Below are 1,153,433 nucleotides of genomic sequence, written 5' to 3' on the forward strand. Positions count from 1 at the left end.
TGTCTAAATATTAAGCTGTTCCCAAAATATCTCTCTTTCTCCTCTCTTTTCTCCTCTCTTCATTATTATTAATGCAATTTCAATTTTGCCCTGCTTCTAATTTTATTAATTACCTTTCAAAATATGAAAGATGTTAAGATTTGGAGCATTTTGAAGGGGACATTAAATAAACCTAATCCGAGATATTCCATGCCATGAAGTCTCCCATTGAAGTAGGTTTTGTAAAAGAAGCTAAGTATATTAAATTGTTAAACAATAATTCAGTGTGAACATTAATTATAATGTATAGTTAACCTAGTTTGTGCCATCTGATCCAATTAATGTTTATAAATACAATAACTTCCTTTTGAACTGATTCAGTTGAGACAGTGAGGCCAGCTCTAGCCCACTCAGAAAGGTCTGTTGTACACAACAGACTTTAGTTCTTATTTTTGACCAGCTTTTCATGAGGAATTAACATGATCAGATTGCAATGGTCATGAAACTCTGGGCACACACTGTAGCAAACAAATCTGACTTCTGTTGCTTTAATTTATTTAGGCTAAACATACATGTGAGACATTCCTGGATCAATAAGTACTGTCAAAGAGCCAGGACATTGCATCATTCTTAAAAATTTATTTAATATTAAATGAGTATTAGAACCAGCAGAACTTTTTAAAGAATATAGAACTATTGTTTAATGAAGAAAAGCCAAAGAAAGCAGCAGTCTCACAGTTATAAAAGTATTTCTAATTTTACACACAAGCATCTTTAGAATACATCTACACAATGGAAAAAAGGTCAGCTCTTTCAATTTTCAATTAAAAGCAAGCAGTCTTGATAAATTAATGGCGTGTTACTTAGCAATCTTAGTTGTACAACTCTTATTACTGTAATTTTATTGAATACATATGAATATTGTAGAAATATTCAGCATTAAGTAATATTGCCAAGATTATGTCTCTTTTATACCCTAAAGGTTATTTGGAATAGTTACATTGCCAGCAAGACCAAGCCCTGATATTTCTTGGTAAGGATTGTGGGTCAAGTACAATTTAAAATACACATTTGCTTGCACTCAGATACCATAAAAGATGCACATATAGGTTTGGATAGGAAAAACATCCAAATAAAATACTGTGCAAAGGTTCAGCTTTTATGCTGTTATGTTCTTACACATGTTAGTCATTGGCCAGTCATAACTGGGATTCCCCAAGGCTCAGTATTGGAGACAATACTGCTTAATATCTTTATCAATTATTTCAATTAGGGACTAGAGGGTGTCTTCAGTCAATTTACGGATAACACCAAATTAAGCAGGAGTGTTTACCTGTTAGAGAGTTGGAAGGCTTTACAATGGATCTGGATCAGCTGGATCAGTGGGCTGAGGCCAGTGGAATGAGAAGCAACAACCCAAGTCAATGCCACAGGTGTGGGGCACAGCACACAAACTGGAAAGTGGCACAGCAGAAAAATTGCTGGTCAACAATCAGCTGAACATGAGCCAGAGTCTACCCAAATAACTGAGAAGGCCAATGGTATCCTGGCCTTCATCTGAAGTAGTGTGGCCACCAGGACCAGGGAAGTAAGTGACTGTATGGATATTCCCACTTAAGTGTAAGTGATGGGTTTTATTCTCAATTAGCTTATTCACTTGCAAAATTTATGCTCTTCAGAGTAGGTATTTCCCAGAAGGGGAGCATTTTCACAAGAAGTATTTCAATCAGTTTCACCATGTAGGCACTTTATGTGATTATACAAAAAGTTAATTATGTACAATAGATTTTGATAAAATAGGAGAGAATATTCTGAACTCCAGTTTCCATGCACACTAACACATTTTTTGTAGGGCTTGGAATATGTGTGCCTCATTTGTCAAAATACCAAACCTGCTGTCATGGAAGATCCCTGTAGACATGTTTTAAACCTGAAGTCCACCACTAATCTTCAAAGGTGAAATACAAAGCAAAGATAAATGGTTTTCACACTTCATCACTTCCTGTATGATCTGAAATTACTACACTGGCAACAGAGGAAAATGTCTACTTTATTTTTTAAATTATGCTTTCAGCATTTTCTAAGCTACAGTGCCTCACAGCCCTTTTGTGTTGCAGTGTTGTAACAAGATCTTTGGAGATTTGTAAGATGCAATTGTCCACATTTTAATTCTAAATGGTCTGATGCTCTATATGAAAAGAGAGCAATTAAGAGGAGGAAAACCTGTATTTCAGATAAGACCCTAAATCAGCATTAGTAATATAGTTACCCATGATGCTGCTGAAGCCTTTAGGGGAAAAAAACATGCCTTCATCCTACTGAAGCAGTCTATGTCCATAATAGCATCTGTGTGAAGATGTGCTGGGAACACAAATAACTCTGCTCAAATTGCACCCTTAGCAAGATCCTGCCAGAGCCCTTTATCAGGCAGAAAAAGTAGTTCCATTGGACTTCTAAAGAAAGAAACTTACAGAAAAATTATGCATTATTTTTCTAGAGCTAAAGAGATACTAAGCAGACCTTCTGTATAAAAAATGTTGATAGTTTTAACCAGTGTGTAAGAAAAGTATTTAGTATTCAGAAAAATATATAATATTCAGAAAATTTTGAATATCAAACCAGGATTACTTTGAATAAGAAATTTTACTATATTTTTCAAAAAAATTAAATTATTTATTATTTTCTCAATTCACTTTTAAGATAATCCTGTGAGCATTGCCTGCAAATAATTCCTTTAAATAAAAAGATGCTTCTCAAAACTTCTAAAATTTCTCTGTGTTTTTTAAGCCATAAAATACACTGGATGTTAAGTAAGGACTTGTGAAGGCAGTAATGCTGATGCATTTTTGATTTGGAATAATGGCCAAGCATACTCATCCTGGAGCAACTCAAAAAGGACTGTAGCTATATGGTCTATACCTTTTGCTTTTCATGTATTTTGGGTGATTTAATAAACAAGCACCAAAGGAGGGAAAAGGTCCTTGAGTGACATGAACTGGGGGCAGGCTGACTCCGACTCCAAAGTGGTGGATGGAAATCAGAAACATTTGCTTAGCCTGGGTCTAAAATTGCATTATTTTTAGAATGAGTCTTATATTTTTGAAACAATTCTTAGTTCGTCATTCAGGTTTATGCCTCTGCAGTACTGAGATACAACCTCCTTGTTTTGTGACACTGACATTTTCCTGTACTGTTCGTCCCCTTATGCATGTGTGAACAATCACTTCCTGGAGAGGGTGACCAGACAATAACAAGGGAACACTCCTTAGTTTAGACCTCCTACTCAAGATACATATTTCTGAGCTTTCTAGTACTATGAGTTATGACATTAAGTTAATCTTGTTGAATCCAGAAGAAAGGTGCTACCCAAAATCTGTCAAGGTAATTGTTCTTCTTTATCCTCTGAGATAGGAATCCTTTGTGTCAAATAAACATTTTTTAAGTGTTCCACCATAATGTCTTCCTCATCATCAAGATCTGCATCTTCTTTCATCTCCCACCTGAAAGAAAAACCATTTTATTAATTCTTAATGTGTTTTAAACTAATCTTTAAACTAGTCATTAGAAGTCTTAATGTGTTTTAAACTAGTCTGTTTTAAACTAGTCTTTAGAACAAGTAAAAAAATACAGATCTTGTTTTTATCAATTCATTGCCCTCCCCAGCTGTGGTTTACACCAGCTGAGATTACTGAATCACGCAAAATACAACCCCCAAAAACCTTGCCACACAGAACTTGGCATGGGCATGAGACAATTGACACAAATTGTCAAAGCTACTACAAAATCGTACTTATATTTATTGCAACAGTACATTTTTTTTCCATTTTATGTGTCACACACATATTAGTAGAGGTGGGAACCTTGTAAAACTCACAGAGAAAAAGTGGAAGAGCTAACACACATTCTGGAAGTTAAGCAGATGCTCTCAATACTCTCTGAGTTTGCAGTGAAATATCAACACATGAAGTCCAACCCAAATATTTAATGTGAGTTGTCATAATTCTCTGGCTTAGACAGTACTATTTTACAAAGTACTACAAAACTGACTGGCTCTTTTGCTTCTTTAACCATCAAGTATTACGATCTAACCAAAAATAGATGACATCAGATTCTTCTTTCCCCACGTGAATACTCATTTCTAGTTTAGGATTAAGAGCTAATGCCACTAAAACTGCAAAAGTGAAGGACTGTGAAGATGATTTCTTTTTAGCAGTAGTAGTCATGCTAAAGTCATGCAGTATTCTGTTAAAGAAAATCAGGATAATAAATGCAGCAAGAGTGCTGATATGTAGTCAGGTAAACTTTGTATCACTCCAATTATGCCTACACAATGGTCACTTCTTTTTACAAGTTCTGTGGATATTTAAGAATTTGATATCCCTTTAATATTAATCTCATTCTGTTCTAAGTAGATAATAAAGCGTAGACTCCCAGTTCAGACCACCTGAAGACAAAAGGTAAAACACCAATACTAAATCTAGTAATCACATTTTCAAGTATTAAAACTAATAGGTTATAAATGAGCTATAGAATGATGCAGAAAAGTAGGAGATGTCAAAAATTAGCTGAACAAGGACTGCTTTTAGGAAACTGTCAGGAGTAATACTTTAGTCCTGTCCCCACTCTTCTTAGGTCTTCATTCATACTGTAAAAATCAGAAGCCATATACAAGTTTAGACTGGTGAATAAATCAAATATAATACAGAATGGTGGAATGGCTATATTTAATTCCTTATATTTGGAAGAAGAGAACAGCCATTATTGGCAATAGACCATGGTGTATACTTTGTGTCTATTTTAAAGCTTACTAAAACCAGAAAGTGCTTTGTAGTAAAATCTCATTGTTAAAATACAATTAGGAAAAATATTTATGTTAAATGAACATATATAAATTAGCACATATACTTCACACCTTTACCTTAAAAACTGAATCTAACAACCCATATTACTGCCTGAAGGAGTATCAGAACAAGCAAAGCATACTATGAATAAAATTATAAGCACTGAATACCTATGATCAAGGTTTTGCAATAATTAGCTTCCTATTACTCCACTCATATGTGACTGCTATCATACTTAACCTTATGTGTATATTAGCATTAGGTACAATTAACTGCTCTGTCTGTCTGCTTCATTCTCTGGTTTATGATATAAAATCTGGCTGTATGAACCTTCAGTGCAGTCACTTTTGCAAGCATCCCCAGTGAATGGTGTTTAACAGCATGACTGGTTTCCCCTTTTCCTTTTGGTAATGTATACCTTCTCTTCAAACCTAGGAAGAAGTTGTACATGCCTTAATTTGAATTTATGTTCCTCAGCGTTATTCAGAAACACTACTACATGAGCTGAATGAATTAATTTTAATTAATTTGATTTGTTGCATATTTTTAACTAGAGGAGCTGTTTGCTTAGAAGGACTGTTGCCATTACAATAAGCCTTCATGGGATCCCCAGGCCAGCTCTGGACCCCAGCTTCGCTGACAAGAACAAAGGTAAATGACATGAGGTGCTCTTCTTCTCGGGACGAACGTCTGACAGCTTTATTGTGGAACACCTCCAGGGAGTAAAGGGGCGTCCTAGAGATAAAAAGAGGTCGATGGTCTTGTGGATGGGGATTTTAAACTCAGGGGGCAGGGGGCAGAGGATAGGGGCCACAGCCAATGGGATACAACTAATGGGAGTGGTGAGGGGAGGAAGTAACCCGGGGTAAGACCACCACCACACAACCTTGGAGGAGGAGGGGTGTGCAGAACAAACCATGTGATACAAACAAACCACTTAGTGCAATATAAAAACTACTCAGTGCAAAATTCCAATCACCCAGTGCAAAATAATAACTAAATAAACTACTTAGTGCAATACAACAGACTGTCATAATTACAGAGATAGGAGGTAGTGTGTAGCATTAGGGGTGACCCAAAATAATGTACTCCATATCTTCTCTACATCAATCCATGCAAGGTAGTTTACTATCTCTTGAATTCCCAGAGCTGGAGGCAGAACCTCTGTGTTTTAACCTGGTTCACAGAGAGGGGAGGGCTGATAGGACCCAATATGTGAAGCTCTCTGTTTTGTCCTTTCCAGACTCTTGAGAACGTCAGAAAATGGGGCGCTCTGACAGGCTGCTAGCCACAGCCTTCTAGGAACTGATGAATAAAAAAGACAGACAGCGACCCTTGCCACAGTTGCTACAGCAACCACCACTTTTGGAGGGAGATGTTTCTCTGGACTTTCTGCCACTGCTGCGCAGGAGAGCTGCCTGTCGCTGAGGGTTGGAGCCTCTCCACAAGTTTCCAGCTGCTGAGGGGGTTGGCCCTACATCTGCTGAGACGTTTCTACTGGCATTTCAGCAGCACTGACTCCTTTAGGATAAAAATATGTTTTCTGGGTTTTGTTTTTTTGCCGCTCCCATTGTTACCTGGAGAAGAAGGCAATTTTGGAACCATGGATGCTCATTTGGTGTGTTGTTGCCTTTGTGCCTTGTCTTGGCTGCATGGCCCAGAGAGTGGAATTGATACCATTTTGTCTGTGTTCCCTGGGATAATTCGGGGGACCTCCTCTGCATTTGTGGGTGAGAGTTTAAGTGTTTGCCTCTATATTTCTTGGTTATTGCTGTTTTCTTTTAGCAAACTGTTTTTTCTTTTTCACATACCTCTTCGCATCTGTCCCTCCTCATTGGTAGAGGAGATAGGTTGAAAACTAAGGGAAGAGAAGTTATTGCAGAGTCTCTGCCCTGTAATATTGCCTTAAACTAATACATATTTGGTGCCAAGCTAAAAGGGGGTCAAGAGAGGAAGTGAAAAAATAACAGATTTGACCAAATAATTTCTATACTGTGTACAGAACTCCCTGGTTACTACATTTCTTGGTCTGATCATGGCGCTGGGGACCATGGGGGTGGGGAGGGGAGCTTTGGGCTTTTGGTGGGCATTTTTGAAGCCTCACTGCCTAGGCGTTCCATGGCACTTTGCAGTTTGAGTTTGTTGGCCCAGGCAAAAAAGCTTTTCCCTCTTCTGGCTTGGAGAAACTGCAGCAGCAAACTTTCATTTGCCTTGAGGTGAACTGAACAGCTGCTGGTCCAAGACTGCAGGAGTAGGACTGGCTGGAGCAGGGGTTGCCCCATTCCAACCCCAAGCCTTGGGGAGCTAAGCCAGGGAGAAAAAGCACACCAAGAGGCTCCAGCCCAGCTGTTTGTCTGCTGTATAGAAGGGGTTGATGCCAGAGAGCCACCAGGTTTTTGCCTACCTCTGGAACTTCTCCATGGTATATCTACTACCCTCAGCATGAAAGCCTGCTCTGTCTCGTACCACCTGTCAGGGAGTTTATTTGGAAGTCTCCCTCTGAACAAATAAAAAACTCTGATAAGGTACCAGAATATTTGAAATAAAATTGCTGTGTCAGTTCCAGAAAGTACAACTTACTGCTCTGTGCTGAGCCCTAGTTAATGCTTACCTGCCTGCTTCTTGTTACTATACAGCAGCAGCTACAACCAGAAGAAATGGAGAGCAAATTGGTAGACACCACAGTCACTCAGGCTGTAGTTAAACAAGATGGGCAGCCTAAGCCAATAGTAGTCACCCCTGTCCAAAGGAGGGGCCAAATAAGACCAAATCTAGTCGCTCAGTAAGATGACCATGGGGAGTTCTAGGGAGAATGTTCAAGAGGAATGTCCCTTCAACATGTCATGCCAACAATGCTACTTGGAGTAAGCAGAGCACTCTGATCACACAGCAAGTTCAGATGGGGAATCCTAATCATTCTGGGATTTGGAAAGTATCAGAAACTGATCGGAAGGTGAGTGTTTTGGACTATCATCTGAAGAGGAAGAGGATAAGGTGGCACATGCTGAGGAGGCCTCACCATATAACCAGCCACCAGAAAGTGAGAGGCAACACACTCTCTTCACTGAGAGCTCCTGCCATATCGTAGGGACAAGTCAAAAATGGAAAGCTGCCATATTGGAGCCTAAGCAGCAAGTTGCAGAAGCTACCAAAGGACAAGGTGGATCAAGCCAGGATGCAGAGCTGAAAACCCATCTGGCTTTGGATATTGCCGATTGAGAGAAGTGGCCAACACTACTTGTCTCAAGTAGTGTGAGAGATGGTAGCAAACACTCTGTAGGGGTGGCTGGAATGATGGGAAAAGGCCAATTGGCATTGAAGAAAGAAATTTGAGGCTGCAAAAATCTGGCCAGACATTGCTGCTAGGGTAGAGAAGCTGACCACAGAAGTTTGTCATGTGAATTCCTAGACGCCTATGAGTCGGGCTATTGAGGAGCATTGCAACAACAAAAAAGTGGACTGGGCTTCCAAAATTAAAGGCAGATCTGAACTGGCAATATGAGGAAGAGTTATTTCTACTTTGGTGGGCCCAGGTCATGAGGTGCCTCACATCATGAGGGAAGAGATGCAACATACTGATGGGTTTGCGACTGAAGGATGGACTTAACCATGGGCACCATATCCCAGGTAATCCATGATTATGAAACATGCACTGCATCAAGCAAGCCAAGCAAGTAAAACCCATTAGTACAGGATACAATGGGCTAAATATAAATATGGAGAGGCCTGGCAGATGGATTATCATACTGCAGCAAACCTGCCAAGACTGGCCCTATGTGCTCGCAATGGTAGAAGCAAGCACTAGATGGCTGGAGACCTGCCCTGTGCCTCACACCTCTCCTGTGGCAACACAGAACCCCAGAAAGAATTGAGTAAGACAATGGGACTCATGTTAAAAAGAACGTCATGGACACCTAGGCTAGAGAACATCGTATTCAGTGGGTGTATCACATTCCCTATCACCCATGAGGCCCTGGGAAAGTCAAATGGCAATGGATTTTTAGAAACCATGCTGAATGCAATGGGTGGTGGAACCTTCAAACATTGGGATCTATGCTTACCAAAGACCACCTGGTTAGTTAACACTTGCGGCTCCACTAACCAAGCTAGCCCTGCCCAATCAGAATCCCTGCATATAGGAGATGAAGATGAAGTCCCCGTGGTGCATATGGTGCATGCTGGGATCCATCCCATCTCAAGAAAAGGCAAATCCATCCATGAGATTGTTTTTGCTCAAGGACCTGGCTACACTTGGTGGCTAATACAGAAGGGTGAGTAACATTGTGTACCTCAAGGGGACCTGATTTTGGTGAGAACCATCTTTAATGTTGAATTATATATGTAATATTGGTTGTTGAATGATACTGCCACCATACATCATAAAATATCCTCAGCAATGAATACAGACTGCTCAAGTTTTATTTAATGGAATAAAATAAACTTAACAAACATCTTGGGGGAACAGTCAGTGACCACTTAAATAATAACTGTATCACTATAGTTATTTGTATGTGTATATGGCTACAGTTGAAAGGTATGAACATCTGGACATCAGGTGCATATGCATGGTATAGAATAATAATATCCTGTGTAAAGAGTTGGAGTTTTCAGTGCTGTTTATTATAAATACCATTCACATCAGCTGTAGGCATGGTTTCAGCAGAGATGAAGTCATGCTGGAATAGGAAGGGGTCCATTTTGGTCTGGCTCACGAAAGTGAAGTGATCAGCACACCCTGGCACTGTACGACCTATGGGCCTCTTCCCATCTCCAAGCCCTCCAGGCCATTTCTGCATGACAACTGGGCTGAGAATAGGCAGAGGGACCACTCAGAAATTCATGGTTCAAAAGTGACAAATCCAAAACTGCAGCCAGGAATGTCTGGGCCAGGAGTCTGCAGTTTTTGGTGCCCAGTGGGACGATTTCTCTCTCCTGCAGTGGGGCAGCAACCTGAGGCAGTAGCACTGATGCTAACCTATTGGAAATGCAAGCACAGAGAGCTTCCAAGGCCTCAAACATACAAGCTCAGAGATAGAGATGGATAGAGTGTTTGACCTAAGACCTTGGAGAAGGCTTGAAAGAGTTACATGATTAGATAAAAAGAGAGGCATTGCAGAATATTGTGTAAAATGTAGCAATTAACAATTGGTTTATGACGATGCTAGCAAGCTTTGTGGAAGTAGCTGACTGGATAAGAAATGTGTAAAAGACATTGTAACTAAAATTATAACGGCTTCTGATATACAGCTTCTGATGTAATGGTGTTGGATGTAACAACCTTATGGTCTTCCATGAGACTGATTTTGCAATAAACCATTTTTCAATCACCTCATCAGTCAACCTCATCTACTCTGTATCTCAAACACCAACTGAGTGTAGCTGAGCTGAAAGGGAGTCCACCAGGTGACAGGAAGAGGTAGCAAGCAGTAGGAGTGACATCCCAGACACACCCCCTGCTGTCACACAGAGGGAACAGGAAAACTGGCACTGCAGGCCTGGCCTGCCCCAGACAACGCCAGCACATCCCATCTCCCACCAGAATCACACCATGCCCCCCTGCATTCCTGGGGTTTTTTTCTTCCAGAAGGGAAAGTTTAGCCAGGAGAGCCTCTCCACCATCTTGTCCTTGTCCTCTGGGGCACATGAGCTGCCTGGGTGGCAGCCATCTTGGGTTTTTGTTCGCAAAGGAACAAGTTGACTCAGCACCTGTGTATCTAGTGATTTTTGTTTTCTTTGTTCTTGCTGTTTTCCTTTAGTAAAATGTTGTTCTTTTCACTTATATCTTTTTTGCATTTGTCTCTCCTTATCTGTAGACAGGGAGAAGGGAGGTAAATTTCAGAGTCTGTGCATCATAAAATTGTCTTAGACTAAGACAAGGACAACAACTGAAAATGCTAAATGAAGTACATTCAAAGTAATTATTGCTGGAGGTATCATACAGAAATCTAGCAGTCTTGGCTAATGGAAGTTTAAGAATAAATTACCAGATTTATTTTAAAGGTCGTGATTTCATACTTGTCAGGATATTTCATTGAATCTTAAACAGTAACATTGGTAAAAATCTTCAATATCATCCAATTTGGATGTTCTTTAGTGTTCACTTTATAAGAGGTTACCCTAATACATTTTCATTTTATCCAAAAGTAATCTATTTTTAAGGCATTTAAGCAGATCCAATGAGGATAAGAATGTCTTCTGTGTATTCACATAACAGCATTCATGAATTAAAGATCTATGAAATGAGCTTGACCAACATCTCGTCCCTTATTAACTGAAATTTTTTTTATGCTTTAAGTCTGGGGACAATATAATTTTTTTTAAAGACTACTGTACTCTAAGGAAGAAGGCTGTAACACATGTTTATTGTTCTAAATGGGATGAGAAACTAGCTGTTTGTGGTTAAGTGGAAAAAGTCAATGTTTACTAGTAAAAATTTTGTCCAAAATAGATGTTTTTACTAGCATATCAAAACTATGTGACAATTGTTCTGGCAATAGTAATTCATACAAATCCAACTAGCCAGTTAAAGTAAGGTGAATATGAATAAAATTACCATCAGGAATTACCTTCAAAATGCAAGGTTCATCAATTGAACAGCCAACTTGCACAATTCTGTTGTTTCAAATCATTAGTAACACAGCTCTTAGAAAAAAAAATAAAATTCAGAGGTTGTGGATGCGGGTTGTGGAAACAGAATTTAAGATGAAGCACACAGGACAAAAGGAGCAGGACGCGTTAGCACATGACCAGTGCAGAGTTAAGCAAATAGTAACTCAGGTAAAGGAAAGGTAGGGATATCCATATATGGTGAACTGTGATGTTATTGGTTAAACAAGAACAGTATGTTACCATATTAGGCAATGTTTAAGGTCATTGGCTGATTGTAGTGTTAAGAGGTCCTATATAAATGCCATGTTGGCCCAGTAAATCAGCTTCTGATCATTAGTCAGACTCCCAAGTTGTCCCCGCCTCTTGAATCCTGACAAGAGGTGGCATATGTTTTATTTCAGTCTTATATATCTTGGAACATTAAATAAAATCAGCATTTAAAAAGGATTTTGGAATTATTTGAACCAACCCATTATATCACCACTTACATTTTGCTTAGAGTTCACTTAACCAGAAAAAGATGAATTCAAGTGTCCAGAAAGTCCAACATTTAGTGTATTATTCATATTTAAAAGAAAGCACGTTTAGAATAAAATGCCATCACCTTTGTAATCTTTAGGGTAGCACCAAAAATTTTCAAGCCGATAACAACTTGTGAATGTAGATAATTAAAAATAAATATATTTTCAGAATATGCTGAAATATCAAATAATGTAGGTGACATACTGTGTGAACCTGATGTGAATCACTTAAACACTTTTCTCTGTATACTGTTCCTTTCTGTGTTGCATGTGGCTAATCAAGGGGGGGGGGAAGTAGCATAGCATATTTTTCAGATAGATAAAGCAAAACACAGCAGCACAGATAAATATAGGAATCACTGAAGTTTTCTGCTGGTCAGCTTACAGAATAGCTAGCACTGGGAGGGCTTCTGTTTCTCCTCATAAATAAGAAGCAAGAGAGGAACTCTTGGCTTGCACATCCACAGGCTAGCAGAGTGCAAGGGGGAAGTATTCAGTAACCCAGAAAGATTGAGTGATTCCAGCTCAGGTTTCCTTAGCAATGTATCGATGTGCTCTCCTTGCTTATAAATAGCATCAATATATCCATTTATATAAATCGCTATACATAACTATTTTTTTGTGATGGTTTTCTTTCTCTCTATTGAAATGTAGAAAGTAAAGTTAAATCTGTTTGCAGAGATGCAGAGAAAAATTTTCAGTGAATCTGTAAAAAGCATGCTGGGCTGTCCCCATTATATACTTCTTTAGACTACCCCCATAACATCTACTACATGCATGAAGTTGCTTATCTGACTTTCTGAACTAAGAACACTGTATACTTGTGCAAATACATATATTTCAAATACATATACATAAAGATATACATAAAACATACTTTTATATACCTATATATACACACATACATACCTATACCCATGCAAGAACAGAGCAATGATGCAGGCATTCAAGAGGGCTGATTTTATGCCAGAATGAGGTCAGTAACACTATGTCTAAGCTAAGTGCTTGGAGGTAAATATTCAAAGGATTACATCTTTTCAGTAATTTAAAATAACTTGGTAATTGTGGATTGAATTTAATTATTTTGGGACTTAACACAATTTTTCAAGAATATCAAAGAAGGAAGTATGTTATTATCAGAGTGCCAAGGATTTTTTCATTCAGGAGATGCATACAACTTACCTCCCTATGATTACCTGATAGGAATGCATCTACTGAAAATACCCTGCTCTTCACATGATAAACTACTTGTTCCCTCTCTTTACACTTCACCTTTTTATTTCAATTTACAAAGCCTTTCCATTATGGATGCTGAAAAACCAATGTAAATATTTTAAAGGATTAAACTTTCAAATATGGTTACTGTGGCATATATATGTTCTGTAAATACAAATACAAGATATATCTGCTTAGAAACTATATTTGATAATCTGACAGCATTGAGACTTAACAGTATAAAAAAAATCGTATTTTTTATACTGTTATTTTTTCAACAAGAAACTTTCTCCATTTTTAAAGGAGGGGCTATTACAATAGCATAAAAATATTAATGTTTTTAAAATGTAAGGCTATTATGTCTGTAGTCTAATCTCCTTCTTAATGCATTGAAAATTTAACAAATACTAATTTTCTTGCTTTTAGAAGAATTTCACTCAGTTCATAACTTGCAGGAAAAAAATGTGCTATGTAAGCAAGACACTTAGGGGAACCAGGAAGTTGACTTGTATTAGTAATAAATGGTTTTACTCAAGTTTAAGCAAATTTCTGGGCTGCTAAAAAACCTTGTTCTTTCATGCCCATTATCAAGAAAAAATACTGCTGTTTGGCCTGTAGCCAGAACACCCCAGATTTTTTGAGGACCAAAAAAATTTATTTCAACACGCCCAGTAATTTAGTAGATGCTTCTTATTTTGTTTTCAAAAATTGGTGCCTCTTTGCTTAACCCTGTCTCGCTCTTCCTGAAGATTCACAGGGTCAGACTAAAAATGCAACCACCAACTGAAGCAGAGATATCATCCCAAAGAAGAGCAAAATAATCTGTAGTTAAAAATCTACATAGCCCAACAAATCAATTTCAGACTAGCATACTAAAAAACAGAGAGGAGATGGAGATAATAAACAGATGGAAATAAATAAACAGGATCTCTGTCCACAGTAGGCTTCACTATTGGTCATTCAGGTCTTTCACTGCTGAACTGCAATCCTTTACACAAAGAGTTTGTTTCTGTTAGGAACTGAAACACTAGCAATTTCCCCCAGTTCATTCCAAGAAAGACAATATTGCCTGTGTCAGTGTAACTAAAATTTACATCCAGAAACAAGAAAGCCGCAAAAGCTAAGAAGAGGAAGGTGGGTGAAATGATAACTGACAGTTTTGAAAATTCATTACGCAGATTTGACACCTTGCAACCAAGTGTAGAAGAAATACCAATCCCGAATGAATTGGCTAAGACCTTTACTTTCTCTGCTTAGTCCGAAGAGACTCTTTAAATTGCTATTAACTGGAAGAAAAAAGATTAATAAACAAAGGTAAATTTCATTTGGTTTTAACCCACTACAAAGACTGGTGACTTTACAGAATAGTATGCTGAGCTCTGGAATGGAAAAGTGAACTTATGGAAAGCATCTATAGAAAGTTCACTTCATAATGCTGTGTATAAAATACATTTTAAAATCATGTTGATTAATTTATTCAAAATGTATACACATGGAAATCTTTCAACTGTAAATAGTTTTTACTATATTTCAAGGTACTTTATTTAGAGCAGTTTCTAAATATGGGAATGATTAAACAGAAATATAACATAGTGAAATAATGTCTCTCACATATCTTAACATATATCATATTTACTGTAATTTTTTTCCTTAATTCTTTAGAAAGCTAAAAACTACAGTTTTGGTTTAAAAAAAAAATTAAAATCTTGTTTTAAAAAATCATAAGGCTCTAGTTTTCAAATTAACTCAGTAGAATAATTTAAATTGTAGTATTTACTTTACTACTGAAAGCAGATACTGAGGAATTTTCTTCTACTTAATAACTAGAAAAGGAATTGGGCTATTACAGTATTTTTTATTAATCTGTCAGTGTTGCGATAGCCAAAACCTGGTGGTATATCTGCAACCAGGAAACTCATTAAAAGATGTGTTTACATGTTTACTTCTACTGACAGAAATCCAATTTGATGAACATTTTTTAACAGGTTTATACCTTCTTTAACATAATTTTCAAGAGGAAAACACATTTCATAGCTAAAAATCTAGAAAGCACCTTCAAAAAGTTTAACAGGTCGGCCTTTGCCAGCCAGGACCACTGCAGATTTGGTGAGAGATGGGGGGAGAACAAGGGAAGGTGTACAGCATGCCGTCATGCTGCAATAAATTGATACAGTGAGGATTTGACTAATTCCTTAACACAGGAGAAAGAATGACTGTGGGATGGTTGTATCTTTCTAATTCAAATGACTCTTGGGAGACATGAGAGTGACAGAGAAAGGGTCTCTTACATACTGGTGAAGTCCCCACCTGCCAGGCTCCTGCCTTTGTCTCTCTGCATGATGAACTTTAAAAGGTTTGGATTTCATCTTGTAAAAAGGTTGGGAACATGTTTCTAAATCTCAGAAATCCTCTCATGACAGGAATATCATTTATCTGTCAAGTATATCAAAATCATAGAATCACAGAAATGTTAATGTTGGAAAAGACCTCCCGGTTCATCAAGTGCAACCTTTGACTGAACACCACCATATGAGATAAACCATAGCACTAAGTGCCACATGTAGTCCTTTCTTGAACACCATCTGGGGTGGTGACTCTACTACTTCCCTGGGCAGTCCATTCCAGTGTCTAACAACTCCTTCAGTGAAGAAATTCATTCAGTACAAACTGAACCTCCCACAGTGCAGTTTGAGGCCATTTCCTCTTGTCCTGTCATTAGCTGACTGGGAGAAGAGACTAGCACCTACCTCGCTACACCCTCCTTTCAGGATATTGTATAGAGTTATAACGTTTCCCATGAGCCTCCTTTTCTCCAGGCTAAACAACCCCAGCTCTCTCATCCAAACTGTGGCCCTCCTCATATAACCTGCTTCCTAGACCCTTCACCAGCTCTGCTGCCTTTTTTGGACACACAGAGGGGACAATCACTGCCCTGGTCCTGCTGGCCACACTATTTCTCATAAAGACCAGGATGCCATTGGCCTTCTTGGCCACCTGCACACTATCTGGCTCATGTTCAGCCAGCTGTCAATCAGCATCCCCAGGTCCTCTCCTCCTGGGCCACTGTCCAGCCACTCTTCCCCCAGCAGTACCATAGCAGCGCATGGGGTTAATGCGATCCAAGTGCTGGAACCAGCACTGGCCTTATTGAACCTCACAGCATCGGCCTGGGCCCTTGACCCGGCCAGTCCAGATCACTCTGCAGAGGCTGCCTATGCTCCAGCAGATCAACACTCCTGCCCAGCTTAGTGCTGTCTGCAAACTTCCTGAGGGTACACTCAATCCCCTCATCCACACCATCAATAAAGACATTAAGCAGGACCCAGTAGTGAGCCTTGGGGATTCCCAGTAGTGACTGACCACCAACTGCAGCACCATTCAGCCCCACTCTGGGCCCAGCCTTCCAGCCAGTTCTTAACCCAGTGAAGTGTGAACTTGCCCAAGCCACGGGCTGCCAGCTTCTCCAATAGAATGCTGTGGGAGACAGTATCAAAGGCTCTGCTGAAGTCCAGGTACACAACATCTATAGCCTCTCCTCATTCACTAAGCAAGCTACCTGGTCATAAAAGGACATCAGGCTGGTCAAGCAGAACCAGCATTTTCTAAACCTGTGCTGGTTGGACCTGATTCCATGGTTGTCCTGCAGAGGTTGCATGATGGCATTCAAGATTATCTGCTCCATAGCCTTGCTGGACACTGAGGTCAGGCTGACAGGCCTGTAGATCCCTAGGTGTTCCTTTTCACCCTTCTATTGGATGGGCATCACACTGGTTCCCCTCCAGTCATCTGGGACATCCCTAGTTAACCAGGACTGATGATAAATGATGGAGAATGGTGTGGAGTCCACTCTTCAGGAGTCCAAGTTAGAGGTTTTGTTGACAATCCGGATACTAATTGGAAATTTTGGAACATTATTAAAAAAAAAAAAAAAAAAAAAAGCACATAGGTGGAGCCTAAAATATCTGGAAAATAAGTATTATTTAATGCCTTTTCAGCATTAAATTATTTTCAGCATTTTAAATAGGTACCTAACTTCTTTGCAACTGCTTACACATTTCAGGAGAACATGACACTAAGCAAAATCATTAGATTGACTCTGACTAGGATAGGTCTGAGATATCAAAAAGATAAAACCCATAATAATTAATTGCAATATTTGAATGCCTGGTAATGTACTTTGTATTTCTAAAGATCAGAAATGCTCTGTACTTTCATAAAAAGAATAATTTCTGAATAAAGAACAGTCGAAGAAATAAAGAAATTAGGGATATTAAAATAAATAACACCATGAAACCAAAGTTCATGAAATGTTTCCCTCCTTTTGAAATTCTAATTTTCTTTACATTTCTGCTCAAAGTAAACAGCATTCTGGAGCACCATGTGCACTTTATTCTAGGATAAAATATTAAAAGACTAAACAGTTGAAAATGTATTGGAATAGTTTTAATTATTCAGTATTTTTAATGAGCTTGACATGTTTGGAAGTTACAAAGAGCCTTAGGACCATAAAACCTACTGTGTCTGCTGCAGCTGGCACCTGGAATGTCTTTTTCATCCTAAGCAGCAGTTTTTCTAAGTATCTAAAACAGTCACAGATATGGCTGAAACCATGAAAATAGAAGTGGACACTGGGTAAAACAATTCCTTTTTGTCTAATTACAACACTTCTTAGTGACCGAGTTACTTCCGAGGAAGAGATGATGTGCTTTTAATGGCTATTTAAGATTCTTATGATATTAAGAACTTCTGACAAGTTGTAGAATCCCAGAAGATAAGGAGCTCCAGCACCAATAGCCAGATGGCTATGGAACCATGGTGAGAAAGAAAAAGATGTGGCTGCAGATGGAGGCCATGAAAGGTAGGGCAGCACTTATCCAAGATACACATCCTTCTTCTAGTTCCTGACGGTGAGTACAAGACAGCACAGCACAACTACAAGAATGAGGCCAAGAAGTTGGCATGGACTGCAGGGGGAAAACAAGGCCGCCCAAGACTCCCAAGGCCCTCCAACCCATTTCCAGAAAGATCTGAAAGAATGGACTGTGCGTGGTAACTAATTTGCATAGACAGTGAGACAGCTATCCTCAGGTTGGGGAAAAGCTGTAAGAATGTACCCCCATCGAGCCTGGATGCATGCCACATATCCCTGGCCTTTCTGTTGGCTAGACTGACACTGGAACTGATTGATTGATTGATTGATTGATTGATTTCCCTCGATTCTCCATGACAAGCTATAATTTATAATAAAATTTGGTGAGTTTTTGTGGACTCTCTGACTTTTGTCATTTCTTTTGACCACAAGAATCTACACATCTTGGGTGCTCCCTTTTGCCTAAGAGTGTGATGCCACACAAGTCAAGCACAGGTCTGGCTCATTTTTATCCTAAACTTATACAAAGTGTGGTTAAATAAACAGCATACCTACATTTTCTAGCTTAAATAGTCCCTCCCAACCACCTTTTAACACCTCTATTCTCTTTTTCAGATGTGGGCACGCTGGTGTTTAAAACTCAACTGCAGTGCTACAGAAAACAGACAAGTATATTTTCCCATCAAAAAGACTCTACCTCTTTCTTATAGAAGAGGTGTAAAAAGAAGAAAAGGTATAGAATTTCATTCTCTGCCTTGAAATTTCTTTTAACTTTGTAAAGCTGCACACTCTAAAATCCACATAGCAAAGTCATTAGAAGATCAGAAAATGTGGGTACCATGGGAAAGATTAACTTAACACTAGGCAAGTATAGGTAGGAAAAAAAATACAATGGAGTGTACATAAAATGTCTTTAAACAGTTTAATAAAATTGACATCATGCTGTTATGTGTATTTTAGATAATTTGTGCTTGTGAGAAATAGATGTATGAAATATGTTATATTGGTAAGAAATATTTCTGTAAGTTTTTTTAAGCACCCAAGCCGGGGACTGGAAGGTTGCTTCACGGTATTTCAAAACTGCAGCTGGGGCAGGGAGAAAAGGACCTAATTTGCAAATGAATGGATGTGGCCAGCTCGGATATGGGTGCTTCTCCAAGGTAATCTGAGGAACACCCAGGCCGATGAATACTTGATAAATATCTCAGATTGAGATAGCCAGAGCCATCAAGAAGATGCATCTCAATGTTGAGTTCCAGTAACCCTCTGATTGGCATATGTCACTTCCCAGACACAGTTTTGTTCAACTCAGCGCAGAGAAAAGAGACTCTATGAATATATGGGACTTTGAATGGAATGAAAAGCCCAATCGCCAAAATCCCTGCCTCGAGCAAAATAAACGGTATAAAAACCGCTTGAGCAGGATGGTCGGTGTGAACATAGGGGACCCTATGCTGTAGTAGTCAAACCTGTGTCTCACCCAGCGCTGATCCCAGGCTCGGCACTGACTTTTTTTTTTTTTTTTTTTTTTTGATAGTGGCTTTTCGTTGTTATTATCTAAATTTATATTTGGACCATTTAATTTTCTTTAATTAATAAATTGGAGCATTCATTTATAACAATGCTAAGAGAGGAGACAAAATGACTAAAATGTTTATATATGCATGTACATGTATACATTGTATAAGTTTTGCCCATGTTTGTGCCAACCAAAAATAACCTCTCCTTCTCACATCTACTACTACTGCTGTAAATTCTGTGAATTTGACTATCAGCTGTGAGAAGCCAAAAGAGAAAAGACAGCATCACTGACAGCACAAAATATGGAAAAGGCAGAAACATGGAAACAGACACCCTTAATCAGTTCCTTTATTTTTGGCAAAGCTGCCAGATTTGCACACAGATCTGTCTTGAAAATTTGTAAACTAAGAATATTCACACATGCAGAGAAGCAAGCCGCAACTCCTTGCACAATACAGTATCACCAAGGCATCTGTTCAACAGACTGACCTCCCAAGACTGGGCTATGACTGGGCTAAGTAAGTAATTTAAAAATTTTAAAACTAGAACACTGGATTAAATAATATCCAAAGACAAAGTAAATGGTTAATAAATATATAAATCACAAACAGGTAAATCTTAGAACAGAGAGTGAGAAGAGTATTTGTCTTGGAGGAATATTTAAATGGATGGAAATATAAGTAGATAGAAAAAGTAAATTATCCAATTATTTCAAAGATGAAAATATTTTTAAGACTAAAAGCATTTTACAACTTCATAGAACTAGCTGAAATCCCCCCCAGAAAAGAAGGTATGAAGATAAAAGGAACAAAACCTATGTGCACAGAAAGCTAGGTCAAGCAAAACCAATCATATTAATCAGCACAGACTATTTTTTATGCCAGAAGAAAACTGTGTCTGGATTAATATTCTCAATATCTGTAAATGGTATTGCAGATCATAAAGCTGTTAATTATGTAAAAATCAGTGTTTGCTAGACAGACATATCAACTATAGAAATGATTAACTCATAAGTTTTTACAAAAGTCAAAAACAATTTAAAAGGTTCATGACAAAATTGTCTTAAAGTTTTTAAGTATGTTTCAATGTAAAAAATAAACCCAAAGAACAAACCACCAAAGAAGTTCTAGTAACACATCTAGAACTCCATTTGGTACTTCTACACTATGTAGCAGTGCATAGCAAAATAGAATGGGCACCTTCTGGAAAGTTGTGTAGAAATCTGAAAACAAGACTATTTGACTTGGTAATAAATAATGTTAAAAATAAAAAGTTTAAATACTTAGAATAAAATTCCAGTGTGACAAAAATTAAAATATTTTAAGCTTTTCCATATGACAGTACACACATAAGATATGAAGATGACAGTACACATATGCTATTGTACAAGTATCTCCTTGCAAAACGTGAGTGCAAGTGACATTTCTCCTTGCACTTAAAAGGTGGACAGTGAATGAAACAAGACTAATTTAATAGAATAGAATAAATTTTAATGTTCTTTTGCAAAAGGAAGAGGAGAATTTCTGAACCTAGCACTGCTGACACAAAACAGGGCTTGTACTGACTACTGGTGAAAGCTGCAACCCTTTTATAACCTTTCCTGGATGAGACATTAAAAACTTTGCTATCAGGAATGACTACTTCATGGCCAGCTATCTATGCCCAAGGAGATCAAGTTAGTGCATGGGAATTACTGACACTTTATGCTATAGTCAAGAATTTTTTACCCGAACTACCCTTTCAGTTAGGAGAAGACATTTCACTGATTTGTGGTCCTGAGAAATAATACTGTTTGCTGCTTTCTTTAGGCTCATTATGCTTACATTAGCTTGTCTATTCTGTATTAAAGAGTCAACTTACTATGAGCTCAGTTTTCATTAATAAAAACCATATCCAAACACACACACAAAGAAAAAAAAGCAAAGAAACAACAATTTATTAGGAGTTAATGTGTCCTGCTTCTGAACAATGAATTGTAAGGCTCAGCATGTGACAGTTAATGGTCTTCAGGCAGGTTGTGTGATAAAGCACAGGATGCATTAAAAAGCCCATTTTTCCCCTTTTAACTGCTAGTTCTATGGCCTTTTTATTTTTCTAAATTTGCTGAGCCTCTCTCTTTCTTTATGTTGTGAAGCAGATTGCTGATAGCACAATACCTAGCACAACACATCGTCTGCAGCAATTTTGCAGGTAATTTCCTCAAGCACAAAAGAGACAACACTATAGGACATAGCTAGTCTGTAATTTACTTGTGCATAACAAATTATCAATTTTGTCACTTCTGTAACAAAATCAAAATAATTTTCATCTCTTAGATTGATTTTTAACTTGCTATTACAATATTATCTGACACAAGTAGTATCATGCATATTTAATTTTAATTCAGAGATAAAACATTTTTGTGGAAGGAAGAGGAGGATAAACTGACAGAAAGTGAAACATATCTTCAAGTTAAAAATATCCAGCATGAAAACATAGTTGCAAGGAAGGTAAATTGTAAAGTATGCATTTATCCAATAATCTTAAATACCATAATTACACTGACTGCTTATCAAAAGACTTTTAAGGCTCATTAAAATAATAAAAGATTTCTAATTAAATAAATATTTAAATGAAATTTCTACAACATATCAACATGGTACTTTAAATCAGACAATGATGTTCCGGTGAAAAATCAAATTGAAGTTTAGGTAAGAATTAAAGCTTAAAGATGGGGGCATAGTGACTGCCTTTTAATTCAAATTGAATATTACTGTGTTGTATCCATTTTTAGCCCAAACTTGTGCATAAAATAGTCAATCTTCATAAAATTTCATGTGCCAAATATTGTAGTAATATTTTAAATGGAAATAGTAACTTTCCAATTTATAAATTGGCATTTCCTTATATCTGATTTAACTGATGTTATTAGAAGGGGACAAGGCCTGTGTTCCTATTAGTCAAAACCAGGCTGAAGCACAAGCATCCACCCATATGTGTTCTTAGTGACTCTATTTAATCCCCTTCAGACATGAGTGCCTCTTGGCCAGCCAAGGCACTACAATACTGGGGCTTTGTCCAGTGCACTGGGATGCTTCTTCAATATTCCTGTATTGAATATCCCACTAAGTGCCCTTCTTTCAGACTACACAGTTTCAAGTCCGTGAGGATTTACATCACTGTCTTCTGATCTCAAATAGCTTTGGTGTTTCTCAGGTTTATCAACAGCATTGCTCTTTCTCAATCCTATTAAGATGACTGCTCCCTTTATTCCTCTAAGGATGTCACTATGATGCAAGATTATTTGTCTGCTAAAGCTCTTTATTGTCATTTTGAGAACTGGACCAATGGACTTTCACAAGTTTCACAACTCAGACTTCAGCGAGGTTCTGTAGGTTAAAGCTCAAAATGTATGCAAACATTGTCCATTAGAGTCTGAACTCATTAAGTGCTATTCACCATCAAAGTTGGAAGGGATGTATAGTAGTCATCTAGCCCTGCAGTAAAACCAGGTGTAGCTATATTGGTTTGCTCAGATCCTTGTCCAGAGAAGTCCTGAATTATTCTATGCACAGAAACTCCACAGCATCTTTGGGCACTTGCTCCAGTATTTGATCCTCAAACTCAACATAAATATATGTAGCTATCCCTATCTATTTTCTGCCTTTGTGGAACTGTATATCATTTACTATTTTTTTTTCAAATTTTAGATGTAGTTCTAGCAAACTAGTAAATATGAAGCTATGTTAGAGCTTTCTATGAGTAAAAAAAGGAGACATGGCAAAGTTTGGCTTTTTCTCCATGTATTTTCAGTGAACATGAGCAATTCAATTTGTAGCTTCCTTTAAGGATGCAGAAATCCAGTATGGAAGTTCTCACTGGCATTTGGTGACACTCAAGTGTACAAAGGCTCCCTCTCATGGTCAGATGAAACAAGGGAAAACTCTCTGTGGGAACACCACAGGTGGGGTAAGGATATCCTTTTACAAAAAGAACCTATTCAAAAGAGGTCAAAACTCAGAGAGCTCCAAGGGTATAGGAGTAAAGCATGTAGATAAGACAGTAACAGAAGAGTGACAAGCTCACATGGAAAAGGAAGAAGGTTTGTATACCTTCTGTTTGTACACCTTTGTCAGGGCAAAGCTACACTGATATATGAAAACAGAAAGAGGAAATATATGTCTTTCTATCTTTGAGGAGCTCAGAAAATTGGGGTCTGGTTAAAAATAACCAGAACTGTCTCCTTATAAGAGAATTGGCAATGCAGTTCTTTAGTCTTCTGTATGGAGATTTCCAGTGGCACAATAAACCCATGCGCCTGATTTTTTAATACCTTATTCTCAAAACAACCACATAGAGAACTGTATCTCTATCTCTATTTGCAGACTGCAAAAACAAGAAACAGACAGATTACAGGGGCCCATTGTTCACAGTCTTCTAAACTGTATTCTGGTTTTCACTGAAGAAGCAAAGGAACAAAATAATCCTTCAGCTCAGTATTTTCCTTGTGCTCTATTTGTTCTCTTTGCTACAAATGGTTTCATTAGATACAAAGAGGCATTATGTTCATAAAGATCACTTGGGCCAATTTTACTCTATTGTTAAAGGGATCACTAAAGAGATGTTTTTTCTGGCTTCCCCATCCCTCCTGGTCACAGTGTCAGGTGAGGTCCTCTGAAACCAGACAGTATTTCAGCAGTGGGTGAAGCTGGTAAGGCAGAGATTCATTTCCAAAACTCAATTTCAAAGGAAGGATATTTTATAAGGAATCACAGCACATTAATATTGTGAGAGGTCAGAAGTTTTGTCCATCTTTCCTGGTTCTTCAGAGCCTATATTCCAGCAGCTCTCTGTCCAGCCTGAGCAAAAAGAGAGGTCTGGGCATGTCTGGGCACTGCTAGCAGATTCTGTCTTTTCAGACAAAATGGGATAGCATACAGAGTAAATTATTTGAACCATTTTGTAGGATTTTCACTCTTCATTGTCTTCCAACTATATGATTGTTGATTTCCTATGGGATGTCTACTTTGTTATTTCCTCCTCCTCAATTCATCCATGTTTGAAATTCACAGACTCATAGAATGCTTTGGGTCAGACGGGTTCTTAAAGATCATCTCATCTATCTCCCATTTTGGGCAGAAATACATTCCACAAGACTGGGCTGCTCAAAGCCCCAGCCATCAAACTGCTATCCTTGACATTCCTCTTTTTCTTTTCCCCCTCTCTTTCTCTTCAGTCTTTTCTTTAAATGCTTAAGGGGCAAAAGGCAAAAAGTTAGACCTGTCTCCCTCTATACACATATTATTTTGGGTCTGTTTACAAACAGAAGGATAAGAATGTAGTATAAAAAGAGCTACAGATCTGAAAAAACAAAACTCAGCTGCAGTTTTAGCAATCAGCACTTGTAATAAGCCTACATAAATTCTAATGTTTACAGAAATACCAAGACCTCCTTGAATCCTCCCAAAGATTAATTAGAAAGTCAGTCTTACAGATTTTTCTCTCATGTGTAGTCATATTGTGGACCTTACCATTAAGAACTAATAAATAAATGCTTAGTTAAGTATAAACTGGTTGATAGGTGGTGAAAAAGAGTGATCCTGGGTTTTATGCAAAAAGGCTATCCTGACATATCCTGACATGTTACTTTGGTGGACAAAACAATACCAAATACAAGTAAGTTATTCAAGTGCCTGGTATTATGAATCATTCAGAAGAACTCACTATTGTATTTCCTGTTAGCGCAACACGCAAGAAGTACAGACATTATTTTTGCATTAGCTGTACTAAAAATATGAAACAAAAACAGGAAACCTACAAAAGCTATAATCTAATATAAACAAACTACATATACTTTATGTCAAAATATATCTGTAGATTGAAAGGTAATGTTACGTTTTTACCATTCAACCATTGTATTCTCAGTGTGTCTCTAAGGATCATTATGTTATACAGTTACCTTGAAGGAGTACAGGGGAGCCAGATGCCCTTTTAAAGCAAGATGAACAGTATATTAATTTACTGACATCATTAATGCTTCCCACAGATTCCCTGGCACATTAAAAGTTACATACTTGCCTCTGTCTTGCACAATAAGATAATAAACCATCATCAAACTTAACTTTTTTGTACACAAACCTCCCAACATAACACACAAAGAGCGAGATCAGGCTATCTAAAAGGTATAACAGTTCCAGTTCTACCCCTCTGATTTGCATTTTCTCAAGTAAGTTTTAATTTTAAATTATTAGAAGAGAAATAAGTACCATTTGTACATACATAATCAAATATGCATTTGGTCATTATATTTGAGATTACTTAAACCATATTAAACGACATGAGAGCCTTTGACTTGTTCTGAGTAAATAAAATATTATCTTGGTAGACTAAGCAGAACAATTTTTTGGAAGCGTGACACGGAAAAACCTTAATTTTGTCATTTATGTATCTTGCAATATAAAATCCTTGCTTGTTTAAGTACAAATTATTTTTTGTGTGTTTAGGCAAAGGGTGGGGCTACCATGGAAGGTTTTGTCCCAGCACAAGCCAGGCAGGAGAGACGCCTACTTTACAACTTTCCTCAAGATAAAAGGAACTTTGGTCCTCTGGTTGTTTCTTCTCTTTTTGCTCCCTCCAGGGCAATGGACAATATGACAAGAAAGTGGGAACTCCCACAACAATTGAAGCAATGCCTAGCTTCAATTCAGAGGATTCAAGAACCTCTGTTTAAAAGAATATTTGACTTTAAATACAGAGAGCAGAATTTCTTAGGAACAAAAATCGTACTTCAAAAAGGAGTAGATTAAAATGTACACAACATCCTTAGAGTCAGATCTTAACAGTGTTTCAATGTTTTTCTACGGAAATAAAAGAAATTATATAATTGATAAAATTAACGAGACAGGTTTGCTATATCCTTTAAAATAAAATATCCACCTGTATTCTGAAATAGCATGGGATGTCAGGCGCTAAGCACATCAGTGGGTCTTGGCAAAAGTAAATTTAAATAAGATATGTAGTGTGTTATGCACTGGTAGGAAGCACATTAATTCATTTGACATGTCAGCTGAAATTTGAAGGGGGCATGCCCAAGCTTTGATAAATCCTCATACTACTTTTATTATTTAACATCTTTAAAAATCTACCTCTACTGAAAGCACCCTTAATATTTCACTTATTTCTTCTTCTAATCTCTTTTCTGTACCTGGAGTTATGTGATGGAAATTATATTCCTGAATTTCTCACATGACTGCATTTTTGTTTCAATGCACATTTTGACAGCACACAAATTTTGTGAGGAAATGCCTGGGCTGATACTTTGAACCGATTCACCACCCAAGTGGCTACATTTGGGCTAAATGAGGTGTGAAGAGCCTCATCTAGGGCCATCTCTGTCTTTCTTCATGTAGCCTCAGAATAGCAGCTGCAAAAAATTATTTGTCACCACCATCAATAGAAAATAAATTATTACCATTCTCACTTGTCAATGTGCTTGTCTTCACTTTGGCTGGCCTAATGATTGGCAGCTCAAAGGGAACATTTCCAGCCTTTCTGGAGCATGATTATGACTGAGCACGCTACTCCTCTATGCATCTTGGTCAGTAAAAACATTCAGGGAAAGCAAATTATTTCAATGTTTGGCATCAATGATTAGAGCAATAGCCATGAATGCTAGAGAAGTTTATATAGAGAAGTTTATATTTGACAGTCACGACTGTTCAGTTCTGACATTTATCCTACCATTTTATTGCCTCTAGTAAGTGCAAAGTTGCAGCATTCATGTATATGCAAAGAATGTGCCAGAGTGCAATAATATGGGTGATGAGAATGACTTCAAAAAGATTACAAATCTTTGAGGCAAAGAGACAAACTATATGTAAAGTGAAAAAAAATTTAGAATTGCTTTTACAGTTATTTTCTCAGACATATAAATATGTCTGAAAAAATATGGCTGCATAACTTTAAATAGCTGCTTACTTAAAATTTTTCTGATTTTTAAAAAGAAGTCGTAGCTGACCTCTTTGGATGAACCCTGTAACAAGAAAACAGCTTTTAAAAATCCTTTTGTTTTCCTTAGGACACAGAAAATAAAATTATAAGAGTATTTTCAACAATGGCCACCTATACTCTAGTTTAAAAAAAGCTGCATATTCAAAATCTCCGTTAACGGATCAAGTTTCTCTAACTGAACACTTGGACCTGTTTAGGGGGAAATCATTGTGTAAATTATGTACTTAATTTTTACTTGGGATATTGGATTATTTTGTTTCTTCTGAAGGTAGCAATTAGGTGAATGTTATGTCTGTACAATACAATCACAAAATATTTAGTATTTTTGTTAGAAGAGTGGGGCCAGCCTATAACCCATCAGACATCAAGTGCCACAGAAGCAGAGTATGGAATGGATACTAGCTTAGCAAAAGCATTTGATCTATGATAAGGTATATGTACCCAGCCCTTGCAACATTTAACATACAATAGATCAGGGTCATGACTCTCATCCACAGTAAACCATGTTAATTACCTGCCATGGGTTGGAAATTATATTCCCCAACATTAATAACAGAGTGTACAGGACAGGTAAATTATTAATACGGGAATATTCACCACATGAAACCAACACTTGCTCCACTCTGCTACCTGACTGGCCCTTTCCTGCCACCCCTGCACATGACGTGAGGTGGAACAGAATACTCAAGGAGTCCTGGTCATGTCCCTCCCGGCCTTTCCTGGCTACTGCAAAAAGAACCCTGTTCTGGCTGAAATCCACAGAACAGTCACAGCAAAGTGTGAATTGCTCATGGAACTGTGCTCCTTGGAGGGATGAGACTCTCACACTTTGCAGGAAAAGCTGAACATGTGCAGACTAAAGACTCAACAATGAGAAGACAAGCTGAAAGCAACTGAAGTGAACAATTTATTTAAATCTCACTAGAATTAGCTGTGGTTCAGTTTGTAAGTGAAATAAATGAAGAAATTATATATAAACCATAACACAAAAGGTAATTGTTTTCTTTATCTGTTAAGACTGTACAGATATGTAGTCTGTTGCATAACTGGAGATGAAAACTGAGCTAGAAATTATACTAAAGATTAAGACAGATATTATGTGGATAGGTATTTTCAAATATGTATCAACTCAACAATTTCAGTTATCTGAGTTTGCAGTGAGAGAGAAACACCTAGACAAAAGATATATTAAAGAGAAATTAAATCCTTTCTCTATTTTCACACACTCTTTGAACTACCTGTCCAGAATATCCAGCATCCTAGTTTCCATTCATCCTACAAAAGACTAACTCATTTACAAGTGCTTTCCCCTCTCATCTGCTATGACAATGCTACAGTGTAAACAGACATATAAAATTATTGCACAGATTGAAAAAGCTTCTTAGACGTTTTAAAGTCAGGTATGTGAGAAATGACTGCTCACTTTAACATTTTAGAAGGTTTATTAAACCTTAACAAATACAACAAAGGACGGAATAAGGAAAAAGGACAGCGCTGGCAGCATAGCACTAAACTGTCACGTGCTCACCCACAAAATGGCTGCTCCACCTTCTATATCCCTGGTGTTGCATTAGGCAACCCTGCCCTTCCCAAGGTCTGTCAGTCAACTCTTCTTTGCCATCCATTGGTAGAGACTGCTTTCTTGAAACTTGATTGGAGGTCAGGTGTTGCCATGCTATGACCCCCTAGCAACAAACTTTTCCATTCCCAGCTGCCCCATGCAGGGGGCACATGGACATGCTTTCTCTTCACCTGTCCTGGACAACCCAGGCTGTCTGGTAGTAACAACCCAGAGTGGGGGAAGGGGACTATGGGGAGAACACAGGACATCTAAACAACAAACCACAGTAACATAACCATACATCAACAAAACTTCCCTTAACATACACATAATATTCATCCCCTAATTGCAAGAGCCAATTACCTATCTATAACAGGTATGTTAAAAAGTTTGAAAATATTGGTACAAACAAAACCCATTAATTTTAGTAATTAAGTTCTACTTAGTTTTGTCTTTTTGGGCACAGAACAGAGACAAATCTCTTATTTCAGTATTGTATTTTCTACTAAGCATTCAATGAATGACTTTATATCTAACTTATCACACACTTTAAAGCTTGTATTATTATAATTATTATGTATATTCTCTCATGCTTTTCTCTTGCAGGCATCACTGTCCAGATGCTTCACAAACACTAAGCCAACATTTTTAAAATATTTGAAACAATATTTAAAACATTTAAAAATACTTAAAACATTTTAGAAAATATTTAGCCAACATATTTTGAGAGGAATAGACATTACCCTATTTATAATGTATCACCAAACTGGAACAGGGATTAAAACCAAATTTTACTTCCTAGTTTGAGATTCCTTTAACACATTATTGCAGAATACTTGGCACCACACAATGGTTTCCTTTCTGAAAGAACATCTCACAGTGATTTAATCTACTGATGAATGATCATGTCTGTTCCAAGTAATATATCATAATCTCTGTTTCCAGTAGCTTTATCTGCATACTGCACAAACTCCAAGTTGGCAAGAGTGGAAGAATTCAGCACACCATTCAAGCACTAGGATACCACCTCTTTCTGCAGCAGCCTGCCCCTTCACACATTCCAGCCTCAGGAGCTAAGAAGCAGAGGTTATTCATACAGCAGCTTGTTTCATTGTACAGTCTCAGTCCAGCAACAGCATAATCCATGCTCTTCACAGAGTGAAGGTATAATTATATGAAAAGAAAGTACTGAATCCTGTAATTACAGCTCTCATGCTGTATGCAGAAAATGCTCATGTGTCAGGGTATCAGCTCTGCAGTACTCTGTACAGATGTATGTATCTGAGGATAATACATTTTTCTTACAAGCATACAAGATTACAAATCAAATATCTAATTAAATATTTGGGTGAGCATTTAATTTTATATGGTAATCAGATATACCTGAATTGGAATTTTATAGCTTCATATAGCAGAATTTTCTAAAAATTATCCAGTACAATAATTCTTCTGTCTCCTGATAATAAACCAAAATCTTACATATTCTCTTCCTGTTGTATTTTCATAATACATGTTATTGTCATCAGAAACATAATAGAAGGACCTTACTGTGCATACATTATTTTCTTTTGATTAAACAGGTGCACTAGAATTTAAATAATTTAAAATCATAATTAAATGCCCCATTTTTTCATTGCCTTTTTTTATTAACACGTTTTGGCAATTAAATTCTGAAAGGAAACATTTTTCCTCCTTTTTGAAAGTAAGATTTCTAAATAATGAGAATAGTCAGACTTATTCAATCTGGAAGGCTGGAAGACCTTACCCAGACTGATCTGTTTGTGTTGTTCATAAAGGGAATGACTCTTCCACATTATCTGCAGTTTTACTTTACGATATTTTTTACTTGCTTAAAGTTGCTCATAATTTTTAGGTTTCTAGATCAAATAAAAATTAAGAGTTCTAAAACACTGATGTGAATGATTAATATTCACATTATAAAGAAAGTTTTTTTTTTTTATTACATCAAAGAAGGGGGGAATTGGTAAAGCATGGCTAAATACTTTTGTAGTAAGAAGTTGCTATAGTAGAATCTGATATATTTTAAATAATTTAATACGAACACAACCCAATACCCTGTATGTCCGGAAATTACTGCAGAACTTAGAAATTCTAAACTATGTTCTAGCAGGCCTACTTTTTGTAGTTAAATGCTCCACATCATTTTCCCACAGGTTCAAAGTAAAGTCTTTTAGAAACATCTGGAAGGTAACACCAAACCAATCAACAGGAGGTATTATTCACTTTCAAAGGATAGGCCAACATGGCAGCAGTCCAACCACAAAAGGTGGGAGCAGTCTCACATTAAGATAACACACACTGGCTCTAGAGTGAACTAACACAACTAATGCTCAGATATTGTGTTCACAAGTATGTAGGGTTTAAACATTTGAACAGCCTCTGGCTGGCTTTGTAGTGCTCTGACTCGTGCTACAAAAGAATAAGAAGTTAAAAATGAAATAGTCACTATTGAAGATGCACACATGATTATATTTTTGCACTTGTTTTAGTTAATGATAAATACCTTACATTTTTATTAGAAAAATCATTATCCACCCCCACCAAAGAATAATTTTGGCTTTAAGGTTTAGAGAAAGGCCATAATCTCAGCTTCTTCAACAGCAAATGCTATTATTTTGGGGTGTCTGATTCTACATGATGCAAGTTTTATTCACCTATCTGCCTTTGGGTACCAGTCACTGGTACCTTTTTCTAAAGCACACTAGTTAGCAAACAAAAATGAAAAAGAAGATTAAATTGGAAAAAAAAACATTTGCTCTGACAACAAAATAAAGTATCAGTGGGTTTTGTAGAACTGGCATGACAATTATAAGAAGGATAAATAGTCATGAAAACCTTTTTTCCCATAACTGGACTTCAATAACAGATTACAGGGTAGTAGAGTGCATAAGCAATATCACATTATGAATATGTCAGCAAAACTCATTGGAAAGGAAGTAACACAGCTTATATAGGCCTGCAATAATGACCTTGAGAATGGCATTTACAGAGGCATCAAAAATCATCAATTCGCTGAACATTTAAGTCTTTTGTAGAAAATTGAAAGATACAAGCATGTGTTTATGGAAAAAAAAAAAACCCTAAATTATAAGTAGGTGAAATAAATAAATTACAAGGATTTATTCTTGTAGTATTCAGGTGATTTTCAAATAAATAAGAGTTCTTGAAAAACTGTACACAATCTCAGGCTATTCAGCCATCAGTATTTTCCTAAGTATGATTTTTAAAACAAACCATTAAATTATTATTTTCCATTTAATGAAATTTAATGGTGCATGGATATCAAATCCCTGACACCCAAAACTGAAGGCAACCATGTTGCTTATGTATACATGTCTATACATGTACTACAAACATATGTCTGAAAAAACACCATAAAACATTTATTTGTAAAAAATACCTTGGGTTTAAAAAAGATCAATCTTTTTTATGATTTGAAAAGGTAACTATTGTGTACTCAGTAGTTCTGAGCAAAAGCTCAGATATTAAAACAAGACTTAATCACAAATCTCTTTTAAAGGATAAAGCTACCTTCTTTAATTATTACACTGAGGATTTTGTAATTCAACAATATAGTTCTACTAATAATTCTGTCTAGAAGAAATTTGCATGTTTGAAATTGGAGACATTTTAAAATACCACAGTAAAATCCTGACTGTAAGAGAAAGTTCTTTTTTATATTTATTTCAGCTTCTAGCAGGTGGCCTTATTTTTTCAATAGTCACTGACTCCATGTATCTCATTTGAAGCAACTATGTCCAACCTATAATTATTTTCTTCTAAGTAGAGTAATTCATGGTTAATTATTCAAAACGATTCTTCTTCAAAATCAAAGCCACTTCTTGCCATGGCACTTTTAAAATGCATATTATAAATAAAATATTCCTCAATGCAAATTTTTGCAAGAAGAGAGTGTCTATTTTGCCTTCCTAAAATAGCATTAAAATCTTTGTATAGAAGTAAGGACTCTGAGAATACCAAAATCATAGACAAAATTATTTGCTGCTGGCTAGGTACACATTTTCTATGCACATCGTCCTGCATAGGATCCATGTCTTTAACTGGCAGTGACCAGACTAGAGTGTTTTTCTGTGCATTACATGGCCCCAACAGTAATGAGGAATATCCTGAGACCTCAAAAGCACTGCAAGAACCTAGATCTTCCTACAGAGTAACGTAAGATTTGAACAAATCTCATTTAACTATAACTTTGTTTATTCATAGTTAATGTAAGCTTTATTTGATAAAATACAGCCACTTTACATGACTCAGGCCACAGATAGATGTCACTGAAGCCCTGAAATTCATAAATGGAGACTATAATAAATATGGACAGAGTGTTTACCAAGGCCTATAGTAAAAGAACAAGGGGTAAAAGCTTCAACAGGATAGATTTAGATTAGGTAATAGGAAGAAATTCTTTACTGGGAGGACAGTGAGGCACAGGAACAGGGTGCCCAGAGAAGTTGCTCTATCCCTGGAAAAGCTCAAGGATGGGGCTCTGAGCAACTTGGTCTTGAACAAAGTGCCCCTGCCTACGGCAGGGGGTTGGAACCAGATGGTCTTTAAGGTTCCTTCTAACATGGAATTCTACAATTCCACTCTTCTTTGCATTTTGAAATGCTAATGGAAAGTTTGAATAGTTACTCACTGTCTCCATAAGGATTCTCTTCTGAAGATGTTTAAGAATGAATTGGTGACTGCACTGAAATTATTATTTCATTTGGCTGTCCCAGTTGGTGAGTGCTGCTCTTCCTCTTCTCTTGAGGTGCGATATGAATACTCCTATTTTTCATGGCTGAGTCCATCAGATAAATTTGATTAAAACTAGCCGAGAATTTCAGGAGCTCTGTCCTGCAGTAATTATGTGATTGGCTGAATTTTACTGTTAGCCAGTGCATAGTTATCTCTAAATTTAGAAGGATTTTACCACTTATATCAAGAGATAAAATTAGGTACCAATTTAATAACCTTGCTTTCAAAGCCAATTGCATGCAACATTCCTACAAATTATATTTGAACTGTGTATTGCAAAACAGTGTAATCTACATGACCAGAGATTTGACACCAGTGGTAATCGTGAAACATTTTGGGATGAGTCTTATGACTGCAGTGCCTTGATGGATGTTTCCAGGCTCTTCAGAAGGAATATGCAGGGCAGAAGGGGTCACATTGTATGTAATGGAAGGAATAGAATGTATGGAGCTCTTGGTTGGCAATGGCACAGTTGAGAGTTTTGGGTAAGAATCAAGGGGCAAACAAATAATGGTGATATCATCACGGGAGTCTACTATAGATCTCCCAGGCAGGACGATAACGCTGACAAACTGTTCTTTGAGGAATTATGGACACTTCCAAGCCAACTGCCCTTGTCCTTATGGGGGACTTCAGCTTGCCAAAAATTAACTGGGAGCATCACACAGCTGGTACAACCCAGGCCAAAAGATTCCTAAGGAACCTGGATGACAACTTTATGGAACAGGTCCTAAGGGACCTGACTCAGGAAGGTGCCCTCCTTGACCTACTGCTTATCTAAAGAGAGAATCTCATAAGCAATGTGGAGATTGGCAGCTGTCTTGGCCACAGTGACCACAAGGTGATTGAGTTTAAAATCTCTGTTGAGAGGAGGAAAAGTGCCAGGAAAACCTCAGTTTTGGACATGAGGAGAGCAGACATCAGGCTGCTCAGGATACAAGTGAGTAAAGTGCCTGGGAAAATTTTTTTGCAGTTGCTGGGGTCCATCACTGAATTTTTTAAACATCACCTCCAAAGGGCATGGGAGCAGCAATTCACAGATGCTGGAATTCAAGCAGGCAGGGCAGAAGGCTGGCTTGGCTGAACAAGAATTTTCTCTTGGAAAAAAAGCAAGTAGATTTTCTTGGAAAAAAGCAAGTAGAAGCAAGGTCAGATGACATGGGAGGAATACAGAGATGCTGCTGCCACTGTAGGGAGAACATTTGTGTGACCAAAACTCAACTGGAGTTGAAGCTAGCCAAAACCGTGAGGGACAATAAAAAGAGTTTTTTCAAATACATTAATGACAATAGGGAATATAAAGACAATATTGGCCCTTTACAGGATGAGGATGGTCACCTCACAAACAGGGGTATGGGTAAGGCAGAGGTGCTTAATGCATTCCTTGGTCCCTGTCTTCCAACACAGATGATGGACCAAGGAGGTCTCAGTGCCTTGAGCTGGAGGACCACAACTGTAAGAATGATCAAATCCCAGCTGACCCTGAAATTGTGGGATCTGCTGCTTCCAGCTGGATCCTTACAAATCTATGGGACCTGATAGGATTAATTTAAGAATCCTCAGAAATAGATGATTTCATAGGAAAACCTATTTTGATGAATTTTAGGTGATCTTCGGAATCCAAGGGAGATGTCACAGCTGACTGAAAGCTGGTGAATGTTGTCCCAATTCCAAGAAAGGCAATAAGGACCCCAGAAACTACAGGTCTATCAGTCTCACTTCAGTGCCTGGTAAAGTTACAGAAAAGATTATTCAGGAAGGTATTGAAAAATACCTGAAAGACAAGTCATTGGTCAGCATGGCTTCATGAGAGAAAAGTCCTGCTTATGAAACCTGACTTCCTTTTATGACAATGTAACCCACCCAGCTGATCAAGGGAAGCCAGTGGAGGCAATCTGTTGCATCCCGGGTTGGTTCAGTTAGGGGTTTTAATAAATGTTAGTTAGCCGGTTCTGTGTACCCCCATTTTGCCCCCACAATGGTTCGCTCCAAGTCACTCACCATAGCAGCTTTCCCATGTCAGTCTTGTAGCCACCCCCTGTTCATTCCTGAGAGCTCTGTGTCAGTTACCCCATCCCTGTATTCCTATTCGTCCCAGAACCCCGTACCCACCCGTTATGTTCCTGTTGGCTGCCGTGGTTCACGTCACTCCCCCGTTGTCTGTCCCCATTGGGCAAGGGGGGCCTCCGCCCCTGTCTGCCCGCCCCCTATATAACCCCATGCTTCCTTTGTCTTGTCGCCATCTTGACCACGCGTGGGCTAGGAGACAGGCACTGCTCCAGCCACCATGGCGGCCACGCGGGAATAAATTTTCTCCAGCCACGCAGGACAAGGTGTGCCTTCCTTCATCCCTTTATCTCCTCTCAGCGTCAGTGTCCTGGTTTAGGACAAATTAGGGGAAAACATCTCCAAAGGAGCCCCTTATAGGAAACAAAACCCTCCGCAACTTCCCCCACCACCGGGTTTGGGAGGAATTTCTTCAGAGGGGAAGTGGAAAAAAACTTGTTTATTAAGGAACAACAAAAAACACTCCCCAGCACAAGAGAAATAGCCCGAGATGACAACAGATGTTTTCACCAGTCCAAGGGGGTTGAGCTGTATCTCTCTTTGCCGCAGAGGGTACGAAGCTTCTCTCGCAGACCCCGGGGGAGCTCCTGCCCGGAGTAGGTCCGATATCTTCGGCGGGGGGGGGGGGGGGGAAGGGAACAACAGAAACCGGGGAAAAAGGAGAAAAATGGCGAAAAAGCAAGCAAGCAAAAAGCAAAGAAAAAGGAAAGGAAAGCAGAGCTAGCAAAGTAGGCAGCCAGCAGCGAGCAAAAGCAGCAAGCCAAAGCAAAGCAGCAAGCCAGCAGCAAGCCGGGGGGGGGGGGGTACGAAGCTATAGACAAAACAAACTGAGAGCAGGAAACAGAAACCACGATTGGGATAATAAGCATGAAAATGTCCTGTCCCCACGACAGTCAGCTACAGAACACGGCAGACCCACGCAGAGGCTCAACCCCAGAGCTCCGCAAACACGCGGCAGCCCTGGCCTCCCGGACAAAGCACGGAGCCTAGCTGAGCTCCAGAGCCACCCGGGACTGGGGAGAAGAACGCAACGCCACAGTAATCCTTTTGGATTTCAGTAAAGCTTTCAATGCTCTCTCTCATAGTATCCTTATGGATAAAATGTGCAGCACACAGCTGGATAAACACATCATGGGATGGGTGAGCAACTGGCTCACAGGTGAGGCACGAAGGGTTATGGTGAATGAGGTGACATCACACTGGTGACCTCTCACTGGTGGGGTTCCACAGGGCTCCATCTTTATTTATGGCTGCACAATAAACTGCAATGATAAGGCAGGTAAACACATTTTCAAGAAAAACAAATAAGCTCTTGTCCCAGAATTCAAGTAAGTGTGTGCTGGTACTTTTTAAAAACATGTCTGAGTTATCGAGCATCTAAAATATGACTGAGTCCTGTAAAAGTCTGCTGTAGAACAGAATTTTCTGTATATTTTCTTTTGAAGTAAACAGAAATCTTTTGTGGCAAAAATGCAGTTAATTTCATTTGGAGGCACCAAGTGATCACACTCCAGCACACCTGTTTTAAACTTCTTGATCTAAGAAGTTATTTCTTGGCCCATTCCAGAACCAATCCAAAAATAATAACAGCAAAACATAAAGAAAGCTGCCTTCAAAAATTACCATGTACAAAGTTATCAGTCCAAAGTTTTCCTCACAATTATGAAGGACAGATAGAAACCAGGGCTTGTAAGTCCCATATCCTATCTCTGAAGTATTTTTTCATAATGATGCACACACAAATGATTCATGGACCTGCTTTTGAATCTGGCCCTAAATCCACAGAAAAATCTAGCATGCTTTTAGCAGCTTTGTAGAATAGCTGTATGGTACCCAAATAGGAAGATTTGCTACTTATCTGCCACCTCTTTCTGAGAGCTGCAGACTGTCATAGTTTTCCTCCAGCCCCCAAAAGGCTTATCCTAGGCTTCTTCCAGTGAAAGATTGCTATTAACACAGATTTTCCACAAAGACAGTGTCATATAAGCAGCATATTTTAAACAAATTAATTTGCTTTTTGTTACTAGAAACCAAGTACTTTGAGACAACAAAGTCACTGCCTCACATTTAGCCTCTGTGAGAAACACCTTTCAGCCCTCCCCAGCTGGCTGACGGGACCCCTCTAGGAGCTCTAGACTTGACCTGCCTCTAGAATTGTCTATGATACTTACCAGAATCACATACTTATTATGATCCAATTATTGAGAGATGCCTCTGCCCAAATTAAGGTGCAAGGACCACATGACAAAGTCAATAGCACAGATCCTATTTAACAGTAAATGTGAGGTAGAGAGATAGAAATAAATGGGGTGGGGGAAGGGGAGGAAGAGAGACAGAGGGAGATCAATCAGAAGAAGATAGTGACCACTCCGTGGATCCAGTAGCATCCATCCTGTTGGTCCTTCCTCATCCTGGGCTTCTGAATGGTGGAGGTCCCTGGAATTGCTCTTCTGGGGCTATCACCTTACCAAGTTCCTGGTATCTACAGGGTGTAGATGCTGTTCTCAGAACTTGTGGTGATATGTGTATAAGCAGTTGCTTCCTTTCCCACAGTTTGCCACAGTAGGAATTTTTGCCAGGATGCATTAACTGAGATGCCCATACCAGATCTCACCTCTGCTAGGCCTGAAATTAGCACCTTCCTGATCCAAATTCATCACTTCTGTGCTTATCTCAAGTACCCTCTGTGATAGCTGTTCTTACTGCAAATTCCTTCTGTGGCCTTTCACAGTGTTTGAAGAAATTGTGATCTTTATCTCTCTCACAATATTATGATAACAAAATGAAGTAAATTACCTGTTACTAATAAATTAAAATAAAAAGGCTATGCTAGACATTTCCAAGGACAGAGCACCAAGATTGAAACTCCCAGAACTTCTGCTAGGTCATGTCTGTAAAGAAAGCTCTGCAACCAAGCACTTGGCCATGTTCAGTACTGCTGGAGACTAGCAATCATTTTGACTAGTGGGCTAACAAAACCCTGGTGTACAAGAGCTGTTTATTTTCTGGTACGCATCATCACACCAGTCTGAAGTAGCATTTCTGTTTAACAAGGCCTCTTTTGCCCTTTACTCCCACTGGTTCACTCAAAATTCTGTCCTAAACAATCTTTCTCCAGTCTGAAATCTCGTCCTACTGTAGCACATATGACCAGGGATCTTTTAATTTACACTGGCCTCCAATAAAGTTTTCTACCTTATCAGAAGGGTTTCTTTCAAAATCATACTCAACTCCCAATGCAGAAAGAGGAAAATCCCTTGAAAATCCCTAAGAAACATAAACCAGGAAAAAAAAAAAAATCTATGTTTTGGTTCCTTTCTACACCCTGATGAAGGCTGACAGGAACTAAAAAATCCCCAAACGGACATATACAATACATCTAATTTCCAGAATAAAGCAATCTAGACTTTAAGGGAGAGAAACTTACAGAGAAACTCTTCTATCTTTTACATGGAGAAACTGTCTATCTAACAGCATATGCTGTATTATAATGTCTGTCATTGTTCAGGATATGAAGTCTATCAGTGATAAAGAAAAATCCCCTTATTTTTCTGCTTACTCAGGTTTTTGTCTTGTTTTGTGTTTGTTATCTTGCCTCTTTGTTTTTTGCAAGGAAACTAACCCAGGATTGTTTTACAAGGAAGTCTGACAGTACTGACATGAATTGCACCAACACAACAGCAACAGAAGCACAGATTTGGGAAGGAGCAGATCCCCCAGTGGTGGTCTCCTTACTAAGAGAAATGTTAATAGAATCATATATTCCAGCCTGCAATGAGTTGTTTTATGTTATCAGTACTATCCACAGTAATAAGCCTCATAAGAGTGCTTTCAGTCCTGCTTTCTGCTACTCATTGTCAAGAGCGCTGATCTATAGGTTTGGTAGTCAGTGGTGGTCAGGAAGGCAACTCAGATGATTTCTCAACCAGTCCTTTTTTTGCTATCTGATAATCATTACTTTTCACACTCTTTCATATACACAGAAAAAAATGTTATTTCTTATTTTCAGCTACCTGAAAATATCTTTCCAAGGATGTTTTTTAAGGCTTAGACTAGTAATTTGAAAAAAGACAAATGCATACTGATGAAATTTAATCATAGAATCAGAAGGTTGGAAAAAAAAAATCTCTAAAATCATCAAGTCCAACCATTAGTCCAGGTCCACAATGTGCACCACTAAACTATGTCTGCAGGTGACAGACCCTTTTGAATACTTTCATGGATGGTATTACCACTGTTTCCCTGGGCAGCATGTTCCCTTGCTGCTATTCCATATTAGAGAGTTTGGTAAAGGAGTTTAGCAGTGAAATGGAAAAATCATGGCAAAAGATTTTGGTTACAAACCAAGAAAAAACATCGATATCTGCAAGGGAGTGGGCACAAGGTTGTCCCTTGCAGAATATAATAAACCATACTCCATGTTTAGAGACTGTAGACTACAAGAGCAGTATTTTAGTGGGTGATGGAGCTTAAAATTGAACCTAACAAGAGTTTAAATGTAAAGCAGGGGCGAGATTCATGTATGAATTTATACATACAGGCAACCAGGGTGACCAGCAAATCACAGCCAAAATGCAAAGAGTAGCTTATGTCATTACCCTGCTGACAACACTGGGCAGCAGAGGCACATGGGGACACAGGCTCTCTTAGGCTTAGTTCATCCTAGTGAGCAGCAGAGAGGCCTGCTGCCTGCCCCAGTAAATCAAAAGGCTTCACGTGTGCGCAGTTATCACAAGGCTGTGCTTTTATGATCTCTGAGCTTTTGATCTCTCTCTTTCTCTCCCAAGAGGAGGCTCAAGCATGTCTGTGAGCATGTGTTATCTCTATACAGGAATTCTACTTCTCAAAAAAGGCAGAGAATGAACAACATCAGGACTTCCTGCCCCCCTGGTATTCTTAGCATTCCCAGCTGCAAGGTCGCTTAGGTGAATTTACTATCCTCCTTGTTACTGTTTTGTTTTTAACCCTTTCCCCCCAGCAATTAACATAATAGATTATGACACAGGCATATATATCACAAAACATATGTATTTCAGTCCTGATGAAATGACCACCACTTTGTATTTGCTACAACAGTCTGAGATGGCATGTCCAAATTTTTTGAGCAACCATAACAACCATCCCTAGGTTCATATTTAAATCTACCAAATCAATTAGCAATTGGTTGCTAGCAGTTGGGGTAATAAGTTTCCACTAGAAAAGCTTGTGAATAAGGAAATCCCACACTGACTTCACAACACAGAAGCTTCTGGAAAATCCCTTGACACACTTCAACAAAATGGTCTTAATCTACCTCATATTCCATAGGCAAGGGTAAGCCCACAAATCCAGAATTATTGCTTGTACTTGCTTAGCTGAATGAATCCAGAAGCTGTGGCTCATCAAGTAAATTTACTCCACATTTCTTCCCCCTCTTAGCCACAAACGTTAAGAAAACAGGGAGCCAAACACATGCCTGTCTGCCATCTTAAGACACACTCATGACTATTGCCTGCATTCATCAGTGGGACCAGTAACAACTTGTGGAACATCTGTAGGGTTTAGTAAGTACTTTACACTGCATCATAGGAAAAATCACAGGCAATACTGCTGAGGAATGTTGCAGCATGAAATATCTGCTCACAATACTAAAAATGAAAGTGCTCACCTGATCGATCCAATCATTAACTGATCTAATTATTAGTTTTGCTTGCACAATAAACTAGAATGTAAACAGTTCTCTTTGAATTTCTGCATTTAAAGCAAAAAAAAAAAAAATCCCAATATATGAATGATAACATGACCTCAGTTCCATGGTGGAACTGAGGGTGGACAAATGGTGATCCCTTATCTATTTGAGACTTCATCCAGTCATAATCCTAAGAGAAAGCTTTACTTGGTTTTGAAAGCTGATAGGAATCAATAAAATCTGAGTACTGCATTTTCACTGTCTATGCACCTAAATTGATGGACCATGACAGTAATATTTGAAATCCCTGTACTACTGCATTGCAATTTCTACAACAGTAAAGTTAGACTGTACATAACCAGTCTGGAAGAAATACAAATCCAAGCTGAAACCAAGATATCCTTCTGTTTTCACTGCAACTGGTAATGCTATACTGTGGTCATCACTGGAAGTAGAGAGGTTCTGCAGTCTTCATTCAAAAGGGTTTTCAATAACAGACTGGATAAACCCCTGGCCTGACCCATGTTAACCTCCAAAGCTTTTTTCCATCCTGAATTATCTCCAAGCACTCCAAGTGGTTCACCTATTATTGTTGGATTATACTAAACAAGTTTGCTTTTTCTCATTACTTATTTTTTCACTTGCCAGAAATCTATATTTAACTCATTCTTGCCTTATTAAGTACTGTCCCAAGCAGAAGGCACATCTTCTGTGTTAGCAACACTCATTCTCAAGTACTTACAGTGCACTTTAATTTCTTCTATGCCAATTAGACAGATTCTAGTTCCAAGTGGTGGGTGTGGGAGATAATGGAATCTCTAGCATTTATGAAAGGTTAAAACTGTTTTCTAAGATATTCTGGTTTGCTCCTTTTGAAAGAAAATTACTGCACAACTAAAAGTTGTTACAGTTTTATAAAACATATAATTAGGGACTAAATAATGTACTTTCCCATCCGAACTTTAGGCATGCAATGAATTATTGAAGAAGAGTAGAGTGTTCTGTCCAAAAATGTATTGCTTTTTCTTGTCATGACCCATGTTCAACTACTGCTTACCAGAACAAAGTTTTTCCAAAAGAAGTAATGGTAGAGATCGTGCCTATTTTGCTGAATTTATATGCTAGACACATTTCAAAGTTCTCAACTAAAGTGGATAGCCAGTAAATTTACAACTTTACTTTCTCTCTTCAAAACAATGTGTATCACTGAGATGGTATCTACTGCAATTTTCATTTTATATTTGAATCAGATTAGAGCATTAATAGTCTATATTATGAGTGACTTTTACAACACCATGCCATTCTAGCTGTTTCACTACTATTACAATGAGGTTCTCAAGTTTGTAAAGGTATGCTATTTTAACATGCATTTTGACCATTATGACCAAAAAGACTGTTAGTGTTTCAAATACAATTCCAAATCCCACAAAATTTTAGAAAGCTACTGCATTTTCTGTTTCTTACTGAAAATCACGGTGTATAAATTAATTTTACAATATGTGGCATTTTGATTTAGAGAATGAAAACAAAGGAGGCAGACACATCCCCTCCCCTTTTACAAACAAAATGTAAAATACAGACAACTGCTACAATTTCTATGACTTTTTAATCAATAGAATTAGTGTACCTGTTTCTTAAGAATATTTCTTAAACTGTTCTTTATATTTACCACTTGTTATTTATATTTACTTAATTACTTCTGTTTGCCAAAAATAAAGATCATAAAAAGAATCTTGAATATTGACTTAGATTTCTTGACTAACCTGCAAGTTGTAAAACCTTTAACTGTGTTCCATTTAATGCATTTAATAGACATAAAAGCTCACAAGCAATGATATGAAGGATAATTTACACTTGCAATGCATTTTTGTCCAATTAATAGATTGCCTGTGTGTTGCACACTTTGCATGACAAAAGAGCAGAATATTAAACTGCCATTTATGAATGCATGAAATTGCACTTTGTAAATTAGAAGTGCCGAAACAGAAATTTTTCACCCTGTTTAGGAATAAACAGTCCTTAACCAATTAAATTGCATTGTAATAATTCTATGATTTATTGCAAGTTGTTTAACTTTCAAAAGTTGGCTAACCCATATTAAGGTCATAATCCATCATGTCTTGCTTGGAAAGTCAGCAAATAATGGCTGTTGTAGTAGCTGCTTTTGATGATAGTATGAAAGAAGTATTAGCACTTGTCAACAAAACTGCTTACAAGTTAACATTAGCATGCATGGGCTGCTGTACCTATTTATTATTCTGGCAGCTTCACACATATTGTTACAAGCTTATAAAACATTTTGTCGGGTGGAAACCGAATGTACACTGTTTGGTTTTCTGATAGACTGGCAGCATAAATGTCTGGGCTGACTTAGTTTAGGTTAAGTGTAAATAGAGACACAAATTCTTCAGCCTGTTCTCTTATTGATACTGAAAAATACTGAATTATTCAGCATCCAACTCTTCTGTTTGTGTCTATCACAGTTATCAATTACCCATCAGTCTTCTTGTCAAAACAGAATGGATTAATCTGGCTGAAAACAAGACAAAGAAGTGGATACAATAACAGAGGTGCAGGGTTGCCAAACTGTCAACGGGAAATCCAGGCAGTGACAATTACCGTCAAAAGTCAGATATCTGGCTTAAGTGAGCAAGTGATTTCCCTTTACAAGCAAAGAATGCACTTAGCTTAGTCTAAGTAAATTAATCTACCTACTTTGCCTACTAATGCATTATCAGCAGTGATAGTCCCAGTGATTTTGTCAGTCACACTGCTCAGATGCCTTTATAGCTCAGTGCTTTGTGTGCAAGTTGATACTTATATATGAATATACACAAACTGATATTTTATACATTAAAAGAGAATTACTTGAATACATGAACTTCTGAGTGTGATTACTTGTGTTAGTTTGATCCATTGTACATGTAAGCTGGTAAGAGAAATCAAGTAAATCTTTGTATTTAAATTTGAATCAAGTAAATATTTGAATTTAATCAAGTAAATCTTTGAATCAGGCCTGTGGAATACCCTCAACTTCTGTTAGATCTAGCCTTCTATTTTCCTCCCAAGCGCTAAACTTTGAACTCCTGCTTGATGAACTCTTTCGGTCAATCCATTACTCTTGAAAAAGCATGCAGATGCATGTGATTTCATTTGTATCTTTAAGTAAAATGTTAGTAACACAGCCCCCAGTCTGGACCAAAGATCTGGCACCCACTGAGTCATGTTTGGGATTCTATCAGAGGTTTCTGGTTTGTTTACCTTCTCCACCTCCTCCTCCCCCCAGAGTAATACCATCAGAAAAGACTCTTCTAAACTATTTTAGTTAATCATTACTCGCGCCTGAAGCCTTGCAATCATGGCAGAAGATTTCAAGACCTTGACATAAGCCAAACTTTTCCATTGTATACTGCACTAAAAGTTTTTGTATTTAGCATATTTTACACTTATTTTAGAAACTTATCTGCTACCTGATTTTAATTCTTACATAGACATGGAGTACTACATTCTGGACTTTTAAATGCATGTTAAAAATTGCCAGTATTTCCCATTAGGTACAAAATTACATCAATAAAGCAGATAATTCACAAAATCTTGGGACAAAATTTGCACTTGCACATTAAACAGTTTGACAGACCAAAAAACTGGTATCCACATATTTCTACATAAATTATTGTAATTCTTTAAAAGTCAAAATATGGTCAAGAGTATCAACGGAGTAATAAGCTAGCAAAAACAAGAACAAAACCACCCAAACTAACAACATAAATTCCAAACAATAACACAGAAAGAAAACAAAGAAACACAGAAACAAACAAAGAAAGAAAAAACAAACAAAACCCAAGCAATTCACTCCCTGTAATTAGCAGATATTTCACAATCATTTCCCCTACAGGTTTGACTCACTGCTGATCTCTCTAAATATTCACTAAAAATAGAGTAAAAGCCATTATGTCACATTATTTCAGTAAAGTAGTGACATTTACCTGTTATATGTTAATCTTCCAATTTTTTTTTCATTTCTATTAAGCATGAACAGTACACTTGATATCAAGCATCAGGATTTACTGGCAGACATTTAACAGTCAAGAAAAGATCGCACTTTTATAAAAGTTATTCAGATTGTACAATTCAGCATTGCTAGACATCTGCTCAGTTCTTTTAATAACTTTAAATCTGTAATGTTAAAATTGATAAGATACATATTCTAATATTCCTTGTTCTTCTTTTGGATATATGCTCATTGGGATCTCTGTAAATTTGTGTGGAATTAAGTGTCAGGTCCAGGTTTCATTAACTCTCTTAATCACTTTTATGTGAAACAGTGTAAAGAGATCTCAGGATATCATTCAGGAAGACCTTTCCAGTTCCAACAAGGAAACAATATAAACTTACCCGTTACTTAATTCTTGACAAAACTGCTTTGTTCTCTCAAAAATTAAGAAATAATTTTTTCCCTTGTAAATGGTGAGAGCAACTATTATTATAATAAAAGACATAAAATTATTGGAACAGAAGAAATTCGTTGCTCCATGTCCAAGGTTTTAAAAACTAGTTACAGAAATCAAACACTGCAATGAAAAGAAAATTACAGCAGAAGCACTTATCCTCTTCAAATGTCAGAGAATAATTTTCATTTTAATATAAGGTTTTTTGTCTTTATTTTAAGATCCAGCTTACTCATTTGTTTACTCAAAAAGTTATTAATTATGGCCACTAGATCTATCTGCATGCTTGAAAACTGTCTAATTTTTTCATGTAATGTCTACTGGATTTCCAGAAGAATCAACACATAATCTTCATTAACATCTGTCATATAAGACAGGAAGGAGAATAATGTTGACACTACCAATCTGTTGAAACACCAGCCCAAATTTAACATTAAGACGAAAATTGTACCAGTTCACATAGCTTGTATAACTTCTAAAGATTGTTTCTTATGGTAAACATATTTCAATTCTAATCTTACTATGTTTTTCCCCAAAGAAAGGCACATATCTGAGGACTAAAAGGATTCATTTTATTTCTAATACCTAATTATATGAAGACTGCTGCTCATGAGGCATTATCTAGGCGTGAGTATGAAGCAGTAAAATAACCTGTTTAACTTTAATTCTGCAATTCAGAAAAAATAGTTTAACCAAAACCAAGGGCCGAATGTAGGTCTGTCACTATTGTGCTTCTGATAAAAAAAGCAGAAAATGCAGAATTGAGAGGCCCCTCCTGTGGCAGGGACTTCAGGTTGATAAGGCTGCTGGAGTTTCCTTTGAGACAGTCTGCAAACCTCCAAGCTGCAGATGGAGAACCCCGACCAAATCTCAATATCATCATGAAAACTGAAAATATGCAAGAGGTAAATAAGTATCAGAGCAGTTGGTGGTAGATTAGCATTTCATAAAGCACATCTCACTTGATGGTTTCTTGCATTCATTGTCAAATGTTAGGTACACTAAAGCACATTCATACTAGCTACAAAATTAAAATCTAGTATGCATATTATCAAGCAGCATTTGAGGTAATAAAGCTTTTTACATAAAACTGCAAAAACATACTTTGATAGTTTAAATAAGATTATGCAACAATAAAGAAGAGCATTTGTGCAGATTACCATGAGGTTTCAGAGGAATTTTCCAAGGCTAAAAGACAAAACAATACAGGAATCTGAGGTCATCCCAAAGTTACCCACAGAACTATAAAGGCTAGGATGATGCTAAAGAATGTTTTCAGAATTCTTAGAAGCTTTCATTATCCCACTTTCAGAAACTAAGCAAAATGCAATTCTGGCAAATTATATTATCTTTCTGTGGTTTGAACATTTAGTTCAGAGGTAGCCTCTCCAAAGACTTAAATTAATTATGTATAAAGTAATGGTACTAATGTTAAAAGATTTTCTAAAATGCTGACAGCTCCCAAACAGAAATATTTGGAGTGTACAGACTTTATATTTTTGCTTGATATTATTATTGTTTAATTACAAACATAGCAGGTTAAGAAAACATTGGATTTATTAAGCTGTCCACTATACCTGGTCCTGTTACTCACCTGCCTGTTTCAATACGGTAGAATCTGTCTTGTTTAAAGCATCATGCCAAGCAGATTTATTATCAACTACTTGGCATTGGATAACATTTGTGGACACAAAAGGCCAGATGATACAATAATTTTCTAATTTCGTTTGAGTATTTCACAGTGTTTGATGTATTACTTCAAGCTAATTCTATGCATTTTCTGAGGGAAAAACCCCAGCAAGTTAAATAAAGAAAATAAATTATTGTGAACTGGTGCATTTGAACGGTGCTTTATCTAATGTAGTCTGTGCAATTCTGCCCCATCTTCAGATAGGCGATTATCATTCTGAATCATCCATAAAAAGAGGACAAGGATCAGAACTCCCTCTGTGATCACAGCTTATTCCAATTACCATCCTAAAAATACTCATCTTTCACTCTTCAAAGCTTGTATGGAAAGAGAATCCCAAGGGTGGTCTAAAGAACTCCTTCCCAACCTACAGCCTGTTATAAATGATGAAAACAAGACCCTGGCTAAGAAACTGACATTCTTAACTGCAGTAATAATGAGATACATGAACTGAAAATTGCTTTTGAAAAATCAAACTGATCAACTGATCATAGCACTTCAATTGCAAGTCAAAGTATCAGGGTAAGAAAAATTTCTCTTTCAACCCATAACAATACTTAAAGAAGAAAAAAAAATCTGCCGGGTATTGGAACTTTGGGGTTCTTTTCATCAGGAGCCCACATTGGTATTAATAGTGTGGGTTGCGTTGAGTCAGAGTTACAAGTCTCGGGAACCACATCTTTGTCAAACTCCATAGGAAGGGCTGCTTCCACCTATTAATGCTTTCCACCTAATGTTTTATTTTGAGACATTTTATTGGCCTAGAGGGGAAACAAATACCAATATTTCTACTGAGCACTAATTTTTTGATGACAGAACATCATCATTATGACTAACTTGCTTTCAGAACATACCTATGGGCATTCAGTAGTACAAGATCTGCCTACTTTTGCTAACATAGTTACACTTAGAATCACAGAAACATTCCAAATTTTTCTCAGAATGTCATATAGAGCTTATAAAAACATAATGAACAGCAGTTTAAAAATTAAAATCATTGATCAAAATGAAAAACACTGATAAAATTAACCATAATTAATGATGGACCTGACACACAACTTTATAGTTTCTAGTGAAAAAATATATTGGTATAAAATGTTGTTTAAGCAAAAATTAAGTCCTACACAGGAATTTTTTTTTCACTGGAATTCCATATTTTAAAGCAGAGAACAGAACTAATAACACCCCATCCTATTTCTGTCCATTGTTTTGATTAAATTGAACTGTTTCATCTTCTATCAGTTCAACAATGATGTAAGTTTATTGAGCTGCTCACAGACCTTAGGTAGATAGTGTATTTAGTGAATGTCTCATATCTCTCATTATTTTTTATGGGGAAGATTTTTATGCTGCATCTTTGGGTTAGTGCACAGGAGATTGAAATGCAACATTGCTAACATGAACCAAATTGAACTTTTCCATTTCACTCAAAATGTACCATACTGAACTGTGCTTGAAAATGCTTCAAAATCTTCTAGTTCGGAAAAATAACAGTTTTATTTTTCAGTATTCATAAAAATTGTCTAAATAAAGAGTATTGATATCAGAAAGACTAAGCAGGCATTTAAATCTATAGAAACTCAAAATGTTTTGCCCTATGTGAACTTATTTTTTTCTCAGTAGTTCATAGACTGGTAAAAGGCACTCACATTGAATTTAGCAGTACATTTATGACTATTTCTATATAAAATTTTTAAATTATAATAGAGATGGATGATTACTTGCTTTATTAACTTAGCATTGATCAACTTTTGTTCTTATCAAGGTGAGGCTAGCACACAACAGCTAAAACCTGTTTATCAATAAACTAAGGTAGGATTATTCTGAATTCAAGAGGCATAATAATAAATTACACAGTCATAGTTGAACTAGATTTAAAATAGATAGCCTAAGAATAAATAGAAAAGCCAGTTATATAATTCTGGGCCCTAGCAAGAAATAAAAACACAACTGGAGAACCTTAACAAGGATAACAACAGTCTGCTGCTATGGCTATAGTGCAATCAGTGACTATGTCAGGTCATTTAAAATGGTTTAGAATATGGATGGTATGCAAAAATATTCTTATTTTGGGAGTACAAAGATAAATTAACAAAATTGCATGTATTAATATATGCAATAATTTGCATAAACAGAAAATACATTGAAGTTTTGGAGAGGAGAAGAAAGCAGATAGCAAGAGGTATGAAGAGAACACTGGACTAACTAGCCAAATGAGACAGGCATGATGTAAAACTCTGCTCTGCAGAAAAGTATTTTTAAAGATGCACGAAAGAGGAACTTCTTTTGCAAAAAGTTTTTCAGAAGGAAAATTTAGAAGGCAGGCACATGAAACCAAATGTAGGATGTTGGCATCCCTTTCCATTAGATACTTTTCCCAATCACACCTACTTAAAATGCAAGGCTACATTTTATCTGTCCAGTTTGTGTCTCTTCCTTATTAGTAACTCTTGAAATGCACAGTTCTGAAAGAACTGACAAGACCTAGCTTGCTTACTGAAAGCATTTGGTGGCAATTACCTTAGGCTACTTTTGTGCTGTATAAAAGTATATTTTATACCTGTTAAGAATTTGCTATCTTTCTATTTCTCTTGCGTTGTTTTCCAGTAGGAAAACAGAAACTCTGTATATGCACTACACATTAACTGCACACATATTTTCACTGTTTTCAGGTACAATATAAACTTTCTAACCTTGCATGACTCCTTCTGAGCTGCAGTCAGCCTGACTCATCAAAGAAAATACCATTCAAAATCAGAGAGCTTCTGTATGATATTTCTGCATTATCCTCTAACCTATTCTTTTTGCATACTCTAATTTATTTTTGACAGCAGCCTCACTTTTAACAGAAATTTCCATTCTTTCCCTAAATTAATATTGCCAACACAGTAATAACTGAGGAAATAGAGAAATGCTTCAAAATTTTATCCTCCTTTACTTTGCACTTTATCTGGCACTGTTCCTACCATTCATTTAACTTGGTCATGATTCTCCTCTGGACTTAACTCAATCCCTGCCTGCAACAAACCCAGACTCTATCCTCATGAACAAAACAAGACCAAAGCCAACCTCATCAGCATCAGGTTTAAAACTTGTCATCCAAGAGCTGAATAACCAGGTTATTTTTAAGTGTCAGCAAAACCAATTTGTGATCAAAGGTTCTTCCTCAGTTGGAGATCCATGGCATAGGAATCAGCCATTAATATCTGGTTTAGGTATTCTGTATCACCTCAGGGCTATGTAACTCACATGTAGGCACAACAGGACTAATCCTGCTCTTGTGCTAGCATCACTAAAACTTAGCTGGGCCCACAATTAATGTAAGTCACCATGAAGAATCATTAGAATAGCTGCCCAAATTTCAAGGTATAATTTAGACAACAATCCCTTTGAATTATCTCTTTCCCAAGTCTCCTGTTCAATAAGCAGCATGCTCTGTTTAATGTGACATAAAAGCCTGCAATCTCATTCTGTTGAAATTAAAAACAAGATCTGCTTCTTTATTCCTAAAGGCAGGACATTATCTCTATCTTTAAACTCTATCTATGTATCTATATCAATCTGTATCTTTAAAAAGCAACAGGAACTACTGCCAAGACCATTTAATCTGCTAGGTACTCAACTAGGCATCCTTTAAAATTTAATTTAAAAATAATGAAAAAGCACATAGCTGGAAATTTCCAGCCATTATTTCGCTAAGTACAACGCAAGTTATAATCTTCCTCAACAGGACAGAATAAACAATAATGTAGACTCTGATTCATCTCAGGTGTTGCTCTATATGAATTGTGAAGTTTAACTGTTAAAAGAAAAAAATACAAGTTTTATGTGAGAAAACACAGTTGTTATACAGTCTGTTTAAGTGTACTCTGACACAAGATGCACCTCATCTTTGACTAATTAGGTAACACAAAATTGAAAGAAGCATACAATCGCAGAAAAGGTAGATCAACTTCCTTACTACCACTACAAAGATATGTGTTAATTGTGAATTAATTTTTAGATCATTTCAATATATAAAATCCTTCTCAATTTAAAAAATACCAATTGAAGAAAACAAACATTTTCCTTTCAGTTCTTTTGAACTCTCAGATTCTGCCTGTTTCAATAGTTTATTTATATTAACTCTATTCACATGAGTTCCCAGGTTCATTTAATAACTGTAATTAACAAAATAAACATAAGAACTAAATGCCTGATGAAATTCAAGATATCAAATATGATACTCTGTGTGAACTAAATGGCAATGTATTTGCAATTTAAAATATAACTCATCATAATGAAAATGTAAAGCACTAGTTCTGTTTTATTCAGTATGGCAGGTCAGTGATCCCTGTGAAGCTACATTGAAGCAAAGAGTAGATTAATAATTTAATTTGGTTCAGGGCTGTGCAAGTAGGGCACTGCAAGATATTATTCTGTAACCAGCTGTTGACCCTAATATGGGTCAACCAATTAGACACCTCAACTTAATTGTTGGTGACCCATGTAAAACAGACTAGGAATTTTTGTTGTAAATAAAACACAGTGGCCTAAAACAATCCCAGTTATCCCCATGGTGGAGACAATGGGTTTGATAGAGGCTCACAAAGAAGCTCAGCAAATGAAAAAATTGATAGATCATTTTAGGCTGTGTTCTGTGAATGAGCCTTTTTTCAATATCCCTTGGTGAAGCAATGGCCCTCTCAGATAAACCCCCACAAAGCAAATAGCATTCATATGGAGTTATGTTTGCTCCTTGTTATCACGACTTATGCCACTTAATTCATTATTCAATGAATTCAGTTTCTTATTTATTAGATGCAAGGTAGCCACTCATCCCTAAAGGCCATGTATGCAAAAGACTGCTTGTAATGCTGTCACTTCAAACCTCTCCAGGCTTTTACATTGCTTCAAGAATTAGGAAAAACGTAGCAAATAATTTAGATTTATTCATGCTGATATTAAATCTGATAAAGGCAATGAAAGAAACATTACATAGCTAGCTTAAAATCTATTGATACAGATCAACAGACTATCTTATTCCCTGTAGCTGGGACACTGACTCCTGCAGTATAAAACCCACTAGACAGTATTTTATATTTTTTAAGAGATCTGATTAAAAAAATAAAAAAGTATTGGTTTGTCACAATCCTTCCTCCGATTGAAAGGTACCTCAGCCTCTTTTCTCAAGTGCATTTCATATATTCCGTCCACTAACACTACCAGAATTATCTGCTCAAGTGCTGAATCCTCATAGTGAGCATATGAAAATCAGCTATTAAATGCCACAGATATTGAAGTCCAAAATATTTAAAATATCCTTTTGTTATACAGTGGACTGTAAGACATATTGCAGCTGATTTTTGTAACTCACGATTGTGTGTTCTCTAATGTTTTTAAATGTAAATTTTGCTAATGACATTTAATAGCACAAAATAAGATCTTCAACTCTTTTCGCACTGCAGTAGCAGTCAACAAGATGTTTCAATTTTACTCTGTAACTTTATGCTGTTAGAATCATTAAAATGCAAATGAATTACTGAATTAAAAGACTTCCAATACACTCTTAGCGCAATTAATATTGTATAAAATTATCTGGGTAATTACACACACCAACATTTATATAAGGCATTGTAAAAAGTCACCAATAAAAAAGTGGATGTAAAACTGGCAAGCAGATAGAACAGTCATCTGTATATGAAAATATAAGATGTAGCTTACAGTTAGTACTCTATGTGGCTATTATTACACAATACATTCCACATTTCAGTCATTGAAACATTTAAAAAGTAAGTATTTTTTCCCTAGGAATTCAATCTAATGATGCATAATAATGTACAACTTACAAAAGTTTACAGTAAATATTTTCCTGATATTAACTCTACTTTTAAAATTATACTTAATGACCTGACATTACATAAACAATTGAAACAATAAGGAAAAAAAAAAAACCCCACAAAAAAATCATTGCAGGTATACACCTGAAGAGGTGATTGAATGACTCAAAATAGCATTCTAATTATCACAATTTATTGCTAAAGTTCCTACACAAGAACTGCTTTTTAAAGCACTATTTTATATTTTTCAAAGGGTGTGTTATATGGATTGTGACTTTAAAAATATATGTATGGATTCTTACTAATCCTGCTCTTATAGCATTAGTTAAACCGTCATAATTCAGGAACTCATCCACCTGACTAATTAACCTTTTATTCTTGCAATAGCAAGTACAAGATGTATTGCTTTCCTTGAATTCATAATGCAGCAAGTATAGAAATTCATAAAGTGTAATACAAGACCCAGTTGTTTTCTCTATGTCATATAACAGTGTCAGTGGCTGGGCTGTGTGATGAACTGTATTCATGTTCATATGATATTCTGGAGTAATTCTGAAAACTTAGTAGGGAATAATAATAATAATGAATGAAAACTTTTCTGTTAATATAGAGAGTCCTAACTTTATCCTATATTGTGCAATGTTTGCATTTTTGCACATGGGAGATTTTAAAAGTCATAGAGAGATTTTTGTAGTGCAACCGTATGTTAGATAAAGACATTTAAGCTGTCAGTATAAACTGCTTCTGTTTTCATTTTCCATTTAATTTCAATGCCAGACTCAAGGCATAAATTTTTCATCACCTGCAATGGTATGAATAAAAGATTAAAAAAAGAACTGAGAAGAAATTCTAACACATGCAGTGCATGCAGCATATTGTGCAGACACAGTGTGCATAACTATATGTTTAATTTCCATCATTTCTTCCTGTGTCAGGAACACTATTATTTAGTTCATACATCATGCAGCTAATTTCCAGGATTTCAGCTCTGTGGAATTCAAATTTATCTAGCTCTGGAAAATAATCCATTCAACACTCTTGAAATCTGAAGATGATACACATATTGGTAAATTCACATAGTACTTTCTTAACATTAAATAGAATATGTCTCTTGCCATCTAGTGTTGGTAAGTTAAGTACTATTAATTTTTTTCAGCAGCACATATTCTTGCCTTACTTCTTGAAATAGCAAATGAATAATTCTTTTCCTGTGTTCCAAAAAGCAAGAATTAATAAAAAATTTTGAGCTGATTTCAATTTTTCATTAAGGCTCACTTCATATTTTCGCTGAAGGATGTTATCAATCACAAGAGGTGACGTCATGGTCTCACTCTGACATAATTTTTTTATTTAGCACTTAAGAGAGTTTTTAGGAGTATCTTTGATTTTACTGTATTAACACTCAGTGGGGCTTGGATGAAATTCTGTTTATCTTTCTCCAGCAGCCTCTGCAGAATAAAGAAAAGTTCTAAGGAATATACCTTGTTTAGAATCAATGGCAGCCCTCTATTTGTTGGAAAATACCTGAGATTCCTAGTTTGACTTTTGCCTAGCAGCAAGCTCTTAGGCACACTATACATTCTAGTCAAAAGTAAAAATATTTTTCACTTTTGCACCATTTCTAATATGTACATCTGTATAGTAATCTCTGTACACTGAAACTGTACCATTTTAATATAATAATGTGTCAAAATGTTTCCTAAAAATAAGTTCAAACTGTGGTTTGTAGTGCTTCACCATCAAGAAACTGAAACACCTGAGCTAAGGCAATAATGATACTACTCCAGTCCCAGTTTGGGATGAGCACTTTTAATTGGAAAGATACATTTAATGGATGGTGACTGGATTAATGTGATTTATGGCTGTCAGAATCAGTAGGAGGGAAATACAGCATTTTACTAGTTGCTTTTTTGACTTGTAGCAAAGCTCGTCCAAGTCACCACTTTTGAAGAACTTTTAGATGGATTGTGTATAAGTTTTCATTTCTAATGCTTCTATTAAAAGTTCAAGCAGATAAAAAGAGGTAGAATATGAATAATGAACTATTTTCATATCCAGTGAAAAGCTGTCCATTTGAAATAGACTGTGGCATACTGCTGGGACTGTGTGACACCTGCACTTATGACACTCATTTGCATTCATTCTCCACTTCCTCTAAACAAATAAAACTACATCAGTGTTTCAAGCTGTCAAGGCACAAAAGCAAAATTATGTATTTATTTTTAATGGAGCACCACCAATGCTCCATTAAATGTACTTATTGGCAATTCACTTCTCAGCTCCTGGCATCAGCTCTGCAAGGTGCTAGCCTTGATCCAGCACAGACCTTTGCTTTACTTCACACTGGATGAGAAACCATCTCCTATGAGGACCTGAACTCTCTTTTAACAAATTTAAAAAATTATAGTCTGCACCACACAAGTATAGTCTTATCACATAAGACAATAAGCTAAATGTGAACATTTAGTGATCAGAAATAGCTTTGAATTTGCAGAGTTCCATATAATTAACCTTTTCCTATAAAATTTGTGACAATGATAAGATACACAGATATACATTACAATCTCATTTTTTAACTGTTTCAAAGTGCATGAGTAACTTGGGCATCTGGGCATGGTAACTGTGAACTTGTATACATTCATCCATATATATTACATATGTATATATAAGATACAGAAATTAAAGAATGCAAAAACAGAAGTGTTGTACTTCAAACACACTTTAAACACACTTAGGTGTATAGGATTCAAGGCATTAAATTGAGTGGAAACAAGAATAAGAGACTATCTTGTAAACAATATCTAAAATTATTTCTAGTTCTTTACATCACTGTTTTCAATCAATAGTAAAAATTGAAAATTAATTGGCAGTTAGAAGGTAACGTTTTTTCCATGCCACATCCTTAGAAAAAACAACTTCAAAATTTTGGACTCTAGATTGTGTCCTTCACAGAAAATATTGCATTTCAGAAATGGGATGGAGAACAGAAAGTCTTTGTTAAATGCTTAGGAAGAGGGATGTGAGCAATCAAACAAATCGGTCCATTAGACTCAAGGCACTTTCTGTTTGTTATAATTTTTTCATCCACCAGGCATTAGTTTTCCCAAAATGAGAAAGTATGGTGCAATTTTTATAGTTGTGTCTATGGATGAAGTCACCACAGGTAGTGATGCACGAGACGTAAATGTACAAGTTTGTCTTATTCTTTCGTTTGCCTGGGGAGGTTATTTTGATGTTGCTTATACTGCATTCAGTTCTGAATTTTCTAAATATGTAACTGAAAAAGTTGGAAAATTTTAGCCATTGTCTGAGTGTTGCTGCATCAGGTTTCATTTTAGATTTTAGATATTACAGATTTATATTCAATATCAATGATATTGAATTTTGGTGTGTAAATAATTATTCATATAATTTAATTACAACATAAGCACTTAATTCTATAACTGCAAAATATAATAAAAATACAGAAAATGCTTAAATTAATTTGCATTGCATCAGCTGGGTGCTAATTTAAAAAAAGCTGGTGAATATCTGCCTTAAAGTTTCTAGGCTAATTGATATAAACTTAGGAGGTACTCTGTGATATCATCATGTACTTCTGTGAAGTACAGCCACAGAACATGATGGCTTCTGTCATTTTGAAATGAATGCTTACAGTGTGATTGTTTCATTCACATTTCTTTTTTATTTTTTATTTATTCTAGACACAAGCTCAAGAGACTTCCAAGCTTTGAATCTAGTAGTAATTTCAGCATAGTGATTCCATTTCTAAAGTTCCACCTATCTCATTGCTAAATTTTACTTAAAATCATGTTATCATGACAGTTCATCATAATTTTTAATATATAATTACTAATATATTTTGATAGTATAAATCTAATTTAATTTACTCATGCTCTAAAGTGCAACATGAAGTTGATAAAAATAATTCTTCAGTATTCTATTTCTGCCTGCCTACTACAAATCAAAGATTTTCTTCTTTTCATAATACACTATAATATGGTTACAAGTGCATTGAAATTCATCTTGTTAGAATGGTAGTAATATATCCCACCAGGACTACTGTTCCTAGTAGCAATTTAAAATAATTATTGTGAGACTTGATGCTAGACATCAGGTTTGCAATAGAATTACAATGAGGGAAGTATATTAGAGACAAAACATTGCTGGAAGAAAACTTCATAATGGTGCAATTTGGAACTAAGCTTCAATTTTACAGTAATAGATTCTCTTTATGATGGCACAAAGGAGTAAATGCACTTAGCAAATTTAAATCTATTATTAATCACACTTCATCGATTGCAGTGTAGAAAGGAGAAAAGAAATTAGGTTTTTAGTTCTATTTCTTATATAAAACAAGTTCTGCAATGAAGAACATTTTAGAAAAATCTCCTTGTTATAGATCAGAAACACAGCAAGTCTTCACAAATGCAGAGAGTTAAAGAGGTTCAAAAACATTCTAAAAGAGTTTTGCATGTCTTCTTTTCAGTTTAGAAGTTATTCAAGATGGTACATCCTACATCACCAAAACAATTTAACTTCTAGGAAAAAATAGCCAACAAGAAAGGTGAAGTAAATGTGATATTCACGATTGCTTTCTGTAATCACTCTTCTTAAATGGAGGGAGGCTTGTACTATTCCTGCTTTACTTATGTCACAGTTTTAAGCAAAGTATATTCATTTAAGTATCTACAGTCTGATTCACAGTTTAACAGACTACTGGATGCTTTCAGAAAGATATTTCAAAGAAAGTACCAGAAAGTAACGCAATATGGATTTTAGAAAGTTGTCATACTGCACTGGAAATATTTCTTATTCTATTATTGTGAAAACCTCCAGTTTTTATACTCTAAATTGTAATTTTACATCTAACATTAAAATAACAGATAGATTTAGTACCTCTTTTCTATTAAAAGTGAATCACATTTTTAATTAAAAATATATTTATCAATATATTAGACTGGCAGATGAAGAGTTGTTTGCATTTTGGGGGTTTTTATCACTGATGTTTTAAATAAACAGATATCTGATGGAGACAATTCAGATGAAAATAAAACTTCTAATTTCAGCACAAAGTAATGTGATAAAGATATCTACCAAAGCACCAGCATATGAAAGCCAATAGTCCTTGTAAATGCTTGTTTTAGATAATATTAATTTGACATTTATTTTATGATCAGTAAATAGACATTTAAAAATATATTATGTTTAATAAATTCATATCCTTTACCTTTGAGAGGGAGATTAAGTTTACATTCACCCATATTTTACCTTGACCCATTAAATTGTGTCTAAAATTACTGACAGGCAGAGGATCTTCTGATCTTTAATGACTTTAGTTCCATGCATGCTCCAGCCATCACCAGACAATAAATGCACACCCACACTGCAGCTTGCAAAGGATTTCCAAAGCTATTTTTAGATGAGCTGACTTGGATACCATAAGCACTTTACACAGCATAAGCTCATGTGGGCTAATTTACTCTGCTTCAGCAAGGAAGATTTGGCTGTGAGGAGGTCCAGACTGTAAGTTCCTGGTACCCAAGGTACCTCATGTATAATATCCCCTGTATTATTTCTCCTATCCTGAAGTCTGTAGCATAGCCATGGCTGGAGGAAACCAGTCAGTCCCTCCTAAGACAGAAATCTAAAATGGTTCCATGTCAATGGTTTCATGTGAATGAACATGCATTACCCTGTCCTTCTCACATAATTTTCTTGGGGATGCTGCACACTTACTGAACCAGATGACCCTAGTAAGGTCTGCAGAATAACACATCTATAACATTAAAAACAAGAAATTCAAGTACTCAAACCAGTCTTCTGAAAGAGGAGTTGAAGACAGACAAGTCTACTCTTTTTCTACTTCTTTCTGAAGAAGACATCATTTAAAGAAAAAAGGGGACAGAGGGAACTACCTGATCTGTAAGCAACACCTAGAAGAGGTGGTATTACTTGCTTCCATAATTACTTCTGAAGTCTCTGATAGTTCATTCTTACCAAAGTGAAGAACAACTTTCATTCTTCTTAAAACATTCAACTATCAGCAAAATGTGATATACATACACAGATTTAAAAGCAATTACACAAGCAAAAGGAGAAAAAAATCCCCATATATTAACAATACACTTAGATAAATTCATTACTCAAACAGTGAATGTTTTTTTATTGTCCTTATGATATTTCAGAACTTAGTTTAAAACAAATTACTCAGCCAACGTTCTTGATGGATATTAGAAATTTCAAGTTATATCTTCATTATGCATGCATGTCAATGTCAATTGATAATTTTTTTAATGGGAACAAACACTTCCTATAAACAACTGCTTAGCATTCCTGAAAAAAAATCCAAAACAACTGAAAATTTCCTAAATTGTCACAAATAGCCAGACTCATGCACACTGAGACCTCAGGATAGTGAGATAATGTGCATCTGACACAGCTTGTTCAAAAAGACTGTAAGTACTGTATAAGTCAATAAAAAAACAGTTCCATGTTTCTATTTTCAGTGATTCCAGCAGGAATACTGCTATAGTCATATTCATTTTATTCACCTAGTCCATACACAGTCATCAGTTTATAGTTTACAGCACAGGTGATGATAATGCCACTGTGTTTATTATAAAGCCATGCCTTTTGACTACTAAATAGAATTTAAGAATGCCTGTATCTTGCAATGATGAAGAAGTCCAGCCCCAATGCAGAGCTGACTCCGGCTGGAGCATGGTGTTTTAAAGTCAGCCTGCAGCCAAGGATTACACCCATACTGTGTGTCATACTGACTCCATGAAGCATCTCTTTTCCAAATGCCATCAAGAATGGCATTTCTCACGGATTTTCTTTCATTTCTCTGAAATATGCTGCCTGATGATCAGAAGTCACCAAACTAAAATACTGGAGAAAAAACCAAAATTCTATCAGTTTCTCAGTATAGTTTATGAATTACAAGATGCTATGCTAAAGAACAAGAAAAAGAAGAAAATAAAATATATCATAGTAGCAGTTCCCAAGACTGAGGGAAACAATTTTGACAGCATGCAACTTTTAAAGCTGAAGAGCACAATCTGCAATAATACAATAGAAGAATGTTCCCATAACATACACGTGACAAAATCTATTAAAACAGAAGTACATCCAAGTCTAATGGGGCAATCATATGCTTTTAAGACATGGTTCTAAAATTAAATTTTCTGTCTTTTGACCCTATATGATTTTCAAAACAAACAAATAATTTTTTTTCTATTTGTACAATAGCTACTCCAGGATAGGACCTGATGCTCTGACTATATGTTCTAGATTAGGCACATGGCCATCCATAACCTGAAAAAGGAAAAAATTTAGGTTATCTGATGTAATACTTTATGTAAACTTAGCATTTGTGGCTTCACTTGAAATCTCCAATACTAGTTGAATGATAGCACAAATTTCTTCTCCATAATACATAATATAGGGACAAATCTAAATTATGTGATGTAGAGAACCCCACTAAGCAATTTCTCCAGCAAATGTCTGTTGCCCTGATTTTTAAAAGTGTTTAGTTTTCTTTTATAGTTCTTTTGAAAGTTTTCTTTAACTTCTTTAAACCTTCTAATAAGGTTTACATATTTGAGAGTCAGAGTTTCCATACAATTTCATGTACAAATATAATAGTTTACATATTTCTCTGTGGGTGGAGAGAAATGATTAATTGATCTTTAGACCAGTGTGGTTGGAGAGGTAGTAATTCCATCCTCCAATCCACAGTCACCTTTAGAATTCTATAAATACCAGATGTTTAAATAAAACTTAGTCTTCTTCTCTTTTGAACTTACCAAGCTTCTGTGTACTCATTTTGTGTCCAATAGCGACAAATGTCAGAGTTATTAGACTCTATATAACTTAGATAAAGGAGTATAATACATGCAGATTAATAATTTCTATTGGGACAAAAAATGTATCAGATTTTCATAATTTCCAATTCTTAATGTGAAAGTCCATCTCTGTACTTCCAGAAGCACCATGAACCAAGGTCTAAGACAGGACAACGAAATGTCACATTGAGTAACATCCATGTAGAGTTTGTATACACGCATGAAAGTTGCCAGCTTCAATAACAGGCACTAAAATTAGTTTGGCTTTCAGATGAACCAGAACTTGATTAAACAATCTTCATATTTGCAAGCAGGCAATGAAGAAAGATGAGAGAATAGTTTTGCCCCTAAATAAGACAGATTGAATAATGGGTCCATGAAGAATTACTGTCTACTTTTCAATATTAGCAGAGAACTCCATTTCTTATAGTGAAAAAATATGTAGATTGCAAAATTTGTAATCCCAAATTTTCCAACCCTATGATACACAAATAGTTGTAAATGTAGATTATTTGACTATCCTGAATAGATGAATGAAAAGGTACACAATGACTCCAATTGGCAATCAATTTAAAACTTTAAAAAGAAAGTCAGTGAGTAGTTACCATGAAGCTGAAGATCGTAAGATAACTGACAATAATAGATGAGTAAAATTTAAAAACAATAGATATTGCATGAATAAACCAGCTGTAATTTAAAACCAAAAATAGACTTTAAAACCTACCTGTGCTGTAGGTTTGAATGAACCAGTCTATACACAGAGAGATGCTTCCCATAAGATCAGATTGTCCTTTAATGTTTCTTTTCAATGACGTAAAAAAACACATCATAGTGGCTCTCGCTGAATGCAGGCTCTTTGCCATGGTGGTTCAGGAACCACATCCTTTTGACAGTTAAAAAAATTTCTAGAGTATTCCCATTACATGTTCTTGCATCTCTTAAGCTATATTCATAACTTGTTCATAACAACACTCCCAATACAGCCACTGTCTTCCTCCTATTCTTATCTTCAGTACTGCGATCTGCTTTCTCTTCTATAGTATCTTTCCCACCTCTGCTGCCATGACTGCCTTTTACTACTGAATGCTCTTTTCTAGTATCTGTATCTGTACCAGCAACCTCTTGTCTCTTTGTCTTCCACTTCCTTCTTTCACAGCTGTGCCTCTAATTTAGAACTTTATTAACTTTCAGTATGATTCCTCTGTTATTGCTCAGACACAGCACTGAATGCTGACTACTGCCTCCAAAAAACACCAACCCTTGTCTATTTTCTTTTGTGTTTTCTCTCCATTTGCCCTTTACCTACGCTATCCTGAATGTCATTGTCTTCAAATTTAGGTTAAAAATCTTTCTGTCCTCTGTAAAAAAATCTCTCTTCATTTTCAAGGGACTGCCCACCCTTATAACTCAGCATCCTCTAAATGATACTTGTTATTTCACTGGTTTTCATCCAAACTGCAACCAATTTTTGACATATATAATCACAAAAAAAATCTTTATTTTCCAGGCCCAGAATCAAACAAAGCACAAATTTTAGTACATACCTCAATGTAAGAGGACTCTTATGGAATGATATGCTCCATTGACCATTTTTTTGCAGACAGGGATGAACCTTTTTCACTCCAATAGCCCTCTCCAAATTAGTGTATTGGTGGTTCTCCTAACCTCCAGCATAAAGTGTCTTTACTTCTCCACTCTCTCTCAGCTTTGAGTCCAAAAATGCCTCCTTCCACCCAGCTATTTTTCTTTGATCCTAATTAATGTGCTATGAAGATGCATCTGCATGTAATAATGGCATCAGTAATGCATTAACGCCTTGGCTAATCCCCTTTTTGCCACGTGCATAAGAAGGTAATATTTAAGCCCTTTAAATGTGTTTTCAAAACCATTTGAAAAATAACTCAGTTATTTATATGGCATTTTATGAATTACACTAAGACCTATTTGCGTCTGTAAAGAGCCATGTTCCTAACTGTTACTCTGTAAATGAGCAGTAAAATAGAAATAGAACAGCAAAAGAAATCAAACTTCAGGTGATTACAAGTGAGAAGAGAAAAGCAATGTTATGCAGCATAAACATTCACAATAAATCTACTTCTATGGATACTGTAAATAGGGAGTTTTGGAGGGTTGCTAAGAATTTGGTTTAGCTGGGACCAAACATATTTGGTCTTGACTGCAGCTGTGTTCATGGTCAAAATGGGAACAACTTCATACTGGAATGATGTTGCTGACTGTCTGACCAGAACTGTGACACACTGTGTGATATGCCAAAGCAGAACTGACAGCAAGGATGCTGTGATACTAGGAGACATGGTTTACTATCTTGTATGTGGATTGGAAAAATATAATTTTGTGACCTGATGATATGACTGGATTTGTAGACCTGAATCAGCAATTGATTGATGGAGCTGTTTAGTGGCCCATAGGAGAAGAAATAACCTTTGTTTTGGTTTTGAGCAGAACAACAGATTTGATTTGAAATGTCAAAAAGCTAGTCTGTAACAGCAGCTACAGTACACTGGATTGAAACCTTTTTGGGCAAACACACACGACTGTGCCTTCACTCAAAAAATGGCACCCAACTTCAGCAACATTCTGATACATATGAAGACAGAAAACTTTGTACACCTGAGATAAACAGCATTAAATCCCTAGAAGCAATGCAAAGGCAAGGGGCATCTTGTGGGAGGCAGAAAGCAAATGGTCAGTTCAGAGAACTGATACATTAAGCAGAACTAAAAATAATTAAATAGTAGGAGAAAGGAAGATTCTAAAAGCAAGAAGGGGTCATTCTGGAAGTTAAAAATAGTATCCTAAACGGTGGTAAGTAAGTTACAAAACCCAGGGAAGCAGTCCTGAAGGGAGTTTGAGTAACAACCCATGCTGTCATCAAAAGCTTACAATAGAATAATAGGTTTTCAGACTTATCAGGAGGAGGTTTTCTGCTTGAATGTTTGCATGGCTAGAAGAATATTAGTGTGCCAGTGTCATGGATTTTTTGCTGGTTTTGTTTTTCATGGTGGTGGTAGTTTTTTGTTTCTGAATAAGGTGTGGAAAACTTGAGGAAGTTCCTACACTTGCAGTTTTCTTAATAAATGCCTCAGTAGAAAAACTATCTCAAAATAAATGTAAAAAAAAATGTTTGAGAATAGAGGAATAGAAAAAGATGAGCAGCAAAATTCCAGTACCAAACAATACCTGTTTCAAAGCTGAACTGATTAACTGAACCACTAATTGTAGTGTGCAATCTACTACTTAAAGCCTACTTAATTAAGGACTAGAGAGCAGTAAATGTGCCACTCATCTTTGAAATGTATTCCAGGGAGTGCCTGCAAACAGGTAAGTCTCAAGACTACATCAGACCAGTTAGTGGATCCTGTAATAAAGAATAGAACATGTGTACAGATGGATAAATGGCTTATACCTGGTATGAGTCAGCCCATCCCTGGTAAATAGAAATAGTTTATGAAAAAATTGTCAATTATTATGTTTGTAAAGGAGATCTGCTCAATATAGTCTACTCCAGTTTTCAAAGTTTCTGACACAGTCTTTCACCAAAGCCTTGTAAAGAAACCAATCACAGTGGAAAAGAAAGAGTCGCAACACAGATAAATCTGGCTGAAGCACAGGAGTCAGTTTGCATGGTGCATGCCACAGAAATTCCACAAGGAGCCAAATATTTAACTTATTCATGGTTGCTGAGGAGAGGGTGAGTCAAATGTGAAATAAGAAAGTTTGCTGATGATTCAGCAAGTGATAAAGCCAAGAACTGATACTGCAAACATCAAGAAGGCCCTAAAGACTGAAGTCCTGGGCATTTAGGGTGGTTAATGAAACTCAACAGAAATGAAATTATATATGCACAGGAATCTCAGTTTTTCTGTACTGGTGAAGTGATGGGCTCTGAGTACCAGTTATGCATGAAATCTTAAGCCTTAAATAGGTCTGGGAAAATGTATGTTCAATGAGGACTAAACATGGGGGAAAAAATTAAACAAATTCAAACCCAAAATAAAATTTTAAAAAACCAGCCTTGGGTTTAAGCATTTGTATTAAGAAGGAAAATAAGAGTAATATATTAAGCAATGGATATAAATTCATGGCTTGCTCATGTGTTGAAAACCATACGCATTTCTTATTTCATCCCTCTATCTTGTGGAAAAAAAAGATATAGTAGGATTGAACTAGGTACAAAAATAGATGGGATTAACTAAGGCTGGAAAAGACATGTCAGAGCAGGATGTAAAAGAAGTCCACAAAATCTAGAGTAGTGTGGAATTAGAGAGAAGGAATCCACTTTTCAACCATCTCTTCCAATTTATGAGTTGGTGGGCCTCAGCGCAGAGAAGAGCAACACATCAAAAAGAAAAAAATTGCTTCACGCAAAATGCAGTAAAGTTATCCCTTGCTGAAGTGCTAAAAGTTTATGTGGACTCAAGTGGAGAATGGACAAGTTCATGGAAGAGAAATCTTTCATTAACTAGTAAATATATGAATGCTTCCTCTGTTTATAGGAAGCTGTGAGCCAAAAGTTGTAGCAAACTGAGTAAGAGAACATTCTGAGTTGGAAAGCACTCATGAAGATCATTAAATCCAACTCTTAAATGAATGGCCTGTAGAGGGATCAAACCCATTGCCATGGCATTATTAGCACCATGCTCTGACCAGCTGAACTAATCTCAGTGTCTGAGTGAATATCCAGGGGTATTTTGATATGTCAACTGGCTTTTGAATGATTGCTACACCAGAACATTCTTCACTGTAGTAATCAAAGACGAAGTTGAATAAACAGACTCAGTTTTTAAAAAGTCTGTTCATTCAGTAAACTACAAATGAGATAGTCTAGGTCCTCAGATTTCACAGTATTTATTTATTTACATATTAATGTATCACTTAAGTTTATTATGCAATATTAAGGACGGCATCTACAAATGTCTTCTTTATTTTAATACATGGAGAGTTACTCATACCATCTCCTGTGTCTGCTTAAGTCATCTTAGACTGAGTCAGAATACTTCAAATTAGTGCTACCTACATACAGGAGCAGAAGCCTTTCCAGACAGATCTAAATTAAATGCATAAAGAAAAAAAATCCATAAATATTCCCTCCAGCGTTACTTCTATTTTACCTAGTATTTGCCATATATTACTGCTTTCCACATATATATCTACTCAATTATTAATAAAAAAAATATTAGGATGAAGTATTGGCATTTTTAATGCCTTTTGTTGAAATCTCCATTACAGATCTATCTCAAGGCTAAACAGATTCTGACAATGGCACTTTATGAGAGAAATAAATTGCCCTTCTGTAATTTTTTGCTTTCAAACATATTGTTTCATAAGCTAACTTAAAACATCAGCTTTAACAAAATCTTTACTTCAAAAATACACACGAAACTCTATCTCTTACATGCTCTTTTCTTCTTCAGTAACTTTGCAAATAGAAGAGACCGCATCCTTCAGGTTGTTCTGAGGCATATCAATGACATCACCTACATGGCAGGTATCACATGAAATTACACAAATTATGCTCTACTTGGCATCTGCCATTATTTCAGTTTAAAACAAAGTGCAGCTTCTCCCACATAACATCCTGATTAAACAAATAAACTAAGGTGCTGACTGCAAATGTACACATCAGAGTGTAAAAAATTAGTAGATACATTGGCCAAATCTGTATTTAATTTTAATTAAATTTCATTCTGTAGCTCAATTAATCCACAACTCCAAATGTCAGCAGGGCTTAGGCAAATGGAATGACATCTGCTAGACTGCATGCTGACTGTAAAACCTTCACTGCATACTAGAGCTCTGGAAAAGTACCAGGAGAAAAAGAAAAAAGAAATTATCTCAATAAATATATATTAATGCGCAAAAGTCTAATTTCAACAGAACACAGGAAAGGTACTTGATAGCAAATCTGGATAAATTTCTTTATTTTACAACTCTGGCTAATAATAGTGCATAACTAAATCTGAATACAGTGTTGTCCATTAGTAATAACATATTTACAATGGAATTGTCTTGTTTTTAAGTAATCTGCTACGTGATACCTTGTAGCATATTTTGTAACTAAAAGAAATCATATTGTAAATACTCAGTGTTATTTCTAATATAGCTATGTATCTGCATAGAACTATTATCCAGAAGTTTCTGCTCTTGTTTGAGAGCTGAAGGAAGACATTATTTTTGTCACAGAGAAACTGTTGCACATTTTTAACAGCATTAAAGTACTTCAATGGTAATCTGACATCTAAATATGTTTACAGTGCGAGTAGCCACATGACAGGTGGATTAGAAAAGAAGTTGGGGAATTTGAGGGAGGGGAAAAAAAAGACACTAACAGTGAAAGTAACTTCACAGATTTTCTGAGTCACACTGCCATACTGATATCTCTGTTAGTCCTTCATTTCTTTTTATTTCTTTTTTTTCATTCTAAAAGATTGGCCCCATCCTAGCCATAATTTTGGACTGACTTTAAAGACAAATAACAGAAAAAAACAGGTAGGGGTAAGGGGTGAGGCCTGTATACCTCTGAGATTAGGGAGAGGTTTCTGTAATAATGGTTGTGAGGTAAACAACTGATTATTGAAATTGCTACCCAATTCAATGGACCGTATTTAAAATACACAACCAAGGCAAAAAGCAAAAATGAAAGGAAAAGCCCGTAGGCACTTCACAGTACTTTATGAATAAAAATGTATTAAGATGTCTCAATTTTCCAAATACTGACCATGGCTTTGATCAAAAATATAAAATAATGCTGAACTGCAGAATAATGGATGCTCTGTCATAAGATCTGATTCTGCAAATACTTAAGTCAGTCACATAATGTGCTTACAGGACACAGCCTGTCATTTATTTTTCAATTTACTGATCTCTGTAATTATTTCCTCCCTCTATTGATAACTAAAACACTGAGCATGCAAAAAGTGAAATAGAAGCTTCCATGTTTTTTCAAATTATCATTACAAGTCCTTCCAGCACTATTAACTGTGGTTTGTGCAGGTCTTGTGTATTTTTGATGGTTGTAAAATTATCAAGTGAAGCAAGGAATATATAAATTCTTCAAACACCTATTTTTTATTCAGGTGGGTAGATTATATGGCTTTAATAAAAGTGCTTACCTATAATGAGAATAAAAATTAAAAAAAAAAAAAAAAAACAGAAGATGCAGACAGTTTTGAGGATTACATCCTGTCAAATAATCTAATTATTTCTATTCCTTTCACCCTTTTGCCCATAAATTTTGAGCTTATTTTATATCAAGTGCATTCAAGAGATATATTTAAATTTCAATCACTGAATGAAACAACTGTAAATATGATTATACTCAATTTTTATCATCATCATTATATAATTAACTAAAGTACTGTCTCATGTTCCTAAACCTACTTTTATATTTCCTTTATTTTTACTTCAGAAATGGCTGCTCTTGTTATTACAGAAAGCATTCATCTAAAATATGAGCCTGCTTTAGAGCTAGTTGTATCTGTTGATACAATTCAACTTAGTTTTAACAAATTTAGCATTTCTATCTAACAGAATAATTCAGAATGGCCTTACATTTCAAAAATATGGTTTCACCATATTTTATGTACCTGTTAGCAACAGAAGTTTTTATTTTTATGACTATATGCAAGGAAAATATCTTCAAACACTTTGAAGATGTAGCTTAGAAAAAAATATTAATATATCCTTAGATACAAACAATGTATTCTTACAACTATAAATCTATGCAAAGTATTTAACTATCAGTATTTTATCCTTGAGGCTATATGAAGACATAATTAACAGTTTACAGTATCCTCTATGGAATTTGAAAGACATGAACCCCAACACCACTGAAATCAATGCTGAAAGATTGATGTCATTCACCTCAAAAACACTAAGGTTTGACCCCAAAATCTCTAAGTTTAACTTTCAGGTCTATATTAGTCTAATTCTACTGTCTGTAAATCTACACCCTCATTCCCACTGACAATGTCAGACAGTGGTACATTCACTATTGAAATAACTGTGATTTGGGTTTTTTGAAGGAAATTAATGTGATGTCATGAAATTACCAGACAGAACAACTTGGAGCTTAGTGACCACAAATGAAAACAAATGTAATAGAAACACCTATCTTCAAATTTCATTCCAAGAAGATCAGGTGACTGTTTCATTGAATAGCCACAAATTTCCCAGCCTGAGCACCTTAGTGTCACTGCATACTTACATCCAACTGGGATCCAAACTGCCCCCTCCCCCACCACATCCATCCATATTAAACATAATGCTTCTATAAAAACACAGTGCTCAGGAACACTGATTTTATGGTGCACAGCGTGTGTCCCACTACATGCACAAAATAAATACACTACTGGAACAGCAGCTAAAATAGTTAACAAACCACTTTAATTTTTACCTTGTGTCACAACACTGCAGTATACATAAATTAACATGTTCAGTTATTCAGCCTCCTCTGTGACAGTCAGCAGATTGCTGATTACTACTAGGCACAATCCTCAGATATGTGCCTAGTTGTTCTCTTCCTTAAGTAGGAAAATCGTGAGCTATCCAAGTGATGGGAAAACCTGGATCATATCCATCCTCATTGCTCCAGCCATCAGCAGATGTAAAAGAAGAACCTATTAAAGGCTACAAGAACTGCAGTGTCTATTCAAGTGAATATTCCCAGGTCTTCAACTTTTGATATCCAAAAAGCTGCTCCACCACATCTCCTGCTGATGGTGTCACTGTAAAATTTCAGATAATGAGGTAAGAGGTAAGGGGCTCATATGGGTTCTTTATACACCAAGATGAGGAAAATTAATTTTAATGCTACAAAGATGGGAGTACTGGTACAGACAGCCACTCAACACTTCCAGCTGTTCTACTATCCTGGAATCTGGAACAAGAATCCTGTTACAAACACCGCAAGTACAGAGCAGTTTCCTATGTTCCTTTAGTGCAAAGGGGGCACGGGTGCTAGATAAAGAGGGGGTTAAAAAAAATATATATAAATGAAAGCAAGATACTTCTCTGCAATAACTGCAACAAATAATATTGTTCAGGGAAAAAAAAAGTGAATAAAAATGTTTCTGGAAAGAAGTGTGGTAGGTTCATCATAGTGATAATTCTGTGCTATCAAGGTCAAATTCCCAAACAGATTTTTGGTTTTACAGCATAATTCCACTTCCTAGTTCACAACTGATTAAAGAAGATGTAATTTGTGAACAATTACTAATGCTTATTGTTCCTTTTATTTATCCTTTAACTGTTAATGTGTGGACAATAGAGCTCATGTAAACTAAAAATTAATATGGAAAATTAAAAACTTTTGCATTAAATGTTTTCCTATGTTTGGTCTTTTGTGAGCTTGTCTTTTTTAATGATAGAAAGGAATGATGGAGTTCATTGCTCTGGGTGCTTATTTTTCCCAGGTAAATGATGTTTAATATTCTGATTTTACTTTTTCAACAGAAAATAAATTTCTCTAAAGTTATTTTGAATGCACTAATTTTATTTTCAGATTTTGTAACAAACATATCTGGGAGAGCTACAGCTTGCTACTAGGCATGCAGGTACCACATTGACTTTTTTATTTATATGATGGACAATTTTACTTCTCAGTAATAAAATTCAATAATGATTTTCAAAATACTGACCCCATTAAAAAAACTTCAGAAAGTCTATTTTATATATATATAAAAGTGAATTCAAGTTTTAAAAATTTTAATACTTAAAATGCATAGATCTTTTCAGAACCATGAACCAAATTTTAAAATGCTGGAAGGTAAATATGAAAAGAAAGGTTGCATACTACAATTCTCTAAATTTTTCCAGGTAAAAACTACTGATTTTTCAAACAAAATTAAAACAAATATGTTTTGTAATTACTAATGCTAATATTTGTAGACTGGTTAGAAGTCACATCTATAATCTAAAAACAACATAAAAACACTGTAATTCACCTTTTCTCCAATTCCATCATTATTAGTAGTACAATTAATACAATTGTAGCATCTAACATTTAGTAGGAAAGATAAAATTCTTTTCAGAATGTAAAATAACTAAGTATAAATCTCAAGCCATCTAAGTATGAATAAACAAGAACATAACAGCTAATGTGTAAGCTTTCCTCTGATTAGATTTGACTTACTCGGATTTTTCGTTTAGATTTTTTTTTCTCCAAAGGAGAAAGGAGTGGTTTTGATTTTACTTTGTGAGCCATGCTGTGCATATTTCTAGACAGACAAAGCACTTCTAATCTGCCTGTCCAGTTTCTAATCTGACTGTCCAGTTTCTGCCACTCTCAGTGTGAACATCAGAAGGAATATCACAAACTGATGCACAGACAGATAAACACCTAATTTTCAGTTTCAAACTCACCATGTAGCTGCCATTATGCATTTTCTCAAACAATTTTTACACTAAATGTACATATGTGAGAAAAGAAAAAAGAAAAATTATTTCAATGCACTATGTGGAAACTGAACTAAACTATTCACAATAGGATAAAAAATATGTAACTCTCATATTGACTCCACAAGTCATTGCCCTTTAACTCAGGATAATGTTTTATTAGTGTTAGACCTCTAAAAGGGAATCCAAGCAAGAAAGGCAAGGGAAAAAAAAAAAAAAAAAGGAAAGTTTGAAAGGATCTCTACTCTGTAGACACAACAAGTTTATTACTGTTTAAAGGCAAATTATATCCATATCTTGCAGACTCTGATAACTTTACTCTTTTCTCCCCATCCAGAATTAATCTTTCCTTTTGATTTGGAAAAAGAAAATCAGGTTCAAGTAAATTTTCACAGTGGAATCATGTGAAAAGATGCTGTTCAACAGTTGCACATTTGGTCTTTGAGTAACAGGTAACTTTTATGACATCTGCCCCTCTTTAAAAATATAAAATATAGGTGTGTATATATGTGTGTATTCATACACATATAATTTGAAGTCAGTAAAAAGGTATTCAAGTTATATAAAATGTCTAAAATTACTAGTAAAATGAGCCCATAAGGCACAGTGCTACACATTACAAGAGTGAAAAAGATCATCAGTTTGAAGCAAAGGCAACACCCATAGAACTCTGGACAGAGTGAACCAATGCAAAAAAAAAAAAAAAAAAAATTAAAATTCTGTTTGGCTCAATGACTTTCTCAGCTTTCATTTTTACTGTTCATTCTGAACCTTCATTCTTTACACAAGCTTCTCATCATTAAACAATCTGCTTAATTTTATAGCCTGGATGTGTGCTGAAACAGAGTTACCCATTTATACTCACAGTAGAAAATTATTCAGTTTGTTCCAATAACTGAAGGCAAAGATGTTAAATGTTGTTGTGTTATAATTATTTTATTCATAGGAAAATTTTATTCATACCTAACAGAGTGCAACATAGTGCATCATGAATGGACACAGTATCTAGAGACTCCTTGAAGAAATTAGTTATATAGAGCTCAAATTGAGGTGAAACTAATAATGCAAAAGTAAGGAATGATCACATTAGCATTTTAGTAATGAGAGACTTCTAAAGAGAGAGACTTTAAATATTTCCTTCATGTTAGAGCTGTGACCTATATAAAAAACCTAACATAAAAAGACTACCAGTCCAACTGCAGCAAAGTTTTCATTATGAAGAAGGCAATATAAAGGAATTTATGCAACAACCCATTTTTTATGCACAGGTTCTGAGGACAAAGAACTTACCAGAACCTCTGTGACCCAAAGTCTGTTGTCAAAGCTATGCAGGCAGACCTATCCTTTCCCAACATGGAATTTGTTGGGTTGTGAGGATGCCCTTCATGCAGGAAATGGTCAGTGTGAATATGGCTAGCAGACAAGAGTTCTCTCCAGTAGTAAGATTAATATACTGACTATTATGCCTTTTTTACAATGTTTCTTCTGAGCAGCTGTTAATAACACTTATTCCAATCTCGAAACTGTTGTCTAACTATGCAGAGGAAGCACAAGAGCTTGTAAAACACTCATTGCAATTCCATATAAGTACACTGACCTCACAAGAAAATGTTTTATATAGAATAAGTACCTTGCATTACAGATGCTATCACTTGTCCTTATCCCCAGCTGTAAGAATAAATTATTATTCTGTCTCCAGAGGTTTATCTGAAGAATCTTTCTAACAAAACCAGATCCAAACAAAACATTGGATACAATTAAATTCAAATTAGTGACTCTGGACTACAGCCCTTGAGCTGTGTTGGCATACTACATGGTGTTCACATACTCTTTTACATGAGAAAGCAAAACCTGCTGGAAGACTTACTAAGACTGACTTATTAGAACTATCACAAATTCTTTCTACTGAGGGTCAAACATATATCATACACCATCAATATGCCAGCTTCTTGCTGGACAATAAATGAAAATTAGAAAACCTAAAGTTTCTTAAAATTGTATTTTTAACCATACTAAAAGCAAAATATAAGAAATACAAATTTCCTGAGGATTTTTCTAGAGATATAGTTGTTTGGGGCATGATAATGACCTCATCAAAACACATTCCTCTCCAAATTAATAAATAACTATAAAACTTAATCTTAGCCTCTGAATGTGAACCTTGAATTCAAGAACAAAAGAAATTACATTCATAAAAATTATGTAAGGACAAATTGGTTCCGTTATATTGTATGCTCAGTGTGACAAAGGATGTCTCAACTGTAAATATTCAGGTTTTATTAAAATAGTGAAGTAAAATTAAATACATTTTAAAGTACTTTGAAACCTTGTTTATATTATTAATAGTACCATGAAAATAATACCATTAAACATGGTATGTAATAAAACACATTTAAATGTCTGAGGTATAAAGGTTATTTCTCATTTATACTCTATTAGACGCTTCCCTTTCTTCCATAACACTGTTCATCTGGCTAACACTTCATGCTCAAGTCATGCAAATTGGAGCTGACTCTCAATTACACAAAGTCTTTCTCCAAAGATGACAGACCAAATACAGTAGAGATAAAATACATCAAGGTTTAAAATAGGTCCGTTCAGCCCCACTGCCACTTCATCATGAAATGATATAATTCACTGATGCCTCAGCCTAGCCTAACATATGTTCTATTCACAGCCTGCATCACTCTTCATTTGTAATTCTTTTCCTTTTTTTCCCCTCATCTTGTAATACTTTGCTTGGTTGAAGACAAATACTGAAAGGAAAAAAGAGTATTATCATATGATGACCTGTTCCGGGGTGTTAAGTCCCTGTCAAGGTTTGATTTTAACATGGGGTATTGATGACAGTACATGAATTCAGGCATCATGTCTTGAATTAGACTATATTAATTATCACTTGAGTGCAGTAGGCATGAAAATGCTGTTTCATTGACTAAAAGGATTTGACTGAATAAAATCCATTTCTCATCTGGTTGCTTATGGATAAAGACATTTTTTCTCTTTGCAGTGAATTTTTCTTTATTAAATATGATATTTGTAAGATTGAATAGACTGTCTCATTCAGCCACAGATATAAATATTTTTAAACAAAAATATTAAATCTATTGTTTTGCTGACAACTGCTTATATATCAAAGTTTACACTTTAGTCATTACATAGAAAATATAAAATGTATACACAAAATGCATATGTATGTAATAAATATTATTTTAAAACACAAAATTATGAAAGATTAATTATTATTTTATTAAAAAAATTTAATAATGACACTTAGGTAAAAAAATCGTATAATTTTATTTCCACTCAGTAAGAAAATGCATTTTTAATCTGTGAGTTCTTTATTTTCATGCAATCAAAAAATTAAGTTTAAATCATTAAAAAAAACCTAGGTAAGTGTAACCTAGTTACCTAGAAAAATTCTACTTTATAGCCCTTACTATATAAACCACAACTTAGCTACAGAGAAACTGGAAGGAGATTTGAACTTTCAAGTGTAAATATCCACAGAGATATGCAAACCAGCATATGGCAATATAACGACACTAAAATATTTAACAATATATTTTTTTTTAATTTATCATTTTCAATTACCACCCAGAAATATGCATTTCTCACTTTATGTTGCGTGCTAGCTGCCTCATGTGTTTGCACTACCATAGCGAAGTACCAGGAAACATCACTACATGATGGCCATTGCACAGATGTTGCTCACAGTATATAAATTTTCTCTTAGTGGACCAGAGATTCTTCCACCCTCTTTTTAGCATCCAGATGTGCTGGGAAATGATGTTGGGAAAAATGGAAGCTAAAAGAGTTGGACTCAATGAAGAGCAGTGTACTTAACTGCTAATGCCAGATGTGGGTATGCAGGATAATTGGAATTATGAATATTTTGGTTAGTTACATTTAATCAGCCCTGCACCTTGTATCTATCTACTGATCTTCCTACATCTGTATTTATAGTTTTCCTCAGAGTCTCTAAACAGAAGAGAACCACATAACGCTGTTACTTTTTAAAATCATGCTATGTGATCTCTAAAGATCTGAGGAAATGGAAGAAACTTCTTTCTTTAATAGTATCAATTAAGTATGGGTAGACCCACCAATCAACAGCATAATAAACACATTGAAACATTCCAAACCTTTTAAATCTTGTTTAATCACAGTACTAAACTGTCCTAGCTGACCTAGGTAGCACAAGGCATCAGGTGACCCAACATCCTGTATTCCATGTTTCTCTCTACATCAAACCATGAAAGTTTGCTGTCTCTTCAAGACCTGCAGACAGAAAATTGAACTTGTGTGTTCTACCCTGGTTTACAGCAGGGGAGGGATGCTGGGTCCCTTTTAAAACAGGGAACATGAGAAGCTCTTTTAAAACAGGGAACAGACATGATACACTCTCTCTTTTGTTCTCTCTGGGCTCTGGAGAGCTCTGCAATACTTCCACTGCTGCTGCCTGCTGTTTGCCAAGGGAGGGGGACTCACAGCTGCCCACCACCCTGGATCAGAGCCATTCTACAAGTTCCAGCTGCTGCCAGCAGTCTACCAGCACTTTTTTTGCCAGCACATTTTAGGAGAAAGTCTGCCTAGCTGTGACACGAAGCCTGCACCAGCACCCCAGCAGCACTGCCTCGTTTTTAACAAAAATTGTTCTTCCCAGGTTTTGTTTCTTCCCTGCTCCCTGTTTTGATTGTCTGGGGGGTGGAGTTTGTTTTCTTGAACTGTGGAAGCTCGTTTGCTCTCTTGTGTCCTTTGTTCTCTCTCTCAGCCCCACAGCCTGGAGCAGGGGCCTCTCCGCCCTCTTGTCTTTGTCCTCTGGGCCATGCGGGCTGCCTGGGCAGCAGCCATCTTGCCTCCTTTCTTCCTCGGCAGACCATCTGACCCAGAGGCTTTGTATTTCTTGCGTTTTGCTATTTTCTTTTAGTAAACTGTTTTTTTTTTCCCCACTTGTATCTTTTTGCATTTGTCTCTCCTTATTGGTAAGAGGGGAGAGGTTGAAAACAAAGGGAAAGTAACTTATACCAGAGTCTCTGTCCTGTAAAATGGTCTTAAAATAAGATATCAACTGGAATCAGAAAACAGCTTTAGCTAGTTCTAAAGAATAATTTTAAAGGATTAAAAATTATAGCTATTGAGAGAAGTACACTGAATCATACCTTCCCAGATGTTTCAAGAAGCAAAAAGTTAATGACTTTCTCTAAAGGGATAAGCTAAATGATGATGCTGATTAATGTAGCATCAGAAAGGCATTCACAATTCACAAGGATCAGGTAGGAGACAACATCTTGTACTGCCATAGCAGATGATGCAGAAATTTTTGCTTTTAAATCAGGTAAGTTTTACGGACAGTATTAAAGCTTCAAACAAAGGATCATGTAGGATCCGCAGTTAGTGTTGTTCTGTATTTGGCAGGAAAGAGTAGTCAGCCACTTTACACTTTTCTCCTTTCTACTACTTGATTCCGCTTCCCTTTTCAGGCCATAAATACCCACATGGAGTAACTCTTTGCTTACTCTACCAGGTTGTGATTTAGTTCCTCCATTCATGCAATCCTTTTCTAAGCCTCTGTCTTCTCTCACTCTTACTACTCGTACCCAAGAAGCTCATTCTACCTCCCCCAAAATTACTTTCAGACTGTGACTGTACCTGAGCTATGCTGGCCATAGCATAGGTGTGATAACAATTGAAGCAAGAACGACAGTATCCAAGAACTAAAAAAAATTACCAGATGTAAAAACATAAAGTTTGGTCTCTTTCAGGAGAAAGCAAAAAAAACCAAACCAAACAAAACAAAACAAAACAGACAAAAAAACCCCCAAACAACAACAAAAAAAAACCCAAACAAAAACAAAAACAAAAAAAAAAACCCAACAAAAAAAAAAAAAACAACACCAAAAAAAAACAAAACAAAAAAAACCCCAGCCTGTACATATGTAGGGCAATGTTTTAGTAATTTTGGAATATCTGCAAGACAAAAAAAAGACTTCTTTCCCTTCTAGAGGAGCATAGCATGACAAGTGGCAGATTGGAATGATTGTGCTTGCTCTGCCTTCTCCATTGCCTGATCCCTACTAAAAAAAAAAAAAAAAATATCCCTTCCTTTTTCTCCTCCAGTTATTTGGTTTGCACAAATTCTTTGTCTTACAGTTCTTGCACATTAGATGCCAACTGCTTGATCCCTGTTTTAGAATAGTATCTGCAGAAAAGTATGATGTGAATGAATGGCACTATTCATTCAAGTCAAAAGAAAGCCAGAGGCCTTACTGTATAAAACCAAGGTTGATTGACAACAAAACGCTGCATAGGTTATGCAAAATCAGAAAAGCTACAATGTGGGAATGAATGAATGGGAGCTGTATGCTGAATGGGTGACTCACCACACCTACACCCTGCAGTGAGGTGCTTGCAAATATCTTAAGAACAGCCTTAGTAAAACATCATTATGCCAATTGTTAAGCTCCATCAAACCCTAGGAAACTACAGAGATTATTTTAATACTTCTATGTGTAATTATGGGCATTGTTTTAAAATACTTTTCCTTAAATACCAACTGCAATCTGCTACCTCAGAAGAACTGCCACTAGAGCTCCCTGCTTATTTGGATGACTCAGTAATCAAATGAAATCACATTATCTTTGATCTTTTCTTTACAGTGATGCAATTAAGAAACTTATGATTTGGGAGCAACATCTTTTAGCTTGCAGCTGTCTTCTATGAATATTTACAACATATCCATCTTTGTATGGATAATATAATCATTGCTTCATGATGAGAAGTAACACATTTTTTTATCTTTCATGAAGTAAAAGGCACATGGTATTCAACAGGCACTTCTACAGAGGCTTAGTTTGGGGTAAGAAACAAAAGTAAGCATCCGTCAAGACATATTCAGACTGCTTCAAAATGTCTGAACCCAGCACCATTACAGTTATAGAAACATTGAAGAAAAAAAGAAAGATCAAACCAAGAATAAACAAGACCAGTAACAACTCATTCTCACAGGACCCGCCCTAGAATTGAATCTGCACCTGAGACACAAATACACCAGATCTTCAGGGCTCACAAAAAATGATGCAGTTGAGATGCTAATCATCTAGACTGTATTAAATATACTAGTATTGTTACTAATATTGCTATTCAATACAAAATATAAAAAAGAACTGTTTACCAGATATATAACGAAAGGGAAAACATGCCATCAGTGTCCCACCCACAGCACAGATCACTGGATGTTCCTATTTGCAAGGAAAAGTGGAGCTGGGAAAGTCCACATAATAAATTTTCTTCTGACTTCTCCTTGATTCTAAAGAAATTAGATATTACCACTTCGAACATTTTGCACTATTGGTGAACATTTGAAATTAATGAATCTATATCTATATAAAAGGGTTTATGGGAGGGCCCATTGAAAAATTTAAGACACTGATTACCCCACTCACATGAAAACTGCTGGCATGTATATGGGTCTTTTGCCCACAGTATAATACACATTTCACACTTAGTATATGAGACAGACAAGTACTATGTTTTTATGAAATTCAGGCTCCTGCCATGTTTCCTTTCTCATGCTAGAATTACACTTATTTAAAGCTGCTGGGTTTTGTATAGGCTGTTTGAATTTTTTATTGCGATTCAGGACAGTCACATCTATTCAAAAACATTTCTGCATTGTGCAGGCAGGTGAATAATGACAGTTTGTGGACACTTGGTCCTCTGACACTTCTGACTTATTAGTATAGTCTAACAATACAAAACTTAAAGAACAATTAAATTATCTGAGATTTATTCCATAAGGCATTAGGAGACTATTTATTTCTTTACTGGTTAATGAGAGGAAGATGGGGATGAGTCTTAAAACAAGATTGGTAATGAACTGGGTAGAAAAAGTGTATTATTTCTAGACCTGACATACTTGAATCTGTAGTGAACAGGCAACATCACAACTCTTAATAGAAACCTGCATAACTATGAAATCTACATCAGTGATCTTTTGAATTCCAAAACATAATCTGAGATTTTATGAAAAATGTAGGGTTAAACATTTCACAATCCAAACCAGAATATCTGTCCTGTTTTAAATTTCTATCATAAAATTATTTCCAAGTTGATACTACTGCTCTAATTTTTCCCTAGGTAGTCCTAATAAAAATGCACTATTTTACTGCTTCACTGGTAAAACTTTCAAAGTTTCATCAATTAAAGAGAAAAAAAAAAGGTGGAAACCATGACAATTCTTCAATAGTTATGAAGAGCAGAACAACTGTATAAAAAAAACAAGAACAGAAATCAGGCTGGTTATTCAATAACTTAATGTATACCTTTGCATGTTAAGACTTACAAACTTGAGAAATAACTGATCTCACACTGAGGTAACTAAGGAAAATTGCAGCACCAAGATCAGGCTGAAACATCAGATGCTTTTACCTAAACTAATCCTATTAAGATTTTGAAAAACAAACAAAAACCCAAAAAGATTTCCAACATCTATATAACTCAAACACTTCCACACTTTATTATTTATATGAGAGCACGCCTTCTATATATGCAAATTCTTACTATCAAATCATTGACCAAATCAAATATGCCTTCAGCCATGAAAGGTCTATATCACTTAGAATGCCAGTGCTAATGAGCTGTCTTGGTTTGCAAACAACCAAAGAAGAACTTCTGAAGAGGTTTATGCATCTGCATTCTTATTTCCTTGCTTGGCATCTTAAAACTTTATAAACTAACTTCTGACTCAAAAGCAAGCAGACAGATGAATCTAGATGAATTGCTGATTGCAGAGATCAAGAGCCAGGACAGTCCAGTCCACCCAGATTAGCTCAGTTGGCCAGAGCATGGTGCTATTAATGCCAGGATTGTGGGTTTAATCCCTCTACAGGCCATTCACTTAAGTAGCTGGACTTCATGATCCTGAGGACCTCTTCCAACTCAGAATATTCTGTGGTTCTGTGATCTTTTGAAGAGATTATTCTCTCTCATATTAAAATAATAGCCAAAGATTATCCTCCCCCATGGCAAGAAAATAGTGATTCAGGCTTGACCAAAAATCTCTGATTTAAACACATTCATTTGCTTGCTAAAACAATATTAAGCCCATAAACTAAGGAGCAAGAGCCTAGTGAATAAAGTACCATTGGCCTCAACCATAACTCTAATAACCAGTTTGTATATATTTGGTGACATTTCATAAATGGATTTTTTTTTTACTGATATTCTATATTGAAGAAAAATTGTGACAAATTTGTGCACAAACAACAGAACCTCAAAGCAAGAATGCAGTAATTTTCTCAAAAGCTGCAATAAAACTTAATTATAGGGCAAGATTACTTTATATCTGCCTCCACTGCATCTGGGAAAGTCCATATCAAGAAATTATTAATTTTTTTTTTTTTATCAATCAGGACAAGTTTCAGTTTACACCACAGCCAAACATCCACCATTATGTGAAACTATAATTCTGCTCTGAGTAGAACAGTAGAAGAGTATTGAGGAAATTGAAATTGAATATTCTCAGAAAAATTGTTTTCTTATATTCTAACATTTTCAAAGTTCCTTACACACTCTTCACATAGTATTGTGCAACAGGTTTCAGTTGAGTATTTGTCAACCTTATGTCTTTCAGCTTTAAATCTAGGTAATAAATATCAACTACTGGTACTGGACCAAATAATGAACATATTACTTCAGGAAAAAAAACCTTTCCTTTCTTTTTCAAAAATGAAGGGTTGTCAGAATGAAAGTCTGGCAAAAATACACAGAGAATATACTAATTCAAGTTAACTGGGACTCACCATTAACCTTCCCTTTTTCAGGCAAACTCCTAAAAAGCTTATTGAAAAGCCAAAATAAATTGATCTAATGAATAATGTTATAGTGGAAATAGGACAGGCTAGTGGCTCTGTTGTGTAATTTTCTGTGCTGGTGGAGAGGGCTTGACATTCATATTAATCTTAGTATGTCTCAACAGAATTAATGCTATTCCCATAATTCATAAAGCTATTGACTATAAATAATTATCCTTCTTAAGAGAGCTTCATGAATTCCCAGTTAACTTACTCAAATGGAGTGAGTTATTTCTCAGTGTGCCTCTCCCCTCTCCTCTATTAATAGACAATACACTAAGTTCCAGAACTTTCTGATCCTTCTCATTTCAGCATGTACCACCCATTGAATGATTTGGGAGAGATATCACAGAAGGAAGGACCAGCAGTATATTGATGATGCTGCAGTGCTACCTATCCGTCACCACCCACAGCTATACCAATATTGTCTATCAGCCAGTCAGTGGATGGAATCAGATCAGAAGTAGAGTGATCTGTGTGAATTAAGGGAATGAAGAGCATGTCAGATGTACAGAGAAAAAGCATTTCAAAGGATTCACAATGAAGGTACAGCTTCCCTTGTTTTAAGGGAGACATACATACTATTGGTCAATTCAACTCTCAGATTAGAATTCTGGCATTTTTCCCTGACACTAAGTTTCAACCATTACCAGTGCCTTCAGTTTCTTGTTGCTAGGATACTTCTTCCAATCCTGGTGGACGATCATAAGATCACAGGAAAATTCAGGTTGGAAGGGACATTAGGAGGTCTTTAGCTCAACCTCCTACTTAAAGCAGGGTGAGCCATGAGGTCAGACCAGGGCTATCCAAAAATGGCTGAATGAGTGATGTCCTAGCCTCATTACATCCACCTCGTGGCTGGACTATATGCAATAATTGGATATGTTTTCATTCTAAAAACTGTCTAGTATAGTGCATTCTTCCTTAACAAGATGTGCATTCTTATCAGTAGGGCTTTTAGCTGGTGTATTCTTAAATATGAGCATTTCCACTTGCCACAGTGGCTTCCCCTAGAGTTGTGATGTTCAAAGTCTGTACAAATATTAAAAAGGTGTCAGCAGCTTACCTAAAAGACTGACTAAAGCCAGACAGTAGTCCTCTGACCTAAAGAAACTCTAAGAAAAAGAAAAAAAATGCTTTGGCATAGTCTGAGACTGCAAAATGCCTTCCCACAGGAACTACAGTTCATCAGAAATCCCACCCCTGCAAGTATACATTCTATTCTGTGATATGATATTGTTATAATTAACATGTATATTTATATACACTTCTACATGTAACAAACAGTATCTACATTTATTGGTGCATACATCTTGCTCCATATATTGCAGAGTTTATAAAATTTTTAAACAAAAAAATCCCCAAAACATTAATTTAGGTATTTCACTGAACACACATTTCCATTTGTAAAAGAATCAGGGAAGAAGCACACTTACTAGCTTCACAGACTAATGACACCAAACTAAAAGGCTTTGTTTTGCATTTCAAAGCCATGATCTTCATCACATACCTTGATTTTTATTAACTTCCAGATAAAAGCCCACACTCATTAGGAATAAAGATTTCACAACTGAAACTTTGAAATAACTTGGCAGAAATGAAACAATTTCCAAAGATAGCTATCAGATATTTGGAAATAGCATAACTGGAACAGAAATGCACACTGAAATAATAGCTTTGCCCAACACTACAGTCAGTCAGACAAAGAAAAAGCTGTAACTATGAAGAAATAAACTATATAACTTTATATCTTAAAATGCACTGGTTTAACTTTTTCTTTTCATATTTCAGTTCTGAAGTCGTGTGTTCTGAATAAGGAGTAAAATAATGTGAAAAATTAATAAATTCCTCAAGTACTGACAATACATGTAGTATGAAATTGAGACCCAGGTTAATCTGTTACCTATGCAACTGGTTTATTCACATATGGAATAAAACTACCAGTATGTAAACATGTTCAGCATGTTTTACCAATATCATGTAATTACATGGTATGAATAATGATGATGAATTTTTAATTTATATTTAATTTCTTTGTATTTTTATGTGTCCATAATGATAGACTCTTTTGCAAGCCATTTTGCAAAACAGACAGTGGAATAACTAAAATCACTTCCACCATTATTAAGCATTTCTGATTTCTCTTTCTTAGGAGCCTCTTCACTGAACAAAAATTCTGTTTATTTCAACATCTGCAATTTATTACTGAAGTTTTTCTCATCTTAAAATTCAACTAGCTTTTTTATATGGTAAGAGTTGTTGCCTATTTACACTAACATTTTTATTTCCAATTATGACAATTAATTGCCAAGGAAAATTCAATTTAATTGTGGCCTATAAAGACTGAAAATAGCTCAAATATCTGCCAAGGGTTTTTCATGTCAGCATGGAGGGAGAACTCAGAATACGTAAAAATTAATTTGATGTCATCCATGGCTTTTTAATGTCTTATGCATCATAAAATGACAAATATCATTAAAAACCACATAACACATTAAGTTCTCATAGTTCTCATTTTCCTTATTATCATAAATCCCCCAAACTGATATTGATCTAACTATGATATTCTCATTATTTTTTCCTGTCATGAAATAATTCCTATTTATGATAAGTATCTCAGAAGCTTTTCTAACCTGAGAGATCATATTGTAATAGACTATGAAGATTTTCTATGTTTTTTTCTAGAAATCTACAACTGAACTCTAATTTACTTTCAAATACTATAGTTACACTACCACTTTTTCCACTTAGCTAATTTTTATTAATTGTATATATCTGTTGTCTCTTCTGAATAAGAATACAGATTGACAGTATGTCAGTTTATTTAACTGCTACTTTTCACAGATTTTATTTTTGATTTTAGGTATGACTCAGTGATCTCAATGCATATGCACTTTTAAAGAAATTATAGATGAAAAATTTTACTACTGATTTACTTAAATCCATACAATTCCTGAGATCTTATGAAATCTTTCACTCAGAAAGCATTCTGTTATGGGTTTTTTGTGTGTTTTGTGTTGGTTTAAGTCAAGGAATAAAAATTCTCAGTAGTCCCAAACTTCTTGTGAAAAAACAGTTTGAACTGTGAATACCTATATTGGGCCACTACTTGGTTTTGGGACTGGACTGGTTTAATGGTTAGCTAGGAGGCAAGACTTGCTCATGCTGACATGATGCTAGAATAATGTGGAACTGGTGGGATGAGTTTGTTGTTGTTTCCCAATCAAAAACAAACTCTCCTCACATTTTCCACCTCCTCACTGTCTGTTCAGTTAAAGCTACTGGAAAGGCATCTCTTACTAATTGATTATGATAATGTTACACAATATTTGCAGGCCTATTTCAGAACTGCAACCTTATTGTTACATTCCAACAGAATAAATTTATATTAAAATTTTACCTGGTTAGCACAGCCATGTTTACAGCAGCACATCAGCAAGCAATTAGGGCCAATTTTATCCTCACACAAAAAATTTGTAGTTTACTGAAGACTAACTGAATTATGGTGACTTAGCAGAATGACCAAAAACACCCAAAACAAAAAATCAAAAAAACCCTACCCATGCAACATTTTCTCTATAGTACTGCATACTGACAGCAACAGGTTATGGACATCTGATCTATCAGAAGGATTTCTGGCATTGAAAAAGATTGAAAATTGGAAAAGATCGAAAATATAAGGACACTGACTTCATTTTAAACTTCTCCTTTGAGATCTCTGTGGCTTCAGTGGACAGATTTTCTCAAGACCTTTCAGCACTATTTTTAGGCTAATCAACAGTAAAACTGGCACATTGCTCATCAACTGAATAAAACATTGAATTGCACCTATGTAAGGGCATAGTTATTTTGATGGTACTTTAATACTACTATATACCTTTGGATGGACCTTAATCGAACAAAGTAATGACAGTTTAGGTAGCTGTGCTACAACCAGCTTCTAAACAAACTCTAACTTTCCTGGAGAGTGATAAAAGGAATTGCCTGTAGCAGAGGTTGCAATGCAGACTATAGAATCCTTGTGGAACTTCAGGCAAACACAGCCCAAAAAGTCTTTCTGAAGACCTATATATATACTGCATACTGCTTAAACAATGAGTTAACACAATACCAAACATGTACTTGGATTACTGGTATTATTGCTAGAAGTATATTTAAAGGCTCAGCGTGCATATTAAAAGGCTGCTTGCCTTTTTTTTTAAGAAAGCCATAATACAATTTGGAGTAGCAAGGGTGACCTCCAGTGTGCAATTAAGTTTATGTCATTACATCTTATATGTAATAAAATATTTTCTTGGCCTATTACTTTTGGTTATCCTAAAAAGCAACCTTCTTGCTTGTATACAACACAGAAATTCAAAACATTGCCTTCTGCTTTGAACTGTGATTTTCTCATAACATTCTGACCTTCTCTGTATTATAGGGAACAGCATAAAAAATGACTGCCTAAACAGAAAAACTGGAAAATTTGCTTCTTGCTCCTGTCCAAATGCATATTATCTCAGTCTACACTTTTCTTCTAGAATAAGAGTAATTAAAAACAATTAATGTATTACAGAAGCTTTTGCATTTTAAGAATAGTAGAACATTACAGATCAATAGTGCTACTACTGTGTACAAAATACTTCAGCTCACAATTAAACTCACATGTATTTCATTGCAAACCTGAGCAAATTCTAAAATATTCAGAAACTCTAACAAGTCAAAACTATCACAAGAACTTATGGAAAAGATGTGTTCGTGTCTCTCGAGCTATTAATTAGGTACAGTGTCTAATATACTCCACAAATACCAATATTGAGTATGACATATTCAAGAAAAAAGTTAAGCTCATGTTCCAAAAGCTAAATTCATTGTATTGATGAGTTGTATCAGATGGATGTCTTTGAATGAAACCTTTAGTCAATGTGGTGTCTTTAAATTAAAATAAAACAGACGTCACCATTATGAATTCAAAACCAAGAACATCATTGTTACATAACTTTTTATTTCCATCATCAATACACAATTTAGCTTTTGATGACTAATTTGGAGGTAGTTTTTCTAACAAACTAGGGAGCAATTTTTTAGCTAACTGCAAGGACACAAAACATATAATTATGGGTGTCAAATGGGGCTACTATGTCAGAGCAAGTGCCATTTAGGGTCTGTCAATGTTCCTTTTATAAATCACTACTTTCAGAGGGTTAAAAATGTGAAAGTTAAAATTTGGTTCAGGGCTGACTCCTGGCATACTGTGCAAGGTGTCACACTAGATCTGTTTTTGTTTTTGGTTTCTTTTTATTAATTAAATTATCAAGATTAGTAATTTTAACCCCTATCTACAAAGAAGGAAAGAGCTAGTTGAAGAATATACTTTTCTAAATAACAATAATATAAAAGCATCTTATTGTTTTAGAAACTTGAATGCTGCATATGGATTATCAAAACGTAGAAGGAAGACCTCCATTGCAACAATAATTCAAAAGAACGGCATTTTATTATTAAGGGTAGAGGAAGTTGGCCTTTTGGTTTCATCAATCAGCAGATTACATATTTGTCCACAATCTTCAAAATACTCTACTTTCTGATTCTTTCTTTAGACTTCTTGTGCACTCTTATAAAGTATCTTAAGCCTCAAAAGAAGTAAGCAAATTCCTTTTTAGTATATATCCTACTCTTTATAATGTTTATAAAGCATCATAAAGTCAGAAACTGACTTTCTCTGCAGTAGAAAGAAGTGTGCCAACTCAAGGCGTCAGCACTTGCATGCAGTTTGCACACTCACACCAACATCAACATGGCACGTTCGTGTCTCACTCAAACACCAAGTACGCGCATTACCCACGGTGCACACTGAGTGCTCCATGGCTACAGCAAACAGCAAACGGGTCACACACTGGGCTACTGCACTCTGGGGACACTCATTCAGTATATTCTGTCAAGGTTAGGAAAGGTTTAAACAGCAGCATACCAACGAATCTTTTCTTTCTTTCCAAGATGGACAGACCTTCCAGCATTTTCATTATGAAATTATGAAATTATGAACTCATAATATTAATTTTAGTTCAAAGTAATGGTTTTCTGAGCATAATCAGGGCCAAAATACGTTAAAGTAAGTAAAAATGTCTTTAAAGTAGCATAATTCATATCTATATCTTATAATACCTATTTATAATAGGGACCATCATATATTTGAGGAAAAGATTTTCATATTTCACAAAATAGGGATCTGAACTTGATGTAGTCTTAAACAATAAAATAATCCAGAAAAAGCAAGTACCTGTATTTATACTTTACTTTTTACAGCTCAGTATTGTTTATTTGGTAATAGGATTGAGAATTCAAGAAAACATATCCTTCTAGTGTCTTTACATACTTTATGTTTTTATGTTGTTTGACCTACAGGTTCTTGAAGTGTTCAATACTACAAAAAAAAGCTATGATCCAAAGACACAGGATTATAATAATCCACTATGAATTTATATAGTGGTCGCTTTATCTTCATTTTACTAGTTTCTTTACTTTGATAGACACCATGCACCTACATATATTCACAACAAAGAAAAAAAGGAACTGCATTCAGTATGCCACATGATACTGAAATAATATGCAATACAGAAAATAATACTGAAGTAATACATAATACAGCTAAAATTTAGCAAGTAATTTTTCAGTAATTTTGAGTTCAAGTAATTTTGAGTTGTTTTAGAGCAATAGTTATGAGATTAGGAGATTTTAATTTAATTACACTTTAAACTTCAGATTTCCTGCTGCATTTTCTTAGCACATGCAAAAATAAATGAAAATCAAAAGGTTGCTTAAAAATTTTGTTGGAAGCATATGATGTACTTATGCTACCAGTATATAAATACTCCCAGCAATTTTTGTGCCTCCATCTTTCAGAAAAGAAACATTTTTCTTCTGAACTAATTTTATGTCTACCCATTTACTTTAACACAACATTTCAGCAATCTGCAGGTTTTTTTAAGTGAAGATCTCCCCTCACTCTCTCTCTGTGTATCAGGAGACCATTTTAATTCACTCACAAAATCTCAAAGGGACTGGTATGTATGGTAACATAGGAGCCAATATTGCAGCTATCAGTTTTCATACAGCCTGGCTGGACCTTTACATTAGAGCTGCCCCACACTGATTGTTCTTTCATTGCAGCCGTCAGGATTGCCTGACAGCATATTATGAAATACATGGCTACAGAGCCAGTATCAATCAGGATATGATCATGCAGATAATAGTAGCAAACTATTGATAATAGACCTTAAATTAGATCATCGTGAATGGGATTCTTAAAAGCCAGTAGCCTTGAGGGCCTTCCTGCTTAGTTCTATCTGCTGTAAAACAAACTTACAAAACACCTAAAAACTTCATAGGAATATGTAATTAGCAACACTAAAAATAAGTAACAAAGTCCTATTACTTTCTGCAAATCAAGGTGAGAATTAACAGAGATTTTCCCTGTATTCTAAATTATGTATGGTAGAAATAGTTCACAATACCTGCCATTACACCAATGTTCTTTCCCACTCCACTGGAAACAGCAGTTTTGTTGTGCTTTGAAACTCTCTCACTTCAAAAGCACTTCAACTTGATATGGCCATTTAACAAGGAGAAGGGAAATGCGTATAGTTAGCAGCACTCTTCACCAAACTGAAAGCACCATGTTAAAAACAAAAGGATCTAATTTGTCCTAGACATAAATAATAAAACAAAACAAGAGTTGCATGCAAATTTAGTAACATAAAATTTTAGGTGATAAACAGAATGGAGCCTGGCTTCTTGTTTAGTATTCGTTAGTTATCACCATAATTGCTGAATGTCTGTCATCACCAGGAGAAGAAAAAAGTGTCTCTCTCAGCTGTTCCCCTGCTTGTTTTGTTCACTGTATTCTTGTAAAGTGGGAGAAAATAAGTGTCATTTAATGAATAGTGCTATTCTTTGTCTGACAGCTTCATATCTGTTAGGTGTAGGAGGCCTAGTACTTTCCTTTCTGATAATGTTTTTGACAGTGTGCTAAATTCCTCCCCCAAAAGGCCGGTGTATATATTCTGCTAAAAGAGGCTTCATCTATCCTGAATGAATGCCCTCTTTTAACCCCCTTCAGCTTCTGTTCTTACATTAATTGAGCTGATCAGATTGAGCATATGAATTTGTCTTTGATGTATTCATATGTTTAGCTGATGCTGCTTGCGCTCCCATTGGCAAGCAGGCAGAGCTCTCAGACAAATAGGGCTGTTTCCATAGTAACAAGCAATAGCTAGGGATCTCTTGAAAAATATTTTTATTTCAAAATTCAAACTGGAAAATTCTCACTGGATATGGGTCTAGTTCTAAATGTGTCATATCTAATGATGGATGCAATTAGGAATCCCAACGATGTTTTAAATAATAAATTAGACTAATTTTCTAGGCTGGGCATGATGACACACAAATACTAGAAAGGCATCTCTCTTTTTTTATCCATGACAAAAGACTTATTAATTACTTTTGTTTTTAGGATTTCAAAACTAATTGAATGGTGAAATAATAGCATAGATGCTGTAGAAGAGAAGCCTAGAGGTAAACTCTTGTTTAAAAAAATACTTCAAGCTGCTTCGATATTTGGTTATTCCATGTAAAAGCAGGTGAAAAAAATTATTCTACAAATGCTATGGCAGTTGGTAAATCTCAAAGGGTGAAAAATGCCCACAGCCATTTTTAATTACTGAGAATGAAAAAGGAAAGATGTTGAAAATAAGTTTTTTAGACCCTTATAATCTGAGAATGCCAGAATTTTAACTCTAGAAAAATATCATTTGAAATACAAGGGAACAATAAAATTACAGGGGGTGGGTGGTGAAAAGGACAGGAAGAAACAGAAAGAAAGAGGGGGAAAGGGGGAAAGAAAGGGGGCTGATGATTGTACTATGATGTTTTGTAATTAAAATACATATTTTGTGTTAATCTGTCCTGGAAGTTTTTCACTGAAAATTAAATGCCTGACACTGGCTTTTAATATACTGCCTGTCAATGTGCAGTAATAGAGTTTCAGGGTTATGCTAACATACTATTATACTACACTGAAATCCACTGATATTATCATCTTGCTGCTTCTAATTAGACATGTTCCATCTTGAGGGGTCAACCATTCTTATCTCAGCATTCAGGAAAATTCAGTTAAAATTTTGACAATTCCCTGAGAAACAAGGTTATGTTTTAAGTACTTCACTTGAAATCTACAGTGTATCTCCAGTTGTCATATTTTTTAAGGAGTATAAGGGTCATAATCACATAGACCTAGTCACAATGTAGTGAAGAAAAAATCCTCCACTATATTAATTCCAAGACTCTTATGTAGGGATTTACATTCTTAAGATGCTGTTTATAAGAAAAAGGTAAAGCCATTTTCTGAATCCCCACTCTTCTTTCCTTTGCTAGTTTTACAGTTAAGGAATTCTGTAAATTCTAATGTGTACTACATTTTCAAAGACATTTTTTACAATACTTCAAATTTTAAAATAAAAAAAAAATTAAATCATACTTAGTCACCCAAGAGGAAATCATAGCTTTACTTAAATTTGATCATTGTCTTCATTAGACTCACACTTCCAGTCTGGGAATATCTTTTATCAAATCAAGAGAAAACAAAGTCTAAGACCATTATAAAAGCCCATTTAAGAGGAAAGCATACTGCTTTACCAGTTTGTTGTCTTCTAATCTTATGAGATTACAAAATTGGGCTCTGGATTTACTTCAGATAATGTATTTTCAGCTCTTAAGATAGATTCCTAATGTAGCTATTTTTTTACTTTATTGCCTAAAAAAGAGACAAAAATTGCATGATAATTCACTTCATTCAATTTAATAAAGTGGTGCCTGTTTTAGAAATTTCTAGCATTATACTTCTGATCATGGTCAATTTAATATTTTTAACTTCTATACATAGAAATATCTAGTCTGTTGATAGTTTTGAGCTACAAATTCTGCATTCTTTTATAAAATAAGGATTGCTTTATCTCAGGAAAAAAATGTTTTCTACAGCATCATGTACTAAGAAGCAACAGCTGACATGGCTTTCCAATGCATGATCTTTCCAAGCACCTCTTTATCAGAAATAATCCAGTAAAAAAGCAATTTTTGGTAAACATAAACACTAATAATAGTTAACAAAATAGAAGATACAATGTAATTTATTTTATCACTAGTAGCATTCATTAAGTTGGAGGATATAGTCATATGACTGGACAATGATCTGGCACACATCCCACCATGTAAAACAAAGGGGGATATGCATTCCTCCAAGTCTCATTATAAATGTAACTTGAGATTTAGGAATGGCGCCCCCACTAAGACTCTCCCAAACACATTGCTCTCTCACTTCCTCTTTTTCCCCTGCCAATCCCCACCACAACAGGATGGAGAGAACTGGGGGCACAAACAGCAAAGATCATGGGTTGAGGTAAGAAAAATTTGCTGAAAACATCAATGAAGTAAGAAAACAAACAGCAACAATATAAAAAATGACAGGAGGTATAAGAAAAGATACGGTTCACATGCAAAAAACACTCCTTTGTAATAGATAATGCAAGACAGGTCCCTCTGCCATGCTTTCTTGACTGGAAGGAACCCCTTCTTCCTGGAAGAGAGCCCCTTTCCTCTGCCCCCAGCAATAAAGGTGGTACAGAATAACCTCCAAGTCCCAGCCATGCCCCCTCCCAGTTACAACAAAAATTAACCCTGTCCAAGTTGGAACCAGGACAACATAGCATCACAGTCCTTAACAATCTTCGGTAGATCAATAGATTTATCTGGTCATGGTACAAAATCCAACAGTAACATTGCTAGCACATGAGACCAGATCTGAAAAAGCACTTGAAGCTGTAATTTATTTCATGAACATAGGACTGCATATGTATTTTTTAAGTCTGAATCAGATCCTCTTCCTTTAGCAGAAAATTAATCCCTCAGTAGGGGAATACCTTACAGCAGTCAAAAGAAATGTTCAAAAATACATTATGCTAACTATTAGCAGCAATAATTCATTATATTTTAAAGGTATTTTAAATAGGATGGAAAATTACAGACTTTTTCTGTGCCAATGAAATCAATGTGTACCCCACAAAAAATATGTGGATGTGTAATTAATTAGGCTATTCTAAACCCAAAGTTTAGAATTTGGTTTAATTTAGCAGATATAAAAAATATTTATATCACAATAAAAGTCAAAATAAACACAGTATGTACACAACAGAGGATCTGATACTTTGAAAAAATGTTAGTCACTGGATAGATGGAGGAAATTAGATTTTAGATAATAAAAGATTATGAGATATGGTGATGATTCTCTTTTCAGGGCTTAATTGCTCTAATTTTACACTGGTGTTTTGCTTTAAGTCAGTTCCTTCTTGAACTTTTTGACTGAAAAAAATCCATAACTATTAAAAACAGTAGAAGATATTACCATAGCTGTCTATCGTGAAATGTAACTACACGGATAAAAGAACAACAATGTACTTTTTTCCAAAATTATTTTGTGAAGGTTAGAACGTCCTTTTTAAAAGCTGCTATAACTTTTATCTTAAACATGACCTTGTACTAACACTACACAGCCTATCCTATTTTCAGAAAATTCATCTCAACCAAAGATTAGTGGATTTTCTAAGAGGGACTTTGGACAAGAGCTGTGGTCATAATCTTGTTACAATGGAATAAAAGATCCATTCACTATTAAAATGAATCCAAATCAATATTCAGTACTAAAACGAAAACCAATGGAAACAACCGCCCTTCACAAAGAGTAAATCAGTGAAGAATTCAAATCCATAACTTAAATTCACCTAAACAGTATTTCACAATTCATTGAGTTAGGAAAAAAATTAAATTATACTGAATGCAGGTTGCTGACAATACAGCCCTGTTTAAGGCCCTCTTAACCCTTTTAATAGATTATAAAAAGTGAAAACAGATGTTCACTTGGTAAAACAGAGTATAGTGTGAGGCTGAAGGTGCTCCAATGATCCACTGATTTCTAATGATGCATAGAGAAAATCAATCAATTAATAAATTCTTTGATGCCATAAATAAGAGATTCAAAATTGCCATATTTATTAGAAGACCACAGAAATACAGGAGATAAAGTTCTTAGATTATGACCCTGTAAACTGCTAATCTGCACAGAATAGCACTGGATTTTTTTCAGCATACATTTCCACTCAACTGTATTTTTTCCAATCAAGAAAAGGAAACCTGAGAAGCGCATTCCAAGTCTGCTTGACCCACATTTAAACTTGGATGATGCTGCTTTTTCCAAACATAGTTAAAAGTATGTTGGAATGAGCAAGCAGAAGGGATGGGCAAAAAAAAAAAATTATTGGAATTAAAAACATATTTTATTATACGGCATTTTCAGTTCAGTGTAATTACACCTTCATACAATTTACTTAGCACTTACTTTACCTTTTTATGATAACTTTCTAATTTTCTTAGGGTAAAAACTTGGAGTAAAGCAGTCAGTTAGCTCCAGATATTTCTCTTAAACCTTGAAAAAGTGTTGAGATCCCCAATACAGAAACACATTTTTTCCATTGATCAAACACATGGAAGTTACATGTCTGAACTTTAAACTAGAAAATACATCAACATAATTAAATACGTGTTTTAGGCTAACTATCTGCTTTACATTTTTTTGGAATTGCCTTACTCAAGCCCTCAGGGGCTAATTAAGTTTTTCCTTACCATTTCTTAAACTTTCATCCATTTTATGATATGGATTCTTATAAACTACAATGTAACATTTTAAAATCTTAGGCTATAAATAGGCCAAGCTCCAAACAATATTTTAAAAACAGACTATGTAGCAAACATATGGTTTTATCTTTACATCAAACATTCACCTCCTCAAAAGTATTTCAAGCCAATGGGAATTTTCATTCTAGCAGACTATGCAACAAGCTGTGTAGAGTATAGACACACTTTGCACTCCAGCTGTAGCAGTAAAATTACTGAAACTGTAATTCTCTTAATATTTAAATAATATATTAAAATTTAATTTTCAGCACCTGGAAGAATCTGTTTGTGTGCCAGCAAATGGTGTAGTTGGGCCTGGAGCTGCTATACATATGGGATTCAAAAACAACCTATCACAAATAATTACTAAGAGCAGCTGTACTCATGACACTAGCAATTTAAAAATCAGGTCAAAGTTTCCTCAATTCTTTTTCCATTTTCAAGGATTTCTGCAAAACAGTTCTGTAGTTTTTATATTTTTTTCTTGTTTTTTGTATGTTAAAAATTTTTAAATTGTTGATTCTTACAAGGGCAATATCTGAGATTTTTAGCTTTCCTGATATTCCAGGCATTTAACATTTGAAAGTTTCATGACAGATTATAAAAATGTGCAATGTTCATTGTCCAATACATCTTTCAAAATCTTTATAAGACAGAAACTAAATAGTATAATATGAAAATGCATTCGCTGATATACAACATACATGTGTTACATGCATATACACATGGTACTAAGTATAATTCAACATACACAAATATATATATATACTTTTTAAAAACAGGACATATAATATGGCTCACAAAAAAAAAAAAGATTACTTGTACTGTAGGCTTTAATTTATTTTTAAATTGATAATTTTAAGGTTGAAAGTTTTTATTTTAAAAGCATTTTCCAAATTATCTTTTTTCAGAACCACTTTGCTTTTAACTGATTTCCAGAAGTTGCTTTCTAGCACCCCCTATCAACTTTATGATCATTTGTGAAGAAAAAAGCCTATGTACCACCTTTTTTAAACTCACACCTTTTCAAAAAGTATTTAGAATAACATAATATGAGATCACATTTTTAAGATAGGATTAATAATGTTTGCACTGAATCTGAAAATTTTTTAAAGTTCAGAAAGATTCAGCTAAAAGCCTTTCTTTTATAATTCTAAAATATTCCAACTGGCATTCCTACACATTGAAGTAAAAAGACTCATCATGAAAACCATATATTTTATAATGACATCCTGAGAAATAAAACACATTACCCTTCAGGGGGAGAGACCCAAGCATTTATATACTACTACCTTCAATCACTTGAATGCAAGTCATTCACACCACCACTATTGCTAACAAGGCATCCAATTTACGAAACAATGAATAGTGAAATTACATTTAAAAGGTACAAATGACTGTCCAAAGAATGACACTGAAAAATATTAAGTAACAGCTCTACCTCAAGATAAGCCTCACAATTAAAGACTTTTAATGAAGAGAGCCTTCAAAGGCTAAATCAGGAGGCACTGATTAGATTGCTTCTAACTTTGTGTTTTGACACCTTCATCTTTCATGGCATTATATTGTCTCTGTGCATCTTACAAAGGAAGCATTTTACTAAGGCCACACATGAACAGGAGACAGCAGTGCTTATAATAGAGACTGTCAAGGGTGTGAGCCAAAATGGGTCTCATTTGGATTTCAAGTGAAGAAAACTCCTAATGCATTTCATTACAATGTATGTGAACCTCTGAAAAGAACGATGGATTGGGATTCTCATACCTATTAATTTATTGAAATGGATTCAGTTTTTTCTTGTATATCAAGAGGGACCATGTGTTTCAAGCAAGGTAACAATATTATAGTACCAAATAACTAAATATGCCATGATGACGTATACCCTTCTGCGAGACAAAGAGGATGCAATTTTCTTGATAAGTGGGATTTGAATTCAGAAATAAATCCTCCAATAGCTTGGCAACAAATAAATGTTCTTTGTTGCTATCAGGTTTAAAGATATGATTGGGAAACTATGCAATATAGGGATGGATTCCATCTTTGTTACCACAGCATGTTTTTACCATATGAAATTGCATACCCTCCCTTCCCCCTGCCAAACTGTCATTCAGGTATTGACTTTTTATTTCATTGAGCGATTGAGTGATGTAATTTGGGTACCACCTACATAAGTCACCTTTTATTAAAAGATAACAGAACAAGATGCAGAAAAGTAAAAACATTCAAGAAAATTGTGATACATTGCAGATCAACTTAGCTCTATAAAGATGCCACAGCTAGTGTATCACCAATTATCTTATTCACAGTACAAGAAGTTTATATAAATATTTATTTGTCTTTTTCTCACTTTAACTTCGATAACACAACCCATAATCTGGTATTCAAAAACTGTAAATTCTGATTTAATACAGAGAACACGATACAAAATCTTTTGTATGCTAAATAATTTTGCCAATGTAACTGTTAAAAATATAGCATATGTTCTCATTAACCTTAGAAGTGATTGATTTTTCTGCACCAGTAACATTCAGTAAATTCAAAGCTCATCTATTTTTTATGGAGATCTTACAACCTGCTAGTTAAACTAAAGGTTAAATATACATAAAGTCTTAAAACAAGACAAAAGTATTCCATATGTATGTAGCTGATAAGCAGAGTACACAAACACATACATAAATCTGTTCACATTTAAAAACCCAAGGCCTTAAGAAACCCTCCATTGTCTTCATTGAAGAAAGACTTCAAAGATAGAGTTAAAGAGTTTGATATCTATGGAATATTAAGAAACTATGGTTATTAAGTTAGGAATTTCCTATTAAGTTCAGAACTCCACTGACATCACATTTACAATAGAAATAATTAATCAAAAACCATAATCAGAGCTAAAGATATTCTTGCTTTCACAAATCAGTCCTCAACAAGCATTTTATATGAAGAGGGAAGTCCAGAGCACATTTAACTGGTTTAACAACAATTATGAAAATACATATATGCTAAAGTATGTAATTTATTTCTTTATGTATAACATGTAAAAGCAGAAATGTGAGTGAAGTGTATATATATATATATATACACTCTGTATATATTAAATAAACATTCTGAAAATTTTCAAGATTTGAATCAATATGATTTTTATACTTATACATCATGTGTTTAAGTGGTCTATGTACATGTGCCCAAACAACAGGGAAATCAGCAACAATCATATAAAACAAAATAAAATTCAATCTTAGCAATAAAGATTGCAGATTTTCACATACAACACAAAACCACAAAGACATGTATTTATTTTATTTTTTAAGAATAGTCATAATTAAATTAGAATGAGGCATGTTCTGTGTTTGTTCTGTATTTTATCTTGACAGCTTCTGCATGCTCAGGCAGAGCCCATTAAACACAAGCATACAGCATCTTACTTGTTGAATTATGTATATCAAGTACTTAAAATTACTAGGGATTTGACTATGATCTGTACATGAATATATATTTTGGACTTAATTTTCTGCATTGGCATTTCTTCTTCTAAATATACATTAAATTCAACCACAAACTCAGTTAAAATTAGGCTCTTCCGTGACCTAACAAAGATAGTAAGATTATCTTTTAAATGTAAGCTTTATGACACTTGGAATATGCACAACATTTTTTCAGTAAAATTTGATCCATAAACTAAGTGATATACTTATGTTAATTTACCCTTTAAAAGATATTATGTGTTGTTCATTTTTTTTGACAGGGCTTCCATTCATACTGAAGACATGTTTAAAAACACTACATTTTCTCTTAGTAAGGAAAATCACTTTATCCACTATCATACTCATTCTGTTTCAATAAAAAATACTTATCAAATACTTATTTCCAAGTTCAACTTGTTTTACTGTGACTTACACATGCTGTTCAAATCAGTTCAAATTTTTCAATTCTACTTGGTATTCTTGGTGATGTTTTTAATAGTATTTGACATTTTAAAAGAACAAGGAAAAAACAAAACTTTATATATATTATAATAAATTTACACTTAGAAGTTTGTGATTTGGTACTGCTCAGAGCCTTAATTTTTTATAAGAAAAAGCCCCACCAAAATTAAATCTGTTATGTAGATTTCAAAGTAATAAAGATCTGATTGAGCCCATTGAATAAGGCAATTGCATCAGTTGTCTAAATGGTAGCAATGTCAATGTCACATATGTGGTTATCTTTTCATCTTGGCCTATTCTCAAATGTAAAAATCAAATGTTTGAAGGACGTTTCACTGACCTGTTATGGCCTCTGCAACTCTCCAACACAATACTACTGTTCCTCATATAAGTGCCACATTTTGGATAAAAAACCACTTCATCAACGATGCCTTTGCGACATCTGGCGGTCCTTATTATACATAAACTTTAGGTTTGTTTCTTTGTTGGGTGTTTTCAGTTGCTGTTGGGTGCTTTTAGTATAGTAATTTTATTCTATTTATTTATTTATTTGCAAACCTACTAGCATGTAAAACTTCAGTCCAAAAGGCTTTGATACCCTCTAGCAGGGGAACAAAAGCAATCTAGTTTGCAAAAACACAAGGTCTACCATGAGTCCATATAGAGCAAAAGGTCACAAATCTTGAGATGCAGTGACATCATGACAATAAGACACTTTTGAGACAGACGCTGACTCATTTTGAATATAAAAAGGACACTGATCAACTTCTCCCACGCATTTAAAAAACTATGGAGAAGAATAAGCATGAGAAGAACCTGACGTAGATGCATTACCGAGGAGAGTTAAAACATACCCTTTAGTTTTCACAATTACAAGATGCCACCAAAAACTTGACAAGTCTGCTTCAGAAGATTTAAAAGCATTATTTTTATGTCATTATCGGATGCTGAGAAAATTTTATTAAAGAAAAAACCACTCTCTTCACAGGGTGTGCATTCCCTGTAAGAACTCGGCTCTTCTAAAATTATTTCAGTTATGCCAAAGCTTGTTCTACAAGTTTCAGTCCTATTACTTATCATTTCAATAAACTATGAGAAAAGTATTATAAGCAACAGAAAAATTATCTTCCCACATTCATGCTTCTTCCTTAGCTATTTCACTGCAGTAGGAAAACCTCATTCTAATTTCTTTATTACAGTAACTGCAGGGTTATTTGACATCAACTTTGTGAAACCATAACTTCGCTATTTTTTTCCTCCCAGCAGGAGGAACTAGTGCATTAAAACTTCACTTGTTCTAAAAATTTTTATTTCAAAATTTATTTATTTATTACTTGAGATATAGAGCATTACTTTTTAAATTTACTTTGCTGCATCATGGTAAAGATTCAGTTAAACACACTACTGTTCCAAAACGAGTAATATAGTAAATTGTTTGTCCCCATATGAACAGATATGTAGCATGTATTGCTAACATTCAAAAAAAGTTCTAATAAATCATAACTGAATCAAATTGAAAAAAAAATAATATCTCTAAACTGCTCTTGGCATGGACTAGATTTAGTGAACAGTCTAATGATGTAGTTCACTATTTCCTTATTTTACAACAAAAGATTTCTGCATCATTAGACTATCTAGTAGGTCCCCGTAAAAGCTACCATTCAAATTTTAATTAAAATTTCAGTAGCCTGTGTTTTCAGTGTACGTATATGGACAAGTTACAGACCATGCACTGCAGCACAAGCACATGATTCTCTGCAGATTACAGACACATAACCAAATATGTGAGAAATATAGGCTAAAGAAACATTGTTAATTCTAAGTAGTCTCCTCATGTCACAAAACTGCAGGCATACAATCTAGCCTAACATGTTGACCTGAAGTTATTGTACTGAATTCACAGAGGCAACTCATTAAGGATGTGAGTGAGCACATTCAGGATTATGTTTTAGTATGGAATAAAAAGATTAATCAGTCATTGAACTCCATGTACAAAAATTCAGCATGTGACAGCATAGATAGGTTAAAATCAGAAAACTAAACAAACAAAAAAATCCACATCAGTAAAATGTAATAAATTGATGAAAGAATTAAAATATCATGGTATAAGGAGGACCTTTCCTTCTGCAAAGGAAGCTCAGTCCTCACTGAAATAAATATAATAAGTAAACAACAAACTGACAACACATACTTCTAGACATATTAGAGCAATTCCTTTAAGCTGCTATGAGCTAAAGCATAGTCTTATTGCATCCCAGGTTGGGTTCAGATTAGGGGTTCTGATAACTGTTAGTTAGCCAGTTCTATGCACCCCCATATCGCCTGCAATAGTCTGCTCTGAGTCACTTACTACTGGGGCCTTTCCTTGCCGGTCTTGTGGCCACCCCCCTGTCCACTCCTGAGAGTTCTGTGTCTGTTACCCCATCCCTGCAATCCCATTCATCCTGGAACCCTGTACACACCCCTGTCGTGTTCCTGTTGGTTGCCGTGGTCCACGTTTCTCCCCTGTTGCCTGTCCCCATTGGGCAAGGGGGGTTTCTGCCCATGCCTACCCACCCCTGTAAAACCCCATGCTCCCTTTGTCTCGGCGCCATCTTGTCTGCTTGGGCGCTGCTCTCCACCGCAGTGACCACATGGCAATAAACCCTCTCCAACCAAATGCAGGGCAAGGTGTGCTATTCCTTTGTCCCTTCATCTCCTCCCAGTGCCGGTTACAGAGCGCAGCAGCCCACGCGGAGGCTCGGCATTAGAGCCTCTGAACTAGCGGCAGCCCCGGACTCCCAGATGATACACAGAGCCTGCGCAGGACCAGGGAGAAGAACGCAACGCCACATAGTATTTTAAGACTTCAGAATTTGTTCATTTTCTATGAAAAATTTTTACCAATAGTGAAAACACTATGAAAGCCTGATCACACAAACACAGGTGTGGTCTGGACTCACACCTTTCCTGGTGAAAAAGTATTAGAAAAAAGCAGCACTCTTTGTCAGATAAGTATCTCTGAATTTTTCTTGCTCAGAAAGTTATAGACTGAAGCTGGTTAACTCAGATCAGTTAATGTCCAAACACTGAGGCTTGGGCATGATGTTGGAGAATGATCTGTGAACATATCTTCATAGTTATGTTAGTTATTAATTTTTTTCATTCAGTTTCATTTATTCGTAGTTATTAATTTTTAATGCTAAAATTCTGAAACCACTCTATCAAATTTTCTCATGTAATAACCATTTTCCACTGAGATATGCAAAGAATACCCAATTGTCTCTGCATTCACTTAGAGCCTATAAAGCCCACTGTTTCTATTTCATGATCTGACAGTGGCTCCATATGAAACAATAAATTATGAGATGCCAAAAATAAGACAGAAATGGAAAATAAATTTACTGTTAAAAAGCTACTACATATTTTTAAAGGTTTCTTTTTTACTTGAAAGAAAAGAAAACCTTTTATTTTCTACATACCATTTACAGAGGTTTAACTATATATCACATTAATGCTCTCTGTTTTTATCCAAATGTACTGTTAAATTACCCATGTAATTATCCCAAGAGAAATCATGATAGCTATTTTGTTGACTATATTTATTGACTGATATAATTTCATTAATACTTGTGTGGGAAGAGTTTGGTAGTATTTAAATTCAGCTATCACAGTCTTTATTAGTACAATTAAAGGGATAATTTCTGTATTATTTTAGAGGGTGGGTCTTTTTCAGAGGTGTTTATTACTGAGTTAAAGCAACAACAGAAAGCTAATGAGCAAAAACTTAGGCAATAATTTATGGTCAAACATGAAACAAAACTAAAATTGTCCCTGATCCCAATTATGAAATCTCTTTAAAATGCAAAAAATGGTTGTTAAAGTGAAATAACAACAATTCTTTCTAAAATGACAACATGATAGCTGTTTATGCCTTAACAAGCCCTCCAAAAACAAGGACGACTGCAGCATTGCGTTGTTTTCCCTGGTCCCGGGCAGCTCTGCAGAGCCCGGCTAGGGCGCTGTTTCTTGGCGGGACCGGGGCTGCTGCGCGGCCCCGGGCACTGTGGCATTCCGCGCATTGGGGTGGGGCTGGCCGCACTCTGTGGCTGGTGCTGGGACAAGACAAAGAGGCGAAGGAATGTCCAGTCTGTCCACGCAGTTGGCTGGAGAGCTTTTATTGTCGCGTGGAGCTGCGATGGAGAACCGTGGCCACTCCCTAGCGCCGCATGGACAAAATGGCGATGGGACCGAGGGCACATGGGATTTTATAGGGGGCGGGCCGACGGGGGCAGAAACCCTCCCACCCAATGGGGACAGGCAACGGGAGAGTGATGTAGACTGCGGCAACCAATGGGGACACGACGGGTGTGTACAGGGTTCCAGGACGAATAGGGAATGCAGGGATGGGGTAACAGACACAGAACTCTCAGGAGTGGACAGAGGGGTGGCTACAGGACTGGCATGGTGATGCTCCAATGGTGAGTGACCCGGAGCAGACCACCACGGGGAGAACATGGGGATACACAGGAGTACACCGAACCGGCTAACTAACATATATCAGAACCCCTAATCTGAACCCAAACCCTGGATGCAACACACCACATTTGAGTAAACAGAAAAAAGTCTGTTACAAATATATCTTAAAGAGATGTATATTCAAATAACTGCTCACAGAACCTTGTAAAGGCAAAGCAGTTATAACTTTTGATATACCCATAACATAAGACCTTATTGCTGCAATAAATGCAGCACTCTATTTTCCTTCTATTTTGCGTGCACTACAGTGTTTACTGAGTCAGCAGGCACTATACTTATAAACAGTTCAATTTACTTAAATTGAATAAGACCAAAATAACTTTGCAACTGGGAATCCTGGCAAAAAAAAAAAAAAAAAAGTGAAGAATGTGGATTGCAAATTAAAATCCATTTCTGGATATGAAGATCAAAAGTAAGACAGATGTTCTAAAGAGGGAAACAGAAGATTGGACTACGGCTATTAAGAAATTATTCATCCCAGATGACAGTGGGAAACTGTTCTCATCTCACTCAGATTTTAAAGAATAATTTTTATTATACTGAGAATTTATTTTTAGAAAAATGTGAAAATTAGGGAGACCAAGGAATTAGCAAATACAAAAATTCTAACAATTTCATACTCATTGCTCTTTGACAGAATAAAATTAATTTTTACCCATGGGGAATATATCAATTCAAAGATAATCTGAGAGAAAAAAATGATGGGGAAGTATAAGACTTCTGACTAGACTCTCCTTCATTCCAGGGGATCCAGAAAGTTTAAGGAAGCATAATGTGGAAAAATTGTATGGCGATTTCATTCTTTGGCTTATTATTATGGGGTTTTCCCATCAGTGCAGGTGAAAAATTCAGTGCAGATTGATTAACTACATTGCAGCACTACAGCATGACTGAATCTTTGCTCCAGATGATTTCTATAGTAGGGAAAAGTACTGGAAAATCATTAAGAAAATAGCCAGTCATTTATATGTAGAAAATCCCTGTATCATTTTTTTTCTGTCAAAACTTCCCTGCACATTTTCTGTGTAAAAAAAATTATAATATTAAAACTCTTTACATTAATCACTGCAATCAAAACTGTGTTTCCATTTAAATGAATATGTTTTATTAGAATGACCAAAGGGTGAAAACAGTGCCAGTGTTTACTTTTGTTTCCTAAATTAAATAGTATTGCTTAGAAAACAAACAAATACTTTTGTTTAAAATAAAGGAAATCAATAATGAAAACATGAAAAGAGTTGTGTTTTTCAAGTAAAATGGAAAGGCAAAAATTTAAGAATGTTTGTAAATGTGCCTTGTTTAGCAGTTTTACGTGTTGGATGTGACTTTCACAGTCTGTTGGCTGTTGCAGGAAAAACATCACATCTGTGACTTGGATGTTGATTAATGAGTCTTTCAATTCTCTGCTACCATCTGAAGAAGGGCTGTGGCATTTCTAAGCTTCACTGGTTTACTTGCCTTCAGCTGTAGTCCTACCAAGGTATCCTCCATAAAGAAAACCACACCTGGTTAAGGCTAATGAAAACCTTAATATGTCATTTTCTAGACAAGTCAAAAAGCATGTAAAACTAGACAAAAGATGTATTCAAGCAACATGAATGCAGTTTTGTCATAACCTGTCAATCTAAAGACTAACATGAAAAAGCTTTCTTCAATGACATTTTACAGTGTCAACTATCGGAATGACAATTCTTAATTCCCTCTTTGGTATATGAGGCAGGAGGCACAATGGCTTCCCACTCTTCACAAAGACTAAATTTTATTGTTAGACCCTAGAAGAAGCTCAGGGGGAAGAAAAATCCCAATCAGAAAGTTTTTCTGGGTCAAATCATCAGTCAGCATCAGAAACGCCCAAATCACAGTGTATAGGCAGATTTTAAACTTACTACTCACTTCACAAAACCTATTAGGAGTTAATGTAAAACTGACCAACTTTGCTCTATCTGCATTGTGATTGTAAAACTTCCGAGGTCAGTTTGACATTAACAACTGGACTTAGGGAAGAAGCAATAAGATCTCTAGGACTTGTCATCCTTTCTTAAGCAGTGCCAGTCTGGCAGGACAGAGGAAGTACATTCAGGAAAGCCATTAGAGAAGTCAATAACTTTGGGAAAGCCATAGCTCTAAGAGATAACAGTTACAGCTGCAGAGGTCTGGGATCTGTAGCCACCAGTCCTCAATACTTACTTTGTTGTTGCACCAGTGAATATTTCATGGTCAGGAGAAAGCATACAATCTTCTCCATCTCCTTCAGAAAAAAAAATAATGGGACTACCACTTCCTAAAATGAATGCAAGGTGATTCAAATTAGATAACCATTAAGGTCTCACTAAAGCTGAGTCACCTCCCCTTTGTTGCCACAAAGAAACTGAGCATAGCAAGAGCTACCACAGATCAGCTACTATGTGGTAGCTTTGTATCTTAAATTTAGTCAAAAGAACTAGTTTCTACTCCTTGCTACAGACTGATTTTGCAGTGTAGAAGAAACCTTAAAAGTGACTTGTGTGACCAGATTTTCCATATATTTAACTTTGGTATTAATACTTCCCCCTCTACCTTACAGAGGACTTGCATGTCTCAGCTCATTACAGCTTACAAAGAAATTGAGATCCCTGTACAGAAATTGAATTACTCTACATTACTAAAACTATTGATGAAAAATTCCATATGTAAAAGTGTGGAGTTGTGTTTTTAGGTTCCACTGTATGTATGTTCAAAATGGTTTATCCCTCTGTACCGCCCTTGTGCCTTTTTGGTTCATCCCAGGTTTTCCCATCTGCACCTGTGTGTCCATCAATCCCAAAAACCCTGACTCATGCCCATGACCCCTCCCAGGTGACTTGTCCATCCTTCCCCTTTGTCTGGAGGCTTCTGCCGGGGTCGCTGGGTGACTGGACAATGGCCTGGGGTCCCTCCCTGCTAAGTGGATACCCCGGGTGTCCTTCCCTCGGAGGGCCACGCCCATGTCTTCTCCCATTGCCTGATCGGGTTTCCGCCCACCCTATATCAGGGCCTGCTCGAGGCCCAGAGCTCACTCTCTTCTGGGACCTCTTTGAGTGCTGTTGGGCTCTGGGGCTCTCCTCAGAGTCACAATAAATCTTGGACCTATCCCCAGAAGAGTGTCGCCTCCTTCCTTGCCGGTGGGATCAGCAGTGTCCTCGGACCCACGAAGGCACTCTCTAAAGCCCAGCTGGGTTCAGCAGGGAGTGCCTCTTGCTACCTTATCGCCCCAAAAAGAGCTAGCCGGGGCTAGCAAGGGATCTGCTCTTGCGAAGTTGGGACGAGACGTGGCAGTTTGGCACCCAATGTTGGGCCAGAAATTCTCTGACCCCATGGACAGAGGAATCCTGAGGTCCTTGGGGACCCTGGACTTAATCTTACTGGCTGTCAAACTACCTCCAGTGGGAGCAGGCTCCATTTTAGGAGCAGCGCTCCCGGGGGAAAGCCCTGGCAATTCCTAAAGGCACCGTAGGAATCGGAACTTCCATCGGCATTCCACAGCCCGAGGTTTTTTTTTTTTCCTCTTCTGCCTTTCCCTGTTCGGCTTATGGGGTAAGTTGTTCTGAGGGGTTTTTTTCTTCTGTCTCTTTTGGGTGGGTTTCCTCTTCCCTAAGGGTAGGGAAAGGTTTCCCTTTTGGTGGGTTTTCCCGTGGGGGAAAGATTCCCAAAACTCCCTTTCCCGGGGTGCTGGGGAGTTTGAGGGGCAGTTTGTTTAAACCGGCAGCAACAGACTTTGATTATTTTTTTTCTTAGTTTTCTTGGCGGGTGGTTTTTCTGCGGTACACTTTAACATCTTTCATCATGGATGCTAAGCTGACAGTGCCGCAGAGGACGCTTTATAACCTAGTTCTGGGAATCCTTGTTGGGGAAAATAAAAAGTATAAAAAAAGGGATGTTAAAAGGTTTCCTCAGTGGCTGTTGCAGTGCTTCCCAGATATTTCGGCTTCCAAATTGTTTCAAACCCCTTTTTGGGATCAGGTCGGCAGGGAAATTTTGAAACAGGGAGACCCCTCCCTCTCAAAATTTACCTATTTGGCCCTCCAAATTCGTGATATTGTGAAAAATAACTATGAAGCACTGCCACAGCCATCGCTAGATAGATCAATCCCCAACTCTGAGCCCAGTTCTACAAATCCTACTCCTCTTTCCTCTCCCTCTACCCCAAAACCTGGAATTCTTAGACGAGCATCCCGGCTAAGCCCGCAGGATTCTTCTGGCTCCTTTAAAAATTCCCAGGACCCCTGTCAGAACAGTGCAGGCCACACTGCACTGAATCCTTCCCCTATCCCTATTTCCCCACTCTGTTCAGCCCCATCCGATGTTAGTTTTAATTTTCCTGACCCTGTTTCTCCGAAAAATTTCTTCCCCTTGGAGACACAAAATGGTGGCCGCCATGTGGTGGCTCTGGCCAAGTGCTGTCCTCACCATGTGCCACAAGATGGCGGCAGCCACGTGGCTTCTCCCAACATGTGGGCTCCTTCTTCCTACAATCCTTTTCACGTTTCTTCCCAAAACCCCTTCCAGTCTCCAAACCCTCCCCCCAGTCCCTCCTCCCCTAATGAATCATGCATGTCCTCACCCTTTGACTCCACCCCTTGGGGGAGTTTGTCACCAGCCACTCCCCCCGGTCCTGACTCAGCTCCCTCCACCCCCTCCCCCAGTCCCCGCAACCTCTCTCCTTCGGTCCGTGCTCTGGGGGGGGGGGGGGAGTGGGGTAGGGGAGGAGCCCACGGTCTGGGCTCCAGGGGGGAGGGGAGGGGGAGCTGCGACCCACCTTATTCCCTGCCTACCTTCACTGCTGCTCCAGTTACCTACACCCCGTGGTGGGGGGGTAGGTCCCTTGCAGGGTGGTCCCCCATCCCCCAACATGTTATAAAGGATTTATGTAAAGCGCAAAAGGAATTTGGCCGGGAGAGTGAATACTTCCACAATCTTTTGAAAGCAACTCTGTCTTCAGCAGAGTATGAGCCAGCAGATATGCGAACTCTTTTTTCATGTTTAATAACTCAGGCAGAGTTTTTGGTGTGGGAGTCCGCATGGATAACGGACATCAGGGACAGGTTGCCTGACCTTTTGGCTAATCAGGATACCTCACATGATTCAGATGGGGAATGATATCTGTAAACCACTTGTCTGGCGCAGGGGACTGGGATTTGGGTCAAAAGCAGGCAGAAAAGATACTGTGGGAGGCTTTGCTCCAAAGTGCAAATGCAGTGGAGAAAGCATTTTTTTAAACTAAAACCCAGTGGTCCAATTATTAACTATTTGTCTATTAAGCAGGAACCTTTAGAGTCTTTTGTGAGCTTTGTAGATTGGCTGCATCGGGCAGTAGATTCACAAGTGCTGGACGAGGGGCTCCAGTGAGGATTTATTACCGAGAAAATGTGAATGAAGCCTGCCAAAATGCCATCCTCAGCCTCCCCCTCGATCCGGACCCCACCCTACAAAACATGCTGGACGTTTGCGTGTGGAAGGTCTCCATCCCTGCAAAGGACTCTAGAGAGTTTCGAGCGGCACCTAAGAGGGTTTCCATCGTCGAAGCCGCTGCACCGCTGACACTGAAACCTGCCTCACCACACTGCTCTCCAGGACTGCCCCTAAAGGGACTGAGACAAGGAACACTGTGTCATCTGTGCCATCAGAAGGGACATTGGGCACAACACTGCCCAATGAAGGACGAATTTTTACAATTTAGAAATCAACAACAGGGGCGAGGGATTTCCCACCAGCAGGGAAATCCAAAAAACTAGATGGCCAGCACACTCCCCCCCTGCGTGCAGACACAAATGAGGTGGGACAAGTACCATCACTGGAGGGGGAGGGCAGAGACTTGCAGCACCCACCTGAGGACACAGACAATTATTCACCAGACATGACTTTACCAAATGAGACTAATAACCCGGGGGATGATGTGCGTTTTATTTCCAGGTTTTGGTTGGGTCGGGACCCCGACCATCCAAAACCCATTCTTAACACCTGTTCCAATTTTCCCCCTTTTAGGCTGGCATTAACTGAGCCTCCACACCTCAAAGACACAGATTAGTAGTTCATCACAGTTGACACCGAGAACCCTGGAACCTGGCGAAATATTCGCAGTAGGTACATCATTCTTGGGGACACTAAACACATGCCAGTCGACATAACCATTGCTCCTTGTTTAACCACCACAGACCCAAAACATTTGGTAGTGTGGCTGCACTGCACTCACCCCGCAGTGTTCATTCCCAAAGGGCAAATCATTGGACAGGCTATCCCTGTGACTGGTCCTCCAGTACATCCAGAACATCCATGGAAGCTGTCACCAAAGAAGATTCACAAGATATGTCAAGCCCAGCTACTGGGAAAAGATTGCCCAAAAATTGACTGTTATTTGTAGAAAGGGGGTGAGTGCAAACCCATGAATGGACTCCTAGACACGGGGGCAGATGTGACAGTCATTCCTTCACGGAATTGGCCGTCTCATTGGGAGTTGCAGGATGTGGATGGCCGCATTCAAGGTGTAGGGGGTGTGCAATTGGCTAGGCAATCAAAGAACATTGTGAAATTCGAGGGGCCAAAATGGGCAATCGGCACACTTACGTCCATTTGTTTTAGATTATACGGAACCCCTGTGGGGGAGAGACCTGATGGCCCAGCGGGGAGTCATAACTGACATCCCGACCCCCCAGGTTTTTCAGGCAGCGGTCGCTGAGGGGCGTCCTACGCAGAAATTAAATTGGCTAACTGATACTCCAATCTGGGTAGAGCAGTGGCCGCTCAACAAACAAAAATTAAAAGCGCTCTAGAAGCTTGTGGCAGAACAATTAGTCAAAGGGAACATCCAGGAAACAACATCTCCCTGGAAATCCCCCGTCTTTGTCCTCAAAAAAACCTGGCAAGAATGAGTGGCGGCTCCTCCACGACCTCCGAGAAATTAACAAAGAAATTGAAGATATGGGTCCTCTCCAGCCAGGGATGCTGTCCCCTACAATGTTACCCCAAGATTGGAATCTGGCAGTTATTGATATAAAAAATTGTTTTTTCCAAATTCCTCTGCACCCTGAAGACACGCCACGTTTTACATTCTTGGTTCCCTCCATCAGTTGAGAAGCCCCAATGAAGAGATACCATTGGAAAGTCCTTCCTCAGGGCATGAAAAACAGCCCGACTATCTGCCAGTAGTATGTCTCCTCATTGCTGGCCCTGGCCCGTGCAGCCAGCAATGGCGTGATTATCCACGACTATATGGATGATATATTAGTTTGTGCCCCCAATGACGATCTACTTACACACGTGCTTGACATGACAACTAATGCATTGGTTGTTGCAGGGTTCCAGCTTCGTGAGGACAAAGTTCAGAGGATGCCACCTTGGAAGTACCTGGGACTGGAAATTAGCAAGTGGACCATTGTTCCGCAAAAATTGGCAATTAAAAGTAGCATTGAGACTTTAGCGGATGTCCAGCAGCTGTGTGGCTCTTTAAACTGGGTAAGGCCCTGGCTGGGTATTACAAACAAAGACCTGGCCCCCCTCTTCAATTTATTGAAAGGGGGAGAGGAGCCTAGTTCTTCTAGGGTTCTTACCCCAGAGGCTAGGACTGCGTTGGAGAAAGTCCAGGAGACAATGTCTGCCTGGCAGGCTCATAGCTATGATCCAAACCTGCCCTTTAAATTTATAGTGCTGGGCAGACTGCCACACCTCCATGGAGTCATCTTTCAGTGGAAAGACACTCGCAGGGAAAAGAAGGACCGGGAACGGAAGGATCCCCTCCTGATTATAGAGTGGGTCTTCCTAAGTCATCAAAGGTCCAAAAGAATGACACGGCCACAGGAGCTGGTAGCAGAATTGATCCATAAGGCCAGAGCCAGGATCAGGGAGCTGGCTGGATGTGACTTCGAGTGCATTCACATTCCTTTGAAATTAGAATCGGGCCAATCTACCAAGACCATGTTGGAACATTTATTACAAGAAAATCAGGCTCTGCAATTCGCTCTAGATAGCTACACCAGTCAACTTTCTGTTTTGAGACCGGCCCACAAAATTTTTAATCTGGGTGTCCAATTCACAATGTCAACCAAAATTATTCAAAGCAAAAAACCCTTAAAGGCTCTGACCGTTTTTACTGTCGCATCCGGAGGGTCCCACAAGTCTGTAGTGACTTAGAAGAATCCTCAGACTCAGCAGTGGGAGTCAGACGTTGCTGAGGTGGAAGGCTTGCCTCAGCTGAGTTGGCTGCAGTCGTTAGAGCTTTTGAGAGGTTCTCTGAACCTTTTAATCTGGTCACTGATTTGGCCTATGTAGCAGGTGTAGTGTCCAGAGCTCAAGATGCGGTTTTGCAGGAGGTTTCCAACATTGCCTTGCACAACTTGCTCTCAAAGTTAATAAAATTAGTCTCCCACAGAGAGCAACCTTTCTATGTAATGCACATCAGGTCACATACTGACCTGTCGGGGTTTCTGGCATAGGGTAATCGGCATACTGATTCCCTTGCAGCCACCCTTGTGCAGATGGCTCCACTCCCAGACAAATTCCAACAGGCAAAAATCAGTCACCAGCTCTACCATCAGAATGCACCCGGCCTGGTGAGACGATTCCAGCTCACCCGTGACTAGGCCCGGGCCATTGTAGCCACATGTCCTTCCTGTAAGTCGCTCCCAATACCAGCAGTGAGCGCAGGGGCCAACCCTAGAGGGCTGAGAAGCTGCGAGGTGTGGCAAATGGATGTAACACTCCTCTGGCAGATTTAAGTTCGTTCATGTTTCTGTGGATACTTTCTCCAGAGCTGTCTTTGCTTTTGCCCACGCAGGGGAGAGAGCTGCTGATGCCGAGAAACACCTGGTATCAGCTTTCTCGACGCTGGGCGTCCCTAAAGGGATCAAAACAGACAATGCCCCAGCGTATACCTCCAAGGAACTTGAGAGCTTCCTGCAACAATGGGGAATAGAACATAGGACCGGTATCCCCTATTCCCCATCAGGTCAAGCTGTGGTGGAGTGGACCCACCAGAGCTTAAAAAGAGTTCTCAAACAACAGCAACCAGTGATGAAGGTGGAGTCCCCCCAGGTCCAGCTTGCTAGGGCACTTTTCACAATCAACTTCCTGAACTGTTCCTTTGAAAATCGAAACCCACCAATCATCCAGCATTTTCACACCTACCCGGAAGCCAAATTCAAGGAGAAACCTCCTGTAAGGATAAAAACCCAGAAACGTGGCAGCAGGAGGGACCCTATGACTTAGTAACCTGGGGTTGTGGGTATGCTTGCGTATCTACACCCTCAGGCCTGAGATGGGTCCCCTTGAAATTCGTGCGACCACACATCCCCAAATCACAGCCAATCATTGTCAGTCCTCAGGTGGAGAATGCAGCCCTGAGAAGGCGGCGGAAACCATCCCTTTCAGATTCATCCTCTCTCTCCAGCTCCCTCAGCTCTCTGTTTCCTTTTGATTTAGACCTCCCCTACCTAAATAATTATTTGCATATCAGTTACTTTGCAGGTTTATGTTGTTTAAATTTAAGTTCAAGGGCTGAGGACATCCTTGTCACAATACAAAAGATGCAGAACCTGATCAGCAACCTAAAGAAGGAGTCATTGGACTGGCTGGGGTCTCTTTTCCAAGGATGGAGACTCTTGGGTTGGATCAAAATCACTAATTCAAACTGCACTGTTATTCATACTAGTTCTTGCTGCGCTTATCACTGGTTTTAGTATTTTAAAGGGACTTATTCGAAAGCTCTGAACTCTGCCATCTCAGTTAATCGAGTCCATCTCTCCATCAGTGAAGATGAACATCCTGCTTCAGAAGAAGAGCCTCTGAATCAAGATCCCTGTCTCAAGGATCAGATGGACTCAGAAACCCCATTTAATCAATTTCCTTCTTTTCTTTTTAAAACAAAAAAGAGGGAGATGTGGAGTTATGTTTTTAGGTTCCACTGTATGTATGTTCAAAATGGTTTATCCCTCTGTACCGCCCTTGTGCCTTTTTGGTTCATCCCAGGTTTTCCCATCTGCACCTGTGTGTCCATCAATCCCAAAAACCCTGACTCATGCCCATGACCCCTCCCAGGTGACTTGTCCATCCTTCCCCTTTGTCTGGAGGCTTCTGCTGGGGTCGCTGGGTGACTGGACAATGGCCTGGGGTCCCTCCCTGCTAAGTGGATACCCCGGGTGTCCTTCCCTCGGAGGGCCATGCCCATGTCTTCTCCCATTGCCTGATCGGGTTTCCGCCCACCCTGTATCAGGGCCTGCTCGAGGCCCAGAGCTCACTCTCTTCTGGGACCTCTTTGAGTGCTGTTGGGCTCTGGGGCTCTCCTCAGAGTCACAATAAATCTTGGACCTACCCCCAGAAGAGTGTCGCCTCCTTCCTTGCCGGTGGGATCAGCAGTGTCCTCGGACCCACGAAGGCACTCTCTAAAGCCCAGCTGGGTTCAGCAGGGAGTACCTCTCGCTGCCTTATCGCCCCAAAAAGAGCTAGCCGGGGCTAGCAAGGGATCTGCTCTTGCGAAGTGGGGACGAGACGCGGCATAAAAGCAGCAAAATGAAGAAACAATGCCTTGATAGACAAGACAGACTTTTAGCTTGTCAGCTTGTGTCTTGCAGCCTCTTCCCTTGCAGGTATAGCAAGAAAGTCTATAGAAAAGACGAGAAGCTAAGCCACTCTGTACAATCAGGGAAGTCAATACTTTGAATGCATTAATTCACATTTATACATTAAGCAATTACACATTACACTTATATTACACCTACAATCACTATATAACTATGTGTCTATTAAGAATGAAAACTTAGATCAATAAGGGTCTGAAAGAAGAAAAAGAAAAGAATATACAAGAAAAATGAACATGAGTATCCCCACTTTAGAATCCCTAGTGAGAAAAGGATTTGAGACAAAGTTGAAAGGAGGGCAAATTATTTACAGATGAAAGGAAATATCTGTTTTTAAGAAAAGCCACCTAAGTCACAGGATAGCAATCATGAGGGTAATTATATAGTGATAAAAATGCCAAAGTACCACACTTCCAAGTAATGATTTATAGCACACAAAAATACCTAGTTGTGAAGAAAAGATATATACCTTTGAAGGAATCAATGAATCCTAACAATAAATACACAAATGCATTATTAACAAAATACATTGAATATACCTAGCAGTATTCCCATCAAAGCCATCCTGGTTCTGGGCAGGACAGAATTAATTTTTGCACTAGCCAGGAAAGGCATGGCTGAGACCTGGAGGTTACTCTATACCACCTCATGTAGTTTTCTGAGGATGGGGAAAGGGTTCTCTTTTGGGTCAGTGGGGTGGAGGGAGCAGTTGCCTATTATCTCTATTATTGTCAGGGAAAGGTTTCCATGTGAATTGCTTGCCTCTCTTGTACCCTCTGTTGTTAGTATTGTTGCTGTTACTACTTGTTTTCTTCATTCAGTGCTGTTTCAAACCCATGATGTTTATGTTTTGTGCCTCCAACTCTCCTCTCCATAGCATCATGGGGGAGGGGAGAGAAGGGGAAAAGGAGTAAGTAGTGGTTCAGTGGTTTGGAGAGTCTCAGCAGGAGCACTAAATTGTGGAATACCATTCATAAACCAAGACAAAAGCATATCAAAGGATATAAAAATGCAGACAAATGTGATCTAATTCAAATGGGGAACCAAGATAGTGTGAGACAGTATTAGAAGAAAGAGTTTTGGATTACAGGTCTCTGCCCTAGCCAACACACTGTGCTTACTACACTTTTGAATACAAAAAGATGTATCAGCAATACTTTCTTCTTTTCCATTCATTTTATTTTTACTTTTTCAGAAGCCAGGTTTGAGCAATGAAAAAGCATCCAATTATCATGAAACCTTATTTAAGCAATTTTATAGTTGTTAATTAAAAGAGAGCCAGTAAGTGCATGCTTTCATATCGCAAGGCTAGCAAAGGCCTCATCATAAAGGACTCTCAAGTATTAAAAAGTAGCTTGTATTACATGAGGTTAAATGGGATATGGCAATCCTTATGTTTTTAGCACCTTCTGTTGGAGATTGTCATCAGAGAATATTTTTTTTCATATGATTCAGCAATATATCTGCAGAAAAAAGAGACTGATAACAATCAGAAAAGTGTATTGCATATAGGGAGCCTCATCTTTAACCTCATTTACTTGTGAAATTCATGCTGTAACTGTATACATGATAGGAGCTTGAGTGGCAGTCAAACAGTGTGTACTACTGTTTCCTTTTTCTTATTGATGTATGTTCTGCCACCAATGCTTTAAAAGTGCCAGGCAGGGAACTAAATCTACTTCTGACATATTTTTTCAAGTCACAGTATGGTTTGATTAGCTATGGCAGAAGAGGATAAGCAGAAAAAAGATAGTCCTTATGGTGACAGATGTTACATATACTTTGTTATTGACCAACTCATTTATGGAACAGGATCCTTGCTTACCCAGAAAGGTCAAAGTGAGATTTTCCACAAAATCCAATTGGCTTTTTTTGGTACATCCAGCACTAGGGTCTAAGCCTGACTTCGTGATTAACCAAGAGATGTACAATAATGGATTAATACCTTTCACCTGCTTCTTTTGATACAAGAGCAATGAGATACTTTTGCTATAAGAGCAATGAGGCCTTTCATAGCCTTCCATGCATTTTAGAAAGCCTGTTATCATATGCATTATAAGGGCATCATTTATAGTAACACCAAACAGGTGATGATTACTGCAGTATTAATGGCATCCTAGCTCTTCACCAGTCATCATTAATAGTTGACTTTTAACTGTAGCAACAGTATGAATTCCCAATATCCAGCAAATTTGGATACCAATCGTCTGGGAGCATCTGCAGTTTAGAAGACAGATAAACATACCTAGAAGTTCACTAGATGTAAGACTGCTGTCCTCTGCCATGCAGATAAGCTCTCTGTCTTGGCATCATGTCAGTAACTGCTCTTCCATAATTTGTTTATTCCACAAAGAAAATTGTTAAGAGAACTTCATACCTTTTAATACTGTGGAGGTTTTTTTCACTCATTTCTCAGATTTAGGCTTTTGTAAAGTTTTATAAAAAATCTTTGACAGACAACAAAACACATACAGTTTGTTGGCATTCTTTTCAGTTTCAAAACCACATAATAAATTTTTCCACGCATTGATAAACTAGATTTTAAAACTGCATTTTCTGGATATCTAGATAATCAACAACACAATGAATATAAACATTTTCTATAAATAGTTCACCATATGGCTATCATTCTTAACAGATGGTGTCTGTGTATTCACTAGAATATACAAGAGCTATGCAAATTTTACCCTGCAATCATTCAAAATTTTAAACAAGATTTTCTTACTTCAGTTTTATTAAGCTTAATCAAAGTCAAAACACACAATTTTATCCCCTTGCTCTAATATGGGAAAAAATGCCACAACTATATAAACAAATGAATTTGCAAAAGGCAGTACAGTTGAAATTTTTTAAATAAAAAGATACTAGGTAAAAGGTTTTCTCAATCCTAGGACAGCACTCTGCTGCTAATGATAGTTTTTGCCCACCCAAAAAGCAGAACCACTTGTAAACAGGCCAGTAGTTTATCAGCAAGAACACAGTTTTTATGAAAAAAATCTGTAGTCCAAGGGATCTGAGAGTTTATATCTATTTTGCAGCAAATGTTCTAATATGCATTATAAGAGTATCATTTTTACTAACACCAAGCAGGTGATGATTACTGCAATATTAATGGCACCCTAGCTCTTCACCAACCGTCATTAATAGTTGACTTGTAGCTGTAGCAACAAAGCCTACAGATTTTATCCAGTTTTAGTAAAAAACAAACTTACTCATTTTTAATGGTTTCCTGAAAGCCAATATATGAACATTTCCATGTTTTCAACTTTCAGAAGCTGCTGGTCAGTTCAGAATTTCTATCAAAACAACACATGACCAAAGTTGACTAGACCAAAGTTGACTAGATACTTGGTTATACTGTTCCAACTTAAAACTATTTAAGCTCACATCAGTGTATAAACATTTTCTGGAAAGTTCTTGAGCTACATTGGCTTATCTGTTGGAAATAAAATTCTAATTTTCAGTTTAGACATTTTTATAGCATTTCTTATCCACTTGAACAAATACTAGTTTTAATTTCTATAGTTTTTCAAACTTGTTACTATTTCTCACCTGACACACTTATGGTAAAAATAACACATTCCCATTCCCCTCTCAGTTATTAAGTTAACCTTTCTGTTCTGAAGGTCCTGACTGTTGTTGGCTGTCGGAACCCAAGGTGTCCCTCAGACACTCTTGGATGTTCCGGGTCTAGGGCAGAAGCCTCTGAGACCCTGGCAGGCGGCCAGGAACCCCTGTGGTTTTGAGTTTGACCCATGGAACAATTTACCAACTTTGCAGGAAGAACAAGAAATCACAAAAGTTTAGATATTATAATAGAAGTAGTCACAAAGTAAAAGGTAGGATTTTTGAGTGCTGTACAGGGGGGTTTTAGGCCTTGTATAGAGGGGTCTGAGTTTTGTACATGGGGGTCAGAGGTTCTAAGATGGAGGGATTTGGGCGTGCCCTGTCCTCCTTCTTTCTCCTTCCTATTCCCCATGTTCTTGGTGATGTTGGCACTCACAGATTGGTTTAGAGTAGAAAGCCACTGTTCAATATAGGTAATAGGCATTGGGGAAAAACTATAAACATTTAATACGTAATGTGTGATATAAAAGATGGCACCAGCCCCTTGAGAGACGGAGATGAAGACAGAGGGAGATGGAGAGAGACGCAAAGGGAGAAGGAGTCAGGGAGAATATCAAGAAGTCTGTGTGCCTTGAGATAACATGCAATAAACTGCCTTGAGACCAGATGACTGAAGACTACTGGGTCTTTCTTTGAAGGCACGGGTTGGAGGAGAGACTTTACCACCACCCGGAGTCACCCCAGTCTGGGGAAGATTCCAGCAGTTGGCTTTGCCAGTCGTGAGTTCTTCTCTATCTGTTCCTATAGCTCCCAGTGTGCGCCTGTAGCAGGATCTACATCACTCCAGCTAAATCACTACTTGTCCCTGCACAGACACCAGTGCTTAGTGAAACCTCCTTAAGGGTAGAGGATGGAATCGCAGCCATTCCTCTTCAGAACTGCAAATAACTGCAATATTGGATAATGGCTTCACATGTTACAAAAATGTCTCTTTTTTTCTCCTCTTTATAGTGACAGGAATATCTTTATGTTATCGTAATGTATTCAGTGTACCTGAAAGTCCTGCTCAACTGTGCAAGGCAGATCACATCTTAAAGTCCAGCAAAATAATAGTATCTTCTAACTATGTACAAGTTGCCAACATATTCCTCTGAAAAATAATGGTCATAAATTTAACTTTTATATAAAGGAGAGTACATAAACAAGAAGGATAATGCATGGTACTGTGCTCTGGAATTGTGCCTCAGTGTTGACAACACACCAGCTTTTTGCCTACTCCTAAGTACTTCTTGCCGATTTTCAACACACTGATTTGGCCAGACAATAACAATTGTAACTTTATGAGCAGGACAGTAATTATAAGTCGAGATATGGGTAAGTAAATAACAATTGCTCTTCTTGCTTTAATACATGTATTAGAGGTAAGGAACACCCACTTGTTATTGGAGTAGCTAAGGAAGAACAAGTGAGTCCAAGACTTGAAAAGGCAGCATGTATCTCTGTAAATATGTAGGATATTTTTTAAAACTTATGTAAATCAAGTTCATAAGTTAGTTGAATGTTAATGGTCTTATTACTAAAAGATACTGTTTCAAGTATAATTGAGAAAAACATTTTAACTTCTATTCTTGCAGTTTGAACTATATATATAATATATATACATATTATTTATTTTTGAGTAAATTAAAATCAGATGGGTTGAGGTTTGTTAAATTGAATGGCCTTAGAGCTTGCTAAATTAATGTTTTCTCAAATGCTTTATATTGATTCAATGTTGCTTTAAACTTTTTCTAAAGTTCCCTGATTTTCTCAAGTTTACCAGTTAAGTTTTTGTTATTTTGACTCTTAAGGAGTATCTTGTTGGTATTCCTCCCTTGCATCTAACTCAGGGTACATACATAAATCTTTGTAAGCCCCTTTGAGGGACTCTGTGAGAGGATTCTGGATCCTTACAACCACCACATCTTTAATTTGAAAAATTTTCTGGACACTTTTATTTTGAGGATCATAGGAATGCATGGATTAGATTCCCATCATTGTGTGAAGCCAGCAATGAGTAGTAGACAACAATTAATTTCCTTTTTAACCAGTCTTAAAAGTATTTTACTTTCCCCTAACCACCAACTAATTAATTTGCCTAACACTTGCTGGCTCTGGGACAATGTTCTCATAACACCCTCTCACCTAACTCAGTCATTAACTAGGTTAGGGGAGCATTTCCCTTGTAAATGAGTCCCCTAAGCATTGCCACTTTTTTTTCCTCAAAAGAAAGACTATGCTTTTTTAACTTCATATGCAACTGACAAGTTTTTTTCTTGAAATATGAAAAGAAGGAAATAAATATCATTCCAACATCACTGTGAACTGATGAAAATATTTTTGCCTGCACAGACATGACGTTTCAGGGAAAGCTTTAGCACACCTCAAAGGAAGGAGTAATTAAATTATTATGGTGCTCCACTTTATAAAATGATGGTTCTGAAACAGCTCAAGTACTGCCCATGGTCCCATCTCCGGAAGGAAACAGTAGAAACAGAACAGGTCCACCATAAATCCATAAATGGGAGGTCAAAATAATCACACACTCATTCAGATTGAACATTAAGTCTTGAGGACAAGAAAGGCTGCAATTTATGCAGTTCTAGGAAGGATCATGAAGAATCACCTAAAGATAGGGCTCACCTGAGTATTACTGCAAAGCTTGCTTGTGTAGCCACAAGAACAGCTAGAATTGCCCTAGTAAGGTGGAAAATATGAGTAGACACACTTTAGCTATGATAAAAATAAAGTCAGATAAAGACAAGTTGTGCTGTTGATGCTGGCTGCTACGGCAGATACTGGATCAGCTATTCTACTTTTTATGATCACAGTGGATCTAAACAATGTGTTGGTTTGTAGAGTGGTTGAAATATTAGATCCATGCTCTAATCATTAATTACTTTCATAATGTCACTTCTGGATGGGAATTTCCTTACCATGTAGAAGGGCAATGAATGAAGACATTTTCAAATTAGGAAAGATGACAACAATTAGGGAATTAATTAAAATTTTAAAAATAGATGATACAACAAGAATGTGAAATACAGAGGACAGAGGAGGCATACACATGATTTCTTTTTAATGTCTATAAAGAGATCAAAAGAAAAATGAAATGCATTTTAAGGGAACATTGAATATGAAATGTGCACATGAAATGTTTCCTGTGCAAATCACAGCAGCCCTCTGCTCCCTTTGGCTCATATTGATGACAATAACATGAAGTGAAGTTCAAGAACCAATTTTAGTCTAAGAGTCTCTTATAAAAGGACAATCTACTTAATTTTAAATGAAGGACATGAGATATCAATCAGCAGGAGAACCATCAAAGAAAAAAAAATAGTACTGTATTTTCTCTGACATTTAACACACGAAGTCGGTGAAGTTTCACATTCTGTCTGGTAACAGGTAACAAAGGACATCAAGAAGAGAACTGAATACCAAATTTTTGCTGGCATGATTTTTTGTGCAATTAAACTTTTGGAAAAGAACAGTTTGGGTAGGGAAAGAAGTAATCTTATCTGAATTAAGATGGAAGACTCAAAACAGACTGTAGAAGTATTTTATATATGAAATGAAGGAAGAATTAAATGTTTAAGACTAACTGCTAGTGATAAATTGGGAAAATGAGACAAAAACCCAAAACCTTTATGACATGCAAACTCACACACTTTTGAAAATGTCACTCTAGTTTCTAAATAGAGGAACAGTCAGTTCAAAAGTTGACTGATGGGATCTTATTAGGTACCATCAGGAGGACTCAGAATTAAGAAGGGAATGTCTTAGTTTAGTGTGCAACATGTAAGTTTTCCAGCTTTCACAAGTGACAAATATTAACAGAAAACAAACAAAAAACAAACCAACCACACAACCCCCCAAAATAACTCCACCTAAATTTTTCTGAATTTAAGAAATTGCATTTTCTGAATTAAGCAGTTGCATTTTACAAGTGAAAAGGCAATAAAATATGAGAATAGTTTGATTAATTGAAAACTATTAAGGAAACACTTTCTATTTCTAGCTACACTTGTCATGCCTCCAACTGAACTTAAGATACTTTGCAACTTGAGTAAACATAGCCTAAATTCTATGCTGAAATCTCCCTGAGCAGTAAAGATTTGCAAAATTATTAATTTTTTTCCAAAGCATTATTTAAGTGCAATGCCAACATATATTCATATACTTCTGTCTCAGACAGAAAGAACAAATTATACACCTCAAAACCACAATTGAAAGACATCTGAGTATGGATCAAATACTACAAAAAAAATTTATTACATTTTAAAACTATGTATTTAAAAAGAAATGCAGAATTTGCTTTACAAATTTCACCACTAAAATCTTTGTGTATTTACTATTACAAAGTCAAAAATACAAAAGGAAAACGTGATGATTTGCCAAAATCCCATTACCTGTGTGTCAGCAGCACCCTGAAGGCTATCTGATTCAGTCCCAAGTAACCTGGCAGCAAGCTTGACCAATCCCATTTCCATTCAGTAATGGCTGACTGTTGATACATGGAAAGAAGCTAGTTAGTTATTAATCAGCATTAATATGATGAGTACATTAAAACTCCAGCTGCAATATACTAACCAAAGAGAGGGGTCTAGAATGAGGACTTAAAGAGATTATATCAGTCACATCCACAGAAGAAGTTTTTTATTCCAATAAAATGGCAATAAATTAATTAGGGACATAGCTACTATTTATACAAAGATAAATCAGTTTTTTGAACCATTATTCTTCCAACTGTTGATGGCATTCTGATCAACAGCTTTGTCTGAGAGCTTTACTCTTTGTCCAAAAAACAAAATAGTTGGCAACTTTTTATGCAACAGCAATTTGCATTTTCTGCTGTCAGCAAAAAGTTATGTAATGAAAAATTTGGTATAGCTGGAATTCAAGTAACCTGTATAATAATTAGAGTGATTTAATGCTGTATTATAAATAGCATTATATGTAGAAAAGCTGAACAAATATAACTCCATATTGCTTATTTAATAAGCAAAAGCAATCTACATCATCAGAGGGCAGACAAAAGACCATACACAACATTCTTATTAAAAAAAACCCAGTAAATCCTGTTGCATAATATTCCTTTTCACTGTCAGCAATGGTGAAGTAGTGACTATAATTTAATCTTCTTGGGAGAAAATAAGTACAAAGTTACTGTCGTAACACTGAAATAGCACTGAGTAGTAAAAAAAAAGTTTAAGCAAGTCAAAACAATGGAAATAAACCTAAATAACACTAAAGTATAACTTGGAGTGCATCTTTTTCTTCTTACAGACAGCACTTGGTTCCTCTGGGAGAGCAGAATCAGTGCAATCTCTCCTATTCCTTCCATATATATTTTATCACTCTCCTTCTCCTTACTTAATTTACTCCCTATCCTTCATCTTTGCCATACATGTTAAAGTAAAGTAGAAAAACAAAGGTGAAATATAGAGTATGAAGGGCAAATAAGAGTAACAAGAAAAAATAAAGTACTGAGAAAGCGGAAAGTGAATGAATAAGAAAATGTTCCTTGCCAGTGCTCTGGCATCTTCTACAGGCACTGGCAATAATTTTCATTGGAAACCAGACACTCAGCTATACTGATCACTGTTTAATAAATGGACAGTCCCACACACTAAATAAATGTGCAATTTAATGGTAAAGGGAACTAAACTATTTAATAACATCATTAAGTTTAGAAATAGAATCAGAGAAGAGAATTATAGAATGATTGAGGTTTGAAAGATCACATGTTCCAACCCCTTGCCATGGGCATGGCACACCTTTCACTAGACCAGGTTTCTCAGAGCTCTGCCCAGCCTAGCCTGGAATACTTTAAATAGATGGGGCAACCACAGCTTCTCTGGGCAACCTGTTCCAGTGCCTCGCCACCCTCACAGGAAATAATTTCTTTCTAATATCTAATCTAAAGCTACTCTCTGTCAGTTTGGATCTATTCTCTTTTGTCCTGTCACTACATGCTCATGTAAAATGTCCTTCTCCATCTTTCTTGTAAGCTTCCTTCAAGTACTGCAAGGCTGCAATTAGGTCACCCCAAAGCCATCTCTTTTCCAGACCAAACAATTTCAATTCTCTTGGCCTTTCTTCATAAGAGAAGTGCTCCATCCCTCTAGTGATTTTGGTGTTCCTTCTCTGGACTCCAACAGCTCCATGTCCTTCCTGTGCTGGGGACCCCAGAGCTGGATACACCACTGCAGGTGGAGTCTCACCAGAATAGAATAGAGGAACAGAATCAACTCCCTTGACCTGCTGGTCACGCTCCTTTTGATGCAGCCCATCACACCATTGGTTTTCTGGGCTGAATATGAGGAAGAACTTCCTGACTGCCTGGCTGACTGAGCACTGGAACAGACTCCCCAGAGAGACTGTTGAGTCTCCCTCACTGAAGATACTCATGAACCATCTGGACACAATTCTATGCCATGTGCTTTAGGATGATCCTGCTTGAGCAGGGAGGTTGGACCTGATGACCCACTATGGTCCCTTCCAATCTCACCCATTCTGTGGTTCTGTGATTCTTGATTGGAAGGTCTCTTTCAACTCAAGCTATTCTATGATTCTGTTGATTAAAAGATTCTATAAAGCATGTTTCTCTGGAGTGAGAAGCCTTGAGAAGCCTTCTGGAATCCTTTTCTAGGATATTAACACTTTTATGTGTTAATGACAATGACTAAGCAGTCATTAAACAAGTAAGAAAAACAAGTATATTTTACAGCAATATAACTGATGAAATAGACCAAAACAGTCAAAATTGGAGAGACTACACTGTGTATAAGCAAGTCTGCACTGAAAAAGGATGCATTTCTACACAAGTCTGTAAAGTGAATTTCGAGTCACTGTAATACCAAATCTTTTCAAATATTTGAATTGAATGCTGGAATCAATATGTTGATTACATGCTGGAATCAAAAATGTTGATGACATATTAAGAATATATGAGAAACAATGGCATAATATTTTTTAAGTATTAAAGTGGTATCAGAAACTATTTAGCATTTTGTGTAATGAATTGGTCATGGAATGCTCCAGCAGAGATTTAGGCAACTAGATCTCTTTTCTTTAACTGTTCCATTATCTAGAAACTAAATTCTATAAGAAAATTGTAATCCTTTACATATTATAAGCATGACTTAAAGAAAAACAGATAAATTAATGCCTTTGTGTGTGTGTGTGTGTTTTAACCTGCTTAGTCTCATTGTTCTGTAAAATCTCTGTATTTCTAAAGCATTCTTTACTTGACTGTTCAACATATCTGTGAAAGACCCATAAAGAAGATTCTAAAAGTGAACTTAGAATTCTGACATGATTTTTCAAAGGACTAAGACTAACCCTATGTACTATTGCACAGATGCAATAAATGTCATTGCTACTATGGGCTTTCCCTCAGTATACTGAACACAGAAAGCGTAAGTAAATGCAAATTGCTCTTACATGTAATAATTCCGATCAAATAAAAGGCCGGTAATGGCTTTTTGTAGTATTGTAGAGGGTACCCTCATTACACTCCCAAGAAATAATATTCCTTTCTGCTTCATTAAATGTGAACACACACAAATAATTTTCATATATTCCATTATTCCATTATTCATATATTCCATTATTCCATTCATATAGTCCATTTTCATATATTCAGTCTTTGTCATTATCATGTTCATAATAATACCAACAAGTAAAAATTATACTATAACCAAGGTTTCAGATTTTCACAAACCTGATTGAATACTTTTGCATAAGATTGTCTGTACACCTGGAAAGGGTTGAAGACAGGCTGCTCTTCTCTGCCCTTCAGTGTCAAAGGCAGACATTGACTCAAGGTAACACCATCTTCAGAAGAATTCTCACACGACAGCTGCTCTTTCAAATATTCCTTTAGGAAGAAAAAGCAACCACAGAATAGTACAGGCCACCTAGCTTTCTAAGTGAAATTTGCCTACATTTTAAGCATAAATTTGAAAGATAGAAGTTCCTTTTAATATAGTGGGGAATTAACAATCTCTTAAAAAATAGAAATGTTTTTAAGAACATCATTATTTTACAATGAATAAGAAATAACCTCGAAAAGAATGCACCCAACTTGAGCAAAACAGAACAACCTAAACTTTTGCTTTGAAATTGTTGTCAAATTATGTGTGTAAGTTCTCATTTAATATATATATATATGCTAGGATTATATAGAAGAGAACAACAAATGTTTTTCATATCTTTTGAATTAAACTTTTTGGAAAACAGTCAACAATTACTATATCACTATAAATCAATTCTTTGATTAACATGTTCTAACCATGTTTTTTAAACAGAGGAAATAAATATTCTCCCACTCTTCAAAGCTATTTTTAGCTGCTTAAACATTCAAGGACTAGAAGCAGTATGGTTTGCATTGCAGTTTTAGAAACTATACTGTAACAGATGCATTATTATTTTGGACACCATCTTTTCTGTTTTCACTTCTTCGACTACTATGTAAATAAATCATCATTGCAGGCCAATAAAGTGTTTTGATTAAACAGAATAATTTTATGAAGAACTAGATAATGAAACATTTACACATCCATTTGCTAGAATAACTACTGTGATTAAACAGTTTATTGTTATTAAAACGAAGTCCATTACATGGAGCAAGTACTCAAGATGAGTCATTAGGATGGGTGGATGTAAATGCTCCTCTTATTTGCAGTACTACTGAGATGGAATAACAGGCAAACTACCTGCCAAGGCATCCTGTGCCTCTCACTAGGTCTTTCTAAAGGAAGAATTTCATCATCTCTTTAAACTTACCCAACTATGGCCTGACCTGAAAGGGACAAATTCAGTTTCAGGCCACACAGACTGCAGCTGTTTCTCTCTTGAGTTGGCACTAGCATATGTTGTGAAATCAGCCAGAGGAAAAAAAAGGTTTCATCCAGATAAACAAGCCACATGATTTCTAGTACTAGTACAAAGGTGGGGGCTATGAGTGGAAAATCACAAGGACAGGAGAAAGAGAAGGACTGTCTGCTGGTTGCATTCAAATGTCATGTCTGACCAAGAGAATCACAAAACTGTCTTAGTGTAAGGAAAAAAAACCCAACCAACCAAATGAAGAAAAACAAATTGACCTTTTTTCTCCTTAAAACAATGTCACAAAGCACCTGTGAAAACATACCCTCTTTTAGCTATTTTTATTCACTTTTTCAAAAATATCTGGATTTTTATTTCCCCATTCACTCATTTACTACTTTATGCCCTAACAAAGATTTCAGAGCCATGGTGAAGAAGGTTATTTAAAAGCTATTTCTGTACATCTACCAAATTTTCATAAATGTACTGCCTTCCATGTACACATTTTTACAAAATCTGTAGACTAAAGCAACCTAGCCCTTTGGATGTAACAGACAGAGCAGAAACAGACTGTGTTACTTTTTCAGATGCAGTACTGGAAATAGCTGTCCATGTGTTGCCAGATGAAGAACTATTTGCTCAGCTGGTGGGAAAACACAATGCTTATTTTGCAAAACCAGTAGTTCTACAGAATGGCACAATATGTATTCGGTAGGATCATGTTAAACATTAAAAAATAATGAACCAGCTTGGGTATGCCATCTCAGCTCCCTTTTCAGAAAGCAACACTAGTTCACTGAACAGGTAACTTTGGGATCTGGGACCACCAGAGACCACCAGAGGGACCCCTGGGAAAGATGAATGCATGTGCAAAGCTGGGTGGGGGGTGGGGGGGGGGAAGACATATTATGGGTCTCCAGGAACTGATGATTATATGTATGGTTCGTTTGGGGAAAATCAATGAATATGTATGTAAAATACAGTATATAAGGCAGGAGCTTTTCTGTACCTGACATGCACAATTCTGGTGGAGATATCCCTGCAGCATCTGGCACTGTAATAAAGAATGCCTGCTTCTTAATGCTACAGTAGTGTAAGGAAGGAGATTTTGACCAATTTCAGTAACACCTGCTTGCCAGGGTTGGAAAAATTCAAGTGGTATACAGCTGACCTCAGTAAAGGTATTTTTCTGTCTTTAATAGAATACTGTGTATTTGGTTTTCATGAAGAGATTATTCAACAGTGGTGAATATATTACCTTAAGATGTCCTTTGGTATAGTAAATATTGTAGGCTCTGAAAGGGTTGTGTTTCAAAATGTGAAAATATGAAATCACATCAGTAAACATGTGAACTATACCCTCAGTACACTGACTGGGCATCAAACCAAGTATACAGAATATTATTGAGCCTGACAGCTCAGAAGAGTCTTTGGTTGTCATTACTAAAAAATTTTTTAAAAAATTATTATTATTTTTGGCAAACACATGAAGGGCTGTAAACTGTTTTAAGTACTGTAGTAACTGTTAAAATCTCTATTGTCAAATGCAGCTTCCAATAATCTATATCCCTTTTCACCTCATTTTCTAAGGAATATTACTAAGAACAACAATTTTCTGTCTCATAATTTTGTTTTTACACATGATTACTAAGCAGTGCAGCATAAAGATCTCTAAACTTATTTTAAGAATACAATCCTTTGACATTCCAAGGAGTCTAAACAAAAGAATGGACCTTTGAATAGACAATCAAATCTATTTCTTGGTAAGCAGGCACATAAAACATAATTTAGATTTTGAAAAAAAATATTTAAAAGTGCATAATCATAATACCATGCTAAGCATTAAAATGTTTTATAGTGGTTTAAAAGGCAATTGAAAGTAATACAGTTAAAACCTTCTGTAACAGGATTTCTCTTCTTCTTCTTTTCTTAGACAATATAGTTTTTTCCACTGAGGAATGTTTTATTTTTAAAAGGGTCTTATTAGCTGCAGAAATTCAAGAAGAGACACCTGGGATGTGGAAAGTCAGGCTGAAGTACCTTTTCCCCCTACTTCTCAGCCTCATACCTCCTATTGGAGCTGTTCCACTTTGTATAAATAACCAAATACTCACAGGAGTCAGATCTTAGATCAGGGTCTCCAAAACCCAGCATGTGCATTTTATTCCTTCAGCTACAGTATGATTCTATTTTTGACCCTAAAAGTTACAGAATGCATTTTTACTGCTATTTCTACATGGTAAAACTCCAACAGGGGAAAAATAAGGAATTCCATGCTGATAAATAATGGTATGGAGGTTTGGGGAATTAGCTCAGATATGGGAGATGCAGATTCAATTCCCTGGTATAAACTAGGGAGTATAAAGATTTGAGCTTGCATATGCTGTCCCCTAGGTAACTGTCCTAAGTACTGGACTACATGCTATTTTCGGTGGTCTTTTCCACACTCCTTTATACAAGAGTAATCTTGAATGTGCTCCAGGTGAAGTTTTGTTTATTACAGTAATAATTTTCACTTCACTTCCTAAACCAGTTAATTGTTCAGGAAACTGAAACTTGAAAAGATTCTGTGTATATGGAATAATTCATGTCTATAAAATAATATATATATCTTATATATATTATGCTGGTGATAAACATTCTTATAAAAGATTACATCACACTTATAAAGGATTGCATCACACTGCCGAAACCACCTGGACAAGAGGAAGGAGAATCTCATTTACAAACAAATGAGCGTGGCCAGCCCGGAGATGGGTCGTTTTCCAAGGTGATCTGAGGAACAGCCGGAACGATGAATACGTGATAAATATCTGAGATTGAGATAGCCGGAGCCATCGGTGAGGTACATCTCAATACCGATTCCGGGAATGCAATCACCCTGGTCATGTTTTTGTTCAGCTCTTCCCAGAGAAAGAACTCCACATGAATATGTGAAGTCCTGAAAGGAAGAAAAGGGACTCTGCCTCTGGCAGGAAAAACTGTATAAAAACCTATTGGATGGGACAGTCAGTGTGAAACAAAGAGGACCGTCTGCTGTAGCGGTCAGACCTGTGTCTCACCCAGCGCCGATACCCAGGCTCGGCACTGACCTTTTTGATTGGATTGTGGCTATCTCAGACCAAATTTTGGTCGCGTAATAAAAATCTGGTTTTATTAAATATTAAATTTGGCTCAATTAATTATTACTTATAACAATTCTGTACTGTACTAATATAAGGTTGCCATCTCTACATATATGCTTGCATTGCCTCTGATACTTCCAAAGGCAGGCTCATAAAGGTTGTTTTTAAGCTTATACTTAGGAACTAAACAGTTGGATTCTATTTTCAGAAGCACAGTGTGAGTACTAAGATGCTCTCTATGGCCTTCCAATAGGCATAGCTCTCTAAGTCAGGGTTTTCTGCTACCAGTTTTTTCAGAAGAATAATCCTGGCCTCTGCCTATATTTGCATAATTTTGTATTTTATTATAAACACTTCTGTAAACTTGCAAGGGTCTTAACAGCACCTACTCATGTATTCAAGAAATTTAATAATTAAAGCTAAAACCAGAACTTTCTAAATTAAGTTGTGCTGTTGTACAATTTAAACAAACCTATGTGTATTTCAGCGAATAAAATCAGAATGCTTTTGGTAACTTGAGGCAATTTAGAACAGCCTGAGAAATAATGTGATTATTCTTTTACATTGCCAAAATTACATATGCAGCAAATAAATCTGAATTTGTATCTTGCAATTTTAAAAGCACTTTGTCTGAACAGAGTTGTCTAAATTGAGCAAGATTTCATTTACTTCCTCAGTACAGCCATAGGTGTTGTTTGTTTGCTTAAATCAAAATATTAATTAACCAAGTGTAATTTTACCTTTGTAAGTCAATTCTTCAACACACTTCCTTGATTTCTTTTTTTTTTACTGTGCTTAGACTCCTAAAACGAATCTATCATCTACAATATGAAAATTATGAGCCATACTACTGTGTAAGTTCCTAAATAAAATCTACAGTGTTTCCTAGAACACAATCTTTTCTGTAGAAATGCATAAAAGCCTAAACTGAATGGATTCTATGAAAATTCTATACAATATAGAATTCTGTATTCATTTTAAGAACTATTATCACCTCCTTGACTAACACTTAGCTGCCAGCAGATGTTGCCCCAGGCCAGTACACATCTAATTGGTTTGTGGAAAGGCCGTTTCCCTACCTCATTGAGCCGGATGATGTGATAAATTTGCCTCAGGTACTCACTACCACCTGGTTTGTGGCAGATATCCAGGACCATCATGTTTATATTATGCTCAGTGAATCCAAGTGCAATACCTCCTTCCTCTAATGTTGCACCTTTAACTGTGACTGAGGCACTAGAAGATAGAAAAGATACAGTCCTAAGTTAAATTTATAAAGAACAAAATATTAATATTAACTCAGCTAGAACTACATGTTCAAAAAATCCTGGAAGTACTTGACTTAGACATATGTTGTTTTACATATATGTCTCACATATCACGTGTTAAATATCAGTATTATACTAATTTTAATCACCTTAATTGGAAAGATGAACACATAAAACACTCTTTAAGGATATAGAAGTAGCAAATATTTTCGTTTCCCCTAGAGAAGTATCTTTGGTACTAGAAATGGCATTTATATTCGATCTCTTGTACATTTTTCTTTGCCTGTCACAGCACATATTAAAGCCTAATTAACATGTCAGAAAGGTAGCCATTACTCTAAGTATAGGTTAGAAGTTTTAAATTGAAGTAGTTTTCTTTCCACTGGTATGTTGTTAACCATTTAAAAGGCACCTATTTGCCACTTGTTGCATTTTTTGTCCTATACCGTTCCTTGGGGTGTTTTTTATATTTGTGTGAAACTTCTACCAACAAAAATCTGAAAGTGACATTCCCAAATGCCTCCACAATTGTGCATTCAAATTTCTGATCATTGTCAGACTCTCTGCATACAGCCACAAGTTACTATCTTAGTATTGCTACCAATGAAGTCTAAGAAAGAAGTACTAAAATTTTCCTCAAATGCTAGAGCTGCAGCACAGGTATTTGACATGTATGTTGACGTGAACTCGAAAGATTAACAAGAATATATTGTCCTTTCTACAGACACTGTTGGATTAATTTAAAATAAACCAAAGAAAAATTCTCAATTAATTAAAAAAAAAATCAGTATTGTATTCATTTAGAAATAAAACAAAAAACAAAACATCAAAAAAAATTCTAAAAAACCTGAAAACAAAACCACTGTGGTTGCAGTTTACTGTTGAAAGTGTGCCATGGTTACAAAGTCAGTCCTTCTGAAAGCTGCTGTTTGACCTACAGGCTCTCTGAAATGCTTCACAGCTGCTGGACATTAAAGCTTATATTGCTTCCACATGCAGTTTCAGAATGTCCTACAGAGCAAATAGTTTCAAAATATATGCTATAATTTTGTTCTTTGCTGAATGTAAGTGATACTATGTTATTATATTGTACTTTACAGAAAAGCTTCAAAGAAATTGATCTTTAAATTAAAGCACACTTAAGGCTGATATTTGATGCCACGTATAGATACAACCTGAATTTCTTGTCAAAATTCTTAGCAACTAACATTGAAAAAGCTAAGAACCTCTGACAAAGGAATGTATCAGTGCCAACACCCAAATTGTATTCTTTACTACCCGCTACTGTGCAGGTGAAGCAGATGATTGGATTCAGGCAGCACTATGATTAATGATTTCCTTTCTGGATTTGGGACTGCCTATCAATCATGTCATTAGCAAGAATGTGCCCTGAGAGAGGCAGACCTCAGCCAAGGAATAACTGCATTCATCTTAATCTGTATATGCATCGAGCCAGCAAGGTCAGGGTCACCATGATGAAAAACAATAATCTTCAATTCGACAAATTACTTTGCAAAGACAGACATTTCTTTTCTTCCTAGGATGTGTGTTTTTCAGAATCTAATGTGACTGTTTACAGCTCTAGTACTACCATAAAGTAAAGGTTATTTTAATGAATAGTAATACTTCCAGGAAGTACACAAGACAGGCAAAGACCCTTTGCTATTTTCTGAACCTTTCAATGAAGGTTATAATTTTCTTTAAAAATTATATTCTTTAAAATTAAGTTATTTAAAATTAAGTTAATATATATTCTTTAATTCTTTAAAATTCTTTAAAATTCTTTAAAATTAAGTTAATATATATTATTTAAACTTTTAATGTAAATAACAATCCTGATAATAACAACATAACACAAAATCAAGCAAGAATTTTACTTACAAAAACCCACTACACTCCAAAAATGTTTTTATGGCTGCGTAGATAAATTTTTGAATAAATAAATTTTTGAAATTCATAGGGTTTTTTTCTTTCATGTGTATCTATTGTCATGTTTATGTCTATAAACATTTATAAATATGTATACATATATGCACATGCATCCAACTAAATCAGAAAATAATTTGATTATTGAATGGTTACATAGCACCAATACAGTACATAGTATATAATTACAATATAGTAATTTCATTCATGAATGTCATACATTTCTTCTTGAAAGATTGCTTTTTGTTTAGTAATTATGTGGCTGCTACTTACTTTAATTCAATATTTGAATTTCAGCTCTAATATATTAATTTTGTAATTTGCATTTATAATAACATTTATCTCTAGATTTCATATCTCAGGTATTTATAAACTGGATCATTTTTCCCACAGATATTGATTCATAATATTTGAATGAAAAGTGGAAAAACAACATTCATATTATATTTCTATTGCAGAAATGCAACTGAAGTCAGGGGAGTAAACTTCATAAATGTATCAAATAACTGCTCACTTGGAGAGCAAGCAATGTATTCTTCATTCTCCTAAACTTGAATTACCAGGCCTAGTCACAAGCTAGTCCTCTCTTTGGTTGACACTGTAGATAAACAGAAACATTTTCCTGTGTTTACTTTCAACAATCGGATACCTAACATGTAACACAGTATTTTTGTCGTATTTTACAAAAGAAAATACAGTAGTATTTTAACTTAAAAATCTCAGTTTCTGAAGATGTGCAAAATTATTATTATGCTTATTTATTCTACAATGCTGTCAGTCACTGGCATCTGGCTTCAATCTTTTAATCATTGGATTAGATCTTGTAAATTAGAATTCAATGGAAATGCAAAGATAACAAAGGTCAGTGTTTGTGTAACATTATTACTGCTTACTGATACCCACATTAACTGACTACTCATAGAAACAAGACACTGTCCCTTAAAGCACTGCATGAAAACCTGTTCAGTGGTATCACTGATTCCAACCTACAATCACTGTATCCTTTGTTTATAGGGACAAATCCTGACATGACAGTAAAAACTGCAACCTTCAAGAATACTCATTGAAAAAAAAACCAGCAATCTTACTTTCAGCAGTTACAATTTAATTCAGTAAGTGATGTTATTCCAATCAATCTAATATTGCAAAGTTGATGAATGGCATTTTTACAGACTGATATATGACTCAACATTAAAACAGACTGGACTACAAACTGGACTACAAACACTGACAAGAACTCTTTGAAAAATCACTGTAAAGATCTTAATGTCAAATCTGAAGGAAAAATTGATATTTTCTCAGAAAGGCACAGCAGGAAATTATTCTTGTCCTGCTTTGCTATACCCTATTTGCCTAAGGATATGATATGTTTTAGAATAAAGTATACTTACTTTTTATTCACAAATGAACACTGAAAACTTCTCACAGTTCCTCTTAATTTAATCACCACAGTAAAATTAAATTATAAATATATTTAGTACCTGATCACATTTTGAAAGATATAACAATAGACTTGTCCATATTTTTGGCTCATCAAGATAACATGAAATCTCGTAGTACTATGAACACACTGTTCTGATGAAACAACCAGATTTTAGTATTTCAGCAATTAAATTACAAACCCATGGTATATCAATAGTAAGGACTAATCTGTTTCATGTAAGATCACTGCTCATCTCTTTTCCTTAAAATTGAGCAGTAGCCATAAACATGCCAACAATCCAGTAAAATAAAGAGCAAGTAATAGCATTTGAAAAATACTATGTTCTTACCAGTCTATGCTCAATTTTCTTGCCTTCAGCAACTGGCTTTCAATCCAGTTTGGTCTTTGCTGCTCAATGCTTTGTATAATCTTCTGGGTCACTTGCTTAGGACCACTTTTCTGTTTTCCCATAATACTTTCTAAGCACACACGAACTAAACTGAGTTTTTCTTTGCTCCATCTGTCAAGTGTTGCACCTGTTAAAAATTCTGCAGTATTTCCATTCTCAAATATCCGACATATAATTACAATCAAGTTCCAGACAAGCAGACCAGCTTTCTTCAATTCAGCAAAGTTTCTTGACATTTTTCTCTCAGCCAGAAAAAAGAAGTATTTAATTGGGGGAGGCAAACATGCAATCACTGTAGGTAACTTGCTGATTACAATAGATACTGCTTGAGCTGCAAGCCTTGTGAAGCCTTAAAAATAGAAAGAAAAGATGATATTATTAACATTAACAGTATAGCTCTAACTGCTTCTGAGTGTTGTATAATAAACTCTAACTTTCTTTTGTGCTGAAAATGGGTAAAAAGCTTAAGTACTCAACAATGTAGTTTCATTTGTATTATGCTTTCTGCACATAAATCCCACAAAACCTAAACAATTGCATGAATTAAAAGCAGAAAATTTAAAATTTAGACTGTGACTCTCTTAACAATTAGTCCTGCTGTGCACAGTTATTACAGGATTCATGAGAAAGACAGTACTCAGGTATTCTGAATGGTAGAACGTTGTCTTCAAAATTGTAGTATTTTTTCAATTTCACAGCTGAAGCATTGTGTTAAGTGTATCAGAATATTACATACATTTATAATCTCTAGTTTCTTATCAGTCCCTTACTATGTTCAAAATGACAAAACTTCAGTTTATCATCTTTCATATAAACATCTACATTAGATAGCACTGCATTTTAAAGATAATAAAAGTAGCTATAAAGGCAACTAAGATAAATTGTGCTGCTCAAAACCCAAGACATATATAAAATGAAAAATATACCAGAAGGTGTCAAGATTTAAAAAAGCACCAATCTCCAAACAATTCAAGAAAACTGCGTCATTGCACCTGCATTCCAAATGTTTTTCTTTCATTAAAAGAAGAAACCATATCTGTTCTAGATATCACACATACAAATTTAAATTGTCTTGAAGCTTAGAGTCTTACCTCTCAGTTTGCATATAAGTTCACACATAGCAATTAGGTGAAAATAGCGATACAAAAGTTCTAGATTAAAATGAGAGTGCAGTGAAGATGTATGAAAAAAAAAAAAAAAAAAGGTTTGAAGCTCTGGTTTGGCCACAATCTACATACTCAAAACTCCATGCCACAATACACTACAGTACTGAAAATAATCAGGTGATATTTTGGTGGCAATAACTTATCATTAAATGTTTCCAAAAGTTAGCCTTTGGAACCACAACCTGAAATGACAGATGCTTTAGGCACTGTGGGCTATGAAAATACGTATCAGAAATCAGCTTTACATCTAATCACCTTCAAAACACCTCCTGTTCTCTATTATTTCTTTCTTCCTTTAATAACTTGTTTCAACAACCAAGCAGCAGCATATTCAACAACAGTTTCAGTGCTCTTTTTATTCAAGCATAAATCGCTGTATTGTAAAGTTGGGGTGAATGACAGTCCTGAATGAAAAGATGATAATGAAAAGGAAAACTGTTTACAGCCATTGAGGCCAAAGTATAGGCATTATTCTTCACTTTGTTTTGAATACCATCTGACTACTGCCAGAAGCTGGAAACATCTCCAGTACTATTATTTTCAGTATTACAATACTGATTATTTTCAAAACCTTGTTTGTATATGTGTGGGTGTAAGCCTCAAGAAAGAATAACTGAATTTTAATGGAAAGTATTGTGAAAACACCCCAAAGACCACAGGATGTTTGGAAATAGTTTGTTCATTGTAAAGCTACAACACTTACAAAATTTGCCCAGTTTTGGAGTAAAGGACTTAAAAGTTCTTATGAGAAGGTTTCAGGATGTATTGTAACATATATAAATATTATGTATAAATTTCACCTACATTTCCCAGATTCTTTTCTCTTCATTTCCCGAGGAGTGTAATTCCATTCCTTTGGAACAGTTTTCAGTAAAACTTCAGGAACTATTTGCTTGTGCTGGTATGTTCCATAGTTTTCTGTCGCCTCCCATGAATGCATCAAAGAAATTATCTGTTTCACTATACCCTTCACTGAATTAATCAAAGTCAACTTCAAGCATCTGATAACTTCTGGCTCCGACTCACCACAACTAGAAACTTCAGAAGGAAGAAATATTAACTATTCAGTAAGTGTTGTGTAAATCTTTTTCAGAAAGTGTTTTCAGAATTCTTATGGAAAAAAAAATTAACATTATGTTATAATAAATTAGACCTATTGGTCTGTTACAAATTAAGAAAGAGTATCATGCAAAACATATGCCATCTTGGTACCATCTTAATACAGTACTGACAAAAAGAATCAATTTATTTCCTTCATTCTCATTTCTCCACAGATATATTTATAAAAATTCTATTTAAGGTGATTGATGTCTTCCTTTTTATACGGAAAACATTTAAGTACTTGTTAGGCATCAATGAGGCAAACAGATACACCTTTTTTCTACTTTCTTGTCTGGAAAGTATTAATGAAGTTGCATTTATTAGATACCCAAACTGCTATTCCAAAGACAGTAAAGGAAAATAAAGGTATTTTGGAAACAAAAATACGTACAAATAACAGTCATCAACAGAAACACAGCATGTCATCAGAGATTGCATGTTCAAAACACACCATCCTAAATACAGTTATTGACATTACAAGAAGTATCAATCTTCTCCACATTCTTAATACCACAGCAAACGGCAGTTTCTCCATTGTAATGGAGCTGCAATTGTCAGGCAGAGTGTTGCAGAGCATTTCAGGAGATGTTTTGACACGTTAGATCTTTAGATCCTTTGCTCATATTTTTGCTTCCCTCTACTTTTTGCTGATCTAATCATGGTCTTTCTGGAAGCTTCCATGCATCACTTCTCTGTTTTTCTTCCTCTTACCTGTTAAACTTCTACTTTTTGCAATCCCATTTTTCTCTGAGAAGTATCTGAGCACTTTTATCATTGTTTTCTGTTTTGTGAGGCTCATAATTCTATTTCCCCTCCTGCATTCTCCCATTTTCGTCCTCTTCTTTTGAGCTTTTAATCCATAATTTGCAATATCACCCTTCTAAACCTCACCTCTCTTTTCTGGTTGAACATTGCTTTTCCTTGGGAATAGAATTAGTTGTTCTAATTGTGAGGCCAGCTCTCCTCCTCAACAGAAAATTAAGAGGTTGAGTGCCTGTTGACAGTAGAGACTAAGTGCTTATCAGATTATGAGAAATACCTCAGTAGAAGTCTTTCCTTCTCTTTTTCCACTGTTCTTCCATGCTTCTGTACTTTTAAATTGTGGAAAAGGTCTGGAGCTGTTGAATGCTTAGAGATGAAGAATCTCTACTGGTAGAGACCTACAAAAACATTCTGCAGCCAGTCTGCTGGTAAGGCAAACACTTAAGGTCATCAGACTCCTGGTCAACAACACTGCTCTGGAACCTCTGCATTCTTCAAAATTTTAACCACTCCTACCATGGCCTGACTGCACAAAACCCTTCAAAAACACTATAATTTTGAAGTAAGCTAACATACTTTCACCTGATTTATTATGGTAAAAATAATACTCACTACATGTCTGAAAATGAACATTTAATATCAGATTTGAAATGCTTATTAATAAATTAATAAATTAATAAAAACCTGTCATATTGTATAAGCAGTTCCACAGCAGCTCTTTTTCCATGTAGGACTCAAAAGCAATGCCAAGAGATTTGGGTGATAAAGTGCAGTAAGACAATACTGTGAAGATTGTTTCAATCAGAGTAGGCTCTTTGTTATTTTCCGGTTCCAAGAGAGAACTTTGTTCATCACAATTTAATGCTTGATTACCTTCAAAATAAACAAAAACATAGTTCCAATAATTTCCAAGCAATTTAAGGTCTCAGTAATGGATAGTATTATTCAAAACAAACTGCAAAGTGTATCTAAATAATACTTCAAACAATAACACAATACTGAAATCTGATCTTTCTCTGCCTAATGACAGTTGACTGTCTTCCTGAATTATGTGTAGCCAATAAAAAAAGAGACTTAAGCATTTTTTTCAAACTATGGAATATGCCTATTTAATGAAAAATTAAATTGAAATTGATTGTAATTGGAAATTTATTATTTACTGAAGATTAATCAGTAGATTAAGATCTAAACTGCAGAATCACAGTCAAAAATCTATTACTGCTTAACTCCTCTTCCTTATATAATAGTCATATGAAACAATAAAATCATATTTAGACATAAAAAAACTAAGAAAATTAGCAGCTCCATATTCCCCAAAGTGTGCCGGCTTTGTTTTTCAGTGTAAGATGAAACTCAGAATAAAACAATTCCACAAAACAAAATCTCAGGCCTGTGAAGATATAGATTTTAAAGACAATTAGTGATTCTCATAGAGTTAAGTGATAACTTCTTACAAATATTTACAAATATTTCTGACAATCATCATAACACAATCTCCCGCATATAACACATCAGGATGTGTTTAAAACTCCAGGAATCAGTGCAATTCAATGACTTTGACTTGTGCTAATGTTGAAGACCTGAGCTTTCCACCTGTTTGTGAAATATGCTTCCAACTGTGAGAACCAGAGCCATAACCTATTAAATACTCTTAATTGAAATTTTCTTAGTTTAAATACTCTTAATTTAAATTTTGCAAAAACAGTGGTTTCTGTAAAAAGTATTTAGATAAAATTATACTATAAAATGCCATTGCTTTCTGCCAGTTTGGTTGTCTTTACCTTTAGCAACCTGTGGAGGATAAAGATAGCGGTCTTCAAAATCTACCATAATGGAAAATCATTGCTTTCAACCCGTCTTTGAATGACTTGAGAATCAAAAAAAAATCTCATTTCACTCTCTTCTGAATTCCTACAACCTAATTCATCCATTACTGTAAATCATTCAATCTAGGTAGCATGCAACCTTAGCAGAAACAGAGGATGTAGAAAGCTGAAAAACATGATCACTGATTTCATAACCAACAATATGTGGCGTTTTTTCCCCCAAGGCAGCAAGCAGATCAGCAGTAAGACAGTTTTTTAATCAGCTTTCTTTTTCCTATGAGCTGAGTGAGCTGACATACATTGTTTTCAATTCCAGATGCTTCTAAGTGAAGAATCAAATGGATTCCACTTATTCACTCAAACCAGGGATATGTATGACAAGGAACTAACCATCAAAGCAGAAAAAGCAGTTCAAATCGTGAGATGAAAATCTGAAATGAACTTTGACTCTATTATGGTAAATATTTATTTTTTAAATTAATTTAACCAAATTCTAGGGGAGTTTTGCTAAGATTTCAAGTACTACATTGTTGTAGGTTGGGTTGATTTAGTTAGGGATTTTATTAATGTTAGTTAGGTTTGTTCCTTGTACTCCCCTGTTTTTCCCCTCACAATGGTTTGCTCCAAGTTGTTTACCATGAGAGCTCCTGCCACTCAGACCTGTCAATCTTCTCACCTCTCCCAGTTTTCTCCTTATTGGGTTCTGCAAGACTACTCTTCCCAAAATGGCGTGTGGTTGAGCCATGGGACTAGAATGGTTGCTAGTTTTTTTCACTTATGTGATAGACCATGACAGGATTATGAAATCCAAAGAGTCATTAGAAGAAAGTACAGTGAAGTACAAGAAAGTATAATGAAAGTACAAGAAAAAAGAATTACCCTCAAGAACTTGAAATAAAAGTGTCAAATTGTTACAGATTTTAACAATGTCAGAGTTTTGACAGAGTTGGTAATCCACGTAAGGCATGTACATTTTCTTCTGTAATAACTCATTACTGCCACTAATAGTTAAGTCTCCTAAATGAGGTCAATTGGTGAAGTTACTCCTTCTTACTGTACTTTTAGGGTAGCCCACAAAAAAACAGTGCTATTTAATATTATGTGCCTACAATGTAATTAATTAAGTTTGATTAAAAATTAATTAGTATTTAAAATTAACCTTAAAATGACACATTATACATCGTGGGAGTCAGAGAACTGTTTCAAAGAGAGCAAAGAATTGGAGTGGGGAAAAAAAATTCTAGTTCTACAAGTACATTTCCAAGTTCTCTTCCCAGAAAATGGGTAACAAAAAACCAGTCTTAGAAAACTCTTCATATCTATTAGTGTCTAGAAAGATGTCTAATGATGCTCTACACAATTATATTTTCTTGGTGGAAATCTTCCCTCCTCCAGCCTTCTTATGTGTGCAAGGTAATTGACCTCTTTTTGAAGCAAATCACATTTATTTGGGTCCAATTTCAGATTTGCAGCCTTAGACTTATTACAGAGTATTTGTAAATGTTACTATCAATTCTTATTTCAAAATTTTAGTGGGGCTGAGAATATAATCTAGGATGAGATGTACAGACTAAACAATACTATCTTCTAGTAGTCTTTCAAATAAATATTGTGCAAGCCAAAAACATTAGGTGAAACTGGCAACAGCCTGGTCTTGCTGTGAAAGCAGATTTCTTACAGTTCATCTCCGCATGCTAATATTCACTTTAAGGTTGTTTGCAGAAAGACAAATTAAATTTCTGTAACAACCGGAGTCTCAAGTTTTAATGGTAATGAGTAAGATTCTTTTGAAGATTAAAAAGCAATATATTGCATTTTCTGTTGTTCGTCATCAACTTGATACTACTATCTCTTCTCAAACAAATATATGAGACCCAGGGACTGACTGAAAGTCTAAAATGTGCCTTGTTGACAATTTCCCAGTGACAATTTCTTAGTGACCACTGTCTTATCTGCTATTCATAAGTGGCCAGGTGTCTACTGTCTGGTGGGGTCCCCTCTGACACATATTAATCCTGTGTTGAGCCAATGCAATCCAATAAAGCTATTGCTGTTTGCTTTGTTGTGAAAAGAAAAACTCCTGATTCCTGGAAATTATTATCAAAATAGAAGTCACAGACTGTTCCAGTGGCATGATGTGTATTTAGTACAAATCTAGCAGAAATGCTCAGAATTCACTTACATCCTTCACATTTTCATGTCAGCATCTGCTGGATTCAGCTACTTATTTTATACATGCACCACTTCCTTTTTTCCTCTATTATTTGTTGCTTATCAAAATAATCCACTTCTAATTCATATCCATTAATGATAAGGCAGTATTGGTTAAAAAAATCTGCCAAGTAAACTGCAAAATAATTTATTTTGTCAGAAAATTAACACGGTAGCCTTCACTATTTCTCTATGCAAAGCCATAGCACAGACCTTAGAGCCTTTACTTACTCAAGAACATGTCATGAACAAAGTTTCTGGATGTTGGACCTATAGAAAAAAACTCTGGGATTATATGGCACTGTAATTTAAAACACCTAGGTTATTTAGACTCGTAGCTTGTTACAGAGGTCAAATACGCAAATCAAATTTTTCAACTATTTTTTTTTTCAAAATTGCCTCTATGCTGTAGCCATGTGCACTGAAGACAAATAAATGGTTCAGTTCTGAAAATCGTGATTTATTACCTTTATATTATATATATTATATATTATACTATATATTATTCTCCTCCAGATAGTATATATACATGGAGCTTTAATAGCTTTAACAAATATGATATCCTTCTTATAATATTTAGCAACATGAATCATGCATACATAGCCTTTCTACAAATACTCTTTCTACTGAAAAATCTTTGGCATTCCCAACAGTGTAAGCAAGCAAGTACTCCTTGCTATGATGGAGAATATACATTCCTTCTGAACCTCCCATGGTACAATCATGAGAACAATGGGACTACAATGAAATTTAATGTGTTTGAATGATGTTTACTTTGAGCATCCCAAAGTGTTAAAACAATACAGGAAAATTCATCAATACCTAAGATTTTTTGCCTTCTGGCCTGTTTTTAAAAGCAAAAGGAAAGACTGAATGTAAAACATGTGAAAAAGCTTTTCCTTCTTAAAAAATTCTTATGTAATTGAATACCAGGGAGTTTTGTTCTCACTAGGGCAAATTGCTCAAAAACTATGGTATACTAAGTGGTATAAGAAAAGGAATAACGAATACATATTTTTTGTCATTAGACAATTAACCCCATTGAAATTAATTTAGATTATATGGATCATCACATTTATCTAAACTGGAAGTTTATTAATTCCAATATTGAAGTTATATGAATAAAGCCCGTGTAAATAACACATTTTGTAATTCAAAGTCACATGGATTTCCCTAAAGCTTAAGAGGTTGGTCAGTCAATAGACTAATACATTCTGTCACTTATTACCTGTAATAATTTAAACAAATAGTAAAACTCAATACTGGATAACACTAGGGCAAGGCTATGACCCTGATCAAACATTTGTCAGCCTTTATAAAAGATGACATGTATTTGAGTAAGCAAGTGTATGCACTGCAGGTCCCAATAACATGCGTGACCACAGCATGAAGATGTTGTACTCCTGACAAATATTAGGCCATTTCAAAATGACAGAACTAAATCATGTTATATATAGATAGACTGACAGATACATACATATAAATATAAATATATTAAATATTATGTGGACCTAATAGTTTTTTGATAAATAGGAAGAATTTTCTTGCCAAAAAATAAATAAGCCAAGACTCCCATATTCCTGCAAAATTAAGTCAAAAAGGTGATTGTACCATTAGCTATTCAACAATATGATCATTTAATCTGCAAACTACGAACGGAAAGATGTAATAAAGTTTGTTGCTTCAAACTCAATACCATCAGAATGCAAATAAAAATTTGTAGAAATATTGTTTTATTTATTCTACTTTCAAAATAGCATTAATGACTTAACAAGCAGAAGCATATATATGTAATTCTAGAATGCCTATAGCGACAAGTATATAATAATATCAACAAAATATCTAAGAAGCTTTCCACTGCTCAAATGTAATTTTGAAAGTGTTCTTTTAGACTACTGATCCACATTTTTAAAAACCTGTGTACAGGAGTTTTGGTATCAAAACTCCATAAAGTTCAAATACATTTTGACTCTTTTGCCTTTATGATAGCAGCCTATTTTATCAAATTGCAGTTTGCTTTGAAATTATCAATACACTGGTTGAGTGTTAATTCTCACTTAAAAAACAATGATTTTTCTATCTTTTTACTCATTCAAGAAGTGTCCTACTGGTAAGTAAATGGGTACTTAGCCCTCAAAATGGTTGTCAGCCTTCCTTCAGCATTTAAGTAGTAAAAAATGAATTTGTGTTTGATATTCTTATATGGATTGACAAGATCAATACTTACTTGAGCCTCTCAGCAAAATTTTCACTAAGAGACAATCATGGTGTAGCAATGCTTCCAAAAGCAAATTCAAATTACAGTACGGCTGGGATAAAAGCAGCTTCAGAAGACCTTGGGCTGCCATTTCTCCGGCTGATGGAGTCCTTTCAAAATATAAGACAAAGATAGGAAGAATAATATAGTTAATTTATCTATGAAATTAATATCCTTAAATTGCAGATGTAACACTAAATCCTTTAAGTGTCAACTCCTCCCAGATTACTCTGAAAAGGCTTTTATGCTTCCTTACTTTAAGGCGGCTCAGAGAAAGAATTGCACTTAATTTCAACTAGTTAAAAGCAAAATGACATTTTTTTGTCTGCCACAGTTAAATCTGATACAAAGCAACTGTGTTTATCTCTTTCATGGAAGAGTATTTATTTTGTTCTACCATGCAAAAAGGAGGGTTTTTTCCCTGCAGTTGAATAAATGTAAGGGTATCATTTTTCAGTTTATTATTGCAGTAACTGTTGAGTAAGAGATCTGAAGTGTCTGTCCTTGATGAAGTGTATAAAGCGCTTAAGTAAAAGGCAGTGAAAATGCTCAGAGGGGATGCAAAATTCCACTTTAAGCTGAGCAATTCTTAAGTGTCCTGAGAAATCCACAAGAAATATTAGATTGGTTGGTTTACTGCTTCACCAGCAGGGAGAAGTGAGAAAGCACAGTAGAAATTCATTAGCTTTTAAAAAGATTGCAGTTTAATTTCTGTTTGTGATTTCCATGTTCTGCAAAAATTGATATTTCCAAATACTATTCCAGGGCTTACTCTGAACACAGCCAGTGACCCAACACCAATCACTGAACTCACATTACAGTTAAATGAAAAATAAACAAACAAATCTGTCCTGCCAAATGTTTATCACCTGTGGTATTTAGCAGTTTTTTCTTGAAGCATTTTTAAAAACAAGTTTTCAAAATTGGATTGTGGATAATTTTTTTCTTTAATGTGTAAGTTTTTATTAATTTGAAGATTCTTTTAAAATGAAATTTCAACTGATTTTTAGCTGCTGTATTATTTTTTTTGGCTACAAGTTTATACAATAGTTGATAACATTGAAACTTTATACACCTCATAAACTTTTATGCACATGTACATTTTACATGCATGATTTTAAGGACTTCATATGCATTGACTGGGAGGTATAAATATTACCTGCCAGTATGAAAAAAAACAACTTCAGCATCAGTTAAAACCTTCTTCATAGGGAGGTTTTCAATCTGACATCTTTCTGTCAGACTAGAGAAGCATTTATATGCCTCTGCTCAAAAAATTTATGTGCCATTTACACATAATTTTTGGGACAGAACTAAAATGGGCTCATGTGGTAGTTATAACAGAGGGGTACCTCTCCATTAAGTTGCATGCTTTTACAAGCTCTGACTTAGCCAAGTGTGCTACCTCCCAAATATGCTTGAATGCACACATGAATAAAATAGATTAACTGCACAAGTATTTTACTGTTGAATCAAAGCTGCTATTTATATAATATACTCAACACAAACCTACAAGTCCTAGAAAATAAAATGTCAGCTGATACACTCCTCTAGTGCAGTGCCTCACATATCTATGTTTCCATTACCAGAAAAAGCAGTATGTCACATATCTTGCAGGGCAGCCTTGAAGTCACCTAACAAAACCATACCACCATCTTCCAGCAGGGCCCTTACATCCCACTATTATGACAAAACTCCACTGTAATAGTAATTTTAGTAAAGGAACCTCAGCCTTTGCTCTTTTAACACTAAAGCAAATACCTCTAACTTCATAAGCAATGTCTGTGCCAGGAAACCTTATGTATAGCTTTTGTGATTTCCATCTGGTACTTTATATATTTTGCCGACAGTGTAGAACTGACTCTACAATTATATTTGAATATTAGCACATACTGGATTCAAGCACTATTTATCAAAAATATACACACATATACATTTAAATCTTGGTAGAACTTGCAGTCAAAGTAAATTCTCCATATTTAAAATACATACTGCATTAAGACATTAGGATTTTGCATTCTTAAAATGATTATCCTAATTTCTGTATGTTCAAGATTAGTCCTATATATATAATCCAATGCAAATATAATCTATATACAATCTAATCAGTAGTTAGTAATTAAAGTTAAAATTAAAACAGTTACTATATTCACACTAGAATTAATGCTATAGCTGAGAACAAACTCATCTCTTCACTAATTCAGTTAAAATATTCAGGCCAGTTTAATTTTTTTTCTTTTTCGCTTCTTTTAATATCATGTTATCCTATCTAATAAGGTCACTCATTGTCTTCAAACTAAAAGATAAGTGACAAGTTGGATCAATTAGATTTATGAAGAATAATATTTTAAATTCCTATAGAAATAAATTATATTTTAGAGTATCTGAATTGAAAAAAAAAAACAAAACTGTCTGTCATTGACCAGATGGGAAGTTATCATGTTGTAATATACACCAGCTCTTGGCTCTTTAAGCATCTTGCAAATTGAAATGTACAACGGTGTGACTCACTTAGAGGAAAAATAAAATATAGCAGACATTCCCTACAGCCATGAAGCTAGCACCAATAAATGCACTGAGAAGTTTTCTAACGTGCATATGGAGAGACATATGTTCTCTCATCCTCATAGCTCAGTACTAGTGAAAATAAGACTAGCCTCATAAAAAGTGACAAAAGGTGAAGTATATATAAATATCACACACATAAATGTCCTGTTTTGTACAGTAGAAGGAAAAACCTCCAACTTTGATTTGCAAATGCTGTTATTATAAACCCAAAATGAGGCAAAGAATGAGTCACAATTAGCACTGAAGGAATCACAATTAGTAACTAAATAAATATATCTAAATAAATAAATAAATAAATAAGATAATTATTGTCACTAAAGGATCATTAAAGGAACTGTAATATAAATTATCAATAATTCTTTAGTTTGATAACAAACTATATTATTTTGGTTTCTATTCAAGATAGAAAGAAAGAAAAATTTATTGCTAAATTCAAGATGTTATAAGGCAAGTAGATATGCTAATTCATGGTAACAACCTTGACACTGATGTTGGAGTCAAGTTGATAAAATTAAACAGACTGTAGCCATTTTCAGCAATGAAAAATAATGTAGGAAATCAAGTTACATAGTAAACAAATTAATTTCAGGAACTAGCAAAAATTTGTTTTGAAATAGCAAGCTTAGGAAGACTAAATACTTAATAGCTAAATGTATGACAGGTTAGAGTCGTCAGTTAAAAATTAGGTGGCCATAGTTGAGAGGTCAACAAAGGCCTGTGCTTCCAATTTTGTTAGAGACAGTGAACATATATTTTAATTAGACATAAGATGTAAAATTGGAAAACAACCCATGAATAATTAGGATGCTCTGAAATACAATTTTCTGCAATACTTAAATATGATGTTTCTTTATAATATTCTAAATGCAGTAGTTGAAGGGGAAAAATGTTTCATTAACAGAGAGTATAAAACCAACAAAAAAAAACCTAGAACACCTCAGAATTACTCATTAGATAGAGTCCTTTACTTTTTTTTTTTCTGAGCAGCTGAAAGGTGTTTTGTTAAAAAGGAATATTAAGTATTTTACCAATATAGTTCACTCATTATCACCAGGACAGTATGCAAGGCTCTCTCTATATATGGACTTTTCTCACAAAGGTACACTGACTGTATCTTCTCAGAGATGTACTTTCTTTTGTACTTCACATTTTCCTGTTTGTTGTCAAAGAAGTTGTGTATTTTACTATCATCTTCCACAGAAAATAAGTGCATTCTACATAGCTCTGGAATAGTTTTCTGCTATTTATTCATATCTATCTTAATTCCACCTCAGAAAAGATAATTATGTCAGACTGAAACCAGTCTGGTACCAGATTATGATACCAGGAAATGCTGGTACCAGAATTTCCTTTACATACCAGAATTTACCTTTACATACTGTCACACAGTATAGGGTACTCACTTGTGAAATCATCTTCCAAAACTCATACTTCACAGTATAATTTGAGATCTAGCCTTGCATGAGGCCATCAAAAAATGTATTGTGTTTTCTACAATGAATACTTAATGGAGCATAAATTTTCTAGAAATGGACAACTAGATTCCTTTCTAATGTAGTTATTCCCTCTACTGTATCTCTCCTTCTCCTTTCTCTCCAACCATGCATAACTTAAAAAGTCACTGACAAAGTTCCTTGAAGCTTGATAAACACACATGATCTTTCACACTTTATAAGAACTTAAATTACTATTTTAAGCAGGACACATTCTGAATTCAGCAGTTATTCAACTCTGTTTGGCATATAGTCAGCAAAACACATAATTTTGATGCAGTCACAACATATATGGTCTCTGGGTCAGCAGATATCAGAGGCACTAGGGAAGGAGAGGTCAAGACCGATGACACCTAGTTAGGAATGGAGCCTACGGAGAGAAATCAGCTTGTTTTGTGTAGTATGGGGCAAAATTAGAGAGAAGATATTTTCATATACAAGGTAAAAGATACTGTGTGTACAAGGAAAGAGGTGATAAATCCCAAGCATATGGGTCATCCATAGGTCACCACTCATTTGATAATGTATTTCTTCAAATGATAAAAATACTTTCTCGGAAAACAGAGTATCATCTCACAAAAGCAGATTTGCATGAAAATGGAGAGTGAAAACCTTTCAGGAAATAACCTTGAAAATGAGGAGAGGGAGGTGAAGGGGTTAGGAGAGGACCTACACTGGTGTGGGAGTGCTTCAGTTTCAAAATTAGAAAGCAAACAACAGCACAGCTGGTAGCATCTATCTTCTATGTCACTTGTCATATAATGCAGTGACACAGAAAAGTTAAGCTTTTGCTTCTCATCATTAAATAATCTCCAAAAAATTCAACTACAACTAAGCAGCATATTGTTCAATGAGTTATTTATGCACCGAATATTTTTTTTTAAACGGCAATCCTAAAAGAAAGGCATACATTCTTTATCTCCCCTTTGATTATAAGTCCTTCAAAACAGCGACTGTGCTGAATTTCTGTATTATACTCTTTAATTAAAGCCAAAAAACCTTGCAGGTAATTTGAATATCAAACATAATTAATAGACTAGCAAAATACAGTGCTTTCAGTGCAACTTTTCTTCAGACTCTCAAAGATTAGAGAAATCTGTAATGAATTTAAAAATGCTTCTATGGCTTTTAAAAATCAGAATATTAATTAGACATTTATTCAGATATGCTCTTCAAAATGTAACAATATTTGACTAATACTAACTATCTGGTGATCCTTTTACAACAATCAAGTTTTGATACTCACTTCATAAAGAAAAAACAGGCTGACGGTATGCAAAATAACCAGTGTAATGGATGATAAAAGACTTCTGAAAAATCTTGAGGAAGATGTTCATCAGAATTATCCAGAAATGTCCTGGAAGAAATCAAATACTTCCAAATTACATGGGAGACTGAAAATCCCCTTGGATCACTACTAAGTATGTATATATGAATAGAAGACACAAAATACCTTATGATAAATACTATTAATATATGTATGCAAAAATGTAATTGCAAATCTATCTATGTACTTTAAAAAATATAATTCTATATTTTTATTCACTTTCACTCTTTAAAACTCAGTATCGATTAACTGTTATTCAAGTTTTCTTCGTATTTTCTTTCTACATAATACATTTTCAAACTATGTTTGAAAATGCATTCAATGCATTCGAATTTCTCTTCAGTTACTCATTTCTATGTCTCTCTTCTTCCTGCATAACACAAATGCATAGTATTTTCAACACTTTACAATAATGATATGTAAAGTATCTTTTGAAATTATACTGACTGACATGCAACCATATATACACTTTGGATTAAACTGAACAAAAATTTGAACCAGAAGCTTTGGATATTCACTGGCTTGAGAGAAATGGAATACTGGTTGTTTTCAAGTATGAAGGACTAAAGAAAAACTAGATTGTGACTAGATGTCACTTTTGCAACACTTCATTTACTCAAATGATGTGAGAGGCAAAATCTACAGATACTAAAAATGAATTATTAATTAATTAAATGATAGTATTACAGATATGTGTAAGAACAGGATTCTATAATTTAATATGCCTTTATTTAATGTTACTAATAAATTATTAATATTTGTATAATTTTCTAGAAGCCAATAGGATTCAATAATGTGTGATAGTAATGGATGCCCCATGGCCTCTTCCCTTTTTATTCTCATTTACACTGTCTACAATTCCAGCAGACAGGGATTCCAGCCTGTTACATGCATCCTCCATTAAATATAAACAATTGACACTTCACATGCATCTTACTTTTCATCTTGGTTGTGAATTTTTTATCTTTCATCTGAAGTAATTCAACTATAGCCACATGTCTATTAGACCCAGATGAAAGAAGAGAATTATATGTTTTCAACAAGAAAGGTAGCTGTATATTTTCTGAACGTCTCAAAAAGATAGGCTGTTTTATTTGGAAACTGTTCTTACTAATTAAAAAAAAAATAGAAAGAATTTAATACAGATCTTAAGTAAAAAAAATCTGAGCAGAAGGATTAGCACAATCAATTTGTGCTCTTTGTGAATTCATGAAAACCTGAAGATTAAAAATAAAGCTGAGATTCTAATGTAGCCAAAAGAAGAATGCAAACTGGAAAAGAATTATTTTAAGGACAGTAATTTCAATATTATGAAAGTAAAAAACAAATCTTATTGTCTCTCATCCACTGAAATATTTTTTTTCTGAATATAGCAAAGTATAGAGCAAACATCCTACACAAAGGTGTGATAAATACATTTTGGTAAGCAATCGAATTTAAAAAAGGAGGACCACATCTTGTGTATTGATTGATTAGGAACTGTTTGACAGCATTCTGGTCTAAAACAGCTTGTTAAGTATGACTTCTTAGCTGTATCCTAAGGAGCCTTAGCCATATCCTAAGGAGAAGCACAGGGCAGATTTTTGGATTCTGACTTACTTGCTTATACCGAGATCTCTACAGAAATTTTTGAAGTGAGATAGAGATAATCTAAGGGTTTTAAAGATTGTTTAAATATTAGAATAGCTTCAAATACTATTAAAAAATCAAGTGTCTGATGAAAATACAGCAATTCTCATGACAGCATTTCTTAATGTCTACTGCTGGCTAGGTAATTCTTGCCATGAAAGCCCAACTCTGTGTCAGACTGTTGAACTCAACTACTCTTCTGACAGAAGTATAATAATAGCTAGTAGGACATTTGTTTTTGCTTCAAGTTATGCTAAACCAGCTGCCTATTATCTCAAAGCACTGGACAGCTGATTTAATACCAAAGCAACATTTCAATTTACAGTTGTTTTATTCTTCAATAGAGAATGACAAGGTGAGAATTGATCCTGTAAGCCTGAGTGCAGGTGTGAAGAAATGAGATGCCCGCAAGATGAATCCTAACAGTATTTATTTGTAGTGTTTGTATGATTTCTCTCTGTATAAGGAATAAACATTACTAAAAAGCAACTTCATGAGTTATAACTCATATATTAAAGAGAAATGTTTTCAGTCTTTAATATTGAATAACATTGAATTTACAATAGTGAGCAATTTTGCCAATAGAATCTCTATATGCTTCTCTCAACATTTAAATAATTTACCCAACTTCTTGTTGAGAAAATAAGATATAACAATTCATACTATGAAATCACAAAAAGGTGCATCCACCTTACTCTTTATATTCTTCTTTACAGAGTACCATCGCCTACTCAGTACAAAAGACTAAAGAATATCAGAACAGGCACAAAAATAGATCTGTTCCAAACTGACCAACCCGGAACCTGAGGCAGAAGATAGTCTCTACTTTGAGGCCCAGGTAATTTACTCTACAAACTTATGAGTAAAGAATGGCATTGGAGTCTCGTGTGTATTCACAGGCAGTACTGAAACTGTGTGATCCACTACCTGAAACCCCAGCTACTAGAACTGAGTAACTGACAACAATCTTGTCAGAAAGACAATGACGATTGGAAATTCAGAATTATGAAAATCCTCTTATTTCAGAGGTTTGAGAAAGCAGCAAGAAAATAGAAACAGTAGATTTGGGGAGCACATTCTAGAGACTCATTGTTCAACAGGTCCTCAACAATATGGACAAAAGCCGACAGAACAGTTGCTTAGCAGATTTTCAGGTGACACTAAACTGGGGGGAGCAGATACAGTAGTTAACACAATAAATAGCTGAGTGCCTACTCATAGACGACTGGGCCAACAGAAATTCACACACAAAATTGACTGAGGTAAAGAGCAACTGTTTACTTCAACTACAGAATTACAATAACCTAGGTTGGGAACTGACTTGTCTGAGTGCCACCCTACCCTACCCCAGAAACCTGGGGTTTATGGGCAGTAGGGTGCTGAAGACAAGGCAACAGTGTATTATCACTAGAAAAAATGCAAACTACACACTGAGCTGTATTAGAAGCAACTAAAACAAAGATAGTGATTTACTTCATCTGCTTGTCAACAGTTTAAGCCTTACCTAGAATATTTTCTCCAGCTGTTGGGCCTAGGAGAAGAACGTGAGGAAACTGGAGAAGACTAAACTGAATCATCTGTAAAAAATGTTTGAGGGCCCTAGACTCCTTTACTCTGGTGAAGAGGTGGCTAAAGTGTCAATTCGTGTAATGGCAGCCTACAACCACCCAAACAGTAATTACAAAGACAACACTGACCAATTTTCTCAGTGGGGCTTATGTGATACAGCAAATTATAGCCAGCTGCTTTGAGGGCTCACACTAGATATAAAGCAACATTTTGCACTAGGGCATCACAGCTGCCGAGCAGGCTTCACAAAAAGTTCTAAAACTTCAGTTCCTGGCAGTTGGCATGTGTCAGTTGAGCCAGTAAACACAGTCATGTTTGACTGCTCATAGTGATTGCTCTGCTTTGAGGAGGAGGCTAGATTAGAAAACCTCTAGCAGTCCTTTCCAACCAACATTTCCATTATGCTAAAGATAATTCAGAAAGCCATAGAAGGGTGGAGAAAAATGAAGCACAGAAAACAAGTATTAAACCCTGATGGCCCAAGATTCATAGCTGAATTTCGGACCAGATCTAAGTAATCTTGTCATACAGAAAAGAAAGTCTAGATCACAAAATTAGGAATGAGAAAACAGAATCACCTGATCTGAAGTCAAGGATACTACTAATTTTTCACCATCATTATGATTTTGTTCAATTTCCACAAAATAATTAAGAAATTTACATAATTTTAGTTCCCTTAAGCAATAGAGAATACAGCCTCTCTAGTAAGTTGGAAATGAGCCAGTCATAATATTACACAACTCCTGGAAAACGATGTTTCATCATTGCCACTTTTATGATTACACAGAATTTTCCTGAAAAGTCTAAAGATTACTTGACTTCTAGTCACTTAAGGGAAAACTTCCAGTACAAAAAGACAGCATGACAGATTTAAAAGAAAAGAAGATTTCATTCCAGTTAACTTTACCAAATGTGTGAAAGATATAGAGCCAAGACAACAGATGGAAACTGTGATTATACAATATACTTTCAGAAAGAATTGATGAAAGATTAATATTCCTTTAAAATCAGGTGTAACTTTTGACTTTATTATTAATAGATTCTTAATGTAATGAACTATGCATACCCCAGTAAACAATACACCTAGGTACTTCACCTAAAATTCACTATATCAAGGTGTTTCCAATTGAATATAATTGGAAGCTGATTGGCTAAACCACTTTCTTCTTTGAACTCTGGACAGTGGGTCAGGTTACCTGACAAATATTGGCTGCACTTAAATATAAAATATAAAAAAATTGTTTCAATAATGGGGCCTCACAGATTGTGAAAACACAAGTTCTGAATAGAATTTCTTTAAAAAAAAAATCCAATTTTACTTACTTTAAAACATCTATATTTTGAATTATTGAATTATATTTGAATCATCTAAATGGAAATGGTCTTCAGTGTTAATATAATTTTTGTAGCTATGTAACAAAATAAGACAATTTTTTGTATTATCTTTAAACAAAGCTGCCATATTTTGGTGGTGATTTGCACAATATTTTGTAGTAAATTAAATGAGCTGCTACATTTGGCACATGATCTCCATATAAGCAAATTCAGGTAATGAAATTCACATCCCTAACTCTGAAAGCTATATGACCAAGTTGTTTACCTGCAGCATTTTGCATAAAATAAAAAGCAAACTTTTCATTGGCACTTTGTTCTGAAACTCCATGAATTCTCCAGCAAGCACACATTTTTTGTCATGCTATGTATACATAAATATGTAAACAACATTGATCAGTGGAGGAGACTAGAATCACTTAAAGGGACAAATTATACAGCATATTTACTTTGGTCTATCATTTTAAGGGCTTTCATAAAAGAAAGATGAAATGCCAGAACTGACAGTAAAAGCAGTTACAGCTACTGCACTGTCCTTTCGTGCTTCCATTTCTACTGCCATAGTAGGGCTACCTAATCTGTTCCTGAGCCACTTTCTAAATTGCTATCTATTCATAAGCCTGTGTTATATAAGAGCAAACAACCAGTTACAATCCACTTTTGCATGCTCTTTAGAGCCCACAAATATTAAAATGAGCCCACAAATAACAAAAAAAATTCGTTGAAGAAGCTTATATGCAGGAAGTCTCTACCCTAGTACTACCTAGAATTTTCTTATTGTGAATAATGAAGTAAAAGCCAGCCAAATAGGATGTGGCTTCATTAGTTGGGGTTTTGTTATTCCGCTTTTTTAAATTTGTGGTCCCACTTTGTATTGTCTCTTACACCAAATTTACAGATGGATTTTATAAACAAAAGACTCAGGCCCAATTTCAGTGCAAGTTACATGTCCATTTTTTACCATTGTGACTTGTGAAAACATGATTTTATAAATATGGGCATTCTATATTCTTACATTTTTAACTACATTTATTGCAGCATACTGGTTGTGTAACCAGATGATCATTTTAGTAAATTACCTTTACATTCCTATACTTCTAGAAACATTATCAGAGGACAACAGAACATTCTGATTTAACTGAAAGCCTGAAGTAGATAAATCTGAACTAGTAAGATGATTTCTTTTCAACTGATGAATAAGTCCTTTAAAACCTTGCCAAAGTATTTGCTACTATAGTAGTAAATGTTTTCAGATCAATAAGACCATATTTAAAAAGAAATATGTCCTAACTGGAAAAATAAATTGCAAATTTGGGGCAGTAATAATTAATAAAATTCTACTGGTTTTGTAACAGAGGAAATCAACCCAGACATTCACTATGGTCTACATTATTAAGAGAAAAAAAAAATGCACAGCACTGAAGTTTGATCCAAAGCTAATAAAATCTCAGCAGATATAACAGGGCTTTAGATAAGATCACAAAAGTAAGTATAGGATCAAATTCAGAAATAGTCAAAGACAATTAAAATGTGACAATACTATGGATTACATTTGATTTCAACACAAAAATTCATCTTTGTAGATCTATCCATGTGAGCTCAAGAACCGCTTTATCTCAAATTAAATGTTTATTTCATACTCACTCATACAAATTCTTCAATGGTGAAGTTAAAATAGCCAGCACAGATATCAGACTATTGCAGTGGCTATGTATTTGATAGATCTTGAGATTTCTGTCTTTGTGTGGATTCAGAAACTCCTGCACAGAACTACAAATTGACCAGAGCATATCTTCAGTGGACATCAAAATTGCTGCAATATCAATTCTGTAGGCAAAAAAACCCCAAGAATAACATTACTTAAGACATCTTGATAGTGGTAAATTCCAATTAAACAGACATTTCCTCTGACAGGACAAACACCAAAATCATAACATGGACTTTAAATTTCCTCTTCAGTGATGCAGGAAGTCTCCACCCACTACTCTGTAAAAATCAACCCTTTCACAGAGAAGTTGTTATTGAAACTAGTAAAAAGAAGAAATTTTTAAGTGTCAAAGGACAGTGTCACTAGGCATAAACAATTTACTTTCTAAACTACAAGTAAATAAATACAAATTTTGTTTTCTTAAAATTAAAATGTACATACAATTTTCAAATCCTGGGGCAAAAAATAGGAACAAAGTAACTTAATCTTCAATTTGCAAAACTAACTCCATGCAACACTATATAATGTGGAACATTTCAGTAATTTATTGCCTGTTGATAGTGGCTGGCAGAGTGCCACACGTCACTGGCCTGAAACAACAGCAAAAACCCAAACTACAACATAATCTCACAAGACTATGCTGACATACAATATGCAGGAAACACATGAATAACACAAAAAATATGGGAGGTATGAGGTTGGACTTTAAAAACTACTATAGTACCTAAAAGCCATGGATGCACTTATGATCATACGCATTTTTAAGTCATGTTATTTTTGAAAAATCTAGGCAAACACACATAAACAGACATTTGTCCATTTATACATCAGTTCTCTAGAATTTGAAGAACCATTGGAAGAAAAGATACCCTCACAAACTACAACAATATTAAAAAAAATGTAAAGATTCTGTGATAAAAATATATTTAATTAAATTGAGTATCTTTTTTCATTTATTCATGACTGGATAGTTCAATTTACTTAGTGAAAAATTCAAGAATCAACCTAATGAATATACAACTTTTCTACAAAATGCCAATGTAAAAAGTTCTTTCTTGTTCAGTAGTTTGAAGTAAATTCATATAGAATTGACTAATATGATACTTAGGTAATATTGTATTTTTCATATTTCAGGCAACTTTTTCCCAAAAAAAATTTCCAGGCAAGTTTTCAGAAAACCTCTCTGTATCTGTATCTCTGTATCTGTACCAAAAGATACAGAAGAGCCTGATTACAGTAAGTTATTGCAGGAACAGAGCACACAACTATTTGTGTGCTCTGTTCCTGCAATACATAAAATAAAATTTCGGTTTTTTTCCCCACCCACTTCAAGAAGGCGATCTTGTGCAAGTTACTCGAGCTTTCATGGCAATACTCGTATTCATAATAAAATTTGAGATGACAGCACATAACTCTTATGTCACACAGCATAGACCTGGTAAGTGGCTCTAACCCTCTAAAATTACAAACTCTTTAACTCTTCTAGATGGTGCTGTGCAATAGGACTAAAGGCAATGGTCAGAAAGTATGCAGATGAAGTTCCACCTGATTATGAGGAAGAACTTCCTTATGGTGTGGGTGACCAAGCACTGGAACAGAGTGCCCAGAGAGGCTGTGGATTGCCCCTCACTGGAGACATCTAAGAGGACTGTCTTGTCGCCCTGGTTATCAAGAGTTTTCTAAAGCCTTCTGAGTTTACATTTTTGTAGAGAACTTTCTCACACAACTTTCTGTAAACAACCTATTGTTTTGCATTCTTTCATAGAGGCGGAGAAATTTGATGTACAGGTAGTTTGTCCAGTGTCGTTGGAGAGGTGGCACGTTCACCCTCTAATCCACTGGCATCTTTTGAGAACTATAAAAGATTCGAGTCAGAAAAAATAAATTAGTCTCTTCATTGTGACCAAGGCTGTGGTGCATCGTTTTTGCTTGTGTCATCTGGTGACACTGTCTGGACTTGGCCTTGTGCTATGTACTCTGGGATAGCCCTGCTTGAGGAGGGAGGTTGGACCAGATGACCTACTGTGGTCTCTTCCAACCTCACCCATTCTGTAACTCTGTGTGATTCTGTTAGGAAAAATACACCTGTTTATTCAGTAAAACAAGATATTGGATAGAAAGGACAAAGATAGGGTTAACTTCCACTTGAAGACTACTGCTTTAGTATTTCTCAAGAAGACTGTACTCTCTGGCAAAACATAAGAATTGCAACAAGAAATACTTCCAATTTCTTATTTTCTAAAATGACAAGAAAAGGGATAGCCTCTTTCTGCTCTCTCCTTCTACACCACTGGCATCATTCTGACGAATGTTTTGATGTGACCTTGTAGCTCTTTCACTTGAAAAGCCCTATAAAAAACACAAATTCTACTGGAACTCATTAGATTTTCTTAATGAATCAACAGCTTGATTTCTAATCCTGACATTGTCAATTCTGTCCACATTTTTGGTTGCATTACCAATCCTCTATGAACTTGCATTGTGAGGCTTTTAAACCAATCAAGTCGTTTATGGAACAATTTCACAGAGTTGAAAGAGGCCTTTGATTCTGCCCAGTTTGCAATATAACTACTAAATATACTTAAATGTAGAAAATAAATTTTATTAAAACAAACATCAAAATGCATAGATTTGGTTTATCCCCCCTGCTGTGTTCATTAACATAGAAATGTGAATCAAAGCAGTGAATAACAGAAAACTAACATTTACTTCTTTCATCCATCAAAATGGTGCATTAAATATACAACCATTACCTGATTTGTGGTGTTCTTTTGTAACTGGGACACACCTGACAATATCTTGAGGACAGAATATCCAAAGATCGCTCTAGTACATCTGTAAGAATCTCCTGGGCTGTCTTTGGAGGTAGAATAGTCCATAGATCATGATGAAGAGCACAGCAGAAGTAATGCCACATCTGGACAGAGAATGAGCATCTTTCCCCCTGTCAAAACCACCACACATTACAGAACATAAACACACTTTCCAAAATGTCAATTTAACTCCTTTAGGTCTAATTAATTAAATCTCAAAGGAAATAGCTAAAGAGTTCCAGGAATATGATGGCTAAAAATGATGCTTGAAAAGATGTGAGACATCTTTATTTGCAAGGAAACACATGTTCCATTTCAGTCACAAAATTACAGTTCTTTCACAAAATAAAACCACAGCATTTGAACTCTTATGTCCTCAATTAACCTATTCTCAAAACCCATAGTGTTGTAAGTTTAGTTTAAAAACATAGACAGTATTCTGTACGCAGTAGAATAGTCAGATAAACCCAACATAGTAGTTTCTTTGTCTGCAAAGAAAGGAGAGGAGAGGAGAGGAGAGGAGAGGAGAGGAGAGGAGAGGAGAGGAGAGGAGAGGAGAGGAGAGGAGAGGAGAGGAGAGGAGAACTATTAAACTTACAATATGAGATATCCAGATTGTTTTAATAAGATATTTTTTCCTCTTGTAATTTGAATGTATTGAAACCAAATATTTGGTTTCAAGGAAGGGTCATGGCAAGGAAGCATCATTGGCATTAATATTTCATTGTCTAAACAGATCTATGCCATTAAGACACAGAAATCAATATACAGGAGTCAAAATCACAGCAGTTACTCCATCATACTTCTAAAATACCCAGGAAATAAGTTTCACATTCAAATATTTCACTAATACATATTCAGCAAATAGCATAATCATGAAGCTTTTTGAAAACAGAGACTTCAATTTTCAGTTCTCACATCCCAAAGGAACTGAAAAATATTTAAAGAATTTGTTAATATTTTAGCATTATTAAAAATATAAAATAACCCTATAATTTTTAAAATGCTTTTAGAATTTGAGAGGCATTCTTTAACAATCAAATAAAAAATAATCTGCCTTCTTTTTAAATATATTAGCATGAGCATTAGCAGATTATGGGAAGTTGTCACTATTTGGTTTTCCTCTGACATAATATTTGAAGTGCATTTTATATTAAAAAGTGGCAAAAATTACAACAAAGAACAAAATAAACAAGCTTGTTGAAAAGTTTTACTTTTTAACTTTGTAATTATAGTCACAAATTGTTTCACTTTCTCTGCTTTGGCTTATTTAAGTAGTAGCTTTTTTCCCTTTTTTAGTATTGTACCTCCACTGCAGAAACAACAATATCACTGAAGATTTAAATGAGATTCACTCCCCTTTTCTGACCTGTGTTTCTACTTGTTGCTGTTTCTGGACAATTCCACTGATAAACATCTACTATTTTTTCAGGCTTCACATAATAAAAACAGATGTGAGCTTTTATTTAGCTTATATATGAGGAAACAAGCAGCTGTGTTTTATTACATATGCCACTCAGTATTATCTCTGGACAATTCTTTATTCTTTGACTGTTAGAAAACATAAGTTCCCACAGCTACAGCAGATGTCTGCTACACTAAGAGCTTCATTCAAAAACATAATCTGGAGAGCTGGCCCAGTGGCGCACTCTTCCTGCTGAGCTCATATGTTGGAAGAAGCCACCTCTCACTGCTGGAAGTTTTGGCAGGGAATTGCCTCTGTAACAAGCAATAGATCTTAATCCAGTCTCTTCCATTTAGCATGGCTACAAGAGATCAACTGAAGTAATATCTGCTCTGCAGCATGCCTCCTGAAGGAACTCAGAGCAGATCGTTGTCAACCCTTGGGCCATCTCCCATGACCCAGTAAAAAGAGGAGTGATGATGTAAAATGAAATACTTTTCACCTCAAATCCTGTAAACATACAGAGCTTGTGGATTCTTTTTTGGGGTTCTTAAGGTTAGTGTGACTTTAAGAGAGATTAAAAAGAGTTTTTGCTTTTGTAGTTTGAGTGCAGTTGAAGAGGTTTGGAATATGTCTAGTTGTGTTTTTAAGGTTGTTTATTTCTTCTTATCTATAATAGTTTCTCTTTGATTTGTTGAGGTTTGTTTTGTACAGGATCTATGGTAGTCTCTTTTGAGCCTTGGGTATCTCTTACATTATATACTTAAAATTATGTGTATTATGTTATATATATATATAACATATATACATATATTATGTATATAGCTCTTGTACTAAAAATCTATGTTGGATAGTGTGTCCCTATCCTAAACTAATAGAAAAGTGTTGCTATTACACTGAGATATTGAGGACAAGAAGAAGGAAGAAAAGGTTAGGGTACGCTCAGATACTTCTATCTTGTATCTCTGAATTACATTCTAAAAAACCTCAAAATTTTACTTTTCTACCCTGTCAATTTACCTATTACACTACTCAAACTTTTTTGGCTTGTAATTCCTCATATAGAGTTGGTAGTCTCTCCGATGGGCTAAAATCAAAGCCACAGCTGTTTTTGACTTCATGCCAGGGTCTCTGAGACCCCTGCCAGGGTCTCGAGACAGCCAGGGCAGCCAGAGGGATGTTCTGGACTCCGACAAAAGCTGAGACACCAGTTTTCCTCATTCCTTCCTGCACACATCAGTTCTGTTCAGTAATGATAAAACTGTTTAGCTACTCCATATTCTTTTTTTGTCAGACAACTGTTTCTCCATGGTGAAGTTACTGGGTCACCAGTAAACAGGACACAGCACCGTAGGCACTACAGACAATGAAGATTCAGCAGTTGCCAAAAGTCACTGCCTTTCTTACCTTATCATCTATCATTCAAACAAAATTGAAATGTTTATTTACTTGTCTTTGAGGGATGGACATTTTGATAAATTATTCTATGATCTGCATGCCTGTCCAGCAAAGATTTTGTCACTGACTGAGCAGCTTTTTATATGATATCTGTAGATTACATGTATAAGATGGAATTTTTTCTCATGTAAGAATTCTAGAAAATGCTTAACAGAACACACAAATTGTCTCACACGGAAAATTATACAAGGAAGTACAAGACTTTGTCTTCAAGAGATCTCAGTTATTATTGATTAAAAACCCATATAAAACTTCACCCTACAATTAAGTGAAAATTATTTCAAACAGTGTATGTCAACCTATGTTTGTATTTAACTAGGATGAAGGAAAAAATCCAATAAATGAAAATAATTATCTTATTTTTTTTTCATAGAATCATTAGGATTATAGCTATAGATTAGACCCATGACTTCAAGACGCAGGTGAAATGGCACTGGTTATTTCAGAAATACATTGCTGAATGCTTTAGGTAACTATATTGACCACCATTCTTTGTTTCACCCTTTACTCACAAAAAGTAAAAAGGGAACCAATTGAACATAAAAATCAAAGAATCAGATAAAAAATTTCCCAGAAAAAGATCTTCATATGTCACACTTCCTAAAAGAAGTGTAAAGTTCTTAGAGATTAAGGTGATGGTGTGCTCTTTACTGAGTTCTATATAAATGCCTTGACACACAATAAATATTTTATTAAGTAAATGACACAAACACGCCACAGTAACAATCTACCTCATCTTTAAATGACTGTGTTTTCCTACATAATTGTTAAACAGACACTTGCCTGCAATAATAGATATTTCAAAATAGTACATTCCAATAATCCTTATGTAAAAACAATGCTGATCTCATGCTTCTGATTAGTCAGTGAGCTGGCAAACACTAAAACACATTTTGTAAAAGGAAGCCATAGTAAACTTAACCTCACACCTCATAAAAACCTTTGTAGTCATCCCAGCAGTGGCTCTCAGCATCCTGTAAAATGCTTGTAGCACAAACTCTGATGCAGTAGTTCGTAACTTGAAACTGGAGAATGTTGATGAATTCCTGACATTTTTTGATAGGAACTAGGAACAGGGTTCTGTTCAGAAAGAATGATTAAAAAGACAGTGATTGAAAGGCTGTGCACTAGGAGGTAACAATCACTAGTACTGCAAATAGATTTTTTTAGTAGGTATCAATCATTCATTTCCTTTTGGTCTTGAACCTAGCATTCAGTTTTGTAACTTTTTGTTTCAAAAGTTCTCAAAATATGTCTACTTGTGTATAAATTCTCATTTAACCAATTACTGAGAAATAAATTACTTCATCCTATTTTCTGAGACGAGTACATTTGACATTCACTTATTTGCAGTTTTTAATTGCAGCATTCTTACATCAGCAATTATTACATCAGCACTGAGTGTGACAAAAAACACATAAGCACAGAGTACAGAGATTGCTTTTGGTAAGCATGTACTAAAACTCTTTGATAATACACCTAAGTAGAATTATTGAGCAGTATTTTAGGTCAGACTTCCCACTCACAGAGATACACTTCATGCAGGAGACAGTAAAACATGAGAGGGAAAGCAGCTCAACAGTGCATATAACCACTTAGAAATCATACATGTCTTAAAAATTGTGCTACTTCAGGATCTCTCCCCAAAAACTCTGTTTCTACTTTTAAAATGCACATGGCTGGAAATATATGGACCAATAGACTCCTAGTACCTTAAGACAAAATCTCCTAAAAGCAAGTGCAGTTGTAAGTCCCTCCAGGTCAAACACTGCCTTTGACTTTACACTCCTACTTAATATCTGCTTTAATTTTTATTCTGGATGTAATAATAAACTAAATTCTAAAACTACAATGTATTTTATGTATTGTATTGTATGTATTTCTTTACATGTCTGAATACATATGGTGTTAGGAAAAAGCAGATAAATGTATTTTTATATTGCCCTCTATGATTGCTATGTCCTGAACCAGATCTTATGACAATTAGGCATTGCAAAGGTCAGAAAAGGAAATCAAAGCCCTAGCACTTCATTTATATGACAGCAAAGTACATTCAGTTCTCTGGATAATCCTGTTTTCTCAAATTTAATAATTAAAAAAAAAAAACTATCTGCAAATCAAATGCAGATCCTAGACATAAATAATTTGTTTTGCAATGGCTGCTGTGTACTATCAGGTTGATTCAGGTATTTCCATAAAATAATACACATACTGCATTGTGCTAAAAAATACAATGCAATTTGGAGAACTACCACCACACTGTATCACCAAAATAGATGAAGTCTTATATTATTTACATTTGAATTAAACATTTTAAGTAAAAAGGACATACTTTTTGCTTGTTTCTCTCATTAAATTGCTATACATTGTAAAATGCTGAAAGACATATATCGCCGTGGAAAGGGCAGCATACAGGTCTTGCAGGGGAGCCTTCAAGGGAACGTCTCTGCTTTTCTCCTCTAGTCTTGCCAGAACAGCTGTTGCCACTTTGCTGCAGGCCTCTACAAAGTTTGCTCTAATTTCCTGAAGAGAATCATCTCTGCAGGCCAGAGCCAATGGAAGCAATGTGTCAAGTTCTTCCATGATGTCAGAACAAAACTGAGAGAAATAAATGTGGCATCAAGTTATTTGTATTCTGACAGCACTGCTTAATTTATACATGCTAGGGTAAGATTACTGAATATTGAAATTGGCATGAAACATAAATATATTGAATCAGCTTTACAAACATTTTAATCTCTTAAACAGAGGAGTAACATTTTTTAAAAGTAAATTAAATATTCTTTCATTCCTTCCTGCTTTAAAGCTGCATATTCTATACTAGGGGAAAAATTAAAACCATCTTATGCTAGTAATGTATTCATTTGGTTTTGATGTCACTAAACATACATTCAAAGCACAAAGTTAATTCCTTGTAAATAATGATAATTTTCTAAACTAATTAATTTTGAAAAATACACAAACACATTTCCTAACACTGAATTTGGAAACAAACATGTCATCTCTTCATAAAATTATACATTAATCTCCCTAAAATTATCTCCCCAAAGCTCATGTGTTATTTCAAGGAAGCATTCATTAACAGCATTCTAAATCTGCTAGAAGAGTTGCAGATCTTACTAGAAAAAGTCTTTCAAACATACCTTTCCTTACAAAAGGAATTTAATTAATAAATTACCTTTCAGCTAAATCAAATAACTCAAAATTGGCTTTATTACTGGTTATGCCAATTAATTGAATGGCATGTCTAATGATATGAATACAGGAAATCCCACTACAGCCATATTTCAAAGCTTTCAACATTTTCCCATCTAACCACTTGGTAACAGAGCAGTTACTAATCAGAATGCTTTAGAACTTTTTAGCTGAAAAAAAATGCCAGTGAAGTTTAAAAGGTAATTCTTTCAAATACAAACTACGGGCTATTGTATAAAGCTCTGTTCAGCTTCACATTGTAATGTCTCTCACTTTCTTCTTAATTCCATTTATATAAGATATAGAATATTAATAGTACTGTAAGTACTTCAAAGTGTTGATGGCAAACTGCCTTGGCATTCTGTCTCCCTTCAAACTTCAGATCATTTGATACCTGCCTTAGCAATTCGTTTTGGTTGTTCCTCCTGTTGGACTGCTCTGCAGGACTCCTTCATTTGCTGGTTGTTTACAAGACTCATTGCACAGCCTGCAGCTGAAAACTCTTCTTTCTGCTCATGTTGAAGAATTTTAGATGAAAAATCCTCAATTGCTATTGTTACACAGTGAGCCACAGAAGAAGATAGGTCTTTGAATGCATTTCTCCAGCCAAAACTCAGTAAAATAGGCTGAAACACATATTAAAATTAAATCAATTCAAAGTCATTATTGAGTGTTAAAATTGTCTGAAAATTAAATGCCTATCCATAATTAAATTACAGGACATCATCACATTTTGAAATTATTTTAAAAATTTAAAATATAGTCCACTAGTGTTGAACTCATACTAAAAGCAGTATTTACACTCAACAAAATGCATAGCAACATTAAACATGTCATCAATTTTTTTAGAAAAGAAGAATTACTGTTTAAACAAGACAGCTTTTATAAAAACATGCTTCATCTTTACTTAATCTTAACAGACCCTACTTTAAAAAGTCAAAGAATTCATAGTTATTTTCAATAGTATAACAAGCAATCTAGCACTGTATACCCTGTAATAATTTTCACTGCAAGTTAACAACTGGAAGTTACTGACCATGAATCTCAATGGGAAACACTTAAGAGGAACTGGTTTTAACATACCCACACTGTATTTCACTTCTCTAGAACTGGATTTAGAAAATATTAAAATGTTTAATATAGAGATAAAAATAGAGATGTGTAGTTTCAGGCCAATGCTGGCTTTTCCTGTGGTTTACATCAGTTCCTTGCCTTCTTTAAACAGAAACTTCTGAAGTAAGCTGAAGTGTAATAGTTGCCAGAAGTAGACACAGCAAGACATCATTATTTTTCAACTTACCTGATTTTGCATTGTTCTTATGACTTATATCAGACTTAAACCTTTCCAGAAGTGGCCATTTGAGAATTGCTCCACTGTAAGTGACATATTTTAATGATGTAAGATGATATTCAGTAAATATCTCCACAGTAGGAGAATAGAAAAGACAGATTCCTAACTATTCCTCCAGCTATAATACTAAGTTGGAAGAGAATGAAGGGCTACAAAGTGAAGCCCTTCCAGTTTACTTAAATTTAAAAGTTGTATCCTCCTTCCTTTCCCTTTCCCCACCAGCAACATCCAGCTCTTGTAAGCACAGGGACAGTCCCCATGGAAACACATTTGCACTCCCTCATTTTTTTTAATGGGGATCAAGTATATCCCGATCTATCTAAAAAATTCTTCTTTGTGATACATATTAGTATTAGTTTCACACACCAATCCAAAGTACATTTTTTTAAAAATTTCAGCATTTAAATCAAGCTATTAAGAAATTAAATTCTACTATCATTAAGTATGAGACGGTTGGAGCATTTATGTGCCACAAAATCAATAATAAAAATGTGTTTTGTGGTAAATGGGAGCCAGATAAAAACAATCTCGTACATACATTCTACAAAGCACAGTGCTTATTACACAGTTTGTTGGCATCAGAGAAACTAGATATTGTATGAGTACCTATACCTCTAGGAAGAACCATTATGACCACATTCTAAGAACTTCATAAATCTTCTTCAAGGTTCTTTGAGATTATATGTATAATACTAAGAAAGCTATCATATTTAAATAGTTTTTTTTCCTTTTTGTTATGAGGTATCTTATAATTACATTTTTTCTGTAAATAACTACTTAATACCAACAACTTCTTTGAATGCCATAAGATTTTATTCCATCTAAACTGAAACTTTGCACATAGAAGTAATCACAGAAGCTGAAGTAATGAAACTACGGCAATAGATGTTTATAATGAACATGGTGAAAGCCTACACTGCAGACACACACAAAAGAAAACTCCATACAAAGTGTAAGACTCTTCATACTCACCTCTTCTACCTGAAGTAGCTGCTCAGGAAGCACGCTGGTTTCATTTGCTCTAGTTTCTCCTATTAAAAGCTCCCCACTACCTCTCTTCAGAACTCCTGCACAGTATGACAAAAGAGATCAAAGTTTAGATTAATTCTGTAGAAAAGTCAGCAGCCTATAACATCTTATATATCAATATGAAGCAAAAAAAAACCCTCAAGAAGATGTAGGGGAATACTAATGTTATAATAAAGTTAAATTCAAGTGATATACAATTTCTTTTATATAACATGATGAAATCAACATCTGGTGGTACTTGTATTTTATTCAAATGCACATATAATGCGTAAAATATGGTTTCTTTTGTCATTAATGCATTTTTATACTGGTTGTGAAGTTATCTCTTCTTAAGAAGAATGGATAACACTAGATCAGCTGTATAGAAATTAATTTCTCTTCTTTGTTCAAAGAATTATATCAATTGAACAGTAATATATTTTTACAGCCTTTACTTATTTGGAAACACCAATACAATAAGAATAAAAAGACAGCTAATTAGTATAGATATTATAAACAAAATGATCACTTATAAAAACATAAAGAACAAGAGAAGTTCCTTAAGAAGGGCTGGTACAAAGCTCACTCATAAATCTTAGAGTAATGGGATATTGCCCCAGTTTTGTCAAGGACAAACTACTATCTGGGGTTAATATCACTTTTATCAGTGTTTCAAGAAATCTGGGTTCCTGAAATATATTGATGATTCCTCTTCCAAGTAATACAAGCACAAATGGAGGTGCTTGTTGGGAATTTGAAAATCAAGGCAGCTGCAGTGACCATGAGATAGTGGAGTTCTAGATCCTGAGAGCACAAAGAAGGGTGAAAATCAAGACCACAGCCCCAGGCTTCAGAAGAGCAGACCTTTGCCTCTTCAAATATCTGCTTGGAAGAGTCCCGTGGGATAAGGCCCTAGGTAATGGGACACAAGAAATTTGATTAATATTCAAGTATCATCTCTGCTAATCTCAAGAGAGCTGAAAAAAAAAATGGCAGAAGGCCTGCATGCATGAACAAGAAGATCCTAGCCGAACCCAAACACAAAATGAAGCATACAGAGTGTGAAAGTAAGGATGGGTAACGTGGGAGGGACACATAAATAGCTTCTGAACATGGAGAAAGTTAAGGAAGCTAAAGCTCAAATGCAAATAGTTTGGCCAGGGATGTCAAAGACAACAAGAAGGACTTCTATAACTACACCAGTGATAAATGGAAGACTAGAGAAAACATGAGCTCACTGCCCAACAAGATGGGGGACCTGGTAACATAGATATGGAAAAGGTTGAGACAATGAATGTCTTCCTCAACTCAGTGTTTACTATCAAGACCAGCCTTCAGGAATCCCAGGTACCAGAAACCAGGAGGTAAGGCTGGAACAAGGATGTATACTAGGTGTAAGAGGATCAGGTCTGAGAATAACTAAGCAAACTCAACATATTGAAATCCTTGGGCACTCATGGGATGCAGCTGCAAGTGTGGAAGGAGCTGGCAGATGTCGTTGCAAGGCCACTCTCAATAATTTTTGATCAATCATGGCAACTGGGAGAAGAGTCCAAAGGCTAGAAGAAAGCAAATGTCACTCCTATTTTCAAAAATGGCAAGGAGGAGGACTTAGGGAACCAGAGTCTTGTCACCCTCACTTCAACCCCAAGGAAGGTAATAGAGACATTTCCAGGTGCATTACAAAGACTTCATGAGGAGCATTCAGCATGGCTTCAGTAACAGGAAGTAATGCTTGACCAACTTGATAAAGTTCTATGAAGTAATTATTGGCTTGGTAGATGAGGGAACAGCAGTGGATGTTTTCTACATGAACTTCAATAAAGCCCATGGCATTGTCTCCTGTAAGATCTCATTACAGGACAAGATGTAGACAAGATGTGTGGATGGGACAAATAGTCAGTAAGGTGAGTTGAAAAGTGGCTGAATAGCCAAGCCCCAAATGCAGTGATCTGTGGCACAATGTCTAGTTTGAGGCCAGTAATTAGCAATCTATCCCAGGGGTCAATACTAGGTCCAATCCTGTTTAACATCTTCATTAATGATCTGGATGATAGGGTACAGTGTACCCTCTGTTGCCCAGTTCTTTTAAAAGTTTTAAAGTTCTTTTAAAAGTTTCCTATGCCTTCTGATGTTCACATATTTCTACTAGAGTTCTCATGCACTCTTCATGTAAATAATGATAGTTTTGCATTCTTCTTTGTAAGAAGAGAGATGGACTGTTGGTTTAACCAGTGTGGTTGGAGAGGTGGCAATTTCATCCTCCAATCCACTGTCACTTTTGGAATTCTATATATTGCAAAGTCAGAAATAAATGTTCCTTCCCTTTACTCTTGATCTTGAGTGAGTGAGTGAGTTATTTCATGTCACAGTGCGACAACCCTCAGCAAGTCTGCAGCTGACATCAAACAGGGCAGCAGATGGTCATGGTGCCAATCCAGAAAGGACCTCTAGAGGCTGGAGAAGTGGGCACACTAGAACCTCATAAAGTCCAAGAAGCAAAGTCGTGCACTTGGGGAGGAACAAACCCAGGTATCAACCCATGTTGGTGTTCTCCCAGCTGGTGAGAAGCTTTGCATAAAAGGACCTGGGGGTCCAGAAGTACATGAAGTTGAACATAAGCCAGTAAAAAGGCTGATGGTATTTGCTCTGGATCAGGCAAAGCATTATAAGCAGGTCAAAGGACATGATTCTTCCTGTCTGCTCAACAGTGATGAGCCATACCTCGAGTGGTATGTATAGTTCTGGGTTACTCAGTACAAGACAGACATGAACATACTGGAGAGTGTCTAACAAAGGGCCATGGAAGTTGACAAAGGGAATGGAGGACAGGCTGAGAACACTGGGATTGTCAGCCAACAGAAGAGAAAGCTAAGGGCAGGATATATCACTAATGTATATAAATACCTGAAAGGAGGGTCCAAAGAGGCCAGAATCAGTCTTCCATAATGACAGGACCAGTGGTCACAGGCACAAAGAGATGCAAAGCCAGAGGTTTCCTCTGAACATCAGGAAATGCTTTTTTTTACTGTGAAGGTGAACAAGCACTGTAAGGTTGTCCAGAGAGGTTATGGAACCTCCATCCTTGGAGATACTCAAAAGCTATCTGGACATAATTGTGGGCAATTGGCTCTAGAGGCCTTGCTTGAGCAGGGATTGTTGGACAATATGAATACCAAAGGTCCCTTCCAACCTCAACCATTTTGTGATTCTGTGAGTCACAAAAAGATACAAGAATAACACCAAATGATACATGTTTCAAAAATCTGTCTTGTAGCATAAAGTTGGTAACCAATACTGGTGCAGATATTCCTAAAGTAATGTACTTCATGTGAAATCAAAAGAGGTTTTAAATTACCAGGTGCTGCCAAAGATTATCTATTGTCAAAGATTATCTTCCAGGCATAACCTTAGAGGTCTTCAGTGATCTGAAGCTACTAGTAGTAAATGGCCAAGGTTTAAAGAGCTTTTCTCTTTCTATGAAATTTCCAGCATGGGATTTAATTTATCCAAAGTAGATTTAACCTTCCCCTTAACCAATTTGCATTCTGAAAATAAACACTGTTTTTCATACAGCTACACAACATTGTAGAACTTTGAAGTTTTTATGGGGTTGTTTTTTTGTACGTTTGGGGTTTTTTTCCCCAAATACCTTTTTGCATTTTCGAAAGACATTGACAGATTTAAGCTGGGAAAAAAGAAAGATAAAATGGTAGAACATAAAACCAAAAGATATTAACCAGGCCATCCAACTCTTTGATCCTCATCATTACAGCCAGTACCAGAAACTTACTGGGTTTTTTTTTTTTTTTCAGCATGTTTTAATGTATTTTATGACAAAGTTTCTAACAGTTTTCTTTAGAAACTGGTCCAGAATTTAAAAAAACCCAACTTATAGTCTAACTGACTGGATATTTTCCCTATTTTCTATTCTGTGCTTTCTACCTTAAATTTACCTTTTTTTTCCCTTTCAATTCTCATTTTTTATAGATAAAACATTACATTCTAACTATAACCACAAGTAAGTTTCTCTATATTCACATTCTTGTATTATTGTTAAGATCTGTTATTTATAACTTTTTATATCAAGACTTCAAAGAAAACCTTAACCATTTAAGCTAAAATCCTTGTGTATTCACAGCATTGCTGCCTTACTTGTTAAGAACTCACAGCTGAGATAAACAGGTATCTAGGTTATGGTAGATTTGTGACTCCAGGACCACAGACAAAGAGCCAAATGATGCTTACATCCACACCAGTAATTTAACAGGTTCCTTATTAAATTATTAAATTAACATATTCTACTACATTATCCCACCTCCTTTTCCAATTAACAGTCTGGATACTCCTGCTTTATACTCACATGTATCTATGTTTGTGCATGTGGGCTTACACACATTAAAAATTTCACTGGTCTTCCCAAAGAAGCCCCATGCTCAAGTCTCCCATATTTGATTGACTTCCTTTGGATTCTCAAAGTTTTGCTTTCCCCAAAAGTTATCTGGGTATGGCTGGCTAAGGTCACCTTCTTCTTCAATGTAACCTCCAGCTAGCAAGGAGTGCCTTCCCACTTTGTATTGAACACTGTACACTTAGCCATAGCCTCCACAGAGCCTCCACTCTTCAGATGCTACTACAACCTTGCTCTCAAACACTATTTCCACAGAGACAGATAACAAATTATACCCCTCCTGTCCTGCAACATCCTCACTTGTGTGAGAGACTGGAAGGAATGCTTGCTCAAAATGTTTTGCGGGTGTGTGAGGGAAAGAGGCAGGTCAGGCCTTGTTCTGGTGAGGCAGAACATTGTTCCATACACTTCACCCTCCAGAGCCTGTATCCCAGCCCCACAGTGGCTGCCGACCCCTGGCACATTGCAGGCAATGCTCCACTCCCTGCCCCTGGAGCCCCAGTTCAGCCCCAGAGCCGACCTCCTCCTCTTGACCCTACCTTCTCTTGGAATTTCTATGAGCTGAACACAGCTGGAACCAGGAGTGGTAGTCATGTTTTTCTTTTCTATCTTTTCTGCCTTTCTCTCTTTCTTCTTTTAATTCCCTCTTCTTGGAATTTTTGAGTAACTTAAAATTGAACCGGCTTCGAGTTTGCAAAGTTGAAATGAGTTAAGTTAATGCTTTGAAAAGTGTTTTATGTTGATTGAATGGTGGCCTAAACGTTTTGCCAAAATTCTTTGATATCCTGAAGTTGCCAGTAAAGTTGTTTTGACCTCTTAAGAATATCTTGCTGGCATTTGTACTGTGTGTCTAACTATGAAAAACCGCAAGCCCTTTTAAGTGTCTCATCAAGTACGGATTTTAGGGCCTTACAACTTGTCTTCTGACTGTCTTGCCCTAATCAACAAACTCTCCTGGGAAAGAGAAGCACAGCTTTATTCAAGGTACAGCTGCTACTCAGCCCAAATTAGTTTGCCATTGTAGACAGAAAGGCAGGCATGAGTTGGAGGAAACATACATATCTAGACAATTCTCTGACTCCTCTCTTTAAATACCACATACCAAACTGCTTTTGCACAGATAGAAAGAAATGCATGTGATCCTTCTCACATGGTTGTTTAGAGAAAAGAATTTGCAGAAAGTGAGATGAAAAAAGTGAATGTTGTGAAAGAAGATGGGGGGTTGAAGAAAAATGTAATTTTTTCATATTTGATCCTTTTCTAGAGCACATACTAAATCTTCAGCATTCTTGATTATTAAGGAAGTTTGGATTAACCACAAATCCTCGCTTTATCTTTCTTGAAACCGATGTTCTACAAACATCTAGTTTTGATGGACTGTTCATAATTTGTGTACTTTCTTTAGTTTACCAACAAGGCAGCTTTAATAATTTTGATTGTAAATAACAAGATTATATCCAGTGCTACACTTAAATCAAAATGCTTCAGCCAACTTTCCTTGTGTGTATTAAAATTTGTCTGGCATTATTCTTCTCTTCTTCTCTCCAACTGTTTGCCTAGGTCCCCTTTATCTATTTATTTAATTCTTTCCCCAATTTGCTATTTTTCTGCTTTTGTAATGATGATTACAAAGACCGAAGAATGACAGTGACACCTCTTGCATTTTAAATTTTTATTTCTTATAAGAAGTTCTATTTTTTTTTTCTATAGAATTCTACAGCTTTCCTGTTTTTATAGCATTTAGGGTCATAAGAACAGTCATTGTGACACCATCTTGCATGCAGCATAGAATAGCAAAGTATCAAGGAAAGCTTTTGTATAAGCTACTCACTATATGTGTATAAGCTAAGTATCAGTGCTATCAAAGTAGCTTACAAATTGGATTCAGACAGCTCAGTCAGAAGTTTTATTGAAACCATCCTGGAAATAAAACATTTGAAAAAGTGGAAAGAACCATTCCTCCAGAAATATAAATAACAATTTAAAAATCCCTGACTTACTTTTTGACAGAACAGTCAAAAAACCCTTCTGCTTTCTATCTTCAATAATGGACTTTTTACTTGTTGTACTATACTGAGCAAACTGTACTAACTCAGATGCAGAAAATGTACCTCTGAAATCATATTCCTCCCCTAGTGTAAATTCATCTTCACTTTGGATTAATCCACTGAAGCTGTGTATTAGTAAAAGAAGATACTTGAACATCTTATGTTGAGACCAAAGCAAAAATCACGTATTTAATCTTCAATCACAACTTTTGCAATACTGCAGCTTTGCAATAAAAGTCTGTTAGGATGATGCACCTCAAAATTTTTCTTCTACACTTCTTTTATTACACTTTACAGAAACTGATACAGAGATAAGGATTTCTCTTTAAGGTATGAAGGAAAGACCTTTTCAAATCTTCCCAGTCCTATGAGACAGAGCTTGTAAACCTAAGAACTTGACAACTTTGCCCACAGTGTTTTCAAGCACTCCACTGGAAAAAGCCTTTCTTGGTATTCATTATCTAATCTGTCCAAAGTTCATCTTTCTCACTGAAATGAGGAAAAAAAGTGAGACAGATGAAAGCACATTCGACATTTTTGATTTTTTGGAAGTCTGAAGAAGAGGCTTCTGAAAATCCAAAAGGAAAGAAAAATCTAACTTAAAGATGGAAAAAGAAAGCAATATGGCAGAGTTCTAAACCTGAGTCTCAGATTTAACACTTGATTATAGACAATCATGTTCCTGATTCCTTCAAAGAGAAGCTGTGATGCTGGAAGTACTAGGTATGTTAGAATAATTCATTAATTTCAACTGAATGTAGATAGAGAAGTAGACTATCTCATCACAGTAGGCATGACAAGATACCTGCAGATGAAAGGGTTAAATAGTCAAGAAAAATCTGGGGGTGGCTACTCCTCTAATTTTATGAAATCCAGTGCCTGTAGTGGAATGAAGTGAAGTTATGCACCATTGTGAATTAATGTCCTGTAAATGACAGAAAAATACAGATATGTTTTCTCTGAAAGGCAGAGTAGCAGTCTTGTCCAGATGTCACACTAACATTCAGGGGTGGAACAAAACCATACCATTACTTTTCTGTCCAAGAACTTTGCATTATTTTCTCCTTATTTTAATTTAAAGGATAACTTGAAGAACATATTGGTAGGAGATAAAATGCATATTTATACTGTCTGTTTAAGAAACTGTGCTTAGATAACACAAATACAGTTTTAAATCAAGCTCAAATCTTGGTGTGTACATATTGCTCATTGAGGACCACTAAGTTACTGCTGGTAAAGTCAAAAAATAAAATCAAGAAGAATTGAATGGAGAACAGTGAAAAGAAGTTAAAGTGAAAAATGCAATTCAGAGAATTCTTTTCTCCAATCTATGAGAAGTAATTTGTGAAAATGAGGATTTTGAATATATTCCAGAAGATGCCAGATAAAGAACTCTCAAACTGAACTCAGAGACCTATCTGTATCACCTAAAAACTCTCTACATCCCTCTCCCTACAGAGTTCACTCTGGTTCACTGTTTCCTTTGGTGCTATTGTCTGCCATGGGGTTACCATCAGAGAACACTGGTAGGCAGTACTTCCCTCTAACATCTATTTTCAATGACCTAAATTGGTCTTCATAGGATTCCATTGTGCACGCTGCAAAGAAACTTGTCTTGTTGCCAGCTAGAACTCTGAACTACATGTCTTTCTTTTCTTCACTGTTCTTTTTTTGGTTCACAAGCAACCTCCTACCAAAAGCAGAATCTGCAGAAGAGACTACATCCAAGCAATAATGCAATGAAAAAGTATGAAGAGAAGCCCAGGTGGCCACCTTGCAAATTTCCAATGTGGAAGCCTTCGACCTCTCTGCCCAAGAAGCAGCTATAGTCCTAGTGTAATGAGCTTTACAAACCCTGGGAGCCTCTTTACCCTTAACTACATACGCCTCTCTAATACAATCCCTTAACCATCTAGCTAAGCAACTCTTAGAAGCCATTTGACCCCTCTTAAGACCCCCTAAGAGTACAAACAATTTGTCAGAAGATATGAAATCTTTGATTCTTCTGTGATAAACCCTAAGTGTTCTTCTTACATCCAATTTATGCAGCCGTTGCTCTTTGTCATTGCTGGGTTTAGGGAAAAATGAGGGCCAAGAAACCATCTGGTTTAGATAAAACTCAGATGCCATCTTTGGGACAAAAAAAAAATTTATGAAGAGGAATCATCCAAAGAACTACTTTGTTTCTTTCTGATGGAACTTTATACATGTTCTAAATATCAGAATTGAAGTACTATGGAATATAAAACAAAAAAATCAATTGATATTGAAACAGCTATACACATAAACACACCACTTGGCACAAGCACATGAAAAAAGCATTATTTTTATTGCACCTCTGTGTGAGCTACATAGATTAAAAGTCTCCCCCGAATACTAAAAGCAACCAAAACATAAAGGAAACAAGTACAAGGCTTCTGTCTACACAATGCCTAGGGAATCTTTAGATGATTGGACATTCATCTACCTTTTATGAATTGACCATCTTTCCCTAGTTTGTCAGCAGTACTACTTGCAGAGCACTGGCACTTCAGATATCCCTCACTGCAGAGACTGAGGGGTAGGCTGGATATACCTAACCTAGCTTGAACTTGCTGAGAGTATGAGTAACTGTCTAACACCATCAGCACACACTTCAGCCTGGGCTAATTTGCTCTGCTTCTTAGGCTGGTTATGCAGTCTATGCTGTACTGTAAACCTGACCTTTGTACCCAAGTTAATTTAAAGCTGCCTCTGACATATCTACACTATTGACTCTGCCAAATTAAACAAGATTTCTAGTAATAAAGCTTCTAAATAAGTACAGAAGATGGCCATTATATTGCCTAGTCACATATTATAATGTGTTCTGATGAAAAAAAAACAAGGATTCTAACCAATCCTTCTTATCAAAAAACTCAGCCATCATAGGTGAAAAAAATAAAATTATCAACCCAATATAGGACATTAACAGGGAGAATCTTAAATCCCTTTTGGTACTTAACACAACTTGGAACTACTGGGAGCATAGCTTTCATTCTCCCACATCAAATCATCTTTCACTTCACCACAACTGAGATTTCCAACAATACAAAAATAAAATAACACCAATAAATCTTTCTTCTAGTCAGACCTCTTGTTAAAAATTTCTCTGGACATGTCTTCTTTTCACAAACTATCTGTAAACATATCACTGAGAACAGTTTTGTGAACAGAACCAATGATCAAAACAGCAACTCGAAAAATAAAAATATGTCTGAAGACTTCTCTAAAAGCACCTGAAAAATATTTACCCTCACTTGTTTTTCAGGGTAAAATGAATTCTATGGTTTCTTTGATTTTACCAAGACTGCCTCCTACAAGATCTAATAATATTTCCCATTCAGATTTGATTAAGTATAGGTACCAATTAAGAGACAACTTGCTATAGACATGATTACTCTAAAAGAATATTTCTCAAAGAAGGCGGCTTAACACTCATCGGAGAAATAGTTCTGGATGTAATTAAGCTTGGAAAAATGTCTGCAGGATAACTTTTATTTCCTGGACAGTCTCTGAATTACTGGAGGCCACAGGCTTTAGAATATAGTCACATAAATGTAAAATAAATTTCCTATTCAAAACTTTAAATGTTTTTTTACACTTTCTCACATAATACAGTAACAAAAAGTATATTTACCATTGCCCTTACTGAATGTGTACCCTGCCCAACACATGAGGAAAACTCTGTAAGTTTATTCTAACACCTCTTTTAGAATCAAGGCCATAAAACATAAATCATAATGTATAATAGCTTCATACTTCTTGAGAATTAGTAAAACTGAGTGACTAAAGGAGGCAGAAATACATTGAAGTCACTAGCAAAAATGGAACTCAAATGTACATTTTATTAGAGCTTTGATGTATATTGTAAAAATATATAGGTTAACCTGTATTTCTTTATTTTGGAGTTACAGTATTACAGGTGAAGAATACATCAACAAAATGTGTGCCTTGGAAATATTCTTATTTAATATTTTTATTTTCATCAATGTGGTATTCTGAGACTACATCATTCCCAAAACACCTTCCTCCTCAGCCTGCAGCTTGACTATAGAGATAGTGAACACTTGATTTCACTCATCCTCTATCCCTGAGCAGCCTGGCCTCATTTCTGGTCTGATCTTTTCCTGCAATAGAATCAGTGCTCTTGAAACCACTTCTCTCTCAGGACTTGGAGTCTCCAGTGACAGAAGCAGCAGAGTAGAAGAACATTTGTAAGCATACTCCAGGAAGGTGTTATTCATCTGAATTTTCTACTGAATATAATTAGATGAAAGAAAGAGTGAGCTTGGAACCTATAGCAAATGCAAACCTGAGGCTTGATCATTTTACTGATGTAGAGCCTCCTTCTGTAACACACCACTGAAGCCAGTGAGATAAGCATGCTAGTAAACATAGTGCATATGAGTAAGTGTGAGACATACAGGTTAAACATGGACTATATCCTTTAGCAGTTTCATCTACACTAAAATGAACTAAACTGATATTAATTTATGTGCTTTTCTCTCTTGAAAAAGGCAGCTTTCAAGGACAAGTTCAGAAAAAGTCAGTTTTAAAGAATTCAGACTCCAGATATTGTTGTGTCTTATGTGAGACATAGGATTTTGTAGAGAATCCAGTACGAGATATCTTGTTACAGTGTTTGATAGTTTTTCGTTGTGGCTCTCCATCAATAACTACAGTTAGTACATCACATCTTTATACACAGCGATCAGTTCTTTTCTACAGGTCATTGTGCTCAAACATAAATCTGCTCATTTAAAAAACTTTTTCAGTGGGTATGGTAACACATTTATTTGAAAAATATGATTACATAAATTAGGTAATTAATGTTGAAAATAGTATAAAATTATTCTTTTGCACAAAGTAAACCAATAAATCAGGACAATAATACATTACCTTGAACATTCCTATTCCTCTCTGTAAATGAAGGCAGCAGCAGAATTTCTGTAGAGAGCTCCTCAATTTTTTCCTCCATTAATAAGAAGAGTTTGATAAGTTGAGAAAGACATTTGAGTTGATATAAGGTTAAGCAGAAGTTTCGTCCTTTCCTGTGGAATTCCTGGGAGGCTATTCAAGTAAAATTATAAAATAGCTTTTATTATAGCTGAAAAAAAGAAAGATACTGCAAAACTGATTATGTAAGACAGTATAATATATCAAGCAATTTAATTTTTCTTATAACATAATGTATCTTTTTCTCATTATAAAATATCGTTACATTATTTTTTCCTAAGTCTTCAGCACTTCTCAATTATCTGTGAGGTTCCAATTGACTTCCAGGTTTTGTTATTCATTAACTAGGATTTTTTCCATGCAATGGATCTACTCAGGAATGTTCTCACCTGTGCTTTACAGAAAACCCACTGTGTTGCAAAAGCCGAAAGGGAAAAAACCACATCATTACTGTATTTTAATGGTTTGGGGCATCACATCACTTGTCACTCTGCAAGTCACCTTGTCTATTTAACAATCTGCTAGCACAATACAGTTGATGAATATGACATTTGAGTGAAAGAAACATCAATCTAACACTCCACAACTTTAAATATGTGGGGTTTGAAAACAAGTGAGACTGTCAGTGAGCAAATATCAGCAAGTATTAAAACTATAAGCATTTGGTATTTAAAAGAAGAAACCGAACATTTTATTTTGAAAGGTTAACACATGCACTCATAACATATAATCATGTCACATCAACCAGGGAACTCTGATTTCAGCACAGTCAGACTATAAACGACTGTGAAACGTTTCCAATGCAGTATTACCAAACCACATGGGTTTAAGTAATTTAATTTTATAATGTCTTTAAATGTAACAAATTTGCACTTCTGTGCAAATTGTCGTGAGCTGACACCATGTTTCTATGCAGTTCTGTTGCAGATATAACATCAGCAGGCCAGTTAATCTAGAAAGTGTCAGAGGGAGAGCCTGAGTAATTTGAAAGGGAAGCTCTGAAAGATGAACACAAAAAGAAATTGATTGAAATGTACTTTTATGTGTCAAATCTTTCTGATCTTTGCAAATTTTAAGTACTTTGTACCTTCCTTTTCCCTCAAAGTTTCTAAATATTTTTTTAGGCATTTACAAATCACTTTTAAATAGACATAGATCTAAGTAGCAGAGCTGAACTCTGAATACTAATTCCATAAATTGCTATTCCAGTTTTATTTCCAGCCTTAGAGATTGGGCTGCGGGTTTTACATCCACATATGAAGTTCCTCTAAGTTCCAAACAGATGTATTCATGCTAGTTCCTTGCATTTCTAAGAATGTCAGAAGATTTATAATTGCCTATAATTTCATAATTGCCTCTGTTAGTGCCTCTCCTCTCTGAATAATGAGTAAATAACAAATCTATCACTAGATTTCTAATTTTAAGTCTTAAACCTACAAAAAATCACATTCAGATTTTACTCCTTACCTGAAAACTAGAGAATATAATCTGAGTTTAACTGACATGAAAAGACTCCCTGAGTCTGCAGTGTAAGAACCATAAAACATATCCTAAAAATGAACACAACATTAGTTCTATCTCCTATAATTTGAAAACCTTATGGTATTTCTGCCCCATCTATGGAGGAACAAGGAAACGGTCCACTTATTTGATTGCCTCAAATGATATTGTCCGTATTAGACTAAAAGAAAGTGGACTTAGAAGACAAAGTTATACCACAGTAATGCTATTTTTAGAATACATTACCAAACTCAGAAAAAGTAAAAACTTTTACTTTTAAAGATCATTCAGAATATATTTCAGTTTTATTGTTTCTCACAAATGACAACTCATTTATTTAGTGCTTGATGCTCAAGTAGTGTGCACACTCCTGAGTATGCAAAGCTTGACTGAAAGGCCTTCTATACATCCAGGTCATTAGGTTTAAAATACTGATGGCAGCATTTAATTTTGAAGAACACTGACCAGCCTGCTTGAACAAGCACACCATTGTCCATTTTTTAGGAGAGTAGAATGAAAAGGCACTTCTTTTCTGACATTGTTCTGACTGGACAACCACAGGACAGAAACCTTTAAGAACGGTGTAACAGCCAAGAGCAAAGCAGCCAATGGGATGACATAGAGAACATATCAAAACAGATTTATAAATCTTGTAGAAGATTGTAATGAAGAGAACATGTCTCCATGTAGAGAGGTGTGAAATAGACATGAAGGCTGTGATATATGTTCAACCAAACCTCAGTGACATCAACCTGTTTGGAGGAAAAATTGCCATATTCACAGAGTGGAGTATGCTTACTCTAAAAATGTTATCAAATGGATCATGATTTGGAGGGTTAGGTCAGAAAATTAATATTTTTTAGTGGCATTTACCCAGGTGACACTGTGCAGCAAGAGAAGCACTCTTCCATATGAAAATAGTCTGAAATAGTTGTTAGCATTCTATCCAATCCACAGAGGACCATACACAGGGTGGCTGAAAGCCCATGAAGCTGATCTCAGCCAGCCACAAATCAGTTAAGCAATGGCATTCCTGTCTAATGGCAGGATAGAAAGGAAATGGAGAAAGTTACATGATACAAACAAACTTCCTTCCTGAACCACCTGCAATTTACTACTATCATTCTTCCAAATTTGATTTTTTCTGCATGTCTGACTTTAATTCATGTAGTCCCTGTACAAGGAAATAGCTGCAGCAGGATCTTTGGATACAGACAAACATAAACAGGATCTCTATACTACCTCCTAACAACAGGATATGTTGGCTTCCTGCTAAAGCAATACCTAGAGAGAAGAATTTCTGAAAAGGGACAGAAAGGCTAGTACAGAGGCTATAGAGAGGCAAAGTGCATTCTACAGCCTTTGTCAATGTGCCAATGAGCTGATTTTGCAAATATTGCTCAAAAAAAAAGTTGAGGTCAGGACCTAAACAAACACAGAGGAGTAAAAGAAGGTTCTGAGCTCCTGAACATAGCCCCAGGCTTCTGTCTCTGCAAAACAAGGATCACACCAATATTGCTGTACAAAACCACCTATGCTGATGATTCCTAAACTGCTCTGGAGGCCAAATATGCTAGCAGAAATATCCTAGAGTCAGGAAAATGAGCTGTCTTAAGCTACAACAGAAAAGATTCAAACCAAGCACAATGTCAGGGACCACTGAAGTCGGGCTGCTACTTGAGAACAGGGAGTCAAGCTCAGTAATACAGCCAGCAGGACAGGCTCCTTGCCAGCCAGGGCCCAGTCCTGCAGATCCTTAAGTAACGCAGACCCTGACATGATAGGTTTCAATCAAGAGTCCAGATCATCAGCCAAGTTTATGGTGATGACATAAATCTGAGATTGAGTCAGGAAGCTAATTCACCCTTTTGAATCTGGATCTGGTGTGGTGAAGGTAACCACAAGTAAGGCACAGTTCAGTGACCACTCAGTGGAACCATGATGATAAGGCAGGTTCAAGTTCATTGCAGGAAAATTGAATTAATGGGGTCCACAGCTCTGGGGTAGATGAACAATCAGGACACCTGTGATGTAGTTCAAGCAGGGACTGAGGACTCAGGTGCAGGTGAAATAGATCTCCTGGGCAGGCTGCAGTGTAGGTCCCTGAAAAAGATGGTCAGGGCCTTCAGGCTCACTAATGCACACAAGGCTTTGTTGCATAGCTCTTAAGGAACTTGAATTTTCAGACAAAAACCTCAGAAAAACTGGGAAACTGTCTTCCTGATTCATGGAGGACAGCACAACTACTTTGCTAAGAGGAAAAAAGAGAGAGTACTTGAGGTGTCTGCAGTTCTTCCTGGGGGAATAGGAGGGAGAAGACTAAAAAATAACTTGAATTAACTTGAACCTGCACTGTATTTATTTGTAGCAAGTAAATAAATCTTGATGGTTCATTGCACAAAACCATAATGAAGCAAAGGAATAAGCTCAAAACTTTCATGCAATAAACATCTCTACATTTAGATAATCTGCACTCTTGAGTTCCTACCACATAGATGCAGAGGGGACCTAAAGGATATTTAATTTCTTCAAGCATGCTGATTTACTACCCCAACTATCAAAAAACAGGCACCAGAAGTCTGTCAACCCAAACAATCTTACTCTTAGAGAGTTTTTCTAATAGAAAAAGATGGCCCAAAAGAAGGGTGTCTATCAGTTTATGTAAGGTTTGTGTGCTGGTGCCAAGGCAGCGGATACAATTATACAATACTGGAGAAACTACGGGTACTATTTTCAGGTTTGACCTTTCATTTTAGCAGAATTGAAGCTGAAGAAATTTTCCTAAGATCTGAAGGACATGCCACCCTTGTCGAAGAATAAATCTGTCCATTTTACCAGAGACCATTTGGCTGGATGTAGTTGGACAGATGGTATCATAGAATTTCACTTCACCAGTCATGAAGTTGAGAGGTGCCCATATGAATTCTAAGACAGCTAATAAGTTAATTAAAGCATTTTTCAAGCAACATAAAGTGAAAGACATTCTATAAAATTCTATACTTGATTATTGTACCTGACCTTCTCCTAAGTACTTAAATTCAGTAGCAAGATATCTGCCTTTATCTTAGCACTTTTAAAGATTTTCTCTCATCTTTGAAAAGGAAGATGCATAAGCAATAAGGCTGAGCTAGATCTAGATGACCTGTGTATATCTGCGAACTTGTGATTTTATAGCAAGTTTCAAAAGTGATACTTTCCTCAAAGCTGTAGCTCTTGAAACCATTAAAAAAATTGTTCCAGCTCCCTTGGTCATAGCCTGGAGGCACTAAAAATCTCAAAAGGCATAAGAAAACATGTGTGAATGAGATCCATAAGCTAAATGTAAATTTCTTTATTATTTTCTCTTTATATTTTTTTAAATGAGCATGGAATCGGTAATGTTTTAAAGAATTTTGAATTTACAACATCTCAAAAAATGAGTGCCTAATTCTGATAATTTCAACTCATCTAGGCATGTGACACAGTAAAGTGTGGAACAGAAATACCTGCATCAGAAGTGAGCTGGCTTTAAATGGTAAAGAATAACTACATTATGACAATGTTGCTCTCAGATTAATTAGCCTTTACTACTCACTCTACAGAGCCACATGGCTAAACTGCTTCTGAGACTTGTGGTAGAATCCTTGGAAAGCAACCTTATGACTGATTTCTTCAGTGCTTACAGTAGGGATTTCTCCTTCAGCAGGAACCAAGGGTCTAAAACCCTCTTAAACAATTATACTATAAAATAGGTTGCCAATACATGATACATTAAATATAATTCATCTGTCCCCATTTCTAAGGCTTAAATTCATGTAAGATAGATCTACAATATTGTTCTACTATGGACACAAGCAGGCAATGTCAGGGATTTCATTCAATAAAGCTATATAAGGAAGAAAATAAAAAAATCAGCAATGCAATATTAAAATCTAACTACAACCTGCATACATAATAAATGGAATTACCATTTTGCTAAAATCCAAAAAGAAATAGCCTAATAAAGCAAAACAAACTCAGCTGTTGACAATCACTGTGTATAGGGGTATTCCAAGAGGTAAATTTTCAAAGCCGTGCACAGGGAGTTACATACGTAAATTCCATTAACAATAACGTGTTCCTCAGGTTACAGTGATATTAACTTTTAAGTGATACTGTAACTATTATAACAATCTTGCATTTATGACAGCATTCATCTGCACACTATCTCCTAAACAGAGCTTGTATATAAGTTGTATTATTCTTTCATTTGCATTTAGTAAAGATATATTCCATTTTTATGGACATTTGCTCACAGTTTTCTCAAACTGCATGTTGGTATACAATTTTTAATGCAACTGCTAGATTTAAATAATTGGTATTGCTGGATATAATAGCTAATTTGCTTATACTCTAACAAACAACTTAGTATTTCTGCACAGCAAATGTAATACACGGTATTACACAGAACTAAATTATTACAAACAGTGCCAAACAGTACTTATGATAATTATAAAAAATCATCTTCATTACTGCAAGCTAGCATTTTTAACAGTTTAATTTGGATATGTTACAAGATACATTCAAGTCACATGGATACAATTACTGCAAACCCAAGAAGCTATAAAATGTTCCTAAACAAATCCCTTTGACCCTGTTAATGTCTGTTTCTTATTAATCTATGGCTACATTGTCTGCAGCATGAATTTTTATGGAATATGAAAAAAAAAGGAAATCCCTTAACAGTTGTTATTGATTCCACCATTTACTCACTCAAAGATAAGTGCCATTTACAAAGCAGAACAGATGCAGATGCTGACAGAAATGTAAACAATTGTTGCATGGCTTACTGCCAGATTCTAAGCCAATACATTAAATTCCAAGTGAAGCACATTTCCCCTATAGATTGCACTTACTGCCACTTCATTTCCTATGTGCTCTGTGTCTCTATTGCTGCGCCTGCCACTAAGCTATTTTCAGTTCTTTGGTGACCCCTGAGGCCTAGTCCTACCTCACATAGCCATTAGAGAAGGGAATTGCATGTGTCTGACATGGTCTGAAACCAATTATTTGATATTTTCTTCAGAATGATGCCCAACTCTGTTGGGAATGAGCAATCATGAAATAATTTACCTCCTGATTTAATTTTTTTCTGCACAAATTAGTTGTAGCCTGGGCTAGCTATACACAGCTGCTTGTATCTCTGTCTTATCAAGATTCTACTTGAAACGGTGAAAAAAGGAAAGGAGAGAGTAGAGTTGAATAGAATAGATTGGGGAATCCTGCTTTAAAAAGGCATTGACAAGTTTATCAGACATACTGATCACATGTGCTCTCTGTTGATTGAAACTGACAGACCTAGAAAGAACCATTAATGATGTAAACTGTTATCTGAGTGGTTAAGGGTTTTTAAACACCTGTCTTGCTTTGCAGCTCCCTGTTAGCTGCAGTGAGACCCAGGAGGTCCAGGATAATCTGGTAAAGCAGCCTTCACAAAGAAGCTACACATTGGCATTTTCTGTCCCTTTAAAAAATAAAAGGTCACAGATCTAAAAATGGTAAACATTTTCTTATTAGACATCTCCATTACCGCATGACTTTCACAAATGTGTATACCATACATCCATACTGTGCATGTGGCAAAAAAATTGCAGTGAAGTAAGGGATCTCAACTGATGTATAAACATGATAAGCATGCATAAATTTGCATAGATTTAATTGAGTGTGTCTGTCACAGAGATGTCACTGCCAGCTATTAAACAACCTCAGTGAAAACTACACTAATGGTTTAAAAGAGATTCCCTGCACATGCAACTGATTAAAATTAAAATTCATTGAAGTTTTTTTTATTTTATTGATCAAAATTTATTAAAATCTGTTCCATAACGTCTTCCCAGTAAAATGAGATCTGTTTTGACCTCACAGTGAAGGTTAATTCCATGTCAGGTTGCTTGATGTTTGTTACCAAATGCTGAAGTCCTTTGTCAACATTGCATGGGTAGGTCTGCCAAAATGAAATCTTTAATTGTAAATTATGTTTACTGACCAATTGATGAACAAAAGAATAGACCAGTGCTGGAAACACAGGATGGAGAACAGGAACATCGAATTGCACTCTGACTTCATATTTATATTGTCATCTTAAACAAATTATCTCACAAACGTGACTCCTTGACAGTGTACAGCTCCTTTACATCCCTGAGGAACAGACTACGGAGATTCCTGAAGTACTCTGAGGATGAAGTGCCTTGTAATCATGTTAAAGAAAATTACTTTATACACAAATACCTATCTCAGTTTGTTCTGAAAACAATATACCTCTGAAAACAATATCTCTGAAACAAGAGACTCAACCTCCTCCTTAATTCTCAAAAGCATGCATAACCTCTAATAAATTACAAGATGTTCCTATCATACCTTTCAATTCCTGGTAGACAGTGACACTTTAAACAATTCAAACATAAACAAATTATTTAGTTTCTGAATTAGAACTAATTAACTGACTGGTCCATTTACGGAATTAAGCATGTGACATCCAATAATTTTTTGATAATTATCAAAATACTGAAATACCAGATATTTTTTAAACATTCCTTCAACTAAAATGACTTTAAAACTTGTAGATAGACAATAGTTGCAATTGTTTCTAGCAGTTAAGAGTGGATTTTTAAGTGCTATTCTACAATTAATAATTTGTTCTGAAGTAGTAACTATTACCAAAAAGTCCTTTCCGAAAAATACAAGAACTATCCTATGACAAAATTATACACTTCGTACAATTTCTCAGAGATATGAAACAATATTTTGGCCTTGCCAATGACATAAACTGATTCCACATGCATGTTTTGATTTCTTTTGCCTACACTGTGGGCTGAGGGAGTTATCACATTCTCTGAAGTCTTCACACTCACATACAGAAAATACCAAAGTAGAATGTTTTAAGAGAGCATAAAAATGAAGAAAGCCTGCTGAAAAGAACTGAAAATAGCACCTACATTGAAACAGGAGTCCTTGAAAAACTCTAGAAGTTGATCTTCCTCAGCCTTTGCTGAAAGAAAAATTAAGCACTGCCAGGTCTGTCAAACCTTCTCATGAATTCTGTCTTTGACAGGACTTGCATGTGTTTCCCTGCAAACCATTTTGTAACACTTGGCTGATAAAAGACAATTCTAATGTGTATTTGAAAACACAGTAATCAACATATTTATTTTAATTTGGATTACATTTCTTTAATGCCTGCAAATGTAAAAATGTCTGCTACCTGAATTTCAATTTGCAACATTCACAGAGGTTTGGTGTCTCAAAGATTGGTTCATTACATTGGAACTACTCTACTCAAATTAGATTGTTAGGAACCTTCAACCAATCAGTAATTTCTATCACATGTTGATCATTCCTTTCTGTAGGAAGGAATATGCATGATATTAGATACTACATATTTCCTTAAAAAATAGATTTAAGTGCCTGCGTCACTTCTGCTTCTCTTACTCCAAGATATAACAGAGCCAGTTCTAATTTTTTGAAATAAGATTTAAAAACATAGCTGGATTTATTTTTGCTTCCTGTGCCTTTGTATTTCAAAACCCTGGCTGCAAATTCACCACTAAATTCTCATTATTACTTTTTCAAGGACTATAAACATCAAAAAAAAAAAAAAAAAATAGGCAGACAGCAAAGAGGGCAGATACTGCCATTTAAAACTTCTAGAGAAATGTTTCAAAATTCATTATTTTTATATAAATATTTTGTAGAAAGACTAATATACAAAAGAAGGATTAATCACATGTGTCAGTAAAGGTTTAAGTTCCCACTCACTGAGCTGAGATTATACAATTAAAACAGTTCTTTACAAGATGATAATACAGTGCGTAATAGGACATGTAATTTCTATTACAGAAATTGCTGGAATTTCCCAGCACATGAACAGAAAATCAGTACATTGTCCCTTGTGCTAGCGTATGAAGATCTGGTTCGTAGCTAGAGGATGATCAGTGTGTTAATCTACTGAGGCAAAGTAAACTCTCCTGGAAAATCTGAGACCAATAACTGATCTAATTTCATACACTCCACAATATTTATGGGCACTATGTGCTAGATTTTTAGCTAAGAAATTGGCCTGAGTTTTAACCATCCTTACTCTCTCTAGGTCAGATAGACTGGAATATATCCATTGTTTTGCTCTGTTCAGTAAATGTAGTAAAAAGTACTATAAAATGACTGAAAGCTCTGGTTTTCAAGAACTCAGTAGATACAGTGGCCCCTTGATTGAAGATGGAGGCGTTTTTAAAAATTGTAAGAATAAGCCACAGTGAAAAGGACATTAATATCCTAATTTAGCATATTACAACCAGCTTGTGGGTATGACACTCCCCCCTAATTTAACCACCTATATTATTTTTCAAAACAAACTATTGTGACTAAAATAATTTTGACTTTTTATTTTTACTGTACAATTTTATGACTGAAGAGGTTCTCCATCTTGGCAAAAATCAGTTAAGACCATCTCATTAACTTGTGAGTAATGATGGTAGATGCATTGAAGACTCCTGTAACAACTTTCTTTGATCTGCAGGAGCATATTTTAAAGACATTTTTGAAGTGTCCTCTAATCTCCCATAGTCCTACAAAGTCTTCTTCATGCAGGCCCATATTCTGAAGTAAAAGAGAGACTTTCATCATAATTGTCCCTCAGATTTTGTCATTTTTTATTACTAAAGAGAAAACTACAGTACATAAATGTCAAATTGATTGAACATTCACAATATATCAGACTATAGAGTAAATCAGTTTTCATCTTTTACACTTGGGAGGAGAATGCAATGATTAGAGAGCACAGTGAGTTAAATGGTCTCTTCATTCTGAGAAAGAAAATGCAGGTATGCTGTGAAAACAAAAAGGAAGGCAATTAGCTGGTGTTCCCTAAATGTGAAAACATTAAAAAAAATTAACAAGAATGAAACCATGTGCCTTTCAGGACAATGGGAAATGGCTTCAAATCGAAAGAGGGTAGCTTTAAATTAGATGTTAGGATGAAACTCTTGATTGTGAGGGTGATGAGGCACTGCAACAGGTTGCCCAGAGAAGCTGGGGATGCCCCATCCCTGGAAGTGTTCAAGGTCAGGTTGGGTGAGACTTTGAGCAACCTGGCCTAGTGGAAGGTGTTCCTGCCCATGACAGGGAAGTTGGAAGTAGATGATTATTCAGGTCCCTTCCAACCCTTAGAATTCTGTGAATATATGTGCAGAGCAGCTCAAGGGGTCAGCAGTTGAAATGATGACTTGCACATAGGCACCGTTCTTTCTGTATCTTGTTTTATATAAGTCCCTAAAGCCCTATTCCTACCAAAGTTATGTTGCCAGGCACTCTGCAATGGGACAGAGAGATCAGAAATAGAATACAGAAGGAGATGCCAGGCAGGCAGCAATATAATGGAAGGACATAAAGAAACTGCTGGTCATGCACAAACAGAAACAAAACAAGCATGTCCACAGGAGGGGATGAACAGCATGTTGTGGGTCTCCTGAAGTAAGGAAAACCAAGACGGACATGCAAGGAAGCAAGGAGGATGAAGTTACAGTTTTTATTATAACTTTCTTATTTTTGTTTTTATAATGTCTAAAAGTCACTACAGTAGTCACGTAGGTCTCCAAACATTCTGAAGGTCAAATTTATGAAAAAAAAAACAACTTCAAATAACTTCCATAATTAAGTTCTCTGTCATTCTAAACATTTGGCCTTAAGGACACATTAGACATTTAACTGAAAGCTTCTACCAGTCCAAGGATTTGGACAATAGAATGAATTTGATCTGCAAAAGCAGGATGCCATACTGGATATTATCATCTGTAATCCATATGGATTACTTTGTATTATGTGCCTTCTCAGCACTTAAGAAAGATGCAACATGACTTTCAGGACTGAACAGCAGCAAGACTAAAACACTTTCCCCTTTCACCCTCATACTTGCGAAAAAACAGATAGTGGACTATGGGCAAGAAAACATGTTGGAAAACCAACTGCAACTACAGCATGGATATTGTAAATTATCTGCAATAAATTGCCTCTTTACAGAAATATCAAAAAAGTTACAAAGATATAAATATTAACTGCATTAATCCAAGTTTGGAACTCTTCAATTTCCAGATAATAAATGGAAGATGAATTACACTAAAGTTATTAAGCTGAAATTATTCCCAGATGTGAATAGTTGGGGTATTTTTAATCATGCAGTTGCTAAACCAGCAGGTATTACTACTATTTTAGTATATTTTTGATAGAAAAGACAAAAATCATAGAAGACTTGTTGTAGGCCATAACGATGGCTATTGAGATTGCAAACCAAGTGAATGCAAATTATACAGAAGGATAAAAGTAAATCTGAAACTAAAGCTCTTAATTTCAAAAAGAGGAAATTATAAATGAGGGGGAATAAAACCATATGCACATCAACATAGTAGAGAAATCACATTTAAGTTAAATGTGCAAAATCCAAAACTCGTATCTCAAGCTAGCTCTTCGGCAAATTGCTGGGAATATATAAGTGAGCTCAAAAGACGTTTTTCATACCAAGTACTTTAATTTAACATTTCAAAGTTGTCTTCACTTCAACAAGTTACTCCAGAGCCTGTTTCTCTTCTTGCTCTCAACTCCACTGCACAAATGCAGCTCCTGTAAATGGTAGTGAGTCCTTCTGTTCAAGATCAGCTATATGCCATATTCATTTTAGGTGTTTCACAAACACAATATATTCTGTAGGAACTCATGAACATTTAAAGATAATAGATTCAAAATATAGTAAGTTTGCATTTGAATGTATCTTTATAATAGAATGGACGCCAGTTATATTCTGGAGAAAGAAAAGAGAAAGGAAGCCGGCTCAACATCTAAAAGGATATATAATGGGATAAAAGTGTAAAACATTCATTAATATTATACTATATCTCTGAAGGTATTATAATTATTTTCTACCTAAAATGTGCTTAGTTAAATCTGTATCACTTTAGTTTACCTCCACTTTGCAATAATATTTTTCTTAAAAATTATGAACTACTGATATTTAGGAAGACAATATCTATTGCCTCAGATTTTAAAAACAAAGTTCAGTTATGATTTTAAATGTTTAAGGGTCTCTGGAAAGTTTGTGGCATTTAAAATATTAAACCAATCAATTTAAATATGTCAGAAAAATTAAAACTTAAAGCTATGATCTCTGTTTCATTTTAACCACAGGAAATTAGAAAAAAACAGCTAATTAGTCTACGTAAGTATTTATACTCTTGTTTATATACAAAAACTGTATCAATAAAGCCAAAGAAAACCCTCCACTAATACATCAACTGTTCATAATTCCATGGGGTTTAAATTTCTCTGGCAGATGTCTTATCATCTGTAAGAGTAGCTGTTTCCTTATCTAACAGATGACAAATTAATACAAGTTAGTCATGCCTGATTAAACCAGCTTAATATTTTTGTAAACAAAGGAACACAAAAAAGGTTCAAAAGGTAAAACTACAATATACAGATTTACAGCAAATAATTTCTGAGAAATACCACATTGGAAATTGAAGCAAAAAATCATAAGAGATAACCTGAAAACCAGCTGAGATTCTTTCCATGCCAAGTATTGTCAACAGATATTTTTCATATACTTTTAAATACCACAATATTACATAAACTTTAGAAAGATGCAAATGATTAATGCAATAGAAAATCTGAAACAAAAAATCCCATTAATAACCAAAATAACTTGAGGGAATGGTTAGGAAATATTCTTTGCACATTTTTCTAGCAAGCTGGAAACATTATGTTCTGAGAGTACACCGAGAAATTATAATTAATATTATATAAAAACCTTGCACAGTAACAGCCCAAATACTATTGGCCAAATCCTGCACTGTTAAAGGTAATAAGAGGCACAAAGCTAACAGGTAAGAGGATCAAGCTGTAAGATAAAACCACCTGCCTCCACTAGAGCTGGCAACTAAAGATGTTGAGTTCCAAAATTTGCCTCTTTTCACATGCCATTTTGACAGCTTCTCTGTCAAGCCACACACCTCCTAGGTACTGATAAATGGAAACAATCTCTTTATAGTATTTCTTTATAGTATAGTATAGTGCACGAATAACTGATCTAGTACAGAATGAAAAGAAAACCATTATTTCCTTAGTGCACAAATAGATTATTATATATATGGAATATTTTAAAGATAACTCTGTTAAAGCTTGTTATAGACTACATCTATTTTCCCAAAAGAAATAGGTTGTCTATAGAAAGTTTTCTGAGGTTCTGGCACTGCTTTATTATTTTCTGTTATTTTTTTTCATATGCTGTATAGCAGGATCAATTACAGCAGTTCTTATGAAAAAAAACACAACAAATATCAAATAAAAACCACATTACCCTGAGGATGGACTAATAGTCCCAAATGAATGCCCTAGATTTGAAGGCTCCTAGAGGGCAGAGGCAACATACATCAAAAAATAAGAAACACATCTGTCTTTCAGCTAAGAAAAAAACCTTATCTTTCTGTCCTTCCCTCTATATTTATGCACAAGGTTCTTTTAATACTTGGCAAACTAGGTATCACTGTCAAGGTAATCTATTAAAGCTGTCTTTTAACCTAACCTATGTTAGGTTAGGAAAAATAAATTTCCACTCTAATTGGTGGGAGGGCAACAAAGTACCACAATTTAAGAGTTCCAAGCAGGAAAAGTCATTTGACATTAAGAACTTGTCCACTGTTACAAACCTCTTAAAATATTTCCCAAATAATTGTTTCACTGTGAACTGCCTTGTGAACATTTTAATTCTAAAGGGAAAAAATGCCTTTATATTACTTAGTGGGGTACAAATGTAGTGTATTCATACATTTATAGGAAAGAAATCTCTTTCCAAAAAAGACCCTTCACATACAACTTTGTATATAAATAGGTTACTCAGTAATAACTGTTTTAGTTATGATACAAGGATAATTTTTGCTTGAATTAATGAATAATACCAAATAATAGGCTATGACACATCCAGAAAATGAAAAAAGACCTGAAATCACACTCAAAACTTCACAACTCTGACCTCATATTTTGTTTTAGCCTGATTTCTGATTTCACTATTGGTGCCTTATGGTTTCCCTGGCTGAAGTGTGTATAAGCAGTTTTCTGCAGAAAACTAGTAGGAATAGTAGAAAAGCAGTAGGCAAATCAATACCATACTAACTTCTCGGAGTAAAATAACATGAAGATACGACTATGACTGCCCCTGTGAAAAAAGTAACCCTGAGAATTAAACTGAATTAATGAATAGCAATTCCGAACACATTTTATGGGTGATAAGGAGATAGCAGTTGCATCTGAAATTTGAGATTTAATGAATTTTCAATAAAAATTAAAATCTGGTCTAATATTTATGAAATAGAGAAATTATATTTTAATTAATTGCAGAAAATGTTTTAAAGTTTTAAAGCAAACAAGTCCTAAGATTTACTTTGTTTGTTTTCACCTTCCTCTGTGTTTTTGACTATACAAAAGAAATGTGCACTGGAAATCTGTACTGATAGATGCACTGCCACAGAAACATGTAAAGTCACATCCTGTGGCAAAAAAAATGTAGGCAGAGGAAGTACTCTATTAGTAGATTGAATGACTGTTTTCTTCCGTCTTGTAATACAGAGTTAAAGTAAGATTTTTCAGAGAGAAATGTTTGTGATCACTTTAAACTCCACATTTTAGATGTAAAATGGAGATAACTGAACTTCTCCATCTTCATGAGCTGTTTTGAGACTGAAAGAAAAAATAAGTTACAAACTTCTGTTCACTCCAGGTAATTTTTTTTGTCAGTGAATCCTTTCACTGACTCACATCTCACTATGTAATTCAAAACCACATTTTTGTTATTTCATATCTCAACAGTACTCTGACACTACTTCTTTTCATTGTTTCCCACCAACACTGCATCTCACTAGTATATACACTGAACTTCTCATCCTTTCTACTTAATTGTCTGCATGCCTTTTTTCTTATCTTTCACATGTTCCAGTATTCCTCCATATTTCAGTTCCTGTTGAAAATAATCTTTGCATTTCTTCCACCGGAAGTTTTAGTTGACTAACACTAACACATATGCTTACATTAAAACTCAGAAGTATGTAATTTTCTTCAGTGTAGACCTGACAAATCATAACCTCACTAATCCTTTCTTTATGCTGCATAATTCAAAGATCTTCTGTTTCTGTATTTTTCACATGATTCTAAACTTTTAATATTTTCTGCCTTCAAATCCCTTTATGGAAAGCTATGCTTTAAACAAACACCTCCTGCACAGAGGTGTGCTCCAAACACCACATTGAACAAGCAATTACATACAATTGTAATTTGTATTTTGCAATTATGTTATGGAAGTTTTGATTCTGTATTATTTTTTCCAAAGCATTGGTACTTCCCTTTGGAAATTAGCATGTCAGACTTAAAAACTGCAAAAAGAAAATAAAGAAAACATTACATCAATAACAGATTCCTTTTCTGTTTGACATTTCTTGGAACAAGAAAAAATGACCAAGCAGTATTAACTCAAACTTATTGTACTTCCACAAGACTAGAAAGTATAAATGGGTTTTCTGTTTGTTTCTTAATTTGAGAATTAGAATCTGCACAGTAATCTTTTGAGTCAGCTCTGATGTGTGAATCCGTATCTGTTTTATGGATATGTTACCATACAGTCTTTCCTATAATCTCCTTTAAATGTCTGACAATTAAAAAAAAAAAGTGGGAGTAGAAGAATTAACAGTTTGTGTTTATATAAATCTGGATTAAATAGTTCTTATTCTAGTACATATTTCAGTAGCTGGAATAAAACTGAAAAAATATTACTATGGCATGACAGTGTTATCCAGTGGATTATAATAGGATTTTGTTTAATTACACGAGTTACTCTCTCTTACTTTTGCACCACAATTCTGACACAGTCTAGAGTTCAACTGCAGTAATGTGTTTAAAACATAAAGCTGTAATTACTAATTTTGGGTATCTCTCTTCACAGAAAATAACATAAAATAAGACTACTAACCCACAGTGTGTATTCTTCCTCTATGCTTCTTTGAAATCTTGTTTGCTTTAACTATGTGTAGAGCATTTTCTTTGAACTGCAGCTCACAAAGTCTTTCAAGAAGAACTGTCATTTCTTCAGTGATGGTATCCAGGTAAGTTTCATTAATAAACTTTAATGATGAAGATGGACCAATAGTTCCACTTAGTATATACAAATCCTCTTTTATCATTGTGCACAATCTGGGTATGGAATTTTGGTAACCATGAACCACCTTATCAAAATTTGTTTCACCACAACTAGACAAAATACAGTTTTGTAGAAGATCACTAACCAGTTTAGTCTGCATATTTTGATACCTCATTAAGACTTCTGATTTGGGATAAAGAAACAAAAGCTGCTGTACACACTGAGTTTTAAATTCCATTTGTTGTTGCAAAGCATTAGTGTTTGTTTCTTCTTGACTTTGAAGTCTATTTACTAAAAATTGTCGAAGATGTAATCTCACATTGTCCCAAAGAGATTTCACATCCACAGCTGAATCATCCTGAATGGTATGAAGTGAAGATGTTAACTCAAAAGACGTCCCGCTTGCAGTACAGGGAAATGAGACACCACACTGACTAGAGAGATCCAGAAGGAAGTGAAGTACCATTTCTTCTTGGTTCTTCTCATTCTTCAACAAGCTTTGCTAGCAAAGGTAAATCAGACAGTATTTTAGAAACTTTTGTTAATTTCAGTTCATTAAATGAACAGCTTCATATTAGACTAAAAACTGTTTCCTAGGCTAATTATCTTAACAGCAAGTAAGGTATGTAAGCAACAGAAATTATAAAATCCATGGAAAACAGGATTTATACGCAAATTAATCTTTCTGTCTACCTCTGCCAATAACTCACTCTCATCTTTCTTATATCCCCAAGCTCTTTTCTCAATCTATTCTAGACCACAGTTCAAAGGAAACCCTTGGCAGCCTTTTTGTTGTCACAGCACCTTTTAAAGAAAACTGTATGAAAAAATTACTTAAGATTTACACAGATAATGACATGTTTTTCTCATAAAACCAAGCAATGATTTATAAAATGGTCACTTTCTATGGCTCAGCAGGCAATCATCAAAAAGACCATTTTAAGTATAAAAAAGTCTTCCCAAGACTTCCTTAAAGAACTAAAATTGAAAACTTGTCAAGAACTAAAGAGCCTTAGATGACACAGGACAGAAGAATAAGAAGCTATGTAATCCATCAAACCAAGATGCAGACTGCTATTTTAGTGACCTCCATATACATCTATGCTATATGGATTGGAGAAGGCAACCAGTTAACAAAGCAAGTGAAATCACATGGCTGCTGCTCCTTCATCATTCAAATCTGAAGAGCTCTCTCTCAGACCAGGGCTAGGATCTCTGACCTCAGACTGCTTCAGCTTCAAGAGGTCATGCAGCAAATGGCAGCTCCTCTTGTCACAGCTCAATACTACCGTCACAAGAAAAGTGAGTGGAATTGGTGGTATTCTTGATTTTCTTAGTTTCAGTAGGAAAGCCTTAAGTGTATGAGTATCTAGAAGCCTTCTCACTTACTCCTTCATCTCCCATTGCTTCTCTGCAACAAAGAAAAGCATTGTGGCAAACCACCTCAGGGGGTTCATTCCAGTCATGTCCTTTTTATGGGTCTCTGTCATAGTTTCAGCCCAGCCAGCAAGCAAGCCCCAGGCAGGGGGCTTGTACCAGCAAGGTACCTCAGTACCTCAGTCCTGTACCAGCAGGACTGAGGAGAGAATTGAAAGGGTAAAAGCCACAAAACTCATGGGCTGAGAGACAGACAGATTAACAGGTAAAGCAAAAGCCGTGCACACAAGCAAAGCGAAACAAGGAAATAATTCACTGCTTCCAATGGCAGGCAGGTGTTCAGCCATCTCCAGGACAGCATCACTCATCACCAGGTCATCACTTCAGACATACCTGTTTTCTTTCTTCCCCATATTTTATATAGGGAGCCTCATGCCACATGGACTGGAATATCTCTTTGGTCAGTTCGAGTCACCTGTCCTGGTTGTGTCTCCTCCCACCTTCCCATGCACCACCAACTTCCTCACCAGTGTCACAGTATGAACAGCAGAAAGGCTCTGTGTTAGCCCTGCTTGATAATAATAGAAAAACCTCTATATTGTGCTGTGTTCAGCATAAATCCAAAACATAGCCCTGTACTAGAAGCACTAGAAGTCAGCACAGTCTGCAAATCATACTCCATCCTATAAAGCAAGGCTGGTAAAGAAACCTTTGCTACCTTCCACCTTCAGCATTGCTGATTTATTTAACTTACAGTATTTGAAGAAATTATATTTATTTCTGTTCCATTTTGAAGCAGAGGTAAATTATTCAAGTTTGAGTATGGTATTACATAAATATAACCATTTTGGAATGCCAAATACTAAATCTTTCCCCTGTAGCAAGATTTTATCAATAGATAATTATGCTTTTAAAAAAAATTTAAATTCAGAACTCTATTCTTTGTTCTGGATGTTTCAAACCAGTTACATACCTTAGAGGGTTTAATATTCTTGCCCTCTACTCTGACCAAAGTTTCTTGAAAAAAACTCCCACTTTCACTACAGTACCTAATTCTGAATAACAGACTGGGAGCATGATTACCTCTTATAAAGAAAGTCTTAAAAATAACAGACTACTTATTTTCTTCCATTTTAGATCTCTATATCAAAATAATTCTTACTAATTCTTCTTACTTACAAGCAAGAAAGATGTGGAAGACAGAATAATAAAGGAAATTATCAGTTGAATATCATTCCACAAAAGCATGTGCATGTAAAAAAAATATGTGCAACTGGTTCAAATCTTAAATGATATATATCAAAATGCATAATACCAATCCAATTTTCTTTTATTCTCTGCTGAACTATTCTATAAAGTTTAGTAGCCCCAAAGAAAAATGTGTTTCAAAGTGTAAACTGAAACCCTGATTAGTAACCACTGTGTTGAAAGGTTGTCTCTTGACAAGTAGACTTCTGAACTTTAAATGTTGGGGTTTTTTTTATGAATCATGCTCAAATACTACATTCTGAAATGTACAAAGTAAGAGAAGCTGTCAAAACAGTGCATGCACCTGATGCTTTCAATGCTGAATCCAAACGATCTTCCAAGCAAATCCCTACTGCTGCTTTTTAAGGCAAAGCAGAAATATTTTTATATATCTAAGATCTGTTTAAGCTCTTCACAATTTAAACTACAGAATTAAAAATAGAAGCTTGCAGATGCTATTTTAGAGATAGTGATACCCAGAAAGAGTATCTGAAGTGAACTTTGAAGCTCTGAAAGTGTCATCAAGTGTCATCACACACTGCCTATATTGATATATGCTTTTTAATTTAAAAATTAACCTATAAAAATATTGCAAAAGATGACGCCAGCACTATTCAAGAGAAAAAGATCCAAATTGGTATCCAAAGGTTTTGGAGAAGCATAAAAAGTTCCCTTTTGAGCACAGCAAGTTAGTCATTACAACAATATATAGAAATCTAGTTACAGTTTACCAACTGGATTACTGCGTAATATGCACAACTACCTACCACACCAATAAACAAGTACAGTAAGATGAAAACTTCATTAAAAAAAGAATCTGCCATTATTTTATCAGGAACAGAATTTAATGACAATGTGTTAGTGCATATATTCAGCTTTTAAATATTGAGTTAAAAGACAGTACACAGAATGACAAAATTTCACATAATTAACCATTTTCAGGCTTCATGAAGAAATTCTCAGTATTTTCATAAAATTTAGAAATGTATGATAATAACAATAAACCTAAATATAGCCTCAGGCAAAGCCCAAAAAGAATTTGTAATGTTTTTAAATTGTCCCAGCAGTGTTAAAGATAAACAAAATTCCTAGCAAAATAAATACACATAATAAATGATAACAATGAATATGGATATTGTCCTGAAGTAGAAAGAAGTAGTAGAAGGTTCCTGATACTGAATATGAATTATATATACTTAATTAAAAGCATTCAAGAAGAAATTATCTAATTAATTCAATGGATAGAGATATATATTTAAGAAAGGTCAGATCATAATAATCTCATTAATGCTGAATATTATTGAAAATCGTTTACTGCAGACCTGTTTATGGAACCGAATGTGACTTCTTACAGACAGACCATACTACAGTCAGTACTACGGATACAGACAGTACAGATACATTTTTCATCTGTAATTCCATCTACACAACAGGCTGGATTATCTAAGAAGCCATGAGCCTGGAAATAGTGATGGGAAAGTTGCTGAGCTCCAAAACTGTTTTCATGATAAACTGCAGAATTGAGATTTTCAGGCTTCTCACTTTGCTGTCTGTTTAGCAGCCTGCCACAGAGCCATTCTCAAGGCTTAACTGGATACTACAGCTCACGGCAAGACTGTCATGCAGTTAGTAAGCTCCCGGGAAGCTGGAGAGCTGGAAAGCACATTTTGTATAAGATGAGGACATTTTAGTGTTTTCCAAACAAATGCCGCCACCTGGTGTTCAGGCATATGGCTTGAATAGACCTTGAAGAAGGAAGTAAGCAGGGAATGGACACAAGTAAGTCACAGTGCCATGCCACCTTCTGAAGGAATGCAGCAAGGATCTAAGTGGACTAAGAGAAATAACAAAAGACTCCTGAAAGCAAGAACTTCATAGTCAGCTTTTTCTGGGATTCTGTGATTTTATCTAGATCAAGTATGACGTGTAGCAGACTCTGACATCCTTGAATGGGATGATTATTAACAACAACATTCGTACTTTGTCAGAAGAGAACAAAATCACTCTTCACTACATGAACATTAAAGACCTGGTGTCTCTAAAAGTTATTTCATCATTTGATATCAGGTCAATATACAGTGGAATGAATGGTGACTGAAAGAGCAACAAGAGTTCTATGAGTTAAAAAAAAACAAGAGCTAATTTTATCAAGCTTGTGCTCTAGCCAGAGAAAACACTCCACTTCTCTAAAGTTTTCCTCTTCCCTTACAGCTAATCTTAGCCTAAAGTTGTTCATGGTCTGCAACTAAAGCATGACACAGAAGTGTGACACAGAAGTGACAAAGAATAATCACTGTTTATGTGTTTTGATCTCATATATAAGTATCATATCAAATGCACACATAGAAAGTTTATATATAAACTTGAAGACCATAATTTACTGAGGGAAACAGCCTTCAATTATCTTGCCAATTCCATTTTCTAGACTTCTACTTCCACATGTATATTCAAATGCAAACTTTAAATAATTTTTTTTTTTATAAAAATACTCTCTAAAATGATGGTAATTCATTGAAGTGAAATTTGATTTCTGGGTGCATCTAGTATAACTTGATAGAACAAAGAATGTAGCTCCCATGTTTATCATTGAGAATGCAGAAACATATAATCATTTGGATTGGAAGGGACTTTTTTAAAGCTCCTTTAGTACAATCCTCCAACAATGAGCAGGAACATCTTCAACCAGATAAGGCTGCTCAGAGCCTAGTACAACTTGGCCTTGAACATTCCCAGGGATGGGGCATCTATCACGTACCTCTTTGGCCACACAGCAGGTAGGAAGTTTATGCTTGAATAATGCATAAAGGACAATAACATACATTAGGTGAGTTAAATTCATACTGATATAAGTGAAGTGAAGAACATTCAGTAACACTAACAGCCTCAGTGGAGACAGTAACTTCCAATGGTTTTTTTTACCAGCATGTATTTTATAAAGTAATCCAAGCAGTGCTGAACATATGGTAGCATCTGTGAAAAGATTTTGTTCCAAGTTTGTCTATTTGAGGCATGATCAAAAGGAAACAAAACACCCTGCTGCAGACATGGATTATGAACTCTCCTCACAAGGCTGAAAATGAGAAAACTAATTGAAGTCATCCACCCACCTCCCTACTTCCAATCGTATAGTCTATTTTCCAACATCAAAGTTTTTAATAAACAATTTTTACCAGGGTCTTAAGGAACTCCAGCAGCTCTCCATGGTCTGTAGAAGAAGGTCTGAGAGAACTAAAATTGCAGTTATTTAGCCACTGAATGCAGTCAGCTGTGCTTTGTACTACTTCATCAGTACATATTCCATTTACATCTGATTGCAGGTCCTTAAGACACTTTTCTATGCTAAAAAAAAAAAAAAAAAAAGAAAAATCAAGGATTTTTCTTCATTATTTGGAGACAATAGTATTTTATATATGCCATATTTAAAAAAAAGAAAAATTACTTAAAATTAAGGTAACACTAGTCCTTCTTATTCACAGATTAAGCTACCCTCAAAAAATAAGACCTGAATTTGCAGAATTAATAATTAACATTTAAGTACTGTTGAGCTAGAGCTAAAAAAAACTTTCCTTCAGGCCAGATTGTCCCATCCTTAGCCAGAGTATGTATGGCTTCACTTTCAAACAATCTTACTCTTTTTAATAAAGTAGTTAATGAACAAGACATCAGCCAACCTAGTATCTGGTCCTTGGTGCTTAATTAGCTAAAGCAGAGACTATAAACTGAATCAATTACTGCATTCAAAGGTGAATGTGTAATTTTGCTCCTTTAGCAATCAGCAGTTGCTTTATAGAACATCAGATATATTAATAACTTCTTAAAGATCCACTGACATCACAGAAAATGTTGAAAAGCATTTCAGAGCCAGTTGTGCTGAGAAAGCAGATCTTTTCTTTCTTGTTTTGTCATTAGAATATTTGAAAGAAAACAGACTTTGTGTTCAAGGAGCTGATCCACTCCTTAACATTCATCTATAATCATAACTCTTTTTATGAAACCAGATGTGTTCACTAGGTTTTTACAGTGATTTCAGTTCCAAAGATCATGAGAACAATTGAACATCCAGAATTGTTTTGCTTCTACTTGCATGGACACTTAAGTAAAAACAAAACAAAACAAAAAAAATCCAAAACAATCTAACTCTATTTATTTTCCTACAAAAACACCTTTTTGGTACTTCATTTCTACATTTTTTTCAAAAGCAATGCTTAATATTTTATACAGTTTCAGTTAGAAAAAGAAAATTTAGATCCTGGCAAAACTCAGTTTAATAGCCCAGCCATGAAATCCAATGAATTCCAAACTTGACAAAAGATTAGTTTGTGAAACCTGTTCTCAGGACTATGAAACAAAGTACTTTCTTCATACACCTTGGCTCCTCCTGTCAAAGGCTCTTATTGTGGTGTGCTGATGTATCTCAAACACACTCAAACAGATTACAGCATTATGCAATATAAAAGACACTACTGTTGTTAAATCTGTGCCAATCTACTATTACTATGAGTGAATTTTTACAATTATCTTTGACAAATTAATCTGTGAGCAAGCGAATAAACTATGAATAAACTACAGCCTTTTCAAGACCACTTTGGTAATTGGACCCAACACTGATAAGGGGATTAAATAGATAGATTTCAGTGCCACTGCCCTGCTCCTTACCTTCCCCACAATTATAAATCATGATGACTATGTTAATTTTATTTAATCCTTTTATCTTTCCAAAATAAACATTTAATTAGGACTAAAGCTGTTTTTGATTGAATAAACATATTTTCATCCTGTTTATTTACAGCATACAGAACATTGTAGGTAAACAGGTTTTCAAAACCACTACTGCATCTTGCTAAGAATTTTGTCAACACTCAGTTAGAGAGGAACATAGTTAATTATAGTTACTTACTCCTTTACATGAATTACATGAATTAGATATTTAGGAATTTGTTACTGTTATGGTTTGATACTGGTGCAATGCTAGCGCCTTCATGAAAATACACTTTCTTGAATAAATGCTGTGAGATGTTATCAGGAACAGAGCAGAGCAGGCCTAAGCTTAATAACAAAGGAAAAAAACTTTATTAAACTGCTATTACAGAAGACAGACACACTAAATCTAGGATGAAGACCCTCTAAAACACCCCACTTCTTCTCAATTTCTAAAATAACTACTATGAAACATCACCCGGGATTCCTGATCAAATTACTGCCTTTCAGATAATTAATACTTAGTCTATCAAGGGAGAGAGAAGTCTCTCTTGCACCATAGACCCCCCCCCCCCCCAACAATAACACAGTTGCCACCTCCTGTCTATATGGGACTGACTGCCCATAGGGCTCCTTTAAGGATGCTTTTGCCATGGACTAAAAGAGACAACAGTTCAGCTTTTCATTTTGGGACTACAGTCTCCCTCATTTTCTCTTGGGGCCAAGGGTCCAAGAACAGAGATCATCTTCTTCCTGAAGACAGAGGGCATCACCATTCCCTCCTCAGCTTTTTTCTGTTCTTGTCATTCTTGTCTTGGTGGTTGCTGAAGCAGGTCTCTTTGAATCACCACTGCATCCCCCTAAAATGCAGTCTCTATTGCCATATTCAGTCTATGGCTAACAAGAAAAGTCTAGCCAAAAGCTACTCCATCGTCTCCTCCCACTTAAAATTTTCTTCTTTTAACATCTCAGGTCCCGGACTGTCTCTCTTCCACTACAAATTGAGGAGGAGTAATATTTTACAAAGCCCTCATTTCCTAGGAAAGGGTTAAAAGTTCAGACTCCCTGGACGGCTGAAATTTCTGCCTAACACTCTTGACTCTCACACTGGGCATCATTCCCCCCCTTTCTCCTTCTCCTCTGCCGGCAAATTCCCAGGTGCTGTCAGGCGCTCTGTCTCTTTCCCTCTGTGGAGGAACAAAGGCATCTCCACTTCTCTCCACCCTTCCGTCCAGGAGCTGGCTCGGTTCCAGACCTTCAGCCCCCTTGGCCTACGTGGACCAGGCTGCGTGGCTTCCCCTCCCCCACCCAGCCCATGGCTGGGCAGGGGAGAGCCCGCACTCGCTGATGACCGGAACCAAAGAGACAGTTCCTCTGGGAGTTCTTGCTTTTAACCCCCTGTGTTCTCAGAGGCATGTAGATACTTTCAGTGGTCACTCCAGGTGTTAATATCCAAACCTGACCACTGATTGGTTTGACCCAACTTCTTGAAAAAAAAATCACTTCCACGTCAAACCACAACAGTTACCTTAAAAAAAAAATGTGTATAATCTGAGTTTAGAAAGCAAGTGTTTTAAGTTTAAAAAAAAAAGACTTCTGTTAAATATGATTAAAATTATTCTCACCACCTAGGCTGGTATCAAAAACTTTATGATTTCATAGTAGTGTAGGTAAAATGAGTCTTTGATTTCCTGGTTTAGAAAAGAAATTTCCTGAAGTTTCAGAAACTGCAATCAAAAAAGTAATTTTGATGTGAAGAATATACTTAATGTATTTAATTAATTTTCTTAAAAGTACAATTTTTTAAAGCCATACAAAGTGCTAGATTCCTTTTTGCCCAGTAATATTTTTTCATTAAGTGCAAATGTATTTTTTTTAAGTTCAGAGCAAATTAGCTCCTTCTTTGAATATACTGAGGCACTAACCCAGACGATGTCAACTGACATATACATACTATAGACATGCAAATTTAATAAATTTTTTTGTCCACAGATGACTCAACTTTTTTTTTTTGAAACTGTGGAACTATTCAGACACAAGCAGAAAAAATCCAGTCACCAAACTACTAAGGATGGACTGGAATGTAAAAGCTCAAAGAAAAAAAATAACCTAAATAACCTTTCTCTGTAGCAAAGAAACCTGATAGTTATGCTTGTACTTTTTTTTTTTTTTTAATTGACTGATTTTTCAAGAAACAAATATTTAATCACACAATCAGTACCCTGAGCCTTTGTGGGCACATATTTTTTGTGGCTAGTACTCCTAGCATACCATTATGCACATGAAAATTATTTGATTGAAATAACCTCCTTCTTACAGGCGAGAGTGCCTGCAGTTCTTTAACAAACCACAGCAAAGTTGTGTTATATTATCTGTGTCCACACTGGAGTGCTTTTCTGGAGAAACATTTGGTAAATACCTGCACTGCAGAGAGACAATTTCCATGTAAGAGCTCTTAGGTGCTCTTATTTATTAAGTTGATGATAGTTTTTACAAATAACCTAATCATCTGAAGAGAATGCTTCTTAAGTGGCTTCATCAATGGACAAACAATTTAAAAAGTACTGTAATGGAACTGATAGTGTAAGCACTATCATACAATGTCACACAACATTATTTTGAAACGTACGGTATCAGAAGAAGGGTTTCCCCCTCCATATATCATTTTCTATTGTCTAAGATTACTATGAGTAAGTTGAAGTATTCAATTTCTAACAAGCATATTTCAATTTATTTCATCTAGCATAGGGAGCAGCCAGAAAAGGACAATGACATTGGTTAAATTAAACTGCTAAGCTATAAAGTGAAATTATCTTTTAACCTCATGTTCCTTATACTTAGGATCCTCACATTCATGGAAACACAGCTTTAGAATCAGTTTACATGTCTTTTATTCAGTACAGACTGTTTTAAAATAAATGAGATAATTGTTTTCACTGCTGTTGAAGATGCAAGCAGTGTTATAAAACTACTGTTATTAGTCATTAAAAATCTTGACTGCTAGCAGTATAGGACATTTGTACAAAAAAAAGTCTTATCATTTGGAAGTCTGTGTATCAGAGGACCTGCTGTGAGCAGCAAAAAAATTGCAGAAAGACTTTTAGTAGCATAATTCACACAGACATTTTCATTGTTAAACTTTCTCTTGATCTTGAACCCTAAGATGTAAACCAAAGACACAGCACCTTTTTAAAGGACTTTGAAAACTATTGCATATCTCTAATTTAGCTCCTTACAAAACATATCCACTCTTAACTGTAAAGTAACTGCATCATTGAAACCAGAAGAAACAGAATGGTGTTGGCTTTGCTACACTTTAGCAAGATAAAGTTACTCAACAGCTTAACCATACAAGAACAGTCAGTTCTAACTGAACCACTGCCCACCCATTTTAATTTCCATTCTTGTTTTAAAGGCTTGACATATTTCTGTCACAAGATGCAAGCTTTGTCTTGGTAAGTTATTTCAGAAGACAGGCAGTAAAACACGAGTTTTTCAACTCCATTGACTAAAACATGACAGTGACAAATAAGGGTTCAAACCCCATCATCTCATATATGCTCGTATGAAATGAAATGGAATACTTCACAGGGCAGTCAAAGATCTGATTACAGCTTCTGTAGATGTAGATGACAGCTAATTAACCACCTAAGGTACTGACACAGTGATAATCACTGAATATTTGAATAAAGAAATCATGTGTCAATAAAACAGCCAATTTCTGAGCAACTGTGCTGCCCAGCTAGCAAGTTGCTATGGAACAACTAACCCAAACTCAGTGATTATGCAAAGACAACACAGTCTGCACAGGAAAAGAAATTACATTCCTTCCTCAGTTTACTTATTCCTAGCTATTGGTCCAGTAAAGTGATTAGACTAGACAACTACTATTCTAATAAAGATTTTAATAACATTGCTGTAATACCTTTACAGGCATGAAATTGTCAGGTAAACACTAAAGTAATACATTTGTACAATGAGCCAGCTACATTCACTCAAAAGAGTCAATTATTTTTGAAAGCTGTGATAAATATTAGGTCCAAGTAAACCTGAGAAAATCGTAATATTTTTTCCTCTACAATTAGCCCTCATTTGAAATTCTCCCAAATACTCAACCACTCTTGGGATTTTGGTTGAAGAAGCCAAGATTTTGATAAATCTCTTGACTAACAAGAATGTGGGTCATAACTGCTTCCTGAAAATTCCTAAGCAGAACAAGCCAAGATTTTCTTCAAAATAAGACAGAAAGATAACTCCTGCAGCATATCTCAGTTCAAGAACACATAAGCCCTTGCACACGTTTCCTTATCAGTTCTGATACAGGAAAATGGAATGATTTAGTTTGACTTAATACCCTGTTTGAAACTACTCTATCCCTTTGTTTTGATACTGGTAAGCATTTCTTAGCAAATCAGCAAAGTTATGGTCAACAGCTGGACCATGTCATACTAACATCCTTACTGAGACACCTTAGGGATCTATGATTCACAAGGTAAAGATCTTGTTAGTTCTCAAATAATTATCACATTTTCTATCAAATGGTGATGGGAAAAGATGCAATGCTATAAGCCCTTACAAGCATTGACCTCATTGCAGCCCTTCAAAATAGACATTCAAAATCCTTATGACTAAACTACTGTTAATTGGGTCAGGTTGAAGTTTGTTGTGGTTTGACACTGGTCAACATGCCAGGCACCCATGAAAACCAGAACAAAGGGCTCATGAGTTGAGGTAAGGATCTAAGAGCAAAACAGGCTCAAACTTAAAGGTATAAATTTGTTTTTAACAGAGTCAGAAGAGGATAACGAGGAGTAAAATAACCCTTTAAAACACCTTTTCCCCCCTAGCCCCTCTCTCCTTCCCACTGAAAGTGCAGAGAGACAGGGCGTGGAGGTGCTTGGTCAGTTCGTCATTCGAAATACTTCTTCAGTTTGCTTTTAGGGAGAGGAGTCTCTATTCTGCTATGCTATGGGGTCCTTCCCATGGGAAACAGCTCTCCATGAACTTCTCCAGAGTGCCTCCAATTTCACAAGCAGCAGTCCCACCCAACCTCTCGCTATGAGTCCCTCCCATGGGCAAAACAGTCTTCCCAAAACTGTCATGGTGTGAGTCACTAGTTCATGAGGCATAGCCCTTCAACGATAAGCTGCTCTAGTTTGGAAGCAAGGGCCCTCTTTTCTCTGTCTCTGGAAACAAGGGCCTTCTCTCTCTGTTCGGGTCTCCCATTGGATTACAGCTTTTTTAGCATCCACCCACTCCAGCATAAGCAATTTTCCCACAGGCTATGACTGGATCTCTGCATCCCCCCATGGACTTCATGGATTACAGGGAGATAGTTTATTTTATTATAGTCCTTCTCATGGCTTGCAGAGAAATATCGACTCCAATTCTTGGAGCACCTCCTCTCCCTCTTTCTTTTCACTGATCTCAGCATCGCCATGTGGTCTTTTTTCACATGTCCTCACTTCCTCCTCTTTCTCTGACTAGGAAAAAAATCTGATGCTCTTAAGTATCACTGCCAAAAAATTCTACCTTTTTAAAGATATCTGCAGTATCTCGCAGCGCTGAGAAGTTGATTTTGTCTAGGTTCTGTGTGGGGGAATTGCTCTCCATGTTTCTGCTGCTGGCCACGTGGCCCAGCCACCACCATGCAGGTGGTGCAGCCACCGTGGTGCTGGCACCATTCAATGCCTCTCTTCATGTGGGGCACCAGGTAGGAGAAGCTGATGTTGCTGTCCCTGCCCTTCTGCCTTCAGCACGGCTGGCTAGGGGCGGCCAGGCAGGCAAAGTTCGCCATGGGGTGTCCTGAGATGGCGGTGGCCGCGGCAGCAGCCACATGGCTGTGCGTGCAGCACTGAGACAGTCCCGGCGGTGGCGCCTAGCCACCCCTGAGAAAAAGCTACTCCTGTGCAGATTTTCTTCTTAAATGTGTCATCACAGAGACATTGAAAATTTCTCTAATTGTGCCAGCATCATGTCCATCTTCAGAGTCATCAGAGACTGGCTCAGTTGGACACTGTGGAAGCTTCCAGTAGCTTCTCACAGAAAGCATCTCTGTGTCTCCCCCTCCCCCCTCAAAAAAAAAAAAAAGGCTGTGTTAAACCAACACAAAGTTTATCAGATTGAAGTCAAATTAGGCTTTTGTGAAAAGCCTCACAAATTTATAGTCTCCACAGTGCTGTAGAGATACAATTATTATTAATTGTGTTGAATTCTAAGCAATTGTTCTGTTCATGAAGACCTAGAATATCTCCTACTGTCCTACAGTCTCATAAAATCTTGTTGCTTTATCACAACTAAAAGGCAGCACTCACTGAAGAAAAAATTGAATACAGAAATAAAAATCAACTGCTGGAGAGACCTCATACTTAGCAATCATTTCAAGTTATGAACTATACACTTGGTTTCAAGATTTGTACTGTATTTCCTGCTTAGAAGTATTAAATATAAGCTGCAAGCTTAGTTCTGTGAATTGCTAACAAGTGAAATGTTAGTAATTCTTAAACCACCAATTCAGAAAAATAATCCAAATACTCGGTTTTGATAAGCAGTAAATGTTGCATCCCAAGTTTGGGTTCAGATTAGGGGGTTCTGATATATGTTAGTTATCTGGTCCTGTGTACCCCTGTGCATCCCCTGTGTTCCCCCACCCCGCGGTGGTCCGCTGTGGGTCACTTACCATTGGAGCTCACCATGCCAGTCCTGTAACCACTCCCCTGCCCACTCCGGAGAGTTCTGTGTCTGTTACCCCACTCCACTACCCCATTCACCCCGGAGCCTGGTCCGCCCCTGTCACGTTCCCGTTGGTTACCCCGATTCACATCACTCCCCCGCAGCCTGCCCCCATTGGGCGAGGGGGACTTCTGCCTCCCTTGGCCCGCCCCCTATAAAACCCTATGTTTTCCTTTGTTCGGGGCCATTTTCGTCCACATGACGCTCGGAGCGAGTCACGCTTCTCCACCGCAGCTACCTGCGGCCATAAAAGCTCTCCAACCGACCACCCGGACGAAGTGGACAATTCCTTCGCGTCTTTGTCTTGCCCCTCGCATGGGCAGCAGAGCGTGGCCAGCACCAGCCGGTGTGCTGAACGAAGCAGCCCCTGGAGCACGCAGCAGCCCCGGGTCACGCCGAGAAGCAGCGCCATTCCAGGCTCTCCGGAGCTGCATGGGACCAGGAAAAACAACGCAACGCCGCAAGTAGAAGTCAAAGTAAGTGTGAAAGGAAAGAACGAAGACAAAAGGCCAAGATGATGAATATAACTTCACACTTGAGAATAACCTTGAGACTACCCTGTCCCCAAAACTGGCCAGCAATGAGGATTGTTTTGAGATTTCATATTTACCTGCTTCTATAAACTGCTGTAAAAATAAACTTAACATTCAAGTGTAATAAGAGTTCCATTACGTAACAGTGAATGAATGAACCACTTACTACATTAAAATTTGCATATAACACAATTGCACAAAGATGGCCTTTTTTTGTTGTTGTTGCAGCATCAATTAGAATTGGTACACTACAAAAATACTTATGGTAATTCAACAGCTGAAAACCATATCTGATTTGTCATGTCACACAATTTTATAACACCTATTCAGTTAGAAGGCAATAAATGAGCAGTCAAATAATTTATACACACTTGCCTCATAATTTTTTACACAATGTTTTATTTTTAAATATATATATATGATGTATACTATTATGTTCATTCTCTGTGGTCTAATAAAAGTATAAATGTATCTGATGAAAAATTGATTGTATTTCAATTGTATCACTGTATCACATAGAGCTGCTCTTATCATACCACTTACAAAGATCAATGGTAACTTGAAAATTATTTCATTCTATGCCACCTCTAATATATTAGTAATAAAAGGACTCTTTTTAATTTAGAAGTCTCATCAGCTGCTGTCCATCTTATTTTAAACTCTTTCAATTTCTGAAACTGACATACTACAGGAGCAAAATAGCACCTAGTAACTACAGAGCTACTTCCTGTTTTTCCTTGTGAAAATAAGATTAAAGCTAGCTTAAGTGTCAATTCAGCAGAAATTCTTCCTGACCTGCATTGCTATGTATCATATCCTAATCCAAATTCCTGCTCTCCTTTAATAAAATATCATTTGGATCTCACCAAACTTACAGTAAAAGGTTCTTCTAATTTGTAGGACTAGATAGGTAAGACAGTGACAATCAAGAGACACACTTCCACTGTGATGATATTAATGTAAAATCTAACATAAAATGCTAAGTGGCTATAAAGTACCACTTAAAAGAATGAACAGCTGGCTTCCCTTCCCATAGTCAGATGTTTTCTCAACAAGCAGCATACATTTTTCACACATTAAAACAAAAAATAGTAGTGAAGCATTCATTCTAAAGATTCATTTTGAGAATAATCTTCCTAACTCTCAGGATATCTCTGTACAATCACAACAAAATCACTTTTATTTGGTAGTTGAAGAGGTGACAACAGTTACACTAAAAATGCTGATGCTGCTTTTTCCAGATATACAAGACCATAGAGACATGAAACTTAATTACCTGTGTAATTAACTATGTTTTGACATGAACTCCAGGTATCTACATTTCACTCATGTCAACAGCTGGAAAACTCTGACATGAAATTGTATTATGCAGTGGTCCATAACAGCGTATTTACCAGATCTTCACTACCATTGCTACTGTGGGATTATTAATATTGCAAGTACTTTAATAAATAAGAAGTTTTTAAATGAAAATGGGAGGTAAGACTAATAAAAATTTTAAAAAACAAAAAAACAGCAACAGCAACAAAAAAAAAACACAAAAAAAAAAAGAAAATCAAAACAAACAAAAAAAAAAAACAAAAAAAAAAAAAAACCAAAAACCAAACCAAACCAAAACAAAAAAAAAAAAACCAAAAACAAAACAAAAACAAAAAAAAAAAACTCTTAACCCACCATAACCAATATGACAATATTTGAGAAATTATCTAAGTCAGTTTTCAGCAAGGTATGGCAATGGTTCCAGAATCTGTTTGGGAGCAAAGACCTCTGACAAACATGGGCTACATTAAAAGGATACAATCTTAAAAGAGATGTCATGAAGGATGTTCTTTGAAATCAGACTTTAAGATGCACTTGTTCATACTTGAAGATGCTCACAAAGGTTAGCATTTTCAAAATTAAATATAAAATCCTACCATTTGTTATATCTCTGACTGTATACTTATTTTTTTTTAATGGACAAAAACTTTATTTGCTTAAGAGCATCTTTCACTGATGAAAGTATTACAAAGGTACTAAAGAGTTAAGCTACAAATAAGGCACAGAATCCTGAGCTGATTATTTTGTATTGATACAAAAAATCTGCATCAACAACAAACATTTTTAGTACTCCACTCTTTCTGTAACACTGATTTTTGGAATTCAATATGTTACAAGGAAGTGGACAAAGAAATATATTATAAATTGTAGAAAGAAAATGTGTAATTGCAGCATAAGAGTTTTAACTGAAATAGTAAAACAATGGATCATACAAGAAAAAGATATACATATATTAACATAATTAATTTTTCTACTTTGATTAGAAATGCTTAAACAACATACTGAGTTTAAATTTTGTGTTTTGTCAGATTCTGTAGTTCTTTTAGCCAATAAATATTTATCCCACTAGTAGGAAATTCTATCTCACAGTAATAGAGAATACAACTGTCATGGAAATTCACATTTTTTTCCTTCACTATTACACCTACTGCAACAGAACCTCAGGTTAAGATGATACAATTGTTAAAAATACCATATAAAGACTATAACACAATAATTATACAGCATTACAAATTTGTCATATGCTCGAGTGGTTAAAATAAAATTACTGCTGAAATATTTATCAGAATTTTGACCTAAAAGAAAGGTAAGTTAAGCCACATTTCTTCCCAAATGCAATGATTTTCACTAGTATTTTGGATACAAATAAAATACTTTTTACCTGGAAGAGTTCTTCTTTATTTTTTCATCAAGATCGCTAAGGATTTGTCGAAATTCCAATTCTCCAGGGAGAGCATTTAACAAACAGTCTAAATTGGAAGAATCAAAAGAATACTCTCCTCCCCATTCCATTTTTAGAATCTGTAAAACAAATACAGCAAAATGGTTAAATAATAGAAAGATGGGGACTAGAAGTACCAAAGTACAGAACATCTTATTCTTTGGAGATATTAGATTGTATAATAATATAAATATTAGATTATTATGCTTCTGCATAGACTGCTACAGAGGGAAACCAGGAACGCGAGTGCTGAGATAAGTTTCATAGTATCTTGCATTTCTTTATTTTAAAGAAATCAGTTCTTTTACATTAATCACAGCAGTAGCTTTTTTTAATATTTAGAAATAAAATTCTCACTATTATAAATGGAAACTAAAAACAAAAATATTACAAGGTAAACTTATTTTCTGTATACTTATAATTTCTGCTCAAGGAGTAACTGTTTTCTGGAAATTCAGCACATCATTGCAAATACATGCAAACATTAAAATCCAGACTAAACCAAGCTTCATCTTGCTATGTACTCATTTTACTAAACACAGGTCAAATCCACTAGCCTATTCAAACTAATACACTACCTTTGTGTCTTTATATCAGAAGCAAAGCATTAGCAGGTTTTTTTCCCCTATTTTCTACTTTTTTCTGCATCCTCTTGTGGAGAAATAATGAAATTGATTTTACCATCAGTGATGACTTACTACCAAAATTAAGGAAAAATATTATATTAAAACTGGAACCTTCTTAATAACCAGTATATTTCATGTCTACTATTTTGTATGTCATAATATTTAGTATTTAATACTATTCATATTGCAGCAACAACATGAGAAACAAACATAATGTTCATATGCACACTTTGGGCAAAAAAATATAATAAATACATTGTATTTCCTGCAAGCAATATTCTTTTACAAAGCAGCTACAGTGTTGCTTGTTATCTAGAGGCACTACTAGAAAAATAGATTGAATTTTTCTAAGTGAACTGTCTGCAAAATACGTATTTAAAAAGAACATCAAATAAGTAATATGCAGGGTCAAGATGATTGGTTTTGATCATAGGTGTAGACTTAAAAGTAGCAGAAATGCACGTTTCTGGTTTTGCTATTCCAATGCAACATTCAAAAAAACATGGAAGTTCTCTATAATATCTTGCACATCTCCATTAACAGCATACCAATATAAAATATTTCATGGATAAAGTGTTTTCTTAAATTCTCAGAAGCAGCAGAATACCCCTTTGCAAATAACAATTTGAACACTTGCAACATTTTGGGATGTAGCTGAAACTCAATCACTTGCTGGTGAAAATGCCAGGATGTAAACCAAATACATCTCTTAAAGCATTAAGGAAATGTCAGGTTTTTAATATGAAACTTAACAGATGTTGTTATAATTAAAGACACTAATTAAAAGTAGAAATTATACGGAAACCATTAAATAGCACTTTACAGGACTGAGATAAAAGGAATACTGAAAATACAGCTCTTTGTTCAAGTATGATACTACTTACTAAACTTGGTCATGCACACCCTTTTCTCTTATAATGGGTTTACACAGAATGTAATTCTAACTCCATTCAATACCTATAACTCAACCATCTTTTATTCAACTGTCTTGTAGAACAATCAGTGATTGGTATAAAATGAACTGTATAATAGATATATATATACTGCAAAAATACTAACAGTTTGGAATGAGTTACAGATTTCATAAAATAGCTGCCCAATCAAGATTATGTATTTATATTTAATCCTAACTCTTTACAGCCAAAAGAAGCTTATGCTCCTTGGAAAAAATATCAGTATAGTTTACAGACTAGTAACTTTGAAAAATTCATCAAATGAAAAAAAAATCACCTTGTAAACATGACAGCCTAGTTTTCATGCATGTATTGCTGTAACACTTCTATGTCATACTTCTTTGGTTCACTTGTCAAAACAAAGCAATTATTCCTTTCAGTCTTGGTTTATGGAAGAAAAGCAACATTTGATTATTCAGTTTTTAAATACTGTTTTAGATGGCTAAAACAAATTTCTTCTTCTGAAAATTTAAACTTAGAAATGTTTCAGAAGGAAAAAATAAGAACATCAAGACATAAATTAGCACAGTTGAGAAGAAATTTTACTGTTATTTAGCATAATCAGAGGCAAGGCCTTCAGTGCACTGAAAGACTAACTGATGATCTGACTCTAAGCAAAACTACACCACCAGCCTGCTGCCTGCCCTCCTTGTCTCCCCTGGGGGCAGCAGGATGGGCATCAGCTAGCAAGGGCCCTCCTCTGCCATTAGGGTTTTCCCCCTCCCCGCCTCTCCTGTTAATCCAAAGAGCAGACAGTTGTTGATGGTCTCAAAGAACCAGTGTGACACAGCCCTCCTCTAATGGCAAAACCCTCAATGTTTGTTTTTTTAAGAAAGAAATCCATTTCTTTCTTAAAAGAGAAATGGGGGAAGAATTCAGTTTGGAAAATCCAAATTCTGTCAAAATATTTTAGACATTAATAACCCACTTTTTTGTGTAAAGGAGATTAATTTAAGCCTTGTTATTCAGCTGCATAAAAATATCATTCTATCATATTTCAATTTACTATTATGATGAACTACTGTATGTTTTAAGACAAATGGTCTTAGAGAACCTGTTTCAGGTGCAACTCTCTAACTCCCTATCTTAATAGACCTAGATCTTTTCAAAACATATTAGAGGACTGTTCATCAACATTAAAATGACGTAGCTGTTAATCCTTTTCAGTAGCTACTCAAGAAACGTAAGCAATGTACAGTTTAGCTTAAAAAGAAGGTCTCTTATTTTTTAACCCATGGTATCAATGAAATTTAACATCACTGTAATAATTTCCCACTTCCAACAAGTGTAAATTATGAAAGTATTTTTACCAAAAATCATTAGGCCTAGTTAAAAAAATACTACACAACACTCAAGTTAATACAACAGATAATTCTTGCTTTTAAAACTCATACCACTGAAAAGCACTTTTTGAGTGTGTGTTTTCTTTATCAGTGTCAATTAAATGGAAGAAATCTCCTATAAAAATTGTATTTAGTTCCAGTTGGGTATTTCTTCATTCTGATTAAACAATTAAATGAAACATAATTGTAAAAGCCTTCCAGTACAAACATACATGTGAAGTTCCATGGAATTTCTAAGATCAATTTGTAATATTTATACTTACTATAATAAGCCTTTGTTCTCAGCCATACAGTTTGTAAAAGCAGAATTTAGCTAAATCTTGAACAGAACTTTTTGAGCACATCGGTTGCATATGCATATCTCAATGTACCCATAATTTGGAAAAAGGGAGATATCAAACTGCAGCACTGAAAGTATAGAGAATTAGCCTGATCTTTGAAGCTTTTTTTTGTTACTGCTTCTTATCTTACAGGAGATATCTCTTTATTGCCCTAACATCCTTGCAAAACTAAAAGGGAATGAGAGAATTGACAAAATTTTCATCACTCAGCTTGTGCTTTCAATGAGACCTTAACAATGATTTCCTTTATCTAGCTTTAGTTGTGTAACTGTTTCCAGCTGCTTTACAGCACAGAAGATGTCATCTGCAATCACACAGCAGGCAGCAAGAACGATGGCAGTGGCCTGAGATACTACAATTCAATGTGAAATTCCTATTGTTCTGTATATTTAAATAGTCCGAATATTTAAAATTATTTTGAAAATGACATAGAGTGTACAAAAGAAATCCATTGAAAAACTGCAATTTCTTGAGCTCTACTCAAGCTTTTTACCCAGTTTTCTGTGGCAAAAATCCTTAAAATTGTTTACTGTTTAAAATAGACTTGTAAAAGAAAAGGAAAATTAAAAATTCTCTCTATAAAAGAACATGAACCATTTTTGTTTCTGCTCATATGTATTGAAGATCTCTATTTAAATTTTCCAAATTGCCTTTCACTTATTTTGCACACTTTGCTGAAGCAGACACACACAACACTTACAAAAAGAATACCATATTGTTCCAGTAGAAAAAGAGACAATTAATGCATATAAAAAAAAACCCTCAACAAAACAGAACCACCAGTCTTCATGATGGTTTTATTTACTAAATATTTTGAATGCCACAAATAACTTTGAAACAAGTTTACTAATATCATCTTGCAATGATCCCCCTGCAGACTTTCGACATTTGCTGTTGCCATAAATTTATACTTAAATGTTAATTTTATATTTGTAAATTATTTCCCACCACACATTTGCCTTTATATATTTGAAAGAGAGATTCTAAGTATTTATAATTAAATACTCATTTGTAACCCTTTTGAATACAGTTTTTTTTTCCAAATTCTGCCATAAGAGTCACCAAATAAGAGAATGGGAATAAAATATAACTAAAGAAACAGAGTCCTAACTGTGAATGAAATACAAAGCTATGCCTTCCACCTAAAGCTCTAATAGCAGAACACAGAGCTGTGATCTATGGCAGCTGTATCAGCCCTTAAATCATAATATTGCCAAAAAGGACTGTGAAAATGCTAATTTCTGACAAACAGCATATGCTACTATTTTTAATATCTGTAGTTTTTTTCAAACTATGTAGCTTAGTTCTGTATTGTAGGCATATGTACATGCCAGAATTTATAATTAAAATCCATGAGTTCTCGCTATTGTCTCTCCCCAACTCTTTGAGCCACAGAAAGTGAAATGCTGAGAATAGAAAGGAATCAGCACTGCTTTTTAAGATTTGCTGCTACTTGGGACTGGTAGAAAATGTTCAAAGACACAGAAAGAATTCTCATTTACATAAACTTAATCAAACACTATTGGTGTGACACTATTGTAAAGGCAGTGACTTCAAAAGAGGAACATGCCATCTGGAGCTACAAGGAAACTCCTGAGTAGTTATGTCAGAAGAAAGGAATGAAGGATAATGTGATTTCATAACTTTCAGTAAAGAAGAAATAGCCATTTTCTGAGTAGCTCTTGAGACAAACAGTCCTATATAATCTTCAGCTCTCAGCCGGAATCCCACAGTGTATGATCCAAGGTTCAACATTTATAAACAAGCCACCCTTACACAAGAAGTCCACAAGCATTACGAATCCTACTTCTAAATCCAGTGGCTTTCCCTACCTCCTATTAGTCTATATGGTTACTAAAACCATAACTGTGACAACACAGAAGTGCTGTCCGTATACAAGTGCAACTATTTTGTCTTCCTTTTCTGGTTTTCAAAATTCAAGATACTGCTTCTCAACCCGTTTTGCCTTTTTTTTTTTTTTTTTTTTTTTTTTTTTTTTTTTTTTGTGCCTGAATTCCTATTTTTTAAATGATAAATCTGGTGCAATGTTGTCTTCTATTTATATGGTATAAGGCCTTACAAAACGTAATTTACTAATCAACCTTTATGTCAATGCCACGTACAAACACAGGACAAAATTACTCTGGCGCTGTCACCAATCAAGACCACATCCATCAATCTAATTGTCAAATTATTCCACTTTATGAAAGATGGATGTTTTAAAATAATTTTCAATTAAAACAATAATTACCAATCAGTAGACTAAAGTAATCATCAATGCATAGAAAATAGATTCTTGGAAGCCTGATTGCAAATACCTACTCAATATTTTCTTATAATCTTCTTAGCCAAGAAACTGCAAAATAAATAGAGTAATTTCATAACAGACTATAGTACCTAATTTATTTTGTACTGCTCCAGATGAGGGTTAAAAGTATTGAGTAAATTTTGCATAGAGGTATGAGAAAATGTCTAAGACCAATAATTACTTTTCCCAGAAAGACTGAACGGCATTGTTTTTTTCCTTAAGAACAAGAGCATAAGATATATATGAGACTAATGGTGCATCCTCTGCAGAATTGTCTATCTAATTGTGGCAATAAGAACTTCTCATTTTGTAGCACCTACAAACTCAGAAAAAAAGAAGTAATATTTTATAAAATCCCCCCCCAAATCCCTCACAGAACCATGCTCTGAAAAGCATCTGCTACGGCATTCCTATCTTGCTGATCATTAGTGTCTAAAACTGCACAGATTTATAAGGACTATTCTGAAAGAACTTATCTTTAAGCACACTGGTAAAGAACCAAAAGTACACTATTTTCAACTAAAAACCTTACAAATACCTGCTAGCTACTTCTAAAAGCCTTTTCTTTTCTTGTTTATTGGAAAAATCCTCCATTGTAACACAATACACTTTAAGGACAATGGTATTTAAAAGATAGAAATTCCATGACCTTTAAGGTCTTGTCGTTCAGTAGATCAGACACAGAGTTGCTGGAATTTTAACAGGAAATAGCCTTCCAATTAAACCATTATATTTTAAAATAATTACAAAAAAGTCTGTGACTACCTTTTAAAAGGTAGGCTACATTTCAGCTCCTTCATTCCCACACATTCTATTTTCTTTCATTACTATTCAATTTAAAGCTGAGAGCTTGGAAGATGTCCATTTCATAAAAATGAAATACAGAAGCTCTCCACAGAGATGCCTCTTAAATTGGCCCAAGTTTATAGTCAAATTCTTAAAAGTTTGTTTCGTAGTATAAATGTAATGGATTTGGGGTTTTTTCCCAAATACTATTATTATTACTGCTACTGTAGTAGTACTGCACAGGATCATGTGAAATATTTTATTAGCCATGAAATTTCCTTTTTTTTTTCTTTTTCATCTTTTTTTTAAATGAAATTATTACTTTTTTATGCTGCCATTACTCAGCTTGTAAAGCTTGATGTGATACTGCCTAATATACAATGTGCCACTCAGATTCTACAGAACAACGCACACTCATATTCTTATTCAGCTATGTTTTTCACTGTCAAATCACTGCTAAGCATGGTTGCCTCTCCTTAAGAAAAAGACACCTCATACGTAAAATAATTACAAGCTATTTTTACCATGTTGTTGTGATTTAGGAATTATTACTGAAAACACTCTAAATCATGCACTGATTCGCTCACTCCCCCTTTCTCCTCCCCCACTCCCTGAGGCAGAAGGGAGAGAAGAATTGTAAAAGGTAAAGCTCACAGGTTGAGAAAAGGACAATTTACTGGAAACAAGTAATAAGTTCAGAAATGTAACAGGAACAATGTTACCTGAAATACTCAAAAGTTGTACAAGAAAGGTGATTGATTCATACATAGAAAAGCCCACCACAAAGAAACTCACCCTGAGCAAAAGACCAACATATTCCCCACAACCAGAAGGAATGCCCTCTCCTTGCCCCCAGTGATGATGTGAGGTGGTAGAGAATGACCTCCAGGTCCTAGCCATGACCCATCCTGGCCGCTGCTGAAAACACTCCTGTCCTGGAAAGAACCAGGACATTAACCACCACTTATTATGCACGATATAATTTATGCCCAAATCCTACACCTTCCAACAATACACATATAGTACATATACATAAGCACAGCTATCATTTCCATCATCAATGGCCATCCCTCCAAGATATCTGTAGAGTTCATTGAGTCCATGGCTATGGGTTCTCTGTCCTAGATGTCTTCCAGAGCAGGACGGCTGGTGTGCTGTCAGGTGGTTGTAGGCTGCATCATGAGCTCATGACCAGTGTATCTGGAGCAGTCCATACTCACTGTCCATGGCAGTTACAGCATTCAGCTACTAATATTATACAACTAAACATTACAGACTGCTCTCACCTAAAAATCAAATTCCCTTCAGGTACACATCGTGTTTCCCCATCCAACTGCATTTAACACCAAGTGCACCAAGGTCACTGAGCAAAAATAGTTCCACAGATGGGTTTGTCTTAGCTTAAAGCAGGACTAATCCAAACTGTCTCTCCTAACACATTCCTAATATGCACCACAGGAACTTTATCCCCCTCTTTGATATGAGATTTGATTGGGTAGGGCCAGGTCAATTAATGGAGCCTCCCTCTACTGTTAACTAACCAAGCGGGCTTTGCTGAGTGCAGACCTCAATGCAGGCCGTGGTGGGAGGCACAGGGTACATCTCCAACCATCCAATGGCTCTTTACACCGCTGTTGGCACTCAGGGCCTGCCTTGGCAGGTTGTGGGAGCATGATGTAATCAACCTGCCAAATCACTCCATATTTATATTTTGACCATCGTCCACCACACCACAGAGGCTTTACCCACCTGCTTGCTTAAATGCAGTGCACATTTCTCTTCTGAATAACCTGGAAAATAATGTCCATCATTAAGTGTACACCTCACTTGTGAGCCCCTCTTTATGTTGCATTTCTTCCCAGATAACCTGATGTGTGCTGGGCCCACTGACTAGAAATAATTCATCCTTATGCTGCCAGCTCAGGTCCACCTGAGACATTTTAATCTCGACAGCCCAATCCACCTGCTCATTATTGTGATGTCTTCCAGTAGCCCAACTCCTGGGCGCATGTGCATCAACATGATGTACTTTTACAGCCAACTCCTTTACCTAGGCCATGAGATCTTGCCACAATTCAGCAGTCCAGATTTACTTCTGTGCTGCCAATTGCTCTTTTCCCATTGGTTTAGCCATCCCCACAGGGCATTTGCTGCCATCCATAAGTCAGTGTAGAGGTAGAGCAGTGGCTATTTCTCTCATTCAGCGATATCTACACTCTATTCCACTGCAGTCTGGGTAAGTCCAAGGCAAACAGTGGGGCTGTGTTTCCAACCCTGGGGCAATTGATTGCAGGTGTACTAGATACCCTCCAGGTAAAAGCAAACTGTTGCAGGCAGTCTGCTGCTAAAGGAATGGAGAAAAATACATTAAGCAATATTAATGATGGCAGCACTTTGCTGCCTTGGACTCCAGTTCATACTGAAGTTTCAGCATACACAGCACAGCAGCGCTCACTGGTGGTATGACTTCCTTCAGACCACAATTCTGTCAGTCTGCACTCTCCACTGGACTTATGCACTGGCCATATAGGGCTCTAAAGGGTGAGAGTCTTGCTGACTGCCCCTTGGTACTGCGATTCATGAATCATCTCATGGACGGAGGTCATGGAGTCCTGGTTGGTATGATATTGCCAACACTGCACTGTTGTGGTAGTGACCATTACTTGTTATTCTTCAACCCTTAGCAGTCCCACAGCAGAAGGGTCCTCTGAAAGACCAGGCAAGATATTCAGCTACTTAATGTCCCCTGTCTCTACAGCAGTGTCATTGATTGACAGTGACTGGATGCCAGGCACCCACCAAAGCCTCTCTGCCCTTTGCAGCTGGACAAGGGACAGAAAACATAATAAAAGATTCATGAGTCAAGGACCAGGGGAGATAATTCGCCAAACACCATCATGGGCAAAACAGGCTCAAATTAGAGATATTAATTGAATTTATTACTAACAAAATCAGAGCAGAATACTGAAAAGTAGAATAAGATCTTAACACCTCTTCTGCACCCCTACCACCAACCCAGCTGTTCCCCCCAGTGGAGACAAGGAATAGGGGTTGTGGTCAGCTCACATTGTTTCTCCCTCTGCTCTGGGAAAGGAGTCCTTCCACTATTTCCACAGTCCCTCCCACAGGAGACAGTTCTCCACAAACTTCTCAGAGGTGAGTCTATCCCATGGACAGCTGCAATGTGGGTCACTCTTGCACTGGGCTCAGTCCTTCAAGGACAGGCTGCCCCAGAATGGGTCCCCCATGGGGTCACAAGTCCTACCAGGAAATCTGCTCGAGCATGGTTTCCTCTCTTCACGTTTCTGCAGATCCCTGTCAGATACCCTGCTCCAGCACAGGCCTCCCCCAGCCTCTTTAGGGCATCCATCTGCTCCACTGTGAGTCTACTCCATTGGCTGCAGATGGATCTCTGCAACCCCATGGATCTCCAAGGGCTGCAGGGACACAGCTTTTTCACCATGGTGTTCACCACAGGCTGCATCTCACAAGCTGCTCAGCTCAGGCACCTGGAGTACCTCTTCTCTCCTTTTCCACTGATTTTGGCGTCTGCAGAGTTGTTCCTCTCACATACTCTCATTCCACTCTTCTCTAGCTGCAATAAAAACTGTGCAATATTTTTCTTTCTTTTCTTCTTCTCCTCCTCCTTCTTCTCCTTCTTCCTCCTCTTATTCTTCTTCTTCAATATGTTATCACTAAGGCATTACCACCATTTCTAACCGGCTCAGCCTTGGCCAGCAGCACATTCATATTTGGATCTGCCAAAGATCAGCTCTGCCAGATACTGAGGAAGCTTCTAGCAGCTTCTCAAGGAATCCTCCCCCTGTAGCCCCAAAAGCAGGTCATGCAAACCCAGTACAATCAGCTATCCCAAAAGTCCAGTGATGCCCTTTTGGATCCTTGAAATATCCTCTTCCTGAGGTAATCTATGCCCAAGATACACAGGGCCTCTGTAGTCACAATGGGGTATGTTTGCCATTCATTCCCACTCAGGGTCACTTCAGCTGCCAGTACAGTCAGCTGTGCAGTTCTCCCTGTCACCTCAGAAATCCCTCAGAGGGATTCTGCCCCTGCATATCTTGATGGCATCAGGGTACACTGAACACCTGTGTCAACTAAAGACTTAGGTTCTTGGGGGTCTGATGTACCAAGCCATTGGATCCACACAGTACAAGAGATCTGATTGTCCCTTTCCCAACCTGGCTGGAGGCAGGGCCTCTCTAGTTCTGGTCATGTTATTCATTGATATTTCTTGTAGATATGAACTGGACATCCTTTCAGGAGGTTTGGAATTAACATAAGACCTTCTATTCTGTCTGAGGACTCACCCACTGAAAACTGGGTGAGCTGCATTTATCCTTGAAGATTTTCCTCTGATGTTTGATGCTCCTCTCAACTCACGTACCTGTACTGCCAGCACAGAGGTGGATTTTCCATCCCACTTCCTCACATCCTCTCTGTGATCACACAGCAAAAGCCACAGATCACCTTGTCGTTTGTACCCTCTCTCTTGAGCAGAGGGGTACTTGCTCCCAATAGTCTAGACTCTAGTCCATACTGGAGGGGCACGGGACACGTCCTCCTTAATCTGCTGAAGTCTTTTGAGTCCATCCACAGTCTTGGACAGTCTTTCCACACAAAAGGTGCAGGTCAGTAGGGAGGAAAAAAGATGATCATCACATGGATGTAGCTAGGTAATCATCCTAAAGCACTTTGTTCTCCTCCTGTCATGGACATCAAGGCCAATGAGTTGGTGTACGATGATCATATGCTCCATACAAACTTCTGCCACGTGGATTGTGCACACTGGACCTCATCCGGATCTATAGGGGACTGCACATTATTTGAGTTCCTATAGATTACCTCCAGAACACTGATTCTCCCAGGTACTGGATACCTTTCTCCATGTGTGCCACCTGCCTGGGTGCACTACTAGACCATCCTTGAGAGAGTACCTTTCTCTCACACTTGACAGGAGCCACCTCCGAAGACTGAGAGCTTCTGTCCTCTTCCCAATGCCCTTGTCAATGCCCAGATCCTGGGTCAGAGATCCCAGCTGCTCGGCCTCATTACCATCTAGTTTCATACCATGGACCATGATATTGCAGCACTGGAGCAGCCAGGTCAGACTGACAGCTCAAATTTTCTTGCACACCCTGTGGCTCACCTGGGGATAGGGATCAATGATTATCGCTGGACCTGCCTCTTCCTCCTGTTCTATCAGCATGGGCTGTTCCTGCAGTTCAGCTGCAGTTTGAGTGGCCACAGTGGCTGTTGGTCTGATTTCCTCCTCTTACCCCTGAGGTGCCTACTATCAAGCAGCAGCCAATAAATAGGAGCCAAAGCCCAGCATGGTGCATAACTGCTTGCCTCTCTGGGACTGACACAGCATTTTTCTTTCAAATATTCTGCTACTTCATCAGGGTCACATAGTTGTTCAGAAGTGAACTTCAAAACCATTGGAGCAGAATATACCTGCAAATGCTGACCCATTTTCTCCCACATTCCATACCACTTATGATAAACACCCTTGGTGCAGATGACCTTCTTAAAAATCTCTTTCTTGACTAAACATGGTGAAAACCACACCGAGGAGACCTGGCAGACCTAGCAGCATGAATGTGTTTTCCTTAACATCCAAAGGGAAGTCAAAATTCTCAAAAGCTGTTGTAACAGGTATGAAGGAATAAAAGGGGGTAAAAAGGTAGGGAAAATCATCCTTCCCTCTTCTCCTCAAAGGCTGGGTATAACTAAAGAATTCCCAGAGGTCGCACCAAAGGCCAGGGTAAAAGCAGAACACTGAGCACATATTCCAAATTACTTCCCTGCCCTTGATGTTATCCTGTTGTGAACTGATATCACACACTACAGCTGCAAAGCCGTCCTGATCCCCTTCTCTGCTCTGGAAAAAGAGCACTGCGGTGGACACACAGTGCACACACAGAAGTATATACAGGGTTAGGTACCCCATCCACATGAACAGATCACAGTGTGAGCAGTGGTTCTGTACCTAGTAAAACAAATGCTTAGACCAAATTTGTTTCAAACCCACTGTGGTCAGATGTACTGTTATGTGAACCCTTTGACCCTGTGCTGGATACCAAATAAGATTGTTGTAGTTTAGGAATGGTGTCCCCTAATTTAGTGCTCCCACTGAATCACTTCAAACCAAGCGTCATTTGCTCACTCACCCCTCCACCTGCCATTAGATGGGGAGGAGTATTGAAAGCACAAAAGGTAAATATTATGGATTGAGGTAAGAACAATATACTGGAAACAGCAATGAAGTAAGAAACTAACAGTAACAGCAACAATATTAATAACGGGGTGTACAAGAAAATATTCACACGCAAAAAAGTTCATCACATAGCTATCTGCCTCTACACTTGACATGGTTTAGGAATGGTACTCCCCAAGTCAAAGCTCCCAAAACCACACTACTGCTTACAGTTGCTTCCCCCGTTTTTTCCCTCCTCCTCCCCATAGCAGTGTGATGGAGTTGAGAATTGGAGGAACAGAAGGCAAGGATCATGAGTTGAGAGGAGAACAACTTACTGGGAAGAACAATGAGATAAGAAAACAATGGTAACAGCAATAATATAAATAACAAAAGTGTACCAAAGTGAGGGTGATTTACATGCAAAATGCTCGCTGCTGAGCTTAATCCAACTGCAGCCATGTTTTCTCAACCAGAAGGAAACCCTTTTCCATGGAAAATAGTGAGTCTGCTTCCCCACTCCTGGCATTGACTTGAGGTGTTATATCATAACCTTGGGGTCTTGGTCCCGCTACCTCACAGCTACTGCAAAAAAATTATCCTTTTCCTGGTCAAAACCATCCTTCTTACTTGTTCATATTGCTTTCACTTTTTTCCCCTTTTAATCAACAAAATTCTTAAAACCAACATTTAAATAATAGTATAAAGGCTATACTTTGTCACCTTCAATTACACTGAATCCAGTATTGATTATATTAGAAATGTTTTATCTAATACTTGGCACATCAAATTAGTTTAAATACTCCAATTTTGTTCTCTATCAGTTTTTTCAATTTACACTTTTTTCACAAAAGATAAAAGTCAGGCACTGAGAGATATTCTTCAGATAAGGGAATTTTTCTTCAAAACTCCTATATTACATAAGATATAGTGTACTTCTATAAAATGCCATGCAATAAGCCTTTCACAAATAAACATTATGTAAATATTTAAATTTTTTTAAGTAAACATTTTAGAAATAGAATATCAGTGCTTTCTCTCTTCATAACAAAGTGTTGCCAGGCTGTCACAAGTATCCAATTACACTAGTTGTCGGCATTCCCCAGGGTTATGGAGTGTTTTAAATTATACCATGTTTTTCACTGGCTGTGTTCCTCAAATTCAGCTGCGACTCTACTGAATACAGGAGGCTAAACAGGCAAGCAAATCCTCAAACCTCAGTTTCCTTGCCTAGCATTACATTCTCAATTACCATAAACTATGATTACCTAGGCTTATGTGTTACCCACAGTATAGGTAAGAAGGGCAACAGACTATGATTGCTATGGTATAAAAGACAGTAATTTTTATAGATAGCTCATAATGAGAAGTTAAGCTGGCTGTTTCTGTGCCGGACTTCCAAATACCAAAAATTAATTCAGACATAATATGGGTACAGCATTTATTAGGGAAGAAGTAAGAATAAAGAAAAAATAGACTAATTACATAAATTACAACTTTAAAAAATGAATACATAGCTTTTAGAAAGGTGATTACATAGACTAAACTTAATAATAGTTTACAAACACACACTTTCTTAAACTTACACAGTTACGCTTTCTTAAACCAGGTAAATTAAAGATACAAATAAATAAATTTTTGCAGCACTGATTGAATTTTTAGAAATTCTTTGATAAATGTATCTGTGTGATGTTCATGTTCCTGTCAGATAATTTCAAACAGATGACTAGAACAAATTGCTATTATTTCCACCATGCAATAGCTGCTGGATGACTGAATCTCAAGATTTTTCATAGATGATCATATACTCTTGTACTTAATCAAGCACAACTGGAATGACTGCTCAACAAGGGAAGACAACATAATTCCACAGGTAACTTATCTTGGTTTCCTAGATCACAGAGCGGTTTTCAACCTATGAGCCTATTTCATCTTTGGAAAGCAGCGTAATAAGACATATTCTAAAACTGAATACTCTGAAGAGCACAGACACAGCAAAGATAGCTCTTGACAAATGTTACTAAAACTTATCTTACTTATCATAGAATTAGGAAACATTAAGGTTGGAAAAGAGCTCCAGGACCAGCAAGTCCAACCTTTGACTGAACATCACCACATCAACTAAGCCACCAAGTGTGACATTCAGTTCTTTCTTGAACACTTCCAGGGATGATTATCACTTCTCTAGGCAGCCCCTTCCAATACTGAACAACCCCCTCAGAAAAGAAATTCTTCTTTCATGTCCAAACTGAACCACCCTGACACATCTTGAGGCTATTTGCTCTCATCCCAGTACTTAACAACCCTTTCAGTAAAGAAATCCTTTCTGATGTCCAAAATTAACCTTTCCTAACACAGCTTCAGGCCATTTGCTCTCATCCTGTCACTAACTGACTGTGAGAAGAGACCAACCCCATCTCACTACACCCTCCTTTCAGGCAGTTGTAGAGAGTGACAAGGTCTCCCCTGCGCCTCCTTTTCTCCAGGCTAAACAACCCAAGCTCCCTCAGCTGCTCCTCATATGGCCCTACTCTCTACACCCTTCACCAACTCTGTTGCCCTTCTTGGACACACATTCCCACGCCTCCATGTCCTTCTTGAAGTGGAGGCCCCAGAACTGAACACAGGACTTGAGCTGGGGAATCACCACTGCACAGGGGGACAATCACTGCCCTGGTCCTGCTGGCCACACTATTTCTCATAAAGACCAGGATGCCATTGGCCTTCTTGGCCACCTGCACACTATCTGGCTCATGTTCAGCCAGCTGTCAATCAGCATCCCCAGGTCCTCTCCTCCTGGGCCACTGTCCAGCCACTCTTCCCCCAGCAGTACCATAGCAGCGCATGGGGTTAATGCGATCCAAGTGCTGGAACCAGCACTGGCCTTATTGAACCTCACAGCATCGGCCTGGGCCCTTGACCCGGCCAGTCCAGATCACTCTGCAGAGGCTGCCTATGCTCCAGCAGATCAACACTCCTGCCCAGCTTAGTGCTGTCTGCAAACTTCCTGAGGGTACACTCAATCCCCTCATCCACACCATCAATAAAGACATTAAGCAGGACCCAGTAGTGAGCCGTGGGGATTCCCAGTAGTGACTGACCACCAACTGCAGCACCATTCAGCCCCACTCTGGGCCCAGCCTTCCAGCCAGTTCTTAACCCAGTGAAGTGTGAACTTGCCCAAGCCACGGGCTGCCAGCTTCTCCAATAGAATGCTGTGGGAGACAGTATCAAAGGCTCTGCTGAAGTCCAGGTACACAACATCCACAGCCTTTTCCTTATCTACTAGCCAGGTCACCTGGTCATTAAAGGAGAACAAGCTGGTGAAGCAGGACTTGCCATTTCTAAACCCATGCTGGCTGGACCTGATCCCTTGGTAGTCCTGTATGTGGGATGTGACTGCACTCAATATAATCTGTTCCATAACTCTGGCATTGAGGTCAGGTTCACAGGCCTGTAGTACCCTGAATCCTCCTTTCAACTCTTTCTGTAGTCATGTTGGCCAACCTCCAGTTGTCTGGGACCTCCCCAGTTAATCAGAACTCATGATAAATGATGAAGAGTGGCTTGGCAAGCTCTCATGCCTGATCTCTCAGTACCCTTTGGTGAATCCCATCTATCCCCACAGACTTGTGAATGTCTAAATACCACAGCATGCCACTACATCCTCCTGCATTGCAGGGAGTCTGTTCTGCTCCCTGTCCCTGTCTATCAGTCCAGGGGACCGGCTGTCCTGAGGATAACAGGTCTTCATGTTAAACACTGATGCAAAGAAAGCATTAAGTACCTCAGCCTTTTCCTTAACCTTGGTGACAAAGCTTCCCCCTCCCCATCCAATAAAGGATCATCCACCGGGTCATAGCAAATGCAGGTTGTCTCTCTGCTGCTCTCTGGTACTAATGCCAGGCTTTAACACTCTCTACAGATGGAGGTCTGGACAGCTGCATGCTTCTGAGAGAGCTTTCTGGGTCACCATGCTCCTTCTAGCAACAGCTTTCAACCATATGGAATCCACTGTTGGGCCTGTTCTACTTGGGTGGGCAAAAACCACCAGCTAAGCTCACCTGAGGAGCTGGGGAGTGCCTGTGCCCTCCCATATGCCCTGCACACACAAGTTGCTGAGGTAACTGCTGTGCCTCACCTCATATATATGTGCTAATACCCTTGCCTGAAGTTAACTGTATTTCTTAATACCACATACATTGTCCTCTTTCTTACAAATTCTACTGCTGATCTTGACTTAAGTTTTAGACATTTATTTCTCAGCCATAACTTCAATCACACATGGTTTCAGGCTACTATTCTTATTATGCAAGTCCTCATGCTTGCATCATTATAACAGATACCAGAATAGCTGTCAGAAAATAACTCTAATTCTTTCTTGCTTAACTTGTCAAAAAGATATAACTAGTGAATCTGATGTTATTCATGCTACTGTGGCTGAACATAATTTAGTAACAGATAACAGATTTCTCTGGATATTAGTTTTAAGAGCTACTCAATATCTAAAAAAAATCTCAGTTCAAAATTACTCAGTATTTTCTCAAAAACCTTCTGACAGATATAGGAGTAATAGATAAATAAGATAGAGATCCTCTGTGGTATAAAAATAATTAACAATTACAGAACACTAACAATTAGTAGAGAAAACATTTAGAAGAGAAAAATACAAAATCCTGTTGCTTCTCATGTACTTTTTACTCAAGTTCATTTCATTTATGTGCCTTCTGAAATGTAGAAATTTATTTCACTTTGACAACCTATCAAAATGTTTTAAAACTACTGAAAATGCTTATTTAGTACAATGCCCTTACTTTTTTTTTTTAACAAGAACTGTTTAATCACCCTGTGGACTAGTCTCAGGTGACCATGGCCACCATAGAGGCCCACCAAAATTCTTTGGTATCCTTCATTTCTTAGGAGATGTCGTTAGGGAAAGATTCCAATCCCTTTTCCTTACATTTGTATGAATTAGTCTTTGAGGGTAGGATGGAAAGAGAACTGCTAATCACAAATACTGGTGCTACACTGTTTCTTTAAAAAAAAAAATATAAAGACATATTTGCCACAACTGAAAACTCTGCTCTAGAAATGAATTATACAAGGAAAGGGATATGAGCTGAATTACACACCTCACTAAGAAATGAAATGTTAAATTACATCTTCACAGACTAACTTATGACAAAACGTAAACATGTGCACTACACCTGCAGTAAAAATACTATACTGTATAAAATGTGAAATGCATTTCTGTTGTTTACATTAACAAAACTCACTACAACCATTACATGCTAACATAAACAAGCAATGAGGAATCTTAAAATAATTCTGCAACTATACAAGATAATCAACACTCACTGTTACCAGGTGTATCTCCTCTGATCTGCCACATTCTGAATTTTAAACAATTATCTTACTTTTTGTACTTAAAACACTGCAAACACTGAAATGCTAGGTTTTGAGTTTATTATTTCCCTCTCCTTGCTCTTCAGATGAATTCCACAGATAGCAAACAGTAGGAAATGTAGTTTGATTCAATTAATCTCTCCTTTGATGAATACTAGATAACAAGGAGACAGAGATGGATTTCAAAAGAACAGGGATATTCTGAAAATTATGGGAATTGGGCTAAATTACTTGCTAAAATCTGCATATTCAGGAAATACAGCTCTCCCACAACACTAACTAACCCAGAGTAAGTTTAACTAAGTTTAACAGTGAACTGAATTTTAAATGTTCTTCTGTTTTAGAATACTATAGTTCTATAATGTGTGCGGTTTATTTCTGCACAACTTGGGATTAGTTGTGTACACAAAACATCAAAAGAACACCATTGAATCATAGAATCTCTTGAGTTACAAAAGACCCACCAGATTCATCGAAGTCTATCTCTTGGCCCTTGGCAAAAGACACTCCAAGAGTCACACAATCTGCCTGAGAGCACTCTTGGAACAAACACTTCATGAGCTTTAGACAGACTCGCTGCAGTAATCACTTCTCTGAGCAGCCTGTTCCAGTGCCCAACCATCCTCTGACTGAAAAACTTTTTCCTGATGTGTAAATAAAACATTTCCTGACTGAGCTTCATGCCATTTCCTTGAGTTTTGTCCGTGGTCACCACAGAGAAGAGATCAACACCTGTTCCTCTGCTTCTCCTCATGAGGATGTTTAAAATTGCAATGAGAGATCTCCTCAATCTCCTCTTCTCCAGGCTGAATAAACCAAGTGACCTCAGCTGCTCCTCATAAGGCTTTCCTTCGAAACCCTTTACGATCTTCATAACCTTCCTTTGGATACTCTCCAATAGGTTAATATCTTTCTTATATTGTGGTGCCCAAAAGAGCACACGTTATTCAAGGTGAGGCCAAATCAAGTGCAGAGTAGAGCAGGACAATCATCTCTCTTGACCACCTGGTGATGCTGGGCCTGGTTTGCCCTTCTGCCTGTCAAGGCACATTACTGACTCATATTCAACCTTCCATTGACCAGAACCCGTGGTCCCTTTCCACAGCATTGCTCTCCAGTGTCTCACTCTCTGGTCTATGCACATATACAGGGTTGCCCCATCACAGGTGCAGAATCCAAACCTGACCTTGTTAAACTTCACACAATTGGTGACTGACCATCTCCTTAACCTTTTGAGGTCTCTCTGCAGGGGCCCTTCTGCCCTCAAGGGTGACAACAGCGCCTTACAATGTAGCATAATCTCTAGACTTACTTTCAAGTTCTGCATCCAAGTTGTTAATGAGTATTTTGAAGTGAACTGGGCTGAGGATAAAGCCCTATGGAACCCCACTTTTGACTGAACACTAGCCTGATGTCACCCCATTCACCATAATTATTTGTGCCTGATTCATGAGCCATTACATAATATGGTTATTCAGATACAAGCAAAACATTTTGTCCAAAAGGATACTCTGAGAGGCAGTATCAAAAGCTTTGTTGGAGTCCAAAAAGATTACATCAACTGGCTTTCTTAGGTCATATAGGTGAGTTACTCTGTGATGACATTGATACAGAGTAAATGTAAAGATATATAGATGACATTTACTTTGCTGTAAGACTGTCTTTTACATACTTTTTTTTTTTTTAAATGTGTCTGTCTGTGTTTCACATTTCCCCATCCAGCCCACATCAGGGTCTGGAACTTTCCTTTTACATTGGGTTCTGAGTTACCTGAGCATCTTCTTTAGCAGTGTTCCAACTGTGTTTTCAACACCACCATCTCTTCTCATGACAGTCCTTATTTTGCAAGTCTGCAAACAGCTCTGTGCAACCTCTTTTCCCTCAGTCAGTCATTCTGCTCCCTTACCCTTTCTGTTCTACCAGATGAATCACTCTGGATGCTAATATGCTGCTCTCTAATGTAAGATAGGTGAAGATGACATACTGGCATGGCTTAACTGTTCAAATGTTGCATGACATTGTTTGAAAGATACGAAGGCATGGCTATGCTAAATAACAGCAAAGGCTTTCATGTGTCACCTAGTTTCTTTTGAATTTCCTATTTTCCCATAAAATTATAAGACTCTATGCTAAAAACTCCCCAAATGCAAAGTTCCCATACCAGAAAGTAGAAAAGGAAACCAAATAGAAATGACAGTACTCTTCAAACTTAACTAATCAGATGTCTTACTTCTACACTAAGTACTCTATTCAAAAATTGAAAGTTTACCTATACAACTAAGAGATTAAGAAAGGATTAAGATTAAATAATACATTGTATATCCACTAGACACCAAAAGATGCATACAGTTGGTAGTTAAAGTATATTCAGCAATTAAAAATTCAGCTATATGAATATTGCAATAATTTAAGTTTTTTAATTATTTACCTCAAAGTGGCAGAAAATATCACTATTTAAAAATAGCATACAAGATGCACGTCATGAAAAATTGATGTGAAAGAGCAATCTGAGACTTGAGCTCACTTTAAGCAAAACTATTAATGCAAAAAAAATTCCTACCAAATTCAAGTCAATGCAAAAAGAAATTTCATGGCCCATTCCACGAGTTCTTAATTCTCAGTTTTATTCTCGCTGAAGTATACTAGCAAGCTGTATAAACTCGAAAAAAAAAAAGAGAGAAATCAAATCACAAAGGAAAAAATTAAGTTCTCTCTGAATCACTCTGAATCATTCCTTTTTCCCTTCTGTTTCCCCCTCTAATCTTTCATTTTCTGCCACACTTCGCCTCCCAAACTTCCCAGTGAAAATAAATGTCGGATGGTGCTCTCTTAAAACAGAAAAATAATCTATAACAGCATTTTACTGTGTTTGCTGGTTAATATATCTCCACAGTGAAACTAACATTTAGAATCTATCATATCAACATAGTCATCATGATCCAAGCTGCAAATAATAGAGTGTGTCACTGTCAATTTTGCTTTCTCACACTTCCTTCCTTTCACTTCATCTGATTTTAATAATCCCTGTCAAACCACAAACAGTCCAAATTACCTTCTTGACACAGAAGCTTTCAAGGAAGAGACAGAATCTCAACTTTCATTTAGTGACTACAAAAGCAAGCTGTCCGACTGGACAAATATTATTTTCACTCTTGACAATCTCTGTAGTAAAGCATGCTTTTTAATTTTCACTGAAGCTGCCAAGGGTTTCAGATAAGCTTCTTATTCAGAAGAGATTGACTCACAGGATTAGCAAACCAACAACTGTAATTGTGTTTAAAAAATCCAGTTTTGAGGAAAAAAAAAATCAAGAAATGACAATCACATGTCATCAGCTGAGTTAAGAAAAAGATTATACAAATAATTTCAATTTAGTAGATCTCATAGGATGTTTCAAGATCATTTTACATTTTAAAGATTGACCAAATGGCTGTTCCATTGTAAATAAATAATTCAATTTCCATAAATATATTATTTTATGTAATGTAAATCAGAATTTCAAGGAGGACAAATTTATATTCAAAGACACGAGCAACGGTCTAAAAAAGGTTACCATTTGACAATGGGAAATATGTTCAAGGAAAACAAATTCTGCAGAAGGATGTCATCTGCAACCATTTTCCACTCTGTTGGCTTCTCCTCAAAGTAAGTTCAAGAACATAACACTCTGGTTCATCTGTATCAATTTAAAACTAATTGATTTCTCTGATAAGGCATAGTATTGTATAATTAGCATTATGTTTTAAGTTATGTGAATAATCAAAGCATAATACATTTTAATACAAAATATTTTCTTCACATGGACACAACCTGTCTCTATCTGAAAGTCTACTGCTTTCAGTCTTTTAGCTGAAAGTTGTAATCAGGTTTTGAAATGCCACTAGCTTTTATAAAAGAAAACATAATAATCAAGATGCTTCCCATCAGAAGACTTATGTGAAGTATTTGTTCAAATACTGCAGCGTTCCTCATGATTATCCCATGCATGAACTTAATTTAAGCCTAATCAAAGCCATTTTAAAATGTGACAACTAGTCAGTATATACAAAAAAAAAAAAAAGCCCATCTTTGATGAATCTGTAAATTCACAACAAAATGCAGAGACATACGCATAGATGGTGTTAAAAAGTTCTACAGTGATAGAATTATGGTTTTTACTAATACAGAAGGCTCATAGTGCTCTGTCAAAAATTGGGCTGGCTCTTCATGAAGACTCACTCATCTTCATGGCCAGACATCTTCCTGCTTGCCTTCTAATTCTGTTTTTCTTAAAAAAAAAATCTTAAGGCAGAGCCTTCTCACTAATTCACAAACCATACACAAATCATTTTTCCACCTAGTTTCTCAGTGGTAGCCTTTATCTTCCCAGAAAACCCTCTCCATATGTCAATTCAGTTTTGCTACTTGATAACTTCATAACATTATATGATCTTACATCTTTATTTCGTTGCAGGAAGTACAAGTCATCTCAACTATGATGCTACAAAAGCAAAAGGACACATAACCAAGTGGCAATTTTAAAGAATATTTATCTTCAATATTTTTTCATTCCCATTGAAGAAGAATGAAAGAAAAATAAAGGAATAGTTACAGTTAAAGGAACTTCCTTCTTATCAAAGACATTGTAAGCAATACCTTTAAGCTCCAGCCTGAAGCTTCTTATCATAGAGCAACAAAGAGTCTCACAGCTGCTAGCTCACAAAAGAAACATACTGAATTCATGGTGAAGTTCATTTACCTTTATACTGTTACTACATATGCTATGGAAATGCCACATGGTTTAAGAATACTCAGAGATAGATCTAATACATTCAGCCATCTCTTCTGGGAAGATGCCCGTGTGAAGAATATTATTTCAAGATACGGTAGAGGCAAAAGCACAAAAAGAGAGAGAATTAATCATTACTAAATGCATTCACACTGGGAAAAATAAATAACTATTTGGAGCCAGACCAGGTCATAAATTACTATGCAAAAAGGAAAGACAATTAGCTGATTTGTGATGCAGAAAGGGCTTCTTCCCCCCATCTTAAAAAATCTACTATAAAATTTATTTTAGATTCTTTAGTGCCAAAACCACTTAGCCTTTGGTTTCATGATTAAGAGGGCAAGTGTTCATAAACACCTTGTAATTCAACACCATGCACTGTATTATTTCTTACATAATTAGAAGACTTAAATGACTTGTGTAACTAGACAAGAAGTGGAACTATGTGCATGACTTGCCTATTACATTGTAACAAAAACTCCACTGAAAACTTTTGGTTTTTTTGAAGGAAGATTACATTTCAAGTTTATAGAAAGACAGGAGGACATCACAAACTAAAGGAGAACATTTTTTTTCTGAAGGTCACATTAACATTTTAGCAAATTTCTTTTTCCTTGTATTAATTTCAAAGAATTTTACAACTTAAAAAAAAAATAAGCCATGTAAGATTCAAGGAGGAAATTTATAATACAATCAAATTTTTAGGAAAAAAAGATACTCTATATCTTTTTTTAACTGCCTAAATCTGTAATAACTAAATTATAACAAATTATTAACTTTAGCAGAATATCCTTCAGAGGCATGAGTTGTCATCAAATTTATTTTTATATAATAGTTCCATGGTGAACCAGAGATTTAATTCAATTCCTTTAACCTGTAAGATAAATTATGCTTGTCGGGACCCAGCCAACAGCAAGTGGTCCCAAACCAAGACTCTCTTCACTGCTACACCACCATGAAGCAGTTTGAAGGACATTAACAGAAAAACCAAAATATCCAATGAGAAAACTAATTAATGGCATATAATCTGAATAAGGAAGAAAGTATTCGATGGTAGAAAACTGGGCTAGCATTTATTGAAATGATATCTTTCCTAGGTAAGCTGATAATAAGTGATATACAACACCCTTATGCTAATCTTTGGAGCTAAACGTTATTCAGAAAATTTAAGTTTGTTCCAAATAAGTTAAACAAAAGTCAATAGCTTTGCAAGTGTATATCAAGCAGAGGTATTTAACAAATATGATTTTTACTATCAAGGTAGACCAGAATGATTTTTCCATTTTTTTCCTCTATCACAATGTGCACCAGGGATAAGTTTATTACAGTACAAGCACAAAGAAGATTGTATTGCTCACTATTCCCTGTCACGTGGAGGTTAGGCATGTAAGACAGCACACCCAACACACCCTGGCTGAACATCAGCAAACACTGTGCTTTATCGTTCGGAGCTTACTTTTACAGGAAATTCAAATATGGTCTAAACAGCCCATTGGTTCATACTTTACACTCCTAGGCCTTGAACCAGTTTGCTTGCACCTCGGTTGAAGATGTTATTGGTTGAAGCACCTGAAAGATGTTATTGGTTGAAGCACCTGTCAGTCAGCCATAGGGCTGGTTTATAGAACTGGGCTGGGTTTCTTATTTACAGCCGGATTAATGTTCAGTATAAGCCAGCTTGTAATTTAATGTGGCAACAATTCCCTATATTTACATTACCTGACATAACTTACATGTACCTGTTCCTAAGAATTTAAAATATTGTAGAGACTACTGTTCTGATTACAAACAATCCACTTATCTGTACTACTAGATGATTTAGCTCTCTAAACCAATTCTTCTGGGAATAATCACAACTTTTTATTCAAATTAGTTTTTTGTACCATTATGAACTAATAGCAACACAATAAAAAGAATGGTAAGAAAGTGATTGACTGTACTGAGAAAAGAGATTCAGACAAGTTGAACAAGAGACCACATTTTCTGGCCCTTTTTTCACAGGACCTTACCAACCTTCTATACCAGCCACTTAACCCGTGCAAGCCCCTTTATCCCTATTTACCAGGCAGCTGTATGAGCACTGATATAGCATGGAGCTGAAGTGAGTGACTGGTGCAGGCTTGACAACTTGGCAGCAGTACCGGTTTATGCTAGATTAAGTTGACAAAATGATGATGAAAATAATAGATTGCCTGCATTAGACTTACAGACTTTGAGGAATTCTCTCTACAGAGGAACTGAAAGGTCTGTGTTTACATATGCATGCTAAAATAGCTGAACAGAAAGTTCTATTATGTTTAACAGCAACAAAATGGGAAAGCATATGTAAAAAATAATAGAAACTACCCTGTTTACCTGCTTTTGTTTCACATATTTTAAGTAATTAAATATCTTTTAACAAGCTTTCTGTATCCTCTTGGTTTAGGCAGTAGTATACAATAAAATTGAGTGGTTCTTTATGTGGAAAAGAACTAGGAATTATCAATACTTTATGGGGTTTTAGTTAAAGTACTTAAGGACTAAAGTTCATGTAACTTGTAAGTTCCATAGAAAAATCAGCAAAGATATAAACAAAGGAAGTTCTGAAAGAACAGCGTCTCATTTTGACAACAGGATAGCATTCTTTGACCAATACTCTTACATTTGTGTTTTATCTTAAAAACAAAGACAGCAAAGCCTGTACTGTTTCCACTGCTTTTATTATTTTTCTGAAAGCAGAGGATATGCAAAAAAACCAAGCCAAAACAAAACAAAAAAAAAAAGCCCAACAAAACCCAAAACAAAACAAAACAAAAAAAACCTGTACAGAAAATTACAGTAAGGTTCTAAATCCAGCCCACAAAAGCCAAGAAATCTAAAGTTAGTCTGACATTCAATCCTTAAATCATGCAAGGGTGCTTTTTTTTTTTTTTTTTTTTTTTTTTAATGACAATGCAAGGTAATGACAAGCTGTCAGCCCTAACTTTGAATTGCCTGAAGTTTGTCATTTGGTGTTTGTGTCACAACCTTAATGTTATTTAAATGTAGTTTTTAGTATCTATTATTTAAAAAGGTCTACTTTATGACAGCAAAAAGCTTTGATGGCATAAACCTCAAAGTACACTGTAGCGCTGGTATGCCACTTCATTAGAAGTAGTGCATAAAACATATGCTGTTGACAAATCTAATTCATTAAAGCTGAGGTAGAAACACTTTAAAGCAACTGGATGGCATCATTAGCTACAGTTCCTTTCATAAATTATTCCTCTTTTTTCTTCTGAATGATTCCCTTTTCAGACCAGGAATGTTTTTGCCTTAAAGTTCAATACCTTCAACATGTTTGGTCAAGTTAAATAAGTAGCTTATTTGCCAACACTGAAATTGTAAACTGATTATTTCACCCATATTAACTAAAGAGGAATAAAATTAAGCAACAATGTGTAAGAGTTTCAGCCTTATCAAACATAAAATTTTAAAATTAAGAGAAGTAGAGATTATCTAGTACAACAGAATAACACTGGCAGCATTTTGCATTGCTACTGAGAGAACTTGGATTTGATATTGAATTGAATTCTGCAAGAGAAAAGATTAGGTACATCACAGAGCTGATGGCTAGACGACATATTTAGTTATAAAAGGAAGAGCTGCTAACTCTATTATTTGGAGTTTTAGGCAAATATCAAAATTGGTACAGGAAATAAAGACTACAGTAAGGTCCATAAATGAAGCAGAGCTGGTGTTTGAAGCAAGACCCATCAGAGTCACCTTCCAAAAGCAAAAACACATAACTAGTCAAAACCTGATCAAATTACATCTCAGAATATTGTTTCCTGTGAGAATATTTAAATTCTTATCTTCAGAATTAAGTCCTATCACTGAGGTCTTTTAAAACCAAACCACAGTGCAGGAACTTCATTGAACATCTAAACAATAAAATGAAAAAGGATGCTTTTGAGGACTAAATATACTAAATATATTTATGATTAAATTCCACTAATAACATATTCAAAGAAATTCTGAACTACACTGTATGCACAGAAACTGAAAACTAAAAAAAATCAAAGTTTCTTAATCGAGGATTCTTGTTACACAATTTTCCTCTTAATTTTTTATAAAGTGACCTAGATTTATTCACTGAAAAAAAAAAAACAACACACAGAATTTTCTGCATAGAATACATAATCATACCTGAATATATCAGTACCGTATACAAATATTTTCTAATTACCTGGATTAGCAAAGAGTGCAGCCTTGTTCAAGAAAAGCCCACGAACAGCAGATTACACCATTCTGTATGTTTTTAGACAGAAACATTTACACATACACCTCTTCAACTAGATTAAGTTCCTCAAGTTAATTCTACTATCTTCTGCAGAAGCAAAATTATTCCAACATAAAACTTACTGTGAAAATTTAAGAGGTGGATGTCTTACTTTGAAAAGTAACTTAAATATGGAAACACTTCCAAAAATAATTCACTGAGGCCTGTTTTATGCCTCCCAGAATTGCAGCAAATCAGGATCTGGAAGCATCTCTCAAACTAGACTAATTTACTGTAAAAGTTCTTTGAGAGACAACATACTGTCCATTTCTAGTTCTTTATGCTTGAATACACAAATTTCCTCCTAAAGGTGTGCAAATGCTCTGCTCAATATGCCTGATTAAGTCATCCTGCCAACTATGCCACTTTTATCAGTGTAGCAGAGAGAAGATTCGGTCAGGCATGAGAAATATGACAGTGATTACATGGATTACTATGATTAGAATTAATGCTAATACAGTATCTAAATTTGTCAATCTCGTATATAATATAATTGGGTCTAAAGGGTTGTAATATCAGAGGCTTGGCTAGAAACATGCAGGTTTATAGTCTTGCCTTATGGAATGAACAGTTACAAAGCAGCAAAGTATCTATGGAACTATTTTAGGATTTTATCTCTATATGTGGCTAGATCTTACTGCTTTTTTATTCAAACCTCCAAAAATTATTTCCCCCTGCCTTTGGGTTGGTTGTACCCTGCAGGCATCCCTGCTAGGGAGCAGAGGGAGGTGTTTCACTCAGAAGCTGCCTGCAAGCTCAGAAGACCAGTTTGCCCAGTCTATGCCAACATTTTATACCCTTTTGCAGGCCAAGGTGCATCAAAGTCAATCACAATGATCAGAGCTCTCCCATCTCTGGAATACATCAATTATGCAACCATCCAGACACTTCCTCCTGCAATTCCTGCCTGTTCTTACCTTAGGACAATTCCCACCACATCTTTTTATCTTAGGACAAATGAAATTGTCTATCAGAGACAATCAAAAGGGAGGAGGTGTGTGATGGAGGTGGGGGAGGGGAAGTACACACGAAAACCTGATAATTATTTTTTGTCAGGTCACACTTACCACATTAGTCAGCATTTACCATTTACCTCAGAAGATGAATGACATATATGTCCAATATGCTACACATAAAATTTTTCTAATTAGTGTCCACATTAATCCTCATCTGCTCTTTTTCCATTGTGTTCCTTCTCCTGCCATACTGTCTTTACATGTATATGGAACAGTCATCTAAGTTTAAGCTTTGCACCACCAAAACATGGGAAGAGTTACCTGCAGATGGGCAAGCAAGATTTGCAAGATCTGCTGATAACATGTTTTCCCCCTTAAGGGACAAATAAACAAAGAACCTCTATGATCCTCTGTTAACTGCTCAAACTTCTACTCAGCCCTGGTGAGACACTTCCTGGAACACTTCATCCAGCTGTGGGACGCCTGACATTAGAAGGGCACAGACCTCCTTGAACAAGTTCAGGGGAAGGTGACAAAGATGATCACAGTGCCTCTGCTATGAAGTCAGGCTGAAAGAGTTGGGGCTGTTGAGAGTGGAGATGAGAATGCCCTGGAAAAACCTTATCATAGTCTTAGTACTGTGATACTTAATAATAATACTCCCAATACTTAAAAGGGAGCTTGTTTGACCTTTAAGGTTTTTTCTAACCCATCCCATTCTATGAATCTCACCCTAAGTGGCAAATCAATGTCTGATACCCACATGTTGCAATCTTAAATTTCAGTTACATATTAGTAAAAAAAACGAATTGTAACATTCTGTAAGGTATTTTGAATCTTGCTCTTGTTGCACCTTAATTATCTACCCTGTAACAATTAATGCCATACTTTCTCCTAAATTCTCTTCAGTATTTTTGTCCTTCCATCCACAATCATCTCTACCTTTTCCCTCTATACTGACCTCAAGTACAGTGAACTGCAGAGAAGGTAGAAAGTGTACAAGTAACACATTACGCCACTGACTATATCATGTCTAACTTGATTTTCTAATGCCTGTAACCAGGATTCATGTTTATCTGCATTCTGGTCATGCTGTTGGCAGTTGCCTAGTCAGAAATAAAACGGGGGAGAGATGTGTTACTGCGGAGAATAAACCCTTCTGGAATATTCATAGTATATACAGATTGTACTTTAACAACATTCAATTATTAGCAAAAATTTACAATATCTTCTAGCGTTACCTTCTTTACCATCTTAAATGCAGTTACTTAGAGAAGAACAAAAGACAATGCATTTTACAGCCCAAACCCCAAATAATCAGCAAACACAATGTCAATCAGCTTATGGGCATTCTCAAAAAAAAAAAAAAAAAAGAGAAAAAGAGAAGGTGGAAGGACTTTGATGAATGCAAAATTGCTGATCACATCAGAATGGATCTCTATGTAGGAAAAAATATTATTAGAAGGTCATCAGGGAAACTAGGTCACTTAAGTATCCCAGGCAGGTATGCAGTGCATTTAGGACAGGGCAGAAGAGCCATAATATGATTAAAAAGGTCTAAGAAGCAGCAATAGATTAACTCATGTCAGACAATGAAAAGAAACTTGGACTTTATGTGGTAGGAAAGTTAAGTATTAAATGCAAAATAAATCAATTTCATACCTACATTTTAAAAGAAACAAACAAGCAAAACCTTAGTCCAAGTCATGAGATACTGAAAGTATGCTAAAAAAATACAGTTCACTAATTCATTACTACGTGAACTAATACACATAAACTCACGTACAGAAGAGTTACAGAACAAGCTGTTGAACACTATTCTGTGCTCTCTACATTTGTCCATCAACACTGATTCACTGACATACATTAACAGAAAGTGAGCTGGCAGAAAGGCAGATGAATGCAAGGAGAAGAGAAAATAGGCTGAGCTTATAATAGTTATAAAAATAAATGTTCTTTGGAACAAAAATGGTTACATGAAAGAAACACTGTCCTGAGAAGAACATGAAGATGTTTTTAAAAGTAAGTTATTATAACAGATAATTAAGTTATTATAACAGATAGTTTATATAATCAGTATAGCTTGAAGAAAAGCAGGAACTTTCACAATGCTTGTTCTGCCTTTCCTGTGTTCATTAGTTCATGAGAAAAACTACAGGTATATTTATAGAAAGATGATTACTATTAAGAAGCTCCTGTACCTTCTGTGGATTTATATTGTATTATTTCTAATCCTTGTAATCCTTTACCACTACAGAAGAAAAATTAAATTCCTTTGGTTTCAAGAAGCCAGAGACAGTGTTTCATACTGAAGAAAAAATGGACTTTAAGTGGCATAAAGTTATATTTTTATCCACACGACGGCAGTATGGAGACACTTCATACTCCTTTAGATTTTATGACTGGCTTTTCAGTGTAGTTTCACAAATGTTTTTTTACAAAGCTGTGATTACTAAATCTTTGCCTATTGCATTGCAAGTTTCATTTAAAAAGTATACAGATTATGTTTAGACAGAAGGAAAAAACTCCAATGAATAATTTTCCTTAATCAGTCAACTGATAATCTTGCTTGCATGACAGCAAAGTATTTTAAGCACATACTACGAAATATATTCCACTAATAAAAAATCTGTCAGATTATACTTCACAATCAAAGATGCTTTTGTATGGACTTTATCATGCTCAAAATGTGTAAGTAATTACATAAGGAATTCACACATAGGAAGTCAAAAGGCTTATGAGAGACAGATAGTATACATGATCAAACAACAAAAAAGAAACCCTAACTTGCAAAGTTATGGAAAAGTGGCAGAGGCTTTGAGAAACAGACTGAGATTTACAGACAAGGATCAACAGTGATAACATAGAAAGCAGCAGCACCAATAAGGCCTGAAGAAAGATAACTGTGCGAAGTAAAATAGCTATTACTGGGAAAGGTAAGAAGTGACATTTCAAGGCAGAAGACATGGTGGTAATATAAATATGCATAGAACATAAAGGAAATAAAAAGTATAAGATATAAAGCCAGAACAGTGTAATGAAATGAAAACTCTCTTTTCTTCTCTCTAGGTAACAAAATTAATAAAGGAGATCTGAAAGAGATGGACACCTGATACACTGTAAATTAAATCTTTCTGTGATAGGAGAAAAGGAGTATTTATTTTTCTTATCTTGGCTTCTTAATGGACTTGACATGAGAGCTGTACAGCCATTCTTGATCATCCTTAAACTGTAATTAGAAGTTTTACCAGTCAAATACCATGTGTGTAGTACAGAAAATCACTTTCTAAATTTTATAGAACATGTCACAGGTACTGTAGAAGAAAATGTGTAAAAGTAGATACTATCTAAAACTCGGAGACAAACTGTTAAAACACAATTTATAATACTGAGCAACTGAATTGTATGTTTGACAAATACATTTAAAGGAAACTAGAGGGACTTAAAATACATCAGTTAAAAAGCCTGCTCCCTATGAGACCTATGAGGCATAAGACACTTAGCTACCATAATGAGATCACAACAAGGATGGAAAGGAAGAAAATATTTTAGACTTTTAATGAACCAAATAATAGAATCAGGGAGTTAAGTGAATTCCAAACTTAGCAGTCATCACTGAAATAATGGTTAAAAAACTTAATTTCATACCAACAGATTTTGGTAACAATGTATTTCAAATAAAAAATTATGTGAAATGTTTGAGATCTCAGTTACTTTGATTCCACAGTATTTTATGTGCCGGAGACATAAGAAAAAAAGTTAATTCTTAAAGGTAAGAAATGGTCATCAAATAAGTATGAATGATTGAATCAAGAATATCCTGAGTTAGAAGGGACCACAAGCATCATCATCGAAGTAAAACTCCTGGGCCTGCACATGACACCCCAAGAGTCACACCATGTGCCTGAGAGCGTTATCCAAACACTTGTTGTATTCTGGCAGGCCTGGGGCTGCGACCACTTCCCTGGGAAGCCTGTTCCAGTGCACAACCATTCTCTGGTTGAAGAACCTGAATCTAACCTACATCTCCCCTGACAGAGCTTCACAGCTTTGTTCACTAGGAGTTAGTTTACAGTATCATATGCTGAAGACTTCTCCCGCCTGTTAAGAGTCCTGTGACATAAAAGTGCTGTTAGTTATCAGTTAAGTAATAAATAGTAGCCAGTCCTGGTTAGTAAGATTTAAACTGTTTAAAATAAAGTAAAAGTTTACAAGAATTAAAATCAAGACCTTTACAGTCCTGACAAATTAATAGTAAAAGTATAAAGGTGCAACAGGTACAAGATAGAAAATGCAACTAATCTTCATTGTCAATAGAGAAGTGCAAGCAATAACTGTAATCTGAATATTAACTATAAATATTTAAGATTTTTTTCACTGTCATTTTTGCAAAAAGAGTAGTGACAATGATTGTTGATGGTTATTTCTTCATATTTACATACGAAAAAAATAACTGCAACCTTAATGAAACAAGAGATAGGAAAAGCCTCAGTAAGCATTAAGGTGGTACCAGAATACTTTTTAAACAGCAAGACAAGAGTCATCTGTGACCCAGAAGAACTGTTTTTCTGTTTTGATATTCTGAGAAACTCAGATTTAAACCAAGTGTCCAATCTGCTGTCAAATTTTAGATGTCTAGACCTACGTGGTTTTGGTTTTTGAGGGATACCTATGTTTTATAGCAGTGGTAAGCTCAAAGCATTGCTTCTATTGATCTAAGCTGTAGTGACAAAAACTCAGCACTTGTGAGTTCTGTTGTACATATCTCAATTTACAGATCTCAAATATGAAAGAGTATCTGAAATACCTCAATGAGCACCGGGTGACTTGACCACAATTTGGTTCTCTAAAAAGGTATTTCAACCATCTTTTTAAATCTTTTTTCTTGAATGCATGCATTCTACTCTCCAACTGTAGAAAAACCCAATAAAAGTGTTCTACAAAGCTACTTCTATTTGCTAGGAAGCATCAACAGACTTCTTGTGCAATATCTGTTCAGTGCATTACAGGAGAGAGAAATAGTTAAGTCATCTCTTAAATACAGAAGAGACCAAAATAAAGAGTGGGACACCGAAAAAAGTTTCACAAACAGCAAATCCAGGCATTTCTACATTTCTGAATTCTGATTGAACACTGAGTGTTTGAGGTACGAGATGAATATTATTTTGATCTCTTCATATTGCTTTGTAACTGAAAAAAATCAAGCCTTGACTATCATAACAAAAACGTTGTACCAACTTGATCAGAGGGGCAGGAATGCCTTCCCTTCATCAGCAGGGCAGAAAGCCCTTCTCAAAAATATGCGGCTTGATTATCTGGCTGTAGCACTACTTTGTCACCCGCCCTACAAGGGCCATGAGTCATGTGGCTTTGAAACTTTCAAAAGTTTCTCCGAGATACTGAGAAAATGGTTCTGAGGGTCAGAAATCCCTGGTCTCTTTCCCGATTCTTACAGACAGCCTATTCCAGAGGCTCCTGTTCCACTTCAGCTTGCATATAGACCAATACACCCCACTGCCAGACCGCCTTCCACAATTTTAGCTCCGCCGAGCAACAGCCACGGTGATTTCCAGACTCCGGGAGAACGTGAGCGCGTTTCCCAGCTCGCCCTCCGCCACCGCCTCCAGTCTGCCCCCGCCTCCCTGCGCCTTGAGAGGACTCCCTCCTCTCCGTCTGACGGACGACCGCCCCTTCCCGCTCCTCGCTGAAGCCGGGCCTGGAGCGCCGCACCGCAGGGACCGCCTCAGACGGTTTTCAGCGCCGCCTTCCCGCTGCAGTTGCCAGCGCCCACCAGCGCCTCGGACCCCTGGGAGCTCGGGGACTGCGCAGCGCCCTGCCGTGCCGCACGGGAGAGAAAGCGGCCGCGGGGAACGCCGCTACTCCGCGGGCGGCCGTAGCGGACTCCTGCCCTGTCCCGCACGGCGCCAAAGCCCGGCCGCACGGTAAGCTGAGGGGAAGGGCAGCCCCCAGCGGGGCCACTTACCCAGCCAGGATCCCCCTGCGGCTCCGCGCCGGCGGCCCCGGCGACCGCGGAGCGTCAGTAACAACGTCCCGGAACGGCCGCTCCGCCACATCCGGGGGCGGGGCGGGGGAAGGCGTGAACTCGCTGGGCTGCGGCGCCTGGCGGGCACCGAGAAGGGCCGGGCTGGGCCGGACCGGATCGGACCGAACTGAACCAGTGTTAGTACAGCACTCACCCACTCCCGTGGCCTCCGTACGTGAGCGCTGGAGGGCTCCCGCCGCAGCCAGGGGCTCTAGCTCGTCACCTCCTGACCGCGACTGCCGCCAGCCTGCCGCACCTCTGTGGCGTGTCCCGGTGACGGGGGCGGCAGGGATCCTTCCCCCGCGGCGCGATGGGAGGCTGCCCCGCACTGCCGACAGCGGAGCAGGGGTTCGAAGGACTGAACCACGGGGCATTTGGGTATAGAGCCAAGATGCCAGACGGGGGGGCTCGGCCCACTTCAGGCTGCAGTTTGGGAGTCTTGGGCTACTCCGTTATCTCCTTTTAGGTGTTTTTGCTGTGGCAAGTAGTGAGAGGTTAAAATGTGTTGTAGGAGTATTCATTCCTTTTGGTGTGTTTTCCTATTTTATTGGAAAAGAAGTAGCAAATACTAGTCAGGCCTTGCAAGCAACTTCCCCTGGTGTGTATTTTGTGTGTTAACGTTTCCTTTCCATTCTTCTTTCAACAGATGGCAAGTTGCAGCCAGAAAAGGATAGTACAAATAACTGGATTTAAAAAACAAGAGAAGAAGGCACTGCTCAAATGCCTGTTCAAGCTGAACTGTGTTTTTGTAGAGAGTAAGGTATTGTTCATTACAATATAGCAAAGAGAATTAGAGCTGGAAGTAAAATGCAAATCTTAGAAGAAAGGACTGTGCAATAGGTTAGTTATGTATAAATAGACAAAGAATTTAAATGTTTCCAGTGATACAAGTGTGTTGTTTTGTTTTGTTAGAAATACAGAAATTGTACACATCTTATAGCAAAAAAGCTGTGCAAGAGTGAAAAGGTCTTAGCTGCCTGCGCTGCTGGTGAGTAAAAGATTTGCTGTTTAATTTCATAGCATCACAGCATAAGTCTGGAAAGGACCCTTGAAAGGGTTTTAGTTATCTGTTTTCATTTTGTGATTGAACTGTGTTATGAACCTTCATTCTTCTTGTTCCATTAACCTCGATTTTTAACACAGTATTATGTTGAAGTTATGATGAAGTGAATTCCACTTTTTTGTTTTGATTTTTTCCCCTAAATGATATTCCTGCTATTTCCCGTTGTTGCATCTGTTCCCAAACAGAACACTTTGTTATACATTAGATAATGAAGTCATGCTCAAATTATTTGGATGCTTAAGAGAGGGCAGAGGGAGTATGAACACCTGTAGTCAGCATGGATTTTTGATGACAAATTCACATGAAACATTCACTGTCCCTGTAAGTTCCTGTTTATGCAGCAAGAGAAAATTCCAGGCTCTTGCCATTATGACACAAGCGTCTGGTCTTTCCTCTTTAACTAGGGTCTGATGCTGAAATCCCATACATTAGAAACTAAAATGCTTTTAGAATGAAAATTCTGTATTTTAAGATTTCTTTATAGACTGATGACCTGTCAGAATTCTCTGATGCAATTTGAGTATCTTGTAGCTATGAGATATCACAATACCATTTTTAAGCATGATATTTATTTTCCCCATATCATATTACTCTAAAGTGTTAAAGCAGTTGTTAGGATGGATAATCTTAAATTAAGAGATAATAGACAAATTACTAAACATACATTTGAGTTTAAAGATATATGTAAATTTCTTGATTTCCACATATATATGTATGTATGTATGTATTTTTCTTTGTACTAAAATAAAATTCTGATTACAGTCTTACCAAAAATGAAATAGACCAAAAGTTTCCAAGAGGGGAAAAAATATTAAAATGCATCTAGGTTTCTGTCACAGCACTTCATTTTAGCAATTTTAAATGTTTGAGTTAATTTTTTCTGACTTTTTTGAGTTTATAATTTGAAGATGTTCTCTTGAACAGAGTGGAAATGGTGCATGTAGTGTTCTCATGGTGATGCAAAACTCTGTCATGCTTTGATACATGCAAATCTTCCCCAATACTGTCTAACCACTTCTTAATCTAGAGGTGCTAATTTTGCATAGTCATTGCTCTTACTCATCATGGCAGAGACAGTGTATTCATTCCTACTTTGTTATTTTCCAGGTAGTTAAGAAAGATCATGTTTAAACACATTTAGAACTCCATAGAGTTCAGCAGAAATACTATCAAGGATACCACTTGTCATGTACTTCCTAGCTGACAGAAGTTTTGGGATGGAAACTTCACGTGAAAGTGGTTTTAACATCCAGGTCATGCACAGCATACCTTTTCCAGTCATAAATCCACTGATACCTATGTTAGGTTTTGTAGATGTGCCATCTGTGCTCCTGCACTGAGACATTTTGTCAGTCAGCCCTGCTGTTATGTGAAACCAATTAGGTTCACACAATTCAAGTCAATTTCTCTTACAGTGTCTTCTGTAGGTAGTGTTTCAATACAGGAGCAGGGTACTAACCTCTGCTCTTGACCTGAACCTGTAAGAAGAGAGAGAGACAGGGAAGATTATTACATACTATATCAAAAGCATACATGTGGAAGATGAAAGAGGAGAGGCGGAGGAGGTGGAGCCAAGGGATGAGAGAAAAGGATGTGAAAAGAAGAAAGGAGAAAGAAAAAAGTCTAAAACTGTGTCTGCCGAATATTGATATTCAGTACGCTAGCAGTGCAAGTAATATTAAGAATATATAAGAGAAAGAGCTTACATGTTAAATGTCTAGTTCTTCTTTAAAATCATAGGTAGTAAAATATTTCTTCATTTTAGTACATTTTTAGAAGTGTCAAATGGTATTAAAAATAAAGGAGTTACCAAGGTTCTGTGAAAGTCCTAAGAACAAAATCTTAGGTAGTTGAGAAAATGTATTTGATACTTTTGAGGAGATAGACGAGTATTTTATCTAGGAAGGGTAAAAAGATACTTAATCATTAAAAAAAACCAAAGCGATCATTTTCAGTGGCATTGTGAGATTTTTGATTCTGGAGTCTGAAGTGCAGGACTCTTGTAATAGGAAGAAGTTTTTTAAATGGTATTTATAATTTCATCTTTTATTTGCACAAGAAGGGTTTAAATTAATTTTATATTAGTTCTTCATTGATTGCCATTTGTCTCCACAAAAAATCTTTTGTGGTTGACAGTTCATTTTCTTTTTAGGGAAGTGGGTACTAACTAAGGAGTACATAATTAATAGTGCTGAAAGTGGCAGATGGCTTGATGAAACAACGTACGAATGGGGATATGAAATTGAAAGAGACACCCATTATTCACCTCAAATGCAATCTGCACCTAAAAGATGGCGTGAAGAACTGACAAACTCTAGTGCTCCAGGGGCCTTCCACAGATGGAAAGTTGTTCTCCTTGTTAAGAGAGGTGATAAACGAATGGCATGTATTAGAAGGTAGGAGTTCCATCGCAGTTAATTTGGTCCATAACAACTTCCAGCTATCCAAACTGAAATATTTTCATTAATATATTTCCATACTTTTATAATGACTTTAAATCGGTAACATCACTGCTTTTCTTGCCTTCTTTTAGTATAGCGTTTAACACGCATATGTTTTTATCAGGTAAGCTGCTAACAGAAACTTCCTTCAAGAGGCAAGATACACAGATTTACAGTTTTTATTTTGTGTGGGTGTTAGATTCAAATAGCAGCTGGAACTGTATACTTTATTTCACTTGACTAGGTGACCTGACTGTGTCTCATGGATCTGGGCCACACTGCTACTGATCTGATGAGTCTTTGTGTCATATTTAGGTAATAGGTTCTTCTAGTTCTGAAGATGTAATTTGTTCTAAAACAGATGACTCTGGTATATTATAAATACAGATAGTTTAGAAAGGGAGTATACAGAAGCAGAAAAGGAAAGAAGGAAAAAAAGAAAGATAAATAAAACCAAAGTGCAAGAATGCTGAGAACATATGTTTCTTTCCCTACACATTTGGATTCATTATTTTAAATTCTATACCTGAATTGAACTCAGTGCATATTTAAGTCCTGTTTGCATCTGGTACAGTAAAAGGAGCATCTCCTGACAGTTTCAGAGCTTTCTATTCATTCAGATACTGTCCAGCTTTCTATTGAGATCCCAGTTAGTTGGGACTGCTCAGGCCTGAGTGTGCCACAGATCTACAGTCAAGAAGAGAATTGCAGTTTGTTGAATCATAGTACAGGGCTTTATGCTATATCACAGAATGCCTGTCTGTCTGTATTTCATAAAGACATAAAGTGAGGGGTAATTGAAGTTGTTATCTTCTGATTTTGCCAACTGAAAATATTTTAAGTATGCTATTTTTTGTCTGAGTGGGAGAATTTACTATGTCCTGCTACACTTGTGAAAAATGCTGCTTTCTTTTCCTATAAAAACTGCTTATGTAGATATTCATGATAGCACTGTTGAAATGATGTCTTGCACAATGCTGTCTGTTTCTATTTCTTGCAATAGAAATAACCTTTAACAGGAGCAACATCAGTAAGACAGATGAACAAGTGTGGGCACCGGGAATATTTCTCTGTCTGCTCTGGGGTGTCCCGACCCCCCAGGGGAGCACTGACCTTGACCCTCATTCATGGAGAAAACTTCCTAAGCCTCAAAGTAAACTAGAAACCACAAAAGTGTGAAATAGATTGTAGATAATAGTGTAGTATGTCACATGGGTGAAAAATTTAGGTTTTAGGATTTTTAGTATGTTATAGATGGGTTCAAGATGGAGGATATAGGGTGTTGTTTTGAGTTCCCTTCTTCTTTCTTCTTCCTCTTTCTTCTTGGGTTTAGGTGGTGTCTTGTAATTGGATAGAAAAATCTGCATTGTGGGTCTTTAGGGGTCAGTTATTGGGTTAGAAAGGAAAATAATCTAGGTGTCACTTCTTAATTGGGTAGCTTAGTTTTTGATTAGACTTAAAAGGCCTTGTAACAAGAGATTGTTAGCCATTTTTGTGCTGCTTTTCCTGCACGCAGAGTCTGGTGCAGACAGTGTGCTGAAGTTTTGATAAGATAACAATAAACAGAAGCTGAAGACCGAAAAGTCCAATGCGTCTCTTGTTCCTGACACAGAACTGCTCCAGGAGGGTCTCCCCTGCCAGGGGAGCCCCCAGGGAGTTGCCCAACTTGGGGCCAGCAAACTCACAAACAAGTTTTGTGGAAGATATTTTTTTACAGACTGTTTCCCATGCACTCAATTTTTAGTCAGTTGTAAAACACCGACAGGTAGACATTTTTTGTCTTCAGTAGCTACTGGTTTCAGTCATAAAGGATGCTATTGCTTTGGGGAAAGTCTGGGTTTTTTTTCTAATATTTAACAACACTGTGCCTTTTATCCCCTTTCTATGCTCTTCCTGCCTTTAGTGCCTTGCTGTTGGATGGGTAAGTGTGTAAGACCAGCACCATTTTCTTTTTATATATCTGGATAATGGAAAATAAAACCTGTATCCAGAATGTCATTAGATCTTATTTTCCCACCTTTTCTTTTGTCTGGCATTTTTTCTAAAAGATGGGAGCACTTGCAGCTGTACGGGTCTGAAAATTGTCCCTGGGGAAACTGTTAGGCATAATGGTGCCCCAAAGACAAGTAATCTCTTTTCTGTATGTACTTTTATGATACTGGACAGCACTAATGCTGCAAATGTATATTTCTGTTATGAAAACATCATACTACATTTCAGAAAAGCAGTGTGCCATTTTTTTAACTGCCTAATTTATAGGAAAACTTAACCAAAAAATCATTATTTTGGTATAGATAATGCAATAATTTATAGCTGCTATCATCAAATTTAATACTTGGAAAGGTACACAGATGAAACTTTTTATCAGACATATTGGAGGTGTACATTGATTTCAATAACTAGTGTTAAATTTTGAAGAGAAGAATGTTTTGTTAAGTGGGTTCTTTCATTTTCTGAGGACTATTAAGTGCCCTTTTACCTTTCTAATGAAGTTTGTGCTGTGCCATACATCTAGAAGCCTTATTCAGTTGCATTTGCATGCTTGTATTTTTGTAGCTTTAGGCAGTGTTAATATAATATAGTAAATACATCTTTCTAAATATCTTTATTTAGAGTTCTTAAAGCTGGAAAGGCAACCATATGTTCATCTGAAAATGCAGAGCACAATATAACTCATTTATTCATCAGTGGTAAAATTTCTCCTTTACAAAATAAAAAGCATCTCTCTGAAGCTCGACGCTACCCTTTGCAATATATAGGACATTATCTTTTTCAAGTGAGTAAACTAATTTATTAATTACTGTAAATAATGGTAATATAATCAGCCAGAGTGTTTTGTGATTTGATGAAAGTTAAGACAGCTTTCTGATTCTGGGACATGTATCCAAAAGATAGGAAGGCTCATGAATATATACAAATAACTGAAAGGAGAATGCATAATAGACAGGCAGGCAGTTGTCTGTGGTGCCCAGTTGCAGGAAAATGAGTACAAATGGAAAGTCAGAAACCACTTGGGTTTTCTTGCTGTGAGATTGATGAAACACTGTTGTCAGGTTTTCTGAAGAGGCCATAGAGTCTCCAAATGCCATCTGGATGTGGTCCTGTGCTAGTGCAGAATTCACTAGAACCAGAATTTTGTTTTATTGTTTCCCTTAAGCGAGATGCCGCATGTTCCATACTTGTTTGCTTGCCAGATGCACCATTCAGAATTTCTTAGTATTTTGATCTGGAACTACTCAAAGGCTTCAGAATATTCATTTAGTTCTCAGACTCTGAGGTGACTTTAATCAACTGCTAATTGAACCTACTGTTTGTAAGCAAGTAGGAGCTAAAACTGTGTTTTTTACTGTTTGTAAATCCTTTGTTCTCTTCTGATCAAAGCACTTAGCTCTCCCTGTAGTAAAGGTATTACAGAAGGGTGAGAAGGTTGGAAAGTCTCAATGTTTACATCCTGAATAAAACATCAATGTGGGCTCTTACCATAATGCTTACTCTCTTAAAGAAACTTGTTCAGGGAAGTTGCTCTCATTTAAACCTCTCAGCTAAGATGGACATTTTCATAGATGGCTTAATGTAAAATTTTTATGGTTATGTCATCTTTTATCGATCTCTATCAAAATCATGTGTTTCTTGCTATGCATCTTGAATTCGTCCCAGGTGAGATAACAACTTTCCATCTTAATGAGTCCATTAATTTACACATATCTTTTTTTGCTTTGATTTCATTAAAGGAACTCGCCTCAGAAACCAAGAGAACATTAGCTTTCTATTTAAGTGAATCCAAAGAACTCAGGAAACTGCCAAGGTTCCAGTCTCTTAAAAGGAAAAGAATGAAACATAGGCGATCAAATCACAGCACTTTCCAGCTATATTAAGCTTTATCAAAGAATGTTATGGACACTCTCTTTTCTCTTTATCCCAGAAGTACTTGGCGTATTATTCATTAGATTGTTTCAACTTCATAAATTTATAGTCATGCTATCTGACTGCTACTTGTAGCAAATATAAATCTCATTCCTCCCCTCCAGCGCTCTTTGTTGCAACCTCTTTGAATCACAAAAAGAGAAAATCTGATTCTAAAAAGCTAAAAAAAATAATTGCTGCTCACTTTTAGCAGTTAGAGAATATTATATTGGATATGTTCAAAGAAAGAATTTAGTTAAATTATTCATCTGTTTCCACTTATAGATATTTTCGCTGAAGAACTGTACAGAAGTTTGGTATATCACAACATGCATGTTTGCTTCTTCCTACAACCTACTCTTACATGCACTGAGAAATATGGTCAGCCACCCCTTTGCAATGTGCTACCAACCACATGCAGACAGCAACAATACCCAAAATCATTCCTTTCATTTACGTTTCTGAATGGCCCTACATGCTTCTTGTCAAGGTGTTGCCTCTTAAGCAAACAGCTTTTATAAAACAAAACTGGTAACAATGACTCATACCCTCAACCTGAAGACAGAAAGGACAATTTTGCACCCTCTATGCTACCTCTAATGACACGGAAATACTGTGTGTTTATTTATGTATCTCTGAAATGATAGAAAAAGGAAGGAGAAAACACAGTTCTGTCTGCACAGCTAGGGAGGTTTCACTCTTTTGATTTTCTGAATGACATTTTAAACTGTGTAATGGAATTTTAAAATTAATACATATATGTGTATAGATGATGGATTTAGCAAAATAGCTTTATATTCTTTTCAGGGCACCTGAAACTCCACTGGTGTTCAGAATATTTTTGGTGTGATTTTTTTTTTAACTACGTCTTTGCTTCATGTTTATATTTCGGTATCTGTTCTTATTATCTCAGCCTTGTAAGTCTACTGTTAAACTACTGTATGGGATTATCACTGGTTACATGATGCTATAAGGTGTCAAATTTATTGGTTCAGGATATTAAAACACATGTATGTTTTTTTTTTAGGAAGCTAGTCTCATATTTAAACAGTGACTTTAAAAGATTTTTGGATGCATGCTGGAGTTTCCAATTTTTTGCCAAAATTGTACTATAAATTGTGTGAATATAAGTGTTTTAATGAACATATTGAAACGAACATGCATAAAGGGCCATAAGAAGTAAAGACTAGTTAATGCATTAGACTAGTGAAGACTAGTTCAATTATCCATGGCTTATCAAAATCTATTTAGAACTCTATTCTAGTTACCAAAAATACTTCGCTCTCTTTTGAAATGTGCAAGAAATTTTTGTTCTCAATATTTGTTTAGAGATATGTTATGCACATGCCAAATATGTTTGTTTTGAACAATACACTTAAGGGAAAAATCTGAAAATAGGATGAGACATGTAACTTTTGAAACTTTATCTTGAAAACAGGGAATTATAAACTTCTTGCACCTTGTCATTGCATGCAGTACTGTGTTTTTTCTCTACTGTTATGTCCCAGACTTGATTCACCCATCAGATTGAAGTATTTGAATTGTTAGGCAAGTTAAGCCAAGCCTTCCACACCTGCTCACAATAAGAAATGGCCAAGGGAATACTTCACCTGTATCCATCTGATGATTCTTAACTCATCCCACTGCAGGAGGAGTCTGGTTTTGTGGTTACCTGCTTATTTACCTTAAACAAACATGGTGTTTTATTCTTAACCTGTGTATCTTTCATGAAAAGCATGCATTTGAACTCTTACTGAAATGTATGTTCTCAATTCATTAAGTAAATTTAAAATACTTTGTATAGTTATTTTTTTCAAGCAAAAGTTACTTTGTGGTGTTACTGACAGTCTTTTCAGAATGAGTTGGAAACTAATGTGAGAAATGCTTCCTCATTTCCTATGCTGAAGAAGTAGCTGAAAATGATAGGTGGACTCAGAATTAATTACTAGACAAACAGACAAAATATCAAAGAAAAAATAAGACAATAGAACCTATTAAATTTTAAATTACTAATTTGTTTCATGTTTATAGGCAAGAACTGAAAAGATTTCATTGTAGTGTCTATATTAAATGAATAGACAAATATGCAAAGAAATGCCTTATAAAATCTTTATATCTTTATTTTTGACCAGTTGAAAATATGTGAGCTCTGGTTTTAGTTTTTGAAAAGTTCTGAGAGAGAATCTGTTGTAGAGAAATAGTCCTTGTTTCAGCCACAGAGATTGTGACTTGACCTAAAGTCAGTTAACAAAAACAAAGGGAAGCTTACCTTGATAATTCCTGTGCTGTAACTTTGTACAGTGGTTTCCAAACCAGCAGCTCTGTATCTGACACATGTTGTAGACCCTTACACAATTACATAAACAATACACAGGTGTATGCAGTTTGCAATACAATATATAGAAAGACCTAGCACATAAACCTTGTTTAGACCATTAGCTTTGAAACAAAGTATTATTTTTTTGCTCTGCAGAATGAAATACAAAATCCCAAGGATACACAGATGAACCATTTCCTGGCTGCACAAGAAACAGACCAAGTCATGTCTAAAATGCAACTTGCTGAAATGAAAAATGTTATTATAAAACATATGTATTTTACTGCGGTAGGTAACAGTTGATGCTTTGTTAGCATGATATATTTTATATACATATAATTTTATATTTTTATGTTGCGTGAACTATATTAAAAACCTCTATCTTTCATTATAGTATTGAGCTAATAAAGTAGATACTTGACATACCTTTAGGCCTTTTAACCTGTAATATTTAATAATCCCATATTTACTACATGTACCATTAGTTAAAATAAAACTTAGTCATGGCAATTCATTGTCATGGGTGTGTAGAAGACAGGGTATACTACTTAAAGCCTTGGTGTAATAGATGAGGTAAATAGTAGTAAATATTGTTCAACAAGATATCTTTGAATTACAGTCTTTCTGTGATTTTCCTGTTATCTAGCTAACTTACGTTAAAACATTTTTCAAAACAATGTAGAGCCAGTGTTTTGTTGACTCACATGAATGTTTTTTATTACAAGTTGAAAGTAGAGCTGATGCACTTCTTTGGTTTTCTGTTGTCACAGATCTAATCCTGATAAAATTGCTACATTAGTAGTTAACAGCACTATTTCAAATCAAGAGAAAGCAGCAGAATACCTTGAGTTAGGATATGTTATCTCTGTAAGTTACAGTGATGCAGATGATTGTGTCTAAGTATATTTGTAGGAACTTGTTTACATGAAGCACTGTAAGTTCTTAGTAGTGGAAGAATTAAAAATTTTAAGTCCTCAAGGTACATACAGTGTTTAAACATAAGATTACAAATAGAAGACTCATGCTGGTTAAATCTGTGCACCATCAAATGCTACATCTTTTATCAGTGACATTTTATCAAGGCTATACCCCCCAGACATTTAAAAAATACATTTCTTAACTTTTCATGTATTTTACATACAGCAAGTGCTCTGGTTCAAACTATTATGTAGCAGATGGATTAACCCTTCAAAGACAGTCTCTCCTAAGGATATTTCAGTAACATGTTTTAGTAACATTGTAATGCTACACAATAATAGCAATACCTATGACCATATTTTTGCATGCAAGAGGAATCCAAAGTTGGCATTTTGCCACAGAAGACCTGAAAACTTCCAGTTATTTATTTATTATTTAATTTAACCATCTAAATAGACAAATCTAAATGTTAGGTTGTGCTTGAACTACATTTAATAGAAGTTGTCATTTGGGAAGTTTCATGCACTATTTATTGAATATGTTGACTGTTGTCCAATGTGCAGGTTGACTTTATCCTGTTTTACAGACTATTAAGCACAGACTTATGCAAACAGACCAGCTGAACAAATGCAGTCTGGAGGTAAGAATTATTTAAAGAGAAGGCATGTTATGCATATGGAATTTATTATTAAGTTAGACAAACATACTTTAATTGCAAAATTGGCTATCAAAAACATTTTTAGATTTTGGCTATCTAAAACTCTGATAAAGCTAATATTGCATTAAAGAGCATCATTTGGTCTTGAATGTTCTTTGTCCCTGTGATACTTTTAGTACTGTCCTTCTTATTACAAGGAAACTGCTTAATCCTGCTGGTTAGGAGAACCTTACCTATTATTAACATTAGGAAATCAAAAAGCAAAGATGTCCTAATGTGATTTAAAGCGTCTTAAATTACTCGAGCACTGTATTTATGCAGTAAAATAGAGTGTACACAATTTTTAGCACTGCTTTTTCTAGTAGAGACAGATTTTAGCTAGAGGTTATCTCACTGTAAAAAGAAACAGTACTTGTTCTTTCAGCACATGCATGATACTTCATCATGTGGGTTTCCAGAGTCAGCTGAAGCACAGAGTGCAAGTAGAATGCTTTATGTTTTCCAGTCCTGTCTTCATAGTCACTTTGATTTAATTCCTGTGTTTGTACTATTCAATTACTCTTTATTTCCATTAAGCCAAATAAATGACATAAAACAGGTCAGCAACAGATTTCATTCTTTGTTATAAATACCTGAAGTAAATGAATACTTTAAAAATTTTGCCTTGTCTAGTTATACTACTAAGAATAAATATATAAACTATGTTGAAACATTGCCTCTTTAGTATTCAAAAAGCATTTTATACAGTGGCCATGAGCTACTAGTAGTGCATTTTATATGATAACTTTTGTTGCTTAAAAGTTAAAAAGGGAAACCCTTGAAGTGTGTGTTAGCTTCCTGGTTACTTGAAATCAGTTTTTTCTGATTTCTTTCTATTGACAATAAGGAAGGAAGAAGAAAAAATTTATTTTTAAAATATGAGGAATAAAATACTTTTGTCATGGTCCAACACCATCACTGTTCTGTAAAGTGCTATGTGTGTTTCTGTTCCTGAAGAGGTTTGTGTTGAAATTTAATCTTAGTGTGTAGTTTATTGAATTAATGGGATAAAAAATTACCTTTCTTAACACATGTAAGCTGAAATTGTTTTTCTGTACTCTTAAGAAAAATACCATTTTTTGCTTGGAAATTTTAAGCCTAATTGTAATACTTTTCTTACTGTTCTGTCACTTTTATTGCTTTATGGAATACCCATTGCTAGCCTTAATATCATATTTGTCTTCTATAGTAAGTATATATATGACTTATAAACAGCTCCAGTAAACATTTCCAATAATACTAATGAAGTAAAATCAAACCTACAAACTAAATGAACATGTTAGATCTGCCTACTTTATTTTGTCATCTCAGTTTGAATCTGCTAGGAAGATTTGTCAGCTTTCCTTCCACATCATGCAATGTAAAAGATGTATTGTGTGGACCTTCATATTTCATTTGTTTCTGCTCAAAGTGCTAATGATTGTATCAGCAGTGCTTCACAAGAAGCTGCTGATTCCTCATCAGTCAGAGTGCAAGCCAGTGAAGTTTGGACAATTTATTGAGTATGAAGTCTCATCAATAATAGGTGTCTCCTGATACTGACAGAAGTTTATTGCCTCAGTTTTGTATCATCATTCCTTACCTCTCATAAATGTGCTGAAAACCAGTCTATAGTTTCTCTTTGACTTGAATGCTCTGCAAGAGGTACCACAGTCTTCCCAAAACATCTTTATTTTAGTGTATTTTCAAAATAATGCATCAATGTTACTGTTTCTTTTAGTACAGAATTTTCAAAAAATAAAAATTTCAGTCACAATATATAAAGCTGGATCCTGGTGTGATCACCAGGTGAAGGTCAGTAGTAACATGCTTGTATGCACCCAATATAGTCTTACATCTTAAATCCAGGTGGCAGAGAAGTTCTTCTTTGACTGCCAGTAAACAGTTTATGATTGCTCTTTAGATGTGCTGTAAAGTATGAATTCAACCATTATTTCCAAAGGAAATTTTAGTGGAGATTTTAATAGTTCATATATGAATGAGAAGATTGAAATAAATGTGAGTTGCAAATACCAGATGCACAAAGACTTGATTAAAAGAAAATTGTCAACATGAGCAGCTTTATTAATTGTTGATGTAACAATGGCTTATATTAGGAATCTGAGATATGAGACATTTGCAGAGACACTAAGTATAATGCTAAGGTGGAGTTCATTCACTGAGATTTTAGCTGTGATTTAACCATGATTATAATTTCTTTCTGATTTTTTTCATGTTTAAACAGAGCTTCTAATGTTTTTTATCTTCTTACTGGAACGTTTTTTGGAAGCTATCTAATAGCAGTATATTCTTTAGACTTCAAATCCTCAACAAGACTCAAAATCTCTGTCAATTTAAAATATAAACTGATATTAATTATTAAGATATTTAGATTGGATAATAGGAAAATTTCTCCCTGCAGAGAGTTGTCCAGCTCTGGAAAAGGCTTCCCAGGGCAGTAATGGAGTCAGCATCCCTGGAGGGATTTAGAAGATGGGTACAAGTGTCACTTAAGGACATGGTTTAGTGGTGGGCTTGGTAATGCTGTTAATGGTTGGACTCAATGCTCTTTAATAACAATTCTATCTGAACTATTCTATTAATGCACTCTAAGAGACAGGCTTTTTGGCAGAGATAATAAATTCTACAAGTTATCGAGACTACAGCAACAATAAATGTATGTAACTGTTTAATTCCCAGCAGTCCAATCAGTCTGACCCTTCTCTCAGCTGCACCTCTTTATCCCAGAATTACAAGAAATTTGAATTTACCACAGCCTCAGGCTGTGTGCTCAAACAAAAAAGCTGTATTTCAAAAGAGTAGTTACCTGGCAGAAGAAAGCCATGCAATAGAGTTGCAGCTGGCTTGTGCATAAGCTTTGGCTTGAATCAGAACTAGAGGAAAGATGTAAATAGCAATGTACCTGAGACCTTCACTAGCTCATGAGTGTCATTAATTTGTGATCTTTGGAAAGCTGAAAGTACAGACAGTAACAGGGAAATTGCAGAGCAGATACAGCATCTCATGGAAGCTACTGCATCTGACTGGGTTCTCTGAAAGCCGTAAAGTTAAGAGTTTTGCTGGCATGAATGGCAGAGAATAAGACAGAAGTCCTGTGCCATTAAGATCATGTTGACTGGAAGGACCCCTTCTGCTTGGAAATGAGAGTCCCTTTCCCCCTGCCCTGGCAGGGATGTAAAGTGGTATAGAATAATCTCCATGTCTTAGTCACATCCCCTCTGGCTACTGCAAAAATAAATTCTATCCTGTCAGGATCCAGGATATATAATACCCACATTTTACTTAGGTATTACCTGTGTTAGTTAACTCGGTTGGTTAAAGGGTTTTTTTAATTTAAGCTATCTTTTTTTTTTTTACAATGATATCTCATTTCTAGGTTAAAAGTACTGACTGGTCCAGGAGCACTTGGTCTATACTTCAGGGATTAGTGGAAGAGGACTTACTTCACGATGTAGTCACAGAACTTGCTGCAGGCCATATGTACAGTGCACCTCCTGTGCAACTTCTTCATCCTCTTCTAGAATATGTACTATTGGTGAGAGATGAAGACTAAAGTATTATTAAAAATAAAAGCAATAAATGGAAGTATTATGATCTTTGCTTCTGACATAGTATTTAGTAGTTTTTAGTGATCCATTCACCCTTCTTTTTGTGCTGATCAATGTGCTTGTAAAAATAAGAAAGGATTTTAAAAAGGGTTTTTTCAAATAAGTATTTATTTGCAAAACAAATGAATGCAATGCTCTAAATATTGTGGAAGTCTTGGCTATAAATATTTTTGTTACTTTTAGAAACAGCACTATGCTAGTATGCTACAGATAGAGAGGTTGATTGAGAGCAAGGTTTGCTCTAAACAGTGGTGCATTCAACTGGCATATCACAGTAGAGCAAGTTCTCCTTTTTTTCTTCCCTTTTTTTTTTATTTAACATTTTTTTCTCCTTGGAGTAGTGCATTAAATTGCATGTTACTTCAGTGATTAAATTTGGTCACTTGAGATTGTAAAGATTAAAGAAAATAAATAAACTCTTAGTGATTATAGATATAGATCTTTGGCTGGTCTGGAGCCCATATTCTTTTCTCATTTTGTTTACAGGGAAACACCGATACAATATTTTTTGCCAAACTTTGTCATGTTTTTTACCTTGTTCTTCATTGTGAACCTCCCTGGAAGTCCCCATTGATGTTGAAGTATTATTTGGATCTTCTTCAGTGTCCTGTCTGTAAGAAAGGCACATGGTCCTTGATAGAGATGCTTGTAAGGTAAGAATGATTAATGAGGTACTGAATGCAATAGTTATGTTACTCCCAACTCAGAAACAGCAGAGGAGAGTTGTAACAGATTTTGACATCTCACTTTATGTTTCAAAAGGTGTTAGCTCACAGGCAGATGAATTTTTTTGAAAGAAAAATAAGTACATTTTCTTAGCCTTATTCATTTTTTAAAATTGTTTTATTTCTTATGCTCTTTATAGAGTATAGTAATCTGTGTACTCTTGCTGTTGTGTGCATATATATAGACACACACACACACATGCATATATCTGCAGTTAAAAAGCAAATTCAAGGCTTATCTTACCAAACATGAAGTTTCATGATGTATTTTGATTTTAAACATAACCTTTACCATATTTTTGAAGAAGTCTGATTATATCTTATCTACATCTACAAAGACAAGACAGTATTTAGGAGCTGTTTGGATAGTTAAGTTCTCAAGATAAAGCAGAGTCTATTTTTTGTAATTTGTATCAACAGAAATTAATTCTTCATTTGGAAAAGAAACTACACCTCTTCTTGTGGCTGTGAAAAAACCTCAAGTAATATTTAAATACTTTGATACAACTATGATTACAGATATGTGAATGTGTGTGATTGTAAGCATGTCTTGAAGAACATGAAAGAGAATTTATCTTTTAGATGAAGTATTTTGTCTTTTAGTACTTCCTGGAGAATGGGAATACCCAGAAGTTGTATACCTGGTTCTAGTACTCAAAATTCTAGACAAAAAGTGTTCTCATGTCACTTCAGAATTATCTGCATCATGTTTGACAATCTGTAGTCCTGTCAAGTAGTATGTATGAACCATTATCTGAACAGAAGTTTGTAGGATGTTGCCATGTCTATAAAATACTACAAAATTAGCTTGTATTCGAAGGATTTTAAAGTTCTCTTTAATATAGTAATTGTACAGTATCTCAAGTAGAGACAGAGTAATGAAATCCAGTTAAATTATTTAGTTCACACTATAATACAAAATCTTCATCTGGAACAGAAAAGCTCAGTCACAAACATGGGTTTTGTTTTTTTTTTTGTTTGTTTTTTTTTTTTTTTTTTTTTTTTACTTTCAAAAAAGCTTTAAAACCAGAAAATTAGGCTTTAAAATATTGACTGTTGCTGGGGAGCAAACTATTTCCTTGTCAAAACAGACCAGATTCAAAGCTGACTTTTTTACCAATAGATTATCTCTTACTTCTGTCATACAAATGGAATTTTTTGTTTTTTATTTTCCAGGTCTTGCCTTTATTGTGAAACAGTTTGTCATACAGTCACAGTTTCAGGGACAGAAGATGAACTGAGGATAATTCATAAAACATTATTGAAGTTTTTCTTTGATTTAGTAAAAGGCGAAGTAGAGTTTCTGACAAAAAGGTGGGATTTATAGACTAATACATGCATTTCTTCATTTGCAGCAGCTTGTATCCTAAATTGTATACATCTCTGATAAGATACTGCTCTAGAAAGCAGTTTAGCAATTCCATTTATATTTCTCAATTCTTAGTTTGCTTATTGTAAATTCATAGGTTTTTTCATAATGTTTTAAGACATCGTGCCGTTTCCAGTTTGTTATTCCAGTAAGCATTTCATTTTGCTCATAAAGTGGTACTTTTAGATTTGCAGTACTTCACTATTCATTCTTTAAGGTACACAAGCAGCATTTTGAATATACTTATGCATGTGTTTGATTTTTTTTTTTAATTCAAATAAATGTTATCTCCTTTTTATCTTAGGGAGACAATTACCTTTCCTTGGTTTATGAAGTATAAAAGAAGTCTAGGTTTTGCTTTGCCTTTATATAGAAATGGTGGCCTTTATGTAAGTAGTGGCACAGTATTAGGATTCCACGGGTCTAACAGTAGTAGTCATCATCATTGTACTTACTCTTCATCAGAAATTGTGTCTGATCTTTCCATAGGTAAAAATCGCCAAATCTGTGTGTATTTTGAATGAAGACAAGGTTTCTGTCTGGTAACTATAATAATCAAAGTGGCATAAAGCTTTAGGTCTTTTCACTTTTTTTTTTTTTTTTTACAGTTTGGTTGAAGGAACGAATTCACAGCATCAACAAGTCTTGCCACAGACGGTTCTTCTGAAGACATTCTTGCTTGAAAGTGGAACCGCAGTGCTTTTTACCAAACACATAAATATTCTAGCAGATTGGGTCATATTTTCCCATAGAGAATTAAATGGAAAAAGTGATGTGAGTGTGAATTTTATACTTCAAAATAATGAAGACTGACATATTTTTTTAAAGGTCCCTTTGTTCATTCTTTTGTGAGGAATTATATGTAAGTATAACAGCTGCTTGTTATAGCTGCCTTTTGTTGTGAAGCGTGCTGGTTTTTGCTCCACTAAAGAAATGAATTGATCCATAAGATTCTTATATAGATATGTAGAGAAGAAACGAGTCATGAGTAGCTTGTTGGCTACATTCAGATGTTCACATGCCCTTACCAGCAGGTATTACTGTAGTTATTACAGACACCAGCTTGTTCTCTCAAACAATATGGTGTAGTGAAAGAAGTGATTATCTCATTTTACAGTGATACAATTCAGGAAACATTTCAAAGAGAAACCTAACAAAACTAACACTTTTTTTGTTGTTTGCTAGATATGCATTGTTTTACTGTAATAAAATGCCCTGTTTTTCTTCCTAAGCCTTTTAGTTTCATTTGGAATATTTCCTAGGATTTAACTTAAAAATGTAATTGAAGGCAACTTAATTGCTATTCTGTGACCTGCTGACCAGCAGGACATTGACCTGAAAGATACTAAGTGTCCTCTATACCACCTATTTCTTTTCAGAGGTAAGAGGCCTTGTAAAACATCTTTGACTTCTAGATTCTCACATAAAATAAAACCTAACTGCTGTCTCTGCATTCTCTTTTAAATTATTGTGAGAGCACAGAATAAATAGGTACTCCATTCACTTGTTCCATACAGTAACAGAACAATAGAAAATCAAGTATTTCAGGGAGCAAAAAAGCACTTTCAATGCAATACCAAGTAGTTATTCATTATGCTATGAAAGCAAAAAGATTAAACATAATGAGAGCTTCAATCATCTTACCTAGCCAGACCTCCTACCTTTTTTGAGGGCTATCAAAGCAAGACATTGTGAAACAGTGCTGCTTTTTATCCTCGGTCAAGATATTTTAAAAGTGCCTAAAATTAGGCTTCTATACCCATATTTATATTTAAGCAACCTATCTTTTCAAAAGTACTGAGCAGCAAGCAGGCTTACATGCAGTTGGTGTCAGTAGCCATTCTGTTTCTTTGGAAAATGACATTGCTTTCATGTTTTTCCTGGTGTTGAATCTGCAGTTTAAGTGTAGGTACCATTTAGTTTTTTCTGCTATGCCTTCCTTTGACAGGTTCCAGCACTGTAAGCCATGCCTTTCTCATAAACCTTTCCTTGCATTGGCAGAATAATCACTTTTGTCAGACTGTACTACGTATATGAAAAATAAGCTTAATCCTCACACACAACATAAACCACAGAGATCTGCCTCGTTTAGATTCTATTTGTTTTATATACATATATATCAGAATTGTCATTTCAGCACAAATCCTGGATGTCTATTGCTTTCTCACTTTGATCTTATGCACTGTAGTGTGAACTGTCCTACACAGTTGAATTCTAGCCTTAAAAAGCAGCTTGTTGCCTCATAATATCTGTAGTGTATTATGTTTTTTCTAACAGCTTTGTTCCTCATATTTATTTATCTATTGCACTTTCTTTCCCATTGCATTTTTGGCAAAATTAAATTCTAAACCGAAACACCATATTTTTACAATCAAACTCATTTATCCCCTTATTCACTCACAATCTTGTTCTCCTAAAGCTTGATATTTTTCTGTATTTTCAGACTAATTTTAAAATTCCATTACACAGTTTAAAATGTCATTCAGAAAATCAAAAGAGTGAAACCTCCCTAGCTGTGCAGACAGAACTGTGTTTTCTCCTTCCTTTTTCTATCATTTCAGAGATACATAAATAAACACACAGTATTTCCGTGTCATTAGAGGTAGCATAGAGGGTGCAAAATTGTCCTTTCTGTCTTCAGGTTGAGGGTATGAGTCATTGTTACCAGTTTTGTTTTATAAAAGCTGTTTGCTTAAGAGGCAGCACCTTGACAAGAAGCATGTAGGGCCATTCAGAAACGTAAATGAAAGGAATGATTTTGGGTATTGTTGCTGTCTGCATGTGGTTGGTAGCACATTGCAAAGGGGTGGCTGACCATATTTCTCAGTGCATGTAAGAGTAGGTTGTAGGAAAAAGCAAACATGCATGTTGTGATATACCAAACTTCTGTACAGTTCTTCAGCGAAAATATCTATAAGTGGAAACAGATGAATAATTTAACTAAATTCTTTCTTTGAACATATCTAATATTTTCTAACTGGTAAAAGTGAGCAGCTATTATTTTTTTTAGCTTTTTAGAATCAGATTTTCTCTTTTTGTGATTCAAAGAGGTTGCAACAAAGAGTGCTTTGTTGCAACAAAGAGTGCAGGGAAAATATCTGTGTATGTTTCCTCTCTTCTAGTGCTGAGTTGCTGCAAAATTATGTTTTATGTATGTGTGTAAACACACAATTTAAAAAGAGTAGTCCAAAAAGAGCGAAAAACAAAGCATGAAGTTGAGTGCATTTGTTTTCTGGAGTTAGGTAGAATTTGCTGTATTTTAGAAGTAGCACAATAAAAATATTGGTAGGAAATTGGATGTCCTCACTGATCACTGGGTTAACCTGTTTGGACAAATGGTGGAATAATATTGATACACTGTTCTTGTAGTTAAAAACGTACTGCCAAAGAACATAAAAGATTTCCTATTATTTGAGCTTCAGATCAATTTTTAATATAATTCTAAAATAAATTTGCATATATTGTTTCTTATATTATTTAAACAGGTTTGATGGGGGAACTCCTGGTCAAAGTTCATTGAATCAAATTTCTTAATTCAGTTTTAGAATTTACCAGGGAATGTGTATGTTGCTTATAACACTTCCAGTTGCATTGAGCTATTGCATGGTTTTTCACCATGTCACAGATGGTATCAGAAATGCTTTTCATCCCTGAAAATACTCGTGGGGATTTTTTTTTTAAAAAGCTGTCTTACATAGCCTGACAAAGAGGTGACAAAGGCATTCATTCAGGTTTTTAGTTGCATAGTATAAATTTGTGTGGTGTAGAACCAAATGTCTTTCTGGTCTGTCACTTGCAGTAGTTTTTTTGGAAGTATGTTTTAGGCATTTGTGGAGTACTACATTTACAACACATAAAAAAAAAAAACCCTTCTTTAGAGTTTTAAAATAACTCAGTAGTTCAAAGTAAAAAAGTTAAAATTAATTTTCCTATGAGAACTTTTATATGTAAAAACACACTGTTAAATGTCTGCTACCGTAGCACTGTATTTGACTTGACAAAGCATTAAATGGAACAGCAATGTAGGAATTGCATTTGCTAAGCTAACAGGTGTCAGTTGAAGTGATGTGACCTTTGTATACTAACACAGTCAATAGCTTCTTCCCACTTCTATGCTTTTCTTAGTGAGATAGCTTTGATTTTCAACAATAAGAACAAGGAAGAGAATTTTGAAAGAGGTTTCACTGCATATTACTTAATTAGCTGTACATAGTGTAGTGGGTCAATCTCAGCTGGCAGGTAAGTCCCCACCCTGCATTGGATTGAGGGAGAGAATCAGAAGGATAAATTTAAAAATGTATGACATTATATAAAGCAGTTTAATAAGTGAAACATATACTTACCCACAAGCAAAGCAAAATAAGGATTCCATTCAGTGCTTCCCATCAGCAGGCAGATGTTCAGCCACTTCCTGGAAAGCAGGGCTTCGTAAGACATGGCAGTTCCTAGGCAAGGCAAACACCATCACTTCGAACATCCTCTCTTCCTCCTTTACCCAGCTTTTACTGCTGAGCACAGTGTTTAGAATGCCTTTGGTCATTTTGGGTCATCTGTCTCGGTGATGCCCCTCCCAGCTTCTTGTAGGAACAGAGTGGGGAAAAAGAGGTCTTGGCACTGTCATACCTGGTAGCAAATTTCAAGTTTAATGGAAAAGCTTGGGGTTTTTTTTTACTTTTTAATACTGCATATGTTTTCATTACTGTGTATTGTTTTGTGGTTGAAATTGAAAATACTTTTAACATGTTAACATTTAAACATTTTTAGAACATATGGTCCTTTCAGGAAATTAGACCAATTTCCCTCTCCTTCTCCCTCATTTGTAGCATTGAACCATTTATTTAAAATATTGAGGAGAAGCTCTTAGTTTGTCTTACCATTCTTTACAAAAATGCCAACCAAGCCTACACTAGTTGGCAGTATTTGGCTTGTCTTGTCAGCATGCAGAGATACTTGGCTGGGCAAATGTAGATGCAGCTAGTGTACCAGCTACATTTAATAGTCACTATATATCTGAATGTGAAAAATTATTAATACTTGCAGCATTAACAGTCATTATTTCAGTCTGCTCCCACAATGTCTGCTTTCACCCCCACCCTTTTTCTTAAAAGTATTTCATAAGTAAATTAATTAAGGTAGTGATTTAGAAACCATAAAGATATTGTAAATACTTGTGCTTTACATCTCTGTGTACTTCAGATTACATCTATATGTCCTTGGTCCTATCACTTAACTTTTGTTAAAATTGTGCTTATTTGCTGTGTTTGTGAAATATATTTCCAGTAAAGAACTATTGGTGGAATTATATTATTCACCCAGTATTTTGCTTTGGGGTCCAGTGAAAGAGGTGTGCATACTTAAGGGAAATTTAAATGCATTTCAGATATTTTAAATTGTTCTTCAGTTTCTGTTCCTGAATCCTCAGAAGATAGGGAGTGTAAATGTACCTTTTTAAATATTTAAACTTTAGTTTAAAAATCATAATTTCAGGTTTTTGACATGCCATATCTGTGTTCTCAGGGTTTTTTTCATTATGAGATTTCACAGTTCAAATATAATAAAGTATTATGACATAATAAAGGAAGGGCAAACCAAATCAAGTAGAGTTTAAGAAAGTAAGAGGAAGTAGGCCTGGAAACAGTTTTGGAGATGACATTCGTAACAGATTTTGTCTGGCCAGCTCTTAAAATCTTGAGGGATGGAGATTATGCTTCCACCCCAAACTGTGTTTATTTGTTGTTGTGTTTATTCCTTTTCTTTTGAGTGATGAGTAACTGTTAACTGTAGTGACAGTATTTGTGTAGTTTTCAACAAATTACTTTAAAGTGTTTTTATTATCCTCTATGTCACTGTCTCCATTGTTCATATGTACATCTGTTTGATTTATTGATGCTCAAACTGGTTTTGGTGCATTTCAGCTCCTAAAGAATCCTAGTAAATTATTTTAAACCAACCTTGAACATATTTTGTTCTCAAAGGAGTATCAGACAAATCATTGACTGTAGTGTGTACCCATTGAGTCTGATTTGTCTCTTACCCAAAATTGTCCAGTTTCAAGTACTCATTATCTTTCACAAAATGCCATATATCAACTGGTACTCTACTGTAACAATAGTAATTCTCTGGTAGAGTCCTAGGTCAGATGAATTTAATGTGTTCCTACTATGGTGCCTGTGTTCTTCCAGGTTGTGCTTTCAAAACATCTGCTGGTACATGTGATCAGAGGAATAACTTATTTCAGAGTCATTTTATAAAGTATTTCTACTATGGCTCAGAAAGATATGTAGATAGATGCGACCTTGCAAAGACTAACTCAAACATTAGAAACACTGCTTTACCTGACCAGTATTGATTAAGTTCTCATATGGGTGAATAAATATATTCATCTAGCTCATGGTGGTGTTTGGATAGCTAAATTCCTGTCTATTGTCTTTATGCCTCTTGAAGAAAACACACTTCAGCTTTCTTTACTTGTTCACAACCATTTTCACAGGATAACTGAATAAGCTGACTTGGAAGGGACCCGTAAGGATACATATATATTTTTTGTTTGTTTGTTTTTGTGTGTGTGTGTGCCTGTTCAAGGTAGAAAATTGTAGAGCTAATATTCAGAAGTATGGCTTTTTTCCTAAATTTGCAGCTGCTCATCTCTTTGAAATTTTTGGTAGCTGAAGAAAGTTTTCCTTTTGCAAAGTGACTGCCAAAATTTCTTCTGTGGAGGAAACTAACACTTTGCATCCTTTTCCCTTTTGGCACAGACATAGTCACAAAAAGAGCTTTATTTCATGATGAAATCTTCAGAAAAAGGCAATGCTAATAGAGCAGGGAGAAAAGGATCCCTGCAATTGTCCAATTAAACACAAGGTTAATTGGAGTAAGTGCAGTACTTGCACTCTTACGGTTAAACAAAACCTAATCTAAAAAGAAATCACATTGCAATTGTAAGTTTTGACACCATTTTGCATATAGTTTTAGGTGATGTTTTTATAGAACCTGTTTTTCTCCAGTGCCAAATCTTAATTGATATGGCATCATTAACACTAATTTTGTTAATATGGCTGCAATAGTTAGCTTTTGAGCAGAAGAAAGGCCAGTGAAGGAGTGACATCCAGCAGAGTGGTCTTTTATCTAAAGAAGTTCTCTGTATTATTTCTGGTACATTATCAGTGTGAATTTTTTATATATTACAGATCAATAGATACACCTATGCTTTTTTCCATTTAGGCTTTCAGAAGTGAAGTTGCTGGTCTATTAAATGCAATTCTTGGAACTGTAGTGGACTATTGGATCATCTCAGGTTTGCTTATGGACAGAAATGTGTTTCATCAAGTGCCTGACTTGGCGCATTACCTTGCCATTTCATGTGATGGTGAGTGTTTGCAAGGCCTCTCAAAAGTCTTCTAATTGGATACACTAAGTCCTAATTAAAATCCTTGGTTTAGTTTCAAGTTGTTTTTTAACCTGTGTTGCAGCTGTGCACTACATGGTGTGTACATATGCAGGAAACCATTTTATTTTGTATGTGTCTTTTGGTGTCAAACAAAGATCAAATAGAACGGGTTTTCTTATTAAAATCTCTCTAAATAAATGTCTAAATGTTGATGTGAAAGCAAGACCATACAGTCTGAGGAAGAAAAAAAAATCTTTGGAGTTCTCTTGTCAGTTTAGGAGAAGCTTTGAGCATATCATAATAAAATTTAAATTCAGAAAAGCAATCGGAGGCACCTTACTTAACTCAGGCAAATTTTATCACTCCAGAAAATCAATAGATTGCTAAAGACACTTCAGTCATAAGTCTAAAGCCTACACTGAACTGTGTGACTCCTACAACTTCAAATGAAACATTTCCATGTCTCCTTCCAAATCTTTGGACGTAATGGAGGGAATGGGAGAAAATTCCATTGAGTCCCATGAATTACTATAGTTCCTCCTCATTAGACTAGGTAAACAGAAGTGTCACGACCCAACCATTATCATTTAATATGGAATATCAGTTGAGGTATCTGTACTTTTAGCTGCAAGGGGTTGTGGAGCTTGGAAGACAAAATTATCTCAAGAAAGTATTGAATTATTTTAATTTAATTTTCAAAATCAATTCCAACCAAAGCTTCCCCTGACTCCTTTACCAATCATCATTTTCTGTGGTAACAGGTATATGTAAGCTTCATTTAAATTGTATCTGCCTTCTACCTGGACACTTGGGAAAAACCATCATGAAAAGAAATTACACTAAAATCTTAATCTCTGGACAATTTGTTCCACTTCAGTCTTACAGAAAGCAAATTATGAGCACTTTTGTAGGCTGACTTAGTCCTTAGAAGGCCAAATCAGTTTGAACTTCATGGTGTTTAAATCAATGGAGCTTTTAATATGTACCACTTCAATTGATTTTTTAGCCATCATATAATCGGGACAATCTTGGGTAAATATTTCTGTAAGACTTTATTAATTTCCAGTATACAAAAGGGAAAACAAGGACAGGATTCAGTCTGTTTATAGAGATTATTTGACCTGTACCACTTGGTACAATCTGCAGCACTCAAAGCAAAATCGTAAGTTTTTCTGAATTCAGTTATACTTAGAGTAGCAAATGTATTCTCAAACTTGGGTTTCTGTTTTGATTGAGTCTACAGATCAGTTAATTTATGAGCACTTTGTAGCAGAAGATTCCCTCAATACAGTAAAGATTTCCTTCCTCTTTGCAGGTCTTACTTTCCAACCATTTCAGTTGTTATTTTGACAAAATTATTTTATTAGAATCAAAATACAAATTCTTACTACTGTAAGAAAAAAAACCCAGTCTTTCTGTCTTCTTTTCCAAAACAGAGGTAGGTTAGACATATGCCTGATACATATTGATACATGTTGTATGGATATGTAAGTTTCTCTGACACTGTGTGGGGCATTTTTTTAAACAGTATAAGCTATTTGGTACATCTGAATGGGGTTGCAATTTTCTTATGGTGACTTTTAATGTAGAATTTGTAAGTCACCTGCGTTATTTGCAGATTTCTTGTTCATTTGTTATAACTCTTATCTGAATTTGTGTCTCTTCGAGATTTAAAAGGTGATCATTTGCAGAACTTCACAAAAAATAATTTTATTCTCAAAATAAAGGCATAACTTTTATAACATTGTATTAAGAGCATTTTAAAAAGTTTCACACAAAAAGTGATGCTTTGTCTTCTAAAATATGTTTAACATTTTCTCAGTATGTCATCATCGTACCAGATGATTGTTAAAATCTATTTTAATGTGAAGAATTTTAGTAATTCTTAGGGAGAATAAGCTTCTGAATCTGCAATAGGAGCAAAAAGCCTGGAAGATCTGTTTTCTAGATAACTAGGTATGTAGATTTCTGTATTTTCATTTTTAGGCTTACTTTATTTTTTTCCAATTGCTTTTATCCAGATTTTTCTGTATGTCAATTAAAAATGTTTATTTGTGCCATACCATCCGACTGGCTTCAACTGTTTGTTGCAGAAGCAATTTTCAAACAAATGTGTTTACAGAGGAATATTGCTGTTTCTACAGAATATCTTTCTCTTCAGAAAATAGTAAGTAAAACTTACCACACAAGTAATTTTACAAGTAATTTGATTCATAAAAGTCTTGCAATATATCTTTTATTTGTGTTCTAAGGTCATGTTTGTTGCCTGCATTGTCTTTCCATGTGTTCCATAAATTTAAATTTCTCTTTGCCTGAGATCTGGGTCCAGAACAATAGTAAGGTTTTTCTTGCCAGAGAATTTGTCACATCTGGTATCTGTTTACATGCAGTTATCATGAAAATGAAAAAATGCAACAACAGTGAAAGCTTTTAAAAGTAATCCCTGATATAATGATTGCAGTGTTGCATTTGTACTTAAGGAGAATGCCAAGTACAGTGTGATTTTTCTCAGCTACCTTTTCCTTCAGGGTTTTTGAAGAGATAGGTCCAGGCATTTGTTACCTAGAAGATTTTATGATTTTGAACTGCAATGTATTCCTGTGAGTTTCTCCTCTTAGAAACTTTGTCCTACTCACAGACCTTTGCTTGCCTTCAAATCACAATTTGTGATAGTTGGTGAGGAAAAACATGGTAAAAACTGCAAAAGAAATTCTCAAAGCCATGACTGCTGGCAGGATGCAGGCAAATCAGGGCAATCACACGGTAATGTCAAGCCCTAATCTAGAGTCTCATTTCAGTCATCTTAATACTAATGACTAAACAGAATATGGAATCCATAGCTGTTTGTCCGTGTTCTACTATTCTACAGGTAGAGTCACAAAAAAAAACCAAATTTATACCTTTGTGCATTTCCCATACATAAGTTTTCATAAATTTTGCAGGAAGTTATTGTGAAGAGAGGTCATTGTTTGTTAATACAGCACATTTAAACAGAGGTTGAACAAAAGACTGTCAGAATTCTTGACATAAACCAACTGCATACTAATATTTGATGTATATGGCCACATATAGAGCAGAAGTGCTACTTTCAACATTGCCATGCCTACTGATCACTCTCTATAACTACTCAACAATTGTTAGAGTGCTTGAAACAAGTCTATGTGCTTTTTGTTGTTTTCCTTAGTATGACTAAGTCTTCTTTCTCATTCCATACAGTAAAAATTTTCCAGTTTTGCCAGTTCTTCTCATACAGCATCTTATCAGCTCAGCTTTTCTCTAAGTTCAACAACGCCCTGGTGGGAAATGTGCAGTGAAGGTGCAAGTAAGGTGTTCCTCACCTACTGCACATTGCGTGCAAGATCTACAGTGAACTGCTAAATACGCAAAGCCTTCCTTAATACATTTCTTCAAATATAATTGTTGTATGTTTGATGAATTCCCCTCACTAGCCTTTTTTCTTACACTTTTGGCAAACTGCAGAAACTTAAATTACTTTTTTAAATGAGCAGTGTAAGTGGGTCTTTGTGTTACTGGAAAGAGGCTAACATCTACAATAGCCAAGGCTGTCCTAATAGAGAGCACCTAAGGGATAACTGGCTTACTGCCTTTGCAATGCTCAAAGAATTATTCCAACCCCTCATCTCAGAAGAGGTGAAGGAGTGGAGTGAGTCTGTCTTTAACCAAATTGCTCCCTGGTTTAGGAGTGGGAAGTCTGTAAATACTTTGTTTTAATACATGAAAGTCATTTGACTACACTCAATCTTATGTCCAGCTGAAAAGATCCAGATTTTCTCAGCTGCCAGAAACCTGAGAGAGGCCTAGAATTTCCCATTTTCTGTCTCAGACACAAGCCACTCACTGAGGCCAATGTAAAGAGTGAATTGCAAAAACATAAAAAGGAATGCAAAAGACAAACTGAAACAATCTAGATGTACAGTCGTTCAGATGACTGACTGACTGGATCAGATTTTAAAAAACTGAGATACATCAAGAATATGGATGGATACATGTGGATATAGATGACTACTTTGCGGCAAGTGTAACAAAAGAAAATTTTCTAATTTATAAAATGTTACTTATGCAACAGGTCTGTTCTTATTCACCTGCTTTGCGAGAGATAGGGATGCGTGAGACAGAGATACACAAAGCAAAGGAAAAGAAAATAGGGCAACAGCTATGCCCTGGGTCTCAAAGGACATTACAGATGCTAAATGACGATAAGCAGAATCAAGTCAAAGTGCTGCCTGATCTACCGTAAGTAATACCTATAACATCACCAGTTTTATTCTGCTTTGGGGGACAGCTTCTGACCTGACACATTTCTTGAACTTTATGTGACCTGTTTTGTTGTCTATATATTACTTCAACTGACAGAAAGCTCTATTGTAAGCCTGTAACACCTCTGGGCTGGGGTTTCCCCTTTTCTCTTTGATCATCAATTTCAGTGTATATGCACACTGATGTAGTTTTATTTGTCTAATACTAAATTTATAGGGTATATACAGAAGTTCACTGTTCATAGAATTAGCTTCAAAGAAAGTTTAAAAGTGGGTAGTCCTATTTGATTTCTGTTTTAAATACAGTTATAATTAAATGTCATAGAAATTATGTAATTAAGACATTTCAGAAATGATGCTGAAATGGATAAATCTAAGTACCCTGTATGTACACATTTAAAACCATTAAGTACATATACATTAAATATGAAATAGTAATTTTAAATGTGTCCCCTCTGCTTTCTTTTCAGTGACTTAATCTTTAATAAGCTTAGAGCAAAAACAGAAGTCCAAACTGCACACACCAGAGGGAGTTATCTTTTGGCTGAAGCGGTACACAAGAGAAATATTAAAGGTATTCTACATATCTAATTCTAATTTAAAGTGATTAGAATGTGTAGTTTCATGTTTAAAAACTTCCCCTGATGAATCCTGGACTAAAATGATAGCTTATGCCCAAGAATTATTTTCTTATGGTCCATGTTTCTCTTTTCCAACATCTATTTAAAAGGAGGAATTTGTATATAAGATAAAATAAAGTTGGCTTCTTCATTACCCTCTTCCTTCTATACATTAAATACAGTCTGCAGTTTGTGTGAACTCATTCCAGTCTTGCCTGCCTTACTTTGCTAATCCACCTCAACCTGTGCTTGGTAGGATCAACGTGTTCTGATTTGCAAGTATAATTCAGTCTTCATCTCTTTGAGTCCTAGACATTCTGTGAACAAAGACTGAGGAGTATGCTATGTTACATAGCTGTTTTAAGCATATGGACTGTTTTCTTCCAGGCATTCAGCCCAGACTATGAAATGCACTTGGCTTTTGTTTTAACTATACTGGAACTCATGTACCTAAGGAATAAAACAGCACTGCAGTAATTAATTTAGTTCCTATTTACTACACAAGTTTAATAATTGTACTTTGCATGAGGCTTGCTTTACTGCAGAATTACTTGCTGGAACTACTTCTTCATCTTCATCATCAGAAATTTACCTAAAACTCTATTAATATGGCACCCAGGAGAAGGCTCAGGAAAAAACTGGCAAAAGCAAGCTGGAATTGTTAAAAAAAAATTAAAAACAGAATTATTATCACAAACAAAAGAAGACCTCACCTCCTTTAAAGGTTTAAAAAAAACTTCAGCAACAGAGTCAGACCATACATTTTTAAAATTGGATCCCTTTGTTTTTATTGCTTTTGCAAGTAAAATTGATGTGAATTATTACATCTGATTTCTACGAAGAAAAGTGAGCTGAAGGACTTGAGAGCGGAGGGGGAGGGAAGTTGGAACCAAGCAAACCAATCCTGCTTTTTTTTCTATTCTCCCCTGCTAAAATTATTAGTGTCTGCTGTTGAAAGAATGGGCATGGAGCTGACAGATTTACATAGTAAAGGTATTAATATAACAAAATGTTCCATGTAAATCTTACTATAAAAGCTAAGAGATCTAGCCTAAGATATCTTGAATTTCTAAGATGTTTGGTTCGTCATCTTTCACCTGGTATCAGGACTTGCCTCTGGCTCTTGTTCAAAGCTAATCTATTATTGAAAAGAAAACAGCATTTAGAATGTGTCTGAAGTTTTTATTACGCAGAAGCAAGTGGTGTACATATATAAGCAGCAGCTTTCACTTGTTTGCTGTTTAATTTTTCACACTTACTTCAGCTGTACATGGTACTAAGGTTTAGAATTTTTTTTCCCCAGGGTCTACTACTAATAATAATTTTATTATTATTATTAATTTTCCTCTTTTTCCCCTCCTTCTCTGCTGTAGCCAAGTCAGAGAGCCTATTGAGAAACAGCAAACCATCTGCTAATAGATTTGAAGTTTTGATTTATACTTGAGTATGTAGAGGCATTTGTACTTAGCCAGAAACATTCATTTGAATTAAGCTATAAATGCTGTGTAAAAAGAACCATACATCTTAATGTAGGTTCATGAATAAATTTAAGGGAGGGCAACTGCACTCTAAAGTTTTATTGCTTCAAAACCCAGTATTTTTTGGTGTTTTGTGATCACTTGGTGCTTTTATAGTGTGACTGAAGCTTTAAATCTTGAACTAGAGGGGAGATAATTCCTGTGTTAAACCATTTGCAGTACAATTTCATTGCTGGATCTCTGGTGGAACAGAAGCTCCGTGGGGTATTTTTTCTTCTAAGATGTTTAAACAGGATAAAGGAAAATCGTACTCATTATTGAGTTTTCTGCTCATAAGCAGGTCTCCTAGTTCCAGACCCTTTGATTATTTTCTTTTGTTGCTATCTTGTCTAGTCTAGTGTAATCTATTAATTTTTCATGGTAGGAGAGACAGCCCTGCATAAAGCTTGCAGAAGTAACAAAGTGGAGAGATTGATTCAGCTTCTCTCTTTGCCGGGAATAGACATTAATGTTAAAGGTAAGTTACTCATTTTCTCTACAGAACCAAGAAATTAAGGCAGATAAAGAACTATATTAGCGTGTGTTTGGTAACACGTTTGTATTTATACAATCTAAAACTCTTTATTTTCTAAATAACACAAAGTGAGGGCTTTACAGCAAACATTAAGGTAAGATGAATTTATAACTGAAGTGTATTTTAACATCACATTTTCTACTGATTTTTAAAAATGCTATTTTTTTTCAGATGTTTTTCAATAGAATTTCTTGTTTTGAAATCACAATCTGCCGTTCCAGTTGTAATGAGTACTAAAAAAGTAAAGTGTTTTCCTGCCTAATGAATGACATTATTAACATTTCAGTACTACTTCTGCTGTTTTAAAACTTCCCTTGATTTATAATTCAGATTATGCTGGCTGGACGCCTTTGCATGAAGCCTGTAACCATGGTAGCACAGCATGTGTCCATGAAATTCTGGAGCGTTGTCCAGAGGTAGACCTGCTCAGTCAAGTGGATGGGGTGACTCCTTTGCATGATGCACTGTCAAATGGACATGTAGAAATTGGCAAGCTGCTACTTCAGCATGGGGGTGAGTGCATTTAAACTAGTTCAGGGAAATTATCCACTGTTCTGAATCTATATGAAGTTCTCAGTGTTTTTCTTGATAGTTTCCTAAAATACAAAGTTATTATGAAATATATTAGAATGCTTTTAAGCCAAGCTGGTTTGTTTACAATAAAAATAATACTGTTTTCACACTTATCTTGATCAGCTGAATATGAAATTAACCAAGATTTCTACAGGTTTTTCCAATATGGTAATTTTTTTATCCTGCATTTTACACCATATGCATTGCAATTATATTATCCACTAATGAAAATAAAAATTACCTAATCACCAATCAAGGCTAAGTATTTTCTATTGTTTTGATCTATTTGTACCACAACACAAAACCAGATCAGTTAAATCTCTATATATTCATGTATTTCAACATAAATTTTTTCAGCATTTGTGAAAATTGATGTGATGGTCTCTTGAAAAACACAATTAGGTTAGTAATTAGTTTAAGAAAGTAATTGATACTGTAATCATGATAACTGCTGTTTAGGGATAATAGTGGGAGGGATGCCTTAGTTTCTAAAAAAAGTACTTTGTCCTTTAGGCAAGCACACAATGTTTTAAACAATACTTTTTATTCAGAGACAGGGTATTTGTATCTTGAAGTATGTACTGTACCAATGTATTTCATTTAGCATGTTTAAAAAAAACTCCCAAATATCCATAAAGAATCATCTTGGATAACAACTCTTCTTTCTTTTAATTAATTTATTAGAACTAGTTTTTGCAATATCTGTACCATTGCCCTACTGTTTAAGTTTAAACTGTGCTTTATATGCCGAACCCAAATTTTTTTAGTAAAAATCATTCTGTGCTTAGTCATGAGGCAGAAGAGTGTATTTAGGCAGCCTATTAATTAAGGTAGATAAACTAAATTTTAATGGATTCTTGGCATATGACCCTCTGTAATTACAGTCTTCTCCTGCCCCCTAAAGGCTGTGTCTGTGTCTGTTGTGCAAGCACCAGATCATAATCAATACATTGCTTCTGCAGTTCTACCTTGTTTACTGAGTCTCAGTTCTATAGCTCCCAGGTGTTTTATATCTCTACTGTGCCATGTCACCTTGGCATCTAACATGCCAAGCCAATACCTGGGCTCAGTTCTATCAGTTGAAGTGATGCAATAGCCAATATTATAGTAAGCCCAGCTCCCCAGCTGGAAATGGCACTGCATTAACAGATGTGTATTTTTCCTAGGCTGTTACCTAGAATAGGTAGTGGATGATCTTGTTATGGTAGGGGAAGAGCTCTACTTGCACTTGCATTCATCAAGGTTTTCTGGCAAGTGTAAGGCTGTGTGTACCTTTATCTTTGCCTTTGTCACACTCTGAGTTATGGCCTGTCAAGTAACTGACAGGCCCATGGTAGAAAGCATGTTACCTGTTCAGTGTGAATTTACTTAGCTCAATAATTTAGAACACAGAAGTTAATGATACTAAATAATCAGCAATAATAATAATACAGCTTTAATCTGAGCAAAATTAAAATACCTATTACTGATATGAAATGTGGGAGTTCAGCTTTTGTCATTAAAATATATTTCTGAAGAAGCATTAATGTTAATATGGTATCATTACTTTAGCATAGTAATACAAATTTGTGTAAAAAGATTCCTGATGTGTTCATATTTGAAAAACACTTGTAGTGTCTTAACAGCATTCATTTTTTCTTACTGATGTAGTCTTTCTTTAAACTTCCAAGAGATGTGTAAGCTCTTAAAATATTAATAGGTCCCTTGTACTAATAAAGAGGAAAATTCAAAAAGATTTATTTGTTCAGACTAGTTCTAAACAAAATAATATGTCCCATTTACTTACTTTAAATCTATTTATTAGAGTACTTACGTTTTGTGTTTCAGAAGTCTGTTAAGATCAAATTTTTAAACTCAGTTGTTGGTGAAGGCTTGGATTCCTACCCCAACAGTTTATCTTGCTGCACAGCATAAGGCAAGATTGGCCACACCATCCAGAAAAGCAAAATAAAGACCAGTATAGTAACATGCCTTTAATTTGAAGTCAGTGTCAGCAAATAACCTAGTCTACAAAGTACTTAATAGAATTTTATGAAAGTAATAACATTACATTTTTGCATACTCTATGCAAGTTAAGATAATATTGTGAAGAACTTGTTACAAAGGATCTCTCTACAGGTTCTATCTTGCATTGCAGATGTGTAAGTCATCAGTTACATTAAGATAACCTGATACAAAAAAGGAACTTAAATTGACATCTGGCTTCTGGCAGTAAGCAACCCAAAAAATTTTGTTCAGCTGCCACTTCATCACAAAATGTGCTGTTGTTATTAATGTTTGTGTTTTTCCTGAAGGGCCAGTCCTTCTAGAGCAAAGGAACTCCCATGAGAAACTGCCACTGGATTATGTTGAGTCAGTCACAGCAAAGGAAGAACTTTTGAATCTTGTTTATCCAGGAGAGAGCATTGAAAACTTCTATGAATGCAGAGAACAAGATTTTTGCAATCAGAAGAAAGAACTCTGCTTGATTTCATTTACTAAGATGCTGATTAATTTTTGTTCCATTTATAATTTGTCTACACCTCTGACTGTAACTCTGAGAGCGATATCTTGTTCAAATGTACTTCCGGTAAGGGTTTGTGACAGCTCTAAGATGAAAAATGCATTTTCTGGAGATTGGTTGGTGGATACATATTTTAAAGAGCTCGAAACTTTTGAAAAACTACCACAGTTTCTTCAAGAAATATCTGAAAGCATGTTATTCTTCCCTGGTGAACAGGCGAAGGCCTTATTAGCAGTTCTGGAAACTATGGTAGAAGCATGTCAGTGCCTAAATCTTTCTAGCAGTTAAATTCCAAACAACCACATTGGATGAATCTTGAGTGTTACTACCTTCTACTTGCCTGATAGATCTGCATGTGTGTAATCTTAAGAATGTGCTGTATCGTTTACACTCAGTTAAACTGTCTTGGAAGTTGGGGTTTTTTTTTTTTACGTGCCTCGTGCTGTATTTCTCTTTGATTTTCAGAGGCAGTGACCCTAAACTTAAACCAAGCAGTTGAATATTTCATTTCCTGAGAAAGGCTTGTGTCTACATATTTGGATATCCCTTAATAAAACTAATGTTATAAATATGTCATGAAATAAAAACATACGGAAAAGCAAATTATTTCTATCAATTTTCTTCTTAATAAAAAAAAAATATATTATGTAAATTAATTGCATGTTGCAAAATTCAAAAAAGGCACTATATATTTATAGCATGAATATATAACATTTCCCATGTCTTTTGTTTGATAGAAATGGTCACACAAAGATGTGGAAAATGTTGTTTCTCATCAGCACTATGTTGCTTGTGACCAAGTGGAGGAGACTGGCTCAGATACTTGGGTGATCTGCAAAACTCCAGTGCAGACAATTTGCTGCTTCACAAGTCAATGATACTTTGAAGAACTGAATTCGCCCTCAGCAAAACTTAAGGCTGTCCTTGGCTTTGCTCTAACTCATTGGCTTGCAGTGATTTGATAAAACCATTACTCTGGCATGTAATGATCTGGTATCACTCCTGGGACTACCTCAAAGGAAGATGCAGGTGGAAGCAGTGGCCCAGATCTAGTTATGCTGGCAGAGGAATTTACAAAGGATAGAACAAGAGTTTAAGTATATACTGGACATCATATTCTAAAACTAAGAATGGATATCCTTAAAAATTATGCCCCACTTAACATGAAACTTTCATTCTGCATTCTGTGAGTACGTGTAAACTGCTCATGGTAAATCTCTAAATTAATGTCCTTAACAATTTAGGATTGTATGCTACATATTCTATTAGACAGATTTTTAAATTAATTAAGAAAAAGAGGAATTCCCATGCTGTTCTTTAAAAGGTATTGAAGGCAAGGCAGCTGAATTACCTAATTGTGCTTATGGGTTTGGTTTTGTAGAAGAGTTACATGTTTTGGGGAGTCCTTATTGCTCATTTATACAGAAACAACTATAACTCCTGCCCTGCATCTTTGTAGAAATCTAAATAATTCCATACTAGGATCTGGAGGAGAGGCACCCAAACAGAAGTTTATCCCTTTCCTTTCCAAGAGAAGAGAAATAAGAGCTGCTTTAGAGTGAGGATACCTGATTATTTTTTCTAGGAGATTCAGTAATAGATGACTTAAAAACTTAGCTTTTAAAAGGTAGGTACGGATAAGCAACATTCCAAATTCCCGTTCTTCTGTAATATTAAAAAAAAAAAAATGGATGTGGAGTAAGAGCTGCTTATGTAACTGATCTTGCTTGACTAGAGGGATTCAATTCCATTGATTCATCCAGCATGTGCACATTAAAATTTCCATTTAGCTTTTCTGCAGCTGAGATATATGATCTTATAGCAATCCACAGAAGATGCTCAAACCAAGCTGACTTTGGAACTAGACCTTCCTTACAAATGTGCCGTGTTTATTAATGACCAATTACTATTTTTATACATGCAGGCAAAACAACCTGCTCTAACAGACTAAAACATCTGTGCATATTGGATTTGTTTCTGTCTGTGCCCTTTTAATTTTTCTCTAGTAAGAAACACTGAAAAAACCTTTGTCATATATGAAACGGACTAATAAACTTCAGTATTTCCTTTTGTAGGACAAAATGAAAGAAATGTTATGTGTGTACTTTCTAAGGAGTACAAAACATAAATTTAAGTTTCCAATAGTAACAGTTGCTTTTAGTCAATAATTTGATGCATAATTGTGAATTTTAAATAAGTGGGACTCAGAGGACCTTGAAAAAATTCTGGTGGGTCTCAAAAAGCAAATCGTTTAGAATATTCAGAATTCTAACATACCACTGACTAAAATGACAGCAGGAAAAGCTTTCATTTCATTCTTTTTGGCCTGATGGTGATTCTGCTTATTTAGGCAAGACATGCCTACAATTATTTGTTATTATTTGTATGATTTAGAAAGAAAAAAAATGCACATCAATCATTTAAAAAGTCATACCTCACTATTTAAAGGAATTTCAAGTACCTCTCTCCTACAAAATGTAGGTAACACAGGCTAAATGGACATTATTAACGTTGGAAAACAAAACAGTCAAAAGTTAGCAAATATGTGAATTACGTTCCAGAAGTAGCCCCAGCTTAAACATTGTGCACATAATCAGTCTTTATATGGTAACGTAATTCTGTTCTAATGCTCTCTTAGTTTAAGGATCATACACTGAAAGTTTTCCTGTTATTTCCCAGTTCTTGCAGTTCAGTTTTACATATACTCAAGTTTGCAAATTTCATACCCTTAAAAGGTTTTAAGCATATCTGTCATATTTAACATAAAATAATATGCTTCATCCAATTTATCAGAGTACCTGTTTTCTTTCAGTATAGCAAAACTTTTCTGTTAAACTGAGATCTATTAATAAGTGATTGTTTGTGGTATTCACATTCTCTGAACAGAGAGAGACATGATTCTCTCTCCCAGGATTTTTCTTGGGAAGTTGTAAGATGCAGTGAGAAAGCTCAGAGAAAGAAGAATACAATTCTTATGTCTATTTGCTGCTTCTGTTTTTTTGGCACATGTGGAATGTGTTATGGAGATTGTTTACCCAAGAGTGATTTGTTAATTGGACACCGGTGATGGTGTTTGGATTAATTGGCCAATTGGGTCAAAGCTGTGTAGTGACTGTTTGGAGACAGTCACAGGTTTTTCTTCCGTATCTTTTTAGTATGATATAGTTCTAGTATAGTATAGTATTAATTTAGTATAATTCAGCTTAATAAAAGCCATTTATTCAGCCTTCTGCAAAGTGGAGACAGAGTATGTTATTCCCCCTTCAGAGGTCACTGCTTTGATAATTGTTTGTTTTTTAAAACCTCTCTTGGTATGTAAGGTACCCTGTCTTAGCTAAAAGAACAAACAAAATCACTCTTTTTCTCTAAATGCCCACGTTTCACACACTGACATACTTCAGAAGCCCAAAAGTAGATCTTTCCATATATGATATGGAATATAAATATATGATAAGGTATATGATTCCCTCAATCAATCCTATTTTATCTAAGCCTTTAAAAAGTTAATTATTTTTCACGTTCAGCATACAGTTGGAGAATATATATGTACCAGAAGATGATGCTGCAATCCTATTTCCCAGTCAGGTGAGTAACAGGTCAGCACAATTGATAGCAGTAAAACAAACGGTAGAGGACACTGGGATACACAAGTCAGGAATTTTAGTTGCACACAAAGATGTCAGTCAAGTTACCCAAAAAATTGCATTAAGCATTAATTTCAGTGTTGTATACTCTCTGTGTCCCGTCCCACTAAAAAATGGGCAGTCGGGGAGGATTCTTTTTGATGGATTTCTCAGATGAGAATAAAGCATAAACGCAGCAATATTAGATCTGAGACCCATTTACTGATAAAGAAGGGTAAGTGTTCCTACAAAAGCGAGATAGGAAAAGGAGCAGAGAGGAAAAAAGAGAGACGGAGAAAGAAACAGAAGACAGACAGCGCTACCACAAGAACCCCGGCCCTTCGTCAGCGCTGGCTTGGCAGGCGGAGCATGCATGCTGCGAACCGGGGTGTGTTTGCATAGCTCCCGTGGCGGGCTGGGCACAATTTCCAAACAGCAGCAGACCGCGTGTTCCCTCTGTTAAAAATAGTGTAGAAACGGTTGTAAAATAGTTGATAATTGTTAAGCATGTACTGTTAGTTTGGTTATGGTTAAAAGGGTAGTTATAAGAAATACGGTACTCTACATACCATAATACACCTAAGTGCACCACCCTGCCAGCAAAACGAGCTAGCCTGGACAGAATTGTAATGGGCCAATCAAGGGCCTTAAACCTTCATGCAAACGAAAGGATCCAAAAAGAAACCAATCCAAAGGGACAAAAAAACAGGATAAAAAGGGGCATCTGACCCACTGAACTTGTGCTGCTCCACCTGGAACGTTAGGGACATCGCTGCTCAGAAGACCCAACGCCAGTGCCGCAGCATCCTCGATGGGAACGCTCCTGCTCAGCCTGCGGGCCCCCTTAAAGTAATTTCAATTTAGGCCTTTCTTTTTTTATTACAATAAATGCCGAAATAAATTTTAGTACCGGGAGCGTGGTCCCGTTTTTAACACCTCTGTCGGTAGAGAACAGGTTGTCGTGGTCCGGGCACAGTCCTGGAACACCTGAGGTTTCCCAGGTCGGGGCGCCGCGGCTGCGGGCGCGATCGAGTGCAGGCACCAGCGGCGGCTGCGGCTGCAGTGCGGGAAACACGGTGGAGGCCACAGTGGCGGCTGGGCACCGGGGTGGTGACGGGCTGGTCGCTAGGGGCTAGTGCTACGGTAGGTTAGTGCAGCGGGCAGCGCAGGAAACACAGCAATGGTGGCGGCTGCGGCTGGACGCAGGCTGGCGTTGGCTGTGCCTGGGAAACACCACGGGGGCGACTGGCTGCAGCGGTGCCTGCTCCGTCGCAGCAGAGCACGAGGTCGTCCCTCTGGTGAGCTGGTTTGCGCAAAAGGTGATGCAGGGCAAAGCATGTACGGGCAGAAAGAAGGACCACTGCGAGAAAAAGGCGGGAGGCCAAAGGCGGGAGGCCTGAGGCAGAAAAGGACCTAGCTGACCCTCCGAGAGAGCCCTTGATCCGTCTAAGAAACCCAAAGCAAAAACGGCTGGTGTTGTGTCACAGCTAGCTGCTCTAATCTGCTATGGCTCTTCCCACAGCCTGATTTGGCTGGCATTTTTTGGCGGGCATTTGCCCCACTGGCCAATGCCTCACTGCCCGATTCTGGAGGCTTTCTCTGCCCTGTTTGGTTGCCAGGCAAAACCTTCCACGGGACAGGCCTCCAAGCACATGTACAGCCCCTATAACATATGTTGAGGCATAAATAAAAATAAAATTGGTCCCTCTCACTGCGTCATATATTCTTTTTTTCACACTACTGCATTACAAGATAGGAAGCACATCATTGTCGCCTTTTTTGTCCCCACCCGGCTTCCGTTCTTCCCAGGCGCAGGCCATCGGTTCGCCGTTGGGGGGGTTGCTAGGCAACACATGCCGCTGCTCCTGGGTCTATGCTGAGAATCCAGGTAGTAGTTGGTTTGTGCGATACGGGCTGCACTGTTCTAAGAACGCTACTAGGTCCGAGATAAAGAGACAAGAGAGGACACCTGTGTACAGTTCGAAGAGAGTTGTATTGCTCGAACGCCACAGGGACAAGTGACCCTGGGCGGGGGTTTGGTTACAGCTTTTATAGGGAGTATATAGGTGATAAGGTAAAACCAATAGAGACAGTGTCCAGCCTGAATATATCACAAGTCAAATCCAATGAGAATAGCTTCAGGGGGAGGGATGAATATACATAAAAATACAGAAACGAAACTCCCAACTTCAAATTCAAAAAGCTTTTTGCCCTTTTGCATAGCTATGCACCACCACATTTCCCTCTCTTTTATTTAATAAAATGAATGCAGCTTTGGGGAAAAGTGAAACTGCGGCTATTAAACTGCAGTGTCGATCTGTTTGTCATTTTCCCACCATTGTTCTCCCATGGTGGCAGCAGCAACTACGACAGGGGCAGAAGTTGTAGACTTGAAGGAGGCAATGCTAGAAATTATTCGCTTAAGAATCCCAAATGATAGCAAAACTAAAAAAATTGCAACTATAAAATAACAAATGTCTTTTAGAAGGGACACTACCCACCCAGAAAGGTTCCAGTCTTTATACATGCCCCTAAACCAGTCCCCATTCTCGTGCTTCATGCTGCCAATGAGGTTTCTCATTTCCTGGATGGATGAGTGAATAACACTTTGGCCTTTTGATGACAAATCAAAGCAACACAATCCCTCAAACTTTGCATCCATGCCCATGTGCCAGCAGCAGGAAATCGATATCTGCCTGATTTTGCAGGGTAGCTTTCCTGGTTATTTCCTCATCTTCAAGGAGGTCACTCAAGGCTGCTGATGTTAAACTTGCCTGCTTCGTCACCCAGCATTCTAGATTGCCTAATTCACTCAATGCTTTGGCTGCCGCTACCCATGGTAGGAACACAGAGACAGCAACCCTTTTTGATTTTGCCCAATGGTAAATTTCGGCATCACAATGTTCATCAAGTTGACTTTAGTAATTTCATGTTTAGTAATTTTTGTTTCATTTTTTGCTTGCCCGATTGGAATTTGAGTCATATTGGGGGAAGCAAGGGAAAAACGCCCCAGAGTGCATGGACCTCCAATAAGATGAGAAGGGACTCCTGGATATGCTCTATCCCCACAGATGAAAAACATTCCCTTGTCCAGCTTGCGGGGATAGAAATCCGTGGTGGTAGGGAGCTTCACACTAGAGACAGCTGTGCACCATTGGCCCACTCTGAATTCTATCTTGTATTGTCTGACCTGCTCATATAGGTTTATTTCTTTAACTGGTGAGAAATCAAATTGAATGCAGTATTCAGCTTTTGCAGAGCCCAGTAGTTCTAATTCCTGGGGCTCCCCATCAGCAACAGGCAGGTCTAAAACAAACTTTTGCCACAGGAGCAGGGGACCTTCTGCAAGCGGACCAAGGATTTTGGGAATTCTTGCTCCTTACTTGGAATCCCTATCAAGCATGTGGACATCGGATTTTCTGCCGAGGCAGTAGCTAAACACAGGTGTTCTTGTTTCAAGGCTTGGGCAAGGGTGACCCACACATTTTTCCAGGGCTGAGGGACGATCAACGCGTCCACTGTGGACGGGTAGGGGGCCATTTTCTGGAGCCAAACGAGGAGCTGGAACGTGGAAATTGACATCCTGCTAGTCTGAAAGAAAAATGAAACCATAAAACAGGGTAAACCAGCTATAAAAAAGAATACCATTTGCTCTGCCAGTATAAAGGAAAACAGGAATTAGGGGTCTCTTCCTCCCTTGCAGCGTTTCCTGTTTGATGCAACTGCGTTGTCTGTGGGGTCTTCTAAAGCATCAGGGGGGGTACTCTGTGTTGGACTCCCTCCCTGTTCAGGAGTATAGGCTTTGACCCATTTCTTAGGGATCCACCTCAGTCCGGAGGGTGTGGACACACACGCATACTCCCGTCCCCAAGTGATAAGCTGGTGTGGACCCTGGATTTCTCTAGAGTCTGGATCCCTAATAAACATTGGTGGTCTCTCTTCAGGCCTTAGCTGTTGATTTTGTTTACAATGATGCAGAACTGGTGGTTCAGGCCTATCAAAAGAACAACTTAAAAATAGTAATAGTAGTTAATAGTAAAAAGGGCTTTGCAGAGCCTCAGTTGTGGAGATAAAGCTCGAATATCTCCCCGCTGGTGAAGGAGGAGAAGGTCTGATGTGTTCGTTCTATCATAGCCTGACCTGTGGGGGAGTGTGGAATTCCTGTCCGATGATTCACCCCCCATTCCTGTAAAAACTCACCAAACACCTTTGAAATATAGGCTGGGCCATTATCAGTTTTGATAGTGGTGGGGACCCCCAAGGTCACAAATGCTTGCATGAGGTGTTTTTTTGCATCTGCGGCTTTTTGCCCTCTGTGGACTGAGGCAAAGACTGCTCCAGAGAAAGTATCTACTGAAACATGTACATGTTGAAATCTCCCGAACTCCTGTATATGTGTTATGTCAGTTTGCCACACTTTACAACTGCGGAGTCCCCTTGGGTTCACTCCCAAACTCAGAGTTGGTAAAGTGGACTCCTGACACTTGTGGCATGCAGCCACAATTGCCTTGGTTTGGTCACACCGCAGGTGGAATTGGCGGACCAGACCTGGGCCATTCTGATAGAACAATTGATGGCTTAGTTTGGCCTGCTGCAAGATGTTTGGTTGGCCAGCCAGCTATAGAGGAGCGGCCAAAGCATCTGCCCTGGGGTTGCCTTCTGCGATAAAACCTGGGAGGTCGATGTGTGATCTCACATGCATTACAAAAAAGGGCTGCTCTCGATGGGAAACCAGATGGATCAATTTTGAGAGTAAGCTGAATATTACTGGGTTGGAAACTTCCTTGAGCACTGCATGTTCTGCCCTGGACACAACGCTTGCTACATATGCCGAATCTCTAACTATATTAATTGGTTCTGGAAACCTCTCAAAGGCCCTGACAACAGCGTCCAGCTCAGCAACTTGTGGGGAACCTCCACAACCTTTACATCAGCTTCCCACTGCTGAGTCTGGGGGTTCTCCCATGTGATCAAAGACTTGTGGGACCCTCCAGACACGTTGGTAAAAATGGTCAATACTTTCAGTGGTTCACTACTCTGGATACTTTTTGGAATCAAACTGTGTTTCAAATAATTTGTGGCCTTGATGGTTAATGAGAATTTGTCCGCTGTAGCTGTCTAGAGAAAACTGCAAGTTTTCATTGGTCCGAAGCAGGTGCTCAAGTGTTTCCTTCAAGAGTCTCCCCATAGATATTCTAATAGGGACATGAATGCACATGAAATCACACCCTGCCAACACCCGCAGGTGAGCCCTGGCCCGCATGATCAGCTGGGCTATCAACTCTTGTGGCTTGGTGATACTTTTGGACAACAGATGACCCAGGAACACCCACTCTGTGATCAAGAGGGGATCCTGTTGGTCTGTGTCCTATTGGAAGATCAACCCATGGAGGTGTGGCAACTTACCAAGGATGATAAATCGAAAAGGCAAACCCTCGCAGCACCTGTGGGCTTGTCTGCCTGCTAGGGTGGACTGAATTTTCTCCAAAGCAGCCCTGGCCTCTTGGGTCAGAATCCTCGGGGAGTCTAACTCTTCCTGCCCCTTCAATAAATTGAAGATGGGGGACAGATCTCCCATGGTGTGTAATATTAGTTATTCCTTCCGGGGTTCGCCCGGGTGCCCAGCCAGTCTGGGGGGAAATCCTCGGCTGACCGGTCCGCGGGGAGGAGACGATGGAACCCAGATAACTCCACCAAAATGACGAGAGGTCTCCTGGGCAGCAGAATTCCAAGAGGCTTTATTGAAGGAAGGCAAAGGAGCGGGAGAAGGAGATAGGGAACACAAGCTCTCGAGGAGGGAGCAGGCTCCAGGAGCCCCGAGGGAAGGCGGGACTGGGCATATAAGGGCAAGGGAGTAGGAGTGGTCAGGGTACAGTGGTGAGCCGCAGCCAGGGTCTGATCCAGTTTAAGGACCCACACAGCTGATGGAGGTCCCGTAATGTTTTTGGGTTGTCATTTATCATTGGCCTCTGGGGTATGATGGTCCTGTTGTTAATTTCAAGGCCCAGGTATTTCCAAGGTGGCAGGTGTTGCACCTTTTCTTTCTGTAACTCAAATCCAACTGCCGACAAGGCTGTGATAGTGTCCTCCAACGCCTCTGCAAGTAGAATTTCACTGTTGGCACAGACAAGAACATCATCCATATAATGGTAGAAAATGCAATTTTCCCACTTGGCACGCACTGGGGACAGAACTCTGGCGACATACCACTGGCAAATGGTAGGAGAGCATTTGAGGACCTGAGGTAGTACTTTCCAGTGGTAGTGTTTCATGGGAGCCTCTCTGTTGATGGAAGGTACAGAGAAGGCAAAGCATGGTGCATCATCTGGGTGCAGGGGAATTTGAAAGAGACAATCCTTGATATCTATCGCTGCCAATTTCCAGTCTTGGGGGAGCATAGATGGGGAAGGCATCCCTGGTTGGAGAGATCCTAAGTCCTCAATTACGTTATTAATTTTTCTGAGATCATGGAGGAGTCGCCACTTGTCCTTTCCTGGTTTCTTAATAACAAAAAATGGTGAATTCCAAGGGCTGTTGGTTTCTACTATATGTCCTTTTGCCAATTCATCTTTCACAATCTGAGTGAGTGCTCTTAGCTTTTGTTTATTCAGTGGCCATTGCTCTACTCAGATGGGTGTGTTTTTGAGCCACTTGAGTTTTTGGGTAGGGCGCTCTTCAGTGGCTGCACCTAAAAACCCTGGGGGGCTGGTGGTTCTAATTTTGTCCCCCACTGGGTCAAGGCATCTCTTCCCCAGAGAGTGAACTTTGAATTTAAAACAAACGGGCGTAGAGATGCTAATTGCCCATTTGGCCCCTTAATTTGGACTATATTCTTAGACTGTTGTGCCAGTTGTGGACCCCCACACCAAAAACTGGGTTGCCTACACTTTCCAGCTCCCACTGTTGTGGCCATTTGTGTGAGGAAATGACTGTTACATCTGCCCCTGTGTCCATCATCCCCTGAAGTTGAATGGAATGCCCCTCGCTCTTAAGGCCACACCACACAAGAAACTTCTCCTCTTCCAACGTCTCTTTGTAAAAGACTGACAGGTCTAGATCATCACATAAAAGGTGAGGCACTGGGATTACCAGTGCAATGATCTGTCCCTGTGGCAGGAAGAGGGGGGAGTGGACACAACGTGCCATAAGATAGAAGGTCCTAGGATCAAGTCAAAGGATGGCAGGCGGGATCTCTATCTTTTGTGGGGTGTACTTTGTGTCACCAATGACAAGGTACTTGCAGATTAGTAGATCATTCAGTCTGCGAGTTTCGCAGTCCCAAATGCGGGGTAGCAGCTCTGCTGTTGCTATGATGAAATGCCATTCCTGGTTAGAGAAATGAATAGGTTCAGTGAGTCGCAATTGGTAAGGTTCAGTTTTATCAGTGGTGTAATTGGCTGCTGACACTTGGCACAATGCGGTGTACAGCAGCTTTGGCAACAACGCCCTGACCCACCCCATTTGTATCATCACGCAGGGTAGGTCCGCGCTCCCCAATTAGTTTTTTTGCTGGTTGGAGAACTCTCCCCCTGCCGCCCTCCCCCCCTGAGGAGGCGCTGTCCCCTGAAAGGGGTATTGGCTGATGAGGTGGCCTTCCTGATTGCAGTAATAACACCTGCGTTTGGGTGGGGGAGGTCTCAGTGCTGGAGTTCTTGGGGTTGCCGATGTCGGAGCAACCACTTTTTCCTGAAGCTTTTTCACCAAGTCCTCTGCCATTAGTATGGCTTTTCTTGTGCACTCCTCGATGAGCTGATCAAATGTTGGTGGAGGGGACGCTGGAAGTGCCATGATAACTCGCCGAGAGGCTTCATTTGCATTTGTGGTGACAATTTCTAACATGAGCTGGTCTTGTAGCTCTTGCCCTTCCACCGTCTTCTTGACAGTGTCTCTTACTTGATCAATGAAATCCATGAATGGCTCTGTAACAGATTGCTTGAGAGCGATATAAGGTATTACAGGTTCCTTAGAAGGCATACTAAGGAATGTTCACTCTGCTGCGTCCTTTGTCAAGTCTAACACTGGTTTGGGAATCCCTGCTGCCTGCCTCTGAGCCTCGCTCCAATCACCCTCACCCACAAGATGTTCTAGGGTGATCTCTTCATCCTCTGTATCTGTGGCATAATCGGCACTCTGCAAAATTTCTGGAAGAAGGTCCCCTGTCAACCTTTTCCAAGTCCTTTCCCACATTTTATATTCTGATTGAGGGAACAAGCAACTGAACAACTGCTTTAAATCAGCAGGGACCATGGTGTTAGAATTGAAAGTTGCTTTTAAAATGCTCTTAAAAATTTCGCTTTTCTGCCCAAACTCACGCTTTGTTTTGCAGAGTTCCCTTATGCATTCATACTAAAGGGGTTCCCATCTGGGGTTTTGCCTTCTTGCATTGTAGGTTACCGGAGCTAGGAACAGGGGATCAGAATCCCTGACTGTTTTCTGTTTCCCGGGCCTGGTTCCCCCGCCCCTCATGTTGCTGTGGCAACCTGAGGCCTGGGCGTGGGAAACAGTGGCTGGAGGGTGGAGGCTTGTGTGGGAGTGGCTGAGGTTGATGATGCCATGTGGAGCAGGGCGGGAGTGGGTGATGCAACCTTGAGGAGTGGTGCTGTGGGTGGAGCAGTGCAACAGCACCTGGGATGGTCTGCTGCAAAGGAGGAGGAGGAGTTGGGACAAGGGGAAGGTGGGTCTGGGGCTGGCGTGGGGAAGGGTATGAACGGATTCTGGGAAGGAGAAGCCCCCGCCGCGTGGCACTGGACATCTTGTGATGGAACAATGCCCCCCGCCACGTGGCTGCCGCCATCTTGTGGTGGGTCTTCTCGTGGGGGGTGTAAGAAGGGATTAGAAGGGGTAAAGCGCTTTTGGGAGCAGCTGGAACTGTGAGCTGCATGAGAGGGATCAGGAAAGGGATTAGAAATGGAGGTGCCAACAGTGCGATCAGCATTTTCAGACCAGGGGGGTCGGGGAGGCAAGGGAGGTAAAGCAGATAAACACTTTTTAGTGTCCTGTGCGTCCCGACTCTCTGCGCCTTCTTTTACAATGTCATAAACTAACAAAAATATTCTTATAAAGCTTTTTTTCACTGAGGGATCTCCCTTCTTAGTGCCCTCAGTTAAAACTACACCGACACGCTTCCAAAAATCCTTCTGTCTCACATCCTGAGCCGACACGTTTGGGAAACTTAAGGATATCGATCTAACAAACTCTTAGAAAAACTTTCTCCCGCCTCTCTCAGGGTTCCCTTCACTTGGTTATAAATCTCTTTTTGCTGTGTGGACATCCGAACGCCCATTTTGGCCACGAGCAAAGTCTCACCCACCTACTGCCGGAAAAATCGCAAAGAAAAAGATCTTAAAAGGTCTAAAGAGCCGACGACGGCACTCCGCCCACACCACGCGGTGCGTGTTCCTTTCCCTCCTCGGTGTGATAAATTAGAGAAGACTCTTTGTTCATCAAGACAGAAAGGAGAAGCCTTGTGTAGATAACAGAAAATCAAAGAAGCCTTGTGTAAGATAACAGAGAGCCAAAGGAGAAGCCTTGTGTAGATAACAGAAAACTGCCAGACAGAAGCTAGCTAATATGTTGATTACTTAAGCTGGTTGTGTAATTAGAACTTAGGTGGAAAAGACCATTACAGGGCCGTGGACTTTCACCAAGGAAGAAGAGAGGAACCTTCGTCAAACGACCGCCAGAGAGTAGAAGACGACCCCCTAGCAACAGAGGGCGCAAGCGCAGAGTACACCCAGAGATACAGCAGACACGGAAGAAAGAGAGTATAAAAAGACTGCGGGAAGGGGGAAACGGGGTGAGCCGTAGGCGGAGCGGAGACTCCCCGTCTGCACCCAGCGCTGTTTGCTTGCCATTGCTTGCTGTAATCAATAAATTTCTGATTGACTCTTGAAAGGCTGAACAAATTATTCGCCTCTATTTATAACATCGGGAGAGCGGGTGCCTCCCCAATAAGTCTCCTAGCCGGGTCCTTCCCGCGCCAGTATTGAAACTTACCAAACCACCGACCTTTAGAAAACAAAACTGCAGCAGCAATTCCCAGGTCCGAAGCCGTTTTCCTGGGTGTGTGGAAAGTTGCGTCTTCCTCCGCTGAGAGCAGCTCTGGATAAAAATCGGAACAGTTTCTCAGCAGCGATAGTGCTGCCGAACCGAAGCCAGAGGGGCGAGAACCCCCCAGGAATCGGCATGGTCTGAGGGCTTTTCCCCGCTGGGCTGACACCTTGCGCCAGCGGCTCATCGGCGGCGCCGGCGGCTGTGTCTCCCGTGGTGACGAAGGTGGAAAAAGCGTCCGGAAAAGCTCAGAATTGGCACGCTATCCGTAGCGCACTTAAAACAGCTTCCTGTATCAGCCCCACGGACGGGTGCCACTAGTTGCCTTTTGTCTCCATGCAGCCACCGTGGGTGGCCGGTGTTGGGCAACACACGCCGTTGCCTTTGGGTCTCTGCCGAGATTCCCAGGTAGCAGTTGGTTCGCTGTAATACGGGCAGCTCTGCTCCGAGAGCGCTACTAGGTCCGAGATAGAGACCAAGAGAGGACACCTGTGTGCAGTTCGAAGAGAGTTGTATTGCTCAAATGCTGCAGGGACAATTGACCCCGGGCGGGGTTCTGGTTACAGTTTTTATAGGGAGTATAGGTGATAAGGTAAACCTAATAGAGACAGAGTCTAGCCTGAATACATTACAGGTCAAATCCAATGGGAATAACTCAGGGAAGGGATGAATACTCAGGAGAATACAGAAATGAAACTCTCTAACTTTAGACTCACAAAGCCTTTTGCCCTTTGCGTAGCTGCGCGTCACCACAGTTCACCTGCAGTTTGCATGGCCCTCTGTCTGTTTTTCTGCTTTCCTCCTCTTCCCTCTGAGGGTGCAATTTAGTATCACACAGTGTCCAATAAATAGTAGCCAAGGTCCAGGCACATTGTAGAACTTCCTTCCTCCCTGGAACAGCCACACCATTTTTCTTTCAAATATTCTGCTACTTTAACAGGATCCTGTAGTTGTTCAGGGGTGAATGGAGACCCTTCCAATACAAGACAATACCAGACAGCTTTCTCTACCACAATTTCTTTACTGGAAGCCTTTCTCCCCAGAAGAGAGTCCTTTTTCAGAAGGTGCAATGGAGGAAGTGATATAGAATAACCTCCGTGTGATAGCCATTCCCACTCCCAGCTACTGCAAAAATTAACCCTGTTCTACCCAGAAACGGAGTGTTTTTTTGTTTGGGTTGGTTTAGTTTCTCCACAAATTAAAAACAAAAACAAAAAACAAAAAAACAAAAAAAAAAAAAAAAACCAAACAAAAAAAAACAAAACAAAACAAAAAAAAACCCAAACAAAAAAAAAAAAAAAAAAAACACAACAAACAAACAAAAAAAAAAACCAAACCTAGTTTGCCTACAGTGAATGGAAGCCATAAATGAACAACACTCTGTGCATCTGCTAGAGGGCTACATTTTGAGCTGCCCAAGTGGAAAGAGCAAAAAATCTTGCTTTGCATAATGGACTACAAAGAGGCTGGTGTTTCAAATTTTTTTTTCAACTTTTTATAAATTTAAGCACAAATTTTGTGCAGGATTATGAAGTAAAGGCCTGTACAAATGAGTTTCTAGCAAGTGTCTATTCCAAAGAAAAACTTTCAGGTCCCCTCTAGGCTTCTATCTAGTGACACTGGGGGAGAGAGGTCCCTACAAAGCAGTATGGGACCTTATCTTTCAAAAGTGTATCCTTCCCCAGGAATCTCCATAGGCCAGAATTTCTTCAAAGGGGGATAAGACTTCTTTTCTTTTCTCCTACTGGGGAGCATATGTACACTCTTTTTTTCTGCAATATCTTCATGAAAATTGCATAAATTTTTGCTAATTATATTTCCAAATTTTTCTGTTACCCACTGGGAGCCTTCAAGGCTGCAGCCCCTCTCTGCTGTCTCTTGAACAGTCAGTTCTGGATCTTCTTCTGCACTGAGCTCTGGCTGCAAGAGGATTGATACTCTAATTGATTAGATCCACTATCCCTCTTCCTTCATCTGAACAGCCTCATGTCTACCGTCTTAGGAAATATGAGTTTGTGTCCACCCACACTGAACAGAAACTAAAACTGTGGTTTCCTGTCTAGGGCAAGTGCCGTGCCACTACACTTAAACTGAGGAGCTGCAGCAGGGGAAGTTACACATCATCTGAGTTGTGATTGTCACAATCACAGCTCTGCAGGTCTGTACCTGCCCTCTAGCAGCCTTGCTGAAGCTGACCTCTGTCCCCTGCTGGTAGAGGGGGAACACTTCTAGCAAGTGTTCAGGGCTTTACTGACACTCCTTTTAGCTATTGCCTCTATTACCAGAGTAAGACTTCTTTCTGAGGTAGGAATATGATCCCCAAACACTTCTAAGAGTTTATGAGAAATTGAAAGTGCTTTATCAGTCCTTGTGGAAGCACAGTCTTCATTTTCGACAAGCTACAACGTAAGAGTGGCTTTCCCATCTGATGAGTGGGAAGCTTTGATGTCACCTGCTCATCCTCCTGACCCCTCATCATGTTTTAACTGTGGGTTTGGGTGGTAGGATGCTTTCAGTTCTACTCTGAGCATAAACCATGCTAGTTTTTAAAGCCGTATCCTTCTTCCATCAGTCAAAAGACATTCCATTTTTGAAAGCCTGATACACATCCACACCCTCCAGTAAATCAACTGCACCAATCAGCTTGGTGTCAGCTGCAAATATGTTGAGAGTATGCTTGATCCCACTATGTCATTGATGATGATATTGAATAGTATTGGTCCTAGGACAACCCCTCAACCACACCACTTACTACTGTTCTCTGTTTTGACATCGAGCTGTTCATTGGCTGTTTGTTGGCTGCAAAATTTTGGGTGCAGCCATCCAGCCAATTCCTTAATCATCAAATAGCTAGCCCATCAAACTTCGTCCATTTTAATGCCACAGGCCTTACAAAAATACTTTTCCATCTGATCTGTGTCCTCTGGCTCAAGTAGCCTGGTTAGGGATTAAGATTGAAAATTTATTTCCTCATATAATAGCAGAGTCTATTACATGGAGTCTGCACATATTATATGTCTGCAATTCTTTCATGGCCAAATGTCTGCCTTTGGTAACAGGCTGAATAGGGCTGAAATTAGGAGAAAAGCTGCCAGCTGCATTTACTCACTGAACGTCTGGACTAAGGAATTAATTTTAAAAGACATTTGTAAATAACATTAGAGTTTACCCATTTTTTATCATTGAGATGGGAGAATTTGAGATATGTTGCACAAATGTGTGATGTAAGGGGAATGGCTACTGTCCAGTATCAGCCTACTCTATGCCAAGGAACTGAAGTTTCAGAGTGGGAACTGGGGTTTCTAAAAGCTCAGGACTTCTCAGTTAGCTGCAGTGATGTGTCCTCAACTGTGTATTCAGACTAGAAAGAGGGTTTAACATTCAGGTAGATATGGAGAAGGCCCAAGAAACTCCCTCCTTCTCTTGCACTATTATGTATTTTCATATTATACACTGATCATTTAAATTAGCACTCACAAAAATGATGCACTTGTTTGAAAATAATACACTTGTTTGAGACAAGGCAGCTGGGCAGATGTCCTATAAAGCCCTTCACAGGAACCTCATCTCGAGCCTCCTCTGTTACAGCCATGATAGTCTCAATTACTGTCAGCCATACAGAGTGCTGGCAGCTCTGGGACAGCACACTTCAGTGTTCAACTCTCTGTATCCTCAATAATATGTGAGGCCAGTTTCCTACTACTGACTGGCAGGTGCAAACTCCCTGCATCATATAGGCAGTGTGCACCTGTGATTCTCTTTTGACTCCCCATTCACTTTATCAGAACCTTGCTTTATCACAGCTTTAAAAAGGTAAACATAAACCCTGGCTTTAAAGTTCCTGGCACTTGACAGCTTTGACAACAAGTGAGGGAAAGTGTCAGCTAACGAAAAAATTAATTTATTTTTCAAATGCCACTCTTTGTTATGAAAATGTCTACTCAAGGTGCAGCCTACACTTTACCCTGTAGAGAAGGAATCCAAACTACAAAAATCATGGTGCTGTATTTAATTATGAATCAGAGGATTTTACAAAGAACAGTAAATTGCATAGTGAAAGCCTATTTTCTGTGATGGAGAATACAGTAAAATAATCCTCTTCAACCCTAAGCAACCCATGCTTGCTACAATTGCTGATTTTAGACACAAACTTCATAAACAACAGGTTTTCTGCTTTGTCATGCATTTATATTAATTGTTTTCCCCCAGATCAAATGCCTACTCTGACTTGATGCAAGTCACACAGAGGTCCAAATCCTTTAACTGGAGCAGAGCAAAACTGCAAGCTCAGACATTTCAGAAGCCAGTAACCAGCAGCAAGATGCATGCATATTGCAGGACGGGTTATACAATTTCCAGAAATTTCTTTTCCTTTAAACTTAGATTTTAATTTCCTCAAATATTCTTTTCTGCACTATCATAGAGAGCAGTTTCAAAATATGTCACCACCAGGGAGTGAGGAGTCAACAAAGTCTGAATGTGTGAGGAGCTTGGTCTAGATGGGAATCACTGCAGGTCCAAGAGAAGCAGAGCTGATGAAAGACAGGTATATATGACTGCTTAATGCAGTGAGAAACCAAACATTGAGCTCCAGGTAGGAGGTATGTGAGGGAAACCTGAAGTGCTGACATGAAACCTTTGTGACCTTATTGTCAAGGAGTTGTATCTATAAAAAAGTGAATTAGTCAAAGAATGTGGATGAGGTAAAGCAGCCTGTCAGAAGAACAAATACGGAGAAGAAGCAGGAGAGGATGACATAGATGACAGTTTCTAATTAAGGTTTAATTGCTGGTATCAGAGGTGACTAGGAAATGAAGAGTTTGGTCATGCAGAGACTACAGGCCAAAGTAGACAAAAAGAGAGAGGGACCCTTTACATTGAGAGGTGTAGGGTGAACTCCATGGCATGCCATCAGCAATGTCTGAAGTTGGGAAGAGATGGGGAATGGGGTGGCTGTAGGAACTATGTGAATGTTAACTGTGGTTTTGAGCTGTGGTCTCCATAAGCACATCAAGGGAAAGTATGTATCTGCATTGTGAAGAGAAAACAGGAACAGGCTGCTTCCAGCATTATAATCCACTATAATTCTTTCCCAACTCTTTTTCCAGTCCTGTCTTCTCAAAACTGTACTCTGCCTCAGCAAATTGCAGTGACTGAACTTTCGTCTAAGTAAGAAAGATACTTCTAGAAACACAGTGCAGAAAGACTTATCTTTTACTCAAATCCCAGTCCTTAAAAAAAAAATCCTGCAAGAATTTGAGATATATTTGGTAATTACCCAATTTTTAGTAAATATTTTATTTAAGCAATCTTTTCCCATTTCTTCTTCCCTTTTCCCAACAGATGTGTTCAGGAACTCAGCCTGAAGAATACAAACACAGTGTAAGAAAGGTCTTGCTTTACTCTCCAAGCTCATTTCTTCTGATCAAATCATTATATCATGACTGTAAACAACAGACTCCTCCTGATACAAGTGCATTTGCTTATTGAGCTTGTTACATGTCCCAGGGCTAGAAATCCTATGGGTAAGGAAAATATGTTTCTTTTTTTTCCACCATTTTTGTTCAAGAGGCAGCAAAAAGTCTCCTTTTAAGAATGTAACTCAAGGTTATACATGCCCAGCAGTCTGGTTCTGAGGCCTAAATTTTTGCAAGTCAGAGAAATGGTCAGTGCACCACACTGCAAATCAGTAAGATCAGTCCTATAATGTGGCAAAGATACCACTGGAAAAGAGATTTTTTTTGTTGACTATCCAGCTCAACAAAAAGCCAATACCTTTTGCTGTTACCATTCAGTGAGGAGGTGGTAGAGGCTTGGAGCAGACTCTGGGAATTGAGGTACAGATGCAAGTGGGTCAGTGTCAACTGAAGAGTTTCTGCCACAAAGCACTCAATCTCTGTGTAAACCACAAGTCAGTTAAACCAGGTTGGGAATCCTGGCTGCTTAGCAGAGAGCTGCAAAGCTTTTAATTATGTTTTGTAACATGTGTAATCTAACAATGATGAAAGAAATAAGCTTCCCTTTACCTCCTTTGCTTCATGCTCCTGGATTATCTTCACATTAAATACCTTGGCATCATGCAGGGTACTTGCTGGCAGCTCTTCCTCTTGTTGGTGAAGCCTATGTTCTAAGGGACCAAATTGGCTGATAGACTGTATGCAGACTGCTTAATTACTTTCTTGTTATTCCACTGTTGGTTTAAATGCAATAGAAAAAAAAACTTGGGGGTTATTGCACTTGGATTTAAGATACTAAGTTATAATACAGCAGCTCTTCCAGTTAAAAGCTCATTGCTATTATGAAAAATACTTGGCTGTTCCTACAAAGAGGAGCAGCTATAAAAACAGGGCATGCAAGCTCTGTACTGTGAGTTATCAGCAGGAATGTAACAACAGCCTCTCAGATTAATCAGCCTTAGTGAATTCTGAGTGCTCTGACATCCAGTCTAAATATGGACCCCAACTAAATGAATAATTTTCTATGAACTCACATAAAGTTATATTTAATTTACTGAGAACATAGACAATTTCAAGATTTTAAGATTCCTTATTCTTTTTTGATTGTTTATAAACAGACAAGTTGCTTTTGGAATAAAGCCTGCCAAATCCAACAGGTTAGAAATGGACTTCAGAATCAGTCTGGAAAAGGAAGATATGCTGGAATATTTATGGCATAAGACAAGATTGGCTCTTTACAGAGGCCACCTATATAAAGCAGCATAGACAAACTGCAAATAGTGAAAATGGGTTCACTCACAAACTATTTTAAATTGTGATTTTAAATTGTCTTGTTGTGGCAGGAGAATCATATGTAATCAATAAGTATTCTTAGCCTTGCCTCTGTGTGTTATATTTTCATTTGGATCAATTTTGAGTGAGGCATTTAAAAGGAGTTCATTTTTCAACAAACAGATGTTTGTTGTCTTCCACCCCCCCCCTCGCCCCCCACCCCTGCATGTTGTGGAATTTAAAATACTAAAGTCCTGCACAAATAAATACCATCTTTTAATTCACCTGCCCATCACAGCACTCATGGAAAAACAACAACATAGGATTTCAAAGACAGAGGCTTCAGAATATCTAATAGAGTGATGCTTAGAAGTCTGTTTAATTCTGGAAACATGCATAACCAGCTCAGATATTACCACCAAAGCAGACATTTGAAACTATGTACAAAAAAAAAAGACAACAAGAAATCACACGCAGGCTGGTGGGCAACGTTAAGAAGGTACAAGGCTTGCAGCGTATTAAAGAAATGTGCAAAACTGACAACAGGCAACAAACATTCACATCTTGTTGAGTCACAAATTTGGTTTTTTAAAACAAAACAGGCTGACCAGTGCTTCTGATTTCACCAATAGTATGTTGCTTATTAGGTAGCATACAGCCAAAAGGTTACACAAGCTGCAAAATTAAACTCTTTCAAAGTCATGATGTAACAAGAGCTTGTTTAAGTCCAAGGCTTTCTGCAGATGATTAATTCGATTGGCATTCTTTTAAATGTACAAACAGAAGGATCAAAATAACTGTCACATAAGAACTTGGCTATCATCTTATCTGCAAAACAAAGAAATCCAGGATGATCCTTCATGAGCAATGCAACTAACACATATTTCTTTGGACAAATACATATTCACATGTGCTTGCAAAGTATTTCTAAATAGACTTTTCAAAAAGTATTTTTAGAGTAGTGCAATATAACTTTATCTGCAATTGCAACCAGTGAGAGGTAATCCGGAGAGGACCACAGCCCCCCTTGAGGATGCAGTCTTGTTGCTCTCCCCTGGGCAAAAAATCCCCTTTAATGTCACTGGGAACTAATAATGAGGAGCTGTGCACAGGTAGTCCCTCAGGAATGAGTCTCTGCTCACTATGTGGGGAGCTGAGTGTGGAAGTCTGCATGCAGCTACCAGAATATATCCCCAAGTACTCGTTATGCAGTGGCCACTAAGACATTTGAAATGTAAATGTTTCTCATCTATGTTCCATGTAATTTATAAGACAATGCAGTTTCCATGCAGTAGGGAAAGATCAGATCAGAAGAACTGACATTATTAACTAAGGAAAAAACCGTGGTATATCAGTTTTACCACAACTGCTTTTTTTTTCCACTACACAGTATTTCACATTGGTAACAGGCAATGTTATACTATAAAGCATATTAATACGATCTTGTGATTAGAATGAAAAACGTTTTCTGCAATATATCCATATTAAAATAGTAATGTGCACAAAAAGTGTTCATAGCATGACACCCAAAGCAGTATGGAGTTAGTTTTACCCATTAGAGTTAAGCTATGTAGTATAAATGAAGACTACTGGTACATGTAGAAAAATATGATAGGCAGTCAGTTACAAACCTGGCAGTATTCTGAAACAGAGATTCTTAGGTCTTACAATGGAATGATAAAGACAGCAGGAACTGGTTTAGGGAGCTCCAGAAAGAGATTTGCACTTGGTGTTTCTCACTGTCTTATAGGCAGCCCTACCACATAGAAAAATGTTGCACCAGGAATTAACATCAGGGTCTGAAATTTTAAAAAATCTGCTAAAACTTAAGTGCAGTAAGCTCCACTACATTGTATTTCTCTTGCAATATATAAAACATAGAAAACTGTAATGATGACTTACTAGATAAAAAGATTAATGCTCACAAATAAAATCTGAGAAATTTCTAAGTCAGATTTAAACATTTTGTAGGTTTAGTTTGCATGATTTGACTATGTCATGTATCTTTGACCACCAAGTAGCAATATATAGTCTCCATTTTAGATTGATTGATTTTATGTGTTAAATTGTTTCTAACAAGGCTTTAAAATGGCAAAAACCCTACTAGAAACAAATGTCTTTACAATGAGAAATAGATTTCCCATGAGAAACCATTTTCCACCTTTTAATACTGTTACAAAATCTCCCCACTAGATAAAAAGGCAATATAAATAAAAATCTTAGAGAAAGGAAATGCTTCTTAGGCTTGCTCTTTTATCTTCCCCTGGCAGATGCTGGTCTCCTCAACACATGAGGTTGGCTAGGCAGGATTGTTTTTCTTTCTTTTGCTTGGGCTGTGAGTAGGATCTTGTTTCAGTTCATGGTATTGCATCTATTTAAACACAAAGTTCAGAAAGAAAGTTGTCAGGTGGTACTTGTTAGAAAAAAAATAAATATATCCTTTTTTTTTTTTTTCTGTCAGGGGATAAAAGGTTAAAAAAAGAAGATTTTCCCCCTAAAAATGACACAGGATTTGCAGATGTGATCCACCAACAACAGAATGACAGATCTAGAATAAGAAGGAAAACCAGCACCAGGAAAATCCTACCAGGAAATAACACTGCATGCTGATGTAAACTTAGAAAAGACTAGGGTTTTTTTGTTTTCTCCATGAGCTCTAGCAGACAATAAACACTATCATTTTGACCATGCTGGATACCATTCTTCATAATGTTTCTTAAAAGCTTGGTTATTTCTAAGTGCCTACCACAGAGGGTATCAGATACATGGGGAATTTTTGCACCCATACCAGCTCTGAACTGAAACTAGAAATACGGGAAATCTATAATCTTTGTGACACCAAATGTGATTTATGTGCTTGATGCTATCTTAAATCTTGCACGCTCTTGGGGGATTGTGTACTGCATCATAAAAGCCTGTAATTCATAACCAGTTTTTTTTTTTTTTTTTAAAGGTGTTTATGAGCCAAGTTGAACTGTGGCCACAGCAAAAATTTTCACCCCTTGGAAAGGAAAGGTCAAAGTGTTCTCAGAGTGCTGAGCGATGCTGTATGCCTCTTCCATTACTTGACCTTCCTGTTCCTTCTCTGCCTGTCCCGAGAGCCCCAGCTCCAGTGTTTCCCATACAGTGCCTTATCCCAGTCAGGTTCACATTGTGCTGGATGGTGTTAAATGCTAGCTCTAGCTACCATCTCACAAATACTTGTCCTTCTACTGATTGTTTCTAAGGATTCTAAGAGGCACAACAATGCGGGAACTTCTTTCTCATTGGAAAAAGATCTAGCAGCCTCCTTCTGGTTAATGGACTATCCTCAGCTTGAGTTTGCAATTTCTTTCTGCCAAGGAATAGTAATAATAGTAAATCAAAATAACTGCTTTAAAAATTCTTAATAAATAAATAAATAAATAAATATACACACCACTTGCACATCAGAAGGGACTCTGGACAGAAAGTCAAGTAGCTCGTTGTTATCAATTGCATATGGATTTCGAATCTTCTTCGTAAATTTATTGATGCCTGCAAAAGTGAAAGTTCAAATGTTACTACCATAAGATATAAGATATCAAAAGATGCATACCTTTGGCAATGTTTTAAAACAGATTTTAGGATCCATTCTGAATCCTGACAGTAGCACCGAATGAATGCATGAATTGTAAACTTGGGCTCCAAAGGTGGGACTCTGCTTCTATGGTTCCCTGTTTCAAAATGCAAAAGTTCTAGGGACATTTTCAAATTCCTTAAATATTTTTTTTTTTGGAAAGTAACAGAAACTGTGATTATTATGAGGAAGTTGGGAAAAGCAGAGGCATAAAAAGTGTTTAATTTCTGTAACAGAGAGGATGAACAGAAATGGGCTTAACTGGAGGACACAAGATTCATATAAGATTCAGAAGATTCAAGGAAAGTATTTTTCATGCTAATGACAATGAAACATATGGGAAGCATGAAGTCTGCACCATATGAAGGCTTTAGAAGAATTTGCACAAACATCTGTGTGGGAATGACAGATAGAGATAAGCTGATGGCAGTGCAGAGAAGAGAGGATATGTCTCCCTTAGACATCATAGTCTTATAATGCCTATTGACAATTAGTCAATAAGAAAAATCATCCACAAAATAATCAGGAAGCAGGCTTTTAAATTAGACATATTTTCTTATCATTACATACCAAGTCATACACTTTGAGAACCTGGTCTGTGGGCTCTGGAAACGCATGTTTAAAACATGAACAGGAACAGTGCAAACTGCATTGACTCTCATGTGAGCAGGAGAGAGCCAGGACACTATTAAAAAGATGCCTTTCTGTGTAATTTATCCAGGCTCTATCAAATATGAGATAACATAGTTTATCTTCCACAAAGTCTTTGGTGCCCAGACTTTTCAAAAAGCTTTTGCAAGGACATAAAGCCTTTGGATAGGGCATGCAAAATTCAGTGTCAATAGCATCCACAGCCTCCAACTGCATGAATCCTCAGTTCTGCAGCATAGATAGGAGATGCTGCCCTCCCTTTATATGGTGTTGGATAGTGAGTGTTCAGAAGGAATACCTGACCTTGAAACACCTTTGTTAAGAAGATGTTTTGCATCAGCAAGTGACTGCAAAATTTAAGGTGAATGCCACTGTTCTTTGCTCACAGCCACAGGACCACTCGTGGGTGAGTTCTGGTGGTATGATCTCACTTTATCACATCTGATAAAGAAAAATACCAGTCAGTGCGTAAAACTTCAAGAAAGGAAAAGTACTGCACAGATGAGAGGAAACCCTACAGGAGAAGCAGAATACAGGAAGGGGATTGGTCTTTTCCAACAGTTTGAAAATTTTCAGATTAAAGTAATTACAGATTTTTCCACATAAACAGCTGTTACCAGGACTCAGCACTTCATCAAGAGGGATTAGGATAGAGAGATGGTCCCTGCTCCACCCCACCTAACACACCACATCTTCAAGGACTGGTAGTCTCCACTGGGAGAGACACAGGAAAGAATGGAGAATTTCCTGCTAGGGCAGACCCTATGGATGCACAGAAGAAAGACAGCTATACAAAACATGACACATAATATGAAGAAATTTTCATTTAAAAACTCTGCCTTTCAAAGAACAAAATGGACAGATGCTGCTACAGACCAGCTGAAACATTCCTATGGAAGTAAGTCAAAAAAGATAAATCAATGGCTTCCCACAGGCAGGATGGATGAATAGGATGAAGAAATATTCACAGGAGAGTCTAGAACCATGCAGTGATGGAGAAAACAGGTGTTTGGAATACTGCAATTTTTGAAGGGACAGCTGCTCAAAGCTATGCTCAGTATGACATGGCTCTGTGAGAGTTCATTTCACCCTGAGGAGGTCTGGACTATGGGACCTGCAGTACCTGTCTGGTCTCCTGCCATGATGCAAGAGAAAAAGATTCCTAAAGAAGGGATCCACATACACTTGCTGAGTAAGAAGTCACCTGAACTGAAATGTAGGAGGAAAAGGTGGAGTCAAAACCTCTAGTGAACCAAGGGGCTTGAAGTTATATCTACATAACCTATTTAACCTGAAGGCAGGGAGGGAAGAGATGAAGAGAGTCTATCCATCCATGTTTTGGGAGGCTTGGGAGTTGAGACTCTGTCTTATCTGAAACAGAGATATTTCTGTGGGAGTGTGACACTTCCAGGGGTATGAGTCATGAGCTTTTCAAAGAACAGTTCTGGCTCTACAGTTTGTGGATCTTGGAGGAGTATTATAATCTCAGGTTATTGTATCAAACGTGATGTAAAAAAGCAAGATGCCAGACCTGTCTGAAAAATTATCAAAAAAGGACACAGACAAATAGAACTTCCTGTGTGCATGCTAGAGGAAATGAAATTTTGGGAACAAACTAAGAGTTTGGGTTACGCTTAAGTGATGCATGGTATGGAGGAATAAATAAAAGTCAAAGACAGGAAAAGAAAGGAAGCCCATATGCCTGCTTTTGCTCATTCTGTAAAAATACTTTTGTTCATATCTTCTTTATTACTTTGGCTGTGATCATTTGAGAAAACATTCTAAGAAAATTACTAATACTGACTGATAAACAAAAAATAAATTATTTGGAGTCAGTTCAATGATTTTATGCTGTCTCCTGAATTCAAAACTTTTTCACAGAAGTGTGACTGCTATTCTTTCCTTAGAAAGAAAATATAGCCTCTGATGTAACTGAGACTGTGCTCTTCATAAGTCTGCGTTACTGGGTAAGGGTACAGCTGCTGGTGGTGTAAGATGTATGAAAAGACATACAAATGAAAACCTGGAGCATTATTTACAACAGATGTGGTAACAGTAACTTTTAAAAATCAGTATAAAGAATAGATATAAGCACAAGTAGTGAAAGCTTGGATCATAATTCCACCCCCCTACCTGTTTCTGTTCATTATCAACCAGCCAATACCACCTATTCCTTTCTGTCTAACTAAAGGTGACCCCTTGAACAGGTTTCTTGTTGCTATGTTTGCATACACTTTTACAAGATAAAGTACTGCAGTAAAAATGGCATATCATCCTAAATGCACAATATAGATTGAAATGCCTCTGTTTGTGTATAAGTGGTGAAAATAAATCAGAGTAATATCTAGACAAAGTTACACTTTGATATATGAAGAATTCTCATGGCTACATGTTTATCGTATGATTAAGTCTAAAATGCCAGCCAAGAAAAGTACATTTTGCAGGTGGGCCTAAATATTTACACTGTTGCTGTTAACTAACATGCCTAATTCCATTGTAGGGCAGCTTCATGACCATAAATACCAAAAAGTACTGTCAGTGTAAGTCATCCATTAAAAGCCAGGTTTTAAAAGCAGTAGAGTTTAAAAGGGCTTTACTTACCCCAGACAAGGACAATGTATCTCAGTGGAATGAAATACAGGATGATGGTGAACACAGAAAGGGCAACAATTGCCAGCCAGCTCAGGAATGGGACAGTCCAGTTGAATGTACTAAAGAAAAATTAACAAAAGTCAGAAGAGGTCAGCCAACAAACCCAATAAAAGAGCAAAGGACAGTGGGAGAAGTGTCACTTTCCATCAGGGAGAACAAACTGAGTCTACTAATGAAGGCATGGATGCATTTGTCATTCATCAGGGAGAGCCTGGGCTTTGATCCACTGTCAGTGGAAATGAAAGGAGGCCCTAGCTTTGCCCATTTGCCTGCTGAATTTCACTCTCCCAGCCCAGCAGTGCACATCTGCCAGGTAAATGACTGCTCTGCTTTTTTGGAGATCTCAGTGCCTAACCCCAGTTTCAGCACCAGGCAAAACCCACAGAGCTCCCTACTCTCCAAATGTACTCGCACAGGCAATCTACATTCCCTTCTCAATGCCATGGTAGAGTAGGATACAATAGTTGGAAGACTACTGCTAAGGCTTTCATGATTTATCTCCTCCCTATTCCACTGTAAGGACAGCACAAGGAGTTAAAGGCTGAACAGGGACATTCAACAGGGGCATTGTGAGCCATTCAGGAGCAGGAGGTAGAGCTTCCTTCGTTCCTGAGTGACTCACTATAAGAGGCCTCTGGGGAGCACAGGGACCTGGAGCACTACGAACAGGAGCAGGCAAACAGGGTCACACCAGTTTGCGCAGCAGTTCACGCAGGCAGGGCATGCAGGCAAGGTTGCAGGTCCCTGCTAGTCAGATGAGGTGTTTTCATTGGTTGCTTGATTTCAGGCTTTCTCCTAGTAATGATTTTAACCCAGTCAAAATCTGTGGTTGGCACAAGTGTATGTGACCAAGTGGAGCCCTTCAAAAAGAATGTGTCTGTACAGACCCATTCCTGCCTGGAGTGTTTGAGCTTATCAATGGCTTCAGGGAGTGTTGTGGAGGAGGCCTGCCTACGGTGTGAACAGGTGAACGACCTCATTTCGCTGGTGGCTGAGCTTAGGGAGGAAGATGAAAGATTAAGAAGTATCAGGGATAGTGAAAGAAAAATAGACTGGTGGAGTTCATCTTTAAGGGAGGCCCACCAAGAGTCAGATGACTCCTATGCTTCTCACTCTCAGGCAATAGAGGGGCACCTAGTAGATGAAGGGGAGTGGAAATGCGTCCCTGCTCGGGGAGGTAATAACAAAAATCCCTCCTGCCCCCCATCCCCTAGCCAGGTGCCACTTCAGAATAGATATGAGGCCCTGGATCTAGAGAGCCAGTCAGATGATGTAGAAGAAAATGATCTGCCCAGTGAGCCTCCCAGTTATGACTCATCTAAAAAATGGATTACCACCTCTAACATCAAAAAGAAAAGAAGGGTAATTGTAGTGGGTGATCCCCTTCTGAGGGGAACAGAGGGCCCCATATGTCGACTGGACCCATCCCACAGGGAAGTCTGCTGCCTCCCTGGGGCCCAGATACGAAATATCACTGAGAGACTTCCTAGGCTGATTCAGTCCTCTGATTATTACCCACTGCTAATACTCCAGGCTGGCAGTGATGAGATTGAAAAGACCAGTGTCAAGGCGATTAAAAGGGAGTTTAGGGCACTGGGTCAAGTGGTTGATAGGTCAGGTGCACAGGTAGTGTTCTGCTCAGTCCCTTTTGTAGCAGAAAAAAATAATGAAAGAAATAGGAGAACTCACATCATTACACAAGTGGCTCAAGGGTTGGCGTCATTGGCAAAATTTCGGATTCTTTGATCATGGGGCAACCTTTACAGCACCTGCTCTACTGGAATCAGACAGGATACATCTCTCTGTTAAGGGCAGAGGGTTTTTAGCTCATGAACTGGCAGACCTTGTTGAGAGGGCTTTAAACTAGGTTTGAAGGGGGAATGGGGTGTATCTGGGCTGTCTGGAAGCAGGCCCAAGGATGGTAAGACTGTGTTAGGGGAGAAATCAGCAGCCCAGCTGAGGTGCATGTATACCAATGCATGTAGCATGGGCAACAAACAGAAAGAGCTGGAGGCCATGGGTGCAACAGCAGAACTATGATGTAACTGCCATCACAGAAACGCGGTGGGATGACTCACATGGCTGGAGCGCTGCACTGGATGGCTACAAGCTCTTCAGAAGAGACAGAAAAGGGAGAAGAGGTGGAGGGGTGGCCCTTTATATTAGGGAAGTTTTGGATGTCATAGGTATTGAAACTAATGACAATGAAGTTTAATCCCTATGGGTAGGAATTAAGGGGAAGGCCAACAAGGCTGACATCCTACTGGGAGTCTGCTATCGTCGACCCAAACAGGATGAAGAGGTGGACAACTTATTCTATAAGCAACTGAACAATGTTTCAGGATCATCAGCCCTTGTTCTTGCAGGTAACTTGAACCTACCAGACATCTGCTGGGAACTTAATACAGCAGAAAAACAGCAGTCTAGAAAGTTTTTAGAGTGTGTGGAGGACAACTTTTTGTCACAACTGGTGGGCAAGCCCACCAGGGGAGGGGCTATGTTGGACCTGTTGTTCACAAATAGAGACGGACTGGTGGGTGATGTGGAGGTTGGAGGCCGCTTGGGGCACAATGATCATGAAATTATAGAATTCTTGATAATTGGTGAAATAAGGAGGAATATCAGTAAGATCTCTACACTGGACTTCCGGAGGGCAGACTTTGGCCTATTTAAGAGACTTATTCAGAGAGTTCCTTGGGAAACAGCCCTTGAAAACAAAGTCCAGGAGAGAGGGGTAATCTTCAAAGCAGAGATCTTGAGGGCGTAAGAACAGACTGTCCCTGTGTGCCAAAAGATGAGTTGATGAGGCAAATGGCCAGTCTGGATGAGCAATGAGGTTTTGAAGGAACTTAGAAATAAAAAAAAAGATGTATCATCTTTTTAAGGAGGGACTGATTTCTCAGGAAGTATTTAAGGGAGCTGCTAGGGCATGTAGAAAAAAAATCAGGGAGGCCAAAGCTCAGTTTGAACTTAACTTGGCAACTTCTGTTAAAAATAATAAAAAAAGTTTTTACAAATATGTTAATAGTAAAAGGAAGGGTATAACCGACCTCTGTTCCTTATTGGATGAGGCAGGCAACCTAGTAACTAAAGATGAGGAAAAAGTGGAAATGCTTAATGCCTTCTTTGCCTCAGTCTTTAGTGGTAAGACAGCTTGTCCTCAAGACAACTGTCCTCAGGGGTTGGTAGGTGGTACCAGGGAGCAGAATGATCCTCTTGTTATCTGAGAAGAGGCAGTCAGAGAACTGCTGGGACACCTGGATATTTATAAATCAATGGGACCAGATGGGATCCACCCTAGGGTGATGAGGGAGATGGCAGATGAGCTTGCAAAGCTGCTCTCCATCATTTATCAAGAGTCATGGCTCACTGGTGAGGTTCCAGATGATTGGAAACTGGCCAATGTGACACCCATTTACAAAAAAGGTAGGAAGGAGGATCCTGGTAATTACAGGCCAGGTAGCCTGACCTCAGTACCAGGTAAGATAATGGAGCAGTTCATACTGAGTGCTATCACACAGCACTTACAGGATGGCCAGGGTATCAGACCCAGTCAGCATGGGTTTACAAAGGGTAGGTCATGTCTGACCAACCTGGTCTCCTTCTATGACCAGGTGACCCGTCTGGTGGGTGCAGGAAAGGCTGTGGATGTTGTCTATTTAGACTTCAGCAAGGCCTTTGACACTGTCTCCCACAGCACACTCCTAGAGAAGCTGGCAGCCCACGGCTTGGACAGGAGCACTCTTCGCTGGGTTAGGAACTGGCTGGATGGCCGGGCCCAGAGAGTGGTGGTGAACAGTGCTGCATCCAGCTGGGGCCAGTCACCAGTGGTGTCCCTCAGGAGTCTGTACTGGGATCAGTTCTATTTAATATTTTTATAGACGACATGGATGAGGGCATCGAGTCCTTCATTAGTAAATTTGCAGACGACACTAAGCTGGGAGCTTGTGTTGATCTATTGGAAGGAAGGAGGGCTCTGCAGAGAGACTTAGATCGGTTGGATGGATGGGCAGAGTCCAACAGCATGAAGTTTAATAAGTCTAAGTGTTCTACACTTAGAGTTCTACATTTTGGCCACAAAAATCCCCTACAGCGTTACAGGCTGGGGACAGTGTGACTGGACAGTGTTCAGGCGGAAAGGGACCTGGGGGTGCTGGTCAACAGCCAGTTGGATATGAGCCAGCAATGTGCCTTGGTGGCCAAGAAGGCCAATGGCATCCTGGCCTGCATCAGGAATAGTGTGGCCAGCAGGAGTAGGGAGGTCATTCTGCCCCTGTACTCGGCGCTGGTAAGACCACATCTTGAGTGCTGTGTCCAGGTCTGGGCCCCTCAGTTTAGGAAGGACATTGAGATGCTTGAGCGCATCCAGATGAGGCTGGTGAGGGGCTTGGAACACAAGCCCTATGAGGAACGTTTGAAGGAGCTGGGGTTGTTTAGCCTGGAGAAGAGGAGGCTTAGAGGTGACCTTATTGCTCTCTACAACTTCCTGAAGGGAGGCTGTAGACAGGTAGGGGTTGGTCTCTTTCACCGAGCAGCAACTGATAGAACAAGAGGACACAGTCTCAAGCTACGTCAGGGAAGGTACAGGTTGGATATTAGGAAAAAAAAAATCAGAATTTTTACTTTATTACTTCACATAATAAAGTACTGGAATTGTTTTCCCAGGGAGGTAGTAGAATCACCATCTCTGGATGTGTTTAAAAAAAGACTGGACATGGCACTTGGTGCTATAGTCTAGTTGAGGTATTAGGGCATAGGTTGGACTTGATGATCTTAGAGGTCTCTTCCAACCTCATTATTCTATGATTCCCCTCTGTCTGAGGTACAGGTGCACTCCTCAGCCAGGTGCCTTCCAGCTTTGGGCAAAAAGGAAAAGGCAAGCACATGGCTATGCAAAGGTGGAAATTCATCCATGTGCATAAGAAGGAGAGAACTAGGGGAATAAAAGGAGGAGATAGAATAGTTAGTCATGAAGACAGGGATAATGCAACAACAGTGGTTGAGGGAAGAAATAAAAACCCTCTGAATATCAAAAGAAAAAAACCCATATAATTAAAAAAACCCTGAAATAAGTAAAGGTTATTTGTCTATTAATAAAGGAAGAGAATTTCTGATATCCCATCAGAGTTCCAGGACATTACCTTTCCAAAAAAAGTCATAGATAAAAACATCCTCACTGAGAGTCCCAGACTCTATTATTCTGATAAAAGTTTGCTGGTCACCACATTCTGCAAAACTGAGGTGTGAAGAAGGGAGAGTTAATGGATCTTAAAAGGATCCTGTGGCTCTCCAACTCCTGTGTTCAGTGAAGAGAGAAAGACCATATGATAATTTTATACATATGTCCCATAGGAACGTTGGTTAAGGGGAGCTTGGCTCCGTGTATTTGTTTGTGAAGGCAATGCCATCTCAAAAGTGTTGCATGACATTTATCCAGAAGGATAATGTGGCTTTAAATCTAAATAGTCTCTCATGATGCACTTTAAAGTATTATTACTAGCTACATTCTCAATCAATGTGATTACATAATTTTGGCTTCTCTAGATGAATAATTGCAATTAACTGAATTACAAGCCATATTTTTCATAATGAGCTCTGGCTTCCTGTGTTCATTTGTCTTCTTTTTTCCCTGGCAATTTCGACATGTCTCCACTAACATTATGTTAGTGTCACTTAGTGTAGGACGTCTCCCTTTATCCTCAGGGGACACCTGCTCTTTTCCCCTTTTCTGTAGGCATTTGAGATGAACAGAAGGTTGAGGGTCTGCTCATGTTCCTGTGACTCGGCTTTGTGCAATGATCACAGACACACCATGATGTGTGGGAGCGCTGGCTCCTCGCTTAACAAAGCTCCTTATGGGCTGTGTTAACACAGCATTCAGTACAGGTTTCCTATTATAGTTTTAGGAGCAAATTACAAAGATTTATAGTCTCACTCAGTTTACAAAATTCTGTAGCTCTCATCTGGTATATAAAGAAAAAACCCTACCTCCAAAATGCACAATTATAACTACTTAATCATCAAGACAACTTCCACAAATAGCCTTTTGATAAAGGATTTTTTTCAGAGACTGGTTCATTTTTCTAACTGGAGAACTTGTGTGATACAATATGCTTGCACTTGTCTCTCCTGCTGTGAACACAGCCTGCCTGGAATTGTCCCTGTGGGAACACTTTCCCAGGCTTTCCTATTAGGGACTTTGCTCTTAAATGCATAAACAGCAATGTCCTTGTCATCAAGACTGAACAGGACAGCATCAGAGATGATCCTCAGGATTCCTGCACACTGACCTCTACCCAAGGCATAGGTTTCCTAAAATTTACTTCTAAAAGTGAATTGGGTAGTAGTGAGATGCTCTTGGCTTTCAAGGTGCAGAACACCAAGTCAGTCCTCTCCATGTTTCGCAGCTGACAGCTGGAAGGTGTCTTTCTGGAACCTGTCTGACCTCAAGTAATAAACCTTGTGCTGCTGTCCACTGACCATGCCAGAAATACACCAATACATTTCCTGCAGTAAATCTCAGAACCTCTCTTTCTTAATGTCCAGATTTGTTGGCAATTTTTATATATTATGTATTAGATGTTACAAATTACATATACTCTAAAGGAAAGGTTTTGCTGACCAATAAATAAAACTTCCAGCAAGTGAACATATGTACATCCTTAAAATACAAAACCCCTATTCAGTTCTGCTTATTTCCTTTATCAGAATTGCATTTTTTATTATTGCTTTTAAATAACAACCTCACAACAATATGCTTTTTCTGTTTTATTTTAAAACCTTACGTTTGATTTTTGTCCCAATTAATATAGTTCTAAACTCCAGAATTAACGTAACAGAATTTCAACTGACTGAGGGCCTCCATAAAGTAAAGTAAATATAGGTGAGTTTGAACGATGGACTCCCCTGGAATGAGTGAAAGTCTAGTGTATTATATCTCTGCATGAAAAAGATATTGAAGAGTATTGGAGAGCAATCCAGCACCTGTGTCAGCACTTACTTCTTGATCCTTTCACCAAAGGAAGCAATTTCATCTAGGATATTCTGGACAGTGACACACACCTCCTGGATGGCATAAAGTCTATTCATAAATCCTTTCTTTTCACTGTCCTAAATAAAAGAACAGGAGTAGTTGAGTAAAAGAGTTTCTCACTGTAGGAAAAGGATTGTGTAGCCATCAGTTAAGTTTCAAAAAGTCATGTGTTACAGATTCATGTAAAAGGAATTGGTAAAATCTGGCAATAAGAAAAGTATTTCTTGTCCTGTAAACAGTGCTTATTGCAATATGTATGGTTTAGTACATATGCTGAGCTCCACACAATTTTGTCTGTCACTGCATTAGTTTCTAAACACATATTTGGATAAGCCAGGTCTCTAGGTTTTAAACACACTGAAGGTGCCAACTTTGTATGTTGTGTGCTCTTTCAAGTGACAAGAGTCATAAGGTGGAATAAAGGCAGTTTGTTGAAATGCTGGTTCTTGAGCTGATGTAAGCAGAGGAAAAGAAACATTTATGGTGGAAGGCACTGAACAAGAAACCAGAAAAACTCAACTCCTATAGAGAGCTGTTCTTTTCCCCCCAAATATCTATCTCTAAATCTAAACATTTGCAGCATCAAATCCACTAACAATACTGTGTTACATGGGATTAAAATTAAGTACCACAATGGAAAAAAAAAAAATAGTTCCTCTTCATTTTTTTCCAGACCACAAATAATACAAAAGGTTATGTTCAACATTTCCAATGGGTTGTTGCCGTATTACCCTACCAAGTTTGAATGTGATTATTGTTTTCTGGAAACAAGAAATGGAAAGAAAATTTTGTACTCTTATGGAAATATTTCATTAACGAAGTTCAACTTTCTGTAATCACAAGCCACATGATACAACAGTCTCTGTCATTGACTCCAAAGTTCAGCATCTAAAAATATATGTTGCATTTAATTTTTCTTTTCTTCCCCTGATGTGTAACTATCAGACAGTATATTTGTTAACTCATTTTGTTGACATTTTTGCCATCATAATAAATTAGGTAGTAAGAAAACATAATTTATCCTTTAATTATTTCAACATCATTGGTTCACTGACAATGGTGTTGTCAAGATTACCTGTGAAGATGTTTGAAAGAATTTAGTTAGAGAACACAGATTATCTCAAAAACAACCACAAGAGAAGCAGACAGAGATGAGAAAATAACTTTCAGTGATTAAGTGTAATTTATGAACCAAGCACTTCAGACAAAGCAAAACCTTTCACCAATTTCTCAGGCAATGTGAAAGACCTTATATTTCACATAAGATTAATAATTATTATATCACAAATAAATATTTTTGTTTTCTGAAAATGACCATAATGGATCAGAACCAGTGATATCAACTACATCCACTGCTGCACAGCAACACAGAGTCATTTATGTAAGTTATTTCCTTAATATTTACAGCATTCTTGGAGCCTTTGTAATAACACCATTATTCTCCTCAGGTATACAGTTTCTGAAGATGTGCACCATATATCCAGCATGCTTCATTTGTCATCAGGAAATAGGCATTTGCTCTATTTCTTCATGTAAAACACACTTCCAGTATAATGTTTTCTTGTACAGCAGAAATGAACAATAAACCATACAGGTATTTTTCTGCTTTCTAAATATGTATACCCCTTGCCTCTTCAGTTTTAAGAGATTCTGCCCTCCATGTAAATTAATTTTGATTTATAACTAACTTGTGTGAAAAAAGAATTACTGCAGTCTAACAAAACCTGTGGCCAGAACTCAAGTTACATTCAAAGGGGTTACATTCAAAGGTCCTGGGGCTGTTTTAATTTATAAGTATCTTACACAATAAATTTGTACCTTTATTCATGTCATGATTTAGGAATGGCACTCTGCAATTTAGTGCTCCCACTGAGACTTTCCAGTATACTCACTCCCTTTCCCTCCCTACCCTGGTGGTGGGCTAGAGAGGGGGACTGGAGCCACAAGATCGTGGTGGAGATAAAAACAATTTACTGGGAACAGCAATGAGATACGGAAATGAACAACAGTGACAGTATCAAAAACTCCCTCCAGCTCGGAGCGAGTGCCACACTTACTCAACCAAAAGGAACCCCTCTTCCTGGAAGAGAATCACTTTCCCTGGCCCCGAACAACTATATGAGATGGTAGAAAATAACCTCTGGGTTCTAGACATCCACTCTCCTGGCTACTGCAAAAATTTATCCAGTCCTAGCTGGAACCAAACAATCCAAAAATATATCAGTTTTAAATCACTTCCCACAAATACCATAAAGACAGAATAAGACAGAGAAAGGATCACTATTTCCAAACCACTGCACCTTCTGAGCTTAAAGGAAATTTGTTGACCTACTCTGAGGCAGGATTAGACAAAACAGCACAGGAAAGAGCAGGCAGCAAAACAGCACAGGCAGTCAGAAGAATCATGGTTCATCTTTGCTTAAACTATTCCAGCTATTCCCACACATCCCACAACTATTAAGTGTTTTTTATTTCCTGCTCCAAATATTTGTGTAAAAAATAAGCTGGACTAGGGAAAAACTGCGCTTATTTTCTTCCAGCAAGATGCCATGTTATCAAATACAACACATGAGCTACCTAGAGTTCTTAATAATTAATTTTTAAAACACTATTGGCATTTCCTTTCCGGAGGAAGATGGTGTGAGAGACTGGAGGAGATTGCTAGCTTGAAACATTTCAGTTGCATGAATGGGATAAGGGGTAAAACAAGCCTTGCCCTGGTGAGGCAGTGCATTGCTCCAGCCACCCCAACCCCTAGAGCCTGAACCCCAGCTCTGCAGTGGCACAGTGGATACCCAAATGTCCCAAACCTGCCCCTGGAGCCCCTAACGCAGCACCAGAGTGGCTACCAGATGTCCCACCTGGGGGAAGGGCACAGGAAAGCCAAAGGGTATTCACGCCAGAGCATGAGGCAAGCACATCTTGACCACTGGAACCACCAGTGGTAGTCATATTTGTTCTTTTCTGTATCTTTTCTGTCTTTCTCTTTGTTCGTTTTCTTCCAGTTCCTTCTTCTTGAAGTCTAAGTAACTTAAAATCAGATGGGTTGGAGTTTGACAAGTTCAGTGGACTTGGAGCTTGCTAAATTATTGCTTTGTGAAATGCTTTACATTGATTCAATGTTGCTTTAAACTTTTGCAAAGTTCCCTGATTTTCTGAAGTTGCCAGTAAAGTTTTGTTGTTTTGACTCTTGAGAAATACCTTGTCAGTATTTCTTCATTGTATCTAACTCTGGGTAAAAGAAAAAAACAACCCATAAGCTCGTTTAAGGGACTCAGCAAGAGAGTTCTGGGGCCTTGAAGATGAGCCGTGACTGGAATTGACTGAAATCAATTTCATAATTTGCATGACTACAACTGCCAATTTTCTGGACATAATTGTCATTTAAATAGTAGATAAAATTTAGATATCAAAATTTAGCTAACAAAGCTTAATACAAAGTTTTATTACAATTTCATTTGTGTGATTTATTTGTTTGCACTAGGCTTAAGGTATCTGAAAAGCAAGAGATTTGCTAGAGCATGGTTGTGAGCGCAAACTGTGAAAGCAGAGTCAAATTGATGCTGATGATCTGACCTGAATTTCAAAAAAGGGTATGAACCCAAAGTAAAGACTGAGAAGATGTCCTACTCCTCTTTCACAGGAAATTGCAAATTAAATATTGATGTGCTACTTGATGCATAGTAATACTTAACATTTACATACTGATTTTCAGCCAGAACTATATTTTCCTTTTGGTGGAACCAAAGCAAAACAAAGTAAATTACTAGATCTAAACTATGTTGAGCTAATTTACACAAATCCCTAAATAAAATCCATGTTATGTGAGTCTTCTTATTCAACAGATTGTACTTCCAACCCCATGACAAAATAGGGTGATTTAGGAAAGGATTATATCTGGAACCCCAAACCTCTCTCCTCTCCAAGTGAAAGTGCATTTAAAAACCAAATGTTTCAAATAACTGGGAAAGTGGGAGAAATAAATAAGCCAGACTCAAAAGTATACTCTGGTAAAGGTAATGAGTTTAAGCCAGAAAAGGGAAAAAAAAAATTTCAAGTACAGAGAATAAAACTCTGAACATTTTATGGTGGATAACTGTCCTACTAGTAACTTCTAATTTGGAGAGAAAGGCACAGATCATAAGAGGAGAGTTTTGAGAATAGAAGCAAATGCTGAAGGCCAGGATACTGGCTCTAAGGATGGGGAGTGTGGGGCAGTGAACTGGCAAGGCAAGGCAAGGCCTGACCCCTTCCCCTACACACAGGCATCCAAAAACCCCCTTCTAGTCTCTGTCACCTGTGGCTGCAAAAGCAAAAGTATAGCCCTGCTGCTATTAGTTAAGAACCCTTCTAATCACCCTTGACTTTTAGTAACAAGCCAAAAAATCTCTATTGCTTAAACAGAGGCTTCTGTGAGAAAACTCTTCAGATTGTTTCAACTAATACTTGGCGTCCAAAGTAGAGTCCATAAATAGGCACCCACATCATCCCTCAGCAGGAGACGCAGCTATATACAGGGCTCTTACACTGTGGCAGACTTCCTTTCGTGGATTGATGAAATAGACACAAAAGTAGTTGGTAGTAAATGCATTAGTCCTTTACTGGCAGGAGTCATTAGTACTGCCCAGAAAAACATACAGACACAGACTGTGAAATATTGGTTTATGGTCTGGCCACTGCTCAAAACCCCACCTCAGTAATTACCTTCCAAATGCTAACCACTGCTGTCTGTGAAGCCCACAAAGTAGAAGATACTAAGCCAATACTGTTTCAGCTCTGGAGGCCTTTGATCTCCTTAAAGTCTCCTGAATCTCTATCAAAATGCCTCAGATCTGGAGATGGACACCCAGTTAAGTTTTTATTTTATCAAATGTGGGAGACAGAAATCCTGTTTACTTCTGGTGAGCAACATAAAGCACTCTGGGAAAGGTTTCACTAACAGCGAGGTGTTACAAGTCCTGTAACCAGAGAATGGGTTGCATGGCTGGCGTGTGGTCGCTGTGTGCATGGGGCAGTGATTCTTTGGGGAGATACATGGACACCATGGGATCAGAGAGCTGCTTGGGTAAAGGGATGTGTGAACAGCAACACTGCAGTGGCAGGCAGCCAATGCCCGCTGGTTTTGGTTAAGTTTAGAGCATAGAAAGGCTTGGTTTGCTGCAATAAATGATCTTCTTCGGATCAAGCAAGAAGGTCCATGTGTCTTTGTTCCCCATTGCTACAATTAAATCCTCAGGTAAATAGAAGGAGGACAGACAACCATAATGATATTGCTGTCTTAAAGCTGACTGTGGAAGCAGGTCTTGAGGTAAAGCTGAATGGTCTACAGGATCTGGAGAGGTGCATGATGTGACTTGAGACTGGCCTCCTCATTACATCCTATAATGAGCTGAGAGGGGTTATTTTAACTGTTTTTCCCCCTTGCAGGCACTCATGGAACAGCACAACCACATTATCTTCCCAATTTTTAAATTGAAAAGTATGGGAAGACTCTTGGAGATATTAAAACTTCTCAGTGGGACCCTAATGATTCAGAAGTTCCCACCCTTTCAGTAAGCCAGATTGTAACTCTTGAGACTTTCACTTATTTCAAATAGTGACAAATAGCATGTCTGGCAGCCAGGTACGTGCATATGTTCTCTCTTCAGCATCAGCAAAATAGAAAACCTCTTTGGTACTTCTTCCACTCTGAAAAGGACCAGCAGGAGCAGGCTTCCTTAAAGCACTGGCACCATTTCACCTCAGACATCAAATCCATGGGTTATGTAGATAACCAGAACTGAGCTTTTAAACTTGGGGCTTCAACTTCACCCATATTACTGGGCACCACACCTTAAGTGACCACATTTTTCAGATACTATCAGCTGTCTACAAATGCTCAATATGCCATCTTTAAAATCTATGAGCTAGCACATGTCTTTATGTGTGCATGGTGATGAGGTCTGAAAATAATTGCTCATGCCTAATTGGAAATCAGACTGAGGATTATAAAATATGGAGAAAACCACATAATAATGAAGAGTAGAACTTTATACAGAGAAATTATGTTGTATTGTGTTTTTATATTTCTGTAACAGTTTGCCCCTTCACCCCCCATTTGCTCCCGGTGGTTCCACCCCGAGCTTTCCCACCTTTCCCTCAATGCCAATCTCCCTGAAAATGCTCAGTCACTCCCCTGTCCCCTCCCTGGCACCCTGTCCATCACTTGGCTCCCCATTCCACTCTCCCAGAATCTTCCACCTTGGGCGTCGAGTGAGTGGATGAGGGCCAAGGGTCCGTCCGTCCCTCCCTTAAACTTCCCCCATTGGTTTACGTATCTGTCTGTCCTTCTGCCTACCACTCCCCCAGATCCCCCCACTGGTTAATGGGCGTCCCTTCCCCCTTGTTACCGCCCCGGTATTTGAGCTGTTGCGAAAGCCTCGAAAGCACTTTCGGCTGTCGGATACTCTGGTCTTCAGAGCTCCTCGGAGCACAGATTAAACCTGAGAGTGTTTTCCCAGCCTTGAGTCGGCTCCCTTATTGCCTCCTCGGATGTCGCCTCTCCTCCATACAAGGCAGACAGCAAAGCGCTCTGTCTTTGCCACTCCCCAGCTCTCCTCGAGACACAGGGGAGTGTCCCCCCCAGCTGACTGTGCCTCTGCCGGGCAGGTGAAGACAGGGAGCTTCAGGGTGGGCATGGCGGCAAAATTATACTTGTGGCCATGATTATTAAAAATAGAAGCAATAAACTGTTACTGACTAGTAAGATTCCATATTTATAACAGCAGATAGTAGGCACAACAGAAATTATATAAACACATGGAAGAAAATACTGAAGACTCGGTAAAGAACTGTGAAACAGACACTTTTTTCACCACTGCCCAGCCTTTGATAAGATCTACAGTTGAAGACCTGGTGTGATAAGGGGCCATGAGCGTCCATTGATAATGGGCTGTGACGGCCCATGGTAGTGGCAGGGCTAACTATCTCCTACCACGGGAATATCCAGTGAATACCTATCCATAGTCCCAAGCTGGAGTGGAACTACCATAAAGAACCATTTGGTAGTGGAACTACCATAAAGCTGCCATAAAGCACCATTTAGACTCTATATAAGTGAGTGCACAGTAAGTTTGTCAGAGCCCTCCTCACCAACAGACAAAAGGAAGAAGGATCTTCACAGGACACCACAGATTCTTGGTGGTGATAACCTACCTTTCTTGCTTTCTGTAGTTCTTTGCTTTTTCCTACTTTTCTGTTTTCCTTCTTGCTCTTTCTTTGATAGTGAGTAAATGTGTCAAATTTACTCGGTGTCAATGAGTAAATTATCAAAATGATAATTTATTTTGATTATCAACATTTGACCACCTTTGTGTATTAATCTCACTCTGGGTTTATTGGAATCCTGCCCCTCCCTCTGTTTGCAGTTTAGGACACAATTCCAGATTGGGACAGATTCACTGTTCATGAAGACACCACACCTGTGAGAATGAATAACCTGCTCTTAGCAGTGGGGTTGGACTAGATATCTCCAGAGGTCCCTTCCAACCCTAAGAATTCTGTGATTCTATGTGAACATTACAACAGTCTGTTCTTCCTCAAACATTACACTGAGAGTTGATAAAAATAATTTTGAACTTTCTGACTTTTTGGCAGTACCACTTATGTAATGAATTAGATTTTTTCATGGACTGCTGCAGAGCTACAAGATAAATATAAAATTGGGGGAGAATATGCCAAGAGCTACAGTAATAATTCTAAAGTAAAAAAAGATATTGCAAGCTTTCCAGAGTAAAGAAATAACACTGTAATGGCAATTATGTAAATTACGTTTAAATTGAGATTTTTTACTAGTGCTCTTTATTTTCTCTTTCTTCCTATCACATTACACAGTGTTGTCCAGTGCTTTTTTAAAAATATGTTCCTTCCTGATCTCTCCTTCACTGCACATTTGAATACTGTAAGGACAGGATTCCAGATAAAAGGCAGAAATGGAGGCAATAGAGCCAATTTATAGAGCAACATGCCATTCCACCAAAGGGCCATCTAGTCAGGAGAAACAAAAATTTAAGTTTTCCTTGCATGATACCTTTCTGACTAATGCTAAACCTTTATGAGGTGTTCATTTCATATATACTCTAAGCAGCTACATTACTTGGAAAAGGGTGAAAGCTTGTTTGTTCATGGTGATAGATTCAGGAGCAAAAAGTCAACAAAAGGCACACATTTTGCTGTGCCGTTCTTGGCCTTGTTTTGGAAGGAATCTCATAGAGCTAAGGTGCTGTAGGGTTGAGCATTGGGGTGATTAGAATACATTCAATGAATGTGCCTTAGGTCAATGTTTTAAGTACCTGAAATTCTTCTTTTGGATGTCTTTTTCTTCAACTTTTGACTATGCTTAAAGAAGGGAAGAGAGAATATCTTACTTTACCTGAGTCAGAACAACACTGGAGCTTGACACTGATCACATTAATACTTCTTTTGTACCCAGCCACATCAATGTAATCTAAAAGAGGCTAACACAGAAATCTTGGTATATTGTGCGTCAGTTGTTTGCAATAGTTAATTTAGTCAGAATACAGTCCTGGTATTCTACTAAAGAACAAACTTTGGCCATGATTTTACAGTTGAATTTGTAAATTCCAGTAGTTCTAATGTGCTTATCCTATGCTGAATGAAAACTGCAATTAATAAGGTGCTCATTAATGCAGCTTTTCAAGTTCTGTTATACAAATGTGAGAATGATAGACACAAAAGGTAAATCTCAAGGGTCTAATAACCCTCAAAATGTAAGGAAAAAGCCTGCTCATTTTATTGGAAAAAGTTATTTTAAATAAAAAGAACCTTGATATGCAAGAGCCTGGAAGAACAGTGCAATGAAAACAAGACCTACCAGCTAGTATAAAAATTCTGCATGCAGGTAGGGATGAAAGAAACAGACAGAGAAACCAGAAAGGGAATGCTGAAAAACTGAGCTTAGCAAAACATCTGAATTGTTGAGATAATCTATAATCATTGCTTATATAAATCATACACACACATTTTTGTTGTCCACTCGTTATCAATAAGATAATAAAAAATAATCATCAAATTAAAACAGTACTCTGTTTTGAAAGTTAAAACTAACCTGAAAATTTATCTTTCAGTAAGTGCCTATACATGTGTCACTAACTGATATGCAGGGAATTGATATGCAGCAGTATTGATGGAGTTAGTCATCTAAAATTTCAGTTACAATTCTGAAATATATTCTCTTGGATGTAGCAGAAGTAAAAGTTAATTTGATATTTTAGTGTATGTAGAAAGTAATCTTCATTTTCTCCTTGTAAATATTACAATGTTAAATATGCTTTTGCACAAAGGACAAGAGTGACTATTCAAGATTACTTCCACACTGGACTAGGGCACTGCATCAAACTCTGCAGATTTGGATTTACTGTCTCTGGAAGTTTTCCAATCCTGTGTTGACAAGATACTGTGATCTTAGAACTCCTAATACAAACAAACAAACAGCTCTGTTGTTTCTCTCTCAGACTCCCCACAATTAACAACATTTTTAGATTATACAGAGAAAAAAGTAATTTTGTATTTCAAAATTCATGTGATCACACTTTGCACCGCTCATGTTTTCAGTACACAGAAATCACAAGACATTCCCTGAAACCTCCTTACCCAGCTAGCACAGTATGGTGTGAAATTGCCTGGGCCTGGTCAAGCCTATTGCTGAGTGAAGGACTACAGAAATGTCTTTACTTGTGGTATTTGCTGCCCAAACAGTGCTCCTTTGGAACAACTAATCCAAACTTTTTAATGTCTGTTTTAGATTTCAGTGATTTAACTCAATGGTAATGGGATAAAAAACAAAACCATTTTCCTGAGGACACTATTTGTAAAGAGCAATGGCACAGAGAGATAAAATTCTTAGTGGCTACATGTTGCTTTCATATTCTGAGGTTAACAGAGCCCGGATGGCCTATACCAGTCAAAAAACAAACCCTAGAATCTTAAACACTTTATTGCTGTCAAGTGATCAATCATTAGGAATATGATCTGGAAAAGAAAAACATTACACCATAGCTCAGCTAAACAAGCAAGTGTAGACTATCTGAAATACCTAATTCTAAACATGAACCTATAGCCATGAAGATGAAAATAGTAGTATGTGAAATCTGGTTGGCATTGTTTTTATGAGTTGAATGCTTAAAGGAAGTCATCTTGAAAGCACTTTGGGATTGAAAAGGATGGTCAAAAGAACCATGAATATTGAAAATCAAAAAGAACAATTCCTTGATCATAATCACTGGCTCTGTTACTTTAGCTCAGAAGAAATCCTATGATGTCTAGAGCAGGAAAGATTACATGTTGTTCTAAAGACAGTGGATATATAAATACACATTTCAAACAGCAGGCACAGTTATCCAAGGAATGTATCAAACTGATAAATTGAAGAAAGAAAGAAAACAAGCCATTCAAACCCACTCATTTTTTACATGATTACCCTGGATAAATATTCAAACTCTGCTTTTGGAAAATTACGTAGTGAAGAAAAATAGTTTGACATTTGGAAGAAAACAGCAGCATCTAGAAAATAACCCTGTAAATGTACAGTGCACAAGGAATGATGAGTGAACCAAGAATTCTAGCATGTCTTTTAAGAAAATCTTGAGAACTACCTAAAAGCACTCCATTGCCCATTTTCTTTCTATGTTTACTTACCTGAAATCAGAAAAAAATACCCCCAAAGCCAAACAAAATAAAAAAACCCCAAAACAATGACAAAAAACCCCAACCCAACCCAACAAAAAAACCCCAAGAAAAACCCAATGAAGCCTCCCCAAAATCCCCATCAGACACACAAAAACCACACAAAGAAAAAAAAAAAAAAAAAACCCAGCCACAAACCAAACCCCACTTCTTTTAATTTCTTAGGAATTACTGAAATTTTGGAGAAGATATAAATGTGAGCCATGTAGTGAAGATGGGGTGGTATTGTGAATATGCAAAAATCAAAACAAAAGATAATTTTTAATGATGTTATTTTAATGTCTGCTGACTACAATAGTCTGTTCTACATTCATTTCAAATATGCTTCAGCATGCTAATTTCTCAGAAGTAAAAATGCACTTACTTATGTTGGTCCACAGTAAATCACACTCTGACTAAAAATTGTGAGAAGTGCTCACATTCAGCTGATGTACTGCAGACTACAATATCAGAAAGAAAAAGAGTAGTTCAAAGGCATTTATTTGTTCAAATGTCTATTTTTCTTCCCAGAAGAGCAAATATTTGTAGCTGAGGGAAAGGCATTGTGCACTGCATGCATGTATCTGTTACTTCACAAAAAGATGATGTAGAAAAAGCTACTAGCTTGTCTTCAGTGACTTAAAGTGAATTTCCTTCTAGAATTGAATAATAGGACTTGCTGACTTCAACTAAGAATGAATGGAGCTCTTTAGAAGGAAATGTTAAAATAAATAAAAAAACCATATGATTACTGCAAAGTTAGAATGACAGCTGAAAAAAAACAATGGTAGGAAATACAAACAGTTGTCATTCTTCGGGAATGACTAACTCGGCCACTGAGAACTCATGACACAGGAAGCATACTGGGTCACAGATGATACTATTTATACTAAATCTTGCAACTAAAGAAGAAAAAAACCCAGCTGAGATATGCCTAATATAAGATAAAAAAATAAGCATTCAACAGAATTTATCTGCTTTCCTGAAGAAACAAATAAGCAAAGTACTTTAACCAGTCACCATGTGATATGTATTTCCCCAATTTACCTTTTTTCCCCGTCATCTCCTAATTTGCATAATGCCTATTTAAAAACTTTAAAGTACTGAGATCAACAGATATACAAATGCCAGATGAGGAGGGCTGGGAAACCTGCAGCTGACAGCAAACTAAGAAATCGCTGCTGTTTAACAATTCAGAGTGGATATTGGACATTAAGGAAATGAATGAATGAGACAGACTCTACAATAAACAAAAAGGGACACCCAACAGCACTTAGCCTGAAAAGCTGCAAAAGAGCTGGCACTCAAACCATGATGCATCCCTGCTCAAAGGGGATGCTTTTGAACACAGAATTATTTCTAGTAGAGAAAACAGGAAATTGTAAAGGGAATTAAAGACCCTCTCTCCCTTCCTAAATTCCTGAGCCATTTTCACAACTGCCAGGGATCCATGTAGGATGGCATCAGCTTCACAGGTTTGCTGGCACCAGCTGTCCACAGATGCAGAAGCACTGTGCCATCTCCTGCTTCTCCAGCTCCACTACTGCTGCTCTGATGGTGTGTGTTGTATAGCACATCATCCCTAACAAGGTGCAGACTGTTTAGGATAGCTTATTTTATTCACATAGGCCTTTTCAGCAGAGAGGACAAATTAGCCCTCTATACTTAAAAAGCTTACTTCTTCCAAAATTTTAAGCTCATTGCTTGTTTTTGTGATACTCAGAAAAGCAACAACCACCAGCCACACTGAAAGAATTCAATGACAGCTCTCTTCTTCAACTTTCAGTAGTCTTTGTATTATTTATTGACTAGTAAATAAAGTTGAAACGCTTTTCAACCTTGGTTGCAAACTCAGTACCCAGTTGCAGTCTGACAACAGCAGGGAATAAGGATGCCTATGTAACATATCTTTTTTTCTCCTTTGTGAGTGCTTTCTGTAGATTTCATTATTTCTCCTGGATCTGCACATTGTCATATCTAGGACACAGCAATACTAAGTAAACGGGGAGAAAGAAGGGATGTGAAATTTTTATCACAGAAACAACTGGCTAGGAGGTGATACCATATTCAAGCTTTTCCCAGAGAAAACATGGAAGAGCGTAGGTGTCATTCGTCTAGAAAACTGTGCTATTCTAGTCTGACAGTTTGGGATTAAACTTACAGACACTTGAGGTGCTTAGACTTTGTGGCACAACAATTATCTGACAGGCTATAATAAGCAACTCCACTGGATTGAAACAGCTTTTTGAAAAGCAACAGCTTTGTATGATACTTTAAAATAGCCTTTTGTATTTTAGCACAGTTCTTTGTTATCAAACATATGGAAGGATGGCTCACGCACAACACAGGGTGGACTTGTGCTTGTGCAGAAACAGAACAGCCAAGAGAAATGAGCACATTAAGGTCAAACAGTTATACCAACTTCTCAAAATATTTCTCAGGCTTTCAGAGAATGGTGGGGCAGGAGTTTCCACAGCTGTATTTTCCAAGATACTCTCAATGGCTTTTCCTTCCCTGAGTTTGCCCACTTGTATGTTGGACCTACATAAATTTCAAGAACCCACACCACTGTTAGTGTTTCAACTATTTCCCTCCAGGTTCCTTCAGAACCAGAATTATCCAGTCCTGATAATTTGTTATTATTAATTTTGTTGATTTTTTTCTGTAACTTGTTTTATCAAAGCTTGATTTGAAGCAGACAAACCCTATGGAAACTTCACCATAGTCTTCCATGACAAATACACATGCAAGAAATTATGATTACATCTTAAATGCAAGGCCCATGGGTAGGTTGTTTGGAGTTCCTAGTACCTGATATTTGCAAATTAGTTCTTACAAAGTTCTTGAAACTTTTCAGAATTTTAAAGCAATGAAATCAACAAGGAGAAGGCAAATGATAATTTACATTATACTTAAAATAAATGTTAGGCTGTTTCGAAAAGAAAAGGGATATCAAAATAACTATGCAAGGAGAAGGAAGCAAAAGAGCATATTTTATATATATATATATTTATACTAAAAGATTAATTGTAAAGATTAATTGAGATTATGTTTAACCTACTTATAAATCTAGATCAAAAAGAAGGAAAGTTGAGATGCCCAGTTTGGAGGTGACAGAATTACTTAAAGATGTGATGTCAAACTTCTGAGGAATACAGTCAAGTTAACTGAAGTACTAACACTAGTAGTTTACTTAGTGCCATTGTATATGCCTAACAATTTCAGCTAAAGTACTGAATCCAAATTAAAAAATAAAAATAAAAAATCAGATTCAGAAAAGCAGACATGATATTTGAAATAATGAAAATTATGTGAGAAAAATTAGATGATGAGCAACAAAAAGTATTAGGACATTTCAGTTTACACAGAAGATTAATTAATATGATCAAGATACTCAAAATAATGAATGGTTTAGAGACAGTAAAATGAGACTCTTAATTACTCTCATAAGACTGTAGAGAGGAATGTTCTAAGTACTTGAAAGGCAGAAATAAAACTGATAAAAGTAAATTCCTTTTTTCCATTAAATGGACAACTCACCAGTGGACCTTGCTGACAAAGCAGCATTAGTATGAAGAACTTAACAAAACTAACAGCAGAATTAAATATATATATAATCATTTTCCTAGTAGGAAAAGTACTAGGTAGGACAACTATCCTTCATTTCACACAAAAATATGACACTTCAAAAATATCTTTTGGAACTTGAATACAAGTTTAAGTCAGAATACAGAGGAAAACTTACTATGAAAATTAAGCATAGACAATATACACATGGATGATCTTAAAGGTCCCTCTTAACCTAAATTATTCTACATGATTCTATAAGCTGAAACCTTTCCTATTTACTATTTGAGGCACTTGCATATTTGTTAAAATATTTCAGAGGAGTAGTAGAAGAACAAGACATCAGTAGACAGAAACATGGAACTTCCAACATTTTAGCCTAGACAAAAAGTACTGAGAAGTACTGTCCACTACTTTCTGTAAAGGATTGTATGTTTATGAAAACACCTTAACCATATAGTAAAAACAAACTCCCTGTGAACTTTCCAAACAAACAGGGTCACAAAAGTGTTTTCCAGTGACAGCACGAATTTCTTTTAGAAGGAAAAAACCTTGCAAATACACTTTTGGCTAACCATTCCCATCCTAGGTGAATAAATGTGGAATTTTATTGTGTATTCTTTTTCTGGTTATGAAAACTGTGACTAAGAGAACGGCTGGCATGCCCATGGTTGCAACACTAATCACTTGCACCAATCCTGATGTCATAAGACCTATTTTATGTTTCCTTCAGGTGAATTTTGCCAATCCACAGTTTGAAATAAATTCATTTTTACTAGACAGTTGTATAATAGCATGTGCAAACCAAATATGTAAGAAGAGCTCTGGTGTTCTCAGGGAAGAGAAGAAATCTTAATACCTAAATATCTTTAACCCTATCTCAAACTGAAAATCACATGACAACCTTTGTTTTACATATCAAAATACAGAAGTGGGGAGGGCGGGGGTGGTGGTGGTGGTGTTTGGGCTTGTTTACTTTTTAGGTAGAAATCACCTAACCATGAGTCAGTACCTCTGTACTGTGCAGTAATTTCTTCCTCCTCCTGAGATATTAGCCTTCATCCATGCTTGGACTCCGAGCTCTGTAGAGGCTGGCACTCCTGAGCATACAACTCCCGTTGGGCACCCTACTGCATTCCTTGGCCCCAGAATTTCACCATCTTTGTTTTGACTTTAATGCTCTTGATTTCTGTGCAGCTGAAAATACTAATGTGGTGGAAAATATTAATATAGTGCTACAAGGGAGAGAAACCAAGATAATTCACTAACCAGCCTTACTCAAAATGAAAGGAGCACAGATGTGTGTAGCATGCAAAGTATTTCCCTCCAGTATCTGGAAGACACCTCTGTTGTGATATGATAATACAAAGGGAATGTAAGGAAAATCCTGTGACTCCTGGAGATAGCAGAACCTGACTGGGCACCCTTCCAGGGCTGTCTTTGAGATTGCTCCCCACCACAGAGAGATGGCTAAAGCTCTTTATTAGTAGTTCTATTTACATTCATTGGCAATATTATTAATATTAATAAATTATTACTATTATTAAGACTTTTTTGTTGCTTTCCCTAGGAAGGGGAGGGGGCACCTGTCAGAGCAGAGCCTGCTGGGTCCCAGCATCCTCCAAGGATGAGTCCCCTTGAAACAGGGGGCAGAAAAACAATTATCTGCTCCAAAGAAGATGACTCCAGCGTCAGAAGGGTTGAGATCTGCTCAGTGGTGAGAGGCTATTAACTATACACCCTTCTGCATGGCCATATGTTTCCAACCCTTTTTATATCCCATTTACATTGTATAAATACCCTGGCTGATTCCAGTGGCAGAGTTGTACTAAGCTTTCCCCTTGCCACCATGACTAATCTTATGGAGCAAAACAGAAGGTTTGTTTTTTGTAGCACTGTGTTTTAATCTCATCCACACCACATTCAATTTTCCTTACAGTTCCTACTTTCAATCAGCATTTTAAAAACCTCAGCCACCACTGAAGAGTTTTAGATAAGAACCTCAACATGTAAAACAACTAAATGCTGTGAAGTATATGTAGTTTATGGTAAGATAATTTAGTGTATATAACCAGAGTTTCAATTTTCTCCTAGAGCATAAGGGTAGGATGAACTATTTGTGGAAAAAAGGCCAGAAATAGAAAAAAATAAAGCTTTCCGAAGCACAAACACTTTTCGGTGTCCTAAAACCAGGTAACGTGTCTAGTATATCATCCTTTATAACCTTGTGTCAGAGCTCTGGCTATGCTCCTGCCTTGTGTCCTTACATGCTTTTTGGGGATACAACTCCAACAGTGATATTGAGAGTGACCTGAAGAAAGGTACAATGCCTGTGTGTTATCAACATCTCTAAAGGGAAAGAACTACACTTCAGGAAGGTCAAGGTAATATAGCAGTGTTGAGTACTCCCCATACTTGACTAACCCCCTCCACCCATGATGGGAAAAGCAAAGCAGGATATTATAAGAGCATGATTTTAACAGTGTTCTGCTGAAACTAAAGTTTCATCCTTGATTAAATATATCCTTTCTGACTCCCTGGAAGCCATTTTAGACATCATCTTTACAAATTACCGTATTCAAAATGTTCAGGAACATTGAAATAAAAATATGGTGTAAGATGCCATTTACTGCCAATTCTTTTGTGCTTTTTAAAAGGTAATACTATTTTTTCTGAATGTTTTTCATGTTCAGATTTTGAAACATGAAAACCTACAGAATTATTATCTATACCTTATAACTACTCTGATTTGGTAATCCAGAAAAAAAAATCTGTTTTTTTCCTACATATTTCATCAAACCTTGTTCTACTTTTCCTTGCACTGTAATGCTGACCTGCTTTTAATAGCCAATGATATTTTTATAAACTCAATAGATAGTGTTTATCTGCAGTAACATCTTAGGTCCTAATCAAAGCATTGATTTTGAATTACAAAATTGGCTGAATTTTCCCTATATTACTCTCCCAGCAGGCTCCCAAGGAAGGGTTGTGTTGTCCTTTGACCAGATTCAAATATGCCTTGTCAAATAGCTGTGTTACTCACCAAATTCTTTTGGGGAGTTTCAACGGTGTGAAGTGCTGCTTTTCAATCTGATAGTTTTTGGTCGGACCTTTTTGGCATTATGGTAGTTCCAAAAAGTCTAATTGACATCAGAGGAAAACATAGCCACAGACCAAACTTCCTTTCAAAGGCAGCCAGTCTCAAAAACAAAGAAACTCCAATGTTCAATAAACAGACAACATTTCACTGGGGAAAAAAAAAATCTTTAGCACTTTCAGGGAATGACATTTCTGTATTTTTGCATTAAGACTTCAAAATTCAGCATGAAGTTCTTCTTTCTAAAAACATCAAGGTGTTAAAATACATTTTTTCTGAATCAATATATCCTGAGGTAGATGAGTGAAAAGGATTACAAAATGTAAGAACTGCTTGAAACAATTATTTAGTAACAAACTCTTCATCTATAATGTTATACAATGTAATTTTCGATAATGCAGCTTCAAGCATTCCCTGAACAGACTCTAAAACCTTAATCTTTAATACACTACACAGAAATCACAACTATTACTATGCAAACCATTCTTCTCTCAAAGTGCAGAAGTGTGTATTATACTTCAGAAAAATTGCTGAGTAAACTGTTTCTTGATCTCCACTATATGCTGTGTATTGATCTAAAATATTGAAGCAGCATTTGTTCTTTAAGAGTGGGAAGGGAAGCAGTCCTATGAGTAGAGAAAACAAAAAAGAAGACACTTTGGTGTGAACATATGCACAAATTTCAAATTCTCCTCAAATTAAAAGAAAATCCAACTACAAATTAGCAACGGAGAAGGCATTACAAAGAATTTCCATTTACTCTTCTTCTCCTGTTGGTATTTAAATTTTTAATCAAATAGTAAGTAAAGGTCAACAAATTACTTTTCCATAGTTAATTTTGAATTATAGCTAATACCATGCATTAAAGGCACTGCCTAATATGTTGAGGATAGGAGGAATTGTACCATTTTGTGTAAAATACTAAAAGCACATCTGCTAAGCGATTGATCTTAAATTACTATTTCTGATTGCAAGAAAGCTTCAGATTAACAATGCTGTTCTAACTTACTCACTCTGCTAAAGACTAACCAAAAGCAATACTTTTTCAATAGAATTCTTTTCTCTCAGAGCTTTCTCTTACTCTGGCATTAAAGTATCTATGGCATCACATAAAAGAATGGTATCCATTTTGATTTTATAAAGCTGCTAGCCTTCAGAAAAAATATAGTTTACTAGGATAACTCTGTAAATCTCTTTTTCCCATCCTGGACTTAGTTACCTTAGCACCTGAGCAGGCCAAGAAAATATAGAAAAGAGAAATTAAATAGCAGAAAGAGAAAGAGGAAAGAAACAATACTTAAATATTTATTAGTAGTTTTTCTTATAATATTTTATATGTATTAAAATAATCCATATACATTTTTCAGCTCAATTACTTACAAATAACTTATCTACAGAATCAAGTAAATCTGTCAGCTGTGGAAGTTTATTTTTCCATGTGCTATCTTGAGATAAGCAGGTCTGTAATATTATATTTCCAATGACATAATTGTGCATGAATTCTGATCTGATTTAGAATTATATGGTGCAAAAGGTGACACGTTTCCTTTAATACAGCCCATTAGAAAAGGAAAGGAATTGCCAGTGTATGAAATCTAAAGAGTTTGATTGAAAGACTCTGGGACTAGGGGGTCAACTCAGAGGAAAAGTAACTTGCTCAACTACCCCAGGCACTAAGCACTGTGACAAGCAAACTTAATACCCCAGTGCATTTACTGAGACAATCAATAAAAACACTGCACTATCAGACTGCTACAGCTGTACATAAACCTACCATATTACCTCAACTTCTCCTGAACCAGTCAAACATGCATTTGCTGATCATGCGGATAACACAGATACCTCACTGGTCCTTAAGTCACATTTAATAGCAAGTCAGAGTGCTAAAAAAAACATTTATTGCTTTTCCATATGCCATAAATTCTAATTTTCAAATCTATCTAAATTGTACACCAAAGACTATAGTCAAAGAACTACTGAGATGGCAAAGCCAACTGATCTGAAATTAATGTATGTGAGATTTAAGGCACATTCCTACTTGGATCCTTAATCCACACCTGTTACCCCAGCACACCTGCACCTGGGGTTTTGTGGCCTCTCCCTGCCTCCTTGTCTTTTCCTGATGCAGATCTCAGCATCACCATGTCCTTGCCTGCCCAAGGACCGGCCACTCCTGCTTCCTAACTTGTCTATGTTTATTTTTATATCTTATTTCTGCTACTCTTTCTCCCAGTTCCAGCTCTAGTTCCTGCAGACTCCTCAGCTCACAGCTGCTCCAACAGGGTTCATGGGTGGGCATCAGCACTCTTGCATGCAGCTCAACAGAAGTCAGTAAATCCACACTGTGGGAGGGGTCCCCACCCTCCCTTGGGAGGCAGCTTCAATATAGACAAAAGTTGTCAATCACATGTTGCTCCCCTCCCCAGTTGAAGCTGCCCGTCAAAGGTTAACACACTCCCCGGTTCTAGAATGTTCCCCTGTTCTGTTAACCCCATTGGACCCTGTCAGAATGCCACTCCTCTCCTGTATCCCGATTGGTTCGTTGTATGTCACCCCATCCCGTCTCCTCCCCTTTACCCGTTACCCATTGGTTGATCTGTACCCTAGCCACTCCTATCCCTCTGCCCTTATATGCTCGGTCCCGCTTTTGTTCGCCAGTTTCCATCCGAGAGTCTTGCTGTTCTCTGCCTTCTCCTCCCACTCCTTCTTTCTCCTGACAATAAACCTCTCGGATCTCACTGCTCGGGAGACGTCTCGTCTTTGCCTGGTGGAGTTATTCGGGTTTCATCTACCCCTTCCTGCGGACCGGTCAGCCAAGAATCACTCCCCGGACTGGCTGGGAACTCAGGGAGCCCCCGGAGCTGAACTTTTTACTACACCACACAAAAACCATTGCCCTCCTTGGCACTTGGCGCCAGTGCTTGACTTCTCATGAGTCCTGGCCATGCTTCTTACCTTTGGAACTTTCCTAGTAGTTATCAGTAAACGCATAGAATTCCTATCATAGAACAAAACAGAACAAAGCAGTATGCAATATGTACTATTTGTCCAAAAGCTTTATGCTAAACTTGCCTCTTAATCTGCCAGTGGATTACACCTGAGTAGAGACAGACTCTGTACCATGCATATGTCCTAGATGCTGCTGCACAACACCAACTTTTAAATTCCATACCACACTGCTTTAGGATGAACTTTGTTCTTAAATAGTTTGGGCACAGGTGCTTCTTTCATTTTGTCAGGATTATATTTTGCCTAGATAATCTGTCTTGCAACTTCATCACTGATCCATATCAACACTAAGTAAACAATATAAAATTTTCTGCTGACACACAGGTATTTTAAACTGTAAACAAAATGCATGTTGCATATTGTTTGCATAATCTTGCAGTTTATTTTCCTCCATAAAGCATAGCAAATCTTGATCAACTGTCTGGGCAAATTTTTGTAGTTGAGGTTGCAATTTTCCTCAGAAGCCTATCCATGAAGTCAAAGACAAACACCTATCTTAAGCTGTGGATTTTCAGCTGTGTTGTAGAGCGAGCCTCAGCATCAAATCTCAGTTGAAAACCCAGACTACAATACAGCATCCATTTTGCACACAGCTATGTTGCTGAGCACCCTCTTCTCCCACAGCATCACCTCTGCCACTCATTCATTCTCATTCACAAATACTGTGTCAACCACATGTTCCACTGGGAACTGGGTCCATGCAGCACTTACCTCATGCTACCACATCCTAACCATCACTTTTCTCTATAAGGCTTCCAAAGTTGTATCTTACTGTAATGCATTTGCACGGCCAGGTTTTGGAAGGGGTGAGCTACAGCAGCTTCTATGAGAAGCTGCTGGAAGCTTCTCCTGTTTCTGGCAAAGTCAATGCCAGCCAGGATGGACCCAATGCTGGCCATGGCTGAGCCCACCAGCAGTGTTAGTAATGCCTCTGTGGTAATGTATTTAGGAGGGAAATAAAAAAAGATATTGCACAGATGTTATTGTGGCCAGGAAAAAATGAAGTGAAAATATGTGAGAGGAATAGCTTTGCAGACACTGAAGTCACTGGAGAAGGACGGGGAGAAGGTACTCCAGGTGCCAGAGCTGAGATTTCTCTGTAGCCTCAGATGAAGACCATGCTGAAGAAGATGTGCCTCTGCAGCCCATGGAGATGCCACACCTGCAGTCCGGGAAGAAAACCCAGGCTGGAGAGGGTGGATGCCTAAGAAGAGGCTGTGACCCTGTGGGAAACCCATGCATGAGCATGGTCTTGGCAGGGACCTGCAGGCCCATGAAGAGAGGAGACCTTGCTGGAGCAGGCTTCCTGGAAGGACTTGTTAACCCTGCAGGGGGCCCATGCTGGAGCAGACTGTGCCTGAAGGAATGTACTGTGCAGAAGAGTTCATGGAGAATTACTGCCCATGGGATGGACTCAGGGTAGAGGAATTTGTCAAGGACTGTATCCTGTGGGAGAGGCCCCATGCTGGAGCAGGCAAAGGACTCTTCTTCCTGAGAGCAGTGGCAAGAACAACCTGTGATGAACTGATTGCAACCCCCATTCCCCATCTCCCTGCATTGTTAAAGTACAGGAGGTAGAGCTTGGGAAGGAGAGACAAGTGGAGGTAGTTTTAAGATTTATTCTACTTCTCATTATCCTGCTCTGATTTGGTAGTAATAAATTATATTTATATCCCAAGTTCAGTCTCTTTTTCCTGTGATGCTAATTGGTGAGTGATCTCTCTCCATCCTTATCTTAACCCATGAACCCTTTGTTATATTTTCTTTGCCCTGTCCAGCTGCAGAGGGGAGTGACAGAACAGCTTTGGTGGGTGCCTGGCATCCAGCCACAGTCAACCCACCACACTTACACATTACATCTCTGCTTCCTGTGGGACTCGGAAGAAGATTTGTTGTGTATTATGGGCTCTACACTTTGATGTAGAAAATGCTCAAAATGCATCTGTCCAAAGGTGTTTGAGGCTGTCCTTTGGAAGGTTAAAAAACATGGAGTTATGAACAAACCTGAAGAAACATTCAGGCAGCTGGCAAATCAGTCACTACATGGCTTGCTTAGAGTTGCAAGTGGCTCACAGCAGTAGTTTAAACAGAACTCAGATCTCATGATTCTGCATGAAACTACTTCCAAGAAATTCTGTTAGAGAATGAAGAATGGTGATTGTCCATTCTCGCCACTTTTGAAATCAAGTAGAGCTAAGTTATAAACCAACCTGCACACGTAGGAAGGTTTCAAAGGAAACCCAGCAGTAAAGGGCTTTGGTTGTTTCCTTTCACACTAATTATTTCTCTTCCAAGTCATGGATAAGACCACACAGATGTTTTTAACTACACCATAAAGTTACTTTTTGAGGACCTAGATGAAAACAGCACTTTGCTTGGTCTCAAAGAGTTTAAATCTGCTTAGTTACATTAAGAAATAATATTAAGTGTAGAGGAAAATGTATGTCACATTATTAAATAGCTAACACAATTTAGACATATTCTTTATTTAACAATTTATTGGAATTATACTTGGATTGCTTCATAAGGAACATCACCCACATTACATTGGTCACAGGTGAACAACACCATGTACAAGGCTAAGTGTAATTCATCAACAGTTTATAGACTGTCCTGGGGTAATCTATAATGTTAATACATTCCACATCTGTCTACGCCCAAAGCTCGTTCCTGTATCTTTAAGACCCTGCAAACAAGAACTTTGTGTGTGGGGAGTGCTTTTAGGGGCGTTCTTTAAACCGGCCCTCCCGGGCAGCTTCCTGCCTTTTGCCGTGTGCTGTTTGCTTGGCTGGCTGTTTGGTCGATGCTTAGGCAGAGGTTTTGTTCCCCTTTTTGGCTTCTCTTTTCGTTTGCCTGGAGTTTTTTTCCCCTTGTTTCTCGTCTCGGAGAGGCTGCCTTGGGGCGATTTCCGCAGGCTGTTTCTGTTCCTGTTTCTGCCGAGCGGGACAAGCCCCCGCTGCCGCGCAAGCCGCTCCCCCGCACCGGCGGTGCCCAAGACCAGGACAGCACACCGCGGGTCTCCCCAGCCCGGAGCAGCCGCTTTGCTTCGCCTGTCCTGCCGTCTCCTGCCGCAAGGAAGGCGAAGTCCCTCCCCGAGTTCTAGCCCCTTGATCAGAGAATACCAGAGCAGAACGGGGAGGGGGCAGGAGGAAAGCTGACACCACCTTTCCCTTTGTCCTTCGAACCACGCACTCGACTGCGGAGCACCACCTTGGAGGGGCGGGTTGTCCCCAGCATTTTTGGGCTTCTCTTTGTTCTCGAGATATAGCAATTTTGTTGTTATTTTTTGCCTGTTGCTGTTACGCTTGTTAGTAAACTGCTGTCTTTTTCACTTATCTCTACTTTCATTCTTTCCTTAGTGGTGGAAAGGGACTGGTTAAACCTATAAAAGAGACAACTCGTTCCAGAGTATTCTTTAAATTGTCTCAAACCAAGACATAGACCCATGGTCCCCCAGTGACTATCACACACACACACACACACACACACACACACACCCCTCCTCAAATGCTGAACTTCAGATATAAATCTTAGATTCTGATCTCATTAATTCTGATTTTACTTTGCTGATTTTGATAGTATTTCAAGACTGCACCAGGACAAAAAAAACCTGACCTCATTAAAACTAAACCTCTCAGAAAGCTGTCCAAGTACCTGTTTTCAAAGATGTGTATGTGTATGAAGGAGACTATATGGTGTCCCACTACAGGGCAGGATGAAAACTGCTTTTTTGTGAAAATTGCTATGCAAAGGCTCCACAGGATCTAAGGTATATCCAAGCAAAAGTAACTTCATGGCTGTGACTTGGGGTGATCCAATGATCAAAACCAGGTGATAGTCCAGACTACAGGCTGAAAAAGTCTACACCATCAACCCACACATTATGTACAATTGTTATTAAACTACACACCTCTTATCAACATCTCTACATGAATAACTAAACTGAGCTGACACCAAACTGTACCGAGAAGTATGACTTCTGCAGCCATATACTATAGATTGCCCTGTTGTAGAGATTTTTTTGTAAGTACACACAGTTTTATAAGCTAAGCTTTGAGAGGATAACAGATTTATACAGAGCTACAGTTTTCACTGGAAGCTGCTGTTGGCTTTTTATTTATAGTTAGTATTTAGATGCTATGTTCATGTAGAATATAATGGTAGAATCAAGCTATAAGGCAGACCAATATATTCACTTGCTCTGGAATTTTAACTCAACTCTCTCTTTCTCTGTATCATTTCCCCACCATTTATTTTATAGAAGATAACTGACAATATAATAAATCACAATCTTCTCTGTTATAGAATATAAAAATGTAGGTTACATCAGATCTATCTTTCCTTCTTCTCACGATCTCCTCTCAGTAAAAATGCAGGGCATGCTTCTGAGACAGGATACAAATGTGTTCTGGATTGAGAACAAAGTTGATACCTCTCAGCAGAAATTATTAGAAGCTTAAAAACATGTTTTAATTGGACTCAACTATAATTCATTACAAAAGCTTTTAGTTATCTTGAAGTACAATATCATTGACTGAGAACTGCAAAGAATTTTTCAAAGAATGACAGGCTAGAAAGTAACCAAAAATGCAAATGTTTTGAATATTTTTTTGTAACAAAATGTTAAGATGAAGGTAAAACAAAACAGTGTTCATAATGTGCATCTTCCTCCCTTTATGCCTGCAGTAGTAGGAGTTTTCACTGGTCTAATTCTGTGGTGTGCTGAGGGCTTCCAGCAAAATGCTGACCTGAAAAATCCTTGAGATTATCTGAAATATTATCTGGAGCTTGTTAAAAGAATAAAGCTATGTGAAGAGCATATGTATACTTAAAAACGAAATCTTAGATACACAGACAAATTCTAGATACACAGATTATCCATGTTGACTGCTACATTATTATAACTGTGTAAAAATCCTTTTGATAGCTTATTGATAACTTGACTTCATGTAATTTAACTGACCCATATTTGCTAAGGTATTGTATAAGCCAGTGTTTGAAAAGGAGACAAAAGAAAAAAAGGAAAGAGAAATCAGATTAAATTGTAAATCTGTGGTTGGCATAGGTTTAGCAAACATTACAGAACATATGGAATGTAGAATCCAGTGCTATTTCTTGGAAAGACTAGTATTACATGAAGGACAAATGACCTGAGCCAAACAAACTACAAATTCCTAAATACATAACAAGACAATGAAGAAAAATCAGTTAAAAATTGTTCCACTGCTAAGCACCACTTTATACAAGTAGCATACCTGCTGCTTTAGTTTATTATTCATATTGCAAATGAAGATGAAAGTTAAGATTCTCCAGTAAAAAAACACATCATGTGGCCTTAAATTAACAGTCCTGTCTTGACTGCAGTGGAGGGTGAAAAAAGTTACTAAAATCCAGAACATTAGAATGAGACATAGTAGTGCAAATCTATCTTGTCAGACTCCTCTCAGTATTACACACCATATTAACAATATGTGTTGCATTAACTAATTTAATATATTTTGGCATTCATCATCCTCAGTTTACTACTTCTGTAACTCTGCAATTTGGGGATGTCGAGCAATGTGCATCCATGACATAATCTACATCAGGACATGCCCACACTGAGGTCATCACATAGCATGTCACTGATACCCAAGTGAGCTCAAGAAAGACACTTTTCATAATCGCCCAACAATCTGATACATGAAAACAAATGGATAGGTTTAGGTAAAGCCTGCAAGGAGCCTTTACTAAATGGAAAACAGGTGCTCCAGTTCCATGCCATGTAATTCCTTATTATCATAAAGTCCAAAGGTTACAGGACTAATAGCTTTCTTGTGGTAATCAGGGAGCAAAGACACTGGCCATGGTCAAACAGCTGAGGCATATTTTACATATTTGCAACATAAGCTTCAGTTTTAATGAAAGTAAGTTTGGCACATTTATTAATCTTGTAACTTTCTTTGCACAAGAAGACCCTTCTTCCTCAGTTTTCTATTATACCACATAAAAAAAACCAAGAGAAAAGGCCACTATCAGCTGGTGTTACAAAACATGCATTTGTTTTCTCACAAAAATTAATTTTGCACATAGCTTTAAGAAAACACACACGAACTAAACACAAAACTGCACCCTTCCGTGTAGTCAAAAGATGTAAGAGGAACAGCAAGAGTTAAGAGAGTATGTCTAGTGCACCAGAAAGGAAAAACAACTTCTAACAACAAACAAAATAATCCTAACCATGTGCTTATTATTTACAATTTAACCTAGTGCAAAATAACACCCACTGTAAAGACCCTGAATACATAGAATAGTCTATACATGCTTTTTTAAAAAGTGTAGGGCTTTTTTTTCCCCAATTCAAACAGCATATTTAATATTGAGAGCTCAAAACACTTGCAAAAATGAAGTCAGCTTTGAATTTATGAAAATCAACCTTAACACCTTCTGTATAAAAAAACAGCTCTTAAATATTCAATAAAAGGGCTCACTGAATGCACATGTCAGGACTCACTTTAATTCAACCTTGGTAACTAGATTTAGAAAAATGTTTGAACTCTGGTGTCAGTTTGAGAAAGCTGAATGTTAGATCATAACATTGAAACCTAGAGTGATATTTCTAATTAGGGGTGTTTGCTCAGAGAATCACCAGAGAACTGGAGGAAGGGAGAGGCTGACCTCTGCCTTCATCTTCTCTTTTAAAGGAGTTTGTTTTCCAAAACCCACTTACACAGTAACTACACAGGCTGTTTAACCTACAAGCAGTCAAGTACTATTCTTTGTGAACTAATCACAGTGGTCAGAATATCCAGGAATACACACACTATTGGTATGACACATTTGCACCAGGATCTAATAATAAAGCAGAAACAAACAGGATAAAATGGCCTCAAATGGATGGTAAATCAGTGTTTATCAGAAAACAAATGATGATTCAAAGCTAGCATATTGAGATGAAATTCAAGCCCTTCACAGCTACATGGTGGACTTTTACAACAAATCATCTATTTTATTGCTAGAAACAGATGCTCATATCATTTAGCATCAAAAAACATCCCATATGTGTTTTGTAGAAGAAGATTTTGTTAGTACAGTGTTATGAAATGATGTAGCTAACAATTTAGGTGATCTATAGAAGAATTTCTCATATAAATTGTAAAGTGTTTGACCTGGCAGTGGAACAAGGAAAATACTCTTATTTTTTTATCATCTCGTACATCTTAGGTGTTAGCTAACAGAAAAATAATCATTGAGGGCATTAACTAATTACAGTGAATTTTCTGACATTTCAAATGCTGCTGCCAGCATATGATTTCTTACAGTAGTGTATAAATGTACAGCTCAGCCAGAAAAAAAGGTCAAGAGCACAAATTAAGATGTACTGTTTTTCTCCTCTCAGAAAAAAAAAAATGCAATATTACAACAAAAGTGGGGGAACATCTGTGAAGGTCAAAATAATCTGATTTTTAATGCAGAGTTGTTGTAAAACTATATATTTTCCTCCTTTTTATTTTCTTCCACAAATATCACCCTTCTGGTAGGAAAATACCAGCAAGTATTGGGCTGTCTTCACTGCACTCATCTCACCAGAAAGCCATCCTGCCAGTGCTAGCCATTGCTTGAGTGGTGCAAGGTTATTCTGATTTATTTTCTTTGGTTTTTCCCTCTCTCTGGGGGACAACCAATCCAAGAAGCCCCATGGCTTGGCTCAATAATATGTGGAAATGACATGTTATTTACTGTGGTTGCAATCCTCAGCCTAGCTGGCAGCATCTAAACTGAATCACATCCACTCAAATAGGTGAATGGTCTGCTGTGGTTTCCCAGCTTGCAGGGCCACAGTGCAAACTTCAAATCAAATGGATATGTATGAGAATTGTGATTATTTAAATGTCATATGGAGTCCAAGCATTCAAAACATTCTTCTATCCAATAATTCTTTGAAAATTTTAGATGTCAAGATCCCATCCTTAACCAGTATAAAGTTGCTATTTCCACACCATTTTTCCCCTGAAGTGCAGCCCTATTTGTAGTACTCAAGATAGGAGGAATTTTTGTCCTTCAAAACCAGTTGTTATCTTCACAAGAGCTGTCAAGTTCCAGACAGGCAGAGATATTCCTGTTCCTGGCAGAAAAAAAATATTTGATCCAGCTCTGGACCAAGAAAAGGAAAAAAAATAAAAAAGGAAAAGGAAGATAAGAAGAAGAGGAAAACAAAAAAGTAAGAAAAAGAAGAAGACAGAAAAAGAAAAGAAGAAGAAGAAGAAAAATAAAAAAAAACCAGAAAAATAAAGAAAAAGAAAGCAGGATTTATAGTCCTCTAACCTTTCTCTCAACACACTATAGCACTATTAGGATGATAAACAGCTCTGTCCAATTTTCTGGACTAAAACACATCAACTCCTTTTTTTAACTGTCAGTAAAAACAGTGTCATGTCTAAATTCTCCCATCCCCAGATACCCAAGTGCTAGGAAAGATAATTACCTTGTCATCTCTGTCATCCTCTTCTTCCTCGTCCTCTAGCATGTCCTCCACTACCTGCAGACAGAAACAGTAGTAGTTGTCACCATTTAAAAAGAAAGAGTTTTGTTCTGTCAATTCCAAGCCTTTTGTAGATGAAAACTTTATTAACATTTGAAATAAATGCACAGAGGGAAAATGTACAACTAGGAAAAAACACTTGATCTAGTGATTCAAATTTAGGAAAGTATTATAGCTTTAATTGACCTACATTGGGGAATTACATACTGAAAACCCTTCCTTTGCAAAACACTTGCTTGACAATTTAAGTATTTAAAAGGCAGTTCAAAATTCAGTTTAATTAAATAAATCCTTTGTTAGCTCCACTGGTGCCTATGCAGCACACACACATACTCACTTCAAATTTATGGTTACCTACATAAAAGGTCAACACTTTTAATAGAATTTACAGTATTCACCAAGAGATCCTTGAAGAATACAAAGCCAGAAATAAATTCACAGTAGCTTATCTCCTTATCATGTTCAACAGTGATATATACCATATGCTCTATCAACATTAGCCCTGTGTTTCTTTAATAATAATTTTGTACAATCTGTGCATCTAACTTTATGCACATTGATTGCTAGCTGCACCTGCCACATGTCTGCATCTATGTATTTTTCCATATATAGTTTTTCAGTCCAACACCATGAAATATAAACATACATTAAATTCTTTCTCCAAATATTAATAATTATTAATCATACCATCAGTATGAAATAAACCACGAAGTTTAGTTTACAGAGAGATCAAATGTTTTTCCAAAGATGGGCCATGGCAGATTCAGACTTAAAATTATCTCTCTCTCGTTACGCTGTGATCAATGACCCTAACAGGAAAATTCTCTGTTGATGGAAAGAAAGTTGTACCTCCTTATAATCAGAAAAGAGTGTGCTTCTTTATAGCTTTATGTATATATACCTGTAAGTACCTATTAGGATATAAGAATATCCATAATTAAAAGTCCAGTGTCCTATTATGGGTGCAAAAATGTTATACTATGTATTATAAAATATGGATAAAGAGGAAAAGTGGAGGCAAAACTCATGGATATGAAACAATTTTTGTGATTTAAGACAACACACTAAAATTAAACTTCATAGCCACCCCCTCGGACAATGCTGCAAGGGTGTTCCCACATCCATGTGCAAGAACTTAAGGGACTTTTTCCAAGAGCCAAATTAAGGTAAAAGAATAACTGAAAAATAAAAGCGTGTGAATCTGTTTAATTTCCCAGAGATAGCTCTACCATCAAGAAGGTCCCAATTAGCCATGTTACATGGGCCCATGCAATGTATAAACAACATTTTGATGTAACATCGAGTAGAGCACTGTGCAAGTCACCCGCACAGTTCAAAACATTCCCGGTTTCAGCTATTCCTCCTTGTTTGAACCCTGTCCCAGAACCCCTTTAACAACAGTACTTTGGAGGGCAACCTCCAGTTCTGCCTACTGGCTGCTCTGTCCTGGAGGTCTGAACGAGATAAAATTAAAAATGCAAAGAAACCATGAAGAGCAAGCATGTCCAAAAGCATGAGAAGGAAGCATGAGCTGAGAAATGAAGGAATTAATCTTGAATTCTTCTATGCCCAGAATAACAATTTTACCAGAAGGAGCCTGACTGACTAAATCTTCTGCAGCCTCAGGCCTGGCACCAGCCAGGCACATGTACTTCTGAGTCCCCTTGTGCTGAAGAAGGAATCTAGGCTGTGCTGTAGCCACTATCCATGAACAAGTCTCTCTCACCAGTCTGTTGGCCTTTTAGGCCAACTCTGCTCCATCTCTCAAAGAAGGGGGATCAAAGAAAGTTTTGATTACAGGCAATTATTGAGAGCATGTTGCTGAAATACATGCAGCTCCTGCTTAGTTCAATACACCTTTTATATCCCATTCAGAGGTGTCTGAGTGATCCTGTCTTTACTGACCACTGACCTCTCTGAAACAAAGGCATTTTCTGTTTCCCACTCATCTATCTGCATCACCTTCTTGTTCCTCTCCTGATTGCTCATTGCTATATTCCCTGGGCTGTTCAAAGTCTTTGGGAAGCTGAGCTGTAAACTGCATCACTGGAGTTACTGAGTTCTTAAAAAACACACATCTTCAATCCTTTAATGCAGTTGGTTTACTGAGCAGCTTCACCAGCTCTACAAAGAAAATGGTAAACTGAGGAAAGAGAAGGAAAACAAGCTATTAAGGACTGCAGCAAGATGGAAACTCTAGATCAGTTTTTCCACATGCAAAACACCCATTAGTTGACTAAAGCCTTAGATACAAATCAGATCTGTTGACTCACACACTGCCTAATGCTCAGAGCTCACTAAGTCAGTAGGTCTCTTACTTTTCAACATTAACATTCCCTAGACACTTAAAAGATCTCTTTTATGTACATCCAGAAATTCATTGTCTTGAGAAGGTTGAATAGCAAGATGCCCATCTCACATTAGCATTCAAGTTAGCATGGTGACAATTAGTTGAACTGGAAATCTCTAAAATTGTTGTACATGAGAGCACCTCACAGAAATCTCTTGCATGACTATATCCATTCTAAATTATCCAGCTAAGAACACTTCAGATTCAGGTGTAGGGGTTTTTTCCCCACATGTAAGGATCTCAAACTACTTTACAAGCATCTGTAGAGAGGCAAAATGTTAACTTGTTCAAAGGGCATAAAAAGTCCTTTGAAATTACTTAAGTATCAGACTAAGCCCAGACCTCCATCTCTTCCATTCCATTTTTTAATTCAAAGGCCTATGCTCTTTTTTCTAGTTTAGCCATACTATCAATTACATTTAGATTTGGAATACTGAATTGTTTGGGAAGAAAAACAGAATTCGATACTTATAGCAAAATAAAATGTAATGAAAATGTGCCTATACCCAAGATGCACAAATAATTCTTTGAAGTATATGAAACAGCCCATACTTTCACTTGTCTTTAAATTCAAAAGAAAGGGTTAAAAGAAAAAGGCCCAACACACACAACCATTAAGGCAATATGGATATGATAATACAATTCACTAAAGCACCAAAACAACTGTTTTCAGAACTTGGCCACAAATTAAAACAAGGAAAGTAGATTCTTCATAGTTGTATGACATATGAATTACTGGCACACTGAAGCTTTACAAAAGCTATATACTTTGTACTCCAGAACAAAGCAAGGCAGTTCAAGAGAGGTATGGTAGATCTGAACACAGGTTTCAGTTTAACATTGTATAAAGAATACAATAGGAAAAAAAACCCACAATAGATTTTTTTATCCTTTGATTCTGCCTCATTTCTATTCAAATAAAGTGCACATGTACCACTCTGTTTGGAAGGAATACAGTAGTTATTTGGATCCCCATGTCAAGCATTATACATGGAGGAGGTATAAGGAAGGGAAGGACGTGATGGGGAACGAGGAAGAGAGAGAAGGTGGGCAAAAAAAAAAGGCAAGTAAAGATAACATGCAGTGTTTCATTTATTTTAATAAAAGTTCTGTGGCAAAAATCTTACTTTGTCCTTAGAACATTCACTCTGATGCCTTCTGATACCCTGTTTGAAATTAAGTAGTATTAATAAAACAACTGAAGGGCACTAGGGAAATCAAGGATCTAATGTAAGCAGTTAAAAGTGACATGACCTACTGTAATATCACTTATGTCACAGCCTGTCACAGACTTATATGTTGCATACTGGTAGAAGGTCTTGAAAGAAATTGTTTCTTGGTAGTGTCCCTTGAATGTGGTGTGAATGCACATGACATTTTAAAAAAACATATATAGATGGCCTCAAATACAGCACATAAGCTACTCCACAGCCAAAAGGTAAGGAGATGATGTTTAAATGTTGCAAAGACCCTTCCTCTGCAGTACATCCCTGTTAAAAGCTTATAAATCAGAAGCAGGATGTAATCTAATTCCTATGTACTATCATTATTCCTGATCCATTCCCACCATCTTCAAGAAACGCAGGCCAAAAATACTGTACAACTCACAATTCTCCATAATTGGAGGACCATTGCTCTGTCACAGCAAATACTATACACCAGGTCACCAGAAGGAAGCACAACCATCACATTTTCACACCAAAGAAAACCTCAGCATCTGTGGGCTACAATGCAGTCTTCTGAGGAAACTGACATTAAATACAAATTGCATTTATTCTAAAGATCTACTGACTAACATAGAGGATAGAATTGCTGAAAAAATAATTCACTTTGACTTTTAACCTCAACACCTGCAAAGCAGAGTTAGAGTCTAGTTGTTTACAGGTATGTTAAATCAAAGCCCTACAGCTGTAGAGGACTTAGAAATACCTCCTGAATCTAAAAAATCAATGGCAAAGTGACACACTGAAACTTAACACCACTTCTAATGAAAGTTCCTTCTCTCTTAGCATCAGCCTGCTGCTTCTCACACAGAGCGTGCAAACCATCATTAATTGTCTCTGTTATACTTTTTTCAGCTGATCCAAAGTAAAAGCCTGCACAGAAGATACTCTGATGTCTTTACATGTTAATAATACCAGGTATTTGCTCTGCACTGAGATGTAAAATAAGGAAAAGGATAGGGAAAAAAAAAACCCAGGCGCTAACTCTGCAGATAGCCATGATGACTGTTACCTTAATACTTCAAAAATGCCCCTCATTAGAACTTCTCTATATCTGCTTAGATCTTACTTGATGTAGTCCTTCAAAGCTAGGTAGTTTCCAATAAAAACAAAACATCTACATATGATCTCAAAATATCTTCAGACATTTGTATATTCATACGTAAGTATTAAAATTATGAAAGAAATCAAAAGTGAAGATGAGATTTGGTTCCAAATTGCACCCAAATGCATTTTAGATGTGCAACTAATGTAGTCAGAATTATACTGTTCAAGACTGTTTGGATTTGTATTCATATTGTCCTGACATGAAATGTACTGTAAGCTTGCGAGCCATGCAACTCAGTGTACAGCTGCAAATGTAATATAAAATGATACAATTTGTATGGATTAAGAAGGATGCATAAAACCACTTGGGCTTTCTCAGATCGTTGCCTGGTACTTAATTTGAAGGAAAGAAATCCATTGTCCACAAGCCCACTACAGCAACAGTTATGTGCTCATCTTCACAACATGGCGTCTGCTTCTTTTATGGAATTGCCAAGGAAAAACTTTACAGGAGATAAATCTTCATTAAAATGCCCAACCTTTATACCACATTCTTAAGGAAAATAAAAATAAAATTAAAAGATTCTGATTTAGGAGTGCAGTATATCTGGGTCCAACTGGATTTATAAGTTTTGATATTGGGGTATTCATCTGTAGTAATCATCAGAATAATTGAACTATTAGATGCAATAATTAGATCTACTAATAGATCTAATTCTAACTAATAATAGTATTCAGAATAACTGAACTACTAGATGTGATAAGCTTCTCAACAACATTGAATATATCGCAGTACAGAAGACAGGAGAATAAAAACAAAAGCATTAGTAAATAGGCACTCAAATTATGTCTTCTAACAGAATGCATTTTGTTAGCTTATTCTGGGAAAGGCTCATAATGTAATTTAGTCTGATTCTTAATAGGAAATGAGACTACTACGGCTGTCAGAGGCCTTTTTGATGCATGCTACTTATTACACAGAGTTCTGTAATGTCAACAACAGATTTTTTTATTTACAGTGTAATACATTTCTTGGGAATATATAGCAGTACTAAATACAGTTGATTTATACAAGAACATGTAATCTTTTTGCTGTTGTCAGCTTTATATGCCCTCAATATTCAATTGCCAATGTAGTTAAGAGTAGGTCATTTGTAACATTACCATGGCACAAGTACTATAACATTTCTTTCATTTTCTTTCAATATTTGGTTCTCATTTCTTTTAGCTTTCTTTTGTATTTACACAATGCACTTTGAACTGAATATTAGGTGGTTTTTTTAAGTATGTCTCCATCTAAAGGCTTCAATATGTACTGTACACTTGAAATGTCAGATCTCTCAGAATGCTTCATTTTTACTTCAGCAGAATAAAAATAACTGCATTCTCTGCTTGGCTAAGTATCAGTGAAAGATTACTATGCAGGACTATTAAAAATAACACCTTCACAAAACATTGTGAACTTGAATTCTTAGGCAAAACCTTATGATAAGTTATCATATAAAGAACACAATGTCTCATTATAGGCTTTCATTGTTATTATTATTTATTTATTTTCAAATATATTGTTTGCAGATTCTAGTAGGACCAGATATGCTTCTGTTATAAAATAGCATTTATCCAAGTTATTTTAAGCTTATGGGTGTGCCCCATTACACTCAGATTTGAAGCTGACTAACTTTTTGGTACAAAAAATTTATGTTACATATTTTAAGTGAAAATATATGTAATACACATATTGCTGTAATTTCAGTTAGCTATTTTTTGCCCTGGTATTTATATATTTCTGTAAATACCATAAAACCCCAAAGTTCTTAAAGTCTTTAGCATGAAAATGTGCTAAAGTGATAGAAAGCGAAACAAACATGAATAAAAATCTCACATTACTATGGGAATTTTTTCTAGAAACTGAACTAATATTAGGTTATATAGCACTGATTATTTGTAATAGCCACTGCAATCTATCTGTGAATATTGTTGCCATTTAAACCTTCAGGCAAATGCAAATGCAAAAAAAAATTCATTTTAACAGTCTCATACAAAATATGCTTCCTCTGTGCTATGAACTTCAATTTTATTTTAGATGCTAGCAATATTGAAAGACTGTGGAAAAGTGGCAAAATTTAAATTAAAAAACCAGGTTTCTGACAGGGGAAAAAAAATCCAATTTTTAAAAGAATGCTGGAGATACTTAGAGCGGGGTTTTGGTTTTGGCCTTTTCTCTTCAGATGACCAAAACAAGTCAAAGCATTCAAATTCTGTAGTGTGTTTTTTGGTTTTGCAGCTGTTGCTGGGGTAAGAACAGGCATGTAAAGTTTTACCAAGGAGTTTATTACATACTCTGCTACTATATGCAAACCTCTGGCACAGGAATTATGACAGCAGCATGGACAGCCTCTTTTATTGGTAGCCCAGACAGCCAGTTGGAGCACCATATTTTTCTGTTACACTGCAGAAGAGCAAAATCTACCACCCAATGTAGATCTTTACATAGTGTACTGTGGGACTGTTGAATTGAATTGATGCACAATGCATTTATAATATTTATAGTACCAACATTTAGTTAAATAACCTTTATGTAAGATTTATGTTGATTTTTTCAAGTCTTATTTAATGGCAAATTATAGAGAGGATGTTTCATAAAGATAATTCTCAATTTAAATGCGGCAGGCCACCAAACATTATGATGCAATCTAGAGCAAATTTGTCCAGCTTCAGTGATTATGTGCAGTCATAAAAATTAGACTTGATCAACAAATCAAAATTTGTTAAAATCAAAATTTAAAAGCATGATTAAGCTGACATTTTCATGTTTCTGTTCTGATATATTAAAAGAAAACTCACCCTGTCTCAATGTGGAACACTACATTATATATTTATTTCTTGACTATATGGATCACATAGAAAAAAAACTAAACATTGTGTGGAGACAACAAGGATTCTTAGTGGACTACGTAATATGCAGGCAGATGTTGCCAGTAGTCCTTGTTCTTCAGCAGCACCCACCCTTCCCACACACACAGATAATGACTCATCTGCAAAAGCCCTTCTAACTTATTGATAATGAATGAAGGCAAAATTTATGATTAGTTAGGAGTTAGAAAATACAAGGTAAAATCAGTTCTGCATAACATTGAAAATAATTTTATAAACTGTTCTGTGGCTAACTCTGTGCACTCCAGCAGCCCTCATGCTGGGGGGTTTGTGGCTACTGCCATTGCTGTCATAACAGAGGCAAAACTTCTCAGGAAAGTACAGTCAGAAAGCAGGCAAGATGTACTTGCTCACCTGACAACATCCTTTTATATCGTGTGCAAGTGACATACTCCAGACAGTGTCTAGCTAGAATACAGGGGCAATGACATTTATTTTTTCTAATAATTCACAGCAAAACTTTAGTCTGCAGTTAGAAATCTCTGCAGATTCCCTGGCAGAACAGAACTTCTGGACTCGAAGCTCAAAACTCCAAACTACCAACTGGCAAGGGATCTGAAACACTTGGTGGTTGTCCTGTATTCATCTGCACATGAAAGCCTTTGAATGTAAGAACTGTAAAGACTCAATCTTTAAGACCATAAAGTGAAGAAACAGGAAAAAAATCAAGTTCCTGCTTTGTTTACTTACTTGGTAACTCAGTTTTCAGCTTCTAGGAAAACAGCTGGTTAAAGACAGGCACTTTCCTGTTAGACTTCATTTATGCATTGAATGTACTGCAAAGTGGCACTCTCAGCCCCAAACAGGAGCAGCAACAAATCCACCTGACAGTGCTCTGACAGACACTGTTGCCTGGCTCCTAGAACAAAGTGATAGGATTCTAATCAGAAAAGATCTCCTATGTGCAAGTGAGCTGGGCTTCTATGACCAACGCAAGATCATTGTGTTGACCACCTTTCCGTGAATGAAGAAAGAATTCACTGAGATGGATATATTCATAAGCATCATTCTTCCCATTTTCACTTTTTTTTTTTTAATTTGGCAATTTCCAGAACACACATGAAGATTTGAGTTGTATTGGAGAACTACAGAAAAGTACCCAGAGAAAACTGCTTAAAATCTTAAAATAAAAGGCTGTCTTTAATAAAATTATTTTTCTTCTCTTCTCAAAATTTCATCCTAAACATGGCTAGTTCTAACTTCTAATAGAAACATACACATATAAATCATCAAAGTCTGTGGTGTAGGAGAAAACCTACAGTGAAATTAGAAGATGCCTTGTTGTCACTTTATGTAATTCTTAAAAGATAGATTTTATATATATATACACACATACATACATACATATATATATATATATATATATACACTCTATTATGCAAATTCATACAAATTTGGGTATGGCACATTAACTCCCAGCTGTTTAGCATAATTTGCTGTGCATCTCATAAATTCAAGAGGAAATTGGCTACTTAGTATTTCCTTAAGTATTAATTATCAGTGCAAGACGTGAAGTGATCAAACCTCTTCTCCATATGAGTATATATGCCAGAAGAACATTCACAGGTACCTTCAGGAATGTGCATTATTCTTCTATTAAATGTTAAATTACTTGGAAAAAAATCCCTAAAAAATAATAGACCAAAAGGAGAGTAAGATTAGCATCCTCAGTTGACAGAATATCAGTCACAGAGGTTGGCAGGGCCATCCTATTCTCCCCAGTCAAGCAGACATCATCAAGCCCAACCTCCCTACTCAAACAAGGTCACTGCTGAGCATGTTGCCCAAGACCATGTCCTGAAAAGTCTTGAATATCTCCACAGATGAACACTTCACAATTTGTCATGGCAATCTGTCCCTGGTTGTCACCATAGTCATAATGAAAGTGCTTTCTTGTGGTCAGATGAATTTTCATGTATTTTGGTTTGTGGCCTTTGATACTGTCCAGTGATGAAGCACAACTAAGAAGAGGCTGTATCTCTCTCCCGCTCCCTTCAGCTATTTATACACATCATCAAGAACCCTCCTCCATGCAGAACAATACCAGCTTGCTCAGCCTCTCCTGTATGCCAGATGCTTTGATCCCTTCATCATCTTCCCTTTGCTAGAATGAAAAGTAACTCCCACTCCTCACCTTCCCAGCCTGTGCTGAATAAAAAGCCAGAATACATACACTACATAATGGACATGACAGCAATTTCACCATGTCTCTGTGATTGTGAATCAATGCAGCTGCAGACCTCTGAACTCCTACTGGTTCCTATATTGTGCACACTAATGTACCTAATGTGCATGCTAATATACTTCCCTCTGACATGCTGGGCTCTCAGAGAGGGTGTGAGAGACTTTTCCAGAGCCATTTCTTTATTTGTGTGCCTATACCTGGCCTGGGGGGGCGCATCTGTCTTGTTGGATTGGTTTTGAGGCCTTCCATTCACCCTGCACCCTTTTCTTGCCAACTCAGACCACCAGTTTCATGACAGGACAAGGGGCAGTAGCTTCAAACTGACAGAAGGCAGGTTTAGATTAGATATTAGGAAAAAGTTCTTCATTGTGAGGGTAGGGAGGAGCTGGAACAGGTTGCCCAGAGTAGCTCTGGGTGCCCTATCCCTGGCAGAGTCCAAGGCCAGGTTGGACAGGGCTTTGAGCAACCTGGTCTGGTGAAAGGTGTTGCTCCAAATCAAACTATTCTGTGATTCCTCACTTGAGGAATCACTTTTATGGGTCACCATCACCTCCCTCCTCAATTTATTTTTAGTTTAATGCTTTCCTCATTAGGTTGGACAGCTTCTGAGAAAGAAGATTTTGCCCTATATGGTGAAGTGAATCTCTTCCTAGTAGTCTTCAATCCTCAAAAAGTATCCCCCCGCTGTAAAAACCAAATCCCCACAGTCAATAAGAGCTGTGCAACTGGTTGTACAGATCTGTACAGTCCTCCATGGGCAGGATGGAGGAGAAAATGACCTGCGCTCCCTGTCTGCAACCTATTTGGTCATGACAGAACAAGAACTTACACTGTCACCAGAGGAGATCCAGTGTGCCTGTAACAGCAGTTAAGCATTATAGATCAACAGCTGAGAGACTGTCATAGTTTGTCCTAATTGTGGTACCCAGGCTTATGTGCACATGGTAAAAATAATGATTCATACCTATGCAAACTGTGTTTAATCTCCATATGACACACTCCAACCATATAATCAACTGTTTCATCCCAGGGAAAGGGACAAGAGCAGCTGAATAGTGGGAACATTTTAAATCACTTTGAGAGATTATCTGACCATTCCTTAAGTTAGGCAGCTCCAGCAGGCAGTCAGAATACACAGAACATAGCCTGAAGTAGAAATGCACAAGTAACAAAAAACCCCAGAACCAAAACCAACAAATTTTTTCCCCCATTAACTCCATGCAGTTATAAATGACTGTGACTTTTGCATAGAAATAGAAGAAGATCCCAGAGACCAGACAGGAGTGCTGCTGTTTTCTCCAGGTTACAAAGGTGAGGGGCTTTTTTTGGTGCATTTGAAATCATCAAATATTAAATAGCTTCTTAAAGATACTGAAAATAATCTTTTAAACTCACCATACTTTCTGTTAGTTTGCAGTCTGTCACCATGTCATGCTCTATTATGTGTAGGGGAAGCATTTCCATGCTTCTCCCCACCACACAAATCCAGCACAGATGACAAGGAGCAGCAGGGAGTGACAGAAACACAACAGTTAATACCTACCCCACAGAATATGTGAAAAAAATAATGGAAAAAAGGCAGGATAAGAAAAAAAAATCTCAGCCTAATAAGATTCACTCCATTCTAAACTTGTGTGTTTAGGTGATCATGGTTTAATATCATAACAGCTGTGCTAAAAATAAATTATTTTGTGAGGTCAGATACTCAGGAGTACAATTATAAGGAAGTGTAAGTATCTTTGGAGAAAGCAGCAGGTATTTCAGCAGCAGGTATTTTTGGGAAAAGTATTTCAGGCAAAAATGTTACTGCAAAATTCAGAAGAAGACCTTAAGAATGCCATCTTAGTAATTTTTTTCTCACTTAATACTGGCAGCTTTTTACACCTGCCACATGACTCAATGACAGAAATTCATTTGGTTTAGTTCTATTCAGAACTATCCATTAAGTCTATATCTATCTACAGTCACTTACACCAATGTTTAATACAAGAGAGCATATCATATTTAATTCATGAGAGCTCATCTTTCAGAAATACAACTAATCTTGATGAAAATGTACAAAAGATAGGGAATCCAATGCTTCTTTTGGAAATTTGCATCAGTGTTAGACTAAAACCACAATGATCACCAATCCCACAAGGAGTCCAACTGAATCCATGGAGATATAGTACACTGCTTCACCTCTGTTGGGCATTCCAATAGACTTATCTCCTACTAGGAAATACACTTGGGCCTCCTCCTTGCCCCAACCATATTGCACCTTGAATTCAAGAAAGGACTCACATATATAACTCATTAGGAGTCAGAATAAATGGCAAAATAACTGTACTTGCATTCAAACAAGAAGCACATATTCATGTTATAATAGTGGCACCCAGATGCTTGCTTGGCAGGTGAATTTTTCCAAGAGGAAGTAAGTTTCAAACTACTTCAAAAAAAACCTGATGAGCAAATGGTATCTTATCTAGAGAGACAGTCAAACAAGGATGAGTTAAGGCTGGTCTGTCTGCCATATCCAGTCAGAAACTCAGTGATCACTAATCATTGACCACCAGAAGTATGGTCCCTAGCACCTAGACTGATGAGACAATTGACAATTATTTTCTCAAAGAGATATCACAATGGAAATCAACTCCTCTGAGCTGCTTTGCATGGTCCCAAATTTAAGTACGTTCCATAGACATTAAACAAGTAAAAACCATATACAATTTTTAACTATGCTTGTCTAATGTTAATCAGGTAACAAATACATTTATTTTTGTGTCTTATCATTAGCCTTAGGATTTCAAAGTAACTTCCAAAGTTAGATGATATATCTAAGATAAGTAGTGAACGATTTCACACAGCCCCACAAGGAATCTCAGAAGACTTGGGGAGAGAAGCCAGATTACGTGAATGCTGAAACATTCTCTAGCAAATAGAAAACACCGCTTCATTAATTTAGATAAAATTTACACTCTGCATAGGAAAATGTAGATATTTAAATTACTCCTATTCTAATGATACTGCGCTAATGACCTGAGATAAGGACTCATGATATTACTGAAGACTCAAGAGTTAATTAGAAAGGCTTACAATAAATCTGCAAATGACTTCACTCAAGGCAGATACTCAACATGATGATAACCAAACTTATAAATCATTATAAAAACAAGGTTTTGGCACAGATACCAAATATTTGGGATCAACATAGTTGCTTGATATAGGCTGTATTTGCTTGGTATGAAGCACTCTCAGCTAGAGGAAAGTTTTAGGAGCAGCATTTGATATACTTAACTGAGTCCATCAGCAGCTTCATTAGTTAGTTAGAATAGTTACATGACCAGATAATCTTCCCAGGCAGGTGGTATTTCAGAGAGAAATTAAATGTATTTGTATGCTCACAAATGGAATTTCTCCTTCTACCAGGGATTTCAGGTAAAATCTATAGGCTGAGAAGCTTTAAGCATTTCACCCATCAGGAGATAATGGGCTGTGTTTTAAGTATTGTATCTTTTAAATCTTGATCTTAGGCTTTTTCCATAAATGTAATCACATTTGGGATTAGGGAACACCCTTATCATTCCCACCCTTATTTTAAGATTCCCATCTTATTTTAAAATGATCCTTGGAAGCATAACAGTCTTAGAGAGGTAGACAGGTAACAGCAGTGTTGAGATGAGAGCTGTAGGGGTTCTAATAACTGCAGTTGCTATACACTCCGGCTGGAAAGGATTTCCAAACCCCTGCCCAAAGCAGGGTCAGCCATGAGGTAAGATCAGGTTCCTCAGAGCTTTACTCAGTCAAGTCCTGGAAACTTCCTATAGCAGCTGCAGTTTCCTAAGCAACCTCTTCTACTGCTTAACAATTCTCATGGCAAAAAAGGTTTTTTGCTCTAAACCTCTTTTGTTTCAAATGAAGTTTGTTGCCTCTTCCACCACAGATCACTTGAGCAGTCTAGCTCCATCTTCTTGTTAACCTCCTTATAGAGTGCTCCAGTTACTAAAAGCCTTTTATTCACCAGGATCTTTCAAGTCCACTTCCCTCAGCTTCTCTTCAAGGGCTGGTTGATGAGAGCTTAAGCCCCTGATCATGTTGGTAGCCCTTCACTTAACTTGCAAGTCGATGAATGACTTTCTTGAACTGGCATGCCTCAAACTGGACACTATTCTAGATGCATTCTGGCAAGTGCTGAGGAGTGGAGATAACCACTTACCTCAATCCACTACCTGTGTTTCTGATTACCTCGCTGCCTTCTAAGACCCCCTAGGCCCAGTTCAGACAGCTGCTTTCAATCAATTTCCACTCTGTATCACTGCAACAAGTTATTTCTCCCCCAAAGCAGGATTTTTCCTTCTGAATTTCATGGGGCTCCTATCAGTTCATTTATCAAACCCACTTAGATCCCTTTGGGTGGCAGATCCAGATTGTCAAATGGTCCCACACATCTTATGTAACCCAAAAACTTGATGGGGGTGCACTATCATCTCCTGTACATTACTGGAAAAGATGTTAAACAGGACCTTGTACTGTGGTAGTCCACTTGTTACTGACCTCCATTAACCACTGCCCTCAGAGACCAATTATCTAATCTGTTTTAGCTTTTTCTCCTGCCCATTAAGTTATCCATTCAGGTCATAAAATAGTAGACAACATGCTGCTTTTGGGATACAAAAACTAGCACAAATATCATATTCATAAGACTCAGCAGTACAGCATACAAAATCCTTTAACTTCATAGATGCTACAAAATTTGTACAGCATAGAATACAACTTCAACTTTTAATATGTACTTCTGAAAATCTAAACCATTTTAATATTATTAATAAATGCCAGTTATTAGTAAAAGTTTCCTATATTATATCCCAACTACATGTTAATTAAACGATGGCATTAAATCAGGAGAAAAAAATAAGAAAAGGCTAATATTAAGCTCAATGAATATTAATGATGAATTGTGAAATACAGTAAAATGTGATACATTCTGAAACTGTTAACAAACAGTAACCTTTAAATTCAACATGTTAATAAAAAATGTGGATTAAGGACTTAGCCATATAAAATAATTTCAAATAATTTGCCTTTTTCTCAACAATAAGCCTCTCTGCTCCCACAGAAAACAGATTCTATAGATATTGCATGTTCTATTGTATTTTTACATGACATTTCAACAAAATCAGATGCACTTATTGGACAACCAGAATAAAATTAAATTGCAGGTGGGAAAATTGTCCATCGAACATTGTGATGGGAGACATTTTGAAAAAGATATAATATTTAAACACAGTTTAAAATTTTTCCCTAGTTAAAAAAAGAACATGTATGGCCTTGAAGTAGAGAAGACTTACTGTATCATGTTGCCTGTTTTCTTTTCCTGATATGATCAAGAAGTAGTTCCATGCCAGCAGTAGCAACAAAGCCAGTGGTATCATGTACAGCTCAAAGTTCCAGACCACAAAAAGAAAAAGCTAGAAGACAGAGCAGGAAAAAAGTGATTGAAATCAGCATTAAACTCTTGTGCAGAGTTAAGACCAATTAATGAAAACAATTCTAAAGAAATCCACCTCTCCTTATGGACCATTGTTCAACTACTTTGCTGACGCAAACTTACCTCCACAATCCTTCCTACGTTAATTCTTGGAAAAGAAGAATTGATGTACTGTCATCAAGAGGAATATTAATTGTTCTCTCATAAAATAATACTTTTGTGAATAATGCAAAAGAGAATAAAAGTAAGATTGCATTTTAAGAAAGGTTAGTTGATTTCATGAATCATCGAATGGCTTGGGTTGGAAGGGACATTAAATGCCACCTACATCCAACCCCCTCAACACAAGCAGGGACCTTTTCACTAGATCAGACTGCTCAGAGCCTCATCCAACCTGGCCTTGAACACTTCCAGGGATGGGGCATTCACAACTTCTCTGGACACCAGTACCACCTCCCTCAACAATAAGTAATTTCTTCTTCTAATTTATTCTTCTTTAAAATCTAATTTAAAGCTCTCCTCTTTCAGTTTAAAGCCATTACCCCTTGTTGTATCACTACTACCCTTGTCAAAAGTCCCTGTCCATTCTTCTTGTAGGTCATAGGGATGTGATAAATTTAAAGAAGACCTCAACATGTTATTGAATCTGGATTTAGCTTTGAAACAACCCTGTAGCAGTGTAAAGGTGGCACCAAGAGTTGATTAAAGACTAATCTGCTATTTAGAAAAAAAGAACATGGTCATTCTGTAGTAATATCATACAAACAAGCAGAAGTAGCAATCAGAAGTCTTTTGCATGGAAAACTAGCAAGAAATCACAGTAAAAGCTAAAATCATATGATTATTTTAATGAAAGTATAGTGAAATAGAACTGACCACAGATTCATCAAAAATTGGTTTAAAAAGAATTCTGAGAAGCCACCTAAGTCCACCACATTTAAAACTTTGATTTATTGCAGTGACAGCTCAAGTGCACTGTGACCAGGGGCTGCCAGAAGCCTGGTTGGACTACATCTCCTAGAGATGTGTGCCTAAATAACTGGGGCTGGTCTTCAGCATGGGATCAACTTGGTGATCCCATTGCCAAGAAACCCATGCCCACTGCCAGCTCCATATATCACTGTCTAGACATTGTTCCCTACCAATGCTGCTACAAAATTGATGGTTTACAGGAAAGAACTAAAAATAATTGCACTAAGGGCCAAACTAAAACCATTTTTACCTTCAATTTTCCCTATCATTGAACCCCCCCTTTTATTTAAGCCAGCTGTAGCCACAACTGGAGTTTGTTTTTTTTCAGCAAACAACAAAACAATGAAACACAAAAACAACAACAAAGAAAGTGAAAGCAAATCACACTACATACTACAGCTGGATAAACATCCAGAAATCTTGATAAGCCTTTTCCTCCTAATAGTAAAGCTTTTGAATATTTTTACTTTTAATACCTTCTAAAAGGATTGAAGGTGTTGTGCTACAGATCTTGCAAACCTAAAGCAATGCCAATACCTAGGTAAACCAAAACAGAGCTCATTTTCCCAAATTAGCCATCAAGATGTATATAAAGATCAGTAAGAATAAAATGCAGATTTTAATAGTCTTCCACTAGTTTTTTGTTTGGAGTTAGAACAAAAAGCTCTTATCAAATACAAGCACCCACACAGAAAGCAAAAAAAAGAAGTCTACATCTTGGGTAATCTTTCTCAAGATCAGGTAACTTACTTCACCCCCATACTTTCTACCCCTCTTTACTATGCATATGCAAGCCTATGAAACTGCAAGACAAACATGATAATTACTGAAAGAACTGAAAAAGCAGTGTGTGTGAGACAAAAACAAGGATATTGGCACTTAGAGAAGTTTTTCATTTGAAAGAGAAATGTTTTTTTAAGGTCATTTAGTTTAAAAGGAAATCTGTTAGACATGGTAATGCATAAGAAGCTGTGTTGGTTTCAGCTAAGGTAGAGTTAATTTCTGCCTAGTAGCTGTTTTGGATCCAGAACGAGAATGGTGCTGATAAAACATTGATGTTTTGGTTTTTTGCTAAGTTGTGTTTATCCAAAATGAAGGATCTTTTTTTTCAAATTGCCTCATGCTCTGCCAGTGGAAGGCATTCAAAATAAATTGGGAGGGAGCATAGCTGGCACAGATGACTCTAATGGACCAAAGGGATATTTTCACACCACAGAGCATCATGTCCAGGATATAAACCAGGTGGACTTATCTAGAAGGGTGAGTGATGATATTTCAGGAAGAGGGGTCTGGCAAGGGTCAGTAGGTGGTGAGAAACTGCATTGAATTTTTTTGTTTTTTTTTTTTTTCCTCTTACTATTATTGTTTTTATTTACCTTTATTATGGCATTTTACTTTACTTTCAATTATTAAACTGTTCTTATGTCAACATAGAAACGTTAGTTAAATTCTCCTCCTCATTCCACTAGGATATGGGGGAAGAGGAAGGGTTTGAGCAAGTGGCTGTGAGGCGTTACATCTCCAGCTAGGCTTAAAACCACAGTAGAAGCAAACAATATCTCATCACATTCAAGAACTTTTCTGTGACCTTGCTGTCTATAAGAGAGTGGTAAATTAGATGTAACCGACATACAACAAATTTTGTGCCTCAGAAGAAAAAGAAAATATCCTTACATGCTTTAACCACAGAAATACCCTAAGTCAATGGATGCACACTGAAGGATGCTCTGGAAGCCAGCAAAAAGCATGAAGTATCAGAAAAGTAAATATTAGAGATTACCTGTTGAGAAAAGGCAACACATACAGTCTTTCTTAGGGGCCCAGCTGAACTTTGCTTAAAAAGTGGTTAAGAAATGAAGTACTATTTAAACACTCCCTGGCCCCAGAGGAAAAAAGCCAACAATCTACACACAGTCTCAGGAGACATGGACCTGACTGGAGTCTGAGGGACTTGGTCATCATGTACTCTGTACTCCAGAATACTGATGAAATCCAATTCAAACACCTCCCACTTGATGTTTCTAAAGGCCAAATGACCTTCAAGGACATTAATTCCTTACAAAACAGCCATTAAAGCATATTAAGAGATTACCTTTTTTACAAATTGTATGGACATGCCATTCAAAAGTGTGGATATTACATCTGTCATCTCCTGAAGATGATTTTGCTGACCTGTCACCTTAATTTCCATTTAGTCTGGCTTAATTTTAACCAGTTCCTCCTTTCAGGCAACTGTCTCAGCCAGGCACTACACAAACATTGTAACACAAATGAAAAGTGTGCTGCGTGAGTCAAGCACAGTTATGGCCCTCTGACCTAAATGGCCTCATTATTCTTTCCAGACAAGAAATGCACTCATGAAATGTGTATGAGAGAAAACAAGCAGATTTCCAGTATCAGACAAAACTTTTAAGTAAACATAAGCAAATCTAAAATCTGGTGCAGAACAGCAAGAAAACTCCAGGACTCAGTTCTTATAGATAAACCAACATTCCATTAAGCAAGAATAGGCCAAAAAGTCCAAAACCCAAACTAAACCAGAAAAGCTAACAAATAAGTATAAAAGAACAATTCTGGAAGTTGCCCATGTCTGTTAAACATCGAGTAGGGTGTATCTGATATCTTCCAAGAAAATAATGGCAGTCAGTGTAAAAAAAGGATGCTCATCACTAATGAAACAAACTAACAATTTTAAGACATGAGTGTGAGTCTCAAAGGTTACAGTTTAATACAACTGCCACTTCCTATACAGAAGACTATAAGGAAGGGCTTTTTTCATCTCTCCCCTGAGATCAAAGTTTTCAGAGTCACAGGCATGAACTAGTCATTTTCAATTTGTACTCTTAGTGAGAGACACATGCATTAAATGATCATTCAGAGGGACACATAACACTATCCCTAGTGTCCAACACTTCAAAAATTAATTAAAGTTAGGATATTGAATATCCTATTCTTTTGCAAACTACAGTATATTTTAAAAAGAAACCTCATCCAAAATTATTAACACTTCCTACTGTTCAGAAAAAAAGCCTGTCCATTCAGACTAGCAGCTGTGGATCATTAGCTTTCCAGTGATGAGATGTGTTTGATGAGTATTTCTCTAATTAAGAGACGAGATTCTCTATTTGACTGTCTTCTCACAGAAGCGAAGAGAAAGATTTCTGCCTATGTGGAAAGGCCATATTCTACAGAACATTTATTTCAGATTTCTTTTTATCTACCTCCACCCAACTTCTTTTTATTTTTATCAAAATCCTGTTTGCACCCACTTCACCCAATTTCTCTACTCTTCTTCTTTTTTCCTTTTGCTTCTGTTTTGACTACTAGCAGGGAAGAGCATGTAAAAAAAAAGGATCATCCCCACAGGGGACACTGACCTCATCCTCAAGTACAGAAGAGCCCAGAGGACATGATGAAGGAGGGCTGCAAGAACTGCTGTTTGAAAGCTTTATGACAAAACTAGAAAATGTTAATTCCACAGAAATGCCTGAGTTCAGTGGACAAGATATTGGCACTGGTAGCACCCAGAGCCATGAGCTGTAATGTGTTGGGAGTAAAGCAAAACACAGTCATCCCCACTACCGTTATCTCACACAGGGCACAACATTCATGCTGCAGTCTCCTTCTCAAACTGTGGCTTTCCCTGATAATTTTCAAGGAACATCTTTACAGCTTCATTTACATATTATCTATATCCTTGCCTTATATTTATAACCAATCTCTTGATTACCCTGGAAACACAAAAGTTAGCTGCACAGCATTTTGGCTCAATTACAAACATACAATGTCTACAGCTCGAAATTCTGCACTCCAATTACAGGATCTTCCATTTACTATTTAAGCTTAAAATGACAATTTTATTACCTGAGGCTTTATCCCTTGATGTATTCTGAGAGGACTAGAAAGAATGAGACAGAACCCATATAACTGCTTGATACAGACTGTGTACCAAGGACTGCAGGTTTAAGGCTCCTGCATGGTGTTTTATACTGTGAAACACTGGCAAGTACTTTGTATTGTACTTTGGAGAAATACTAGCTTTTTCCATTATGAAAGTAGTCTGTTAGATCTAGCGATCACAGCTCCTCTGATCTTGTACAATACTTTTATTAAAAATTAGAAAGGAAGCATTTCTTTTAGCAGCAACAGATCTCAAATACACTAGCATTAATGTAAACACTTATAGGAATCCACTCCAAATGCAGTGCCTTCTTTCAGAAGAGTCTGGAAGAAATATGCCTTTTAAACCTACTTGAAAGCATACTCCAGCAGTTTTTCTTATCAGTTAGTTGGAATTTTAGTTCCAATTATCTGAGTGCTAGGAGGAAGTGCAGTATGAAAGATTTGCATCTGAAACACATTTCCTGTTACTCTGTTTTTCTGTACACATAAAAAAATTAACCTGAAAATAGTAAAAGCATGCAACATGTAAAAAAATACAGAAAAAACCCAATAAAATTCCCAGTTGCTTTATTTTGACAGATTTTCACTTCAACCTTGCAGTAGTGCTGGTTCTCTTTTTTAAATGCCTGAGGTCTTGGGAGTCTGAGAAATGCAGAATAATTAGTATTTTTGATTCTGTAAGAACTTTTCCTTTATCTCAGAAACAAACATGGAATTGTTTGAATTGTCTCTCTCTTTGCTGGAATTAGGAGAACTGAGTTCTTTGTATTTTAGATTTTTATTAGCATTCTTTCTATTTATTTAATGTAGGAAGAGGAAAAAAAGAGATACATTCATGACAAATAAAACAAGAATTAACAGAAAGAATGTAGTATTAATTAATGCCAGTCCAAATGAGGCTATTGATGTATTGAAAGACATATATTAGCACTTGATAGAGCACTTGGGTCCCATATCTAGAACATACCAGAAGAAAAATTAATTAAATAATAGCATTAGATGAGGAGAATAAGAAAAGGCTAATGTTAAGCTCAGTGAATATTAATGATAAATTTTGAAAGACATTAATTAAAATGTGATACATTCTGAAACTGTTAACTGTGGCAAGTACATTTCTCTCTCTCAGGATTTTCAATAGAGGAGCAGAAAAAGAAATTGCTTTCTTTCACTCTGTGCACCTCTATGAAAAATCCTGAGAGAGAGAAATGTATTTGCCACATATCACCCTTTTCTGTATTAAAAAAAAAAAAAAAAAAACAAAACAAAAAAAAAAAAAAACAAACCCAACCCAAAAAACACCCTGCATTTGCAATTCTTCTGCAGAGCCCTTGCAAAAGAGAGAGCAAACACATCTCAAGAGGTTCCCTTATCAATTTCCTAGTTATCAATCAGAAGCCAAATCAGATGCCGGTGTGGAATGTTCAAAGAGATCCTTTTCCTTTACCTGCCAAACAACTACTTCTATCAAATCTCTAAAACAAAGCTTACAATATAAAAACCCAAACAACAAAGAAAAGAATGCTCAAGTTTCAAAGTCCAAACAGCTGAGTCTCAGGAGAAGGTGTCCACTGACTAGATGTTGATCTTGACATCCTTAAAAAGCCTTCTCAGTCCTGAAAAAGAGAACTGAAGAAAGTCCAACAAAAATTTAAAAACCATAGAAAACCACCAAATGTGACATCATATATTTATCGAACGCCAGAACACTGAATGTCATCCCAGAGTCTACAACAGCTGATAAAACTCAAATGAGTAGAGGTGGAAATCATCTCTGGATCATGATTTTCCAAACTCCCCTGATTTTGATGCAAAGACACCTGGGCTGATCGTCAACCATGCAAACATACCTTTCCCGTGCAAAAAAACATCACCAAATCCAAAAGAACTGAGAAAATCTCTGGAATGCCATGTCCAAAGCTCTTAAATCAACCACTTTTTTGTTTTTTGTCTTTTCAACCATCTCTAATTAATCTTAAAAGTAATTTTAATTATTGTTTTTTCTTTTTAACTATCTCTATATAATTAATCTTAAAGCTAATTGTAAAGGTTTTTTTTTTTTTTTTTTCTTTTTTCTTGGAATCAGAATGCCCAGCAGCAGCAGGTTTTAGGACTCTGCGGTGCTGGGCGGGACGGTGGACGTGGTCCGGGTGGGCAGAACACTGATCCCAAACCCGGCCGTGGGGGGCAGGGGGGCCTTGGGCCGGGAGGCTGGACCAAGGAGCCCACACCCAGTGGCAGACGGGTGGGGGCCCAGGCCCTGGAGGCCGGGTCAAGGAACTCAAACCCGGCCAGCGCGGTGAGGGCCCAGGCCCTGGTGGGTGGCCCCTGCCCAGCCGGCAGAGCGGGGTCATCATCTTCACAGCATCTCTTCCAGGATTTCGTTCATCCCGCACCGTGCCCGGCCGTCGCTGCAGCCACAGCCCCTTGGGACGCGGTTGCTCCCGCCCTTCAAACGAGAACAGGACACCAGAGCTGCCTCAGGGCACGGCACTTCCCCAGAGAAGTGTTGATTCTCAGGACCTGCGGCACGGTTGGGCCGGCACGCAGCTCTCTGACCCCTGGCCGCAGCACCCCAACGCTCTCCGGGCACAAGACCAGCGGCAGCATTCCTGGAACTCATCCCCCCCGCCCCCCAAACATGAGCGGGAGGGGCGAGGGGCCCCGAGCCCCAGTGAGAATCCCACCGAGCCAGAGAATCCCCCACCCAAGCGAGAGCTGGACTGAGAAAAATGCTGTTCCCCAGAAACGCACGAAACTTTCACTTTCGCGGCGGCAGCAGACAGCTGCCAGCCACAGCCAGCATCAGGGAACAGGCTGGGAGGGGACCCCGGGCCGATTGGAGGCGGCGGGGGCCGCTCCAGCGCGGAGCCAGGCTGCTGCTGCTCGCTGCTGTCGCTCTCTGTGCCGCCCAGCAACCCGGCGAAAGCCGCCGGAGGCGGCGAGGCAGCTGAAAACAGCGAAGTGGGCTCCGCAAGCGGCAAAGCGGGCTGAAGGTCTTTTCAACTGGCATCGGGAACAGGCTCCGGGCCAGCAGGAGGGGCCACCGGCGCGGCTGGGGCGGCAAGCGGGGCCAGAGGCCACTCTGTCGCTGCCGGAGGCGTAGCCGGCGACGCCGAAGCAGGGTCTGACGCGGCGAGCAGGGCCGGCGCGGGCAGGCGGAGCGGTGGGGGAGGCGGTGTCTCCGTCTCCGCCTCCGCCGGAGAGGTTTCAGGCTGGCTCTCAGCGGTGGGTGTTTCTTTCCACTCCGAATGGGGCAGAAGAGGAGGTGCGGCTGCGGGCAGGCGGGTCTCCGCCTCCGCCAGGGCCGGGAGCGGCCGCGCACCCTCCGCGAGGACGAGGCGGGGCTCACACGCTGCAGGAGGAGTGGAGAGGGCTCCTCTTGCGCAAAAGCAGAAGAAAACTTCTGAGCCACGGACAAAGGCTCTTCCCCCAGTCCTGCACAGGGGGGCACCAGCAGTGAAGACTGTCCTTGAACAAACTGGTCTCCGTCCGGCCGTGATGGGGGGGGGGCTAACGGGCTCCCGGTGGGCGCGGGGGGCACCCCCAGCTCTGTGCAGACGTGCTCATCAGGGTCCATCTCTGGACTATCTGAAAAAACTTTAAAAAAACTCTCATGTACCGAATTACTCGGAAATCTTGCCTGACGCGTTGCCTGATGACGAAATACAGGGACCTCCAAGCCTCTGGATCCAGGGAAAAAGCCAGACTCATGAAAAAAACATGACTGTTTGCAAATTCAAGAAACTCCAATAAATCATTGTTGGAGATAGAGACTCCATGGTTCTGAGCCAGATCTCTCCAGACAGCAGACATAAGACCGTGCACACAATAAAAACGAGTACTCAAGTCTGCAGACATCTCTTCCCAAAGTTAAAAGTTCACCCCTGGTCCGGGCAGTACTATTATCAGAAAATCCGTACCTTTCAAAGGAAGGCAGAGGTGTCCGGTTACAGCAAACTGCTCGGGGCTGCACCTGGTCCTAGAGAGGATCCCAACGGTGTCTTATCTTCCCAATCCCTCGCAGGGACTCCAGACAAGCCTTTTCAAGAGGGTTCACCACCTTTCTCGTGTTAAATCACGGTTGTGCACCGATCAGATTGATCCAGGTCCTGGTTCCTCATCCAACGTCAGGGGGTCACCACTTATTGTAAAATGCAGGCGAACCCAGTGGGAAGAAATGATGATGTCTAACTCCAGTTCAGAAGGCTGAATGATTTCTTTATTATAACTATGCTTTAATAGATCAATATACTATATAAAGGAAGATACTAAAACTACATACCTACTTTTCTAACTACCATATCTAACTAACAACTCATGACCCTGTTCGCAAGAGTCCAGACACAGGTGGATCTGACTGGCCACCAGGCTCAAACAATCCTCACCAGAATCCAATCAAGCAATCACCCCAGGTAAACAATTCTCCAAACACATTCCACATAGGAAAAACAAGGAGCAAGAAATAGAAATTGTTTTCTCTTTCTTTCTCTCTGTGCACCTCTATGAAAAATCCCGAGAGAGAGAAAAAAGTGCTTGCCACAGTTAACAAACTGAAGTAATTTTAATCTTTATCTTCAATATGTAAAATAAAAAAATGCAACATAAGGACTTACTGGGTAGGACATTTTTGCTCACAGGTTTTCCCTGCTGTTATTCTGTACAACAAACTCAAGGTTCTATTTAATCTCACTCTTTTTATTTATGTGCAGTACGTTACTAAAGCAACAATTCTGACAACTAGATGTGACTCACTTGACCTGCATCAAATCACCCAGTTTGTTTTGTGAAACACATTTACAGCCAGAACAACCTTTATGCTGATACTGCTATCCAATCACACCATAATGTATGTTGCATCTCTACGAGACTGTCAGCACCAACAAAATGTTTTATTTAAAATCCTGAAAAATTTTATTTAATTATTTGCTTACAAATAATTATTTTCCTTACAACTTCTAATGTATTTCAAAATAATTCTCCAGAAGTACCACAATCTTTACTTTGAGAATATCAACAACTTCAAGAATGCAAATCTCAGAGCATGAATGAAGTGCCACTTTAAACAGCACATGTATTACAGATATAATATTTGTACTGCTGTAACCAGTTGCTATTGTATCTAGTAACAAAAGTTAAGTGGAGATAAAAATTATACTACCCACAAATATTTTTTAAATGTAGAATCTCTTGGATAATCTTTTCCCCCTTCATTTAAGAGTTTCTGAGCTGCATTATTACATCTGGGAAGTTAGTATCCAGGATAAAATTAAAGGACAAAATAGAGTTCACTAAGGTAATTCCCTTACACACAGCCTCCTGCCATTTACAGGCCACTTAAAGATGGATCTTTCTGTCAGACTGCTAAAATGGTGACAAACTATGAGAAATTCCTATAAGCACTGACACCTGACATCAATGACCAACTAGGGTACATGAGATCAAAAGCGTGCCTGAGAATGGGGCTATTACGGTCACTGAACCTCCATCCCATCGTAATACTACATTTTCTGAACAATACTCAACTGTTCACAGAACGGCCCATGTTTTGTCTAAGTGACATTACCTAAAAACTGCTCTACATATTATTTTCCAAGTAAAAAAGTGCTTTTGATGTCCCCAGGTTGATTTTCAGAGAATCACAGAATCGTTAAGTCTGGAAGGGACCACACTGGGTCATCTGGTCCAACCTCCCTACTCATGTAGGGTCATCCCAGAGCACATGGTGCAGAACTGTGTTGAAACAGATCCTGAGTATCTCCAGTGAGAGACAGAGAATCGCTTCAGAAGAAAAATCTAAGGTGTTGACTTTGTGAGAAATGTAAAATCACAACATGCTAGATAACTAAGCTATTTATGCACAATGGATTGGTGATCTTAAGAGCTCTGTACAGTTTTAAATGGTGTTGTGCTGAAAAAGATTGCATACAACCAGGGATCTATATATTCACATCTATCTTCCTTCATTTTTTAGGCATTTTATCACTTTACCTGGGCATCCATTTTCTGTCATCTGCATCTTGCAATTCAATTTGAAAAATGTAACTTCTTCAGACAATCCAGGAACAAAATGTTATCATTGCCCCTTTTCTTTTTTACTGCCTGATGAGAAGCTGATGGGCTTTGAACCTGCCTTCTCTTCTCACAAAAGCCTGAAGATTGTAAAATTAAATTGTCCATCAAAAGTTATTAAACTGGGTATAAAGAAAAAATATTTGGTACCTTCTTCAGCTTAATTACACTTCACTGTACATCTACCTTCAGACAACATACATACTCCCCAAACATCTGTATGGAAGTTGTTAGAAATACTGTTTTCTGTACATCACATACTGCATCAGATTAACTTTTTCTTAAGCTGCTTCCTCCTTTATCTTCTATCCTCTTTTGCAGCTGAAGAAAGATCATTTAACATTTTAAGAAAACACTATAAAACGTTTAATAGGGTAGAAATAGTCACCATTACCCAAATAATGGAAAATACAAAACTTTCAGACTTATGTTTTCCAAAGCAAAGTAGAAAATATGTTTTTTAATGAAAAGTAAGTCACTTACTTTAAAAATTGTGAATATGAACAACATCAACCTCACAAATGCTTAAATTGTGCCCATATTCATTGGTATGTCAGAAAACCTAAATAAGCCCTCCTCACTATTCATTTATGAATAACCACCACCAAAATAAAAGGACTATTAGGACCAAAGGATATTAGGAAGCACAACCTTCAATAAAGTCCTTTGTAGGACTTGTAGGAAAACTAACACTTTACCAACTGTCAGAGTGAAAGCAACTGCAATAAAGACTAAAACCACATGGCTAAAGGTGTTAAAGCAAACTGTGATTTCCAGCAACAAAATGCAAAAATACTGCATTTTGGTTTGGTAACTACCAGTATGTCTGGAACAGAGAGAAACACTGGCTTCCCTATGGAGAGACACTTCAATAAGCTGAAGTCTCATTTCACAGACTGGAACTGTAATGTCCTTATTATATTGAAGAAACTCTGTCCAAGTAGGTCTAATTATTAAATTATTTCAACTTTTCAAGACCATCATTCAGCCTCAGTGAGCTCTCCAGGCTGATTTTCATACTCATGATTTATGACCTGTTTCATCATGTTGTTTTGTGATGTCTGGAGTATTGGTTGAGTATAACTGTAAAAGAGCAAATAAATAAAAAGCCTAGGATTTGTTCCTCTATCACTGACCAGCTCTTAAGTACATAACCTGCAATTTGTTCACACAGTGTAGGAAAATGGTTTTTTTTCTACCTTTTAATGTACTCATATGTAAATAAATTTTAATTAATAAATTCATTTCAGTAATTAATTTCAGCTAGCTTGCCATTCATTGTAACTTGATCTCCCAGTCTATATTGTTCTTTAAAAAAAATTCTCCTCCATTGATCTCAAGACTTTGTCTTCAAAACTTCAGTTCTCAGAGTATGCAGATGTATGTGTAGCATCTATAGTTACGCGTGCCTGTTCCTATTCACAACTCTAATATTAATCCAGGGCTGACGTTACCAACTCCTTCTAGTCTATATACAGTCTTTTACTCTTTCCCTATGAACATCCTGTAGCTTTCCACCCTTAATGATTTGTTTGAAACAACTTTGATGCCAGAGATATTTACATGTTAGCATGTAGGCTATGTATTTTTCTTCATTATTTACCAAGTCTTTAAATTTCCCTGCGCAGAGCACAATTGTAGGTTGCAGAAATGAGAACTTAGCAGAAAATAACTCTTTAGATCACAGAGTGAAGCAGCTCCAGGTGTTTGAACAACCCAAATCCTGTATTTATAAGTCTGTCCCCAGGCTGATGTCACTGCGACAAGCAAGTATTTTTTGTTCTCTAGTAGAATAGCTGCAATTATATTCTGCAATGCTTTCTTTAAACAAAATGCAAAGCAAAATCTCCAAGGTCATTTTTAGCTGGCAATTTTTTACAATAGACTAGAACAGATTGCAAGAAAGCTAAAGTATATTCACATACTTCTATGTAAAATTTAACAAATTGCACTATAAAGAACACAGTGATTTCTGCCATGACCATAAACAGTGCAAACTCCAAATATTTCAGTGAGATAAAGAGAAGGCAGAAGTTAGAATCCAGTTCATGAATATGTACATCCTGTACATTTTTGTCTCTTTTTATTGTAAAACAGAGCATAAAGGAGTGGGAGGACGTCTGTTAAACAGTCACTTCACAATTTGGTAGAATCAGTTATGAATTATTAAACACAAGTAATTTAGCATATTTACTAGTATATCACCATTCAGTCTTTGGTTGAGTTTACTTCTTCATGCCTTTGCTAAACTTCTCTGTTCTACAAAGCTCCACTCAGGTGCATTTGAGAAATTACATTAAACTCATACAGCCTTTCCTGCAAGAGCAATGTCCTGAACTGCTGGGAGTTGTACAAGAAACAGAGTCAGATACCTGGTTAACACATACACTTTTCACACCTTACAATGTCTGACACACTTTCAGTCTCCTAAAAAGTTTTTCTCAATGTATACATAACTGACCTGTTAAATGAGGCCAAGCACAAAACTGGCATCTTGGAAAAACCAGAGGTGTTTCATGGGAAAAGACAAGAAAAAAAAAAAAGAAAAAAAAAAAAAGAAAAAAAAAAGGAGTATCAGTAGACTTGCCAACTAAAACTGAATTATTTGTGTTAAAAACTACAGAAAGCCCCCTTACACTTTCATATAAGGTGCTGTAAAAAGACAAGAGAGATGAAGGCTGAAAGAGAAGTTCACATTTTGAATAACATACTTTTAAGCAACAGCAAGTTCTGTGGGCAGCAGTAGGTTGGATAGGGCATCACCTATCCAAAACACAGAACAACTATACCATGTAATTAGACACCCTGCAAACTTTTTTTTTTGTATTTTTAAATCTGATTTTAAGGTTACTCTTGTAAGATATATTGAGAAATAAAACTTTTAATCTATAACATGTAATGTAATTTTTCAAAATAAATAAATTCCACAACAAAAAATATTTTCTTTCTTATGATCCTATAAACTGTCTTCTGCTGCTTTCATTGAGTGATGTTTCTGCAGGTAGAAGTATATTTTTATGCTATTGAAAACACCTGTTGTTTTTCTATAATAAATCGAATTATATCTGTATTTTTACAAACTACATTAAATCATATTTAGTGCAGAGACCTGCGTCCTGGCAACTTTCCTATTGTTTTTATAGTTTATCTTTCCAGTCAGCAAATACTAAAACCCAAGCTGTATTCCTCTCTCCGTATTTGCAGGAAGTAGTGTTGTAGACTACAAATATGTGATGTTTCATAGACTCTACCTCACCTTTCAGTAGTTTTTGTTTCAGCAGAATTACATTTCATTTATTTACATGATTGCCACTCCAACATGTTTAGCTGTACTTTAGCAGAGAAATGTTCCACTAAAAAGCATTTATTGAGCCAGGACCATCATTAATAACATTTTCTAACCAGGGAAGAAGAGCAGTTGATAGTTGCTGCTACCTACAGAATAGTGTATCATCATTAATAGCCAGTGCTATATTCTCAACTTTGTTTGTTTGGTTTTGTGTGGTTGGTTTTGGTTTAGTTTGGTTTGGGGTTTTTTTAGGTTTTTGTTTTTTGGTTGTTTTTGGGGTTTTTTTTGGGTTTTTTTTGTGGTTTTTTGGTGTTTTTTTTTTTTTGGTTTTTTTTTTTTTTTTTTTTTTTGTACAAAATAACATAGCAATGAGATCACAATCAGTGTTAAAAATTGTACAGATTTTGTATGCATGTTTAAACTTTCTATGTATGGCAGGAAGCAGAGAGTTCTCCTTTAAAGGACCAAACTGAAAACAGGTATTTCATAAATTTAAATGAGCAGGGCCCAAGACCTGGAATTATACACATATGGCTTCTGTACTTTAACACTCTGTTCAAGTCTCAAGATCTTTCAGTCAAACCAAAACAGCCAAATATTCCATTAGAGAAAGTCTCACTATTAAGTTCTCTACAACTTAAAAGAGATTTTTTTCAATTTTATACAAGATTTAATGCATTCATTAGTCATAAAAAGTCTTTGAAACACAACAAGAAACTGTCCTTAGGGCAAAGGAGTACAATTTCTTGTCCAAACCCTGAATCACTAAGACTTAGTTGATTAATAGACATGTGAAAAACCTCTCTACTCCCTGTTGTGTTTCTAGCAAGCCCAAATAAAAATGACATTTAAAATTCAAGATGGAGGCTTGATCTTATGATTGTCACAGTAGATGAGGTATGTACAGCATAATTACTAACCTTCTATTTTTTTATTAAAGCTAGAGCAGACTTGAGGTTTTAGCAGACTGTCTTTTCAATGTCACTCTTCCTTTCCCAATTCCCCAGTACCTCCCTTCCACCTAAGCTTTGGCTGACACCAAGCAGAGGAAGGCAGGAGTAATTTCACCTGGGTTTTTAATAGATCTGTAAAGTCCTGTGGAACTGACCTGTCACACTGAAGCAGATTGATGATTTGTGAGCAGACCTGGACTCTTCAGAGCTGCAGCTCATGTCTGCCACTTGAGGTAACTCTCAAAATGGCACTGCTTGGCCAATGTCTTCACAACAGCAGAGAGGGGGATAAATGTTTTGCTGATGCTCAAGAAAGCTTTTTGCAAGACTCAGGAATTCAGCTACCTGTTCTCTAGGCAAGTGTATTCCAGCAGGTATAGACTTCTCTACCCTTCTGCTCACTCTCACCAGACTTCTGATCAGCTCTGATGGATGTCCTTCCCTTAGTCCCTCAAAGATGACGGAGTCTAACCTTTCACCAAAACCACCATGTCAGCTAAACCACAGCACTGTCAGGTCCAGTCTCTTTAGAATACATCCAGGGATGGTGACTCCATCCCTTCACTAGGCAGCCTGTTCCAGTGCCTGACCATCCTTTCAGTAAAGAAATTCTTCCTAATGTCCAACTGAACCACCCTGACACATCTTGAGGCTATTTGCTCTCATCCCAGTACTTAACAACCCTTTCAGTAAAGAAATCCTTTCTGATGTCCAAAATTAACCTTTCCTAACACAGCTTCAGGCCATTTGCTCTCATCCTGTCACTAACTGACTGTGAGAAGAGACCAACCCCATCTCACTACACCCTCCTTTCAGGCAGTTGTAGAGAGTGACAAGGTCTCCCCTGCGCCTCCTTTTCTCCAGGCTAAACAACCCAAGCTCCCTCAGCTGCTCCTCATATGGCCCTACTCTCTACACCCTTCACCAACTCTGTTGCCCTTCTTGGACACACATTCCCACGCCTCCATGTCCTTCTTGAAGTGGAGGCCCCAGAACTGAACACAGGACTTGAGCTGGGGAATCACCACTGCACAGGGGGACAATCACTGCCCTGGTCCTGCTGGCCACACTATTTCTCATAAAGACCAGGATGCCATTGGCCTTCTTGGCCACCTGCACACTATCTGGCTCATGTTCAGCCAGCTGTCAATCAGCATCCCCAGGTCCTCTCCTCCTGGGCCACTGTCCAGCCACTCTTCCCCCAGCAGTACCATAGCAGCGCATGGGGTTAATGCGATCCAAGTGCTGGAACCAGCACTGGCCTTATTGAACCTCACAGCATCGGCCTGGGCCCTTGACCCGGCCAGTCCAGATCACTCTGCAGAGGCTGCCTATGCTCCAGCAGATCAACACTCCTGCCCAGCTTAGTGCTGTCTGCAAACTTCCTGAGGGTACACTCAATCCCCTCATCCACACCATCAATAAAGACATTAAGCAGGACCCAGTAGTGAGCCTTGGGGATTCCCAGTAGTGACTGACCACCAACTGCAGCACCATTCAGCCCCACTCTGGGCCCAGCCTTCCAGCCAGTTCTTAACCCAGTGAAGTGTGAACTTGCCCAAGCCACGGGCTGCCAGCTTGCCTTAGTTTAATACAATTATACAGAAGAGAGACTCAAAAGGGAGTTATTTCCCCTTTGGTTTTAACTACTCCCTGCAGCGTTGCGTTCTTCTCGCCCCGGTCTGGACGATTCACGAGCCTGGCTAATGGCACTGTCTCTTGGCTGGACCGGGGTTGCCGCATGTGTGCAGAGCTCTGGGGTTGAGCCTCTGCGTGGGCTAGCCATGTTTTGTAACCGACACTGAGACGAGACAAAGGGGCGAAGGATGGCACACCTTGTCCTGCGTGAAAAAAAGTTCTGGAGAACTTTTATTCCCGTGTGGCTGCCACGGTGGAGGGCGGCGTCCGCTCCTAGCGCGCACGTGGTCAAGATGGTGACAAGACAAAGGAAGCATGGGGTTATATAGGGGGCGGGCAGACAGGGGCGGAAGCCCCCCCCTTGCCCAATGGGGACAGACAACGGGGGAGTGATGTGGACCACGGCAGCCAACAGGAACATAACGGGTGGGTACGGGGTTCTGGGACGAATAGGAATACAGGGATGGGGTAACTGACACAGAGCTCTCAGGAATGAACAGGGGGTGGCTAAGACCCATGTCAAGACTGACATGAGAATGCTCCAATGGCAGACAACCTGGAGAGAACCATTGCGGGGGGAAAATGGGGGTACATAGAACCGGCTAACTAACATTATTAGGACTCCTAACTGAACCAACCCGGGATGCAACACTCCCTTTTCATAAATAAGGAAAAATTAATGTGGGAAGGTCTAAGTGAAAAAATAAAAGCTTACTAAAAAGAAAAACAGCAAGAACCAAGATACTATTCTTTGTCCAAAAGAAATCAATGCTGCTGGGACACTGGGAGAAACTTGCCAGCTGCTTCAGCACTGACCACTTGCAGGGGCTGGGACTCATGGAGAGATAGTCAAGCTTCCCGGCACAGCACAGCAGCTGCAGGCAGTGCCTGGAACTCGTGCAGTGGGTTTGATCTCTCCTGGCCTGGTGCAGCAGCTGGAGAGATAGGTATTGTGAGATTCCAAAGCCCTGGGAGAACAAAAGAAAACCACCTCGCCAAACAGCACAGCAGAAAGCAGCAGCAGCAAAAAGTTGTTGCAAAATTCACTGTGGAGAAGTTTTGGATTGCAAAATGTAGAGATCTGCCCTATGCCAACCCCTAGATAGGCAGAAGACAACAGAGAGGAAGAGCTCCACACACATTTGTTTCTGGTTTTTAAAGGGATCCCCCATTCCCCCTTCTGTGAACCCAGTGTAAAACACACAAGTTCAGTTTCCTGGGTTGCTGAATCTTAAAGTGACAGTAAAAAGAGACTACGCAGATTAATGTAGAGGAAATATGGGATACACATTTTTTGGGTCACCCAGCACACAGCTTCCCCAGCAGAATGCTGTGGGTGACTGAAGTCCAAGGTAGACAACATCCACAGTCTTTCATCGTCCACTAGGCAGGTAACCTCATCATAAAAGGAGATCAGCTTGATCAAGCAGGCTCTGCCCTTCCTAAACCCATGCTGGCTGGGCCTGATCCCCTGGTTGTCCTATATGTGATGCATGATGGCACTCAAGATATCTGTTCCATAATCCTCCCAAACACCAGTGTCAGATTGACAACCCTCTAATACCCTGAACCTACCTCCCAACCCTTCTTGTATGTGGGCACTGCATTGGCCAACCTCCAGTTGTCTGGGACCTCCCCAGTTAATCAGAACTCATGATAAATGATGAAGAGTGGCTTGGCAAGCTCTCATGTCTGATCTCTCAGTACCCTTTGGTGAATCCCATCTATCCCCACAGACTTGTGAATGTCTAAATACCACAGCATGCCACTACATCCTCCTGCATTGCAGGGAGTCTGTTCTGCTCCCTGTCCCTGTCTATCAGTCCAGGGGACCGGCTGTCCTGAGGATAACAGGTCTTCATGTTAAACACTGATGCAAAGAAGGCATTAAGTACCTCAGCCGTTCCATCATCCTTGGTGACACAGTTCCCCTCCATGTTCAATACAGGATGAAGATTTTCCTTGGACCTCCCTTTGTTGTTCATTTATTATAAAACCACTTTTATTATTTTTCACAGCAGTGGCCAGGTTGATTTCTAGTTGAGCTTTTGCCTCTGATTTTCTCTCTACACATCCTAACTATATCCTTGTACTTTTCCTGGGTTTCCTGCCCCTTCTTCCAAAGGTCATAGATTCTTTTATCCCAAGTTCCAGCAAAAGTCAGACCAGTCTTCTTCCTTGATGGCTTGTCTTTCAACACACAGAGCATGCTCCTGTGCTTTTAAGATTCCACCCTTTCTGATCCCTTTATTATCAAAGACTGTTTCCTAAGGGACTCTCTGTGTCCTGAACTGGTAGGGGTTGGGTTAAGCCAACCCCTTACTTCATCAAGAATCAAAAACTCTATCATTTTATGGTTGCTCCACCCAGGATGGGCATTCTGACAACGACATCTCCCACCAGCTTTTCTTGGTTCATAAACAGCAGGTCTAGCAGGTACCACACTTTACCAGTTGCAACAGAAAGTTCCCTTCCACATACTCCAGGAGCCTCCCAAACTGCCTCCTTTCTGCTGCGCTGAGTTTCCAACAAATATCTGGCAAGCTAAAGTCTTCCACAATAAAAGGGCTGGCAATTGTGAATTACCAGTCAGCTGCTTAGTGAATAGTTCACCTGCCTCTTCATCCTGGTTGACTGGTCTGTAAGACTCCAACAAGGACATCTGCATTGTGAGCCTTCTCACTAATTCTCACTCAACCTTAACATTATCTTTCCTTACCAAACAGGTTCAAGCTTCAAAACAGGATCCTTTCTTTGCCTGGAAAGGAGAATACTAACACATGGGATTTTCTAGTTAGCAGGTCCTGCATGTGGATCTCTCCCACCTGGGACCATTTGCAGTTCTTGGTGCTTCAGGACAGAGCATCAAGGCTACTGGGGAAAAAAAAAAAATGAAGATGGCAGCCAGATAGACACATTGTACTGCTTTTGTGTGGTGAGGTTTTTGGTAGTGGGGGACTGCAGGTGTGGCTTCTGTGAGATGCTACCAGAAGTTTCCCTTCTGTCTAACTGAGTCAATACCACCTGACTCCAGGAAGGACTCACTGCTGGCCAAGGCTGTGCCCACCAGTGATGGTGGCAGCATCTCTGGGATAATGTACTTAAGAATGCAAAAAAGAAAACAGTACAACTACAGTCGGAGAGAAGAGTGAGCAAATGTATATATATATATATATGTAAATATACTCTGCAAACACCCAGGTACATGAAAAAGCATGAGGAACAGGTACTCCAGTATATGTATGTATGTGTGTGTGTAGGAGCAGAACTTCCCCTGCAGCCAGCTGAGAGGCAGGCTGTCTTTGAAATCCATGGAAGTCCACAGTGGAGCAAATATCCACTATGGAGGACCCCACACCAGAGCACTTCAATACTCAGAGAAGGGACCCATGCTGGAGCAAGTCTGTGCCTGAAGGACTGTACCTCCTGGAAGAGAGCCACACTGGAGCAGTTTGTAAAGAATTGCAGTCCAACATTCTGTAGTGTGTTGACCGTGGCTGGATGCCAGGCACCCATTGAAGCTGCCCAATCACTCTGCAACTGGACAGAGGAGCAAAAATACAACAAAAGGGTTCATGGGTTGAAAGAAGGTCTGGGAGAGATTGCTCACCAAATATAATCTCTGGCAAAACAGACTCAGCATGGGGATATTAATATAATTTATACTAACAAAATCAGAGTAGGATAATGAGAAGTAGAATAAATTTTAAAAACACCTTTCCCCACCCCTCCCTCCTTCCCAAGCTCTACCTCCTGCCCTTTAGCAGTGCAGGAAGATGAGGAATGGAGGTTGCAGCCAGTCCATCACAGGTTCTGTTGCTGCTCCAGGAGAAGAGTCCTTCCCCTGCTCCAGCATGGAGTCCCACAGGAGGCAGTTCTCCACAAACTCCTCCAATATGTGTTCTTCCCACAGGCACCTTCACAAACTGCTGCAATGTGGGTCACTCTTCCACAGTGTGCAATCCTTCAGGCACAGCCTGCTGCAACCTGGGTCCCCCACAGGGTCAGAAGTCCTATCAAGAAACCAGCTCCAGCACAAGTTCCTCTCTCTGTGGGTGTGTAGCTTCCTGCAGCTATTCACAGAAGCCACCTCTGCAGCCTGCCCACTACCAAATCTGGCCATACCCAATACATTCACATTGGAGAAATTTATGGAGGACTGTCTGCTGCAGAAGTGTGAGGAATTGAGAAGAGTACGAGGAATCTTCTGCCTAAGGAGGAAGGAGTGGCAGAAATCACGTTTTATGAAATTACTGCAGTCCCCATTCCCATCCAGTGAAGCACTGTTGGAGCAATCTGGGAATGGAGTTCAGCCCATGGATAAGGGAAGTGGAAGGTGTTTTAACTTCTCATTCAACTTCTCAAGGTGCTTTTACTTCTCATTAACCTACTCTAATTTGATTGTCAATAAATTCAACTAATTTTAGACCCTAGTTGAATCTCTTTTGCCTGTGACAGTAATTGCTCAATTATGCTGACCCTTGAGCCTTTTGTTATATTTTCTCTCCCCTGTCCAGTTGTGGTGGGCAGTAATGGAGAGGCTGTGGTGGGCATCTTGGGCCAATATAAAATCTTTGAATCATTTAGGTCACCTTTAAGATCATTACATCCAACTCTTAACCCAGCACAGCCAAGGCCACCACTAAACCATGTACTATGGATAGATAGGTGCCATATCTACATGTCTTTTAAATACTTCCAGGGATGGTGACTCCGTCACTGCTCTGGGAAACCTGTTACAGTGTTTGAGAACCCTTTTCTTGAAAAGATTTTTCTAATATACAATGTAAATCTCTTTTGGTGCAAGCTGTAGGCATTTCCATATGCACACAAGCAGAAAACAGCAGGCAAAACACCAGCATTTGATTGACCTCTTTTTTGGAAGTCCTAATAAATTTAAACATACAGAAATACAATGTTGCAAATATTTTAGAATAAGGACATATTTTTTGTGTGTTAGAAACAAATTAACCACATGACTAATCTGAATGCAACCCAATGAAGTTTCAACCTCAGAATCCTATAACTCACAGAAGACATAAGTGACTGACAAAATTATAGACAAATCTTAACTGCAGACAACACTTCTGAAATAACCAATTATAAATATTAGGGCAAAAAATGGAATTTCAGTGTATAACCAGAACAGGAATTTAGTTACTGGAAAAAGTCTCTCTAGAGATTTGAGATAATCACAAAAGCTGTTGCCCTCTTTAAAGGGCTGTATGGTTCAACCAAAAGCAAAAAAGTATCAGGATTCTCTTGTCTCTCTTCACATCTTAAAAGAATGAAACTTCTTCTTGGGTCTTTGAAAACACTTAGGGTAATTTTACCAGTAAAGACATATTGGTGTCTTTGTCCACAGTTCCTTTTTTTCTAAATACTGGTGATGTGGAAATCACCATAACTGAAATAAACACATCATAGCACCAAAAATAACACATACTAACCTGAAAGACAAATGAAAGAGCTCCAAATAAAGAGAGAAATATACATTATATGCACCATTTATATACACACTCAGATACAACTGTTTGATAACATAGCACAGCAATCTGTGCTCCACACATTTTTTAATTCCATTTATACACCTTTACATAGGTCCTTTAGGCCACATAATTATTCACCAATGGAATGAGGTTTCATTCTTCAGTGACTTGATTATTTACATCTTTGCACAGAAATGAGACAAGTATCAAATCTGTCTACTACATTGTATTTGTTTTGCCCAGGTAAAAATAACATATATCAGTTACTCACTGAAAGTAAAACAACTCTCCATTTTACAGACAGATCTCCTTTTGCTTTTTTAGGGTATCCTTTTTTTCGTACACAATTTTGGACTGCATAAAATCACATTAAGAAGTCATGGCAGTTTTGTCTTGATGCTGTATCTACAGTTAACTAACTGGTGGTTAAATTTGGAAACTCGTATGAAAACTTCATGAGACAGTGTGTCATGAGCCTCCCCTCAACATCAAATCACACAAGACATGGCTACACCTCAGGGCATCTGAATTGCATTTTCTTCCACACTACCACACATCTTGATCATCAAACCTCTAAATACATGCTAATATACAGTCTAATGTAGATTTATATGTGGGAAACCCTCATTATGGAAAGTGACTACAAATTACAGTATGAAGACTAGTGCTGTAGCAAGCTATCGTAAAGCACTATAAAAGGCAATGTCCCATTCCAGAGTAAGGACTGAGGAGGATTCCTAAGGTTTCTAGGGTGAAATTAGACATAAGCAAGGTCAATATTAGACCCATAAGCAGTGTATTGATCTGGAGAAAGAAACTGGCCTCATTAGTGGAGAGAAAAGGCAGAAGCAAATGAAGGAACCAACTCCACAAGTGGCAAGATGCTCAGTGAGTGATGCACTGTTTGGGCAGGAGAGAGGGTGATGAGGCGGCAGCAGCAGGAATGGTAGCAGGGCAGCGGAGGGCAGCACAGCGGGCAGAGGCACCAAACAGCAGGACAGCAGGTCAGCGGGCAGGGATGATTACATGGGCTGCATGGGATGATTAGATGGGCAAGCAGGGGCAAGAGGCAAGGGCCAAGGTCAAGGGCAGCATTGTGACAGCAAAGGCTGGGCAAAAAGGGCCAGCAAGGAGTGAGCAAGAGAAGGCATGGCCCAGGGCTGGGGTGACACACTCCACGATTTCTTATCTACTACACAGCCCCTCCCACGGTCCAACTGTCCAAGGAAATCCTTGGGTCATCTGGAGAAGCTCCCCTTAGCAACAGGAAGGAGTTCTCTTCATCCTCAGGGAGAGTGGCCCAGAAAAGTCCTCCCAGTGACAAAGGTTTTAAAGGCTTTCTCCACCCCAGGAGGCTCCCTGAGGAAGTCCTCCTAGAGACAGAGCTCCTCTCCACCCCTCAATGGGGGTAGCCTGCTGAGAGACAGAGCCCCTGCTCACCCTCCTCCCACCACACCAGTCACGGTGCATGCTGTACACATGTACACATGCTGTCACTGCCAAGGCATGTGCATATTTTCTAGTACTTTTCCATTTAAACAATGAATTTTTTAACAACAGTTCGGAACAAAATCCAATGTTGAGAAATTTTCACTCAACATTAATGAGTCCCTCATAAGTAACAGAAGAAATACAATCTGAAACAAAGGAAGGCATCTCATGAAACAAGAAAGGGAAGTAACACCAGTAAATATAAAAATATGCTGAAGCAACAGATGTTTTGGAAATCTGTGGGTACTCCTTATGTTCTAAAACTGATCAACACGTGAAGTTAAAAAAATAATGACAGTGTCAAAACCTCACCAGATAATTATATAACTTCTTGCATTCCTGTCACTTTACCACATAATGTTCAATACTATTACATAGTATTCATTATTTGTGAAACAACATTAAACTTGCAAATATAAGATGTTATATTAAATATACCACAATTACGGGCTACTCTCTTTAATTCTGAAGTTCTTCTGAAGCATGACTTTTGTACAACCTGACTATAAACATATAAACCAGTATAACTGAAAGCAGTTTTTGCAGTTTGGGAAAAAGGTACATCTCCCATGTCCCATTTGGGACAAGGATGCAATCTCCTCCTTGGGTAATTTGTTGCAGAAAGAAGCATGTCTGCAAACACAAAAGCATACACAGAGAAAGAAGGGAGATGTTATGCTCTGCTGCACCCCTGCCAGACAAGGCAAGTTTTATTTTAGTGCTTACATACAGATGTTGGTGTCCAAGTACCCACAGTATGGTTACTGCCCTTAAAAAACAGAAAACAGCTAATAGCTCTTCAGCTACTCACAGCTCTTTCAAAATTTGTGGCAGCAGATAGAATTCATTTAAGTAATGAAAATTGTGACATATCTGGAGAAAGTTCTATATGAAAAGGCTGGAATATCATTTACTCTGACTGTATTTGCTTCAAACATCAGAAACCAAAAGCTTATTTCCTATGCAGTTGCTTTTTGCATGAAACCCCAAATGCTGTAGAATTATTTTCAGCATCAATTTCTTGTTTATCACATTTTCCACTCTCTAGGTTTTTTAGTATCTGGTAAGTCTCTCAGGGATCCAGCTACTTCTCTGATAAAGAGCTCTTTGACAACTGCATTCTTGATACAAGATTTCTCACTCATTTTAACTATATACAAATATAGAGAAAGGGCTTATATGTATTTATTTATAAATATAGGTGTTGCCAGTATCATATTCAAACACATACAGAGAGTAAATGTGCATATGTGCTCATATATATACAGTAAAACAATGGGATTTCCACGGGGAAATGCAAAAGTTATTGTTAAAATATCTGTCATCCATGTAAGAGAAACAGACATGAGCTGGGCATTAAATTTGCATACAGTCCCAGGCACAGAGGTTCCTGCATGTGTAGTGTTCTCTTGCTCTTGAAGATAGGCATATCTAGCAGGGGGAGTCTGTCAGGATTAGCTCAGGAAAAAACACCTGCAAGGAGCTAATTTGAAGACATACTGAGAATTTGCCTCAGTATGTGAAAATAAGCACAACTATGCATACTGAAAGATACCGCAAACACTATGCCACACATCAGGGAATAATCTAATTAATACACAGCCATACACCACACTGTGAAAAATGGTAGCCACTTAGGATTGATTTAGGTCTTGCATTGCTTAAATCTGGAAAAGAAAGGGCTTCTTAAATGCTCAGACTGAGAAGAAAGAAAAAAATTATAAAATTAAAGTATTTGTGATATAAACAGGCTCAGATTCACTTGATGGCTCAGCTTTCTAGTGAATAACAAGGCAGCATAACAATGTCAATGCTTCTCTTATGAAAAATAACCAAAAAGTACAGTTCCTTTCTTGATTTTGAAGCTGTTTTTAACAAAATCTATACTAATAACCTCTGCTTCAAGTTACAAAAAAGTTTTTTTTTTTTTACCTAATAGGTTAACTTGTGTAAATAGAGTATGTCTTTTACCAACAAAGCTGGCTGCTGAGGTTGAAGTTATTGTGACTTAAAATTCTGGTAGGAAGCAGATAGGCATTACTGCATGTGATTTGTATTTTAAAAAATTATATAATCTACGTGTGAAAATAACTTGACCTGAAACCATCTAGCATGTCTTTCCTTTCCTCTTCTTCTCTTTTCCCCAAAATTAATCTTCTTTTTCTTTCTATCTTTTTTCTTATAAGAGAAAGCATAATGCCATTTCATAATTTATACTTTCTTAACACACACTGACACTCAAACACAAGGAAAATAACTCATCATATCAAAAGTAGGACAAGAAAGCATATCTCCAAATGTTCACAGCTACATGTCTTATATAGTAATTGAAATTACTCCAGAGATTTCACATATTTCTGGTCTGCTAACATGAGTTTAGATATTTCATTGACAGTTCACAGATACTACTGAAGAGTAATAAAATAGATTTGATTGAAAAAAAAGCAGCTGAAGATTGCTCACACACCCACAAAAGGTTTTAGCCAGACTGCAAACCAAGAATATTGAGAAGGGGTCACAGAAGTAATCCAAAAAAACTGAGGTAGTATCTGTAGCACTTTTGGAATGTGCTCAGCTGGTGTTGACCTCTGTACCTTGCCTTGCTCAAAAAAGAATGGCTACAGAGGCATGGCTACAGCTGGAGCCAGTGACAGCCAGTCTCCAGGCATCTCTCTTTGGTTCAGCAACATTGTCACTCAGGATGTGACACTGACTCTACCATCTTGCCAACAGTACAGTCAAGGAGCCTGGCATTGACTTCAGGCTTGAGACCCCAGCAAATGTGAGTGCACCCTATGCATTTTTGGTAAAGGCAGAGGGGGACAAGACTACTTACTGAATAAGAATTGGGGAAAAAAAATCTAAATCTACTGAAAAAAAAAATGTGATTACTGCCAACCCTCTTTAAATAAAAAGTGTGTCCTTCAACATACACATGTGTTTTGAGGGTGACTCATAAGGCTAAGGTATCCCAGACCACCCAGGCCCGAGGATTGTTACTGAACGTTTAAGACTCGGAAGGAGCGACTTTATGTGTGGAGGCAGTGGGGGGAGCAGGCATCCCTCTTCCCCTTCACAGTTCAGGAGGATGCGCACACAGCCTGAAAAGTTACCTTTTCTCCCCGAGACTTCTTTGGGTGTGGGTCTGTCCTTCTGTCCTGCCTTGCTCCCTTCTGCTGGGGGACTGGGGACATCGGTCGAGCGTGCTGCAGAGGGTGTGTGCTTGGCCAGGGATATTACTGCGCTGCAGCTCGGCACTACGGTCGCATCTGCCTGCCTTGCCCAGTTTCTGCTGCTGCCGGCGGTGGTGCCGAGGTCGAGCACAGCCTGCGAGTGTGCAAAAGGGGCCATTTTCCTTCCTCCCTCTCCACGGGGCCGAGCCACCATCACCCCGGACTCCGACAGGGCCCCCTGCCGGCGGCCCTGGGAGCCACCACGCCAAAAGGGAAAACCAGTACTAACTGGTTGGAAACTTCTGGGTTTGATTTGCTGTTTGTTCCGTTCTGTTATATACATACATATTCTAGTAAAGAACTGTTATTCTTGTTTTCTACATTTTTGCTGGAAAACTCCATAATTTCTGAAGTTACAGAAATTCAGAGGGAAGGGTCTTCTTTCCATTCCAGGAAGGTTCCTTGGTAGACATTTGTCTTTTAAACCCAAGAAATTAAATGGCATCTAATGTGTGGCTTGAGAGGACAGGATGAAAAGTGGATAACAGTTCTTGGGTAACCCATTTGTGTATTGATTACAGAAACCTCATTAGGCATCACCATGGTCCAGCTTACCCCAATTCAGTTTGGCAGATGATCACGTTCACATTTTTTCCATTTGCAGATCACTATCTAAACATGGGCCCTAAAACTAATGCCCTTGTGACTGTTATCAAGTCTGTAGAATGGGTCAGTTGGGTGACTAATTCAATGCTTGTAAACCTCTTTTGGACTGTGTACACGTGGCTATCTAACTACCATAGATCCTGGCATTGGGGGTTCACTAATTATGGTACCTGTTATGGGGGAGGAACACAGGGGGGTGTTTTCTCCCAGTCTTTTACCCACCTTTTCAGGCCAACCACAACAGCTTTTGAAGGGTTTAATTTCCCCCAGATGCTAGAGATACCATATTCTTAATGATGTTTTTGCTAAGTTTATTCAACATGGTCCATTTAGCATTTAGAGAGAGGGTGAAGCTACCCCAAAATCTGCCCCAGAGGGAAGGGGTGCTGCCCAGATACCTGCTGCAGAGGCAAGGGAGACTCCCCAAGAGCACCACCTGCAGAGAGGTGGGTAACACAGCAGTGCAACTAACAGAAGTCATGGCCGTTTCAGCTCCACAGAAAGTAGAAGGGCAGCCACAGCCAGTCCCCCCATTAAGCAGGCCAAGAGGGTAAAGCCTCTGTGGCAAGGTGAGTGGCAGAGTAAGTGTAGGTATGGAGCGGTCTGGCAGGTTGCTTATGTTACACTGCTGCCCAGGTAACCCTCTGGCATTCCAATGGAGTCCTTTTGGGGTCTGGCAATTTTGGCTGGGGGTAGGCTCTCCCGCTGGGGTTTTTCTTGGGAACTGCAGCATAATGCTGTGAGAGGTGTTGGGGCTGACCCAAGACTCTGCTAGGGGTTAAGGCCCCCTTCTTTCCTGCTGTTGGGCATCAAGCAGAGTGGTCACTATGGGAGTTCTGTGTATTTGGCTCCAGGACTTTGCTATGCTGCAATTCAGCACTCCAATAGAATTTGTCTTCTTTCTCTGCTTCTCCCTGCTGCTACTTGGTAGTGCCAAAACCATTTGCTGCCTGCGTGAGTTTTGGGGGAATCACTCACCCTCCTCCCTCTTGTCAGATGCCTCCATTGCCCCTGAGGAGGTTCCATGCTCGGAGCGCCCTGTGCCGCGCACGAGTAAGTCACTGCAGCATCTCTGCAGCACCTCCGCCTCGCCTGAGCCACCAACATGGCCTGCCAGCCATGGTCATAACACCACCAGCATGGAAAAATAGCGCTCAATGCATGGGAAGTGCCTGTTACTGTGTTCTTGTTTGTTCTGTTGTTTGTTCTGTTATATATTTTTCTTTCTAGTAAGGAACTGTTATTTCTTTTCTTATATTTTTGCCTGGAAGGCCCGGGATTTTCAAAGTTATAGTAATTTGGAGGGAGGGGTCTTCTTTCCATTCCAGGAAGGTCCCCACCTTCCTTGGGAGACATTTGTCTTTTAAACCAAGACACAGTGGTATAAGAAAAGCCTTTCACATAGGAATTTTTAGCAACCTGTAAGATCTGTGATGTTTCCAAGCCCATCTGTGTGCTGAATATTTTACAGTAGGGGCTCTTGGTTAATAGACTTCTCAACACAGATGCGTTAAAGAAACCTTTTCTTTATGAAGGCAAAATTAACTGGACAGGATCCAGCTATTTATATGTATATATGAATAGCCATTTCTCTCTCTCTTTCTCCCTATCTATCTCTCTATCTCTATCTCTATCTCTACATCTATATTTATCTATATCTACATCTACATCTACATCTACATCTACATCTACATCTACATCTACATCTACATCTACATCTATATCTATATCTATATCTATCTATATACAATAGGAAGCAAAAACCAGAGCAGTGTTTTCATCCCACTGTAAAACCACCACACCAAAAATTAACTATTTCAGGTGACAAAGAGCTGGCTGTAAGCCTCTTCAGTTGTCTTCTCTTGAATCTTTAACTCACAACACTACTTTAAGCAACAGCATCCCCACAGTAGGAAATGGAAACCCCTTTCTCAGTGGGGACAATAAACATAAATGACAGAAAGGCATGTGGTGGTGGAAACCCAGCCACGCCTTCCCAATGACATGAATCCAGAAAGCAGTGACTTCAATAACTTCTTCCTGTTAGAACCCACCTGAATGAATGAAAGCCTCATTGCTAAAACATGTAATTCTCTCTCCCCTACTGTCAATCTGCCCCAGCAAACTAGCCTCAGAAACAAAATACCTAAAATTTGATTAAAAAGGGTGTAAGTGAGTAGAGAATCAAACACAGGCAAAATACTGCCTGTACGTAAAAATAGCCTTATGAGAACAGAATTCAGCTGTGTGTTTTTCACATTGTAGAACAAAGTAGTACCAGTAATCCCCTAAAGAAGTACGTCAATAGTGTTTATGTCAGACCTCAAAAAGAAAAATACATTAAAAGAAGGGCAACAATACCTCATGAAACCTCATGACTGCATTCCCATCTTTTCCTTTGAAAATTTGATGTTGTGTCTTGGCAGTGACAAATTGCATATTATTTGCTCAGTGGACTTTCCTGATAATAGAAGATATTCTTCCCCAAAAGGAGGTATATTTCAGGTAAACACTTTCACTTGGACTGAGTCTGTCCTTTACTGAAAAAGACTTTGATCTAATAGGTAGAATGTCAACATGGAACAGAGGATTATAAAATAGATTACCAGCTAAACTTTAAATTACTTCAAACATTGAAAATGCCTATTTTTCTTAAGATTCTACTCCTAAGATATTGATATCTATGAAATGCAAGTTTTGCACTGCCATACCACAGGCTCAATGAGAGCTACATACTATTTATCTTCTTAATAATTCTTGAAGACCAATCAGTTCACCTAAAAAAAGCAGGAAGATAGAATACAAAAGAGCAAAATTGATCTACTGCCATTTTAACATAAGTTTATCATAAGGTAATTGTTTATACCCTTGAGATTTTCTTTAAAGTTTAGGGGAATCTCTATTGCTCTGTTGTAGAGGAATATATATGTATTATGTATATATGTACATATATATGTAATATATATGTATTTCTCTGTAATCTTTCTGTCACAGAACCCAACAGATTTCTATATATTGTTATCTAACTATGAAAAAGTTAAAAAATAAAACTTGCAGCTCATCCTCCAGACAAGCAGCTGAACAGTTTTCTATCATGCTTAGGTAGGAAAAAAGTGTAGCCTTATTCTTCCACACAGTGAGAACAGAAAAAGAGAAAGTAATGTACAGGAAAAAAAAAACAAACAAACCAAAAAAAACCCCAAACAAACCTACCAGCCATGCCTGTGTACACCTTTAATTTTTCCTTGCTACACAGATATATAGCTGTGTATGATCTGCGTATAACATATCTGATGTAGAGATGCGTAGTGTTGTGAGGATGCAACAATAAAGTAAAAAAATAAACTATTACTAAACCAAGATTTTTTCAAATGTGTATTAGATGGAGTTTCCTCCTTTCCTTGTGTTAATGTTTTTCTTTCTCCTGTCTATAGAGTATATGCTCTGTTTTGACAACAGTCAGTCATGATGTGGTCCTGCTTTCCTTGGTTGCCCCAAGCTGGTAAATGACTCCCTTGCCTTATGAGTTACAATATGAGCATCTGCTGTGGACAGCAAGTGCCTTTCTAACTTGGCCACTGACATAAATTGAAGCATGGCATTCAGAAAGAAGAAAGAAGTCAGCTTTCCTTGTTAACCATGCAGCATATGCTCAGGCAAAACAACCGATAAAATATACTTTCCTCTCAGGTGTTTTTTTTTTTTTTTTGTTTTTTTTTTTTTTTTTTGTTTTTTTTTTTTTTTTTGTTTTGTTTTTTTTTTTTTTTTGTTTTGTTTTGTTTTGTTTTGTTTTGTTTTTAAATGCTTGTTTGGATTCCTGTAGCAATTTGAAAGATGAAAAGGTTTGCATTTTCCAAAACAAAACAAAAACCCAACCCAGACAAAGAGTGGCTCAGTGCATGTGGGAATTCAATCCGTGCTTCTCTCATCCACAACAAAAATGCCTTCTATTCTAGTGAGAAAGGGAAAGGCTGGAAACTCCCATGCTGATAGTCCTGATGTTTTTCTGCTGCTACAGCGTGTCAAAGGTTAGTTCCCTCCCACCTGCATCACACTTTGCTTCTTCTAATACACAACCAAGCATTCAGACAATACGATTAAAAATCATCTTGCTCATGGGAGTCTCTCTCAGACATTCCATGTTCCCTTCTCAAATATCCCAGTCCAGCACACAGATAAAATCATTAACTTTACCTTAATAAGAGCTTTGTATAATTTTTTATTTTTAAATCCTATTTACTGACTCTCACTAAAATTAACCACAATCTTAGCAGAATCAAATAAATGTCACCAGTTTTATTCAGCATGCTTGTGATCATGGGTGAGGGTGATAGATAACCAGACCTTCTTTGTTATGACCTCTTAGGAGAAAAATAATAAACTTAGAGACATTCTGCATTATGTGACCTAAGAGGAACTCCAAAGGAAAGCAAACTGTCATTTTAAGAGACGATATGCTATCAGTGGGTTCTAGAAATGGAAACAGTGATATTATGAAGCATATACTTGAGAGGAAAAAAAAGAAATGTTAAACTCCAAAGATTTTTTTGCAGAACAGCCTCAGATTTAGAAATAATGAGTATGTTACATTTTTTGGATCTTGCATACTGAAGTTGAAGAAGCAAGTAATAGCAGCATTCGTAATGAGTCACCCCCCAGCACTGGCAGCAAGGTTGGTATTTTTGTGGGGTAGTCTTCCTGTATTGCAGTGGTTTTGGTGAAACTCCCTGACCATCAAGCCAGCACCTCTAAGGTTAGTTACTGACTGTTATAAGTGAAGGATCAAGCCCAAAGGGAGAAGGATGAACAGAGTTTGGTTAAATTCATAGAGTTTATCTTACTCAGCAGATAAAAGAGACCACTAGTATCATGTAATTTACAGAACAGAAAAGAAAATGTGATATATAAATGCAGAATTCTGCTCATTTATTAATAATTGATGGACAGTACATTAAAACAAATAATTATGAAAGAATGTTGTACCTCTGAGGTACCTCATGAGAGTGATCTGCTGTTTTAAGATCACATATTGTCATCAAAGTCTGGAAATTATGCAAATAGTACTAGCTACATTTAGAGGTCTGCACAAGTAAAGACTTTCCCACCTAAATAGTAATTGTCTCTCAGGAAAGGCAATAATTTTTTGTGTGATGCAAAGGTGCTACCTACAGGCTTGAGCAGAGAATGACATGCAGGGAAGCTCAGAAAAAGGATCCCATTTTATGGAAATAGAACAGAATTAGCATTACCACTAAAGTAAATACCTTTTAATTTCAGGCTAAAGAACACATGTTTTACCAAAGTTTTAAAAATTCATAATATCATAGATTTTCAGTTAACCCAATTTAATTCTAAATATTACAATGGTGTCTGTATTTTCCTGGGTTTCTTTATTTAAATCAGTTACAGCACCATAAAAAAGAAGGCTTTCTTTTTTAATCAACAAACATTAAATAAACTGTATGCTCTTCTGATACACTTATTTCAGGCATATTTTTATTGACAAATAAACTTGGCCACAAGTATCAAAGGATCACATCTGAAGATCAAAATTAATGTTTGGTCTTACAAATACAGTTAAGTGCCAGACAGGAAGCATTTGTACTCTATTAAATATACATCTATCCTATACCTCTTGTATAAACAATATTTCATTCAATACAGTGCAAATGTACTGAGAATCTCTTGCCTAAAAACAACAGCACGTCCAGTATTTTTGAGATAATGAAAAAATGCTTGGGGAAGTGCTTTCATCTAAGAGCTTGCTTTATCTTCCTCTGCATATTTTACACATTTGTACCCAATCAGATCAGATATGGCAAATATTTATAAATATGTGGAGATTTACTGTTAGGTATATTCCTACTGATTTGAATGAACTTAATGATATGAATTTAAAAGCACAGGCTCCGTTTGTTAACTTTTAGGAACAAAGGTGTACCCACTACCCTGTACATGCCACTGCAGTATACATTCAACATGTAATGATAACAGCAGTAGCAGCAGTGTTCTCTTGCATTTACCTTCAGCTAAGACTAAGGCAAGCCATGCAATTGATAACTAATACATTGTACCTTTCAAAAAAATTATGACATCCTTTTTTCTTTTCCGTTTTTGAGGGGGGAACAGTTTCAAAAGTAGTACAAAAATAGAAAATAAAAAGATAAATATTATTAAATGCATTTTGTATATATAATAGAGTAATAATTGAGAATGTTTTTCTTTCAAATATATAATTCAGCAGTTCTGTATTTAAAGGCTATATTTTTCATATCTATAGTGACAAAAAGAGAGCACCCATTCACAAGTACAATTATATAAATTTTAGAATCCCTACCGTGCTATGAAAGCATGAATTTTAAAATGAGATTTTCTTTTCTGTCCATTTGTCCAAATACTGAATTCCTTTTAGGGAGCAAATGTATTTGTATCAAATAATTGTGACATTCAGAGTCAATTATCTGATGAGCTGAAAAAGTGCCTTAGTTTACTGTCTCAGATGAACAGATAATAATTAAAAATATATTAAAAATAACCTCAAAGAAGAATCAATGGCACAGATGTATGCCATAGAATGACATAAAGAGTATTCAGCAACAATACATATCTTTTGCTTTATTCTTAAGCTACTAAAATCTCTCTTAAGAACAAGATCCTATTCATACTGTTACTGATTTTAGATTCAAATTATTATGCAAAATATCCAATTATTCATGATTTTCAGATGAAATTTCAAGAATGGTGTGATCAAAACCTACCAGCTATTCCTATTCATATTTTTAGAAATTGAGTAAAAAAAAGTTTACATTACTGTAATTCTACATATACATTATTCTACATACAATATAATTATATCACAATTAAATAAGTTCAATTCTATTTTATTTATGAAGATAATACTGAATAATTTTTAATAAAAATATCTCATTATAATTAAACCCTTCAGAGTATATGTAAATGACTGTTGAAGAGAGAACCACACAAATCGCAGCATGTTCATAACAACTTCACTGTGAAATTAAAATTTAACTAATTTTAAAATACTTAATGCCTCCTATATAGTTGCCTGTAAATTAGTTCAAGTTGCCTTTGCTGCTAATTGAATTTATTCATATATTATTGTATTCTCCCAATTTTCAATCAGAAAGTTCATGAACAGTTAGTGGTAATGTTCATGGGTAGCTGGAGAAATAGCAGTAAAGAGAAAAGTTCCTACTAGATTTCTCATTATGGCAAGTAAATTTTCAATTATATGCCCAAATCCTTCTATTAATAACTTTCCTGTCACATTAGTGACAAACTAATGCATCAAAATGTAACGCCATTTGGTGCTATTATTTTACATGCAAAGATATTTTTCTCCCTTGTTAGATTGTCTTAACCTATAGCAAATATTAAATTCTTCCAAAGAGTGGGGTTAGAAGATGTCTATAAACACTCCTAGTTTCATGATGAAAGGAAAACAATGGCTTGTGGATTATTGCAAAAATATTTCTGGTACGGAAAAATTCAAAATGATTCAGTCACATGAAAATGTTCTTAATTTTGCTGCATGTATATGCAATACAAGCATTTCCAACTTTTAAAACCTAACCATGATTAAATAAATCATAACTGACTTAACTAAACATTTTTTACCCTGCTGTAGTCCTAAAATTAATTTTTTGTTTCAAACACTGTAACAGAATTTGCATGAAGTTCTTCTAGGAAAATGGCTATTTTTTTTTTGTACTTTTCCCTGAAATGTTCACAGAGTTCTTCAGAACACTGATCAAAACTGAAAAAGTAAAATAAAATAATTTTCTTTATGAATGCTTGATGACCTTTGACATCATTCACTATTTAGAGGCCCATAAAAGAATAGATAACATATATGACTCAAAAATTACCAATTATGAAAAATTATCTGGGGTAGAATGCTACAGTAATGCAAAAAGATGGATTACCTGTCATAAACCAGCAAAGCTTTTGTTTGCAAATCCAGTGTCTCACTTTCTTTCATATTGGGAAACTTAAAATTATTTTTAAACTGCATTAACTTAAAAAATGCAGCCCAGTCAACACTGAAAGTGACCCAGAAATAATCTGTTATTGTTTAGCCAATATATATTTTATATTTGACTATCTGTTCTAAAAATCAAAATTCAGCAGAAATAAGATACATTACAGAGCAAACAGACAGTCCTGTACTTCAGAGGTATCAGGGTTGCTGGTTCTACCAGCTAGATCTTAAAGTGGTCTCAGAGAAGTGCTGCATTCATCATTGCCAGTTAGGCAACAGAATTTAATTTGTCAATAATCACATTTTAGAGCACAGGCATCCCCTGTTCTAAAACACTTCTCCTGCATTAGGAATTCTTCAGAGTTTTGGGTTTACTTACTGCATCTTGGGGGGAGACAGACTTTTCAATTTTTAATAGAAGGAATGCAAGAAAGAATTAATGTCTGCAGAAAATAAAATAAGCTTCAGAGTATCACAGTGCAGTGTCATCAGCTGTTGAGGAGTTATCTATGAAAAACTCTGTCTAGTGACGCAGCCGAGCATTCGTTACACTCTCTGATTGGCAAATGACAGGACAGCTTAAATCAGAGATAAACAAAGATAAACTTTATTTTCATCCTGAAACCAAAAACTCCCTTCTCAGCTTTTTGCCTTCCCTGCAAACAGTGAACCCGTTGCTTGTGACATAATGCTGAGAGAAAAATAGCAGCAGGAATGCTTCTGGTGCTTATGAAAGTAACTGCTGTATCTCTCAGTTCCTGTTTAAGTACTAACAGTCTTTTCAAGTACACCTTTTGCTCTGCCTATGCCAGAATCCACACTAATCTTTGGCTTAATAATTTTGGCCAAATCAAGAGGGGACAACTGATTTATAACACCACCAGTTACACCTCTTAACTGTCTTGCACTACGAGAAAGAGTAGAATGATTTAATTAAAATAATTTAATTCAAATCGGACATAGTAGACATTGTAAGTAAAGGAGCAGAAGGGTGAGTGCAGTGATCCAGAGACAATGAAGCATACTAACCAGAGTTTCCCAGGTTCAGATACATACTCCCTGCTCCCAGCTTCAGCCGAGAGTGTGCCTGGAGGTGGCTGCCGCTGCTTTGGGGAGAATGGAGGGATAGGCTTGTGTGTTGGGGTGGGGAGGAAGGGGGGATTAGCTGCATTGTCACTCACTAATGACAGCTGCCAGATGATTAGACAGCACATTAAGTTCTTAACTTTAACTTTGCTAATCAGCAAGATCAAACTCCTAACACCAAATTGGAGTTTTTTCATATTTAAAAAAAAAAAAAAGAAAAGGAAAAGAGAGAGTTAGCACATTTGCTGCCTAATCAGGATGTAAGGCAGTGAACAAGCACACGGTTGTAAAAATGAACTTTGACAGAATAAAATACTTGACTGATTTGGATTGGCCTCAACAGCATCATTTGCAATGGCTATGCATACAGGACTGAGGTTTTAAGCAGTATTATTTCTTCCTATGAAAACCTGACATTCGAGAATCAACTAACAAAAGGGAAAGTGTATTTAAGCATTTTGACATCATATTCTTCAAGAAGGTCACACTTAAGAACAGCACAGCTCTGCTACATTTACTGTAAGAAAGCAAAACTAAACCAATCCAAAAACTTGCAGAAAAAGACCTGAGTAGCCTTTACCATGACTATTCTCTGAGTGGGCTGTTGATCAAGGCAAATGTACATTAACTTCTGGGAAATGTGCAATTTTGCTATATTCTCCACATAGACGGAAATCAGACTTCTTTAACACAATGTTTGAAGCGGGTTTTTTGTGTTTTGTTTGTTTTGTGGGGTTGTTGGTTTTTTTTTTTTTTTTTTTTTTTTTTTTTTTTTTTTTTTTTTTTACTTAACCTATGGCTTTGATATGGCTGCTCTTGGATATACAATGGTTATCTAACCATTTTATGGCTTTAACAAACCCTTACTTTCTGCCTTGCATTCTATACAATGTAGCCTCTATTTGTACCCAAGTGCTACTAAATTACAGCTAAAGTTACAGCAAATTTGTTTTCTCAAAAAAGCAGCGAGGCCTAACATCCCTTGAGTAATAACAGCCTTGATTTTAATTCAGAAGTAGAACTGGAATAATTTTCCCTCAGAAAAGGCAACAATAGAGCTGTTCTTGCAGGGCTGAATGGGGCATGTCTCAGTTTGCAGGTGTGCAGGTGCTGGAGTGGAGAGGCAGAAGAGTGCCTGACCTCGGTGGGCAGCCCAGGCTCTGACAGGTAACTCCAGACTGGCATATCAAAGCCATAGGTTAAGTAAAAAAAAAATACAAAAAAAACAAAAAAAAAAAAACAAAAACAAAAAACAAACAAACAAAAAAAAAACCCAAAAACCAACCAAACAAACAAACAAAAAACAAAAACAAAAACAAAATAAAAACCAACCAACCAAACAAAAACTAACCAAAAACAGAACAAAACAAAACAAAACAACAAAAAAAACCAAAAAACAAACAACCCCACAAACCCCACACACCCCATCTATTGGATGGGGCTGACGGACCTCTCAATTCTGAAGCAAAGAAACATGCTCCAGTGAACCAGTAATTTATAGAGAGGTATCTTGCTCATACTGATGAAATCAAAGCTAACAAAAATCTGAAGCATGCTTGGAGCACAGCAGCAATGTTAAAACTCCATAAACCACAGCCAAAGTGATTCTTGATTGTGAAAATACTACATTATAAATACCTACTGGCACACTGCAGTTATTTTCCAAATGTTTCAGCTAATAGACTGTGATAAAGAAATAACTTCTTTTTAATGTGTTTCACTAGAGTTGTATTAAAGAAGCTTAATATTCAGGATTAAAATCCCTATTCTGGCTGATGTGAAGCTGCAGTGCTATGAAGAGAGGGATATAATACAGAAACAAAGCTCAAACAAGGCATTAGTTACCTCTACTGTAAAAAAAATCACTCCAATACATTTCCATGTTTACTTGCTGCAATATTATGATATTATTTCCAAGAGATGAAAATCATGCACATTTAAGGGACAAGCATTAAGTGTTGTTAATGTGGTCTTATGCTGGTAATCACTGTCTTGGGAAAAGTATACTGTATTTTATATACTAATGCTATGATCTGTTTATTAACTCAGAATGCCTCTGCTAACAGTGCTTTAAGCAAGTAATAATTAATACGGTGGCAAATATTAAAAAAACTACTTTATTTAACTCATGTTAAAGGAATATATTATCTGCTGGTATTATTTCTTCTTCAAGTCAGAAGAGCAAGAATATTGTATACGAAGCAAAAATTACCAAGTCTTTCTTCTTAAAGGAAAACATACTTTAATAGACATTATTGGTATCCCTTGCGGTAGTGATTATCCATTTTCAAAGGAATTAGCTGGTTTTAATTTTTAAAACACACTTTTCTTGGAAAATGAAGGATTTGTCATTGGAAAATAAAGATTAAAATGCATGCACTTGTGCATTCTGGTCTGAGATAAGGAAGAGATTTTTTTCTCTGCCTTTTAAATGAGCACCAGGAAGAAACAGAGCAATAACAGCTAAACAGACACAAGCATTTAAGAACTTAGGAGAAATGTAAGGAAATACCAAAAGTTCCAATTATATAATACCAGTTTTAACAGATAACTCTGCAGTGCTAATAACCACTGTGAGAATAGCGGTCAATCCCAAATAAATAAGACTAAATAATGCCAATTTTTTTATTTTTGAAAATCAGTGGGTTCTCCATAGAGTACTTGTACACATGGAAAGCAGTTGGTTTCTTGTAACTTCAGAGCAACAGTAATAGTGTAGATGTTATTCATGGAAATGTACAAACTTACATATGTGCTATACAGTTTTAAGTCTATTCAACATTAGCTGCAGCCATTTGGCTTACAGATAATTTTTTTTCTCTTCAGTAACAATTGGAGTCACAACATTAGTTATTTCTAATAAATTCTAGTTATTCTAATTCTAATAAAATTCTAGTTATTAGTGTTAATACTTACCCTGGAATAAATACAATCTGCCACTGAACCCAAAATAAACAATATTTTTGAAATTATGTCTTGTTTATTGCTATGTATAATTTAAATTATACCTTGTTTATTGCAAAATATTAAACAGATTGCATGTATGACCATCTTTTTTTTATTCTTTCTAAGAGTAAATAAGCTAAAAAAATAAATTAACAAAAAAACCTGTTTTTGTCAAACAAATGGTTATGACATTTACAGGCTTTTTACTGCAAGGTCAACTTCTTTCCTGCAGAAGTTAAATCACTTAAGCATGACACTTGGTAAAAATTTAACATTCTGTCCACACAGTTAAGTATTCCACGTATTAAAAAAACTATCTAGACAACACTGTTTCTTGCATTGACACTTAACTAAAATTATTTTTGAGGCAGTTTTTGCTCCTTTTTATATTGCCATGACTAGTACAAGAAGTTACTGTGCAAGATAGGCCATTGCAAACATGCAAGCTTTACCAGTGAGGTAAAGCTACAAGAGTATTTTCTTCACAAAACTGCAACCATAAATTTGGCCTTTAACTGAGAAATTTAAGAAAACATCCTGTCTGGATAGTAATCTACATGATTCATCCCTGTCACCAAGATCTTTAGGTGCTGTCTTGGGAGGGATAGGAGAAAAGCACATAGAAAAGTAGTTCAGGAAAGCAACATTTTTGGAAAATGTTTTCTTAATTTTTCAAGGATGGAAAACAACCTGAGTGGAAACTTCATTAACCTTGACTGAAACTATACAATAAAAATTATGCCAATAAACTGCTGTATAACTCATACATAATTTAGAAGAAAAGTATAAATATCCACCCTTCGTAAACTTCCTAGGTGTTTTTCTGCAACACTGCCCTTCAGAGATTTGTCCCCTTGACATTAAAATCATCTGCTCAGTACACAGACTCGTTATCCTAAGAAAGGGACAACTTCTAGTGCTATGGCCTTTTCACACTCTGTCACAAGGAAATTTCCCTATCTCTGACAAAAACAATTGTAAAAGACCACTGCTTTCATAGCACTTCCCTACATATCTCAGTGGAGTTCCACTGGAAACAAAGCTTCTTGCATTGCAAGTCCACTTCACCTCAGGTGGGGTATCATCACCACCACAAACAGCATCACCACCTCACAGGGATTTACAAGAATGAAACAAGCTTTCAAACTCTTTCCACAACCAAACCATACATTTATGGAATGGGAAACATGCAGCATCTTTCTTTTGCTAAAAACACCTGTGGCAGACACTCCCTCTTTAGAAAAAAGAGACACATCTAAGTTTTGCAATGATTACTTAGGGTTGGTTTTTTTAAAGGTTTTACTTACATCATCAATAAAAGCAATTACTGTTAGTTATATAGCATTATGAGGCAGTAGTAGACACAACATATGCTCTAAGGCTTTTTTTATGTTAACAGCCTGCATTTCCCATTCAGCTACCAAAACTGAAATTATAAAATTGTGAGTTAAACAATATAAGCAATAGAAATCAATTTCTTATGCATATTTGAAATGTTACAAAATGGTCTAAAGTGTTTTCACTCCAGCAAAATCCAGCACATTGAAAAGAACTGGTTCTTTCCTTAATTCTTCCACTGAGACACTTATGTCATCACTTACAGCTACATACCTGCTAAAGAAACAGCTACTCTACAGGGATAAGTATACTGAAGATTCCTTAAGGAGCAATAGGAAGAAACTGGTAGTTTAATTTCTGAATTTAATTTCTGTCCTTTCTAAGCCTTTTGCACACTGTATTTTCAAAAGATTTGAAAGAATTGCTTCTCTGTCTGATTTACCTTACTTGAGCTTTTCTTACCAAAACACATCTGCTGCTTTTGTTACTATACTGCAACTTTTAGCAAAACCATTATGTTACATTATTTTAACTACTGAATGGCCCAGAGAAATCAGTGTGTCCTACAGTTCTTTCACTTCAAAACAAACCTTATAATACCCATTCCTACTAAAATAAAAAGGAAGTAAAACACTCTGTAACATGGCTTTGTAATGTGTTGGTTCTCATAATACTTATTTTTAAAAGATGATGAAAAAGATATGTTATAACTCAATCATGTGCAGTATCTAAGTCATGGAAGTTTAAACGGCCAAGATCTTCTGAGATAACTGTGAAATAGCACCTCAGGGCACCTGAGGATAATAGGGTACACAGCTACCTTAGAACACCCAAGTTACTTGTAATTATCCAAATTCAGTGTCAATGATGTCTGAATTCCTTCAAGTGCAAAGTTTTTCATTCAGTACTGTTTTATGCACTGAAGAGGACAGTGCAAGTAAGAATTGGTGATACAATGCAAGTCCTCTCTAGGGGCCCAATGGTTCACTCTGTAACTCTTCCAGTAACACCAGGCACTGGGGGACTGCCTTCTACATACCTTGGGTTATCAGAAATATACTGCAGAGTAAGACTGTAACTCATACTAATTGGCTGGCCAGATTTCTAGTCACATCACTGCCTTACAGCTTGCTTTTAGAACTTATTAGTTAATCCTAAATACAGGAGAGTAAACAATAGTTTTTGCCAACTTCCATAATTTTTCATCAACCATATTTTCATCCATCAGGATTTTTGGTGTATCAAGCTATAATAGCATTAAAAAAGATTTGGCAGTTAAATACTTTCAGAATACTGTCAGCTTCCTAAGGAGAATACATGGGAAAAATGGTATAATATTGAAGGAAAAGTCTAAGACTTGTGATGCCAATGTTTTATGCTGCTGTCTATTTCTGTTTGATAAATCACAAAATAAGGAAAGTAATTCCCTGCATAGAATAGATGTTTTTGAGATTTAACGCCTTAAGATTATGAAGAAACTCAGAACAGCATGTAGTAGGTACTAAAATATATATGCAGGTAAAATAAACACCTAAGGGAGCAATTAAAGTGCTTAAATGTAGAGCTAGTGCCATTTTAGACACCCTCGGGTGGGCACCCCAGTCACTTGGATGGTGATGGCAGAAATGATAGAGAACCTAAGACAGACACATACTCTTCTGGGACAGTAGCTGGACAGCACACGGGATGCTCGACATTACTGAAAATGGCACAGGTCTGTGCTTGGGCAATAAATCTCACTGTTAAACTAGTTTAGCAAGTATGCAGTCACTCTGTGAAGAAAGTAAAATGAAAGTGACTTTTTATAAACAAGATAAAATACTTAAACAGGCTTTTACATATACAAATATTCCTGAGTTATCAGATTTGCAAACACACAATTTGTGAAACGAAAGATGTAGACTGATGACACCAGTTTTTCCACAACAGTATCATTACTCATTTGTTATAATTAAGAGGTGCATTTTTAATCATAGCTGGTGCTGGATTGTTCTTTCAGTATTAATAGCTAATGGATCTCTTAGGTCCTATATACCAGGTTCTGTTGTTTTTTGCTTTCCTATTCTACCTTCTAAAGCCTGACACAAAATATAGCTAAGTGTTGTAAAAAGCCTAAATTCCACTGTAATTTTGAAGAGGTCCAACATTAGTTCTGCTGATATATAGAAAATTAGGAGGAGAGGAAACAGAACTTAGACCCCTTTTCTTTTTGTCTGCTTTACTTTGGAAAAAAACAATAAAACACCAAACCCCACAATAGTCTGGTCCACTTATTTTTTTAACCTGTTGGTGCGGATACAGATGACAAAAAGCTGAAAGACTATTACACATGTGTGTAACATGCATAAGAAATTAATCTTGTTCCTGGCCTTGCCATTGCCATGTCACTTTACCTCTGCAAATCTCTCTTTTGAGAACAGGCAGGTTTTACAGCAACAGCAATTTTTGGAAAGGCTTTTTTTGGGAGATAAGAAAAGCTTTTCCAACTACCTTACCAGCACTTATTCATATTTCAAATTCTAGACAAGAGATGGCAAGGATAATTTGATCATACATTTTGTCCAGGTTCAGCAAAAAATGCTATTTGAAGGTTACATCCTCAATAATGGTATCCACGATGGGAACATCTACAAGTTTTTTAATATACGTGAAATTCTGATTCTCTTACTATTACAATGTCAAAAAATAAGGAAAATATGTAATAATTACAACATGCATTCCAACCCCCGATGGTATCATATCAAATCTCTCCGGAAACATAACCTTTGTCTTTCATCTTTGAGTGACATTGCTTCCAAAATACACAGTAGTGATTGCTTCCCTTTTTACTGGGGAAAAAACCTCAGTAAATTTACAAAATTGCTTTGCTATCTCATATCCTTCTAGGAACAAGTTCTTTTAAATCCTGTTTCCTTTTCAATTAATTAAAAATTAATTAATTTTAATTTTTAATCCAGAACTAAATGGCATATGTGCAAGAGAACTAACACACAATCAAAAGCTAGGGATACTATTATGTCATTTTCACACATGAATTCTGTAATATTAGAAGACAAAGTGAAGGTGAGTTAGACCTGACAAATGACTTGGATGCATGGAGAGTAATTTTATCAATATTTGAGAGGCTGTGAAAGAAAGAAAAGTATCTTCTCTGTGTATGCATGTACACATATAGAATGAATGAAAGGAATAAGAACAGGAATAGGAGAATGTGTTCATAAGAAGCTTTAATTTGAGGCTAACATGTATGTTCATCACATGAGGTGACTCTGCTTCTAAGTGAAAAACGAACTATGTTTATTCTATGCATAACAGTTAAATGTTCAAGTAGGCAATTAAGTACCTTACTGAGGCCATTTTGGGATACCAGACACTTTGAAGATTATATATTCCCTCATAGTTCATGTTGAGTGTACCTCTAAGTAAAATACTCTAAATGAAAAATTCTCTTTACTCAGTTTTGAAAAATACTTCAAAGGCAAGGGGATATTTTTGATAATGCGCATCTTAAACTTTCATTAAACTATCAAATTTAAATTTTAACTTTTTGTGCACTCTGACATTTTTGTCTGGCATTTTCATTAATTTTGCAACATACATAGCTGAAATGTTAACTGATCAATACTTTGTCTCTCTCCTGTAGCACTAGAGCAAAGCTCCCTAAGGACCACAGAGCAGTACAGAAATTAAATGTGTATCAAATGTTAATGTTAAACACAGTAGTACTTACTGTATAAAGACTGAAATGGTTAAAAGAATTCCAAATGGACAGATGGTAGCACAAATTATTTACAATCCCATTTCAAGATTAAAGTTTGTCCCATAAAATAATTCATTGACTCACACTGACGTGTGTTCTTTTACTGATAGCCCCATTGCCCAATTATTTTTCTGCTCATTACAGTGAGAATTGCTAGTATCAGAAAAAAAGAATACACACCTTTTTCCCCTTATGTTGCACCCACTGACATCTATCAGAACAGAAAATTCTGGTTAAGAAGCTGATGGAAATTAGGCCAAACTTAGCAGACATTTCAGTGCCCACAGTGGATTAATCTGAAGAAATAACATCCACTTTTGCATACTTTACTGAAGTTCTTCCTCCTGAAATGTCCCATATTAATTACCAAATAATAATTTTAAAAATTAACTGCTAAATACTGCAAAGGTCTGTTTTGAACAGAGAAAAATATATGATTTTCTAGCAAATGCTCTCTACTTTTTCTGGTTTTTCCCACTGTATTTAGGTCTTAAGAAGCATAAATAAAAGTATACAACAACACATTCTTGATCAGCCTAGACATGTGATATAATAAAGCTGTTCTGGAACTGAAATATTAACTTCATGTTGTTCCTATGCACTTCCTTTATTTAGCAGGAAATAAATACAAAAAAGCAGGAGAGAATATAGAATTTTCTAACTGATCTAAGACAAAGTCATTTGGTAGCCAGATCAACCTATGGTTCATGAGCTATTTATTAATATCTTTAAGTATCTGAAAAAAAAACAGCTATTAATACATCACAGTTATATCAGCATGACAGTTATATATATATATATAATTTTTCTTCTGCTGTGAATTATCAAAGCATAAAAAAAAAAAGAAATGGAGTGAAAACTCTCAGTTATTCATACAAAATCCCCAGTGAAGGTGATGAGCTTATGAAGTTTAATAGAAACAGGTAAAATATTGTTTAGTTGAGGAAATGCATAATCCAGAACATTGAAAACTTAACTTGACGTTTCTGTGTGTCTATGAATAACACAGGCAACACTGGTCATTGAGCTGATGCCTTCAAACAGATTTTAGAAATAATCAATCCTAAAGCTTCAATACAGCATTTCTGTACCTAAAATGTCCCATATAATGTAAAAGTTTGAGACAGCTACGTTCAGGAGTATAAATAATCAGCAAGCCCTTTCAATGAACATTGTTAGCCTCAGTGACTAACAGTGTGACTCTCCAAGGAGAATGACTTTAAAAAAAACTGCAGTGAAGAGTGCACGAGGCATATGAAACAGGTAACTGTAACTTGTTATAGTTAACATATTAATCAAAGTTTTCTGTAGGTTTCCAACAGTAGTTCTCCTTTCCTGATTTATCTTAGAAATTAAATTTTTGAAAATGGAACTATTCTGCCAGAATTTCTTCACCCGTGGTCCCCTAATATCCTCATCAGAAAGAAAAGCCACACAATAAAAAAGTATTCATAATTGTAATGCAAAGAACATGGGACATTGGGAGATAGAAAAATTAACCCTTACATATGCAACCTAGGTGAAATGACTGTAACTCTGTATCAGGATGCACCCATCACAGTATATTTTCAAATCCAACAGGATAGAAAAATGATTAGTTTAAAGCTTTACTTCTCATATGTTGCTTATTAGTCTGGCTAAAGAGCTGAAAACCTCCAGAACAGCCTGCTTCTCATCTCCTTTCTGGAACTGACATTTCACTGTGAGATATTCTAGCCTCTAGAAGACAACTTCACAAGGAGATATAATTTGTACAATAGTGAAGAGAAAATGAAACATATACGTACATTTATTTTATACAGTCTATTAAATTAGAATGTAACCTTAGTGCAAGTATAATTCATCATAACACAAACAAGTGGATCATTCTCGAGATTTCAACAGCTTATGAAAGTCCAGATACCATCCAAACCCAAAGCTTATAATCCTGATAAAATTCACATATATTTGCCTTGGCCAGCAAAGACTTCTTTTGCTGACAGAGGAATGATTTGATCCTTGGAGAGGATAACATAGGTCAAAAAGCACAGGAGGCATTTTGGATGCAGAACTGGAATACATCTGTAAAATCATAGCACTGATATATAATCATAAAAATTTACTGCAACACCTACATAAGCAAAAAAAATTACTGTAACAAAACCAAGAAAATCAGATTTTTTAAAATATATGTCTCTCTATATAAGTAAGTATGAAAAATATGAACATTTCTATAAAAATATAACCAGGAAAATGTTTCTACTGCAATATGCTGTAACTATAATAATAACATATACTGATTATTGACCTCCCTACTTAAATTCTGTTTTACATACTACTACTACTACTACTACATATTATGACTCTGATTTTTTTTTTATGAACAGAAACAATTACAGTTTAACAGCAACACCACTGCCTTCATGGCCACAGCAGTGTGCCATGGGGAAAAAAAATGCCCAAAGAATTTGATGTCTTTCCATTTTCCTTTCTTCCACTGGCAACAGCTGAGTGTTCCATATCCATATTAAAATCTGACTTAGAGTGATGAATACTTACTAACTGAATTAGTAATAGCAATATGAACATTTGAGTTTTATGTTGAAACCTGCATTTTCCTATGAAGTGTTGATAACTTTTAACTGAAATGATAGATTGCCTTTCTTACAGCAAACAGTAGCAAGCATATTTTATATTTGCACACAGTGCCATTACTATAGACATCAGTACAAGTAAACCCCCTGGCTCTTTGGATAGCACACGTATCTCCTGTACACCCAATGAACATGGCAAACAAGGGTTTAACAAGCAACACAGTAAAAACGGAGCCCTGCAAGGAGAAACTTTCTGCAAAACAGTGTGACCCAACTACCCCATTTTACTGCACAGACAGCTACCAATGCCTGGTTTGATTTCTCCAAATTTGAGGCACCTGACCTTCAGGCACCTAAGTAAAAAGTACTGTCACCAGACGATATCTATAATTATTCAAAATTATACCAAAACCCTTCTCTGTTCATAAACATAGTGGAGAGGCTACTAATCTCAGTACCTCTCAGCCAATTAAAAAAAACTTAGAAATTCCAGAAAGTATGCCCATGCATACATTTCTACTCTCTAATGAAAAAATAATGGTCTTGTTTGTAGCTCTTATGATTTTGAAAATAAAGAGGTATTTATCTGGGTAACGCAATGCAATCTACATTGTGCTTGGAATTTTTAAAATTTAAAAATAAGGTTAATAACTGTAGAAAAATAAGGTTAATACTATTAATGTTCCTGAAGAAACAGCAATTTTGTTTAAATGGCTAGAAACAAATTTACTTAAAACCATTCACTAAAAACTATGACCAGAGCTTGCTGCCTAAAAGGTACTAGTTTGTTTGCATTTATGGTTTTAAAGTTTGTTTGTTTTATTTTGGTGGATTTTTTTAATCTAGGAACACCACCTTTGAATAATTATTAATCAAAAACACTTTGAGAGTCATTATTCAATATGCAAGGGGACCAAACAAAATTTAATGGATGTTATTTGTGAGAAGCTTAAAATATATAATCCACAGTTCACTGACTTTATTTTAATTTGGATCACCTGCTTGCAACTTATATAATCGATTACTTTTTTACTATAAATATACAATTATAAATAAACATGACTTATGATATCATAGTAATGAAAACTTTAAAATAAATTAAAAAGAAAGCACCAATCTACACAGTATTGTCTCCCAGTCTAGAACACAAACACACCAGGATGATTAAAAATAGTATAAAGAAGATCATACCAAAAAAGCAGCTAGACTTCTTGGTGGAGAGTCCCAGTCAAAACAACTGCTAATATAGCAGACAGCAGTAACGAGCGCCATGATACAATGCTTCATCCGGATGAAGTTCCTTAACAGTAGCTGTTAAACAGATGAAAGATTGAAAATATTTCAAAACCCCAAAAAGTTTCAGGAGAGGCTCATACTGTCATTCTCAATTTTGATGAAAGGCTGAGAAAATATTAAGCTCTCTAGCTCACAAATTGAGCAAGTTAGTTTAAAATCTGAGCCTTGGAAGAGAGGGAATTTGCTAATTGTGTAAATTGGTATTTGTTGATTTTAATTCTAGATGGTACAAAAATTGTTCATCATTGAAAAGCCACATGCAAAATTTCACAAATTATTTTGTTAATTAGATTTCAATTTCATTAAGCCTTTAATAAGTGTTGGCCATTTTTAATGAAAAGATGCTGCAGGACACTAACATGAAACCATGCAACACTACTGCTCTAATATAATTAAGATATCTGCTCCTTTTAACATTTTTAACAAATTTGTCTACTGTGATGCATTTTGAAAGCATTGTTTTAAGTATTTACCAAGGTAATCTACATACTTTCAAATTATATATATGTAAGATATAACAACTCTAGGTTTTGATTCAGGAAAATGTACTTAAATCCTCCAAAATGGTAACACAATTCACCACAAAGAGTGAACAAATTATTTCTGTACTGAGATGCATAGAAAATGGTCACTCCTCCTGCCATCACCAAAAGTGACAATGCCATTTTCATTTATGATATAGGAAGAAGAATTAATCTTGAGTAAAAGGCTTTGTTGCTTCTTTGCTGGAATAGTAGTGCAAAATTCAGCTTTAGTAACTGTATTACTCAAAATTGCAAATAAAGAAATATTTTGCCTTATGAAATGTTGTTTTATGAATTATATCATAAACTGATATAAAATTCATCCAGCAGGTAATTTAAACCATGCTTAAGTATACAAGCTTTCAGAAACAAAGAAAGAAGTTCTGAGACCTTTGACTTTTCATTGCAAACAACAAGAATCTTGTTCCCATAGTCCAACAAATTCTCTCCATGTAAGATACAACATTTGTGGAACAAGAAAAAATGAGTGCAAAGTAGTTTGAGTGCAGAAAAATATGTGTGTTTAAATAATTTTTACCAAAGCATTAAAATTGTGTGTAGCAAAAATATCCAGAGAAAAAAGAGTCAAGACATTTCCTATTCCAGGGATTCCAAAGAGTTTCAGTCTGCTTTCACCTTTGATTCAAACCTTACTCAAGTAACCTCCTTGAAATTTGGCTAACAGAATGATGATTCTTTACCCTGCAACAAATGGAGAATTTTTGGGTCAAAGTTAACAGCAAAAGTTTATGCAAGACTTATTTTACATGCACCTGTGCAATAATCTGATATGTGTGAAACCTAATGGTTTCAACTGTGTTCTTATTCATGTATTTGATGGAAATTAGGCAGCAATTTATAGAGGAGACACATTAAACCCATGTATTCAGTTTCTGACTTCTCAGCCTATCATATTCTTTTGTAAACATGTAATGAAAATGTTATTCTTTACTCTCAGCAGTAGGGTACCAGATATTTGAATGTGCACACTTGATAGTAAGGATTTTAGAAGGGATTAGTGTTGCCTTACTCTTTACCTGTTTAGACAGTCTGTCTTCCTCTTCAATGTACTTCTGTTCTTTGGGCATTAAGGTTCGTATGCTGGCTTTCACCTATGCATTAAAATGCGTGTCAGTATTTCAAGTTTACTTGCTCCTCACTAGTAACACAGGCTTCAATTCACAAAATTTACCAAGTTTCAAAGTCATGGCTGCCAAGCTCGGGGCACATAAGCATACACAGAGACAAGAGCTGCTGCTCTGTACATTAGCAGCAATAGCAGCAACAGTAACAAAACGAGTAGGTGTGCCAAGCAGTGGCAGAGGAGTATTCTGTGGTATACATCAAGGCTTAGAGAAAATGAGGAATGACAGAAATTCTCTACAAATCAGGGACAAAAGCTTTCATGAAACTGAACTCTTTAGCAGTACAAAAAACCCCAAAGTTAAGACTTACAGCATTAAAAATCACATCTATTTCAAGATAGATGACCCCCTTTGTTGGCCCTGTCAGCTGCTTGTTTTTCAAGACGTAGGCTTTCTGTTCACCATTTTGAATCTGCAGGAAAAGGACATGACAGCCGTCTGTCTTATGGTCTCCGCTGAATACACCCCCCCAGTGACCCCTGACCCCCAGCTGCTGAAACTGACAGAGAACCCAAAACAACTGTGGCAAGTCTGACAAGTACCTGTTCATTACCAGGACCGAGTCTGTCAGGAAAAATTAACTATCATGGGATTCAACATGGCCGTGAATAGACTATGTTAAAATTTTAGTGTTCTTATTACAGACCTTGGTTGGGAAATGACAGACTCAGAGCTGCAAAATTTTTTTTTTTCTCTTTCCCTCCTTCAGCGGGAAAAATTCAGAGCAGTATGTCAGGTGAATGAAGCTTACAGACAGCAATGGTATAGCAACTTTGCCTAGAAAGTCAGCACTTCGATCGCGGTCTTCGTCGTAAACTGTCACTTCAAGCACTGAATGGATGTCCTTTATATTGCTACAAAGAGAGAAGTACACACACAAGAAAGAAGTCACGCTTACACCAGTGGGTACCAAGGACAAAACTGTAAAAGGTTAACACAGATATCCATCTGTTTTTCCAAGCCATGGTGGAGAACTGAGATTAAGTGAATGAGACATCTCTGCATATAACCAAAATACTTTCTAAGAGCTGCAGTTATGACTCTTTCTCTCTGCAAGGCTTTTCCAGCACAAGTTTTCTGAAAGATGTTGCTATAAATCTGCCTGGGGTTTGAACTGCATGACCTGCAAGGAGAAGCACTGGGGGATTTACAGCCACCAGCAGAAGGACAGAGAGCTTTTAAAAGCTACTCTTAAACACCGCTACCCTTGTGGCAATTCTTACTGCAAATACAATGAAACCTGTAGGTTTGTAAATAGAAATAATTACAAACTACAAGAATATAACCTTGCACTAAGAACAAGTTCTTTGTTTCTGAAATTATCATTTAATTACTAATATTCAACAAATTATAGCAAATAAAGAACAAACAATATGAAACAATGCGTCTTTCAGGTACAACTGAGGAAAAAAGACTGCAAGCTATTAAACACTCCATTGCCATGCACAGGAAATAACTCTACATGTAAACTTTTGGGTGAAAAATTCATATTCCTTATTTGAATAAAACAATTATTTGAGAGAACTCATATTTGATTGAATGGCTGATCCAGGAAATACAAATTAAAGCAAAGCAGTTCAGCTTCAGTAAAATATATTCCTCCAGATGAGGGATTGCTAGCCCAAAAATTAATTAAGAAATCTGAGAATAAATGTAAATGTACATAGAAGGAAGGCCTTGAAACCCTTTAGAGGTTTTCTATTTGATTTCTGATTAATCTTTTGTCCTTTACAAATCCAGGCAATTCCTTGTGCAGAGAACTTTGTTGTGAAGTATAGGATAATTAGTTATTGGCTCTACTGGTAAAAATATATTAATGAACAATTTAGCATGGTTTTGCAGATACAGAAATGAGAACTACTATAATAAGCTGTTGAAAATTACAACTATGGTGAGATTTTTTTTTCTTTTGCTCTGAATTCATTTCTGAGAGCTCACTGCAGGTCACAAAAACCTGTGGATGCTAAATATATGAATCATAAATCTAGAGGGGAAAACAAAAATTAAAATCACACTGAGTTTTGACATTAAGGGCAAAATATAGCATTTTCATGTATGATAAAGTGTACACAAAACTAAAGCTCCTACTGTTTTTGCAGAGGATTGTTACTGATTTCAGCAGCAGTGATCAGTTTTTTCTACTCATTGTTGTCACATTACAGTCAAATAGAGAGAAGGGAAAAAAAAAGGCAATTGAGCAAGGCAAACAGTAAGGACATTTTGTCTGTGGAATACCTTTTTTCTGTTCTGTTAAAGCCTTTAACTGTCTTCAAAATAACACAAGGATAGAAGAACAAATCACATTACTCCCCAATCAATTGTTTTAGACTGCATTTTACCAACAGATGGATTGTACTAGTATGATACTAGATGGTATTGTGAGAAGGGCATCTAGTAAATGGAAACAAGAAGTGGAAAGGATTTCATCAAAATTCAGAGAAATGTAAATGCATGTAGAATTTCTAACTTTATGTAGCTATCTAATGTTTCTTACATTTAACAACCACATTTAAATAAAGGTCATATTCACAGTATCTTTTTTCTCTCCACTCAAAACTTCAGGGGCATATCCATCACACTGGATTTGACCCTTGAAACTCTTGCTGAACCTAACAGGAGTCTGCTGTGCATAGCATTACTCATACATGCTTTCCAAGAAACAGTCCTGGCATTTTTATGTTTAAAATTATACCACTTGTGTATTTATTTTCATGTTTTTAATCCTCAAAATGTATTTGGATGTTTAGATAAGAAATATAAGTATGCCATCACTATTCTTCTTTAGAACTATCAGTAAGTATTTTTGTTCCTGCTCCAACACCCTCACCTCCAAAATACTGCCCAAAACCTACTGCCCATTCATTCCCCCAACCTAAATTCAAACACTTACAATGTGAAGATTTTGTTCCATTCTGGATTGAGGTTCCTGTAGACAGTATGTGTCAGCAGTCTGTCATTGTTCAATTCAACTACACAAAATGGGTCACTTTTACCTGTAAGAGAAAATTTGGAAGTAATTTTGTGAACTAAGAAAACACATGATGAGCAAGCTTTAAACAAAAACAAGTCTGGGGGGTTGTTTCTCATTTTCTGAGCTTCACTGTAATGGTCTGTACTATATTCAAGATATTCATATCACACTATTCATCTCCATAATCTATTAACACTCTTTGCTAAAAGAACAATTCTTGTGCTTCAAAAAAAAAGGGATGGAGGAGAAAAAAATCACCATACAGACTCTTCTGATGAAACACAGCATGTTCCTAGAAGTTGCCAAGCATCCTTGTGAGACAGTTAAGAGAACTTTACTTCAATGGTACCAGTGACCCATCGACTTTAAAGATAATATAATGAAAGTATTTTGGTATGAAGGAAATGCATTACTCTGTATTATTTGTAACAACATAGCACCTACAAATATTATCCAAAGACTATTATGCTGTATTATGTTTCACGCTGTACAAATCCTCTCCATAAAATCAAAGAATCTTGATGACAGCCTCATAAAAAGCCTAACACAAGACAAAGTGGGCAAGTACAATTAAAAAGTGAGACAGCATGGGCTGGAATGATGGACTATAGTCTCAGCACAGCAGAAAGGTAAATGTGCTTGATATTTTATTATACATTAAAGCACAAAAAAGTAGTTTTGGATATATATACAAAGAGGTCCCTCAGCATGAAAGCCACCAAAAGGGGAAGTATGAAGTTGCTGCTTTGAAAATGCATTATATAGATAATTGAAGCAAGATAATGGAAATGGATATGGAGGTATATTTTTTTCCTTTAAAGAAAAGTAATGGGCAAAGCAGGTGTGTTTGTCTGTGTGTGTGTGTGTGTGTGTGTGTGTGTGTGTGTGTGTGTGTGTGTGTGAGTATGTGTCCTTAAATATGAAATAGGCAGCTTACAGGAAAAGACTGCAAGAAAGCTGAGATTAGATACTAAGGAGAGCACAAGAAAAATGATCAGAACTGCAAGTTTAGGGGTAGAACATGAAACTGACACTAACCCTTTTAAGGTTTGATTTTGGAAAGGTGTTGTGGTTTAAGCTCACCAGGTAGTTAAGCTGCTCCCCTTTTCCCCAACGCCTCTTTCAGGTGAGAGATACTAAAGGCAGAAATTATGGGTTGGGGTAACAACGTACTGGAAACAGCAATGAGAAAAGAAAGCAAACAGTAACAGTGTATAAGAGAGGCTGATTACATGCAAAATGCTCCCTGAGTCTGACATGCTGCCTCCACACATGGTGCCACCCTGTCACTCCTTCCACCATGTTTTTTCCCCGCAAGCCTGAGACAATGAAAGATAATGGCATACAAACTTTCCACACCTGCACTTTTTCTCCCCAAGACCAAGACAATGGAAAAAAACACAATGTTAGACAAATCCTCCAGTTGGGATCAGCACCAACCCACCACTCCACTCACCACACACTCCCCCAGAAAGAGACAAAATGGCTGCTGAACCTCTGCACTGCCCATTTTCCTCCACCAGAAGCCATGACCTCTTCATCTTGGAAGAGAGACTTCTTGACTTCCGCATATCAGCAATGATTTGAGTGTATGGAATAACAGCCTAGACAGGCCCACATAGCTCCAGGCTCTACCCTCACACATCCTTGGCCTAAACTAGACAAAAGGACAAGAAGAAAAGTAGACACCTGAATCTGATGCTTAAGAACAGCTTGGCTATCTAAAAAAGGAGTGCCCCAAAGCTGGAGAAAGCAAAAGGTGGTGGGATTGGTATCTTCAGCATTTCAGGGCAAGTCTGAAATTACCTAGAAGGTTAAGGAGGGGTGGCAAGGTAGACCTAAGGAACAGATGGAAAAAACACTAATGAAAACATGAGGGGCATGGTGGGAAGACCTCTTTCAATAAAGAGGCAATAAAGGGAAGAAATCACATTGTGGACTAAATTATTTAACTCGTATTTCAAATTATGTCAGTAATGACAACTGCTATAAATCTGTCCAAAACAGAGACATGATATCCTGCTTTTATATTTTTATTTTTTCCAGTAACTGGAAGGAGTAACCTTTGCCTTTGGCACAGTACAAGTGTACATATTATTTTCATGTAAATAGAAAGCTGAACAACAAATTGCTGCTTCTTGGACCCAGGGGAACTTTGTCTGATGCAAATGAACACTTGAGTTGCATAGTACCTCATGACTTGATCTTCTCTTCAGATTTTCTTTAGGCAGTAAACTGTTCAAAATATATTGAATGTTGGCATTGGCCTTCCACAATTAAATCTAGCATACTAGGCAATTGTGTTTCTCAATGTCTTCATTAACTCCGTATTATTTTTTCATGCATTATTAGAAACCATAAACTGAGTAGCTACAGTAGCTACATTAGTGGGGCCACAATAATGATATTAGAGAAGCACATCATTTGTTTCATACCTTATACAAATGACAATGAAATCAATACTTAGACAAAGCTGTCCAGGGACCACAAATCCCAAAGTGCAGCATTGATTTTGACTACACCAAGGGCTAATATGCATATTATGTGCATATTATTAACTTTAATGATAAAGAATAATTGTTTTAAACACATTGTGAATTACAGTTAATTGATGTTTACCTTCGCTAGAAAATCACATACTGCTGAATGTTTTCCATTATCTTGAAAAATGTACCAGACATTTCAAGGTTCTTCTCTTTCACAAGTCTAGAAGGTGATAGGAAATCTAAACCATTTCTATTAATTGAGTTCTTTAGCTTTCAGTATTTGAAAAAGAAACACACAGAAGATTGTTAAAATAACAAGGCAGCACTGGCACAGCAGGTAGGCTATGATATCTCATTTTTAAAAATATTATCAATTATATTTGCATATGGTGGTACAATGTGAGTTGAGCTTCTTAAACATATACAGACACAGTAAATTACATTACAGCATATACAGGCCATTTTCTATCAACGAAGAGAGGGTATTTACTACATTTATGTATTTTCTGTGCCTCTTGGCATGCACTTTTTCAATTACTCTTCTTACAGATTTAAATGGATATCAATCAATATGTAGCATTAATTACAGAGTTCCTCAGTCAAACCAAAGACAAATGATTTTCAGAAATGAAAAAAATCCCTCGCTTATAGTCAACATTTCACACCTCCTTCCTCCTATCATTTGAAAATACTACAAGAACAAATTTGAATAGAGGCCATATCATGATACAGTTCAAGGCAAGGTTCAAATACCATGGTTGACAAAGAGAAGTTTCCCAGCTTTGAACATCTCTGCTAAAGAATGTTGGTTTTATCATATTTACTTGGTTACAAAGTTCCCACATGCACCTTCACCATTGCCTATGGGCATTTCTTACTTTGGCTGAAACACTCATAACCAAGCTGGGCTTCTGAGAGGCACCAGTCACTGCTCACATGCTCAACATAAGGTATGTGCAAACATTATTAAGATACTAATCCAAATTAGTGAACGTGATCCAGAAAGACAGACTTGATGAAACTCGTTATCTATCTGTCATCTTTCAAGTTTTCATTATTGGAAAGAGTAACTTCAATCTTAATTCTCAGTGACAGCCTTGTCAACCTGCTGCATTTCAAGAGTGTTCAAAATAATGGGATCATTCCCAATGAAAGCCTTAAGAGAGCACTAAAATAGTAAAAAAAAGTCCTTAGGTCTCCTTGGTCTCTAGGAGGATCCAAAAGATCCAACAACACTATATTATTCAAAACCAATACCATAAGCACAACACACTCTAACAAAGGCAACTTCAGACAATTTCTGTCAATTAATGTGATTAGCTATTTCAAACAAGAGATAAAGAAATGGTTTTCCTTATTTTTTTAGAAAAGAGTCACACATGTTCAGAAGAGTGTGCTCTCCCTCTAGCCTTTCTAAAAGTACACATAAAAACCTCTGATAAGTCTTGTGCTCCCTATGCTCAGTTATATCATTCCATATTATATTGTCATGAACATAACACCTTTCACTATAAACTAAACCACAAATGTTGTATATAACTATATATAACCTGTCATACACAAAGAAATCATACCAAACCCTCTGTATCTACTGAGGATCTTCCAACTAGCAATCTGTGCTCTTTGTAGGCCTACAGCTACTATTCCAATGACTTTAGAGACATTTAGCTATTGATCAGGCCAGCATCCACAGCAAACTTTTCAATACAATCCTAAGCATGTGGTCAGTGCTGTACAAGAATAAGATGACCACCATCTGCCTAAGGTACGCATAAAAAGCATGCTCCTAGCAGCACCAACACCAACACTGAAAATCTTGAGTATCCCATGACCACAGTGGGGCTAACTGCTATCACACCTTACCACTGGTTGCAGGAATTCATGATAGAAGTAGGTAGTGAAAAACCAAAGTACACCTTCCGACTTACTGAAATCAAACCTGCAGACAACCTCAATACAAATTTAAAAAAATATAATTTATCCATTCTTTTGCTGTAATGTCTCATGCTATTTGATCTCTATTTGTGCAGGCCTAAGGGCTCCTGAAATTATAGAAATAAACTGCTAATTTACATAATATGCATAATTGAAAGGAAAAGCAACTTCTCTTTTGACAGATCTCACTCTCCCATTTTCCTCCTTTATCCATTACAGAAGTTGACTATCTGAGCATGAATGCTAGAAGTTCTACTTTGTAATGTATGCCACCACTGAAAAAAAACCTAAAGAGCTACCTATCTTTTGAAGCTTTGAGTTTTATCTTTATTTTTATTTTTGAAACCTTTGAATTTAGGCCACACGTTGTATGTAGTTTTACAGATATCCTTGTTTGTGCTACACTACGTCTTTAGACAGTGCAAGACCAGAGCACAAACTCAGATTACCTTACTTAGACCTAAGAAGACTATTTTACTTCAGTCACATCATGCACACATTAATTTAAATTAATTTTACTCATCACCTTATTTCTCATGTCTCTGGATGAACTGTACACCAATAACCTGAAATCAGCCCCAACTCTCCAAAAGAGGTAGCAATGAGGAACTAGAGATGTGTTATTTGTTGTCTTCTTCAAAACTCAAAGTCCCCCAAAGCCCAGGCAGTCCTTCACAAACAAATCAAAGTCAGGTGGCAGCTCTGATTCATTATCTGTTTTGGTTGGTCATCTAAACATTTTTCTCCTGCAAGAAAATAGAAAATGCACTTTTTCATGATGGAAAAGAGACCAAAATACTGATTGATAGAAGCAACCTTTAACTGCTTCTCAAAATATTTAGAAAATCAAAACAACAAAGCCTCAATCTTCACACAATTTCAGCTTCTGGATTTTCTTCTCAAGTAACCACAGCACCACACAGCCTGTGTGTTTTTAGTGGAAAAGTTTGAGAAAGGCCCTTTCTATCAGTTGAAACACCACAGGACTTTCATCTGGCTCTCTATGCTGGTCCTCACAAGCAAGCACCAAACATATTAGGTGACTTGTGAACCCTCGTATCATGATTGTCATGGGCTGGTGGGCTGGTCTTACATACACCACTACAGCCCATCTTCCAGGCTGGAAGCGAGCTGGACTGTCCAATCTAGCGGGCAGCTAGAACAACAAACTATTGGGTGTCATCTCAAATTCACAAGAGATGGCAAAACATGTGACCAATTCAGATGCAAGGATCTTTTATTTATCTAATTATGAACTTTACCTGAGTATTAGAACTGTCAAACTGCAATATGATGTAACTTATATTTCTGGGCAATTTATATAGGCCTTCCTTCAATGGTGCCCAAGGTGAAAATGATCCAACATAAATTTTTGACTCTTGGCAAACTGTTTTCCAGCAAAAATTAATTTTGGAACATAGTTGTTCTTTCAAACAAAGAGTTCAATTGAATATAACTGCACTCTCACACTCACTTCCTAGCTCCACTTCTATACAAAGATTACTTTTCTTTGATGAAAAGCCATCAAATCTTAAATTTAAACAACTTGCTTGCCATGTTTTGTACAAGTTCAAGAGTCATATTTTTTTATTATAAAACGCTATTAAATACATGCATTTGTCTCCAGAAAACTTAATGTCATCTGCTCATTATGCAGTTAATATTGTAAAACAGGAGACTTTAGTAAACAGAAATATGGAAACATCTATATTTTATGCAGTAGGATAATTTTCTGTTTTAGAAAGGAAGAAAATACATGTGTACAGTAATAAACATTCTCTATCATCAGTCACTGAAATTGCAGCCTTTAGGAATGAAAATGAAAAATCATAAAGACCATCAGTCACTATAGAAAGGTTCTTACTCTCTTAATTAAGGCTGCCAAGGGCCTTTCCTAGGAATTACCATTGATATAACTGCTCTTCAGAGTACATGCAAGCAAGAGAGCACATGGCAGATCTAGCTGTCCTCCGAAAAACTTATTGCACTTCTGAAGTATTAAGTTACAAGGGCCAGCAGATAGCATTGGCTTAGATATCCATTAGTCCTTCAGAAATCTGAATCTATTTCTACCATCACTATGGAAAACATGCATTGCCTCAGTATAACTCCAGAGAAACAAATAATTTCATAATTTTGCCATTTCACAGTCCATAAAGTTACAAAAACTGATAAAAAGTCAATTTCAGCATTAGCTAGTCCATGAACCCACTTTCATCAAATCACTAGCCTTATTCTAAACTAAATGTTATATGAATTTTGCATTATTGACATTACATTACCAAACTGAACTAAAAATGCTTTGGACAGTTTAAAAACTTAATAAAGAAGTTCAATTGCATTTCTACATTCAAAAGTCAAGTTCTCAAACCATACCTTCACGAAGTTCAACCAACTTTAACATAGCTATAAAAGCCAAAATATTGTTTGAATATTTCATAGGCTATTATGATTCTCTCCTACCTCTGGTCATGCCTATCCATTATGGATCTAAGTCCCCACAGCAAAAAAGGCCTTTATTTTTTTAGAAGACAAGACAGCCAGTTCATGACTCTGAGGGGCAGTGCCACTCATGCAGACACTAATGGCACTAATGTTGTTCCAAGCTCCCTGCCAGCCAGCTGCTTGCAGCAGAACAGTCAGTCTGACCTTTGGCCAGGAGGAGGAATGGCTCAATAGCATGAGAAGCTGCCTTATCTAATGGATTAAGTACAGAACCCAAGTGAAATGCTACCTTTGACAAGGACTTGCTCTGTTGGCCTTAGCTGAGTCAGTTAACCTTTCTTCGTTTTCCATCTTTAAAAGGGGAATTATAATTGTACTCTATCTGTGGTGATGCAAACATGTTGCAACACACTGATACCATGAATGCTTAAGGTATCCTACAAGGCAAGTCAGTGTAATGCCATAATCAAGTTAAACTCATCTCCATAGAAAACTTTAAAAAAAAATTAATCACAAGTCATCCTTTCATTGTATGTATAATTATAAATGTTTTGGTTAACAAAAAATATCTTTTAATAAAATATCTTTCAAAATTATCTTTTTAAATCCTTTTTTTTTCCTATTATTAGCTAGAACTGGTACTTAAAACGCAGTACCTTTCCTATACATGATACTTGACCAAAGTCTTCAGGTGACCTATATGACAGGACCTGATGAAATATTTTATCTGCCATAGAATTTTGCCCACCTACTAGATTTTCGTACTGAAATCTGTGTATACTGAAATCTGTTTGCACTAATTGACAGATCAAATTACTTTTGGATCTGTATTTCTAAAAGGCCTCTGAATTTATTCCTTCAGTTTTACATGCATGGGCTTCCATACCTTTGTGAACTTAATGTTTGTGTTCATCACTCTGACATTTCCTAGCATTTGAAGGACCATTTCAAAGATTATTTCAAAGACCATTTTTGCAAATGTGATGTTAGAACAGTTTAGCAGGACAGATTTTAAAAAGACATTTACATTTAGCACAATTAGCCATCTTCGTGTCTTCATCCTACTTTCAGCTACTGTAATCAAAATTTTAACATGGAATTTTCTTAGAATAGAGGCTGAATTCCAGATGTAGAACTGAAAAAAAAAAAGGGGCTCATTGTCTATGCTTAGTTTCTCTTCTTTAGAGGAGGAAAAGCCTGAAAAGCTTTTGAAAACAAACCTAAGTATCACTGAGCTCTTTAGTAAAATCTCTGATATATAAGGTTCTGAAATCACAGTACTCAGAAAAAAATGCAGACAATTGATTAATAATGAGGTCAGAAATACAAATAAATTTACTTCTAATGAAGACTGAAGACACAGTAATCAAAGTGTTAAAAATTCATTTCATGCACATTTCATTTGCCTCTTAACTGATATTTATCACATAATTCTGTGAGAAAGTGGAGGCCTAAGATGCTCCAGATAAATGTCTCAATTAATTGTACAGAGGTAGCCCTCTTTGAGCTGAACCAGAGCTGTGAGCTCTTTATTAAAAGCACTATTCTGTAGCCTGTAACCTTGTTCCTTGACTCCTCTCTAGTTTCCAATTTAAACAAGTCCCCATGCGGCCCACTCTAAAGGGCTTTGTCTCCCTGTCATTGTTATGAGAGCCAAGGCATCCTGGAAGTGTGAAATCAGACCTCATGAGCTGAACGGTTCCCCAGGGAACACAAGACCTCGCAGAAGGTCAAAGTCATGGGCTGGACCATCTGAAAGCGTCTGATCACTGGTCTGTGACACAGCAAGAAGGGTGGGGGCAGGGGGAGAAAGAGCCAGGGGGCTAGAATTGAACACATCTTAATTAAAGCCCAAAGACTACAAAACAAGCTATCTTCTAGTCAGGCCATCTTAAGGAGCTTGAGTTTTGCTCTTGCAAATGAATCTGAGTTCCTAAATATTATTCCTTAAAAGCATAGATAGCACTTTTGCTGAAATAGATCAAACCTGTGGCACATCTTTTCCCACTCTGCTTACTTTTTATCAGTGATATGGCAGAGATTTTGAATTTTACTTCATGGCACAAAGGAGCAATGTATCTGCCTCCGTAAAAGAGATGCAGACACTGCCTTGTAAAGCCTTGTAACACTTTCTAACTCAGGATTTAGGGAGAAAAAAAAATGCACTGAATAGCTAAAACACAATGGAAGACTCAATTGGAAGTTTCTTCTCAGACAGAGAGGGAAAAACTAAACTTCATTCTCAGTATCTTCCCATTCATTAGATTACACTTTCAAAGCATTTATACTAAATAATACATAATTTCCAGAAAGGTGGATTTGCTGTGACCACAATTTCCAACAGAATATAATTTTGCATTGGTGGAATCCCTAAAATTGTGTATTGATCATGGAACTACACTGTTTTTCTGGGGGAAACAACATCAGAGACCCAATAATTTTCCCAAAGGCCCTGGTCCTGAAAGATACCCTATTTTTCAGCTCTTGCAAAAACCAAGTTAAGCTTTCAAACACTGGTGGGGAGCTCAACCCCTCAGTGGTTCTTCTTCTCATAGTTCTCCTGGCAAGTGGGTTGAGTGAGAAGTCTGACTGTACTTTCTGGAGTATTTTTAATATCCACTTATGGCATGTTCCAGCAGCACAGCATTTCAAAACTGGTAGTGTCTACTTGCTCCCCCACCTACAACTTAACCGAAATTTCAGTTCATCCTGCCACATTATTCATTGCATGTACATGTGAGGGGGGTTGTAAGCTGAGACCTGAACTACCACCCTTAATCACTCTCTTTTTAAAAAAAAAATCTGTACTAACCTTAAGGATTTGAAGTGCACTGTCCAACATTAGGCTATTGAAAGTGGAGAAAAAAACCTGCCCTTGGCTCTCAACAGTTTATTAAGGGCTTAACTAAAGTGACCTACTAGCATTCCACTGAGGGAGGCTATAAGCTTTCTGAGGAAAGGAGCAGAATTGAGGGTTTCATTAAAAAGTAATTTGTGCTTTTTACTCATTCATTCAACAGGAGTCTCAACTGCTCTTTATTCACGCAGAGTTAGTACAGTATTACAATGCTGCTCAATGCATGGGACAAAGGAAAAATTTCACGTTTTGAAAGGGGGAAAAATCCTTGCAAACGTAGCAGGATTGATGGCTACTTAAAAGATTACAGAAATCTTTTTCCCTCTGTGCTTATGTTTAATAATGGAATATTAAGGATTTTAAAAATCTACTCAGTTCAAATTAATAAATTTTGATTTATTACTTCACATGAAAAGATTCCTGGAAGTGAAATGGGATATGTTTAACCGACAGGAAACAAAGCAAAACACACAGATACCATATAGCTGTTCCAGCTGCTTTTCAGACTCAGGGTCAAAAGATAAACTCTGAAAACACATTACAGTAAGATGAGCAAACTAGTCCTTAGTTTTACACATAGAAGCAATCCTTAGTGGTGTAACAGCACTGGTGACAGCACTCTCCACACTAGTTACTTAGTTGAATAAAGGTGGGTCAAGTTTTTACACAATTTTTGCAAACATGATTTATTGACAATTACCAAATACCTACTTTATTTCTCACTATTACTATTCAAAGTTTAATTTTAAATGAATGACTTGTACATAATTACAAGTTACTAAAAATAGCTATAAACTACAACAGTAGATAATAAAACCACTTCTTCTTCCTTCCAAAATTCCCAGTTACTTTTGTCCAGAATATATAAGATTTCTGTCACATCTGGAATGTGCAGCCATCTTACAAAATACATCTGCTGTATCAACGCTTTTTCTTACTAACAAGGGAAGGTAGTGAGTGTTCTTCCCCATAATCCTGTCTGGCATCCCAAATACAATGTCTGAAAATTTTTGGTAGCTCTCTACATCTTTAATTGAATCAAATATATTTCCAAAAATATTGTTCAACCAGCACAAATAACATGTTGATTTGGAAAAGCTGAAGACTGAACGAGGTCAGGGACTGAATTATCCCATTTGCCCCTGAGTAACTTAATCTCTCTCTCTGTTCAGAAAACATTGGATTATAAGGTTAAACCAGACTAAGGGATCTTTAGAAGCATTTCTACAACCTCACCAAAAACAGAATCTGTTATTTTGTGTACCACAAACTGGATGATCAAATGTTTGCACTGATAAAATGTTTGCAATATTACCTTGTCTGAAATACTGGTAGTCATGTTAATTATCACAAAACCACTAAAAATTGAGTAAGTTGCTCTATATCTGCTCCTTTAACAGAACATTTATTCTAGTTTCCTTTTACTTTCTTCCCATTTCCATTTTTTTAAAATTTTCATTATCATTTTAAAGCAGAGATAGCTACTTTCTGACACAAATGCAGCTCATTTTGCTCCATTCAATTCATACGGTATGAAGGTGATTGTACCTAGAGAAGATAACTTGGACATTTCTGGAGAAATATAGTCAGAATTGCTGAAATACTTTTTCTTTATTTTGCAAAGCAACATGTCAAATTAACCATTCAACTTATAAAATAGAATTCTTTTTTTAAAGATCTTATTTCCCTTATCTTATAAAGATAAGCAGTAGCTGCAGCAAATTGCATTCAGTTAAAATGTCTGAAACTGACAGCAACCTTGCTAAATATCTAACAGATATCAAGTGATTCTTTTGGCAACAATTTTAAAGTAGTATTTAAGTCTGGAACCATTTTTTGCCTTGTACCTTGGAATTTAATATTGATCATTTTGTATGGTTTCATCTACTAAAATAAAAGAAGTTTCTTCTATGTAATTATATAGGATGTCTGATGGAGAAAAATGTATATTTCACCTTTATCAGAAATAATCTACATAGGGCTCTGCTAACATTAGTATGACTTGCTGCCTTACTTACAAACTTTTGTTTGTGTTTAGATTTTTTCGTTAATGAGCAGAAGGTGGAAGTGCGCAAACAGAACATAACCTGTAGATGAACTTTTGTTTTAAGTAATTTTTTGTCCTGTTCTAAAAACACTGAATCTTACTACGGTATTCAGTGTCACAGAAACAAAATGAATCCTTGCCTGTGACATCAGCTGCCATCAATGCTTCTGCCCTGATGACCTTCACCTGAAGAAATCCCACATCGCTGATGTTATGGAACATCTTCATTGGACTCTAAAAGATAATAAAAAGAAAAATAATTCTGGATTGCAAAAGAGACAAACCAAAAGCAATATTAATACTCTCCACTCTGGCCCAGATATAAGTTACTGTAATTCTGCCTACATACTCGGACTTTTAAATATTATTTGCTGAAGAATGTGCAGTTGTTTGCATTTCTTCCTATATTTTGCAACTTTAACTTATCAATGAAAATTACAAAGGAAGAGTTAGAATATGATTGATTAAATGTAACACAAATTCTAGTGAACTAATCCCCTAGGACTATGGGAATAATTGTACTTCAAAATCTGAAATTATAGCAATATATTAAGAAATTAACACAAAAAATGAAACAACTACTCTCCCTGAATTATTTTGCAGGAACTATGTTCACCTTTTCCCTCTGATGCCTCCAATATTATCTTGAGCAATGACCTAGGGCCAATAAGGGCCAATATAGATTTTTGTGGTTGACTATTACATGCAAGTTTGCATATACCATATACACCTATAATAAGCTTGTGAATAACATCAGCAAAAGCAATCAAAAGAGAATAACAACTACTTAATAACTGTCATAATAATCACATGCAGAAAGGATAAAAAAATAATTAAAATATGTTTCAATTCCATGGCAGAAAGCTCTTAACATAAATAATTATATTTTTAGCATCATTTTCTTCAATAGCTACATGTATTAAGAAGAGGAAGAAAAAAGAGTGCACTACACTAACACTTGCATTTATTCATCCAACACAGATTTAGAAAGCTTATTAAAAACCATATACCTCTGCTGCTCTTTTTTCAGAAGAGCAACTAAAACTAACAAACTGGGAGTATTGCACTAATGAAGTATGACATGCGACAATTCTCAAACTCTAGCTTTCAGTATCATTTCAAATTTGCAGAGCTTTAAATGATAAAACATTGAATGCAAATTTCATTCATAAATACCAGCCCATACCTTTATTTTGAAATATTTTAAAATCTGGACTTATGTATTTAATGCCTATGGTCCTCTCTAAAATTTTAATGTGGTGAAACTTTTTCCATTGTCTATGACAATGTCCAGATTTCTACAAAAAGCAAGCATCAGGGAAAACATCAAATCAACAATTCCTGAATTTATTACAAAAGCAAAATTTACTGTTATGGGAAATGAGAATAAATTACATCACTGAATCTAAAAACCACAGATTCTGCTTAAATGAAATATTAAATGTCAGCTTGCAAAAACAGTATGCTTTTGCACAGAAAATCTACCCATTAAGATATTAGACATACAATATGCATCCCTGTCTTTCTAATTAATAAGTCAATTCTAACAGTTAAATCACACTGATACTAATTTCACAAATCCCAGCTGACCATTTACTGTTTACAGTGAAGATTTGACCTTCCTACACTGAACTTAAAAATCCAATTCAGGGTAGTAGCCCATATATTACATACATGCATTGTGTTATAGCAGGGTAAAAGTGAATAAATTTTTACCAATTTTAATAAGATAATCATCATAAATATGACTTCAACATACTGGTGGTCAACTTTAATCAGCACACACTCAACCTCTTGCTTATGTGCTTACAAGCTGAGGGTAGCAGAGATGGTATTACAGATAGCACTGGTATACTTCAAAAGCATCTCTGCACCCCTCATTTATTACAATGATGATCAGGGTTTGGAAGCCTCTTATCAGAACTAGTACCAGAACAGAGATAATTCTGCTGTAATACACACTATGAAAATTACAGGACTTACAAAAATGTTTCTGCATTCTACCCAAGTTTCCCAACAACCAAAACAAAACACCAAGCTGTAGAAATAAAACAAAGCAAAAACCAAATACAAAGCAAGACAAACAGTGGCACCCACTTCCTATGACACCATACAGTCCCCTTTTTCCAGATTTCATCCCGGTTAGCTCACTCTTCAAAAGGGTGCCAGTGCTGTATTTTGCTTTGCTACCTTTGTTAGAGTCCCACAGAATTTTTGAACTTTTATTTCCAGAAAGTAGCTGGCTTAAATTCATTTACTGCACATACTGACTGGGGAGAGTGATGAAAATGAATACAATGCCACAACAGAGGCTCCTGGAGAAGCAAATTACTTTAATGCATTACTTTAAATACATAACTTTAAGTAATGATTTATCAGACGATATTCTGCCTTCTTATTTGTGATTATTGTTGAAGGTATCAAAAATCTGTATAGTTTCTGAAGCCTAGAATTTTCGTAGCAGAGGAATCTATGATTTGCTGGGAATCTTTTCAGCCCTCAATAGATGGGAAAAGATTGAAATGCTCTGGAGATGAGTCTTCTTTATTTTTTTTAATGAAAGGCTGTATAATATATTTTCTGTATGGCTGCAGCAGCTGTCAGGAAGAGCATCTCAGTTCAGCTCTATTATGGGAGAAGCAATACCCCATCCCATGGCATTGAGATACACTGAGGGGCTAGCACTGATTGACAGCTTGTCACCATGACGTCTTATTCCATCTCTGTTATGGAGAAAATTAATGTCACACCACCAGCCTCATGACTCGCTGTCATCTTAGAACTGCTCACCTTTTATCAATGCTCTAAATAACATTTCAAGCCCATCGTCTCACAGTGGACAATCTGGTCAAGGGACATTAAATCGGATGACTGTGAAATGTCATAATAAAAATGGAATGCTAACAACTTCTCTAAACTAGCTCCTCTGGTTTTTAAACTGTGACAAGGGGGACCATGAGTTCAGCACACCAGTTCTGAAAAGGTCATACAATCTCTCTTGGTCTGTACCCATTAATGTGCCCCTCTCCTCACTCCAAAAGGAATTAATCTTTTCAGACAATCGTGGTAAAATAATGGTTCAAACAGTAATGCCTATTTAATTTCTAAGGCTCTGATGTTCAGCTACAAATGGTTAAGTGACAGTAATAGAGTCATTTTCCTGATGGCAAGGTCAGCTCATTAACTGTTTTTGGCTGCAGAAAGGGTGCAAAATACATTTCTCAAATGGAAGCTAGATTCTTTTAAGAGGAAACAAATCCAAAAAAACAGCCAATCAACAGGGAACTCTACATCTTGCTAATTACACATGCTGTCTTTGTATTAGTTCTGAAGTGCAGGTATGAATACCGAAGTCAAATTGAACATCAGTGAAAATAAACTACTTGAATTAAGTTGGTCCTGGTAATTTCTTTCTTCTGCTGATAATTTTAATAAAAACAGTAGAATTTATCAAAAAAAAAGTAAATGCCACAATTTTCAGAAACATATAATGAAAAATTCATACCTCTGTGATATGAAAATCTTTCTAAAATTTAAATGTTTTTGAATGTATACACCAACGTAAATATATGAACAGACACATATCCTTGTATTTACAAGAAACAGGAATAAACCAGATCAGTCTTATGCCACATAATTATGCTTTACACTGGGGACAAAAAATTGAGGATTGAGGAAAAATGATTAACAGTACAGTTGCAACATGTTTCTATACTGCTACTGAAATAATCAAAACCATCAGTATGACTTGTCTGCTGTCTCATCACACAGAATAAGCTACAGAAATATGTTATTGTTGCTGTTGGTAGCAGGAACTACGGCACCTCAAAAACATATCCATCAAAAAATTATTCTACTTATAGACATCTATTTTGACAACCACAGACTGTCTTGGTGGATTCCAAAATGTGTAGTATGTCTCTTAATTATAATTATTTTTCAGAGGTGGTGGACAATACCTAGCTTTCAATTCATTTTGGAATATTATATTTAGCCTAACTAAGTCACCTCAATTAAATTGTGTTTATGATAACACTATTGGTGTATGAGTTGTACAAGCATTAGCAGACAGCTGATTCAGTGGAGATAGGCAGAATAAATTTGCTGAAGCACACATCCTGCTAATCTGTTTGAAGAATATTTTACAGCATTAGTACTAGGACTTCATGTTATCTGCACAGCCTGATAAGGTACATCTTTATTAAATTCAGTTATTGAAAGGATGTCCGTCATGGAATAGGAATATTTTAAAATCTTAAAAATAAATTAAGCAGCCTCTCTGATAGTCAGAGGTTGGTTTAATGGCTGAGTGTCTAGAGGAGCCCTCCTAAACACCTGGCAGCATTGTACAATAAAAGCTTTGTAATTGCAAGTGGAAACAGCTTTTTTTTCTTTCTTCATGCGTAGTGAGACAGTTACTTTTAGTCATTTAGGTATTAGCAAATGCTGGAGTAAGAGCTCCCCTCTCTGTTGCTTTGATAAAATTACAAAGAATCTGCATAATGTAAAGATGCTGGGAAATTAAAATATTTTAATTAAAATATTATATTTATATATTTATATATATAAAATATATGTTATTTTTATATATATTTATATATTTATATAATAATTATATTTTAATTTCCCAGAATGTTATAAAATGGAACAGAATATTTTAAAATGGAAACATTGTTTGAAACAATTATTTTTATGTGCTTCAGCCTCTAATATTAAGACAAAAAAAAAGTTTTCTTGCCCTTTAACAGATGGTCCAAAAAAAGATCTGAAAACCATTAGCACCTCAATTATTTGGCATAAACAATCACCAGAAACTGTTGAGTTGCTGAATGATCTCTTAGTCACTTTGTGCTTGGTAAAAATCATCTGCAAGGCTGTAAAATTACCTTCATTAAACAGTTAACACCTTATCAAACAGTTCAATTACCATGTAAAAAATGTTACTGTATGAAGAGCATTTGTAGCCTTCTTGATGTTACCTGTTTCAGCTGTAACTATTTATTATTTGTATATTAATAACTAATTTAAATTATAGTCATTGGCTAGGTGTGATTAGAATAGAAGAGATATATTTAGATTTTTTCCTCACTATAGTTATTTTTTATATAGGCCAATATTTTGTTAACAAAGGATGAAAGAGAACTTCATACATATCTCTTCAGTATCTCCTCTCGCTCTTTCTGGTCCTCCAAGGAGTTGATGGAGAGGTCAGAGATAGTGACTGCAGCTGAGGCTGTGAGAGTGACCAGCAACACCAGGTATCCCTCTCCCTCCTCTAGCGGCATCTCCAGCTTGTGGGTTTGTTCTTTACTTAGGGTCGACAGGTCAATCTGGCACCTAGAAACACACATTCTCCATCAGCATGTGGTTTTTCTCACATCAAACAAGAGCACATTGATTCACTTGCATTCAAATGGACAAAAAATACAAGTAAGCAGAAACTCCTGGTCAGCTTCTTAAGAAAAAAAAATTTTTCTTAAGAAAAAAATTCTTAATTTCTCTTCACCTTTAACTCATGCCCTGTTTCTTTTTTTTAGAGCTACACAAACAGTTTTGAAGTGAAAAATCAATATTAATAAGAACGTAAAGACACTAGAGACAAGTTTAGCTAATATTCTTTACTCAAATGCAGTCAAAGAAAAATTTTAAAAATACAGCTCAGATGCAAATACTACTTTCAATTACACCTCTTGTATATATGCAAAATGTAAGTTCTCATGTTAACAGTTTTCACCTAACAACAGTAGAAACCCTTTCTTAAAAAAGAGAATTCTACATGGATTTGTGATGGCATAAAGATAACTGAGCATAGAAAAACTCAACTTGTGCTCAGCTCTCATGCAGTAAGCTGTGTGTGAGTCAAATCCTCATGCTGGCACCCCGGGTAAAATCTAATGCCACAGCCCCCTATAGAATAAAATGTCTCAGGCTGTAATGAGCAGGGACTACATATAGCTGTGCAGAGTGTGTGCAGAGTGGCTGAAGGAAATCTGCTTGATCCCCTTCTGAATAATCTGGCTGTAGCATACACTGAACTAATAAGAAATGATTCCATACTTGCCAGACAGCAGAAACAGCTTTGCAACAGCTTTAGAAATTTAAAGTAAAGGAAGGAAAGGAGTATCTTTGCTGCCCAAGAGCTGACTAAAACCTTCTAAATAAAACAATAATATGTTAGCCTTGATTAGTCTGTGCACAGGTTGAATGTTTTAATACTTTAATTTGTACAATGTACAAGTTTCAACTTTCCTAGATTGCAAGTCTGAACATGTATTGAATTTCATTGTCTGGGTCAAATGTAATGCCAGTTTGCATTGGACAGGAATTTCTGTGAAAAAGAACTATTCAGAATACTTATAGCATCCCAAAATGAGTTTTGCCAGCTTTTTGCTCTAAATAAAAACACCAATAATACTGAAATAAAGTAAATGTATACATTCTATGTGTAGGTTAGCCACTCCGCAATCTACTTTCAACAGCGATTATTTCATGTGACAAGCACATTTATTGTATGCCACTAATTCAGTAAACTAAACATCAAGCAAACTCTTTTCATAAAATGTCAATTGATTTTGAAGACAATGTGGTCACTGCAGGGCCAATAAACTAAGAAAAAGGTGGCAGACATGAAAATATGTACATTTAAGGATAGGAAATAGCTAATTATGAGAATAAATGCAGCCTCATAAAATGAGCATTGTGCTATCACAGGCAGATCAGATTTACTACAGGAAAACTGTCTTTTGTTTTTTCAGAGACATTTACTGCCTGTTGTGCAGTTCACATAACTACTGCAAAGTTCACACAGTAACAAGGTTCAATTATCTTACAATAAAAAAAAAATCTAACTCCTGTAGCATTCTGAGCTTAATGCTTTTCTTCTATTTTGAACTCTTTGGATGATAGGGAGTGAGAAATTAAATTAGTAATAGTAAGGAAAAATAAAGCTGTTGCTATCAGTGCAGGCTGATAGTCAATACAAGCTTCATACATGTACATGAACAGTCAAATTCTTATTTTGGATGCAGTGAGGAATTTAAAGCCCTCCTTAAGACAACAAAGATTGTAATTAAACCATCAAAGCTGTAGCAGTTTTACTACAGGTATTAAATACTCTTCAATAATTTATTTCAAAACAGATACCCCTCAAAAATAGGACTCAGCAACAATATTGTGTCTTCAACCAATAAACACGTAAAGAACCAGTCTAAACTCCCTTAAAATCAGTAAAATACTCATAAAGTCATTGTGATACTAATGGAGAAATAATCCACCCCTCACTCAAAAATAGGCAACAAAAGCTAAAATAGTCAACCAAAGCCACTCCACATACATCCATCAGAAAAAAAACGAGTGTAAAATTACAAGGTCTACATCAGGGCTACTAGATCTAATTTCTTCAATTCTTGAACCTACAACACTTTAACAATATGTATTGTTCAGTTTTTTTATTTAGGCTGAAATAAGCAACTGGCAATTTGCTTTTACCTGTGCATCTTTCCTAAAAGAATGAAATATTTCTAGTAGTACCACATCTAGAACAGATTACCTGAGAAATATGTATCTGTCACCTGGTTGATAAATTTTCATGAAAAGGCCATCACCAGCTTGTTATTTCCTAAAATCATACAAAGGTAAGAACTGATCTGGAAATTTTTTTCCAGTAAAAAGCCTTAACTACTCTAAAGGAAAATTATTCTCTCAAGTACCCTCAGAAAATTTGATAAACACATAGGGTTAGTCCATTAAGGACTATCATCTTTGCACTTTACAGAAGTCCAGGTTAAAAGCACCTTTATGCACACATGGTCAGGTGAAAGCAGATTTCTCACTCCATGCCAGGTACTTGGCCCCAGCCTTGAAGGAGACGCAGCTTACACAGGCCTAACTTGAAACTGCCAAGGCTCAAGGAGCACCCAGCACAAGGGAAGCCTATTTACAACACATTCACTTCAGTAAAATGGTAAGACTTTCCAATTTACAGACAGTGTAAGAAAAAATTGCAATTTTTTTGTCATTAGTAGTTGATTTTTTTTAATGATAAAAAATCAACTTCATCTGATCTCATGCGAAAAAAAATCTGATCTCATCCTAAAAAAAAAAAGAAAAATAAATGGAATAATATTTTGTTCATTCTCCTCTGTCCTCATGGGATCTTTGTATGGGACCAAAAAAAAAAAGTGAAGGAAGTCTGGTTTTATTAAGGTATTACATAAACACTAACCCTATCCTAGAATAATCTTGACAGAGTCCAACTGGAAAACCGAAAACTCATTTTTGTACTACATTTTTTTAGAAGGACTGAAGCTAACAAAATATTTCCAAAAACAAGCATCTGCTTGGAACGTATCTGTTTTCCAAATGTAAATATCTTTGGAAAGCTTAGGCTGACAATGCCCCTTTATATTTTACTGAAATTATATTCAAGTATTTCAAGCTTTAAAGCTTTAGCAATGCTGACTTTTATATCAGTAAAGATGTTCTCTAAAAGGACATTTGTTTCCTACAACTGTGTATCCATGGAGAACAAAGATGCTTTGAGGATGAAGGTGAACTTGTATGTTACCAGAAGGTGATGCAGAATGAATGAGAAATTTTTGTCCCGTATTCTCAAATTGAGGATCATGAAAAATTACAGTAATTTTGAGAAGTCCATAAGCTGCAGATGACTAGCAGCTGTCACACTGGAAACATGAGAAAATAGTAACTTTGTAGAATCTTGTTTCTTAAGGAATTATTATTTACATGCTGCTGGTAAAGGCAAAGACTTTTTCCACCTGTAATGAGATCAGCCTGAAGAATTATTGAAAAAAAATTGCCGTTAACTCCACAGACAGATTTCCAAGCATGACTGTAAATCACGCTGCAGTTTGAGTTTTTCTGTATCTGCCATGCTGTATGCCCCCTTCAGTGCACACTGGTTTCAGCACTTCAAGTGGTGAGCAGGAGCACTGGAACAATTTCCCTGGCTTGCTGGCCTTTCAGAAAAACGTGGAGGGGCACGTATCCCACCTATCAGTTCTGCATGTGAACACTACCAGGCACCATGTGTAGCTGGATTTTCAGGTCTTGAGAGATCAGAAGGGAGAAAAATGACAAAGTGCATCAAGCTCACGTGCCAAAGTTATCACAGATGAATTGCTCAAAAAACAGGGTACAGCTCCCATGGAGGAAGATTTGAAGGTTCAAGGGAAATCTACCACTTGTTTGAAAGTGTGTTCAGTGTGTTAATCACACAAAATTTTAGAAATATATTTCAGATTTATTTTTAATTTGAATATATCTGGCCTTTGGTTCTTTTTATGCCTTTCCTTACCAGTTGAAAAACCCTTTAGTGTTTCATGTTTTCTTCTAGTGAAGGAACTCATACACTATAATCATATCTCTCTTGATCTTCCTTTTGATATGCTAAACACCTTCAGCTCCCTATACATTTCCTAGGAACATATCTCCTACAGCCCTCAAATGACTTTTTGTAACTTTTCTGATCCAGTGAAATTCTCCTGCATCCTTTTTAAAGTGTGGAAGGCAGAACTATATGTAGTGTTTTATTATCAGCATGTCTAACAGGTAAAAATCACCTCCCCTCTTTAGTTCTAACAGAACCTGGAATGTAAGACTGTGTTGGCACCCTGGTGAAATATTCTTGCTAATGAATGAATTACAAAGGTAGCAACATGACATAGAAGGCCTCTTAAAAGCCAGGTGGCCAGGCAAGTGAGAGACAGCAGATAGTGGAATCGTTTTCTCACATGACAAAATAAAGCATAAAAGAGGAACTGGCACAATCCTAAGTGATAGGGACAGAAAAGCACCACTTGGCTACAAACCAGGCAACTTAATTACCATCATGACTTGTTCAGGAACACAGATTTTTAACTCCACTGTGATCCAGGTCTATGCTGCTCCAAAGGATGCCAAGGAGAGGAAACTGTGTGATTCCACAATTAGAACTGAGCTGGACACACATCAGAAGCAGCAAGGCATGAACTGCTACAATTTGTGAGACTCCATACCCTTTATGAGCAGATTAAAATGTTCCAGTAAAACCAAGAAACAAAAGGAGAGGGAAAATTTTGCAAAGCACTAGCAGAAAATGACATATCTCAGAAACACTGAGTGTTGACTGCAGTAATGTGAATTTCTTGGAAGAATCGGAGCATGACATTTTTAACTGTAAAGATAATGAGAAAGAAATTAAATTATGGACTCCACATGATGGTTGTGGTAAGTGGTTGATAGAGGTGTTAGATTGAAAATCAGAGAAGCTCCCAAAGGGATAGGAGACAGTATCTCAGCTAAGTAGGACATTGACTAAGGACAAGAGTGGGCTTAGCTGGGGAAGCTGGAGAGGATCCCTGGGCAGCTGGGACAGGAGACCTCAGCAGGACCTGAAGAACAGTGCTGTCATTTGCCATGTAGCAACACAGGGAAGTCAGGAAAGAGCCCTGCAGTTCGGGGTAAGTCAGTCATGGTAAAATAAATATAAGAGCTCTATGAAATACTATTTTACCAGTCACCAAGCAATGTCTCAATACAGAATTACTGTTTATTGCTTGCTAAAGGAAATACAGTCCATGCTACAATGACCTGCTGATGGATTTTGAAATGATAGATTAACCTTTTCCTAAGCATAGTTCTTCGCTATAAAATTACAGATTTACTTTTGATATTGCACAGGTAGAAATTACTTACAATTAGTTTCTGATGTGGTATTTCCTACATTGTCCCCATGGCACAATCACATACTATAGACAGTTAGTTCTGTTACTGGTGTAATTTCTGTGCAACAAAATTAACACTTTCATCTGCTAAATCAGTCTATTGCTTTGATAAACATTATGTCTCCCTATATAATTCTCTCCTCACTAGTTGGCCCAAGAAATTTTGCAAGAGCTTTCACACAGCTCCAATCTGTGCCTTCCACATATCATCACAAAACCCTATTTGCACTCTTCACCATTTTCTACACACTATCATGCTCCTTATGTCTAAACTGGCCATTCCATATTCCTTCTCCCTTCCTCTTATTTTGCCACTCTTCAAGAAGTATACTTCCATATGTGAGAAGACACAGGGTCAGAAGAAGGATTCATAAACTGCCCAGATTGCATGCAGCATTCTGTATCTCAGCATACGTTGGAGAATGATATCAATTTTGTGTCAGAACATGACAATAACAACTGTCAGTAAGAGTTGTAAATAATAAGTATCTGGTAAGAGAAGGTTACTGAAGATTTCTGAGCAAAAACTGAAACTCTTTTGGCTTTCTAGCAGAATAGAAAGAACTCTACTAACTCTGCATTAGTAGAGTGAAGATGTGCTGAGATAGGAATAAATAAAGTATGGAATACCTAAAGGCCAAATTTTGAGACACAGTATTACATCTGTCTCCTTTTGACAACAATCAGAAATGGAGATGGCTCAGCACAGGATTTTTCAAAGGTAGATCTGGCAGTAGCATTTTTAGATTTTAATGCTTCAGGCATAATCTTAATTTTACATCAAGAAATGTATCTGCAATTAATTTAACTTTAATCGTCACATATAATCAATAAACAATTATACACACAGACTACTGGTTGTGTGCTCTTCAGTGTTTACACAGAATTGCTGTAACTCACAAGTGCACACAGTTCAAGTCAAAATTACAACAGCATATTGACCATTATGACCATTATATATGACCATTTTTACTATATCTTTCCAAAGTTCCACAAGAACAAAATTTCAATCTGCAATGCAAAAAACATTTTTGAAAGACCAGCATAATAAAGTACTATTTCTATTTCCAGAGGAAGCCATCTTGTTTACAGAGTTTTGCAAAATTGAGAAAACTTCAAGACTTTGGAACCTTAATATTTAAATGGACTTTACAAATACCATTCAAAACCTTCTTCCTGGGCAACAGAAAACTGCCAATATTTCCATATAAATCACAGTCTCCACAACATCTCTAGAAAAAGATCTGGGAAGAAACAGAGTAGCATATTTATTGTCCTTCACCCAGCTTTACATTCATGTTGGAGCAGTCATATACAATTCAGTTCTCTATGATAACGCTCAGTCCCCCATAGCAACATTACAAAAACATCAGTGGGGGGAGAAAAACCCCGAACCATAAATAATTTACAATTTTGTATTTTTAAAATAAAATTTCACTCTGATTTAGACATTTGATAGCATATTCACATGCTTTCAGACTAATCAGAGAATCATAGTTGCATATAATTTGTATTTATGTATAGCTGAAAACCACCCTATGGTTGTGTTACCACAAAAAAAAAAAAGTAAACAGACAAGGCACAGCAGATTAGGTATTATAAACTTAAATAAGTAATTTTAATTATTTTAACTTTTGTATTTCATAACATCTGTTTTATGGATGTTCATAAAATCAATCTGAATATTTGCGTCAACATTTAGCGAGATTATGGGAAATTCCACTTTCCTATAGATAAAATTAATACACAGCCTTAATGAATTCGCTACATACAAGGTCTTTTTTTTCTTAATTTGCATCAAATGGGAAAAAAAACAACAGCACCTATAAATACTTCTAAAAATAGATATAGATATAGATGAAGTCAGCAGTAATTTCCTGGCACAAAATAAAAGCTAAAGTCAATGTCATTTTAAAGATAAATGTACATTTTTCATAACAATTAATAATGCTATAAATTCCGCTGCACAGGATTGCAAATAACTTCAGCTGAATAAAATTGCATGACATGGGATTTACTTATTCTCTATGTTCACAGAAACAACTTGTGCTCTGACAGCACTCATTCTTGGCAATTTATTGCACCTGTCAGCAGCCCATTTGTTCAGATTAGTGCTATGCATAAAAGTGTAACAGTCATGAGGATTTATTAACTGATTATCGTAAAAGTGACAGTCAGAATTGCCTTCAAAAACATAAACTATAAGAAAGCTAAATAATTACATGATGATTAAAATCACCTTCATTTTGATCTTAGTATTACCTGCATTACCTGTAGTACGTTTTTAATCACAGGAGCATATTGACTCAATATAGGACATAAATTATTTGCTCATAGCAAAAACGTGATTATTAAATATATACACATACATATTTCTACTTATCAGATGAAGCAATAACTAATGCCACTTATGCAAGTCTATATATTTCTTTAAATACAAAAAGGTGGCCCATGTTGCTTTAGCTCCTGGTGCCTTCTATAAAAAGAACTTTTAGACTGCATTTTTTGGTTCTGGAATGTTGATTGTTTTTAAAAAACTGTATTCACAAGGATGGAAGAACTTATCTCCTGTATAATGCAGCTCAGTTCTAGTCATGTCATACAAATCAGCACATGATAGGAAATATATTTTCCTCAAAGCTCTTGTATGAGGTCTTTCCCCAGGTTTTTGAAATACTGAAATACTGAAATAAATTGATTCTAATAAATTGTTTCTGAATTGGTTCTAAGATTTCAGACTTTTTAGAATATTCTGAGATGGAAGTTCACAAGATGCTACAAACTTTAAACTCTCATGGAGAATGCACACAATTGAAATTCAAATGTATTTTATAAACACAATGCTCTGAGTTAAGAATGGAAATCAACAAGTCAGCATTTTATTTCAGACACTGCCATACGGAACGTGCCTGGGCATCAAGATGAAGACAGAGTTGTATGCTACTTCTGTGACAGACATCTCCTTCCACTTTTCTGAACGAGGATGCCATGCTGCCACTCACCATCTTAAAACCTTCCTCCCTCTTATGGGTGGATTTTACAAGCCATCCCTTCCACTTCCATCTTTGCTACCCCAAAACCAGAATCTTACTTCCATGTCCTCAAACTTCTTGGACATCTTCCCTGTATTTTTCTTCCCTCAGAAATGGACTGCAAGACCAACCTCTTGCATCACTGCTATTATATCACATTCCCAGCTTTCACCTGCCCTTACTATGGTCCAACCTAACCAGGACAATAATATACAAGGGCCACAGAAGGCTATGCTCTTGACTTCCCACTTCTTTTATATCACAAAACTGCAGCATGAGACATGTAGCTCATTACGGGAGAGTTTACAGCATCCTGGTTCCGAATAGAATTTGCAAGTAATGGAGCTTAGCAGAGAAAACAGGTTTTCTGTGCTATTTTCCAGAAGATACTGGAATTTTTCCCTTCTACCTTCCACCTGGGAAACCTTTTCTCAGTTTGGTCAGTTCTTCAATCTAGTGTGCCTTCTCCCTAAGCATATTTTGTCCAGGCAGGACATCTTCAATAAACAGTTGTTTTCATTTGTATTTAATAAAATATTCTTATATAACATTACAGCTGCTGCTTGCACATTATTCAAGCAAGCAGGAAGATCTCAGCAAGATGAAATGGATTACCCTTCATTCTTGAGCAATGATAGAATGCTACCAGGAAGTCTTTTGTTTCCCTCCCACAGCCTCATTATCACTTCTTCTGGAACCTGAATCAAGATATTCAAGTTATTATGTGTATCTTGAAAGCCATAAAGCCTTAGTCATGGAGCACGACTCAGTTGCGCTTTTAAAAACTAATACACACTTACCATAACACATGCACAGAGCAAGTCTGTAGTGTGTGCACCAAAATATTTCCAGCTTTTAGGGACAGCCTTGAAAGGAGAAACTGGGGAAGAGAGGTCAGCATTAAGTGGAGCTGTCGGGTGTTGGTGATTTTTATCTGTAGTGACTGGAAAAGAATATCAGGGAGGGGGAATATTAAGACCTATTTTCATATTCAGATTGAGCTTGACAAATGACAGTTTTTCATGGAAATCTCCTTGGAGAATATTTTTTTTGCAGGTTACATTACCAGAGATACGGTACCAACAGAAGGTGAAATGAGAGTGTCTGCAAGGACAAACTGAAGAGAGATTATATGTACACTGACAGAGAGGTAAAAAAAATCAAGAGCAACAAGATTTCAGTAAGTGGTGCTTGGATGACGATGCTCTGAAAAATCACTCATGAAAACTTTGAATCTCACCAGATTTTCCTAAGAAGATTAGAATGTAAAAGAAAATTGGAATAATTTCCCAAGGTATATAACATGTTCACATAGGACTAAATTAGTACATTACTTCAGAAAAATATTGATAGTTATCATACCATAATATGTGAAAGTGATAGTGAAAGCACCTCCAATAAAAACAATCAAATACACAGGATTAATAATTATTAATTATTAACATTATTATTATGACCGCATGGATATCAAGGAAAATATGAAGTAAACAAATATTTGAGCTTTCCAAACAGCACCTACTTTGTAGTAGCTAAAAGCACATGACATTTCTTCCCCTATTAGCTAAGAGTTAATGCCAACTCCTATTCTGTAAAATGGAGCATAGCCATAAAAATATAAGCTATTTCTTGAACTCCCAGACAGATTCATTTTACCTGAATATGAATTAGGTGAATGATTCTTTCCCAAAATATGTGTGTAGTCCTTCAGCTCTATTTTCATTTACCAAAAATATTGGTACATAAATTTGCTCTTATGCATCAAGTCAAGAGTTGTTTCTCCTCCAAGGTGGATGTTGCTATATGGAACCTCCTGAACCTTGGTAATTGCTCTAAACAAGTGATTTTTATTTTTGAAAACCTCAGTCTATCAATTGGTAAAAGCTGCCACCTACTGGTTAATAAAAATTATATTACATTATAAATGTAAAGAATTACAGCAATGCAGCAAATTCTACTGGAACATTGCAGAAAATCCTCCCCAAACTTAAAAACAAAACAGAACAAAACAAAAAAAAAAAACCAAAACAACAACAACAAAAAAAAACCCACAAAAAACCCAAAACCAAACAAAAAACCAAAACAAAAACAAAAAAACAAAAACCAAACCAAAACAAAACAAGAAACCAAGAACAAATGGTCATAAGAAAGAGTTTCAATGGCAAGGCTCATTTTAATCATCCTCTCTTATGGACTTGACTTCTCCCTGTGGACCAAGAAGGCTAAAATTGCACAAACCTGCCAATGAAATCATCCTTTTTGCCAACATCTTTGTCCCACACGGTAATATCAATAATTCCACCTCGTTCTTCATAGAGATGAAAGTCAAACTGCTCCCTCCACTGAGGATTCAAAGTTTTTGGAACAATCTAAAAGGAGAATAAAAAGAAAGTCGTATTACATTGTGTAGGAATACACTATCTTAAATTGTAAATTTGATCATTAAGTCTGTTCAAGAAGCTTTTTCTATCTGCAGTATCAATATCTCAAGCAGTGAGAATTTAAAAATGGTAATTAGGAAAGGCTATTATCCAGTTCTCTCATGCCTCTCTGATGTAGCAGCAACCTCCAAAATCCTGCAACTTGTCACCTTCAAAAGCCTCCTGAACAAAGGATTTGTCCTGTGAATTGAGCCATTTCTCTGTAGAAAAATTATGTCCTCTGTGAAGTGACAGTTAGCTATAAAGTTATGTTTTTGACACCAAAGGTAAACAAAGCACCTACAATGACACGTAGATGGTGACTTTAAGTACTGAAACAAACAATTGTATCATGTCCTTTTTTCCCAGCTGCAATAGTATTGGGAGAAACATGATACTATAGTTTACTTTCTGTGGAATAAAATTAGTTCACTTCCAAAACTGTATTTTACTTCCCTTCCTTTGAAACTTTGATGAAAGCAGCTTTCTTAATAATTTCAGTCCAAATTTCCAAATTTTCTACCATAATGCAAAAGCAGTATTTACTGTCCTGAGCAAGAACAGAAGACCGCTAATATCTTCCTTATTTAGCAAACACTACTCCCTACAACCAGCAGTCCTACTGGCTTGAAAAAGAAGAAAATTCAGAAAGAATTATCAAAACTTTTAATTCACAAAAGCATGAAATTTTATTTCTTCTAATTTCCAGTTAAGAGGCCCTAGTGAAGGCTCAGAGGTCTACATATATGACAAGTAAATGTTCCTGCCCTCTTCCTCAACTTACCCTTCATCTGGCCATGAAAACCACAGTGACTGTCATGGCCATGGACAGAGGGTCATGCGCATCATCAATACTCCTAGCATCTCCCATAAACAGCAATTTTCAAAATGGCAGGGACCAAGAGAAAAAAAAAAGCCAAGCAAGTCTTTACAATAATTGCCTCCTCTTTACCTGTGAAGCTCATACATGAAAAGAACTTTAATGGAACTTGCTGTTAAGGACATGAAGAGGAAAGTGAGCTTATGAACATGACATGGTTTGAGGATAAGAAAATGCAAAGGGTCCAAGAGGCACTCAGCATCAAGCCAGGAAGACCTTGTCAGAATCACTCTGCATCTCCTCACTGCCATGAATGACCCCTAACAGTAAATAAAAGCCAACACAGTTCCTGTATGGAACATTAGGTGTGTGTCATGGTTTGACACAGAAGTGAATTTTCTCAGGAAGTTGGGGTCAAACCAATCAGTGGTCAGGTTTGGATATAGGCACCTGGAGTGACCACTGAAGGCATTGGACATGCCTCTGAGAACACAGGGGGTTAAAAGCAGAGAACTCCGAGGGGAACCCTCTCTTTGGTTCCGGTCAGCAGAAGGATGAAGACTCTCCCCTGCCCAGCCAGCGGCTAGGTGGGGGAGGGGAAGCCATGTGGCCTGGGAGAGGTAGGCCCAGGGTGTGAAGGGACTAGAACCGGGCCGGCCCCTGCGGACGGAAGGTTGGAAAGAAATGGAGATGTCTTTGTTCCCCCTCCCAGAGTGGGAGAGAAAGAGAGGGAGAGCCACCTGGAAATTGATATAATGTGCCCACAGTACTGAAAGGTAGAGAAGAAGGGGGGGGAAGGTGCCCAGCCGTGGGAGTTGGAGTTTTGGGCAGAGATTTCAGCCGTCCTGGGAGTCCGAGACTTTTAACCCCTTCTTGGACAATGAAAGCTTTGTGAAACACTACTCCTCCTTGGTCTGAAAGAGAAGAGAGATGGCCTGGGGCCCGAGATGTCAGAAGAAGATGGGAAAGAATCCTAGGTGGGAGGAGATGATGGAGTGGCCTTGGTGGGACTTGTATAGCCATAGACTGAACCAACTTCTCCTGCAACAGAGACTGCATTTTTAGGGGGATGCAATGGTTGGAGCCAAGAGTGACGTGCTGCAGTGATGAGGAGGGTGTGGTAGTGCCCTCTGTCTCCAGGAAGAAGATGATCTCTGTTCTTGAGACCCTCGGCCCCAGGGCAGGAGAAAATGGGGGGGACTGTTGTCCCAAAAATGAGAAACTGAACTGTTTGTTCTTCAGGTCCTTGGCAAAGCATCCTTAAAGGAGCCCTATGAGCAGTCTTGGTCCATGCATGGTAGTGAGAGCACTGTGACATGGAAAGGAGGGTGTCACCAAGGCAGATTTTCTCTGAGTGGTGCCATGTGTGACATGAGGTGGCAGTTGTGTTTCCTGGGGGGGTCTATGGTGCAAGAGAGACTCCTCGCTCCCCTGACAGAATGAGGATTGTCTGAGGGGTGGTAACTTGATCAGTGGTGTCTCACTGTGTTTTTGTGGAAATTGAGTGGGGGGAGGAGGAGTGTTTTGGAGGGTTTTCATCCTGAATTCTGTGTGTGTCTTTTATTATAGTAGTAGGCTAATAAAGTTTTTCCCTTTGTTTTTAAGCTTGAGCTTGCTCAGCTCTGCTCCTGATCACATGTCACAGCACTTATTTGGGTGTATTTTCATGGGGACACTCGCATTGTGCCAGGGTCAAACCATGACAGTGTGTCCCCCTCCAAACCCACATTTTTCAGTGCTACGTATTTTTCCATCTAGTACTACTTTTGTTTATAAAGAAACAAAAAGAAACATTTAAACAAAGCTCCAGGCGCACTGACAGGTAATTACTACAACAATAAATCTTCATCACCATTGAAAGTCATACAAGCTAAAAACACCAAACAGGAACAAAGCATTTAAAAAAAAATTTCAGTTACACCTAAAATTACCTTGCTCTTGTACTTCTGATGCCCCAAACGAAACTTCACATAAGGATCGCTGAGCCCATTTGCATCCATCGCCTTAAGTTCACGACCTTCTATTAAGGTAACACTAACTATCCCTCTCCATAACTGAGACTTTCTGTGCAAGTCTGAGAGACGTAAGCTCTGGGTCTGAAACTTTACAGAAACAAAAAAAATAGATTTAGTTAACACAATTCCAAAATTTTACCCTGCTTTTAATGTTCTGTTTTATGTAACTGTGATTGTAAAACAGTCACCTAAAGCCATTTTGAAGCTATTTGACAGTACATATGTAAACTATATTGCAAAGAATTGTTTGGAGAGTAATAAAACAGTGACAATTACACGAGTAATGTCATATGCTGCTTTTGCAGAAACAAGCAGAACAAATGTTGCTCAAGGAAATGTTCATTTTTAAGAAAGGGGTTTCTTTCTGCTTCACTTCTTCCTCTGCTGATAGATTAAAAATAAACATTAGAAAGTCACTTCTCTTAGTATGTCTGAGATTGAAAATCAGGATATTTTCTATTACCATCTGTGTAGCAGTTGTCATCTGGACAGTTTTCCTTATCTCCTGTTAATGGGCCCATCAATGTCTTGCCACATGACTCAGAGGTAACTCCCTCCAGGAGCCGTTTCTGTTTAACAGGTGATCAAGGACCCACCTCATGACTCAGAATGACATCAGCCCATTGTGAGATGCTCCGCCCAGGGGGGAGGAGCTAAGCATTCCCACCTAGATATATTCTGGGATTTTTGGGCAGAGAGGCAGCCTTCCCACAGGTTGCCAAGAGGACACAGCTGGGGTTTCCACTGGACGACTACACCTTTTCTACAGGACCACTGCTCCAACAGAAACCACATCTGCCACTCCAGGAGGACTGCAGCCACTCCAATTTGGACTGCTACCAACATGCTGGCCAAAGGGGTGTCAGGTTGAATTCTGTCTTTGTCAGTGGTTTTCCTTTTGTATTATTGCATGTGTTTTGTTTCTTTTCCCTTTTCCCAATAAATTGTATTTCTGACTTGGAGTCTCTCACTGGTTTTGCTTTCAAATCAGAACATGGTAGCATATGATTGAATGAACTTGAACAAACTCCATGTTTATAAACATAAATCCCCGTTGAGAATATAATCTTCCCTTAGAATATAACTTAGAAAAATATAAACCCACCGTGAGAAATATGTATCAAGGAAAAATAATTCAATAAACTCCTCTATCTCTGCCTCTGAAATGATATGGTATTCTCAGAAACATAAATTGAGTACCAGCACATAAGTTCAAGAGTTTGTTAAGAACAAAACCTTCAGAATTGTGTCGAGACTTGTGGACTTTTGAACCCTCAGCCACTGATTCTGGGGGTCAAGGTAAGATTGACACACACAAACCAGGCAACTACAGCTTTTGTCAATGAACTCCACTGGGGGTTTGAGAGCAAGAAGATATAAACTTGAGTAACTTAAGATCATTTCCATTTTGCTCTGAGCTACAATGGGTGCAAGGTACCAGAACTGGAATGCCCTTTGCGCTTCTGAGGAAGACAAATGTGTCTTGAGTGCATCCAAGAAGCAATGTTGGTAAAGGCTCTACCTTTTATTCTGAAACTTTATTCATTAAAGGCTACCTTATCTATAACCAGAACACTAGACAGCTAAACTATATTTAAACTTGCAAATTATTCTCTCTAGGAATCAAGAAAAGCAAGTCTGCATGTATACTCTGCTGTGACTATAACTTTATTATGCAATGTAGTTTAAGCCATAAAGGGTCTGTGGGGTCAGCAACATGCAGACATGCAAGTCTTGCATGTCTGGCTTCATCCCTTGCAGACCTCCACTATCTCTGTGGACGGTTTCAGTGCAGGTTTGTTTGAGTCTTTTAGATGATGAACTCAGCTGGATGGCTACAGCTACACAGGCACCCAGGACGGGGATTTTACTCTATTACCCAGAGACAATGATAGAGATTAGACTGGATTATAATCACACTCACCCAAGCTCCAGAGAAAAGACATGAGCACTATGATCACTAGGCTTGGACCAAATCTAATTAACCTACATTTTGCAGTATTTCAGGTATTTTTTGGTATGCATTTGTGTTTTCTAATGGTTATTCACTCTAAGTAGTATGGTTATTCCCAAAATATTTCACTATATTTATTAACGGTTTCTCTTCCTGAAGTAAATGATTTGACTGCAGAGAAACTTCTCATGAACTTGCTGTTTCTATAAAGGCAAACAAGGAACTGTGTGTGGAATAATCTTGAACTTAACCTGCTACATGAAGCAGCAGTAGGACATCAGAAAACAGACCCTCTACAAAAATAAGGGCAGAATTGGGAAAATCAGTTGCCAGAAGAGATTTAATTTATAACTTGGGAGCATTACATAAACTTTTTCTCAGCACAAATATACCTTTCATTGAGAGCATACTGTCATTGCCAATAACTTGTGAAGTGGGAATTTTTTTTTTCTCGTTCCAGTTTCTTAGAAGGCTTAGAGCAAAACAAAGACTGGATAATAAACAACTTAGTCTGCCTTGAACACAAGATTATGAGAAATACAGAAAGAAGGCCAGACATGTTTAGGAAGGTATTTTATACTGGGATATTAGCAGTGGTTGAGACTTCTGCAAAGAATATACAATTCTTGGAGATGTTTTAAGTGCTGAATGGCACTCCAAGCAGTGATTGAGACTTATGCAAAAAATACACAGTTCTTGGGAGTGTTTTAAGAGCTGAATGGGAAGCCATATGATATCCAGAATTCTATCATGAGCTTGCATTTACAACTCTTTTGAAATAAATCTTAAACACTCTGCATAGCTCTCTACTTCTTTATCAGTGAGACAGCAAAAAATTTAGAGAGTATACTTGATCTAAATTTGATATTTTCAGCAGCTCTTACAATAATTTGCTGCACTAGAGCATCTGCCCCATCATCAAGCAAGATGATTTTTTTTTCTGACCAGTCAGGAGTTTCATCAGTGGGGGTAATTTCCATACAGGTTAGCAAGGTAAGATCTAGACGGCTAAGAGCTGGGTGTAAAACGACAGACAGGTCAGAGAGGACTTTACAAGAGTCAGGCAGGAGGCTGGAGAACAAGCATTCATGTGTTGAAGGAGGAAGCCCTCCCAGGTCAGAGTTACATCTCACAGTCAATGACAATCAAAGCTTTTTGCAGACACTAGTGGCATCTTGACTGACAGTGAAGTTCCAGAGACTATGTTTTGCCATGCTGGAAGAAAAGCAGCCAGATGCTAAAAAGAGGTATTGATTGGTTGTGGCTGTTTCTTCCTCAAGGTAGTGAATGTGGACCACAGGAGTGCTCTTTTCTGTCTTTATTGATAACATAGAGATACACGGAACAGCAAAAGGGAGAGGTAATGAAAGAGTCAGAGCATAGCTCACTGAAGCTAAAGCTAGAGATTTCCTGGACATGAAATGTATAGGCTATGCGGCCTTCTCCAGCAAGAGTAACTTCCAGCTGGCACTTTTCTTGTTTCTAAGCAAGACTGAAGGGAATCCAACACACTCTTCTTCCAGTCAAAACCACACTTAATCTCAGAAATTACAGATAATTTACTGAGATAACCTCTTTTTTCATTTAATGGTTCTTGTAGGAAGAAAACCAAAAAAAGAACGTTCAGATTTCAAGTCAAATATGACAAAAAGCTAGCTGAAAAAATGGGAAAGTAAGACTGATTTCACATTTTAAAGTTCTTTCCTTATGAATTTAATTTCACAGTGTGAGACAGGCACATTTCTAGGTACATTTCTAGGTATCTAAGAAACCTGTAAAATGCAGCCCACAGTGAGATACAAATTCAGAAGGGTAACCATGAGAATAAAACAAAGAAATGAGCGTGTCTGTTCTCAATTTCTCCTATGAAGGACTGTTTCTCAAGACTTATTCTTAGGCAACTTGTTTCCCTCAGAAAGCATGTAGTAAGTACTGCAGCCTAGATTCACTCTTGTGCCACAAACAGGAAAGAAAAAGAAACTGCACAGCTTTTCATCTGTCTATAAATAGGTGGGAAGTTACAAATTTCATATAAAATGCCACAATTTGGAAAGAAGCAAGATCAAGATCTCAGTCCACAACCATCATTAATGTGGGACTATTTTTTACATTATTCACATTTTTGTGCAGGATACAGGCATAGTGATTCCCACCTGACATGTCCTAAACGCCCAAAAAGAGAGGGGGTGATGGGTAAGTTGCAGCCTGCTTGCAATGAAGTTTTCTCCCTCTCTCTTTTCCAAAAGGAAATTTAAATTTCACTTCTGAAAAGGAGTCTTTCACGCCAAAGGACGCTCAAAGCTACCTGTGCAAGAAAAACCCACATATTTTCATATCCACACACTGCTTTAATGCTTAATAAACAGCAAGCAAAGCCAGCAATTTCTTATGTGAAAAACACAGCTTTTATTTGTGTTCCATCTATTCTGTGTAAATGTGATGTAGTGGGTGGGCTAGGGGCATCAAGAGGAAAGAATCTTCTGACAGAACTGCACCTCTGCTAGATGTGATTAATGCAGTTAGCCAAATGTCAGAGCTGAAAGATGATCTAATAAACATGACTTAATATTCTACATGCATTCAGGTATTTCTGGATAACATTAAAGGATGGGAAACCAACAAGGCCTAGTCAGAATCTGGGCATTGATCCCAGGATAATCAATACCATATTGTTGATGAGCTATTGTTATTTCTGTCAAAAGAAGATACGCATTTTGTTGGTATTTTTGAAAATCCCCTCATATTTTTGTTTATCTTTTGGTAACTAAATGTCCTCTGAAAGTTTAGTCCTTATCAAGTGGGAGAAACCCCACACACTGTCCTCTCCCAGCCCAACCTCATTTCTTCATTGATCAGCCCTCATGCCCTGCAAAGTGCCACCTCTCTCATTTGCATGTGCTTCTGCAAACAGACTCTGCTTTTAAATCTCCTCTTTATTACACACACCCATAAGACACACTGCTTCTCTGAGTCCCGGAACACAATAGATAGAAATAGAAAAGTCTACCACAAACTTATTAATTTTTTAAAAAAGCAAATCAATAATGCACTTATATGACCTGTAGAGGCAGTTCAAACCACAAAATAACTTCAGTTTCAAAGCTCCAAAAAGAAAATATCAATCAAGAAATTAGTGAAAAAAATAGAATAATAGAAATATAGAAAAATACTTCTCTCCACCACTTAACAGAGCACAGGTATAAAAATACAGCAAAATAAATCAAAGTCAGTGTTGCGAATTATTGCTGTAAATTCATGCAAACAGAATCCTTCTCCCCCAGTTTCTAGGATGCTTGCAGAGCTTGGATAAACAATGTAAAATAAAGACTGAGAATTTCAGTAGACACAACTGCTAGCTCTATGTACAAAAGAATGAAAAAATCAAGAGATGGTCACATGCATTTGCAATGCTTTTCCTATATTAGAAACGACAGAAAGTATGACCTGAAAGGTCTACTCTATGCAGTTCCTATACTTTGTGTCAGAACAGAGTTTGAACAGGATTGAAATATTTTTGCATTACCACAATGCAAAACATATAAAGTAATAATTTTAGATATCCCCACATGGTTTTCTGATTATACTACAGTTCCAAATTATAAAATCACACATTTATTATTATATGTAATAGCTGAAGTCAAGAATATTAGGAAGTAAACATTCTCAAAGCTTGAGGTGCAGCTAGCTGTGTGTTTTCTGAACAGCATTTGGCGAGGGGAAAAGAGGCTAGGGTCAGCCTGTGTCCTCAATCAGCCTTTTCCGGTTCGGAGAGAACACCTTGCATTATAAATGATTTCTCATTCTCCCTCTACTATAGGCAAGTAGAAATGGAAAAAATTGTGACAGTGACTATGAATTCATCAGTATTATAGACACTGAGCTACAGAAATGCCTTCAATGGGATCATGATGATTCCTTCTTATTTTTTGCTCATTGTAACTAAGAAAATTTTCTAAATGGACTGATACTGATAATTATTGCAATACGAAATAACACTTTCCTTAATTTTACCAATTACATTTTATATTTTAGGCTCTTCTAATTCTAGGTGAAGCTAATAAAAATTTCTACAGTTGAGAAATTTACACTGCCCTACACCCTGAGTTTTTTAACTGCTATGTTAAATCTACTTATGGAGTTTGCACTAACTGCTTCTGTAGAGCAATGCTATTGTAACACTACAATATTTGTAATAACAGTAATAACTCATACTTTTGCAGTGTTTCACATATTTTTGGGGTTTTCTAAATTGAGTAATTTGGCATTCTACTCAAGTGTACTTGCTGGATGCAGCTCAGGTGTAGTATGATACAGACTGCGGCACTCACTGTGAGTTGAATTTTCTGTAACAGGGTGAAAACATTCATACAACACAACTGTGCAGAAGATGACCTTCTGGGCTGCATTGAGGGAAGTATGGTCAGCAGGTCAAAGGAGTTGATTCTCATCCTGTACTCTATTCTCCTCTGTTGTGACCCCAGCTGAAGCACTGCATCCAGCTCTGAGATTCTCAATATAAGGACATGGACCTATTGGACTGGGTCCAGAGGAGGCCACAAAGATGCTCAGAGGGTTGGAGAAGACAGACTGTGAGAGTTGATGTTGTTCAGCATGGAGAAGCATCTGGAGAGACCTTAGAGCCCTTTCTTCTCTTGTACCCAAAGGAGCTACAAGAGAGCTGAAGAGACACTTTTGACAAGGGATGGGAGTGATAGGAGAAGGAGGAATAGCTTCAAACTGACAGAAGGTTTGAGACTGATTATTAGGATGAAATTTTTGACTGTGAGGGTGGTGAGGCACTGGAACAGGTTGTGTAGAAAAGCTGTGGATGCCCCATCCCTGGAAGTGTTCAAGGCCATATTGGATGGGGCTCTGAGCAATCTGGTCAAATGGGATGTGTCCCTGCATGGGAGTTGAACTAGATGGTCTTTAAGGTCCCTTGCAACCCAAAGCACACTGTAATTTCATGACTTTCAGGTGGCAATGTATTTTTAATCTTAGTTATACATAACCTGTTGCAAACATACTAATTTATCTTCATTTCTGGTAAGAATGGACATTTGGTTCTAATTGATCAATGTCACTCAGAAACAATCATCACATATTATAAATTAGAGTATTATTATATTTTAGTACTTTCTGGTGGTCTCAGTTCTAAACTACCATTGATTATATGAAATAGAAGAAAGGATATAAGAGAAGAAAAGATGACATAATACCTTTTCCTCCAGATTTTACTGGGATGATGTTACTTGAGAGGGCATAGCAGATAAATCTTACATATATTTTTTCCATAGTATGTTGGCTAAAACTGCTAAACCACTTGTTTAATCAGTTCATCCTCAAATTAAGGCATTTTAAAAGTTTTCCTGGTGTTTCCTTAATGAGTCATTCATATAAGAAGTTTCACATGGGGGCTGATTATGTTCAAACTCAATTTAATAGCAATTCTCACAGAGATGTGAAAGTGGAAAAAGTAAACGCTTATTCACAAGAAAACAATTTTCAGTGAAATGGATGTTTCTGACAGAGCTCTCTCTCCATATGCTTTGGCTAAAAGGTATTGAAATACATTCACTGAAATAGCTTTGTTTAAATAGGAAAATAGTCACACAGGAAAACATGAGCTAGGCATGCAGTTCATGAACACAAGCCACACCATAGTGATCTGCATTGCTACAACTTAACTTCAAGCTACCTATGTTACAAAAAAAGGTAAGCTTCAAGGACAAACTTCAAAAAGCAAAGAACAGTGCCATAACATTTAAAACAATTTAACTTATTAGAGGTGTACATAAATGTGTGGGCAGAGGAGCCAGCCAAAGAAGAGCTTGTTGCAATCCCCTGGAGGGCTACCTCCTGAGCCACAGTGATTAGAGTGAGCAAAAATCACTCCCGGAAGCCTTTGCAGTTCTATGTTAATTCCTTGTTGCCCATTGGTTCCTTCCCTCATGCCCCACCCCTAAGCCTGCATCCCATTGGTTGCCAGTTTTACCCCATTCCCTCACCTTCCCTATATAAACCCCTGTTTTTCCCTGGTTCTGAGAGCTTCTGTTCTGGCTCCCTTCGCAGAGGGCCCTGCTGTCAATAAAGGCCACTGCTCTGTGGAACACCACACAGGACTCCAATCTCTTTCTCCGCGTTGACTGAGGGAAGAAGCCAGAGCTGAATATCACACGCCGGGCTGTGAGAAGGACGTGCCTGTGCACCTGAGCCGTCCTTCTTAGGATGCTCTTCAGGAAGGTCATGGCACTCTTACCGCCACCATGGCACATAAACTCTAGACAGACTCAAAATTAGGTTTAGGAAATTTTATAATGGTATCTTAAAAAATTCTAATATTCTGCTTTTTTCTCAGCTCTCAAAAGCACAAAACACTTCCTGAAGAAGAACAATCTCAAAAAGGGTGCTTTCTCTATTACCTAACAGGGTTATGTATCTACTTTTAGATACCTTTTTTTTTTTATTCTGCAAATGAAATAAGAGTCTTATTTAATACTGATTACCCTGCACCCCAGAGAACAATAAGTCTTTTGAATTAATTCTTTGTAAACAGAAGATTTTAAAATTTGTTTTGCTGAAAGCAAATCAAATATTTGGAATGCTGGAATAGACCCACAAGGCAAATTATCTCCTGTGTTTTAACTGACATACTTATATATACAAATCATTAACACAACAATGCAAGATATTGTACATGCATTACACCTCTAGGTTAAAATATTACTTCAGCTAAGATAACCATAGAAAAAATTGCAGTGTTTTAACCATACATTCACTTTTTGCCAAATATTTTTATATGCCAGTTTGCAAAAATGCCAACTACTGAATGAAATGCTATTCAATAAAGGTAACAAAGCAAAACAGGGATAAATAACTCACTTGAAGATCTTTAAAGAATTCCCAACTTTTATGCTGCGCTGTTCATTCAGAATTATTGAAGCTCACAGTTTTGTCAGTTTATAATGCAGACAACATGCTACCCAATATAGTCAGCACATCAGGAGTTAACACACTTTCATGATGCAACCAGTTCTACCACTCAACATTCTCACAGTTCCTCCTTATCTCTGCAGTTTGAGCATCTTAGATATTTCTGGTAGTTACATGAACCACACGAGAATCAAAAATCTACATATCATCACTTCACCAAGGATCTTAGTTTCATAAATTTCACAATGGAAACAGACTGAGTATTGTTCTGCATCCCAGAAGCAGACTGTGAGAAAAATCCATCCATAACCCAAGAATTATCAACACTGCTCTTGTATATGTTTTAAGGTTAAAAACACAAATAGGTCTAAAAAAGTGCAAATATTTGTCAAATGAGCACCATATACTACACTGTTTATTAATAACCTCCTATTTAAAGTTGTGCATCAATATGCTAGAAGAGTAAATAATTTAACAAAATCAGTGAAACGCCCCACATAACTATTTTTTTTCTTATTTTAACACCTTTACATGGTAAATTCTATCGACCTCAGTAGCTCAGGTCTCTGAAAAATTTTAATTCACTCGATTTAGGCATTAAATACTGTCTTTTTAACAATACAGAGAGAAGAAGAAAGATTAAAATTAGTTGCATTACACTGCAGTCAAACTCTCAGTCTTTCTCTTGTGGAAAACAGCACACACTGCTCCATTTTTATCATATCTGTAACTCCTAAGAGGGGAAAAGCTTGAAGAGCTCTAAAGAACTCTATTAAGTGGAGTCCATTATGCTCTCATAAGGCCTGGCTATGACTGTCACCTATGCACAACCAGTGACAGGGGAAATTTGTCTTCAAGAAGTTTCACTGTGAAAACTTTGCACACAAAAACATGGATCAGTAAGAGAAGTACATAACAGGAAAATAAAAGATACTCTTTGGCATGAATTCTTTGTTCACATTAACACAGGAAATTGTTTAATTGAGAAATTATAAGTTTTAGAAAAGGTATCAGGACATGTTGGCCATTTACAAGAAGTTGCTAGATGACTTCCAGACAGTTTAAAGTGCTGTGACAAAGCTGAAAGGTTTTATGATTATATTAAAAGCTGAACTATACCATGATGTTTATTTAATGAAACAAAAACCACTGTCATTAAAACACATTTGGAAGGGCAATAAATCCTGCGCCAGAAATTTCCAGTCTTATGCTTGGCAACAAATCACAGTTGTTCTAAAAAAAACAGACAAAAAACCAAGGCCACCAGCTAGAAGACCACATGCTAAAAGTTACAAAGTTACCTTACTTGATCTTTTCCAACTCTTCCTCATTAGCGTTGTCTGAAAATAAAATAGAGCATTTTTATTACCATTTCTCTGCAATACAGAAAATGAGGCCAACAGTCTCAAATAGGGCAATTCACATTTAACAACCACTCTAACTGAAGCAGCAACATGTACACTCCAGCCACAGATACAAATCAGACTGACTTAAATCCAGACAAGTAGCAGCCCTGTGCACACTCAGACATTTCTGAGTGGTATGGGTGTCTCATTTCTGGAGACAGTGCATTACATGAACTTGTAAGAAAGGGCAGAATAGACAGAAAGAGCTAGATTAATAAATGGGAAGAAATAAATGTGCCATGATAGATAGTGATTTCAATTCTGACTGACATTTAAATATTTATTTATTATTTCTTAATAATAAAGTACTCCAACCTTTTTAAATACTAGTGTTTTACTCACACATGTAGCCACAAAAGAGAAAACCTGCAGGAGACTCCTCTGATGACATGAATCTCTTACAAAATCCTTAAGGTTATCACTGCTTGCTCATTTCACAGCAGTAAAAATAGTTCTTTGGTTTGATAATTACACACATGAAATAGAAAAACACAGTTGTATCTTCACCCTTTTAAAAAGCCAAATCTCAGTTTCTGTGTCCCATTACCTAAACAATCTGCAAACCTTTGGCATTGTTGGGAGCCAAAGTACCCACAACAGATTCCTAATCATTAAATAAAAGAGATGTTCTGGTCAATTAGGTTGTAGAAGGTTTATCTGTGAACATAACTGTTGCTTAAAGTGTTTCTGTGGAAATGCAAAGAAATTAGTTTATACAACTTAATACAGTTTAGCAGCATATTACTGACACTGAGCAAGAATAAATCAAAGGCCATTAATTTCTATTGAAACTTTTGCTGTAGAAAATAAACATAATTTTAATTTTTTATTAACTATTTTGAAAACACTTGATTTTTCAGATAATGGAAATAAATTTTGAAATGAAAATATTTTTCTTGCTAAGAAATTAAATTATATTTTGGTGAAAAAATTAAAATGGGAGAAAATATGTGGGGGGTTTTATTTCTGAAATATCCAGAAATTTTTTCAAATAGACATAATTTTTTGTGAGAAGAAAAATAACTAGCCACTGAGGAATTTTTTTAAATTGCTATGGACAGTAAAATACTAAGCATTCAGCAGTAAGTTAATAATAATTGTAGCACTGTGGCTTTGGAAAAGATACTAAATGTTTTATTAAGCTGGAGAATACCATTTAACTAATTTTTCTAGAGAGGCACATAAGAATTTAACAGCTTGAGGCTCACAGCAGGCCCTGAAGAAAATCTGAGTACCTGGGTCCTGTCCAACACAGCACAGCTCCTCCCCTCCTAGTAATTTCTGAACCCTAGACAGCTATAGGTCAGAGCACAACCTCAGTTTCACTGTGCTTCAGACCAGGCTGTGAGCAAGGAACAGAGTACGTCCTGACAGCTGAATTAACTATAGAGGTTTAGATTAGATACTAGGAAGAAATTCTTCACTATGAGGGTGGTGAGGCATTGGAATTAGTTACCCAAAGAAGTTGTGGCTGCCCCATTCCTGCAAGTGCTCCAGGCTACATTAGACGGGGCCCTGAGCAACCTGATATTGTGGAAGAGGTTGAGTGGAACTGGATGATCTTTAAGGTCCCTTCCAAACCAAATCACTCTATGACTCTTTCAACTCTGAGGAGTTCAGTTTGTGTAGTAGCTACAGAAAGGTATGATCACCCTTATTGGGTAAATGCCTCATTATCAGCTAAAGGCGGGTAAGCTGAAGCCATAACAACCATCCTTAAAGCCAATAAAATAAATATATAGCATAGGGCAGATCAGGATGGATGATCTAAATGGAATTTATTAATCTGAAAATATTCCATGCCCTGAGTCTATTGCTGGAGTTCCTCTCTGTGATGCTTATGTCCCTCTGACAAATAAATAAAAAATAAATAAATAATATTGCAAGATATGATTTAAGACAGCAAGCAAACTGACAAGCACATTAATGTTAATAATTTCATATAAAGCAAAAAAAAAAAAAAACTGAAACATCATTTGAGATTATTTTAGGAAAAAATAATGCCTTGAACTTTAATCTCAATGAATAATAACATCCAAGTAGAACTTGTATGTTTCTTTTTTTCCCATTTTCTTTCTTTGTTAGGTTGCTGGCAGGGATGAACAGCTGTCCCCAGTCATTGCTGATCCAAAGACAATGCTTCTTATCAAGCTACCAACTTTGTCATTTTCTATAGCTGAAAACTGCCAGTTAAGACTCAGGTAGGGAACAGCTGTGGTAGTGAAGAAATGGGTGACATGCAGCTCTGAAAAACTTGCTTACTGCAGATTTTGCAGTGGTGGAATCTGTGTACTGAATGCTGATGGAAAAAGAGCCAGTAAAACTCACATGCATTGTGGCACCCATGACTACAACACCAAACAGAATCTCCAGGAAGCCCGTACACATGCATGAAACCACAAACAGCACACTGGCACACACAGCACCACATATATCCAAAAGGAAATAATAAACACTGTCAGAATTAAAGTAACATAACAAGCTTTGTTGGAGTAGGTCTAAGAAAAAAATTAATTGCTACTTTTGACTTCTTTTAAACTGGTCATCAAAAGTAGAAATTAATGAAAAATACAGAAACTACATCATAACACGTTATCTTTTATTAATAGAGTTAAAATTAACAAATCTTTAGAGCTAACAGGTTTTAAGATTTTTATATACACATACTTCTATCATATTTATTTATTTTACATCTTCTTAGTTTACACTAGTTACCTAAGCTATCTGTCCTCCCAAACAGTAAAATTGAAATGCGGCATTAACAGAACAAAGCAAACACAAATTAATTGTTGGAACTACTGGTATTTCAACTTACTGCATTAGGCTGGAAATAGATTAATTGTCCCTTGAACACTATAAACTTTCTAATCTTTACGGTCATATAGAAATAATTCATTAATCACTTTTGATTCAGGATTTGTGATTTTTCAGAAATCACAATAAATCAGTTGCCTTCACATGTCAAAAATCAAGAGATTAGGACTTCTAATAATTTTAGATATGCTATCCTTCTATTTATGTACATAGTTTGAATAAATCAGTTGCCTTCACATGTCAAAAATCAAGAGATTAGGACTTCTAATAATTTTAGATATGCTATCCTTCTATTTATGTACATAGTTTGAAGAGACATTACAAGATTATAACTTTAAATATTCACTTTTAATGCCTTTAGGATAAGCACCAGGTAGCAAATGGCAAAGATACAGACAGGATTTTCTAGAAACTTTGATTTGTTTATATGACCATACTCTAATAATAGTATTCAATAACTGCAGGTTATTTCTGCATTGTCTTCAAATAAAATGTACCACAAAAATTAAATAATGTGTCCTTATTTATTAAACTGGTTTACTGAATCTCTTTATGATTGAAATAATGTCCAATATCTTCTACTGAAAAAACACAATTGTAAACTATTTAAGCACTGCTTTTCACAGTCCATCAGAACTCAGAAATAAATAGCCCTTTTTCCTAGTCAGTGTAATATAGTTTTACATACAGTTATATGAATGTATATTTATGTTAATATTCTTAATTGATACCTGAATCCCAAAATGTAATGTTTTGATCTGAGGAAATGGGGCTTTCCAGCTGTAACTCTCAAGATCATCTCATCAGTGAGTACACATAAATTCTAAATTTCATCAGAATCTTTTCAGAAAGATAATGAAAAAAATGCTCCTGTGTGGACCAAATATCTTTATCATTTCTTTTCACACCTCAAGTCTTCATCCAAAACAAAACAATCTATTACTGTGTCAAATTGGCTGCTTATTTTTAAAATAATTTGCAATAGTAGCTCTCTTGCAGACAGGTGGCAATATACAACTAGGTCCCTGAATTTGTCCCATTTAATTTCAAATTTGCACTTGGAGTATCTTATCCTCCAGCCACATCAATATTTCTTAGGCAGTGTGAGAGGATGCATTTTGCTGGAACATACAGCTACATTATTTTGAAACACCAATAAAATGCTTTGTGAGACCTATCCTCCAACAACACATCTTCAAAAGATTTTTCCTTTACCTGCACACCAGTGCATGACCTCCAAAACAACCTTGCTGCAGTTCAGGCAGTGAAAGGATCTCTTTGGAAAGTATAATCCACATTAAAAAGTTACCAAACAACACATCACAAACAGCAAGTCTTGTTTTAAAGGGCTCAATTTGAAATATGGCTAGAGACCTGCCCAAAATACAGAATCAATACACCATGTGGTTTCTGTGGCTGCATGTTTTGAAGCTGTTCTGTTTTTTTTTTTATTTCCCTCACAGTCTTAATAAACATTCTCATCTTAAAACATGTGGAATTATAGTAACTGCAATTTAAGTACTTCCAGGCAATTTCTGTAATCTTCAGCTTTACAATTTAACACCACTAATGTGTAACAACACGCAAGTCATGTAAAGTGGTAAAGTATTATCCTAATTACATAATTACTTGCAACTTTCAATTGCAAGCAATGTAAGAGTTATCACCTGAGCAAAATAAAAGCTATTCAGGAGAAAATTAATTTTTGAAATGTAGGCTATATAGGGATATCAAACAAACAGGATTTAAGGAAATTTCCAATGACTGGAAAGCACTGCACATGATGTGAAGAGACAGTGTATCTGTGTCTCCTATCCATCAGTAACTAATGCATACTTAAAAGTGCTCAGGTTTTTATCTGTGTATTTCAAGGACACTCAAATTACTACCTGTATAGAGATATCCAAGTAGAGAGGGAGCATCAGTCATTCAAACAGTGTGCTACACAGACAGGGAATGTGGGAGTTGCTTTTAGTGCTGCTTTATATGTTGCACATACAGTAGACAAGAATTAGTCTTAATCCTCTAACATAACATTTGAAAATATATTGACTTCAATCCCTTTCATTTCAATAAAAATATCCTCATTATTACAAAACCTTTCAAAACTAGCCAAAGATGACAGCTCAACTAGAGTCATAGATTTTGTAATATACCTGCTCCTTCGAGAGTAAATAAAAGCTAATAAAGAAATACATACATGCAGCAACTGAACAAAGCTAATTGAGTCTTACTAAAGACTTAATACATTAAACATACAGCAATTACATATTAATTTTGTAGGTCATCTTCCCTGCATTGTGACACAAATTCTCTGATTTTATTGCAACTTCACCAGAACTGCTCTGTGATTCATATCTTGGGAAGACTGGTTTTCAATAAATATTAAGCTTCGGATTAGGTATCTGTTTCTTAATTGGAATCTTGGGCATTTTCAGACTGAAGTTCTATATAATAGTTTAAATGGGAAGAAAATTTGGTGACTTGAGTTAAATTAAAAAATGTGTAATAACATAAACCCAATTTTTCATCCTTTTATAACCAGTCAGTCAGATAACCAAAAATTTGGTAACCAGCAATTCTACAGTCTCACAATACTTTCTACACTTAGCTGCTAATTTATGAACACCCATATGAAAAACATGTTACACTGTAGTGTCTTTTTTTCATTTTCTCACCTCTAATCTTATGGAACACTTGGTATAATAGCAGACAACAGGAAGCAACACAGTAGCTACTCTCTCTGTATGATGAAGAAAGGAAATCTGTGCTGTCCACATAATGGTATACCACATAAAAATACAGTGGTTTTGTGTTGCATGATTTAGGATTATGGCAGGATAGTGTCAAAGCAACTTGGAAAAACATGTACCACCTGACTCAGACCTGACTGGTCTTACCCAAATGAAAAAAAAAATCCAAAATTAAATTAATTTCTTAATTTAAGTAGCAAAGACTCTTGTGGTGTAAATTTACAAGATGGAATTCTGAGCTGTATGGGAAAACATATAACTAAAAAAAACAAAAAGAAAATATACTCCTTATACAAGCTAGATGCACATTGCCAGCATATTCTATTATTTTTATTAAGTGGTAACAGAACATCATGAGGAAAATTAACAGAGAATAAAATAATTTCCAAAATTCTACATCTTTTTAGTACTACATACTAGACATCTAGTTCCAGTAACTGGTATACTAGGCTATTTAATACTACCTGGGAGAAAAGTGTAAAAAGAACACTAGTAGAATCTGCCAGTAATCTGCAGGTATGCAACAGGATGTCTCACACTGCAGCATACGGAAACATATATGGTCTTGCAAAAACCATGCAGCTGACCATATCCATGGACATTTTCATCAAAGTAATGCTTTTTCTTGGCCTCTGCTGCAACCTGCCCCTGAGGCAGGGCAAATAGGTTCATTGTTAATGGATCCTTAGGGGCAGATTAAACCAAAACTACATTAAATAAGCAGCATAACAAAAAAAAAATTATTAGAATAAGTGCTTTAAAATCATAACTGGGGAAAAAAAAAGTGTAACATTGGAAAAGGCATATCTAGCTGTCTTAGAGTGCATGATCATCTTAAGAATGGAAGATTCAAAAGAGAAAAAGAAAGAAAAAGAGATAGCAGAAGAGACAGAAAAATACCACCACCCGTGGTTTCTGGGATGTGTGGGTGATCGTGGCCCATGGTTGTGATATACAGTCCTGGTCCATCAGAGGTGGGGGGTTATACACCCTGGCTGTTCTGATATATGCCCCAATACCTCCTGGATGAGTTCTGGGCATGAAGAACAGTCTTCTTCCTGGAAGATTCTGGAAATCTGGCTGTTTTGAAGGTGCAGGGGAGGGTTGAGTGTATGTGTCTCTGTGTTCAAGTGCCTGGATGAAGTCTATGAGTAAACTGAGTTTTGTGGCTGCACAGTGGTGGCTCACAGTGTGGGAAAAAAACTGGCATAAAGAAAATCCAACAAAACACTGTCCTGCTTCCAAAAGTTCCATTGCTTAGTGGTGTTTTTTCCTTTAATTTGGAAACAGCGTGTTTAAAGCAAAATTTAGCTGCAAGGTCCAAATGCTTCTCTACAGCCTAGCTGAGGCCAAAGGAATCCAGATTATTATTTTACAGTCTCTCATAGTGTGAATCATCTCTTCTCTTTGTGCCCTAGTTCTACTTCAACCGCTTGTCAAAAGTCACAAATGCTAGTAAATTATTGTCTAAGGTTGGAAAATGCAAGATGTGGCCAGGGATGTGTATCCTATTGCCATCTGTCAGAGGTGGGGCAGTTATCTTCTGTTAATTAGGCCACCTGTTAAAAACAGGTGGGGCAGTTTTCTTCATCTCTTCCATGACCCATCCTCCCTCTGGGAAATATCTTCTGTTAATGGGCCATTGAGTCTCACTGCATGACTGATAAAATTACATCATCCCATTGTGAGATCCTCCACTCAGAGGGAGGACCCAAGCATCCCTACCTGGATATAATCTGACATTTGGAACACCACAGGCAGCCTTTTCCCACTGGATTCCCAGAAGAGCAGCTTTCTTTTCCACTGGATTCCCAGAGGAAGACCAGGCCCATCTACATCACCACTGGGCCTTCAGAGGAAAACTACACCCTTCTTCAGGATCACTGCTTCAACAGAACCACACCTGTCACTCCAGGAGGACTGCAGCCAACATTTAATCAGACTGCTACAAACACTCTGACCAAGAGGGTGTCAGGTCATATCCTGACTCTGTCAGTGTTGTTTTGTATTATGGCATTTTTATTTTTATATTTTCTTTTATTTTTTTTCCCTAATAAAGAACTGCTATTCCTACTCCCATATCTTTGCCTCAGAGCCCCTTAATTTCAAAATTATAATTATTCAGAGGGAGGGTGTTTGCATTTTTCATTTCAAGGGAGACTCCTACCTTCCTTAGCAGACACCTGTCTTTTCAGACCAAGGCAATTATAATAGAAAGAGTTTTCACTTACAACTATGCAGCTCAGAAAAGTAAGACTGATGAAGGAATTACAATAAACTTAGAAAATTATACCATTTTGTATTTGACATATAAATTCAAAAAATTGAAAAGTATCAAATAATCCTTTAACATTAATTGCCAAAAAGCAGAAACACTACCTTTTCCAACTTTATTTTTCATATGGAATAGGATTCAAATATTCTTATCTACAAATAGCAGACTAGGTCCAAAATTCTTCAACTAATGGTTTACTGATGTTTCTCCATATTAATCAGCACTATTCACCTACAACTGACATTACCTGACCCATCTGAATCCCTTCATACTAACTATGTAAGGGAGGATTCAGCTCAGGTGAAATATGCTATACTATACCAGAAACATTGCTCAGTGTTATCTTAAGTAGTAGAAAAGTCAAATTAATCTTATAATCTGAGGTTTACTATTGTGCTTTTTGTCATCCAACCAGAGATCAATCAGAGGAGTGATGGCATTTATTGAAATACTTAAAATTACCGCTTCTTGCTGGTCTCCTGGAGCCAACAGAACTGACAGGAATATGCTTCCCATATCATGGTCAGGGTAATGAGGATCCTTCAGACTCAAGCTAACATCTGTTTGCCTAGAAGAAAAAATCTATGCATTTACTTGGATTTCAGACTCAGATAATGAAATTTCTCAATCATAAGAATTGAAGGCATCTGAATTAATATGAAGCAACTTAGAAAAAAGTGACACAAATTTGCCCTATTTCTACTTATAAGTATTTCTGCTGAATGCTCATGAAAATACTAAATACTTTTACTCTGCATCAAGTACTGTATTACATGTACTGAAGTAATTAAATAAAAAATGTAACATTAATGGATTAAAAAACAGAAAAAAAATCAAACATTAGGGGGTATGTGAATGAAGCTAATATGAAAACAAGATTAAAGTAGTTGTAAAGCGAACCTCTCCATAAACACTGTGAAAATGTGCAAAATCAGCTAATAAATTAACATTCACCATACAATAATTACTTAAACATAAGTGATTTTCTTTATTTAGTTTTATGTTGTGTAGGTTTCTATATTTTCTAGCATGATGCTTTACTTACAACTCCACAAACATGGTATTAGCAGATAAAAATATATAAATATTCCATAGGCTTGTTTGTGCCATACCTGTTTAATTCCAATGATGTGAGATCCAAAAATGCTGAACCAATGAAGTCATCTTGAAGTCCAAAGTCATAATCAAATACCTATGATGCACAAGAACATTTTTTAGTACTAGAAATATTTCTTTCTTTAGAGCTTTTTTGACTATGAATCATTCTTGAAACTTTTCTTCCAGAGCAAGTGTCTCTCACTTGTTGAATCAGGACTACCAGAAAGTAACCTGAAACTTCCTGGCCAGACAAACAAGTCTGAAACTGCTTGTTTATAAATCAGACTGCATTATATAGAGACACTGGTGTATACTACTACTAGACTACGCATGTGAACGACAGCAATTTTACAAAAACTAATGAAATATTTTTAAAAACATAGGCACTGAAAGAAGGAAGATCAAAACAATAATTAAAGTTAAGCAGAATCACTGATTTCTTATACATTAATTCCTTTATGAATCCTGCAAAATGGAAGCAGGAGGGCAGGATATGGTTATGAAAAGTGCTTCCACTTTTATTATAACACTTGCATCAGTATTTGAAATAATATAATTGTACATTTTGAAGGCTATGCAACTTTCAAGGGTTAGAAACATTACAATCTAAGATTAAAACTGAAGGGGTATGTGTAAGGAAACAATGACAATTAATGCTTTACTAGGAGAATTCTGCCTCTTAATTTGCTACCTAAAAGAGAGAATACCTTGATAAATTTACTGACATCCAGACATGAATCTGGCCAGTACATCAGAAGGTATTACTTGAGATGTGTTATTACTTCCTAAGTCTGAAGAAAGAATAGCAAGTAATCCAGGAGCAGCTATTGCTTTCTCTGTTCTTCTGCTAAAATCACACTAAAGAAATATAAAACATTTATGACCTGAAGTAAACAAAAATGCCTGTATTTGCCATTTTTTAAAATGCTGACATCATCATTCTACAGACAAAACTTAAATAATTTTCACTCTAAATAGTCTTTAGTCTTTACTATTGCACAGTAGATTTTCCTGTATACAGAAGATCACAAAACTTGAATTCTTCCAATAATTCTTCTGTTCTAACTTATCAGATATACATACGCTAGTGTCTTACCTTTATATACAATGGTTCTCTTAGGTTATCTATAAGAATGTAAGCTTTTTCTTCCCACACAGGATTGAGGTTCTTGTGTACTGTTTTACTTCTAAATACTTCTTTTCCTCCAAGTTTGAATTTGACATATGGATCACTTGTTCCTGATAAAGACACATATATGGTGTTAATTCTATGTTCGTAATACAGAATGGAAATGGAAACTAAATTACTTCAAACAGAACTAAATAAAATTTCTATAGATAGTCAAATTCAAAACAGCATCAGATGAAAAGAATTCTTTATTGTCACAATCTATTACTTTTCAGGGTGTCAATACTCAGTTAGTTGACTCCATTAATGTCAAATGTGTGTTTGCATCACTTTCTGTTGTTTGCAATCCATTCTCAAAGTCACACATGAAATACTGGCAGTATTTGTTTTAGTTAACAGAATTATGTCCATACTAGGGCTAGTATATTATCTTAATGCAACAATAAAAATTAGATTATAAAGTTAAAATTACTCCTATCAAATATTAAACTAATTATTTTGTGCCTTTGAAAAGATACATACTCCACTGACTCTACCAGTGTAAGTCTTCAATGACATTTTTTTGTCCAAGTTTTTCTTTTCCATATAGACTCACTTCCTACAGCACTCATGATGAGAAAATTAAAGTCTGTCCACAAAGTCCTCAACATGCCTTCTGCAACAATCAGCTACTCACCAGAGAGCACTGGACAAAGCCTCTTGAAACAACTGATTAACAATTAAGTGTGATCAGAAAAACAACCCTGATGGGTGTACGAAAAATGTTAAATGTGGCATATGAATGCCATATGCATGGGACATGTATGTAGGAGCATCACAAGGACTGAACAACCTGTAAGACGAGGAGTCTCAGGGTGGGTGGGCACAGAGACTTGCAGTCATCCAAGACTGCATGTGAGACTAATTGATCAAAGACTATCTTAAAATAAACAGCAACTCTAGCTTCAGTAACAACTACATCTTCATTAACAGCAGCAAAATTATAAGACAAGACTTCTTTCTTTTTTTCCTTTAACTTTTAGGGCTTTTCAAGAGACCAGCAGATTTTAGAACTCTGCATTTGTATCCACTGGAAAATACATCCAAAAGAAATAGCTTTTCTTAAAACTGTAACATGCTCTTCTAAACATAAATTAGAATGGTTATGAGCAGCATTCTTTGCATTATTTCATCCAGCCACAAGATGTCAGTACTCTTTTCCTGAAGTTAATGTCTCCTTGTTTCAAAAAAACTACAGCAGTGGAAAACGGTGGTCTCTTGTGTTACATTCATTCACACCTGTAATTCCTGGGGCAGAATTTCAGTGGCATAAAAATGTGTTGTCTAGCACAACTAACTTGTTCCTTGGTTTTTCAAGCAGTGGTGATGATTTTGAAGTCAAATATCAGGTATTTAAATTAATTCTGTGTAATATGAAGAATATTTTTAATATGGACACTATGGTATGGTGTGCCCACCCCCCTGCTCCTTGGGACTACTCTACAACCTCAGGAATTCTCTTAGGTTTTGACTTCATGTAGACAGTTTGGCAGTGAAGTGTCCCTTGACTGTACCAGGAACTTCTGCGTGGTTAAGGTGGGAGTGGCATTGGTTTGGCAGAAAAGAGAGGGAAAAATCAGTCTTTTGCTGACAGCCTTGGAACATCTAAAAGAGAAAAAACGGTTCTAGCTTGTGAGTTGGAAAGGTTGACTGAGAGTGCTGTCAACTAGGTTTGAAGGGAGAAGGGGATAAGACCACGCTCACTAAAGATGAGCCTGGAGGCAGCACGCCAGTGTCAGGGTTGAAATTGGTAACACAGCTAAAGCAGATGACCCCAGCAGGGATAACAAACAGGAGGAACTGTTCCTAGAAGAACAAACTGCAGTAGAAAAGCTGTGAGACAAGTCATCATTACAGAAACATGGTAGAATGACTTGTTTGACTGGAGTGGATGTTTAGAAACTCTTCAGAAGGGTCAGGCAAGGAAGAAGAGGTGATAGGGTGGCTCTGTACATTATGGAGTGCTTCGGCTGTATACAGCTTGAGGATAGTGATGGTAAGTTTGAGTGTTCAAGATTCAGGGGTAGTCAACCGCGATGAAGAGGTGAATGAAGCATTGTATAGGTGGCTGGCTGACATTTCACAATTGCCAGTTCTTGATCTTGTAGCAGATTTTGGATGGATGTCCAGCAGGCTGGATGTCTGTTGGAAACTCAACACAGCAGAGAGGAGGCAGTCTAGGTGATTCTTGGAGTGTGTGGAATTCCCTGTCACAGCTGGCAAGGGAGCCTACCAGGGCTGAGATTCCACTAGACCTGCTATTTGCGAATAGAGAAGGGATTGGTGAGAGATGTGGCAGTCAGAATGCCCATCTTGGGCATAGTGATAGAGTTTTAAATTCTTGGTGAAGTAAGGAATGGTGAAGTAAGGAATAAAACCTCTGCCTTGGACCTCTGAAGGGTGGACTTCGGCCTGTTCTGGAATTGGTTCAGAGAGTCTGCTGGGAAATAAAGGGGTCCAGGAAGGCTGGACATAGTTTAAGAAGAAAATCTTATAGATGCAGAATTGAAATGTCCCTACGTGCTGAGAGATGAGTTGTCAGGGAAGCTTTGTCAACAGGAAACTTTTGCTGGATCTCTGGGGAAAAAAAGGGGGGTTTATGACCTTTGGAAGAAAGGGCAGGCAACTAAGGAAGACTAAAAGGATGTCATTAGATAAAGAAAAGAGAAAATTAGAAAGAAAAAAGCTCAATCTGTCCACTGCTGTGAAAGAAAATAAAAAGTGTTTTTATAAATATATTAACAACAAAAGGAGGGCCAAGTAAAACCTCCATTGTTTTGTGAATGCAGGGGGAAACACCGTGACCAAGGATGAGAAAAAGGCTGAGGTACTTAATGCCTTCTTTGCCTTAGTCTGTAACAGTAAGACCAGTTATTCTCAGTGAAACCAGCCCTTGAGCTGGTAGACGGGGTGGGGAGCAGAATAAATATCCTGTTATGCAAGAGGAATTAGTGACTTGTAAGCCATTTGGACAGTTGTACGTCTATGGGACCAGATGGGATTTACCCAAGAGTACCAAGGGAGCTGGTGGAAGAGCTTGCCAAGCTGCCCTCCATAAATTATTTATCATCAAGTCCCAGATGACTGGGGATTAGCCAACATGCTGCCCATTCATAAGAAAGGCTGGATAGTGGATCCAGGAAACTACAGGCCTGTCAGCCTAACCTTAGCACCTTGGCAGGTTATGAAGCAGATTCTCTTGAGTGTGATCATACAGCACATACAGGACAATTAACAGATGAGGCCCAGTGGTTTAAGACGGGCAGGTCCTGTTTGACCAACATGATCTTGTTTCACAACAAAGTGACCTGCCTGGTGGATGATGGAAAGGTTGTGTACCCTGATTTCAGCAAAGCCTTTGTTACTGTCTCCCACTAGATTTTCCTGGAGAATCTGGCAGCCCATGGTTTAGGCAGGTGCACTCATCACTGGGTTAAGAACTGTCTGGATGGCCGGGCCAAGAGCATGTGATTGCATGGTGTCACATCCAGCTTGTGGTCAGTCACTAGTTATGTTCCCCAGGGCATTTTAATTTTAATACCCACATATAAATTTACCCAATGAACATGCAATCTCCCAATTATCAAGGCAGTGTTCACCAGCTCAGTTACCTCCACGGTCCCGTGCAGCTAGATTCTGTCCTCTCCTTAGAGTAACATCCAACTGGTACATTCCAGGGTCCCCAGAGGGCAAATCTGCATTACTAGTTCCAAATGAATTTGTTCTCTGGGGAGGAAAAAAAGTGCAATAACTAATGTTACTAAAAGTTTCATGTAAGGTATATGTATATAACATCATCCTACTGAACTAAGAAAAGGCCACATCCCTCTCCCGCACCTCAGAGCTACTACCCAACATCAAGGAATCTGCCCCTTGATGTTGGATAGTAGCTCAGTATGAGAGTTTCATCAGTATGACAATTACCAAGATTCCTTTAAAAACAAAACAAAACAAAACAAAACAAAACAAAACAAAACAAAACAAACAAACCAAAAACCACCAAAAAACCCCAAAACAACTGAAAAACCAAACTGGTTGAAAAAATAATTCTTTGGTACAAAGGGCTTGGAAACTGATAATCTTTAAGGTCCTTTCCAACCCAAATTACTTGATGATTTTAAGAACTACAGTTGTAATTACATTCATATCTAGTCCTGGCCCACTAAAGCAAAATAAGTAAAAAAACCACAAAGTTAGACCTTAGAGTATTTTTTGGACTAGTTATTACCAGTATCCTCAAATCCTGTGTTGATTCAATAGTTATAACATATGCATTGAATAAACATACATAAATTAAGATTTTGTGCACTACTTTGCAAGCTATGTGGGTTTTTTCCACAGACTTTTGGGGGAAGCTGTGGCAGGGAAATAATCATAAAGACATTAAATGCATCTGTAGTTCAATATGCCAGGGTAAATATTCTTAGTTATTTGTATAAAATGTCTCCTAAGAAAATACAATAAAGGAAGTCAGAATGCAAGAAACTCTCCAGCCCTCTGGAGTATTTCTGTCCAAAAGACAAAGTAGAGTAATTATATTTCTTAGTATATACAAGCTTTTGCAAAAAAGTTTTTAACACATCTCTCTAAGTAGGATCCAGTTACAGCACATGTTTGGAACACCACATTTAATTTTAAGACTATAAAATTCAATCAATTATACATTCCTAGTACATACAAGAACTTCATCTGTTACACACTTTGAACACTGCATTTACATATGCTCATGCTAGGGAGCTAAATCTTTTAAAAGTAGTGCTATTAATATTTTATTATGTGATTATGGGTCCTCTGCAAAAAAAAATGCATAATGGAAATATCTCAGAACACGTGGCAAGTGCTATACCATTTCAACAAGAAACTAGTTTTATCTCTTTCTTCCTACTAAACCCTTTCTTCTTTTTAAAGTAATACTAAAGCTAAAGCATGAAGGAAGACACAAAACGAAGGCATTTCAGTATCTGGTTTATTTTTGTTATTTCAGAGTCATAACTTGAAGCTCTAGCATATTAACCTTTGCTGCCACACATAAAATGCTGGCCAAAATGCACACTGGTTCCACAGCAGTGAAAGAGGGACAAAGAATGTCTGACAGCAAAAAAAAGCAAACAGAAGAGTTTCCATCAAGTTGCTCCGCTTTCCATCTGCCTCCATATCCTGATTTTGGAGCAAGAGTTTGCTGACCTTTATACATTTAAATCTAATATAAAATTTTACTTCTGCAGCATTTGCAGAGCCTAAGAGAGTACAGCAAAAGTACAGCAAAAAAAGAAAATAAAAACAAGTTCTCCATTTCTCCACTAAGATTACAAACCCATTTTTCAAAAAAGAAACCACAGTTTCCTTGTCAGTTCTGCTACACATTGCTCTCTCCACTTTTCTCCCATGTCATTATCCTCCCTTGTTTTATCACAAATTAAAAAACTCTCTTATGTTCTCTTTTGTGAAAAGCAACTACTGCAATCATGCCAAATCCTTCTGTGTTTATCAGCTATTTCTTACAAACACAATGGGCCACCTACAAACAACGAATTGCCAGCACAGGGATTTAGACTCTTAAGTTTTTCAAGGACTGAAAGAAGTAATTTTCTTACTTTTATCCTTCTTTTTATCCTTAGGAATATATTGCCTCAACCTGTTTCTATGGGGCTGTGTAACAGTTTTTGTGATGAAACCATTTAAGCATTTACAGCAATTCCAGTTCCAGAAGAAATTAATACTAGTTACTGGGTGAACACTTCCTTTTACCAAGAAGCAGACAAACACATGTGCGAAGATGTAACCCCCACAAAAGAACAGGACACTAGATCGTACTGATGAAATCGGAACTTCTGTTGGAAATCACACACAATGTACTCAAACACTTCATATGGAACAAAGTAAATCATCCTTGGCCGATACCAAATGGAACAGGATGGTATTGGATATGTGGGAATAAAACCCATAAATTGTTGCCCCTAGGCCGGAAAGGCATTTGTACTTTTGAAGCCTTAGTCCCTAACATAACAATAATTGATAAAAACCAGGCGTCCTCAGGACTATGCATAAGAAGCTATTTGGAGTGTACAAAATGCACCTTAAATGCTATAACTGAGTGACCGATTAAATTTTATCACTTTGTATGGTGTTTTTAGCCTGGCTAGGAGTAAGTGAATTAGAAAAGACAATAGAGGACTTTTCTGCTACCATAAAATATATAGAGAAAAACATACAATAGATGTCATTATTGCATTGCAGAAAGAAGTTAAGAGTTTGTCACAAGTCACTTTACAAAAACAAATGCACTAGACTTTCTCTTGGCATCACAAGAAGTACGCACTGTCATTAACATCAGTTGTTCTGTATACATTGATCAAAATGGTAGAGTGTCTACAGATGTCCAGGAAATCTGGAAAGAAACACAAATTTGACAATGCACAGCTCAAGATGACATCTCCCGGGGATCTGAAGAAATCTGGATCACACTTACTTCATGGCTACCCAGCTGGACTTGGTTAAAACATGTTTGTAATTGTCACCATAATAATTGCTTTGTGTGTTTTAGTTTGCATGGTGATTCAGCTGTTGTAATGTCTTACACTATAAAATGAAATACAGATATTAATAGACCAGCTCCCTTAAGGAATTTAGTCTCAAGAGAAGGGGAGGCTTGATAAGAACAGTGGAATAGAACTGCATTTTACTCTCATAAGGACAGTCAAAGAGAACAGCACAGCCGTGGAGAAATAGATAAAGAATGTAACTTAGGCAAACAGGAGTTGTGCAAAATGCAAGCAGGATGCCAGCTCAGCTCTGCAAGGCTGACAAAGCAGAAGTTATGCAAAACAACAATATTGTGCTAACTCAAAAGCTGGGGTTGAGGAAAAGCCACCTAAAAAGGACACCGAACATTGAAGACCTTCAAAGAAGACCTGAGAAGGACCATATAAGACCTTCTTTGAAGGTCTTCAATATATAAGGACTTTGACAGGGGTGTGGTATGTAAAATACAGTAATACAAATACATTAGGTAATCAGTGATAGATGATGAATATGTAATCACTGTTTATGATAAAAGCTCTGTTTACCTGACATTCAGGGCACTTGATTACAGGAAGGATCCTCTGAGTAACCAGCAAGATGCTGGTCACTGAGAGGATGAACGCCTGATTTCTAACACTCAAAACTGTGTTAGAAGAACCTAGGTTTCTATCTGGCCAATTTTGGTACCAAGAATGAGCCACTTTACCCTGGCCAAACACTGGAATAGGTTGCCCAGGGAGTGTCCCTGAAGACACCTGAAAACTGCTCTGACATTGTCCTGAGCAATCTTGCTCAGAGCAAGAGGTTTGATTGGTCTGTCTCCAGAAGTCCCTGCAAACCTCATCCATCCTGTGATTTTTTATTGATTTGAAATGTCATAGTAAATAAAGTATATGCTGACCTTAGCTACCTTTCCTCGATGCATTATTTTGCTTTCCAGTTCTGGCTGCCCTCATATGGCAGCACTGCAGTTGGTATCTAGAGCTACCATCCTCTCCACCCCTTAAGAGAAGATAATATCCAAGATACCAAGATGCACATAAATACTGAATTTTTCAAAATAAGCTTATATATATACTTTGCATTTATGTTGCAATGCTCATAAAAGTTGTAACCATTCCTTGGACATTTCAGTCTTTCTCTGTGAAGCAACCCATTACTCTCAAAGGCACATCAAGCCATACTGTGTATGACTCGACAAACATGAAGCTGCTTTCTATATGCACTTGCATAAAGCAAGTTACCCACACTCTCAGAAATCCCAAATATTATCTTTTTCAAATATAAAAAAACATAATAAATTCAAGTCATCATGAAACAAATTAGATCTGACTTTCAGAAGAATTACTGCAGAATTACTCCGTTTTCAAGAAAAGGAAAAAGACTGAGCAGTTCTATGCCTTTTTGGTTTTAAGATTACTGGAACTTACATGGCTTTGTGATAAGTTAGAGAAGACTCTTTGTTCATCAAGACAGAAAGGAGAAGCCTTGTGTAGATAACAGAAAATCAAAGGAGAAGCCTTGTGTAAGATAACAGGGAGCCAAAGGAGAAGCCTTGTGTAGATAACAGAAAACTGCCAGACAGAAACTAGCTAGTATGTTGATTACTTAAGCTGGTTGTGTAATTAGAACTTAGGTGCATATGGAAAAGACCATTACAGGGCCGTGGATTTTCACCAAGGAAGAAGAGAGGAGCCTTCGTCAAACGACCGCCAGAGAGTAGAAGACGACCCCCTAGCAACAGAGGGTGCAAGCGCAGAGTACACCCAGAGATACAGCAGACACGGAAGAAAGAGAGTATAAAAAGACTGCGGGAAGGGGGAAACGGGGTGAGCCGTAGGCGGAGCGGAGACTCCCCGTCTGCACCCAGCGCTGTTTGCTTGCCATTGCTTGCTGTAATCAATAAATTTCTGATTGACTCTTGAAAGGCTGAACAAATTATTCACCTCTATTTATAACAGTCAAGTTTTCTTAATGGCTGTTATCTTACTAAGTGCAAGTGGACTTTAACAAAATGTTGTGTGAAGAAGAGAATTATCTTGGTTTACATTTGCAGTGTTGATGCAATGTACTTGCTGAAGACACCAATTTGGTGTAAGCAGACTCCTGAGAACACGAACTGGTTCACACTTATTTTAACTCTTATTTTAACCACCAAAAATGCATCGTTTACTACCTTCACAGGCACAACATGCAGTTTCTGTGTTTGTGCAGGTCTCTTTTCCACTATTTAAAAATACTATTAACAAATATTATGGCTGAGGGTACATTTAAGATGCCAGCTTAAAGTGTTATGACAGATATTTGCCTATAACAGAATCTTAAATTAAGAGAGAAGTAAGAAGGCACAGAGAGTGAAAAAACAGATGACACTTCTCCTACAAAAAATGTCATACTGAAAAAAAGAGAAGTCTATGCTACACTAAAATAGCCAGAATTAATACTAAAGCAACTAAAAGTAGAGGAGTTTGAGTAGGTTTATAGAATTGTGTATATCATCTTGTAGAACACATTTCACCTGTGTTCACCACAGACACATGTTTACATGTGCTCACCATAGATACTGTTTATAAATTTTAATCAGTTCTGGAAACACAATTGTTTTAACAAATACCTCAGACAGCAGAAATATCTCATTCACCTAAAGTGCATCTTCACATCCCTTGACTTTATAAAGAGGGTTACACTTTGACCCTTATTCTAAAGCTGTCTTCTTCAATACATTAAGGACATGACCACCAAAAAACATTTCAGTTAACCTTCATGACTCACCTTTCATAACTGCAATAAAGGGGATGAAAGCAGGGACACAGCCACTAAACAAAAAGGGCCAAAAAATTGTTTGAAGTAATACAAAATTCATAAATCAATCTGATACTAGATCTTCATCTTTGTATTAAAGTGCAACATTCCATGTAATTTTGAGTGCAATTTTGACCATGGAAGGCCATTATAGACAGCACTGTATTGCATAGAGGTAAGGAAGGAGATAGGTGAGGCTATTCCTTTGGATGTGGTAATTTATCTCTTTCGAAGGAAGTACAAGAGGTGCAGTATGGGTTTGTAAATTTTAAGGACACCTCTCTGACATTCAGCTCTTCTGCCTGCGGAGCTGCAGGACATTAAGTTTCCTGTGAGGAAGATATTAACAATGACATGCTAATATTAACAAATAGGTTAATACTAATCATTAAATGTCTTGCTTCAGTCACCTGTGTTATACAGATTGCAAAAATGTGCCACATAGGACTGTTTTTTATGGTATCAGGCACGTACTTCTGGAATTGATGTAAACATTCTCAGGAGTTTTTAAGTGCTAAAATGATTTTTGAAATCTATATGTGTTAATTGTTTAAAAAAACATTTAATTGTTTTTAAAAGCATCACAATCAGAATTGTTAATCTTTCATCTATCACATTTCAAGTTTTAGGGACAATGGGAACAATGTATGTGCAAAACCATAAAACTAATCCACAATTAAAACCTGTTTTCTATACAAAGTCTTATTCCTGAAGAAGGGAGTGGGCATTTTCTCATTTTAGTAGCTTGCATACAATTTATTTTTAAGGAATTTCTCTGTGTTTGTCTGTGGTTTTTTTTTTTTTTTTTTTTTGTTTATTTGTTTGGGTAATTGTTTCAGTGTAGGGGGTTTTGTGTGTTTGTTGTTAGGAGGGAATTTTTGGGGGGTTATTTTGGTGGGGGGGGGGTTGGGTTGTGGCTGGAGGAAGGTGTCAGGGTATCAATTTCCATAATAATTTCTTTAAAATATTCAGACTGCAGAATTTATTCTGAGCTCTGGAGAAAGACTGGACCCAAGAGGTTCCAATAACTGAGCAGTCTAAGCAAAGCTTTGGTTTGCTACTATAGCTGTTTCCCAGTCTGGAAACCTGAAGGAGAGCTCCTTTTTCTATTAATGAAAAATACTTTTATGAATAAGCTTTCCCCAGGCTTCTTCACAAATCTGTGCCGGATTTAGGACATCTTTATAAATATAAATATTGATGGCAGACTTCAGCAAATATCAACTATATCAAATAGTTGCTTAAGTGTTTTTCAAAGCACAGTAATTGCAAAGTACAACATGCTTTCATTTACTGGAACACCACAGATTTTCCAGGAAGAGGAGATTGCAAATCCTTTTCATCTCCTCTGGTGATATAAAGCACCTTGGAAAAGGGTAATTTTAACATCCTGTATTTCAGGAGCACATATTAACTTTGTTCTTTTAGGTATGAAGGCATACAATTTGCACAAACAAAGAACGACAAAACTCAGAAAGAAGACAGCTTTTTGCTTAAATGGGTCCAAAGCTTATTGCACTAGTAATAATTTTTAATAAGTCTTTTAAAATGCATGCAACTACAAGTATTTGCATTTTTCTTGACAAGATCTTAAGTTTTATTTAGAAAGAAAACTTTCTTCCCTAGCCTTCATCTCTCTTCATGCTCTAATTAGTCAACTAATTTAGCAAAAAAGAATATATCAAAAGGCCAGCATAGGTAGTTTGTTTTGTGGTAACACCACAAGCTTGAATTTGCACTTGCAAATAGAAGATTTTGCTTAAGAAATAGACGAAACACAGCAGAATTCTTGCTACAATCAGCAGTTATTACTACACAAAATAAGACTTAAGTTACAACACATAGGAATTTCCTTTGGCACAAAGGCTGAATTTAGACCTTGAACACTAAAGTGCATTGCAGCCTGATGAGGGGCCCTCCAAATTCTCCAGATTTGCCATCTACCTTGGAGAATACCTCCTCCTCGTTCCTACTACTGCTCCTCTTCTGAAGTAAAGATAAAAGCACAGACCTTCTCACTTGCCCTGAAATCTGTGTCCTGCTTCTGCAATCCAAACCCAGCTACACCCCTCCCAACACACCTGACAGTGTCAGAACTCACTGAGCCTTTGGCTTTCACAGAATCATTTGAAAAGTGCAGCATGTGGCTGCAATGACAGGAACTGCCTTTCTTAACACCATCACCAATAAAGAGAGACATCTTGGTTCATCCACAGGGTCTGACAAGGAGCTCCAGTCCCACAGCTCTACCCCACAGATCCTGCCCCGAAGACCAGTCAAGAGGACCACCAGTGCTAGCTCCTTCTGCAGAAGCTGCGCAGGGGAGGGAAAGCAGTTGCCCACGGACTGGCCCCTTCTCTCTGTTTTTAGTTGTTTCCTCCAGCTTACTTTAAATTTCTGTTCTGGAAGAGGAGACTGGAAGTCAAGGCTTCCTTCTGAAAGACATGCCACTCTGTCATTAAGTAACAGCATCATGCGTGCCTTCTTGCTTGCACTATTTTCACCCCCAACCTTTAGCCCGCTTTGTACAAAATGAGATTGATTTGATTTAAACTGGCACAAGAAATTAAGAGGGAGAATGGTATTATAGGGAAGACACAAACAGACAGATAGATAGATATAGTTCTTCTATATATAAAGACAGAAACACTCTTCACTACATCCAGTTACTCAGAGGGATGAAGCAACCACAGCTTCTCTGGGCAGCCTGTTCCAGTGCCTCACCACCCTCACAGTCAAGAACTTGTTCCTAGTATCTAATCTAAATGTATTCTTTGTCACTTCAAACCCCTTGTTCTATCACTTCATGCCCTTCCTAAAAGCTCTCTTACAGTGTTTTTCAATATGTATATGCGCCTATCTTCATGCAATAGTCCTTCATAAAATAATGCAGCAGGACCAAGATTGTGAATTCAAGAATGTGACTAAATCAGTTACATCCTAATTGCATTTAGCTTTCTCACAGAAAGCATTTGCCCCCACATGAAAACTGACACTGCTAAGAAATGTGAGAGAATAGCAGGGTTTTTTTCTCAAAGAATGCAGAACAAGAAACTATAAGGTGCCAGAAACACTTTAAAGAATTGTGACTTCTTTAGCCAAATCCACTAATGCATGCTGTGGACATGTTTTATTGTAAAAAAGAATTCAATAAAAATTGGAATGTGCTTCTTAAATTATGTTTTTATTTGATTCTTTTGGTAAAATAATCTTACACAAAACATATACTGGAACTGCTAATATTTTATATAAGCTATACCAACTCACAGTAACAGTCAGTTACTAATGCTTCACTAATGTTAATTTGACCAAACCCATAGCAGTATTACCATTTCTCTACTCCGAAAGACATAAAAGGGGCACATTTTATTTCCTAGAATTTTTTTATTATTTAAAAATTAAAATTATTTTCCCATTCCTCTTTCTACTCACACAAAAAGTCATTTCTTTGGAGAGTTACTCCCAATGTATGAAGAAAAAAGACAAGAAAAGTTCAAGTGAAACTTAAATTCTTGTTTTACCTAAAGCTTTTACTGGCCAGCCATGCAAAAATCACCTGTCTTAGTAGCTGTTGAAATACACTTGGAAAAGCACATGGCAACAGTCCTGGCAGTCAAAATCAATATATGCACCTTGCAGTCAATATAAGCAGCACCTCATACAACAGAGGCAACAGTTGTCTAAATGCTTTCCAAAGAATACACAGTTCTAGACATCTAGATACAGCCATTAGTGAGACTAAAAAGAAAAATCAAGGCGGAGATATTTTGTCTCTATTCCAAATAACATTGGAATTTTCTTAGATGGGAAAGCTGAGTTTATTTCAAAGTTGTGGTGATGGGAAAGAGATGAAAATATTTTGATGGACAGATGACAACAACAATAAGCAATCTTAATGACCCATTTCAGCCTTTCATTAGAGCAAAATGAAGTGGACAGTTTGGCATAGGTCTACATTTGCTTCTGTTACACTTTTAACATCCTATCACTAATTGCTGCTCCACCTCAAGCCTTTCAGGCTGTCACTCACAAGGCTTACATTTTATAGCATAAAACTGGGCTAAAGAAGAAAAAAGAAAGAAAAAAGAGGTAATTAATAGCATCCATTGTCACTTAGCTTGGCAAAAAAGTTCTTTTTTTTTTTTTTTTTTTTGTATTTGCAAAATGCCTAGGCATACTTTACATAACTTACAAAATTACAGTATAAATGTAGAATGAATAGCATTCTACAAAAGTTTGTACTACTTTTTGGGTTTGTTTGCACTTTTTTTTTTGTTTTTTTTTTTTTTTTTAACTATGAACATTTTCTGGACATCCAGAAATCAGTGCTTTTCATAGTAGCAAACCAAGATTTTGTACTATCCATTAAAAATGTTAATACACGTTGCAGTGATTTGTTCATTACTTTCTGTACTTTTCATTAAAGTAACCTTTATAACCTAAGTGACTAAGCAGAGAAAGACTGTATATATAATATAATTCATAAGTACATTTAAGTACACTGGAAATATATCTATTTCCAGTGACAGTCAACCAATAAATAGGTTTGCATCATGTCCTGACCAAAATAGTTCTCAAAGGCAAACAAGCCTCACAGAACCAATCTGAATTGTCTGTATTAAGGCTACTTATAGTACAGAAGAGGAATGGCAGGAAAGGTACTGCCAAAATCCAGAAAATTTGCAGGAGTCTGTTACAAGAAACAGGAGTCTTAGATTGCAGTGCTCACAGGCAAGAAACCCATTGGTTTCCCAAATGCCACTCTATAAACTGCTTTTGTTTTCTATTCTTTCATTTGGAATACAATTAATGATCAATAGGAGCTGTTAAGGGAAACATTTTAGTTTGATCTTGTAACTCACAACATGAAGACTCACTTAAAAAAAGTAGGTTGGAGTCTATAAAATCTATCAGCCAAGGATTGAATTTCGACTTCATCTTCAAATATAAATATTGAAATAGTATCATGCAGGGAAAAACGAAAGCATAGAGTAATTCTTGCAAAGAATTACTACTATTTTGGCACTTTTGTTTTAACAGTAATATGTTGTTAAAATTTCTTATTTCAAATCAATGCATACTTATGTGCACTCAGACAGTTCCATGTAGCGTAACACATTTCCAGAAAAGCTGATATATTTTTCTTGCTTCCTATTATTATGTACATTCTAAACTACGCCAGCTTTGTGCCTTGATATTAGTATGCATCACAATACCCACTGTGTAGTCATTTCATTGTGATTTTTAAAAAAATTCCAACATTTCTAAGAAAGGGAAAAAAACCACTTCGACAATCACTGTCCCTTAGATTTACAGTAACAGGAGTTTAACACTTAAAGATGGAAAGTACACACAGTGGACAAATAAAGTACCCTGAATTAATCCATAATTTTATTTTGTATGGATGAAAGCAGGTAACATATAAATAAACATCAACTGGCCTCCTAGAATATTGAAGTTATGGGGAATCTTAGGCCACTGCAGATATTTTGCATCTCCTTTAAACAAATGCCCAGTTCTGCAGAAAGTTACATAAACAGATGCCTCAGTCTACGTGTGAAGAAAAAGAGTCTACTTGACTAAATCTTGTATGGAATGATAGACCATAGCCTAGATTTCATTCTGCAGAGTACTAAGAAACAGCAGTCATCTCAGCAGTTAGAAGTGAACATCCCTCATTGCTATTATGCATTAGTGAAATCTTAATTTATTACATGGCAGTAATCTCCTCTTAGGAAATAAAAGTCATTACAAAGCTATCACTGAGATGACATATATTTTAGAGTACTATCCAAAAAGAATGTCAGATGTCTGGCAAGAAAATATGTCATAGATTACAACTAGGTAAGCTTTTATGATGCTTTCAATACTAACAATAAAATGTACTACAGAATTTGGAAAATATTGTAAGCATTTTTACCTTTCACATTCTTAATGCTTATTTCTATTCCCTCCTTTAAAAATTTAACCTTTTCCCCCTATATATTAGGGAATGAATAATAACTTCTCTGAAAACAAACATCTGAAATGAAAAATAAAGAAATAAGATCCATCAGAGGAGGACTGCCTTCTGATAGGCCTCAGAAATCTCATGCCTGAATTAAAATTGTATCTATAAAAAGTGATGTGAATCACTGAAATGCTATTGCCATGTAGCTTAAATCATCAGCATTTTTTGTCAGTCAAACAATACTCAAACACAACATTTTAAGTTGCTATTCAGTAGTCTTTTCTTCATCTGCAGTTAAGAAAGTTAAGATTGAAAAATTTGAATGTCAAAAGTATGTAAGCTTACATCAAGATTTTGGAGATCACTTTACTAGAACAAGAACATGCAAATAAAACCATAAACCTGTACATCAAAAATGTATTACAGTAGTCTTAAAAATCTGAGAAAAACTGAAGTGTAAATTTAACTTATGCACAAAAAATTTTTAGTGAATATATACATATACCCACACTTACCTGATATTATACTCATTAAGTAGTACCATAGAGTTATTGACTTTGATGCCCAACAAATCAAATCACTGCATTAGATTGGTTAATTTCTTCCATTTATATCTCACCTAACAGAAGAAGAATCATCAGGAAGCTACACCCCAGCATGTTCCATTTTTATCTTCAAACTATAGAACTCCACACAATGGGGAGACTGCATTTTGTGCCTTGTTTTGTTTCCCTGTCAACATTAATTCAGTAGTATCTCAGTAGTCGCTCATGTTAAATCATTCACATCTGTAAACTCTCAGCTCTATAATATCACCTTCTAAGCCTTTATAACCTTCTGAATTCTCATCTTCACTGTAAATAGATCAGAAAATCATTAATTATCTCATATCTTGGCCAAATGTCTTCTAGCCAATTTTCTAGCTGCAACTAAGATTGAAGAAGAGTAACAGTCTTAACACTTTTCTGCAACTGCTTCATTATTTCATATTCTTCTCCTGCATTGCTCCTATTGACAGAAACACTTTCTTGAGTGTTAGTTTTAGTGAAGTTTATTGAATGAAAGTGAAAAAAGTGCATTACTTTGCAGGTTATTCTTGAACCCAACCAGCAGATAAAAAGAAGAAAGAAATTATAAGGGAATGGTACTTATTTTAATAATTTCTTTAAATATTTTTCCTTCTGTATAAAAATCTGCAAGCCATTTCAAATACAGGAAAAAAGGTAACTTAAATAGAACTTGTTTTTAAATCAGTTCATTATTTTAGAGTAGACAGGATAGCAAATAATCAAGCAGTGTCCTACATTAAAGATGTTCCAGAAAACAAACAAAAAAAAAAGATCTCTGTTTCCAATGGTTTTCCATAAATTCCATTATTTTTCTCCGTAATTTTGCTATATAGTTATCTAAGATGTGATAATTAAAATATCTGAGAAAAAAAATTATATGGGTTTTTCACACTGGATAGAAAATTGCTAACTCATACACACCCTATGCTGAGAATACATTAACAGGAGAAAATCTTCTCATGAGACAACTGTTAAATCAACTATGATTCTCTTTCTACCCACACTGCATTTAATGAAGTTATTTTAAGTCTCTATGAAAAATCGTGAGGACGTATCACCAGATTTCACAATTGCTGCTTTGTTTTACTCACCCACTGTATCCACACTATACTTCCTCCACTCATCTCAGGCCCAGCTTCAGAGTCAATGTCCTGATGTGAGATGGTCCAGCAAAGGCCAGGCCTTGAGCTATTGGGCAAGACATCTAGAGTGCTCTAATATTATTTACAGCTTAAGTATATTCTCATTTTAAGAAATAGTGTCAAAGCATATACTCATATGATCTAATATATCCCATAATTCCTATTACTTAGGTTTTCTTAATGGAAAACTGGCTACATGCCAAGTCCAAAAAGGCCCATGGAAAACTTTACCAATAAGAGGCTATACTAGAAGTCCTGCAAGAATGTTAATTCTGCCTTTTAACAGATAAAGCAATAACAACACACAGGCAAAGCAAAACAAGGAATCCATTCACCACTTCCCAAGGACTGCCTGTTGTTCCCCATGTCCAGGAAAGCAGAACTCCGTCATGCCTAACAGTAACTTGGGAAGACAAATACCATCATTCTGAATGTCCTCCACTTCCTTCTTCTTCTTCCAGCTTTATATATGGAGCATGAAGTCATATGGCTTAGGTGAAAACCCCTCCGTGGTATCCCCTGATAGAGAGATCCCCTAAAAGTTCTGTGCCAGAATTGAGAGACAAACGAGATTTTTGGTTTTTTCGGTCTTCAGGTTGCTGTTTATTTTTTCTCTTATCAACAGTTCAATATGCTGTCTACATACTAGACTTAGCACACAAAGAGAAAGGCACCAAAAATCAGAAGACACACAGGTTTCAGGTCTTTTAAAACAATTTAGTCGAATTAACTCTTAGAATGTATTTTATTTCTACCAATAACTAACTAATTGTTTGTCTGTTCACACAACATCTGAATTGTGGCTCTTTCTAACCGTCTGTGCTCCCAACACTGCAGAAAATGGAGTAGATGAAGAAGGAGAAGTAGATGAAGAAGATCAGAAAATGCCCAAAATCCTCCATCTTATCTACCTCCATATTAAAAACCCCAAACTCTTAAGCTTTTCACCTTGTGATAAACTATACTACTATTTCACACACTCGTAGATTCCAATTCATCCAAAAGTCTTAGTAGCTTTCTCCATGGATGAAGGTTAAAAGCAGTGTTCTGGGGATCAGGACCACTCAGGACAGGAAGAGAAATATTCCCTGCACCCTGGGTTCCAACAGATCTGGAATATTCTTTGTGTCAGCTGAGGTCAGTTATCCCACCTATTTCCCTCCCAATTCCTTGTGCATCTCCAGTCTAATTCTCCAGAGAGGAAGGGAGAGTATTTTCTCTTGTCAAACCAAAAACCTCAGTCACTGCTTTGGTGCTGGAGGCCTCTATCTAAATAAAAAGTAGGCTGTAAATTACAAAATTATAGTAATATAATTCAGTAACCTGCCATGTTTCTGATTTGGAAGAAAAATAGAACTTCATAGCATTTTGATTTGCTGCCAGGTACTGGAAGTGCAATGAATAATGATGACAGGTGATGCCTCCAAACCTGCAGAACTTGTTTTTAAATGTTCTAAAATAGTACTGTTCTCGTAAGCCACAGATGCCTACACAAAGACTGAGATATACTCTCCAATTACAAATTACTTCAGTATTTTATTGAAGTGTTTTGAAGCAATCATCTGCAGTGTTCAAGTTCCTGTCTTTCACAGTTACATTCACAAAATCATTGTTTACAGTGGAAAAAATCTTTAACACCATCTGTATACTGTGAAAAAGTCAGTTTCCAGGTGATTATGGCTTATAGGATGTTTTCACAGGATGATAGAATTGTTAGGGTTGGAAGAGACCTCTGGAAATCATGTACTACAACCCCTCTGCCAAGGCAGACTCAATTCCAGGTGGGTCTTGGCCTTCTTCCTTACATCCCTGCATACTCTGACAATGTTCCTATAGTCCTCCCACATGGTCTATTCCCTTTTCTACATGCCATAAATTTCTTTCTTGCATTTGCTTCCTAGGAGCTTCCTGACCCATGCAGGTATCCTGCCACCTTTGCCTGATTGTTTAATCAAGGGTATATGCGGCGTGGGTTTTTGATGCGGCGTGGGTTTTTGCTCTCCCCGGCTGCACGCGGCTCTTGGGAGCCCGGCTGTGGCGTAGCTTCCACGTGCTGCCGGGGTTTGCTGCCGCGGGTTCCCGGACACGGCTCCGTGTCTCGGGTGCATGGGCTGGCCAGTCTCTGTTACCGTGCGCTAGGGACCCAGCAAAGAGGAAGGAATTTGTCCATTTACTCCGTGCTTGGCAGGAACGGTTTATTGGTCACGTGGCGCGGTTCGATGGAATGACGCGACCGCTCCCGGCACTCGCATGGGAGAAAATGGCATCTGACTGCCGGCGGGATAGGGCTTTATGGAGGGGTGGGGCGAGAGGATCCACGGCCTGCCGCCCAATAGGGGCGGGTGCCGCGGCGGTGACGCCAGCAACAGCGACCAACCAGAGAACCCCGCAGGGGCGGGCACCGAGCCTCGGGCTGAGCGGGATCGTGTGGCTCGGGGCGGCCAGCACGGGGTTTCCTGGGGCCGGACGGCAGGGTGGTTACAGGAGCGGCAGAGGGGGAAGATCCGGCAGCGGGCAACATGGGGCCAGAAACCGCGGGGGGGAACAACGCGGGGGAAACGCGGGATTACAGCACTTGACTTATTTTAACATAAATTAAAAACCCTCATCTAAACCCAAACTCCGGGATGCAACAGGTATACACTGGTCTTGAACCTAGAGGAAGTGACATTTAAATACTGATCAGCTCTTCTGGACCCCCTTCTCTCCCAGAGCTCTATTCCATGGGATTCCTCTAAGTAGGTCTTTGAAAAAGCCAAAGTTGGCCTCTCTGGAGGGTCCTAGTCCTAGTACTGCTTTGCTTCCTCCACACAGGATCCTAAGTTCCACCATCTCATGGTCACTTATAGACAAGGCTACTCCCAATCTTTACATCATCAACCAGTTCCTCCTGGTTTGTTAGTACAAGGTCCAGCACCATACCTCTCCTCTTTGGCTCCTCCACCATCTGCACCAAAAAGTTATTTCAATGATCTGCAGTAACTTCCAGGACTGTGTGTTCCAAGCCATGCTGTCCCTCCAGCAAATATCAGTGTGGTTGAAGCTCCTCAGGAGAAATAGGGCCTGTGACCATGAGGTTATTGCCAGCTGTTCATAGAAAGCCAATCAACTTCCTCGTCCTGATCAGGTGGCCTATAGCAAACATCCACACAGTGTCACCCATATTAGCCTGCCCCTTAATTCTTACCATAACCTCTCAGATCATTGTCCCTGGGCAGAGCTCAATGTATTCTAGTTGCTCTCTCACTTAACGAGCAAATCCACCACTTCACTTGTTCTCACCAGTCCTTTCTAAAAGTACATAGCTGTCTATGACAACATTTCAGTCACGTGAGCTATCCAACCATGTCCCAGTAACTGCAATGAGACTGCCTTCTGACCACACATATATTTCTAGTTCTTGTTTATTGCCCATGCTGTGTGCATTTGTATATAGGCACTTCAGAGAGGTAACCATGCAGCCAGGTTCTCTAGAAGGTATATAAGAAAATTCACCATAACCATAAACATCCTTGATACGTTTAGCCCTATGATCCTCATCTTGAGAGGCAGTCAAGGAACATCTGTCGCTACACTGGTTTGTATGACCTATTCCCCAGGAGGAAGGAAGGGCATGAGCCCTTGGATCCCATCACCTCTTTGGATCCCACTTCCCAAGACCTTTGGTTTAAAGCCCATCTCACCAATTTGGCCAACCTGCTGCCAAAGATTCCCTTGCCCCTTTTAGACAGGTGGATCCTACACCTCCCTAACAGGCCACAATCATTAAAGCATAACTCACTATCATAAAAGCCAAAACCTAGATGGCACTAGCCACAAAACAAGATAATGATCTGCATTATTCATCTGCTTCTGGCTGTCCCTATTTCTCTAACCAGTAGGATAGATGAGAACATGACTTTGGGATCAATATTTTTCACCTGCCTCACCAGGGCTTTATAGTCTTCCTTTATCCTATTTATTTTTTGGCTCGCAGCATCATTTGTACCCACATGAAAAAGTAGCAGCAGGGAGTAGTCCATGCTCTTGACAATATGGGGTACCCTCTTGGTATGAGCTGCCTAGGAAGGTGGTGCAGTCATTGTCCATATATTCCACTGCACGCTCAATAAAGAATGGAGGTTGTCCTTGCCCCTCCATTTGCTACTTATTTATAAAAACATTTTTTCTTATCCTTCACAGAAGTGACAAAATTAGGTTCCAATTGGGCTTTTCTCTCTCTAATTTTCTTCCTACATGACCTAACAACATCCTTAAAAAATCCCTGAGTTGTCTGGCCCTCTTTCCAAAGGTGATACACCCTCCTTTTCTCCCTTAATTCTTTCAAAAGCTCATCAGGCCAGTCATCTTCCCTATCAGCTTATGTTTCAGCACACAGGGACAGTATGCTCCTGTGCCTTCAAGATTTCTTTCTTTAAGTATATCCATTCTTCCTGGACCCCTTTGTTCTTAAGGGCTGTTTCCCAAGGTACTCTCTGAATCGTTATTTTGAAAAAACTGAAGTCTGCACTTCAGAAGTCCAGAGTGGAAGTTTTGTTGATGCCCCTCTTTGTTTGACCAAATATTAAGAACTCTATTATTTCATGGTCCCTGTGCCCCAGATGGCCTCTGACCACCACATCTCCCACCAGCTCCTATCTGTTTGCAAGCAGCAGGTCTAGCAGAGCCCCACCCCTGGCAGGCTTGCTCACCAGCTGTGACAAGAAGCTCTCCTCTATACACTCCAAGAACCCCTAGACTGCCTCTTTTCCACTGTCTGGAGTTCCCAGCAGATGGCTGGCACGTTAAATCTCCTACAAGAACAAGAGCTGGGGATCTTGAAACATCCTCCAGCTGCTTATATAATAATCCATCCATCTCTTCATCCTGGTTGGATTGGACTTCTATTTAAATCCACAAATTACACATTTTACAAGCTAAATTTAAAATAATGTAACTATGAAGAGGAGGTGATTACTCACTGAAGCATCAAGGCTCAGCTTTTCACATATCTTACTTAATTAGCTGCCACTATAAATATAAATTCCTCATGTGAGAATTACATTCAATATCCCTCAATTCAAGGTATTGCAGGAGGTCCAACTAAAAAAAAAAATCAGATCACTGAACTTAATGCATTGCTGTTGATACTGGCAACATATGTTCTCTAACATTTAATCAGGGTACTACCAGTAACAGTGATCCTAAAATTTGGACTAGGCACAACAAATTATTTTAACAGAAATTAATCAGTGAGATTAAAAACCATTGTGGGAGACTGAATCTGTCAAGAGCATGAACAAGCAACTAGAATATTCATTATTCAAAAATTAAAATAACACCATTGCTAAATTCAGAATGTAATGTTACTATTGCATTTTTACATGGACTGACTCTGCAGCTCAAATAAACTGTGCTGAGATTACAGCTCCATTTAATGGAAAAAAGAAACGTTTTAATTAAATTCTTAAATTTAAGTTCTTAAGTTAACTTTTTCACCTTAGTGACTTTGTGACTTTTGGTTAAAAGAACACTGCAGAACACAGAGCTTTTTGACTTTGGAAAGATAGAGGTAGATGAAAAATAAACTAAAAAAATAGGTCATTAGATTTTAGTCTTTATTTGAGATCCTAATGAAAAACGACAGTAAGTCATTTCTCTAATATTTCTTTCTTCTCTGACTTCACGGCCCATACTCTTCCAGACAACTTAAACAACTACTTCAATCATCACTTAACCATAAAAAGTTTATAATGGTATGCTATAAACATCATAATGGTATGATATAAACATAAGGCTTTTAAAATATGGGCTTTATATTATGAAAAAATCTGATTTCATTAGACTGTAAAAGGCATTATTTAAGGAAGACTGTCTGAAAAAAATCTTTTATATACACTGGTGACTATTACAAAAATACAAATTGAATTACACTTGTACTGAAAACACAAAGTCTCCATAGCTCAATTAACCTGTATAGAAACCTGTATCAATTCTATAGAAATCAGCTTACCTTGTAAATTATATTGCTAATCCATCAAGTTCATATGGTAAAGCAGGCACTGTTTCATATCCATTAGGGATTCACTTATAAAACTGACAATTTGGCACAGTCTGTAATCAGCATAACCAGGACAAGTTAGAATAAAAATTGAATCCTACAGAGAGGCAAGTTCAAGTCAGTGAGGACAAAAAATACTGACAGGACAGCAATAAAAGAACACTCAATTTTCTCAGTATCTAGCTTAGAACTCAACTAACCCATCTATTTTGTTTCAACACTGGTATTTTGAGCATTAAACAGTAAAATGTTTCTTCTAGCATAAGAATTATAAATCTTCTATTTAAAGAGACATTTAAATGGTGATGGTCACAATTCTAAAATACCTACAGTCAAACAGAAATGTCCACACACCTACACAAACTTCTTGGAAACAAAATGTTTGCTTCAGGAGAACTCACCAAGGGACAACAAAGGACAAGAATTACATTTTGCTAATTGGCCAAAACCAAAGTTTTTCCATAATAGCAAAGAGGAACATGGAAAATGGAAGCAACACAAGCAAAGTCAGATGGATGCATTTGAAAATGTAACTGGCAGCCCAGAACTCAAATTCTTTTTCACTTAAAACCTCCAGATACATACAAAGAACAGACTATTTTGCAGCTTCAGCTAGACAGGAAATTCCAGCCTCTCCCAGATGGCAGCGGAGATGAGGCATAATCCATCTGCTGCACTTCTTAGCAAAGTTTAAAAATTTCATTTTGGCTTGAACTGATTTTTGGGCCATCATGTTCAACTAACTGGGAGGTCCTGCCTTACCTTTACATATGCAGCTTATTGTATTGGGCTCTTAAGCTGTTCTCATTTATTTCTCGCAACAGGTTAAGAAGATCTAGCAAATAGTGTAACACAGTGATTCAGAAAGCACCTATTAGCCAGATGCTCTGTGTGATGTAGTAAAATGCATTCTCTGAAAGAGTGACTGAGTGTTTTAGATTATTGTGGAAGATGATATGAGGGGCAGTATAATGTACTGCATTATGAGTCCTCAGCTCAACCATGCACTTCATTAATATCCTCCAGGAAGAAAATATTCATTCAGTTTGTTCTTACCTGTTTCCAAACTGTCAGTAAAATTACAGACACAGTGGTGTGGCACCGGAAGTGGTAAAGCACCAAGATACATGCTTCAGGACCAGCCTTCCACCCTTGTAACCAAAACTACGCATCTTGGGAGTGTATTTGGATTCTAATCTTTTTCAAAAAAAAAATCATGGACAAGACATGATGATTATTTTTGGTAATTTGTAGTAAAATTAAATTTGGAGAAAAGTTTGTAGCAGCAATAAATAGGAATGTGAAGTATTTAAAAATGAATATGATTTATTTTTAAAACAGCAGGAATCCCTGACAGGAAATCCATTCTAGAATATTTTCTAATAAAGCAGTCTTGATGAATAAAAGTATTTAAGAAATAATTTGAATATAACATTTTAGACAGTTTCTCCAGAATAGTTTCTTTGGAAAAAACATGCAAACAGCTGTGTAAAATTTTAAGCATTTTAAGGGCATAAAAGAGGTGAGAAAGGAGCCTAGTCTCCACAGGCATATTAGCTAAATACATGAAGCAATGTATGAACTTCTGCTTTGCAGTGCTGCTCTGGCATTTTTTTGCCAGAATTTGGCAAAGAAAGATAATATTCCCTAAATTATACAACAACTAATCCTAATATAATAACAGCAGAAAAATAGCTTTTGTATAATTATGCTTATTAATATTTTTCTGTCTCTTAGCATGATCTGGAAAATGATAGAAGACATGCAACTAGCAGGAAGCGGAAGTGTCCCTATCTTCAAGCAGCAAAGTGTTTTAGCAAAAGAGATGACTAGCTCACGGGATAACTGTGGATTGACACAGCCTCAAATCGCTATGTTCTCACCATTTAACATTTAATCTTTTTAAAAGCAGAGTATCTTCCATGCCATGGATGTTCTATTCTGGACAAGGGATTAATGTCACACATGACTTGCCAAGTAGCCGTCAATACGCCCTACATGACATCTTTCTCTTTCATATTTCGTAATGAGCACATCTGATGCATGCATCTCACTTGTTCTACTTATTTCTACTTTATTCTCCTCTACTAAGAACATTCTACTAAGTTCATTATTCTGCTAAGTTCACTTCATAACTGAACAGTGACATTATTAGACCATTTCATTCTAAGTGATGGCAATGATGTGAATGATTATTAGGAGAAACTGGATCATAATATTAGATATGGACATTTCAGACTAATGCAGTTTGACAAAGGCTCCATCTGACTGGACTGCTGCCTCTGAAAGTGCTGTCCCTCAGCCATATCACAAGTGCCCCTGGATCTCTCTACAGATTCAAAAGTGACACACCCGATATTTGAGCTGCTCTCTGGGGAAGAGAGGCACTCAAAACCACTCTCTGAAGTTACTCAGTGAAATAAGCAGAGAGCAATGGCTGTATGTTGTATCAACAATGTTTACTGCCAAAGCAACATAGGCCCCATAGGCTGAGCAACATCACCAGGGAAGTTTGTGGTTCTCCAGACCAACCAAGAGATTGGTCTAGTACTGCCAGAACAGTACCTCCAAAACATGTACCCTCATCTCATTTTATGTTTTCATATGTTTTCATTTAGGTTTTCATATGTGATGAATATTTTTATCAACATAAATGAATCTCTATTCCTCCTGCCTTGCCCCCTTAAAATTTCTCAGTAATAAGTTGCTGGTTTTGATATTGAATTATTTCATTTATTTTTTAAAAAATATGCTAGATCTTAAAAGTGCTAATTTCATATACAAGTTTCAAAGACTCCATTCACTTCCATGTACAAGTAACTCATCTGCAGCTGTTTAAGCACTGACTATATCAGTCACTCAACATGACACCAGTTTATGTCGTATACAACTTTCCTGTTCCTAGTCTAATATGTTCAATTAGCAACCAGACCAATTTAGGGCCCATATTTCTTTTCCACATTAACTTACTTGAATATTCCTTTATCTTAGATATGAAAAATAGCAAAGGATTCAATCTCCCCTCTTTTTTTTGTAGTGTGCATTTTTTATACATTTGGCAATTTTCCTGTTTAACATAAAAGGACAGACATATACCCTGATTTGATACTGCAAACATTACATAATCAGAGAATTGCAGAATAAGCTGAATTGGAAGGGACCTATAAGGATCATCAAATCCAAGTCTAGGCCCTGTACAGCACCATACTCAAGTCACAACATACGCTTGAGAGCACTGTCCAAATGCATTCTGAACTCTGTCAGGCTTTGTGCTGTGATTGTTTCCCTGAGGAGCCTGTTCCAGTGCCCAACCACCCTCTGGGTGAAGAATCTTTTTCTAATATCCAACATAAACCTTCCCTGACATAAGTTCAGGCCATTCCCTCAAGTCCTGTCACTGGTCACCAGAGAAAAGATCAGTGCCTGCAACTCCCCCTCCCCACAGAAGGAAATTGTAACTGTCTCTTTTTCTCCAGGCTGAGCAGACCAAGTGATGTCTGCTGCTCCTCATACAGCTTCCCCTCAAGGCCCTTCACCATCTTTGCTGCCTTCCTTTGGACATTCTCTAATAGCTTTAGATTTTTCTTATATATTATTTCTTATTATTTTTCTTATTATTATAATCCTTACCCCAGCATTCAAGGTAAGGCTGCCCCAGTGCAGAGCAGAGAAGGACAATCCCCTCCCTCACCTGGTTGGCAATGCTGGGTCTGATGCCCCCCAGGACACGCTTGGCCCTCCTGGCTGCCAGGGCACTGCTGGCTCATGTTCAACTTGCCACTGACCAGGACCCCCAGGTCCCTTTCCATGGCACTGCTCTCCAGCATCTCATTCCCCAGTCTGTCTGTCCATGCATCCAGGGTTGCCCCATCCCAGGAGCAGAATCTGGCACTTTCCCTTGCTGAAGTTCATATGGTTGGTGATTGCCCATTCCTGTGATTTGCTGAGGTCTCTCTGCCTTTGAGGGATTCAAAAGCTCCTCCCAGTTTTATATAATTTGTGAACTTGCTTAGTTCCCCTTCCAGTCCTGCGTTGTTAATGTAGATGCTGAAGAGCACAGGGCCAAGAATGGAGCCCTGTGGAGCCCCACTGGTGACAGGTCACCAGTCGGATGTCACCCCATTCACTATCACCCTTCATGCCTGACCTGTGAGTCAGTTGCTCACCCACCCCATGATGTGTTTATCCAGCTGTGTGCTGCACATTTTCTCCAGAAGGATAGTGGGAACAACAGTATTGAAAGTTTTACTGAAATCAGAAAAGAGTGCATGTTGCATCCTGGGTTTGGGTTCAGACTGGGGGTTCTGGTCTTTGTTAGCTTACCGGTTCCATGTATCCTCGTGCATCCCCTGTGTCCCCACCCCCCCAACAGAAGTTTGCCCCAGGCTGCTGGCCATTGGGGTTTCTCCCCTGTCACTCCTGTGCCCACTCCCTGTCCAGACCAGGCAGTTCTGTGCTCGTCACCTCATTCTCGCGGTCCCACTGGCCCCGAAGCCCCATGTCCGCCCCCCTCATGTTCCTATTGGTCGCTGTGGCCACGTCACTGCCACGGCATCTGTATTCATTGGGCGGAGGGCTCCCGTCCTCCCCTATCCCTTCCCCTATATCATCCCGCTCTCCCCCAGCCTCATAGCCAGATTTGTCCAAGCCAGGCTGGAAGCGGCTGCGGCTTCTCCACTGCGGCTCCATGACCAATAAAGCATCCAGCCACCATGCGGACGTATTCCTGCCTCTTCGTGTCTTCCCTCATGCCGACGGCAATGTGCAGCCAGCCCACACCCCAGGGCGCAGCTGCAGAAGCACCCGGAAGTAGTGGCCAGCACCAACCCTGACGAGAAGCCGAGGCGCCAAAGCCGGGCGCTCGGGAGCTGACCGGGGCCGGGAAAAGTAACGCACAGCTGAAAGTGCATCCCCTGGCTTCCCTTGATCAAGGGAACCTGTAAGGTGGGTCACTTTGTCATAAAAAGAAATCAGGTTTGATAAGCAGCTGTGCTGGTTCTGACTGAAAGACTGCATTGTCTTTCTGGTGTATTTCAATACCTCCCTGAATAATCTTCTTCATAACTTTACCAGGCATTGAAGTGAGACTGACAGGCCTGTAGTTTCTGGGGTTCTTCTTCCCCTTCTTGGAAATCAGGACAACATTCACCAGCTTCCAGTCAGCAGGGACCTCTCTGGATTTCCAAGACCAGTCAAAAATCATCAAGAGAGGTTTTACAGTGCCACCAACTAATTCTTTAAGGACTCTTGGATAAATCCCATCAGGCCCGAGGGATCCAGCTGGAATAGCATATCCCACACATTTCTAGGGCTGACCAAGAGTCAATCATTCTCATCTCATCTTATCTTTCAGGTCAGGGCAGAGACCCTCTTGTTCCATCATTTGTGATGAAGATGGAGACAGAGACTGTATTAAACACCTCTGCTTTACCCATGTCCCTGTTTGTGAGGTGACCATCCTCATCCTGTAACAGGTCAATGTTATTTTATACACTGAAAAGTGACAATATACTTGAGAAAACCTCTTTTTTTTGTCCCCCAAAATTCTGGACAGCTTCAGATCCAGTTGAGCTTTGACCACACAGATTTTCTCCCTAGAGTGGCAAGCAGCATCTCTATTCTTCCCATGTTGCCTGACCTTGCTTCCACTGGGCATATACCTCCCTTTCTTTTTATTTCCAAGACAAGACTCCAGTTCAGCCAAGCTGGCTTTCTGCCCTTCCTGTTTAACTGTCAACATTTGGGAATTGCTGCTCCTGTGCCCTTTGGAGGTGATATTTAAAAAGTGACTACCACTAAATGGACCCCAGCACCTGCAAAAACATTCTCCCAGGGTATCTTACTAATTCCCTGAGCAGCCTGAAGTCTGCTTTCCTCACATCCAGAATTGAGGTTTTGCTGTTCCAGTGCCTTTTCTTTCTGTCAACAGTGATTTTAAACTCGATCATTTTGTGGTCCCTGTGGCCAAGACAGCTGCCAATCTCCATTTCACTCATGACATCCGATCTGTTGTCAAGCAGTAGATCAAAGAGGGCAACTTGCTGAGTCAGTTCCCTAAGGATCTGTTCCATAAAGTTGTATTACAAGTTTTTGAGGAATCTTCTGGCCTTGTACCAGCTATGTGATACTCTCAGTTAGCTTCTGACAAGTTGAAGTACCCCATAAGGACAAGGGCAGTTGACTTGGAAGTGTCCCTTAGTTCATCAAAGAGTAATTCATCAGTATCATCATCCTGGCCAGGAGGTCTACAGTAGACTCTCATGATGACATCATCATTATTTATTTGCCCCTTGATTCCAAAAGCTCTCAACTGTTCCATTGCTAACTGTGAGTTCCATACCTTCTAATCCTTCTATTACAGATAGTGCCACTCATCCACTTCTCTCCAGAAAACTGAATTTTACCTAAAGAAGCACTCTTTATAGCACTAGAAGATTCAGCACTGAACTTTAACACACAAGAGGAAAAAAAAAAAAAACAAAAAAACAACAGCTTGGGAAACAGTAGCACAATTGTTCTTTGTAGCAATTTTGGAGACAACTGAAACATTTTTGAAAATTAAAAAAAATCCATTAATTAGGGAAGAAGAGCATATAATGCACTGTCAAAAATGCTACAGGTTTGACTAGAAGATGGGTGTGACAACTAAATAGCTACAAGAAGCAAGCTGTGAGATTATCACTTATGACCATAATACCTATAATTCACATAATGGTTAAATTATTAATTTCAACAATAATTTATTAGTTATAACATAAATAATGCAGGGGAATGCAGAACTCAGAAATACTGGGAAAAAACCCAACGTATTTTTCTAAAGAACCTAAAAGTTTAATGTTACAGAACAGGAGAATAATGCAGGAAAGACTTCATCAGTTACAATAATTCAGATATTTTCCCAGAGAAAACAGAAATCAAGGGTTGAACTAGCCAGCATTCAGTAGCCAACCAACTGTGGAGAATATGTATCCTTTTAATAAAGTAGATAGCGCAGCCCAAATCTTTTGGGATCATACCGTAGCCAACTATCATGGATCAATACAATGATACTGGAAAGTTATCATCTAAACCTAAATCTATGCACTTGCAGGACTTTTACAGCAAAGTGTTTTCTTTAGTAACTGTGCTTTACCAGATAAAATGTAGCACAACTGAAATGCAAACACTTTCCTCAATTTGCGAGGTCTCCTATTTTAAAGAAATAAGCCTTTAAATTGGTACTAGGAACTACTTTAATTCATGTCATTGTGTGTACTAAGAGAATGACATAAAATTACCTCTATATCAAATAAAACTTAATAATTGCCTATAGAGAAGAGTAGAAAAAATTACATTACTCATTGTATAACATTAAATTTAAAAATAAAACGTCCATCAGGAATAGTTAGCTAAAGACATTAAGCTAGAAAAAAAGCAGGTAAAAGTGTACTGTTAGATATTCCTCTCAAAATTATCAGATACATATGAAGACTTTGATGTTACATAAATCTCTCAAAGCAAGGAATGGCCAAAATAAAATGCCTGTTCAAATTTATTCTTTCAAATTTACTTCCTGATGAGTATTATTCCATATGCAAATGGTAACTTTTTTTCACCATGTTATTTTATTGTAAGGGAAATCCTGGGAAAAATTAAGATATTTATGTTTTATGGATAGAATTTTTCTGGAACAGTGAACCCTGTGTCACCAGTACAAATGGTAGTCCAAGAATTCCAATTTCAGCATCTTCTGGGAACTCTGCAACAAGGTAGGAAAGTAATATATTCTCCATGTCAGCATTTAACTACTTTAACCTTGTCCATCACTCTCTTCCTGACCTCCTTTTCTCATTTGCTTCCCTACTGCCATTTTTAAAACAGATAAAGGAAAGGATTTATAAAAAAAGTCAATCATAGTACTACCAGCTAATTTCAAATAACTTAGTGTGTCTTTAGGAAGTATGGCATGATACCACAAGCAAAAAATACAAACACAAGACCTTGTACCTAAAGACACTATAAGTAATTTTTGAATGCTTGACTGAAATTATTACTATTTTTTAGTGTTTTAAATGCTACAAAAATCAGTTGCACAGTTGCATAACATGCTGTATATTACCATACTGGCATCTTTATGCACAGTTACCAACTATCAAAATTCTTCTGATAAATGCACTTATGCATTTTGTTAGAAGCATAGAAACGTGTAGGCAGAAAATAAAAATTGATTTATTTCTCTTATCTAGTATGTGCCCATAGATGTTTCATTTTTAACATTTTCATCTTTACAAATAATACTTGATGCTTAGTGTATTACATTCCAATTACCACATAAAATAACTCAGACAGCAATTCTGAAACAACAAAAACACCAGTGATAGTGCAGAGTCTCGTTATTAAACAGCAACATTTGACAGTTCTCAGAAAATGCTATAAAACCTGTGCTATCAAAAGTCATCTTACAAGCACAGTGCTCTATTACTTTGTACAAATGAGGATATTTCTGATATAAATCATGCTTATTTGACCTATGTGTCCAGAAAGGATCAGCAGTTACATCTCTCTCCTCGACAGCAAGACTGCCGAAGGCTTACAAGATAGAAAAGTGACTGTCAACCAACAGATGAATGTCTGAAGAGAATATTTTTCCAGAAAGCAATTAACAAATAAACAGATAATAATAAATAGTATGTGACAGACAATACTATTTCCTGAAGAAAATCTGTGCAGGGTGCTCAGATAATCTACTTACATTGAACACATTCTATATCGTCAGGTTTTAAGCATATGTAAAAACTGTAATAAGGAAACTGTATTTATGCAAGCAGCCTAATAACTTTTAAAGTAATCACTCCACTCCTATAAAAAGAAAAGAAAGAATGTTATATAGCATGGAAACATGCTAAAGTGGGACTGCCTTCAAAACTTTTTCCTCAACAATACAGTTAGCTTTTCCTACACAGAGTTCTCATTTCCCATTTTCTAAATATGTTAGTCAAACTTTTCCTTCCTGAGTAAACAGGTCTGAATCTTGAAGCATTTTTGTTGAAGTTTTAACTATATGATAAAGGCTGACCAGCATGAAAAGGCTGTGACTGTCTCTCTGGGGATGAATGTTGTTATGGGTAAAAATTGACTCTGCCGAATTAAAAAAGAAAAAATAATTTTTATTATAAAGATCAAATTCTATCTGAGCTAGCCACAAAGAAAAGGACAATGCCAAGCCCAGGATCGGTGCTGGGTGAGACACAGGTTCAACCACTTTAGCAGAGGGTCTCCTATGTTTCACAACACCCCTTCTGTGCGAGCAGTTTTTATACAGTTTATTTTGCTTGAGGCTGGGATTTCAGTGATCAGCCTTTTCTTTCCATTCAAAGTCCCACATATTCATAAAGTCTCTTTTCTCTGTGCCGTGTTGAACAATCCGAGGTCCGGGAAGCGATGTACATCGATGATGGAGTTACGGGAACCCGGCATTGAGATGCATCCCCCCAGAGATTCCAGCGATTCCAATCTATAATCCTAGATTATCTCAAGAAACGGCCCATCTCCGAGCGAGCCACTTGTATTAATTTGTAAATGAAGCCTTGTCTACAATGGTTTTGACATACATGAAACAGCCCCCCCGCCCTTTGCCCTGGCTCGCTTGCTTTGTGTCTATTTTTAATTATATAAAAACTCCTATCCATATATCACTTTATAGGTGCAAATTATGCCTATTACACATAACAATGTTTTTCTGTGCACTAGTGTCTCTGTATAGGCTGAAGAGGAAGATGGCTCACCAAGTAGACTAACACTCCCAAAATAGGTATCACTAGGCAGAAAAAAAAAATTCTTGAAGTCATATTCAGTCTTTCCTCACCACATAGATGTTGCAGACTCTGATTAAATATGAACAGGGACAGAAGAGGCTTGACATTTTTGTTTGTTTTAAAGGGAGGTTTAGGATGGTCCTTCCTATCCCCAGAGGTGAGTAATGATTTACTCCTACCACATAATGACCTCAAAACCAGCCAGCTACTCCCCTACAAAGTTGATGTTTTTCTTCTTTTCTTCATCAGTGATGCATTATACCACGTACACCCACTTTATGTTGTTAGCCACAATTTAGTAAAAGCAAAATATTTCTTTCAAGTGCTGCTGCTAAATGCCAGTCCACACAGATTTAAAACAACCTTACAAGATAAGGTTTTGTATGCCTTCAGAACAACTTCAGTTAATTCACCTTCAAATATTCTCCAAATACTTCCCCCCTAAGTTAATATACAAAAATTCAGAAACAGTAACATTCAATTCATCTTGATTTCCTTTTGAACAATGGGGCTTATACTTAAGGAAGGAAAACAAGGTTTGAAAGTAGAAACTTCTGATATATTTATAGACTATAGCTAAACTGTAAGGTGTATTAATTCATAGGGGATCAGTAAAGTGTCTTAACAAAATTAGTGCTAATATTCTGGAAAAAACAGTAAGGTGAAACTTCACAAATAAAACTGTTACTTGTGATTCACGTTATACTAAAAGCAGCATTATCTTGATTAAAACACAAACTGTACAGACTAGCTATTCTGGAAGTTCATTATCAAATAGTGAATTGACTAAAACTGGTATTTAAACTAATATATGTTTCCTTCTTTTCAACTATGAAACACTGCATAGAGAACAACAGTGCTACCCAAACTGCCTCCAGTCTTAGATGCAAACAGTAGTGATTCCACTGACATATGTATCAGCCCTGCTCAAACATACAGATTATTTTAAGGTAAGGACACATAACCCAAAAAGCATTCAGAACCACTCTGCAGCACAGGTGACTGTTGCTAGATTGAGATGCACCAGGGCCATGGACAGTGATGGGATTGGAGCCTTCCGTGTACAGGAACAACAGCTGGAGAGTTTCCATCCTGCAGCTCACACAGCAGCAGGGCTTTGCTTTAAAGAGGCTCATTGATTTCTCTCGCTCTAATTCATTCTTAAAGCCTGTCTGGAAATAGTCTTAATGTGAGTAGGGGGAGGAGGACTGAGTGAGTAGAACGTAATTTGGAGACTCTCAATGGGAACACTAAATCAGGGAGTGCCATTCCTAAATCAGCCTTATGTGGTGCATAATGTGAGACACAAAGGGCTGCAATGACAGCAGATCTGCTCAGAGCAGACTGGAAATTAATTTGGTCTAGGCATTAGTTGTATTAGGTATGGAGCCACTAGTGACATTGTTGCTTGTCGTACATCAACCTGTATATATTCCCATATGTGCAGTATGTGTTGGTATTTTTCAGAATGGGAGAGAGATCAGGATGGTTTTGTTGATGTACTGCGGGATAGCAGTTTATGACATGGTAACACTGGGGGCAATGAAGGTAATTTGGGATGTGTGTTCAGTGCTGCTCTCCTGCCCTTACCTCAGGTGCTATCTTTGGGAGTCCATTAATAATCTTACCAAGTCAGTAAGGGGGAAACAGGGTAGGATTATTTTTCCCAGCCTTTCACTCCAATTTCCTCTTTCAGGCCTGCTACCACAGCTTTTAAGAATTAAGTCCCTTTGTATGTGAAAGAAAATACGTTCCTGTTCCTAAGTCTGCCAGGTCTCCTCCTTGGTGCTGGCTACATCAGCACCAAGAAATCTACATCAGAGTCAAGAAAGAGATTTCTAGGAAGATTGATATTCAGAGATCTGGCCTAAGGGTGGATAGTTATGAGTGGCATGGAATGTGGGAGAAAAAAAGAGGCCCTGTTTTAAAGCACTATTCTTCTCCAACAGCTTGGAAGTTCACACCTGAATAGCTACAGGACCCTGTTAAAGTGGCAGAATATTTGTAAGAAAAATGGTGTGGCAGTTCCAGAGAGGAGGGAAGTTCTACAAAGTACCTGGACCTTGGCTACTATTTATTGAATACAGTTTGATACTAGACAGCACCCTCACCAGGAAGAGGAGGAAAACAGAGAAAGATGCACTGTGGCCATTCAAACTGCACCTGAACCACAGAAACAACCCATGCCAGTAGCAGTTGCCCCTATACAGAAGAAGAAGAAATCCAAAACAAAATCAGTTCACTTAGTGAGGGATGAAGAAGTAGAACCCTTACAACAGGCGGCAGGGCCAAAGATAATCACCTAATTCCTAGCCCCAAGTCAGCTGTGAAATATGTAAGATTTCAGTCAGGCAAGCCCTTGGCAATCTGCTCCTTGGCTGCTCCAATGCTGCCAGAACATGGCCCACTGTATGAAACTAAATGGTAAAGAAGCCAAGCAACTGGGATTCCTGTCCTGGAATGTGGGCATTGATAACGGTTTTGGGAAGAGGACAGTACATTACCATCTGGAGTCATGGGCAAAAAGGATCTGAAGCCTGCTACAGTCCAACAAAAATTATATCCTTGCATTTTATTAGAGGGGTTCAAGCTGCCTCTGAAGTGTTTGGCAGCAAAGCACAGCTCTTCCAGGCACTCGACTGCCAGTGCTGGGCTGAAGGTTGAAAGGGACAGTCCCTTACACACATCATGCCACTGATGCTGTGCAGAGTAAGTAGACTGCACTGCTCAGATAGCAAGCTCAAACAGGAAAACCCAGTTGCCCAGGGATCCTGAAGCTCATAATGAACTGGCCCAAAAGTGAAAATTTCAGAGTATCCAACTACCAGACAAGGAGATGGAAAAGATAACACATGCTGAGGAGAGGGCCTGTCCACCACTTAAACCAGCTACCAGAAAATGGAAAGCAACATGCTCTCTTTAGTGATGGTTCCTGCCATACTGGCAATGTAGGGATGAGTTATTTCTGGCTCAATGGGCCCTTGATGCCTCCAATCATCCGGTAAGAGATGCAGCATAAAGATGGACTCACGATTGAGGGGTGGACTTAAACATGGACACTATTTCCCAGGCAATGCATAACTGTGGAACATTCACTGCAATCACGCAGGCCAAATGGGTAAAACCTCTCTGGTATGCCGGATGATGGTCGAAATATAAATATGAGCAGGCCTGGCAGATTACATCACACTCCCACAAACACACCAAAGTAATAGCTACGTGCTGATATTTGTGTAAAGAACCACTGATGGCTGGAGATGTACCCTGTGCCTCACCCCACTGCCTGGAACACCACCTTAGGCCTTGCAAAGCAAATCCTGTAGTGACATGGCACCCCAGAAAGAACTGATTTGGACTACAGGAGTCATTTCAAAAATAACCCCATAGACGCCTGGGCTAGAGAGCATGGTATTGAGCAGGTATATCATACTCCCTGTCATGCACCAGCCCCTAGTAAAACTGAATCTGTGCAAGTTTCCACTGATCCAGCAATTTCAGATCTTGAGACTTCACAAGACTAAGAAATCACACATGTTGGCTGCCCTCCAGCATACTAAAGTATATTGACCTGGCACTGTCCACCACATTGCTTGGGCAAAACAGATCCTCTTGAGGTGCAAAGGACAGCAAGTCTGCTGTGCACCTTGAGAGGTTGATCTCAAAGCTAATCAACCTAATAAAAGTAAATCAGATGTGTCTTTCTCCATAACATGGACCAAAGGCATTTGACTGATGTGCCTAAAGATTTATATAATGTTGCAGAAGCAAGCAAAATACTGTCTCCCATGAAAACATAAAACAAATGCAAAACAGCATCAGCAAATTGCAAAAGGTTACAGGATCATGGTGGGATGACTTCATCAACCTTTTTAGTCTCTCACCATTGTGGAGGGAGCTTTTGAAGATAGCATTTTATATCCTTATAGGATTTCTAGTTCTTCTGCTTGTTCTGCCGTGCATTTTTCTATGCATTCGGCGGGTCATGGACAAAGTGGCAAGACAGGTCTTCTTGGTGCAAACAGGAGGGGGAGATGTCGGAACCCAAGGTGTCCCTCAGACACTCTTGGATGTTCCGGGCCCAGGGCAGAAGCCTCTGAGACCCTGGCAGGCGGCCAGGAACCCCTGTGGTCTTGAGTCTGACCCATGGAACAATTTACCAACCTTGCAGGAAGAACAAGAAATCACAAAAGTTTAGATATTATAATAGAAGTAGTCACAAAGTGAAAGGTAGGATTTTTGAGTGCTGTACAGGGGGGTTTTAGGCCTTGTACAGAGGGGTCTGAGTTTTGTACATGGGGGTCAGAGGTTCTAAGATGGAGGGATTTGGGCGTGCCCTGTCCTCCTTCCTTCTTCTTCCTATTCCCCATGTTCTTGGTGGTGTTGGCACTCACAGATTGGTTTAGAGTAGAAAGTCACTGTTCAACATAGGTAATAGGCATTGGGGAAAAACTATAAACACCTAATACGTAATGTGTGATATAAAAGATGGCACCAGCCCCTCGGGAGACGGAGACAGAGACAGAGAAGAAGACGAAGAGAGACGCAGAGAGAGACGCAGAGGGAGAAGAAATCAGGGACAATGTCAGGGAGTCTGTGTGCCTTGAGATAACATGCAATAAACTGCCTTGAGACCAGACGACAGAAGACTACTGAGTCTTTCTTTGAAGGCACGGGTTGGAGGAGAGACTTTACCACCACCCGGAGTCACCCCAATCTGGGGGAAGGCTCCGGCAGATAATAATCATCCTCCACCTTTGTTTAGGTAAATTGAGTACTGATCTCAGGTTTTCTCTGATTATCATTTTCTTCACCTGCAAATTGCATGACAAGCCATGATTTTATTTTTCAACATCTTCCTAAAAATGCGACAGTGTGTGCAATTTTCTCATGTCCTTCTCAGCCACTTATTCACTGGTGAGATCAGCTCTCTTCACATTCAGGATATTAAGTTTTATAGATTTGGAGGCCACTGTACACAATTTTGCTTCTATTTTATTAGGTTCTCTTGCTTTATTAGGTTCTCTTGCAGAATTGCTTGTTAACTATGACTTCTAGATCCTTTTTATATTTTCTCCTCTTGAAAATACTATTCTACTCTTACAGAGATGAGACTTGTATTTGTCATTGCTTGGTTTTGACTGTACTTAAAAACTGCCCTTTGTTTAAATGAGTTTTTTTTATAATTTTTTTCAAGTTGCTATCTATGCCTTTCTGCAATGTGACATCTGCCCATTTTATTAACACCAAATCTATTTATCCCTAGATCATAAAGTATTGGAAAGCATTGGATGGGACGCTCTGAAGAACTGCAGTAGAAATATTTCTGTTCAGTGATGCTAAAAAATTACCAAGTTTTGTGCATGACTATCTTAACATGAGTTTGAATGATAATTAGCAGCAAAAAAAAATTGTAGCTGTAATTGTACAGTATTACACCAGCTCCCAGTAATACTGCCACCAGCACAAATAGAGAAGGCCAGGTGTATGCCCTAAAGCTCTCATTCATACCCTGAATACAAACTCACTAACATCCAGAGCAGGGCAACAGAGCTCTCCAATGCACCTTCTCTGCCCTGCCTTCCTGCCTCCTCACTCCTGACACTGTGGGCCTCCTGCTCACATAGGTTCACCAGGCTGGCTCAGGGCAGCTTCAGTGTGCCAGCTGCACACTCAAGCACAGCAGGAGAGCACCGCAAGGTATGACACCCTGGTGTGCAGGGAGAGGACCACACCTTCCATTCTAAAAGCACACATTTCAGAGGCATTTTCAATAGATGGCCCTAGCGTTCACGATTCCTTTTCTGATATGCTTCAACAACAATACCAGATGTATGCCAACAAGAGCATCAGTTACGGACTTCTGTTCAGTCAGTAGCCATATGCTGTACTTAAACATAGCATATTTATTATATGAAGCCACTAAGCTTTTTTTATTCTTATTTGAATAATATACATCAGGAGAACTGCGAGTCAGTGTTTTGCCTTTGTCAGCACTATTTCTCATATAAATTTTTCTTTGGCAACTGATGTGTTTAACTGTTTCTGCAGTCACTTGCTCCTGGAGAAAAATACCACTGGAATAAATTACATTATCTTACAAATGTTATATTAGTTGCGTCCTCTAATAAGAATATATTCTTACAGTCACAGCTGAAAATGTTACAGACCAGTAGTATCCAATTATAAATTTGAACCTAACATGTGAAACACATTCAGACAAATCTATTGCAATTCTTCACAGACTATTTCCCTGTCACAAGTGTTTGGGTTTTTTTTCATAATTCATCAGTGACTCTAACAAAGACTTATCAAGGCCTCACCATGACTGTAAAAGCTTATATCTCCCTCTACAGAGAAAATGGTGAGCAAAACTGGATCAGCAACCTACAAGTGGCCAAACAGGAAGTAGTGTCTGCTTTATAGGAAATGAGAATGGGTAGTTATCACAAGCACAGATTTGGATTTCCTATACTCACCTAACAAAATTATTTTTAAAGTAGTAATAATAATAAAATGTCTTCTCCCATAAAAATAACCTGAAAAAGGAGGGGGGAAATGAAGTTAGAAACACTATATTAAGACTGAAATACTGACTAATGATAGTCTTCCTTGGAAAAAGATGAGGTCAAACCAAAATGAACACACACCTCCAGAACATTCTGCAAAAATCTGCAGTCACCAGACCTCAAAACTTTCTGGGATTAACCCCATTTTGCTTTGGCTCCAGGTGTACCATCTTCAAAAAAAAAGGATAAAAGCCCTGATAATCACAGGAGGATGGCATGTTGGAAAACTGGTATTAGGAAATCGGGCAGCATAGCACTACCTGGCCCAAAGAAAATAACCAGGCTTGAAAGAAAGAGAGAGAATGTGAAACTGAAAGTCCTTTCCTCTAACAACATGAATCTGTGACTGGATGCTACCAGTACAAATCTTGCTCAGAAAATATGTATCCAGGTACAGGACCATTCACATGAGACCACTGATACTGCAATTAAACACCGAATATATTCCAACCTGGAAAAGAATGCAAAGATTAAAAAAACTGACCAAAACCTTCAGAGGGAATCTGCTGCAATGAAACAGGCAGAAAGTGTTTAGACTAGCTCACACTCATTATCTAGTAATTCTAGTTATGATGTATTTCCTATACAAATGTAAAGTGAAGCACAGATTTATACGAATCTAATATGCCAGCTGGTGCTTCAAATAGGTGCTTAATAGTGCCTACCAGCAAAACATTCAATGGAAGAAATGCTTGTTTTGTGAGAATCCATGTAAAAAAATATGAAAAAGCATAAAATAAATTTAAAAGTCTGCAATCAAATTTTCAAGGTTAAGGTCTTTTCATATATTCTTCCTTCAGGTATTTTTGAATGTATCATGAGATCTTTTTCCTAATTTTCATGAACATTTAACTCATTTATCTCATACTCTAATCAGACTTAAGACTTCAAGAATTTCTTTGCAGGCTGGTTTCTATCTATTTCAGATATTCTCATTCTATTCTTACATCTCTTTCAGGCATTGTTATAGCCATTTTTATTTTTAAACATAAATAAGGAACATAGTAGAAAAAGTCAGCAATTACAGCAGCAGTCCTTCAGACCCCATGACAGTAATTCTGTGTTCAATTTTCACACGGGATCAAACAGCTTCTCATCATAGGAGTAACCAAGTATGGCATCTGGCTAGCTGCCACTGGCTAGAAGGCACATACAGCCTCACAGTGATTTAGGATTTCAGTGGGCAACACTGAAATCCTAAATGGAAACTTAGGGAACAACTTCAGTTATCTGAAACATCACTGTTGGCACTGAAAGACACAGATATTTACAACATTCACTACTGATGCTCATTAAGGTACAGGATGACATTTCTGACACTGTACACATTGCCAGTAAAAGCACTGTCATTCACTTATAAATAATCACTTAAACCACCATAAAAATAATTTAAAAACCAAAACCAACACAATAAAGTAATTCATTTGCTATAAAGGATGGAAACAATACAATTCCAGTGCCAGCATCATACACTCTGGAAGGATTAACAGCTTGGTTCAGTGACTACTATTAGTATTGTGTGCCTCTTCCATCACTAGGCAACAGTCTGCTGGGTTATGCTGTAGGGGTTACATGAAACGCATGTTGGAAATATTTTCTAGAAATCCACAGCTTTTCTCCTTTGACAAGTAACTAGTATTTAATTTTATTGATATTAATCTCAAGTGACAGGCAATATAAAAGAGCTATTTATAACCACTCTTAAATAATTATTTACAGACTTCTAGTAAGTTTTAAGAAAGAGATAATTAGTATGAACAAGCTAACTTACATAACACATTGGTGTTTCTTTCAGAACAACTGTATTATGATACAATTAAATACAAGTGAAACAATAAGAGTTTATTCACATGTATCACTGCCCCAACAGATCTCCATCTCCCTCAAACATGCTAAAAGGAAAGACAGTAAAGCAATGCCTGAAAAACTTGCCATCACTACAATCACTGGATTTTGCCTATAGAATTTAGATACTTGCTAACTGGTAAAATAAATGGCATCTACCTCAGAGTTTCCTTATTATATTAGAACTGCTGAAAGATTTTTCAGTTTTTTCTAGGTATATATGAAGACTAGGTTTAAAACTTAGCCTGCTTAACATAGTTTCTCTTTATGAGATCCAGTTTCTGAGACACAGAAAGCCAAGTTCTTCTCCCTGCCCCTCGTTTAATTTAAGAAGGCTGCTGGAAGAATCCTCTGCCTTCAACCGCAGGACCATCTGCTCAGGGACACATAGAAGAAGTAACCTTCTACTTACGTGTCCAATTACCAATTACCCACAGCATTTGGAGTATCACTGTCCACACAGCCTTTGAATCTAGCCAGTCTTGAAGTTGTGTCACTTGTCCCTCATCCAGAAAGGCAACAAGTTAATCAGTTTCTCCATTTGCATGATGAGGCGCTATTTTACCACTAAATGCAACCCAACTGTATATTTTAATATATTAATTCATATTTTAGGACAATATGCCGCTTGCATCTCCTCCACTACACCTGAGATGCATTAAAATGTTGCTGGTGAACAGAACACTTCATCCCAAACTGAATAAGGATTTACCAGAATGTCAAAGCTAACCCCTCTAACAGGACCACAGCTAAACAAACACAGTGTACGCATGAAACACAGACATCTAAATTACACAACAGCATCAGTATCAGCAAACGCATTAGTGTAAGACAGAGGAACCTGGTGGTATGTGTCACTGCTCCCCTGGCATTACACGAGGCATACATTCTCACTCCTCAGTTCTGTGATAAATCATTTCCCTTCATGACCGCACAAAAGACATTCAGATTCAATTTGACAGTGGCACAGAAAAGAATCATGAAACTGTCACTGAGAAGAGACACAGAATTCCTAATGCCATGTTACTGAAGTGACACCTCAAGTTTATTTTATTGTAGCAGTGATGTACACAAATGACACATACCTTATGCATAATCTTGCATGTAAACATGTCTCATAGAACAAGAGGACAAGAAGTCTTAGGGCAAGAGGACACAGTTGTAAGCTGCGCCAGGGAATGTTTAGGTTTGTCATTAGGAAGTTTTCCACAGAAAGAGTGATGGGGCATTGGAATGGACTGCCCAGGGAGGTGGTGGAGTCACCATCCCTGGAGGTGTTTAACGAAAGACTGGACATGGCACTTTGTGTCATAGTCTAGTTGACAAGGTGGTGTTGGGTCATAGGGTGGATTTGATGACTTCAAAGATCTTTTCCAACCTAGTGATCAGAATGTACACGCACACTTGTTTAATTATTTCAAAAAAAATCTTCATGTGGAAGGTCCAAAAATCTCTCAGTGGAATAAATCTGAACTAGATTAGGTTAGTTAGTAAACAGGCAAGTCGGTTCCTGGCTTTCAAGTTCAAATAGTACAAGAGTACTCACTCATTGTACATAGTAAATAGTACATTGTAAATAGTACAATAGTACAAGAATATTCACTCATACTGCATGAGGAAAATTATTATTTATTATTATTAAAATTATGCATCTGTTTAAATATGTACCTAATATTAGGCTAAGGCCAAAGCCATACATTAAAACTTCTACAGTGGAAGAGTTGGCTCATTTAAGGAAAGATGGTTATTTTTGAGACTCTGTTCCACCTAATAAAGCAAATTTGTACTGCACTTCATTTTGAATGATGCAACACTGCAAAGTGCAGTATTTATTATCATTTAAACCATAAGCTGTACAGTTTTGCAAAAGAAGAAGCATGCCTCCTAATTTTGGCCAAAATGGTGTCTGTTTTAGGTATCATGTACATTGGTGGCTGCAGATGGCTGACGTTTACTTCAAGCTACCTGTGTAGCTGAACTGTAGAGCTAAATTTAGCCCCAGTTGGATAAACTGCCAAGAGAACCTGCAGATGTACTTGTGCTGGTTAATCCAAGCCAAAATCCTTATTGTTGAAACTACAATACTCGATGGAGAAGGTGATGTTTAATAATTAAATTGCCTTCACTACCAGGACACTGATGAAAAAAGTATAGTATTACCATAGAAACTGAAGAGAAAGACAAGACAAGATTTCAGGGAGTTTCCCAGCAGATTTCCCTCGTCGCGTCCCCATTGGCCGTTGTGGCAACGTCACCGCCACGGCGTCTGTGTTCATTGGGTGGAGAGCTCCAGTCCTCCCCTGTCCCACCCCTAGATCCCTCTGCGGCACCCCAGCCTCGGGGCCAGATTCGTCCAAGTGAGGCTGGGAGCAGCCACGGCTTCTCCATTGCGGCTCCTGCAACCAATAAAGCACCCAGTCGCGACATGGACGGGTTTGAACAATTCCCTGCCTCTTTGTTTCCTTCCCTCGCCCCAACAACAAAGCGCGGCCAGCCCACCCCGGGGCGCAGCCACAGAAGTGCCTGGAAGTAACGAGGAGCCGAGGCGCCAAGCCGTGTTCTTGGGAGCTGGTCGGGGCGGGAAAAGTGACGCGCTGCCAGACTCTTCCACATCTCCAAGTTATTCACATAGCCGCTCACAGAACTGGAAACATTGATGGAAGGGGTTAAGAACCTGTCCACTCTTTCGGTGTAATGGATCAACCTGGACACATTTTAAGAAGTCATGAAATTACAAAATTTGTTGTTTTCAGATTTGTTGTTATCTTGCAAGAAAACACACTGGAGAGAAGTGCCCATGAGAGCTCTCACTGTGGCAGTCAGACTGCAGCCTGGACATCCCTTCAACCAAGAACCCTCTCCCTAAGCCCTCTTCATGTTCACTATTGATTCAATATGACATACCACCAGATCCATGTTCTTTGAGTAAGACAGTGAAACACTTGTAGGGTCTCTATTCCTGCAAATCTTAAGACCAGGGATATTTTCACCTTCCCGGTTTTTACTAAATTACTGTGACAAAATACAAGCGACATAAAACTTTTCATGCAAAGCTATGTCTCACATTAAAGAAAAAGGCCATGCTGGCACAGGCATTGTCAGATAAATTCACGCTCCAGCTGGCACAGAAAGGAAAATTAAAAGGGACAAGTAGAAAAACCCTTGTCTCACTGCCTTGGCAGCACACTCAGACACTAGAAGCATTGCGTTGCTCCTGTGGTATTGTTGTCATCTCCTGTCCAGGGGACACCCCAGGAGTCATCCATCACCATCATCTAAGTCCTTCAAGGATGCAGCACACATATATATGGCTCTCAGCTACGTGACAGTGACAGTGACATGTGGAAAGTTGTGGAAAGTTATGAAAAGTTTGGCCAAGGAAACCTGTCTCATCATCTCTGGAAACTGGAAGGAGGATGTATAATCGCACATGTGTTATTTCTTTGTCCTAAAAACACACATTTACATTTCAGTTACTGTTTAAAAGAAACCAAAGTCCTGCCAATAAATACTTAAACTGCCCTTTCCAAAAATATTCACAGACAGCTCCAAGAAGTATTCAGTCTTCAACAAAGAATTAGGTTAGTATTTAGCACTCAAATATAATAGGTATTGTTTCATAAGACTACACTTCTGTTTGTGCCGTTCTACTCAAACCAAGATACTAAATCCTATTCAATGTAACAGAAGCTTTATTCAATACTGAAAAAACTAGGTCTCTGCTAGACTGTCCATGCCCAATGCAATAGTGCTATACCACATTTTAATGAGATCAATTTAAATTGCTTGATTATGCTAAATATGTGTACATTTCATGATAAAATCTTATATTGTAAGTCTTCCCACCCACTGACTCATGCTCCTTCTCACTGATGACAACTGTATTATTTCAGCTTAAAAGCAGAAAAAAATTTGACTTATTGTGGAGTTTTTATTTCTCTCCACCATCTCCCTTAAGATATGTAATAGATCTTTTTGTGTGCAGATTTGCTAAAATATTCAACAGTCTTGATCCAAATGAGGCAGTAGCATCTGCTTGCTCTCTATTCCAATAAAATTTTACATATATTTTAAAAGAAGTTTTATGTTGATTTACTTTTAGGTAATTTAATCTCATTTTAATGATTATGATATCCTTTTTTTTAATCTTTGGGCATGTAAGGCTGCAATGAAAAACAATGAAAATCCAGGCACTGCTGTATATCTGTGCTGCTGTGTTCTGGTTACAGATAAAATGGCATAGGGCTTTTAATGCTGTTTATTCCATACTACACACATCATCGCTGTGGTCCCAGCAGGAAAAGACAAGGAGCAGGAGGGGAAGTGCACCATCTTGCCTGGCTCTCTCCAGAGAGAAGGTATTGGGATATGGCAGGTGGACCCAGCCCCTCTTCACCACTGTCAGTCCCTTTCCCATTCCTCCAAGCAGTGGCTTTAATCTGTGGTGCTGAAGGACAGCAATGCCGATCCAGGACAACGGTTCCAGGGAATATTTGAAAAGAGAGAGAGAAGAGGCAGCACAGAGCCAAGCTCAGCTGAGCCATTCAGAGCTGAAGCCCCAGCAGAGCCAAGTGAGTGGTGGCAGGGCCAGAGAAAGCTGTGCAGAACAGAACTATTGGAGCAGTCCGAGGTGGCGACATGGTGCAAGATTCAGAGCGGTTTGCCTGCCCTACTGAGACTGGGCTGGGGGATGCAAACATTAAGCTACTGGAGCTCTCATGGTCATATTGCCTTTGTCTGAGTGCATACCAGGCACTGTCTTTGGGAAGCACTTTTTCTTTTGTTGCCAGTAATAAATGCCATTTTGTGGGTGGGACACCCTCTTTTTATATACTTTTCTCACTCCTGATATTCCTGTGGTTATTGTGATTTTAGTAAATTGTTATTTTAACTTATAATCTCTTATTGTCTCTCCATTGTCAGAAGGCGTAGGGGGGGAGGGAACAGCTTGCTTGGAGGTTGGTTCCCTGCAGTTGTTAAAACCAGCACATGCTGAAAGTAAAACCTGGATTTGAAAAATGCAAGTTATTCCAAACTCATGCTACCAGACACGTAATCCCAAATCCTCAGAAGGGTGTAAAGGCCACGACTGAGGGACTTTACTGCCCTGGGATAGCCTGTAAGCATGCAAGACTTGACTCCTGCGGTACACTGAAATGGAAACTCCAGCTGCTCACAGTGGAAGGCCTTGCTCTGTTAACAGATCACTGAAGAGTACCAGGCATACTTGAAGACAATCAACAATGCTTTACAGTTGGAGTCTTACTTCTCCAAATGTCCTATAACTCAGTGGAGCTGGTGAATTAAACTAGATTTAATAACCCAAGTAAGATTATACTTTAGAGTTGAGAAAAGAAGTGAATGCGCTTATTATGAAATAGCAGGAAAACTACTCTGTTTCAGATCATCCCTCTGAAACAAACACAATCAGCAGCTCTACAAACTTCATCACCACACAAGCAAGCTTTTTTATTACCAAAACCAGCATATCTGGTATCCAAGCACAGCCCAAATTAATACTAGAAAACACTTGGAGGAATTGGTCATAATCCTTCTAATTAAAAACAAGTGTTAGAAAGCCTAAATTGATTTTATTTAGCACTATTCTTTCCAAATGCTATGACTGTACCTTGTTCTAAACAAGAGTAATGCCCTCACAACTAAAAAGCATTTGACATGTTTTGTAAACAAACATTTACAATTCTTTACTAAACACAACAGTACAACAAGAAGAAAGAACTTCAGCAGAACTGAAGAAAGTCACACATTTTCATATTGTTAGATACAGCAGTCTTTAAAGCAGAATAATGTCCTGTTGTCTCAAACAATAGTACTTAAATACTTAAAATGTGCAATACATTCTTGTGAGCCAGTGGTTTGAGGAGGAAGGGATTCACTACTGCAGGGAAATGCCTACTTTATAGACACCTGTCACAATAATCCCACCTCAATAAGCAATGATCTAAACCCTCTACAAGCGTTATACAAGAGATAACCACAGCAGTTTTCAGTCAGGCCAGTGATTATAACCAAAGCAGCCCCATGACATAAAGTTAAGTCTAGGCTGCATACTTTGAAGATGAACTCCTTTGAATTCTGCAGAGGGACATTAAAGTCACTGACCTTCAAGGTACACTTGCAAATTGCTGCAGAAGTACTGTCATTCGTCATTAGCATAGGTACTGCTCTGGCAGCAGTCAAATGCATTTATACAGCCTATTTTTGACAACACATGTCTTTTACTTCAGCTACTCATTTCTCCCTGATTATGACCTAAGACAATTTATAATAATATGCATTAGTCAGTTATTCCTGAGAAAGGTGGATGACTGCTTAGAATTACACAAGATCCAAAAATACTCATATGTTTTGCACTTTTCTCACAGTAAATTTATTCCAAGATTCAGCAGTCCCTATCAACAGTAGCTTCACCACGCAATTTAAAAACTGATAGTTTAACTGGAAGAGTTATGGCTTTGTTTACTGCCTTCTCTCAACAACCAGAACGAGTCTCGTAGCCTGAACTGACAGCTGCCTGAGACAGTACCCAGCCAAATAACACAATCTATTAAATGTGTACTAGTGGTCGTCGTTTGTGTGTCTTGCAGAAATCAAAATACATAATTCAAATTTCGATAACCAAACAAGGAAAAAAGCCGAGGTCACCTGAGGAAAAGTCGTGCTGCACCTGTTAAGGAGCAGACACCAGCAGAGACTGCTCTCACAGACCTGCGAGGCGTGAGAACGAGGGAAGCCTGACTCCAGCCTCCGAGACACCTTTCCTCTGCATGGTTTATGCAATGAAGGTCTGAGGGAGGTCGCTCCTGCAGCGGAGCAGGAGCACGGCTGGCAGCGGTGCTCCCACGGCTCGGGCCCACGACACCCACCGCCTGTCACGGCGGGCTGGGGGACTGCAGGGCACCGAGGCGGGATGTGGGCGGGAGCCGAGCCGTTTCCCTCCCTTAGGCGAAGGGCACTCCTCAACAGCGAGAGAGCGGGAGGAGGGCTGGGATTCAGCTGTGGCTGTCTTTCGCCTCACATCAGCTCCCTTCCCCAGCGGTCGCCCTCCCACCGCTCCTTACCTCAGCTCCCTTCCCACCTCCTCTCCGTTCCCCAGGGATTACCACCCCTTCCGCCCAACCTCCCCACCCGGCCCTGTACGCAGGGCACTCACTGCGCTGCTGTCGCCGTCCTCCGTCCGCTGGTCCTGGATCCTGCCGGCAGTGGGCGAGCCCTGCAGCAGCTGCTCCAGGCAGGCGGTACTGGGCAGCGAGGAGCTCTTCTGGTGGGACAGATGCGCCCCGGGCCGGCGCCCCTCCCTGCCACCCGCCGTGCCCTCACAGCCGGCGGCGGTCTCCGGGCGGCGGCCGGGCGGCGGACCCTTGCCTTGGGGAAGCAGGTGCTCCCGCAGGCGGCGCAGGGCGGAGCCGGACTCGGCGGCCGGCTCCAGCGTCTTGGCGGCCGAGCAGCATAGGTTGGGCTGGGAGGACGAAAAGACACGGTCTAGCACTTGCCGCCGCCGCTTGAAGCCGCTCCACTTGCCACTGGGCTGGAGTTCCCCCTTGCTGCCAGCCGCCGGCGGCGGGGCGAGAGGCTCCGCAGTGCGGCGCTCGGCTGCTGCCCGCCCGCCGCCGCTCCGGCCCTTGCCCCCCAGCTGCAGGTTCTTCCACAGCCGGGCCTGGAAGGAAACCGCCGGCTCTGGTTCGCTAGGCTTCTCCCCCGTTATCACTCGGGGCTCCTTGCCCGGCTCCATCCTTCTCGTCCTGCGACGGGGGCGGCGGTGGCGGGAGCAGCAGCAGAGCCCGCCGGAGCCTGCCGCCCTTTCTCCGGTGCGGTGCGGACCGAAACGGAGCGGCGCCCGCTGCCGGAACGAGCGCAGGGCTCCACCGCACCGCCCCCCGCTCAGCGTGGCGCGCCCGAGGGAGGATGGTGTTGCAGCCGTGATGTTGAAGATAAAGGAAAAACGAAACTGCCACCCTGGCCCATCTGGGCAGAAAGTTTGCCACCCTAAGCCCACCACCACTCTGGGTGGTCCTTCGGTAGCGGCGGGCGGCGCGAAGCCTGGCAAAGAAAGTTATCGGCGCGGTGCAGGGGAAGCAGCGGCTCGCATACAGATAGTGCGGCAATACACATGAGGATTTGGCAGGAGGGGCTTGCCCTGCCCTCCTGTTTCCTGCGATGGAGACGGCTTCCCCGTACGGGATGATGGGAGGCCGCGGGTGGCGGAGTGCCAGCGCCCGGGTGCTGCGCTCCCCATGGAGCCGGAAAACACACAGATCCTGGATGAAGGTGGGAATCTGAGGCGGCTCTCTGTCCAGCAGGCATCATCCCCGACCCGCAGTACCTTTGTGGAGGGAAGGTTTAGTGGGATTTCCTCATGTACGTACAGAACGCGCTGCGGGAAATACGGGCCTCGTCACCGGCTGTGTCCTTCGGCAGCGGTGTGTACCGAGTGCAGAGCCCGCCCCGGCAGGACCCGCCAGGTATCGGGGAAAAAACTTCAGCTCGTCTGCCGCTCTCGTCTTTTTTAAATTAAAGAAAAAGTTTTCTTTTCATAGCATGCTGTACTAGTAGCCCCATCACTACATTTTTGATGTTTCTTTTTTAATTAAAACCATACCAGCAGTGTGATTTCACAACTAATCTTTTATGTTCCATGAAAGAAACAAGCAAAAGAAATCTTTTTGTGTAGAGAGTGCGCCATACCTTTGTGCAGTGTGCTTTTGGGTTTCATTTAAAAAGACACTTCTCACAATGGAGGACTTGGCCTCTTATATTCAACTTCCCCAATAAAGTTTGCAATCAGACATTTGACAGTACAACTTTTGCTGAACAGAATATGAGGAAAATTAAAAGTACTGCAAGAAAATAGTTGCTTCCAAATCATCAGGGCCTTGGGAATTCAATCTACAATATTTGAGAAAATAGCCAAAATAACCTCGGAACCACTGGCAGTTATTTCTGAGCAGTCCTGCCAATTAAGTGACATTTTATGATCAGAAAAAAAGCCAAAGATAGTAACAGAAAAAAGAATAAATTAAAAAGTTTAAGATAGAAAATTATATATAAGTAACTGACTTTGATTCTTCTAAGTGAATCCAAATAATCCGCTTCTAACTACCTGAAAGCAAAAGCATGAGGTAGCAAAGCTCAAATGTATGAAGGTCTGGAGGAAGCTTATGTGTCCAAATGTCTGAGTTGACATCTTTAAATCAAATAAGGAATTTGCTAAAATGAAAACTCTTTAAAAGAGTTGTTTCTTGTAAATAATGAGTTTACTCAGTGAGCAGGAATCAAAAGAATAAAAAACCAATTTTGTTCGCCAGCTACACTGGGAACAGTGAAATAGGCTGAAATTTATTTCAATATATTTATCTGCCTTGTGTTTGACTCAAATTTCCACCTTACACTTAAAATATAAAATAAGCAGCTTTTCAGATCAGTTTTCTGTTAAAGTGACGACTTCTCACAAAAACAGCAGATACAGGAAGACTGCAGCAGTGTATTCTGAAGATCTTACTTTACTAAATATACTGAACTACTCTCATACCTTTAAATGACAGTTATTTTAACCAGCGATCACATTTTCCTATTAAAAAAAAGAAAAAGGACCAGAAATTTGTTGTTTGTATAGACATACTCCCTTCAGCAACTAATCTTGGAAGTACATGGAAGCTTGTAGTCTGGGAGGAGTATACACAGGCCTCCATGTGGCTTGTGCTGTGTTTTTATGATCCATGCATTGAGTCGTTTCAAGTACCATACTGACAGGCCTCCTGATTCCTTTTCCACAAAAGCCAGCATAAACTTTCCTTACATTAATATTGCATCATTACCAAATCTGTCTAACCTGCCTCCTTTTTTATCCAACCAGCAAGTAGATTTGCTTACAAAGAAAGAGTTAAAGTATCTTCACCTGTTTAGTTGCAGAAACACTAATTGTCCTGGGGGCAAAATCTGTCTGGGCTGACAAGACAGTAAATGGCTATGCTGCAACAGGCAGAGTGGGATTATTCTAAAATTAATTCTGATTAGGTCACCATAAGCAGTTTTACAACACTGTGAGTCATTCTGCACATTGAATTACTTGAGCTATATTAATTTGTTGAAGTTGAAACAGAATTTGGCAGAAAGATCACAGCAAAACATCAAGCTACATTCAAACAGAAATCTCAGCACTTCACAATAACATGGATTTAACACCTGTAGAGATAAGAACAATGCTTCTAAATATACAGATAAACATTTATTAGCCTTATAAACAAGGATGTCTGAAAATATTTCTTTGTGCCATATTGTTTCAGTATTTTGAAAGCTAAAATAAAACAGGACAACAGTGACAACAAAAAGAATTATTTGGATTATTTGGTAATAAATAAATGAAACACCAGGAGATCAAGAATGTCTTCTTTATTTCCAGCATATCAACTATAACAGTCAAAAAGGAAGAACATTTTCTGAGGAAGGCAATTATCAGTCTCCTCAGAACTATATTTTATATATATATATATATATATATATATATATATATATATATATATATATATATAATTACTCTATGTAGTTTAAACTTACAAAAAAAAGTGCCACTCAAAGCTAAGCACTATGCATTTTTTAAAAAAATATTTTCTAATACTTTTGCAGCCTATGACCCAAAGCCCCAAATTTCACCAGTGCTTTAGATCAAATAAAGATTTTTGGTTTGGTTTTGCTTATTTATTGAAAAGGAAAGAAGTTACTTTTTTGCTTCTGATATTTAGGTCATTATACATATGTATCTGTATTTAGAAATATACTTCATTTTTTTGTTAACTCCTCTGCTTGAAACAGCCTTCCTTTTCCCATCATTCAGAATACAGCAAAGATGGTAATATTTTGAAATACATACCAGACATTTATGGAGATGATATTTGTTTAAAGATGGCCTTAGGCTCAAAGACTGAGCATGATCATGATCTTCTCAGCCTGGAACCACATTTTTAACTCCATTTGCCTGTTATTTTGCCTTGTTCTTTCTCAGCCTGAATTATTATGAATTTATGTTTCCTTTTTTTCATCTGCATATGTTTCAGATCTATAACACAATTTTTAAATGTTGTGTTTTGCTTGGTTTTTTTTCTCCACAATAACAATGGAACATTGGCATCCCACTAATGAAATTCAGGTCTTAGCATGATGAACAGTATCTCAGATGACTTCTCCCAACCTGTTGTAGGCGAGTTTCACATTATCAAGACAAACATGTACTCTTTAACTCTGCTTGTCCATGGTTATTTTTACATGTAATCTTCTAACTGAGTTTCAGCATGAGACAGAAATACATTAGAACATTGAAGCCAGAATAACTGAGAGCTTTGAAACTTTAAAAGTATTTAAACTGTGTCATATGATCTTCAGACAAACTTACCTATAAACAGTATTATAAATCCTATCTTCACCCACAAGTACACAATAACGAATATATTTCTTCTTGAATTTTATACAGACAATTATTATTTCAGTTCCTGAAACATAGGGCTCCTCTAATGTTATTAAACGTAGCATCTCACAAAGCCAATTGCAGCTTAGCTCTGCAAAATGCTTCATTGCCTTATAGTAATTTTGATTATTTTTAACCAGCTATCAATTTTTTGGGGGGTGTAACATTGGCAATATGAATTCAGCCATTAATCTAGGATAATGCAGGCTTCAAAACATTTTTGTGAAGCAGGAGGACCTTTATGGGAAAGTACTGTGAATATTATAAGTTGCATTGTTATGAAAAGTTGATTCAGTTTACTGGAGATTGATTTCCTTTCCTTTCATGTACATCTTTGTCTCTAATGTTTTAACCATATTGCTAGCTTTCTGCTCATGTTCTTTAGCTATTTGTTTGACTGTTGGTTTTGATCCCTGACACAGTTCTTCTAATGACATTTACAGGAAGGTCTAGTGCAGCTTCTGGGAATAAAGGAAAGAAAAAGCCAAGTCACAGAGCTCAGTTCTGTCTATATAAGCCATGTGCAGCACTTCAAATTATGTAGTCAGCCCACATGCCAGTCTAGACACAATGGTGGGAAATCTAGCAAGACATTCTCACAGCTGAGAAGAAGCAGGCTGCCCCTAAGCATTAAGATCTGGCACTCCTTCTGATGTTAGCAGATGTTTTGCCTCCAGAAAGGGAAAGAATGGGGAGTAATGGCTTTAAACTGAAAGACAGTAGATTTAAATTAGGTATTAGTAAGAAATTCTTCATAGGAGCAGGCTGCCCAGAGAAGCTATGGATGGCCCAGCCCTGAAAACATTCAAGTCAGACTGGAAGAGGCTCTGAGTAACCTGGTCTAGTGGGAAGTTTGTCTGCCCATGGCAGGGAGTTGGAACAAGATGACCCTTAAGGTCCTTTCCAACCCAACCATTCTGTGAATCTTTGATTCAGATTGCACCACTGAACATACAGCTCTTTTTTTAAAAATATGAGCTTTGACCCAGTTTTTCATCATCAATATTAGTACTAAATACCAGTAAGGTTAGGGTTAAATTGTAGTATTAATTTAAAAGTCTTCAGAGTGAATATTTTTGGCAGTAGTCCCTGACAGCTTTCGTGTCTCTATTGGAGCATCACCAATGTGAACCTTTTTCCATTCCTGCTATTTCTTTCAAGTGTCTCTTGTTAATTCTGCAAAGATGTATGAGAAACTGAATATGTACACCAACTACTGCAATACCCAGAACATTTACTCATCTTTACACTTAACCTATGTTTATTTCAACTGTCACTGAATGAGAGAATGATTTTTTTCCTTTCTTAAACTTTTACTTAATCACAGATTATCTCTGCTTAAAATAATTTCCCCTTCCAACAGCACTCTATGTTCTCCATATCCCAAGGAGATATAAGCATTAGAGCATTTTTTCCATTAATATTGCTAACATTTAAAACTGCCTCCCAATTCTGCAAGTGGCACTGGGGTGCTACATTGCCATGAGCAATTTCAATTCCATTTGAAATGAAAGACTATAGAAGACTCATTTGATCTCCTTCATTTCCTCCTCATCCTGGCACTGGCATAAGGAGGAGTAGGAAAGGAAAAGGTTGATTGGAAAATCATTTAGAGCTTGTATGTAAATATATATGTATATATATAACCTGAATCACACTGTCTTTTCTGTTCTTTCATCAAACTGTTGGTGCTCCTTTAAGTATAATTTCATATAAATTTCTTTGGTTCCTTTCTATTCAGGAATTAGTAATAAATTATAAATACAAAGCAATAAATTCTTTATTAGGATAAAAAAACAGCCTATATAAACTGACATTATAACTCATTCTTGTTTTGAACATATTACTTATATCTATGTATTAGATAGATTGTCTTTTCTTAAATAAATTCTTCCATACACCATAGTAATTTCAGGCACAAAATGTAAATATTTAATTTTTCAGTCTTTGGAGTTCATCACATGGCCTTCCGTTGCGCATTATAGAAGACCAGTGAAGTTTAGTGTATTTTAAGGAATAAGCAATATTTCTTGACTGCTAGATTTCTGGAGTACTGGTTTGAGATACAATTGTGTCAAATCTGAACTAATTTTAATGAGTTCAATACTATGTTGGTTTTCCTCTGTTGTTTGACCTCAAATTTCTCTCTTTACTGCATTTCAATCTGAACATTCCATGATCTGACATTATACTAGCCCTGGACCTGCCTTGTTTATGTACCCATCTGCTCTGCATAACCTAAAGAAGTTAATTGCTGCTTTTTTCCTAAAAAACCCTTTACTGCTTCCTTATGGATACCCAGGATTTTCTAAGACAGCATTATTATTTTAAAAGCATATTTTTCCTCTCCTTTGCAAAACTTCTGTTCTTGTAAAACTGTTGTCTGCATTTCTACTGCTGCTTGCTGTTAGCACATTTTGAATTTCTTCAACCAGGAGTGAATTTAGCAGCTACATGCCATGGTTTCCACAAACTATAAATCTGGTTGTATATAGCTGGCTGATTTTTTCCTACTGAGTCATATTCTTTAAGCTGTTTCCCTGTCTGAGGACATTGAAAGCTATCTGGTATGGAATTCAAAAATACCTTTGTTCTTAATCTTAACTGAAAATTTTAACACCTATTTTATCTGCAAGTTCAGCTTTCTTGTTATAGCTGTGTCACCTTCTGATGAGAAGGCGGGCGACCTGGTTTCAAGACACAGCACGGCAACCCGGCCTCGCCCGGGTCACTCGGGCCACAGACATGCACAGACACCAATGTGGTGGATGGTCAAATGGCGTTTATTATCTCATCTCGTGGGGTTAAATAGTCAAGGGGGCTTCACTACGTCAAAAGGGGATGGTGGGTCTGGCTAGGGTTAGTAAGGAATGGAAAACTACTGAGTTTAGGAGGGGCTGCATGCTTTAGGGGTAATTGATTAACTATAGCAGGAAGAAGGGGGGAAGGGTCTAGCTTTCCGTCACATCCCGAGATTTTCCTTTCGCCTGTCCCTATCTACCACATCTCCCCCCCCTTTTTTTACTAATGAATGAGGTAGCTATAAACATAGGCACTAAGGTGAGGTACAAAGTTGTAATATGATAAGGGAAAAGGGGTTTTTGGTAAACCTGAGTAATCTTCGCAAGGGAAGTTTAGAGAACCTCTGCGACTGGCAGTGTCCTCTGTTTTGGTTCACAGCATTTGTTGCCGGCCTATAAACAGGATGTTGGCCCGTTCTAGGCGAGCTTGAACAAATGAGACCAGCCTGTTTAGCAGGCATGGTCCAAATGTGAAGGTTAAAAGCAGTATCGCTAGTGGACCTACTAGGGTGGAAATTAGAGTGGTGAGCCATGGCGATTGATTGAACCAGGACTCGAACCAGCTCTGTTGGGTTTCCCTGTCTTTCTTTCTTTGAGCCAGTCTATCTCGGAGTTCTGCCATGGAGTCTTTAATGACTCCTGTGTGGTCCGCATAGAAGCAGCATTCCTCCTTCAAGGCGGCACACAGACCTCCTTGCTGCATGAACAAGAGGTCCAGTCCTCGCCTGTTTTGCAAGACCACTTCCGAAAGCGAGGAAACTGATTTCTCTAGAAAGGAGATGGATTTCTCGATCCTCTGCAGGTCCTCATCGATGGTCATTTGCAGCTGAGCAAGCCCTTGGTGTCGGGTCGCGAGGGCCGAGACACCTGTGGCTGTGCCAGCTGCTCCCAGGCCAAGCAGCATTGTGATAGTCACTCCCGTTATTATTTCTCTTTTGTGGAGTCGGCCGGGCTCCTCAAAGATGTGGTGTACCTCCTCATCTGAGTGGTACAGGACCCTAGGAACAATCAGAACTTGGACACAGAAATCGGTAGCGTCATTGAACTTGGCAAGGAACACGCAAGGACTCACCCCAGATCTCTGACAAACCCACATCCCAGATGCGGATGGGACCGCCCACTTGTTGACCTTTCTGTTGGGCTTGACAACTCTGGTGCAGAAGTTGCCTTTCTGCTTCGTCAAGGCTGCATTGCCAAAGCATTTGCCCCGGCCTGTGACTTGACTCAGGGTGATTCCCCTATGGGGGGTGTCCCATCTGCACTGGTGAGGAGCTTCGGCTGTGGAGTAACTGAAGGGGGTGTCTAGAGCGACTCCTTCGTAGAAAGGAGGTTTAACATCCTAACAAAGCCAGCAGGAATTGGTTAGGTTTGGGTTGGATTCGTTCAAGGATAGAAAGGTAGCCTCTAGCATGCGGAAGATTGGGTCTGAGTCTGACTCGGCTAAGCGGCCTATTTGGAAGGCATCTGCATGGCCAGTCGGGATATCAGTGGCCTTTGTGGGTTTGGGATGGGTAATGTTTCCCCCTTTCAGCACGTCCTTAATAACCATATTGGGTCCTACCGGTCGGGGTGCCGGTGGTTGGAGCCTGATAATTCGCACGTTCACCCACTCTTTTGGCCCCTTGAGGACTACCGTCCACGTTCTGCCTGTGGCCCAACTAGGGTGTTCTGGCTGCAGGACCGTCATGTAATAGTCCGTGCACTTCCGATATTTGGGTTGTGTATGATAGTTGTCATAGACCCCTCCCTTGAAGGCGGGCTTTTTACAGCCGGTAGGTGCCCAGGTGAACTGCAAGAATCTATTGGGCTCCTGTGGTTCCCACCCTTCTCCCGATGGTCTGGCATCTGTGACAATGGTTTCACAGCCCCAGTGTCCGCAATATCCCCACCCCGGGTAGTTACAGTACTTCTTCCCAGGGTTGGAGGCTGGACACCAGTAGGACAGGTACATGTGCATGATATGTGGGTGCTGGAGTCGTAGTTTTGGTCGTCCTGGAAACAGGTCGGCGATATGGAACACGAAGGATGGGGTGCCTGCTGTGGTGATTTCTTTGAACACCTTGTCACTTGAAAGATGCTGCATGACCCACCTGAATGGCTGATGGGGGTGATAGTCTGGGTTGGCTCGCCCCTCGGCGATGAGCCCTAATAGCAAGATCACACAATGCCACCGTTGCTGTCTGGGTCTCACCGGTGTAGGACTCTTGGGTGCTGTCCGGCGTTTTGGTGGTTCGTCGCTATCCTCCGGAACTGGGATGTATGCATTACGGGGACCACCCACGAGCATGTCCTGTAAACAGAAACTCGCAATTCTCGTTAGTCTCATCCTGAAGGTCTGGCTTGATTGACTTAAGTGGGCACCACTTGATCTTGCCCTCTTTTTTAACCGCCGCATACCCCCGTCCCGTGAGCACCAGTCTCCAGCCCCGTTCCCATTCGCCCAGCTCATTTTTGATTACGACCTGTGGGCCCTCCTCTAGGGCTCGAGTGGCCCAGTGCTTTCGAACAGGACTGTCTGCCTCATCTCCTCTAGGGAACTGATTCAGTGCTAGCAAAGCTGTTGCCAGTATACGCGCTTGGTTTCCTGGGGGAACGGAATTGGCAAAGCCCTCTGCCTTTGCTAATACTTCCAGCTTAGCTTTCAGGGTCTGGTTTGCTCGCTCAACTATGGCCTGCCCAGTACTGTTATACAGGATACCTTGTACTAAGGTGATGCCCCATTTCGTGGCGAATTCTTGCACTGGTTTGGAAATGAAATTGGAACCGTTGTCAGTTTTGATTTGCTTGGGGATACCAAGCCATGCCATAGCTGTCAGCCAGTGCTGCATCGTGGCCTTAGAGTTAGCTTTGGGGTGCTGTGTGGCTATGATCGCTCCACTGTAAGTGTCCACTGTCACTGCAAGCCATGCTCGGGGCTTTAGCAGTTGGCACAAGGTGAAGTCCGACTGCCAGATTTCCGAGGCCTTGAGACCTCTTGGGTTGACCCCACTGGTCCACAGGGGCGACTTCTGGCAGTGAGGGCACGTGGCCACTATATGTTTTGCGTCCACGGTCGAGATCCCGCATCTCTTTGCCAGTGCTTTGGCTCCGATGTGGAGCGACTCGTGCAGCTGCCGAGCTTCCTGCAGTGTCCACACTCCCTTTGCTGCGGCGTCCGCCTTGTCATTGCCGGTCTGGAAGAAGCCTTTGACTGGGTTGTGGCTGTTGATGTGGATGACAGACACGGTGCCCCGTTGCGAGGAGAGCGCCTCCTCCAGCATTGAGGCCGCTGCTGACGTTGACACGCCTGGTCCTGACATGGCCAGGCAAAGCCTTGCCACGAATATAGAGTCCGTTACGATGTTGAGGTGTTCGTCTTGGAAGAGTCCGCATGCCAAGACCACTGCTGCTGCTTCCAATTGTTGCACCGACAGTGTGGGATCACTTGTTTTGACGCAATGCCATTGCTCTCCTTCCTGCCACACTGCCGCTGCAGTAGAAGTCGTGGAGGAAGCGTCTGTGAAGACCGTCGGTCCCGGCTGCGGTCAGTCCATGACCTTTGGCGGCATGCCTATATCGACAATGGTCAGCAGCTGAGTCCAAGGTGGCCTGGTGGCGTAGGAGATTCCTCCCCCGAAGCCGGTGAGAGCAAGGGCCAGGTGCTCCGATATCGCGGTCGACTCCGTGGTTGGCCGCTTGCAAAAGGGGAGGTGGATTCTTGTCGGCTCGGTTCCCAGGTGTCTCAGAGCGAGTCTCCTGCCTTTCATGATGAGGTTGGCGATGCATTCAACTCCCGGGGAAAACGCACGAGTTGGTCTTCCGAGGACCACCCATTGGATTGGCCGGGACTTTTCAGAAGGTCCTTGGGCTAGTGCTCCCACTCCTCCCTTCTGTGTGAAGTGGACGTATAGATTGAGTGGCGCATCTGGGTCCCACCTGGCAAGCGTGCCAGTAGACATCTGGTGCTCGATGAAGTCGAGGGAGCTCGCTGCTTGCGGCGTCAGCTCCTTGGGGTCCCAGGGGTGCTTTCCTTTCAAGAGGTCATATAGGGGTTCCATGACCTCGGGTGGAACCAGGATGATGTTGCGGAGGCGCTGCAGAGAACCCACAAGGCGCTGCATGTCATGGAGCGTCTTGATGTCTCGGCGGACCTTCACCTTGGGAGGCGTCACGTAGGAGTCCGTGATCCCCACTCCCAGGAAGGTCACGCAGGGTCCTCTCTTGATCTTTGTGTTCGCGATCTCAAAGCCATTGGCCTGAAGAGTTTCCATGATTGCGGTCACCAGGTGATCCACCTGGCTCGTCGATGGTGCAGCGACGAGGATGTCGTCCATGTATTGAACGATGGTCGCAGCAGGGTAGGACTGTCGGACTGGCGCCAGTGCTCTGTCCATGGTGATCTGGCATATGGTCGGGCTGTCCACGAGACCTTGCGGCAGCACCTTCCATTGGAAGCGGAGGTTAGGTCGCTCGCCGTTTGGGAACACGATGGAAAAGGCGAACCGTTCCTTGTCCTCAGCGTGCAGGGGTATTGAAAAGAAGCAGTCCTTGATGTCCAGCACTGCGCATGGCTGCCCTTTGGGGATGGCTGAGTTAGTGGGCAGCAGTGTCTGAACTGGACCCATGGGTTGGATTGCCCTGTTCACCTCCCTCAGGTCGTGGATGAGGCGATGACCCTCTCCGGACCTTTTGGGGATTACAAATACAGGGGTGTTCCACGGGCTGGTGGAGGGTTCTATGTGACCCTTCTGCAGCTTGCGGCTGACCAGTTCCAGCAAGGCTGCCATTCAAGGCTTTGACAGGGGCCACTGCTCAACCCATATGGGGTCTGACGATTTCCAGGTAAGTCTGATTGGCAGTGGTGGGTGTACGGCAGTGGCCCTCAGGATAAATTTGTAATTCTGGCTCCTAACATAGCGAGGACATCCCTTCCTATTAAGGGTGGAGAGCTTTGTAGAATGTAGGGGTAGATTGCTGTGGGAGGGGTCCCCGCCCTCCCTTGGGAGGCAACTTCAATATAGCAAAAGTTGTCAATCACATGCTGTTTCCCTCCCCAGTTGAGGCTGTCTGTCAAAGCTTAACACACTCCCCAGTTCTAGAAAGTTCTTCTCTTCTGTTAATCCCATTGGACCCTGTTAGAATGCCACTCCTCTCCTGTATCCCGATTGGTTCATTACATGTCACCCCATCCCGTCTCCTCCCCTCTACCCTTTACCCATTGGTTGGTTTGTGCCCTAGCCACTCCTATCCCTCTGCCCTTATATTCTCGGTCCCGCCCGAGTGCTGTGCTCCCGAAGTCAGCTCTTCCTTCGGGAGGTTGCTGCTCCTTGCAATAAACTTCTCGGATCCTGCTGCTCGGGAGACGTCTCGTCTTTATTTGGTGGAGCTTTCCGGGTTACATCTACCCCTCCCTGCGGACCGGTCAGCCGAGGATCACTCCCCGGACTGGCTGGGAACCCAGGGAACCCCCGGAGGACTAAATTTTATACAATTGGCGCCGCGAACACGGTGATCGCTGCCCCGGTTTCCGACGAGCGTCTCCTGCCGCGTGAGGATCTGTGACCCTGCGCTGCGGGACTAAAGCGCCGTTCGCCGCCAATCCCAGGAGTAGCTGTTCTTCTGTTTTAAGAAGACTCCTATCTCCTGGATCTGCTGACAAGTCGTGGACATCCGATTCTGCAGCTTCAAGGGAAGCCCCGGATTCCACGACACCAGCAGAGCTCCACTACCCCGCCTCAGCCTTTTCTTTCGCCGCGTCGTAGTTGGGTGAGTGCAGCTGCTCGAGGAGAGCAGCCGACGCAGGCTCTTATCTTTTCCTTTCCTTTTCCTTTGCTCTGGTGGGGATTCTCTTCTGCAGTGAGGAGATGGGTAACCGCCTCTCCCCTGCAAGACGAGACTTTTATTGCCAAGTTAAAGCTACCCTTCAGTTGGGGAATGTTTCTTTTAATAAGCGGGTCCTTAAATCTTTTGTTATTTTCATTTTTGATCATTTTCCAGATGCCTCTACTGAGGATGTTCTTTCTATTTCATTCTGGGGAAAAGTTGGGCGTTATATTTATGATTTACAAGTTTCTGGGAATTTTAGGGTCGGGAGATTTTATCCTATTTATGATATTATTTTTAATTTAGTTAAACTAAAAGGGGAAAGTTTGGGTCCCAGTTTTCCTACCCCTTATTCCGCCCCCCTCGCTCCTAACCCCATTTCCCCTAAGGGTGGATCGGGAGATAGATCCTGCCAAAATAAGGCACAGGGTTGCTACCGTCTCCCTGCTGCCTCCCGTTCCACTCTGTCCTTCTCTTGTGCTGGGACTGGCCACCCCAGCACGAGCCCTATCCATTCCCTCGATCCTCATGCCCCCAACCCCAGTTTTACTCCCAGTTCTGTTTTAATAATACCTCAAAATGGCGGCGGCCTCGTGGCCGATTGCCCTGAGACACAAAATGGTGCCTCCTCCTCCTCAACCCCTCCGGTTCCCGCCACTTTACCATCTCCGCCCCCTTTGTCGGTTGCCGCCCCCGCGTCGGGTCCCGCCCCCCATCATGCGTCGATCTCGGTGACGTCGGGACCCTCCCACCCTGCCTCCCTAGCCACACCCCTGGGCGGGCCCCTGGTGGGTGGGACAGGCCTACCAGAAGGCCACGCCCCAGTGGGTGGGTCAGGCCATGCCCCAGTGGGTGGGTCAGGCCACGCCCCCTCTCCTGCCACTTCCGGTTCCCACGCTACCGGAACCGGAAGTAGGCCTTGCCGGAAGCAGGCCATCTTGGCCTGCAGGGTCTCTCATAACCAGGACCCACCGGCAAGGGAGAGGCTTCGAGCCCTAGCCTGTCCTGCCTCATCCTCGGAAGAGGATGAGGACAGTGACGACCCCCGGCCAACAACCAAGCCAGGGGAGGGCTGGGCCCGGATAAGGGCCAAGGCAATTAGGGATGGGGACCTAGATCTCGCCAGGGATCTAGGCCCAATCGTGGCGCCGGTTAGGCTTAAGAGGGGGAAGGAACCGCGGTGGGAACAGCTGCCATATACAGAGGTGAAGGAATTGAGGAAGGCAGCCAAGGACTATGGGAGAAATTCCCCGTTTTTTAAAAACATATTGGACCTTACGTTTACTGGACATACTTTGGTGCAGCATGACATTCGATATATAGCAAAGGCTCTGCTGTCCCCCACAGAATTTCTTCTGTGGGAAATACATTGGAAAAAGCTATTAAAACCTATTCTAACCAAATACGACCTTAAGGAGGTGCTGGGAGATGGCGCCGAGGGCCTGGAGGCGCTGGCAGGGGAAGGGGAATTTAGTAAACCAGAAGATCAGATCCTCCTTCCCGACAACCTGCTAAATGACATCCGAGAAGCTGGGAAGGAGGCCCTACTAAAAATACCTGATGGAACCACCCCTCTCCAGAACTTCACATCCATCCTCCAGGGCCCTGGTGAGACTTTTATTAAGTATATTGACAGGTTAAAGGAGGCTATAGACAGGCAGATTGAGAACGTTGAGGCTCGAGAAGAGCTGCTGCGTAAGATGGCCTTGACCAACGCCAACCCGGAGACAAAGAAGATCTTGCGAGCTCTCCCCCAGGATCCGGAGCCGACCATCGCCAAGATGGTCGAGGCGTGCACAAAAGCGGCATCGATGGAGCAGACTGTGGCGTTTGCGGTGAGCAGGGGCGTGGGGGAGGCAATGGTGGACCTCATGAACACGCGCTGCTTCGGCTGCGGCCAGCTGGGCCATATACAAGCCAATTGCCCACACTGGCCACCAGAGAGGTCCTACCCTCAGTATAACCCCTCCCCGAGACCACCTTACAGGAATCCTCGTTATTATCGGCCGGGAAACGGGAGGCGGAGCGCGCTGAGGGGCCGCGCTACGACAACAAATGGCCCGTCCCAACGCCCTGCGCTGCCATCGCTTCCGGAAAACCACTGCCCCAACGGCACGTTTCTCCGGACATCCGCAGCCAGGAGGACGGGCTCCGACTCCTCAGACGGACTAAACTGAACAGTGCCCACCGCCAAGTCCTCCGGAGTTCCATCCACATCATGTTTCCGGATGAGGACTTGGTCCGTGTCCCGGTAGGATTCCTGCCGCCACCATACTGTGACCACCCCGTCACAGTGCTGTTCATCGGGGACTCCATCAGCACGCCGGACGACCTCACCATCATCCCGGAGGTCGTCTACTTCGAGCCAGGGGCAGAGCTCAACGTCTCCGTGGTGTGCCATCATCCTCCGTTCTCTCTGCCGAGAGGGTCTCCTTTAGCTCTGTGCTACATCTTACATATGCACTACAAGGACACTGGCTACATCTCACATATGCACTTCAATGACACTGGCTGCAACATTATATCAGACTTTCCTACGGATCAAGACCCTTCTGCTTTCTTCATTCAGAACGTTAGCAGACAAAGACCTATCATTAAAACTACTTTTATCTTTCAGGGGAAAAACATTTCGTTGGACCTGATGGCAGACACCGGTGCGGACGTTACCATCGTCCCTCAGGCAGAGTGGCCGCGTGACTGGGAGTTAGTGTCCCCTTGTGGCACAATCTCCGGCGTGGGAGGAGCCGTCAATTCCCGACGCAGTAAGCACCTCGTGTGTGTAGAGGGGCCGGAGGGCCAGGTTGCCACAATTCGGCCTTTTGTGGTTGCATCTAACATCAAATTATTAGGCAGGGACGTATTGTCCCAATGGGGTGCCCGTCTCGACATCCCTAGCCCTGCGTGGGATTTTTAGTCTGGGCCACTGCGGAGCGCACCTCCCCACCGCTTAATTGGAAAACTGATACACCGGTGTGGGTGGACCAGTGGCCCTTGCCAATCGAAAAACTTAATGCGCTCAACGAACTAGTAGAGGAGCAGGTGCGCCTGGGGCATTTAATACCCTCCACCAGCCCTTGGAACACACCTGTCTTTGTTATTAAAAAACCCGGCAAAGACAGGTGGCGCCTGCTCCAAGACCTACGCAGGGTTAATGATGTTATTGAAGATATGGGACCTTTGCAACCGGGCCTTCCCTCTCCCTCTATGCTGCCCCGGGATTGGCAGCTCGCAATCCTTGATATCAAGGATTGTTTCTTCAACATCCCGTTATACCCCGGAGATGCTCCCAGGTTCGCGTTTTCGGTTCCGTCTATCAACCGAGGTGAGCCGTACAAACGGTATCAATGGACCACTCTGCCACAGGGAATGAAGAATTCTCCGGTGCTCTGCCAAACCTTTGTGGCACAGGTCCTTTCCCCAGTTCGTCGCCTTTTCCCAGAGGCCATCATCCTTCACTATATGGATGATATTTTGATTTGTGCTGCTAACTCAACATATCTACAAGCAGCCTTAGACAGGACAGTTAAAGCCATCAAAGCTGCGGGCTTTCAAATTGCGGAAGACAAGATCCAGCTGTCGTCCCCCTGGAAATACCTGGGCTTCCTGATTACGGGAAGGACCGTCGCGCCCCAGTCTCTTGTCATCAAGGACGACCCACGGACCCTGCGGGATTTGCAGCAGCTTTGCGGTACCATCACCTGGATCCGACCTCTCCTGGGACTCACCACAGAGGAGCTGTCGCCACTTTTCCACCTGCTGAAAGGCGACGGTGACCTGGCATCCCCACGACATCTCACACCGGATGCCCGTGAGGCCTTGGAGAGAGTCGCAGCTGCTATCAAGTCCCGCCAGGCGCATCGGGTCGCGCGGTCCCTCCCAATCCAGTGTGCCATCCTGGGTAAGTCTCCCAACTTGCATGCCCTGCTATTCCAGTGGGACGACAGCCAGAGAGACCCACTCCTTATCATCGAGTGGCTGTTCCTCCCCCACCAACCCGCCAAAACAGTAACAACATTTCCTGAAATCATGGCTAAACTAATCATTAAGGCCCGCCAGCGCCTCCGGACCCTCGCAGGGTGTGACCCAGCATGCATCTATTTACCATTAAATTTGGACCAATTGGATTTCCTCTTACAAACAAATGAAAATTTGCAGATTTCAGTAGACAGCTATCCTGGTCAAATTCGGATACACTATCCCAAGCACAAATTATTTAAAGACACTTTATATCTGGGCCCAAAAACTTTTAAAAGCAAAATACCATTAAAAAATGCTCTCACAGTGTTCACTGATGGGTCAGGAAGATCCCACAAATCAGTGATCACTTGGAAGGACCCGGACAGTCAGAAGTGGGAATCTGACGTCCAAATAGTTCAGGGATCCCCCCAAATCGCTGAACTTGCAGCGGTTGTGAGAGCCTTCAGAAAATTCCAGCAACATTTCAATTTGGTCACTGATTCGGCATATGTAGCCGGGATAGCAGAGCGGGCCGAACATGCCCTGCTCAAAGAAATTCAAAACAAAACGCTCTATAGCTTGCTCTCAGAACTAATTTGGCTGATCTCCCACAGAGAGCAACCTTATCATATTTTGCATGTTAGGTCACACACAGACCTGCCAGGAGACATCACCGAGGGCAACCGGAGAGCGGACACTCTGGCTATGTTAGTGAACACTGCAAACTCAGCAGCTTTGGCACCCACCCTGCCAGATGTTCATATGCAGGCTAAGATGAGCCACGCCTTTTACCATCAGAATGCTCCAGCTCTATGCCGCCAATTTAAGATCTCTAAGGAGCAGGCGCGAGCCATCTTAGCCACCTGCCCCAACTGCCAGTCCCACGCATTACCATCAGTAGCGACGGGGGTTAACCCCCGGGGACTGGGAGCATTGGACATCTGGCAGACAGACATTACTCATTTTCCTTCCTTTGGGCGGCTCAAATATCTCCACGTGTCGGTGGACACATTCTCGGGGGCAGTGTTCGCCTCCACACATACGGGGGAAAAAACCAAAGACATTATAAAACACCTATATATGGCTTTCTCCACTCTGGGTGTCCCAAAAACTATAAAGACTGATAACGGACCAGGGTTTGTGTCCAAACAGTTCATGGAATTTGTGCAACTATGGGGCATTGACCATGTTACTGGAATTCCACACAACCCTACAGGGCAGTCAATCGTGGAACGGAAACACCAGGAAATTAAAAAATTATTAGAACAACAAAACGATTCGGCCATCACCACGAGCCCTGTAGAGAGGTTGTGCAAGGCCCTGTACGTTCTCAATTTCATGAACTGTTCAGACCGCGAGCCAAACCCCCCGATCCTGCGCCATTTCCATAATAACACCAGGGCGCAGTTGAAGGAGAGGCCTCCTGTGCTCGTAAAAGACCCTGAGTCCAAAGTTATCAAAGGTCCATACCTTCTAATAACGTGGGGGAGAGGGTATGGATGTGTTTCAACAGAACAGGGCCCCAGGTGGATCCCCGGAAAATTCATCAAACCATACCGGGAAGACATCTCTACAGAAAGCCAACCCCCGGAACACTCCCCCGAGACGCCAGCTCCATCAGAAACCGCCGTCGCGTGGAGTCGAAGGAAAAGGAAGAAGACTAGACCAGCCAGTATCGCCGTCAGGACCTTAATAACGAACCTGTATTTCCCGCCCACTTGGACTGTTTATCCTCTGACCCCATCCCCTACCATCCCTCACCCTTTTCCGTCCTACCACTTTCCTCAACCCTTCTTCCCTCATACCTGACCTGATTTTGTTTTCCTGTTTTGTTTCGATTTACACGGGGGAGGATGGGGATTCAAAGGGGTCACTATTCTTATTTCCGTTATATGTCTATTTATTAGACTTTGGTCCACCCAGAATGGCAGTCGCAGCAGCCAGAACACCCTGCAGTGACCGGCTTCCTGCAGCAGTCACCTAGCAGGAAGCTGGATTGTACCACAGCCCAAAGAGAACGTCTGGGTCACGCTGGCAAAGTCCAGCATCCAGCGGATCCAGGCGTTAGTGAAGGACTCAAAGACTGAAACTGGGGCTGTGGATGCTGTGAACAAGATCTTTTCTCAATGGGGTGTTCCTGGGTGGGCCATTCCAATTGTTAAAGGTTTAGTTTGGGTTTTAATCATAATTTTCTTAATTTCTGTTGCGTTAACCATCTTTAAGAAATTGTTAACTAGGACAATGGGAAATGTTTTTTTAATAAACCAAAAAGGGGGAGTTGTGGGAGGGGTCCCCGCCCTCCCTTGGGAGGCAACTTCAATATAGCAAAAGTTGTCAATCACATGCTGTTTCCCTCCCCAGTTGAGGCTGTCTGTCAAAGCTTAACACACTCCCCAGTTCTAGAAAGTTCTTCTCTTCTGTTAATCCCATTGGACCCTGTTAGAATGCCACTCCTCTCCTGTATCCCGATTGGTTCATTACATGTCACCCCATCCCGTCTCCTCCCCTCTACCCTTTACCCATTGGTTGGTTTGTGCCCTAGCCACTCCTATCCCTCTGCCCTTATATTCTCGGTCCCGCCCGAGTGCTGTGCTCCCGAAGTCAGCTCTTCCTTCGGGAGGTTGCTGCTCCTTGCAATAAACTTCTCGGATCCTGCTGCTCGGGAGACGTCTCGTCTTTATTTGGTGGAGCTTTCCGGGTTACATCTACCCCTCCCTGCGGACCGGTCAGCCGAGGATCACTCCCCGGACTGGCTGGGAACCCAGGGAACCCCCGGAGGACTAAATTTTATACAGATTGCCACTGTCTGTTCCGGTCCCTTTTTCGTGTGGAGTGTTATAGGCACCAGCTGGGTGCTTTTCCACGCCCGGGATGGCCCTCCCACTCCGTTCACTGGGGGGACTCTTTGCATTGCCAATGCTGAGGCCAAAGCGCTTGGGGAAAAACTGAGCAGTCGGATCCCGTGTCCGCCCAGAACTGAAGCCCTATGATGTGGGGATCCTGACTGCCATAAAGGCGGCATGTTCCCCACATCTTCAGGGGTTCCTTCCCTATTTTCATGGCCAAGGCCACCCAGGGGTCCCGCTCTGGGGCGTCCCCTGCTGGCCCTGTGGCACAGGTGTGGCTTGTGGCAGCGGTGGACACGACGGCGCCACTGGCGGCACTGCAAAACTCTGCGATTGTGTCGCTGGTGGGGGTGCGAAGCTGGCTGCCTCCTGTGGGGGCATGGGGTATGAGGGCCCCCCTCCCCACTGGGGGTTGACATAAATGAGCCGCTTCGCATTCGCAGTGGGAGGAGGCTGAGTGCGGCCAGTGCGCCCCCTCCCTTTCCCGTTTCCCTGAGGCTGGGACCTGCAGTCCTTAGCGAAGTGCCCCTTCTTCCCACAGCTCCAGCAGGGCCCTCTCGGGCGTGCTTGAGATGGGGGCACCGCTGCGGACTGCGGTGCCGGCTGAGGACAGCTCACTGCAATGTGGCCTGCCTGACCGCACTTGAAGCACGCCATGGCACTGGTTAGGGTGTGAACAGCTGCCTGGACGGGTGTTAGGTGTTCCTCTCTTACGACGTGTCTGATCATATCGGCTAGGCTGGCTCCGGCTGGCAGGGAGCGCAGGATGTCTTTGGTGATGGAGTTGCATTGCTGACGCAAGCAGTCCGCCACCACGGGACCCTTTGCCTCTGCAGGCAGGGTAGAGGAGTCTACTGCTGCCTGCAGGCAGTCTATGAACTGCGTGAAGCTTTCGCTCTCTGCCTGTCTTATAGTGGACCACGGTGATGGCTTGGCCACAACCAGAGAGGCAGCCCGAATAGCCTCCCTAGCAGCTCGAGTGGTGGCCCTGACTTCCTCAGCTCGCATCAGTGTGGCTTGCTGCTGAGGTGTAACCATCTCGTCATGCTTCCCCAGCAGCCTGGATAGGCTTGAACCATGCAGTGGCTGCCCCACCCCAGAGGCCTGCGTTAGAGCTCTCGTACAATTGTCTTCCCATTCCTGCTTAAACACGATCATTCCCGCACCACCGAGTATCATGCGACTTATTTGTTTGATATCAAAGGGGAGCCAGTCGTCATTACCAAAGAGGCCGTCCACGAGGGTGGAGACCATAGCCGAGTTGATCCCTTTCTCTGAGATCGCTTTGACAACTGCCTGTACGTCTTTGGGGTTTACCGGATTATATACCCATTGTTGGTTTCCCTCTGGTCCGGTGATCCTCACTGGGAAAGCTTTGACTGCCCCTGAAGGGGCCCACTCTGCACAGGCTATCTTTATTCTAGCCCAGTCAGTAAACTGGGCTGGTTCGCGTTGTGATTGCCTTTCGATGTGGCTTAAGGCTTTATTCGTTTTTGTTTCAAACCGCGTCAGCTCCGCTTTTTCCGTTTCTGAGTCCCTGTCAGCATCCGTCAGCTCTCCCGAGCTGTCGGAGCTGGTGGAGCTGGACTCAGAGCCAGAAGTCGAATGCCAGGGCATTTCCGGGTCCCGGTGCCTTTTCATGCGGCTCTGGCCCCGCCCCCACCCCTCCCTTCGGGGGTGGTGCCGTTCCCGCCCCCTGGGCTTGCCCTGTCGCCCGCAGGGCGAGGTCTCTCCCTTAAATGGTAGCAGCGCTGAGCGCGGCTCCTTATTGGGCATGCGCTCTCTGCCGCCCCCCTCCTCCTCCTTTCCTCGCAGATGCGCACTAGCGAGAATCCGGGTCTTTGGGCTCTTCCTGCCAGGAGCCTGCGCGCCCCGCCCATCCCCTCGGTCGTCAGCGCCATGTTCGGCTGGGTATGGCGGCGGCATCACCAGCGCCTCCGCGTCTCTGGCTTCCCTAGCCAATTCCTCCCAAATGGACTGCGCGTGCTGCCGCGCCCCTGGTGCTGAGTCGCCGATACGCGGTGAAGGGACAGACGGGGGGTTCGCGAGTTTTTCGGGAGGTCCTGTGGGTCTTTCAGGAAGTCCTGCGGGGGAAGTTGGGCTCGGGCTCGGGGGGGGGGGGGACACGCCCGATCCCTCCGGGTCCCCGTTCCCGGGTATCTCGCTATCGGGGGCGGTTTGCGTTGCCGCTCCTACCCCCAGCTTGGGTGTTGCTAATAAACATGCGCTTGCCGCGCTCCATGTTTCTTGCTCCTCTAGCGCCTCGCGCAGGGCCCGCTCGACCTTTCCCCAAGCCTTAAGGCTTTTTCCGCTGCCTGAGGTCTTTGTTTCCTCGGCTAATGCGGCTGTACATCTCCCCCACACCTCTGGGTGTAATATTTCCACGGGACGTTCAATCGTCCCGAGCTCTAGGAGTCTCGCAATAGCGAGGTAAAAATCCTTGAGCTTACACTTAATTCCCCACTGCTTATAAATCGAATTCACGGCCTTCGCGATGGCCTCCATTTCCGTCGCTGGTCCGGGGACGTCTCCCCCGCCTAGAATCGTCTCAGCTGTTCTGGCCGCTGTCTCTTGTCCAGGAGATTCCCGCTACCTTAGGGTTTCGGCACCATATGTCACCTTCTGATGAGAAGGCGGGTGACCTGGTTTCGAGACACAGCACGGCAACCCGGCCTCGCCTGGGTCACTCGGGCCACAGACATGCACAGACACCAATGTGGTGAATGGTCAAATGGCGTTTATTATCTCATCTCGTGGGGTTAAATAGTCAAGGGGGTTTCACTACGTCAGAAGGGGATGGTGGGTCTGGCTAGGGTTAGTAAGGAGTGGAAAACTACTGAGGTTAGAAGGGGCTGCATGCTTTAGGGGTAATTGATCACTTATAGCAGGAAGAAGGGGGAAGGGTCTAGCTTTCCGTCACATCCCGAGATTTTCCGTTCGCCTGTCCCTATCTACCACAAGCTGCCTATGAAGTTACCCAAATAAAATATCACTTGGCTCTTTCTGTCTTTTTTTTCAATTTGGCTGTCTCCATACTTCTTTTTTTTTTTTTTTCCAAATTTCTGGCAGCACTCAGAATCAAAAGAGATTTCTGTAATTGTATAACTGTGTTCTAACTGAATATCCTCTAATAAGGTTTTTGCTTTTATATATCCATTCATCTGCAATCTTATTTGATTGCCACCTTTCTGGCTTTGAGAAGCTTTGTTTCAAGCTAGTGGCCCCTTATCGGTGATTCAGAGATGGGCAGAAATGACTGGTGATCAGAATCCGAATTTTCTGTGGACTACATATGCTTATATACCATTCTAGAAAGGCTAGTAATTTTTTACTGCACTGATTGGGTTAATCATCACACAAACTTATACTTTTTTGCAACATCTCTTCTACTTGCAGAAATTGATTCAAGCTTCTTCCCTGTTGCCAGTCTGATCCAATCCTCTTTTAATCTTCAAAGATGTTTGTTCTTGCCAAGGTATTCTGATATTTGATATGACAAAGCTACCGTTATCTCTTTATCCGTTATCTCCAAAATCCTCATCAGTACTAGGACCCATCTTTGTAGCTGTCATTACTAGTTTATTCACTACTATGAGCTTCTCTCTCTTCTTTTTTTTTGTTTTGCTTCTTCTTTAAAAATATTTGGATATTGTGTATTTTATTTTATTTTATTTTATTTTATTTTATTTTATTTTATTTTATTTTATTTTATTTTATTTTATTTTATTTTATTTATGACCAGCCCTTGGCAAAAGTTACTGATGCCACTGTTGTATTGCCATTCACATTGCCACAGAGCCATTGCTAAGTTTGCCTTGTTGCTTTTCTCTTCTCCCCATTCTTTACATCTTTCAGAGTTGCTGATCAGCTTCATGCTGGATAAATGACAAGACCATCTGCTGCTCTTCTTTGGTTTGCATCCATTATCTATCTCCCTTGTGGCTGCATTAATCCAAGCATAAAGCACATTTGAGAATGGAGGAAGGAAGAAAAGAACTGTTCCTACCAACTAAGTCCTTCTGAGCACCACGTCCACTGATCTACTCTGACCACAATGCTCCCTGCTGCTATCACATAACCTGTGAACTGGGAATGATAAAAGGAGAAATAGCTCTGAGCATATATTCTGCCCCCATAGACCAGTGAAGGCAAATGATAACTTTATTCCTTTCCTTAATGCTCAAACAGTAACAAGAATGCATGATTTCTCCCTCAGCTCTGCTAACACTGCGCGTGCCACTGGGCATGGCAGCAGTGGCAGCAGGCCAGACCCTTAGACATGAGACATGCCATGTTGACTGCCCTTGGATAAGACAGTGTCCTGTGGGAAGTGCTATGTGGTGCTGCTTCCGGTGCAGAGGTTCCATGCTAGCAGGTGCCAGCAATGCACACTGTGCAGAACAAACAGCACAGGATCAAGGAGGCTTTCATCCAAAGGTTCTCCACCTTGCCCTCCTACCTGCTAATAAAAGTACAGAATGAACCCCAGACTTCTTAGTCACTGCTTTGCTCTGTGATCTGCTCAGCAAGGACACTGTCTTCCACAGCCATGTTATCTATCAGCTTGTTCTTTCCACACTGGTGAGGGAATTGGAAGCTGTGGGAAATGGGAGGCTCTCTCTTATCTTTGTGAACTCTGGTAACTGAGAGAGCTCAACCTCTTTCTTCACTTCTCAGTGAGCATGTATTGTAGGTTGAGGTGGAGATTTTCAGAGCAGGTCCACTCCCCACTCCTGCCATAACGCCTCATCATTGGGTGCCCCATACCTAAACAGCTTCACTAGGAATATGAAGCTGTGCAACAGATTTAGAGATAACTAAACTGCTTCCTCAAAAAACTACAGGGCATTCACAGGTGAACTAACCCCAGCACTGATGATACTGGAGCAAGAACCACTTGTCAGTAGTTCAGACAGCACCAAATGTCAGATGAACAAACCTCCAGCAGCCTGAAGGGATAAGAAAAGACAGTGCTGCTCCTCCTCTCTCATCACAGAGAGGACAACACTTCTCATGTTGTCTGCTCCTACTCCCACATGTGGTTGCCTTTTGGAAATCCTGTAGTTATTCACAGAAATGTGAAGTCTTTCTTGCACCTTCTGTTGTGGTTTAGAGCAGGGAAATTGGAAATAGCAGTGTAAATAAATAATCCTAGGATGCCTGCTTTTGTTTTAGTAATGGAACTGCAATTAAATATGAATACATGTTCCAATGTAATCCCCAGAGAAGGTCATGTATTTAGTAAAAATGAAATAAGATAGTAACTCTAAGTTCTAAGAATTCTTTTTTTTTTTTCCCATGGGAAAGAATTGCTACACAACTGCTTTATGATTTGAGTTGTTTTAAAGTGTTTATGAAAGTGATTTTTTAACCATTATTTTGCTGTAGGTCTTGATCATCCTGTTGGTATTTTGGTTATTCACTCTTTGCCTTTTGGCATTTGAGTCAACTTTTTAGTATTCTATAGTTTCAGTATAATTTATGTCTCCTTTTGGATGGCATTTAATCTGAGAAAGGAGAAAATTTACTGGCTCATTAAATGACTAAGACTGGAAATTAAGAATGTTTTCATTTTGTCTCCTTAATGTGTTTTTCTATAAGCCACAACTATGTTTTTTTGTAATACACTAGCAAAAAAGAGACTTACTTATCCGAAACACTGCAGCATTTTGCTGCTCTTAATAAAGTAGAAGAAAACAACTTTATTTTTACTTAAGTTGACATGGAAGATGAACACAGATATTGCACTTATGAACCACTTCTATATCAGGCTTCTTTCAAAAATCTGATATAGCCCTGTTTAGGAATTAACAGTGCTTGCAAAGATGGACATAACATTCAGGGCAATATACACAGTCAACTCCAGGCCTATAATGTATGGTGTTAGGTGGGTATTAGAGCTTTCTGAGGGAAAGAATGTGATGTACTCAATTATTTGATAATTCTGTATGTAATACAGAACTTCATTATTTTCAGCATCTCAAAGTTAGTCAGCACAAATTGATAATAAAAGAACCATTATCATCTAAAGGTTGTTTTACCACTAGTTCAAACAAGGCTGGAGACAGCCTAGTCTTTATCACAAAAACCACCTATCAACTGTTCCTGCAAAAGTGTCTTTGGATATTGTTCCATTGGGAGCATTTTATAGATTAAAAAAAAAAAAGGGAAAACATATTCTGCATTACCATGGGATTGAAAAATAATCATTTCAGGCAGTAATTTTAGGACTGGGTTGGGTTTTGTGAGAGAAAGATCTCCAGAACAAAACCTACTACAAGATGCAGGCAAATTGGGCAAATATATTTTGCTTAGAGTTGGTGTGCAGTCAGTTCCAAACATCATTCATCTTCCATGAGTCCACATGCAGAAACTCAGGAGTAATTTGTTTTCCATTATTCCAAATGAGACAAGGATGACAAAATAAAACAAGGCATAGAAAATTCAGTGCTTATGAGGCAGAATCCAGTGGAAAAGAAGTGGAGAGCAGTAAGACTACAAAGCAACAGAAAGAATCTGTGGTATGTTAATAAGTTAAAAAGAACGGGGGAAGAAGGGAGACAATGGAATATTTGCGAGTTGAATTTTTAGGAAAGGTAATATAAAATTAAGATATGTAGATATGTTTAAACACTGCAGCCTCTTTGGGAAAAATAATTTTAGTCACAGATAACTAACACTGGCATTGCTTTTATCTGTCATGCCAGGATGTCTCTGGGAATAGCAGGGCACCTGAGGTGGATGGAGCAGCTTCCCACTGCTAGTTCCCCCTCATGTGTGAGTGGAGAAAAAGACAGGACAAGACAGGACTACACTTTGCACACAGAGGCTGTTTTATACACTGGAAAAAAAAATATATATATGCATACTTTGCATCCATAGCTGTGCAGACTAGACTAGGTGATTATTAACAGTAAAATGCAATGAGCTTGCTTTACGCCTTATGTAATTTACCTTTAAGAAACTGTTGCTTGTTGCTACAAGGAAGAGGATACAAAAAACCTGATTTCTGTTACCTTTTTGAAATGTGTTTCCAAGCTATTTAGTGCCATACTCCATAGACTTGCCCATTCCTGGGCAATAGACACTTAATCTGATAAAATTAACCTATTTTTTTTGACCAAGCCTCCACAATATTCATTGTGGACATAAAACATACAGCAGTAGTGAAAAGTAAAACTGATCTAGATATAATTGCAGTGGGCAAAGTCTTAAAAATACAATCCTAAATTCATCCTGATGGAATGCACATGTGGAAATAGATAATTAAATACATGACTACTAGTGCCTGCATCTATAACCAATGTAAATTAGTCAATGTGAAATGTAGGTGTCTATTCTGATAAAGACAAATTGCAACAAATGACAAAAAGATGGAAATTGTTCCCAGTGATTACCTAGACTCCTGGAAAGCAAAGACTTTATGGTCTTGATGAACCAATTCTGTTTTCCAACTACATTGCTAGATTTTTCCCTCAGGTGGTGTCTGGATTTCCTATCTCTAATTTGTACCAAATACTTTAAAAATACTCATCATAGTTTCAGTATACTTTGAGTGAACAGAGATACTTACAAATAATAGGTAATTTTCTTGTACATAATGTTGTCTAGTACAATTTTGAATTTCATTTTTCTCATTTACAGCTTCAATAAGAAGCTTATAGCAAATATACATTTATGCATTTGATTTGTTCAGTTGCTTTTACCATATATTTTCTGATGCCAAATTTTTCTAAGTCCATAAATGCATTTATTAGATTGAATGACAGAGGAAACCTCTGATTATCAAAAAGGGGTATGCGGGCTGCTCCGAACCGTGTCCAGTAGGGCGACCCGCGGGTTGGCGACGTTACCGTCCCAGGTCCCACGAGCCGATTCCCCCAGCCGACCAGTCTACGGTGCCCCGATGAAGTAAACTTCCACACCAGGAACAAACGGGAGTGCACTCCATGTAGAGTTCCAACTGGGTTTTATTTGAGGGTTGAGTGGAGGGTCCACAAGGGTAAGCTGGAGGGAGGCAGGTGAAGCAGGAGGGAGACAAACCGCAGGAGAAGGGATCCAGGGACAGAGCGCAGACTGACAGCAAAAGCTGAAGCCGGAGCTGAGAGCCCCTGCAAGAGATGGATACAAAGTATAAAACCGGGGGAAGGTAGGCAGGGACTGGGTACAATAAACCAATGGTGTAACAGGAGGGGAGTGACTGTCACACAGGAGCCAATGGGGGAACGGGGAGATAGAACTTTCTGGGCTGGGGGAGTGAGTCTCGGGTGCCTGGCAGGTAGCTATTAACATGCGGGAGCAGGGAGCCTCGGGAAACCGACACAGTTACTCAGTGTAACTTAACAAAAGTATCCTCCCGAGGCATCCCAGGTTTGCTATCGTCAACACCAACTCCCACAGGTGTAAAAAGCATCAAAGGTAAGCTAGAGTGACTTAATATGATATGCAGTTTTACAGCATTGATAAAATGCATATTAATTTGTGGCCAGCTACTTGAGAGCCAAGTTCAACAAAACAGCCATCTGGTGCACAGGATTCTGCACAAGCCCAAACAAAACTGATATTTGAGGGCTTGCAAAGGCACCTACAGAGCAGAAGCCAGATTGCAAATTTAATGTTCATCAACAGACAGATTTTCAGGGCTGTGAGCACAATGTCATATTTTCTCAGTACTCTTTTGCATTTCATTTTTAAATGACAGATACAAGCAGCAGTAGTTTATTATTAAATTACCTGCATACACATGCAGAATTCAAAAAAAAAAGGATGGAACATACATGTTTTATTATTATATTTTTGATTTGAGCACTAAAAAATGCCAGGCTGGTTGTCAGTTAGTTCATATTTGCACACACTTTATTTGCATATGTGCATTTCCGAACTGGCAGCCATACTGAGAGCTCAACATAAAAAAACTGTTAAGTCTTGGAGATGTGAAAAATCAAGTCTCTGTTGAGCACCAGAACTGCTACGATTTGGGCAGTTTAACATTTTTTTTCAATCTCACAATTTGAGGAAGACTTCTGATGAGAAATAGGAGAAGTTGTAGCCCATTATTAATCCCATTAGCTGGTTATTAGCTGGAAATTGATTATGCATAAAGTTCACCTAAAATGAATTTTGTAAGTATTCAGTATTTCTGAATGTTAAAATGGTTTTGTATTTGGTATCTACATTGTATACATTGGAAAGTATGAGTGTCCTTATCAAAACAGAAATAATTTTTTTTGAGCATCATGAAGCTAACACTAGTCCTTCAAATCTCAAACCACAAACAAATTTATTGCCCCTGCTCATTTTGAGAAATTGTAATATGAATATCTGAATCTCTTATTACCCAGTTAGGCACAACTCCTGGGATTTTCCCACCAGACAAAAATATCAGGAAGCTGATCAGTGTTGTGGAAGTGGTCTAGAAGTGACTGAGATCACTTGTGAAGTCTGTGTAATCCAAGGTGCAAAATGTGCACTTCATTTTACGTGTTGAGTCCTGGGTATGTACATTCTCGTATGGGCTTCTTTCATCTGCAATCTAAATACCTTCCTGCCTGTTAACCTAGAACTTTATCAAACACAATCTAAAAGAATAGGTGTACCTACTAATGTTCAGCATCTGTTTTCCTTGATGTGGTATTAGAACTACAACTTATCCTTCTTTATACTTTTACTGATATGAAATGACTTGTTAGACAGGGTAAGTACTAAAAAGCACCAATAAAAGACAAAACCAAAGCAATTCTGTTTAAACAACTGTTGTAGTTACCATAGGTTTATCTAATATGGAATGAAGAGAGCAGAATTTTTAGATCTGTGAATACATCTGAGACAAACTCTGAAAATGAAGCTGAAAAACATTTTACCTTCTGGAAAAACAATTTTATGCACTAGGGAATACTCTAAAGCCTCAGGAAGAAGCAGCTGACCATTGCTTAAAAAAATTGAAAATTTTTGACCCGTTCACATCAGTTAAATTGTGAAGCATCATGGAGCTTGGCTGGTGCATTGTAGGTCATTCACTGGTTACTTTACAGAAAGTAATTTGATGCTTTTATAAGGTGATGGAATTGGTAAATCTAGCTCTGTCTGATGTTTTCCTGATTGAAGTATTTCACCAGAACACACAAACATAAAACTATTTTCTACTTCAAAACTTCAGCATTTCAGAATGCCTGTTGTCCTTGGGAGCCAACATCATATCTCTGTATATATTTTCCTATCTCTGTATCTGTATAGCTAATGCATTGCAAATGAAAAACCACAATAAATCTGTTTTTTCTCTTGTCCTGGTTGCAAGGGGAATGGAGCTTAGTGCCATGTGAGTGTGGCTAGGTTGCTATGCTATACCACTCTTATCATTACTGGGGGAGTTGTCCCAGAGGAAGGAGAGGTCAGCACCCCCTGGGGAGAAGTGAGCTATTTTATTCCACTCCCCTCAGCGGGAAGATTGTGGGGTTTGTTGCAGACCTCCTCCTCTGGTGCTGCTGCCCATCCTCTGCCTGCCCCTTCAAGAAATGGCTCTAAGATGTGGTGTTAAAAAGTGGCAACACAGCTCCAAGATCTGCTGAAAATCAGCACCGGTGGGAAGAAACACATGAAGCCAAGCAGCAGGGGCAAGCCCAAACCCAGCTGAGCCTGACCAGAGCCAAAAGGAGCCAAGCTGCGCTGAGCTCAAGCTGCCGAGCTAAAGGGAACTGAGCAGAGCGGTCAAAACCAGCAATGCCAGAAGCAGACACCTGGAATCACACCCAGTATCTGAGGCCATGGTCCCTCTCCATGCGTGCTATCTAGCTCTCAGGGCTTGTCCCACAGGTCTTTCCATTGTTGTGGGCAGGTATAGCCAGCTGCAGGAAGCGACTGCCATCTTCTCTTTATCCCATGGGTCATACGGACACAAGCCATGGCAGAGCCTCTGCCATCTTGTCCCAGCAACCACATGAAACCAAGCTGAGGTGGTGAACACCTTTCCTGTATGTAAAGCACCTTCCCTCTTTGTATTAAAATTAATATTTTAATAAATTTTTCTTCTGTTACTAGGTGTTACTTGTTCCTTTTTGTATTGCATTTCAGTAAATTGTTATCTCAGCCTATAGGCTCTACCAATAAGAGGACCTAATCTGGCAGCAGCCTCATAATTCAAGTCAGGTAAGCTAATTTTCTGCAGAACATAAAAATTATATTACTTGCAAAGCTATTAAAAGTAAATTTACCAGTTACACAACAGCAGAGTAAGTATTACCAATCTTTGTCTGTTACTTTGCAGAGCAGCATTCTTACTTAGATGAAATAATTTAAGAAGTCTCTTTTGCCTGGAAAGTTATGATTGGAGAACTTGAGTTGGAAAACCAGAAAATTAGAAAAAGTAGAGTAGTTGGAAAAAAGGTAGAATATATCATATAAGGAGAAAAAGTCTGTGTAAGATGATTTGCTTGGCATGGTGGTCATAATTGATGTCATCTGTAATGGGAATATTCTCAAGTGAAAAAAAAAGGTAATGTTTCATAATAATGAAAAAATCACAGAATCACAGAATTATAAACATAATAAATAATGTTTATTTTGAAACAAAGACCTATAAAGGCACTTTATTTCCATTAAGTATGTGAAATTATACCATATATGTATGTTTATTTATGCATATACAGATGAAACCTGGTTAAGAAGGTTCACTTGTGTTTCCCCACTTTGTACTGTGTTTTCTGCTGGAAAAGAACTGGTTGTATAGAGAGCTGAAACGCATAATGGTTGTCTGATAGCTGTGCTGAGAGTATAAGGTATCAGTCTCACACCTTTACCTGCGAAGAGTCACCCTAATTGTCCAGATTCTTTACGGCAGGTGTTTGGAATTATATAAAAAGCCAAAGAATCTAGCACTGAGGAAACAAATGTGGATCTTCTATTCTAGGAGCAAACCATTCTTGTTGTGCTACATACAAGAGACTTCCTTAGCACCTGCTCTTTTATGGAATTTGTAAGGAAACCAGAAATTACTGTTTTGCTTGAAAGATTTTCCACACCTTATGGTTGCATAAGAATGATTTGGTCTTTCAAGATTAATAGACCGCTGCCCTTGCTGTTCTGTGCATCTAGTAGCTGCAGGATGATAAACTTCCCCAGTGAGATTTGTTCCTTCTCTAGTCCCCATGGAACAGCATAGTGAATACTTGTTTTTCTTCTTTTGGGTCATTGCATGCAGAATGTGGGATATAATAGGCATTGAAGTCTACATATTTGTGCTGAGTTATAGCTTTCTCCTACAGCATGATAGGATCTTTGAACAGGATCCTAAAATAAGGAAGCTGGGCAACCTGCCTTTATCCTCTAATACAAAATTCTTCTCATGATACTTCCTAACTACATTGCAAATGCTCTCTGCCCAAATACTCTTTCCATCATTTCACTTCTACTAATCCTTACAAGCATTGTAATTATGCACTGCCTTTTTCTGTTTATTCTTATCTGTGTTATTTAATCTCACTCATTCTTCTTTTGACTAGTTTGTTTTTTCAGAGTTGTCTTTGCCTTTTCATTTCAAGTGAAATCAGAAATTCTGTCAAAATCAGTTGCACAGTCTGTCATAGCACATTTCAACTCTGAGTTCAAAGTGTCAGAACACTTTAGGGAATATTATGATAAAAAGTAAAAGGTTAAAATCCATTTAAGCAAATCTTGAACATTTCCCTGCTTGCTTTTACTACCTAGATATTTAAAGACTTTTTTTTTTCAAAAAAATACTTCCTTTATTTCTTACTTATGACAGGTGATATTTTCTCCATCCTTGAAAGTATCCATGATAAATACATTCATTAGCAGGAAATTAGGAACGAGGTTTAATGATTTTTCTTTCATGATGAGCTCTTTTTGTCTTTTTCTCAAAGAACCAGTGACAACAGCTGGTCAAAGAGTTAATTGTGCATAGAAGAAAAAGAATTTAGGTCTAATGAAATTTATGGGAACATTTTCAAATACATCAAAAGGGCTAATGAGTGATGTTGTTGAAAACCATTTGATGTATTATGCATCCCAGAAATGGAGACTACAGTCCATGAAACAAATTCATTAAAAAGTATTCACTTGTATTTGAAAACACAAGTAGCTACAAGTGAAGATCAGTGACAACTATCTCAGTGTTCACATTTTTGTATACTCTTGGAGGGTGACTGTTGCATCCCGGGTTGGTTCAGTTAGGGGTTTTAATAAATGTTAGTTAGCCAGTTCTATGTACCCCCATTTTCCCCCTGTGATGGTTCGCTCCAGGTTGTCTGCCATAGCAGCTTTCCCATGTCAGTCTTGCAGCCAACCTCTGTTCATTCCTGAAGGTTCTGTGTCAGCTACCCCATCCTTGTATTCCTATTCGTCCTGGAACTGTGTACCCACCCGTTATGTTCCTGTTGGCTGCCGTGGTCCACGTCACTCCCCCGTTGTCTGTCCCCATTGGGCGAGGGGGGCTTCTGCCCCTGTCTGCCCGCCCCCTATATAACCCCATGCTTCCTTTCTCCTGGCACCATCTTGACCACACACACGCTAGGGGACGCCGCTCCAGCCACCGCAGCGGCCGTGCGGGAAATAAACACTCTCCAGCCACACAGGACAAGGTGTGCCTCCCTTGTCCCTTTGTCTCCTCTTAGCGCTCAGCCACAAAGAGTGGCAAACCCACGCGGTGGCTCAGCCTTAGAGCTCTGAACCGTGGCAGCCCCGGTCTCCCGGCCGAAACGCAGAGCCCAGCTGGGCTTCTGAGCCGCCCGAGATCAGGGCGTGAAAAACTAAAGCCGCAGGTGACAGGTATGCACTATTTAGCTAATGATGGACAGAGCTATGCCATGAATGTCTGATCATTTGATCTTAAGGTATTTAACTGTACACTGGCACATACATGAAACTCCTACAGACAAATTTTAGAAAAACCTATAAATTAATTAATACCAGGGAAGCTAAGCTGCAAAGCTCTTTGACAAGCTGTGAGGTTTATAAGCCCTTGCTTCTGCTGCCAGAATCTTGGAAGCCCTGCACACCTGTGAGAATCCTGGTTCAGAGGAAGCAGTGCAGCTAGTGCTGGGCTGGGAGGAGTTGGTGTCCCTAGGCCCCTGCTGAGGTGCTCTGGGAAGTCAGGGTCACCTGCAGCCACAGGAGTGCCATCAAGGGAACCCCAGTGGAATCTTACCTACATTTCTACACATCTTTGCCAATCCAACATACTCCTGTTTGCAAAGGTCTTGTGCAGACTTGCATTAAGTACCCTTCTGAGACACAGTTGTAGAGCACAGCTCCTATGTCAACTTTCGTGGAAGAGCAGATGCTTCTGAATTCAGTATTTGTGAAGAAAACCTTGTACACATGGCAAAAGAAAAATCTATTGATTATTCACGTCTTCAGTAGGACAAAAAATAACTACATGCAATAGGAGCAGTCCTTTTTTTGTTCTTTTTTTTTTTCCTTGTCCTGCAGTATGGGTTTTACTCTACTTTTAAGGGGTTTAAGGATGTGGCATCTTTAATCTCTGATGTTTTGGGTTAGTGCTAACACTACCTCAGGTGTAATACTAGTGACCCAGAACACCTTAGATGCAAGATGCTATAGACTAGTATCATTCCTCTCTGAAAAAATCCTGTAGCAAGTTGTTCAATTGGCCTCAATTTACCATAGGAATAATGTTATTTATCACTGGTCATGGGGGCTGGGATGCAGAAGTACCTAGTCTGTCATGACCCTCACCTGCTAGCCTTCAAATCCTGTTTCTAAGACTGTTGTGTTTCTAAACTCTAAGAACATGTAAAATTCATACTCCCTGGGATATGCATGATTTTTGATTCTAGATCAAGAATGACTGACCTACCAATTAATCTACCAAAAAGAAGTCAACATGGATATAAAGTCCATAATCTTCACTATTCATGTAAGGTTTACAGTAGTTCTTTCTAATTTGCTCTTTCTAGTGGTTTAATACTGGATTTCTGATGACAAATGATGGTGCGGAATAGAGTCCATAAAAAACATTTCTCTGCCTTTAACTTTCAGCGCTGTAGTAATCTGGTGTACAGATCCATTTCTTATTTGGTTTCATTAACACATAGAAAGCTGGCCTGTATTTTGTTCACAAGTAGAAAGCAATGAGTAATGACAAAATACTGCCAACAATTATTTTGTTCAAAATAGATGGAAGCGTCTACTGGGAAGGGGGCAACACTTCATAAGAAATAGAATGTGAGTGTCATGATACTGTATGAGGAGATTTTCTGTATACTAGTAAATTCACTTCTAAGTAATTCTGCACCAGGACCCCAAATTCACATTTTTACCACCTGAAACAGCCCTGTGGCACTAGACTGAGACTAGCAATAATATGTGTGGACAAGGCTGCAGGTTTTGCTAATTTGATAAAAGCAGAGTGTCACATGCTGAGAAAGCCTGCTGTCCACATCCATCATTACCACTGCTTTGTAGCTCATGTAATTAGAATTCACAGGGGATTGTCTACTGTGCTGCTTCCTTGCAGAGACCTAAATAACCTGCCGTCCACTGAGATCTCCAGACTGTGCACCTGTGTGGATGTGGGCAGTGAGCAGGATAATCCCCTTGTGAACTACGTGAAAATGATGTTTCTCTTAGCTGAATTCAGGCCAACATGCATTTTAGAGTTAAGCCAAGGTGAGGTACAATAAAAATAGCAATATTCTGAAGGAATTTGTAGTGGGGCTTTCTGTTCCTTCTCTCTTGTTGCAGTCGAAACCCTCTTAGACATCTTCAAGCAATCATCTGAATTAATATATGATAAATGACATTTTAATGCAGGACACATTCTCCTTAGTGAATATGCACAACAGTGCTCGCTGTCTTGTTATGTATAGGAAGATAAAACCACCACCTGACATTAAGTGGTTTGGGACAGCATAAATAAGCCCTAAAAATGACATATCCAGTCCTTTACAAATTTCATATGTAGAATTTTGATCAAATTATAAAAATGTGCTAAAACAATAAAGGAGTTCATTAGTAATTTTCTGCCTGGAATATACAAATATTCTCCACCATCATAACTTCAGAAATTCACTGTTGGGGAGGGAAAAATAACATGGCCCTCCCTGCTGTACTTTGCACCTGGTGTTAGTTACCCCAGATGTCCTAGCACTGCTTACATATGGGAATGGGAATATGTCACTTCTTTCTGAACAGCAGAGGAGGCTGTTCAGTGTCTTTGGAAATGCTTTGTGTGACCTTCTGTAGAAGCGACATGAAAGGGTCACCATGTTAGTGGTCTGCACAAGCTTAGAGGAATCAACCATCAACATGTTTTGGAGTAATAGTTACAATGAAATGTTGTTTGACTTGTGCTAAGTAGATCAAATATCCTAGATTTTAGGGAAAAGTGTTGGTGAGATGCTTATTTAGTAATTCATCTGAATTGACTACAAAGTCTTTCAGACCTTCACAAGCTGATGATCTGTCATTGACAGGGACTTAAGCATTCTATACCATAGGAATGCCAGCTCACTTGAAGTAACATTGTCTTCATTACATTGTGCATTTTATATAGTTATTCGTTCTTTTTTTTACAATAAAAGTATTAATTTATATTTACACATTCCGTCAGTTTAAACAAAAGTCAATTAAAAACAGGAATTTGTGAAGCAGTATTTATGAGTACAACAAACCTCCTTATGATTTTCATAGGAGCTTTTTTCCGTAAATAAAATTGCAATAATTCATATTGGGCATCACTATGTTCAGCTAAAACTCCCAGAACTGTAAATGGAAGAATGTTACAAAATCAGTATACTCAGAGTTGTTTCCTAAGAGACTCCTAACAGTCATTTTTGAGTCATGAAGAAGGCTGATATTTTTGATAAATCTAACTCTGGTATTTTAGTATTCTGGAACAGGGATGGGATTTGAAAAGACTTTTTGCTTCTATATTCATACAGCATGAGGGCAATGGACAAATTCCTCTTTTCTTTGGCAACTTTCACTATTTTTCATAGGCAGTACTCTAGACTCCCCTATGATTAGTTTTCTTTATGCTTTTTTCTGTCCTAGACTCTGTGCCAGTTGCTATCTAATTTGTTTTATTCTACTGGCAACAAAATATTCTAGATTTTTTGATTGAAATATATTTGAACCAAATGTATTTAATTCCTACCAACAACTGCAAGCCAAATTTCTTCCTTCAATTACATCCTATGAAACATTTCTCTGAGTCAAATTTTACTTCTTCCACTAACAAAAATAAACTTGCTCATGTTGACATTTTTTATGTCTCAAGATATTTTACAAGAGCATGACCACATCTACTCTCTCTATGGAGATACCTACATGCATGTATTTCAAACTTTAACCTACATTATTTGTTCTTCTCCATGGCTACTAAGAGAGTAATTCTTCATGACTGAGGGAGACTCATAGTGACTCACTGAATCTCTCAAAGATTCAGTCTTTTAATAAGACTGAATAATTCACGTCTTTTAAAGTCATAGTGTGAGTATCTTGCAAAGATGTGATGCAAGTAAAGTGCTGACCAACAGAGATCATGCTAAAACTGGCTCTGCCTCAACTGCTGCAAGTCCTGCATTTTCTAAAATAGTTGTGATACCATTCTTGCAAGAAATAGGAGGAATGTAAGCAGTAAGCAGCCTAACAGCTGAACTGAACCATACAGACAGTATCTCAATGAAGAGTTGTCCTCATGGAACACCAGGAAGTCTTGAAGCCATTCCTTTCCCCCTGGATGATTGGCTGATGATGTTCACTCCCAAAGCTGCCTGCAGTGAGGACTAGGAAGGGTTGGAAGGGTTGAATAAATTGTTTTTTTTTGAAAAAGACTTTAACTCACTGCATTAAGCTTCATTATTTTAAGTGTTTTCCACTCCTAAGCATTGACTGAAGCAACAAATTATTTTGAACAAGACATGTTCTGCTCATCATCGAAAAATATGATGACAGTACGTCCATCCAAGATAACTAAGGCAACATTTTTCCTACTCATGTGGAGCTAATACCCTTCAGATAGGAAGCTGTAAAGTCAAATTGGAATAACTGTCTAGTTGCTCAGTAAATAAAAACCCAGTAAACCAGCACATCTCACTAGACCTCGTAGTCTGATGTGTAGGAATATGTATATTATCTTGCTATTTTTGTTTTCTATATGTTTTATCAAAAAAATATCCTGAGCTTAAAACTCAAAAATGTTGCATTTTACACTGTTTGAATGTGTACGCACATTCTATTTGAATGTGTATGCACAAACTATTGCACTAGCATCACTGCTTCCCCTGACACCCACCCTCTTCTTTTCTTTTCATCTTGCTGCATACACATTTTTAGCTCAGTATTATATCATGATTCTTGCTAATAGAAGCAAGAATTGCCAGATTTTGCACTGAAACATATATAGCAGTAATTTTAATTGCTGAATGTGACAAGTCAGAGTTCACAGGGCAGGATAGCTCCCAACAGAAGTGTAATACACTGTCTTCCTGTGGAGCAGATAAGAGCGTGGTGCTGTCCATCTGATCAAAATAAAAAACAAAAAAACAAAAAACCCAAAAGAGTTGGGAATGGTAATGAAAAAAAAAAAGATAGAAAAAATAGAAAAGCAAATGTCATGTCAAAGGGAGGCTTCCTTGACCCTTCCTGGGGGAAGATTTACTGGACCCTTAGTGTTTGATTTGTTTGTCAGCATCCCAGGAAAGTTGAGACCCCTGTGTACTCTGTCAGTGTCCTGCTGAGGGACCTTCACTGAGCAGTCCTGCTGGGTCAGAGGGTGGTTCCACTGACTCAGTCAGGGAAACCAGCAGTGTAAGGAAGACCCCTCAGCAGATCTTCCTCTTTACTGGAGTGTGTTACCCACTGCCAGCCTCTGCCAGTGCCCATGAAGGACACACACTGACAGTTTAGGGAGTAACACTCTTTATTCATGTAAACTCGTGACAGTTTAAGCTTCAAAGGCTGTCAGTGATAGCACGTGGCTGAAAAAATGTATTCAAAGTAATACAAAGAGAAGGTCTAATCCCCAGTAAAATGTTCTGCCAGCAGAGAACATGATTCTTGTCCAACAGGTGTCACTACAGGGGAGGAGACAGGTTCAGCCCATTGACTAATCCCTGCAGTTATGATGGATTCTTCCCTACCTTTTCCCCCATTCTCGACTTTTGTACTTTTGTTCTCTGTGTTAGGTGCAGCTTGAGTGACTCTAGTCATGCATACCTTTGTTACTGATTGGTGTAAAGTTCTATCACTTTGCTTTTAAAGATACAATTAAAAAGAATAGGGAGTGTGTGACCAGTGAGGAGGGGTGGTTGCCCCTTGGAGATGGGTAATTTTGGGACAGAGGTGTGCATTAAGATTATTTTTAGGCTTTAATGAACCAAGTTTATCTGAGAAGAGCGATTTAGCCATAGTTGTTCTCTCAGTAGCAGGACATGTTTCTTTCCCTCTCTCCTCTGACTGACAGGTGCTATGCAGTTCAGCTGCAAAGTACTGTCCAGTTCCCTTCCCTACAGGGATCACAGCAGCCCCGTGTGGTGGTAACTCCACACAGCTCAACTCTCCATTCCATTCCCCTTAGCAGATGTGTGAATGGGGAATCATTGAAGAATAAGTTTCAAGTCATGCCAACTGCATTCCATCCAGGGAGCAGCAACTGTGATTTATCCTATAATTTCCATATTATAACTGCTGTTAAAATGCCAGTACAACTCCTTAGTTTTTTATAATTGTATCCCTAGTTACCTGTCCACAGGATCCCCAGACATTTTCCCACAGTAAGTGTGTGTAAATTTTTAGATTCTATGTGAGAGACACTCTCTAGTGTTTCCTACTGAGGTTTTCCCCAGAATGTCTGTCCTGACCCCAATGGTGGACTCCTGCTGACTTTGGGAATCTTGGGGATAAAGTAACCTCTGGTCATCACAAAGGGGCCTTGCCATCACGTTGTTCTCACCAACAACTTCCCTGCTTTTCAACAGCATCTTGTCTGTCCCTATGCTCTTCCCTGTGATTACCTCCTCCGTGCCCAGCTGTATTAAAAAGTCATGAGCTGATTTCATTATGTTTTGTGGGATTTTCCTTGCACAGTGTTCTCTGTCCCAGCTTGCGAAAAACTGGGGTCCACCTCTGAGCAAGCCATACTCTGTATGTTTGTGCTTCTCTGAACTTTGTATTTCTTTTTCACAAATGGGTGGATTGCTTATTTTCCTTTTCAGATCTTCCCATTTTATAAATATAAGCTGTCTTAAAATAACATTGGAATAGTTTAGCTGACGATTTATATGGGTCACTACTGAAAAGCATATGAAAAAAGTGTATTTTTATTTTTGTTCTTACTGACTTTGTGGCCTATGGAAATATATCCATTCTGCATAGCTGAGCAAGAACTTCTTTACTGTGCTGTGTGGGTGACCATGTACTGGAACAGGTTGCCCAGCATGGTTATGGAGTCTCCATCACTGGAGACCATCTGCAATTCCATGCAATGTGCTCTAGCATGATCCTGGTTGAACAGGGAGGTTGCACCAGATCACCCACTGTTGTCTCTTTCAACTTTCCCCATTCTGTGATTCTGTTATAAAATTACTGAGGAATAAAATACCAAAGTCTGAATAACTAGAAGAAATAGAAACAAAGATACAAGTAAAGAATGCCGCATGCCAGAGCAGACAGATCTACTCAAAACACAATGATATTGTTGAAAGAAGTTTCAGTAAATGGAAAGCTTCCAAGAAACTTGATTTTTGAGCAGCCCATGTTCTTGTTAGAAGTGCGCCATCATGAAAACACAGCATGGGAAATTCAGGCATATCTTCCCTGAGAATTGTGCCTGTCTCCATTTAATCCCTGACTAGACAAGATACGCATTATTTTCACACATGCCATGTAAGCAGCCCATCTGTTCCTCCCCACACCAAACAGTGTGCTGGATCCTGCCATGCAGGGACTGGCTTCAAAAACAAGTGGTTATCCAACAGCTCTAACAGCTGCCTAGATAATTTTCTAACGTGCAAGATATGTGGGAGCCCATCTGTCTGAAAATACAGCTTGCCACAGACACCATGAGCAGCATTCTTTGACTCACGGGGAAAATGGAGCAGGAGGGCTCATTGGGCTGTATTGGGTTCCAGAAGCCTATCGTTTGTGCACTCACTGGGGCAACAGCAAACCCAAACCCACGCACACCCTTAGAGGGCCTGGGACTTGCCTACCCAGCCAGCAGCTTGAGTGCCACTCTGCCAATAGATACCTAAAACCAAGGTAAAACCAGAAACCAAGTTTCTGTCACTAACTTAAGAAACCAGTTCCTCTACCCTATTGTCTTCTAAGCCTATTTGCTTTAGGATAGACTGTTCTATCTTATTTCATTAATATTTACTCTAATATCCAGATTGTAGCATATGACACTACAGCTTTCAAGTATTTTCCTGTACAAATGAATTTAAAGCAAGTCCATACTACTCATTAAGAGTACATTCCTTCTCCTCTTAGGAGGGGTTATAAAAAAGATGCCCCTTATCCACTATTGTACAAGTCTGAATTTTACCTCATTTTTGAAAGATGGTATATCAATAGCAGTATCTTTTAATAGGTAAGAAGAATGATATCCTTAAATTCTTACTACTTACTGCTTACAAGTAACTAGAAAGAGATACACCTGTATTGGAAAATACAGAATTTTCTAATGCAACATAAGGCTTTTCAGTTTATTGCCTAAGTGTGATGAATTTTTTCTTAATTCTTCTGTTTGGGAAAAGAATTTCCACCTCTTGAGCAATTTTTGGCATAAAAGAAAGATCAGCTGTGTAGATGAGACAATTTATTATTATTATAAATTCAAATTTTGCTTATTCTCAGAAGTTGAGATTTCCTGATCAGCACTGTTATAGGTAAAAATTGACCCAGCCAAATTAAAAATGAAAAAAAAAAAAATATAGCAATTGAATTCTATCTGAGCCATCCACAAAGAAAAGGACAGTGCTGAGCCTGGGATCAGCGCTGGGTGAGACACAGGTTCAACCACTCCAGCAGAGGGTCTCTCCTATGCTTCACACCGACCGTCCTGCGCAAGCGGTTTTTATACATTTTCTTTTGTTCGAGGCTGGGATTTCGGTGATCAGGCTTTTCTTTCCATTCAAAGTCCCACGTATTCATAAAGTCTCTTTTCTCTGCACTGGGTTGAACAATTCGAGTTCCGGGAAGTGATGTACATCGATGATGGAGTTATGGGAAGCCAGCATTGGGATGTATCTTTCGGTGGTTCCAGCAATCCCAATGTCAGGTAATTGTCGGGGACGTCATCGCCTGGGAGTTCCTAGATCATCTCAAGAAATGGCCCATCTCCGAGTGAGCCACATGTATTAACTTGTAAATGAAGCCTTATCGGCAATGGTTTCAACATACGTGAGGCAGCCCCCTGGCTCTGGCTAGCATGCTTTATGTTGTTATGTGTAATAGGCATAATTTGCGCCTATAAAGTGATATATGGATAAGAGTTTTTATATAAGTAAATATAGACACAAAGCAAGCAAGCCAGGGCAAAGGTGGGGGGCTGTCTGAAATAGACCTTATAGCTTCAAAGGAGGGACCGTGAACAAAGGACCACCAGAGTATTTATACCCTTCACACATATTCTGGGGTCTTCCTATTCAGTTCACTCCTGCTGTGGCTCTTGGCTTCACTCCTCTGTGTCACCTGGCTGGCACCACAGGTCCCTGTGCCCTTTGTAATGCAAGGAATTGGCACCAGTTCAGTGTCTTTCCTCAGGAGGAGTGTGGGGTGCGTACACTGAGCCAGCTGGTTGGAAGGCAATTCTAGCGGGATGAGATTGCAACCACCAATTCACAGATCGCTGACTAAAGAAACCCACTGACTCCAAAGAATAAGAGAAAGACTGAGCAGGCAGATTAATTAACATCAGAAGTGAGAGAATCATTCAACAAATACAAGGCAGGATACTAATTAATAAGGAAACTAAGCAACTGCTAGCCAATGAATTGTGATTTCTTTGTTTGCCAAAATAGATATAAAATATAAAATTTTGAGAAGTTTTGCTGTGGATTTACCATGCATAATTTGCATAATTGTTCAATAAACAAACACATCAGCTCTGTATATAAGATTGTATAAGATTGGCTTACTGCACACTGGGTGATGAATATAGCTTTTAGGGACAACAGTGGGATCCAGCTGCAATTAGATTCATCTCTGAGAAGGAGTTTAGAAATCAAAGGTGTCCTTTCTGCCCCTCAATGGGAGGACTTCAATAAACTTTGCTTATAACTCAATAGGAGGACTAATAAACTTTGTCTGAAGCTCCTGACAGATGATTGCCCCAAAGGTCTTCCCTATCCCACCCTTATCATCCCACTACTCTGCTGGGCATTGTTACCATGAAAGATAAACATATATAAGCAGTATAAAGGAATTTTTTTATGTGTAAGGGTCATCTCACCCACAATTGCTCATGATGTGGAATCTAGCACCCCTTTGAGAGGAAAAAAGGACTTGTCTTTACAAACAAACTGTGTGCTGGTAAATAAAGCTAGATACTGAGATAAAAAAAAAAAACAATGGGAAGGATTTCACTGATTGATAAATGGAATAAGAGATTTATCTTTACAAACAAACTCTAGGTCTGATGATGATAGAATTGATACTGAGAGATGAAAGAAACAATGGGATGAACCATAAATCCCATAAGGAATTCCACTGAGTGACACAAGGAAAAGACAAAGCAGGGGGGTATACATTAGAAGAGGGTCTTAGGCATTTTGGGAAATCTGTACCTCTCAAGTACATCAGCCAATGGGGAAAGAGAGAGGGACATGCAGTTGGGAATTTAGGATAAAAAGGATTCTGTGTCCTCCAAAAATTGGAGAGACCCCAGGGGAAATCCCGCATGGCCTCTCCATTTATTCTGATAAAGTTACAGGACTCCTCTGTCTCCTTTTTAAACATAAACATCTGGTGTTTTTGGATTAATTTTCCTGACACCCTGATCTCACATACCAGCAAAACTGGAAAAACACTGTCCTACTCCATTCCCCCAGGACATTGTAATATATGATTTAGAATAAATTCGTACTCAGGACTAAAAAATACAGTATCCTTTTAAATGGAACCAAGTGAAGGGAAAGAGCAATATACACAGGATGAATTCCTGTCTCAAAAGATGGTTATGCTGAAGGATTATTCTGTCTAGAAGATATGTATTGAACAGATACGATGAATATTCCTCACCAGAACAAGATATTTGGGGGGATTACTAACAGGATTTCAGCAATCAGAGTATTCTGGGGAAAACCTCCATTTAGAAGCACCATAAGAAAAGAACATGCATGAATATGTGAAAAAGGACAAAAGGAAACAGGAGGACCTCCCCAACATCCCACCAAGTCTGGAAAAAGTATAAGAATGACCCTGTGAAATCAATACCTGGTGAACTGCCAGGGGTACAGAGCTGCATAGTCCAGACCCAGTTCACCCAGAACCGATCGCCTGGCTCGGTGCTGATTTGCTTGTGGCTTTTCCAATTTTACTTTGATTTCTTTTAATAAATTCTTTTAATTATTAAATTTACTCATTGATTCATTTAAAACAACATGGTGTGAGGTGGTATCAAATAACCTCAGAGTCTGGGCTGTGCTACTCCTGGTTGCTGCAAAAGTTAACCACAACCTGTATGGAACCAGGACGCTATGACTGGGCAAGGATTGGCTTCCCGTGCTGTTTATAGGGACATACAAAGTTCCTGGCTTCTCATCATGTCACTGAACAATCTCCTACCACTAGACTAAACATGTTTCATAGACAGTCAATTAATATTAAGAGTTTTTGGAATGCTGAGGTCCCAGATAGGCTTGTATCTCTGCACAATCCTATGCACAATTGTCTTAGATTTTCCAGACCCCTCTTGCGTGGCCACTGATGCCTTTCCCTTCCCCCATCCTCAGGGTCACTTATGTCTACCTCTGCGTGTCTGCAGCAGAGATGCTGCACTTGCACTTGTGCTTGAAACATCACAATGACCAGGGGAGGTAGAGTCACAGCACTTACTTCACGCTGGAGTTAACACAAAAATGAATCTAATTAACACAAAAATGAATCTAACCCATGTCCTGCTAAGGTGCAGCAGGTTTCCTTGGTGGATGCTGCTGGAGCTCTTGCCCTGTGGTGATGCTGAGCACTGTTCTGACACGTGGCCCCTTGTCTGCCTCACAAGTCCATGCTTTGTTTGACATCATGTGGCTGCTTCTTGAGGAAAAATCTCAATCATATATCTGAAATATTTGACCTGCTAATTTCACTAGCCAGAAGAGTAAGCTAACAAAAACTCTTTAAAATGCTGGCACCTTCATTTCTTTATTTTATTGGCCAAATTTTAAGCCATTCATTTCAATGACTCTTCAAGGTCATAAGTCTCAAAGCAGTTGAGTCTCACAGCTAATTAGGCTCCCTCTCTGGATTTTGTCCGGAGTCTCTGCAAACATAGAAGGTGCTGTAGATAATTTCTATGAGTAGGGAAAAACAGCTACAGGACCAGCTTTCAGCTATTTTTTTGTACGGGCATTTTCTTCCCCATGCTGAAGTATTGTAAATTTCTATAGTAACTGATCTAGGAGCTGAATGTCAGTCACTATATTGCAACAGCAGCTGCACATAATTTATGTGGTTATGCAGTAAATTCCTGCAAGGTTTGGAAGGCTCTTTCAAGATCAGTGTTAAAACTGGTGGACAGATTTACTCTGTGTTTAAGACAGTTCCTGAAAACTAATCTTGGTGTCTTTTAACAGAGCTCTGCACAGCAGGTATGGCCCCTGGTTCTCAGAGAAGACAGAAAAAAATTGCAGCTGGATTATAATAAGGAAGAAGGAGTGATTGAGACACTGCTGGAAGGTCAAGTGGAAATCTAATTCACTCCCTGCGGGCAAAAATTTCAGTATGCAAGTCACTGTGAAGTGCGCTTCATTGGTTATAAAAGTTCTTCCTTGGGTATGGATTTCCAAAAGCCAAACAAAAATAAGTGATGTATGAAATATACTAATAACGCAGTAAACAACTCAGCAACTCATGTTGGACAGCAGCCATTCTTCAGTTCTGAAAAGCATACCTACTTTCTCAGTTTTGTCCTTTGATCAGTGAGCAGGACTCATTTTTGTAATTGACACCATGCAGGGATGGTGGAAGCGGCTGTTCAGGAAGCCACATACTGGTAAGAAAGTCTCTGTGTCAGGAGTGACAGCAGTGTCCTGGAACAACGTTTATGGCTTGGATATATTTTCACCTATGCCTTTGTCAGCAGCTTGACTGGAAAAAAAGTCCAGATTCTCCTTTAGCCATATCCCTGCCTGCTCTCTGCTGAATAAGCAGAGAAGCGAGGACAGAACTGTTCAAGTTTCCTGTGAGTTGAGGGTGCATGTTCATTTCTCACACCCTTTTGAAGTTTCACCCCAGTAGATTGCTTTTTCTGTTATAAAATGGAGGGAATAACTTTAAGTAAGGACAAATTGATCAGCTCCACTTGATGTCACATTTATAAATGTTTCTCCTCTGAATTTCATGTTGTCACTTTAATTATGAGGGCTCCCGACTTAAACTTGGTTTCCCAAAGTTGAAAATGCAGCTGTGGCACCAGAAAAGTCTGTTAGAAAATGTTTCAGTCTTTTTCATTTCCTAAAAAACTCTCAGAAGTAACAATAATAAAAAGAGAAAATCCAGATGCCCAATTTGGATAGTTTTCTCTTTGTGCGAAAGGAAATACGTTCCTTGCACATATCCCTATATTGCTGTTAATGTGCTCGTCAAGAAGTCAGGACTAAACTACCATCAGAGATGTTTAACATGCCCAAGAAATTAGAAGATTGTTAAAAAGCTGTGAACAGCAGAGAATCTTCAAAGTCTTGAATTTTCTGCAAGTTTAGAGAGAATTATTCCATGAGGAAATCTGACTCACTCATACTCTAAATCTTCCCCAAAACAGGAAGAATATCCTTCAGAAAAGCCTAAGTTGGAGAAAATGCTTACTATTGCCACTAAGAATGAAACTGAGCCTGACTAAAGATACTCCTTTGACAGAGGCAGACTAATGTCCCAGTTGTCACTGCATCAAGGACATCAAAGGAACTAGTGCCAAAAGGAAAATCATAGAATGTCGATGGAAAGGGTCTTAAAGATCAGACCTTTGATAAGACATCCTTCATCAGGCCAGGAGAGGATTGCAAACTGCCAGAGAAAAACATTTCTACTAAAAGTCTCAGGGTAGAGGGGAGATGTGCTTGTCATCAGTTCTGACAACATCCATAAAATAATAATGTTTCATTTGAGAACCTGCACACAGACCCAGGGTGACCATCAGCCAGGAGCAGGATGGCTCCATTTTACCCAGGGGTGGTGAGCTCCAGGACAGTAGTGCTGGCAGGAGTCCAGGGAACAAGATGGAGAAGGAGACACTTGATTTCCCTCAATAAACACAAGGCAGCTGCTTTTCATCCTAATGAATGGCTGTATCTTGTACTGCTTTTACAATAAGGCATTGGTGGTCCTATTCTGTGCCTCTGTCTTCATGGCATCAGGCTTACATCAGTATTAAATACACTGCCAAAAATACACTTGTGTTGTGCAGTACATTCCATGCTTTGAGAACGTTATTTTCTGATGCAGAACAAAAATGGGAATGCCCAAGATACTCAGTATTTTGGTTGTTCATACTCTGTGTGCAAGGGGGGTGAGGAACAGGTGCATAAATGACAGATTTTTAATTATATTTTATTTCAGAGTTATTACAGCTTTCTCCATCATCTGTGCCCCAGTTTTGGTGAATGCTGAATTGTCTGCTTTTGTTGGGAAAGTGGGACTGGCACAAATATGACAAGCCAGCAGGATTGTCCCTGTGCCCTCCTACAGCTCCAAGCCTGTGGGACCAACAAACCCATCAGCAACAATTCTTGCAAACTTTAGGCATTTAAAATTGAAATTTTCCTTCATATTTGTCCTTTTCTATATTATTTTTAAAAAAATCCACTCAGTGGGGAACATTTCAACTAAAAAGCCAATAAAAGAAATTGTATTTTACACAATAGGGTATTTATTTTTAAAGGGGTTAGAGCTGTGCTTTGACCAGATGAGTGCTGTGTAGTACTGAATAAACACTGAAATATCAGCCCCAGGCCTCTGTTTTCAGCCTGACAAGTAAAATCCATTCCCTGGCTCCTCTCTGTATCTGTTAAAGGTCACAGAAACTGCACAAGGGTTTCCTTAAATTAATATTTGTGACCTATTCAGATAGCATCAGGATGAGTCACTTCAGAAGAGCCTACTCCTTCCATCTTTAGATCAGACTTCTAAAACTGCAGTGAATCACATATTAGGACACGTACTGAATGATAAGGGTAGGACAAGATGTTAAAGAGCTGTGGATGTTCTAAGTTCAGTCAGAGAGAAAAGAGAGAGAATTCTCCCAGGCCTAGCCTGGGAACGTTAGGATGAGGAATGAAAACAATTATTATCTCTCTTTCTGTTCATGTTGTTTATAGATATGTTCTACCACAGTGTGCTATTCATAGTGCACCAATGGTGTGAAAGGTTTTCACTTTGAGACCAATCATATTTCACCTTAGCGATCTTGGTTATAAAAGGAATGCTACTTGCTGCTAATAATGATGTTTTCTTCTTTGCCTTCTGAACTGAGTCTTTTCATCTGTCCCTGCCTCAACAGTGACAAAAGAGCAACTTCTGCTGGCCTACATCCTCGTTCAGGGCTGGTAGGGCGTATCCATAAAGCACTTTGACAGCAGGTCCATGCTTTCACTGGAACCAAACCCTGCCCTGCACACAATTGTGTGAGTTAAGGACGACCCTTTGTGCAAATGCCTTCTCCACTTAGCCATTGTCCCCTTCCTAGGAAACACCCAGTGTTCCCTGCTAAAAGGAAGTCAAAGTAGTGTGTTATTCTTTAAGGGTTGCATTGTACTGCAAGTGTTTGAGGGGGAGAATAAAATTAATTTCCCAATTTTTGCATTTCCTAGTTTCTTGTACACTTTTCAATCTAAAGTGTGTTTTTAAAGGGAAAATGGATGTATTATTTGTATAGATATAAATTTTTGAGAAAAAAAATGTACTTACTTTCCCCAAGAAAGAAAAACGAGCTGAGGCACTGAAACAGGTTATCCAGAGAAATTGTAGATGCCCTATCTGTTCAAAGCCAGATTGGATTGGCTTTTAGCAGCCTGGTCTAATGGAACGTCTCCCAGTGAGGGTGGAATAAGTCAACCTTTAAGGTTTTTTCCAACTCATTGTGTGATTCTATGATTCTTTGACCTGCTCCCAGAAATGGTGCTTTGAGGTGTATTTTGAAATGCAAATTTTGAGATGCAAAAAAGAATATGGTATTGTGCCACTATAGAAACTAATTTGGCAGTTCAAACTCTGACCATAAATACATCTAGTATTAGAGACCTAGGTGGAAGAATGACAGTGTGTTGTGGTTTAAGAGGGTTTAAAAGACAGACACTCTAAAATGAGTTACCTTCCCTTAGTTTCAACCAATCCCTTTCCACCAATAAGGAGAAAATTAATATGAGCAGAAATAAGGGGAAAAAAAATCCCAGTTTACTAACAAGCAAAGCAGCAACAGGGAAAAAAGTGGATAATCACTATCTATGAAATCTCTAGATCTCACAAACTCCTCAGGAACAAAGAAAAACCCAGAATGACAGGGTAACTCCTGCCCTCCCAAGATGAAGGCTGCCATGGGCAACCTTGTGTGGGGAGAGAAAGGGAAGGTGGCATTAGCTTTCCTCCTCCTCTTTACTGCTTATCCCTCAGAGAAGCAGCACTTCTGTTAAGAAAGGCAGCCTGGCATGCTCCAGCAGCTGGGACTTAGCCAGGGTCTGGAACTCGTGGAGGGGCTTTTCCCTTCCTCGTGGCCTGAGACAGCAGGGCAGGGCAGGGCAGAGCAGGGAAGGGCAGGGCAGGGCACAGTCACAAAGGCTCCTCAACCTATAGTGACCAGGCACAGAGTGAAGCCACCTGGCCCAGAGATGCTGCAGCGGCAGGCAAGCACTTGTGGAATTTGCCTTGAGGTAGTACAAGAGAGAAAATATATATATATTAAAAAAACCAAAGTGGAGAGAGCTTGCCTTGCCTCCTGGTACTTTGACATTCTAAAGGGACCATGGCAAACCTCCCAGTCTTGCAATTCCATTTCCAGGTGCACCCCTGGACATTAAAGTAACAATTATTTGGCACAGATGGATATGGAATACAACGTTTTGGGTCATCCTGGGACATTCATTTTAATTTCTGGTAGCACACTGGTGCAGAGACAATTCAGAGTAGCATAAATGTATTTCACACTCATTTTATATATCCATTTTAGTATCAAATATGAGCTTTCTTCATCACACACTTAAAATTTTGGTGATTTATTTTTTCTTTTCTAGCTTGTCTGCACTTCATCTGAAGTAGTTATTTCTTCCTATTTAGAACTCTCCAGTTTTTTCAGTAAAATCTGTACTTTTTCTTTTGGAAAGTAGGTCTTATTGAGTAAACTTGAGTTATTCCTTTGGTGAAATGATAAATTTTAATTGGTACAAGTAATTGCATGTATTTAACATGTGTGGACTTTCATGGGGCACTTTGTAACAGCAATACTATTATTCAAAAAGAAAGACAAAGTGGAACTGCGGTATGTAAGAGAGCACATAGATTAACGATTGTCTGAATGGATATATCAGAAAAAACAATTATTAAGGAAGAAATCTTCTTGAAGTAGCTTGCTTTTTTTTTTTTTTTTTAAGTCTAGAGGCCACTTATACACTTTTCCTATAAAACTCTGCAGCTGACATTTATGGATAACACAAAAATATAACAAGTAAGAACAAGGCAATAATAAAGAATAACCAGAAATATTGTTAATATGGTCTGACTGAGAAATTCCAAAGAGGAGATATTTCATGACTGAGTGTCCCCTGAAAAGTCTGGGGAATACAGCAGGTATATAAAGTAACTTAACATGAACTTTTGCAATGATGCAGCATCAGAAATGCCAGGAGTATGACCTTGGGCAAGAGAAGCACAGAGAAATAGGGAGCTAAAAACACTCTTCATATGGCACAGAAATTGATGCCAAAATAGTGTACCAAGCCCAGCATCACCTTTCTGAAATTAAGAAAATTATATGGTGTAAAGAAGAGCCAGGAATGTGATGGTGGGATAGGGAAAATTGCTGGGTCTATGCACAATTTATAGAAAAAAAAATACATCCAAAGATGTCTTCTATTCTGTGTATAATTACCAGGAGAGCAAGGAAAAAACCATAGGGTACCAAAGGATTCCAGACTACTCCAGAGAGAGACATGGAATCCAAAATGAGAAACTGATGCCAACACATCCAAAATTGGCAGAGAAAGATGTGGGGGCATTTTAACTCTGTGGTTGATTTATATTAGAACAAAGCAGGTGATCCTACAAAGCTTCCTGATGTTTTTAAATTCAGGTTGACAGACTCCCTAGGCTTATGCTTTTAGGAAAGCCATGACCTCATTTTCCAGTGTTTTCCTAAGTGTGATGCTTCTCTTCATCATCTACACTGGAGCTTGGTGCCATTTCTGTGCTGGGGTATCTGCCTGCAGCAGAGGAAAGAAAAGCAATTCAGGAAAGCCGGACAACAGTAAAATGGTGGGAAAAATGACCAGTCCACTTCTGCTTGCATAAAGAAGAAAAAAACCAACCCACATTCAGAAGAAACAAGAGGCTGAGCACTCATGAAGTGCCACAACAACGTTATGAGGCCCCCTCTTCCTTCCTTGTTGATATATTAGGTGCACTGGTTAGTATTTCCCACATCTGAAAAGTGGGATCTCAGAACAATACTGAAGATAAAAAATGTACAATGAAGGCACCAAAGGAATCATCTTATGATGCTGGAAATAAAATCCTTAGCCTTTTTTTTTTTTTTTTTAAGGTGAAAAAAAGGAAAACTATATTAAAGGAAAGCTTCATTAAAAGCAACTGGAATTACACTTCCAGACCTGCCATTTCAATGGCATTTCAACAGCAATATTATAATCCAGTTTTACATGAATGATTGCCATAAAGCTAAGGCATAGTGTAGTTTAATATGATTCAAGATTCATCAGAGCTTTCTTGGTTTTTTTTGCTGCTGAAGTTCCCCTTGGGAAATGCCAAGCTTTAACTGCGTACTTGCCGCCAGCATTGTGGCTGCGATGCAAGCCAGAACTGACAGATGACTGCAACTATCTCATTAATTTTTCACATTTTCCTGTTCTCGAGTTTCAGGATTTGAAATTGTTATGTACCTTCAGAACAGTACAGAGTGATCGGAGACAAATGCTCATGTTTATGTCATTTACACTTATTGAGTTAGATGAAACCTTCCAAATGCAAACTTGTGATGACAGCTTTCCTCTTTATTTGTAGTCCAACCTTAATCCAATGCTATCTGGGAATAAATAAACTTTAAAGGGAGTAACTGCTCTTTCTCACAGCAGATGATATAGTCTCCTGCATTCTGTTATGTATAAAATATTAATGTGGATTTGTTCTTAATTCAAATTGTGTCTATTCTTTTAGTGTCTCTTTCTTTGAAAAATAGGTCGATACTTGCTGACTGTGGTGCTTGTTGTTGATTTTCGGACCTTCTGAGTACATTTCTACACTATGTAAATATTTATGTGTCAAGTAGCAGTGATCTTTTAAAAAACAGCCTTCAACATCTTAGCTATACTGGCATTCCCATTGGATAAAATATATATTTAATTTGCATTCTGCCTCCTAATAAGAATTTCTTTTGGCATGGGAATATGTATTACAGTAACAAGAATTAGGTAATAAACTGTAAAAAAAACACTCTTCTGATTAATACAGATTAATTTTTTTCAGGCACACTGAGAAAAGAATAAATGAATTAACAAATGAATAAGCAATCCACAGATGGTTACAAGTATATTAATTTGTCTCTTGGATATTTTTGTTGCTCAGGGAAAAGGCCCAACACAATACTATACAATCAAAAGCCCTGCTGTGCACCTGTGAGGTTGTTCAACTCTTCATGAAACACAATACTTTGGGAAGTACAGGAGTCCGATATACACTGTTCCTACCATGACTTTCAATTATAAAGATCCTTGAAATATATAGCGGGTAGGTATACTTTCACCTCTAATTAAATGCTTTGCTATAACCATCAGAGGTTTTAATTTTCTTATACTTTTTAATCTATATTTAAAGCTCACGCTTTGTGTACAATTCCCAGTACATCTGCACTGGTGCTGGCACGCTCCTCAGACTCCATTTTCTGTAACTGGAAAGTCATGATCTCACTGTAAGATGTGGAATATCTCCTCTGGGAAACAACAAATTAGAGCAACAAATTAGAAGCAACATTTATGCAAATCCCATTCTCTTCCTCATTCAATCTGCCAAAGAGCAATAATGCATTTAACCGCTTCGCACACAAAAATGATGTTATGTGAAGGGAAAATGACATGTGAGAAGGCACAAAGTCTTGAGGTGAATCAAGTCTTGAAGCACTTTGAAGACACTTGAGGGGTTTTGCAAAGCTTTCCACATCTGTGGGTCCTCAGGCAGGGCTCTCAACCCTCCAGCTACACAGTAATGTGGATGTAGTTGCATTAACTCCATGCTGAAAACCTTGTTCTCTCCTTTCTTCAAACCCTCTATTAGTAAGTATTCCCTGTATAGAATATTCAGGATTCTTTCTCTTGTAACTGAATGCCTGCTCCATTAATCCTCCTCTTTCTTACCTTGTGTGCTTCTTGTGAAATCTTGCAGCTCTTGCCTTGGGTTTCCTAGGGGAGCGTTGAGCCCTGGTCCCCTTGTTCTTCAAATCAATGGCTCCTTTTGATTGAAGTTCTGGCCTTTGCCTCTCTTATCTGTAGTTAACTTGTATTTGCTTGATCTGTACACTCCAGAGGTGTACCTCAGTGTCCATGCATCATCAGGTGATGACAAGAAGCTGGTCTATTTAGGCTGTCAGCAAGGTGATTGATGGTTTTTCATTATGCTAATTCACTCTGACTGCTTTAATGTGATGAACAGGGTGCCATGAAACAGCAGAACAAACCTGTTAATCAACATGAAACACTAAGAGAAAGTAAATGAAGGTCTATGCCATAAAATAATGAAAACACAAAATGAAAGTGTGTTGTCCCACAAGCTAATTAACAAAGTGAGGCACTAAATGCCACCTGTAAGAAAGGTATAAACCAATTAACTTTCCATACTTTAAAGAAAGGCACAAAATACAAAGGTTATATTTACCATTATAATTGTGGCTAATTTGTGACTTGCCTAATATACAAAAGAAAAAAATCTTTATGCATTTGCACATCTACCCACTTCTCAGACAGCTGCCTAGGACAGTGGTGCTGCTGATGAAGAAAGGTGGGCACACCTAGAGTGGCTTCACAACCTCATGTGCCCACAGTTTTGTGATTTATTTGTTTATCATTTACTTAGTTTATTTTTGCTGTTGTAGATTCAGAAATACTTTTGGGTGAGATGTTACTCTTGAGAAGGTTTAGAGAAAAGGGAGCTCCAGGGAGGGATGCAATGAACAAAAGTATCTGGCAACCATATTCAGAACAATGAAAAGCAGCTAAGCACTGAATAGCAGATCTAGTACAAAAAATTAAAATCTGATTATAACAATCCTTCACTAACAAGATTTAAAAGGCAATACTTCTACCCCTTAAAATGGTAAAGTAATTGAGTGAAGACTTATTTTAAGTAAGACTTAATCTGAGTTCTATTCAGCAGTAAAAATAGACTAGGACTTTAAAAGAAAAAATTCTCATCAAGTGAAAGGAAAATGAGTACGGGCAAATGAGGAAATAGGCTAAAGTGGTCCACATATTAAAGTTGGGAAAAGAGAAGGAGAAACAGGGAGACAGAGCAGTAAATGATACAGATCAAGATGATATAAAAGGGACAAGAAATGTCACCAATCTAAGAGGGAAGAAAAACCAGAAAAATGTCAGAAAAGAAATTGGAAACTGAATAGAAGTAAAAGCTGAGCTTATCAAAAGCTAATGAGATCCTACTAAAGTTGTGATCAGAAATAAGAATCTTGAAGAGAGGAGGCTTTGTAGACACTAAGATGTATTGGCATTGCATATTTAAAATAAAATACTAAGTATTTATTTAGTAAATAATGAGATATTTTTCCAGTTAATATAAAATTTAAATAAATTCAATGCCCTTAAGGGAATATCTGTTTACTTTCACACTTCTGCTTTAGAAGTCTACCAGATTTATGTGCTCTTTTTATAGAACTGAAATAAAATTTACCTTCTGGAACAGACTGGATCTTCTGCATAAAATTTGACAACTCAAAATCAGTTTTAAAGCCCAGATACCTCTTCAATTAATGTGCAGCTGTCAGGGACCCAGTCATCTTTGACCGCGGTCTACAGTTGTGCTGTAAATGTACAAACCGATATTTTTACTGAAATCCAGATGAATTTTGAACATATTGCAGGATTTCATGGTAATTGAGCCTTGCTCAGAGATTTGACCCTTCACAGAAGAGTGGATGCTTATCTCTTCTTTCTTGGGGTCAGTTAGGTTAGAATAGCTGCATTCCACTGCCTAAAGTAATTTCAATAGATGTATTAGATAGAACTATTTTCACATATGAAAATTAATGGTAGTACTGTTGGAGTATGCTCTTAGTAAATATCCATGAATATCCCTGTCGTGGTTTGACGTGGAAGTGAATTTTTTTTTCAGGAAGTTGGGTCAAACCAATCAGTGGTCAGGTTTGGATATTGGCACCTGGAGTGACCACTGAAAGTATGGACACGCCTCTGAGAACACAGGGGGTTAAAAGCAAGAACTCCCAGGGGAGCTCTCTCTTTGGTTCCGGTCGTCAGAGAGTGCAGACTCTCCCCTGCCCAGCCATGGGCTGGGTGGGGGAGGGGAAGCCATGCGGCCTTGTCCAGGTAGGCCGAGGGGCTGAGGGTCTGGAACCGAGCCAGCTCCTGTGGACGGAAGGGTGGAGAGAAGCGGAGATGCCTTTGTCCCCTCCCCGCCCCCCAGAGGGGAAGTGACAGAGAGCCTGACGGCACCTGGAAATCTGCCGGCAGAGGAGAAGGAGAAAGGTGGGGGGGGGAAGGTGCCCAGCGTGGGAGACGGAATGCTGGACCGAGATATCAGCTGTCCAGGGAGTCTGAACTTTTAACCCTTTCCAGGAAATGAGGGCTTTGTAAAATATTACTCCTCCTGGATTTGTAGTGAAGAGAGACAGTCCGGGACCTGAGATGTTAGAAGAAGAAATAGTTAGGTGGGAGGAGATGATGGAGTAGCTTTTGGCTGGACTTTTCTTGTTAGCCATGGACTGAACCAAATTCTCCTGCAATAGAGACTGCATTTTAGGGGGATGCAGTGGTGACCCAAGGAGACCTGCTTCAGCAACCACCAGCACAGGAATGGAGAGAACAGAGGAAAGCTGAGAAGGGAATGGTGATGCCCTCTGTCTTCAGAAAGAAGATGATCTCTGTTCTTGGACCCTCGGCCCCAGGGGAAAATGGGGGGGACTGTAGTCCCAGGATGAGAAGCTGAACTGTTGTATCTTTGGGTCCGTGGCAAAGCATCCTTAAAGGAGCCCTATGGGCGGTCTGTCCATGCACAGTGGTGAGAGCACTGTGACGTGGAAAGGAGAGTGTCACACTGGCAGATTTTTTCCAGGCGGTTGCCATGTGTGACAGGGAAACACAGGAGGTGGCAACTGTGTTTCCTGGGGCGTCTATGGTGCAAGAGAGACTCCTCTCTCCCTTGATAGCTTGAGTATTGATTATCTGAAGGGTGGTAATTTGATCAGGAATCCCGGGTGATGTTTCATGGTGGGTGCTTTAGGAAATGGGAGGAGGAGGGGTGTTTTAAAAGGTCTTCATCCTGGATTTAGTTTATGCGTTTTCTATAGTAGTAGTAGTTTAATAAAGTTTTTTTTCCCTTTGTTATTAAGCTTGGGCCTGCTCTGCTCTGTTCCTGATAACATCTCACAGCATTTATTTAGGGAAGGTGCATTTTCATGGGGGCGCTGGCATTGTGCCAGTGTCAAACCATGACAATCCCTTTATTAATATTTCAAGTCCTTGCTGGGCCAAAGAATGTAGTAAACTATCTGGCCTTACTCCTGCTATATATATATATTTGTAAGCTTCATGGAAGAGGGATACAATTGGGAGAAAATTTAAAAAATAAAATAATTACATTAATAATAATAATAATAATAGTAATAATAATAATTTTGTCATTGTCAAGTGTGTCCCTCAAGATTGAGCCCAACCACCTTCATCCTCCTCAGCATCTTGGCTGAGGCTGGCAGGATCTACATCCCAAAGAGACCACTGTGCTCATTTGATCTGAGCCACAGAGGCCATGTAACCTCATGAGGTAACTGCTAGTGTCATTCACAACAATATATTTCAGTATTTGTGAAATAACTTAATAAAAAATCAATTATTTCCACTCATTTCCAATTATTTGTCCTCAAGGCAGACTTCACCAAATCTTTTCTATGTCGCCTAAACACAATCTCAAATGCCTAATTTTTAGGTATAAATATTTAGTATAAATATTTAGGTATAAATATTATACCTATATACTAAATATAAATATAGGTATAAATATAGGTATAAATATACCTATATACTAAGTATAAATATTTAGTATAAATATTTCGGTATAAATATTCCCTTCTTCCTCCTTTTCCATTTGCAGAGAAATTGAAGTAAAATCAGATGCCAGCTGCCAGAGTTTGGTTTTGAGCCTTTGAACAAAACTGACCATTGATTCTAGTTTATTTGCCTTATTCCAGTGTCTTGGTTCTGGTCAGGACAGGGTTATTTTTTCAGTAACCAGGAGGGGCTGGACTGGAACACAGAGGTTGGTTGATGGTTGATTCCACTCTGTAACAAACAGTGCCTGTAAACCTTTCCTTCCCCTGCTGAGGTTGGATACTCCTCTGCATCACAAACACACTATCACAGCACCATTTTATTTTCTTTTGAACAAAGATTAGTGCTCCAGGAAACAAGCTTTCTGACCACAGGTACTTGGTTTAAATTAAAAATAACAAAGCCAATGAAACGATTTTTTATTCTTGAAAAATTAAATCTTAGAACCACTTAAATGGCTAATAGTGATAAACTGACTTAACAACTGCTTCTGTAAGGGAACTGTTTGAATGTAAAAGAGAGATATAGATGAGATGTTAGGAATAAATTGTTTATTGTGAGGGTGGTGAACCATTACTAGAGATTGCTTAGAGAAGCTGTGGATAACGCTTCTCTGGAGCTGTTGAAACCAGGTTGTAGAGGGCTTGGAGCAAGCTGGTCTAGTGGACATGTCCCAGGATACAGCGGAGGGGTTGGAACAAGATAATCTCTAAAGCCCCTTCCAACCCAAACCATTCTATGATTCTATGATTTGAAAAGATATTGCCTATAGCAAACTGAAATAACATGTGAATTGGATAGATTTTGCTATCATTAGGGTTTTTGACCACATTTAAAGTAATTTTCACTACATTTGACTGATGCAGAGCTGTTATTATCACTTTCTATGTAAAGCACTTCAGTTCAAACATCCTTTGAAAAGTGGTATTAAATATTAGAAGGGCCAGAAGCAAGCAGGCTTTTTATCCTGAGGCCCAAAAAATTGTAAGTGATTATTGCTTGCTAGCAAGCATGTGTTTGAAATCAAATCAATGACATTAAAATTTTTGTGATACTTGCCTATCTTCAGGTTCTGCCTCTTTAATGCCTTTGTATGGGCTTTCACATGTCTGTCCAACTGCTGCTTTAAAGGCAAGTCTGCATTCTCTTTTTGTTTTGTTTTGTTTCTCATTTTTTATCTTTACAAACTTAATTTTCAAACTGTGTTCATTGATGCCCAGTAAGAGTCCATGTTAAATGGGATGGTGTAGTTTCTTCAGAGTTAATTCAAATATGAAATTAACACTTTTCACCCCTCAGGTATTTTCATAAAGTAGACACACTGCAGAAATCGCATTTTGGCATGTAGGTACAACCTTCAAGATAAGGACTGATGAAAAAATTTAATTTAGGAGTTCTAGGAAGTTATTGAGGACATTTGGAGTAATTTTAACAATTTACTCTAGTGACTCAAGACTACTCCACAGTCTGACAGAGACATAGTTATAATTTTAGGTTGACAAGTATTCTAAATTACCTCAGAGATCAGCTACTCTTTCAGCAGATGTGTACAGAAGCGCCAGTGACATGGTCTCAGGAAAATCAAGCTCAGCACAGGCATTGGCTGCTTAATTTGGTAAAGGAGAGACTGGTAAGACTCTCCAGGATGACATCCCACTACACTGGGGTGGCCTCCAGGCATGCCAGGAGCAGGAATGAGCAGCAACACTCCTTCACCCTGATCCCAGAAGGTACCAAACCATGCACACAGGACCTGAGATCCAACACAAAACCAGGTGCCTTAGGACACAGCCAGAAAAATGGTGAGTTGTAATCAGAGTATAATTGGAGATTGATTTTGGAGGGGAAATCTGCAAGGTAAGGTTCAACCCCTTGCTCAAGCAGGGCCACCAGCAAAGTCAGGACCTGATCCTCATCCAAGGGATTTTTGTTCTCAAAGACTGAGATCACATAGAGCCCTGGACGTCCTGGGAAAGGAAGAAATCCTGGATTATGGCACCACTTTACATCTGTGTAACCCAAATGTGCTCAGCCATGGTGTTTCCCTGTACCAAGGTGAGCATTGGTGCCATCACAGAGCACCATCCAGTATCATTCATTGAGAAGGAATGATAGAATGATCTCTTCTTCTTTAGAAAAGGAAGAGATTGTCTGTTCTGGGTTTTAAACAAACCCTCACCATCGTGTGGTCAGTAATGATATGGCATGCTTCTGTTCCACAGCAGCAGCTAGTACTTGGCACAGGACCAAGCCTTCCAATTAATTCCTTCACAGTTTTTAAAGTTTCTCTTCCTTGGCCACCTGCAATTAATTCCACTTCAGAATTCAAAAGAGATTAGAATATGATCACCGTATCTTAGCATCAGGATGAAGGCTGCAGATCAAAATCAAGTTTAGAAATTGCTTAGAGCTATTACACTCCTCGACTTTAATCTCCATTTATTCTGCCTGATGAAAATCTTTTGTATTTAAGGCAACCAACATTTAGTGCAGCCAGGAAGATATTAAAAATGTTTCTGACTTCTCAGTTGGTATCTCAAAGTTGTAATTTGAATTTCCTTCCTCCACTAACAGATTTTGTGATTATTTTGCAGAAAACACACCAATAAATGTGGTTACTCTCCCCTAAGACAGACTGCTGTAACAAAAAAAAATGCAGCATTAGAAGGAGTTAAATCTTTCAAAGTCCCTCTTAAATAAGTTGAATAAGGAATGCATTATTGTGTGTACACATACATGAACACAGAGGCATGTATGTTGCTCCTTTGCATGTCATTTCAGTGGAAGCACAGCTCAGGCCCTGGGAGCTGAAGGAAACCTCAGCAGGGGTGCTAGAGAAATGTGGGTGATGAGCTTTAGCCTCCACCAGAAGGGCAGTTCTGCTCAGCAGATTCTACTCTGGCAGCTGTCTTCAGCAATGCTCCTTTGCACATCAGTCTGAGAAGGAATGCCATCCCGAGAGATGATGGATCTGGCAGGCTGTCTGCAGGTGATGGAGCCATCCTGGGAGCACAGGGCAGCAGCTCAGTTATTCACGGAAATTACTCACTCCATCAGCCACCTGTGCTCCGCAGCAAATTCAGAGCGTATGCCAACACACCAAATCTGCCAGGTTTGCAAACACCTTCCCTGGGAGGCAGAGCCACAGGACTCCTTTGTGTTGCAAGGGCTAAAGAAGGTCAGAGGGTTTTGGCCATATTGACAAGATTTGGAGTTGACCAGAGGATGCAGTACAACTTGAAGACAAAGGCATGGGCAACTGTGTTGCTCAGGTTTGAGCATACCATCAGGGGGGAATTGCCTCCAATGCTGTATATCTGACCTGGCTCAGAAGTGGGAGGGGACAGCTTGCCATCCCTCAGATAGAGGGCTCTTACAGGGCTCAGCCGCATTATTTGTGCCAGCAGCTGAGCTGGGTTTACACCACTGCATTGCACTTCTTTTGTCAGAAAGCTTGGGCTTGAGATGGGCTCATTAAAGCAATTTGAAAAGGGTTATTTGTGTTCAGAGTCTCACACAGCACAGTATGAGATCAAATCACTAAATTTAAATGATTGAATAAAAATAAATAAATAAATAAATAAATATTTAGAATCACATTTGTCCTGGCCCAGCCAGGAAAAGAAATTTCCTGGTTTGCTTGGTTCATTGTGGAAGAGAGGATTGACATGTTCTCTGGGGTACCAGATGTCTCCTTACAATTTATGGAGTGCTGTCCCACATGGGACTAGAAAGCAAGACCAATTCAACATATGGGTAGCAGAAGACAGGTTAATGTGCACATGAACCTGTATTACGTATTTAAAGGAAAGAGCAGAAAAAAAGAGCAGAAGAAAAGCTAGTATTTCCATCACTAAAACTAGAAAAATTTGATAAACCACAGAAGTATGAAAAGTTGTATCAGATGAAAAAAACTGCATGCAAGAATTGCCAAATTTAAAAGACAGATCTGGAAAGAGCTTGAGAAGTATAAAATGAATAGATATCATGTGAGAATGGGATTTCATTCAATTTACTTTAAAAATATATTTCTACAGTAACCTGCTGCTGAAGAAATCACTTCCTAACAAAGACAAAAAGATATTAAAGTGACTCTGTCTCTCTCGAAAACCCTGCACAGACATCTCTCAGTTTAGCCCACCTGTCTTTGCAAACAGCCAGCATGACTTTTGCACAAGAGTGTCAAGGTAATGGTCTTTCATTTAAAGGCAACTTCACAATATGTTTTCCAGCTTTTTTTTAGAGCACCCATTTCTTTTTAGGAAGATCTCTAACCTTCATATGGAGGCAGCAGTGATTCTCTCTTGTATAGATCCTGCTGCTGTGATCATATTTAATGGTTTTGTATTATTTCAATGCTTTACTCCCTATTTTCTACTAACAGCAGTTGGAAAAATAGGCAACTGGATGAGTTGCAGCTACCCAACATGCACTGTGCAAAAGAAGAGGGAAACAGTCAGATGGTATTGCTGCTACCTGGCAGCTGCTTCTTACAGGGATAGTCACAGTGATGTATCTCACAAAGCATAAGGCACTTCACCAGATGATTCTAGCTGTTCACTGCAATTATGAAGACTTTCTCCTGAGTCACTGAGTACTTGGTCTTCACGAGGAAGATTTCACCCACTGTAATCTGTTCTGTGTGACTCAAATCTAATCCATCATAATACCCTCCTGTTTGCAGTTGATGGTGGAAACACAGTGGATGTAGCAGGTTATTAAAAAAAAAAAAAAAAAAAAAAAAAAAAAATCACTAAGCCCTCTCTCCTCTCTCCAAAGGAACAGAAGCCTGAAAATCACTATACAAGTATTTCACATCTTACATGCTCTCAACTGAAACCTGAGTGTCAGGTTTCTCATCTTTCAGAAAGTCTGTGATCAAGTACTCCAGCTCTTTACTTCTACCTCCAATTCCTTCATCATCTGCAACCCACCCATAAGCCCTGCCCCAAGGCTGTAGTAAACTAAGCTCTCTGTTAGTTAAGATCTTTGTGCAGCTGGAAAGGATAAGGCTTAGCTGTCTAGAAGACTGAATGAGCACAAGATAGCTCTCAAAGAAAGTCATGGCTAAGAAATTTTAGAATAAAAGATCTTGGTGCTGAGATTTCTTTACTTCAAGAAGCTGAAAATAAGCCTGTGGAAAATAAGGACAGAAGAGCTTTGTTTATACGAAACCTTGGCCATCCTTGTGTTCAAAATGCAAGGACTGCTTCCCCTTGAAGGTCTGGCAGGGCTGACCCTGCAACAGGAGGCTGCTGAAGAGGTGCAGAGCAGCTTGAAGGGGACAGAGGCAGCCTCTTGACTGTCTCAGCAGCTGCTAGTGCTTCAGCACAGATTGGCAGAGATGTGAGAGATGTGTCTGGAATTTGTAAAATTCTAAGCACTATGAAGCAATTAGTTTTGACTGCAGCATTGACAAAATGAATCCATATTAAAGAACAGTTCCAGAAAGAAAAATATGTCATTGGCAGCCATGTTGCAGTAAGCACTACAAGAAAAAAATAGAAGGCTGCTCAGTTCTTAGTTCCTAAGAAGTTAACACTGATGTGAGATGCTGAACAAACTCAAAGAGCTACTGCACTGTAATTTGAAAGCTATTGCAATCAGCGAGGTAACAGCAGCTTACAATTCTACAGTCTTTATTAATAGTATTTGACTGTACAGTGGTGCAAAAAATGTGCATCAGGAGCTCTGTAGCTCTGTTTTGGAAAAATCTGTCTGCATGCTCCTATTGCTCCCTTTTTATACACTTATACACAGCACAAACAGCTGGTGAAGCTGAGCTCTCATTCTCCCACAAGTGCACAACAGAACAGTGTCCATCTTAGATGAGGAGTAAGTCTATTTACAGTTCCTACAACTTTGGGAAATCCACAGCACCAACTCTGCTATCTGGTAGGCAAACTGCAGAGCCACAGTATCAGCATCTGATGGGAAACACAGAGTTTTTGATTGTGGTCTTGAAAAAAACAAACCAGTGAGAAACTCCCAATGCTAAATGAAAAAAATAAACTTAAAACAAACAATCCCACCCTTTTAACAGACAGACAGTCTCTTCTTTCTGCCACATCACATGCCTGAGGTCAATCACAGTTGTAATCACGCTTGATATTATCCAATGCATTGGAAGACAGCTCCCAGTAACAAGGAGCTTGCAACCCAAGCTGCTATTGTGTTTTCATGCTATTCAATAAAATAATGGGATAGATTTGATTTAATGTGATTTGTATTAAACATGGGTCAGAAACCTTCACAGAGACAAAGAATCATCTTCTAATATGTTGAAAGCAACCACTATTTAATAAATTGTTCCTATTCTTTTACAGGCCTTCAGTCATTCATGAATCTCTGGAGCTGTTCAGAGGACACAAAATGAAACTAGAAAAAAAGGAAATTCAGAAAGATATGAAGAAAACACTATCCAAGTGACCTCCCAGAAGAGTGACCACCAAGAGCAAGCCTTAGAGGTGCTCTCTCTAGTGAGAACCAGCATGGGGTTAAAAAAGTAACCTCTAGTATCTGAAGCCATGAAAAGTTCTACCTTCAGTTCATTAGATCTCATTCCATTCTGCCTTCAGCATAAACCAACATAATAACTTATAGTTGGACAATGTTTATGTTCCCCCCCTTTACAGCAAGAGCAGCTGAATAACACTGACTTCCCAGGCAATGAAATCCTGGGAATCCAGGTCTCAATTCCCCAAATCAGTGATGCTTATGTGTCTTTGTATTTTGATGTAATTTACATTACATAAAATACTTGGTTGCCTCAACCTGCAGGAATTTACAAGCTTTGCCAGTGTTACAGCAGACTTGTTACTATGTGCCAATTTTGTAGATGCTATACATTGCATAAAAAATCAGGAGAGCAAGACTTTCACCTCATGTTGTTGAATTTTACAAAAGCTTAAATTTAAACTCATCTTCCCTGGGCACTTTTCACTGAGCACTTCACAACTCACAGAGGTTTGTGGAGTTTTTTTTTCCTACAGTGTATGTAATACAACTTCGGGCTGTTTAATTATCTTAGACAAGGAGATCATCACTGTTTACAGTAAAAGCAAATTCATGGTCTTTTGAACAGAAAAAATCATCGTACAACTTTTTTTTTTAATATGGAATGTTCACAGTTGACGGTTTCTCAGCTGGCATCTCTGGGCTGTTGTCACCTGTCGGTTTTCCTAGATGCTAGAAGGAATTCAGGGCTCAGTACTAGCAAAATCTAGGCCAACGCTCACACAGAAGGATTAAGAGGGGAAGGCAGTTGCTTACTGTGCTGCCAGGAGGCTGGTGATGACAGCTTTTCCACTAGAGTGGGTGGCACACATACCAAGACCATATGCCAAGGATACAAACCATAGGCTGCAAGAATTTATCCAGGCTTTTAATAGCAGGAAGCTAAAAAAAGTTACAGCTACTCTTGAGAGTCACATGCCTGGCTTTTGCAGTATTTCCATTTCAGGTTTGCAGTTACTTATAGTTCAGGGCTATTTGATAGCAGCTCTGTGAAGTATAATCGATCTAAATTTAAAGAAAATAATTTTAAGGAAAGTGAGAGAATGAAAGTGTGGAAGATAAAAGAGATTGTTGCTATTCAGAGGTTTTGTCTTACCTCCACAGATTATAAGCCTCAACCCACTGAACTGAGTTTTCCTGTTAAAACGACAGTGGCACACTCTCCAGAGATCAGTGTGTGTGGCTTGCACTCCAACTCAGCATCCTGTTTTCGGTAAGCCCAGAACAACTGGTTTCAAAAGCAAGTGCACGTTCAATGCTGTCCCACTGCACGCTTTTGAAGTGCCCTTTCCTGCCTATAACATGGGATTGTATAAGCCATTGTAAGACTCTGCTGGACAGAAATTTTAAGAAGATTTAAACTAGAAAATGGACTGCTATCATGACTCCTGTCAACAGAGTGAACATCCTCATGGTAAACTTTCACAGGTCAGAGTCATTATTTATTTTTTATTTTCATGTACATAAAAGTAAAATAACAACATCTCTTAAGAACAGTTGTCATGATTCATCCAATTAAGCAATCAGCAGCTGAGTTACCAAGGGATAACAGAAGTTGTCTGCTACCCAGCTCTTCTTAGCCAAGAAAATCTGGCATCGCTGGCAGTGGAGTTAATAATTGTACATCTATGTATCCAAATGATTCCTTAGGTTTTAGCTTTTATTTTTTCAGATTCTGTACTGCTTTAATGTGTGGGTCTGAGCTTCATATTAAGGGATGGTAAGCTTTCTTCACAGAGTAGGTAGACAAAACAATTCCTTTCCTAGCTTGGGACCAAGGACAACCACCCAAATCTCAGGCCCCAAGAGCATAAATAACGTGGACTGAAGAGAGAAAAACAAGGATGGCACTTCATAATGTAAAGCTGTAATTGGACAATTAACTCCAATATGCTAATGGACCAGAACTTATAAAAGTGAGAGACATGTGACCAGTCATCCATTTTTGTGACCATTTTGGGTTCATCTTGGGTGTAGCCATGGCTGGGCTCTTGCCCAAGGTGGATCCATTGAGGCCTTCTAATAAATACCTACTTTAACTCCATCTAGTCTCTGTGCTAGGTCAGCCTTCACAAGGCATCTGTTCTGGTGACCCAGACAGGACAGAAGGTATCTAGAAGACCCCTGGACCAAAGGAACACTCTGCTCCTGTCCCTCAACTCCTACCAGCACTCCTGGGAGGGGGCCCTAGCTGTGGTCCAGAAGGTATCAGAGCCCAGGAATCCTCAGGCCTGACAGAGACACATGAGTAGATAAAGGGGAATTCTGTTTGCTACCTAAGTTAGGGGGGAAATACTCTATTGTGAATAGCAACAAAGTTTAATTAGTGGGGGGAAAAAAAGAAAAGCACATTTCAGAGTTTTCTTTACAAAATAAATGTGATTTTATGTGTGTAACTCAACATGAAAATAACCTACTTTTGTTCAAGAAAAAGCAAAACTAAAGACAAGGCTGCAGTTGATGAAACAGAAAAAAATAAATCAGACACAACAAACAAAACAGCCCAAAATCCATACACTTCTGGAAGGTGAACTAATTGAACTGGATGAACGTAAGAGTATTTTGCTTGAGATAGTCCATTCTAGGCACTTGCTGACAATTTCTCATTTAGTTCCAGAGCTCTAACATCTCCATTAGCTTTGGCATTTTCTATAAGCACCTGCAGAGAAAAATAAAGAACGACCTGAGAATTTAAGTTTTTCTGTTAGTTTTAATGGCAATCTGAAATGTACTTTCATTCCTGATAGACCATTTCACTAAAAGCTCATCTAAATTTCCCAAATAGGAAATACTCAACATTACACACCAACTTGCTTAAAAGATCCAAACTCTGCACTCTAATGACTGTAATCAATTTCAATGCTCTGTAAAAGCATCATTGATTACTTTGACAAGTACCTGCTGGCAATTAAACAAGCAGACCTATTTTCCTGCTGACACACACTTGTCTCCTTCTTTGTATAAATCTTACCTTTGTATAAATCTCCATTTGCCAAATTGAAGTGTTCTCTGCAGTTGCTTTAAAAAACCTGCCTTTTCCCTCCCCCAGTTAAATTCACACTTCCCTGATTTCTTTTCCACACATCATATTTGGAGCTTTTCTACTAGGGACCTTAAAAAAGGTCCCACAGCAACCTAATGCTCATAAGCTTCTGGCACATCTCTTGTAACCCGATGACATTATACATACTGAGAAGGAAAACCATTAAGCAGAACCAATCAAATCTCCAGCCATTATTATCATACTTGTCAGCAGGGACTATAGATGACTTTGCAGAAAAGTGCAATGAGATCATACCAGGATCTTCTGAACTCATTAAATCTAGCTTTTTTTATCTGTGTCTGTGCATGTCTATGTATAGATTTTTGCCCACATCTTTTTATAGGTACCTCCAAATGTACTTTGTATTGGATTCAACATTTCACCAGAGAACAGCTGATAATACAGGCAAAAGACCTCATCACCAGTGGCAGCATTGAGGCTAGGAGAGTGTATTCGGATTTTGAGGAGAAAAGTTCTCATTATAAGCCAAAATGAATGACACCCCACTTGCACTACATGAAAAAGCTGCATGGATTTGTGAGTTTGATCAAATACATTAGTGAAGTACTGTCAACAGAAACTAATGCAGCATCTACTATGTACTGAAAATAATGTATCATTACGCACGTAAGTCTTTTATAGAGAGCACAGAGATTTTGCTGCTCAGATCTTTTGGGCCAGGGACATGACATGTTCCAGCCAGGCTAGAGGGAATTAATGTTATTATTGCTAAAATTTTGATTCAATGGTCCTCATGTCTACTGAAGAATCACCAGTAGAACTGTTCCAAGTTTGGACTGGAGACTTTACTGTTTTATTTTTTCATTACTATATGGAGGAATGAAAGACATTCAAACAAGCTGGTGTTGATTTCAAAAACTGAAGTATATTTGCACCTCAAGAGCAGATCTGCCAACACCTTCCTAACCTCCTTCTACCCTACTTCCCAGTTGCAAGTATAATATCAAATGTAAATAGATAGAAGTTCTGTATAAGGTGGACTGTCTTACATCTATTAATTCACAATCATCTTTGGCATACAGATGTTGCAGGAGGTACCAGCGTGCCACCGACACTATGGTTTCTGGATTTGCTGGTTGATAAACGACTCTTTCCAACATTCGCCGAGTCTCCCTGAAAATGTAATCAAAACATCATCCAAATCAAATTCAACTGAACAGGCCCCATGGAACATAACAAAGCAAGCAACAATGGCCAGAAGTAATATACAGGAAAGTCCTTATTGCAGTTCCTGCAAACAGAGACAAGATGTGAAATTGCAGAAGAGAAGATAATTGGAATAGAGTACTACACAAAGTCTAAAATTCTGTATGGCTGATACTACTTTCCAACTACAACACATTATGTACCTAACAAAGGAATTGTCAAATTCACAGTGCCATTTGAAATCTGGTAAAAACTGGCTACTACATGTAGGGATGTCATATTCATTCATGGCGCTCCATCAGCTTTGGTTCTTGTTCTAAGAATTCTGTCCTTTATAGCCAATGTGATATTCCATGTGATTTAACAGGCTATTGAGAAGTTACATGTTTTTGTTTGCTATTTGTATTAAAGATTAATTTATTATTTCAGGATTTTGAAACACCTAGGCAGATCAATTAGATCTTGTGATACACTATTCATGTAAGTTAGTGTCTGGAATTGAAATAAGACTGATTTTAATTAAGTTTCTATCTGAATTTTATTGTAACTGACAACCATCACAATCATATTAGGCTGTCATCTGAAGAGACAATAAAAAATGTAAGCCAGTTTCCTAGAATTATCTACAAAACAGGTGAATTATTGAACAAAATCATACAAAATCCTCTAATTTTCCATAGCTAAAGCAAAAGTACTATAGAAAACAAAATGGACATAGCAACCAAATACACAACACAGGAAGATTTCAAGAACTCCTTCCCTAAATGCTTTCCCCCTTCCTCAAAAAGCCAAAATGTCCACCTGTCTGTTCAGGAATGGCATGAACTTTCACTGTGAGCCAAACTTAGGATCAAAATTAATCCCAGCAGTAGTCAGGGCAGTGATAACTGTGCTATTTTAGAAGATTTTTCAGAATGGGTAGGCTACCTGATGAATTTATTTAGATAACATGCTTTTAAAATGAAAGTTGCCTTACAGCTGTTTTTTTCTGGGTGTTTTTTTTTCCACAAATAACGGAAGATTTGGCTGCTCCCCACATTACTAACCCCTTCTCCCTTTTATTTCCCACACTATTTCAAGAATTAATTTCCGCTTTCAAGTTTCTTTAAGTTTTTGAAGTTAGATAGCAGATAGCAGATAATGACCACTTGTATTTTTAGACACTGCATTCCACTGACAGCTTAACAGATCATGCATACCTTGCTCCCATTTTGCGATTATACTGTAGCAGGGCTTGAAGTAGAGCTGCCAAGGGACAAGGAGAAAGTTTCAAAGCTTCAGTTGTTGCCTCCTGAACCAAGGATGGCCAGTGTTCATTTGGGACATTGGCCTATTATAAATGTTAAGAATAAAAGAAAGAAAGAGAATAATAATAAAGAAATTTTTAAAAATAAAGAGAAGAAAAAACGGGGAAAATTACTTTATTGTAGCATATTTGCAACTCTCTAGAAAGCAGGTTTAATTCAAGCTGTTCTGAGACGTATATGGCAGGCTAGAAAGACACTCGTTTAAAAAAATAACAGACTAACAGTGGTTAGAAGTGCCTAGAAAAGTCATGTTAACTTATTTGGGATCAGCCTTGCTAGCATTCCCCCTGTTAATTTATGCACATAGTCTTTGTTTTTTCATACAAATTTTAGTAGTGCTTCAGAAATATTTGTAAATCTTCATACCATGTATAAAACCATTCTAGAATGTAGAATCTATCCCCAGAAGTGACATCATATTTTTTACCAGAAGTCAAAATTAACTCCTAGACTGTAATCACCTAACAGAGCAACTATTGAGCAAAGCCATCTATCTTAAGAATATAAGCAAAGCAAAGCAAGAAAAACTAACTTTAGAAAAACCTTATTATCCCCATTGTATCTGGATAGCATTCAAACTACTGTACTTGAAAGGGTGACCAAATCGTTACTTGGAAGATAACTGGAAGACAAGCAAATACAGAGCTTTCTTGGACCTGAGCAAGTTTATCACCAAGCTTTTATAAATTTCATTAAACCAGTGCAGAAATGCTAAAAAAATATCCACTCATCAACTTCTCTGCTCACTTAAAAAATTGAGGTCAAATAATCAAATTCATACTAATCACGTTTTTAAACAAAGTCTTCTTTATTCTTAGGCAATTCAAGCCAGCCCTTGAAGAAATAGTATTAATCAATTTAGATGGTATCTTGAGACCTCTGAGAGCATTTAGGAGCAATTAGAAACAAAGAAGACCACTAAAAACTGACAGAAAACCACTAGGAAAAATACTGCTGCTTGACAAATTCTGCTTTTGGAAGCAATCGGCTTAGGAGAAAAACTGAGGACAACTGTCTTCTCCAAAAAGGAGAACAGTTTTGCAGCTTTATCCTCAGTAAATCTGTCTTTTCTTACCTAAGATCTCAGGATATACAGGGGTTGTGTTGCCTGATCTTGATTACAGCTGGGTCATTAATTAATTTGTGAAAAAGTATTAGCCAAGATCACAGCAGTATCTACATTTTACAGTAGACTTTAAATTCTGGTAGTGCACTTCAAGTTTCTAGAGTGACAGTGCTTGAAGATTATAAACATTTGACAAGACGCTGAGATAAGTTCACCTTGCCCCCCAGTGCAAGGAATGGAGTACTTTTCTTTATTCCACAAGATACAATTCCCTTAGTTTGTTCTTAGACTTCAGTGCAAAGCATCGTATCTGGAAATGACCATACAGCATAAAAATACTTCAAATATTACTGACTTTTCCAACCACTTGTTAAGAAAAAACACCTCTTGAGGCAGTTGTCTGAACAAGACAGACATTTGGAGGGTACGTCAATTTGGATGATCAAACTAAAACTGTTACAGACAAGCCTTACTGAGCAAGTGAGCCTCTTAGGCACAAAGTGGTTCTACGTGATTATTACATTGCAACCTCTCTTACAAAGACGTGTTCTAAGAATACTCCACTGCCCCTTGATGTCTCATTTTATTCTCTAGCTGTCATTCATAAACCGTAAAGTCATTTCAACAGGGGCATCATCTAATAACTACAGAAGCCTTCTATCCCACCAATTTCTATTAAATCATGCAGTAATGTTATATTGGTTACCCTACCATGCAGATTTCCAGTGCGAGCATAGCTAGCCTGAGCAGACTGGATAACTTCCCGTTCCAGCTGCCCTGTTGTGATGCCAACTGCAGACTCTTTCTGTAACACATCTCTGCTCCAGTCATCATTCTCTGAGACTGATATATTTTTGCCAGCCACTGAAAATAAACATCCAACAAAATCACTTATGGAGTCACCAAAACACACATCCATTAGGTAATACCATTTAGTCCAATTTATGAGAGTACCACAGCATACTATTAGCTGACACCATGCACCCAGTCTTCATTCCAACAACATACTGTGCATTGCCCTGCAGAAAAATTAGTCTGCTGCAGAGCTGGCAGTACACCTCACTACAGTAACTTATTTTAAAAGTTCCCTAGCCCACTCATGGACTTTTTTTGATAGGTTCTCTCAGCTGCTGCCTGCTCTGCCAGCACAAGATGTCCTGGATTTCCTCATGAAGAGAAGGAAAAGGATTCTAGCTTTTCTATCTTTAATTTGGTAGTCATCACACATTTTTCGAAGCAGATGCAGCCATATTTGCAAATCCTTGACATGTACATGATATGCATGAAGATGTGCAAGCCATATTTAGAAATATTCTTTGCTGGATCACCAAGTAAACAAAGTAGTTAGCTTCCTTTTGAGTAAAGGCCTCTAGACTTTTCCTGGCTAAAGACTGCGGTGTGTTACAGGAGGCAAAAATTATTAATGCTTTCTGGTGCATAGAAATTACTCCCAATTACAAAGAGCAACACACTGGAAAGTACTAATTAGCACTAGTGAGATTGTGCATTCTTGACATCAAGCTGCAGGTCTGCTTTTTAGAGTAAAACATTCATTCATTTGAAGGAAAAAAAACTTCTCTCAGCCTCAGCTCTTTGCAGCTGAAGATGTCTAGCACTCAAGTAAAGAAGACAACCCCCAAGCAAAGGCACAATGGCAGCTTTGCCAGATCTGCTTTTCTCTATTTTCCTGACGAGTCACAGCACAAAAAGTAGAACAGCCATCAGAGCAGCAGTTCAGCAGCACTCTTAAATCCCACATAACAATTTAGACAAAAGCCAAAAACTTAACCAGAAAGAAAAGTTAATGACCCCTCTAATGCAGTAAAACTGTAAGGCATCACAATGGATAAATCAAACTCACAGCAAGTCTAGAGATAGAAAACATAAAAACATACATTTATCCACTAAGAGCAAATGTAGCAGCCAAGTTTTCCAAAATGCTATCTAAGCCTTGAGAAATACTTTCTTTAATTGAAGACTAAAAAGATCTTCCTCACAGTTACCTTATCTGTGGCCTGGATTAAAAAGACAAAATCAAATCATCCCCTCCCACTCCCCACACCACAGGCACTCATTTCAGTTATTTTCCCTGCTTGTAAGGAAGATGTCTTGGCTATGCAAGGGACGCTTGAAGAACGTACACAAACCCTAATTTAATTTTAAAAATGTTATTTAAAAAGAGGATACAATAATTTCTTGTGTGCCCCCTATTTTGCAAATTTGACCTGAATGAGTTCTATATTCAGAAAGATGAAGTCTCACAAATCACAGAAAAATGCATCAAAAAAGCATCTTTCCCAGAAATAATGCTCCTGGTGTTTCTGAAAAAAAGAGGATTTGCAGCCTTCTAAGCAGTGAGATCATGATCTGTAAAGCAGCCTTGCACTGATCTTCTAAGAGTGAAAACAACTTCACTGAATCTTACCACAAGCAGGGTTTTATTCTATCAATGGGCAGAGGAGCATCATAAATCCTTCAGCTACATAAAGGACTCTAAAAGTTCATGTGATTTTTTTAAACTATGTGCTACTTACATTGGTAAAGACAGATAATAACTGTGAAACAAAATATTTTACAAAGTAAATTTAACAAAGTAGAAATCTATTTAGATTTAAGTGAAATGTGCTACTTAAGTTATAAAGTTTAAATTTTTTATCTGCAATTCGTTTTGGCGAGCCAGACAAACTGTAAACTAAACTAAACTGTAAACTAAACTCAACTGTAAACTAAAAAGCAGCTGTTAGAAAATGAACGTAATTGGTGTTGCATCCACCAAAAGGATCTCTTGGCATGCGGGACTTCTCAGATTGACTCACAGAAGCAGCATATGAAGTGAGATTTAGCAGTTTTGTGTCAACTAAAAATGATTACTCATCATGCCATGGAAGGGAATTACTGAAGAATGTTCAGTACTGAGAGTGATTCTCTGCAGTCAATTTACTCAAAAAAACAGTGACACCTGAAGTCAGAACATTATGGAGAAAGAGACTTATTCAGGTTTTCAGACCGTTAAAGAAGAAATTATGTATTACTACAACAGGAAAACCTTTACTTCCATTTATTCTTATGGGTTATGAAGTATTTCAATGGTTTCTGCTCACATGTCAAATCACAATCCCTAAAGACACGGACTCCAGGCATTTATCTCATGCTTTTAATTCTCTCCACGTCTGCTTGGTCTTACTAGCAGTCCTTAATATTTCAAGTTCTGCAGAAGTTAACATGATGTTTCAACTTTGGAATAAATACAATTTAAGCTGTTTTTTCTGTCACTGACTGTCAGCAGATAAATAAAATCAAGCAGTGAAACAAATGCTCACCCTCTTACAGCAGGTGTGAGAGTGGCACACCAGTCAGGGAAAAGATTCACACTTACTTGCCAGGCTGCAGCTGAGGATGAACTGGACATGACTGTCTTGCGAAGTTCCTCCAGGATGTTGTCTGGAAGTTCTTTGTGAGACTGCAACAGCTGCTTACACTGAACTTGTCTCAAAAGCAAAAACAGAGCTGGGTGCTCAGGGCAGCTTTTTAAACCCTAAAACCAAAACAGTCAGAATTATCATTCTCCAATATCAAGAATACTTAGATTTTCCATTCTGTTCTTTATAGAAAACAATACTGAAAGCATTCTCAGGGTGCTTGAAACATAGCATTTTTCTCCTCATCTGCACAAAAGAATACTCCAGGGACTGACCAATAAAAACAGGTAATATTTTTTATCTCCTCAAAACACATTTGAAGTCTAAGCTCAATTTTGTACATTGCCAAAGGTTTCTGAAAGACAGCTCTCACTTGGTTTGACAATTATTAAAAATTTTGGGCCTATTAATATACGCAAAAACCTGTCTTGGGCCTAAAAGGGGCCTTGATTATGCTTCAAGCAATTTCAGTTCTCCCAGATAAGACACTGTATTTTCACTGGAATAGAAGCACTTTACTAAACATTTCCTACTCAGTAACAGCAGGTATCCAGAGAGTATTTTTTTGAACCAACACAAAAAAGCAAAGACAGAAAACTAGCTATCTGTTGCTCTACTCTGCTCAGGTGAAGCATGTGAAGCTTCTGCAAACCTCACTGCATGTCATTTTCTGTGCTGAAGTCACAATACTTCCAAGAATTGTAACTCAAAACATTTGTTTTAACAAACAATACTTGTATTTTTCACACATTCTTTAACAAAGTATATTGCCTGTGAATCCTTCACAATTGAATGACAGCAGTGTCTGACTCACCACTCCCAGTTATACTGCTTTCTGAGAATTCTGGGGTCCAAAACTACCACTGAGAATTTGTGGTACTAGGGAATGCTATCCTTTTTTCTTCACTAATTGCAGACACTGACTGTCCTATCCCCAGGCTATTTAATCAAACAAAAAACAACAGAATACAAGCAAAATCCATCACAACCTTCCCCCACACTGAAACTGGGGGAAGGACAGATCTTGTATGTCTCAAAATCTCTGATCATTGTTAATATATGGCAGGTCAGTATAGAAGTTGGCGAGAAAAGGAAAACACCTCACCAAGAAAACAGAGAGGTAAGAAAGTACTTCCTCCTGAAAACCAGCAGGTTCAATCAATCTGCTTGTCCGGTTTAGGTTTTTTTTTTTTGTTGCTGTTGTTTTTCTTTTTACTCTCATCCACTTTAATGAAATATACCAAAAACAAGGATCACATTTGCATGTGATTAGTAATTTTCTTTAATGAAAATCAGGGATGTGTGCTTTTTTGCTAATCTTTTACCAAGTCTTCCACTCATGAACACCCTCTTGAATGTTGTTAACAGCCCAGCTCCCTTCTACAGCTGTATTGCAGCAAGGCCTCTCTGTTTAATAATTAAACTTGGAACAGACTTCAGCTTTATCATGACACACACACTACTTGTTTCAACTATTAATATAGTTCTGCTGTTGCAAACAGTATATTGGGGAGGGGAGACTATGTCAACAATCAGTTCAGTTTGTCAGAGCATGGTGCTAATACTGCCAGAGTTGAAGGTTTGATTCCCGTACTGGCCATTTACTCAAGAGCTGGATGATCTGATCTTTATGGGTCTCTTTCAACTCAGAATATTCAGTGATTCTGTGAACTATTGTGTTTTGTAGCTCTGAGGGAACAGACAGTTGCTAATTAAAACATTACCTTACTGTATAATGCAGAAAAATAATGGCTTCTATACAATTCTACCACAATCTGCCAATGTGACATCATCATACCTTGTTACAAAGGGCTTCAGCTTCTGACAGTTTACCAGTCTCCTGTAGACTGGTAATAGCTTGACACAGACACCAGTCTTCCAGAGTGCGGACATAATTATGTGGAAGGTTACTTTCTCCAGCTGTAAAGACAGACAACACGCATAAACAGATTAGTATTTATGCTGTAGTACAATCCCATGGTCACAGGCTCTAGATCTGGTAAGGGAGAACTTTTATGAGTTTTAATGTGACATTGCTCCCTTCACTAGTAGGAACACTGAAAGATGACAAAATCAAAAAGCATGAGGGGAAATAAGCATACACCATTTGAGCTAATGGTTTGAGATCCATCAAACATGGAATTTTAATTCCAGTTTTCAAAACACTATGGGCACTTCAGCAAGAATGAGTATCTACTGGAAGAGTTACAGAACTCAAAATTACTTTAGCCTTTTCATGTAAGTACTGCTGCTGCAATATAATACATCCACAACTTTCATGGATGTAGGCATCAGAGTTCAGAAATACTGTTTTAGAAAACCATTTGAAACTTTTCAGGGGAAAGCAAGCTGCCATTAAGTATCTAAACATAGCTATATATTTGAATTTAACTTTTTTGGTGTAAAATACAGTTACAACTATTGAGTAATCCTCAGCCTATTTGCAAGTTCAGAACAGTATTGCAAGCTTAGATAATTTTATTTTGCTTTTTTAAAATAGGAAACACATATATCTTACTTTTGGCTGAAACTGTAGACACAAGTGTCATCTCTAGACCTGTTCGTTTCGGTTCAGTGTTGTTTAGACAGACAACAGTGTTTTCAGCATGACAGGCTGCCATTAGCACTGCCCAAGCAGCAGGGTTATCTAGAAAAGAATAGTCAAAGGGAATTCATGTCCATTCTAAATATGCTGATAGTTCACTTAGAATGGGATTTACCAGATAAAGTATAAAAGCATACCTATCAATGGAACCATACACTGTAAATACGATACCAACAATAAGAGAAGTATTTCAGCTCAAAACAAGGAAGGTGATAACTACTTGCTTCTAAATAGTAAGTAAGGTTCATCAGATTATAAAAGGAAGATGCTGTTCCTGAAGCCAACTAATATATTTTTCACAGATTGCTTAAGTGTGCTGAAGCTGACAATTTATTTTTAACTACACAGATTAATCTTAGCCTTCACTGAAGAGTTGTAACAAAACACAAAGTGGCAGACTCAGTCTGTTCTGCCCACCAGCATGAAAGTTACAGCAACAGGTGCCTACTTCCACTACCAGCTAACTCCTGTGTCAACTTCACCTTTAATTAGCCCTGTGAAGAATGCTTACTACTGTAAGAGCAATCTCTGTCCTGAATTGGACAGTGCTCAGTTAAAGGTTTTATTTATTTAAATTTTCATCCCTAAAATAATTAATTTTGCCAGCAAAATGAAACAAAGCTTGAAGATATAACAAAGCAAAATGTAAAGTATACTGCTTTTAAACAGCAGTCATATACTCCTATATCCTGTAGGAGAGCAATTGACATTTTTAACTTGCAAGCCAGCCTTCTGCAGCAGAGCAAAATGACTCTAGAAGCAGCAATGTTTTAGTATTTCACTATCAAGTACAAATTAGCAATTGAAAACTCCACCAGGCATGCACTTTGTATGATAAAGGAAGAAGACTATTTAGTAAGACAACCATAGAGTTCTCAATAGCTCATAATCCACACATTTTAACAGAACCTTTCTAAGCAAAAATCTCAAGGTAGATGAATAATTCTCTTCTGTCTGGTGTTGCATACTGAGGGAACATGTTTTTCAATTCTGTCTAGCATACTAAATAATAATTATATCTTTTCCTGTTGAGAGATTAAGAAATTGCTCATAGTTTAGAACAAGCCTTTAAAACTCAGTGATATTTTTCTTATTGTCTGGCTTAATTTCCATTCCACTAAATTTGGAACAAAACTGATAATTTCCACTCTAAGCATTTCCCCCAAAATATACATGGATAACCCTAAACAACAAATCAACCCAACAAAAGCGAATTTTACTTTAATCTCGTAATTTTTGCTTCTGGTGGATGAAAAGACAAACAATCACTACTGTGTTTGAGAACAAGAGTAACCTGGACAGAGATGGATGGCCTTCTGAATATTTTTCAGAGGGTTGTTTTTCTTATCTTCTAACATGTGACATCCTGCTACCAACTGATTAACTGCAATATTCAGCAGGACTTCCTATAAAACAGAACATAAGAGTTACTTAACACTTTAAGTGATCAGACAGAATTATTTTTAGGACTGTTTATGGAATTACAAAATCTGCATTTTAAGAAAGGCAAACCTTTCCATGGTTTACATCAAGTGTATATGCGACACTTCCTGCCACAGCTCCTCCCTGTAAGATAAAGAAAACAAACAATTGATTTAATTACATGGCTAATTAATTTAATGCAAAATATAATGCCATAATATTTTTATCCTTGTTATTCACAAGTATGAAATTTGCACAATGAGGCAACGTCCTTGCTTACAGTATGATCCTTTTATAAAAAATTAGCAAGAGACATTCCAGACTAGAGTTTATCCATATGATTAGTTTCTAACTTTACCCTTATATTGAAAAGGGTTTGTTTTCAGGTGTTATTTCTGTTTATATAATTAGCATAAATTAAGACAAGGAGTATTTATGTGGAGGAAAGCTAATAATAAGCAGAAAATTGGCAAGAAAACTCTCGCTAATGTGAAAAGTGAAGATGACTACATTAACCAAATTAAACACAGATTAATCTTAATATATATATTTATTTACATAAACACATCTCTAGAAAACTAAAGAAAAGAAATTATACATAGTATAGCCTTTTATTGTTAGCATAATTCTAGCAGATCTTTCCTCTAAGTTTACTTCAAGAACCATTACCTCATGAAAGATGCAAATAACAGTATATAAATTCAGTATGTAGCTGTGCATTGCTTTGAATGTAAGCCTTAAATTTTCATATTAAATGGGGAAAGTCCACACACTGAAGGGTGGGGTTTTTTTTTCAGTTAAGAAACAACACAGACTACTTGGAATGTAAACAGCACATGGGTATTACACTTTCTTTTGGCAATACACTTACTTTTGGCTTTCTGGATGCATACAGTGGAACTAGTTGAGACAGAAGAGACCAAAGGGCAGAGTTATCAGGGTAACTAGGGAAAGAAAAGGGTATTAGACTGTCTGGTTTAGATATGCACCTGGTCCTTCCAGGACTCAGTAGGCACTTGCTATAAATATCAAACAGAGCTTTTTCTATTAAGAATACAATTTAATGTATTAAAAGATATACATGGCTAAAAACAAACAACACAACATTGAAATTATACTGCTAGCTAAAGAAATAAAATGTTGAGCATGTATATCAATATTCAGTGGAAGAAAACAAACTTTTGGGCTACAGGTCTTGTCTTCATAGTATGAAGAACAATAAATTTTTGTTGTAGCTGGAGAAAAACAATTGCATGAAAATAATTTCCGAAAACACTTGGAGAGACTATGAGGTGTGCCTTCCTGGAAGGCTCAGAATGCTAAGGCTAATCAAATCAAATTTAAACACAGACATTTAGCTAATGGAATGAACAGCTTCAAAGGCTGCTAAATATTAAATAAAAACCCAAGGAACTTTTCTAGGCTGAAGGTTATGCTACACAGGATGAAAACTGCTTTCACAGAAGAGTAAACTAAATGACCTATCAAAAAAGCTCCCAAAACAAAATCAGAAAACAGTGAATAAACTATGAAACTTCTGCTATTGATTTTTGATTTCCTAAATAAGAAAGCAAGCTTGTCAGCTAAAGGTACAACTTTAGGTGAGGACTTCATCTTTCAAAATGAATTTTTGTTAAAAATTTTTTTTAGAATAATGATTCAAAGAAAGAGGTTTGCTTACTTTTCAATGCAATCAAAGCAATACTTTTACAAGGCAATTTAAAGCAAGACAAACTATATACCTGTGTATTGCTTTGGAGACTTCCCTCTGGATTGCCACATTTCTACCTTGTAATGCATAAACAGCAGATGCAATAAGACACCTCTCATAAATCCCATCATTCCCTTTTTCAAGCTTCAGTAATTCTTTAAGGGCTGCTGTTGCAAGTGTTGCATCCTGCTTTACCAATCCCAGTGTGCACAAAGCCTTCAGACTTTCTGTACTAGGTTCCTTTAATGAGCTGTTGAATCAGAGAGAAAGAGACAACTATTTTGGAGCACAAACTAAGCTTACTGATAACATGAGAGTTCTTGTTACTTCTGAGTCCTCTTGCTCCTATGTATCAGGAAAGGTATACAGAATTAACACTCTCTGTGGGATCCTGGATCAAGCTAGATCTATATTCTTGAAGACCAAGTGACACCTAATCAAGCTCTTAATAATTACTTTTGCCTTCAATAAAAGACAAGAATGTAAGCTTCTAATTCTATGGGTTTTTTTCAGTACCTAGTAAGAAAAAAATAAAAGCTTTTAATCAAACTTGAACAGCCAGCAAAATGACCCTTTGACAAGGAGGAAATGGTATTCTATCATACTAATTATCCAGACGTACTCACGGTTAAAAATCTCTTGTGCTAAGCTGGTTATGGGAAATGAAAAAAGAAGCTTCATGTTCAAGGTCCTACTTGGGCACTTAAAATCATCTAGCACAATCTCCAGTCAAGAGAGACATCTATTGCACCAGAATGTATAATTTTTGTTCCTACTAGTAAAATCCATCATGTCCATTTGTAGCACTGCTTCCAATTCAGAGCTAGACATATTCATTGTGATGTTTCTTTCCTAAGCCATTCACTACCCTTTTTTTTAAACACAAACATGTAACTTCATTAGAAACTCTCATTGTTCATGTTCATGACAAAAATAGAAGCCTGCACTGATTTCTAAAATGTAGGAAATACCAGCTTCCTAGCCAACTAACCATTAGAGTGTATTAGGTAATGGACCTTCGCTACATTAGTAACTTCAGGAGTCTGCTGTTCAGATGGGCGCTGCACTACCACTACTAGAGCTCTCTACTGACAGAGAGTTGCCCCTGGTGGGTGAGATAGTAACTCTTAACCTGGAGCTACTAAGGAGGCTAACAACGATGCACAGGCTATTAACCTCCACAGATCTGAAAAATAATAGGCATTCACCACTTAACTGCACAACTAATAGAGATCTGTTTCTTTTCATGGGAAAGCTACAGGATTTTCCTGGTCTACGTTGCTGGGAACACAGTCATTTCTGACTACTTAAACTGAAATTATTTTCACTGGTCATTCAGAGTTTGTATAGCTAAAGAACAAAAACATTGCCTAGTACTTAGGACAACTACAAAGTAAAATTATCTTAAAAGATAAAGTTTCTAAAACTTCAAGGATGTTGGACATCCAAACTGCTCAGCCCTTCCACTCAATACTGCTTTAAGAATGTGAAAGAGACAGATCATAAAACAAAACCAGACATATCATATGAATAAGTACACTGCATCAATTTCCACTTTTATGCTGCAATACATAAAGAAAATATCCACCTGAGTTCCCACAAAAAAAAAATTTGAGGATTCAATAGTACAATAAAATACCACATTCTGATTATTCCTCCACTCACCATTTAAACAGCAGTGTCTTTGCAGCATCCACTTTGTTCAGTTTATATTCTATTATTGCCAAGGCAGTCAGGATATGTGCTTTATCTTTTTCCGACTCAGCAACAGACAAGGCTTTTTCATAGGCTGGTAAAAATTCAAAACTCAGAATTGAGGCAGAGAAAAAACACAACCTTTGTAAGGTCTTTAGGATAGCACGATATTAGAACAGAGAGACACTTTTAGGTTCAGGTTCACTGTGTCTTCCCACCTCAATTCATAAGCAGAAGACAAAAATAAGTTGACCAAGACTTCAGAAGTAACTATGTTTGGAAACATCAGATTTACTGTTTAGAGCCTGGGAGCTGTTTAACACATAGCAAGTAGAAACAGATATGCAAAGCAACATTGGGATATTCAGAAAAAGACTGCAAGAACATGGTATAAATACTTCCCTGTGATAGTTCATTTACAAAACAGTAGTTCAGATGGGCACACTCATTCCAAATACAATATAAAATTATTTAAAACACTGAGCTGACTGTTCCTTTGTGAGCACACACACTTCTACACTGATCATAGCATATATCTTTTTATGAAGTTCCACATTTCAGAAGTGTGGAACATGACGGTACAATTATATTTACCACTATAGCTTAAGTGCTTTGAACAACACATTAATCTTCTATGGCAGAATCATAGAATAATTAAGGTTGGAAAGGACCTCTGGAGATCAACCCCTCTGCCACGGTAGGGCCACCTAAAGAATGTGACACAGGGAATGTGTTGAATGTCTCCAGAGGGAAGAAACTCCACAACCTCACTGTGTAGCCTGCTCCAGAGCCATCCTCGATGTAAAGAAGTTCTTCCTCATGTTGAGGTGGAGCTTGTGTTTTAGATGATGTCCATTACACCTTGCCTGGTTGATGGGCACCACTGCAAAGTGGCTAGCACCGTCCTCTTGACACCTGCTTTTGAGACATTTATATTGATGACATCACCTCTCAATCTTCTCTTCTCTAGACTACAACTGATTCTTCCAGAAAAACAATTTAATTTGAGAACAAGGGAGGCCCAGAGAAAAACAGCTTAATGGACAAGAAACACACACTTGAAGAAATTTACTTTTCCTTACTACATTTGAGCGATACTAGGACCCTACTAACAGCCTAATGATTTTCACAGAATTATAGAATAGGCTGAGTTGGAAGGGACCCACCAACATCATGAAGTACAACTGTGCAGGACATTTGAAGAATCACACCATGTGCCTAGACCATTGTCCAAAAGCTTCTTGATCTGAAGACAACATTGGTGCTGTGATGACTTCCCTGAAGAGCCTGTTCCAGTACTCAACCACCCTCTGGGTGAAAAATCTTTTCCTTATATTCAACCTAAACCTCCCCTGACTCAGCTTCAGGCCATTTCCTAGAGTCCTGTAAATGGTTGTGGGAGTGAAGAGATCAGTACTTGCCCCTTCACTTCCGCGTGAGGATGAAGACCATAATGAGGTCTCCTCTCAGTCTTCTCTTCTCCAGGCCAAACAAATCAAGTGACTTCAGCTGCTCCTTGTAAGGCTTCCCCTCCAGACCCTTCACCATCTCCACAGACCTCTTCTGGATGTTCTTTAACAGCTTAATGTCTTTCTTTTATTGTGGTGCCCAAAACTGCACATGGTATTCAAGATACTGAAATAGTTGTGGCATTTATACTTACACATTAGGACTGAAAGAGCAAAATCCTGGATGTCAGCTAGGTTGGTTAGACAAACAAATTTTGTTAAGATTAACCTCAAGAGAGGTGCTCCATAAAGCTCTGAATTTTACCTTTGATACTTTCTTCTAAGAGTCCTTTCTTGAAGTAAGCTAAGGCTAGCCCCACAATGCCATCGAACTCTGTTAGCGGTATTGATGTGTAAACTTCAATGGCCTCATCACACCGCCCAAGAGCACTGCGAAAAAAAACCCAGTCACTGGTAGGAAGGATACAGCAACAGCTGCCATAATTCAGACAAACTGTCCTTGAGGACCAGTGTCCTCTATTCCATACTAGTTTCAAGCAGACACCTAGAAAAGAGCAGTATTAGGACAACAATGTGCATTATTCCCCACCCTTTCCCTAGTATAGCAGTTACTCTGTCCAACTGTCTGTTGCATGAAGAACAATTGATAGGAAGAAGTCCTCCACATTGACACAACAGCTGTATATAAGGCAAGTGACTTAATGGTTAACAGTACAGGGGGAGAAAACAGCAAAGAAGAAACATGCGAAAGCAAATCAAGTTTTTTTTTTTTTTTGCAAAAAAGCAAATCATGCACGCACAGAAAGATTACAGCATTCTTGTTCTAAGACCACTGTGGAAAGAATAATACAGGATTGTGTTTATTAGAACTACTTATCAGTTACTAGAGATTTGATCTTGTGTAAGTTGCACACATGAAATAACACATATACAGCTTGGATGTGAGATTTCAGGAGTCTAAAGAGTTGCTTCTAAAATCTTCCCTGAAGTTAATGAATTATCACTTTGTCACAGATTAGAAGTTTCAGTGTCATGTACAAGAATATATGAGGTTTCCCTAGAGAGCTAACATATATTTAATTAGTAGACCTTGAGCTATCTCATATCAAAGAGAAATTTGAAAGTCTACATACTTATGTCCTGCATTCCCTCAGAACCAGAAGGCATCACAAAAGGAACTTAGAATTGTGAGGAGGACTACTGTAGAGGGGTACATCATCAGAAAGACCACACACACGTACACAACACCTCAACCTCACATGCTTCAGGTTGTGAAAGTCAATACAAATTCAAAGGGTAGGTAGAAGGGCTTTGGAACAAACCTTGAAGCAGCAATTTTATTCAGACCAAGCCTATTACATAGCTCAAGGGTCAAGATTGTAAAAAAAAAAAAAAAAAAAAAAAAATTCAAAAAAACCCCACAACTTATTGTGGAGACAATACAACAGCTACATTATATAGACTACATTAAGAAATGTTCCAAGCAAAGGATAAAGGAATCACTGATATGCTACAGTTTGTGAAGACATACAGCAATTTCTTCAAATATGATTTTTTTTTATTACATTACCAGTTTCTGGAGCAAATACGAAGTTCAGTCAAACCTGTCTACAGTTAGGAATAATGTTTAATAGATTATTTTTAGCAACCATCTTTCACCTTAAGCCTCACCATATTTTGTACCACTGCATTCACTACCTCCAAAGCTGAAGTTAGGGGCTCAGAAAGTCAACAGACACTTACCATAGTGACCTGCCATAGTTTTGCATTGCTGTATTGTATTTCTCAGTATCCTCTGAGTTTTTCAGCAGTGAAGCTGCCCTAAAATTAACCACAATGAATGTTACTTATCATCTGACTACAAGATGCATATTTTGAGAACAATTTTCAGAGAAAATGGACAACTGTTTTATACAAAAGCTTTTCTATGCTAATTAAACATAAACAGAGCCTATTTTACTGTTTTAATGCATCAACAAACATGTTCACCAAATAATGTTTCATTTGCCATCTTCCCCTCTTTGAAAAGAAGAGAAAAGGAGAAAAAAAACCCAAAACAAACCCAAAGGCCAACCACATCCATTAATTAGAGTGGGATAGAGAATAAAGCTGAAACCAAGCTTGCCTTCTTCAATTTCATTTAAATCCCACACAGTGAATAAGTTAATGTAATGGTAAGACAAACAAGTCTTAGGACATCTTTACTTTTCCAGTTCTGTGTTCTGCCTTTCCAAATTTGGCATAGAAACATCCACACACCCACCCCTACAATACACACTTAGTTGAAATCTACTGTTGAACAGAGAAAGTAAAGTTTATCTAAGGAAAAGAAAAACCCTTAGGTTTTTCAGCTGGTGCATGGAAAAGAAGTCAAGGAGCTTCTCTAAGCTTTCCAAGGGTGTACAGTTTACCTCTCATAGGCATAGGCTGCCTGCTGTTTTAGATGCAGATACTCATTCAAAAACCCAAACATAGTGAAAGCAGAAGCATCATCTGGATTTCTTTCTAGAAAATCAGAATTGACAATATAGGAAAACAAGATCAGTTAAGCTGTGAAAAAGCATTACAAAAACATTGCTACATCAAAGCTACAGTACATGCACTGAACACTTTGCCAAATACTTCTTTCAGCTGCTCACAAGAATAATTTTGACAGGCTTGCAGGCAAATATGGAAGAGATAGATGACCCAAAACAGGACATCAGGTTGGCTCAAAAATGTTTAAAATATTATGATGTAACATTAATACATAATGCACTCAGTATATTTTAAGTTTTTCAGCAGGCAGATTTTTTTTTAATGAAATGGGAAAGTATTCATCTTGCATTGACTCTATGAAAATGCTAGTAGAATCTTACACTTCATTCTTAATACACTCTGAAACAATTCTGTACAATGTGCTATAGCACAACCCTGCTTGAGTAGGGAGATAAGACTAAATGACCATTATGGTCCCTTCCAAGATTAGTAATTTTGTCATTTTTTAATTAATTGCTAAGGCACAAATTTGTCAGCTGTCAACTCATCTCAGACTAGTAACTTTTCTCCCCAAACTAGGAAGGAAGGCTCTCCGGAGTCCCCTTAAGAACAAGGCACAAAGAAATACAGTCTCACATTCATCTCATTTACTGTGAGATGTATTTTCTAGCTCTCAAATGTCAGCAACAGATTACTCAAATGATTTCTTTATGGGAATACTTGCAGACTAATGAAAATCTGCATTTGCTCTATCTGCTTTCCAGGCTAGACATATCCAATGGGGCGGCTGGCTTGGAATCATGCACCAAACCAGAGTCCATCGCCTGCTGAAGGTAAACAAAATCATATGCTTGAAAATATTGAGTTACACAACACACAGCAACAATCCTCTGACAAGCTTCACATCACAGAGACAGAGGATCTGGCTGTTATCTTCACTTATGCATACAGACACATGCAAAGGGAGTCTGAGTGCAAACACCCTATGAGAAGCATGACAAGGCTCTGGTCCCTATTTTAATTGGGCTTTAAAACAGCTAGAAGGAGTAAGCAGACAGAACCCACATCCATTTCATCATTGTGTGATAATGAAAATTGGCCACTGGTCTGCTTACCCTGTTTCAGTTAGTTTACAGCTAAAATGCCTCTCCCCACCTCAGCCAGATCTTTCTTGTCCAGAACTAGTACCTACTGTGTATTGATTCATTCTGAATGCATCTGTTAGGTGTGCAGGTTAGAAAGGTATTTAAATTACCTACCTGTGTATTTGCTCAAGACCACTTGGGCTGCTGGTATAGCATTCATTTGAACAATGTTGTACAGATACAGTACAGTGTTTCTGTTGGCTTTATCCTGCAGCGTTGAACATACCCAGTGGGCATAGCCTTTTGCTCCCTCAGCCTCAAAAAACAGACACCCCCCAAAATAGGAATCATTAAACCTGCTCAAGATACAGCAAAATAATTGCAGATTATAATAATATTAATTCTACATTTTAGGACAGAGTTTTGGCTAAAAATCTGCATCAGTATTAAGCAGAAGAATATACCAAACTGAATTACCCCACACATACTTTTAATTTGCCATCTAAGCAAAGCATATTCTTATGCTTTCATATAATGTGCTGCATCATAGAACACAGGGTCCTGGCAGTATCCTTGCTCTCTCCAGAAATATTTTATGCCTTTGATCTCTGTCCAATTCTGTGGAATGTGGAGAATGTTTCTTCATGACTTAAAGAGATGATTTCTTGAACCCTTGGGACTAAAGAATTTTATAAAGTAACTGCCTGCTATACAGTACCAGTGTAAGTCAGCAACAACATGGAAGATAGACAATCTCATCTGAAACATGACTGTAGCAGTTTCACTACTCAAGACATGCCTAAAAAAATATATATCTCCTAAGTAGAGAGGCTGGATATACAGAAACTTCAGAGCAATACAACTGTTACAACTGTTATGCACTTACATGCATACTGAGTTCAGTCGTATGCCTGAAGAGATCCATGGTATCATAGCTGCCTACAGTCTCTGCAATAAGAGCCTAGAGAGAAGCAAGAGTTGCTATGGTCAGGTACTTTAAAAATTATGACACTAACAAAAACCTTAGCTCATACTATGTCAGGCATATCTTAAGTATTCAACATGAACACACTTTCTTCTCATAGTCTACAAGTAAGATTGGTTTTAAAAACAAAATGAACACAAGAGGAACACAAGCAGCCTACACTGTATCAGTAATTTAAACTCTTTGGCTGCTGCTCTGCACTCTTCAGAACAAAGACTCGCGTGTATTAGAACAATTTATAACAACATCTGACAAGAGCTGAATTGCAGCATGTGTTGGCGCTAGTTCTTTCCTAGAATCCAGTTTTCAATTAGATATCATTAGCAGGTGAGCAGCATGGCATTATGAAATTCACCTATAATAATCATAAAAGTCAAAAGTATCTCAACTATTCACAGATGGCCTAGTTATCAGAAGGAGCACATCAACCTTCAGAGTCAGAGGAGGAAGATACTTCCCAGAAAATGAGAAGTGCTTTATCCCAGGTACGTTAGAAGCTTACTTATTCTAACAGTGGCATTAGAAAGAGGGACCGAGATGAGAGTTGGGTGGTGCCATATAATGAACTAGTGGTATAGCTGAAGCTAAAATAACTATCACCTTATAAAGACAGTGCTTTGTTGACAGTTGTCTATAAAAAGCCTCAGAGTTCAGTGTTTGTTTTGTTAACAGTTTGTTAGAGAACTCACAATACCAGCTAGAAAAACATCATATGAGTGCGTCTGATGAACACAGTAGCTTCCATTGTATTACCACTATAGAAACAAGGGAAGTAGAAGCTCCCTTTACTTAAAAAACAATTTTTAGGAGCATGAATAAGTGCCAGTAATTAGGCTGAAGTTGAAGTTCTTTGACAACTGGTTTTTGTGTGCAGTTTCATGATTTTTCATCATACCTGTCCAATCCAACACAACAGGTAAGAAGGTTCCAGAGACTGGGCTACCTTGAAGGCTTCATGAGCTTGCTGTAGAAGCAAAGATAACACTGCTGTTGAACTGCCTGGCATGGTAACAGAGCACTTCTGAGTACACACAGGTATTAACATGCAGTAGTATTAGAAGAGACTTAATGGACTGAATTAGGTCACTACTAAAACCATCTTCTGTACCACACAGAACAATGCATTGCCCAGAGAAATAAACCAGTTTAGTCTTAAAGAAAATGAAACAAAAATTAGAAAACTTCACAATATCAAAGTTCCCCTCCCTTATAAATATGCTTCCTTCCTAGCTAGAGAATTCAGAAGCTAAATGAACCCTTGGAATAATTTAAAAATCTGACTGTTGGAGGATCCAGTTTTGAAAATTCACTTTTTTTGTAATACAAAATTTTCAAAAGGATAAAACTGATTATCACCCACAAGTCATCTCCCTATGGCCTATGCTTAAGAGTTCCTCCCTCTATTTGGCACAAGGGGAACCAAGTCTCAGCATTAGCAGTCTTAGCAGTAAGCAGTCTGTACTATCAAGTTATTTTTCTTAAAAATAATTATGATCATCACATTTCCAATCAACAAAATTTCTGTAATACCAACCAGCAAATAGGACAGGATGTACTTTAACTGCATGAGAGCTCCAGACTTCACTTAATATGTATTCTAATTTTTTTCCAGAGAAACTCTGAAGATTGGAGTGTTACAGTAAATCATACATCTGCTGATAGCAGAAAGTAGGTATCTATGGGAACTCAAACACTGGGAGTTCAGTCCATGGCCTACAACTAGAAGTTCTTGGCCAAACCTGGCATGCCCTGGTTTGACTAACTGCTTCTCTGTCCTTCCATTAAGTTTTCATTCCAGCTGTTCGAAAGCAACTTTGCCAATTCAGCAGAAGTTCACAATTCACTTTAACCATAGCCCCCTGACCAAATTTTTAATTTATCTGTATTCCTCAAATCCCAATCTAATTTCTTTTGAAGGATGTATATTTTTTGAATTTGAAAGGGACATTTGAAACTGACACTCCTATCCCCATATACACCCTTAAAAAAAACAGAAAGGAAAATTATATTTGAGGATGGGAAATAGATTACCTCTATGTTTCCAGTTGCCAGATACAAAACCCCCAAGTTGGTCCAGGCAACAACATTCTAAACATAAAAAATAAAATTAAAACCTATATATTACTACACTCCTCAGAAATAGCAGTGCGCCTGGGGAAATGTCTTAAATGCCCACTTGAAACAGATGGCAGCTGTCTACAAGCACTTACAATTTGCTCAGCTTGAACAGATTTGATGAACGAATGTTGTGCAAGAGCATAATTCCCAATAGCTGGGGGGAGAAAGCAAAATGGAGACCTAAATGTAACTGTATTTCAAAACACCATTAGTCAAGCTTCCTTCTAATTTAGGATGTTAGAGATCTGGGGCTGTCACTGAAGACTTACCACTACAGGAAGCAACTACACCAAGTGCATTCCAATAAAGATGATTTTTGCTGTCAAGTCTCACTGCTTTTTTGAGACACTAGAAGAAAATGAAATGTGGATTATAATGATTAGGAGAGCAAAAATTGTGACTTTATGCACTTACTTATTCAGAGATGTATAGTATGAGAATATGCAGAGAAGCAAGAACACCAGTTTAAAGAATGTACCAGAAAATACAGGCAATACCTGCAAAGACTTCTCTAGCAGTTCACTGATCTCATTCTTGTCAGTGCCAACTGGTGTGAGGTGCTCCGCTTGGCGATAATAATTTATTCCAAGATCACACCATATGCTAGGCAAAGATATCAGCTTTAAAGCTCTGCCATAACACCTACAGAAACATGAATCACAGAATCATTATTCCAAGTCTCTACACGAAGAGCAGAAAGCTGAAAAAGCATTCAAGAATGCTTAAAAACCTAAATGAAGTAAACATGCATAAATATAAACAAAACCAGACAAGAACTGAAAGCAAAAAAAAAAAAAAACCAACTAATACATTTTCATTCAGACACTTGTCTGAATCTGGTCTAAAGGCAATCTGTAGTGCTCACCACTTATGAAGCCACAGGTGTGGCATAAATGGTTATGTAGGTGCGCATCAAATCAAAGCTCTGTCGATTACATTATGCACGCTTTTACTTAAAACAAACATCAGTCATTTTTACAGTTCATCAGGCTTCCCCTAGGAAGTACTTGACTTTACAGATCATGGCTGAGATTCACCAAGCAGATGCATATCCTGTCTTACAGATCCAGTTGAAAAAAGTTTAGAGGGAGTCACAGAACATCGAATTTCTGACATTTTTTTACAAGAAAAAGGCACAGACAGAAAGCTGAAAGTATTATCTTGGACTTCCATTGTCCTGGGAGAATTAGTCAGCAAATACTGCACCACTGCATTTAAACAGGTGTGATTTAAGGAATAGCAGGGAGAATGTAGTCACGTGCCTGGAGACAAAAAGGAGAGGAGTAGGTGCTGACAGTACTGTGGCAATACAGGACACATACCCTGAAATGAGTAGTGTTATCTGGAAGCATGAAAATCCATTTACCCCATATGCAGGTATCAACAGATCAGCATGTATTTCATTTTCTACAAATTAAGTAAGTCTAGAATACTTGAGACTCCATGGAATCTTAAACATCAGAGAAGTTCTTCACAATAAAAGAATATTACCTTCCTCCCAGTATGAGAAGCTCATTTTTCTTCAGCACCTGTTTGGTTGCATTTTTACTCAGAAGGGATCCTAGTACTTGAACATTCACTTTGGTTGGTGAAATAACATGCACACTAGTACAGGTATCTCCTAACAGTTTCCAGAGGCAAGATACATCAGGACGGTGCTCTACTGCCCTACAATTATAAAGAAAACACAAGTAACACCCACTCAGACACTTCAACATCCTTTTCTGAAAAAAAGTGCCACGTTGAAGAGTGGCACAACCTCAAACACAATTAATCAGTGAGGTGTTTGATTTAATCCAGTTTCCTCCTATTCAAGCTACAGGTCTAAAAGATCAAAATTTAAAAAGGAAGAACAATAAAAACCAACCAAACAAAAACACCCCAACATGTCAGCTGACTATATGCAATCTTGCATTTGTCATTTCACAAGACATTACTCATCTGCAGAAACTTCATAGACTTTCTCCTCTAACAACAGTTATTCCAAGGTTTAATTTAGCACATCTTGTATGAAATGCAAAACAAAAAGACTGAGAGAAGGAAGGAATTCTTTTCTTCTTATCCATTATTTTTGGTAGGAACACACTCCTCCCAGATCCACACATTACCAGGACTACACAAGAGAACTCTGTGTCAATTCACACTTTTTTTAGAATCCAATGTCTCTTTATCTTTGAAAAGAAAAAACCTAAAACTCTGTAATTGTCATTCATTTAAGCAGCCTGTATTTAGAATCTGTTACTCAAACCCTTTTTAATAAACACATTCTTACTTCTAGATTAGAAGTCCTAGTCCATTTGATTCAGTTTAATTAAAAATTTTCAAACATTTAACTCTTATTTTTCTGCCTGTCAATCCCACAATTCCTGCCACAATCCCAGCAGAAATTAAGTAAGTGAATATTTAGTACCTACCTTGTAAAATATGCAAGGGCCTGCTCTATGTAATCCACAGCCTTCCTATCCAAATAGTTGCCAAGGGCTGATCTTGCCAGCATGAGATAACACTCGCCAAGTCCTGAAAGTAAGAGAAAATATTCTCTGTGAAAATAAATGCTTCTATGATATGCTTAAAAGTACAGCAGGGAAGGAGCCTGGAAGCCAGGTCAGCATTTCTACCTTATACAAAAGTCTATACCCTGCATACACCGTAACAAAATCAAAAGACCCACAATGCCACAACAGAGACTTTGCTTTTAATCTATCTTGTGAAGTGTGAATTGTAGAATCATTTGGCTATTAAAATAAACCTAATTAATTATAAAAAAATAGCATTTAAACTTTGGGTTTATCTTTAAATATTAAGTAAACCCCTCCTGAGAAATCTGCATTGTTACATTGACAAATACACCAGCTTGCAGTTTACATGTGTCAAAAATCAATCCAGAGAAATAAAAGCAATAAAGAATGTCAGGGTAGGCAAAAGGGAAAGTCTTCAATGAAGAAAACCTGAAGCCAACATTATTTAATCCTATTAATATAAGAATTTACTTCATATGGTGTATTGAGTCTGGATGAGATGGAGTTAACTTGCCCAGTAGCAACCCTCATAGTGCTGCACTATGTATTGGTAGCTGGAAAGGTGCTGATAAGACACCAGTGTTTTGGCTGCTGATGAACAGTGTTTGGAACAGCATCAAGGCAGTCTTTACAAAATTCTCTGCTTCAGCAGTAGGCTGGGGGTGGTCAAAATCCTAGAGGAGTCACAGCCAGGAGAGCTGACCTAAACTGACAGAGGGATATTCCACACCACATCACATCTGCTCAGCCATAAAAGCTGAGATAAATGTGAAAGAGATTGTGGGGGGGCACTTATTATCACATTTGTTTCCTGAAGCAATGACTAGGCAGACTGAAGTCCTACTTCATGAGAAGTAACTGGACATCGCCTGCCTGTAGGAAGTAGAGAATAAATTTTGTTTTACTAAATTTGCTTCTTCATGTGGCCTTTGCATTTATCCTGACCCATGAGTTTCTTCAATCTTGTTTTGTCTTCTGTTCACATCCTGCTGAGAAGGGGAGTGACAGAGCAGCTTGGTGGGCAGCTGATTCCCAGACAAGGTCAAACCATCATAACTGGAGATAATTCCCGCTATGAAAAAGGAACTGCATCACATGTAAAAATTTCTAACATTTTGGAAATAGTAAGTGCTTGGTTTATACATTTGCTGGCAGCAGCAGTGATTCTGTCCGGCAGTAAGTCACTGGATATGAGTACAATTCATTCTCAGATTATTCTGACAGTTCTGAAGCTACCTTTCTCATGCTATTATTATCCTGCACCTATACCAAAATAGTGTTTTGTAGGAGTCTTTATCTTGCCCCCCTCCCGAAGTCCCAAGATCATAAGCTTATCAGATGTCAAGATGCTCTGCAATCAAAAAAACAAAATTGATTTTATTCCCCAAAATAACATGAAAGATATGCTAGAACAGAATCAGAATAAGTATTTAGTAGCACAAAATCAAAATACATTGAAAAGACGCAGTGAAGTAACACCAGTACAGTTATTCTCTCAACTACCAGAGACTATGCTTCCAACAGCTCAACTCAAAACCTGTTCAAATTTATCAGAATAGTTGAAAATGAACACTGATGGGACAGTCCAAGAACTTCAGAGAGTTTTAAGAAGGTCCACAAAAATTACAATATCAGACCAAACAGCATAAGAAGTCTCTAAGAAAGAAGGCTGTTTGGAGACTCAAAAGGATTTATAGCTTACAAACCAGACATTACAATGTGAGCCTTTATGAAAGAAGACTTGGGAGATGTAAGAAAACACTAAGTATAAAGGCAACTATGGGGAGGAATCTTGATACTGTGTACTGAAGTACTCAAAGCGTTTTAATACTAGTAACACTGTCAACTGTTACCCACAGACACTGAAAAAAACCATATGCATATGCACAGGTCTCTACAGCACCTTTGCAACTGCTGCTGCAGTCAGCTCTTCCCTTCTTGCCAAACAACTAGCAAAATTGCCTAAATACAATACACTCCCATTCCATTATGGAGCTTTTGTCATATCACTTTAGTCTGGGAAAAAAAAAAATCAGTGGAGTTATACAGAAGGAGGTAGAGAAGTCAATCACACTGAAACCTTTTCAGAATAAAACCCACTGTTGCAATAATAACCCAACATTTCTGAATTAACTCTTCCAAGAATCAGTTTAGATTCATCCAGAAACCAGAAGGCCTTACAAACAATGAAAAAATAATTACAAATTCAAACTAGCATCAAGCAACAAAAAGCAGCTGCTTCAGATCGGTATATAGGGTGAGAATGATTGAAGACTAAGTGGCAGGGAGAACACAAACAGAGCAATTATTTATTTTTTATACACTCCCTGCATTATATAACTTCAGAATCACAGTTCCATAACGAAGAAGAAGAAGTTCCAATTGCCCCACTTCTTTCTATTCCTACCTATATCCTGAACGTCTCTATCCCTGCCACTTGTAACACTTGTGAGATATCTTGGGATTCCCTGCTATTTTTCACTACTTGTAAAAGCTCAGAGGTGTCTGAATCACTAGACGAACACAAGAAGTGAGGAATGCATGGTCAGGAGCAGAAGAAAATCAGCATAAGCCCATCTCTTTGAAATGGCAGTCTGATTTCATTGCCTGTTGAGCCAGTGTTTTACTGCCTAGGTAAAACTGCAGCACTGTTAGCTGGCTTCTTCTATGTATCTTCAGTTCTTCTACTCATTTGCCCTGGTAGCCACATAGGACTAACTACCTTTCATACTTACTTGAAAGAGAAATAATCACTCACATTCATCATGATTTAGGAGTTTCTCAGGTATTTGTACTACTACAAACTAACCTTCATGCCAGGGACCTCATGGCCCTACATACCCAAAATACAACTCTATCCCTCCATATAAGAAAACCTCAATACACCAAAAACTCCTCCAAAAGACTGAAACACTACAGTGTGTAAAGGGAAGAAAAGTGAACACTTTCAAATTCAGACATACTACCTTTCAATGCAGGCACATAGTTTTCTGTCTTCTTTAATATTTGTTGATAGGTAGCAATAGCATTTTTGTATTTGCCTAGAATCTGCTCAAGTGCTGCAGCTCTGTAAATGCTGTACACGAGCCCTGGGTTCAGCTCAGTTGCTTTCCTGAAGGATTTCAGAGCTGTTGAGTAGCTACCTCTGTTGAAGTAAGCCTCCCCTAGAGACTCCCAGCAGTTGGAATCCTTTGGATCAGCCCTTAGAGCTGCCTGCAAACTGAAGATATCAAGACATACATTTATTTAAATTAAATATGATACTATTTAACAAATCATTTCCTTTCATTGTATATGCTCAGGACACTAATTTTGCATTATATACTCTTCAGGACACAAATTCACAATTACATAGAACTTTTAAACAAAGCATGATAGCCTTTTCATCTTCAGAGGGCATTACACAATTTTAGGAATTGTATCTCACCCTGGCTATTCAGTGTTATAGTAGCTTGTCTGTGCCTGTCACCAGGCTTGTTAGTACAAAACACTGCTATGTTAACAAGACTACATTCTGTGAATTCTAGAACTGAAGAGAATTGAAGAGAGACACAGACAGCTTGCTTAGACCCATTTCCTTTGTTAAGTACAAGCTATAATCACCTAACTTATTTTGAAAACTTGCTATGAGCAAAGACCATTTCATTGGGATTTGTAGAAAAGGATTTAAACCAACCACCAGTTGTCTTACTCAGACACTGCTTGTGATGGCTGACCAGTTCTCAAGTAGTAAAGACCACGATGAAGCCAGGCCCATTTTGCTGTACCAGGTCTTGCTTTTTCAGTTACCTTATTCAGGATTGACAGGGCAGTGTCCTAACAAAGCACCAAAAGTCAAGTTAGTAAACAAAAAACATTTAAAAATATTCTTGTAACTTTGTATGCTTTCCTCAAAGCAGAAAGGTGAAGGATGGAAAAAAGAAGTTACATAAGCTAAATAAAGAAAATCCCCAAATTTCCCTTTATGTTCCCTACTGAAAAAAAAATCCTTCATCTATACACATGATGACTCTAATGTAATGCTTGGTTCTCCCACCCTTCTCCCCAAATAAATTTAATTTGGAATTGGAACATAAAATTGAAGCAAGTCGAACTATAAAAGCTGCTAAGCAATGACAGAACATTTGTTTTCTGAACTTAAATACAGAGGAAACCCGAAGTGATTCCTCAAACAGGAAGGACATAAAATCAGCAGTAATTCTGACATTCTGAATGTACAATACCATGTCTCCAAGTTCCACACTTAGGTTGACAGCTGCTGTTCCAGATTCTTCATCCGTCTCATCCAGTTCAAAAGCCTTTTTATAGCAACCACGAGCTCTACTTTTGTCTCCAGCAATGTCTCTGTAGTAGTTACCTAGATAAAAAAAGGCCCTTCCCAAGTAGCTGTCCAATTTTGCAGCCTATAAGGAAATACCAACACACCATCAGACAGCATTCTAAAAGATTATACTCATAGACAGGTGCAGTGATAACTCCTTGTTCAGCCTCTGCTTATCATATTTTTAAGCCCCTTCTGTGACATATTTGAGCTGTAAAACTTTTTTTTTAAATTGCACAGATTACCTGAGCTTTAAGTATCTGGAAAATCTGTTACAAATCTCATGACACAAAACATTTTCCACTCAAAGTACTAAAATAGTCATGCTAGGAGAAAAATCTTTATGACATCTCATAATTTTCATGCTCATTATGTTCATACTCTTACCATATTATACCAGAATTAACTCCAGCCATGTCTAAAGTTTCAGTTCCTTCTTAGATACATGAGGCTGATTTGCTTATAGTTAAGAAACCCACAGCCTCCAAACAGCAGGAAACAGCTTTGTCAATAATAATAAACATTGCATAAAATGGTTTATAATTAAAAAAACTGTTCAACTACATTTCCCACTATACTCTGCTGTTATTAAAGTGCAAACAGCAGGCAATGATTTGAGCTCTCAATACCTATCATGATGTTGCATGGTGAGTTTACAGTGCCTTGAGTGTTATTTTGTATACTTCCAAGTTACTAATGTCAAACGAAATCTTTTAGATTCATGTTATGATCTATGTTCAGAGAAAAAGCCACCTTTTAAATATCAATGATCATAATTACTTCAAAGATCAGAAAAAGCATATAAATTATGGGGCTTTACCAACTTACATCCTTGGACAGACAATGAAACCCTAACACCATTCTCAACGTTTTTCCTTTATGTTTTTTCAACTTGAATTCTGCCCTCTACCTTTCAAAAGGTCTTCAAAGACATATGCTGCATATCTGGAGGCCTCCACTTTCCAGCCCCCAAGGAGAAGGTTGAGAGAATCACCACCAAATTTTGCCAATTCAAAGGCCTAAAGAATTAGCTGAAAAGAGGAAAACAAAAGCAGAAGATTCAAGGTAGCTACACAGCTCCCTGCAATGCCTTTTTGCACAGCAGAACCCAGTATGCAGGCTCTGGAGGTTCATATATGGTAACAAGGAGAATATTCAAGTCTCTCATTCACATCAGTGTATTTTCCATATTTGACTTCTGATGTAGCAAAACACTAATTCTACATCAACAGTTAAAGCAGTCTTTACCTTCAGGAACTGAGTGAGTGCTTTTCCTTTGTCTTTTTTTGTCTCATCGCTCATGAACCAGTATGTGAGCCCTAGGTACTGATGATACTCTGCAGTTCCAGCCTTTCTTTCAATAGCATTTAGAAAACTAAACAAAATGAACACAGGTCAGGTCAGATAAATTCTCAAAAGCTGCAAAACACTATCCCATAACACTTCCCTGTTAGAGGAAAGAAAAAAAAAGTCTACCTTTTTTCTGCCTGTTCATAGTTCTTTTGGGAATAATGGATGAAACCCTCTAGAGCATGGGCCTCAGCCACATCAGGGTGGGACAAGAGAAGCTCTTGTGAAATCTGCAAAAGGATGTTATTTTTCCCTAGTCACTTCCTCTATGAAACCAAGAATTGTACTTAGCTCACAGGAATAACAAAAAGCACTAACCTTTGAAGCCTGATCCATTAAACCTTTGTTAAGATAAGCCTGACCCCTGAGAGCTGAAATCACTGGATCACTGCTTCCATCTATAATCTAGAACTCCAAGTAATAAACACAATTAATTTATTCTCTCCACACATTAAGAAGTCAAAGTTGTCAAAAGCAGACAGACTGCATGAAGATAAAGACAAGAAACCATTTAGCGGTTTTCTCTATTACCCCGAGAAGATTTAGAAAAATTCTGATGAAGGGCAAGTAGAAGATTATAAGGACAAAGGTGCAGAAATACGAAGAACAACAAAGAATGAAATTGTGTGACAAAAACAAGGGGAAGCAACTTCTGCCAAAGCTTACCATTCAATCATAAAGTAACATGTTCTTCTTCATGACTAACGACAAGTGAGTAATGGACATGGGAGATTATAACATGAATTCAAATTAAGATGGGTAACAGCATAGAACTAGCAAGAAACCAGCAACAGTGAGCAAGACCAGACAAAGTCAAAAGCGACAGCTTCCAAAATTAGAATTACAAATGAAAAAGAGCTGCAGCAAAGCCTGAAAACCAGGGACAGAAGAAGTGTTTGAATTACATGATGGCTGGTAGGAATGATTTAAACCACAAAGTTGAAAGGAGGCCCGGGTAGAAATACTTAGCTTAAGTACAGGAAGATAAGAGCACTTTTCAATATTTTAAAAAACCACAAAACATTTTAGTCAATAAAAATACCTGCTCAAGTGCTTTAATCGCTTCTTCTGCAGCATCAGCATCAGCTATTTTAATCAAAATCTCTGCTTTCAACTGAAAGGCAAGGTTCTTCCATGGAAGATTAGGACTCTCAGGAGTTCCAAGAGCCTCAAGAGCTGTTGACAAGAAGAACCTTTCATCAAGTTAAACGAGAAAAGAAAACTACACAGAGCAGCATTCTTCCAAATATATTTTAAAATCTTGTTAACTACAAGGTTAACTACAGATTTTTTTCTGTCTAACAGAACACCATTCAGACTGTTCTACACCATGAATAAGAAATTGTCCTGTAACATTTCTATCCATTCAAGTTTAACAATTAAGTCAATTCTAGGAGGTCATCTCAGATGCATGGATACTGATTGTTTTCCAGCTGCTGGCCTTATAAATGAAGTGCTATCATTTTTCTCATTAGAGTTCTAAAGAAAAAACTACCTTTCAACAGACAAGTTGTTTCACATCTCAGCGTTCAAATAAAAGAATACTACTGAAAACCGGAATTTACCTTGGTGCCTCTACAGAAGTTACTTTGTACCCCTTAATGCAGTTCCAATTACTTTTGAATACACAGTATCGTCTCACCTCAGAGATGGAAGTCTCTGTTGAGCATCACCATTCTCCCAAGGCAAGAACTTCCTGCATAACTCAATTAATTTTATTTATTTATTTTCATGTATGATGAGCTGTTGTCTCATTTGATACAGCCACTAAGACAGGACAAATAAAAAGCGATGTTTCTCCAAAATTGTCTCCAACTTTCTACACGTTTTGGACTCAATTTCTGCATCAACAGTATCTCTTAGCAAGGAACTTACTAACTTCTTGCATTGAAAAACAAAACTCGTTTTGTTTGCTCTGACCTTGACATTTTAGTTGCATTTGGCAGTAGCCAGACCTCACACAGGAAAACTAAACACTTGATCTTTATTTATACTCCACATCATTTGCATCTGCACAGAGTTCAAAATTATCTCTTCTCTGGGCTGGAAAATGACTTGACAGGTTTTTAACTTGTTCTCATAAGCTGCACTTTTTAATCCATGAGATCAACCTCACTTTTAGTCTATTAACTTCTACTCTTATTTTATTTTTGAGATGGGGTAGATCATTACCAAAACTACACACAGATTTTATTATGCTGCTGAAGTTCTTAAAGCCACTGTGTGTTGATGGTATGTTTCACTAATCATTCCCTTCTCTGAAATTGCTAATATTTGACTTGCCTGTAAAGCATAGCAGAGGAAAGAAACAGTCCTATTTTTTCATATTGAATGAGGACCTTCTCCTCTTTTCTTCAATGAGAGTAGCGTAGCTTTGTGAGAACACTTCTTCCTGCAACTCTATCATTCCGCATTTAAAACAATGAATAAAATTCTATAGTCTTAACACTCAGTTATGCACTCTGGTAATCACCTTGAAGTTTTGCAGTCTACTTTGCATAGCAGCAAACTATAACTTTATTACTCAGCATTCATAAACAGCACAGGTATCAGGGAAAATATCAGGGACACCTCCTTCCAGTCTGAAAACAGATGTAATTACTATACTGTACTCTACTTTTTAACTTAAAGCAAAAAACCCCCACACTCAGTGTTACAACTTTGCTTCTTGACCCAAGGTTACTCAGTTTCCTTACCAGTTATGTAAGGGATCTCACCAATTACCACCTGGAAAACTCCTTTATTTATGAGCTCATAGGAGTTTTAAATTAGTAACTTTAAAAAGGCCATGCTGTCTACCCAAAATATTTTTCTTTTGCTCTATTGTTTCAGTTTACACTATTTCAACCACTAAATATACCAGACCTGTCTGTGTTTTCCCTGACCTTTCCTTTTTAAAATTCAGAGCCATGCTATCTACTTTGAAGTATTTGGGCGCCAAGACGGTTTCAGCATGCAATTATGGAAACCCCTTAAAACTTCAACATTTTCATTTCAGTCAGTTCTTAAGTTGGTATCTCATAGTTCCTTAAAGCTATGTTTCCTTGTCTTGTTTTACATACACTGCTATTAACTGTAATCATAGACAAGTTGTTAGATCAATCTGCTGAAAAGAAGGGTCTTGGTATAAAGTTATTCTGAGATCTTCCATGCTGAACACAGATGGGAAAAGAATTTCCTCATTTTCATTCTTTTTCCAATAAACTTCTTTTTTACCTATTTTGTTCAGTTTTCATTTTTCCTTCACCCAAGTTTGCAGGTCTTTTGAATTCTCCTTGCCAGGAAGTACTTTCCCTTGATTTCCCAAGATTGTTTGGCCAGGTCTGTTTGGTCACTTTTACTTCTTCAAGTCTTTCTAAAAACTTTTCACTGCATTACTCCCTGCCACAAAAGAAATCCACTTCAGCTGCCCCTTCATTTATAACCACTAGAGTGGTCCTGTTCAGTTGAGACATGCATCACTAGATCGCAATAATTGTCCTCACTGCCAGCTAGCACACACAGAAGTTTTACACTCAGTTTCTTCAGATGCAGCTGTACTATGCATCAATTCTGCACTTTACCTTAACTTGATTAAAAATTTGTTTTTCAGGTTGAAACATGATTATCCACCAGGCTAAATATTTGTGACACCTACCCTTGTGGTTTCAGGCAATCTGTCACTCGCCAACATTGGTCAACCAACAGCAGAAGCAGCACAGCAGAACATGTAAACCTTCTAAATATTAACCATCAGACAACTTTCTGGATCCACTTAGCCAAGTATTTTCTCTGCTCCTGAGACTAAGCACCATAAGGTGCTTTTCAGCTCTCATAAACCCAGAGAGGTAGCATAAGCTTGAGACTGCAAAAAGCAAGGGACTGACTACTGCTAACGCAGACCTACCACACAAAGGCCACATTGGCTGGACTACACAAAGCAGTGCAACAGTGCAGTTGCTCTTTAAATTAGCAGGCAGTTACCTTGATTGCAGGACAGGACAGCGTTTCTGTGTTCACGGATTTTCATCTGCGCCTCTGCCAGATAATACCATGCTGCTGGACACTGGTTAGTCTTCTGCAAACCTAGTAAGAGTTTAAAAAAGACACTTTAAAAAGTTGCTTGGAGTTGCAAAGACACTGTAGCTAGTAGATAGGTTATTTCCATATAACGCCATCAAAACCACATTATCAACCAGATAGTAAGACTTGCCATAATTTTTTTTGAGTGTTATTTTAGACTGTTCTGGACATAGAGGCTTCCATGCAACAAGACAAAAACTAGAAAGCACATAAGTTAGGCTTAATTTTGCATGTAACATTACATATACTGAAACCTTCTGCCTTAATTAAAGACTCATTAATTAAAGACTCATTAATAAAGCTGCCTTAATTAAAGACTCACTAATAAAACTGAATTTCTGTCTTCTGATGCATAACTACTAAGCAATGCCTGGAAGCCTCCATACCTAAGATGCAAACACATGGCCCGTTGGAAGAGACATTATTTTCAAACTATCCACATTTACACATTGTACCAAAAGCCTTGTCTTTGCATTCTCTCTGCTGTAAGTAAAGTCTACATGTAAAAGTAAAAACAGAAAAACAACTTAATATTAATTAAAATAAAATACTATCTTTTGTTAAAACATACAATGGCCACTTAAGCCAGAAGCATTTGTTTTCCAAGGAATACCTTTTCCTCTTCATGTGCTCTTAGGCACATGAAACTTTTATTTCATATTTTAGGCAAGATGTTGTTTCATTGCAGAATATTCCAAAATTCCATTTCAGAAACAATCTTATTCTAAATCTAGAAGAAGAGATGCAGGACATCACAGCATAGTCTGACTGACTCATGAATGCTTACATTCCAGTTATCTACCCAGTTTTCACTGTTAGCTGCCACAGCAGCAAAGTGAGAGTGGGCAGTCTCATTTTCCCACTAGTATACTTATTTAGTGTTTCATATAGTTATTTCCCCAATAACAGTAGGATTAAAAATAGTTTACCTTAAAACACTACAGAGCTTACTATAATACAAATGAAAGGCTTCAGAGATGCTATACTTAAAGCTACATTTTAAAATCTCAACACAATCAGAGAGTGTTCAGCATTCTTTTAAAAATCTAGCTGGTCTTAGAATTCGCAAACTACTGTGCAAGAATAAGATTCTCTAAATTTTCAACATAAGCTGGTGTTCAAGTTACAGATTATTCACATCTCATATTACACATTTACCTTCAGTAAGACTCTTAACAGCCTCCTTGTATTTATTTTCTTTGAGGCATTTTATACCAAAACAAATGATGCCAGGACCACTGTTTGCATCCATCTCCAAAAGCCTAGAGAAACAGTGTAGGGCCTTTTCCGACAAAGTACCTGGTTTCAGAAAAAGACATATTTTGTAGGGTTTTAAATTAAAAAAATAACTGCAACAGCTTACCTTATCTATGCAAATGATCGTTATCCTTTTGAGTTCAAAGTGATTTTCCAAAGGCACTACACACTTATCATCCTCTATGCCATAAAAAAACCAAAACCCAAGAAGTAATCTAAATACTCAGTACTGTGACCACAAAATAAACTGACAGTCTGAAACCTCAATAACCACTTTTGCTAAATTACTCCTTTATTAATAAACATTTATGTATATACTTTCTTTATTAATAAATATTAATTCCTTCACATGCTTTTCATATAACTTCAGCTGTATGCCCATATGTCAAAATCTACCACAAACAAATCAAAATATTTTCCTTCCAGAAGAGACATTGTGTACCTATAAATTTGCTGTAATAAGCTTGCTGAAACTACCTTTCTGTGAAACCATATAATTTAATGTTTTAGCTTAATTTTAACTGATGCCGTTAACTTTTGATGCTTGTGTTTAGCTATGATTGTAGACATGGCAATATTTACAGAAACTTTGTGACTTCTTGCAACAACTTTCAAACTATTATTTTCCGTAAAAAATTATTGATTCATGTGGCATAACAGTTGTTTGCATTTGCTAAAGGTGACTTTACAATGCATCTAAATTAACAAGCCTATGAGAAGTGCAGGACAAAGGATTAAAACACATGACTCAGATCTAAACAAACAGCCTTACTAAAACATAAGCAGGATCCTTCCCCCTCCAAGAAGCTTGTAGGACAGTGAGATATTGCCAGTGTTAGTATACAAGAAGTGTGCTAACCTTTTCCTTTGAAAATTAGTTTCTGCCCGTTTCTCCAAAATATAAATAATTTTCAAACACTTTACAGATTGAGAGTCTGGGCCTCATTTGTCTTCATACTTTCAAAACAAAGTGAAAAATTCTCACCTGCTTGATTTTGCTACTATAGTCCGTTTCTTCAGAACAGGAAAAGCCCTTTTTCTACCTAAGCTGAAAGCTATTTCTAGAGGTTTTCTTTTTCTGATTTGGTTTCCTTGCTTTAAAAAGAAATAAAATCAATTTCTGATGCCTTAAACGATAAAACGAAAAGCTAAAATCTAATAATTACCTTTAAAATTTATGAGAAAGTGTCCAACACTATTGTAATGTTTTTTAGTAAATGACTCAAAATAATAATGCATAGTTTCAGATCCCTGCACTTCTGAACACACCAGGTTTTAGTTTTTTCTCCTCAAACAGTCTCATTTTCTACTCAGAATATAGATCTAAACAGATCTGCTATTCCTTATCCACAAGGCGCACTTTCTAACAGAGTTTCACAAATGTTTTATCTGTTTTTTTTGGTTTTTTTGTTTTTTTTTTTTTTGGTGGGTTTTTTTTGTTTTTATTTTTTGGGTTTTTGTTTGTTTGTTTGTTTTTGTTTGTTTTGGGGTTTTTTTGGGTTGGTTTTTTTTGTGTGTTTTTTGGTTTGTTTTTTTTTTTTTTTTTTTTTTTTTTCTTTTTTTGTTTTGGGTGGATTTTCTTTTTTTGATGATGAAAGAGAATCTGTGTCAAGAATAACCTAAGCATAGTTCATCGTGAACCTCAGAGCACTGGCTAACACACTTTCATTTTTTCTTAAAAGGTCAAGAAGCTAATCTTCATTTATCTGGAGGGTCTGCCTTCAAGTGAGGCATTTTTCTTTGAGACTTCTAAGAGCTGGACTTCACTTACAGCAGGTTTTTGTCACTTAGAGTCACTACTCAGTTACAGGACAAGGAAATGACAAGTCATAGGACCAAACACTTTATTTGCAGAAACATAACACAGAAGACTTGTAAAGAGATTGTCACAAAATCAACTATTTAAAAAACCTAAGCCCCAGAAATGCCTAAATCTACTCTACTCACCTGACTGAACAAAGTGCAAGCAAAGTACTTCCAAAGGGTAACTCACAGTAGGGTACAAAGCCATCATATCATGACAGGCCTTTTCCAACCTAGCTACTTCATGAGGAAACTTGAAAGGAAAAAAGAGTAAACAGTTATTTGTGTGAGTTCTCAGATGTGAAATAATACATCTGTTTTCTTACTAGAAAGACACTTTAACATAACCTTACTTTTGACAAGCACTGTATGAAGTCTTTGTAAAGATTTTGGTGGTCTTCACCAGGAACGGTGTCAGCAGAGTGCAGCGCATGTTCAAATGCAGTCAAAAGCTGACAAAAAATCAGAAGTGAAAAAAAAATTTATTCTAGGGAAATGTTATCTTCATAGAATAGAATATTTCAGTTGGAAGGAACATACAACAATCATCTAGTCCACATGCCTCAGCACTTCAGATCTGACCAAAAGCTAAAACATGTTTATTAAGGCCATTGACCAAATGCCTCTTGAATGCTGATAGATTTGGGGCATCAGCTGACTTTCTAGGAAGGCTGCTTCAATGTTTGACCATCCTTTTGGTAAAGAAATGCTGTCACATGTCTAGTCCTTGGAACCAGCCACACACATTCTAACACTAGATGCCAGAAAGAATAGCTCAGCATCTACTTCTCCACTTCCCCTGCTCAGGAAGCTGCAGACAATAAGAGGACACCCCTCAGTCTCCTCCAAACTAGGAAAACCCAAAGTTATCTGCTCCTTAGAGGACATGCTTTCCTGCCCTTACATATTACAGTGGACAGTTACATGCTATTACCTAGGTTCTACTCATTAAGTTTACACTAGTTCTATGAACAGAGAAAGACATGAAGCAGGTTTCTTACCATGAAGCAGCACTCAGCATCTAAATTGTATAGTACAAGATGAAGCAATAATACGACACCACAAAATGTAAGATGGTACAAGGAAGGTAAAATTTTTAAGAACACTCTTCTTCAAACCTAATCCCAATTCAAAGAAGGAAATTAGGTTATTATCCTGTAAGGTTAGCTGTCAGCCTTTCTCTCCACTCTGGTCTAGAAGTCTAGTCTTTTTTTTCTTGACTCTTTATATATTGGGGAACACAGGCACCAGAGTTCAGGCTTACAGAACAAGCATGCTAAACAAAAAGTTGTACACAGCTTGTCACTAGAGAAATACTGAAATCTGTTGCCTTCAGGTCCACATCCTTCCAGGTTCAGGTGCTTTATTCAAAAATGCAGTAAGCTGTAGATTTGCATGTGAAACCTATTCCTGAGGTTTATGCTATTTTTAAAATATTCTGAAGTTATTTTTTCTTTCCAAAAAAGAAAGCAGTGCTGCCTGAAGCACCCCTTTTCTATACTAGCTTGTAAGTCAAAGCCTTTGCCTTCTCAAAAACAGAGATCCAGATTCAATCTTCTGCCATCTGAAGTAACTTCCATTTGTATTTTCTCCTTTCTGAAACCCTGCTATCAAGCGGACTGGAGATGAGAAATTTCCACCTTTCATGTTGAAGGAGGTTCATCTTCCAAGAACAGATAAATCAGTTTCAATCAGTTTTGACACTTTCCTAAAAAGTTAAAGCTTAATATCTAGAGGAGAAAAAAATTTGAACCAAAACATTCCTATCTCAGATAAAAGAATAGGTATAAAGAAATGGAAAAACCTCACAAATCCATCTCTTCCTGCTTGTCTGAAAGCAGGGGGAAGCTTGTTGTTTTGAAGAAGATCTGCATTGGTTTTGTGTGGCAAAGCTTTGGTAGTGGGAGGCTAAGTGGGGTGGGTTCTATGAGAAGCTGCTAGAAACTTTCCCCATGTCCAACAGAGTTGATGCCAGCTGGCTTCAAGACAGACATGCTGTTGGCTAAGGACGAGAGCATCAGCAATGCTGGGAGTGCCTCTGGGATAACAGATTCAACACGGGGAAGAAACCAGTGCAACAGCAATTACAGGCAGAGAGAGGAGTGAGAATATGTGACAGCAAGAAAAGGACCCAAGCAGTCTGATATTGAAGGACTACACCCTGTAGAATAAACCATGCTAGAACAATTTGTGAAGAACTTAGGTGACTCATTACACCTAAGGCTCAGCTCAGGCTGCTGCACAGTTGCTGTTTCTGTCAGAAGGTAAAACTGCCCAACTTTTCCTCAGAAGTTTAGTACCTCTGAACATTGAGACAGTCAACTCAGACAAACAGGCTTCAATTACTAGTTGCACTGGACAAATATATGTATCTAGCTGAACAAGGAGTGAGAAACATTACCAACTGCTCAGTCTTATTATCCTGGTTCCTTGTACTGTCTTTCAGTAACTGGATCATCTTCTTCCAGAGCTGATGAAGCTCTGCCTTTTCTGCACCTTCCTCCTGTTTCATCCTTATTAGTTTCTGCCAAGTTTCAGCCACCTGTCAACAGGAACAAATGACCCATGCTGATTACTCTTTAAAGAGCTGAAAGTCCAATATAAGTAGTCAACTTGTCACCAAAATTCACTGAAAACTGGGTAAATGAACTCCTTAACAACAATGTAACTTTAACAAATTGGCATTATTTACTGGGTAAGGGATGCATGGCGGACTGCTCCACCTGGCGTGCATTCTGATCCTCTGCAAGTGCGTTGCTTACACACAGTCACCATATACATATTATAATCGCTTATTACCATAAACCCCTCCCCGGTTCAGTCTTTTTATACTCTTGTTTAGGCAGCGGCTGCATTCCTAAGCCAGATGTCCTCCCAACATCTTTCTTCTGTCCTTGCTTAGAAAGCAGATCCTGCACATCCTATTTCTTTGCCAAAAGTGCACAGACACAGTAGAACCCCTCATCCTTGGGGGTACCCTTTGATGCCCTTTGGTATCAAACTCTATCACTCTAGGGTAGACAACAGAGTAACATTTACAGTAACCCAGATTTACCTGCTTTCTGATTAAATAAACAGCAAGTCCCAAAGCATTGTGTGGGACCTCTCTACCTTCTAAGGTAGACTCTGACTCTGGTTCCTGAAGGAAATCAACAGTAAAAGTAGACCTAAAGATCTAGAGCACTACAGACAGAAAGAGAACAAAAGCAGCAGTCCACACTCAAATTCCAGTATTAAAAAGTCAACAGAACTGAAAAGAAAAAATAGGACCCTGAAGGCTAACTTCAATTTCTTGTGCCTTCATAAGTAAGTATGCCTTCATATGGTAAACTATCAGCATCAAATTTAATTTAAGAAGCTGGTATACAATCAGGCTTTGGAGCAAATTGATAGCCTTCAGCCCCACACGGTGCTATGTAAAATTTTTCGTGTTCCATTGCTGGAGGAGAGGTGGGAAGATGACATGGAGTACAATCATGCACCACCATGTAAGAAAATAGCCTTTTCATAGAGCAAAGTGAACAGCATACCTCAAAAATATACATTTATATAACAATATTATAGAGATTGCAGGAAACATTACTGTTGATCCAAGAAGGCATTTAACAACTCCATCTCTGATACTGACTAGAGTCACAATGATTCCTGCAAAGCTTGTGCTGCTCTGAAGAGGCTTTTCATGTCCTTTTCACTGTGTTGGGAATGCAGTACATAAGACATGCAGACAAGTTCAAGTTGTGTACATATCCCACCTCACCCTCTAGAATGAAGCTTCAGTAACAGCCTAGGAAGGGATCACCCACCAGTGAAAGGATCATCATTGTGTAGCACCAGCCAAGCCAGGCAAAGGACACCTGACTCACACATACTGCATGTAAATGTGCATTTGATACCATTTTTGACTTCTAGAAATACAACAGAAAAATTATATTCTGCCCTTTCAGTCTCAATACTAATAGTCTTTGCCAGTTCTGTCAGTTTAATGGATTGCATCTAAATCTCACCCAGTGGAAAAGACAAAATACAGTTAAGATCAGTTCTTCCTGGTTGTGGTCCACAAGGAGATTTTAAGCAGTCTGTGGCCCATAAGAGTCGGGATTCCTTGATGAAAAGTAGTTAGATTAAACGGAAAATAACTGTTAGAAGTAAGAAAGTGCTTGACCTACCTCTAAATATTTCTTTTCTTGATGGTATAGTTCCACAAGCTTGTTACATACATCACACCATTTCTGCTTGTCACCACTAGAAAGGAGAAAAATCCCCCCAAAACAAGCTAAGTTTTTCATATAACAGAGTAATGTTTATCAAATTCTGACACATAATTTTCAGTAAGTTCAGTTGTCAAACTAATATATAGAATAGATACTAAAAATCACCCTATAAGTTTTACTCATTGCTGCTCTGAAAAAAAAAAAATACTTTTAGGGACTTTTTGATCAGTTTTCAAAATAAGGGAACAACCAAACACTCCAGTCAACTACAGTGACAGCTAACTTAAATTTGTTTAGAGCTGTGCCTCTACTAATTACATGACACATATTCTGTGATCTTAAAGAAGTGAAAAGTAAGCATTCTTATTAATGCAGGCAATGAACTGTCACAGATAAATGCTCCAAAGCAATGAGTTTAGACAAGAATAGGATAACACAGGATTCCCTAAACTACTAGCCTCAAGTACAAGTAAACTATGAGAGCTTTTGCTTTACCAAAAGGAACAGGAAAAAGAAACCTTACCTAAGCAGAGAAAACCTTAGCAAAAGGGCCGAATGACTGATGTGAGAAGGGTTTAAAAACTCAAAGTCTATACTGTACATCATCAATGGCATTCACTGAACTGGAAATCTTATAACTGAATGTATGGCATTCAATATCTTTTACCTTTCATAAAGTTCCAAGAGTTTTTGGTAAACATCTGCTAAGTCTTCTTTGACATCTGTTTGGTTGGGTTTCTCATACAAATTTGCTAATCCCTTAAGGAAAAAAAAACCCAAACAAACAAAAAGGAGTAAAGGAAGTAAGATTTGATGACAATGCTTATGCTTTATGAGAATGCTACCTGTTCTGTATACAAAAAATATTCCTGCCTTCAATGGGATTAAGTGTTAAGGCAGTAATCACTGTGCAGAATTCGGCACAGCCCATTCAATCTATTTATATTAAGTAAAAAGCTTTCTTCACTTTCTTAACTAATATCAACAATTCTTTGAAACTTATATCTATTACTTGATCTTGTCTGCACAAGGGACAATGTAAGACTTCACTAGGCCTTATGACTATACATGCATATGTAGTATGCAAAATATGTAAAAATATATATATACCCCCAAGTATTGTATTGAAAGCCAGAATCTAATTGCAAAAGTGAGGAAATTTCAACATACACTGAATTCAGGCCCCAACAGTTATACTTTAAAATAGCATTTATACTGAAAATACTAAGAACCTTATTATCTTAGAAAAACATTGATTGTTGATATCAGGAACAGACTTAATATGAAACCTTATGTTTCATGAATCAATACATAACAAAATTGTAGGCTGTAAATCTATACTGCAATAGGCTCTTAATGCACACCACACAGCTATTTTAAATGTACACTTTTGCTTTCAAGTAATCAACAACATTCATTAACAATCCTCTTGATGCTGAAAGCTGAAAAACTACATTACTCGATAAAACATCTTCTCTCCATAAGAGAAGAACTGTCAAGTGTTTCTTGAGCTACAAGCACAGAAATTTTTGCATAGACAAATTAACTGTATTTGTTTCAATTCCTATTCTCCCTTGCATGTCTCACAGCTGTGTAGTCTACACAAGAAATACAAACTCAAATATACTGAAAATAAACTTCACCATGATTTTACATTGGTAAAATAGAAACCTCATCTACTCCAAAGCTTCCGTGGAACTTAAGGGCCTCAAGAAAACAAGATACAAGTCCTAACTCTGCTTTATTCTATATTTAACTCCATAGTGATACTTCTGAGGGAAACAAAAAGTGGATATTCACATACCTGCCATGCCAGTAACTGGTTTGGTTCAAGTTCAATAGCCTTCTTGTATGCTCCTTTGGCCTGATCAGGCTGCTCTAACTCAGCAGCTGCCAGGCCAATGAATACCCAAGCATTGTAGTTATTTTTTTCTTGCTTCAAAACTGCCTAAAAAGACACAATTTTAAGTAAAACTGATTAAAGAAATGTAACTTATAGATTCATGTACTGAGTTTTATCACTACAGTTTGGTGGATTATTTTATATGGCAATATTAGAAGTTAAGTAATTTTAAGGAAGATGCTAAGATTAGCAACTTCAGTTTCTTATGCAAGAGGATGCTTCATACCTGAAGCGTTGAGCTAGTAACCTGTATCTGCAGCTCAGCAATTAAAGCACTCCCAGGAGGTCTGGATTAGAAATGGATTTTTATTTCTATCATTCTAGACTTAATACTCTTATCACCACATGTAAGCAAATTCAAAAGGAAAGGGAATGAAAGTTTACATGTGGGAAACTGACACAATCAATCAAGTTAAATCTGAAGATACATCTCAACTATCACATCAATAAGGTACTCTACACTCTGAACTATTATATAGCTGTAGAGGTATGGGAAAAAGAACAAAATGTGCAAAAAGCCCCAGACTTACCTTCCAAGTATAAAATTAATTACCTTGCAATGTTTTAAGGCCTCCTTATACTGTTTATTTCTTATTGCATCTCTAGCACTCTTTAATGTTGCCTTCACCTCCTTATTTGACATTGTGGTTGCTAAATACAAAGAATGTATTATCAGTTCTTGTAAAAATAGATATTCTGACACATACAAAATGTTTATACCTTTATTGCACAGTGGTTATTTTAAACAGAGAAATATAGTGCAGTATGCCAAAAGGCATACAGCACCAGAAACTTATTAAAAATATGGCATGGTTAAAACGACTCACATTTAGCTCCAGTGCATGATTCAGTCATTATTCCAAAGAGTTAAATGAACAAAGTAGCTATCCAAGAATGAAACTTTTTTTACAGGTTAAGATAAATTTAATGAAGAGGTGTTTTAAGAGCCTGTATTACACTTAGGAGAAAACACGCTACACACAGCAGCTCCTCTTTAAAAAGAAACTACGCAGTGAACCCTGCTTAAGTCCTTAAGCAGTGCTTAAGAACCCTATTGCCCGAGGAATGTGTTCCAGTGGCTGCTAAGAATCAGGATTTTTCTTGTGTGCTTTCTACAGCAGTACCACGGCTGTCACATCCCGGTGTGGCCCGCCCTTCATACACAATTACAGCAGATTCTGCTTCTGCTTAACTGCCATGAATCAGAAAAGAAAAAGCATTTAAGAACACAGCAAAGAGGCATTCACGCTTTTTAACACAATCTTGCACTGTTTTCGTGTATGTTTGTACACCAAAATGAACTTTAGAAACACCACAGTCAATGCTGCCGAGATAGGATGAGACTGAGAAACAACACTGCTGCTGCCAGCACCCAAAAAGATGAAAAAAGCAACCAGCTGAAGAACAAAAAACTTTTTAGGAGCGGCAAAGCAAAAACAAAGGAATGGTTGGACATAGGATAACATCGAATTTCAGATTTCCTCAGAACCTATAAAGAAATCTATCGGACTTGCATTGCTCAGCAGCTCCTGGAGATAAATTTGCTTCCGACGAGGGAAGAGATGCTTCGGCCATCACAAACGCACCCCACCGCGGGCACTGTCCAGCACGAGCTGCACAGTCACCTACAGGCAAAATACCACTTCGGCGCAAACCTGGACACCGGGGAGGCGGCCGGCCCCCAGAGCGAGGCCATCCAGCCCGGCCTGAGGGTGGGGTCTGGGGTCCGCGGATCAGGTCTGGGGCTGCGAACCGCCTGGGGAGGAAATCCACTCCCGCAGCCCCCCAGGGAAAGCTGCGGCGGACCGACCCAGGCCACCACGGCGCCACCCGCCACCCGCTCCTGCCGCACCTTCAGCCACCGCCGACTCCGCCACCTCAGCCGCCACCCGACCACATGCGCACTGCGACGCGGGGCAGTGACACACCAGGGCAGTCGCCATTTCCTCTTGGGGCACTGCGGGAGATGTAGTTCCCGTTTCCCGGGGCATGCTGGGAATTACAGGCTGCTGCCCTGGGCACCATGGGAGTTGTAGGCCGCAGTGAGCGGGTAGCCTGCGGTGGAGTCAAATCTTACGCTGTGGCCAGAGCCCCGGAATCTGCTTTCGGAGCTGCTGCTCTTCTCGGTTAGAGAGCTGGGGGCCAGGGCGATGCAAGACGGCAGGCCACTGGGGCTAGCCGGTCTGGCGCTGCTCCTCATGGCCGCCGGGACGGGAGCAAGGCCGCGGCCCGCAGGCCCCGGGGACCAGCCCCTATCTAATGTGGTGTTGGTGGCCTGCGACTCCTTGGTGAGTGATCTGGGCGTGGAAGGGCACCGCCACAGGTGAGGTGAGGGGGGGGTGGGAGAAATCCTCGGCGGTGGCCTGCACGGAACTACCGAGGATGAGATATCGCGGCCCGATGGATGCGTTACCTAGTCCAGAGGCATGCGCATGCGCAAGCGGGAGTTTACTGCGCGGGAGGCTGGGCAGGGGGCTGCGGCAGCGGCGCGCGCCATTCGGCGAGACAGTCGCACCCCGAGTGTTCGCTCCAGGGCTCCAAACCAAACGCGGCCCGCTTCCCAAGAGGGTGCGCCGTGCTCGCAGCAGAGGCTTTACAGCAGCTGAAAACCTCTGCGGAGGTGGCTCCCACGGTCTGGTGTGATACAACTTGTGGTCCCGGAGGGGTGCGTGCCCGCAGGACTCTGTGGCAGGGCAGCTGCTACTGGAACGGGGCTGGTGTGTAAAGTGAATGCTCTTCGGTTCGCTTGAAAAGCCTAATGGCAAGCAAGGTCACTAAACCCTGTTACTCTTCCCAATGTAAATGCTAGATCTCCACAACAAATGGGCTAGCGAGTTTCTAGAACCACAGATGAAATTACTGATTTACTGAGCACTAAATACTGGTTTATTGAGGCTCTTATAAGGTATAACAACCCAGTAAATGGTCAGATGTGTATCTATAGCAGTAGGCATCTAGCGGCTTCATTACAGTGATTTATTAATTTTTTTGGTTTGCCCTTCAGACACAGAAATTTTTCCACTCACAAATACTTATTCTTGCATGTATCTTCACAGTTTTCTCACTGTGCGCACCAGCACACTGGAAATGCTTTGATGTGTTTTACTCTGAGGAGCCTTGGTTTCTCTAACTTGCCTGAAAACTCCTTGTTGTGGAATCAAACATAAGCTCTGTGGTGTTAAGCTCCAGGTGCTTTCATATTTCATCACTTCTCTTTCACTATTGAGGAAGTTTGATCCCTAGCCTTCTTGGGTTTCCATCCTTGACTGCACAGATAAAAGCAGTTGGCTCCTTGCTTGCTGCCTGTTTTTCTTGCGATGAATTTTTCCTAAATATTTGGTAAACATGCATTATCTTTTTTCAAACCCTATCTTTAAACACATTCATTGTGATTTTCAAAGATAAAGAAATAGCTCCTTCTTTATTTATGTAATAGCTCCTTATTGATTTCCTTCCTTCTCTCTTAATTTTATTTTCAGTAAATAGTCTCTCTTAATATTCCAAAATAATGCATGTTTTTTTCTCCAAATTTTTAGCTTTTGCTAAAAGTCTATTTACCAATAGTTAAAATTGCAGTATTTAAGATCCTGAGGGTTAGTCAATGTCCATTTTATATCCAGATGCTAGCAGAGGCTGCAGACAGGCAATGTAGCGGTGGCATGGGCCACAGTAACCAACAGGAACGTAACAGGGGTGGATACAGGGTTCTAGGACGAATAGGGATACAGGGATGGGGTAACTGACACGGAAGTTTCAGGAATGAACAGGGGGTGGTTACAAGACTGATGTGGGGAAGCTCCAATGGCAGATAACCTGGAGTGAAACATGGCAGAGAGAAACGGAGGTACACAGAACAGGCTAACCAACATTGTAAAACCTCTAATCTGAACACAGCCCAGGATGCAACATCTCCCCGCTTTTTAAAATATAAAAAAGACAATTGTTTTGACTTCTTTGTTGCTCGCGCAGTGGCCTCTTCTCCCATCTTCTTCTGCTCCTGTGACTGCAATGACTGCCTTGCAGATGGAGAGGGTCTAGAGATGATGCTGGAGCTGGTTCCTCTTTGGGTATTTGGCGATAGGGGAACTGGGAAAACAACTTTATTACAAACAACTTGGACTGAGAACACAAACAGACTGAGGTAGCTGGAAAGAGAAAAATTTTTAAAGAGATGTCGAATCCCATCCTTCCTTGCGGCATTTACGGTTGGATGCAACTCCCTGGTTGGTGGGGTCACCTGTTGCACTCACAAGTACCTTACGGTCTCGACTCACTAACTGCCCTGGTGTGTATGGTTTAACATGCCTCCTGGGGATCCACTTGACGCCTGAGGGCGTGGATACGCAGGCATATCCCTGTCCCCAAGTCAAAAGTCGGAATGGACCCTGGATTTCTTTAGAGCCCAGATCCCTCACTAATACTGGAGGCTGCTGTTCTGGCTGAAGCTCCTGATTTTGCTTGAAATGCCTCGGGGCTGGCGGTTCTGGTCTGTCAAAAGAACAGTTTAGGAAATTGATGGTAAATAATGCTCTCGTGCAGTGACAGCACTCGCACATCTCCCCGCTGCTGCCGGAGGACCTGCTTCAGTGTCTGGTGTGATCTTTCTATTATTGCCTGGCCGGTGGGGGAGTGAGGAATCCCGGTCTTATGTTGGACACCCCCATTCCTGCAGGAAGTTACTGAACACTCTGGAAGTATAAGCTGGACCATTGTCAGTTTTAATTGTGGCTGGGACCTCCAAGGTTGCAAAGGCGTATGTGAGGTGTTTTCTCACGTCTGTGGTCCTTTCCCCTATGTGGGCTGAGGCAAAAACTGCTCCCGAGAAGGTGTCCACGGTTACATGGACATTCTTGAGTTTCACAAATTCGGGGACTTTGGTGACATCCATCTGCCATACCTTGCAACTGCGGAGACCTCTGGGATTCACACCTGTTCCCAGTGTTGGTAAAGCTGCCTCCTGACGGTTGGGGCATGAGGCCACAATTTCCCTGGCTTGGTCATGCTGCAGATGGAACTGGCATACCAGACCTGGGGCATTCTGATGGAACTGCTGATGGCTCGGCTTGGCCTGCTCGACTATGCTCGGCTGGCCTCCCAGCTGTACTGGGGCTGCCAGGGCGTCTGCTCTGCGGTTCCCTCTGGCAATAAAGCCTGGGAGATCTGTGTGTGATCTCACGTGCACCACATAAAAGGGATGCTCGTGGTGAGAGACCAGGTGTACTAACTTTGCGAGCAACCCAAAGATGACCTGATTTGAGACCTCCTTTAAGACTGCATGTTCAGCTCTTGACATTGCTCCAGCAACATAGGCTGAGTCTGTCACCAGATTAAAAGGTTGGTTAAACCTCTCAAAAGCCCTCACCATGGCATCCAACACAGCCACCTGTGGAGAACCTTCCACTATCTTAACATCTGATTCCCACAGCTGAGTCTCTGGGTCCTTCCAAATTACCACTGACTTGTGGGACTTCCCTGACCCATCTGTGAACACTGTCAGTACTCTGAGTGGTCTTTTACTTTGCACTTCTTTTGGTAACAATTTGAACTCAGTGTTGAAGAAAGGATGTCCGATCTGAATTTGGCCTGAGTAGCTGTCTAGAGTGAACTGCAAATTTTCATTTTGCCTTAAAAAGTGTTCAAAGGTCTCCTTGGTCATCCTCTCCTTAGATGTTTCGATGGGAAGGTGGATACATGTGAAATCTCAACCTGCTGGCACTTGCAGACGAGCCCTGGCCCGCATGATGAGCTGCGCCATTAGCTCTTGTGGCCTGGTGATACTTTTGGACTGTTTGTGGCCAAGGAACACACACTCTATTATTAAGAGGGAGTCCCATTGGCCCTTGTCCCACTGGAATATCATACTGTATAAATGGGGTAACTCACCTAGAACGATGAAGCGGAAAGGCAGCCCTGGTTGACAGCGATGGGCTTGCCTGCTCGCGATGCTCGAGTGCTGCTGTGGCCTCCCAGGTTAGGGCTCTTGGGGAAGCTAAACCTTCATCCCCCTCCCTTTCTGCTAATAAGTCAAAAAGAGGGGATAGATCCCTCATGGTGAGACTCAGCCGTGGCCTGATCCAATTTAACGATCCGCACAAGCGCTGGATGTCATTCAGTATCTTGGGCTTGTTATTTATTTGAATTTGTTGAGGCCTAACTGTACTGTTGTTAATTACTAGGCCCAGATACTTCCAGGGTGGCAGCAACTGTACCTTTTCGTTCTGCAACTCAAATCCTGCCACTGACAAAGCCTTAATATTGTCCTCCAGAGCTTCTTGTAGGACTTCGCTGTCAGGGGCACAAATCAGCACGTCATCGATGTAGTGATAGAAAATACAGGATGTCCACTTGGCATGCACTGGGGACAGAACCCTGGCGACATACCACTGGCATATAGTGGGGGAACATTTGAGACCCTGAGGTAGTACTGTCCAGTGGTAGCGCTTCATAGGGGCTTCTCTGTTGATGGAGGGTACAGAGAAGGCAAAGTGAGGAGCATCATCCGGATGGAGAGGGATTTGGAAGAAACAATCCTTGATATCAATTACAGCCAGATTGTAATTTTGGGGTAGCATGGATGGAGATGGCATACCCAGTTGGAGAGAGCCCATGTCTTCCATGGCTTCCTTAATTTTTCTCAAATTGTGGAGGAGTTGCCCCCTGTCCTTCCCCGGTTTTTTAATTACAAACACCGGAGAGTTCCTGGGGCTGTTAGTTTCTACTATGTGTCCCTTTGCCAATTCTTTCTCCACTCTCTTTGTGAGCGCCTGCAGTTTCTTCTTACTCAGGGGCTACTGCTTATCTGTGAGCCATGTCAACTTCTGAGTGGGGCGCTCCTCAGTGGCCGCACCTAAAAATGCCAGGGGGCCGGAAATTCCACTTTGGCTTCCCACTGGGACATGGCATTTCTTCCCCATAAGGTAAATTTGCTGTCGATCACAAACGGACTTACTGAGGCCAGCAGCCCATTCGGCCCCTTAATTTGGAGGATGTTTTTGGGTTGTCTTGCCGGCTGAGGCCCGCCTAGTCCTAAGACTAACTCCCAGTGTGATGGCCACTTGTGTGGTGGAATGATCATCACGTCTGCCCCTGTGTCCAACATCCCCTGAAGATAGGCAGAACACCCGTTGCACTTGAGTTCACACTGTACGAGGGGTTTTTCCTCTCCCAACTTTCCAGCTTAAAAGACTGAGAGTTCCAGGTCATTGCACAGAGCACGAGGAATAGGAATTGCCTGTGCAATAACCTGGCCCTTAGGTAGGAAGGGGGGAGGGGCGGACACAGCGTGCCGCAAGATAGAAGAGCCTCGGATTAAGGGTGGAAATTACTGGAGGAACCTCTATCTCTACTGGTGTGTGCTTCGTGTCCCCAACAATGAGGTACCTGCAGTTCAGAATGTCATCTTTCCGCCTGGTTTCACAGGCGGCAGATGTGTGACAGAAGCTCTGCATCTGCTATGAAGAACTGCCAGTCCTGGGAACGAAAATGGACAGAGTTAGTGAGTTGAAGCCGATAAGGCTCCCTTTTGTCAATAGTTGGGAGGCAGCCACTTACAGATGGAAGTAACTATGTGGTGCATCGTGGCTCCTCTTGCGGCCCCATGACTTGCCTCATTTTTATCAACACGCAAGTTTTTTGAAGTTGTGGGGTTCCCTTCCCCCCTCCCTCCTCCCGCAGCCCCGGGCGGTACACTCCCTAAAAATGGACACTGAGCGAGAAGATGTCCCTCCCGATGACAGTGGAAGCACCGGCGTTTGGATGGAAACTGCCTTGGTGCTGAGTCCCTTGGAGGTGTAGCAGCCAAGGTGACTTGTTTGTCTTTGTGCTTCTTTGGGGCCTCCTCTATCATCAGGTGTGGCTTCAGTGTGCATTCCTTGATGATCTGGTCGAGGGTCGGCAGTGGTGAGGCCGGCAGTGACAGGATGATTCTCTTGCACATTGCATTGGTATTCATGTACACCACTTCTAGGACCAGTCCGTCTCGGTGTTCAGGTCTCTCCACCCGTCTCTCGACCGCTGCCTGGACTTGGTCTACAAAATCTACAAAAGGCTCTGCAACAGCTTGTTTAACTGCTGTGTAGGGCACCATCGGATCCTTGGTGGGCATGGCCAGGAACGCACGCTCTGCTGCACCCCTGGACATGTCCAGCATGGCTGTTGGGATCCCCCAAGCTTGGAGCTGCCCTTCACTCCATTCTCCTTCACCCACAAGGTGGTTTAAAGTTATTGATTCTTCCGCAAAATTCAGGCTGTATGGCCCCTCTCGGATTTTGGGAAGCAGGTCTGCTGCCAATTTTTTCCACTTCCTCTGCCACAGATTGTATTCTGATGGGAGAAGCAAGCAGCTAAACAGATGCTTAAGGTCTGCTGGCACCCTTGTTTTAGATGTTAAACTCCCTTTTAGAATGCCCTTAAAGAAGGGGCTTTTTTGGCCGAAATCTCATAATGTTTTGCAGACCTCTTTAATTGACCCATAGGGAAGGAAGGGTATCCCATGTTATCCTTGATCTTTTAGAAGATCGAGATGACAGAGCTCGCTTCCAGTATGACAGAATATTTTGTTTTTCAAAGAATAGGGAATGGGTGGACCTGGAAAGCAAGATAAAACAGGTCACACAAGAGTTAAAAAGACTGGAGGCAGAGGTACGAAAGAGAAGAATGGAACAAGAAAAGTTAAAAACCTTAAGTGAACAATATGACCAGCTAGAGAAACAATACACTAGTGGGGGTTTACCCGCATCAAATCAAAATTTATTTGTAGATCTGATGCAAGAAATTGCCACGGAATTAGGTCTAATTGTTGATTATGTGGAGGACTCAAGTCCGCAGAGAAGTGGCCATGGATAGGTGAGGGTTTAGCACCAGAGCAATTGTTAAAATGGGAAGATACCAAAACCCCAAGAATAGTTCAGAGGCCTGAGGGATGGATCTTGGACAAAAGGGTAATTGAAATATTCTGCCTTAGCCAGGAAGTGAAAGAATACACTGAAGTGGTGGGGTATACCCCATGTATGTCTACTTTAACTGTGAATTCTTTTAATAAAATCCAGATCTGGCAGCCAGGAAGTCCGACAGGATACTGGAGTCAAGAAAAAGGGGGTCAGTGTGAATGGAGTGGTAAGATCGAACTCTGTTGGAACAAAAGCCCTGGAGCTAACCCCTACCAGTCCTTAAATGAATTAAGTAAACTCTGGAAAGAGCCTGAAAGCACAAAAACTAAGTGAAAAGCCCAGATGGTTTGTATTAAATTTGTGGAAAAAAGGCGTATAGTGAGTTACCTCAGCGATAGAAGGGATCGTGTACAGTAAGATTAATAAGACCTGTTTTCCTCCCTCACTCTGAGCGCAGTTCACTAGGGGCTCCCTTATACGAGACCTTAAACAGGAGAAAGAGGAGTTTGAAAAATAAATTCCCTATCTTTGGTGGGGGTCAGAATTGGGGTGAGGAAGAGTGGCCCACAGAAAGGATAATAGAATACTATGGCTGCTACATGGGCCCAGGATGGGACCTGATGGTATAGGATCCTGATCTACTTATTAAACTGCCTAATAAGACTAATAAGGCTGTGGTAGAAATCATATCCAACCACACCTCAGATGCCCTTGAACTGCCATCTAAGCAGCACTCCCAGATGAGAGCTTTTGTTTATCAAAATAGAATAGCTCTCAACTATTTGCTGGCCTAGGAAGGAGGAGTTTCTGGGAAATTTAATGAATCAGAATGTTACATAGAATTTGACAATTATGGGGAAACTATTAGAGACTTAGCAACTGAGATCAAATGTCTTTATTGTATGTTCCGTGGCTGGAATCATATTCTTACCCTGCCTAATACCCTGTTTTATCAAGCTAATCCACTCAGTGGTACAGGGGATACAGGTGGCAGCCCTGCCCATGGATCCAGAATGTGCTACAGGAAAATTCAATCAGGTATCAAAAATCATGAAATTAGGAGAAGAAAACCCACACAGCCGAGCAGCCGAGGCCTTGGCCAGGTTTGAAGAACAAATAAAGGGAGGAGGAAACGCAAACTTTACCAAGAAATTCCCAGGGAAGAATGGGACGATGTGATCACAAAGAACTAAGGGAATTCAGATATTAGGAGGTGACCGAAAGGGATTATCAGGGGAATCACCAAATATAGAATTTTTAGAAAGGCACGAATTAAGGTGTTAATATAGAAAGGGAGGGCTTGTTATGTGTAATAGGCATAATTCGCACCTATAAAGTGATATATGGATAGGAGTTTTTATATGATTAAAAATAGACACAAAGTAAGCGAGCCAGGGCAAGGAGGGGGGGCTGTCTCATGTATGTCAAAACCATTGTAGACAAGGCTTCATTTACAAGTTAATACAAGTGGCTCGCTGGGAGATGGGCCGTTTCTCGAGATAATCTAGGAATGCACAAGCGATGATCGTCCTGGTAACTACCCGAGATTAGAATCTCCAGGGGATGCATCGGTTCCCATAACTCCATCATCAATGTACATTGCTTCCCTAACCCGGCAGCGCAGAGAAAAGGGACTTTATGACTTTAAATAGAAAGAAAAGGCTGATCACCAAAATCCTGGCCTCAAGCAAAATTAACTGTATAAAAACTGCTCACACAGAAGGGGTGGTGTGAAGCATAGGAGAGACCCTCTGCTAGAGTGGTTGAACCTGTGTCTCACCCAGCACCAGTCCTGGGCTCGGCACTGTCCTTTTCTTTGTGGCTAGCTCAGATAGAATTTGATCTTTATAATAAAAATTATTTTTTCTTTTTTAATTCAGCTGGGTCAATTTTTACCTATAACAACAGGTTTTGCTTGCAGTGCAGCTCAAGTTCCTGGATGAAAGGTGCTTGTTTGTGTTACAGTAATTTTATTTCCTTAGGTATTTCAAAACCCAGAAATCCTACACAGTTCTTAGGGGATGGATTTCCAGAAATAGTTGTTGAGCTTCCACCTTCTCAGCCAATTCAAGATGCTTATTACTTTCACTGAATACCCTGTCATCTATAGAAACAATAATCATGTCACAGTACACCGAGCGTATTGTGACACCCAAGAATATGGAGTTATTTTGCTGCTGTTCATTGAATATGGTATCAAAGTATCAATATAAGGCACTCTTGTCTCCAGCTGTTCAAACAAGACTTTGTTGGAGAAAGTTAAGAATGTGTTGTTTACAGGACTGCCCAGCAGTTGTGTACTTTTGTCATGGTTTAGTATTCTCCAATTTAGTGTTCCCACTGAAATCGCTCCAAACCAGGTGCCACTTGCTTACTTCTCTGTCCCCCTCCCATTCCTCTACAGCAGGCTGGAGATAAAGGTCACAGATTGGGGTAAGAATGATTTACTAGAAATAGCAGAACTATAACAGTTTACTAGAACAGTAACAGCAATAATATTAATAGCAAAAATGTACAAGAGAGGTGAGCAATTCACATTTGAATGCTCAGCACTATACTTTGCAGAGCCTGACAGTACCTGTTGGCTGCCACACTACTCTGACCTGGAAGGGACCCTTTCCCCTGTTCCTGGAAAATTACATGAGCTGGTACACAGTAACCTCCATGCCTTAGCCTTGTCCACTTCTGAGTATTTCAAAAATGAACCTTATCCTGGCTGGAACCAGGACAACTTTCTAAAGAGCACTTTCAGCCCAAAGTTTTGTTCAAGTTCTTATTGCGTATTACAGCTTTATTTCCAGTTTGTCCTACTGAGTGCTTGTTCAAGATGCCATTTGTAGTAGTATACAAGATTAGGTGATTGCTCATTTAACATGTTTTGATATGAGCTGAGTTCAGAGGCTGGGATGCTGCAGTTAGCTCTACTGGTGCCAAATGAAGTGACTCTCTACAATACTGGGTTATCCAACAGTATTTCTGCCAGAAACCAAATGCCAGGAATTACTTTTTCCTGCAGTTAAAACTGCAGATGGACTGTCGCTTGTCTGTTCACTGAAGAGCCAGTGAGGCTGGGGCTGTATTGGCACATTGTATTCAACCAAGGAAAGGAATAAAAGTGACAGATAAAACACAATGACATGTGATAATAATCTTTTACTGTAAAATTACCTATTCAAAATGTTTAATCTTTTTTAAGTTACTGATCGAAAAATCTGTCTAAACCAATAGATTATTAAAATGAAATAAGCATTATGAAAGCATCAAAGTTAGCCTTATCGAAGTATCAAAAGGGAACCATTGTGGGTGGGTCTTCTGTGGGAGAATAGCCTTTCTTTAGCTTTCTGATCCTTTTCCAGTCCATAGTTTCAAGTAAGTTCACAGAGAAGTGGTATGGATAAACTTTTAAAAAGGATGAGGAATCAATGATGGTTTCACAGAAATATGTGCTAGTGTACACATCTACATTGGGATTCAGTCTTATTCCTTGTTACCTTTCACTGTACCTATTCCCATTGAATGTGTCATGGTAGGACCCCACCCCTGAAGAACTGGAGCTTGGAATATGTATAGTGATACCATGGAATTAATTTTACTATAAGGAAGCCCAGTTATCTTTTCCATTGCACTTTTTTCAAAAGTGATCCATTTTATATTGTTCTACTTAGATTTTCTCAACACTGTTTTCCATACCTGCATAGAATTGGCAGCATTTGAGCAACATCAGTCCACGGTAACAAATATATGAATTCATGCAGCTGATAGTTTTCATTAATGCTGTTTATGTGTTGCTTTTGTCTCATTGCAGGATGGACGCTTGACATTTTTGCCAGGAAATCAGACTGTGGATTTACCTTCCATAAATTTTATGAAAAGACATGGCACTGTATTTCTCAATGCCTATACCAATTCTCCCATTTGTTGTCCTTCCCGCGCAGGTAGAACCAAGCAAAACATCAGATAAATGGTTACACACGTAACCATTAACAATTTAAATATGTGGTAATTATGAGAAATTTGAAATTATTTAATGGGGAGGGATTTGTTATGCTTTTCAATAAGATCCTTTTATTTTTAGTTTATGTTTGAATTCTTGTAGTATTCTTCTCTTTCATGTGTTTATTTCTTCTGTTTCTTATGTTTCCTCCTTTGTTTTTTTGTTCTCTTTTTTTCAGTTAAGTGTAAGGTCCCAAATCTTTTTACAAACTCCACTGAAGCTTCAGATTTTTAAAAAATCTTCAGAATTTATAGAGAAATTGTCCATTTGTTCTGGTGCAGTGCTGAAACTACATTTAGAACTACTCTCTCTTCCCAATACAAAGTTAATAAATATCTTTCCTGTATTCAGCACAGAGTAATAAATAATAATAGCTGAATAAAGTGGTAGCAGTTGCCACTGCCTTCTAGATACATGATGCATCTTTCATTAGCTTTAATTGAATACTTCCATGTTTTTCTTTACTTAATGCAATTGTGTTCAATTTCACACTTGCAGAATTTGATGGGAAGATAGAAGGAAACTATATTCCTCAATCAAAGATTACATCTTAAAACATTTCTACCTTTTTCAGTTGATGCAAAGACCCCCTTAATCTGTAGCTATAAAAAGATCACCCTTCCTCTCAAAGCATACACTGAAAGAAGCAGCAGACAAAGGCAGTCAAATAAAGTGTTACATTTTTAATATTATCTTTATTGATTACCTAGTCCCCATTTCTTTCTCTCATGGTCACATTTTAAGTGGATGACATTACATGAACAAGCAGTTGGCCTTCCTTTTCTTTTCTTGATGCTTGTGTCTTTCCGCCAATTTTTATTGCTAAGAACAATGACTTTTTGTTATTTAATTTTAAGAAGTTTGTGAAAATGGTAGGTTAGTACTCTTGTGAGAAAGAAAGTGCATAATGAATTAAATGATTAATCAGTTATGTGTAGTGTTATAGGTAGCTGTGATTACTGAGCTCATACGTGGGGCTCTGAACCAGCAGGACATCTTTTGCTTAGCCAGGAGCTTGGATACCTGCAAGGAACTGAGGATGCATCTATTGTGGAGGTGTCAGGGATGATACAAGAAGAGACAGTGGAAAAGACAGCTTTGGGACGGGGAAAGGAACAGTATTGTCATGTGGAGTTGATGTACTTTGCTTACAGGATATTTCTATTGCTTGTGAAATTACTTAGTTCTGTTTTGGGACTACCTTTACCTCTTAATTAGCATAGGAAAGAGTGAATGATTCTTGATAAGCTGCAAAGAAATAGGAACTCACTTGAAAAATCTTCCCTTATAGTTCCTTTGCAACCCTTGCCTTGGTTTCCTTGCTTCTTGCATCTTCTTTAATATTCTCACTTTGTTTCTTTAATATTCTCACTTTGTTTCTGCAACTTGTAGTGAAGTAGATTACCTATAAAGAATAAAATTGAGGGCATATTGTATTTATGAAAATACTATATGGTAATTCTGTCCACAAATATACTTAACTTTAAACTCACATTAAATCTAACTGTAATAAGGGTAACTAATAATCTGAAACACATGTAAATACAGGATTGTTTCATCAGGATCTGTACTACCATGCCATTTTCTTTCAATCAAGAAGAATATTTTCTGATCTAATTAAAACTTGACTTAATGATTGCATAGCACCTGGAAAGATAGGATCTTCTTCTGCAATTCCGGGGATTATTTGAGTAAATTTTGATACTTGTATTGATGATGAAATAAGATTTGGAAGAGTGATACTTTGTATTCCTTGTTCTATTGTATCACAGTTTGGACTTTTTACCTCTGTAATAATGAGAAGATTAATATCTTCTCAACCTTAAAGGTGGGGAATACTAATAACTCTTTTTTTTTTTTCCCAGCTATGTGGAGTGGTCTTTTCACTCATATAACAGAATCTTGGAATAACTTCAAAGGTCTAGATCCAGGTTATGTTACATGGATGGATCTCATGGAGAAGCATGGCTACCATACACAGAAGTTTGGGAAATTGGACTATACTTCTGGACATCATTCAGTAAGGTAATGAGGTAGATTTTCCTGCTGTGAAATGGGCAGCAGTGAACAAATCATGTAGTGAGCTGTCAGGTGGTTTTGGTCTCCAGTTGAAATTATAGTAGCTTTAAAAAAATTGTGTTAGGTACCTAGCAGAGATATGTCCTGCAACTTTACGGAGAAGCAAGCATATCTCTTGCAGCTGTACTTTGGCTTTTACCTGTAGTTGAAAGGTAATGCAGAAACTGGTTTTGCCCAACATGATTATTTTCTTCCACTGGTATTATTGCTCCCTAAGTGAAATTCATAAACTTTTTTTTACTTTGCCTTAAGACTTCCTGACTTCTGGTAATACTAACAGTGTTGGAAAACCAGAACAAAACCCCATACTTATAATAATTAAATATTAAGCCTGCTGTCACAAAATGTCAGAGGTTTTGCGGGGTTTTTTTGAAGGCCGTAAGTGTTGAAAGACATGTGCTGTTGTGGTGCGTTGACCCTGGAAGGACACACCAGGGCCAGCATGATAGAACAAACTGTTCTATGACTCCACCTCCTCCAGTGAGCAGGAATGAGAGAAAACAATGACTCAATGGTGAAAATAAGGACTGAGAGAGATCACTCAGGTACACAGCAAAACAGACTTAACTTAGGAGAATTAATTTAATTTATTGCCAAGTAGAAGCCAGAGTAAGGCAATGAGAAGTAAACCCAAATCTTAAAACACTTTTCCACCACCCTTCTACCTCTACCCGGGCTTAACTTCCAAATTCTCTATCACATCTACTCACAGGAGCAGCAGTGCATTACTTTTCTCAGCCCCGGTCAGCTCCCAAGCACCTGGCTTGGGTGCCTCAGCTTCTTGTTGGGGCCAGTGCTTGCCGCTACTTCCGGGTGCTTCTGCTGTCGGCGCTCTGGGGTGGGCTGGCCATGCATTGCTGTCGGCGCGAGGGAGGAAATGAAGAGGCAGGGAAAACGTCCAGATCCGTCTGCGTGGCGGATGGATGCTTTATTGGCTGCGGGAGCCGCGATGGAGAAGCCGCAGCCCGCTCCCAACCTCACGTGGACGAATATGGCAGCAGGGCTGGGGTGGGGGGAGCGGGATGATATAGGGGTGGGGCAGGGAGAGCAGGAGCTCTCCCCGCCCAATGAATACAGACGCCGTGGCGGTGACGTGTGCCACAGCGACCAACGGGAACACGGCGGGGGCAGACATGGGGCTTCAGGGCAAGTGGGACTGCGAGAATGGGGTGATGGGCATGGAATCCTCAGGAGTTGTCAGGGAGTGGTTACAAGGGTGACAGGGGGAAACTCCAGTGGCAGGCAGCCTGGAGCTAGCTACCATGGGGGGGGTGGGAAACACAGGGGATGCACAAGGGTACACAGAACTGGCAAAGTAACAACGATCAGAACCCCTAATCTGAACCCAAACCCAGCATGCAACATCTCCCCACTTTAAAAAATATAAAAAAGACAGTTGCTTTGACTTAGATTCTCGCGCGGTGGCCTCTTCTCCTAGCTTCTTCTGCTGCTGCGACTGCGGTGACTGCTTTGCAGATGGAGAGGGCCTGGAGATGAGGCTGGAGCTGGTTTTTCCCTGGGTGCTTGGGGATAGGGGAACTGGGGCAACAACTTTATTACAAACATGTGGACTGGGGACATACACGGACTGAGGTAGCTGTGAGAAGAATGCTATTTAGGGAGATGCTGAGGGCCTTCCCTCCCTGCGGTGCCTGCGATTGGATGCAACTCCCTGGTTGGTGGGGTCATTGGTTGCATCCACTGGCACTGTATTGCTCTGACTCACTGACTGTCCTGGAGTGTAAGGTTTAACATGCCTCCTGGGGATCCACTTGACTCCTGAGGGCGTGGATACGCAGGCATATCCCCGTCCCCAAGTCAAAAGTCGGAATGGACCCTGGATTTCTTTAGAGCCCAGATCCCTCACTAATACTGGAGGCTGCTGTTCTGGCTGAAGCTCCTGATTTTGCTTGAAATGCCTCAGGGCTGGCGGTTCTGGTCTGTCAAAAGAACAGTTTAGGAAATTGATGGTAAATAATGCTCTCGTGCAGTGACAGCACTCGCACATCTCCCCGCTGCTGCCGGAGGACCTGCTTCAGTGTCTGGTGTGATCTTTCTATTATTGCCTGGCCGGTGGGGGAGTGAGGAATCCCGGTCTTATGTTGGACACCCCCATTCCTGCAGGAAGTTACTGAACACTCTGGAAGTATAAGCTGGACCATTGTCAGTTTTAATTGTGGCTGGGACCTCCAAGGTTGCAAAGGCGTATGTGAGGTGTTTTCTCACGTCTGTGGTCCTTTCCCCTACATGGGCTGAGGCAAAAACTGCTCCCGAGAAGGTGTCCACGGTTACATGGACATTCTTGAGTTTCGCAAATTCGGGGACTTTGGTGACATCCATCTGCCATACCTTGCAACTGCGGAGACCTCTGGGATTCACACCTGTTCCCAGTGTTGGTAAAGCTGCCTCCTGACGGTTGGGGCATGAGGCCACAATTTCCCTGGCTTGGTCATGCTGCAGATGGAACTGGCATACCAGACCTGGGGCATTCTGATGGAACTGCTGATGGCTCGGCTTGGCCTGCTCGACTATGCTCGGCTGGCCTCCCAGCTGTACTGGGGCTGCCAGGGCGTCTGCTCTGCGGTTCCCTCTGGCAATAAAGCCTGGGAGATCTGTGTGTGATCTCACGTGCACCACATAAAAGGGATGCTCGTGGTTAGAAACCAGGTGTACCAATTTTGTGAGCAACAAAAGATGACCTGATTTGGGACCTCTTTAATGACTGCATGTTCAGCTCTTGACATTGCTCCAGCAACATAGGCTGAGTCTGTCACCAGATTAAAAGGTTGGTTAAACCTCTCAAAAGCCCTCACCATGGCATCCAACACAGCCACCTGTGGAGAACCTTCCACTATCTTAACATCTGATTCCCACAGCTGAGTCTCTGGGTCCTTCCAAATTACCACTGACTTGTGGGACTTCCCTGACCCATCTGTGAACACTGTCAGTGCTCTGAGTGGCTTTTTACTTTATAATTCTTTTGGCAACAATTTGAACTCTTTGAAAACAGATGGCCAGGATGTCCAATCTGAATTTGGCCTGAGTAGCTGTCTAGAGTGAACTGCAAATTTTCATTTTGCCTTAAAAGGTGTTCAAAGGTCTCCTTGGTCATCCTCCCATTAGATGTTTTGATGGGAAGGTGGATACATGTGAAATCTCAACCTGCTGGCACTTGCAGACGAGCCCTGGCCCGCATGATGAGCTGCGCCATTAGCTCTTGTGGCCTGGTGATACTTTTGGACTGTTTGTGGCCAAGGAACACACACTCTATTATTAAGAGGGAGTCCCATTGGCCCTTGTCCCACTGGAATATCATACTGTATAAATGGGGTAACTCACCTAGAACGATGAAGCGGAAAGGCAGCCCTGGTTGACAGCGATGGGCTTGCCTGCTCGCGATGCTCGAGTGCTGCTGTGGCCTCCCAGGTTAGGGCTCTTGGGGAAGCTAAACCTTCATCCCCCTCCCTTTCTGCTAATAAGTCAAAAAGAGGGGATAGATCCCTCATGGTGAGACTCAGCCGTGGCCTGATCCAATTTAACGATCCGCACAAGCGCTGGATGTCATTCAGTATCTTGGGCTTGTTATTTATTTGAATTTGTTGAGGCCTAACTGTACTGTTGTTAATTACTAGGCCCAGATACTTCCAGGGTGGCAGCAACTGTACCTTTTCGTTCTGCAACTCAAATCCTGCCACTGACAAAGCCTTAATATTGTCCTCCAGAGCTTCTTGTAGGACTTCGCTGTCAGGGGCACAAATCAGCACGTCATCGATGTAGTGATAGAAAATACAGGATGTCCACTTGGCATGCACTGGGGACAGAACCCTGGCGACATACCACTGGCATATAGTGGGGGAACATTTGAGACCCTGAGGTAGTACTGTCCAGTGGTAGCGCTTCATAGGGGCTTCTCTGTTGATGGAGGGTACAGAGAAGGCAAAGTGAGGAGCATCATCCGGATGGAGAGGGATTTGGAAGAAACAATCCTTGATATCAATTACAGCCAGATTGTAATTTTGGGGTAGCATGGATGGAGATGGCATACCCAGTTGGAGAGAGCCCATGTCTTCCATGGCTTCCTTAATTTTTCTCAAATTGTGGAGGAGTTGCCCCCTGTCCTTCCCCGGTTTTTTAATTACAAACACCGGAGAGTTCCTGGGGCTGTTAGTTTCTACTATGTGTCCCTTTGCCAATTCTTTCTCCACTCTCTTTGTGAGCGCCTGCAGTTTCTTCTTACTCAGGGGCTACTGCTTATCTGTGAGCCATGTCAACTTCTGAGTGGGGCGCTCCTCAGTGGCCGCACCTAAAAATGCCAGGGGGCCGGAAATTCCACTTTGGCTTCCCACTGGGACATGGCATTTCTTCCCCATAAGGTAAATTTGCTGTCGATCACAAACGGACTTACTGAGGCCAGCAGCCCATTCGGCCCCTTAATTTGGAGGATGTTTTTGGGTTGTCTTGCCGGCTGAGGCCCGCCTAGTCCTAAGACTGGCGTGGCCACGCTTTGTTACTCCCAGTGTGACGGCCACTTGTGTGGTGGAATGATCATCACGTCTGCCCCTGTGTCCAACATCCCCTGAAGATAGGCAGAACACCCGTTGCACTTGAGTTCACACTGTACGAGGGGTTTTTCCTCTCCCAACTTTCCAGCTTAAAAGACTGAGAGTTCCAGGTCATTGCACAGAGCACGAGGAATAGGAATTGCCTGTGCAATAACCTGGCCCTTAGGTAGGAAGGGGGGAGGGGCGGACACAGCGTGCCGCAAGATAGAAGAGCCTCGGATTAAGGGTGGAAATTACTGGAGGAACCTCTATCTCTACTGGTGTGTGCTTCGTGTCCCCAACAATGAGGTACCTGCAGTTCAGAATGTCATCTTTCCGCCTGGTTTCACAGGCGGCAGATGTGTGACAGAAGCTCTGCATCTGCTATGAAGAACTGCCAGTCCTGGGAACGAAAATGGACAGAGTTAGTGAGTTGAAGCCGATAAGGCTCCCTTTTGTCAATAGTTGGGAGGCAGCCACTTACAGATGGAAGTAACTATGTGGTGCATCGTGGCTCCTCTTGCGGCCCCATGACTTGCCTCATTTTTATCAACACGCAAGTTTTTTGAAGTTGTGGGGTTCCCTTCCCCCCTCCCTCCTCCCGCAGCCCCGGGCGGTACACTCCCTAAAAATGGACACTGAGCGAGAAGATGTCCCTCCCGATGACAGTGGAAGCACCGGCGTTTGGATGGAAACTGCCTTGGTGCTGAGTCCCTTGGAGGTGTAGCAGCCAAGGTGACTTGTTTGTCTTTGTGCTTCTTTGGGGCCTCCTCTATCATCAGGTGTGGCTTCAGTGTGCATTCCTTGATGATCTGGTCGAGGGTCGGCGGTGGTGAGGCCGGCAGTGACAGGATGATTCTCTTGCACATTGCATTGGTATTCATGTACACCACTTCTAGGACCAGTCCGTCTCGGTGTTCAGGTCTCTCCACCCGTCTCTCGACCGCTGCCTGGACTTGGTCTACAAAATCTACAAAAGGCTCTGCAACAGCTTGTTTAACTGCTGTGTAGGGCACCATCGGATCCTTGGTGGGCATGGCCAGGAACGCGCGCTCTGCTGCACCCCTGGACATGTCCAGCATGGCTGTTGGGATTCCCCGAGCCAGAAGTTGCCCCTCACTCCATTCTCCCTCACCCACAAGATGGTCTAAGGTGATTGATTCTTCCGCAAAATCCAGGCTGTATGGCCCCTCTCGGATTTTGGGAAGCAGGTCTGCTGCCAGTTTTTTCCACCTCCTCTCCCACAGGCTGTATTCCGATTGGAGAAGCAGGCAGCTGAACAGACGCTTAAGGTCTGTTGGCACTATGGTTCTAGATGTTAAAGTTGTTTTTAGAATGCCCTTAAAGAATGGGCTTGTTCTGCTGAATTTGCGTAATGTTTTGCAGACCTCTTTCACTGATTCATAGGGAAGGGGTGCCCATGCAGGGTTCTCCCCTCCCCTGGCGTAGGAGGCTGGAGTGTGGAGCAGCTGCTCAACTTCGTAGACTGGGCCCTTCCCCCCACTTCCCCCCTCCCCCCTCCTCCCCCTCCCCTGGGTATCTGAGGAGCGGGAGGACGTGGGGGCAGAGTGCGAGGGACAGGGTGGATAGAACGGGGAGACTCTTCTCCCTGGGACAGCGGGGTGGAGGTGACAGAGCCCTCCCTGTTGGGGGAGGGTGGGGCTGATGTTGCAGCAGGCAGGATGTGGAAGGAGGGAATGCCCACCTGAGGGGGAAGAGGGGGAGAGGTGGCAACCCGATGCCTTGTGTGGGTGGTGCCCATGCCCACAGGGAAGCAGGAGGGGGTGGGGTCAAAGGCTGGGACAAAGGGAACAAAGGAGAGAAAGGGGTTGTGGGAAGGAAAAACCCCTCCACGTGGCTGTCCTCCGTCTTGGGAAGACAAAGACCCCAACCATGTGGCCGTAGCCTCCTCAGGGGAGCAAAGAAAAGGGTTCAAGGAAACAGAACTGCGCAGGGTAGCACTAGTACTGGGATTTCTGACCAGGAAAAAGGGGTTGGAGAAGGGGTTTGGGGTCGGTTCCTCAGCAAAGTAGCTACTTTCGCTAAGGCAGGGATGCTGGGGTGGCTCAGGGGAGCCAGGAGCACGGTCCATGTTTGTGGAGCTGCCCTGCGCTTAGAGTGGCGAAGTACTCCCCCCTGCCTCCCCGGGTTAGGGGAAGAAGGGGTAGGAGAGGAAGGTGGGGAAATGGGTTCAGGAGAAGCAACAGTTTTTCTCAATGGCTCTTTCCCTTCCCGGCTCGCATTCCGGACTCTGTTTTTGCAACTTCTGATATTAACAGATGGAGCTTGGGGAAGCAGTCTTTCACGGAGGGATCCCTGTTGATTCCCTCTGCTAACCTGGCTTTTACCCACTCCAAGAACCCCATTTTGTGAGCATCCTCTGCTGTTACACGTGGGAAGGAAAAACACAGCCACCATACAAACTGTTTAACCAAATTTTTTTGGGGTAGGGGCCCTTCACCAATAAAATTCCCTTAATTTGCGCATAGAATTCCCTTTGTTGGGTAGATAGCACGATCCCCATGCATTTCTACCCGTAACCCCTCCCCCGGTGCAGAAAAAGTGGAAAAAAAACAAAAAATGCCAAAAAAACCAAAAAAACCAAAAAAGACCCCGACAGCCGCCACTCATGCTGCATGCTGCGTGTTCCGTACCCTCAGAAACGCAGTAAGGCCCACCCACGTAGTATTCACCGGGTACCCCCCGCTGCTAAATACTCACCAAACCGGAGTCTTCGCAAATAAAAGCTTCTACCAGGGTTTTCTTTCCCGGGAAGCGTCCATTCTTCGACTTTTTGTGGCCGTGAATGGTTGTGCTTCCAGTCACATGCGGGAAAACATGGCGTGTTTTCCTGTGGGTGGTGGAGACGTCACTGACTTACTTCAGGGAGACTTTGCTCCCGTTTTCCGTCCAGCACGGAGCACTTTTCCTGCGGACTGCTCCCCTGTGGTGGCGGCAGTTTTCCACATGGACCGCGCTCGCTTGTCTTAGCAGTGGCGCTCGCTGGTCGGCAGTGTAGCTTCGTGGCTGCGGCGCTCTTTCCGTGCGGCTCCCAGGTGCTCCGTGGAGACTCTCTGCCTGCTCCACAGCTTTGCGCTGGCCGTGGCCCCCACATTGGTCACCGCTGCATTACTTTTCTTGGCCTCGGTCAGCTCCCGAGTGCCTGGCTTGGGCACCTTGGCTTCTCATTGGGGCCGGTGCTTGCTACTTCCGGGTGCTTCTGCTGCCACGCTCTGGGGTGGGCTGGCCATGCGTTGCTGTCGGCGCGAGGGAGGAAATGAAGAGGCAGGGAAAACGTCCAGATCCATCTGCGTGGCGGATGGATGCTTTATTGGCTGCGGGAGCCGCGATGGAGAAGCCGCAGCCCGCTCCCAACCTCACGTGGACGAATATGGCAGCAGGGCTGGGGTGGGGGGAGCGGGATGATATAGGGGTGGGGCAGGGAGAGCAGGAGCTCTCCCCGCCCAATGAATACAGACGCCGTGGCGGTGACGTGTGCCACAGCGACCAACGGGAACACGGCGGGGGCAGACATGGGGCTTCAGGGCAAGTGGGACTGCGAGAATGGGGTGATGGGCATGGAATCCTCAGGAGTTGTCAGGGAGTGGTTACAAGGGTGACAGGGGGAAACTCCAGTGGCAGGCAGCCTGGAGCTAGCTACCATGGGGGGGGTGGGAAACACAGGGGATGCACAAGGGTACACAGAACTGGCAAAGTAACAACGATCAGAACCCCTAATCTGAACCCAAACCCAGGATGCAACACATAGGGGTTTGGGAATGGGGACTGTGGTCAGTTCATCACACATTGTCTCTGCCACTTATTCCTCATCAGGGGGAGAACTCCTTACCTTCTTCTGCTTCAGTGTGGTGTCCCTCCCCCACTGAAAGGACAGTCCCTCACTGATTTCTCCAAAGTGAGTCCTTCCCATGGGCTGATGTTCTTTACAAAATGCTCCAGCATGGGTTCCTTTCTCTGCAGGTCTGCAGGTCCTGCTGGAAGTCCAGTGCAGGCTTTCCACAGGATCACAGCCTTCTTTGGATATCCATTTGCTTTGGTGTGGGGTACTCCATAGGCTGCAAGTGGATATCTGTTCCATGGACTGCAGAGGGACAGCCTTCCTCACCATCTTCTCCATGGGCTGTAGCGGAATCTTCATTCTGTGTTGTTTTTATGAACATGCTCTATCTCACTGATTAATAATGATGTTCCTTGTTGAAATAGTAATAAAGAGAAGCTTTTTCTTTAATAGTAAACAGGTTAGAGTTACTTAATGTTTCCCTTCTAGTTAAGAGGGGATTTTGTTCTTTAAACTTGATCCTAATCTCAGTCTGACTGGATAATCAGACTGGCCTATGGCCTACATAGAATTTTTTTTCTGTATAAATCATTATTATGACATTAGGTACAATTAGACACACCCCCACACACACTCCTTTATCAGAATTTCATTTTAATATTTATGAAACATGCTTTCTCTGTAAACCAGGTACCTTAATTTTTTCTAAGTAATTTATTTAAGTTAATTTATTTAAGTTAAATTTATTTTAACCTGTTCAGGTTGAAAGTGTGAGCCTAAACAAGAAGTTAAACCAATAAAAAGAATTGTTACAGATAATTCTGAATAGATTTTCTGGAAGTTAAAGTGCACTGGTAAAATTCCTTTGGGGATAAAACTGGTTAGATGCTCTTTAAAAAATTATAATGTTGTGTTTTGTGAAAAGCATGTGATCAAACTTTGAGCAGTTTTATACTTTCCTTTGTAATTTGGTTGGTTATACTGAAGTTGCCATGAACAAGATGAAGATTAGTCAAGGTCTTAGATAGTCTGCCTCTTACCAATGTCCATCATCATTCACTCTAGCAAAGAAACAAGGATGTTTGCAGCTCAGATTGTTTTTTTAGTCTTTTAGAGAGATAATAATTGCCATGACATTTTAAAAGCTGTTCGAAAAATATTTTGTCATTAAAATGTTGCTGTTTTTCCCTCCTTCTTGCTTTCTTTACACTCTTTTCTGTTATTTGTTTCATAGGATTTATACAAGAGAAATAATTCTTACAGATTTTTGTCTAAAGTTTATTTAATTAATACCACAAGCCTCATCCAGAATGTTGTTTCTAAAGGCAATCTCACCAGTGAAGTTATTTCCCGTTAGACTCTTTCACATAAAAATCTCAGGCCCAGTTTATAAATAAATAGTGTGTGAATCTGTGCCAAAACATGGAGAAGGGTCCACAAGATGGAGTGGTATTTCTAAGTATTATTTTGTAGATGTGAGAAGAGCCATTCTGACATAAGTGGATAATAAATAAGAAAGAAGATACAGAAGCAGACATAGAAAGGCTGAAGGTCTGAGTGTAAAATAGATGCACAATCATTATTGCTGAATTGAATAACAATTCTCCTTTATGCAGGAATTGGAGGTAGATTGCAACTGAAAATATAGGGGAAGTTCTTCAGGAATTCATAATGCTTTTTGCTTGGAGGAAAAGTGAAGAAAACATTTTCTGTTGAGTATGTGACTTGTGTATGTATTTTCAGTAACCGTGTGGAAGCTTGGACTAGGGATGTTAATTTCCTGCTCCGACAAGAAGGAAGACCCATGGTGAAACTTATAGGCCATAGGAAGCAGTTTAGAGTAATGGAAACAGATTGGCGGAATACTGATAAAACTGTAAATTGGATAAAGGAAGAAGCTGTTAACTTTACTCAACCATTTATTCTTTACTTGGGACTAAATTTACCACACCCGTATCCATCACCCTATGCGGGAGAAAATTTTGGATCCTCTACATTTTTAACATCTCCCTATTGGCTTGAAAAGGTATGTGAATATAAAATTTAAATATTAATTTATTAATAACTGTACTTATTACAAACAGTATTTTATTCCTGGTTTTTCAAGATAGACCCAGTTTTGATATTTCACTATGCAGTAAAAAGTACTTGAATGAGATGTTATATTTCTGATTAAAGCCTAAGAAAATAGAAGTAACAAATTTGACTCTGTTGTGGGAAAAGGTTTGTTAGCAGTAGTCATTTAATCAATAAGTATGTATGGAGTTCAATGGCTAGAAACACATTAAGGAAAATGAGATTGTTGCTATTCTTAGCTGTAAATTAATTTTGGTAGTGGTCTGAAGCTCATTGTTACGAACATTCTGTGTTTTGCTTGTTAGAAATGATGCTATGTGTAATGATTTTGTCTGAGTTTTACAGTGAAAGATTGACTTTTTCTGCAGTATGGACCTAGAACATAAAGCAACATGAGACACAACAGAAGTCTTCCTTTCCTGTTAACTTTTTTTATGCTACTGTAGGTTTTGAAGCACAAGAAAGTGTCCTTATGTCTGTATGTGTAAAACTAAGATATAGCACTCCATTCCAAAGAAGAAATACTTTTTTCTGTCTTGTATAGTTTCCAGTTGCCATTTTCTGCCATAAAAAATAAACATAGATTTAATTGCAGAAAGGCATTAATATTCTCTGCAGCTGAAGAATTAGAATTAGGTTGATAAGACTATACTTCCAAAAACCCCTCCACATGCAATTTATATAACTTGTGGCCTTTTCTACGACAGAACTGCTAAACCTCTTTATCTAGGTGTACAAAAAATACAAATACTTAGAAAAAAAGGATTTACAAATGAAAGTTGAGAGATGTGATTTTTTTTTCATAATAGTGAGGATTCTGGGTTCTTCTGGGGATGGTGAGAAGTTTGTGGGGAGAGGAAGAACTTCGGAAAAAACCCTTTCAATTACAAAAAAGCAAGATCTAGCTTAGATATTACGAAAAACTTGCTGGGTGCTGATTGCTAGTTTAGATATATCTTGGGAAGCATAGGTACTTTTTTTTGAGTCACAGACAGTTTTTGAGTCACAGTTACAACATCTTTGACAAATTTTTGTTATCTTTTATCCAGTCAGAGTTCCTTAACTGCACAGGTTGCTGGGCTCCTTCCCACCACTGTGTATACATACTGGATTATTTGGGCTACATATTACCATTTACTGACCATTGGCTGGTTCTTCTGCAATGTAGCTCTTTTTTGGTCATGGAAGAAGCAGTCTTTTAAAATCACAGAGGTAATCTCATGAAGAAGTTTGATAACACAGATGAAGAACTGAATTAAATGTCCTGTTTATTTGGGCTTTAATACAGAACAGAGTATCAACACAGTATGTTTGTGAAACGCTGTGTTATTAAGTAGGTGGTCCCCTGTATTTCGCACAAGCTGTCAATTTTTCAGGGCATGTGACTTCTTTCCTAGTTATGAATTACATGTCTGGGTTTAAGATGATTCAAAGAGGTTGACATTCTAAAATTAGTTCCCCTTTGTTTCAACCAATCCCTTTCCAAGGAACCAATACCAATAGATATAAGTGAAAAAATAAGTTTACTAACAAGTGAAACAGCAACATGCAAAAAATAATAGTGAATAATCACTAGATATGAACTTCCTGAATCGCAGGAGCTCATGGGAACAAAGAGACCCCAAACTGTTGGGGTGCTGCCTCCTTCTAATATGACAGCCTCCCACTGCTGACTGCCTGCAGGGGGCAAAGGGAAAGTGGTGTCAGGCTCTTTCCAAGGTGGCACCTGCCACGGGTGACCATGCACTCCAAGAAACAAAGGGAGTGGGTGGTAGCAAAGCCTCCTGGGAAGGCTGGAGCTTACAAAGGTCTAGTGGCAGATAGGAAGTTCTGGCACATGTAGGGGCAGTACAGCTGTTCGCTGCTTCCTCTTGCACTGGCTGGATTCTGCCAGTGTTGATGCTGGTGCCTTCTGATCTGCTGGTGTGCTGGAGAAGGAGCAGGGGAAACTGGTCTCTGGACACTGATGTGGGATGGCCTAACCCCCTAATCAAACTTTGCTGCCTATGGAGTTTGCAGAGATAACTGGGAATAGTTTCTGTTTGCTGAATGCAGTTTTTCCGAGTTGCTACAGTTGGAAGCCCAGAAACTCACCATGTCAACCCCCTTTGAAGTGGAGTCTCCTCCTTCAGCAGAAGAGGGAGTCAACTTGTATTTCTTGACCTTTTAAAGGAATTGGCATCTCCTGGCTGCTCTGCAATTCTGGTTCCAGCCATGCTTTGGGTCTTAAAGATACAGTAACAATCTTACGGCACAGATAGATATGGAATGCAGTAACATTTTGGGTTACTCAGGACATTATCATAAACAGAAAAGGGGTTGTGGCTTTGTGAATACTTAAAACTAGGCTGAAGTCCTGTAGAAAAGAATCATGGATGGAGAAGGACACTTTTTGCTCTCTTATCTTAAGCAGCTAATAAATACCATTTGCAAAGTCCAAAATGTAACTCCAAAATGTAGCTAAGAACCTTGAGCAATAAGAAAATGACTGAAGCATTATTATTTTATCTTCGTGATTTTTTTTTAGTAGTGTGTTTTCTATAGATCCTAAGGAAACTTACATTTTTTTTGTGTCTATTTGACTGTTACAAAGCCAGGTTTTACTTTTGTGGGCACTTGAACTCTTGCAGATTTATCAACTTGTTTAGCTGTCAGACTTTTCCTCCAAGTAACAAGTGAAAGTACAAGAGGAAATTGCCTCAAGTTCCCTTTTATTTAAGGGAATATTTACAAGTGTGACAGCCAAGGCTAAATGTGTATGTCAACTTTCAAGACTCTACAGCTAGTACTGAAGCAGACAATATCTGTGACTATGCATAGTTTGAATATACAAATAGATTGGCTTTTTGGTTTCATACTGATCTTACATTTCTTTATAACTAAATGGATTGACATATGTAGAAGCATGCAGAAAGTATAAGAAAATTGGATTGATGTAGTCCATTCTTTTTATCAAGATGCCAAGACTTGTCATCACTGTCCTGGAGGCTTTCCCAGACTACATGGTTTTCCATGTTGTTCTCTAGTCCCACATAACCCAATCTTTTAGATCCATGGGTTTATAGTTATTCTACAGTTATGAAGACTCTATGCCAATATTCTGTACCTACTTTAGAAGAGTGTTCTGTGATACCTCTCTTAAAAATATACAGCAATTGGTGAAGCACATATTTGTGGCTCCTAGCCTTAGTTTCTTGTTGATTTTCATAGGTTTTTAAAAAACATTTTACCTTTGGAAACTGTGGAGAAGTAGGGAGGAGGAAGCTGCACGGTGTAACAAATAAGCAGCTAGTGTTTCCTGGGCCACAAATTGAGAACTTTGAATTTATGCTATAATTGCTTAAATTAAATCTCTGTTAAAAAACTTGTTTAATTCAGTTGCTAAAGAAATGTTAATTTCCTCTTATTTTCTAGGTAAATTATGAAGCTATTAAAATACCCAAGTGGTCTTCTGTTTCAGAGATGCATCCAGTTGACTATTACTCATCGTACACCAAGAATTGCACAGGAGAGTTTACAAAGGAAGAAGTGAGAAACATTAGAGCATTTTATTATGCTATGTGTGCAGAGACAGATGCCATGCTGGGTAGGTAATGTCCTATTACACAGTGGATTTTCTAGTTCTGATTTTTTAAAAAGAAAATGCTGATAGGGCTGATCTTTTGGGGAAAAAGATAGAAAACAAAACACCACAATTCACATCTGAGAGTAAGTTGTGGAAATTGCCTATTCCGTCTATATAATAAATGACAGGATAGCCTTTTAGGCGAATTTAGGTGAATTTCAGCACTCTGAAAAGTAATCACAGCCAGCAGTCAGAAGCTCTGTAGAAAACCAGTGACTACAGCAAAGTAGGGCACTATTATTATTGCACTGATTTAAAATGCAATGGGAAAATTACCCCATGGAAGCTGCCCCTCCTCCCCCATCCCCTTTTGACAGCCCAGGAACTACTAGGAGACATCAGAAGTGGGAATATCAATTTTACAGAGAAACTTGCAAAAAACACAACAATATAGATAAAAGAGGACACAAAGGGAGAGTGCTCCACCCAAAGGAAGGGTGTTCACCAACAAAAAAGCAAAAACACCCCCAAAGAAAGTACCTAGTGTGGTTTTTCCAGACAAAGGAAAGATGGCAACTATCATCTCCATCCCCTCCACACTGGACCATGCAGCTCAGGAAAACAAAAGCAATGAGGCAAAAAAAGTTTCTCCAGTTTATTATCCTTCCTCCAGCCTGGAAACAGTGGGAAACAGGGACAAAACAAAGTCTGGAGAGCCAATTAATCCAAATAAAGGGTCTGGCTGCTGAAAGGGCTGGCCCTGACAGTGTCATCAGTGGCAGAAATAGTAGCAGCAGTGGTGGTGGCAGCATCTTGTCTTATCTTCCTGCTGCTCCAGGAATCGTTACAGCTTGTCAGGGTTCTAGAAATAGTTAAAGCATCCCTTGAGTTCAGCAACAGTTAAGGGAACAGTTCAGATCTTTCCACCACCAAGGTAAGACTGAATCAGCTTCAACACACGTTAGCATCTCCTGCTGAAAAACATGCTCCCTCCATGACATAAGTGGTATGCTATTAAATAGTGCTGGAAACTCCGCCCTTCTTTTCCTCTGTACCCAGGACACCCATGTACAAGAGGAACAAAGTCTCTTTGATTAAGTGCTAACAGAAATAACGGAAACATTTTTGCGTAGGGGACAGACTGTAAAAGCTGAGCTGGAAGAAAAGATACATTCTGGGGCATAAGTAGTTTTCCTTTGAGGTTGATTTCAAATGTGTGGACTGGATAACAGCTGTTAGACATTGACTGAAGAATAAGGTTACATTTGGAGTGTCCCTTAGAAGCAGATTATAGAAAGTTATGAATAAATAATTAATTGCACATTCAGAATTCTTCAGAGTTTGCAGAAAGGTCTACAGATAAAAAATTTACAATGCAAGTTGGTCTTAATTTACAGCATTTTATTTTTCAATTTGAAAAGTGACCATGGATGAATAAGAATTTGTTTGCATACTAGTATGAAATTCATGATCAAATAAGCTAATCTTTTAGGCATATGGCCTAAACTAAGACAGCATAATAGATTGGTAAAGTGAATTAAAAGACCCAGAATTGCAATGGAAGCCTTACAGATCTAGGAAATTAGGGATTGCAAAGTAACTGCACTGCAGTTGTGATTTTATAACATCTTTTAACTAGTATGTTTAGGCATGAATCATCCTAAAGTTTTAATATTTAAGATGCCTAAGTGCTTTGCTTAACTACCAGCTTCATGGATCTTGGCCCTGTCTTTGTTGCACAAACGTACATACAAAAATAGAGGAGTGTATGTTTTCATTGCACAAATGTATGTGAAAAAAAAGAGGAGTTTCCTCCACTGAACTAGGAGGGTTCCTTGAAATTTGCATGCTGATTTGCAGCTACAGACCTTGGAAGAAGTATTTTGAATGTATCCTTTTCATTATCTTTCTGTTGTTGCAGGAGAGATTATTTCAGCTCTGCGAGATACTGGGCTTCTTGGAAAAACAATCATTATATTCACTGCAGATCATGGAGAACTTGCTATGGAACACCGTCAGTTCTATAAAATGAGCATGTATGAGGGAAGTTCCCATGTTCCTCTTTTAGTTATGGGGCCAGGTTTAAGAGAACAGCACCAAATATCAAATGTAGTATCTCTTGTGGATATCTATCCTACTATGCTTGGTGAGTTAAATTTCAGGTGACAATTTTTTTCCCTGTTACCATTACTATTCTGCATTTGTATCATAATAGTCAGAATGATGTCTCTACTTTGAGGCAATATAGTAACACAACAGAGATAATTTATCTGTGGACGTGGACATAACAGAAAAAATAAAAAATGGATGAAAAAATAAAATAAAGAAACTGATTGTCTTCTTTATTACTGTAACTTTTATCCACATAATTACACTGACTGATTATATATAGGATTATTTGTTAGTAAAAAAAAAGGGAATAAAACCCATTTTAGATATGAATAATCCTTGATAGCCTTCATTCCCAACAGTTTAGTATAGAAATTACAGTGTAAGTGCATCCAGAGATGTGATTAAACCTGAAAGGAGGAGGACAGGTTCATTAACTTAGCAAAGTAATGCATTTTATGAAGGGTCATGTGGAAGAAATGTGATGAAACTTTGTACAGGAAGTGTAAAAAGATGTGATAATGGATATCCACTCTTACCTTATGAGATATGAAAATACTCAGTATTGGACAGAGAATCAAATAAAAAGAACTAAACTTAAATTACTTAGATGGAAATCACTTTTAAGTGGGAATTTTCGAACAGTTATCTGTGATAAATAATGCAAGAGACAATTCTGATTGGAATTAAACATCAGGTAAAGTTATCTTTTGAGGCTTTATCTGTGATCTTTTAGGCTTCCAATCAGAAAAAAATGTTCTTTTCAAACAAGTCTGGAAGGCTTGCTCTTTAAGAGGTGTCACATGTACACTGCAATTGCCTGGAGAACGTGAGTGAATAAAACTGTATTTCTAGCAGTAAATGTCAGTGAAAACCCCACTTCTATATTGTTTTAAGTTGATTTTCTAACAAGTAAACAGAAGTTATTTATCTGTTTGTGTCTTCTCAAAACTTTTGAACCAGTTATCCAGTGAAAAATAGGATATAAAATCTGAGTGTCTTTCTCTTCCAAATTTTGACATCAAATTGTTATGTGTATATATCTGTACTAGATATGGATCTTATTAAACAAGTTTAGGTAGCCTATATAAAGAGTTAAAAATCTCTTCTTTTATTTCTTTCTCTATTTTTCCCATGTGACATAATTGGTCAGATGGTTTAACATCCTTCTGTCTTTTCCTCCTGGGGGGGTTTTCATTTGGGCTTTTTTTCCCCAGAACTTTGTGTGCATAATTCATTCCTTCTGTTCTGGCAGTTCCCTTTCTCTGTACTCTGAATGTCAAAAAGGCACATGTGACAAAAATGAACACCTGAAGAGCCATCTCTATCATGTATTAAGTTCTCAGTCTGCGTGCTGCTGCTGACTAGTGAGGAAACAGATTTCAAGTCTGTTTTTGTGACAAATTAATTGCTTTGGTTTGTGTTGTTGCAAGGAAATAATCTCTCTTAAGATGCCATCCAAATGCTTTGGTCAAGACTGCCTTCTGCACTGACTTTGAGACTAAAGTGCAAAAGTTTTGATTCCAGCAGAATCTGTTTGATACGAATGTACAGTTGGAAGTGCAACAGCTCTTGCCCTTTGTAACAGGATGTAGCATAATCTTCAGGCAGCACTAACTTTGTTGGTCTGTATGGAAGTTGAAAAGCAGAGCTTTTATTGGAGCTGCTTAAGGTGGCTGGAACATTCTTTGCACACAGAGAATCCAGTTACTGCAAAATATTGCGTTACTGGTTTAGGATGACAGAAAAGCCTATATCCCTTTTTCATTTGTTGGAATGTAGTATGTATTTGTTCAAATTTTTTTGCCCATCCATGCCCAGGAGCTGCTTGCTGGGTTTACACGGGTCTTCCTAGTACTTTGTCAGATACTGGCTGGGCAGAGAACAAAAAGGAAGACGTGTGCTGATGAAGGATTCACCTAAGAGCAATTTATATGCACAGAGTATACCACTCAACACAGAACAGATTAAATACTACCACGGTGCCCTGTGAAATGGCAAGTTTTGAATTTTGAATTACTATAAACAGTGTTTAGTGGGCTGATTAAAAATAGCAGTACTGTCATACATGGTTTTTAGGACATGCTTGGGATTCTCAGCTGTGTTTTTCAGAATGTTTCTGAAAAACCTTTGCAGTCTTTTAACCTGATCTTTGGGAGCTAGAGAAGCTTGTGGTATAAGTTAATGCTGAGGAGCTTATGGAGCATCTTCTAGTGGCCATCTGGTAGTCTATGGAGTCATCCAGTGTTTTCCATACATGCACTATGTTGATACCATCTCAAATACCATCTTTATCTCCAATCCTGCCAGAGAAGCAAGTGGCCCTGCTCCTCAAGTGTCCCCACCAGTTATAGGGGATAATAATGGCCACCTTTTATGAGGCATTTCATTATTCATTAATGAAGAATGCTACAGCACCATTATTGTTCAAGAAATAAATGGTTACAACAAGTTAGATGTGGAGCTTTTAGGGTCTTTCATGCTCTGTTATTCTTTTTCTTCTGCCTGATATAGTCAGAGCAAAAGAGAAATGTTTGCAAACATGATTAAGGAATAAAACAGCCCCATCCGTCGAAGGAGACTATTGTGATCCCTTTTCACAAACCTCTGTTAAAGGTTAAGTTACACATAGGTGATGTATTTGATCAAGGTGCTGGGCAGCTTGCCTTGGGAAGTTCCTTAAAGTATTAATTATTGTGTATTTTGGGATAATAACTAGGAGAGCACATTTTATTATCAACATTCAGACATTAGTAGCATTGTGTTAGACTTTTTTAGTCATGAAAACTGCAGTAGCATTTTGGTTTTGTGTATCTTTCCTTAGATATAGCACGAATTCCTGTCCCTCAGAACCTCAGTGGATATTCTCTTATACCGCTGCTACGTGAGAAGGCTGAGAGCAAAGCATCACCCAGAGGATCTCGGCCCTCATGGGTGCTGAGTGAGTTCCATGGATGCAATGTGAATTCCTCTGTGTATATGCTGAGAACTGGCAAGTGGAAATATATCACATACTCGGATGGCTCTTCAGTACTGCCCCAGCTCTTTGGTATGCTACTTTTATGTCTTGACTGATTCGTTAATTTACTTTAGTGTAAATTGAATCTTAATTGACTTTTTGTTTGTTACAGACCTTACTGCTGATCCAGATGAGCTTACAAATCTTGCCATAAAATTCCCAGTAACTGTACATTCTTTGGACAAAATACTTCGCTCTATAGTAAACTATCCAAAGGTTTCTTCTTCTGTTCAGGAGTATAACAAACAACATTTTATCAGTTGGAAACAAAGTTTGGGTCACAATTACTCAAGTGTTATTGCAAATCTTAGATGGCATCAAGACTGGTTAAAGGACCAAAAAAAGTATGAGAATGCAATTGAAAAGTGGCTTGGTAAGTAGATACAGACAACCTGGGTTTCATTTGAATGAGGAAATAAAAACATTATGCATTTGTAATATTATGCTGTATTTCAAATGTTAGAATTATTTTCATATATACCCTATTGAAAGTAAAGATAACTGAACTGTTACTGCTTTGTGTCAGAAAGCCAAGAGTATTTTATATAACTAGCTAGTACAACAAAACTAGAGTTTTAGATGTTCTGTAAGTGTAAGTAAGTGTATATAGAAAGGGTAGCGTGCAAATACTAATTGTGTGTATGTAATATTTAGCTTATTGCAAAAGTATGGAGTATTAAGCATTCAAACTCAATAGGAACTTCCATTTATAAGGAAAAGCAAGGATTATAAAATTTAGTAAAGTAAACTGCCAGTTACAGTGAAATTCCCTGTGTGTAAATCTAGATTAAATAGACATTCATCAAAAAGTTGGTAACCAGTACAGGTCTGAACATAGATGTGGTTTATGCGAGTACTTAACTATATCAGCATTCCTGTGTTACATGTGATTGATTCCCCGTGTTTTCAAGGCCTGCCTGCTAATCTCGTGCTGCTCTCTGGTCATCATCATAAATTAAAAACAAAAACAAAAAACCCCTTTTTGCCAAACCTATGAGTAGAGCAGTTCTCTGAGAAATGATAGGGTGATTTGCATAACATAAAATAAAAACTGCTTGAATGCAGTTAGATTCTGCAAGTAGATCCTTTAATGCACATCAGTGAGTGGAGAACTGAAACCTAAAATGTACAGAGAGGAGACACAATTGAAGCTTGCAGCAAGAAAAATACTGGTTTCCATTTTTTCCAGTGACTTGACCAAAAAGAAGTAGTTTTGGAAAAAGGTAAGATTTAGGTAACAACTCTTCCGTTTACGGGAATATGTAATTACAGCAGCTAGATTTGCTAATTCTTGGTCACCATCACTGCTGCTATAGTACCAGTTCAGAATGACATTATACTTAACACATAAAATGTTTTCTGGAATCTGTTTTAAATGCACAGTAATAGCAGTAAGCCAGTAAAAATAAACATAAAAAGAAGACATATTTTCTGATGGCTCCACACTCATTTCATGAGCAGCTTCCCACACAGAGTTAAAAAATCTTGAAACCCTGTAGCACATGCCATTATAATTCTTCTTAAAATGAATTCAGGTATGGTTGAAATTACTTAAACAAAATAAATGGGCTGCATAATTAGAGGAAGTATTTATATCCATGTGAAAATTTGCTCAAGAGAAAAAAGAATAAAGAGATTTCCTCACTTTCTAGAGGCCTGGACAGAATGCAGTACATTGTCCAAAATGGAGTAAAATAAAATTTTGGTGAACTGAATGTGTTTTGTGTGTGTGCTTTTTAATGATTGAATGTTTAAAATGTGGGGAAAATTGTATTTTGTCAGTTCTGTGAACAGTGCTTTCCTTGAAAAGATGAGCTTTTAAGACTAACTAATGTTAGGTTTAGAAAAGTGGCATTTGTGATGCTCTCTGAAATGGAGGAACAAATAGGGAAAAAGCCTTGCAACCATATCTTGTGCCACAGACTGTCCAGAGAAGCCCAGTGCATGGGGACAGGCTTCTTGAAAATTCAGGAATGGGCCAGCTCACTGCTGTTAGGGAGACCACGTAAAATCATTCTGCTGGGTCACATGGCTTGCAGTCTGATTATAATATGGAATATGTATCCTCCAAAAACACAAAGTAGAAGATGAAAAAGAAATTATTTAAACAGAAGGCTGCACTTGCTAGTCTGGTATTTAGAAAAGTTTTAGTATCTGTTAGTCTTGAGGAATGATTAGAAAGATTTTGTTTTCCAGGAGACTAGAACTTTATAAATGTTTGTGACAATGGGAGTCAGAGCTGGGAAACAGTGATGATAGGTAACAAGGACTAGAAAAGCTTAAAAAATAATTGGATGCCTTTATTTCAGGAAAAAGTGTAAGGAACTTAGATTGCTGTGTTCTTTGTAATTTTTTTACAGCCTTCCTTGGTTCTACCAGTTTTCCATTAAGTTTCTTTAGAAGCAAGACTAGAATTATTTCATTGTGCTTGTATTTTCTTGGTCTCCTTGTAGACTCTTATCAGGGATTCCTAGTTGTAAACACTGTAAAGGGACACAGGTTCCTAAATTTTGTCTCTTTGAGTACTATTTTCAAACTTAACACTTTCAAAAGTATTCAAAAATCTCTTTTACAGGAGATGTTGATGCTCTTCTGGGCATCCGTTTTAGGTATTGATACTTGACTGGCTGGATTGGGATGGATAGACACCCTTCCCCAGCAAATCTAATTTAAAGCCCTCTTCAGGGGTCTGGCAAGTCTCTGACCAAAGATGCTTTTTCCCCGCTTTGTCAGATGGACCCCATTGCCCCCAGGAAACCAGGGCATGGCAAAAGGGCTGAGTAACCAAAGTCCTGATTATGGCACCATGGTTCCAATCATTTGTTGCCCCTGCCAGGGTCATCTGGCCATTTCATAATAATATAATTTCATAACCTGTGAGCCCATAAACAAAATGCCCATTATCATTTTGGTTTCAGATTGCTTAGGCATAGCTAGGAATAAGCCTTTGAAACGTGAGGAAGTGTGTTAAAGCACATCCTCACAGTTGTGTTCTGAGCCATCAGCAACAAGAATAAAGCATAGCTAAACACGGGTACTTGTTTCAGCTTTTGTGAAGTCACGTTACCCTTAATTCCTCTCTCTTACTGAAGGTGCAATGACTAGAAGGTAAAATTAAAATTGGAAGCAATAAACCCCTCCATAAAATGTCTTTAATCTTACAGATGGAACTATCCTGAGGTCTTTAGGTTTATGTAATACTGAAAATTCCACTGAGGCATTGAGCCGTGAAAAGCTGCTATTTTTACACAATTCCTTGTAACAGTAAATCCATCCATCCATCCATCCATCCATCCATCCATCCATCCATCCATATATTATATATATATATGTATATGTATATGTATATATATATATATATATATGTGTGTGTTTGTGTGTGTGTGTGTGTGTATGTATACCGTTATTGTTTTTAGAGCAGATCCTTACTGGAAACCTAGAGAAACTCTGAGATTTAATGAAATGTAGTGAATAACAGTATATATAAGATGGCTAAAGAATTTATTCTTACAACAAACGGCCATACTTTTCTTTAGAATTATAAATTTTTATTTCTGTAATAGTAATAAAAATTACCAGAAAAGTGCAAATATCCCCTTTGCCATTGTCTGAGCATCCTGAGCCATTTACAATATAAACACCACCTGCTCATGGTGCAGGATTGGTGTGTGTTTGTGCCGTGCTTATAGACAATATTGCCCTTTGTTGTAAACCGAGAAGTTAATCCATAAAATGCAAGATTTTTTGACAAACACTGCAGTAAAGATTGATCAGAGGCTGATACATAAAATATTTTTGTTCTATTTCATACAAACTGTGAATAAGATATAGTTATGAGAAATAGTTAGAATCCTAAGTCTTAAAATATCATGTTGTAAATACACAAATTCACAGGAAAGTACACTGTAAAGATTATGAAGTGGAATGTGTTTGCTTCAGGGAACACCAGGTGATTATGAAGAAAATCTAACTAAATTCCTCCAAGTTGCCTATTCTATTATGAATTGCCGAGTAATTCTAATCACAAATTAGTGAGCTACTGGCACCCTCTCCCAGTGGCATTCATCACGTAGATGCACCCACCTTGCTTATCACATTTCTAGTACTGATTGGCAGGGTTCTCCAAAAAGGTCTGAAGAAAAGTTTGTGTTAGTTACACAAACACATATTGGGAAAAGATTATTCTCCACACTAATGCATAGAAACTTGGTCTCTTAACCAGATTATATCTGGAGTGCTACTTAAAAGCCTAGAAAATATTTGTTTAGAAAAAAAGAATTTCTAGAAATATTTCTAGAAATTATTCTTCTTTCACAATAATTAATAGTAAAAAAATTGGAGGTGAGGATGCTATCAAGTAACTAAACATATTAGCTAAATAGCTATAATTGCATAGGAAATTATAGGACTAATTTACTGTTAGTGAACTAGTAAAAAGTTATCTAAATGAGTAACTTTCATCATCATATTCTAGCTCACCTTCCTCATCATCCTCCAAAAGCCCATATTTAAATTTGTGATATATTGTGCCATCCTTGCCCATGTATACAATGTCATCTTCGTCATCATCATCTTCATAATCTCTATCTCTGTATTCAATCACTTGATCCTCATGGTAACTGGGATTCTTGTGATAGTTGCTTACAGAGGAAGGAAAGGTTTTAGAGTGATTTGTCAGCTTCTCGTACCGTCCTTTATTGACAGGCTGGGTTTTGGTTCGTGCCTTTCTCCAGATGAATACAATGGCTCCGATGACAAGCAGAAGCAAAATGCAAGTGATAACAAAGAAAATAGTTTTGCTTTTTTGCCCGGGGGGTAGAGTTGTCTGTAATACGCAGTCGTCTACAACAGCAATTAAAAACAAAAAAAAAAAATGGTGAAAGGTGAAATGAGCTTGCATGTGTTTGTGTGTGTGTGTGTGTCTTAAAAGTCTAGTACAATGTGTCTGGCACAATAATAGCAGTCAACAAAATACCTAGCTTTTCTGGTACCACAATACCACAATGGTATTTTTGTTGTTCTTATGCAGCAAGGATGTCAATAAGGTTGTTGGGATATCTATTATTCATTATTTGATTTGAAATAATGAGAAAGAAGCAGAAAAGTTAGCAGGCACACAAATGCAATGATTCAGCTGTCTGTTCATTGAAGTAAGCTAATTTATAAACCTGTCAGTTTATGACATGCCAGGCCATTTAACATAGTAGCTGTGAGTATGAGAAGTTGCCATCTCCAGCACCAGACATAATGGTTGTTATTTGAGTAAAACCTTCCTTATTTTTGATGAAGCAATAGAAACACACTGTTTATCAATAGCACATTTTTGCTCTAGTCCAGTTTTCAGGCTGCATAATGTCAGCATAATCAACCATATACACTCACAACTATTCCTGCTCTTCAGCATGGTCCTACCTTGTGTCTCACTGCAGTCACAGCACTCTGGGGTTTCTTCTGGGTCAACGTTGCTGCAGCAGGGCAGGCAGCGGCTTTCCTCCAGGAAGAGCTGCGTGCTGGCTGGACAGACTGTGCAGTTGAGAGGACCAGGTCCCTTGCACTCAGTGCATGAGCTGTCACATCTCTCACACTTGGGTTTGTTCTCCTTCAAACAGAACACAAGCAATGCACCTCTAATTTTGTGTGATTTGGACCTGACCTGGCAGTTCTGTCCTGTCATGCACCATTGTGGTTGTCATCTCTGGGCACCATGAGTGTCAATGAGGAAATACAATACCATATCCAAAATTTCCTATTTTCTGACTTCTCAGTGATCTGCTTGTAGGATGTGAAGTGTTGTAAGAGCTTAGAGATCTCACCCAGCTAGGCAGGGTGTTAAATTTTACTCATGCTTTTAAGGTTTTTGGGCCAGAAAAGTAACTGACATGGAAGAAGCAATATGAAGTATTCTGAGAAAAAGCTGAGAGTATGAATTTTCTCCCTACCCAGGGAAGAAGCAAAAGTAAGGAATAAAGGTGGTTGGAAATTTTTTAGCAAAATAGATTTTTCTTAGATTGTGTGGCTTTTTTTCTATGGAAATGACTTAGATTCAAATACTATTCCTAAAGTCCAGGCTTCTGGGAACCTCTGTTTACAGAGACTACCAGAGGTCACTGTGATCACATCTGCCTTGCAGAATGCTCTGAAGCCAGTGGTTACAGTGTTTGCAATGTTCACAGTTCCTGGCCATGGTACATGTTCACTGTGAACATCTGGAAACTCCAGTAAACTTTCACCAAACTTGCAGTTAGGATTGCAAGGCTGTTTATCTGGATGAAAGAACCTCTGCAAGATGGCAGGATCATAGCTGTTCATAATTTATTAGAGTCAAAGCTTTTGCAAAGACCTGCACATCTGTGTGGTCCCCAGCCTCAAATAAAGCCATTTTTTTCAGATTCAATGCTATGAAGTAGGACTGTCAAGAAGATATTCCAGGGCAGAGACTCCAGGGTTTATAGGATCCCAGGCATGCCTTGCTGCTATATTCTTGAATAAATATCTTTAGAAGGCAATCGGTGTGAAAATCTGGAAGGTGGAGTGCCCAGACTTATGGTACAGACCCAAACCTAATCCTACTCAATTAAATATACAGCTGTGTTAATTTCAGCCTGTCCTTCCAGTCGAGCTTTCTGCCAGAAGAGCTGTCAATCAAAAATGCAGAAGGATTTCTTACAGAAAAGGCATCAGAAACCCAAGAGGAAATCTCAGTTATACTGTAAGAAAAAAACACTGTATCATTAATAGAACCAATTTGTTCATGTAGTTTTGATATCTTTGTTGACTATAAGGTAACCCCAGAAAGAGAAACAAGGCTTCCCTGGCCAAAAGAGGAAAAAAATAAGCATGCTTAAAGATAGGCGCCATTAAAAACTCAGAGAAGAGCAATATGTTTCTTTTTATTGTGTACAGAAAGCCTTCAAGTAGGTACCTTTTGTCCTGGTGCCTCCTGGACTTTGTATTCACCCACAAAACAGTCTGAGTTGCACATTCCATTTAATAAACTGTAGCTCCATACACAAGATGTGCAGCTGAATGCTCCCTTCCCTAGATGGGCAAGCAAAACAACAATATTACAACAGGAAATGTCAGCTAATGTCCTTTAAAAATTATACTGACCACTGCTATGAAGCAAAAGGATGTTTGTCAGTGGCAACAATCATTAGTGAGGAGTTCCACATGAAGAGGTTGGTATTAGAAGAAGCTTGTGCCTAGTCCTGGGGCTTTATGTGCAGTTTATTTTTATGTGTTTTGATATTAATGAAAATATTATTTCAGAATCAGTTGTACAGGGAACCTCTAATATAGTCAGGAAAATAAATTAGATCGGAGCACTGAAGTAAAATTTTGGAGAACCTTCTCCAAATTCTGTTCTTCACAAAATCCACACTTATTTGTCCAGATAACTATTTTCAAACAACCATTAATTAAGAGATATTTATGTTTGAATAGAAAAATAAATGATTTAGTTGCATAAGAAAAAAACATTATTCACTAGGTACAGCCAGAGCACCGTATACACCTTGTGTGCCAGAGACTCTTTAAAAACAGATTCTGCATGCAGTATTTCTGTGAAACACTGAGAGGATGGGTTTTAAGTGTCAAGATACAGCAATCCATTTCCCTGCACCTGGACATTTTCTGCCATTGTCTGAAAGGAAGAAAATGAAAATGCAAGGAACTGACATTAGCAGATGTTAAGCTGCTGAAGTTAGTAACCTTTTATAACACAGAGAACTTCCTATATTACTGTGCAATGCCTGGTTTTCCTTACTGCTCTTGACAAAGAGACACCATGCTCTTATCAGTAATGCAGATGCATGTCAGACTGGCTTGTGTCTTTCTTTATAATGATGATAGAAATTCTGTCCCACAGAATTTATGTCAAATAACATGAAAAACAGAGATCGTCTGTAAATTAAAATGCCTATTTTTTTTCCCACAAATCCAAACAAAAATATTTTTGCTACTTTTCATAATGTTGTTATACAATTATAAAAATTCTTGAATGTGGCTTCATTCTAAGTGTAATTTGCATATATATGGTTATGTTGCAATTAGCCATTGGTACTCTCCAGTATATTTACTATCCAGAACAGTTTGTGTGTTGCAATGTGACATGGTCTTCTAAGCTGCAGCATGGAACCCGTTAGCTATAATCTTCTGTTGTTCAGGTAAAAAAAGGACACCAAATGGGTCCAAGAGGATTAATGCTTTTTGTTTCAGAAGTAGTTTAATTAGGAAAATTATGAAACCAAAACCAGTGTCTCACGGAGCAAAATAGACATTGAAAGTTAACATTGGAATACGTAACTATATCAAAAGCAACAAACATCACTGTGCTTTTGATTTCTGTTTGCCTTTCAACCTAGAGATATACTTTATGGGTCTTTTCCCATTGTAGGCTGTAAAGAAGTATAGATGGAATTAAGTTCCTTGGCTTTCATGGAGTAGCAGACAGTATGACAGCTCAAAGAGTGAGGTATTTTTCAGTAATTCTTAATATTCATGTGAAAAATAGGGTCCATCTTCGTAAGCCCATTTTTTTTTATGATGAGCATTTTTGTCATAGGCCTGGCTGATGGTAAATTCATTACTATTGTCCATTTCTTTCCATTCACTGATTTGGCAGCATGTGACACAGTCCTAACCCTCCCTATTAAGTGGCTGTCTTTCTGTTTGTGCTCTGTGCTGGAAGCAGTTCTAGAGAAAGCTTGACAGAAATTCATATACTTGGTTTCACCTCAATTATCAATGCAGTAGAAATAAATCAATGGAACATGAGTGCAACATGTCACCAAGAGCCAGGAAAAGCTCAGCAGCCCCAGCTCAGCAGGGAGAGGTCTACATCACCCAAAGTCATGGACAGATTGGTAGCACTGTATGTGCTTAGTATCTATGTGAAGTGTTCCCAGATCATGGAGCTGAGATTTCAGGTGTTTTGATGACCCCTTTTTTGCTCAAAGCAGAGCATATATTTTACCTTCACAAGTTAAACAGGAAGAGTGGCATCTCTCACAGACGTTGTTGTCCTTGTTTTCATAGTAGTACTGAGGACAAGAGCTAACACATTCATTCGTGGAGTGCAACAGGTAAAAATACGTATTACATGAAAGACAATCTGTGGCTCGAGACCCCATACACTCCTTACAACTCTTGTGGCATCTCTCACATGATCCAGTGGCATTTTGTGCAAAATACCTGAGATAGATCAGATAGGCATAGCTTTGCATAAAAACCAGCAGTGATAGAAAAACCTGTGTTTTTAAATGTTAAACATTTGTTTAATCCTTAGTTTTTTATTGCGATTATATAAATTTATAAAAATTGTACTAAAGTGAACATAGTTATTTGTAATCTCAGTGAAAATAGAATTAATTTAATTCCTTTGGCCATTGGAATTCAGCTACAAAGCATGACTCTGTGTAGTGTTTACAGCAAAAATTTCTAAAATGTGGGTTGAATTGAATTATAAAGTATTGAAGTAGGGAGAGTTTGTGTGATTTTGCTGAGATATGGTCATTAGAGTTTTGCAGTTTAATGGGATGGACAGCTAGTGTGATCCATTGAATTCTAGTTTTAAATTAAACGGACCTGAAAGAAAAATCATAGGTTCACATCCTAAATTTGAATTTCCTAAAACTGAATTTCCCAGAACACTGAATTCACATTTTAAACTTAAATGAATTAATGATAAAGCTTCTCTCTAGAATTATGAGAGTTCAAAGTTGTTTTAAGGGTTGTTTTTGTTATCACTTGCTATAAGCATTAACTCAATGCAAAAAAAATATAACTGTATCCAAACTTCTCTTCCTTAAGTGGAGGCTGCAGCAGTGGTTGGAAGCTCTTCTGTCAGCTCAGGCTGACTGACATATAACTTAGTATACTTGTTCTGGTTTGCACTGTTCTGTATAGAAATAGCCAAGAGCATCCTCTGAGCATGTCCAGACCATATCTAAGCAGTTCCCATCTGGGCAACAATTTTGGAGTTTTCTACTGTGAAGGGAGGTTTTCCACTTCATTCACAGTAGAATTAGAGTACTGTGATTAATACAAGAGATTTCTCCTGGAGACAAAACAGTTCTATTTCACACTAATGTGGAATGCTGCAGTGATCTAATTTCTCAAAGCTCTCTCTGTGATGCAGCTCTTAGCAAAATTTCTCAAAGTTCTCTCTTTGATGCTGCTCTTTTGCAGCTCTTAGCAAAAGATCTTGGGCCTTACCCTGCTGGACATTGGGTTACACACCCTTTTCCTTGTCTGTACCAACCCAGTTTGCAGGAAAGGCACTGTGAGCTGTGTTTTCCAGTGCAAGTGTCACAGGTTCTGTGGCATGCAGAACATTGCCTCTCTGTGCTGTCAGCATAATATCCACCTGGGCATCTTTCAACACAGGTTCTGTCTGCAGAGACAACAATGCAAAGTAGCACATCATATTCAGTATTTACTGCTATAAAACATCTCATGCAGCTGTACTAGAGTAAACTCTATCCGCAGGATGTGCTGATAGATGTATCAGAACAAGAAAACCCAGTGTTGGGGTATAGTAATTATTTTTTGATTCTTGTCATTTCATTAGTCCTCATTTCTGTGTTTTATGCATATTAGCAAGCTCTTCAGGACAGGCAAGCTTTTATCTTTGTGAAAAATAAAGTAGCATAATAATGAACAGCAGATGTGATTTCCTTTGAATAATCAAAAGTAGTAAGACAGGTTTTTATCTGCATTGCTGTTTTCACTAGATTTCACTCTAAGCATTAATTTAATTTAATTCCTTGTAGATGATGAATCTGATGGTAAATTTGAGGTTTAATGACATTTGTTTACTAGTCTTTACCCTTGTCTGTGGCTTCTACTATATGTTATGCAATTAAATGTCTTTAATGCTGCAAAGCCAGATAAGTCCCACTTTATTCAGTGAAATTTCAGTCATTGTAGTAGGAATCCTGAATGAGAAGTTAGTAGTGTTGTAATTAGCTGCAAGTGCATAAAGCTAATAAAGTAGTAGATTACAAGTTGCTTGTGCTTATGACATATTTGTCTTGATAATTTTGCTGCTTGGGTTGCAATTGGGCAAAGGAAGATACTTTCAGGTTCAGTTTTTTTTGCATTTTTACCTCAGTTCCAGTATGTTTATCTGCATTTGTCCATCAACTTTACCATTTGTAATGGTGCAAAACAGCTGAGTGTATTGATAAAAATGTAGGTCTGATGCAAGGTCTTAGAAATATAGGCATGTAAAATCTGCATTAGAATTAGACTAAAAAAGCTTAGGTTCACTTTTAATTTACACTGTTTTTTAGATCTTTCCTGCATAAAGGATTATTTAACATTTTTTCTCACAATGACTTTCTAAAATTTTTGGTTGCTTTTAGGAGAATATGTAGAGAAAAAATGTTTTATTGTGGGGATTTTATATTTTCCTGTTTGTTTCTGATACTGTATAGTCTTAAATCTACTCTCTGCTCCAAAGTCAGGAAAGTAATTTTGCACCTTAGCCACCCACTAAATGCTGACTTAGTGATCCCTTTTAACAGATGTTTAAGTATTCCTTTGCTCATCAGATTGCTGCAGGGATTAAACAAGCCAACATGAAAATGTGCACCTTTTATAGATACATTAACAGCAGCAACAACAGTAACAAACCTAAGGCTAGCCCTCTTTTAAAGTCCTTGTAGGAAACAATAGGAAGAGTACATACCAAGTAAATTAAAAATACAAGTTTCATTCAGTCATGTGATTGTTGCTATTTAGAAATCCTGCATTAGTCCCATGAGCCCTGCCTCACAGAGTTTCCACATAGCCCTGCTGAAGAAATTATCTCTGCACAATTTAATGACTTGTCATGTCCTCCTTACAATATTTCTATTGATTGATGCAGCCCAAATGCTTTGCAAATGTGACAAAAACTTGTCTATTCCATGCTTTCAGTGTAGATTGAAATCTAGAGGCAGGAGAGAGACACTTACTGAGAAGATACTGGTTATTTACACAGCTAAGACACTGGTGTTCAGAAGGTCCTGAGCAGTGGAAGCATTTCTTGTGGCAAGATTTGCAGGTCTGAATTTCCTCAAGGTAGTACTCAGTGGGAGAGCAGTATCCAGATAACATACAGTGCCCATCATGGTTCAATATCCATCCATTTCTGCAAGTTAGGCAGATGGTAGAAGAAGAACAAGTCTGGCATGTCCTGTTGCATGCTGAAAAGGACAAACAGTAGGAGTTTCACCATTTCTGAATTTGTCTGAGTGTTATTATGGCTTTAATTTTTGAAGGAACAGCTGTAATCTCAAAATGAAAGCCTAAGGGAAGTAATTTTCAATCTTATTCAAGTAGTACCTTAGGTTTGCTTTGCATCAACACTGCTTTTGCAACAGTGGATAGAGTCTCTAGCAATTCTGCAGCCATTCTCAGCATTTTACCACAGTGATTGCCTTAAATAATAAACATAAATATCCTGGCTACCTCCCTCCCTGCTTTCTTCAATTTTTGCTTCAATAAGCCAGATTATTTTTCTGCATTAGCTATCCTCTTCAACTCCAAGCCACTGGTAACAACATTAGCTGTCACATGCAGGCCCTTAGCGGGTGACCTTTAAACAGACCCACTTATATATCTCAATAGTCTTCTGGGGAAAACAACAGTTGCCAACCTTGGCAGTCTTTGGTGGCTTCTTCATAGTAACTCCCCTCAGGGCACTCTTTAAAACACATGCCATTGTAGAGGACAAACAAGCTGAAAGTGCATGCTGTGCAGTCATCAGAATCTGGCCCGTTGCAGTCCTTGCAGTCGGCATGGCAGGGAAAACAGTGCTTGTCTTCAGGGTAGAAGTGTGAAGGGCATTCCTGTACACACTTCCCATCATGCAGGAAAAACTCGTCCATACACTCTACAGGGGACAGCAGAACATCAGTAAGCAAATGGGGAGCAAATTCTGACCTAAGTGTGAGAGAAGGTAAGTCCTAGGAAACATTAAATTCTGGATTGTATATAATCACGGAAGTCATCAGAACACCTTGAGAAGGCAGGACTTCCTTTTTCAAATCTTTCTCCTCCAGAAGACTTACATTGGCCCAATCCTTAAATGGTATCTTCTGTGCTAAAGCAAGAAACTGTGAAAAATAGTCACTTTGCTTAGCTTTGGTGATATTAACCAAGCCATTTGACACTAATATATAGATGGCGTTTTTCTGACATTTTTCTGCATTATGAACTTCCTGCAAAATCAGGAATGTACATATCTGAAGTTTTGTTTAGTTTATTATTGAAATATGAGTTTACCTAGAGTGTATTGGCCTAAATGGTTGTCTTTGCCTAGAGCTGTGAATAAGTTGCTATTTTATTATGAGTATAATATGTTTGTTTATGGTTTGGTTTGTTGATTGTTGGTTTTTTATTTCATCCATGTTTATGTTTCTAGAATGGCTTGCTTAATATTAACTATCCTTAATATTTAGCGGGGGAATTTTGGAGCGGGTGGCACATATAGCCTCACCTGGGTATTGAAGACTGTCCTAATATCTTTCTTTACAGGGATTTCTTTCTCTAACAGGAGTGGTCATTTGCAAAAATGGTAAAGAGGTGTGAAGTTCAACTAAGCTAGGAAAGAAACATTCTATATTTCACATTGGTGCACATATCCAAGTGTTTAAGGTTGGATACACTAGATCAAAAATAAAATTAAACTGGCAGGAATCTCTGAAGAACCACAGGACCAGGCAAAGCAACATGAAATCTTTACAGATCAATCATTTAATCTCATCACAATCTGTTTTAGAGATTAACAATGATATGCACATCACTTTTTTTTTTTTTTTTTTTTTTGCACATTACTGAATTTGGATTTGGTTTTCTATCAGTCTCTCTTCAGACAGATCCAGATGGATTTTATTTTACACAACAGCAGTTCTTTATAATACCTGTGCATATTTCATTGTGAATACATTCTTGACACATTTCAGGGCAATGTTTGCAGATTCCTTTAGAGGCAAAATGCTTCTCTGAACAAGTAGATTTACATTCCCTGTGTTCCAGAAGCAAAGGACTTTTACAGGACAGGCATTGGGTGGCACTTCCCATGCATGTCTTACAGGATCCACTGCATTCCTTGCAAGTCTCAGAATCATTAAAATATCCCCTATGGAATGAAAAATACACAAAGCAAATTATTGGTCACTCCAGGCTATGAGAATTACAATTCTAAATGAGACTCTCCCAGCGCATACACTCCACTAGATTGAACATGTTTCTCACACAATTTTTTGCTCATCTTCCACTTAACTTCCCCTGTGTCTGAAAGCAGAAAATATTCCTGCTTAGTGCTATGTGAAGGGCTTTACTTTCTTCTTGTACCTGCTGTCTAAGTTATGTTGAACTTTATGTCTTTATTTCCCCCTTACATAAGATAGAAAGATATATAACATTTCGGAAAACATGCACTCTCTAGTCTTGTGCAGCTGACCTGCAATACTGATATCAAGGAAAGAAAGAGAAGGGTAACCTCAGTGGCTCTCAAGAGGAGAAAGAGAAGAGATGACTCTGGAAATGTGAAGAGTAGGAAGAATGCGGGCAGGGATTGAAAAATACTAAAAAAAGCAGGATATTTACGTAATACCTTGCCTTACTGACAGCAGGCTAGAGATGGCAAAGAGGGGGTACATTTTGCTGGTATCTGTGGTGTGAGAGCAAATGTGGAGAGCCACAGCTGGGAGTACTAGTCATAAATATAGGAAAAAATCTGCACCTCTACTTCAAGCGAAGATGCATAGAAGAGATGTTGAATGCAATCTGTCTACACTCTCAGAACCAAATTGTTACAAGGTTAAAGGGTGGGTAAGTTGAGATTTTGAGATGATTGCTACTCCACAGAGCCATTGATGAAAACTAAATAAGAAGCTGAGACAGAAAGTATTCTCACAATATGTAGTTTACATTAAGTTTGTTACTTCTTACGTGCTTCTCCTTCCATTCTTGGACATTATTTTTCCAAAGAAAGTTTGGGGAGATGCATTAGAAGCAAGGTTAGAGAAAAGGTAGAAGGAGCCATGCTTGCCACCTATTCTTATCTTTTTTTATCCTCCAACTTTTATCGAGATCTTGCAACTAGTTCTCATAGTCCTGTCATCTTTTCTTGTTCCAATGTTGAGTACCCAGTTAGCCCAGTCTTTCAAAATTCCTCTGTCAGAAACTAATTGTGCAGTAAGTCAAACCTTTTTATCCGTTTTTTATCCCTTAAAAACATGTTCCCAAACCCAAGCCAAACCCCTTAATAGTCTCATTTTTTGCTCCAGTGGAGAGTAGTTGTGTCTCAAGAGCTGTATCTCAGAGTCTGAAACTGAAGTTTAAACCTTGTGAATTTTGCTCAATGATGGGAAGCTATTATTTAGAGTCTTGAATTTTGGAAAAAAAAGGGGGATAATAACATCTGAAATGACTAATGGAATATAAAAAGTTTTAGCTTTGTTATACTGACTGTTGGCAGGATAACTGGGAAACTAGTACTGACAAAAGACATATAAATGCCAAAACACAATTAATGGTTGTATGCGTCAGTTTCTAATATTAAAAATTGTTTCTGGACTACAGTTGGCTTTATTGCAATTACCTTGCACTCACTGGGACCTTTCCTGAAGAAAACCTCTTCCACTGGCCCTCACTGACTTATTCGACATAATTACCAGGAAGGCAGTGGCAGAGAGATTGCAAGAAAAGCAGGAGTGTCACAATTTTCTGAAGAAAAAAGTTTAGCCAAGCAAGGCTTTTTTTCTGCATAGCGCTGGTTTTATGTATATATACATCAGATGAATGCTGATAAAAAAAACATAGAAAAAAGAGAACCTGATCTACTCATGTGCCTGATCTAATATCCATTGCAATCAAATGGGAGTAATTTTTAATTTTACATCTAAAAATATATAAAAATAAATATTAGCCAAAGAGAAGAACACACATAATTAAGCACTGTATTTACATGTCAGGACTCTAATACATTCACTGTCTGAGTTTATATCTGCCCTGTACTACTTGGAGGAAGGAAGAATGTCTAGAACTAGAATGTCAAACTGAAGAATGTCTAGAACTTTTATTATCATTTGCCATGAAGTACCACGTTCCTATTAAAGTCATTGAGAGCTGTTCCATCTTTCATAGGATTTAATGTCTTACCTTCACTTTTATTTTTTTACTTCTTTCTCTAACCAAAAGAAAATACTGTTTATTCGGGTAGTCTGAAAACTACATTTACCTTAGTTTCTGGTAGCATGTGTTAAATTAAGGTCTTCCTTGCAAGTTTAATAATGGATCTGAACTTTAAAGAGAAAGAGCACAAAGAAAAAATCAGGGATCATATAAGATGGGTTACTTACTCAGGGCACTCCTGTAAACATCTGCCTTTGTGGAGGAAGAGCAGCTGGTCCTGTTCAGCCTGACACTTCTGACAGTGCCACTGGTCAGAGCACGCCTCACAGTCATGCCTGCACTTCTCGCACTCTCCACTTGCAATGTTGCCAAAATATTTTGGGGGGCACAGAGAAACACAGGTATCATGGATAAGAAACTTTCCTGGCAGAAGAGCAAACCAGAGGGGTAAAGACATCAATTAGACATATATTTTAAATATTTCTGCCTTGAATGGCTACAAAAAAATCATTCAACTTCTCAAAAGCATGAATAAAACTTGCTTTCTTAAGACATTTCCCAAAATATTTTGCTCAGACTTCACTGACATTGACAGTTAGAAGGAATCATCAGGATTATTTAGGATGTCTCGCTGAAGAAATCCCTATTCAGTAACTCTTGTGTATCTACAAATCTTAATTGAAAGGAAAGAAAAGGAATACCATCAACAATATTTTAACCCATATTGCCAAGGGCATGCCCAGTTGTCTGAACTGTTCATTGTCTCATTGCCTCTTAAGCTGTTAAGGGACTTTGGGGTGACCACTGACAAAAACATTCTCTGGAAGCATGTAGGATGCGAAATACTATAGTCGCTTGTAAACTTATCCAAGGAAGCTGAAATGTTACCTTCTGGACATGAAGTACACACATCAGCAGATTTCTCACAGGTCATACACGAAGAGTCACAGGACAGCAATTTTCTATTTCCATCTGGGATGAAAGGGGAAAAAGTTCCTTTTTTTACCATTTGGTTTTCTTAATTTCTCCTCCCTTTAGAAGGGACACTTAGTATGGCTCTTCCTAAAGTGTTTTGAAAATGCACCTCTGAGAATTTTTGGAATTCACAAAGTTGAAGAACTTAATGATTGTGCTTGACTCCTCTCTCCTAAATGGTAAGTTATGGAAAATATGAATGTTTTACTCATGTTCACTCAGGCATTGTTCTGGACTGCTCATCACAAATGAGAACAATAATAATGTTATTAATTTTATAATTATCCCAATAATCTTAATTTCAGTGTAGTGCTCCAAACCCAAATACAGATATGTTATATTAATAGATTGCAAACAGAAAGATCTAGAAAGTATGTACATTTGGGGACTTGGTTTAATGAGGTATTTCTTGGGCATTTTGTACAAAATTGTTGTAGAACACCATTACCCTGTAACCTAAAAGTTCTGAGTCAGAAGGAGACAGAAATCATATAATCATAGAATATGTTGCTTTGGAAGGGACCATCAGTGTCATAAATGTCCAACTCCTGGCCCTGTGCAGGACACCCCATAAGCTGAGAGCATTGTCCAAATGTGTCTTGAACTTTGTCAGACTTGGTGCTGTGTCCATTTCCCTGGAGAGCATGTTCCAGTACTCAATCACCCTCTGGGTGAAAAATCTTTCCTGGTGTCCAGTGTAAGCCTCCCCTGACTAAGCTTCATGCCTTTTTCTTGAGTCTTTTCACTGATCAAAAGAGTAAAGAGATCCATACCTGCTGCTCCACTTCTCCTTGTGAGAATATGAAAACCACAATGAAGTCTCCTCTACTTTAAGCTGAGCAAACCCAGATGACCTTGATCTCTTCCTATACAGCTTTCCTTCCAGACCCTCCACCATCCTCATGGCTCAACTTTGGATGTTCTCTAATAGCTTATTGTCTTTTCCATATTGCGGTGCCCAAATCTGCACACAGTCCTCTAACTGAGGCTGCATGAGTGTGGAGAAGAGCAGGAAAATCCCCTTTTTGACCAGCTGTCAGTTCTGTGCTTAAAGCATCCCAGTACACACTTGGTCCTCCTGGCTGCCAGGGCACACTGTTTACTTACATTCAACTTGTTATTGATCAGAGCACTCAGGTCCCTTTCCACAGCACTTCTCTTCAGCCTCTTGTTCTGTAGTCTGTATAAGAAACTAGGGTTGCACTGTCCCAAGGTGCAGAATCCAGCACTCACCCAAATTAAAATTCATACAGTTGGTGATTGCCTATCTCTCTAATTTATCAAGGTTTGAGAATAATGCCTATTAATAGTTCTCCCCAAATTTACATACTGAGCTGGCCGACTCTTTCCCTCCAAAAGGGAACCTAATGAGTGTCAAATGGAGTTATTATGACTGTGGAAAAGCAAATTTTGATTACACTTCGCAGAACCATCAGTTAAAAAATGACAAGGACATTGGAGCATCATACCTAACAGAAAAAAGTCTGCGGTGCGATGTGACTGCGTGCCCAGCATGTAGCTCTGTATTTTGATACAAGCAAATTACAACAATGGCTAAATGTAGGTCTAATGAAAAAATAATTATGGGCCAACACACAACACACAGAAGCCTTGTGATTTTGCTGAAAATAGAAAATAAAGACAAAACCAAAAGTTACTTGCAGGTTGAGCTGTGCACACCCAGCACACCCAGCTCATCCTGCCAGTTAAATATGTATGATTTTTGTAGGTTGATTGATGACAGTAATGATTAGCCAAATGCAATGTATCACTAAATCCAAATTTTGTTCTGCCTGTTATGACAAGATAGTTTAGAATACTGAGATTTTGAATGGAAACCATGGAAGCAAATGCTTCAAGTATAAGAACAAGGGAAGAGAGCAGGAAACTTATATAAAGCCCTTTCCCATAAGGAGAAATGATGAGCGTTATACTAAGCAGATGAAAAGTGTGCATATGTGTACCATACCACAGAGGAAATAATAATAATAATAATAATAATAATAATAATAATAATAATAATAATAATAGAATATGAATGAGAGAAGTTAGGTCCATATTCAGTGTGACTGGGGATGGCCCATAACAGTATGTAATAACCACATCTGACACTACCATTAGCTGAGAAGCCTCAAAAACTCACTGAAGTAAAAAAAGTCTCAATGTAACTATCCATGGAGAGCTGAGCCTGTCACAACCTCGGTGCTTAACAGTAGGTCGTTAAGCAAGGACATGGTTAGTCACTCTTTACCAGAACTACTTGTGAATATTGCTTGTACAGGATAATGAAAGCCTGTTGTGTTGTTACTCTTCCTGGCAGCTGGCACAACATAAAATTACCCAGCTATATCTGTATCTTTAAAAGCAAAGTGATAGAACTTTACACCAATCAGTAACAAAGGTATGCATGACTAGAGTCACTCAAGCTGCACCTAACACAGAGAACAAAAGTACAAAAGTCGAGAATGGGGGAAAAGGTAGGGAAGAATCCATCATAACTGCAGGGATTAGTCAATGGGCTGAACCTGTCTCCTCCCCCGTAGTGACACCTGTTGGACAAGAATCATGTTCTCTGCTGGCAGAACATTTTACTGGGGATTAGACCTTCTCTTTGTATTACTTTGAATACATTTTTTCAGCCACGTGCTATCACTGACAGCCTTTGAAGCTTAAACTGTCACGAGTTTACATGAATAAAGAGTGTTACTCCCTAAACTGTCAGTGTGTGTCCTTCATGGGCACTGGCAGAGGCTGGCAGTGGGTAACACACTCCAGTAAAGAGGAAGATCTGCTGAGGGGTCTTCCTTACACTGCTGGTTTCCCTGACTGAGTCAGTGGAACCACCCTCTGACCCAGCAGGACTGCTCAGTGAAGGTCCCTCAGCAGGACACTGACAGAGTACACAGGGGTCTCAACTTTCCTGGGATGCTGACAAACAAATCAAACACTAAGGGTCCAGTAAATCTTCCCACACTAACAGTGACTCTTGAAGACATAATTTCTACAGCTCTTTTTTCCCCTGCTGAATACCCTTTTTTTTCTATATTTTAGGTTACAGTATGTCCTGCTGAAAGGACTCTACTGTCTATAATTGCCCCCTGAGTGCAGAAGGAAGTTTGAGTATTTTTTAAGCTATGCAGCACACAAGCATTTTGACTTCTCTTATGCAAATAAGAGAAGGTAACTGCTTTTAAGTCTATATCTGCTTAATGCAGATAACTGCTTACTTTTTGAGATGCACTGTCAAAGAGTTTTTTGGTGACACTACTCCTTAGCTTCATGTTTTTCATTACTCATCAGTATTTAACAAAACATTAAGAAGTGTCCTTAATGTTGACTGTAAGAATATAAGAAATACTCCAGAAAAATTGGCTGTTACAAGATTTTCTATTATCCTAACTTTATTTTTGCAGAGCTTCTCTCTTTTGCTGTTTTTGAGTGACGATCAGGTGAAGTTAAGCAGCGAAGCTGTTATTTACTGCTGAGGAATATTTAAAGGACCTCTTTCTTTCTAAATGTTTGAAGCCTTACAATGCAAAATAAAGATTTTTTTTTTGGTGAACTAGTTTTTATATCTCTTTCCCTTTTGCAATATGTCCTCTTTTTTGTAATAGTTACTAGTTGCCACCAGAGGGGAATATACACAAGCAATTAGGCTCCTGCTGACAACAGAAACAACATTTAATTTCCAGTCAAATGTAAGTATTTGAATTTCCCAATTTAAATATTGACAGAAAAAAATTGTAAAAATTATTTAAAAAATAATTCTGGATAGGTAAACTGAGTCTTTCTTGTGACTGTGGCTTTCATTTACAAAAAAAAAAAAATGAAATAAAGCACACATTTAGAATAATATGAACTTCTTAAATGTAAGTTTTTTTCATTTTAAATGTAAGATCCTTCCAAAAAATAACCTCATGCAGCTGAATAAATGGTCATGCAGCATGTACTTTCTCAGTCTTTGGACTAATTGCAAATGCAAAGGTTGAAATTTATTTGGTTTAAGCTATTGGGTTATATTTTCCTTTCCTTTAAAGGATCTGAGTGTTGAACAAAATGAATAATCTTTGGAGATCTACTGAGTTGTTTTTATCCTTAAATTTATACTATTTTTTTAAAAAAATTCAATATTCATTTTTTATTTTCAAAAGCCAAACCCCTCAATTTAAACTTGGGTCAGAATCTGAGTCAAGACCGTCTATATTCTTGTATCTGTGACAGAATGAATAACATATTTGGCCCAGCTAAGTCTCTCTTACTCTTTTATAGAATCTGAAAAACTGAATCTCATTATTTCTTGAGCTAAATTTTACTGTAGCTTTGAAACTGCCACAGTGCTCTTGTCCATTCAGTCTATTCAAGGTATTATAAAACTGGAAGGGTGCAGAAAGACTGGGAAATATTTTCTCCCTATTCTCTTTTTTCATTTGGGGTTGTGCATTATGAGTGAGACAATGGTAGATTTTCTTGAAACATCACTGTAAGATGTTAACTGTGTCCCCAAAATTAATTAAGGAAAAAAGGAGTGAAATTTTATTTCCAATTAACACACTGTGCCCTTTTTTTTTTTTTTTTTGCTTCAGTCATGTTTCTTTGAACTCCCAACATTTTTTCAATCTGCTTTTAGAGAAAAACTAAATGAGTCCTCAAAACTATTTAGGGTGAAAATCATGGGTTCATACAGAAACAAGTATGGTCCTCTTTAAATGCTCACCATTAGTTCTGGAAAATGTGAAATTTATTAAAAAAAAAAAAAAAGCTGAAACACTCTACAAAACCCAAGGACACATGAGCAGAGATATGGCAACATATAAAGAAGCATGCCTTGAAGTACAAAAGCATTTGAATAGTCCCTCCTTAATTTCATTAAGAACCACAGTGGTGTTATAAAACTTCTTTCTAATTTCTTGTTTGCTTTGTGCTGTCCACCTTACTCTCTCCACCTGTTCTTTTGGAAAATGAATCTTTAGGCCAGGTAGTACAATCAGGAAGTGTTCAAACCAGCAAAAGATGGTTTATTTCCTTAAAATTAAATCTCATGTATTCTTGTTTTTCTATGAGTAAAGACAAGATTTAAAACCTTGTATTTTTAGTTGCTAACAAAGTAGGTCTCTGAGTACATTTGTAATATTTGTAACTCCTAGCTATTATTTTCTGAAAGGATTGTATATTTACAATATATTTTGTTATTGGACCTCAGTACAATTACTCTAGTGAGGGATGCAGAAGAGAATGAAGTGTTGCTTCTTACTGGAATGGTATTCCTTTTAGAAGGTGACCTGTCTAGCTTTTACACTGTGTAGTAATAGGTGGTTTGAATGTGATCCCGCTGAAGTGTGGCTTAGTTTGTTAGATTTTATTCTGCGCATGGCACTGTTCTTGCAAAACTGATACAATCAAGAATAAAAAAAACAGTTTACTTGTCTCCATGAGGTAATAGCAATTATATAAATATAGTAAAATATATCGAAAATTATAAACATATGTAATAAAATGCTAGACTTCTCCCATTGTGAAGACTTATGTGAACTGTAAATTTAAAGAAATTATAGGAGCGGTGGGAAGCAAATGACACTTCCCAATAACCATTAGTTATCAATTTAGTTATCTTGTAACACTTATATTATTTTACAAATAAATTCCAGAATTTATTGGTATTAATAAAACATACAAGCAAATAACCAGAATATGAAGTTGTCATGCATAAGAACATTTTTGATAATGGATCATTTTTGCTTGCTTCTAGGAACCTGAAATTTCACATTTGGATGGTGATTAAAATGGCCTTCTACCTCTTCCCGTGGCATTGTAATTCTGCACTATAAATGGCAAAACACTTTCATGTTTAAAAGACTGTGACCCATTCCCTCCTACTTCTGATTTCTCTCGTATCTTCTGCATAGCCTGTTATTCTTTTTTTCCTTTCCATATTCTGAAACCTTTATATGTATATATGCAGAGCTGCATTAAGGTCCTTTCACAGCCTGAATTATTGTTTTCTCACAACCAGTACATTTTTACTGATTTTATTTTGCTTTCTATTTAGGAAAAGGAAAATGCAGTTGGTTAGTGGTGCTTGTGGGAGGTTGCTCTTATTATTGGGGATGGTTTGCAACAGTAAACTGCTGCTATTTATCTGTATGAAAAGAAACACACATTCCATCACTAGAAATTGATCTCATTCCATACCTATTTTTTCCCATTTTTAATTTTCATTACTATGTGGCATATTAAACCAAGGAATGACTATTTTTAAAGGTGCAGCCTTTTAGTGATATGGCAAAACAAAGACCTCACTTTAATTTGCGAAATATCTAATCCAGTTAAAAGGGGCCATGTACTCACTTGGTATATATAAGTTTATACTGGTGTGTTTCCTGGCTTCCAAATTCATCATCTGGTACATGAGATAAAATACAAATATTTCATTCTAGAAACCTACAGTTCAGTTGTTGGTTTTTTTCCTTTCTCCTTTTCTTGGCTTGCCCTGTCTTTTTAAAAGCCGGAGTAACAGACATAATTATGTTGCATTATTTCAGACCTGAATATGACCTTTTGGGGATTCCTGATATCAGCTGAATAGTTTGCTCAGCAGAATATATCATCCAAGTAAATAGAAATGTAAATATATTTTTTAATAGAGTGTTTTCGTTGCTGGAGTGTTTGCTCACAAAAATTTGTGGGATAGGTCTATAATTGATCTTTGCATAAAAAAGGGAAGTGAAACCTTTAACATGATAGAAAATAAAAGTGTATTCCACATTCACAATGATTTTAATTTTAACCTAAATGGACTAGTCTCTCAATTTGCAAAGGAACTCTGACCCTGAATTGTTTTCTCCATGGAAGGTTCTGATGTACTGCCCTTTAGATTATGTTAGCCCTGGAACCAGCAAAATGTCTCCCAAAAGTCACATTGTTCCACACAGTATGTCAACATACTCACTAAACCCACAGGAGAACCCACTAAATTCATGTGGGTGGAAAAGCCAAAGAGAAATTATTTCATTGTTTGTAATACAATTCAAGGTCTAATACCTCAACTCTAAATTACTACATTCTGAAGAAAAAAGAGTAAATGGAAGAGTAACATAGTAAAAGCTGATGTAAGCTATTAGATGTGGAATTTTTTTCTGTCTTCCTAGTTGTGTTGTCTTCCTGCAACTGTCTGGAGCGGGCCACATACTGGGGATGCATTTGGTGCTCTCCTACCTTCTCTCCCATGGCAAAGGCAAGGTTGTTTATTTAATACCATGCTCCCCAGACCCAGCTCAATCCCCTAGAATGGTAGGACTAGTAATCATCTGGCCTGCATGTTTACATCAGATTCTTTAATTCAGGCCACCGAAGATCAGAGGCAGCTCTACCATGGTGCTGCACTGAGGTAAATATGTTGAGGATGCTGAGGACTCAGTGTAAGAAGCTTATATTGATGAACAGCCAGAGAAGATGTAAGTCAAAACCCAAATCTCAGCCACAACCTCGCTCATGGTGCAAATCATTCAAACTATTCAAATAACCCCTGCAGGCTGGACAAGCTACTTGGATCATGCCTGTCATGCTGCATGACAGGCTACCTTTGCAAAATGAGTTTGAAAACAAATGAGGTGGAGGTCCTTGTAGTTTGGTAAGAAAAAATAACCCTGTATAAAATCAAAGAGTATATAAAAAACCTAAAAAAGTGGGATAAAAGATTCCCAGATACATTTGTCTAGAGTAGCTGGTGAAAGACTTGGAAAGATGCTTTGATTTTGCCCTCAAGTATGAAAGAAAAATTATTTTCTCTGTTTATTTGTATATATTATGTATATCTTTGGAATACACAATGGAAGAGAAGAAGGGATCTGCTTAAGATAAACTGGAGAGGGATCATTTTTTCTTGACACAGGGATGTTTTCTGTACAGAAATGAGAGCCAGAATACTCACTGAGAGTAAATTTCAAGGAACAGAGACAGGTTTTCATTTTAACCATTCTCGTATTAATCCTACAGAATTGTGTAGACAATGATAGCATCCCTTACACTTTATCAGTTTTCAGAAAGATTTAGATAATGAAAAAATAATTGTGACAGATTGTGAAATACAGAAAGGTGTTGGTTGTTTGGTTGCTTTCTTTTTTCCCTTTTAAAATGATCCATGTATATTAAAATGTTATCAGGGTGTGAAATGCACTGCAGTCTCTAACCAGAACAACCTTAGCACAGTGATGCACTGCTAGAGCTAAATATGTTTTCATCCTGCCTTTCTGAATCCTATGTTTTTTCTTAAGGACCTTTAGCATGCAACAAGAATTTCCAATATAGACAGTTCAGTTGGAAATCTGGACTCAGCTGACATCTGCCCCTTGAATGAAATCATCGAAATAAATGAGTGATATTCTAAGCAAAAATCAACCATTCAGGTTGCATTAGTTTTTAAACAATTAAAATTATTTTTATGTAAACTGTATGAATCTACAGTATCTGAATAAGAAACTTCAGAAAATATCAATAAATGTAGTCACTAAAGGTTGTAACTTCAATAAATACTGTGGCAACTTCATTATATTTTGACTTGAAGATTACTTCTATGTGGAAGCCTGGAGGAAAAAGGCTCAGGACATCCCCAGCTTCACACCACTTTCCCAGAAGTTACATGATACAGCATCTACCACAGTGAAGGAGTCCCGGCAGGTCTATCCAAGAGGAGCTGTACAGCCACCAGCTGTGTTCCCTGAGGTCCCATCACCAAGTGCAGCAGGAATCCTCTGTCTTTGGAGCAGCCATTAATGTCCAAGCCAGTACAGTTCTGAGTGAGATGTATTTTTCAGTCTGAAATGTCCCTAAGACAGATGTATTTTTACTACTGTAAGGAAAGACAAATGATATGAAAGATTGAGAGAAAGAAGTTTCACAGGACAGGAATGTTCATTTATGCAGAACTGCATCAGATGTCTGCTAAAAAGAAAAAAAATTGGCAAGAAGTCACCATGTGAGAAAGAGATAATCAATGATAGACCAGACTACAGATGTGGTCTTTTCATGGCACTGATGTAGACGTAGTCTTAAATTGAAAAAAACCTAAACTTACTTCTGTGGATTAAATGCTAGGAAATGCAAGTAGGAGATCAACTTTCTATTAATATTCTTATTTTTATGTCTCTCTGATATTTTTTGAAGTGAAGAAAGACTATTTCTTTTGATATATTATTTCTCCAACAAATAGGCAATTAATTGAAATAGTGAATACTTTTTCTGAAAGTATTAATTAATGTATTTTAGTTTCTAATACACGCTCATATTATTATTATTTAGTTTCTAATACAAGATTGTCATTCTTGGATGTGTTTTGATTCAAATGAAAACATAGGAACCAGGAGAATATGTTTACTTGACTCAAAAATACAGCAAGTAATCTGGTCTTTTGCTCCATTCAGCATATATCCCTGTCAGATACATTTCATGTGTTCTGAAAGACTCCTAGTGTTGTAGATCCCTCAACTTTATAATAGATTCTTCTACTGTTCCATTATAAAATTTGAAAGTCCCCTTTTTTTCCAGTGGCACAGTTTTATTTTGTAACATAAACATCCAACTGTTCGTTATATGTTGACATAATGGGAATGACAAATAGTCTATATATGCTCTCTTTTAAATTTTTTAAAATAAAAAATTTGTGACAGTACTAGGTTGCATTTGAAGTTGGATAGGAAGGAAAATACTGTTTAAAATTATTGCAGTGGTCCTCTCAACATCCCTAAATAAAGGCATTTTTGTTCCAAATAGCTTTTGGATTTTTAGGAGCTTTTTTGGAATAGACAATTATTTCCCTCATGCTATGGATGAGACTACCAAGAAAAAAGTAATTTGTGAAGGTTGTGGAAATGGCAAGTGTAGGACCAGAATGTAGCCCTACAGCCCATATTTGGTCTCTCAGAAAACAGTGCAGATCTATACAGAGAAAGGAGAGAAAGGAGGGAGGATAGACTTATTTTCACACCACACATATGGGTAGTCACATACTATATTATTTTCTATTTCCTCCAACTTATATTGATTTCTCTGGAGGGAACAAATAGCCACAAAGCTGGTCTAAAACCTAATCTACAATGCACCCAGTAGTTTAGATAAGGAACTCCCAGTACCTTAATCTCTTCCACATCTTTTATCTTTTTAATATTTTTAATTTATTTTCTCAAATATATTTTTAATCTTTATTCAGGTAAGATAGCTAAGAAACACCTACATTGTATTGACATGTTCTATTACTTGAACGAAAATGAATTTCAGTTTGTGGAACCAATGGGTTTGGTCAATATGCTTTTAAAATGACAAAAATGTAATTTCAAGCAATCTGCAAGATCTTGCTATACTCTTTCTAAATTTTGTAGTAGTCTTCAGAGAAACAGAAGAGATTATGAGACCTGTTTCAACTTACCCCTCCAGAACTTCCCAGCTGGCAGAGAATTTCTTGAGTTCAGGCACTGCCCATTAGACAGCTGGAAACTGTTTTTGCACCCAGTACAGTCCTTGTAACTGTACCCAACACAGGTTACACAGCTCCTGTGGCAAGGCTCACATTCTCTAGAGATGCCATCAGCAAAGAAGCCATCTCCACACTCACTCACACAGGTGCCATCTGCAACAGAAAAAGAGCCTGGAAGCACATTGACCCCTGTCCATCCCTTTGTCTCCAACAGAAATGATTTAAGAAAAAAATAATATGTAAAAACATACAAAAAATTTTGCAACTCTAAACCCTCGAATTTTTTAGCATGAAATCTAAATTCAGTTCAGTTGCATTTGAGAAAATTCACAAACTTCAAACTGATCTGCATTTAAATTTACATCTAACTTGACTTTAATCAATATACTAAACATTAGTACATAGAAATCTAGTGGAAGTCCATGCCTGGGTAGAAGTTTTATTGTTAGGTTGAGTTCTAACAATTATACTGTCTCAATAAAAAATTAAAGACTAGATGCCCCTTAGATTTTTAGATATATGCAAATTTTAGACATATGCAAATTTATGGGATCTCTAGTTTCTGTTGAATATGAGGGTTTAAAGTGGATTCAGATTAAGGTTTCTCATACCTCATCAAAACCTCTGTAAATTGTAGCACTTATGACTTTTTGAGTTTTGTCTAATTTCAATTAAAAAAAAATCACAGACCCACAGCTTACCCTGGCTGTGACCACAGAGTTTTCCATGAGCATGGTGCCACTACTGGGCACTTTCAACAGCCAGGGCAAGAAAATACTATAACCTCAGGAATTCCTGTGATTCATTTTTGGCACCATGTCTGAACCAGACCTGCTTGATTTATGGCTTCTTTAAAAAGCTAAGGGGTTCCTACTCTCGTGTAAATCTGGTGTGGAATTTAGTGGTTTTAACTGAGCTTTCTTCAGAGTGTTTAAAAGTCAAAGTAAAGCTGGACTTGCAAATAGTGGGGGAACATTTAAACATCTTTCTATAATTAAAAAACCCTCATTTCACAAAGTCTGAATCAAATACAAATTTTTTTTATGTGCCCAAAAGAGATGAAATTTAAGTATAAAGACCCTTTTAACCAAATTACAATACTGGGTAACATACCCACCTTACATTAATGCAAATGCCTGATTCTGCAAAGAGCTAGGTCCCCTCAGCCTCCACTGGGAGGCAATAGAACGGATTTATGAATTTGAGAGTTTGGATCGAGAGTATTTTTCTAAAGAAATAGTCAGAAATATTTTTGTGTATTATGCAATTATTTGCATTATTTGCATATTATGCATATTTGCTTACCTGAGAGATAAAAGCCTTCCTCACACGAGTCACACCCATCCTCGTCACAGCTATCACAGTTGCTAGGACACTCTCTACAGTGCCAAGAACTTTCATCTCTGTAGGTATTTTCTGGACAGTACTTATAGCAATGCTGCTTATACCTGTAAGATAAAGTAGAACATCATTAGTAAGTTTCTTTTGAAGTTCAAACTCAAACTTTTGAGTTTATTTTCTGTGTGTTTCTAGGAATGGTAATGATAAAGCATGATTAGCATAATGAACAGAAATTATTCCTATAATGAGGATTCAAAGTGTATTTGTGGTTATGTTGTCTATTCAGCTAGCAAAGTCTTGTTTCCTAATCTCAGGATTCTTAAGTATGATTAATTTTATTTTATTTTTCAAAGGTAGGCAGAAACCTGAATACATGCTTCATTAAAAATTAAATTATGATTATAAAGAGCTGATTGCTTGTAAAAACATATAATCCAGTGCCTTTGTTTATAGAGTCAACATAATCAATATTTTCTTTTCCAGTTTTTACCGAGATCTATAAATGCTCTCTTTGAAAATGTTCTTTTCTCTCTGTTTTTAACTAATTTTTTATTCCTTTGCCTAAACTCCATGTAAGTCTTATGAACTTCACGTACCAGAACTAGACACAATATACTAAAAGCAAATTTGTTCCAAATCCATATTCACTGTTTAACTTTTTGACACTTTTTGTTCCATATTCCTCTCTTCTGATATGCGAAGGTCTCACCAGTCCATAACTTTTAATAGGCCTCAATACTGAATAACTAGCTATTTTTCTGACATTTCCCAAGTTTTCCCATTTTCTGTTTCTCAGACAAGCAATTTAAAGCATGAGACAACATACTCAGCAGAGATCTATGTAGTAAAGTACATATTTTTGCTTCAGAAAAATGTGTACCCATGAAGAGTTATATATATATATACACAGCTATACTTACATGTAATGGTTTTGAATGCATGTTATACAGATTCTTGGATCATCTGAAATTAAAGATATAAAATTATGTAAATAATTTTCAGAGTAAAAACCAGAATGCCAGAAAGAACTTATGCTACACCAATTTTATGTTAATATTTCTTACACTAAAATAATTACAATTGTAAAAAGAACATAGTTGTCTCTGAATCTCTGTTCACATTTATTTTGAGATGGAATCTTCTACACTCAGCTCCTGGACTATATTTTCATGGCAACCTGTGGCTTTTTAGTACTCAGCATAATCCAGGTATATGCAAGGAGCTAAGTCCTTCAGAAGTGATGATCTGAAAAGCAGAACTTTCACAGGGGCTCAGGTTGGGTCAAATGAACTGTTAAAAAGAGACTGCAACTTACCTGAAAGAATAATTTCATCCCATTTCTTTATTGAAAAGATAAGTTAAAAACTTTTGACACCTCTAAAAGCATACTTTTCAGACATCTAAGTAATCAGCTTAAATTTCAAAATCCTGAGATAGACAAGACCGTTTCTATATTTGGAGAGGGGGTAATGGTGGAAGAGGCGATGGTAGTGCAAGTCTTTTGGGTAAACTTTCCCACCAGAAAACGAATTTTTATATAAAAAAAAATGTGTTGAATGAACAGGAAGGTGTTATGCAACTTTTAAAACTCTTGAAATTATGGATTTTACTCCAAAAATGAAGAATATTTTTTATAACATTCCTTCTATAATCTTTTACTCACTATTTCTTTCACCTTTAACCAAATATCCCAGAAGCAGCAGAATGGAAGGAATCGAAACAACCTGGGTGAACGTATTTATAAAGAGAAATACAGAATCATAGAATATACTGAGTTAGAAGGGACCCAGAAGGATCATTGAGTCCAACTCCTGGCTCTGCAAAGCACCATCCCCAGGAGTCATACCATGTGCCCGAGAGTGTTGTGCAAGCACTTCCTGAACTCTGCCAGGCTTGTTGCTGTGATCACTTTCCTGGGGAGCCTGCTCCAGTGCCCAACCACACTCTGGGTGAAGAAACTTTTCCTGGTATCAAACCTTCCCTGACACAATTTCAGGCCATTCCCTTGGGCTGTCACTGGTTACTGGTCACAACAGAGAAGAGGTCAATGTCTGACCCTTCTCATGAAGAAGCTGTAGACTAGCCAGGTCTCCTCTCAATCTCCTCACCTTTAGCCCGAATAAAACAAGTGACGTCAGCTGCTCCTCATAAAGCCTCCCCTCCAGATCCTTCACCATCCTTGTGGCCCTCCTTTGGATGCTCTCTAATAGCTTAATGTCTTTTTTATATTGTGGTGCCCAAACTGCACACAGTCCTCAAGGGGGGCTGCACCAATGCAAAATTATCCCTTGTAGAACTTGACATGGTTGGTCATTCCCCAGTCGTCTAATTTGTTGAGGACTCTTTGCAGGGCCTCCCTTTGATGAATTCAACAGCTCCTCCCAGTTTTGTATCACCTACAAGCTTGTTTAGGATCCCTTCCAGTCCTGCATCCAGGTGCTTTATGACAATGTTGAAGAGCATAGGGCCAAGAATGGAGCCCTGCGGAGCCCCACTGGTGACAGGTCACCAGTCGGATGTCACCCCATTCACTATCACCCTTTATGCCTGACCTGTGAGTCAATTGTTCACCCACCCCATGATGTGTTTATCCAGCTGTGTGCTGGAAGTTTTGTCCGGAAGAATACTATGAGAGACTATGCTCTTCATTTCTGGGATAATTGAAGAGAGCACTACCTTCTCTCCTGAATCAAGGAATCATGGAATCAATTAGTTTGGAAAAGACCTCTGAGATCAGCAAGTCCAACTTTTGACCAAACACCCTGTCAACACTAGATGCCATGTCCAGTCTTTCCACAAACACTTCCAGGGACAGTGACTCTATCACCTCCCTGGGTAGTCCATTAGGTCTAACTGCCGTTTCTGTGATGAAATTCTTCCTAATATCCAATCTAAACCTCCCCATGTGTAGACAAAAACCACATCTTCTCATCCTGCTGCTAGCTGGCTGAGAGAAGAGGTCAAGCTACACCTGGCTACAAGCCCCTTTCATGCAGCTGTAGAGAGTTCAGAAGTTCCCCCTGAGCATCCTTTTCTCCAGGCTAAACAATTCCAAATCTCTCAGCTGCATTGTGGCCAAAGCATAGGATCTGGCACTCAAGCTCTCCAGTGTCCTGAAATTTCTTTTCATTAATCTTGAGCTTCTTGTTGAAATATCACTGATACCCCTGTGAAAGCAATAGTAAGCAGTATTTCAAAGGCTCTGTTAAGCCCCTTCATTTTTTTTTTTTGTGAGGTCCCTGATTTCAGCCCCAAGGAGGCAGAAAACTTCCCTGAAAAGAAGATCTGCTCTGCAGATGGTTTAGATTATATTTGTTTTAATGTATATTTTCTTCAGTAATTCCAGCAGAAAGATTCAGCAGTTAATATTTCTTGACTGTTTTGATTCATGAAGCTTCTGTACTGCAAATTGTTGAAGAAGTAGAAATGCATGCTTTGTTTATATATGTAATTTTAGAAGTATGTTTGGTCAGTGGTTTCTGAGCTAGGTGAATTTTTGGTCTGATTTGTTCTGATCTGAGTAGTTTTCTTCCATGCTCTTATTACTGTGGAGAACTTTAAACTAAAATCTGTACTTGCAGAACTCAAGGTTCAGTCTCATATCTTAAGCTTTTCCAGTGGTTTTTCCCAAGCCTGGATTTTACACAGGCAGTAGTTTTTTCTTTCTCAGAAAAAGAAAAAAATTCAAAGAAAGAAAGTTTTTTCAATATGTGCACCTTGTATCTTCAATGTGCTCTTTTACCTACACTCTAGGAAAGACAACATACTCCAATGTAATGTTCTGCCTATGCTGAAATGTCAGGACTGAAAATCAGAGAACAGTTTCAAAACTTGCTGGGCATTTGTTTCTGCACAGATTGCATATTATCACTGCAGAAGCTTGTAGAAAAAAGTCTTACTATCTGAAAATCTAAAACCCCCTCTGCAAGACTAAACTCTTGTGGAAAATTTACTCTGAGATGAAGAACTCTCCTTATGATACTCTCCTTTTGTTTTGAAAGCCAAGATCTATTAATCATCAGGGATGGATTGAAGAAAGAAGTTTTCCTTTCTCTTTCTTAGGTTGCTATGGGAACCAGAGCAGTTTTCACTCTTTTATCATGTAATCATAAATCTGTATCTAAGCCTGCTGTTGACACTGCTGCTCTTTCAGCTGCCTCACACTTCCTTAAATCTTCTCCAAATACTTTTCTTCTGACTCACACAGCCTGATAAACTCTATGTTCCTCCCTTCCACTTTGTATAATGGATCTTGTTGATCATTTGTGTATTATTTATTCTCACTTTCAGCCTTTATAGCTTTATATTTTTCATATAGACTTTGTAACCCCAACCAAATTAAATAGGTTCTGGATGACCTTGAGAGTGACTCGGGATTTATCTTGCTAGATTAGACACTTGGGTCTAAATGCCTCTTTGGCAGACCTTTATTCTCAGGGACATGGCTCCTTGGGTTTTCTCATTCATTTCTTTTGTAAGGTATCTTTGAAAGAGAAAAGTGTTATCACTTTGCTGAACATTTTTCATTCTGCACCCTACTGAGGACTACTTTACTCTCAGTGTTAGCCTTTGAAAACAGTCCTAGTGCAAAGGTTGCAAAGCCATGTCATGGTGTTCACTGAAGAAATTTGGATGCATCAAAAGTTGGTATATATTGTATTTTGCTGCATGGAGATGAGGTATTCTGTATAAGAACTGTTCATAACATAAGATGTTTTACTTTCACAGATTGGGTGAGGTGAGTGGAAGAGAACCCAGAAGTAATTAAGAACTGGCTCAGGAACACGTAGCTCCTTGGGAGCACACTGTTAGGAAGATTGCCACTCCAAATTGAGAGGATGCCTGACTTACACATCACTTCTGAGAGTGTAATCCTGCACTGATTCCTATGAGTTATCTGCGTGAGCTCCTTGTGCTGCAAATATTTAGCTCCTCAGTGAACTAGGTGTGTCTATTTACTTAGCATTATTAGTTACTGGTGTGGCAATTTCTGCTGTGAAATGTATATATGCAAGCCAATAGATATGGCATATCAGAGAAGTTTGTCACTTATTACCTTCAAAGGTAGCCAAATTTGGTGTCCGTTCATTATGTAAGTGCAAAAGGGCATATGTAAATTGTATGATTAGAGAGAGAGCTAAAGTTATTTGAGAAAACACTTCAGTCCACATGTTGTATTTTAAACATAAGAAATAGGAGCAAAGATTTTTATGTTCTTGCATTTTATTGAAAATTCTCTGAAATTCTCTTTGAATAATTACTATAAGTAGCTCAGAATCTACATTTTACCTTATTTTTTCTCTTGTTCTGAGTGTTGACTTATAGCCACAGGCTTTCTAAAAAGGAAATTTTGACTTTGAAGAAGGTGTCTGACATTCATTATGGTTTTAAAAGTCTGGAGAAAATATGAATGCTATCCTGCAGTTGTCTAAATATGTGAGTAAGTGAACTCACATTGAGAGGTGGAAGGTAAATGCTGCAATGGCATAAAGAAAATCCTCTTCCTTAATATTTTTTGCAGCAGAACTTTGTCTTTCAAAAGCTGCTTTTGTTGAGGAAACTGGATTTAATTTTGTAGACTTCATGATGTTTACTAGCACCCAGCAGAAAAAAAGACATTAAAATTTAATCAAAACCTGATGGTCAAAGGTAATGAAGAGCTGCAGTTCCCATCTTTCTGCATCAGAGGGAGCAATCATTCATTACTGCTCTGAAAAGTAGACTCAGCTTCTCCAAAATGCGGTTATAAGAGCTGAGGTACCAAAGGTAGAAGGTATCATAAAGATAATCTTGGTTGTGTGGACTTGTGATGTATCCAGCACACTTTCTTAGGCACTTTGTCTGTCCAATATTGTGCTTGTGTTTGCTTGCACTAAAAGAGGGATATATTTGAAGTTTTTAAGAATTTAAACATCAATACTGAGGTCACCCTTAAGGCTTGGCTTGTGCCTGTGTGAGAGTCTGCCTTTCAGGTTTCATGGGAAGCTGTGCACAAGGATGACAATTAAGCTCATGTAGCATCGAGCAGAACCAAGGGCACCCCAGAGCATGGGGGCAGGACAAAGAGGGGAGGTGAACCCTAATGTGCACAGCCATTGTTTGGACACTGTATACACAAAGCTGCAGATTTTCTGGGGATTAATGCTTTCTAAGGCAAAGTCCCTATCTACATATCCCAGGACTTTTCAGTGTCTGCAGACAGAATGGTACCTGTGAGCATTAAAGATTCTTTACATCCTTAAAATATGAGTGGCTACTGAATTAATGAAGTGAAACAGAAAGAAAATAATTAACTGAATTTTAAAAAAAGCATAATTTGTATGTTAACTACATAGACTTACCTGTCATTGATTAAGTCTCTCTCTCAGAGTTCCTGTCTTTGCTCTTAGACTTTCAGTGTTGATACAGTGAAGATATATTGTCACCCTGGTGCCTTAAAACAAAACCCACTCCAAACTTGGAGGAAACCAAACAGATTTGACTACATTCTTTGAGGATTCCAGGAGGTTTTACAAACAAACACTATCTACTTTAGTATCCTCATACCTGGTGAAGAATAACCTGCAATGTTACTTACTGTATGGGTTTTACTTTCTTCTCTGAAATGCCTGATATGGGATGCAAAGTATATGAAACCATTACAAAAGTATGATACCTCTGTCTTAATCTGGAAGTAGTGTCATTATTGATCAAAAAGAGAGACTGCCCATGCAGATTTGCTCTATTCTGCTGGCATATGGCATCATGCCCTATTAATTTTCCTGTCTGTGCAAAGGAGGAAAACATTGCCAGAGACTGCAGATGGTGGTTTGATCTATTACTTGGTGCCTTGTGAAAATGATTTTTTTTGAGCAAAACTCTTTCAACCTAGTAGGAAAACAGGCAGTTCAGTTATCTTAATATGATTATATATTCCTCCTAAAAACTAGACTTCTGTCTACAAGAAAAGAGAAAAAATATCATAATATTTGTAATTTGTAGACAGTAAGAGAATAATTTGCATTTTGCTGGTTTAGAATGTTTAGAATTTAATTTGAATAAAACTTCTGTAAGTGACCCTGTGCTCAGTATAAACTGAAGAAGTTTATTTTTACTTCTTAGAGTTTATATTGAAGGATCTTAAAGCACTTCAAGAGGAGCAGGTGCTGAATGATTTTCTGTGAGAGAATGGTCTTCAGTCAGCTGAGGATCCATAAATATGCACAAAATATATTTGCAGTTGTACATATGAACAACTACTTTTCATTATGTCAACTATGTAAATTTTTATTCCAATTGCTATGATTACTACATTCCTTTTTTCCCCACTGCAGTTTTACCTGAAATTTCCATAGCATTGAACTTTTTCTACACCTTCTCAACAGTTCCTAGAATAAATTATTCAATTGTGTTAACGGGAAGATAGGACAAAGCGACTGCAAGATCCTCCAGCATCCACTTAATTATAAAAGGGAGTCTGTAGAAAGACTATGAAGATGTGAAACTAAATGTAGCACATTCCTTATTTTCTCACCTTGAAATTCTAGTATTTTAAGTTATATTTATGGCAATGTAATTTCTCTAGAGCTTGCAAAATAATAAACTTCTTGTTGGAGAAAAGCCTGACATTTTTGCTTTTCAGGGTTTTTTTTACAAAAGTTTCTAATTACATCAGATTTCTGATTAGACATGAGAAAGCCATTACTGTACTTACCTATGAATGAAGTTGTTGATATGCCTGAAAACTCATTGAATGTAAAGAGTAAAAATACAAGCAAATATTTGCCATACAAAGTAGATAGATATAGGTATCTACCATAGCTACCTGACTTATTTAAGTTGAAGCTTACAGGTTCTGATTTATTTCAAGAACATATTATAGTTTGCAAAATCTGCTTAGGACTGTGCTTTTAGGCCACTACTGTTCTTTTTTTCCAAGTAGAACAGCAAACCAATCTCTGACTCTCAGTAATATGTGCATCATAAGCACCAAAGGCTTTCCTTAATAGAATGCCTGTAAATAAACTCTGGCATCTTAATACTTCTGACTTTACACAGCAGTGAAAATTAATTCAGTCCTTGTTTTACCTGCATCCATTCTATTGATTGCTGAAGCTCTTAAAAGCTCTCTTTTAAATCAGACCTTTGAGTGCAAGAAGTTGAAAGTATGTAATGAATGTTATGGATGATTAAGATTTAGGAGATCAGTGATCCTCCTAGGAAAAAGGCAAATGACTACAGCCCCTTTTTCTGTATGCCAGTTGACCATGAACAGCCTTTCAGTCTCCTTATGCACACCTATTAAGTTCATAACAAAGAAAATCTTCCTCTGAGTCACTTGAAATTATTACATTTTTTAAGAAGTTGCTATTCATATATATTAAATATCTACCTAATTCAAAACAACGACTGCTACTACACAGTTTCAGAAGAAAAACAAATAATTTAAAGTCACAATCACTGTAAAAAACACAGAAAATATTAGTATGGGGAAGTAACATCTGCTAGCACCAATAAAGATAGGTATTGAAACATAAACTCTCCCTTAACTTCTCCTTCCCTCAGCCAAGCAGGCAGCTGCCATGAATCTGGATAACACACCATACAAAAGGAGACCACAGTGTAGTTGTACTCATGTTAAAACCATCTCTTCATTCAACAGTATTGACAGGGGCAGTTGTCGTCACAGAGCAAATCCTTGGGTCTGGCTGAATTTACGGAATGGCTGGTCACCAGCATCACAGGAAATTTTTTATGGTATCACATACTAGATCAGACAGCTGGCAGAAAGAAGGAATTATGGGATGAAAATCCTTATGGTAAGTTAGGTATGCCAGTTAGTCTAGCCAGAGAAAGAGCTGGACAGGCAGTTGTGGCTTAGAATTGCAGACAATGGCATGCCAATACTGTGCTAAGTTTTGCAGAACTGGTAACTCAAATCCAGAAGATGTCCCAACCATGGATGGCAGCTCTGAATGTGAGGGATATATTTTTTATGGAAAGGGCATATTTTTACATCCAAGGTTTTGACTTCTGGAACAGGACAAAGCAGAATCTGTTCTTGCCTGGAGGAGAGTGCCACACCCCTTTAACAGACTCCCACGGGACTCTAAGCATTCACCCATGATTGCATACACTGCACTTGCTGACTTCTTACAAACATGGCACTTTCTCTGGATATCTGGGTAGGAGGAGAACCCCCTGAAACTGTAGGGCAGCTGCAACAGCCACATGGCAAGCACTTTGTGAATCTCAAACCCCTCTTTTATTCTATTTATACTGCTGGTTGCGTTTTCAACTCAGTGTATTTCCTTTCTTTTCTGTTTCACAGGAACATGAACTGCCCATGGACATATTAGCCTGCACCAACTTTGAAATGTAGACAAAGAATTTTTTAGGACAGCAGCATTGTTATTGCAATAACTTGCTCTTGAATTAAATTTAAAGACTATCCTTATGTCTATGTCCTTGAAGAAAAAGGACAGGGTGGTGATCTGTTTTGAGGTGTAGAAAATTCTGGGTCTGATAATAGTTTAATAGCTTTAGAAAGTCAGTAAATCTTTCAGCCTGAGTGTGGCATTCAAACAGGAAAAAATAAAAGTTCTGCAAATTTTAATAGCTAAATTATTAGAAAACTATTCTTATTTATGCTGAATATAAATTTTAGAAATTTATGCAAAAAAATGTAGTATAGAATATAATTTACTTGGTGAGAAGCCACCTGCACCAATGACAAGTTGCTCCAGCAGCATGCACTTAAGCTAATGACAAGAGTGAGGGGAACTATAACAATAAGGTTGATTAAGGGATTATTTACCCTGTCTACAGTTCTGGCATCCATCTGAACACGGTATGCAGTCTTCAGAGTCAGGATCTCCCACTTCACCTGTGTTTTGCAAATCATCAATTTTGAGTTAATTCTAGATAATGCGACATTTGGAAGCACTCAGAAAAGTTCCTGGATATAAACTCTATTCAAATCAAAAAAGGAGAAAGACTCATGGAAACTTGTTTTCTCATTTGTTTTTGCATAACCCACTCAATTTGAGGAAAACACCCTTACTTTACAATAATATGATTCTAGAAAACGATCAGAGCTAGAACTTGAGGACCTCAGGGTCAGGTGCGGTGACTGTGTATTTCAAAACATTTTTTAACATGCTTGCAGATTTCTGTAAGAATTCCCATAGAGTATTTGTTATGTCCTACTGAAGGATGTTTACCTTCTCTACAACTATGCTTCTGACACACATTTTGAGTAAGGTAGTAGCCTCTGAAACATCTTTTGCAGTGGCTGGAGTTCAGGCACACCTCACAGTGACCAGGGCAAGGCACACAGGTATGCTCCAAGTGGTAGTGACCTGGAGGACAGTTGTCTCTGCACTCCCCATGATACAGGAAACGTTCCACCCCTCTTCTGTCTGTTTGGCAAACAAATGGGAAAAAGTTGTCAGCTACAAAGGGCATTTGTGATATAAGAAGGAGTTTTATGAAGTTGTAGTGCTGCAGTAGAGACACTTACGAACTGCTAGATCTTACAGTTTTACACCAAATGAGATATATAAAAGTTTCAGGACCTCAAACTTTTCACATTCCTAGGGATTTATGGCATGTAAAAATGTCAAGATAGAGAAATATTACTCTTGACATCCATCAATCTAATTAAAAATAAATCAAGATTTTTCTCTTGCAGAGGACAAACAAGTATTTGTAATGCATTGTACATGCAAATGTACAATTATTATTTGTAAAGCAAAGTGGCCCACTTCACCTTTGGAAAGAGTCAATATGTGACCCTAGAAGATTATACTGTAATCCTCAGATTAGTGGAATCATCTAGATTTGAATTTAAATAGCAGATATGCAGCTACTATCTATTAAAGCACAAGCATTCTCTAATGTATGAGAACTGGGAGATCCCCTGCTCCAAATCCTGCTGAGTCAAAACTATGAAAACACATATAACTTAATGTGCTATGTGCTGCAGCATGGAGAGATTTCTAATAAATTACCCTACAGTAGAAATTACACATATAACTTGCTAAGTGTATTTCGCTGCCTTAACTGCAGAGCAAGAATTTGCTTACCAGAATTTATTTTTGAGAATACAGAGAAAGCAGCTATAATAGGCAATAATGCTGCAACATAGCACAAGTTGAATTTTATTTGTTTTAATTTTCATGAACAAATCTTTAATTTTCCTGCTTCCTTAGGGTGTGAGTCTCATCAGCATTTTAATTTCTTGATTCACAGAAATACAGAAATATATTTGTTGTCCTCCATAAGGGAGAGACTTGTAAACAATTTTACAAACTTGGTCTCACATTAGACCTGAAGTACTATTTGAAAACTTCATCTACTGAGTCACATTTCCCAAAGTGAGAAAGTCAATCTCATCACCAGTACGACTAATTAATGCAGTCATATTAGTGTTTGCTTGTAGTTTAGACATTCATTACTAAGTCTGTGCCATTGTTGATTAGAACTGAAATAGAAGTAGCAATTGAAATGAAAAGGCTGTGAATCCATTGTGAACTCTCAGAACACAGCTCATAAAAAATTACTCTCTATTATAAATTACATCTTAAACACTCATTTCCAAGGTGGTTCAGACCAGTAGCACATACTTGCAGGTAATGGCCTCAGGTTTTTCCTAATCAGGTATTAGAGAGACAATAGGGAATAATTTTTAAAGCAGAATTTCAAAAGGAGAATAGTGGCTTTTTGGAATTTCCACAAAATTAGCTACATTAGCCTTCCTCTCAACCTAAGATCTATAAAAATGTGTGTTCTCTTTGCAAACCCTGTTTGTTCAGCTGTAAGGACACAACAATCTCCAGTGGAACCCACCACACTTATTTCTTAGCCTTTGCCAGAGAGATGGTTAGGAAAGCAGCCTGGCTCCCTGCCTGCTTGAGGAGACTGCTCCATTACAGTGTAGCACATCCTGTGCAGTGGGTGGGGGAAGCATGTATAAAGCTTTCTTTTCCAGAAGCAGGGTATGTAGGTTTTCTGTCCCTTTTTTTTTTCCTTCCCTTGTTTCTGTTAACATAGCTCCTATTGAAAAAGCACCAAGGGAAATGCATTAAGTTGAAAGGACAATACAGAACTGTGTTTTCTTGTACTTCAAAAAAAAATTGAGTTCCAATTCCTTTCAGAGTCACCAGAAGATTATGATGCAAATTGGTAGTAAAAGCACTACTCATTTTATTGGATGTAACAACTGGCCTTTGAGAGCTGAGGGAAAAGGGAATCTGAAGGCCAAGGGAGGGGAAAAAGCTGGCAAAAGGAAATCTTACTTACCTGTTCCACAAATGGTGCATTTGTTAGGTTCACTTCCACTGCAGTCCAGGCAGGTGTGATGGCACAAGTGACAGTGCTGTTTGAATTCAAACTTTCCTCTGGGGCATTGTGTAACACAGCGGCCATCATCAAAGACTCTTTTAAAGAAGACAGAGGCATAATTACAAATTTAGCTACTGTTTGCTCTTTAGATCTAAAGGAAACTAAAAAGAAACTCAATAAATTCTTCTCTCACTCTATTTACAAGTCCTTGAGCTTCAAGACTTTGCTTTCTTGATCTTATTCATAGCATGTACTATATGAAAATTGTTTTGAACATGAATCTTAGACTTCAAAGGTGATTTTTCTCTGAAATATTTTTTCTGAGAAAAATCACTTTTTGTTCCTTTAGCTAGATATCCTTATATCACAGTCTGTGACAGTAGTCTCATATGTCTGCTAAAAGGAAAGCAATACTTGGCCTTTGTGAAGGAATAACCCATCTGTTTTACTTTTAAGACTGCTTTTAAAAAGTACCATGGCTTCACTAATATGACCTTCTACATTAAGTCAAATATCTATCTGAATATTGGCCTTCAGGAGCTGTGCTTTTAGATTTACATGTTGTTGTGACTTAGGATTGGTATTTAGCAATTTAGTTTTCCCATTGAAATGCTCCAAATCATGGTCCTTCCTCCCCCTCCTCTGCTGGGGATGGAGAGGAGAATTGGACGGACAAAAGGTAAAGATCACAGGTTGAGATAAGAACAATTTACTGGAAATAGCAAAGAAATAAGAAAATTAACAGGAACAGGAACAGTATCAATTACAAAGTGTACAACCGCTGAACAATTCTTATGGCAGTGCTCACAGCTGTACCGCAGGGAACCCATGACAATACCTGACTGGCCATGCCATGCCTGGAAAAGGACCCCTTCTCCCACCCCCGGAACTAACAGTGCAGCAGTTTAGAAAAACTTCCAAATCATAGCCCTTGGCTCTCCTGACTGCTGCAGAAATTAACTCTGTCCTGGCTGGAACCAGGACATGATTCATCTCTGTATCATCTGTGTCTTGCCCATCTGACACCTTCCAGTTATACACACACACACACAAACATATACATATATATATATATATATATATATATACATACACACACACGAGCACAGGTATAATCTCCATAGTCAATGGCTGTCCCTCCAAACATGTCTGTTAAATTTATCTAGTCCAAGATTGTGGGTTCTACCCATCCTAGACCTTGCAGGGCAGGAGGGCTGGTGTGCTGTCAGCTGGTTGCTGCATCAGGAGCTCACAACTGGTGTATCTGGAACTGGCTATACTTCTTGTCCGTGGTAGCTATGGAATACTCTGTGTGTATGTAGTGTTGTTCAGCAACAAATATTATACAATTCAACATTACAGACTGTTCTTGCACAAAAAATCAAATCCCCTTGAGTAACGCATCGTGTTTCCCTGGTCCTCTACCCACCAAATCCACCAGGTCCCATGGATGGGTTTACCTTTGCTTGAGGCAGGACTAATTCAACCTGTCTTCCATTACATTCCTCATGTGCACCACAGAGACTTTATCCCCTTCTACAGCACATGAGGTTTTGTTTGGGCAGGGTGAGCTCAGCTAGCAGAGCCTCAGGTGTTAATTAACCATGTGGCCTTTGCTTTTTACCTGTGCTGCCAATGTAGCATGGTGGACAATGTGTGGAGGGGACTTCCTCTTTGAAATCCAGCCATTTGCTGACAATTACAGTGCTGAAAGGAGCTGTGTTTCAGCACCATCTTCTTCTAAAACAGCTCGAACCCCTTCATAAGCTGTCAGCATGTCCTTTCCAGTCGGGTGTAGCAGTCTTCAGATTGGCTGTGTCCCCAACTTCAGAACCCCAGTGGTTGTCCTCTACTCTCCCCTGAAGGCGTTTGCCAGAGACTCCAGGAAGGACCATTCTCCCTGGCTGCAGTGTGGAGCACATTTTTTACAACCTGTCCTGTCCTGACTGGCCCAGAGGCTACTGGGTAGGCAATCTCCTGTCTAACTTGCTCAAGAGCTTGTAGCTGTTCAAGACCCCCCTAAAAATCCTTCTTCTTTCCTGTCACATGATAGAGAGGCTGTACAATCTGACTGTAATCTGGAATATGCATACCAAAACCCCACAGCACTTCGGGAAAGCTCATGGAGTTTTCTAGCTGTTTGGTGTGGACATAGCTGTTATTTTGTTGACCACATACATTTGAAACTGACAATATGCCTCTTTTCATTTTGCTCCTAAAAATTTAATTTCTTGGGACTTCCCTTTGCCTCAGTTTGTTTTGTGGTAAAACGTTTGGGATTATTTGAATTATCTTCTCTTGGTTCTCTAAGTTTCCTCTGCTGTGTTTCCCCAAACAATGTTTTTATCAATTGCAAGTGTTGTGAAGTCTCTGCCTTTTCTAGTGCAGTTTGGGTCAGTGCATGGCAAATAGAATGTCAGCCATACCAAATGCCCCTCCAGCAAATTGTGGCCTGCACTCTTTTGCTGAAGGAAAGGAGAAAAACACATTTGCAATGTCAGTGGTGGCACCACTTTGCTGCCTTGGACTCCAGTTCATACTGAAGTTCCAGCACACCTGGCACAGCAGTGCTCAGGGATGGTATGACTTAATTCAGGCCATGATAGTCCACTGTCAGTCTCCACTGGACTCACACATTGGCCATAGGGCACTCACCTACTAAAGGGTGAGTGAGTCTTGCTGGGCACTCCCTGGCTCTCCAGAACCCACCTCATGGCTGGGGGTCACAGAGTCCTGGCTGGCGTGGTGTTATCGATGGTGCACTGCTTTGGTAGTGATTGGTACCTGTTGTTCTTCACAGCAGAAGGATCCTCTGAGAGACCAGGCATAGTATTCAGCTGTCTAACTTCCTCTGTCTCCACAGCAGCTCTCCCAAAAGCCCAACAATGACTTTTGGGTCCTTGAAATGCCCTCTCTTGAGGCAATCTCCGCTAAGGATTCATGGGACCTCTGGGCCAGTCGCAATGGGGTATGTTTGCCATTCATTCCCACTCAGGGTCACTTCAGCTGCCAGTACAGTCAGCTGTGCAGTTCTCCCTGTCACCTCAGAAATAGAGATGGATTATGCCTCTACATATCTTGATGGCATCAGGATACACTGTGCCCTAGTGTCAACTAAAACCTTACACTCCTGTGGGTCTCATATGCCAGGCCATGTCCTTTTCCTCTCCCTGGCTGGAGGCAGGGTCCCTCCAAGCCTGGTCAGAGTACTCATAGCTTGCTTTTTGTAAATATAAACTTGAGAACTTCAAGAGGATTGGAAGTAACATCAGCTCTCTCTTGTTCTTGTCTGAGTACTTGTCCAGTGGAAACTGGAGTGGCATTTCTCCTAGAAGAATTTCCTGTTATGGTTGTTCTTCCTCTCTGCTCAGGTACCCATGTTGCCAGGGCAGAGGTGGGTTTTCCATCCCACTTCCTGTTGTTTTCTCTGTAGTCACACAGGAAAAAACACAGGTTGCCTCGTTGTGTGTACTGTCTCCCACACAGTGGGTCATTTGCTCCTGGTAGCAGAGGCTCTGGTCTGTATTGGTGGGGCATGGGACTCTAACTTTCTTGAGACTTTCAAATCTGTCCAAAGTCTTGGACAATCTTTCCACAAGGTCCTTCATTCATCACAAAACAAACTGAATTGGTCTTGGATTTCTACTTCTGTAGAGGCAGAAGTACTTCTGTGTAGGGGCAGCTGCAACCTGCATGCTTTGTTCCTCTGCTTCAGCTGCAATTTGAGTGGCCATGGTGCCCATTGGTCTGATTTCCTCCTCCTTTCCCTGAGGGCACTGTCTAGTATTGACCTGTGTCCATTAAAGAGTAGGCAGGGTCCAGGATATTGTAATAAGTTGCTTATCTATGGAGTTGCCACAGCATTTTCCTTGCAAATATTCTGTCAGTTTATTAGGATCCTGTAGCTGTTCAATGGTTCCAAACCATTGTAAGAGAGAATTTTCTCCCCAAAAATTCAATTTTCTCCCATATTCTATGCCAAATCTACCCACACTCAGGGCAAATCTTTGAATGACCTTCCTAGAAATCTCTTGACCCTAAACATAGTGTAGACCACTGAGGAGACATACCAGACACAGCAATAAGAACATGCATTCCTTAACATTGAAAGGAAATAAAAAATTCTCACAAGCTGTCTGAAGGAGAAAAGGGAGGTGAAAAGACAGGGAAAATCATCCACTCCTGTTCTCCCACAGGCTGGGTATGATTATTATTGTATTCCCAAAAGTAGGTAAGGGTAGAAGATTCCCTGAGATAAGGGTAGAAGAGCAGCTTTGGATACACATTTGGATAACCATCACTTCCCTTAATGTTATTCTGTCATAAGCTGATATCACATATTACAGCAAGAGAGCAATCCTGATCCTCCTCCCTCCTCTGAAACAGAATATTGTGAGGAGCATATAGAGCATATATGGAGGCACATACAAATACTCAGGTCTGTTGTTATCTCACCCCTCATGCCCCACATTTCATTGCCAAACAAGGCTGTTGTGGTTTAGCAATAAAATTCCTCAATTTAGTGCTGCCACCAAAACATTCCAAACCACATGTTTCTTGCTCATTCTGCCATCCCTGTCCCCTGAGGTGGGATGGAGACGAGAATTTGAGGCACAAAAGGTAAAGAACATCGATTGAAATAAGAACAATATACTGGAAACAGCAATGAAAATGAAAATGAAGAGTAACTGCAAGAATACCAACAGCAAGGTGTACCGCAGTAGAACAATTCACATGCCAGCACTCGCCTCTATGCCCTGGAACCCCTGACCGTGCCACGCTCCATGACTGTAAAGGGACCCCTTCCCCACCCCTGGAAATAAGATCAGGTAGCATTGAATAACCTCTTAGCCCTATCCATGCCCCTCCTGTCTACTGCAAAAATTAACTCCACCCTGGCTGGAACCAGGACATACATCTATCTATAAGTACATAGGCGTCTGGCTGCTTAATGATCTCCTTTTGCTGGATAATTAAACATTTGTTAAAGAATCCTTTTATGTGATGAAAATTTTTGGTCCATTTTTCACTGCTCCTTAATGTCTACTGTTTTAATCTGCTTGGGAGAAAAATAGAAATGCATCAATTTGTGCATCATTCATACACTACTGAAAGAACGTAAAACAAGTTGGTTAGATTTTGACAGTGTTTTCCTTTCTAAGAAAACAAGAAAGGAAAGGATGTAATCCTCTACTCTTAACTGCTTTGACCACTTTGCTATCTGAGAACTTGGGATTCAGTTTCTAGAGAAGTTGAGTGCCATTCTGGCCATTAGTACAGGCTTTGAGTACACCTAGACAACAAAAGGCTTTCCATTATATTAAGATAGGGCATGTTTTCTTGGAGTCAACCAATGGCATTAGAGAATATCTGCAATGTCTTCATAAAATTCATTTGCTATGGTAATTTTAAGATTTATTCTGAAAGAAAAGGAGAAATGTGACAGAGGTACTGGAGGTAGCTGGACTTATATGGCATGCAAATATTAGTTCAACTACATGTGCTAGCTCTAATGATAGCCATCCTTACAAGCAGCTCTCACAGTGGTAAAGTACATTTTTCTTGCTCTTTGTTATGTTGCCCCTAATGGGAAACACCTGGTCAGATCTTGTCACTAACATTGGCTCAAACCATAAACGGATGGACAAGGAGTTTTGTGATAACCAGTTTGTCTGGGTAAAAAACTACAGTTTCCTATCTTGTTTTCTTTAAAAAAACAAAACAAAACAAAACAAAATAAACCCAGGTAGTAGCATTTTCATTCATCAAACAATCTGACAGAAATCTTATTAAAATAAATTGACATCTACCCTGAATTTTCATAAGGAGCTCTTGCCTCTGGGCAAGGTTTCTCTGTATTATTATTTCTTTTACTATAGATTGCTCCATTTAATATGACTTTTTTTAGCAGCTTTCATAATGCATAGAAGGGTCTCAGAAAGCTTTTTGAAACCTTAGCTACCAAAATTCAGAATTTTTAGAGAATTTATCATGGTGGTTAGAGCAACACCCTTCCAAAAGATCTCTGAGACCTCATTACTGCAAACACCTCAGTGGTTCAGCATAATGGTGGTTCAGCTTGGTTCCTTCTTTGCTTTGTAAATATCTGCATGTGAGGTTCACAATATAGGTTGCAAGGAAGGAACAGACAATTTAATTTAAATGCCATTGTGAATGAGAGAAATCCATTCCACAGTCCAGAATTCTGTCCAGATTTTCTCTCCTGTCATTTCTGATGTAACAGAATTTAATAATGCTTCCTCACTTACAAATTTGTTTGGACTCCGTTGATCCTGGTATGTCTTTCATTGGCATAGTCGTATAATAGATATTTTCAGGGCAAACTGCAGAATTGCTCAGGTATTTTCTTTCCTTGCCTTAGATGATCTGATCCTGCTTTCATACCAGTGGAAATGTCAGCTATCTACAGCACAATTCAGTGCAACAGAACCGGAGTTATTTGTGTGAGAGCAAAGCTATGAGTAGGACATGTATAAAACCAGTAGTCTTCTGGAATAGGTGTGACATGACCTAAACATAAACCTCTGATTTGCAAAGCCCTGTGGAAAAGCTTCTTTCGTGTTCTGTTCAATCCTTATGGCAAGTTAGAAATATTGACCTAATCCCTAACACCTCAGTTAGAGAATGATGTTTAGGTGCTATGAATATCCCCCAGAATTAACCTCAGCAATCATACTCACACCTTGAACCAATCCTTATAGCTGTGTAGAGCTACAGATGCCCTAAGTTTTGTTAAAATTGCCAGTTATGATTCTAGCAATTATGGTTTAGAAAGGATGACAATAAAAGAAAGTCTTTTTTACCTATAGGTAAAATAGAACAATAAGAACATGCATTCTCAGGTAGAAACCTGAGAATCACGCTGCTAAACATTAATTGCTTGTGTAGCCAGCTATTTTGTTTACATAAAAATTGTTTTCTCAAGTCCCGTGGATTTTTTTGACCTAGCAGATGATAATGTGAGACCTTTGTACTGCACTGGTGCTGGGAGACAATTACCTTCTGAGTGGGCAGCTGATGCAGTGGTCTGACTCAGGTCCAATGCATTTCTGACAGGATATTTCACACAACCGGCATTCTTGGGAATCATCAAGATATTCGCCTGATAGAAAAAAATGGTTTATTTCAGATCAACCTTCTTACAATTAAAAAAAAAAAAAAAAAAAAAAAAAAAAAAAAAAAAAAAAAAAGAGTGATACTTTCCAGGCTAGAAAAACATAATGATGAAGAGGAATTGGATCTATTTTTAATTACTGAAATGGGCACATTTCCCTGTGGCATCAGGAACACAAGTACTGGCTCCCTGTCTCCCTTGGGGATCCAGGATAAACACACCTGTTTGTTTGTTTGTTTATTCTTTTCCACATGAATTTGAGAAAGAGTGATTTTTTTGTTGTTTTTATTAATTTATTTTGCATCAGTTGAAGTAATGAGACTCTTAAGATTCACGAGTTACATCAAAATTAGTGCTACTGAGGAGTATTCATTATGTCATGTCTTTTGAGCTCGATTGCAAGCTACAGGTAAAGGGTTTGCTGTCATGGGTGCAGATATGTTACATGAGGAGATGGACTTGAGCAAGCTTCCAACAGCGAGAGACCTGTTGGTGTGTCCCAAACCTCTAGCATACTTTGTCTCACTCCTGGGTTGTTGATGGTAGACTCCCTACCTAAAAGATCTAGGCTTTAATTTTGGCTAAATTGAAACTTGGTGCAAAAATGCACAATTTTGACTTGAAAAAATTTTTTTTATTATATGGATTTGTGTCTCAAAACTGAGATAAAAACATAAGCATTTCCAGATCATGAATATGCTAGTACTATCATACTGCTGAAGTGCAAAGTTTTCCTCTTTATTTACTGAATATTAGCTAAAACACTGGTACAAACTGGTAAGCTGCATGCCTAATACTCTTAGGGCAGAGATTTGGTAAGTAGTATGAATACTTTATCTCTGTGCAGCATAATGTGGGGACAGTAAATCAATTTATCACACAATTTGAGTTTTATAAAGCTCAAGATTGGGTCTTTTATGCCAGTTTGTTTTGGGAAAATTTATTATAACTGAGTCTATATATTTAAGGAATTGGCTGTTCCTTCATTCTTGAGTAATGGAAGAGGCTGGGAAAAAAGTCCTATATCATACATAAAACCTGCAGTTTCTATGGATACTTCAATATCAAGCAACTCTTTCCGCTTGCATCGCTGCTGGAAAATCCAGGTCTGGCAAATATAGTGAACTTTAGAATCAAAACACAAATATGGAATAACTTGGGTTTGGCTCTCACTTGAAATAAGTTCCTTACATTTGAAGAGCAAAGGCACTGTACAAGCAACTACGTATACCAATTTAAAACAATGTAGGGAGGAAAAATTTTCTAATATACTGCAAATTATGTTCTCTGTCTGTTGTGTTTTTAACAGTTGTATTTTTGCATATTAAACAGCAATAAAAATTTTTATAGTAGTAGAAACCTCTGGTATGAGATATGAGCTAGGATAGTACTTACATACCTAAGGGGATGGGGACAGTATAGTTATAAAGGCAAACTGACTGGGACATCCAGCCAACCCTGGGTGAAACATGGGGTACCCAAAATGTAGGCAGGGATGTAATATTTGTTTTGTAATGGCTTGTGTGTCTTCTAAAGAGAGGGAAAAAGTAAAAGACAAGCCAAAAGCCACTGATAGAACCACATAAACCATGAAGACAATGCTCCTCAGAGGTTTGTCTGGGGTCAGTGCTAGCTGGGAAGAAGTTCAGACTGAGAGAAAATGAAGAGTCTCCTGATGAGATCAGGGAAACAAGAGTCTTTGAATGCAAACATGCTCAGACATTTTTATAATTCTCATTATCCAAAGAGCAATTTGTATACTCCTATATCTGTATTTCTGTATATTTATGTTTCTATTTCCATGCATTTATGTAAGCCCTTGCATGCTCACAAAGCCCAAAACTTGAATTGTGTAAACTGACTAGTTCCATGGAACTGGTGCAGCATTTCTGAACTGCAGCACTGCATCTTTTATGAGTGATTATTTTATAGTGGACTAAAATGAAAAACGTTAGAAAAGCTGTTAGACATATAATTCAGTAGGATTCTAAATTTTTTCTAGATGTTGCCCAGATAACACTATTGTTATTTGGGCAACAGATAACAATGCATATCTATCATAATACCAAATACTATAATACTTATAATTCTCATCTTATAGAAAAAAATAATGTGGCTTTCAGGTCATTGAGAGATTTGGTAAATGTAAGCCTCTGGAGCCTTTTTGATATTTAGCCAGAGGTTGTAACATGGAATCCCACATTCTCAAATGTTTTATGAGATTTTAATATATAATTGTGTAATGGTTTAGAAATACTACGCCCCAATTCTCTGACCTCACAGAGATTTACCTAAGCCAGATATCACTTGCTTGCTTTCCTTCCCCCACTCTTTCCCCTTCCCCTTTCCTCTCCAGGGATGGAGTTGAAAACTGGAGACATAAAAATGTGAAAATCACAGGCTGAGATACGAACAATTTACTCAAAACAGCAATGAGATGATAAAACAGTAACAGCTATGATGTTAATAACAAAAAAAAAGAAATTATTTAAATGGAAAACAAAACAATACTGGACTGTTTTGCCCTCCACCCTTTCTCTCACCACTGGAAGGAGAGAGCAAATCCCTTTGCTTGCCTGTCAAAAGTGATGTGAGATGGCGTCCAATAATATAAGGGTCTGGGCATGACTCCTTTATCCCCAGATAGTATATAAAATTAACTTTGTCCTGGCTGAAACTAGGACAAAACTTATATATATATATAATTTAAAAAAATATATATTTATACACACACACACACACACTTGTATTTGGATAGTAATGCAACCAAGAAAAAAATGCAGTATCTGAAAAGATTTTCCATTGCAGGTATGATGCTTGAGTTTTTTTTTCTATTGGATTTACATCACTGGGAAATCTGTCAGGGTGACTTTATTACATAATTGCTTCTCTGGTGATGTTTTGTGATATGTATTAGAAAACTTTGTATTTCTCCTTTATTTTCCTACACTACCTGTATGCCTTTCCTGTGTGCCTATCCACTGGACCTAATCTACTAATTCATACACTTCAGCTATGCATTCTCACAGAGCAGGAGGACTTAGTTTTTGAAGGTTTTAGTTATTTCTATGTTATGCCTTTCATTGGAAGTGGTGTAATTCATTTCAGCTGTGCTTGGAATAGTGCCAGGAAGACCAGTTCTGTGGCTCTGAACTGAAGAATTTTAATGGATGCTATTACAAGAATGTGCACCAGAAAATACTTATATATTTGGCCCTCTGAATTGCAAATCACATTTAGAACTGTAGATCTGACATGCTAACAAAATACGTTTTGGTGGATATTCAAAGAGTTAACACTGAAATTCAAAGAAGAAGACTTTTAAACTATTCCACAGGGCAGATCAACCATCTGCCAGAATTCCTTGTGAGCAATTCACCTAGATAAATACAGGCTGCCAAAGCCTCAATCCTTTTCTTCTTTTCTGTATTAGAAATATATACCTGTCTAACATACTTAATAGAGGAATAATCTCAACAACGTGTCTTTACTTAGCTTTCAATCAGGCAATGATCATCAGTTACTTTGGATCATCTCATATTTACTATTCATTATCATGTTAATTCTGCTACCTTGTTACCTTGTTTAAAAACATTTGTTACATTGTTCAGAAAAATGAATTGGAATTATTGTAGGAATATGTTAGCAGACTTGACTGCTCATAATAGGAAGATTTTAATGTATAATTTTTGTGTCCATAGTTAGAAATGTTTAACTCCATATTTGGGCTACATCGGGTTTCAGGTTGTCCCTTTAACTATATACAAAATCCCTATACTTAATGCTCAGTTCCTATCAGTTCATATGATGCATTTAAAGTGAGGTAAGCCCTATTCCTCCCATTAAGGAGGTAGAAACCTGAGTTGCAATAGTATAATCAAATTAGTTAGCAATAGTAAACTAGAACCTGTCTTTCCTGTGTCCCAGTCTGGAGCACTTGTCATAATTGCCAATTCATTCTATGTCTTTGCATAAGCAGCATCAAGTTTACCTTTACCTTGTCACTATTTCTCTCTTGCTTTCCAAAACCTGTGCCATTCATTGACAGCACATGATATTTGAGGAGATCAATTAGATGAAGGTGTGAATGCCCTTGTCAGTTATGCATGGAGGTTTTATATGCTGGTTGTCATAAATCCTTTTCTCTTGTAGTCCCTCTGTGAGACTTAGTCACTGCAAATCATGTGTTACTTCTCCACTTTGTTTGATCAAAATATCATTTTATCTAATCTTAAAATGCTCTTTATTGTCTATAACATTTCTGCAAGGGCTTTTCCTTAAAATCAATGGAAATAACTACCTTATTTCCTCCATTTTGCTTTTTTACTTTCATGAATATCTGGATATGGATTTCATACTTGGGTGCTTTGCATGTAATCTTATGGGTTATAAAGGTTTGACAAAGCAGATAAAAACTGCTCAGAATTGCTTTTCATCCATCAGCTGTGAGAACTGAAGTAAGTTGGTCTTACAGAGCTCTATGCTTATTCTCATGTTTGGCGGTGATACATTTTATTTTGTCTGGCTTGTGGGATCAGCTCCTTGAGTTTTCTGAAGAAACATTTATTCATAATGCTTAAGTAGATAACTAAAACTAACTTGCATATAAAAATGCATGCAAATTCACACTGTAACTTTTTAAGTAACTTTTTAAAGTTACTCCTTTGTTTAGCCCAACGTCTCCCAAGTGTTTGATAGATTACAGCTCCCAGAAAGAAATCTTGCCATAATGTCCACGATGTAACTTTTTCAAAATGAAGACATTTCCTTTACCCTCAGATTTGTCAGTTGTACAAAATTTGCATCTGGTTTCCAATTATTTGTCTAGCTTCGGTTTTCAGTCTCCTGCTAATTACACAATGCCCAAATTTATGTCTCTCTATTCAGATGTGCAGAAGGGACAAAACTTTTGGGTATTATGATTTGAGGTGATGAGAAGGATTCAGGATTGGAAGTCTTCTTTTCAGAAGTGCTCTAGGCAGTGACAAATGAGATGGCTGAAAATAGGATGTTGATTCCTAAGTCACTAAATCTCCCTCTTGTGCCAAAGGGGCAAAGCAGTACTTTGAAAAGGATTGAACATTTCTTCCCTGAATAGCTGTGTGATGAAATGATTTTAAGATGAAAGGCCCCTTTGTTGCAGGATTAGGTGAGATCACACAGAGAGACTCAGGTTAGCTGTAATCATGACACTCAGGAGTGAGGAAATTGTCTTTATCAGACTCCACTGTCTTACACAGCCCTCTGTGTTTTTCTCTGCAGAATAAAAACATTCACATTAGCCAAAGCTGCCTTATTTATTTCTAACACAAAGAGATTTTCCCTTCCCTTTACAATGTGTACTTCTTACTTCTCCCCTGCATTTCTATGTAGTATTAATACAATTGTTAGAAACCCATTGAAGAGCCAGAGCCTCAGCAGTACTCAGTGGGCATAAACAGACCCTAGAAAGACTTTTTTTTTTTTTAATCACCTTTAACCTTTAAATCTCCATTTCTACTAAATATTTAGGTATTTAAAGAATTTGCTTTATTAGCATTTGTACTAATTATGTGGATGCCTGGAAGCATAAGCTGGCTAGGTTCATGGCTTCTCCCCTTGACTGTGTAAACACCTATGTCAGAGCCTGACAAGGTGTTCTGCTGCTCACCTATAGCCTAAAATTTGACAGTCCCAAAAGAAAGGTGGAAGGCAAATGAAACAATCTCTCTGGATCTATATCAATAAAGCTTTGGTTTTGTACCCTTCTTACTTGTTGAAGCAGGGAGAAATACTACAGCACTCTCAAAATTTTAGATTCACAATGGAAAAAAAATATGCTCAACCTCTCAATTTCTTGAGCTTTCCAGCTGGAAATTCTCCAGGTTTATGTTTTCAAGCTTCACATTCTGCATAAAAATCAGTAGCTGACAATCTTCTAAAGGGCAGTGGAACAGAAACACCTGAACCTGACTGGAAATTATTGCACAGCTGCTTTGGAAAGCTAGGTATTTGCATGTGAAATACAAAACCCAAATGTAGTATGCTTTGAGTAAAGCTGACATTATTAGCACATGGAGTACATTAAAGGTAGAATCTTTTAGTGCTGGAGGAAAACACACATCAGAGGCAACCAAGGTAACAGCAGTGTCTCTCTCCTCTGTTACAAAGCAAGGAGTATGTACTTGGTTTACATGGAGCCTTCTCTGACCACTGCAGGGTTTCTGTAGTCTGATTTGAATAGACACAAATCTGAAGTGGGAAGAGCTGGATGTTTTGGGGCAGTATCTCAGTGGTGTCATCCATCTTATGCTAAGAAACTCCTGCTCAGGCTGTTCATACTAGACATCTTCAACTTAATGAGGATATGAGCAGAGATCTGCTGATAATTGGGCAGATTTAGCAGGCCAACTATTGTCACAAGATGTAACATAGATTCATACTATTAATCAAAGACAATTTATGTTTAATTTGCAGAGATGAAGACATATTAAAGCCTGAAAGAAACCTAGATACAAATATGTCCTTGGAAGTAAGGAGCAGATCAAATTAAATCTTTTAATTAGTGGTATAAAAGTCTAAATTTTATTCCCATCTGTAACTGTTCAGCCTCCTCAATACACTTACACTGGTGATCTTCCCTTGCTTGAAATCTTCCCTGGTTCCTGGTCTCTGCTATAAGCACCTCTGGATATTTTTTTTTTATTTTTATGATTATAGATTACATTCTCTTTAACAATCACAAATTCCATGCTGATGATACAGCTCTTCTAATTCAGATATACCTGCAAAGAGGCTTTATGACACTGCTCAGCAGTGGAAACTAATTTTGAACCCTCCTTTAAGCCTTGAAAGTGTTCAGGGAGGCTGTGCTAAAGGCAGACACAGCAAGACCAACATTTACACAACTTCATTTTGGTATGGCCTTGCTACAAAAAGGGGCTACTTAATTTGCGAATGAATATTTGAGTTATTTTTCTATTTTTATCCAGTGGCATTGCACAGAATGGTCCATTAGCATAGTCATGAGCATGACAGCTGACAGCAACCTGATCCATGGGGACTGGAAATCAGAAGCCAGACTTTCCTTCCAACCTACATCTCAAAGAACATCTGCAGGCATCAGGAGGGTAGTGGACAGACCAAGGACAATTGTAAATGCCAAAGTTATGCAGTATTATCTGATTTATAATTAAATCACATTAGTCATGCTCCATTAAACACTCAGTGTTACTGTTGAATTTGCATGATAGAGCCATTAATTCTCCTTGGGTAAACAAGTACTCACTGCTTGTCAGTATTCTGGCTTCTCACTGCCAGGCTGATTGGAAAAATGGGTACTTAATCACCTCATTGCTCTCTACTGTGTTTTCTGATGGCTGAGTGGTTTTTTTTGCCTTGAAAAGTGCTGCTGGTTTCCCAGAAGACCTTCAACAAATTCACCTCCCAAACACTCAGAAAAACCAATAGATGATTGTATGAGGGTCATTCCTCTAAGCTTCCCTGGTCATCCTTGGCAGCAAACACATGACCTGCTCATGTATTTCCTGCCAAAAAGCAACAAAGACCAGACTTTGGTGCAGCACAGAGTCTGCGTTTGTTGCTTATTGGAATTATTTTTTAAAAATACTCAGAGCTTCCTCCCCATAATATATTTTTCTTTGACTACAACTCCCATTATAGAAGTGAAAATTTTCTCTGTTTTTATGTGCAAACACTGCTTTTTAATCCAGAAAGGAAGTTGTTCAGAATAATTTCAAGCATAGGTCAGGTATTAAACATTAACTGTGGTGTTACCTGGTACACTTGCACAGCAGGTGAACATTATTGCACCCTCTCTGGCTTTATCCTGAGGACTTCAGAACAATTCTCCTAGTAAGACTTCATGTTACTGTGCTCTGAGAAATCACAGAATGTCCAGGCCTTTGATAAGTCCAAATCCTCTTTGCCCGTTGGTGTAGAAGCAGTGATGGAAATGTGGGTGTTGGTTGCACTTTCACTGGTTGGATGGCATACTAAGGTTGAGAGCCTTAGTTTGCTCTTAGGGACACTACACTCACAACTCTTTAATTCTTGCTAATAGGGAGGATTTAAGCCCCAGCAGATCATCATGATAGGTGTTAGTAAATAATAAGATAATAATCTATTTCAATAAAAAACAGAAATCTCACAAATTAGTTTAAGTAAGACATGTAATTAAAATTACATTAAACAGAATTTTTTTTTCCCCTAGTAAAGAAAATGCTCATCAAAAATATATTTTCAACCTTTTTTTTTTTTCCCACTTATTGAATTCCCGATTCTGGAAAAGATCATACAAGTTGTTGTGCATCAGTTTCCTTTCGATGAAAACTTGACTAGGGTTTTTATTTGTATGCTCATTTGGAAGATGAAGGTGAGGCGAGAACTGAAACAAGCAGTTCTTCATACAACAATGTAGGCAACCTTTTTTCCAGGTGTGGTCTCACCAAACTACGGCTAAGAATGTGCCATCCCACATATGCATGCTTCTGGGGACTGACAGGGAAACTGGGAATGATAACTAAATCCTTGTTTTGAAATCAGGTCAGAACAGATCAGTGACAATGAGATGTCTAAGGCCAAAAAGAGCTGTGGTTTTTTTTTTTGTTTTTTTTTTGGTTTTTTTTTGTTTGTTTGTTTTTTTGTTTTGTTTTGTTTTGTTTTGTTTTTTGTTTTTTTGTTTTTTTCCAGGAAATTCTTTACATGGCCTCAAATGTGCTTAAAATGCCATCTGAATATATGACCCCTTGGATAAACTCCCCTTTTGCTCTCCACTCAGGCTGTGGGACTAAGTGGTAAATGAACAATAGCATCAGCTCATGCCAGTGAGGGAGCTCACCCTGCAGGGGTGACAAAGGAGGCTGCATGCAACCCTTGTGCTCTGGCAAGGACAGATGGGTGCTGTTGAAGGAGCACTCTGTGTCTGTGACCTGAGCTGCACCGCCAGTGAGCATGTGAACAGACACTGACACCATGCTGTGCAAGTGGCCACTCTGTATGACTGCAAAGATGAAACCTTCTTTCTTAACTGCCTGAGCCAATAGGTAGTTACAAATTTTGCATTTTAATCCTGAACACACAACAGATTAGACCCATCACAAACTCTTACAGATCAGAGGAAGTCAACATTGTTACTGGGTTCAGATATGGCTGCACTGTTACTACACAAAAAGTGATCTCCATGTAAACCAGGTATTTCTGCAATCATAAATTCCATCACTTAAACTAAAAGCCTGTAATAAAATTAAACACCCAGGTATCTAAGTGCTCTATACACAGAGCTACCTATGCCCTTCAACAAAGATGTTTAACATATGGAGCAACATGTTTTTCCAGACCAAAAGAACAGGAATTTAGGTTAATTTAATAGAAAAAATAAAATATGGAATAACATTGATTTTGGCCAATATCAATTACAACAGAACTACCCTATTTTACAAATAACAACTGAACATTTTACACATGTACAGTATTTTTTCAGTGAAAATGGATTTTGTTATAACAATGTCAATTTTTTAAAAAGAAAACAAAGTTATTAATTTCTCTCTATAATAGTGTTAGAGACATTTGTAAGTATCCAAACAGATTCTTTACAATCCATTACATAATTAAATCTCAATAGTGAATATATATTTATATATAACATATATAATATTAACTTAAACTTTGAAAGCATTATGTTCTATTTAAACACGCTATACTGAGAAGTGAGGCAGTAACAGACTAGTAGTTAAACTAGTACAAATTTGAATGTTTATCAGGAAATTTGTAATGGGCACCAAAGGAGCTTGACTGCACTCTCTCATACTGAACCAGGCTGAAATAGTTTATCTGCTCTCTGCTAAAGAGGACACTACCTCTAAATGTTTGAATTAGTTTGTCTGTAAAACATCCACAGTCATTTTTCATCCCCTTTATTTTCCAGGATTTACATGCTTAAACAGCTGAAATCCACTTTCTGTTTGTACGTCTTGGAAAGCTAACTGAGAAAGACACTTTGCATGTTGTAAGTATTATCCCCAGTAAATAGTATCTTTGAAGTTCAATTTGCTGTTTTCTGTGAAATGACTGTCTTTTGAACAGTATGATGAGTGAAGCTGAAGAAGAAAAACTAAAGAGAAATTTGTACTGGCAGCCATGTGCCTGGGTAGAAAAAGAGTGAGGCAGGGGCCACTTCTCTTATCACTCAGGACCATTTTACAGTGAGTGAGGTAATTCCATTGGCCTTAGCAGGACTATTCCTGCTGAAATTTCTACTGTGAACAGTTAAAAGCAGATTCAGGCCCATCACGGCACCAAGAGAACCACTGATTTATTGCCCTATATGCAATTTTTCCTGGAGGTGAATTTGGCACAATTATAAATCCAGTCTTGTAAACACATCCTGTTGTATCTAGTCACACTGGCATTTACATATGGGCACTATGAAACAGTTCCACATATCAGCATGATAATATCCCCTTTTTAAATGAACATTACAAGACAACAATAATTTATGAATACTTCTTACATGTTAGCAATGTTTTCTGACTTCTGAGCATATACATTACTCTCACTTATGCAAATCAAAAGAAGTAGTATATTCTAAATTTGTCCACTACAGGAACAATGGGTTTCTTATGTTTATTTGAAATAGCTTTGACAATTTAAAAAAATAAAATAAAAATCCTAGCATATCTGTTAATAAGCCACCTGTCTAAAAATGAAATCTGTATGACCAAAACCACATTTTGGGCAAACATATATACATACCACATGTGATACAAAAAATAGCATACAGCAGAGGAAATAAGAAAGAAATTTGAGCAGAAATGTTCATTTTCCATTTTTTTAAAATAGTGTTAGAAAAGGGGCAGAACTTAGTCCTGCACTAATGATGTTTCTGATCCCCTCAGGAACTCAAGTTCCCCCTGTCAATAGATACAGCACAAAAAAAGACTAATGCAATTTTTTTGTATTGTTTAGTTTTAATCCATGTAAACTTGTGTTGTATTCTTGAAACACTATTTAAACATCTTGAAGTGGAAAGAAGCAGGAAAAAAGGGAAGAAAAAGACCCTTCAAAAAACAGGAATAATCCTAAGGTTGACAGGAAATCAAATCAGGAGTTAAATGTTAATTTTGGCATCAAATGCTTTGGTCACACAATACTGACTCTGTGATCCTGGATGCTCAGCTCTAGACACCCAGTTATGAAAGGTAGGCGTGTTGTAGTTTTTCCATTTAAGTTCCAACATACAGTTTGGCATCTCCCCAGACAAAGAGGTGGGAGAGGGAGAAAGGTGGCTTGCTTTCTTTTTCTTACTTTTTTTTTTCCTTTTTTCAGTAATATGGATTAATCTGTAAGTCAACAGGAGGAGGAGGATGCTGGGAGGTGTCAGTTCACCCCTTTTGTTTACATGTTCTGCAACACAATTGCTGAAGCACTTTCCTCTGGCAGAGATTGTTCTTTTTCACCAGCATACAGAATCCTCCCTCGGCCCAGGACTCTTCCGTGGCTTCCAGAGGGTAGCAGCAAGAGAAGGAAGGGAGGTTGAAGGTTTGGAGAGCACGGCGTATACAATGGAGGAAGGTTTAATTGGTCAGACATGCAGATTTGGTTGAAGAGACCATTCAGGAGCAGGTAGCAAGTAGGAAATTTGGTCCATCAAAAGGAATTTCAGTCAACAGCATTTTTTTTTTTTTTTCAGGAAGAGATATTGTGTGGTCCAACAGGGAATGATTGGTATCCATTTATGAAAAGGAAAAAAAGATTAGAAAGAGAATAATTAGAATACAGTGATATTTACAGCAAAGGAATTCACTCCCAATTTTTATGAATTAAAAGAATAAAACAATCAAACCACAGAAAAAGAGTAAAACATTCTCAACAGAAATGCAAATCCTGTAGAGTGAGTTGATTGTAAAGCATTGAAATGAGACCCTCTCTGATTTTGTAAATTAACAGAAAAAAAAAAAAAACAAAACCAAACCCTCCTGGACTTTGTTACCCTAGACTGCTGAGAACACATGCTGTGTGGTGTGAACCATCATGGTCCATTGCAAGTGCCTGAAGGCCTGCACATTCATGTGCTGTCCTTCCATAACAGCTACATTTGGAAGAATAGTGGTGACAGTTCTGAGATAGGGTGTCCTTACCCTTGGGAAGTACAGGGTATGTGATTGAGGCTGCATGTTAAAAATGAAGATAGATTTATCCAGCCATGTTAAAAACCAAACTGATATCTCAAATGTTTGCACTGCAGAAATCAATTGCAATACCATATTAGCATTACACTTCTTAATTTGTCTATGTATATCTGTCCTCTTCTGGACCTGCTTTAGACAATAACTCTTCCAATGTCCAGACATAAAAAAGGCTCATGACTAGGTTACCAGTATCTGCAATGTAACTTTACAACAAACAGGATACTTTTCAAAGTTTGGAAGCCTATATTCCAACAGAATGTGCAAAGGTCCACAGGAAGAAGCCCAGAACTCACACCTGTGCTCTTTCTTTCTTCTTTTTAAAGTCTTCTTTAACTCTTAGTAAATCCAGTGGAAATAAGCTGGACCCAAGAGTCACTGTTAGCTTTTACTATATCTGATGTCAGGTATCTTCCCAGACTGTTTTGATATGATTTTCCTGTTGGATTGCTCTTGTTAGGCTCTATTTACAAGTAATTCACACGGTAACATTTTTAGGGAAGTACAATGTTATCTAAGTGTCTCTGTAGTTGTAACATTTAAAAGGAACTTATATTAGTGAATAATTAAGCCAATCATATGCAATAAGAAGGCTATCTTGGTTGCCACAGAGAATCTGGAGGAAGTTCAAATCTCCACCCTACATTTTATATTTCCTATTTCAAAATCCTTTTTTTCTCGCTACCCTTTCACACAAGTCAAGCAATTGGTGCTTTAAATCATTTTTACTTACCAGCATTTTCACAGTTTAAAGTGCTGAGATAGATAAATGTAATTCTATTAATAGTACTCTAGGGTCCTCATATAAAAATCTGCTGAAAGCAACGGCTTTTGAACAAATGCCAAGAAAGGAAAAGTAGGTTGTTGGCAATGGGAAAAATTATTTTAGGAAAATTCAGGTAAATGATGTGAAGTAGCTGTGACTAATCTTGCTAACACATGCAAATCTAAATTTCTCTTTTTCATACATATGAAAAACTTAAAAAGTAATGTAGGCCATACTTAAGACGAAAAGTAGGCCAAATCAACCCGATATATGTAAAAGAAGAAGTTGTCAGTGATAAAATTTATATTTTCAGAGACTTGCACTCACCATCCTTGCACACTGTTCCAATGACACAGACACCAGTGTCGAGGTTATAGCCACTTGGACAGCTTGTACAGTTTCTGTCTCCTTGGCCACTGCAATCCAAACAGCTGGCATCACATCTAAAAGACAATGGCAGGAATTGGTCTTCTAGCCTTACCAAATATAAGGCTTCCTAGGAGACATCTTTTGTATTGCAAAGGACTTGTTTGTTCTTTCTAGAGATATAAGGTACTATAATATTACTACTACTAATATTGATAATAAATAATTGACTACCCCTGAAACTCAGTCCTGTTTCTTTCCATCAACAAATTTCTATTCCAGTGTTTTTACTACACAGCTGTATTATTCTAGTGCATTGGAACTATGCATAAATAATCAGCAAAAGTACCAAGCTGATGGTGCAAATATGTGCATGTGAAAGGCATGAACTATAAAGCACAGGACAGAAATGACCGACATGATGCCAGTCCTTTTGTCACCAATTGTCTTGCTCCATTGTCTTTTCATTACATATTGATTGTCTTTTTATGTAGAACACACTGAAACACACTAGGATTCCCTTCCTGCCCTGAACTTAGATCTAGATCTGAGTCAACAAAGTATGGAATAGAAAAAATGTTCCTTCCTTGCACAGCACAACTTTGCCCAAGATTTATCTAGCCATTTGTGCACTTGAGTCAGGTAAGCAATTCTGGACAGTAGTTTAGAATCTATGTGCACTATGTTTGTGAATATGCAGTGGAAGAACTGAAATGGTCTTTAGAAATACTAACTAACTTGCAAGGAAAAAGCCTGTAGTTTTGATTGTATTTGTTTGCTATTAATAAATGCAGATCCTCTGTCAGATTTGTAAACGTTATGCTTCTATGCAAATCTACTTACAGGCTCACTACAGGCTGTTTTAAAGTGAAGGTCACACACATATACCAGAAAAAATACTTTTATAGGACCTGTATGAATATAAATCATATAATAATAATTATAATAATAACAACAAAAATAATATATTTTTCTTATTTACTTAGCATTAAGCATTTTTTTATGTTTGATGTCAACAGTGTTTTATCTTCTAATAAGTATGATCATTTCCAACACATTAATAGCTAATATACTGCCAAATAGCAGATAGATCAGTCACTGATCATACCTTTTACAGCTTTTGTATCCACTTTCAGTGGAGTGATCAAGGTAATAACCACTACTACAGGACAACACACATCTTCCATCTTCCATAAAGTAACCCTGTGTGCAGTTTATACAGGCATCTACTCCAGCACCTTAGTCCAAAGAGAAATTGTTAGAAGGCAGGTACATTATCAAAACAAACAATTACATCATTTCAGTGTATCTTTTTCTAAAATGAATGACTGCAGTTCTAAAGCTCCCACAAAATCTATCAGTCATTATTCCATCCTTGGAAGAAAATGGAAGGCATTATTGGACATCATAGAAGTTCTACTAAAATTAAAAAAAGGAAAGAAAAAAAAAGAAAAAGAAAAAAAGAAAAAAGAAAGAAGAGTTTATGGATTCTTTCAATTAAAAACCTAGATTTCTATGCTAGTTGAAAGAAGTTTGCCATATTTAAAATGTAATTAAGAGCTACTAAGAGAATTAAGGATTCACGTGTAAACAATGATGCTATACTGTAACTGTGATATAGTGGAATAAAATCAGAGGTAAAATCATACAGGAATGAAGATTATGCAGACAAATGTCAGTGTAGTACCTGCACATGTTGCACAGGAGCGGTGGCAAGGTTCACATTCTCTGCCATTATGGTATTTTCCTTCTTCACAGCGGACAGCACATCTGGTGCCATGCAAACTGTTATAAAAAGGAAAGAAAGCACAGAGCAGATAATGGCAACAGAGGACAACAAGACTGTGCACAATCCAGTAATTCTCTTTTAATCAAAGAACAACCCATATATTACGATTCATCAACTTCCTTCACCGGTCATATTTCATAAATTTAGAGACAGCAATCACTTAAAGAGGGAATACAAAGCAGTTTTGCCCATGGTGGTGTAAAGAAGCTGTTTACAAACTCTTTGTAAATGCTACCAAGTTATAGGGGACAGAAAAAAAAATAACAATGACAAGCACACTAAAAATTCAGGCATGTAAAATGCAATTATTCATGAGGAATTTGGCACAGGGTCAGCATTAAAAAAAAATGCTAAGTGACTTGTTAACTGAATGCCAGTTCTGTGTGGCTTTTGAGATTTGTTGAAATTACAGATGGAGGTATTCTGCCTGCAGGCACTTTTGAGAGAGCACAAAAATGTGAGGAACAAGTCACATTTTATGTATTCCTTGAAGTAGTGTTTATTGCTTTTATGTTATATGGTGCCTATAGCAGTTTGTTGGGGTTTGGGTTTTGTTTGTTTGTTTGAAATGATCTTTTTTAAACTAGGACTTCTCTGCCATGTTTACCATCTTCTGCAGAATCTCAGGATTCATCCAATTTAACACTTTCTCTAAATGTGCTCATCAGCTCTGGGGTTTCCCACTCTTAGTGCTAACCATGTTTTTATAGATTGTATACAGCAACAGCCAGGTAAGTTCAGCACCACTGACAATTTTCAAAAATGTATCCAGTCCCAGTTTAGAAAATAAACCAGCAATTCAACAAAAATTCACAACCCCTGCTTTTCTTTTGTTTTTCCTCAGTGACATACCTCAAAGAGCTTTACAATGCACATAGCATGTTTTTACAGATGGGAAAATAATTTGCCCAAGTTTATTTAATGGGCCAGTAATGGAGTAGATCTGGAATTCAGGTCTCTTAAGACCCAATCAAGGAAGGCCTTGCTCACTGATACCTCTGCCAAGAAAATGCAGAAAGTGTGGAACAACTATGGAATATGAAATGCATGTCCTGAAAGGCTTCACTTATCTGATATAACCACACATTTTTTATAAAAACTGATACCAAAAATGACTCTCTATTTGCTAAAATTGCCCAAGAAAACATGAAGGTTAGGTTTTAAATTTTTTTTGTATTTCAATTTCAATAAAGGAATCCAGCTACTGATGTCCTAGAAGTAAATATTCAGCTTTTACTAAAAGATGAAAATCCACTTTAATGCAACAGGAAACCTCAATGTTAAAACATTAAAATAATACTTGTATTCGAAAGAATACCTACAGATACTGAATACTGGCTTCATATTTTTGTGGAACTAAGCCAGTATACAGTCTGTCCTAAATTTTATAAGATTTTTGACCTTTTCTACTTGGACCAAAAGGTCATTCTTTATAAAGGAGCTTGAAATGTGTATTGCTGCTTTGCATGTTTATCTATAATTTTAAAGAATAATTAAGTTCCCCTCTGAAGGGAAAAAATCTCACCTGCTGTTTAAAATATATGATCACTGTACTGTAATAGAATTGAGCCTTAGGTGCTTGAGATAAGTGAATGAGTAGATACATGAAGAAATAAAATGAAGATAAGAAAATAATTTCTAACTACCACATGAATGAATCAGAAAGATTAATACAATTCATTAGTTCTACTTCTAAAACAATCCTTGACCAACATAATGTAGGTCAAAAATTGAAGAAGCCAGCTTTCCACATGACTGTGGATTTTATGTTACCTGATATAAAAGGCCTTCTAAAAATCTGTTGTCAGCCAAATTGGCACTCAGGATCACTATTACAGACTATAAACAGCATTGGTACAGATTAAATGAGGTCCATGCAAGGTTAAATAGCTATCTGATGTTCTTCATTGTGTATCTTCAGCCTTGTCTGCCTCTTCAGATACTGTGTTTAGAGACATACATAATTTCCTTACCTTAGGCCATGTCTGCATTCTGTGCAGATTTGGAATTCAACACAGGTCTTGCAGTTTTCACTACATTTACGACAAACAATCTTATCTACAAGAGAAAAAAAGAAAACAACCCAGAAAACCTTGGTCAGTTTTGTTTGCTGAAATTGGATGAATGTATTATTACATGACTTACTACTTTCTAGTTTGACATCAACATCAAGCTACACTAAAACAGCAAAATTCTGCCTGTCATTAGCTTTTTCCATCAAATATAAAATGGTTTACAATATTTCTCTACATTTGAAGTTATAGTTGCACCCTGAGAAAAAGTATGTTTTGAGGCCATTAAAAAATTTCATAAACACTTAAATTTTACATGCACTATTTATAATATGGACTTAAGTCACCTTCTTATATAATAGTGATATGCACTAATGACTGCCATATGTTCTGAAGACTGTCCTGCAATCTTACACCTTCCATGCAGCAGTCTGTCCTGTCTTCCTAATTTGGTGCTAAAAGACACACCTTCATAAACAGACCTGATCTTAACAAAGTAAATATATAAATTACTTAACAACTGTTTTTTTATCTCTAGGGATCCCTTCTTTAAGAAATGTCTCTCTCTTCAGCCCTGCTGTGTTTTGACATGCAGTGAGTGACACATACCATTCTGAGAAGAAAACCTCAATTTCCCCATTTAATCCTAAATTTTCATCTATCCATCTTAATTTGTACAGGAAAGAGTTCTGTTTACTGTAGTTCTCACATAGTGAAAATGCAAGATTTAAGGTAGGACCTGTTTTTACAAATTCTCAAAATCAAGCACACAGCTTCTTGCTGGAGAAAGCAGAATATTAGGTACCTAGATAAACAAAGCTCCTGAGAACATATTTATCTTCTAAGGAGAGTCTAAAGATAACAAAAGTCACTGCAGTTTTAAGCCCATTTGAATATATATCTAAATATCTTTGTTAGCCAAAGCAGGAAATTAAACATGGACAGTCTACTTGGCAATCACAGGAGGAAGCTGAAGGCAGGTACCTATCATGGCTGAGGATTACTTCGCTTGGGCAATCACATCACTCTGGAGGTGCTTAGGTCTGCCAGAAACATAATTTGCAACCATGTTACTTCTGAAGAGCCTGTTTTTGGTAGAGCTCTGGTTCACTGGTCATGACCAGTTTCTCAGCTCTCACTTTTGGTGCCATATAATCACACTGAATGGGGAGTCAAGGACAGAATGAGTGCTGTCTGTCCCTTCCCCTAGTAGTGATAACCTTTGCTGTCCTTCAGCTGACTTGCTCTTGAACTGCCCTGGTTCTGCTACTGTTACTCCCAGGTACCCCCAGCTGAAAAGACACCCTGCAATAAGCATGTTTTTTAAAATAAAGGAAGATTATTCAGGACGTTCTTGATCATGCTTGGCAACAATTTAATAAAAGGAATAGGATAAGAGATCAACATACACTTTTCCTGCTCATAAGCATTCCAGCAACCTCCCCAGATGAAATTCTGTAGCCCGCAATACAAAACCAACAAGAAATACTAACTCTTATCCAGGTAAAACCCATCAGGGCAGTTGGTAATACAGCTATTGGTTACTTCATTCAGGTAGTAGCCAGATTTACAGGTCATGCACTGGTCATTATGGCCTCCAACACAGGTTTCACAATTGGGTGAGCATTTTTTACATCGTTTCTTGTCTGCATTGTAGTGACCAGGTGGGCAGGTCGAAACACAGATCCTGCAGACAGCAGGGAAGAGAAGGCAGAATTGTTAATGAAATAACCTGCCACCACATTCCTGGACCATGACTGCAAAGCAGAAGTATTTCTCAGCATTGTTGCTTTTCTAATGATCATGAGCTTACTAAGATATAACCCTTCTAAGCACTGCATCAAGCTGACTCTCTTGTATCTATGTCCCTACACATGCTATCTCACCAGCATATGTCTTGTCAGACAGTCTACAGTATAATTTTGGACCATCTACATTTCTTCCTATGTTGTTCACCTAATCACATCAGCTGCAGTAGTTATGAGAGTCTATGAATACACAGAAATACATGAATACATATATACAGAGAAAGATTCTTATGGAAAAAAAAAGAGTTGGGGATATAATCAGAGAAGGGTTTTTCAAAGCTGTGTTTTAAATTCTGATTAGCTAGTGTTTGGGGTTTTTTAACTTCAAAGAAAATTTTGCAAAATCAGGGGAAAATTAATTATCCATGACTGCAGTAAAGAGAAGAGGAAAAAAAGTTAAGATATATACTAAGAAATCAATGAAGTGAAGTTTATTTCTCTTTCTCTTACCTTGTGTTGTTTTTAGATTTGTAGTAATAGTGCAGACAGTCTGTACAATGATCTGGTCCTGGCCCATCACACCCTACTTTACTGCATTCTGCATTGCAGGGACCTGTAAGAAAAACAGAATACAGAGGGACAAAGGGATTAAAACTTCTCATTTAAGGGACACCTTAAAACACAGTATTTTATTGCAGAATGCAATTACTCTGTTTCCCTCTCTTGAGGACTACAGCTAGCACAGGTAGCTCAGTTTGCTTCTTGCACTGTGAGCTCAAGATTGAGCTCTGGGTGGCAGAAGCTCCAAGCAAGAGGCTGTGCAGACTCTTTACATAAAAAACAACATGAGGACCTATGTCACCAGTCAGGTGATCAAACATGTAGAGACATAGCAAGAGCCAAAGATCCTGAGACTTTCATGCACTAAAAGTGTAAGGGTACAAAAGCCCAAGGTTTCCTTTGTTCAGGGCCCCTCTTCAGAGGCACTCAGCTCAAGCTATTATTATTTATTTAGTTATTGCATCAAGATTAAGTTATTCTAAGGATTGGGAAGTCTGAGACTCTGCTATGGGAAAACTACGGTTGAGCTAGTGAGGAAACCTGGCCTGATTATTTGAGTGTGGGGTGTGTAGCTGTGAAGGGGCCTTGGTCCTAGCTCAGGTAAAGAGTATGACTTCCAGAGTGGCTTTTGGATGACTGGACAGGGAGATTTCCTGAATACCTGCATGATTTGACTTCAAAAACTCAGAAAAAAAGGCAAGCTTTTTAACAAGTATGACATCCTTATTTTATTTGGAAATGTGCAAAGACTTCTGTAATTCATAATTAGGAATGATTAGCAAAATAACTTTTAAAAAGAAGGACAACATAAATGATGAACATCATGATCAGTGGCTACTCTGGTTCCTGAGTGGGTATCAGCTGGTCCAAGTGGCTACCACGACCCAATGAACCAGACACCAGGGCCCTAATGCTCTGTGCTGCTACACGCTACAAAAGCCTCAGCTAGTACTTGCTGATTCACAAGTCCTCTGTTTCACCTGCACTCATATTAGGCTTGATAATGCTTGTGGATCTGTTCCAACTTAGTATTTTCTATGATTTTGTTCTTACAGTTTTCAAATAGATCCTTCCTTCTATGGGAGGAGAGAACCATCAAGTCTTGCCTTTATGCAGATGAACAATGACTGTGGGTGAAGTTACAACTTTCAGGATCACTGATCACTGAATGAAATGTGTTGAGTTTGCTTCATATAAAAGCTTAAGTTTTAAGCTAGTGACCTTTACAGTAGAGAGAGTAGTATTTCATTACCTACTAAAACAAGGAGTTCTGCAGCTGTCCATCTAAAATAGAGACTGTGCAACTGACATGCTATGAAAGGAGAACGGAATAACAGAAAATACTGAATTGAACTTTCTCCTCCTTTTCGCTGGCCAGAGATATACTTCAGATTCATCACATGGTACTGCTAATGGTGGATTATATGTAAGAAACTGCCAACTTGACTTATTTTGCAGTGCTAAAAATCTAACTCTACTAAAGTCTAATGACAAGGTTTAAAAACTTCTATAGAGATCATTGAAAAACAACACAGATGTAGAAGATAATGTTCTTCTCATATATATATATGCATAAGTATATATAGCTTTATATACTTAGATGCGAAACAATGCATTCTTCATAGCATGTTAAGTGTAGCTTAAAAATATATAACTCTATGCATGCAAACTCAAACACCTAACATTCAATTATGAACAAATGCTTCTCATCTTCGGTGAAGAATTCAATTCACTGAACAGTTTACATATGCAGATTCTCAGGTCATCCTTAAAGCCATTAAGGGTTCAGTAACTGTACAAACAGAGTAAATGAATGCACACACCTGAATAGTCATCTGTTGCATAATCTTCTGTAGGGTCTTCAACTGGACTGGAGCGCACTCTTTCCACTTTGGAAAAATCATTTCTTGGTGAGTAAGGCTGGATGGATGTTCCATACAGTACTAAGGACCACTCTTTCAATTTGCCTGGAAGTTAAGTATTATAAAACTGTTTTCAGAAGTATTTCTCTTTTCTGTGTCTTACGAAAGTATGTAACTTTTAAGCATGTTGTTATGAGTAGGTATGGAAGACATTGCTTTTCAAGTAAGTGCAATAGTTGTTTTACTATAAGCTGAGAAAGCTATTTGCTTCAATCAGATCTTTACACTGTATTTTCATTGCACTTCAATCTCTTAAAGATCTAGCAAAGGTTTGCACCATGGGATGAACTCAATATAAACAATAAACAAAACAACTGGGCATACAGTTATTTGGAATATGTATATGGTACTGCATAAAGTGGTTTTGCTCTGGATTTCACTTTCCCCTCAGAACACTATTAATTGTGCGGTAATTATAATTTGAGATCTTTTAGCTAAGTAGCTGTATTCAGAATTCTGACTTAAGAAAGGGATTACATAAAAGAACCTTTCATTGACTTTCAGGACACAACTTCATGAACAAGAAACACTGTCTCTTAAAATCTCCATGGAAGAACATCAGTGTCTCACTCAAATCAGCATAATTTGTAATTTATTTGTGCCAGTTATTTGGCAGATATATCACTGTACTGTCTGCAATCATCACTAATATTTTATCCTCTTATCACTCTTATTTTATCCTCCAATTTAATATTTGAGTGAAGACAGAAAAAAACATCTGGCCACCTGCAGCATTATCTGACTTTCTGGTAAGTTTTTTGGGGAAGAATAAAAAGATAAACGTGTATCAAGTCATCAGTTCATGCTGTCAGAACATAAAGGGTGAACTTTCAGTCCCCACCTTTCTCTCTATACTACCAGGTGAAAAAATTTGGAGAAAGAGTAAAAGCACACAGGCCTGAAATAATGGCTAAAGAAAAGACACATAAAAACCACATCCCTACTTGAAAAGGTGCAACTGAAGGTTGGTATCAGCCCATCATATTGGTTATGTTAATCTGTGCTGGAAGAGCTAGTTGTAAATGTCAAATTTTCATTAGAACAAAGAGAAATCAGAGAAGCAGGGAGAATTTGAATGATCCTGTTTTGGAGGCTGTTTTGTGGTTAAAACTTTTCACAAAGAAAACTATTATTTAATGAGAAATATAATCCAGGTATAACACTTCTCAAGAAAATAATGTAATATATTTAATGTAAAATTAAATTCAAGCAATCTTCCCCTTCTTTCATTTTAATGATATTCAGTAACTTGAAATATTATTCACTTGGATTTTTTAATCTATACAATCAAATTAATTAGACCTTTACAAGTGATTTTCTGTATTTTTCCCAATGCCATCTGGTAGCCTCCAGTGACATGACAAATACAAGTATCTCTTTGCTTGTACATGTATACTCTTAGCAGTAAGCAACAATAACCAAATACACTACCTGACAGACCATAAGCAAATTCTTTTAAATAGCTTATACTAGGGCTGAAGATGGACATTTCTGTTATCTCTATGTCTCTTGCCAATCCAATTTAATAATTTTGAGACAAAAATTTCTAACTTCATATGAAACCTTCCCTGCGGTATACTCAGTTTTTGAGCAGAAACTACAAACCAGAGACTGTTGTGGCTGTTGTGTCACACAGTAGCTTTCAACTTTCCACATCTGAATTATTGCTTTATTTAAAGAGACATTTGATCTTGATTAAAAAAAAAAAAAAAACACTGATGAATCTACCACACCTGCTGCCAAACTACTAGCTAATTACCTTGGCTGTAAAACTGGATACACCTTGTTTTCAATTGCTTTTCCTACCCACAGACATGTAACTCCTGAACACCCATTGGATTAAAAAGAGCCAAATCATGTATTTTCTTCCTCTAAAGGAAGAAAATGTGGGAATCAAGTTACATCTCTGTGTTCCTTAGACTGATCCAACTGTGTCCTTAATGGCATTTCTCTTTTTAAAAAAGAAGTCACACAGGGAGATAATTTTCAATCAGGTATGTGGTCATACCTACAGCCCTTTCAAAGATACATCTTCTTCATGTCCAGTCCCTGCCTTTTTTTGTGTTCTAAACCGCTTCCAGAGCATACAAACCGTAATACATTGGATGCAATTAAAAAAATTGTGTTTTGCTAAGTTATACAGATCTTTTTATCCCCATTTGTTATGAGCCAAAACTCACTTAAATAGAAAAATATAATTTTTTCCATTTCTCCCAGAGCACTGGTAAAGGTATTTGCAAGAACCTACTACAAATAACCACACATAAAGATGCTAAGATGCTCCTAAAGCATAGCATACTGTGTTTGGATTTTATGCATATAGAAGATATTGTACTAACATTACTGCAGGAAGGATTGTTACTCTGAATGCATATATAGTGCAAAAGGGCAGCAAGGGGAATAATGTAGGGTCTCTCAGGAGATTAGTTGCCTTTTAAGAATAGTTCAGTAAATAAGGAGGAGAAAAATTCATGTGACTTGCCAGTAAATAAATGAAGACTGCCTCAAGGTGGGTTTAATTTGCACAATGAAAATATTTCAATAACCAAGTATATATACATACACACACAGTTTTATAATGAATAAACAAAGTATGCACATTTAAGCCAAAATCTTTCTTTTCCCATTTTTGGCTGATTTCATAATTTAATCTGGCTAGAATAATCCTTTCCCTGCTTGTATTTAGAATGTGTAACAAAGGTCCCATGTTGTATCTATAGAAATCTATATTGCAATGTTTCAGAGCAAACATATATTCACCTCCATAAACTCTACAGAATTAAATGTAGAAATCACATGCATTACTTTTACGAACTGGACTCTTAATTTCTTCTCAGGTAACAGGTGTGGCATTACCTTGCCAGTGCAGGGATATGATAACAAGTTGGGTCTTTCTTTTTAATTTGATTACAGAAAAATGGCAACTCTTAATTATAAGACCTTTCAAGAGCTGAGTAAACACATGCACAGAACACAAACAAGAAACAGGCATGATGATGGTATCAGTGTGATAAACTGCAGGCTATGGTGATAAACTGGAGAGGCACCATGAACTGGAGAGGCACCAGGCATAAATTACGTTTAAGCACCTTTTGTTTACTTCATGTTCTCTTCAGTGCAGAGACTAATCCCGATATGCCCAAACAGCTGAATTTATCCACCACTAATATATGGCAGGCACTTCCAAATCTTTTTGAACAGAAGAGTTACTGGACAGCTTTCATCAGAGGGCAACCACTGCTCTAGAAAGATGGGGGATACATTACTAGACAGTATACAATGAACCAGGATCCAAATTCACAACCACACTGCATCTTGTGAAAACCAAATGCACATAAAAACCAAACTAGTCTCAAGCAGTGTTTCCCATTGTGGTTAAAACAAAGGAGAGGATAAGCTCTCCAGCAGGATTTTTTCAGTAGATCAGCTTCCTCCAGACCCTAGGTTTTACAGACCTACTTTCTCCCAGTCCCCTAGCATACTATCTATGCCTTTTCCAGAGTTGCATCTTTAGGCCTTAGTTCTGATGGAGGAAAAGAAATCAGTTCCATTAGATTAGCTACTGTAGCTACTGAGAGAGTATATATAATGTATTGAAATCAGTAAACCTATACAACTATATGTATAGTTGAAGTGTGCAGGAGTGTTCAGGAACAGGCCTTTAAGTGTAAAGCTGGAAATATAGCAGGCCACTTTGAGATCGTCCTGGTGATGTAAAAGGCCTGTACAATACAGCTGGAGAATTGCCCAGATTAAAAGTTATCAAAATGGCTCCATGCTACTTCATTTTTAGTGCAAGGTGTGTGTCAGGGAAGAGAGAAATAGCTGAAGTGTATTGCTCTGTGGTTGTCCTTCACGCCTGTTGGATGAACCAATGGGTTCCAGTACACACAAAGGTGAAGAGCTACCCTAACTTGTCCTTCACACCAGAGATGTTCCTGGATGTGGCAGGAATAACAAGTGTAAAGTGGAGTTGAAAATACTTAATTTATGTCTCTTTTCAGTAATTTGATTAAAATTAAATTCCTTATTTGCTGCATAATACCTCCCCATCTATCAAATTCTAAAACACTGAAAATTAAAAAAAAAAAAACCCCGAACACGAAACCTTCTCCTGAATCTCTGACCAGTTTTGCTTATACTCTGTGGCTGCTTTTCCAAACACATTTAGTGATTATCCCCTTTTAGTGTACTGGAAACTTTGCTTTTTCATTTAGTGGTGCATTTAACATTGTTTGGTTAAGATCAAACCATAGCTGGAAAGCTATGGTGAGAAGTGATCAGTGGTGATAAAGTGGAATTTAAAACACCGGCAATATTGGTGCTTCCTTTAAGAGCTCTAGGGGAAAATAATCAAGATTCTCAAAATGCTGTGCTTGAAGTTAACCATATGACTATACAGCTAACATTTAAATAACACTGGCCATGGTGTAAAAAGTTACGAGAGTCTAGAAGACATTTTCTGCTCAGAAATTTTGAAAATCATACTTTATCTTGGTCTTCATTAGAAGACCATATCAACCACATATTGTATAAAGGCTTTTCAAATTTTGGCTTATGATTGCTGGTTTACTATCCTAAAAAATAAAATCAGGTTATGTAGACTAGTGAGTCAGGCAGTAAGACACTAGATTTAATGGTTGGACAAAGAATCATATTTTAAAAGTGGAGACTGGCTATTGGAACATGACAAAGCTGAAGTAGAAATAAAGAGTAGAAATAGAGAATTATAATTCTCTATCAACTCTATCAACAGTGATTTAGTGAGGCTGATCTGTATGTTAAAATTTTTTTAAACAGATCATCTAAAAAACCTACAGAAATAAGTTCAGAATAAAAGTAAACCATGTATCTTAAAAGGTAAATAACAGTAACATAAAAATGAAGAGTGCATTGATAACTTAAATTTAGAATAATGCTCTTTCCAGCTATGGCTTCACACTAAAACCAGTGAGATGTTCCAGGTGTAAATAAAATGTGGAAAACAGCAAGCACTTTTCAGAATTCACACAGCCCACATAAATGTTAGAGTCCTACCTGGAGTCTTGAAATTTCTCAGCTGAGATGGAGTGTCACAGATTTCCAAGATCCAATCACCTGCTGCTTTTTCACTCCAGCAGTGAGTAGTCATAAACTCCCAGTTTTTGAATCCTTCCATGGAATGATCAAATAGCCTAGAACAAATTATGACATTATTTCAAGGCAAACATTTTTTTCCTGGGGAGCTGTGCCTCCAAGTGTGCACTTTCAAACTCTTGAATAATAACTCTTAAATAATCAGCCAGTTAGTTCATCTGTACCTTCATATAACATTATTCATGATGGTTTTTTCACATGTATTTCAAGCACATTCAACAGTTTTTTGTTGCTTGATGGAAGAGAGTCTTTACATGCCATCATGTTTTTATAATGAAAAAGAGAATGGCAAGCAAATTAATTGCAACAACACCATAATTGCTAATACTCTTTAATATGATTCATGGGTCTTGGAAAAACTGCATATAATACAGAATTCCATTGCTTTAACAGCATGATGTAATTACAAATAAGTTGTAAGCTGGAAAATGTCAGTAACATTTATTTTTGGCTTTGGATTGGAATAGTTAAAAGGGGTTTAAACCCAATAAAAAGAGTAAGTTTAAGATAACAGTGATTCAATACATCACTTCTTGTGAGGAAGTAATATGCAACAGAGACACTGGTCTCAATCCTCAAACAACCAAGGTATCACCCTCTTCAAACACTTCACAGAATTCAGTTTGGGTAAACTGAGAGACTAATGGCATCTGATGATTTAATCAAACCAATACCATTACCATAATTTAATTACTTAGGCTGTGGGTGAAGACATTAGAACTTAGGCCTGGATTATGATAATTCTAGTATAGAGGGACCAATTTTGGGATACTGCAATGTAATAGGGATCTCCTGTGAGACAGGGAAGGAGGACCCTTCCTGGCAGGAGATCAGACACAAGAGAATTTGCACTTTTATTTAGTGTTCACAGTGTGTTGCTTGGTAGCCTAAAACTATTGATGAGAAGAGTACTCTAAGTGGGACTGTTGCCTCCAATAAAATCACATGGCTCAACTTAAAAAATACATATGTAACTATACACTCACATGTATGTATTTTTATATATTTGTGTATATATACACACAGAGATATGTATGCATGTCAATTTATATATGCATGTATATACATACATATGTGTGTGTAATATCCATCATTATTTAAATTTGATCTTTGTGTGTGAAATCTTCACTGGTAATAGCTGTGATTAAATATTTTTAAAAGACAAGAATCTCTACAGTAGAAAATCCAATGGATTGAAAATGCTTTTCCATAAAACAGAGAAAAGCCTAGCATTAGACAACATAAATATTATATTTGAATTAATGTGAATCTGTTCTTTTCTAAGCTAATTTCAAGCTCTGTGCTCAAAAGGTTGTGAAATTCAGCAAACAGGAAAACAGGATGCTTGTGTAGGTACATTCCTGGTGAAAACTGCCACATGGGATAGGAATAAAATGCCATAATTCTTGCTGGAAGCTTTGGTCAGTCAGAGGCGTGGGGTCAGGTACTGTGTCCAACACTTCTTGCAAAAGAAACTGTATGGACCTACAGGACTGGTGCACCTCATAGGGCTCATCCAAAACCTGATTCTCATGGTCTCAATTCAAACATAAAATCACAGAATTATAGAGTATCCTGAGCTGGAAAGGAGCATCAAAATCCAACTCCTGGTGCTACACAGGACAGCCCCAAGGTTTACAACATGTCTCTGAGAGCCTACTCCAGTGCACAGAAGAACTTTCCTAATATACAGCCTAACTCCCCTGACACAACTTCAGGCCATTCCCTCAGATCCTGTAACTGGTCACCACAGAGGAGATTGGTGTCAGCCCCTTGGCTTCCCCTCATAAGGAAGATGTGGACTTTGATGAGGTCTCCCCTTAGTGTCCTCCAGGCTGAGTACGACAAGCGACCTCAGCTGCTCCATGTATGGCTTTCCCTTCAGACCCTTCACAATCTTTGCAGCCTCCTTTGGACACTCTCTAATAGCTTTATAACCTTCTTACATTCTGGTGCCCAAAACTGCCCTCAGCACTCAAGGTGAGGCTGCCCCAGCGCAGAGCAGATCAGGACAATCCCCTCCCTTGCCCGGCTGGAGATGCTGTCCCTGATGCCCCCCAGGACACGCTTGGTCCTCCTGGCTCTCAGGCCACTGCTGGCTCATGTTCAACTTGCCATTCAGTTTGGGCTACCTTTTCCCATTCTAAATGAATACCTATAACAGTAGTCTAATTTATTAGCACTTATAAAACTAAATTAAAATATACATTGGGATCATTTTCACTGATTAATTGTGTGAGATTTTCTTCTGATACAGTTCTGTGCTTCTGTGTATGTGCCTGTAAGTGTATTATGAAGACATATTTTGGCAGCAGAATGGGCCTGTTTCATGTCACTGTTAAATCAGTTGTCTGAATACAGCAAATCTCACAAAGGCATGGCACATACTATTTACTGAAATGGTAGAAATTATTACACAGTCATTATCCAGAATCTGCATGCACGTATGTTCCATTTAAGTCATGTAGGTTATTTCCAACTGTTATTCAAATTACCATACTGTTGTTTTCTGATAGCTTATGTATTACTTTCTAAACACGTTGTCAATGCAACAAGGCACCAGTATTTCTCTTTGCTCTTGTAGGAACTAAATTATGTAGTATTATACAAGTACTGTACAATTACAGATTTATATACACTGAGCTCCTATTCATATACTTTAGAAACATGAGCTTCTCCTTATTTTTACTGTAATTAGCCTGATATTTTCCATAGTGGGTAACTACGGAAACTTTTTGGATAACTAGGTGTGTCTTGTTTTGAAGTTTTAAAGTATCGATGGATATCCATTTTAATAATTCTTTTAAGTCATTTTGGGTGGAAGAGACAAAAACCCCACGTCTTGTTTTTAAAAACACTGTGACCTAAAATATGCTGTGACCACAACTGTAAGCTTCCATCCATGGAAATGGAGAAAATCGGGTAATATTATTTCTGAGAAAATTGACTATTTTTTTTTAAACAATACCTCTTTGAGAAAGATTTTAATTTTATAAAATTAGGTCTAAATTGGAATCTTTGAATGTATGAGCTGTGCTTCTTAATTGTAGGAAACATTCTAGAAATAAATCAAAAAGTCACAGACAGGTCAAAAGAATAGTTAAAAACAAAGTAGAAACATACTGACTCTGAGTCTGTGTATGTATTTTGGACATACAAAATTGTCCAAGTACTTTTGCTTTGCTTTGTTTATGCACTAAACTCTCAAATCAAAGAACCTATGAGACAATACAGGGATTTCACTTTAAGTGGTGTTAAATACATGAATTAAATGATCAAATGTATATTCCTTATTCAGAAAGAAATGCATAGGAGCATGCAGCCAGTCCAGGACTTAATTTTGTGAATTCTCAAAATTCCTATTGAAGACACACTTGTGACACAGATTATCATGGGTTCATAAAATTTAGTACATGGTCTGATGAACTGCTACTTGACTATTACAGATTATTATAGACTAAAATACTTAAACAAGATTACTAGAATAATCTGATAGTTTTTTATGACCATGATCATATACCTGTACTCATGAATGCAACATGCTTTTAAAGACCAAAGTGATTAACAACATTTGAATTTTCAAAACTTGTTTGCTAACATAAGCACATCAGAATGCCAATTCTGTTACTCAGTTACTCAGGGGACCTTTCTTAGAAACAGAAGACTCAACATGGTGTGGATGTTACTGCATGATTGACTATATAATTATAAGCTGCTGCTTACAATGAATAACAGCATTACAGTAAAAAAAAATTGATCTTCTCTCTCTGAGGAGTTTTATGCCATACTCATCACATACCATATATATGCCTAGGTAAGAATATATGCTACACAGTGTAGAATAAAACAGTTATTTTTCTTAAAACAAATTCAAGAGTCTTGATCTCTTCCACTGCCGCCACTTCAGCCTAAAAATTGCATAACCTTTCTCTTCAAGAACATAATTTAAAGCAGAAATATTAATCTGTAATCAAACTTTAGACCCAGAGGAAGGCAATTAGTCACTTTCTAATAGCATTAAAAAACCCAATAAACAAATGTGTCAGCTTTTCAGCAAAGAATCTTTAAATTCCTAAATGCTTGGAAGAATTTGTTTCAATTTTTAACTTCATGTGATAAAAGGCAGTGAAGGTAGAGAATTTATTTAGCGACACCAGCATTACCTGTCATGAACACTAAAAAATAAACACATAAAAGGAGCTATTTTTCAATTATCTTGATTGTTTGTTTCAGCTGAGAAGGTGCAGCTGCACCTGACTGACAGCAATGGTTGTATATTGAACTCAATGCATTAAGAACCTGGAAATCCTGCACTAGCGAGTGGCTGTGGCTGCAATGGAGTAGCTGGAAAGAGGTAAGAATTTTCTTCTCCTACAGCAGCTGTCTTTGTTATGATGTGCTCCAGCACACAAACTGGCAGCCTCATGGGCAAGTGGTCCTTGCCCAGAAGTTTGCACAGCCACAAGACTTCAAGTGTACTTATAGTTTGAAAAGACTACGTAGTGCCTTCCCAAGCTGCATACCCGAAAGTGCTTTGGTCAACTATTCTCCTTAAAGCAGCTCTTCTCCACAGGGTCGAATCATCAGCTCCCTGTGAGATGTAGCCCTTGAAAAACTGCAGACAGCTCAAACTGACTTAACCAAAGCTTCAGCCAGACCCTACTGCCCATTTGCACTGAAGTATTCAAAAAAAAAGAAATGGTCAGAGAATACACAAGGCATTTCAGAAGCTTTCTTGCTTTCTTATCTACATGTGGAAGATCACTTAAAATTTCTGGATGTGGTGCTAAAGAAAACATATTTAAAGTATTTGCATACACTTTTTTTTTTTTTTTTTCCATTTCCATGTCATATCTGATTATCACAGTTAGCTTTATGGAACAATGGATATCTCTGAACTATCATGATAAAATTGTTTGGAGTAACATGAACAATAGTGTACAATGCCTGCCAGCCTGAAATAGTGGCTAGTATGGCAATCACAATCTTTAAAAGTGGAGAACTTTTCCCCTGGAATGACACATATCCACATTTAATGATCCATCATTATTTGCAAACATGTCAGGCTGAGGAGCTCCATACACTCCACTGGTCAGCCAGCTGCTCAGTAGTGGGGTATCTATTCATCAACCCCCAAAAGAAAAAAAAAAAAAAAAAAAAGAAAAGAAAAGAAATAGCCAACATGAATGAAACAAAACATAGCAAGTATGAGTTGGGAGAAATGGTTTTCCAAGTACTGTTTCACCCTGTAGACACATTACAAGCACAGGATTATCGTTAGCTCATTGTGGACTTAGATTACTACCACCTCAGAGACCTTTTCAGTGAGACTTAGCATGAAGATTGGCCCTTATGTTTCATCGTATTAGGATTAAAATGTTAGTTTTCTTTAATATTAAAGTATAACATGTAAGCTGGAAAAAAGATGCATACCTATAAAGAAAGTTTTCCCCTTCTTTAGATCACCAAGGCATTTTATGAAGCAAACAACTGAGTAAGATTAGATAAGAATAACTTGGGTTTGGTCTAAGAGTTCTGCAGAGGAGGATATTATTAAAATTTACTGATTGTCTAAGGTTTCATGATAGGAAAAAGATGGTAATGAAGATACAGTCTTTTGTTACTGAAGAAAATTATTATTAATACCAGGGCCATATAAGCTTATGAAGCTAGTGGCCTGGAAAGTTGCCACCATGTGGCTGAAATATTTCAGTTACGCAGTTCAAATGGCAACAGCTGTTTTAAATTTAAAGGGCAAGAATTAAATAAGCCATGCCTTCAGTGGGAGGCAACTGAGCCCTAAGTTTGTTTTTCCTACTATCTTTGTATCTAGCTTCTCTTCCATAGCCTGCCTGTAGTGAATGTTTGTTAGAACTGACCTTGGTATGTCTCAAAAAACACTCAGAAACCCACATTGCCAAATCCAATGACCAGTTGTTTTTGGAAAGGGGATACTGCTCCCCTCTGGACTTAACTCTAGCCTCATCCTCACAGCCAATACACTTCCAGCCTGTATTTTCCTCTGGTGCATCACACCCAATGTAATCGTGTTTAGTACTTTCCAAACAATAAAGCAGATGTTCCCTGTAATGCAGATTTTGAAGAATGCACATAAGGCTTAAAGCAGTGACAGTGTTATCCACCAAATGCCTGCAAAGGAATCCACATTTTTTCTGACTAACAAGTTTTCTTACTGAAGTAATTTTAGGGGGTGCCAACATTAAGGATAAAATATGCAGAAAAAAAGGCCAAATATTGCCTTGAGGGACCTACTTGTCAATGCACCAGAAATTACACACAATGACCTTTCTTCCAGAATTGGTGGAGAAGTGCACATGTAAAATATACCTTTTGCACTTAAAAACATTTTACCAAGCAAACTGTTTAAAATTAAACCCAGATGCGTAACTGTTTTACATTGCATGTAAAGCAATGGGGTTTTCCCTGGTTTCAGTAAAAACAGCTGGTATTGCTGCTATTAATCCTGTATGTGCACATTTAAAGGTCCTGTATATCTGAGAAAAACATCTTAGTCAGGTAGTAGCAATGTATAACAGCCTCTGGGGCCTTTGCCTATAGCAGAAAAAAAAGACTATTTGCTGCCAATGTATGTCTCCATGAATGCTTACCACTGAATGCATTTACTCACTGATATTCAGTATTATTGATACTTTAAAAATCAAATGCCTCATAACTAATTTTTCATACTAGAGAATAACAACTAGAGAATAACAATCCTATTTCAAGTTTTATTTCATATCATAATGCTAAAACATATACATCAGCAACACACAGCATACTCCTAATTTCAAGAAATTACTACCTCTTTGCTGTATGATTTCTTACAGCAAGGCCAAATAAAGTAAGCCTTGAAACACCATTTCAGAAAGTATTATGTTCATATCCCTCACTTTACCCTAAGAAAGGCCTCATGAAGGCTCTGGGTATTTCAGACCTAGAATTTGCAAAATACATTTATCCCTAATATTAGTAGCCCAGAGTTGTTTAGTAGCCCATCAGCCCAATGTGATATTTTTCTGAAGTTTCCATGGGAAGAGAATTTCTGGTGAGACTCTACAAGCTCTGTCATGAATAATTTGTTTCCTGGAAAGTGAGAAAATGTGAAAAGGCCTTTCAGGTTTATTTGTTTTCTGTTTAGTCTCCTGATACTATGATGTAAGAAAGAGGTGAACATCCTCTTATTTTACTATGTATATTTGCATTCCCTTTCTCTACTGCATGTACAGAAAAGAATTACTTTTAAGGTGCAGGTGTTACAAAGACACTGATTGAATTAAATTTTGTACCTATTCCACACACCAGTCATCACCAGAGGTGAACTGTGAATCCTGGAATGTATTTCCCACTTGCTGTGAGTCAGCTGCAGCACATGAAAGCCTAGAGCCAAAAGTTAGCTGTGTTAAGACCACTGGGTTTACACAAGATTGTTTTGTTTGGATACCTAGTTGGATGTCTTTCATGTTTTTTCATTTTGAACTGAGGAAGAACTACTGCATGAAAATGGAAGAAAAAACTAAAGAAGGATTTCTTCAAACAGAAAAACAAAAGCCTGTTTCATAACTAATAAGAGAAACCTGTCTTGCACTGGTTAGCAGAAGACAAATTCTTTGTTCAGTGCAGTAGTGCAGCAGGAAGACACAGATATGTGTGCCTATGTGCTTTATCAACAACCTATGACAGCACTCAAAATGGAACACAGGAGATATTCTAGAGAACCCCAAACTTCCAGGACAACTTTCTCTCCATTTGGTGAATTAGTGTCTACAGCTTGAAGAATATTTTCAGTTTACATTTTCTTTTAATTTAACATAATCTCTAATGAAAATGCATATTCACAGCTCAATCAGAAGCAAGTCCATTTGACCTCCAAGTGTCTCTGTAACAGGCTGTTTCAAGAGGAAATATAAGTCCTTCTATCACTGAGATACAGGAGGACATGCAAGTCTCCGGAGCTAGATAATCAGCATTTCTGGCTGAGGAAGCATGGATGAAAAGCAGTCTGGAAAGCAGGCCACTCTCAATTCATTAAAAGCCCTGAGGAGTAGGACTAGGGATATTAATTTTGTGAAGGCTTAAGCATGATGGCAGAAAAGCTCACACAACACAGGTTTGATAGATGACATTTTTTGCAGTTTCTTATATGTAACATAAGTAAACATCAACTTTTCTGTGGGAGCCATGCTTTATGTCTAGCAAAACGGCAGTCATCTAAATCAAGTCATCAAGGAAAAAGAATTATCTATCATACAAGGGTCCGATCAGAAAGAAGATATCTAGCTAGTCGGAGAAGTATACAAGAATTTCTTACTGTAAATGTAACTTATTTGCATATTTGAAACTGGAGTAAAATATGGAAAGTTTTCTGATGTTTCTTAATGCCTTAACCATGTCTGGTAGAAGGTGGTGTTTTTGACCATGGATTTAGCGAGATTTACATGGCAAAGACTGCCAGTGTTTTCTTTGAAGAAAATTTCTGCTAGTAGATCAGAGAAACAGAATCATCACTGAGAAGTCTTTCAGTTTGCTAATGATTCCCTCTACTTATCATTTGTCCAATGATACACTGGACAAAGAGATACTTGTCTGAGTTCAGTAAGAAGAATAAAAAAGACAATTTGATGCACTGTAACAGTTTCTCCAAAAATATAACATAGAGGTGACAGGATGAGGAAGAAGATTGATCCTTCCTACTAGCTGTTGTTAAAATGGCTGGACATTTGAAAGCAAGTATCCATCACTGAACTGATGTCTAACTTAAAAAAAATTTTGAAGGCAATGCCTAACTTTTAAAAGCTTTAACCTGCAATTTACAAATGAACCCTTTAATTTCAAGTGCTATTGCTACTTTTCAGTGTTGTCCTACTATAAGCTTTTCATGGATTGAGTACGTTTACTTTGAAAAAAAGGATTTGGAAACAGGTAACATCGGGGACTTAAAACATAGTAGTAAATATACATTATTCTATCTGATTTTCATTGCTATCAAAAAAAAAAAAAAAGAAAAGAGGAAATCAAAAAATAAGTGGCGCTATGTAGAAACACTTTGATTCAACTTCCTTATGAACACTGAGTCTGTTTTCTTCACATTTTCCAGCCATCAAATAAATGGTGAGCCACACAAGAAGTATTGAAATTGACTAATCTTTGTCTTGGAGTTCAACAGTTTTAACACTGTTCTTCTACTGAGATTGTCATCTCCGACTTAATTTGTACTTCACTCTGCCCATCTCTCTAAGAAAAAATAATTAGCCTGTGTCTTAGCATTCCTGCTGTAATGACTTGACTGCTCTTTGCTGACACTGACATGTCTATACAGGCTCTACATGCTGACTGTACTGTGAAATTAGGTTGTCATACTATACCTGTTGGCCAAGAGCTGTGACCTAGTTCCAGAAGGAGAGGTTAGGTAAATTGCCAAGTCTCCACGTCGAGGGTGAGTAATAGTGATACGTACAACAACATGCTCCAAGTAGATCACATGATGGTTAGGATTATCTGAACAGCCAGTGGCTTTGTAAATTGAACGGACAATGCTGTCAGGTCGTATTGTTCTATAACAGAAGCACAGCAAACAACATCAGCATTTCTTGCTTTTTGTGTAAAATACACAACCTCATCTTTTTTGCTTAGTAGAGAATGACAGTGTTGGACCACTGAGAAGTCAGTAGCCTATAATCACTAGTTTTGACATGTGCTTCCTAGCTGAAAATACCACTATAGGCTAATTATTTCACTGCAGATAATGGCTAATGGCAACTGCCTGGGTTTCTGTTAAACACATACAAAAGGTAAAATAGGAATAAGCCTTTAGGACAGAGCATTATTGTGGATTAGTGGCCAGCTGAGACTTGCTGAGATTGTCATGGGATCACAGCTGGTTGCTAAACCCCAGGAAATGCCTGGCATAGCTAATCCTAGTTTACGTAACAGCGAGTATTACATGTTGACTTTACCAAAAGGCATCTGACTCAGCTGGTTTAAATTGGCATGATATCCTCACAGACTATACCAGTTATGGATCAAGCCTGTCAAATATAATTATCAAACAATATTCTTAGTGCTTTGGAAGTGTGCCTCATGCTTGATGCTGTCTCTATATCCATGAAGTGCACATAATAGAATTTTGCTCTTAAACCTGGTTCTATAGAGACCTTAGCAAATGAAAAGCAGTTCAGTTTTGGCCTCTGAACTAGAGACTCTCCTAAGAGTATCGGAGAGAGACAATATCACACAGTTTCAAGAGCATATTTGCTATTTACATATTGGACTGTTCTTGCAAAGGTGACTGAAATGCATTCAACCAAATATTATTCTTCCTTGATGTATCATCTATATAAAAATCTATCATAAGCCAGTCTGGATTATTTTACACCTTCACCTTCTGCAATGTTCTTTAAACTAGAGCCTTTTCCCGTGCACTACATCTGTAAATGTGGCAGACTCCCTGGTATGGCTTTAAAAATTACACATTATACACAATGCAAGGGAGGGGTAAATTATACTCAATTTCTTTCCATAAGTTTATGCCAGCAAGAGTTTTGGTAGCAGGTATTACTTGATTTGCCGATCTGTGTTCTCCACACACACATGCTGTGGAGGCACCGTTGTCCACTTTTCTGCTTCTGTCACCATTGCTTCAGCATCCATCAGTCCAAATCCATAAAGGTGGCTCACTGCAAGGTACAAACAGAATGGATACAGTTATAGCATTAACCCTTGGGTTTCATCATAGACTAATTCCAGAGTGTCACATCCTAACAGGAGTTACTTCTTTTCTCTTCTTCCTTACTTTCATTCAAAGCTTCAAAATCTCATTGCCAGGAACAATAATGACTGTATCTAATTTGTTCCAACAAATCTGTTCACAGCTTTATTACAGAAGTGGCATGAGGCACTACCTACACCGCCTACCATGAGAACTACAGAATGCCATGACTAAAATTGCCTCTGGCTGCCCTTTGTCCATGTGCCTCAATTTAGCTTAGCCATTTTGTATGACAAGAGGCTAAGCATAATGAATGAGAGGAAGATTACTGCCATTACTCAAATACCAAACACATGCATGTGTATTCAAGGAAGCTGATACAAACTTGAGGAGGAACAGACCATTTTGTAACTTGTATTCTCTGAACTTCCCTGAGTGTAAGCAGTATGTGGATGCTCTTCTGTTCCTGTAGGTTTGCCATTGGCCAACCAATTAGGTAGATCCACCATCTCCTTAAAGCTGTCTGCTTGATGACGGTGAAAAGCACTTACTGAATCAGCTGTGTGTTTTTGATTGCTGTTCCAATCTAAACAGAGACTTGCAAAAAGGTTTTGATGAATTGGAAGAGCTTCTAGCCATGACGTTCCATTGTGACAAATTGGTATTCTTGATAAAGTTCTGACAGCAGAAGATGAAAGAAAAAAGCTTCCACAGGAGGAGTTTAGATTGCAAATATTAGTAAATCAGTTTTTCTTGCTACGACAGAAACCCACAGAAAATTTTAAGTGCAAGTATAACCAGCAATGCAACAAAGCATGGTATAAGTCCTTCCAACTGCATGTTGTAGAAGGTTTGTGAAAGCAATCTCTATTCATTGCCAAACCAAAATTCAAAGGACTCTATCTAAAAAAATCCCAGCCTTCTCAAACCAATACACAAGGATTGGTGTAGGATCACAATCCAAATAAGGATTACAGGGATCCTTAGGGATCACATCTTCCAAATATCTAGTACTGTCTGCCAGCTGAAAAGGATTCTTCAATGAAAAATACAGCAAAGTGTACTGAATGTGTAATGGTCTGGTTTTCTTCCCATCTCCTTCCCCATGAGCCCCAAACCAAAATGCACATAGCACGAAAATCTTCCTTTGGAGATATCTACATGCAGCTCTTCTGCCATGTAAGGCAAGCACTGTGTTCCAAAATGAAACACAAATAAAATATATGAAAATAAATAAATTCAGCCTTCCTTCAGCATTCTGAATTCTCTTTTATGTATTCAAGAAACAAATGGATAGGGAAAGAGATTCCTATTTCTATATGTGAGTGGAGCACATGAAGACAAGGAGAGCTTAGATGAACATTTTACAGTATGAAGAAGACTCCTGTGATGGAAATGTCCTTAGTCTTAGACGTTATCTTGCAAACACTGCATCTGATAATGAGTGCATATTTATCTGTGAAGACATAAGTCTGTTCTTACACTAGAATTTTAATTAATAATTCTTCTGTCTGCTTGGAAGATAAGTGGGAGGAACAAGAGTCAACTCACATGGTGTGTAACTGCACACCATTACCATGTATAGTACATTCAAAAAGCAAGGAATTAAGTTTTCATGAATGGAAATTTTTTTTCAGCTAACCCATGGAAAATGCATTTTTAATTCCTGACAGTTAGCAACTTATATTGAATTAGAGCTCAAGCTGTCTGGTTTTAAAATGCTGTATGTTCAACCCACCTTATGAGCTCCAAGAGCCAAAGTTCTGCACACCTCACCTTTTTTTGACAAGAAATAAGGGCAGAAAAGCACGTGACATTGCCACCACCAGTCAGTGACCTTCAGATGGAAACTTATGTCACTTTTAAGCTATTTACCCGCAGAATTTTTTCACTAGTATGCACATTAAAAATGCAAATAAAATCTATGGAGTGAGCTTTCTATCCTTCCTACCCTATCAATTACTCGGAAGACAGAATTTAGGAGGAATTTTCATCCAGGAGAAAAAATTACCACTCAAGGTTTTGTGATGAAGTTATTTGTCCATGACTCAATGTTTAAAATCTCTTGCATGAGAGCAGCAGTGTAGTGATAAGTTCTGCACTTGATGTATTTTTTTTCAGTTGAAACAGAAATACTTTTTTCCCTTGAAAGGCCTTCCCATTGAAATAAAAACTTCCTGATAGACAGGGTTACTCTTAAATCCTCCCATGTGCACTGACATTTGGCTGTCCAAAACATTTCCAATTCAAAGCCTTGATCCAGTGGGTTGGTTAGCAGCTGAAGGTACCAGTAGAGACCCATAATTTTCAAAGACCAAATTACAGCAATTAAGGAGAGAATCAAACAAAGTAGTTGTGTCTTAGAGAAGAAATCAGATTTTTCTCTCTACTACCTTAAAATTGTGCTTCTTCATATGTGTACATCCTTGTATTCCCATGAGCTATATGCCAATATGCCTGTCCCAAAGGTTAACAATAACCTGGTGGTCTACATAGAACTATAAATGTCTTCTAGGAAATGCCTGGAACTGCCACTGATTTGTATGTAAAAGATACTGAGTTGACATTACTAACCCAAATTAATCAAAAGCACTATCTGAAAGGTTATGATGACTGCAGAGTGAGATAAGCTAACTGCAAGCGTAAAAGGCCTCCAGACCTTGCATCTACATACTCACGTCCTCTACATTATCACTGCTGTGAATTGCTACTGGGCTCAGCTGTTGCTAGGAGTCATTATACATGTCAAGAGGGAGTTTTGGGCTGTTTTGTACAAAGGCATTTGTCCTTCACAACTGAAACACAAATACAAGGCTGATACAATGTAAGCTGGTGGCTGAGGACTAGACTGTTGCTTTTATTAAGCTGAAGAGTTGAAAATGTGATGTCCTGGTGTGACCAAGGTGTCCATTGGTAGAGCTGTCTTGAATTCTCTCTCCAGTCAGGCAGCAATTGATCATTTTTATTTCTGCAAAATCACAGGCATACACAGAGCCTTACAGGTGCAGGGTATGTTTCAGAGAAAAACTTGCTTCCCACAACACAAAGTGGATAGTAAGTTTTAGCTGATCTCTTTAATCTTTCTTAAAGATGGTTTCATCTTTCATCTTTAACATTTCTCAGAGTTAGAGTCCATTTATTTACCCCTGGTGCAATTCCTCATTAGTGCACCATGAAAACAAGGCCTTCTGAGCTGCTGGAGAGACTTCCCTGGCTTTTTCATAATCTCCTTGCTTTTGTCTGAGATTGCTGTTGAAAATTCAGTAACTTTCTCATTTACATATAAAGCTACCCTCAAATCTGAAGTTAGGATGTATATCCCATTTGACTTGACTATGAGAAATATGAATAGCTTGTGTTGATAAATCATAACAGAGAATCATGCAGACTTCAGAAAAATTTGGCCCAGACACTAAAAACGCAACATTTCCAATGTAGCTAAACTTGATTTGCTAGGCTGCAGTTTCATTGCCTGTCATTAAGATGTCTCATCAGTAACTTAAACACTAAGCCTTCCTTGCTATTTTATTCATGTGACAAAAGGCTTGCATAAAATTTTCTCCCTACTATATTTCTGACCTTTTATATATCATATCCCATGTACTGTGAAAGCAGCATTTGAAATAGAAACATTTTGTATACACATATCAAATCAGGAGAGAAATAGTAATAATTTCAGTGTAACAAATGAGGAATATGCAGCTTCCTCAACTAGATTAATCTGTTTGATTTGTGAACTATAATGATCTATCCATTTATGCTGCTATAGGATCTTTATCTAAAATGAGATTGACAGAATAGGAGTCTAAAATGTCCATGATTTTTTAAAATGTACTATGGTTTCTTAAATATTGCTTAGCAGGTCTAGAATATGTGAGCCTCTTGAGTTACTCTCAGCCCATAAATACTTTCAACCAATCTACACCAATCTTTTACATTTGACATGCACATAGAATGAACTAATTCCATAATGCTTCAACAATTTCATACTGCTTTTCTGTCATTTGCTTGGAATATTGAAACATTTCAACAAGGAAAAACAACTGTTTAACAAGAATTAAAGGGACAAAAAGGGGAGAAATGTTATGATGACATGGCTTAAACTGTTTTGTTTTGTCATGTCTTCTCTAAGACAACACTGATCTTGAATAATAATTCATCTTGCTTCAGCCATATTCCTATCTGATATCAACTTGTCACCAGCAACCTGTGACAACTGAGTGTGATTTCTAAAATACATAACTGCTTTACAAGCCAGTAACACAAGTGCAAGAACATGCATTTTCATTCTTACTTTTTAAACCAACTCCCTCATGGTTTTCAAATTAAGCACATTATTTGTATTTTTGTATTTTAAACAGAACAATCCCTCAATTTCTGGACCTAAAACCAAATGCAACAGCAAACTAAGTATTTCCTCCCCAAAGAATTCCCTGAAATCCAGGAATTTTTAAAGACTCAGTATGGATGCAGGAAGATTGAATTCTTAGACCTATCACCGTACTAGAGAAGGTTGTGAAAAACATAAAGTTGCCCAATAGATTTGTTTAAAAAGCGGCAGCTACAATGATGCACAATAAGAATCTGAAGGGCCTCTCTATCGTAGAAGAGGATTGTAGAAGCACAGAATGATTTGGGTTGCAAGGGATATTTAAAGCTCATGTAGTCTGACCTCTTCGCTATTCGCAGGGACACCTTCCGCCACACGAGGCTGCTGAAAGCCCTGTCTGGTCTGGCCTTGAGAAACTTCCAGGGATACAGCGCCCACAGTATCTCTGGGCAACCTATTCCAGTGCCTCACCATTCAAATCATAGAATCACAGAATCATAGATTATTAAGGGGTTGGAAATGACCTTAAAGATCAACTAGTCTCAACACTCTCTGATATAGACAAGGACATCTACCCCTCAAGTTGCTCAAAGTGTTATCCAACTTGGCTTTGAACACTGACATGGTTGGGCATCCACAACCTGTTCCAGTGTCTCACCACCCTCAGAGTAAAGAATTTTTTCCTAATATCCAATCCAAATTTCCCCTCTTCCAATTTGCTCCCATTATGCCTTGTTCTATCACTACAGATCCTGACAAAGAGTCCCCCTCCAGCTTCCCTGTAGGCCCCCTTCAGATGCTGCAAGGTTGCTATGAGATTTCCACACAACCTTCCTTTCTCCAGGCTGAACAGCCTCAACTTTCTCAGCCTGTCTTTGCTAAGAAGATGCTCCAGTCCTTATATCAACTTATCGGCCCTCCTCTGGACTTGCTCCAACTGTTCCATGTCCTTCTTATGTTGTGGACTGTGTACAGCACTCCAGGTAGGATCTCACAAGAGCAGAGTAGAGGGAAGAATCATCTCCTTTGACCTGCTGGCCACACTCCTTTAAATGCAGCCAAGGACTGGATTGGCTTTCTGGGCTGCAAGTCCACACTGATGGCCTATGTTGAGTTTTTCATCAACAATTACTCTCAAATCCTTCTCCACAGGGCTGCTCTCAATCACTTCTTTGCCCAACCTGTGGGTGTGTCTTGGATTGCCATTATTCAGGTGTAAAGACCTTGTACTTTGCTTTGTTGAACTCCATGAGGTTCACACAACTCAAGCCCTTCAAGGTCCCTCTAGATGGCATCCCTTCTCTCCAGTGTGTTGACTACCACACTGCTTCATGTTGTCAGCAAGTTTGATGAGGGTGCACTTGATTGCACTGTCCATGTCACCAACGAAGATATTGAACAGTATCTGCTACAGTGCTGACTGTGGAGGGACACAGCTTGTCAGTGGTTTCCATGTGGACAATGAACACAATTCTGTATGTGTGGCCATTTTAAGATGGTTTTTCACCCAAGTGGCTCACCCATCAAATCCATGTCACTTCAATTTGAAGATGAGGATGTTCAGTGGTACAATGACAAAACACTTTGCACAAGTCCAGATAGATGATGTCAGTGTCAGTTGCTCTGCTCTGCCCCTATCCATCAATCCTGTAGGCCTATCACAGAAGGCCACCAAATTTGTCAGGCATGATTTCCCCCTTGTAAAGCCATGTTAACTGTTACCAAGCACCATGTATAAAAATGTCCTTCATTTAAGTCTAAATCTGTCCTTGTTCAATTTAAAAGTATTGCCCCATGTCTTGCCACAAAAGACCATAATAAAAAGTTTCTTTCTGTTTTTCTTCTAAGAACCCTTTATATATTGAAAGGCCACTATAAGGTCTCACAGGAGCCTTCTCTTCAGGCTGAACAACCCCACCCCTCATTGTCTTTCTTCATAGCAGAGGTGCTCCAGGCCTTTGAAGATTTTTGTAGTCAGAAAGGTGCTAACAGAATAGTTCAAAAATTGTTTTTATTGAGATTCCAGTTATGTCTGTTTCTGATTTTTGCATTAGTACAAATAATTTCTTCAGTAATGTACTAAGCATGGCTTACCTGATAATAGATTTGACAAAAAAAAAAAAAAAGAAGAGGCTTCTGGATTTTACATTTTTCTTCCTGCCTATTAATTGATAAATATTAAAGCTCCTATTAATTGAAAAAATAAAAATACAGACTGCCCAGAAAAACTAGCTGGATGGTTAGTAGAAACTAAACCTCCAGTAACCAGTCTACCTTTTTGAGTAGCTCGTATGTAACTCTGACATTGCTATGAGGTTTTGCAGTCATTAAAAAAAAATAGCCTTAAAACAAATCATCTTAAAACACTGAGAGGTTAAATCCAAGATTCTATTTTCCTTCATATCCTTACATATTTTATCTATTTCAGGATTTTAAAACTCAAGTGGTTAATAAAGAGACATTGGTTGACATAAGGCACTAGAAGCAAAGTACACTTTTGGGCTGTCAGAGTCAGGCTCTACTAGTAGTGACAGCACATATCACCCAAATAGTTCCCACCTCTCATGAGCATTAGCAGCTTTCAGGCGGAGATCCTTAGTCTTGGGATTCATCTGGTCCATGGTCAGCAGTGAGCATCCATGACTACCAAGCACAGCCATAATAAGTTCTCCCATGCCAACAGTTCCTGATTTACTTCTCAGAGCTTGTTTAGGAATGAGTTAATCAAGTTAATGAAGTCTTCAGAACACATGGTGTTCACACATAGACTGTGCCCTGCATATGGGGATATCTTACCCAGAGTCAGAGAAAACACCAGTAAGCTTTGCTGAATACCTCAGCAGAGTGACCAGGAAGACTGGCTTACTTCTCTGCCTCTGAAGCAGCAGAGTTGTGATGGAAACAGAAAACCTGACTACTGCTGACTGGTGATTGCTACGAAAATTCTGCAGCAGGTTTCTAAAACTTCTCTGGAGCAGCATTTGGCTGTAAATCATAAAGCCTTTACTGAAGACATTAATTCACTTCAAATAAGACAGCTTATGTGAATGGAATAAATCTGAAGATTATACAAGTTTAGAAGGGTGAGAAAAATGTTTGCTGAAATAAAGTTGGCTAAGGAGCATCTACAGTAATAGAAGCTATAGTTTTTTTTTAGTGGTAGTCTTTTTAAACTGATTTTTTTTTTTTTTTTTTTTTAGCACAAGGATCCACTGGAAAACATTTTAAAGAAAAAATGTATTTTGTGACTACATTGTGCTTTGGAGACTTGTATCAGGAATTTTTATCAGGAATTTTTAAAATTCATTGATCCTGGTTCTTCTTTCTTAATACTGCAAAATAGAAATTTACATTTCACAGTAAGTGGCAGACTCATGGTTATGAGTCTACAGGGGAAGATTTTCAAACTTCCGCTTCCTCCCTGCACCCCAGTTCTTTACAGTGTTTTCATCAATGTCTGAGTTGGGCTTGTTAAAAGGAAACAATGTCAAAGGTTATCACTCTCATGGTGTGCATCCTGTTAGAGCTGTCAGCTCACTTGGCAATATTTGGAATACTAGAGAGCTGCAGAACATAGCAATTGCATATACCTTTATATCTAAGACAAACAGACAGGAAGTTATCTCAGTTGTTGAGCTGAGGCACTAATTCAAATTCTTTGTCTGCTATCCTGATCATGGTTTGGTGACAATTCTGAGTGTGATTATAATAGAACATTAAAGCCTAATTTTGCCTTTTGCCTGCTGTTACTTTTGCTTTAGAGTCATTTAATGCACATTCTAGAACATGTGTACGTTTGACTTACAATATATGACCCCAGGAAAGCAACCAACCCTAAGACAAAATCATGATGGATGTCCATCCATCTTCCTTTATGCATCCCAACACAGGCTTGAAGCTTCTGCTTAAACTCTGTTTTACATTTTTACAGCTTCATTCCTTGCTTTTCAGAGGGAACAGAAAACAGAGTGCTGCAGATCCAAAAAGTAAATGAGAAGCTTTGATAATTAAGAATTTGAGGCTGGGAAAAGTAATAACACCTGCTTGGCTTCTCTGAAAGATTCCCTCTCCTACTCTGTACATCCTCATTTCTGGAACTAAACAGACAAATTCCTGACCTTTTATGTCTTTCTACTGGAGACAACATTGTTTGTAACCCCTGTTTGTCAACTACCAACAGACAAAGCCACCTGTTCAGCCAGGTTGGTCATCCTTTAATATTTCAAGCACAAAAAAAATCACTGGTCTAGCTTGCACAGGATATGGTGTTCCTCTCTCCTACACAGACAATGCAACTTCATGTGTTTGGTGTGTTATTGACAACTAAAGAAAGCTGGCATATTACAATAGCTAAACTCAAAGCTTTGGTTTCACTTGCTCTATCCACTGTGTGTATGAGCATTAGGAGTGGATATTGGCTGCCAGTTCCATGTGAAAACACCAGGAAGTATCTGTAAGAGTGGAAGGTCTTTTTAGAGATGAACAGCTTTGACACAACCATTTATGAGTTATGAGCTTGCTGTTTTCCAAAAGTCTTATGCCAGCTTCTGACAATGTATTAAAAATAAAATTTATTTACATTTTGCAGTTATTGAAAACATAGAGTACGATGTTTATGGATAGTTTATTTGTCTTCTCTGAAATGCACATGTTGTAGGGATATTCTTGCTGATTTCTGAATTCCTGCCTGGCTACTGGTTACCACAAGATAAATCTGTCCAGTCTAAGTCTCCTCAATAGGAGCCTAGATAGACTCATCTCTTTCTCACTCCCAGACTAATGCTCTGTTAATGCTCTGCTCACAACTAATATAATCACCAGTTTTATTAAATATTAAGCAAGTATATTAAAAGGCTCAAAAATATTAAGTGACTAATCATTTTCAGTGGTCACTCTTCAATAGAAGCAGCGGATAGTTCGGCTAAACTAAAGGGATGTGACATAACTCTGTTTTTAGTCCTTGGAAATTGATGGAATTTGGTTTCTCTAGGAAGAGTATCTCCTCTAGGCCGAGGAATGGCCCAAAACTGAAAAAACTGGGTAGAATTTTGATTTCATTTTATCTTACCTTTTGGTAGCATTTTACTTCAGTGTACTGAAGTGTTATTGTCTGTGCTTTAAAGCCAGGAAGAGTGAAGTAAGTTGTCTAAAAATTTCCCTGCAAATCAGTAGTACTCCCTATGAATGGTCTGTTTCTCCAGAGACAAAGTTTCACAGTATGTGGAGCTTCACTTACAGACAAAGAACTGTTTATATGATTTAATCATTGCTCTTGAAACTGCAGTGCTTCATTCTCTATCTTTCAACTCAGAGACAAGTCAGCATTAATGCAATTTCCTTTTTATGAATGTACTTGCATGCCCTGTTGTTCACTAAACAGCTGACAGAACAAGGACTTGCATCCAATCTGCCACAGCAGAAACAGATCAACAGTTTTGATATCTTCACAAAAACAGATGCTCTTGAGTATTTTTCCATAAAATCAGCTAATTAACTGCTTTAATTATTAAAAATCCCTCTATTGACAAATTATATGTACAACTGACTAACCAGAGAATAGCCTGAGTATTCAAATATTTCTTTTTAGACTACAAAATAACAAGTTCCTGAGAAAAGATGCATGCTGTCTGACAAGAAAACAATAAAAAAACCCCTACAAGTAAAAATTCTTGCTCATTCCTGAGTTAATTCTATTGACATGAATTTAATGAGCACTGTTTACTTGCCAGAAATTTAAACAAATAACAAGCACTACTTTAGCAAATCACTAGGTGGCTTAAGTGTTTTTCATGAATTAATCCTTCTTTGTATAAATTTAAGGAATAACAAAAGGAGATCTTGAAACCAGTAATGACATCTGTGAGCTCTTTCTGTGTGTTCCGCAATGGCAAAACACTGCCAGGGACTATGGCAAGGGAGAGGTTGCCATGCAGACCAGCAAAACAGCCCTCTGAAATGGCATGCTGACCCACTTTCAACTACCAGCTCTTGCTGACCCTTTGTTGAGTGAAAGTTTTTTTCAGTTTTTGCTGTTTTTCACCCTTTCAGTTCTTATTTCTAAAGTGGCAAATCTGTTTGTATCTTTATTCTTGTTTTCCTCTTTCTCTGCTAGTATGCACTGAAGAAAGGTAGATTGTTTATTGTGACTATCTGCTTTAGATAATTAAAAAAAAATCTTCCACCCCCTCTTAAGAACACGTTGTGAAAGAACCAGGGATCTTGTTATCAACAAGATTATGATAAAATTCCTTAAAGATCTCAGTCTGATCAGAGTAGTTCATCTATGAAAAACCATACTTTAATTGTTACTCTTGGCGATAGTGAAGGATAACAGTGTAATATTATACTAAATATTGCCACGTGCAATAAAAAAACCTCTTTCAGTCTTGCCAGCAGTGGTGTGCAAATCCCCTTTTGAATTCAGGTTCAGATGTTGTGATTTAAACTACATCTTTTGCTTCTCCTTCTTCCAAAACCAACAGTTTAAAGAGAGGTGTATTTTTATTGGTACCATGTGTTCAGCTGAAGTTGCCAAAATAATTTAGCTAAAACTAATGCTTTTATTTGGGTTAAGGTTGATTCCTGAGCTGTGTAGAGGTCAAGCATTTAGCTCGTCTTCCTCTTTTTCAATTTCACCATAGAGTCTATAGAAGAGTTCAGCCAGTTCAAGTTGTTTTTCCTGAATCCAAGTTACCAAGTTGAGCTTATCTTTGTTTGTGACTTTCCATGAATGGAGAATAAACCTTTTTTCATCCCTTTTCCTTACTATATATATGCTACAATGCACAGAAAAATGGTTCCAAGGATTCAGAATAAGCAGTGGTTCAACAGTGATTCAATGTTGCAAATCCTGCGGCCAATGCTGCTGCTGGTGTGACCTTAGTGTGACCTGTCTTTTGATCATGAGTGACAGCTGCTGTGAAATGATTCACAGGGTGTTTGTCTCACTTGGGCAACAAATGGAAAAACATAAAAAAATATAGAATTTTGGAAGTAAGATATGAAAAAAATAGCTCTGCTTTATGTTACCTTCATATAGCTTCAGTAAACTGATGATAGAGTCACCATCTCCTGATAAAACTTTTTAAATCCTGGGAGATGTATCACAATAACAAATACTGTAATGTTATTGCAATTAAGGAAGTATCTATTTATATGTTTTCTGTGTGGGCATGCACTTGTAAATGGGATAAAACTAGGGCCTTGAACATCAGAACCTTCACATGATTAGAGGATCCTGATCAAATATCCATTTCTGAACACATTCTCTGTAGTTAGAGACTCATTTGGATCCAAAAATAAAAAATATTTTTTTGTTGTTTGGGTTCTATGCCATTGCAGTAAAAATGTTATAGGTCAGAATTACGTATTAAAAATGCTCTAGGGTAGCAGTGCCTTGATCCAAAATAGATTAAATATAGGCTTCAGTTTTAAAGTGAAATCAGGGCAAAGATTTGGTAACTCTTGTATATTACATTTTTCTCTCAGGAGATCCTGGCAGAAACAGATCAACTCTCATAAGAGGTATGCCAGTATTGGGTGGAATTGTTATGAAAAGAGAACCAGAAATAAGCCATTCCAGGGTTTTGTTTAGGATGCAATACAAACTGAAAGCAGTAAGAATGTAGTGAATGGGAATCAGAAGACAAACTGTGCTGAAATAAAATGTACAGATTAAAGGTTCTGTTTCAACCCACCCTGAAAATATATATCATATTTAATGTCAAAAGTGTTTATCTCTGCTTGCATTACAAAAGTGAAAAAAATGTTTTTAGGATGTAGCTTTTATCAAATTTTCAAGATGGTAAAAAATTTTAGAAATCTATCTGACAGGTCACCATAAAATGATTACATGTCCCAGGAAAAGTCATGAGAGCTCAAAATTTGATTTTATGCAAAATCAGACAGAATTCTTACATATAAATAATGCAGGATTTATCATATAAAAATGAAATTTGAAAATACTGTTTCATCATTTTAGATTGAAATTCAATAATTCTGAGTGAGAACATGGCCGGAATCCAGAATTGCTGCATCTTCAACTCTACACTACTTTATCAGAATACTAGATATAAAAAGAAAAATTAAACACCACTAATTTACTTAATTTTCTGGCAGCAGTATATATGACATGGAACTGAAAGGGACTAAGAAGATCGGGCCAATGCATTTTGTAGCTGACAGTTTTGTGCATTAGTCATTTCAAAAGGTTTTCCTTGTGTAACAGAAGATAGGCCCCTTCAGATCAAGGCTGAAAGGTCTCCAAACGATGCACAGCATAGTGTCAAAATTATCAAATAATAGGAAGAAAGAAAGAAAAGAAAGAAAAGAAAGAAAAGAAAGAAAAGAAAGAAAAGAAAGAAAAGAAAGAAAAGAAAGAAAGAAAGAAAGAAAGAAAGAAAGAAAGAAAGAAAGAAAGAAAGAAAGAGAGAAAGAAAGAGAGAAAGAAAGAAAGAGAGAAAGAAAGAAAGAGAGAAAGAAAGAGAGAAAGAAAGAAAGAAAGAAAGAAAGAAAGAAAGAAAGAAAGAAAGAAAGAAAGAAAGAAAGAAAGAAAGAAAGAAAGAAAGAAAGAAAGAAAGAAAGAAAGAAAGAAAGAAAGAAAGAAAGAAAGAGAGAAAGAAAGAGAGAAAGAAAGAGAGAAAGAAAGAGAGAAAGAGAGAAAGAAAGAGAGAAAGAAAGAGAGAAAGAAAGAGAGAAAGAAAGAGAGAAAGAAAGAGAGAAAGAAAGAGAGAAAGAAAGAAAGAGAGAAAGAAAGAAAGAAAGAGAGAAAGAAAGAGAGAAAGAGAGAAAGAAAGAAAGAAAGAAAGAAAGAAAGAAAGAAAGAAAGAAAGAAAGAAAGAAGAAAGAAAGAAAGAAAGAAAGAAAGAAAGAAAGAAAGAAAGAAAGAAAGAAGAAAGAAAGAAAGAAAGAAAGAAAGAAAGAAAGAAAGAAAGAAAGAAAGAAAGAAAGAAAGAAAGAAAGAAAGAAAGAAAGAAAGAAAGAAAGAAAGAAAGAAAGAAAGAAAGAAAGAAAGAAAGAAAGAAAGAAAGAAAGAAAGAAAGAAAGAAAGAAAGAAAGAAAGAAAGAAAGAAAGAAAGAAAGAAAGAAAGAAAGAAAGAAAGAAAGAAAGAAAGAAAGAAAGCTCTCACCCTTATAACCAGCTGCATTGGTTTTCCAGTCATTAGCATTCAGATGTCCTGCACGTGAAGTCCTGACAATAATATGCTGTATGTCTCTCCAGGTCAGAAATGGACTATAAAACAGGGAAAACACACAAAGTCACAGATCAGACATTTTACCAGGATGTAGGAATACAAGGTCATGTAAGCTGAAAGATATTCAAAGCAAAACAACTTTCATTTATCTTCTCTACTTTCCTTTGCTCCATTCAAAATAACATGTTCCAATTTTACAGAAAAACTATATTAAATTATTTATACAACTGGGAGGTTTGCCATAAGCAGACTGTAACAGTATATAATAATATTCTGTTATATGAAACTTAAGGGAAGATGAATGAGTACATTTCACACAGAGGAAATTTTTATGACCATCAATTACTGTATCTTAACGACTGCAAAGGAGAAGAAATCAAACTTTTGGCTTGCTGAAAAGCTCTAAAAAATCTAAAATCTAAAAATCTCACTAACTGCTAGCTCAAACTAGAGATTCCTCTAGACTTTCAGATCCTATTGAAGCTACGCCAGGTGCCTCTGTTGTTATTAATTTATCTATTACCCCGGTCTTGGAATTCACTGAGAGTCTGTGTGTATTTTGCAAGAATTCCAAGCAGCTGGATGGTTGGTGAGTTACAAAGCAAGGGCCTGATTACACAGATGAGTAGTCCTTTAAGGGATTCCTAATAACCTGTCCACCTGGAAGGTGAGAGAATATACTGTTTCTATCTTCTATCCTCACTGTGACATTAATACACATTTATCTTCTAGGACTAGGGCAAATCTTCAGGGATTGCAGTTTTCCTGTTCTCTCTATATCTACAGCAGGGAGAATTTCTTTTCTTAGAGGACGATCTAAAGGTGCCATAATTCGGCTATCTTTTCTTTCTCCTTCCAATTTTTTAGTTTTTCTATTGCCTGCAAGAATATGAATAGTATTTGTTTCAAAAATGCAGTGTAGTAGAGGGAATGATAAACTGAGCCGCTAAACAACGAAGAGGAAAAAAGTATTGTGGTCCAGAACACCAGGCACTAAGTAGCATTCTCAAAGCATCATTATCTGTCCCTATTGCATACACTGCCACAATTCCCCTCAGCTGAAAACAGACTAGAATGAAGTTTATAAGACCCACAACTGGCTGCCTACACTGCCCAGGACTATACAGTCATTGAAAACCAGGGAAACCTTGGTTCTTAAACCAGATTCTTAACATATTTAAATATTCTGTTGTATTTGATGAGACCAGATGCCTTCTCTCTCTGAGCATTTTTTAAAAACAGTACTATGCCTATAGGTACTTCTTCCTCTTATGGTGCAGTTTCTCACATTAGGCTGCTAGATTAGAATGACAGTGATTGTTTATCCAGCTGGGCTGGTAAAAATTACTGAAATAAAGATTAAAAAATTCATGCCAAAAGTAAAGCACATTAAGGGTTTGTAAGACAGCATATGCTTCCACATGTCCTGTACAACATAATTTTAATCAATTTCTAGTTCTGCTTTACAACATTCAGTTTATATTCATGCCACATCTCCATAGTTTCGGCAATGCATCCTGATTACCTCATGAGGCAGTATTGAAAGGCTTTGCCATAGAATCTACAGCCACAGAATCACACACTGGTTTGGGCTAGAAGGGCCCTTTAAAGGTCATTTAGCCCAAGTACTCAGCAATCAGCAGGGACATATGTTCAAATAGACCAGGTTGCTCAGAACCCTGTCTGAACTGACCTTGAATGTTTCCAGGCATGGGGCACCTACCACTTCTGTAGCAACATGTTTCAATGTTTTACCACTCTTATTGTAAAGGGAAGAAAAAAAAAAATCCATCTTTTGCATTATCTTTATATTTGTTTTTAGGATAAAATCCAGACGAGTTGTGATAGGGTATGATGTATTCCTTTAGATGAACAGTGGAGTAGGCAGCTATACATACACCAGCAACGGTGTTCTCGTGTACCTGTGTCAAATCTGCAGTGCACACAGAGATAAAAAATCTTAAGTGCCAAAAATCTAACAAACAATAGCCTGATATGCAGGCTGATAAACTGGGAGGAGAAAACCCTTGAGAGAAAGGCATCTGAATTACATCTTTTATTGTGTCATCTCCGAAGGAACAATAAAATGAGACTGTCCAAAAGACAATACTCACCGTCTGCTTAATAACATCCTGGAAGGAACAGCAACAAAACCTTAGGTTAATTGCCACTCAGAATCAGCTTGACTGTGAAGATGGAGAAAGCTTACAGTGTCTTAGGTTAATAAAGGAAGTAGTGGTTAGCACGGTACACAGGCTATTGATTTGACTTCTCTTCCACTTTTCAAAGGACTGACTACAATTCAGTGAAACTGCTCCTCTGCCACCTTCCTCCTTATACTCCCACAAGGAAATGACAGGAAAAAGCAGCTGGGATCCCTGCTCTTAAGGTGAACAGCCAGAAGCACCTCAAGAATAACTTCAGAGAATAGCCTCTAAACGGTAATGCCAGAAAACACTTGGGGAGCCAAGAAACTACAGGGAATAGAGCTTAAAAATCTCAACTGAGAAAATGCCAACTGAGATTTCTGAAAAGCTTAAACAAATTAAAGGCATTGTCTTGGCACCAGAACAACAACTATCCACTAGTTTTATTTCTAGCTGTTACTCCACATCACAGACACAGAAAAACTCAATGAAGAAGTTAAAAATCATCACAACCAAACATTACTTGTTTTTAAGCCTTATTTAAGAAATGTCTGACTGGAATTTTTTTAAAACCTTTTAAATGGAAAATTTCAGCCTGAATGGCTATTCTTTGGCAAATTTATATGTAACTGAAAACAGGAACCAAAGTACACCCAAATCAATGTCAATATAATAACTGAAATTCCGTAAGCGGCATAGGTGGTTAAACCTTAAGAGAAATACATGTTCTAAAGTAAGCATTTATTAATGGTTATGTTTTTCAAATACTTCAATATTAAGAGTAAACTACTCAAAAAATGTGAAGATTCAGAAGGAGATTTTTAACTCACACATTCTAGCATTGCCTTCTGTAACAGGCAGTCAATCACTGGAGCAAAGACCTAGCTAAAGCACTTAAATGATAACCTCTCCTCCTGCACTCCGATTCTAACTAGAGAGGACACTTGATAGCACTTCCTCAATTTACCTCAGCTGTCTCATTGCTTTTAACCTCCAACTATATTTATGACAAAGCCTTCATAACTTTGATAACACAAAAATATGTTCTCTGTATCCAAAGCTGTAACTTGCTAGACTGCTTTTCTCCTTTCTGTAAGAAATTCAATCAGTCTGGGAAGTATGCAAGTATCTGTTCAGTTGCCAGAAATCCAAAGTATCGACCTCTGACACTGCTGACCCCTTACAATGTGAACTCCATTTTCCTTTTATCTCAGTGATTATACTTGGTGGTACTATCTTTTAGAGGAATGTGGTTGTCACTGTGAAGTGACATTAGTCACTTCTCTGTCACTAGTAGCCGAATTCACTAAAATGCTTAAGTTCTTCCAGCACTTCTTTGTTCTAGCCTTGGTTCATGTAAAAAAAGACAAATGCAGGAATGACATTGACCTGCTGGAGCAAGTCCAGAGGAGGGCCAAAAAAATGATTAGAGGGATGAAGCACCTGTCCCTTGAGGAAAAGATATTTTCTTTCAGAGAGTGGGTTTAGAATACATCTTTGCTGGTAGGGTGGTAAAGCACTGGCACAGGGCACCTAGAGAAGTTGAGGGTGCCGCTCCCCTTGGAATTGTTCCAAGGCCAGGTTAAATGAGGCCCTGAGCAACCTGGTCTAGTGAAAAATGTTTCTGCTGATGGCAGGGGGTTGGACTTAAGGTCCCTTCCAAATGAAATAATTCTAAGATTCTATATCACTCAAGTGAAGAGAATCATGGAAGAAAACTATCTCCAAGGCTATACCACTGAGTATACCACACAGTAGAAAGGTAGCAGACTAATACTTCCATTTCACTTGCTACTTCTTACTAATGAAACTAGTTTATATACCACATGCTGGAAAATATGCACTGGCTTACGGACAGGAACACACAGTTCAATTGGGGATGCATAATGTATTCTTCTGTCAGCAACATAAGGGTTTTTATTTAAATTTGGCTTCTTCAAAGGAACATGGCACAATGGTCTCTGGAACAAATACAGGCCCATTGTCTCTCCTGACTCTTATTCGCTCAAATCTCAAATCCAACCCCTTTATCAGTGAGAAAGGTATCTCTTCTACCAACAGTACATAGTACTATACAATGAAAATAATTTCTTTTTAGTAAGAAAATTGCTGTCTCTGTGCACTAAATTGATTATACTTATTTTCTCATTTACAGTTAGAAAAAATTGACATTATGTAATGACATAATGCAACACACAAGTAAGGATTTATTCATAGGATCTGATCAAGGTACTAGATATACAAGGAAACAGAACTGGGTACAACTGAAAAGCAATTTACTACCTAAATACCATAATAAAACTGCAGAATGTGAAAATTAAGAGACATTTGCGTGATAGTTGTTGCATATTTACAACCATGCATTGCAACCTCAGGGATTCCAAACAAGCAGTCTGAAACTCAGTTACAATTCTTTGATTCCTGAGGGAAAACATGCCACTTGGATACTGAAATACTAGATAAAAAATAATAAAAATGCATTCATGTTATGCATAACAACATCCTCAAACAATTTTTTACCACGATTTCAGAAGCAGATCCTTGTTGGAAGAAATGGCTAAGTGGAGGATTCAAATCAGTAGGCAGGTAAGAGATCCTCCATTTACCTTCTGCCAATCCTACTATATGGGGCTTTATCAAAGAAAGAAAGTGCAATCAAGACATATGTCTTGCTTTTTTTTTTTTTATTTGGTTGAATGCACCTTTGTGTGTGAGTTGAAGCAGCCTCTTGGCTCTTCTAACTCACACCCAGGCCATATTAGTGCTCTGCTCAACTCATGATGTCTCCCAGGAACAGAACTTGGCTACTGGGCAAAACTGACTTACATAGACTCAAAACCCTTCCATGGTATAAACGGCTGTGTTTTCCAGCACAAAGTGGAATGAAACTATACATTATTACAGACATAATATAGTCAAGAAGTGTTCAGGACTAAGTGCTCTAATTTTTAAGCAGCTTGATGTACAAAGATTGTAGCTAACCTAGCAAAACCCTTTGCCAACTTGCCTTTTAAAAAAATTCTCACATAAACACTGCTATTAGCAGAGATACTAATAGGGAATCTAATGAAGAATTTATGAAAATGCAAACTCTGTTTGAAACAAAATAGTTCCAGCAAGCAGTTAACTAAGACACAATATCATGTGTCCTTTATATCCCACTTTAAAAGTATTGTAGAAAATATTTCAATGGCTTCAAAACTTCCTAACATTTACTTAGGGTCACCTACACTGGGAGGCATCACAGGTGAAAAATGCAACCTGAAATTTCAAATCACATGAATATGAAATCCAAAAACTGTGTAAAATAAACTAAACAGATTCCATACGTGCAAACCTGAGACATTAAAATTTAACAGATCACAATATGATCTCCCTATAATACTAAAGGCTGTATTTCATAATCTTTAATGTCACAAGACCAAAGATTTCTCCAACCTGATGAAGAAAACCAGCATTGGAAGCCATAGCATGAGAACTATTTTTCTCCCTAGTTTCTCTCTGCTTTTTAACTTCTTTTTTTTTTTTTTTTCCTGTTTTATTTAGTGGCTATGGTTAGTAGCAGTGGCAGATTTTAAGTGCACGAGAGAGAAAAGTTAGTGAATGAAATACCAATGAATAAAAACCACATTTATGGTATTATTAATATAATTCCTTTGCATCTACTCAAATATACAAGCTAAGATCTAGAAACAGAACCTTCCATTTAATGAAATGGAACAGAATCTAAAAGGAGGCAAAGTCATACATTTTCACTCTGAAACCCTTTTTAGTATCGTGCAATAGAGTACTACAAATACAAAAGAGTTACTAGGATATTTAGTCACTGGCACATTTTCTCTCCATCACCACATATAAAACTCAACACAGTCTTGTCTTTATGTCTAGTATAGCTACTATTAGTTTTGAAAAAAGATGCTAGTCCATATGCACAAATATGGTTTTCCCACTGATAGAGTACCAAAGGTCACAGAGGAAAAAAAAGTAAGTTTTTCAGTGAGTTTTAAGATGTCACAATCAGAAATAGCTTTGTTGCAGGTCTTGTAAGATGTAACTTTTCTGAAACTTTCAACTACAACAAAACAGAAATAATCAATTACCAATTTCAGTTCATTAAGCAAGAATAGTGAGAAAAACTTAACAGCAAGTTGAAATATACACACACGGAGTCTTATCTGCATTTGCAGATTGCTTGAAATGAATATAAGAATTTTAAAACTGGGGTTAAGAGGAGATTTAAAAGTTAAAAACCTCCCACAATAATACTATATTAACTATTCAAAACACCTTTGTCTCTAATAACTGCATTAAGAAAGCACTATTATAATGACACAAGTACCACACTAGTTAAGATTATGTCAGGTTCTCAATGACAAACTCTTATGCTTGTAACTCAATGGCAAAAAGTATTATGTGCCTAATATGGGGTCAAGCTGTCTTCAAAGAAAGCAACATGAAAGATGGAAACATAGTTCTGGTGTAATGTACTACATGCAATTTGAATCTACTATTGTGTGCAAATTTCTTACTTCCTTCAAAGTAAATGGCTGACCCCACAGGAAACTAGTTTTCTTCAGAATTTAATAGAATCCATCTCCTAGAACTTAAAAACATTGAGTAGGATTTGGGGTGAAGCATTCCATCTTAGATTTGCAGGTATTATCCAACAGAGTACAAAGCAATGCAAAACGTTCTAAAATACAGATTTACCTGAAGATCACCCACATTTCTGCTGCTCCATGAAGCACTTTAGAGATACATATCAGGCATAAAGAACAAAATCATGCAATTGAGAAAATGATTTTAAGACAGGAAATTTTTTTAACTAACGGTACAAAGACTATGGAGCTACACTATTAATGGTTTTTACAGCTGAGGACCTTGACCCATGTTAAAAAATAGACTTATGTCAGCATGCAGAAATTGCGATTTCATTTTTCACACTACATTAACTTATGTTCAGGTTAATAAAACACTTCCCAAAACTTCTTTCAGTGTTCAAGAACAGATATTGCTAAGAAGAGCCTGGTGAATGGAGGAGGTGGCCTACAGTACCCTCCAGGGTACAGCAGACCTAGGTAGCCTTCTGAGTGAACTGTAAGATGTTGAGAGGATGCTATACATCATTTAATGGACACCACCTGTGCTCAACATTGTTTCATGTTACTTCAACTGAGTACTCTGTCAGCATCTCCACAGTGTCAGCTTTCCTTCATGTGAAGTAAGCATGGAGACCTTTCCGGCCCTTAGGAGGTTACTGTGTATTGTGACAAGATAGGTTCTAAAGTACTGTGTGAAGTCTGCATAAAGGTGCTGGATGAACGAGAAATATCTTACTGTATGCTTAATTTTTGTTTCAGAATATATCTCAGATCTTACTTTGCTTCTAGTGCCAGGGCAATTATGCCTGCAGCCATAGGTGCAGAGGCTGAAGTTCCAGTATGGCTGTCTGTGCAACGCTGCCTCAGGTCTGTAGTGATCTGGAAGAAATTGAATGTGTGAAATTAGAATACAACTTTAGAAATCAGAGCATGTTTCATTTACTTAAATGAGGGAGGGCATTTTCTTCTTTAATTGCAAGGAAAAGAAGATACATGATGTTAGATGTTCTGAACTTGAAGTCACTTGTGAATTTAGACAGTTTTCTCTATATTGCTCCATGGCATGAGCAACAAAGACACTTTTAAACCAGAAAAACATGCAGAGGGGTTTGAAACTGCACAACTGCAATTCTGTCCCATTTGGATTTACAGAGGACTTTCCCTCCAAGAATCTCAAAGTGCTTTACAAACAGGAAGGAACTAAATCTTACATACAGCCTGCTTATGCACATTTTAGTGACTATATAGAGGTATGGAGGGCTTGATTAGGTTGCCTGAAATCACAGTGGAAGTATGTGACACAAGAGAATACAGTTTTGGCTCATGCTAAGTACCCTGTTTAATCTTTCATTTACTCCTTATGCAATAAATCACATGAAATTAAGCAATAATTCATTGGAAAATCCTGATGTGATCACAAATTTGGCCCAGCCATCACCAGCCAATTAGATGTTTTTAGTTTTGTTATGTCTTATGTATAGATAATTACATGCTGCACATATTTTTAATGTAATCTAAGTGGATGTATAAACTGTAATGTGCAATACCAACTAGACATACAGCCTTCTACTTAGTGTTAGGATGTTTCTATTCAATAATTAATTTTAGACACACGCTTTCTGTAAGAATGTAAAAAATGCACAAAAATGTGTTTATTCTAAATCTTGCTTCTTTGAAGGCAATGTCAATCTAAAGTGATTCTACTCTGTGCTTGTCTTCCTGAATAAATGGTTCTTTGCAGGAGCAATGCAGCAGAGGTAGGATGTCACTACTACCTAGCAGAAGCTCAAGCAAAACTCATGCAGACTGGAGAACAGTAGTTTGAAGACAGCAGTCTTCAACAGGGAAACCTCCATGAAGGTGAATAACCTGTGATGTCAAAACTTAATCTGAGAATTTCAGTCACTGCAAGATATAAAATATCTTCCTGAGGGGCAGAGAAGTTGCTTATGTAACATTTTATCTAAGAACATGGAATTATTGTGTTCTAATTAACCAGCATTGTACTTCATTTCCAACACAGATTTGCACAAAGATGGGAAAAGAGAGGATCAGATGATCAAAAAATCATTAAAAAGCACAGGACATGTAAAAATGCCTGTCTAACTTTGAAATCTCAAGATACATGAAATGTGATCTAAAAAACCAGCTGCATCTCATCTGGGCAGAATATAAGCAAATGTGTGCACGAGGGATAGGTTTCACACATGATGTTAGCTATATTCAGTATATTACATGATTTGTATAAGGCTGATGAAAATTCTCACAACATGTAAGCATATGCAAGTTAACATAGAAGATTTCTAACAGAAAACAAGTAGGGAGCAAGTGAAACAATATGGAAGCGTCTAAAAATTGAAAAAGACATGTGAAAGCATTTATATTGTTGGATCCTTAAATGAAACAACTTACCAGGGGCTGGGTTTCTTGATTGATGAAGTCTAGAAAGAAATTTTTGCCTCCTATCATTTAATATTCTTCATTGGTGCACACCTTGTTACATAATTTCTTCTATCTGTCATTGGCTAGAAGTTGAAACCCCGTAAATAAAATGTTCATGTAATTTCCTTCTCTCTTGCCCTCTTACCTATTGACTGTTTATTCATTCAGATGATGAAAATTACCAATATTGGGAAAAGCTTTAAGCATGGAAATTGCATAAATGCTGTGACAATATTAAGAGACGAAACTGCAGCAGGAAGAGCCCTAACACTGCATTGCCTATATGTGCAAATTCCAATCGATTTTCCAGGTGGAATTAAAAAGTCCAAGTACTAGATGATGACATGCACCCAGAGACATATAAGATGCAGGTATCCCACTTGGAAAATACTGGTCAGTGCTGTGGCAAGGACCAGAAGGAAGGCCATGAAAAAGAGACATTGAAAAGGGATTAATACATGCTCATGTCTTTCACATCCTGGTCCTTTATGCCCTACATAAAAGTGGTGTAGCAAAGAACACTGAAGGCAACAAAGCAACCAGGAGCTCAGGCAGGAGAAAAAGTGCTGTCATAGCAGTTTTTCCCTACAGGACAGCCTCTGACAATACTGTGAAACTCATGCTGAACTGTGCTGTCCTCGTTTCTCATCCTCTGGAAGACCATTCTTCCAGATTGATTTTACTCTCCTGCCGCTACAGATATCAAGCACAATAAGCCACAATGTCTCTTTAACTTGCAACATTGTCCCTCTTGTTCTAAACGGATACTGTGGTAGCAATTTGAACCTTTGTCTGGCTTTCAGCAGATACTTCCCCCAAAAATGTGTTGAGAAAGCTTTGTAGGTGTAAATGCCATTTGAATTAATTTAAAGGAAAGTTACTGACAGTTACTTACAGTTGAGATGTTTAGGTATAGATTACTTCCAAGATATGAGGCGTGTTTTTCAGCACTACAGATTCACTGTCAGAGGACTGCTGCATTTACCCCAAGAAAAAAGAGTACATGATCACCAAGAGGTGAGCAAATTTCAAGAAGAAAAATGATGCCCAAATTCCTGAGCAACATAAAAACATCATCAATCACAATAAAAGGATGTGGTGTTTGATAGCACCATGAAGCTGCCATTAGTGTATATTAGCAGTCATTCTGATTGTTAGGGTGGGGAGAAGGAGAAATTTTTAAATCTTTCATTGAGTATAACACAGATGTTGATCTGTGAAAATGCTGATCCAGCTTCCCAAGAAAAGTCCATGCAACATTTCTAGGGCTGAGAGTTACAACAACTTCTAAATAAGTTGAATCAACTAGGTTTAATTTAAGACAATGACAACGTTCCTGGTATTCGCCTAGTTTAAGCAACATGAAATTAGCCACAGACACCATGATGAAAGGCGAAGAGAAATTATAAAAATCATTGCACTGTAATACCTCCCACAGGCATTGGTGCAAAGTTTTCAGAAAAAGCAGGCATTTAGTAAAGGAAAAAATCTAGACACTAACAGTTTCACAGAAGCAACTTGCTCTGAGCAACTTGCTCTCTGAAGGAGATGCCAATTTTGTACAGTCATGATTATTGATTGATTGAATCATCAATCCTTCTATAGTTTTACCAACTCGGAAATTAATGAATAAAGTAAAAAATGGGATTTCTCTTAGCAGAGAACAAGCTCATGTACCATCTCTCAAGTTTCTCCATTTCTTTGTATTTCATATTTAATTACATGAGTTTTCTGAAGTGATTGAATAATTTTTTACCCTCTGCTACAGTTCTTCAAGATACATTGATTTCTGTGAATCTGTGTCCCCAGAAGTGAGAAGATTTTAACAAAAATCCATTCTACATTTTACAGAGCCTTTGCATTTGTATGTACTCAGAAGAGGTCACATTGTGTCCTGTGATTATCTGGTACATATCTTGATAACCTAAGTAAGTTTCTGAAGGACAGCAGACTTTTGTGTTTTAAGAACTGGCAGCAGACAGGATGGGCTTTCTTTTGTTGTTTCAGTTTTAAGTTCTGCTTAGAGTAGAAGTTTATCAACAAGAAGAGAAAGAAAACCAGCAGATGAATTGCTATTTATCAGAAGACAACAAAACGAGTGGAATATGAAATAGATATGTTATTTGCAGGAGATAAGTAATTTAATAAGCTTATAAACCATATCTATGAGGAGCTTTCTGATAAAAAAATCTCAGTGTGTTACAAAATCATTTGAAAAACAAGTTCAAAGGAAATGCATTGCATTTGTGCAATATGTTTGATAAGAACCATATAGATAACTCTATTATGTGGTGCTTAACCTGTCCTAGCCACATGGTCCAGAGGGGGGAAGCTATCTTTAAGTATTGTCCTATAGCATTCAAAGTAGCAAAGAAGAGAATAATAGGAAAAAATAATGTGACAACTGCATATTATTAGCCAATACTTCTGTATTAACTGAGTATGAGAGGTAACATCTATAAAGAAGTATAATTTTGTAGTCTTTACCTACTGTCCATTTTTCTCTGCCCCACAGTGAGTTTCTATGCCTGTAACTATACCAGCACTTTGCACCTGCACTTGAAAACACCTAAAAGTAATTCTAGTCCTTTTCCATAAGAGTCTATGTAAAAGGTATACATCTATTGGCATCTTTGGAACATTAGCATCCTTTGAGTATTTTAATATATCCAAAGGGTGGAAACTTGGTTCATAAGAGGCTAATTATCACTGCAATAAAACTCAGTACAGTATAAAGTTAAGCGCACTTGGTGCACCTTTCCTGAATAACAAGGAACTGTTCCAAGAACGTGCGTCTACCTGTAACTAGCCTAAAATATTTTAAGCTGTCATTGTATAAGACAAGAAAACCCCTCCAAGACTAGAAAAACTTCTAAAATTATGTTACATCCTATATTTTTAACAAGCAGCTAGCTATAAAAAATGGGTAGTAATGAAAAGAGAAAAAAAAGTGTTTTGTGTAGTTATAAAAGTGTTTGTGATTCTATTACTCCGTACTGAAATCAAATCATTTTTAGAACAAAGTCAGTTTCTAATACTTGGTTACTGTTTGTTCATTTACCTTAAAATACATTCTGCACTTACTGGACAGAAAAACAGAGAAGAAAAGAAAAAAGAAAGATATTCAGCTAAAGAATTGCAAGGAAAAATAGGAAGGAACTCTGGAACATGACATTTTACAACTGTAACCCATTCACTGTTCCTAACTCTTGGGTAGGTATTTCTGTACTAGAATACTGTAGAATCTCACATGATACTGAAATCTGTACTGTGTTACGTGAGAAACAAAACAAAACAAAACAAAACAAAACAAAAAAAACAAAAAAAACAAAACAAAAAGAAAAAAAAACAAAAAAAAACAAAACCCAAAAAAAAAGAAACAAAAAAAATTAGTTCATTTGATGTTGGTTGTAAATCCTATGCCAAGTCACTTCTTCCCGGTTTACTGCTGTGGTATTTTTGTTCGCTATTTTGAATGTAGGAGTCTCACTCCAACAAGCAAAATCATCTTATGATCTGATCAAGTATTGTTACTCTTCAAATTTTGGCATAGAGTTGAACCCCGCATTGTTTGTCAAGTGCATATAAATTTATATGCATAATAGAATTTGGATAATTTAAATTTAATAATAATCTTTCTATTCGCTCTGTAGTTATTTTTCCCTTTAAACTTGCTGCAAGCTCTCAGTTTCTTGTGGAAAGGTATGAAGACAACCTCTGACTCAAAAGGAGCATCAATTTAAACAAAAGTATGAGATATGAAGCAGTGAAAAGGATGCATGATACAACAGTGAAAACTTATATAATTTCTAGACTCTTCTAGCACTTAACAGCAGTTTAAAAAGCTTATTATTTGAAATATTCGGTTCTGTCTTGAGTTCACTTTTTGTTTCAAACAAGACTTCCTTCCAAGGTAAATGATACTTGATAGGACTTTAGGAGGACTGAATTTTTGTAGTCAAGCTGGAGAAAAGAATAGCAATACAATCATGAATGCTCTTAGAACAGACTATAAGTAAGACAGTCACACAGGTAATAGCAATATCCCTGTCTCCATGTGAGGGTATGTATGCTGAAAGGACTTCTCAACAATCAGTTTGAAAAGCTGGCATCACAATTTCATGGAATTTCTCAATGGGTTGTAGCATAACAGAATCACATACAAACAGAAGCTATTTATCTCCACTACGCTGTATCACTTCATCATTGAAAGTATCTAGAGAGGGAACAGCCTTGCAAGGCTTTAAATACCAAGTACCACTAGTAAAACATGGAAAGAGTTGTGAGTTTCAAAAGTCAATTGATAAGATGGTACAGGAAAAAGAGTCTTGGCAGGAATTATTATAGTCTGCTTTTCAAGCATTTGGGATCAGTGACTCTTGCAACTGCAACTGCAAGGTTGCTTTGCACAAGAGTTGTCAAGCATAAATTACATTCTGGTAAACAAATGGTCAACAGACCTGGGTTAATTCTTACGGCTCCTCAGATTTATGCTTTTGCCATTTACTGTGCAAAATGATGCATACTGTAGGACTAAACTAAGGCTGGGATATGGAACTGAATTTCTAATCTGACTAATAAAAACAATCAGCTTTTAGAATTCATGGAATTAAATAAAAAAAATATTTTTACTTATCTCTGATATTCAATGTGAGATCTCCAAGGAAGACTCCAATTAAGAACTCTCTGAATTTTCAGAGACATATTTTTAATTATTTTCAATAAAGTTTATGTAAATTATCTTCCTTAATTTCCTAACTATGGGATAATTTGTGTGCATTCTATATATAATAATTATTATCTCATTTGTAAGGTATACTTTTCAAAAATCTTAACCTGCCTGTATTAGGACACTGCAAAGTTCCAGAAGTGATGGGTACTATACTTTGGTAAACTAAAAAATTATATATGCTTATGTTCCATGAGAAGTCTTAAACAATAAAGGTGAGATCACCTCCAGGTGTTTTTGATCCTAGTGCAAGACATAAGGGAGTAAAATGTGAGAAATTAGCAATGCTCTCTTACTGAAACAGTAATTCTGTAAAAGCAGAAAGTGTATGTTAATTGAAAAGAGTGGATGACAATTACCAAGAAAACTGCATCTATTAAGAAATCAGAGGTATGCACAAAGCTTAAATTAGCGGTGTAGGAAAGTACAAATAAGGACTAAGAAATACAGTGATATTTTACTCAATATTAAAAACATGATCAAGGATATAAAGAAACAGCAATTAATTACATTTGAGGATAAAAGATGCAGAGAGGCAATAAGGAAAGACAAGATTAAATGGTGAAGCCTAAAAAATAACGTGTGTTTTATTTTCCAATACATCAGAAGCAAAAGAATCCCCAATACTGTTTTAAATTTTCAGAGCATAGAGAGATGATAAATCATCTTCCTATTTATCTCTATTTTAAATAACAAGTTAATATCAGAAAGACTGGAAGTGTCAAACACTCTTACAAGAGCTGGAAAGGGAACAACTGTGTTGTTTTTAGCAAATGTTTGAATATTTCAGAAATTCCAGAAAACAGAAAATCGGCATAGTGTCATTATTTTAAAAAGGGTAAGCAGTATTGTCCTACTAATATCATCCATTTGCCACCTTTTTATCTAGTGTAAAGCAGCTGATATAGGATTTAAATTAATTACTAATAGATTAGCTAGTAGAATACTCAATGGTTCATAACAGAAGATGTTGGAAAAGAAAGCTTGCCAAAGTACTGCAGTATTTTTTTCTGGCCATCACTTTGGCTGAAAGTAATATACTCAGGATTTTATAAGACACATCATGTAATACTGCATATTTTTTTAATATTTAATTTTAAGAGATTATAAATGTACATAATGCATAATACATTGATTTAAACTGGGATAATTATGTGGTCCAAAATGTAAGCATGTATAAAAATTAGAAGCAGAGAAATTATATATACCCTTATAGCATATAGAAGAAATGATTGCTGTTTCTAATCAGGTCTTCTACAATTTGGTTTTTGGCCATAGTATGACCTCAAGCTTTTACCAAAGACATGGAAGAAAACACCAGCACCTTCTGATGAGTGTTGGGAGAAACTTGGGAAACGACAAAGTGATGATGAGGGCTGGACTGAAGGTGAGTACTAACCCTGCCAGTTGTTAAAGGTGGAATAAGGAGACCCTAACTATCCTTACATATTTCCTTGAACCACCAACTTTGAAAACAGAAGCAGCAGCTCTGAAAGTGGGCTGGGCATCACACAGTGATGGACACATTATATGACAGTGAAGCTAAGAAGTCTCATCAGGGTCAATATATAAACAGAAGAAAACTGACCTGGCACATACAGACAGCCACTTTCCTATGCTTTTGTCACTGAATACTGCTGCTACTTGACTGGTGTGTCTAGTTTGTATTCTAGAAGCTTGTAACATGAAAAAGGGTTTATAAGAAAACATGACTTAGACAGACTAATACAAGAAGCTTACTTTCCATTATTGAGAGGGATTAACTGTCTGGGCTACATGGCCAGAGAGAAGACAGACAACTGGAGCAGTCTTCATACTAGCAATAAAATCTGTGACACCAAATGCTTAGAAATCAAAGCTAAAGGGGCCCAGAGAGCAAACAAGAGAAATCTTTTAATAGCAATGAATAATTAAAAGCACTTATACTAATTTTGAGTTAATTTTTTGTCACAGAAAACTTTGAAAGCAATACTGATTGTATTTATAAAAATTGTTGTTGACTTGACAGCAAATGCTGGATTCAAAGGACTCAGGGAAGTCCTACAGACTTTCTAAGTAAGAGGTCAGGCTGGAGGAACACAATCACATCTGCTCAGCTTATTAGTCTCACTCAAAAATGAAGAAGTTAGTGAATGTCTTTTAAAGGACAGTAAAGGGAATTTAATCACAGAAGTGAGGAATCCTAGTAGATATAATAATTCTAAAATTTATTATTATTTAACAGGGATAACAAGAAATATATCAGGAAGAAAGAGAGAAGACTTCAGTGAAGAGAAGCAAGTAAATAACAGAAAAATCATTGGAATGAAGAATGATCTCAGAACAAGTCTAAAACAAAAATTAGACCATCTGATAATAAGAAGGAATCCAAGAAGGGATGGCCAGCATCCCAGAATCCTGAAAGACAAGGCAGGGAGTATTAAAAAAAAAAAAACACAGAGGCAATTATTTGTAACTCTTGATTGATACCAAGAGAAAAATCTGCTAAGGACCGAAAAGAAAGGTTAGGTAAGTCCTTAAGAAAACATAAGGAAGAAAAAAAACCCCTCCAAATCCTTCAATCTTCTGATCCAGAAGTAATAAATTTCTGTAAGTTAAACACCAGAATAAATAAGCAGGGAAGAGGACAATGTTAGCAAACCTCATCAACCTGAGTACAAAGGTTTAAAAGGTTAAAAGGAGTAGAATGTTGAATACTGGAAAGTATCCTGAATGCATTCATTTTGCAAAGGCACACAGGATGTACAAATACTAATGATATCAACAGATTATCCAATAGAATTAAAACTATTTGTCATTTTCCAGCAAAGATGAGAACATTAAGGAAATCAGATGCTGGCTGCTTAGGAATGAGAAGAGGAACAATACAGAAAAGATGAGCACTGAGCCTTATTTTCCTTACAATATATTTCCAGAATAGACAGCAATATGAGTAATTAGTGATGGTCACTGAACGTAAAAGAGGAATGATGCTGTGTCAAAACAAATCTAAGAAAACAGGTATCTAGGTAAACTGCTAATATGTGTGTAAAATGTAAGAACTACTGATAACTGGATTTAAAACACAAGGAAGATATTAGAGTAAATGATTTCCCTTTCTCTCCATCCCCCTAAGTCACTGTGCAGAATACAATCACATATACATGAAAAAACAAATAAAACCCATACTATTTTCCTGTCATAGGATTCCCCACTGCTGTACGTTGTAGCTAGTGTGGATGCACATTCTTCCAGATACCACGGCTTTTTTCCACTTTCAGCTGTGCTGCTTATGGAGATAGTGTAGATGCTATTGGTGTAGCCATCACAGGAGCAGTGGTCTCGACTTCTTCCACCATTTCCAGATGCCCAAACAAAGACTGAACCTAAGCCTCTCCGTCCCTGTTTGGAAACAGTACAAAAAATTTGATTAATAATTCTTATTTTCTCCCTCAACTGCTTAATAGCCAGGTCTTTTTCCCCCCCAAAAAATCTCATGAGAAGAAGAAAATAAAAGAACAAGTCCCCTGAGAAGAATTTGAAATGAGAAAAGTATTTAGCAGATTTCAGAATCAGACATTAGAAAAATTGAGAAAATTGGTAGTATAAATACAGCTTTAGAAACAACTTTTATACGGAGTTTGTTGTTGTCCATCTATATTATCCAAATGTACCAAGAAAGTCATGCTGAAAACTCAGATGAAGGAGTAAAATATCATACTGGGCTGGCTTTCTGGGTTGCAAGCATACACTGTTGGCTTATGTCAGCCTCTCATTCACCAGCACCCCCAAGTCCTGCTTGAGTCTTTCTTAGCAAGACAGCTTTTGATCTGTTCACCCCACAGCTTGTATTGATATTGAGGGTTGCTCTGATGCAAGTGCATCACCTTGTACTTGGTCCTATTAAACCTCATAATACAATACTGGCCCATTTCTTGAGCTTGTCCAGGTACCCTTGCATGGCATTCCATCTTTCAAGAGTATCAACTGCACCGCTCAGATTGGTGTCATCTGCAAATTTGTTGAGAATGCACTAGATTCCTTCATCCATGTCATTAAGGAAGGCAGTAAATAACACTGGATAACAATACCAATGGGGACTCCTGAGGGACACTTGTTACTGATGTTCATTGGACATTTAGCCATTGACTACTCTCCACTGGATGTGAGTGTTTAACCACTTTCTTAGCCAACACTTCATTTATCAAATCCATCTCTCCACAACTGAGAGAGAAGGATGTTGTGGGGAATTGTCAAAGGCTTTACAGAATTCCAGATAAACGACATCTGTAGCCCTACCCTTGTCCACTGACACAGTCACTCCATCACAGAAGCCCAATAGGTCGGTCAAGCAGGAATTCCCCTTGGTGAGGTTGTGCTTGCTATCCCAAATCACATCCCTTGTCCTCCATGTGCCTTAGCAGAGCTTCTAGGAGGACTTGTTTCATGATCCTCCCCGGCAGAGAGGTGAAGCTGACCAGTTGGTGGTTCCCAGGGTCCTCCTTTCTCTACACTTTTTAAGGATGGGTATAGTGTTTCCCTTTTTCCAGCCACTTGGGCCTTCACCAGACAGCCATGACTTCTCAATTATCATGGAGATAATTTGTGAGTTTAATAAAAGTATACTACCTCGAAAGACTTTTCAGCGAAGTAAGTTAAATAGCAAATTCTTCTGACTAGTGTCTACATGAAGGTGTGTCTCTAAAATTCAAATTTTCCTTTAGAAACATTTCAAGCAGAGAGAAAAATACCAAGGTGCCAAGTTTAATGTACTATGAAATCCACATTCACCAGACAGGATCAGTCTGAAATTACAATTTTTTCACTCCTCTTCTAGATCTTAGCTAACGCACCAACAAAAAGATACAAAATAGCAACATTTTCAATGTAGTGGGGGTTTTTTGTTTGTTTGGGGTTTTTGGGTTTGTTTGTTTGTTTTTTTAAGACAACTTTTATGAAGTGCTACAGCTCTCTTTCTTTACTACAACACTCTCTCTTTTGTCTTCACACACAGGTCTTGAAAGCAGTATTATGGCTAAACCCCACCAATGGTTTATACACCAATGGGTATCATTCAGGGTTATCAAGCCATAGCTTCCACTTAAAAAAAGAAAAAAAATTAAAGAAAAAAGATTTTGTAAAAAAACTTCTCAAAAAGATGCACGAAGAAAGATGTCCTACTAATAACAGCCTGTATTTTTTCTGCTGTTACCATCAGATGGTTCTGTGTGCAAACAGCAGTATAACATAATTTGTTCCATGAAATAAAAACCTTTTCACTGCAGTGTATGACTGTATTATTAGTCTGTTTGCACAGAGAATGTTTATTCTCTATGCAATCTATTTTCTGTGTAATCTATTTCATTAGATGTGTACTTATGCTGCTGTGCTAGTAATAAACAACAAGCTATTTGAATCATTTTTGGCCACAAAATGGTGAAAACATGCCAATGGATGTTAGAAATTCTGCATTTATAATTTAAACATGACTAACATCAATTTACATTTTTAATAGTAAGGGCGGGGCCTTAAAACTAATAGCCATTTGCACCTGGTTTTATGTTTTCATGCTAGGGTTTTTTAGTTGAACAGATAATGGCAAGTATTTCTTTAAAAAAATGACTCCTGCAAATATGTAAAGGATCAATGTCTCTGTTACTGCAATAAAAAGTAAGTACCAGATGCAGTGACCAATGGAAAAGAGTATTTTCTACTTGTTTTCTACATTTTACTTTTTTACATTTTACTTGTTAGCAACTGTGCCCACCAAGTAAGTAGAGCAAGAGTGTCAGCTGTTCTACTGTATGTGAATGTTATTCCAGTTGGTATCATCTAAATAAAGACAGTTAAATAACAGTTAGACTGTGTTACAAAATTAAGATAAACACGCATACAAGGCACTATGTAGCTTTTACTGTTTATCTAAATCTATCATTTGTCATCTGCCAGGTGTCCAAGGGTATCAGACAGAAAGTCAAGCCTTGAGATGCCAAGAAGCCATGTGTCATTTATTAGGCCAAAGCAAAGGTGCATGTACAAATGATATGGACACAACTTGAGCAAAACTAAGAGCTGCTAACTCTTCCATAGAAAAGGCATAGACCAGTGTTGAATCAATGTCCAGCAAAGTATGCTCAAAGTTCATCTCATGATTTTAAAATTTCATTCCCTCCCCTCTAAGCACAAAGTTGCTTCTGCTCTTCCATTTGCAATGACAGCTAGGGACTGCCTCCTATAAACTCTGCATGGTGTCCATAACTCTGCACTTGCACTTGTCAGTGCACCAAATCAGGCCACTATGAAAGGTTCTCCTTTTTTCTAGTCTATTTTCTTAAATTGCATAAAATGTCATATCATTTAAAAGAAAAAAAATCCCATTGTGCAAAATGAAACTGTTTCACTGATGACTGTGACTTGCTATTGACTAAGTCACAGTCCAGTTTTCTAGTACATTTTCTGGACAAAGACAGTGTGCTCAACAGACAGCTTAAATGAAATGGACTCAGGGGCCCCAAGGCAGAAACTGCACTTGTAAAGCATGAAAGAAGAATCTTGGGGCATTTTTTTTTTTTCCTGCTAATGCCTTCTTTTCCTTGGTCAGCAAGTTACAAGCAGGTAAGTGATACAAAAGCCCCTTTTTGTTTTTTCCAGTTCACCAGCATGGACAGGTTAAGTCTGCCAAGAATCAGAGCTAGTATGAACATGCTCATAATGACATCTGCAGAATTTCCTTATACTATTATAGAAACATCCCCTGCTCCAAGTGTGTGTGTTCGTGTATGCATCACATCTTTATGAGTGAATGAATTAGCAGTACTGGCAGGGATTTTTGAGATAGAGGTCTCCATACACTCAAATAAAGACAACCAGCAGTCCCACACACTTTTAAGTTGCTTACAGCACTCTTTAAAAATATTCTAATAAAAACAGTTTCCACCTACAAGATGTAGTAAGAGCCAGTGGAGTAAATTTTAATCACACTATTTTATAAATTTTAGACCTTACATTCATTCACTGCTTTAAAAGTCAAGTTGCCTTAATCCAGCCTGTGAATCCTGACTATTTCCAGCCCAGGAATGAAGTGCCCCAATAACCCTCTCTACCGATGGAGTGACTTACTGTCTTGATAGGTGTGATCAAATTTACAAAGGAATAAGGAAGAAAATATGAAGGAGCAGGAAAGGCAGAGGACAGAACAGTTGAACTGGAGTAATTAAGAGTTATAGGGGTGGCAGTCAGGGAGAGATAATTTGGCACCAATATGCTGGAAACTGCACACTCATGAGCAGAAAACAAACCATGAAAATACAAAATGGAGAGAGAAGGAGGGACACTCTATCCACACCTAGAACCTGAACATTTCATTTCCTCTATTCTCCCCAATACTGTTCTAAAATTACTTAATGTTTCCAAGAAGTAAAAACTACTGCCAGAAAATGAAATTGATCCTGAAGTGGAAGCTGGAAAAAGTAGCCCATGGTATGATCTCTTCCTTAAAAACTAATTCCTAAAGAGGAAATGCCCATAACTGAATGTGCAGAACACAAGCCAGTATTCTGGAGACCTAAAAAAATCTACTTTGCAAGCATGGTTTTTAGCTCCAGCATAGTACAATCACTGTAGTGCCAGGCACCAAGGATCACAGCATCCTGAGAAATGCACCTGTGAGATACATCCCCTTTCTTCCAGTTTCTGCTGATTTCTGCACTCTGTAGGATCTGGACACTGCTGCCCTGTGCAGGGACACAGCATTGCCACGCTATTCACTGCCAGCATTTTGCTTTTGACCAGGAGCAACCCCTAGCTCCTGCTGAGTTTCTACCAGTCCATTTAACCTCTTATCTGGGAATGAAAAATAGTCTGGCACAACATCCTTAAAGGACTCTTTTGTAGACTGCACAGTACTGAACCTGAAAGCAGGCATCTCTCCAAAAAACATAATGGTAAGCTGAGAGTCCAAGTCAGCAGTTCTGAAGTGCTACCAGAAAAAAGCCAAGCAGGCTTTTTTTTTTTTTTTTTTAACAGTCTTCTTATATATGAAAGCAAAAATTCACTAACAAAAGGAAACATTTCTCAGACAATTAATTCTGTTGAGGTATCCATACTTTCAGAAAAAATAATGTTTGTGCATCAATTTATTAAAAATGCACACCTACAGTATCTGTGAGGAAATGAGTAATGAGTCAAACACGGATGCATAAATAAAGATGCATGTTCAGGGGAATGAACAAAAATAGACACCTGTGTTTTATATTAAAAATTATGGTTTTACTCTTATAAAAACTAGGAAGTAAAGAAAATCTTTCCTGTTGCTGCAACATAGCAATATATATACACACATAACATATATGCAATGCAAAAATATATCACTACCTACAAAAAACAATTATTATCTTATATTGTTGGAAAGGGAAATTGCTAAGAAAGGTTACTGGCTATTTCTGAACCAGCTCCTTAATTAACAAAACGAAAGGCAAAATAATTAACCATGCTAAAAAAAAAAAAGAAAAAAATGTACTTTGTTATCTCTTAGGATATGATACCTTTGAAACATTGAAGCTATAAAACATTCTAATGTGCATATAACAAAACCCCGTATTGAATAACCACAGGCACCTATGTATTTACACACTAATTATCAGGATATATCAGTGGAACAATTCAATATGTAGGCTTCATGTGGTGTATTTTTTACTTTACTCTTCACAAGAAAAGCAGTTTAAACAGCTCCAAGATATTCCCCACAGAGCTATAACTAGTGCCTGAAGTGCAACCAAAAGAACTGTTGGCTGAAACCTGAATATGAACATGTGGAATATTGGAATGAATCTCTCATTTACCTAAACAAAACAGAGCCAGCTCAAGGACTGCATGAATCACAATTCTGGCTGAGGCTCTCTTTCTACAGTATCATTACTATTGTTATCAGGATAAAACAAGTTGTATATGGCAAACAAAATGTGATAACATGAGAGCTTGCTTTGCCAAAATTTCTGTTGTACAATCTGTAGTTAATCAGAGGCAAAATTGTCCCTGCAAGCAAAGCCAAAATAAACAAGCAGTGCATAGGAAAGCCATCAGTGTGAGAATTGAGTATGCAACTGATTTTATACACAAACACCACAAACACCCATTATATGGGATGGGTTCAGGCAGTCCTCATTGCCTTTATACTACTATCTGATTAATCACTCTAGAAAGGAGCCCAGGGCCACTAGATCCACATAGCTCTTTTTCACGACTTACATCAGACTCTTCCTTGTGGAAAACTTCAGGTTTAGAGATGTCTATTGAACTCTGGGAGTCAACAAAAAGAATCTCCTATGTTCTGCAAATTTAGCTCTTTTCAGTAGATAAGCATGAAAATATGGCCGCTTCACTTCTACTTTTGCAGACTGAGGACTTAAGGAACAACTTTGTGCAGTTTGTCTCCCACAGCGTTCATTTAAGAAACAACATACAGGCTGTGTAGAAAATCATTGCCTTCACGGTTTTGTGCCTTGAACTGTTAAATTCTCGTCACAGAAAACTTTTTGCACCAAAATTCCAGTGATTTCCATTCCAGAAATCTCTTTTTTCCTACGTGAAATACACAGATACTACTTTTATTCATATACATGAGTGAAGTGTATATGTGATTTGCTCATATACAGAAACCAGATTCATGTTTCAAAAAGGCATACTCTGAAATCTATATACCTCAGTGTATGGAAAGAGATTCATTTGACAAAGCTACTCTTCAGTATTGTTTTTTCAAATTAAGATTTACTCCACAAAAATAATGGAGTGGGTTTTTTTTGTCGTTGTTGTTTTTTTTTATGTTCAATACATCACTTGTTTTAGGGTGGGCATCCAAAACCAGAGGCATTTTGTCAAGTCCAAAAACAGCAATGCTGTTTCAATTCTGACTTGTTTCAACAGTTTCCATGTATGTGTGAGATGGGATGAGGTAACCAAACAGTTTTGGTTTCCAGTACACTTTGTGACATTGTAAGGAAAATGGACATTTTTTGTAACTCTCATTACAAATTTTCCCATCTTTCAGGATTATTTTATTTCAATGAATGCGATGTAAGAACATTTTTGATATATTTACTATTTTTCTGCATTTTTTTGTACTACATGCTGATTACCTGTGAAAAAGTTAATTTTTTCACAGAAAGCAAAGGAGAGAAATTTTAAGGTTAGCTTTGTCTGGGGAGGAAAGGGTTGAAAACCGCGAGATTGGTGAGGAGAGAGAAAAGTAAGTTCTTTTCAGAATTGTTTTTGCTCAGAGACCAACCCTGCACCTCGGAAGATGTTAGAAAATACTCTGTGTGAGAGAATTCATGTATTTGTGTTTGCTTTGGGTCGTTTTCTGTTTGATGAAGAAGAAATTAAATTTTCTCAGAGTAGATAACAGGATGTTGCTAAAGACCTAAAAGCATTTTTCCTGTAGGCTGGGGGCCTTTTTGTAAGTGGGGAAGGGAGATAAATTTTAAGATTGTAAAACACAGCCCAGTGAAGACATGCTCCAGGCTCTTTGATATGTAATGCAGGGGTCAGGCCCTGCTAAAATGAGTCTAGCAATGTATGTATATCCCTTTGTTTCTTTGTAATCCTCCAGCCAGTGAGGTGATGGAATAAATCTATTCTTTGCACTTCAGATGTGAGTTGTGATTGCCTTGGTGTTAGCTGCATATATTTGGTACACACACTTTGTACTCATATTTCCCAAACAAAATAAAGTGTACTGTACGAAAGTTCATCCAGGTATCACTAAGCCTAAATACTATTTCATTTACTGGAAGGCAATATTCTAAATTCTACTTTGTCTGAATGCAAAAAGTTGCTAACTGTGCACAAACAGTAGAGCAAAGGATTACTATTATTAGCTTAATAATGTGTTAAGGTTATTGCCTAACCTCATTTTTGCTGGGCAACCCCCATTTGTAGAAAACTACATAATACCAAGTTTAAATCACATCTGCAAAGTCATTAAGGCATCTGAGATACATCAGCCAAATGCAAGGTAATCAGACCTAGAAATTAGGCTTATTGGTAAGAAATAAAGGAAGGTGAACAAACTTTGCAAAGCAATAGCTTAGGAAGTTTAGGACTATGGAAGATAATCAATTGGGAATGAGCTGCCCTAAAATAGTCTGTCCACTGGATTACTAATTAAGATCTATATGAACCCATCCAGGGAATATGGAAGCAATACTATGCACGCATAGAAAATGCTTAAACTTGCATGCCCCATTCCGGTATCCACACTGGAAATAATAATGCCAGAAAACAGAAAGTGTTTCAGAAAGAACCAGAAGAATGAAGTCTGACTAACAGAAAGAAATTCAATATACAAAACATTACTCTTAAGATTGCAGAACAGATTTTAAAGGTCAGTAAGTGGTGCCTACAATACTGTACAAAAGTTTAAAATGCAACAAACACTTAAGCATTTCAGATAAACCTGTGAAGTTTTTGTTTGGTAACTTATTTTATGTAGAGAAATGTATTAGAACTAGAGTGTCAGGCTTCTGCAAAGATGTGATGAGCCCTGCAAGAAATTTGTAATGAAACAAAAGAAAATTAACATTATTGTAACATCAAGGTGGGAGTGGAAATAATTGTACAGGAAATAATATAGTCTCTGCTGGAAAAATATATAGGTCAAGGAAGTTATGAGTAGAGTATGTCAAGGATGAGCTCGGGAAACAAAGTTATTAGGTATTTTCACCTAAAAGAGAACGAGCATCTTAGTGAGTCTAGTAATCACCATCACCTGCATTCAAGAAAAGAATTCAGGCTGGAAGATGTGGAGAAGCACTACTCTAATAAGCAGAGATGGACAGACTAGTTTTTAAGTGATCAGTGAGTGTGGCATGTCTATCATATCTAAAAGAAGCTTGAAAGGAGACTAACTGAAAAATGTATTAGAAACAAAAATGGAGGAAGTTGTTTAAGATGAGGCACAATTTATATCCAGGAACAAATGGGAAGAAAACTACACGTGAAGAAACCATGTTGTAACTTAGAAGAAAATCTCTAACCAATAATTAATGCTGGCCATCAAATGTTTTCCCAGCAGAATCAGAGGGGAAAAGAATCTGACTTTTTCTAGAACATAAAATGCTCAATGTATTTAAATGGCACAATACCTGTGGTGGTAGAAATGGACGATCTATGCTGTCATTTCCTGTCTTATGTCCTATGTTCCAATTCAATTTATCCAAGAGATCAATTGCTCAAAATCTGTAATGACTTAGATGTCGAGTTTTCTAATACCATAAGATGCACCATAAATACAGCAAAAGAGGCGGTTTACAGTGGAAATGATAGTAAGAGACTTAGATGAGTAATTAGCTATACTATTTTCAATAGTAAAGGTTGCTACTGGCTTGCAAATACATGGACATGAGATTTCAGTTAAGACTAGCTCTTCTCAAAAGATTTCCAAAAACCAGAAAATAATAGATGGATCAGGAAAACAGGGATATAGATGAAGCAACAACGGGATGAAATTTCACTGATTGGGCTTATGACAAAAGGCAGGTGCGGATGATAGATGTTAGAACTATGAATATCAAGTCAATGGTGCTGTGTCTTGACATCAGCAGGAAGAAATACGATGAAAAAATATTGATGGACTTTTCAAGTTCTATTATGTAATCAGCATCCACCTCTAGTACAGAGCAAATCAAAGTTTAACTTAGTATGTTGAAGCATATGTATATATCTATATCTTATCTATATATATTTCTCATCACATATCCATGTTCATTTTATATCATAGATGCAACCAGGATACACAGTATATATGCAAATTATATGACAGATAAATGCCAGGATCTAATACCAGATTGTATCAGCGTACTGCAAGTCATGCCTTCTGAGACCATTCTCAAGTACAGCACTAATTCCTCTGATTGATTTTCAACAAGTATTTTTTGCCAACTTATTGGAAATGTGCAGGAGGTCTCCGGCATGGAAAACATATCCATAAATGATCGCAGACATGTATAAACACAGGTATGTGTTATTTAGACTCAAACAACAGCTGTACAAGGTGAAAAAACACAATATGCAGTTTAAAAGATAATTTTAAAAATCTGCTGTGTATCACTTGAAATGCATTAAAAACCAGCCATTTTGGCACGTTTGACTAGAAGTTTTCCTGCTATAACTTCTGCCTTTGATTTCTGAAATGCAGTTCTCTGGCGAAGTAAAAGGGAAAAATTCCTCTTGGTGTAGGCAACCCATCCTACTCAGAATAATGCAGAGACATCATGACAGGACAAATAAATTTAAAAGAAACATCTCTAGAAACATAGAACACTGTGAGCAAACCTTTGCCTAGACACTTCCAAATGACAAGAAATCTCTTCCATTTTCAGAGCAGAAACATACAGTAATGATGATGATGATAATAACTCTTAAATCCTTCTTCTTGTTTTCTCCTTTTCTTCCCTTTTCTCCCTCACTCTTGCATGTGGGTAGGATGCTTGTAGTGATTGTAAGAGAGTCTTTCTGCTCCCAGCAAGCACTTGGAACACACACTCTGCAGCCAAAGCTGTTGAAGCGAGAGATATGAGAAGGGGCAATGATGATGAGAGAGAAGGCATGAAGCTGAGTTTGCACAAGAGGTTCAGCCACACAGCATCTGATCATTAATGTCCATCAAATATTTTGGCTTGAGTCCAGCTCACTAAATAGAGTGGTGTCACAGCAGTAAGATGAAGGTGCCTGTGCCAAAAATTTCCATGCAGATTGCCCTTCTCTCCACCCTCTCTAGGTTATATTAAGGATGACCTGACTAGTTGCTGATTTATATACACTTATGTGTACTACAGAAAAAACATAAAACATACGATTGGTGAGACACTGGAGGGTGAGATAACCAGCTCTTTGAAACCTTTAAACGAAAAATATCTACAGTGGTTACATATCCAGAAGCTTGACTATTAGGTCTTTGCCAAACAGCAGTGAGAGAACAAGTCTGAATATCTGAAAAGCTTTCCTCTCCAAATGATGTTGACACTATTGCAGAATACCAGGCTTATTTGTATGAATACAAATGATCTAGCCTGAATGCTGCATGGCAGAGCCACGAGTCAGCAAACTCATCTCCATCATGTGCTTATAGCATTGTGCTTATTAACAGTGACACACTGACAGGTATCTTGAAAACATACTTAGATTTCATATTTATGAATCAAGGAAGGCTTTTGTGCTCTCCATTTTGTCCCAGATTCAGCACAGTCTTATGATATAATTTGCCCATAATCACGTTATGCAATGCTAAGCCTGCTTGTTCTTGAGCACAGGGTGAAATGTGACATTACATACTTTCCTTGAATATGTTACTTTTTGCTATACCACCATTTGTTTGATTTTTTTTTCAGGCAAATTCTGTATGATTACAATGGATTTTTATTGATATTATGAGGTCTACAAGCTCTAATGCATTAGTATTTAAAATGTAGACATCTAGAATTTTCCGCACTTACAACTACACTATTTTCAAGAAAAGGACCTTCTCAGCTGAAAGCACGCTATAAATGGAGTTCTGTATTTATTCTCTTTGAATTTAAGTATGTAAATTTAATAAAATTAAATGAAATACCCTTAAAGATGACATAAAATCATAGTACTTCTGACAGGTTTAAAAACCGGTTTCCTTTTTCATTACCTTGGTCCTGGAATTTTTGAGTATATTTAACTTATGGAATCATTTCATTAATTCATTTATTCCTCAGTAGCCTTTCTTTAAACATGTTTGTCTACTTCAATTCAAGGCATGTGCTGTCTCTCTCTAATTCTACAGAAATCTATGCAGTCATCTTTATTATTTTCTGCAGGATTTGAAAGGTGTAATCATATTAGCTCAGCAGAATTAAAAATAATAATAGTTGTGAAACACAAAGCATAAGCAGCTAATTGGAATAATATGTGCTGAAGATAAATCAGGTGCTTTTTTCATGGAACCCAGTCTCTCAGGAAACTCAACAACAGATGGCTCTTGCATCCATTTCATTTTTATGCAATGATTATAATAAATAAAAAATAATAATTGCATCTGATTATGCTATAATCAAAGTTATTATTCAGCACTATCTTTGATTTACCTAATAAAACCAGCCAGACATAATTTCCTTTTCAGATGTTTTTAAAAAATACTGGCATTTCCTTTTGCTGTTCCATTTTAAAATTCTAATATACAATTGTGTGGATACTTGCATGATAAATTAAGAATATTGATCTTCAAATTTTGTGTAGGTCTGAAAGATTGTTTTGCCAAATTTTCCTGTACTGATGTGTCCAGGGTAACCCAAAATGTTACTGTATTCCATATCTATCTGTGCCCAAAGTTGTTACTGTCTCTTTGAGACCCAGTGGCCAGAAAAGAAACAGTGAGGTCAGGGTGTATGCTAGTCCTTTTTTAAGGTTGGGGGCATTCAACAAAAAGTGCTCTTTCTCTTCTGTTTTTGCTGGGCAAACAGAGGTAGCACAAGGCAGACAGCAGCTGCACCACCAAGCCAAGAAAAATAGAACATCCCCACTCCATATGGTTGCCCCAGACTTCCAGCAGTGCCTGGTCAAAGCAGGAGGGCATGGAATGCAAATTGTCCCAAGCCCTCTGCCTGCTATTTTTGCTAAAGAGAAGGTGAAATCCCTCCATGAGTTCCAGCTGTTGATCCAGTTCCAGTCTCCAGGGACTCTAGGTATTCTTTCTGTTTTGTTCTTTTTCCCTGTTGGTTGATATCTGGGGAGAAGAGGGAGATTTTTACTTGCGGAGGTTCAGTTGCTGTGTTGTTCTTCTCCTCTGTTCTCTCTCTCCACCCCAGGTCATCTGCAGAGGGAGCCATGCGGGGGATAACAGTTGTCTGCCATTTTCTCTTTATCTCTCCACACAAGGTCATCCATGGAGAGTGCCATCTTGGGGGAGGGTTTCTCTGCTGTTTTTGCTTTTCTTTGTTTCTGGGGAATCCATGAGGAATCCATGAAATTCAGCAACATTTTAACTACTGATTATCACAGTTATTTTTTGTCTGTTCCTGTTTCATTTTTTAGTGATTGTTTTAAACTGTTATTATTTCACTTATATCCTCTTGCATTCATCTCTCCTTATTGGCGAATGTAGAGTGGTTAAAACTGAAAGGGAAGGTAACTCACGCTGGAATGTCTGCCCCTTTAATTTTCTTAAACCAAGATACAATGTTACTTTAGTTTACTCTACAGATGCGATCCTAGATGTTATACTTTTGTTGTTCAGTTCAATATTTCTGAAAAAGGAAAGTAACGATCTGTACATAACATAATAAGCATTTTTGTCTGCCTATTATTATTGCACAATTATTGTGACTCCTTAGGGAAATCTATGTTTGGCTGAGTATGTAATCACGATCTTGAACAATGAGCCCATTTCTGGGATATTCTGTCAAAGAAAATTAATCTTTTCTTCTTCCATTTGCCTCATCTTTTAAAATGACACAGCTTATGACAGTGTAAGGAAATACAGAGAAAGTACCTTTATCTGAACACAGAAAGACATTACTAATTAAAAAGAAAGAGAACAGTTCATCTTGAAGTAAATCTTGGTCTGGAAACAGCCTACCAGGTAAGATGGTAATTCCAACATGCATTTACAATTTTTTCAGTCTATATTGTATTTTAAAGAATGGAAATTGGAGGTTAATCTTAAATGTTGTATATTTCTTATCAGTATATTTTAATATAAGTTCTAAAAAGAACTTCTATTTAGTGAGTAGAAATGAAGCTTTCATAGTCAGAGACAGATAAAATATCCAAATATATGGAAATTTAGATCTATTCAATTCCTCATGGGCAACTTAAGGCAGAACAAAGTTTGATAAAATGACATAAAAGTTAAATTGTAAAAATAATAATTTGACTTGTATCAAATATGACTTCTATTATTTCTCAAAAAAATATACCAACCCTTTTCTTCATTGTTATCAGAAAAAACCTACCTCAGAAAATTAAATGCCATGTTTTCACTATAGACTGGTGCTTATTTCACATACAGAACAATGTATTGGCAAAATGAAATTCATCTGGGTTCTGTAGGGTATCCTCTCATATTACTGCTATAATAATAACAACAGTGGAACAATAACATTTGTAGGCAAGATCTATGCTCTTGGCAAGTTACTCCACATATTTATCCCTAGTTTGAGCACTTGAGATTTCAATGAGGAAATGGCTGAGTCCTTCTGGTACAGAAATTCAGGCTGAACTTTTCACAGTTGTCTTCCCTACATGAAATATGGCATTTAAACAAACACATACATATGTTTAAACAAAGAACTTTCTTGAGCAAAAAAAGAAAAACTGCATCCTTGCAGTTGCATTAGTGTCCCCTTCATCACAGTATTGTAAATTCTCTGAGACCAGACATAAATGTTAGAAGAACCATGAGTATAGAGCTTTTTTTGCCCCCAACTCCCTATTAAAATCATCATACTTACATTAAGAAATCACACATAACAAAGCAAAACAGAAATTAAGAAAGAAGGAAACATAGTCAAAGGTTTTGCTTTAAAATTTCTTTGCAACTCAGATTTGATGAGTTGGCACTGATCTGCAAAGTAGCATTTCTCAATCAATTTATTTCTAATTACATCACTACCTCAGAGAAGTATTAAAAGACACTGAGGATGATGTATTTCAGTTGAAAATGAACAAAGCTGATACCTCAGGTAAGACTGAAAATAAGGTCACTGATTGTCACTACAAAAGAAAAATATGTTTTGAGTTTTACACAAAGGAAGTTTTCTTCTTTCCTTCCAAGTCCTTTGCCTTCCCCATGCTGAGCACTTGCATGTACTGGGCACAGGTACCCTTACATGTGCACATGAAAGCAGATCCAGGCGATGCACTGTGATGTCAACCTACCATTCTGATGCCGTTCTCAAAGGCCTGACGTGCTAGAGAAGCAGGTCCATCCACAGTCTTACCATCATCATCGGGCCCCCAGCTGGCACTGTAGATGTGGATGTGCTGGGGATTAAGGCTTAGAGACTTTGCTTCTACCATATCTGTCACATCTCCATCCAGCATCCGTACACCTTCAGAATGAAAAATACAATGAACTGTACAGACAAACTCAAAATGTTTCTTTTTTTGTTTTACCCCCCCAGAGAAAATTGTTGTGTATGACACTGAACTGAGTAATTATAAGAATTCCTACTGTTATTAAAGAAAAAACAGTACGAACAAAATCTGTTTGGGTATCTGTTTTCCCTATGTCTCTAGATGGAGAAACTATAAAAAGATATGAATATTTGCATCCTTCTTTAAGTTTTAAAAATTATATGTAAGTAATTTATACACTAAACAGCCTTCAAACTTCAACAATAAAGTTTTAGGCTAAATAAAATTCTAAAAAATACTTGAATTTTTAATTTTTTTTTTTGTCACCTAAAGATAACAATTTATTTTCTTTCTCCTTTTATACTGCAGTGAAACTGTATCACCTTCCTTGAGTCATTCAGTTTCAATCATGTTAACAGATGTAATAAAAGGATCCCTACAGACAAGTAACCTTGGCATCATTCCTTCATTGCACAAGGCTGCAAGGAAAAAACTGGGGAGAAGTCTCTTGTGTACAGAATGATTACCACAGACTGTAGCACAGCAATTACAAGAGGTTATGAACAAATACGTAATGTTCTTCAACCTGAAATTACAATATGGTGAACATCCTTCTCTTAGAAGAAGTTTTTGAGAGGTATAATCTGAAATTCTTATGTTAAAAAAATCCATTCATGTTTGGGCAATCTGAAAACTGAGAAAATATGGAAGTTGGGTTTTTTCTAACTGTAAGACTTTGTGATTAAATCTGAGAAAAACACCAATACCAGTTTTAACCTAAACAAGAAAAAAGACCTACACACAGCTAGTGTGACATGTGATCAAAGGAATACTAAATATTAAATAAAAATTAAGTAAAATTGTATGATAGAGGGATGATCACTCTCACAATTTACAAGATGCTCTTTCCACTTTAAAAGGCTACTCCTATTTATAAGCCAAATTTATATATTTTTAATTACAGAAACATTGCATTTTGCTTATAAGCTCACATTAAAGAAACTTGTGTGTTTACTAAGACATTAGCTTTCAATTGACAAGAGGCATAGGGACCGCTCTGTTGAAAAAATACTTTTTTTTCCCTTACTCTATTTGACTTAAAAATGAAAAGTGACTGTATTTCTCAGTTCACACAAAAGTTGCCTATGTTTTGTGAGATAATAACCTTCTACAAACTGTGATCTCACTATGAACTTTGTTTTATAAAAAAGAGTCATTAAACCAACTCTGGGATTCTAGGATTTTATTTTCTTCTCATAATCACAGAAAATAAATGATGGGTGAAAGTTGTGTTCCTTTAAAGCATATTAAAGTATTTCTCTAGTTCTGAATAAAGGCAATCAAGGTACACTGGTTTCGAAAGAAGGAAAATAAAGCTTTCTTTATGACTTTCTTAGCCAGTCTAAATATTATATTCAACCAATGAACAATAACTCAATGCTGGCACTGGCACCTAAACTAAATAACACTTTTTTTTTTTTTTTCTGTTGGTCAAGGCCAAATGTGTGATGTTCAACCAGGCCAAGTGCCAAGTCCTGCACTTCAGTTACAAGATCCCCATGCACCACTACAGGCTGGGGACAGAGTGGCTGGAAAGTGGCCCAGGGCAAAGGACCTGGGGGTGCTGGTTGACAGCCAGCTAAACATGAGCCATCAGTGTGGCCAGGTGGCCAAGAAGGCCAATGGCATCCTGGCCTGTGTCAAGAAGAGTGGCCAGCAGGACCAGGGAAGTGATTGTCCCCCTGTCTTGGCCCTGGTGAGGCTGCTTCTGGAGTTCTATTTCCAAGCTGGGCCCCTCACTTGAAGAAAGACAGGTGCTGGAACATGTCCAGAAAAGGGTAACAGAGCTGATGAAGTCCCATGAGGAGCTGCTGAGGGTGGGGATATTTAGTCTGGAGAAAAGGAGGCTCAGGGGAGGCCTTATTGCTCTCTACGATTGCCTGAAAAGAGGTCATAGCGAGCTGGCGGTTGGCTTCTTCTTCTCTGAGGCAACCAGCAATAGGATGAGAAGACACTGTCCCAAACTGCACCAGGGGAGGTTCAGGGTGAACATCAGAAATAATTTCTTCACTGGAGGGGTTGTTTAAGCAGTGGAGCAGATTGCTCAGGGAAGTGGTGGAATCACCATCCCTGGAGGTGTTCAAGAAACAACAGGACATGGTTCTTAGTGCTGTGGCCTAGTTTACAAGGTGGTGGTGATCAGTCAAAGGTTGGACTTGAGGACCGTGGTCTTATCCAACCGAAATGATTCTGTAATTCTGTGCAAGATGACTCTGAACAACAGACATTTCACTGGATATTTGCAGTGAAAATAATGCTCCTTCCTTCGTCCTTGCCTTTCTATCCACCTCCCTCCAATGTCTGCAGTCGTTAAGTCTGGTGATCGCCCATCCTCCAAACTGTATTTGGCATGTGGTGATAGCATAACAAAAGCTATCCAAATGGCAATTAGCAGACACTGCAGATTGTTCCAAGACTTTAGAGCCCTACAAACTTTTTCTAACATTTGCAGTATTTGCAAAATGTAAGCGGCTTTTTACTCAGAACAAATTTTCAATGAATTCTAGGAGACATCCAAAACTGAGCTGAAAGAAGTTTTCTTTTAAAATGCTTGGTTTTATTCAACATCTGACTTAAACTTAGAAAAACAGCTGAACTAATCCTCGTCAACGGAAGTCAATATACATCTGTTGTGCCATAATTCAGTGTAACTGTTTTCCTATCAGGACTTGAGCCCAGCCAAGTAACTAAGCACCCAAATCCCCACAGATGTTTTACAACTTCCACAATCAGTTTGCAATCATAATAGCAAACTAATCAAGCTTTCCTATAAAAAGTCTCACAGGCTCTGTATGTGGTAATTTGTTTTGCATGATTATTTCAGAGTTTAAATCTAAAAAAAAGATCCATCCCTTTGGTGCACTGGTTTGTCTTTTAGTGAGAGGGACCTGTAGCTTAGCTGCACAGAAACTTGTATAATTTTTTTATAAGGTACTTGTCATAACCTGTGAAAAAGCTGAAGACTCAGATTGCAATTTTACTAAAATTTTCTTTTCTACAAGTTATATCTCCACTTATGCCATTTTAAAAGAAGGCTCAGACTTTCCAATAAACGTGGTCATCAGATGTTCTTAAATATATGGAAATAAGACAAGGAGTACAAACACGTTTAGAAGCAAATTAGTATTATTAATGGATATCTTGTTAACAACTTACCATCAGAAACATCATTAATTGGATTTGTTCAACTGTCAGTATTTTATGGTATATTGATGGGACAGATTTTTTTTTCCTTCTGCTTGATATATTAAATATCCCTTATGTGTTCAGAAATGCTTTCTGGTTTGAAGTAAAAGACACTTATCTTGGTGGAGCAAATCCAACATCATTGTCAGCAGGTGCTTCTCTATATAAGAAGAATGCAACTGCTTTACCTCAACGCTAGCTTCTCCAAGAATACCCCAGGAGGGCCTTTAAATCCCTGGGAAACAACTGAGCTGAATACTAGTTCAGCTTATTATGGTTCAAAAATTTTACACTCTAGCTGGCCTGCAGAGAGGGAACACAACCATAGTATATTCACATGAGTAGCTTATGGCTGCTCTGAAGGAAAAGAATGAGACATGCCAAGTAGAGGTCAGCAGCAGCAAAGCTCTCAAACATATTCACCTGGTGGAAGAGGAAGCTTAACCTACCTTGCCTGGAATTTCCTCTTAACTCTGATTTTCTGCAGATTATTTGTTGAGCTTCCTGAAGTCTTATTTCCAAATGCTGATCCTTTTAAAAGGTGACACCTCAAGTGAGTTTTTATATACTGTTATTAATTTCCACCTTTCTTTTAGGAATAAATAATAAAAAGGCATAAATGTATCTAGTCTTTACTGTTTCTATTACCTGTATACTGTATTCATCTGAATCAGTTTTTACACTATATTTAGAGAAGACTGTGAGTCAGCTAATATGCTTGGAGGGTATTTATTATTATTGTATATTCCTAATGCTTAATAATTAATAAACTATTAAGAAGTCACTGTTACTTCTGGAGAACTTTTCAAAGCCATGTCAAAGCTGTTGCAGGTTGTGTGACTATTCCACTCAAAAATAAAACTTCTTTGGAATGTATCTCTTATTTCCATCAGTGCACCAGCTCTCTTCTAACTCTGGTTTGACAAGTCAACAAATATGATATCACAACTGCTGGTTCACAGTTAAATGCCATGTTCACATGAGACAACCTGTTCATCTGTCACAAACTCCCTCACTTGACTGCGAGAATCACAGTTCTGATTTTCTAAACCACTCTGACAGGGTAGTTTTGTGCAGGAAGGCTCTTCACCTGAGGGGATTTTTTTTTTTTTTTCTGCATCACTCTAACATTATCCTGGATCTGGGCTTATCTACCCTAATTTTGTTTACCCAGCAGGAAAACAGAAAGCTGACATGAGGATGATGTTGTGTGCTTTGGGTAATTTGAAATGCATCTGTGCTTACATTAGATTTGGATCAAACTTGTACTGATCCAGCAGAGAACAGATACAGTATTTTCAATAATGGAAACATGGTCTCAATTCTGCCTGCTCATATTTTTGAACTATCCTCTGGTATAAAAATAGGTAAACATGTTTCTGTTTTCACAGACAGGCTCTATTTTAGGCTCTATTTCAAAAGGCAACAGTTAATGAGTTTGAGATACGAGTCTTTCAGCTGAAAGCCAATATACCAATCCCACGACTTCATAGAAAGTTCAGAATAAACTTCACTAGAAGTATTACAATCTGTCACAGGCAGGCTACATCCCAGGAGACATGCAGATGACATTTTGATAAACTCTGTCATAAAACTACGCTAAAGACCAACAACCAAGGACAAAGAATTCACAAAAAACACTTGAAACTTCTTGGCTGAATGAACAAAAATATGGGATCAAACATTGATTTTCAGGCAATAATCTTATCACCTACAGGGATCAAAAGAAAATTCTCACCAACCACAGACAAAATCCATAAAAATGCATTATGATTTGAGAGTGTTTTGTTTGGGATCAATATGCAAGGCAATATAACTGATGTGTACCTTTACTTATGGTTTGTCGAAGTTCATGGCTTAAGAGCTCTGAATCTGTGAGAAAACCCTAGTGTCCTGATTCTGGGGTCATGTTTTCATCAAAAGTTTGACTTTCTATTTTTTGATGTGTACTGGAAGGCAGTGTTCTAAAGAGCACTGCAGAAGGGCCACCATAGACAAACTCCTTCAGTACTGATATTGAACAACTATTCTACAACTGAGCTTTACTAGCTAACACAGTAAGGCTTGTTCATACAAATCTCCTACTCTTGTTGAGAAAGGTCTGAATGTACCATTTAGCACAAATGGCTCTTTGGTTGCTTTATTTTTTTTTTTTTTCTGTGGGAGATTGTTTCACATACCTCCAATCTTGGCATTAAAGGCGATTCCTACTGTGCAGTGTGAGTTGTTTGCCGTGGCTGCCACTTCTCCAGCACAACGGGTTCCATGCCTGCAATGAGACAAACATTTTTCCAAGTAAGCACAAACTATTGGGATTAAAGGCTTTGATTTTGCTTATCCTCAGGCGCTAAATGAACAACTATCCATCATATATCGTTGTATTTAACTCCTCACAGTAATTTATACCCATGTTAAAATATTCCTCTGAACATGTTTTAACATAATCACCATCACTTTAAACTCTTCATGCCTACTGGAAACACACACATACAGGAATGATACATAATTCACAGCAACAGAAAGGAGTCTTAGATATTGGTTCTCCATTTTGAACAAAATCTTACATTTAAATAAAATGTTTGTCCAGAATTCTGTAACAACTACTCCTATTGCTAGTATGTGTATGTCCATCCAACCTCCACCACACACAATATGCCATGAGGAAGATGAGGTTGCACCAATGCCCACACTGCTATTTAGAGGTGAGGCTAAGACGGTGTGCCAGGTATGCTCAAAGCTTAGGCACATCTTGGTCCTGCATTGGGCCAGCCCTGCAAACCTGCTTGCCCTTCTGGGAGCAGTAAAAATGTCAGAAGCACCCATCACATCAGAGGTACGCTCTGTGCCTAGAAGCAGAGTTGAGCTGCAAGTGCTCAATTTCAAGAAGCTGCTGAAGGAAAACACGAAACTGCAAGAAGTGGCTGCTCACCCCCTTCACCACTGTGCAAAGCCACAGGAGGATGCTTTGCCTAGCCCAGATCCATGCACTCTACAAACATGGATTTCACAGGGTGTTTTCTACTAGTAAGTCGTACCCTCATCCTTGTGCAGTTAAGCAGCTCCATTGCAGAAATGTGACACAAGCAAGATAGAGTAGGCAGGGAACTTTAGAGAGGTGTTATGAAGGGGAGATACAGAGTTTCAGCCCAGACAGCAAAAGAGACGGGAAGTTGATAAGACATAGACAGAAAGATAACATAAGGCTTGAGTAGCCAAAAAGAAAGAAGTTTAAGTCAAAGGGAGAAATGAAAAACTACACAGCAAGTACTTCAGAGGAGGCTGAGATCAGTTGTGTACACAGACACCCTTCTCCTGGTGGTGGTTGACAGACTTCCTTGCACACACATTTGGAGAACACAGGTGCTTTTTAATTAAAGTTGATGCCCTTATTACAGACAAGAATCATTGCTGCTTTCCCTTGGTACAGCTTGTTTGCGTAGAGTCATTCCTTATTTCATTATTATTAGAGTAATTTTTCCCCCTTACCCTTTAAAGACAATTAGATGGGAGACACTAAGATGACTTGTTTGGAATGGATTAATGTAAAACAAGAACAACAAATAGGACTAGGAAAAAAGAGAAGAAAGAAAAAAAGCAATATAAATGATCAATGCTAAAATGTCAAAGACTGTAATTCAGTTTATTTGACAAGTAAGATATACATAACCTATGAGAAAAGTGTAAACTTTATTCACTAAATCAAACTGACAAGTTGGAAACTGATTAATTCTAAAACTGGTTCAAGATTTCACAATTATATTATCTCAACTGATTTCCTATTCATCTGTCACAATTCATTATTTGGTTGCCAAACTTGACCAGAGAATTTTTCAAGACTAAATTTGAAGTTTATTTTTCATACGAAGACTAATTTTAAAGCCAAATTCTTCTTCATTTGAAAAAAGCCGGTTTGACTTTAATTGGCAAATAAATGTCTTACCCATTAACAGAATTAATTTTAAAAGCCTGAAGTAAATAATTTAAAAAATCACAGATGAAAACAAGTTTGAAAAGATCCCTCTTTATTTTCAAGTATTTCCAAATAGTCTTCTAGCTCTGTGTTTGAAATAATGTATTTTAAAAATGTCTTAATATTTAAATGAAAAGACCTCTCTTGAAAATTTTTACAAGACATTATATCTGAACATCCCAGTTTTGTTAGGTGTCACATGCAAGTTTTGAGGTGTTATCACTCAAACATCAAAGCACATACAACTATACTTTAAAAATGTAGAAATACCTGCAGACATCAGCTTAGTGCATATAATTCATTAATAAATCATTCCCTGCCTGGTGAAAGGCATGTGGCTAAACTGCAGCTTCCCAGACAGAGACTGAGTTGCTAGGAAGTCCCTCATAGGTACCAAGTTTGGGAAGATGTGATGGAAGGAAGGTCTTTCAGTAGAGAAAGTGAGTGGATAGAAGCCACACCTGGAGGAGGGAGGCTGCCTGGTGAAGAATGGAACAAACAGCTCCAATTTCTCCTTGGCTCCAAATGGACTATATGGATACCTGCTACTTTGGTAGCTACATCCAAGAGGCCCTGTCAAAAAGATTAGATTTACAGTGTATCATCAGACATACTGGTTACCCCAGGGCCAAGTAATGTGTGCAACATTAGTTCTGCTCACACCTCTTGGGATGCCCTTTTTATCAGAGGGGGAAACTTCCCATGCTTAAAGACAATGCATTAGTACTAAGAAATAAAAATCCAACTTAGTCATTATTATAAATTAGAGCAGAATCCCAGGGATGTAACGTGTAATGTGAACTAAACTATGTAGTTGGTGGAGATTGAAAATTATAAGAATAAAGGAATTTTAAATGTTCTAACAATTTTCAATCCTATGAAAAGAGAAAGAACAGAAATTTGGGTAGCTATTTGTATTTGTAGGAAAAGATCTGAGTTTGCAAAACTCTTCTTTAGTTAAAACTTTCAAATGTTTCCAAAGTTGAGTCTTAAACTGCAATACAATCCTCAACAGAAAATGTGGTATTTGAAGGGTTACAATGTAATAACAGATGGAGAAAAAACATATTTTAACAGCAATCATCAGAAATGCATTTTCTTGCATCCCAGACAACTGTCTCATACAGTACTGAAAAAATGTTCTTTTAGAGCTGTCATATATAAATGTTCTCTAATAATCTGGAGGGTGGAAAACACTTTCCAAATTGACACTAGGTTGAGATGCTTTTCTAGGAACATCTGAATAAGGATATAAAAAGGAACTGTCACATGTTAAAAGCATAGGCAAGCAAAATATCAATCTTTTGCCTTTAAAACATAATCTGCTACAGCTGAAAAATAGCAATAATAAAGCTACTTCCCAAAGGAGAGCTATTAGGATACTAACAGTGGAGAAAGATGACAGACTAAATATGAAAAACAAGTTACACAAATCTTCAATGTGAGATATCAAGAAAAAATGCCAAAGACCTGGGTGTCATCACAGGCAGGATACTGTTTCTCAGCATCATGGTTTTGTAATGTGGTTACAGCACAGGACTGGAAGATCTCCAGTCAACGTCCCCAGGGCTAATGACTTTTTGCATGATTATGGTAAGTTGCTTTTAGAACAACTTGAAAATATCTCATCAATTTGTCACAAAATCAAAGATGACAGCATTAAAACAAACACATGGAACACTTCACACGTCGGACATGCAAATTTTAAACTTAACAGCATGGGTAACAGCAATGCTGACTTGCCACTCTCTCAGCATTTGTTAGCTATTAGCAGTTAATTTGTCACAAGTGTGAAGTTCTGATGCAACTAGGAAAGGAATATGCCTCTGAAATTTCATTAGCATTTTACAGTGTTGTTTTTGTGAGTAGGAAAATTAACTGAACATATAAAACAAATATGTATTTTTTCTTTATTTTCAAAACAAACAATAAACAGATGGTCTGATGGAGCCAATGAAATAAGATGTAGAATAAAAAATATCAAACAAAATCAGTAAATAATATATATTTAGGCAAGTATATAGTCTAATGTACTAAAAACATAAAAAAATACTGATGTATTAATATACTTTAATCCAAGGGAAAATTTTTATTCAGCCTCTTTTCTGGAAGAAAAGATAGATATCTTTAGATAGATAGCTTTATCACTTTGCTCATGACATACAGAAAAAAGAACAAACAAAAGCCCAAGTTTAAATCTTGGCTAGCAAAATGGTAAAGGGAACAACTACATTACACATCTTAATGAGGGAAAAAGGACAAAATCAGGAGTATGTTTTTATACAAGAAAAAAAATGGAAGTAATTTAAAAAAATAGTTAATTTAGCTAATTCTTTACACTTGGGATTACTGGTTCAACACAAAAATTAAATTCTCTCTTCCAGTGTGTAACAGTCTCAGTGACTAGAACACAATCCTAGAACTGAAGATTTTGCAGTATCCTAATAACATTACTTGCTTAACTTTGAATAACAGCAGGGTAACACTGTACTCTTGCCCAATAAAGGTATCCTTAAAACTTCCCAAAGCAACTGCTAAAAATAACAAACAGAATAAACCACTTTTCCATTACATCTCCTTCTTTGGGATACTGGCCCTCTCTCACATATTAATACTGCCAGAAGATGACAGCAGCAAAGTAACCTACATTGGGTCATTCAGGACTTCAGGTATCTGTGGCTGAAATCCACAGTATTTCTACAAAAAATAAATACCTTGCTTCTTTGGGGAGAAGAAAGAATAAAGAATATGGCTGCCCCTTTATAGTTTTCTTGTAAGGCTTGACAGAAACTCTCATGTAAGTAAAGAAAGATACAAAAGTTAGTGTATTTAAATGAGCAAAAAATCTTTGCAGACAGCTTCTTATACTATTTTAACAATATTTTACTTCACTTCAATTTGGCCTTGTTCATCTCAAAAATGAAGTATTTCTACCTGACATAAGTATATTCAAGATGAGATTTGAAAAATTATGCCTCACAGTAATTCTTCACATAAAAATATGGATAATGATTATAGTTTCAGGTTTTGTTAATGTCTTTTGAGTCTAAAATTAATCCTAATTTGGAAACAAAGCCTCAGATTGCAAACCAAGTTAGTGTCACTCGCAATGTTACTTTATACAAATCAGAAGCTCTTGGTATACTTGTATGCTTTATGAATGGTTCCTGTTAATTTAACCTTCTGGTTTGTATCTTCTTTCACTAATGAACTGTTATCAGTGTTTCTGACTATATGGCTATCCGAAGTCAATGATCTATTACAATTTTCAACAGTCTTTGAAAGCTTTAGAGTACGAACTGGAACACAACAGAATTATTATTTTTTGGCTGCACCATGTATTTGCTATTCCAAGGAAAGTCCATCCATATTTACCCAAGATATCCTTAGAAAACAAAGTCTTGGACACAATGAATAAAGCTTGTTAGAAAGCTACTGCTGAAAATTCTAAATGTACCACCTACAGTGAACACTCATACCTGGGAAAGGTTACAATATACTGGCTGCACTATGTTATCTGCGCAGTAAGAAGAGCTTTGGTTGAGATGGATACAGGTGAAGCAGTTTGTCATTTGTTTTCTGAAAAAGTGATTAGCTAAACCATACAAATTTGATTTTGCACTTGCATGCATTTCATCACTTTTACTACAACAGCTAAAGTAAAAAAGTAATACTTTTTGGATGTAAGAAGACACTTCCGTTCTCATTCTACTGAAGAGGTACTGAGAGCTTGAACCGCAAATCTGAAACTAAAGGAAACACCTCTGCTAGAATAGCCATATCTTAATAATAACTTTCAGAACAAATATTTAAGTTCTACACACTTTTCTTTGTTCTGTAAGCAAATAACCATATAGCATCTGTAAACAAAGTCAGGAATAAAACTTTGGACTGCAGTTTCTTAGCAACCCTGCACAAGCTAGCTAACTACATTTAAGCCAGTGAGAGGTGTGAATATTTTGACGAGAAGCAAGAATGTTTTCTTCTACATTACTGCTTGCCTATGGTAGATGTTTGCTTTGTGAATTAGAAGATTTGACACCGCAACCTAGTTGAGCATGAAGAAAACAAGTGATGTAATTTATTTGGTTTAAGATTTTCATCTATTTGTTCTTATAGCTGCCAAGTTGATTTCTAAGGTTTTCAGGGGTCCTTGACCTTCTTTGGAGCTAGATTGTTTCCTATGCATTTGAAATATCCTATATATCTGTAGATACCACAATTTCCTCTGACAAATGTATCTGCTGTTGTTACATGTAATACCTGAACTTATATGAGTTAAAGGAATCAAAGGAGTAAAGTTGGTTTTCTACTTTTTTCTTTTTTTTTCCCACTTGCATTGCCCTGCCAGTTATGTGATGCTTTCACATCAAAGACATCAAAGATAAATGGACCAGCACAGCAACTGTGGGTCAGCAACTCTGCAACAGCTCCATGTTTGAATACTTCCCTGGACTGTAGGACCATTATACCAGAGTCTGTCTACTACATATGCAAAACGTAGCTTATACCACCAAAGATCCTGTGGTCAATGTAACAGTGAAACTGAGCTTGCAGGAATAATGCTTCAGATATCTGTTGCCATAAAGAAGCCTTCCAAAGCTATTAGTTACTAAACTCCTGAGAACTAGTACATTTTTAAAAGGCTGAGATATTGACCCTGGCAGACAGTTGGCTCCCACTCAGTCATTTGCTCCTCCTTCCCATGGGGATTGGTGGGAGACTTGAAAGAGCAAATGAGAAAATGAGAGAAAAACTTGTCATTTGAGATAAAAACAGTTCAAGGAAAAGAAAAGAAATAAAACACAATCAAGTGAGCCATAGGCAATTACTCAGCATGCCCCACAAGCAGACTTAATGCCCAGCCACTCTCCAACCAACACATACTTTGGCAATAACCCGCCCCCCCAGCTTAATATGGAGCACACTGTTACATGTCATGGGTAATCTCTGACCATTGAAATCTGTTGTCCCAGCTGTGTCACTTTTGAGCCTCTTGTCCCTGTCAGCCTCCTTGAATGAGAGGGCAGTGTGAGTAACTGAGAACGCCTTGGTGCTCTGCAAGCACAGCTCAGCAGTAGCTAAAATATGCATTTATTAACACTGTTCCGGTCACAAATATAAAACACAGAACCATGACTTAAACTAATGTCTATGTTCTTTCCCATAATCACAGAACAATTTAAGTTGGAAAAGACTTTAAGGACAAGTGAAGTCAACCTTTGATCACCACCACCTTGTAAACTAGATCATGGCATTAAGTGCCACATCCAGCTGTTTCTTGAACGCCTCTGGGGAAAGTGACTCCACCAGCCCTCTAGGCAGTCTGTTCCAATATTTAACAGCCCCTCCAGTGAAGAAATTATTTCTGATGTTCACCCTGAACCTCCCCTGGTGCAGTTTGGGACAGTGTCTTCTCATCCTATTGCTGGTTGCCTCAGAGAAGAAGAAGCCAACCGCCAGCTCGCTATGACCTCTTTTCAGGCAATCGTAGAGAGCAATAAGGCCTCCCCTGAGCCTCCTTTTCTCCAGACTAAATATCCCCACCCTCAGCAGCTCCTCATGGGACTTCATCAGCTCTGTTACCCTTTTCTGGACATGTTCCAGCACCTGTCTTTCTTCAAGTGAGGGGCCCAGCTTGGAAATAGAACTCCAGAAGCAGCCTCACCAGGGCCAAGACAGGGAGACAATCACTTCCCTGGTCCTGCTGGCCACTCTTCTTGACACAGGCCAGGATGCCATTGGCCTTCTTGGCCACCTGGCCACACTGATGGCTCATGTTTAGCTGGCTGTCAACCAGCACCCCCAGGTCCTTTGCCCTGGGCCACTTTCCAGCCACTCTGTCCCCAGCCTGTAGTGGTGCATGGGGATCTTGTAACTGAAGTGCAGGACTTGGCACTTGGCCTGGTTGAACCTCATACAGTTGGCCTCAGATTATCAATCCATTTTGTCCAGATTCCTCTGCAGAGCCTACCTGCCATTCGGCAGATCAACATGTACACAACCTAGCATCATCCACGAATTTACCCACTTTACACTCAATTACTCACCCAAATTATCAATAAAGATATTAAACAGGACTGGGCCTAACACAGAGCCCTGGGAACACCACTAGTGACCAGAAGCCGGCTGGATGCAGCACCATTCACCACCACATTCTGGGCCTGGACATCCAGTCAGCTTTTCAACCTAGTGAAGAGTACACCTGTCCAAGCTGTGAGCTGTCAGCTTTTACAAGTGAATAACATGGGAGACATTATTAAAGGCTTTGTTGCAGTCCAGGCAGATAACATCCACAGCCTCTCCATCATCCCTTAGGTAGGTGAGTTGGTCATAAAAGGAGATCAGGTTAGTCAAGCAGGACTTGCCTTTCCTAAACCCCTGCTGCCTAGGCCTGATCCCTTGGTTGTCCTGGATGTGCCATGTGATCACACTCAAGATGATCTGTTTATAACTGTGCTGGGCACCAAGATCAGATTGAAAGGTCTGTAGTTCCTTGGAACTTCCTTACAGCCCTTCTTGGGGATGGGTATCACAGTGGCCAACTTCTATTCACCTGTGATTTCCCTGGTAAACCAGAACTGATGACAAATAATGGAGAGGAGCTTAGGGAGCTCTTTCAACAGCTTCCTGAGTACATTTGGATGAATCTCACTCTGTCCCATAGACGTGTGAGTTTCCAAGTGGCACAGCCAGCTTTGCACAACTTTGTTCCAGATTGCAGTGGATCTACTCTGCTTTTTGTCCCTGTCCAGTTTAGGGGGTTGGTTGTCTTTACTGTTAAAGACTGAGGCAAAGAAAGCATTAAATTATCTCAACCTCTTCCTCATCATTGGTCATATTCTCCATCAGGTCCAATAAAGAATGGAGATTTTCCTTGGCCTTCTTTCTGTTCTTAATGTATTTATAAAAACATTTTCTATTATCTTTTACAGCAGCAGCCAGATTGAGCTCTAGTTGAGATTTCACCTTTCTAGTTTTCTTTCTTCATGACCTAACATCACTATATTCTTTCTGAGTTGTCTGCCTCTTCTTCCAAGGGCCATAAAACCACATTTTTTATCTGAGTTCCTGCAAAAGTTCCCTGTAACATCAGGCCAATATTCTTCCCTGATTGCTCACCTAATAGGGTGGTCTGCTCCTCTGTCTTTAAGATTTCCATTTTAAAGTATGTCCAGTCTTCCTGGATCCCTTTATTACAAAGAACCTTAAATTCATGGCCATGAGCCTGCTCTGTTACAGATACATTCTGTACTTAGATACCTTATCTTCCATTATATATTTCTGTTTCACAAGACTTGCATGATAGTATATTATCAGTCACTGTATATTCTGATTTATGTTTTTCATCCACACTGACATCAATCTGTATCATCTGAAGATGTCTCAGGTGCTTGAGCAACCTCCTTTTACTTAAAATCTCCGCACTTCTGTGTAACGGAAGTCACAATGACACAGGAAAAAATACTTCACAAAAATATTTTGCATCAGTTCTACTGAAATCACACCTAAGCAGAAATGAAAAGTATCTTATGAATACAAGAATGCAAATCTGGAGTTTCACACTTAGATGTCCTTGGCAGGAAAAGAAGTCCTGGAAGCCTTTGGAGATCCCAAGAACAGTGTAGGGGAACCCTCTTAGGGAAAATTTTCTTTCCTGCAAGAAGATTACTGACAGACGCAAGAACTCTAAAGACACAACACAAAAAGGAGGAGCAATACAGTGATGTGCACACAGGTCATGGATGGATCCTCATCTAGTCTGCATACTCCATTTTTCATAGTGAATGACTGTTGTGACAACATTTTAAAGAAATCAAGATTATGTAACTCTGGATCTGCAATATATTCGAGCTCAGAGACACACTTCCTACCTATCTTAAATTCTGAGTGCAATTTCAACTGCGCTATGCAAGATATGTATTGTGCTTAATCCTAAATTTCAATTGATGCTGTTCTGCATCAAACGGACTTTCCATTTCTCCTTAAAGATGCATTTCAAAGATGAATGATGAAATTGTTGAAATAAATTCAAGTCCTACTTTTATCTGTGTTGATAACTGCTTTTTAATGAAACTTATGTAATTGATTCAGCAGGAGCAAAGTTTCCTTTTACTTGGAAAAAGGGTTTCAGCACTGGAAGTCTAATTCTCACACACTTCAGTGCAGAACAAGTTAGCAGCTATCCATCTAATGTTCATGGAGTCCTAAGAAGTGCAGAGACATAAGTTTGGGCTGAAAGGAGAAGTAAAACATACCTTCTCAATCTACACTTGTCTTTGCCACTCCTTGACAAACCTAGCCAACAGCCACACCATCACATATTTTGGCTAAGTATACAAGTCAATGTCTCCTCCTCAGTTTTCTAATACCAGAGATTTGATGATTGCTTTGAGTCTGTATAGCAGTACAAGTAATTTTTAAACCAGGTTAAACATATATATACTAAACATAGTATATACTAATCAGTGCAATCTGCATCTGTAATATCCATTCTTTTACTTCTGTACTTGAATTTATCTATCTTGATTATTTTCCTACAGGAAAAGCAAAAAAGATAATTTGTCTTCAAGAGAGAAATCTGACATTGATAAAATATCTGAGGTAATAATCTGACCATATCTTTAAGAAAAATTACAGAATCACAGAAATGTAAATCAAGGCTATAAAAATAAACCTGCCAGCAGCAATAACCTTATAAATGCACATCTTTTAATTTGTAAAAAAAAGGCAACATCTGAAAATTTCATTTAAAAAAACCCTAGGAATGCCATTAAGACATTAATTTCTAGCATAACTTTTGCAAAGTTAAACCATTAACAGTATATAAAAATGCTTCCATTTAAAAGCTTTTGACACTGGATTCACAATTGCTTTATCAAATCTATAATTAGAGGTCAGCCTTGATGCCACAAACATTAGAAGGGTAATTAATGCTATATTTGTGCCAACTGAAAAATCTCAATGAACCAGATTTTGCACCACCTTTGACTGTGCTGACTAACTGTGAAATCATCTGGCAAAAATCAATTACCATATATGCAACATGGATCCATTCTTTAACTTTCTCCGATATCTATAATGTCTGAAAAGTGGAAAGCACAGAAAGAATGTATTTGTGCTCTCAAATTCTATTCAGCTGTATACGTATACATGCATGCAACTTGAAACTGGTTTATCGTTTTACCACATCAAGACTAGCTTACTGTAGCTGCAAATTCTCCTCTGCTAAGTTAAAAACCTCAAAATACAGACACATACTTAGAAAAAATAACTACTCTGGGAAAAAGAACATCTGAAAAAAACCTTTCACATCTAACTCTTGACAGAAAAGAATTCAGTAAAGTCTGTATCTGTCCTATTGTTGACTTTGAATTGTAAGGGAATATCTGACTCATTGCGATCAGTAATTTACATAAAAGCACTAGAAGCAGTTGCGTAATGCTTCAGAACTTAATTTTATTTGTGAGCTCATTGTCTGGTACTTCAGTAATTAGAAACAGAAAGAAGGCTTTCCTTGAGTGTTGTGGTTAAATGTTTTGAGACCATTAGAAGCTTATACATCATAAAAAGAAAGAGCTCTGTTCCTCAAACACCAGTTAAGCAGTAAACAATACTGCTCAGTGACTGATAACAGGGTAGAGAAAAAAGACTATTTTTTCATCTTTCAACTGGTATTCTAGCGGAATTTGGGTTTTGTTTATTCCTCTGTTTCACTACTCTCACCTTCAATGATTACTCCAAGAATTGTCTTTCCTATGGCTATCAAAAATTATAAATTATACCACTTACAGTTGTAAGACAGGACTATGTAACACAGTGTGATACCGTAAGGAGCAGATTACAAGAGTTTAACAAAAAGACAATTTTTGGCAGTCTGACAAAGCCTTCATGATGAGATTTTCCACTATTGAACTGGAATCTGGATCAAAAAGCTACTTAACCAAGGCTTGTAGTAAGAATTTTTTAATGTCTTGTCAATATGAAATACTGTCATCAAGGACTGATCATAAACACCAGTGATGAAGGGCATCTACCATGTGTAGGTGAATTGACTTAACAGAGACTGCCCCTCCTCTAGCCTGGGTAATTGTCCTCAGCTTCCAGCAAGTCTAACATCCCACTTACTTTCAGAAAACTTCAAATGAACAGACATTTTCTTCTGAAATAGCAAAGCATGAGAACTTCAAAACACCAACTGTTAGCATGTTGTCTGTTCTGTTTTATTGTACACCTCGTCTCTTCCCATAGGTTAAACACCTGTTTTGCATTAAAAGAAAAACATCATCAAATGCAATATATAGTAAGGATTTGTGCTCCATGTTTTTACAACAATTTCCTTTCAAGAAAATAAAGTTTTCTGCTAAAAGGTTCTACCCACATGTTTTCAGTTCTACCCTGAGAGTGAAGAAATTAAGCATGTATAATGACTGCCCCTGAGGTATAGCAATCCGAAGGATAAGCATGTTGTATAACAGCACCCAAAGACTCTAAGTAACAGTTAAAACAGAAAGTGAAGAAAAAATTGCTCCAAATGAACCTGTAAAATTATTGTACTTCATCACAGTATAATTCTGCAAGCCGCAAAGTTTATCCTCCTTATTTTTAAAATTTTACACTGGAACCTTTAACTACTGGCAAGATCTAGTATGTCTAGTATGTCATGAAGTAAGATAGTCTCCATGCTCCATCATGCCCCATGGCACTTGGTTGGGTCATGACTTGGTTCTGGCCAGGAGAGGGTTAACTTTTGCAGCAGCCAGGAGGGATGAAGCCATTGGTTATTTGATACCAGCCTGAGCCATGAAGGGGAAAGGAGTGTTATTCAGAGGGGTGTTGTTTGTGGGACTGCTGGTTTGTAGAACTGTGAGGTCTGGTGCTGGATTCTGCAGTGAGCAATCGCATGTGGATTGTTCACCTATCTTGCACACTCTCTTATTACTGTCAGCCTTCTTATTTCTCTGCTGTTCCCAGTAGACTGTTCTTATCTCAGCCAACAATCTTTACCTTCTGTGTCTCCAATTCTCCTCTCCAGCCTCACTGTAAAGGAGCAGAGGAAGTGAACAAGATGAACAAGATCTTTATGAACAAGATCTTTAGTATTTAGTGGGAACAGTAAACAGTGGAATACCATTTCTAAACCATGACCGGTCACTAGATTGTAACTTGGAGATTAGCTGATAAATCACTAACAATGTTCCTTGTAAAAAGTGGCATCTCAGTCTGTAAGCTGAAACAGACTGAACTTACTTCACTACTAACATCTGCTAAAACTGCAGCACAGTAGGATGTGGCCATAACAACAATGAGTTTAGAATCAGAATACAACCAAAACACAGTAAATCAGGATCGCAGTCACTGACTGCAGCTTCTATACAAATGACCTCTGACTGCTTGGTTCAGATCTTGGTTTTCACAAATGCAAATGTCACCAGTTAGAGAAAACAATTCAAAGTCTGCAGTTTCCTAAGAATCCTAACTGAAGTCCATGAAATTTGCAGTGACATTGAGATACACTAGACACCTGACATTTAGTCACTGGTACCTGGAATCAACAATACCACACTCAGTGTAAGCATTTAATTCTATTGATCTGAAACACATATACATATTAAGTGAATTCTCTAGCCTAAACTACCTCCCCCTTAAGAAGTATTTCTATGCTATCAGAGATGCTTTTCAGGCATTAAACAGACCTCACTCAGCCAGTTGACAACATCACTTCATGCTTTTGGTTTTTTGGCCTCCAGAGGCAGAAGCAGGTCATGTTCAAGTCAGGGTACAGAAGAATACCAAACACAATTGAGATTCCCTCTGAAAAAAGAGCTTTTACCTAGGAGCTGATACCTTACTCCAACTAAAAGCACAAGATGCAGCAGTGCTCCTCTGCACAGTTTATCTTCCCTTCTGCTTTTCTGCAGCACACAATACAGCAAATTTAAAATCAATGGCAACAGGTGCATACCAGCACTCAAACTGCATAGAAAGATATTCCCAATTGTCAGTATTCCTTTCTGTCACACTGCTGCTGTGAGAACCTTTTGAAATGATCTTTCAAGCCACCAGTGAGAGACTTGAGGCTCTTTGCATTTGCTGTGCTCAGTTCTTCAGGTATCTGCACTGAAGAGTGTCACAGCAGGCAGTAAAGCTTTTCAATTTTCTTCTATTGACTATCCAGGAGGAAACAGAAGCTGATCTGCCTATCAAGTATCTTGTATCCAATATGATTAAATGACTCTGAATGTACTATAGGCCTTCACCATAAGCAGAAAGTATTAAGTAGCAGTTTGTCATTCTGTGAAGAAAATTAAGACTTTGGCATTTTATTGGGCATCTATGTTAATGTGATTGGCAAAGGGAAGTAATAAAGAATCATAATCGATGCCATGGCAAAGCAATGCAAGTGTGTTGGATGAAACAGGACTGAAACTCACCAACTCACTAATTTTTTGTTTGTGAGAAATGCTGTGAAGTTCTTCCCATATTACAAAGTTTAGATGTAAGAGATTCTGTTTCTAATAACTTTTGAATGACAAGAATTGTTGTCTCTCAAAAATCTTACACTCATTAAAAAGCAATTTAGGAGGTTATTGAAATAAATTATTTATGAAGTGGGATGCATCATTGAAAAATGTTGAAGAGGCATCCAAAGAGTGACTCAGTATCTCCAAAACAGAAATAATAGCTCACTTTTACTTTTTCTTATGTAAGTTTAATAAGAACTGCATTAAAGTCAACTGTTATTATTTAAAGGAGTTTTTTTAGAAGTCCCTCTGTTTTAAAAAAGTACCCATCACCATAGTAAAACTTAAGCTTTGAAATATGATCCCTAAGAAATTTCTTATGAAACAGAAGAAGTAATTTTTGTTTGGTCAAAATCAAAAAATACTATGAACATTTCTGTTTTATTCCTGAGACTACACAATAGGCACAGTACCATTTCAGTGATCCCATTTGCATTCTGTTATGGACCTGAGACTGATATGGCTAGTTTTATAAACATAGATGTTAACAAATAGCAGTGGAATAAAGAAAAAAGAATAAAGCAGTACATCAAAACAAGATGCCTTCCATAGCACAAATGACTTCATCCACAGCTGACTGCCTCTGAGCAAAAGGAAATTCTACTATAAGTCTGTACCATTTAGAAGCTTTGCGATTTGCTGGCAATTTGCAGAAACTAAAGGAAACTTTTGGCAGTATGCCTACATACCATAGTAGTTAAAGAAATTATCATCCCACCCATTTTGACTACAAGCCTTGAAAGACTAGTCTAATGTTTCTTCTTACCCTCGTGTTCTCCTTAGCTAATAGAAGACTTAACGTAGAACTTAAAAAAAAAAAATTTTTGGAAAGTGCCACTCTGGTGCTCAACTGAAGTAATCTACAGGTAATTTTTTCTTTCCCCTTTTCACTCACCAATAAGTCCCAGCAACAGAAAGTATTCACTCTAATTAAAAGTGAAAAGCTAGCACACAGATCCAATACTCTGATGTTTCACAGCTGCATGCAGAGCTGCCCAGACACCTGTTAATTTTTATAGCTTTTTTAATTTTATAGCAATTCCTTTTGCTCTTTATCATTCCATGGTTGGAAGGATTAAGTTGGATTATAAAATGAGGCAGAATAAACTAGATCATCATGAAAACGACAGCACATTTGTACATCCCACCTTCACTGAAAAACACAAATAACTATAAAGCAATTTTGTCTGTCCAGCTGCTATCGCAGAAAGCAGGAATCAACCGACTGATCTACACATTATGAAGTCTTTGTAACGCATGGCTTTCAGAATGTTCCCTGCCTGTGTTTAGCTCTACTTCCTGACACAACTTGAGTATCTAGTGCCAAATGGCCATGTATGCTGGACAATCTGAATTCCTGACCCAATTTCTGAAGGTATTTTAGAAACAAGAAATATGGACAGGCTATTAGTAGTATTTTTCAGTACCCATGCAGTGATTTATCTCTTGTTTAGTCTAGGGGCAGCTAGGAAAAAAGGGCAAGAGCTGCAAAAACTGAAGGTGGTTAGCTGCTGATTATCACACTTTGTGTGTCTGCTAATTGGAAACACTGAGCCTCCAAGTTTTTTGTAGAGGTTAGGCTGCCAAGTAATCTTACACTGAAAACATGCTTCATGTATCCTTGGTGTCCAAAAGCTGACTCCACACTGACACTGTACTTCCTGATAACACTGACAAAGCTCAGTACAGCACAGCTTCTGCCCTCCTATTGCCACATTTCACTGCACAATCCTGGGGGCTGGGCATTCCCCCTGAAAGTACTTAAGGGGGAGGCAGGGTATGAAAACTGAAATCCCCTAGACCCTAGGACACAAAAGAAGCAGTCCAAATTTATATCCTGTATAAAACTTTAACTACTAATAGATCAGAAAGCAGACTCCATTTTCTGGACATGCTTTGTAAGAAAGTGACTTCAGTACTCAGCCAAAGAAAAAGATTCAACTTCACAAGTGAAGGTATGTGATTTTTTGCTGCACCCAGATGTCCTTGAAAGTGCACTGAAATATCTAAGTCTCTGAGTGTACCCTTGTTATACCCCACGTCTAAGAAGAGGAACATCTTCTCACCGATGAGCCAGGATGTGTCCCTGCAGTGTGTGTAGGAATAGGTATGTGCTGGATAGCAGAAGACAGGGATGTGCTGTGATGCAAATACACAGCGCAGCTAAGGAGTATTTGCAGAGGGCAAGTAAAAAGGCCTTGTTCTTCAGCCTGTCCTATTATGTAACAGCCTTCCCTGCCTTTATGAAGAAGGTTTTGACCAGGAGAGGATTCTCCCATCTAAGTGTGGTCCAAGGTTGCTCCAGCTTGTTTCTGCAGTTAAATCAATGTTAAGTTTTGTATCTGACTCCCAGCTTTCACCTGCTGCATTCTTCTGGACAAAATTTTTTTGTAGGAAAGAAACAACACAACCCCCAAAACATTTTAGTAGTGTAAAGGACAATCTTTCAACCTTTGTAGTTTCTTTTCTGTGGGCAGAAACTATAAAATGCTTTTCACAATTAAAAAAAAAGCAACAACCCAAACCTCAAGAAAACAAAATGTATAATTAACATATTGACAACAAGAGGATCCTCCTTTTTTCAAAAGATCCAATTCCACAGAAAGGCATTTCTTTCTGCCAAGTACCTAGCTAACAAAATGTTACCAACAAATAACTGCCCTCAAATATCCATTGAGTAGAAAGGTGGCCCACTTTCTGAGGTGAGGTGTCCTCCCTGATTTTCTCCAAGCCTTAACTAGAGCACATCCAAAGAGCAAGTTGGAATGAGAAATATCAGAAAGCAGAATTTTCTGGTATTTCCCTCTGAAGGGGAACATTGAGATACCTCCAACTAGTCATCTGACAGAGATATAACATGCCAGAATTACAGCTTCTGTGTTTTTATCTAACTCCAAATGAAAAATCTCCATCACTTTATCTCCATCACATAGTTGAAGGGGAAAAAAAGCATCAACCTCCACTAATTTGCCTACTTCAATAAAAAAATTCTACAAAGTTCAAAAGACTCAGAAACTAGGACAGTTGTAACACATAATTAAACCCTAATAATTCAATGAAATTATTTTTAAGAAAAGCAAGTCATCCCATATATTCTGCCTCCCAAACGGATTGAAAATGGTTCATTTCACCTGCCTGAAACTCTCAGACTTATTTTTATGTGTTTTCAGATAGTTTCAAATGCCTTCAAAGAGTCATATGTGTGCATGGAAAAGACAAAAACATGTATTTCACAAAGATTTTAATGCAGATCATTCTGTTTTATAAGGAATAAAGTTTTGTAGAGTGTCATATACCAATTGATACTGTCTATGTGATGGCTCAGATTGAAAATGTGAAGGGTGTCATAATGCCTTACTTGTTCTCGTTGCTGGCATCGTATCGAGGCATTGGGTCAAAATCATTTCCATTTACATCAAAACTGGCCTGCGAATCCTGTATCCAACAGAAGAAAGAAAACCAGTTGCTAATTAGTTAGACTCATGTGGCCTATACATTTGTTAGCAGGTTCCTACCAAAGAGTAAATAAGCTAACTTAATATTCCTGTGGTTTTATGGTGACTGTCTTTTAGGAAAGCATTATATACAGGAATTATATTTTTTATTTTAATTTTGGAAAACAGATAAGGATAAAAAATGCCCTGAAAAAGTACAGGTACAGCACTAGGGAGGAAATAGAAAATGGTGTTTCATTTAACCAAGAGACTACTTCTCTTCTAAGAATGTTTAGAAAGTTAAGAGAGTTAATTCTCAAAACTGAGATTTTGCTGAGTGTTTTAAGATTAAAAAAATTATCTTCATGACTATAACTGAAATTTCAGCCATTGTTTCAAGAAATAAGAATAACATAATTTTCTTAAGAATATTGTTATAAAATTACATCTTGGAAAGCAACACAAATTGCTTCGCCATTTCCTTGGGAATATAACTGTTTCCAATATCTGCAAGATATCTGTCTTTTTGTTCCATATTTATCATAGTTCTTACATCTGAAAATAGTTCATAGAGTGAACAGCTGCTGGTTCAGTGTATGGCACAGTGTATGGTTCTCATTAATTGATGCAGTAGTATGTGGTGTGTTGACACGGCAAGCAGCAATTTTTAAACTCTTTTTTGTTTAAAATCAGTTACACATCCCTCTCAAATATTCCTATTTGCAGCCCCATCTATAATCTGAGATACAGCACACTTTTGTGATCAAACAAGCAATGCGTATTGCTTGTGAATTTGGGGGATTCCTTGCTGGTATCAGGAAAGGGAGAGAGGAGTGGTAAGGACATAAATAGTTGTTTTCAATTCAGTGGTAGGACAGTACTGGAATGAGGTGACATGATACAATCTAGGTCATGCACTGATAAAATTTTATCTGCTTTATTTAAATTATTTAAGATATTAAAATGAAACATGTGTCATGTGATAGGATCAAACACACATTGACAAATTGGGCAATTGCCCCCCACTTGTGTTTTCACATTCTCCAAGCTGAGTTCCACATGCACCATAGGGAAGGACACATATGTAAATATGGCTAATTTGAAGTAAGTGGCTTTAAACTGTGGACACCATTGTAGTTTTTAATGGTTTGTTAAAGATGTTTTTGTCACAATCCCTTAATGCTCTATCAAGAAGTAATCTTGCTGGCAAGAAGCCTGTGTTTAGGATTCTTTAACAAGATCTACATTTGTAATGGGAATAAAGGTATGTGCATGTCTTGCACTGATCATCTTCACCAGTCCAACTTAATCCAAATATATTTGCTTCTTTTGTTACTCTGTATAGAAGTACACCTTGCACATTTTACTTCAGACAAATTGTACGGTCCTCACAGTTACATGCCTTCAACAAATGCCTACTTCCAAAAGATAGGACAAATCATTCCAGTAAAATGTGGTCCTGATGCTCTGAACAGCTTCAAATTCTGACTCCAACACAGGAAGCAACCCACTAGAGAAGAAGATTCTCCTTATGTCATCAGCTTCCAAGACAGATTAAATCAGTATCTAAATGTGGTGAACCACAAGCAAACAGACACTCGTTAGGCAAAGTGAGACACAAAACATAGAAAACAATGGATGCAGCTCTATCACAAATTGTGAGGAGATTCAGTAGAGTTAAAATAGATTTATTAGAAAGAATATCGTACAACAGAATATTCTACACCTGTTCTTAACTGAGTGAATCATGAAAGGTCATATACTTTTCCTTTCATATTGTTTCTAGCAGTATGATAAACAGCTTTAAAAATTAATGCATGGAAGGATTACTGTAAAATTACTGTCTTTGAGAAAAGTTTCTGTCTCACTAACTAAATGTATTGGCCAAATATGAAATTCAGCTGCATGTGTTAACTGAAAAGCAGTGTATTCCATTTCTAAGTTCTGAGAGTGTGAAGACATTAACTAAAAAAAATTGCAGAAGATACAAAAAATATCCAGTAATTGGTTCCAGTTCTTCAGAAATTCAGACTCAGCTACAAGACAGATCCAGATATTAAATACGTTCAGATGAAACTAAAACAATACCTATTATCAAAAACTGTTTTCCTTCCTCCCACTGGTGTTAACATTTGAGGAAACACTTATATGATTCTTCCTCCTTCCCTCCTCTCTTTCTCCATCTTTCTAGAAGCAGCAAATTATTTTTGAGTAATAACAAAGCAGGAAATCTGGGCTCCTGTAGACACTCACATAATTCTGCATCAAGTCTGGGTGGTTTCTTTCAATGCCGTCATCCAGGATGGTGACCACAACATTCTTTCCAGTGTAACCTCTCTTCCAAGCACCTACTATATTCATATCTGATTGGCAATGGTGGGTGTTGTCACTGCAATGCTGGGGAGAGAACAGGAGATAAAGATGTTGTATACTGGAGGTAACTGAGCAGTGAGGGATTGAGATACTATCCTGCTTACATTAACATTACTATTTAAAATCGCACATGAACATACTGATTTGAATAGGAACTATACAACATCAACACCTTTATTTAGACAGAAAACAATTTTAATTTGTTTGTAGGAAAGAAACAACACAACCCCCAAAACATTTTAGTAGTGTAAAGGACAATCTTTCAACCTTTGTAGTTTCTTTTAAAAAATGCAAATTGTATAAAAACTGCTACTCCCACTTATTTTTCTTTCTGATTACTCCTCATGCTAAGCAATACAAAAGGAAGCATTCAGCGGTACTGAATTTGAAATATTTTAATTCTTTTTTTTTTTTCAAAAAAACAAACCATATGTGGATAAAAGTAGACAAATGCCTGTAGTGAAATGGTAATGGAAAAAAAAACCACCTTGCTTTTTTGAGCTTACATGCTGTGTACAATTTCTTGACAGAATGTTTGGAAACTAATCAAGATTCATTTCTATCTACAAAAGAAGGCTTTTGGCAGGTTTTGTGCAGTATCAGCAGGAGATGAGCCACAGTTAAGAACCTGTAATGAAAATACCACCCTGAAAAACTCGCATCTTAGGGGGTTGGATGAACTGTAGATAGTGCTGATTGACAGCAGACTGGGGTACAGCTTTCAGAGCAACCAAGTCCAGTAAGATGGAGGAAGAAAGTATAGCATACATTAAAGCTGAAAGCCTCTTCCTAGACACAAATGCACTCCGTTCATGTGAAGAAATCTGGCTTGCCATGGCAATGAGACATGACCCTCAGGTATTTGTAATGCCCCATTAGCCACTTTCCAATCCACATGCACAGCCCTCCCCTGTGAAATTAGTTCAATGAGCTTCTCTCATAAATACTGCTTTCCTGCAGCTCCACCGGGCTCAGACAGAGCAACAGGCAAAAATAGAAAGAAGAGGGGGTACAGGGAAGAATAAAAGCAAAGGGTGGGAGGAAGAAAAAATAAATTAAAGAAGAAATTTGTATCATAACAAAAGTGGTTGTAGAGCATGCTCCATCTCAATCCCTGTCCCACTACCTCAAGTCCCTACTTCAGCCTCACGTCTTGTCACTCTACAACTTCTCAGGAGTAAACAGATTTGGAGGGGTGTACTCCACCTTGACTTAGTCTTCTCCAGTCAGCAAACTTTCTCAGTCTCCATTAGCAAACCTATATGCAAACTGATTCCTCTTAAATCATAATCCTCTTCCTCCTCCTTTTTCTCCTGTTTACCACCCAAATCAGAGGATTTACGACTGGTCGCTTGTTATTAGTAGAGCAAGGTTATATTCTTATACATAAAGTCTCTCTCAGGGTCTTTCCATTGTGCCCACAAATATCTGTCTCTCTCTGTCTATCCATCCCTACACAAAGGACTTCAGGGACCTGTTCCAAGGAATGTGTAGCTTTTGTTCTCTGTATTGCTTGGAAATGTTCATGCTGCTGGCTTTATGAAATTAATTACAGTGTAAACTTGCTGTCTGAACGTAATAGTTGTACACACGAGGATTTCTAATGAACAAACAAGATGGTCAAACACATTTAATGTTTCTAGGTACATTTGTCTTTTTCAAAATGTTACTAAATTAAGTATCAGAAAATACCTGCAGAAGTTTTTAATATCATCCTCCATATTTTCTGATGTGAAGACAAAGAGACAGGAAGATGGAACCACTAGCCTTTAGCCACAGGGTGAGCTACAACAGGCAATCAGGATTCCTGGCTCTGGCCTTCAGTCAGATTTACTGGACCATTACACTGTGCCTTTACCCCTATTTCTGAAATGCCAAATGACCCTCAGCTGCTTTGCTTAATGTCTTGTCCTCTCTTCCTAGGGGATGAGCTTGTTATTTTGCTTTCATGCCAGCCAAACCACACAGGCTGAGCAAGCATATGGGTATTTTAATTCCTGTTCCTTTGCAAGCTCTTTGGATCTCAGCCAGGTCACTAGTACTTCCCTTAATGAGTCCATTGCCCTCACTTCCCTTACTTGAGTATTTGCTTTTGTGGTGGTGACTGAAGGGGTCTTTGCTACATGCATGGAGACAACCATGAAAGACATCTCTTGCCTTACTGTGTGCTCTGATGATTCTCTCAAGAGACACATGAGGTCAAATTGATTAAACAATGGTAAAGCAGCTGTAACTGTGAGTCCACTAGTAACTTTAGTACACAGCATATGTTAACATAGGATAAAAAATGTAAAAGCAACAAAGAGGCATCCAAAGGGGAGTAGTTCAAAGCAGATGAAGAGTTCAGTTACTATCATTACAATAAAAAACAATTTCTCACATCCTATTTAGAAGAGCATCTGGGTTTTTCACCACTACTCCCTACTGTTTTTTCTTCTATTCAATTATTTATTTATGCATTGTTTAATTTCTGCCCTGTTTCTAGCCTTATTTTTCTCTTCCAATACTGTATTTTACCACTGAAACATTAGTTTTGTTTAATTCAACATCTGATCCAAGATTTCTGTATTTTAATCAAAAATTTGACTTCCCTCATATTTGTGTCTATATTTCTCCAGATAAATCAGAATGGGCATTTTCCTCTTGAAGCAGTCTGATTTGTCTTTAATCAAGAACACTTTTAATCTTACAGTGCAATTACTCCTCAAGTACTATCTTTTATGGTATATGGTATAGATATGCCACTCCATATACAACAGCATCTAATATTCCAGCTATTACTTGGCTTCACTTGCACTCTTTTCTGTCCCCTTGGACTGGTTTTGGCTGAGACAGAGTTAATTCTCTTCACAGTGGCTAGTATGCGGCTGTTTAGGATTTGTGATGAACAGAGTTTGGATAAAACAGAGATGTTTTCACTATTGCTTAGAAGTGCTTACCAGAGCCAAAGCCTTTTTTTCTCTTCACATCACTCGCTCAATGAGGAGGCTGGGGTAGACAAGAAATTGGGAGGGGACATAGTTGGGACACAGGTGACCTCAAGTGACCATATCATAGGAAGTCATGCTCACTACTTAGAGCTGAGGAGAGAAGAAGGAAGGGGAAAATGTTCCAAGTGATGGCATTTGCCTTTGGAAGTCCTGCTTTGTGTAGATGGTTGAACACCTGGGAAATGGTGAATTAATTCCCTGTTTTGTTTTGCTAGTGTGTGCAGCTTTAGCTTTCCCTATTAAACTCTTTTTACTCAATGCATACATTTTCTTTCTTTTACCCTTCTGATTCTCTCCCTGATCCCACTGCTGGAGGAGTGAATAAGCAGCTGTGTGGTGCTTAGCTGTTGGATTGGGTTAAAATTCCTCTTTTCTTCAAAAAACACTTCCTGCAAGGAAATTTCCTGGGTTCTATTCTATAATTTTTCACCTGCTCCTTCTCTACCACCAATCCAAATTGCACTGTCAGATTGTTAGCAGAGGGTTGGCTTTAATTTGGAAGCACTTTTTCAATTTACAGTGTTACCCAAATAAAAAGCTATTAAACATCTGTCATGATAATAAATGTTACATGATGCAGAGTGACTGAATTTTGTACCAATGAGCAAATACTGAATTTTATGGTTTATTTTCAATCTATTTTCCATATTCCTTCTTGTTAGAAATTTTACTTTTGCCATGATCATGTACAAATACAGGGCTTGGAAGCTTTTATTAGATCTGTCAATCTTCAAACTGTTGTTTTCTGAATTTTAAAGGAAACAGAATAAAATAGACTATTATACTGTATTTTCTGCCTCTCAAAACAGATAAGGTAATTCAGAAATTTCCTGCATTTGTACTATGACTAGACAACTGCATTAAATCAGCACTACTTCAACATGTATTGCTTTCATCCACAGCCCAGAGAATACCACCGAAAGGAATAAACAAACTCTTGCCCAGTTATTTAGAGTAACTTTACTAAGACTTTAAAGATCTTACTAAGATTTTAAAAGGGCATTCAAAGCATGATGTTTTTCTTTGGAGTGTTTAAGTTGAAAATGTTAATGATACAACCAATGGTATTTAATAAAAACCGTGTACAAGGTGGAAAAACTTCTGAAGTATGCATAGAAGAAAGAGGGCTATTGTATGAAAAATTTCAAATATTGAATTTTTCCCATACTTGAAATTCAAGACTTATGAGCATAAAAAGACAAAATATCTCTTGTTCTAGATATATTTTTGATACCTTTGGATAGACATTTTGGAAGCCTGCCTTTTCACAATTAACAAACAGACATAACTTTAGAAGGATTTTCTAAAGTTTGCATGTTGCAGTCAGTATCAGACACGGGCATGGATTCTAATGCTTATTTTGTGAAATGTCTGTAAAGACTATCTTATGGTCATTGCCATTATCTTAATGTGCCTGCTGCATTAATTTTTGTAGTTGGAGTCTTGGTATATCCAGTTAGGGATCAGGAACAAAACTGAACAGTTAAACTGAAGAATCAAGAACATATCAATGATCAAAATATTTTGGCATTACAGAGATTAAAACCAAATTACAAGAACAATAACTGTAAAATTCTGTTCTGTCTTGCTTAGCAATGCCTATTAGTCTACAAAACCAGAGAAGAATCAGAAGTTTCTAATTCTGTGACATGCAGTTTCTCAGAAATGGCACACTGTGCCCTCTGTAAGTCTTCATGACTTCACTGCACTTGTTTCTGGTAGTTTTTGAGTTTTGACAAGATCTAGTCCTTATCTACGGGGGTGTAAAGAAACACAACTGATAATCAGAATGACCAATTGTGAGTTTGACAATTCCTGGATCTCATTTAGTATTAGAGTACCTATACTGCTGGTCATGGGAAAGCTCTGAAATACTAGATCCCAGTAAGGGATTAGAAAAGATAGATTCTGGGTATTGCAAAGAACAACAGCAGCAACAACAACAAAGCCTGGTTTCCTCATAGTCATAGTGAAATGGTCTTTGACACAGACAGAAACAAAAATACTATAGTCATGTTCTCTGCATCAGAGGGTTTTGTCAACTACTAACCTGCAAGCATGGAGAAGACAGAAGCTGCAGAAGATGTCTCATAGAGGAAGGACAGGCAAGGACCTATGGCTTGACCTTGAGCAACACAAGCAGAGAGAAAGGGGACACATAGGGCTGATTCTGCCATTCTGTGCAAAGAATTACTGTCCCCCTCTTCTGTGAAAAGAATGTAATGTGGGGCATTTGGCACTCCTAGCTTGGTCTAGGCAAATGCACAAGCAGCAAAGGTCATACGCTTTTTAATAACATCCTAATGCTACATTCAGCTTTCTGAGGTACGGGTTTGTGCAGTATTTTAAGTTAAAACTTGCCAATTATTCTCTATTTTCCAATAAAAAAAAATATTATGCTTTTCAGGTGATCCAATTTTAAAGGGGAATGATAGAGGCAAGTAAGGTAGTAATCAAGAGAGATGGAAAGCTAGGGGCCTTATTACCTTATTAAAATGGGCATAAGACAATGTGATCTACTGAAATGACTTTTTGGCTTCTCCAAGAAGCCAAGAGTAAGACCTTGAAAGCTACATTTTCTAACCAGACTATTTAAATAATGTTTATTTTTAAAAGTATTTCTCACTTTTAAAAATAATTGTATCACAAAAAGAAGATGATCAATGAAGACTTTTTAGAAGGAGGAATACTTGCAGATTTTTTTTCCTCAGGCATAATCTGATAGTTAATGCATGACAAACAGTACTTGCTAACTGTATACAAAAAGTATTTCCTTCTGAGTTACATCTTTAAATAATTTCTCATTGTTGCTGCACACTATATGTTTAACATCTAGCAGGAGCAGGCAGATAATATACAGTCTGATTAATCTCAAATACAAGATTCTTTTGCATGAAGTATCATCCAACTTCTGGAGTGATACTTTGCTGAATTGCTACTTTTTTTTAAATCTGTACCTGTAACAAGAGGAATATTTCAAGACTGCATGATATTAAATACTTAATTCTAATTTATTGCTTATGCAGCTTCAGAGGGTTTAGTGAATTTACTTTAGAGATGAATTTGCTTCTTTAGCTTCACTGATTCATTAACAAAGAATACACTTAGAGGCCAATAAAACAATCACAGACATGCATTATTTTCTGCCTCTTTAAGCAATGAAGAAGAACAGAAAAGAACAGAACAGAAAAGAACAGAAAATCAATATGAAAGGGCTTCTTACTTCATAATGTATCTGATGACTATAAAGAGGAAAGAGTAACTTACAAACCTACATACATGGGTTTTCACAGTGAAAAATAAGGAGTTCATAAATGTTATTTTTTTGGCTGTGCTCAAACTGCTATTCTTAACAAAAATAGAATAACTTACATTAAATTTGTGTTCAAAACAAGTCCATCACTTTTTCATCACTGGCACTTTTTAAATCAATATTCACGTTTTTTTTTTTTCTGTAAACTGTGTGTTGGCTTAAAGAGAACTAATTTAGGGAAGCCCTTTATGTCCATTTCACACAGGCTGATGACAGTTCACTCTTTTTAGGGGTGGGAAACTCCCCTTCTTCTAGGACTTCAGACAGCAAAATTTCTCTCCCAGCTGCAACTGCTTCTAACATCACCTCCTACATAACTTATGTCTCCAATAGGACATCTGCCTCTAGTCCTACTTCTTTCCCATGTGGTGGCAACTGGAGAGATTCCTTCAAAGCCGAGAAAGAAAAGCAGCTAAAAATGCCTTATTAAAAATGCAAGAGTTGGATGGAGAGTGCTGTTGCCAATTATCAGTTCCAAACAAACCTCTCCTGCAGAAAAGCAAGTTGGGTTAACATTCAGGCAGTGCAGTCAGATCCACACACCACAACACTCACCACAGCTGGCTCAGCAAGAAAGGCAGAAGGCTCCTTTTTGAAAGATTTTATTTCAACAGGATATCACATGCAGCAGCTGAAAGCAACCCGGCAAGAAACAGGACAACTACATGGTGCTTAAGAAGAGGAAGGGGTGGAGGGCAGAGCTAAGGGCAAGGCAAAGGGGATTCATCTCCAGGGGAGTTGGGGTAGGGCCACCAGGGGTATCCAACCAATGAGGAGACAGGGAAAGGAGAAACCAGGGTTCAGTTAGATGGAAGTCCATGTGGGAGTCTTGTCTTTTCCCCCAGGAGGAAAGACTCTATGGTAGGTCTTTCCAGGGCAGTGGGCTCAGGAATCGGCTAAGGGGAGAGAGTTCATGGGACGCTACACCTTACGGTTATTGCGCACGTACTGCCACCTCCACTAAGAGGAAAATATGAAAAGTTTTATTTAAAAACTTTTTAAAAGCACTGTGAAAGATTCACTACAATATAATAATAATAATAATAATAATAATAATAATTAGTAACAACTACAGCAACAACAACAACAAGTTGTTGATAATACAACAACAAGTGATGATAATAAATGGCATATTAGACCTGGTGCACCTTATATGTCCTTGCATCACTGCTCATGTGTCAAAGGTCATGTGTCGAAAGGTATGTGTCAGTGTATGGACTCTCCCTGGGAAGCATTGGGAGAAATATAAGAACAGCATGCAGAACATTTTGGCAGATAGAGAGAAAAAAACAAACAATTTCCTGTGGTTACTGCCAAAAAACACTGGAAGGAAAGAAGCATACATTGAAATGTATGTCTGTATGTGGCCTTATTCTCTCAAGATCACTGTACAATGACTTACTGCTATTGCTGCTGCTACTATTGATACCATCAATACCATATAAATAGCCTACATAGCATGAAAATGCATTTATCCTTGTCCAAAGTCCTGTGTATGAAAAAAAAGTATGGAACTCCTTTTACCAATTAGAGAGAGAGTATGTGGGAAGAACAGCCTCAGTGGTGCACCACCAAGCCTGGGGATTCAGTATTCACAAAGGACAAATGACTCCTCAGGGAAACAATGCTTTACATTTTACCATTTTACATGGCCTTTGACTCATCTTTTTATTTGACCCTTTCTAAATCACAAAAAGAAAAGAAAAATACTGCAGTTTTACAGGAAGTCCAAAGATGCTTTTTTTATTTATGCATCAATTCATAAATGCATGAACTAGCTTTCTAGAAAGAACTAATTTCTCCCTCTCTCTCTCTCAAGTTAGACTGGATATTTTCATTATTTCTAAGAAAACAATTAAAGAGAGAGATGGTAATCATTGCTTTAAAATAGTTTTCATAAGTTTCTAAAGATTCTTCCCACACTACTAAAGACAAAATCTTCACAATTTACTTTCTAAGCTGTTTTCAAGTAAAAGACCATTACTCCTACATCGATTTGTTAAGGAGCTTGGAAGAGGAAGGTGGTTTTACTTAGACCTTGAGTAAACATATGTTACAGAATTGAAATAACTGCATGGAAAGAAGGCCCTGAGCAGATGGCTTCAATTAAGCACTAACCTTCCAAGAGACTGATTGATGAGTGGGAGGAGCCTGGGGCTTACACAAATCCACTTCCTTCTCTTTCTCCTCTTTTTTCATTTTACAGTGAAAAAGGAAGAGTGGTGCTTAAGATGAATATACTATTTTGGGATGCTGGGGGTGGGCAGGGAACTGATATGGGATGGACCAGGAAACTTTTTTTCTTTTTTAAGAATGTTAAGAACTTCTAGGAATAAGAGGACTTGCAAGGAAAAAGATGAAGAGATGTTGACTCTGAATGCTTGTATGCAACTTTTAAGGACTCTTGCACTGCTGCAGTCCTTTTTTCTCTATTGTATGTTGTGGTCTGGTCCCTCTGATCCATGAGGCAATACCCTGCTGACATCTGGTCTCAATGGCTGGATGTCCTGGGGGGAGGAGAAGGAGGAACAGAGACACAATGAGAGCGATGTGAGACAACAGGACACATTCAGGAGGCTGAAGGAAAGATACATGTTCAACTCTTTCTCAAGGAACAAAAGCGGGTAGGAAATACAGGGCACTTTTAGGTCAGAATATGAAGAGAACCCCATATTCCACTACTAGAAATGGAGAATGCATGTGGTGTTTCTCAGGCTGAAACTGTTTCACAGTGCATTCAGTACAGGAATAAACATCTATTAGTTGATACTTAGCAACCTTTTCCCTAAGAACCACAGCCATCAGATTATTGTAGCCTTGGTGCATTATTTGTTCAGGTATATCAGAGGAGATTATAGCTTGCCAGAGGACAAACTTTAGGATCATGAAAACACTCTCTTGCAACACAAGTGCAGAAATCACTTCATGCCCTCCTTAGAGAGCCTTATAAAAGCGTCTCATCTAAAACTGAAAATGCATGCTGTGAAAGTTAATTAATAGTAGAGATGAAGACTAAGATGAATGGCTGCTATTTTAGCTTGCCTACAGGGAAGTAAGTGCTGTAGGCATCAATAGACTTTTTACCATTTGAGTGTGCTAGGGTTGATGAATGCAAGGCCCACTGTGTAGTATAAATGAAACCTGGGAAGATAAGCCCAAACCACTAGAGAGGGTGGATAGTTTGTATTTTGCAGTTAAGATCATCTGGCTTAAATGACAGAACTAGCCCAGAGAAGCTAGGGAAGCCTGGGAAGGAAAAGGAAAGATTACTCAAGAACATCAACAAAAAACCAACAAAGAAACAATAAATAAAGTTTTGCATAAGACAAAGAAGTATCACACAATTATTAATGTTATTGTCTCAGGAAATTTGACTCACATGATCAAATTTTGAAGTTCCTCTGCAATGTTGAGCAAGGTTAGTCCAGAGATTTATGACACAGCTGTGCAAGAAAGACTGTGCAAAATAGACAATGAACGTAAAAATGTTGTCAAAATTGTAAAGGTTCTTACAGGAAATCTCAGCACAGTGTCAGGATTCTAGCTATCTCAGAAAATACAGGTATTGGGAAAGGTTCTGGAGAAGTCCAGTCTACTTGAAAACACTGTTTTTATGTAGAACTGGACACAGATTGATGTCTATTGAGCTTTGAGGGTCTTGCGGAGCTGCTGCTCCTCTAAATCCTGACTTCAGCATTAAACATAGATTCCATTGATTTCAGCAGTGCTCTGAAGGAACTTCTCCCAGCTGCAAATAAAGTAATTGAATGTATGGAATTAATCTGAGAACACAGTTTTGAACTAATGTTATAGGAATGTATTTCTTTAGACAGAGAATATATACAACCTCAGTGTATGCACCTTTTATGCATATCAAATGTTTGTCTAACAACAAATGGAGGAAAATCACATTCATGACTATTGGCTTATACTGTCCATAATGCAGTCTTTGCACTGAAATTATGTCCACTCATGGTAACTTTCAGAATTTGCAGACATCTTTACAAATTGAGGAAGGCTGCAGAGAAAATTCTCAAAGAAAGAACTAAATAAAGCTATGATCAGAGCATCGTCAGAAGGAAAAAAAATATATACAATCAGAAGTAAACTAAAGGTATGAGTTTTATTTTATGATTGTTGACAATTCCTCATTGTCCACCTCTTTTTCTGGTACTACAGCTACAAAATATTCTTTGTACTTGTTATAACACTTTCTGCATTCTCCCTTGTTGTTCCTACCATCATTATCTTCTATGATTCCTGCCACTTAGCTTTCTTATCTCAGCTTACTCTATTTTCAAATCTAAGCTGTAAATGGATCGTCTTTTCCTTCTTTATTTTGTTTCTCCTACAAAGAGTCTGATGTTTAACTGCAAATATGATTTTAAAATGGATGGTCAAAAATATGTTACAAAGTTAGAAAGGTTCTTCCAAGTAAAAGGGGGGACTATCAGGGGAATATAATATACCTCTGTTGTAGTGTGTTTTGTTTAAAATTCATGTCTGCCCCCTGTTCTCCTCCTTAATCCCCTCCTCTCCTGAGCTGCCAATCTTCCCAAGGTCCTCCCCAACCCCCTCCACTCCAAGTTGTCAGTCCTCCCTTTCCCCACCCCTTTCTCCAGAATGTTCCTTGTCAATCCTCCCTATCCCTACCCCTTCTTCCCTGTCAGGGAACAGAGTGTTCCCTGTCTATTTTGTTATACTTGGCACCCTATTTGTTACTTTGTGTTATTCCACTCCCCTACTTCTCCTGATAGGTTTATAATAGTTTAGTCACACCTTAGACCACTCCCCAGCTTTACCCTCATTGGTTAATGTTCCTGCACCCCTCCTCCTGAGTTACTGTATAAAATTTCTGTTCACCCCCCCCCCCCCCAAGTCTTGTCTTGAAGCTCCATCTTGTCCATCTGATAAATACACTCTGGTTTACCCCAAGACCCGTGTCCTCGTTATCTGTCCCTGCACCGAACCTGCCGATAGCTGGGATTGCAGAACTCGCAGGGGGATGGTTGCACCCTGCACTCGCCGCCCAGCACGCCCACGACGGCGCGCTGCTACATACCTCCAGTAAACTATGTTTTTCCATGTTCTACCATGAAAACAACCATGCTACAAAAATGTTTTTGCTTCCTTAAAAACTGTAGTGAGATCTTTGGGCCCATTAGAGACATGGTATGAATCTGTAAGCAAGTAACATATCTACTCATAAGGAAAGTAGCAGAAGATTTGGAATATCAGTTTGTTCTTTGAATCCATTATGATTCCTTAACATGCAGTTTGTTCAAGGAAACATTACTTAGCATGAGCAGTCATTAAGTCTCAAATCTTAAGAGGCTCCACTGTTCACCTGTAGTTCAGGAAAGTTGAAATAGTGTTCTTATATATAGCACATTCTCAAATCTGATGACAGAAAGGTTAGTGGAGTGGAAAGTACAGAGAGCAACAGAGAGTGATCTGGATCACTTATGAAGGTGAACCTATTTAAGCAGTGTGTTAGTAATATAGTTTTATATAAAATCATGCAAAAAATTGTACCTATAGAATTAAGAGTGCAAGGCTTAAAATGTGAGTCTACAGAAACCCAGTAATAGTTAAAAGGATTTAAGATCTAAGGTAGACAGCCACCTACAGCTTCAAAAAGATGCTTTATGAAGCTACATATTATTCTTTGATAGTTAAGCAGTGGAGTAGCAAAAAGTGGGTTAAGACATTTTTCTTAATGACAGCAGTGATGCTGTTTCTGGAACCATACATGCATGTGCCCAGTATTGAAGTTTTACAGAGTATGTTACTGGAGAATGAACACTGAGATGTTGCTTCTTTTCTTGATGCTTCTTGTCTGAAATAAGTGGTGTGAACACAACTTACAGTGATGCTTAACAAGCTTAAAGAACCTATTTTATCTGAGAGGGTAAAGACATGACTGCAGCATGCAAATTACACAATTTTATTACTGAAGGGAGAATATTTATTTAATCTAGTAAAGAATGGCCTACATTCTTTACTAGACTAAAAAAATATTTAGTAAGGTAAGTGCAGATCAAGATAAACATGCAACTAAGATGTGTAAGATTTTTAATCATCAAGAAAAGGCTCAATCAAGCCAAAGGAATTCAGATCCTGATGCTGATTTCTGTGAGACTAATGTAGTCTCAATGTCAGGAACTCCACTGAAGCCTCAGTAAGAAGTATGATATGACAGAACTAAGCTTTTTTTCTGCTATTTAACTATCTTCAAATAATTTGAGAGGAAGCTTCAGTTTATGCAGTTGGATGTGGGCTTAAATATAAGCATATAATGAATAACTCCACTCTAAATACACACAGAAACATTACTATGACTAAATCGCAATTAGATATGCTAAGCAAGAATGTCAAAAGCCAAATAGATGATTTTAAAGGTCATCGTGTCAAACTGTTCTGCAGTGAGCAGGAATTTATTCACCATGTCTTTGGAGAGGCAGCAGGCCACTCAAATGCACCTGTCAGTTCACGGATGAGTAGCTGTGGGGATCTAAGCACAAAATTGACATGAGACATCCAAATGAGTTCATTTGTACTTCTTCCCTTTTTGACATCTTGCAGGAATGAGGGCTACAGCCATGAGATGTGTGGCTAAGGTCATGATGGCCTGCTGATGGAGTGTTGGGTAATCAGGTGGAGAATGACCCCTAATGCTGCCATCAGCCAGGTGGAAGAGGGACTGATGTTAAATCATCACCTGTTCTGCTCCACCTCTGCACAACACCCATAGTCTGTAATCTCTGAGCTACTCTCAACATCTCATTTATGTATAAAGTGGCTGCCCATCACCACCATTTATGATGTAAATTACAGAACATACAGTCTCACCTTCACTATTCCTAAAAGTAAAAATTGGCATTTCACAGAATCACAGAATAATGAGGTTGGAAGAGACCTCTAAGATCATCAAGTCCAACCTATGCCCTAACACCTCAACTAGACTATAGCACCAAGTGCCATGTCCAGTCTTTTTTTAAACACATCCAGAGATGGTGATTCTACCACCTCCCTGGGAAGACAATTCCAGTACTTTATTATTCTTTCAGTGAAAAAATTTTTTCCTAATATCTAACCTATACCTTCCCTGACGTAGCTTGAGACTGTGTCCTCTTGTTCTGTCAGTTGCTGCCCGGTGAAAGAGACCAACCCCTACCTGTCTACAACCTCCCTTCAGGAAGTTGTAGAGAGCAATAAGGTCACCTCTAAGCCTGCTCTTCTCCAGGCTAAACAACCCAAGCTCCTTCAAACGTTCCTCATAGGGCTTGTGTTCCAAGCCCCTCACCAGCCTCATTGCCCTCCTCTGGACGTGCTCAAGCATCTCAATGTCCTTCCTAAACTGAGGGGCCCAGAACTGGACACAGCACTCAAGATGTGGTCTTACCAGCGCCGAGTACAGGGGCAGAATGACCTCCCTACTCCTGCTGGCCACACTATTCCTGATGCAGGCCAGGATGCCATTAGCCTTCTTGGCCACCAAGGCACATTGCTGGCTCATATCCAACTGGCTGTTGACCAGCACCCCCAGGTCCCTTTCCGCCTGAACACTGTCCAGTCACACTGTCCCCAGCCTGTAACGCTGTAGGGGATTTTTGTGGCCAAAATGTAGAACTCTAAGTGTAGAACACTTAGACTTATTAAACTTCATGCTGTTGGACTCTGCCCATCCATCCAACCGATCTAAGTCTCTCTGCAGAGCCCTCCTTCCTTCCAATAGATCAACACAAGCTCCCAGCTTAGTGTCGTCTGCAAATTTACTAATGAAGGACTCGATGCCCTCATCCATGTCGTCTATAAAAATATTAAATAGAACTGATCCCAGTACAGACTCCTGAGGGACACCACTGGTGACTGGCCCCAGCTGGATGCAGCACTGTTCACCACCACTCTCTGGGCCCGGCCATCCAGCCAGTTCCTAACCCAGCGAAGAGTGCTCCTGTCCAAGCCGTGGGCTGCCAGCTTCTCTAGGAGTGTGCTGTGGGAGACAGTGTCAAAGGCCTTGCTGAAGTCTAAATAGACAACATCCACAGCCTTTCCTGCACCCACCAGACGGGTCACCTGGTCATAGAAGGAGACCAGGTTGGTCAGACATGACCTACCCTTTGTAAACCCATGCTGACTGGGTCTGATACCCTGGCCATCCTGTAAGTGCTGTGTGATAGCACTCAGTATGAACTGCTCCATTATCTTACCTGGTACTGAGGTCAGGCTACCTGGCCTGTAATTACCAGGATCCTCCTTCCTACCTTTTTTGTAAATGGGTGTCACATTGGCCAGTTTCCAATCATCTGGAACCTCACCAGTGAGCCACGACTCTTGATAAATGATGGAGAGCAGCTTTGCAAGCTCATCTGCCATCTCCCTCATCACCCTAGGGTGGATCCCATCTGGTCCCATTGATTTATAAATATCCAGGTGTCCCAGCAGTTCTCTGACTGCCTCTTCTCAGATAACAAGAGGATCATTCTGCTCCCTGGTACCACCTACCAACCCCTGAGGACAGTTGTCTTGAGGACAAGCTGTCTTACCACTAAAGACTGAGGCAAAGAAGGCATTAAGCATTTCCACTTTTTCCTCATCTTTAGTTACTAGGTTGCCTGCCTCATCCAATAAGGAACAGAGGTCGGTTATACCCTTCCTTTTACTATTAACATATTTGTAAAAACTTTTTTTATTATTTTTAACAGAAGTTGCCAAGTTAAGTTCAAACTGAGCTTTGGCCTCCCTGATTTTTTTTCTACATGCCCTAGCAGCTCCCTTAAATACTTCCTGAGAAATCAGTCCCTCCTTAAAAAGATGATACATCTTTTTTTTATTTCTAAGTTCCTTCAAAACCTCATTGCTCATCCAGACTGGCCATTTGCCTCATCAACTCATCTTTTGGCACACAGGGACAGTCTGTCCTTACGCCCTCAAGATCTCTGCTTTGAAGCACACCCATCTCTCCTGAACTCCTTTGTTTTCAAGGGCTGTTTCCCAAGGAACTCTCTGAATAAGTCTCTTAAATAGGCCAAAGTCTGCCCTCCGGAAGTCCAGTGTAGAGATCTTACTGATATTCCTCCTTATTTCACCAATTATCAAGAATTCTGTAATTTCATGATCATTGTGCTCCAAGCAGCCTCCAACCTCCACATCACCCACCAGTCCGTCTCTATTTGTGAACAACAGGTCCAACATAGCCCCTCCCCTGGTGGGCTTGCCCACCAGTTGTGACAAAAAGTTGTCCTCCACACACTCTAAAAACTTTCTAGACTGCTGTTTTTCTGCTGTATTAAGTTCCCAGCAGATGTCTGGTAGGTTGAAGTCACCTACAAGAACAAGGGCTGATGATCCTGAAATATTGTTCAGTTGCTTATAGAATAAGTTGTCCACCTTTTCATCCTGGTTGGGTGGATGATAGCAGACTCCCAGTAGGATGTCAGCCTTGTTGGCTTTCCCCTTAATTCTTACCCATAGGGACTCAACTTCATCATCATTAGTTTCAATACCTATGACATCCAAACCCCCCCTAAAATTTGAAAATCCTCTAGGCCAGAGGATGAGAATACAATCAACTTTGCAGACAATAAATGAGCTTGCTCATCTCCCAAAAGCAGGAGCACCTCTTTGGCTGAGTTTTGCACCTCCAGCTTAGTTGGAATATACTCAGGAATACTTATATACAGTACTGTATACACAGTACATGTACAAAGTACACTTTGTATTTTATCACCAGCAATCTAAAAGAATCTATAATTTGTTGCTCCAATAAACTGCACTGTTGCTGATTCTATGTTTGTGGAAGTTCCTATTGAAGTCCAGCAGACTTACAGCACTGCAGTGATTAATTTCACTGTTTGTGAATCTGCTCATAAAAGTTCTTATTGGACTCAATCAGAATTATGTTGCTGAATTGATTTTAATCAGAAATGAGGCCCACCCACACCCAGCCTCCTTGACTGCTGAAAACTAATTGGAAAGCAATAGTTTATGTTATGCCAAAGTTAATGCAACACATCTACATTTAAGAGTGGTTGACAGCATTTTTAAAAAGAAGTTGAATAAAATTTTGAAAAAATATTTTAATTACCTCTGGAGCAATATTTTAGACATTTTAGTTGAGAAGCACCACTAAACAGATATTGATTGTTTTAAACCACAAAAACATGGGTTTATGTGGTTGTTCTGCTATTGGTATGAGTTTTCAAGGAAAAAAGATTTGTAAAAAAAGCAAGAAAAAGTTGTTTTCATTTTATAACCTTGATGTTGTGTAATATAATATAATATAATATAATATAATATAATATAATATAATATAATATAATATAATATATATAATATAATATAATATAATATAATATAATATAATATAATATAATATGATATAATATAATATATAAAAATAAATAAAATAAAAATAAACAATAAAATAAAAAATAAAAATAGTAACAAATATTATTATTTTCTGTTAATTCAAATGAAGAACCATTTCAGTCTTGTTACAGACACCCTCATCAACTCCTCTAGAGATGGATGATAAAACAATTCACAAAAGCAACTAATGTAATGACAGGCCTATTAAAATTTGGGCCAGTTAGCAGCCAATTAATGTTGGCTTGGAGGACACTGGGAAAAATCAACAGAACTTTGAAGTATGCATTAAGTTTAGGAATATGTTTAAATCTGTCCTTGATCTGCACTGCATTCATATGGATGTCTATTTCCAGTGAGGTGCATGGGATCTGTATACTTTGTTGCACATATTCTCAGTAACAACATCATTACATGTAGCACTTTATTATTAAATATATCTTTTTTTATTCTTATGAACAGCCAAAACAGCTGTTCTTTTCCCTCTATTTAGCCACTTTTCCCCTGTTTAGCCACTTTAACCTTTCATCCTCTGACTTACGGATGCCGGGATTTAACATGGATACAGTATTCTAAGTGAGAACTTTTCAATACACAATAAGTACTTTTCTTCTTGCCTCTCTCAACATAACACATGAATCAAATGAACAACTGCATGCAGCATGATTAGAATCTCTTTGCCATCAAAAGGAGAAATGGGGAAAATCCGCCTCATGTCATTGCATGCATTCCTTCTAATTGAATTTTCCTGTATGAATCCATTTCCTAGTAGTATCCTAACTAACAAATGCCTACAAGAAAAATAACTTAGAGTAACTGATAAATTAGAATTTTTTAATTATTATCATTTTTTTAATCTAAATGCATATATTGACATGTAAATTGTCCCTGTCCTTCCCCATAGAATGTGACTGCATCAGGAGACCTCTGCTGCTTGGTGACTGCTTGGAGGCAACATGGGTCATAACCTCCATTCCCTTTATGCTCACACTCTTATATAGAACTTCTGTGTGCCAGGAGATTAGAAGAGATGCATGGCTCAGGCATAATTTGATTTTTCCTATTAGATCATGGGACAAATCTTGTGTGTGAATCATTCAAATATTGAGACCACTGAAGATTTATTCTAGGCCTTGGTATAGCAACAAACCAAGCTTAGTAAGTGTGTTTGGCCACCCAAGTAGATTAATTCAGAAGAATATATGCTGAATTAGTCCTCATGTGTCAGTGGTTATAGTTTACATAATGCACAACACAGTCTTAGGGTATCACTGTGTTTGAAGTCCCAGACAAGATCAAAGCTGCTTCACACAGTGAGGTCAATACTTGAAACTTTTGAATACTGGTGGAGAAGCAGCAGCCAGACAGTGAAAGCAGACTACATCTCATGCCCAGTGTGAGTGGCTTTAAAGAGCAGGAAACTTTCAGAACTTAGTTTTTTCTCACTGGTATCAATGACAATAGGTCAATGTTATGGTGTGTTTGGGCAAACATTTTCAAAGGATGGGCACAAAATAGAATAATGCTTTCACTTTCAGAATACTTTTATCCTCTTATGTAGTATTACATCACCAGTCTGGAGTGGGAGCAGATGGAAATTGCAAGAGGCAATGTTTTAAAAAGGACAACCACATGAGAGGAGCAAATAGATGTAATAATTAAATCAAAACTAACAAGATAGCTACCATAAACCGAGGGTCAAGATCTTCAAGAAAGCTGGATCCATCCAACTCCTCAGTATTGATAGTGAAAATTTTGATCCATGCTCGTTTAGTTTCTTTTGAGTTTTAGTGTTTTTTCTTTAGTTGGTTAGGGTTTTTTTTTTGTTTGCTTGTTTGTTATTTTGTTTTTTCTCTGTCATTCATAAGAGATGCATCATGCAAAGGATGGAGATAGGATTGAGGAACTAGGGGCAAAGATACTGTATGTGGTAGGATGTGAACACAGAGCCTCAAGCTTGTGTGCTGTCTTGGGCAATTACATAATCAGAAAAGGGTCTTGATACCTCAATACAAATTCAGTGGTCTACAAGAATTGGGATTTTTTTTCAGAATCATGTTTTCTGTAAGCAGACTGACTCCTAATCTCCTAAAATGTAAGGGCTGTAACACTAAGTAGGCTATATTAATTTCTTAATCTGCATTTGAATTCATGTGTAGATGAGGTCCTATTAATAAAGGGTATATGGATTTCAGTGCTTCAATAGCTGGTATTATATAAAGCTCATCCAAACATGGCATGTGAAAGTTTGCATTTAACAAACTTTCCTCAACAGCTTATTTTCAGCCAGACCAGGAGATTTATAATGAGAAAACGTGATTCAAACTTCAACCAGGCTATGGAAAAGTTCTTTATAACTTTGGAAATGCTTTTTCTTTGCTTAACTTCTCTCATTTTTTTTTCTAAATGGGATTTCTGGCTCCAAATACAATTGCATGACTAGGAGTTGGTATTCATAAAACCCAAACCAGGGGTTTTTTACTCCCAAGCAGTAATAAACTGTCTTGTCCAAAGGACACAGGAGGGGGAAAACCCTGCTATACACTTCATATTTAGTCTATCATATATCTGCCCCTTATTAAGCCACTGCACTTATACTGCATGGGTTTAGTATAGTTTCAAACTGTTTTGAAAACTGAAAATAACTTACTTTATTCTGTTAGAAATTCACATAAAAATCAATGAAGACAGGAAAAATGCTTAGATGGCATGCTACTCATGATTTAGTGATCTCTATCACTACAGAAAGGGTGAGACAAAAGTAGTATTAATACCTTAAATGATTCACACTTTAATCTCTTGGGGATATCTGAGGCTCTTCATTCTTGCACATTTCCTCTCCCTCACCACCTTTTCTGCTGTTAGCTGGAAATGAGTTCATTTTGAAACAGCCAGTTCTGCAGAATTTATAATCTCAGCAAAAGAACAAACACAGATACTGCCTATATTGGTCTACACATATAGAATTGGAGTATTTTTCGAAGAGCTCTACCTGCCTCTCCTTGAGGAGACTTGAGGTCTTGTTCTGTCAGAGTCTCCTGTTCATAATGCTCATTTAGTTTATTCAGGTTAATTTTCATCAAAACTTATTTAGAAGTCATGCACATGTGCAAACAGCTGCTGGACTTCTTTCCAAAATTGTGCTGATAGAATTTGCTGTACCAGTAGTATTTGTTATATATACTGGTAGTGTATATATAGTACCAATAGAATTTGCTGTACCTGCTATCTGCTCGTTGTTGGTTGGGAAGAAAATCCTATCCACAGGGTCTGAGCAGCAGGTGTAATGCACAGCAGAGATTTCACTACATCAGAATTACCTAAAAGTAATGCCAAGGGTGACCTACATTTAATGAAGTAGTGCACAACGCACTTTATTGAAATGTCTGTCCTCAGTGCATTTGCTTCCTCTGTCATTGGGGGGAGGGGGAGCAGTTCGCATGGGCTTTGAAAAAGGCTCAGCAAGAACTAAGGTGCTCTGCAAACTGGTAATTTTAGTCACCACATTTACTCACGTGATATACAGGAAGACACAATTGAACATAGATGCCGGAATCTGGAAAGCTGGAGTTCTGATGACCTCATTCCATGGGGTCCATAAGGCATCTGTCTTCAGTTAAAAGGGGCATGCTGATTTTTAGCAACCAGTACAAGATGTAACATCCTAGAGCTAAATACTGTTCTCCAGTTTCTTCTTTGGCACAGATCAAGCTCTCCTCAAAGAATCATGGAATATCTCAAGTTGGAAGGAACCCACAAGGATTATTAAATTCAACTTCCTGCTCCTCACAATAGTACCTAAATCATATTACTAAAAGCATTATCCAGACTTTCTTTGATCTCATGAACTGAATGGTTTGGAAATTGCCTTACACTTGCATAATACCTAGTTTTTGCCTCCTGATTAGGAAGTAATATAGTAACTGTTTGTGTCAGAAATTCCTAAAAGTCTCATAGGTTTATGAGTATGCTTCTGATAACGGCAAAATGACCATGTCACACTATTTCACTTCTTATCAACCAGACCACAAGACAGGCAAGCCTCAGAATTAATTCTGCACTGTGGTTGTGTACTTTTGGTAATTTTCGCATTCCTGATGCTTGTTCTTTAGGTGAAATAATGTATAAAATATTAGTTGATACACCTTTCCAGAAGTATCTGCAATTTTAGTATGCAAACAACAGCAAAACAAGATATAAAGTTTGAAACAAATCAGCATTTTTTCTATTAATTAAATTATCTCTCTTTTTTTCAGTAAATTAATAGAGTATTCAGTACTGTGTGGCAGAAGAAATTGTTTTGCTATTTGACATTACTTGATTTTGATTTTTAAAAATCTGAAAAGTAGTTTACTAAGCAGCTGCTTCTGAAAACTGCTCTTAGAAAGCAATGATTCCTTCTCCTTTGTAAAGGAGGTAATTACTTCCAGGTAATTACATATCTCTGTTTACATCAATAGTTTTCCTGCTGAAGTGCAATGTAAGATAAAAACTGAAATATAGCAGAATGTGCCCCATTATGACATAAAAGAACTAGAATCAGATATTTATCAAATATCATTAGAAATTCAGCAAAGATTTTGAGGCATTATCATTTCCTTACTAACTGCAAAAACTATTCAGAAAAAGGCAGTGCAGGAAAACACAGTATTACAGACAAGTGGTATTTCACAAAGAACATTATACAGACAAGTACCTACAGTTTCTTACTGTAACTCAGTTGCTGCCCAGGAAAAAAAAAAAACGTTAAATAAATTCTGTAAAGATAAGAGCGGATGCTCTGCCGCTGAAGATACAATCACAATATTAAGTAGGTAGAAGAATGTGTGTTTTTGCTACATGATTTATTACCAAATCTTTGACACAGAGGAAAAACTCTCCCAAAGCAAGCATGGAAATTATTTTGGTATTGCTTCTTCTTGCTTCAGTGAAATTGCTGGCACAACCCCCGGATGGTGCTGGCTTCCATTTTGTGTTTTCTGAGCACTTCCAGGTGTGCTTATCTAGGAGAACTGAATATCCCAAAGGAACAGACCAGCCTATCTAGTCTTTTCTGCCTTCAAACTATTTGCTAATCTTGCTAAATCATATGCCTTAATAATCTCTTTTCAGCAGGCATGGATAAATCCACTTCTACAGGATTTTGATTACCTAAAGTGTGCTGTTGTCTTCCAAAAGGAAATTAATTTAGGTCAAATTGTGTATTATTTGACCTCATGTTATTGTTCTGCCTTGTCCACAGAGAACAACAAAATATGTGTTTCCACATGCAGATTTGAAAGGTAATATTTGGCAGGCAGAGTGGTTCTTTCTAGCAGCACTTCTGCTGAAGCTAAATCACAGATTATCTTCTTAACTTTATAGAACACCAAAAGCTTCATCTTCTCATGCAATAAAACCCAAAAATATGAAAATGCATGCAACAACCAAACCAAGTTACAAAATATACAAAAGCATATCAAGCATGCCATGCCACCTCAGAAAGAACAACCATTTGGCTTCCACTGCACAGATGAAAGGAGAGAACAGTTCTTGTGAGGGCAATAAAAAGAGTGAGGTTTTTCCTTAGCTCTCAAACAGACTTTTAGGAGGTCGTAAAGGAGAGTGACATGTATTTATTTGCTGTGGTGTTAGCATATGGCAGGTAAAATTCAAGGAAAACTCAAGGAAATTCTTCCTTGAGTTCTGCCTCCCTGTACCTCGGCCAGCACTCAGATCCAGTGTGACCTCTTTTTCTCCCTTCACCTCTTTCTAGCCCATCTCATCAGGCTTCTGTCACTCCTTCCCTTGTCCCTCTGTCTTCCTTTCACAGTCCCACCCACTATAGCTGTCCTCATTAATGGCAAGGCCAGGGAAGTATAATCTCTTTTTCTGTTCTGCCACTTGATTGATTTGGGAGAAGAGGCTCAAGGTAAGCCAACTCCCTAGAGAACTCATCAGTGGCAAAAGGGAGGTAACTCACCTGTCTAACTCGTCACCTCCACCTTATTCATGGCTACAGGGCCTTCAGAAACTCACATTAGTCACTGCTGATAAAATTTTATTAGTCCCTTTCTGGCTGCCATCCAGAGTCAACTATACTGTGTCAGAGCAGACGTGTCTGTCCCTCCCTGTGAATGAACAGCTCACCTGGGAACTCACAACTATAACTGGAGAGCACTATGTAGCATACTGGAGGAATTTTCTGAAGAAATGAGGTAAGTTGGCTTTACAAGACACTTCATTGAAGTTCAAAGCAATGCGTGCTTCACAGTCCTCACTGAAAGTGAAAAGTAAGCAATTTTCCCTAGGTTTTTGTTTCAGCATCAGAGTTCAAGGCAGCAAGCCCTACATGCAAGTAATTCAGTACACACCAGCTTGTGTGGCTTGCTCTCAACAGCAGTATAAATTACATTTCACCTGTTTACATCAGAAATCAGTGCAAATGTACCAAAAAATGTGATGATTGATGACCAATAAATGAGGTTTCTCAGCAAATCTTTTACCTTTAACAGCTTTCTAAAACCCCAGTATGTCACTCTATGTCTATAATTGTGCAACAATAGCTGTTTGGTTCAAGAAATTACTTTATTATGATTCATCAAGTATCTGGTAAATGTTCATTTCCACTATGGCTCAATCACATGGTTTTACTGTACCTTGCTGCTATAATCCTTTCCCACACTAAATGCCCTAAAACACCTCGCATTTGTTGATCTGCTTGTCCTTTCACTCCAGTTCTGTGAAAACCCCACAGAACTAGGTCTCATAACCTGTTGGAGAAACAGCACAGCCAGGCACTGTATGTTTTCTTAGGTTTACCAACTTCTATTTGAGTATGTTTTCAGAAGTTAAAAAAAAAAATAATGTTTTCATTATGTTTATCCAAAATGTGTTTCTTATTTTTAAAAAATGTAAAAAACCCATCCAGTGGAGCCCATCATCACAGCAGAGGTAAATTACAAGTGCAGAAATCCGTGCCTCTATGTGCATGTGATTCCAGCTTCAGTCTACGAAGCTCTTCTTGAAGTGGGGAACAAAAAGAAATGGTTAACAAGAGTACTCTAACTGATGTCTACTAAAGTTAGTTATATTAATCACAACTTTGCTCTATTTTTTCAATATATTTACTTCCTCTCTTTTTTTAATATATATCACTGTGTTTACTTTCTATAGTTTCCTATGCCAACAAGATATTCATTTAAACAACTGGCAGGTACAGTGAAATTGATTAGGTACAAAGTCACCTCAGTCATTCTGAAGATGCTGTTTATTGTTAGCTTCAAGTTAAAAAAAAGTACAGAACAGCTGACTTCAACCTCTTTCACCCAAAATCACCAAACTGACTGTATATAGTTCATCCAGTTATTGGCTAACAGGCTATTTTGTCAACATCAGTGGAAGAGAAGAAATTTATTAGATTTAACATGATGGTACAAAGGTAGCTGAGCTCTGGGAATGGCAAAATATTTTGAAGAGGATGTTAACTAGGGATTTTTTTTTCTTTGATATCCGTTTGTTCTGAGCAAACTGCACCTGGTTCTGTGGGTCACTTTTGAGTAACATTTGGTTTGGTAAAGTTTCATATGCTAATTAGTCTATAAAAATATTTTATTTTACTCTTAAGCACAGATGCCTCAAGATTCAGAAGTTATGCTAAAGAAGTTGGGTTTTTTCCAACTTTCCTTGCTTTGAGGGAGGGAAGTCAGAAGACAATAACCTTTTCTTTCTTCTAAGTGCTGAGATGGCTCAAAGAGAAAGAATGCCTGATTCTCTCTTGTAACTTCTTGCCATTGATATCACACAAAAATAAATGTATTATTTCTAGCCTAGAAAATTAAAATGACAAGAAGTGATACTTGTGAAGAAAAACTTCGGAGAGGAAAAACATTAATCAGATATGGTTTGACAAAATCTTTGAATAACAGGACTTCTGTCAACAAATCTGAACTGCACTTACGGCCTTGTTAGAAATTGTGCCAGTCCAATGGGCAAAGGTATCAATCTAAGCCCAAAACAAAGTCATTTATTAATCGAAATGCAAACTCTATATGATAGTTTACTTATTAATTTCTCAAGAAATTACTCGAGAAATTTCTCAAGAAATTATTCAAGAATAATTTCTTGTTACTCTTACTACTCAACAACATGTCTGCAGCCAGTAACCTAAAAATCTCTTCCAGCATAGCAAAGTCTGAAACCATTAACCAATCTTGAACTCATCTTTTCCCCTTCACCTTATAAAGCTAAGAAAGATTAACAAAAGCAGCTATGGTAACAATCATAAACACAATCTTATGAGGATATCTTTTATGTCTCAAGTCAGTCCTGAAGTCAATCCACTCACATATTTTTAGCTATTCTCCCTGATGATCTCATCAGGGAGAATAGCTATGGTCACTAATAGCATGGTCACTAATACTTCACTGATCTCTTTCAACAAAATGTCATCAAACCACTATCACTAATGATATTGCCAATACATGGAGTTAATCAGTGGATGTAAATTAAATCAATCAGGAACAGTCCCTTCCCAGAGGGCTTGAAAGTGAGGATTTTTTTCCACTGGGACAGAAATGAGGAATTATCAAAGTTGTACAAAACAAACAGTGAAGTCCATTTGATGCTCTAAAGTCTGTTTAGCGTTAGACTGGCAATTGTGGTGCAGCTGTGAGGTAGTGTGGCTAGACAACACAGTTGGTTTTTAAATAGGGACTGCTATCTTCCTGATAAAATTAGAGGTAACTGCTCTAAGTATCTATTATCAGAGCACCTGTCCTGTGAAGAAAGACGGAGAGAATTGAAATTGTTTATCCTGGAGAAGGTTCCAGGGAGACCTTACTGCAATCCTTCAATATTCATAAGGGGATCATTAAGAAAAATTAGGACAAACATTTTAGCAGCACCTGTTGCTATAGGACAAGGACAATGGCTTTAAACCAAAAGAGGGTTGATTCAGGTTAGATATAAGAAAGAAATTGTTTACAAGAAGAGCTGTGAAATTATGCACTGGGTTACCCAGAGATATGGTAGGTGCCCTATCCCTGGAAACATTCAAGATCAGGTCAAATGTGGCTCTGAGCAACTTATCTAGTTTAAGATGCTCCTGCTCATTTGAAAGGTGGGTTCAACTAGAAGGCCTTTACAGGTCTCTTTCATCCCAAACCATTCTGTAATCCTAAATTCTCACCTGGCAAAATGAGGTTATTTTTTAAAACATCATGAGAACAAAGTTGCACTCTAAGCTTTAACTGTGATTACCAGGACAAAAAAAAAAAAGAAAAATTTTTTTTGAATACAACTTCTGTCAGACAGGAAATGAATGGCCAGTGCTAGTGGCTTTCCTCTTCTGTTTCAGTACAAAATACATTTATACTGGGGACAGTGAATTAGGTATTCAATACAAATGGGTTCTCACATGTGGCTAAGTTCCTTCCATTCTCATTGTTTATTTATTCTCAAATAAGTAAGATATCTTGCAATAGGAAGAATTAATGAATGAATGCATCAATAAATGCTCCCTACTGCACAGCTCACCACAAATTCTTTGTAATACTTCTAAGGAGTTAACAGACTTTTATTAGTTACATAATAATCCCCAAATCTGCCTTTTCAAAACATACTCTTCCTCCCCTTTTCATATTATCAAACCAGACAACTAAACATTAGCATGAAACAGGGTCAATGACCCTCCATGTACTTACCATGTACCACATGCTTGGCCACTTAGGATCATTGAAATAAGTGGATTGGGTACCACCAGGTTTATAATCCCTCTTTATCCTTCGTTTAACCACCTGCTGTTGTATCCACTCCACCTGCCAACCAGGAAAACATGTGGAGAATATTATGGTTCTGTGGAGATTATCAAAAAATGTGCGAAAACTTGGGATTGTTCTCATTACCACACTCCAAGGCATATTTTGTATTCAAGAGTTCATTTTGGCAGTAGAAATCGTGCAGATCACCTTGACATACTGTTCACTAAGGAATACATGCAATTTAGTTAGTGTTACAAATCTACCCAAACAATTGCTTAAATACCCTGCTAGAAGGACTTCATTGGGTATTACGTTTTAAATACTGTTATTTTTCTGGTTTTTCTTCACCAGACTTACTCTTCTATTGAATTTATAAAAACTCCTACACAAAATCTAACAGCATATTACAATGAGGAATTAAGTGAATTTCTAAAAGGGTGAATTTGTTTTTATCTTTCTCTTCCAGAAAATAAAAACATTAAAAAATATATTCAAAAGTTTTGCTTTTAGACCAATCACCTTCACCACTCATGAGAGCAAAAAAAACCCCAAATTAAACTTCATTTTAAGTAAAGTGTCAAGATTGTCTCAGAGAGGCACTCTGGAATTTTATTTTACACTAAGCACTCCCATGTGAGAAACAGCTGGATACGAAGCAACAGCTCTGATTAAAACAAACACAAAAACGCGCTTGAAACAGGAAAATAAATATAAGGGTTAAAAATCTAATTCTGAAACTTATTTTTGTCTGTCTGACACCTCTTCAAAGATTCACAATGCATCCAAAGAAACGTGACACCAAAAGTGACATCAACTTTAGATCAGAGGGGACTCTGCAGCTATTTCTGTATTAGGTATTCTAGAAGGGAGCTAGTTTCAGTAAATGTAAATAATATGAACTAACCACAGAAAAAGCCCATGGTATATTCACACACATCTAGCAGCTTATATTTCTCCATAATTGTTCCAAGGGATATAACTACAAAAATTAATTCACATCTCTCCAAGTAAGACAGTCATCTTCTAGCACCCAACTCTGTACCTTTTATTTGTGCTGTTTGAATATCTGTGTATGCACACAAACATAAAATATATCAAAGAAGTTACTTTCAGCTCACATATTTGTTTGTCACTGGTCAGAGACAGTATTAATATTTTTCTTTAGCAGGGTAATCTCTCTACTGTGCATTCACAACACAACTTCAAATCCTTAGGTAAACATCATAGCACTCTGGCCTCTACTTCTTGGTCAGAAAAAAATGGAGAAAGACATCTCTGAATTTGTCCAAAGAGGATTCCTAGGACAGTCCTTATAGAGGCTGGATGGTTTTCATGGTGTTTTTCATAAAGAAGAAATGAAATTTTCTCTTTCCCGAGAACTAACTTCAGGATTAAATGTATTCTTCTAGAGGCTAAATTTTGCAGTCGAAGAACGCAGACCATTGGGTAGAGCTGACACTGAAACTCATTTCTCTGTTAAATCTTCTAGGAATAATCATTAGTCACTTTCTGGTTATATGAGAATGAAGAAATTTGACAGTGTGCCTTTCTCTCTTGTTTACTGTCCCCTCTTCCAGTACCATGTGAAATTCCCCATGACACAACAAGAGCTAACTGCTCCCTTCATATCTGACTGGATCCAGGTGTCCTCTGCAGGAGGTGACAGCTAATAGGTCTCAGGCTGTTTGATGTAACAAAGTCTGGAGGCCTGTAGGATACACAAAGCATGTCTGGGCAAAGGCCAAAGAAAGTCAAATCAAAAGACTTTGGTAAGCACTAAGCCTAATGGCTGCTTTAAGCTGGGATCAACAAGCCTCTTAAATAGCTCTCTCCTCCATGAAAAAGACTGATTTTTAAGTGAATAATGAACCCTGTTTACCTGACCTTTGCTGCTAATATATGCTTTGTTTTCCAGACCCTCACAACAGAAGCTTCTCTTTTTTCAGGTAGCCCATGCCTGCAAACACATCACAGAACAAGAGACTGGCATCCTATGTACTGTTTGATCTCTGACTCCCCACCTGCCTGGACTGCCATAGACAATGGGCCTCACTTCTATTACTACTATTTAGCAGTCATTAACCAAAATGCTTCAACAGGTCTGAAAAAGCAACCATGGCTTTCAGGGCTTACACAGATCCACTTTCCTAGTCTTATTATGAGATTTGAGTCTCAGCGGTAGAAACATGTTCAGCTGACCGAGAGGTCTAAATCTTCTATGCTGCAAGAATATTTACTGTTATCTTGACTCACCCTTTGCTGAAGGGATTAACTACATGAGTATGTTAACCATGCTGAGAAAGTTTTAAGTCAACAAATTTCAACACTTCACAGGCCAAAACCACACAGAGCACACCATGCCATGCTTGGTGGCATGAGTCTGCAGGGAGGAATTAAACTCACCACCAACATAATCTAAGGATCTGAAAGTGTTGCAGAAGTGTCCACAAAGACAAACCAATGAGACAGACTCAGCTGAAGAGGATTAAACCTTCTGTCACTGCTACCTCTAGTTTAGATGCATGAACATTAATGAAATAACTCACCAACACTACTATTGCCTAGAGGAGCCATAAATAAGAGACCCAGGGCATTAGGGACTCCCATGCAACAAGGCTTCTATAGGAACTGCAATGAGCAACTGTGAGGAGTTTTGGAAAAACACTCCTCATTTTTAATGAAGCCAAAGAAGTAAACATATTCCTGGAGCCTGCGCAACACACAAGTTTAAAAAGAACTTCAGCAACCTAATACCATTTCTTTATGGATAAAATTAAAGGAGTTTTCCTGACTAGACAAACTTTTAGCCAAACTCTCTACACATTCACTGCGACATGTTGTCTCCATTGATTACTGCCTATTCAGCTACCAATATCTGCTGATCAATAAAAAGATTTCAATATAAAGGCAGCATAGTACTGGTGGAGACTGGTACATTTCTGCCTCAAAAAAAAGCCCAAATAATTTCTTTTCTCCATTTCCTTTATTTCAGACAATATTATGGAGAACAGTATCAGTTATTTAGTCCATGCAATTGTAAACACTGCAGCACTGCACACTTCCAGTTTATATATCCCTATATAAACTGGAATATACATCATTTGACACATAAAGAATTTTCAGTATATTTATACGCATGTGTTTGTACAAGACTTTGTATCAACAGAGTGTATCTGCAAGTCTGCAGTGTAGTAGGTGGTTATATTTTAATGAGATAACAGGTAAATATTTTTTTGTATCTTATCTACCACCTTTTAACACAGACTCTCTCTTGCAGGGCATGCCCCTATTACATGCTGGATGTTGCCCATAGTTCCTATTTCCTCAGCTCCCAGCAAAGTTAGGGAAAACATATGAAACAGTAATTTTGCAGAAGGGCTGTGCAGCTTGAATGATCAGACTCTAACTCAGAAAAAGAAACATAACTTGTCTTCCCACAAGACTTAATGATAATTTTATGTATGCATAGAATTGCTCTAAGTAAAACAGCTGTTTGATTTCATACCAATAAAAATGTGGGTAATGACACATTTGCCTAAGTATGCATATGGAAAGATAGTGCAGGTAGCTCTTTAATGATGGAATGCAAGTGTCTAGATGGAATAGACTAGACTCATACAGAATATTTCAGTTGTAATGGAGCTACAGTGATCATCTAGTCCAACTGCCTGATAAATTCAGGGATGAACAAAAGTTAAAGCACAGTATTGAGGGCCTTGTCCAAATGTGTCTTTAACACTGACAGGCCTGGGGCATCAAGCACATCTCTAGGAAGACTGATCTGTTTGACCAACTTCTTGGTAAAAAAATGCTTCCTGAAGTGCAGTGTGAACTTCCCCTGATGCAACTCTGAACTATTCCCACATGCCTGGTATCGCTGGATACCAGGAAGAAGAGATCAGCATTTCCCTCTCTCCATCTCCTCCTCAGGAAGCTGTACGGGACAATAAGGTTGCTTCTCAGTCTCCTTCAAACTAAACAAACCTGGTGTAAAACATTAGGACTCATTTTGTATAGTACAGGTAACCACATCAGTGAAAGGGGGAAGTCAAACTAACCACTCTCAGTCAGCGACCACGCACCGCTATGAGGGAGACAGTGCAGGTTACTAGACAGAGTAACCTGAAACATCCCGACAAGCCTGATCACAGTCCTACTTACAGCTTTGCCTGGAAGGTGTTTAGCAAATCCCTTATGTTGAGATCTGCTGATTAATTGTTTTTATTTTCAGGTTATATTGATACAACTTATTAGAACTTAATTTAAACATTACTGGAAGACAATATACTCATCTGACAAGTCAATGCATACAATTTTTTTTACAGGAAGTATCACTGCTACTTAAATAGAATAGTTTACATTGTACAATCACTAGGTTATATTAATGAAAACAAGGTCAAGACTCAGAAGTTATATTCGCATTGTAGCACATATTACCTTTGAGTATTTTATGGGTATTCATCCACAAATTACTATAGAATGCCTGGTATATTTTGGATCTGTTTGATTCTGTATGAAAGGAGCTCATTTGTATAAAAATAATATTTCTGGAGTAATTAATTATACAGATTCTCGTTTCTTGCCAAAAGGTATGCTATGCAAACAATGAAGTTCATTTTAACATTTCCATAAAGTCACACTTACTGAGAGGTAACAAAAGACATCTTCCCATTGACCTCAGCCTCAGAAGTTCCATTTTTGCTGAGTGTCTAGAAATCAAAGCCAAGCCAGACTGGAGACCAAACTATTTTTAAAAATTACCCTTTTCGGTCTCCTCAATTCAGGACTCACAGCATTGTTTTGTGCGTAATCCAGCTCTTCTCCACAGACCTGCATGGAATACTGCTATGGCAATAAAACTGTCTGAGCTAATTCAAGCATTCTTTTTCTCTCTTTAAGTGACAGAATTTGAAATGAAATGTTATCTCTTGATGAAATGAATCAAAATTACTTTCTACCATTTTTAGCCTCATTAATTCAATAGAATTCTGGGGAAAAACCCCATGTAGGTATGCTGCAGTAAGATCTCCCTTACCCAGAGTTACAAACTGTGAAAAGTTTGATTAATGAAAAAAAAAAACTTACATGCTGGGAAAAAAACCCACCAATTTATCAAAGCAGTATGATTTTTAACATACAAACTTTGTTATGAAAGATAATTTTTTCAAATATACCATGACAGGGTCTGCTTGAATAAACATTTCAAAATTATTAAAAATGTGTCAACTCCAATATGTGAAAATGCCATTTCTATACAGCAGACGTTACAGGCAAGCTGAAGATGTAATCCTTTCCATTTTGAGGAAAAACATGCTTGGGGTGAAAAAAATTTCTAATTCTGAAGTAAGTTATGAATTTCGTACCAGAATCTGTGACTTTTATGACAAAACTCAATGTGAAGGTGTGGATCTGCAGTCTGTGAAAAAGAGATCCTTCAAGGGCCACTTCTAATTGAAACTGTAACCCTTGTACTGCCTCGTTCACCTTCATCTGTCCTACACCTGTAAGAAGAAACTGGAAATTCCTTCTCAGACAACAAGAGAGGAGGTGCCACAGAAGCCCTACAGATTAAAGAGAAAAGAGAGAGAAAACCCACACAGAGCACATGGAAGGTAATGCCCAGTAAACTGATCAGCAAAAGGGGCTACCTCATCCCATGGAAAACAGGCACTGAACAGCAATGCACCACTATTACTCAGTGTTTGTCAGCAGATGGATTGCTCTGGGCAAGCATCCTCCCTCTCAGTTAGACAGTCTCATGCTGCATCTTCTTCTCTTGCCTAAGGACCCCCAACATTCATACATGTGAGTTCTGAAAGACTCTGCTACAAAAGGATGGAAGTGAGGCTAGCACACTTTGAGACAAAATATGAGACTGCGCTGTCCCAGCATAGGCCATAGGAAAAAAATTGCTCCAACAGTTCCTCTCTTAGCACGATGCCATCCAGAGGGACACTGACGGACTTGTGACGTGAGCAAGACCAAGAGTGAGGTCCTGCACCTGGGTCAGGATAATCCAGCACCTCAAATACAGGTTTAATGAGTGGATTGAGAGCAGCTTTGCATATGGGTGGATGAAAAACTGGACGTGACCCAGCAACTCACATTCACATCACAAAAAGCCATCTGTGTGCTGGGCTGTATCAAAAGACACTTCTCCTCTACTTTACTCTCCGGAGTGCTGCATCCACCTCTGGGGTCCCCAGCATAAGACTGGCAGAGGAAGGCCACAGAGATGGTCAGACGGCTGGAGAACCTCTGCTATGAGGAAGAGCTGAGACAGCTGAGATTGTTTAGCCTAGAAAAAGTGTTTGGGGAGATCTTATGGCAACCTTCCTGTTCTTGAAGGGGACCTATGGGAAGGATGGGGAAGGTCTCATTATCAGGGAGTCAATCTAGTGATAGCATGTGGGGTAATGGTTTAAATAGAAAGAGAGTAGGTTTAGATGAGATATTAGGTAATGTGAATGTTCTTTACTCTGAGGGTGGTGAGACACTGAACAAGTTGCCCAGAGAAGCTATGGATGCCCCCATCCGTGGAAGTGTTCAAGGCCATGTTGGATTGAGCTCTGAGCAGCCTGGTCAAGTGGAAGGCATCCCTGCCTATGGCAGGAGAGTTGGAACGAGATGATCTTTAATGTCCTTTCCAATCCAAATGATTCTATGTTTCTAAGAAAACAAGTAAACATATTAGTTTTCCTGTCATTAAGTTTTCTGTGCTACCAGCTCTACTTAAGTGTATCATTTGACAACATTCTGTTTTTGTATTTCACCTTGTAATGAAACCAAAAGGTCAATGATTTAGGGTGAAGTGAGGAGGTCATATTAATATCCAAGGGCCATACCTAGGCTAGTGAACAAGAGACCCAATCCATCAGGAGTGCAGGAGAGATGATGAGGACTATTGACACACCTCTTGCTAACTATGTGCAGTCACAAAACTAAGACCCCTAAAAACTGGACTTGTCATCTTAAGAAGAATTTTGTGTCATTTTTTGATTATAATTAAAACCCCAGCTATTTTCTTAACCTATTATTCTTTGACCCACAATAGCAACAGCCTCTTTTCACTATAAAAACAGATTAAGATAATAGGTAAAGTAGATGTTGACATACGTCAAGACCATGGAAAATTACTGCAGATACCATTTCACAAATTTAGGGGTCTAAAGTTAGATTAAAAGTTATTGACTCCAGCAGTGCTATGTGATGCATTCTTGCTGATAAAGAAAGTGTTTCTTCAGCAAGGGTCAATGACAATCCACAGTCAAAGCAGTTGTCAAAATTATGTTACAGATTCTGAAAAAAAACAAGATAAAACAAGAGACAGATGTTAATACATGCTGAGCGGAAACCAAAAAAGCAGAGGAGAAAAGACAGCAGATAATCCTTGAAATTACCACTTAACTCCAAAGAAACACATCTTGCACAACAGCAGGCCAAGCTACTGCAGCATCTCCCATAGACCAGAGCTGAAATTCTATGCACATTTTTCGACCTCATAGTCACAAAAAATCCAGTCAGTTCTGGCATGACTTAAGTGGTTTCTGTGTGCTTTGCTATATATTTGTGATCAATTGTAGCAGTATAGCCATAGATCCAAATCCATGAGGTAGAAGAATCCACAGCTATGGATTGATTCTATGCTATGTGACTGTTCTTTGCCTTTCCCTTGTAGCATTCCCACCCCTACACCTACATGCTCTTCACATAAATCCGTACATATAATCCTAAAAGTATGTGAAAAAAAATCTTCTTCCTTTATGAACAAGACTGTAGAGGAATAAATTGTGAAAAGGGAACAGCCTGGCTAGTGATGAAGGAAGACAGGCTCTGTACCGAGGCAGTTTAATAGCAGCCCAGAGCTGCTGGGAAGGGCAAAAGAATCACACTGAAATTCTGGAGAAGCTCAGCCTATCTGCTGCCGGCCAGGATCTTTGTATGACTGGAAAACCAGGGAACAATCCAAGGCAAAAGGACTCACATTTTCTCTCCTTGAGGAAGTCGTGACAGGTTTCTACTCGCAGCTGTAGTAACTGATGATGAACATGGCTACAGCCACTGCCCAACCTCCTCCCTTCTAGTGTGTTGTACCACAGATGACCATAAAGCAGCTCAAAATTACAGGATTGAAATCACACAGCAGCTCTGTGGGAGAGCTGAGAACAAATTTCAGGGAGCCTGGGCTCCTGGACAGTGGCTTCCAGCAGCACCAGCCCCAGATGTCATAAGCAAAGAACAAGCATCTAAAGCAGTTGGGGAATTTTTCCCTTCCTCAGATCTGAAGTGGTCCAACCAACTTGGATGTTCTGGTTCTGTTTCTAAAATAACTCATCCTTGGAATAGTGAGGAAAAACATAAGCTTAAAAGCAACTCCTATGTTTATACAAGGTAGTTTATGTTTTTTAGCCACAGGTCATTCACCTCACCTTGGAACAACTCAAGAGCTACATGCTCATGATTTTGAACACAATTTTAAGAGACCTCTAATTGACAGGTCTGCTTGGTACAGTATCCAAAGCTCTGCTTACACCACTGAATACAGTGTTAGTATCTAGAAATACCTAGTCTTGGGACAATGTAATCATCTTTTCATAATTTCAATACAGTGGGAGGATTAGTGTTAATATCACTCCAAATGTTAACTTTGATGTCATGACTCCCTAAAACTTCATATCCTTAATAAACCAAAAAGCTGGTCCAGTGCCCACTGGAGGATAAAACTTTTGAGCTCTCTAAACTTCATTAGCTTTGGAATCTAACATCAGGCATCCTAGACAGCTGAACTATCTTGGATTTCATGTCTGTATTACTGTAGCAATTATTCTATATATTTAAAAAACCTGTAGAAATTTCTGATGTGATATTTTTCTTTCCTTAGCTTAGTTCTTCAACTCATGTCATAAATAATTTAAGTCCTTCAGACATCTGCATGTGCTACTTTAAGGTGGTCTTAACTCATTTCATAACATCTTAGGAAGACAAATCTCTACCACAGGGTAGAATTACACCAGTGTAATTCCAAAAGTGTTGATTCAGTCAAGAGTTTCCCATGGTTTCAATTGCCATTTAGAAAATCCACTGAGAATTAGCAAGATAGTAAAAGTATTCCATAATTAAGTGGTATGTAATATCCATCCGGGGCATACTGGAGTTAACAAACTAAATACATCTACTGAGTAGACTGTTCACTGACCAAAACCCCCTTAATAGAATGTAAGGAAGTATCTCAAATAACTCAGCCTATTTTCAGCACTTTCACTTAAGGTTGGTTTGTCAACAAGGAAAATTCTCACCTAAGTCTGGGAAATGGAAAAATTCAGTCACAGAACATATACTAAATATCAAATAAAGCAATTTTCTGATCAGAGTACTTTAAACCACAGGAAAACTTGAACTCATTTGGGTTTATTTGATTGTGCCTTGGTATTTTCTATCCTTAATCTTAGGAAAAGGACAAAGTATTTTTTTCCAAGCTGACCCTGTTTATAGCATATACTTAGAAGTAGTATTTAAAATCTAGAATTGAGTCAAAGTGTTTATACTAAGCTTCGGTGTTAGAGTTTTGTTGAGTTTTACACTTTATGGAAGTATCAGTGGCATATTTTACAACACCCCATTTCCCTAGTTTCTTGGCATTTCAGGTGCCTTTGTTGTACAATTTGATGATTGCTCTTAGAATCATAGAATCATAATGTTGGAAGAGACTCTTGAAATAATCAAGTCCAACCATCAACCCAGCACTACCACTGCATTCAACATTATTAAATCATGTCTTTTAGTGCCATATCCAGAGGGGTTATGAACATCTCTAGGGATGGTGACTCCACTTCCCTGGACCATCTGTTCCGGTGCTTTACAAACCTTTCCATACTTTTTTTTTTTTAATACTTCACCGTATTAAATCTCACACAGTTGGCCTCAACCTGTTGACTGATTCAGCTGTCCAGATCCCTCTGCAGAACCCTCCTACCCTCCAACAGATCAACACTCCTACCTAACTTGAGTGTCATCTGTGAACTTCCTGAGGGTGTACTTAATCCCTTCATTCAAGTTGTTAATGAAGATACTAAACAGGGCTGATCTCAACACTGAACAAAAGGACTATCACCATTCGAAATTAACTGCCAAAAACTACCTGTGAAAGACACATGTGGCCACCCAAAGAAAACCTTCAGTCCAACTCTCAGGCAAATGTAAAAGGACTTAAGTTTTTTTTCCTACAGTCAGTAGGCCAACGAAAGTCAAATGTTTTTGCAACTGCACACCTCACAAAATGTGGACAGCACTTCCAATGAGGCCATCTCTCTCAATTTCTTCATATCAGATAACATAAAGGCTGTTCTGATTAACAAACTGGCTGACTACTTTCATTTATTTTAAAGCCCCAGATGAACCAAGGGTAACATTGTTATTTTGCAACTTTAGGACGGTCCCTGTGCATATTCTGGCAACTGAAGTGTGTCCACTCTGTTATGGATTCCTAATTCACAACACTTGTCATACTATAAATTGAGAAAAAGAAAATAAAGATTGTTATATCCATGGCAATGATTTATGAGATAAGAGTTTTAAATTGGATATACTAGAGCTCTTTGGTCTCCAGTCACATGACTGAGGTGGGTTGCAATGTGGTGTCTACAGTCTTCACAAAATTTCTTTCACCTATGTTTATTTCATTTGATAGCAATCTCTATGGCTATTTCTACACTGTCTTCCATTAGGACAAAAGGACTTTAAATGGTCTAATATAAATGTGATTTTCCCATATGATTGCAGTATAAGAATACTCCCTGTACTAATAAAACTACTTTTTTCCTAACCAAGATAAACCTCAAATGTACAAACATGTATCTTCTGAAATACACAAAGTTAAGTTTTGTTTGATAGAATCTCAGATATGCTGCAGAAGATGTCTGTTCTCATGAGGGAAGACATTTCAGAAGCTTTAAAAACTGCAATGGTTTTCATAAATCTTCCTATTACTACTATTATTTTATTTCTAATCATTCATACAGTTCCTTTATCTGCTGGCAGAAAGGATTGAAATGCAGAATTGAATTTTAGTTCATAAACAAACATATATTAGCATCAGGTAACAGCTTAAAAATCACCTGACTGCCTTTCCACTATTTGCTAGAATGGTGTGAAAGTTGAAAGAGATGGTATCTCAGTCTCTCACAATGGCAACTATTATCGAAATACCTTCTTCAGAGTACCTCTTCAGAGTGTAATTGGGCTCATAAAATGATAAGTTTACTAAACATCTGCACTGAGAAGGGCTGCAAATCTCTGCTAGTTTCCTTCATGCAAGGCAAGGGAAGTGTGTTAGTACAGCAAGGACCCAGGAAAGAAGCCCAAATAGGATGAAGAGAAAAACAGATCCACAAGGAAGTGGTATTCAGATGTCTGCTTAGCTGAGGAGAAATAAGTTTTTGAAGTGACAGTGTCCAAACACATATGCAGGTCACCAAACTGCTGTACAATATTATTCTTCAAATTCACAAATAGTTACAGGAATGTGAAATGTCTGAAAGTTGAAGTTAAATAACTGGCCATAAAGCAAAACCAGAACAATTTTAAAACTTCTGGATATTTTGTATTGCTGGCAGATTTTTAATTAAAATTGGAAAACTTCTAAAACCTACACTCTGCATCAAATAAAAATTAATTCTGATGCCATATAACATCTAATAAAAGAGGTTTGACTGGATGATCACAATATTTCCTTTTGGTCTCACAGACTGCGAGTCTATTGGCATTTGTATTCTTGACAACTAGTTTTTTAGGAACAGCCTGGAAGTCAAAAAAACTATGGAATCCAGAAATTCTGGTTTCATTGTACAAAGTTGTTATAACACAAAGTTATTATATATAAAACACAAAGTGTATATATATGAATACAAATTCAGTGTGTGTGTGTGTGCGCGCATACAAGTATATGTAAATACAAAGCAGCTATAACAGCTACAGCTGAAACAGTGAATTGAATCTAAAATTAGTAAAGCTACTTAAAAAGAAATTTTTAATCTGCATAATTTACAAAAGTAAAGTTAACCCAATATTCTGGCCTTTATAGATATTTATATATAACTTCAGCACTAATGAGAGTGCCAGCATTTACTCTCTCTCTAAATAAAAAAAAAATTAAAAAGGGAAAAATAATGTCAAACAATAATGTAGTTAAACACAGGTTACATAAGTGATAGCCAACACACCAATGGATACAACTGCTTTAAGTGGATTATATGGATTTGGAATAAGCATTTTCTTCGACTAAAATGTTGCTTGGATTCATACAATGCTCTGTGTGACACCAAGAGAAATACAATTCCACAGAATAAAATACATAGCACTTGGTTAACAAACCAGATGATTACTTTCATTTATTTTAAAGCAAATTTTATTTTAAAGCCAATATGCCACTTCCAGAATTTTTTATTCAATTGCCAGCCCTGTCCGCATTTTGAGTCAGAAGCAGGAAGGAGCAAAGTTGTCTGATGAAGGCTGCACAAAATCTAGCAGAACAGCTGTGAATAGGACAAAGCTGCCTAGCATCTCCTCTGAACCAATCAAACTGGTGAGGATCTGCTAAGAATAAAGCAGATCAGCCAAGGATGATGAGTGGCTTTTCAGTGACATTGGCTTTTCAAAATAATCCTAAAAGAAAGGATTACAAAAAATTGAGTAGTGGGGAGATTCTTTTGCTTTGTTTTGCAGATGATGTCTTTCCAGCTCCCTTTTCCTGCCTTCAATAATCTGTCAATAACCTGTCAATAATCCCAGATATGATAAATTATCTATGTGTTTCATGATTTCTTGCTGTCCACCATAGAGTAGTTGGGTAAGATAACAACCACTGGAATTAAACATGATAGTCTTGCCTGTCAGAAGCAGGAAGACAGATGCATATAAATCTTGATGCATTATGTCAGAAGTACACGTTGCTGCCAGAATGTTTTCCAAGTGCAAGAGAGAGATAAAAAAAAAAACTTTAATTCATTTTTCTATGAATGTCCTGCAATACAACCCTACCATCAACATAAGAGGAAGCTGGATCTCCTCAGGAAATGGTGTGTAGAAGCTGTTCTGTTACATTTCAATACAGTCAGTTCTGAGATGTACCTTTCCAAAATGTGTTTTCTTTCAATTTCTCCCTCTCTCCCTGCTGATATTTTGGCATTTGGCCTTGCAGGTTCAGCTGCTTCCAGAATGCTGCATCTTTCTAAAGTTCAAAACTAGGATCTCTTCAGTTCCTCCTCTTCTGACACTTTCTGATACCCAGCAATTTTACAGCCCAGTAGCCAAACCACCAGTTTGCTGTGTTTCTTAACACTCTCAGTGCAAACTGACTTTAACAGCTTAAGCACACTTAGTGAAACACAAGACCACTGCAGCTGTCAGAGCTGCTGTCTTCACTATCAAGCTCTTAGAATACAGATTAAAAATTAGAGGACTAATTCCCTTTGTTTTTTGAAAAAACATTTTTAGTTGTCCTATCATTTCTCACCGACAAATGCACTTTGCTGCTAAAACACATAGGAGCAAGTACAACTTTACTGGAACTGTAAAGAAAACTCAAATATTAACACCTACTAGCATCTAAAGACAAAGGATTGCATGTATCTTTTCTTTACAACCCTCTGCTTTTACATGTTTATAATTGCTATGATGAAATTGTCTTCTTAAGGCTTTAAATTGCCCACAAATATATTTACCTAAAGTGCTTTTGCCATCATTCAGGCTGAGCAAAATCCTTTTGTGCTTCCTGAATTGAGTGAGGAATATAACACCCTTTTCCTTTTTAGGTTCCAAATGGATTTCCCTTGTGTTTCTTGTTCATATGTTTGTTTTCAAATTGCATTTTCACTTACAAAATAAGGCTGCACATGTCTGTGTGATCTGCCTTCACACACATTTTAGAAAGCATCTAAACTGAGGCTGGAATGAGGTGATTTTTAAGGTCCCTTCCAATCAAACCAAGTCAACAACTCAGTCATGTCTAATTAAGTTAGCTATTCTGCATGCTGCATATACCTTTTGCACTCTCAACAAAAACAGCTGCAACCTCTACTAGTCCCTGCTCAAATCAGTTGCTAGCTGAAGACTCTCACAGTGTGCTGCACCACACTGGAGTGCATGTTGCTCAAATAACTTTTCTTATGTTAACTCCATGATGGTGATGTTAACATGTCCTCTGATGAAGCAATGGATGGACAAAGGTTTTTTCCTCCTTGTTTTTGTTATTTCATTGACGTACAGTCAACTGTACACTTACAATATCCTGGACCTTTCTAACACTTACAGAATATATGGAAGGAAGGAACCAAAAGTATTGATATCTGTATCTTAAGTACTTTTATTTTGTAAAATGAGATGTCAAATGCTAAATGCAGTTAGGTCTAGTAAGATGTTTTTCTGAATTTATCCACTGCTGAGATTAGTACTGCAGCTTCAGCAGTCTGCACAAGAAAATTTTAACTATTGTCATGTATGAACCCTACATTTAGTTTCCAAGATATGTAAATATGTTTTTGTTGAGGTTTCTCTAGTGATAGTGAAGGGAAACATAGTGACAGTGAGGGGAAAAGTACAAGATTTTTTTCCCCACTTTGCCCCCAAACCCTGGAAATTCAAGAGGTATGTTACATTTAGAATCTTCATCTTACTATGTGAACATAGCATTGCATAACACTAACTTTCAGAAATATTTATTCTCTTCACAGCAAAAGTATGCCCTGAAGGGAGTTTCCCCCCCAGTTATTCCTAAAGAATATTTCTATGTATTTTTTAAGGTTCCTAAACAAGTTTCCGTAACAAGATCTAGGCTACAGATCTGTAACAAGATCTAGGTTACAGGAAATATTGTCACTGATCCTAACCTCTGCTCAACATGTTTCTTGGAAATAATTTTAAAAGCAGAACACACTCTACAAAACAAAAGGCAAGGAGTCCTATTTCCACAAGCCCCAAATTCACCTAGTGCAGAGAGGTCAAAGAAATGAAAAATCCCCATGGTTTAAACAGTTCTATGCTAAAATCCAGCTACAATCTAGCCAATGATTTTAAATCTTTAAGACTTATCATGCTCAAGACATATGTTGGTCTGCAAAATTCAGAATAGACTATTTATATATTTTTTTCTTCTCTTAATAGCATGAGTCCCTTGCAAAAGCCCAGATCATTGCATATATGTGGGGACTTTTGCTTTTGCCGGTCTAAAACCAGAAGGCTCCAAATACATCAAAGTCAAAGAGATAAATGAAAGCTGCACCATTTCCACTATTCCTTATCCAGAAAGTTTTACTTAGTTCTGTGAGAGATTGCTGAGTCCTTGCCTGCCACTTTAGAGTCAGCCAACATCTTTCTCACTGACCATGAAGTCTAGAGACCTTAATAGCAGCTCTACCACAATCCCTAAAGACTGCTGAGTACTGGAATGGGATATCTGACAGCTGGTCCAACATTTCATCAGGAAGAAGAGTAACCTAAAATTTGGTGTTCATTTTCTGCACAGAGAACAGTGTTCTGTCTGTGGAGGATACAAAACCAGGGTAAGGATGAACCTTGGATGACTGTAATCTAAAAATGAAAAGTCAGTGTCACATGAATATATATGGCCTTCCCTTTTTACTCTACTGGCCAAATCCATTGCTTCTGTTAGAGGAAGCATCTGTTCTTCAGTCAACAAATTTTGTCACATAATGGTAATTTCTCTTTATTTACAATAGGTAGAAACATTAATGAAGTTAATTGTAGCACTAATGAGACAGGTTTATTTCTGAAGAACAAAAGCTTTATTAATGTCTAATTAATAGCTGATTTGCTGTTTGTACTTAAAGAAATAAAAAATAGTCATTGAAGCATCCTAGTGGAATTACCTTTTGATGTTTTCTACTAGAAGCAGAAAAATGGCCAGTATGAATTCAGTCTAATGTAGTTTTAGAAAAGGGAAATATTCACTGTTGGGGAATATGGGAGTTTTTAATTGAAATATATTACTGCTACCTACTTGGATTTCCCTTTCATCATGATTTCACATGATTTCATCATGATTTCATCAGTTGTTGGCACCTGCCTCAAAGGAGCTCTGTTCCCTCAATATATCTAATTTCAAATACATTTAAAAGAAATTTTAGATTCCATTTTTTCAGTTGCATAGTCATTTTACAGAACTCCTTGGCAATGACAATATCATTGTTAATTTTGGAAAATAATTGCAGATTAGTTGAGAGGTTTTAACTGGCTGACTTCCTAATTAGTGCAGCAAATGAGGAATTAAACCCTCCTCTCCCATTCACCTGAAAAAGCAAAAACATTATTTTGCAGGATTATAATCTTAAACTATTTTCATATCATTATTTTCTTAAGATGGTAAAGAGATCCTGATAAACCTGATCCTGATGGCAAGAAGAAGGGTCAGGATTTTGACCAGGGCTCTTTTTGAGAAAGAAACAGCACTCTGGCCCAACACTGGGTTTCTTTGATATTGCAAAAATGTGATAACAAGGGTGGGGCACTGAAGGTATTGGGTTGGTGCAGAACCCACCTGAAGTGCTGCATTCAACTCTGGGGTCCTCAGTACAGGAAGACTTGATGGGAGTGAGTCCACAGAAGGGCCACAAAATGGTTAGTGAGCTGAAGTACCTCTTCTATTTGGAAAGGCTCAGAGAGTTGAGGTTATTTATCCTCAAGAAAAGAAGGCTTCAGGGAGACCTTATTGAGGCTTTTCAGTATGTGTAGGGGACAAATAAGATGGGGACAAACTTTTTAGGAGGACTTGTTGCTACAGGACAAGGAGAAATGGTTTTAAACTGAAAGAGGGTTAATTCAGATTAGATATAAGGAAGAAATTGTTTACAATGAGAGTGGTGAAACCCTGGACCAAGTTGTCTAGAGAGGATAGGTAGATGCCCCATCCCTTGAAACATTCAAGGTCAGGACAAGCAGAGCTCTGAGCAACCTGATCTAGTTGAAGATGTCCCTGCTCAATGCAGGCAGGTTGGACTAGATGACTTTGAAAGTTTCTTCCACCTTAAACCATTATAGAATTCTGTGATATGGGAAAAACCTGCTATAAAATGTAGCTACTTTATTGCTATACTCATTGGGATTTATCTCTGTTTTTATTCTAAGTGTAGGTGCATTCTGAACTGCTGAATAGTCATTACTGAGTGATGAATGAAAATAAGTGTGATGCAGCCTCATCACATAAAACATATTCGTGAATCCTGCAACACTTATTTCCCAGGGATTTTTGCTGCTGATGAATATAGTTTAAACTAAAATTAACATAACATTCACCTCTGTAAGTACAAGTTTCAATTACCATTAAGAAAACAAAATACCAACCAACTCATACAAAATTTACAGCACAATGAACAGTTAGAATAACACTAAGTAGCAGGATCTACTAGAATTCTTATCAGTGAACAGCAACTTCATATTTCAAAAAGCCCTAAAAAAAAAAATCCAAGTTGTAGGCCTATTTGCTCATGTTTACATGAAACTAATTAATACTCCAGAGGCAGGTGACATAGAAAGATACTGCTATTCCCTCTCATTCATTGTGATTCAGTTCATGCTTTAACTCACTCAGTAACAGGCTCCTTGAAAATAGCAAAACCTATTCTTGATTTTTACTAAGATGTAAGGATAGCTCATGTAAAAGCTTTTTCAGGTAATTAATTACAGGGACCACAGTGGTAAATACTGGATTATTTAAGAACTAACTTAAACTTCCAGTACAACTCTGAACATGAAAAGAACATGATGTTCCTATTATTTTGCAACCAAGTAGCATCTTATTGATTCTTAGTCCCTGTGTGCTTGTACATTTTATGGCTAACCATGCAGACATCAGTAACGTACCTGGTCCCACTGTTTAACTGCTGTGTTATCCTACATGTCTAACAAATCTTTTTGTTCACTAAGGTGTAACAACTAAATACCACCTCACCCATAATAACATTCTCATCTAATTTCTCTAAGCTTTTAAGCCATGGTGATGGCTTTAAAAGCCCCAGGTTACTCACGGCTACTACAATTCTACTCCCCTTTGCGCTCTCATGAACACAACTGTCCTACCATTAATAAGGACAGGCTTCTGGCATTACTTTCCTGTCCTCTGAAAACAGCTATATCATTTGGTGTCATCAAAGAAATGCTTGCCAGCATTTTACATGCTGGTACCATGAGTTCTGTTTATCTTGATATAGCAAAGATAAGACTTTCTCCTCTGTCACACTGCTACACTCTGTGTGTGGTTACATCAGGCTGCATGAAATATAAGTGTCTCAGAGTAATGCTTTCCCAAGTATTCTGATCTTGGAGTAGAGTTGACAAAGGCATGACACTACTGCAAAATTGTGTTCAAGCAGAGTATCTTCCTTCAGTAAAGGTAGCTTTACTTCTTATTTCAATAAGACTGTAAATTTTTCTGTTTCTATCTTATGTAATCTTTATGTTTTTATGACCCATCAAACAGGATTCAAACCCCAAATAAACGTACCCAAAATTCATTAAAATTAGAAAAATATGAGATGCCATCTTAGTAGAGATTGATAAAGATGCACTATGCTCCAAAGTTGGCTGATGTCATGCTTTACAGGAAAACAAATTATTAATTCCATGGTTTTTAGCATCACTGTGAGCCAGATGTCTTTTTCAGATCTCTGTTGTGATGGGAGACTCTGGGGACCTCATGAGAAAAACAGAACAAACTTTAGTACATTTATTTGAATATATTAGGAATCTTTTATCTGCCCTCCATTACCTTAAGAACAGTCATCTTCTAGGATTATTTATGCTACCTATGCTGTGGGATATTTTTTACCAGATGAATCACAAATTTGATTACCACAGCTATTCACTAAAAACTCTTCATTTTATGTAACAGTTCAGAATAAAAAGGTAGGTTTTCCAGATGTGCTGTCCATTTAATTTACATGTACTATTGTCATGCACAGATACTTCAACTCTCACATTTCATTGTAATTGCAATCTCTTTACTAATAGAAAAGCTCCACCTGGCTTCCCTTATTGTTTTTATTGATGAAAAGTCTGGCCTTCAGACTGTGGTTTCAATCTTTGCTTGCAATGTTTCCCACTTTGAGACTCTTCATTTCACCACTACAGCAAACCCAGAGGCATACCTCAGCTCTTTCTTCTCAGTCCTGGAAATGCTGTAATAGTCTGGTTACAGCAGATCGTCTACCATCAATACACTCAACTATTTAATAGCTGAATTAGAGCTTCATGATACTTTTCAATTATGGACTCATTCTGTACACCTTCCCACTTCTTTTTTGCTCCTACTCCTATTGTTTCATGCATTGTAGTATCACCAAAGTAACTTTGCAGAGCAAACTCTGAAGCTAGAAAAAGCTCTTGATTCATAGTGTGGTGCTCTCATTGACCCCTGCCAAAGGCCAACCACAAACAGCTCATCAGCTGGGGAAACCAAAAATCTCTGTTAATAGATTTCATTCAGTTGTCTTTGATCTCTCCTATAAATCCACAGACTTCTTCCACTTCTGTGTTTTCCCATTAAGACATGCAAAATACCACATAGCTATTCACTGGCTGAGAAAGATGATGCAAATAAAGCTATATTTCAAATTTTCTCCATTACAATCTATGTTAAGGAAAGTACAGCCTTTCTTTTCCTGAAACTGTTTAATCTTTTTCTTTGCTAAATGACAACACATAGCATTGCTAGGTAAGGATGTGGATGACAAATTGACAAAACTGTGTTATACTGCAGATCCTTTACCTTTTCATCTAAATACAGATGATATGAGGTTAATAGAGGCTAACGCTGGGGAAAGTGTCAAAATGTGCAATCTACATGTCTTCAGTTTATCACAGAATCACAAAAGGCTGACGAACACCTCGAAGACCATCAAGTCCAACCTTTGATCAACCCCCGTCTTGTCAACTAGGCCACAGCACTAAGTGCCACACCCAGTTATTATGTTCTCTGTTGCATCTATTCATATTGTTTATAACAGTGTCAAGAGGCTTTTCCAGAAGAATAAAAATCAAACAAAATATTTTCAAAGCAATTCATTAATTTAAATCCACAATAACAAGATTTTCTATTAGCTCTACATCTTTCATTGTGCATTCACACAATGAAATCAAACACTATCCACGAAAATAATTCAGAAATACCAAATTTCATAATTTCTTCCATTATATGCAGGCTAATTACGTAACAAATTGCCACTCAATCAGAATTCCATCCTTAAAAATTTTATAAAGGAGCAAATTGTTTGAAGGAACACAAAACAGGTTAATTCCATGTACATGTAACAGGGAAAGCTTTTTCAGCATTAAGTGAATGACCACTAAATTATTTGGGAAGTAAACAAACCTAAGTGTTTCATTGTTCTCAAATACTCATGCTGACTAATCTGCAGCAAATTTTGGCATTAGATACCATTCCACTCATAAATACAGTAGCATGCAGTACTTTCGAATTCTTACACCAATGCAATGTGCCTTGTATAATATTAAACCTTTTGTTTTGAAAGAACTAGCTTATATAGTATAATTAAATTGCCAGTCTGCTTTAATGATCATTAAATGTTATACACACTGAGGACAAAGGGTCTTTATGCTACAAATACATGTCCATTTATTGACATGTCTGCAGCCACATAAGAGTTCCCAAACCCAGGTTCAGTGAAGCAGTCACAAAGTGAATCATACAACACTTCTTGCTAGATCTAGGTTTTAGAACATCAGCTTCTCTTTGGGTACAGAATCATAAACAGGGTTCGGTACCTTGTAAACCCTCACTAGAGCTTCTCAATATTGAAGTGGTATGTAACAATAGTTCTGAAATTTAGAAATTCTGTACCAAAAAACAGCACAGGTTGGAGACAAGACTAAATGGTACAATAAATAAATGATAATTTTGATTTTCTGCTGTGTTCTGCTTTAGAGTCTCTCACTGTTCTAGCCAAAGCAGTCTGGACTGCTTGCCAGAGGTGCAGATGGGGTATCTGGAAGCTGGGTGTAACAGCACAGTTTACGGAGGTACCTGCACACAAACTTGTGCATTTGTGTGTTAATCGCTCCACCTCCGTGCATATGGACTGATGCAGATGTGAACACTTTCCCTTCGCATTTTTACCTATTCTACATGCTTGTTGTTTGAGTGGTGGGTCTCAGTACTCATGGGAACCGAGATTTGGGCCCTGACCACTTTTATACTAACCCCTAGTGTACACTGCTCAGCAGAGCTGCTGGTGCTCTCAAAGGGTTAAGCAGTTCAGGCTTATCAACAGAGGACTGAGCACAGTTTTTTGTGTACATTCCTAGTATTGTCCCATCCTCAAGAGGAACTTCATACCTAAACACAGTTTTCCAGATGGCAGAAGTATTCCTATACAATGCTCAATTTGTACAGTGCTCAAACTCTTTCACCAGTAACTTTTACTTCTCATAAATGATTTGTTAAGTAAAACCTGACAAGTCCTTCACAGAGAACATTCATCATCCAATAATTTAAAAAAGCTTGACTCTGTTATTACCACACCAGGGGCCCAGGGGATTGTTGGCAAGACTTCATTCCATGAACAGCATAAAAAAGGCTAATGGGATCTTCACCAAACTTTTTTTCTAAAAGAAAACCAGGGGCAATCCAATCCAGAGGCAGTCAGTGAATAAGCTACTAATCACTGAAATTAAAGGATTCAAACAAAAGCGTGTTGTGGGTAGGATACTGGTTTAACAATAAACCAGTAATTAAATTGTGTTGGCAGTTACCTATTATAGTGTATGCTATAAAAAAATGGCTCCATTTTTCATGCAGATCTTAAAATTAAGATCAGTGAAACTACCAAAAGGACCACAGAAAAGAGTACTCTTTTTAATCCCTCATAGACCAAGTCCAGAAGAAGACAAGAAAAAAAGCAAGAGAAACTTTCCTCTGAACAGTGTATCATTCCACATTGCCCATTTTTATTTTTAAAGCTGGTTGCTTCACAGAAGGGATCTGCAGACATAAATGTTACGTGTCTGGTTTTGCAGAGAAGCATAGCACAGTAATTAGTGCATTATCAAAATTCAAGTACTCATCTAGGAATAATCGTGCACCTTATGTTCCAAGAATAGCATACACTTAATATCATGGTATCTTCTTCACAATGTTTTAATGAGAAGTAGAACCTTAGAAAACAGATAGGGTAATTCTTGTAATGCTATAGGCCATTTAGGTGAATGTACTCTAGTATAGTATTTCATATAAAAAATGCAAAGGCTTTTTCCTCAGACACATGCATGGATTTTCTTACCTTTGGTTCCATTGAAATGAAGCTGTGGGTACCTCTACTTGAGAGAACTGACCTTTTAATTGTTTTACTATGGTAGAAGTGGTAGTAGTCCTTCAATGTTCCAATCTGTAAGAGCAGAAAAGAAAAAAAAGGAGTGGAAGACTTAATTTAATGAAACTGGTTTCCTGTTTTTCATTTTGGAAAGTCTATAAATTATGCAATTTCCTCTGTTCTGAAATGCTACTTGAACCCACTGATCACCTTTCAAAAGAAGGACATATGATATGAAGTAGATTAAGTATCCTTGAGGCAGTAACTGCATAACCAAAGATTATAACTGACCTGCTTAGTCTGGCTGTATCTACCTTTTAATGTTTAATTTATATGCAGCACTTCAGGTAATTCTCTATCAATTTAAATCCAAACTTGTCCTCAAATGGCAAGTATAGAAATCATTAAACAGCATTCCATTTAGTTTGCTTAAGGAAAGGTACTGAAAAACACACCAGACTTGGTTATTTATGTAATTAAATTACAAAAAGGACATTCACAGCATCGGACTATACAACAGGAATAGTTTTCCTGTTCTGTCAAATGAGAGCAAAAAGTACAAGAAAGAAAGATAGAAATGGTAACTTCATAGGATAATATGCAAATTTCACAACAGTGTAATAAAAATGCTTCTTACTCATCCCTTCAGTACACAATAGAAATATAAATACTGAAGTGAAATGGCCTTCACAATTTGAAAAATAAATCTTCCTTTCCAAAGTTATTAATATGTCTGCTTTCATTTTTCATTTTCAACTTGAAACTTCAGTTTCACTCACCTACTAACTTTCAGTCTCCTTGTTTTTGGGAGAATGTCCCTCCAGCTCATTTGGAATTTGACCTAATAGTGCACTGTAAATCTTGTAAAATACTTCATAATTTCACGTTCCTTAATGATGAGCAAAAAAGGGACAATTGAGGCTTCTCTCATTTCAAATTAAAACTCAAAGTGGCCTCATGAAACAGGCTTGGCTTTCCAAAGAGAGCTAAATGATATCACCAAAGAGGATGGAGCAACACTTGAAAACTTTCACCTTAAAAAATCCTTCATATTTCTTAATTTGCATCTATAAGAATACACATGCAGGAAACTTGAGAGCTCAGCAGTAAAGACTTGAAGAGAACTGGACATAAGTCCCTCACAAATTCCAAGAATATTTAGAATATTAGAAAACATAAGTCTTGAGAAAATTTGAAAGTAGACTACAAAGAAAATACTGATATTGACAGAAAACAGCAACAATTTAAATTAATGTGCCTAATAGGGAAAACTGGATCTAGGATATTCATACTAGTCTGTGTGGGTGGTCCATCAAGATCTACATTTTGGGAAGGGTAACTTATGTCTAGTGCGACAAAAATACCAAAACATTCAGTTAAATCAATTTAGTTTATCATAAATTAAATAAGAATTGGTTTGTCTAAGACTAATGAGTATATCAGTAGTAGAGTAATTTTCATGCTGCCCTCTCTCTGAAAGGCAATTCCAGCTGAAGAGGCACACCTCCACAGCACAGGTGAGCTCAGTTGTAGTGAACTGGGTTACATCTGGCTGGTGGCCAGTCAACAGTCCTGTTCCTCAGGGCTCAGTCCTAGACCAATCTGTTCTATATATTTAACAACAATCTGGATATAGGATTTAAATGCTCCATTAGCATGTTTGCTGATGATAGCAAACTGGGAGGTGCTGTTGATCCTCTTGAGAGACCAAAGGCCTTGCAGGTGCATCTGGATAGATCAGAGCATTAGGCTACGATTAATGGGATGAAATTTGAAGTTTAAATTCTGGATTCTGTACTGGGGATTAAGTAACACCAGGCACAAGTGTGAAATGGGAGTGAAGTGGCTGGAAAGCAGCCCTGCAGACAGCAACCTGTAGGTGCTGGCTGACATTAAGCTAAGTGTGAGTCAGCCATGTATCTGGGCAGCCATGAGGCCAAACTGCATCCTGGAGTACCTCAAATACTGCATAACCAGCCAGACAAAGGAGGTGGTTATCTCGCCATACTCAGCTTTGGTAAGCCTCATTTAGAGTACTCTCTGCAGGTCTGAGCCCCACAATTTAAGAAGGATGAGAAGGTCCTTGAATGCATCCAGAGGAGGCCAACAAAGCTGGAGAATAATTGGAAGGCATGGCTTGTGAAGTGGAGCTGAGCACTTTGGCTTGGAGAATAGTAGGCTGAGGGGTAACCTTATTGCTCTCTACAACTTCCTGAGGAGGGGACAAGGAGATGAAGGTGCTGATCTCTTCCCACTAGGATTCAGGGATGTGTCGGAACAGTTCAGAATGGCATCAAAGGAGGTTCACACTGAACGTTAAAATGTGTTTCTTTATCAAGAGGATAATCAAACAGGTTTGCTGGGGAGGCTGTGAATGCCCCAAGCCTATCAGTATTTATGAGGCATTTGGACAATGCCCTTAATAATGTGCTGTAACGCTTGGTCAGCCCTGAATTTGCCAACTAGGTGACCACTGTAGGCTCCTTCCAATTCTATTCTATCCTATTCTATTCTCTTCTACTCTGTTCTACTCCATCACTTTTGAGTACAGCAACTGAAGTTTATTCTGATTTTAAGAGCTTGTAGCAAGCACAGTCCAGTAGCATCAGGTTACTGTTGCACTCTTTTTATATTACTATTATTTATAACAATCACTGAAATTTGGTGCCCGGTTTAGTTTAAGTGCAGGTGATGGCATGCTTTCCTGAGACAGAGGGATGTAATCAGTTACTTTCTGGATGTTTCCTGGACTGATCAGTAGTCTCAAATGAGACTGAAGTGCTCGTGCTAGCTAAGATTGAAGTGATGTTAGTCTTGCTTCGTAATTCTTCAGAGACCTGTAAAGTGCATACTCACCCCACCAGTAACCTATAAAGGTAACTGAACTTTTCTAGACCTTGCTGCTTTCAGAGTGCATTAGAAACCCATTACTTTGCCTGTGTGTCTAAAAAGGCACACATGTTACTGAAAAGACTCAGCTCTGACAGGTAATTGGATTTTACAACTTCACAAAACTTTTTAAATAGAAAGGCTATATTACAACGAAAATAAGCACCCATCCTGTTTTGTGCTACAAAGCTCTCAATGTGCTACAAAGCTACCCAGTCCTCAGTGTTTTGTCTTACACTAGTTTAAGGTGTTTATTTATTTAGTTATTTAATGAAGATTAACTGTAGCTGACCACTCTGAGGGCATCCAAACCAGCAAATTTAGGAGATTACCGAATGCACTCCTGGAGGTTCTACCGTTTAGCAGAACTAACCATCCATGGAACATACTGGAGGCATCTGCATGGTTCCATCCTAAGGGGGACAGCATGAGCCTTTGTAATCCTTGTTCAGATCTACTCCAAGGTGACAGAATTAAGCCCTTGCAATTATGTACAGTAATTGCAATGCTATGTCTTCCAAACACCGTTTGTTTTCAAATAATAATAGTGGATCATTTAGAATTGTGAGATCTACAGCTTTAGTTCATAACTGACAAGGAATTAAAACAAGCCCAAATCTTTTAAGTGTAATTAAATTCATTCATATTCACTAAATGCCAATGCCTTTCACAGCAAAGTAACTCCAGCATTACTAAAAGTTTTTTGCCTTCTCTTACCTTAATGGGAATTTACTTAGACCTTCCAATTCCTTGAACCACTAGGAAGAAGAATTAAACCATGTAACTATGGCAAAATTAAACTTCTCATTGTGTATGTTCTTGTTAAATTGTTTTTTATACTTCTAACTCCCAGGTCCTCGAGGCACTCTCAGAGAAAAGCAATGTAAAGACAGAAACACCAGAGCTAACTACTCTACTACTGCTAGAGATTGCTGGCAGTTCCACTCATATATTCTTGAGAAATCCCTGTAATCTCCTTTTTTTTTACACAGAAGGCATGATTTCTTGAAAAAGGATTAGGGAAATATTGCCTGGCCAAAGGAAAAAGAATGGGCAGTGGGTGTAGGGAAGACCTAATCTCTTTAGAAGTAGTGTTTGTAGATAAACACTTTCAACAGATCTACACATACATTTTAGTTGTACTATACTATGTCTATCCAAGGACAAAATAATTCTCAGGAATTATTTCAGTTTCCAGGAGTGAACAATCCTACAATATCACTGTGGCGTTCCTGAAAACCAAAGCATCCACATATTTACATTAAATTTATATTTATCAGGTCTTATTTTCTATTTAAAGTTGAGAAAATGTGTTGATTTTAAAGATAACATGAAACAAGAACCAAACTTTCTAAGCTTCCTCTTGTAAAATATTTCTTCCATATGTTGTTTTATAGTCCAGGGCAATAGTAAGATAATTTAGAACATAAGTACTGAATAAATTAATCTACATGTGTATTGTGTCCCCATGAACGCTGTAAGGAAATACAAATGAAGATGACTGTTAAACACACTTTAAATATATTTATATGGTCACCAAACTGATCTATCTGACTAAGCTCTGAAACTAAACTGACTGAAACTTCTATGCAGCTGAACAACAGGGAAGGCATTCCAGCTACTGTGCAAAAACCTAAGAGATGCTTCTTAGCTTGTAAACAATTATTTTTTTAAGAGGCAAATCTTCTAAACATCTAGGTGCAAAGTGCCCTTCTCCCAGAGGGCTGAATAGAAAGCAATATGCTACTGATTTGGTGAATTGGAGGATATATTGTAAGATTCCCCGTTTCTGCTGGGCGTTAATGAATTTGCTCTTAAATGGATTTGGAAAGGAAGACAGATCAGGTACAGATATGATTCTGAACTCAGTGAGATACTAAAAGCGCCAAAGAAGCACAAATCTGCTACCCCTCTGCAGAGCTGAATATAAATCATTATAAAAAGGCACAGGATTATATTTTACATGGAGATGAAGGTATGACACTTCCCATTTTTAGGACTGCAAAAATTTCTGAAGTTTTAAAGTCCTTGGCAGAAGAAAATATCAAAAACAGAGAGATGAAGAAAGTTTATGAAGGTTACTACTATCATCTCATTTTAACAAAATAATTTCAACTCTATTTCAAACTTTTACGTTTTTTTCAAATTGAAGTGTTTTCATCTGTCTCCAAAATATAATTTCTGGTGTACTTTGTATAATGTGACAACATTTTAAACATTTTCACAGTGTCCCAGTAAAGAGAAAAGGGGGTGGAGTTTTTAGCATAGTTTATTCGATATGACCCACATCATGCCTGAGGGGCATAGCTTCGGTAGGAAAAAGCCAGGGCCAGAAACTGGGAATTCACTGCTCTTGCCTTGGTCACAAAAGCAGAATGGACTGTCCCCTTAAACCACAGTGGACTTGGTCCCTTCTGCTGTCCACCAGTTTTTTCCCTCTTCCCATTTGTCCTCTGGAGCACTACTATGGGAGTTGTATGTGTTGTATGTATGTGTTGTTAAAGCTCCAGGCAGCAGAGAGTTGGAGGCAGCAGCTCAAGCAAGTGCAGAGGACTGAGCTTAGCCAGCAGCTGCACAGTTCCTTATTTCAGATGAACTAGCTTCCAGGTTTTGTTTTGCTTTCCACTCTTTTTGGGCTGGGTGGAAGGGTGGGGGAGAACACTATACTGTGGGAGCTCTCTTCACCATATTGTCTTTGTTTGGAGACCACACCTGGTGCTATCTTTGAGAAGCAGGTTTTTTTTCTTCCTGGTGGTGAATGTTCGTTTGTGGGTAAGCCACCTTCTTTTTGTATACTTTTTACTGTTGATACTGCTGTGGTTATTGTGATTTTAGTAAATTGTTATTTTCATCACACAATCTCTCCTTATTGTCCCTCCATTATCCGAAGGGGTGAGTGAAAGTGGTGTATTTGGAGTTTAGCTTCCTGTTGGTTGTTAAAATCAGCACACATAGAATAACAGAATGACAAAATGACCTGGAAGACACCAAGCTGAGTGGTGCAGCTGACACAGCAGGCAAATGGGATACCATTAAGAGGGACCAGGACAAGCTTGAAAAGTGAGTCTGTAGGAATCTTAAAAGGTTTAACAAGACCAGGTGCAAAAAAGCACATCAAATGTAAATCTGAAATCTCACAAGGCCAGCTCATAGCCCTTAATTTTGACCTGTTGGCTAGTCGTTATCCATAGGTGTAAATAAGTTCAATGATACTACAGAAAACTGCCACTCCCTTTCCTTCTTGAGTCACTAGAGACAAGCAAGTCTTAAGCATCTTAAAACCAGGGTTAGGGTTCAGCATTTAGAGGCAAGAATGCTCTGCAGAAGCTGTTAGCTATTCACTGATCCACCCAAATTAAAGTACCCACATCTGGAAAGATCATGTTCATTCAGACCTGGAACCTAAACTCAACTTATACTGAAAGAAACAGAATTGTGTAGTCGAATTTCTGGGGGGACTGGGATGGGGTTTTTTCACCATAAGATCTACAGTGGTGACCACACTTTCTCAGCCTCCAGCTCTTTTCTCCAAAACCCCAGCACTGGGTCAGCACTGATGGATTTCCAACATACCAAGGCTGCAGGACCAATCACCATAAGGACAGCTGCAGAGCTGCTCAGACATCTGAGCTGCAGACTAAGATGAGGGCTCTGTCTCTCCCAGACATAATATCAAATTTAATTTTTTTTTATTGTTTAACTAACAGAAATTCAACTGCCCATATTGTGGAGATGTCATTGTATGATAGAGGTAGGAACCTTGCTCTCAAGGTTCATATCTGCTTCTCCCATATTCCCTTTTCTTCAAGTTTGTTTTAAATGGATGTGATGTCTGCAAAGTGTTGCTGCTTCTGAATAGTGAAACTCTGAACAAGTTGTGCTTGGTCTTACATACACCCCTTCTTTCTGAAGAATTTTTTGAGTCTCTTAGATGGAGAAAAAGCTATACAGTAAGCAGGAGTACTTGTACAGTTTACTGAATCTTCAGTTTGGAGGACAGGATAGTTCAGATGGAAAAATTAAGATTCCCTCCTGAACCACCTGCATATGAAAAATAAAGAAAATTGCAAAAGAGCAAAGTTTAAAAAAAATCACATGGCTATTTCAGCAGAAACATCATAATTACATAGAAGTAAATCACATTGCATCTCTTCACCATGCTGGGGACGCAACACTTTACCATTTAACTACGGGCATTCCTTTTCCTTCAGTTTAAATAGAGGGGAAAGCATATCACCTTACTGAATTAAAATACACCATTTTAGCCTTCTTTTGTATTTTTCATTTATGTTTCAGTTATTTGAATGGAGGAATTTTGTCTGGGGACTTGCCTTGAGCTAGTTTTGCTTTTTAAATAGCTCATGCCAAAAATTAGTAACAGCCATTAAAATAAAAGTAGCTCAGCCTTATGTTCCTTAAGATACTGTCACTGCTATTGCTTACGTGCTGCGGTATTTTATTTTAAGAATAAAGTAACACTTTAATTCTTTCAATTGAAAAATAAACTCCAGCCTTTTAATTTTCATATGCCTTTGTTAGTAGGATTAAAACACATCAATATTCTGAGGTCGGTTATAATTTTTGATATCATTCTAATTCAGTATCAAAGTTACGATTTTTTACAGTTATGTTATTGTATTCCATATCTATCTATGCCTAAAAATTGTTACTGTAAGACCCTACAAGGCAGGTATGCTGTGTGTGTGCCTGGAAATGCTGTCATGGGCATTTTTAAAATCCTCTCCCATTGGCAGCTTCCGGTTCTTTGACACGTATTATTTGCTTTGTGGGCTGTTTGGTTTTTGCTCAGGCAAAGGTTTTGTCTTTCCTTTTCAGATTCTCTTTTAATTTTGGGGAGTTTTGCGCATCTTGGAGAGGCTGCATTTGGAGCAGCCTCCAATGCAGGTTTTGAGCTCCCTTTGGCTGAGTTCCACAGGTGCCAGCTGGTTGAGCCAGTACAAGTCCGCTTCCCACTCCAAAGGAAAAGATGCAACTGTCTAGAGAGTGCCACCTTGGAAGGGAAGGTGTGACATCATCTTCCCCTTGTCCTCCAGCCATGTGGCCACCTCTAGCTAGACATATCTTTGAAAAAAGGCATTTCCAGCATTGGGACCTCCCTTTGTTCCCTGGGGATTGTGAGATTTAGCAGTTTGCTATCAAAAAGTTACTTACTTTTTTTTCCCTTGCCTGTTGGCATTCTGTTACTAAACAGGTTTGGTTTTTTTTTTTTTTTTTTTCACTTGTATCTACTCATATCTTGTTCCTTACTGGTGGAAAGGGATTGGTTGGAATCAAGGGGGATGCTACTCATTTCAAAGTGCCCATTATCACAAACCAAGACAGCTGGTATATTTGATTTGGGATTAAGTCTATAAAAGTAGTTTTTCTCATAATTTTACTTTTCCAGGCTTTCTACTGCATTACAGAATATAACTTAAGCATATTTATAGTCTCAATTCTAAAATACAATTTAATTAAAACTAAAAGCTACATTTAAATGTGAAATTCTAAATTCCTAATTAGATTCATTCTAAACTATTTTTAAAAATCAAAGTTCTATTTTTCTATATAGAGAAATGCTGTACTGAAAATATATTATAAAATAGATTTAGCAACATAAACCAATTTATGTTTCCTCTGAGACTCCTAACTGATCCATAACTTTTAGAAGTTGAGGTGAATTTGAAAAAGCTTCCTACATCACACTTTCTGTATAAACATTACTTTGTACAATTGTATTTTAAAACAAATACTGTCAAATGAAATTCTGCTTTTTGAAATTACAGTACTTTAGTGCTCTTTTCGTAATCTTATTTAGCACATGGAATTACTACGAAAAATAAAGAGAAAAAACCTAACAACCAAATAGCAATATAAAGTGTTTTTTATCATGAAAAAAACACAGAAAGTTTCTAATGCAAACAAGTTTTAGTACAAATCAGCAGATAAGATTAATTTAGGTATTAGAAAGAATAAATTCAAACTGTATCATAGCCTTAATTCTAATACATGCTAGATCATACTAAGATTTATTAATTGAATCTACACTAGTTTACAGGAGGAACAATCCTTCTAAACAGGACTTTAGTTTCTTTTTTTAGAGTATATGTTTGCGTAAATCCTGTTGTTATTGAAATTATGAACTCTCTGCCTTACTGAGTTTGGAGAAGTGGGAGAGGTTAACTGATTTTGTTTAAATAAAAATATACTTTGATAATATTTAATTAAAAACAGTGCTACTTCAAAAAGTGCAGGTAAAAAAAGCAATACTGAAGCCAAATCATAAAACGAGAAATCCCGAAGACACTCATCAGGTAAATAAAGCCAAGGAAAAGCTGCCTGAATAAAGACCCTGTGAAAATTATGTTTGAGGCCTATGTGGATGAGCAGCAAAGCCTTACATGCCACAGGTAACAGGAGCCCACAGTAAATACATATTCTTTACAAAGGTTATGACAGAAGCAGGGCTTGTGCTTGAGCCCTACCCTTCTCTGTTGCACCTGCAGCTCTGAGAAGAACATGCACCAGTCTTTGTGGGAGGACAATATCTGAGCTGTGCTGTGAATTAGCACCCTTTGAACACTTCCGTATAGATGAGGGCATACAAATATGCCATCAGTGATGTTATGAATGAATAAAAAGAAAGAAGCTGAAGATATATTGGACACTGTGTTGATTGTTCAAGCATTAAATTGAAAAAAATGTCACTATAGTACTTGAAAAATTTCTTTCAAGGTCGTTAAGGGTTTCATCTACCTCTTCTCTAGGACTTATAAACAGATTGTGACTATTAGAACAATGTTCAAAGATAGCTAAAAATTAATGAACAGGTCCTTAATTATTGGACAGGCAGTGGTAGAGGGGTTTATATGAAGAGTCGACACCAACAGATATATCAGCCTAAAACATCTGGGGGAGATGGTGAAGTAAGCCATTTCCACATTTGTCATGTGAAATGTTAAAATTCAAGTGCAGTAATTACAGGCATTAATAAGTGCAACTGTGAGCTTTGCCTTGGGAGCACTGCAGCAACTGGGAAGCTCACATCCCTTTCAAATAAAGTAATGCAATGTTACTCAGCAAACCTGTGACCATGGGCTTGCAGTTCCAGGCAACATTACATTTTTCATTAAAATGCTCAAAAGGAAATAGATTACTTCCTTCATTCTCATTCATCTTTTCTATCATTTCTTTTCAATACAAAAACCAACATAATATAAACTGGTAGCTTATGCAACTTTTTGTGAACCCCAGTGAATCACCACCTTGTTTCTGCGAATAAAAATGAGTGCAACAAAGCGTATTTATATTATGCTGAACAAACAAAAGTAACCTCTGCAGGATTTAAACTGACTTCATGCATTTGAAAGTTCAAGCCATAACAAGCATATTTTTTATCTGCAAAGAAGCTGTTAGGCAATATGGTCATGTTTGTTTCAGTACCACAGTCATCATTTTGATGAAGCCATCAAAAAGGAAACAAATACCTTTAACCTTTAATTTTGAGGAGTCAACTAAACTGCCATTGCTTTCTGAAATCTTTTTTTTCCCTTTTCTAAGTTAATAATCTGTAATTTAAAATGTCTAAATTATATACTGCATCAACTGAAGTGAGCTTTGCCTCTATTTTATTGACTTCTAATCCTATTTCATATTGCATCACAAAACAAATGTAAAATGAGGATGCATACTCATGCACTGCCATGAATGTTTGTTGCAGTAACAAACAGAACTGCCATATACCATACATTACTAGCTACTCCAGGCTCTAAAGACTATGGTGTCTTTGTAATATTTCTTCACCTGTGCTGTCATACATGTAAATATAAAGCATAAGAATGAGGCTTGACAAATTCTGACCAGGCTACTTCATTCATGCGAACAGTATAAAGGTTAGTTAAGAGGTTTTATTTTTTTAACAAACTACTGCAAGAAAAGTGTCACAACAAACAATGTGCATATTCCTTTTAAATATTTCCTTTTAAATCTTGATTCTGAAATATTTCATAGGCATCATCCCTGTCCTGAAACTTGTAAAATCTACCCAGTCTCATGGGATCAAGTACCTTCTCACTTACAAAACTGCAAGTCAGAAATAACTGTTGAAACTAATGAATTTCAGAGGCATAAATCAAGAGCAGTCTAATCTAATGGGGTTACTTGCATGAGTAAAAGATTTAAGAACCAGGCAGTTCTTCTACAACAGTAGAAATACTGTTGTATTTGCATCCAGTTATTTAAACATCAATATAAAACTCCTAAGCACATTAATAGCAAGGGAATTTATACCATGCAAAATTACTCATGTGGTGACTTACACTAGTCATACTGTTTACAGTGAACATTTATATTGCCAGCAATAAACCTTTTCATGCTGTACTTTGTCTTACAAATCTGAATTCAGCTGTTACTGATCATAGGAAGTACAATGTTTTCATTTAACTGACTTTCTCATGAGACGTGATTTAAGCAATTTCCTCTTCTATTACCGATATAATTTACCAAAGAGTTATAAAGAAGTGTCTCATAGGAATATCTAAGACTGAGTTAAGTTCATCTATGTGTGGCGTATAGGCAGTAAATACAACCCTCTTATACAACTAACCTAGATCACACTTCCTCAACTTTGTACTCCAGCAAAATCTGCTATCTTCCACTCTGTACAACGTGTTTAACAAAATACAGAAAAGCAGAAAAGCATGAAACTGGTCCAGAACCCCAGGTTACTGACATACTCATATATTTTACTTGGTTATTGCTAGAGCTGTACGGAAGTTTATACTTTTTTTTTGTGTAAAAGTAAAGTTTGTCAATATTCCTTATTTATGTCTCCATATGTAAGCCTGTTGACTTTGATAAGACAACTAGAGCAACACCTGTTCATGTAACAGTTTAATAATAAGAAAACAAAAAATTCTCTTTGACAGCATCTAAAGATAAACTGAAATAAAAAGCAAGTAAGTGAGTAAATGAGACCAAAAAAAAAAAAATTTGTGTCATGTAGCATTCAAACATAGTAAGAAATAAAACAGCTACATAGTCATAAGTAACATTTAATGAGGATTTCAGAAGTATTACAGCATACCAAGGGACTATATTCTAGCATAGTGTATGTCTAGCACAGTCTTGCAATATCCCACATAAAGTTGCTATTTGCAATCATAATAAAAATAAAATAAACAAAGAAAAAAAGTGACACCAAAAAATTATATTAATTCAAATATACACATGTCTCTCCTGCTGTACCATTTTTCAAAGTGCTAGAAGATTCAATTAAGCTTTCACTGGATTCACTGGAATCTTTTATTGTGTTTAATGGTAACTACACTTAATCCTTTTTTAACCTAGACCCCAGAAAGGCCTGTATTTTTGATTAAGTGTAGTTAATCTCATTAAGTTAAGAACTTAACTTAAGCTTCCAAATTACTTCACACTACAAAGACAAGCCAAAGAGATCTGATACTCAATTCATCACAGAACATCTAAATTTACTAAAACTAATGATAAACAAGTTACAGCTCTCAGACCCTATGCATTTCACACATATAAAGAACATTCCTTGGTGATCTTCTCATTTGAAGAGCTGAATCTTACAACCTCGGGGTTGAGAGAATGCCTGAAAGTGTTTTTTCTTGGAAAAAGGATAAAAGTTCCTACTGTACATTTGTTTAATACATTAATATTAAACATACCAAAATACTGAAATAGAAGAAAGTCAGTTAAAATGACAGCAATGTATTGGATAAAACTGTGTATTTTTCTTTATAAATGGATTTTCATTTCTATTTTGAAACAGTGTGTGGAAATACAAATTTCAACCACCACTAGAACTGCTCACAGTGCAGCTCTGTTTGTCAGATTAATATTTCTATTTGCCAGGCAAGAAATGGAAATTGCTCAAATTTCACACAATTGGAATGGCATTTATATACAAGAAAGCTTCAAAAGAGCAGTCTGTTGCAATGGCAGACCCATGTATTGATGCCAACACAATCCAGGGCCCTTTTGGCTCACGGAATAGTTAACTCTTATAGAAAACAAAGCTCTGCAACTCTATTAATTCCAGCTAGCAGTTTTACCAGATGATGATTTTGTGATTTGTCAGTTGGCCGCCCTCATCATGCACTGATGTAAAATTGATTTTGAGTAGGGGTGTGCTGTTCGCTGACAATGGAAATTTAAACTACTCCAAGCTGAAGCAAAGATTCAGCCTGATCAGACAGGCAGAAAGGACAAGATGTGGTGCGGCCCATCAAGAAGATGTGGTGATGGGCACATGTCAGAAGTGTCAAAGCAATTCCAGATACTGTCATACATGTAACCTCTGGGAGTTAACTTTTATTTCAATTAGGTATGAATAAAATCCTATTACTATTGTGCTTTCAATTCATGGAAAGCAAATTATTTTGTTTACAAAGGAGCAGAGAAGAAAACTGTACAGAATATCACAATTAATAACTGCCATGCTAGCTAGGGCTGGAGCTTGTGTTGTGTGGTGGTGACAGGATACATCTAGTCTGTCAACCTTACTGATATAACTTGGGTACGTGCAAAAACATTTCCAATGCCCTTACTAAGAGACTACTGAGACTTTATTAAACTGCTACTGAATACTTCGTGGATTATAATACTTTAAAAACAATATAAGCTAATCTGCTTCTACATACATCTACTCTGTATGTATCTGCGTTAGTGTCACTCTACATCCCACTGGTAAAACTGCCAGTTGTGCAAGATGGGGCTTGGTTGCTCTTGAGAAAACAGCTTATGCTGCAGCCCAATCCAGCAAGGAAGGGGTCTACTAATTTCCAAGGGGTCTACTAATTCCCCAATATAAAGCTGCTCATTTATGCTTGGCTCACTGGAGTGCAGCATACCCACAAAAGCATAAGATTTTTTTCAAAGTTTAGTGTTTGATCTATTTGTTTGCTTCAGTTCAGCTCAGATCAGTTACTCAAGATACAATAGTTGACATTCGGCAGTTCACAATGTTGAAGGAATATGGGTGGAATAACTGAATAAAAACACTCCATAAATTAAAGTAATTGAAAATCTCATTTTAAAAACAATTTTCACTTTTCAGAACAGCTGTGTAACAAATGTGATGTCAGCTTTTAAAAAGAGATGTGAGATGAGGCTACTACTAGAAGTCACTACTAGAAAAATTAATAGAAATTAAGAAGTAAGAAAATTAATGGACACTTCGGTAGAAAAGTCACTGCTTTGGAAATAGTTAAACAGAAGAAAATTCTGCCTTACAAATTTATTGCTGTTCTTAAAAGAGGCCAAGCATATAAACAGAGATGGGTAAACAGAAACACTCTAGTTAAACTTCCAAAAGGCTTTTGACAATGTCCTTCACCCACAGGTTTTAAGAATTTAAGAATCCATTGCAAAAGGTCTTTGCAGAAGTAAGCAATCAAAACAAAAACAAACAAAACAAAACAAAACAAAAAACCTGAAAGCAAAGCTCAGGAAAAATTTGTTACTTTCTTATTAAATAGCAATTAGCTTCTTACAATGCGTGGAGATTCCAGACAGAGTTCTGTTGTGTTCCATTGCAGAACATCTTCTGGAAGCTACACTATTTCATTAAAAAAACATGCATGGGAAAAAGAGTGAGCAATGAGGTGTAGAAATCAGCCATGACAGATGTAAAAACTGCAACAGCTGACTGTGCATCAACTGCAGAAGGACCCTGCAAAACTGAGTGACAACAATATCAAATGAAATCCAATACAGACAAAAGTAGATTAACTTATGTACAAACCAAACATCACACTAAAAGGAACTGTTCAGAGCTGCCCAGTACCATACCATTAAAGACTGACAATCTGAAGGTTATGGCAGACTAATCCATGGGAACTCAGCTCAACATAAGTCCCCATAATAAATTACATACTAGACATTAGTTATAATATGAAGGATAAAGCAGAGTACATGGCATTATGAGAATAATGCAAGCTTTTCTCACAGTAAATACTGTGTAGCTCTGGTTCCCTCTATTCAAAGAGGGAGACCTGAAAAATTTTCCAAGTAGAAAAAGAAGAAAGGACAAAGATATGGCACAACAGAAGTTGTATGACAAATAGCAAAGTAAACTAAGACCCTTCAGCCTAGACACAACATAATTTAGGGGAAAATATTCAAAGCCTAAAAAATCATGTATGGTGTAAGAATGGACAAAAATCATCTTTCACACCTCTTTTGTAACCATCTAACAAAGTTAGTAAATAACAAGCAAAAGAGAGGTGTGTCTTCACACAGTGTAGTAGCAAACTTCAAAAATCCTTCCCACAAAATATTGTGGATGCTAAAAGTCTTTGTTTTATTTCAAAGACTGAACAAGGATCTGGACAAAGCAAACATTGTGAATTTCTAAATATGCAGAAACAATATCCAGTTTAGGCAGACTCCTTAGCCGAAAACAGCTGAAGGGAGTGTTAGGGAGAAGCACTGGATGCTTGTTTTGTTCTTCCTTGCCCGGGACAGTAACTAAAAACCACTGCCTGTGCCTACAATTGTGGTATCTACACAGATCTATCGGACTCAGAATAGCCTTCCATCCTTTTGGGTCTATTTCCATAAGGGTGCTCAGGCAAACAAAAATGTTATAGGATCTACTTCTCTATGTCCTAGATGTCATACCACTGGCTTTACAGGCACAACACAGCATGTATTTTCTTTCCTGTCTGTTTTTAAGACATCAGGTTACTGTGTAAATATGCTTTGCAAAGAAAGGCTCCATAAAAGAAAAGGAAACATTCTCTAGGTTCATCCAGAGGGGAAACTACTGACAGACAACGCAGAGAATGGAAATTTTCAGTTTCCTTGTAATTGCAAAATATGGCTTAAAGACTAACTAGCAAATTAGATAAAAGAATGTAAAAGTAGGCATACAGGATGCTAAACATAGCTAGAACCAGTGGATAAAAAGATAGTAAGGAATCTAGTAGGTTTTATGGCAAAGTTACAAGAAACTTTGCACATGCCCCCAGAGAAGTTCCAGGCAAGATTTACAATATTGGGGGCACTCAGTAATTACAACCACCAGAGACCCGTTCATTTAACTCTCAAGGACCATTAAAGGACATCAGTAGTAAGGCGTGGAGGCCAGTAAATTGGTTCTAGGAAAAGCAAAGTTTATGTATTAGCTAAGAAGTACATTGTAATGAATACGTATGATCATAACGGAATAAAGACCTTGTTGTCAAGTTTCACAACACACATTGAATTGGAGGAAAAATCCTCTGAAGGTGTCCAGCACTGTAATAAAAAATGCCTGCATTCTAACACTTCAAATTGTGTTACAAAGTTTACTTTCCAGCTGATTTCAGTATCACTACATGCTATCACTGATTAAACGATATGTTTCTAAAAGAGCAACATTATCTAATTCTAGGCTTGTCTTTCAGACACACAGCACTGTTCTGTAACACTTCGCTGTCTTCTAAGTACTCCTACACAAAACTCACTGGTTTTGTTCTAGTTTGAATAAAATATATAGCACAGGTTTTAACTGTGACTTGCAGCATCTCTTAACTCCAATCTGGCCCCAGAACACAAACCTAAGTGATGCCTGTTCCCTGCTGGCACAGAAACATCTTAAAAAGAAAAAAACAAAGAGAAAAAAAAATGTAACTTGAGCAAAGATGGGCCTGATGGCTATCTGTTATTAAAATGTATGCCATCCCCCTTGAGATCAGGTTTCTTCTCTTTGGAAGAGTCTGTGCATACAATTTTTTCTTTCTTTATTTGTTTAGAACTGTATATTCCCTCTTGCCTGATTAACATGCTTTTTACAGCCTCACCTCCATTGTGCAACATCTTGCAATCCACAGGAATGTCCACAACAAGCTGTTCTGGCACAACTTCATTCTGTAGTTCTCATACTCTGCTGGACTTGCCAATGTTTCGTTCCAAACAGCTTTTCATTCTGCAAATATCAATCAAATTGGGGCCAGTGTGTTGCCAAATAAACACTTACTGTCTTAAGGTATGTAGTTTTGGCAAGCAGGAATCTCTTTGATCATATCTTATCCTGTGTTTGGCAGGTGACAAAGAGTACCACATGATATGGTTGACATGTATTTCCCCACTTGCTGATTTTACAATTGATTATTTGAAGGAGAAGAGAAAGGTATATTGGTCAATCACAGACCACAGAACACAGTTGTAAAACAAGAAAATATGACACTGGAAATGTATTGCCTGACAACAAGTATTATTTATGGAAAAAGAGTACAAAGCAGTGGGGAGGTTATATACAAGCAAGACATAATTTCTGGTCAAGGAAAACAGATGTCAATCAAAACACAGCAACTATGATGATGCTAGGAGTGGGAAGTCTATCTTCTATCTTCTAATAGGAAACCAGAAGCTACAGAAGCAAAATAAAGGCTGGGTCTGAAAATGTCAGAGAGAGAGAGATGAGCCATTTAAGCACAAGAGCAGATATATAACACTGGCCGTGACTAAATTTAGTCCATAAGTTGGGGGAAAAAAAATATCACTTTTAGAACCGGGGTCAAAAATCCACTTATAAACACCTTAAGGTACATATCACTACTCATGATTCTGTCCAATTCAATATTCTTCTGATTTTTATATTTATTATATTATTTATGTTTATTTTGAGCAGACACTTTGTAAAATAAAAACTTTATCTATCTTCAAGTACTACTTGAGGAATAATACCAAATTCCTGAAGCAGGACACAGAATTAAACTATGGAACAGTAGGTCAAAACTTCATAAGCAAGAGTGATTTATCTATTTATTACAGCAGGGCAGCAAACAATTACCTGCCAACGTTCCTCTTGAAATTGTTTTGGTCAATATTTCAACTAGTGAACTGAATACTGGCACAGAAAAGACACCTACTAAACATAAGATACATAAAGACTTGGAGATTTTATGCTAGTATGTTGAGGGGCAGGAACAGAATTCAAAACAAACTGGCACCTTAATACATGGTCTGGAAAGGCAGGACAGCATTCAGCAAAGGCATAAGCAAAGTACTACACTTAATAAATAGCAACCTACTGAATAAATTCAGACTAGAGAACAATGTGCTAGGAATCTAGCAGAATTAATCTGTGAACCATAGCAGACCACAGGCTGAATTCTGTCAAGAATGTCATATGGCTACAGGATAGACAAATGCCATAATGGTTTACATAAATAGGAGTTCTTTCCTGAAGACAGCAGAAGGAATCCTTATGCTGTACTCGGCTGTAATGCTCTTGCAGCTCCTTCCTCAATATGAGGATCTCTTAGAAAGACTAGAGTCAAACAGCAAGACTGGTCAGTGAATGCCTCACTTACAGAAAACAAAGGAAAGTACTGAACTTGGATGGAAAACATAAAAGTCTGGAAGAGGGAAATGCTACAGCTTTTCTGGTGTTGCTACTCTTCACATTCACAGAGAAACAAGAAACATGAACTTTGAATTTCAGAAGAATTAATAGAGTTTTGACTTCACCAGGGCAAAGAGTATAAGGGACCACTAAAATCACTAGCTCCATTGACACTGTGGAACTTCTTTACCAAAGACCTTCAAAAACTGGTTATATATCTGCCAGGAAACATGGGGGCATAGCTGGTTTTCCTTAAAGGCACTGCAATGGACATACTGATCTGTAGTGATTTCCCTCTTGCCCTTCACTTCTACAGCTTTAGCCACTGTCAATCAGAGGTTGTCATACCAGACATGACTGCTGTCATACCAGAGGTATGATGCACCATGGATTTACATCAATATGTTTCACAGATTTCTTCCAGTTCTTCCATTTAACCCAGTCTGGTCCACTTCTGCACTTTGACTGAGAGAAGCAGTTTGCACAAATATTGCCGTTTGTAAATTGGGCTTGCAACTACTTGTTATTCTTAAAAATATAATTTAGTTTGTGCATGCCTTTTTAATTTTTTAAATTAAAAAATCATCACACAATTTGTAGTTTGACCACTATACGGTTAAACAAGGTTATCATCTTCCCTCATTCTGTAACAACACACAAACACTATTAGACTGCCTGTATGACCAGAAACCATTCTTTTTCTTCATCCAGCGCCTAATGAAAAGCTCACATTTACTAGAATCAAGATCTGTTCTCTCTCCCTCCTCCCTCCTCCCTCCCATTTTTAACTGCAGAGTTCAGAAAACTACCACTAAATCTGAAGAAATAGCCATGGTATACCCTTCGTAGTCTCCAGTATGTTCAGGTGTATCGGTTCTGTAGCATTATGAGCCATTTGCAAAAATTTTTTTTCAGGATTTACATTTTCCAAATATTTGTCTACTGGTGATTATTCTCTACCACCCCTAAATGCACTTTTTTCCTCCTATGTGTACGAGAAAATTCTGTTTTCCTTGGTGTATTTATGTAACCCCACTTTACATATCTGCATATGCATACAACTTAAGAGTACACCTAGCTTTAATTCTTTTAATACCATTGTCCTGATACTTGTATCTTCAGTACTCACAACTTCATTAAACTTATTACAGGTATCAAATTTTAGTTAAGGTATACTGTATTTCAATACTGTGAGCACACAGGCTCTTAAGAGGTATGATTCTTCTATTATTCATCTATATTATGGGGTACTTGAACTTCTTTGCACAAAGGCCTACCATCTTGCATTTTTGAGACATCTTTGTAAAGTAGTGGAGACTTTTGACAGCAAACTCCTTCCTTTGCTGAAGACAATCACCTCAGTTTAGGCTTTTTATCTCAAATTAAGTTCTTTTTTTCCTTAACTGCTTCCTTGTCTTGCATTTTGAACTACTTAGTTTGCAGAATTTATTTCTGCCTTCCATCAGGTATAGATTTGGAAAATGAAAAACAGCCATTTCTCCCATTCCTTCTATCAATTGACCTTGTTATGCAACATCTTGTCTGTGACATTAAAGGAATGTCAGGTTTGAAATTAACTGTTGAAATGAACAGGTGTGAAATATCATTTACTCAACTTTTGTGTGATCTGCTGGCTTCAAACCAATACTCCCAATTAAAACAAACAAACCCACCACAAAACACTTACTGGCAAGTGATATAAGTATTTACATTATTTAGAAAGCCAAATCTTTTTATCTTACTGTGATTCCTGAGGCACACCACAAGCTCAGCACACTTAGGTGCCTTTTGGCTAAAAGTGTCTATTCCTTGCAGGAAGAAAATTGTAGGGAGATAGGGTGGTCTGTCACTTGCAAAGGGCAGGGAATAGGCTACTCAATTGTGGAAGAGATGAGAAAAGTAAAATTCCTGGAAGAATACTCTCAGGAGAAGAAAGATGTGATGTGGGAAAGTGTTCACCCATCCTCAGCTCTTGCCCAGAATTAAGAAAGAAAAAAGGAAGAACAGGATCTGAAGTTTACTATTGCAGCATTTCTCTCCCTTGTTGCAACCACAGATAGCTTTATCTCTTCACTTCTTCCATCACCTTTGGGGTCCCAACTGCTTGTTTTTCCCGTGCTCCTCAACCTTAACGGAAAATCCACTGCCTGAACAAGAAACTCCTGGCACCTGATGACAGCAAATAGTCACAATATTTAAAGCAACTGTACTAAATGCTACACAGACAATATGCTTAACCCTTGACAGCTGCCAGCAGTGAAAGAAACATTCCTGAATATCAGTGACAGATACTTTGCTCTAAGGTAAGGTCTGCTTTGTGTAGCCACTGCAAAATAAAAAACAAGCCAGGAAAGAGGTGCTGGGAGATGCACTATACCCCAAATTGCTCCATCCAGCATGGAACTTTGAACAACTCCCTGGCTGCTTTATGTTACAATATCTTATCACAGTCCCAGAGGGCTTGCAAGTCCAGACCACTGTCTTAGAAGAACAGTGCAAAAAGAACAATGCAACACTTTTTCATGCTAGAGAAACTACTAATTGCATTTCAAAGTTAAGTCAGAAAAACCTACTCTGGAAAAGGGGGAAAGAAATCAACTCCATGCATTTAAATCCTGATATTACATGTTTGTGTAATTTTAAAGTCCAGTGAAACACAGAAGACATATCTCTCATTGGTAATACAGGAAATACAAGATAAACAAGAAGTATGTCTCAGAGCAAATTGTAGGAAACAGGAAATAGAACATGTAGCTTGGAAAAATATAGAGTTAAAGAGGATTCTTCCTCTGTTGTGCTGTTCCCTAAAAATTAATGGAAAACTCCTCTATTCAATGAACAGAGAAGCTAAAGCTTTGAGTTTTCATACTGAGACAAAAAGACCACAGAAGCCTGAGAGCAACAAATGTTTACCAGAAGCTGTGAAAGAAAGAGTTCTCAATTGCTTACCAGCAGATCATCTCAAGGCCTCTTTTAACAGCCCCTTCTGCCATCTATTTCTGATGGACTTGTCTAGTCATTAAGCAAGCCTCTGCAGGTTTGCCATGGCAATGAAAATTACTGAAGAAGTATTTCAAGACTCAACTGGATATTCTCCAAATCACACAAGCATCAAAAAACAGTAAGTTAAATTCCTCTCATCACCAGGAATGCACTAAATAACAAAAACTGGGAGAAGGAATGTTGGCCAGTATGAAGAATGTTGGCCAATTCAGAGCCTTCCTGGGTCTACCATCTTGTCTCCACTGATCAATTTTATGCACCTTTCATTGCCATTTTTCCACAAACACAAAATTAACAGAATGGTCAGTGGAAATAAGCCCTTCAGAGGCCCTCTTTCCCACTGTTTCCTTCAGCTCTAATTATGTAATTTACTGTTGTCAGAATACTCCTCATTTGCAACTTTAATTTTTATACAGTTTCACTACTTATCTTGAATATTTTAAATAGGTTATTTTTCTGGATAATTTGTAAGTTGGTCCTTTGGACCAGCTGCAGTGGAATTTCCATTTAGCTTTCTGCACTTTCTTTATAAAGATGAGCTCATAAATTTAATGTAACCAAAACTATTATGCCTATTGTATAACTCTATGAGAAAATACTGCTTATTGGTGTCTCTTATTTTCAGAGCATATTCAGCTTAGAAAGTATCTTTCAACATCACACTCAAAATAATTTTTTAATTGCTTGCAATTGTTGCTCAATAATAACCAGCAGATTATTGCCCCATTCTTATCTTCTTTTTGCACTTCCTGTTTTGTGTCAAATATTTTCCTGCTTTTCCAGATCTATGAAGAAAGCTCACTATGGACAAGTCCACCTCATCTGTCCAAACTGTTCCTGATTCCCTTTCTCCAGAAGTTAGTACCTTCCTGTGTTTACCCATCTTTACCTAGATACACAATCTACTCTTTTTTCAACCATATACCTAATAAAGTATTTTCCAATTTTCAATCACTTATAGTCTCTTATTTTCGCTCATTCTCATCTGTATACCTAATCTGTATTATCCATTATTGGTATTTCATAGTTGTATATAGACATTTTCACATAAGAAACAATAGAGGCTTACTACATTCTTTCCTTAATTCAAGATGGGGCTTACATATGCAAAGTACAAAAAGGCAGGGTCTGAGCTCACCAGCTAGCCTGACAAAAGAAAAAATGGGGAAAGGCGCATCCTGCAACTGATGGTTGCTGATTTTGGCACTATAAGGGCCCAGATAGGAATACAAACATCTTGAACAAAAAAACGTGCAAGACTAAAAAGAAAGCTGATGCAAAAAAATTTTGATTCCTAAACTGTAGTTCCAAAGTAGTACTTCAATTTTGACATGCAATCTTCCTCCCAAATTTTAGTGCCTCCAGCTGGAAGTAGTACTGCCTGCCTGCTTAAGTGCTCCACAAGAAAAGTTGGTACTCTAAGTAACTGCATCCTTACACATCATGTTTTGTGCTACCTCAGTGACATTTTCCAACTTTTCTCATCTAAATTATTTCTCTTAATTGACCACACAGCTGTCTTTTTCAGGCTTGCAATTGAGATGTATTTTAAACTTTTGATTCAATGATGTAGTAAGTGGGAACCCATTTTAAAACACAATAATAATCATGTCTTATTTTGATTTGGTTCATATGAAATGCCTGGAGTATAAACACAGCTGCATTTTCGTAAATCTCATGTATAAAAGGAAGCCTTCTGTACCTGTAAATGTTCATTTCTAACCTTTCAATTTATGTAGAATAAACTACTGTCCAGAAAGAATGTACTTGGATGTTTGCACCCAAGCAAGCAACAGGATATGCAAAGAGTTTATTTTTTAGGCACTCACCTTGTAAACCCTATATATGCAACTTGGATTTTGAGAAAAACTTCGAGGAAAGCCTAGAACACTGAGTATAAATTCCTTAAGAAAAAGTGATGTTAGGACATTTTAAAGAGAACTGCGCCTAATTGTAGAAGAGGGGCATTTTTCAGTGTGATGGGTTCCAGTGAGAACCAGGTGTTTGCTAACTTGCAGTTTCCTAACCTGACTGGATCCAATTTTCTGACGTGGTGATGTCTGGATCTAGCCAAGTCCAGGTGTGGCCCTGGCCCCACCAGTGTGCTCTCCTTCCCCACGAAACGCCGCAGGCAGCCGCACGCCTGGCAGCCGCACGCCTGGCAGCCGCACGCCTGGCAGCCGCTCCGGGACACCCTGCCACCTCCTCCTTCCGCACGCCCCGCCAGCGCGGGGGTCGGGACGCCCTCCGCGGCGAGCCGGCGTCCGCGGCTGCCACGTCCTGGCTGCCGGCGAGACCGGAGCTCGCTGCAGGACGAGCTCGTGTTGTACCAGCGCTTTTCAACTCGGAAAGGGGACACACGAGGCTGTCCGCCGCGGAGCGCAAAGTTCAGCCGCAGCGAGGCGGCGCGCAGAGCTGCGGCGGGACGCCCCTCGCCGATGCCTTCCCCCTCCCGCCCCGCGGGCGGCTCCCTGGCTCGCGCCCCGTTTCACACCTGGCTTCGAAGGAGAAGGCCACGACCCCAAGCTCTCCGGCATACCTGTCCCCGCGCATCACCTCCCGGGGCCCGCGGCGGGAAGCCGGGGCGGCTCCGCTGACCGCCCCGCGGCGGCGGCGGGGCCTGCGGCGGGGCCGTGCTCGGGCAGCGGCCGCGGGGCCGCCCGTCCCTTGCCCTCGTCGTTGTTCCTGCCCCGTCGGCGCAGGGCGGCCGCAGCGCCGGTGCCCGCTAGGAAGTAGTTGTGACTAGCATTACCTGTCCTATATTGACGTATCCGTATTTGCTCGCTATCCTGTTGGCCTCCGGGAGCCCCCCGGTTATCCGCACAGCCCAGTGGTTGGTGTAGAGGCGCGTCCTGCAGGCGGGCAGCAGGAACCCCAGCACCAGGGTGAGCCGGCAGAGAAGGTCCCCGCCGCCTCCGCCTCCCCAGCAACAGCGGCGCTTCCAGCCCATCTTCTCCTCCGCACGCAACCCCCACAAAACTTCTCCTTCCTTCTTCCGAGGCCCTTGTCCTCCCCTCCGGGCCGCTCCGGCGGTACGTCCTCCGAAGTTAGCCCGAGGAAGAAACTAGGAAGAGCTTGGAGTAGTGCATTGAATCGCCCGGGGGTTAAATGATGACTGGTTGGGAATAGTGGTTCTGATCAGTGATTGCTGCTGTGCCCTCTTCCCGCCGCTCTCCCGGGATTAAATAACTTGCTTGTGAGAGCTTCTCTCACTGTTCCTGAGCGCCAGCTTCTCCCTCTATCCCTAGCTACATGGGAAGTCGTCTCTCCGCGGGGAGGAGGGGTCCTTATCCCTCTCTCTCCGTTTCCCTCCTCTCTGACTTCCTTCCCTCTGCCAGCGGTCTTCTGCCTCCTCTCCCGCGTCTGGCTTTTCTTCGCCCCTACTAGCTCCCTGTCTCCGAAATCTGGGAGCAGCGCGGCTGCGGCGGCAGGCGATGTGTGAGTGCTGGCAGCTCAGAGCCTCAGCGTACTCCGACTCAGGCACCTCCCTCTCCCCTCCCTCCTCCTTCTCCTCCGCCTCCTCTCCCCGCCCTCGCTCTCTCAGCGCCGAAGGCCAGGGGAAATGGCAGCCGCGTCGGCGCCGAGTTGCCTCCCTCTGCGCGCTCCTGGGCCCCGGGCTGCTGCTGGTCTCGTCAGCCGCCGCCCCCGGGCGCTGTCTCTGCCCCCCAGCCGGGCCATGAGGCCACCGCCCCGCCGGCGGGGCTGCAGCAGACGCGGCGAGGTGCGAGGCCTGCTGCGAGGCCTCGTGTTCGGCACCGGCGGCGGCCTCCCGGCCCTGCGCCCGCGGGGCGCCCAGGGCGAGGAGGGGCCGTGGGAGAGCCCCAGCTGCTCCGGTAGGCCGAGTCTGCCCTGGCCGGCTGTCCCCAGGAGAAGCTGCTAGGCTACCAGGCAGGACAGGAACAGCCACGCAGCTGCCTCTCTGGCAGCCACCGTGTGCCCGTTGGCTGGCCGCACTTCATATACATTGCGCGTCGTCGTTTAATGCAGCCCATCTGACCGTGTTCACCACCTTGAAAAAGGAAAGTGGGTGGCTGCTGCTTTTGCAGAGGAGCAGTGGTCCAGACCCAGACAGAGAAGGCAGAACTCCCACTGCTCCCTCATCCATCTCTATGTAGCGTTGCTACAGATCTGCAACTTGCTTCCATAAGCAGAGCACCTCTGGGCCCAGAGAAGATGCTGCTGGTCATCAGCAGCTGTCTCAGGCTGGTACCTGGCTGGGGTGGGAGAAAACTCATATCCACTCCAGCCCAAGCTTGTTGTTTAATGGTCTAAGCATTTGAGCCACCGTAATAGCTTTGGACTAGCTGTAGATCTACTTTGTTTTGCTTGAAAGTTAAAATAATTGGTCCAATAGACCTACTGTGAGGATCTGTTGCAAGTTTTGAAGGAATTTGGACATGAGAAGTAACATTTCAGTGCACTAATGTAAATTTGTGACTTTTTTCTCTGAGGAAAATGTGTCAGCAAAGGTGACTGACTTTGTAGGCAAAAGTCAGGCATCTGTCACTTTTGCTGAAGTATGAGAAATTAAATAGTTTACAGAAGGTCATAGAATAACATGGAGTTCCTTTTTAACTCCACCAAAACCTACATCCCTACCTTTAAAGCAGCTGTTTCCCTTGAAAAGTAGAAATAGAAAGTCATGTTTTCCAATTCAAGTGATTCTCTGCTTTAGGTTCGTTAATTTTTCCCTTACACGTGGGTATTATACTGGTGATTAACGTCTTCCCTCATATTTTGATAGTTTAAAGAGTAGAAAGAAGGAAAATGCATTCTTCACTTCCATGTTTGATATCTCCAAGAATTTATTTTCCAGAGATTACTTCTTTTCTGTTAGTATTTTTTTTTTGTAGTTTGCATGATCATTTTCTCAGTATATTCCAATGTACTGTTTAGTTCTGTTTGTATATTTAAGAATTCATGGGAACTTGCCTTCCCCAGGATTTCACAGATGGTGGCTTACTGTTGAGCAGATTGTTCTTCTGTTGAAACTGCAGTCAACACTCTCATTGGATTCAGCAGGCCCTTGGATGAATTGTAGCTGTTAGGACCAGGCAATTACACCTTGTTGCTAATATTCATAAATACACATTCCTTGAATATGACATTAAATATCCTGCAGCAATTAGCCCTCCTTATTCATTGGTCCAATGATAATTACAGAAGTCAGCTCTTAGCTTATATCTGCTTATTATGCTTAATCATGAATATCCTCTCTATAGAAGTAAATAGCAATCAATAGGTCACAAAACCTGAATCTTATGCAACCCCAGTTTGTTTTTCTGAAGATGGTAAATTAAAAATTTATTTTCTGGTATTTTCTCAGATAATTTTACTATTGTTTTGACTGCCATATTTTTTGCTATAGATGATGGACAAAAGGTGCACACTACAAAGAAAATGCCATACTGTCATGTACTTACTTCCAACTTGTTTCACTTGATGGTGTTTTATACACAGGCACCAAAGCCACTAGGAATCGGTTGATTTGATAAATACATCATTGTCCACAGTTACATTTTCATAAAGCTGCATCATATTGCACAGCAAAACAAAAATGTTGTGAAGATTGTACTATACATGAAAATAGCCTCTGGAAGAGGAGGGGTGTAGTTCCCAGAGGCATTTTTTTCTGTGATTATAGTCCTCTTTGCTGAGGCCACTGTGTTAGATGACAATTATAGCTAGTGTGACAACATTTGGACATTGGTTGTGCTGTGAAATATTTGAATATGTTTCAATATGAAGTCCAGACTGCAAAGTTTGCTGAATACCTCATCATAGCAAAATCCCTAGGAACTTCACTCCCTACACCCCCTCAAAAAAAAAAAAAAAAAAGGAAAAAAGAGGTGAGAACTCCTGCCATGCCATATTCTGTTCCTTTCTGACAGAGGCAGGCAGAAGTACACCAGAGGAATGGAGAGACTGAGGGGGCTGAGGCAGCAGTGTGGGAGTTTTATTCAGTGGACCTGCTATATGTGGACTGTATGTAGCTGGGCTTGCTTTTGAATTCTGTGGAAGACCTGATAACTTGTCCGTCTGTACACCATAGGAAAAGTTTTATCTCCTCTTGGCAAGGGCACTAATTTGCCCTGTTTCATCACTATTGCCACACTGGTGCCTCTTGTTAACAGACACACACACACCTCCACCCCCTTCTTGCATCTCTTCTATGACAAAAGTCAGTATCTGTCTGACTGCTCAAAATGCAAATTTACACAGGTCTCTCTCTTGTCCTTTACTTATTGATAATAATCCATGAATCCCTCCTTTATTGTTAATCCCAAATGACAGTGATCCAGAATCTGACCTCAGTGGCTGTTCTCATTTCTCTCCTATGTGCTCTAATTGCCTCTTGTTTTGCTGTTTTGCCTACCTAGTCCAGAAATTTTTCTTTCCTTTTTAGTTCTTTCTCAGCCTGAAAATCCCTCTGGCTCACCAGCTCCAGCAGCCTTTTTACTGTGCTGTGCTTCATGTCAGCTTTCTAGCACTCCTGTATATTTCACAGATCAGTGCTCCAGAGATGTGGTGGCACCCCAGGGTCATAATTCAGGAGGAAACAACATAGAATATATAAATTTAAGCAAAGTGGTAGCTCAGTGTCTTCTAGGAAGACGTCCTGCAAGCAGATGTGCTGGCCCCTGAAGACATTCCAGAACACAGACTATTTTAAGAATAAACTGGGAATATATGTTCATCAGCCTTTGAATGGGCCATAGTAGATGAAAGAAAGGAAACTTCCAAAGAGTGGAGGTTGTGTCAAGGAGTTGTTTAGAGGTTGCCTTAGAAAGATGGATAGTTTTTGAATCCAAAGGAGAATTTAGATTTCCTTAGTTTCAAGCATAACTGTTTTTACTGGTTTTTATAAACAGTACAGCTAGGTCATTTGACACCAGCCACCATATGATCCAATTTGCTGGTACACAGTTCTTTGATCTCCAGTTTTCCATGCTTCAGGCTTGCCTCTGATTGTACATATTTTAACATCAAATGTTTTTGAATAGAACTAAGTTTTGGGGTTTTTTATTTGGTTTTTAATAAAACACTGTTTTTACATATAATCAAGTATATTAGCAGTTTTTTTCCTCACAAATACCTGTCTTTTTATCCTTTGAAGCAGGGCATGTATTTTGAGTACTTCACTGTTCTCATGAAAAGCCACCTTTGTAGGTCCAAATTTTGAGTGAGAGTTTTCACCTGTACATTAGACACTTTTTTTACATTCAACAGCCAATTTGTTGAGATTGCTCACTGCCCTCATTGGGATACCTCTCACTGTTCCCAGTGTGTAGACTATAGGGTCTGTATACATAACCCTATGTGCAGTCCACAGCAAAGTATGACCTCTTATTTCTCTTTCCACTTCTTGTTGGTCACGATGGGAGTGAACATGATAATTGACAGTAGACTTTAATGAACTTTCTGGGAATGCCAAGGAGGAAAGCCTTTTGTCCTGAATGCAGAGGACATAAGAGACAGGACAGGTAAAAGTGCTCAACTGGGATAAAAAAGCTGGAGTGGCACAAATGAATGAACAGAAAGAAATTGGGATGGGTATTTGGCTTCTGTGCTCCAGCCCAAGCCTCAGTTTTTCCCTGAGCTCAGTGTCAGAAGCTCAGTGATTCATGTAACGAATCAAAGGGAATGATCCTTTATTTCTTGTCTGTTGGTAGTAAAGCACTAGCATTTATGTCTAGATGTAGGAATAGGTGTGTGTCTGGGCTTTTCCTGGTAATTGGACTGATACTGCCTTATTCAGGTACTATGTAGAGTTCCTTTTAGTTCTTATGAATAAGGCTGCACTGTCTATTTTTCACCCTGTGAACAGAATGTCCCTCTTACCTTTACATCTTTGATTGTGTTTATTGTAATTTTTTGAAAGAATGTCTCTCCCCTCATTATAGTTATGGCCATACTGGCAGGCATAATTTGAAATGATGCTAGTGTTTGTTGCACCATGTGAAGAGACTTCTTGTACTGATGCCTGTGCCAGCATACTTATTTGCCATCTTCCCATTTGTGCAAATGCATCTCTTTGGGCTTTAATCTAAACTGTCATTTTTCCCCCTGTATATTTCTTTTTATTTTATCTTTTATAATTTTTTTAATTTCAGAGATCTAGTTGACAGTGCCAATAGCCATACTAATTTTACTGGTAACACACAGCATAGCTAGAATGAATAGCTAAGGCATGGAGAGAAAAGAAGGATGGTGGAAGTAGGCATCTCTTTCAACTGTCTTTAGTGCCTGACACAGCATCCTGCAAAAGGATGAATCAGTGACTCCTGAGTTCTTTTCAGAAGAACATTTTCCCCCTCCAGCTTCTCATTGGCTTGTAAAGTTTCAATCATAGAATCTCAAATACATGGGAAAAAATAAGTATAAAAATGACATTTCTAGTGTTTAGCTATGAATTTTAGCTATGGAAAATACCACAGGCCCCTTTGACTTAATAGTGAAAAGTTTTGGGTTTTTTTTCTGAAATTACTTATGTGAATGAATTGATTCATGTGGAAGAAGATAAGGCATTTTTTCACCCAAGTTCACTGGAGTTAACATTTCCAGCTAATTTGTTCCTAAATTGTCCCCTGACTCAGAATTATTGTAGCTACCCTATTCTGTAAAATTGACTCAGCTGTACTGCAAGTATCTGTAGGATTTTCTTTTCCTGTCATAGTATCATAGAAGCCATCAAATGTTCTTTTCTTATACCAATATGTTGTTGGTAGCATACAGCTGAGATAATATTCTTGCTAAAAAGTGTTACCAGTGGCAAGTGAGAAGCCAACGCAGTTTCAAAAACATAATTAAAGAAGAGTAGCTAAATGTCCTTACCTGAAGGAAAAAAAAAAAAAACATCTCACATGTTCTGTCATGGCCTGCTCTCATTTCATGAGCTCTGGTTAGACTGTTTCTAATTGTGCCCCAGTCCTTCTCAGAGACTACTGTAGACCCTTCACTAGTATAGCTAGTATTCTTTAGACATGCAATTATCTTCTGAGTCCTTGTTTCCTTATCTTTTTTCAGGTACTCCATGAAGCTCCTATTGTCATGGTACATTCATGAAGTAACTAACTTCATGATGATAGTGGGATTATATTTAGTCTTTATCCTCTTCTTTTCTGTGAGAGGAAGCAGAGGTCATGTCTTTAATCTGTAAGAAAACCTGAGGACCTTTTCCACAGAAAAATGTGTAGAAATAATAGTTTAAGAGCATCCCTTTTAACCTGGGACTCTCCAGTCCACCCAGTACAACTCCTTTGGATTATATGCCTGCATTTCTTTGCATGAAACTTGCTCAGTGTAATTTGTTGATCCTTGAATAGAAAAAGATTTTGTTTACTATAGCCAGTGTCTAACAGAAGATGCGACCTGGACATGGTGAGTTTGTTAATGGGAAAGGAGGCTGGAAGACTATCAGCCTATCATTTAGGAAGTATGGCAGGTTTTTTTACTCTGTGTCCCTGGAAAGGAACAAGTTGGGAAAGGGTACGTTAGGACATACAGCCTCTGTTTCTAGGTGATTGAATAATAATTAATTCTGTTATAATTCAATCATAATTCTCTCTTCAGGGAGTTCAAGGCCAGACCTGTGGCATAGCCTTTTCTCATAAGATACCATTCACCAGCTTACTTTCTCCTAAATAGTGCAGAATTTCAAGGGTTTGTCAATCAGAAGAGTAGGGAAACCTCTATGTGCTCTACCCTGTTGTGGTAGTAATTAAACCAATGCCAAGGCTGCAAAAATGGAAGTTCTCATTCATTTTTATTAGTTTTAAACAAAAATGGAAAATATTTAATTATGTTTGATACCTCCTGTCAGATTTTAAATCTGAAAGGAAATGGACAGCAGAAACATAGAACACCAGAAAGAAGACAGCTATGAAGACAGATGTTGTGAGTGGCAGATGTTCCTTTCCAAGGGAGTGATGCTGATTGCATACCTCAGAAACTCATTTTACTGTGTCAATTTACTAAGGAATTTACAATTCTAGTGCTTCTGTTAAAATTAATAGAGAAAATGCACATCTCTGCAGATGCCTCTGCTTTGCTTGCTAAAGAGCAGAGGTGCACTGACAGTTTCTGTCAAGGCCTCTCTGTGTTCTTTGATTTAATGCAAAGGACAGAGTAATCTGTTGATGAGAGTGATTTCATTTCCCAAATTTTCTTCCTCATATACTGATACCCTTTTCTTCAATTTCCTTTTTTTTTTCCCCGTATCTGCAATCAGTTTGGCTTTCCTTCTCTGCTTGTCTTTCTGCTGCTGGTAAGATTTTTCTCTTCTCTTCTTGTCCAGCTCATCATTTTTCCCCTTCATTGTCCCCAAGACTTCTGTTCTGTACATACTACTCACAGTTGTTATTCTCTGTGCTTACCTCTGTTTACTGTGGCAAACAAGGGCCATTGTAGCTGAAAGTTTTCATGGATAGTATTGACCATGATGGCATTTAATATAGCACTGCTGAGAAATGCTTACTAAGGTATCATATCTTCCTGATAGAGAACAACCTACTGCTCCATAACTGGTAGTCCATGTTCAAAGTGCGGAGTCCAGCCATAGTGGTTAATGGTAACTCTGGATCAGAAGTTGCAACACTAGTGAGTCTTCAGCACAGTGATTTGTCTGTGTATACCAGCACTGGAGGAAGTAACTGGTGAGGATCTGGATGTGTTTTGCTGATCATTAATTCAGACAACTCGTTTCTCCCAGAAAGTTCTGATAATGTTATATTGTACATAAGCCTCCTGTGTGTCCAGTTCTGCTCACTTGTGCATTCATTGTGTGAAATGTAGTGGCTGGAGAATGATGGTAACTAGCAAGTGAAATTACAACATCTATAGACACAAAGTTGCTTATCTACAGATATTTTTAGATGGACTTTTGATTCTGTTATATTGTGTTCTATTACAAGAGTAAGAAAGAAGGGCACAGGAGAGGGAAAAGGTAAGGAATTAATTTTAAAAAAGTAATTAATTCCAAAAAAAAGCAAGAAGAGTTTAGCCCCTGGTCAAACTTAATCCTGAAATGGATATTTTTTTTATAACTTATAAGAATACTGTGCAGCTTTACTATGGGAGTAATATATGATTTAGGATCCCTTTGTGTATTAATTTTCTTGCTGTTAAACTCTTAGACATTTGTAGAGGATGTGATAGTCACAATAAAGTACATTTTCTATGTAACTGTTTTTTAAAATAAAGTCTTTTTTGTTTGGATTTTATTGTGAGTGATAGAAAAGACAGTTTTGCTGTCTTTCTCTGCTCTTAGGAAATTAAACTGGCACAGTTCATGAGGAGATTAGATTGCTCCCAGAAAATTTTCACACATTCTGGAAGAAATATAAAACTCTTGATTCTAAATTACATCAAGTTCTTCTGCACACATAAACACTTCATTCTTTTTTCCCTTCTGTATCAGCCTTAGTTGTTTTTTGTCTTTTCTGTGTTGATTCCTCAATTGGATAATTCAGAGCCACATATTTGTATTTTTAAATTTTTGATTCAGCAACTGAGAAACTCAAAAGCAAACATTGCAAATGAGAATGTTTGCCAGTATACTTGTTAAAAATCTGATGCTTCTCTGTGACCCTTTGCATTTACATTTTTTTTTTCATGCTGCAAAATGCAGATTATTCCATGAAACAAATATGGTGCAGAGACCTGTTTAGCATACAGAATGTGTAGTTTTGATAGTTAGCAGTTCCAAAAAACACTGCAAAAATCTTCATTAAAAAGGAAAGAGCATCTGTGGAGAGCCACCCTGAATGTGATGTTTGCCTGTTGGAAAGTGAATGTATTCTTGTCTGTTCTGCAGTCACAGCTCTCAGCTTGAATATTCACTATGTAAGAAGTGTATGTATAGCATATTGTTTATCACCACTGCCAATATATCAGTTAATTAAGTTCCCTTAGCCTTTCATGAGTGCTTCCTGAATGCAACCAAATCATGCTCACAGATACACACACTATGGAAGTGACATTTAAAAGCTAATTTTGAAGCTCTACCTGGGAAATGAACTCTGTAATCATCAATTTGTTTTCTGGGAATGTGCCTTGGACACAGTCTGTGTGACCCTGAGAGACAGCCCCTTAAAATCTGTGCTAGCTCTCCCTGAGAGATAAAAAAGACTGAGCCTTCTAACTAGAAGGGTCATGTTTGCATCATCAGAAAAAGAAGCAATACCCTCTGATTTATAAGATCAGTTAGAACTTGCCAGCAAAATAGATTTTGTTATACCCTGTGCCACTTAATTCACTTTCTACTTTATGTATCTATTCATCCATCTATGAAGTAAACCAAGCCAAAAAAGTATATAACCACTCCTAGTACTAAAGTAATGAGTAAGAAATTTCTGTGGCAGAAAAATATAGCAACAGCCAATTTACTGTGTCATGTGCTCACTTTTATGATCTGAGTTGCTTGATTAGCTCCACTTCTGGACAGTCTTCTGATCAACTCCACAGCTATATATCACTCTCTGTTGTCATCAGAAAAAAATCATCCACTTTTCCATGAATATAATAGTGAGGAGTATCTGGGTCACGGAATCAGGATGATGTGTTCCCAGCGCACCTGCAGGAGGTCACTGATTCAGGTCACATAACTGCAATGCTGGCTGTCTCTGGAGTAGATCCAAATGTATTAATTCCTGATTCAGAGTCTTTAGATGCACGGACATGTTTTGTTAACACTGCTGCAAGATGATCTCAAGATGACAAAGGTGGTGCAAGCATTTCTGAATAATATTTTTACTGTTGCCTCAGGTACAGGAAGTGATGCTTGAATACTGCTGTAAGCATTAGGAAAACAATAATTCCTCCTCCAACAGAACATGTTTTGTTTAGCATCAGGAATACCACAGGTGAGGACACAACAGAAAACATAAACAGAGGAAACAATATAACACAACCGGCAAGCTTTTCATCTCTTAATGTCATATGGAGATTCTGTGAGGATGAGAAGTTAATATGCCAGCTGTAGCAACTAAATGTCTCAAGGAAACTTGTTCTTTAGTTAATGAAATCCAGTCACGAGTGACCTAATAAAAAGTCAGAAGAGATTACAAGATTTATTCTTGGAAAGAAAAGAAAGTGAAACTCAGATGCTGACAGACTCTAAACATGATGAAAATATGACTGTTAATTCAGATTTTAATCTCCAGATGTTCAAATAAGTTTTTTGCTTTTTGGGGTTTTTTGAGATAACAGATTACATAATATGTTAGAAAACAACCTGTAAAAGTACATAAAACAAACTCAGACAAAATCAGAAAACAGTTATATTCAGAAACAGGGCTGGATGTTCTGTGAAAAACTGCTGACATTATCTGAGAAGAATTCTGGCTTTACCATGAACTCATTTTTAGAAAAACTAGACTGCTATGCTGCCCCTGGAGCAACCAGGAAATCGTGATTTACAGAAGGAGATTACTATACTGGGTCTAAACTAACTGCAGCATATAGTACCTCCATGCAACAATGTAGCTAAATCTGAGACATATTTGATGTGTGCTATTGCATTTCTCCTTGTCCTTTCCCTCCTGTGCATTAGGACACCATGGAAATGACAAGGGGTGACTTGAGGTCATCTTGTAAACTGTGAGCCCCCTCTCATGCCCATCATGCTTGCCTATGTGAAACTCTATATTGCAAACATAACTAAAATTTTCCTTATGCTGCAGAGCTTCTTGATTGTCATAACACTGGATGCTCCAGGTAACATTATTAATTTTGTTTGCCTGAATAGATAGAGGGTATAAATAGGTGAAGAGCGTTTTATGCTTTAGACATAACAAGTCGAAAGCTTACCCTGCCCTTTTAAAATGTTTATGGTAAACTGACGTCCTTCACTGGCTGTCAAAGTAGGAAAAATGCTTAAATTATTTGAATTCTAACTAGAGGCAGTATCATTAGTCCATGTATTTCAAATGGGATTTTGCTATTGATCATTTGATCAATTAAAAAAAAAAATAAAAACCTCAAGATTTTAAATCTAACTTTTAGGAAGCCCTTGATGTAATGAGTCTCATTAGTGTCAAACTGTTTGATCAGGTATCTGACTAAAAGCCATTTGACATTTGTGAGAGTCATTATATTAAAGGCTGTTAAAATCAGCGCCATATACAGATGCAGGCCAAGTTAAGAAAGCCTATATATGTATATGTATGTGTGTCTGTGTGTCTGTGTGTCTATGTGTCTGTGTGTCTGTGTGTGTAATGTATTTGTCAGTAAATTCAGTCCTATTCATACAGTTGTTCTGCATAGCTAACAGAATAGGAAGATATGGAGATATACAGAGTATAGTTTACTGCTCACCTTTAAATCCCATTGATTTTTACTGAAAACCTCCTTAACTTTTCCCTGCATTATCTTATACTAGTTCCAAATTCTCTCAAAAGACAGATGCAGGTTCTCAAGTTGTTAAGATGTAAAACTGTCAATATTATGTATTTCTTACTACATTCCCAGCAGGAGATTGAGCAGTGAAATTTGAACCTTCTTGAATGAGTTTCTTCCAGCAAGACAATACAAAAGGGCTGACTGTGCTGGAGGTTCTGAGAATGTGGGTGCAGCAGCTCATTGTTAGAACTTCATATTTATAATATTCATTTCACATTGGATGTGGTTGTATCCCCTGTGTGTGAGCTATTCAGGCAGCAGGACAGAGGAGATAAAAGGCTGCATAACATGCACACACGCTAGATATATTTTTACTCTTCAAGAACTAACAAATAATAAAACCAATCCTGTTTAAGCTCATAAATACCTTCACCTGATGTCTACAGACAAAATTACACAAACATAAAAGGCAAATTTTTCAAAGTTCTGCTCTTATTATATGGATTTTTTGTCTAAAATGTTTTGCAACTAATGTATAATGTTTGTTGCTAATTGAGCTCTGACATGCAGCCAAGTGGTTCAAATGGATTATAAAATATACCTGACATCAGATTTATGTTTAGGTGCATTTGAAAGTTTGGATACAATTATAAAATGCAATTGATATGCCAACAATTCTTTGTCATTTTACTGCATGATCTTTTTAGGGGGGGTCAATTTTCTGACTCAATTTTTTTACTGTCGTTAGAAAATGTGTCAGAGTTACTTATTTGTTTGTAAAGTTATCTGTATAATTTTGAAGCCTGGACATCATGCTAGTGTTTGCTTCACAGGCAGTATAAGATCTTTTCTTAAAGCAATTTTGAAAAAACAGGAAATAAGTAATGTTACAGTCTCTTGATTTTCTTCTTAGTTAAGTATTTGAGGACAACACCCAGCCTTGTAAAGTTTTTTTGAGGTTTTGATTTGGTTTGGTTTTTGGGGTTTTTTGGAGATAGAGGAGCAGAATTATGCTTGTGATTTTGCTATGCAGGATAGCAGTTTTTAAAATTTGTTTACACTGTTCTTTGAAGATCAGGATCTCACATGCATAGAGGTATCTAGTGTGCCTGTGGATACATTTTTGACAGGTGCTCTGTAAACTTATATTGTGCTGAATGACTTAGTGATCTGGGTTTTTTCTTTGTGAGGCAGGGCCTAGATAAACAGGTACAGGAGATTAAGATCTTTTTCTTCGACAGCTTTTACAATGCAGCTGCTCTTTGTATTTGCTTTTTTGTGTGTGTTGTTTCCCATCTGGTTCATGGTTTGGTTCAGTTACCCACTGTAAGTTGTTTTGCGGAGAGCAGACATTTATCAGTGTTTGCAGAGTGTGCCATCCCCTTCCTGCCTGGGAAGCAGAAAGAGAGCATGGGGTGATGTTGTGATGATGACCTTTGTCAAGCTGAGATGCAAAGCACCCCGTAGGAATTTCCTCCAGCACAAAGGTATTTAACAAATTATCCAGGTCCATGGTGGGACCTAGTCAGTAGGTGGTCCACTTCAGTGTCTGTCTGTCTTTCCTTATCCTCCTCTTCGGTTTAGAGAAGTAAGAGGAGGGAAAAAAAAACAGAGAGAGAAAAAAGGAAGCAAAACAAAAGCCAACTATTAAACTGGAAAGACACGTGATCTGCATAATTGCTCTGAAGAGCCAGTGACTAATTAAGAGGGAGGGTAAACAGTCCCATTGTTTAATTATTGAAGAAAGGGTTAAATTGGCAGGAATAAGTAAACAAAATTAAACTGTGCACCTCTTTGTCCTTTTTGACTTACATGAATTGGTATGCGGTCATGCATGGGAGAGGTAGTGGTCAGAAGGGATTTTTAACATAATTGTAGAAAATACCGTAGATAGGAAACATCTATCAAACACAGACTACTCCAAAAGTTCTGCTATCTCAGGATTCCCACAGAAACAGAGAAGGAAACTTATGTGGGCTATTGTCAGAAGCAAGATTGTCATCCACAGACCTGAAGACAGGGCTTAGAGAAAGGAAAGCTGGCCAGCCCTGACTCTAGTGCTTACTATGGCCTTGCATGGAACACTCCATGTCTTTTTCCTGATTTCTTTAAATTGGAGTAATAAAACAGAATTACATGTCTAATTTTGTGTTATGAAACTTAGTGTCTGGAGAATGCATTTGGTGTAGAGGAGCAGAAGATTTATAAGCCTCTTTCAAAGTCTGTTCTTGAGACATGAACAGTGACAAAACTTCTGTTCATATTTAGGAAGCCCATTTTTACAGAGAGAAAACCTAATAAGGTTATCCAAATATAATGTCTAGTAATAAAGAAAAGGCACCTGAGAGAAATGTTTGCCACTTATGTGGCCATAGAGTATGGTCCCTGAAGATACTCTGGTTTGAAAAATGAGTAATGTTTTTTCTCTTTCATTTCTACTTCTATTTGGTAGATACAGCACAGAAATAATTCCATTTTCCTTTCTTTTTGACAAATTAGATGCTTTTAATCTTTGTGCTTGGGTGACCCTGATCAGCACTTAAGCACCCACCAGCTGCTCCTTCACTGCCCCTTCATCAGAATGGGGGAGTGGATTGGAAAAGCAAATGTGAGAATTTGTGACCTTCATTTGTGACCTATGTGACCTTCATAGGGCAACATAAAGACAGTTTAATAAATTAAGGGGGGAGAAAAGTAGGGACAAAAGTAGGAAAACCCATATGATTAAAAGGCTGTGGCTCACCACATCCCAAAAACTGGCTGATGCCCAGCCAATCTCTGTGCAATGAGTACTTTGGAAAGACTCATCCCCAAGTCTTTATTGCTAAGTATGATGTTAGATGGCATGGGCATCCCTTTGGTCTGTTTGGGTCAGCTGTCCCAGCTGTGTCCCCTCACAGCCTCTTGCCGAACCCTGGCCCCTGCCCATAGCAGGCAGAGTGAGAAATGGAGAAAACCTCCATGCTGTGCAAGGAGTGCTCTGTAGTAGCTAAATTATGGGTGAGTTGACAGCAGTGTTTTGGTCAAAAAAATCATGCTGACTGCTATGAAGAAATATAACTCCATCCCAGCCAGACCCAGTATTAGTGTTCAGGAAGACACATAATCACGGAATATGATTATATACAGGTGCTTTTATTGAAGAGCTCTGGGAATCAGGGGTACAGACCCAAATCTGACTCCAACATGGCTTTTGAGCTGAACATGTTTTATATTCTATCGTTATATAACTACATATTAATTATTAAACTTACATTGTTCTATTGTATACATTGACCTTATTCAAGTGTGAATTTCTCGTGTTCTTTTCTCAAGCCCCTGACCACAGCTCCTCATGATTATTCTTATGATTAAACATTAATTATATTTAATTACTAAACAATAATCACATCTAACAATTATATCATTTATCATATACTAGTTACACAGGTGCAGTTCTACCAAGTATAAGGCCTATACTTCCCAGGGTATTTTCCCAGGGCCTACTAAGCCTAACTTTCCTTCTAACTCCCCAAATCCCATGATTTTATAACCCTTTTACTATCACCAGTACACTGTTGCATTATCCAAAGGGTTTTTTTAATGGTCTCTGGGTTCCTTCTAAAATTCTAGAGTCTTCTTCTCATTCTGTATGTGTACATTGGACTGAGATACCTCTAAATTCAGTTCCAGGCCCCTCATACTCCAACACAAAAGTAAGATTCATACCAGAGGATATTTATATCCAGTCTGAATCAAATCCTTAGATTCAGACACCCCAACATTTAGGAAATTTAAGATATACATCTGAGATCAGTGTTTTAGGACCATCTCTTATATTGAAGATGGGTAAAATAAAAGAAGGCATGCTAAAATAAAGTGATAGCCAAGATACAGTGGTGCCATCCACTTTAAAAGATTGAAAACTTTCAACTAACTATCTTTCATCTCTTTATTTTTGTGCATTTTTTGTGCTTGCTTGGGCTTCCTATAACAGAAAGCTAAAGAGACTGCTGTGGTGAAGTATCTGGACTGTCAGGAGATGGGAATTAGTGTGAATGGCATAAGAAAGCCTATACTAATGGCATTTCCTCTCCAGTCTTCCTGACTATATATTAAAATGCAATCATGTTCAAAATGTCAACTGAATTTGCCTTGTTCCATGCCTGTCATTGCATCCCTTTTTACATCCTTTAGCCCCTGCTCCCTATTAGCCTATAGGGTACATATTGGTGCCTGTGTAGTCCCTTTTCACAGAAACAATGCACTTTGAAAAAGGTATCTTTTTCTTTCACGGTCAAGTGATCATGGATATCAGACTTATGGAATAGGGTAGCCTTTGGTAGTGAATACTGATGTAGAGTCATATTACTATAAAACTGAATGTAGAATATGCTAGCTATTATAAGGTATTGTTTCCCTCAGTTAATATTTTATAGTGTGTGATATTAACCTTCCTTCCTCACTGTTGTACTAACATACACCCTTATGGTAGCCTGACCTGTGACACTGAAAGCTTTATACTGGTGTTTGCCTTATTTATGACATCCTTCCTCAGTTCTCCCGGATAAGTGAGTGGCAGAGAGACCAGCTTCAGGAATGAGGTTGCAGTTGTTTCGTGCCCTCACAGCCTCCATAAATTGCAGGCTTGAGAGGCTGAGTCAGAATAAAGCTTGATTCTGTTTTACCTTTCTGTTTCTGCTGATGACATTTACCATCCTTTGTTTTGCTCAGTGTGCCTGCTTGTCTGACCTCTTCTGATGGAGTGTTATTCCATCTACATTTGGAACTTTAAGTCGAATCTGAGCACCAAATAAAACAGATTGTATGTAAAAACTGCTGCCTCTGGGGAAAACTGAGACCTGGATGTACCACAACGAAAAGAAATCTGGGAAAACAACTGAGTGGAAGGAACGAACTTTAGGAAGTGTTCACAGCTTAATTATTCTGTAAGCAAAGGGGATAACCAAAGAAGATACAATTTTCTTTAGATTAAAAATAAAGGAAGCAGCAAAGAAAACAAAACTTCCCATTATCTCCAGGAATGGATGAGTGCAATAATTCTGAATTAGAACTAGGGCAGAATAGAATATTGGGAATATTAATTCCATCTGAAAAATTATATACGCCACTAAAAGTTGAAAAAAATATATGGATGGTGTAGAGCATTCAGACAGGAAGTAAAAAACCAGGAAATTTCACGATTTCTTCTTGTGAGGCAGACTTGAATTGATTTAGAAATTTTAGATTCTGAGTCCCCTGAGGAGGCCAAATTTTAAACATTCCAGAATACTGGGTAATCCAGAGAAGACAGAGGAAATACCCGTAAATCACTAAAGCTATTTCTCCATACCCTGATGAAAATTAGTGGTTGGCAGTCAGTATTCCAGTAAAGTGGAGAAAATGAAAACTGTTACACAAAACAAAATGTAAAGAAACATAGAGGATTGCATGTAGTGCAGATTTAGAGCCCAGCAGAGCAGCATGGACTGTGTGAGCTGGGACTTAGTGAGCATTTGCTTTAGTGTGTAAGTATATGCATGTGGAGCATACCAGACACTGAGAATAACAGTAGCACCGTTAATTTAGGGCATTTTCTCTGAGACTGTAAAGCAATATGGGAAATTATTGGTCTATTAATTTGACAGTGATTAGAATATCTATTAAATTATTTTGGACATTGTTTCTGGCAACAAATGACATAAAAAGTGTTTTGTTTACACTTAAGAGAAGCCAAACCTCTGAAAGCAAACAATTAAACTGTGGGTTTCCACTGCTAAGCTTCTCCTCACTGCAGACACAGGGAAATAAAATGTTTGGATAGGCAGGAGTTTGCTGTAGAACTCTATGCTGAACCCTGGAGCTTGTCAGTAGAAGACCCCCGAAAAACTGAGGACGGATCTGAGAACCTTATACAAAACACTCTGCCCATAACTGAAAAAAGACAAAACAAGCCGTGGTGCATGATTCGTACTCCTAGAAATCCCTTGCAACTTTAGGTGGAGGATTTAGCTAGTTTAAAGAGGAATTAGCTAGTTTTATTTGCTCTGGTTCAGTGTTCAGGAGTACCAGAGCAGTACACAACCAGATCACCTCCTAGTACAGATTTGGGACTGGCACAGGCCTGAGTGTATGACTGCATTTTTGTCAAATCAGCTAGAACATACAGTACAGTATTTATTCTGGCTTCATAGATACTGTAGGAGGACAGGTGATATGTGATCTGCCAGAAAATCTGCCAGGACAATGTTATCATTTAAATACTTTTGTTTTGAACAAATTTGGATCCACAGAGTGAGTCTGAACTAGCCAAACCATTTTTTCTCATGAATTCACAGTATTTTGGATCCAGCATTTGTGCCCTAATCCATCCATTTTCATGAAAGCATGGCTGAGGAATCAGAAGGCTAAGAGGACATGTGGGGGGAAAAAGTGGATATCCTTCACTTGTGTATAGATTTCATTTACTAAGAAAAAAATATGTAGGAAATAGAATGTAATATATTACCACCAGGAAGGTGGGGCCCTCTTTCTTCCCTTTTGGAAGAGGAGACACACCATATTTGAGAGTTTGCCCAGACAGGCAGTATATTTCACATGCTAAGAACCCCAATGCTTTGTTCAACCACATACACTCTCAGAAGTATTGCTAGCATTTTAGGGAAACTCTGAAGTTCCTAAATATATTTCAGGAAGCTAAAGTCAATGTAAGGGTAGGTTTTTAAGTTCAATTGATAAAATGAATAAATGCACATGCTTTCAGCATGTTGTACTGCTAGTTATACTCCAGAAAACAAAAACCCAAAAACCAAAAAACAAAACAAAACAAAACAAAAAACAAACAAACAAACAAACAAAAAAAAAAACAACAAAAAAAAACAAAAAAAAAACAACAAAAAAAAAAAAACCAAAAAAAAAACCAAAAAAAACCAAAAAAAAACCCAAACCACCAGAATTGTAATTGTGCTTTTGTTTTTTAGTGATTTAACCAGAAGTGAACCTTTCCTGGAGAAGCAGGGCATGATAGGAGTCCTACAGCTGACAGCCATTGTACTTGTGGCAAAAGCTTTCCCTGAAGATTGTCAGACAAATCACAGTGTCACAGAATTGTTAGGGTTGAAAGGGGGCCTCAGAAGATCATTTAGTCCCGCTCCCCTGCCAAGGCAGGGTCATCTAAAGCACACAGGAATGTGTCTATGTGGGAGGGACACATGTCCAGAGAAGCAGACTCCACAACCTCCCTGGGCAGTCTGTTCTGGTGCTCTGCCACCTTCAATATAAAATTCATGTTGAAGTGGAAGCTTTTGTTTTATTTTATGGGTGTTGCTCCTTGTCCAGTCACTGAGCACCACTGAAAAGAGTGTGGCACCATCCTTTTGGCAGCCTATGAGATACTCATATCCATTTATGAGATTCCCCTCTTAGTCTTCTTGAGACTAAGGAGGCCCAGCTCCCCCAGTCTCTCCTCATAAGAGCAATGCTTCAGACCCCTCATTATCTTTGTGGCCTCCGCTGGACCATCTCCATTATCTCCTTTTCTTTCTTGTACTGAGAGCCCAGAGCTGGATACAATATTCCTTACCTGGAGCCAAGTAGAGGGGGAGGATCACCTCACTTGACCTGCTGGTCACATTCTTCCAGATGCGCCCCAAGATACCATTTGCTCTCCTGGCCATAAGGGCACTCTACTGGCTTATATCAACTTGTTGTCCACAAAACCCCCCTGGTCCTTCTAGTAGATAAGACCTGCAATGGTACTTGGGGTTCTTCCTCCCCAGGTGTAGGATCCTGCACATGCCCTTGTTGAACCTCATTAGGTTTCTCTCTGCCTATTCCTCCAGCCCATCAAGATCCTGCTGAATGTCAGCACAGCCTTCAAGTGTATCAGCCACTCCCCCCAGTTTGGTATCATCAGAAGGGTACAGTTGATCCAGGAAATTCCAGGAATTCCATTTCGTCCAGAAAAGCAAGATGAGCAAGACTGGACCTGGTATTGATCCGTGGGGAACATCATTGACTACAGGCCTCACACTGGATTCCATTTTGCTGATCATGATCCTCTGAGCTCTGCCTTTCAGACAGCTCTTGATCCGCTTCACTGTCCATTCGCCCAGCCCACAATTCCTAAGCCTATCTACAAGAATGTTATGGGAGTCAGTGCCAAAAGCCTTGCTGAAATCAAGGTAGCCAACTTCCACTGCTCTCCCCTTGTCAACCCATCCTGCCATGCTATCATAGAAGACTGTCAGGTTCGTCAAGAATTATTTGCCCTTGGTGAGTCCATGCTGACTACTCCTAGTGACCCTCTTTTCTTCTATACATATCTTAATGTCTTCCATTACCTTTCCATCACCTTTTCCACCTTTCCAGACTTCCAGTATTCCCTGTTCCTTCACCAGGGATGGAGGTGAAGCTGAGTGGCCAGTAGTCTCCCAGGTCTTCCTTGCTGCCTTTTTTGAAGATGAGAGTAACTTTGTCCTTCCTACAATTATCACTTCAATTCAATTGTCATTTCACTGCAGGGCCACACCAGAGCTTGTATTGTCAGGACCCATTTTTGGAACATTATGATTAAGTCATTCTGATATAAACTGTGTAACTTAGCTGTGTAGTTTAACTAGTTAAAGCACCTATTTCATCTAGATACAGACACAAACGCATCCTGGTTCAGCAGTCAGAGGAGGAGCATTGCTGAGGGATGTGGCTAGGACATAGAGGTTATTCTGCATCACCTCACATCACTGTGAGGGGCAGAGGGAAGGTGACCATTTCTGAGAGAAGGGTGTTCTGTCCCATCTAAAAAGCAGAGTGGCAGGGCAGGAGGGAGAACTGTCCAGCATTTTATTTTTCATTGTGGGCTCAGTGCTGAGCTTTTTTTTTTTTTTTTTTTGCATGTGAATTGCTCTTTCTTTTGTACACTTTCTTTGTTAGTATTGTTGCTGTTACTGTTTGTTTTGTTGTCTCATTAGTACAGTAATTTACATTTCCAGTAAATTGTTCCTATCTCAACACATGATCTCTAACTTTTGTACGTCCAGTTCTTCTCTCCAACCACCCACAGTGGGGAGGGGGAAAAGGGAGAGGGGAATGAGGAGCAGGATGTTTTTATTTGGGGTACTAAATTGGTTGTACCATTCCTAAATCATGACAAGAGGAAAAGAAGCTCTGATTTGGTTGTCACTTTTCAGTCACCAGTAATTAACATGCTCATCTAAAAATGGTCTTGGTTTGTCTCAGGTTTGTCTTGGTTGTTCTCAGGTAAGTAAATAAGTGTGTACTTACTTACATACTGTAAACATGATTGACCAGAACATGCAACTGTTATAGAGAGAACAGTTTGTCTGCTAATGAGGTTGATGTAAGTCTGTCTTTTTATTGTGTACATTTAGAAATGTGACTCCTCCCATAATAACTCCCACAGAGGAAGCAGCAGCAGCATCCATCCCGAGGGGGTCACCTCTGCTAATGGGCCATAATGAACAGAGTAGACATCAGCAGAACAGGCTGCTGAAATGACCATCAGGCACTCCAAAAATAACCCAAAACTCATAGGACCACATAAATCCATTGTGAACTCCCCCATCCTGGGAGAGGTACCACCTGAGCTCCATTGCATATACTCTTGAGCTTTGGGGGTTTGGAACACTACCAATGCTCAGTGGACCCAGAGGAGGACCCAAACTTCCACAGGAGGACCAGACTTTCCACAGAACCACCACTTTCAACAAGACTGCAACCTTCACTTCAGCACTGCAACCACTGCTTAAGCAGACTGACTAACAGGGTGCCAGGTTATACTCTGACTTTGTGGGTTTAAGCCAGTTTTTCTGTATCATTGCATTTACTGTAACCTTTCTATTAAATTGTAACTCCAACCTGAAATCTCTCTCAAGGTGTTTGTGTGGGATTCATTTATCCTTCTGGTTTACTTTTGAACTGGCACACTTAAAAGTAATATAATATTGGGAGTTTTTTTTCATTTTGTGTAATAGGGAAGTTTGTTTCTGTGGGGAGGAGAAATGGGAGAATTAAAAGCAAATCCATTAGCTTAGCTGAAATAATGGAGGATAAATGATGTCTCCTTTCTTAACATAAATCAGTGGACTGAATGCCACTCTTAATCTGAATTTCAGGTATTTTCTCACTAGGCACTCATGTATGACCATCAGTGAAGACAGAAAGGATATGCTGGAAAAACCTTCTGTCCAATTTGATGTGGCAGATCTTTTGTTCTCTTGTGCCTGGGAATTGTGAGATTTTTAGAGAATTAATAACTGAGCTGTGGCTTGGTGAGCTAATGTAGCTCCTAGAGGGTCAGAAATGTGGCAGAGTTGTTGCTAGTGCACTAACTGTACACACCTGGGAGAGAGAAGGCGGCTATGTGACATCAACCCTTTCCCCATCAGCATGCTTACAAATTTCATTGTCACACAGGGCTCCTGCTATTTGTACTGCACCTATGCTGTCCTCTGGATGCTCTCACTTCTTGGGGTTTTATAGGTGTATTGATTACTGATATATTTGGTCATCCAAAATACCTGCCCTCAGATCTTGTAAGAGAAACAGCAGACCAGTGGTGTCTTTAATAAGATTTTTTGACTCTACATGGCCCCACTCTCTCTATTCCTGAATTATGTTTTGTTAAATATTGAGTGTTTAACAAATAGGGTAAGTTCTTTGGTTTCATTCTTTATTCTCTAATTCTCTAGAAAATGCATAAATCTCAAGATTGTCAGATGGTTTTAATTTTTCAACCTTCATTTTTCATTTAAAAAAATGAGACACTAGCCGACTTTGGTATTTTTTGGTGACTCCAGATGAGACACTTGCCCTGATCTTCTATGGATCCAAATGGTCTCGGGGTCTTCACGCTGGCACCAGGACTTTCCTGGAGAAGAACCTCTGATCAGTCTGGGACATGGGTAAGATCCCATTAAATAATAAGGCATTCTTTTGGAAATCATGCTCATATAAGATGTGTCAATCTTCCAGCAAAGGATGAGAGTTATTTGGTATTCTGAAATTTGGTATTTGACTTGTTTTGTATTTGACAGTTTTTTTCAACTGATTAATTGTTTTGTATTTGTATTTGTATCTATACTGTAATATTTTGAGTCTTCTGTTCGAATATGGGTAGTGGACAATCTAAAGGGGGCATTCTGACACACTTGGTTGCATTTTGCGACATTGGAGAAAGACTGGCAGTCCCCCTGGAGAGACATCTGCCAGGGACAATTCAGTTTAGTATTGTAATCAATGGTGGCCATTGTACAGACTATGCTCTGGAAAAAAAGTGGCCACAAAATGGAACCTTGAATATTGTTACAGCTAATATTGTTTTTAAGATGGGAACAGAAATGGGATGACATTATATATGGTGATATATTCTTCACTATGTGGAATCAGATGGAATGGCAGAAAAATTATGGCTTGAATCCAACTCCCTCAGACACTTTTGTGCTGGGTCTTGAAAAGGAGAGTCAAGGAACATGGTTAAAATATTCTTCTATGTTCAGCATATAACAAATTTGTTCTAAACATCTCCCCAGTAAGGAGGATGATTTAGATCTTATGATCCTAATCACAACTTAGTGAGGAGAACAGATAATCAGGCTGCCAAGACTGATATCACAAGGGAGCTGATGCTCAAAGAGGCAGATTTAGCACATATAGATGAGAGGATAGAGGAGATAGGGAGGATGTATCCAAGAGCAGAGATTTTTAGTCTTGTTGCAGGGAGAACTAGAGCTAAACACAGATATATGACAGTAGCTGCCTCCCTTGGATGGTAGGTGCCAACGGTCCAATCACAGTAAAAGTGTCATTTTCAATAGGAGACCTTCATGATTGGAAGTGAGCGTCTGGCACTTGCCTTCTAATACTCAAAAAACCCTCCAAAAAAACCCAGAAGGATGAAATTATAGAAGGATTTCCAAAGGAATGGTGCCCCTGGGGAAAGGAAGGGGGCACCTTGAATCCCCCCCCCCCCCAGGAGACTAGATATTAATCAAATGTGCATACTGTAATAAAGATGGACATTGGAAAAAGAATTGTCTGCAGCTGAAACGTAAAAGCCCCCCTCTCATGGCTGCCACCCATGATGACTGTGGGAGACCAGATGATTCTTCCCTAGCAGAACCTCGGCTTACAGCTAAGCTGGTAAACGAGGAGGTAAATGAGGAGGTAGAATTTTTAGTAGATACAGGAGCTAGTTACCGTGTGCTAAATACAATAAAAGGAAACTTGAATAATGATTCTATAACAATCATTGCTGCAACAGTGAATTGCAAATCTCGACTGTTTTTCAAACCCATTGATTTTGAATTAGGAAAGCAAACTCACCTTTTTAGTATCTACCCAATTCACCAAAGCATCTCCTTGGGAGAGATTTATTGGAAAAACTAAATGCTGAAATCAAATTTTAAAATGGCAACAGGTTATTATTCCTCAACCTCATTATTCCTCTGTTTTTGCAAAATTGGATGTGATCTGTCTGCATCATTTGGGGATTCAGTGATTCCCCTAGACTGGGCTGGTGAGGCGACTGGGTAATCCAAAAGAACAGAGCCTGAAAGAATGCAGTTGAAACCTGGAGTGGGACTGGTAAGGTAAAAGCATTCTCCTTTGAAAATAGAAAGTCATAAGGGGTTATTTCCCCCTTGTGGAAAAATTTACAAAATATGGCCTATTAAAGAACTGTGAATCCAAAATGAATACCCCTATTTTGCCAGTTGAGAAGGCAAACAGAAAGGATTACCAGCTGGTACAGGACCCTAGAGCTATAAATAAGATAGTAGAAGATATACACCTGGCAGTAGCAAATCCTTATACCTGGCTAACCTGCTTGAGTCAAAACCAAAAATAGTTTACTGCTGCATCCTGTCCCCACTTCGCAAGAGCAGATCCCTTGCTAGCCCCGGCTAGCTCTTTTTGGGGCGATAAGGCAGCGAGAGGCACTCCCTGCTGAACCCAGCTGGGCTTTAGAGAGTGCCTTCGTGGGTCCGAGGACACTGCTGATCCCACCGGCAAGGAAGGAGGCGACACTCTTCTGGGGATAGGTCCAAGATTTATTGTGACTCTGAGGAGAGCCCCAGAGCCCAACAGCACTCAAAGAGGTCCCAGAAGAGAGTGAGCTCTGGGCCTCGAGCAGGCCCTGATATAGGGTGGGCGGAAACCTGATCAGGCAATGGGAGAAGACATGGGCGTGGCCCTCCGAGGGAAGGACACCCGGGGTATCCACTTAGCAGGGAGGGACCCCAGGCCATTGTCCAGTCACCCAGCGACCCCGGCAGAAGCCTCCAGACAAAGGGGAAGGATGGACAAGTCACCTGGGAGGGGTCAGGGGCATGAGTCAGGGTTTTTGGGATTGATGGACACACAGGTGCAGATGGGAAAACCTGGGATGAACCAAACAGGCACAAGGGGGGTGCAGAGGAATAAACTATCTTGAACGTATATTCAGTGGAACCTAAAAACACAACCCCACAATTTACAGTATTAGATTTGAAACAAGCCTTTCTTATGTCCCTTTGAGTACTGAAAGCCAAGATCTTTTTGCTTTTGAATGAGAAAATTCAAACACAGGGAGAAGAATCCAACTTGGACAGTACTACCACAGGAGTAGTATTTAAAAATAGCCTCACTATGTTCGGAAATCAATTAGCAAAAAAATTGGAGGAAAAATTAGAACCCTTCTGAAGTTTTGTTACAATATGTAGATGACATTTTGATAACCACTGAAACTAAACAGCAGCATTGGGATCAGAGTATGGCATTGTTGAATTATCTGTGACTAAGTGCATCCAGAGTATTCAAAGACAAAGCTCCAGACCATATTAACCTACTTGGGATTCAAAATCCTCCAAGGACAAAGGAGGCTGAGACAGGAACAAAAGAAGCAATTGACCAACTTCCACAGCCACAACTGTTAAGAGAGTTGTGTGCATTTCTTGGGATGGTCTGATGGTGTCACCTGTGGATCAGCAGTTATGAGTTGCAAGTAAAGCCACTGCGTGAGCTCTTGAAGACAGCTCAGGAGGACCAAACTTACTTCATGGTTACCCAGCTGAACCTGGTTAAACCATTTGTTTATAATAATCTCCATTAATAATTGCTTATGTGTTTTATCTTGTATTATGATTCAGTGTTTTAGCTGTTGTAGTGCCTTTACTTAAAAATGAAACACAGATATTAATAGACTAGTTCCCATACGGAACTTAGTCTCAAGAAAAGGGAGGACTTGATAAGAACAGCAGAACAACAGCATTTTACTCTCATAAGGACAGGCAAACAGAACAGCACAGCCTTGGAGTAATACATAAAGGATGTAACTTAGGCAAACAAGAGTTGTGCAAATTCATGCAAATGCACGCAGGATGCCAGCTCAGCTCTGCAAAGCTGACAAAGCAGAAGTTATGCAAAACAATCATATTGCATTTACTCACAAACAGGGGTTGAGGAACAACCACCTGAAAAGGACACTGCATGTTAAAGACAGGCACCAAAGAACTCCATAAGGACTTCCATTAAGTACAACCATGTAAAATAAAATAATACATATACATCAGGTAATCAAGGATAGCTGATGACTATGTAATCACTGTTTATGACAGAAGATCTGTTTAGCCAATGCCTGGGGCACTTGACTAGAGGAAGGATCCTCTTAGTGACCAGTGTGATGCAATAAAGTATGCTTTCCTGCTAATACTCAAAAATGTTAGAAATTTTCTGTCTGGCCGATTTTGGTACTATTTCAAAAGCCTGTCAGAAACTGAGTTTGTGTTTCTCTTTAATAGCTACTGTTAATAAATCAACACCAAAAAGAGTGGGCTATTTGATGTTCGTGCCCAATCACTAGTTAGTCAGCAGTCTTTTGTAGAATGAGGATTGAGATCAGTAATGGGGAGTAAGCCTCCATCATGGACTGCAGTGCCTCCCTGGAGTTTGCAAGCTGATTTGTAGCTAATTTGTAGCATCAAGCAGAAGTAGGGTGACTCAAGGTTATGTCAGAGCCTTCCACTGATTTGGCTGGTTTCTTACAGAGGGGGACTGTCCAGCAAAACCATGCTACAGTTACAAGCCAAAATGGTTTCCCAGAGGAAAAAAAAAAAAAAAAAAAAAAAAAAAAAAAAAAAACTTACTGTATTGATAAACACTGAAAAAGAGCAATGCTCAAGAACTAGGCAGTTTTCCTTCTCATTTTCTTTCAGGGATTTTGAAAGGAACAAACAGCTAATGGTTAGTAAATGCAGACCCTTCATGCAGGAATAACCACCTCTTTGGATGTATCTCAGTGCAGATGGAAGACATGTGGTGTTGTGATATGAAAAGGTTGACCACTGTCTGCTTGTGACAGAGCATCAGATTGCTCCTTGTGTCCTTTATTTCTGCCACAGAATAAAAGAGAAAATAAACAGTGCTTTTCACAGAACACTTACTATATCACTTTATGCAGATCATCTGACAAGCCACAGCTGAATTCTTAAAACACCTCAAGAATTCTCTGCTTAATGAAAAGGTTGTGTACTGATTGTGTGCTGGTTCCTTTCTGAGCCACAAAAAGAGTGAGATTTAATGCATCTGTGATAACTTATTGTGCAGTCTTATAAAGTTGAATAGTAGATTTCAACTATCTGTCATTAAAATGACCTTTCATATTTTCTTCTGCACTAAGATGTGGTGTGTAGTATCAAATCTCTTGCACTTTTAGTTACCATGCAAAAAATATAAAATGTGCTTGAGAACCCTACAGGTTTCATCAGATGTTTTCCCATCATCCCTGCGGTAGTATCTCAAAGAGAACACATTTTCCTTACAATGGATGTATGTGTGTGCACTATTTTTTAGAAAGCTTGTTCATTTAATCCATAAATATTTTAAGCCACCAACAAAAACTTATTTCAGATAACTTTGGGTTTTCATTCAAAGCCTGAAATGTGAACTTAGTTTATAGTCAAGATAGACTTTGATTACCAGAAGATTTTTTAAATGTTTTAGGAGTTTTTAATCTTCCTTTTTTCAAACATTTCACAGTACTACTGCAAGCTGCTCAAGCAGTAACATGACATATCAATGCAGACAGGATCTGTCATATCTAAGTCTTTGTTCCTCTGTGGTCATCTGCCTCTGTTGCGTTCATCTGCCATTCTTTTGATTCTCCTGCCTATTCCTTCGGTAATCGTGGCTCTCCCTCTCTCTTCAGTTCTCTAGTCATGCTGAGGGAAGTGTGGCTTCCACAGTGAAGGTCCTTGTCACTCCATAGTATCCCACCAACCGTCCCTTGCAGTCTCATTGACCGTGGTCTCATTGCCTGGACAGATCCATGCTCTAAGCCAGCCATTTTGATTTCTGCTTACTGCAGTTTTTCATTGAATTACTTGCTTCTGACCCTCTTATCTAGTCTACATCTATTTTGTTAGCTCTCCTTCCTGATCTTCTCTCTTTCATTGTTCCTCTTGCCTTTTGCTTCCTTGGGGTTCTTTTAAAAGGCACCATTCTTTGCATAATTTTAGCATTCCTTTTTTCTTTGGTTTCAACCTACTTTAATGTCACTATGCCTTGCTGAAGAAAGATAATGTAAGCATCATGCAGTTTCCAATTCCGCTATCAAGTTTTCCATTTTTAAAATCCATTTCTCTGTCCCTTGACCAATATCTTTATTTTACATCAAGTTCATGTGTTCAATCCCCATATGGGCCGTTCACTTAAAAATTGGACCAAAATGATCCTTGTGAGTCCCTTCCAACTCAGAATATTCTGAGATTTTTCTTTTTTCTTAAACTAGCATGACCTTTGTCCCTTCAATTCTCTGCTATTTCTGAATTTCCTCTAAAACATCCTGCTCTATTCCTATCTCCTCTGCCAAGCATTTTCTGCCAAAGAAATTGTCAGGCTTTTTAAAGGATGGAAAAAACGTCATTGCTTTCACTCACGAACCTTTCCCTTTGCTTCACTGGCAGTCTCTTCTCTTTTTCTTATTTTGCCTTTGTCCTTCCTCTCACCTTAAAGCATTCCTTCTAAGTTCTTTCTTTTACATATATTCCTCCTTGTGCTCTGGATTTTATTTTTGATAGTAATTTCTTCATCCTAAAAAGAACCTCACTTTTATTTCCTCTTCTTTGGATTTTTTAACTTTCACTGCCTATAGAGCTCTCACTATCATGCCTTTATTTTATTTTAATTAACAGTTATCTTACAGCTGATAGTGTCAATTGATAAGGGTATTTTTCCTTTGCTTTGACTATATTGCATTGCCTATGTAGAACGTCCTTCTGATGTAAACACAAAATCCTGCCACTATTTCAAAATACGCATACTGTCTTTGCTCTTGCAGATGTTTGAAAAGAATACATTTAACACTTTTCTGTGGAAATAAGCATTTAAATTCTGCTTGTTATTTAGGTGGATAATACTGATTCAAACTTTCTCCCATAGAAGCTGCAGAAAGAAAATATAATTTAAGAATGATACTCTGGTAGGATCATTTGAGTTATGCCCTAGATTCATGCAAATAAAAATATTAATGACATTTCAACTCAGGGCAGTCAGAATACATATGTGCCTAACACTGACACATAGGATACCTTTTCATTGTGAAAAAAAACCACCTTTTTTGATAAATCTATCTTTTGCATACAAAGAATGGAATTGGAAATGTCAGTGAGGCAAAGCCAGGATAGAAATAGAAATCCAAATGCTTCCAATGGAAAACCATTGTATATAAACTGGAAACTTGATTGTGTAAACCTTACATATAAGGGAGACCTATGAATGACTATGCATGTGAAAGGTTTGCAGGATTCAGTCCTGTGATTTGAATTTAATGTGAACAATCCTTGCTCAGGCAGTGGAATTTGTATAGTGAGAAAGAAATGCAGGTTTCTGGCACAAGAAAACATTCACTGCGATGGTAAAGGTCACAGTGCGAATCATTCTGAGAATTGTAATGGATATTATAATGAGAGATAGATTATTTAGGAAAAAAGGCTACATAGAAATAGAGATATATAAATAATGGAAAATTAGAAGAAATACACATACAGTAAGTGAACCTAGCAGCTCATTTTTGAAACTGAGAATGTGAATTCTCCTGAAGAGAATTTGAGAGTACTAGTGTGGCTGTATCAAGGCCAGAGTATAAGTGACTACTCCATTTCTCTTTTCTTCTTCTTTCAGTTGTTAACTACTTGCTATTTTCTTCTGTAGTAAGCTTCTACTTCCATGCCTCTTTGGAATTCCTCTAGAAACATTGAATACACAGAATATTAGCAGTGTATCCTGGCTTTTTCAGTTATATCAAAGAATAAATGGGAATACTATCCAGAAGGATCAGATTCTTGAGATTTGCAAAGGTGAACCTCAATTTTGCTTCTGATGTGGTAACACATTTTGTCCTAATACAGGAACACAAGCATTTTGAATGTTTTGTGCAAATACATGCACGTACTTTTGAAGATATGTCTTTAATTCTATTATTTCCAGGTTTATGAGCAGAAATAGATCTGAAAATATTTATAAACTACCATCTGAGCTTTTTGGGGTTTTTTAAATTTCAAATTGCATTTTTAGAAGAAATATTTGTGCCAAAGTTGTGAAGTGGTTTTTGCAATTGGTCTGTTTGAAAGTAAGTTTAAAAGAGGGTTGGTTTGTCTATAGATCTTGTCTAATACATTGTTTAATGGTAAGCAGGAGGGTTAGTAGCCACAGGTTTGTGGAGCAACAAAACAGCTCCTGTGGTTTGTGTGGAGAAACAAGACCTCACAGGCCCCTGGCAAACAGTAAAGCACAGGCAGGTGCCTGGGAGAGGGCCCTGGGAGACCAGAGAAGATAAAAAGCAGTGGCACAGGTGTAACACTGATGTGCCCCACTGCCTTGGATTTACAAGCAGCTGAGACTACACTGGATCTAAAGCAGTAGCTATACATATATCATTATCTCTTCTTTCTCTTTCTTCTTCTAACTTCCTTTTCTCAAAATGTGGGTAACTTAAAGCTGGATGGATTAATGTTTGTGAAGTCACTGCTTTGTGAAGTGCCTTACTTTCTTACTTTAAATTTGCCAAGTACATTTTTCTACCTTAATGTTCTAAAGTTTGCTAGTAAAAATTTCTTATTCAACCTCCTGCGAAATTTTCTGTTTCCCCTGTGCATCACCAGAGTAATTTTAAATCTAAATTTAAATCTAAATCTAAATCCCTCTTTGGGTCTTAACAGGTAGTTACATCCTTTATCTTTCAAAGAGTTTAAAATCCAACTGCAACTGTTCCACATCCACATCTTTATCGAGCTTCACTCTTCCAAAAATGGCATTTTATCTTGGTAGGAATTGAAAGGGAAGGTAAGAGGGATCATGAGAATCTTCTAATGACTAATTTGCAGTATTCATATGATACAATCTACTGCTCACTACTACATTTTTACTTCATCTGAGTTTGTATCTCCTGGGGTAAGAGAAGCCCTTTTTCTGGCAACATTTTTGTTTTAAAAGCGGGGAGAATTTCTAACTATTTTTTTCTCTTTGCAATCCAGTTGTACACAGGATCCCTAACAGACCCTTGCTATATCTGTGGTTTGTATGTGCAAGTAAAGTGTCTTGTTTTCCTAAAGAATCAGTGGGTCAGATTATTTTAAAGTAAAATCCAGGAATTGTGGATACTCCTCAGGCATTAGAATTGAACAGAACATAATAAAAATCTGAGTAAAGGAAGACACTGAGTCCCAGTGCCAAAAGCCAGAGGAGATCTCCTTTTGTACCTCTAGAAGCAGCAGTATTTATTTGCTTTTTAAATTATTCTAGTTGCTAAGATTTCTACCTCCATTTCCCTCTTTGAAAAGCACCTTTTGAACTTGGAAAAATGAGACTTAAGTATCCTTTACTCTCTGTTGCTTGGGTAGTGTAGATTTGAGGACAATATGAATAATTTCTAAGACAGATTGGAGATTTTTTTTGATTAAGAGAAAAGCCTGATTTCCCCTTGAAGAACCTCTCTCAGTCCTGGTCTATGTATTTCACTAAACTACCCTGGTGATGCAGTGAACTCCTGAATAAGTATCTGACCCAGAAAAGCAGCATGGATTGCAACTTGCTTTGATTTTCTGAAACATCATGTCATCATGAATTATGGGGCTTGGCTTCCTAACATCTGCTAAGCACTTGAAGATTTCCAGATGGGAGGATAATAAAAATACTTTGCATTTATATTGTTCTGTATTAGAACTGTAGTTGGAACACATTTCTAATGGTGTTGATTAATATAAAAATATAAACTCACTGCAGTGTAGGCTCACAACCATAATGTCTCTGGTGAAGTTATAGTGGAATGTCTGCTTCCCTGATGAAAATGTTGGCAAAATCCTCACATTCTCTACTCCTTATCTTATCTGGTTTGAACAGAATTTGAATAGAGTCTACAATAGGAAGAGGTTCTTTTGCCCTGTTTGTTCCACAGAGATATTTAATATGGCAGCCTAGTTATGAAACAGATGACAAGAAGCAGTTCCAGCTTCCTGTTTGACTTTTCTGTCCCAATTTATTGTTCTAACATATAATTCTGTCCATATCTTGCTTTTCTTTTCTGCTTGTAGCAATAAAAGCTGTGAGCTGTAATCATTTGCCTCCAAAACAAAACTTACCAATCACAGGGAAATGCCACTTTTTGACTGAAAGAAAAAGTATGTAAGTGATATTATTTCTGCCCAGAATGGATTTTTTGAAAGTAAAAGTATACTGCATGGGGACAGTTTTTTTTGCCTGTGTTAGATGGCAGATGCACTTGAGATGGACTTGAATTATGTAAAAGTATGGTTATACTTAAATGTTCTAGAGGTGGAGAAATGCAAATTCCTCCAGTGACCCCCTGTATAAAGAGCTGACCCAGAAATTTGGATACAAATGTTCCTTTGCAGTGTTAGAAATCTGTTCTCTGTCCTTTATCTTGGGGCCACCTGTGAGTCAGTGGTGTTAGGAATTAAACGACATGGATGTAATCAAAACAGAGTGCAGATCTCATGTGTGGATGAATGAAAACGATCATTACAGTCAAAATCAATCAATGGTTATGGCACTGGTTTTGGAGTATTTTGTATCAGTCCATTATCTTGTTTCCTACATTCAGCAATACTGTTACAGTCAGGGGAAGTAACTTAATAAGGATTTGTAATGTGGTTCTCTAACAAAATAATACCTGTGCTATGGTGTGCATCCCCTGAAAAAAAATTTCATTCATTGGCCAGTTCTTATCAAAGACAGTGGCGCTTCTGAATGTTTCAAGGGAATTACTAACTTTAAAATGGACAGAGGCAATCAGTATGTTCATAATATTTTAGCTATTCCTGATCTGTCTTTTCCCAATAGCTCTTTCGAGGACACAAGGAGCAATGGACTGATAGAGGGTAGGAAGTGCAGCACAATATAAGAATTGAAAGTAAATTTATATTTTAAATAAGTCCTTGATGCCTAGAAAGGTTACCTAGAACAGAGGCTATACAGTGTCAAAGGAATGAAGTAGGTATTTATTGAAAAGGCCTTCAAAGGATACACCTTGGGCAGAAGAAGAGCCTGGCCATGGCTCCACACAAGATGGACACTGAGTCACGATTTTTCACACTTTTATAAGTTTTGGTGCATTTGCATATTGAGGTTAGTTGCCCAGTTACAGCTTCAGGTTATGAAGTCCCATTCTCCCAGCTTGCTCTCCTCAATTTGCTGTTGTTTATACTTTTTAGGCCTGAAGTATGGTGGCCTGGGGTCCCAGGGGTCCGTCCAGACCCCCAGGCAGCCACTGCCGTGGGTGTCCCAGATAGCGCTGTGCAAATCAGCTCAGCCTTTCTGGGCCCCCTGGGCTAGCTCCCAGCTGCAGGCAACTTAGCGAGCAACTCTGATGTGATTTCAGCTCTTAGTGAATTCAGCTCTTAGTGATTGCGCTCTGTGCTCTCAAGGGCCTCTGGCAGACACAGGGATAGAGAGAGAAGTCTCTATGGAGTTCCACAGCAGTGTCTTTGTGGCAGCTCCTCTGAAGGTTTCCAGTGACAGCTCTTCTGCCAAATTGGGCAGAGATGGAGGTTTATGTAGGATACTGGGGTGCTGGAAATTGTCCAATGGCCAGGGTTGAGGAGAATATGACCTACAGCCTTACAGAGAGATAACAAGGGTATGAGGGCAGAAGAGGGGCTACTTTGGTCCGCTCATCATGACTCTGCATTTCTTATCTTAGGCGAGTGACAGCCAGGGAGGTCTTGCAGGGCCTTTGCCTGCTACACTGAAGCTGCAACAATGTCCTTGGTTCTCGGGCTGGAAAAGGATTGTGTTGTCTAACTAAACTGTGAGGAGAACTTGCTAACACTCTGAAGTTCAGAGTTACATACTAATGCTGTACAGAATCTGGAAAATAGGAAAGCTAAAACTTAAGGCATTATCCTCAATGAAAAGAATGGATGAAGCAGTTTGATCCAGCAAAAGTAAGAGCATGGACATGGTAACGTTCTATACTACTTCAGCATAGATAATAGCACTTTGATGCAGAGCTAAACTCTAGTGATGCACAGTTATAAACTACAGCACAAACTATATGCAGAAAACAAAAAAAGAAAAAAAAGAAAAAAAAAAGCAATTAGTATACAGAAATAGAGAACTTGTGAGAGCCCACTGTTAGCTGAAGCACAAGATGGGCATGACAGTTCCCTTTGGCTCAGAGGGCAACAGAGGAAGTGAGCATGCAGGACCAGCTCAAGCTAAGATTTTAGGAGGTTTAAGGGGATACAGATGCCATCAGGCAACGGTTTTGGTTACACTTCTATGTTTGCTGCATCCTACGCATTTCTTTCAGTCTTCCACTGTTTTTCACAGACTCTTCTTTTTCAATCCCTCAGATTTCTCTATGTCCTTTGATTTTTCCTGGTTCTTCTCTTCATCCCTTTTCCTCCCTTTTTCTTGATTGTAGCTCTTTTTAATGCAATCCACAGTTATGTTGTTCCATGCTGCTTTCATCTGCAAAAATTATGTTGAACAATATATAAGCTGGTAATTCTGACTGAGCCCTTAACTGTCCAGGCTAACATATGATATAGTTTTCCTCATACATTGCTTCTGAGTGCTACCTAGGCCATGAGCTGCAGCAGTACCTTTTGCCTTAGATTTTCCATCATGCTTTCTAGAAAACACTATGCTTCTGAAAAAAAAAAAAAAAAAGAAATTGACATTTATTTCCATTGCATTCTAAAGGTCCACTCTAAAGACCATGGATTGTGTGATTTTCCAGTGGTTCATGCTTTCTCATATCTGAAGAAGCCTTCCATGTTTACTCACAGATGGAACAGCTAGCAAAATAAGCAGAAACAAGCAAAGTAGGAAGTACCTACTTATCCATTAATGTCTGAATTCATCCATGACTATGGATCATTCCTTAAGCACAGGTCAAAATGAATCAGCTGTATCTGGCTACATGTAGCTTTTACAGCAAAGCAAAGCACACCTTTTATTCTAGGAATTTTTTTTAACTTCTGTTGTTCCTGATCTCTTCTATTTTGTTCCCCAGTCTATTTCTGTAGAAGGAAAAAAAGGTATCTTTTTCTTAACACTGAAATTGGGTTTTATAGACAGACCATTTACGTTTTTAACATGCATACCCATTTATCAAGTGGTTCTATCCATTTAATGTGTTTTTATCCTACCCAGACTGTCCCAGCAGCTTATTTGTTGTTTGGTTTTGTGTTTCTTTACCACCCCCTTTTCAGAGTTGAAAAACTCATTTATTCCAAGTGATAACCATTTCTTAGTTAAAATTTGTTTCATTGAAACTAGTACAGAGCCTTGTAATTTCAAGTAGATTTTATATAGTTACCAATGTAATTGGAGTTAAACACTTACTTGAAAGAAGAGTCAAAGACCTCTGGGTTGTGGCATATTTTCCAATATCTCTGCATCTGTTTCAGAGGTATTTATTGTACCTTTTGTGTTAAAGAGAGTCAAGTAATGTAAATTCCTGTGATAACAGTAACGGTTTCTTCTCTAACTGGTTTAACAGGTGTGCGATTATAATAGAGAAGCTGATAGTGATCCCTAAAACCTCCTATGGCAAAAGACCCCTGGGACTTTTTAAGTTATGCTGATTCCACTGTTTATAGCGGGTGTTTGAAGGTGAGAAGCATCCTAAGGGTGAATAAATGTGGGGTTTTTCTCTTATGGGATCCGGTTCGAAAACAACTTGAGAACTAAACCACTAGGGTCACTTTTATGTGATATTAGCATGCTATTTCATTGAAGAGAAGACAGTGAACTGCAAGGATTGTATTACCATTGCCTTGTCTAGTACAGAAGAAGAAACTTAATTCCTTACTTTTTATCTTCCATGAATCTTTACTTGGCTGCTGTGGAGTGTCCCAGCAGGAGAGGTCTTGCTGCAGGCTGAGGCTGCCAGTGAGGTGCATGCACTGGAGACTTCATATCCTGTGACCAAAGCTAAATGAAGCTTACATTTTACAGCAATTCTTACAGTCTTCCCTTCTACATGATTTGGCTACAAATCCTCCCCAGTGCTAGGGATTTCCTTTAACTTTTGGCATGAACTAGGGATAGGAGAACAAGCTAATACGATGTAATAAATAACTGTGAGTATCTTGTGGGCATTATGTGCATTTTATGAAGTTTTGCTGTTTGGGCATTTTTTAATATATTTAATCTTAGTATTACAACAAGTGAAATCAACTGTAGAGGTGGTAATGGTCAGGGAATGGGATTTCCTTCTTGCTTCTCATCAGCTGAATATAAGGTTATTCCATTTTAAAGAAGGATTCAAAGTTAATTGGGCACCTTTACCTTTCCAAAGGAGGTATGGAGCTACTAAAGGGAATAAAGGGTCCTGATAAGCTAGTTCAGAGAAAAAGGGAATGACATCAGTATTAGCCTCAGTGATAAGATTTGGCTTTTGAAATTTGATGATGTATGAATATTTATTAAGCTCCAATTAAGAAATAAAAGGACAGACTGTATTTAGAAAGGAAAGAAAAAATAGGTGAGAGACAAAACCAAAGATGCCTTCATAAGCCACACAGCTGTGTCAATCAGTAATCATCACAGTCCTCTATGGCCTCATAATCAGGTACACCTGAGGCACAAGTTGGCAGTCCTTCAGGGTACAAAGCATGAACAGAGATGCAGTTTACTTTGACTGATGCCAGTCTTTCATCATTTCTGTGAGCAAAGATCTTCAATATTCAATGGCAGCCTTATCCTCAGCACTAAATAATTTCTTAGGAACTCTCTGCAGAATGTCAGCCTGAGACTTCTGCTCTATTCAAAAGGTGTAAATTCTTCCCCTCATCCCCCTCATCTATTTTATTATCTTAATTTCTTGCCTTTGTGTTGCAATTTAGGAATGGTACTCCCTGATTTACTTCTCCCACTGAGATTTTCCAAACCAAACTTGCTTGCTTCCCCTGCCCTGGGAGAGTGGCCGGAGAGAAGAATTGGGAGCACACAAGACAAAGATCGTGGGTTGAGATAAGAAAATAAACAATAATAGCAACAATATTAATAACAAAAGTATACAAAAAGAGAGAATGATCCACATGCAAGAATGTTTACTGCAGGGCCTGGCCTAACCTGACCACAGCCACATTTTTCCCAACCGGAAAGGAACGCCCTTCATAGAAGCGAGAGACAGTCCCTTTTCCCTGCCCCTCATGGTGACATAAATTGGTATCAAATACAGAATGTCTTGCCCATGCCCCTTTCCTGCTGATCTGGGCCAGAACCATGATATTTTACAATCTCCCTGGATTTCTTTTTTATATGTTTTGCTGAATTGCCCTTTAAAATGAAAGGCTAATAGCACTTACTGGAGTAGGCATGAAAATGCAGGCAGGCACTTGTGTTATCTATGTATGTCATTTTGCTGATAAAACTCAGAAAAGATCCATGCCTTATATACTGTCACTACCAGACAACTCCTAGGAGTGCTTACCTGACAGAGAACAGAAGGAATTGAAGCTCTAAGAGACACAGAATAACGAATGTACTGTGCTCAGGAGAGTTTCCCAAATCCAAAGTTCCAGTGTATTTGTAACCATCGAATATTATTCTCCTCCTGCGTATAATTTCAGATGTCAAGATTTTTCAGTGAGTCTGCAGAAGTTTGCACTAACAGGTGAGCAGCAAAAATAGTTTGATCTCATGTAAACAGTTTTCAAATTAAGAAGAACAAAGTCTATCAAACTAGTTAGATATCTAAATCCCTTTCATGTCAATTGAAAATTTGGTGCTTGGACTAGATTGGACCAGCAGAAGTCCTGTGTATTTCTGCTCCATGAATTGCACAAGTACTTTAAGAAAACATTGTTTGGAATGAGCAATGTGAATTATTCTCACTATCTAAAAGATTTTGTATGTGTAATTTGATTACTATTTGAGAATATGTCAAAACTCATTTATGTTGAAAATGCACCTGAGTATAAAGAAAACAAATTTATATTGGAGTTCAACTAAGGAAAACTAACTTTCTTGTCTGAAACACATTTTAGTTATAATATTAAACCTTTTTAAAGCCCAAAAATGATAAATTATGTGAATAAAAAGGAGTTGTATTTAGATTTCTTTTTTAAACAGCCTTACAAAACATACAGTTTTACAAAACATACAGCAAGAATCTGTAACTCAGGGACTAGATAAGTGGACTCAGACAACTGTATAACTGAGTTTACAGCTTGGAGGCTGTACATCATACAGAATAACAGGCATAAATCACACCGTGTGTTCATTGAGATTGGTGAGAGGAAGAACTAGCGCTTCTCCTTTCCCCTGTGGCCAACTCAGCTCTAGAACTGGGATCTGATTTAAATACTGCCTCCCTCTAGCGTTCATTTACAGTTAAACTTGTTAAGTGCACGGTTGAAAAAATATTTCTTTTTTTAAAATTTTTTTTTTCTGGCAATACATGAATACATCAGAATATTCCTCTATAAGATCCATGACTCTGTCTCTGTTCGAAACTGCCCACTGCAAACCTCCACTCATACATTATTCTAATGCAGCATAAGGAGCTACAGCACTGAGACAGCTGAACTCTGTTTCTACTGCAGTATGAGTCACTGTGATGCAAAAGATATAAATTGCTGAGGATGTTTATTTTTTCTTCTGGAATATGGTTTTTAATGAGAACATGCATTTTCCTGGAGAATATACTTGCATTCAAAGGAGTGGAGTAAAAGTCATTTTACAAACCAGTTTTAGATTATCACTCTGTGGCCATGGTAAATCAGCCCCAAGTAAATGCAATTTTGTTCAGTAATGACATATTGAAGAAATTATTTAAATTATTTGGTGTTGTAAAATGCAGGCAAACCCAATGGGAAGAATGATGATGTCTGACTCCAGTTCAGAAGGCTGAATGATTTCTTTATTATAACTATGCTAAAATACATTAATATACTATATAAAGGAAGAAACGAAAAACTACATGCTACTTTCTCTAACTACCATATCTAACAACTCATGACCCTGTTTGCAAGAGTCCAGACACAGGTGGATCTGATGGGCCACCAGGCTCAAACAATCCTCACCAGAATCCAATCAAGCAATCACCCCAGGTAAACAATTCTCCAAACACATTCCACATAGGAAAAACAAGGAGCAGAAATATAAATTGTTTTCTCTTTCTCTCTGTGTACCTCTATGAAAAATCCTGAGAGAGAAAAAAATGTGCTTGCCACAATTTGGGGGTTTGGGGATCACAGAAAATAGTTGTGTGGCTCACCTTGTCTGTCTTCCTGCCTTAAATATCCCCTGAACTCCAGAGGTTTCAAAGGTGTGATCAGTAGTTAAGTGAATGCCTAGAGATTAAATTCGTAGTATTTTCTGAAGTGACATATAAAAGACATGTGAGATTGATTGCTCAGTAAGATTCTATAATTTTATTGTTCTGTGATGCACCTTTTAAATGTTTCATTTCTTGGGGTTGTGGGGGTTTTGACAGGAAGTTTTGGGAAGAAATAAAATTCCCACCTATTCACTGATGACACCCAGTTGCTGAAAATGGAAAGATTTATTTGCAGCATTGTTTGTGGTGTGACTTGTGGCACCTTTGTAAGATGAGGTATAAGCGTCGGGAGTAAACAGCAGTAACATAAATATCTGTGTGGAAAAAGCTAGGAAGTGATGTGAGGAAGTGAATTTCAAAAGTCATGCTAAGGTTAACAGAAACCATTGAAGTTTAAGTCTTTGTAAGAACATGATATGTAGTGTTTCTCAGTAAGAAACTATCTCTTATATTCGGAACTGTTGGCCAGCTCTGAGTTTCTACCTCTTTGTCAGCATTAATTCTCTACTTAGAGTGGATGTTCTGTAAGTCCTGGAAGTGCCAGCTACAGAAAAGATGCCAATCTATTCCTTAAATGTTGGTTTGATAGAGTAACTAATATTTCAGGCTCCATCTCTGCTGCAGTTAGTGACTTCCTTTCTGCTGAAAGGAAACTCTTTCATTGCACAAGGCTGTTGCAGCATTGCAACACTGTTCAGCTGGGGTGGGGCAGGTGCCACGGGCTGGGGCTTCTGGGGTTGTCTTTTGAGGCTTTAGGCTGCTTTGAACTGTTTTGTTTTGTAAAGCAATTCATGTAGTCTGATTTTATGCTGGTAGCTGTCAGGTCTCTTGATTAGAGAAATAGGGGTGTTATTCGATCAACAAGCATCCACAATAGCCTAAATAAATGTCTAAGTAAGGGTTGTGCCTTGTCCATTTATCACACAGGGAGAAAAAAGTTACACAGGGTGAATGAGCTTGGGAAGAGCTTGTCTGTATTCACCTCAAAACCTATTTTGATAGTTTCAAACTCCTTCAAATGATTTTTGAAGGAGTAAGTACTTAAAAAAACCTAAACCCAAACAAAACAACAAATATACACACACACATACAAACCCATTAAAAAATAACCAACTGAAAGATTAGGTCTAATTCAGCAATAATTTCCTTTATTATTTATTGATAATATTGTTGAGATATTATTTCAGTTTGAGACAGTAAAGACTGACAGGCATTCATCCTTTTATAGAGATGAAACTGAATCACAGAGAGATTAAGTGATTTTATCAAGGGGATGTAGAAAGATAAGAAATTAATTTGAAGACACCACACAAAGATTACTTGTTTCTCTTCACTGCTTCAATCAAAGCCTATCCATGGTGGACTAAAATCAAGGCTATTAAATTGTTATGCTTCAATTACTATGCAGCAGGAAAAAGTTGTTACCCTTGTGATCTGGACAAAACAGAGTGCCCTTCCAGCAGAGGTAGCTCAATACTGAATCTTCTTTTTTGTTGGTTTAGGAAGTATCAAGATGTAAAATTTCTAAGAACAGGGTAGTGGATTTATTTTCATTGGTGTAAAAAACATTTAAAAATTGCAGTATTCTGGATACCGCAAGTTTGGATCACTTACACTGACACATGGATGCTCTGCAGGCTATTAAGTGATGTGAGGGAAGCAGGTAGAACTCTTCCAGCAGAGTAGCAATCAAATTAAATTGCCATCTCCATTTCAATGCATCACATGGAAGATCAGAGCTGCTGGCAAGGCCATTACAAGCACAAGAAATTCACCTTCATTCCAGAAGAAAATGGATGGGTTCTTCAGGAGGCAGATCTGCAGGGGCTTGCAAAAAAGGCAATTCACTTCAGATCTGTTCCCTGAACTAGAAAGAAGAGGCTAACAGAATAACCAGGGGTAAATTACATTGGTGCTGTCTTTTACTCTGCTTATTGCGGCTGTAAGAGACAAGGCATCGCACCTGGGCTGTACTGGGGATTTTTTATAATAGTGAGCTGTTATTACATTTTAATAAGCTTCACCACCCAGTTAGGAAAAGCCTTGTCAAGCCCATATAAATTATTTGACTAGAAGAGGAAAAGGAACAAGGGAATCATGATTCCTGTAATTTTGAATGCCACTGATGGTGAAACTGGTTATAAAACCTGAAGTCCAGAAAGCAGTGTGCGCTACAATTGTAAAAATCAGTGCTAACCTGACAGTCTTTTACAAGCTGCACTGGTTTTTCTGGTTTGAGTTGTTTGGTTGGGGTTTTTTGGTTGGTTTTTTTCTGGTTGGTTGGTTTGTTGGTTGATTGGTTTGGGGCTTGTTGTTGTTGTTGTTGTTGTTTTTTTGGTTTTGTTTGGTTGGTTTTTTGTTTGTTTCTTTGTTTTTTTGTTTCTGTCCAATATGTTTATCAATGCTTTTAAAGGGAAGAAATTGGTAATGGAAGCTCTGATCTCTCTCCCTCACAACACCTTTTCTTTGTGACACATTTGTGTGTGTATGCAAACTACTAGAATGTTTTTACCACAACAAGATCAGTTGCCAGTGTCCAAAATAAAACTAATAAAAATTCAGGCTTAGCTGATCATAGCCTCCACCTGCAATATCCAACAGTCGTACAGGGAGTTAGTTTGAGTCAGTAATGCCACTTGTGAAAGACCTTTTACTTTATAGAACTAGTTTCTGCAAAATATTGAAGTATGATAGCTTTTTCCTGAAGGATGAGACTGTTTCTCTCCCTGCATGCTCCTTAGTGAGCCATTATTGAGCTTGGGTGCTATAGCAAATGTAACACCAGTACTGCAGTTTTAGGAACTTCTACCTTGGGTTTTCTGGACAGTGCACTTTGTGTTCTTAATTTAATACAAGTTGAGACTAGACAGGGTAACTGCTTTTGACATGGAAGTTAATTTGCTTCAGGTCTTGCTCTGAGCAGTCTTGATATGAGGACTTTGTTCAAGGCATGGGGCATCATGATCACCACATAATGTCTAATCACAGACTTTGTTAACATCTTGGAATTTCAAGACCAGCTTATAATCATTTGTACAATCGTAAACTTTTTTCTTTGTTTCCTTTCACATACTTTTGAAGGCATTTTTGCTCTTTCTCTTGTGAAATTTAAATGTCTCTCACATTTCTTGTCTTCTCTACATGGCTCTATTCTTCTTTGACGACTAAAATTGTAGAAAATACTAAATTAAAATAAAAGAGCTATATCTTGTGAGAAACAAGATTACCTTCTGGTTTACCTTCTGGTGTGCTAGGGAAGATTGCAGGTTCAAAGTTTAAAGAATGCTGCAGGGTTTATCTATCTATCTATCTATCTATCTATCTATCTATCTATCTATCTATCTATCCACCTATCCCCTTTTGGCTAGCAGAATTTCAGTTCAGGTGAAACTTAGAAAAGTTCTGGATTTCTCACTAGGAATATTTTCCTGGTTTATATTTTTTTCCTGGTGCCATGCCCTGTAGAGGATGCAGGTCCATTGTTTGAAATGTTTCCTGACAGGAAGTTTTTGTCACAGGAAGCTCCTCATACTGCAAAGGCCCAGGTCGGAAGGTGGGGATATTGCCACTGCTGGTGATAAGGCTTCAGGAGAAACACAGTTTCTCTGTGTTACACTGGTGCTATCAAAAAGAAAATCTGGACACTTAATTCTAAACAGATGCTTAAGATTTGACTAGGAGACAAAGACAAAAGAAGTACAGAAACACAAAAGAATACGCCAAATACACCTTCCACATCACTTTGTTTTTTTTACGGTAGATTAAGTGGTTATGAACAAGAAAACCTGTTAGCACGAAGGGCAACCACTTAAAAAGGACCCAGTTACTTGTCTTAAACACTGTCAAGGTCCCAGTAGGAACTTGCTGTAAAATAAGCCACCACATTGGGAAATTGAGGTAAGCACAGAAGGGAGAAATTTGTTTCAGAATGGCACTAATTCCAGGCCTGTCAGAGAGGAGGTCTGGTTCCCACATCCTGGATAGTGCATCCAGACAAAAATTCCCACTGTGGCAAACTGCGTGAAAGGAAGCAAATGCACATATGCCTGTCTCCAGTCAAACAGATATTACCATAAGTTATGGGGCATGTGCGACCATCAGTGACCACCGCAGCACCTCCCCTCCTGCTGTATGTGGAGTTTTGGCTGGGCAAGGCCAGCTCAACTGATGAGCCTCAGGTGTTAACTAACCAGATAGCCTTTGCTAAATGTAGGTCCTGATGTGTGAAGGTCCCACCAACCATTGGTTTCAAAAGAGTGGTGTGAAGCCTCGGAGGATATGCCTGACAAGTGTCTTTTTAGGAAATAATCTCTCCCCTCCTAGTAATATTAATAATCTTAGAAAAGAGCCTGACCCTGCTTCCTTTTCCCCCAGTGGGACAAGACGAACTCTACCATGACTGTTTCTATCCATTAAAATGTTCTGTGTTTTGTCAGTGTAATAGGAGTATGTTTTTTGTTACAACGAGTGATCACATCTATAATCAACTGAAAGTATATAGATAACACCTAAAAGGAAAAAGTTATTTTGTGCATGTGATATCTGCTACTACTTAACCAAAATGCTGGGGTGGGGAGGTGGGTCTTTATTAGTAATTTTTCTCCCTTTGCTATTTTTATGCACAGGTTTGATCATAAACTGTAAAACAAGACCTGACACTAGAGATAATCCTGCTTCATCTATGTCTTGTTTTATGATGTCTCTTTGGGGAAAAGAAAAGGTATTGAGAAAGTTTGCAGGGCAAGGATGTTGTCAAATGTTTGAAAAGAACCTGATGGGATTTTTTTTTTTTCTTACATATTTGTGAATTATTTTGAGACTGATGTTCCTATGAACAATATGTGAAGCAAATTTGTATAGATAATTTGAAAGGATTAAAAGAATAATAATGTTTGTCCTGTGGAAACAAATTTACTTTTGTTAGTGAAAGGCAGTGGATATAAACTCAAAACAGACATTTCACCTTTCTCACCTTGAACAACATATTTGTAGGGGAAAAAACAGTGTTCAGTAGCAATGATGGAACCTTTGTTTTTGCAACGGGTCAGGCTATAATAAATATTGCTTGATTTTAATGTGCCTAATCTGTATACTTCTGAGAAGAAATATGCTTCTTTTCTTTACACTATCTTCTGTTCCTCTAAAATGTTTGCTTTGGCTTTCTAGAGAGTACACACACACGGACACACACAGACATACACAGACATGTGCACACACATGCAGGAAGCCAAATAATGCCATACCATTTCCTGAAGAAATGTAATTTGATTATTTTCAAGTCTTACAGCAGAAGCTAAGAACAACAGAGATACAAGCAATTGAAATTTGAGGCTAGTTCAAATTCCTGGCCATTTGCAAAGATTATTGCCTCTCTCAGGTGCATACATAGGGATTCATTTGACAGATAACCTCAAGAACACTTTTCTATACAAGGTGATTTCCAAACACAATTAACTTGCAAATAATTCCTGAATGTTAATGAAATATGGGAGTTAGGCTGATGGCACCAGAGAATATAATTTTGCTGGTGTGGATCAGGTTTTGTCCCTCTTAGTTGTCAGAAAAGATACAGTTACAATGAGTGTATACAAAGAAGAACAATTTTTGCAGTAGATGTGTGGAGAGGGTCTTCATGGATTCATTATTCCTACTGAACTATTGAGAGCTTAGATTTGCCTTAGATCATGGCCTAGATTTTACATGTGAAGCAAAGCTGCTTTCTAAATGTAATGAAGATTCAACCTTTTTACTACATTAAGACATTCACTAATTATATTTCTCTCTAACAACCTCTCCAGCACTGAACTGAGCTTACCCTTCATAGATGCTGAAATTTCTTTAACCTTCGGGTAAAACATTCTTTTTCTACCTCCCCACAATACGAACAATTATTTTATTTTTTATAACTAGGCAAACCCTGATATTTGACATAACTCCCTGATAGCTGCTGGACACTATCACAGGTGAAAAAAAATACGACTGAGTATATGACCTCCTGTTCAAAGGTGACAATGACAAAAAGGTACCCTGCTGAACTCTTCACTGGAAATTGTGGGCCTGCAATAGAGAATAAAAACGACACTGACTTCCAAATAATTCCCATCTCCATACCTACAGCCAGCTCCCCTGTCCTTTGCTTAAAAGACCTATGACACAATTCAGAGAAATAAAAGGTTCCAGAAACATTTGTTGTGAACAAATACTTTACAATTTTCTTTTGTTTATGTCTTGTGGCACTGTATTGTGCACTAGAATTGTGTTAGGCAAGAAATATAGCAAATGTGTTGGCCTGTAATTCAAAATGTCAGAGTCATGTTCCATCCCTTTGAAGCCAGTCAGGTAAGCTAAAAACCTCTGGGACAGTTACTGCTAGAAAAGCCAACAGTAGGTTCCTCATTCATTTAAATTCATTGTTTTACTCTTCATAGTTCAGTAGCATCCTCATTAATAAAACCGTTGTGAACTGATTATCAGGAATAAAATAATTAATTAATATAACTATTTAACATGTTCAGCTTCTTGCCCTGACACTTAGGGTCCAAGTCTGCTTTTAGGATCTCTGAGAAGATCCCATGGATTTTGGCAGGATTCTACAGACTTTATGTTCTTGTTAATAATAAAAATTGCTCACCTGAAATATTTACTTCTTTTCCTGATGATTTTCTGACCATTTTGTGCAACTTCCTTAGTTAAGCTTGCTAGAAACACTCAGATTCACTCTGAATTTAAATAATGAATCATGCTTACAGATTTTTCATGTAATAATTTCTTTCTTTTTAGGTCATTTATATGAATAATCCTAGTAAAATAAATTCATCCCCTGCAAGCCTGCAAGTCTGCTACCATTCTGACTAGATTCTTTACATTCTTTGGTCTTCTAAAAAGAGACTGATTTTTACTACACACTGGATAACTCCTCCTACACACCCTGCAGTGCATAAGGAAACAGGTGCTATTCATGTAAAGTTAATAAAACTTGTTCCCCAAGCCTTACAATTGAGCTCTCTCTATCTGGTGTTCCTTGCATCTGTTCCACACTGCCTTTTTACCTGAAAAAAAGAAAGTCTTCTATCTCTTATTACTTGCCCTATGAAGAAGCATTTTCCCAAGGCTATTCATCCAAAATTGAAAGTTGAGTGATAGCTGTGTGTTAGACAGCTTCATGGACACTGGCCTTTCGCCTCTGACAATAAAGCTGTAAATCCTTTGTTTTACTGCAGGGAAGGCAGCTGTGGTTCCTGGTCCATACAATTACCTTCCAAATGGTTTACGTAGGTGGCTCAGAAAGCCTGGTGCTACTTTTGTGTTAATGTGTGTTGTGCATAGATGTACGCACAACCGTGAGGAAGAAACAGATCCTTCATGCTGGAATATCATTCCACATTCCCTAAAAGCACTGCTCTCTTCTGTGGATTAAGAACTGGCTGGGTGGCTGGGCCCAGATTGTGGTGGTGAACGGTGCCACATCCACTTGGCAGCCAGACACTAGTTCTGAGTGCTGTGTCTTTAGCAGGACAGATCTGCCCAGTTCCAGATAAGCTTAAGTTTTTACATAATTTGAAAAGTAATCTCTGTTTCTCCAGTTGCTCTCATAGAGCACTAATATTTGATAAGAAATTGATTAATGTAGAATCATACAGTGGTCTGGGTTAGAAGGGACATGAAAGTTCATCTAGTTTCATTGTTTGCTATTTCTTTTGACTGTACACCACTCTACAAAGATTGTTTGCACACAGGTATCTTGAAATATAGGGCTCAACTTTATGTCTGCCCCTTGGCTGGATATCCAACGTCCTTCACAGGCAGAAAAAACACTAAAAAGCAAATGTGAAATCGCATACATCCAGTGTTTGTTTGAAGGTGCCTCTTTTGCTTTAGTATTTGAAAAAAGTCACAGAATTTAAAGATAGTTAGGAATAAGTCCTCCTGTCTACTTATTAATTATGCTTAATAAACTTCTCATAGTGGTAACTCAGTGCCACATCAATCACTACTGATCTTTGATGCAGCTGCCTGGCATGCAGACACCAAAGTGTCTCTTGAGAAGGCCAAATGGAAGGCTACTGCTGTATGTGGGCATCTTTTCCTTATCTGCTCTGTTCTCTCATAAAGAATCACTACAGGGGTAAGGAATCAGCTTCCCAATTGCTGTTCTTCCCTTATGTGTAAATGAGATGAATTAACAGATGGGATGAGCTTTCCAAAATTTCCACATGTATAGTTACTTATTTGTGAATCTCTATGGTCACAACAGTATTACAGTTTCTCCTACAGAACTGTAAGAAACACTACTTCATTCCAGGTGGGGGTGTCACCAAAATCCTCCGTAATCATCAGGATAAATAAGACTTTCTTAACACTGCTTTGTTAGTGTTATGGAGTAAGGCATTACTGTATTCTTGGTGAAGAGATGTGTGTGGCTGACAAGGTGCTGGCCTCCACACAGATGCCAATACAAAACTTCATCATTTATACATTTTTAGCAAACAAATTTATGCTGGTTCTAATTTGTATAATTCTTTTCATTAATTAATATTCTATCCTCTATTTGTTGTTGATTTCTCTCTCTTCATGCTAATTTTGTCCACACACTTTAATCTTTTTATCATCTTTTTGTCAGACAGGTAGTCTCCAACTTTACAGGCCTTAATCTCCTCTGTATCTTCTGGTTACCCCAACATCCTTGAAGGGCCATAAATTCAAGGTCCCAGATGTTCAATCTTCAACTCCCTTTGGCTCTGTTTATTGAAGCTTGCCAGGGTTAGTTTTAGCGAACTTACAATTTCGGTGATTTTATAATATAAGTGACAATAAGAGCCTCTGAAAAAACTTTACTAGTACTGGCTAAAAGTGGGCACTCCTTACAATCAATTTAAACAACAGATTAAAAATTATTCAGGAAAAATTACATCATTCCCAGCTGAGGGAAATAGGGCAGTTAGATAGGTCAATCTTTTTTTTTTTCTTTGAAGATATAATTTTGCTGTTAACATTATTTAGTTTTAGAATTATACTTCCATTATAGGTAAATGGAAGAATTTGCTCAGTCATTTAAAATCCTTAGAGGGTCTAGGTAAAGATCAGCTCTTCATAGAATTGCAGGCCTGAGTTAGCATGGGAGGATGTTATCCCACTGGTTTGTGTCCTCTTTTAAAGGTTTCATTTAGTAGACCTTGTACCACTAATGTTAAACCCTACTCTTAACAGCCCTGTACTGGGGCTGCCATCAGCTTTCACTTGCCTGGCTGAATCTCCTCATCAGACCCAGTGCAGTACCTATAATCTCATTCTTTCACAAATATGGGAAGGCGAGGAGTCTCACTACAGTATGATTTCACGTCATCACATAAACATGTTCTCTGCAACCAATTTAAAACATCCTGGTTTAAACCAAGGCTGGGCAAAAACTCAAGGGATTTATTCTGTCTTTAACAGTATATAGGATACAACCTCAAATAAAAATAGTTTTCTGCAGACACCCAGGCAATTAATTTCTTAGTAGCCAAAGTGCTCTTGGAAAAACTGAAAATCCAACAAATTGATCATTCAGTTGCTAGTCAATCAATAATAATAAATAAGATTTTGGCTCCCACTCCCAAGATGAGCTCAACTGGTTAGAGCATGGTGTTAAAAAAATCAAGGTTCTGAGATCAATCCCTGTATGGGCCATTCACTTAAGAGTTGAATTCAATGATCCTTGTGGGTCCCTTCCAACTCGAAATACTCCTTAAATTTGTGAAAGTATAGTTATCATCTGAATAAGGTCTTCTCATCCAGTTGAAATAGAACTATAAATGATGATTTATATGAAAAACTGGAGACTTTTTTAATATCAAATGAACATTTTGTAATTGATTATTTAACATTCATATCAGAATGCACTTATTTAAACCTTGAAAAAATATTTTTGTGAAGCCAAATGTGGACATTTTAAAAGCATTTATTTAGCAATAAACCTTGAAATTTGCCTTAATGTATAGATTTTATTTGTAAGCTGTAGGCATTGAATACCACTTACAGTGAAGCCTAAAGAGAGATCATAAATCTCTAGCAGAGATAATATTGCAATGGGAAAGGTACTGGGAAAAATTCTGTTAGCAATATGCTCCAGAGTTTTCTATGATTCTTTCAAAGCTCAGGCAATTTCTGTTGCCTCAATGCTTTCATGCATTCTGCTGCAGAAATGCTTTACATTTTTGCAGCAGAAAAACATCTATTTTCCAGGCTTTAATAAATCAAATCTTTCCTCTCTGTCTCTGATTGTACTTACAAACCAGTAGTACAGCTGTTTATCAACTTAAACCAGAGCTTGAGCTCCATGTGTGTAGATTTTTTTTTTCTCCTATTAATATCTGTGCACTGCTGTCTCATCTTTCCGTTATGGATGTTGTGAGAGGGATAAATCTGAGCCTTTATTCAGACTGGCATTGTTAAGTCCCCTGGGCAACCAGTGTGACAGAGCCTGGAAGACTGAACTTCACAAGCAGCTATGGCATAGATGGATCCCTGCCTTCAGTCCTGCAGCTGGGAGGGGAGATATCAGCACCTGCAGTCTCACTATCTCCTCATCATCTGTCTCTGTAACACCATGTGCTATCCAGAAGAATTGCTGGAATAAGACCTTGGTTCATTTAAACAGACATCGGGGAATGACTCCTCATCTTTTTAAAAATTAGTCAACAGTTTGCAGTTAAGGTAGTCAAAGTGTTTTACTGGATCTTAAATTTTGTTTTCTGTACTTCAGATAAGAAAAACTTGAAGCTAGTTTGTAGAATCAAGCCTTTGTTCCTTGCTGATAAAGACATATCACTGGGGTTTTTTGAGTTTGCTTTTTCTTTTTATTGAATTTGAACATAGTGTTTTTGTTACCCTGACTTTCTGGAGGAGGAAGAGAAAATTGGAGTTTCTTGTACTCTGTGTCTGAGGTACTGATGAAGGTGCTGTGTTAGTACACTTGGAGGTAATGAAATGGATAAATGTATTAGTTGTTCAAACAGCTATAACTTTCTTTTTAATATTTCTCTGATCCATGATTATTACAATTTTCTAATTTCAAGAATCAAATTTAAACCTTAACATCAAAATGACAAAAAAAAAAAAAAAAAAAAAAAAAAAAAAAAAAAAAAAAAAAGAAAGAAAGAAAGAAGCCTTGTTAAGAACCTCATCTTGTTGGAAAACTCCTGTCGTGCCTGTAGAAAGCAATGCTGTGCCAAGCAGAGGCAAACAAGCAGGAACTCCCAGGTCAAGGCCGGACTTTTATACTCTCCTGCCTCAGAGCTATAGCAAGCAAAGCCAGCTGAAACTGGGCAGTGCTGATTTCTGGGGCAATATGAAGTGCGTCTGTTCTGAATGTGTAGCATGGCTGAGAGAATGGCTGTTGTGCACGTGTAACACGCTAACCAGCCAGGAACTGTGTGCTGGTAGTTTGTTATATACACCGCTCATAGGGCATAGAAGCTATTTCCCTACAAACTCTGATTTCTTTAGTGCTGGGTCAGATTAGGAGGGCTAGCCTGTGGATGTGCACTACCCTCACCCTCTTGGGCCTCTCCACAGCACCAGAAGAATTCTCTGTGATGATCATGAGTTAAGTTGTATGATCTTCCTTCTCTTCCCTTCAAAACGCTTAATTTTTTAACACAATATTTAATATTTCATTACTTCCAATGGAGAAAATTAAAAGTATGCTCTAAAAAAAAAAAAGATAATGCGTAACTTCTCCCCAGGTAAGTGCTGCCAGCTTAAAAAATTAATTACTCTGTTATCTTCAGATACCAGATTTTTTCATTTATTTGCAGAAGAATGGAAATTATATCTTTGATAAAGCTCTTGTGATGAATAAGTTGCTCAAAAACAGCAAACTAAGGCTGCTTTTCTGCTGTCAAAGAAGTTTGCCAAGTAATTTGCCTGTATAAACTGTGTAAAAGCAAAAGCCCTATTGTAAAGCTGATATTATTTTTAGAGGTAGATTTTATTATTGACCCTCACTTCCTTTCCCAAGGGATTTCCTTCTCTTCAAAACAAGGCTACGATGGTTAATGCATGCAATCCGATTAGTAAGAGCTCCAGGCAAGATATCCTGTGATTCTGAATTCTGATTCTCCAGAGCACTTGCGGTTTTTGTGCTGAAACTTGATCTGCAAAGGGTTCAGCACTGACCTCCTCCTGCAGTTCTCCAATACAGTCACTCTCCCTTCACTGGGAAGATCACTAGTTTGCTGGCAATAATGCGGCCCCATTCAACACTTGAGAAATGTCTTTACTAAAAGAAGTCATGATATTGAAACGTGAGTTAATAGCCCTTGCTTTGTCTGCTTTTCTTGCACTAGCAGGATCTTGTCAGGGGAATGACTATTGTTAGGATTTTCATTGACTTCCAGTATCTTCTCCTGAGTGCTATTACAATATTTCTCATTCATAATTTTACATGTATTTCCATAAGCAACACACTTCTGCTTTCAGAAGACACCAGACACTAATGTTTTGGCTAGTATGGGAAGAAGCAATTCAAATAAATTCACCTGGTCCAATTCAAAAAGAAGACAGAAACTGCTTAAATCTAGTAAAACATGATAGAGCACAAAACATTTGGTGTCTCTCTATTCAGAAAAATTAATCATTGTTCATATGTCTATTGCATGCAAACCTGAAAACAATTAAGAACAATTTTCTAGTTCTGTGGACAGCGTTATTTTACAAGGTTCTCATGAATATTTTTTTAGGTGCAACCACTCTTCCCATACAGTGAATTTCTTGTTTTGCATCCTTAATTCATTCCTGTATCAAAAAAAAAAAAAAAAATCTAAGTAAGTGGTGAAGTGGTTTAATCTACACATACCATATGTGCAACTTCCATCACAGTACATGTAATTACTGGATTTGATACCACACAAACTATAGGTGAACAAGGTCAATTCATTTTGTAAGGCTTTCTGGGAAAATTTTATACTGTTATTCCATTTCCATCAGCAGATCCAAATAAATTTAAAATTAAAATAATGACCAAAAGACCTGATCAACCAAACCAAACCCAGACAGCTTCTTTCAGAAAAACAGTCTGACTGTCCTTTAACTAGTAATTTTGCTCCATCATATTTTCAATGTTTCCTTCTTACTTCCTTTACTTAAATCTTTCCCATGGCTTTTATCAAGTATCAACCACTTCAAATATAATCTTTCTGAACAGTAAGTAAAAACCTTTTCCTACCATTCAGTAGGTTTTGGGGCAGACTTCTACTGAAGGCAAAACTCAGAGGTCTCCCAGATGGTAACTGAGGGACCTATTTCTGCTCATATAGAAGAATTAGTTGATATGCAAACTCAAAGGTTTAAAAGGGTAAAACCAAAGAGAAAGCCAAAGGATGACTTCGTTAGACATGCCCCTCAGCAGGACTGTTGCCTTTATTCCTGTAAACACTACACTGAAGAGAACATCACACTGTGTTTCTCTCCTGAAAAAGTATCTATACATTGAACTAGCAAATATCTTTAGGAAGCTCTATCCTACTATGTCTTCTAAATTAAAATTTGTTCTCAGTAATGCTAAGTAAGATTTTTTTAAGAAATTTTGGAAAATCACTAATACCATTTGAAGTAATGAAATTTTATTGCAAAAGTATTTCACTCTTCTATTATTGTTGTGAATAATGACTTTTTGCATATCCACTAATTGAATTATAGTTTATCTTCCACGTGTATCTATGTTTTGTTAAATATTATTGGTTAATTCTGTGTGGGGAAAGGAAATTTCTCCACATGACAGGGAGTTGTGCCATAAAGTTATGCTATTCCTGGATCATTGCTGTCCATCACCTGTGAAGAGCCCTGTCATGAGCTGATTTTACTTAGGAACACCCAGTTCCTAAGAGAACAGGGAGTAGAACCCCGTTCTTTGGTTAGAATTATTCTGGGGAAAAGCCAATATATATTACAAACATGAGCAGTGAAAGCGTTAGCAACCTAAATTAAAGCCATGTAATGAAACATAGCAGAACTGCTACAGGTCTCTGAAATAGCTAAGGAACATACAAATATGCAAAGAGGAACATACACAGAGTCTGCCTGTTTAGAACATACTGTAAGTCCCAGCTGCTGGCTACTCCAATGGTTCAGAGACTGAGGCTGGATTAATGTCATGCATTTATGTGAACACAGCTGTACTCCCTGGTCTTTAGCTCGCTAGAACCACTACTTTAGTTCTGAAACTTCTACCTCCTTTTTTTGACAAAAACCTTGATAAGGTTTACAGAGTTTAATATCAACGCTTTTCTTGCTAGTACATGGAAACTGTAATAAATAAAACTTATCTGCGCCTGGCTCTCGGTGGCCACGGCATGGAGGTTGGCCGGCTCGCTGTCCCGCTGGTGGCCGCAGGGCAGACACGCGCGTGGCCACCCCCGAGTCTCTGCCGAGACTGTCGCGGGTGGCGGTGATCGCTGCGGCGTGGGCAGCACAGCAGAGGCACAGGGCATGAGGAAACTGAGGCAGAGGAATAAGGGAGGGACACTTGACTGAGTCTTTAAAGACTTAATCTCGTAGGGGGGCAGAGCAAGTAACAAATTTGAACCTGAAGGGGCTACTTTTAAAGGGTAGAGGGAACACGGGGAGGACACAACCTCTGACCAATAGCAGGGCATTAGGGGAGGGGTGCAGGGTAAGGGCTCCCCAATAGAAGCCAACACGGGGAGGGAGCAAACCCTACAATCCAATTCTGCTTTGAGGAAGGGATGAAAGACAGGGAACACTCCAGAAGCAAAGGAGTGTGCTATCTTTGACAGACAGGGGTAAGACAAGGGAACAAGGGAGGTATACGGGTGGATTGACATGTGGATTGACACACATTTTGGCAGGGAAAACTCAGGACTGAACCATTAGGGAAGCCAAATGGGGTACAGAGACTGAAGCACTACAAACTTATAACAAGGAATATTAAAACCTACTACAGAAGAACCAACTGTAAAATAACAGACTACCACACTTATCTACTGTTTACATACCAAACATGAGTGCTTTTGGAGTTTTTTGCTTTCTTTTAAAGTCAAATATTTGGAAAAAAATATTGTTCTAGGTTAGTTTTCTGTAAGGTGGATGAGAAGGTGATGATCAATGAGCTCTTGTGGGTTCATGGACATGAAAATCCCACCTGTAGGTGTTCACAGGAAAGAGTAGATGCTTACAAAGGAATCTGAAAGTGCTTAAGCAAGAGGTCTGTTCGGTCTGGAGTGAACATCTGCAGTAAGGTACAAATAGTGTTGCAGGAAAGAGGATTTGACCTGGGACTAAATTATTTATTACCTAGAGTGGTTGTTATGACAAAAACCTGTTAATAAGTGAAGCTGTTTATATTAATGACCAAGATAACATCCATGACTTGCAGTACTGAGTTCATTCTGAATCAAAGAACATTACTTTATGAAAAGGCAGTGGACGTTAACTGTTTAATTAACCAGAAGTTAATTTACCAGAAGTTAATTTAAATGCCTACATATATTTATTCTAAAACTGAAAAACATCTACTAGGCCGTTTACAATGGCCATTATAGCCTCAGCATTAAGCCCTGCCATGAGGACTGCCTGCCTGGTATCAGCAACAAGCAGAGAAAGGGAGGAGAGCACCAGTCTACTTCTCCTTTAGAAGTGTTCTGCTTTGGGAAAATACAGACAACACTGACTCAGTGTGAGCCTCTGCTACAAATGGGAACTTCCCCTGTGCTTGTTAACAGCAACAATGTACCTTAATGTGACTTGCAATGCCTAACAAATGCAAGAAAACCAAGTAACATTCAGTTGTTTTTGGAATAGCAAGTTCAAATATCTAATGCTACCTCTGGATCACTTGCAGGCCTAGAACATGAAATATGTGGCTGAGGTGGAAAAGTCATAGCTTTTAAATGCCTGGTTATAACTTCTTAAAGTTATTATGGACTAAATAATTTCTCTGTGCACTGAACCTGACTGTAATAATCAAAATTGGCCATGAATTATCATTACATTTGGCAATAATCACTATTTCCCACTGTAGTGTGAAATTATTACCACACGTTTTAGCTATGGCATTTATTGAACACAAGAGAACTGATTATACTCCATAAACGTGAAGAAAATCTCTGCTGTTACTTAATTAGCATCAGTGCCAATGTGTAAGTTAGAACAGCATTTACAATTCCTTCACTAGTTAAAGGCTTAATAGTCTTTACTATACCACCTGTAATTTAAATAATAACCTCAGACGTGGAGACATATGCCAATAAAATCAGGTTTGACTTGCAACATGGCAAACTATATTTCAGATTTTTTTCTTTCTGTGACTACTATTTGCTTAGTATACATTGAATTTATCCTAAAATGAGTTTTCATACAACATTAATCTACACAGAATTCTGAATTCCATTTTACTGATTTCTCTCTTGTATTCCTTCCCCTCACCTCCACTTCCTAAAGCAGGCCTTTTCTTGGCCACAGTGTAGTAGTTCCTGTGTTCAAACAGAGAATCACCTAACACCTTCAGAAGGGAACGTCTTCTTTATTTGTTAATTTTGGGAAAGCTTGTCACAAAGCTCCTGATTTCACATTGTGAGCTCAGGAGCAGCATTGCAGACATGAACCTCATTGAGTACAAATGCTTATCTGTTTGCAATAGGAAGTTCAGTAGCAAACTAATGCAGGACAGAATGGCTTAGCTGGGTTTTGCCCAAGAATGGCTTTGTTCAGGATCTACTGAGCATGGACTGGGACACTGGTGACTCTCCAGTTTCAAACAGAGCAAGAACATCCTATGGGTTGAACCAGAGGCAAAAGAAATGGCCTGGGAGGAGGAGTGAAATGTGTTTGCTATACATTCCTTCTTCTTGTTTCTCATAATCTAAGGATTTATTTCAATTTTTTTCCCCGCTGGAACTGAAAGACCTTTCATTCCCTTTTGAGTATATTTTTAGACACCAGAGGAGGCACCATCTTCTGGAAATATAAAGTCTGTGGTAAACATGTCCATATTATGCACATACTATGTCTTCTATTGCTCTGGTCTGTATCACTCATTAATACTTTAATTTTTCTTTTATTTTCAATGAAAAATAGAGAAATATTATACTGGTGAGTTTAGAGATCATCCCTGTGTAAAGCAAATTTTCCTGGATCTACAAATATTCAGAATTTCTCTTGCATCACCAAAGCAAAAGTTTGTGAATGAAAAATTCTATTTTTAATTCTTTTGACATTAGTTGAAACTATTTTTGGAACACATTTTCCAGAAGGCTTTTTTATTAACTGGTAAAAACTTCATACTCCTCAGTCTGCTCCTTAGGGGAGAGTTTTTCTTAAAGAAAAGGACAAGATGAAGTTTATTATCGTGACTAGTTTACAAAAGTTTTTTTGAAAAATATACTGGAAGTGCTGGGAATTAAACATCAGTAAGCAGTGGGAGAATCATTGGCTAAATGTAGCGCAGGAGAGCCAGTTAGCCAAATAGCATACAGGAGATAATATATAGGAAAATAGTATATATAATAACACACAAGATTGCCTTATTTTCAGGATTTTATGTACTCTATAATAATATATAGAAAAAGTCTCTTATATCTTCTGCATGTAGTTTTCCTTTAAAGCTATGCTTCTTTAAGTGTGTTTTCCTTGAAAGTTTTATGGTTTGCAGTGAGAGAACAAAATACTATTGCTTTTTTTCACTCTTTGCATCTTCCCAATGTCTCATGAGATTTTTGGCTCCAGCTTCTGATTCCTTTCCTGTGCCTGGCAGTCAGTGAGTCATATTAATACATTAAGTCAACCTAAGATCATGTGTGGTCCATATGAATATTAGGCAGAGACTTTGCTCTCCTCCAAAGCCACAGAGATCAGACCTGTCCTTCTCATGAGACATGAGTTGTTCCCTGATTTCCAAGAGATGGATCTAACAGGATTCATTTGGTGACTTTTTTCTCTGAAAACAAGGAAGCAATGTGATTTTGTGAATTATGTTGCCTTCTTAATGTGTCTGCAGGGAAGATTTTTTCCAGAAGAAATAACTAAGCATGAAAAGGCAAAGAAAACCTCTGCCCAAACATTATATCTGTTAAACAGTGAACAAGTGCAAGGCCTTCATAATGTAACTTGGGAAAATGCACATTTGGACTCCTACATTGTTTCACTGCACCTTGGGGTTGGTTTTCCTCTTAATCCAATACTGATGGTGACTCTGCACTCCTAAGAGTGGCTGTAGTTTCATACTCCTCAGTCTGGAAAATGTCATTGAATTTGGCTCATACCTGCATAGTGTTTCTCTTCAATTTTAAACTGAGGTTTGAGTTTATTCATTTAGCCTCTCATGATTCTATTAATATCAGATAACTTCTATTTTAAAACATGCTTGGATAGTTATAACTGAACTCCAGATGATTCTTTTAAAAATAAAAGAAGGACCAATAATGTAAACTTCCTTATCAAGAAAATGAAATGTCCCACTGAGTTCTTTCTTACTTCAATTAATTTCCATTTTTCTGGTTGATCAATGGTACTGTGAGAAACTTAATATAGCAGAGTCTTTTATCCTTGCCTAAGTCAAGAAAACATACTAAACTTAGTCATAATAATTGGGTGTTTCAGCTATTGAGAAAATGATTGATGGCTGGGCAGGATTTTTCTATCAGCTTAAATTAAGATGAATCAGGCTAAACATCAGCTCAGGTGGTTAACTTTCTAAAAGTCATCTGTGCGATAAACTCTGCAGTACTTCAACAGCTGACAAAGGGAAAAATAGATTAGACAGGTTAGAGAAAAGGTATCCAGGAACAAGAGTGTCACACAACACAGTAATGATAGCTGTGTGTAGCACTGCATATTCAGTACCTATCTTTCAGGGAAAAGGTGGCTTTGGAAACCCTGTTACATACATTCCTCCAGTTCTGGAAGTAATATGTCAGGTACTTGAAGACTGACAGGGAAGAAGTAGTTTGGGAGGGCACAGGCATTTCCCCTCTATTACAGATCAGGAGTGGAACTTACAAGAGATTTTCTCACTTGGGTATGCATGGTGGTCTCTGGTCTGTACTCTGAGAAGACTCTGAGAAGTATAATCCCATTAATTGTTAGGGCTGCTACTGCTAAAATTGTTCCATAATAATTATTGGGGGGGGGACCCAAATTTCAAATATTTTGTGCCTAAATGCAAAAGTCTAATATTTTTAAATAAATGGCAGATTAATTAAACTATTGGTTGTACCTTTCTTCCTCCTTTGCTCTCCTCTGATTTTCTAACCAGATGTTATCTTTACCAATTCTTCACAATCCCCTCTGATTTTGGCGAGGGGAAATAAATGTCTTTTTTATCAAAGTGATGGAAGAGTGTTGTATCTCCTCCTGCTCTTCATTATTTTGTGACCTTCTTTTTCCTCCATTTTTATTTTTTTTTGTTTCCTCCTTTTCCCTTCCTTTAATTTTACAGTTACGGGAAATAATTCCATTCCACATACCTAAGGGGAAGATTGAGGATGGATATAGTAAATAATACTGCTAAGTAAATCAGGTTCAATCTGTCTTTTGCATAAATCTGCCATGTTTTATTCTGTCCATGTTTTTTGCATCCATTTACTGATGATGAAAAATCCCACTGGTGTAATGTAAAATGTCCACAGGTATTATGAATATCCCTTCATAGATCTCCATTGAGGGAGACAATATGCAGTCAACTCAAAGTCCTGATTTATTGATGTAAACAAACACACTTGCACAGAATATAATGCTCTGTCCCTCAGTTAAAGAAAGATGTCGATTTTAATACCAGAAATTATGTTTAAAACAAAGCAATAACTTTATTTTGCAGGGAGAACTGTTTGCCATGCTCAAGAAATATGTCCTATTTCAGTGAATTTTAAAGGGAACATGAGGGCAAGGAAGTGCACAGGAAGTGTGCTTAGAATTTCTTACATTAAATGTTTCATGGTAGTGAAAGGAGGAATAAGTTTAAACTGAATATTCTGTGCATTAAAGCAGAAAGGAAGATGCTTCATTTTTAATTATCTTATGTTTATCAGTGCAGTTCTGTCTTTTGCTCTAATCAAAAGCACCTTATCTGTAAATGAGATCTCTAAGATGAGAAAAATACTAATTTTTCTCATCTGCTAGTAAGGGGAAATTATTGAATACTTTTGGGGAGTTGCAGTCTGGGAAACACTCACTTTGCAGGAAGAAACAACTTCTTCACAAGATGCAGTTATGAAAACTGATGTCTTTGATAAACTGAGATGAAACACTGGCCCAAAGATTAAATTAGAATCAAAATTCATGGACAGCAACAAAAACCACTGAAGTCTGAGGAAAGAAGAAGTTATTAGCTAGGAATAATGTCTGTCTTTATGTCCAAACTGGTAAGTCCTTTCGTCAATCTAAAATGCCTGCAATGATATATTTATGCATTGTGTGGTCTGTAAATTTGAGTGTCTTGATGCTCTTCTCATCTGCATCAGATCTTTGTGGCTATAACCCCACTGTTAAAATAAAAAGTGAAGTTGGACTCTGGAGTAAACCTGCTTTGGCTTGCTCTGCTGGAAGTATAGAATCAAATATTGATTTCTATGGATTTATTCTGCGTTTCCTTAAAAACATACTCTATTTTAGTGTTGCTTACACTACTACTAAACTATGCTCTAGGTCTTCAGGTTTGCACTGGTATGAAAACCCCTCTATAACACAGATTTAGCATAAGGTAGTCATAAAAGAATAAATATTTGCATGTAAGCACTATGAACATAATATCCAGATCTTCATGTGGTATAATTGAAGAAATGTCTTATCAGGTAAAAAATGTTCTGATGGCAAATGCAGATAAATGCAAGTATTCATCTTTTACTTAAATCTGTCTTTAGATATTTATTAAGCACCATTATGACAAAGCTTGCATAATTGTTTTTTCCATCTGCAATCATGGGAACATGACATGAAAAGGTTAGATTTTTGAGTTTTGAGTGCTCCAAGATGACTTGGTCATTCTGTTCCAAATATTTTTTCTTCCCAGGCGTTTGGTAATTAACTCATAAAACAACAATAATTTTCAAAGTAGAGATGAAGACAAAAGTCCCATCAGTTAAAGAGAAAAGAAGCTTACGTGCTGCAGAACCATGAAAATGTCTCATTTGCAGTGACAGGGAATTTAAATGTTTCCTGTCTTGCTCATGGTGATCTTGTTTCAAAATGATCTTATAACAGTCCTGTTAGTTGTCTTCAGGTGTGTTTCTACATGTTAGAAAAATCTGTTACCTAGCCTGGCTCCTTGCTTCATACAGCAGTATTCTAAATAATCAATTTCTCTTCACTTCTAGCACTGAAGAAACATGCTCTATTTTTTGAACTTTGGTGCATGCTGAATTTTAATGAAAATAAAAATACTTTTTCTTTTCCTTCTACAGTAAAGAAATTATTAATAGGTAATTATTTTTTTCTCTCTTCATACTGTTAATCTATAAATACATACATAGTCCACAATTCAAGACCAAAATTACTCAGATCGTATTTTTTTTTTCCAGTGCTTGGGGAGGCTTTTCTTGAGTAGCAGAGAAGAAATTAAAGATGGAAAGAATGTATCAAGGAGCAGAGGGTTTTAGTCCGGGACTGGACTGGAAGAACTAGAACTATCACAGAGGTGTGATAGTATCTGCCTCCATCAGGCACTACAGTTCAATCACAATAAAAATGACATTTTCAATAACAGACCTCAATAACTGGAAGGCAATGGCTGGCACCTAATGAGCTGACCCAGACAAAAAGGCAAAATATTTTGAAATTATGGTGAAAACTCAGGATCCTGACTGGAAGGATATGGGCACCATGTTAGAAATGTTGTTTGATGCTACAGAAAGAGATGGTTATTAAAACCTGTAGGAGGTTTGTGGAAGAGCAAATTGTATTGGGTAATTTGCTGGGTACAATGGACATTCATTTTCACAGTGCAGATCCCAAGTGGAACCCTAATGTGCCCATGTTTAAAGAGACATGAAACAGATATCAACAATGGATATATGGAATTAGAGATGCCATGCCAAAGACTATCAATATGTCTAAAGAATTTGAAATTTAGCAGGATTGCAAGGAATCACCTACCAAATTCTTAAGTCATCTGAAAGAAATGTCTTAAAAATGGACTAATATGAATCCTGAAGAAGAAGAGAGAAAAACTCAATTCGCCACCACATATGTGGGGCAATCCTCAGATGATACTAGAAGGAAACTACAAAAGACTTGGGAACAAGAGAGGTACGATTTAGAGGAGCTGTTAGATGTTGCTTGCAGAGTTTATCAGAATAGAGAAAAAAGTGAGAAATAACAAAACAAAAAGTAGTTGTAGTTATGGAAGGAATTTCCAAAGGAATGGTGCCCCTGGGGAAAGGAAGGGAATGAGGGCATTGGCAACCTACCTCAAATTTCCCCAGGAGACTTGATATAAATCAAATGTACATGCTGTAAAAAAGACAGGCATTGGAAAAAGTATTGTCCACAGTTGAAGCATAAAAGCCCCCCTCTCATGACCATCACCAATGATGACTGAGGGAGACCAGAGGATTCTTCCCTGGAAGAACCTCTGATTACAGCTCAGCTGGGAAATGAGAAAAAAAAAAATCTACATTTTCTTAAACGTGTGGTAAAGGAACACCCATCTAACAATTTTGGGACACAGTTCATTGAAGACCACCAAAGAAGACACTGAAAGACCAGATGAGGACTTCTGACAAGGGGTGTGACCATGTAAAATAAAGTAATACCTATAATATACTTAAGTGGGGATAGCTAATGAATAGATAATGATTGTGTAATCAGTATGTAAGGTAAAAACTGTTCACCCAACACTTGGAAAAGTCGATCACAGGAAGGATCCTCCAAGTGAACAGTGCTCTGCAACAAAGAATGCCTGCTTTCTAATACTCAAAACTGTGTTAGAAGCTTTCTATCCTACCAATTTTGGTGTCAGAGATTCCATGGTTCTGTGCCAGTCTTGCAAAATGAACTTTGGTTTCTGGCTCTTTTAGGTAGTTGTTTTTCCTGCACCTTTTGAGTCATGCTGTTGACTCCTCAACAATGCATTGGATTTTGTTAGCATGGTTTGTAACTCTCCCTTAACAGACTTATATTCAAGGCAGTATATCCAAAGTCCTTGGTACTCTAATTTTCATGATACTCTGCTCTTCAATTATATATCTTGCTATAGAGAAATTATGAGCTGTGCCCGATGGGGGATTGGGTGAGAAAATAGTTATTGTTATTGCTGTTTAACTTAGATTTGCAGTGCATTTCTGGATCACAGCAGTAGATGTATTTTTGAGTTTTTGTTTATGTTGGATGGTAATTCCAACATTAAGTTGGAAAGTGATTCCTCTATTTTTCCAAGTATTCCTAGGAATGCTGTGGGCTGAACATCTTTTCCATTGTTGTGGTTAAGAAATGGTACTCTCCAGTTTAGTGCCTTCCCCCACTGAGGCTCCAAAACCATGTGCTGCTCACTTGCTCCCCCCCTGCTGCCTCCCGCCCCTTTTCCCCTCCACTCTTTGGCAGATTGGAAGGGAGACTTGGAGGCACAAAAGACAAAGATCATGGGCTGAGATAAGAACAATTTACTGGAAACAACGATATAGGAAAAGGAAGAGTGAGCAACAATATTGATAACAAAAGTGTACAAGAGAGGGCAGAGCTCAACTGCAGGTAGTGACAGCAGCCACGTCAGCCAGACTGCTCCCTCCAGCTGGGGACAAGCTCCCTCACTGATCCCTCTGCCGCCTGCTCCACCAGAAGGAATGCCCTTCTGCTTGAAATGGAGAGAGAAAATTCATTCCCTGCACCCCTGGCAATGACTTGGGGTAATTTTGAATAACAGGATCTGGGATGAAACTAGGGCATTCATTTTGAATGCTTTGCCAATAGCAAAGTTGCCATACATGGACTACTGAGACTGTATTTACAAATATTTTTTTTTTTCAGTGATATGATAACCCATCCAAAATTACAGCATACCTTTTCTTCATCTGTAAATTGTCCTTTAGTGACTTTTATTTTCATATGGATTTTTAGTAAGATTAATGATTCTAAGTTAATTTTTCCAGTATTAGCTTTACAAGCATAAGTTGAAATATAAATGTGCATGATAAACCTCATATTAATTTTCAATAAAGTCCTCCTCCACAGCACATACACCCTTCCTAAACTTTTAGTTGCAATTTAATATTGGGTCCTAAGGTAGGATTAGTCCTTTGATATAAGTTGCACCTTTCTCCTCTTTCTTCCTTGTGTTTAAAATCCTTTCTGGACCCACTAGAGAAACAGCTTCTTAATTGTTTTACATTTTCTTCTGTGAACAAAAATTGTGTCCGGTCATCTCTACTAAATTTTCATCTTGTCACCGATTACAAGTCCCTTTTTCTTTCCTGTGTCCACCAAATAACTGTCTTTCTTTGGAGGAAATGGGTTTTTCTGGGTGGTTTGTTTGTTGGTTTAGGGTTTGGGGAGCAGGGTTGGTCTTTTAGAGGGGGGTTGTTGGTTTCTTGGGGTTGGGGTTTTTTTTGTTTTTTTTTTTTTTTTTTTTTTTTTGGAAGGAACACTGAGCCAGAAGAAATTGCTTGGTAATTAAAGTCTATGGTTCTCTTCAGAAAGGAGAGAGGCCAAGTTATTCCCCAGTAATTGTTCTGCTAATTTCCTGGTTGTGTAAGAAACTGTGCTTGTTGAGGCAAAGTGGTTTGCATGTACAGTATAGACTATAACCACATTTCTCTTGTAGGCATGAAGTGTGAGAGCTTCTCCATCTGTCTTAACAAAAACTTGCATGTGCTTCCTTTGGGAGCTCAAACTCCAGACTAAATAGCATCTTTCAAGTCACCTCTTAAAAGCTCCTCAGATGAAACATCAAGAGCTTCAGTTACAGGCTCGCAATTCAAACCTTGACCCTGGTATGCTGAGAGAACTTGTTGCTTGTGTAAGCAGAACTGGTTCTGGAGTTTGTGGGCTACCGCTTGCACAGCTGAGGCTGAATGGCAGCTCATGGGTACCCAGCAAAAACAATAACAAATGGGTAAAATTATGCTTGTCTCAGAAGTTAAATGCCAGGTTTCAAGTTCAAGTGGCTTGTGAATCTTTCAGACTTAACCATACTCAACTCATTGGCAGAGTGGAAATAAAACATTACATCAGTACACAGCATTTTTGCTTCTTGACAAAAGATACCAATTTAGGACACGAGGAAGGGAGGGAGGGAAGGAAGGAGGGAAGGAGGGAAGGAGGGAAGGAAGGAGGGAAGGAAGGAAGGAAGGAAGGAAGGAAGGAAGGAAGGAAGGAAGGAAGGAAGGAAGGAAGGAAGGAAGGAAGGAAGGAAGGAAGGAAGGAAGGAAGGAAGGAAGGAAGGAAGGAAGGAAGGAAGGAAGGAAGGAAGGAAGGAAGGAAGGAAGGAAGGAAGGAAGGAAGGAAGGAAGGAAGGAAGGAAGGAAGGAAGGAAGGAAGGAAGGAAGGAAGGAAGGAAGGAAGGAAGGAAGGAAGGAAGGAAGGAAGGAAGGAAGGAAGGAAGGAAGGAAGGAAGGAAGGAAGGAAGGAAGGAAGGAAGGAAGGAAGGAAGGAAGGAAGGAAGGAAGGAAGGAAGGAAGGAAGGAAGGAAGGAAGGAAGGAAGGAAGGAAGGAAGGAAGGAAGGAAGGAAGGAAGGAAGGAAGGAAGGAAGGAAGGAAGGAAGGAAGGAAGGAAGGAAGGAAGGAAGGAAGGAAGGAAGGAAGGAAGGAAGGAAGGAAGGAAGGAAGGAAGGAAGGAAGGAAGGAAGGAAGGAAGGAAGGAAGGAAGGAAGGAAGGAAGGAAGGAAGGAAGGAAGGAAGGAAGGAAGGAAGGAAGGAAGGAAGGAAGGAAGGAAGGAAGGAAGGAAGGAAGGAAGGAAGGAAGGAAGGAAGGAAGGAAGGAAGGAAGGAAGGAAGGAAGGAAGGAAGGAAGGAAGGAAGGAAGGAAGGAAGGAAGGAAGGAAGGCTAACCTACCTTTAAGCAATCATCAGAGGACCTCTAACAAAAGACTACAGAGCAGTGCAGTGTGTCTTGTAGGGTTTCCTCCACTGCAGTTCTCTGTGGGCCACAATGGCATGAAGAAGCCCATGCTCAGTCAGGCACCCATAGGACGGGGGTGACAAAAGGCCTTGGTGTTGCTACCTAAACAACAGAAATTTGCTTTACCTGTCACCACTAATAGATATGACATTTCTCACAGAAAGATAACATGAGAAGACTTTAAAGGGGAAGAGCAAACATCATTTTGCCTAACATCATGTAAGTAATCAATCTCACATGCAAATTTAGCAGGCAGGAACTTAATTTATGACTATAGTGAATCCAAAGAGGATCAACAGGTTGCAGGACTTTTTCTCTGAAAAAAATGGTTGTTGCACAGTGGGTATGGCACTCCATCACCTTCTTGCAGCTGATGTGATGCTATGCAGACAGCAAGTGGCTGTAAAAAGGATAAAATGAGGGGTTTGAATTTCGACAGAATCATATTTCATAAAAGGTTGGGATTATTTCAGGGCAGGACATCCCACTTTTCTTCAACATTTAAAAGGGCTCATGTGCTTAGTGTGACTCATTTATCCTTGTGCTAATGCCTGCTTCAATAGGATCTTGTTGTCAGTCACAAATGTTAAGATTTGTCTGTAAAGGATCTTTTAGTATATGGCACTATCATCATTGGACATTCCCTCCCCCCATCCCGACAAAGGAACTTTGAGGTCATTTCCAGCAAATACTGTAAGGGGTGAAATGGTCAATGCAAAATGGGGTCTCTGCTTGGGTGGAGTTCCTTAAAACCTACAGGGAAAGAAGGGAACTGTCACAGCTTGGTGGAAAAGAGGGTTAGCTTGCCAAAGAGATATGTAAATAGAAGTTACATCTGTTAGTGTCTATTTTTAGTAATTCAGCAAATCTTAGAAAAATCTACTAAGGGAGTTATCTCCTTGTTGTTGTTTAAGCTGAACTGGCAACTGAGTACCCGCTCATTCAATCCTTCCTCTCACACTCCCAACCTCAGTGACTGGGGAGGAGACCCAAAAGTAAAAATTTGTAGGTAGACATAAGAACAGTTTAATATCTGAAAACAAAGTAAAACATTATAAGAGAAAATAACAATGATAGTTAAAAGAGAAAGAAAAAAAAATCAAGTGATGCACAATACAGTTGTTCATAACTCCCCCATTGATGCCAGACCCTGTTCACAATCCCAGATCAGCCCCGTTTCCAAGTAAATCCCCCAATTTATATACTGGGCATGACAGTCTGTGGTGCAGAATATCCCTTTGATCAGATCTGATCCCCTGTTGCACCTATGCTGCTTTACAGTTTTATTTTTGTGTACCCCTCACTGGTACAGCATGAGACACAAAATAACCAGTCCTATCTTATAAAAAAAACCCTATCCTATATGGACAAACACAACTTAGCAACCCCCAAAACATCACTATGGTATCAATATTATTCCCATTCTGAACCCAAAACACAGTGCTGTAATAGCTACTGAGAAGAAATTAACTCTATCCTGGTCGGAAACCGGGATGCTGCTTTATTTGTTTTTCTGTGTTCTTAAAAAACATCTGTTGCGAGTGTTCAGCTGTCGCCATTTGGCAGCTGGAAGCTGGAGGCTTCCATGTGCTGACCCATGTGCAATGATGTGATTTCCTCATATTCTGAAGATAAACAGCCCATAAACAAAATGTACAGTGCACCATGGCTTATGCAGCTTACATGGCTCCATTGAAGGTAGAGGGAAGAATCACCTCGGGGTATTTGGTATCAATACAAGCTGGGGGATGAGAGCAACCATGCCAAGAAGGACTTGGGGTTGCTGGTGGATGAGAGGCTGGACAATAGCTGGCTTTTCTTCCAACTCAGAAAAACAGCTGTGTCTTGGGCTGCATCAAAAGCACTGTGGCCAGCAGGTTGAGGGAGGTGATTCTGCCCCTCTGCTCTGGTGAACCCCCACCTGGACAGTTGCATCCAGCTCTGAGGTCTTCCAGCACAGGAAGGACATGGAGCTGTTGGAACAATGGAGAATCACAGAATCACAGAATCAATTAAGTTGGAAAACACTTCCGAGATCGAGTCCAACCTATGACCTAAACTACACCATGGCACTAAGTGCTACATTCAATCTTTCCTTCTTTTAGAAAAACTAAACTCTTAACATGTTTCTCTGCTTACTGTAGAATAACATTCCTGTGTTTATCTTGTAGAAAAAGTACATAATGTTATATTGTAATTAGATAACATTATTCTAAATTGAGACCTAATTTCTGTTATCCAGAAATATGCATACTTGGACACAATTTAGGATGCTTACCTATTATGAACAAGTGGTGATGGGATGTAAGTGTGGAACTAACTGTGAAAGTTCAGGCATAAGCACATTTTGTCTCAAAGAGTCTGACTGTTACAATGGGAAAGATGTGATTTGAGGCCACAGTCCTGCAGAGGTGGGGCAGCACTTGTTCTGAGCCAACTTCCTGCTCCACCTGGACACTTGTGATTAATCCTCCTCCTTGACTCACTCCCTGAGGGAGGGCTCAAGGGGCTGTCTGTGCAGGCATGAACAAAACAGCAGAAAAAGTCTAGTTTTCATAAGGGGCATGCACCCGGGCAGATATAAAATGAAGCAGATCAGGACCCTTTGCTCTCTTTTTCCTCTTGTTCACTCTCATTATCTACCCCAGCTCTGGTCCATCCACATGGCAGAACCCATGTGGTAACTGTGGACTCATTCCTTGTTTCTTTTTCTCACCTTTATTCCTCTCCTTCCTTGCTTTGTCTGGGAATGGCTGTCATATTTTTCCCCATCCTTGGTACAGAAGTTTGCTGTGAGAGTGGGGAGCTTGTGGAAGTGTGCTGTGGCATGTTAACCAGCACCCTTCAGAAGAGCTGTATTGTAGCTTGTAAGCTAGCACCTTTGGTTGCAAGTTGTGACTTGGTAGCCAGCACCTTTGAGAAGTTTGTTGTGGGAACTGAGAACTGATTGAAGCATACTGTATGAAACTAAGGGCTTGCTAGCCACTACTTCTGAGAAAATGCATTCTAAGAATTTCAGGGCTTGTTAGCCAATACCTTTTGGTCTGAAGAGTGAGCTGGCTGCCAGAGTTACAGCAACAATAAAATAAAAGCACAAGAGTTCTCTGACATGTGTCTGATGTTTTTGTTCAGCCTGACAAGAATTTACAGCAAACATCCTGCCATGCACCAATGAGTCATGACATTAAGCAGGAACTTTAACAAAACATTTTTGTAAGAAAGTCAATATATCCATATATGTTAATTAAAAGGTTTTCAAAATTTTCTGTTGTCCTAAGGAAGTTTTCTGGACCTGGGATAAAATCTGTTGTCAGCAAGAACCAAAGGCCTCAGATTAGAGCTCTCTCTATTGTGGCTGACTGCATTACCAATCAGATGTTTTACTTGCCTGAGGGACAGCTTTCTGTCTTTTTGCCAGCACAATTCAGAGCAAAATAAATGCTAAAGACAATTGTTTTAAATTTGTTTTTAGGCATATTTCTAATAAGCCTCAAGAATCTGAAAGTAGCTAGTGGTTCTCTTGTACTGATGCCTGATTTTCTAAATGAATATTTAGCTATAACCTTATCCTTAAGAAATGTTACAGATTCATATTTAACATTTATTGAATGCACACAGAAAAACTTAACCTGACTCATCTTTAAAAGAAGGAAGGCCTTGTGATTGAAAAACTATGATTAATGGGTTAGTCCTTCCATTTTTAGTTTAAGGATCATACGTATGTCCCTTGGTTTAGACTTCAGACAGCATGATAATTTTAACCAAATGAAAGTGCATGTAGTGGCCTGCAGTTGGAGAAGTAGGAACTGTTTGTAGGGAGAGTTTTTTAACTTTTCTCACTTATTCTGATGTGAAGCACATCTGCAAGAGCTTTGGAAATCTCCTTTTTTTTGTGCGCCCTGCAGAGTTAGAACTCCTTTACCTCTAAAAATTTTCAGCCTAAAGAGATCGCATTGGGCCAACTATAATGTTTTGTCTTTTTAACATTTAATCTAAAGAACCAGAATGGAATAATAGTTGTAAAACGACACGGCCATCTACTGATAGAAAACTGTATAGCTTCTAAAAGGTATGCAACTGTAAGAAAGGGAGCACAGATTTCAGTACATGGTTAATGCAAATTTTCTGGAGATTCTATCATCCACAGGGTGTAATTGCATTAAAAGCCAACAGCTTTTAATGAAGACTTGGTGTAAGGAATGGATTATTGCATTACTAGTGTTTGTCAACCTAAGGAAAAAAATACTGGTAGAATTACAACAGCATAGATTTGTCAGTGAAACTGCAGGAATAAAAGAAACTCTCCAACAACATCTTATAAGTTTTAGATAATCAGGAATTACTTTATTCTGGCCAGGATATGCAATGGAAATCATTCCATCCACATGTGCCAGGATGCGCAGTAGAAATCACTCCATCACGCATGGTTAATTACCAGAATTTTCACATACTTGTATACAAAAACCCCAAAGAAATTCTTGTTTATTGATTCTACATTACACAATTCTTAGCATTCAATCTCCTGTTGGTTTTTGATCCCTTCACTTTCAATGCTAATTTGGTCCTCATTCTTTGGTTCTCTTATCAATCTTTTCCCAGACCAGGTGTCTCCAACTGCACCGCAGGAGAGGGGATGGAGGGTGGGGTAACTTTTGTTAATGTCCATTTATCTCCTCTGTGTCTTCTGGCTAGTCTCAACATATATATGTTAAACTCTGGAGTCTAGGTGTCTTCTTTTTGCTTATTGAAGATCATCAGGCCTCACCCGGCAAATATCAAACTCTCAGTGGACAGATTCTTTTAAAGAAAAACTTTAATTCCCCTCCCCCAGGGCAAAGGCAAGCAAACCCATGACTAAAGTTACTTAAAAGAATTTTAAAAGTTGTGTCATTTTGAACAGATCCTTCTGGGGATAATCCCTCATTGATAAGTGTGTGTGTGTGTGTGTGTGTATGTGTGCGCGCACGTGCGCATATATTTTGTTGCTCTGACTTTATGCAGGTAGTTGAACTTTCAAGTCCCCAGTGGGAAGATGTCCCTAGGGGTAAGAGGGTCATTGCAGAAGCTCATATGCTTAAGGAACTCCAAGGTCTTTTATTTCCTTTTCCTAGTTGTACATGATGGCTAGAGAACAAAGATTGCAAAAAACTCTTGAACATGAAGATGGCTACATAATGCAACATAAAACTCCAATCAGCTTTTTAAGTGGTGTGCCACAGGTATTCTGCAAGAAATAAAAGTCTCTATCCAAATCTAGAGCATGTTCAGTTTGCATTTTGGTATAAAACAGCTGATAAAGAGGTCTGATATTTAGTAACTTCTTTGGTAGAGCAGTATCAGAAACATGAAAGATACAGTGGGAAATAAAGCCATTATTTAAGGGCTTACCCATGAGGTTTGTTTGCATCTCATTCTTTCTGACCCTTCTGAGCCCCTTCATCACTGCTGTGACACAAATGTCAGCAAAGTAATTATCTTGGGGACTTTCAGGCCTACTCACCTCAGACAGCTCTGTGAATACAAGGACACCTAGGAAACCAATTAACTCCTGTGAGTTGCTCTGCAAACTGATTCTTGCATAAAAGGATCAAGTTTGATACTGACTGCAGCCTTCTTAGATGTGGTGAAGTGCCATCCTGGGGGGGATTGTACCATTTAGGCCTGGGATTTAGAAATCAACATCTTCTGCCATTAAGGAGGCCTTTCAGAAAGAAATAACCTCTTTGCTCCATGTTCTACAAGAATATCAAAATTATCTGAAAAGAGGTGAGATCACAGAAGCAGGCAGAATTTAAATGCTAAGTGTTATAAATAACAAATATAGTTATTGGCTTTTGCATTTATATATTAGCTTTTGTTTTGCAAGTTATTATTGATCATAAAAATCCTGATATAGTGCAATTTAATTACTGCTTTTGATATCCTGTAATTACTGCTTTTGATATAGTATTATCTGTCAGTTTATGTAGGCACTGTATAGCTTTTAAAAATAGAAGTGTAATATATATTATCTTAGACTGTAGCATAATAAAGACTATGAAATGTTGAAATGCTTTTTCATGTAATTAACTCAGAAAATGGTTGAAAATAATTAGGTGATTTCTCACATTTGGGGACTGTCTTATCTGAAAGACAAGATAAAGGAAATGGAAACCAGAGCACCAAAGAAAAGAAGAATTTATTGACCCTCATTATCAGGGAGTGAAAATACAACAGGATGGAACCACAAGAAGAAATAAAATATATTCTCCAAGATGGCATGTCAAAGGTTAAAACTAAGCAAAAGAACATCTAAACTCAAAGGAATGTTTGAATATGTATAAACTCTTATGAATATGCATGTACCCCCTGTGATGTGACAGTATATAGAGAACATGGTTTAAGTTAACAGTGTGCTTTTGGCAAATAGCCAGGCACCCCAGCACTGGATTTTATCCCTTTTATTCCTTAATAAACTTTTATAAAAATTTTAAATAGTGAGCCATGTTTCTCACACTAAGCAAAATGTAACAATAGCAACATTTGACAGAGGTGAGGTTAGTTGCTGCAGACTGAGAGAGATATGCAGTATCTTTAATAAACATTAACAAGACTAGAAATAGAAAGTTTAACTTTCTTGTCATGGAGTGACACAACGTTCTGGATTTGGTCTTGTATATGAACTATGCATAGCAGGTGAAAGCTTATGTGGATACATGTATATATGCTCCTTCTGAAAACCATGATACAGATCCCTTCTGATGTACTAGTAAATAGCAAGAGTCAGTTTCCCTGTGTCATCTGCTACTGCTACATCCAGGCAAATTCCCTCAAAATATTGTGATTAATTTAGAGACATAACTCATTCTGGAAGTACAGTGATGTGAATGACATAAGCACGTGTAAGTATGTAGAAAATATTCTGGCAGTTAACTCACCCTCTGTGATTAGATGGACAAGGAGTGGGCCACTGGCAAAGTTCACAGCCTGACAGCTGTGGTTTACTATGAGCCCACATCAATCAACATTCATCCTAAACACCTGAGAGGAAGGTAAGGGCGAAGTTAGTCCTTTCCTGTCCTACCTATGCTGTCTTGAGTTATTTCATCATTAATATGTCTTCTCCACAGGCATAAATACACACTAATATATGCTGTATCCCAGTGGCTATGACACTGGTGGAAGTTGTAATTCACACACGCAAAATATGATAAAAACATCTGGTACCTACGTCTGAGTTATGCCAGTGAAACAACTGCAAGATTCTAATCCAAAACATTGGCATGGGAGTTGGTATATCCAAGGCAAAAGTATGTGAGGCTTCATAAATATGAAACAACAGTCTTTAAAAGTGCTTTGTTTGTGTAGAATCCAGGGCTAATGCTCAGCTCAGACTTGTGTTTTAGCAAGAGAGAAATACCAACACAATTCTGTGAGTAAGGGTGTGAGATTGATCCTGGCTTGGTGCAAGACAACATAAGGTCAGGAGCCTGAGCACTGAGATTTACCAGTGGGAGATAGGTGATCAAGTGAAAATCAAAGGCCTCTGCCTGGAAATTACATTTTGCCATAGGCAATAGGAATTGTTCTGTGCAAGCCTTGAAGCTATACAGCTAGGAAGCATGTCTTAATTTTTATCTTCATATGTGCACTGGACTTAGTCATAATTTGTTTAGAAAACAGAATCTATTTCGAACTATGTTTTCTTCTATTCAGTGGCAATATGAGGATAACAGTAGTTGTTTGAAGGGTTTCTTTAAATTTTTGGTCAATATTTTGTGAATTACATAAATGCTTTGAAGTTCTCATGTTTAAAAAATGTTTGGCAGGAAAATAGTAATTTTTTTCCATTTCTTTTTAGCCTTTAATACTTCTTTTGCTCTTTTGAGGTTTGTGGATTTTTTGGTGGTTGTTGGATTTTGTTTCTTTGTGTTTATTTTGTTTTGTTTTGTTTTTAGTTATGAGGGCTAGAAGTGTCTGAACTTTTAGTAAAAAGTGCACTGAATTTCTTATAAAAGATTTTGACTTCTGGCAGCCCCGGCTTGAAAGGAAGAATGGCGAATACCACAGAAATTGCATTAAAATCAAGATAGCTGGCAATGTAATAAAGCATGTAATCTTCAAATCTTTCTCATTTTCTGTACTTTTAGCTACAATTCTTCATTGACCATTATCTCCCATCTGTGAACTTAACACATTCAAAAAAGTGTGCTGTAAGATAAAAGAAATAAAGAGAGCTAGGAAGAAAAAAAAAAAAAAAGGAAAAAATACAAAGTATGGCATAATAAACACAAAGAAACACCTGTCCGGGAAACTATAGAGCACAACAAGCCAGGATATACCTTGAAATCCAGTCCTTGGGTTTTTTTTGTTGCTTTGGTTTGGTTTTGTGGGGAAAAAGTTCCACTGTAGCCTTTAAACTGCTGACCATTTATCTTTAAGAGGTAAGAACCCTATAAGTTACCATAAATGTAATCACAGCTGTTTTAATATTATGCAGAAAATCATATATGTGCTTCTTATCTGCTTTTATAAATGTGTTATGCTGAAAGCAGATTCTTTTCCCTTTTATTTTTATCTGTAAAAATGAAGATTGCCTAAAGGATTTTTTAAAGAAGGATTAAGGATAGTCAGTGTTTCTCCTGATAAAAAACTTTTACTCCACTTTCCCATTTTTTCCCATAAGAAATGACTGCTGATTCCCTTCCTTGAAGATTATTTTTTTAATAATCTTAAATGAATATTTTCCTAGAAATAGAAATTTTGATAATGATACAATTCACAAGATCAAGCCCTGCTGGTGTCATCACATGCTCTAATGCAAGAAGATTACATTTGGCTTCCTGATGTGTGATGAGAAGGGAATTAAAACACTTTATCAAATAATAATTCTTAATTTTTCCAGATTTCTCCTTTCAGTTCCTCTTGGTACCCTTGTTACATTCAGACACTGCCTTCAACTGAAGCAACTTTTCTCTTATCTTGAGCTTTATTTAGGCTTTTGACCAAGGGTATGCTTTTGTGTTCTATTGAGAACAATCATGTTACCAGACTCAAGAATGAGAGCTGTTCTTTGTAGGAGATGTTGGCTAAATCACAGAACGAACTGGGTTGGAAACAACCTTTTGAGATCATCTACCTATGACCTCCTCATCAACTAAACCATGGCACTGAGTCCCATGTCCAGTCTTCTTTAAACACATCCAGGGATGGTGATTCCACCACCTCCCTGGGCAGATGATTCCAATGTGCAATCACTCTTCCTGTGAATATTTTTTTTCTAACATCCAACCTAAACTTCCCTTGGCACAGCTCAAGACGGTGTCCTCTCGTTCTGTCAGTTGTCTCCTGGGAGAAGAGGCTGACCCCCACCTGTCTACAACCTCCCTTCAGGAAGTTGTAGAGAGCAATAAGGTCACCTCTAAGCCTCCTGTTCTCCAGGCTAAACAACCCCAGCTCCTTCAAACGCTCCTCATAGGGTTTGTGTTCCAAGCCCCTCACCAGCCTCATTGCCCTCCTCTGGATGCGCTCAAGCATCTCAATATCCTTCCTAAACTGAGGGGCCCAGACCTGGACACAGCACTCAAGATGCGGTCTTACCAGTGCCGAGTACAGGGGAAGAATGACCTCCCTACTCCTGCTGGCCACACTATTCCTAACGCAGGCCAGGATGCCATTGGCCTTCTTGGCCACCAGGGCACTCTGCTGGCTCATGTTCAGCCAGCTGTCGACCAGCACCCCCGGGTCCTTTTCCAACTGGGCACTGTCCAGCCACCTTGTCCCCAGCCTGTGGCATTGCAGGGGGTTGTTGTGGCAAATAAATCTGTTTAATATAAAGTCCTCTCATTGAGGATGTATCAGACATTAATTTATAAGAATCTCAATTCTCTACAGCTTTCATAATGATTTCAAAGCCTGGTTCTTCTGCTTTGAAGAAACACTTAGAATTGTGTCAGTGGAATTATGTGAAAAAAGGGGCTGATGCTGCAGCAAAAGAGCTCCAGGCAGAGTATAATGCATTCAAACATACCTACAGATAAACTGAGACATGCTTCAGGTGCTGCATAACAACACAACAGTTTATAATTTATTGAGTTCATCTCACAGCTCACACTTGCTTTTTTAGATTTTGCGAGACTTATTTGCAAAGAAAAGTTAAAAATATGCTAAAGATTACACAGTCAAGTCCTAACCAAGTATAGCTGACAAACAGCACCTATATATCCACATTGTGAAAGGAATTTTTTCTACTGAATTCCTTAAAGATTATTTGGTGCTTTTAAGTAGGTGGATTGCCTTCCTTTTACAAGGAAAAAATCACACAGCTGGGAAATCTCTCTGCTGCTTTCTTTTGCCAGTATTTCAACAGAGATAACAGCACGTACCTGAAACTCTTCCATAACAATAACATTTCTGATAACTAGTTGGCAGGAGCATCAGAAAGAGGGAGGACAATAAATTAGTATAAAATGTCGAATATCCAAACAGTGCATTTTTAAATTTAAAAAATGATAAAATGAAATTGTTGTAGGACAAGGAGGGAAGGAGAGTATAATGCACAGCTAATGACTATAAAGACCAGCTTGTGGTCTTTCAGATAAAGCTCCTTTAAAAACCAGAGCAATCTAAGGCACATGAAGGAATCAAAGACTGTTTAAGGGAGCCTTCCAGAGTGTTTCTATTCCATTCAGCACATACTCTGTTTTTTCTTCTAAGCCTGAATTTGTACTACCCCTCACCATGAAATCTGTTACTGTCTTTTTTCTTTAATTCTTATCATCTACACTGACTGATGAGACTATAAAAGCTATTTGCAATGCTTAAATCTTTCATTGCTTTCTTCTTCAGATTCCATATGTGATTGATTCCATATATGACAGAGACTGACTTGTATTTTGAAGCTCAGCCTCAGCACAATCAGTATGTGCAGGTCTCCATGCTCTGTTCATGTCTGGTTTACAGGAGGGAAATATGATGTCCTCTTCTGTAGTGACGTAAGAATGATGTAGTAATTTCCACACACTTTATCTTTAAATTGTGGTTATTTTTCAGTTATTTTAAAACACTGAACAGTCTCCTAACATAAGGCTTGTGAAGCATTTGCACACTTCAGCAAATTTTCTGTACCCTGTCTGTATCAACTTTAAATCTTCCAACTGTGTTCAGGCTTCTAGGAGATTCAGTGGCACTCTGCTGTATCTATTCGAAGCAGTCACCTTGAGCTTTCCTGTGTTTTTCCTTTCAAATTTCTTTACAAAGCAGTTTCAGGATATATGACATAAAGGATCACAATAGATTTCTTATGTCTCTTTGGCAAGCTCTTCATGACAAGTTCCCGAAGAATCTCTTCAAGGAATATACAGCAAACTCAGTAACAACTTGTTACCATGACTTCTTGCTCAAATAAAACAGTCATTTCCAGACTATGTTTTCTCCTGGGATCTCTACAATCAAAGTCATAATACCATTTCATGTGTGGCCTCGGGGGCAAAGAGAGTAGACAGTGAAGTTCACAGAGCCCTGTTCTTTCTGCATTGCTGTTGGCCAGACTTGAGCTGATCTAGACTGGAAATGTACTTAGCCAGACTGTATTTTTAACTTTTTAGTTTCTACTTAGTAAATCTAAACACTGATAGAACCTTTTGGAGTTAGAGGAACAGCATGATACAGGAAAATGAAAGTATATTAAGGCAAGAGAGTGTCCCAAATCAGAAAATAAACAGCTTCCCCATGGATCAGTATTTGCTTTCCAGGGGATGGAGCAGATGTAGGAGGGAGAACTAGGAAGAAGGAAGAACTGTGAGCCAGGAATGTGAAAGGACTTTTAATTGTCCTGGCCAAATTTTGAAATTAAACTATTTTTGTTTTCCAAGGTCTTAATGTCAGTCTTATATACACCAGTCACCTCAGAGTAGGAAAGTCATCTGGTGGCCAAAGGTCTCCTAGCTGCAAGGATGAAAACTTCCTTGGGTGTAGCAGCACGCCAAGCATGGCATGCTGGGTGGTGGCGGGCCAGGGGTGCGACCGTCCCCCTGCGAGTTCTGCAATCCCAGCTATCGGCAGGTTTGGCGCAGGGACAGATAACGAAGACACGGGTCTTGGGGTAAACCAGAGTGTATTCATTGGATGGACAAGATGAAGCCCCGAGACAAGACTCGGGGGGGTGAACAGAGATTTTATACAGTAACTTAGGAGGAGTGGTCTAGGAAAGTGAACCAATGAGGATGTGGTAAGAGAGGAGTCCAAGGTGGGACAAATAGTTTACAAACCTATCAGGGAAAACAGGGGAGGGGAATAACACAAGGTAACGAATGGGGTGCTGAGTGCAACAAGACAGACATAGAACTCTCTGGAAAAAGGGGTAGGGATAGGGAGGATTGACAAGGAACATTCTGGGAAAAGGGGTGGGGAAGCAGAGGACTGACAGCTCGGAATGGAGGGGGTTAGGGAAGGTCTTGGGAAGATTGGTAGCTTGGGAGAGGAGGGAATTAAAGAGGAGAACAGGGGCAGACATGAATTTAAACAAAACACACTACAACACTTGGGAATTTTAACCCCAGATTTCAAATCAACAGGACAGTTTGGTTAGGAAAGGACCTTAATGATAATGTGGTTCCAACCTCCCTGCCATGGTCATGGACACCTTCCACCAGATCACTGAGAAAACCCAAGAGGACCAAACTCTAGATCCTTCCAATATCACAGATTAAGAGGACAGGAAACCATACAGATATTTCCTACCTCACCTCACTACAGATAATCTAGATGTGAGGTAAACTAGGTGATTCAGAGGACAAATGAGCCTAGCAACACATTGGGTGAGTTCGTGTGGTTTCTGTCATCTTTTACAAAATGGTAAATGACATTTATATTGGCAGGCAAGTCCGGTCAGTGCGTGATGACATTGACCTCTCAGACAAATGGAAAAAGAACTTTCACGTAAAATTTTTAAAAGTTCTGTTAAAGGAAAAGATTGGAAGCTAAGTCAAGAAGGACTGGTGTGACCCATTGTGTTACTGATGCTGCTTAGCAGAACAGTTGAACCCAAAGTAGAGCAGCAGATAAAAACAAAGTTGATACTGGAAGACACAGAACCATATAATATTCTTTAGTGTTCTGTGTGGCAGCCATAGGTATCATCCCAAAATGGAACAGGGAGATTTGGCCCAGGATTCTAGAAAAAATAGGTGATTTCAGAGTATGCTGTCTAAAGGCCCAAGGATACGTGTTGCTGTGTATTGCCTCCAACAAAAGAGCTGTTGGAGGCATCTGCTCTCAAATCCATCAGTTTCAGTGATCTGCTGCTCACATAAAAAAACAGGCAGCAAGCTTTTATGAAGGTATTCCTCTACAGGTTTACAGAAAGTTTGTTGAATCATTTCAAAGTTTCTATATGGTGAAACATAAAAAACAACCCCAACTATTAACCTCCAGGTGTGAACTAGCTTGCTTAAGGATGGTGACCCAGGGGTATCTACAGAAGGAATGGAAGCTGATCTGAATTTTTTCATTAATGTAGAAGCTTTCCTGGTTTTACAGGGAAGAGATGTGATCAAGAAAGTAAAAAAAAAAAAAAAAAAAACAAAACAAAGAGGATCCTACAGCTTAAATGGGCTTTTATGTATTAAAGAAGGTTGTTAGCTTGGAACTGGTTTCAGCTTAAAAAAAATTACTGCAGTGGAAATATGCATCAGTGTGTGTAGGAGGGCAAAACCACAGCCAGTTAAAAATTAGCAGAAAAATGGACCTGCAAGAGCAGTAATACACAATCATAGAAAAATGCCACCCCGCTGTAAAATGACATTAGAAACAGCAGTTTTGACCCCTATGATTTATTTTTATATTAGTATGAAAAGGTTTCATTGAACTGGTGAAATACATTCACATCTAAGAACATATTTTATAACATTTTGTGTTATAAAATGTGACTATGGCCATATATAAAATACGACAGACTTAAATACCAGTAAAAGGGGATCAGAAAGTTTTGGGGTGTTTTTTCTTTTTTTTTTTTTTTTAATCAGACCCTTTTCTCATTTCATTTCTGAATTCTATCACAGCAGATCAGCCAAATGCTGTCACAAAATCTGACTGGTTGGATTGCAACAGGTGCTCTAGCATTTGTGGAGAAAGATTGTATAAAGTGAGCTCATAGGGCTGGCTTTGCAGTGATATTATATACTCTCTTTTTTTTTCTGCTACATATCAATAATTTAGTGAAAACAGAACAATATCTCATCCACACTTGCACATAACCTCTCCCCCAAACCAAAAGAACCACAAAACCTCCAAATCCACAATAAATTTATCCCCCTCAGTTGCAGTGTGCTGAAAGACACAGGATGACTGACTTATCCTTCAAACACAGCAAGGACTGGAAAGAACTGGGAAAAGAACAGAGGATGAAATTTATATAAGGGAGCCTGAGCAAAATCTCCATTCACTGTTCTCTTATGATGTTCTCTTTGCTCCTCCTCCCTAGGTCCATAACTTTGCACCCTGCTTTCCTAAAATACACTTCATTTCCTAAAATACACTTAATAATCTTTGTTAATAAGAAATGGCATCATCATTTACTATTTCACAAGTTTGCTATTACAGCTACTGATCTGGTCAACAGCAATTATGAATTCCAATAAAGCTGTTTTTACATAGTTGTTAGGATTTAAAAGGTTTGCCAAAACAGACCTTTTTTGAGATGCAAGACATACCCTACACTGTAATTATATTTGAATATCATGCAACATTATGTTGTATACAGTATGAAAATAGATATGCTGGTTCTGAAAATGGGTCTTCTTCACAAATAGCACCATTAATTTAATGAGTCATCTAGGCCCTTACTGGAAAATTCTATTGTATCAAATTTCTGCAGCCCTGCTGCAGCTGTGCTGCTTTCACTTCCTATGTATTGACACACTAGTTTACTTTTATCTCCCTGGAATTTTCTGGTGGTCAGGATTATGTTCAAGCTTTAAATACTCATCATTATGAATGTTTATAGTCTTTCACATTAAGGACTTGGACAATATTTCAACATGGCTTCTAAAATCAATGAATTATAATATTCATATTATAATTTTTCCTTGAGTAGCTGTTCTGGTTTGAAAGCAAAACCAGTGAGAGACTCCAAGTCAGAAATACAATTTATTGGGAAAAGGGAAAATAAACAAAATACATGCAATAATACAAAAGGAAAACCACTGACAAAGTCAGAATACAACCTGACACCCCTTTGGCCAGCGTGTTGGTAGCAGTCCAAATCGGAGTGGCTGCAGTCCTCTTGGAGTGGCAGATGTCATTTCTGTTGGAGCAGTGGTCCTGTAGAAAAGGTGTAGTCGTCCAGCAGAAACCCCAACTGTGTCCTCTTGGAAACCTGTGGGAAGGCTGCCTCTCTGCCCAAAAATCCCAGAATATATCTAGGTGGGAATGTGTAGCTCCTCCCCCCTGGGCGGAGCATCTCACAATGGGCTGATGTCATTCTGAGTCATGAGGTGGGTCCTTGATCACCTGTTAAACAGAAACGGCTCCTGGAGGGAGTTACCTCTGAGTCATGTGGCAAGACATTGATGGGCCCATTAACAGGAGATAAGGAAAACTGCCCAGAAGACAACTGCTACACAGATGGTAATAGAAAACATCCTGCTTTTCAGTCTCGGACATTATCCACCTCTTACTCTATTTCCATCTGCATCATGATGAAACCTTACACATAGTTTTCACTTAAGACTAGGATTCCCTGTGGTACACAACGGGTTTCCCCATCTTTCTGCATTACCCATCAAGTGTAACCGGGTCCTCGAGCAAAAACAATCCCACGGATGAGTTTGTCTTTGCCTGAGGTGGGATTAATCCAAACAGTCTTTCCTAAAATACCTTTCATATGTACCACAGGGACTTTATCTCCATCCACTGTGTGCAAGGGTTCAGACTGGGCAGGACCAGCTCGATTGATGGACCCTCGGGTGTTGACCATCCAGGTAGCTTTTGCTAAGTTTAATTCCCAGTTCCTGAAGGTACCCCACCCAGTGCCTTCAGGGTGGTCTTAAGTAGTCCATTGCATCATTCAACTTTCCCAGCAGCTGGTGCATGATAGGGGATATGATATATCCACTCAATGCCATGTTCTCTGGCCCAGGTGTTGATAAGGCCGTTCTTGAAGTAGGTTCCATTGTCTGACTCAATTCTCTCAGGGGTGCCATGTCTCCACAGGACTTGCTTTTCCAGGCCCAAGATGATGTTCTGGGCAGTAGCGTGAGGCACAGGGTAGGTCTCCAGCCATCCAGTGGTGGCTTCTACCATGGTCAGTACATAGCACTTGCCTTGGCGGGTTTGGGGAAGCGTGATGTAGTCAATCTGCCAGGTTTCCCCATACCTGTACTTTAACCACCACCCACCGTACCACAGAGGCTTCATCCGCTTGGCCTGTTTGATTGCAGCACAGGTCTCGCAGTCGTGTATGACCTGTGAGATGTTGTCCATAGTAAGGTCCACCCCTCGGTCACGGGCCCATCGGTATGTTGCGTCTCTCCCCTGATGACCAGAGGCATCATGGGCCCAATGAGCTAGGAATAATTCTCCCTTATACTGCCAATCTAGGTCTACTTGTGATATTTTCACCTTGGCAGCTCGGTCCACCTGCTTATTGTTATGATGCTCTTCTGTAGCCCGACTCTTGGGTACATGTGCATCCATGTGTTGGATCTTCACATGGATTCTCTACTTCTCTACTCAGCTTCTCTACTCAGGTGGCAATGTCCTGCCAGATCTCGGCGGCCCAGATGGGTTTCACTCTGCACTTCCAGTTGGCCTTTTTCCAGCGACTCAGCCATCTCCACAGAGCATTAGCTACCATCCATAAGTCGGTGTAGAGATAGAGCCTCGGCCACTTCTCTCGCTCAGCAATATCTAAAGCCAGCTGGACAGCTTTAAGCTCTGCAAGCTGACTCGATCCACCTTGTCCCTCAGTAGCTTGTGCCACTTGTCGTGTGGGGCTCCACACTGCAGCTTTCCATTTCCAACTAGTGCCTATGATTCGGCAGGAACCATCAGTGAAAAGGACATATTGTCTTTCAGTTTCTGGTAGCTCATTATATGGTGGGGCCTCATCGGCATGTGGCACTTGCTCCTCTTGTTCAGAAGATAATCCAAAAGTCTCCCCTTCAGGCCAGTTTGTTATAATTTCCAGAATCCCAGGGCGATTCGGATTTCCAATACGGGCGCGCTGGGTGATGAGGGCAATCCATTTACTCTATGTGGTGTCTGTGGCATGATGTGTGGAAGGAACCTTTCCTTTAAGGAGTGTAGTTTGCTTCAGAGCCTTTGTAGCACCGGCTCCAGAATCCCAGTGGTCAACCCCGAGTCTCCCCAGGCACCTTCTGCCAAAGGCTCCAGGACAAACCATTGTTCCCGGCTGCAGAGTAAAGCACATTCTTTACCTCTGGTCCTGTCCTGACTGGACCAAGGGCTACTGCATGAGCAATTTCCTGCTTGATCTGGGTGAAAGCTTGTTGCTGCTCAGGGCCCCAGTGGAAATGCTTCTTCTTTCGGATGACCAGGTAAAGAGGGCTCACAATCTGGCTGTACTCAGGAATGTGCATTCTCCAAAAGCCTATGGCACCTAGAAAAGCTTGTGTCTCCTTCTTGTTGGTAGGTGGAGACATAGCGGTGATCTTGTTGATTACTTCTGTCGGGATCTGACGACGTCCATCTTGCCACTTGACTCCTAGAAACTGAATTTCTTGAGCTGGTCCCTTAACCTTGCTTCGCTTAATGGCAAAACCAGCTTTCAACAGAATTTGGATAATCTTCTCTCCTTTTTTGAAGACTTCCCCTGCTGTGCTCCCCCACACAATGATGTCATCAATATACTGTAGATGTTCGGGAGCCTCGCTCTTTTCCAGTGCAGTCTGGATCAGTCCATGGCAGATGGTGGGACTGTGCTTCCACCCCTGGGGCAGTTGGTTCCAGGTGTACTGCACTCCCTTCCAGGTGAAGGCAAACTGAGGTCTGCATTCTGCTGCCAAAGGAATGGAGAAGAAGGTGTTGGCAATATCAGTAGTCGCGTACCACTTTGCTGCCTTGGACTCCAGCTCGTACTGAAGTTCCAACATGTCTGGCATGGCAGCGCTCAGTGGTGGTGTGACCTCATTCAGGCCACGATAATCCACCGTCAGTCTCCAATCCCCACTGGACTTGTGCACTGGCCATATAGGGCTGTTGAAAGGTGAACGAGCCTTCCTGACCACCCCTTGGCTCTCGAGTTTACAAATCATCTCATGGATGGGGATCACAGAGTCTCTGCTGGTATGATATTGCCAACGGTGTACTGTTGCTGTGGCAATTGGTACCTATTGTTCTTCAACTCTCAGCAGTCCCACAGCAGAGGTTGTCTGAGAGACCAGGTAAAGGTATTCAGTTTTCTGATGTCTTCTGCCTCTACAGCAGCTATTCCGAAAGCCCAGCGATGTCCTTTTGGGTCTTTGAAATATCCATTTCTGAGATAGTCTATGCCAAGAATGCATGGGGCCTCTCGGCCAGTCACGATGGGCTGTTTCTGTCACCCATTCCTTCAGCCTCCAATACAGTAAGCTGCTGGGATCCTCCTGTTACCCGAGAAACAGAAATGGATTCTGCTCCTACATATCTTGATGGCATCAGGGTACATTGGGCACCGGTGTCAACCAAAGCTGTATATTTTTGTGGTTCAGACGTGCCAGGCCATTGAATCCACACAGTCCAATAGATCCGATTATCCCTGTCCTCTACCTGGCTAGAGGCAGGGCCCCTCTATTCCTGGTCATGGTACACATTTACCTCTTCTTGTAAATAGGTTCTTGAGGTTCCTACAAGAGGATCAGTCATATCATCATTCCTATATTGTCTGGAATTCTGTGTGTGAGAGACTGGAGCAGCATTGACTCTAGATGAGCTTTTTGTGTTAGGTGTTCCTCTTTTTAGTTCACGTACTCGGGCTGCTAAGGAGGAGGTGGATTTTCCATCCCACTTCCTCGTGTCTTCTCCATGCTCCTGAAGAAAAAAACAGAGGTTACGTCGTGGAGTGTATCCTCTCTCCTTAGCTAGGGAACGCCAGCTCCTAATGGCAGACTCTTGTTGGTTCTGGTGAAATATGGTAGACTTCTTCCTTAAGTTCCTTTTTTAGTTTCTGATGACTCTCTTCAATCAAGTCCTGGACTTGCTCAGCCAACCTTGTTTCCACAAACGAGACATGGGTACAAAATGGGGCGGTGACAAGACACCCACCCTGTCCTCGCCTTCCCTCCATTGCAGTGTTGCCAGAACATTGCTCTACAAATCAGGCTTTGCTGTCTGGTATGTACATATATTTACATTAAGAAGGTTATGTCACTCCTAACCAGACATCGAGAGACTGGGCACTGCTCTTTGGCTTCAGTGTCCTTGACTGCAGCTGCACTTTGCAAAGCCTGTCTGTAGACATCATGCACAGACAGTGAGTTTGTTTGTACAGCACAGTGATCAGAGGCTGGTCAACACAGAAAACAGCATTGCATAGAGAATGTCGTGAGGTCTGCGGACTTAATATGAAAAGTAAAAGAATTCAACTTTGCTCTTTAAATCCAAATGGGAAACCACTTAGCTCATTAGCAAAGTCCACTTCAAAAGGTAATGGAAGGGATGCATTTGGATAGATCAAGTCAGATGTGTAATTAATTTTCAGAGCACAGCATGAAAGAAATCGTTAGTTTACATAACTTTACTTAAAATAAAAAGAAAATTATTGATTAAATAATAAAGCTCAGACATTTAGGAACAAAAATCAGTAATATATTATCATAGAAGAGTTTGGATCAAACTCTCTTCTCACACAGGGAAGCAGGAAGTATTACATTAGTAATGCTCACAGCTCTTAGTAAGAAGCAGAATTTTTCAACCTGTGTCTTAATACATGAAGTACAAAGCAGAATTTTTTTCAACTCATGTATCCAAGCATTAAGTTGAAGTTATGTAAAAATCAGATATATGAAAATATATTTTTTACTTTATTCACATGAGACTGGAATTATTTCTTTTAACTTAAGGCCAAAGCAAATGCATCCTGGAAATCATAGAGTAACTTCAGACAAATGGTAATTTTAGAAACAAAATTAAACTAAATTGAAGAAAGCCAACATAGATATGTGCATACTTTAATTACACAATCAGGTAAGAAAAATTTCAGGCTGTCTGTATGGATTTACACAAAACTAATGCTGTTATATTTGTGTGTAGGTACTTAAATAGAGGGCCTTTCTATTGCATTTCCAGAGAGATTCCATATTGCACTCTCACCTTTTTGCATCTGACACGAGTTTCTATGCTCTAGGCTTACGTTTTTAATTTATTTTTTCCCTTTTCTTTAAATTTCAAGATACTTTTAAAATGCAGTAAGGATATGGCTATAGTGCACTTCAGACAACCATCCAGTTTGAACAAATGGAAAGCTAACCCTAGCACAAGAACATGAAATTTCTTTTAAACTTTCTGAGTACAAGACTGAAATGGAAAGAGTAATAGCTTGTAGGCTGCAGCAACTGGTGTAACCAGGAAAAGTGCAAAGCTAGAGCTCAGCTAATTAACAGCTAACAGCCCATAAAAAAGAAACATACAACTAAACTGGAGTTTCCCTAAAACAACATGAATAGACCAAAATCTTTAAGTGGTTAGAAAACTGCTGAAGCTGTGTCTGGTGTAGGCTGGCTTCAGTTAAAACTGAATGGAAATTACTCTTAATTAAATATGAGCACTACCAGACCCTTTCCACCTACTTTCTCCTGTGTAATAATAGTTTTTCATTTCAAAGTCATTTAGTTTGAATAATCTTGTCATACCTACTGGAAGTAATTAAAACACTTTCAGCACTAGCTGGAAGAAGCCTATGAAAGTTCTTCTTCTTCTGACATTGTCCAACAGATGAGAAAATATTAGTTGTGGTTAAGCCTCTGAAGTGATCTGAACTTTTGAATTTTTCTTGTCTGACTAGAGAGCACTCTATAATCTTTTAGCAGAATGAAATTTGATTGAAATTGTATTATGCCATGACTCTCCACTGTTGTAACTCCATGTGGAAACTATTTTTTAGAAAAGTACTCATAGAATTGTAACTTGAATTGAAATCACATTATCTGATTAGATGGGAGTTGTTAAAGCTAAAGTAAATGCTAGCTCAGGCTCTAATCAATCTAAGTTTCTCTTAATTACAATGCCCACTACTTAATCTACTTCTAACACAATGTTTTGGTCAACAAAATGTTTATTGCTTTTGCTTTCAGTGTAAGCGCATGTAGGCCAGACATAATTTTTATTTCTTCATTCTTCTTCCATTTCAAACTCATAGCTATGTAGCTGGAATTTTCTAGGAAAATGTCTTAAACAGGAATCTTCAGGAAAAGTATAGAAGAGAAGTGAAAAATTGATAGATTGAGAAGAATGTATACTAGTTTTTAATGAATTTCAGATTATATGAAATGTACCATCTCTTACCACAAAAGGTAAATTATATGAGAAGATAAAATTAGAGCTTTCAATTAACAAAGTCTGAGTAATTTACTAACACTATGAAACTACATGTGCTGTATAAGTCTGCTGAACAGGAAAGACACATTAAAATTGAATATAAATTGTGAGCATTTGATTCTAATTTTATGTTAAACATGTGTCCTAGTTTAGGGCAAAATTTGGGAGAAGACCTCCGGAAGGAGCCCCCAGAAAGCAAACCCCCCACGGCCCCTCCCCCACCTGGTTTGGGAAGGATTTCCTCAGAGAAAAATGGAAAAAAACCTGTTTATTTAACAAGCAAAAACACTCCCCAATACAAAAAAAAAAAAAAAAAAACAAACAAACAAACCCAACACCAGATGACAAAACCCTTTCACCGTTCTGAAGAGATGACAAATTCAGAAAGTCTCTCCTGGGAGTGGTTGCCCAGCTATCAGTCTCCGGCGCTGGGGATGGCTGCTGCAGGTCACAAAATGCAGACTCTCAGTGTTTCTTGATGTTTCCCAGGTCCAGGTCCAGAGCAGGTTCAGATGATATTCAGGAAGGGGAAAGGGAAGGGAAAAAGAAACAGTCCAGGGTAAAAATTGGACTGCCTAGCTAAACTAACTAATAAGCAAAAGCAAAAGCAAAAGCAAAAGCAAAAGCAAGCAAGCCAGCAAGCAAGCAAGCCAAGCCAGCCAAGCCTCTCCTAGACACAGACCATGGGGGAAGGTGAGCCGGCTGATAACAGGACAAAACAATCCTTCACTTTCAGAGTCAGTCCTGAAGGCACAGAACATAATATCAGGCATAAACAGAACACACGATTTGGGATACAAACACCATACTGTCACCCTAGGAGTGTTCTTTACCATGTTTGAAGATGGTCAAAACAGACTGAAGATGGTCATTAATTTCACTATGTCCCTGTAGACATGAAGTTAATTGGTGTTGTGACTGTAGTAAAGCTGTGAGCAAAAATATACTTTATTAAGCAACGTATATCAAGAAAACAAATACAGGTTTGTGCTGAGCTTAACATGAGAGGTCCTCCATTGCCCATGTATCTTCACTGGATTCCACAGGCTTGCTTGACATTTCAAATCAGAAGTATGACCATATCAAACTTCCCAATGTCCTATTTTCTTGTGGCACTTTGAGTCTTCCTACCTGTTTTATATTAAATCTCACTAAATTTCCTTAAAATGAGAAGTCCATTTCTGGATAGAGAGAAAGAAAGAATAGAACTGACAGTTACTCTAGTGCATGCTTCAAAATTTCAGGGAAAGGAGTAACTCGCAAGGGAACAGTCCAAGTTACAGACCCTTTCCTGGCTGCATAAACTTGACACACATAACAGCTGAGTGCTGGTAACCCTGTCAAGTTATGTACCACTGCACATTTACTTTAAAAATCCCGCCTAAATTACCATTATCTCTGCAAGAGATTCCTTCAGCCTCTGATTTCAGGAGTTGCTCACAACCACAGGAAACAACTGGTTTTGTAACTGTGAGGGTGAACATTAGCTGGACCACACTACTTTTCCCAGTGGCATTGCTCATAGGTTTGCAATGTCACAGAGGAATGTCTTCCAGAATTCTCTGCATGGTCTATGGACTCCTCTACAGAGCTCAAAGGACTACTAACCTTGGTAGGAGGATTAAGTAATGATGTGGCTTTCTAGAAAAGGCCGCAGGTGGGACATATCATCTTCAGCGTCAACTCTCAGCTAGGAAACAACAGGTATCAGGTAAATGGGCACTTGGTAGTTTTTTTCTGCCACAGGCAGACACTACCACCAGTCCACATTCTATTCCAGAACTAGTGATGTAAAATCACTTTTTTTCTGAAATGCTTTTGTAGTATTGTCTTATTTTTAGCTTCTGTTGGTTAAATGCATAGTTTCAAAAAAAGCCCAACCAACCAAAACCAACCCAGCTCTTACCTTTTAATTTATTTAGCAAATTAGGATATTGATTTTGTATCAAACTGATTTCTTATGAAGATTTCTGTTCCAAGTTCTTCAAAATAATTTCTGCTTGTTTTTGTCTCCTGGTAAGATCAAAGTACAGTTGACTAATATTGTCCTGAAACACTTCTAGTAACTTCAGCTTTTATCTGTCTCATGAAGCAGATGATTGATGGCCCATTATTTATTACTCTGTTCCGTGGTGTTTCAAGGGTTTCCTTAGAAGGTGGTAATGGCTGCAAACAAATTTTTAATTTTGATGTGTGCTGCATGCTCAAACATCTGACTTTGTAGCATGTAAACGAAATGATCACAAGGTCGGGCCAACTTTCTTTCAGCAATCTTTGGGCCTTGATGTAAAACTCAAACACAAGAAACATATTCATGTCTTCAGAAATAAGAAGTCAGTGTTCAAAGCTGGAGACTTTGTTAGAAAATGAGCCACTCAGTTTAAATATTTAGTGTGACCTTAACTGTTTTAGGTAAATTACATTTCAGGTGATGGGATGCCCAAGAGTGGAATTCAGTAAGATGGGCTTTGTCTTAGAAAAACAACATATTAATTTGAAAATTATCAAGAATCTAGTAACTATACTAAAGACAATGCAAGAAATGTCCCACTTTTTCCTTCTGTAAAACAGGGATCAAGCATTTCATTCCTCTGATGAAGCCAACAGAAAATGTACTAATTTAGTTTCAAAGAGCCTCAAATCAATCCAAACAATTTCTATTCCCTAACAGCGTAAAATTTCTGATGGGAACACAGCTGATTTTCAAATGAAAGGCACACGCATTAATTCAATCAGAAGTATGAAAGCCAGAATCCTTCAATATTCAGTTCTAAGATACCATGAGTTTGAAAACTTTCCATTTGCTGTTCCTAAATCCCCTATTTTTCTTATTGTTACACACCTGAATGTACCTGCCTTTGGAAAAAATCTTAAATTCAAGTAAGTCTGTAATGGTGCAAACATTGAAGAAAAGGGGGAGGACGTAGGTTTGCATACCTGGTAAGATGCTGTATTAGCTTACTCCAGCTGTAATTTCTTCTACCTGTAAGACATTTGTCTTGGGTTTTTTTTTGATTTTTTTTAGTATGTTGTGTTGCTTTGGTTTTTTTTTTTATTAATCAAAACTTTACTCTTGGAGTTAGACAAAGTAATTTATTGCCTGAAAGCTTTCACAGTGATTTGTATTTCACAAGATGAATTGACAGTTTCATAAAGAAAAACAAAGTTGTGGGAAAAAACAAAAAGCAGTAATTTTTGTCCTGGAAAAAAATGACAGCACTCCATAGGTGCCTTTTGATGTAAATGCGCTTCCTTCAGGACATGCCGGCAAGAACTCTGGATGCAATCCTTGGGCTCAACTTGTGCTTCTGTCCCCATTCCTGTGCAGCACTTAGATCTGTCTGCAGAAGAACACAGGGTCTTCTGGCAGCTGTTAATTACACAGACTGGAGCATAACCTCTTCCTTGTAGGCTGCTGAAGCCATGGCAACCGAAGACATTACACTGAGTTATTTATCAATACAGACTCTGCCTCCAAAGCTCCATAGAAAAAACAGTGACTTGAGCCATTCTCTCCATGTCCTGTGACACTGAAGAATTTTAAGCTTGTGAGCTTTGTTTTTTCAAGAAAAAGACTCATGTAACAGATACCTGAATCTTCTTGCCTCTCATTACATGATTTTAAAACTTGCACTTTGCAATTGTGTTATTTTAATCAACAGTATGCAACATAATGTATGGCTTAACTATTATAAAAGGCTGAGCTAGTAAAAGAGCTGGCTGATTAAATGTGAAGCAGAACAGTCTTAAATATGAGTTATGTTCAACAACCTTTCTAATGAAAGCTAGAGAGAAAAAATTGGTGGCTTTGGTTTTTATTTCTTTCCCTCTAGGATGTTCAAGTTCACACAAAATAAAACATCACTGTTCATTTAACCACAGTATTGCATAGGGCTAAAACATTGTTCTATGGTTTTAACATTTAAACAGCCTAGAATTACATCTGCAGATGACTGCTTGTGCAATGTCCCCATCTTAAACAGTTCTGGTCAATCAAACACTGCCTTCTTTGATAAGAGCTTAACAAGCTTTACTGGCACCTAGTTCTTTGCAGGATGATAAAAATAAAAATCTGGCTCAATGTATTTTTAAAAACAGGAAATTAGGACTGCTCTAGACTTTTTAAAATCTCTTAAATACTTAGTGTGATTTTCATTTATCCCCAGACTTCCACAAGAGCTTTTCATTTATCCCCAGTCTTTCACAAGAGCTTTTTTTTTTTGTCCTTATTTTTCTCCTTTTTTTGGTTTTGTTTTAGTATCACAGACTGCTGTGTTAGGATAAATTTGTTAGAAGTCTCTATTGCAGAAGTTAGCAACAAAAAATTGAAAATGAGATTGTATCTCAAATACTTGTAACATTTACTTACCATCGCAATAGGAAAGTATCTCTCAGTAAGGTGCAATATTTGGCTACAGCTACTTAAGCAATCTGAAGGAAGTACTAATTTTTAACTCAGCAGGGAAGCTTGAAAGTAGCTGAATTTATTTTCCATTTTTCTTTAATTCACAGGAAGCAGCAATACATTTTAAAAATGTTTATTCAGCTTCAGGTATCTCTTCTAAAGATACCTGTGGTATATTTGATGCACATCTTCCCTCATTACTTCAAACACACTTAAACTTGGAGGTAATTTAGGACAAGACATAAGAGCACTTGCAAAAAATAAAAGCAAAGATCTGTATTAAAAATTTTTAGGCAGGATAAATAGAAAAATATTCTGTCTTCCTTTCACTACAAATAGTTTCAGCACAATACACTTCAAAAAGCAAAATAATCAAGCCACAAAGTCTAAGTGAATTTCTAAAGCAAACTTGACTTAAGCAAGCCTTTCACCTGTGTTACATTTCAGGGATTGGGCCCACAGCAATAGAGAAGATAAAGCATTCCTGAGGCAGATTGTTTCAGGTAATTTTGCACCTCACTTAGAGGGATGGAGGAAGGAAGGGAAAACATTTTACCAAAATTAAAAATCAAACATTGCAATGCTGTCTCCCATGAGGGCAAACAATTGCCCCTTTCTATGGTAGCATCTCCATTTATGCCTGCTGGCTAGTACTGACTGTCAGTATTAGCTGCATGAAGGAATATATATCCAGTGGGATGTGGGGAAATATTAGCAGTGGTGTCCTGCTGTCCCACCAGGACCTTTCAGTATTCCAGAGATACAAGGCACTTGCTGGGAAGGCCTGAGATCTGCCATATTCAGTGATACAGGTATGCCACACTTTCTCTGTGATAATTCCAAAAAGGAAATCTGATTTAAAATGTGACATCTTCTGGCTACATTAAGATTATTCCTTTGCAAAGCAGGATTTCACCCTCTCATTAATATGCTATATTGCAATACTCTAAGTGAGATATTTTTACAGTTGTGAAGATATGTTTTGAAAACGACACAGACAATACAAGTTATAGTTTTCCACACAGAGTTAAAAAAGCTAATCGGAGTCTTCATCATCAAGGTATTCCTCTGCATTACTCAATGTTCGGACTGTACCTGCAAAGAAACAGAATTTTAAAAGAGTACTGAAAATACCAGGCACAGAGGAAACAAGACTGACATAATTCACAGAAGTGATAACCCATGTTATCCTAGATTTCTGGAACAAGAAAAATTAGTAAGTTTAAAATGAACCTGCTCAACTGTTTTGAGAAAAGAAATCTAAGTGAAAAAAAATTATTCTCATTTTTAGGAGGAGGAACAGCAAAGGGAGAACAGGAAGAGAAGAAATTGCAGAGCCCTGTGCTGAAGGGGTCATATTTTAATAAAGTACAAATTACATTTCTTCTGTACATTTGTTGTGCTCCCCTGTTTAGCAGCACAATTAACACAATTTTTTTGCATTTCTGTGATATGATTTTAATAATTATATTTTTTTAGAATGTACTTCAGCAATTGACATTTGAATACCTGTCTGTACATGCAAAACATAAATCTGAACAGTGAAGTGGAGACAAAGTAAGCTTCCTCCAATAAAACACTTTTAGAGATGGACTATGATAGAAGTCTTATGTAAACAGGAACAAGGGAGAAGACCGCTGATATAGAACTGAACCTCTGAAAAAGAACAATGTTTCACATCCAGACATTGGAAATACTTAAATGCAGACTCCAGAGACAGAAAAATTAGATTAGTGAAAATAACCAAGAAAATACAAAATGCAAGAAAAGTATACAGATCAGTGGTGTCAGAGATATTATAAAATGCCAAGTTGAGACACAAAAATGAACAAGGATGATAATACTGAAACTGCAGTTAGACTGAGAATATCAGCTGTTGTATCAAGGCAAGCAAAAAAAGACAGGGAGTAAAATTACTGGAGACTGGTGATAGACAAGGTGACTAAGGACGAAAATCAGTTACTCATTGAAACAAAATTAATTTAAAGGGAGTGAAGAAGTAGATTAGTTATGTAGATTAGTTACTTAGCATCAGGAAGTAAAACATTAGTATAATTATTGGGACATCAGAAGAGAGAAAACACCTGTACCAGGTGCCTACAATCAACATGCAAAGATGAATGAAGTGTTCCAAATACGGATGAAGTAACTTTAGGAAAATATTATATTATATATATATAAAATACATACATATTTAAAGTATTATATACATATGAATGAAAGTATGTATATGTGTAGACAGAAATGTGTATATATATATGTATATATGTACACACACACACACACACAGAAGGACATCTGCCCTTTTTTACAACTGCTTTTGTAAGAACCAAGATTGGGAGTAATAATTTGCCAGTTTTCTAGGAAATCCTGATTTTACCTCTACCAAAGAGCAGAACAATTCTGTTGCTGCAATTGCTCTTTCTGACCTTCTTAAGTTGCAGTCAGCTATTCCTCTATTTAATCACCATAACCTCTAGGCTCCTGCAGGTTAGCACTCCCTCTGTTCTCACTAGACCTGAAACAATGCAACTGCTGTACTGCATATCCCACCAAACCCAACTATAACCCTGCCTGTATTTTAAAGTGATTTCTTGTTTTACTTAGAATTTCCACCCTTACTTCAGCCTCCTGAAAGCTACAGGCAATAGTAGTTACACAATACTGAACAATTCAGTCTTTAGCTTTTTAAAATAGCCTCTTTAACTCTTTTGGACATGAACACTATGCTATTAGGAGAGATGAAGACAGTGGGAGCCAGTGAGACTATTTTAATTAACACTTTAAAGCATTCTTTCTTTATTTCTCAGACAGTCACTCAGAGACACACAGAAATAAGAGAGCAAAAAAATTTAGCAGTAAGAAAAGGAGGATCATATGTTGGTGCTTGTTTGGCTTAAGTTTGGAAGAACACACAAGCCTATGGAGAAAGACAGGACATTACTTTATTCTTGTACCCTCTCCCTTGTGGTATACTCCATCCTTGCTTTCATTTTGCCTGAAGGGCCTGTCTTCTATTTTCATATCTTCCCTTAGTATTTTCACACCTTCTGAACTCTTTTGCCTCTTGCTAATACAAGGTGGCATTTTGTGTGGAGTCAGCAGCATGGCATGTGATAAACCATCTTCCTATCATAGCTCTAAACTAACTCTCTCAAGCAAGCCCTTCCAAACACAATTCTTAGCCCATGTGCCTCCCAAATGGTTTTTATGGCTATCAGTATATTGGTATTTGGCTAAAGCATTAATTCTCCAAAAGTAAAATTATCAGAAAAACAAAATCAAAAATACCTGCACTCTGCTTCTTCTTAAGCAAGGAAGCACAAGCTGCGTTTGTTGCCATATCTAAAGCCAGTTTCTTCTCATTGTTTTTCAGATCTGTTCTTGCCCCTTCATGAAGAAAATTTTCATTATGAATCACAATCTCAGTTATTTCTCAACCAATGCCATTATGATATGACTTTCACTAATGTGGGTAGAACAGTAATGGACAAGGGAATCTGAGCTACTGACTGCTCTGAAGCAGACCAAAAGCTATGGATGCTCTTGCATAAGCTACACTTGTTTAGGAAACTTGCTGGCTGCTCTTCCTTTTTAAGAAGAAGATGTCATTGCTGTTCTGGGGTTTAAGTGCCTAGTTTTGTCTGTAAAGCAGGATGAAATTATTTTGACCTGGTGAGATGTCTACCTTCCACAGCTGCCAGAATTTTTTGCAAGACTTTTCCTGCAAGTCAGGTAAGTGAGCTGGCTAAAGACTGTACCTGAGTTAAACAGAAATACTTAAGACATACAAATTAAACATTCAGGAATCTAGTCTGTACACAGATTGTTGAAACCTTGGTAAAGATCTTTACCCTTTTCCAGCAGCATCTCTACAATATCTGCATAACCTTTCCATGCAGCAGCATGCAAAGCTGTGTCTCCCAATTTGTTCTGTGGAGTTAGAGGGAAAAGCAACAGGATTAAAATGCAGCATAAAACCTTTCAGCTTCTACCAAGGGTGAGTAACATCACACCTCTACTCTTAAGGATCAGTGGATTCAACCTACCTGTTGGTTTAACTCTACGTTTGCCTGGGTAAGCAGGACATCTACTACATCTGCAGAAAATAGGGAGAGATGATAAGAGAAGAATTTAGTGGAAAGGAATTATGCTATTTTTGCATTCACTGTAGTTAAGATTCAATGAAAGACCAATCAAATCAGCTAATGAAAATCTGTAAATCAGACTGCATTGGGCAAACAACAATTAGTCACAAAAAATGCTTCTGCATGAAGTACCCCAAATAATACCACAGTTCTTTTTCATCTGTCCTTCTACTCTGCTTCTAAGTTACACTAATGAGCATGCCTGCTTCAACAGCAACAAGAAAACACATAGCACTTGGATGGAGCTGAACCTACCTCCTAGCCTGATTTTTATTAAAGAAAAAAAATAGAATTACATTGAAAAAAACTTGTCTTTATTATTTAGCATTGCAATTTTATCCATTAGCCTAACAAACATAACAAGAAAACTAGAGAACAATAATTCCAAATTAATGCTCTGATACCTTTATGGCCTCCATGGCATGCCCAATACAGAGCTGTGTTTCCAGCTTTGTCTAACCCATTGACACCAACTCGATTATCCAAACACTCTCTCAACCAGCTCAGATTGCCTGAAAGACAAAATCAGTTTTGATGATATTTTTTTGTTTGGAAAGTTAAAAGAACCATTACAAGTAAACAGTACTTTCTAAATGGTGTCAGTCATCCCATGAACTTCTGAAGAAAGGAAGTGATTAGGAGCAATATTTATAATTCATTGAATAACAAGCCATACCTAGTCATAGCAAATAATGACAAAGTCATACTAAGCCATACCAAATATCTTTTCTTCCATTCCCAGAAGACCTTTATATCCCTATGTAGTTCAATGGATGGTACCACACTTCCTCTGTGTATAGACAGAGTGGCAAATCCACCAGGCAGTATCTCACCTTTTCAAAGCTGTAAAAATTAATAACTTGCTCAAGACGCAAGACAACCAAAACAGGCAGAACATTTTCATTCTAAATATTATATTATAATTATTATTATTATATATTATATTATTATTGTTATTATTATTGTTCTTATTATAGTAGAAAACAAGCAAATCATCCTTTAGCATCACACAACTAAAACACTGAACATACCTCGTTTGGCAGCTTCATGCAGTGGATTATCAATAGACTCTGCTTGCTCTGCCACTGAAACAAAAGAGTAAATTCTAACTACTTCTGAAACATGTATTTGAAACCTGTGTGGAAACAAAACATATTTGATTCCAAATTGAAAATATATTTGTGAGTGACAGACCAGTGAGATGAACTTTGATTTCCAGTTGATGGGAAACTAATTCAGAGAAAACCTTGTGAAAACTTCAAACAGCATCACATTGCACAACTGGTCTAAATCAGAAGATGTGGTCCTAGTACTACTTGTTCTTAAGGTCCGCAAAAGCTTCTGTTCTGCTTATACATGGAATTTTTGCAAATGTGCGGATAGACACACCACCCCTCCCACCCTGGTCTAAAATCGAAGCTTTACAAATAATCTCAATGGGAACATGAATTAATACATTGTTTGGTTTATTTTAAATATTCACTTCAATATTCAAAAGAAATTTGAATGTAGATATGAAGCATGTATAAATTAGTCTTCTTGCATATTAATAGTGCATGACCTCTGATCTCTGGCAGGCAGCAAGAGTAGAGTCAGTTTGGAAGTTGATGTAGCCTCAAGGACTACACCACATATTTATATTAATATATTTCTACCAACTACAGGGCAGAGAAACAGCGTATTTTTACCATAATGTCTCCTACTGAAGAAGGGACAACATGAATCAACCTAAGTCACATTGGCAGCTGTGATGCAATCTGTCATGAGACACTGCTACTCTGCCTGCAATTCTTGGCAGGACTTGGAGGAATTGTGTTGTATTGTCTGAACTCATGGCTTTTAAAAGTGATTTTAGTTGAATCTGAAAAAGCAGTTTCTATTCAGTCCAAACATATATGGGATATTTAACGTGGTGCAAACACCAAGAAACTAATGCTTTCTGTGGGAGAATAAAAAAACAGCAAAAGGCAAGCAAAAGTCCATCCTTTATATCCAAGAGTTCTTCCTTTCAAAATGGAGAGTATCTCAGTATCTGTTAAGTGCATAACCAGAAACACGAACACTCAGCAAACTCAAGCTATCCCTAGGTTATAAAAACAAAGGACAGCTTGTCCTCTGCTGAGGTACAGTGATAACTGATACTGCAGATAAATGTATTCTGAAATACATGGTGGAGTACTGTTGAGTAGCAATACTGTGGTCTATTTTTGAGATGATGTCTTTTTATTTAGTGATTTCCTTTAATTGTGAATGATCTTACCAAATAAAAATATTCTAGACTTTACCATAGTTGCTTGGAATTAGTCCAGTTCTCCCTTTGCAAGTTCCTTTCCACCAATTTGTGTCACTCTGCAGAGAAAATGGAAAATATTTTAGATGGGATATACTGCATCTCAGAAGCATTCAGTCCATGTGGGATGTCTTAGACTTACCATGTCTGAGATGTAAATGATATCTCCTTCTTCAAAGTACAGTTCATCTGGCTTAAAAAAAAAAAAGTAAACAAATATATTTGAATGTGTGTATGTAGGAAAAACAAATGCCTGGATAAGTCAGAATACATTCATCTCTTCATTCAAAAGAATGATAACTCAAATCCTCTATCACCAAGACAACAGTCCTTAGTTTGACTTGCTTACAGCTAACTTTCTGGATCAACACAGGAAGACTTTCTAACAACACAGCAAGACTGCAGCCTTTCCAACAAAGCACGGTGCAAAAGAAGCAGTGAAATATCTCTTATGTTTGTTAACTTCATTTGGGAACTCTTTTTTGTTGCTCCCAGTTCTCCAGATCTCTTAGGTCTCAACAATCACTGCTGTCTTTGGAAGAAATAATAAATTATTCAAGATTTCTGATCTTTAATTGTAGACAACTGATACTACAGAAGAAAGCATGCTGCTTTTTAACAGAGCTGTTCTTAAAAGTGACTGATGATTAATCAGACGGTTTTATTCACATTAAGAATGACTATCCATCAACAGTAATAATAGCAGAATTGAAGAAATATTATGGACAAGGTTAAAAGTAAGACACTCAAACCACTGAAGTCTAGATGTACTTACCGTTCTGGGCTCAAACGTATACAGGGCCCTGAATACTTTAACCTGGCCTAACAAAAAAAAAAAAAAAAACAATTAAAAAGTCAGTACCAGTACCATTTCTTTAAATGTAGCCCTTAAATCCAAATACATTCCTTTAAGCTTAACACTGGTTGCAGAATGAATTTGTGCTATACCTCTATGAAAGAAAATCATGATGAAAAGACTCAGCAGCCTGAGTTTAAAAACCCAGCAACATGGGTTGTGAAGAAAACCGGCCACCTGATCAGTTACATGTAAGTAGCCTCTTCTGCACACTTAACATGGTCTTTATAGCTCACTGGGCAACAGAAGTGTTGTCATTGATTTCTAAGGAAAAGAGTAATTTCACTCATATATACCCTCACACACTCATACATGCTGTATGTACTTTTATTACTAACATCAAATCTGTCAAATGACAAAGAATTAAGAAGAAAGAAACAAACCAATGACCAATGTCACCAATATGTTCTTACACTTACTTGCGGTCATTATTAGAAAAATAATGCAGTAACACAGAACTCATAAAGAAAAATGACACATGGTCACAAAGTCCTATTTAATGTACAACTGATGTCCTGTTCTATTCAGATGCTTAAAATAAGGCATAGGGTTTGCAATTCCAGTAGTGGCTAACAGATTTTTTAATAGGGCACTTTGGAACTGACTGACAGCAGCATTTAAGTCAAGACAAAATAACTTTAATGAAGAGAGGTTCAAATTAAATTGCATAAACTGCAAAAGAAGCTTCCCTACAAAGATTATTTTTACAATTCAAAAGGTACATTTTAAGAGCATGAACAGAAAGTACAATATAAAAGAAACATGTATGTTATGTAATTTAACTAACAAAATGCTGGAGTCCATTGAACTTACTAGAGGAATATATTAGGCAGACTGTTCGGTATTATTTACTTTTAGGTATCTGAAGTCTTAAGCATGTAGGTTTATTTACTTTTAAATGTTCTAAACTTGCAAGTGTAGGTTACACACAGGTTCTTACACTCTTTGTGTTTATACAGATTAACTTGTATAAAATTGCAGAGTTTGATCCATTAGGAGAATGTGTTACTTAGGTCACATTAGGTCTAGGCTATTTTGTGTCCTCAGAGAAACTGCTGAACTTACTACCAAAGGCCATACTGTAAAATAAAATGTACACATGCAATGTTTCATATTGTTTATTAAATGGAGATGAGTGAGGAAAGATTGAGTAGGTCTCAAGAATAAGCCTTTACATTTCTAATTAAGAACCATAATCTCTAGAATTTTGTATTTTTTTTTTCTACTAGATGTAGTTTTTGTTATCCCAGTATCTAAAATCCTACCCACAAAAGCGAACATTTTAGGAAGTTAACTTAAGGGCTTTAGCAATGACATTCTGAAGGTGAATATGCTGACCACCTGGAGAAAGGAGGATGGTAGCCAACTGCAATTTTGCAGCATCCCTGAGGGTGACTCTTAAACTATATTTTCAAATGCCTCTGGATATTCCCTACCAACAGCAATGCCAAGGCACACTTACCAAGGCACAACAACTAAGCAAGACATTTCTGCAGTTCTCTATTCTCAGGCTTTTTTGTGACTAAGTGTATGTAAAATTACAAAAATAAGATGAATCTGTGTAAACACATTGCCAAGTACATGTAGATACTGTACATATTTGTTTTTTCCAATATGTAATTGCTTCTCCCAATTACTAATTTTTAATAAGAGGAATTCAATTTGGCTTTATTGGTTGGTTCTCTCTTTCACACAGCAGCCATTTCCTAGACATAGAAGGTCCAACACTTCTCAAACTTTGTGCCAGAAAGAAAATATTTCCAACTGCGGTAACTGCTAAAAAGAATGAAACCTGAGTGATGTTTACTACCTATACAGAGATGATGAACAAGAACAGCACACAGTAATGCATCCTGGACCAAAGAGTTTGAGCATGAAATGTGAACTGCAGCTGTAGAGAAGTTAAGCAACAATGACAAAAAAACAAGAAAGGAAAAAAAGAAAAGAACAAGAGATGACACAACAGGATGGAAGACAGGAGTACTGACCCTTCTCCTTGGCTTTCTCACACAGAACACACAAAAACAAAAGACAGAACTGTCCACTAACAACTATGGAGAATGCAACAATCATGCACCGATTTTCAGTGTTTAATGTAAGAGGAGGAAAGAGGACAACAAATGGGAAGAGTAAGAAATATTAAAAGGGGAAATAAGAAGATGGCAGAAGACAGGGAAAAAGGAGAAATGTGCATTGGTGTGTTTCATGTGTCTTTCATACTAACGTACTGCTTATGTGCCAACAGATTTTCTAAAGCTATCACTCCTGTGGAGACAAAGAAGACTGGAAATACTGATATTGATTACAATTATGGCTAGCACATTGTTTAAACAAAAGGCAATTCATTGTTCATTTGTCTGTGTTTTTTTTTTGTAATTCTGTAAAGCTGAAACAGAGAGTTACTTCCCCAAATGTCCAACTGTGGTGTCACAGACAGACCGACACATGCTAAAACATTCTTCTGTGATGAAATACAAAGTACAGATCTCCATCTATAGAACTACAGGTCTCGTTAATATTAATTTCATAGTACTTTATATTGAAGTTAAACACTACTCATTACTGGCACCAACCTTAAAAATGTCTTGATAAAAAGATATTTAGCCTGTTTACTTTGCTTCATTTAAGAGCTTAGAACAAGAGGACTTTAGCATTTGTAAATTTTGATTTTTTGGTACCAAATTCTAATGCAAAAATACAGTCCAGAAGATTAAAATAAAATGTTAGCATGCAAAGGGCATATTAGACTTGAATCCTCATTCTGAAAACACAGAGAAATTGTACTTTATTAGGCACATGGGTACCTGTAATCACTGGGAATACTTTTATCTAGCAATACCTATCTCTAGGCATGCAGACAGAGTAATTACTGGCAGTAATTTTTGCTTTGGAGGACACAGAGTTAGAAAGCACCTGAGTTCTTCCTCTGTTTCCACTTACGACCATCTCTCTAGTACAAACCATGTTTCAAGATTCTGGAAGGATGGTGAACCAGTAATTAGCACTGATTTGAACTTAACAAAGTTGACTGACTGTACCTCCTCACCACATACTTTTAAAGTATGAAGTGACTAGAACACAGAGCACATGGGTTGAGGAATTTTTGCAGGACAATGGACACATTCAGCAGATGCACAATCCAGCCTTCTGGTAACAAAGTAGCCAGTTCAAGGACCAGGGACAGTGAATCCTTGAAGACAGAAGAGTCAGCCAGAATCAGCAAGTTGACAGCAAAGTTTGGGAAAGTGAAAAAAAAAGAGGACTAAGGGTGGGCCAGACGACCACAGCAATACCCGTGTAGAATTAGGTGATCCAATTAGCATTAAGTCTTATATGCGTGGACAGTTAGGATTGGTCAATTATGTATTAGCTAGAGGGACGTGGACATTATAATATATATATATATATAATATATATAATATGTATAATAGGTTTCTGTATAATAAAGTTGGCTTCACTTGATTACATTGATCATGATATGATGTCCCATTTCTGATCCTCCGCACCGCACACGTACTTTTTTAAAATTTCAATGCACCAGGCACACATGAATTACTTTATTCTCAGCATGATTAATGAGAGGAGTATCCCTTTTAAAAGAAAAGTACATGGAAGCACAGAGCAGTGATATGTCCCACAACAAATCTTTTCTAAGCACAGGGACAGATTCAAACGGGTCTTCTTTTCAGTCCTGTTGTGCCCTGGTCTGCTTGGTGGGTTTAGGGGAAGGTTATTTGAGTCATTTAGAGCAGTGTACAGGAGAAACAACAAAAATCTTCAATAACAAACCTTTACATGCAAATTTTCAGAACATTAAGGTAGAATTAGGTACTTGGCAATTTTTAAAGCAAAATCCAGACCAAGTAAGGCACTTCAGAAACTTTAATTTAGCCAGTTTTAACTTAACCAGATATACAGCATTTACTAAGGCCTTGACTGGAATTTTTTTGTTTGGTTTACAATATATTTCCAGAAGAAGTTAGGAGAAGAAATACAGAAAGAAAGGATAATAATAGATAAAAGAAAGGATAAGAATAGGTCCATCAACACCCATGGACCTAGTGACAAGACTAGCAATTCTGATGTCCACATCAAAGTGATAGTCACAACCTTGAACCATAGGGAAAAACCCATAAAGCATAAAGTTAAATGTATTATCATATGCTCAGGTTCAGGTGGGAATGCCCAGGTATCTCTGAGGGGGGAGCAGAAATTAACACTCTCTGCTATCTCTATGGATCACCTGCAGTTCTCTTTGGTGGAAGGCTTCAGAAATTGGTCTCGGGTTGGGGTTTTGGATGGTTTATGGCACCTTCTAAGATACGGCATCTGCCTTTCAAGTCAGCATAGTTGAGTTGGTTATACCCCACCAGCAGGGATAAATACCTTCAGGCTTAGTGTAAATGTCTGACACCTTCCCGGCACTTCCCCACAGAAGGGAGTTTTCACACCTGATCCAGTTGAGTAAGGGAAGGCCTGATAAAACACTTATAGGCCTCTTCCCTTATCTGGCTCAAACCTCAAGTTCTTGATAAACACGGGTTGATTTGTTGAGGTCATCCTCAGGTGCTCATGCTCTCTCCACCTGATCTTCCATATTATCAGCAAAGCACAACCTGCTTTTTCAAACTTGAGACATTAATCAGTAATATTTCAGTCTCACAAATCCCAAACTTTAGTTATAAGACTGTCTTCTCCCTTCCTATGGAATTTTTAATAAACATCTGCAAATCAACTACTTGACAAGCAAAAAATGTAACTTATTGTACATACCAAACAGATACAAATACTCAGTATACAAACCTCCCTAGTCACAACTTGCCAAACCCTCCCTTCAGCAATGCATCACGGTAAGGGGGTCAAACTAACTCTCTGTGACTAGCAACATAAACCTAATGTCAGGTTGGGCCGACCCCACACCCTTTAATTTATTGCGAATAACTTACCTATAAACTCCTGCAGCTTTTTCTGAGGAACAGAAACATGCAACTCATAATTCTAAGATGACCCTTTCCCCGCTAAGTGCATAAAAGCAATGAAACAGAGAAACTAAACAGTAACAACAGCTTAAAAATGCAATTTCTGATAGGTACTGAAGAGACATACCTGCTGTGCTTCATAATGCAAAATAATAAAAAGACTTCACAAAACCAAAACACAATTTTCTAAAAAGACTGAAAGATTTTTGTTTTCTTCTTACAACTTTGAGGTTTATTTTTAATCAATTGCAGTACCATTAACAGAAGACTGCTTTCAAAGAAGTGCTAAGTAATGAGCACAGCAACAAGGAGTTGCTGTTTCTCTCATAGTGACTTTTTTTTCCCCCACTTCCTTTCTGTTCTTTTACTCCAGCTTCTCTAAGCCGCCACAGACATTAGCATTAAAATCCCCTCTACCACCAAAACATTCTCCACTCTCTCTTATTTGCTTTCAACGCACCTAATGAAAAGCTAAAAAAGAAAAAAAAACCAAAAAACCGACCTATACTTGCTTGGTATTACTTACCTAGGTATTTGTGTTAGGTTGAAATTTCAGCATCAAAGGAGAGATAATGAAATTTCATTAGCTGTCAATTAATATTATTTCCTCAAACAAAAAACCACCCCAACACTGTTCTTGGTTCAAAACACGCATATTTTAAACAAAATAATGATGGTGATAAGTCAGTGTTCACAGGAGCTACCAAGGCTTGGCTCCCCTGGAGTGATATGAGTCTTTTGTTAGCATCTGCCATAGGGAGCCATAATCAAATCTCACTGACTTGAATAAGGTGCTGTTAATCAGATATTGATCCTGATGCAGCATGTTTTCATTACCTATATTAAGACTGAGTAGCTCAAGACTACCATAAAAATCAGAGTAACTAACTCAAGATGAACTGATGCACTGCGTGTCACAATACACTGTTAGTGCCCACAGTACACAGAGGGATAATCTCTGTGCTGTAGAAAATCAGGATTGACTATGGTAATCTACAGTTAGTTAAAAAAAACACAAGTCTATCAACCTCTTAAATGGCTCAGCCTAATCCTGGGCTTTCATCAGCCACCTTTCTCCTTGCTGCCATAATGCTGGTCAGAAACAGTTCAGAATCAGTTACTCAAGCACCAACTTGATTGAAAACAACTAATTTGAACCCCTACCTGTAGCAAATAGCCCAAAAGGTGAAAATATGCAAAGTCTATTCCAATACCTGACAAACACTTTCAGTGATGAATTTTTCCTTAATACTATATCTTAACTTCCACGACACAACTTGAGGCCATTTTCTCTCATCCTATCACTTGTCACTTGGGAGAAGAAAAAAGCACACATCTTTGTACAACCTCTCTTCAGATAGTCATACAAAGCAATAAGGTCTCCTGAGCCTCCTTTCCTCCAGGATACACACCCCCAGCACCCTCAGCCACTCTTCATTCCACCTACTCTCCAGACCCTTCACCAGCTCCACTGCCCTTCTCTGGACTCTCCCAAGCACCTCAGTGTCTTTTTTGTAGTGAGAGGCCAAGAACTGGACACAAGACTTGAGGTGCAGCCTGACCAGCACCCAGTACAGGGGGACAGTTACTATCTGCTGCCCACACCACTTTTTATGCAGGCCAGGATGCCAGTGGACTTCTTGGCTACCTGGGCTGGCTCATGTTCAGACAGCTGTTGACCAACACCCTCAGGTCCTTTTCCTCTGGGAAGCTTTCTAGCCTCTCTGGCCCAATACTATAGCATTCAGAATTAGAAAACAAGGTGCTTTACACAGGTACAAAAAAAAGTATTGGAAATACTCTTTACAGCAGTGCCGTTTGTACATTCGTATTTTGCACACAGACACAGCAGAGTTCAACACAGCATTTAAGGATTGCCACAATGGAGACAGAAAAAGGTGGAGTCCCCAGTGTTTAGAGAACCATCTTCAACTTCTAAGTAACGCTTATGAGAAAGGGGAAGTGAACACAGAGAATACATGCTGTGGGAGGGGGGAAGGGCATACGAAAAAATGCAAAGGATAGACTGGTGCCAGCCTAGATGACAAACTGAGGTATCCAGGAACAATCATGGACTGCACTAATCAGTATCTGGAAGGGAAGGAACAAAGATCATTTCGTTACAGAAAATCAGAAGTAAAAATATTCTCACAGAAGATATAAGTGAACACAATGTCACTGTCATAGCCTGATGCTGAAATCTTCCTGAAATATTATCAATTTTATTTTTATGAATACCAGCATGCCTTCAGTTGCTGGAAGCTTGCTGGAGGTCCCAGCAACTTGCAGTAATAAGAGGGTTTGAGGTCAGAAATGAAAGTTTATAATTCATACTGAAAGCAGACTGGGAACTGTTTAATTGTTTATCTGACATTTTTCTCCCCACAGACCTGATGATTGCAGTGTAACTCTCCACATTCACATGCTCAAATCTTCCTAGCTAACAGAAACCTTTCTCTGAGTACAGAAGAAACCCAAACCACCATCACTTATGCCAAATTTAAAGCCTACTGCCAAGGCCTTAGGCATGTGACTCAATGTGAGTGTTCTGCTCCTGTGAATGCTGTCACAGCTCTTATTTCACCTTAGAATTGGGGTGAACTTGTTTATGACTCAAACTAAGTATTTATGTCAAGAATCCTACTTTTAACTCTGACAGCTACTAATGGGAGAAAGTCAACAAAACTGCATTGAGGTAGCAACCCTTTATGTGAAATCCTTATGTTTCCTCCTGCCTCCCTCTCAAGTGCAGTAATTTAAAACTCTAATTTCCTTGGCAGGAAGGCTGGTGTTTCACCATAAAATATAAATGTGTCAAGTCTAGGCCAGGATCAACAAACCTTACTGTGAATGTGAAAGTAAGGTTTTAAAAAAATATTGGTACACCCCTTTCATCTCCCCAAAAGCTTTTGCTGCACACTATATAAGGCTCTAATAAGAAAGACATCACCAGACAGCACTCTTCAAGAAAACACTGCTTAAGTAACAGACAACTAAGCAGAAGCCATTAAAGCTCGTCAAATCCAAAGGACGGAATAAGCAACCTTTGTAAACAGGATTAATATCCAACATGATATGAACTCTGCAAAGAATAATGTAGTTTGAGACATCAACAGATTTCTTAAAGATGGAGAGGAAACCCTACTCTTGCATAATGCTGACAGAAAAGTATGTTTCTGCTATTTTCAACATCCACTCCATTCCATTTTTGATAGTCTAAATAAAAACTACAGCTAGAAAACAGTAATACAGAGTTACATAAAAGCAAAGCACTTCTTAAAAAAAAACCCTCAAAACACTATAACCTAAAAGACTAGAGACTCTATAAACAATTTTGTCCCCTTACCCAAGGGCTGACTACAGACCCAGAAGACTAGCTCAAGTGTTCACAAACACAATTGTCTAACATATGTTGATGTCAAAAACATCTCTCTGTAACTGAAATCCTTATGTCCTATGCACAGAACAGGATTTACAGAAAAGCAATCTGTCAGAAGAAAAGCCCTCATATACTGAAGAAAATGACAGTGGCACAGGTAGTTGGTTTTCCTCATTCATATCAACTCTTTTCCCCACGTTTTTAAAGCACTAATGTCCAAAATCCCTGAATTGAGCAGTGATAATGCAGTGTTTTAAAAAGGATATTTATTTCACTATATATTTTCACTTCCCCACCAGCAAAATATTTCCCTCCTTCTCTGTCCAATCTGCACTTCTTATTTCCCCAGCACAGAGGAATGGATGACAGCAACCAATGTCTGGTTTTCTCTTCTGTCTGCCTTGAACTGTAGTAATTCATCAGCAATGCAAGCAGGCTTGCTGTTTCCTGACAGAGCTTATAGACTTGATACCTAATAATCACTGAAGAAAAATCAACAAAGCTTGGCCAAAGGCACCAAGATATTCTAGCAAATGCAGTCAAAATGCCACCAAAAGAGACAGCCTTCCACTGCTGTAGAAACTATGTCACCATATGCAGTTCCTATATTTATGTCTTTAAATAATAGGGTTATTTATCTATAACCCTAAGAAATTATTTTACAGTATCGAAGGTGTATTATCTGTATTCTGCATTATCTGTATTCTGTATAACATATAGAAGTCAGACATGCAATTGCGGAGATATTTTTAAGCATGCTAGAAGGCAATCTCTTTCAGAAAATTACTTCAAAAAAAAATCTAACACAACAGACACCATAAAATTTTCTCTCCTCAAAAGTCAGGGATTTGGAAAAATTAATCTTATTACCCTTAATCAGCTCTGAAAGACATTAGCAAGACAATTTTACTTTCTTTGTCTTCCTTCTCCTAAAAATTTCCTTTTGCTGTGTCAAGCACTCATGCTGGTAAACCAGCTCAGCAAGTTCATCAGAAATAAAATAACCTTACGCAGACATACAAATAACCAAACATAAAAAAGCTGAGAGTATCACTAGCTTGTCACGTAACTAAATGGAACAGAAAGGGATGGTGGGGGTAGGGAACCTGTCCTTTTGATGATAGTCTGTATTTTATCAGATCAAACACACCACAAACTGCACCCCACAAAACTACGGAGACACCTAGTATTACACAGAATATGTCTGAGAGCTCTCAATCTGAGAGCTCCTCTAAATTAGGCAGGGCTATAGCCTCTAACTCCTTAAGAATCTTACATTAAATTTAACTCATCTTCTTGAAAAATAGAAAACTGAGTTACCAACGTCTTCGGAAAATCCCATTTTTCACATATATTCAGCTGTGAAACACCACATCCTTTCAGAAGCCTGCAGATTTCCTCAGTACTGATTGTTTTCAGTAAGGGTCCACAACAGCAATGCTTTTATTACTCTCTTTTTCATTTCAAGTAAGCTGTTTTCAAAGAAGCTTAGCAAACTACAGGGCAGAGGAAATTCTTCTGAAGATGAAATTGCAGACAGAGAGCTTTAGCAGATTTTGCTTCTGCAGGCAGTATGAGACTAATGGTTTAAATGGTCTAAACTGTTTCTGCACTTACTTGACTTCAAATTAAAAATTTGTTTTATAATCTGTCTAGTTAAAATACTCAATTACACTAAGAATTAAGTTTTTTTTTTTTTTTATATTGGCATTTCAAACAGTATCCCAAGTGCAAAAAAAATTGAAATTTGAATGTAGTTAGTGATCGGATAATCCTGGTTTGGGAGATATCAACTCCTCTTATCTATTTAATTAAAATCACTGTGGATTTTTAATTTCTAAGTAAGAATTTAAGCTTATCACTGACCGATGATACAAAAACATAATAAATAGCCATTAAACTTTCCAGATCAATTCCTTACTTAAAAAACCCCTAAACCCTAAAGGTAATGGTTAAATTTGTGACAGAATAATGTGTATTTACCTGAAAAATGCCATTTCTATTCTAAGATTTAAAACTGTGCAATTTCCAAGAGTTTTTCAAATTATTTTTAGTAAAAGCTATGGTTGCTATTAATTTTCTTAGAAAACCGGCTTTGGAGTAAATTTTTCTGAAAAAAACACAGGAGCAACACATTACACATTGATTACTAAAAGCACTAGAACGGGTGATGTGCACACCTGAATTTCGAGGAGCACATTTAGAGTCTGGCTGTTAGGAATCCTACGGGAAAACAGTGGATTCCATCTTTGAAGATGAAGAATGTTGCATGAGACTGTACTACAAAACTGATTTTACACGTTAATATATTGCCAATCCGTGCAATCACGAGGCAAACCTCAGAGTATTTCAGCACTGTTAAAAGGGCAAAAGGTTTCCTGTGCATTTCAAGCTACGCAAGCAGCTCCCGGACGGCCACCGCCGGCCGGGCACGCCACGCCACGCCACGCCACGCCACGCCACGCCACGCCACGACTCCAAGTGCCATCGCTGGGCACCACGGCTTCGTGCTGCAGACAAGCAGGGGGGGCAGGAGGGCTTTGACAAGCCCGCGGCACGGGGAGCCTGTCCCCGGGCGATAGCTCCAACTTGGGGGCACTCGCGAACCTTCTCCCGAGCTAGAGCGGGCACGGGGTCCGGTCCAGATACGGCGTCCGGGGACAGCCCCCTTTGCTTTCCAGCCACGGGAAGGGCAGCCCTCCCCGCCGACACCAGCCGTGCGGTGCCGATCTTCATGGCGGCAGGGTGCGGTCCGGAACGGAAGGCCGGCTGTGCCCGCTCCCACCCTCGCCCGGGCTCTGTTTGAGAGCGCAGACCCGAAACCCAAGCCATTCACGTGTCAGCAGCAGCGGGCTGCGTCGCGCCTCGCACGGCGAGGACGGGCCAGGCCGCTCTGTCCTTCCCTCACCTGGCTTGGCCGGTTTAGGTGGCGGCTTGGACATGGCTGGCCTAAGCACGGACGGGGGAGCGGCGCGACGGCGATCGGCTGCCGGGGCGCGGGTCCCCGGTGAGAGGCGGCGGTGCGAACCCCGGCAGTCCCCGGGCACTGCACGGGAGCGGCGGCAGCAGCCGGGACGAAGGGCAGGTCCCCGGCCGCTCCCTCCCGCCCCCGCCGGCCGCGGGCGCTGTGCCAGCCCCGAGCGGCACGCGGCCAATCAGCGCGAGCCGCGGGACGAGGCCCCGCCGCTTCCCGCTCCGCGCTCCGCCCGGCCGGAGAAGCCGCCCAGGCGGCTGGGCCGGGGCCGGGCGGCCCGAGGGAGGGGGTGGCTCTGGCGGCTGCGAAGAGGCTGCTCTCGGGAAGTCGGCTGGGGCGTCGTGCGCTTGGGACCGCCCTGGCTGGGTGGCGGGCGCGCCCCGCACAGCTCCGTGACAGGACGTAGGAGGGGGGCGCTCCGCCTGCGCGGAGCCTTGCTGGCTGAAGAATGTGCTCCTAGCACCCTCACTGCGTGATTGAAGTTAAGTGCCAGCTCCGGAGGCGCTGAAGTGTTGGAACTGCAACTGGTGGAGGCGCGGCCGGGAGCCTCCGCCAGCCCCGCTGTGTGGGCCCGTACCTGTGAGAGACGTTCCCGGTCCGGGTCCGGTGCGCCTTCGGGTGGCCTCGTACGTGGGAGCGTTGCCGCGGTATGCCCTTAAAAATGGGGTGACTGCAATGATGTGCTAGCGCTGTCATGGGTTTGTGCTCTATTTAAAGAGACAAATTGACCTAAGGTAGAGTAGTGTAGGATTTCTGTGTTGCAGCATTTCTGACAAATTTGCTTTTGAAATTTGTTTTACACATTACTCAGGGGGGCACAAGAGTTGGTGTGGTTTTTTTATGACGGTATTTTTTGTCGTAGACTGGGATTAATTTGCTTGTAGACAATGACATGAATGAAAGTCCAAAGGTGGACGCGTTTGTCTGGTTTGTTGCATAACACCCTTTGTGGGACAAAGGGTAATCCTCTGCAACACAAACTTTACTGATGACTTCTAGAAACGAGGTTTTTAATCTTATTTTTAAAGTAGTCTGAGTATCATCACTTCTTAAGAAAAAATTACCTGTCTTCCCTCTTTGCAATGATAGCCAGTACTATAAGCATTCAATGCATCACTGAATTTGAAAATTATAATATTCCTAGAAAATTAATTTGTACGAACTTAAAAAACTCAAAAATGCCAACTACTGTAGATAAGCAGCACCATTGCAAAGCTATGGCTATCATGCGCGTGATGGCTTGGACTAGTCAATATGTCTTTTGTTGGCTTTTTTGTTAACATAACCATACATTAAAAAGCATGTGAAGATCATATCACAGACATGTGAAACAGTGGAACTTCCAGTCATTGCACCAAATAGAAGATGATGATATTATTTCAGGCTCCACATGTGTCTAGAGCTTACTTTCACAGAAACAATGTGGTTTTGTTTTCATACTGATGCTCTGTAACAGTCTTTTTTCTAGTACAATACATATACTTGTTTGTTGGAGGCTGGGAGAATTTTACCTGCTCAGTCCTTTCAGGTCTTTGGTGTCATAAGTCTGACCTAGGAGGATAGAGCAGGTGAAAAGGTGTTTGCATGTGGGTAAATAGTTATAAACTGATGTGTGAAACTGAAAACAAACATTGTTTCCCCTGTCTTTTGCAGAACTGTTTTTCAGCTGCAGTATTTTTCCAGAATAGTTCATTATGTATTCTGCAAACACCTATTCCAGAAGACAGTTCAAGGGAAAGAGCTGTAGTTCAAGGCAGTGATTGTGTGTCCTGGCAGCTCTGACTGCTGAAGGTGTTTTCAGGCAGTCAGAGCCGCAGATCTGGTGGGATATGGTGTCAGCAGCAGGGATATGGTGGACAAATTAACCTTTAGAGTTTATTCTTTGATCTTTTCAGGGGAAAATAAGTGCTACCTAGTCCTTCTCAATACTAAGTCAGCTAGGATGGCTTGAACTACCCTTGTAGTAATTTTAATGCTTCCAGATTAATCTGTGGTGGGGCAGAGGAGGAGGATTTGTATGGTCTGTGCTGTTAATACCCTTAGAAAGGGAGTAGTGAATTACACAGTGAATATTACATTGCTGAGACCAGGATTATAAAAGTTTTTGAACATACTCTTTGTTACAAGTCTTCAAGAAAGTTTAAAATATCTTTTCTCTTTAGCATGACATTTGTTTCTTTCTTAATGATTTTGTTTGTTTTGCCATCACAGCTTTTGTTTACCTAGTCTTTTTTTATATTGTTAATGCTTGAGCTAGTGATTGTGCTTTTCTTTAGTAACTTGTATGATATTGTTAGAATCGAGTCTCCCAGAGTTCCTTTCAAATTATTAAAATACTGTCAAAAATAAATTGGAATTTAAGATGACGCATATATATTGCAGGTTTTTTGTTAGCGCTAGAACAAGCAGCTGAGATTCTGACTGTACCTTTGCAAAAAGAAAAATGATGGACAACAGAGAGAAAATAAATTAACTGTATAATTGGTATTTCTTAATACCATAGTTGGCTTCTTGTTCCTGAATTAAGATTTTTCACTGGCTATTGTTTTTGACAGTAAAAAGGAAGAACTGAGGAAAAAACAAACTATGAAAGTATTGGTTATTGGCCTTGGGGGGTAAGTTATACAAAATTAAATTTCCTCTATAGCTTAAGACTAATCTTCTTCTCAGAATGATGTGATGTAATTTCTATTTCTGAATACTTAATTTTTTTTTAACTGGATTACAAATGCAACATATAATTGTATAGTTTTATAGCATGTAACTCTTAAGAAATTGTTCTGTGTCAGTTGGAGACCTCAGGTATGGGTGTCTGTAGCATCTTTCTTGGCACTGCTTGATTTACTGTACTGATTATTGAAAACTGTTGGAACATGTCAGAAAATTTCTAGAGGTAGAGAGTATTTAATGTAACTAAAATTTGGGGGAAGTTGTATTGTTTATTTGCATATAAGTATATAGAAATGTATGTGTGAGCTTGTACATATGTTTAAAAGTTTAGTTTTTGCCTTGAACTTTTTACAATGTTTTTTAACAGTGTAACAAATGGAGGGAAAACAACGCTAGCAGAAAAACTTAAGAATATGCTTCCCAACTGTGATATAATCTCTCAAGATGACTTCTTTAAGGTAACAGTTTTAATGGAAAAACCTGATAGGTGAAAGTAGGCTTGAGTAGATTTCAATTCTTTTTGCAGTTCTCCTATTGGTGAACTTTTAAAATTTGTGCTGCTTAAAGTAATGTTAATTTCACAAGAATCATAAAACAAGCACTGGGGTAACTGAAATTTAAATGACCAAACTACTGAATATACTCAGCCAAAAGAAATTTCCTGTCTTCTTTGCCACTCTTTTAAAATAAGGCATGGATGTATCATGGATGCATTTTTCAAGGCCCTTTGTGCTAATGAGTTTAATTGTACTATCTTAAGCCCACACCCATACAACAATAAGTAGTTCTTTGTCTCCCAAGTCAAAACAGAAAAACAGTTTGTATTTTGAAACACATTTTTCTCAAGTAAAGCTCTAATGAATTTAAGTAATATGATTTGAAGTGTTTGTTGTTCTAGATTAAATAAATTTTTTGTAGTCTATTTTAACAGTTGTTTACATCAGTTTAATGTTGAAGATAAATTCAACTAATTGGATACAAAAGTGTATCCTTATGTTTATAACCAGGATATGTATCTCTCAGCATGGTCATAAAAGTAACCTTGAAAAAATTAAATTTTTTTCCCCTTCAGCCAGAGTCTGAAGTAGAAACAGATGAACGTGGATTTAAGCTATATGATGGTCAGTAACTTTGATGAACTGCTTTTGAACATTGTACTGAAATTGTTGTGCTGAGCTCCAACACTTCTTTTACCCCATCCCCTCGCTCTCTTCCCTTTCAAGCAAGGCAGTAAACAAGTGGTTGTTTCAGAGCAATCCTCTTCTTAATTTCATTCAGCTCACTGAGATACCTAAGAAAACCTGCTTGACAAGTAAATAGCTCAAGCTAGTGCTTGACCTTTTCTTTTCTCTTTTGAATATTTTCCCCTAATTCTTCTCTTGTGTCTGGTTTAGTAGCAAATGGTACTGTTCACTTAGAAGTCTTGGCTTGCAGTACTGGCATAAGCTTAATCTCATCACTTGGTAATGGCCATTTTTTTTCTGCTTTCTCTGGTGCGCTCGTGGGACATCGCTATTAGGTTTTCCAAGTCAGTCAAAACTTCGGATTAACCAAAGTTTTAATGCTAGGTCTCACATAAAGAACATATATTTTTAAGTTCATGATTAATGCTGGCTCAATATATTCCTAGAGACATCAAGATCCAGATCCACTTTAGGCCAGTGTTTTGTGTCAGGTCATATCTACTCGTAAACAGTTGCTTGGTTAATAGCTAATTTCTGTTGATACTTTGTGATCACAAAATGTATTCGTGAGAGTATTGGTCAGACCCTTCAGTTGTACTTGAAAACTGGTCATTATCAGCTATGCAATCTTTGTAAATGGAATGTGAAAGTAGAGGGATAAAATGCACATTCTTATTCAAATATCCAGCATTAATGCTGCTCTTAAAAGCTCTTTAAAAATGTATTTGCTGTTATGGTATCCAAAAGTTACCTCATTTCTACCTTTTAATACTTCCTCAATATATTCTTGTGTGTCTACAGACAAAAACAGGTGTTACATTGTGCTATTTTGCTTTGTACGCCATGGTCCTTTAACTCTCTCTATGCCCACCTGATGAACTTTATTAAAACCCAAAGCAAAAAATGTTGAGCGTCTACTTCTCCCTCTGACAACTGACAAAATGGTGGAGGTCTCAGGGTTAGTAAATTTTTACAAGTTTTGTGAAGGCGGTGAGCAGTCCTTGAAGCTTCTGTCATGAAGTCAAAAGCTGTGAATTCAGTTCAGACAATATTAGATGCCATAAGTTCAGAGAGACTACATCCAATAGAAATACTCCAGTCCTGGTACAAGCTTTGGTTTCAGGAAATCATCAATAGCAAACACAGAACTACCGATATAATCTTTGGGGTAATCCTGTTCCCCTTTGTTTAAATTTGTATGTAGATTATTTGATTCTTACTGATTAATGTAGGGATACTTAAGGGTTCTTTTTTTTCTTTTTTATTCTTTGTTTTTAAGGGATGTTTAACTTTGTTTTCATCTAGTACTTGATGCCCTCTATATGGATGAAATGGTGACAAGCATTCGCAATTGGATGAAAAGCCCAGCAAGCTCAGGTGTTGTGACAGAAGAGCCAGAGAATATATGTGACAATCTGAAAAATGTTTATATTTTGATTGTTGAAGGCTTTCTCCTTTACAATTATGAGTAAGCAGTAATATGTAACCTGGTAAATAAAAAGCTACCCTAAAATGGAAGAGGGAACTAAATATGTTATTATCTTAGGCCACTTAATGAACTATGGAATAGAAGATATTTTTTGACCCTTCCTTATGAAGAGTGCAAAAGGAGAAGGAGGTAAGATTATTGACATCTTGTTTAAAAAGAGTCACTGCACCCCCTGAATTGATCCTTTTGTACTAGCTTTTCTTTAGTGCTTGTAAAATGTAAACTATTAAGATCATCTATCCTCTGCTTGTTAGTTTGAGGTGTGTTTGGTTTGGTTTTTATTTTAGAGCACATGGTTATTAAATTATGAAGTGCTTTACAAATGCTAAAAAGAGAATTTATTGTCCTGATAAATGATTTCATTACTGATTGCATATTTGAGTAAAACTATGTTGAAAATGAGAAATGGCTAAAAAAATACCAAGCACTCTTATTCTTGCTTAAATACAGTTAATTGATGATTATTCTTTGAGTAACGATGTTCACGTGTGGGTTAAGTGTATGGTTTTGTTTAGACTGTCCATTAATTTTACCGTGGATCTAAACTAGATTATTGAGCTAGTGTCTGACTTGCGTCTAAATTTGGAGCAATACTGTGTGCTTGGAATAATATCTGCACTTTGTGCAGATTCTGCACAAAGTCAGAATCTGCTGGCTGAGTGAAGACATCTTTTGTTCAACTGGCTGTGGGTGATACCATTTCATTTTCTTGGTTTCTCACTAGATTCACTTAAGACTTTAGTGTCCAGAATGGAAGAGTCTAGACTAAACAACTAGTCATTTAAAGCTTGAGAAATCTGTATACCTATTAAATAGACAAAAAGTAGCTTATTTTGGAAGTAGTGTCAATACAGTTTATCTGTAATACCTTTTACAAAATTAAAACCCCCAAACTTTTACCTTATCTTAAATGTGGTTTGATTGGCAGAAATAGGTAAGATAGCAAAAGACAGCAGAAGTTCATGTCACAGATTGAATTAAAACAAAGGAGCCTTCTTGGCTCCAACAAAACTATAGCCAGCCTTTCTTATTTTATTTTTGATAAAAGCTGTATTTAACCAGCTGACACTAGGGGAAAATATAAAACTTATATGGGAACGCATATGTATTTTTCTGTAGCACCAGAGTCTATCAGCCAGCAGATACACCAGGGTACTTCGATGGACACGTGTGGCCTATGTATTTGAAATATAAAAATGAATTGGAAGAGAATGCAAGTATGCAAGTCGGTATGGTATCCTTAATTTTAAACTTATAAAATGCTTAAGTGTGGCACTTGTGCAGTTTTTGTTGAATTGTGGGATTTTTTTTTTTTAAAGGGACAAAATTTTCTTCAAATGTTTGTGTGGCACTTAGTAGGTTTTGATGTTTCTATTAGTTTATATTTCAAGCCTATAGAGATTTTGGTTTTGTTATTTAATAATGAAAATTAGGAAGTTTTAATAGAAAATGTTCTGATCACTAATTAAGTCCTCTTAACAGGATAACACACTTATGTCTAAATAGGAAGCTTCTGAGACAGTAGCTGATGTACTGGCAGAGTTCTTCAGAACAAAACTGAAATCCTGGTGAAGTCTTGTAATAAGCTGAAGATACTTTCTAGGTGCTGACTGTCCACACTACAGTCACCAGTTTTGCATGTCAAAGCTGGGGCAGCTGTTGGGGCAGTGCCACAAGTTTGTGTGATGCTCACACTAACACAGCTCTTGGACTACCTGCTTCTGGAGTGAGGCCAGAGGGAAGGGGAGGGAAGTTGGGTGGCCTCTTCATTATTAGCACACTGCTTCTTGCTTTGCAGTAAGAATAAGAACTGCAGTGCTCCTCCATAACTTGCTCAAAGGCTGAAACTGAGGAACCTGCAATTATCTACTGCACAGAAACCTTTTTGCCAAATTATTCCATTGCTTCACTGTCCTCACATAATTACCATTATGCTTATGGAGACTTTTGTACCACAAAAAATTGTAAATGAATTATTAACTAGAATTATTTTCCATTATGTTGTTTTTTTTTTTTTTTTAACATGTAAAACATGTTTGGGGAAGAGGAAAATGGGAGGTGCTGTTCTTGTTTTTGGTTTTTTTTTTTTTCCTTCTCTTCTGCTGGCATCTATAGGAATACTGAAATCTTTGCCAATTGCCATTACAGATAGCTGGCATAGAACTCACGAACACATCTTTTTTCTTCCTCAGATTATTTGGATGGAACAAAATCCCAAGAAGAGCTTTTATCCTATGTGTATAGTGATATAATACAGGAATTAAACAAGCTGAGGGAAGAAAGTAAGTAACGTTACTGGAAATTGAATCTATATATCCTATTCCGTGTTAAAAAGAAGCTTAATACTTTTATTCGAAAGTACTACAAGAATGATAGAGATCTATATTTCTTTAAGTTCTACAATCCCATGTTTGCTCATTACTCTGAGTCTATTTCAATTAAAACTGTGAGTTCCTTGAAATGAGATGTTCTAAGATCCACATAGTTGAATCCACTATAACTTAATGATAAAACAATAATAAAAAACGTGGAAGAGAATGAATATGGGATAAAATATCAATGAAAACAAATGTGTTAGGGGAATTATATTATCACTAATATACAGTGATGTCACTTGCAAAGACTACAGGATAGATATGTACTTCGTATTTATTTTAGATCAGCAGGTCACAGCATGACAATATAGAAAGCCTGGGTTCCATTTGATATGACTTAAAAACACCAAGACTGTCATACATGGCAAGCCAACCAACAGAGCAAATGTTCTGTGTATGATCATAATGCTATTTCATATAACACAAGAGCTTTTGTAAGTAATTGTTAACTCTCTCTTGGATATGAAAACAGAGACTCCGTTTAGGAGTATGAACAGTGCATTCTTTAAATTTCCCTTAATCAATCCTGCTTTGGCTGATTGAACGTGTACATTTTAAAGAACATGAAGATTTTTGTGTACAAAATGAAACCATAAAGATGCGCTTCTGTTGGATTAATAAGCATATCTGAACATGGATGATTGCAATTTGAAATGATCATACAGGAATGACAGTGATTGCCTTGAATATTCTTAGGAGCTTATTATCACTGACAAACATGCTCAGAGAAACTAGTTGTGTAAGTTATGTAAATTTATGTAAGTTGATATGCTGCTTATTCAGTAACTGAATACAGCACAGCTAACTTATTTAGACTTGTTAAATACCTCTCTGGTGTTTGCACTGTAATTTTTGTGTTGTGTACTGTTTACAGCAGTTGGGAATAGATGTTAAGAAAATGAAAACAAACCTGAAGAGAACTCAGATTGTTGGAAAAAGGTGGGGAAATAAGATGTAGAGAATGGAGATGCATCATTGACAAGATATAGTACATATATTTTGCAGAGATTGACTGGGATGGCACAGACAACTAGATAATAAATCCATGCTTCAGGGAGGAAGAAGGAAGAAATAATTGTTATTAACATTCATAACTCACATTGAAAGTGAAATGAAACTGAAATATTGTGAGTGAAATGTTCAGAAAGCAGGAATGCCAGACAAATGTTAAAGCTTTGTTAAAGAATTTGTGTATATAGATTTACGCAAACTAGGAAATTGGATCATATTTTGTTCCTGAATAAATAATGTCTTAACTCTTATATTTTCTAGACAATAGGGTACATTTTTATGAGCCAGAATAAAAAAAAAAACTACAGACATGGAAAGGAAAGGATGGATTTTATTATTTGATATGTGACAGCTGAACTGGTCAGTGATTGAAATGTAGTACTTTATTGTAAAAGTCCTAAATCTATGTATAAGAAAAAGATGTTATCACAGATGACAGCTGTGTTTAGCTGTGTTTAAAACAAAGTGCTTCCAAATATAATTTTGTACTATTATTTTGCACTAAAAATTCTTCGTCTTGCATTTGCTCATATGCTGTGATGGACTGTCTGACTTTATACTGTATTTTTGTTTTTATTTCCCTTTGAAAAGGGTACAATTGCAAGAGATTAACTAATGCATGGAATGGCTGTGGTGGGCTGTCCTTCGCTAGCCACCAAAACTGCTCTATTACTTGCCCCTCCTCAACAGGAGAGGGGAAAAAATGTAATGGATTTGCATCTTGACTCGTGCATCAAGATAAGGACAGGAAGATCACTCAGCAGTTACTCACATGCAGTCAAAACAGACGTGGTTTTGGGAAATTATTTGAATCTACTGCCAATAAAATCAGAAATAATGAGAATTAAGAACAAATCATAAAACACCTTCCCCCCACACCTCCATTCTTCCTGTGCTTGACTTCCTGCACAAATTCTCTACCTCCTGTCTCCCAGCAGCACAGGTGGATGGAGATTGTGTTGCTCCTTCCTCTTCACAGTCCTCTGCTGCTTGAGAGTGAGGTCCCTCCCACAGGGACAGTCTTCCACTTCCACCTGCTCTGAAGAGGGAAGGAATGAACAATGGTATCACCTGACTTTATTCTCAAGTAGTGCAACACTGGTGCTGAGGCAAGAAGCTCAGTTTTGTCAGATGCTCCTATAGGGAAAAATTATAGATGAGCTCCAATACAGATCTATGCATTTGTGATGCAAACAAAACAGGTGGTCTTACTTGGCTCCTGTGTAAGACCAGTGGACCCATGTTTTCAGAGCTGGGCAGTTCTGGTTTCTACATTTGGAGGGAGTCCATAGTGGAGTTAAAAGAAGAGCAACTAAATTTCAATATCTTGAAAGCTATGAGTCAAATGGATGTAGAACTAGTATTCACCAAATCTTACAAATACTAGTCAAATACTAGTCACCACTTCCTCATTTGAAACAGATTGACCAATTTATATTAAGGTGATATTTCACACTGATAGAGGTGATAATTTATGCAGCAGACTCTGACCTTCTAAGATGTAATGCCAAAGGTGGCAGACAGTACCAGCAAGTTCAAAAGGGATCCAGAAAATTCATTGACAGTTCACCCATAAGAAGTAGTAAAAGAAGCAAGCAGTGCTATAGCATGGATGTAGAAACTGATCAGGCTCACTTGCTGTCCTTAAATTGTGTGCTCTTGCCAGTTGCTGCAGCAACTCCACTTCTGAGTCTGTTTGGTAGATAAAGTATTTTATGTGCCATTTATAAAAACTTACAGAGTTGGCCTGTTACTTGGCATGTTGGCAGAACGCTTTTGGTTTGAAGGTGTTACAGCCCTTGACAGAAAAAATATTTTTTTATCTAGTTTGCTCTTGGTGAATGCTTTTGCATTGCCAGGGCTATGATAGCTGTGAAGTGGTTGGGGAGAGCTGCATGACAGAAGCCTGTGGTTCTTTAGTGAAGAAATAGATAACTTTCTGGAAGTGGTGTCATCTGCTGGCAGCAATTTCAGGCTGTCACAAGTGAGAGAAAGCTTTGCTCTGTGTCGCGCATGTATTCAGAAATGTGGAGCGATAGAGGTGGTGGTGTTGTTCAATAAAAGGCTAATGGCTTTTTATAAGGATAGAAATACAAGTATATTATTCGTTTGATATTTAGAAGGTGATTTTCTGATGTTAAAATAACAATATGACGAGTCATAAACACTAATGTAGAAACAAACTTTTCATCTCTCAGAGCTTATGATTCCTACTCTAACCTTCAAAGTCTAAAAGCTGAATTTCTGTTTAGACTCATTGATTCAGATGTTGGTTTTGTCACACACAAGGTGTTTCCTAATTTACATACCCACTTGGGAACAATGACTCTTCTGTCCATCAAACTGGGTATGTCTTTCGTTTCTCTCTGGCACTGCCACTGAACACAGTGTCCAGTGTCCATTCACTGCCTGGTCAGTTACTGTAGCTACAAGAGAGCAGGAGCAGTGAAAGAGTAAAGTGAAAGTGTTTATTTCAGGAAGCTGATGCTCCTATTTCCACAGAGAGGAAGTCAGTGTGCCAAAACCCTTTCCTATTCCTGCTGCTTTACTTGGATTACTAAATGACTGCCCTATCTTTTGACAGACAGGAGGTATGGTAGGGCTCTTTAGGTTTTAAGACTGAGGGGATGGGCCCTTACAAATGAGTCAGTCTTGTATCAGCCACCTCTTCTCAAAGCATGGTGCAAAGGTGTGTGGTGTGACTTGCTGCATGACATGGTGTCTGCACCTGGTCAAAGCAAGTTCTGTTAGGTGGAGGAGGATGTGCCCATCATCCAAGCCAATGTATGTTGTTGGGGGGGGAAATCTAGTATTTAGTTACTCACGTATGGTTAGACACTTTGCTTTTCCCTCCCCACAGTTGGTCCTTGCCCGTCTTCCCCAGGAAACATCATCCGTCTTCAGTCTGGTGCAGAGTGTGAAGTAGTGCCTCTTGTCAGCACAGTGACCTCGTTGCCCCGGCTGCCTGCCAGCCGGGATGGGTGTGTACCTGAGCCGGGAGCCGGCAGCCGGGCGGAGAGGCGAGGTTTGAGTGCTGAGCCGGTACTTCCTGTGCCTGGGCACCCCCGAGAAGCCCGGCAGCTGGGCATCCTCCCCGGTACGCCTGAGGTGCGTCAGCGCCGCTTCACACACCGGGGCCGGACACCGCGCCACAGCCAGCGTCCCCTGCGATGCCAACCGGCTGGGGAGCGCGCAGCGCTCTGCCAGGGAGCCGCCCCCGCTCCCGGTCACACCGGTTCGGGAGCGCCGCGCCCCCACCTACCGGATGGGATGCGCATGCGCGTAGCTAGCCCCGCCCTCCTCTCGCGATACCCTTTGTGGGGTTGACGGCGCGCGGCGGAAGGGCGGCGGTGCGCGTGCGCGCCGGCCGTGCCCGCGGGCGCAGGAGGGCGCGGGGGATGTCGGCCACGTGCGCCGTGTCCCAGAAAGCGCCGCTGCCGAGGCCGCGTCCCCAGGGCGAGAGGGAGCCGCCCGCCAAGGTGATGCGCAAGGGGCTGCGGCGAGGCCGCGAGGAGGAGCGGGAGCAGCTGCCGTGGCCGGGAGAGAGCGGGAGCAGCATGGGCGCGGAGGCTGAGGCGGAGCGGGCGGCACCGCTGAGCGACGAGGGGCGGAGGCGGCAGCCTCTGGAGCCGAGGGCGCCGACGACGGCGTCGGCCAGGGCGGTGGAGGAGGAGGAACGTCTGGAGCGGGAGCATTTTCGGAGGATCATCAACGCTTTCCGATACTACGGGTAATTGAGGCCCGCCCTCCGGGCGTCGGGCCCTGCCGGGGTCCCTCCTCTTGCCGAGCGGCCGCCGCAGGGTTCGCGGCGGCCCCGGGAGCAGGGCGCTCGCTCTTGGTGCGCGCCGTGCAGCTGCCTCCCGCTCTGCGCTCCGTGCTCAGCACCGTGCTGGCGGCGCGGTGCGCAGCCCCAGTCGGCAGAGGGCTTCTGCACGGCTTTCCTTTCGGTTTACGCGCAAAGTCGCCTTGATATCTGTTAATTCGAAAACATCAAACCTGAAAAGAGTCCCTTGAGGTCTCTTAGGAGATAAAATGCTCTGAGACGCTGTACAGCCCACAAAACAATAGTATTTCTTGCCGGCAAAGAAATGCAAAATGCAGTTTCGATTATGGGTGGAAATTCTTGAAAGGCGTTTTACTTTGCAGAAGAGATAAGACCTATTGCTAGGGATTATGTATGCCGGTTTTGATAACATCTGTTGAGTCAGAAGGAGGTTTGCTGGCTCCATAGAAATGAGCCAGCGGTGATGGGGAATACCTAGTTTTAGGACTGAATCCGTTTAGTAGACGAGGAAGCAAGTTACTCGCATTGCAAGGTAGTTGAGCCTGGCTGGAAAAGTCCAGCCAGGGAAAGTGTTTTGGTAAACCGTTTCCTGTTTCTAGGTTTGGGAAGCAGATTTGTACTTCGGCTAACAAAGCCCCATCATGTGGCTCATTACTATGTGCTGGACCCTCTTTTGTCAATGTAGGACAGGCATTATATGTACATCGTAGTGAGGTTCTTGGGAGGGGTGAGTGATACTTACATAATTTCTTCTATTTGAGATTTGTCCATGTAAGTTTCATTTGTCTTCCAGGACAAGTGTTTGAGCCAGAGGTTGGTCTGAATGATGCTTTGATGTCTCTTCCAGAGTGAATTCTCAAATTCAATTTGGACATATCGAAAGACCTAGTTAATTAAAAGTATCTAATACTGATTGCTACTAATTATTTCCGACCTGTAATTTATTTCTATTAGTGGTATAATTGCACCCTCAGGCCTTAGAATCTGGGAGTATCTTTCTCAGCCTTCTGCTGAACCGTGGCTTTGGGTTGCTTTTGAATGCTTGTTTCAGTAAAAACATAAGAAAAGGATGTGATTTGGATTTCCAGTATAGAAATTCAATGAAATTATCTCTGTCTCAAAGAAATAATTCCATGTTTAGGTGAAATTACATATATTGGTACTTAATAAATGGGATTTTTGTTTTCTCATACATATTTCCAGTTAACTTGGAAACATCTGTTTGAATAAGATCTTTCAGATCTTGTTCTTGTCTTCTAGACATAAAAATTTTCTGTTTTCTGTTAGTTGTTCTGCTAGATGGTTGTAATTTAGGATAAAAGGGTGGAGAATAAGGTTCAAAGGTTTTTTTGCTGATAAAATTTCAGGAAGATATTTTTGAGCTAAGCTGATGTGCTTTATGTAGAGCATCAGTTTATTTTTTTTTCTCTTGTTTTTTTTTTCTGTTTCTTGTCCTTGAATGTAATTTTAAGCCAGTATTGCTATTGCAGTGAACAAGCTCTTCTCAGTAACACGTGAAAGAGATATTACCTGGTCAAATTTCTAGAATGAGGTTGTAACTAAAATGCCAGCAATTGCAGCTGTCTCTCATAATGGCTAGTTTTTTCAGCTTTGTGCTGCTGTATGCTGACACAAGATTTGGGAAACTTCAGTATGACTAGACCAGCTAAAGTCATTTGGTGTTCAGAAGGGTCAGTATCACTTATTGGATTATCTCTCTAGAGTTGTCATAACAGTGATTTGCTACTATAGTTCTGTCAGTTTAGACAGAAATCAAATCTAGCAAATTATCGGAAGAATCATCATTTTTATGAAACTTTTATCCTGGGGAAGTGGAAAATTATTGCACCAGTCACTTGATCATGTTCACAGTACTTATGAGGAATATGCTGTTAAAAGAAGGTAGCTTAGTATCTTAGTGGGGCTTCCAGAACTCTGGTATGGTCCAACTGAGACTTTTACAGTTCTCCTGAAAGCAGTGGATATTGAGGATCCCAATCCCCACTCCACATCTTGTTGTTTCTGTAACCGAAGCTTACCACTGTATTCAAATTAATTCAATTTAAATTGGATTTGTGAAACAAACTTGGAAGATGGTTGGTTGTTAAATTTTATAGATCCAAGTGTTAAGGTATTGATCACCTGCTCTGGAAAAGAGTGGCTGAGGATGAAACAGTGAGGAGGAAAGTATAGTCCTCTGAAACTTGAATGTGTTTAAATAAAGTGGTTAGATAGAACTAGAGCTTAAAAGAATTTTTGCCTAAAAATTCTAGAAGACTTTCACTTTCTGTGTTATAAAGACAAATAATTGTAATAGCTTAGAGTGAATTATTTGCATGTGTGTATATTGCTTCTAAATATTTAAAACTTTTGCTTTTTAGAACGAATATGCATGAACGAGTGAACAGAACAGAGAGGCAGTTTAAGTCTCTCCCAGCTAACCAGCAGAGTCTTCTTCCTCAATTTCTTCCTCACCTTGACAAGATTCGGAAGTGCATTGATCATAATCAAGAAGTACTACAAACCATTGTGAATGACTGTGTTCATATGTTTGAAAATAAGGAATACGGAGAAGATGTATGTTAAAATGGACTTTTTTCTTGCTCCAGAATTAAATTCTATATGCCTTGGGATTTTGTACATTTGTTTTTAATACATCAAACCTCCAACTTTCTTTTCTTTTGCCTTCCTTGTTTTAGTGTTTTTTGTTTGCTCACACTTTTCTCTCTCTTATATTCCACATTTTGCAGAGCTGATGTTTAATGTAACTGTTTGTTGTTAGGTCTGTTAGTTACTCTTAAGAAAATTAACTGTGAATCTGGCAAATCATTGTAAAAAACTAGCTGTGAATCTGGCAAATCATTGTTTTCACTGCAGAGTTCTAGCTTTACCCTGGTTACATTATAAAGTTATTTTTTTCTGTTAACTATATAGAATATAAGTGAGATTGTCTGTCTTCATATAGGTTCGTATATGTTGCAACATTATAAATTGTTTGCAATTCTAGATTGTAAGTATTTTTAATGTTGTTATTTGTAAACACTTTTTTACTACTTGACCTACTTTCTATCAAAAAAAATTACACCAAAACTTAAAGGACTGAAAGAGATGGAAACTGAAGTCCTCCCTGGATACAGGCAAGATACAGTAAGGGGCAGCTCTAATGTAAGCTTCTCAGTTTTGCCTTACCAGTATCCAAAGGGATCCTTTTTTTCAGGGTATGCAGATATATATTATCACTGGCTAAGCCCTGATCCATTCCTAAGTAGGGACTACCAGTTGTGCTTTGCTGTGTATTGTTTGTTTGATATGGAAACTGGACTTTTGAATGCCAAAGAGAGGCCAGCAAACTCAGTTTGTGTAGGATGTTAAGGTGGGTTCAAGCTTAGGTCTCAGGAGTGACAAAGCTGATAATCCCAGCAGTTCTTGCAGCATGGCGTTTTTTCTCTTCATAATTTGCTTTCTTCCCCCCTTCCCCCTCCCCAGTACTCCAGATATTTGGTATGTTTTCCACTAATTTTTTTTTTCCTCTCCACTTTATTCAGGGAAGTGGGAAGATTACACCAGCTTCAACATTTGACATGGATAAATTAAAGTCCACATTGAAACAATTTGTGAGAGACTGGAGTGAAGAGGGAAAGTCTGAGAGGGATTCCTGCTACCAGCCAATTATTAGTGAAATTATAAAGAACTTTCCAAAAGAAAAATGGTAATAGTGTCTTAAAGCTTTTATTTATTTGGACTTACATTGTTGTACAAATCTAAAACAGAATTTATGGAGTAATGAAAAGCTTTGTTTCAAAAGTAGAATATTTTTTATGAATTTAGTGGAATTTATTTTTTAATCGAGAAATTTTTTATTTCTAATACAAGATGCTGGAAAAGAGTAAAATCATAAGCTTCACAAAGTAATACCAGGTAAACCTGTAATAATTTTTGTTGTTGTTTTGCAGCTGGGTGTAACAATATATATAAATCTTAAAAGTCAGAGACTTCAGCAAGTTAACTCAGTTGTGCTAACCTCAGTTAGTGAGGTAAAGTTTGCAGGTTAGGAGATTCTCAGAGTGTATCTGCTGCAGTTGAAAGGAAGGACTCTGACAGCAGGAACTAAGGCTTTTACTCTTCATTATGGAAAAAAGGAAGAAGACTTAACCTCTAGTGCAGTTGCACTTAATTGCAAGAATTAACTCTGACAATAGTAAATTCTAACCTTGGTTTCAGACAGCTGTTCTAAGAAAATTCTTAAGGCTTTGTTGCACATTTGAGGGCTATTTTGTAAGTATTGGCTTGTTAACAGTGCCAAAATAGTCATAGATGCAGGGGTTCTAGTTAATTTAGGTAGAAGGATACTAGTAAAGTCTCAGAAGGTTATAGTCCTGTAAGAAGTCCATGTTTATTGGTACTGTCAATCAATCCAGTCATCTTAAAGTACATTTTAGTTTAAACTGTTTTTTACAGTTTAAAAACTGGGAAAATGTGAGAATTTTTAATCATAAAGTTAACAGGTAGGTTTGATATAGCAGGTTATTATTGTGGTGTTTTTTCTCTCTCAGCAGCTGTTAATAATGCTCGTGTGAATTTAAAAAGTCTCTTCCACTAGCCATTGTTTAGTTTCGGTAGTAAAGACTGTTTGTGGTGGGAGAATACGGAGTATAGATGGTTTCTGTTTTGCCTTGAACTGACTTACCTAAAGATACATACACCTTTAAAAATGTTTTATCTGCAAGTGAATTTTCTGTAATTTTTCTAGTGCTAATGGTGCCTCACAAAAGATAAAAAATGAATTAAATACTGCAGGTGTACCTCTGATGTGTAGATCTGTAGGAAAACTCTTGGTTAGTTTTGCAAGAAGTCATTCTAATCTCCAAAGTAGCAATTCAGCTTTTGTCTGCTAGCTGTTTATGGATTTTGGTTATAGGAGAAGTAGCTTACGTCAAATCTTAAGAGATTCATGACTGAGGCTGGAAAATCTTGACTTACATTTGTCATTAATGAACTCTATTTCAAAACCTTCAATTGATATTAGGAAGTAACATGTGGTAACAGATAGGGTGAATCTGAAGTTGACAGCTTTGTGCTTCTTTATAGGGAATTCTAGTGGTTGTTGTCAGACAAAACTGATGTGGCAGAGCATTGCTCCCTTTTGTGGTAGCTCTGAAATACTATCTGAGTTTTATTTTGTCTCTGCTGAAATCTCAATTCATCGCTGTATGGATCAAACATCTCTACTACAAGTTTGAGTTAATCAAACAGCATTTTTTAAATTTCTAAGATGTATATTACTTAAGTTATCATTGTGGACCTGTTGTAGCACTTAGGTAAAACCTTTTCTCTGTTCACATATTGTTAGCTACTGCTGTCAGCTCACTCATTTTTCCTGGTGACAGAAGGCTCTTCTGGTTAGGTGTACTTTCCTTTTTGAGGTAAGAAGCAGAGTCATGAGCTATCAAGCTTAACTGGCAGTGCCATTTCACCCTTGTGCAAGAAATAACTTCCCTGGTAGGGTTGGCTAGCTGGTAAATCTGGGGTTTTTAGACAAATTTTATACACTCTTCACTCTCCAGTGACAGAACCTGAGGGAATGGCATGCAGCTGAGTCAGGGGAGGTTTAGGTCAGATACCAGGAAAAAAATACCCTCTGGTGGTTGAGCACTGGAGCAGGCTCTTCGGGGAGGTGGTTACAGCACCAAGCCTGTCTGATTTCTGGAAGTGTTTGGACAATATTTTTAGGCACATGGTGTGACTCTTGGAGTGTCCTGCATAGGGCCAGGAGCTGGATTTTCTTACCCTGACAAATCTATTCTAGCTCGGCATATTCTGTGATTCAGTGATCTTGGAGTGGAAAAGTTTTTTCAGTTTGAAGGGATTCAGAGGGTCTGAACTGACCACAGTGAGTTATTCTGTCTGTTGTTTATAGTGGGAGAGGACTGACTATGGACTCTAATGTGTGAAAGAAAGCAGCCTGTAAATGAACCTCAGAATGCAGCTTTGTATTGCTTTAGAGTTTCCTTTTGTAGCACAGAGCACTAAAGTCTCCTGAAAGAATGAAATGAAAATGCAAGAGAAAAACTGCACTGGGTGAAAAAAAAAATATTTTCTAAATGTATTTTGTGTTGAAAATGATAAATGTTTTTAATTTGAAACTGTCAGTGCCGGTTGACTTTTACTTTGTAAAAGGAATTGCAGTACTCATCAAATTTGTAATACTCAGTGGAATGGTACCTTCAGTTTCTAGGTAACATAATTTGTTGATGTTATTAATTCAATGCATTGGAAACATGTGAAAATGGAGTTTAAATTTTTGAAACTTCTGAAGTATGTTTCACTCTGTGCTTGCGCACTTTATAGCATTGCAGTTTGCAAGATTGACACAAATGGGTTCAATTGGTATGTAAATAGGCAAAGCAGTGAAGTGTTGTATATGCTTGCTTTTGGGAAGTAGAAGTAGTGCAAGCAATGGTTGAAAGCAGCTGTAAATCAGAATAGTTATGTAGTAGGTGCTACTTATGATGTGTTTCAGTCTAGTCTTCTGATTAGGCTGTCATCTAAATTAAATGGCAGAAGCTGTTCCTGCCTCTTTCTGCTTAGCACCTTAACACAGACTCTGTTAGCAGAGTCAACAAAGCAGTTTCAAGTAAACCTCATGAGATCAGGTCTTCCTGAACAACTGATAGATTTCTTGCATTCTTCATGTTGGAATTTGCGTTTCAGCTCACAGGAGCTCCGTACTATTTCAGTGTCTTGGATTAGAATGAACCTACTTGCTGTAGGAGAAAATAGTAAAACATAGGTACATTTTTATTTCTTTATCTATGTATTTATTGAAGTGTTTCTATAGGGAAGTATTAAGTTGAAAATCTAAATAAGCATACTCATAATTATTTTTTGCTTCCCCTTTCTTTCAGTCATCTTGGTTTCCTTTCACTTCTAATGTTGCTTTTCCTGCTTAGGTGAAACGATGTTTCACCTAATGATCATCAGCTTCTTGTCCAGAAGAAATCTGTGAAATAATTAACTTTTTTGTTAATTATCATTCCATGGCCAAAACCAACCTACTTGGGTATTTTTTCCAGTTTTCTCATAAACTAGGCCTCTAGAATGAGGTATAACTTGAAATTCATCTGTGTCATGCTGTCCAGCTATCCAGTATTTTACAAGATGCTGACAGAGAAACCCAAAAGAAATTACCAGAGCTTAGTTTCCTTTTAATATGAAAAACAGCTTATTAGTTCTGAGCCTGAGCTTGACTGTACTTTTTGAGTGTGCTCAGTCACATTTAGAGTGGAGTTGAAATTTCTGCTTTATTTGAATTTTATTTGACTTTATATGAAATGCATTTGTCCTTGCAGGTCTTTGTACTTAGCCTAAACTTTGCTTTAAACATTGAATTTAAGAGCAAATAGGTTGTCAGTGTTATTGCATCACTCAGGTGCTTTGCAGGTCTTTAAATGAAAGTATATAAAACTCAGCTGCCAAGTTCAGAGAATTGCTCTTAAAATGATTGTGCTGTTTAGCATTTGTCTTAAAAAAAAAAAAAAAAACAGTAACAATATGATTGAAGTAAAATAACAAAATATGGGGTACTGAGAATTGGATCTGTTTATGATCTAAATTTACAGACCTCGTAAATACTAGGAAAGGAGTCCCACAGTATGTTCCTATGTGTATTTCCACTGATCAGAAGCCCATCACAGTGTGAGATATGTCTTTATTACTTCATTTGATAAATTGAACTGCTCTGTTTAGTTTATGAAAATGAGGATTGTGTTTGATCAGACACCCTCATTTTTATTTTGCTAAGCATGTTTACCCCTTCAGCACCATTACTTCTTTTTTACAACACAATAGGCATGAATTAAGCCTCCATTTTTATCATGTTTAATTTCCCCCTTTTAAAAAGGACACCTTTAAAAAAGTTTAAATCTTCATTAATATCAGTAGTCTTCTAAAAGCTGAAAATACATCACACTGAAACATGCAGTGTGAAAAGGGCATGAAAGATTTGTTTCTGATATTTCTCCATTGTCTTTTTGAAGAGGCTTCTGCAGTTTCAGTAATTGAGCGGAATAGTACTGTGCAGCCCTCTTCTCTGCTGCTTGGCCAGCACCTTTCCCCACACCTGTCAGGTTAATAGGTTGATGCTGCCCACAGGTGTTCAGTGGGTACTTGTTGGATGCTCCTTCATGTTCCTAACTGCTGCTAGATGAATGTCATGGAAATCCCGTCCTTGCTGATTGGTTCCAGGGTAGTTTTCCTTGTGGATCACTTTGGGTTATTATGTTACCACAGTTATTGGTTTGTTTTTTTTAGTTAACTTTGTAACTGCTGTAATCAGATTACCACCAGAGAAAAGCTATTTTTCTAGCTTCTTAAAGGACAATAGCCATTAAAGAAGCAGTTTCTGTGCAATTAAAGATTTTTAGATATTATAAGGATTCAAAATTCAACATAATTCATTAACAGTTTGTCACAAACAGTTCAAGTCTTGAAAAAAGTGTGACTTTTTTTTTCTAATAAGGGGATGCTATCAAGAGTAAGTTTGCCACATACATAATTTCTCAGTCTGTAAATCCAAAAATATGCTCTTGGAAAGTTAGTGTCAATGTTAGTGGACTGAGATTTGTTTATATTGTATTTTATTAGATGTGCTCTGTTGCTGAAATGAAGTTGTTGTAGGAGCATTCTCCAGCAACTGATCTGAAGAGTCGTGATAGAAATTAAATTGCTAACAAATTTCCAGACTTTAATCCCTAAATAAAAGTGCAAATGAAAGCGCAGTTAAGTCTGCACTAGAAAAAGAGAATAGAAGACTATTTGCTAATTGTGAATTGGGAAAGTTTGTTTAGAAGTACAAAAACTTTATATATTGTGAATGAAAAGATAAAGACAACTACAGGCAATTTAAAATCAACTCATTGGACTGTTAGAGGTTTTTTCTTATTTCAGGGTTCATAAAGGTGCAGATTTCAAAATGTGAATATACCTGCATATGTTTTAGCTACCAGGTTGCTTTAAGAAAAGACTTCTAATCAGTGTGTTGTAATCTTGATAGTGGTTTATGGCTTATCATCCCATTTATCACAGAAGTGTCCACATGGTGGTGCTAAAAATCTGTGTAGGGCTAGTCTAAGTATTTTATAAATAAAGTGAAATTGTAAGGAAATTGAGAAATACATTAGGTCAGAAAATCTATTTGGAATAATGGTGTACCATTTGTACTTTTCTTATAAATAAGAAAAGCTCTAAGATAGAAGCTTTTCTGGCTTCTACCAGGAGACACATTTTCTTCTTCCTTCTCATGGTTCCCTATTTTCAAAAATTTCATATTGAGCATGTAGTTTTCTCCTGAAGTATTTTTTTTCAGAAGGACTTTGTGCTAGCTTCTGGTTTCCCCTGTAGAAGAGAGGTAATGAGAACCATTTCTTCACAGGAGTGTTCTTAAGTAATAACACAGTCTTGATTTCCAGCTTGTTAAGTCAGAAGAAGAGCTTGGATGTATAATGGAATGGAAATGAATGGGATGATTTTCCATTTTGGAGACTTCACTAACTGGATGATGAAATCAAAACTCAAAATGCACTGTTAAAACTCAAAATGCACTGTTAAAACTGCTTTGTTAGATTGTGTGGTCTTTAGAAAAGAATAATACTTCCTTTTGGTTTTGGGTAATAGTGTTCAGAAATTTACAGCTTTTAGGATCTGTGTATCTCCTTTATTCATCTTCATGCTTGTGTGGCATCCTTACTCTTTTTAACCCTTTTTGGCATTCTGAATTTTTAAGTAGTCAAAAGGCTTTGTGGTTTGGTGCCTTTTATCCTTTGGAACTGGTGGTTCTGGCCTCCTTCATGTACTTGCATACATTCTGAATTATTCATCAGATTGTGGAGATTATATGTTTTCATTTCTCATGTTAAAATACTTGGGATTTGGTTTTTTCTTTTCTTGCAAGATAAAAAAATATGTCTGGAATGCTTTCTGATTATCAGTGGGGCTTAAAGAAAAATATATTGTGCTATATGATAATATTCTTCAATTCACTTGAGAAATTTTTGGCTGGATAACTGTAGAACTTTTAAGGAAAACAAATTGTGTATAGCATTTATGCTCTGTATTCTGAATGAGGGTTGTATATGTTCCTTTGAGTAATTTCTGTGAATTATTTTGACTGTACAATTAACCAACCTGATCAGGGTAGGTTCAGCTTCATTTAAAAGTGAAGTCATACAGGAAACATAATACAGTATCTAAGTATATGGTGGGAAAAATGTTTGGCTGGACCTCTAAGTTGTGTTAAGGGGTATCAGATAAAGACTTAACTATTATTTTTGTTCTGTTGCAGGGATTTCTCCAAAGTTAATATCCTGGTACCTGGTGCTGGGCTAGGTAGATTGGCGTGGGAAATAGCTATGCTCGGTTATGCTTGCCAAGGAAATGAATGGAGCCTCTTTATGCTCTTTTCTTCTAACTTTGTACTCAACAGGTATATAGCTTATGTTTTACTTGCTGAATAAAACCTAGAGAGGCAAAATTATAAATGAGAGAAATCTGAATATATACGTCTCAAAAGAATAGATTCATAAGTTTTACTACAAGGCACACATACTCACTTTTTAGAATGCTTTAAGGAAAAAAAAGTCTTAGGGATAAATGGGGAAGGAAGTATTGTATCTGAGTCATTAAAATTACAGGAAGCATGGCTTTCAAGTTGTGAGATTTAAAATCTCTGAATTGTACAACAGATTTTCTGCAAAATTGTGATTAGGTTTTATGATTTATTTCACATCTGTTTCTGTAAAATTGACACCTGTCTTACTGTTACTGAATATGGGCTAGTAAATCCGTCCATGTTATTTAGTAGTGGTGATTATTAACAGAGGATACCTGTTAAAAAAAAAATTATCACCTTCCATACTAAAATTTTAGGCACTGTTTTGACAAGAAAAACAATAACTGAAGCATGCTGAGCAAGAGGCTAATAGTTCCACAATTATGCTCAGATAATAAATTTAAATGTAGTAAATTTCATGTTACAGGTTTTACTTAAAATGACATTTCTACATTTGATATTCTGCCACTTGCATTGGAATTACTGTTTTCTAAATTACTTTGTTAGGGAAGAAAAAAGGCAGCACATGCAACTGTTCTTTTAAGAAACAGAGTGGGAAAGCTGTAGGTGGGCAAGTATTGAAAGAGGTCGGGAGGATGTTTTACTGCGGGGAGCAGGGGGTGATTAGTCCAAGTTCATAAAGGCAGAATTTGATAGTTCATTCATCAGTCTGAAATTATACACCTCTGCTGAAAATACCTAAACAATTGGCCTTTTTTTCTGTATTACCATATCATTTTGGAGACTGTTTTATAGACTGATTATCCACAGCACACTGTGATGCTGTGCATCTCACACAGCTTCTGTTCCAAAACAGCAAGGGGAAGACACTGCATGGTGCCTGCTGAGTGTCTGCATATAGAAATAGTGCTCCATGTGATGATAATAGATGTTTACTGGAGGCTCATTTCTTCTTTTTTTCCTGCATTATTCTCAAGTGACTCATTTGGTGATGAAATTGTATATTATGATTGATCTGACTAATGCCTTTTAGCTGCTAAAAGGAAACAATATTCCTCTTATATTTGGGAACTTCAAAGCAGCATAGAAGCATTAATTTCCCATCTTTTGGTGCGCTGATCAGCTGTTGCAGAGGTTAGGTAACTTCACCCCTACCCTCTGATGACATACTTCCTTAAATACTTCCTTAAATAAATAATTCCTTAAATAAAGAGTCTTTGCCTATATGTGAAATTATCCTAAAGATTCATGCTTTACTAATGGTAGTAATTTTAGCATTTAATGCTCATGTAGTGTTTCCTGTTCATGTAGGATATTTAGCAAAGAGGTGTATATGCATTAAACTTGCTAACAATATAAGATTTTGGACAGGAAATTGAGTGTTGTGCAACTGCTGTAGTCTTTATCTTTGCTGAACAAGTTATCAGTTATATTGTTAGCATGGAAGAAAATGCTGCTAGCATGACTGAGCAGCAGTCAATTTAGTTGAAGTCCAAGCATCCCTTTCTGCCATATCTAATTGTGGACTTGATGTAACCTTCTGTTATAAATTAGGGACTTGAAGATTCTTTCAGTTTAGTCTGAAGTAGCTGTTCACAGTTAGCCTTCTGAAATGCACATTTATTTTTCTGAAACTGGAAGAAACAGCCATGATCAATATAAGCTAAAGATAATACCTAAAGAAGAGTGGTCAGAAAAAAAAAAGAATTTGGCAATTAGTTTTTAACTGTCTCAATTTAATTTGTACTTATTTTTAGTTGATAAAAGCATGAGGATTTTGCTCATCTGTGCTTATAGTTTTACAACTTACAGCTTTACCTTCTTTCTCTGACAGTGGTTTATATTTAGGAAGACAAAGTACTGTTTTGAATGCCAAGCATTGCTACATTAGGCTCCTAGATGTGGTACACTGGCTTAATGTTTCTGTGTGCGAAGTGGTATTTGTTGATTTTCACACATTTTTAAAAAAACTTCCATATCTCTGAAATCATGAACTTTTGTTACAGTGGATAAAGTTGCATGGTATGGTATGTAGAGTGTGTATCATAGTGTAACTGTGGTCACTGTAAATATCTGAAATTATTTCGAGTTTGTTATTCTGTTGAGGAAACTCTAATTTGAGAATAAAATGACCCTAGACTAGTTAACCTGCAGTGGCTCCAAGGCTGCTTCAGTCCTTGTATGGGACATTTTGCTTTCCCTTGTTTGCCTAAGGTTCTTACATGGTGTACATTCTTTACTTTCTGGAAAGAATATAATTTTAGATAAATCTTGACACTTGGAGGAGACTATTGGTTGTGTTTGTTGCATGTCCATTAATGCCTTAGGATGAAAACAGTTAAGTTACATTTTTATGTGTATACCCGTGGTGAGAAGCGAGATTTGACCTACCCATTTTTTCCAAAACTGTATTTTAAGCTAAATGTTGAAGAGTGAACATTTCCCTATGGAAAGTACTGAAGTGTGTCACACTTAAATATGTTAGATGTTTATAGTAGAATGTGTATTACACATCTTTTGTTGTACGGATGGAATTACCAAGGACTGGACTACTTGGTTTTGAAGTAAAAATTGTTGAAACTGGAAACAGGTTTTCAAGCTTGTATATGAAAGAGATTGCTATTTTCTATTAAATTGGAACTGTTTCCAAGTCTATTTGAACAATGAACTCCTTTCTAATCTTTTTTTTTTAATTGCTCTTGAAGTGGTTAGGGGGCTTTTTTTGTTGTTTTGTTTTGGGTTTGCTTTTTTTAACCAACTGCATATGTCTGGTATTTGTTTATACATGAAAAAAGTCATTGAACACTGTAGACTGCAGCTTAAGTTTTAGTTATTAATTGATAAAATGAAATAGAGATATGACATGGAGATGGTAAAAGATATTATTTCAAACTCTTTATCACAAATATATTCTAATCACCAGCCAAAAGAATGCACTTTCTGTAACCCAGATCACTTGCAGTTCATGAAATGCTTGATGATATGTATTTTGTGGGACAGATATGTCCTCTGTTGTCCTTGAAAGAAAATGTTTTTTCATTTTTTAGTTACAGACTAATTTTATAGGATGGTGGGAAAAGCTTCATGTTAAATGATGAGTTTTCTAACTTTTTAAAATGTGAGTTGATTTAGTTAGTCACATGAATCCAGAAACTTGATTTACAAAGACATCTTTACTTAGCATGATTGCAAAGATGCAGGTTACAAACTTAAAATTATTATTATTGTGCTTTGCAAAATGGTGCTTATTATATTTTAATTCTTAAAGCATCTTTTCAGTTAGCATCCGAAAAATGCTTTTGTTTATTTATGCTTCAAAACTTCCTATGATTATGGTTCAGAAAAGTCTAGAATGGTAACAAACATTTCTAAAAAAAAATCATGGAACTATTGTTACTTTTTGTTAGTTTGTTTGTTGGTTTTGGTTGGTTTTGTGTGTGTGTGTGGGGGTTTTTTTTTGTTGTTTTTTTTTTTTTTCTATAGGAAGAGAGATGATCCAGCAAGTCTCAGCTTTATGGAATATAGTAAATTACAAATTTCATTAGTCTTACAAAATAAACGTATGTGTTTTCTTCTCGGCAGAGAAATAAGTTGGAGAAAATTACAAGAAGTCCTAAAAGAAAATTCTAAAACTGGAAAAGGCAATTTCTTTGTAGTAGTGATTTTATCAGATTAAAATTAGTTTTTTGATCACTTCACTGTCATGGGCGGTCCAAAATGTTGTGAACTAGATTAAATTTTCTGGCAAATGTGGAGCTGTTACAAGAATTTGACTCTTATATTTCTAGATTCTAGATAAGCAATTAGTTGAAATAAATTCTGCTGGTTTCCATATTTTGCAGATGCTCTCGAATTAATTCATGTAAGCTTTATCCCTGGATTCATCAATTTAGTAATAACAGAAGATCTGCTGATCAGATACGACCAATTTATTTCCCAGATGTTGATCCTCACAGTCTTCCTTCTGGTTCAAACTTCTCTATGACAGCAGGGGATTTTCAGGAAATTTATTCTGAGTGCAGTGAGTAAATGCAAACTTCTAGGCTATCCATCTGACTTTACAGTCTTCTAGAGTATTTGGGACAGATTATAAAGAGAATGGAAGTGTATGTACCAGTATTAAGTATACAGAACTAGCTGTAGCAAGATTCTCATATTCAGAATATTTCTATCAATAGATCTATTTCTTACTACAAATCAGCTTTTCTTCCTAGTTATAGAAAATGTGGACACCTCCTTGTCTAACAGATCTTGCAGGAGCCTTCCTTGCAGCTGCTTAATTTTCTGAAGATTCTGTATTTAACAGTAGAACATGCAAGACTGGCATAAATTAAGACCTCTAATATTTTTTATTTACAGAACTTAAAACTTTTGCTATTTCAATAATACCTGTTCAGAGAAAAATAGGGAGACTCATGCTTTAAAAGGTAGACTTTGAAAATTCCTGCATGTTGAATTAAGTAGTTAAAAACAGCTGGGGAGATATTAAAATACTGAGTAAAATGTTTAAAGCTAAGTGACTTCTGAAATTACACTTTAGTGTGCAGACTTGTATTGTTCTAGATACTAAATGATTGGGGATTTTTGCAGTTGTATTTTTAACAGTTGTCATAATGAAATTTATAGCACAGGTGAGTAATAGCACACTTGGGGCTTCATTTGTATATAATGTGTTACAAAATTTGCATTTTACTATATATATATAATTTTATATAATGTATGAACAGTTTTGTTAAGTGAATAAGTAGTAATATTGTAGTGTGTGTATGTGTAAATATGCACACATGAATACAGGCCAAATGAAGCCAAATTTAACAGTTTTTAATGTAAACCAAAATACTTTACTTGCAAAACAAAATAAAGATCCTTTAGCTGCTGTTAGTTGAGGGTGATTCTGAGAGTATCAACAAATATCAGGGTTAAATGATGAACTTTTACAGGGTTAAAATCACTGAAACTAATCTCTGTATAATTTGCTCTTTCCATGCAGATACGTGGGACTGTGTAGCTACTTGCTTTTTCATAGATACAGCACATAATGTTATTGATTATATTGATACTATATGGAAAATACTAAAGCCTGGAGGAATATGGATAAATGTAGGCAAGTGTGACCAGCTGCTCTTTTTGACTTATTTTTGAAAGTATATTTAAGAAGTATGTGTAAATAATTGTGTCTATGCAGCAAACTGTACAGATAGAAAAATATAGGGCTTGGAAATTATCTCAAGTTTTCAAAATATGTTTAAATGTTTGTTAGTTACAATCAAGTCAACACTGTGATTTTTAAATAGGCAAGTAAATCTTGCCTGTGGCAGTTTTTGCATTCATGCATCAAACGTTTGTTTTTTGACAAATGTAGTATTCTGTGTTGTTCTTTGCTATTTTTCTAAGAAAATAGAACTTTAAAATACATCCATGCTCTTTTGGGTTTTTTTTCCAATGTCTAATTGGTACTCTGCCTTGAAGCAGAAGTTTTGGGAATATGATTTGATTGGAGTCTTCCATGGTGAAAGAATGTTAGACATGACACAGGCATTAAACATTATGCACAGTAAAAACTGGTCAGTTACTGGTCAATCTGTCACTCTCTCTGTCGCAGCCAGTAAGAGTGCTAGCAGAGCTCGTAGGCAGACTTAAATGTTCTGAGCAATAGAGACAGCAGTGATGCTTGACTGAAGAAATTTTAAGATACAGAAAACAAAATCTGGTAGGAAATGTTGCAAATTGTTGAATAAGAGCTAAAGTAATTAGTTTTTATTTTTCATTGATTCTGAAATTCATTATAAGAATCATATTCAAGTAACAGCAATATGTTCTTTTGTCAGTATTTATAGAATCATAGAATGGTTTGGCTTGGAAGGGATCTTAAATATGATCTAGTTTCAGCCCTCCCTGGCAGGGAACCTTCCATATTTTTGAGTATGTGAATCTGGATATAAGTGTTGCGCTAGCAGTGTATACTTTTGACTTTTAACACATATTTTGTCCTTTTGGTAGCCATTTCTGTTGTATCTTTCTACTTCAGGTCCTCTCCTTTACCATTTCGAAAACTTGGGAAATGAACTTTCCATAGAATTAAGCTATGAGGATATAAAAAATGTTATCTTGCAATATGGATTCCATATAGAGGTAAGAAGATAGTGTAGTTTGCAATAAGCAGTATTGTTATGAATCGGACAAACTGCTTTGGATAAGCCACCATAAATTTCATTCAATATAATGGCATATATTAATGACTTCTAGGAGTATTATGTATCTTGCAAATTACTTGCTTTTCTCATTTTATAAGAAGTGCATAGATGAGCCTCATAATCCAGTAACAATGTAGCATTTTCTTGTATAGTTCCTGTGCAGAAGCTGTCTTGAAAACTGCTGCTTTGTTTTCAGGTGGAGAAAGAATCTGTACTGTCAACTTACACTGTGAATGAACTCTCCATGATGAAATACTACTATGAATGTGTGTTGTTTGTGGTGAGAAAACCAGAATAGGAGTGGTTTGAATAGGTTAATGAGAAAATAATATTAGCTTGAAAGCTAGAAATGAGAATAAAATCATCTGGTGATGTATGGACATAACCTCAAATCCGTGGTGCCTTCTTGTTCCTAAGAGGATATAGATAGTGTCTATTTTCTTAATAACTCTATTGCTATTCAGACATATACTATGCCATGGATATTCATAATACACTTGTGAAAGATTAAATGTTCACATGCACTGTCTTTGTGCTTTGGAATGCATTAATATAAAAACAAAAGTGTTTTCTTGAGAATAAAATTTAATGTTTGCCATAACTAGGCTAATTGTCTGCTAATGCTGCCTCATTTTCATAGAGTTACAGTGCTTTTTTCCCTACTTGATGATATTAGGAATGCATGGAGGTGCTTACTGTACTAGCTGTATCACTTTTAGAGAAGTATTTGTAAATGTATACTTAAATTATGAAGTCTGAAATAGTTGGGAAGTGGTAAAATTATTCTTGACAGATAAAATAGTCATCAGAACTGTTAGAGCATTTCCTGTGCAACTGAAGTAAAATAGAATATGATACAAATTCTTATCTTTGGCTGTACCACTTTTAAAGGTTTAACCAAAAACCAGGAAATTAAAAATGCTGTGTGAAAGCAGAACAGTGAGTGAAGAAAAAACAGACTATCACAGAGAAGCAGTGTTAACCTCAGTTCAGGAAAACACCGGTCTGGATTAATCTTAGTGTTGGAACTGAAATGTGTTAGATGCTTTGCCTTCTTGAAATAACACTGATTTTGAGTCATCTTCTTAGTGTTTAAGCCAGAACTTTTAAAGTTAATAAACATAGCTGAGTTATCCATGCCACATGTAGGTAGTACAACATAAAAATACCTGTCAGAGCAGTGAAGTTACAGGTAAATATGTGCTATAACCTAATTACTTCCACCTGAGCCAGGATATGCAGGCCAGATAGACAATTTCCTTGTAACTTCAGACACCTTACGCTTGTGATGTCTTGGTTCCTCCTAATAATGTGGTTTTTTCCCACCTAATATATGTGGCTTAGGTGAATATTTAATCTACAAGTCATGATACTATACAAGAAGCTGTCATGTCACATACAATCTCATGTCACTTTGAAGTTATGTAAGAAATGAGAAAAAACATAATTAACAGTTACTAGTCCGAGATGAGGTGTCATGTTAAGCATTCTGTTTGCGTAATATATTGATTACCGTAAGTGCCATTTGGATGCATTTTCAAAAATACATTTAAAATATAAAACCATTATGATGAGGGCTGATTTTTTTTTTCCTTCTTTGGCTAAAAGGACACTGGTCAGTATGTGGTTTGTTTCCAATTACTTTTTGTCCTGTCTTTCATGGTGATGTCCTAATCGCATCTCTTTAATAGATCTGTTACAGGCTTTTCAGTTTTTCTAATCAAGGCCAGAAATTTGTGTCTTTATTCCTAAATTGAAAATCTGCAAGGAGGGAAAACAAACTTTTTAAAAAAAATATTTTCAACACTGAGTAAGAGAGCGCGTGCTTGTATATGTTTCAGTATTACGCTCCCTTCTGCTCAGAATCCTGATTGAGAACAGAGGCTACTGGTCTACGGAAGTTTTTAAGTTTGGCTTAAACTACTGTTCTTTGAACTCTCTTATTTCTAAAAGTGCATGAACTGTCAAAGTTCTTCCCTGTTCCAAGGGAGATGTGTTTAAAGATTAAACACTGCTATTCAGCGAATAATTTAAAAGTACTTTGTAACTAAACGTAATAAACCACATGTTTTAATTTCCAAATCTGTCATGGTTTGACAGGAAGGTGTATTTGGGAAGGGGTATTTTCATGGGGGTGCTGGCATTGCGCCAGCGTCAAACTGTGACAGCATCGTACTATTTAATTTTTGAGAAAATTTGTGATTCTTTGCTTTCATTATGCTTTTTTTCTCTTAGATAGAATATGATTAGTAATTTAGTTGATTTTCAAGCTTCTTGAAATAAGGCAGAGGTTAGTTGAATGTCAATGAAGCTGATGCTGAGTAGCATATCTATCTCTAATACTACCCAGTTACTGCCCCTTACACAGTCTGTAACTTGAAATGTGCTGTTCTGTTTTTCAAAAAAAAAGCAATGGAACTCTTCATTTATGGTTAAGTGTCAATATCCTGTGTTCTGGTGGTTTTTTTTCCATGTTTTTTTCATGTTGTCATAGATGCCATTTTTGTATGTTCTCTGACAATATTTTTATATATGGTATAATACAGCGATGCGCTTCTATTTCTGATCTAGAAAATGCTGGGTTTTTTTTCCAGAGCATTCTGCTTTTAAATTGCAACAGTCACATTAAGAGTTGGAAGCAAAATAATCTTGTGAATGAGCTGTCAGTCACATTAAGAGTTGGAAGCAAAATAATCTTGTGAATGAGCTGTCAGTAGTGTTTTATCTTCAGTCCCATTTTTGAGTTCTTAGAATTCACCACTTGTACAGGGATAATTGTGTACACCACCTGTACACAATGCACAGGGATAATTGTGTATTAGAGAATTTGATCATTGTTTTATTTAGTTTTATATGCAGGAGGAAATGCTCCAGGTGTTCATCAGCTAAGACTGTTTTATTTTAGATCACTATTAAACTATACATGGTAACAAGTGTAAAATAAAATGCTGCATAATCTTCAGCATAAAACTTCTTTATATGGAGTTTGATAAGTGTGAAGTGTCCTGTATTTTTTTTCAATGTGTTACATTCTAAAATTGGTTGCAAAGATGGTAAGAATGGGAAGTTTCATGTCTCTGTGTGCACTTCCCACAGTTTTCAGTGTGTGTAATTGTGAAAAATGCATATGATTTGCAAATATTAAAATGAATACTACATGTGTTATGTTGGAAAGTTATGCTGTATTAATCTCTTTTAAGTAGTGTGGTAAGTATAGTTTTTAGGCTATAGCATAATATTAAAATAGAAACTATGTGATGTAAGATACTTTTTTGTAACTAGCTCAAGGAATGGAAAAGATAATCAAGAAATTCTTTGCATTATCCTATTTGGATATAGATAACAGCAGCAAGACACCAAAATCTCAAGAGAAGAATTATTGCCTCCTTATCAGGACTATTCAGACTTTTTCCAGACTTCAAAGAGCCAAAAGAATTGATTTACAAGATTGGGGGCGGGGGGGGGGGGCAGAAATTAAGCAGAAGACATCCTTTGTTTGAAAAGACTATTTGCATTATGTATGAGATCTATGAATATGCAACAGGCTATTGCTTTTAAGGGTTAATCCTTTGTTAGTGAAGTGTGTTTCTATTTATGATAGTAATGCAATGATTGACTCTCACAATTAACAGACAAATATCATGTATATTGGTTAAGAAAAGTTTTATAGATTTATAGTTATGTTTTACCCCCTCGCGTTGTTATCAGAGACAGCCGGGGTTGGGACAACTGGGAGGGTTGGCTTGTCACTGTGGCGACATGTGACCTCCCATCAGGATATGAGGAACTCATCTCCACCACTGGACAGCAAAGAACATTGGGAGGGGGTTAAAGGGTTAAAAGGCGAAACCTCCATTGTGTGGGCGAGCACATGGTGGGGATAATCCATTGCTCTCGGCGCTGTAACATTTTCTCTATTCAGTCTTCTGTTGTATTTTTGATACGGTTTAATAAATCTTTCTAAAATTATGAAGTGAGTAGCCATTTTCTCATATATGGCAGAGTGCCAGACACCCGGATATCCGTAATTTTCTTTTTACTGTCCTTTATTGTCCTAACTCTGATTGTCCAAATTCTTATTGCTCTAATTTTTACTACTATTTAATAGAAGTTATAAAAACTTTTAAAATTTTAAAACAAGTGAAAGTGATGGGCATTTTTCACAGTAATGGACCGGGTTTTTTGGATAGTAAGAGAGTGCGGTAAGACTTGAGGTCTCGCGTGTTCGGCTCCCTCCTCGGCCGGCTGAGGCTCCGGCTGCGAGGGCGCTTACCGCCCGTTCCTCCCGTGAGGCAGTGCGGTGGACAGCTCCGCCCCCCGGCGGCGGTGCCGCGTGTGGCGCTCATGCGCGCTGCGGCGCGCCCCCACCGCGCATGCGCCGGCGGGGCACACGAGCTCCGCGGATCCGCCGGCGCGCGGCCGTTATGGCCAAGCGGCGCGCGGAGCCGCTGGTGTGCCACGTGCCCGCGAAGCGGCCGCTGCGGGACCCAGCGCTGCCCCGCGCGGGCGAGCGGCGTCCCCGGGCAGAGCCGGGCTGCGCGGCCCCGGCCGCGCTCAAGCGCCCGCTGGAGGAGGCGGAGGCGCCGCCGGGAAAGCGGCTCGGGCCCGGCGCCCCCCGTGCGCAGCCGGGGGACGCGGGCGGCGGGCGGCGGCGGCGCGGCGGGACTGTGGCGCCCCAGGACGCGCCGGCGGCGGAGGGACGCGCGGGCGGCCGGGGCAAAGAGCGGGCCGCCGCCGCCACCGCCGAGGTAGCTGTGCGGAACGGGCCCGCTTCGCTCGTCCGTGGGGAGGGAAGTGGGGGGCGGTGCCGGTAACGGCTGAAGCGTGTCTGCAGGACGCGGGTATCCGCTGGGGGTGCTGGCGGGCCTTCGCCGGGCGCGGCGGGGCGCTCGGTGCCGGCCAGTCCCATCTGCGCCTCCTGGCCGCGGGCATCTTAAAGCTCCTTTTACTTTTGTATTCCTCGAGGTAAGAGAAGTATCATGCAGCTTTACCGGTTCGTTCCCCGCTCCGTGCCATGAAACAGCCTGTCCACCTTACCTGAGGTTATGCTCAGCTTCATCCCTGTCCAGCAGAGCGGGGGAAGGTTGCCGAGGTTATTCTGGTGTTGCCTCTGTTGTGTGAGGGTGAGGGCTAGGCTCGCTACAGCGTCAGCTTCCTAAACTTCGTGTTTTGACATTTAATAGCAATGCCAGAGCTAAACCTAAAACATGTTTAACCTAAACATTTAGCGGAGGCAGTGGTCTGAGGAGGGGCGTCAGTGTCATAATGATTAGAGTATATTGAAACGAGTTTTCTGGTTAACTTTGAACAATATACATTTTTCTTCCTGACCTTGACTGCATTTTACACAGTAGTTCAGCAAACAAAATTTGGTACATATGAAGAAAATTGTAATTAAAAAAAATAAACCAAAACCCCCGCACAACCAAAGCATATTGTGATCAGATATCACACATTTCAAAGACAGACGTTTGGTACATGTTAAACTAACTTTTCCTCCCAGCTGGATCTTGAAAGACTATTAGACTCAGTGATACAGAAGTGGCAGAAAGTCTGATCAGGTTAGATGGGCTTTGACAGACAGTTGAGGACTTTCATTTCGATAATTTGAGGCCTCGCACAGTATAACACCCACATACAATCTTTAAAGAAAACAGTGCCTTTTATTTTTCATGCTCTGCCTTTTTGTGTTTTCTTGGTTGATTGATTTGTTAGTGGGTTTTATTGATGATGGTAAAATTAAGGCAGGAAGAAATTCAGAAAAAAATCTATGTCATATGAATATTATACAGCCATTTTAAACACAAGCATTTATTTTATTTTATTTTTGAAGACAGAACACATATATTCATAAGTGTAGTAATTAAACAAATTGAACAAACCTCTGTGGAACAGTTTTGACTCCTGTCACAGGTATACTTACCCTTGGTGTTACTTGGCATAATTCTGTAAGCTTTAGCAGTGATTGGAAGGCCACAAGCCCTTTGAATTTCCACACAGTAAAGATTGGTTCTCTATATAAAATATTTTTCTAGGTTTGTATTTTTAACAGGTTGTTTCTCTCAGCACAATATTGTATAAAATTGTTTTAGTTTTAAAATAAAGCTTGGTTAACACTTCAGGATAGAGATATTTCTTCTAGTTTTTGTGTGTCCCACCTGTATATTTTAAATGTTTTATAATTATATTTCTGATGATGATGTTTAAACCTTTCTGAAAATACAACCTCTAGGTTGGTATTATTCTTTGCTGTTTATGGCTTGTGTATTTCATTACATTAATAAGTATGATCAGGATGCTGTTAATTTCACAGTGTTTTGGTTAAAGTTTAAAGCATCATACTGCAGTTGGCCAGAGAAGAAAGATTATTTTAATTCAAAGTACACTTCTGCAACTAGAGTTGGAAAACGAACTCCTCAAATATTATGCAACTTAGTCCATAGAAATGGAGCTTTTGTATGTCTGAGCTTGCCTACCTTGTTGCCTACCTTGATAGAATTTCTACTCAAAACCTGTGGTGGTGCGTTGTTTTCCCTGGTCCCAGGCAGCTCTGCAGAGCCCGGCTAGGGCGCTGTTTCTTGGCGGGACCGGGGCTGCTGCGCGGCCCCGGGCACTGTGGCATTCCGCGCATTGGGGTGGGGCTGGCCGCACTCTGTGGCCGGTGCTGGGACAAGACAAAGAGGCGAAGGAATGTCCAGTCTGTCCACGCAGTTGGCTGGAGAGCTTTTATTGTCGCGTGGAGCTGCGATGGAGAACCGTGGCCACTCCCTAGCGCCGCATGGACAAAATGGCGATGGGACCGAGGGCACATGGGATTTTATAGGGGGCGGGCCGACGGGGGCAGAAACCCTCCCGCCCAATGGGGACAGGGACTGCGGCAACCAATGGGGACACGACGGGTGTGTACAGGGTTCCAGGACGAATAGGGAATGCAGGAATGGGGTAACAGACACAGAACTCTCAGGAGTGGACAGAGGGGTGGCTACAGGACTGGCATGGTGATGCTCCAATGGTGAGTGACCCGGAGCAGACCACCACGGGGAGAACATGGGGGTACACAGGAGTACACCGAACCGGCTAACTAACATATATCAGAACCCCTAATCTGGGATTACCCAAACCCAAGATGCAACATATCCCTGTTTTTTAATGTATAAAAAAGGATGGCTATTTGGACTTGTTCGTTGCTCGTGTGGTCGCTTCTTCACTCAGCTTCTGCTCGTGTTGTTTTCTTCTGCTGCTGTGATGGCTGCCCTTTGCAGATGGAGAGGGCTTGCTGCAATGATGCTGGGGCTGGTTCTTCTTCGGGTATTTGGGGATAGGGGAACTGGGACAACAATTTATTACAAACACATGGACTGGGAACATAAACGGACTGGGGTAGCTGAGGGGATTTTCCTTTGGCTTTGGGGCAAAAACATTTTTTAAAGAGATACAGAATCCTTTTTCTCCTTGCAGTGCCTGCGGTTTGATGCGACCCCGCTTGGTGGGGTCATCTGTTGCACTCACAGGCGCTCTGATGTTGTGACTCACCACCTGCACTACTTGATAGATCACAGGTCCCCTTGAGGTGCTGTGGCCTGCCTCATTTCTATCCTCATGCGAGGCAGATTTGCACTCCTGTTTCAGTTTTTTTGGATAGTGGGGTCCCCCTTCCCCCCGCCCCCCCCTCGCTGTCCCTGGGGGTGCCCTCCTCAAAAATGGACATTGGATTACAAAATGTCCCTTCCGATCACAGTGGAAGCATCGGTGTTCTGATGGAGACTGCCTCCGAACAACGTTCTTTGGAGGCACAGCAGCCAAGGCAACCATGTGGTTTCTGGGCTTTTCTGGGATCTCTTTTATCTTGAGCTGTATTTCAGCATTCATGGATGTTGTTTCTGGGACAAGCTTGTCTTGGACCTCTGATCCTTCTACATGCCTCTCAACTGCCACTTTGACCTGATCTGTGGAATCTGCAAAAGGCTCAGAAACCTGCTCCTGCTCCTCCCTCCCCCTTCTTCCCTGCCCCCCGGATCTCCGGGTACCATGGGAATGTGGAGGCAGGGCACGGGGGACAGGACAGGGGCTGCCCCATTCCTGAGGCAGCGGGGCAGAGAGGGAGAGGGTGGAGCTGATGACGAAACTGGGAGAACATGTAAAGGACTGGAGGGAATGCCCACACAAGGGGGAACAGTGGGTGGGGGAGTGATCTGATCTCCCGAGGGGGCGGTGCCCACACCCACAGGAAAGCAGGAGGGGATTGGGTCAAAGGCTGGGATGAAGGGAACAAAGGGGAGAAAAGGATTATGGGAAGAAGTCGCCCCCTCATGCGCCCACCCTCCATTTTGGGAAGACAATGGCACCTGTGGTGGTGCGTTGTTTTCCCTGGTCCCGGGCAGCTCTTCAGAGCCTGGCTAGGGCGCTGTTTCTTGGCGGGACCGGGGCTGCTGCGCGGCCCCGGGCACTGTGGCATTCCGCGCATTGGGGTGGGGCTGGCCGCACTCTGTGGCCGGTGCTGGGACAAGACAAAGAGGCGAAGGAATGTCCAGTCTGTCCACGCAGTTGGCTGGAGAGCTTTTATTGTCGCGTGGAGCTGCGATGGAGAACCGTGGCCACTCCCTAGCGCCGCATGGACAAAATGGCGATGGGACCGAGGGCACATGGGATTTTATAGGGGGCGGGCCGACGGGGGCAGAAACCCTCCCGCCCAATGGGGACAGGCAACGGGAGAGTGATGTAGACTGCGGCAACCAATGGGGACACGACGGGTGTGTACAGGGTTCCAGGACGAATAGGGAATGCAGGGATGGGGTAACAGACACAGAACTCTCAGGAGTGGACAGAGGGGTGGCTACAGGACTGGCATGGTGCTGTTCGGAAACTTACTTAGTTGAAGGTGAATATTTGGTGTTTTATTTTGCCTTCTAGGTATGAATGTTTAGCACTTGTGCCTGTCTTTTGTGCTTTTTTTTTTTTCCATTTTCACACTGCAGTATTGCTGATCTGTAAACCTGAAAGCTTTTGAGAGTAATTTTGCATGTAGTCTTAGTCCAAAATTGAGTATGTGTTTATGAACTCTTAGACTCTAATAATTTTGAACTGAGGGTGTTGTCATTTACTTTATGCATACAAAGCATCAGGGTTCTGATTTTAAGTACTTAGTTCTCGGTTTTTTTAAAAAACTTACTAAAATGTCAGGGAAGTTCAAATAATGCAGGGGAGAATTTGTAAAAGTAGTTGACAGTTTCTGAAACTGCACTGCCTGAGATTTTTTTCAAAGAATTTGTTAGCCACCTGCCCTGCACAGTTCTGTGTGAGTGATGCTGGCCTACTTGCAATACAGACTGGAAAGTCATCCTTTCCACACTTGTCAATTATTGTTAATGCTGTGCTGTACAAAACTTCCAGTTTACAAGAATGGGCGACTACTTTTATTTTGGCTTTCTTCCGGTTTCAGTATAATCAAACCTTTTGTTCCTGTGTCATGGTGTCATTTAATTGGTTTTGGTCTCAGTTAATGGGAACTTTTGTTCTTTAATATTTTCTAAGACAAACTTTCTCAATGAGGAAATTCACATTAGTAGTATTCTATAGGCAAGGAGGCATCTTACTGCTATGAAATGTCTACACCTTTCATCCTCTCTTAATTATTATAGGTTTTAAATCATGCAGAGGTTTTGCAGCAGGAAGTTGTCTCTTAGTACAACAGATTGTAGTTCAGGAGAGGTCTGTGTGGTAACAAATAGAAAAATGTGTTCTTTAAATGAGAGGTATGGTAATTTTATGTACTTCTCTCTTTTGGGAAGAGTGGAGAAAGCATAATTTTTCAGTATTTGAGAAGGTGTAGGGATAGTATTCACTACTGTTTTTTTTTTTTATTCTGTTGCAAAACCAACAGACAAGTAATTAATATTTTCAAGAACCACAGTGTAGAGGCCCATTGAAGTTGACTTAGTCACAGTGTGGATTGCGGTGGTGCTTTGACCCCCTACAGGCTGCACTTTGGTATCTCAGAAATACCAAAACAATTACATTTTATTTGTTTAAAATACTTCTGTTCAACGTCTGTTACAGCTGAGACAGTGAAGTAAAGTATTTAAAAATCTGAATTGTATGTTAGGAAAAATGCAAATCCAATATAACATGGAAATGCATTATTTTAGGTTTGTGACAGCATACACTGTTTTTATATACCAGAAGAAAAAACATGCTCATGACCTAAGGAATGACTTAATTCATTCCTCTTCCTAGATATATCATGTCCCTAGAAACATGTACAGCTTGGCCACTGTTGATAACTGTGACATGTTTATAAACAGGCAGTGCACTTTCTCATAGACATTTAAAAAAAAATTAAAATTCTGCTGCCATATTAAATTAGTAGATGAGGATGTGTTTGTTTCTCCAAGGTTTTTTGAGATACTATCTATTTAGATATTTTGGAGCATTGTGTTCATAATGCCAAGGTTGTGGGTTTCCTCCCCATACGGGCAATTCCTTTAAGAGCTGCACTTGCTGATCCTTGAGGTCCCTTGCAGCTCAGAATATTCTGTGATTCCTAAGCTTTCCTCTCTTGAATACAAAATTTGAATACAGAAAAGAAAAAATAGAATGTTGTTTAAATACTATAAAATGCTCTATTTATCCTGTATGTATCATCCCTCTGAGTTGCTGTTAAGTAGCTAAATACATTCTTTTGAATACCAGTTTCTAAATGTGCATGAAAATTTTATACTATTATGAGAAGAAAAAGCAGTGAGCCATTTTTGTATGGAAAGTCCAGTAATTGCACAAGTTTTGCACCTTTTTTTCTGTGCAAAAATCGTAAGCTGAAGAAATTTATGGAATTATGGAAGCTGTTACATAATTCTTTGCAAGAATACTAAAAAAGGCAGAAGTAAATCATGATCTAGTTAAGAATCATAAAATAGTTGTTAATATGAAATAGCTGAGTAATTCTTCCTAGATTCAGTTTCTCATATAAAAAATTTATTTTTCTTATTTTCTGCTGCTGATATACACATTAATGTTTTGTTAACTTTTTGTTCATTTGTCTCTTTTCAAAGCAAGAAGAAGAATTCTGTCAATATAACTCATTCCTGTACTGGAGACCACCACTGCCTGCTATTGATTTGTCTGATATTCAGAACCTAGATGAAGAGACTCCATCGAGTGCTAAAACTGCTGCAAGGACTGATACTGCAGAGACTGAAATGGAAACCTGATCAGTTGTTTCATAGCTGTGCGTCTACTCCCAGGAAACTTGTTTCCATTGAGATTTGGGTTTTGTTCCTTGGGTGAATAATAAGCCTGCTTATATGGTCTTGGAGAAACTGTTGTGGCAGTCTTCAAAAGCAAATCTGAGTTGCCTTAGTGGATGGGATAAACGGTATTGGGTACTTAACAGGAAGCTGTCTGAAGGTGGGTAGTAAGGAGAAGCCAACAGTGTAGCAAGAACACGTGAAGACATGGAGGCAGACTAAAAGAAGAATATAGAAAACTATACTTTGGGATGCAATTAAAAGAAATGGGGATATGTTACATGTCAAAAGGAAATGCAAAATCATTTTGTCTGTCCTGAACAAAAATTACGTGGTACGTGAAAGTGAAATATTTAATGTGTGAATTTATCATAAAGCACACAAGCTCTAGTGATTTCTAATGTGGTTTTTTTTTTTCTGTATAATAGCTAAACCAAAAAATAAGAGTCCATCAAAATTGGACAAAGCATTCCCTTTTCTATGCAAACCAGAAACCAAGTGTGGCAGGGAAGGGGAAGGAAAGGGGGCTACTTTCTGCTGAAAGCTGCTGCTGTTCTGAAAGGTTTCACATTCTCATTGAGAAAAAGTTTTTTCACCTTCTCTTTTTCACATTACGGACAGCAGTGGGCACCCAGTTTTTTATGTTTTTGGTTCATTCTAAAGTTATTGCTATTCTTAGTCTTTGTGAAGTTGCTCTGAACTAGTAGATAGCATCTGAATGACAAGTTTGGGCAGATATGTCAAGGAATGTTAGTGCAATATAAAATGACCACACACACTCTTTCAAACTATACTGAATGAGGTGTAGTTTTTGCAGAGACTGTGAATCTTGCAGAAAGTTTTTGCAGAAGCTCATTCTAATAGTATTTTTTTGCTGTGAATTATGAACTTAATGTTTGTGATTTGCAATTTATTTACAAATTGAAGTACAATTAGAAAGACATCTTTAATAATAGACTGAAGTGGTATGGGAAGACTTACATTTTGGAATACGATTTGTCTTTAAAGATAGAAAACATTGTATTTTTTCTGTAATTACTATTGGAAAAGGCAACTTTTGAATTTTATTTTTTTCTAATACTGTGTTTGTTAAAGGACAATAAAGTTTTGCCTGTGTGTATCTGAAAACTTTGGCACTATTACTATGTGAAGTTCTTGTCTTGATTTCATAAGATTGCTGCTTCTGTATATTTATTGATTTATTAGGTCTTTTTGCTTAAAATAGTGATCTTGTCAGCTTCCTTGGTAAACACTTGGAAACTTTTTGGAATTTGTGCTGCCTAGGTATCTGTATTTGTTGCTTCTTCATTTAGCTTGTTGAGATCTCTGAATACTTTCTGAAGAAAGGGGGTGGCTTAGGGACTTAAGCAGTTCAAGGTGCCTCTTTGGATATCCTTCTGCTTTCTATCAGATTAGTTGGATACATATTTGGACAATATGTATTTTTCTCAGACAGTTTTAACATTTTGTTTAAGTCCAAATACACCAACTTGTCTTAGGAGGTACTTTGAAATTTTTCTAAAAAACAAACTCCTTTTCTGGCAAGAAGGCTATGAAACTGCTATTTCATGTTTACTATAACAAAAATAAATTAGTGGAAAAAAATAGATCTATTAATTTGTTGAAGTGTTTGAATTGGTTATATGATCCATGTTTTGACCCTATATAGTACATGCGTTCCTGTGAGTTTTATAATAATTTCAGACCATCCAGTGTTCTCAAGATCCAGTATTTTACATTATTAGCTAGTATCTTTGCAACACACTGCTCACTTAAAATCTGCTTGATGCCTCACTCACAGTAGATACATCCTAGCAATAGCCTGCATTTTATTACTAAAATCTGTCATTCCACTCTGTTCATGGGACAGAAGATGTTTTATTATGGTCTTTCGAATACATGTTTGATCTATCCCATAATCAGATAAATAGGTCCTTTACAACAAATTAAGCTTGCAGTGTGCTGTAAGCCATATGTTTACTTCATTTGCAATTGTGCTGTCGGCAAGCACTTTCCTCATAATTTGTTCCAGTTGTGGACTCTGTTGCAGGCTGGAATGTTATGGCTACTTTTAGAATGTTTCCTGAGCTGATTCATTTTTTCCATTCATCTCTTTGCAAATAGAGGTAAATTTAAAAGCCTTGGAAAACTATTTGAAATTACTCTTGAGAGTCTGGGTTATACAAAAGGCTGGGGCAGTAACGGGGAGTGATGACAAATACATAAATTTTGCATTAGAGCTGACAAAAGGCATGATAACTTGGATTTCTCAGTGTCTGGTGTCTCCAGATGCCATATGACACTGAACTACCAAATTGCTGGTCTTGACTTCTAACCCCATTTTTCTAGAGGCTTTTCATTCAAAAGCTGCATATAAACTCTATGTAAGCTTAAAAGTTTTAATTTGCATATACATTAGCATCCAATGAAAAGAAAATGTTTTAAGATAAAGAAATGTTTTAATATAATGTTTTTAGATAAAGAAATGCCATCACACATCAAAGCAATCTGGTAGCTGCATACTGACTGACACTTTTAATTTGGTATGGTTTTAAATTTCAGAATAAAAAATTAATTTATATTTTCTATAGTTAAGTGGGAGTTTGGTATTCTCTAAAATACTTTTCTCTAAAAGGAAAAACCAGTGTTACAAGCTTAAGAACTTGTAAGGGGTAACCACACCTAGACACCACCGGGTTCATCAGTTGCTGCATCAGCAAGTTGCACAGTAAGGGTACAGGCATAATAGTAAGTCAGATATGGGAGTTAAATATGTTCCAAAACAGATTTAAACAGCAAAGTAGCATGACCAACTTTAATAAATCTGTTGCATTATTCTAAACTGTTTTAGATTGTCTGATTTGTGTTTATTGAAGGCCTGCACTATGTTTATGGTTCCTAAGATAGATAAGCCTCCGGGAGGAGATTAAAGCTCAGTCCAGATCAGGACAGTGAAGAAATACTGTGAAAAACAGGCTGCATAAATTAACATGTGTTGGTAAGTAGACTGTGGTAGAAAGAAAGGGGAAAAAAAGTGGAGGATGGAAGGTAGCTGATCATGAAGTAACTCAGCCTGTGAGTGCAGGTATAGTTGGCCAGCAGATCAATGACAAGAATATTTTCAGTATCAGCTCCATCTTCAGCACAGCAACATTACAGTAATTTGAATATGGTATCAACTAAATGTAATAGGTTTCTCACTGTTTTGACAGTTGCTGGTTGATTTTTTTCCTGTTGGCCAGGAATTTAATGGATTTTTAAAAAGCATGTTTGTATATAGGGACTTGGAAAATATATAGGGTCCTTCATACAGAATATAGAAGTGTGGAAATGTATATATTAACAGGTGAAATTAAAGATAATTACTATCCAGCATCTGCCAGTATGTTCTAACCAGAACAGGAGATTCATTTGGGGAAATTAATGTATTCTTTTTTGAAAGCCTCTGACCACAACTGTGGGAAGAGGAGTTAGACTGCACAGACTCACTGTTTCCTGCAGCAAAACTTGTGATTAAAGGAGCATTTCATAATAACTGAGATGCCTGGGCTGGCTTAATTACTTCCATGCCTACAGTTATAACTTAGACACTCTAGGTGGCAATACACATTCACAGCAAGTTACCATGAATCTGGAAAATGTTTTGGGTATACTTTTATTCCAGACTGCTACTGAAAATTCAAGCAGTGACATCATGAATGCTAATCATTTCCTTACTTTATGCATAAATAAGGACAGATCAACTCACAAGTCCCTGTTCATAAGGTGACACAAGGTTTTCAGCATAATTAGAGTAAAAACGTTGTGTCAAGGAGCTTTGATTCTCTTAATTCTCTCCAAATCTCCTCATCCCCCCAAAAAAACAAAAAGCAGCCAAACAAACCCAATTATCAATTTAATACATGGGATTTTGTTGTCACTACTTTGTAACACAGTTTCCTTTATTTAGGACTGGGGAACAAGCTTTATCAGATTTCATGTTGGATGGAAACCACCAACATGTTGGTGGCTGAATGCTACTTGAAATGTCTAAAGTAAGGAAGTGTCTAATATAAGGAAGAGAAAGGTAAGTGCTAATTCAAAAGAAACTAACTTTATTTAGTTAGTATTTAAATGTTTGTATATAGGTAACTATTTGCAGGGTATGAAGAAAATTAGAGAAGGGAGATACTAATTTTCCTATTTCCTGATTAAAATTCCTACTTCATGCTTTTTGTATTAGAGAATTTGATTGTGATGTATGGTATATTTTAACAGTATATTTTAATTACTGTTGCATTTGAAAGTAATAGTTGTAGTCAGTAGTAGTTTATGTTTTTAATATTCTTGGTGAAGTATTCTTGTATTCATGACTTCTTAGTCACTTCTAAGGACTTAAAAAAATATTGTTCTTTCTTCTCTTAAAGTCATAGAGATAATAACATTTTCCCCTACTGAAGGAAAAATAGTGGTATGTTACCATTCCCAGGGAGAAAAATGTGAAAGCCACATGGAGGCAAACTAAATTTTTGTTTGTGTGTTTACTTTGTTTTCAAAAATATTATGGTGGATGATTGTTTTCCTGCTTTTGTTTTGTCTTATTTTACAGTAATGAACTTTTGAAAGAAAGGATATGGACTTGCTAAGCATTGCATTTTTTCCACTTTCCTTATGTGAATGCTTGTAGTTCATATTTGGATTGGTATATGACTAATCAAATTATTTACCAAGTATAAGGCTGAGAAAATTAAACAAAAATAGCATTGTACTATCTGCAGTGGAGTTTAAGCTAGAGAAAAGCCTTTCATGCAAAGCTGTGAATGGAAATGAGCCATTCATTGTTCTCTTGCCCAGGTGAATTTTGTATCATCTTTCATTTGAGTAGTACAGAGATGCTTTTCTACCTAAATTGAAACATAATAATAAATTGTATGGGATCTACTCAAAGTGTCAAATACCTCTCTCTGAAGCCTGATACTACATGCTAGTTATTTTCTTTTGATGCTTTAACTTATAGAGTATGGAAATTGCTTTCAGTTTCTTTTAATTCCTGGAATAAAAAAAAAAAAAAAAAAAAAAAAAAAAAAAAACCAAAAAAAAAAAAAAACCAAAAAACCAACAAACCAACAAAACAAAACAAAAAAAACCAAAAAAAACCCACAAAAAAAACCCACAAAACAACCAAACAAAAACCAACCAACTTATTTTGTTTCTGATTACATAATCAGAATTTTGATTGCATAGTATGGGTTAGCTACTCAAAACACTATTTAAAGCAACAGTTGTCATAACAGTGCTCTGCCTAGCTGACAGTAGCATCTACTGATAACTGCCTGCTGCCTTCAACAGAGGGTGTTTGAGCCATACCCTGCAGGCCAGGTACAGGTGAATCCAAATGGTTCCCTGCCTTTTCTGCCATGGCTTGGCCATCAGGCTGTACGCGATGGGGAACCCTTGCCCAGACCCCACAATTGCTAGGGTAGCCTGTGAAAGCCAACAGTCAAGTGTTTCTTCCTTGCCTGCAGAGCAGTCAGCTGTTATTAAACACACATGTCACATGAACATGGATGTATCTTTGGCCTTTGGATGACTGGCACAGACAATAAACAGTATTATTCACTATAGAACTGCCCATCTTCTTGCACTGTATTATCTGGCATTGCTGTAAGTCTTATATTCCACTCTGAGAATGGGTGTGCTCAGTGTACTTCACAGATATCTCAGTAAATTCAGGTTTTCCTCTTGCCTGCAGCAATAGGTCACTAAAGGACAGAGATTTCCTTCTTCCTAAGCAAAGTGTGCTGCTCCATGTACATTCATCACTGTTTAACCCTTGATTTTCAGGTATTAGATTTTTAGATAAGTTTTTTAAAATTTTTGTTTCTTTTGTTTTTTAGGTAAATAATTTTCAGTTCAAATTAAAGAGATCAGTCATGTGGATAAGGCTCTTTTTTCAGTCTTAAGCATGAAATCTCCTCCAAAGCTCAAGGCATTTGCTTTGGCACATCTTTGAATATGAATACTAACATAAACCTCTGTCTTCCCAATTCTAACTTCTGTATCGTCCCTATGAGAACTATACCATAAAAATAGAATGTTAAGGGTTTTGAAGGGCCTTAAAATAATTTTGAGCAGATTTAAAATCTAGTTCCAATCCTTGCTGCCATGGAAAGGGACACCTCCCACTAGACCAGGTTGCTCAAGGCCTTATCCAACCTAGCCTAAAACACTGCCAGGGCTGGGACATCTCCAGCTTCCCTGCACGTCCCTTTCACATACTGGAAGGTTGCTATGAGGTCTCTTCTCCAGGCTGCACAGTCTCAACTTTCTCAGCCTGTCTTTGTAGTGGACATGTTCCAGTTCTCTAACCAACCTCATGGCCCTCCTCTGGACTTGCTCCAACAGTTCCATGTCCTTCTTATGCTGGGGACACCAGAATTGTACACAGGGTGGGTGACTCCAGATGGGTCACAAGAGCAGAGCAGAGGGGCAGAATCACCTCCTTTAATCTACTGGCCACACTCCTTTGGATGTAGCCTGGAACGCATTTGGCTTTCTAGGCTGCAAGTGCACACTGCTAGACCGTGTTGAGTGTTTCATCAACTATCACCCCCAAGTCTTTGTCCTCAGGGCTGCTCTTAATTACTTCTCTGCCCAGCCTGTGGGTGTGTCTAGGATTGCCCTGAGCAAGGTGTAGGACCTTGCACTTAGGTTTGTTGAACTTTATGAGGTTTGCATTGGCTCGCCTCTCAAGCCTGTCACGGTCCCTCTGGATGGCATCCCTTCCCTCCATTGTGTTTGACCTCACAACTCATCTTGGTGTCATTGACAAACATGCTGAAGTACTCTTGCTCCCAGTGTCCATGTCACCAATAAGATGTTGAAGAGTATCAGCCCAGTACCAACCCCAGCTTGTGCCTAGTATGAAAAAACAGGTGGAAAAGCAAAATACAGATTTTGAAAATTGTTTTAAAATGAGGATTTGAGAATGGGGTAATGTCTGGAGGAGATGTCATTGAACAATCCATATGCCTGTAATTTGACACAGTCCAGGAAGCTAAGACAGACAGAAATATTACCTTCTAGGAGTACTCTGAAAGGTGATACTTTTGAAAAATCTGTTGACTACTCTGAGGGATACAATGAATGAGAGAGCAAATAGAGGAGAGGCGATGTTCCCTGAGGACTATTCTGCAAAACCTTCAAGACTGCTTATTCTTAGAAGTAGGAATTGTGTCAATAAAGGCTCCCCAGAAACTTGGAAAATTTTGAAGATGATACTCTTTGGCTATACATACCATCTGAGGAGTCGTTGAATGTTGAGATAAAAACCAAAATGTTATCCTTTGATACTGCATCTTCCTTGTGTTTATCTTCATTACCTGAAAGAAGGTTGTAGTGAAGCAGATGCTGGAGTTCTGTCCCAAGTAACAAGATAAGACAAGAGGAAATAGCTTCAACTTGTGCCAGGGAGGCTTAGATTGCATATTAGGGTAACTTTTGTCACTAGAAGGGCTGCCAAGCATTAGGACAGGCTGCTCAGAGAAGAAATAGAGTCACCATCCCTGGAGGTATTCAAAAGATGTGTAGATGTAGCACTTAATGACATTGTTTAGTGGTGGACTTTGCAATGCTAGGTTAATGGTTGGTTGATCTTAAAGGTCTTTTCTAATCTAAATGATTCTATGGATCTATAATTGTTGTCCTGCAAAGGTACATTGTGCTCCTCTAGAACTATAAAGCATTTATTCACATGAGATGGAGGTTACTACACCTTAAAGCTGCAAAACACACTTCTACACCAAGGCCTCTTAGAATGCCTCCACTAATTTTCCTACTAATTTTCTGTTAAGAAAATTTAGTAACAGAGACTAGAGACCATGTGAAATATTGTTTCTTCATTCTGGACTGTGATGTCCTGCTGTAGGAAGCAGTATACTGGTTTCCATGGGACCATCACTGCAAGCACAGAAACTATTTGTGATTGTAACAGGATTAAACCATTCTGTCACATTTTCTTCTTTGGGTCTATACCAAGGGTATTTCAGAATGCATTCCAGGAGAATTATGTTTGGTTATTTGTGATTGTGACCATCATGTTGACAAAATTTACCTCACTACATTCCTGGCAACTAGAAACTGTAAAGTTATAAAAACAATTTTTCTCACAGAGTAAGTTCTGCAGACTGTCCAATTGACTTCAAATAATTCTTCATTAATACAATGTCAGAACTATGTTCAGGGATTTTGAGTCATACTCAGGTATTAAGAACTACTTGTTGCATGGGTGATATGCCTAAAAAAGAAAACATCCTCTATCTGTGTAATTCAATATTCAAAATTATCTTCCTTGTCTCCTGTTGAAGCACATTTATCTTGTGAACAAGTAAATGATTGACATTTATATGCCTGTTTGGGTTCTATCATCATTTAATAATAATAAAAAAATCTATTTGTGATGAGGGAAGTAATGTTCTCCTTTGTTGACAGATCAGTTTCTGATCTGTATGCACTGGGCAGCAGGAGGGAAGATTTACTATGATCAGATCCGGAACCATCATTGTATATATGCATCCTGTGAAATAAGTAATAAAGCTTGACTTAAGCTCACTCCAGGAGGTTACCATCACACACTGTATGCGTGTGTAAGGCCAAGACCAAAGTAGAAAATTCTGTTCTGTTGTAGTTCAGAATCTGCATAGTAAAACAATATTTATATTTTGTGCTATAATGAACAACATTCTGCCACAATGTCTTTCCACAGCGTGCTAAAGCAGAGGCTGAAACAGTCATCATCTGATGAGTGTGGTCAATACATCTGCTGCCAGCCTTTGGTCTTGGATTGACTTATACTACTTCTTTAGTTTTTTTAGATAAAGATAAATAAGACTGAAGGGAGGCTGATTTGTTGATGATGATATGAATGGGGAGAAATCTAGAAGCAGTCTACCAGTTTTATTCCTTGCTCCTCTCTTTGCTGCATCATCAGTTCTTGAAAGTCTGCTAGGGCACTAAGGCAAGGGTAAAGGTGTGTATATAGTCTTATGAAACTCGGTATCTTCAGTGTGCTTGGACATGATGAAACAATGAAACTGGGAGTTCCCTCCAAAACAGATTAGTGCATGAGATATAAATTAGTTTGGGCTTTTTCATTCCAAACTCTGTATGAACATCTAGTAGATTCTGCCTGATTAAACATGATGGATGGAAAAAACACCAAAAACATTTCAGTGTACTTTGCTGGATATGTGGTATGATATAACAGATCTTAGAGAACAGAGTGGCTATCTGGATGTTAATGCCTTTACAGGCCACCCATGGAAACAACAGAAACAAACCCATTCCCCTTTGGTAAGTGTTTGTATTAAGCAAATTATCCTCCTTTGAGATTGACTGCTTTTTGGTACACTTGGACTTTGTAAACTATGCAAGGTGATGAATGAATTAATGCAGTCATACTTTGACAAGTATACATTTAACTTACTTAGGACATGAAAAGCAGGAGATGTGATGCACTGTTCCTAATGAGCGTCCAAGAACTGAGCTGTCTGCGCTGCTGTTGAGGTGACAGCTTAGACACTGGAAATAAAGGACTTAAAGAATCTTAAAAGATGGACAAGCAAGATAGCACTGGTCTTAAGGTAAGTCTGTAGAAATAAGATTGATAAGGAGGAAACATCTCAGCAGTTCTGGTTTCTAGAGAAAACAGGAGAGTACATGAGAGTGATGTGGACTTCAAACTACTAAAGTGGCTGTTATAAAACATACCACATGTGTTTTCGTATCAGTGAAATACTGAGGAATTGGATGTGGGAATTTGCAGCATAAATTGGCTTATATAGCTTTTCACAGATTTTTAGGTCTTTGTACTAGGTAAGAAACCTAGTACAGACAAAACCTGATTTCAGGGAAGATTGAGAATTTCTTATGTCTGAAAGACTCTTCACAACTTAGAAAAAAATGGCAGAAACTTGGAATTAAGAAAATGCTTGCAATCAGTGGAATATGTACATGTAGCTGTGACACAGAAAGTCCAATGTACCGGCATGTGCTTGGATACTTGTGTTTTAAGTTCCTTATGGAGTTCAGATTCATATGTAGAGTGGGTACAGTAATAGTTTACTGATACATCCTATTAAAAGATTTATTTTCTTCATTTATAAACATTGATGATACTAGCAAATTGAGCCAAAAGCTTCTATGCTGACTCAGGAGGGCTTGATTGAGAAAATTTAATTGACAGTAACATAATACCTTAAAAAGAAGGTGTAAAGAATTAACATGATGTTCAACACCTGCTAAAATGTCTAGAAGGCCATCCTTTTACTAGAAGCTGTAACATTTTCTTAAGGCCTACCATGTGGGAAATTCAATATAAAAGTCTAAAGACAAAATAGAAGAAATACAAGAAACAGAAAACCATGTTTGGCAGGGGACTGGAAACAGTTTTATTATCGTCTCTGTCTTTGAAATAATAGTTTATATGAAACCACTGCCAAGTTTGACAGCCAGTATTTCAAAAGGTCCTGAGGCATGCCCAAGGACCGAGCAGGCTCTGTTTTTTGGGGTGCTCTGTGTATGAGCTCATACAGGCTCTGCTCAGGCTCCTGCAATGCAACAGCATGGTCTGAAAGCAAGCCTCTCCTGTAGGGAGGAGGATGAGGGAGAGCTGAGCACAACAGAGAAAGATAGGACTTGGCTAAGCAGGAAAATTATAAATTGAGACCAGAAAATGGAAGAAACATCTACAAAGAGCAAGTGGATAGGAAATAAAGGTAACATCCAGAACCAGATGGACATTGGAGCTGACAGTCAATACAGTGGCCAGAAACCAACAAAATAAAAGAAACAGTAGTCAAGAAGCAGATGAGAGAGCAGAGCTAAGAAACCAAAGAACTGGAGCCTGGGATTTATTATAGGAAGAGGGTAAGTTTGAGATAAGAGGAAATGGAGATTGACTGAAAGGTAAGGTTTGAGAAACAAATTGAAGAAAACAAAGACTGGAAACTAATTCAGGATAAAGAAGAATGTTGTCTGCCTGTTTTATTAGTTTACACTAAGAACAACCAGGTATAATTATTGCAGGGACTTTCTTTGGTTTGATAGCCTTGGTCTTTGGGACATTCAAGGCCTTCAGTCCTGCAGGGGACAGTGGTAACTGCTGACAGGCTGTTGAGGTTCGGTCTTTAAGTTCTGTCAGTGTGGAAAAAGTGATACAGAAGGTATGTGAAGATAACTAAGAAGATCAAGAACATCAGAGCTCAAAAATTTGGGTTTATATCCAAATTTCATCACCTTGTGAAAATTTTAATTAATACAATGGTCACAGACTGTTTTCTTATTCATTGATTCTGTTCATTGTAATGAGCTGTAATAATGCTACTTTTCCTTTTTTTGCTTTAATGCCTTCAATAATGTTTTGATTACCTGTGATTCAAGTCTTCATATTTCATAATTCAGAAGAATTGCTAATTTCCTCTTGGACCTTCTTACTTTTATCATAACATATACCATGAATTTACTTTTACATTACTTTTACCTTGAAAAATGTCTGAGGCATTAGGAGGGGGGCTGAGATGCAGGCAAACCAGTCCAAATGCATATGCTGAGTTCGGGGTGCCTGTGATCCGGTCTCCCGATGTGAGAAAGAATTTGGCAGGGTGGAGGAAGGGCGGCGCTGGGCCCGGTAGGGGAAGCGTGTGAGCGGCGAACTACTCGGCCCGGCCGTCGAGGCTCCCCGGGCGGACGGCAGCCAGGGCAGAGAGGGTGCTCGTCCTCCCCCAGGAGAGCGTGGCCGTGGCGGCAGCATGCACCTTCCAGGACTGGGGGCAGAATGCACCTGCCAGGACTGGGGGCAGATAGCACCTGGCTCACCCAGAAGCCAGGGGTAAAGGACGGCGCCCCGCCCGCCCTGCGCTGCCGCCGCGGGACAAGGATCGCGGGACCGGGGCATGGCGGCGTGGCGGGAGCTGCTGCTGTCGCCGCTGGGCTCCGTGTGGCGCTGCTGGGGACGCGGCTGGCAGCCCCCGCACCGCGAGCGCGCGGACCCGCAGGTGAGGGGCTGCGCGGCCGGCGGTGACCCCGCTATCCCCGGCACGGGCGGTGCCACGTCCCTCCGTGTCCCTCCGTGTCCCGCCGTGTCCCGCCGTGTCCCGCCGTGTTCCGCCGAGCAGCGGGGGCTGTGAGCGAACCGGCCTCAACCGGCCACTGTCCCTGCGGCCCCAGCGGGCCGGCTCGGATGGAGCGCTCGCCTGCGTCCAGCGGCGCTCATTGCGCTCGCAGTGCCGTGAGGGGCGTCCGAGCCAATCCGCAGTTGGCATCAGGCTCTGTCTGAAAGTCCAGGCGGCTTTGTGGGGAGCAGATCAGTGTTAGCTGGCGGCAAAGAGAAACCTCTGGGCTCCTGGGGGCTGTTCTACCAGGGATTTGGTGTTCTGGGGCCGGTGCTGTTTAGCTCCGTGTATTTCTGCAGACGGGGACTTGAGTGGTTTCCTACAAACGCATAGATCTGCATTTATTCTAGTGGCCGTGAAAGCCTTTATAGCCATGGGGTTAGGTGCAACATGTCAGAAAAGTGTCTCCAGCTTTAGTAAATTGTTGCTTCTTTCTACTATGATGCTGGCTGAATGTTTTTGTTTGTGGTTTTGGAGGGTTTTTTTTTTTTTCTGTTTGTTTTTTCTTTAAATTTAAAGATGGAATGTTTGTGATTCATATGTTTGGGGTTTAAAAAGAGAGCTCTGCTACTATATATAACATTACGTGGATGATATTTCACGCAGATCATGCTGTAGCAACATTGCTGTAGCAAAGTATCTTCTGAATGTTTTTCAGATATACTTGCTGATAAAAGAAACATGTATTCAGTGGAATATTTTTTATATGTCTCTTTATGAACACCCTTTTCAAAATACACAATATCTGCTTGTAAACGAAGAAAAAAAAATGAGCTAGTACTTTGAGTTGTGAACACTTGAAGTTAAACCACAAAATTCTGCAACCAAAACACTGGAGTGGCCAGTTTTTAGAGATTCATGTCTGTTGGACCTGCCAGGGGAATTGTAGTGTTACGTATAAGAATCAGTGGATACTGATATGAGCCTAAAATGAGTTTAAGGAAATATCATCATAGTTTTCTTTCTCTCTGAAGCATGCTCTAAAGTTGTGAAATCAATTTACAGATTTTTGCTAAGTTTATCTTATCCCATAACAACCTTCTTTAAAGTAGTATCAGGCTTATACAGTAGTATTAAAACCACATTAAGCAACAAATAGGTTATTCCGTTTGAACCAGTTTCCTTAATTGTTTTGTGGCTTGATAAAGAAAAAATGAAGATTTCACGACTGTTACGAGGTCAGGGCACAGGGACCGTCTTGTGGTGAATGTGTTGAACTATGTTGTTCCTAGTAGTAACCAGAATTAGGAAGAAAACATAACAATCATCCAGAACTATACCAGAAAAAGATATTTCTCTTTGAGCTTCACCGTGACTTTTTTATTGTTTTTTTTTTTTTTTTTTTTTTTTTTTTTTTTTTTTTTTTATATTATGGGAACAGGGAGCAGATAATTGTTACTTGTTACTGCTTTCCCCCTCTGCCCCTCTGTGACCCCCCCAGTGAAAGGCAAAATGCCATGTAGTAGCTTGAAAAGAGCAGAAGGTAGCTGAGTTTGAAATGTCTACAGCTCATAAAGGAAAATATAGTTTCAATAAACATGTCTGTTCAGGCATACATATGATTATGCAGTGCAGACAGTACTCCAATCTTGGCTGTGACTAAATGATTTATGTGCCTCCATTTCAGTTTTCCAAATTGATGTTGGCACCTAAGAGCATAGATCCCTCTGGGGCCAGAGAAACCTTGTGTACATGTTGATTGGCTTTGTGGAGAACCTCATGGGCCTGGAAATGGCCAGTGTCACTCTGTTCTCCCCAGCATTTCTTGTTTGCCTCTGCATAACCACAGTGGGAGGTGTCCTGAATAATAGAAAACAGGTTTTAATGGCCGTGAAGCCAGAATTGTGCTGGATTCATAGCATTGTCTTTAAAGTGGGATTGCAGTACAGGACAGCATGTCACAGGAAAGCTGCAGCAGTATGAGGGGATGTTGCTGTCCATGTTGCTATCAGCACTATGATGAACATGACTGCTGTTACAAATAAGATGGCACAGACCATGGTGGACTGCTGTAGCCCATCTACAATGTTTGACAGTGTGGCTGTAATCTGGTCTGTGGAAGTTAAATTAACCTATTCCAGGAGGAAAAATGTATGTGAACTATTGCATTACTCTTCATACCTATTTTCCTACATAAATAGCTCCTTCATCCCTCCTTTTTGTGGTTCAGATTATCTTAAGTTTATTTTCTACCTAGTAGCACTATGTAATGATGGAAGGTGGAAAAGTGAAAAGGTGGGTGTGTGCATGTGTCCTCCAGGAGGCTGATCTATAGGTTTTTCTGCTCTCCCAGGAGGTGTTATGTTCAAGCATGGTAATCCAATTTTTTGAGAATTGCAGCAATGAGTTTGAAACTCCTTGGATGGTACACAGCACTATATGAACCTGAGGTGGCCACAGTTTAGCAAGATTTGGTCTTTCCTCTCTGTTCCTTTCAGACAGGCTCTATCAAATGCTGTGTAAACCTTCCTTGATTCTTGTAATATATGAATTTATTACTGTGTAACATGTATTCTAGGTAAAACCTTGTGATCAACTCCGTATGACTTGAATTGCCAGTTCTTTTGCTTTATGTTCTCCTAATACTTTCCCTCAGTTTTTGAGGTGGTCATACTTTCGCCTCCCAGCTGAAAGGATAGAGACCCTGGTCAGGAGCCATAGCTGTTTAAGTCTCAAAAAAGGCAGGTAGCATTAAAGCACTTGTCTTCATCCTTTCTGTAGGATTGCCACTCCTTTGCATCTCTGCCATAGTGCAGTTGCTGGTACATGCTGTTCTAAGTTGTACAGTACCCTCTGTCCTTCATATAGGAACAGAATGAAGCATCTAAAAACAGTTTCTAAACTTTGTTGGTGTTCTTTTTACCAGTACAGAAGCTGGGTGCTGTCATGATGTACTTTGATAAATGCTAGTCAGAGAAAGGTTTTTAAAACCCATTGGTGATGTGACATATTGTTGTCTCAGTTTCCGAATCACAAGTCCTTTGGTTGATTATAAAATTGTTGCTTTTGGTTTTTTGTAATTATTAAGTCTTAGAGATGAGAGTGGAGGTCAACCCTCTTCAGTGTTATCAGTAATGGAAATGTCTGCAGAGGAACACTGTTGCAGCAGACACATGCCTGCCAGCCTTCAGTGGTTTCAGGTATAATGGTCTGGAACTTGGTGAGCACCATGGCTGCACTTTGGTGTCAGTCCTGTGATGAAGAAAATTAGTGTTTCCACTATGGAAGTGTTTTCCTAGTGAGCTTGAAGTGCTAGAGATTGCACATGAGTGACTAGGACTTGGTTGTATCTCTGAAGGGTTGGCAGCCTGTTGTGACTCTAGTGTCACTTTAGGCTGCATTGTTGAGGTCAGGCTGTGGAAATAAATTTTTTACCAGCCTGGCTGGGGTGGGATGATCCCAGGTTTGATCAGTCCTAGTCCTACCAATCCTATAAACCAGTGCATTTGATTACCTTGTATTGGTGCAATTTAACCCCCAAAGAGGCAGAGCAGAGCTTCTACTAGTACGTCCCAAGTGCTTATGAAATATGTCTACCTCTCTGCCTGCTGCTCAGTCAGTGTTTCAGAAAGGCTGTGTGGCAGTGCTGTGCAACTTCAGCCCTCACAGTGAGCTCGTCCTGTCCATTCTCCTTACAGCACCCTCCTTGCCCTGCTCTGGCCCTTTTCTCATCACTTGTGCCACCACAGCTCAAGAGACCATCCCAACACACACGCAGGCATCCTGGTGAGCAGAGTGCTGCCAGAAGGCTGGGTGGCATTTGGAGCTGCCACTTGAGAGAGAAGGGTTGCCATCATGGTGGAGCAGACAGGAGAGCATGCCTTGGAACATATCCTGCCAGCTGGTAGCCTGGAGGCACAGCCCAGCTTTGTGCCAGGAGGGTAGTGCCGATGGCTGCCAGGCTGTGCAGCCTGGCTTAAACTGCCATCACAGCTGCTCCTTTCTGTCTGCCCCAGGGAAACTTAAGCCTTTGGGAGTCACTTTGGCCACTGCTGCAACCCCCAGTGAATAAACAAGGGGATAAACCTAGTGTGGTGGAATATATCTTGGACATGAGGCTGAAGGTGCAGAAAGACCTGGTGTAGAGCTCAGGGGCGTGTCCATGTGGTCTCTGGAACAAAAGGGCACAAAGGGGCCCTGCAGTCCTCAGTGGCTGCTCCCAGGCCACTCTTCCTCCAGCTAGTTTGTGGGTCTGCAATGTTTGATGGGTTGATGATGTGATTTAACTGTGAGCTGGCATGGAAAAGGAAAGCTTTTTTTAGGAAGATGGTGTGTAGGGCAGAGCTGAGAAGAGAGATAAGGCACGTGTCCAGGTGAGAAATGCAGAAGTGGGACTGACCATATCTTCAGCCTCTTTAGAAATCACCCAAGATGTGTTTCCTCTTTCTTTGGAAAATGCAATTTCAGTTCTGTGACCTGTCTTGTAGTCTGTGCAAGGGCCACGGTATGCAGCTGTCAAGCCCAAGAAGATTTTGTTACTATACGAGACAAGCAATGGAGCAAAAAGAAGAATTCTGATAGAAATGACAGCGAACAGTCATATGGCTCCAGAGGTGAGCTATGTGGATTGCTTGCATCATGGAATCATAGTAGCACAGAATAATTTGGGTTGGCAGTGACCTTAAAGATCGTCTAGTTCCAACCTATTGCCACCGTCCTCTAGAGCAGGTTGTTAACAAGGTGTGACTTCCTGGGGCCCTTCATGCTTCCTCCAGCTGAATTTTGCAACCTGCATTTGCTTTTCACATCAGATACTACAGATATATCTGACCTTTAGAGAGTAACCTCTGTTGTCAACATTATACCCTGTGTTGGGAAAACTGAAAACAGGCAAAAGAAAGCTCTGATATTGACTGTCAGAATTTATTTTTTCTCTTCCTCCTTCTGGTTTAAACTAGGTAGACCTTTCTGCTCCGTGATTTTGAATTCTTTGATGAAGGAATGCGTTTGTCACAGCAATGGGTGGTTGACCTCTGTGATTGCTCAGTGCTAGGTAGGTGAGACCCAATTTTGAAAAGAGCAAGTTGATTAGCTCTTGGTAAGATCAAGTGCTTAACAAGTAACAAGAACTGCCTTTCTATGACTGGCTTTCAAAGTGGAAATCTGAATGAGGCTTGAAGCATTGTACTGACCCTCTGAATAATACATTTGAAACATCATTTTCTTATGGCTTCCTGGATTTTCACTTTAAAATTACTTACAAGATAATTTCATTTGGGATATGAATATTTTCTGATTATATTGTATTAATTATTAAATATCACCAAATGCCTGACTTCCTTTGGGACTGACTTCCAAAATATTGTTGGTAAGACGGGCAGGAGTGTCCATTAAAAAATGATGAAAATTTTGTCTCCAAAAGAGACACAGTAAATTAAGGCATGGTTATATTTAAAGATCTATAGTAATTTTCAAATATAGTTTGGATCAATTTGCCATTTCCTCCTCTGTTACTGGAGTCTGCTTTTATTTGCTGCAAGTTTTAGGCATCTCCTATAATTTATTCTGCAATTTGGATTGGTTTTCATTAATTAAAGTCTTTAGAATATGTCTTTCTGTATCTTTACGTATGACTAACTTGTTCAATAATCCATATCTTATGCTGCTCATTGAACTGGTTTTATAAGAGATGATATACAGTATAATATTGTATACAGTGCCAAAGTAAACCAAATGTCAATGTTTAGCAAGGTGCTAAAGCATCAGCCATAGGCACAGATTTTTTTATTATGTGTATGGGCTACAGTTGTGAAGCAGTCAGATCCAAACTGTCAGCAATCACCATGCTTCTAGAACAGTGGGTTTTGGAGTGGCCTGCTTTAGGTGGAAGGCTGAATTATGATGTGTCGTGTCACAGAGACTTTTTGCATTTCCAGTTGGGGAAACCTGTTTTTAAGCATTTTGCAGATTTCTCCTGCCAATATAAAAATTCTAGCAATGTTTTCGAGACCTGTTTCAAGGATAAAAGTGAAGAATATAAATTGTGGTTTGAGATTTCTTGTGTTTACTTCTTTTGCAAAATCCTGGGCTCCTGGCAGCAGTGTTAAGGTGAGGTTTTGTGTGTCCTTCTCCACCTAGCCCAGTGCCATAGGCTGTGCAGAGGGACAGGTCTGCTCAGCCCATCCCTCTGCAAACCAGGAGTTCCTCCACCAGCACCTGCTTTCTGGGCAGGGTGTGCTCTTGGAGCAGCGCTCTTTGATGTGTTTTTCTAAAACATTGCATGTTAAAGGATAGCAGAAAGGCTTACTTGATCAGTTAATAAACTTAAAAAGTGGAAAGTAATAAACTAATTAAAGGTCTAATATTCCAGAGTAAGCTAAGATTTCCATCAGTTCATTGTTCCCTGTATCCCAGGAGTCAAGATGGAGCTTTTTTCTCAAGGACGGTTTTGATTTTAGTATTTCCAATATTTTGTTGTCATTTGGTATACATGTTGGTATTTGTTGTGTTGTGTGGTCTACTCTGGATCAGAAGCACCACATTGGAAAGCCCAATAAAGTCAAAGAGTTTTTGTTTTTTTGGCTAAGCTTGGGTTCAAAATAGTGGAAACAGTTTTATGAGCCTTTGATGCAAGGCCCTAATCCAGAAAATCACTTAAGCATACCTACTTAGCTTTTAAGTACAGTTGATTAACTGTGAAAGAAAATGCTACAGCACTCTGTGGAGTGAAGATGGAATTAATGTATTTTTGAAAAACTAACATGCTACTTTTGTTCTGATGAAAAAAACCCTAAAATCTCTCTTCAGAATGACTGATGAGTTATAAGAAGTTCTGTTATCTTTCTCGGACTTGGGTCTGCATTTATCCTGCAAGCACAAATGACTTCTGTTAGTGTATGTACTATATTCGTGAAAACCTAGGAATGTGTTTCCAGTGGATAAGTTTGAATTCGTTACTAGGAAATAATCACAGAAATTCTGCTGTGACCTGAAATTATATACTGTCTTTAAAAGGGGAAAATATAAAACCTTCTCAGTGCTACTGAATGTGTAGGCTGCCTGCAAAAGCAGTTTGAGATTAGCTGATAGTTGTTTTATGATGGGCCATGGTGGACAGGTAAACAGTGGAAGCATTCAAATGGAATTATTTGCACAATATCTTTCAAATCTTAGTAAATTTTAGTGATGAAAATTTTCTGATTAATTCTATTGCTTATAGTTGTGTATTTTCACAGATGTGCAGAATCTTGAACACTGGGACAAGGAAGTAGGTAAGAAAGACTAGAAAAGCAAAAGCTGCTAGTTAGTAACAGATGCACCAATGTGTTGTAGTGATGGAGAGCAGAGGAACCATAGCATGTCTGTGTTACAGAGCCAGGTGGTTGTCCTATCACAGGGTAGCCTGAACACAAGGAAACACTAGAAGACCTGAGAGGTCATTGAAAACCTCTCATGAGTTCATATTTTACTGCCTGTGACCCTGGAGTTTTGCAATGTTTTTCTACCCTATGTGGATCCAGAGTGGTATTCTTTGTTTAGCAATCAGTTGTTATATTACTTCATACCATAAGCATGTATGGAGTGGATGCTGAACTACAAAGTTCCTGCTCTGAAAAGCTTGTGTGAGACAGCCTTTTAAGTTGGAAATCTCTTTAATGCTGGCAGTAATTTAACCAGTTGGTAATAAAGCCATAGAGAGTTTCCAGGGGTAAGGAAGGATTCAAGATATACCAGCATGCTTAAGCCCTGAACTCTTGTGAAATAGTCTTGAGTACTAGCTTACAGGAACTGTGGCTGCGTTTCAGGTATCTAATGTTACTGCAAGTGACTTGCTACATGTGAAATTAATTTTGAAAGGATTTAAGGTAACTTAGGACACCCTGTTTGCAGTGGATTCTTGCACTACTTGTAATAAGGGGAAGTTCTTTCCCTCCTCTGATGTATTTGAATAAAGGTTTGTCACAGACTGCACCATGCTGACTTCTCACATACACCTGAAAATAGTACCTCCTTCCTTCACAGCCACTAAAAGTCAGTTTGGATCTTTCATGTATTTCTGATTATTGACATCATCAGTAAGGTTCTTTATAGGTACTGTATGCTTGAGTACTGAGGCAATTCTATTCTACACGACCATCTGTTGCTTTCTTAAAGAGTGCTTGCTTTAATCTAATAATTTTGAGGGTAAGAAAAGGTTGTATAAAAGTTGTATATGATGCATAACTTTTTTTTCCCCTAATATTTTGACAAACATGTTAAACAATGCAGAAATAGAAATATAGGCACTAGTAGTTAAGATCTTTTAGAAAACCCCAGCTCTTTAGAAGTGACATTGTGTACTGGTTTCACTAAACAGAGAGTGTATGCAGAGCTGAAGTATTGTACTTGACAGAACTTTTCAGCTCTTACAGTATTGTTTTGGCTAAGGCACTGTTTTTCTCTGTTATCAGTACAAATTTGTTGCAGTTTCAGTAAGCTACTTACAACTTGATTGTTCTGCCTAGTTTCCAGCACAACTGTACTTTGCCTAAATGAACTAACCTGTTATGTAAACTGGCTAGTCATTGTGTGATTTGTAATTATCTGCACCTGTCTGGAGCTACAGTGTGTCATTAAAAGCAATTGCTGTTGTTTTGTTCAAAAATGGATTGTGTTTCAATAAAGGATGAAATTATTCTGCCGCACAGATGTGTGCCTTCTAATTTTCTTTTGCAGGGAATTGAACAGCGTCCAGAGCAGCATGGTCTTTCATTAGGAAATACGTGTATCTATGCCTTTCACCCTAAAGCGGGCTTAAGTACAGCCAAGGATACTAAAAGATTGTTGTTTCATATTGATGGCGTAACCTAGTTTTCCTGAGTTTGGTATTTGACCAGTGAACAGTGTTTATTGTCTGGTCTTGAAGGAGCTGAATGTTTCCTGCCACTCTTGGTTTGGTAAAGCTAATTTCACAGCAGGGAGAGCATACATTAACCTCCTGCTTGGCAGTGTTTATTTGTCACAGTGCATTTACAGACTTTGGCTTCGACAAGCCTTGGCAGGGATGGTTGTGGAAAGGTGTGTGGGCTGAGGCAGAAGAAAGCAGAAGCAAAAATTGAAGCATTCATGTGTTTTTGCTGGATGGGTGGTGATGAAATCAGTGAGGGGAGCAGCACAGCAGGGCATCACAGGGCTGCGTTGCCCTGTCCCTGGAGGCTGGTGAGCCAAGCTCTGTGCACCTGCCCAGCCACCCCACTGGGATGGTGGCACAGTCACTCTCCTTGCTGATAGCACCCCTGCATTTTGAAGGACGTCTGTGCTAGGCTGCATTTTTTAGGTTTTGTCTGCTCTCACTGCTCAACAGAAAGAATTTTAAAGAAATGGGTGGTGCGTATGTTTCCGTATATATTACACTCTGATCTCTTTCTTTACTTCTAGAAACCTTAATTTTTGAACATTTTGACCTGACAGTCTCCCTTTAATACCATATTATGCAAGGATCTCAGACATCAAAGATATTGGAAAAGTGATTAAAAGCAATTTTCTAAAAACTACTCATGTGCCTTAAATTTCAGAGCCAAACTCTTGCCACTCCATTGACTAAATCAGTCTAGAAATCTCCAAAGCCTCTTCTGTGGCAGAGAATTATAAGCAGCAAACCTAATCCTCAGACTGGTGAGAAAAGAGAAACCAAAAGTCCCAAACAAAGGTCTCTGGACTTCCTTAGAGGAAAATCAGGAGGAAAGCTGCAATATAAACTTGGCTTCAGGTCTTTGGTATATCAGAGCAGAAATTTGCCAGCCAGAGGGAGTGTGTAGTTGTATTTTGGTCTCCTTTAGTATTTGGTGATGAAAAGGATACATGTCAATGATGGCTGAGATATATGCACCTCATTGTAGTGACAAGGAAGATTTTAATTTTGTTGTTGAAATTTAATTAAATTATGCCAGTTTCAGGATATTAATCAGAGTTTTGTGAAAGGAGATGTACATGCTACAGAAGTCTTTTACAAAACTAGGAATCAAGAGCTACACTTGAGAGCTAGAAAAGTCTGCAGTTCAGAAGTCTCCTCTTTCCATTTTTATTTGCCCAGCCATGAAGTCATGGATGACTAAAAAAGCATGAAGTTTCAAACCCCTTTTCCTAATGATATAGTCAGTCTAAAAATCTAAGCAAAGCCTTAGATTAAGAAATTAATGTTAAGGTTCTGCTGTAAATTGTACATACTAAGTGAAGATTTTACCTATAAAAATTAAGAATAATTACTTATTTAAGTCCCCAGAGATTTCAAAGTTCAGCATCCAGCAGTTACTGCTCCTTTCAGGGAATTTGATCCTGATAAACCTGAAGAGAAAGGTTCAAAAATTTCGAGGGAGATTCTTTGAAAAAAATCTGTATGCCATAGTGCCTGTTCTGTTTGCTGAGCTTTAACAGCCATCACTGACGCAGCACTCCAGGAGGCAGGGGAGAAAGTCCATCGATTATCCACTCTGGGCCCCTGTTTTTGCATTTCACTCTAGACTTAGTTCAGCAAAATATAACCAGAATGCATCTGTTCTTGACTTTGTGAAGAATAATAAAAGAAGGACTCAACAATGTGTTTCAGGTAAAATGAAAATCTTTCCTTTTTTGACACAGCTTTAGTAAGATTGCAGTTTGCTAGTCTTCTGCCAGAAGAAGAATGTAATGCTTAAAGCAATTTTGATCAATCCTTGGCACTTTCTCTTTTGTACATGTGTTTGACAGAACATCTAAATAATTCTCATGGTGGCAATAAATTTAAATATTGATCTTCTTGGGGAATTCTGTAAAGCTCGGAGTTGAAGGGCTAGGACTTTTCAGAGCTGTAGCTTCAGCGTGTAGTCTTACACATAACATGATGGGAATAGTTCTGAGTGTATCTATATACTGGGTTGTCATTACAGTGCAATTTTTGACATCATGTTCAGAAGTTCAGGAGTGCATTTATATTTGAAATGTCTTTTTAGCCCCCCAAATCTTGGATTGAAGAGGTCTTCAGTAAAAGAGAATGTGCTCACATTATTCCCAGCTCAAAAGAACCACACAGGTAAAGCAAGGATTTGTTTTTTTTTTTTTTTTTCCCTGGTATATTTAAAAAGAATCAGAATAATTTTTATGGGCATTGTGATTGGTTTGGGTGGTGTGTTTTAGTGTCTCAGTCAATGATTGCTGGTCTATGGGTTTTCATGGACCCCATCCCCAATCTGTTTTATAAGACACCGTTTATTTGAATTAAAAATTGGCAGCAATTAACCTTACTATGCTTCTTAGATTTGTTGCTCTCAGTGTGGTAACAAACAGGTATGGTATCCAATTAAGAAACTGAGTTACATGGAGTTACTGCTGCACCATTGTTCCTCTTCCTCAGAATAATTACTGCTGCTGATCACAGTTGAACTGATACTCTAAGAATAATGTTAAAGCTGTCTTATTTTACACAAGCATATATTAATTGTCCACTTTTCATAACAGATGTCCTACAGGATGCCAGGTGTGCCAGAATTTAATCAGGTAAGAGTGCCTAAATATATATGTACTATTTTTATAATAACCTAATAATAGGCAATCCTAGTCAAGGAAGTAAAGATAAGAGAAATATAACTTTTGTTTTATGGTCAGAGCAGCATTTCTAGGAATGTGCTGGAGAATGCTTGGAATAAGTAGAATAAATAGTGTAATAAAAATGCTATAATAAAAGGTGGTGATAACCTTTGATTTATTTGCAATAGAAAATTCTACCCAAATACCTTGTGTACATGATTTTGTTTTACTCTCCTCCTCAGGAATGAAAGGCAGAAATGTGTCTTTAAATGAGAGTCAATTCCAGCTATATCCCATATTATATGAAGGAGAGTGAGTCTATAGCAATAGAGAACAGTGAGAATTATGGAAAGAAAAAGAAAATGAAGGGAGAAGAAAAAGGGTAAAAGAAATATCCCTGATAATAGGTTTTTGAAGATTTTTCATCTTCTCCACAGTGAGGATTCTGAGTCCCTGTTTTTGGGAAGGCAAACAACAAAAATTTCATTACTTTGGTGCTTTTAAATTCTGTTATTTTCAGGGAAATTGTATTTTGTGACCTGTATTAAATAGTTGTTTTCAATCCAATATTTGTTATTCAGATGGTATTACCAAACACATTTTGGTACTGTATATTTATGACAATACAATATCAATTATTGGAACAAAAAGTTCAACTTTCATTTGATTTATGTTAAAGACATCTGATAGCTGAGGCAACAATTGGTAACTAGCAAGCTGGTGTGAAGAAGTCCCATAATCCGTGTTACCATGATTATCTGCCTTTTCATTATGCTTCACATTTCATTTTGCTTCTGAGATTTACAAGAGTCATCTTTTCAAAGAGTAAATAAATTACTCATGAAATCAAATTACTGTAGAGGGCTGATATGCAGAATGGTGCTGGCATTGTAAGGCAACTGATTTGTGTTTCTGTTCAGAAAATGTGAGCTCCTTCTAAGGGAATGGTCTCGTGTATATCTTGCTTTAGAGCAGAAGAATTGATATTCAAAGATTTTTGCAGGTCTTTCTGAGAAAAGAAATGCAGGGGGTGTTTTAATGCTTCCTGCTAACCTGCAGATACTCAGCTGCATATCGCAACTAAAGTTACATTGTCCTTCATAATACAGTAGTTTAATTTCATCTCAATCAAGACTACAATAGTTCTGTGGTTCTCCCCCTCTCTCCACTTAGAATAACCATGTTGTTAATCAGAGAAGATCAGTAGGACAAAAATTAACCCACAGAAGTGGAAAACCAAAAAATGAGCTTTCACCAAATCAGCCTCCTCATCAAACACAGTTTAGCTGCATGAATGTGAACACAACTAGGAGAGGGAAGAAGAGAAACAGGAAATATGCACTCAATTGGATGGATTTGTTTTTTTTCTTTCACCTTTCTCTGTCAAGACATGTCACCTGTCTGTCAAGACATCCTGTATCTTTGTGTGTCTTTTATCTTGTAGTTTTTTCTTTCAGTTTTTGCTGAGTATTTTCATGCTGTTTAGTTTAATATGAATCCAGTTTGTTTGTCTATGTTTGCAGAATGTGTGTGGTTGTCTAATGTACATTTCAGTCAGCTCTTATATTGCAAGTGTATTTTCCAAATATTAACTGTTCTTGTCTTCTTGAGCATCTCAAGGTGTACAGAGAGCTTTGTTCTAGGAGAATTTTTCTGTTCCTAACAAGGAGAAATAATGTCCATATAATTGTTATGGTTGGTTATATTGTATTTATTAGATCAGCAATGGAACAGGTTTTGGGCCTCCTGAGTTCTGTAGTTTTCCACAACAGTCAAAAAATCATGTGGATATACTTGATGCCTACATCAAATATAGGCATATAATTCGACCTAATATTGTAGGCAGATAAAATCTCCTAATGATTTATTTTGTAGAGAACTTCCAAGGTTTGCAATCAGTTTGTGAATGGAAGCAGTTTGCGAATGGGTTATGCAACTAATTCTAAGTAGAATTACTCCATTTAGAAGTTGCTAATCAAGTTTGAGCAACTTACCAGCATCTTTGTCCATGCTCCCCTGGTGAGCTGAAATGAGTCTGTACTCTTGCAGTACTCTATGCAGTACTCACAGAAACATCCCAGACAGCAGTTAGAATGGACTCACTATATGAGTATTCAGAAGTGAGGTGTCAATTTTCTGCACCCTTATACATCTGAGATGTTCTTGCAACTTATCTATATATCTCACCTTTAAGGCATAAGTTTTAGACACAGCTTCTAAATCGCTGTCTGTTAGGGCACTGGATACTGTAGCCTGACTCCTGCAGTTACTTTTATTTAGTGTTGACCCTTTGGGTTTTCCTTGTTGTTCAAAGTGTGTGTTTTCTAGTAACATGCTTTTATGTTACTGATGATGTCCCCACCTTCTCTGGTAGCTTGGTGAGCTTTTGAGGCAAAAAAAGGCAAAGTCATTGCAAAGATGCTTTGTATCAATGCATATCCACATATCCATAGGATCACAGAGTAACTCAGACTGTCAGGGACATGGTCTCCAGTATGCTCTGCCAGGGGAGTCAGAAGAAGATGCTTCACTCAGTTCTGTGAAACCCCAAGGATGGAGATGACTCACCCTCCCCAGGTCCTGACTCCATCACTGGGTTGTCCTCCTGGAAAAAAGGCTTCTTCTTATTTCCAGCTTCAGACTCCATGTTTTAGCTGTGCTGCTGCCTCTCACCCTTCTGCCATGTGTCACTGAAGAGCCAATCTACATTTTCTGCATCCCATCCCATCAGTGCTGGGTGTGTTGTTGGAGCCCCTGAAGCCATCTCTCATCCCAGCGGAACCATCCCCTGTCCAAAAGCCTCTTCTGAGAGACCAAGGGCTCCAGCCCCACCATCTGTCACCAGAATAGTCACTCTGCCCCTGAAACCTATCCAGTTTGCTGGTGTTTCTTCTGTGTTGTGGACTAAAGTTGGAGGTCATACCAAGACAGGGGCTGGGTGACAAGCACCACGTAGAGGGGACGGACCCTGCTTGTCCCCTGTCTCTCGGGCCATGTCCTGCTCACACCACCCTAAGCACCTGTGGCCCTCATTGCTGCCCAGGCACATGGATGGCCCTGGCTCAGCCCACTGACACCCAGGACCGTATCCCAGAGCTGCCCTGCCCCTAGGGCTGCACATTCCCTCCATCCCCTTTTCCGGGTGGCAGGTGGACAGGCTGAACAGGAAAGGCCCCGTACAGACCCCAAGGAACCTTTCTTGATATTGGCCCATCACCCAGCCAGGTCCACGCCTGCCAGCCTGGCATCCCTCCCACACCATAATGTCATAGCCCAGCTACAGAAGCCTGGCTAGAGCCTGGATGAGAGGAGGTGCTCTCCTCTCATCCCAACAATTATGTAGCAGAAGGCGGTGGGGGGGGGGAGGCTGACTGACCATTGGTAATACCTTGCTTACAGCTTCCTGTCATTGTCTCCTCCTCCATGTGGCCAGATGTGGGCTCCAGGAGGTCTCACTCCTTGGTTTTACTTCAGACTTATAGCCAGATGGCTGGCCTGTTGTTTATTACTTGTTGTTCCACAGGGTGGCTTTTTCCTGTTTTTGAAGGCATGCATAACATTTGCCTTTCTCCAGTATTGGGGACACCCTGATCTTCACAGCCTTGGAATCTGGTTGTACAAGGGCATCAGCCACCTCCCTCAGGACCCTGGGGTGCAGCCTGACATGTGTGTGAAACAAGTGCTCCTGTGCTAAACATCATCTCAGCCTGCTAGTGCAACTCCACCTTGAGCCCTGTGTCCCAGAGTGTAGGAGACTTCCTTCTCCAGTTTACTTTGGCATGGCATTGAATCAACCAAACCTAATTTGCCTGGGTTGAAAAATGGAGTGCAGACCCAGTGCTTCTGGGTATCAAGAAATACCTTCCTAAAGCAGCTCACCTCCTTCATTTCCTTCCGGTTGTTTTGGGGTTTGGTTTTGGTTGATTTGTAGTTGGTTGTGTTTTTTTTAATCTGACTTTTTTGTCACCAGTTAGTTCTCACTCATCTCCACTGAAAATTCTCTCTTTTAGAATGCACATCTCCAGAGTCTCGCAGATGTTTACATCTAACCTGCCCCTAAATGGACAAGTGCTACAGCTGAGGCCTGAGGCAGTTGTGTTTGGGTTGTTGAAGGATGTTTGGTTTCTTAAAAGAGGGAAAGTGAAGAATTTATCTCCATTTCCTAGGGTATATTAACTTCTGAAATGTCTAAAGGAGACCTGGACTGTCAGCTGTCACTATAAATTACACTGAAGTTAATCCTGTAGGAGAGACTGAAGCCTGTTGAAGCCTGTATGAGAGTAATGATTGAAATTGGAATTTCAGCTATTATTCCAGGTGCAAAGCTTTAATGCTAACTGAGTTTCTGGTATCTTTCTGTCCTGTTTCTGGCTAGGACAGGGTTAATTACTTGCAGAAGCCAACCAGGGGCCTGGCTAGGACCCAGAGGTTGTTCTCTACCACTGTCAGGTCATTGCCAAGGCTTGGGGGGAATGGAATCTCTTCTGGGGAGGAGGGGTCCCTTCTGGATGGAGGTAGTGTTGTCTTTTCTATTGCCAGGTTTTCCATGTGAATTGTTCATTTTTTGTGCCCCTTGCCATCAGTTTGTTGTTGCTTTTCATTTCCTTATCTCGCTGCTGTTTCCAGCAAACTGTTCTTATCTCAGCCCATGATCTTTTCCTTCTGTGCCTCCAGTTCTCCTCTCCAGCCTCAACAGAGGGACAGGGGGAGGAGGAGAAGTGAGAGAAGATGCATGGTTTGACATGTTTCAATCCGAACACTAAATTGAGGAATCACAGAATCACAGAATCACTAGGTTGGAAGAGACCTTCAAGATCAACAAGTCCAACCCATGCCCTAACACCACCTTAACTAAACCATGGTACCAAGTGCCACATCCATTTTTTGTTGAAACACATCCAGGGATGGTGACTCCACCACCTCCCCAGGCAGATGATCCCAGTCCAACTCTTGGCCCTGATAGGACTATTCCCAAGAGTCAGATCACATGTCCTTCTATTCTCAAGAGTCATATCATGCCCTTCTGGGTTGGCATAGAGTGACCAAGGGAGGGGTTAGGTATTGTCTGTTGTTGAGGGGTTTCTGTGTGAAATGTTCATTTCTTGTGCCGTCTGTTATCAGTATTCTTGCTGTTACTGTTTGTTCTCTTATCTCGTTGGTGTTTCCAGTTCATTCTGCAATCTTCACCTTTTGTGTCTCCAGTTCTTCTCTCCAGTGCACTGCAGGGAGAAGGGAAGGGAAAGGCGTGAGCGAGTGAGCAGTGTGTGGTTTAACGAGTCTCAGTGGGAGCATTAAACTGAGGGGTACCATACCCAAACCATGACAATCTCCCTCAATACTGCACTTCAATCCATGTATTTGGTATACGGACTTTGCTGGCTTCCAAGAGTTAACATAAAGGTCACTCTGAAATTCTCCTTCTGATTGTTGAGGATAACTCCTAGATCTTTCTTTAGTACTAAGAATAGCCAGTGGTAATACTCATAGCAAACCTCAGTGTCCTACAACATTCCTTTGAATGGGAACATAAGCTGCATTGCTCAGGTCAGAATTTCTATAGAGGGCTCTCAGTTACAGAACCACATAGAATCACAGCATGGTATGGACTGGAAGAGACTTTTGAAGACTGTCTAGTTCAGCCCCCCAATCTTATAAGTGTTCCTCAGGTAGAAAACAAGTTCTATATCCAACTAAACATAATTATGATATAATTCAATGTTACTTTGCTATTGTTGCAATTTTTTTCAATACAGTTAATTTTTACTGCATTCCATGTGAGACAACTTCAGTATTTTTCTTTGCAGGAAGTTATTTGGGCTATTCACTTGTAGATCCTAAACTGTATGCAAGTCTGATATAAAATAATTTCTGTATTTTTATTGTGAGGTGCTGCTGTGGACGGCTGATTGGAGAACACTCAGGATTAGAATGCAGCTGGCCTGTTTATCAGGCTGGCTCACAGAGTGATGGTGGAGAATGGTCTGTTCAAAAACACACAAAAATGAGTCCAACAGATGCATTTGGTACAATAAATTTTCAAGATGGAGACCACACTTATCATGCTAAGGTAATAGGTGCTGTCTTTATGTCTGTCTTGTTTTTGTAATTTCAGCATAAGAAAAGAAAGGCAAAGAAAGGCAAAAATTTGATTGGATGCATATCAGATTGATTGTATCAAGAGGGCAGGGGAATCTAAAAGTAAACCAGATTAAAATGTGTATATATTTTTATGTTGAACTTCACTGTGGTTAGGGATACACTGTCTATTGCTCACATGCATTTTTGTGCTATCATGTTAGGGTAGTATGACAGCTCTAGTCCTTCACAAATCTGCAGGACATTAATGCTTAGAACTTTGTAATGTGTTGCAGTTTCTTCTTCTGAAGTATTTAAAAGATGTTTATTTTACCCATTATTTTCCTTTCCAGTATATTAGACTTTCTTATGATAGCAATTTGGATCATCTGCTGCACCTGATGGTTAAAGAATGGCAGATGGAATTGCCAAAGCTAGTGATCTCTGTTCATGGAGGCATTCAAAATTTCAAGCTTCCCTCAAAGGTCAAGCAGGTTTTCAGCAAAGGGCTGGTGAAGGCCGCTGAGTCTACAGGAGCATGGATAATTACAGAAGGCATCAACAGTGGTAGTGTAATTATTTTTCTTTGTTTCACTTTTCCTTTTAGTGTTTTTTTTTTCTGCATAACAACATGTACATTTAGGTCAAATAGAGTGAAATTAACTGGCATTTGGTGATATGTCAATACAAAATGAAGCCATTCTTATATAAGCAGTAGTGCGTAATTCAAAGAGTGGGATCATGTTAGTTTGCTGCAGACAGGCATTCTGCATATTTTAATTAAAGGGCAGAGTATTCTATATGTATTGAGAAACACTGCATATAGCCAGAACTTATTTGCAGTAAATTTATCTGCTTCATTAAAATATTCAGCTTCTGTGGACTATGATTAGGATTTTTGAAACAATTTTCAAAGCTCAATTTAACTTGTGTTCTGTAATTGATAAAGTTTTGGATCAGGAGAATCCATTAATTAGCCTATTAGTAGCTGAAAATCCCTTTGAACTACTCTCAAAAACTCAGAGGGGTCAGTAAACTGTGGAACTGAAAGTTTTACTTCTTTAGCTGCTATTCAATCTGGTGATCTTAGAGGAGAACTATCCTGGTCATTTATGTAACTAATGAAGTTCTATGGATGTGAAAAGCACCATTAGCAACATGTAAGAGTATTAATAATTAGAAATATGTGCTGAGTTTGAAGCAATGGTACATTACACCTGAGCTGTGAAGGGTACATCAAATACACAAGTTAGGTACAATGCTTTGGTTTTCATTGAAACATAACTACAGTACAAATGAAGTGATGTGAAACCTTTCTTGGTGTCCTGTAGCAGGTCTCTGAATATAGAAGAAAAATTATAATTTGCTTATCTGTTTAGGAGTGTCCAGGCATGTGGGGGATGCACTCAAAGGCCGTGCCTCACCACACCTGAGAAAGATCTGTGCTATTGGGATTCCTCCATGGGGTATCATTGATAATCAGAGGGATCTTGTTGGAAAAGATGTGAGTTGGATGCATTTTAATAACAAAAGCCTTTGTGTTCATGGGATGTTAGAATTTTCTTGCATACTTGATTTTCTTCTAGATTAACTTCACTAGTTTGATCTTTTTTTCATTATAATAGAAGCTTAGCTTTTACTCAGCAACAGAATTCTGTGCCATGTTGAGGCACTGCGTTTTGCTTTTTGTGTACAAATGAATAGCTTTAGAATACTTCTCTTCTTACAGGAAATTGCCGTTCCTTTTTTAAATTTCATAATTATGTAGGTAACTCTCTTGTAGTTGTAAATTATGTTTTTCTATATTAAGATTTGGAATGAACAGTCAGGTTAGGAGTGTACACAAATAAGCTATTTATATATGTGTATTATTTTACTCACAGTCTATTTTATATTCACAAACTATGACTATGCGAGCGCATAATCTATTCAAGTATCTAAAAATACTTAAGTAGTAAGGTGAAATCATTCCTGATAAATGTTAGCTCATGTATTTTTAATGGGAATTCAACTCAGGGAAACTGTGCCATGGTGTTCCAGTTGTTGCAAAGAATGTCAGGAAGTGACTCTAAGGATTGCAAACCTAATCAGAAGTATTTTCTGAGGTATTAATTATGGGTTTGTTGCTGTTAAGAATCAAATGCTAAGAATCAAATGTTTGAGTAGCTCAAAACAACATGATGGAGAATTTTGAGCAGCCACACTGTCATGAAGAAACAGATATAAGTGAAGGAGCACAAATTGTTGTATTTTGTTGGTTTCTTTGATTGGTTGGTTTCTTTGAAGACATTTTTATTTTGGTTTTCTCAGGTAGTTTGCCTGTACCAGACTCTTGGTAACCCACTCAGCAAGCTGAGTACTCTCAACAGCATGCATTCTCATTTTCTACTGGCAGATGATGGGACAGTAGGCAAGTATGGGAATGAAATGATGCTCAGAAGGAATTTAGAGAAGTACATATCTCTTCAAAAAATACACACAAGTGAGTATTGCTGTGGCATATCTGCTTTATGGCAGAAAAACCTGTCCTAAAAGATGGGGAGGTACTTGAATTTTCATATTACATATTGTGCATCTTGATTTGCCATAGCTTTCACTGAGGTGAAATGTTGTTAATTGCATGTGTCTTGAACTCTAAAACTTAGGAAAATCAAAAGGACAGCATTTTTATAAAGCATTATGCATTTGGATGAACTCACAAATGGGTTTTTCAGTTGTAGAGACATCTAAATGACTCAGATTATTTATAAATTACTCAGATTATAGCATTTGCTCACTTCACAGTTTCATGTCATTGCTATTTCACCACTAGATACTTCCTCAGCATTTTGTGAGATGGAAAGATTGCTACATTCAGTGTAATTAAAATATTTTTTACCATGTTAACTACTTTTGCCCTCATCACTCCTCTATTGCAAGCCTGTGACCTCCTCAAGTACAGCAATGAAGAGTAGTTGCAGAAGTAAAACCTTTAGCCAGTGTTTGATAGATTGTATTACTTCCACCGTTTATTTATAGAGGAAATAAATTACAGTAAAGAAATAATTAAATATATGTTTATTACATAGACAATTGTTTCCTTTTATGCACTAGATTGTACAAATTATTTGTGGAAGTTAGTTCTTACCTAGTCATTCAAATCTTGAGGTATGTTAAAAAGGCGTTAGTATTATGATGTTGATGTTGCTTCCTTTATCTGATCACATAATAGAATTGACAAACTTAGAAACCAACCCAGTTTTTAACATGTTCTCGTATAGAGCTTCTTACTTCAACTCTTAGATTTTCTTAGTATGAGCTTTTGCAAGTCAGGCTTTTACTTTCACTTCTATTGCATTGTACTTGAAATTAATTTCTGTTTTTTGAAAAACCTGCCCTGCTGAAGTAACACTTCAAGAAATACCTGATTACTTTTCTATGTGTGTAGGTAAATACATGGCTATTGAACATGTTTCAAATGTCCTTGCATGTGACAACTATTATAAGGGAAGAGGGATATTTAGAAGGATGTTCTTCCTGATGCTCGCAGTTTTTTCAGTAGTTTTTAATGATATTTTTTGATCTGGTTGAAGAAGTTTTCTGAAAGTCTTAAAAGATGTAAGTGAAATTACAGATAGTGAAGATTGATTACAGATGATTTCCTCTCCATGTTTAACCACATATAAGTATTTTTTCCCCAGATGTTTTGACTTTTGTGTGTGTGACTGAGATCTCTTTGTAAGTGGTTAGGTATGTTTTGAAACAGGAATGGGCCAAGGTGTTCCCATAGTCGGGCTGGTGCTGGAAGGAGGCCCCAGTGTGATCCTGATGGTGTGGGAGTACATGAGGGCCAGCCCAGCTGTGCCAGTGGTGGTCTATGAGGGCACTGGCAGAGCTGCAGATATCTTGGCATTTGCCCACAAGCACACGGGTGACACGGGGTGAGTAGTGGCATAATGCTCCTCCTTCTCGGTCTGCCACGCTGGCAGGCACCTACAAACCCCTGTCTCAAAACTGCTGAGATAATTTCTAATGCTTCTAGTAATGATGCCCCTCTGGTCTTTTGCCAGCTTTAATTTCTGTGGTGGGAGGATGGAGTTCCTTTCTTCCCTGCCTCAAACTAGCGCTGAGATAATTATTCTGCCAAAATTACTGTGGCTTTTTTGAAGAGGGAAAACTGCACGTAGCTACTCTGAGTTACGAAATTTCTCACCTTTGGTGAGACACACTCATGGATGACTCCCAGAGTATTTGCTATTGTTTCAGCTCATCCATGTCTCCAGCTATCAATATTCTGTATGTGGGCTTGGATTTGGATTGTTCAAAACTTTTGAGACTAGAGCTGGTGTTCACTGCTGTAGGAGCCTCAGGCTGGAGTAGAAGGAAGACTAAGTTTCCTCATCTTTGTTTTTGGGTTACTCAGTGGTAGCCTAGATTTGTCATACTTGTCAAGGTGTCTATGTCACCACCAGTCCAGTCTCAGCTGCAGGCTCTATTGAACCTACCCTGGTGAAAATGTTGCATCCAAACTGGACATAAAAATATATGTTTGCATAGCCAATTAATAATATATGTAAAAGTTTTTCAAAGTCAAAGAGCTTTTTAAATTAAAAAAATTGAATTTTAAAGAGGTGGCCTGGGTTCACTCCCATTTTAGAAAATGAACTGTTTAATAAACTTTATATTCTAATTGTTTACTTATTGTCTTTTATGAATATACTTTTGGATATGTGGCATTTGCCCCTAGTGTGTTGTTTGAGAAATTTTTTCTTCCCTTGCTTTTTTCCCTATATTTATGACATTTTAAAAAAAATTCCTTCCATTAAAAAAAAATGGAAAATATGAATGGAAATGCTAACAGAAAGACAAAAATGTGATCAAAAATGGGAGAGATATGAAGTCTAATGAACAAATGGCAAGGAATTTAATTTTATGTCTATTTTTCTTTCTTTATTGAAAGAAAGAAAAATCACTCAGTAATTTTTAGCTCTATGTTCGCAGAAAATCCTTTGAAAACTGTTAATTTATTCATGTGTTGTATTTTCAACAGTAAATATGTATGTCAGAACATATGTGTATATGATTAATAATTTATGCTAAGAGATGACTTTGCTTTGTGTTGAAAGACAGATTAAGTCAACAGAGAAGTAGGAAAAAAAATTTCTCCTATGTTTCATCTTTTCTGAAGGGTCATTTGGGTGGGTAAGAAGTATCTAAAATAGAATTGTCATTGATCATATGTCTGTTTTCCAGGGATCTGTGCCCTCCGGTGAAGGAGGAGGTCTTAATGATGATTCAGAACATATTTAGGTTGGAACACAAAGAGTCTAGTCGTCTATTTCAAGTTTTGATGGAATGCATGAAACACAGAGAGTCTGTGAGTAGGGTTCATATGCTGAGTTTAGGAAGTCTTCATTTTCTGTTACCCTTTTTGCTCTTTCTCTGGTGGGTTGGCATGAGCACAGGTGTTATATCTAATATAAAGATAACACAAATGTGTCTGTGCCAATTTCTATATTGGGTAGCTCTACAGAGCCTGTTTAGTTAATTTCTCAAGTTTCAGTTTCAACCATTGTTATTAAAATGAGAGCCTTTCTGATTTTAGTGAAAGACAAAATATCTTTGTTTTTACAAGAAAGATCAAGTAATTCCTGTATTTTTCTTCCCTAGTAGAGTCTTATTTGTAATTTAGAAAGGTTTCCTTCCATTCTTCTGCTCACAACAGAGTTGTGCTAGAACTTGTCTCTGAAACACCACTAGTAACTGGAAATCCCCCCCTCCCTCCAGCTGCTGGCCATGCACTTGGGTAAACCATATTGACTGTCACCAATCACCATCTTATTTTCCTTGTGCTTTAGTTTCCAGGAGGATCTGCTCCATGATTGTAAGCTGAAACTAATTGGCCTGTAGTTTCCCAGGTCTTTCTTTTTAGCTTTTTAAAAAATGATAGTTTATGTTTCCCCTTTTCCAGTTACTTTGCCAGTCTGTTACAGCATTTCAAGTATGATGGAGTTCCCACTATATAGGCAAGTAATGATAATTGTACTAATAATCATTAAAATGGAAACTACCCGATACATTTTTAGTATTTTTTGTTTTACTTTATTCTTGTGTCTGTTTTCTAGTTGAGAACTGAATGAATATCAACAATGTTGCATTTTTACATTTCTCATGTTTAAAGGTTAACTAAAAGGAAACAAATCCGAGTAGACTCCAGCAGTAGGTTTATTACAGTTTTCCCGAGGTGCCATTGCATTAAAAACCACTTTCTGTCTGAAACAAAGGAAAATTGTGTCTGGACCCCTGCCATTGTTTGCGTTGAAATGTATATGATTTAATCTACCACAGCCCATACAAAGAAGAAATAACTACTTCTCTGAAATAACAGACTTCTCTGCCTTACCTCAAACAGTATACTTCTGCAATTCTAACAGATAACCATATTTGATGCTGAGTCAGAAGATGAACAGGACATTGATTTGGCAATTCTGACGGCACTCTTGAAAGGTATTGAAAAATATGACCTGTTTTTATCTGGCATGCAGTCTCACTGACTTATCTTTACGAAGTACAGGAGTAACATAAATGTGTGAAAACTGATAGATCCCTTGCTGCCTCCTAGGTACGAATATGTCTGCTTCAGATCAGCTAGATTTGGCATTGGCCTGGAACCAGCTAGATATTGCCAAGAAACACATACTTGTTTATGGACAACACTGGAAGGTACTATTACCTGTTCTTTCTCACTGTGTCTTTACACTTTGTTTTGATGACTAATTTTTTTGCATTTGTCAAGTTTTAATTAAGGAATAGTTTGATGATTGCACTCAGTCTTCTGTAGTCTGCTTTGATATTGGAGGAGAATTATCCCTAAAATAGTGAAATATTCAACTATGCAGTGCATCAGATCACATTTGTTTTTCCAGAGAAGAGATGATATCCTAATGTTGGTTTTGCTGTGAGCTTTTCCAAGGAGTTTCAGTGATACTTCTGGATATGTATCTTGCCTGTGCTGGCAATCAGTGGGAGTTAGGGATATTTCATTGTAGCTTAGAATACTCTTTTCTCCAAACATATAAATCCCAAAGGGTTGTTGTATCTGTCTTCCTAGCTCTAGACAGAAATAGAGAAATCCCAGAGTAAATCACCAGGTTAAAAAAAAGTAATGTCATTATTTTAGGTATTATTTCTGAGGAATAGCTGCAATGGGAGAGTTATGATCCGATTATAAGAGATGTCTCTGCTCAGCTTAAGGTGTAGAAGGGACCATACCCAATAGTTGAGATTTTTTTGACAGTAAATGTGAGGTATGAGAAGGGGGCAGAGAAAGAGAGTGGGAGAAAGAGGTTAAACACAAGATACCACTATGTGGATTCCTGCAGTGTCCTGTTGGTTATTCTTCACCCTGGTCTTCACAGGTGAGGTACCTGCACTGTTCTTCTGGAGGTACCACTTTTAGACAGTCTCGGTCCTGGGTACTCACAAGATGTGCTGTTCCCATATGAGAAATCCCATTCCAGTAACTTGAGTTGGCATGCAGATAAGCACTTGGTTCCTTTCTCACAGTTTGCCACAGTGGGAATTTTTGTCCAGATGCTATCCAAGCCTTTATGTCCCTTAGGCCTGGAATTAACTCTTTCCTGCTGTGTCATCTATACTTATCTCAGGTTCTGTTGTGGTGTCTTATCTTCTGAGGACAGTGTTTTGGGACAGCTAAGTGCATTCTTCAGGTCCTTACAGAAGGCAAGCTGTGATTTAGACCTGCATTAGTTATATGTGTGTGAAAGAACATACAGTAGCAATTAAATTAATTAATTAAATTTAAATTATGGTTTTCAAATTTTCATAGGTAATCCAGTATTTAAATGTAACCCTCTATAAGTGAGTTTTTTGTGTGCATAAGAAGATTTTTGTAGATGACAAATATAAAACTCTATGTGCCTCAACACATTTTTTCCATTTGTTATATGAATTAATATTTTCTTCAAGAAATAAAATGGTCCAAGAAGTACTTCCCAGAAGTACTCTTTAATTCCCCGCCAAGAATTACAAAGTTGATTTTTTTCAGTCCCAAGTCTATTTTCTTCTTTAAAACATAAATTTTGAAAATGGACAGTTGTATATATATCTGAGTGGCCATAGCTGGTTGTTTGCCACAACGAGAGACCTGAATTTTAATCACCAGACCATATTTTCCATGGGGCAGAAGGCTGAATATATGCCTGGGATGTCTACAATTGAACATCCATGAATTAAAGATAGGATATTGGAAAAAATGAGAAGCATTAACTATAACAGTTGGAACAGGCTCCTCAAGGATGCGTTGAGTAATAAACCACAAAACTACTTAAAAGATGTAGATGTGGCACTTAGAGACAGGTTTAGTTGTGGATTTGTCAGTGTTGGCCTTGCTGATTGACTTGATGATCTAAAGATCTTTTCCCAACTAAGTGATTCTATGATTCTGTGTGTTGGGGAAATAATAATATTTTCCTGATCCCCACCTCTTCAACACAGAAGGGTTTAGGGATCTATTGAGCAGGTTAGCCTCTTTACTCCTGGCTTTTCCAAGGTGAATATCAATTCAGTTTTTTCATATATTTGACAATATTTCCTGCTCTTCTGTGTACTTGAATTTTCAGATGTAAAAGTCATTTTTTGGGATAGGTAGATCAGCACTCAATATTCTCATTTAGATATTTAGGGAAAACCCTATTCTTTTACAGATTGTTCTCTATTAACTTAAGGATAAATCCTAGTAGGCTGTATACCTTTTTAAAATGTTTCTAACTTATATCTAGCTTATATTCATGATTGCTTTCTTCTGCCTGTCATTGCCAAAATTCTGATTTCTCTCTACAAAGTAACTACCTTGCTTTCTCTTATTCTGCTGTATTTTTTCATGTTGTTATTAATGTAGTTCTGTTATATTTGTCCTTACAAAGTCCTAACTGTATTGATATGCCATACTTTGTCAACTTGTTTTTTTACAATTTGCATATTTAATATCTACTGTCTATCCTGCTGATGTTTAAGGGGCTGATTTCAGCTGTACTTCAGTTCCCTGGAAACTCTTAGGTGAATACCACAGGTAAATACCACTAACTCTTCATGGATGGTTTCTATAATCTTTTCTACTGATGCTTCAATTTGACACAGTTCCTCAGATTTTTCTGCCATAGAAAAAGTACAACTTTGATAGGGGACTTGCCCAGCCTGTTCTAGGGCAACAAATTAGTTTGCTGTGTCTACAATAGCTTTAAGTGTTTCTTTTATAGCTGGTCATCCTATGTCCTTACAGGTCCACTGGCAGTTCCCCTACTCCCACTCGTCTGCTTCTGATATATTTGAAAAAAAATCCATGTATCTGTTCATATCTATTTCAGTACAATGTTCAGCACTATTTTGAATGAAAAGCCACTATCAAATAATAATTGTGTTCTCCCATTCACATAAGATTTAAAGATCTCATAATAAACAAGCCTCAGATCTTTTGCTGCTTCTCTTTTTGTCTGTGGACTCTTATAATATTTCTGTCTATTTAAGTGTTTCAGGGAAACATGTACAATTATGCATGTATCGTGGCCATTTCTTTTTAGAAGTCTAGTGTTAGAAGTTAAGAAGGTAAAGGTTATAACAAGCTGTAGCTGTGTTTCTGTTTATATGTCAACTCTACCTCAAATAGCAAAGAATACCATTCTAATAGTTACCAAATGGCTGCTGATCTCTTCAGATGCACTGCCAGCTCAAGGACTGTTAAGGAGAAATTTAATGCAAGAATGGCTAGTCATTCTCAAATATTTCTGGAAGAAAACCCAATAATTCAGGATCAGTGCAAAAGTTTTCTTTTTATGTATAAGAATTCTGTAACATTTATTTGTCATCTTTTAACATAATTTCTGTCAAACCTCAATATAGACATGGAATGTACTATTTTCAAGTTAGCACTAGCACCTGCCCTGTTAGTGCTCTAGCCTCCTCATTCTGCTCACCCCACTGCATTTCCTGTGCTTATGTGTTCTGTAGAAAAAACTTTATATGGATTTATATGAATCTCATATGTCTAAATCCTTTGCCACTTTGCATGTATAAGCCCTGCTGAGCTCTGTTCAGAAGCCTTGAGTAGAGTACTTCCACCATTTGGACACTGCTTGTCGGTAGATCTTTGTTTTATGTTTCCTTTGAGGGAGTTTATTTTAACACACAACTTCTCTCTCATATTTAAAAAAAAGTTTGCTTTAAAGAACTTGCAGCTCTATAGAGACTTCTCTATGGCACTTTTGAAATAGCTTTTGTCATGTGTCAAAAAAAAAAATAATAAGGCTTCCCTCCATGCCCTGCATTATCATATTTTATCTTCTGAACTGAATTACAAAGTAGAGAATGTATTATCAGAGTCTGGTTGTAAAGTTACATTTCTAGAAGTCTCTACAGATGTTGGATTTATGGAAACTGTTTTCCTTCCCCTCTACTGTCTTTTACACAGATGTTTCCTCCAGCATATTTTTCTTTTGCACTTGCATGTTAAATATGCATAGAGGCAAGTCATTGTGGTGGAGAGATTAGCTCCAGGAATATTTTATTTATTTCCAAAAGTAATTTTCAAATATTTTCCTTCAACTCTGTCCATTTGGAGGTCGGTGCCTTGGAACAGGCAATGCTGGATGCTTTAGTCATGGATCGTGTGGATTTTGTTAAACTGTTAATAGAGCATGGAGTGAACATGCATCGTTTTCTTACCATATCTCGTTTGGAAGAACTCTACAATACAGTGAGTATTTGAAATGCCAGTGTACCACTTTAGATATGAAACTTTGCAAACAATGCTGTTTTGCTTAAGAGGTGTGATGATTAGGCCACATTTTTATGAAGGATTAAAAAAAAAAAAAAAAAAGGAAAATTAATGGGTTTGATTATTTTTGATTGTAATGTGGGGGTTTGGAAATGGTGTACCAGGTTGTTATTTTTGATTCACTGTTATGAACTAGATAGAATACTCATTGGAAACTGATGAGAAATATGTTCAGATTTTAATCTGATATGAAATACGTGCTTACCTTGCTGAAAATTATATGCTGTTTAGACCAAAGCTATATCAGCTTCTTTCTAGAATAAGTCAAGATTTAAGATAGTAGAGGTGTTTCTGATTGGTGTTGAAATCTTTCTGAAAGATTTGTGGGTAGAATGGGGAGAGTTTGAATCATAGTAATTTATTCTGTAGATTTTTTTAAGCTGCTTTCTTATACTGTATTGATTTTCTAGTGTAGAGTGACATGTTTGTTTACTGTCTTTTCTATTCACACCACAGAAACAAGGACCATCAAATCTACTTTTACACCATCTAGTTCGAGATGTGAAACAGGTAATAGACATAGGAAAGGCTGAGGACAAAAATGCTAGATTAGTACTTCAGTGTCCACTGGCAAGCTGCTATTATATAATACAGGGGACTTTTGGAAATAGTAGTGACAGCTTAATTACTGCAGTCCTATATCTGCTAAATAGTTTCATCTTAATTCCACTAACCCTCTAAGCAATTAACCAACATAGTGCTGCTGAGGTTCCCAAGGGTCCTGTACCTTAATTTCAAAGCCGAGTAGTTCATCCAGATCAGACTTTCTTTCTCATATTACTAAACTGACATTTTGAAGTGATTGTAAAAAAGACTTAGTGAATTAGTGCAGTAGTAATGCTCATTGCTTTAAGGTTTTCTATTTTTTTTTTCCCAAAGTTAAAGTCTTTCCTTTTTAGAGCAGTAATAAAAATATACTGTGACAAAAGATAATATTTGGATGTGCTGCATTGCCTAGGAGAACAGAAGGTAGCAGTGGATGACTACTGAAGGGAGCACTGGTTCCATTAGTGATTTAGTAGCAGTCTTGTTATTTACATACATCATTAATTTATTTCACAGTTCTGTTATCTGTTGTTCCTCACAGCACTGCTTAGACAGGAAGGGATGAGCTGTCCTTTATGCATCTAGACTTCAACACAGGCAATTCCTAGATCCAAATCTAGACTAATTGGCTAATTCTTTCCAGAGTGTGATTGCTAGGATAAAATGAAATGGTAAGTCTTACTGTTTGCAGAGTTCTGTTGGATTCATAGATTCATTTTATTATTGTGGGTGACTTTCATTGAATGCCATTTATGGTTCTTTAGTTAGATGGAGAGTATCCTGGTCTCAATAACAGTTTTCTGTGTTTTTCCATATGAACATTCAAGATTTAATTTAGGTTATAAATCTGGAATCTATATGTTGAAAGGTCTAAATCTTGAAAAAACATTGAGCTTCTCCAGGCTGAGAAATCTCTCTTCTTCACTGAAGTGATTGATATGATCACTTCCCTAAAATCCATATATATATTTGTCTTTATATATCTCAGGACACTTTGGGAAAACCCAGTGTGTGATCTAAAGAAAAGCTTTTGGCACCTGACATACAGTAATGTATTTAGACCAATTAATGTAAAAAATGTCTGCACAATTTAAAAACTTTCTCTGCCTTTGTGTAAGCTAAGTTTGGGATCTGCAAACAGGCCTAAATGCTGAAAAGCCTTTTTCACCTGAGCTTCTGTAAGTTCACATAAGTGCTCTGTGAATGGGTTGTGCAGTTGCAGTCTGATTCAACATGGTGGCACTGTAGTTGGGACAGTTAACAGAGTGATGTGACCCTAGATTTCACAATATTTTCTGTTACTGTGAACAACTTTGATGCTGCTGTGATTGAATGCAGATACATCAGTCTGCTCTGATGATGTAAAAGATGGGGATTAGTGCAGAGAAAAGTATCTACAAACTTAGGTATTCAAAAGTACTTGCCTGACTCTCAGTGACCTGGGACTGAGTGCCCTTAGCTGACTGTACTGAGGCTTGCTACTGAAATATATTGGAAAAGCACCCTCAGTCCAATGAAGAAAAAGACTTTTCACAGTCTGAAAGGCTTACACTGCCAGGAGTACATAACATCCCTGATCCCATTTATATACAGGCCCATTTTTCACTTCAAAGAGTTGCAGTTTAAGGTTTTACCAATAATTTTTAAAATCTGCATGGAAGAGAATCTCTTCTTCAGAGAATTTGTCACAAACCTTGCATCTTGGAAGGTTAGTGGAGGTAAGATGGGCACTGGTGCTTTAAGCAGAAGAGGTGAGATACTCAGAAGGTAGAGCTAGTGCATGTACTGCTGTTGTCCTAGTTGTCAAGACAGTCTTGAACCTCAACAGGATATTTCCAGTCTCTAGGAATTACTCTGCTTCAGCTTAAAGGCATGCTTCAGCTACTTCTTCAATTTTAGTTAATCAAAGTGCTTAATCATACCATGCTAGTTTTCTCTTATGAGAAGGTTTTAATCCGTACCTCTGCTGTTGGTGCTTGTCCTGAGGAACAGTTACCCCTCACAGCTGGATGCAGTTGATCTTATGAACATTGCAAAATATGCAATGTGGGTACATTGAACTGCAGGAATCACATCTTCCCCTCTTTTATAGAAGAGTTCCATATGCATAATGAATGTGTACACTTTCCTGACAGATGCACATTTTTCCAAATTTTCCCTTACAATAGGAAGGCTATGACATGGTTGAATGTTGCATATGAAATGTTTGTGAAATTTGGTGTTTCAGAATAGCCTTTCTTTGGATTACAAGATATCACTGATTGACATTGGACTGGTGATAGAGTACCTCCTTGGTGAAGCTTACCGGAGCAGCTACACAAGGAAACATTTCCGAATTCTCTACAACGATCTCTACAGAAAACACAAGGTAGCTTCTTCCAAAACACTGGTCACCAAGAAAAGCCAAAATGTGACACCTGAAAATAGCTCATGTTGTCATCCTGGTTTTTCTGAAGAGTATAATTTAAATGTGTGCCATGCTTATCTGTTTGAGAACCGTAAGAGAGGTTGCAAATAAAAGAGACAAATCCCCAAGACTATTTATGGTTGTTATATTATTTATTAGTTCAGTAAATTTACCTTTGTGTCTAGTATCTGGGTTGCATGTTGTCTATCATTCATCAATAAGGTATGACAAGACTATGCCAACCACCATTTTCCCTTTTTTGAAACAGTTACATATTTACTTCTTGCAGCTTGAACTGCCTCATGGAAATACTAAATTCCACATGCCTTGAAGTAGCCTTAGGGCATGTGAGCATTCTCCCTAATGATTTCCCAAAATCAGTAGCTTAAAAACAGCCTAAACTTCTCAATAAATTACCTGAAAGTCATTCCAAACATTGCAGAAGGTATAGATTTACTGTATAAGAATTATCCCCAGTTTTTGGAGTAGAATTGGACGTTTAAGTACTTCCATATGTTAAAAAAACAAAAACAAAAACAAACCTCTCATCCCCATGAAATGTTTCCATGACTAAGAGAAGAACCTCATAATGATCAGGGAAAATGAGAAGAAATAATGAAACCTGTAACTTGGAGTGAATAGAAACAGAGAGACAGCTTTCTATGTGTCACTAGTTTTTAACATAATACTTTAAGAAGATGTAAGCAGTTCTAGCTCTTTTCACTCTTTCCTAATGAAATATTACCTTAACAGTTATAGGTGAAACCATATAATCATATAACCAGGAATTCTTGGGAAGAGCATTAGTGATTCAGCTGTTAACATCCTTCCCTCTTAGCCAACAGTGAACAAAATTTACAGAGATACTGGATGTGTCATCCTTCAGAGGAAATTATCAGCAAAAAGTTCAGAGAGTTCTGTCTTTCAAACAGTTTATGGCATATTTTATAAAGGTTGGCATTCAGAAGTGCTTCCAGACTGGGTGATTCCATCTTTTGAAACCCTGCTTATTGCTATTTGTGGATGATATGTGTGGAAAATCATTATTTTGAATTCAGAGACTCAGAAAAATATTTATTTGTTAACTGAAATGTGAAACAGGCAATTTTTTCCCTTGATGGTATAAGCTTCAGTGGTAGTTATGGTGATTTTTGACTCAGTGTTTTTTAATAACATCAGTTTCTACAGCACTATTGTAGTCAGCAAGTACCAGCAAACTTTATTTCTAATTTGTATTTCTCTCCTCATGTTTTATGGTTTGCTTTTGGATCTAGAGAGTGGTCTCCAGTTTGCCTCAAAGCCTGTCACATGCCTTTCATCAGAGTAATCAGATGGACAGTGGAATGGGATCCACTGAAAGCACTTTGCATTCTCAGTTCTTCAGAACTGCACAGCCTTACAAATACAAGGTAATATAATTGCTTATTCTAGACTTTGCTTAGGACATATAAGGCTGATAATAATTTTATTGACAAATTTTAGACATGTTGGTCAGGCTCTTAGTTTTTATAATTCTACTTAAACTGCAGTGGAAACAATGTTTTACTGCTCACTGCTCATGAAGTACAAATCTTGCAATTTTATTGGTGAAACCAAGCTCAGACTCTATGATAAATTTTTAACTTCCATCCTTTAATTGCTATGGGCTTTAATTCAGTGACATGTAGTATCACCCAGTTTCTGAGTATCAAGCATGTATGAAAACTCTTCTGAATTTGGAAGAAGTATAGGGGTCCTCTGACTTTTCTAATGCTTTCTCATGACTGGCTTATTAAAATGCTATAGTAAGACTGTTAAGAAGAGGTACATTCAAAGAAAGAATGATAGAAGAGCAAAGATTGGCATTAATATCTATCTATCTATCTATCTATCTATCTATCTATCTATCTATCTATCTGACAAAACATAAAGCAAAATGAATTTAAATGGCTGTGCTGGAATTAGTCAGAGCCAAAATGAACCTATTATAGCACTGTGAATTCCTCACTTACATCAGTAAGACTCTTTTTCCTGTACCATTCACCAAGAAATACCCAGATATGAATGTATAGCAAGTTCACATTACAAGTGCGACAGACAGCAAAAATAATCTTCAAGTATCTAAGATGTTTAATTCAGTCTACTGTGTACTTTTTCTTCTATCATGACACATGTAAAAAAGAGAGTAAAAGCATGGGGTATCATGGTGTTTGGAGAGTGCCTAACACTATGGAAAGGGAAGTTATAGCAGGTATGGATGCAGAGCAAGCTGTATTTTTCTATCGTTAATGTTACCAGCTTCTTAGCATTGATAATCTGAACACGGTCCTAGCTGTGGTTTATGACTTAAATATATATAGCTATCAAATAGTTTGCTACTTGTAATTCAGATTTCCATGCAGTTTTATTTTCATGAATTTGAACCTCAACCATTCACTGAGATTTTCTTTTCCTTCTTTGTGTTTTTAACAAATTTACAGGAAAGATCCAGCCCTTTCCCAAAGTATAAGAAGAAATCAAAAGAGGATATAAACTGCACAGAGAATTATGAGTCAACTGGCTTCATCTACCCCTATAATGACCTCCTGGTTTGGGCAGTATTAATGAAAAGACAGAAGATGGCTATGTTCTTCTGGCAGCATGGAGAGGAAGCCATGGTCAAAGCTGTTGTTGCTTGTAAACTCTACAGAGCAATGGCACATGAAGCTAAACAGAGCAACATGGTGGATGACACTTCAGAAGAACTCAAGAAGTATTCAAAGTATGAGTTCTCCCTTCATTTCAAGTTCTCTGGTGCTGAGAATGGTTAGAGACTGCCCTAATCCACTAAGAGTTAGTAAAGTTAGTGATGCCATGGATTGCGGAGTATAAAAAAAGTACTTTCAGATACTCACTATTAATACTATATAATGGATATATATATCCATGATATGTACTGGGTATAATGGATATATATGTCCAGTTTATTTATGGATATAATGGATATCCATACATGGATATGTTTATGTACTGGATATAATGGATATATATATCCAGTTTATGTACTGGCATGTAAAGTGGTGGAGAGTTAAAGGAAAACTATTTCCATATTACCTAAATGCATACTTGAAAATATAGGTGAGTAATGCATAGCTCATTATCTGATAAATGGTCAGGTGAAAGGCTGAAATTTCCCTTGCAGCTTCTCTTTCAGTTCAATTTGTTAAAAAGCCATATGGCACATAGATGTTGGACTGTTCAAATCTATAACAAGCAGTAATGAGCAAACCAAAATCAGTGCTTAAATCTTATACTGACTGTTAATTCCTTTCTGTTTAGGGAATTTGGGCAGCTTGCTTTAGATGTGTTGGACAAAGCATTCAAACAAAATGAGCAGATGGCCATGAAGTTGCTGACCTATGAACTGAAAAACTGGAGCAACTCAACTTGCTTGAAGCTGGCTGTGTCTGTGGGGCTGCGGCCTTTTGTGTCCCACACATGCACGCAGATGCTGCTGACTGACATGTGGATGGGACGCCTGAAGATGAGGAAGAACTCCTGGTTTAAGGTAGCATTGGTCTGTTTTTTTCTGACCGTTTAGGTGCTCTTTAGGTGCTTAATATATGGGGTTTTTTTTTGATTGTGAACATGGCTAATGCAGCTTCAGAGAGGTGTGCTTAAGCATGTGGTGTAATGTGGACATCTAGGAAACAAAAGCAAGGGAGGGAGGGAAAACAATACTTGCTTCTGTTTTATTTCTTTGCAAAAGCATGTGTGGGATGACATTAGGATGAAGGATTTTTTGTTGCTCTTCCCATTCTCTCAGGACTTTTCAGTCTTTCCTCACCTGCTCTTGCTTCTCCACTTTGCCTGTTCCTTGGCAGAGCTGCTGGTGGGAAGGATGCTTTCCAGACACAGGGAGCAGCATTGAAAGGATACCCAGATACAATGGCACTCTTCAAAGCCACAAATCAGCCAAGAACAGCACAAATCTTCAGAGGCTGTCAGACTGTGATACAGATTCCCAGCAAAAATGACTCCTTCCCCAGCCAGTGGAATTGCACTGGATTTGTAGTGGCATCAGGCATGGCTGACTGTGGCCTTAGGTTTATGCTATCACTGCTTAATTAATCTTGTGTCTCTCTTCTAGGTCATTATGAGTATTCTCCTGCCTCCCACCATCCTGATGCTGGAGTTTAAAAGCAAGGCAGAAATGTCTCATGTGCCTCAGTCTCAAGACTTCCACCAGTTATGGTATCACGGGGAACAGAGCCCAGTCGGCTCTAAAGATAGTTTGGTTAGTCTGTGAAGATCAGTCATTTGTGTGCCAGAGTCTGTCTGTTTACCACAGTGCAGTTCTCTCCAGAAGTATGCATTAGGTCCCTAGTTTGGATAGGGACTTGAGTGAACTTGGTACAAGTTACTTCATTTGTCCTGAATGTCACCTCTGTGCTGACCATAATGAGAAAGTCCTTCCCAAATGCCACTGTTGAGCCAGGGACGGGCAAAATGACTTGCACGATTTCAGAAGGCAAAATGAGTGTTTTTTCAAAAGCACTTCTCTCTTTTATAGAGAACATGGTGAACATTAATTCCATTGGTCTTAAAGTACAAACATTTCACCTGATTGGTACACTGGACTTAGGTCAGTGTGGTAGAACATATCTATAAACAATATGAATGGAAAGCAAGATAATAGATTGTTTACATTCCTCTTGGACTTTTTCCCAGGCTTAACCTGGCAGAAATCTTTTTCTCTCTGACTGAACTGAGAACATCCACACCCAACCTCACATGTATTGCTAGTGCAGGAAGGGAGCAACTCTACTTGAGGCAGCTAAGAAAAGTGCTCACACACGTTCTGCTTAATGTTAATTTTGATTTTATCTATTAGTCTTTTGCAAAAGTACAGGCTATTCTTATACAAAATACAATTAAAAAATATACAGGCACAGTATCATACATCTTTCACAGAGTGCATGTTGATTATTGCAAATGAGATATTTGTTACCAGACAAAACCAAGCTACAGTAATGGCTGGTGTATTCAGAACTAAGTTTAGGCATTTGTGTCTGTCTTCCCTCTGAAACAACACTACCTTTGCAATTATAGACCATTGTTTTTTTATTTTAAAAATGCTGTTTTCTTTCAAAGAAGGGTTATGATGTGGAAAAGGCTGCTCAGAAGTCTGATGAAAGCCAAGGAGATGGTGGACAAGGAAACCTGTCTGGAACTAGAAAAATTTATGAGTTCTACAACGCACCAATTGTCAAGTTCTGGTTTCACACGGTTAGTCATCATTCTAGAACTTGGATTGATAAATCCGTCTTTTGGTCCTTCAAATGCCACTTAATCCTGCTTTTACTTTTTCTAGCATGGATTTACAGTCACTTAGTGGTGGGTGTAGATGGGAAGCCATTTGAATGTTTCTCTGATAGTTAAGTGTAAATATTTTCTGCTAAAATCATGCAACCGAACTGAAAAAAAAAACCCAAACCCAAAACCACAGAAGAACTATTAGAAGGAACTAAAAAAAAACTCAAGCACAGGCTTTTACAGAGATCAATTGCAAAGGCTGAGATAGATTTAAAGGTGGCCTTCTGTACCTTTAATACTTCACTGATATTCATGTTCCTTTCTTTAAGAATTGTCTCTGGAAAAGCAAATATTTATCTATAGGGGATCATTTGCTATAGGAAATGTGCATTTATTAAATCACTTTTAGTAACCCTGTGTCAGCAGAGCTCAGGATGTTTAAGATCAGTCTATGATCATATGTGCTTTCCCACATAATATCGTTCCTGTGTTTTGGAAGGCACAGATTAACCAGCAGCGACTTATTTAACTTTGAGAATTGTTGTTTGTCCCTGTAGAAGGCTAGGATAAAAGCATAAGACTGCCCTTGCATTCAAGGAATGGTGTGCAGATCACAGAATAGAATCACAGAATGGTTATTGTTGGAAGGGACCTCTAGAGACCATCTAGTCCAACATCCAAGATAAAATAATCTGTCTCTTTTATGGGGATGAGCATATGCTGCAATTGTTTACCTTCTGCTCCTACCTATTTTTTCAGCATTAAAGTACCAATTTCCGATGATGTTTAGGGATATTCCCATAAAAACAAAGCAAAACAAAACAAAATTTTTGAAAACTGGAATAAAGATTCTGGGCTCAAAAATGTGGCAGTGTCCCAGTAGTTTAAGTTCCTATATTGAGGCTAATCAGCTGTTTTATTTGGAGAAATTTGTTTGAGGTTTTTGTGTGTATGGATTATACACTGTGTGTTTTGCAGATGTCGTACTTGGCATTCCTCATGCTCTTTACTTACACTGTGTTGGTGAAGATGGAACCAAGACCAAGTGTACAAGAGTGGCTTGTTATCATTTATATTTTCACTACTGCTATTGAAAAAGTCAGGGAGGTAAGTTTTTCCATTCACACTTCTCATCTTTCTTATAAACCAGATTCTTCATCTCTGAAGAATGCTAAATCCTGCTTTATTTTTATGGAGAATTATACAGAGAATTAATTTATTGGAAGTCTTTTATTAGAAGACCAGTTCTTGGGCATTCAAAATGCATCTTAAATTTTGGCCTTAATTCTCTACTTTTCTGTGTGGAGCTGGTTGGTAATGTGTAGGTGACTGCTGAACTGAGATTTGGAACTTTGACATAGGCACCTGGTCCTTAATTTTCTTGAGTAGACCATTAGACTTCTTGTAATAAAATTTGTCTTTAGATATTTAATCTGAGTGAGAACTTGTTGTGAATTAATAGATATTTTGCATAGAACAATCTATGGCTCTCCCTCAAGTCTAACCAGCCTTCCATAAATGCACTTGCAAAAAAACCACAATCAGCTTTTAATGCTGGATTAATTGAGCACAAAAAAAAAAAAAAAAAGTGATATTCTGATCAAAATTATTGCAATTATTTGCAGCTGATTAGACCCAAGCTTCTGAACACAACTTGCACTCCAAATATGAGTCGAGGAACAAATGCAGCTATGTATTTCCTCAGTTATTGTATCTGCCCTGACATGCCTTCACTGCAGAATCAGCACATAGTAAATAAGAGTAATGTGAATAGTCTTTTGTATGACTTTTGAAATGCTGGCTGGAATAAAGCCAGCCACAAAAAGCCAGCCACAGTTCTGAGCAAAGGATACTGCAAATACAGATCATTCAGAAGACTGTGAAATCAGTATGAGAGAGGTGAAAGATTCCAAGGGACAGTAAAATACTGGGAATATATCAAAGCTTGGATGGACTTGCAAGTTCTGTATCAGCATGAGATAGGACTGGAAAAATCTACATCAGGATTTCCTAACTGAGAAAAATGTTAAAATGTTAAAAGTAAAATAGCAAGCACTTTTGAAATCACTGTTGTGCTCTTGCAACATCTTGATGCTGGGACAGCAGAAAGAACAGCTTTTCTTTCTAGTACCATTGGTTGGACACTTTGAAATTTATGTCTTTACTTGATTTTCTTTATCCATGTTCTAGTTCTGGTCTGTTGGCAAAGACTTTCAAGGACACTCTATTTTAGCCATGCAGTTGCTTAGCTGCTGGGGGCCTTGTTATATATAGCTGCAAACCTCTGTTTCTCTAGATTGTATCAAATAATTGAAGCCTTAGGCCCTGCAACTAGTTAGTCTATATCACTTGTCTCTGTTAATGTGTTCATATGCATAAATTCTTGCAAGATCAGGGCATAACGTTTCAAAATCTGTCCTCTACTTGGTACTTATCAGTGTGATCTCACATAGCACTGCATAATTGGCCTCACTTGTGGCAATGTGCAAACGTTTTATTTGCCTCCTCCCAAGGATTCCACTTCACATACTTGCTCAGTGAAGCTTAAAATCCCTTTGGGGCACCTTGCAGTTCAAGGAGTGAACATTTCATTCTTTACCTTGCTAGTTGCTAACACCCTTTTTTTTTTAACCTGCCCTTGGCAGAATACAAGGATCTTTCTTTATATCTTTGGTCTGAAATAAAGGACATTAGTTATTTTCCCAGTGGCAAGGTTAGGCTGGTACTTTCCATGACTTAGAGGTTAAGGAACAGGCTGTTGCAGGTCATGACCATCCCTCTAGAAAATGCTTGTTAATTTCTAATAATATGTGTGCATAAGAATTCTTTACTGGCTGTTCTCTTCTGCTGAGGTATGTGCCCTTTAGTGAATGGATTCAGATTCAGGATCTATTTTTTTTTTTTCAGGAAGAGTTATCCCATTTGATGTAGCATACTTTAGCAATATGACACTGTAGATTAAGTGAAAAACCTCAATTGATGGTGAATGGCATATATTCCCAAATATGAAATAATTCAGACAGAAAAGGTTAAATAATGTATATGTGATTTTAATGGCATTTTATGGTGTTTTTACCCCAATTCTACTCAGGTATTTATCTCAGAACCTGGAAAATTCTGCCAAAAGGTGAAGGTGTGGATTTATGAATACTGGAATTTTACTGATTCTGTAGCTATTATCCTGTTTATGATTGGTTTTGGTTTGCGGTGGTCCAAACCCCCTGTTCAAACTGCAGGGAGGCTGCTTTACTGCTTGGATATCATATTTTGGTATACTCGGCTCCTTGATCTTTTTGCTGTGAATCAGCATGCTGGCCCATACCTGACAATGATTGGGAAAATGGTAAGTACTGTGCTTTGGAGCAATATTTCTGTAGCTAAGGCATCTACCCTCAGGAATATGTAAAATTCAGAAGTGACAGAAAAGGAGAAGTGGTCTAATGATTCACAGTGAATGTTTTACTTGAAAATACCATGATATTTTTTGTTTGTGAGTTGACCATAATCAGATTACACTTTTCTTTAATTTATTAATTAAATTACTTTATTCACAAAAGCCACTTTTTACTTCATTACCTAGAGGAGAGTTGCATTTGAGTTAGTTTGCCAATCTAGCTTGGTAACAGGAGAAAGAAAAGTCGCTGCCTCTTGGAGATGGGCTCACTGTGACAGGCTATTCCCCTAAATCTTGGAAATACTTTCATTATTATTTTGCTTTTTTTGATTCAAATAACTATATCCCCATTTATCTGTCAAAATTTCTATGAAATCAAAGTTAATCTTGTTTCTTTTTTGCTGTAAGAACTGTTGCTATACTACTGTCTAGTTCTAGGAGACATGTGAAGATTCCTACTGTAATTTGCCTTGGTTACAGAGAATTCTCTTCTTAATACTTTTATATTCTGTCTTTCATGGTAATTGTTTAGGAGGCAAAGAAATTTTCACTGCTGTTCCTTTCTCTCAGTTTGAAAGAAGCACCACTGAGCAAAATCACCATTGTAAGATCTCCTCATTCTTTAGATCTTGCTTAATATATAAGAGGCACATGTGAAGCAAGTAGGACTTGTGGCTTTTTTGGTCTAGGATGATTTTAACATCTACAAAATGCTCATGTAGTCCAGGTCATAGAAACAAAATATTTTTATTTCTTTCAGCATATTATTATTCATATATATTCATTATTACCTCTGGTTTTATATTCTGATTTGTAAAAACAGTGATTGATACTCTTCCCTAAAATGTATACTCTTCCCTTTTACATATAATTAACACAACTAATTCTTTTATGCAAACGTGTCTTCCAGACAGGAAACATGTTCTATATTGTGATCATGATGGCCATAGTCCTGCTGAGTTTTGGGGTGTCACGGAAGGCGATTCTTTCACCAGAGGAGCCTCCTTCTTGGACACTGGCACGAGATATTGTATTTCAGCCCTACTGGATGATGTTTGGTGAGGTCTATGCTGGAGAAATAGATGGTAGGTAATTTTGAGACTATACCTCAATATCTTGAATTAAATCTGTGCAGAAGCATGTCTACTTTGGTCTCCTGAGTTTTGACTACCTATAGAGTCTGTTCTTCCTTAAACAGTTCTGATTCCAGTATATGTATGTCCATAATGAGTAATACTGTATGAATGAGGTTGAAAATATGAGCTTCTTTGTGAAAAATAAACAGGTTTAAACTCTAAATCCTTAAAATTTAGTGTTTCAAATTAAATATACTGCAAATATCAGGGCATAGCACATAGGAACCAATAATAAACTACTTCCTGGTCAGGGGATCTGCCAGTGAAACAAATTTCCAGTTAAGTGAATCCAAAGCTGCTAATCTCTTGGAGAAAAGAGAAAAGTTGCCTTTAAGGAAGAAAGAATAAAGGAGGAAAATAAAGGGAGAAATAAGGTACCTGGCACCATTCTTAAACAGATAAACCATGTGCACATAGGAGAAATAGAACCAAACAATGTAAATAGGAAAAATCATGTATCTTGATTATGGCTTTGACCTTGTTTCAGTAAGAGAGAGGAACAGGCACTCCAGAGATTTAAGCATTACACATGTAAGGCACTCTCATGCTACTGACTGAAGGTATAAGTAAAATGGTCCATAAAATAGAAAAGTAGTCATGTAAAGAGAAATATATATCTAAGATACATAGTTCATACCCCATTCATTAAAATAATCTGCCATGTTGCATCCTTTATTACTGCTGAAACAGTCACATGTATTTTGGTTATATAAATCAAAATTCTTTTAATGGAAGTACACTGTCAAATTTCCCAGTTTAATCCATTTAATCACTTAATAATTCTAAACCTTTAGAAATTTGACACTTCCCAAATAAAGCTATGATTTCTCTAGTGACTCTTTATCCTGCAAAATATGTCCTGAATTTAGGGCTGCTTCTTTATAAGTATGTTTTAAAGTTTCCTCAGAAGAGTTAAATTTGAAATTAAAAAGATTGGGAAGTATTTATTTTAACGATTTAAAAACATCAGAAGGGATCCCCTGATTTCCACTATTTGTTGCTTTATGCCTGTGGTGCTCCTGTCTTAAGGATCAAAGTCTTGGATTTCAGCTTACTTGGATAAAAGTCATCCCCCAAATACATTTCAGCTGTGTATTTCCCCTTAACAAAAAGTGGAATGTCTGGCATAAGAACTGATGTGTATGAAGTGGTGTCTGCATCTTCTGAACAGTGGTAACTAAGGTGGTAGTAGCACAAAGAGGTTTCAGTTCTCCTTTCAGTAGAGGTTGATCTTTAATTTGGAAATTTAGTGTTGTATCTCTGTGAAATTAGTGAGGACTATTCTGTTTCTTGCTGGGATAAATGAGAAGCACAGGCCATTGCTGTGCTCTGCTCTGGTTTCTGTGCTACCCATGTTCTGTATGTCCTTCATTTCCAGTTTGTGAAGCCAATGAAGACTGTCCTCCCGGCTCCTTTCTCACACCATTTCTGCAAGCTGTCTACCTCTTTGTGCAGTACATTATCATGGTCAACTTGCTCATTGCATTCTTTAAGTAGGTACCTTAGTATATTGCTACAAAAGCAACTAACGGATCTTGTGCCTGCATTTCTGGAAAGGTTTTCACCAAAAATGCTCCAGCAAGGGCACATTGATGGTGGTGTTGTACCCCATCAGCCATGGGGATAAGCCAAATAAAGGAAAGAATGGTACTAGCTAGATGGTGCAAGGAAAGGGATAGTGAGAAGACAGCTAAACTCTTTTGCCACTTAAAAAGAATGAGAGTGGACAATTGCTGATGGCAAAATCCCCAGCATTAATTCATCTCTGAAGTAATTTTCCCTTCTTAGAAGTTTTTGTTGTGCTAAGAGCCTATATAACATTCATCATAGGGCAGGCCAAGTTTTAAACTGGCAGATAAGTGGAAGGTGTTCAAGTGAAGAGGATAAAGTAGGAGTATGCTTTTCCTTTAGGAAATAATTTGAAAATCCTTACTTACTTTAAGCAATCTTATATGTTCTAGACTGAAATCTAACAGTAGTATTTCCAACAATTTGCCTTTTAATGTCTACTGCCACAGTAGAAAAGGTCTTTATAGTAATTCTATAGTAATTCATAATACTTTATCAGTGTCTTTTTAGTAATTCTAACCCTTCATGTTTTAACATGAACCCCTTGTAGTGGAGCAAGTTCTGTAAAGTTCTAACAAGTTCTGTAAAGTTTTGCAAGTTCTTATAGTTTTAGCATTTCTGGGGAAGAAAAAGTCAGCTGTAGGTTAAAAAAAATTCAAATTAATAAAAGAACTCATTCATATGCAAAAAACCCTGAACTATCAAAACTAATTTTATTTCCACTTCCAATAAGAAATCCCTTTCCTGAAATTGTGTCAAGGAATCAAGCTATTATTTTCTACATTATGTGTTATTTTTCATGTGTGAAATTGTTATCTGAATTATTTCTGGAACTAAACCTTTAGTATTGATGATATGGTAAATCTTCTGTGTAGTGATTAATTGTTCCAGAAGTGGGACCAGAAATGGGTGGGTATGAGAAATACATTTAATTATGCTCTCAGAAGGAAAGTTGATGTTTTTGTGATTATATGCTGGCTGTATAGAATGACAGTGTATCTGAAATTACTAGAAATGAAATGCTAGAAATGACAACATTTCTTTCCTGTGTTTGGGTCTATCACAGTAGATACAGAAAATTATTCAGTGCAGTCACGTTTGATAATTTTGCAGCTCCAATGAGTATTCTGCAGAAGAATGGCTCATATAGCTGTAGACTGTTTTGTTACAGTTTTCCCTTAGTCTGACACCTACTTTTAATCCAGTCCAAAGAGGCAAATAATGCTGAATTTTCAGTCAGAGTATCTATTAAAATTTAAATAGCATGACTGGGATTTCAAAGCCATGTCAGTGGCATCTTTTGCCCAGCTCCATTAATGTGAATGGGAATTGGATCTCCAAATCTGTTAGGCTTTGAAAATCTCATTCTAAGTGCACTAGCTGCAGGCACATGAATTGCTAAGCTGATTTACCTCACTGGAAGAATGGGACCAGTGTAGATTAGATCTGTAGAGAAGTGTCGTGTGCTATACTGGAAGTATTCCTCACATGAGTGTTTCACCCTCCTTTCCCTCTCCGTCTGTGGCTCTCTCCTCAGTAATGTTTATTTTGATTTGAAATCCATATCGAACAAGCTCTGGAAGTACAACCGTTATCGCTACATCATGACCTACCATGAGAAGCCATGGCTGCCTGCACCGTTCATCCTCCTGAGTCACATTGGGCTTCTGATAAAGTGCATCTTCCACCACCAGCCCCCAAATGAGTTGGACCAAGAGGAAGGCGATGTTGGACTAAGTAAGCTGGGAACCAAAAGAAATAGTTCATTGTCACTCCCATCACTGTGAAGTTGAGTTAAAAAAAAAGAGGGGAAATGCTTTGCTTTGTATTTGGCTGTTGCTGTGCTACATACTGAGCATCAGTCAAGATACCTCACAACTCTGAGCTGAAATAAAGGGATAGCAACTTATTCTGTAGGAACTAAATAATTTCTCGTTTTAAAAGAAATTAAGCAGTGCCAAAGGTATAACTGTATGTTTGTCATGAAAAGACCAATAATTCCTTTTTCATTACTTGGGGAAAGTAGCTGCAGAGCCCAAGGGTAAAGGAGATCCAGTAATTGCAGATGCAGAGAGGTTTCCCACTTCCTTGCTGCTTCTGTCCCTTTGTGCACTGGCTTATCACTGCACCTTACCTTCTTCACTTTTCCCAGCCTGGACTTCTTCATGCCAGGTCTTTTCTAATGCCTCCTTAAAGTGATGCCAATTCCCTGTCCCACTGTCACCAGCTCTGCCAGGAGTAGCCTGACCTGTTGTGGGAAAGGGACCTCAATAAGCTGGAATGGAAATGAATACTCTGTAGTGGGGCTTGGTGGTGGGTGTGAGGCAGGTAAATGGGGAAGAGGTGACTGTAACCATATTTAAAAAAACATTGGGAAGCATTGGTATCTAGTATTATACATCCTCATCCTTTTTGATGCAACATACACCCTTGATGCTTTATAATAGAGCTGGGCAGAGCCTTTGTGGGTTATGCCTCACTAAGAATTTTCTCTGCTGAACATGAATCCCTGAAGATACTTGGCATGCTCACAGGTGATTACAGAGCTCAAAAACAGACTTACCTAGTCAATGCTGAACTGCTGTACTGCTGCTCCCTGTTTCAGCTCCCCCATCATGACTGGATACACCAGCCTACCTTTGAAGTGCCATTGTTTGTATTATGTGCAAGCACAGCATAAGTCAGTGGCATAGCATAGAGGGTGTCTTGTAAGGAGCATTAGGCTGAAGGAAAACTGAAACCCTGCTTAGCACATCTAAAAATCCTTGCACAGAAGAGGGTTCATGCCTTCCTTACATTTCTCTCAGAAGGAGAGTTTTTCTGTTTAGGCACCTCTGGGCACTTTTTCTATACACCTTTGCTTGATAGCTTTCTCTTACTGTAGTTTTGGTGTTGTTATATTTAACTGGTTTTCACAACAAGTACCCGGTGCCACCCTGTGGAAAATCAATACCAAGATACAGAGTAAAATTTTAGAGGAAGGAACACAGGTCAAATAGAGGGGAAAAGTGTCTGGAAGGTGATGAAGTCCCATTTGGAGCGAGAGAGGGAACCCCAGAACACCGTGGGGGTCTTCACTGCTAAGCTGTGTGTTGCAGCTGAGTACCACATCCCTGTAGTAAACACTGTCTTGTTGCTTGGAACAGGCACCTCTCTAGCAAGTACAGTGAGGACTTTGGTGCATAAAAAAGGACAGAAAAGAGGAGCTTGGAAAATGTGGAGTTTGAACCAGAGAAGCAGCTTTCCACCATATGCACTTCTTTGTACTGCCTTGTAATGGAGCTGGTCTCTCAGAAGTCTTGGTGTGCTAGAAGAATGGCACCTTGAGCAGCCCAAGTTATGGAGTTTTAAACTTCTGAATGCTTTTTTCCCCCCAATAATCTTGGGGTGGAAGGTCTTAATGCTTTGTACATATAAACTTTTATTAAGCATATCTGGATGTTTTATAGATATGAGCATATTAACCAATCAGGTGAAAAGAAAAAAAAAAAGAAAAAAAAAGAAAAAAAAAAGAAAAAAAAAAAAGGGTTTGCAGCTGTGAGCACCTGAATGGACTGTAATTGTTGTAAGTGACTAGCTTTAAATGAATGCCTGGGCCAAAATGGAGTGAAACTTTTGTAATACATGTTCATATCTTGTGAATGACACATCTATAAAAAAGTACGGGAAAAAATTTGTGAGGAAATTAATCTTTGTGAGCAGCCATTCAGATATGTATTTTTGAGACTTTAAAGAGGAGTGTTCTGGAACTTTTGTCTGTGTGGTTTTGTTCCCCATGTAAGGAAAGACAACATCACATTTTCATGTATTTGAGTCTTCATACTCAAGCCCAAATTCATGCACTTAGGCCTAATTCATTCTTATCAAGGGAGGGAGTGTAAACAAGATTTTGACTGTATTTTTTTTTTCTCTTTTTTCCCTCATGCATGCTTATACATGATTGCAATTATTAGCATGCTTCATACTGATTTTATTATTTTATTTATATCCTTTATTCAGAGCTCTACCTGAGTGATGAGGAATTAAAGAAACTCCATGACTTTGAGGAACAGTGTGTAGAAGAATACTTTCTTGAAAAGAATGAAAACCTGAGTTCCAGTGGCAGTGAAAGGATCCGTTTGACCACAGAAAGGTGTGTTTTGATGCATATTTATGTTATTTTTATAAATTTATCGTATAAAAAGATTTTGATAAGTTAATGCTTTTGGACCTCATTATGGCCACTCTGAACATGCATAGGCCTTGTGAATTTGGTGGAACTGTGTCTGTTTCTGTAACTGCATCTGTTTGAGGTGTATGTCAGATCTGTCTGGGAAGCCTTGCTGACAGAATTGCATCCCCAGACCCGTGCAGTGTGCACATGGTTAAAGGGGTACACTCTTCATATCATTGCATGACATCAATGCAAGAAATTAATTTAGATGAATAAAATGTTCTGAAACATTGGTCCTTGATTTTATAGAGCAATGTCTTAATACTACATATTTTAGTTACTCTGTGACAAAGAAAAGAAATTACTTCTCCATATTGCCTGCAGCTAGCTGATCATTGTCTTAGTGATAAAGTACCAGAGAGTATCTTCAGGAAATATGAAGATAATGATTTGGTTAAAAGGATTTAATTCCAGGCCAAAAAGCTCCTGCATTTTTCACTGGGGATTTGAGGATAATAAATAAGGCTTAGGCTTTTTGGGCAGTTGAATTTTACCTGAAGATAACTAATGCCATAAGATGCATAGAATCTGTTTCCAGAGACCAAATATGTTCTTGGGAAGACCAGTTTCTCAGCAGTCCCTAGTATTTGAAAAATGCAGGATTAAAGAGTTTGTGTGAGCCTTTTCCTTCTCATGCTTGCACAAGGAATGTAAAATGCAGGATGTCTAGCTGACAGGAAGTATACTTCATTTGGAGCCAGGTTACCCAACGTAACCTGCCATCAATGTTTTAATAGTTCTATGGCAATGAATGGGTATTAATGGGAAAACAGCAACTTTTAAAATAGGTACTCCTTGAGCAAAATAACTGTTTCCTTAAGAAACCCACTGGCAGTTTGGCTGGGTTCTTTCAAATGCAGATATTAATGATAATGAAAGTCACAATTAAAAAAAAGCCTGTTTGAAACACTTACTTTTTGAAATGTATTAATGGTTTCTCTCAAACAGATGTAAAGATCTATGTTTTGCTATTTTAGTTATGTTTTCTTTTTCTACCTAGAGTGGAAGAGATGTTTCAACAACTTAAAGAAGTGCATGAGAAGGTATTTTATATCAAGGAGTCTTTACTCTCCCTGGACAGCCAGCTAGGACATTTGCAAGATCTGTCTGCCCTGACAGTGGACATCTTGAAAGTGCTTTCAGCTGTAGACACCTTGAAGGTGGAAGAAGCCTTACTGGCTGACACAAAGCATCAAACCTGTAGGAAGCTGCCCCATAGCTGGAGCAATGTATTCTATTCCAAGAACTTGAGCAGCCTGGAGGGCTTGTACGACAAGAAATACCACTATTACAGCATGCCACCCTCCCTCTTACGGAGCTTGGTAAGGACTCAGTCTCCATCAGAGTCCAAACTCTTGAAGTCTGAGAGTAACAAGGTGGTAGAAGACAGCTCTAAAAAGGTAGAAATCGAAACAGACACACTCACTTCAGGAGTATCTTCTGAGACTAAATTGACTCCTAGGTATGGGCAGTTTTTGCTGGTGCCCCCTGACCATCAGGGAGGGTCTTTTTCTGAGGATGTCACCTTAAAGTTGTCCTTTTTGAACACTGATGCCAAGTACGAGGATGAGGCATTCAGAGATGACCTGCAAAGTAGCATTGTGGTTCCGCAATACTTGCCGGGTATCAGCTTCCTTGGCAAAGAGACAGAAGGTTACCAATGGAGCCAGAGAGACTTTGTTATTCATTTGCCTTCAGAAAAGATTAATGCTGCAGAAGCTGCTCATCCCCTTGATTTCCAGCTACCACTGGATATTGAAGAAAGTGCAACATCCCCCTGTGATGACCGGGAAGAAACTGAAGGTGGTTATGTGAACTGGGGATTCTCTGAAGGTGATGAAAAAGGAGTTTTCATCTCAGATTCAAAGAAGAAAGCTCTGTACCTACATTCCTCCTATGACAGGGACAACAATTGCCAGAATAATCTCACCAGGGATGTCCAGTTAAGTGATTCGAAGTCCTTCTCCTACAACTCTGTCAAGTCATGTCACAGCAGCAGCATTTCTCAGAACAGGCTGAAGCGGAGCATCTCCTTCTGGATCAGCCCTCTCTGGAGGGACTGGAGTTTCTGCAGAAGCAACAGCTTGCCGTCCCCTAAGAAAGAGAGATCAGGAAAAGTCTGCAAGGCTGTAGGCGGTAATTAAAAACATTAAACGTGTACAGTATCTTCTACTGGAGAGTCCAAGACATCAAAAAAAAAAAAGTTTCATTTGCACCAAGAATGTATTAGATGCAGTGGAGGATAGCAGCTGAAAGTCCATAGTTACTCTTTCACTTTGTGTGGTCTGGATGTTGGGAGTATCCAAAGTATGCCTGGGATCCAAACTGCAAGACACCTGGGTGTCAGCCACTCTGATCTGCCCCATCTCATGGAATCTCCATGTCTGTGGCTACACAGCCAGGTGGCTCACTCTGGGGAAGTCTCTTGCTCTGGGGATGCAAAGACGGAGTTGCAGGAACCAAAATATTTTACATGATCCTGTGCAGATACATTAGCAGTATCAGAGATGGGTGCATGGAGAATGAAAAGGCATAAATTTCTGTAGTAAGTTTAAATACATCTCTGTCCACCATCAAGTTTGCTTGCTAAGCATTAAAATACATCAGATTCCAGTTTCAATTATGAATAGTATGAGGTGATGGATGACATTAGTTTTTTTATGTCTTGTGATGGTACATATCTTTGCATGGAGCTGCTTGAGTACTGAGTTTGGATATCACAACTCTTTCTCAGATTGATTTAGACATCTGCCAGTTCTCAGTCCTATCAGATTTTCCCTTAGTAAACAGAAACCTTGTAGCTTAAAGGTGTTCTTTGACTCTTTCCTGCAGATTCTTTAGGATCCTGTGAGCTACACCGCAGTGAGGCAACAAAAGCAAAACAGCAGAACAGAGACAGAAAGTCTGGGAGAGGAAAGAGGAATCAAAAACCTCTTCAGGTGCCGGTATGGGCAGTTGCAAGAGAATTGTATATCTCAAAATTGTCTTTTTCATTCCTTAAGAGCAGTTCCGCAGTGTGGTTTAATTGAAAATGCATACATTTAAAACACTGCACACGAACTGCAGCATCTTCTGTGTTTGTCTAGCTTTGGTTCAATTTTACTTTTTTTTGGATGTGTGGGATTTCTGTTTTGAATTTGCTGGCATCCAAAGTATACCATGCTGATATTGATTTTGTGGTGATTCACAAACATAAATCAGTCATTGGATTTTAGCTGTCAGGAGAACTTGTGGAGGCTTCATGTGATCTAGAATAGACTGAAGCAGTGACCATATCCAGGGGATTTACAACTGTACTCAGGCAAGATAGGCCTCATAACATTGTCTGCTGCCTGCAAGAGTCCCATAGACTTTTCTCTGAATCTATCAAACATTTAGCTCATTGCAGAAAGTATATGATTGTGTATACATCTGGGGCTACTTTTGCAAGTGTGTCCATGTGTTCATAAATAAAAATCTATTTCTAGCACCTATAAAGAAATTTCTAGGGTCTTCATTATCTGGAAAGAATTATCACTGTTTAATCAGATGAACACTGAATGCTGGTTTGTTTACATGCAAAGGATCTTGGACTTGAACTTTGAAATCGAGTATCTCTCAAGGTATTAGGTCTCAAAGTTCAAATATCTTCAGATAGTGTGAGACCGCAGTACTTGGTAGACAAAAGCAACATGTCTTCTGCAGTTTGTAACAACACTGGGAAAATCTGTTTCTCAGTTGGGAGTGCATTCATTCATTCATTGGCATTTCAGAGATGCTCTGAAAGGCCACATCATATGCTGTTAGAGGAACTGTGGAGATGCTAGTCATCCTGTAAATTCAGTATTGTTTTGTCTGTGTCTTGGCAGGTGATTAGAGTGGATGATTGTCCCCAGAACACTCAAGTGAACTCAGAACCTGCAGAAATCAATGTCTGGGATGAGCAAGAAAAACACAGCAAGAATTGGCTCACCGTGTCTAATTTCAGTCAACTAAGTATGTTGCATGTTACAAAAAGTGAACTTCAGAAGAACTTTTAAAAAGAAGCAGTAAATATAATTTAGAAAAACTAAGTGTTATCCACCATTTTCACCTTATGGCATAATTTTTCATAGAATTAGACTTAGTTTGTCTTGGTTATTTGATGCAACATTGAAGAGGCAGAAGACTCATAGGATGGATGGAAGATCAGGTGAATCTTTTTGGGACCTCTGCCTGTCTTCCGTGGGAGATAGTTGAGTGCTAATCCTCAGGAATAAATAGGAAGAATGATGTCTTTGTATCCTTTCCTGAAGCGTCTTCTAAAGTGACATCTTCTAAAGTGGCATCCTGGCTAATTAAAAAAAAAAATAAACTCATTATTTTTCAGGATATTTACCCTCACAGGCAGTGCAGTGATAGTGTATTTGTTGGCAGATCCTCTGCCTGCATTATTAATTTCTCATTGCTCAGAAACACATCCTCCAAAGGGAAGAAATTAATTCTATATTGTTTCTTTTGGTGTGAAAAGGAATGACATTCTGACTCTTCATTTAGTAATTCTCCATCTTTTTCATTCTCAGAAATTCTATGCATCTCATTCATCTCATCTTTCAACTTCACTGTGATGTGGCTCACTGGTTTCATCCTGCGAGCTGCTGGGAGAAATACTAGACAGTGCTGTGGCTCAGTATCACTCAGTACTCAGCCCTCAGAAGAGGGCTGTACTCCAAAGTCTGCTGAAAAAAGTTGAAATAGTCTGTTTAGCCCTATGAAATTCTGTAATTATTTTTTTAACCCATTATACATGTAATGGGATGATATGGTGTATACATGTATATTTTATAACACTGTGTAGCTACCTAGTTGTTTATTTACCCTCTAGAAATAGTTGACAACTTCTCTTTTGACTAGGTTTGGAACGTCTCCATTACAAGCACCAGAAAATTAAAAATCCAGACTTTGGTAGGCATACCATACCATTCTGTGATTACCTGAGGCATTCTCAAGAGGTAAGACCTCGGATTACACATCCTAGTCCATAATTTTGGCTGGGATGAGCCCAGAGTAGCTCTACAGTCATCTATTTGCCAATAGAGTTTCTTTGTCATGACATACCTCTTTGGGAGATAAGAAACTTTGTTGTCTGCTGGCACAGTGTACATGTGGAAGTAAATGAATAATTTAACAGCTGCTATTAAATAGGATGCCTATTGAAAGAGGACATTAAATTATTGAATCTTCAAGTGGTTCTGAATATGAACTTAGTCACAAATGACACGTGTTGATATTTCATCAGGCAATGAGTGAGCACACAACTTGGTCTTGAACTTGTGGGCAGAATGGATTAGAAGAAAATTTTGGAGAGTTAGCTACATAGCACCTTATCACATAGTCATTTCTTGCAAAAGGGTAGATAAATATTGATAATAATTGCAAAGCATGGATTTTTAAACCATTGTCTTATAAACATTGTATTTTATTACTTATCAGAATTAATCTGCAGCTCTGTAATCTAAAGGTTCTCTTCCTGTGTGAACTAATATAGGCACCTTGAATTTCATGGAGCTAGACCAATTTATATTTCCTGAAGACTTGAGTGGGAATCTGGATTGTGAAAGCTACGATCTATTTTTAAAATTATGTAGCTAATATAAGAAATGGAATAGCTAATAGAAGAAAATGTACCATTCATTACATTTTATAGGGATATCTCAGAGATATGAAAGGAAATTAACAAAGAACAAATTAAGAGAAGGAAATGTGAGTGAATCCTTTCCTCTTTCTTTTCAAGAGCACCAAAGCACCCTTCCTTGTTGATTTTACTTACAGGACTTTCAGTTATTAAAATGAAGATTTTTCAAAGACTAGCTTATTTTTCACTAAAAATGTTATCATGTTTGGGTTTTTTTAGGAATAAAAATGAAACAGGTAATTTCCATTACGCTGTTCTGAATGTTGTAGAACTTGAATCCCAAACACCAGGGACAAGAGCTTTAATGTTTTATTTTAAAAAGTGGTGGGGTTTTGTATGAAAAAGTGATGAGAGAGCGAGCAAAATAGAAATAAATTTACTGATTTGGTGTTCTGTAAAACCAAAACCTGGACTCTAAATCAGTAAGTCTTTGAATTGTGAATCACACGATCTGCCAGGCAAAATAAAGGTAAAGTCAGGAAAACTGTGTGAGGTAACCAAGTAATTTGGTGTTTCATAGCTTATATTAAGATATATTTGGATAAAACTCAAGAGTGATATTTTTTAAATTGTAAAAAATTTCATTCTGCTAATTAATAGCAGTATTGGAGTTGTGCTGAAACACCAACTTAAAATTATTTATTCTTCTAAGGTACAGCCTCCAGTATCCACTGAATTGTTGTGCCTCTCTCTGGACTATGAAAGCTTATATTTATCACTGATATGTAACAAAGTTGCTGTATCCACCTGTTCCACTTGAGAATGATGTATTTTAAAATTATGCAACTTTCCGAAAGTGAAGCTTCTCACTCATGGCATACCAAGGGCTCAGAAATCCCTCTTGATAGGAAGCAGGGAGCAAAGCAAGGGGGTGTGTAGGAAGCTTTTGTTAAAGACTTTCTCATCTTCAAAGCAAGGTACACGTTCAAAATATGAGAGAAATAAAAAAAAAAAAAAATCAGTTTAATTTTGTGTGTGTGTGTGTGTGTGTGTGTGTTTTGAGGATTGAAATTGGTCTGAATACTACTGCGATACTACTGAGAAGAAAAATTCCATTTCTTACTACCACATTAGGAGGACCTGGCTGGACCATTTTTTCCTAATACGGCTTGAAGTCTAAAAGATTATTTGAGTATTTCTTTAAATATAAGACCTGGAAAATATGTGATCTAAATATCCCTGGAAAGCTGCTCAGTGTGTTACGTTCTTCTGTTCCAGGGCTTATTTTCAACAACAGTAAAGGTTATACCTACACTGGAATTTTCCAACATAAAGAAAGTTCTCTAATACTGTGCTTATTAGAAGACCTTTAACCAGCTTTGTGAGTGTATTGCGATATAGGTGGTGACATGAGTATTTAGTTTGAATGTCTGGAGACAACATGGAAAATGGCAATGTGAGCAAATTAATTCCATTTTAGTGTAGGTATGCAGTGCTATGATTCACCTGCCTGTCAGGGTCATTATTCATGTTAACAAAAATCATATCAACAATCATTCTCAAGATTGTACCTTCTTGAGCTGTACAATGTGTATATGATAAAGATGTGCATATTTTACTGGTAAAAGTATCTTTCTTTTTTTAGGATTTCAGTAATAGCATATTTGGAAACACCAAGAAAAGTAATCTGAACAGGAACTCCTCGTATGTATCATTAGTATGTTAAGATACTCATCATATGTTTTCAGAAAGAGATGTCTGTAGTGTTTGCAGGTTTCCATTTCAGTTCAACAATATTTTTAGGATGACAAATTCCTGAGACATGGAGAGTTAAGGCCATTCAGTGTATTTAAGTTTATTTAAAGGAAATCTTACTAATGGAGATCAAAGAGATCCATTTAAACAAAGTGTATGATTTTAGGTGGAATAGACACCCTTTCTAATTCTAACAATAACTGAATTTTCTAATTCAGTCACTAAGATGACAGCTGGACCTGATAATTTACAAGGTATTTTCCAGCCTTAATGATTCTATGATTCTGTAGTGATTCCATGGTTCTATGACCTTTTTTGAAAAGTTGTATTTGCTTTTGCTGTGCAATTGCATGTTTTATTTTTTAATAATTTCAATGCTAGCATCTCCTGAAAAATTCTCTCATTGACTGATTCATCTCTTTTGTACGTTTACTAAATATTTAGCTCAGTTTTCTTCATGCATTTTCAGAAGTTATTAAGCTTTGACTACATTTAGTGAAAGTATACTGGTTTCACAAGTGGTTTCAATTTTCTTGTGAGGTTTTTAATTCTTTTTCCCAGATTGATTAATCATTATCATAATATTAGTAATATATTTAGACATGCAGTGCTGTCTTTATGTTCCTTTTCCTTTTCTTTCCTATTTTCATCAATTTCTTCTAGATTTTTTTTTTCCAGCACTGCGCAGGTAATAAGTAGAAGATACTAGAAAGCTGTCACATCTTCTGTTCTGTAGCAAAGACTGCTTTAATGTAGTAGTCTTTTTGCAACCAGACTTGTTAATCCAAAGAATCACCAATTTAAAAATATTGTTCTTGTACAAGGAATGGTAATGACACAAGTAACTGTTAATACATCTGAGCATTGAGTAAAAAATTAACAGTTGTGTGATTGAAAGCTCTGTAACTGATACTGTTATTGTAGTGTAAAAGATGTGAATAGCAGTGCAGACTCAAGAGCAATTCAACATAAAGCAGAGAAAGAAACATGAAAAATGTGTCAGTTCTTCAGTGCCTGAAGATTGTTTGCTCATGGTTTTGTTGAACAAAATTGCACTGAGGGTTATTTTGCCTTAAGATTGCTGAGTTACATATCTTTACATGGGATCCATGTGTACTAGTTTTAGCTAAATTACAGAAATGTTGCATTAAAATATCAAATATTTGCTTTTAAACAGATTGAGAGCTCCAGAGGAGACTGACAGTAAGTTTTTCATTGCTTGTCACTCATTTTAATTCCCATCTGTAATTCTCATGCTGACAATTCTGAAGCACAAAATCCAAAAAGAAGTTAATTTACTGTAGTTAAGGATTATAGCGCAGAAATTGTTTGTGTTATCAACTACTTTTTACTTTAAAGTGAAAGATTTTTTAATGAGAAACATGTTTTTCTCATAGCAGTTGCATAATCTTAAAAGAAAATTATTTATTTTCACTCTAGTCTGCCCAGTAATGTTGTTCTTTCAGCAGGAAGAAACTCTTTAAGATGCTGCTGCTTTGATCCCTGACAGTCCAAGTGATCTCCTGGGTTAAACCAGGGTATATGTCTGAAGCTACAAGATTGTTAATGTATGCTTGATTCTTCAAATTGCAATTATGTGTAATAACTCTGGATTGTTTACCTGGAATTCTGAAATCTATGAAGGACTGAAATTATTATGAAATGTCCAGTGAAGAAATTCAAGATTTTAGTGAGAAAACTAAAATCAGTTTGTTCCTCGAAAGCAGCGTGTTAGTGAACTTCACTAGTATTTGTTGTGTTTTAGTCCATCTCCCAGTTTCCCTGGCATGACACTTATCCCTAAGAGGCTGAGCAGCTGGGCACCTATCTCTTTTTGAGATTACCTGTGGTGCAGGAATGAATTGCTCCTAGTCTTATCTCCACTTCAAGTAATGCTCTTTGCGGGTCCATGGGTGCACAAAACATTGCAGTGCTGAAGCAGTCTGCTGCAAACACACTGAGTTGTAAGGCTGCACTCTAGAACACACAGTTGTTTTGATTAAAATCCAGTTTTCCCATTCTCAAAAGGCCCCTTTTCATGTTCTGTTTTTTTGCAACATACAAAATGCTGTAAAAGTAGATGGGTCCAGTAAGAAAAAAATCACAAGGGTCTTTGAATCACTAACGGGAGTGAAAAATGCTGACCCTTCCCCCAGTATCTATAGAAGTTCATGTAAGATCTTTTTCACTAGATAAGGGACTAAAAGCAAATAGAATACACCAAGAAGAAAAGTGTAAAGTTCAAAAAATTTTGGTGAACATTGTTTTGTTTATGTAATTTTTTGAAAATTAATAATAGTAGAGTATATATAGGTAGTGAAATCTGGCATTTTGAAGGCTGGTTTTCCAGGAGAACAAAATTTTCATCTAATTAATGAAAATGTGTCCATTTTTCTTGGTTGCATTAAAAAGGCTTTTTTTTTTTGTAAAGCAAACATTTTTGGACCAAATTTAGTCTGTCTGAGCATGCGTGACCACCAAAAATATTTGTCTGCTTGTATTTTAATAGCACTTTGGATGCTGTGGTTTGATGGGACAATATTATTATAACTGGTGCAATAGTACAGTTAATGGAATCAGCTTAATGGCTGAGGATGGAGTTGGAAAACTCATGTCTTGAGGAGGCCATGAAGCACAGTGGATAGATATCCCAGGGGCCTAGCTGGCTTAACATGTCCTTGAGGTTAATATCTCATTTTCCCCACCATTTCCTTGAATAAATAAGTCTGGCTATATTGCACTGACATCTGAAATTTGCCAGTATACAGTACATGATAATGTAATTAAAGCCCATAAGTAATTCTCCTCTTTAGAATGCTGAGCCAGCAATTCTGATTAATCTGTTTTGTGACAAACTCTGGGATGGAAGGAATTAAAAAATCATTCATTTGTGTCTGCTATAATAATTAATACAACAATCCTCTAAACATTATTTCAGATATCTTCTCCTGCTTGAAAACATCTCAAGATTTGCATCTTCACTACTCAGGTAAGCAGGAGGCACAAGAATGACAGATGAGGAATATAAGAAATTAAAAAGAACATTTGTTGTCCCTTTGTCATCCACTGTGATTTTCATTTTGAGGACTTGCACAATCACCCACTGCTAAGAAGGTTCTGTGTTAATTCATGTCTAACACACCAATGAAAGGATTATTGATTTATTTTTCTTTTTTCTGTTGATAATTGCTTCATTCTGCGTATTTATGGCAAATCCAGAGCAGAATGTAGATATTCACTCTCAAAATATCAGTGGAAATCATGAATACAGGTCAGCTTCCTGAGCAGGCAGAAGAGGCACTAGTTTGTTTATAGCCGTCAGTCTCCTCACACCTCCCAAACCCTCCTTTGACTTCTTCAATTAATTGGTCCTGTACTACTTAATCTGTGTTTGTATATCTATGAACTCCTGAAAATCTGGCAGGGAATAAATCCTTTGAATGTTAATTTCCTGCAGTCCTGTCTCTCCCCCAGCTGAGCATGCACAGATTTTTCCACAAGGCCTGGATGTCAGTTTTTCCAGGAGGAGAAGAGACCAGAAATTGCCAGTAGATGTCACCATTGCCTACAGAACTTGGCCTCCGGTACAGGCAGGGCTGGAATAAACCAAAACTGTTAGCATCCTTCTTAAATTCAAAATCTACACAGTTTTCACTGGGAATAACATCTCCTGGCTTGCAATCAACTGTACGGACGTAGTTTCTCTGGCAGGGTGGCATTCTTGCAGGTATTGAATTGTTGTTTGTCAGGCATACTATTTGAGATGTTGTTGGACTTTTTAGCACAGATGGAAGTAGTTTCCCTTATGAGCTGACAAATGTCTTCAGAGGTTTTCAGTGTAGGTTTTCTTTCCTCAGGAAGATTAGGACAGAATTTAGCCAACTAGGCCCAAAAATCCTGCACTACAATTCTGTACCATTTTAGCTTTTGTGTTATTCTTGCTATCAATTTGAGCAAGCAAATACAATCCTGCCTCTCTGAATATCCAAAAGAACTAGATCTTTGTCCCAAGTTTGGCAGCTGCTGCAAGTCCATGTCACATGGCTTTTCAAAGTTCTAGAGAGACTGCTGACAGGGTCTGACAGATGGCATAGATTTTAGCAGCTTCTCTGTTCACATCCTTCTTCCTGCTATGCGCTGATTTCATGATCAGTGTGCTCTTAGTGCAGCACCAAAGGAAGGTCTTGTTTTTCAGTCCATGCTCCAACATTGTTCAGACATTGTAATCAATTCCTATTGAATTTGGTATGTGTAAACAACCTTGAGTTGGAGTATGAAGTGCAGCTCTTCTCAAATGAGGACCCCAGTTCATGGGGTGGATGTGTCATGGGTGCCCTTTGCTCTGCCCTTCTGGACTCAGTATTATCTCCAATTACATTTTGCTTAAAGAGGTAATCTGAAAAGAAGGATAGCTGCTGTCCAAACTCCATAAATTCCATAAGCTCCAGAGTTTGTTACCATGGCTTTTTGTTACTCTGCAAAGAAACACAGCTCTGCTGTGGTTGACTCTCTTCTTTGGTTCACTCTCTATTTCTATTGACTTCATCCATTGAATAGGGGAATTAGACAGTCAGAACTGTAGCGTCCAAGTTGCCTCCTAGTTCTAGGAGGTCCTTATTTTACATCTAGGTCCTTATTTTACCTCTCTCTTCCCCTTCCTGATAACCCAGTCATTGTGACTGAAGTTTTGAAGGTGTTTGCCTGAGAAATATGCTGCAAGTTAGGGAGATATAATAAAGCTACTGATGTTTTTTGTCAAGAAGCCTGAATGAAGAAACAGTACTCTGTGCACGGGAAGTCTGGATATTCCTGTCATACCTTGCTAAATCTCCAGGTGCTTCTAACCCTGACAAGACAGAGAATGAAGGCAGTTGGGGTCAAGGCATCTCATCAGCACAGTGTGAGTGTGTGTTGCTGTACTGGAGTTGGCAGGACCAGGATGCAGAAGCAGTCCTTTGTGAAAGGAGAAGGATGAGGAGGTAGCAGAAGAAGTCCTTCTAGGCAGGGTGCAAGGGGCTTCCCCAGAGAGCCTGCTTCTTTGGAAGGATGGAATTCACAAGCAGGGTGAGATATGATGGGTTGGTATCTGGCCAGGAGGGTATGTGGCTAGGTCCTGGAGGTTATTCTGAACCAATTCACTTAATTTTCTGGTGATGAGAAGGGGGTCCCTTCCATGTTGGGGTAGTGGAATTATACTTGTTCACAGTATTCATGTGTGAATTTTCTGCCTCTCTTGTACTCTCTTTTACTAATACTGCTGCTGTTACTTTTCCTATTTCATTGCTGTTTAAATTTACCTTATCTAAACCCATGGTCTTTAACTGTTGTGTCTCTGATCCTCTCCATTCCACAAATGGGAGGAGAGGGAGGGAAATGAGCGAGCAGTGTTTAGTCTAGAATGTTTCCCCACTGATGTGGGAAGCACCACTCCTAAACCATAACGACTTTATTTGGTGCTTCATGTGAAATGTGAAGAGCTGAGATAACAACAGATGTGGTAAGAGTGGGTGGGAAACAAATATTTGTTGTATTAGGTATGTCACAATGCTGTAACCTCACCCTGTATGTTTCAGTGTAGGCACTATCTGCCCATTGAGGTGCTCCTTTTCTGAGCAGGGAGAGGGATCAGGATTGCTTTGTTGCTGAACTGTGTGATATCAGCTTATGAAATGATAACCTCAAGGGCAGTGATGTGTAATGATAACCTCATTTGTGATGTGCATTCAGCGTTGGTCTTCTACCCTTACTTACCTCAGGCACTGACTTTAGGAAACCATTAACTATGTCCTGGGCTGTATCAGGCACAGCATTTCCAGCTGGTCAAGGGACATGATTGTCCAGGTCTGCTCTGCACTGGTGTGGTCTCACCTTGAGTTCTGTGTGCAGTTTGGGCATCACAAAATAAAACAGACTTTAAGCTATTACAGAGCATCCAAAAGAGGGCCATGAGGTCTGGAGCAGAAGCCTTGTCAGGAGCTGCTGAAGTCAGCAGCTGTCTGTTCAGCCTGGAGAAGAGGAGACTGAGGGGAGACCTCACTGCTATCTTCAACATCCTTATGGAGGGAAGTAGAAGGGCAAGTACTGATCTCTTCACTCTTGTGACCAGTGACAAGACTCAATGAACTGGCATGAACCTGAGTCAGAGGTTAGTTAGTTGGGTTTGGGTTGGATCTCAGGAAAAGGTTTTTCACCTGGGGAGTGTTTGGTCACTGGAACAGGCTCCCCAGGGAAGTGGTCATAGCACCAAGCCTGACAGAGTTCACAAAGCATTTGGGCACCCAGTGTGACTCTCAGGCATAGGGCCAGGAGTTGATGATCCTTATGGGTCTGCTTCCTGGTGGGTCCCTTAGCATATTCTATGATTCTGTTTTTCTGTAATAATTGTACTCAGCCTGTGAGCAAAACAGGGAAGGATTATTTCCCCCAGCTTTTCACTCCTTTTTCTTTCTTGAGGCCTGTTACAACAGCTTTGGAGGATTTAAAATTCCCTTTGGATATTAAGGAAATCATGCTTTTGTTGCTAAGTCTGCCAGGTCTCTTCAGTGCAGTCTTACCCTGATTAGAAACAGGGATTCTTAGGAGGGTCTTTCAGAGATCTACCCTGAGGGTGGATAGTCATGATTGGCCTGTAATGTGGGAGAAAATGGGCCAGCTTTTGAAGGATTATTTTGCTCCAATGGCTTGGAAGTTCACTCCTGAACAACTACAGGACCCTGTTAAAGTGGAAGAATATTTGAAAGAAAATTGCTGTAGCAGCTCCAGAGAAACAGAAAGTTCTGCAATGTGCAGGGCCCTGGTTACTATTTATCAGACTGCTGTCAATACTAGACTGCATCCTCAGGGGGAAGAAGAGGAAAGCAGAACAACAGGCACTGTGGCCACTCAAACTGCAACTGAACCACAGGAACAACCTATGCTGGTACCAGTTGCTCCTATACAGAAGACATTCTGCCCAAACAAGTTTGCATACTTAAGAGGAAGCAGGGCCCTCAGAATGGGAAACAGGACCAGAGAAAATCACCCCTTAGGTGAGCTGCAAGGTATGTGAAAAATTATCAGCCACCAGTGAGAAGAGTCCCTGCTGACCTGGCAGCTCTGATGTTTGGATATCACAGCCCATGATATGAAACTATATGGTAGTGGAACCAATGAACTGGAATCCCACATCCCCCGATGTGGGCATTGACAAAGGGATTGAGAATAGGACAGAAACTCAAAAACAGAGGCAACTCCTGTCAAGTGTGAGGGAGTGGTGACTACCTAGCTCTTGCAATATGAAGATCATCTTTTTTTCCTCCCTACTGGCCTGCATCTTGGCTGTGGAAAAGTCTTCTGCAGAGCCTCCCTGCCATTGAGGGAGTCAACTGTTCCTTCCATTTTTTTATCATCTGTGAATTAGCCTAATAGCCCATCAAGCAAGATAAACAAGAAATTTTCCATGCCTTACCAGTATGGACCAGAGTCTCTGCTACTGGGAGCAAGTACCCCCCTGCTCAAGAGAGAGTACACACCACGAGGCACCTGAGGTTTTTTGTGTCTGACCATGGAGAGGACATGAGGAAGTGGGATGGAAAACCCACCTCTGCCCTAGCAGTAGAAGTACTTGAGTTGAAAGGAAGAACAACCACCAAATGTCACTCCGGTTTTCAATGAGCAAGTCCTTAGACAGAATAGGAGAGCTGATGTTACTTTCAATCCTCTTGCAGGGACCTTGAGCTTGTATTTACAAGAAGTGAACAGTGACTACTTTGACCAGAATTAGAGGGGTCCTTCCTCCAGCCAAGTCCTTCCTCCTCCAGGGGAAAGGGACAATCAGATCTATTGGATTGTGGGGATTTCATGGCCTGGCTCATCAGACTAATGAGAGTGGGCTTTAGTTGACCCCAAAATATCATGTACCCTGATGCCATCAAGATATGTAGGGGCAGAATCCATCTCTATTCCTGGGGTGACAGGGGGATCCCAACGTTTGACTGTCCTGGAAGCTGAAGTGACCCTGACTGGGAATAAATGGCAAACACACCTCATTGTGACTGGCCCAGAGGCCCTGTGTATCCTGGGCATAGATTACCTCAGGAGAGGATATTTCAACAACCCAGAAATCAGGCTTTTGGGAGAGCTGTAGAGACAGAGGAAGTTAGACAAATGAACACCTTGCCTGGTCTCTCAGAGGACCCCTCTGCTGTGAGGTGGTTGAGGATTGAAGAAGAATAGGTACTGATGGCTACCACAACAGTGTAGTATTGGCAATATTACACCAACCAGGACTCCTTGACACCATCCATGAGATGATTCATGAACTGGAGAGTCAGATAGTGGCCAACAAGACTTGCTCTCTCTTTTATGACCCTATGTGGCTAGTGTGTAAGTCCAGTGGAGAATGGAGACTGACAATAGTCTGTCAGTGGCCTGAAGGAAGTCACACCACCACTGAGTGCTACTGTGCCAGACATGGTGGAACTTCAGTATGAACTGGAGTCCAAGGCAGCAGAGTGGTGCCACCATCAATACTGCAAATGTGGTTTTCTCTATTCCTTTAGCAGCAGAGTGCAGACCACAGTTTGCTTTCACTTGGAGGGACGTCCAGTACATCTGGAACCAGCTGCCCAAAAGGTGAAAATACAGCCACAGTATTTCCTTTGGACTGATCCAGCCTGTTCTGGAAAAGGGAGAGGCTCCAGAACATTTGCAATACATGAATTAAATCAACTTGTGAGACAACACAGCAGAGGAAGCTTTGCAGAAAGGGGAGAAGATAGTCCAAATCATCCTGAAGACCAGTCCTGCCATAAATCAAAGTAAGGTTTAGAGACCTGCACCAGACATTCAGTTTTCAGAAGTAAAATGGCAGGATGGACATTGTCAGATTCCAATGGACATAGGTCAGCAAAGTAGCAGCTATGTCCCCACCAACCAGCAACAAGGACACACAGGCTGTCCTACACAGTGTGAGTTTTTGGAGAATGAATAATCTGGATTAGAGTCAGATTGTGAATTCTCTCTATCTTGTGACTCAGAAGAAGAATGATTTTAAATGGGATCCTGAACAATAGCAAGTTTTGAACAAATTAAACAGGATATTAATTTGTAGCAGTAGCCCCTGGGCCAGTTAGGACTGGAAAAGATGTGAAAACTGTGCTCTACACTGCAGATAGGGAGAATGGTCCTTCCTAGAGTCTCTGACAAAACGTGCCCATGGAGGTTTGAGGATGATCCCTGCAGATCAGGAATACAAAGGACTCAAGGCCTGCTACACTTCAACTGAAAGAGATCCTGGCAGCTTATGAAGGGGTTCAAGCTACTTCCAAAGTGATGGACACCAAACCACAGCTCCTCCTGGCACCCTGATTGCCAGTGCTGGGCAGGATGTCCAAAGGGAAAGTTCCTGCCACACATCATGCCACTGATGACACATGGAGTAAGTAGATTGCTCTGATCACACAACAAGCTTCAATAGGAAATCCCAATCACCCAGAGATCCTGGAAGTCATCACAAACTGGCTCAAAGATGAAAAATTTGGAATATCATTGGTAGCAGAGGAGGGAAAGGTGACTTGTGCTGAGGAGGTCCCAGCATATAACGAGTTACCAGAAAATGAAAAGTTATACACTCTCTTCACTGATGCTTCCTGCTGTAATGGAGGGACACATCAAAAATGGGAAGCTCCTACATGGCAAGTCACAGAAGCTATGGAGGGAAAAGGTGCATCAAGTCAGGTTGCAGAGCTGAAAGACATCCAGTTGGCTTTAGATATCACTGAATGAGAGAAATGGCCAGTGTTCTACCTCTACACTGACTTGTGGATCACAGTAAATGCTGTGTAGGTATGGCTTGAGCAGTGAAAAAAGATAAATAGGCAGTGCAGAGGTAAACCCATGTGGGCTGCTGGAAAGACACCACTGCCTATGTAGAGAAGCTGGCTGTAAGAGCACATCATTTAGATGCACACACACCCAGGAGTTGGGCTGCTGAAGAACGTCCCAACAATGGACAGGTGGATTGGGCTGTTGAGATTAAAGTGTCTTGGGTGGATCTGGGCTGGCAGCATAAGGGTGAATTTTTTTCTGGCTCATAGGGCCCATGACACCTCAGGTCATTAGGGAAGAGATGCAACATACAGATGGGCTCGTGAGAGAGGGGTGGACTTAACCATGGACACTATTAACCATGGACATTATTTATAACTGTGAAATGTGCTGAAATGAAAAGAGGGTAAGGCTCATGGTTAAAATCTAAGTATGGAGAGGCCTGGCATATCGATTGTATTGCAAATATGCCAAGGCAAGCTCTATGTACATACAATGAAAAAAACACTGGATGTTGGAGATGCACCCTGTGCCTCGCCCCACTGCCCAGAACACTGTCTTGGCACCCCTGAAAGAGGTCAGTCAGACAATAGGACCCATTTCAAAAATAGCTTCATAGAACCCTGGGTCAGAGAGCACAGTTTTGAAGTGGGTATCATGTTCCCTGTCATGCACCAGCCTCTAGGAATGTTTAACAGTAAAATGGATTGCTAAAAACCACATTGGTGGGACCTTCAAATATTGGGATCTACAATTAGCAAAGCCTCCTAGTTAGTTAACACTAGAGGCTCCACCAATCGAGCTCAATCAAAAGCTTAATCTACTGCAGAAAGGGATAAAGCCCCTGTGGTGCATATAACGAATATGTTCAGGAAGTCAGTTTGGATTAGTCCTGTCTCAAACAAAGGCAAACCCACCCATGGGATTGTTTTTGCTCAATGACCTGATCGCTCTTGCAGAGAAATGCAAATGAATGTGGAAACACAATGTGTACCTGAAGGGGATTCAATTTTTGCGTGAGAACAGTCTGTAGTGTCGAACTGTGTGTGTATTGTTGGTTGCTGAATGATACTGGCACTGTGTGCCAGAACTGCCATGGACAGTGAGTATGGACTGCTCCAGATACACTGGTCATGAGCTCATGATGCAGCCTACAACCACCTGACAGCACACCAGCACTCCTGCTCTGGAAGACATCTAGGACAGAGAACCCATAGCCATGGACTCAATGAACTCTACAGATATCTTGGAGGGATGGCCATTGATTATGGACATGATACCAGTGCTTATGTACATATACATCTCTATCTATATATATGTATGTAGTTGGAAGGTGTATGGTCGTGAAGGACATGGTACAGAAGAAGGGTGTATCTGACTTCTTTTTGGCAAGTGCTTGGAGTTCTGTGGAATCCTACTATTTGTTTCAACTAAGGAAAAGGTGTAGGTGATACAGATTAGCTAATCTGTGTTGAATTATTTTGACAAAAATTTGGGCACTTTTGGTTATCCCGAGTGCTTTCTGACTTTTAGCTAACCATTATCATGCATGTGAGAATAGAACTGAAGTCTACAGTTCTACAGTGCCAGTCTGCCGCAACTCTTTAATTCTCTCTTTAATTCTCCACTGACTAAAATAGTTTCATTATTTGTTCCCCAAGAATGTAGGAGACTTCCTTCTCCAGTTTGCTTTGGCATGGCATTGAATCAACCAAACCTAATTTGCCTGGGTTGAAAAATGGAGTGCAGACCCAGTGCTTCTGGGTATCAAGAAATACCTTCCTAAAGCAGCTCACCTCCTTCATTTCCTTCCGGTTGTTTTGGGGTTTGGTTTTGGTTGATTTGTAGTTGGTTGTGTTTTTTTTAATCTGACTTTTTTGTCACCAGTTAGTTCTCACTCATCTCCACTGAAAATTCTCTCTTTTAGAATGCACATCTCCAGAGTCTCGCAGATGTTTACATCTAACCTGCCCCTAAATGGACAAGTGCTACAGCTGAGGCCTGAGGCAGTTGTGTTTGGGTTGTTGAAGGATGTTTGGTTTCTTAAAAGAGGGAAAGTGAAGAATTTATCTCCATTTCCTAGGGTATATTAACTTCTGAAATGTCTAAAGGAGACCTGGACTGTCAGCTGTCACTATAAATTACACTGAAGTTAATCCTGTAGGAGAGACTGAAGCCTGTTGAAGCCTGTATGAGAGTAATGATTGAAACTGGAATTTCAGCTATTATTCCAGGTGCAAAGCTTTAATGCTAACTGAGTTTCTGGTATCTTTCTGTCCTGTTTCTGGCTAGGACAGGGTTAATTACTTGCAGAAGCCAGCCAGGGGCCTGGCTAGGACCCAGAGGTTGTTCTCTACCACTGTCAGGTCATTGCCAAGGCTTGGGGGGAATGGAATCTCTTCTGGGGAGGAGGGGTCCCTTCTGGATGGAGGTAGTGTTGTCTTTTCTATTGCCAAGGTTTTCCATGTGAATTGTTCATTTTTTGTGTCCCTTGCCATCAGTTTGTTGTTGCTTTTCATTTCCTTATCTCGCTGCTGTTTCCAGCAAACTGTTCTTATCTCAGCCCATGATCTTTTCCTTCTGTGCCTCCAGTTCTCCTCTCCAGCCTCAACAGAGGGAAGGACAGGGGGTTGAGGAGGAGTGAGAGAAGGTGCATGATTTGACATGTTTCAGTGGGAACACCAAGATGTGGAATATCATTCCTGAAACACAACAGTGTGCAAAGGAAAGTTGTAGTCTGGGTAAAACAAATGGTGATCAGATGTGACACAGTATCACACTGCTGCCTCCTCCTTGGCTTTGTACATTTCAGTAAAGTGCAGCCAAGCGTCTTTGAAACTTAGCCAGCTTGTTTTTCAATCTAACGGTGAAATCTATGTTCTTTGCAGCTGTTGAAAGAAACAATTTAATGCGACTTGCTCAGACCATACCATTTACACCAGTCCAGCTCTTTGGTGAGTACCAACTTCTTGCTTATGTTTTACTTTATAAATAGTTGGTGATGTTTTAAATTAATATATATTTTAAAAACTGTGTTTGAGAAATTGTCTTGGATTTATTTCAACAGTTCTTATTTTCTGAAAGAGACAAAATAGGATAGAATTGTAGTTGTGCAGTAGTTTAGGGACTTCTGGAGGTCACCTTGTCCAACTCGTTCCATGAGCAATTCAGATCAGATTGCTGAGGCACTGTCAAATTGCATTTTGATTGTGTCTGTAAATAGAGACTCCTCATTTTCATTGGGCAACCTCTTCCATTGTTTGATTGACTAATAATGAATCCAGGGTTTCTGCCTGTATTTGTTGAAGTTTCCCTTGCTGTAGCTTGTATCTGTTAGTATTCATGTGATTGCTGTCAAGCTCAGAGATGAGCATAAGTTCATCTTTTATGTATCCATCCTTAGGACAGCTGAAGACAGCCAGAAGTTTCCCTTTAACCTTGATAACTTCGTTCTTTCTGTTTCTCTTTCACACACACTGACACAAACACAGATACATATGTAAATCTATGTATAGAATATGCCATCAAGAAGAAAACCAGGTAGTGATTTATAAAGCATTATCCCTTTATCCGGCAGAGAAAACTTTTAATGTCTTTAGTGTCAAGTAAAAAAATCTTTGCTATAACTGAAGAGTGGTAGAGCATAATCCATAAGTTTTTGGGAAGAGTTCTGAAAATAGTGTGCAGTATTGGCTTACAGCAGCAGAAGGTCTGCCTCTAGACTCTTGATATCTAGGTGCTGCCTTCTCAATGGGTAGAATATTTTATCTCACAGCAACTAATTGCTGATACTTGCAGCATCATAGGATTTCTTGTGACCTTGTTACTGTAGATAATTAAAATAGCCATGGCCATATTAAGCATTCTAATCTTTGAAGCTCCTAGGAGATACCTTTCTAGGTATTAAACTAGTCAAAAGATAATAAAATTAAGATTTAATGTAAGATTAAAAAATGTGTCTAGTTATACTGTCTTTATTCAAGTGTCTGTCTTTTATGTAAGATACTGACTTTTCCAGTTGCTTTATTTTAAATTAAAATATGCTTAAATTGCTGGATTTAACAGCATCTGCATTTGTGCTAATTGGTGAAAAGCAAGCTCAAGAGCGGGGAGGAAATCTACTAGTCTGAATCCAGTTTGTAATTGCTTATGACGGTCTTTGCCATTTTGGCAATTTAGTTACCTCGTCATACTTACCAGCAAAAACCTGTTTCTTATTAATTAATATTACAAATAATGTGAGCTGTAGGAAAGAAAGACAAATTAAAAAAAAAATCAGTCCACTTTGCTATTAATTTACAAATGGTGGCAACAGAAAAGTGCTGTTGATTCTGCTGCAAGAGAAGAACGCCACTGCAAATCTCCAGGGGGAAAGAGAGTGCATCTCAGTTAAAGCTCACTAGGTTCTACTTGCAGCAAAAATCTTACTAGCAGGAGCAGAACACCTTAAACATTTCATCATTGCATATAACATTGTAATTTCTAGGGGAAAAAAAAAATCAAAATATTAGTTTAAAATACCCAAACTGTAAGCTTCCTGATAATTTGCTTTAGCTTGTTTTCCTGGAAATGCCTTTTTAAATCTAATTTCCCTGACTCATCACATCATGGCCAAGTCACAACTTTTGAAACAAACTCAGCTCTCTGTGGCACAAGGTAGCACTCTTGACTACAGCCAATATTGTATCAACTACAAAATTAAATCCCTTTAATCTTTAATGCTAAATAACTATTACAAACTGTTTGCCTTGTTGTCATTATTTTTCCCCTAGATTTATTTTTAGCTATTATTTTAAACTATTATTTTACCTGTTTTTAGACTAAGATTTGAATTCAGATGTTCTGCTTCTGCAGGTTTGTTTGGGTGTTTGTTGTTTTTTGGGGTTTACTTTATGAAACACAAAATTAAAGGAAAAATTCAGGGATTGTTCCACAGATTATGATTAACTGAAGTCTTACTAGAAATTCCCCTTCGACATAAGTACATAAAGAGAGGGAATTACACACGGGATATTTAGCGTTCATACACTGGAGATAAAAATGGTGACCTTTTAAAAATAATTTTAAATGACTGCTATAGACTATAGTATCAGTGAGCTTTATTTATGTGGAAGAATCCAGGAGGTCTTGAATTTACCATTGTTTTGAGGCTTAATACAAGCTCTTTGGACCACCTATTATCATAGTACAAGAATGAATGTACTAAATAGTATAAGATTAGGCTGGGGAAGTTTTCAGACAGATGAACAATTATGATAAATGTCTCTCTTTTTAAAGAAGTGTGGCTTAGAAAGGTGTGTAAAGCCATACGTTATTTAAAGACACCAAAAGAAAATGCTGTTCTGTCATGTCTCTGCCTATAACTTTTGCTAACAAAATTTCTTTTTATTTAAGCTGGAGAAGAAGTGACAGTCTATCAGCTAGAAGAGAGTTCACCTATGAATCTTGATAAAAGCATGTCTTCGTGGTCCCAGTGTGGCACAACTGCAATGATCCAAGTCCTGTCACGGGAGGAGATGGATGGGGGTCTGCGGAGGGCCATGAAGGTCATTTGTACTTGGTCTGAGAGTGATGCATTAAAGTTGGGACAAGTATTTATTGTGAAGTCTTTCCTGCCAGAGGTGGTTCAAGCTTGGCAAAAGATCTTTCACCATGGCACAGTATTACATCTCTGTCTAAGGGTGAGTTCAGACCTGAAGGAACACTGACTGGCCTGATGTTAGACTGCTTACTTGTTAATGTCTTCAACAAGGTTGACACGTGTTTTGATGTTATCTTTGGAAAGAAAAAAAGTTTTGAGGAGGTTGTATATCCCATTTGTAAAAAATAGATAATCAGGGTATGTGTGTGTTTGTTTAGTTTTTTTGACAAATTCATGACACCCTTCTTCATGAAAATGAAGTGGTATTTATTACATTATCTTTTTTTCAGGAGATTCAACAGCAAAGGGTTGCCCAGAAGTTAATCTATACCTTCAACCAAGTGAAGCCTCATACTATTCCCTATACTCCAAGGTAAATTCAATGTCTTCAGGTACCAGGTGAAAGAGGTTTTGCTTTTCAGCCTCCTTTTCTGTTGTGGGTTGCAATGATAATGCAGTGGTAATGATAATGTCTAAGGATAGTGAACGAACTTTTAGGAGGAAAGGTAGGAAGCTTTGAAGCTTGTCTTTATAGTTACATGTAGTGAAAAAATAAACATTCTGTTCCGTAGACTTAAGCAAGAACTGCCTTGTACATAATTAACTAAAACAATTTGATATAGTTCATTTACAGTGCAGTAGGGTAAATCAGATTATGTTTTTTGTTCATAAGCTATACTTTCTGGTCAAGTGCTTTGTTTTTGAGAGTTGTCAGACCAAGAAAGCCTTTGTTCTCTCTATTGTTTGTACCTACCTACCATTGTTGAAAATGCTCCAGCCAGAGAAGACATGTCCTCCTTTTTGGTATGCTTGCTCTGCAAGCATCTTGATGGCTGCTGACTGTGAGGATGCTTATCATCTTGCCAGCTGCTGACAGATAGTATTTATATTTACAGGTTCCTGGAAGTTTTCCTCATCTACTGCCATTCAGCAAAGCAGTGGTTGACCATTGAGAAGTACATGACCGGTGAATTTCGGAAATACAACAACAACAACGGAGATGAGATTACTCCCATCAGCTTGCTGGAAGAGCTGATGCTGGCCTTCTCTCACTGGACCTACGTCTACACCCGTGGGGAACTCCTGGTCCTGGATATGCAAGGTGACTGCTAGCATAGGATTGCTATTTGAAACCAGATGAAAAGTAATAAACTCAAAAGAGAATTTAGTACTGAGGGGCAAATTCTCCCTTAAATGAGAATATGCAAAGCTCAAAAAACTTCTGGATATCTGTTATGGGATGCTGATGAATGAGAATCCACAGAAACCGTCTAGGTTAATGTAGGTGTAATGGGAAAATAATATTGCTTCAAATGCCTCCAGGCTGAAAGACAAAAAGAGCAGTTAGATAAACTGCAGGAATATTTCATCCAGCTCCAAAAAAGCCACTCCACTATTAAGATATTTTTATTTTTCCTAAGATGTATAAATAATACAGAGATTCAAATGTACTCATGTACTCATGCACACAATGTGTATGTAAATGTCAAAATAGGTGAACTATCTGCATTTTTTTATTGTTCATATTAATAAATCTGTATGCAGTTTAAATAAGCTGTAAACCTGAATGCTATTCACGAAGTCTAGTGACTCCTTCAAAGAGCATGTGATCATTTTACTGTACATATGTAAGTGGGAAGATGGCATATTTTGAGGAGATAAAACAGTTGACAATGTTCAGAGGAACATCACCCATCAAACAGCAGAAACACTATCACTTTTCATTTCTGTCAAGGGAAAAGTCTATGGGTAGCCAGAGACTTAACATATTTATATTTTACAGCATCCAGAAGCTGTAAGTTACAAAAAAGACATATTTACTATGCAAAATAAGCCTATAATTCCATCCTTGCCTTGATTTGCTTTAGCTGTACATAAAAAAAGAGAAATGGTACAGAAAGAATAAGTGTGTCTCTGCCATAGCCTATTAGAATTTGTATGAAATTTGCTCAGGTTTATTACATAACTCTCTCAGTTCCAGAGCAACTGTGTTGGCTTAAAAATGGAGAAATTAAACATCTATATAAATTTCAGTTTTCATCTTAAACAAATTGAGATCAGCTCTAGTTTTGGCATTGTGTTTAGTTCTCTAAATGTGGAACTGAGGAAAAGTGCAAGGGCTGCTCTTCTTGGAGTTCTATTAGGATGAATCTAGATAACAATTTACTATTTAATATCATGGCCATCTCCACATACACATACATGTATATACACATTTTGCCTAATTTACATCAACTGAAATGGCCTATATTTCAATCTGGGGGTATTTCAGCCACATTACGCTGTCTCCAGAATCTTTATTTATGTTGCAGAACATAAAATTACTATGTTGAAATAAAAATAATTGCATTTCACATGGTTACATGACCATAGATTTTTCATTAGTGTAAAAGCTCAGCAATTTTGACAGATTCAAGAAAAGATGGCTTTCGTAAAGGTAGTATACTAAATCAGTTTGGTGAAAAGTGCAACATAGGTATCAGCATTCAGGTATCATTTCTTTAATATGCTTCCTTGGCCACCCAAATGTAGAAAGGGATAACAGATGCAAATATTTGCACATCATGAAGTTGTGGCTTCTTGTGTTTGTTACCTTGAAGAGAATGTGTGTCTGAAAGTAGCTCTATTGATATTGGTAAGATCCATATGTGATTAGTACCTTTATTCCAAGTAAAATAAGAATATTTTGTTTGGTCACAATTTAGTTAGTTGAGCTTCAATATATTTATGGCATTTTCATAAACTTTCCATCTACATATAAATTGACCTCAAAGCAGCTGAAGACAGAACTGTAGTAAGAACTGTAACTGTAACTCTATTACAAGTACTTTACACATTTTTATACTCATAGAATTTTCATTCTACCTCATGACCACTTTAACTATGACACTTTATGATGTACCAAGAAAATGGTTAATTACATCTTTTGTTAAGTGCCAGGGTATGAAATCATGACTACCTTCCTTTGTAACACACACAATGTTTATTTTTTGTAGGTGTTGGGGAAAACCTTACAGATCCATCTGTGATTAAACCTGAAGACAAAAAGTAGGTTTTTTTCTGTTGAAATTACCATTCATTTCAGATATTCTGCCAACAGTCTGTATATTTAGGATGGTTTTCTATATTTTGTGGGGGAGGTTTTAATTTTTTTTTTCACATGGTGTTTGGGTTAAACGACAGTATGATGCCAATGGAGAGACTGCATTTTCTCCTGTGCTTTGGAGGACTCTGTGTCCCAGCTCTCAACATGTGGTAAGAGGTGTATGAAAGGTGGGAGAGTCTGCGCTGCTGTGCTGGGAGCAATCTCTTCACAGAGTTGTATGAAAGATATGAATGTGGCAGTCCAGTTTCCCCTGACTTTTTCTAGGAGTATAGGGGGCCACAATGGCTTAAGAGGATGAAGAGAGGGCCTGGCACTTTAACCTCTCCAATAGGTTTTACTGCTGCACTTAAACATGCAGCATGACTTCAGAGATGTGATATGAAGATGGTAAATCATGAATGGAAACTTACAAAAACTGGATAGATTAGACACACAGAAATAGCAGTCTGCCTTTGTGAATCAAATTTCAGAATCAGAACTATGGCTGTTCTCCCATTCTGTGACCTGGCTCTTCAATGGCATTTCCTGTAGTAAGAGCAGAAGCGGTGGTGCTGATGACTGCTCTCCGACAGCTCTCCTACTCTCCCTAAACCCACACACCTCCCCAGATCTGCCCTGACATCCCTTCCCCTCCCCTGTCTGATGTTCATCTTGACTGCCCTTGCTCAACTCATGCCATTTGATTGAAGGGAAGTCTCATGTTTGGAAGATAGGAAGATGCAATGTAAACAATGTAATTTAATAAAAAGGGCAACTAACTATAGAAATGTCAGATGACTTGCCTACAACTTGGAAATCTAAGTTAATTTTGTAAGCAAGTTCTTAGTTCTGGGACCATAATTAGTATTTCAAAAATATAAGTAATAAACAACTGTCTTAATGCTTAATTATGACTGTAGGTGTATTGTACACATAAAATTTATTTTGGAAACAACAAAGATATGAGAGCAAAGATATGCTGAGCACTTCTCAATGACAAAGTCTTTGCCCTAAGTAGGCCATAGGTTCATGACAGAAGCATATAGATAACTCAAGTTAGATATGCAGAGAGGTCAAATATGTAGTTGTTCTTGAGATTTTAGCAAATACTTTTAAGACACAGATGTATGAAATTCTGATTTGCTACTGTTCAAATAGATTTTTTATATCAGCGGTTGCATAAACAGTAAACAGTTATTGCTGTAAACAGTAGAGAGACACTGACCAAAGTAGTTTCACAAGACAAGTCAGCTTATCCTCTTTAAAATAAGGAAAATATTTATCTACATTATTACCATGAAGTTTATTTTCATTAGTGTTCTTCTCTATTGTTTTTGCTATTAAATAATTTTGTTAAATTGATTAATAAAATCTGATCATACAGATCTTATTTTTAGAACTTTTTGTTGTCTATCATGTGCAAAATAGTCCTAGTTAGAGAGAAAGTGTTGGTTAATTAATCAAACCCAGCTTGATTTTCTTATATTCAGAGAAATCTTCAGAACAGCAATTAGTGAAACTATATTGTTTGATTTAGGGTTTTAAAGGAATAAGGCAGTGAAACTGTGGTGTTTTCTGTAAGCAGATATCCAGTTCTAAGAAATAACTTCTGAAAGAGTAATAAGAATTACAATGCAAAAGCACTGTCTTTGCTCTAACCTTCATTTGCTCGCAGGAGAAACATTTCTGACAGAGGCAAGAAGTGTTTTAAGTTTTCTTTTGTAAGTAAGATACTTAGATAAGATCAAAACCTGTCTCAAAACATACTTTGAGCTCACGTTCTCTTGAAAACCTAGGATAAAATAGATGGCACCTGACTTATGAGGCTGATTGAAATTTTAGCTTTACTTATAGCTAAATTATTTATGTTTTGCTCTTTTAACTCCATCACTTTATTGGCTCGTGTCATTATCCTGTCATGTGTCATGTAAGTCCTTTATTTCATGCGTCCCATATCATGTTTTGGAAAGGACTTTGCAATGGCAAAGTGTGACTTCCAGATCCATGATAGTGCTTTGTGTCTTGGTCTTATAGCCAGATCAAGACAAATATAATAGATCTGTTGGAAAGTATGCCTCAGAAAGATCCTGAGCTGGTGCAAGCAGTGTAAGATCTGGCCACATGCGTTCCATGTATGAAGTGATAAAATGGTACAGATATGACATTCACAAGAAGATTTCCTTTAAAACAGATGTAATTGAGGCACAGCAACAGGGTTTAACACAGTCCTAGCAGACTTCTGCCCTGCCCAAACATTAAGAAGAATTGCCTTAAAAACAACACTCTGTGCTTTTTGTAACATGTACTACTTGGCAAGGCCGAAACAAAGTTAATGAGGGTAAAGTTTTCAGGGATATCAGGTCCGCATTCAGAGATGAGGAAAAGTGTTCTGAATTTCAGACTGAAAAGAACTGGTACATTCACAGAATATCTGTTTCCAATAGTTTGATATTATCACTGCCTGAAAGATTTTTCCTGTTTTTTTTTTTGTTAGTTTGTTTTTATTTGTTTGTTTTGGTTTTTTCTTTTTTGTTTGGTCTTTTTTTTTTTTTTTTTTTTTTTTTTTTTTTTTTTTTTTTTTTTTTTTTTAATTGAAATGTTTCTTTCTGGTGCTACCTACTGACAACACAGAGAAAAAAAATCCAACATTCTTCTCCTTCAATCTTTTTTTTTCATGTTAAACTACCCCATAAACTTTACATGTTATAGTTTCTAGGCTGATGATAATTTCCAGTTTATCCCCAGATTCCTTGAAATAGTTTTCCAAATTTAAATGCAGTATTCCTCATGAACCATTTTCAATACTGAGTAGAGAGGAAAGGTTACTTCATATATATTACAGAGAGTATACCTTTTTTTCTCAAAATAGTGTGAGAAGATATCATTCTGTCTTACTTGCTTCCCCTTGCTCAGAGTAATGGTTAGATAAGAGGAAGTATCAGAGTTGTGTGGCCTTGAAATTAGCAAAGTCTTCCTAATTTCCTATACCTGCTCAAGCAGATACTTAGGTACATTATATTTCTATGGAATTTCATCAGATTTCAGAAAAGGATAGAAATGGCTATATTGCATCATGTCATTTAAAGTTATTTAAATATGGCCCTTGATTGATAATTCACTTTCCTTGTTTGATGTATTAATTTGCATTAAAAGATGATTAGATGAATCCTTCACAGGATCCAGGAGACACATATTCTCCAGGGTCTGCAAGAAATTAGAAAGATACTAGATTTTGTATAGTAGTTTTGGCTAATCATTGCTGCTGTCTTGTGTGAAAGGGAAAAGTTTCATGTTTGAACACTGCTTTCCTTAGAGAGAATATAGTTTTGTCAGTGTGAATTACAGATACATTTGATAGAATTAAAATATTTTTCTAAAGCTTATCAGAGCTGTAATTGATTTTAGATTTGGAAATGTGCTGTTTCCACTCTGCATATCATTAAAATAAAATACTAGCATTTGTAAAGTTTCTTTGGAAGTGTTTCTTGTGTGCTGTGTTCCATAGTGTCTAGACTGTCAAATTCTTGAGAGTAAAGGTGCAGCTGTACTAACATATAGGATAGCTTGCAGACTACCTTGAGAATCTGTTGTAATTCTGTGGTACTTCTAATACGGATGTGGATATAAGTGGTTTCTGTTTGTAACTGTCGCAGTTTCTTTCAGAATATGCAATATACTTCCACAAATGGATCCCCTAGTAGCATTGATGAATTGGTCAGAGAACAGACATATGGAAATGAGCACAGGATGAAGACAATAAATTTTAAAACCTTGCTTGTCAGCAGCATACTGTGGGTTTTGGAGTTTTAAATTTTTTTTTTCATTTTTTCTATGCTGCATGTTTGGATAGGGTTCTGCTAGACTTTGCATTTTTGGTTTTAACTGAAGAGAAAACAAGTCCTTGTTAGCTCTGTTTTGTTCTCACATGCCCACCATCAAAACTGGAACCAGACTACTTGCTTGAGAATGAGTGGTGGCTGCAACAAAATCACACAGATTATGGCAAATGTCATCAAAATGTCACTGTGCCCAGATTTCCCTTGAGCTTTTTGGCAGGGACTGAAGGGTCTGTCCTGACTGTCTTTAGAGGAAAAGAAAAGCAGTGTGGGATATATGTAGGCTGAAATTTTCTTGTCTCATATCTAAGAAACATGCAATTTGTATTAACCTTTGGTTGTCTTGATAAAAAGGGCTAGCTGATTTTAAAAAAATTTAAAAATGGCATAATCTCTGTCCCCTATAATTGCTTCATTTTAGATTCACTGATTTTTAAAGAATATTTCTTTTAGGTCTGGAAAGATGGTATTTGGGCCAGCAAACCTAGGAGAAGATGCAATAAGAAACTTCATTGCAAAGCATCATTGTAATTCTTGTTGCAGAAAACTGAAACTTCCCGGTATGCATAGTAAAGATTAATTTTTAATCTATGTATAACTTTACAAGTGCAACAAAGTAAGGGCCTCAATGTGCTATAAAGACAAGAACTGAAATTCTATTGAGCTGAAAGACTCTGGTAGGCATAGTCTTCCTGTGCAGAGGCAGATATGAAAATACTGCTCTTTTGCTTAACATCCATGTAAGAGTGGGAGCTCATCAACCTGATGGCATTCAGCTTGAAAGCTTCTTCCCATTGACTTTTTTCCCTTTCTTTGCTAAATGGGAGCTTATTTTTCCAGGGTCATCACTACAGATAACATCTGCAATAATTTTTAGAATAAGAAAAAAGTAACAATAGAAAATTTGCAATACATTAGCTGGGGAAAAACTCACTGGAGGTTTTCTGGCCCTGCTGCAGCCCCTACTTATGCTTAGTTGGATTGCTTGTTGTTCACATTGTATTTGGTAGAATGTGCTTCTGTTTGACACGTGGCAGATTTTAAAGACTGAAAGCCAAAATAGATTGCTTTCTGGATGACTTTTCAGCCACCAATTTTTTTTTTCTGTAGAGGAAGCTCTTTTCCTTCATTGCCTACATGGAGTAAAAATTGCTGTCTGATTCTGAAACAGAAACCGCAGCGTTATTGGCTTGATTTTTGTCTGTGGCAGCTGGAGATAATAGAGGGAAAATCAGCTGAATGAATACAGTCAGGAAATGTTCATTCATACAGGCTTGCACCACTGAGTTTCTCAGAAAACTGAACCCCCTGGTTATTTGCCTTGCTTCAGATTTTCTTCCTCCTGAAAACATCAAACAAACTGCTATGAGTTATTGGGTTGAGCACTGTTTGAGCTATTTGTGCTTTTTGAACATTTATTTGGCTGCATTATTGAATTTGTTTTCTTGCCATAGGTTTGAGAAGAAGTGACTACACATTGGAAACTGCTGGTCCAGCCTTTGGAATTGAAATGGAAACAAGCACTGGAGAAGCTGATGATGCAGATGAGACTTCTGAGCGTGATACACAGCTGTGAAGCAGAGAGTCCATGTTTTTGCATGCTTCAAAACCTGTCCTTAATCACTGCCAAGGGTTTGTCCAAAATCACAAAATACAGGTGACTGAGGGCAGCATCTGTCTGCCCTAGCTAGACCCTATAGACAAGGAATGAAAAAAATTAGCTTTATTTACTCCCCTTCCATGCTCTTGTGCTGCCCTTTCTCGTACAGATTAATGAATCACCAAGAGCAGGTCACCCCTTACCTGGATGAACTCTCCCATCAGTGCTGTTTTTGATAATGTGGATCATAGTTCCAAGTTATACTTTCTTAAGAAAATGACTGTGATGAGTTTATTTCCAAGTGGTAGTAATTTTTGTTTCTCTTTCTGCTCTTTAGTAAATAAATGAATGTATACACACGCAAATCATTCATTTTCAGTCTGAGCCCACTCAGCCCCATGCTCACATTTCTTGAGCATAAAAGGCTCTTCAGGAAATTGCAGAAATACTACTTTTTCTGTATTATTGATTTTGATGCAGAGATAAACCAAGAATAAATAAACCAAGTAATGAAGTTTTAGTTTAAACAGTAGTCATGTCAGAATGAAAAATTTTGTAGGAAATTTGTCTTCAATTCTTTTCACATACCAAGAAAAAGTTGCACAATAAAGCATCAGATTATTGGACTACAAGCATCAATTTTTCTCATTTTGAGTTGAAGTTGAATATTCTGTGGTATTTAATACAAACATTTTGAATATCATTTGACTTTTGGGACTTGCCTGTCTTTATAATATTTTAGCTTCTGAATGTTTTAAAGTTGCAATTGGAAGAAAGATTTCAGAAGTCACAAAGAATAGTATGTTCCACAACTTGTTGTCCATGTTAGGCTGAATGTAGGAATGTTGTCTAACAGAAGTGCAATTATATTAGGCAGCATCCACATTTGTTTCTGTTGATGCCCTCTGATTACAGCTGAAGTTCCGAAAACAGAAAAATCAATCTGTGCAATATGATTTTTGTAGAGTAAAGACTAAAAAGAAGTTTTCAGCAGAAGTATTTCTAACACAACTGGTGTTCAAATACAGGTTAACCATTAAAAACAACTTTGTACTTTGGTGTTGAGTGAAAAACCCTAATGTTTAAATGTCAGTCATTAGAAAAAAAAATCATATTTCCACTATTGTTGACAGTAAATTTTAAGGTGTAAGGGGTCTTTTTATTGTGATCTGTGATTAATTTATTATATTTAGTAAGTGTCTCCATATACTTAGGAAGTTACATGTCCCCAGTTTTTATACTGATTATTATATTGATGTTGAAGTCATCAGCATTGTAAACAGTCACTGAAGTAATCATCTACACAATGTTTAGCTCAGATGATTTCAGTTTCTTAGAGCATTTAGAAGAGGTTCTTATTGTTTATTTTTTTTTTTTGTAACACAATTTGATAGAACCCCCCCATATTTTTCCCTATCACATTACACTTCTCATTTTGAAAAATATATAGTTTCCTTTGGCTCTTTTTTTTGCAAGCAAGTCAATATATCAGAAAACATAGCTTGTCTGTGAAAGAGGTAGTTTGATTGCATCTCTGCAGACTGAGGGTGAATTTTGGTCCATATGCCTATAAGGTAGAAATTCTGCTTCCTCTGGTTATCATTTTAAAATCTGACTTTAGGGAGATATGTGCTTACATGAATACATATATACTTCCAGAAAGATCTTTCTCTCAAGGATCTCTAACTACTTGTCTGCCTTTAAATTCTGTTAAGTTAAATGACACATAGATATGTCTCTAAAGTCATAGACAATGTAATCATGCCCTGGTAGCGTTGTTTTCCTGAAATGCTGCCATAAATTTAGAACACATATATATTATGCACAAAAATATAAACTCTAGGTCAGGCTGGGCCTGAGCACCTTTCATTTCCTTACAAGTTTTGAGGGTATCCACAAATCATTCTTCAGATGACCTTTTCTTGGCAATGCTACTATTGCCTGCATGAGTGGGTAGCTCCTGCATTCATAGCAACATTTGTGAGAATTCTTATGATGTAGAGCTACTTCAGGTAGATTAATCTTATTCCTTCTTGTCAGTATCTGTCAAGGTAAATACTATATTACAGTATGAAATTGGGGATCCTTGCAAGATACTAATTTGTTTTAAAATGTAGTTTATTTAATTTTGCAGCTATTTAATTTTGCTCAGCATGAAATATTAAGTGGATGAAACAAGAAAGAGGCATTTCAAATTGTTCCACTGTATATTTTTATCCTTGCACTAATTTTTCCAAGCGTGGAGACACTAATTTGAAGAAGTCCAGTAATTCTGCTGGACTCACCTTTCTTTTTGCATATTTTGGGAGTGCTGATTCACATTTTACTAAACTGTAAATTTAAGTCTATTATTAAAGACCTTCCTCCCCTCCCTTTTATAGTTCAGTAATAAATTATCTTGAAAATCATTAAATAAATATATTTCTTTTGAGATCTTTCTTACTACAAATTCTGTACATTTTTAAAACTGTCTTTTGATTTCTAAGTACTGACCTTGGATTGAAACACATGCCTACTGAAGACATGAAAAGAAACCCAACAGCCTTTTAAGGGGACAGCAGTAAGCCCCACTCACACTAAAATTTGGGTTCATGTGAAATGAAAGTTGTGGAAGTAAGGTTCTTTTTCCAACTGCTTGACAACTAGAGTGGAAGAGGAAATCATATGTGTCAAACCAAACCATAGAAGTTTCTGATTATTAGCATCAATATTTGTTTATGCTGAAAAGCACATAAAGGGATTTCTTTTATAATTCTGATGGGTTCAGGAAAAAAAAGCCCTGTTTACTTTGTTCAAATAAGTCAGGCAGTAAAGTTTGAAAAGAACAAAACAAAACAAAAAATCCAACAGAGTATTTATAAGCTCAGTTTTTAATACGAGTTTAAAAGAAGCTTACTTAGGAATTCAGTTAGGATTATCCACAGCAAAATGTTTTTTTGGCATCTGCTGCATTGGAGATGTAGCTTGAACATACGAAAAATATTCAGAAATTGAAAACCCCATACTCAGGAAGGGATTTTTTTTCTTTTGTTCATAGTTGTGGTGTATTTGGGATTATTAATTTATTGTTAGTGCAATAAAATCAAAAGGGATATTAAGCTTCTTGTATTTGTTGTAGTTTTGTCAGTCTATTTCATATTTTTTCTAAAGAATAAAAGAACACTTTCATAATGTTTCTGTTCTTGATAGGTGTAAAATGAAATAACATTTCTGAGCACTAAGGGAAACAGGTGCGAGTAACATGCAGAGAATAATGCAGTTATTTTTATCTTTAATCTCAAAGGAATAAACATCTATTCTGTATTTATCATGTTGTTTCCAGCTCCTCTTTTGTTTTAGTTCTGCAGTAGTATTAGTTTCTATTATTGTAGTCAATATGCTTAGAGCAAGAATACTTCTACATCTGTCTCATAAGCCAAAATTTAATTTACAGAAGAAGAAAGTAGGTATTTTAATTTACTTATTAGTTGTTCAAAGTAAAATCTGGAGGTATTTTATTTTTAGTTGAGATATGTTCAATTATTAGAAAACTTGGTAAATCTAAGCACTGCTGCAGATTTTAGAAATATAGATATCATTACTTTAATATGAAAGTCTTATTTTTTACTGTAACTTTAATTCTCTGATGTGAAAAGCCTGTATAGCCACAAGTATAAACAAGGAGCTGACATAAATGAATAGTGCTCAATTATCAAATCTGCTACCTTTTATATCTGTTTTCTGTTCTTAGGATACTGATGCCAGTCACTTTTCGATGAAAAATTGTTCCCAGAGATAAAGAAAAAACCTGTCTGGATTGACCTGGGCCTTCTCATCAACTGTGGTCATACCAGAGTAGTCAGTGCTTCCCTTATTGCTAGATCATTTGCAAGATCTGTTATGCTTTTCAGCTTTTCTTTACCGTCTTTGTCATACGTTGGCTTATCCTGGAAGAGAGTTTGATCTCCCAGTTCATGGTAACTACTCCTGGGGAAGAAAAATTTCAGACTAAAACTAGGCAAAAACTATTTTCCTCTTTGATATTGAAGAGCATGTAATGTTATAGTGCTTTGTCCATTTGCCTCCACAGCATTGGTTCTATTTGCAGAACAGAAAACAAACCAGTGCTTTAAGATACACTAGGTACATTTAGATGTTAATATTCAGTCATGATAATGCACTTAAGGTTCAAGAAAAAAAATCAGAGAAAGGTTCTGCAGAAAAGGAGTAACTTTGTTGCCTAAAGGAAGTCTGGCTGTGTTCTTGTCAAAGATTTAGGTAAATGGCTAAACCCTTCCATTTCTCAGGTTGCCATTGAAAATAATATGATTTAGGTTTGACATTTTGCAGGCAACCCAACCTATGCATGGCAGAAGGGAGAAGGAGATGAAAGAGGAGGAGGAGAGAGACAAGGAAGAGGAGGGGAGACTGAGGCACAGAGAGCAGTCTGACTTCTGAGCCCTTCTTCTGCTGTTTTTCCCGACTGAACTTTTGTCCCACAGAGATACTGCCAATGTCATCTTGTTTCTGTGGTCTGCAGCATGTGGCAGTAATATGTACTAAAATGCATTTACACAGTGTAGTCAGGGTGGCCTGGTTTCAATAGGTGTCTCACCTGATGATGAAAAAAGAGATGCTTCTCCTCAGATGACCCCTGCTATGACCTTTGAAGTGTTAATGTGCCCTCTGGAAACATCTGAGCAGGCAACAGTTAGGTCAGCAACTGATAAGGAGAGCAAGGGAGGTCCAGGGTGGTCAGCTAGGAATGGCCACATATTCCTCCTGTTCTACTAAATGGATATAAGGCTGGCCTCGAGTTACCATAAGGAAATGTTGTCTGGATTAACTTCAGATGACCTCTGCACATTAAAGGAGCCCAGGTTGACCCTCAATGATTACTTGGTGTAGCTAATTGGAATTAATTAATTGATATCAGATGACACATCTGCAGATTAATTTGTTCTGAATAGGACTCCAAACAACTTGTTGAATGAAAACAAGGACCAGTGTGATGCTGGGAAATTTACAGTGAGTAAAGCTAACCCCAGGCATTGACTTTAGATGGCCCTAAGCAGATCACCAGCTATCATATTGCCCCAAGCTGACCTCTTTTATCTAATTTGCTAGCATCTTGATCTCAGATGAGGTCAACATTTGGGCCTTGGGCTCAAAAATGAAGCCAATTGGACCTTACAGTGACGCCCATAAGTTATTTAAACTCACAGTTACTTGAATTGACCTGTGCCATTACTGTGAGAGTTGACTTTGTATGACCCTGCAGTAAGAGTTGCATCTTTAATTGAACTCAGATGACCTCAGACAGGAGTTAAAGACTGTGATTGACCTATTGGCATCAAATGAGGGGCAGGTTGATGTCAAATGAGAAACCAAACAGTTAATTGGATCTGAAGTTTACCTGAATGACTTCTGGACACTGGGCAAAGGCTGCACTGATCTCACAGGAACCCTAATAGGCTCTCTGGTTGACCTCAAATGAATCCTGATTGCTTAACTGGATACCAAACAGACATTAAATATTTGCCCCTCCTCCAAAGGAGAAGAGTGGTGACTTTAAATGACATCTGTGACATTCAACTGTTTGTCAAGTCTGTCAAGGTCTCTGTATGTCAGGTTGACCTCAGATGATCCTAGGCTCCAAACCTAGGATCTGTTTGCCTAGATGACCTCAAACGGCACCTTGCATATACCCGGGTCTGATGATGGTGCCAGATAAGCTCTATTTGACAGGTTAACTGACCCCTCAGGTTCACCTCAGATGACCCTACAGAAGTTATTTAGTCCACAAGTTGATCTGAAATGACCTTCCTGAGAAGTAATCATAGGCCAGGTAATTGATTCTCATTTAACCTCTACTGACCCCAAGCAGTTACCTCGATCTCATGCTCATTTCAAATTTAGAGTCTCTAACTGTACTACAAGTTGTCTTCCAGTGACCTCTTAGGTGGAAATGGGGCTGATAATTTGCCTAAGTGACCTCTTCTTGGAAGTTAATGAGCACAGTTACCTATCTCAAACACTGTTAAGGCCACAGAAAGAAGTAATTTGTGACAGAAAGGTGCTGCTTCCAGGATGTGCTGGCAGTAGCACATCCTGGTTAACACATCCAGACAAATTTTCCTCAGAGTGATAGACTGTCTGGAAAAAAAACAATTGTTCATACCTGATCATGTCAATGATCAAACAAAGATCATGTCTGGGACAGGTTACAGGAGAGATGCCCCCTGCAACCATCCACAAGTTCCCAAATACGTCTCTGTGGATCCTGAAACTCGGGCGGGGTAAAGGCAGTACTGTTGCCTGGGTGTTAGGTCCTAGGGGGAGGTCAACAAGGCTTGAGAAGAAGGATGTATCACTGACAGTGGATACAAAAAATACAGAATTAATGGCTCACAAGGCATTTGTCAGAACTCCCAAGATAAAGAAGAAACTAATAAAGCCAGCTTGGCTACTGTGTTGAATCGGCTCCAACTGGGTGAAAGGTAATTCCTGTAAGGGTATCTGCAACCACTGGCTCACAGAACACCAAACCAAGAAACCCACTGACTTAAAAGAAGAGAAAGAAGAGAAAGACTGAGCATGTCATCTAATTAGCATAAGAAGCAAGGAAATAATTTAATCACTAGAAGATAGAATACTATTTAATACAAGAACTGTGTAGCTTGCTGTCAATAAGGATTGATTCCTTTGTTTGCTAAAATGCATAAATAGTGAAAAGATTTGACAGTCCTTGGCAGACCTTGTATACCCAGGATCCCTTCCTGCACAGAACGTACCAACAGAAGAACAAACCGGGTGCCCCGCTCAACCACTGAGAAGCTGAGGGTGAAGATGGACCAGTGGGGCACTGCTGGATCCACAAGTGGTGACTATATTCTGCTTGCACTATCTCTCTCCTTCCCTCTCTTTCCCTTTTGCTCTTTCCCCTATTCACTTAATATTACCAAGTAAGGTTGGTGTTGTTGAAACAGCATTTGGTCTAGTTTGCACCTTAATTTGAGCAAAGTCATCTCTCACTCATCAGATCATAACACCTCCTAATAGGTAAGTGGTTCTCATGCTGATGTCAATTGGCCTCAATTGGCTCTCATGCTGATGTCAATTGGCCTTTTTGGTTGCAAAAGCCTGGAATTACCTCTGGTGATCTGAATGGATCTCAGGTTCACTTCAATTGACTCCTGTGCACCACACAAGGACTTAGTTAATTTCAAATGATCCCCTTGTCAACTGTTTGTGTATCAAATTAACGTCAGATGACCCTGGAGAAAATATGTGGGATGTTTTCACGTTGAATTGATAATCTGGTGGACCTCAGACTACCCCAGTGAAATTCACTGGATTGACTAGACTTTAGATGCTAGGCAAAAAATAGGGAAGATGATTGACCTTACACGAGTCCTTGTATATATTATTGTCTCTGAGTTTGACCTGAGATGACCCCTGATGAGGCAGTGGGAATGAGCTGACCTTCAATGCCCTTTGTGCTACTAATTACATTTCTCATTGACCTCAGATGGTCCTTGTAGAGCAAATGACACCCAGGACAATACTTGGCTTTTTGACTAAAAGCTAGAATCACAGATCCTTTTTTTTTTTTTTTTTTTTTTTTTTTTTCACTTAAAACATCAGGTTATTTCCTGCAAAGCTGCTTCTAATCCAGCTTGTACAGCTGCATGGAGTTAAGTCCATCCATCCCATGCATAGGACTTTGCTTTTGTCTCACTTAGCATTGCTCCTGCTCATCCTTTTCAGTCTTGTGTCTGTCAAACAGCTGATGCATCATCTGCTTATCCCGATTTGCTATCCTTCAATAACTGGGTAAGAGCACACTCTTGCCCAATCATGATGGTTGTCTATCTCTAATTTCACTTGATTTTTGACACATTGCCTAATAGCTCTAGATCCCAACTTATGTACTTCCCCAGTGAAGTCAGCTGAGGCCATGTGGCTGGGCCTGAGACCTATGGACCTGAGGCAAACTGGGGTTTCAGCTGAATTTAAACAACCCCTGAGTGACAAAAAAGGAGAGTGGTTTTCTGTAAAGGTTTACAGTGTGTCAAATTGAGGACAATTTACTTTGGGCCAACTAAACATGGACAGCACTTAAACTAAGAGAACCTCTGACTGGTAAATTGTAGTATTCTTTCCTATACTGTATTTAAGAAGAAAGAGGGCACTCCTGCTGGGCATATGTGCTGATTTTGGCCCTATTTAGCTCAATTTTCTTCACAGTGGCTAGTATGGGGTTTTGTTTTGGATATGTGCTGAACACAGTGTTGATAATATGGAGATGTTTTTTTGTCATTGCTAAGCAGGGCTTATGCACAGTCTTTTCTGCTTCTTGTACTGTCATACTGACTAGTGAGGTGCATGAGAATTTGGGATGAGACACAGCTGGGACAGGTGACTCCTACTGACCATAGGGATGTTCCATCCCATATGACATTACACTTAGTATGTAAAGTGGAAGGGGAAAAAGAAAGAAGGCAGGAACATTTGGAGCTATGACATTTGTCTTCCCAAGTCACTGTTACCTGTGATGGAGCCCTGCTTTCCTGAGTGTGACCTGCCTGCCCATGGGTGCCACGTTGATGGAAAGTAGCAAATTAATTCCTTGTTTTGCTTTGCCTAAATATGTCGCTTATGCTTTCTCTATTAAGCTATCTCTATTTCAAGCCACAACTTCTCTAACTTACTCTTCTGATTCTCTCCCTCATTCCACTGGTGGGGGAAGGAGTGAGTGATTCTGTGGGGCTCAGTTGCTGGTTTAGACCATGACATCACAGATCTTGTCACCAAAACCAGCAAAATAAGCTCCCTGACCAATTTGTTAGATTAGAAAGCAGACATTATTCAAAGCTGGTGTACACTCCACAATCACTCCACAAAACACATACATCAGTCATCAGAACATTTAACTGTTTATACTTTTTAGCAAATGAAGGAATTGGTGTTCATTGGCTTACAGGTTATGTAGTTCTCTTAATTAATTAGTACTCTATCTTCTATTGCTTATTAATTTCTCAATTCGCATGACCATTAGTCCACCTCTTAAGTCTTCTTATCTTTTCCTTAGATAGGGACAGTCTCAGTAATTGTTGATTTCTTCTTCATCTCTGGTTTTTGTAACATGTCTTTGTAGTTTATAAATTCAGTATGCTTTGTAGCAGTCAGAGGCCCTGCAAGGCCTCCATGGCAGTCACTAGCCTAAGAAAAGAAATGCAGAGTCATGATGAGTGGAACAGAGCTACCCCTTTTCCGCACATCAGACCCCTGTTATCTCTCTGTAAGGCTATAGGTCGTGTGCTCCTCGACCTCAGACATAGGACAATTCCTGATCCCTCAACAGCCTATATAAACCCATACCATTGCCCAGTTCAGACGGAAGAGCTGTCACTGGAACCCTTTGCAGAAGCTGCCAATAAAGACATCTCCACAGAACTCCACACAGCCTTCACCTCTCTCCATCCCTACATCTGCTGAGGCACTTTGCGAGCACAGAGCTGAAATCACTAAGAGCTGAAATCACTCCACAAGTGCTTGCAAGGTAGCCAGCGGCTCGGAGCTAGCCAGGGGCCCAGGCAGGCTGTGCCTCATCAGCACAGTGCTATCCGGGACACCTACGGCGGCTGCTGCCCTGGGGGCCAGACAGACCCCTGGGCAACACCAAGCCGTAATAATGCTTGGTGTCCAGGTCTCAACAGGAGCAGGCATGGTTTCCTTTGTCTCTCCTGAGCTCTCCCTTGAAATTTCTTTTGGCTGTTTCACTGGGATTGCTATCTTCTGGTCCATACCTGCTAAAAGTGCTATAATTCCCATTACAACAAGATTGTTGCTGTTTTCTTGACCAAACTAAACCTAAACTCTCTCTCAGGGGCAGTGGCAGAATGACCCGTTGACTCCCATAAAACAGAGAATCATCTGCTATAGAAAAGAAAATCCTTCTATTCAATGTTCCAAGTGTCACCAAAATACTAAACAACGCATGAATGAATGCTTTACTTTGGCAAATATCAGACATTCTCTCTGTCCTTTATGGAATGGTGTATTTCAAACAGAATCCTTAACCCTGGTAGGTCTGCTGCTTATGTGACCTTCTTTCTGTCAAACCCTGTCCTGGCTACAGAAAAAAGGGGCAGAATCTTCTAGCAATGCCTGTTCAATACCACCCACATCATTGCTGGTGGTGTGCTTTTGGCAAGACAAAGATGGGGCCAGAAACTGAAAGTTTGCCATTTTTCCTGGCTCAGTCTGGAGAGTGTGGGACCAGGATCAGAACCACACAGCTGCTGGGCACCAGGAGAGAGCCCTGCTGCACCAGGAGAGCAGCAGTGGAAGTGTCCTGTGCCAGCCCTGGAGACCCCCAGGCACTGCTGCTCCAAACTACAGAGACTTGGTTGGAGAATTTGGACTTCCCTCAGCACTGGGACAGAGCTACCACACCAGGAGAGCTGCAGAGGAGCCCAAAAACCCAGCTGGAGCAGAAGCAGCTGAGTGGACACTGCTGAACACAGGTGAGAACACTGGGCTGGAGAAATCTGGAGAAATCTGCAGTAGGCAGCATGGCACAGATAATCTAAGCTCCCAAGGGAGTAGTCTTGTCCTAATTATTTGTTGATTTTTTTTTTGTTGCTTTTTAGGTTTTTCTTCTTTTTTTTTTAATGGGGGGCAAAGTTTAGGTTAAAACATACTTTTGAGGTTAAAACACCCTCTCGCTTTTGTATATTGTTGTTGGTTTCTTTTTTGCTGTTAGTACTCCTGTGGGTATTGTGATTTTCAGTAAATTGCAGTTCCAATTTATAATCTCTCCTAGAGTTCCTCCTTCATGAGAAGGGACAGGGGAAAGAGAACAGCTTGAGTGGAGTTTAATCTTCCAGATGGGTTTTAAACCACTACAGACCCCTAACATCTTAAAGGAGCAGCAGACACAGTCCCTTCTAGAGCATGAGGGTAACCTTCACTCTCCAGGAAACCTGCTTTAATTAACTAACACTCTAGCAGCAAACAGTGGAGCGACCATACTTCAATAATTTCATGAACCTCCCACATCTCATTCCTTCTTTATTTTTTGTCATCTTTCCTATTCTAAAATTGTTGTAAATAAACTTAAAGACCAAACTGGGCTCTTTCTGCATGTAAACCAGGAATAATGAATAGTGCCCTCTGTTTGCTGCTGAAAAATTTTAAAAATCTGATGTGCTCTTCATCACAGATTGTACTTCAATGCTGAGGGAGGCAACTGCTACACTCAGACATTTATGGAAGGACAAAGTGATTAGATTGTCTTCTGCTTGTATGTCTGTTCTGGAAAGGTAGACAAGCTAAACAGCCACCTCTATATTGAAATAATACAGAGGGTAAAAAACCACAATTTCAATCAGAAAATTATACTGATACTGATATCACGAGCATCTGGTAAAGCTTAACCTCTTCATTTGACTTCTGTTTGAATGCTAAGCCTTTTTGTACTGCTTTTTCAGGATCAGGCACATAGCTTGAACAGCAGTTGCACTTGGTTTCCAAATATGTGAGGTTGGATACGAACTATGAGAAAACTGGATTGCTTTTTTTTGCAAATCTCATATCCTATAGCTTCTTGCCACCACATCCACCCAGCACTATTTACACAATCAGTTACTCCAATAACATGAGTTTAGATTCTTTTTTGTTTTCTTATGAATAAGCAGACTCAATGGCACAGAAAAAAGAAAAGAAGAAAGAAACAAAAAACCAGAAAAAAAAAATCCTGTCACAATTGTTTTTGGAGATTTATATGCCTGTTAGATTAGATTAGGCAATTAGATTATCAACTGCAAATTTGGCACCTCTGTTTTGGCACATTTGAGTACAAAGTCCTTCTTCACAGATTAATCCACCTACCTTTCCATGCAGAACAAGAAATCTGTGGCTCAAGGGCTTGTGTAAAGAGAAACTGTGGAAAGAGAAATATGAGTTTATAAAGACTCTCCTGACTCTCTTCTCCTCAGAAAATGTAGATCAAGGCTACAGAAGAGATATCCAATTGTATCCTGCAGCATCCAAGAAGAAGAAGAAGAAGAAGAAGAAGAAGAAGAAATTATAGACTGAGCTGGTGCCAGCTTTCCAGTTAAGATATTGTAAAATCAGCTACTTTTAACAAGGGTATATGTTTAAAAAAAAATTAAGACCAAACAAAACCCCACACAATACCACCTATACCCAAGCCTCAAAACAGCTAACTCCACCTGAACCCAAACCCTTCTTATACTGTAAGTCTGCTGTTTCATACAGGGACATACAAAAGTAAGTCTTATGATGTGGTGACAAAATTTCTGTAATGGCTTAAGGAATCAAGCATTCATATTTTCATTAAGATTACTGCAGCAGCCTTCAAATAGGGCTAGAGAGGTGCGGTTTTTTTGGAGCAGTTGAAGTTTATTGCTTGGCTAGTGAGCTCTGAAATGTGATATATAATACACAAAATAAATCCCCTTTAAAGAGCAGCTGGTAGTGTGAAAACTCTATTTTCTTTTATTGTTTAGAACTATATCTGTAACCAGAGCACGTCTGAAGCTGAGGATTCAGACACAATAGTTAAGGGAAGTTTAGATGCCCTGTGAGTACAGGCCTGAAGTTTGAATCCAGCCTGAGGTCCCAGAAGAACTGAGATTTTGACAGCCTTCTTGATTTTGGTAGTACCCTGCAGGGCCTCTGACTGTCACAGCCTAGCAACCGCCTCTCAGTAATTCTTGATGTTTGGAAATATTACACCCCTTCCCTTCCTTGTAAGATCAGAGCTTCCCTACAGATTGCAAAATGGCTTATGGATTTGATGAAGCCTGTTCTAAATATTGTTAGTCTCTTCAATTTTCTAAGCTCAAGCTTATGCAAAAATGGCTACTATGCGCAATGCTGTCTGAATCCATGTAATGAGGAAAGAACTCTAGATGACGACTTGTTTTAAAGATGCACCATTTATTAGATACTATATTTATTTTTCTATCTTGATTTTGCAGTTCTCTACTTCATTACCTAGTGTGAAGTTGAAAAATGCAGACACTAACTAGTTATTTCCAGCACTGTGCCCTCTGTTCAAATGATTAGACAAAAAGAAAAATATACTTCCATCTCTTGCTGTTCTAGGCCATGCTGAACTGGAACATCCCATGAAACATCCCATCTCATTTTAGTTTATCTCAGTCCTGAATTCCAGTCCTCACCTATATGTTGAAGTCAGGTTAGTCAAATTATTATGGCACTGGGCTCCCATGCTGATTCTATAATAGCTTTTCCTTGAATTTCTCCATTATCTGAACGGCTCTGTTTACCAAATCTATTATCCTTCCCGCTTGGTTTTCAAGCTGAGAAAGCAAAAGCAACTTCATTAATGGCTCACAGATTGATAATTAACAATTTACATGTCCCTTGTAATGCTGGTAAGCAAAAGAAATGCTTTTGGACAGTGAAAATACTGGAGAGAAGGAAGTGGGAGTCAACTTATGTGGCTAAGTTGTACTGCTTCATTAATCACAATCTATCTTTTATCACATTGCTCAAAGCCAAATCCATTCTGTTTCTTGGGAATGAGTTAGATTAAAATCAAGTGCTCTTAATGCATCTTTGACATCTGGCCTAGCAGCTGGCTATCACTAATATTGCTCTTTAGAAATGTCAGGAGCCACATTTACTGTGACCATTCTACTCCTTCTGATTTAAGCTGCTGTAAAGGGCAATGAATTACCTTAAAGGAGCTCCTCTGGAAAGTCCTAAGTTTTATGCTGGATCCCCCGCCAGCCTTACCACTTCATGAGTATGAACAATCATACAATTGAACTGATTGACTTTGCTGCTCCTGGAGTTTCATTGCTTTTAACCTTGGGATGTAATGATGGTAATGCCATGCTAAGTGCCTCTCCTACCTGGGTTTGACTGCTCGAGTAGGGCACCCATTCTTGTTAGCTGAAAATGGCACTGATTTGCAGTGAGAGGGGAAATAGATTGAGTAAGATTAATACCACTATGAATGTGACCTATTTTCTTGCAAGACTTTTGAAGGTGGGAGTCCTCCAGACATATTTATTTCTTTATTAATTGTATGCTTATGCCCAAAAAAGGCTGGGATTTCACAACCCATCTCCCCCAATAACATCAGCCTAAAGCCCCTACTCCCTCCGTTCCCCAGGCAGACTTGAATATGGAATGCATTAAATCTGGGGGCAGTTGTTCCCCTCTAATGAAGGTGCAGTGGGAGGAAAGTTTTCTTTTCCTAGCAGTGAAAGGCAAAGAAATTAGAGTTGGTTAGTGAAATTGTCTGCACTACAGCTGGGAGGATAGAGTCCTCAGCTTTCCAGATATGTTGCCTACCTTATTTCTTAGATGTTTTCCAGTGCCTTCTCATGTTACCTGCTTCTGACTCTGACTTGGAAAGAAGCTAGGAAATGTGATGAATATGAAGCAGAATAGCAGTTTGAGAGTCTTTATTATGACTTGGCCATTCTCAGATTGAAGGCTTTTAACAGAGGCATCAACTTCCTCCACAGATGTTGTGTCTGATGAGGCTGTTTGGACCCACAGGAACCAGTTATTATGACCTGGTTTTCAGCAGAACTACTGCTCATTGGCTCACTGGGGCATCTGGGAGGGGCTTCTCTTGACACAGTGTAACCTAAAACCTCTGGTTTTCCTAGAAAATCTCAGTGTGAGAGATGATGATGGCTTTGTTTTATTTGTCAGCCTGTGAAACATAGGTTAAGATCTAGGTATTAAAATTTTTAGAGAGATGTCTCTGCCTGAATGAAAGTGCAAATGATACATATGCCAAAGTCACCAGGATTTATATTTAGCAATAAATGTGAGGTAAAAGAGGGAGACATAGAAAGGGGGAGAGAAGCAGAGTGACTAAGTCACCACTACGTGGATCCTGATGGTATCAGTCACGATCCATCTGGGTTGGGGGACACCCAAGAGACACAGAGTCCACTAGATTTTACATTTGTTCACAGTCAGGTGAAAAAGTCCAGGTATCTCCTGTGGGGCAGGAAGTCTTACACTAGATGATGTTAGATGATGTTAATGCTTTGGATCATGGGACACTTCAGGAACCTTTAATGGTTTATGACATCTTCAAAGCTGTTACAACTGCCTCTTGCATCAGTGAAATTGACTCAATTATGGCTCCTTAGCAGGGATGAACACCTTCAGGCTATGTGTGAATACTAGAAAACCACAATTTGTAATGGAATAGAATGGATCTGTTCAGTGTGAAGCACTCCTACCTCCACTGCTTTGCTGGACACAGGATGAAATACACCTTTTTACTATGAGTTGAGAGTAATGTGTCAGCAACCTTCTGTGTTGCAATGCTGCTCAATACTGAAAGGAACAGCAGCTCAGAGATTCCAGTTCAACACAGTACTGGAAACAGAATCTCTTGAAAAAAAGCCTTAAAATAAACTGGCAGAAGTTTTTAATCCCTAAACTCAGTTAACAGAGACTAGTCATTAGTTCAAGTAGTTCAATTATATATAAATTGAAAACAGAATCAGAGTTACTGTCTGTGCTTCGGAGCAGGCACTTGATGGGCACATTTTGGTTCACACTAATTAGTATATAATGAGTTGTATACAGTCATCAAATGACTGAAGAAGTTTAAATAGAACTTCTTTTATTTATCTTCTGTGATGTGTGCTGATTCCTTCCATAAAAGACATACTGTTTTCTTTTAAATGTAATGAAAAAATGCATCATATTTATATTATTTTCTTTTACTTTCCAAGGCACTATTGCTCATAAGAAAACTGAGGCCACAGAATTTTGATTACTAGATGAAATACTAATTGCATTTTTAAAATATTTTGACTATTTACACTTTTACTAGCTTCAGTCACAAAAGCTCTCAGGAGCTTTTTTGGTGCAAATGTCTTGCTTAGGGGTCTTAAGGTTCAATATCTCTAAAAGTGCAAAGCATATTTCTATTGCACTCACTGAATGTTGTCAAATTTAAAGAAAATTAGCAAATTTGTATTTCCTATTTCAGACAAAGATTTCTAGATCTATTGATTCAGTTCATTAGTGTGCAAAAGGCAAGATACCTCTGCTTTGCTAGCATTTGGAGAAGGTGTCAATGGTGAATATTTTAGAACAGCCACAGCTTCTCAGCATATTGTTTCAGTGAAATCACAGGACTGCTGAATTTTCCCTTAATTATGTTGTTACAGTTCTGACTAACCTGCACAGAATAAGTCATTCTGAGACACTGGAGCAATCGCTGTTCTCAGAGAGAAGAGTGGATTTCATTAATAATCCAGATGGAAGCAAGAGAATGAGGTAGTAATTGCCAAGACAATAGGTGTTTATGTGATAACATCTGAAAATCTTAAAATAAAGATGAAATCAGTGCTTATTCTGCGAAGTCGACAAGAAATAGCCAAATATATATACAGATGTCAAATTATCTGTTTGCCTAAAAATCAGTAATCCATGATCAGAGTCAGCATCCCTAAAATACAGTGTTTAAACTCAGTGATGTTGTCATTTCCCAGTAGGCCTCTCAATTATCTACAGAAAGGTATTTTGATTTAGTTTTTGGACATAAAATACAAATTCCTTAAGGCAGCATTTTTCTGCACAACTTTTGGCTGCTAAAATGTTCTATACTTGACAAAGGTGCATGGATAGCTACACTCAGACACTCAGACAATTACTTAAGCACTCGTCTTTGTTTTCATGGAGGAGGTAGTGATTCCTTTTTATATGGCATAAGTTTAAAAAGCACATGCAAGCTAATACCACTGACTTTCCGGGACGTCATTTGATGACCTTCCATTTGATGTAACAGTGCTCCTAAAATGCATTGCTGCAAGAAAAATTGGAAGAGGGGTGGAAATTACAAGCCCAGTTAATGACTGACCTAATTTCTAAGACAAGAGTAAATTTTTATTGTTAGAGAAATACCAAGCATATATTTGCTAAAACTTTATAGTGTTACATGTGTGATATGCTGTCACAAAGCAGCAAAGAATATACTAAATCTTGTCTGTGTCAATCACTGAGTCATTCAGAGGAACCACACAAAGCTGATCAACTACAACTGCAATTTTAGTGATGCTGTCTTTACAACGGAATGCATTTTTGAATGCCAAAATACAAAAAAACCACTAGGATAGAGGAAGCAATTTTTAAAGCCCTATGATAAGGCCTCTTTTACTAGTCTGAGGAAACTCCAGACTAATGCTGCAAATTCAGCATTTTCTCAAATCTGCTATTGATTAATTAGTGGAACTGGAAACACATTACACGACACTTTATTAGGACTGAGCTGAACCTGCTGATCAAGGAAGTGCTTTCTTAAGATCTGTAATGCACTTACTGTTGTGAGGATTTTGAAGGCAAATCACAGCAATTATTTCTAAATCACTGATAGTGTCCAATCTGTTTACTTTCATACACCCAAAATTCCAGGCATTCATATTAAATATGGATGTTGTGCACCTAAACTTTTTATGGACATCTGAACACCAGCACACAGCTACACTGGAGTTGCCACAGGTTATTCCAAATGTCCATGTACTGGAAAAAGCCATAAGGAGCAGCAGGAAAAGGCCATGTGAGGCACCCAAGAGCAATGCAAACAGGACCAGTGCACCTCTCTGGCCAACTGATTTGAGCCCTTACAGATAGAATGTGCCAGTGAAGTTCTTGCCAAGATCATAGCATATTTTCAATGTACATCTGTAGGGGGAGGTAATATTTTTAATAGACTGTCCACTATAATTGGAATAGAAGCCTTCTGGGATTAGTCCCTTCATCAGGACTAACTGAAGCTCTTACGTCTCCTATAAATTTCACTTCTCTTATATATGCAATCCATTAAAACCACAATTAAACTCCTGCAGGCATAGGAAGGTAAACAGATATTTTTCAGAAATGGAAGCATGACATTTAACAACAACATTACAGCTACACCTGCACCAGAACAAGTCAGAGTTTGTCCTTCCAAAGCAATCTGCAATGCAAAGGATATTTCCAAGATGTACTGGGTACGAGGATTGGAAGTGAGATTAACAATAAAGGAGTAAGAAGGAAGAGAGGCAAAAAAAATGTTTACCCAGATTTTGATTTACTGAATACAAATGCTGGACTGTTTTTAGGATGTTGATCACACTTCACAAGACAGTTTCTGTTATAAAGATGTTACCTGAAGTGCATGGTAAGTATGCATCTATGATACATCATGATCCAGGAGGCTGCATTTTCATGGGTTTGCAATTGAACACCTGTAAGTATGTAATTTTTCTGGGAGTGACAGCTGTAAGCATTTAATGTTGTTTTGTGTAATGCATTTCACCTTTGTCTTTCTAGAAAGCCTAAAATCATCCATCTATCCTTAAGAATCTGCAATGAGTATAAAATAGTTCATTCTTTTAGGAAGAGATCTGTTGTGGGCCTGCACACACTGAAATATTAAATTACATTTATCCAGCATAATAGTGTAGTAAGTTGTAACCTATAAGACTTTTATATAACTGTGTCTCAAAATAACGTGTGTAAATGCCGCACTCCATTTACCTCATATGGCTAGTAAACTCTTCAGCTTCATCATATCTGAAATATAAATATTTATATATGAACTCCCCACTACATTTGTCTGAAATTTTTTCAAATTGATGTGAAACCTCCAAATGAGCCTTAAATATCTGGGACTTGAAAATCAAATAAAGCTAAGCTGCACTTGCATCATCTCATAACCTAAACTCCCTTACCTGTATTGTAGTGCTGTCACGTGTAAAGGGGAGATTTGCTCAAACCCTCAGTATGTGATCACCTGTCAGGGCCCCAGGAAAGCCTTGGCCCTTGTGCCTGACCAGTCTGTCAGCATCCTGCTGTGGGGACCCTTCACTGAGCACTTCAGGGGGTCAGGGCGTAGTTCAGGGTCACTCCTCCTCCTGCATCTCCACATCTTTACCCACTGCTGGCTGTCAAACATCTTAGTGAGGGGTGGTTGTACTCTGAGGGCAGATATCTCAGGGTAGCACCTGAGATAACCTGGGGGTGGGGACCTGTGTCAGTGACTTTCACCACAGCTGCTGACACAAGAACAGGACATCTCCCTTTCTCTCTCCTGGTTTTAAGCTACTAGGAGGGTTATCAGCTGGGGAGGACACTGAGTTCCCTCTTCTCAAGAGTTTTGACAGAACCTGGCCGTGGTGTCTCCACTCCATGCTGCATTTAGACCCCACAGATTGATTGTGTTGTATCTAGGAGGTCGGGTATGCTGACCGCATTCCAACCAGTAGCAGCAAGCATATTTTCCCCTGTGATTTCTGTACTGTTATTTTTATAGTCTCAGTCACTTTCCCACAGATGTGAAAAACATTTAAACATAGCTGGCTTTAAGCATAGACACTGCATTAAGCCTGATGAAGTCAGTACACTAGTAAACAAGTGCTTAATAGTTTGCAAAATGAAGCCTTTTGATATTGTTGTTTTTAAATTTATTTCTGATTTAAATTTAGGGTCCTAGAAATGTAAAGTTAGTATCCTTAAAATGTACTGCTTACAGCCTTGTCAGCTAGACACACACAGACTTAAAAAATATTTGACATATTTACCATTTCAAATACAGCATCTTCTTTTAAATAAAGTAACCCTCTGTTACACTGCTGCACAGTTTGCTGTCACACAATTGTTTCTATGTTGTTTCGCTTTTCTGCTAGCTGAAGCTTTCCCCCAAATAAACAGAGAAATAAATTAGTAAGTGTTGCAATTTCCATATTCAAAGTCACAGCTGTAACTTAAAATGCAAAACTAAGCCACTTTACTATCAGTTGATGTCACAACATGGTATATACCTAATTCTGCTGGTTAGGAAAACCCCCAAAATCAAGTACAGGCACCTGATCACAGAATCTTAGAACAGTTATGGCTGGAAGGAGACCTCGAAGTTGGTCTAGTTAAAACTCCCCTGCTGTTGGTAGGGACACATGACATTAAGGATTATTTTCTCTTTTGAAAATGCACATACTGTACCTTTTTCTGATAGATACATGTAATTTAAAATGACAGGGAAAAAAAGCCCAAACCAAAACCCACAACAGAATTTACTTTCTTTTTTTTTTTTTTTAATTTTGCATTAAAGAAAGGAACTTCATCAACATTGATTGTCATTTACAGAAAACATTCAAAAACCATGTGTGCATTATTATGAAATGCTGACAGTGTTTAACTAATAATTTATAGGTCATAAAATAAGACAAAGATCTATTACATTCTAAAGTATTATAGAACCTTTTCATTTGACATGGATACTGGTCCTACAAGATTCATGATAGAAAAACCCTCAATGGTCACTTTCTAAATGAATCAGGCTGTCTTTTTACTCACATACACATAAATTAAGTCAATTCTATTAAACAAGGGAGAAAGATCAGAAGAGAATTGCAGATGTAAACATGCTGGATGAACTCCTGGCACTGTTGAAATCAGTGAAGGGTTTGCCGCTGGTTTCAATGGAGCCAGATTTTTACCCAGTACATCATGATTCATTTGCAGTTCTGCTTTTTGTATCTACAAGCCAGTTAAGATACATGACAGTTATTACACAATTAAGCTTATTAAAAAATAAAAAAATCACTATTGACTCTATAAGGCATTTGATTTTAGAAAGGAACTTTTATTTGTCTTTTGAGAGTGGTTAATTTTGAGTGTTACTCATTATTTTATTAGATTGTTTATTATCATACTTCTTGACAGGCAATGCAACTCCTGTGTGTTACCAACAGTGGTAAACATGCTTACCAAATAAAAAACAACACACCCCTAAAATTAAAATTAAACTGATTTACAACAATATAACTACAGCCAAGCACCAAATAGCTCAGGGCTTGGATCCGGGATCCTTAACATCTCATTTCACTCTAACAAAATGAACTGGAAATAGGATAAAAACATTAGCTATTTGAAAGTGGGAAGTATATGAAAAATCATTTCTTCTCATAATCCTAAAAGCATCTTCAGGGATATTCCAAAAATATTAGAAAGCTTCATTTAAATCTAAATATCTATCTTAATTATGTTTTTATTTTTTTTATAAATTGGTAATCACAAAATACTAGCCATTAAAGTCACATTTGGATGCCAGAATAGCATCTAAGTACTTTGCTAATTATTTATGCTCCTGCCTGTATTACATTACAGCTGTTGATAAACTGGACATAGTTTCTTTTTTCCATTATGATCTTTAAAATGTGCATTTGGTGAAGATCAGTTATGGCTTCAGATTACAGCTAATGAGTGACCTGACCTCAAATCTGAGTAAGAAATTAAAGGCATACAAAAATATTTTGCTCATTGGAAAGAGAGAAATGTTTCTATTGATATAAGTAATGTCAGAAGGATTCATCAAAGCCATATGTTATAAGGAAGCATTATTTGCTTGAACAACTTTTCTTCAGATCAGTCAAATGCAGTCTGCATGAATTATTATAGTACTCACTTTACAGACTTGCTGGGATCACGTTTCACTGACAATCCAGCATTTTTTTCCCAGTTATGTACAGAAGCATACACTAACTATCAACAGCTGGTCAAAAGGCTTTATCTATTACAATCAGTTTCCATAAAAACTGAAGAGTACATTACACTTACAGGAAGCAAGTACATAATTTGCTCTTTGATGTTTTTCCTCTTTAAAAAAAAGCCAACATTACAAAGTCTTATGTTTAAACAGAGACATAGAAAAAATCAGTGTATTCACTGTCCCAAGTTATTTACAGCAAAAATTACAGAGACAGCATACATAGTATCAGACCTTACACAAGCATATATTAAAAGTAATTACATATGAAAAAATATTTTATTTGTCTTCTACATTTCTACAATACATACTCAGGTTTCTTCTTGTTTTGTTTGTTTAGTTTTTAAGTAACTTCTTTAGTGTTAATCAAATGAGGCAGAGAGCACAGCTGTAAAATAAGGGATTTTTTTGCTGTTATGATTCCTATATTCTTTATATCGTCCATTCATTACAACTGAAGTAATTAGTTTAGCATGGGAACTATAACGATTAGCATAAATCTCAAAATACCCAACATATTCGATTTAGCTGAATGTTGATAACAGCTTAGACTTCAGTTGTGCTTTATTTGTTGCCACAAGTACAATCACATAGCTGCTCCCAAAAGTGTACTAGAGGTCACATGGCAGTCACACAAGAGGCAAAGACTATCATGGCTAGTTCACTGGCTATGCTACTCAGTGGCTTTTTAAAAATAAGTGCACAAAAAATCCCCATATACTGCATGAGAATGTGTGGTCCACACTCCATAGGGTTAAATGATTATCAGCTTTTTTTACTAACAACAAAACACCTTTTTTGCCTGATTCTGACATTGAAGTGACACATTAAAGAAACCACAAATGTAGTGCATCTGAATCTGAATCCCCAAAGTCAACAGCCTAATGTAGTTACTTTGACTTAATTAAGCTGCATGTCTAATCAAGACAATTATAAGTGCTTGCCTTTTTTTTTTTTTTTTTTTTTTTTTTTTTTTTTTTTTTTTTTTTTTTTGTTGTTGTTGTTTTTTTTTTTTTTCCAAATAAGCTGGTTTTATCCAAAACAGTTGTCAAGGTAAAGCCTGTTCTTTCCTGTTCTTGGTGCTTAACCATCTGCTCCTACTTGTGTTTCAAGGCAGCTGTATTCCTGTTGCCCAAATAAGGGGCCAGTGTGTTCCCAATATTGAAAACTAGGAGCCATTTTTTTAAAATCTCTCCAGACAGTCATATATTGAACATACTTTACTGCTGTCCATGTATAGTCATAAACAAGGACTTCAGCATTTTCTTGAAGCACAAAAAATTTTCTCAACAGCAGTATCTTCATTCATAAATTAGCAGCTATATCCAACAAATGAAAAAAATATGCAAAATCACCATATCTACATTAGTAGAATTCTTTTCTTTATGTTATTGTACAGAAGACCACGTGCAAAGCAAACGATTTCTGCAAGTACAGTTACAAAGAAACAATTACAATTTACTTATTGCTGCTATATCCAACGCTGTTTTCTTTCACTTTCCCCATGTGCTGTGCTTGAATTGTGAGGATGATGAAATTATGCAAATGTAGTACATCATGTTACTGAACTCACTGTGAGCAGTATTATTCTCGCTGCCTGCAGTAACACCCAGGAAATACTTCTCCTTTCCCAGAGCATTTTGTTTATTGCCTTATCCTCTCAACAGAAATGCAACGCAAGGGTCAGGACACAGACACAGCTGCTCCTGGACATTCAACCTGCCTTTTTAGGAGAGTTACTGATCTGTGAGCTACCACTGTGGAAGTTTTAGGCCTCTTCTTTTCACAATGACTCCTGTCTGCAGACTGAATACACAAATGTCTTTTAGAGCTGCAAACAGCTTCTGGGATGATAATTTAGTGGGGCATTAGGCTCATGGTCACACAGTCATGCAGGGACAACACATGCAGGGACAATGCATGCAGGGATAACACAGCTAAGTGAGAGCATGAAGGAAGAGGAGGAAGGAGCTTCCTTTCTACCATCTGGGTGGAGCTTCCCTTGCAGGTTGCAAGTACTGGTCAACTATGAGAAAGAACGAAGATGAGTCATTTACTACTCCATGCCTCATTCACTAGGAGTTAGGAGTAAAAGGTAAAGGAAAGAGAGGCTAGGTCCTCAGACCATAAGACTGAATCTTTTAATGGGAAGCTATCATGCTAACAAGAACTTCAGTCACTTGGACATGGCTCCTAGCAACCTGAAGGATTAAAATAAAAATTGAAATGGGATGCTTGGCAAAGAATATGATGGTGAAGATCCTGATGCATAGGGATGCTGGCCTCTCCACCTCCTGAAGTTGTCCATCAGTCTTCTAAATGGAGGGAGTTCAGAGGATGGAGAGAGTCAAAAACCACCATACTCACTGTGATAACAGGAGCAATGATCATATTCAGAGCTGAGGAAAACCTCTTGGTTGAAGACTTGAATTAACTTAATGACTGGCAATGTAATCCACCGCAATTTATCCTTCTGTGTGTATTCTTGTAACGACAGAAAATCTGTGGTGTAAAGCTAGGGATAAGCACATTTCAAAACTCTAGGAAGTGGGAGTACTTTTCACTAGCACAATATAAAATGGGGTAATGTCTTCTTCATGTGAGAAAGGGACTAATCATACCATGGAGAAGTATTGCTACAGAGTCGTGGGCTAGCTATGATTTTGTGCATCCCTGAGAGAAAATGGTAGCTGTTAGCCACTTGCTCATGTCTACTTGTTCTTCACAGTCACTTCTCCATGTCCTAGAGCTCAGTGCTCTTGTCATTGCTGACAAGAATTGCTTATTCCATGTCTTCACCTTTCTTTCCTCTTACATGCCTGCAGCAAGTCTGAATATGAGCTCATGTTAATGGTACATAAACTGGGTACTTCGAAACTTTGTCCGTTGTCTAAACTTTTTGTTCCCAAAAGAACCTTAACATCATGAGCTGATGGGTCAGTAGAACTCTGCTGACTGTGAAACAACAGACAAATTCTGACAGATCAAGCTGAGGAAATGCTGACAGTGAATTCAGTTTATACCAATGTTACTTCTAATCATTGGCTTGAAAGCCTTGTCTGGGTCATGTTCTTTTGGGCAACTCAACCCATGCCCTTCAAAGCCTCTAACATTCTTTTCCATATTACCACTGTTATATTTATAGTTATTTTCAGTAATGAAACATCCCTGAGTGGCATAGAGTGCAACATTTGCATCAAGCAGTGATTGTCATTTACGAAGCGTGAAACTTAAAGAGTAGAGACAAGGATGGGGCCTCCAGCACACTGTTCCTAATGGATGTCAGAGATAAGATTTAGTTTCTAGAGTGGAGGCAGAAGGTGCTGGGACAGGCTAGTAGGTGTAAATGCACTACTATTTTATGGCCAGGGAAAAGCAAGCTGTTCTGTCTCAGGGTTCCGTTTCATACATCCTTAGACATAAAGAATTGGACAAAAAAAAAATCTTTTGTGTTTCAGTTTGATCTTATGTGCTATATTCCTGGGATGTTCAAAAGACAATGACTGAAAATAGGAACCACTTCCAGGCTGGACCTTAGATCTTCTGGAAACAGCACAATCAATGCAGAGTCAGGAGGGAGGAGAAGGAGTGGGGGAGCCTGAACATCTTTCAAATGATATTTGAAGCACAGCTTCAGAGTGGTGGAAAAGTCAACAGGGAAAGGAGCCATCCACTGCACAGTTCTAACTAAGCTGCCTGACCAGTTTGTGAGGCTGCTGCTATCTTAAAGAAGTTTGTACAGCCTGGTAGAGGGAGGCCAAGAGGCTAGCACACAGGAGCAGCTTTGCATCCTCTTTGTGTAGAAGTTGTTATATCAGAAATCCTGCAAACTGGGCTGAAATGAACAACACAGAGCATGAACTCAAAGCATTTAGGAGAGTAACATCAGCCTTCTGCTCAACAGAGCTCAAAAGGGACCTCTTAATGCCAAGGGCCCCCAGTCCTGCTACCGGTTGAGCACGTTCTTGGCTGAAATGCCTCAATTTTTAGTGACTCTAGTTAGAGCTAAGTGTTTGACAACTTGCAGAATCAATTCCTTTATGCTGTTCATTCACAAGCCAATCAAAACCCATACATTGCTTTTGGAAACAAGTTTCCTCAACTGAGGCGCCTTCTACTACCATGTTTCTTTTCTAGGAATTTCCGTTAGAAGGAAATATGAATCTTAGAATTAATTCTTTATAAAAAGAGCAGGCAAGAGTGATATTTACAACAAAATGAAGTCTTTGTGGTAGTATAATGAACACTGTACATCTGCTTCCTCAATGCCAAGGGTAATATAGCATAATATAGTTGAATTACGGGAGAGCAATGCTAGAAGTAGTAAATTCAATACATGTTTTAAATATGCTTTTGTTACAGGTCCCAGGCTAATCACTCATTAAAAAAAGTGTCTCATTTGAAAAGTTTGTAACTAAAAAAATCAAGAAACATATCCAGTTACTACAGAAAGAAGATGTGACAAATTTAGTTTTAGACACTTATTTGAAAAGCTTCAGGTTCTACCATGGACTACTGAAAGCCAAAAAAAAAAAAAATTAAGAACTAATGATGTGAATTATGAAGTTATTTACTAAAACTAATGCTATTTTATCCTTAAGTGTCCATGGATAACTTGAATATGTGAAGTTCAATATCAGTAACTTGAAATTTTGAGTCTAAGTGACTATGTTGGCTAAACCAATCACAAAAATCCAGCCTGTGGCATGTGATCATTATGTGTTGTTCTACGCTCAGTCAATGAAGGGCAACAGAGGTATTATACCTATGTGGCCAAGCCCAAATGACAGAAAATTAAATAAAATCTAATTGCAGTTACCACAGCACAGTTCCATAAATAAATAATTTTTGAAAATGAATTTTCATTTCCCAAGTAAACAAGAACACTATTTGCTCACATCCTGTACTAATAGTAACAAAAATTTGTTTGGCAATATTTGAAAATCCTGGTAGAGGTTATTGCCTATCAAAGACAATGAAGATCTTGTATGGCAGACTATTAGAAGTTTTAGGACAAAAGCCAAGAATCCACTTTTATTTCTAAACTGGGTATTTCTACCTTTGTGGTCTCTCACAAGTTACTTAACCT

General features: G+C 38.1%; 12 protein-coding genes and 4 long non-coding RNA genes across 44 annotated transcripts; 7 read left to right on the top strand and 9 right to left on the bottom strand.

Annotated features, from left to right (window-relative positions):
• Positions 1 to 603: 603 nt before the first annotated feature.
• KIAA0825 (KIAA0825 ortholog) lies at positions 604 to 245,763 on the bottom strand. 5 transcript variants are annotated; one of them, XM_053932881.1, is made up of 20 exons: positions 245,699 to 245,763; positions 211,652 to 211,791; positions 200,158 to 200,326; positions 194,195 to 194,864; positions 177,622 to 177,792; positions 166,207 to 166,301; positions 164,282 to 164,509; positions 163,021 to 163,286; positions 161,618 to 161,768; positions 157,766 to 157,956; positions 154,949 to 155,131; positions 148,694 to 148,804; positions 143,357 to 143,496; positions 137,777 to 137,965; positions 136,034 to 136,267; positions 134,004 to 134,412; positions 130,117 to 130,273; positions 124,807 to 124,962; positions 121,490 to 121,584; positions 604 to 3,479 (listed from the first exon to the last, which is right to left on the bottom strand). In XM_053932881.1, exons 2-20 carry the CDS (start codon positions 211,780 to 211,782, stop codon positions 3,356 to 3,358), a joined length of 3,870 nt encoding a protein of 1,289 aa, XP_053788856.1. In that variant the 5' UTR covers positions 211,783 to 211,791; positions 245,699 to 245,763; the 3' UTR covers positions 604 to 3,355. The 5 variants fall into 5 exon arrangements, with proteins under 5 accessions (XP_053788856.1, XP_053788860.1, XP_053788859.1 ...); XM_053932884.1 differs by lacking the exon at positions 604 to 3,479 and adding an exon at positions 60,173 to 60,468; XM_053932882.1 differs by lacking the exon at positions 604 to 3,479 and adding an exon at positions 69,994 to 70,171.
• SLF1 (SMC5-SMC6 complex localization factor 1) lies at positions 245,578 to 283,381 on the top strand. 4 transcript variants are annotated; one of them, XM_053932886.1, is made up of 19 exons: positions 245,578 to 245,657; positions 246,405 to 246,518; positions 246,671 to 246,746; positions 248,974 to 249,217; positions 251,166 to 251,183; positions 251,876 to 252,038; positions 255,639 to 255,770; positions 256,987 to 257,040; positions 260,474 to 260,632; positions 261,192 to 261,358; positions 262,607 to 262,744; positions 263,408 to 263,573; positions 270,021 to 270,165; positions 272,208 to 272,353; positions 274,274 to 274,440; positions 274,934 to 275,037; positions 276,986 to 277,078; positions 277,466 to 277,648; positions 280,003 to 283,381. In XM_053932886.1, the coding sequence occupies exons 2-19, from the start codon at positions 246,405 to 246,407 to the stop codon at positions 280,497 to 280,499; spliced, it is 2,766 nt and encodes a 921-aa protein (XP_053788861.1). In that variant the 5' UTR covers positions 245,578 to 245,657; the 3' UTR covers positions 280,500 to 283,381. The 4 variants fall into 4 exon arrangements, with proteins under 4 accessions (XP_053788861.1, XP_053788865.1, XP_053788862.1 ...); XM_053932887.1 differs by lacking the exon at positions 245,578 to 245,657 and adding an exon at positions 245,807 to 245,895; XM_053932889.1 differs by lacking the exon at positions 245,578 to 245,657 and adding an exon at positions 246,083 to 246,136.
• A 655-nt stretch (positions 283,382 to 284,036) lies between these two features.
• LOC128782028 (uncharacterized) lies at positions 284,037 to 285,651 on the bottom strand. The gene is made up of 2 exons (XR_008428623.1): positions 284,564 to 285,651; positions 284,037 to 284,290 (listed from the first exon to the last, which is right to left on the bottom strand). It is a non-coding gene; the product is annotated as an uncharacterized LOC128782028 (long non-coding RNA).
• A 142-nt stretch (positions 285,652 to 285,793) lies between these two features.
• On the bottom strand, positions 285,794 to 294,162 carry LOC128802404 (uncharacterized). 7 transcript variants are annotated; one of them, XM_053968731.1, is made up of 3 exons: positions 294,054 to 294,162; positions 293,831 to 293,935; positions 285,794 to 287,425 (listed from the first exon to the last, which is right to left on the bottom strand). In XM_053968731.1, the coding sequence occupies exons 1-3, from the start codon at positions 294,069 to 294,071 to the stop codon at positions 287,141 to 287,143; spliced, it is 408 nt and encodes a 135-aa protein (XP_053824706.1). In that variant the 5' UTR covers positions 294,072 to 294,162; the 3' UTR covers positions 285,794 to 287,140. The 7 variants fall into 7 exon arrangements, 3 of the variants coding, with proteins under 3 accessions (XP_053824706.1, XP_053824705.1, XP_053824704.1); XR_008435412.1 differs by lacking the exon at positions 285,794 to 287,425 and adding exons at positions 289,544 to 289,931; positions 291,072 to 291,753 and having other exon boundaries at positions 293,831 to 294,162; XR_008435411.1 differs by lacking the exon at positions 285,794 to 287,425 and adding exons at positions 289,544 to 289,931; positions 290,042 to 291,753 and having other exon boundaries at positions 293,831 to 294,162.
• Positions 292,438 to 303,297, top strand: LOC128802405 (uncharacterized). Of its 2 annotated transcripts, none has more exons than XR_008435415.1 (3): positions 292,438 to 292,508; positions 299,228 to 299,409; positions 303,074 to 303,297. It is a non-coding gene; the product is annotated as an uncharacterized LOC128802405 (long non-coding RNA). The 2 variants fall into 2 exon arrangements; XR_008435416.1 differs by lacking the exon at positions 292,438 to 292,508 and adding an exon at positions 298,092 to 298,430.
• Positions 300,965 to 512,836, bottom strand: MCTP1 (multiple C2 and transmembrane domain containing 1). Its single transcript, XM_053968728.1, has 21 exons — positions 511,536 to 512,836; positions 466,743 to 466,857; positions 463,060 to 463,202; positions 461,978 to 462,057; positions 461,328 to 461,433; positions 452,919 to 452,957; positions 442,647 to 442,817; positions 439,714 to 439,844; positions 428,873 to 429,059; positions 423,863 to 423,956; positions 411,872 to 411,974; positions 409,733 to 409,835; positions 409,292 to 409,393; positions 408,874 to 408,948; positions 407,208 to 407,327; positions 358,529 to 358,648; positions 343,406 to 343,459; positions 314,514 to 314,623; positions 307,463 to 307,572; positions 304,031 to 304,128; positions 300,965 to 302,983 (listed from the first exon to the last, which is right to left on the bottom strand). Exons 1-21 carry the CDS (start codon positions 512,112 to 512,114, stop codon positions 302,912 to 302,914), a joined length of 2,712 nt encoding a protein of 903 aa, XP_053824703.1. The 5' UTR covers positions 512,115 to 512,836; the 3' UTR covers positions 300,965 to 302,911.
• A 51,649-nt stretch (positions 512,837 to 564,485) lies between these two features.
• Positions 564,486 to 566,943, bottom strand: LOC128782189 (uncharacterized). The gene is made up of 3 exons (XR_008428693.1): positions 566,557 to 566,943; positions 565,011 to 565,330; positions 564,486 to 564,589 (listed from the first exon to the last, which is right to left on the bottom strand). It is a non-coding gene; the product is annotated as an uncharacterized LOC128782189 (long non-coding RNA).
• A 9,934-nt stretch (positions 566,944 to 576,877) lies between these two features.
• Positions 576,878 to 624,449, bottom strand: SKIC3 (SKI3 subunit of superkiller complex). 3 transcript variants are annotated; one of them, XM_053968748.1, is made up of 41 exons: positions 624,311 to 624,449; positions 623,012 to 623,109; positions 622,360 to 622,503; positions 621,223 to 621,314; positions 620,511 to 620,586; positions 618,746 to 618,886; positions 616,698 to 616,796; positions 616,489 to 616,597; positions 614,443 to 614,583; positions 613,186 to 613,287; positions 610,265 to 610,398; positions 609,541 to 609,627; positions 609,349 to 609,452; positions 609,121 to 609,247; positions 607,775 to 607,954; positions 607,243 to 607,367; positions 606,518 to 606,771; positions 603,447 to 603,549; positions 602,524 to 602,700; positions 601,530 to 601,674; positions 601,302 to 601,380; positions 601,125 to 601,186; positions 600,946 to 601,002; positions 599,810 to 599,878; positions 598,816 to 598,890; positions 598,104 to 598,245; positions 596,778 to 596,871; positions 596,110 to 596,187; positions 594,671 to 594,795; positions 592,868 to 592,991; positions 591,234 to 591,452; positions 590,363 to 590,435; positions 589,582 to 589,635; positions 589,364 to 589,475; positions 587,983 to 588,111; positions 587,263 to 587,384; positions 585,422 to 585,580; positions 582,757 to 582,909; positions 580,872 to 581,002; positions 579,516 to 579,639; positions 576,878 to 578,121 (listed from the first exon to the last, which is right to left on the bottom strand). In XM_053968748.1, exons 1-41 carry the CDS (start codon positions 624,447 to 624,449, stop codon positions 578,044 to 578,046), a joined length of 4,836 nt encoding a protein of 1,611 aa, XP_053824723.1. In that variant the 3' UTR covers positions 576,878 to 578,043. The 3 variants fall into 3 exon arrangements, with proteins under 3 accessions (XP_053824723.1, XP_053824724.1, XP_053824725.1); XM_053968749.1 differs by lacking the exon at positions 582,757 to 582,909; XM_053968750.1 differs by lacking the exons at positions 609,121 to 609,247; positions 609,349 to 609,452; positions 609,541 to 609,627.
• Positions 624,450 to 624,606: 157 nt separating this feature from the next.
• On the top strand, positions 624,607 to 658,243 carry ARSK (arylsulfatase family member K). Of its 4 annotated transcripts, none has more exons than XM_053968751.1 (8): positions 624,607 to 624,746; positions 635,152 to 635,281; positions 637,206 to 637,365; positions 647,503 to 647,785; positions 651,250 to 651,421; positions 653,322 to 653,546; positions 656,334 to 656,558; positions 656,641 to 658,243. In XM_053968751.1, exons 1-8 carry the CDS (start codon positions 624,609 to 624,611, stop codon positions 656,907 to 656,909), a joined length of 1,602 nt encoding a protein of 533 aa, XP_053824726.1. In that variant the 5' UTR covers positions 624,607 to 624,608; the 3' UTR covers positions 656,910 to 658,243. The 4 variants fall into 4 exon arrangements, with proteins under 4 accessions (XP_053824726.1, XP_053824729.1, XP_053824727.1 ...); XM_053968752.1 differs by lacking the exon at positions 624,607 to 624,746 and adding an exon at positions 625,014 to 625,228; XM_053968754.1 differs by lacking the exon at positions 635,152 to 635,281 and having other exon boundaries at positions 624,681 to 624,746.
• A 2,673-nt stretch (positions 658,244 to 660,916) lies between these two features.
• PCSK5 (proprotein convertase subtilisin/kexin type 5) lies at positions 660,917 to 886,613 on the bottom strand. 2 transcript variants are annotated; one of them, XM_053931696.1, is made up of 37 exons: positions 885,923 to 886,613; positions 861,891 to 861,995; positions 839,530 to 839,643; positions 813,053 to 813,196; positions 810,724 to 810,800; positions 793,052 to 793,140; positions 787,428 to 787,600; positions 772,719 to 772,931; positions 763,158 to 763,258; positions 755,566 to 755,669; positions 741,958 to 742,075; positions 740,765 to 740,953; positions 731,283 to 731,419; positions 726,147 to 726,290; positions 724,273 to 724,375; positions 723,508 to 723,701; positions 721,976 to 722,060; positions 719,901 to 719,998; positions 719,322 to 719,451; positions 718,175 to 718,290; positions 704,782 to 704,884; positions 697,720 to 697,856; positions 695,640 to 695,837; positions 695,234 to 695,302; positions 686,358 to 686,400; positions 685,402 to 685,544; positions 684,049 to 684,249; positions 673,545 to 673,628; positions 672,884 to 673,079; positions 670,439 to 670,656; positions 669,172 to 669,408; positions 668,489 to 668,719; positions 666,744 to 666,921; positions 665,503 to 665,720; positions 663,451 to 663,566; positions 661,941 to 662,127; positions 660,917 to 661,370 (listed from the first exon to the last, which is right to left on the bottom strand). In XM_053931696.1, the coding sequence occupies exons 1-37, from the start codon at positions 886,118 to 886,120 to the stop codon at positions 660,967 to 660,969; spliced, it is 5,595 nt and encodes a 1,864-aa protein (XP_053787671.1). In that variant the 5' UTR covers positions 886,121 to 886,613; the 3' UTR covers positions 660,917 to 660,966. The 2 variants fall into 2 exon arrangements, with proteins under 2 accessions (XP_053787671.1, XP_053787672.1); XM_053931697.1 differs by lacking the exons at positions 660,917 to 661,370; positions 661,941 to 662,127; positions 663,451 to 663,566; ... (12 more) ...; positions 697,720 to 697,856; positions 704,782 to 704,884 and adding an exon at positions 713,942 to 716,393.
• An 89,319-nt stretch (positions 886,614 to 975,932) lies between these two features.
• Positions 975,933 to 996,067, bottom strand: OSTF1 (osteoclast stimulating factor 1). Its single transcript, XM_053932094.1, has 10 exons — positions 995,820 to 996,067; positions 984,473 to 984,519; positions 983,840 to 983,890; positions 983,693 to 983,756; positions 982,439 to 982,492; positions 981,812 to 981,919; positions 981,309 to 981,358; positions 981,114 to 981,192; positions 980,551 to 980,649; positions 975,933 to 978,354 (listed from the first exon to the last, which is right to left on the bottom strand). The coding sequence occupies exons 1-10, from the start codon at positions 995,851 to 995,853 to the stop codon at positions 978,296 to 978,298; spliced, it is 645 nt and encodes a 214-aa protein (XP_053788069.1). The 5' UTR covers positions 995,854 to 996,067; the 3' UTR covers positions 975,933 to 978,295.
• Positions 996,068 to 996,371: 304 nt separating this feature from the next.
• Positions 996,372 to 1,010,855, top strand: NMRK1 (nicotinamide riboside kinase 1). Of its 6 annotated transcripts, XM_053932100.1 has the most exons (10): positions 996,450 to 996,532; positions 998,441 to 998,500; positions 998,923 to 999,013; positions 999,628 to 999,676; positions 1,001,045 to 1,001,207; positions 1,001,286 to 1,001,357; positions 1,002,348 to 1,002,457; positions 1,003,421 to 1,003,510; positions 1,004,478 to 1,004,542; positions 1,005,206 to 1,005,297. In XM_053932100.1, the coding sequence occupies exons 2-9, from the start codon at positions 998,472 to 998,474 to the stop codon at positions 1,004,495 to 1,004,497; spliced, it is 624 nt and encodes a 207-aa protein (XP_053788075.1). In that variant the 5' UTR covers positions 996,450 to 996,532; positions 998,441 to 998,471; the 3' UTR covers positions 1,004,498 to 1,004,542; positions 1,005,206 to 1,005,297. The 6 variants fall into 6 exon arrangements, with proteins under 6 accessions (XP_053788076.1, XP_053788075.1, XP_053788073.1 ...); XM_053932101.1 differs by lacking the exon at positions 1,004,478 to 1,004,542 and having other exon boundaries at positions 996,372 to 996,532; positions 1,005,206 to 1,005,458; XM_053932098.1 differs by lacking the exons at positions 1,004,478 to 1,004,542; positions 1,005,206 to 1,005,297 and adding an exon at positions 1,010,780 to 1,010,855.
• Positions 1,004,928 to 1,007,888, bottom strand: LOC128782027 (uncharacterized). 3 transcript variants are annotated; one of them, XR_008428621.1, is made up of 2 exons: positions 1,007,440 to 1,007,888; positions 1,004,928 to 1,005,653 (listed from the first exon to the last, which is right to left on the bottom strand). It is a non-coding gene; the product is annotated as an uncharacterized LOC128782027 (long non-coding RNA). The 3 variants fall into 3 exon arrangements; XR_008428622.1 differs by having other exon boundaries at positions 1,004,928 to 1,005,751; positions 1,007,440 to 1,007,855; XR_008428620.1 differs by having other exon boundaries at positions 1,004,928 to 1,007,342; positions 1,007,440 to 1,007,855.
• Positions 1,007,950 to 1,029,128, top strand: CARNMT1 (carnosine N-methyltransferase 1). The gene is made up of 8 exons (XM_053932093.1): positions 1,007,950 to 1,008,344; positions 1,010,780 to 1,010,975; positions 1,011,944 to 1,012,107; positions 1,018,738 to 1,018,878; positions 1,022,808 to 1,022,986; positions 1,023,956 to 1,024,069; positions 1,024,994 to 1,025,097; positions 1,025,356 to 1,029,128. Exons 1-8 carry the CDS (start codon positions 1,008,013 to 1,008,015, stop codon positions 1,025,455 to 1,025,457), a joined length of 1,332 nt encoding a protein of 443 aa, XP_053788068.1. The 5' UTR covers positions 1,007,950 to 1,008,012; the 3' UTR covers positions 1,025,458 to 1,029,128.
• Positions 1,029,129 to 1,029,205: 77 nt separating this feature from the next.
• Positions 1,029,206 to 1,039,248, top strand: CZH9orf40 (chromosome Z C9orf40 homolog). 2 transcript variants are annotated; one of them, XM_053932102.1, is made up of 2 exons: positions 1,029,206 to 1,029,907; positions 1,036,208 to 1,039,248. In XM_053932102.1, the coding sequence occupies exons 1-2, from the start codon at positions 1,029,533 to 1,029,535 to the stop codon at positions 1,036,364 to 1,036,366; spliced, it is 534 nt and encodes a 177-aa protein (XP_053788077.1). In that variant the 5' UTR covers positions 1,029,206 to 1,029,532; the 3' UTR covers positions 1,036,367 to 1,039,248. The 2 variants fall into 2 exon arrangements, with proteins under 2 accessions (XP_053788077.1, XP_053788078.1); XM_053932103.1 differs by lacking the exon at positions 1,036,208 to 1,039,248 and adding an exon at positions 1,030,125 to 1,031,354.
• An 11,268-nt stretch (positions 1,039,249 to 1,050,516) lies between these two features.
• Positions 1,050,517 to 1,127,095, top strand: TRPM6 (transient receptor potential cation channel subfamily M member 6). Its single transcript, XM_053932539.1, has 41 exons — positions 1,050,517 to 1,050,642; positions 1,052,979 to 1,053,104; positions 1,057,207 to 1,057,332; positions 1,059,459 to 1,059,538; positions 1,059,964 to 1,060,002; positions 1,065,919 to 1,066,099; positions 1,066,461 to 1,066,674; positions 1,067,487 to 1,067,611; positions 1,068,418 to 1,068,589; positions 1,069,853 to 1,070,027; positions 1,071,340 to 1,071,463; positions 1,072,521 to 1,072,593; positions 1,072,709 to 1,072,809; positions 1,076,723 to 1,076,857; positions 1,077,395 to 1,077,448; positions 1,079,712 to 1,079,852; positions 1,081,166 to 1,081,300; positions 1,082,351 to 1,082,631; positions 1,083,189 to 1,083,417; positions 1,084,000 to 1,084,146; positions 1,085,004 to 1,085,138; positions 1,086,144 to 1,086,272; positions 1,088,257 to 1,088,508; positions 1,089,470 to 1,089,644; positions 1,091,074 to 1,091,188; positions 1,092,802 to 1,093,001; positions 1,095,264 to 1,095,396; positions 1,096,478 to 1,097,613; positions 1,098,310 to 1,098,422; positions 1,099,326 to 1,099,452; positions 1,100,350 to 1,100,447; positions 1,102,716 to 1,102,774; positions 1,104,003 to 1,104,028; positions 1,105,764 to 1,105,814; positions 1,115,521 to 1,115,586; positions 1,118,027 to 1,118,313; positions 1,118,564 to 1,118,646; positions 1,119,170 to 1,119,375; positions 1,121,270 to 1,121,321; positions 1,125,648 to 1,125,758; positions 1,126,656 to 1,127,095. Exons 1-41 carry the CDS (start codon positions 1,050,517 to 1,050,519, stop codon positions 1,126,768 to 1,126,770), a joined length of 6,453 nt encoding a protein of 2,150 aa, XP_053788514.1. The 3' UTR covers positions 1,126,771 to 1,127,095.
• Positions 1,127,096 to 1,153,433: the final 26,338 nt, after the last annotated feature.

Source organism: Vidua chalybeata, chromosome Z, assembly GCF_026979565.1.
Source record: "Vidua chalybeata isolate OUT-0048 chromosome Z, bVidCha1 merged haplotype, whole genome shotgun sequence".
In the NCBI taxonomy this organism is placed as follows: Eukaryota; Metazoa; Chordata; class Aves; order Passeriformes; family Viduidae; genus Vidua; species Vidua chalybeata.

Bases quoted from the DNA above. Each gene is read 5' to 3' on its own strand.
- KIAA0825 (XM_053932881.1), bottom strand. From the start codon at position 211,782: ATGGAATGGGGAGGAGAGTATTCTTTTGATTCTTCCAATTTAGACTGT. The intron at 194,865-200,157 runs GTAAAAATTGTT...TACCTTTGCTAG, and splicing joins TGGAGTTCCTTAAGACCCTG to CAAAGCTTGTTGAAGAATGA. The intron at 164,510-166,206 runs GTGAGTATGAAG...TATGTGTTTCAG, and splicing joins AGCTACTTCAGGTAGAAGAG to CCTATTTTACTGAGTTTTGG.
- SLF1 (XM_053932886.1), top strand. From the start codon at position 246,405: ATGGCAAGTTGCAGCCAGAAAAGGATAGTACAAATAACTGGATTTAAA. The intron at 246,747-248,973 runs GTGAGTAAAAGA...TTTTCTTTTTAG, and splicing joins CTTAGCTGCCTGCGCTGCTG to GGAAGTGGGTACTAACTAAG. The intron at 262,745-263,407 runs GTGGGATTTATA...TTTTTTTTACAG, and splicing joins GTAGAGTTTCTGACAAAAAG to TTTGGTTGAAGGAACGAATT.
- LOC128802404 (XM_053968730.1), bottom strand. From the start codon at position 294,071: ATGAGCCGCTGGCGCAAGGTGTCAGCCCAGCGGGGAAAAGCCCTCAGA. The intron at 291,754-293,830 runs GTAAGTTTCAAT...AATCTGTTACAG, and splicing joins TTCTAAAGGTCGGTGGTTTG to AGCCATTCATGGATTTCATT.
- MCTP1 (XM_053968728.1), bottom strand. From the start codon at position 512,114: ATGGAGCCGGGCAAGGAGCCCCGAGTGATAACGGGGGAGAAGCCTAGC. The intron at 461,434-461,977 runs GTATGGCACAAA...TTTTTCTTCTAG, and splicing joins ACATCATTGGAATTAAACAG to GCAAACAGATGTTAGCTTGA. The intron at 314,624-343,405 runs GTAATTATCTTT...TCTTTTATTTAG, and splicing joins AGGATGACAGAGATGACAAG to GACAGTGAAAAGAAAGGATT.
- SKIC3 (XM_053968748.1), bottom strand. From the start codon at position 624,449: ATGCCCCGGGAAACGGGAACTACATCTCCCGCAGTGCCCCAAGAGGAA. The intron at 623,110-624,310 runs GTGCGGCAGGAG...CTTTGTATTTAG, and splicing joins GGAGTCGGCGGTGGCTGAAG to CAACCACAATGTCAAATAAG. The intron at 588,112-589,363 runs GTTACTCTTGTT...ATTCTTTTCTAG, and splicing joins GGCCATCCATCTCTGTCCAG to ATAACCCTGCTGCTTGGGCA.
- ARSK (XM_053968751.1), top strand. From the start codon at position 624,609: ATGCAAGACGGCAGGCCACTGGGGCTAGCCGGTCTGGCGCTGCTCCTC. The intron at 647,786-651,249 runs GTATGTGAATAT...CTTATTTTCTAG, and splicing joins CTCCCTATTGGCTTGAAAAG to GTAAATTATGAAGCTATTAA. The intron at 651,422-653,321 runs GTAGGTAATGTC...CTGTTGTTGCAG, and splicing joins AGAGACAGATGCCATGCTGG to GAGAGATTATTTCAGCTCTG.
- PCSK5 (XM_053931696.1), bottom strand. From the start codon at position 886,120: ATGGGCTGGAAGCGCCGCTGTTGCTGGGGAGGCGGAGGCGGCGGGGAC. The intron at 686,401-695,233 runs GTAAATAATCCC...CTTTAATTTCAG, and splicing joins ATGCCAGAACTGTAGACAGG to ATGATCCAAGAATCTGTATA. The intron at 668,720-669,171 runs GTTGGCAACTGT...TGTCCTTTTCAG, and splicing joins AGCCACCAAAGACTGCCAAG to CATGCAACAGGACATGCCAG.
- OSTF1 (XM_053932094.1), bottom strand. From the start codon at position 995,853: ATGTCCAAGCCGCCACCTAAACCGGCCAAGCCAG. The intron at 981,193-981,308 runs GTAGGTTGAATC...CTAACTCCACAG, and splicing joins ACGTAGAGTTAAACCAACAG to AACAAATTGGGAGACACAGC. The intron at 980,650-981,113 runs GTAAAGATCTTT...TTCTTCATGAAG, and splicing joins AGAGATGCTGCTGGAAAAGG to GGGCAAGAACAGATCTGAAA.
- NMRK1 (XM_053932101.1), top strand. From the start codon at position 998,472: ATGAAAGTATTGGTTATTGGCCTTGGGGG. The intron at 999,677-1,001,044 runs GTCAGTAACTTT...GTTTTCATCTAG, and splicing joins TGGATTTAAGCTATATGATG to TACTTGATGCCCTCTATATG. The intron at 1,001,208-1,001,285 runs GTAAGCAGTAAT...TTATTATCTTAG, and splicing joins TTTCTCCTTTACAATTATGA to GCCACTTAATGAACTATGGA.
- CARNMT1 (XM_053932093.1), top strand. From the start codon at position 1,008,013: ATGTCGGCCACGTGCGCCGTGTCCCAGAAAGCGCCGCTGCCGAGGCCG. The intron at 1,012,108-1,018,737 runs GTAATAGTGTCT...GTTCTGTTGCAG, and splicing joins AACTTTCCAAAAGAAAAATG to GGATTTCTCCAAAGTTAATA. The intron at 1,024,070-1,024,993 runs GCAAGTGTGACC...TTTCTACTTCAG, and splicing joins AGGAATATGGATAAATGTAG to GTCCTCTCCTTTACCATTTC.
- CZH9orf40 (XM_053932102.1), top strand. From the start codon at position 1,029,533: ATGCGCCGGCGGGGCACACGAGCTCCGCGGATCCGCCGGCGCGCGGCC. The intron at 1,029,908-1,036,207 runs GTAGCTGTGCGG...CTCTTTTCAAAG, and splicing joins CCGCCGCCGCCACCGCCGAG to CAAGAAGAAGAATTCTGTCA.
- TRPM6 (XM_053932539.1), top strand. From the start codon at position 1,050,517: ATGACTGCTGTTACAAATAAGATGGCACAGACCATGGTGGACTGCTGT. The intron at 1,097,614-1,098,309 runs GTAATTAAAAAC...TCTTTCCTGCAG, and splicing joins AGTCTGCAAGGCTGTAGGCG to ATTCTTTAGGATCCTGTGAG. The intron at 1,118,647-1,119,169 runs GTAAATTCAATG...TTATATTTACAG, and splicing joins ACTATTCCCTATACTCCAAG to GTTCCTGGAAGTTTTCCTCA.